The 1,153,433-nt window shown below is 41.8% G+C and overlaps 1 protein-coding gene, 1 long non-coding RNA gene, 2 other non-coding genes and 2 pseudogenes across 15 annotated transcripts; 2 read left to right on the top strand and 4 right to left on the bottom strand.

Moving 5' to 3' along the window:
* Nucleotides 1-10,137: 10,137 nt before the first annotated feature.
* Nucleotides 10,138-10,845, bottom strand: LOC136381866 (DNA-(apurinic or apyrimidinic site) endonuclease 2 pseudogene; annotated as a pseudogene).
* A 70-nt stretch (nucleotides 10,846-10,915) lies between these two features.
* Nucleotides 10,916-14,731, bottom strand: LOC136382511 (uncharacterized). The gene is made up of 4 exons (XR_010747246.1): nucleotides 14,617-14,731; nucleotides 12,140-12,307; nucleotides 11,334-11,439; nucleotides 10,916-11,239 (listed from the first exon to the last, which is right to left on the bottom strand). It is a non-coding gene; the product is annotated as an uncharacterized lncRNA (long non-coding RNA).
* On the top strand, nucleotides 12,487-13,578 carry LOC136382415 (DNA-(apurinic or apyrimidinic site) endonuclease 2-like; annotated as a pseudogene).
* Nucleotides 14,732-43,196: 28,465 nt separating the features above from the next.
* On the bottom strand, nucleotides 43,197-43,388 carry LOC136382733 (U2 spliceosomal RNA). Its single transcript, XR_010747348.1, has one exon. It is a non-coding gene; the product is annotated as a U2 spliceosomal RNA (small nuclear RNA).
* An 18,962-nt stretch (nucleotides 43,389-62,350) lies between these two features.
* MAGI1 (membrane associated guanylate kinase, WW and PDZ domain containing 1) lies at nucleotides 62,351-840,922 on the top strand. 12 transcript variants are annotated; one of them, XM_066351962.1, is made up of 25 exons: nucleotides 62,351-63,152; nucleotides 526,828-526,944; nucleotides 674,644-674,763; nucleotides 689,771-689,977; nucleotides 702,857-703,058; nucleotides 729,510-729,592; nucleotides 735,113-735,148; nucleotides 740,745-740,802; nucleotides 743,116-743,216; nucleotides 745,806-745,898; nucleotides 751,749-751,931; nucleotides 752,483-753,103; nucleotides 789,658-789,689; nucleotides 801,234-801,450; nucleotides 807,605-807,688; nucleotides 811,146-811,237; nucleotides 819,940-820,132; nucleotides 821,413-821,703; nucleotides 824,575-824,778; nucleotides 831,118-831,211; nucleotides 831,342-831,402; nucleotides 832,272-832,415; nucleotides 834,242-834,380; nucleotides 836,363-836,451; nucleotides 838,299-838,490. In XM_066351962.1, exons 1-25 carry the CDS (start codon nucleotides 62,840-62,842, stop codon nucleotides 838,353-838,355), a joined length of 3,831 nt encoding a protein of 1,276 aa, XP_066208059.1. In that variant the 5' UTR covers nucleotides 62,351-62,839; the 3' UTR covers nucleotides 838,356-838,490. The 12 variants fall into 12 exon arrangements, with proteins under 12 accessions (XP_066208059.1, XP_066208060.1, XP_066208049.1 ...); XM_066351963.1 differs by having other exon boundaries at nucleotides 824,578-824,778; XM_066351952.1 differs by lacking the exon at nucleotides 836,363-836,451 and having other exon boundaries at nucleotides 838,299-840,922.
* On the bottom strand, nucleotides 643,924-643,999 carry TRNAT-AGU (transfer RNA threonine (anticodon AGU)). Its single transcript has one exon. It is a non-coding gene; the product is annotated as a tRNA-Thr (tRNA).
* Nucleotides 840,923-1,153,433: the final 312,511 nt, after the last annotated feature.

A 1,153,433-nucleotide genomic window follows, 5' to 3' on the forward strand; every position in this document is an offset into this window, starting at 1 on the left:
CCATGGTCGCTGGCTTGAGCCCAAGGTTGCTGGCTTGAAGCCCAAAGTCACTGGCTTGAACAAGGGGTCACTTGCTTTGTTGTAGGCCCCTGGTCAAGGCACATATGAGAAAGCAATCAATGAACAACTTAGGAGCTACAACAAAGAATTGATGCTTCTCATCTTTCTCCCTTCCTGTCTGGCCCTATCTGTCCTTTTCTTTGTCTCTGTCTCTGTCGCTAAAAAAAGAGAAAGAAATGTGATTTTGAATGGTTGGGAGAAGACTTTAAGCTTAGCTTTTCATCAGTTTGATTTATTTTTCTTCCTTTGCTAACTTTTAAACTTCACTTCATTAACTTTCCTTTGAATTAAGTTGAAAGCCTATCACTAATCATAAAAATACAATAGAACAAGTTCAGACAGACTCACTGTCAAGTCAATGGGCGATGACAAAGTAATTCTTTTGCAGAGTGCTTCTTTGTCTCTCTGCCACACATTTTAGAGACTGGTCTACTGCACCTCCAACATCACTTACTCTGATGAGTCCAGGAATCCTAAAATCATCTCAATCTATCTAAATCGTTTAGTGGGATCCTCTGTGGGCAGCCTGACTGCTGGTGGCATAGTGGATAGAGCATCGACCCGTAATGCTGAGGCCACCAGTTTGAAACCTGAATATTGCTAGCTTGAGCCTGGGTATACTGCCTTAAGCACAAGGTCACTGGCTTGACCGCAAGGTCACCAGTCCAGTCCCTGGCCAAGTTACATACAAGAAGCAATCGCACAATTAAGTGGAGCAGTGAGTTGGTGTCTCTCTCTCTCTCTTGCTCCCTCTCACAAAAAGAAAAAAAAAAAAAAGACTGTAGACCCAAAACCTGATACACCTGGGTCAAGTCCTGGTTTTCTTGTTCTTTCAGTGGTATGACTTTGGGCAAGTTATTTAAGTTCTTTAAATTCTAGTTTCCTTATCATTAAGATAGGATGACTGCTGCTGCTGCTACTACCACCAGTATTGCTTCTACTATCACCACTACTACCACTAGCACCACTAGTAGTGCCAATACTGCTGCAATACTGCTGCTACTCTGTGGGGTCTAGGGGCCCCTTGGGAGGGTGACGCCAAGGTTAAAGAACGCACGCAGAGCCAACATGGGGAGGAAGAAAGCAACAAAAGCTGCAGCACACTTTATTGTTCAAGGCCAGTTATATTCTGTGCAGGAAGATTTGCACAACAGTTCCTCCTGCTGAAGTAAACTATAGCTAAGGCAGCAGGTTATATAACTGGGAGCACCAGCGCATGCGCTCCCACTTCCAGGTCACGTCCTTTGGCACAGCTACTGCGCAGGCGCCCAGGGCTCTAGCTAGTAACCGGGGTCTCACGTACTACCACTAGCACTGCCACTACTACCACCACTAGTATTGTTACTACTACCGTTATTGCTGCTACTACTAGTAGTAATACTACTACAATCTATTGTTCTTGGGTTGTAGGAGGGGTAAACAAGGCAAAGCATGTAAAAACACTTTGCATGTTCTTTGGCACTGGGTTTTTTTTTGGTTTTGGGGGCGGGGTTTGGGGTCTGTTTGTTTTTTTGTATTTTTCTGAAGTTGGAAACAGGGAGGCAGTCAGACAGACTCCCGCATGCGACCAACCAGGATCCACCCAGCATGCCCACCAGGGGGCGATGTTCTGCCCATCTGGGGTGTCGCTCTGCTGCAACCAGAGCCATTCTAGTGCCTGAGGCAGAGGCCATGGAGCCATCCTCAGTGCCCGGGCCAACTTTGCTCCAATGGAGCCTAGGCTGCAGGAGGGGAAGAGAGAGACAGAGAGGAAGAAGAGAGGGAGGGGTGGAGAAGCAGATGGGCGCTTCTACTGTGTACCCTGGCCGGGAATTGAACCTGGGACTCCTGCACACCAGGCCGACGCTCTACCACTGAGCCAACCGGCCAGGGCTTTAGCACTGTTAACTATAGTATTATTGTTTCCTAGCACTCATCCAAGCTGATCGTTGTCCCATGTTCCCCCAGGTCTGTGTGGTAATTATATTGAGAACCTACTATGCACAGAGCTCTCTGAAGAACACAAAGAGTAATCCCTTCAGTCTGTCCAAGTGAAATGATTTCACTCTGGAATTCATTCTAAAGATACTAGATGTGAATCTACAACATGCCAGCCATTGTGTCAGGTTTGAAGGAAACAATGACAAATAAAACTAAGTCCCCAAACTCCAGAAGCTTATATTCTGTTGAGAAGAAACAGACAGTAAACAAGTGAACAAAGACAAGAAGATTGCAGTTAGTGCAGAAGTGGAGCAGATGTGTGTGAGCGTGGCCACCTGAAGGAGCCACAGTTGACGGCAAAGCCTCCTGCTCCTTGCTCTCCTGCACTGACTTCTCCGATTGTTATGCTTCCCACAGAGCCAGAGCTGCCACTTTGGACGTGGGATATGCAAGGTGAAAGGAGCCCCAGTCCCAGTGTCACAATGACGCAGCTTCTCCCTTCTAAGCCACTGTTCTTTTGTGTTTCTGTCGCTCACAGCCAAGTTTAACAGTACTCAAGACAATTACTTTTTCTCTTCTGAGGACTTCTCTGCTTCCAACCTTACAAATACAGAGAAACCTGGGGGGAAAAATTTAAAAACTCAAGAAAATAGAGATAATATCAGAGATTATGAACTAGTAGTAGTAATTTGGGGTTTTTTGTATATATTTTAGTACTTATTGAGTAGTAAATTGTGAGGTTTCATTACTACCCATAAACTTCACAGTAACTTCATGGGATTATCTACTGCAAGCCTCATTCAAAGATGACTGCAGAGACCAGCTCGGCAGTGGGTGTGCATGAGAGGAAGGTGCTGCAGGATTTAAGAAAAAACGCACAAGACACAACATAGAGAAAAGATGGGTACAGGGGACTCCCAGCCTTTAGGACTGAGAGCCCAGATCTCTGCAGCCTCATCATATTTATTCGTTTCTTTACTCACCAAGCAAATTAGCAGATCCTGGGTCAAATTAGCAGAGCATGGATTCAGGTGCAGAAAAGGATGATTAACTAATAATACCTTTCAGGTGTGCAGAAAATGGCTATAGGGATTAGCCGCTTCCTTTAAACAATTTTATCAGTGCTTGCTGGGCAGTGTTCTGCCCCCGCAGGACTTGGCGTTCCAAAGTCCACACCAAAGACTTGTTTCAGGGCAGCATCCTAATCTCTGGCCATTTTCCTACACATGATCAAACACAATCCCAGTATTCAAGCAGTTTCTTAAATAAATGGTTAAGCCAAGGTTTAACCCAGGTGAGAGAAGAGCCTCAGGCCACTCCCCCCACCCTAGCGTCTCCAGGGTCAGCAGGAAAAGAGAGAAAGTTAACTGAAAAGACCAGAGACCTATGACACATGATAGAAAATATATTAAATATAATGGCTTATGAGCAAGAAGAATGACGATAAAAAGAGTTGGTAGAGGACCCACCTCCATGGTCCTCTTGGTGGTGTCTACATCTATTTTTGTGGCTGGAAATAATCATATTTGCATATTTTTATAGAGGTACTATAATCCTGGTGGTTGAGGCCAGGCAGGTCCACATTGGATTCGGGCAGATGGTAGAGAAACTGCAGAGCTGGAAAGTGTAGGGCCATTCCCGTTTAATTGTCTCACAACAGCGGACAAGCAAACAGGCATGGAAAACTGCTTCCCAGGCCCCTCACTATGGCAGGCAGGCAATTCACAATCCACTATCCACAGTCTGCCCTGAGGGAAAGCAATCATAGCCTTACCTAGACTATCCCCACATGGCACTGCACCGTGCTCACACACTAGTCAAGCAAAGTTCTTGCAGCCACTAAACCAGCGAGCAAGCCTAACACAGCTGTTTTCCCCACAAGGAGATTGCCCAGAGCAGGGTTCCTTATCTATGGAAGAAAGCACTCATGCTTTGCTGTACGGCTCTCTAGTCAAGTCCTACCCACTGCTAATTAGTTTTTTAGATAAAATTTTATTGGCACAAAGGCTTTCTCATTCATTAATATGTTGGCTATCACTACTTTTGCACTTTGAAGGTAGAGATGATCAGTTTTGACAGAGAGCTTAAAAGACATAACTTTTTTATCTGACCCTTTATAGAAGTTTGCCAACCTCTTCTCAATGGTGTGGGTACAGCTCAGAAATGTTCCCTATTACTGGTATACTACATCAGCTCTGCTGTGTCTTCAAGTTTATTAGGAAGAGCACTAAAAATTTATGTCTAGGACTTTTTCTATTTTTTTTTCTTTTGGATTTTTTCTATTTCTAAACTTATATATTCAGGGGAAATGCTGAACCTCTGTATCATAATGAGAACTTCAATTAAATGCTCAGCTAAACCAAACCCGTTTGGACTTCCCTCCTGTTGTGAGTGGTCAGTCTATACAGCAGGAGATGCCACCCGGTTCTGGTGAGCACACACCCTTGCACACGCCAGCTATTTTGCTTAAAAGTATGACTGTAGTTTTAATTAAGTTTAAAGCCCTTGGATTCATACTTTCCTGAGTGTAATGCTGGTGGCTGAGGCCAGGCAAGTTCACATTGAATTCGAGCAGATGATAGAGAATCTGCGGAGCCAGAAAGTGTTGGGCCATTCCATTTAATAAAGTTTCACAACAGCGGACAAGCACACAGGCAGGGGAAAACCGCTTCTCAAGCAAAGAAACAGAAAGAACGGCCCCCTCACAGTGGTGGGCAGGCAATCTGCCATTCCCAATCCCTCTGAGCGCAAGCACCCAGAGCCTTACATAGGCCACACATACATGATGCTGCCACACGCTCACATCAAATCAGGCAAAGTGCTTGCAGCCGGTTAACCAGAAAGCAAGCCTAACACAGCTGCTTCCCCACACCGAGTCACAATAAAGTGAAAGAAAATGGGGAAACTTGTTGTAAGGAAGATGGAACACAGTAAATAAAGCGATAAAGGGCATCTTGGCTATATTTTTGAACTGGCAGAAAACAGCAGTGATTGCATTATCCGGTGAGTATGTTCTCACACACTTAATCTCAGAGGGAAACCTCGGGTTTTAATCATCCGGGAATGTACTTGCGTCGAATCTTACAGGTTGTCTAACGGCATAAATGAAGCACAGTTGCATCTCTTTTTCTCTTTGGGGCCAGCTCTATTTTCTATCCACAGCACAAGCAACTTTAAACAGGACAGCTGGGAGGGGAAATGATCCTTCCCAAGAATTCCTGAGCCCCAGGTGCTGGCCACACCGTTTGAGGTGCAGGGCTTCACACACTGCCTGCAACCGAGATTCCCTGAGGCCTCCTTCAAGACAGCAGGAGCAAAAGGAGCTGCAATATTTCATTTCTTTTTTTCTCGGTTCCTGATGGGAAGCCACTCTCGGGTCAAGTTTGGTTCCCGTGTTAGTTCACAGCGGCCACACACTCTCTTTGATACCTGACTTGTATAGTCCTTTCCCTGTGCAATTTCAGCCACTTGTCATTTCTGTTTCCTCTTGGCTTCAGTTGCATGGTGGCGAGGCTCTCCTGGGGGGTATGAAATCAATCTCCTGTGGCTTATTCACTGGAGGGATTATGGGAGGCATGTTTCTAATCCCAGCTGGGCTTCCGTCTGCCACCCAACATGATCTCAGCCAAACCCTCCTCTGTCATCTTGTGTGCTTGGGAAGTGAAAGTCAGTTTGGTCTCTGCCTAAGAAAAACAGTCATATTGGGTGATTCCGAAGAAAGATTTCAGGAATAAGACAAACTTGGATCTGAACATTAGTTTTGCCTCTTACTGGCTGTGTGGCCTGCAGTCAGTTACTGAACTGCTCTGAATCTCAGTTTTCATCATTAAAATGCAGTATCAATACCCAACTCCCAGGCTTGCTGTAAGGCTTAAACAAATGCACCTATAAAGAGGAATTAGTTTAGATCCTTAGAATAAATGTGTAACGCTGGCGGCCGAGGCCAGGCAGGTTCCCATTGGATTCAGGCACACAATCAAGAACCTGCGGAGCTGGAAAAGGTTGGGCCATTTCATTTTATAAAGTCTCACAATGGCAGACAAGCACTTGGGCAGGGAAAACTGCCTCTTAGGCAAACAAACAGCAAAATGGCCCCTCACAGTGACGGGCAGACAACCCACCATCCACAATCTCCCTGAGTGCAAGACCCATAGCCTTATATAGGCCAGACACTCATGTACCAATCAGGCAAAATGCTTGCAGCTGGTAACCCCACAAGCAAGCCTAACACAGCTGCCCCACATCCCACCCCTTTAGAGTTGCTCACTTCACAATCTACATGACAGGAAACAGAGACTACAGCAACAGCAAAAGTTACACAATAATTATAATAATTACAAAGGTGCCCTTCACAATGTCTCCCTGAGCACTTTGCCCAGGGTGTCACCTGGAGGCCACCTCTAACTCCCTACCCCATGGTAGGTAGAAGGGCCTGTATAGTCCAGGGCTGTGTCCATGGAAACGGTCAAGTGTCCTTGGTGCACCTCTGCAGCTGGATGAGAACCAGGGCAGGAGGGCCTCCACAGGTGCTGCAGGCACCCCCTCCCCACCAGGTCTCTCATAGTACTGTCCATGAGCAACGTGTCCATCCATCAAGGGAGCCAGTGCCCCCCTTGGGTCACAGTCCAAGAGTCAGTCCACGATAGACACCCCAGCCATTACCAGCAACTAGCCATACAGCTCTTTAGTAACGGACCTCGGCACCTTTCCACAGTGTGCTGTCCATTGTCACAAGCCCCATCCAAACCCCTCAACAAGCTCACAGGGCCTGGCGGGGTCAAACACATTCAAGGCCTGTGTCACCTTAACAGTTCTCTTAGCTGCTGCTGCTGTAAAACAACAACCACACACAGAAAAAACCTATGACCTTCTAATGCCAACATCTGCTGCACATTAGAAGGGACCAGTGGATTGCCAATTTCACATGGGGCCTTTGGCCCCACCCATCCCTGTCAGATGGGTCCCTCACCCTTCCCCCTATTCAAACTGAGACAACAGGTCTTGGGGATCCTGTATCCTGAACGCCAGCCATATTTCTGGCGGATGCTGGGGCCAGCAGCTTCCCTTGCTTTTTTAGTGGCTGGAACCTCTGTTTAGACTCAAGCTGCTGCCAAAGCTACAACAAGACTTTATTAGAATTACCATCTAATTTCTCTCTATCTGCCCCAGCTGCAATAAAAGCTACCCACACCATTCAGGTAACTTTCACAGGCCCATTCCTCTTGCTAGTTGGCGGGGGGGAGGGTAAGCATGGGCAGCAGCCCTCACAGCCTTACGGTCCATCTCTGTTCTGGAGAGCACAATGCCATCCACCCTGATGTCCGGCAGCTGCACCAAGCAGGCTGCAGGGGATCAGTGGGTTTCCGCCTGAATTTCACCCCCAACTCCGTCAGCTCTGCCCGGGTGTAGGGCTAGACCAGAGTGCTCCACTACCTGGGGAGGAGGCTGTGGCTGCCCCTGAGGGACTCTTGGCTGCTGGGTCTTCACCTTCTTGGTGACCATTAGTTGGACTCTGAGTCTGCAAATGGCAGTTGCAGCCCGAGCCTCCCTCTCAGAAAAGTCGGAAATGCCTGCTCCCACTGACTCAGAGCCACTCCCCTGGCAGGAATGCAGCTCGGTCTTCCGCTCCTGTTTCAGATCCTGTGGCTGCCAGCTCTTGGCCTGAAGCTGACCCTTGAGCTCCTGAACCCATGGTTGTCTCTCCAACAGCTGTCGCTGCCAATGCTCAGCTTCCAGGGCAAACTGCAACTTGTGAACCTGTAACTCTTTTTCCAGAGACCACTCCAGTTCCAGGCGCCGTTGGTGCTCAGCCTGCACCTCACTCTCTCAGACCTGGTCGGCCTCCCTCTCCAGTGCTCGCTCCAGTTCACACCATTGTTGGCACTCAGTATGCAGCTCATTCTGGAGCTTTCAACCTCACTCAGCTTCTTGGACAGAACTCTTGGTTTCTTCTTGCAGGACTGCAAAAAACACAAAAGCCCTCGGTCCACAACAGGAGAGCCATCAGGAACAGGCACTCCTCTATTCTAACCCTCAAGGGTGTCAGCGGCTTTATACCAATCTGCTCCAAATCCTGCCCACTATGCTAGATGCAATGCCAGTTCCCAAGGCCAGGCAGGTTCACATTGGATTTCAGCAGACAGTAGAGCAGGGGTCGGGAAGCTATGGCTCGTGAGCCAGATATGGCTCTTTTGATGGCTGCATCTGGCTTGCAGACAAATCTTTAGTAAAAAAAATAATGTTAAAAATATAAAACATTCTCATGTATTACAATCCATTTATTTCCTATCACTCATGTTCATGGTTGCGGGTGACTGGAGCCAATCACAGCTGTCCTCCAGGACAACACCAAATTTTTATTGGATAATGCATAACATACACAGGTCATTGTATGGCTCTCATGGAATTACATTTTAAAATATGTGGCGTTCATGGCTCTCTCAGCCAAAAAGTTTCCCGACCCCTGCAGTAGAGGAACTGTGGAGCTGGAAAGGGTTGGGCCATTTTGTTTAATAAAGTCTAACAATGGCGGACAAGCACACAGACAGGGGAAACTGCCTCTCAGACAAACAGCAAAATGGCCCCTCACAATGGCAGGCAGGCAGTCCACCATCCACAATCCCCCTGAGCACAAGCGCCCACAGCCTTATATAGGCCATACACATGTGGCACAGCCACGTGCTCGCATACTAATCAAGCAAAATGCTTTCAGCCGGTAAACCAGCGAGCAAGCCTAACACAGATACCCCACAACCTTACAGAGCATAACAATAATGCAAGTCAAAACTGTACAAGGACATCATTTTTTACCTATCAAGTTGGCAAAAAGCCAGTTCAAAAATTTTACATGTTCTGTAAGGAATAGTGGAATTAGGCACTTTCATGCTTTGCTGGCAAGACTGCAAAATTGAATAACCCTTTGGGAAGCCCACTGGCAAATCCTATCAAAACCAGACATGCAGTCCTAGCCAGGTAGCTCAGCTGGTGGAGTATCATCCCAATGCCCAGAGGTGGCCAGTTCAATTTCTGGTCAGGGCACATACAGGAACAGATCAATGTTTCTGTCTCATTCTCACTCTCTTCCTTTCTCTCTAAAACCAATAAATGTTTTAAAAATAAAAAATACATTAATTTTTTTACTCAGCAATTTTACTCCTGAGAATTGTTTTTAAGTTTGTACCTCATTCATCTGTGAAGCATCTTTTTTAAATTGACTTTTTTTTAAGAGATAGAGAAAGGGAGGGAGAGAGTGAGAAGCATCAACTTATAGTTGCTTCACTTCAGCTGTGCCTTGATCATGGGGCTCCAGCTGAATCAGCCAGCCTCAGGTTTGGAACCAGAGACTTCAGCCATGAGCACCCATGCTCTAACCATGGTGCCACCCCCAGCCAGGTCCTCCTGAGATTTTTTTTTACATATTTAAACCAGTAAGAAGTAAAGCAACAGATAAGCCCCACTATTGATTGCAGAGTTGTGTGCATGTGTGAACAAGACCCTGAAAACACCCAGGTGTCCATGTAGACAGGAGCAGATAAAACACCATGGCGTCTTATTCACTATCACATAGCTGTGAAAAAAAGAACGCAGTCTCCATGCCCTGTGAGAATATCTCAGGACTAGTACATGAAAATGGCAAGACACAAAAGTCAGCCATACAGTATTTTAATTTTTATGTAAAAAAGTGGGGGTGGGAGAAGAACATACTTATATTTGTTTCTATCTGCATAAAAATTACCAGAAGTCTCTATGTGTAAGAGGCTGAAGGTGAGAATTTGGGTAGGAGGGGTCAGGAGTCAGAATAAAATTTCGTTTGAGTTTATTTTTGAGTCATGTAAATATATGACCAACTTAAATACAACAATTACAACAATCAAAGTGAGTATTTAACACTGTCTAAAATTATTAAGTTTCAGAGAACACCTGTGCAAATGCCTCTCCTGACGTCCAGGTTGGCCCAGGAATTCCATTTCTGAGCTCCCTGGCCGCCTGGGCTGCCACCTCTGCCTCAGCCCTGAAGACACCGTTCTGTAATCGACTGGTCGTGCGCCCCTGGCCAGCCACCCAGCTGAGAGCTCTGAAGGCCAACAGCCAGAACTGAGTGGTAACTGGGTCCCCAGCATGTACCTCAAGGCCAGCCAAAGGTACGGTCAATAGTGCCTACTGAATGAATAACCAATCTTCAGTGCTTTGAGAATAGCATTTCAAACGAAGTTCTGCTTTTCCACGACAGAAGCTGCCTCTGGGTCAAAAAGACCAGCATTGGTTGGCTGGCTGGACAGAACCAAATTTAGGAGAGGGGTCGCGGCCTAGCTGGAGACTTACCAGATTGACCACACCCCAGTGGTCAGTGGGGTGGCGGGCTGTGTTTAGGTCATCCAGGGTGACCACATGGCTACCAGTGGGCAGGAGGGCTTCTGCTTGGATCCACACAAGTGATAGAAGCTCATCTGAAAGGCCAGCTGCTCCGGCTCCCCAGGCCCAGCGTGGGGGCAGTACATGCTGATTAGTGTCAAGATCTCCTGCTCTTCCCACAGGTGGGTCTTGTGCTTTGTGAGGAGGGCCTGGCCCTCATTATCCAGAGCCAGAAGCTTCTCTTGGGTAAACGCATCCATGTTTCCATAGCAACTCACATTCCCCATTCTGAGTGGCAAGTAGGCCGCTCAGGCTCTCTTCAGCAGCCACTGGGGTAGAGCTGACCTTACAGAAGGTGGCCACACTGGGACAGTCACTACGGTGGTGACTGAAGCTGACACAGGAGTTAGAGCCCTCCCTGATAACTAGGGGTTTGGCCATCACAGCCCTGGTCCCTTTGGTCTCCTGAAGACAGATGATGTCAGCCCCCAGCTTGTCCAAAATGCCCACCATTGGACATTGGTGGCCCCGCCAGCCTGCCAGTACAGTTGTTGGGCTCCTCCTATACCGTCCCTCGCAGAGGGCTCGGATCCCATTAGTGTTCTAGCTCACCACACACAACACCTTTTTTTTCAATGTTTATTTTACTGATTTTAGAGGGAGAAGAAGGCAGAGAGAGACAGGAACATCAACCCATTCCTGTACGTGCCCTGAGCAGGGATTGAACCCTCAACCTCTGCCCTTCAGGCCAATATTTTAGCCAATGCAGCTATCCCACCAGGGCGACACATCTTGACAGCAAACCACTCGTGCCTCCCAGCCTGTGCCAACCTCGGGACAGGAGAATCACTGGACACTCCAATCACCAGCCAGGCCTTCTGTGCATTTGTGCAGGTGTTCTCTGAAACTTATTAAGTTTAGATAATGTTAAATATTTTATTTTGATTGTAATATTTGGGTTGATAATATATTCACACTGGTGGCGGGAACCAGTAACTTACGCTGGTGCATATCAGCTCAGCACTGGGCTTGGCTCAAAGAAGGAGCTGTAGACAGATTCCTTGATTAATTTGCAGAAGAGCTGCGTAAACAGATGCGGCTCCCAGCCTAGAAAATGAGCAGAAAGAAGATAATGGTGGTGGTGTGGTGGGGAAGGAAGTGTATACTACGAAGTAGGAGCCTTCGTCCCTCCCTGCAGTATTCCGCATCAGGCACTTACTCAGACTGTCCTTGCTGCTTCCTGCGACAGTGTCATATACCTTTATACCTTCTCTCCTTGGTTCAGAACTATCCCAGATCTAAGGGCACCTCCTGCCTGCTTTCCTTCCAGAAAAAGAGAACAGTACTGGATCATATGACAAACACTGTTCAAAGTGGCAGAACACGTCCACTTCCCACAAGACAGCTCTTCTAGTGTTCTCATCTCCCAAAATGAGACCAGCATCCCCTGGCTGCTTTAATCAGAAGCCTCGGAATTGTGTTAGTATTGTCTTTCTTTCTTTCTTTCCCTACCTCTTCCACATTCAGCTGGTCACTGAGTACTGTAATCTAGCTCCAAATCATATCTCAATTTTTATTTTTCCCTGTCTCCTCTGGCACTGACGAGAACTGCAACAGTCATCCCCTGCTGGTCTCCCCTCGGGTGCTTGGGCGCACTGGCCCACCTCCACAGGCCTCCCAGAGGCCGTTTTCTCAATTGTAACACTCTCTGCCTGTGCTACTCCTGCTCACCTTCACTCTTCAACTCCAGATCATTACCTGAAAGTCTCACTGGTCCCCAGAACAAGATTATATTCCCACTTTGTACCTAGGATCACATCTGGCACGTAATCAGTGTTCTTTGAACATTGACTGCTTTGAATGGTGGGTGGGTGGATTGGCTCTGTGGCTGAGTTGGGGAGTAGAGTCCAGGGAAGTCTTCAGACATGGATCTCTCTGGAGCCCCCAGCTCAGGAGTGAGGGATGGTCCGTGAGGCTGTTGAAACAGGATAAGACAAACAGTTCCAGAGGGTTTGAATGAAAAGGCAGCAGTCTTTTAACTCTTAGCCCCAGCCTTACTTTCTAAAAGCAGCTGCTTTTAGCTTCCTATTTTCCATTCTTTTGGTGAGCAGTTCTGAGAGTTGCTCTGACTAAGCAAAAAACAAATCATTAAGGATGACACTGGATCCTGGCTCCACCAGTGCTAGACTTTGACCCTGAGTCTTTGGAACAAACATTTTTCCTTGTCTGTAAATTAAACAGTCTAAGTCCCTCCCAATTCCAGGCGTTTAGTTCTACCTTGCTCTTCGTTCCCCTGTCCTTTCCCCAGGAATGCTTTGAAGAGGACCCAGCACTCAGTTGGATGGACGTCTTGCTTAGTGACCTGGATTGCCAGGCTGGGCCCCCTACAGGGGTCTTTATTGATAGCTGCCACTGCTCCCAGCCAAAGCCGGAGGGGGCTTTCACCTGTTGTTCAATAGTCACTGGTGCCCATCATATAAACTATGGCTTCCAGCTTGACTATGTGCTAGGGACAGGACCCTGGTCACAGACACCTTCCAGGCCTCCTTCCTGCTGCTTGAGGTGATGGGCTCTGACCACTGCCCTGTGGCTACTGTCTTGAGCAGGTCCTCGGTGCCAGAAAAAGTGCCCACCTCTTTGTACCCACTTCCTCCCTGGGTGTCCAGGCTCCCAGCTCAAGAGCCTTCACTTTCTAGTTCATCTCAAACAAGATCCGGTGTTCAAGCCATCAGCACTCCAGCTCAGTGGTCAAACCCAGCCCACCAAAACTAAGCCTGCATGCCCTCAACCAGGCCTGCAAGTCAGGCTGGCTGCACCAGAGGCCAAAAACACCTGATGAGGTTCTTGCAGCCATCCTTCAGCCACCTCCAAGTTTCTCCTAATTTAGAGCTTCCTAGCCTGGGTGCCCTTGTGACCCCAAAGACTCAGAAGACAAGGTGAAGGCCAAACTGGTGGAGGGACAGGCCAAGGCTTCCGAAACCAAAGATAAGAAGGAGGTACAGACTATTCTGGAAATCTGTGCTGGGGGGCCCCTCGCCTGTGCCCCTCTGTCACAGAGGCCTCTGGGAGCCATGCGTGATGTGAACTATAAAGAAGCCAGGACCCACCCTGGGCCACCACTTCTACATGTGTGCCAGGCCCTGGGTCCTTCCACTGACCTTTCCACTGCAATGTCTTACTCTGGGGCAGGCCCAGCTGAGCCCAGCCAGACATGGGCATGTCTGGCATGGTCAACCCTATACATGATCTGAGGCCAGTGCCTTCCTAAGCTGTCACCTCCTCCCCCAAGGCTCTGTCCCTTCCCCTCTCCCCTCCTCCTTCACCTTCCTCAAGGACCCTTCTTTTCCTCTTTTTTTTAAATTTATTTTTTCTTTTACTTTATAAAATTTATTTATTTATTTATTTCTATTTATTCATTTTAAAGAGGAGAGGGAGAGACAGAGAGAGAGAGGGGGGGGGGGGAGGAGCTGGAAGCATCAACTCCCATATGTGCCTTGACCAGGCAAGCCCAGGGTTTCGAACCGGCGACCTCAGCATTTCCAGGTCGACACTTTATCCACTGCGCCACCACAGGTCAGGGGAATTTACCTTTGAAACTGAAGCCCAGATGCAGCAGTGGGGCTCTCTCAGCGGGTCTGGTGGGAAAGGAGGCACTTACTCCCCCACCATGTTAAACCCAGGAGGGACTTGTTAGATCAAAGAATGTGTTTCTGTGCAGAACTTTCCACAATTTTCTCATGACCAGTCGATCCCTAGGAGGAACAGGGAAAACATCACTCCAGATCGATGACTGACGGAATGACTTCTATGCCAGGAAGCCAATAACAATGTGTGCATCCGCGATTTTATCTCCTGAATCCACAATAATTTACACAAAAGTGCCACCTCCTTTCAGGCAGGTGCCTGATTTAGGAACTGGGCATCTGTTGCAGATCAAGGGCCTGAATGGAACAACAATCTCTGTTCTAAGCAAACAGAGGAATCATTTCATAAATCACTTTCAGCCCATCAGATATCTCACACTGAATTTCTTTGACATTCAGGCAGATTTTTCTTTTCCTCAGAGTTTGTCCTACATGCTGTCAAGACCAGAAAAGTAAATGTATACTTCAAACTTTTAAAAGACTCCAAAATAGCAATAGTAAACCTAGTAATCAGTCTAATTTCTTTCACTTTGTCTTATAATAAGACACTTTTATAAATGTTTTCAGGAGGAAATATTTAAAACAGTCAATGTCCTCAGACAGCCTCAAGCCCAGGAATTGGCAAACAAATGGAACTGACCTGGTATTTCTTATTCTCTTGTCCAGAGCAGACATCACTAATGGATCGATTCTTTCCCACTGAACTTGCCTGAGATCTTGTTGTAGTTCATGGCCCAAAGTTCCAGGTGACCTCTGTTAAGGAACAGCAGTGAACATGCAGAATGGAATGGCCCAATCTGATCACTCTGAAGATAACAGAATTGAACCATAAAAGGAAAAAGACGTGGCCAGTCACATAGTGTGTCAGGGATACACCTGAAACACATTCCTGAGCACTGAGCCTCAATATGGTCCTTTATCTACACTGACATACAACTTGCTTTCAGAAGGTCAAGTCTGAGTGTGTTGCATATGTCTGGTTTCCTTTTGTTTTTCAACAAAGCTATCTCTTTTTCCTTAAAAAAAAAAAATCCTTGCACACCAAAATTATTTCGATGAACTGTTTTTCAAAAAAGGGATTTACTAATCATTCCAATACAAATGGTTCAGAAGCTCCTAGCAGCCTGCTGCTCTAAATCTCATTTTGTTTTAGTAATAATACTGTTTTCCCATAAAATATGCTTCCTCTTCAATGAAGAAGGGGTACTTGTTATTAAACAGGAAATTACTTTTCATCTGGGCCACCACAGGACTGTGCGATGACGCAGCTACATGGACAATACCCTCCCTAACAGTTGAATGGTGACATGGGAAAGCCATGGTGGCTCTTTAATCCATTTATTATGGTAGTTATTAAGTTTCAATTGGGTTTTTATTTTCATTTTACTTCAGCAAAATTCTTAGAATTTTAGATTGTCAGAACCAGATGAGACCTTACAATTCATCTTATCAAACAACTATGGGAAAGCAAGAGAGTCCTGGAAACGATTTGCCCAAAGTAACACAGTGAGGGCCTAGGTCTCATAATTCTTCTAACTCAGCATCCCACAACCCTGAAATCAATATGAGCAATTCTCTGTCTAGCTGGTAATCCAAACCATACTGAGTTTGTTAATCAATGTGTCTCATACTATTATGTACATGTGAATCAACCTGGAGATCTTGTAAAAAAAATTGATTCATATTATGTAGGTCAGGGCGGAAGCCTGCAGTCCTGCATTTCTAACAGTTCCCAGGTGATGCCACTGATCCACGGACTAGTCTGTTGTTTAGTCAAAAGAGAACCATCTGCTTCTAGCAGAGAATCTTCACTGGATCCCAAACGAACAATGCAATCATGCTGTCAGTCAGGTTATCTCAGGTTGTTAAAAACTGGCATACAGCCCTAGCCAGATACCTCAGCTGGTTAGAGCACCGTCCTGAGGTGCGGAGGTTGCTGGCTTGATCCTGGGTCAGGGCACACACAGGAATAGAACTATGTTCCTGTGCCTCTCTCTCCCTCCCCTCCTCTCTCACTAAAATCAATCAATTAAAAAAATAAGAAAGAAAAAAAACTGGGATACAGTTTACACAATAATGAAGACTTACTTATGGGAGAGCCTGACCTTTGATGGCACAGAGGATGGAGTGTCAACCTGGAGTGCTGGGGTCACTGATTTGAGCCCAGGGCTTGCTGGGTCAGGGCACATATGGAAGGCAACTGCTGCCAGTTGATGTTTCTCATTCCTCCTCCCTCCTCCTCTCTCTAAATCAATAAATAAAATCTTAAAAAAAAACATATAGGAGAAACTGGCTAATTAAATCACCTGGGAAACCGGCCGGTGACTCAGTGGATTAAGCGTTGGCCCAGCACATAGACATTCTAGGTTCAATTCCTGGTCAGAGCACACAGAAGAAGTGACCATCTGTTCCTCCCTCACTCCCTCTCCCGCTTCTCTACTTTTTCTCCTCTTCAGCCAGTGGCTTGGTTTGAGCCTGGCTGCGGGCACTGAGGATGGCTCAGTTGGTCCAAGCGCATCAGCCTCAGGTGCTAAAAATAGCTTGGTTGATTTGAGCACTGGCCTAAGATAGGAGTTGCCAGGTGGATCCTGGTTGGGGCATATGTGGGAGTCTGCCTCACTATCTCCTCTCTTCTCACCTTAAAATAAATAAATAAATAAATAAATAAATAAATAAATAGGATTTGATGAGATACAGAAGGAAGCAAATTCATTTCCCCCATTGCTATCTTCAAATCTTCTCTTACTGTGTTTTTCTGTCCCACCCCAGGTTGATCTCTGGGGCAGGTTCCATGGCTTGTTCAAGAACAGTCAAGTATTAACATTCTCATTTTCAGGTGGTAAAATGTCCAATGCAGTTCTAATGTCAGGACTTCAGTGTCTCATCCAGTCCAGGCTTCTCTCCCCAGCAGTTCAGACCCAGTCCCAGAGGGGAAAGCAAAGTGATTGTTGTTTCTCTCTTTGCTGGCCCTCCAATTCGAATGACTCTTGGCTACTTTCAGACTGCACTGGGCAGGGCAGGGTGTGGGAGAAGGGTTTATGGAAGGGGACAGTGTGGTCTATGGAACTGGTGACTCCAGCTTTGGCTCCTTCCCTTTGGGGCGGGCCAGTTTTATGATCTTTAGAGACTCACCACCTCCCTCAGCACCCAGAACTGGGGACTCTGAAAGTGCCCTAAGTCCGTAGTCATTGTACTCTTCCAACAGCTGATGTGACCTCCTCCGGCCTGCTCTGGCGGCATAGCCCATACTACATGTTCTGCCACATTCTTCTTCAGAGGGGGTTCTTTAAAGGGACTCAAACAAGGTTACAGTGCCAGTGGGGCACCCACATTCTTGTCTTACAGCAACTCAATACTTTTGCCAGGAAGGGTGGCCTCTCCCCTAAGGCTTTTCCATGTAAGTCAGGTTCTGTTGCCCCTTAATCCCCAAAATGCAGGAGAGACCAGGCAAGTCCTTTTAAGGACATTTCCACACCAGCCTTTTTTTTTTTAACTCTCATGAAGAATTGTATAGTATAGAATGTTACTCTATGAGTATTAAGTTCCTAGATGTGTATATTTTAGACTCTGGCATGTCTCCTGAGTACAGGATGGTTTTATATTTCTAATAAATTGTTGCTAGTTCTAATGGCATAAAGGACAGTAGCTACTAGCATTGAATGTTTCTTCCAATTCAGTTAATTATAGCAATTGAGCACCTACTAATTTCCAGGCACTCCTTGAAGAGTTAACACCCTAAAATAGCCATGAATTAATGATAAAAGTACTATTGGAATTTTAGTAGATGACATTTTAATTTTTTTTCCATGAAAAATGTATTTTAGCGAACATTAATTTTGTGGTCCATTCATATGGTAAAATACCAACCTATATATTATTATAGAAAAAAATTCCATAATACATTAAGTGAAAAAATGTTTATAGAATAGGTGATATACTGTATGTCTGTGTATATATCATTTGCAAGGGTATAAGCCATAATGTTAACAAAAATGATGTTCCTGATTATGGGAGAACTTTTGCTTACTAATTTATTCTTTCCTGTATTGCTGACTTTTAAAAAAACTATATTGAAATACATTTATAATCAAGGGGAAAGATTAGTAAGAAACAAATAATTATGCCATGAAATTAAATCTCATTTTTTTCCTTCATGGGTGCTTTTGCGAAAACCTGCAATATGTTATGTTAGCCTTTCAATGGAAATATTATATGAGCCACAGGTAAAATTTTATTCTAGTAATAATGTTTTACTCAACCCAGGATATCCAAAAGATTATCATTTTAACATATAATCAATGTAATATTACTGACATATTTGCATTCTTTTTTCCCCTATGTCTTTGAAATCCTTTGTGTATTTTACACAGCACATATCAATGTAGCGAGTGATTACTGTATTGGACAGTGTGATTTTACATATGTATGTGCTGTCCTTCTGCATAATAAGAGGATAGCCAATTCTGGGATCTAGTACTTCTCCACTTGCAGATAATAAAATCATTAAAACAAAACAAACACAGAAAGTGAAAGATGTGCTCAGGAGTTAACAGCAGTTATTTTGGGAGTGTCTTTAGTTTACAGGGTTTTTTGTTTGTTTGTTTGTTTTTGTATTTTTCTGAAGTTGGAAATGGGGAGGCAGTCAGACAGACTCCTACATGTGCCCTACTGGGATCCACCTGGCATGCCCACCAGGGGGCGATGCTCTGCCCATCTGGGGCATCGTTCTGTTGCGACCAGAGCCATTCTAGCGCCTGAGGCAGTGGCCATGGAGCCATCCTCAGTGCTCGGGGCAACTTTGCTCCAATGGAGCCTTGGCTGCGGGAGGGGAAGAGAGAGACAGAGAGGAAGGAGAGGGGGAGGGGTGGAGAAGCAGATGGGCACATCTCTTGTGTGCCCTGGCCGGGAATCGAACCTGGGACTCCTGCATGCCAGGCCGATGCTCTACCACTGAGCCAACCGGCCAGGGCTACAAGTTTTTAATTTTTAAAGTGGTTTGATTCTATTAAAATAGTTCTGTTATATTGACAGTTGCTGGCTCGATTCTCAGGTCACTGGTTCAAGGTCTGTTCAGGGCACATATGAGAAGCAATCAACGGCACAACTAGGTGGAACAATGAGTTGATGCTTCTCTCTCACATACACACACAAAGAAAAATAAAAAAGAGACAGTTGTTGAGTTTTTGTTTGCCTAAGAAACTTTTGCTCTCAGGGTGCCTTTGCCTGAACAAACACATCTCAGGTGAACCTTTCCTCTCGTCCTGATCTTTACTTTCATTCTCTCTTGTTGTTGACAGGAGGGGTCAAAAGTCATAGTCCCAGGTAGCTACAATTTTGGCTGGTCCATGGAAGGAATGGCACTGAGTCATCAATAAAAGGTCACATGTATCAGAGCTCACTTACTGTACTCCTTGAGAATGGCCAGAATTATTATCAAGTTTTTCTGAATAATCAAAATAACATATCTCAAGATCTGACTCATTTTAAAGAGTTGCTCCTCTCTTTTTCCTTTTTTTCTGCAGTAGTACCACCTGGGGGATATCATTATTGCCTGACCAGTGTGAGGCTGCAATGTAGACCTCACAGCACAGTGTAACTGTGGGCCCAGGTTTACTGTCTCTGAACTTCTATTTCTTCAGCTATAAAGTAGAGCTCATAATATACAACTTATTTCATAAGATCATATCATAATTTGATAAATACTTTGTATATTTGTATTGATATTTTGTATTAAGTATCTGAAACATGGAGAAAAGGGCAACCATCCTAAGTACAAAGCACACACAATGAATCTTCACAAATTAAATATATGCACACAAGACCATCACTTCGATCAGGAAACAGAACACTTCCAGAGCCCCAGGAGCTCCCCACCAGTCCCTACCATCTATACTAGTTTTCTCTTGCAGTGTAACAAACAAGCTTGGTAGCTGAACACATACAAATTTGTTATCTCCATTTCTATAGGTCAGGATTCTGGGCGTGGCTTAGCCAGATCCTCTGCTCAGGTCTCATAAGGTGGCATTCGAGGTGGTAGCCAAGGTGTTGATCTCATCTGAAGCTTGAGCTCCTTCAGGTTGTCAGCAGGATTTAAGTCCTTAGGGCGTGTTACTGAAGTCATCATCATCTTGCTAGCTCTTGGCTGGAGACTACTCTCAGCCCCCACAGGTTGCCTATAGTTCTTGCCACATGACCTCTACAGTCAGTTCACACTGTTGCTTTCTTTCAGGTCAGCAGTAGCTGGTCTCTCTGGTGTCTGTCTCCAACCTTTAAATGCTCTTTTAAGAACTCACCTGATTAGGTCAGGCCCACCTAGGACAATATCCCAGGTGATTAGGGATCTTAATTAAAGGGGTGGTATCCCATCAGATCACAGGCTCCACCTGTATTCAAGGGGCAGTGCTTATACAAGCTAGTAACACTATTGGAAAAGATCATGTGGCCACCTTAGAGTTCTGCCTATCATCCATCTTCTAAAGGTAACCACTCTCTGATGTTTAATACAGGAGTTTGTCCTATTTTTGAACTTTATAAATATGGAATCATACAATTTGCCTCTTGTGTCTGGCTTCTCTAGTTCACACAATGCACTCATTCTTCTGTATGTGATTGCATATGGTCTATTTGCACTGCTGCAAGTGTGAATATACCACAATTTACTTACTCATAAAAGTTGATGGACTTGAGGGCAGTTCCTGTCACTAACAGTGCTGCTATTCTTTTGGTAAGCATCTGTGCATATCTCTGTTGGGTATATATTGAGAAGTGAGATTGCTGTGTCATAGGGTATGCATATGCTCAGCTTGGAAACCGTCAAACAGTTCTCCAAAGTGGCTTTACCAAGCTGCATACCCACTAACAGTGTTAGAATATTCCATAAGACTGTTCTGAGGGTTATGAAATAAGATCATGATAAAGAATACAAGACAGAAACTGAGATAGAGTAATGACTAAATGAAAGTTAGCATTCTCAATACAAATTAATTAATGCTGTGTGTTCTCTCTTGTTATGCTGTTAAAGTCTTCAAGGTATGTATGTCCAGCTTAGTGATATACCCTAGTGCAGTGGTCGGCAAACTCATCAGTCAACAGAGACAAATATCAACAGTACAACGATTGAAATTTCTTTTGAGAGCCAAATTTTTTAAACTTAAACTCTATAGGTAGGTACATTCCTTATTGAGGTAGCGCCCGCATGTGGTGTTTTGTGGGATAGCCACCCTCAAGGGGCCAAAGAGCCGCACGTGGCTCGTGAGCCGCAGTTTGCCAACCACTGCCCTAGTGCCTAGCCAAAATGTACTAAATAGACCGAGGAACACATCAACGGTGAGTAGCCCCCTGATCAAGAACAGCTTCTTCAGACTTGCATTCTTTCCTTTTCCCTGGCCTCTAGCCCAAAGCACATAATAAGAGGGTACAGAGGGATCCCCATTGCTCAAAACTGACATTAGTCTGCATAGGCCTCACTGAGGAGGTAGTTTCTTTGAACTACAAGCAAGCTAGCAAGATTAAAACAAAGCACCAGTGCATTTTCCTATATAGCAGTTATTTCTAGAACAAAAACACTCAGGGCTGCCCTAGCTGAGTAGCTCAGTTGGTTAGAGCATTGTTCCCATATGCCAAGGTGCTCTGGTCAGGGCACATACAGGAAGCAACCAATGAATGCACAACTGAGTGGAACAACAAATGAATGCTTCGAGCACTCTCTCCTTCTCTCTCTCTGTCTCTCTAAAATCAATCAATGAAAAGAAACAAGCAAAGAAAGAAACCTCCTGAAATCCAGACCCCTTCACAGCAAAGAAATGCTAATCTGTATTAGGTTTACTTTTTCATTATCGATTAATCTTTTATCAAATCCAATATTAATGTACATCGTATACCAAGTGTCAGTGAATAAATACATAGAGTGCTTAAATGAAATTTTAAAAAATGATTTTATTTATTGATTTTACAAAGGGTGGGCAGTGAGAAGTATCAACTCATAGTTGCTTCATTTTAGATGTTGTTTGCTTGTTGTATGAGCCTTGATTGGGCAAGCCCAGCGTTTCGAATCAGCGAGCACACACAGTATTCCAAGCTGACGCTCTAGCCACTGTACCACCATAGGCCATATGTGTTTTTTTTCTGTTTGTTTTGTTTTTTTGTGTGTGTGACAGAGAGAGAGGGACAGATAGAGACAGACAGGAAGGAAAGGAGATGAGAAGCATCAATTCTTTGTTGTGGCTCCTTAGTTGTTCTCTGATTGCTTTCTCATATGTGCCTTGACCGGGAGCTACAGCAGAGTGAGTGACCCCTTGCTCAAGCCAGCAACCTTGGGCTCAAGCCAGCAACCATGGGGTCATGTCTATGATCTCATGCTCAAGCCAGCAACCCTGTGCTCAAGCTGGTGAGACCCCTCTCAAGCTGGATGAGCCTGCATTCAAGCTGGCGACCTTGGGGTTTCAAACTTGGGCCGTCTGTATCCCAGTCTGATGCTCTATCCACTGCACCACTACCTGGTCAGGTTATGGTTGTTCGCTTTGTTGTTGTTGTTGTTTTTTGTATTTTTCCCAAGTTAGAAGCAGGACAGCAGTCACACAGACTCCTGCATGTGCCCAACTGGGATCCACCCAGCATGCCCACCAGGGGGCAATGCTCTGTCCATCTGGGGGGTTGCTCCATTGTGCCCGGAGCCCTTCTAGCACTTGAGACGGAGTTCATGGAACCATCCTCAGTGCCCAGGGCCAACTTTGCTCCAATGGAGCCTTGGCTGTGGGAGGGGAAGAGAGAGACAGAGAGGAAGGAGAGGGGGAGAGGGAGAAGCAGATGGGTGCTTCTCCTGTGTGCCCTGACCGGGAATCGAACCCAGGACTTCCACACGCTGGGCCGATGCTCTACCACTGAGCCAACCGGCAGGGCCTGTTGTTGTTTTTTAATGTAGAAAAAAACACCATAAGAAAGCAAAGCAAGGCCTGACCTGAGGTGGTGCAGTGGATCAAGCGTCAATCTGGAACGCTGAGGTCACCAGTTCAAAATGCTGAGCTTGCCTGGCCAAGGCACATATGGGAGTTGATGCTTCCTGCTCCTCCCCCCTTCTCTCTCTCTCTTTCTCTATCTCTCTTCTCTAAAAGTGAATAAATAAATAAAAATAATTTAAAAAATAAAAAGAAAGCCAACCAAAATGAACAATGATTTTTGTAGTAGTCACTAGAAATAAAAAGATAAACAAGAAAATCTGTTTGTAAATGAAAAATATATTTAATGATAGTTATCCATTTTGTAGCATGACAGGTAAGTAAATTAAATAGTACCCCATATATTGAAACAGACCATCTATTTAAATCCACAGCACCACACACAGCAGCCTACATAGCATCACACACTGGGGCAGCCGCTGGCCTCCCTGCTGTACCTTCACTCCAGGGCATTTTACTGCCCCTTTTAAGGTGATTTTCACACACCCATATAACTCTCAGAGAACTTGCTTTCTGGTTATAAGATTCTATCCATCTGTCTATCCATCTATCCTTCTATCTATCTATCTATCTTTCAATCTTATTACTAAATCTTTAACACTTATTACCTTTGTTTTGGTGATAAATTCTTAATTTTCAGTGGTATAAACTTAGTTTTGATTTCCCACAGCTTCTTTTCCCCCAGTTCTATTGCAAAATCATTGGCATATATCATTGTATACGGTTAAGGCATACAGGATGATGGTTTGACTTACATATATTGTAAAATGATTAACACAATATGTTAGGCTAACCTCATCCATGTTCTCATTTATATTAAATAAAAAGAAAAGATCTGGTGGTATATTGGATAAAGCATCAACCTGGAACACTGAGGTCACTGGTTTGAATCCCTGAGCTTGCCCAGTCAAGGCACATACGAGAATAGATGCTTCTTGTTTCTCCCTCTCTTTCTCTCTCTTCCTCTCCCTCGCTCCAAAAATAAAATAATAAATTTTAAAAGAAAATAAAAGAAAGAGGCCCTGGCCTGTTGGCTCAGTGATAAAGCATCAGCCTGGCATGTGGATGTCCCAGGTTTGATTTCTGGTCACACAGCACAGGCAACCATCTGCTTCTCCACCATACCCCTTCTCTCTCTCTCTCTCTTCCCTCCTGCAGCCATGGTTCAATTGGTTAGCCCACTTCAGCCCGAGGTGCTGAGGATGGCTCCATGGAGCCTCTACCTAAGGTGTTAAAAATGGCTCGGTTGCAAGCATGGCCTCAGATGGGCAGAGTACTATTGGCCCCAGACAGGGCTGCAGGGTGGATCCCGGTTGGGGTGCATGTGGGAGTTTATCTCTTTATTTCTCCTTCTCTCACTTGGAAAAGAAGAAGAAGAAGAAAAAGGATAAAGGGTTTTTTTGTACTTGGTTAACTTTTTATCCAAGGGCTCAGACAGGCTAATGGACTCTTTCTAATTGCTTGTCATTATTCCTAATAAGGCCGATTAGTCACTAGGTTCAGCTGTTTGCTGAAAGTGCTGAGGAGGCCAAGTCAAATCAAAGGAGGTAGTAATAGGTGCTCTGCAAACCCATCCACTTGGTAAACCCAAGTTCTTGCCTAGGTCAAAAGCTCTTCGGTAGTTGGCCAGACTTTAATCCAGGTCACTTAAGCCCTCTAAAATGTCCAATTCCTCCTTTGTAAATAAGGCGAATAAAGGCATCTATCTTAAAGGGTATCAACATTTATTGATTTAACAACCATTTCAGTCCCATTATCTACCAGGCTCTGTGTCAGGCAATTAATAAGTATTTATTAAATGTTAATCATGTAGCCCTAGTTGGAGAGCTTGATTAGTTAGAGCTTCCTCCTGAAGCACAGAGGTTTCTGGTTTGAGTCTCGGTTAGGGCACATACAGAAACATATCAATGTTTTTATCTCTCTCTCTCTCTCTTTCTCTCTCTCCCTCTCTCCTCACTTCCTATCTCTCTAAAAAAATTAATTAAAATTTTTTTAAAATCTCACTTGCCTGACCTGCAGTGGCGCAGTGGATAAAACGACCTGGAATGCCTGGTCAAGGCTCATGCAAAATGCAACTGAGAGTTGGTGCTTCCTGTTCCTTCCTCCCCCCTCCCTTTCTCTCTCTCTCTCAAATCAATAAGTAAAATCTTTTTAAAAATGTTACTCATGTATCAGCTATTATTATTCTCAACACTAAGTTACTTGCATATCAATTACCTACTTTATGGAAAAGTAGCTGAAAATTTTGGAGTCTTAGGCTGGCTTTATAGCCCCCTCGAACTCATCTCTCCACATGCATAATTATATTGCCCACTATCTATCCCTGGTGTGAATCCAACTGCTCAAGCCTGTGTCCTCAATTATTGTAGTCAGAGAATGCAAACCAATTTTATTATTAGCTTATGTGCTTCATAATTAGAAAGGCAAATATGTCACATTTCAAAATCAGAGGAAAGTTTCGAAGATTAACTGTCATGTTGATTATCTGCCCTGCATTTCCCCTTCCATTAGCTCAGAACATTAGGGGGCAGATCACTAGACATGTCTGCAAGTAGACAGATTCACTTTATGGCAAAGCTTTTCACTCCCTCTTCTTCTTCTCTCTGAACTCCTTCAGCCCCCCTACACCCCCCCACATAATTCTTAGGACTCTACATGAAACTATCAGTGAGAAAACATTTACAAAATGCTTTTTTTCTCGGAGGGAAAGGACTTCAAATTTGTTTTCATCCTTATTCATATGGTTAAGGAACAAATATTAAATCAACATTGTCAGAGGAAGGACAGAAAGTCACAGATGCAAGAGAATGGTACTAAACAGAGTATTCATCTCTGGAGCAAGACTACGTGGGGTCAAGCTTTGACAGCTCCATTTGAGGGCATCCGGTTAAATTTACATTTCACATGAACAACAAATACAGTTTAAGCAAAAATACATCCCAAATCTGCATATGAGATATATTTATACTAAAAAACAATTAGTTGTTTATCTGAAACTCAAATTACCTGGGTGTCCTGTATTTTCATTTGCTAAACCTGGTAATGATTCTGCATTTACTAGTTTTGTGACCCAGAACAAGTTACATAAATTCCTTTTTTTAAAAAAGGGATATTATTTATTGATTTGAGAGAGAGATGAGGGAGGAGCGGGAAGCATCAACTCATATTAGTTCCTTCTTGAATGTGCCCTGACCAGGCAAGCTAGGGGTTTCAAACTGGTGACCTCAGCTGACCAGGTTGACACTCTATCCACTGCACCACCACAGGTCAGGCACAAGTTACATAAATTCTGTGTTTCAGTTCCCTTATCTGTAAATAATAATAATAATAATAATAATAATAATATTAAAAGCAGATTCTTTACTTTTATTCAATATTATTTTATTTATCGATTTCAAAAAGAGAGGAAGGGAGAGAGAAAACAACAGAAACATGGATCTGCTTCTGAATGTACTCTGACCCAGGACTGAACCAGCAACCTTTACGTGTGAGGACAACACTCTAACCAACAGAGGTATCCAGCCAAGGCAAAGCGCATTCTTCATAGAATGGTTGTAGCAGTCATTTGCATTGTTCGATAAAATGTGTTTGCTTTTCTTCCTTCCAGAATCCTGGTAGGATTGCCCTTCCTTCTCCTCCTGCACTTAGCTGAGGCCTATGACTTGCTTTAGCCAATGGAAAGTGAGCAGAGGGAATGTGTCACGTCTAGGTGATGCCTTTTAGAACTAGTCACAAATGTGTTGCTCTCTCTTCCCCTGCCACAGTGGCCGGCTATTTTCCAGGTGCAGTCAGGGAACCGAGAGCGGAATCATACACACAACGCTGACCCAGGGAAGACATAACTGTGAGGGAACTATAAACACCTATATTTTTAAACACTGAAATTTGGGGGTTGCTTGTTACTGCAGCATAACTTAGCCCACCCTGATTGAGAGTTGTTGTGAAGATTTCCTGAGCCAATAATTGTTAAGCATTGGGACACATCCCCAGCACATAGTAGGCATGATGTAACTACTTACTAGGTTAAGAAATGTCAGCAGCACATTTTTGGTACAGAAGGAGGATCGAGACAGGCCTTGCTGGCTGTCCAAGTTTTGGTAATAAACATTTATTGTCCAGTTTTCTTTCTCCTGGTCTGAGAAATGAAATCGCTCCCTTCTCCTCCACAGTGTTGGATAATAAACTTCATCAAGTCAGTCGCATTTAGCTCAGGGAGTTTCTTTAATCATTAAACAGAGTTTTTATGTCTGAAACACTCTGGATATGTGTCTGCTCAAATTGCAGTGTGGGTTGTACCAGAGCAGTGGACTCGTTGCAGCCAACTGGCTGCACGGTCTGCGGCAGCCAGCCCCGTGCACAGCAATTCAGCAAGGGCAGAGGACCCGATCCAGGCGAGAGCGTGGGTTAATGAGAATCAGATGCGTGTAATTCAGGCCACAGTGCTCGTCCTGATCTCTGAGTACTGGGAGTTATATCCATAAACAGACCGGACTTGATTTTATGCAGCACGTTCCTCCCCCAAAGAATTCCAAAAGAATGCTCTTTTAGTGGCAGCTAGTGGTGTGGAAGACAAGCCAGGAAATGCTGTGTCCATAGCTCGGGCTCCAAACTTCATTCCAAGTCATACCATCTGAACGGGCTCGCCTGGCTGGAATACCAGGTGACTCGCTCCTGTTACATAAAACATAATTTTATGTTTCAGATGAAAACATGCTCATATAAGAAAGAAAACATGCACTAAAGAGGCTTTCAAACTTCTTTTCAAAGTAAGTACAGTTCATGTCAGAGTACTTTGATATCTATGTACTTTGATATATCTTTACTTTCATATACAACTGAAACAGAACTTCACAAAATATTACTTAACCCTTATAGGTGATGTAGTCTGAAGTTATCTATTCAATTTCACTTATTTTAAAAAGCTGATCACTATCTAATATGCTGGTTTTCTAACCAACTTCTGTGTAGGATTTTAAATTCTAAAGTGCATTTCACTGAAAGACAGAGAAGGAGAGGGAGCGACTGACAGCACGGCACTCCTGTCATCCCACATCTGTAACTCTGGACAAGTGCTGCGCCTTTGGGATCACAAACCTGGGGTTCTTCAGTTTTAACTTGATGAGATTTTAATATATGATACCTGTGTACAGATAAAGTGAAAATACACTGAAACCATGTTCATGTGCTGAGACTATTTTGCAATTCCTATGTTGATTCAGAATTGGGGTGAAAGGTAGGGAGAAAGTCCACTTTCCTTCAGTACTAAACACAGTTTGAGGTAGACCCTAAATCAACTAGAATTTTTTTGCTTGTCTGTAACAGAACCCTCCCTCCACTCAAACACACACACAAGAAATTAATGGCCCAAATAGTGGACTGATCCATGGGCTATGTTGGCTCTAGCAGAGTTGGCTCAGAATGCTGAGATGATGCCCTGGTAACCCATCTTCTGCCACCTCTGGGCTTTACTTTCCTCTCTAGTGGCTTCTTTCTCTTCTGTTATAGATAGGATCCCTCCTTGTGGCCAGAGAAGATATTCATCAGCAGCTCTATACTTAAACTCTTCCAACCTAACCAACCAAAAGAATATGGCACCTCTTTCCTGACAATTTCAGCAAAAACTCCAGCCTTCTTGTTATCCCAGCTTGGGTCACGTGCTTTTCCTGCAACACTCACAGCGACTAGGGAAAGGCATTGCCCCACCTGCTCAAATACAGGTCGTGAGTCGACACCTGGGACACAGTGATGATGTCAGATCAAGCAAATTGCATGAACTTGAGAATGGCACTGTTTTACAAAGGAAATTCAAGGGGCTATTTCCAAAAGTTAGGGGCAAGAATTTTAAGTAGATAATTTTAAAAAGTGGGCACCGCTGCCCTGGCTGGGTGGTTCCATTGGTTCAAGTGTTGTCCTGATGCACCAGGGTTCAATCCCTAGTCAGGGCACATAAAGAATCAACCAGTGAATGCATGGATAAGTGGAACAACAAGTTGATGTTTCTCTCTCTCCCTTCCTCTCAGTCCCTAGAATCAATGGATTAAAAAAAAAGATTTAAAAATGGTCACTGTTAACCTCGATTCACACATACAGCCAATCTCTACCTCCTACTCAGCCTTAAAACACAGAGACAAAGCTGGGCTTCTAGCACTGCACTTGGGGAATACTTTTCATCAAGAAAAAGCATGACATTTTCTCTCTCCAAACACTTCCAGGAATTAGAAGCCGTGGCAAGGGATTCTCTTAGTTTTCAAGTGGAAAACTTAATGTGCCATGAACTTCTGGTCATTGGCTTAAGGAGTAAAACTCTCTTTGGGCCTTTTAGAAATCATCTCTCCAACTTGATGCCCCTGATTTGTGATGTTGTAATTGCCTTCAGAGTTGTACTGCAGCTGCCTTTGCAAACAAAGTTTAAACCTGCAGGTCACCTTGGATTAACCAATGTATTGTATGCTCAACTGACTGACTGAGCTGCTGAAGTCATGAATATTTGCTCTGTCTTGTACTGCAATGCACACAGACAGGAAAAACACGCACACAAAACAAGCACAAAAAGGAAGAGAGCTCACTGGAGAAAGACAACTTGGGACGATTATTTTTCTGCATTTTCTTGAATACCATTTGTCTTCTGGAAAGCAGTGCAAACAGAGCTGTGGCTTCTAGACTCTGAAAATATGATTGCTACGCATGTGAAGAGATCAACTTGCTGAAACACAAAAACACACAATATTAGAAGTAGCATAGACCCTTTCCTTTGGCATATGCCCTTCTCAGACCAGATCATCAGGCTAGAGTTTTGGCTTTTGTTTGTTTGCTTGCTTTGTTTTGTTTGGGTTTTTTTTTAAGTTAAATTTGAGTGAGGTTGTGGGTTCTTTTGTTTTTGTTTGGTTTGGGGTTTTTTTGTTGTTGTTTTTACTGATTTCTCTTAGAATAGTTCAATTCAAACTGAGAACAGGCAACCTTGCTGTGATGCATGCATTCATCACCTTCAAGAAATCAACGCTTTTGGCTTGATAACATTGTTTTGCCTTGGGTTTAAGATACAAAATACGATAATTATTACTTTATAGTTGCCATATATGAAACAAGGACTCTGGTGCTGTTCCCACTGTCAAGAATACTGCCCCTTCCTTTCCCTTGGCTCTTACTTTATCAGCCTTCAGTTCTTGACTTAAATTCTGGCCATAGTTTCTTAAAAATTACACATAAGCAAAAATAGTTACCATACAACCAAGCCATTCCATTTTTAGGCATGTGCCCAAGACAAATACATGTCTACACACAATCTTGTACATGAATATTCATAGCAACATTATTCATAACAGCCAAAACTGGAAAACATTCAAAGATTTGTCAACTGGCAAATGTAAGAACAAAATATGATATGGCCATATAATGGAATAGTACTTAGCCATGAAAAGAGAAGTACAGAGAGATGCTACTGTAGTAGGGTTAGATAGGCACGAGCAGAGCAGGAATGATGGGCCTTAAGTATTAACCCCTGGAGATGACATCTAGGTTGTGATTCAGTTTCAGGTGTTTTACTTCCCAGAAGTGTCTGTGCCCACTAGACATGCATCACTACCAACCATCACTGGTGATGCTCTTCATCAGCAAATGCTCACCTTGACCTCTGAATGCCCTGGTTGTTTATCCTTCTCCCAACAGATCCTTTAATTTCTCACTTCAGAGTCTCATCAAGTAGGTTTTCTTTTAGTAACAACTCAACAAACTCTTTTGTACTAGCATGAATTCTATTAATTTACTCATTAATTTATTGACTCATCTATTAGTATACACTTGACCCTTGAACAACATGGGTTTGAACGGCATGGATCTACTTCTATGTGGGAAATTTTCTCAATAAATACTATAAATGTATTTTCCCTTTTTCTTTCTTTCTCTCTTTTATTTATTTATTTATTTTTGACAGAGACAGAGAGAGAGTCAGACAGATGGACAGATAGGGCCAGACAGACAGGAAGGGAGAGAAATGAGAAGCATCAATTCTTTGTTGCAGCTCCTTAGTTGTTCATTGACTGCTTTCTCATATGTGTCTTGACTGGGGGCTACAGCAGAGTGAGTGACCCCTTGCTCAAGCCAGCAACCTTGGGCTCAAGCCAGAAACCTTGGGCTTCAAGCCAGTGACCTTTGGACTCAAGCTAGCAACTATGGGATCATGTCTATGATCCCATGCTCAAGTCAGTGACTCCACGCTCAAGCCGGATGAGTCCATGTTCTGGCCGGTGACCTCGGGGTTTCAAACCTGGGTCCTACGTGTCCCAGTCCGATGCTCTATCTACTGTGCCACCTCCAAGTCAGGTTCTAATTATTTTCTTAATAACATTTTCTTTTCTATAGCTTACATTATTTTAAGAATACAGTATATGATTGCTATAACACAAAATATGTGTTAATGGTGTGGCCTGTGGTGGCACAATGAATAGATCATTGACCTGGAATGCTAAGGTCACTGGTTTGAAACCCTGAACTTGCCCGGTCAAGGCACATATGACAAGAAGCCAGTGAACAACTAAAATAAAGCAACTATGAATTGATACTTCTTTATGCCACCCCTTCCCTGGTAAAATCAATAAATAAAATCTTAAAAAAGAATACTTAAAAATATATGTATTAATGGACTTTTTATGTTATTGGTAAGGCTTCTGGTCTACAGTAGGCTATTAGTAGTTAAGTTTTGCGGGAATCAAAAGTTATATGTGAATTTTCAATTGAACCCCAAATTATTCAGGGATCAACTATACATTAATTGAATATCAAATGTGTGCCAGTATCCTATGAGGTGGGGATTAAATACAGAACAAGATACAATCCTTGTCCTCAAGAAGTTTAGAATCAGAATCGGAGGTTCCCAAACTCACTGGGCATTAGAATGTCTTGGAGAAACAGTAGGGTGATAAGTGCGGCCATGGAGAAGAAAGATTTTAGCAAACTTCCTCCATTCTGTAACTTCCATCAACCCAGAAAGCTCCTTCTAATTTAAAAACAAAATTTTAAAAACTAACATAGTATCTGCATAAAAATATCTTTAGAAAACTGCCATTTTCATTGACCTGTAACATATAGTCAATGCAAAAGCAATATGCTTGCTATGCAAACAGTCTCAGTTATGTGCCCCAGGGGAGCCAAAAAAACTTCTAACCTATGTTCCTCCTATCAGAAAGTTTGGAGCTGTCATCAAAGTATAAGTCTTTGTTGTCACTGACCAGATAGCTCTGTTGATTAGAGCACTGTCCTGATATGTCAGAGTTGCGGGTTCAATTTCTAGTCTAGGCACATAGAAGAATCAACCAATGAATGAATGAATAAGTGGAAAGAACAAATCAATGTCTCTCTCTCTCTCTCCCCCTTCCTCTCGCTATAAAAATTTTAAGAAAGTATAAGGGCCCTGCCTAGGTTGCTCAGTGGATAAAAGCACCTTCTAGACATGTCAAGGTCAGGGGTTTGATCCCTGGTCAGGGCACACAGGAGAAGCAATCAACGAGTGCACAACTAAATGGAACAACTGAGTAGAACAATAAGTTGATCCTTCTGTCTCTCTCCCTCTCCAATTAATGGAAAAAAAATTTTTTAAATTAAAAACATATGGCCCTGGCCAGTTGGCTCAGTGGTAGAGCATTGGCCCAGCATGTGGATGTCCCAGGTTCAATATTTGGTCAGCGCACACAGGAGAAGTGGCCATCTGCCTCTCCATCCCTCCCTCTCCCCCTTCTCTCTATCTCTCTCTCCCTTTCTCACAGGTATGGCTCTATTGATTTGAGTGCATTGACCTGGGGCACTGAGGATAGCTCTGTGGAGCCTCCACCTCAATCGCTAAAAATAGCTCAGTTACAAGCATGGCCCCAGATGGGCAGAGCATCAGCCCCTGATGGGGGGGGGGCTGCCAAGTGGATCCCAGTTGGGGTGCATCCAGGAGTCTGTCTTTCTAGCTCCCCTTCTCTCATTTGGAAAAGAAGAAAAAAAATTTAAATATAAAGATCTACTAGACTTTCTGAATTAGAATCTCCAGGGGTAGACCCCAGGCATCTGTATTTTATAAACAACCTTCCCAGGGTTCAATTTAGGAACCTGCTTTTGGGGACCACTGTTCTAAGCGGCAAGGAGGGAAGATGAATTAAACTAAGGCAGGGAGAAAAGCTAGGAGGTGAGGGATGAAGACAGAGGCAGGCCAGGAGCAGGTGGTAGGAGAAAAGACAGCCTCCCCAAGATGTCCATGTTCTATCTAATGCCCTAACCTGTGAATGTTACTTGGCATGGTAGAAAGGACCCACAGATGTGATTAAGGAACTTGAGAGGTGGGACTGTCCTCACTTAGGTAGGTGGGCCCTACCTGTGATCACAGTACCTGTATAAGAGAGAGGCAGAGGGAGATTTAAGTGCAGAAGAGTAAGAAGACAGTGTGACTAAGGATGTGATGGGGGGGGGGGGGCAATGTGGAGAGAGAAGAAGCAGCCATCAACAAGGTAATGCAGACAGCTCCAGAAACTATATAGCATGAAGGAATGGACTTGACTCTGGAGCCTGTGGAGGAAACCAGCCCTGCAAACACCTGTAAAACTCACTGTAGATTTCTGGCTTCTAGAATTACAAGGAAATACATTTGTCTTGTTTCCAGTCATTATATTTGTGGTTAATTGTTATAACTAAAACAGAGGATTTTAAAAAATGAATAGGAAAATATGTTGAATTGAAATGATTAAGTTGATAAGATAAGCTAGGTAGAAGAAAAAGATAGGAAAGGAGGCATCAAGAATGAACGCAGGCCTCTAACTATGGAGGGTGCTGCTGACACCAACACTGTTGCTAAAATCATCACTAACACCAGCTAAGGCAGAGGTCGGGAACCTTTTTGGCTGAGAGAGCCATGAACGCCATGTATTTTAAAATGTAATTCCGTGAGAGCCATACAATATGTTTAACACTAAATACAAGTAAATGTGTGCATTTTATGTAAGACCAACACTTTTAAAGTACAATAAGTCTCTGAATTCTTTTTAATAACGTTGTTATGCTGTTGCTAACCAATGATGAATAAAGTACTTCTTACCACTAATGCGACTTCTGGTGCTGCATGGTTTTGCTGATGGCTTTGTAGACTGGTTGATATGTGGTGAGGTTAAGCTTCATGCAGGTGTTGAGACTTTCATCCATTAAATGTGATAGTAGGCTGATCTTAATGTTCTTTAGATGTGAGAAAGACTGCTCACATGCATATGAAGAGCCAAACATTGTCAGTACAGCAATACTCACACGCTGCAGTGTGTGGTATGTGACAGGAAGCACGTTCCAAGTTTTGACAATCAGCTGGTCTGTGGGTTGAAGTTTTTTCATTTCTCCCCACTTGTGTTTGCTCGCCAACTCTGCTTGCTTTCGTGCAAGTCTTTCCAAATCTTCATTCAGTGACTTGAACTTATTTACCCACATGTCTGAGGCCTTCAGGTCAGCAGCTTGTAGGTCAAAATCTCTGATGGAGACACCGGGGATGTAACTCAGGTCGGCACTGTCCACTGCACACTCGTGTGGATGGGTGATGAACTTAAAAAGACGAGTGCGCTCATGAAATTCTCCAAAGCACGCTTTGAATGACTGCAGGAGATTAGATGTGAAGCCCGCTAGCTGCTGGAGATCAAGATGTTGAGCAGGGTCACTTGCTGTGCATGCATCTTTAAACTCTCCCAGTTTTTCAAAGTGTAGTAAACGACCTGTTTCAATGTCTGCGATGAAGAGTTCCAGCTTGTTTTCAAATGCAAACACTGCTTGTTGAAGGGTAAGACTGTATTTCCAACGCCTTGCATTTTCACATTGAGCTGATTCAGATGTTCACTGATGTCCACGAGATAGTAGAACTTCAGGAGCCACTCAGTGTTAGCTAACTCAGGATGCTCCACGGTTTTCATTTCAACAAAAGTCCATATTTCACTCAGACAAGCCATGAAATTGCTGAGCGCCTTCCCTCTTGACAACCAACGCACATTGCTGTGCAGAAGCAGACCAGGATAATTATTCCCAACTTCATCCAGCAGTGTTTTAAACTGGCAATCATTTAAAGCTCGGGCAACAATAAAATTGACCACCGAATGACCAGCAACATCACCTCACCAAGCTGCTCGCCACACATCTGAGCACAAAGCGCCTCCTGATGTAGGATGAAGTGAAAACTTAGGATGTGTCTCTTTCCATGTTCATGAAGAAGCGCTACAAATCCTCTGTTTTTCCCCACCATGCATAGAGCACCATCAGTACACACCAAAATAAGTTTATCCATCTGTAGATTTTTTTCTTTAGCGAACTCAGTGAAAGACTTGAATAAATCTTCCCCTCTTGTTGTCTCCTTCATAGGCAAAACAGCAAGACTTTCCTCCCATACTGTGTCACCGACAGCATACCTTGCAATCACACTGAACTGGGATAAATGGCTTATGTCTGTTGACTCATCTAAAGTGACAGAAAAGAATGGTGCTGCATTTATGTCCTTCACTTGTGTTGCCTCAATTTGATTTGCCATCACGGTTGTACGATCGTGAACAGTTCTTGCCGACAGAGGCATGTCTTTTATTCGTTTGATTATCTTGTCTTTACCTGAAAAGTCATCAAAAAGTTCATTGGCAACATCAAGCATGAATGTTTTGGCATACTCCCCTTCTGTGAATGGCTTTCCGTTTTTCACAATTGCTAAAGCACCAGCAAAGTTAGCTGAATTCCAGTCACCTTGTTGGGCACAAACACTGAGTTGCTGCTGACTAGCTTGCACTCTGCACAGTAGCTCTTGACATGTTTTCTTCCTGCTGTCCCCGCTGGATATATATATATATTTTTTTTTCTGAAGCTAGAAACGGGGAGAGACAGTCAGACAGACTCCCGCATGCGCCCGACCGGGATCCAACCAGCACGCCCACCAGGGGGCGACGCTCTGCCCACCAGGGGACGATGCTCTGCCCCTCCGGGGCGTTACTCTGTTGCGACCAGAGCCACTCCAGCGCCTGGGGCAGAGGCCAAGGAGCCATCCCCAGCGCCTGGGCCATCTTTGCTCCAGTGGAGCCTCGGCTGCGGCTGCGGGAGGGGAAGAGAGAGACAGAGAGGAAGGAGAGGGGGAGGGGTGGAGAAGCAGATGGGCGCTTCTCCTGTGTGCCCTGGCCGGGAATCGAACCTGGGACTTCTGCACGCCAGGCCGAAGCTCTACCACTGAGCCAACCGGCCAGGGCCCCCGCTGGATATTTTGATGTATATGTAGAATGGTGTGTCGAAGTGCCGCTTTATATTTGACCGTTTCATCGATGCAATTTTATCATTACCTATTAGGCACACTGCAGAACCGTCTCTCTCCACAAAGGCGAATTCCTCTGTCCATTGCTGCTGAAAAGTACGTTACTCCTCATCTTTTTTTCTTTTAGCCATCTTCTTCGTCAAAAGGGTTTCTGCAGTTAGTTAGCTGACTACTTGATTGAAAGGAGGGAAGTTTACTTCTTGACCTCACAATGACCTGTGTACGTTACACATTATCCAATAAAAATTTGGTGTTGTCCCAGAGGACAGCTGTGATTGGCTCCAGCCACCTGCAACCATGAACATGAGTGGTAGGAAATGAATGGATTGTAATACATGAAAATGTTTTATATTTTTAACGTTATTATTATTTTTATTAAAGATTTGTCTGCGAGCCAGATGCAGCCATCAAAAGAGCCAGCCCTCGACCTGGAAATGCTGAGGTCGCCAGTTCGAACGAAACCCTGGGCTTGCCTGGTCAAGGCACATATGGGAGTTGATGCTTCCAGCTCCTCCCTCCTTCTCTCTCTCTGTCTCTCCCTCTCCTCTCTAAAATGAATAAATAAATAAATAAATAAATAAATAAATAAATAAAATAAAAAAGAACCAGCCCTGTGCTATGGTTTAAGTGCCTGGGGAAAAAGAGCTTCTATTGACCACAGAGGAAGACACTGGCCAATGCAGTGGTCAATATTTTCTAGTTGAGTAAAGCCTCATTAATTGGGACAGAGGCTCAATTGAAGTTTATGTTTTCCTCTTTTGAAAGAGAAAAGAGTTTGGGAAACAAACAAAGAGTTTAACAAGATTTCTAGAGGGAAAATTTAAACTGCTCAGGGAAACAAACTGCTTTTGATCACCTTCAAACCCTTGACAAGCACCATTTGCCTTCCAGCCAATTTGTGAATTGCAAACCATTTCTAGTTCTTTATGAAACAAGTGCTGGGGCAGACCAGGTAACACTTTTAAAGCCTTGTCCTATTGCCTGGAAGTAATAAAACTGGTTCCTTTAGAATGTTTCATCATTCTGACCTTGCACTAACTCTGGCTGGCTTTCCTCTAACAAGGCATCGGACCGCCAAGCTTTGATAGATTTTGTTCTCCCAAACTGTTCCTCTACCACCTATCCTTGCCATGTATTTTGGGGTTGCTGGGCCCAATTCCAATGTACGAGTATGTGTGTGCAGGGAGGGGGTTCTTCCCACATCACCAAGCAGTTCTCAGGACACCAGCTGGAGGTTCTACAATTCAACTCAATTCTGACACTATCTACCTGGAAATAGCATCAGGTTGCACAGGTTAAGAGCTCAGTCCCCCAAGACTGTCCCCATCCCTCTTCAGCTACCAGTCACAAGCCCCAGTTGTTGCCTGTACTTCTTACTGACCAATTATAAATAAAAATTTCCTGTATCCTCCTCCTTCGGTCTGACTAAATTGTTAGAGCAGCTCACAGAACTCAGAGAAACATTTTACTTACTAGATTACTGGTTTGTTACAGTAGGATATAACTGAGGAACAGCCAGGTGGGAGAGAGGCGTGGGACAAAGGCTTGGAGCTCCCCTGTCCTCTCTAAGGCAGTCCCTCTCCCAGTAACCCCAGGTATTCACCAACTTGGAAGCTCCCTAGACACTGTATTTTTTGGGTGTCAGTGGAAGAAGCTTCATTACATAGGTATGGTTGATTAATTCATTGGCCATTGGCAAGATTCAGCCTCCAGCCCCCAGCCCCCAGCCCCTTCCCCTCACCAAAGTCAGAAGTGGGACGGACGGAAAGTTCCAACCCCTAATCACTTGGTTGGCTCCACAGGCGACCATCCCCTCATCCTTAGGTGGGGCCCCAAATCAACTTATGAACATGACAATATTATGTTGCTTCATCACTTAGAAATTCCAAAAGTTTTAGAAGCTCTATGACAGAAACAAGGACCAAGAAAAATATACATTTTATACCATATCAGGTAAAAACCCCGACTGATCCTCAAAACTACCAACTCTCCCATGTCCCAATCAAATCCACCACCAAGACCTTACCATCTCTATCCACTTTCCTCTAATGTACCCTTAAAATTCTAGTCCAAGCTACCATCACCCCTTACTTGGACAGGTAACAGGTCAAAAAACTATACCTTAACAGTCCCTTCTCTGATTTCCTGGATCTATTCAGTGCCCTTGCAATTCACCCTTCTGACAACTGCCAGTGAGGTTTATCCAAAAACCCTGTAGTTTCTAGATTCAGACTGAATGGGATTCTTAGCTATGGGGGCTTTTGTTTAGTAGCAGTCTCTCTGAGCTTCCTTGTCTTCACCTACAAAACTGATCATAACAATCACTGGCTCTGAGGTTTCAGATAAGGATTAAATCTAAGGGAAGTGCTTCTCCTGGTGCCTGCTAACAACAACTGCTTAGTAAATATCAGGTGTGGTTACTGTTACCACTTGGTTTGTTTACTAGCCAGTGAATTAGGATCATCCCACCCCAGTGAGATTGCACAATACTCCTTCATCTGTTTGTATAGGTAAAATGCAAAAGGAGGTTTATGTTTTCTTTTCTTTCTTTCTGTAATTTTTTGTATTTTTCTGAAGTGAGAAGCAGGGGTTGACAGACAGACAGACTCCCGCATGCGCCCAACCAGGATCCACCCAGCATGCCCACTAGGGGGCGATGCTCTGCCCATCTGGGGCATTGCTCAGCTGCAACTGGAGCCATTCTAGCACCTAAGGCAGAGGCCATGGAGCCATCCTCAGCGCCCGGGCCAACTTTGCTTCAATGGAGCCTCGCTGCGGGAGGAGAAGAGAGAGACAGAGAGAAAGGAGAGGGGGAAGGGTGGAAAAGCAGATGGGCATGTCTCCTGTGTGTCCTGGCCAGGAATTGAACCCGTGACTTCCACACACTGGGCCGACGCTCTATCGCTGAGCCAACAGGCCAGGACCTCTTCTTTTCTTTGCAATCATTTTTTAGGCCAGTATAGTTATGAGAAAATGCTTCTAACTTAGATGAAACCATTATACTATGAACAGTCTAAATCACACATATAATAGGAGCATTTAACACTGGCCAGGTAGCTTAGTTGATGGAAGCATCTTCCTGATACACCAAGGTTGCAGGTTCCATTCCTGGTCAGAGCACATACTAGAATCAACAAATACATGTATAAATACATGAAACAACAAATTGATGCTTCTTTCTCTTTCTTCCCTCCCTCTAAAAATTAATAAATAAATAAAAATTAAGAGTCAAGCAATGAGCCTGACTCAGCGGCGGCACAGTGGATATAGAGCATCGAACTGGGACAGGGAGGACTCAGATTTGAAGCCCCAAGGTCGCCACTTGGGTGCGGGTGCATCCGGCTTGAGTAGGGGCTCACCAGCTTGAGCATGGGGTTGCTGGCTTGAGAGTGGGATCATAGACATGACCCCATGGTCACTGGCTTAAAGCCCAAGGTCACTGGCTTGAGCCCAAGGTCACTGGCTTGAGCAAGGGGTCACTTGCTCTGCTCTAGTCCCCTGGTCAAGGCACATATAAGAAAGCAATCAATGAACAACTAAGATGCCACAACGAAGAATTGATGCTTCTCATCTCTCTCCCTTCCTGCCTGTCTGTCCCTCTCTTTGACCCTCTCTGTCTCTGTCAAAAAAAAAAAAGTTTAATTACCTGAAGTTGGTAACTATGGGTGAGGATGTTCTGGTTCTTATGAGACACTCACTGAAGAATTTAAGGGGGCCCTGGCCGGTTGGCTCAGTGGTAGAGCGTCGGCCTGGCGTGCAGAAGTCCCGGGTTTGATTCCTGGCCAGGGCACACAGGAGAAGCACCCATCTGCTTCTCCACCCCTCCCCCTCTCCTTCCTCTCTGTCTCTCTCTTCCCCTCCTGCAGCCGAGGCTCCACTGGAGCAAAGATGGCCCGGGCGCTGGGGATGGCTCCTTGGCCTCTGCCCCAGGCGCTGGAGTGGCTCTGGTCGCAACAGAGCAATGCCCCGGAGGGGCAGAGCATCGCCTCCTGGTGGGCGTGCCGGGTGGATCCCAGTCGGGCGCATGCGGGAGTCTGTCTGACTGTCTCTCCCCGTTTCCGGCTTCAGAAAAATACAGAAAAAAAAAAAAAGAATTTAAGGGCAGAGCAGCATGGTGAATGCAACTTAATTGCAAATGGTTTGAGAAAAAGTTTATATGTGACAAATGACAGGGGCAAGATGTTTAGCAATTGGTGAATCTAGGCAAAGGGTATACTATCATCTTTGTGATTTTTTTTCTTGATATGTGTAATCATTTGCAAATAAAAGTTTTAAGACTTTGTAAATCTAAAATGTAGAGCCCTGGCTGGTTGGCTCAGCGGTAGAGCGTCGGCCTGGCGTGCGGGGGACCCAGGTTCGATTCCCGGCCAGGGCACATAGGAGAAGCGCCCATTTGCTTCTCCATCCCCCCCTCCTTCCTCTTTGTCTCTCTCTTCCCCTCCTGCAGCCAAGGCTCCATTGGAGCAAAGATGGCCCGGGCGCTGGGGATGGCTCCTTGGCCTCTGCCCCAGGCGCTAGAGTGGCTCTGGTCGCAGCAGAGCGACGCCCGGGAGGGGCAGAGCATCGCCCCCTGGTGGGCAGAGCGTCGCCCCTGGTGGGCGTGCCGGGTGGATCCCGGTCGGGCGCATGCGGGAGTCTGTCTGACTGTCTCTCCCTGTTTCCAGCTTCAGAAAAATACAAAAAAATAATAATAATAAAATAAAATGTAGAGTCCCTCACAGCACAAAGGTAGGGATAAAAATTCCAAGCACACACTCTCTGCAGCTGGGTATCATTATGAATGATGTCCTGTTGTGACCAGATATTAAAAGTTTGCTCAGCCACGGTGAATTTCCATAGATTTGGGTCATAAAATAAAACATTCTTCGAGCCTAGGACTCTATTATCATTCCTTTGAGTCAATTCATCTCTTAGACCATCCAAATATTGAAAATGTCATCAAATTATGAAGTAGAACTGAGAAGATTTTTGTCTTAAAAGTCTCTCAGTTCATTTGCATTTCCACTCACCACTGGGAAATTTTTACTTGAAATCTGAAATCCCTAAGGAGTTTAGTCCCTTGATAGCTCAAACATAATTGTCCTGATTTAAAGTTTTGGGTTTTTTTTTATAATGTTAACTTGTACATATCTTACCAGATAAGGGATTCAAAGAGCATTCATCACTTGGGACTTTGGGAGAAATAATTCTTTGTAGACTCCAATGTAAGTGGAGGAAATAATTCTTATCTCAGAGGGGATGATGTAAGAGACAGTTGTCATTTGCAAAATGTCTCAAGGTCTTAAAATGAAAGGGGCCACTTTGGTACCAGACTGTCATTGTATTATGGGCTTACATTTCTTTAACAGTATGTAAAACACAGTCATTTTAAATGAATTATTTCCTCAGAAGTCTGTGAAGGTGAATGCCTCATTTCACCAATGAAACAAACCAATTTACTTGTCCTTGGCTACAAGTAGTGTCTCTATCAGTAGAAGGAAGAAGTGTGTAGCCATGTTATTTCTCCTTCCTACTCATTGGCGTACTAAATGAGCTATTTTATTTTCACTTTATTATTTTACTTTTATTTTCATGTTATTTAAAAAACTTTATGAAACAAACTACTCTTACCTTAGTACATTTTAATAAGAGCATTGCCCAATAAATTCAGTTCCACTAGCTTAGTTTGCTCAGGCTGCTATAACAAAGTACCAACAGCTTATAAACAACAGAAATGTATTCTTCACAGGTCTGGGGCCTGGAGTCTGAGACCAGGACACGAGCATGGTTTATTTCTGGTGAATGCCCTTTTCTGGCTGTGCCCTCACAGGGCAGAAAGAGGGGAGAGAGCTCTCTGGGGTCCTTTCCACAGAGGCATGTATACCATTCATGAGGGCTCCACCCTCGTGACCTAATTACCTTCCAAAGGCTGGTCCACCTCTGAATTCCTTGGGGGTCAGGATTTTGGGGGACACAAACATTTAGTCCATAGCATTTACTAATATTTACTGAGCACCTGCCATGTGCTAGTCCCTGAAAGTTAGCGCACAAATAGACCCAGTCACTAATCTCATAAAGCGTAGAGTCCAGTGAAGGAGCAAGACAAGAAAGTCACATAATAAACGTTCCATTTTAAAGTTTGACGTAAGACAAACAGAAAGTAAAATAAGAGACCTGAGATTCTGAAGTTGAGGCCTGATATAAATGAACTTCTATGAAGTCTTTCTAGTTCTGATTGTAATAAATGTGATCACATATTTCCTCATAGATTGAATACTTGAAGAACACGTTGCTCATTTGTCAGGAACAGCATATCTCAGCTGCAGGAAGAGTTCCATCTCATATTGTTAGCAATTCTTTTATTTTATTAGAGTTTTAACATTTTTGAGAATATGATGGAATGGAACATTGCAATTGTAGAGAAAATGAAATGCTGAGTCAGAATTGATTCTTACCGACTTGATTGGTAAGACTCAAAAGGAAACTAAACATTTTTCAGAAAAATGCAAGCCCTGGCCAGGTAGATCAGTTGGTTAGAGTGTTGTGCTGCTATGCCAAGGTTGTGGGTGTGATCCCAGTCAGGGCACATACAAGAATAAAGCAATGAATGCATAAATAAGTGGAACAACAAAAATCGATGTTTCTCTCTCTGTCTCTCTCTCTCTCTCCCTCTCTCTCTCTAAAATAAATTTTCTTTTTAAAAAAGGAAAAATACAAAATAAACAACCTTACAGTAATGAATTTAAGACAAATACTTATAAAATTGATTTTAGAGAGATAAAGAGAGGAAAAGAGAGAAACACCAACTTGTTCCACCCATTCCATGCATTCATTGGCTGATCCTTTTTCTTTCTTTTTTTTAAATTCTACATAACTTCTCCCCTTCCTATAATATTCTTGACCATGGAAAACCAGCAGTTCACACAAGGACAAACCAACAACTGCCAACGTAGATGGTGCTTCCAGGAGAAATGAGCCAGAGTCCTTTGTAAGCTCCATTCCCAGATGTTCTGCATCATTTCCCAGATGTACTGCAGTACCAGGTTGGTCCCCAGAGTGGATGGAGCAAGCTCCTATTCCATGCCCCTGCTCCAAAAGCACATTTACTATATTGTACTCAGATAGAGGACATAGCAGATACTACACTGAGAAGAACAGACACTACACTTGACTTTAGCCAAAAGGTTAAGAAGTGATTCTTCACTGATTGACTCTGTGTGTGCTCTGACCAAGGATCAAAGCCCCAGCTTCAGCATGTTGGGACAATTCTCTCACCAACTGAGCTACCTGGCCAGAGCTGTGCTGCTATATTTTTAGAGTAGAAAACTGTTTCTGAATTGTCATCGCCCTTACCATCTAGAAAGATTTGACCACCAATTACAGAAGTCTCAATTGAAACAATGAACAGAAGGCCTTGCTGAGAGAACCCAGAGGCAGGGTAGGATTCAGCTGTAATTTGATTCTGAGGATCACAATGTTTTTGATGTTTCATGCTCTTTCCCTTCAATTTTCTCAACTCTGGCCATTTTTGAATTCACACTGGTCCCAGGCTGGCATGCCATATTGGTAACAAAAATGGCTACCTCTTCTTCAGCCCCTGTAATGGCAACCCCGTCACACAGTCCAGAATGAAGGGGGCATTTGTCCCAGCATTCCAGGCACAATAACCAAGGCTCGGCCAATGAACCAGCCTAGGCCCCCTGTGCAGCGCTGAATCCATGCCTGGGACCAGGTGGGTGAAACGGGCCTATCAGCTGCCCCTGGGTGCCGGCCCCTGTCCTGTGGAGGAGAGGCTCTGCACCCCGGAACAGCAGGGGTCTTCAGCTGGAGGGCTGTGGGGAGAGAAGGGGGAGTGAAGGTGTGAGGACGAGCATCAAGTCTGTTACCCCAGTCCCAAAGACAGATATGAGGATGGTGCCCCAAAAGCTGATCTTTTGACTTGCAAAAATAAGGAATTAGCCAAAACTCTGCACTTTGCCCCAGAGTTGTGTTACACTTTCTTTCCTTCTCTCACAGTGACTATGCCTTGGCAATCAGCCCACTGGGTGGACAACAGGTATCTTAGGTAACATCACACTTGTTCTCTAAATTCAGGAACAATATTGTTTTCACATCCGACAGTTTTAGTCTTTACTACTGTGCAAATGAGCACCCATCCAAGAGGAGCACTGTCGCCTAGTGTGGTGAGAACTCTGCTCCAACTCAGTGAAGTCAAGGTGTCGAGGTGCCCTGGGGATTCTGCTCTCAGTGTGGAGAGTTCTCCATGGTCAGTGGTCACAGTAAGCTTTTCTCTGTGGCTTTGAAGGGAAGTCACAGCTTTGAATACTGCCGAGTCTACTGGCCTTTTCTAAATCCACAATTGGCAGAGCCAACTTCTCATCTATACAAGCTGCAGTTTCCTTATTGAGATTTTCAGATGGCCATCAGATTGCTTGAGATGTTAGCCAGCCAGAAGTACAGAGCATGCCCTTCCTGCAGACCGCAGTCTCGGCAGGAGCTAGGGATGCAGTAGTGAACGAGGCAGGGTCCCATCCTGGGGCTGGCTCCAGCAGGCAGGACTGACTGCAGACATATTTATGTAAACAGCTACATAAATACAAACTGCCGAGACGCTATGTGGTGAGTCCCCTGCTCACACCTTCTAGCTCATCAAGCATGCTTCCCCCTCACTGTCTGGATCTTCCATTTCTCAGGACTAGTGCTGTCTCCTTCCTCCCCTCTGAACACACACTGTTCCCTTCCCAGGAAATGCTCCCTGGTATCACAAAGTCTTGTGCCCCTTCACCAGGTTAACCTCTCCTTCTTGGATTCCAGTTTAAATAACTTTCCTAAGATTTAATCAAGTATCCTTAATGGACCTTCAGCCCCATCTGTGTTCCTTGCTTGACACCCAGACCCTTCAGAACTAGACATCTATGTGGGAGATACTGATTACCATCTGGCTCCCCAGCCAGATAGTGCGGTTATGCCTGTTGTTTTCACCTCCAGGTTTCCGAGTCACACCAAGCACACGCCTGCCTCAGGGCCTCGGCCTCAGCAGTTCCTCTGCCTGCAGCACTGCCTACCTAGGAGCGCCTGGGTTCACTCTCCCTGCCGGGCCTCCACTCAGACAGGAACTCTGTCTCAAGGCCTGTCCTCTCTCCTTATACATAGTAGCAAATCCTACTTTGGGTATCAGGAGTCCCCTCTCCCCTTCCGCATCATCCATGCCATTTAAATACTCTATCTCTCATTTGTGTATCTAAAAATATAAGCTCTGTGAGAACGAACCTGTCAATTTGACTGTTTTTTTCCCCTGGTAGCTTGAGTGCCTGTCTCATATTAGATGCTCAATAACAATTTATTCAATGAAAGGCTGAATCGGTACCTAGTGTTTAGCAAATTGTTAGCACATGGCAGGCACTCAGGAAGTATTTCTGAATGAATGAATGCCTGAATGAAGAAGTACAGATACAACTAAAACAAATGCAGGACCTTTCCCCTAGCTGGAGGAGTCTAAGGTACCTAAAAGAATAAGGGGGTCGAGGGAGGAGGGAGGCTCTCAGAGGGAAGAGAACCGAGCACAAAAGAGGTCCGCAGAGGGACCAGAGAAAAGGCCTGAGAGAGGGGCTCCCGAGAGGATCAGACAGGAGGGAGAGAGAGTTGGGAGTCCATGGAGAAGGAAAGATTAGGAGTGGAGGTTTTAGGTGAGGTTTCTCTGGCCAGAAAAAGGCCTGCTTGGTGGAACAGGGAGCACAGAGATTAAGGACAGGTGCGCGAATAATTAGAAGCCGTGTATGTAAGAGATTTCCAATCAGTTCCCAGCTTTTTTGGTGATAGTTAAATTGGAAGGGAGACTCCTGTGCCCCAACAGCCGCCCTCAGTCCTCGGAGTGGTCAGCATTAGCATCCTAAAAACTCAAGGTCTGACCATTGATGAAAAAGGATTAGAAGATGGCAGCGGAGTAGGCGGATGCACAGACGACCAACTCTCACCATCAAACTGGAATACAAATCAATTTGGAAAAATCAGCATGAAAAACCAACTCTGGACTACAAGAACAGCTCTCAAAAACCAAGGAGCAAAGAAGAAGCCACAACAAACCTGGTAGGGAGCACCTGAATCTCCCCTGCTTACAGGAACAGAGGGGGGGGGAGGGTGAGAGCCCAGAGGGGATCTCACCCCAGGGAAAAGAGCTGCTCACAGCAATATTTTCTGTGGGAAAATACTGCTCACAGCCACTTGCCTGGCGACAAGGGAGCGAGGTGTGTTGAAAAGACCAGCTTATCTCCCAAGTGGAAAGGACAGGGAGAGGGACAGACTGTGAGGGGCTAAGGAATGAAAGAGACAAACTAAAAAAGCTGACTCATCCATGCTGGAGGTGGCCATAGCTGGGGGAGAGACTGAATCTTCCAAAAAACAGTACTGAATTGCTTCCGGATCAGAGTTCTCCGGACATCTCTCCAGCTCCAATCAGCGCAACAAGACACAGCTAAAAACAAGAAGTGGGGAGGAGGGGCAGTAACTCAGGTCTCCATGGAGATCTGAGATACACCACCGCGTACTGAAGCTGAGAAAACACCCTGCCTCCAAAGAGATTAGTTGGCGGAAGAGGCCTTCAGAATCTCAGGTTACATCCATCCCATTCCTGGATACAGTTTCAAGGAAGCCCCCTGCTGAGATCAATAAACAAGACTATGACCTGTTAAGAAAACAAACAAATCAAGTCTTCAAAGCTGCCCAAATCCGAAAGTGGATTACAAATAATAGCTGATACCAACCCAAGAAGACCTAAAAATAACACAACTGAAAACTGGAGGCAGACAACACCAAGCCTAGTTCAACCAACTCTACAAATAAAACACCCAAACACAATGAGAAGACAAAAAAGTGCAATGCAAATGAAACCACAAGAGAATCCTTCAGGAGATGAACTGAGAGATATGGAAATAATCAAACTTCCAGATGCGGAGTTCAAAATAATGATTGTAAGGATGCTTAGGGATCTTAGAACAACAATGGATGGTCATTATGAACACCTAAATAAAGAAATAGCAAGTATAAAAAAGAATCAGTCGGAGATGACAAATACAATATCAGAAATAAAGACCACAATGGAAGGAATTAAAAACAGGATAGATAGAGCTGAGGATCGAATCAGTGAGTTGGAGGACAACTGGAATGAAAGCATGAAAGCAGAGAAGAAAAAAGAAAAGAGACTCAAAAAGTCTGAGGAAACTCTTAGAGAGCTCTGTGACAACATGAAGAGAAATAACATCCACATCATAGGGGTTCCTGAAGAAGAAGAAAAAGAACAAGGGATAGAGACTTTGTTCAATCATATCATAGCTGAAAACTTCCCTAAATTAATGCAGGAGAAACTCTCACAAGTCCAAGAAGCACAGAGGACTCCATTAAGAGAAACCCAAAGAAACCTACACCAAGACACATCATAATTAAAATACCAAAGCTAAGCGATAAAGAGAAAATATTAAAAGCTGCAAGAGAAAAAAAACCTATCACCTACAAAGGAGCTCCCATAAGGATGACATCCAACTTCTCAACAGAAACACTTGAGGCCAGAAGGAAATGGCAAGAAATATTCAAAGTAATGCAGAACAAGAACCTACAACTGAGACTACTTTATCCAGCAAGGTTATCGTTTAAAATCGAAGGAGAAATAAAAAGCTTCCCAGACAAAAAACAACTCAAAGAATTCATTAAAACCAAACCAATGCTGCAGGAAATGTTAAGGGCCCTGTTGTAAACAGATTAAAGTGGGAAAAAATATAGCAAAAAAGGAATACAGCTTTAAAGAATAAAATGGCAATAAACAACTACATATCAATAATAACCTTAAATGTAAATGGATTAAATGACCCAATCAAAAGACATAGAGTAGCTGCATGGATAAAAAAACAGGACACGTACATATGCTGTCTATAAGATACACGCCTTAGAACAAAAGATACACATAGATTGAAGGTAAAAGGATGGAAAAAAACATTTTATGCAAATGTAAATGAAAAAAAGCTGGGGTAGCAATACTTATATCAGACAAATTGGAGTTTAAAACCAAGGATATAGTAAGAGATAAAGAAGGTCACTACATAATGATAAAAGGAGTAATCCAACAGGAAGATATAACTATTATAAATATCTATGCACCTAATATAGGAGCACCTAAATATATAAAGCAGACTTTGATGGATTTAAAGGGCAAGATCAACAGCAATACTATAATAGTAGGGGATTTCAATATTCCACTAACATCACTAGATAGATCCTCAAGAAAGAAAATTAACAAAGAAACAACAGACTTATTGGACACACTAGATCAACTTGATTTAATAGATATCTTCAGAACCTTTCACCCTAAAGCAGCAGAATATACATTCTTTTCAAGTGCTCATGGTACATTCTCTAGGATAGACCACATGTTAGGGCACAAAAGTGCTCTCAACAAATTTAAGAAGATTGAAATCATATCAAGCACTTTCTGCAATCACAACGGCATGAAACTAGAAATGAACCACAACAGAAAAGCTCAAAAATTCTCAAATACATGGAAACTAAATAGCAAGTTGTTAAATAACGAATGGATTAAAAATGAGATCAAAGAAGAAATAAAAAATTTCCTAGAAACGAATGACAACGAGCATACAACAACTCAAAATTTATGGAACACAGCAAAAGCAGTACTGAGAGGGAAGTTCATTGCACTACAGGCACACTTTAAGAAGCTAGAAAAAGCTCAAATAAACAACTTAAGCCTGCATCTAAAAGAACTAGAAAAAGAACAGCAAGTAAAGCCCAAATGTAGTAGAAGAAAGGAAATAATAAAGATCAGAGTAGAAATAATACAGAGGATCAATGAAACTAGGAGCTGGTTCTTTGAAAAGGTAAACGAGATCGATGAACCTTTAACTAGACTCACCAAGAAAAAGAGAGAAAGGACTCAAATAAATAAAATTAGAAATGAGAGTGTAGAAATAACAACTGACACAACAGAAATACAAAATATTGTAAGAAAATACTATGAAGAACTGTATGCCAAAAAACTAGACAACCTAGATGAAATGGATGAATTCCTTGAAACATACAATCTTCCAAAAATCAATCTGGAAGAATCAGAAAACCTAAACAGACCGATTACACCAAATGAGATCGAAACAGTTATCAAAAAACTCCCAGCAAAGAAAAGTCTGGGGCCTGATGGCTTCACAACTGAATTCTACCAAATATTCAAAGAAGAACTAACTCCTATCCTTCTCAAACTATTTCAAAAAATTCAAGAGGAAGGAAGACTTTATGAGGTGAGCATAATTCTGATTCCAAAACCATGCAAAGGCAACACAAAGAAAGAAAATTATAGGCCAATATCTCTGATGAATATAGATGCTAAAATCCTCAACAAAATATTAGCAAACCGGATCCAACAATATATGGAAAAAATCATACACCATGATCAAGTGGGATTTATTCTGGGGAGGCAAGGCTGGTACAATATTCGTAAATCAATCAATGTGATTCATCACATAAACAAAAAGAAGGAGAAAAACCATATGATAATTTCAATAGATGCAGAAAAAGCATTTGATAAAATCCAGCACCCATTCATGATCAAAACTCTCAGCAAAGTGGGAATATAGGGAACATACCTCAACATGAAAAAAGCCATCTATGAGAAACCCACAGCCAACATCATAATCAATGGGCAAAAATTAAAAGCAATACCCTTAAGATCAGGAACAAGGCAGGGGTACCCCTTTTCACCACTCTTATTTAACATAGTCCTGGAAGTCCTAGCCACAGCAATCAGACAAGAAGAAGAAATAAAAGGCATTCAAGTTGGAAAAAAAGAAGTAAAACTATCATTATTTGCAGGTGATATGATATTGTATATAGAAAACCCTAAAGTCTCAGTCAAAAAACTATTGGAGCCTGACCTGTGGTGGCGCAGTGGATAGAGCGTCGACCTGGAAATGCTGAGGTTGCCGGTTCGAAACACTGGGCTTGCCTGGTCAGGGCACATATGGGAGTTGATGCTTCCAGCTCCTCCCCCCCCCTTCTCTCTCTCTGTCTCTTCTCTCTCTCTCTCCCTCTGTCTCTCCCTCTCCTCTCTAAAAAATGAATAAAAAAAAAAAGTATAAAAAAAAATTATTGGACCTGATAAATGAATTCAGCAAAGTGGCAGGATATAAAATCAATACTCAGAAATCAGAGGTATTTTTATATGCCAACAGAGAACAGTCAAAAAGAGAAATTAAGGAAACAATCCCCTTTACAATTACAAGCAAAACCATAAAGTACCTAGGAGTAAACTTAACCAAGGATACTAAAGACTTGTACTCGGAAAATTACAAAGCATTGATAAAAGAAATCAAGGAAGATACAAAGAAGTGGAAGCATATACCGTGCTCATGGTTAGGAAGAATAAACATCATTAAAATGTCTATTTTACCCAAAGCAATCTATAAATTCAATGCAATACCAATTAAAATACCAATGACATACTTCAAAGATATAGATCACATATTCCAAAAATTTATATGGAACCAAAAAAGAACACGAATAGCCTCAGCAATCTTAAAAAAGAAGAATAAAGTGGGAGGTATCACACTTCCTGATATCAAGTTATATTACAAGGCCATTGTACTCAAAACAGCCTGGTACTGGCATAAGAACAGGTATATAGATCAATGGAACAGAACAGAGAACCCAGAAATAAACCCACAGTTCTATGGACAACTGATATTTGACAAAGGAGGTAAGGAAACACAATGGAATAAAGACAGCCTCTTTAACAAATGGTGTTGGGAAAATTGGACAGCTACCTGCAAAAAAATGAAACTAGATCACCAGCTTACACCACTCACAAAAATAAACTCAAAATGGATAAAAGACTTAAATGTAGGCCATGAAACCATAAGCATCTTAGAAGAAAACATAGGCAGTAAGCTCTCCAACATCTCTCACAGCAATATATTTGCTGATTTATCTCCACGGGGAAGTGAAATAAAAGACAGGATAAACAAATGGGACTATATCAAACTAAAAAGCTTTTGCACAACTAAAGACAATAAGAACAGAATAAAAAGACAAACTATACAATGGGAGAACATATTTGACAATACGTCTGATAAGGGGTTAATAACCAAAATTTAGAAAGAACTTGTAAATCTCAACACCAGGAAGACAAACAATCCAATCAAAAAATGGGCAAAAGAAATGAATAGACACTTCTCCAAAGAGGACATACAGATGGCCAATAGGCATATGAAAAAATGCTCAACATCACTAATCATTAGAGAAATGCAAATTAAAACCACAATGAGGTATTACCTCACACCAGCCCGAATGGCGCTCATCAACAAAACAACACAGAATAAGTGCTGGCGAGGATGTGGAGAAAAGGGAACCCTCCTGCACTTCTGGTGGGAATGCAGACTGGTGCAGGCACTGTGGAAGACAGTATGAAGATTCCTCAAAAAACTAAAAATTGAACTGCCTTTTGACCCAGGTATCTCACTTTTAGGAATATACCCCAAGAACACCATAGAACGGCTTCAAAAGGAGAAATGCACCCCCATGTTTGTGGCAGCATTGTTCACAATAGCGAAGATCTGGAAACAGCCCAAGTGTCCATCAGAGGACGAGTGGATAAAAAAGCTTTGGTACATATATACTATGGAATACTACTCAGCCATAAGAAATGATGACATCGGATCATTTACAATAATAACATGGATGGACCTTGATAACATTATATGTTATCAAGGATTGAAATAAGTAAATCAGAAAAAAACTAAGAACTATATGAATCCATACATAGATGGGCCATAAAAATGAAACTCAGAGACATGAACAAGAATATGATGGCAATGGGGGTGGGGGGATGGGGGGAGGGGGGAGGGGGCGAGGAAGGAGAAAACCAGATAGAAGGTGACAGAAGACAATTTGACTTTGGGGGAGGGGTATACAGCACAATCAAATGTCAAAATAATCTGGAGATGTTTTCTCTGAACATATGTACCCTGATTTATCAATGTCACTGCATTAAATTTAATTTAAAAAATTAAAAAAAAAAGAATAAGGGGGTCTCAGCCATTTGGACTGTGTTAAGACTAGAATGTTGGAGCAGGGATAGAACTCTTGTTAAACACCTCCGTCCCCAGATGGCCATCTGACCCACTCTGTGGCCTCTGTACACATGGATTCACTTAGCTGGCAACTTTTTGCTATCCTGCAGTTTCTTACCAAGAACAGAGATTAAAGTGTCCCATATAGAAATTACCATGAAGGTTGACCACCTGGAAGCCAAACCCTAAAGCTATTTTTCAGTATTCCTCAACTTCCAGGAGAGCCAGAGAGAAAAGGGAGCAGAGGTTAGAGGACAGGGTTCTAGAAGTGTCTTCTCTTACTTACAAAGGCTGAGTTGTGTGGGTGGAAGAATTGTATAGGGTGTAGAGTGGAGAGGTCTGTGCCTGAACCAGGCGTCCCCAAACTATGGCCTGCGGGCCACATGCGGCCCCCTGAGGCCATTTATCCAGCCCTCCACTGCACTTCTGGAAGGGGCACCTCTTTCATTGGTGGTCAGTGAGAGGAGCACTGTATGTGGTGGCCCTCCAATGGTCTGAGGGACAGTCAACTGGCCCCCTGTGTAAAAAGTTTGGGGACCCCTGGCTCACTCTGAACCTTTAGGGAGATGAATTTTACCCGCCTCTTTAAACGTTTTTGGCCTTTCAGTTACTAAGGATACTAAAGCGGCTGCATGGTTTCTTTTGGAGCTGTTCTAGGCTTTGCTCCATAGATTACCTGGGAGGATGTCATATACAAATGAAAGAAGAAATAACCTAGAGAAAGAGCTCAGCTATTTGGAGAGCAGTGTCAGGAACTCCAGCTTGACCTAGCAAGTGAACTGCATAGCTTTGTTAGTTTTAGGTTTCAGTGGTGTCAGTTCAAAAAGTAAAGTCATAACAAGGTAATAGGTTAAAATAAAATGAATAATTGAAGGGGAAGTTGAGTCTAGTCTAAAAAAGGGTAGTCTACAATTTAAGTAAAAGAAAAATAAATTGCTATCTGTCTAGTTTTGCTCCTATCACTTAGCTGTGAGTGTTCTCAGCATGCTCAGGATTCTAGAGAAAAGGTCAAAAGAACAAGGTCAAATATTTGACAAATGCTTTTGCTGTGAGTTTGGAAACAGAAACATTCCCAAGCCTATGCCAGCTTGTGCATTCACTAAAGCAGAGGGTTAACTTAATAATTAAAACTGCAGTGTCTTCTAACACTCAGCTTAATTCAGCAGTTCCCTGCTGCATGTAAAATCCTTGGAGTACCCAAACTCAGCATGCTGAGTTTCTAAGCCAGGAGTGTCAGGAGTGCTCAGAACACAAAGACTACATTTGGGCATTGACTCCCCAAGGGCTGTTGTTCTTAACCACTGTGGGTTAGGCTAAACCTCCCCTCACCTGGGCAATAATCCACAAAAGTAAGTTTAAAATTCTAGGAACATACTAAATCTGGAATGTGAGTAATATATTTTGGGAGTGGTTCCTCATTCATCTGATGACAAGATTTTGTTGGGAAAAATTTTCCAAAGATGGCATAGTTCAAGGATCAAATTTGCTTAGATTCCAGATCGCTTAATTATCCTGAGTCATTTTCTAAAACTCCATGTCGTGTTTGCTGGATCAGCTCTGTATCAAGACAATGTTGTGCTTTATGGAACCATCTATTCACACTGTGGGTGACTGTAATCACCTGAGAACTCTATCAATGGCTCCGATAAAACACACCTTTGGGTATAATGTGATCATAAAACTGGACTTTGTCTTTCACGTCTTAAAATACTATTAAAATAAATTAGAATGGGAGAAGTCAAGACTTTCTCCTAACAAGAGTACCTTTAATTTCTGAAGCCACATATTTGCATTACAATTCTCCCTAATAAGATGTCCTCTAGGATCACCCTGGGCTCCTTGTCATTGAACTTTCCAAACACAATTGTTTTCTTGTCTCAATATCCAATTAAGAGGTAAACTTTCTCCAGAAAAAATGAAAAGTGTATCTTTTAGTTTTGTACTACCGGTGCCTAGTAGGAATTGACAAACTCAGTATTTAATCAATATTTGTTGAATGAATGAATGAATGAATGAAAATATTATACCAAGTGTCATGTGCCATCTTGGATTACTTAATTCTCTTCTCAGTGTAGCCTCGGAGAAATGTAAGATTCATTTCAGAACATTTGAAATCGATCCTATGTAATTTAACAAAGCATCTGTACTAAACAAGTCAAACACTTGACTGCTTCCTTTGTAAGGGTTTCAATCCTGTACAGCTGCCAGCTTCAGCATATCTTCAAAATATCTACAAAAATGTGGGCCAACCACTGCACCTTTGATTGAAATCAAACTCCCACTACAGTGAATTCTTGGACCTTTCAACATAGAAAGGTGACCAGGATAAGAGCCTGCAGAAGACCCACTTTGCTGAGGTTTCCCCAAGTTGTCCCAAAGCAATACACACTCTGCCAAGCTTGATCAGGCAGCTGATGGTGCTTGTGACTCACCTGTGTTTTTGCCAAAGCCACTGAAAAGCAGGCAGAGTCCACCTCTACTCTCAATAATTGAAACTGAAAGTGCAATATAGATTGAAAGTTCTTTATTGCTTTTTCAAACTGTTAGTGAAAATCTCCTCTCTCCTGACATTGCTAACCTTGGATGATGTGTGCTGCTTATGGGTGTCATTCCTGGCTGTCCAGAGAAGAGCAACTTGGATGTGGCAGGAGAGGATGAGGGTGACAGAGCAAAGCAGAGCCCAGAGGGGCAGAGAAAGCTGAGGGCAGAGCTCCAGCCTCTTCTCTAGCCATGCTGAAAACTAGTTGCACTTCTAGTGTTGCCAGTTAAATGGAGTAATACATTTCCTTCTTTCTGTCACTGGTAACCAAGATCATACAAACAATTACTTTAGCCCCATTCAGAATCCTAAACAATCATTAATAGGACATTGGTTAAACACATTTTGAAACATGCAAAGAATGGAATATTGTTGAGCTATTGAAAGTGATAAATATAGGTCTATGTTTACAAATAAGAAACTGATGATATATCAGTGAGTGAAAAAGGATAACAAGGATTATTTTATTACATAAATTAGCTATAAATCCCAAAGTGGGGGAGAGAGATTAAGAGGGTAGATTCTCTTTGTGTGTGTGTGTGTGTGTGTGTGTGTGTGTGTGTGTGTGTGTGTGTATTTGTATTGGTCACAGTCCAGTAGGAGATAAACCCACATGTAACAAGTATTTATCTCTAGGTAATAGAATTTGAATATCTTAAGTTAGTGCTACCTTTTTATTTATCCATTTTAAAAATTGCTTCACAAAAACTTATCAGTAGAGTATTTAAAAAAAATATGGGCATCCCTGACTGGACGCTTCAGTGGATAAAGTGTTGACTCAGTGCACTAAAGTTGCTGGTTCGATCCCCGTTCAGAGCACATATGAGAGGCAATCAATAAGTATACAACTAAGTGGAACAATAAGTTGATGTTCTTCCCCCCATCTCTCTGTCTCTCAAATTAATGGGAAAAATATAAAAATATATATACAAGCATTTCACCCTTGGTTTCAGTGTGAATTTTCCTCTTTTCTCACTCAGTTCTGTTTTGGTACAATAAATTATTAAAGTTATACAATAAGGAAGAAGAGTGGGAATCCTCTATTGTTTAATCACCTACCATGTGCAAATTATTATATTGTCATAGAGTTGAGGGGAGATGAAATAAAAGAGATACAAATGTCTATAATCAAGAAAATACAAATATTCTATTCTCAAGGAAATTAACAGATTAATTATCAACAGATATATTTTTAGTAGAATTAATTAGTATAACATGCTAATTTGAGATATTTAATGTTTTATGCAGTTGAATCACTTGGGAAGTTTTAGAAGAGATTCCCATAATAAATTCTTGAGTTTCTGGAACTATTATCGAATTTCAAATCTTCCAGTTACTAATATTCAATTGTCCCATTGAAGTGAACCAGAGTATTAGTCAGGATTAAACTCTCTACCTGGGGTTTCTTCTCTGGGGTATTAAAATGACACTTTACGTGTCATGTCTGGAAAGGTCACAAGAATTAACATTTTAATTTATTATTGCCTAGCTAAACGTACTAAAAGGAAAAATACTATGGTCAGTGAAAACTACCCATCTTCCTCCCAGTAAGAACTAGAACAAGTTATCAAGTGAATCATAAAGTGCCTCTCCTGCCTGCTATTGACCTGCTACCTGAACTAATGGCATCACCATCCTCTTTTGCTCTAAATCACTAGTTGGTGTCAGTTATGGTATTAAATACATATAAAATACTTATATTGGTATCTATAATATGTATATACCTCTTGGCATTTTCCCATATATTAAAAGATAACCAATTTTTTGTGATTTTTTTTTTTGTTGTATTTTTCTGAAGTGAGAAGCGAGGAGGCAGAGACAGACTCCCGGATGTGACCGACCGGGATCTACCCGGCATTCCCACTAGAAGGCAATGCTTGGCCCATTTAGGACGTTGCTCTGTTGTAACCAGAGTCATCTAGCACCTGAGGCGGAGGCCATGGAGCCATCCTCAGTGCCCGGGCCAACTTTGCTCCAGTGGAGCCTTGGCTGCGGGAGGGGAAAAGAGAGAGAGGAAGAAGAGCAGGAGGGGTGGAACAGAGTGGGTGCTTCTCCTGTGTGCCCTGGCCAGGAATTAAACCCAGGACTTCAACATACCGGCCGACACTCTACCACTGAGCCAACAGGCCAGGGCCTTATGTTCTTCTTTGCCCCACAGCTCACCAACGTATTTCCCATTGTCATATTTTCAGAAAAATGAGGTAAAAATATCCTTTTTTACTTTAAAGAGAGAAAGACAGGAACATCAATCTGTTCTTGTATGTGCCCTGCCCAGGGATCCAACCAGCAACCTTTGCATATTGGGATGATGCTCTAAGTAACTGAGCTATCTGGACAAGGTGAGGTAAAACAGCACTTTAGAGTGCAATCATAAATTTCTTTAATCACAAATAGAAAACTTTGGGAAGAAACTTATTTGGGAAAAAGAGAAGAAATGCACATTTTTATGTTTGTGGCTTTTTCTCTTCCCCTCAGTGAAACCAGCTGTATAAAAATAAGACCTTGCCTTATCTGAGGTGGCGCAGTGGATAAGGTGTCGACCTGGAACACTACGATTGCCGGTTCCAAGCCCTAGGCTTGCCCAGTCAAGGCGCATGAGAAGCAACTACCTACGAGTTGATGCTTCCTATTCCTTCCTATTGCCTCTCTCTCTTTCTCTTCTCTCTAAATCAATAAATAAAATCTTAAAAAAGAAGTTCAAGTTTAAAAAAGAAAATAAGATCTTAATTTCTGCAGAGTTACAGTTTGGTTCTCATCTGAATGTACTGTGCTTATTAGGAGTTCATTCTTCAAATGCTAATGCAATGACAATTTAAGGATGCTTGCCAGGTCACCTGTACCACAGCCCACAGGTCTCCAAACACTTTAGAAATGTTTGTAAATCAATCCTCCTTACCTTCCAGTAAATTATTTAATCTTGAGAGCCCACAGACGGGAGAAAAAGAGATTGGATTCTCAAGTGGGACACTGTACTTGTTCAGATTAAAAAGAAGAGATAGGAGGGTGACTTAATATGCTCACATTCTGTCGCAGATTCAAGAGCCAAAAAATAAAAAAAATGCTGTTAGCCAAATATGGTAAATGGTAGGTGGCCACATCCAACACTCTTCTAGTACAGTGTTCTGAACGTGGGCTTTGGGTCATGCCTCTGGGTTCACAGCTTAGCTTTGTTATTTCCAAATTCTTGAGCATCTCTATTTACTTCCCTAGCTTCACTTTTCTCAATTGTCAAATCAAGGTCATTCATGTAAAGTCAAGGCCATACCTACTTCATAGGGCTGTTGTGATGATTAAATAAAATCATGCACGTAACTATCCTGTCACAATTGGTAAGCCCAACGTTAGGCATTTGATGGTATTCCTTTCTCCATTGTAATGTATTACCAAAAGCCATAGCCAAAGAGATAGAAGCCAGAGCTCTAGGATCCTATTTTACATCTCCTCAAGAAAAACCTACTTTGACATGAGGTAACTATAAGCTCTTTCAAGAAAACAATACCTTGGGTCTAGCTACCAAATGTAACTAGGCTTTGTATCCAAGGTCACATATTGTCCTGGCCAATAGCTTGGTTGGTTAGAGCTTTTAATCTCAGGTCAGGGTGCACACAAAAACAGATCAATATTTCTGTTTGTCTGTCTGTGTCTCTCCCCCTTCCCTTCTCTCTAAAATCTATCAATAATTTTTATTTTATTTTTTTGTGACAGTCAGAGAGAGGGACAGATAGGGATAGACAGACAGAAAGGGAGAGAAATGAGAAGCATCAATTCTTCGTTGCAGCTCCCCTTAGTTGTTCATTGATTGATTTCTCATATGTGCCTTGACGGGGGGGGGGGGGGGGGGCTACAGCAGACCGAGTGACCCCTTGCTCGAGCCAGCAACCTTGGGCTCAAGCTAGTGAGCCTTGCTCAAATCAGATGAGCCTGCACTCAACGACGCTCTATCCACTGCGCCACCACCTGGTCAGGCTATCAATAATTAAAAAAAATTTTTTTTAAAGATGGGCCCTGGGCGGTTAGCTCAGTCGGTTAAGAGCACTGTTTTGAAACACTAGTTGTGGGTTTGATCTTTGGTCATGGCAAACAGAGGAAGCAACCAAAAATTGCACAACCGAGTGAAGAACAAATGCTTCCCTTTCCCTCTCTCTTTCTACCTCTCTAAATAAATCAATAAAAGTTAAGCTCAGGCTGGATAGCTCTGAAGCATCATCCCAGAGCATGGATATTGCCAGTTCGATGCCCTAGTTAGGGCACATACAAAAGCAGCTTGAGGTTCCTGTCTCTCTTTCTACCTGCCTCTCTCTCAAAACAAACAAATAAATAAAAGTTGTCACATACTATACAGTTTAATGTCACACTTCATTCATATCCTCATGCAGTCATTTAACAAATGTGTTTGGTGCATAATTAATACAAAGCATGGTTTAGGTGCTGAGGACTCAAAGTTTGATTTGGATAGATATTTCTGCCTGATCTGGGACACAGGAACTAGACCAGGTGAAAGAGAGCTGACAGAAAGGGTCAGAGGAGGGGAGTTTTCAAAAACTTAGTGCCTGAAAATTGGCAGTCTTAGCTGCTGTGGAGGTTCAAAATACTTACATTCTTGGATCACAATGTCTCCCTATATGTCTCTCCACCCTGCCCTCTGTACCTTCAGATATCCCTTCTCGGCATTTAGATGATTCCACGTCTAAAACCTGCGGTTCTTTCCCCTCCTCAGCCGCAGGACACGTGGAACCCTAGAGAAGGAAGATGGCATTGCGCAGTGGGAGGAATCATGAAACAGTTGGTCTTGTCCAAACTTTGGACTTCTCCCGGTGGGAGTGAGAGTTAACTGGGGAAATAGAGAGAAGACCACTATTTCAGGCAGGTGTAGGAATCCTTGGCAAGTGATCAGACTATTAGAATATGGAATAGAGAAGTAAGCTTTATCTTGTTTGTGGATATCCTAGTTATTTGTAGGGGAGTCTGTGACTCCGTTCTAAAGTAGTATGCAAAAATGTGCATTTTTGTGGTAGTATCCATTCAACAAACTTGTGCATTAACTTGGTACCACACACAGTTCCAGGAAATGGGAATATGCCAGTAAACCAAATTGCCAAAGCTCCCTGACCTCCTGGAGCTCATACTCTAGAGTAGGGGTTGGGAACCTATGGCTTGCGAGCCAGATGTGGCTCTTTTGATGGCTGCATCTGGCTTACAGACAAATCTTTAATAAAAAAAATAATAACATTAAAAATATAAAACATTCTCATGTATTACAATCCATTCATTTCCTACTGCTCATATTCATGGTTGTGGGTGGCTGGAGCCAATCACAGCTGTCCTCCGGGACAACACCAAGTTTTTATTGGATAATGCTTAACGTACATGGGTCATTGTATGGCTCTCACGGAATTACATTTTAAAATATGTGGCGTTCATGGCTCTCTCAGCCAAAACGGTTCCCGACTCTTGCTAGAGGAAGATATAGACCACAGGTTTATTCTCCAAAAGGGTCTGTGATGTAAAAAATGCTCAGGAATCAAGAAGCTAGAACTGTGGTCCTCAATCTTGTGTATTAGGACCCCTCGAAGGGAATCTAAAAGTCCTCTGACTCGGATGGGCTGGATGGTTGTTGTGCTCGAGAGGGAATATTTTGCAGCTCCTACTCATTTTGATCCAGTCAAATGTGAGATAAACTGATTGTTTCCGAGAAAGAGCATGGAGATGAAGTTTTCCTCACTAAGAGGAGCCAAGGAAAACTGGCCACTTCCTTACTTCCTTCACAAATACTATGGGGCAATGGAATCTTAAGTTCTGAATATCTCAGGAGAGAAGCATCAACATTCTTCCCCTATTTTTATTAACTAGATAGCACCCTCCAAACAGTATTTTTAAAATATTTAAATGTATTTCTGTGTCCTATTTTAAGCTTTAGAAAGGAGAGGAAAAATTATCATCTAAATTGAAATCCCATATGATTTCCCAATTCTCTTTCCATATGCTACTATTACTAATAGTATATATTTTTATTATAAGTCACTTATAAGTATTCACTTTACAAGCTGGGCACTTACAAGTGTTCACCCATATGCTACTCCTAAAAACCTTGTGAGGTTTTGTTAAACTCACTTAACTGGAGAAACGGAGCGCCAAGGATTCACGGAGCTTGCTCAAGGTCACAGAAAGATTGGACCAGTGAGATCCTAAACCCAGATCTCAACCTGGGTGCTGCAGCACCCCATCCTTCTGGGTCCCTTCCACTCACCTCCCTTATTTAGCACTTGGACTCTCTCCTGTGACCAAAGATAAACAAGTTATAAATCACTGAGGAAAAAATTTGCTTGGGAAACTACCACCCAGGCCGATTTGGGGGAGTATTCGGGAAGGGCAGCTTTCCCAGTGCAGGGTATTCTTTGTCCGCAGGAGCTCGGGACGGACGCCCGCTCTACTCCCCCACCCCCACCTCCATCTAGGCAGCACCGACCTCGGGGCTGCGAATTCCGAGAGGTGGTAGCTTGGCCCACGCCCCCGCGGGCGCCGGAACGCCGATGCAGAGCCCAGACCTGGGGTGATCTTTATCTCCTGCCCACCCCACCCCCCACCCAGGGCGGGTCTGCAGGCTTCCCGGCTCAGCCTGGAATTGGAGCCGGCGGTGGATGACTGACTCTAAAAGTCTTAGCAGCAAGAGCAGTTAAAATGCCCCCACCCAATTTGGCTTCGTCTATAGTTTTCCCTGTGTCCTGAAAAGTTGGACCCAAAGTTTAAGGGTGTGGGTATATGTGTGTGTTTGGGAGCCTGTGACCCTCACAGGGTCCCCGTTTGGTGGCCCAGAGGACTACTACCCACCCCCTCGCCTCCGCACCACCCCTTGCCCGAGACGCCGGCAATGCCGGTCCCAGAACCTGGCACACTACAGCAGGGAGCTGGCGCCCGCCTCCCGGTCAGGCACTGGGACATCAGAGGGAAATGTGGAGGGGGTGGGGTGCGGTGGGGGCGGAGAACAAACCGGGCTGGGTGACAGACAGCGTGGCCAGCCACTAGCCGAAGGCCATTAGGAGGCTTAGGCCGGTGTGAGTGTCCGAGCCTCCCCAACCCCCACCTGTTTGAATGGTTTTAAAACGCCAAAGCCAGATTAACCATGTTTCAAAAGTTGCAAACGGAGTAAAATGCGTGCGCATCCTTCTAGCTCAAAAGGGTTTTACTGCGTCCAAGGCACTGAAAGAGAAAGAGGAATAAGGGGTGTATGAAAGAGGATAACTTGCCTTCTCTTAGAGGGTAGGTTTTAGGACCCAAAGGGAAGCACATTGGAATCTTTCCCTTTGGGAAGGAGTGGTGGGGCGGGCTGGCCGGCAGGCGACCGCGGGGCGCATGCGCGCGCGTCTTCTCTCGCCGGCTGCTGCGCTCCGCGGCGCGGAATAGAATGAACTGTAACAAAACAAGCCGAGCCTTTGTATCTGCTTAAAGGGGCCGCAGGCACTTCCCTCCAGTACACCTCCCCCCGCCTACCGGCCCCCCCCCCCCCCAACCCCGCAATAGCATCTCCAGGACTCCAAGCAACTAGCTGGAAAGGCTTACGCTCAGGAACAGCCCGCCAGCGAGGAAAGGAGAGCCAGGCGGTAGGCAAAGAGGACACTGCATTTCTAAGAGGCAAGAAAGAAGGAAGGAAGGAAATAAAAAAACAAACCCAAGAGGCGCAGAGTGGACTCTGGTCCCGGAGAGCACAGTCTGGCGCCGGAACGTGGACTGAGAAGCACCGGAATGCAAACAAAGCTCGAGGGCGCTGGTGCAGGGCTCGCGAGGAAGCCCAGAAAGTTTGTTTTATGATGGCTTGAGTGCGCGAGTGTGTGCATTGGAGCGAGGCTGCCAAGTTTCTTTCGTTGCTTTATTTGAGGGGGGAGATGTCTCTCCCATAAACCGGTGGCTTGGGGGCTGTGCCTAGGGGGGCACCTGTCTCTTATTTTATTATTTTTTTGTGTGTGGGGGAGGAAGGGTATATATTACTCGTCATGTCGAAAGTGATCCAGAAGAAGAACCACTGGACTAGCAAGGTTCACGAATGCACCGTGAAGCGGGGACCCCAGGGCGAGCTGGGGGTGACGGTGCTGGGGGGTGCGGAGAACGGGGAGTTTCCTTATGTCGGAGCGGTGGCAGCTGCCGAGGCGGCGGGGCTTCCCGGCGGCGGCGAGGGCCCTGGACTGGGCGAAGGGGAGCTGCTTCTGGAGGTCCAGGGGATCCGAGTGTCCGGTTTGCCCCGCTATGACGTGCTGGGAGTCATCGACAGCTGCAAGGAGGCCGTCACCTTCAAAACCGTCAGACAAGGTAAGACGGGATGCGCCTCTGGGGGGCTTCCAGAAGAGGGGAGCGGCCTGCGAAGGGTTCCCCCCGTCTCGATTAACCGCTTTCCCCCTCCCAACACAGCTTAAAGGGGAAATTGAGGCCGTGTGTCCTGTCGTGTTGAAATAACAACAAGTTGTGGAGAGGTTGCGGGTTGTTAGCTCTCCTGCGTTGGGAAGAGGGGGTTGGATTTACACCCCGGGGACTTTTCCCAGGCCTATTTGCCAACCAACCTGTTATTTTAGCCACAAAGTACAGCTTAGCTTCGCCTGCGCTGGAGGACTGTTGGGGAACTGAGGCTGGGGCAAAGTGGAGGCGCTCCTGGCTCCTTAGGGGAGCGCTGCAGCAGGCGCCATGCTGCGTTCTTTTGCTAGTTGTCTTGGTCCAGACCTGGAGAATGGGTATGCAGGAGGAGGGGTCCTGTGGTTATTGGACCTCCTCCTTTAGAGAAGGAGACAATATCTTTACCCTACAACCCCTCCAGGTGAGTTGGGGCGCCTCATTTCCGGAGCCAGCCGCCTGAAGATCCAGCATTCACCCCACAGCTGGATGAGGCATGTGTCTCCACCGTGTGGCTTAGTCCCAAGGCGTGGGGGGTAGGCTGGGGAGGTATTTCCCAGCAGGGTGAAGCCCAAATTGATGCTGCTGCTGCCCTCCCCCCATCACAGTCACCATCACCATTAATGATGATGATAACTATAGCCACTATTCATTGTTAACTTACTGCGTACCAGACTCTGTAAAATGCTTTTCTGGCATTATCTTGTTCTGAGTCACAAGATTTCTGAGAGCTAGTTGTTCTTATAAACCCTATATTACAGATAAAGAAACTGGACTAACATTGGTTAAGTTTCTTGCCCAAGGTCACACAGATACCAAAAGAGGGTTTGAGCTTTGCTGCAGAGCTTTAAGCACTGAGGAGGAGGAGATGGGGAGCTGACCTTCGGGGAGTGGGAGCAAATTCCTCTCAAAAGTCTATAGAGGAGTGATGGCCTCTTTGACAGCAGCTGGTGGTAGGGAGTCCCATAGATCTCAGATGGTGTAGGCAAGGGGTTGTCCTTATACCAATCAGTCCATCAGAGCAGAACTTGATTCTCTCAGAAGGACCCTAGCACTGCCAAGTGCCATGATGCAGTTTCTCTCCGGGGAAAGCCCAGGAGGTGGTGGTAGAGCTGAGTGTGTGTGCCTGCTGGGCTGGAAGGGCAACAGCAGCTGGAGGAATGTGTCAAAGGAGAAAAGGGCTGGCTGCTCCTGTCCTGGCAACAGGCCTGTTTCAGGTGATCCAGAGGAGGGGCCAGGAGGAGCAGATGAACCTTCTAGCTTTGGGAGCTGAGGTGCTGACACTTAGTTATGGAAAGCTCCTTCCATATATGTTCTTATCTTCCACTTTGACACCTCCTCCAAGAAGCCCTCTAGCAACTAGCCGGGATGAACAAATCTTTCCTCCTCTGGGGATCCCCTAAATGTATACTTTGTAGTTTTTTCTTTATTCTAAACTGTGAGTTAGATCTTGTCTCATTTCTGTAGGAGGTAGTAAGCTCATTAAACAGAGAAAGTGCTTCATTCATTGTTTACCTCTCCAGGCTTTGCTTGAGGGTCAATTCCTGGCATCCCTCGAGAATGTGTCATCTGAAAACTGGCTTCCTTGAAGGAATTACATAAGCTAATAAGTGGAACATATGCGGAACAGTGCCTGACATATTGTAGGTGCTCAATAAAAATGAGCTATTATTGTTTTATTTGTTTATTTGTTTGTTTATTTATAAGTGAGAGGAGGGGAGATAGTGAAATAGACTACTACATACACCCTCACCAGGATCCACCTGGCAACCCTCATCTTGGGTGGATGCTAGAACCAACCTAGCTATCCTCAGCTCCTTGGCCCATACTTGCCTCAGCGCCCTGGGCAGATGCTCTCTAACCAATCCAGCCACTGGCTGTGAGAGTGGAAGAGAGAGAGAAGAGGGAGAGGGAGGGGAAGAAAAGCAGATACATAGTTGCTTCTCATGTGTGCCCTGACTGGGGATTGAACCTAGGAGGTCTGCACACTGACCCGACACTCTATCTACTGAGGCGAACCAGCTAGGGACATACTGTTATGTTTAAATTGAATTTGAGCAATTACTTATTTCTAAGTCAAGCTTTTACTGTTAGAAACCTGGATTATGAGTCTCTTGATAGACCTAAAGAGGAAATGCTGTGTGAAAGCATTTTATGGGAGCAGCTAAAGGTCTCAGTTCAGGGGCATTTTGGAGAGAGAGTTAGAGGAAGGACAGCTAGGGGTACTGTAAAGCCAGCAGGCAGGGCCAGGGCCACTATCACAGCAGCCTTCTGGCCCATGCAGGTTCGCATTGGATTCGGACAGTCGGTAAAGAAACCATGGAGCCAAAAACTGGTGGGCCATAGCCTTTAATCTAGCTTGCACCCGGCGGGCAAGTAAAAATACACTCTGGGCTCCAAAACCCAGTCACACTCAGTGCTCACAAAGTCACTGACTTATCCGAGTTTCCTAGAATCAAAGGTTTCTAGCTCACCAGACTTATTCTCCTCAGTTCCCCATCTCCTTCCTTATCCCAAATACAAACTCTACACAAACTGGCATCTCACTCAGCACTCCACCATCTTGGCTGCTTCTCCTGGCCTCCTCCACGTGGCCTTTTCTGCTCTCCTCTGCTCTCTCTTCTAATGATAATCTCAGGAACCAAGAGCGCAAACTCTGGTTTTGCCCCCACTTTATACTGTAGCTTCACAACCTCTAATCCAATATACAAAGTAGGGAAGTCTCTAATACAAAGTCACCTCTGAGGCATGATTGGATTGTACCACCCTACATCAAAAAGGGTGGGAAAGGCTTAATCCCAAAACCAAGCCCCAGGCTACAATGATTCTCAACACACATTAATATCACCTGGGCAACGGCCTCTTCAACAAAGTGAGCATAATACATTTCATCTGCCCAACAGGTACTGTCTAGTTGGGGATCTCCAGGTGTCCACTGGGTTCTGTGGGAAGCTTGTTTTCTACATCAAGATGCTGCATGTGTCTGAACCTCTTTCACCAGTTATCTAGATCTGGTGATGTCAGATGCCCAGGGCTGCCTTATTATGGAACTTAGGAAAGGTTGGTTGGATAATCAAGTGTGTTTGGAATCAGACACCTCTGGGTTGGAAGGGAATGATAGTGTCTCCAAGTGTTATGCTATTTCCCTTCACCCAGAACCATTCTGTGTGCTGCACAGGAATTTTCACAGCAGGTGTGTGTGTGTAAATCTACTTGCCCTACTTGTAGTGAGAGAGAATAAAGACGTGCATGGGGAGATTTGAATGGCCTGAATCCACTACAAAAGGAAAGCTACTATTTCATGTGATAACTACATGGGCGTAGTTTGCTTGTGAACATATTCAGTACAGAAACATGGTGCTAGAAAGCATCTCACTGCTCTTCTGGTCTTTCTTTTATATTAAGAATATGATTTAAATTATGATCAGAGTTGCTCTTACTGTGTCTTTTATTACTGTGTGTTATTTATATTAGATCGGCTCATACTTGGTACATGGTAAAGGAGAATGTTACTTTTGTGTTGTCTACACAGTGAGCTAGCCATTCCCAGGGACTTGGGTCACTGTGGGTGCTGTTGATATGGAAATGTCATGGTCTTCTTGTGGGAGAAAATTCTGCTGTTTCTATTTCAGGGAAGGTCTCTGGAAAGATGCACAGACCAAAATAGTTTGTAGCAAATGGTATTATATAAAGTGGGATGGGATGCCTGATCTGTGGTGGTGCAGTGGATAAAGCTTCAACCTGAAATACTGAGGTCACTGGTCTGAAACCCTGGACTTGTCTGGTCAAGGCAAGGCACATATGAGAAGCAGCTATTACTAGTTGACGCTTCCTGTTCCTCCCCCACCCCCTTTCTCTTTCTCAAATCAATAAATAAAAATCTAAAATAAACAAATAAAGCAAGGAAGCAGGACTGGACCATGAAGGAATTAAGTTAAATGGATCTACCAGATTGGAGTTGATTCATTTTAAAGGGAAAAGACAGTCTTTTGTCATAAAGTGCCTAAAAAATTTTTACATGTGTATGCTATATGAATGTTATTTTAGATTTGTCATAAAGCATCTATGTATACTTTATACATATATATTTACCTATAGTAAAATGCACAGCTTGGACCATTGTATATGCTCATGTTATCTTCACCCAGATAACATATAGAAGCCCAGAAATTTCCACTTCTCGTCAGCTCCTCCAGAGCCAAAAGCTTTTAGATTTCTATCACCATGAATTACTTTTGTTTCTTGAAATTCATACAAATGAGATAAAGCAGTACGTACTCTTTGTGTCTGGAATTTGTCACTCAGCAAAATATTTTGAAGATTTCATACTGTTATGTGCACTATTCTTTTTTTATTATTGAGTAGTATTGCATTGAATACACATACCACTTTATTTACATTTTTGCTAATCAATGGATATTTGGACTGTCTATCAGTTCTTGGCTATTGAATAATAGTTAAATGAATAACACTGCTATAAATGTTCAAATATACTCCACATATTTGCTAATCTTTGGTCTTTATTTTTTTTTAATTTATTGAGTTTTAGAAAGAGAGTGAGAGAGAGAAAAGAGGAGAAAGAAACATTGATTTGTTGTTCCACTTATTCATGCATTCATTGGCTAATTCTTGTATGTGTCCTGTCCAGGAATAGAACCCACAACCTTGGTATATGGGGACAATGATCTAGCCACCTGAGCTACCTGGCCAGCGCTTGTCTGTTTTTTTTACTTTTAGCCATTCTATTATATGTGGAAAAAGAAAAAGTAATTGAGGAAACTTTACTACAGGATGTAGCTAGTCTTTATTAAGCACTTGCTTTAGAATGTGCCAGGCCCTTGGCTAACTTGGTGTGTGATGGGCATTTTTTTTTTATTTCTCATAACTTAGATGTCAGAAACTGAGGCCCAGAGATTTCTGGTGGCTTTTCCAAGGGTTATCCAAGTGGCAGAAGTAGAGCTGAAACTCTGCTGTGTTGGATTCTAATACCTATATTCCTAATTTCTAGGTCAGTGGATCTCAAAGTAGGATCCCCAGTCCAGTATTAGTATCACCCAGGAATTGGTTAGATGTGCACATCCCAGACTTCACCCAATCCCCAATGACTTTGAAGCTCGTGGGGGTACAGCCTGTGGGGTATTTTTGACAAGCCCTCAGGTGATTCTGATCCATGCTCAATTTTGAGTACCACTGCCTAGATTGACATTGAGAAAATGACATCATATGAGGCAGGTGACCTGAGTTCTAGGTCAGCCAGCTAGTACTGTCATCTCTAGCAAGTCATCTTTGGGCCTAAGTTTCTTCATGCCAGAAGGGAGTAGGTGTGCCCCTTCAGGTCTTTTGTACTTAAAGTGCAGCAATTCCATGAATAACCCAGACTTCAAAAGTTTAAAATGGTGTGATTGTAGTTTCCTAAACTGGTAATATTATAGGTCATGCTTACATATTTTAGTAGATGAATTTTGTGGTTTTGCAAATGACTCAGGAACTGAAATGGTCCCTCCACTTTTTTTGAGTCAGAATGGAGACAATAAATAAGACATGGTTAAAAAACCACAGCACCTCCACCTGGCCCTTCCCTGACTGAGGGAATTATGACCACATACAGTTGAATATGGTTCTTTGTGCTTTTCTTTGTTTTGTTTTGATGTTGTATGTTTATTTTGACCAATTGGGATATATTACAACAGTTCTGTAACAAAATTCTATTCTCATCTTAAAAACACAGTGCCTTGTCTTGCTTGGTTTTCCATGAATTCTGCTTCAGGGCCTCTGTGCTTGCCTCCCCCCCCCCCCCCCCCCCCTCCAGACAGTCACAAGAATGATGGTTCTCCAGCTGTCCCTTTAGAGAGACCTTCATTGAGCTCCTCATCCGGTGCTTTGCTGCTCAGTGCCCAACAACCAGCTCTGGTAGAGGAGACCCCGATTTGTAGCATCACTGAGTTTAGAAGAGCTGTGTCTAGTCAGTTCTGCAGTCAGTGGAGCTGGCCCAGCCTGCCACTGACCGCATGGAGGACAGCTCCCTGAGCCCCATGCCATGCCTCATCCTTTTTGTCTTCATAGCCTTGTCACCATTTGACATAATCTTCTGGTACTTCTTTTTGTCGGGCTCTCCCCCACTGCAGTGTGAGGTCCATGGAAACAGTAGCTTCCTCATCTGTTCACCGCTCTATTGCCTGAAATAGCACCTGGCAAATCACAGGTGTTCACTAAAATTTGTTGGATGCGTGAATGAATTTTCCATTTTCGCTTCTTAGATAAATTCATACTAGAATATCTCCAAAATATTTCCCTCTTTTCTCCCTATTCATCTTTTATTTCTTCTCATTTAGGATCATAATATGTTCATTCTCTCACCACTATATCTTCATTTAGCTGGTTCTATGTGTCTAATAATTTAGGCTTAATGAATTATATTTAAGTATTTCTCTGTAACTGGAGTTTACAAAGTGAAAATTCAGTTGTTCCACAGTCTGGATGATGAGGGTTTTTTCTGTTGATGTGGGATCTGCTCTGTGTTAAGACCATTAAGAATGACACTTTATCTCCATTTTTTATAGCATTGTCTCTGTGTATAAATTTCCAAACCAACAGCAAATCAGATCTTTGCTACAGAAAGTCTGATTTTTGTCCTTTTTTGCTCTTAAATTGTGTTCTGTGTTTATATATCCTTAAAAAAACAACAACTTGAACTTTCAAAAATCAGTCTGTTTTTGGTCCTGGTGCCAAATGACCACTCTTCAAAGGATATTTTTAGATTATACTATGGAACATTCCATAGCTTTTACAAAAAATAATGCAAAGACAGGCAACCCAACTTGTGCACTGTTTCCGGTGGCCACCCTAGGCCAATGGCTGTGTTATTTAAAATAGATTAACTTGACCTTATGATGCAGTGGCATACAGTTGGCTCACTGCATTTGTTGGCATTCGTTCCCGGCTAGTTCTGGATGGCAGAATTGATGCTATCCACCAAGGGGAATTAAGTGGTTTATAAGCGAAAACATTCTGACATCTCCTTACCACAAGGGTTTATATGAAGGATGTTGCTTTATAAACGATGGTTATTTAATGCAAAACACCCGTCTCTGATGTTAGTGGTCTCTTCCTTGAGTTTGTATATATGTGTAACAGGATATACTGATTTTGTGTACACTGAGAATAAAGGCTGTCAAATTTGTTAAGGGCTGACATTCACATCCTAAAAAAGTAGGTTAATGCATTCCTGTCTGTCTTCATGCAGATCATATGTGAGAACCATAACCTTGAAAAATCCCTAGTAAATACTAGAGCTTGGTATACTGCATCCCTATGGATGTCCGCATCCATGTAGTATTTCTTGTGATTGGTGTTGGTGTTTCCATAGCTGAACCCCGTGTTGTCGAGGACACGCCATGATGTCAAGGACACGCCTGTCATATTGACTTCGGCTTTATTGTAAAGTGTCCTGGGTAGGGTCAACATGCTCTGGATGTCAGCTTTTCTAAAGACGTGTAGCAAAATTAGAAGATGTAATTTGAACAATGTCTTCTACGATTAAATAATTTCTTTTTATAGCTAAGTAATTAAATTAGTTATAGTCGTTTCTATAGTCCTATCTCAGATTGAAAGCCAGAAGTCCTTCCAGTGACTTGCAGGCTCCCCATGATATGGTGCATGAAATTCCTTCTGTCTTGTCCATAGCCTGCAAGCTTTCACCTAGACATCTGGAAGGCTTGGTTCTTCATGAACTATAAGTCATTTCCAAATGTCACCTTCTCAGTGACATGTCCTCTGACCTTATTATGAAGCCCATAGCTCCATTGCCACTTGTCATTCCCTATTCCCCTTCTCTGCTTTATTTTACCCTATAGTATGTAAATTCAAAATAAGTAAGTTCCTGTTTTGTCTCTTCCTTCTAGCAATAAGCGTGGAGAGGGCAGGGATGTTTTAATTCTGTTCCCCTGCTGCCTCCCCCGCACTGAGTATAATAGTGCCTGGTGCTTTGTAGTTGTTCAAGTATTTCTTCACATCCACTGTCAAATTTAGAACTACAATAAATCTCTCTCGAGCTCAGTTGCCTCTAAAAATTCTGATATTTGTAAGTCTCTGAGAATTTAGGTAATTCGTGATGGATCACATTAAACTTGCCAAGGGTTTAACATTTGCAGCCTCTGTCAGAAGCTGAGTGGAGCTTAGCTGATGATGTAGAGATATTCTCGAAGACAGTGAGCGTTGCTGGCCTGCTTCAGCTGGTCTTCATGTTACAGACTTAGGGCAGCATGTACTGAGTGTCAGGAGACTTTGCAAGTTTCTTGTGCTTCAGATGAATTGTGAGAGGTTCTTCCTGTACTGTCAGCTGTGTGTATAGACCTTCTCTGTTACCACCTCCAGGGTCATGAGAATGAGTGATGTACGAGAACTACGTTCTCATGGCTAAGGTGTCAACCCCACCATTACTGCCGACAGAGGCATTTGGTGGGCCATTAATGGGATGCAGTTGTTCTCTACAATAAAGCTAATCTTTTAGCCCAGGGGTCCCCAAACTTTTTACACAGGGGGCCAGTTCACTGTCCCTCAGACCATTGGAGGGCTGCCGCATACAGTGCTCCTCTCACTGACCACCAATGAAAGAGGTGTCCCCTTCGGGAAGTGCGGCAGGGGGCCGGATAAATGGCCTCAGAGGGCCGCATCCAGCCCGCGGGCCGTAGTTTGGGGATGCCTGTTTGAGCCCCTTATGAGACAAGATTCAAAGCTCTCTTTATGGACAGCGATTTGATGGTGCAATTAAAAGGCAATTATGCCCTGATGATAAACCATGTTTCAAAATTGTTGCGATATATAGTGTTAACAGGACTGCAGTATTGCTTGTGAGATAATCCACAAATGCCCATTTCCCAATGTGTTTTAGATTCACAGGTTTTGAGCTGAAGCTGGCCAGGGTTGGAAAGCAGGCTTTTACACTCACTAGTTGGGTGACCCGGGGCAAGAGACTTCATCTCTTTGCACTAAGATTTCTCCTGAAAATAGGGATGATAATTCTACCGAGGGCTGATGGAAAAACAACATGAGATTTAAGTAAAGCACATGTGCAGGGCCCTACACATAATAAGTGCTCAGTAAATGCTGGCTTCCATTGTCATCCCGGTCTCAGAGCACTTGCAAGAGAAGAATCTTTTGAGAGAATCTTGAGAGATTGTGGTACACAGTTCCCTGGAGAGCTTTTCAAGTCTAGAAAAAAACTCTCATTTTTCTGCATGATTCAGATGCTGCTTTTTCAAAAGACCGGGACTGGATTAGTTCAGACAAATAAGAAGGAAAACTCTAGACCTACCCAAGTGGAGAGGGAGGTCTGAGCTGCCTGAACTTCTCCTACATTGTCACTGGTTACAGTTGATTCTAATGGTTGCGATCAGGCATGAAAGAAAGACAAGTACTTTCTCTATTTGCTGGGGGTCCTGGCAGTGAGGATGATCCTCCAGAATTTGACACTGAGGTCCCGCAATCTTCCTGGCACCATGCCTGGGTTCCCAGATCAAGAGTGGCTGGGGAGACAGTGGAGCTTGGTGTTATAAGGGATTAGAGTCAGACTGGTTGGGTTCAAGTCTAGGCTCTGCCACTTCCCAGTTGAACCACCATGGGTACAGTAACCTCCCAGATCCTCAGTTCTCTCAGTTGAAAATGAGAATAACACCTACTTCAAAGGGTGGTTGTGAGGATTAAATGAGAAAATGTATGCAAAACAGTCCTTTGGCACCTAAGTAGTGCTTACTCAGATACCTTCATTGTAGCAGCTGTGATCATTTTCATTTGAGAAATGGAGACTCTCTCACTAAGGGAGATTTTGCTCCCCTCACCCCAAGGGGACATTTGGCAATGACTGGAAACATTTTTGGTTGTTAACAACTGAGTGTGGGCGTGTGGGAGTTGAGGCTAGGGACGCTGCTAAACGTGCGACAATGTACAACACAGCCTCACACCAGAGAATTATTAGCCCAGATGGTGATGGGGCTGCGGTTGAAATCCGCTCGAAGGTAAAACTTCATGGTCAAGTCTGGGAATATGAATTAGGAGTGGTAAACTGATAATCATGACTACTATTTATTGATGTATATTTTTAAATTTTTTAAAAAATTAAAACAATTTTTCAATTTCAGTTTACATTTAGTATTATTTTGTGTTAGTTTCAGGTGTGCATCTAGTGGTTAGACAATCATACTTTACAGAGTGTTCTGGTATTTCCGGTACCCTCCTGGAACCATACGTAGTTACTACAGTATTATTGACTAAATTGCTTATACTGTATTTGACGTCCCCATGATTATTTTGTGACTACCAGTTTGTACTTCTTAGCAATATAGTCACTTTTTACCCAGTTCCTTCAGCCCTCTCTAGCAACCATCGGTCTGTTCTCTGTTGATCTTTCCATAGGTCACTAACATCAGGTTAGGGTTTTACCTGGGTAGATAAATTCTGTCATTTTCATTTTAGTCAGGGAAAAATTAGCTGAAGAGGTCAGGTAACTTATCCTGGCAGCTAACACAACAAGATTCAAGCTTGGATCAGGCATAGTAGTTGGACAATCATATACTTTACAGAATGTTCTTTCCAAATTTGTATTCTCGGTTTTGTCCAGAAAAGGGACCAGGTCTGGGGCATCCAGTCTTAACTGCCAGCAGCAGGGCTGGATGGAGAAGACAAACATGCCTTCCATCCTGGGGTTGGCGGGGCTCTTTTGTATAATGTGTTTGGAGATGGGAGCTATAAGATGTTTAGAAAGAATTGATGACTGGCCAGTTTGTTCAGTGGTAGAGTGTTGCACGGCATGTGGAAGTCCTGGGTTCAATTCTAGTCGGGGCACACAGGAGAAGCGACCATCAGCTTTTCCACCCCTTCCCCTTCTCTCTATATCTATCTATCTATCTATCTATCTATCTATCTATCTATCTATCTATCTATCATCATCTCTTGCCCTCTTGCAGTCATGGCTCATTTGGCTTGAGCAAGTTTGCCTTGGGCACTGAGGATGCCTCCATGGCCTTCGCCTCAGGCACTAAAAAATGGCCGTGGTTGCAAGGGAGCAGCTGCCCTAGCTGGGGAGAGCATTGCCCCCTAGTGGGATTGCTGGGTGGATCCTGGTTGGGGCACATGTGCGAGTCTGTCTCTGCTTCCCCTCCTCTCACTTTTTTTTTCTCAAAAAAAAAAAGAAAATAAAAGAAAAAAGAAAAGAAAGGAGAGAAGGAGGGAGGGAAGGAAAGAAAGGGAGAAAAGGAGGGAGGAAGGGAGGAAAGCAGGAAGGAAGGAAGAAAGACGGAAGGGAGGAAGGAAGGAAGGAAGGAAGGAAGGAAGGAAAGAGGAAGAGAGAGAGAAAGAAAGAAAGAAAGAAAGAAAGAAAGAAAGAAAGAAAGAAAGAAAGAAAAGAAAAAGGAAAGGAAGAAAAGAAAGAAAGAAAGAAAGAAGAGAAGAGAAGAGAAGAGAAGGGAAGGGAAGGAAAGAAAGACAGAGGGTTGACACTGGCTGTAGAGACATGGGTGGGAGAAGGTGAAGTGGAAAATTCCTGGGCAGGTGTATCATAATGAAGAAGGATTTGATGCTTCTGGATTGGTTGTGGGCATCAGTCCAGAAAGTTCATGGGGTAAGCAAGATGTGGTGGCATCTGGTGGTCGGCTAATGCTGTTAGATAACTGAAATAGCTACCTGGAAGTTGATTCAAGTTTTAATGTACATTCAGGTATATATGCACAGACTTTAGTTGCTTTTGGGCTGGGGCTGGTAACTGATTAATTTTCCTTGTTGCTTCCCACCCTCTGGTCTGCTGTAATTTAATTTAGGACATCTGAGAATTTTTCTTTTGTCACTTTCTACATTAGAAATGTGCTACTCCATGTCCCTTTACTGTGGGAGTCACTTTGGATGCACCTCTTAGAGGCTGTCCCATTGCTGCTTGAGACAGACAGCACAACATTCCAGGGGCCACACCCAAGACGGTCCTAGAAATACAGAATTGATTCCGGAAGTGTTTATTTGCCACAACACAGTGTGTGCTGCTGCATATTTTCAGGCAGTTCTGCATATTTGCCTTCTTCTGTTTTTCCTGATCTACCCATGATACCTTCCTGCCACCCTCCACGAACATCATGATTTCAAGAGTCACAGCAGTGCCTAGTAATTGTAGATGTGCCGCTCTTCTGTATTGGATGATGTATTTCTTGAATTCTCAAAGCCAGCATCCCTTTTCTCTAGCTCTTTGTAATCTCTGCCCTCTGTAGGTACTCAGTGAATATTTGTTTCAGTGAATTCTTTGAGGTTAATGAGTAGCCATAACTTTTAAATAAATGAAAATTTCTTGCCTAAGATCTTGTTGGTGAGAAAATCCATGGTTTATTTTGAAGGTGTATTAATTATACTTAGCCATATGTCTGACTTTTCCGTGATGATATAAGATGGTTGTCTGCCAGTTGCTGTAGCATTTTGAACTGTAGAGAAAATATTGAATAGCATTGAAGGTCGCAGAGGGCCTTTATTCTGACGCCGAGGTGCTCCATGATGAAACCCACTGCTTATGTAACGTGGCCACAGAGGCGCCACTTGGGCTTCATGTACATAGAGTCAGGATTTTACCACCTGGATTCTTGGCTGAGCATTACAGTTGACATCTGATAGGGAAAGCCTGTTCATTTCCTCCTCCAGCTATCAGCCTGTTGAAGTTTGTGTGACTTGGTTAAAAATTCAAAACTCAAGCTCAAGTTGTTAAAATAGAACTTTCTTTGGTTGGAGCATGTGGAGTTTTTATTTTTATTTTATTTTTTAAAAACTCAGGCATCTATCTAGATTTTGGTTTATAATCTTTTAAAAACTCAAATAGTATTGTTGTGGCCTGACCTGTGGTGTCGCAGTGGATGGAGTGTTGACCTGGAACCCTGAGGTTGCCGATTCAAGACCCTGGGCTTACCTGGTCAAGGTACATATGGGAGTTGAGGCTTCCTGCTCCTCCCCCTTCTCTCTCTCTCTCTCTCTCTCTCTCTCTCTCTCTTTCCCTCCCTCCCTCCCTCCCTCCCTCTCTCTCTCTTTCTCTCTCCTCTCTAAAATGAATAAAGTCTTTAAAAAAATAAATATCAGGTCTACCGGAAAGTTCTGTCCGTTTCTATCACAACAAGTTTCGACACATAAGCACATGTTTATTTGGCGCATGTGTGCCTCTCTATTTTTATCACTTAATGTATACATACTGACCTAGCAAATTAACTAAAACAAAGTTGATTCACATTAGTCTTATGTGTGAAGCGATAGTGTACCCATGGCTACTGATAAAGTTTATTTATGCCACTGTAATTTTTACGAATTTCAACAAGGAAGAAATGCTACAGAAGCATGTAGAAATTTATTGAAAGTGTTTGGTGAAGGTACAGTTTCTGATAGGACATGCAGAAGATGGTTCGAAAAATTTGAAACAGGTGATTTTGACCTTTCTGATAAGCCACGGTCTGGGCCACCATCTTTGATCAATAATGCTCCAAGACCATATTGGAGCAAGATCCTTTTCTGACAACATCGAAGATCTCAGAAAGGCTTAATTCAGCTCAGCAAACCATTTCAAACCATATTCGGAAGATAGGATTGGTGGAAACATTCAAGATGGATGCCACATGAATTAAGTCAGAAGAATTTGGATGATCGAGTCGTCATATGCACATCTCTGCTTGCTCGGAACAAAATCGAGCCCTTCTTGAACCGGATGATAACTGGGGATGAAAAGTGGATTACCTACGAAAACATCGTAAGGAAAAGGGCATATTGTGAACCTGGAAAACCTAGCCCTTCCACCTCTAAACCAAATTTGACTCTGAATAAGAGAATGTTGTGTATATGGTGGGACATTCGAGGACCAATACATTACGAGCTTTTAAAACCGAACGCAAAGCTCAATTCGGAGAAGTATTGTCAGCAACTGGATAATTTAAAGACAGCAGTCCAAGAAAAGAAGCCGGCGATGTTCAATAGGAAGAACATCATACTGCATCATGATAATGCCAGGCCACGTGCTGCTTTGGGGACTCGTCAAATATTTGCAGAACTAGGCTGGGAAATTCTGTCGCATCCACCATATTCCCCGGACTTAGCGCCCTCTGACTATCACTTGTTTTTGTCCTTACAAAATTTTTTGAAGGGCCAAAATTCAAAAATGAAGAAGATATCAAACAAGCACTGGTTCAATTTTTCACATCAAAAGATAAAACATTTTTCAAAAATGGGATATACAAATTGCCCTCACGCTGGCAAGAAATCACTAATAATAATGGCAATTATATTATTTAATAAAGTTTATTGACGGTAATAAAAATTTGTATTTTGTTTTATTCCAAAAACAGACAGAACTTTTCGGTAGACCGTATAAAAACTCAAATAGTATTGTCATCTTGTATGGTTGTCAATCACTATTTATAGTGGGTCTGTGCTTCTACCACTTATGTTTTTTCTGGCAAAATTTAATTTTGTCCCATCATTTAAACAATGTATGCAATACATTAAGATGTGGATATGAAAGAAAAATGTATCCACATTGCTCATCCACTGCAGAGAAGCACATGTGTTAACACTCTATTTTAATTTAGACATTTATATATATGTAAAACACACACAAACATATATATGGTTTAAATTATTTTATTTTTAAAATTAATTTATTAAAAATTTTTTAAAATTCATTTTAGAGAGGAGAGAGAGAGAGAAAGAGAGAGAGAGAGAGAGAGAAGAGGGGAGGGGAGGAGCAGGAAGAATCAATTCCCATATGTGCCTTGACCAGGCAAGCCCAGGGTTTCGTACCAGTGACCTCAGCATTCCAGGTCAACACTTTATCCACTGTGCCACCACAGGCCAGGCCAGTCTTATATTTTTTAATAAATTCATTGATTTTAGAGAAAGAGAAAGTGAGATTGAGATAGAGAAAGAGAGAAACATCTGGACATTTATTCCTGTATGTGCCTTGACCAGGGATTAAACTGTCGACCTCTGTGCATCAGGATGATGCTCTAACCAGCTGAGCTATACGGCCAGGGCTACCTAGGGTATTTTTAATAGATTTTTTTAAAAGATTTTTTCTTGTGAAAATTGAATCATACAATACATGCTTTGTTAGTAGGGCTTTTCTTTGTGCCTAACAATATTAATAATATACCATGGACATTTTTTTCATATATATATATATATTTACCATTTTAATGGCTGTAGAATTAAGTTTTGGTTGACTTATAATATATTAAACCATTATATTTAATAGAATATATTAAAGGATGGTCATTTAGGCTGTCTTCAGTTTTCGATTTCTCACACACATTGATGAATACTCTTATACATATATTTTAGTGAACTTATTCAGGTATTTTCTTCAGATAGATGTATAGAATTCTTGGCCCATGTGAATTTTTAACTTCTTAAAACTTAATACTTAACAATATAGTGCTCTTCAGATAAAATGTCAACTGATATCCTTGCAGCCTATATATGAGAGTCCTGTATTTTTTCGTTTCTCAGTTATAACAGATATGACCTAGCACTAGAATTGTCTACTTATAAAAGTCACTACAAACTGAAATACTGAGGAGATATTTCAGAATACATTAGGGAACAGGGGGGGCTGGGGAGAACTGGAAGCTCACGGCTTGTTTAAAGGGAACATTGGAATACTGCATAGGTATTTTAGAAGACAGACATTAGGGAATGGTGGGGACTGGGTTGAACTGGAAGGTCCTGACTTGTTCAGAGGGAGTATTGCCACTCAGCTTCAGTGTATTACTGTTATGTGGCCCAGTATTGCCGGATATTTCTAGTTTTCAAGAGAATCCAGAACTTTGAACTTGTTAAAAAAAATGAACTTTGCCAATTTCAAATTGATGGCTCAGAGTTATTTCAAAAGCATGGATGAACAAAATAAAACTCATCTGGGAGCCATATTTGGTTCTCAGGTGATAGGCTTGCAACCTATTATTTATGCCTTTGTCTGTCTCTTTTGACATCTTTCACACTTCGTCTGTTTAAGAGCAGTGGTCACATTTTTTACCCTTGTCTGTATTCTCAAGGTTCAGGAGAGTGCCCAACTTGCAGTGAGGGTAAGTGTGCACGAAGTGAATAATAAGTTCCAGAAGAGGTCTAGTTTGTCACTCTAGTCCATGTTAGTTTATTTGGGGCCCACCTGGTGACAGCTCCATTCTAACTGTGCGGAGCTGGGGAGAGGGTATATTTTGACAGCTGATCATAATTCTTGGGATAGTTTGTCTCATGATTCTGGTCTGCTGTCTCTTACAACTGGGTGCAAAATAACATCTTGCTGATTTCATTTATATGACTGTGTGCTGGAAATATTATATATATTCTCTGCTCCTAAGTGGTTTTACTGTGAAAATAAAGGAATGAATGAATTTTATGTAAGTCTTTAGGGAAGGTTTGGTTTTAACTATAGCAGGAAAGGCGCTAGTCGGAAGCTCAGTGGCCAAAGCATCGACCCAGCGCACTGGAGGTAGTGGTTTGACCCCTGGTTGAGGCATGTGCTAGACACAATGAGTACACAACTAAATGGAACAACTAAGTGAAATAAGTTGATGCTTCTCTTCCTCTCTCTTTCCCATCTCTCTCTTTCCCTTTTCCTCTCTCTTTCTCTCTTTGCCTCTCTTTGACTCTCTCGAATGAATGGAAACATTTGGACTGTGTTTCTTTCTATTCTTCCCTCTGTCTCTACTCATATCCCAATGAGAGCATTCTAGTAGACTGTCTAGGTACTCAAAGTTTAGATCAAGTATTTTATATGTAATTTAAGACTATGGATGTGAGACAAAACTTAGGACAGTTTTCAAGTTTCAACTACTGTATACCCTGATCCACTTCCTTCTTTATCGTAATCACTTTGGGGGCATTCACCATTCCCCTAATTTGGCATGAACTTTGGCTTCTGTTTCCTTAAAATGCCTAAGGATAAGATGCAGCAGAAAAAGCTTATATTTCATGGTAGTTCAGTATGGACAATTCACGATAAAATTCCTGAGCTTTAGTCTTTGGTAAAGAGAACAATCTAGCCACAGTGAGTTATGCTGTAGTGCAAAGCCAGGGTTAAGCACCTCTACGGTGTATAAGAAAATTCTTTAGAAAGCATAGACTGTTCTCTAAATATTGACATATTGTACATATCTCATATTTAGAAGAGAGAAGTCAGAGAGATAGATGCCCAGCAAGGAAAAAAATTCATGTAGCTACTGTCTATTTCTGTCTCTCTGAATCTGTGGGGAAATACTGCCACAAGGAAGAAACGGCCTGGCTTTCGTAAGCAGTGTGAGTCTGTTTCTGATGTTCATTTTAGCTAAAAATGGAAGCTGAGGCAATTCTATGTGAAATAATTATCTCAAAGGAAAATGATTGTTACAAGAAGGCATTAATGGGAATAAGGTAGCTGATTACTATTGAAGTCTTTTTTGGTGGAAAGAGCTTATCTATGGGGTTAAATAAAACATGGTGAGTCACCCTGTTGCCTGAATTCCTGAGGGGAAAGAGATGTTCTGGAAAGGCTGTGGAGATCTTTGCGGCCCTGTGCACCTGTGAACAGGCACTTAATTCACCTGATGGCTGCTAGCAGATTGCAGGCAGAGCTACTTGGAGGAAACGATCAGCTTCAGAAACAGTGGCCCACAAATTGGGTGTGCATCAAAGGAAAGTGCATCAGAATTACCTGGGCGGTTTTCAAGCTGTGGGCCTCTGGGGGTTACTTCATTACTGGGGCTGACACATGTCTCCCAGCTCAGTGTATGCTCAACTCCAAAGAATGGTCCACAAACAGCCACTGAGTCATCCTGACTGTTTATTAAATAGGGGGGCCAGTAGGCCCCAGCCCAGACCCATGGAGTCAGAATCCTGGGCAGTGGGCCCTGTGAATCCATAGAGCTTAAAAAGTTCTGGCTGATCATGGGAAGTCCTAAGTTTGAGGCTCCATCTCTAAGATACTGGCCATTTCAATTCCAGTTCCCTAATAAGTGATAGTAACAGACCCTACTCTATATATGAATGAACACTGATTGGTGGAGGGAATAAGTACAGAAAGACTTGAGTGATTTGAGCTACTAGTTCTAGGGTGGCCAGTACTGGGTGTGTGCACATGTGTAAGTAGAAGTCAGTTTCTTGCTTCCAGATCCTCACATTCGTCTGGTAATTCAGAGACCTCCTCCCCAGCATCACCATTGCCTTTTTAAAATAAGAAAGGAACTCTGGAGGAAAGACAATCCTATCCAATAGAACATTCTGCAATAGTGGTAATGTTCTGTATCTACTCTGTCCAATATTTTATCCACTAACTACTTGTGGTGACTGTGTACTTTTAATGTGGCTAGTGTGGCCACATTTTATTCGCCACAGTATGAAAATGAAAATTTTCTTTTTTTAAAAAATTTTATTAATTGATTTGAGGGAGAGAGAGAGAAAAAATCAATTTGTTCTATATATTTATGAATTCATTGGTTGATTCTTTAATTTTTATAAGGTTAAACATTTTTTTATTTTAGAAATTAAATTTAATGGCATGATGGTCAATAAGAATACATAGGTTTCAGGTAAACATCTATAACATTTGAACTGTTGATTGTGTTGTGTGCCATCACCCAAAGTCAAATAATTTTCTGCTACTTTATATTTGTCACCCTTTACTCCCCTCCCCCAACTCTCCTCCCTCTGGTAACTACTTCAGTTTTATCTATGAGTCTCAGTTTTATATCCCACCTATGTGTGAAATCATATACTATAGTTCTTAGCTTTTTCTGACTCACTTAGCATAATGTTTTCAAGGTCCATCCATGTTATCATGAATGTCAATATATAATTTCTTTTGACTGAGTAGTATTCCATTGTATATATCTACCACATCTTTTTTTTTTTTTTTGTATTTTTCCGAAGTTAGAAACGGGGAGGCAGTCACACAGACTCTGCATGAGCCCAGCCAGGATCCACCTGGCATGCCCACCAGGGGGCGATGCTCTGTCCATGTGGGGTGTTGCTCGTTGTGGCCAGAGCCATTCTAGCACCTGAGGTGGAGGCCATGGAGCCATCCTCAGTGCCTGGGCCAACTTTGCTCCAATGGAGCCTTGGCTGCAGGAGGGGAAGAGAGAGACAGAGAGGAAGGAGAGGGGGAGGGGTGGAGAAGAAGATGGGCGCTTCTCCTGTGTGCCCTGGCCGGGAATCGAACCAGGACTTCCACACGCCAGGCCGACGCTCTACCGCTGAGCCAACCAGTCAGGGCCACTACCACATCTTCTTTATCCAGTCCTCTATTAGGGACACTTTGGTTGTTTCCATATCTTGGCCACTGTGAATAATGCTCTGATAAACATGGGAGTGCATGTGTCTTTACATACCAGTGTTTTTGAGTATTTTGGGGTAGATGCATTGGCTGATTCTTCTATGTGCCCTGATTGGGGATTGAACTGGCAGCCTTGGAATATTAGGACGACACTCTAACCAATTGAGCTACCTGGCCAAGGCTGAAAATTTTCATTTTATTTACATATAATTAATTTAAATTTAACTCTAGCCACATGTGGCTGGCTAGTGTGTAGCAGATTGAATGGCACAATGCCCTTACAAATGGTGAAGACTGTCACAACTCTTTGGTGTCATATTTACCTGCTCCATGAAGAAGAGGCTGGGGTGATACTTTGGGTTAATGCTTGTTAGATATGAAGGCTTGGGATAGGTAGTCATTAAGTGTTCTTTTTATCTTTCATATCATTGTATTTACTGGTGACAGTCATCTTTTTTTCTTTTTTCTTTTTTTTTTAACAGCTTTACTGAGGTATATTTGACATTCAATAACGTATACAAATTTAAAGTGTAAATTGTGATACAACCCCCACCCCTATTGTCCTCAAGTAACCACTGAAATTTAAATATTCTTGAATTTTTTTTTCTTAGTGTTTTTTTTAATAAATAAATTTTTATTTAAATGGAGTGACATCAATAAATCAGGGTACATATATTCAAAGAAAACATTTCCAGGTTATCTTGTCATTCAGTTCTGTTGCATACCCATCACTGATCGGCCTCTGTCACCCTCTATCCAGTTCTCTTTGTACCCCTCCCCCTCCCCCTCCCTCCATCCCTCCCCCCACCCCCTGTAACCACCACACTCCTGTCCATGTCTCCTAGTCTCACTTTTATGTCCCACCAATGTATGGAATCCTGCAGTTCTTGTTTTTTTCTGATTCGCTTATTTCACTCCGCATAATGTTATCAAGATTCCACCAATCTGCTGTAAGTGATCCGATGTCATCATTTCTTCTAGTTGACTAGATACCAGGGTGTATATGTGCCCCATCTTCTTTATCCAGCCTTCTATTTTTTTTTTTACAGTGATTAAAAGCCTTTAAGCAAACTCTTGGCCAATACAGCAAGAATCCATAAAAGAGTAGTGTCCTTAACATGTTCACCAAGTCCAAGTTGGCCCCATCACCATGTCAAATCCCTGAAAAATGCAACCCAACCACAGTTCAGTCTGTTAGGATCTGTGGTGACAGTCATCTTAAAAAAGCTCAGAGTATGGCAGTGGGCCGATTCTCCCAGACGCAGTGGTGTGTAGGGAACAGGTATGTTCTATGAGGTGAGGCATGACGTTGTTCCTCTGGATTACTCTGTTTCCAGCAGTTGATGTAATGGATGGTTAAGTAAATGATTTCAATTTGACTGTTTTATATAGAGAGAAAGATTCTAAGTTACCTTGGGATTGTATAAACTATTTTATCACCTTGATGCTTTTGATTACAAGTAATAAACAATTTAAATTGCTTAAATAACAGAGGGCATTAGCCGATGCATGTAACTAAGACTTTCAGAAGAAAGATGGGGTTTCAGGTCGGGTTTGATCAAGACATGAGTCATGTTTCTCTCATTTGCTTCAAAACTGCCATTGGCCCATATGGCACCTTTGTTCAAACTAGAAAGTATGTATTTTCTGGGCGAACATGTCCCCTCATGGCCCAGAGAGCAGTGTACGGCGAGATTTCAGCCCACACTCACCACCTGTGAAAACATGACATAGATGTTTTGTTAGGGACAGTCTGGATTCTCTCAGCCACACTCTTTTCTTTGTGGGCTTTAGCCTCAGGGTGCCTTCTTTTGTTTGCAGATGGGTGACTGGCAAAAGGGGGTGACATGCCTGCTTATTTTATTTACAGGTAAGCCATAGGAATGCTTCATGGTCTGCTGAGTGGCTTAAGGCTTGTGGTCTCTAAATTAATAATTGAAGCTTATGCAAATCAGCTCTCACTTGCAGTGGGGATGAAAGTCAGCCCTCATCTGAGGCCATGTGACTGCTACAGTGTGGGAAACATGGAGGTGCTGTTAGGAAGGGGAAATCCATGGGATGGATGCTAGTAAGTGATGCCTAATTTGTGCACCTGCCCCATTGTGATTGTGAACGTAGCAGGAGTCAAATTGGACAAATGCCATTGAAAATTCAATTGTAATTGAGTATAGATGAGGCAAGAATGGAGTCCTTGGATATGAGGTCAGTAAATGAAGGAGTCAAGAATAGAAATAGCTACATTTATTGATCCTTTGTTATTGTAGCCCTGCTATGGGCTCTTTACGGAACATGTGTATTAGTCTGCTTGGGCTGCTATAACAAAGTGCCAGTGATTGGCTGGTTTAGACAGCAGACACTTTTCCCCCACAGTTCTGGGCTAGACATCAGAGACTTTTTTCACTAAGTTTATGATGAAGGTGATGGCAAATTTCAGTTTCTGGTGAGGGATTTCTTCTTGGCTTGCAGATGGCTACCTTCTTAATTTTAGTGTCTCTTCTCATAAGGGCACTAATCTTATTGGATTAAGATACCACCCTGTGACCTCATTTAACCCTAATTACTTTCTTTTTTTTTTTTTTAAACTTTATTTATTCATTTTAGAGAGGGGAGAGAGAGAGAGAGAAGGGAGGAGCAGAAAGCATCAACTCCCATATGTGCCTTGACCAGGTAAGCGCAGGGTTTTGAACCAGCAACCTCAGCGTTCCAGGTCGAAGCTTTATCCACTGCGCCACCACAGGTCAGGCCCCTAATTACTTTCTTAGAGGCTCCATCTCCAAATATAGCCACACTTGGGGGTTAAGGATTCAAAGATTCAATATGTGAATTTGGTGGGGGGAGGTTAACACAAATATTCAGTCTATGATTACAAACATTATTTTATTTCACAGTAACTTTTGAAGTATATATTATTTTACCTATTTTACGAATGAAGAAACTGAAGCCTAGATTGCTTCAACTCAAAGTTAATCTGCATTGACTCTAATCTGGTTCTAACTCCAGACCCCATGGTGTGAAATATTATTTAAGACCAGTGTTTTTTGAACCCAGGTGGTTTTGCTCCCATCCTCCATCCCTGATCAGGCAAAGGCTGAAGATAGTTTTGGTTTTACAGCTGGGGAGGGGCTACCAGCATCTAGTATGTAGAGACCAGGGAGGCTGCTAAACACACAGTGCGTAGGACAGGCCCCCACAACGAAGAATTATCTGGCCCCAAATGCCAATAGAACCAAGATTTAGAAACCCTGGTCTAGACTCCTGTTACCTGCTCATAGACCCTCCCCTCCAGGCATTCTCCACTCGGCTTTCATCCTAACACTCATCACCATCTGAAATTACTTACTCTGTCCCACTGGAGTATAGTTATCTTGAGGGCAGGAACCTGTGTATCCTTGATTATTAATATGGCTAGGCAGTCCCTGGCACCTGGCAGTTGAGCAGCACAAACATTTGTTAAATGAATGAATGGATGAATGAACCAACCCAAATGGCTCTTTCTTGTGGTTGGGTAGGTACTTTCAGATGTGGACATGGCTCAAGGAAGATATGAGAATTAGCCAGAAGCTTTGAACAGTGCTGGTTAACAGTGGATACACACTGGATTCCCAAAGGGCAGGGTGAGAAAAGAGCAGACAAGTGTTAGTTTGCTGGCCAGAATTCATAGTGACTTGAAGAGCAGAAAAAGAGAAAGTAACCAGGACCAACCTGTGTTGTGCAGAATGAGGTGAGAGAGTGAGCACTCAGAATGCAGTGGGATGCAAAGAAGATCCCCACCCCGTCATTGACCACCACAGATTGTAGCAGGTACACCTGGAGACTTGGCCACAAGGGACCATGATCCCTGTGAATCGGGAGAGCTAAATGGTTACAGTGGGCTGCCCTGATTTCATACCAGCCCCACCCTTTACCAGCTGTGGGATTGGGCACTTTATGTAGCTTCTCTGTGCCTCAGTTTCTCATCTGTAAAAGGTGATGATAACAATAGTGTTTGGCTGGAGGCCACACAGCTCAGTGCTTAAGAGTTTTAGAAGTATAGATTGGGTTCAAATCCTGGCTAGAATACCCTGTCTGGTGGGTGTAGAGGGGGGATGAACGTCACCATTAGGGAAAGAGAGCCAAATGTTGTTAACCAGATACATGGTCTCCAGAGGAAAATCATCTGCTTTTATATCCCCCAAGGGGTAGTAGCAGAGAGTTACAAATGTGAAAATATGCAAGAATCGCGCGCGCGCGTATGTGTGTGTGTGTGTGTGTGTGTGTGTGTATGGGAGGGGTGATTAAAGGTATTTTGTTCTGGGCTTGTAAAATATAACTACAAATGTGTATGTGTGTTAAGACACACACACCAGTGTCTTAACCTTATTTTTGTTTCATGGTTGTGTGTGTGTGTGTGTGTGAGTGAGTGAGTGAAAGAAAAAAAACAGCAATAATTAGGGACCCCATCTCTGACCAAGATGGGAGAAGGAAAAATAAATGAATCCAATATAATACAGCAATTTATAGATACTAACTCTCAAAGAAGAGTAAAGACGATGGCTTTTTCCTTTATTGTTGGTTCCTGCATCCTTGCTAACTACTCACTGGCTTCCCCTGCTCTGTGTGTGTGCCTGAAAGTGTCTTTCTTGTCGAAGTTGGGAAGCCTTCCAGCTCTCACCTCTTCACCTTGTCGTACCATCTGCCTGCTGGGCTTCAGGTATGGGAGTGAAAACTGAGGGGAGATGAATATGGATGATGCAGACCGTAGCAGAACTCAATTCAGTGCTTGTTGGGTCAAGCCTTGCTCCAAGGGCTTCATGAGCCAATCTTTATTCCTGAGCACGGACCATGAAGTGCGTGCACCGTCCTCTCATTGTAGGGTCAGGATACTGAGGCTTGAGGAGTTATCTGTCCCAGGCATGCGGCTGATGAAGTGACCGTGATGGGTTTCCTCCAGCTTGGTGTCCCTCTGGGCTTTCAGTGGGATTCTGCATTATTGCCCCGTGGCACCTGGTGGGATACCCTCAGACCGCACTGCCATCCCTTAGCTCAGGTTATAAAACTGCTGGGCGTGGCCTCCAGCAGCCAGCCACCCTTCCTTGCATTCGGACAGGCTGCAGTCCTCATGCCCTCCATGGGGAATAGCTAGGCCTGAGGGAGGGGCTTGTGCAGCCCCACCCCAGAGGTTCTGTTTGTCCATCTGCAGCTGTGCCCTGCTCAGGCCCAGACACGAGCACCTGCATCTTCCAGCACTGAGGTCGCAGCTGTCCCCTCAGATACAGTTTTAGGCCATGGAACTTGCACTTCATGGACAAAGCAAGGTTCTATTTGACTTTAGAAAATTTGTATGATATACATAACAAGTTACCATTTAAACCATTTTTAAGTTTATAGTTCAGTGCATTAAGTGTTTTCACCTGTTGTACAACCATCTGTTTCCAGAACGTTTTTTATCATCCCAAACTCTGTATCCATTAAACACTAACTCCCCTCCCTCAGCCCCTGGCAACCACTATCTGACTTTCTGTCTATAATTCAGACTACTCTAGGTACCTATATACAGTATGTGGATCATACAGTATTTGTTTTTTTCTGGCCTATTATTTCACTTAATATAATGTCTCCAAGGCTCATCTATGTTGTAGTATGTGTCAGAAATTCCTTCCTTTTAAAGGCTGAATAATATTCCATTGTATCTGTGTATCTGTTGGAAAAACAACTGAGTTAGGCTTGCTCACTGGTTTCCTGGCTGAAAGCACTTTGTATGATTAGTGTGTGAGCAAAAAGCCACATGTGTGTCTCTATGAAAAGCAATGGGTGCGTTCCCTCAGGGGCGGTTCTCCCAGACAGCTCTCCTGCCACTGTGCGGTGCGGTTCCCTGGTTCCCTCAGCCGCCACCGTGAGGGGCAGTGTTCCTGATCCCTTGCCCTACACTGTGAAAATCAGTTTTCCTTTGCTTATTTGCTTGCCTGTCTTTGCAAGCCTCTAAGGAGTGGGTATGGCCCAACGCTTTCCAGCTCCACGCCTCCTCTACTGCCTGCGAACCTGCTTGGCCTCAGCCACCAGCATTACAGTAGTGTATTTTGTTTATCCATTCATCTACTGATGGGCATTTGGGCTTTCACCTTTTCTGTTTGACTTCATCTTCTGTCTTCCCCAGGAAGCAGGTGCAGTTAGATTTTCTGATGTCTTGGCCTCCTCCTCTTTGCTTTCCTGCCTTTCTCATTGCTTTGCCTGTCCTTCCTAGGAGTCTCAGGAATGCATTTGCCTTACGTGTCTAGCTCTGAGGATGGGAGCTAGACATATTTCCTTGTCTTCTCTTTGGCATTTAGAGTAGTTTGCTAAGGTATGCACTGGTCACCTGGTCTTAGAGGCTTCGATTTCACCATCAGCTTTGACCTGGCCAACATTCCACCTTTCTGCGTTCAAGGCCATGTGATCAGTAGTCCTGCTCACAAGCTCTGCATTTCAAGTAGTTCAGGCTCAAATCCATCCCTACTGCTTGTCTGCTCTGTGACCTTGGGTATGTGGTTTTCCTCTGTGACGCAGTGGTGAGGACACACACCTAATGTGGATTAAGGAAATGTTGCAGTGAAACTCTCAGTGTGGGACAAGGAGCAGAGGCAGTGCTGGGTACAGGATAGTTAATAGATTTGTTAGTTTTCCTCTTCTGAATCTGATAACTTTTGATTTTATGTTTGTGGAGGCGCTGAATTGACTGCGTAATTGACTCAGAATACTTTTGTTTAATACCCTGAGTTTTTATCTTCCTTCTTGGCACTGCCACCTCCTCTTAAGATTTTATGGAGCTGAGTTTGTTGGATTAAATGATATGGAACAGATTTGGAAGAAACACGTTCTAAGTATACTGTGTGTATGTCTTCATGTTGTTTCCCTGAGATCTCTTTCTTGAGGTCTGAAATTAGTCACCAGTCTATAGGAAGCACAAATGATTAGAGCACAACTAAATGATTCTGGAGACTTCAGAATTCTAGAATGATTGGTGTAAAGAAAGAAGGGTAACAAACACACATAGGCATTTTATAATAAACTTTATGCCAGGGTAGATGTATGGTTGGGTCATTTTTTTCTTTTAATTGATTGTTCCAGCTGTGAATTGGGTAAGAAAAAGGAACCACTAGACATTTATTGCATATAAAAATTTATGTATGCTTTTATCTCATTTAATCCTTACTGTATGCTATACTTTGCTGTAAGTGCTTGGTAGTGTCTCATTACTTTTCAAACACCTCTATGAAGCGTAGGTACGATATTGGTTCCCATTTTGCTCAGAGAAGTTAAGGTATTTTCTGCCCTTGCCATTAGTGGCAGAGACGGGATACCACGCAGGTTCTCAGATCCAGAATGATGGATGCTCTCACGAGCCCTGGGACATGGTTGGCTATGTCTTCACTTACTGTGGAACAGGCGGACTTCTCTGGGATCAGCAGAGCCAGGGCTTTGTGTCCAGGTCTTTGATGCTATTTCCTGAACTGATTTTGATTGACCACAGCTGACTTCGTGTATCAGTTAGTACATGTACACTGCATCCTTCCTTTTACATTTTCCTAAACCAGTTAGGATAAGTCCTGCAAACGATGCAACAAATCATTGTGGCTGTTGTGGGGAGACATTGCATTTACTGGTAGGCCTATTTTATATCTGCTTTCGGGTCATCCAGGACTCTGCTCCTGCATAATGCCTGTGCCTCAGTTTCTTATCTGTAGAAAGAGTACTGTGCCATATTTATAGATATGAAGACAAACTGCTAGAATTCATTGAAGTTACTAAATGAAGCCATCATGAGGATATGGTCTCTCTGCTCTTTGAGTGCCAGCAGTGTCCCTGTGCACTGAGGATTTGCAGTAACCTCTTGGGGGTATAGAAGTTCCTGACATGGTGGTCGTGTGCAAGGCTCACTTTGGATTGTTCCCTGTTGGTAAAACAGCTGTGTTAGGCTTGCTCATTTGCACTTTACATGATTAGTGCATGAGCACGTGGCAGAGCCACATGTATATAGCCTATATAAGGCTTTGGGGCTTACTGTCAGGGCGGATTGCAGATTGCTTGCCCACCTCTCATGCACCTGCTGCCGTGAGAAGCGGTTTTTCCCTGCCTGTTGGCTCATTCGCCATGGTAGGAATCTGTTAAACGGGAATGGCCCACCGCTTTCCAGCTCTGCAGTTCCTCCTCCGTCTTCTCAAATCCAGTGAGACCTGCCTGGCCTTGGTCACAAGCATTACATTCCCCAGCTGTTGGAATCCCAGTTGTATTTGTGGTCTTGGGGTAGCGTGCTGCTCTCTGGCTGGAGGGGTGTGTTGTGGACCTGAAGGCTGCAGTGAGGGTCAAGTCCACTGCACTGGAAGAACCTCGGTTGAGCCTGACCTGGGAGGCCTGGAATTTGTCCTCTATGGGATTGTTTAATTTTTCCTTGCCTAAAAGTAAAATGGTGTTCATTTTGAAAGTACATAGTATTTGGTGTCATGGTGGGGAGATGTGGTGAGGCTGGGTGAGTGAGGGCAGCGTACCTGGGGAGTGATATCGTTGAGTCGCAGGATTTTTCCCCCCTGAAATTCCAGTCAGCTCACAGATAAAGGACTTTATATTTTTCTGAAAGAATCTATATGTGAGTAAGAGTAGGAGGTTTGGGGACTCTGTTGACTTCTCTCTTGATTGTGATATTTGACACAACATACTGGCCAGATTCTGGAAGGTGGTATACAGGCTCTGGAACGAGGCACTGTGGGTCTTAATCCCCTCCTCACCTCTGGCCCTGGGGAGACCTGTAACCTCTTCATGTTTATCTGTCAAGGACCTACCTTGCAGAATGTTTATGAAGATTACATAAGATACTGCATGAGAAATATTCATCAGCGTGCATTGTACAGACTACTACACTCAGTACATATTAGTCATCATTACTACTTGATCCACTGAGCAACTGTAATTTTAGGCTCCATTCAACAGACATGAGCAGAGACCTAGAAGTAGGAAAATTCCTAGTATAACCATGGCTCAGACTCTGGAGTCCAGGGAACACACAAGGGAGAAACGGAGTGAGATAACATGCTCCTCTGTCAGCTTGGCAGAAATTCAGAAGTGTTCATTAACTGTTGGTCTTGATATGACTTGTAACCTGACCTGTGGTGGCGCAGTGAATAAAGCATTGACCTGGAATACTGAGGTTGCCAGTTCGAAACTCTGGGCTTGCCTGGTCAAGGCACATATGAAAAGCAACTACTATGAACAGATGTTTCCTGCTCCTCCCCCACCCCCTTCCTCTCTCTCTCACCCCTCTCTAACAAATCAATAAATAAAATCTTTTAAAAAAATGTAACATTTTCACCTTAATTTTCCCACTAGAAGCCTATTCCCTGGAAATACACCTATAGAAGATGGATTTAGACTGTGTTCTCTATAAAAATAGAAAGTTGACTTACATGTCCTATGTGTGATTGAAAAATCATGGTATCTCCCTACAGTGGCATAGTCGGCAGTCAGTTAAAAAGAATGAGGTTGATCACTTGGCCTTGACATATAAGCATCTCATGATACATGCATGTATTAAATAAAAGAGCTGGAGACAGAACAGCATCTGTAGGACGATCACATTTGTGTAACTGTTTGCAACTCACCTGGGTGGGTGTGTTTGTGTGTGGAAAAAACTCTAATGCTTGGGGACCTCTGAGTAGGGTGGCCATTTGTCTCAATTTCCTTGAGAAGTTCCTGGTTCACACCTGTTGTCCTGGCCTAATTATTAATAGTGTCCCTTTCAGTCCCCAGTGTCCTAGTTTGGACTGTGAATTATATGGTTACCCTACCTTCCTCTGAGGATTGGAATTGGGGCAAGAGTAATGGGAAACTGACTCTTACACATGTGACTTGGTGTCATTTACAACAGGCATGGATTATTTTTTAAGGCAAATTGAGTATTAGGGCTCTGATACATTAGGTAGTGGTTCACCCTAAAAAACCACAAAGCCGAGACACCCTACATAGTCATTACTAAGGATAAAGTTACTGGTTTTTTTTTGTATTGTTGTTTTTTTGGTCAGATAGATGAGTCCCTGCTTAATTAAGTCTTCAGTTAACTCATTGAAGATATGTATTGTCTGAGAAAAGTACTTGGCATTCAACACTAACATGTTTTTTTAAATCTGTAGTGGGGATTTTTGTATTTCCTTCTTTTATTTGGCTCCCTGGTCACTGAATTGAAATTCTCCTTTGCAAAAACAACACACCTTTTTTTAAAAAAGCAGAGATTGTGGCCTTCCCCACCCCCAGGTTTCTCAAACATAAATCTAGACACAATAGGAGTCAAAATTATTAAATGAGCTACTTGTAAACTATTGACCTAGAGTGGGCTTTAGAATTGGCTGGGTTCCTCTTTTCTTTGCTTCCCCATAAAATCCTAGAGGAAATAGGGGTGGGTGGGAAATAGCAGCAGTTAAAAGAATAGCCATGATTCAGATTTACCAGACATCACAGACACTTGATGTGCCAGGCACTGTGTAGGTGACTTCTCATCTGTAATCTCATTTATTCTTTACTAAAACTCTTCTAGAGTATTATCAGTTCCATTTAAACAAATGGAAACTGAAGCTCAGTAAAGCTAAGTACCTGCCCCAGCTATTTGGGATTCAAATCAGGGTTCTTTGATTTGGAATTTTAGTGTTCAGTTCATTCCACTAGAGTTTCTCAACCTCAGCACTGTTGATCTTTTGTGCTGGGTAATTCTTCTTTATTTTCTAAAATATTTTAATTGATGAGTTTAGAGAGACAGAGCGAAGAAGGGAAAGGAGAGAAACACTCATTTGTTGTTCCACTTAGTTGTGTACTCTGGGTTGCTTTCCATGTGTGCCTTGACCAGGGATCGAACTCACAACCTTTATGTTTTGGGACATTCTAACTAACTGAACTAACCTGCCGGGGCTTGTGCTGGGTAAATTATTTATTGCTGGGGGCTCTAGTGGGTGTGGTGAGATGTTTAGTCATATCATTGGCCTCTGTCCATAGATGCCAGCCCCCCCTCCTCCCCACTCCAAGTTCTACACTAAAAATGTCTTTAGATGTTGCTAGAAGTTTTGGGGGCAGGGGAACAGAAATAACTGGTTAAGAATAACTTTTCTGCCCTGGCCTGTTGGCTCAGTGGTAGAGTGTCGGCCTGGCCTGTGGAAGTCCTGGTTTGATTCCTGGTCAGGGCACATAGGAGAAGCGATCATCTGCTTCTCCAACCTTCCCCTTTCTCTTTTTCTCTCTCTCTCTTCCCCGCCCACAGCCATGACTCAAATGGTTTGAGAAAGTTGGCCCTGGGTACTGAGGATGTCTCCATGGCACTCCCAGGCACTAAAATAGCTTGACTGCCAAGCAACAGAGCAGCAACCCTAGATCGGCAGAGCATTGCCCAGTAGGGGGCTTGCTGGGTGGATCTTGGTCAGGGTGCATGCAGAAGTCTATCTCACTGCCTTCTTGCCTGACCTGTGGTGGCGCAGTGGATAAAGTGTTGACCTGGAATGCTGAGGTTGTCGGTTCAAAACCCTGGGCTTGCCCGGTCAAGGCACATATGGGAGTTGAAGCTTCCTGCTCCTCCCCCCTTCTCTCTCTCTCTCTCTCTCTCTCCTCTAAAATGAATAAATAAATAAAAATAATAAAAAAAATAAAGAAAAAGGAAAATAGCTCTGGTGGGTTGGCTCAGCGGTAGAGTGTCGGCCCGGTGTTTGGATGCCCTTGGTTCAATTCCCCATCAGGGCACTCAGGAGAAGTGCCCATCAGCTTCTCCACCCCTCCCCCTCTTACTTCTCTCTCTCTCTCTCTTCTCCTTCCCTCCTGTAGCCATGACTGGATTGGAGCGAGCTGGCCCCAAGCACTGAGGATGGCTCCATGGCCTCCGTCTCCGACGCTAAAAAATGGCTCCGGTTGCAGTGGAACAACACTCCAGATAGGAAGAGCATTGCCCCCTAGTGGGCTTGTTGGGTGGATCCTGGTTGGGGCACATGTGGAAGTCTATCATCTCTCCCTCTTCTCCAGTCAAGGAAAGAAGGAAGAAAGGAAAGAAGGAAAGAAGGGGGGAGGGAGGGAGGGAAGGAAGGAAGGAAGGAAAGAAGGAAGGAAGGAAAGAAGGAAGGAAAGAAGGAAAAAAAAGTGACTTCTGTGCAAAAATTGAAGAATATTATAGAATCCAGACAAATCAAGATTTAAGAGTAGTCAGGCAAAGGGGGACAGACTCTCAAACCTGGCAGCTGTGTTCTCTTCCAGGTGTAATTTCTTCTCCTCTCCTCTCCTCTCTTCTCCTCTCCTCCTCTCCTCTCCTCTCCTCTCCTCTCCCCTCCCCTCCCCTCTCCACCCCCTTCCCCCTCCTCCCCTCTCCCCTTTCTCTTTTCCCCTTCCCCCTCCTCTTTTCCCCCTCCCCTTCCCCTTTTCCCCTTCCCCTTTCTCTTTTCCACTTCCCCCTTCCTCTTTTCCCCTTCCCCTTTCTCTTTCCCCTTCCCCTTTCTCTTTTCCCCTTCCCCCTTCCTCTTTTCCCCTTCCCCTTTCTCTTTTCCCCTTCCCCTTTCCTCTTTTCCCTTCCCCCTTTCTCTTTTCCCCTTCCCCTTTCTCTTTTCCCCTTCCCCCTTCCTCTTTTCCCCTTCCCCTTTCTCTTTTCCCCTTCCCCCTTCCTCTTTTTCCCTTCCCCCTTTCTCTTTTCCCCTTCCCCTTTCTCTTTTCCCCTTCCCCCTCCTCTTTTCCCTTTCCCCTTTCTCTTTTCCCCTTCCCCTTTCTCTTTTCCCCTTCCCCCTTCCTCTTTTCCACTTCCCCTTCCTCTTTTCCCCTTCCCCTTCCTCTTTCCCCTTCCCCTTTCTCTTTTCCCCTTCCCCCTTCCTCTTTTCCACTTCCCCTTCCTCTTTTCCCCTTCCCCTTCCTCTTTCCCCTTCCCCTTTCTCTTTTCCCCTTCCCCTTTCTCTTTTCCCCTTCCCCTTTCTCTTTTCCCCTTCCCCTTTCTCTTTTCCCCTTCCCCCTCCTCTTTTCCCTTTCCCCTTTCTCTTTTCCCCTTCCCCTTTCTCTTTTCCCCTTCCCCCTTCCTCTTTTCCCCTTCCCCCTTTCTCTTTTCCCCTTCCCCCTTCCTCTTTTCCCCTTCCCCCTTCCTCTTTTCCCCTTCCCCCTTCCTCTTTTCCCCTTCCCCTTTCCTCTTTTCCCCTTCCCCCTTTCTCTTTTCCCCTTCCCCTTTCTCTTTTCCCCTTCCCCTTTCTCTTTTCCCTTTCCCCTTTCTCTTTTCCCCTCCCCCTTCCTCTTTTCCACTTCCCCCTTCCTCTTTCCCCCTTCCCCCTTCTTCCTTTCCCCTACTCCCTTTTCCTTTTCCCCTTCCCCCTTCCTCTTTTCCCCTTCCCCCTTTCCCTTTTCCCTTTCTCCCTTCCTCCTTCCCCCTTTCCCTTTTCCCCTTCCCCTTTTCTCTTTTCCCTTTCCCCCTTCCTTCTTCCCTTCCGTTCCCATTTCTTGAAGAAGTCCAGAAAAGTAGCTGAAAATCCTATTAGTCAACTAATGGATCTGGTCATAATGTTAACAGATTGAAAGTATTGCACTAAGAAGACATTTCTTAGTTTATTCATCTCACCCATCCTTGGTCAGATGATCCCCTTGTCTTGGTCAGCCAGGGATACATTAAAGCCATAAAGGCGCATTTTATGAATGCCATGTGACTTCATTCAGAGTCACAGTGAGAGACTTATGAAATGCTGCTTAGAGCCTTTGGTGATGTATTTAGTGGTGTTGGGCTGTTAATGCCACACATCGGTCCATTTCTCAGCCACTGTCTAGCTCATCCCAGGAAAGTCCTTTTCAGGTGAATTACACTGTTTAACAAAGGCTCACCATTTGCTTTTTGTCTCTTATCTGTTCCCACCTCCGTTTTTCACAATCAGTTGGTTATTACTGAGCGTTAATTAATATCTTTGTGTTTCAAGGAGAGGCTGGTGATAGGGTTCTTCTAATACTCTCTTCCTGTATTTATATTTGTAAGAACAACTTGGAATGAATGTTTTCTAGATAAAAGTATTGAGTATATTATTCAAATTCAGTGGATCATGTTGTAATTTCCTTGCCCTTGGCTAAAAAAAAAATGGTTTCTATAATATAATACTTGATTACTTATCCAAAAATATTTTAGTTAAATTTTTGAGAGATTACAGTCTGTCTGCATTTTAAAGTTGGGTGTTTCAGGTTAGCTAATTATGGATTATAGATTGCTTCAGTAGCTGTCATTCTTTTAAATTTTATTATTATTTTATTTTTTTGTATTTTTCTGAAGCAAGAAGCAGGGAGGCAGAGAGACAGACTCTCGCATGCGCCCAACCGGGATCCACCGGGCATGCCCACTAGGGGGTGCTGCTCTGCCCATCTGGGGCATTGCTCTATTGCAACCGGAGCTGTTCTAGCGCCTGAGGCGGAGGCCACAGAGCCCTTCTCAGCGCCCAGACCAGCTTTGCTCCAATGGAACCTTGGCTGTGGGAGGGGAAGAGAGAGACAGAGAAAAGAGAGAGGGAAGGGTGGAGAAGTAGATGGGTGCTTCTCCTGTGTGCCCTGACTGGGAATTGAACCCGAGACTTTAGCATGCTGGGCAAACGCTGTACCACTGAGCCAACCGGCCAGGGCTTATTATTTTTATTTTTCATAAAAGATTTTATTTCTTGATTTTAGAGAGAGCAGAGAGGGAGAGTGGGGAGGGGTAGGAAGCCTTAACTCACAGCTGCTTCTCCTATGTGCCTTGATTGGGCAAGTCCGGGTTCTCAAACCAGCGACCTCAGCACTCCAGGTCGACGCCCCACCCACTGTGCCACCCCAGGCCAGGCTCTTTTTAATTTTAAAGATAGAACTTTTAAATACCCACTTTGCTCTTCATCCTAATTAAACCAAACAAGCGCAAGTCTGATGTAGATTGGTCTGGATGATATAGGGAGAGTAGAGCTAAGAAGGAAGGAGAGGTCAGGTATCTGTTGGGTATCGTATCAACTCTTTAAAGACTTACCTAAGTTTTCTTCAGATTTGCATTTTACTTAGCCTTGGAAAAATGACAAATCAAGTAGTGTCGTGTTGTTTCTCCTTCCAATTTTTTGGTGAAGTGTAAGGGTTGGCTCACTGGAAACAGATGGAGATTTCTAGAGAGGACATTTCTTAGGGAATGCCTAGTAGTCAGCCCTTTCGGAGGGGTTGTTGGTTGAGGAAGTTAGATTGTGAGGTGGTCTCAGCGGAGGCCCAGGCTGATTCACAGGAGGCTTGGAAATTGAGATGGTTCTTCAGTGGTGTCCTGAGTTGAGATGAGAGAGCAGGCTTGTCATGCCAACTAGCCCTTGGGTGCGTGCTCTTCTGGGGCAGCGATGTGACCTTGGGGGAGGGGGCGCTCTGCGGTCACAGATCCTGGAGGTTCCTGGAGAGAAACACAGCACAGTGTTCCTTGCCCGTGAGCATACAATGCAGGCACATGTGTGCATGTGTGTGCACGTATTCATTTTACACTTTCTTCAGTAACTTGACCAAGAACACACATCTGGGAAATGGATGTTTTTGGTTTTGAATTCACATTTGATTAGTTCCCAAATCTCTGCTTTTGCTGCTATGTGATGGTTGCAGTAGGAGTTGCCACAGAAAAGAATACTTTGGGCAGGCCCCTTCATTGTCCATGTGGCTTGATGTTTGCAACAGTATGAGGACACCCTTGGAGTTTGCTGAATTGGCTTTCTACAATATACCTTTTGTCACAGGGGTATCAAAGGAAAGGTAAAGTCATTTGTCCTAAGTGAGTCATCAGCTGTAATGAAACTTCAGCCCTCTGTTATATTCCCAGCAGGGATGACTTTGAGCAGATTGGTGTTCCTCCAGTTCCCTGGGCCTGCACTTGACTCACAGGCCCCTTGCCGTTTAAAGTTCACAGGTAGCACTTGGCTGCCTCAGAGAGAGCGAGCTTTCACTCCCTGGGCCTGCGCTTGCAGCTGGCTGGCCTTCTGCACACCTGGCGGCACCAGGGCGGATCAGCCACAGATGATTTCCTCTGTGCTTTTATCACTGCCTGAAAATCCTGAGGGCAAAGGTGTTTTGTAAATACTGTACCAAGGTAGTGGTGGCCATGGTGTACAAAATATTGGAAGATAAAGGCAGTTTAGTTCATGGTTGAATAAAGCAGGAATTAGACAGTTCCTCTAAAGAGCCCAGACAGGAAATTGGGAAGAGGAAGTTACGTTTTACCAGAACTCAGTCCTTAGGGGTTTTCAGGTGGGTGGCCTATTAAGGACACTCCAGTCCACCCACGCCACCGAAAACCTCTCTCCACTGGAGAAGTGTAAGTGGGCAACTTTTATGAAGTCCACCCGTGTTCCGCTGTTCTTATCTCTCAACTGCTTCTACCCCTGGCCTAGGGGTGTGTTCCTTTATTCATGCTTGAATGCAGCGAGGGGTTTGCGTGCACAGGCCTTGGCGGCATCAGTGAACAGCAGCATGGTATCCAATGTTTCAAAGAGCTCACAGGTGAGCGGGGGAGCCCTTTGTGAATCGCCAACTTGCTGCGTAGGCTTATGCCCACCGGGGCCCTTAGGAACCAGAGCCTGCCTGCAGCCAGACTTGCGCTTGAAGCTGGACCCAGTGACAGAGCCTCCTTGTGCTTGGTTGTAACTTGATTTTAACAGCAGCACCCAATTCCTAGACTTAAAATTGTGACAGCTGAAGGAAATAATAAATGTGAGGTGAGGGCTTAGCATTGTTACATGTCAACAATTATTCGTTTTTAATTAAAAACAACTTTTTTAGCTTCAAGAGTTAATATGCTCACTAGGACAGATTGAGGACTGCAGTACTATATAAAGTTCATACGTCTTTTTTTTTTTTTTTTGAGAGAGAGACAGAGAGTCAGAGAGAGGGACAGACAGGGACAGACAGACAGGAAGGCAGAGAGATGAGAAGCATCCATTTTTCATTGCGGCATCTTAATCATTTGTTGATTGCTTGTTCAGTGATTGCTTTCTCATATGTGCCTTTACCCGGGGCTACAGCAGAGCAAGTGACCCCTTGCTCAAGCCAGCAATCTTGGGCTCAAGCCAGAGACCTTGGGCTCAAGCCTGATGAGCCCACGCTCAGGCTGGCGACCTTGGGATTTCGAACCTGGGTCCTCTGCGTCCCAGTCCAATGCTCTATCCACTGTGCCACTGCCTGGTCAGGATATAAAGTTCATATGTCTTATTGAAACAAAATAAGTTGTGTGACTTTGTGAGAAGTTTTTAAGACTAACACTCAGAATAAAGACCTTGGCAGTCCTCTTTCTTAGAAAGTAGGAATTCCCTTTACTTCACATCCACCACTGGCAGTGACCATTTTTCAGTGTCTTGCAATTAACTTTCTTTGACTGATGTTATTTGTTTAAGTTGCAACACAAATCTATTGGTTCCCGGTTTTGCAACACCTTAGTTGTTCATTGATTGCTTACTCATATGTGCCTTGACCGCGGGCCTTCAGCAGACCGAGTAACCCCTTGCTGGAACCAGCGATCTTGGATTCAAGCTGGTGGGATTTTGCTCAAACCAGATGAGCCCACGCTCAAGCTGGCGACCTTGGGGTCTCGAACCTGGGTCCTCTGCATCCCAGTCCGACGCTCTATCCACTGCGCCACTGCCTGGTCAGGCATGGTTCCCGGTTTTGGCCTGGTGCATAGCTGATGCTCATGAACACTTGGTGATAATGGCTGAATGAATCTGTCTAGATTTCTGGTTACTGGCAGTATGATAGTGGTAAATCACTAACTCTAGTGGCACGTAGAATCGAGCTGTTACTTTCCTAGCTGCTTATCTCTCTGAGCCTCATTTTTATCTGGGGATGCTAACCAACTGCTCTTGGAGCATGTCTCTTTCAAAGGTACAGAGTCCAGGAGCCAGCAGTAGAAGGATCCCAATCTTCTGTCTCCTGAAGAACATTTAGAGAAACTCAGGTGATTGTCTTCTACAGTATTTTCCTTCTCTGCCTATTTGTCTTCCATTCAGTTCTTGGTCTTTGACAGAGGCCTGGAAGGTGTCCTCATGGTGTCTTCCCTCCTCCAAATCTCTCCCTGGCCTCATGCTACCTTTCTTCTGTGTCTCTTCTTCCCTCTCATTCTTTTCCTTCCTCCCTCCCTCCCTCCCTCCCTCCCTCCCTCCCTTCCTTCCTTCCTTCCTTCCTTCCTTTCGTGAGAAGAGGGGAGGCAGAGACAGACTCCCGCATGCGCCCCGACCAGGACACCTGGCAAGCCCACTAGGGGGCAATGTTCTACCCATCTTGGGTTCTTACTCCATTGCTCAGCAACTGAGCTCTTCCAAGCTCCTGAGACGGAGGCCATGGAGCCATCCTCAGCGCCTAGGGCCAACTCACTCCAATCAAGCCATGGCTGCAGGAGGAAACGGGAGAGAGAGAGAAAGAGAGAGAGAGAGAGAGAGAGAGAGAGAAGCAAGGGGGGGGAGAAGCAGGTGGGCACTTTTCCTGTGTGCCCTGACCGGGAATCGAACCCAGAACATCCACATGCCGGGTCGACACGTGCCACTGAGCCAACTGGCTAGTGCCCCCTTTATTTTTCTTTTATTTTCCAGCTGCTGTTTTCTCATCTCTCACTTCCCCCTCCTCCACTCTCACACACTGATTGTCTCAGTGTGCGGAGGAATGCACAGGAAAGGGTAGGAGAATGGGGAACGCAGTGAGGAATGGGTTTGTGCTGAGTGGGCAAGACCACAGATTTTCTTTCTTAGCAGGTGAGGAGAGGCAAAGTGGTTGTGGATATTGATTCTTGAACAACTGGGGTGAGACTGTTGCTTATCAGATAAGGATGTTAGTTTACTATCTGATAGTGACGGTGATCTGGTTAGTGATGGAACTAGAAACCTGAAAGGTGGGCCAGTTACATCCTTAAATAGAAGAGGCTGGAACGTGGTTTTTAGATTTTAGAAAGGGAAAAAAAATGCTGAAAACCAAGGTATGGGATGCTAGACTAGTCCCAGAGCAGGACTGCTGGGAGACCCTGCATTGTTGAAGACTGAGGTCTCTCCTGCCACATGTCTAAAGGCATCATCGGTCACATCAGCTGTGAACTAAACCTAGTCCATGGCTTTGCACATGGGACTGCTTTATAAACAGCTTTTCTCTGTATTCCATTAAAAAAATCTGTTTAACATGGTGAATTCATAGTTTCATAGATTTCATCTCAAGGTCTTCTGAACTTTGGAATTATAATTCAGCAGATGTTTTAATACTCCTGTACAGTGAAATAAAATGTCAGTGGGATACAGAAGGAACCAAGCTTTAATAAAACAGCAAAAGTATGTGTGTTGAGGACGCTTCCAGTTGTTACCAGGACTAGTGTTTGTAATTATGGCTTCAAAGGCAACTTGGTGGGCTTCTCTGGCTGAATCCCATTTCTCTAGTTCTTGGCTGTGATCTTTGCCTATCAAAGTGTTTACTTTAAATTTGCAATAGTTAAAGATGCTGAAGACCCAGGTGTTTGTACTTCCTCTGTCTATGGGGTTTTTGGTCAGTGATGGTGCAGCATGGCAGACTGCATTTCCAAAAGACGGCTGCAAAGCCATCTCCCATCCCCCATGCTCATCTTAAAGCATGGCTTTGACTCATATATGTCCTCCCCATATAGCCTTCCTTTTGGACCTGGGAAGACTTTTGTGATTGACTCAAGCAACAAAGCATGACAGAAGTCAGTCACACTATATATACATTTGAGACAAGACCATAAAAATGTCAGGTGCATCTGCTTTGTTTTCTTGGGGTACTAACTCTTGAAACCCAGCCCTCATACTGTGAGGAAGCCCAGACTAGCCCATGCAGAGACCTCGTGTAGAGGCCACGTGTCGGCGTTCCACTGACAGCCAGTGCTGGCCCCCAGACATGGGAGTGAAGGTCCTTCTGAGTATTCCAGTGCCCAGATGTCAGGTCACCCCCAGCTGAGGCCAGCTATTCCCACTGCGTTCCACCTGAATTCCTGAACCCCAGAACAAAAAGGGGGTTTATATCCTGAAGTTTCAGAGTGATTTGTTTTGGAGCATTAGTAATGAGAGAGAGAATGTGAGAATGGATTGAAAAAGGCATTTTCTTCACAGGAAATCTGAGTGGGATTTTCTTCCCCACATTTGATTTTTGGGATGATAAAGCCCGACTTTATGAATTGTTTTAGCTTGCCTCCCAGGCATAAAGGAATGGCATTGTCAGCTGAAAAAAAAGGGTAGAAGGAGATTATCGTGTTGTACTCACCTTCTCTTGGTACTGTTCTATTATTAGAAGTAAAAAAAAAAGTGAGACTTTGCTCCAGTTAGCCTTAAAAACTGAAAGCGTTTGGTTTCCTGATATCCCACGGATAATGCGTTCTGGTTCCGCTATAGCGTCCTACCCATCATGAGCTTTCTAAACCAGATTTAATGGATAGTTGGTAAAGAACGTTTTCTGGTAGAGCCTTGGGCTGTAAGGGACTTTCACAGTCACCTCATCTGTTACTTCATCTTATAGAAACCAGCACCCAGAAAGGAGTGACTTGCTGGAGGTCACACAGCCAGGAAGTGGCTGAGCTCAGACTGGGGCTCTGGCCTCCTGGCCCTCAGCCAACACTCTTCCCGGACACCATCCTGGACTCCAGGAAGGAGTGACCTGGAGAGCTGGGCTTTGTGTCAATAAAGGCTCTACGTTCACAGGAGATTCTCTGGGAACTAATACATTCTTTTCTCTCATAGTACATTAAAAAATTGTATCTATTTGTCATAGAAACGAACAATATGACAATAAATTTTTCCTTGTCTGTAACGTAATGGTTGAATCTCCTGCCTGCCTCCCTTTAACCTTAGGAATCCACAAGGCACATCCACACTTTCCACACAGCTGGCTGGCCGGCCATTGCCGTCCTGCGCCCTGTCTTCGTGCACAATGCGAACGGCTGGTGGGAAAGGGAAAGGGGTGGAAGGAAAAGTTCGAGTCAGAGAGGCTTCCCGTGAGGCTGTTGTTCACGGGGCTTTGCAGTTTTGCATCAACTGTCCTGTTTATCTGCAGTTTTACAGATATGGAAGTGATAGTTTCTTCTTTCTTATGTCCTTGGTGGAGAGATTGAAGTAGTTCAAGGGACAGTTTGCCTAGTATATGAAGGTAGATGTAATACTGCCTCACCCCCTGCCCGTGTCTGTGTGTGTGCGTGCGTGCATGTGTTTCTGAATCCAGACCTGCACGAATACACCTGCCTGGACAAATGGCCTTTCCGTGCTGTCAGAGAGGCCAGCTCTGAAGTCACGTGCACCACTTTAAAAAAATAGCCCATATTGATACTGGTGAGTACCAGCCATTTTGAAGAAGACACAGATCTTCCCCTCCTACAACATGTCTTAAAACTAGGCCCTAATTCTTGCCTAAGACCTACGTATATCCTTGCAAATAAAATTGAAGTTGTAGTAATGTGTTCTGTATATTTGCACCAAAAGGAAACAAACTGTCAAGTGATTAAAATTGGTAGCTTAGGGGCTTCTTAGTTATGGAGATATTGATCATAATGAGATCTGACCTCCCACATCCAGACATTTTCTTCCTGCCAATTGCCCTTAATTTCCAAAAATGCTCATTACAAATGTTTTATTTTTAAGCTAATTATTGAAGTTAGTGTTTTGTCTAAGTAGGACTAATGCAAGTTTGTTTACTGGCAAGAAGTTTCTGCGCTGGTCACTTTTTTTTTAAGGTGAGAGGAAAGGAGACAGTAAGGCAGCACCATCATGTGCCTGGACTGAGTTCTACCCGCAACCCTGTCTTGGGCTGATGCTCAAGTACTGAGCTATTTTTAGTGGCCGAGGCTGATGCGCTCCAATGGAGCTATCCTCAGCGTCTGTGCCACTCTCGAACCAATCGAGCCACTGGTTGCCAGAGGGGAAGAGAGAGAGAAGGGGGAGAGGGAGGGGAAGAAGCAGATGGTTGCTTCTTCTGTATGCTCTGACTGGGAATTGAACCCAGGACGTCCATACATTGGGCTGACGCTCTGTCCCTGAGCCACTGGCCAGGGCCCATTTGTTTGTGTTTAGGATACTCAGTCTATGAAATAGAGACAGCAAGCTCTCCAGAGCTTCCAAGGATCTCAGCACTTGGGGACTCTCTGGACTTGAGGCAGGAAGGGGTTTATCAAACCTGAACTTTCTGCTGGGAACAAGTACAGAGGCTAGGGGAAGGTTTGGACTGTGATAGTCGTCGTCTAGGACAGGTGACTTTTTGTTTTATATGCACGAGAGCTTTCACTGTTCATCTTTTTCTGAGGGCTTTCACAGCTTGGCCTGTGGGCAAGCAATTATTTTATTAAAATTGGCACAGATGTCCGGAATTTTCCATTGTTCTTCAGACTACTTGTTTTTGATTAGGCAGACACATTGTTATGAACTGGACAGTAAAGAAATTCTCAAGGGCTTGTAGGAGCCATCTTGAAGGTGCTGATTATATATTTCTACATTTTCCAACACCAGGAAAAGTCATCTTCATAATGTCTTATCCATGCTGACTGCAACTCTTGGAGCCTCAGATTCTTTCTGGCTTACTGGATCATTGGGATGATTAAATGAAATAATGGGTGTCAAGCCCTTTAGATAGGGTTTAGCATGCACTGGGTTCTCATTGAGGTTGGTGGACTGAGAGAATAAATAGTTGCCAACGTTTTACACAAGCCTGATGTGGAAGGGTCAGCCCAGAAGGCAAGGTGCCCTGTTGCTGACAGGGCATGAACATGCACGAGGACCCCACTGCAGGCCAGGCCCCTTGTGCTGCCTAGCCCACCAAGGAGGCCGGGGAGGTCTGCACGCTCTTATCCCACCTGCTTCCTTATTGCAGTTCTCCAGTTTGGAACACCTTTCATTTTGTCTGCTGCCTTTGGATGGTCTTAGGTTTTATTCCCCACAAAGGTCATCATGTGCTGTTATTTCGAAGTATCAGAGGATGTGTTCTGGGGGCATTTTTGCCTCAGTCATACTAAGGGCCCCCCCCCCCCCCATTGACTGATCTTTAGAGAAGGGGGAAGGAGAGAGAGAGAGAGAGCAAGAGCAAGCGAGAAAGAGGGAGAGGAGACAAGACATTGATTTGCTATTTCACTTATTCATGCGTCATTGCTTGATTCTTATATATGCCCTGACCAGGGCTAAAACTTACAACCTTGGCTTGTCAAGATGATGCTTTAACCTACTGAGGTACCTGGCCAGGGTGAGTATTCTTTTTAACCTACTTTTATTTCAGTAAGAAAATTTAGTTAAGGTAGGAAGAAAGAAAAGGGGAAATAGGGATTAAAACTGAACGTCATCCCCCAACCTGGTTCCCTGACTCTCTCTGGAGTCCTTAAAAGGCTTTTTGGGGAAGGAATTTCAAGCTGCTTTCATTACTAAAAGAAAATAAAACCCACTGGACAAAGAGTACATTTTCTATAGCTACAGTTACTAAGTTAACTAAAAGTTCAAGTTTCTTTACTTTTAGATGGGATTCCCTTAACTCTGTTGGTTACACTGGCTGTCTAGAGGGCAGAGAAGTTATTCATTGGTTCGTTAGTGCCGTGAGGGAGCTCAGACTTCTCACTCCTGGGCTGTGTTTGTGGAATATGATGCAATGAGTTGTTGACAGCAAGAGGATTGTGGACTACTAGCATCTTCTGCCATGCCTTAAAAGGGAAGTTCAAAACTTGATGATAAAGATGGGAATAAGCCAACATTACCACATGTATCAGCAAGTGACTCGAGCTTTCTGAAATAGAAAAAAGGATGGACTTTCAAGGTAGCCAGGAAAACATTTTGAATTAATTTGATTTTAGTTCTTTATAATATATATTAAAGTAGACTTATTTTATTCACTATTTCACCATAAGGCTCTGGGTACTCTGTTAGGTGCTTCTATAGTTTTTCACACTTAGAGGAGGGGAGGCATTGATGGATTATAACCATCTGCCCATATGAAATTTTGGTATGTTCTAGCTTAGCACATTCAAATTAAGAACATCAATATCATACATGGGAAACATACTGGTTTCAGATTTATCAGTTCTATTTCTGTCTGTCAATCCATCCTCCCTAGTTGTAATTTCATTAAAAAGGGCTTTTTAGAACCATTGCCTTGAATGATAAAGGTAGAGAATGAAACAGTACTTATGAGCTGTAACTTGGTTTACTCCATTTAGATGTGATTCTGTTCTCTGCTAAGAAATGAAGTAATTGTAAATACCATATATAAGTGAACTGTAGACCTACTTCCATTAAATGTTTCAGAAACATATCAACAGTAACCCTACAAAGCTGTATGCTTTAAAAGTTTACAGCCTCATTTTTATGAGCTTTAAGACTTGTAGCACTAGATGAAAGGAAGGATACCATATAAAAATTGATATTTTATGAGCTTAAAACTTTCATCATCAGCATTTTAGGAAAGAAGAGGGTAAAAAATAAAATTAATGGTTTGAGTATAATCTACAAATGGGAGAAGTGGTCGTTATCCTTCGGCTTCAGTTAAACGAGGAATGCCCGAGATGAGCCTTGGTCTCTTAGGTCTCCATTTCTGAATATATATTCTTTATTACATGAAAGAGTGTATGCCAAAGCAAAAAACCAGGCTTACCACTTGATACGGCCTGACCAGGCGGTGGCACAGTGGATAGAGCATTGGACTGGGACGCAGAGCACCCAGCTTCAAAACCCCAAGGTTGCCGGCTTGAGCACGGGCTCATCAGTTTGAGCGTAGCGTTGCTGGCTTGAGCTTAAAGGTCACTGGCTTGAAGCTCATGGTCACTGGCTTGAGCTCAGAGTCAGTGGCTTGAGCAAGGGGTCACTCACTCTGCTGTAGCCCCCCCCCCCCCCGCCCCAGGTCAAGACACATATGAAAAAGCAATCACTAAACAACTAAGGATCTGCAAAGAATTGATGCTTCTCATCTCTCTCCCTTCCTGTCTGTCTGTCCCTATCTGTCTCTCTCTCTGACACTTTCTCTGTCTCTGTCAAAAACAAAACAAAACTTGATACGTTGCTGAATTGTCACAGTTAATGGATTTGGGAAGTGATAATTATAATTTTTTTAATTGTTAATTTCTTTGTTGTTAATAACAAATGAGTTTTCTTATTTTTAAGCAGATATTTATTGAGAACTTGCTGTTTCAGTCATCTGTTGATAACAAATCACCTGAGACTCTGTGGCATAGAGCATTAAATATTCTTCTCACACTCCTGGGTCTACACATTGGCTAGAGAGCTCTGTTCTGTCTCATTCGTGGGCCCAGGCTGGATGAGGCAGTGGCATGTGGGTCCCCAAATCAAAGCTCCTAGAGGGGCAAGTAAAAACAGGTATAGACAGTAAAGGCTGGCCTTGGAGCTTGCAAGATGCTGCCATTTCTGCACATACCCAAAGCATGTCAGTGAGGTTCATTCCTTCCACAGAGGTTAGAGGAAGAGGTAGAGGAGGTGGAGGAGGAGAAAGGAGAGAATATTTGCCATCACAGCTACTCTTGGCCATTTCTTGTGAGACTAGAGTTAGAGTGGTGAACAAGATTAGTAAAGTCCTTCCTCTCATGGATCTTACCTTCTCATTTTGGAGGGTGGAGGTGGAGGGAAAAGACAGTAAACATATTAGCAAAAACACATGATGAGTCAAACAAGGTAATTTCAGATACTGGGTAGGGTGATGTGATAGAACAGACTGGATGAAATATAGTCATAGATATTATATTTTGTCCATTTTTTTTGTGTGTGTGTGTTTTTCTGAAGTGAGAAGCTGGGAGGCAGAGAGACAGACTCCTGCATGTGCCTGACCAGGATCCACCCAGCAGGCCCACCAGGGGGTGATGCTCTGCCCATCTGGGCCGTTACTCCTTTGCAATCAGAGCCATTCTAGCGCCTGAGACAGAGGCCATGGAGCCATCCTCAGTGCCCTGGCCAACTTTGCTCCAATGGAGCCTTGGCTGCGGGAGGGGAAGAGAGAGACAGAGAGGAAGGAGAGGGGGAGGGGTGGAGAAGCAGATGAGCACTTCTCCTGTGTGCCCTGGCCAGGATCGAACCCGGAACTTCCATATGCCAGGCCGATTTTCTACCAAGAGCCAACCAGCCAGGGCCTTTATATTTTGTCATTTTTGTCGAGTTCCTTAAGATTGATGTCTTTCCTTGCTAGTATGACATTGCTGAAGTTTGGTATAATCTTGACATGTCTGACTTTGGTCTGTGGATAAACTGTTTTGGATCTTCTACGAAGTTTTACACACTCTGGTTAGTGTAAGTATGGATGTCTGATGCCCATCTAGGGGAGTGTCTGTACAGATACACACTTTTAAGTACCCCCTCCCCAGATCACACACTGGTCTAGGGTGTGTGAAGTGCTGGAGTGTACATAATCTGCACAAGGAAATCTAAGGAATGCTATATACCTCAATTAAATTTCTGCCTCTGCTAAGCAGATTGAGGAGCCAACAGGCTAGTGGCTTTTCAGTTGTAAGATATTGGGGCTAGACCATCTAACAAGGTGTGTATTGGAGATGATGTCATTGTAACTGTGAATGGTAAACAGGAGTTGTTTGTTAAGATGTAGGCATGGTAGGCATCTGATGAGTGAACCTTTACCCTGGCTAGCTCAGCCCTCTCTCAGTTCAAGGTGCTGATACAATGGGAAATAACCCAGGGATAATGGGAGAAAGTTTCCTGAGTTCCCAGCTCCCCGATTGTCCCAGCTGTCCGAACCAAGCTGGAGTGTGTCCTGCTTTACCTGGCAGAGTGCTCCTGGCCCAGAGCAGGAATCGTGGGCGTTCTCCACCCCACCCTGAGAGATGGGAGGGAAAGGAGCAAGGCTGGCGGAAGTCTAACTTCAGTTCTGGTTTTCAGCCTGGGAGGGCAACTTTTAAGTTGGGGATATTTTTCCCTTAGCTTTTCTTTTATAGGTATCACTAAATATATTCCAATGATGGAAAATTATGGCTTTTTACTTGCCATTTGGCAGCTGTCCTGTATCTCTTTTCTAGTTTTTGGTGTGTATTTTAAATTCAGTTAGATTTCAATGGAGTGGAATTATGAGACTTAAAGTTGTTTCACTGTTAATTTAGGGTTAGCTGCAGTATAAAAAGACAAGTTATAATAGTAGCTAGCAATTATTGAGAGCTTATTGGGTGACTTGTCCTGGATGAAGCACTTGACAGATTTGGGGCTTTTGTTTTTAATCCTTCTAACCACCCTTTGAGGTGGGTGCTATTTTTATTCCCATATTATAGATGAGGAAGGCGAAGCTCAGAGAGGTTCACCACCTGCTAATGAGTGGCGGGTCCCAGATTGCGAGGGACCCCACATACTCGGGGGCCCAAATTTTTAGAACTTTGGTTATTTCATTTCATTTTTTTTTTTAAGAAAGAAGAAGAGCCTTTTGAATTGGTGCACAAACTTATGTCTGAAAGAATCTCTTCCCAGAATTCCCAGAGCACAAACTTAGGTAGATATTGAGTACTATGGAAACGACTGTACCTGAATAATTACTAATGGGAATAGAAGGGCCCAGCTGAACAGTGTGCTCTGTACTGGAAGAGATTGTGGGAGGTTAAGTTTGCAGTTTTAGAGATGTGCTTGCTGGTTCTTTTGTTTTCTCTCCTGTGCTGACTGCAGCTGGAGTAGGTTTGAATGAGTTGTCAGGGCCTGCTAGCAGCCTTGGCTCTGAGCCCCCTCCGTAACAAACCTTAAGGGGCTGTCAATCCTAAAGGCACAGTGCATGGGGTGTGTCCTTGGTCATTTTAAAGGTATTCATGATTTCTAATTAACTAGTGCTCTCAGTGGGACCAAATCTGTTTTTTATTATTTCTCAGCCTCCCTGTGTTGGGACAGCTCTAACAACTTACCGACTAATGACTCGTTGTAATTGCCGGCTATTGCCACACCCTCTGGACAGGCACTGTCGGGCAGCCGGCGCACCCTGACACCATGTTGCATTTGTTATTTGTGTTGCTTATCTCAGCGCTTTTATGGAAACGTGTTTCTTGTTGTCTGTCTGTGCTAGGGAGAAGCCAAAGCGAGGTGACTCCTCAGAGGGTCATGCTTCCTTCCATGTTTGTCTTGGGCCTGCAGTGTATAATGCCGGGCATCCGTGGGGTACAAGAGAACATTCTTGCCCCCCAGAAGCTTATAGAGTAGTCTCTCCTTATCCACGGGGATGTGCTCCAAGACTCCCAGTGGGTGCTTGCTATTTCAGATAGCACTGAACCCTTATATATACTATGTTTTGTCCTATAGCTGTTTTATTTTTTTAAAGATTTTATTTATTTATTCTTTTTAGAGAGAGAGATAGAGACACGGTGGGAGAGGAGCAGGAAGCATCAATGACAGTTGCTTTTTGTATGAGCCTTGACTGGGCAAGCCTGGGGTCTCAAACTGGTGACCTTAGCATTCCAGGTCGATGCTCCATCCATTGCACCAGGCCATACATACCTATTTTAAAGTTTATACAGTAAAAGGTTAACAACAGCAACTAATAATAAAACAAAACAATTATTACAGTATACTGCAATAAAAGTTACACAAATGTGCTCTCTGCTCTCAAAGTCTTACTGGACTGGACTCGCCCTCCTTGTGAAGGTCTGAGAGGGTCAGCGCCTCTGCGGTGAGATGAGGTGAGATACTCCAGAAGGCACACAGTTTAAAACTTATGAATTTTTGTTTCTGGAATTTTCCAGGTAATGTTTTGGACTGTGGTTGAACATAAGTAACTGAAACTGTGGGTAAGGGGGACTATTGTAGGTTGGTGAAGAAGCTTCCTGTCCAAGAACTCCGTGCCCCTCACATTGAGCGCTTGGCCCTTTGTGAGCATCTCTGACCAGGGTCAGCTGTGCAAGCCGTTCTCGCCGGGGCCTGGACTTGGGGACTGGAGAAGGCTGGACGCTCTCGCCCCAGCAAGACCACGTGAAGTCAGGATGCAGTGTCTTGCTGGTCACTGTCCAAATTCCCAGTTGAAGGAATTTGAGAAATAAAGAAATAAGTATTGTTCTAAGTTACTAAGCTTTGAGTAGTTTGGTATAAAAAAGATAATAAAATAAATGTATTCGGGAGATGTTTGGTTGGAACTGAGTGTGGGCCCATCACTGGGCTGGTCTCTGTCGCTCAGGAAGCTTATTATATGGGTAGGAAGAAAGATATGGGATACATTTTCCCAAGGTAAGGTATTTTGAAAAGGGCTGTGGGTTTCTCACGAAAAGCTAGGCCTGTTCCATTTACTACTTGTGTTTAACTGCTGCCAAGTTGTGGGCTCTTTCTCTTTCATGAGACGATAAACTGCTTGAGGAGGGGCAGGGAGTTGCTTTTGTCCCCTGAGGAGCACAGCTGGAGGCTTAGCGCATGGGTCTCGCAATCACACAGGGTTTTATTGGCATTGACTAGCCCTGTTACTTGGGAGAATTTTACTTAACTACATCAAGTGGTGTGTGTGTGTGTGTGTGTGTGTGCGTGTGTGTGCGTGCACACACACACACACACAAAACAGCTCTGTTAGGCTTGCTTGCTGTTTTCCCTGCTTGCAAGCACTTTGCATGATTAGTGTGTGAGCATGTGGCTGAAAGCCATGTGTGTGTAGCATATACAAGTCTATGGGTACTTTCCCAAGTGCGAGAATCCAGCAAACGGGAATGGCCCCATGCCTTTTGACGCCGCGGTTCTTCTGTGGTCTGCCCGAATCCAGTGTGAACCTGCCTGGCCTCACCACGGCCACCGGCACTGCCCCGGCTCAGCGACCAGGGTGAGTTTAGACCAGTCTGCAATCGCCATTACAGTGTGTGTGTGTGATATCTCCTCCGTACAGGCAGCGTTTACTTCGTGGAGTCTGAAAATTATGTAAGGTATCTGATGAGATAATGTTTGAACTTCCCAACTCACAGGCTTGCTGTGCTCAAATTTCATTCAGTTTGATTAGAAAAATGAAGTGTCTCCCAAGGATGTGAAGGCTGTCATGGTGCAGTGTTTGGGTTCAGATGGGGAACCGAGAGCAGTGTCTGGCCCCCAGTTAGTGCCTCGCAAGCTGTGGGGCAGCTGGGAGGCTGCTCGCCGGGGCACTGGCTGCCGGCACTCTGCCTGGTTAGTGCGTGAGCACCTGGCAGAGGCCCGTGTGCACGGCCTGTGTAAGGCTGTGGGGCAGCTGGGAGGCTGCTCGCCGGGGCACCGGCTGCAGGCACTCTGCCTGGTTAGTGCGTGAGCACCTGGCAGAGGCGCATGTGCACGGCCTGTGTAAGGCTGTGGGTGCTTGTGCTCAGGGGGATTGTGAATGGTGGATTGCCTGCCCGCCACTCTGAGGGGCTATTTTGCTGTTTGTTTGCCTGAGAGGTGGCTTATCCTGTCTGTGTGCTTGTCCGCCATTGTGAGACTTTATTAAACAGAATGGCCCAACCCTTTCTGGCTCTGCAGTGTTTCTACCGTCTGCCAAATCCAATGTGGACCTGCCTGTCCTCGGCCACCGGCATTACCGAGCGTTTATTGAATGAACGACTAATGTGTGGTCTGTTTGGACGGAAGTTATTCTTGGTCAGCGGGTGTTCAGTCAGGGCTTTTTGGTTCTTCTAATTCAGGCATCCCCAAACTACGGGCCCGTGGGCCGCATGTGGCCCCCTGAGGCCATTTATCCGGCCCCCCGCCGCACTCCCGGAAGGGGCACCTCTTTCATTGGTGGTCAGTGAGAGAAGCACTGTATGTGGCAGCTCTCCAACGGTCTGAGGGACAGTGAACTGGTCCCCTGTGTAAAAAGTTTGGGGACCTCTGTAAAATTGCTTGTGGGTTCCTACAGTGGCTGACAAGTTTCTAGCTGCCTGGGTTCTTGTTCTTATAGGGCCACGCCCTGAGGAATAACAGGCAGAGCTGTCAGTCTGAAGCATCACTGGGAAAGCTGACATCAGATGGGTTACCAGTAAAATTGTGTGAAGTAAGCAGATTAGTAATGTGTCATTATAACCAACTCCATATGGTCTAGTGCAGTGGCGCTTCATTAAACGGGATGTTCAGTTAGACATCTCATTTCCCTCCTGGAACATCTGGGGATAAAGCTGAAATGATGGCCAGACTCTTGGAAAGAGAAGGGAACTTGTGAGAACCTGATAAGGACTATGCCCTTCCTTCTGTTGTTCTCCTCGCTGGCCTGGAAGCTGTGGGTGTTTCTTAGGGTTTTGTTACTTATAAGGTTGTCCGTGGACTGACCAGCAGCTTCAGCATCTCCTGAGAGCTTACTAAGTACAGAATCTCAGTGCCGCCCGACCTGCTAGATGAGACTGCATTTTGTCAAGATCCCCAGCTGTTGCCCTGATGTGAAGCCTGTGCCTGGAGCGTGTTTGGAAAGTTTTGATTGGAATGGTCTTGATATCGAAGGGAAGCAGAGTTTGATGGCTGTTAAAGGAAAAGTGTTAACTTTTACGGAGGTAAGACACAGCTACTACACTGTGAACTTTGTCACAGACCTCTTCACTGCTGTGGCTCAGGTATTGTTCAGTACTCAGTCTATGTTATTTCATTACAGATACTGAGGGATGGTACTTGAGGACCTGGGGGAGGAGAGCAAATACTGTGCTCAGTTATCTATGGGGTGGGGGTCCCTGCAGGACCTTTATGGGGCAAGGTTGCCCTAACTGCAAGACTGGCTGTTTTATTCAAGAAAAGGAAAGAGGACTGGCTGGTTGGCTCATGGTAGAGCGTTGGCCTGGCGTGCAGGAGTCCCGGTTCGATTCCCGGCCAGGGCACAAAGGAGAAGTGCTCATCTGCTTCTCCACTCTTCCCCCTTCCTTCCTCTGTCTCTCTCTTCCCCTCCCGCAGGCAAGGCTCCACTGGAGCAAAGTTGGCCTGGGCACTATGGATGGCTCCATGGCCTCAGGCGCTAGAATGACTCTGGTTGCAGTGGAGCAACTCTCCAGATGGGCTGAGCATCGCCCCCTAGTGGGCATGCTGGGTGGATCTTGTTCGGGCGCATGCAGAAGTCTATCTGTCTGCCTCCTCCCTGCTTCTCACTTCAGAAAAATAAAATATAAAAATTAAAAATAGAAAAGGAAGGAGAGCTGCAGGTTTACATTGGATTTGGGCAGACAGTAGAAAAACTGTGGGACCGGAAAGGGTTGGACCATTTATTCTGTTTAATAAAGTCTCACAATTGTAGACAGGCACACAGGCAGGGGAAACCGCCTCTCAGGCAAACAAACAGCAGAGTGGCCCCTCACAGTGACGGGCAGGCGATCTGCCATCTGCAGTCCCCCATCTCTCTCAAGGGCAAGCGCCCGCAGCCTTACACAGGCCGTGCACACGCGCCTCTGCCAGGTGCTCACGCACCAACCAGGCAGAGTGCCTGCAGCCGGCGCCCCGGCGAGCAGCCTCCCAGCTGCCCCACAGCCTTACACAGGCCGTGCACACGGGCCTCTGCCAGGTGCCCACGCACTAACCAGGCAGAGTGCCAGCAGCCGGCGCCCCGGCGAGCAGCCTCCCAGCTGCCACACTGGCCCATGATCAGGTGCCACACCTGTATGGCACCTAACCCCTTCTGCCATCACCCTGTGCCCTTTCTCTCATGGCATTGGAATTGCTTTTTAAAACTGGTGCCAACATGCAGTTTAGGGAAGAATCTAACCAATAAAAGTGTCTACACTAACACTCATATTTTGTCAGTCAGAGCAAAGTTTGAAATGTAGTGGTTGGTGAATATTTGAATTTTATTACATCAGAAGAAGGCCAGGAGGCAGCCTGCTAGTATGAGCTCATCCAATCAATTTCTTCAGTTTCCTGGGAGTGAGAAGAAGTGATGTCTCATTCTGCATTTCCAACACCTACATTCCGTAAATACTCTGAAGCTGCAGAGAAAACATTTTTCTGCTATGTAATGCTGGGGGCCGAGGCCAGGCAGGTTCACATTGGATTTGGCAGATGGTAGAAAAACTGCAGAGTCGTAAAGGTTTGGGTCATTCTGTTTAATAAAGTCTCACAATGGCAGACAAGCACACAGGCAAGGAAAACCGTCTCTCAGGCAAACAAACAGTAAAATGTCCCCTCACAGTGGCGGGCAGGCAGTCTGCGCATTGGCAATCCCCCATCTCTCTCAAGTGCAAGCACCCATAGCCTTACATAGACCGTGCAACATGGCGCTGCTACGCACCCATGCGCCAGTCAGGCAGAGTGCTTGCAGCTGGTATACCAGTGAGCAAGCCTAACACAGTTGCCCCTCAGTGCACCTTTTCAACTGGTTGAGAACCAGGGCAGGAGGGCCTCCACAAGTGCCATGGGCATGCCCCCCCATGAAGGTCTCTCATAGTACTGTCCACGATCAACGTGTCATCCATCAAGGAAGCTGGTGCCCTCCTCTGGTCACAGTCCAAGAGTCAGTCCACGATAGACAGCCCAGCTGTCTGTGCAAATCACCAAGGTAAAGGTCCATTACAGGCCACTAGCCATACAGCTCTTTAGTAACGGACCTCAGCACCTTTCCACAGTGTGCTGTCCATTGTCACAAGCCCCATCCAAACCCCTCAACAAGCTCACAGGGCCTGGCGGGGTCAAACACATTCAAGGCCTGTGTCACCTTAACAGTTCTCTTAGCTGCTGCTGCTGTAAAAAAAGCAACTATTACCTTCTAGTGCCAACATCTGCTGCACATTAGAAGGGTACTAGTGGACTGCCAATTTCACATGGGGCCACTGGCCCCCGCCTATCCCTGTAGGATGGGCCCCTCGCCCTTCCCCCATTGAAACTGGGACAATGGGTCTTGGGGATGCTATCACCTGAATGCCAGCCATTTTCCTGGCAGATGCTGGGGCCACCCGCTTGCCCTGGTTCTTCAGTGGGTCGAACCTCTGTTCAGACTCAAACTACCACTGAAGCTTCAACAAGACTTTATTAGGCTTGCCATCTAATTTCTCTCTATCTGCCCTGACCGTAATCAGTTCTACCGACATCTGTGTTTGGGAAACTTTCACAGGCCCGTTTCTTTGTTTGGTAGGGGGCAGCAGCCCTCCCTGCTCTATGGTCCATCTCTGTTCTTCAGAGCACGATGCCATCCACCCCGATGTCCCACAGCCGCACCAAGCAGGCTGCCAGGGCTCAGTGGGTTTCTGCCTGAATTTCACCCCCAACTCCATCAGCTCTTCCCGGGTGAGGTCTGGACCACAGAGTGCTCCACTACCTGGGGAGGAGGCTGTGGCTGCCCCTGAGGGACTCCTGGCTGCTGGGATTTTACCTTCTTGGCAATCACCAGCTGGGCTCTGGGTCTGCAGATGGCAGTTGCAGCCCGAGCCTCCCTCTCAGAAAAGGAGGAGTTGGAAACTCCTGCTCCTGCCAACTCAGAGCTGCTCCACTGTCAGGAGTGCAGCTTCATCTTCCGCTCCTGCTTAGGCTCCTGTGGCTGCCGGCTCTCGGCCTGAAGCTGACTCTCGAGCTCCTGAACCTGCAGCTGTGGCTGCCAGTGTTCAGCTTCTGCAGCATACTGCAGCTCATGAACCCATTACTCTTTGTCCAGAGACTGCTTCGGTTCCAGGTGCCTTTGGTGCTCAGCCCCCGCCTCACACTGCAGCTCTCGGACCAGTCAGCCTCCCTCTTCAGTGCTCGCTCCAGTTCACACAGTCGTTGGCACTCAGTATGCAGCTCATCTGGAGCTTTTGAGCTCGCTCAGCTTCTCGCACAGAGCTCTTGGTTTATTCTCACAGGATTGTAAACACCCAGCTCACGATCTCCACCAGGAGAGCCACCGGGAACAGGCACTCCTCTATTCCACCCCTTAAGGGTGTCAGCAGCTCCACACCAAGCTGCTCTGAATCCTGCCCACTACATCAGATGTAATGCCGGTGGCAGAGGCCAGGCAGGTTCACATTGCATTCAGGCAGATGGTAGAAAATCTGCAGAGCCGGAAAAGGTTGGGCCATTCCATTCAATAAAGTCTCACAATGGCGGACAAGCACACAGACAGGGAAAACTGCCTCAGGCAGACAAACAGCAAAATGGCCCCTCACAGTGGCGGGCCAGCCATCCATGCATTCGCAGCCCCCTGAGCACAAGCACCCATAGTCTGAAATTGGCCACACATGTGTGGCACTACTAGGTGCTTGCAGCTGGCAAACCAGCAAGCAGCCTCACACAGCTGCCTCACATACTAACACTGGGGAGAACAATGAAACAGGGCATCTGAAGCAGAGGCCTCAAATGTGAGTCATTTAGAAACCGCCATCACAATTTTTGCCACATTTAAGCATTATTACTATGGGATTGACCTGTTATTCTATGACCGATTCACTTACAAAATTAAATGTATTTTAAGAGCAGACTTTATAGCACAGTCATCAGTGGGAACCTACCCTACTTGCTATGAACATAACACACAAATATTTTCAGGCTTCTGAGCCCGAGTCCTGCTTTTCCTTCATTAAACTGGTTGGTAGAGTTACCAACCAGTGCGAGGTGAAAAGAAACCATTCAGTTCCAAACTGTGACCTTCTGATGAGATCCCAAATGGAAAGGTTGAGAGAGAATTAGAAAGGAAATAATTTTTTCAAAATGTAATTTACTGTTATTTGTTTCTGGGTGTATCTAATACCATCTAAGTTCTTTTTCATGTTGGCAAATAAGTCTGAACATAAATAAGTTTTCATAGTTGGAATTGTCTTTCCAAAGCCATCTATGAGCAATTTGTCCAGTTGACCACATTTGGGCTTCAGGAGAGTTTACTGTACTGAGTTTGTATTTATCAAGTTCCTACGTGAGGTGGCATCCTGGCTCAGAGGTCCACAGCACCCTGGCTGGCGTGGAATGTGAAGAGTGCAACGTGAAGCATGTACCTGAGAGCTAACACCCACCACCCACGCTCCCAGGGCTTAGAACCTCCGTTTGACAAGGGGTGCCTCCCTTCCATGGCCATCCTCTGGCAGGCAACCATGGTAGGTGGCACCTTTTTCAAGGGACTTGTAGATCTTTTTTTTAAATTTTTTTGTATTTTTCTGAAGTGAGAAGCGAGGAGGCAGAGAGACAGACTCTCACATGCATCTGACTGGGATCCACTCGGCATGCCCACTAGGGGCCAATGCTTTGCCCATCTGCGGTGTTGCCCTGTTGCAACCAGAGCCCTTCTAGCGCCTGAGGCAGAGGCCACAGCACCATCCTCAGCGTCCGGGCCAACTTTGCTCCAGTGGAGCCTTGGCAGCGGGAGGGGAAGAGAGAGAGATAGAAAGGAGAGGAGGAGGGGTGGAGAAGCAGATGGGCACTTCTCCTGTGTGCCCTGGCTGGGAATTGAACCCAGGACTTTCACATGCCGGGCCGATGCTCTACCGCTGAGTCAAGCGGCCAGGACCTGGACTTGTAGATCTTTCTGAAGGAACAGCCTGAGCAGTTGATTTTGCGATTGCTCTTCCACCGGTAGTAACCTCTGTAATCTTGAACTTTTCTACTTCTGCCCGTGGTGGAATGCTTCTGGCCCACCTGGCAGCTGTTGACAGTGTTGGCGCGAGATGCAGCGCTGGCTTTGCCGTGGTTGCTCTTGCTCTCGCTGCCTCAGCAGGTCACTCTGCAGGTCCTGCTGCCCCCCTCCCCCGTCTGCTTCTCCTGACCCACTCCGCTCAGGACCCCTGTAGCTTTCATCATTAGCTAGCTGGACATTGGTCATCCTTGAACTACATTTATAATGTCTTCCTATCTGTGGACCACCTGTACTATTGTTTACTCATTTTTCTTTTAATCAAATGCTTTTTAAACTTTACTCTGTAAAAATATGTAAAACCTTCAGTTCTATATGACAGCTTTTTCAAAATACTTATTAAAACAAACACATTTTTTTAACATTAAATAAAATTGTACCTTGCCTATGTACTATTTTGAGCAACCTTTGACCTACAGCAGTGTTTCTCAGCTGACGCATAACATTAGATTCAAAGGGGACGATATTTAAAAAGCCCGATGTTCCAAGCTCCACCAATTAGGTCAGAATTTCTAGGAATGGGATACAGGTATGGAGAGCTTTTATGAAAAGTTTCTTAGAGTTTCGAGTGCAGCCAAAGTTGAAAAACACAAAGCCTGTGATATGGTCAAGTAGTTCTACTATCTTTAGTCTCTACCCATTTTAATCCATGTTTTACCTTTTTTTTTGAGAGAGAGAGAGAGAGAGAGGGAGAGAGAGACAGGAACATTGAGCTGCTCCTGTGTGTGCCCTGACCTGGAATTGAACCAGCAATGTCTGGGACAATGCTCCTACCAACTGAGCTATCCGGCTGGGGCTTACTTTGTACTGATTTTAGAGAGACAGAGGGAGGAAGGGAGAGTGAGGGGAGGGGAAGGGAAGCATTGTTGTTCCACTCAGTCGTGCATTTCTTGGTTGCTCCCGTGTGTCCCATGACCAGGAATTGAACCTGAAACCATGTTTTGGGACAACGCTCTTAACATTCTGAGCTAACCTCCCAGGGCCTACTCTGTTTCTATATTAACCTTCTGAAAAGTGGCTTTTTTAAGACTTACTGGTTAGACAGAAATTGTCATGGTGCTCTGAATAGTGCCAGCATTGGGAACATTTTAAGTGAACAATTGTGTGATCCACCATTGGAGTGAAAGTGAGCAGACTTGGGCTCTAGGCTCAGTTCTGCCACTTATTAACTTGAAAATTGCAGGTCATTGACTACATGTTTTTGAGACTTAGTTAAATCTGTTGTCATATGGAGAGAGTAATGTGTACCCTTTATATTTCCAAGAGTTTAGTAAAGGTCAAATGAGAAAATGTGTTTTTAAAATGCTTGGTCAACTTTCTTAAGGGTACCATGGCATATAACTTTTATTAAGTCTGGGAGAAGATTTGAAAAATACGGAAGAATTTGAGAATATATTTTACATTAGTGGTGATGATATAAAAAGTGTCTTCTTGCTAACGGGTTGTAGAACATAGCCCATGTTTTCACCATTGTATGGGTCACAGGCCTCAGAAGACAGCTGGGCTTGCTTTGAGGCCTGCTGACCAGCGTCTGCTAACTACAGCTAAAACAAAACCAGTCTGATTGTGATGAGGTTAGATTCCCTTTCACTGTTATGGCCACGTGTTTGTCTTTGCCAGTGCGGGTTTGTCAGCTCTTGCCTCACTTGTGGGCGGAGTCCTTGGAGGCTGCCTGTTCCATGCTGTTGGTAGTGATCTTGCTTTGCAGCAGACGCTGGCTCAGATGGAGTGACGTGGGTGAAGACAGCCATTGCACTTTCCGTCTCCTAGTGGGTTTGGGGGCTATCTGTATACCCCCTTCCCTGGGCCTGTTGCTAACATTGCCCAGAACACAGTTTTGCCTGATTTATTCTTCAACTTGGGAAATAGCTGGCCACTCTGGCTTTTGGGAACCATAGGCTGAGAAAAAAAAAAGGCAACTCACAGACATAAATGAATACTTGAATTTCAGGACAAGTGTAGATTTGAGTGACTTGGAGAAGTTCCTGAATATTTATTTCCATTGCTTACTGACTTTGGTTTTTCTTTTTTTTGGCATGTCATAAGTTCACATTAATAAGCTGAAAAGTTTCTCTTTTGCTTTTTTTTTTTTAAGTGAGAGGAGGGGAGATAGACTCCCGCATGTACCCTGACCTGGCTCCACCTGGCAACCCCCATCTTGGGCCAATGCTTAAGTACTGAACTATTTTTAGCACCTGAGGCTGACATGCTTGGACCAACTAAGCTATCCTCAGCGCCTGGGGTCTACACTCAAACCAGTTGAGCCACTGGCTGCGGGAGGGGAAGAGGGAGAGGGAGGGGGAGAGCAGCAGATGGTCACTTCTCTTGTGTGCCCTGTCTGGAAATCAAACTGGGATGTCCATATTGACGCTGGGCCGACACTCTATTCACTGAGCAACTGGCCAGGACCTGGTTTTGTTTTTCAAACTTTAAAAAACCTATGCATATAATAACTTACACCTGTCTTATGTCTTTGATGCATTTTCAGATCCATGTTCTCATTTCAGTTTTATAACAGTATGAGGTATTTGGGAAAGAAATTTTTCTCATTTGACACAAGTAAATGGTGGTGGCAGCTAAGATTCATTCAGCTTTAAGGAAGGGTGTCAGATGGTAAATATTTTGAGTCCTGGCTCCTGCCACTTTTTAGCTGTGTGACATGGGCAAATTACTTAGCCTCTCGGGGCCACATTTTCATGGAATATAATATGATAGTACATGGGTACATGACGAATAAAAGGATAATAGTGGAAAACCTGGTGACTTAGTAGGTTGCTAATTGATAGCTAATTATATAGCTGAGCTTCACACTGGTTAAATGATAACCCTTCACACAGGACTCCTGATGCTTGACCCTGTGGAAGAAGTGGGTAGCGGAGCAACCAAAGTGTAAATAAAAAGATAGTTTTAACTAGAGTAAGTTGTTTTATAAAGATTTATTCTGCCAAACTTAGCGAAAATCCGACATAAACTACTTGGTAAGTAATTATTATTATATGCTTTAACTTGCTGTAACTCTGCTTTATAAACTTTATAAAGTAAAGTTACTTCCCTACTTTATAAATCACCATTACTGTGGAACCTGCGGGCGGTTAGAAAATTTTACTACTAACAGAGATACAAAAGTGGGCGTTAGGTATAAAAAGGTTGACTACCCCTGCTTTAGCAGGTAGATGAGCCATGTGGCCCACAGTTTGCCTTTTGGAGGATTTGGTGAAATAGGACCACGAAGAGAATGATCTTGGAGTCATGCTGATTTCTGGTTCTAATCTTGCCTTTAGTTTGATCATCTGTAAAACTAGGATAATAACAATCCCCATATAGATTTGTTGTAAATGTTATATGGGATATTGTATGTTCTAAGTACTCAAAAGATGGGCTGTATTTTTTATGTCTAGTTTAGCATTTGGCCCAGTTCTTGGTGGTGGGACCTCTGTCTGCCTTCAGAGCCCAAGCTCTTTCCAGTCTACTGCATTGCAGCACCTCCTGACTGTGCAAGAATGGACACCTTAATTATGTCATTTAAAACAAGCAAATACAAATAAAGGAATGTTTTTTTCTGGTTTAATCGGTAGACAAGTGACTGCCCCTCTTGGCCCACTCCCCTGGGCATCTGGCCCTTTCCAGTGACCTTGGTTAGAGGTCTTGACTTAGGGAGAGGGTTTCCAGGAGCACGTCAGCCTGAGACCAGCCTGTGGGTTAGTTCTCACCCTCTCCTTATCTCTTGGTCTAAACTTGGGCAAGCTTCATGCTCCTTGTCTTAAGTGAGATTTCATTTGCAAGGGGTAGCTTCAGGGAAAAGGCAGATTTCTGTGCTGTTAGCTTTCTCCTCGTCCCCAGTGAGATAGTTCACCCTGCCATGGCAGAGTTTGAGACACTTGCGAAATTTCCATAATGCGTTCATAAAGATAAGAAATGCCAAAACATGCCTATTAAAGTGATGGTATATTTTAAATATTTATTCCTAATCAATTAGTGCTTTTAATGTATACATAATATGCTCTATGGAGTGACCACCATTATTAGATAGTTATGGTTCATAAACAATGTTAATTATCAATGTCTTGGAGCAAGTATGGTTCATTAATGGGGCTCATGTGTAAAGTTGTAATGAGTGTAGAATAATTTCAACCGACTCAAGAAGCTCTCCTGACAAGCCCTGAGAGTATAAGGTTTATCTTATAAGATATTAAAAAAATTTTAACAGCCAGGAACATGGATATTTTAAACAGTAGTAATTTATTTATTTTTTATTTATTTTATTTATTCATTTTAGAGAGGAGAGAGAGAGGGAGAGAGAGAGAGGAGAGAGAGACAGGGGGGAGGAGCTGGAAGCATCAACTCCCATATGTGCCTTGACCAGGCAAGCTCAGGGTTTTGAACCGGCGACCTCAGCATTTCCAGGTCAACGCTTTATCCACTGCGCCACCACAGGTCAGGCGAACATGGATATTTTAATGCATAAGTTTTCATAAAGAGATGGGGAAATCAGCGACATCTCAAAGAACTCGTCATTTGCTTTCAGACATAAATAGAGGGTGGTCAAAGTAGGTTTACAGTTGTGAGTACACGAAACAGTTTATTCTTGTATTATTGTTGTGAGTTAATAAAGCTACTGTAATGATCAGAACCTGCATGTCTTTTTCCATAGGAATAATTGTAAAACTACTTTATCCCACCCCTGTATTTGCTTCTTTTCTTCATTATGGGAACTTGGGATTGAGGTGTCTTGTACCACTTTCAACATTAGTAGCTATGGACTTAGGGACCACTGTCTGCTTGACATCCCCTTTGAAGCTGTGCAAATTCAACCAAGTCCCTTTATCTGAAAATGTAGAGCATAGGATAGTTCTCCAAGGTCTCTATAAAATGACTTTCAAGCTGCTGCAACTCAGGACTTTCTTGTCTTAAAATTTGCTCAGATCATTTGGATGAAAAGAATTTGAACAGAAGGGATTTAGATAGCATGATTCCAGATTTGAATCCTCTTCTCTAAATGTATTTTCTTTTTAGATAAATACTGTGTTTTTAAAAAATCAAACTGAAGGGGTTTGGTGGGCAGACATCATTTCCGTGTCCCTTAATCCACTGCCCCCCCCAGTTCTCTTCACCCCTCACTCAGGCCCTTGCTCATGGGTCACTCAGCATTGATGGCGCCAATGGAAACATCAGCTGGAGGCAGCCACTTCCTATGTGGCTTCCTTTATTGAATTACTTAACCTCTCCCTAAGTTTCCATATTTGTAAAATGGGGGTATTGGTTGGTACTAAGCCCAGAAAGTAAGTACCATAGGTACAGTTTAGAAGGCAGTGGGAGGTTTAAATGTGTTAATGCATAGAATATGCCGAGTCGTGTTGGGTACCAGGAAGTGCTCACAATGTCGCCATTAGTATTTTTGTTGTTATCATCATCCTTATTCTTTCATCCACCTGCTCCCTCATACATCAACTAGCAATTAAATGCATTTTTAATTTTGTATTTTTAAATTTTTACCACCTTCTTTTCCAAGTGAGAGGAGAGGATATTCTACATGCACTCTGACTGGGATCCACCCAGCAACCCCTGTCTGGGGCTGATGCTCTGCTCATCTAGGGCCATGCTCACAACTGAGCTATTTTTAGCACCTAAGGTAGAGGCTCCATGGAGCCCTCCTCAGTGCCCGGGCCAATGTGCTCAAGCCAGCTGAGCCATGGCTACAGGACAGGAAGAGAGAGAAAAGTGGGAGGGGGGAGTGGTGGAAAAGCAGATGGTTGCCACTCCTGTGTGTCCTGATTGGGATCGAACCTGGGACATCTGCATGCTGGGCTGACACTCTACCACTGAACCAACCAGCCAGGGCCTAAATGCCTTTATAAAAGTCAGTGTGCTGGATACTGGGAATCAAGTGGTTAATGGAAAGATGTGGTTTTGCATTCACGGATCCTGAACCTAGCATATCCTGATTTTTTTAAAAAAAGTTTTTACTTTTTTTCCCCCAATGTTTAAAATTTATTTATTTTTTCTTTACAAAGACAGAGAGAGAGTCAGAGAGAGGGATAGACAGGGACAGACAGACAGGAACGGAGAGATGAGAAGCATCAATCATTAGTTTTTCGTTGTGCATTGCGACACCTTAGTTGTTCATTGATTGCTTTCTCATATGTGCCTTGACTGCGGGCCTTCAGCAGACCGAGTAACCCCTTGCTCAAGCCAGTGACCTTGGGTCCAAACTGGTGAGCTTTTGCTCAAACCAGAGGAGCCCGTGCTCAAGCTGGCAACTTCGAGGTCTCGAATCTGGGTCCTCTGCATCCCAGTCTGACGCTCTATCCACTGCGCCACCGCCTGGTCAGGCTTCTTTACTTTTTAAAAGTTTTTTTTTTTTACTCAGATCGAAGTGCTTCATGAAACTGCGATGGCCAATGTTCATGTTTATGTCCTCCTTACCACTCTCTTTTAAAAAGTTTTAAAATAGTGTTTTCAAAATATACCATTTTATTCTCAGATTAATGTTGTGACATAGAGATCAGGGAGTTTTTATCAGTGTTTTGCGGATGGAGCAGCTTGAGGACAGGTAGCAGGCATGCTTTTTGTGGTTAGGGTCGGAGTGGGGCTGAGGCCCAGGCCTCCTGCCTCTGAGGCCAGTTCTCTGCAGTACCTTGGTGCTGATGGCAGCCCCGGGGTTTCTGCATCGACTGAGCGTGTGTCACTATCGAAAGGCTTTGTGAGCCCCTGAGTTCCGTGATGAATTAGATCGCCGTCCTCTTAACCTGAGCATGTAACTAGAAGCGTGTTGAGACTGTTTCAGGGACACACAGTGGGTTGTTCTTAATGTCATCTGAATAGTGGGTGGCAGGTCAAGGAAAGTTTCCTACAGGAAACAGCATTTGAGCTGAGGTTTTGTTTATGAATTTAATCTCTTCTGACTAAGAATGGCCAACGTGACCACAGTGGCCAGCTTGGTAGCCTGTTCATTTGGTGATCTGCAGGGATATCCTCAGTGGCTAGATGGAGCTAGTTGTACAGGCACCTCCTGCGTTGGAAATGTACAGAATAGGCAGTTGGGTGAAGCTGGAAATGGGTACCGTTCTCAGGTCTCTGAAAGTTTCTGTAGAGAGCACATCCCAAAGGTTCAGTGGAATCAAAGATTACGGAAGTGAGTGTAAGACTAATGGATGGTCTTAACTAGGAATCTCTTGCCCTTTTCCCCCTTGTACTTGGGAGGCTAAAATAAACTTCATTTCCAGTATTTGATTGTTTATTTACCAACTACTTGTTGGGAGGAGATGTCATCGTCTCAGAACAATGGAGGCTATGGTCATGAGAGGGCTGCGAGTTCAGACAGTGAGTTGGGATAGACCCAATTCGGCTCACATGTTTTGCATCTCTAAGTTCAGGTGAAAAGGATACTAGCCTTGTGGAAAAACCAAGAGAACAGGAAAAGGAAAATTGAAATATTGAAACTAAAACAGTTAAAATAGTGCCATTTGAACATGTTCTATGACTTGACTTGGAACCCTAGTCAAGGAGAATGTAGTGAGTGTTGCAGATATTTTTTTCTTAATTTTTGTTTATTGATTTTAGCGAGAGAGGAAAGTTGGGAGGGAGAGAGACAGACAGACAGACACAGGAACATCGGTCTGTTCCTGTATGTGCCCTGACTGGGATCAAACAGGCAACCTTTGCACTTAAGAACAATGCTCTAACCAGCCGTACCATCTGGCCAGGGCATGTTGCAGGTACTAGTGAAGACATCTACCCTAGTCCATAGGTTCCCTATTCTTCATTGGCTTTTGGGTAGTCAACTCAAGGGCCAGGGTATGGGAGAGGGGGAGCAAATAGTTTGCATATACACACATCATTCATTGGTTATGAACTCTATGTGTCCCTGGCAGACATCGCTGACCAGTCATGGCACCTTTTCCCATCAAAGGTAGATTTGTTTGTGAAGTTATTTTCAATTTATAGGAATTGCACATAAAATGTAACTTGTATGTTATTTATGACATATAACATTTTTTAATGATGTCCCAATTTTACCCTATTAAATTAACTTAAAAAATTGTTGCCTTAGTAGAAGAATTCATATTTGCATAGATTCTTAGGTTAAGCTGAAGAGATTCTGTAAATACATTTACAGCTAATACTGATTTTATCCATAGATGAGTTGGGGTGTGTGCCTGAATTTGTCTCTTGCATCTGAATTGGGCCAGTCTCTAAGCCCTGTTAGCAGAAGCATATAATTAAGGTAAAGGGTTCAAACAGGCCAGCCAGTCCTAAAATTAGCTCTAGCTTTGGCTTTGACATTCCCCAGGTGCATACGCGCATCCTTGGCCCTTTCGCATTCCAGTGCTTCCAGAGATTGTTTTCTCTTGTGGTTCGTTAACCATATTTGAAATGTCAATTGGAACCTTAGATGCTTGTTTGTTTAAATAATCTTTTAAGGATAAGTGCCACATTACTTACATTTAGTTTGTGATAGCCCAACAGGCTGTCTTCTTTCAAACTGTTTTTGGGTTTATACTTTGTGGGTGTTTTTTTTTTTTGACAGAGACAGTCAGAGAGAGAAACAGACAGAAAGTAGGGGGAGAGATGAGAAGCATCAATTCTTCATTGCAGCTCCTTAGTTGTTCATTGATTGCTTTCTCATGTGTGCCTTGACAGGGGGAGGGGTTGTCTACAGCAGAGCGAATGACCCCTTGCTCAAGCCAGTGACCTGTGGACTTCAAGCCAGCAACCATGGGGTCATGTCATGATTCCATGCTCAAGCCAGCGATCTCACTCAAGCTGGTGAACCTGTGCTCAAGGCGGATGAGCTTGCGTTCAAGCTGGTGACCTCGGGGTTTGAACCTGTGTCCTCCACATCCCAGTCCGACGTTCTATCCACTGCGCCACCGCCTAGTCAGACTAGGTCTATACTTGAATATTATGCTGTATTGTTGGCTGCCCTTTCTTTAAGTCAAAGTAGGCAATGCACTTCAGGGGTTTTAAGCTTCCCTGTCAAGGAATACCAGTACAGCTACAAATCCCACACCAGCTGCTTTCGGGTGGTGCCCTCTGTGTCCCTCTTGTTACCAGTGTGTGACCTTGGGCAAGTTAGGCAGCCTTCCTTGTGTGAGGGTAACACTAAACACCTATCTCGCGAGGTTGTCATGAGGATTAAATCGAATGATATAGCAGAGATGGGTAAATCAGCTCGCACATGAAGCTTAAGATGTGAGTAATTAATCCGAAGATTTGGAATGTCAAGGCAAGGGCTGAGGAAGGCAGGTAAGCCACTTGCTTGGGAAACAAAGGTTAAGGTACACCAACAACCCCAATACTCGAGCTAATATTTAAAATACCAGTCTTAGTGGAAAACTTTTTGATAAACAAAATATCAAATTTTTAACACATGCAGGATCTGCCCTTGCTCTGTGTGCCCCTGCCTTTTCTTCGCACTGTGCGCCCAGTCTCGGCGGCTGCTGGAGATGCTCTTGCCCAGGGCACAGGGCAGCTTTTTCAGGAACGGTGGTCAGTTCGTACTGACCCACTTTGAAGGCCAGGTAATTTTGAGTCACCAGCACATAGTTTTATGATGACTCTCTGGGACCAAGTGTGCAGTTGATTCCTGGGATACTGCTGAGTTCACACTTCGTTAGGAGACTGCTTCTGTATCCTTGGTCTCAGGGCCTAGTGCTGGAACCATCTAGGTTGGGCTACCCCAGTCGGTGGAGTAATTGGCATGTCCTATGAACACATAAGCGATTCACTTACTAAGCTCCTTTGGACCCCATGTCATCAAGTTTATTAATGTAGTTTCTCTTTGGAGAAGTGAGGTATAGTTTCTAGTTCCTAAGCCAACCTGCATTCTGAAAGCAAAATAAGGACCTGGGAAAGACAAAGGCTATTCCAGCAGAGGCGCATTGATTTTTACTCTTTTTTCTGTGGGTATTTTAAGACTATCGTGAAACAGAGATGTGCCGTTAAAAGTCCCCGAGGCAAAGAGTGCTATGCATCTTGCAGGCACATCCCCAGGCAGCTCAGCAGGTTTCCGAGGGGCTGCTGGGCTGCGTTGCCTTGAGGAAAAATAGCTCTGCCCAAATAGTGGGCACAGCTGAAGCCACCCACCCTGGCGAGCTCTCTGCCCGCTGCTCCTGAAGGAAACCGACCAACCGCCAGAGAGGCTTTTGTTGGGTAGCGTTTTGATGACGCCGACAGGCTGCTTCCCAACCCGGGGAATGTGGTCTCTAGATAGCATACATGGCCCAGATAGAAGCTGGAGTAGCAGGAAGGGCTTGTGGGTTGAGGTTTTGCCTTGTAGGCTAAATTATTGTAAGAAAATTGGACTGGCCTTAATGTTCAATTGTTATTCATTGTTCCAGAGATCTTGAGATTTTTGTGTGTAGCTGTGGCACAAACAAAACAAAACAAAACCTGGCTGTTCTCTCTAACTTGACTCCTTTTTCTGGAATTAAAAAAAAATGAGTTAGTGAAATGGATATTTGAATAAAGAGAGATGCTTTTTGGATTCTTAACAACATTGCTCTGTGAATGAGGCGATGCTGAGCTGCGTCACCGTGTGGCGTGAAGACTGATTGCTCTTGCAGTGGCTAAGCCACAGATACGAACAGGGCTGTGGGGCAGGGTCCTCAAGCTGGCAGGATTTGGGGCCCATAAGAGAGCAGGGAGTGCTGGTGGAGGAGATGAGTGAGCTCTTCCTCCTGCCTCTCTTCCAAGCAGAATAGAGAATGCCCCAGCGTGGATGGGAAACCGCGGGAGGGGATGATTAAGAACAGGGGTTTTGGAGCCACATATGTGGATTGGCATCCCTGCTTTACTACCTAATAGCTCTGTGTTTTGCAAATGACTTAACCTCTGTGTGCTTTAGTGTTCTCATTTGTAAGGTGAGGATAATGCTACCACCTGCATTCTTGTGAGTTGTGAGAGCTAAGGTGCTTAGAACTGTTCCCGGCGCCTAAGAAGTCTCAGAGGAAATCAAGCCTTCGTTTCTATTGACTGCTATTACTGTAGAGCACAATTTCTGATGTGACCCCTAAGACAGAAAATAGCCATGTTAATAAGTAAAGGCAGAGAAAAATGACAGCAATTGATGAGAACAATGGGAGATAACAATATTAGACAGGGGTCGGGGCAGGTCTCCTGGAAGCATGCTTTTTGAGGCAGAGCCTGGATTCTGGAGGAGTGACCTTGTGATGACCTGGGGGCAGAGGGCACAGCACCAGCACAGTCCCTGAAAAAGAAAATAACTCAGTCAGTGTAAGGAAGAGCTAGAGGACCAGTGTGGCTCAAGTGGCACAAAAACGGGAGATGGCCCAAGGACAAAGCAGTGGCGAGATCCTGTTGGGTTTTGTGGGTCTTGGAAATGAACTTGGAATTTGTTGTAAAGTTGATGGGTCTTCAGCTGAGCAGTGACATGATCAGGTTTTGAAGAAACTATTCTGGAACTTGTATCCAAGTGTGTTCTTAGGATGAAGTTAGGTAGAGTTGCCTGTAGGCTGAGGTAACAACTTCCATGTATGGTATTAGGGGAGTGGGTGTCACCAACCACAGGGTTAGACTTTGTGATGACCTCTGGTCCCCTTTCCATTGCCGACTTGCCTAAAGCCCGATGAAATGGCAGCCAACCCTGTAATGCCACCATCAGTTATAAACAGGTATTGAGCAGCACTAGACAGGCCCAAGGTTAAGTGTGGGAATTGACATTGGGTTTCCTAGGACTGGCATTTGAAAGATTGCCTGTTGGAGTGGTTTTCATTTCTTGTTCACTTGACATATTCAAACAATTTCTCTTTGAAAACACCTGTGAGAGAGACACCGCTAAGAATGTTGGAGGATGCCCTCTTTTGAACAAGCAAGTGTGTACCTGTGTGGTTTGAACTAGGGCAGGTCAGAAACCTTCTCTGATTCAGGGTCACCCCACACAGCTTCTCTCGACGCTTTATCTGTCCTTTGAGTGTGTTTTGATTGATTCTTGTATGTAATTAAGTTTAGTTCAAAAGAGTAAAAAAATCAAGTGTAATAGTAAATACCTCTAGATCGTAATTTATTTTTTCTTTCTTTTTTTTACCATCAATAAACTAAATCATCAATGAGAAAGGTTTTTAAAATACATTTTGCGAGTCCTATGTTTTAACACCCCACAGCTGTTTAGAAAGTAGTCATGTACAATAAATTGCATCATTTGAAGGTGTTAGTGATGGTCTGCTTTTTTTTTTTTTTTTTGTATTTTTCTGAAGCTGGAAACGGGGAGAGACAGTCAGACAGACTCCCATATGTGCCCGACCGGGATCCACCCGGCACGCCCACCAGGGGCGTTGCTCTGCCCACCAGGGGGCGATGCTCTGCCCCTCCGGGGCATCGCTCTGCCGCGACCAGAGCCACTCTAGCGCCTGGGGCAGAGGCCAAGGAGCCATCCCCAGCGCCCGGGCCATCTTTGCTCCAATGGAGCCTTGGCTGCGGGAGGGGAAGAGAGAGACAGAGAGGAAGGAGGGGGGTGTGGAGAAGCAAATGGGCGCTTCTCCTGTGTGCCCTGGCCGGGAATCGAACCTGGGTCCCCTGCACGCCAGGCAGATGCTCTACCGCTGAGCCAACCAACCAGGGCCGATGGTCTGCTTTAATTGTGAATATCAGCTGTCTCAGCAGCATTTACAGCAGCATCACATACGGGCTGGCTAAGGAGGGGAGGCTGGTAGACAGCCCAGCCCACACAGGGATGTGGACTGAGTTCACCAAGTGCTCTGGCTTCTTAGCACTCAGTAGAGCTGTGATGAAACACTTGCAAAGGGTAGTTTTGAAGGAACTGGGATAGGATGCAGCCAGAAATAATGTCTGTCCTTTGCAGTAGAGACCTATCATTCAGTGGCAACCGTGTTCAGACTGACATTTGTGTCTCAATTCCAGCTCAAAAATATAATTTGAAGTACTTTGTATTAATCCCTGCTGGCCATAGTCACCATCCTCTGGAAACATTTAAAATGAAGAAGAATGTGCTACATAAGGTTACCCATGGGCTTGATCTGGTCACAGAAGAGCTCGAACTCAGTAGAATCAGCATCAGTTATGACTTAAGTGGAGTCCATTTGAGTAACATTTGATTACAGATGAAGGAGCAGAGAGAAATCAATGCAAAGCTTTTTGTGTTGTAAAATCCATCTTCCAATTCAGACTGGGTAATAAGGTGTTTCAGGAAAGTGTTTCCTTCTATATTGTGCCTTAGTTAAAATGTTATAGCTTATACAAGGGCAAGAGGTGACACAACATTTTGTGGTCTAAACTCTTTTTTTCATTTGGGTCTAGCCTGTGCTCCAGAAAGGCAGAGGTAATTTTTGGAAATTTACCTCTGGACACTGATGTTTTTGCTAAGCCACGTCCTGAATTTTTTAGAATGGAAATCAAGATTGCCACAAGTTGAAAATTAGGTAGTGAGAACATTTCAGTCATTTCTGGCATAGGAAAAAAATAAAAGTTGGCATTTTTCATGGATAATTACCTTTTCTTTTTTATAGCTATTTCTCTTTTTATCTTTGTAAAATAACATGAATGGTTTGTTTAAGTTTTTTCAACTATGCAAAAATAAACTTGCCTATGGGGCCGTGTTTATTTTTCATTGCCTGAGTATTGGTTCCAGGATTTAAAAGGTTTGATTTCAAACTTCATAGCTTCTGAGATATCCCCTGATGACTCCTTATACAGTCTTTTCTCACACTCTCAGAGTTGGTCTTTGTGACCAGTAGTATAGCGATGGCAGAGTGGTGGACTGTCACTTCTGAGATTGTTATGAAAGATTACCTTTTGTCCTGGGCATGTTTTTCTCTTCCCCCTCTCTTGGATCCCTCACTTTGGGGAAAGCCATGTTGTGAGCATCCCTACGGAGAGGCCCATGGGGTGAGGACCTGAAGCCCTGGTCTGCAGCCATGAGGGTGAGGCTGGAAGAGTACCCTCCAGACCCTGCCAGCTGCCCATGACTGCATTCCCACTGACACTTGGTGAAGCTCTGAGAGACCCTGACCCACCAGCACCTGCTGAGCTTCTCTTGGATTCCTGACCCACAGAAGCTATGGTGTTTTGTTTTTTTTTAACTTTAAAGAAAAACTGAGATACAATTAACATGTAACATTACATTAGTTTCAAGTATACAATATAACAATTTGGTATTTGTATATATTGCAAAATTATCACCAGACAGTTCTGTTTTTCTTGTGTTGAGGATTTTTAAGATCTACTTTCTTAGTAACCTTTAAGTATTAAAGCAACAGAGTACTATTAACTATATTCCCTGTGCTGTACTTCCATCCCCGGGACTTATTTTTTATTTCATAAGTAGTTTTTTTTTTTTACCTTTTGACTACTTTTACCCATTTTTCCCACTCTCCTAAGATGTTTACGGTTTGAAGCCAATACATTTGGAATAATTTGTTACACAGCAAGTTTGTTGTGTTACAAACTTATAGCATAAAGGTTTGTCAGTTTATCCAGCCATTCACCCACTGATCCCAATCTCCATGCTTTCAACAATGTTTGAGGACCTGCTTTATCCTAGGAATTCTCTTGGTGATTAGGATACAAAAACAAATGCCATAATCTGTGTTCTGAAGGAGCAAAATACCTTGTTTTCTCCAACAAAACTGTGCTTGAATTCTACCTTATCATTTTCTTAGGATTAAATTTGAGTTTTAAAAGTCAATAAATATTTAAAGAAAGTTTTATTTTTCTGAATCTTTTTATTTTTTATGTCCTTTATGCTAATTTAGAACAGGAACAATAAATACCATTCCATTTAAACTATATTTGGCTTATACTGTAAACAGGAATTTTAGATATTAATGCAAAATATATTTATGGCATCAGTATTTGTAAGTTGTGTATAGTGCTTTAGGTGGATTGCTTATGTTTATTGTTTCTTGAGGTTACTTTTTTTAAATTTTTTTTTATTTTTTACAGAGACAGAGAGTGAGTCAGAGAGAGGGATAGACAGGGACAGACAGACAGGATCGGAGAGAGATGAGAAGCATCAATCATTAGTTTTTCACTGCGCATTGCAACACCTTAGTTGTCCATTGATTGCTTTCTCATATGTGCCTTGACCGCTGGCCTTCAGCAGACCGAGTGACCCCTTGCTAGAGCCAGTGACCTTGGGTTCAAGCTGGTGGGCTTTTTGCTCAAGCCAGATGAGCCCGTGTTCAAGCTGGCGACCTCGGGGTCTCGAACCTGGGTCCTATGCATCCCAGTCCGACGCTCTATTCACTGTGCCACCGCCTGGTCAGGCGAGGTTATTTTTTTTAACTAATTATATGAATTGTCCCCTAGTTAAAAAGCTACTAAAGACTTTGAGAAAGAAAATCTTATATGAGCCACATCAATATGCAATAGTGAATATAAATATTGATGAAGTGCTTTCTCTATGCCAAATTAAGTGCTGACCAATTGTGTGTGCTTCTTTTATTAATTCTCACAAGATGTTATAATAATTATCATCTCTATCTTACTTATAATGAAACTAAGGTTTAACACAGTTAAATATTTAGCACAAATGTTTAGCATGAAGTCTAAACATCGAGAGCTGGAGATGAGTTTCAAACCCAGGTGTTAAGGTCTTAGTTATTCCACTGTATGTAAACATATATGCTTGTGTGATGATGCATAATAAATATTATGCTGCATGTTTCTGGAGTTTTCTGGTTTTATCAGGGGACTATTAGTTTTACTCTTGCTATAACATAGCCCTTAACGCATGGTTTGGCCAAACTTGCATCAGAATATCATGTAGGCTGTAATAGTCAGAACTTTAAATGGGATATCTTATCCAATTTTGTGCAATGCAGAGAAACTTTTTGGTACTTTCTTTATGAAGATGTGAAAATGAAAACAAAAAATGAGGAGGAGAGGAGGTGAAGGAGGACATAAGGGGCAGAAGGAGAGAAAATACCAGATTAGAAGTCTCATGAAAATGCACTTCATCTTGTTCAATTTTGATCAGTGTTGAGATGGGGGCTGAGATGAGTGGACTGATGTCTCCTGGGAGAATGGCAAGTCTCTTTACCTTTTGTCTTCATAAAGGTATTTATCACCCACCAGGAGGGTGGGACACTAGTGATGCTGTTCAGAGAGCAGGGTTTCGGTCTGAGCACCACAGTCTACTCGGTGTGCGATCTCAGTGAAGATGCCTAAGAACTTTCGAGCTTATTTTCCCCGTATAGGAAATTTGAATGGTATTAACATGCTTTTATGTTGTTCTGAGGGTTAAGTATATGCATACATGCACTTAATAAACGTTGACCATTAATAGTTGAATATAGATCTCTCTTCTTGTCTGATTTCCCCTCTCTTCCTCTTCACCATCATTTTCAAAATTAGCAACCTCTGTCACCCAACTGTAACTCTTTACATAACGACTTTAGCAGGAATACATGAAATGTCAGGATGAATAGACACTTTAAATAAAAATCAGGGAACAAAATGGTTTAAGGCCGGTGAAGGTCAGACAGTGCTAACTGTCCAGGATCTTAGGTAAAAGAAACTAAGTTAAAAGGAATGCCTTCTTAATTAATTAAATTACAAATCAAATAAAAGAAGAAATAATTGAACATTACTACATCAGAAAAGTTTAAAATTTCTAAGATGTAACCAGCAAAAATGGCATCTTTTAGTGAATGTCTTTCTAACAGTAGTGAGACAATTTGAATTGTCTTTTACTAGAGTTAACGATTAACATTTACAATGGCTTTATCATCAATCTCTCTTTTAATGGTCTCATGTCCACTTCTTTCTCTGCTGCGTTGTATGTGTTCCCCTGTTGACTGCCTTATGTCCTGTCAGTTTTCCAAACGAGGGGTGGGAACCTCTTTGCCATGCAGTGTGTTGTTAGCTGCTTGGATGGAGGCAGTGGACTGAGAGGGCCTTTTCTAACCCCCTCACCCTTATTCCCTGAATCAGTCTGTGCCCCGGATTTATCACTCTCAGCCCCATCAGATCTTTCCCCTTTTGCCTCTGGATTTTCCTCCTGCTCCTCCTTGCTAGGTACAGCATGATCATTGAGTGTGCCCAAGAGGAAGCTATGCTGGCCTTGGGCCACAGTGAGGTAAGAAGTTATTCCCTGGGGGGAAAATTCCAAGCATAGCCCTCCTTGGCCACTTGATGCGGAGGTGGAGGGGAGCTGGGGTGGTGCGTGGAGCAGGTTCACGCCCAGGGAAGCTCACTGGTGGAGGCTGGCCAGGCTCCCCTCCTGAGAGCAGGGAGGCATCCCATCTTGTGGGAGTGAGTGTGCGCCTGAGTCAGCTTCACACATCTCTGTGCTAGAACAGGCCTCTGTGAGCCCACTGGTTTTCCATGATGTTTTTTTTTTTTTTAATTGTTTAAGAACACATGCTTGACTTGGATGCAAATTTAATTTCCTTTCTGGGCTAAGGGTCTCAGATAGTAAAGTATGTTGTCTGCCAGCTCAGACTGACTGCCTGGGCTGCTGGAAGGAGACATTTGGAAGGAAGAATGTTGACTGAGGCCTGAAGTGCTTCAGGGAGCATTTCAAATTGGACCCTTTTCCAATCCGATGGTCTCCAGGATAATAATGAGTTCTGAGAGGTACTGGGACTTGTTTTCCTCAGGTTCAACACCACTGAAAACTGTAACCACAAGCCTTTAAGGATGAAGGACAACTTGATCTGTGGTGGCGCAATGGATAGGTATGACAACTTGGAACTCTGAGGTCGCTGGTTCAAAACCCTGGGCTTGCTCAGTCAAGGCACATATGCAAGCAATCAGTGAACAGCTAGAGTGAAGCAACTACTTCTTGTCCCCCCACTCTCCTCTCTCTGTAAAAATCAATAAATAAAACCTTTAAAAAGCAAAAAGAATAAAGCACAGTTCCACATTGGACCCAGTTTCTCTAGCACTCTGAGGCCTAGTGGGCCTTCTAGATAGTGATTCATAGAAGTGCATACATAGTTCAGGAACTGATATGTCTGTGATTCTAGGATGCAGTTGATTCTTAAGCACCCTTGTGAAAAGTATTCATTATTCTTTGATCATTCTCTTGGTGGTAAAGCCATGAACACTGAAACTCATTGTCTCAGGCAGCTCTTGCTATAAACCTGCTGTTTAACAAACTACTTCCAAAACCCATAGCCTACAGCAACAAGGATGTCTTTCAATCATAGATTTGTGGGTGGCTTTCTGCTGAGGCTAGTCTTGGCTTCCGAGTATGGGGTTGGGTTGGGGTCTGCTCCAGTTATTTCCTTTTTCTTCTCTGATTAATAGCTGCTCTGACATATGCTGCTCATGGTGAATTACCAGAGTATCAGAGGGCTAGCCAGACTGCAAAAGCACGTTTGATGCCTCTGTGTCTTGTCATACCTACGGACGTTCCATTGGCCACAGCAGATTGCATGGTCAGACCTGGTGTTCGTGGTATATATACTCCATCCATATCAGAAAGAATGTAGAGTTACATGGCGAAGGGCACGGGTATGTCATTTCAGCACAGGGATGGCATGAAGAGCCAGGAGCAGTGATTCAGTGTGCCATACTGTGTAACAAGCTTTCCTAGTTTGTTCCTTCTCCCTCCCTCTTTCAACCTCCCTCCTCTCCTTTCTCCTTTTTTTTATGGTTAAGTAACCATAAAAGTTACAGCAATTTTAGCCATTTCTAAGTATACAGTTCTTTCTGTGGCATTATGGTAAATATACTCACATTGTTGTGCAACCATCACTGTTGTCCATTTCCAGAACATTTTATCTTTTCAAACTGACACTGTGTACCCAAAATCAAGCTCCCTATTTTCTGCTCCCCCTGCTCCTGGAAACTGCCTCTCTGCTTTTTTTTTTTTTTTTTTTTTTCATTTTTCTGAAGCTGGAAACGGGGAGAGACAGTCAGACAGACTCCCGCATGCGCCCGACCGGGATCCACCCGGCACGCCCACCAGGGGCGTCGCTCTGCCCACCAGGGGGCGATGCTCTGCCCACCAGGGGGCGATGCTCTGCCCATCCTGGGCGTCGCCATATTGCGACCAGAGCCACTCTAGCGCCTGAGGCAGAGGCCACAGAGCCATCCCCAGCGCCCGGGCCATCTTTGCTCCAATGGAGCCTTGGCTGCGGGAGGGGAAGAGAGAGACAGAGAGGAAAGCGCGGTGGAGGGGTGGAGAAGCAAATGGGCGCTTCTCCTGTGTGCCCTGGCCGGGAATCAAACCTGGGTCCTCTGCACGCTAGGCCGACGCTCTACCGCTGAGCCAACCGGCCAGGGCGCCTCTCTGCTTTTATGTCTCAATGAATTTGACTACTGTAGGTGCCACATGTAAGTAGAATTATATAGTATTTATCATTTGACTAACATTTCATTTACATAATGTCTTTAAGATTCAGCCATGTTGTAGCATGTGCCAGAATTTACTTCCTTTCTGGATCAAATATTAGTCCACTATACGTCTGTGCCAAATTTGTTTATCTATTCATCTGTCAATGGACATCTGGGTTACTTCTATGTTCCTGATTATTTTTAATTTTTTTTAGTTATCAGCGACAGTTTACATACAGTATTACATTAGTTTTATATATACAACACATTGATTAGGCACTTATATAACTTACTAAGCGATCACCCTGATACATCTAGTAACCTTCCGCTATCATACATAATTATTATACTATTGTTGACTATATTCCCCATGGTGGACTTTACGTACCCCCAGGACTGTTTTGTACCTTTTCCTTTATTGCCCATGCCCCCATCCTCCTCCCATCTTGCCACCATCAAAATATTCTCTTTATCTATGAGTTTGTTTCTGTTTTGTTTATTTTATTTTTTAGATCCCACATGTAAGTGAAACTTTGTGACATTTGTCTTTCTATGTATGACTTATTTCACTCAGCACAATACTTTCTAGGTCCATCCATATTGTTGCAGGCAGCAAGACTTCATTCTTTTTTTATGGCTGAGTCATATTTCATGTATATGCATCGTTTTTTTTCATTCATCCATTGACACTTAGGTTGCTTCATATTTTAGCTATTGTAAATAATGTTGCAGTGAACATAAGGATGCATATGTCTTTTTGAGTTAGTGTTTTGGGTTTCTTCAGATAAATATCCAGAAGTGGAATTGATGGGTCCACTTTTGTGTCTTGTTATAAGCTTTGTTTTGAAGTCTATTTTGTCTGGTGTAAGTATTGTAACTGGAGTTCCCCTCCCCCCACTTTTATGGAATCTCTTTTTCTATCCCTTTACTTTTAGTCTCTGTGTGTGTCTTTTGATCTGAAGTAAATCTCTTGTAGCAGCATATATAAGGGTCTTGTTTTTTTATCCATTAAGCCAACTCTATCTTTGGATTGGAGCATTTAATCCATTTACATTTAAAGTAATTGCTGATAGTTATGTAGTTATTAACATTTTATTAATTATATTTTTGATTTCCCTCTCCCCCTTTCTTTTTCTTAAAGAAGTCCCTTTAACATTTTTTGTAATAATGGTTTGGTGGTGATGAACTCCTTTAGCTTTTCTTGTCTGGGAACCCCTTTATCTGTTCTCTGATTCTAAACGATTGCTTTGCTGGGTAGAATATTCTTGGTTGTAGGTCCTTGCTTTTTGTCACTTTAAATATTTCATGCCAATCCCTTCTGGTCGGCAAAGTTTCTTTTTAAAAATCAGCTTACAGTCTATGGGAGATCTCTTGTAAATAACTGACGTCTTTCTCTTGCTGCTTTTAAGATTTTCTCTTGTCTTTAACCTTTGGCATTTTAATTATGATGTATCTTAGTGTGGGCCTCTTTGGGTTCATCTTGTTTGGGATTCTACACTTCCTGGGCTTGTATGTCTGTTTCTTTTCCTTTTCTTTTTGCCCGATTTGAGAATTTTTCCATAATTATTTCTTCATAGATTTTTAATTCTTTGCTTTCTTTCATCTTCTGGTACCCCTATGCCATGGATGTTGTCACACTTGATGTCATCTCAGAGCCCCTTCAACTGTCCGCATTTCTTTGTTTTCTTTCTGCTGTTCTGGTTGGGGGGGTTCGCCTATCCTCTCTTCCAAACTGCTGATTTAATCATCTGCTTCATCTAATCTTAGTTGATTTCCTCTAATGCCGTTGTTTTCAACCATCCTCCGTGGCCTGGCGCCAGTCCTCCAGAAAGTTCATGCCAGTCTGTGAAAGAGTTAACCACCACGATGTTGTATGAAGACCCAATGATTACAACCTAATCATGAAATTTCTGACCGATCAGCATCACTCTATGGACTGGCAGTTGACAGCCACTGCTCTGATGTCGTCTTCATTTTAGATACTGTATTCTTCATTTCCAACTGTTTTTTTAAAATGTTTTTTTAATCTCCATTATTATGTTCCCTATGCCTTTGTTGATGTTCTCACTGACATCATTGGACATCCTTATAACTAGTGTTTTGAGCTGTGCATTTGGTAGACTGTTTGTCTTCATTTTGTTTTATTCTTTTTCTGGCATTTTGTTCTTTCCCTGGGGACATGTTTCTTTGTCTCCTTATTATGTGGCCTCCCTGTATTTGTTTCTATGTATTAGGCAGAGCTGCTGGATCTCCTAGTCTTGGTGGAGTGGTCTTATGTAGTAGGTGTCCTGTGAGGCCTAATGGGACAGTCTCCCTGGTCACCTGACGTGGGTCTTCCAAGTATGTCCCTTATGTGGATTATGTGTTCTCTCCTGTTTAGTTGACCCTTGATTGCTATTGGCATGTCAGTGGAAGGGACTGACCCTCAGGCTAGTTGGTCATGAGGACTGGCCGTGACTACAGTGGAGGGGCTCTTTGGCTGCACTTTTGCTGGGCTTGGAGGTGCCTGGGAGAAGCTAAGCTACAAACTGAGGCTGGCTGCGCTATGTAAGACTTGGGGCCACTTACAAGAGTTATGTGGTACACTGAGGCTGGATGCCGCTTGTGTATAGTTTGTGAGCCTTTGAGAGATTTTAGGAAAGTCCACAGCATGAGCCAAGACAGACTGTTTGTACGGAAAAGCCACTGGAAACGGCGTGGGTGGGCCCACAAGTTGGATGGGGTCTCAGGGATTCACAAGCACAGAATTAAAGGTGTTAACCAGGTTGATAGACACCCAGATGTAGCCTCCACTTGTACCGTTAGTGGAGGCGTCAGCAAAGGAGCAGTAGCTTATTCCAGTGCTGTATGTGGAAGAGGCCCACCCTCCAGACCTTGTTCTGATGCCAGGCGATTCAGTTCCTCCCATCTGTCCCTAGCATCTTTTGAGCTGCTTCCTCTGCACTGCAGCTCAGAGTGAGTCCATGTAAGTCTGTGCATGGGTCCTTTAAGGGGAACACCTGGGACTCGAGCAGCCCTCTGTCTCACCCAGCCACAGTCCCCACTGGTTTCCATAGTCATAAGTTATGAGAACATCTCTTCCCAGTACTGGAACCCTGTACTGGGAGGCCTCACTTCTCTGAGAGGACATCTGTAGCTACCGCATGTGGGTGTGGGACTAGCCTGTTCATTGTTTCTGCCCCTCCTACCAGTCTCAGCCGGGCTTGTCTGTATATGTGTAGTTAAGGGACTTCTGTTCAGCTAGACTCAAGACAGTTCTCAGTGGTGGTTGTTCTGTGGTTTAGTTGTAATTTTCATGGAGCGGTGGGAGAAGGCGACACAGCGTTGACCTACTCCGCCTTCTTGACTAGCCTCTTTCCTGATTCTTTGTTGCTGAGTTCTCTCTAGACTAGAGCCATCTGACTTTGTTGAAGATTCTTTTTTCTTCCCTGGATTCTGGGTCTAGCCAGAATCTGAATTCATTAATTCAGAAAATACTTATTTAGTGCCTACTGTGTCCCAGCAGCTGTTCTAAAGGATCTTGAAATCTCTCAATGCTTAGAGGTGTGCTGTCCTACTTAGTAGTCAATAGTTGCATGTGGTTACTGAACTATAACTTAATTAAAGTGACATATAATTTAAAATGGAATTTTTCAATTACAGAAGTGATTCATAGTCACCTGTGGCTAGTGTCCACTGTGTTAGCACCGATGGAAGAGTTCTAGGTAAAGCCGTATCACATTGAGAGAGTGATGATGCTCTGTTCCTGGAAACTGTCCCCTTAAACCACAGTCTTATCAAGGTGTCACCTTGTGAGTGCAAACTCACCACACCTTGTTAGTCTAGAGTGCTCCCTCAGCAATTTGGAAGGCAAACTGAACGAGCGATTCAGCATCTTAGGTCACTGGTGATTTACTTTCTGGGAGCATTTGGCAGTGTCTGGAGACAGTTTGATTTTCACAGCTGGGGCAAGAGGGAGGTGCTCCTGGCATCCCTTCTAAACGTCCTGTGATGCACACACAGGACACCCGCCCCTCACAGCAGACGGCCCAGATGCTTCTAATTCCAAGCGTGAGATATGTCCCTGCTCCTGATGAAAGGGTTGCAGATAAGGACAGAGGCTGGAGCCCTGGTTTTGACATGGAGAAGAAGCTGGTGTGCAGGGAGAGGAAACGCAGCCCCAGAGCTCGAGGCTCTCGACCAGGGTCCTGTCTCTGCTCCCTGTTCCCGAGACCAGCCTCCTGCCTTTGCTGAGGTTCAGGGAAGGACCTTGTTGTTATAAAACCTTACTGTTTCACTTGAATTATTTTGAACTGGGTTTTTGCCTTTTGCTCTGTGTTCCAATACAGCGAGTTATTTAGCAGTTCTTTCCTTTAGTTATATTCCGTGTAAATTGGGTATTAGATTTAAGGGAGTTCTATGAAATATCTGACACACAGTAGGCATTCAGTTGCAGCAGGCTCACAGAGATATTTTGACTAAATTCCAAAGAAACTGCTACGTTTCACATGAATCAAATATTATTTTAAACAAACAGTCGGGCCTATCCCAGTTGACTAGTGGCCTCTGGGCTTGTGATGCTCTCAGTCCTACATGTGTCTCCTGGCACCTGAAGGGCATCAGGAAAATTTCCTTTCAGCGTCTTACTATCCCAGCATGCACATGCGATCGCTGAGGATTTTCTGTATTGCATCGACTGTGCAGACTGGATGACCTATATGTTTCTAAAGGGAGACATGATTTTAAAGAAGACTGAGTTTTAATCCTTTGGAAGCTATATGAATGAACTTGATTTCCAAAAATCAACATCCTGAGTTTTTTGCTTTTTTTTAAAAAATAAATAAATTGTTATTAATTTTAATGGGGTGACATCAATAAATCAGGGTACATATATTCAAAGAAAACATGTCCAGTTATCTTGTCATTCAATTATGTTGCATACCCATCACCCAAAGTCAGATTGTCCTCCGTTACTTTCTATCAAGTTTTCTTTGTGCCCTTTCCCTCCCCCCACCCCCCGTAACCACCACTCTCTTCTCCATGTCTCTTATTCTCGGGTTTTTTTTGTTTGTTTGTTTTTTGTATTTTTTTTTCTGAAGCTGGAAACGGGGAGGCAGTCAGACAGACTCCCGCATGCACCAGACCGGGATCCACCCGGCACGCCCACCAGGGGGTGATGCTCTGCCCATCCGGGGCATCGCTCTGTTGCGACTAGAGCCACTCTAGCGCCTGGGGCAGAGGCCAAAGAGCCATCCCCAGCGCCCGGGCCATCTTTGCTCCAATGGAGCCTTGGCTGCAGGAGGGGAAGAGAGAGACAGAGAGGAGGGAGAGGGGGAGGGGTGGAGAAGCAGATGGGCACTTCTCCTGTGTGCCCTGGCCAGGAATCGAACCCGGGACCTCTGCACGCCAGGCCGACGCTCTGCCACCGAGCCAACCGGCCAGGGCCTCTTAGTCTCGTTTTTATGTCCCACAAATGTGTGGAATCCTGCAGTTCTTGTTTTTTTCTGATTTACTTATTTCACTCCGTATAATGTTATCAAGGTCCCATCATTTTGTTGTAAGTGATCCGATGTCATCATTTCTTATGGCTGAATAGTATACTATGGTGTATATGTGCCACATCTTCTTTATTCAGTCTTCTATATATTTTTTTACAGTGATTAAAGCCTTTAAGCAAACTCTTGGCCAATACAGCAAGAATCCATAAAAGAATAGTGTCCTTAACGTGTTCACCAAGTCTAAGTTGGCCCCAACACCATGCCAAATCCCTGATAAATGCAACCCAACCCCAGTTCAGTCTGTTAGGAGCTGTCCCAAGGAGCAGGAGCCCAGGAAAAGTCCACATCCAGGAAAAGTCCACATGGCACTGGAATTGTTGTCACAATTCTATACTTTGCAGCTCTCATCCAAGTCCCAATGACCGCTGCTTCTAGCTGGTAATGATTCAGGTAGACTGGAAAAGCCATCTGCAGCATGTGTGGAGATGGAGCTTCTGTTCTCCTCTGCCTGGAGAGGTGAGACCAGGTTGCTTTTCCCTGGAGCTCTGCGACTGTGGCATGGTAAAGAGAACCTAGGGATACACTAAGCTGGGTGGCAAAGGTAGATTCATAATAGAAGTTGGCAAAAGGGGGAAAGAGAGCTCTAAATTAGGAGTAGGTCCCAGCCTGAAATATGTGTGGGGCATTGAGGTAGGAGGAATAGAGGAAACACTATATATTAAACAAAGCAGCAGAAAATAGGACTATCAACACCCACAACAGAGATCTTTGAGGGAAGAATAAAAAACTTGACTATTCAGGCAAGACATATTTAAGTGGCCCTTGTGCAAATGAGATCAGTTTACCTGCTTCTTGGAAGAAATACCCTAGGCTCGTCCAAAGTGTCGTAGATGGGGCCGACAGCCCTGGGCACCTTCAGCCTTCAGTGGCAAACCCCAGCTTTCTGGGCAAGGTTAGGTCATAGGTGGCTGGAGCAGGGCTGGAAGAGACTGAACCCTCCCTTAGAGGAGCGAGGGGGAAGCCTACCTTCCAGTGTCCCTGTTTCCTCACAGGAGAGGCATGTAAGTCTGGCAGGCTTTAGCTCAATGACCTTCCTTTCCACTATTGAAGCAGGACCCAGATAACATCCTATGAGACCCCTTTGGTGTGTTGGAGCCTTTAAGGGCGTATCCTAAAAGCTGGTAGTTCCCCTGATCTCTATTGGGCTTTTTCTGCCTCTAGGTATCTTAAAAGCCATGCACAGAAGATCTTGCTGAGGGGTTTGAGGATCCCCATCTGCCTATATAAATCTTTTCCATATATCTGAAGCTATTTGGAAAAAGACAAAACAGTGTTATTAACTGGATCAAATAAAGGTAGTAGTTTGCAGGAGAAAAAGATTTGGCGTCTCCTGTTCATCAGCATTCAAAAGAAATTTAAAATTTTTTAAGTAAAAAACTTGGTATGGTAGACCCGTAGGAGTTCCAGGATATGACTCCCCCCTTTCTCCCCCTTTTAATTTTTTTTAAAATTGACCTTAAAATATTTGCTGGGTACACTTTAATAATACCTTGACTTTGAGTTTTTACTTTTCATCACTCAAGAGATCCTTGACAAGATGTCCTTGGAAATGACACATTTTTTCCTGGAGATTTTTATCAAGAGTAGTTAATGCATATGAAAGTGAGCTTTAAAGCCCTGCACACATGCACAGTAAATTAGGGTATGCTGCTAATTATCACAGCCCCTTAGGAACTAGTTCAGTATAGACTCGCAAACAATAAAGTAAATACACTGTGAAGCTATATAAAATATTCTTTCAGTGGTTTGATTTGGACTAGCCATGGGTAATTACTTTTTTTTTTTTTTTTGTATTTTTCTGAAGCTGGAAATGGGGAGAGACAGTCAGACAGACACCTGCATGCGCCCGACCGGGATCCACCCGGCACGCCCACCAGGGGTGATGCTCTGCCAACCAGGGGGCGATGCTCTGCCCCTCCGGGGCGTCGCTCTGCCGTGACCAGAGCCACTCTAGCGCCTGGGGCAGAGGCCAAGGAGCCATCCCCAGCGCCCGGGCCATCTTTGCTCCAATGGAGCCTTGGCTGCGGGAGGGGAAGAGAGAGACAGAGAGGAAGGAGGGGGGGTGTGGAGAAGCAAATGGGCGTTTCTCCTATGTGCCCTGGCCAGGAATCGAACCCAGGTCCCCCGCACGCCAGGCCGACGCTCTACCACTGAGCCAACCGGCCAGGAGATTACTTTTATTTAAAGTAAAAAAGGAGTTGCCTGACTGGGCGGTGGTGCAGTGGATAGAACATTGGACTGGGATGTGGAGGACCCAGGTTCGAGACCCTGAGGTCACCAGCTTGAGCACAGGTTCATCTGGTTTGAGCAAAGCTCAACAGCTTGGACCCAAGGTCACTGGTTTGAGCAAGGGGTTACTCGGTCTGCTGCAGTTCCACAGTCAAGGCATATGAGAAAGCAATCAATGAATAACTAAGGTGTCACAATGCGCAAAGAAAAACCAATGATTGATGCTTCTCATCTCTCTCCGTTCCTGTCTGTCTGTCCCAGTCTGTCCCTCTCTCTAACTCTCTCTCTGTCACTGTAAAAAAAAAAGTAAAAAAGGAGTATAGATGTGGAATGAAAAATTCAAATACTACAAAAAGTTATAGAATGAAAAGTTTCCAACCCCTGACTTCTCTTAGATGGAACCTCCTTTAATGGTTTCTTGTTTAGAAATTATTTGTACTAATACAAGTGTATTATTTTTCCTCTAACCTTTCCCTCCTTCCATTTAAAAAACACAAAAAATAGAAAACAGAGTATATGTGTGTGTGTATATATACAGAAACTCACTGTATATAGTTTCTGATGATAAGTATACATCAGTTTCTGTTTCTTATTATTTTTAGTTAATATTTACAGCTCTGTTTTGGAGTCTTTTTTATTAGTACTGAGATTGGCTTCATTCTTAGTGACTTGGAGTTCGCCTTTGTGTCACTGTTCCATACGTAATTCATTTAACCAGTCCCCTGCTGATGAGCATGAAAGTTTTTTCCAGCCTTTTCTTTTACAAAAACTGCTACAATGAGTAATAGATCCTTTTACCTTGCTCTTTATTCACATATACAGGTAATTGCATTTATAAAGTAAAACTCTAGTAGACTTTCTGGTTAAAAATGTAAATATACTATTTGTTCTTATTACATTGCTAAGTTGCCATTTTACTTTTACCAACGCAATATGGATGTGTGTAATCCTTAGCATCCCTTACTGCCCCTTGCTGTCTTCCCTCCCTAGCCCCAGTGCAGAAGGCGGGGAGCCTTCAGTTGAATGGTTTATCCCATCCAAGTGTGTAGAACACAAGTCTCAGGCACATTCTGGAAAGGCACAAACCTGTTCCCTTCTTTAAACACTGCTGGGATCTCCTCCCTCGGCACCTGCCTCCTTCTCCTTGTTAATTGCTAGCTCAGCTACATTTGGGTGAAACCCCTTCCTCACCCTTGTCTGCCTTTCACTGCCTGGGAGGTTTTTAAGTGCTGGTACTCATTTGCAGCGCCTGAGAAATTGAAATCTTTTCACTTATCTTGGGACCTTGCCAACACTTAAAGATAGGCATGGTTGGACCGCCGTGTTTTTAGCCGTTTCAGAAGGAGCAGGATCTGTTTTGTGTGTATAGTGTCAAGAAATGGTTTCCAGATGACTGGTCTGGGCTGGCATTTCCATTATCGCTTTTGCTGGGGAGGTGGTTTCTTGGTGGAGCTGGCGGAGCACCCAGGTCTCCAGCCTGCCTGCTCCTCTGTCTGGCCTCACCCTTCACCATGGAGTGACCTGCAACTTGATTCTGCGGCCTGTTGAGTTTAACTGGGACATGGTTTTTTTCAGTCCTCTCACCATGATGTCATTGGCAAATCCTCTCTCGAGTAGTCTACCATTTTAGAGCAGGAATTGACATTCTCGCCTCTTCCTTGCTTTTCTCATGAAACATTTTAAACACATAGCAAGGTTGAAACAATTTTGTAATGAACACCCATGTCCCTGCTAATAGATTCTGCCATAAATATTGCACTATACTTGTTTTATGGTGTAGCTATCACTCTGTTCGTTACTTTGGACTCTTTTAGTGATTTCCTTCTGGCATTGGAGAGGCAACAAAGCATAGAGGGGTAGGGGTGTGAGCTACAGAGCCAGACTGCCTCGGTTTGATTTCTGACTATGCTGTTTAACCTTGTGACCTTGGCAACTTACTAAGCCTCTACGCGCCTCAGTGTTCTCACCTGTAAAATGGTGATGATACTGGTGCAGACTTCCTGGGGTTCTGTGAGAATAAATAAATAGGTTTGTGTATGGCACTTGGAAGGGAAGCTACCCATATTACCCATGTACTACATGCCATAAAGTTAGTGCTAAATTAACATTCTGTGGGTTTTTGTGGGCTTTAAATACTAATATTTTTTGTGAATTTAGGGGAGAAGCCACTGTGTGCCTGGTACTATGCCAGACATTTGAAGTCCATTGCCTCGTCTAATCCTCAAACACAGGCTTAAGCCGATTATCCCCATTTTCAGATGAGCAAACGAGGCCTGATCAGTGGCAGCAACGGGATTTAATCACAAATCTATTGCATCTGTTATGAGCCATCATAATCTTTATGCTTTGCCCTTTCTCTTTTCATCTCAAAATGGAGAAATTTCTGGATTGTATAAGGTGGTAGCAATTCTATGGTTGGGAGAAAAAATAACAAAACACTCCTTCATCTGAACTCTGGAAAATAGGTACAGGCACACAAGATTTTATCACTTTGCTGTGACCTTGAGCTTTTGACGGTGAATATTGCAGAAGGAAGACTACCTTGCTGTGTTTGTATTTTGCTAACATAGTTTCCCTCCATTAGCATTTCCAGTTCCAGGCCCTCCTGCCGTCTGGAGTTCTGGCTGACCTCCCCGATGGGGTTTTCCTAGGGGTGTCTTGGCTGTGCCATCATCTGTCAACTGCTTCACGTCTCAGATGCTAGAAAATTACCACTAGTGTGCTATCCAAAATCTTTTGTTGAAAATAAAAAACAGAAACATAATGTGAGTGCCAACACTCTTGTGGACATGAATGTGTTGAGGAGACCTGGCTGCTTTGCCCTCGTTGGTCACCTTGGGGAAAGTTTTGGCCTGGTCACAGCTCTGTCTCTGAGAAGTGCCCACAGAAAGCTGTGCTATGCGTCTACCTCAGGCAGTAAAGAGGAGATCCGCTTGGTCTTCTCACTGTGTTCCCACCTTACTTCCCATTCCGTCCCTTCCCCCTTTTCCATGAATCCCCAGTGCTGTCTTCGGCATCCCTCAACATTTGCTAATCTGTCTTTATAATCCAGAGGCAGTACGTTCTGATGCCACTTGGCCTTCATTATATTTAAGAGCTACAGTATTTTTATGGCAGCTAATTCTGTTTGTCTTCTTATAGAGACGATACAAAGTTTTCTTTTAAGTACATTTAATTACATAGAAGAAACTTTTTTTTTTAAAGCAAAGATGGAATGGCAGAATTGGTACTCAGATGTGGCAAATGTCAAAGGATGGGATACAAATGATGGGTTTTAAAAAATGCTTAATGATCCTCATGGTTGTCTGTCTTTTCTCTGTTGACTGCATGCTTTGGGCAGAGGGAACATCTATCAGATAGTTGTGTCTGTTTTGAAGATGCTCAGTGGAAAATCATTTATAGACTGCATCTGTTTCTTGGCTAAGAAAAAAAAAAAATCTCTGCAGCAGGTTCTGTCCTCTCTGGAAGGTTTCCGAGCAGGGGTAGTTATGCCCTGGAGCTTTGGCCGCGCATGCTGGTTTTTATGAAGCAGCCCTTAGTATCATCAGCACCCAGAATGGGTGAGTTGGATGCAGATACTTCTAGCTTCTTGTTGAAATTCTTTGCATTTTACTTGGCAGTACATCTGAGAAAAGGGTACTGTGGGTACTGTGGATGCGAGGTGACTGCAGAAGGCAGATGGACATCACAGGGTGGCCTGGTCAGGGAATCCTCTGAAAGAGAACCCAGGATGGGCCTGAGGCCACATGAGTCTTAGGGATTTTGTTTAGGGAGGTAAATGCTACAAAGATCTGAGCTGAGTTATTACTAAGTGACTGGAGTTTGGGAAGGAGGAAGGTAAGGGCGAGAGCTTTACCTTGGAAGGAGAAACCATAGACTCACCAGTATGAGTGTGTCGGTAATTCATTGAGCCTTATGAGTGGCAGCAAATGAGAGGGTTGGGTAGGGGTGAGAGAGAGACAGAGAGAGAGAGACAGAGAGAGAGACAGAGCGAGAGAGACAGAGCGAGAGAGACAGAGAGAGAGAGATTTTCGCGTGGATGTAAGGAGTCTCCTTTCTTTGCGTCCCTTGGTGAGAGAGGAGTGAGTCCCTCAGGCCTCTGCTCCATGAAGACTTGTCTTTCTCTGCTGACTCCCTGACCTGGATACCTGAAGCCTCTTTATAGGGTCAGCACGTGTCACATGAGCCTCTTTCCCTTCTTCTTGCTCCTAGGGTCCACTTTTGATGCCAGTGTGGAGGTGATGTCCTCCAGTCGTGTGGGGTGTGCTCTCAGAGGCCAGCGCTTTGGCTTCTTTCCTGTTCTGAAGATCTTTAGGTTTCCTCATGGGTCTCTGACACGAAGGTAATTATTGGGGACAGAGTTTCACTGTAAAAGAGACAGTGAGAAGCCATGTTAGGGCAGTTACTGGGTTCATGAGTAAAAATTGTGCTTCTCTCTGCAAGGTGGTGTCATAGCTGCTTTGAGGTTATCAGGACTCATGTTAACACTCTTAAAAGTGATATTGGCAGGACCAAACTCAGAGTGCTTACCTGCCAGGATTCAGGAATCCCACTGTCCTTCACTGGAAGCCTGACTTAGCCTCTGGCCAGCCCTGTGGTCTCAGACAAGGCACTTACGTTTTATGAGCTGTATTTGTCTGACATATAAAAAATGTTGACCTTTAGTCAACAAATTTTATTAAGTAGTCACAGTATGAATGGCACTGTACCAGATCTTGAGGTAAATGGGTGAAAAAAGCAGGCAGAGCTCCCGCCTTCATGGGGTTCCTTCTCTCATTTAGCATTGTTAGATTTAAATAGCAGTGCCCGTGAGGGCGCCCGGCATGGGGCTCTTCTTAGAACTGTAAAATATTGTAATGGAAAAAATATGAACTGCCTATTCTATCTTAGGTTGGCATTATTTTAACATCAGAACTTGGAACAAATGACTTCATTATCTTTTACACAGTATTAAAAAACTGATATTCCTCCCTGGCTGGTTGACTCAGCAGTAGAGCGTTGGCCCGGTGTGTGGAAGTCCCAGGTTCGATTCCCAGCCAGGGCACACAGGAAAAGCAACCATCTGCTTCTCCACCCTTCCTCCTCTCCTTTCTCTCTGTCTCTCTCTTCCCCTCCCACAGCCAAAGCTCCACTGGAGCAAAGTTGGCCCAGGTGCTGAGGATGGTTCTATGGCCTCCATCTCAGGCACTAGAATGGCTCCAGTTGCAGTGAAGCAATGGCCCAGATGGGCAGAGCATTGCCCCCTAGTGGGCATGCTGGGTGGATCCCGGTCGGGCACATGTGGGAGTATGTCTGTCTGCCTCTTCCCTGCTTCTCACTTCAGAAAAATACAAAAAATAAAAGTAAAAAAAAATAATAATAAACTGATATTCTTTTAATGTTCTTTTTTTGTCTGCTCTTAAGATGAAACCTAATTTCTCTGTGCATTGTGTCATGATTCTTTAATTGATGTTTTGGTGTAACAAAGCTCATTTTTCTAAACAACTGAGTTGGAAAGTACATTTGTTGTGTTTGTGTATGTATGCGTTACACGCATGTGCAAGAGCATGTAACTCCTGGAAAAGCTTGAATAAACTTGAATAATGTAGTTCAGAGGGGTGTCCATAAGAACAAACAAACCAAATGTGCTTATTTCTCATCCTGAAGCGACTGATATGAGAAAGATAGCAGGAGAAAAGCAGCCCCTTGATGAATATGATGCTGAGTCAGAGCATGGGAACTGTCCCGATTGGAGGAATAACCTTTTCCAAGTACCTGAGCTGACTGCCCAGGTGGCTCGCAAGCTCTTAGCTCTTACCGAGCAATTTGATGTAAGCTTCTTTCTTCTTGCAGGATGGAAAAATCATGATGTTTATCTGGCAGAAAGATAGTTAAGGGAAGCCTGACAGGAAGGTCGGGGGTAGAGAAATGGAGTCTGTTTTTATTGGAAAGTTTGTTTTCTGAAACATGTAAAATGACGTGATTGGATGTAGTCTATATTATCAGTTCTTCTCCTGACTGCACTGACAGCGAGGATTCCTGGTCTCCACAGAGTGCCTTTGAGGCACTATCTAGGCACTTGACTTTCCTGATCTTATTGGTATCTTCAAAAGATCTCCATTTTATTTATTTATTTATTTAATTTTTTTAGTATGGACGTTTTTTTTTATTATAATTTTATTTTTTTAATGGAGCGACATCAATAAATCAGGATACATATATTCAAAGATCAACAAGTCCAGGTTATCTTGTCTTTCAATTATGTTGCATACCCATCACCCAAAGTCAGATTGTCCTCTGTCACCTTCTATCTAGTTTTCTTTGTACCCCTCCCCCTCCCCCTTTCCCTCTCCCTTTCCCCCCTCCCCCTGTAACCACCACACTCTTATCAATGTCTCTTAGTTTCACTTTTATGTCCCACCTACGTATGGAATAATGCAGTTCCTGTTTTTTTCTGATTTACTTATTTCACTTCGTATAATGTTATCAAGATCCCACCATTTTGCTGTAAATGATCCGATGTCATCATTTCTTATGGCTGAGTAGTATTCCATAGTGTATATGTGCCACATCTTCTTTATCCAGTCGTCTATTGACGGGCTTTTTGGTTGTTTCCATGTCCTGGCCACTGTGAACAATGCTGCAATGAACATGGGGCTGCATGTGTCTTTATGTATCAATGTTTCTGAGTTTTGGGGGTATATACCCAGTAGAGGGATTGCTGGGTCATAAGGTAGTTCTATTTTCAGTTTTTTGAGGAACCACCATACTTTCTTCCATAATGGTTGTACTACTCTACATTCCCACCAACAGTGTATGAGGTTTCCTTTTTCTCCACAGCCTCTCCAACATTTGCTATTACCTGTCTTGTTAATAATAGCTAATCTAACAGGTGTGAGGTGGTATCTCACTGCAGTTTTGATTTGCATTTCTCTAATAACTAAAGAAGATGAGCATCTTTTCATATATCTGTTGGCCATTTGTACTTCCTCCTGGGAGAAGTGTCTGTTCATGTCCTCTTCCCATTTTTTTATTGGATTGTTTGTTTGTTTGTTGTTGAGTTTTATGAGTTCTTTGTATATTTTGGATATTAGGCCCTTATCTGAGCTGTTGTTTGAAAATATCATTTCCCATTTAGTTGGCTTTCTGTTTATTTTGTTATCAGTTTCTCTTGCTGAGCAAAAATTTCTTAGTCTGATGTAGTCCCATTCATTAATTTTTGCCTTCACTTCTCTTGCCTTTGGACTCAAATTCATAAAATGCTCTTTAAAACCCAGGTTCATGAGTTGAGTACCTATGTCTTCTTCTATGTACTTTATTGTTTCAGGTCTTATGTTTAGATCTTTGATCCATTTTGAGTTAATTTTAGTACAGGGGGACAAACTGTAGTCCAGTTTGATTCTTTTGCATGTGGCTTTCCAGTTTTCCCAGCACCATTTATTGAAGAGGCTTTCTTTTCTCCATTGTGTGTTGTTGGCCCCTTTATCAAAAATTATTTGACTATATATATGTGGTTTTATTTCTGGGCTTTCTATTCTGTTCCATTGGTCTGAGTGTCTATTTTTCTGCCAATACCATGCTGTTTTGATTGTCGTGGCCCTATAATAGAGTTTGAAGTCAGGTATTGTAATGCCCCCAGCTTCATTCTTTTTCTTTAGGATTGCTTTGGCTATTCGGGGTTTTTTATAGTTCCATATAAATCTGATGATTTTTTGCTCTATTTCTTTAAAAAATGTCATTGGAATTTTGATGGGAATTGCATTAAATTGCAGTATATTGCTTTGGGTAATATAGCCATCTTGATTATATTTATTCTTCCTAACCAAGAACAGGAATATTCTTCCATCTCATTATATCTTTCTCAATTTCTCTTAACAATGGTTTATAGTTTTCATTATATAAGTCCTTTACATTCTTTGTTATGTTTATTCCTAAGTATTTTATTTTTTTTGTTGCAATCGTGAAGGGGATTATTCTTTTGAGTTGATTCTCAATTGTTTCATTGTTGGCATATAGAAAGGCTATTGACTTCTGTATGTTAATTTTGTATCCTGCGACCTTAGTGTATTGGCTTATTGTTTCTAGTAGTCTTTTGGTGGATTCTTTGGGGTTTTCGATGTATAGGATCATATCATCTGCAAAAAGTGATACCTTTACTTCTTCTTTTCCAATATGGATGCCTTTTATTTCTTTGTCTTGTCTGATTGCTCTGGCTAGAACTTCTAGTACCACATTAAATAAGAGTGGAGAGAGTGGACAACCCTGTCTTGTTCCTGATTTAAGGGGGAAAGCCTTCAGTTTTGTGCCATTTAATATGATGTTAGCTGATGGTTTATCATATATGGCCTTTATCATGTTGAGATATTTTCCTTCTATGCCCATTTTGTTGAGAGTCTTAAACATAAAATTGTGTTGTATTTTATTGAAAGCCTTTTTTGCGTCTATTGATAAGATTATGTGGTTTTTGTTCCTTGTTTTGTTAATATGGTGTATTACGTTAACTGTTTTACGTATGTTGAACCATCCTTGAGATTCTGGGATGAATCCCACTTGATCATGATGTATTATTTTTTTAATATGTTGTTGTATTCAATTTGCCAGTATTTTGTTTAGTATTTTAGCATCTGTATTCATTAGAGATATTGGTCTGTAGTTTTCTTTTTTTGTGCCATCCTTGCCTGGTTTTGGTATGAGGGTTATGTTGGCCTCATAAAATGTGTTTGGAAGTATTGCTTCTTCTTCAATTTTTTGGAAGACTTTGAGGAGAATAGGAACCAAGTCTTCTTTGAATGTTTGATAAAATTCGCTGGTATATCCGTCAGGGCCTGGACTTTTATTTTTGGGGAGGTTTTTAATGGTTTTTTCTATTTCTTCTCTACTAATAGGTCTGTTTAGGCTTTCTGCTTCTTCTTGACTCAGTCTAGGAAGGTTGTATTGTTCTAGGAATTTATCCATTTCTTCTAGGTTTTTGAATTTAGTGGCATAAAGTTAGTATTCTACAATAATTCTTTGTATATCTACGGTGTCCGTGGTGATTTCTCCTCTTTCATTTTGGATTTTGTTTATATGAGTTCTTTCTCTTTTTTCCTTGGTAAGTCTTGCCAAGGGTTTGTCAATTTTATTGATCTTTTCAAAGAACCAGCTCTTTGTTCTATTAATTTTTTCTATAGTTTTACTGTTCTCTATTTCATTTATTTCTGCTCTGATTTTTATTATCTCCTTTCTTCGGCTGGTTTTGGGTTGTCTTTGTTCTTCTTTTTCTAGTTCCTTAGGTGTGAAGTTAAGTGGTTCACTTGGGCTCTCTCTTGTTTGTTCATATATGCCTGAAGTGATATGAACTTCCCTCTTATCACTGCTTTTGCTGCATCCCATAGATTCTGATATGTCGTATTGTCATTTTCATTAGTCTGTATATGTCTTTTGATCTCTGCACTTATTTCTTCTTTGACCCATTCATTTTTTAAAAGTATGTTGTTTAGTTTCCACATTTTTGTGGGATTTTTTTCCTTTTTTGCAGTTGAATTCTAGTTTCAAGGCTTTATGATCAGAAAATATGCTTGGTACAACTTCGATTTTTCTGAATTTGCTGATGTTGTTTTTGTGGCCCAACATATGGTCAATTCTTGAGAATGATCCATGTACACTGGAGATCTCCATTTTAATATATATTATTTTGCAAGATACCCAGCCTAGCACACATATAAAGGTATTTCTGCTGTTACAGCCAGTCATGCAGAATGCACAAGGTAGTTTTCTCTCTTTTTTTTAAAATTAAAAAATATGCTGATTTTAGAGAGAGAGGAAAGGGGAGAGAAGCAGACAGAAACATTGATTTGTTCCTGTACATGCCTTGACTAGGTATCAAACCCACGTTAGCGTTTTGAGATGACACTCTAACCGACTGAGCTATCTGGCCAGGGCACAAAGTAGTTTTCAATGGATTTTTTGTTTTGTATTTTTTTTTAAACTTACATTGGGAATCTTCAAGATCCTAGTCACTATCCACTGCTGACATCGTATAGTTCATACATGCCTGTTCAGTGGCTTGAGGACCTTGTCACGAGAGTAGCAGTGCTAGTAACTACAACCCAGGGAGGGGTGGCCTGAATCACTGATTGAATTCAAAGAGGTAAGAGTGATGCACGCTGAGTAAGTAGTACCAAGCTCAAGGTAACTTGTTTCTACAGCTCTCTGTTGAATGATATTTTGAATGGACAGTAACCACTTAGTTGTTTTAGTCTGTCTGTCCTTTCCAGTGCATCTCAGCAAGTGGAAATAGCCTGATGTATGGGGGGTGCTAGAAGGAAGCAGGAAGAACCCTACTCTCCTTGCCTCTAGAAGCATGGTGTCATGGATATTCAAGTGCTTATTTTAGGATTTCATGTTATTTCAAAGCTTCATAGCAACCTAATTCTTCCATCTAGCCTATCAGTACTTGCATGCCTGCCACATCGGGCTGGCCTGTGTTCTGAGCTGCCTATAACGTGGAGAAGACAGATGAGTCCCTGCCCACCAAGAGTGTAGAGCGTAGAGACACGGTGTAGAAAGTCAGCAGGAGTGACGGGTTCTTAACAGAAAATGAAGGAGTGCTTGCAGGTGGAGCATTTAAACTCATTTGTCAGAATGTTTTTTCCTTGTGGCCATGTAGGAGGAAGGATGAGGAAATCATGTGGAAACAGTGGAGAGTTATAGGGGAAAGTGGGAGTATTGAAATTGGTTGAAGGGGACCAAGAGCCACCTTCCAGCAGTTCTGCTCAAGGGCAATCTTTTGTATTTTGTGTGGACAGGGAGACCCACAATTCCAGCTTTAAACCTGGGTGGTTTTCTCCTCTGTAATTTCTAGATAAAATAGTGTAATTAAAGCATAATTAGGCACTTTTTCATTCTTTTGAGGTCATTACATAGAACAGACTTGCTTTTTGTTTGGCAACCATAGACTTGAAAAAGAGACCAGTGACTTCCTCATGGTCCTGAAATTGTTTGTACACATCACTTTGTTAGAAATCACTCTAAAGACAGGTGTCTGCCCACCCTTCCCCCAGCTCTCTTTTCCAAAGATGCCAAAACCCTCATGAGGAATCTGTGAAATGTAAACTGTGACTTGGTTATTGAGATTGAGTGCAATAGCTGGAGGTTTTCCCAGAAGAAGGCTGAAGCAGAATTGTCTAGACATCACTTTCTCCTTATCTAGGGAGGCCTTTCTGGGAGCTCCTCTACCCGAGAAGTGCCGCTCACAGGGAAGTCAGCCAGACTGTAAAAGCCCACCTTGGTCTGTGGGAATGACAGAAAGATCTTTGCTCCTGTTGTTTTTGGTGTAAAAGAGAATTTATTTATTTGTTTATTAAGACTTTATCAAGTACCTACAGACATTGTCCTTTGTCCTAGAGGATCAAACGTTGGCTAGCTTGGGATGTTCTTTGTGGTGAATCAGGTAATTGTGTGGATAAGGGTATAATGACAATTTGAAGAGCTAATGGGAAAGAAACAACAGTCTAAAGGAACAGAGGATGAAGGGCCCCAGCAGAGGGAGAGGGCAGTCAGGGGAAGCGTGGGAGCGTGAGCTGAAGGGAGGCTCTGGGAAAGTGGGGAGCTGCTTTAGGCCTGGGTCTCTATCCTTGGGAGCAGCCATGCCCTCAAGGGCTTAAGAAGCACTAGACTTCCTTCTGTGCTGGTCAAGGGACAAAGTGAGAATTTTTTCTCCCCAGGACCATGAGCGTTGGCTTTTTACGTCAAGTATGTGGGTTCTATTATGTAGCGCCTGGTTATCTTCTGTAGAACTGTCAGAAGGAACACGGAGATGAACATAGGATGCTCAGGTTTTATACTGGCTCAGTGTATTTTGTGCCACATACTAAATGGCTTCATTATTGCAGCAAGAGTTATACCTTCAAACCCTGGGCACTCAGTGCATGTGTATACCTGTCCTTGAGCTGAGTCATACGTGTGTCTCTGATACCACAATCATTGGAATCATTGAACACATTGTTTGAAAGTCTGTTGAAACACTTTTCCTGTAGACTTGTTGCTGTACAATTAAGAATATTGAGCTAGCGTAAGAAGTTCTTATACCAATGTTTCCTTGTTCAAGTCTTATAAACTTGGTTTAGATTTGTTGGTTTTAGGTACTTTTTTACTTGAGTGTTAGCGAAGAGGGAGAGAGAGGTACAGTTGTCCCGCCCCCGATGCATGGCAGCTACATTTCAGGACCCCAGTGGATGCCTGGAACTGCTGACAGTGCCGAATCCCAGAAATACTGTGTTTTTTCCTATGCATACATACCTATGATGAAGTTTAACTTATAAATTAGTCACAGTAAGAGATTAGCATCAAAAATTAATAAAAAATTATAATAATACACTATAATAGAAGTTCTGTGAATGAGGCCTCTTTCAAAATCTCTTACTGTACTGTACTGTACTGTACTGAGCTTTTCACTTAAAGGTGACCTTTATTAGCTGCCCTTGCACGGTTGAGCTGCCAGCACTACTACCCTTGCACTTTGGGGCAGTCCCCTTGCACCGATGAGCTGCCAGCACTACTACCCTTGCACTTTGGGGCATTCCCCTTGCACTGTTGAGCTGCCAGCACTACTACCCTTGCACTATGGGGCAGTCCCCTTGCACCGATGAGCTGCCAGCACTACTACCCTTACACTTTGGGGCAGTCCCCTTGCACCGTTGAGCTGCCAGCACTACTACCCTTGCACTGTGGGGCAGTCCCCTTGCACCGTTGAGCTGCCAGCACTACTACCCTTGCACTGTGGGGCAGTCCCCTTGCACTGATGAGCTGCCAGCACTACTACCCTTGCACTGTGGGGCAGTCCCCTTGCACCGATGAGCTGCCAGCACTACTACCCTTGCACTTTGGGGCAGTTCCCTTGCACTGTTGAGCTGCCAGCACTACTACCCTTGCACTTTGGGGCAGTCCCCTTGCACTGATGAGCTGCCAGCACTACTACCCTTGCACTGTGGGGCAGTCCCCTTGCACCGATGAGCTGCCAGCACTACTACCCTTGCACTGTGGGGCAGTCCCCTTGCACCGATGAGCTGCCAGCACTACTACCCTTGCACTGTGGGGCAGTCCCCTTGCAGTCCCCTTGCACCGTTGAGCTGCCAGCACTACTACCCTTGCACTTTGGGGCATTGTTAAGCACAGTAAGGGTGACTTGAGCACAAGGACTGCGATGCTGTGACAGTTGATGTGTGATAGCTGATGGCCGTCCACGGACTAGGGGCAGCGGCATACACGCACGGAGGTGCTGGACAGACAGGGGACTCACATCCCAGGTGGCACGGAGCAGGATTGCGTGAGATTTCATCCCATTACTCAGAATAGGGCACAATTTCAAACTTCTGGAATTTTCTATTTAATGCTTTCGGTTGACCATGGGAAACCAAAACCACTGAAAGTGAAACTGGATGGGGGGGGGGGGGGGGAGACAGCTGTAATCTGAAGAGAGCTACCTAACTCAGAAGTGTACTGTGGATGAGCCGTTGAGTCAGCACACCAGGGCGACACAGGCACAGTCCAGAGCCAGACAGTACGTGGCAGGTCCAAGAAGACCCCGGCTCACTGCTCCCTCCCCCACGTCGCTGCTTCCTTGACCTCTGTCCCTACTAGTGGGGTTTCCTTGTTGTAGGACTTTGTGTAAACGGATCCGTTCATTCAGTATGCCTTCTTTTGCACCTGGTTTCGTTTCCTCAGGGACATGCTTGTTGTAGGTTTGCTCATGTTGCATGTAGCCACAGTTCATTCCTTCTCATTTTTTAATAGTATTGTAGCATGAAGATAGCAACATTTACTCACATTTTGTATTTTAAAATTTACTGACTTTTGGAGAGAGAGAGAGGAAGAAGGGGAGAGGCACAGAAACATCAAGTTGTTTCATTTATTTATGCATTTATTTGTTGATTCATCTGTGCGCCCTGTGGATTGAACCCACAACCCAGGACGATGCTGTAACCAACTGAGCTACCCGGTCAGGGCTGTTTTACTTTTGATGATGTATTTGTTGCTTAGAGTTTGGGGTTGAAATGAATAGTGTTGCTATCATTATGGTATACACGTCCTTTGGTACACAGGAGATGTCCTTGCATTTCTCTGGGGATCGTGTCATAGAGTTGCATTTATCTAATTCCAGTGGGTGGTTCCATCTGGCGTTTCAGGTGGTGGTTCCAGTTGACAGTCCTGCCAGCAGGGTACGCATTTCCGCTGTTTAACATTCTCACTTAGTATTGCTAATCTTTTCATTTTAGCCATTTAAAAGTATGCCAACTTTAAATTTTTGAAATTGATCATGATGGTGTCTGGGTGGCTTGTTGAAAAGAAATGAGGCTGAGGTTTGGGGCCCAAAATCTGTGAATAAATTTTGCTTGTACCCTGGTTGAAGGGCCATGAGGGGGTCGTTTAAGACCTTAACTGAATGGGGAGCAATCTTCTCTGACTTCAGCCTCCAGAATCCGGAAGCCAGTGGCAAACTATTTGAGCTTACACAGTTATTTAACCTTTGTGAGCCTCAGTCTCCTCTTCTGCAAAATGGGAATAATTTTAAATTCCTCACAAAGTTGGTATAAAGACTATATAAATCAATCCATCAAAAAGTACGTAGTTCCTGTCCCGTAGTCATTATAAGAAAAGAAGCCACGAGGTCTTGGTGAGTCACAGGAAGAAGTGGCTGGTTGCATTGCTTTGGAATCGTCCAATATTTATTTTAGTTTATCTATTTTTAGGGGAAACCAGTTATTTCACTCAGAGCATTAGACGTCAAAACCCAGTATATCCTTTGTGGAACTGCCTCGTTTGATGTTCGGGCAGCTGTGTGTTGCTTTGAAGGATGGCGTGTTTATGGCTTGGTGGAGCCGTAAGCGCGCTGCTGCAGCCCAGGGCTGCTCAGGATTTGTGTGCGGCTGACACAGGGCAGCCGGGAAGGAAATTATCTGCAGCTCCTATTTGGACTCAGAGGAGTTTTGTTATTCCTTTGTCAACTCTCTGCATCCTCCACCGAGAACAAACAAACGTCCTAGCCCTGGTGAATACTGTGACTGGCGGCCCACAACCTTGCTTTTCCCTGTTCCTTCATTACATGGTGACTGTGGGTGGCATTTAAAAAGTTCAGTGGTTGTCATTCTGATACTCGAAAGAGCCACAGCAATTCCAGAATGAAAAAGGGATATCCAGAGAAGTAAGAACCACAGGATGCTTTTTTCTTCTGCGGGAAATTGTGAGGTTTTTTAAGGTGGGAAAAGCGGAGAGGAGCATGGGGTGGTTTACAGCCCCTCCTGGGCACCAAGTCCCCGTGCGCCTCTCGCGAACCTCTGCCACGACTCCTCAGCCCCGTGCAGCTTGGGTTCAGGTGCCTCGTCTTGTGCTTTCCCTCTGATGGCCTCACTGTTCTGCGTCTGCTTTGCCGGGGAGGCTAAGCTGGAACTGGGGTGCAAACCAGACGAGCGTAGGAGAGGGCTAGCTCTCAGCTCGCAGCCTCCCAGAGTTTGTTTGACCTGTGGTGGACGTTCATTTGTAAGTAGCTAATGCTATTTTTAAAAAAGTATGTACCTAGTATGCTTTCTTTCCCTTATCTTTCTTTTTAAGAGAAAGTAAGTTACGGAAAGAAAAGGCAGACAGGAGTGGAGAGGTTCACACTGCTAGCATTTGACTCCACACTTAGGGGTGTACCCCTCCATGGTCTCTTATTAACTGCAGGGTTTGGGGCAAGTGCCTTGATTTCTCCCAGTCTCTTCTTCCGTCCCTTCATGAAGATACTAACTCTATTGCTGGTTAATGAAGGTTATGTTAAAAGTGACAAATTTTAGGGAGCAACACGAGACTTGCAAAAATAATAACATAACAGCTGTACGTTACCTAAAGTACTTGCATATATCAATTCTTTTAGTCCTCACAACAGCCCCATGGGTTGTGTGCTCCATTGTGCAGATGAGGAAACTGAGGCAGACAGTGTTTAAGTAACTTGACTAAGATTACTCATGTAAGTGGCAGAGCTGGGATCTGTATGGGAGGCAGTTTAGGTGTAGAATCCATGTCCTTAATCACAATATCGCTGTTCTCCCACTGTTCCTCCAAATAACGCCCCCCATCTTCTCTCTAGAGAGAACCATTTCACCGTTTGCCAGAACTCTTCCTATGTAATTGGAAATAAACCTGGGACCCTACCACCCACTCTGTGTGTGACCTGCCTATTTCATGACACTCTGTGTCACAGACGTTTTTCCATAGCAGTCCCTGCAGCTCTCCCAAGGAAAAAATGTACCCACGTTGGCAGGAGCTGTCCCTTGGACCCAGCCTTGGCACAGGCTGGCTGGCTGGCCTTCGGAGCAGCCTGGTTCTGGCTGGCTTGCTGCCTAGGAACTGGCTTTCTTTCCCACAGAGGAGCTTCTGAGAAAAACTGTGGGAAACAAATGACTTCAGAGGTTTTTAGAAACAAAAGTGCAAACTCTAACAAATTTCATCTGGCCCAAAAATGTTATTACCCCAGATCTTTAAAATATTTTCTTATAGGATTATTCCCTCAAGGTTGTTAATCTGAGAACAATCCAGGCCTATTAGGCCTGACCTTTTGCACCCTGATATTGGAGTTTTGTGTATTTGAGTGTGGACTGTGGGGGTTGAGGTAAAAATATTTCTCTGGAGGAAATGAGGTCATTTTATTTAATATGGAGGCAACCACTGGGACTCTATCATTCCAGAAAGGGGGTGGCAGTTCATACAGCCAAGATGAAGCTTTTAAATTAGTCCAAAACCTTTTAAAAGGTAGCAGTAGATTTGCAAAGCCACAAATATTTATTGATTGTATCTGTCCTAAAGATTATTGCTGTGTAGTTGAATTTCACCTAATGAGAACTGTCTTTCTAGATAAATGTTATTGTAATATTATCTGTCTCTTTCTTGTAGTGGTTAGCATTTGAAGCCATTTTACTTTCAGTGTTCGAGTGGCAACTAGTGAGAATGTTTCTGTGTTGAGATTACTCTGTGTGTGTGTGTGGGGGGGGGGGGGGGCGGGCTTATCTGGCCCTGGGAGCCGGAGCAGCCTGGAGACAAACCTGCATTTGTTCACAGGAGGAAGGAATGTGGCCTTGTATACCTGCCTCTCTGGATACACCTGTAGGGCTGGTTTCGCTGATGAAACCTCACTGCCCAGCATGTGACACAGGTGGTTGACTCAGCCCTGGCAACAGAGTGTCAACAGCGAGGTTTCTATGTCCTCTTGCTGGTTAAGGCCTCAGTATGTGTGTAATCTCTCTGACGCTGGTGTGGGGAAGTCGAAACTCGGCTTATCGCTGGGCCTAGACTCCGCTGGCACATATCTTAGATAAGAGTGGGAAAGGGCAGGCCCAGCGTTCACTGCTGCCGCAGACAGAGAGGAGCTTTTCTTTTCCCTCGCAGACAAAGGAAGGCACTGGCTTTCATTCTGAAAGCTGCTTGTGAATAGGCCACAAGGTGTAACGGTGGCCTGCCTTACCTCATCTGGGTTGAATTGTTCAGCAGGTGATTTAGAAAAGGGAATGAGGGTGCCAGTTACCTTTGCTCACTTGTAATGAGTTAGCCTCAAGGTCCCATTGCTTGCCATGGCCTCTCCTTGAGACACCAGAGGCTGCAGGTCTCTGTTGGAAGTCCCCCTTGGCTTTGGACAAGTTGCCTAACTTTTTTCTGAGCCTCAGTTTTCTCATCTATAATAAGGAGATAAAAAAAACAAAACAGTAATGAACTCATAGGGTTGTATTAAAGATTACAACTGTAACATTTGTAGTTCTTAGAACAGTCCCTAGCATAGAATAAGTGTTGGAAGTGTTTGTAAAGGAAAATAAAATGGGAAATACTTTCTACAATGATAGGAAGTGCCACTGAACTTTATGTGGACTGTCTGCTTGCTGATCATTCTGACATCCATAAACTAATCATTAGATCAAAAGGATTATTTTTTTGGTATGCTATTAAGACTTTTTCCTTTTAAGTATACATTCCTTACTGCTCTTCCTGTCCCTTTGGAGAGCAACAGTATTGGAAAAAAGCAAGTGCAGGCACTTCCTCGTACTGTTGGTTTGGTTGTGGTCAAAACAGGAATTGTGAGTCATAAATGCCAGCCAAGTTGAGAGGAGTGAGCCGAGGTAAAACAACATCCCAGGGACGGGGGTTCTCTGGCAGATTCTGGGATTCACCAGGTATTAACACAGCCCTCTCAGCCTGGGATCCAGGGTCCCCAAGGGGCTTTGTGCCTAGAAATTAGGGCATCGTGTTCTTGGGTGGGGTGACACTTATGACTCAGTTTTCTTTCACCCCCTCACTGAATCTGAACATTTCCTTCAGTTAGGAATATAGGCGCAGACCACAGCAGCAGACACAGTGCCCAGGACTTGGTCACCAGCCAGAGTGCAGCTATCTTAGTACGGCAGTGCAGTCTGTGTGTCTCAGCACTTAGAAAGTACAGTAGTTCTCAGACTCACCACTGTTTATTGCTATTCAGTGCCTTAATTTAGGAAAAAACTTCTTAAGAAAAAAAGTTACCTGTTTAGGAAAAACTTTTAAAAAACTACTTCAATATAATTGGTTTCCTTTGTACTCATATATTTTATTTTATTCATTTATAAATATCATTCTGAAGGGCCCATAGATTTCATCCAACTGCCAAATGAGTTCAGGCACCAAAAAAAAAAAAAGAGAAAAAGCAGCAGCGGAGGGAGCGGTAAAGGTGAAGGTGCTCCGAGGCTCCTGAGGGCGCGGCCCAGCAGAAAAACAATGCGAGCTGCGTGTGATTAAAAAATTTAGTAGCTATTTTAAGAAGAGTAGATGGAGCAAGTTGAGTGAATATTAATAACCTAATTTTATTTTAATAAATAAAATTTATTTAAATTGATTAACTTAATTTAATAATCAATTCAACTGAATCTATTCAAAATGTCATTTTAATTAGGTAATCAATATTAAGTCACTAATGGAATATTTAACATTTTTCTTCATACGGTGTCTTTGAAACTAGGTGGCTGTTTTACACTTGGAGTACATTTCATTTTGCATGCTACAGTTTCATTGAAATACTTGATATGTATTTACATTGAACAGAATTTAGTTGGAAAAGTAGATTCAGCCTGACCTGTGGTGGTGCAGTGGATAAAGCGTCAACCTAGAATGCTGAGGTCACTGGTTCGAAACCCTGGGCTTGCCTGGTCAAGGCACATATGGGAGTTGATGCTTCCTGCTCCTCCCCCTTTCTCTCTCTCTCTCTCCTCTCTTAAATGAATAAAAATATTTTTAAAAAAGTAGATTCAGGTCCAAATACAATGAAAAGTTTTCTGTTAACTGCATTGAGTCATTTAAATTTAAATCGGTGAAGATGAAATACAGGTTAAAATTCAGTTCGTCAGTGCCCCTCCCACCTGCCTGTGGTGTGCAGTTTCTGTGTCAGACAGCCCGAGTGGACGGTGGGACAGGACACCCCGGCCCGCGAGGGGGAAATGGAAGGAGGCATCTGGGGCTGCTGCACATGCTCTCTTGTTACCTGCTTAGTGAGGCGGGTGCTCGTTGAAATCCTGTGCCTCCGGTATCCCCAGTAGACCCTCACAGAATCAACTCTGGCTGGGTTTTGTGTGAGTCAAAAGGAGGCTTTGGGAGATCAGTAGGGATGGAATTTTGTAATTTCTGTTTCAACCTTTGAACAGGGATTCACAAATTCTTGGAGAGGAAAGATTCTAATTTTTTTCCTTCTTGGGTAAGTCTTTGGCATAATAATGGGTTGTAATTTACACATGAATTTTTAGATCTTTGTTTTTACCACACCCCACTTCCTTGGTGTTCTGCTGGACTTGATTTAATCCTGTACCCTAATTCTTCCTCAGTTTCCTGTTGACCTTCCCTGATTGTCTGTCCCTCACTAGCTAGGGCCGGGGAGGGCCTGGTCTCGCAGTCTTTTGAGGGCTCAAGAGGATCTGCATCTATCTCCACACGAGGGGCCTTCCCAGAAGGTTCAGCAAGACTCCATGCTTCCCGCTGGCTGAAGTTGTTAGAAATGCCCTTTCCCTCCCAGGGGTGGTTCCAGAGGTAAAGCCACGGGGTTTTAGCCTACAGTAAATTAGCCCCCAGGGCAGGGAGCTCGCTTTTCACATGCTAGCATGTGTGTCTGATGTGAATACTGCGTGTGGCCTTTTCATTTCCTCTGATTAAAATTGACAGGCTCTGAAAAAATTGTGAACCAATGAAGTTGCTAGTCCTGATCCAGTTTACTGTTTCCTAGATGTCACAGTCTAAAAACCTGGAAGGGCAGGAACGTTGGGTGTGGAGGGTACCCTGATCCTGCTAGTGGGTGAGTCCTGCCTGTGAGAACCTGGGGGGGGATTTTGCATTTTGGAGAGAATGGAAAACTCTTTTGGCCCTTAGAAACCTGGCCACATGTCATGTCTCATACCTCAGCTGAGTGTTACACCCACTGTGCTCATGCTTCTGAAAGAGAATAAACGTCACATTTCCTGCTCTTGAGGAGTCATAGTCTTTGTAAAATGAGGCAGTAAACTTGGACAAGTCTAAATGTTGATTGAGACAAAAGCTAGATTTTTCACTGGATCCTGTTTTATATTTTTAATTCTGCAACTTATAGGAGCTTGGCAATTTCCAGCCATGTAGTAGTAAAAACAACAGAATTGGAACTTATTTACTCCTTCCACAAATGTGTAGTGGGTGCTTACTATGTATGAAACAGTATTCTAGAACATAGCAATCAACACAGTGGACAGAGTTTGCTTAGCTTTTTTCTGTAAGTGTGGAGTGGATTTGATACCTCACATGCACACTTGCATTTTAATGAGTTGACTGAATAAATTTTATAGCTGTATGCTGTCATGGCTGTGTTGGCAGTATGCTCAGGAAGTGATTGGTGCTTGGAAGAATACAGATAAAATGGGTGAAGACAAACTTTCAGAAGTGACAGTGTCCTTTGCTTATCTTTTTCTCTGCGCTTCATTCATTCTAGTCTTGTCATCTTCTTGGGATGTTTACTGGGCCATTTGAGGAGACAGTGGATGATTCGTTTCAGTCATTTGCTTTGGGACATAAAATTCAGCTGCATGATTCATGGAGAGTTATCTGTACCCTCATCTTCATGCCCTGTAGAATTTGTATTTTTAAATGACTGCTAAAAGATTTCATGATACTAAAATCAAACAGATTTTCTATTGTGAAAACTATTTAAAACAACTTAAATTTTAAGGAATTTATATAGTTGCTTGAATATTATTTGTAGGCATTGTTAATATAAGAAATGTCCAAACCTGTAAGAATTTTTCTGAGTTTATTTCAGCCAACCTGACAATTGCTGGGAAGCAAAATCTCAGCGGATTGAGGCAATGTGATTGAGAAAATGCTCTGGAGAATGGCAGTTTCGCAGTTTATTTTATACATTACAGTCAAAAAAGGAGGCGTAAGGGGATTGCCTAAAATGCATTGGTAGGCAGCAGAAAGCAAAAGGCACCTCTGGGATTGGGGAAAAAGCAAAGTGAATAGACATATACTCCTTTTCTGTGGTATGGGATAGTGATAGTCAACAATTAACACGATAATAGCGATGAGGGGATTAGTGATCTCTGCTCTGGTGGTGGTGGTTGGGGGGGGTACCCTAACATCCTAAAGGTATCCTACTGTAGATGCAAAAAGACAGTAGGCAGGTTAGTTAAGGTACACATTGACCTTCGTTAGGGAAGATACCTGCCATGACTAACCATAGGAAGTTTTAATTTCAGACCATCCTGTGTGGCTACTTTGGGCCTCTGAGTTTGTAAGGCCTCCATGTAGGCCTCACCTGAGCTCTTCAAGGTTGGAATGTGGCCCCTTTTTTGCTCATAGTATTTAGGGCTTTTTAAATCTGTGGGTTGAAGTCTTAGCCTGTGACATACTGGTTTGTTTCACAAATATATTGACCAAACTGAGTCAGTTTCCTTATTTTTTAAAGGGAAGATTTCCAAAATTCAGACATGGATTTTTATTTTTTTTTATTTTTTTATTTTGTTAGCCCTTATTAAACTTTCCAAGAACTTTCTCGCTCTTGGCCCTTACACAAACTGTAATTTAGTGAGGCTTAATCTCATTTCAAAGTTACTGTAGACTCTACTTGGGAAGTTTGGATTCTAGTAGAATGTAAGGACAAATGCACCTCAGGCTGTTACAATCGGGAGAACTTTCATTAATGAGGGAAGTCTTAAACTGGAGAGAGAAGATGTGGGATTTTATAAAACAAGGGAGTCACTGGTAGAAGGTGGAGGGCAGAGGGCCCTTGCAGCTAGTCTCTTCTCTGAATACGGAGGGTCTCTAAGGAAGGGGCACATCTTGAACAGGCTCCTTTCCCGGAACACAGGGCTCAGATCAAGTTTGGCTTTAGAGCACACATTGCCAAGGATTTAAAAAGAGGTTTTTCAGTGGTAGAGCGTCGGCCTGGCGTGCGGAAGTCCTGGGTTCGATTCCCGGCCAGGGCACACAGGAGAGGCGCCCATCTGCTTCTCCACCCCTCCCCCTCTCCTTCCTCTCTGTATCTCTCTTCCCCTCCCGCAGCCGAGGCTCCATTGGAGCAAAGATGGCCCGGGCGCTGGGGATGGCTCCTTGGCCTCTGCCCCAGGCGCTAGAGTGGCTCTGGTCGCAACAGAGCGATGCCCCAGATGGGCAGAGCATCGCCCCCTGGTGGGCATGCCGGGTGGACTGCCTCCCCGTTTCCAGCTTCAGAAAAATACAAAAAAAAAAAAAAAAAAAAAAAAAAAAGAGGTTTTGCTGATTAAAGCTTTCACTTGAAAGCTTTCAGAGTTAAATCAGACATGTGCATTTATACTTAATGTAATTTGAGCATAATAATTTCATGATAGCTTGTCTCTGTATCCATGTGATGATTTTAAGCTATCAATACAGGATTTTGAAAGTCTTGACAATTTATCTGATGCCAGAATTTACAGAAATACTATTGTTTATTCACCCCATTACCCCATCTTAGAGTGATCAACTGATTGGCTGTTCTGTTTGGAGTCCTAGAAATTCTAATCCTAGCATTCTTGTAGCCACAACCAGTGTTATCTCGGTGTTTGTTGGTCTGCTTTCAGGAACTGTTGTTGGCTGTTGTTTTTAGTTCTAACTCTCCTGCATCTTCAGGATTCAGTTTCCTTTAGAGACTGAAGGCCCCATGAGCTGGGGAGTTATTTTACACAACAATTAGTATAAATGTTGTTTATGTTTGAGTTACACAGGGCCCTAAGGCCTTAGGGCGCCAAACAGCACAGTATAGAAACTAACCAGTTTTCCTTGAGATTTATTTAATTGTAAATTGAAGTTAATTTATATAAAATACACTTTAGCGGTAGAATTTTTGGGTATTGTTTAGCTTTCATGGTTTCATCATTTTAGGTTTAATTTCAAAAGGGTGTTTTATCAACTCATTTGCTAGATAAAATTCTCTAACTACCCACTTTCCCCCTGTAGTTTCTTGCCCTGTAAGTGAAAAAGTGTTTCAGTATTTAAAATTCTTACGTGTTTTGTTCTATATGGCTTGTACCTTTTGTTTTCATTTGCTTGTGTCTGGTCCTGTTTCCTTAGGGGTCAGGGCAGCCTGGGGGCCGGTGCACTGCAGTGTGCGTGTGCGTGTGCGTGTGTGTGTCTTCAGGGTACCACTTGGGGAAATGGAACACCAGGACCTGACAGAGCATCAGCTTATGGAACCCTGAGCCAGGACAAGTAGGACTGTGTCGTCCGCACAGGTGCTGCTCCTTGTGCTGAATTCCGTTCTGCCCTGGCTTTGCCTTTCTCCAACCTGAAAAAATCTGGCTGAAATTGGTATCCAAAAGAAAACAGACAAACAAAAGAGACTGAAACAGGATGTGGTCAAGTTTTAATATTCCGAATCAGGAAATAAATTATAAAATGCAGGAAAGGCAGAGAACACATTGTACCTGGCACGGAGTTCACAGGTCAGTGTCACTACCCGGAAGGAGGCAGAGGAGGAACTGCAGTTTCCCAGCGTTCCTTCCTTTGTGCTTTTTGAGAGAGGAGGTAGCACAGATTTTGTTCTCTGCTGCCACCCTTTCTGATTTCCCGTTGTTGCCCCTAATTCCCTGGAAGGGTTAGAAGGCCTGGCAGGAAATGCTCAGGCCCATTTGTGGGGGCCCCCAGGGGCGCTGGCTGTGGTGGCAGCTGGCCCACGCCCTTCCAGAGCCAGGCCTCAGGCTGACCTCAGGGTCAGCTCCGAGACCTGTCACATGGGGCTTTTCTGTTATATAAAACATAAATTACACAGCAGGGACATTTTGGGTCTTGAATTATTTTCTCAAATTTATGTGAGGAATAGTATTTTAATTTAAAAGAATTAAAAAAAAATTGTTAGCACCCTAATGCATGTTTCTCTAGTGTGGTTTTATTCATGGCCCTGTTTTAGCATCCAGAGCAAGACTTGGCACACGCTAGGTACCCAGTACATTTCTACTGAATGAGCGTGTGCTCCACAGTCAACTAGCTCATTGACTAGTTGACAAGTGCAGATTCTTGGGCATCCCCTAGGCCTATAGAGTCAGAATGTCTGGAACAGAGACTCTGCATTTAAAAATAATCTTCCCCAGTGACATATGTTTGGGTTCCAAGTTTGAGAACAGCTGCCCTAACACACCAACTATTCCCGGTCCGGTTTGCCTGTGCTTCTTGTGTATATTGTAATGTGCAGATTTAGTTGCACTTCTCACCCCACCACCGTTAACCCCACCACAGTTAATATTGCATAACGGATACACCACATACAGGGAGTGAATGCCAGCGCTATATCGTACTTTCCTGTTATCCAACAACATTGGCACACTCTATATTTCACCCATTCCCTACTGTTGGATAAACCTTCCTCCCGAATTTTCTGTTATTTTTTTAATGTTACAAAGAGTAAGTAATTTAGGCATATAGTTTTCCTTTTTGTGAGCTGAAAGTTTTTTCCTAGAGGTTTTTTGCAGAGTATATAATATAATCAACTATACTATTCAAAGGACTTCCTTTGTGGTTTTAAAATGTATACTTATTTATTTTAAATGCTTTATTCATTGAAAAAAATTTCTTCGTCAGATAACACTGGGGAACAATTTTTTTTTTTCCATTTTCTGTTGCATGAGGTTTTAGAACTGTTTCTATATATTTCTGCATCGCTGATTCCAAATCTGAAATCCATTTTTTGGAGCATGCTCTAGTTTTTATGCAATTTTAATTTCTTTTTGTTACAGTTAATGGCATGCATTGGTTTTTAAATTGGAGTTAAAGGGCAACGACTCTTGGATTAAACAGAACCACAAGGCAATTAATGTTTTACAAACATCACTTTTACATAATTGTAGTTGTTTTTAAATGTAAAAAAATATTATCTGATAAAAAACACCCTCTTACTTTGTTTTAAGATTGAATCATGGCTTCTTTGAGTAGATGTAAATATAAGAATAGTCCTGACACCTTCTATTATATATGTGGCTGTTGCACACTTCAACGTCAAAGGCGCAATATTTCATCATTTGTGACACGTGCATATATTGCCTATTTTCAAGTTCCCCTTGGCGATCAAGACAAGAATTGGGCTCCTCATATTGTGTGTCATAATTGTGAGGAAATGCTTCATGACTGGACAAAAGGAAAATGCAAAGGAATGCCTTTTGGTATTTCCATGGTTTGGCGTGAATCTAAGGACCACAGCAGTGACAGTTATTTCTGTCTGATCCATACAAAGGGTATCAGCAAGGAAAAACGGCATATGATCGCATATCCTAATATTCCTTCAGCAATACGACCTATTCCACACTCTGAGACACTCCCGGTTCCACTTTTCAATGGTTTTATTTCTTCTAAGGATGAAGAAAGTGAACATGGTGATCAAGTGTATTTTGATAAGATGCATGAGGTAATGGTTGTAGAATCTGAAGGGTCTTCTTCTGATGCCAAGCAGTCATTAACCCCTCAGCAGTTTAGCCAACCCAAATTGAATGACTTAGTATGAATGACATAAAAATTGTCCTCGACTTTCTCAAGTATGAGGAGCATAACTGGATCATTTGTGTGGATCTTAAAATGGTAAATTTACTGCTAGGACAACAGAGAGGTTTCATGAAGTATCCTTGCTTTCTCCGAGCTTGGGAGAAACACTGGACACAGAAGGAGTGGCTGAAACATGAAGCTCTGGAAGTAGGGATGCAAAATATTGTGAATGAACCTGTAGTTAATCGAGACAGGATCATTTTTCCTCCACTTCACATCAGACTTGGCTTAATGAAGCAGTTTGTTCAGGCTTTGAGTAGAGAAAGCGAATGCTTTCAACATATTATTTCTGCTTTTCCTGCCTTGTCTTTTGAGAAGATAAAAGCAGGTGTATTCGATGGACCTCAAAATTGAACCCTCATATGTGACGAAGAATTTGTCAGGAAGATGAATAAGGAGGAGAAAGCAGCATGGCAGTCTTTTGTGGCAGTTACAGAGAACTTCCTTGGCAACAGAAAAGCAGAAAACTATGAACTTCTGGTTCAAAGGATGCTGTTGGCTTTCTGTGACATTGAATGTAACATGATCGTTAAGATTCACTTCCTGAACAGTCACCTTGATAAGTTTCCCGAAAATCTTGGAGCTGTTAGTGATGAGCAGACTACTGCTGGAGCATCAAACAAGATTATCCTCAACAAGTACACAAATGCAAGAGCTACAAATGCTAATTTTTGCCTGAGTAGAATTTAAATAAGTTTTGCACGAATTTTATGATTAAAATAAGTGTTTTAGTATGTTCTATTTTGAAATTGTAGACAAATTCTTATGCAATCATATCTTTTAGTGTATTAGTGTATTTACTGCATTATATAAATTATTATATTTTCACAAAGATGATGCCCAAGAAGACATTCTACTTCATTATGTTAAACTAAATGTTGAAAATTTTACAATAAGATGAAAACCTAAAATCTTGAATTGCAAAAAAGTGTAGCTTACAGAGAAAAACTAATGTCAGATTTGAGATCATGACACTCGAATTAGGCAAGAACAAGTGTTTTTGTGGATGCAACAAAAATTTTGTTCCCCAGTATAATGAATGTTAACTAAACTTATTTTGCTGATTATCTTGCAATATATACATGTATCAAATCATTGTGCAATACATCTTAATGAATATAATGTTATATGTAAATTATGTCTCAATGAAACCTGAGGGGGGTAGAAATGCCAAACACCTTCCCACCCACAAACACACACAGATACGTGCCTGTGTGTGCGCGCGCGCACACACACACACACACGGCAGTGTCTGGCACATAGCAGTCTGTAAATATTTATTGGATAGATTACTGCATAAATGGGTAAGTGAGACAAAAATGCAAAAGACTTTAAAAGCTGTTAGCATTTATATAGCAGGTTGAATGTCTGCTATTTTAATTGTGTAACTAATACATTTCTTTTTAAGCGAAAAATACTCGGGCCACTTTTCATTAACCTCTACCAAGAAATTAGAAAACCTGCTCATTGGAGTTGAGCAAGGGTTCTAAGCACTTCCCTTGAATTAGGCCCAGAGTTAGGCACTTTGAAACAAGAACAGTGTTTCTCCTCCAAACTCCTTTTTGTTTTTCACTTGAGAAATAAACTTTAGCTACAAGTCCTCAAGCTTGATGATGCTAGTATGTTACAGTGGAATAAAAATGTTCCTAGTTCACAGGTAAGTTTGGGGCCTTTGGAGTTCTATAGAATTAACCCTTTGAGTAGTGAGTTTTTTTCATGCTTGCTGATCCCCGGGAGTGAGTTTTTTTTTTTTTTTCCATAAAATGAAATTAGTTCCAGTTATAGTTTTATTAACTTGAAGTCATATTTGTTTGATAACCAGTTTATGGAAACAAGAAGAACATACATTTGCCTTTTTTAAATGTTACCTTACACATTTTTAAAATAAAATTTTTACACGATCATACTCTGGATGGTCAGAAGGCACGAGGACGTACATGAATATGTGTACTACTCAAAGAGTTAATAGATTTCTTCATTGCAGAATTTCTTAAGACTTTTATTATTGTTGGGGTATATGGAATAAACTTTCTCAAACTTATTTGACTGTGGAATCTTTTCTTTAATATTTCCTGGTGTCACTGCTCTAAAGAATACTTTTTGGGGAATACTAGCCTAAAGTGCTGTATTTCAAATTCTAGGACAAGATTCATGATTATTGGTAGTGAAATCCATATAGTGGATTACAACCAGGATTTACATATACATAAACACGCACATTAGTACATCACATATGGCGGGGTACTGTTTCCAAAAAGTTTGTTTTCTAGGTATGTGAGTGAATTCGGAGATAGAAGAGGATATTTCAAAAGACTGTTTCTGCATCGCCTTCCTCTTTCCCCGCTGATTCTGCCAAGCCCGTTCCCTTGGCTGTGGTTTCGCTGGATAGTAGGTAGGGACAGTGGGAATCTCGTTCATCCATTCATGCGCGTCACTAGTTAGATGACAAGGCACTTGGCTACTTTAAGAGAGTCATAGTTACTCCCGCCGTTTACCCGCGCTTCATTGAATTACTTCACTTTGACATTCAGAGCACTGGGCAGAAATCATCGCCTTCCTAAAGAAAAACCAAACGTGAAAATACAGCCAGTTTGACATGAAGAATGCGCATGACTATTATAAGTTCTTCAACTGTCAATTTTATTTAACAAACATATATAGTATTCACCATGTGCCAACACTATTGTGAGCATTTTACAAATATTAACTAATTTGATCCTCGTAACAAACTCATAGGGTAACTATGTTATTATCCCTGTTTTATGAATGAAAAATTGAAGTATTTTTGCTCGCATTCTATATGATATAAATAACTATAAAACCAGAAAATGATAGTAATAATTATTCTAGTGTGTATAACTTTGACCTTATATTTAGTAATGGTAATTAAAAATAAAAAAGAGAAACCTACAATATTATATTAGAGTTGGGATCATGGGAAATGTTCTTTCTGGTCCCAAAGCAGTGGAGCTAGGGATGAAACATACTGTGTTTAGAACCTAGAGCAGGTGTAGCCAACAGTTTTTGCCCTTGGGCCAGATTAGAAAGACGATTTTTTTCACGGGCTAGACGAAATATTAAAATTAAAAAATGTTAAACACAAAAATGATTTAAGTAAAATTTTATTACGTAATTTGTTTATGAATAAAATGTGAGTGAAAAAAATTTAATATACAATCTTATTAATAAAAATATATTTAAATAAAAATATAATTACCATATAAATATTCAAACTATCGCAATCAATGGAAACAATATTTAATTAATAGAATGAGCTTGAAGGGGTTATATTGCAAATAAAACAATTATTTCGTTTTACAAACAGCCTGGACATGCTTTCAGTTATCAACTGCAGCTATTGTCTGTGCTACAGTGCCACTTGATTCAGCACACTTGACCACAAAAATAATGAATTGTTTGACCTTGGGTGCGTACTGACAAACTCCACTTAAAAGAATGTGGATTTCACATCGCCGCTAAACATCAGTTTATTTCGAGTACAGACAAGTACAAAAGTTGTAAATCTTTATAATGAAATTTAAAAAAAAAATAAAGTATCGCGAATCCATTCAACCAATTATTGGAAGTTAACCCTAGATTAGTCACAGCCTATCTTCTTAAATATCTCGATTTCCAATAATCAAAGACACTTCTGCTTCTGAGTAGCTGAGATTTTAAAGTAGCAGAGAATATTGAAAATTTAATCGCGGGCCGCATAAACTGATTACGCGGGCTAGATCCAGCCCGCGGACCATATGTTGGCCATGCCTGACCTAGAACGATCAACTGAGGTCTGTTTCAAAGAAGACAGTTCTCTAGACCATGAATAAATGTCACTTGCTAGTTTCTGACCAACAGATGTGATAGCCAGTGATCCTCCGAATATTCTTGTTTTATAACCGAGGATTTCACCAGTGTCAGGATTACTCCCCAAAGGTGTAAGTGAAAGTCGTACTTCTCATCAACTGTAACAGTGTATGTAGTGACATGGCCAGTGGTGGGACTGCCAACCATAGGAGAGGGAGGTGACGGGAGTCAGGACACTGTACCCCCAAACATGGCACCTTGGCATATACTTCAAGCTGCGGGAGTTTGGGAAATGGTGTTTACAAGAAAGACTCAATGACCTTCCGCTGAGGAAGGTCATGTGACCCACACCTGGGGTAAAGGAGCGTCCACATCTCCTAAGAGGAAGAGACAGGCACTGGGAGGAGTGAACATGCTGCTGAGTGGCCCCCACCTTGCTGTTGTTTGCTTATACCCTTCTCTCCTGTCACTTTTTCCAGGGCTTCCTCTTCATCAAACCTACCATTAAAAAAGTGCGGGTTTAACTGGTTCTTGGGTTCTTCTTTTCCTTAGGAAGTCTCCCAAGTCACTTAAAACTGGTATGAAATAAATTACTGTGCTCTTCTGTTATTAATCTGTCTTTTGGTCCAGAGCCCTAGCTAAGAACAGAGAAGGCTAGAAGGAAAAGATGTTTCCCTCCCACCCAAAAGAAAGTGGCATTCTCAGAGAAAGTTAATGATCTTCCTTCAGTACCCACAGCCATTGAAAAACACTTTATTCTGAAGAGCTTATTTTATTCACTTCTGAGAGAAACCAAACCCCAGAGCTTCAGGCTTCAGAATGGAGAGTCGTGGTTCTCATTTCTTTTTTTTCTTTTTTCTTTTTTTTCCGAAGTGGGAAGCAGGGAGGTAGAGACAGACTCCCACATGCGCTCGACTGGGATCCACCCGGCATGCCCACCAGGGGGCGATGCTCTGCCCATCTGGGGTGTTGCCCTGTTGCAACCAGAGCCATTTTAGCACCTGAGGTGGAGCCATGGAGCCATCCTCAGCGTCCGGGCCAACTTTGCTCCAATGGAGCCTTGGCTGCGGGAGGGGAAGAGAGAGATAGAAAGTAGAGGGGGAAGAGTAGAGAAGCAGATGGGCACTTCTCATGTGTGCCCTGGCTGGGAATGGAACCAGGGACTTCCACACACTGGGTGGATGTGGATGCTCTACCACTGAGCCAACTGACCAGGGTGTGGTTCTCATTTCTTTATGTTAGAGTAGCAGTCGGTCTCAGTGGGGTCTGTGTTGGTCCCCAGGGAACATTTGGTATTTTCTGGACACATTTTTTTGTTGTTATTGTCACAACTCAGAGGGTGCTCCTGGCACCTAGATAGTAGAGACCAGGGATGCTGCCCAAATATCCTACAAAGCCTGGCACAGTTCCCCATGACAGAGAATGACACAGCTACAAATGTAAGTCATGGAGGGTGTGAAAGCTGCTTCAGAGCAAGTCAGCGTAATTCTGGGTTAGTGGACTGTTTGGGTCTTTAACTACAAGCGACAGTATTCTGATTATTTGCTTCTTGATTCCATTACAATTCTTTTTCTTGGATGCTGTTTCATGTCCATTTGCAAATTATTGGGGGTGGTGCTGCAGTGGAGAGAAGAGGTGAGAGATGCCCAAGGATGAGAAAATTGTTGAATTTGGACAGAACTGTTTCAGGTGTGGACTTTGTGAGGTGTTGATGGAACTTCTGCTGGAAAATGTGCTATGAACAAACTAAATCATGGGTAACACATGTCAGGTTATCCCAGTTTAAGCAGTGTGACAGGTGCTTGGCACATATTTTGCTTACTCATAATACCCAGTGAAATTCAAAATGTTACCTAATTTAAAGTTGAGGAAATATCCCAGTAGACTCCCTAATTCTTTGAAGCATGGCATAAACTGAAAATTCTTTGATTGGGCCTTCCTAGTGTCACTTTCCTTGCGAGCTGTGCTTTGGGATAAAGAGGAGTGAGGTTTGGAGAACTGCTTCCCGAGCGTGGCTCTGCTGCGTACGTCCTCTCCCTGCTGGTCGCCTCACCCAGCTCGTGATGTGAGTTCTGTTACTAAGAGCCAAAGGGGTAGGAGAGACAGAGGACAACCTGCAGCCCCTCCCACACTGACACTCAGAGGTTCTTTTCTGATTTTTGTTTTGTTTTAGTCTCTTAAGTCTTTTTTCATATTCTATGCTTGCCTTTTTTTTCTTTCTTTTTTTTTTTTTTTACCTCCAGAGACTATAAAATGATCCAGAAACTGTAATGTTATGAGCAACCATTTATCAGTTGGCCACAGTGTGCTCACTAATGTTCAAAGAATATGAGGAATGTCAGTTTTGCTTCCAAATCCTCATTAGCTCCAAACTACTTGATACCATCATTGCTTAAATCTTTTTACTCCCCAAATCAATCACCCTCCTTTCTTGTAGGGTCTTTGATGCACATTACACATTCCAGGGAAGATCAGAGGGGTTCCTCTGAGTGCTGGAGAAGTAGGAGTTGGAATTTTGTATAGCCCATGTCACTGCTACTTAATAATTTAGATGGGTGCATAATTGAACATTCACCACTGAAATATTTTCTCTGAAGTTAGAAAGCAGACCATCATTAAGACCATTTGAGAATGTTTCTTTGGAAAACTTTCACATGATTCCATCTGCATGGAAGTCAAGATCATCTTTAGTTGTCTATATTAAGCTGTTTATAATTTTTCTAGAATTAGCATTAGTGATCTTTCTGGTTATTGATTTTTTTTTCCCCCGCACAGTGTAAGCATGAAAGAGTATGAAATACTCTTGGTAGGAAAATATAGTCTGTATGTTTTTACTGCCCATAGTAATATTAATGTGAAAATAAGCAGGACTTGTGAAAGGCAAGTTAGAAAATAGAGAAATAAATAAAAGACTCGTGTCTCACTGAGGGTCCACAGTAAGTTCAAAAGAGTATTTTGTTGATGATCTGAATACCCTATTCTGCACATAATCTGTGTTAGTTTAAAGAATAAGTGGACGGGTTTATGTTACTCTTTAGCTAGATAGTCACAATGAAATGCTTGGAGGGGCAGTCACGGAAGAATTCCTAATGCTGGTGTTTACTTCAGCAGCTTGGGATCTGCTAAATTAATGAGTTAAAAGGGACAGGATATAAGAGAGGAAGAGAGTTCTTTCCGTTCACCCACAATTGCTGCCTACTCAGTATAAACACAGGACTCTGCTACAGGACTCGGGCAGGACCAGTCAGTACTTGAGGACCGGTGCCTTTTGTGCTTTGCCATCCTCACCACAATAAAATTATTTCAGTGATGTGGTCTCACTTCAGGAAATGTTTAATTAGTTTCGGGAAAACTATAAATTAATCTTATGTCACTGTTATACCGAAGAACAAGTATGTCTTGAGGCCTTAGATAATTAGGATGTCCCACCGATGTTCATTACAAGTAGTCTACCTTCAGGGGTCCACGTTTGATTCTTTATTTTAATTTATTTTATTCTGGGCTTTAAATTGTCCTGTCTAAATGCAGAATGGCAGAGCAACAACAACAAAATCCATCAAGTCTCATTGAATGTGACTAATGGGGAGGTTGTCATTTTAACGATGTCATCATAAGGCTGAAGGAGACCTTCAGAGGTTGGTCATTCTGCTTCAGGCTTGATTACTGAATCACCTTGAGCAGATGAGTGAGAACAGAGCCTTTGTTAAAGGTTCTTAAAAAAGCATGTTTTGGCCCTGGTCAGTTGGCTCAGTGGTAGAGCGTTGGCCCTGCTTGGTCAATTCCTGGTCAGGGCACATAGGAGAGGTGACTGTCAGCTTCTCCACTCCTCCACCTCTCCCTTCTTTCTCTCTGTCTCTTCCTCTCCTGCAGCCATGGCTCGGTTGGATCAAGTTGGCCCCGGGTGCTGAGGATGGCTCCATGGCCTTGCCTCAGTCACTAAAATAGCTCAGTTGCTGAGCAATGGGCAGAGCATCACCCCGTAAGGGGCTTGTGGGGGTGGATCCTGGTGAAGGTACAGCCGAGAATCTGTCTCTTTGCCTCCCTGTTTCTCACTTAAGAAAAAAAAGCATGTTTCAAAATACCCCCCACCAACCCCATAATACTTTAGTTAACTAAGGTAAATTGAAATAAATTGTTTTTTTCCTACAGATCAATTTCTTCATTTCTGATGGCAGCACTATTTTTATTTTTAATTTGGATAATTAAAAAGAATTCTCCATAGCTTGAAGTTTATCTTCCTTGTATATATGTACACTTGAGAGAGAAGTGTGATTATATTGACATGTAATTTGGGATATACTCCTTAAGATGAAGGTATATGGTAAAATAATTCATCTTTAGAATAGTATTATTTTGTTCATATTCTTCTGATTCTGACAATTTAATTTCTTAAAAATGAAATAATACATTAAAAAATAAAAGAATTGCCTTTTTTATTGAATTGTCTGATCGTTATTTTAGTAAAATAATTTCTGGGTCAAACTATCTAATAGAAGAAAATCCTTTAGTTTAAATTTTTATTTAATTTTGATATATTTTGTAATCTGTCTCTTCCCTTTCCTTGAATAAAACATTATCCTTTGCAATTCTTGTCCTGTTTGTCAGAAATTGATTAAGATGGGAGTGAAAAAATAAATAATGTCACCTGACCTGTGGTGGCACAGTGAACCTGGAATGCTGAGGTCACAGGTTTGAAACCCCGGGCTTGCCTGGTCAGGGCACATGTGAGAAGCAACCACAAGTTGATGTTTTCTGCTCCTCCCCTTCTTTTTCTCCTCTTTCTAAAATCAATAAATAAAATCTTTTACAAACAAAATAAATAAACTCAAATATAAGGTGTGGCTTAAACATTGTATTGAGAAGGTGAGGGGCAGTGAGCTGTGGGTTGCTCATCCAGAGCAAGCCCGTAGAGGCACCCCCGGGCACACAGGTGTGGCGCTGCGACCCCTCACCCACGGTCTGGCTTGCCAAGGGCATGTTCTCGCTCCATCTCGCTGAGGGCAGTTAGGCCACCTCCAGGAAAACACTGACATCCAAACAATTTCCTGGTAAGCCAGCTGGGGAAGGAGGGGATTTCCTGAGCTGAACACTGTGCACTGCCATTCAAAACAGACAAAGCCAGCCAGCCTTGGAAATTTGAGGGCAAAGGGAAAGGAAACGAGAGCGGGAAGAGCAGGCTGAGGTCTGCAGGTGGGTAGAAAGCATTGTCAAGGTATTTGGCTGCCATTCTTTTGACAGCTCCGAAATCTCAAGCAAGAACACCTTGCTATTAGAGTTCAGATGTCAGAATAGAGGCCTTTCTCTCCTTTGCTGGTTTGGTTTCTCCCTGAGTTTCTCTCTCTGGTATCACCCCCTGGTGTAGGCTGTGCCTTTGGTAAGCTGTACAAACTTGTTTATCTTCAGGTGAAAGATGCTGTACACAGAGAAAATTAGATACAATTTTTAAAACAGTTTGGTTTAAATTTTGCTGAATTAAAAAAAAATTATTTTTGGTTGCAAAGGTAAACATAATTCATTTTTGCTATATTGATGGCTCAGTCCCTTGGTGTGGTAAGCCTTTCTGTCTCTGCTTGTTACCTCACTTCTGGGTCCTTCTCTCTGTTCCCATCTTTGCCATTTAAAGACAGTCAAGGAGCAGGGGAACTTTGCAGAATCCTCCCTCCATGACTAATCAAATGAATTGAAATGTACCCACTTCACCAATGAAAGGCAATATATGTATATACTTACATAAGGATTGATTTGCCGTTGACCTGCTGTGGATTGCAGATATCCACCAAAACATGGATGAATTCTGACTGCCATTTTCTTTTTGTATTTCATAGTCAATGCCCTGCCTTTTGCTACATTTATACAATGTGTGGGCCCTTGGACAGCTTGTTGGCCGAGGCATGGCATATGTGGTGGTGGTACTGGGTTATGAACAAGAAGACCCCAGGGGGCAGCCAGGACCAGAGAGGCCGGACAGTGCGGAGACCATCTTGACCTAGCTCAGTCACTTCTCCTGTTGAACATAAAACATGACTCTGCCCACATGAAACAAGCCTAAGAACTGTCTGGCCAAACCAAAAAATCATGATACATAAGAAATTGTGTTTTGTGTTTTTTTTAAAGCCATGAAGCTCTGGTGGTTTTGTTTGACAGCAAACAGAAAGAGGCCAGATCATGCAAAACTGAGTTAAGGATATTGTCCACATGGTCCCTCTAATTAGGTTGGACTGGCTTCTTTAATTTAAGGTTTTAGGGCAGCATTTCAAAATAGTGACGTTCTATAGAATCAGGCTCCTTGAGGACTAAGCTATAGCAGTCACATAGTGTCACATTCTATTGGTCAAAGCAAGTCTCAAGTCGGCCAAAATTGAAAGGGTGCAGAAGGAGACTCCACCTCTGGATGGATTTGCTGCAGGGATTCCGTCTGCCAAGCCTGCCTGCTCTCCTCTTTCCTCTTGTCCCCCTCACAGCCCATTCTGGCCACGAAGCTCCTTTTAGTTCCTTAAACTTACCTTGTTCTTCAGCCTTTGTCCTGAAAACATGCATTTCTCTCCACTTGGAATATTCTTTCTTGCCCATTTTTCCCCAGATAACTGCTGCACATACTAGAGACTTCAGCTTCATTGTCACTTAATGAGGGTGTTCCTCCTTGCTGGTACCCTAAGCACAGGGGCGTATAATTCCTCTGGGATTTAATGATGCCCTTTGCTTTCCTTGTCACAGTATCACTTATCACTCCTTTATTAGAACTTCCGGTCTTTTGGGGTTTTTTGGTCTTCTCTGAGAAACTGAAACCTGTAGGAAGCAGGACTGGTTTCTCTTTGGTCTTAGGTGTGTCTAGTCCCCAGCCCAGTGACTGGCTACCTTAGCCATGTTAAGGACATGCTTGTGGAATGCAGGTCAAATTGGTGCAGATCTATTATTGGCATTTGCTCACAAGATGATACTGCTGTTCCTTTTTGGAATATCTTACTCGTTGTTTCTCCACCCCTCCCCCACCTTCCACTTTAACCCTTTCTGCTCAGCCCAGCAATCTGGCCCGAAAGAAATAGCCAGTAGAAGAGAGACTTGGGGATATAATTAGGTTGGGACCCTTTTTCTTAGATTTACTAAACCATTATACCTGTTAAGTCACTTGCTGTCATCAAATGAACATTTGGAAGAAGTCTTATTGGAGTCTATAAAATAGGTGGTTGCAGATACTAACTTTTTTTTTTAATTCAGTGAGAGGAGTGGGACCAACTCCCACATGTGCCACGACAGGTCCACCTGGCAAGACCACTAGGGCAGCGGTCGGCAAACTCATTAGTCAACAGGGCCAAATATCAACAGTACAACGATTGACATTTCTTTTAAGAGCCAAATTTTTTAAACTTGAACTATATAGGTATTTACATTCTTTAACAAGGTAGCGCCCGCGTGTGGTATTTTGTGGAAGAGCCACAGTCAAGGGGCCAAAGAGCTGCATGTGGCTCGGGAGCCGTGGTTTGCCGACCACTGCAGTAGGGCGATGCTCTGCTCATCTGGGGCATTGCTCCATTCCTCAGCAATCGAGTTATTCTTAGCACCTGAGGCAGAGGCCATGGAGCCATTAGCACCTGGGGCCAACTCACTCCAGTCGAGCCTTGGCTGTACAAGGGAGGAGAGAGAGAGAGAGAGAGAGAAGGAGAAAAGTGAGAGGGGAGGGGTGGAGAAGCAGATGGGCACTTCTGCTTTGTGCCCTGACTGGGAATCGAACCCGGAACATCCACATGCTGAGCCGACACTACCACTGAGCCAGTCGGCCAGGGCATATAGATGCTAACTGAAGGGAGACATTCCCTTAGCGCTTCCACCCTAGTATTTCTTCCTTTTCTGAACCTATATTGCATTTAGAATCAGTTTCTCACACTAATTGCTCTCTAATTAGTCCATGTGAAAATCTGAGCTTCTTACCTCGATTCAACTCTTTGAGGGAGTAGGCACGTGTTTTATGCTCCATTTTCCTTCTTCACAGTGTGTACAATTATAATAAACACTGGCTCATCCAACATGCCTTTCTTATTTTATTCTAAACACTATATTTGGTGTTTTAAATTTCACAATTTCAACGAGTATATATTATAACCTAGTTGGTTGTGGTAGCTAGCCTTCCAGAGCTCCCTCCACCCCAGCCCAACAATTCTCATTTCTTGTATTCATGCCTTGTATAGTTCACTTTCATAATGGAAAGGACCAACTTATTCTTTTTTTAAATAAAACTGCATCTTTTAAAATTTTGCATACTTTAATTTTAGAATAAAATAAAGAGCCTCACAATATAAGAGGACCAACATCTGAGCCAATAAAATATGGTGGAAATGACAGCATGTCACTCCCAAGACTGTCATTAAAGATATTGTGACTTCTGCTTTGGTCTTGTGGATCACTTGCTCTGGGGTAAGCCAGTTGCCGTGTTATGAGGATACGAAAGCAGCCTTTTGGACCAGCCCACATGGTGAGGAACCCAGGTCCCCTCCCACAGCCATATGAGTGAGCAGCTGGAAGGCAGATCCAGACCCAATCAAGCCTTCAGATAGGTGATGGTAACCCTGGCCACAGTCGTGACTGCAGCCGCAGGAGAGCCATAAGTATCTTCATAAACTGCTCCCAAATTCTGACGCACAGACACTGTGTGAGGTAACAAATGGTTATTGTTGTTTTAGGCTGCTACACTTCGGTATGATCTGTCACACAGCAATAGGGAACCAACACATCAGCCACTTTGCATTCGCATTGGACTGAGAAAAGAACATGGCCTATGTCTGTAAGTGGTTTAGCCCTGAAAAAGGTCCTCCCAGCCATACATATTTACAAAATGTGACTAGTTATTTAGAGAAGTGTGACTGTAACCTTTCCAGGATGCCCAATTTTCAAAGGGGTATTTGGTCAGGTGCTACTTAGAGACAACTAGACTGTCTCATCTCCCATGTCATTCACACTTCATCAGATTGAAGCTTTGAGAAGATAGGACTGTTAAATAAATGAGAGCCGTTGTGGGATAGTGCCACCTCGTGCTTTGTATTTAATTATGAGTCACCTTTGGTTGCAAGTAACAGTGTAAGAAGGAAGAGAGTTTATTATATAGAAAGAGGAATGCTCGTGAAACCAAGGGTATGGTAGGGCCTCGTCAAGTTCTGGACCTGGAAGAGAAAGTTGTGAGGGCTTTATCTCTTCTTTGCTCTGAACACGTTTTTCTCTTGATGGTCTTCCACTGATCTTTCATCTTCAAGGTAGAATTTAGAAGCACTATAGCTTCCTAAATTGTTATGTGACTGTTTTAGTCACATGGAGGCTCTGTGTTCTAGTCCTGCTCCCCCCCCCCCCCCAAATTACATAGATCCTCAGCAAGATGTTCATAACGGAGCCAGTCAGCCACTGTATGCCTGGTAGGTAGGGGGTTGGGGGGTCATAGAGCTGCCAGGAGCACATTCCTGTTGCTAGAATGTGTGTTGAGGGGGAGGTGCTAAAAAAGACTGGGCTCTAAAGAAGGACCTGTGGGACAGACAGGGACTTCAAAGGTATCTGCTACCAGAGGAGAGAACGTGTCTCAATGTTTCAGAAACCATGATGTGTGTCATCTCAGCACATTCTTCACCCACTGTTCTACAAATCAGGGATCACTGATACTGCCAGACTGCAGTTTTCCTCCTCTTCCTCATTCCCATGTAGATCCTGGGTTTATGTCCTTTAAATCAAGAACTTTAGTATTTGGGGGTAAAGTAATACTTATTATACATCCCAAAAGCCAAAATCAAAGACTCTATTGATAATGTACTTTTATGACATTTACAAGTAAAGTCAGCTCATCAAAATGTCATCTGTAGACATGCATCTTCCAATCCGTGTAAACTTAAGCATTTCTTAGAGTTTCGGCTGAATACATGAGACAGTGTGGATGTTTTGTTTGCCAGACGGGACTTAGGGTCGAGATCTCTGCAGCATTTCCTCAGGAACAACACAGTGACATACTTTCAGTGGAGCACAATCCATAGGTCTCCAGCAGGGCTTTCTTGGCATTGTTTTAAACAGAACAGGAGAGAAATAAACAAGAAAATAATGTGTAAATTAGGTTTAGAAAGTACAAATTTTGAAGCCTTCTTTACTGGAAAATAAACATAGGGAAGGAAATCTTTTGAATTATTTGTAAATATTTTTGTCCAAATTACCTAATTTTTTTTTAAGTGAGAGGAGGGGAGATAGACAGACTCCCACATGCTGACTGGGATCCACCCAACCCTCATCTGGGGCCATGCTTGAATCAACCCAACTATCCTCACACCTGAGGCCAACGCTCAGACCAACCCAGCTATCTTCTGTGCCTGGGGCTGATGCTCAGACTAGTTGAGCCACCGGCTGCTGATGGGGAAGAGGGAGGGGAGAAATAGATGGTCACTTCTCTTGTGTGCCCTGACTGGGAATCAAACTGAGATGTCCATACATGGGGCTGATGTTCTATCTAATGAGTCAACTGGCCAGGGCCTTTTTTATTTTTAGTTTTTTAAAAATTGAATACATTGAAAGGCATCAATGATAACCTCTTGTGTCCTGGCCATCTTTTATCTTTGTGTCTCTTAAAACTCATACTAACTCCAGTCAGTCATTTTTGGAGAACAGAATGATCTCATTGCTTTGCCTGGAGGCTGGAGTAAGAGCCCATTCACTGTAAGGTGTGGTTTTCCTTAAGGAATAGCAAAGAGAAACTGCACTTTCTTATTGAAAAGAAAGCACTGGCCCATTTTCTTTTTTTTCATTCTCCTCTCCTCTCCTCTCCTCTCCTCTCCTCTCCTCTCCTCTCCTCTCCTCTCCCCTCCCCTCCCCTCCCCTCCCCTCTCCCTCTCCCTCTCCCTCTCCCTCTCCCTCTCCCTCTCCCTCTCCCTCTCCCTCTCCCTCTCCCTCTCCCCCTCCCCTCACCTCTCCCCTCACCTCTCCCCTTCCCTCCCCTCCTCTTCCTCCCTCCCTCCCTCCCTTCCTTTTTTCTTTTCCAAGTGAGAGGAGGGGAGATAGACAGACTCCTGCAGGTGCCTGGACCAGGATCTGCCCAGCAGATCTCATCTGGGGTTGATGCTCTGCCCATCTGGGGCCATGCTCACAATGGAGCTATTTTTAGTGCCTGAGGTGGAAGCTCCATGGAGCCATCCTCAGTGCCCCAGCCAATGTGCTCAAACCAATCAAGTCATGGCTGTGGAAGGGAAATACAGAGAGAGAGGGGAGGGGAGAGAGGGAAGGGTAGAGTAGCAGATAAGAGCTTCTCCTGTGTGTCTTGACAGGGAATCAAACCTGGGACATCTACATGTCGGGCCAATACTCTACAACTGAGCCAGCCAGCCAAGGACCCATTTTCTCTAGAGATTAGAACCCTGGTGATTAGATCTGATGTAGTTTGCTGAGCAGTACAGAACTTTAGAGTCTTGAGGTAGAAGGAGACAATTGAACAGAGCCACATACTGCATTGATTAATGTCATGTGCTTCTGAAAAATGTCATCCAATTTCTGTTTGAACATCACAACTGGTTCCAATCTGAAGAACTCTCTCAGGTGTCAAGTTGTCATTCTGTTGCTGTTTGCTCCTAATTCTGTTCTCAGTTGTAGTGTGGGTGTGCTGGTTAATGGTTAACAACCTGCTCTGGGCAGGGAGTGTTGATTTATAGTGTTTGCCCATTTCCTTTGTGTAAATACTCCCATCAAAACCAATATTAAGTGACTAATGTGCAAGCACTGAACACAGATCTGGAAGAGTTGCATACAGTTGGCTCTTTGGTGTTAATATAGGTGGTTCCTGCCACCACTGAGTTCCATACACAGTCAAGTGTCATGACTGATAATATAGTAATCATAAATGAGGGTGGATAATGGTTTATTAGGATTGGGAGTTTCAAAAGCTCTTTTACACACATTATTTAAGGAGCACAATCTGAAATAAGTGCTATTACTTATCCCGTTTTAATACAGTCTGTATTTCCAGGTGCTTGGGCTCTCGTTCTCTGTAGTCACCTTGGTGAGGTCTGAGGTCATCCAAAACCTCATAACGGAGTTGCTTCCAAGTGGCAGTTCTGAGATCCAAACCTGGGTCTTTCTGATTCTAGGTTCTGCATTTGTAATCACTGTAAACTGTAAATAATTATTCACATGTTTAAACGTTGATTGCCTTTCCCCTAAGCTTTTTCTTTTCCAGTTGTAAATATCCACAATTTTTATGAAATAATTTATGAATGTATTTCCAGGTTTAGAAGCATCTGTTATCGTGAGTCACTGTTCTCTGCACTAGGGGACAAAACAGTAAAACATCCTTGTCCTAATGGGGGGAGATAGGCAACAAATTCATGTAAAAGCAATGAGGTTTGCATGGAAGGAGATAAACACTTTTTAATAAGGTGATACTATTCCCTTCGATCACTTCATGTTCAGACCTTGTGCCTCTGCTGGTTACCTCTCCTGGACAGGACATACTTTGTTAAGTAGTTCTTTCTTGAACACCAAGTGTGCTCTGCCTGGCTCGCTGCAGACAGCCCTCCCTCCCTTCCCTGGAGGTGTTCCCTGACAGGCTAGAAATGCAGTCTCAGAGGCCCTTGCTCGTCCTTGGACCCATGTTACATTCTTGGCTGGTGTTGATCTTGTGGTCAGCCTAAACCACACGCCCCTTTCCACAAGGGCACCTGCCAGCCAAGCCTGGTTTTCCTCATTAAATTATTTTACCATTGACTGAGTGAACCCAGAATCAGTCCTTTATATATCTCTGTGGTTTCTCATTATGTACAAAACCTTCAGGGGCAACTTAATTTATTGACAAATATACCTGCATTTTTGACATCTCTGTTTCTTAATGTTCCCTAAAGCAGTGTTTTCTTTTTTTAACATTTTTATTGATTTTAGAGTGAGAGGAAGGGGGAGGGGAGAGAGAGAGAGAGAGAGAGAGAGAAATCGAGAAACATCAATTTGTTTTTTCACTTATTTCTTTTTCTTTTTACGCATTCCTTGGTTGATTCTTGTATGTGCCCTGACTGAGGATCAAACCTGCAACCTTTGTGTATTGGGACGATGCTTTAACCAATTGAGTTACCCGGCCAGAACCCTGGAAGTGTTTTCTAAAGTGTGGGGCTTCCCATGATAAATGGTGGGGATTGGCATTAAATGGTGTTGACTCTTGCGGTGAGGTGGTCACTCCCCTTGTAGATCACCCTGTGTGAGTGTGATGATGTTGAGATGGTCTCATTTAGTGCCTGCGAGTCTTTAATATCTTTTAGCCTTGCTAATGGTGTGCTCATCTGAAAAATGGGGATATAAATACTATATTTGCCTCTAGGGTGGTTGGGAGGATTAAATGAGTTAATGCAGTAAGGGTAGTTGACGGCCACGTGAGGTGTTTTAAGAAGCTGAAGTTCTTCATTGCCATCAGTCTCCCCAGCATATTCTAGTTGTTGAAGGAGTGTCACTGGGTTCTCGGTCATGTAAATTGAAAAAGGCACACACCAGATTGTATTAACATGAACAAAGTTCCCTTTTTTTAAAAAAATTTTTTCCACAGCTTCGCATTGAGGAATTATGTTTTCACTGGCTCTGGGGAGTTTATAATTGTTCTTGTGGGGTCAAGGTGGGCTTTTTTACACTGTCATTTTACCTTTCAGCCAAGTTCTTATGGATAAATAATATATAAAAACACCACCTGGACTGAGGCCTTTTCTTGCTTTGGGATTCTTGTTCAAAGGAACTCTCAAGGGTGGGGCGAGTCAGTAGATGAGGAACTGGACACGGAGAGGCAGCTTCAGTGAGCGTCTGTGTTTCCTTCTTCTGCCGTCTCTTGGCTTGAGTTAAAATCAAGGCCCTCTGGGTTACTGCATGGGCAGTGGAGGGAGGCGGAGGGGAGGCTTGGGGCACATATCCCTAGGGGCTTTGTGGGGCTTGAGCTGTTCTAGTGACAGTGTTTTATGGGGCAGTGAAAGGATTGGGGTTAGACATGTTTGGGGAAGACTGGAATACGTAAAACCCTGTGGATTTTGCTATTTGCATGTCTTCTAAAAGGGTTTTATGTATGAAAATGAATCCTCAAAACTCTGAAATGGAACATAATTGTAACAGTTACCTTTTATTTCTGTACTGCCTAAGTGCCAGGCATGGTTCTGAGCACTTCATAGGCATTAATTTTTTTACAAATCCTCACACAGCCCAGCGAGGGAGGCATGCCTGTTTCTTCTCATTTGATATATGAGCCAACTGAAGCTTGGAGTAGAGGATGGGGGGTTTCCTGAGCACACCTGACCAGAGACAGGTTTCCTGATGCACCTTGTGAGATCAGAGCCAGGAAACTGGCTCTGTTCTCTAGCAGGCTGAACAACACGTGGATAATTTGGGAGGTCAGGCTTCACTCTGGACTCATGTTAGTAGGCCTCCCGGTTTCTGCCTGCGAAATGATGGCTTCTCTCAGAATCCCCATGCGGTATAGATTTACCTCCCAGGGATGTTCTTGCTCGATTATTGCTAGAAGTTCTTGAAGCAGGACTCGTGTATCTTTAAGTGACAAGTTTAATTTTTCAACTTTACAGCCTGCTGGGTGGAGAGAACAGATCCCAATCCTGCAGACCATTCCTTTTTTATTTGAAAACTTGAGTAGTGCCTTGTGAAGGTGAGAACTTGGTATGTGGCAAGGGAAAATGGGTTTGAATAGGGCCTATGATCCTAATTAAATAATTGAAAGAGCATTTGATTAATAAAGCATTTACATTTTCCTAAAGTTAAAAGAATGAAAAAAATACATGTTGCATCAGACTTTAAATGCATGTTAATTTGTCAAGAGCCAAATGGCATTTTTACCAATGGTCTTAACTTCATTGATTTATATGTTTTTTTGAATTATTTTAGTTTTACACAAGTGATAAGATAAAATCATGTTGGATAAGTTCCTGGCTCTGCTCCCCTTGACAACTGAGTCTAATACTTAGAAATCTCTTCCGTTATTTCCTATAACTTTTAACGCAGAATCCAAGTTCATCAATGATGCCTGCTCTGCCAGGTCTCTGTCCTCTATAGCATCAGGCTGATGCTAATTCGAATTTCTTCTTTGTGGTGATGAGAAAGACTTCTGGTCAGACTGAACACATGGGGGGCAGTCCTTTTGCCCCCACATGCTCCTTGGACAGTGCAGCTGCACTGGACTGACCAGCCTCATGTCATATCCTTCACAACATCTTTCCTGTTCCCTTGGTAATTCTCACACTTAAAAAGACTTATTAAATGTCTCTCATTCTTGCTGGAGGGTAAATTCACTGAGGGATGAGTTTGGGACTACATTTGTTATCTTTACCACTGTATCTCTAAGAACAGGCAAAATAACAGGCACTTGGTGGGCTCTTTCTCATGTTTATTGTTTATGATTTGTATTGAATGCAGGCTTGACAGCTGCACGTGTGGGTGGGCTGATGGAGACAAGTGGAATGGATAGGGCAAGCATAAGTGTTGCACATCTTTTGCTGGGGGCACGTGGACCTGGGATCTTAGATTCAAACTTGCAGATGGTATGGAATAATCAAAATTTATCTAAGTGCTTCTCCTCCCTTCTGAGCCCGCAGGGAGGCTATATTTTCCATATCTCTGCTGTTGTAAATCTCTTGCGTTCCACATAACCAGATGTTCCTACTCTGAGTCTCTGCTAGCATGGAAAAATAGGTTTTGCTATTGTGAGCAGTGTGACCAGAGCTCATCATAGACATTGGCAAGCTGGGGCTTCCAATGACGGTTGGAAGGGGCTGGAAATATACCAGTCATTATTTGACACTAACCTGGTTGTCTTCTGACTTGCTGGTTCCTAATAACTGTCTCGCTCTTTACAGATTTTCCCCAGACTGCAATGCTACATTGAATAATTACATTCTCTTCTCAGCTCCAGATCTTTAGTCAAGCAGAAGTTTGACTAAAGAGTGCAGAAATTTGACTTTACTAGGGGTGGTGAACACACAGTACAATGTATAGATAGTGTGTTATAGAATTGTATACCTGAAACCTATATAACTTTATTACCAATGTCACCTCAATAAATTCTGTTAAAAAAAGACTGCAGAAAATTAAGTTTCTGTTTAAGTTACAGGTGTCTTTCTGGTATTTAATAAAAATGCTTAAGTATAGGATTTATTTGTTATGATTCTGCTGCTGTCAGTGTTCTGGATTGTGGCTATTCTGATAGATGTGTAGTATTATTTAATCGTTTCAGTGTTCTGGATTGTGGCTATTCTGATAGATGTGTAGTATTATTTAATCGTTTCAGTGTTCTGGATTGTGGCTATTCTGATAGATGTGTAGTATTATTTAATCATTTCTCTATGTAGCTTTTTATTTTTAAATTCTTTTTAAAGATTTTATTTATTCATTTTAGAGAGGAGAGAGAGAGAGAGTAAGAGAAGGGGGAGAGGAGCAGGAAGCATCCACTCCCATATGTGCCTCGATCAGATGAGCCCAGGGTTTTGAACTGGTGACCTCAGTGTTCCAGGTAGATACTTTATCCACTGCACCACCACAGGTCAGGCTATTTTTAAATTTCAAAAATGATATGATAATATTGCAGAGGAGAGAGAAAAAACAGAACCTCAAGCCCCAGGTAACTCTTCATCCTTAGAAATCTGGTGTATATCTTTCTAGGTATTTTTCTATTTATCTATAAAAAAGAAGTATCTTTGGATAAGTTTGCAAAATAAAAACATTAAACACTTTTGACATCAGTAATTTGAGATACAAGGAAACAGTTGGCAGTCCAGATAAATTTTTCAAGTCAAAGGTAAATTTTCAGGACCATTAATACATTCATTAAGTAGACAATTTTTAAAAGTATGTTAAATAAAAAGATAAAAAGAGTAGTTTCTCCCCCAGCCAGCTGGCCGCCCTGACTGTTGTCAGTGCACTGGCCTTGAGGCTGATGTGTATAAATACATACTGCACCATCTATTTGACACAAATAGTAAGGCACCTAATTTTGCATCTGGCTCCCCCCAGCACACTTTGATTCAGTGTAAATCAAAGCTTGATTTACTAAGCTCTGAGCCTCTTGCTTCAAAGATGCTTAATTATTTTTGGAATTAAGGAAATGCAAATGAACTGGGATGTGCTAGGGTGGAAAGACAGGAAGCAGAAAATACCATTAGTTACCTGATAGCCATCATTTTATTCAGCTAAGAGAGGGCACTTTGCCGGAAAGCATATGGAATATGCCTCTTGGTGGAGCTACATGCCACTTGAAGGATACAGGTGAGTAACCCACAGGGGTGATTCACGACCAGTGCCGCTGTAAACTTCTCTTTTAATTAGGTAAGAAGCACCTGTGTGGTGTTCATCATTTTCTTCTTCCCAGTTCAGTTTCTTTAGAGATTAAAAATAACAAACAAAGCGTGCGGAGGACCTGGGTTCGATTCCCGGCCAGGGCACAAAGGAGAAGCGCCCATTTGCTTCTCCACCCTCCCCCTCTCCTTCCTTTCTGTCTCTCTCTTCCCCTCCTGCAGCCAAGGCTCCATTGGAGCAAAGATGGCCCTGGCGCTGGGGATGGCTCTGTGGCCTCTGCCTCAGGCGCTGGAGTGGCTCTGGTCGCAACATGGCGACGCCCAGGATGGGCAGAGCATCGCCCCCTGGTGGGCAGAGCGTCGCCCCATGGTGGGCGTGCTGGGTGGATCCTGGTCGGGCGCGTGCTGGAGTCTGTCTGACTGTCTCTCCCTGTTTCCAGCTTCAGAAAAATGAAAAAAAAAAAATAACAGACAAACAAAAAAGACGAAGTTAAAATACAATGTAAATTTTCTGTAGGGGAGAGAGTACAGATGATCTTCTGGAAAGACGAGGTGAGGATAGTGACATTACTGGTTGTGATTTATGGAGAGCAGATGACTGCTCATTGTACACATTGCGAGGTCCTCGGCCCGGGGCAGTCTCAGCATCCCATGAGTTTGCGTTTATACTTTTTGTTTGAATATTTATTTTATAGAATTAATGCTAAATGTTTGTAAGCTGTTGTTCAAGTTGGAATGGTACCACTATTTTTTTTAATCCCTGCTGGGCTCTGAACATTTCCATGAGATGGCACCAGCGTCTTCTCATGACTTCTGCAAAGTGGCCAAGTTCGATCACACAACTAGGAGCTATTTCCAAGGGACTTATCAGCACCATTTACCTAATAGTTTGCCTGGGAAAGTCACTCTGCCCTCCCTTGAATTGTTCTAAACATCACTTGTAATAGTAACTGAAATATAGCTTGTAAAAACAATGATTACTATTTAATGGATTGCCTGCTATATGCTAAGAGTGTGACAAATATAATCTTGTGTAACTATCACTACTTCCCAAAGGGTCTGGCTGGTATTACCATATATATTTTTTTTACTTAAAAAAACACAAATTTATTCTCAAACAGTTCTGGAGGTCAAAAAACCAACATGAGTTTCCCTCGGCTAAAGTCAAGGTGTCACATGCTGGTTCCTCTGGCTTCTCCAAGGAGAGGCTTCGTTCCTTGCCTGTTCCAGCTTCCACAGCCTAAAGTACTTCCTTTAGCTCCTGTCCTCCTTCCTTCAAGACAGCAACTTGCTTCTGTCAATGTCTATATTTTTTAGATGAGGAAACTGAGGCTTAGAGAGGTGACATGCCTTGCCCATGGTCATTGAGCAGGCGTTCAACTCACACAGCGTTGAAAGCCTGTTATGTTTGTACACACACCATGCACATACTCACCTATTATTAGCAAGTTTATTTGACACTTCTGGGCTGACTCTCTTCTTCACTTGGTGATTTGTAAATTTAATGTGCTCAGGCATTTTTAAAAAGTAGGTTCAGATCCTCTTAAGGATGGTGGCTCTCCCTGAGTCTCAAACTAGCATCCTCTGGGCAGAATTTTGGCTGCACCTGTTCTGTTCTGTTTTTTTTTGTTGTTGTTTGGTTTTTGTTGTTGTTGTTGTTATGGTGGTGGTGGTGGGGAAGTATTGAGTTTTAACTGAATTGAGCATGAATGCCTCAAGGCTTGGCTTGTACTCTTAAATCCCCCCTCAGTCCCTGTAAGTCCGCATTTTCTAGGCCCTGCTTACATGGCCCCTGATGGGATTTGAGTTTGTGTTGGTAGCAACCATTAAACCAGGAAGTACGCCAGTTAGGAGATGTGTTCATTTGTTTGTTCAGATTAACATTAACAAATTGATGTGGGTTTTTTTGCCCTGAAATTGACTTTGCTGGTATTTACATTACTCAATATAAAACATTAAGTTGCCTTTATTATGGATTTACTTTTAGCATTTTTCACAGAAGGCCCTTTGTTGCTAGAATTCGCACCTCTTTATGTTTGTTGAATGTCTGTCTGCTGACCTGTGGATAGTCATTGTTGAATGTCTGTCTGCTGACCTGTGGATAGTCATGCGGTGCACCTCCAGGAAGACTCTGTTGGCTTTGTTCTCATAATAATGTCCTGGAGTGATTCTCATCAGTAGGCTAAATCTATTGAAGAAAAAAGGAAAGCCAGTAAATTGTTTGTTAATAAGCATTAGTAGAAAAATGAGGGTCTAGGATTATTTTTTTTCTTTCCTCCTCTCTCTTTCTCTCTCCTGCACTCACTTTCTTGCTAATTGACTGTCCAGCTTTAGATAAATTGCATTCTGGCTCCATGTGAGTGTGTTCTGAATGCCTATCAAGAAAATTAAAGAGCTCTAGAACTCCTTGACTAGAACCAGAGAACGTGAGGTCCGGAGTCAGCAGCAGGCTGTCCCTACACCTCTATTTATGGACATCACTTCCTCTAAATGCAGCATATTCTGAAGGAATTTCTGTTCCATGTATTTTCATCTTTAAATATCTACTGCCACAGTTTTGGTTTGTTTCCCATGAAATACTTGTTCATGGGATGCTCTAGAGGAGAGGTTGGGAACCTGTGGCTCATGAGCCAGATGTGGCTCTTTTGATGGCTGCATCTGGCTCACAGACAAATCTTTAATAAAAAAATAATAACGTTAAAAATATAAAACATTCTCATGTGTTACAATCCATTCATTTCCTACCACTCATGTTCATGGTTGCGGGTGGCTAGAGCCAATCACAGCTGTCCTCTGGGATAACACTCAAATTTTTATTGGATAATGCACAACGTACACAGGTCATTCATTGTGAGGTCAGGAAGTAAACTTACCTCCTTTTAATCAAGCAGTCAGCTAGCTAATTGCAGAAACCCTTTTGACAAAGAAGATGGCTAAAAGAAAAAAAGATGAGGAGTATCGTACTTTTCAGCAGGAATAGACAGAGGAGTTCACTTTTATGGAGAGAGCAGGTTCTGCAGTGTGTCTAATATGCATGATAAAATTGCATCGATGAAATGGTCCAGTATAAAGCGGCACTTCGACACATGCCATACTACATTTGCACAGAAATATCCAGCGGGGACAGCAGGAAGAAAGCATGTCAAGAGCTACTCTGCAGTGTGCAAGCTAATCAGCAGCAGCTCCATGGTTGGACCCAACAAGGTGACTGAAATTCAGCTAGCTTTGCTGGTGCTTTAGCAGTTGTGAGAAACGGAAAGCCATTCACAGATGGGGAATATGCCCAAACATTCATGCTTGATGTTGCCAATGAACTTTTTGACGACTTTTCAGATGAAGACAAGATAATCAAACGAATAAAAGACATGCCTCCGTCAGCAAGAACTATTCATGATCGTACCATCATGATGGCAAATCAAATTGAGGCAACACAAGTGAAGGACATAAATGCAGCACCATTCTTTTCTGTTGCTTTGGATGAGTCAACAGATGTAAGCCATTTGTCTCATTTCAGCGTGATTGCAAGGTATGCTGTCAGTGACATACTATGTGAGGAAAGTTTTGCTGCTTTGCCTATGAAAGAGACAAGAGGGCAGGATTTACTCAAGTCTTTCACTGAGTTCGCTAAAGAAAATATCTACCGATGGATAAACTTATTTCGGTGTGTACTGATGGTGCTCCGTGCATGGTGGAGAAAACCAGAGGATTTGTAGCGCTTCTTCGTGAACATGAAAAGAGATGCATCCTAAGTTTTCACTGCATCTTACATCAGGAGGCGCTTTGTGCTCAGATGTGTGGTGAGCAGCTTGGTGAGGTGATGTCGCTGGTTATTCGGTGGTCAACTTTATTGATGCCCGAGCTTTAAATGATAGCCAGTTTAAAACACTGCTGGATGAAGTTGGGAATAATTATCCTGGTCTGCTTCTGCAGAGCAATGTGTGTTGGTTGTCAAGAGGGAAGGTGCTCAACTGTTTCACGGCTTGTTTGAGCGAAATCCGACTTTTCTTGAAATGAAAAATATCGAGCATCCTGAGTTAGCTAACACTGAGTGGCTCCTGAATTTCTACTATCTCGTGGACATGACTGAACATCTGAACCAGCTCAATGTGAAAATGCCAGGTGTTGGAAATACAGTCTTATCCCTCAACAAGCAGTGTTTGCATTTGAAAACAAGCTGGAACTCTTCATAGTCAACATCGAAACAGGTCGTTTACTACACTTTGAAAAACTGGGAGAGTTTAAAGATGCATGCACAGCAAGTGACCCTGCTCAACATCTTGATCTCCAGCAGCTAGTGGGCTTCACATCTAATCTCCTGCAGTCATTCAAAGTGCGCTTTGGAGAATTTCGTGATTGTACTCGTCTTTTTAAGTTCATCACCCATCCACACAAGTGTGCAGTATACAGTGCCAACCTGAGTTACATCCCCGGTGTCTCCGTCAGAGATTTTGAGCTATAAGCTGCTGACCTGAAGGCCTCAGACATGTGGGTGAATAAGTTCAAGTCACTGAATGAAGATTTGGAAAGACTTGCACGACAGCAAGCAGAGTTGGCGAGCAAACAGAAGTGGGGAGAAATGAAAAAACTTCAACCCACGGACCAGGTGATTGTCAAAACTTGGAACACCTTCCATCACATGCCACACACTGCAGCGTGTGAATATTGCTGTACTGACAATGTTTGGCTCTACGTATGCATGTGAGCAGTATTTCTCACATCTAAAGAACATTAATACCAACCTATGATCACATTTAACGGATGGAAGTCTCAACGCCTGCATGAAGCTTAACCTCACCACGTATTAACCAGACTACAAAGCCATCAGCAAAACCATGCAGCACCAGAAGTAGCATCAATGGTAAGAAGTACTTTATTCATCATTGGTTAGCAACAGCATAACAACGTTATTAAAAAGAATTCAGAGACTTATTGTACTTTAAAAGTGTTGGTCTTACATAAAATGCACACATTTACTTGTATTTAGTGTTAAACATATTGTATGGCTCTCATGGAATTACATTTTAAAATAAGTGGCGTTCATGGCTCTCTCAGCCGAAAAGGTATCTGACCCTTGCTCTATACAAATAAGTTTGAGAAATGCTTTTTATTATATTTCAATACCTACTTAGAATTTGAAATATATATATCATGTTAAAGTCTATAAACAGTAACATATTTAAAGGACATATTTGGTTTTGCCTGACACACTGTTACTCAACCTTACTTGACCAGAGAACCCTTCTAGACTCTGTACACCACCCTTTGTCTTCCCAAAACCCCACTCCTATTCACTTTCTACAGCATATGCTTGGAGATTGACTCTGTGCAAATTGCCTAAAAGCATGAAACCTTGTTTTGATTTTTGGGGGTGGGCATAATTTCAATGGATTTATTTTGTAAAATGCAGGTTTATCAAGTTTTTTATTTCAGCTAAGAAAGTAAAATAAAGGTTTATTTCAAGAAAATGGTGCCATGCCTGGAGTCACAAGTGAGCTGATGCTCAAAGACCTGGCTCCCTCCCTGCTGCCTTCCAGGGGACGGGTTATAAAGGGGAAAAACCATTAATCATGGTGATAAAGGAGTTCGATGGTGGACTCTACTGATTGGTTGGGGTCAAGGTAGGGAGTAATTGATCATTATATCAGGTCCTGATGTCAGCCCTGGCGTGAGGTTGTGGTCCATAGAGTGGTTCTGCTTTCATGGGCCTGGGACTTAGACACAACTGAAGTCAAGATGTACCTGAGAGTTTGTTTTTAAGACAGTTTCATGCTAACCACAATCTGATGTTCTCAGGGCGTAGTGATGAAGGAAGGGAGTGGACTGATTGGAAGGAGAAAGGGTCATGGTAATGAAATGGCGTTTCTGTACGGCTACTATTTCCCCCCTTTCCTCTGATTCTTTCTCAGTCTTGAGGAATACAGGGCAGCTGGGTCCAGGTCCAGTCAGGGGGAGGATTAATTTGTAGATGGAGTCCTGTTTGTCTGCCTATCAGCCATCTTCTCTGGCTCTTACTGTCTCACACAGTAGTCTCTGAGCCTTAGATGGGGCATTCTAGGTGTTCAGTTTAAAATAGCAACGGTTATCACAGAAGACTTGAACTTCATCGTTTGGGAGTATTCGAAATGTCTGTGCTGAATAAAAGCTGATATCATTCTTCATGATGTCTGGTGGGTGGGTTGCTTAATGAAGTGGGGGCCGTGTTTCTATTTGGTGGCGTGTCGCAGTGTATGGCATGTCAGACAAACTTGTTCAACTGTCAACGTAGATGGACTTTCACTGCCTCCTCTGGGCATATTTGTTAATATCTTGTCATGATTGTAAATCTTTCCCACACAAAATGCTTTCTTTTGATTCTAATAGTAATCCTGTGAGGTAACTAAAAGAATGTTTCTCCGTTTTTGAAAGGAAAGGGGTCCAAGGAGATGAGTCACCTGCTTGGGGTCTCACAGTGCTTTCGTTCTATAAGTTCGTTTTTCAGCTGCTGGTTTCCGTTCTCAAACTAACTTGACCTGGTGTGGGACTTGAAAAATACACTTGTGCTACCTAATTTTTAAAAAGCCAAAAGTCAGAGTTTCTTACTATTCGGCACTTGTTTATTTGACAAAACAGAGAGCCTAACTAAAACCAGATGTGAGTTCTTTAACCGCCCCCACGGTCAAACAGCCATGCATGAATTATCCACATGCCAGTAGTTTTAATCCCTAGCTGTGGTCCTTCCTACCTCTCCACCTGCTGTTCTGTCCCCCGGACTATGGCTTGGCCTTGTCAGAGCAGTTTATAACCCAATCCCAAAGTGATGTGTAGGCCTCAGAGCACTTTCTTTCTTTTTTTAAAAAAAGAGGACAGGGCTTTATTTTTATTTTGTCTCGTTGAAGCACTAGACTGTTCCATGGAACTCTGTGTAGTTTTTAAGACTGGGTTGATGGGCAATTAAACAGGCAGAATTTTATAACCAAACCTAAGAGAAGATATGAGTTTGGTTATGAGCCGTCAGTTAACAAAATAAAAATTCCCAAGATACAATTACTTGTAGCACCCTACCTCCCTCATGAAGTATTATCATCATATTGGTAGGGAATTAGGGTACATTTGGATTTAAATCCTGGTTTGTCCATTTAGTAGCTGTATAGGTATGCCCTTGGGTAAGTAATTTCTTTATAGCCTTGATGTGCTTATCTGTGAAATGGGGCAATTCTACCTATCTTGTGTGCCTTAGCACAGTGCCTTACTATAAGTACTTAGTAATGATAGATAAAAAAAATTTTTTATCACTATCTAGGTGGCAAATTCAGTGCTGGAAAATCAAATGTCAATGGGCTATAAAATAAAATTAATGCTTTTGTATATTTTATCTGGAAAAGCAGGGTAAGTGAAAAGTAAGAGTACAGAATAGGACTTACCGAAGTTTTGAGAAGAGAGGAACATGGTGTTGAGGTCATAGCTTTGAGGGCCTTGAAAATAATCAGGGACTGGGATTTTGTACCAGAATGACCTTGGCAAGCATGTGAATTTAGATCCTTTGGTTGCAAGCAAGCAGCAGAGAACCTGCCCTGAATCTATTTTAAGCAAAAACATAAATGTGTTAAGAACAATAGGAACATGGAATAACTTATAGAATCTGAGGGGCACATGAAAAAACGAGAACTCACGGTAGAGACTGGGCAGGCAGCTCCGGCTGCTGATGGAGGGAATAGATGCACCATCTCTGTCCAGCGCCCCCTGGAGGATAAATCGACTCCAACCATTTTCAGTTTGAGATTAAAAAAATCCATAAACAAATGTCCAAATCATTCAACTTGGGTAAAATGCCCAGATAGAGCTGCTTGCCTGATGGTCCCACTAAATAAACCATAGCCAGTGGAGAAAGGGTATTTACTTTCAACAAAATTGGCTTCTTCCTACTAATGGAAGGGAAGTGGATGTTGATAGCAGCAGAAGAAATTCATCCATGTTGTTGGATGTTGTGTAGATATTTTACTTGATCAAGCAAGATCTTTGTTTCAAGTGGATATTGGGAAGGAAAGTTGGACAGATAGTTTGGGATTATGTCCTAAGGGGAATGGGAAGCCATTTGTAGGATTTTGGTGGAGTTTAAGGGTACTTTATAGTTTTTATAGAAAGAATTATAGCAAGATATTTTAAATAATTTAATATGCAATACTCTATTCTTAGATTAGTTTATCATTTTCCCTAGCTACCTCATATCTTTATGTCCCCCATCATATTAGTTCTTGGTGACTTAACTATTCATTGCTTTTCCCAGATTTTTTTTAAAGGTGTTTATTTTTACTCTGCAATATACATTTGACAGATTTTTATGTTGTCAGCACAGTATTTATTGTCATTTTTAACATATTTTAAAAAAATAACTGGTGTATTCTTTTCATCGGGATAAACATCTCCTTCCAACTTTGGCATTCCCACGTCTTTCTCTTAACAAAGGGACTCCTTATGTCTTTCACTTAATAGGTTAAACTATTTAAAATATTTATTGTTTTATATTGTTTTTCAGTGTAATTTTCTCCAAACACAGACCTGTGGTTATGGGCCTGCAGTATGGAAGTATTATCTGGGTTTGCTTGTGTTGTCGCTTCATTGCAGAAAAGAGGTTTTGTGCATGTGAATACACTGTGAGGGTGGTCTCACAGGGAGGGCGGGTAATGGGAGCCGACAACATCCCGCAGCAGGAATTCACACACTCTCCTTGGAAAATCATACGTAAATGTTATTCCAGTTGTGCATGAGGTTGGCATTGCAGAGGGCTAGCTATAGAAAATGGGTTGTTTTTCATAGCTGGAAGTCATGCTCATGTATTGTAAAATCATACACTTACCACTTTTATTAAAACATCAGCATAACATACTGGGGAAGGAGCAGACTTCTGCATTCCAGCCCATGTGTTACAGATGGAAATGAGGGGCCTGTGGATGGTCATTATGGCTGATGACCAAGAGAATGCTCTAATGATGAGGCGCTCTGAAAAGTGACCCTGAGGAGTCTGTTGGAAAGACTGATCCAGGTTTTCTGCAGGGGGACATTGGTCAGGGAGTCCCAATACTCTTTGTTTTGTATGGCTTAGTTACCAGTTTTTTCTTGAATAATTTTTATAATCTAACCTATTTCATAGAAGGGGCTATGCTGGAGATAATTTGTAGTCACAGTTGAAAAGTTGTTCCTTTTAGAAACATTAAAGTTTGTTGTGACCAGTATGGTAGAGGAAATAGTGTTAAACAGCAGGAAGAATAGGTTGATGTTTTCTTTTTCTGAGGACTGCCTTTGTCTTACTGTGTGCTATATGTGAGCCTGCAAGGTATTCAATATTTGGTCTCTTATGTTATTTTAACTTTAAAATACACCCCTTTAGGATGTTGCTGGTAGAAATAGGGTTCTTCAGTGGAGATGCAAGAAAAGCATTTCAGGGACCGATGCATTGGGGGGCTGAAGAGTTAAGATTTATTGGAGCTGGAGCAAACACAAGGACTGTCCCAGATGCCCAGTGGCTCATCCATGACCAGGTGGCTTAGCTCTGCCCGCTGTGGAATAAGTCCATCCTCGTCTTCACCAAGTCCAGAAAAAGGGCCAGGGTTCAGAGATACTGTGCCCTTATCCATGACCAGGTGGCTTAGCTCTGCCCACTGTGGAATAAGTCCATCCTCGTCTTCCCCAAGCCCAGAAGAAGGGCCGGGGTTCAGAGATATTGTGCCCTTTTCCAACATGGCATCCAAACTGCAGTAGCTCAGTGCAGTCCATGCCAAGCTCAGTCCAACTCAGTCTCTGACCCCACTGGCTGGCTTAGTCACCATGTCCTGCTGCACCCAGACCCGTGCTCGGGCCCGTCCAAGCTTGGGCCCGCATGGCTGCCAGGCCTGCACAGCTGCAGTGGGCCTGTGCGTGGAGCCACGCAGCTGCTATGGAGAGAGAACACGTGTCAGTGGGTGAAGGAATAGGTGAACACGTGCTGCCCAGAGGGACCTTTGTGAAACTTTGATTGTATTATTTCAGGCTTGGGAAGGGGTAAGCTTCCTATCAAGCTAACCAATCTCTTTCCTGGCTTTTTATGGGCTTCTGTAGGGTCCTCCCCTTATCCAATATTCTTCCTAGATCTTCCAGGGTTTCTTGCCCTCATCCAACCCAGTCCTTTTCCCAGGCTAGATTTCCCCGCTGTGGCTGACATCTCGGCTCTCACCATACATGTGCCAGCAGAGGAATTTATCCCTTACTGGTTCTTCCTCTGTGGAAATCTGTGGGGAACACACTGGTGGCACCAGTGATGCAATCAGACACAGCCAGTCTAGGTTCCTTCTCTCTCTCTCTCTCTCTCTCTCTTCTTTTTTTTCTTTTGTGTGTGTGTGTGTGTGTGTGTGTGTGTGTGTGTGTTGTGTGTGTGTGTGTGTGTGTGTGTTTTGGGTGAGGACAGGTTTAATGTGAATTAACCTTAAAAAAATAAAAATTCTTACTCAATGTTATTTCTCTAAAAATTATTATTATTATTATTGTATTTTTCTGAAGTGAGAAGCAGGGAGGCAGTCAGACTCCTGCATTCACCCGACTGGGATCCACCCAGCATACCCACCCGGGGGCGATGCTCAGCCCATCTGGGGCATTGCTCACTGCCATAGGAGCCATTCTAGTGCCTGAGGTAGAGGCCATGGAGCCATCCTCAGCACCTGGGCCAACTTTGCTCCAATGGCTGCAGGAGGGGAAGAGAGAGATATAAAGAAAGGAGAGGAGGAAGCATAGAAAAGCAGATGGGCACTTCTCCTGTGTGCCCTGGTTGGGAATCGAACCCAGGACTTCCACATGCCAGGCTGACGCTCTACCGTTGAGCCAACCAGCCAGGGCTTCCTTCTCTTTTGTTAACTCTTAGCTGACTACGCTAATAAGAGTATATATATTTTCAGTGGATGTGTGGCATCTGGTTTATTTATTGTATGTGAACTTTGATTCTTTCTCTCTTCTTTGAACTTGTACTCATGTAGAGTTTGCATGCCCATTGACTAAGAATTTCAGGTCAAGTGACACAATCGAAAGACAGGAAAATAGAAGGTGTGGGGTGGGGGTAACATGTGACAGGGTATTCCCAGCAGACATCTTGGAGGAAGGGGCATTCAAGTTCAGACACAAATGTAGCCAGGCATATAGACATTGGGAAAAGAGTGAATGCAGAGTGAATGACAAGTGTCAAGATATTGAGGCAGGGATAAGTCTGAAAAACCCACTGCATGTTTGAGGAAAGTGATTGAGGTGGAGAAGGAATAGCTTGAAAAGGCTCCAGGGACAGTAAGGTGAAGTCATACCTGTAACGGTTAATGGTGCTGCTGAATGAGGATTCAGGGCTGGGCCATGTGAAACACCAGAGCTACTGAAGCCTTCAGCTTGAAAAATGTCAAGCCTTTTGGTTGGCCAATTCCTGAGAGCAGAGTATTCTAGATTTTCAAACAATATTTACTTTTGCTTTTAATATATCCTCTTGCTTTGATGCTTGCTTACATTTCATTAGCCCACGCTTGGCTGGCTGAGCTGCTGGAGCTCAAGGAAGGCAGGGGAGGGAAGGCACGTTGCAGGTGGTGACCTTCGAAGGATTTGGCACCAGAGACTTGAGTTGGCATCTTACCTCTGTCACTGACAATCTGTAGGACTTTTGACAAGTAATTCTGCCTCTCTCGGACTCAGCCTGTAAAAATATCATGATAGCTATCCACCCACTCTGGTTATCTGCAGGATCAATGGGAATAACATATATAAAGTGTTTATTAATAATAATATTACATATCATGTTAGATTGGAAACCAAAGGGAGCTAAGTAGAAAAATTCTTAGCAGTGTGAACATCTGCTTAAAAATCCTCCTTAGAACTAATGGTATTTGTAATTGAGCTGCTTTGTTTTAAAATCTTTAACCTTCTCCAAGTGGAGGTTTTTCCAGTGGGGTTTTTTTGTTTGTGTGTTTGTGTTTTTTGTTTTCAGTAAACAAGAAGCAAGATTTATCCCTCTGAATTTGCAGACCAATGCTAGAGACAAGAGGGAAATTCATTTTCTCACCATAGTTCAAGTGCGAAAGTGCATTATCAAGTTCTCCTTTTTAAAAGTTAACTAGGGCCCTGGCCAGTTGGCTCAGTGGTAGAGTGTTGGCCCTGCGTGTGGATGTCCCGGGTTTCATTCCTTTTCAGGGCACACAGCAGAAGTGCCCATCTGCTTCTCTACCCCTCCTCCTCTTCCCTCCTTCTCCCTCCCCCCCCTTCCTCTGCAGCCATGGCTCAATTGGAGTGAATTGGCCCTGGGTGCTGAGAATGGCTCCATGGCCTCTGCCTCAGGCGCTAAGAAGAGCTCAGTTGCTGAGGAACAGAGCAACGCCCCCAGATGGGCAGAGCATCGCCCCTAGTGGGCTTGCCAGGTGGTCCCCAGTCGGGTTGCATGTGGGAGTCTGTCTCTGCCTGTCCTCCTCTCACTGAGTTAAAAAAACAACAACTAGGAAGCCCATGGACTTTGGTGCATTAAATCACATTTAAACTTTGCTTTCAGTATTTCCTCTGAGAGCTCAGTGAAAGCATGGGCTTTTGTGGGTACTGAGGAGGCAGGAGTGGGCCCTGGAGCATGGGGGCATGGGAGTGTGGTCCCCTCTGCCCACTGCATCTCTTCCTGCTGAGCAGAGCCTGTGCCACAGCTAGCTGGTCTTCTTTCTGGCCTTCAGATGGGGTTTAACTCCTCCCTACTTCTGGGTGTAATCCTAATGCCTCTTCAAGGCTACCCCTGTGCTTCCTTCATCATGAAGCCCTCACTTGCTGCTCTGACCTACCTTGATCACTCCCACCCTTGAATTTTTTAGGCCATGCATCTCTCCTTCATACTCAGTTCTACATCAGGTAATATTTTCCCTTTGATGTCAGATGCTATAATTTTTGTTTTTTTTTAAACTTTTTTTTTTTTGCACTCCTCTGAAGCTGGAAACGGGGAGAGACAGTTAGACAGACTCCTGCATGTGCCCGACCGGGATCCACCCGGCACGCCCACCAGGGGGCGAAGCTCTGCCCACCAGGGGGCGATGCTCTGGCCCTCTGGGGCGTGGCTCCGCTGCGACCAGAGCCACTCCAGCGCCTGGGGCAGAGGCCAAGGAGCCATCCCCAGCGCCCGGGCCATCTTTGCTCCAATGGAGCCTCGGCCGCGGGAGGGGAAGAGAGAGACAGAGAGGAAGGAGGGGGGGAGTGGAGAAGCAAATGGGCGCCTCCCCTATGTGCCCTGGCCGGGAATCGAACCCGGGTCCCTCACATGCCAGGCCGACGCTCCACCGCTGAGCCAACTGGCCAGGGCCAGATGCTGTCGTTTTTAACATGTGCCTTCATGCGAAGAGCATATTTGCAGGGAGAAGAATGACACACCTCTGCATTACCAGCTAATGTCAAACACATGTTCCAGTTCAGCGCATTGAAAAAACCAAGCGAATACAAGTAGTTATATTTTTAATAAAGGAACACTTTAATTGTGCATTAACCATTCCAGAAATTTTATTATTTCAGGATTCTTTTTTTATTATTATTTTTTAACTTACTTTTTATTTATTCACTTTAGAGAGGAGAGAGAGAGAGAGAGAGAGAGAGAGAGAACGGGGGAGGAGCAGGAAGCATCAACTCCCATATGTGCCTTGACCAGGCAAGCCCAAGTTTTTAAACCGGCGACCTCAGTGTTTCCAGGTCGATGCTTTATCCACTACACCACCACAGGTCAGGCTATTTCAGCATTCTAAGAGTATTCAGAGAGCTCTTCCTGTACGCAGAAGCAGTAGTAGTTGGTGTCATGCCAGTGGCCAAGGACAGGCAGGTCCACATTGGATTCGGGCAGATGGTAGAAAAACTGTGGAGCCAGAAAGGGTTGGGCCATTCTGTTTAACAAAGCCTCAGAATGGCGGACAAGCACACAGGCAGAGGAAACCGCCTCTCAGGCAAACTAACAGCAAAATAGCCCCTCAGAGTGGCGGGCAGGCAGTCCGCACATCTGCAGTCCCCGTGAGCACAAGCACCCACAGCCTTATATAGGCCACAAACTATGGTGGCACTACTATGCACCCACACAACAATCAGGCAAAGTGCTTACAGCTGGTAACCCCGCAAGCAAGCCTAACACAGCTGCCCCACAGTTGGTAATTACATTTTGTGCTTTTTCTGAACCCTCTTGGGCAATCTACTCTAAGCATGCTCCATAGACCCATGCAAACTGTGTTTCTGTTGCCTGTGCACAAATGGTATCAGCACAGAAATTGAGGGTAAGCATTTAGAAATTGAATGATAATTTTACAGAGCAATTTTACATCTGTTGACTTTAATAATAAACATAATTAGGTATTTGTGTTACTTTTGTTATAATTCATTTTTATAGTATTTTGATACCTTTGGAAAAGAAACAACAGGTTCTTCCCCACAAATGGTATGAGAAGTGGCATTCTAGAGTGGTGGTGTTGGACCCGGGCTGCACAGCAGGCTCTCCTGGGAGAGGGTTTTGGGACTCCCCCTGCCAGGGGCATGCCACATAGCAACGGAATCAGAATCCTGCAGGTCTGTATTCCCAGGCCTCAGTGTTTAAAACAAAATATTTATTAATTTTATTTTCAAAAAAATTATTGCTTGCTTTTAGAGTGAGAGATAAACATCAATTTGTTGTTCCACTTATTTATGCATTCATTGGTTGACTCTTGTATGTGCCCTGACCGGGTATTGAACCTGTAACCTTGGTGTATCAGGATGATGCTCCAACCAACTGAGCATCTAGCCAGGACTTTTTAAAAATATTTTTTCCCCAGCAGGTTAGCTTAGTCTGTAAGAGCATCTAAAACACCAGAGTTGTGGGTTCTATCCCCTGTTGGGTACATAACAGGGAGCAGCCAATGAATGTATAGTACAATCAGTGGAACGAGAAATGACTGCTTCCTTCTCTCTCTCTCTCTCTTTCTAAAATCAATAAAATATTTTTCTAAAGCTCCCCTTTTTACTGCAATGGGGGTCAAGTTTGAGATATTTTTATGGCATACCTGACATTTTGCTTAAGTGTTGTGAATTCTGGTTGATTTCCATAGAAGGTGGAACATTTCTTTCCCTGTTACCTGCCTAAGCTTTGTCTCAGGATGCTTTCCAAAGGGGAGATGGGCAGCCTCTGGAGATGGTTACCACCTTACCTGCCCATTCAGCCTTATCATGTGCTAGGTGCTTCCTGTACTTGTGGGGCTTCCGGTCTGGGGGGATAAAGACACAGGCTGTAAACCCACTGTGAACCAATGCATAGGGGCCAGTCTGAGGCAGGGTGGTGTGTGACCTGGAGAACAAGAAAGTTAGAGATGGGAAGTAGAGAGAAAGGACATTCTGGGCTGAGGGGCTGTGGAAACAGTCCTAGATATGGGCAGAGCTAGGAATGTCTCCTGAGGCTAGGCCAGGGGTCCCCAAACTTTTTACACAGGGGGTCAGTTCACTGTCCCTCAGACCGTTGGAGGGCCGGACTATAAAAAAACTATGAGCAAATCCCTATGCACACTGCACATAACTTATTTTAAAGTAAAAAAACAAAACGGGAACAAAGCTCCTATATTTAAAATAAAGAACAAGTAAATTTAAATCAACAAACTGGCCAGTATTTCAATGGGAACTATGGGCCTGCTTTTGGCTAACGAGATGGTCAATGTCCAGTTCCATATTTGTCACTGCTAGCCATAACATGTGATATGATGTGCTTCCGAAGCCGTGACGCGTGCATCCCGCGTCACTGGAAGTAGTACTGTACGTGAGCAATGCCGCGCTTTGGGGCACCAGCACATACAGTGCTCCTCTCATTGACCTCCAATGAAAGAGGTCTCCCTTCCGTAAGGTGGGGGGTGGATAAATGGCCTCAGGGGACCGCAGTTTGGGGACCCCTGGTTAGGCCTTGGGAGAGTGATGATGGGAACTGGGTTGGAAGGGCAGAAGAGGACAGGCCCCAGGGCCTTGAAGGCCATGGTCAGGGGTTTGGAGTTTGTCCGAAGGACAGTGGCCAGCAGTGGAGGACTCAAAGCAGACAGTGAGCTTCCGTTCACTCAGACTGCTATCTCGGAGGCCGAATAACACTTTGAAGATGGGGTAGGTGAGGTTGAGTGGCTTTATTGCCCCTTCTAACTTGAGACTGATTTCAGGTCAAGCAGGCTAAACAGAAGATAAAGTAGGACACTCTGGCCCACGCCAGCTTTATTGCCTGTTTGTAGGATTTCAGCCCTCAAGGCGATGGTGTTTCTCTAGGATTAGTTTGGAGGGGAAAGCTGATTCCCAAAGTTATTGCTCAGTGACTTCCCAAAGATCTGTACTCCTTTCTGATTTGCTAGATGTACATGGTTTTATGGAATTTTAAATTATTTTCTGTGCCTAAAACCAGGCATAGAAAACTAGGCCATTTATAAAAGGCACTTAGGAACTTTGATTAAAGTAAACCTAGTGGCAAGGAATAACAAGAAAACCCTTTCAGGGAGTATCGATCTCCAGGGAGGGGTGTTTGTGTGCTCATGTGCATGTGTGTGTGTGTAGATTTTCCTGGGTTGTGTCACACCTACCTGATAGTGACATTTCATGACTGTTTTCTCTGTTAGGAATTGTTCTCACTCCACCCTGTGAAGTAGGCCCTGGTGTTATCCCTGTGCTGTAGGTAAACTGCACCCTGGAGAGGAGCAGTGACTTGCTGAAGGTTACACCCAAGTAGGAACTGGCGTCGGCAGGATAGAACCAGCTCCCACAGCCCCAACTCTTGCCCACTGTTCCTGCACTGTCTTTAGACTTTAAGCAAAGGACCCCTGGTTGAATGTGGACAGATTCCATGGCTCTTTTACACGATTGGCCCTGTGGCCTTGTTGGACCCAGTGACTCCAAGACCCCTTTGCTCTTAATTTCTGATTCTCTTAAAGCTCCTTAGGGTAATTTTAGTTTTCACTCATATTTTCTTAAGTTAATAGTAATCTTAGAGGGTGAGACTGCTGGTGTGGTCTACTCTTAAACTAGAGACGAGGGTGTGGGTCTCCCAGGTTGGGGAGCATGCTCAGTTTACTCTGCTCCGGTGCCAGCAGAACTTGGGCAGCCCCCCCCCCCCATGTCTTCGAGTTGCTGGAAGAGCCCCAACCTTCTCCTCTCCTGAATTGGAATGGGAGGGAGGGAGCCGCAGGCTGGCACAGGTAAGAGATTTGTGCTCCAGCTCCTCTGTTTCTTCTCAGCTAAACTTTTGATTCCTGTGGGGCCCTGGGTGCTTCCTACAGAAATGAGTGACTCCGTAGGGGGTTTATTTTGCATAATTGAGGGGCCTGGGCTGTTCCTACCCTGTGAAGTCAGAGTCTGGGCAGCTGTGTTCTTGCATTGCTTGGAATTTCATTGTGAAGGAGACATCTTGGCTCTGTATTTATTTCACTCTTGGATGTTGGGCTTCCATTTAGAGGGTGCGAGTCTGTGTTCCTGTCCCTCTTAGACCTGGGGGTAGAGCAGCGATGGGAGACCAGTTCTCTGGGAACACCAAGCTCAGAGATGTGGGAGATTCTCTCTTTCAACTTGGCTTTTCTTCTTCCCCTGCATCTGTGTAATGCTAACATTATAACCTGTCAGATTGTTTGATAACAAATTGAGATATTCATTCCCTTCTATCGCTGTTTGAGAAGCTGGCTGTCATTCATTCATATCAGAGAATTCTTAACAAAGAGATTTATTGTTGTATTCTTTTGTGTTCAGTGTCATGGTGAAAAATTAAGAAGTCTGTTGCTCTTTGGGGGAGAACAGTCGTCGGAGTTTTTTGTGGTTAAAGTGTGTTTTTTAATAAGAATGAGTTTTTATTGTTTTTATTTTATTTATGTATTTATTTTTTTATAATAAGAATGAGTTTTTAAACTCAGCCAGTGTGTTCTGAGGCAGAGTGAGCCAATACAAGTAAAAGCAATGATCAATCCTTGGAACTCTGTGGGATAGGAGGCAATTGTGGGAGTGGTTCGGCATTCTTGGGTCTATGAATGTGAATTCATGGAGGTAGCTTAGGAAGTGAGAACAGTAGAATTAGCCTGTGCAGAATTTGCTGGTTTCCCCAGAAACTAAGGATTGCATCAGAGCCCTGGTACAGCTTGGTCAGCAGTTACTTGAATATGTAGGTAAATGATTTTCCCCATTCTGAAGTTTAACAGAGGTATTTTTCAAAAGGAAGAAAACATTGCCACTGCAGTTCTCTATTTTCCATGGCAGTAGCAAGTAGCAAGTGAGAGAATGTTTTTTATTGAAATCACAGAACTTCATCTCAGCCAGCTTTCAGTTGCTTCCCTGTGCAGGGTTTTGCCAGAGAACAGACAAGATGGTGCAAGAAAGGGAAAGAATGTGGTATTCACAGATACTGACACACTGTGAAAACCTGATGTTCTAGGCAGTGTGGTCTCTGGTTACTCTCACCATTCCACATGGGGTGATGGGGTCTCTGAGCTCCCATCTGGCCCTGTGTGTTGGCTTCCTCATCAGTTCAGGGCCCACCCGGAATTATTTGCCCTTTCTCTTGCTGTGACCTCATCTTTTTGCCTTTTGATTACTTTTGTTATAGAGTTTTTTATATAGGACTCTGAGTTGCAAGTTGTGAAATGCTCTTGAACCCAAGTAGAAAAAGGGCGTGTATTTTATGGGCATAGGTACCGGAGGGGGTACTGAAGCTCAGGGATATAGTCAAGCCTTACAGACACCCGGGGACCAGGACTGTAGCCTTACCAGTTTTTTTCTGTAAGTATCTGTGTTTTCCCCTTTTGGGGCTCTTGCTTATTCTTCTATTCTTCTCTTAAAATAGATTAATCTACCTACCATAACCGTGCTGGGCTGCCCAGAGATCCCTGCATGTACTTCTTACTTTTCCTGGTCTCATTTGGACAAGTGATGGGCAGGACTGAGGCTGGAATTTCTTAGACCTTGTTGTAAATTCTAGGGGAGTCTGATTAGTCCGTGAGAGCCTGGATCTAAAAGCTGGCCAGTGCAGTGGAGTTCCATCCAGATGTGGTGGCTGGAGGTGTGTCTGTTGTAACCAGTAGATAGGAATGCGACAGCACTTAGAAAATTGGGGGGGTCAGGGTGTTTGTCCAGTAACACTGTGGTGTTCCACAGTTGAGTTTTATACTTGTTTATTGCACTTCTTATAATCTTCCCCATCCCAATTCCAACTTCATCAGAACCTAGCCAAATACTAGTGAGTATTTATATGCATGGTGTTGGACAGACAGATATGACAGATTAACTGTGTCTAGTATACTATTACTAAGTGGGCATTTGTTGAGTGCCCCCTGTAAGCTAAGCTCATTTTCAAGTCTAATACTAGACAGTTAATCATGCCTCATTTTATTGTCATCTTCCCCTTTTTTAACCTCTTCCCAGTTATAACTCTGTGTTTTCTTTTTGCTCCTCACCCATCATGTTCATTACAGTGAGTAAGAAGTCATTTTGCAGGTGGCTTAGTGATTTTGATTTATACCTTTCATGTCCTGGGTGGTGAGTGTGATTTTTAAATATATAGTTTATGAATTCAAAGAGGCCTCATTGGATATGTAAGAAAGTGCATGTGTCCTTGCAGTAATATCCACGGTGTGATGATTAAATATATAGTGCCCACCACTTGTCCCAAAGACACACAAAGAAGTATGTTTTCCCAGGAGGATACAAAGCTCATATTTTGGGCCAGGTGATGATAATCATGGGACACATGATAATGTGAAATCTAATCTGAAATTCTTTTGGAACTTTATTTAATTATTCTTTTTGATCTAAGCATATAAGTGATTAGCTGCAAGATATGTGAAAAACCTTCCTTTCCCTTTTTCTGTAAAAGTAAGATGTGGATTTCTATGTACTTTAGGCCATTTTAGTGATCTCACTTTGGACTTGACCAAGACTTGTATAGTATCTGGAAAATTAATGCATCAGAGAGAGTCTGTTTTAATTTGCATTTCTTAACCCAGTTCTTTTTTTAAGGAGAGGAGGGAAGATAGACAGACACTCACATGTACCCCTTCCGGGATCCACCTGGCAATCACCGTCTGGGGCCAATGCTTGAGTCAACCAAGCTATCCTCAGCGCCTGAGGCTGACACTCAGAACAACTGAGCCACTGGCTGCAAAAGGGGGAGTTAAAGAGAGGGGGAGAGAAGCAAATGGTTACTTCTCTTGTGTGCTCTGACTGGAGATTGAACCAGGATGTCTATATGCCGGGCTGATGCTCTGTCCACTGAGCAAACCAGCCAGGGCTCTTAACCCAGTTTTAATTAAAAAAAAAAAAAACTTAAAAATTTTATTGAATGATTTTAGAGAGAGAGAAAGAGCAAGAGAAATACAGAAAGATTGTTCTGTTTCAGTATGTGCCCTGACTGGGGATCAAACCCACAACTTTTGTGTGTCTGGATGATGCTCTAACCATCTGAGTTATCTGTCCAGGACCAATTTTAATGCTGACACACCATTGCAGTTGTAATTCAAAGTGTAAGCAAGTTATCTCTGCCAGGGAAGCTCAGTTTGTTAGAGCAACATACTTATTGATATGTCAAGGTTGCAGGTTTGTTCCCCTCTCAGGGCACATGAAAGAGTCAGCCAATGAGTGCATATATACATAGAACAACGAATGGCTGTTTCTCTCTCTCTCTCTCTCAAACCAATAAAAAATGTAAACTAGTTAGTTGAAGTATACTATAAATTGTATTAAAAACCTCTGTGGGTCATTAGTATATGTAGAGGGAATTATCATGGATGTCAAAGTCCTTGCTATAAATTAATTTTCCATCATAAAAAATAAGGACAACTTGTAATTGTTTCCTCTCTTTCCAGCCCTCTTCATTTTATTTCTCTGGTATTGTTGTCTATAAGGGGTTTTATCCCAGTCGTGTCAAAAAGGGTGCTGGTATGTATGGCATGGGCGACATTTCCGCTGTCGGCACCTCTGCAAGGATCGCAGTTTTTCTCGACATTGACACTTATTTTCTGCCTTCCTGTGATCTGTTTACATTCATGATAAGCCTGATTTTTTCAGATGAATGGTCAGAGAGGTATATGTTACTAGTAAGAATTATTGAGAGAAAAGGGACCTAATTGTGAACTTGCTGCCTCCGATGGATGCTTTCTTGGGGCTGAATCTTCTAAGTGACTTTGCACGTTGTGAATGCATTTTCTGACCCTGAAAGACATCTGTTGACAATGCATGGCTTTGTCATTGGCTGCGCTTGTTGTTCTAGGTCACTACATTTTGAGGGACTGTGTAATAAGCATTCCAAAATAGTAATGGGGACTTCCGAAATGAATCACACAAAGAGCCATTGTCTTCTTTTTTTTTTATTATTATAATTTTATTTTTTTAATGGGGCGACATCAATAAATCAGGTTACATATATTCAAAGATAACAAGTCCAGGTTATCTTGTCTTTCAATTATGTTGCATACCCATCACCCAAAGTCAGATTGTCCTCTGTCACCTTCTATCTTGTTTTCTTTGTGCCCCTCCCCCTCCCCCTTTCCCTCTCCCTTTCCCCCCTCCCCCCGTAACCACCACACTCTTATCAATGTCTCTTAGTTTCACTTTTATGTCCCACATACATATGGAATAATGCAGTTCCTGTTTTTTTCTGATTTACTTATTTCACTTCATATTATGTTATCAAGATCCCACCATTTTGCTGTAAATGATCCGATGTCATCATTTCTTATGGCTGAGTAGTATTCCATAGTGTATATGTGCCACATCTTCTTTATCCAGTCGTCTATTGACGGGCTTTTTGGTTGTTTCCATGTCCTGGCCACTGTGAACAATGCTGCAATGATCATGGGGCTGCATGTGTCTTTACGTATCAATGTTTCTGAGTTTTTGGGGTATATACCCAGTAGAGGGATTGCTGGGTCATAAGGTAGTTCTATTTTCAGTGTTTTGAGGAACCACCATACTTTCTTCCATAATGGTTGTACTACTTTACATTCCCACCAACAGTGGATGAGGGTTCCTTTTTCTCCACAGCCTCTCCAACATTTGCTATTACCTGTCTTGTTAATAATAGCTAATCTAACAGGTGTGAGGTAGTATCTCATTGCAGTTTTGATTTGCATTTCTCTAATAACTAATGAAGATGAGCATCTTTTCATGTATCTGTTGGCCATTTGTACTTCCTCCTGGGAGAAGTGTCTGTTCATGTCCTCTTCCCATTTTTTTATTGGATTGTTTGTTTGTTTGTTGTTGAGTTTTATGAGTTCTTTGTATATTTTGGATATTAGGCCCTTATCTGAGCTGTTGTTTGAAAATATCATTTCCCATTTAGTTAAGAGCCATTGTCTTCTACTCTCTACTTACCATCAACTTGAAGTTCAGGTTATATTTTTGTTTTTGTTTTGATTATACACACATACACGTGTCTATACATACAAACATGTATATTTAATTTTTACAAGTAAATGCCTTCATTATAATATGTTGCCACACTAAACTCTTCTATGTTGATTGCTTTTCCTTGGGTATACTAAAATAATACTTTGTACTCACCTTTTCTTCATATGCCCCTTTTTATTGTCTTTATGGAAGTTTTCCGTGAGCTCTCATTTGGGATGAGTAAGAGTATGTCATTTGGGATGAGTATTTGGTGTGTCAGACTCTGGCTCGTGGTCAGTCTTGTCTGAAGATTTATTCTGAAGAGACTACTGACCAGAGAGGAAGAGCTACTGATGGCTTCATACTGAATTAAATATTTAGATTTGGGCTCCTGAAAATGCTAAGTCTTTATAAGTGCTCTTTGCGATAGCATGTTGGTGAAATGCTTAAATGCGTTATATTAATTTTCTAATGCACAAGAGTGCAGCACATGTTTATTACAGAAATATTAGGAAGAACAGATAAAAATCACCTGTAATTCCACCAATCAAATTGAACGAGTGTTACCCTTTTGGGATATGTTATTCGAGATGTATTATGTATGTGTGTATAAAATGAAAATTTATATTGAAGTATCTACATGTTGCTCCTTGAATTCCCATTTTCTAATAAATCAGGAACATGTATTCCTTGTCAAAAAGAAACCCACATGTTTTACACTGTCATTTTTAAGGGTTGCTTATTGTGCCGTTGTGTGAACATACTATGTAACTTTCTAGTGTGGGGTATCTTAGTTGTTCAGATTTTCACATAAATAATTTTCCTGGAAGAGTCTCCCAGATGTAGAATTCATGAGTACAAACTTTGATAATTCTGAGACTTTTTTTTTAATCCCATGTAACCAAATTTTTCTCTATGGATAACCTTCCCCTCGGCACTGGGCACTGTTGTGCTTTTACTGTTTGTGACTACTGTCATTGTTATTATTATCAGTATTTAACATCCTGGTGGTTTCATTTTTGTGTCTGGAACCTCAGTTTTCTCCCATGTCCAAGTCTGTTACTCATGCCTGAATGTGAGGTCTGTTGCAACATTTGCCTTTTGGCCACTGCCTTTAGAGACGAAAGTACCAAAGCTGACAGAGAAGTGGTCTGTTGGGTGTTATTGATATAATTGTCTGTGAGCATCTGTTTATGAGTGTTGTTGCAATGGTGATGAGTCTGTGGTCCTCTCCACACCAGAGAAGTCCTGAGCACCTGTTTCCATCTCAGAACAACCTGGACGTCTCTGGGCGTCTAAGAAGCTAGGCAGTGCTGAATAATTAATTGGTTTCCAGGGAGATATTAAGTGCTATGGTTGAATATTCTTTTGGGCTTAGTGTGCCAATTATAGTTTGATTTTTCAGAGGATGAAAGTGTTTACTGTTTTGATGGCATAGATGGGCATTGTTTTTCAACATTAACATGAAGGGAGGTTGTCATGATTTTGGAAGATGCTTCATAATCTAGATGACTTTGTTTTGATGTTAGTCATTAGCTATGCACTTGGCACTTGAAACTGTAATGAATTTAGGCTAAGTCAATTCTCTGTCATAAAGAAAGCTGGAGGATAGGTGGTCATTAGTCACATCAAGATTCTTTTTAGGGGTTTGTGTTTGAAAAGAAAAAAAATTTGATTACACTTTGAAGACAAAGCTAGTATCTACCGTGCCTCGCCTTCTGGAACAAACCATAGTAATTCTGAGAATTCTGGTCCCTGACTCTGAGGTGACAATTTGATTCTGAACCCTCAAGATGCCACTTGATCAAACCCAGACGAGCAAATGGCTGTGTGTATTTTACATGTTGTATGCTTTAATATCTTGGTCAAGGCATTGAGTGGAGAGAGAAGGGACTGAAAAGAGGTGCTGGGTTTTCACAGAAGCTCTTCTGCCTCTTGCTGTGAACGCATCAAGGGAGCCAGTGCTGGTGCTGCCCACTGTCAGCCACATCTGCTGCGGAGGCACGGTAAGTTGTTGCCTAGCATTGTCCTCAGCCCCGTGGTGAAATAAAGGGCTGATGGGCGTAAGGTCAAACTATGCAAGGGCACGTACGTATTGCTAAGTCCCCCATGAACGTCACAGATACCTAAAAAAGAGATGTTTTGATTTGTTGTAATGAATAACGTTATTAAATATGTCTGTTTCCCATCCTTGTGATCATTTAGTCCTATTTGGAAATGTTACAACAATGGGTGTGTGCTATTTTGACCTCATGTGAAAGTTCCATAACAACAGTAAACATTCACATCGCAGGTTTTCATAAGACAATAAATCTGGATGATGTAAGCATCCTTGGCCCTCAGTAAAGATGTGTTGTGAAATTCCCTATGCCAGAAGAGACACTCATAGCTGGGATTGACACTTTTAAGGCTGTTGGTGGTGATGACTAAGAATGCCTCTTTTGGACTTGATTTCAAGTGGAGTTGGCTCATTGGGTTGCCTGAGTTTGTTATTAGACTTCATCATTTGATTGCACCACTGTCCTAGGTGGTTCCTATTCTTTTCAAGGACTTTATTTGCAGAATACTCTTAGTATTTGTTTCTCTTTTCTTGCAAACAAACCCTAGGATTGATAAGGCTAATATAGATTAGGATTTCCAATTACTACCTTTCCAAATCTGATCATTCATATTTGGATATTCTTTTAGCATAATTTTTGTGGGATGATTTACTTTTCTTTATTTTTAAAATACGTAATATGTCCTAACTTTCACTGAAGTAGAGCATGTTTTTAACGGTCTGTTTTACAAAGTGTGGTGTAATGGAAATTGCATAGGGTTTGGAGCCACACAGACCTGGTTTAGCTTCTTAGTGTCATTGCTTATTAATTGTGTAACCTTGGGTGACATACATAGCCTCTCTGGAACACCAGGTTTTTTTTACTATTAGGAATCATAACATTCCTAATCTTCTGGGATTTTGGCAGAAATTGAATGCAGTGATAACTTACTCTTTGTCCAGAGTGACTTGGGCACTTCTCCCTGGGGATATAAGAGGTGGAGGTGTCTATGGTTCTTTTCTCTTTGAATCTGGGCTTTGTGATTATGGCAGAAGTAATGCTATGAGAATTCCAAGAGAGGGTTATACAAAATCACATATCTTCCACCTGATGGTCTTGCAACATTTGATTTTGGAATTCAGCCAGCAGGATATGAGGAAGCTTAGTAGCCTCGTGGAAAACGTAGCCATTCCAGTATTCCATTGGGTGTCTCTGCCAGGGTCCTGCGTGATTCTAGCCCCTGGCTGTTGAATCACCCTCAGTCTTCACAGTGGAAGTTCCAGGAGCAGAGACAAAACATCCCCACTGTGGTCTGTACAAAAACCCTGACTCACAGACACTGTGAAAGATAAAATTATTGTCTTTAAGAAAATTGATGTATAATTGACATATTAGTTTTATGTGTACAACATAATGATTCTATATTTGAATATATTGTGACATGATCATTACAGTGAGTCTATCTATATATGCACATATAGTTTCCGTATTTTTTCCATTACAAACAGCAGGAGATGGGCATTAAGATAATAACCTGTTGAAGGCTATAAAGCTCATTTCCACATTTGTCTTCTATAAGGAATGCTGCAGTGCACACCCATATACACATGTGAACATCCTCATACCTATTCCTTGTGAACATATATTAATAAATTTGCATTCTACTTCTGTTTTTGGTTTTAGCTCAGGTGGCACCTCCTCCAGGCAGCCTTACCTGATAACTTCTTCCAAATTCTCCCACGTCTCCTTTCTTCCAGGTTAAATGCCTCTTTCCATGTTCTCTTTTGGACGACACATACCTTTATTAAAGTATGTCTGCTTTATTTTTCTTTCCCCACCATGAGTTCTTCTCTAGTAAATATGGCTTCCTTTACACTCATAGCCCCTTCATGACACATCATGGATGCTCAGTACATATTAGCACATAGTAATTCACATGTAATTCATATGATTCATACAACCTACTTATGAATATGTAGATGGGTGGACTTATGGACGCTTACGGATACCGAAGTCTCTGTGTCTAACTTTGCCTTCGATTCCTTCTCTTACACAATGCAGAGTTTAATCAGAATATGGATATTTCATCTTGGGATTTATGGTTCTCTTTTTCTGGTTTTATTTTCCTCAACCTGTTATTGACTTCAGGAAGGTATTTCCCATACCCTTTCACTACGTTACCCGAAAATGTAAATGTGATGGTTTGAATTGTTCAAAGTTGTAATGTCTTATTGATAGTGTAGTACATACTAGGAAAGTAGTAATAAAATATTTTCATATCTATGTTTTTAATTTCTTAAATCCTCACACATTTTATTCTGCTTAGCCATTCCTGACATGTTTTGGTATATATTAAGAACAGTATATTTATTTTAATACTGGATTAATGAGATGAAATTCAGAAGGAGCGGTACCCCAATAATTGCTGTCCAGTGACTTTTGAATAATCTACACCTTTGTTTCCCTCTGATTGCTTAGGAAACAGAATGTTGCCTCATCTATTGATTCCAAGGCATGCAGTAAACAAATGGAGAGCCCAGCGGTGGTTTTCCTGGTCTTTGGAGCCTATTGCCTTATTGAGTTAATAAGTGTAAATTTACCCAATACCTTAACTCTCAAAAATGACGACGTCCATTCTTCTCCTTTCCTTTGTAAGACTAATTTTGCATGGTTTAGTTTTCATTGTATGTCCTCTCAAGTTAAACTCTTATATTTTCCTGACATTGAGATATGATGCTAGTCTCAAGTTGCAGCTCCCTGGCAAGTGTTAACTCCTCTGCATCACTTAGGTTTAAAAATTGGTTGGTGAGCTTAGAATTTCTTGAAAGTCACTAATGGTATTCAAAAATAGTCATCACTGTGGCTCATTATGTATCTGAATAGCTGACCCAAAATCTGCAGCAGAAACTGCCCCTCTAAAAAAAGTCTACTTTTTGAATGGACAGATCTTTCTCTTCTGCTCTCACACATTTTCTGGTACCTATCAGGTAAGTGTTTTCCCTCTTTGTTAATGCACTCTCTCTTTGACCTGGGGCTAGTGTACTTACTCTCCCATCCGTCAGGCATTATGTTATCTAGGTCAATTGAAAGATCACTCTGGAGATAGTGGTTGTTTCTAGTCTTTTAGAGTCTATAGAGTGTCTATTTGAAAAAAATTCAGATACATAATATTAGCCGCACTTTCAGAATCTGTTAGTTTTGTGAAACGATAAGTCCAGTAATGCCTATTACATATTATATCCACATATTATACCTATTACATATGTATCTGTATATCATATTTATATCTTAATTACATTCATTTAGCATACAGATATTTCTTGATGTACATATAGAATCCCATACCTGTTGGAATAACTTTTAGATCATACTTTGTGACCTAAAGTTTATGGGAGCGTTGCCTTTCAATGTCTTGTGCATCTTGGACAAACTTTATGCTTTCTTTTATTAATTTATTTTTTAGAATGAGGAAATTAAAGGCTTTAGTAGCATTTTAAAATTAAATGTGTATGTGTATTTAACACTTGTATATTAATTTTTGCATTTTAGAAGGTTATAATACTACTTTTATTAATATTAGAAACTTTATCCCATTTACTGTTTGAGTAACTTTATTTTCTTAACTTCTGCCAGTAGTAACTTGCAATGTACACCAACATTTTTTCCTTCTCAACTTAACCTCTTAAGAGTTCATTTGGACCTCAGGAGTTTTAGTGGTTCTCTTGAATTCTTTGGTTGAAGGCCTTGTTATATGCTCAATACCGTCCTTGGTCTGGCCCTGGAGATGAGATATACAGTCCTTCCTTTCTCTACTTCCCTTTCAGTACCCTGGGGCTTTTGTAAGGTTGTTGAGTTAGATATTTGGTGCTTGACATGGCTTCTTAGATTTTAAGTCCCATGAAAATTACGAGCACTCTTTTCTAGGAATACTTAAAGTTGATGATTTCACACAGTTATGTGGTTGCTCTATTATCATGTGGTTGGGTAGTGGGAATTGTTTGTACAATAGTGAGAATGTGACTTAGCTAATCCACTGGGTATACCTTTTATGAAGATTGGGTACTGCTGAACTAAAGAAGTGTTAGTTTGATAGTGTGTTCTTCATGAAATACAATATAGTATATATTGAACTAACTGCATTTTGAGTACTATAGTAAGTTATTGATAATGTATTATACAAGCACTCAGAGTTGCTAATGTTCAGTGTATATGATGTTAAAGTATGTTTGATGTGCATTATCATTTAGTGGAGTGTAGCTGTGCAGTTCTTCCATGACAGTTTTTGTATATCTATAAAATAGGCACATGATCTTTGTAATTTTTTTCTTTAGATGCAGATGTTTTACTCTTGTCTAAAAATCTTGTGTTTAACTTACACTATCCTTAATTAATATTTTACTGTAACTACAACTAGTATTTTATATATTTGCATAGAAGTCCCTGACACTAACTAGGTACTTCATTAAGTGATTAAGAGGTGACAATCATTTTGAGATTTTTTTTTTCAAGGAAGAGATGTATAAGGTCAGATTGGAGAAATTAAATAGCCAACTGGTTCCATTGTATTCAAGTTTTTTGTGTATCAGCCAATATGTAGGTTTGGCTGCATTAGCATATAACTCAAGCTATAGTGGCTTCAATATTATAGAAGTTCATTTCTGTTTTATGTAATGGTCCAGCCCTATAATTGTCTAGGGCTAATGTGGTGGTTGTGTGGGGATGGGAACTTGGGTTCTGTCCCAGTCCTGCTCTGCCATTATGAGAGTAGTATGGTCTCTTTTAGCATTCATGGTAGTGGGAAGGGAACAGGGAGGCACAGCTCTTCACAAGTGTGTCTTGGAAATGACACACCTCACTTCTGTGCACATCTCATCAGCCAGACCTCAATTGTATGCCCATAACCAGATGCAATGAAGACTTTAATCAGGACAGCCAGATAGATGCTCAGCTGAGGATTTGGAGGAGGATGCATTTTATCGGCAACTCACAGTCTCTGCTGAAAAGTATAACTTTATAATTTGTTCAAAAGGAATCTTGAGATACTAACATTTTGAGATTAAGTGAAAATTCCATGGATTTACCAAATGTAATTTAAAAAACTACATTTCTGTTTAAATTTGTCCTTGTTTTCATCACTTTATGTAGCTTGTGAAAAATAGAACATAATTTTGCTAATAATAAGACCTTTACATATGACTATTCTCTGCAGAATAGATGTGAAGTAAGAATTTTATTAGGTAGTGAAAATTTGTAAGATAGGAGATGTGGAATATAGCAGTTTATTTTTCGATCTGATTAAAGTTTGGCCTGCTACTGTTCTAACCTTTATATAAGTATAGCACATTATCTTTGTAAAGTTATTTTTGCTTTAGTTTATCAAACTTGGTTGCTATAGTTAGAAAATATAAATTAAAAGAAAATGTGATACCTTCACTTAACCACTGTGCGACATTTGATTTTTAAATGGCATGTATATACTATGTGAATGTGTATGTGTATATATAGGAATGAGTATATAAATGTGATTCTATGTGTGTAGATACACACATATACATATATGAGCTATAATGGCATGAACATTGTCCCATAGATTTTTTTATATTCCACAGCTTGAAATTTTTTTATTTTTGTATTTTTCTAAAGTGAGATGCAGGGAGGCAGACTCCTGCATGCGCCTGACCAGGATTCACCTGGCATGCCCACCAGGGTGCGATGCTCTGCCCATCTGGGGCCACTGCTCTGTTGCAACCAAAGCTATTCTAGTGCCTGAGGTGGAGGCTATGGAGCCATCCTCAAAACCTGGGCCAACTTTGCTCCAGTGGAGCCTTGGCTGTGGGAGGGAAACAGAGAGATAGAGAAGGAGAAGGGTGGAGAAGCAGATGGGCATTTCTCCTGTGTGCCCTGGCCAGGAATTGAACCCGGGACATCCACACACTGGGCCAATACTCTTCCAAGAGCCAACCGGCCTGGGCCACAACTTGAAGTTTTCAACCATGTGATTTATTTATTTATTTTTATTTTTATTTTTGGACTTTTCCAAAGTGAGAAGCGAGGGGTGGCAGACAGACAAACTCCCACATGCACTCGACCGGGATCTACCTGGCAAGCCCACTAGGGGGCAATGCTCTGCCCATCTGGACTGTTGCTCTGCTGCAACCGGAGCCATTCTAGCACCTGAGGCGGGGCCATGGAGTCGTCTGCAGCGCCTGAGCCAACTTTGCTCCAATGGAGCCTTGGCTGTGGGAGGGGAAGAGAGAGACAGGGAGGAAGGAGAGGGGGAAGGGTGGAAAAGCAGATGGGTGCTTTTCCTGTGTGCCCTGGCCAGCAGTCGAACCTGGGACTTCCACACGCCGGGCCAAAGCAGAATTCCAGAAATAAGTCTCTGTTATAACTGTTGCAAAGAATTGTTTGCCTAAAAAGTATTAAATTTTTCCTTGCTATGATCTACCCCAGGGGTCAGGAACCTTTTTGGCTGAGAGAGCCATGAACACCACTTATTTTAAAATGTAATTTCGTGAGAGCCATACAATATGTTTAACACTAAATTCAAGTAAATGGGTGCATTTTAAGTAAGACCAACACTTTTAAAGTACAATAAGTCTCTGAATTCTTTTTAATAACATTGTTATGCTGTTGCTGTGATGAATAAAGTACTTCTTACCATTAATGCTACTTCTGGTGCTGCATGGTTTTGCTGATGGCTTTGTAGTCTGGTTGATACGTGGTGAGGTTAAGCTTCATGCAGGCGTTGAGACTTCCATCCGTTAAATGTGATCATAGGTTGGTGTTAACGTTCTTTAGATGTGAGAAATACTGCTCACATGCATATGAAGAGCCAAACATTGTCAGTACAGCAATACTCACATGCTGCAGTCTGTGGCATGTGACGGAAAGCGCATTCCAAGTTTTGAGAATCAGTTGGTCCGTGGGTTGAAGTTTTTTCATTTCTCCCCACTTCTGTTTGCTCGCCAACTCTGCTTGCTGTCATGCAAGTCTTTCCAAATCTTCATTTAGTGACTTGAACTTATTCACCCACATGTCTGAGGCCTTCAGGTCAGTAGCTTGTAGCTCAAAATCTCTGACAGAGACACTGGGGATGTAACTCAGGTCGGCACTGTCCTCTGCACACTCATGTGGATGGGTGATGAACTTAAAAAGACGAGTGCGCTCACGAAATTCTCCAAAGCGCGCTTTGAATGACTGCAGGAGATTAGATGTGAAGCCCACTAGCTGCTGGAGATCAAGATGTTAAACAGGGTCACTTGCTGTGCATGCATCTTTAAACTCTCCCAGTTTTTTTAAAAATTATTTATTTATTCATTTTAGAGAGGAGAGGGAGAGACAGAGAGAGAGAGAGAGAGAGAGAGAGGAGAGACAGAGAGAGAGAAGGGGAGGAGGGCTGGAAGCATCAACTCCCATATGTGCCTTGACCAGGCAAGCCCAGGGTTTGGAACCGGCGACCTCAGCACTTCCAGGTTGACGCTTTATCCCCCTGCGCCACCACAGGTCAGGCCAAACTCTCCCAGTTTTTCAAAGTGTAGTGAATGACCTGTTTCAATGTCGGCTATGAAGAGTTCCAGCTTGTTTTCAAATGCAAACACTGCTTGTTGAAGGGATAAGACTGTATTTCCAACACCTGGCATTGTCACATAGAGCTGGTTCAGATGTTCAATCATGTCCACAAGAGAGTAGAACTTCAGGAGCCACTCAGTGTTAGCTAACTCAGGATGCTTGACGGTTTTCATTTCCAGAAAAGTCCAGATTTTGCTCAGACAAACCGCAAAACGGCTGAGCACCTTCCATCTTGACAACCAACACACATCGCTGTGCAGAAGCAGACCAGGATAATTATTCCCAACTTCATCCAGCAGTGTTTTAAACTGGTGATCATTTAAAGCTCGGCAACAATAAAGTTGACCACCCGAATGACTAGCGACATCACCTCAGCAAACTGCTCACCACACATCCAAGCACAAAGCACCTCCTGATGTAGGATGCAGTGAAAACTTAGGATGGGTCTCTTTTCATGTTCACGAAGAAGCGCTATGAATCCTCTGTTTTTCCCCACTATGCATGGAGCACCATCAGTACACACCGAAATAGGTTTATCCATCAGTAGATAGTTTCTTTAGCGAACTCAGTGAAAGACTGGAGTAAATCCTCCCCTCTTGTTGTCTCTTTCATAGGCAAAACAGCAAGACTTTCCTCACGTAGTGTGTCACCAACAGCATACCTTGCAATCACACTGAACTGGGATAAATGGCTTATGTCTGTTGACTCATCCAAAGCAACAGAAAAGAATGGTGCTGCATTTGTGTCCTTCACTTGTTTTGCCTCAATTTGATTTGCCATCATGATGGTACGATTGTGAATAGTTCTTGCCAACAGAGGCATGTCTTTTATTCATTTGATTATCTTGTCTTCATCCAAAAAGTCGTCAAAAAGTTCATTGGCAACATCAAGCATGAATGTTTTGGCATACTCCCCATCTGTGAATGGCTTTCTGTTTCTCACAATTGCTAAAGCACCAGCAAAGCTAGCTGAATTCCAGTCACCTTGTTGGGTCCAACCACGGAGCTGCTGCTGACTAGCTTGCACTCTGCACAGTAGCTCTTGACATGCTTTCTTCCTGCTGTCCCCGCTGGATATTTTGATGCAAATGTAGTATGGCGTGTGTCGAAGTGACGCTTTATATTTGACCATTTCATCGATGCAATTTTATCATTGCATATTAGACACACTGCAGAACCTGCTCTCTCTGCAAAGGCGAATTCCTCTGTCCATTCCTCCTGAAAAGCACTATACTCCTCATCTTTTTTTCTTTAGCCATCTTCTTTGTCAAAAGGGTTTCTGCAGTTAGCTAGCTGACTACTTGATTAAAAGGAGGGAAGTTTACTTCCTGACCTCACAACGACCTGTGTACATTATGCATTATCCAATAAAAATTTGGTGTTGTCCCAGAAGACAGCTGGTGTTGGCTCCAGCCACCCACAACCGTGAACATGAGCGGTAGGAAACGAATGGATTGTAATACATGGGAATGTCTTATATTTTTAATGTTATTATTATTTTTATTAAAGATTTGTCTGCGAGCCAGGTGCAGCCATCAAAAGAGCCACATCTGGCTCATGAGCCAAAAGTTCCCGACCCCTGATCTACCCACTTGTGAAAGAGTTAGTCTTGTTCTTTTCTGAGGATCTCATTGAAGAATTATTTAATTTTACTTCTTTTAGACAAGTGTAACTTCTGCATTGGGTATGTTTTCTGAAAGATTATTTCCAACTTGTTTAGCTATCACAAAATTCACCTTTGGTAAAGACTCTGTAATGAAATAACTGAATGCTTTTTTATGACTCTCAATGACATTTTGATTCCATTTTAATATATCCATTTTAACTATGCTTTTCTTATGAGAGCCCATTGCATTTTCAGACCTGGACTTCAGCCTTTTTTATATATCTTGAACCACTAAATAACTGGAATGTTAAAGAAATTGGGAGGATAAATAGTTGTATAAATTGCTGTTGTGGGCTCTCTGAATGCTTGTAAGATGATTGTGTTGATTTTCTGTATGGAGGGGCAGTGCACATTCTCATTCTCATTCCTTGACTCCCCTCCCCTCCCTCTCCTCCCCTCCCCTCCCCTCCCCACCCCCTCTTTTTTATTGGAAAAAGTTGTATTCAGTCTCAGTGGACAGTCAACTAAGTTTCTCTGCCTTTTGAACATGTGACTGAAGCTCAGCCAATCAGCTCGCTCTTTCTGAAGTTGAAATAAAACTGAGTGATATAAAAAATACTGACCCAGAAGTGGGAAAAGACTGTTAGTTCCTCCTGCCTAAATCTTTAAAATTATTTTGGTCTCTGTTTTTCCTAGGCTGTTTGTTCAGCTTTTTCTTTTATTTTGTGGCCATATAATAAACTTAAAAAAAAATTAGTCAGTTTGTTCCTCTTGCTAAGAAGTCGGTCTGGAATGTACGTCTTGTGACGGTTCAAGGGATTCGGTGCAGCAGCAGGGTGCCTACAGCTGTCATGACCCAGGTGCCAGGAGCAAACGCACACACACTACTTGACCTCACAGAGAGCGATGCGCAAATTAGTGTAATTTTCTATGAATTCAACAAGTCAGCCATCAGGATAGAATGCTTATTGTTAGCATTTTAATGCATTTGTTTCCTGTGCCAAGCCACTTGGATGTATGTCCCAAACAGAAGGCTGCTTCGTGAGGAGGATGAGTTAGGCATATCACCCACGAGTCAAACCTGGTCTTCTCTCGGTGTCGCTCGGATGACTCCGTATCTGTGGCATCTCCTCTGCTCGATCTGCAGAGGCTCTTGTGCCCTTTTGACCACCATTTACTAAGGTGAGAAGAATTCTGAGCTCTCCTTCCTCTCAGCTCACCTGCTGGGAAATGTACCTGGATGAGTTCAGAAAAACACAGGAGCAGAGGCCCTCCACTATACATTTGAGATCACATTCTCCTGCACACCCAGACTTTCATAAAGCTAAGTACAGTCATTTGATGAGCTTCTTGAAAATGTAAGATGAGCTTATGACACCCACATGCTAGTCCTAACTTCCTAGGCTCACAAGCAGACCACCTGGATTGGACCCTGGGTGCTTCTGAGTTCTTCAAATCGCTCTTCACAGTCCTCAGCCAAGAGGAACAGCTTTATTCCCAGCCTCCTCCCCCCATTTTTTTTCCTCTCCTGAGACCTTGGAGGAAACATAGTGGTAGATTAGAGGTTGGTCAGAGGACCCAGATTTCCCAGAAGATAAATCAGACTTGATTTCCCCAGATGTTTTATGTCACATGAGAGTCTGGTGGCCTCTGGAAGGTTTGTGCCTCTGATGCTTATTTTCTTTACTATCACCTTTACCTCCTCGGGGTCCCTTGAATGTGCTACCTTTTCTCTGATTTTACTCTCCTTCATTCAATTTTGTTACTATGACCAGAATAATTTTCCTAAGAACATTCTTTGATCATAGTGTCCCCATGATCAAGACTACAGAGTAACTCCCAGTTTCTGTGCAGGGCCAGCGTGGCCGAGTGTCAAGAGCACAGGCTCTGGAGCTCCACTGCTGGGGCTGACAAGTTGTTATCTTGGGTAAATTATTTGTCCTCTCAATGCCATAATTTTTTATCTGTAAAATGAGAGACAATAATGGTACACTGGCTCTTGGGAGGATTAAAGAAGTTAATACTGGGTGAGGCAGAATTGGGTTTGTATGCAAAATAGTACAATAATTAATAATACAAGAATAAACTTTCACCCTGGCTGCTAGGTTGGTTGGTGAGAGCATTGTCCTGAAGCACAGAGGTTGCCGGTTCGATCCCTGGTCAGGGCACATATAGGAACAGCTCCATGTTCCTATTTCTCTCTTTCTCCCTTCCTCTATCACTAACATCAATTAAAAAAAAAAAGAATAACCTGTTTCACATGCTCACCTTGTACATCTTGAGGGTTCTGATTATCATTCTTTGTCTTGACCGTTGTTCCTGCACAATGAGAGCTATGCATGTGTTGAGTATTTAATCAATAGTCGCAGATGATCCAAGTGGCCTCCTTGATCTGAATGCTAAGGTTAAGTTTGATCACCTTGTCCAGCATCTCGGGTATGCCACGTACTGTGCTGAATTTCGTTAACAGTATACTGTTATGAAAACGATCCTCAGTTAAGGCCATCTTGAACTCCATTTTTCCCATGAGGAATGTGAGTCTTAGAAAGTGTCAGGCCCAAAGTCATGCATCGTAGCTGATGAGGTTGGAGAGGAAGAGTCCTGACTGAGACCTGCCGTCTCCAAGGCCACTCTGCTCCTCGTTCCCTGCGCTGTCGAGCAGCTAACGCACGGGGCCCTGACCGGTTGACCAGTGGGCCTGCTTCAAGCGTTCAGTTGTTTCATGGCTTAAGAATGAAACAAAATTCCTCTACATCAAGAACAAAAATCTTTTAAATACTTTTAGACAATTTTTTTAATTGACTATATTATAGAATCATTTTAAAGCAAATTCAGTGGTGTATCCTGGCAGATAGTGTAAAATTTCATTTTTTTTTTTTAAACAGGATCATTCTGGATAATTATTTTGTAGGCACCGAGTTGAAGCAGAAGGTTGTTTACTGACTTTCCAAAGGCCACCTGGTAAACTAACAGCAAAACCGGCATTTCAGCCCTAATATTCCAACTCTTTCAGTGCACTGTCTACCCTGAGGCCCTCTTGCCCTTTAAGGCAAGAGAGTGGTTTTAGGTTTATATGTGATGCTTCTCTGGAAAAAGATCAGTCTGAGATGGTGTTTGTGAGAAATGGGCCCACCTGGCAGGAGACCCGGCTGCTGCATGAGGAGCCTAGCGGTGGGAGAGGAGGAGGGGACCCTGTAGTGTGCCGGAGATCCCTAGCCTGGACTTGAGGCCTGATGGAACTCTGTTGTGCCTTCCACTGGGATGGTCCACGCCTGTTCTGGTTCTCATTCCCCTCAGCCCAGCCACCTTTGTCTAGTGACAGTTCAGGTTCAGCTTAAGCGTCCTCCTTGGGGAAAGCCTCACCCGATTCACTACTCTAATCCTTACTCATTTTACCTCGATCCTGTTCTCTAAGAATTTCCTCTAAAATCCCACTCCATTTTCTCCCTCTCTCAAACCTGTTAATACTTGATGTTTAATCATTCCTGTGGCTCTACTGACCAAGATCTACTTTTTCTTGTTGGCGGAATCATGATTACCAAAAATTTCAGACTGAATACATTCTACTACTGGTGCAAAATGAACAGAGTGTCCCAAATACAGATGTCCACCTGGAGAACCTCTCGCAAGGGTCTTTGCCTTACTTGTTTTCTACCCCAGCCATTCCTACCCACTTGAATGCAGTGCTTTTTCCTCCTGATCAGTCAGTACCACCCTTCCATATTATTTGAATACTTATTTGATGTGACTCTTTGCTTTTAAGAGTGAGGAGTGCCTGAGTTTCTGTCTTGGGCTTGCTGTATTCCTAGTGTGATGTGTGGAGTGAAGTAGGAGCTTAGTAAACATTTGTCGGATAAATTAACATTTTAGTGCAAATATACAGGCCTGGGAGGCTGGGGATGAACGGGAAAGTAGAAAGGTGAACCCAGCCCACAAGGAGCTTCCAGTCCAGAGGGCGAGACAGGTGTGATGATCCCGTTCCTTAGAGGATCGGCTGAACTGCAGGCCCGTTGGCAGACCAAGGAAAGGGCTGAGTTCTTCTGTAGAGAAACAGAAAATAATGATAATCACGTACCACTTAATTAGTGTTTGACTGTTAAAAGATTTAGATACATACATCACTTATACATTCAGTAGATGTTTACTATCTGCTTACTTTGTGCCCTGTACTCTTCTGAATACTGGGTGTACAGTGAACAGGACCCAGTCTCTGCCCTTGTAGAGATTAGGGTGCAGAAGAAGAGTTAAAAAGAGACCCAGAGATGTTTCATTATCCTTGAAAATCTGGAAGAGGATGAAAGTGATATGGCATTGTTAATGTGTCCCTGGCCAAGAGGACTTTCTTGATTTTTTTAATTAAATTTAGGAGGTTACAACCATTTCTTTGAATTTTATCCTCAGTGCAATGATTTCACTGTGATTTTCTCTAGAGGAGAAAAATTCAGGAAATTTCTTCCCTGCCTTCGCTGCTGCAGTGGTTTAGTAAGGACCATCTCCCAGTGATCTGTGATTGTCAGCTATCCATCAGCTCCTCAGAGGGAAGGCGTGTAATGCCTCCTATGATATGGGCATTTGCTATGCTGGCCTCTTCCTCCATCTGTCATAAATGTTTTGTTTGGGGACTGTTCAGCAATATTTCTTGTTTATAATTATCCCACCAAGACATCTCTCTCCTTCTGGGCTGTCACTTCCAAATACCTGATGTTTTTACCTGAAGTGGAATCTCAAATAGAGGAGATGAGACAGAGCACTCACATGCGGCAGCCCCCGGGGCCTCGCTGGTTCAGTACCGCAGAGCACGGCTACAATGATGATGCCATCCACCATCTGCTGCTGTTAGTACTACTGTACATCTTCTCCACGATTTCTTTTTTCACATAGACAAGCCGACGGTGCCTTCATGTACCGCTTAAGGATGGCGACAGGAAGGGTAGGGGAGAGGTGAGGCCGTATGCAATAAGAGTGTGCTCTCTGGGTCAGACTCCTTCCTGCCACTCCAGTTCTCTGTAACTTGAGAAAAATTTGTCATCCCTTCTTGGGCTGTTTTCCTTGTAAAATGGGAATAATGTTGTTCACTCTTTAATGTGTCCTAGGCATTTACCCTGTCTTCTTCAAACCTTTTAACTCCCCTTTGGGTTGTTGGAATCATCATTATTCCCAATTCTGAGCACAGAGAGGTAAGAACTGTGGCCACACGGTCTGCGTGCGGGGGAGCTGGGATTGGGGCCCAGGTGGTCCCGTCACCCAAGGTTGTTAGAGCACATGATGCTTTGATCATGAAGTCACTTAGCACATTGTCACATTCATTCAAAGTGTAATAACATGATCACAAGCCAGGCTCGCATCCTCGGGGAACCTGCTTCTGCCCTCCTGAAGTCCCCCTGGCTCCTCTCTGGACAGCACTTCTATTCCCACCTTGACATTCTGTCTGCTGCAGGGAGAGGTGGCTCTGCTCTTCCAGTCCTTAAAGCAAACAGACTGATGGCCTTTTTGGAATTGGACTGCTGATCCTGGGACTCCCTGTAAACTTAAATTGCTTTTATTCATTCTCTGCTTCCAACTCAGTCCCTGGCTCTGCATCAACAAGTTGAGAAACGTCCAAGGAGGATTCAGCCAAGTCTCTGGAGCCTTGAGGAGCTGACTCGTCCCCAATTAGGCCGCAGTCCTGCCTGGTGGGGATGGTCTTGTTTACTGAGGAGCCTTTTTTCTTTAATTTAAGTTTTTAAAAGGTGGATAGATGGCATGGAAGCCACTCTGAAGTGAGGTCTGTACTGACTTTGACCATGCCAGCTCCCAGCTGGACAGTCTCCTGCTACAGCGGCAGGTGAATACTGCTCACATGGTGAATGGTGATGCTTTGGAGGAAGACGGTGCCAAGTGCAGAAACTAGTTCCCACTGGTAGCAGCTCCATGCACCCCACCTGTTGCATAGGTAAATTAGAGGCTCTGGTCATTAAATGAATCCAGGCAGCTTTTCTTTGGGCTGTGATTAGGAGCAGGTGCTGGGCTGTTTTTATAAACCGACTGAGGGCATGGAAGCTAAGCGCACTGTTTAAACTGTCACAAATGTGATATGCAGTCATGGTGGGAAAACTCTCCATTTGTCTCTGCTGTCACTTGTCTGTTACTTTTATTTCTTCTAATTGCAGGTTTAATAAACATTTATTTGAGGACTGGAGAGAGTAATAAGTTATTTTGTCTTTATTTGGGCAACTCAAGAATGGACCTACATTCTAATATCCAAACTGTTGACTTGAAGCCTGAAGACCCTATCAGATGAGGATTTTGTCCAAAGGCGGGTGGTTTTGTGATATACTGTGGTCCTGTTATGTTATGGGCTCTTCTGTTCTTGCAAGTGATCAGATTCTCTGGTGACCAGAAAGCTTCTGAACCATAGTTAGATGAAAAAAAATCCAGGTGATTGTATTGCTGGGAAAAAGATGTCCCTGCCTTCTTTTCACCTAATTGAATCCATGCTCAAGAATGAGGACACTTCTCCAAGGATGAGGCCTGCACTTTGCAGCTAGATGCAAGCTGAGGTCATCTCTGGGGAACCTGTCCCCTGGGCGGAAGTGGAAGGAAAAACATAGAAGTATCTGTGGGATTCTGAGAGCCGCTCACCTGCACAGGGAGGCTGCCAGTGTGTGTGGCTCTGCCTTAGTTACTGGTGTGACTCCTGCCACGTAAGTGTTCACAGAGAGAGGAGCTGTGTGGGGTTTCCTCTTTAATGTGGAATAAAGTAACTCATACTGCTGATTATGTAAAAAGTGACTGAATTTGTTTAAAGATGTTTTCTAAGACATCTCATAGAGCATTTGATTATAAATCCCATGGCACAGAATTTGGATTCAGACCTGTAAGAGAGTCTAGCTCAAACTTGGACAAGGTTTTTAATTTTGTTTTTACCTTAACTTTATTAAAGTAATATGTAGGTAATTTTAGGCAGCTCAGAAATACTTTGTCCGTTCCACAGTTGTCATTCTGAGGTTTCCCTTGAGAAGGTCCTGGCAAGGCCGAGGCTCTCAGCCCTCTCAGCTGCTCTTCCTCACCTGTGCTGAGGGGACACTGTCTGTGCTGAGGGGACACTGTCTGGCTCAGGAAGTTACTGCTGCTATTCCTCATCTGTGCTGAGGGGACACTGTCTGGCTCAGGAAGTTACTGCTGCTGTTCCTCACCTGTGCTGAGGGGACACTGTCTGGCTCAGGAAGTTACTGCTACTCTTCCTCACCCGTGCTGAGGGGACACTGTCTGGCTCAGGAAGTTACTGCTGCTGTTCCTCACCTGTGCTGAGGGGACACTGTCTGGCTCAGGAAGTTACTGCTACTGTTCCTCACCTGTGCTGAGGGGACACTGTCTGGCTCAGGAAGTTACTGCTGCTGTTCCTCACCTGTGCTGAGGGGACACTGTCTGGCCCAGGAAGTTATGTGAGAATTGACTGAGCTAAGATATGTAGGTAAGTGCATGAAGTAGCGTTCAGTCCGTATTAGTTTATCCTTTTTCTATTGTTCTCCTCTTCTTCATTGTGTTACACATTATGACCACTAAACTGCAACACATCTATAAGAATCAGGACATGTTAGTGTTGGGATACAGCTGTCATGACAGAGGAGATGTGTGTCATCCCCAAGGTCACGGGCTGGCCAGGCACAGAGTGACAGCAGGGCCACAGTGACGCCCCTCTTACAGAGGAGATGTGTGTCATTCCCAAGGTCACGGGCTGGCCAGGCACAGAGTGACAGCAGGGCCACAGTGACGCCCCTCTTACTTCAGTCAGTCCTGGTCCTCCCCTCCTCACTCAGCCTCTGTAACCTGCGCTGTATTTTGTTTTGTTTTGTTTCTTTTTCTTTTAAATGTCATAGCCATTTCTTCTCTACTTTACTAATTTCTTTCTTTAAAAAAATCGAAAACAACAAACCCTGGCTGGCTGGCTCAGTGGTAGAGCATGGGCCTGGCGTGTGGCTGTCCAGTTTCGATTCCTGGTCAGGACACACAGGAGAAGTGACCATCTGCTTCTCCACCCCTCCTTCCTTCCCTTTTCTCTCTCTCCCTCCCTTTCTTCCCCTCCAGTAGTCATGCTCAGTTGGAGCAAGTTGGCCCTCGGTGCTGAGGATGGCTCCATGGCTTCGCCCGAGGCTCTAAAATAACTTGGTTGCTGAGCAATGGAGCAGTGGCCCCAGATGGGCAGAGCATTGCCTGGTAGGGGGCTTGCCAGGTGGATCCCAGTAGGGGCACATACTGGAGTCTGTCTCTCTGCCTCCCTACTTCTCACTTAAGACAATAAATAAATAAATAAAAAGAAAGAAAACAGCTTCGTTGAGATATAAATCAAATACCATACAGTTCACTATTTAAAGTTTATAATTCAGTAGTGCTAATATATTCACAGAGATGCACTCATCACCAAAACCAAACTTCATAGCATTTTATCATCACAAAAAGATAGCCTGTATCTTTTCAATGTTACTTTAAAAAATTGATTGATTTTTTTAAGACAGAGAGGAAGGGAGAGAGGAAAGCGTTCATTTAGGTTCCACTTGTGCATTCTTTGGCTGCTTTCTGTATGTGCACTGACCTGAGGTCAAACTTACAACCCTGTTGTTTCGGGACACTACTCCAACTGACTAAGCTAACCGGTCAAGGCCTATACCCTTTGCTCTCACTCTCCTAACCCTTATGCAACTAGTAATCTACTTCCCATCTCAACAGGTTTGACTCTTTAGACATTTCATATAAATGTAATCTACAATATAAGTAAGGCCTTTTGTGACTAGATCCTTTTACTTTTCACATAATATTTGCATGATTCATCTATGTTGAGCATGTATCAGTCTTTATTCCTTTTTATGGCTAAATAGTATTACATTGTACAGATATGTATTTTGTTCATTCATCAGTTGATGGACATTTTGGTTAGTTTCACTTTTTGGCTTTTATAAAAATACTCATGTACACGTTTTTATGTGGGGATATGTTTGCATCTCTCTCAGGGGCATATGCAGGAGTGGAACTGCTGGCTCACACGGAACTCATGTTGAACTTTTTGAGGATCTGGCAGGCTGTTTTCTGAAGCAGCTACTTTATTTTACATTCCTGTCATCAATGTATGAAGGATCCAATTTCAAGTGTTTGAAGTGGTATCTTGTGGTCTTAGTTTCTGTTTCCCTGGTGGCTAATGATATTGAGTATCTTTTCCTGTGCTTATTGACCATTTATGTGTCTTTGGAGAAATATTTATTCAGATGCTTTGCAGATTTTAAAATTGTGTTATCTCTATTATTGAGATGTGTAGTGTTTTTTTGTTTTTTTTGAGTTGTGTAGTTTTTTATATCTTATGGACAGAAGTCCCTTAATGGTTGTAAGATTGGCAAGTATTTTCTCATATTTCCTAGGGCAGCTTTTTACTTACTTGATGATATCATTTGCAGCACAAATGTTTATCTATTTTTTCTTTTGTGTTTGTGCTTTTGGTTCATATCTAAGAAAGCTTTGTTTAACTCATAGTTATGAAGATTTACTCCTGTATCTTCTTCTGAGATTTTTATAGTTTTAGGTCTTATATTTAGGTCTTTGTTCCATTTTGAGTTAGCTTTTGTGTATGGAGTGAGGAAGGGATCCCAGCTTTGTTTATTTGCATTTAGATGTGAAATTGTCCCAGTACCATTTGTTGAAAAGACTGTTCTTTTCTCATTGAATTGACTTGGCACCCTTGTTGCAAATTAAACCTCCAGGGGTTTTGACATAGTATCATGCTATCCTTTTGTCCTTCATAGAGTGGGTGACTAATGAATAATGTTCCTGATAATCCAATGAATGGGTTCCAACAATCTCCTTTGTGTGAAACTTTTGTGAGCAGAAGAAATAAACATCTTGGGGACATGCACTCCAGGTCAGATAAGGGGAAAATAGAGAACCAAGTATAATATTGGCCTAAATAAAAGCTGTCAAATGTGCCAAGAAATACGAACTAGGAATTAATTTTGAGGGTTTCCAAGAGAACATGATGAGGCATGAGCATGAGCAGTCCAGCCGTGCCTGGGTCTCTGCTGAGACTCTGTAGGTCTGAGAGCGAGCTTTGGGCTGAGAGACACAGAAAGCAGCAGATGCACTTGCACTCAGCTGTGTCTCCATTGGCTGTGTCCTGACCTAAGCTATTCCTGTCCCCACATACAAGGTTGTCTCGGGTTTCAGCCAATGAAGAAGTCAGCACTTTCTCCATGGACAGCACCAAAGCGTGCCCTCTTGGCTACTGCCCCAGAACCCTGGACACCTCTGCAGTCAAATGCATTTAGGTATTTTTATTATCTTCGTTCTTTTTATGGAAGTCTAGAATACATAAAGTACACTAATATTAAATATAGCTTGGTGACCTTTTAATCTATGTGCTCTTCTGTCGCCATAGCCCAGATGAAGGTACGGAATACTGCAAACACATGGAGGGTCCCTTGGGCCTCCTCCTACTCAGAGCTCCCTTCCCACACAGGGCACATTTGTTTTGCCTACTTTTGAATTTCAATAAATAAAAATTGTAGTATATGCTCTTTTATGCCTGGCTTAACTTGCATTCACTTTCTTGTGCCGATCAGTAGTTCATTTATTATTTCTCTTATATGATATCATACAGTGTAATAATCTACTTAGTCTACTGTGTGAACATACTGTAATATATTTATTTATTCTTCTATTCTTAGGAATCTGGATAGCTTGTATTTGGGGGCTATTTTCTATTAAAGTGCTTTTTTTTGTTTTTGTCTGGGTTCTTTGGTGGACACAATCACTGAATTTTTTATTATTATATGTTTACAGTGGTATGAAGAGCTAGGTTGGATGGTAGGTATGCATTTGACTGTAGGAGACGCTGCTAGGTGAATTCTGTTTATGATACTCTTCTCCCATTTACATCTCTCTCTAAGCTCTGGCTCAGGTGTGTGTGCGGCCTCAGACATGTTCAGGTCATGATGGGAAAAGGAAGAGAAATTGGTAGAGACAGAAAGGGGCAGAGGCAGGGTAATAAAGATTGTGTCTGTTCAAATTTTACATGGGATAATATTACGGGAAGAAAGTGAAGAGAATGACTTGGAGACAGTATAATTATGAGTTAAGAATACAAGTTTTTAGTTTGGATTTAAATTCCAATAATAAATAAATAGCTCTGCTATTTTTACTATTTACTGGTAACTTCAGGAAACTTACTTTACCTCTGAGCCACCGTTTTCTCATCTGTAAAATGGAGCAAATAATAAGGACTTGTATTATAGATGACTGTGAGCAGTAGATGAAGCATTGCCTAAAAGCCCAGCTTATATTTGGTGACTATAGTCACTGTGCTAATTAAATTAGCTAATTTAATCTTTGCAACAACCTATGAGGTATGTACTCTTATTTTCCCAGTTTTCCCAGTTAGGCAGCTGAAGGTTTGAGAACTTCAGTAACATGCCCCAGGTCACAGAGCTGGTCAGTGAGTAGAGTGGGGACTCTGAAAGGTTGACAGCGATGTATTGATTGCAGAGACCGTGGGAGGCAGACTGACATGAAACAGAGTTTTCTTTCTTTTAGATGTGAACAGTGAAGAACTGTTGATGCCGGCAGGATACATCGCCAGCAGGTGACTGAGCCAGGGCTTTCTGCAGTAGTCCAGGAAGGAACACTGACTGTTGGGATGAAGGAGAGAGAAAAGTTGGCAGATCTCTTTCCATAATATGCAGCCTCATCTCCAGGGCAAGGTTTTGAGTTTCATTCCCAGCATACACTAGAAAACTTTGCATTGAGGTGATTCTGAACAGCCCAGATCCCTGCTCACCCCACTTTGCATTAGATCGCCCAGTCTGCTCTTTCTGAAGTCTGATCCCTGAGTCTGGTCCCTGGTAAAAGGGCCTTTCTTTTACCTCCCCTTCCTCTCCCTGTCTGTCCTGTTTCTGGCTGTGCTGGCTTCGCTCCCCCCTTTGGCTGCTGTCTGCTTTGCTCTGAGATCTAGTACTGTACTCCTGGGCAGTACCCATGACTCCATAAGTGTTCTTCTCCCTTCTCCCCTCAGCGGTTCTCCAGGTCTTTTCTGAGTGCTGTGCTCTTGGGGGATGGATCTGCCGTGGTCACACAATCCCAGCACTGAGCAAGTCACACAGGACAAAGGTGCATGAAGAAACTGTCAGTGTTCCACCCCTACAGTCTCAGCGCTCCTGGCCCCAGCCCAGGGGTTATCTGGTGACTGTATCTTTTCATAATTCTAGGAACATACAAAAGCATGAAAACCATCATCTGGCTTCATCTCATTTAAAAAAACCCTATTTCCTCCTCTCTTCTTCTCTGTCCTCTCTCTCTTCCCCTCTCCTTCCCACCTGGCTTCCCTACTTGTTCTTTCTCTCTACTTGTTCGCTTCCTTCTTTCCTTCCCTCCTCTCTCCCTCATTTCAGTGGGTAGCTACTTTGGTCTAGTTGGTGTGCTAGGGCAAGGGATATAAGGATGCATCAAGATACTGTCCTTGACCCTGGCCAGTTTGCTCAGTGGTAGAGCGTCAGCCTGGCATGCGGGAGTCCCGGGTTTGATTCCCAGCCAGGGCACACAGGAGAAGCGCCCATCTGCTTCTCCACCCCTGCCCCTCTCCTTCCTCTCTGTCTCTCTCTTCCCCTCCCACAGCCAACGTGACATTGGAGCAAAGTTGGCCCGGGCGCTGAGGATGGCTCTGTGGCCTCTGCCTCAGGAGCTAGAATGGCTCTGGTTGCAACAGAGCGATGCCCCAGATGGGCGGAGCATCACCCCCTGGTGGGCATGCTGGGTGGATCCCGGTCGGGCACATTTGGGAGTCTGTCTGACTGCCTCCCTGTTTCCAACTTCAGAAAAATACAAAAAAACAAACAAAAAAAGATACTGTCCTTACCCCTTTGGAGATCAAAGTCTTGTGCGGAAGTCAGATGTGAATAGTTAATTGCTACAAGGCGTTTTGTTTTGTTTTTTCATTTTGACAGTCCTTCTCATTCACTTACAATGAAACAGGGGGGTCATTGGCTGCCCTGGCTTGCTATTCCAATATTGAATTGACCTTGACTCCTGGGAATTTAAAATAAAAATGTCCCAGTGCTCAGGCAGCCTATCAAATTAAGTACAATTCCTACCCTTTGCATGTTTGTTTACCAATCATTACAGACATTTGTCAACATTATAGGCTCCTGTCTACACAAGAAATAAATGCTCAGCCTCCCTGGTAGAATAAATAGCTTCTTCTAAGAGGAATTGCATTTAATGAACAATGGTTTTTCCAACCTCAGAAACAACTTGGTCTATTGAAACGTAGCAATCTATGGCTCAATCTTTGAAGCCAAGGCCAGACTACAATGCGGATCTCCTTATCTGGGTTAAAGAATAGAGAAGATGTACTGAGTGCTTTCTCTGTGCCAGGTGTCATACAGTGTGCTTCATGCTGTCTCTGGCCCTTGCATTCTCACGGCAATGAGTGGAATAGGCAGCACTAGAGCTGTGATTGCAGACAAGAAACGTGCAATGCTAAATACTGAGAATCTTCTGTTCAGTTCAGTTAGAAATATTTGTGGCACGCTTACTCTGCACCATACTCTCTTGTAGGCACTTGGAATGCATCAGTTGAAAACAGAGAGTCTTGCCCTTGGATACTGTGCATTCTAGTGGGGGTGGGCAGATAGGGTAGGATAGACAAACTGTAAATATAATCAGTGAGTAAATTATGAAGTATGGTAGAAGTTGGTAAGGCTATGGAATCAAGCAAAATAGAGCAGGCTCAGAGGATTGACAATGCTCAGGGTTTAGTGGATTGTAGTATTGCATGGAATAGTCAGAGTGACTTCATGGGAAAATGAAGAATTCAGTAAAATATGCAAAATATTAAAAAGACCACTGTGTTGTATCATCTAGCCAAAAAGATTTAAGAACTCCTTTGGTACCTCTTTGTTGACCTGGGTAATACAGGAGTAGATTATCCATCACCCTACCCCTAATGCCTTACAGTATTTTGAAGGAGATCATTGAGCCCCTAGGAAATAATTAGTCACTGCAAGGAATGGTGTGGACAGATTTCGAGGGCAGTTCAGCGGAGGGAAGACTGGCTGTCAGTCAGCACTCTCCCTAGATATGTGCTGATCGCACGCTGTGTGGGAAACCCAGTGACACACGAGAGTCTGAGAGGTTGTCCCAGAGCACTGAGGGTCTCGCCAGGAGGTGAGGTGAAGTGATTAAGGGCCTTGTCTTCAGAGTCGAACTACCTTTGGATTCTGAGCTGTGCCATTCTGTGTGTGGTGTGTTCCCTCACTTTGAGATTTGATTTCTTCCTCTGTAAAATGGGAATAGTAATCCTTGCTCAGAGGGTTATCGTAACACCAATGTAAGGACTGTTGGCAGTGTTGGGTGTGGGGTCTGACACATGTTGTCACTGCAGGGGTCATTATGGCCCACCCTCACCTGCAGGGTCATTTGAGGTTTGTGGCTATGGTGACATCTCACAGGGCACTGTGCGAGGCCAGGCGACAGGCATGGGTCAGGGATGCACTGGCACTGCTCCCTTCTTCCCAGCACACAGCCAACTTTCCAGAGCAGCATATGGACCCAAAGAACTCCTGGGGATTTTTCTCCACAGGTAGACATGTGAACAAATGACAGGGTGGGAGAGAGTGGTGGTGGATTCCTGGTAGATCAGCAGGGACAGGCGTGACCCCTGGGACTGCCATCTGTTCCCATCCTCCCCAGACTTGTCATATCTAGAGTCTGCAGCCCAGAGTGGAATTTAGAAAACATAAGTAAAGTGCAGAGGTCCATGGGGCTGGGTTGAGGGCCATTCTTCGAGGGAGGCTGCCTTCTGTGCAGCCCACTGACCACCTCTGAGAACACGTGAGTCCGACCTGGTGATGCCGCAGTCTTCACGGACCTCACTCACTTGTAGTCATCCCATGATTGATTCGTACTTTCAGGAAACCCGCTGCTAACAGTGTGCAGTGTGCCAGCTGCTGTGCAGGGTCGAGCAGATCGAGCTAGTGGGGGCCCTGTCCTCAGGTTGCTCCTCCCATCAGGCAGTGCTAGTTCAGGGGCTGGCTGTGGGAGCGCGTGGCTGGATGATGCTAAGCACTGGGTGCCTCCCTGCGGCCAGGTAACTTTCTAGCACTTTGTATGAATTAGTTTATTTAAATATTACAACAACCCTGTGAAGTGGAGATGATCTCCAATTTACAGACGGGGAACTAAGGCATAGAGACGTTAAGTAACTTACTCAAGAGTACAGCCATGTATTAATGAACACCTAAAACACCAGAAGATCTACCAACATCTGAGGATGGACTGACCTGGCTGCGTTCCTGTCCTGCCTGATGACAGCCAGTGGCAGGGAAGTGCCCAGTGCTCCCGCTGGCTGGCCACAGTCTCCACTGTCAGCTGCTCTGTGACGCCCCCCCTCTTCTCTGTGCTGGTCACAGTTCTCCCGCTGGCTGGCCACAGTCTCCACTGTCAGCTGCTCTGTGACGCCCCCCCCTCTTCTCTGTGCTGGTCACAGTTCTCCCGCTGGCTGGCCACAGTCTCCACTGTCAGCTGCTCTGTGACGCCCCCCCTCTTCTCTCGCTGGCTGGCTGCAGTCTCCACTGTCAGCTGCTCTGTGACACCCCTCCTCTTCTCTGTGCTGGTCACAGTTCTCCCGCTGACTGGCCGCAGTCTCCACTGTCAGCTGCTCTGTGACGCCCCTCCTCTTCTCTGTGCTGGTCACCTGGCTTTTGCACGTAGGGCAGTGGTCCCCAAACTGTTTTGGGCCACGGACTGGTTTAATGTCAGAAAATATTTTCACGGACCAGCCTTTAAGGGTGGGACAGATAAATGTATCACGTGACCAAGACAAACGTCAAGAGTGAGTCTTAGATGGATGTAACAGAGGGAATCTCATCATTTTTTAAAAATAAAACATCATTCAGACTTAAATATAAATAAAACGGAAATAATGTAAGTTATTTATTCTTTCTCTGCAGACCAGTACCAAATGGCCCACGGACCAGTACTGGCCTGCGGCCTGGGGGTTGGGGACCACTGACGTAGGGCAACCATGAGTTAGTTTTTCAAGTTTATTTGATGAATGTAGTAGCACTCCATCCAGCCTTAGTCAACACTCAGCCTCGGAAAGCAGTGACATTTAAATGCTTGGGGGTAAGGGGAGCGATAAGATGGTGATGGAGTAGGCAGATGTACCAACTTCCACCTCCCAGAACCAAAGTGGATTACAACTTAATTTTAAGAACCATCAAGTGGAAAAACCAACTTTGGACTAAACTAAGAGGACTCTTCAACCAAAGAGCACTGAAGAAGCCACACTGAGACTAGTAGGAAAAGCGGAAATGCAGAGAGGGCTGTCCGGCTCCCCGGAGTGAATGGCAGCCAGGAGAGACTCGCATGGTGGGAAGTGAGTTTAGCAGAGAGGGGAGGGTCCTGAGCCACAGGACCAAAGCCCCACCTGTAGCCCCAGAGCATAGAAGAGGCGTATGGAGAGTATTTAGCTGCAAAACAAGTCCGGAAACAGGTGGAGACCCACAGCTGAGCAAAGGTGCTCACCCCTGCCTGTGGTGCCCAGGCTTGTGTGCGGCCCATAACTCCACCTGCTGGGGTGGGTGAAGGCCGAGGCCTCCAAGGCTTATAGACCCAAGCATGTGATCACAGCCTCTCTCATAGGGGAGCAGCGGCAGAGGGGGTGGCGGGCCTGCAGACAGACCACACCTAGGGAAAACAGAGGCCACACCCAGTGGACTCCAGTGGCCAAAACCTTCTTATACACAGACAAAATGAGAAGGCAGAGAAATGCAACACGAATCAAGAGAAATCCCCACAAAAGGACCTGAACGAGTCAGATATAACCAAATTACTGGATGCAGAGTTTAAAATAACGATTATTAGGATGTTCAAAGATCTTAGAACAACAATAAATGGTCATTACGAACACTTAAATAAAGAAATAGCAAATATAAAAAAGGACATTGAAATAATAAAAAAGAGTCAGAAATGACAAGTACAATATCAGAAATGAAGACCACAATGGAAGGAATTAAAAGCAGTATCGATGAAGCTGAGGATCAAATACAACCTAGATGAAATGGACAAATTCCTTGAAACATATAATCTTCCAAAAATTAATCTGGAAGAATCAGAAAACCTAAACAGACCAATTATAACAAATGAGATCGAAACAGTTATCAAAAAACTCCCCAAAAAGAAAAGTCCTGGGTCTGATGGCTTCACAAGTGAATTCTACCAAATATTCAAAGAAGAACTAACTCCTGTCCTTCTCAAGCTATTTCAAAAAATTCAAGAGGAAGGAAGATTTCCAAGCTCCTTTTAAGAGGCAAGCATAAATCTGATTCCAAAACCAAAGACAATACAAAGAAAGAAAATTATAGGCCAATATCCCTGATGAATTTAGATGCCAAAATCCTCAACAAAATATTAGCAAACAGGATCCGGCAATACATGATATTAATCATACATCATGATCAAGTGGGATTTATTCTGGGGAGGAAAGGCTGGTAAAATATTTGCAAATCAATCAATGTCATTTATCACATAAACAAAAGGAAGGAGAAAAACCACATGATAATTTCAATACATGCAGAAAAAGTATTTGATAAAATCCAGCACCCATTCATGATAAAAACTCTTAGCAAAGTGGGAATACAGGGAACATACCTGAACATGATAAAGGCCATCTATGACAAACTGACAGCCAATATCATACTCAGTGGGCAAAAATTAAAAGCAATGCTCTTTTAAGATCAGGAACAAGGCAGGGGTGTCCCCTTTCACCACTCTTATTCAACATAGTCTTGAAAGTCCTAGCCACAGCAATCAGACAAGAAGAAGAAATAAAAGGCATCCAAATCAGAAAACAAGTAAAACTATCATTATTTGCAGATGATATGATATTGTATATAGAAAATCCTAAAGTCTCAGTCAAAAAACTGGATCTGATAAATGAATTAAGCAAGATTCCAGGATATAAAATTAATACTCAGAAATCAGAGGAAGGCCCTGGCCGGTTGGCTCAGTGGTAGAGCATCGGCCTGGCGTGCAGGAGTCCTTGGTTCGATTCCCAGCCAGGGCACACAGGAGAAGCACCCATCTGTTCTCCACCCCTCCCCCTCTCCTTCCTCTCTGTCTCTCTCTTCCCCTCCCGCAGCTGAGGCTCCATTAGAGAAAAGATGGCCCGGGCGCTGAGGATGGCTCTGTGGCCTCTGCCTCAGGCACTAGAATGGATCTGGATGCAACAGAGCGACACCCCAGAGGGGCAGAGCATCGCCCCCTGGTGGGCATGCCGGGTGGATCCCGGTCGGGCGCATGCGAGAGTCTGTCTGACTGCCTCCCCGTTTCCAGCTTCGGAAAAATGCAAAAAAAAAAAAAGAAATCAGAGGAATTTTTATACACCAACAATGATCTGTCAGAAAGATAAATTAAGGAAACAATCCCCATCATTATTGCAACCAAAAAAATAAAGTAGCTAGGAGTAAATTTAACCAAGAAGATTAAAGACTTGTACTTGGAAAATTATAAAATATTGATAAAAGAAATCAAGGAAGGTACAAACAAGTGGAAGCATATACCATGCTTATGGTTACGAAGAATAAACATCATTAAAATGTCTATATTACCCAAAGCAATTTATAAATTCAATGTAATACCAATTAAAATAGTAATGTCATACTTCAAAGATACAGAACACATATTCCAAAAAAATATATATATTTTTTTGTATTTTTCTGAAGCTGGAAATGGGGAGAGCCAGTCAGACAGACTCCCGCATGCGCCCGACCGGGATCCACCCGGCACGCCCACCAGGGGGCAATGCTCTGCCCACCAGGGGGCGATGCTCTGCCCCTACAGGGTGTCGCTCTGTTGCGACCAGAGCCACTCCAGCGCCTGAGGCAGAGGACAAGGAGCCATCCCCCGCGCCCGGGCCATCTTTGCTCCAATGGAGTCTGGCTGCGGGAGGGGAAGAGAGAGACAGAGAGGAAGGAGGGGGGGTGGAGAAGCAAATGGGCGCTTCTCCTATGTGCTCTGGCCGGGAATCGAACCCGGGACTTCTGCATGCCAGGTCGATGCTCTACCACTGAGCTAACCGGCCAGGGCCCATATTCCAAAAATTTTATGGATCCAAAAAAGAACATGAATAGCCTCAGCAATCTTGAAAAGGAAGAATGGAGTGTGAGCTATCACACTTCCTGATATCACGTTATACTACAAGACCATTGTACTCAAAACAGCCTGGTACTGGCATAAGAACAGGCATATAGATCAATGGAACAGAACAGAGAACCCAGAAATAAACCCACATCTCTATGGGCAACTGATATTTGACAAAGGAGGTAAGAGCATACATTGGAGTAAAGACAGCCTCTTTAACAAATGGTTTTGGGAAAATTGGACACCTACCTGCAAAAAAATGAAACTAGACCACCAACTTACACCATTCACAAAAATAAACTCAAAATTGATAAAAGATTTAAATGTAAGCCATGAAACCATAAGCATCTTAGAAGAAAACATAGGCAGTTAGCTCTCCAACATCTCTCCAGCAATATATTAGCTGATTTATCTCCACGGGGAAGTGAAATAAAAAACAGGATAAACAGCCTGACCAGGGGGTGGCGCAGTGGATAGAGCGTCAGACTGGGATGCAGAGGACCCGGGTTCGAGACCCCGAGCTCGCTGGCTTGAGAGCAGGCTCATCTGGTTTGAGCAAAAAAGCCCGCCAGCTTGAACCCAAGGTCGCTGGCTCCAGGAAGGGGTCACTCGGTCTGCTGAAGGCCCACGGTCAAGGCGCATATGAGAAAGCAATCAATGAACAACTAAGGTGTTGCAATGCGCAATGAAAAACTAATGATTGATGCTTCTCATCTCTCTCCGTTCCTGTCTGTCTGTCCCTCTCTCTGACTCACTCTCTGTCTCTGTAAAAAAATAAAAAATAAAAAAAAAATCTTTAAAAACAACAACAGGATAAACAAATGGGACTATATCTAATTAAAAAGCTTTTGCACAGCTAAAAACAGTAAGAACAGAATAAAGAGACAAACTATACAATAGGATAACATATTCGACAATAGGTCTGATAAGGGGTTAATTACCAAAGTTTATAAAGACCTTGTAAAACTCAACACCAGGAGGACAAACAATCCAATCAAAAATGGGCAAAAGAAATGAATAGACACTTCTCCAAAGAGGACATACAGATGGCCAACAGGCAGATGAAAAAATACTCAAATCACTAATCATTAGAATAAACCACATAAAACCACAATGAGATATCACCTTACACCAGTCAGAATGGCGCTCATCAACAAAACAACACAGAATAAGTGCTGGTGAGGATGTGGAGAAAGGGAACCCTCCTGCACTGCTGGTGGGAATGCAGACTGGTGCAGCCACTGTGGAAAACAGTATGGAGATTCCTCAAAAAATTAGAAATCGAACATTCCTTTTTACCCAGCCATCCCACTTTTAGGAATATACCCCAAGAACACCATAGCACTGTTTCAAACGGAGAAATGCACCCCCATGTTTATGGCAGCATTGTTCACAATAGTGAAGATCCAGGAACAGCCCCAGTGTCTGTCAGTGGACGAGTGGATTAAAAAGCTTTGGTACATATATACTATGGAATACTACTCAGCCATAAGAAATGATGACATCAGATCATTTACAACAACATGGATGGACCTTGATAACATTATACTGAGTGAAATAAGTAAATCAGAAAAAAGCTAAAAACTATACGATTCCATACATAGGTGGGACATAAAAATGAGACTCAGAGACATGAACAAGAGGGTGGTGGTTACCAGAGTGGAGGGGAGGGGCATAAAGAAAACTAGATAGAAGGTGACGGAAGACAATTAGACTTTGGATGATGGGTATGCAACATAATCAAATGTCAAAATAACCTGGGCATGTTTTCTTTGAACATATGTACCCTGATTTATCAATGGCACCCCATTAAAATTAATAATAATAATAATAAATGCTTGGGGGTAAGGGGAATGTAGGACAGGTGTAGTGGGCAGTGCCCACACTGGAAGTGCCACCTTAAACATATACCTGAGATGCTGCATTTCCTAAGTTCTTTAGGTCCAGAGCCCAACTTACATGGGCTATTCTGTCGTGACCTGATCTTTCTCAAGTGGCTCTTCTGTACCCAGCATAGGGTTCCTTCTTTTTTTTTTTCGTTTTAGAGTTTCTCTTCTTTTTTTTACCTTTTCTTTTTTTAACTGCACACCTCACTTTTAAAGAAAAATAAATATATACAGGAAAGAAAATGAAGATAGTCAATATCAACATTCCTTCCCAACCGTAACTACTTTATACATAGTATATATTCATTTTTTGTTTAATATATTTTATATTTTGAATAACATTCATATTTTCATAGTTACATTCATGTTTACTTCATACATATAAGTATATGTTTATATTATACAATTTGAATTAAATAATATATAGTGTTGTGAAAGTTGTTTTCTTCTCAGTATCCTATCATGAACATTATTCTGTGTCAGCAGGTGCATTTGTGGTTTTGAAAGTTCACAAAGTGCTCCCTTTTGGTGTACCATAATTTTTTTAACTAGTTACTGCTTAGGGCAGTGATGGGCAATCTTTTGAGCTTGGTGTGTCAAAATTCGCCAAAAAACTGAGCATAACTGTGTGGTGTGTCACTTCGAGAAAAATACCCGTAATTTTGTGATATTTATAGTTTAAATAACAAAAATGTATAGTTGTAATATATAACTGTATTTAATAAACCAAAAACTAATTATTTAACTTACCTGCTTAGTGACTTCTTTGTTCATCTGTCAGTGGTTTCTTTTGTTGGTCTTGATATTATTTAACCTGTGTGGGCTGCCGTGAACTAAGATAAGTGAGGGGGAGGGGGAGTTCTTTAACCTGCCTTTTAGTGACTTTTTTGTTGCTGAATTTCATTGACTAAATCTTCAATTGAAGGTTGGTACTTTGTACACTTCAAGCCCAAGCAAGTGCTAGTAACTTCATCTGTGAATCTGTTTCTTTTGTTGGTTTTAATATTATTTAACGCTGAGAATAAGGTCTCACAAAAGTACGTAGAGGGAAAAATTGTGAGTAAAGCCAATGCTATATTTTTCAGGGTGCTAAAAGTGTCAGGTAATTGGTTCCAGGCACTCCAAATTTCCTGTTTGTAGTGGAACTCCTCTTGATTCTCCAAGTGGCACCTTTCCAAATTCTCAAGCTTTGACCTCAAGTTGACAAACACTTGAGCCCAGATGCTGTCTTGAAATTCTGCAAGTTGCATCTTCTGTAAATTAAGATGGCTGCCGCTATTTCTAATGGTGGTAAACAGCACCCATAGCACAGGCCCTCGCCTCTCCCAGCCTCCCCCTCACTTATCTCAGTAATGATGGGCAATTAGAAATCCACGACACCCCAGAACAGTAGATTGGATGATGGTTGCTGTGGTTATGTGGTTGCTGGTAATGGCGATCACAGGGCCCCCAGAGATGTGTCCCCCACGGCATTCCATTGCTCCCTGCTCTGCCAGCCAGAAGTGAGGTCAAAGATCCCCTAACAGCCTGACCGGAAGTCCCAGAACTAGACGCTCTGTGCCGGAGTTCTGTTGTTTTGGCCTACAGACCTCCGGCACAGTGTCTACACTACAGCAAATGTTTTATCCTCGGTGCTGCACCTGGCCGTGCAGGATCCGAGGATGAAATGTCCTTCTCGGCATGCGGCCCCATACTTCTCTGGTATGCGGCCACATGCGGCCGCGTGTCACTGAAAATGGCTACGTGTGTCAGTGCTGACACGAGTGTCATAGGTTTGCCATCACGGGCTTAGAGTGTTGCCAAATTTTTATATAGTACACATCCTAGATTATTTATTTGATAAATTTCCAGGAGAAAATTGTACCATCAAAGGCTAAACAGTTTCCCCAACTTCTGATTTTTTAATAAACATTACTGTATATTATACATACCCTATATCTATGTATGTTACATGTGTGTGTATGTATATATGACAGACTTATAGATGCATTTATCTGACATATTGAAGGGAAGAGTTTATGTTCTTCGCTGTGATAATTGGCATGTATCCCTCTATTGCTGCCATATTGTGACTGTAGTTTGGGTTTGAACAGAGTGAGTAGGTAGGACTTTCACATTAGTCCCATATTCCAGTGAATCACCATGGAAAGCCACCTGGTTCTCCCCCAACAGCCTCGAAGGAAGTGACAGAGTACGAGCACAGAGTCCCTTTGTTCCTCTCATTCTTTTTTTATTTTTTCTCCATTGTGACCCGGCTGCAGCCGGAAAACCCGAGTGGAAAGTGCCGTTTTCCTCCATTGTGATAGGCAGCTGGCTGTGGCTGGTCTAGCCACTGCCTCTGCTGTGGGCACCGCCATCTTGCCGTGACTGGTAGAAGCATGGACAGTCCATGCTTCTGCCACAGTTGCTGTTTTGTAGTTGGTGAGCAAAGCAGGGAGGCAGGCACCCCTCCACCTGCTCACAGATGTCCATTCCGCCCATCGCTGCGGGGAGGAACCGCCCTGGACTGTCCCTGGGATTTTTGAGTAGGGTCGTGATCACCCCCTACACACATATTGTTAACTTTGGCTAGAAAAATGCATTGTGATATTTTAGTATAGAACCTTCCAGAAGTGTGTATGTGTGTGTGTGTTGGCAGGTGGGTCTAATACTTTTCCTTCACAAAGTAGTAGGATAATGCTGAACATGCTATTATTTAACCTAATTTTTTCAATTACAAGTACTGTATTTTTTGCTCCATGAGACACACATTTTCCCCCCAATTGTGGAGGGGAAAATGCCCATGTGTCTTATGGAGCGAAAAATATGGTATTTTATTAAATATTTTAACACACTGTTTGGTTCAGAATATTTTTTTATTTTTTTTTCTCCTCAAAACTCTAGGTGTAAAACAAACAAACAAACAAAAAACAAAAAACAAAAAACCCTAGGTATGTCTTATGGTGCACATCTTAAGGAGTGAAAAATACAGTATATTATTTTTCCATGTCAATAGTCTATTGAATGTTCGTTCATTGATTCGCTAACATATTTAATAATGAAAAAGGAAACTCTAAAGTCATTCTTTCAATATTAGCAGAAGAGGCAGATAATAATAATCGTACCATCTCATGCCGGCCCTGGAGGAAGGCTGCTCTGTGAGCAGGCAGCAGGGCAGCTGCAGGTCTCATGCTGGCCCTGGAGGAAGGCTGCTCTGTGAGCAGGGAGCTGCAGGTCTCATGCCGGCCCTGGAGGAAGGCTGCTCTGTGAGCAGGCAGCAGGGCAGCAGCAGGTCTCATGCCGGCCCTGGAGGAAGGCTGCTCTGTGAGCAGGGAGCTGCAGGTCTCATGCCGGCCCTGGAGGAAGGCTGCTCTGTGGGCAGGCAGCAGGGCAGCAGCAGGTCTCATGCCGACCCTGGAGGAAGGCTGCTCTGTGAGCAGGGAGCTGCAGGTCTCATGCCGGCCCTGGAGGAAGGCTGCTCTGTGGGCAGGGAGCAGCAGGTCTCATGCCGGCCCTGGAGGAAGGCTGCTCTGTGAGCAGGGAGCTGCAGGTCTCATGCCGGCCCTGGAGGAAGGCTGCTCTGTGAGCAGGGAGCAGCCGGTCTCATGCCGGCTCTGAAGGAAGGCTGCTCTGTGGGCAGGCAGCAGCCGGAACCTGACCCCCGAGGACTGACACAGCAGCTGTGACCTGGGCCATCAGACACGGTCATGCAATTGGGACGGGAAAAGAGGGGACTGTTCTCAGTTTTATGGTATAATATTCCATTTATGGCTATGTCCTGATTCATGGTACAAGTTATTTTGGGGCATTTTTTTCTCTGGCCTTATTGAAATGTCATTGATAATGGGAACATTTAGATTATTTTTGAATTTGGCCCTGGTCAGTTTGCTCAGTAGATAGATATGCTCTAGCATTGGCCCAGCGTATGAATGTCCTGGGTTTGATTCCTGGTCAGGGCACACAGGAGAAGTGACCATCTGTTTTTCTTCCCCTTTCCTCCCCCTTCTCTCCCTCTTCTCCTCCTGCAGCCAGTGGCTCGATTGATTCAAGTGGTGGTCCTAGGAACTGAGGATAGCTTGGTTGGTCTGAGCATCCACCTCAGGTGCTAAAAATAGCTTGGTTGATTCAAGAATTGACCCAAGACAGGGTTTGCCACATAGATCCCAGTTGGGGTGCTTGCAGGAATATGTCTTACTATCTTCCCTCCTGAAAAAGAAAAAAAATTCTTTTTTAAATAAAATAAAAAATAGATTATTGTTGATTTTTCATGTATTTCATTCAGTTTGATAGCTGGATTAGAGACTTTGATTGAGCTCCTGGTCTCAAAGCCAGTGGAGAGAATTTGCAACCTTCTCATCTATCTTGTGTTTAGTGACCAAATTTGCAAATCTCAAACTGGGCTGTAGAGAAAAGTAAATGACCTGCCCAGGAATAGCACTAAGGAAGTGGTCTTGCTTTTGCGATGTGGAGATCGTATAGCCACACCATGTGTACTACCTGACAGTCGCTGGCATTTGCTCTGTTCCTTTATGCAGCTATTAATTGACTCGTATAACATGTACCATAGCCCTGGTCAGGCCAGCTACTGGGTTAAACGTTGAGAATGTGAAGATGGAGGCTCTTAGCCTGTGTCCTCCAGCAGCACACAGAAAGTGTGGCAACACAGAGGCAGTCCACTCTGTAACATAAGTAGTGCTCATGTAGGAAGGAGTTAGCCTAGTCCAGGGGTCAGGAAACTTTTTGGCTGAGAGAGCCATGAACGCCACATATTTTATTGTAAAATGTAACTCTGTGAGAGCCATACAACGACCCGTCTACATTATGCATTATCCAATAAAAATTTGCTGTTATCCCGGAGGACAGCTGTGATTGGCTCCAGCCACCCGCAACCATGAACATGAGCGGTAGGAAATGAATGGATTGTAATACATGAGAATGTTTTATATTTTTAACATTATTTTTTTATTAAAGATTTGTCTGCTAGCCAGATGCAGCCACCAAAGAGCCACATCTGGCTTGCGAGCCATAGGTTCCTGACCCCTGGCGTAGTCTGTTCTGCCAGTTCTGGGAACCTGAGGTCATAGTGACCAGCTCCACACAGGAGTCTCAGAGGAGGTCATTAATGAACAGATTCTTGATATTTTGTTAAATATCAAGGGATTTGGGCCTTCTGATAGAAGGAACTCTAAAAGCAAAGATTTTAGGAACTGAGGAGGCCTGGCAATGCTTGGTATGTATGAAAGATACTGGGTACGTTTCTGGCTTCTTGGTGAGAAATGGGCTTGGAGATTAGTTGGGTCTGGATTAGGAGAGACCTTGAATGCTATGCTAGGAAAGTTGGGTTTTATTCCATATGTAGTAAAGGAATGATTTCATCAGATATATTGATAGTAGATTATGTTAGGGTAACGCTAGCCACTATAACAAACTTCACATCATAGAAATGTATTCATTCTTCACATAGTGTCTAAAAGGGGTGTTTCTGATTAGAAGGTGACTCTGCTCCAACTGGTGATTCAGGGCCCCAGGCCCTTTCTTTTTTTGGTGGGGGCTCTGCCATCTTTGGTATATAGCTTCCCTGTCAGTATGCATCCCTGCAGGAAGCTGCTGAAAGAGGAAAGAACATAGTACAAAGTGTCAACTTTTTTTTTAAGCCAGTTCTGGAAATAGTCTCATGCCACATCTGCACACATTTCAGTGGCTAGAATTCAGTTCCATGGCCCCACCAGGCACGGGGCACTGGGGAGCAGAGTCCAGGTGTTTGACACGGGTTGTCGAGGAATAGAATAGCAGGTCCTGCTACACTGCTGTTCTTGACAGTTTAGTGTAATGGTGATGTTGAGAAAGATGTGGAGGGGAAACACAGAGACTGGGAGGGAGAGTGCTTACTCTGAAGGCATGAATAATGAAGGCTAATGTTGACAGAGTGCTCACTATGTGACAGGAGCCTCGTAAGCATCAACCTAATACTACAGTCAACAGGGACACCTTGCTCCCCCATTTTACATAAGAAAACACTTGAGCCTAGGGGTCATATGCTGAGGACTAGAAGAACCAGGAACCCAACCCTGGCTGGTCTGAGCCCAGCTCCTGAGCTCGCAACCACTGCTGCCTGCCTCTCGCTAGCTGGCCATGCTGCTATCCCCAGAAGGGAAGACAAGGCGAAGAAAGAACCACATCTGAAGTGAGGCAAACAGTGTCTCCTTTGATGTGAGGAAAGAGGAATCAAAGATGAACAAGATGTCATGCTTGGGAGCCCTGTGGTTCCAGCTAGAGAGGCAGGGCATGTCCTGTGTTACTGTGTGAAGCCTTCCCAGTTCCAGCTCCATCATCTCACAATGCCAGGCCCTGTTAGCAGAGCAGCTGCACACACCTGCTGACATCCTGACAAGTTGCTCTGTAAGAGATTTCATTGGTTGCTCTGTATTGGTTGTTAAAGGAAAGTTAGATGCACATTTTAGAAGGACAGTGGAGGCAGTCTCTGTGACTCAGTCATTGGGTCATGTTGCTCTTCCTGTGTGAATGCCCTTGTCCCAGGGTGCCTCTCTGCTCTGCAAGCTCCTCCTCACCTTGAAGACCAGGTCAGATTCCCCCACTGTGACACTGTCCCTAACTTTTTGGGCAGAAGAGGCTTTCCCTCTTTTCTGTTCATGCTGTGCAATTAATTCTCTACTTACTCATGATGACCTGTCTGGGATCTGTTTCTGGGGTCTGTTAGGGTATTAGCACCCCCAGGTTCTGGGGTTGATATACAAGAGAGGTTAGTATGGGGGGCATACTTTTTTGTGGAGATAAGCTGTTATTTTTTCCCTCTGAATATTCCAAACTGGTTTTAAAACACAAAATGTTTGGGGGTGACACTTTGACACTCCCCAAAGGGGGGTGACATAAGAGTGACATGGGCACCTGGCAGAGTCAGAAGTGGTCAGAATTGGTGCGGTGCAGTCTAGACAAGAGAGTCCACACCTGCAAGACAAGAGAGTCTTAGAAAGACAAGAGAGTCTAAGAAACTACAAACTCCATGTTTAAAAAACCTATTGTGTTGGAAAACAAAATACCTCAAGGGCTGTGTTTAGCTTGCATTTGTTTACTTTGTGACCTCTGAGAAGGAATGTAGCCCCACCCTCCCCAGCCAATAAACTAGAGCGAGGAGAGCTTGCTTTCTGTCTCTCTCAAATCTGAGGGTGACGCTGGCCCCATGGTCACACTGCTGCAACCTTCTTGGAAATGCTGCTGAATAAGGACCTTCATGAAAGGACAACCTATGCCCCTCTCTGAATTCTGTACGCTGCTTTGGATGTAATGAGCAAGTAAGGGGAAAGTAATGATTATTGTCTGTTACTTTGAAATTGCTCAAATAATGTATTTGTTATGTCAACCCTAGTTTGAGTCTATAAAGGACAGTCCCCTTCTCAAAGCAGCTTACATTAATAGCAGAAGAGAGAATTACCACCCTGCTTTTCTCCCTGAGCATTCCCTTCAGTGGCACCAGCTGCCATGGAAAGGGACACTGAGCTGAGGATGCCATCACCATGGAGAGTCCCCACAGTTCTTGTTACAAAGGTACCCAGGTCTCTGTGGCCTCCCCTGAGAACTTCTCCCTTGGGTTAGTATTGAGGGAGGAAAGCGTAGGGACTGCAGATCCGGATACACCAGCAGCCCTACCGCCCAGCTCTGTGACTTCCAGCTCCTTCCCACCCATTGTCTTCACCTTGAAAGATGGCCATGTTACACTTGTCCACAGTTCTGTTATAAGGACTAAATAAAATCACATATTTAAAGCACAAAGATCCGAAACCCTGGGCTTGCCTGGTCAAGGCACATGTGGGAGTTGATGCTTCCTTCTCTGCTCCCTCTCTCTCTCTCTCTAAAATGAATAATTAAAAAAAATGTTTGAAACTCTGGGCTTGCCTGGTCAAAGCACATATGGGAGTTGATGCTTCCAGTTCCTCCCCACCTTCTCTCTCTGTCTCTCTTTCCCTCTCTCTCTCTATCCCTTTCTCCTCTCTAAAATGAATAAATAAAAATAAATAAATAAAGCACATAGCAAACAGCTGGCACATAGCTGCCATTCAACATAAAATTGATCGTTTCTTCTCACCCTTTGCTGCCCATGGCATGAACTGCCTGCTTTGTAAATTTGAAGAGTCCGACTGCATTTGTGGTAGATGCAGAGTAACTTGGTGTTAGTTCATCTAGAAGTGGAAATGGATTAGCTCTGAAATAATAATACAAGTCAATGAGAAAACAGGATTTGATTCATTACTGTTTCCATGTAGATGTTATTGGTGATTACGTATTTGCATAAAATAATTCTTGAAAATTGCCTTGTTGTTAACTCCCTGTTATCACAGATGAAGTATTTCTTGTGGAGATGAGAAGAGTGGACCTTTGGTGGTTTAAAAAAGCAAAGCTTTAGGGTTGCTATGTTATCGTCCTCCTCTCTCCTCAAGACAGAGATAGTCATAAATGTATCCTGTAAAGAGATAAGAAGATAAAAGTTTAGAGTTAAGAGTAAAGGAATTTTTTTTGTCTATTGGGAAGAAGCAATGATTTAATTCTTTCTTGTTAGAATTTTTAAAATCCTGGTTCTCATTTTTTCAAATTTATTTATAGCATGGCCTAGCCAAACAGACTCACAAATCTCTAAGATTAAAAATTAGTTGAATGTCACAGAGACCCACTGATGTATTGTCTCCATAACAACTGGCTTGTGTCATAGATGTGAGCCAGGACATTTTTCTTAATCACACTGTTGAGCTCCGTAAATTATAGCATCATGTCTTACCATGTCAGCATGGAGCACTGGGTTCTTTGTGTAGTCAGCTGGAAGCTTTTTTTATGGATTTCTGTTTGGTGGTAATGATCACATTTATGCTTAGGCTATTGTTAAAATATTGTATTTGTTATCACCATTTTAGAATTTACGTTGTTGAAAAGCTACATTTTCTGGAACCTTTATTTAATCACCAAAATGTGTGTAGCTAGGCCAGTTTGTTTCCTCCCTCCTTCCCTTTCTCTCTCCTTTGAAATGGCTAAGGTAGGTTGTCCATGTTTCTCTTGTGGAAAGAGTCCAGTCTAGGTAAAGCAGCACCTCCCTGTGTCCGTCCCGTTGGTGTGGGTGGGAGACTGGAGCACCACCTGGGCTGCTCGTGCATAGCACTTTGTACAATTTCATGAAAGGCAACATCTCAGGTTTACACCTTTTAGGTTTGTAGGGGAAGAAAAATAATTTTACCACTATCCTCCTTGGTTCTGGGCTGGGACCCTCCCCCCTGTAATAAAAGACAGATTCATAGGAGAAAGACAAACAGGTTTAATACTTCCGTATACATGGGCGATACCCAGGAAAACTGAGTAACTCCATGAAATGGTCCAAGCCATCATCTTAAATATGACCTCCAGATAAAGACAAAGAGAGAACCCCAGGGTGTGGGTGGGGGAAGGCCCCTTAGGGAAAGAGACCAGGAGAAGCCCAGTAGACAAGGGTTTGCATATTTGAGTCTAGTCTTCTCCATGGATAGGCCTATCTAGAGTTTTAGTCATCTTCCTCTTCCTGGTACAGAGAAATGGCGATTTCCCTCTCAAATGTAAATGTGTCTTATAAAAGGGATAACTTTCACTCAGTTTTCAGAGCTTCTCATGTGTCTTCCATTTCTTAAAAATAATCAGTTCAAGGTAATCCTGTGCTGAGAGGCACATTTGGGGTGGCGTCCGGTGCTGCCCCCAGGTGCTTTCTTGATAGAAATATTAAACAAAGCAGCTAAGGCCGCAGCCTTGCTGACCAGCCTCCTGCAGGATGCTGCATCCGATCACCCTGCCCGGTCAGAGCCACTCTGCCCTCAACTGTCTTCTTCCTTGTGATGGGTGGGGGGGGGTGTATCTGCAGGAGTCCTACAAAGATTAACAGGTGTAAATTAGAAAATATCTGTGAAAGTGTCCCAATTTGTAAACAATGGTAGTAGGGTGATAATTACACAATTTCATCAGTTTTTAAGCTGTTATATGTGAAAAATAGGACATATCTGAAACCATGGATTGCTTGACACCAGTTTTGTATTTTGATGTTTTATAAAATCTGGAAGTCTTTGATTCTGTGCTGTAGTCTCATGTTTCTCCCTCCAGGAAACTGCTTGCCAGACCTCAAAGAGACTTGTTCTATTTCCTGCTTGGAACGCTTCTGACCAGGATTACAGGAACTGACCCAATGAACAACAGCCAGCCCCTTGGAGACATAGGGCTGTGTTTCTGCCGGGTGTACCGTGTGCACATGCTGTGCCAGGAACCCTGCTAAGGCCATTACTGTGTTGTGGCTCGCTGGATCCTGTCAAGTGAACAGGGCAGTCGGGTTTTGGTTCTCATATGATTTCTGTGTTTTTGGTAAAGAGTGGACAGTTTCTAGTATGTGACTTGGTTTCAAGAAAAGGAAGGCTGGCCCTTTGATCAGTTTGAGTTCTCCTTCCATTAGGCATCCTGGAAACTTGAGCCCCACAGCTCCCCTGGAAAGGGAAGTGCTGTCCCTTCGCACCGTTGGCTGGACCACTCCAGTATTTGCAGAGTGGCTGGAACTCTCAACTCCCTGCCCTGTGCCTGGGAGTCAACAGAGTGGGACCAGTAGATCTTGAGAAAGTGCTGTTGACATGAAGGCTTAACAGGTGACATCCTCACTTAGTCATCTAAAATATGTCACATTGGTAAGGAGCAAAGCCTGGTGTGCTCTCCAAGACTCCTCATTTTCTATAGTAACACAACATTTTTGTCACCTGATGGGAAAGTGACCTTGTCATTCTCCTTGCAGGGAGTGTGAGACAGGAAGAGCAAAGCACCAGGCAGCATGTAATTAGGACTGAATTGCATGGGGCACCTGAGTGCCTGACTCAGTCTTCTGGTCGACACATCATTGAATAGGAGCCCTTTAAGTGTCTGTCACCATCTGCCCTTCATTTTTAGCTCCTGCCTGGGAAGGTATGCTTCAAGGTTGGGGGGGGGGGTAGCAATGAAAGAGCGGAACGGATGAGGTATCTGAGGTACAGACAGTTACGAGTATACAAGGGCTGTTGAGGGAAGACCTGCTTTCCTTTCCTCTGGGGTCTTCTGTCCTCCTTGCTCTTTCTTTCCTCTCCTCAGGCTGAGGGTTACTTTCTGTGCAGTCTGCCGAGACCCGCACTACCCATTGTGGTAGCCATCAGCACATGTGGCTGTTTATATTGCAGAATCAGTTAATGAAAAGGAAATGCAATAAAAAAACCCTGCAATCTCTCAGTGGCAATAGCCACATTTCATGTGCTATAGCCTCATGTGGCTATCATAAGGGAAAATGCAGATCTCAATATTTCTGTCATTGTAGAAAGTTCTGTTATACTGCACTAAAGACAGTGGACTCTGGAAGAGCAAAGTGTGCGTGTGTGTGTGTGTGTGTGTGTGCATGTGTGTGTGTGCGTGTGCGTGTGTGTGTGTGTGCGTGAGTGCGTGTGTGTGTGCGTGTGTGTGTGCGTGCGTGAGTGCGTGTGTGTGTGTGCGTGCGTGCGTGTGTGTGTGTGTGTGTATTGTTAGCCACCATCAAGCCCTCAGGGCTGAGCCATGGTCCCTGGCCCATAAAAGTGCCCAGTGTGCGTGTGTGTGCGTGTGTGCGCGTGTGTGTGTGTGCGTATGTGTGTGCGTGTGTGTGTGTGCATGCATGTGTGTGTGTGTGTGTGTGTGTGTTGTTAGCCACCATCAAGACCTCAGGGTTGAGCCATGGTCCCTGGCCCATAAAAGTGCCCAGTGTGTGTGTGTGTGTATGTGTGTTGTTAGCCACCATCAAGACCTCAGGGTTGAGCCATGGTCCCTGGCCCATAAAAGTGCCCAGTGTGTGTGTGTGTATGTGTGTTGTTAGCCACCATCAAGCCCTCAGGGCTGAGCCATGGTCCCTGGTCCATAAAAGTGCCCAGTGTGTGTGTGTGTGTATGTGTGTTGTTAGCCACCATCAAGCCCTCAGGGCTGAGCCATGGTCCCTGGCCTATAAAAGTGCCCAGTGACTATCTGTTGCATGAGCAAGTGAAAGAACAAGTAGGTGGATGTCCATGAGTAAACAAATGAAGGATTTGCTCCATGTACATGGTTTAGCACTGTCCTGCCTTCCCTGGCCCCAGCTGATGATGTACCTTCTGGTGGTAATGGCTGTCCAGGCTTGACTCTTACCAACTTTCACATGCCATCTGTCTCCTTCTGATTTTGTTTATTTGATTCCATTTCCTCCCAGTTCTTCCATGCCATTACTCTCTTGCCTGCCCATCTCAAAGCAGACATTTCACAAGCCCTTTTCCATCTTGCGGACTCATGGGTTTCTATTCCACTGGCACCTTTTACTGAGCACATCCGTATGCTGTATGCAGGCTAGTGCAATGAGAGCTTCAGATAAAAAGTTCAATGAGGCCCTGGCCAGTTGGCTCAGTGGTAGAGTGTCGGCCCGGTGTGTGGAAGTCCCGGGTTCGATTCCCAGCCAGCGCACACAGGAGAAGTGCTCATCTGCTTCTCCACCCTTCCCCCTCTACTTCCGCTCTGTCTCTCTCTTCCTCTCCTGCAGTTAAGGCTCCACTGGAGCAAAGTTGACCCAGGTGCTGAAGACAGCACCATGGGCTCTGCCTCAGGAGCTAGAATGGCTCCAGCCGCAATGGAGCAATGCCGCAGATGGGCAGAGCGTCGCCCCTGGTGGGCATGCTGGGTGGATCCCTGTTGGGTGCATGCGGGAATCTGTCAGACTGCCTCACCCTTCTAGCTTTGGAAAAATACCAAAAAAAAAAAAAAAAGTTCAGTGAAAGCCTTGGGAGGCAGTGCTACTAGAGGCCCCATGGTTAAGAAGCTGAAGCCTGCTGGTTAAGAAGCTTGCCCAAGGTGAGCTAAGTCCCAAGAATGCGGCAGAGCCAGTGGTCGTAGCCTTATCACAGACCTCAAAGCTGGACTTCTCTTCACCGTGCTCTCATTGTTTCCTGTTGAATCAATGTTCTGATGAACCGTGGAAGCCCCTAGTGCTCTGTGTCATTTAGGGATTATATTGGGATAACAACACAATGACTCTAACCTAGTAGCCTAAACATGGCTGACCAGGAATTGAAGCCACAACCTTGGTGTTTTGGGATGATGCTTTATAACCAAATGAGACCCGGTCAGGGCCTTAATTATTAAGTTTTATCCTTCAGGTGTGGCATACCGTCTCTGCTACCAGAATCCCAATTTTTTTTTCCTTGAGTTTACCTGCCTGTGGGCACTGGCACAGAGAAATGCAGGAGTGGGCGTTTGCACTACAGAAAGAAGAATAGTTTAATATTGAATTGGCCAATGTGGAAGCAAAGCTAATGCTTCAAAGCCCAAACTCCCTGGTGGCATGTAGGATACAGATTATGTAGGGCAATGTAACAAGATACTGTGGGTTAGGGGTTCAGGGTCATGCTTGGAGCTGAGCAGTTGGATGTTAGGGAAGGGTAATAATTTCTTCAGCTCCTAAGAACAGCTCTGAGGTCTTTTCCGGAGTCCCTGTGTCTGGTCTCATGGGAAAGTACCCAGGGAGCCATTCTAGCTTCTGGCTCAGGAGCTGAAATATAACTGTGGTCGAGATGTTATCTTTATGCTGCCAGGGGTCCAGACCAGGTGGCCATTAATCAGGTCCTTCTGCTGCCTTGGGGTTGCTGATTATGGGGGAAAAGCTAGGTCTTTGAGCTAAGAGTTAAAGCTAGATTTATTCAAAGTCATAGAGACTGTTGGTCTCATTTCCGGATGCAGTCAGCACATCCCTTCTGTGTGATACCCAGCAGACATGCCCATGGGTGTTACCTCCCTGGCTCCCACAGACAGTAGTCTCCAGCCCCTGAGGAGAGGAAGCTCTTCATACCACTGAGGGGCCAGCTTCTCTCTTGGTTGTGGTTGTGGGCTTTGTGTAGGCATTCCCTTTGCAGTAGTGGTGTCCCAGGAGGGGTGTGGGAACCGTGGGCTGTGGCGGGGCCAGTCAAGCCCGGGGACCCAGCAGCCCATTTAGTTGGCAGAGACTAGCTTTGTTATTAGGCGCATGCCTCATTCACTAAACAAAGGCACTGAGCACCCTCAGGTAGGATGCTCTATGCAAATTTCCCCGAGCAGAATTGGCTGGAGTGGGGTTCTGTAAGACTAGCTCTGAGTTTTTCTCTGACTGTGTTTGAAAATTACCCAATTCGCAGAAAGGGTGGTTCTAAACGTGGCCATTGGAACCACTTTTATTTGTATCTGGTGGGCTCTTTATTTAAATTATATGGAAACTGTGATTGTGGAACTGCTGGCTTAGGAATTTCTGAGCTTTTTGAAAGTATAGAAGTAGATGCATATCATTCACATATTCATTCATTAAAAAATTAGATGTTTTGACCTTGGTAGGTTGGCTCAGTATTAGAGCATTGGCCTGGCGTGTAGATGTCCCGGGTTCAGTTCCTAATCAGGGCATACAGGAGAAGTCACCATCTGCTTCTCCACCCCTCCCTCTCTCCCTTCTATCTCTCTCTTCTTCAGCCATGGCTTAAGTTAGAGCCTGTTGGCCCCAGGCCCTGAGGATGGTTGCATGGCCTTGCCTCAGGTGCTTAAATAGCTTGGTTGCTGAGCAACAGAACAATGCCCCCAGATGAGGAGAACATTGCCCCCTTGTGAGCTTGTGGGTGGATACTGGTGGGGGCTCATGCGGGAGTCTGTCTCTCTGCCTACCTGCTTCACACTTAAGCAAGCAAAAAAAGTATGTTGCATTGTTTATGTTTCTTTGTTTCTGTCTGCTTAAAAATATATATTCTTAAGTAGGTTAGAATTTTCGCACAACCAAACTATTTTTGTGGGGGGCATTTTGGAGAGTTCTTGATTCAGAAGACCCTTTTCTCCTAGGAAGGTTTCCTCTTTAGTGTTGGCTACAAAATGGACCAATCAAAGCATTTAATATAATACAGTCAAATATGGTCTTATGTAGATAGAGACTGCTTTTGTTTCCTTGACATCCAACCACTCTTTTTAGACACATCTGAGGTTCATGCATTGATCCAGAAATGCATCCTATGTTTTTCTAACATAAGTTGAGGGAGGAAGGTAGTGTGGGCAGAGCAGAGAAACAAATTAGGTATGTCAGAACTTCCCAACAGCATAGAAAGATGTGGTGTGTGTTTTTGATTTTCGATATTGAGGTATATGTGGATTGGAGCTTGTGCTAAAAATTTTATCAGCACAGGGTATGCATGCAAGAATGAGCTAAGATCTTGACCCTGCCAGGAACTCACTTATTTATTTATTTATTTTTATTTATTCATTTTAGAAAGGAGAGAGAGAGGGAGAGAAGAGAGAGACAGAGAGAGAGAAGGGGGAGGAGCAGGAAGGTAGACGTAGATAGCATTAATTTTTTGGCTCATGGGGACTTAGATTTTAGGCACATCAACTCCCATATGTGCCTTGACCAGGCAAGCCCAGGGTTTTGAACCGGCGACCTCAGCATTTCCAGGTCGACGCTTTATAACAACTCACTTATCAATGCATTAAGCATGCACTTTTGTAACTATTTATACCATGCAGGCCAGGCTATGTTTACAGTTTCCATCAAGCTGTTTGCTGCACCCGTGCTAGGTGGCCTGTCTAGAGATTGTGATAAATCTCAGGTCTTTTGAATCTTGAGTTATGAGTCAACAAAGGATTTTGGTGGTGTGCCTCAAAATAGCAACCCCAAATATTTTGAATAATTTTTGCCAATAATTTAAAATGTGTCAGATGTGTCTTCTAACATTTTTTTAATGGTAATGGATGTGTTTATATATATACTTATAGTGTTTGTTTTTACCTGTTGGGTGGAGTTTCACATTTGGTCCTCAAACATAATGTTGGGACAGTGGTGAAAAGTAAGATTTGTTTTCTCACTATCCTCTTCCCTTTCTGGGCAGGCTCCAATCCAATGCTGGCTAGGGCCAGGGTGCCCATCCCAGATGGCATGGTATTCCTGTGACTAGATGTTGTATCCCTTCATGGAAGCCACTGGAAGTAGAACTTTGTCCAGGATTTTGTTCTTACTAGGTACAAAAGGAAAGCAGACATAGGTAGCATTAATTTTTTGGCTCATGGGGACTTAGATTTTAGAGGAAAAAAGAACCACCAGGTGGTGCCAGCCATTTTCTGATCCAGAGAAGAGAAATACAAACCCAGCTAAGGAGTTTTCATCCGGGAATCCTTTATAGTTTGGGATTTCCTAAGGCATCTGCCATCTGCTCAGATTTAACGTTATTAAGTACATGGAAATTCTTGAGCTTTAAATCCTCATGTCAAAGGCTCTGGCTCTGATTTGTGATTTGTCATGCTACACTCTTTTAGCTGATAGGATTTTTGTATTTACAGAGAAAAGAATTGCCTGTGGTGATCAGCTGTTGATTTTGGGCACTCATTTCAGTAAGTGGCAGTATTGAAGTAAGTACCCCACCCTTACGGTAGTAAAAATTTGGTTCAGGAAATAATTGTCTTAGAATCGGTGTAAACAAATGTGCTTGGTGTTTAGTAAGCTGCTGCTGCTTTCTGTAATCTGCAAGAAGAACAAGTTAATGTTTTCTTCTCTTGGAGAAAAGAAAGTGACAAAGGATTAAAACACCAGATAATTATACTTATCAGTTTGTCTTTCCTTTCATAAATGTGTATTAAATGCTTCCTCAAAGAGGCAGTGTGGTACAGTGGCTAGGACCTTGGATTTGAATTCTCATTCTAACATTTCCTAGCTTCCTTGAATATAGTTGCTTAACCTCTCAGGCCTCCGATTATCTTGTTTATTGTGGGAAGAATAACAGAACCTTCTTTGGGTTCTTACGAGCTCAGAAGCATGGCACACATGATTTTTTTTACAGAATGAATGTTCAGAACATGTTGATGACCATGACTGTTGGTACGTGAACAGTTGCTACTTTGGATTAATATATAAGGACCCTCATAGAGCTGGCAGCCCTATCCCAGGTTTACTGACCTGTGTGTCATTGGTGGCAGAGCCTCCTTCAGGCCTGACAACCTAGGAGACCCCGACCATGTCTGCAGTTTCAGAAAGGAGGACATGTTGCTTAGAGGGCCTACGTACTTTATTATTATTTTTTATTATTATTTTTTTTATAAATAAATTTTTATTTTAATGGGGTGACGTCAATAAATCAGGGTACATATATTCAAAGAAAACATTTCCAGGTTATCTTGTCATTTAGTTCTGTTGCATACCCATCACCCAAAGAGAGATCGTCCTCCGTCACCCTCTATCCAGTTTTCTTTGTACCCCTCCCACCCTCCCCTCCCCCTCCCCCTCTCCCTCCCCTTCTCCCTCCTTCCCTACCCCACCCCCCTGTAACCACCACACTATTTTCCATGTCTCTTAGTCTCACTTTTATGCCCCACCAATGTATGGAATCCTGCAGTTCTTGTTTTTTTTCTGATTCGCTTATTTCACTCCGCATAATGTTATCAAGATTCCACCATTCTGCTGTAAGTGATCCGATGTCATCATTTCTCCTAGCTGACTAGTATACCATGCTGTATATGTGCCCTATCTTCTTTATCCAGCCTTCTATTTTTTTTACAGTGATTAAAAGCCTTTATGCAAACTCTTGGCCAATACAGCAAGAGTCTATAAAAGAGTAGTGTCCTTAACATGTTCATCAAGTCCAAGTTGGCCCCATCACCATGTCAAATCCCTGAAAAATGCAACCCAACCACAGTTCAGTCTGTTAGGATCTGTCACAGGGAGCAGGAGTCCAGGAAAAGTCCATATCCAGGAAAAGTCCGCATGGCACTGGAATTGTCATCATTCTATGATTTGTAGCTCATGTCCAAGTCCCAATGACTGCTGCTTCTAGCTGGTAATGATTCAGGTAGACTGAAGAAGCCATTTGCAGCATGCGTGGATATGGAGCTTCTGCTCTCCTCTGCCTGGAGAGATGAGACCAGGTAGCTTTTCCCTGGAGCTCTGCGACTGTGGCATGGTAAAGAGAACCTTGGGATCCACTAAGCTGGGTGGCAAAGGTAGATTCATAATAGAAGTTGGCAAAAGGGGGAAAGAGAGCTCTAAATTAGGAGTAGGTCCCAGCCTGAAATATGAGTGGGGCATTGAGATAGGAGGGATAAAGGAAACACTATATATTAAGCAAAGCAGCAGAAAATAGGACTATCAACACCCACAACAGAGATCTTTGAGGGAAGAATAAAAAACCTGAGTATTCAGGCAAAACATAGTTAAGTGGCCCTTGTGCAAATGAGATCAGTTTACCTGCTTCATGGAAGAAATACCCTAGGCTCGTCCACAATGTCGTAGATGGGGCCGACGGCCCTGGGCACCTTCAGCCTTCAGTGGCAAACCCCAGCTTTCTGGGCAAGGTTAGGTCATAGGTGGCTGGAGCAGGGCTGGAAGAGACTGAACCCTCCCTTAGAGGAGCAAGGGGGAAGCCTACCTTCCAGTGTCCCTGTTTCCTCACAGCAGAGGCATGTAAGCCTGGCAGGCTTTAGCTCAATGACCTTCCTTTCCACTATTGAAGCAGGACCCAGATGGCATCCTATGAGACCCCTTTGGGGCGTTGGAGCCTTTAAGGGTGTATCCTAAAAGCTGGTAGTTCCCCTGATCTCTATTGGGCTTTTTCTGCCTCTAGGTATCTTAAAAGCCATGCTCAGAAGATCTCGCTGAGGAGTTTGAGGATCCCCATCCGCCTATATAAATCTTTTCCATATATCTGGAGCTACTTGGAAAAAGACAAAACAGTGTTATTAGCTGGATCTAATAAAGAAGGTAGTAGTTTGCAGGCGAAAAAGATTTGGTGTCTCCTGTTCATCAGCATTCAAAAAAAAATGTAAAAAAAATTTTTTTTAAGTAAAAAGTATGATATGGTAGACCCATAGGAATTCCAGGATATGACTACCTCCTTTTAATTTTTTTTTTTAAATTGACCTTAAAATGTTTGCTTAGTACACTTTAATAATACGTTAACTTTAAGGATTGTAAGCATGACAAAATACAGTAAATGCTTTTGCTCCATATGCAGGAGCATTTTCAGTTTAGCCAGTTTAGGAAATCCAATAATAGAACAAATGCATACAGATTATGAGCTATAACATGCTTAGCAGCCTCTCCGATTCTGACAGAGGTTACTATAGATCCAGAATATGTATCTACTGTAATGTGGACATACGACTGTTTGCCAAATGAAGGTATATGAGTAACATCCATCTGCCAAAGTTGTCCTGGTAGGGGTCCTTGAGGGTTAACTCCAAATGAGGGGGCAGTATAGGACCCCTTGGACAGGATTTCCCAATCTGCCATGCTGCTTCCCGAGAAAGTTGAAACTGTTTACACCGGGCTGCAGCGTTCTGGTGACAAATAGTATGAGACTGACTTGCTCAGTCTGTCATGGTTGCTCCATATAATTTTCTTTTGGGTAGCTTGATCACCAAGGGCATTCCTAGGCCCTGGCCGGTTGGCTCAGTGGTAGAGCATTGGCCTGGTGTGCAGGATTCCCGGGCCAGAGCACACAGAAGAAGCGCCCATCTACTTCTCCACCCCTCCCCCTCTCCTGCTCTCCGTCTCTCTCCTCCCCTCCCGCAGCCAAGGCTCCACCGGAGCAAAGCCACCCCGGGCACTAAGGATGGCCCCATGGCCTCTGCCTCAGTTGCTAGAATGGCTCTGGTTGCAACAGAGCAACACCCCACATGGGCAGAGCATTCCGCCCTGGTAGGCATGCCAGGTGGATCCCGGTCAGGCGCATGCGGGAGTCTGTCTTACTGCCTCCCCATTTCCATCTTCAGAAAAATACAAAAAATAAATAAATAAAAGAAAATACAACAACAAAAAAAAAAGAAAGAAAAGAAAAGAGTTAAAAAAAAAAAAAAGGGCATTCCCTTGTGTTAAAGCTCCAGGGAGCATGGAGTGAGCTTGAGTATGTCCTATGAAACATGGAGCTCTATGTTGACATATAAGTCTTTGAAGAAGGAGGAACTGCTGAAATATCAATAGTTCATCAGCATTTGTCCCTAAGACAGCAGTCTTTATAGTGGAGACACCATAAGTAAATATTTGCTGTCTGTCTATAGATTAAAGGGGGAATATGGCAAATGCTGAAAAGCCATGATCTTTGTTCCCCTCCCCTCCCCCAACCCCCTCCCTCTCCTCCCCCCACCCTGTAACCCCAGCACTGTTGTCCATGTCTCTGAGTCTCATCTTTATGTCCCACCTATGTATGGAATCATATAGTTCTTAGTTTTTTCTGATTTACTTCTTTCGCTCAGTATAATGTTATCAAGGCCCATCCATTGTAAAAGATCCTATGTCATCATTTCTTTTTTTTTTTTTTTTTTTATTTATTCATTTTACAGAGGAGAGGGAGGGAGAGAGAGAGAGAGAGAAGAGGGGGAGGAACTGGAAGCATCAACTCCCATATGTGCCTTAACCAGGCAAGCCCAGGGTTTTGAACCGGCGACCTCAGCATTTCCAGGTCGATGCTTTATCCACTGCGCCACCACAGGTCCATTTCTTATGGCTGAGTAGTATTCCATAGTATATATGTACCAAAGCTTTTTAATCCACTCGTCCTCTGATGGACACTTGGGCTGTTTCCAGATCTTTGTTAATGTGAACAATGCTGCCATAAACATGGGGATGCATTTCTTCTTTTCAAACAGTGCTATGGTGTTCTTCGGGTATATTCCTAACAGTGGTATAGCTGGGTCAAAAGGCAGTTTGATTTTTAATTTCTTGAGGAATCTCCATACTGTTTTCCACAGTGGCTGCACCAGTCTGCATTCCCACCAGCAGTGCAGGAGGGTTCCCTTTTCTCCACATCCTCACCAGCACTTATTCTGTGTTGTTTTATTGATGAGTGCCATTCTGACTGGTGTGAGAAGGAGGAACTGCTCATTGTGGTTTTAATTTGCATTTCTCTAATCATTAGTGATGTTGAACATTTTTTCATATGCCTATTGGCCATCTGTGTGTCCTCTTTGGAGAAGTGTCTATTCATTTCTTTTGCCCATTTTTGGATTGGATTGTTTTGTCTTCCTGGTATTAAGTTTTACAAGTTCTTTATAAATTTTGGTTATTAACCCCTTATCAGACGCAATGTCAAATATATTCTCCCATTGTGTAGTTTGTCTTTTTATTCTGTTCTTATTCTCTTTATCTGTGCAGAAGCTTTTTAGTTTGATAAAGTCCCATTTGTTTATCCTGTCTTTTATTTCACTTGCCTGTGGAGACAAATCAGCAAATATATTGCTGTGAGAGATGTCAGAGAGCTTATTGCCTATGTTTTCTTCTAAGATGCTTATGGTTTCACAGCTTACATTTAAGTCTTTTATCCATTTTGAGTTTTTTTTTTTGTGAGTGGTGTAAGTTGGTGGTCTAGTTTCATTTTTTTGCAGGTAGCTGTCCAATTTTCCCATCACCATTTGTTGAAGAGGCTATCTTTACTCCATTGTATTTCCTTACCTCCTTTGTCAAATATCAGTTGTCCATAGAGCTGTGGGTTTATTTCTGGGTTCTCTGTTCTGTTCCATTGATCTATATGTCTGTTCTAATGCCAGTACCATGCTATTTTGAGTACAATGGCCTTATAATATAAGTTGATATCCAGAAGTGTGATCCCTCTTGCTTTATTCTTCCTTTTCAATATTGCTGAGGCTATTCGTGTTCTCTTTTGGTTCCATATAAATTTTTGTAATATGTGTTCTATATCTTTGAAGTAAGCCATTGGTATTTTAATCGGTATTGCATTGAATTTATAAATTGCTTTGGGTAATATAGACATTTTAATGATTTTTATTCTTCCTAACCATGAGCACAGTATATGCCTCCACTAATTCGTATCTTCCCTGATTTCTTTTATCAATGTTTTATAATTTTTCAAGTACAAGTCTTTAATCTCCTTGGTTAGATTTATTCCTAGGTACTTTATTTTTTTGGTTGCAATGGTAAAGGGGATTGATTTCTTGATTTCTCTTTCTGACAGTTCATTATTAGTGTTTAAAAATGCCTCTGATTTCTGAGTATTGATTTTATATCCTGCCACCTTGCCGAATTCATTTATCAGGTCTAGTAGTTTTTTGATTGAGACTTTAGGGTTTTCTATATACAATATCATATCATCTGCAAATAATGATAGTTTTACTTCTTTTCCAATTTGGATGCCTTTTATTTCTTTTTCTTGTCCGATTGCTGTGGCTAGGACTTCCAGAACTATGTTGAATTAGAGTGGTGAAAGGGGGCACCCCTGCCTTGTTACTGATCTTAAGGGGATTGCTTTTAATTTTTGCCCATTGAGTATGATGTTGGCTGTGGGTTTGTTATAGATGGCCTTTATCATGTTGAGATATGTTCCCTGTATTCCCACTTTGCTGAGAGTTTTGATCATGAATGGGCGCTGGATTTTATTAAATGCTTTTTCTGCATCTATTGAAATTATCATGTGGTTTTTCTCCTTTCTTTTGTTTATGTGATGAATCACATTGATTGATTCACGAATATTGTACCAGCCTTGCCTCCCAAGAATAAATCCCACTTGATCATGGTGTATGATTTTTTTCATATATTGCTGGATCCGGTTTGCTAATATTTTGTTGAGGATTTTTGCATCTAAGTTCATCAGGGATATTGGCTTATAATTTTCTTTTTTGTGTTGTCTTTGCCTGGTTTTGGAATCAGAATTATGCTTGCCTCATAAAAGGAGTTTGGAAGTCTTCCTTCCTCTTGAATTTTTTGAAATAGCTTGAGAAGGATAGGAGTTAGTTCTTCTTTGAATATTTGGTAGAATTCACTTGTGAAGCCATCAGGCCCAGGACTTTTCTCTTTTGGGAGTTTTTTGATAGCTGTTTCTATCTCATTTGTTGTAATTGGTCTGTTTAGGTTTTCTGATTCTTCCAGATTGATTTTTGGAAGATTATATGATTCAAGGAATTTGTCCATTTCATCTAGGTTGTCTAGTTTTTTGGCGTACAGTTCTTCATAGTATTTTCTTACAATATTTTGTATTTCTGTTGTGTCAGTTGTTATTTCTCCACTCTCGTTTCTAATTTTATTTATTTGAGTCCTCTCTCTTTTTTTCTTGGTGAGTCTTGTTAAAGGTTCATCGATCTTGTTTACCTTTTCAAAGAACCAGCTCCTGGTTTCATTGATCCTCTGTATTGTTTCTTTAACCTCTATGTCTTTTATTTCTGCTCTGACTTTTATTATTTCCTTCCTTCTACTACATTTGGGCTTTACTTGCTGTTCTTTTTCTAGTTCTTTTAGATGCAGGGTTAAGTTGTTTATTTGAGCTTTTTCTAGCTTCTTGAGGTATGCCTGTAATGCTATAAACTTCACTCTCAGGACTGCTTTTGCTGTGTCCCATAAATTTTGAGTTGATGTATGCTCATTATCGTTTGTTTCTAGGAATTTTTAAATTTCTTCTTTGATCTCAATGTTAACCCATTCGTTATTTAATAACATGCTATTTAGTTTCCAAGTGTTTAAATGTTTTTCAATTTTTCTATTGTGGTTGATTTCTAGTTTAATGCCATTGTGATCAGAGAAAGTGCTTGATATGATTTCAATCTTCTTCAATTTTTTGAGACCGCTTTTGTGTCCTAACATGTGGTCTATTCTGGATAATGTACCATGAGCACTTGAAAAGAATGTATATTCTGCTATTCTAGGGTGAAAGGTTCTGAAGATATCTATTAAATCAAGTTGATCTAATATGTCCTTTAAGTCTGCTGTTTCTTTGTTAATTTTCTTTCTTGAGGATCTATCTAATGATGTTAATGGGGTATTGAAATCCCCTACTATTATAGTATTGCTGTTGATCTCGCCCTTTAAGTGCATCAAAGTTTGCTTTATATATTTAGGTGCTCCTATCTTAGGTGCATAGATATTTATAATGGTTATATCTTCCTTTTGGATTGCTCCCTTTATCATTATGTAGTGACCTTCTTTATCTCTAACTATGGTCTTTGTTTTAAAGTCCATTTTGTCTGATATAAGTATTGGTACCCCAGCTTTTTTTTCATTTCCATTTGCATGAAATATTTTTTTCCATTCTTTTATCTTCAGTCTGTGTGCATCTTTTGATTTAAGGTGTGTCTCTTGTAGACAACATATGTATGGGTCCTGTTTTCTTATGCACGCAGCTACCCTATGTCTCTTGATCGAATCATTTAATCCATTAACATTTAAGGTTATTACTGATATATAATTGTTTATTGCCATTTTTTTTTCTTTAAAACTGAATTCCTCTTTTGCTATATTCTTTTTTTCCTTTGACTTGCTTACAACAGGTCCCTTAGCATTTCTTGCAGCGTTGGTTTGGTTGCAGTGAATTCCTTGAGTTTTTTTTTTTTTTTGTCTGTAAAGCTTTTTATTTCTCCTTCAATTTTAAATGATAGCCTTGCTGGATAAAGTAGTCTTGGTTGTAGGTTCTTGTTCTGCATTACTTTGAATATTTCTTGCCATTCCCTTCTAGCCTCAAGTGTTTCTGTTGAGAAGTCAGAAGTCATCCTTATGGGGGCTCCTTTGTAGGTGATAGTCTTTTTTTCTCTAGCAGCTTTTAATATTTTCTCTTTATCATTTATCTTTGGTATTTTAATTATGATGTGTCTTGGTGTTGGTTTCTTTGGGTTTCTCCTTAATGGAGTTCTCTGTGCTTCCTGAACATGTGAAATGTTTTCTGGCCTTAATTGGGGGTAGTTTTCCACTATAATTTGTTTGAACAAAGTCTCTATCTCTTGTTCTTTCTCTTCTTCTTCAGGAACCCCTATGATGCGGATGTTATTTCTCTTCATGTTGTCACAGAGCTCTCTTAGAGTTTCCTCAGACTTTTTGAGTCTCTTTTCTTTTTTCTGCTCTGCTTCCGTGCCTTTATTTATCATGTCCTCTTACTCGCTGATTCGATTCTCTGCTTCATCCATCCTGCTTTTAATTCCTTCCAATGTATTCTTTATTTCAGATATTGTATTAGTCATTTCTGACTGATTCTTTTTTATTATTTCAATGTCCTTTTTTATATTTGTTATCTCTTTATTTAGGTTTTCGTAATGGCCATCTATGGTGGTTCTAATATCTTTGAGCATCCTAACAATCGTTATTTTAAACTCTGCATCTGGTAATTTGGTTATATCTGATTCACTTAGGTCCTTTTCTGGGGATTTATCTTGGTTTATTTGTGTTGTATTTCTCTGCCTCTGCATTTTCTCTTCACGGGAGTGGTTGTGATCACGCGCTGGGGTGCACAAGCATTAGTGACCTTGGCCTTTGCCCCGCCCCTGTGTGTGACGTTATGCTTGGTCCTGAGGGCACTGGCGAGCACCTTTGCTCAGCTGCGAGTCTTCACCTGTTTCCGGGCTTTCGCCCTGCCCTTGCAGAAGGAGCCCGCTCGAGGAACAGCTGCTGGCCTTGGCTCTACCACCGGGCAGGACTGCGTGCCCAAGCTCAGCTCAGTAGCGGAACTCTGCCTCTTCTGGGCTTTTGGCTCCACCCCCGTGGGAGGAGCCGGCTACCAAGTCAGAGGACTGCAAGCCTGGGTTGCCCAGGCGGGACAAGGCTGTGTTCCTGTGCCCTTGCTCCGGGGCTGGTCTCCACCGTTTCCAGGGTTCCCGCCCTTCTCCCGCAGGCTGGATCACAGGCTGCTGGCAGCTGAGTTTGACTGCTTTTGCACGCCCCCTTCCCCCAGCCGGGCAATACTGAGCTCACACCTGAGCCCAGTGGTGGCCAGCTGGCTTCCGCCCCTGCCAGCAGAACCGCGCTTTTGTCTCCCGCTGCCGCGTGGGTGGGCGCGTTGCAGCTCGGACCCTAAGACTCACTACTGTAGACCCAAAAGCTCCCTCCTTCTATGCAACTCTGCTCTGAGTGCCGCGGGGGAGCTTGTTTGGCTGCTCTCCTGCTTCCCTTTGCTGGTATTGCTGTTTCCGGGGGAAATATTCAGTTCAGCTTTGGGGACTGACTCGTCCCAGGGGTTAGGGTGGCTATCTCCCAAAATGTTTCTCCCTGTGCCTCCTAGATTACACTCTCTTCCTGTTACTCTGGTCCTCTCCTCTCTCCCCGTCCCTAGGAGCTTCGGTGAGTGATTGTGAGAGAGATGTTCTGCGTGGTCCCTTTAAGAAGGATCCTGGGTCTGAGAAATTAGACTCTTTCTCACAAACAGTATCCTGACTTGTTTCCAGCTAAATACTGTCCTTACACCTCTTCTGGCCTCTGGGGCTGCAGGCTGGGGCTTTGTTCCTGGGGCTCAGGACCCTCCCCTCTCTGCTAAACTCACTTCCTGCCACGCGAGTCTCTCCCTGCTGCCGTTTGCTCCGGGGAGCTGGGCAGCCCTCTCCGCGTTTCCGCTTTTCCTACCAGTCTCGGTGTGGCTTCTTCAGTGATCCTTGGTTGAAGAGTCCTCTTAGTTTAGTCCAAAGTTGGTTTTTCCAGATGATAGTTCTTAAAATTAGTTTGTATTCCACTTTGGTTCTGGGACGTAGATGTTGGTACGTCCACCTACTCCAGCGCCATCTTGTCTCTCCGGCTTACGTACTTTATCAAGGTTACTCCAAGGCCAACCTGCATGGGTGTCTCAGCATTGCTGTAGATTTGCAGTCTTGTAGAGGCTAGGGTGAAATTTTCCTTTCCAGCTGCTATTCATTTGGGACTGCATTACATCATGGCTTGCATCCCAGAATGACACTCATTTTCAGATAGCTGGGAGGCAGCTTTAGAGATTCTTGTGAGCATCTTGAAAATAACTTTTGTATAACCACTGCCTTCTGCTAGTATCAGGATGGGGCTGGCAGATGCTGTATGTGTAGCTGCCCAATCTCCCGTTCCTTTGCTCTACATGTGTGCCCACACACCAACTCGGTTTCCATGGGTTCCCCACTGGCCAAACACGGTGCTAATTGTGGCATTGTTACTAATTGGTTTGTAGCTCTGATTCCCCAATCTTTTTTTTTTTTTTTTTTTATTGAGAGAAAGAGAGAGAGAGAGAGAGAAGTATCAGTTTGTTGTTCCGTTTAGTTATGCATTCATTGGTTGATTCTTGTATGTGCCCTGACTGGAGATCAAACCTGCAACCTTGTTATGTCAGGATGACACTCTGTCCAACTGACCCTGCTGACCAGGGCCTCATCTTCAAATTTTATGAAAAAAAGAATTAAGATTTTTAAGCTTGTCATCTACCTACTTTTCATCTCTGAACTAGACAAGGAGGACAACAGGCTCTGATAGTCTCTGCAGCTTCGTCTGTTGGCTAGACCATGACAAAATGTTGGGTTGTGTCATGAATGATATTGTAAACAAAACAGAAAGCTTACATTTTGTAAACGACTGTGAAACTTCTAAAATCAAGATGGTTATTATGGCACTGCCTGCAGTTCGGAACTAGAGAAGGCCGAGACAGGTGTGGCTGGGAGGGGTGAAGGTGAAGCGCTAAGAGCTGCCATTTGAGACTGAGGTTAGAGCATCAGATTGTCCTTTGTGAGGACAGGGCAAGGGCATGGCATCTGTGCAGCTGTGAATGCCATGCTTGAGACACGTTGAGATGCTGGGACTTGGTTGAAAACTTAAATTGGTTCATTTAAGAGCCAATGCACTGGGTGATGGTAATAGCACCAAATAGGTGAGATTCATTGTGTGCCTACTCTGTGCCAGGCATTGTGCCAAAATTAAACATAAATGATCTCGTGTAATGCAGTGAGGTAGATCTTATTGTCCCTATTTTACAGATAAAAGATGGTGAGGTTCAGCAAGGGTAACTGACATATGAGTGAGTGATGGAGCAGAAATTAAGTTCAAAGTTACTCCAAGGCCTATCATCTTAACCACTGCACTCCGTGTTCCGAGAGATTTTGACTGGCAAATAAAAGGCTGAGCAAATTTATATATGGTCATACAGAATACTGATGTCTCCTTAACCTTGAAATCTGAAGTGAGAGTGGACTCATGGCCCCCCTGGTGTGTTCTTTAGAGGAAGGTTGGTAAATGATAATCAGTATCATTTCATTCAGAATTTGATTTTTGTGCTTTTAGAATAGGTTGTGATCTACACTGGGAAGCATACTGTCAAATAAGACCCACGAGTTGTGCGAATTGGGTTTTTATATTTTTTCAAGCCCTGGAGCTCTGCTCCCTGAAGAATGTGGTTCATACTGGCTCAGGAGGGCCTTATGAGGAGCTAGGTTTTGTGTGGAGTGCATTACAGTTTATGTCCATTGTATTTTGTTGCTTTAATGTGATAAACATCCCATAGAGTGAAGCCATGGTGATGACATTTCTTCTACACTAGAAGCCTGATGCAGAGAGCTGGGATGGAAAGGTCCTCTGGAATTAGAGGCTCTTGGGAAAGGAGTGAGTTGAATGACAGGTGACTAAGTCTCTTTTTTGGTTGTAGAGGTCTCTAGCTGTAAGGGTATATTAGTTATCTTTACTGCTGTATAACCAATGAACCCCAAATTTATCAGCTTAAAACATTTTGTATTACATAGTTTCTGTGGGTCAGTAATCTGAGCATGGCTTAACTTGGTCTCTTAGGCTCAGGGTTTTTGATGAGGTTTCAGCCACACTGTCTTCTGGGGCTGCAGGGTCATCTAGGGCTTGACTGTGGCGGTACGGGATTCTCCTCCCAGAATCACCGTGGTTGGCATGCCTTGGCCCCTCACCACGTGATCCTCTCCACACAGCAGCTGCAGAGTGTGGCACCTGCCCTGTCCCAGGAGAAGGATCGGGAGCGCACGAGGGAGAGCGCCTAAGACAGAAGTGAGCGTCTTTACAGCCTGCCCCTGAAGGGAGTGGAGGGATGGTGTTTGCTCGGTGGAGGAGACATGTTTCAGTTTTATTTGTGGTGAGGAGATAGAGAGTACCTGAAGAAAGAAGTACTCCCTCTCCCTGGTCCATGAGTGAGCAAAGAATATAAGGTCCACGTGAAAATCAATCAGGACCAGTTGGCTGGCATGATTTTGTCCCCCAGGGACCCTGTGGGCTCTGAATCTTGCTAGAAGGAAGGAATGTATTACAGACAAGCATTTTGCTATAGTCCAAATATCTTTCAGCAGGAAACAAGAGTCGGTTAAAACTACACATTTATAAAATTCAAGGGAAATAGAACGAAGAAAAAAGAAGAGAGAACAGGTGTGCATTTATTTACCTGATTAAATAAATTTTTCTACTTCCTCCCTTACTAGAGTGTAAATTACAGTGTTACGAAAGGTGATGTTGTTTATTTGCTATCTGTTAAGACACCCGGGAGGGAAAACTCAACTTCCGCCTGCTCTCTAGGAAACTGTTCCATAACTCAGGGCTGACATCTGTTTTGATGTTAGCGAGATGGCAATAAAATTTGATTGAGGCCAAACATTTCTGTGGAGGGAGGTCTGGAGCAGGAAGTAGAAAGGTGGAATGATAAAAATGCTCACACTGATACTTAAATATTTAATTATTTAAATATTTCATTACTGGGCTTGGCTTCCCTTGTGTCTATATTATCAAAATAGATGATGATCCTGTTTTGAAATAAACCCCTGAGGTCCTCATGATGTTTGAACTGGCTCATTTTAGGCCTGTAGTAATCTCGACTATTTGTTCCCCACATGCGGGTCCCCCATCCCATCCCAGGCATATTGTGTAATGTCTGGAGAAATTTTTGACTGCCACCAGTGGTGGCCAGGGATGCTGCTAAATGTCCTCAAGTACAAAGCAAAGTCTACAATGAAGAATTATTCAGCTCAAAATGTCAGTAGTTTGAGTTTGAGACCCCTAGGAAGCATGAGTCTTGGGGTTATGCCTTTAAGGCATCAGATAATAATATCAGACATGACAGATGAGCAAAGTTGCCCAACATAGATTAGAATACTGACAAAAACCTTTCTGTGAATCTAAAGGAGAAAAACAGTGTTGCAGAAGAGAAAAGATATGGCAAATTTGAGTTATTTGGTGCTTCATGTTTGTACGTGGTTTTTACACCACATGTGAAATGCTCACTGTTACCGGGAAGCAGGTACTTGGCTGGAGCTTGGCTGTGTCTTGTGTGAGCAGCTGGTTGCAGTGGCTGTGTGTTGGATACACACAAAGGACAAAGGCAGCTGCTGGCTGGGTGTCGCCTGGTGGTGAGCTGGAGGCTGAGATATTGTGGCGGTGTGACATGCAGGTGTGTGGGCACTGGAGAGTGTGCCTGGGAGAGATCCAGAGCCTGCCCCACTCTGCCTGTCCCAGTGCGCGCTCTAGCTTGCCTTCAGCAGGCATGGCAGCGGGTGCTGGCCTGAGGGACAAGAGCGTGGACATCAATGCCAAGAAGGCACTACATTTTGCCCGGGATTATTTCCAGCAGGAGTGGCTCCCAGGTACCACCTGTGTTTCCGTGGAGCTGAAACATCATAGTGCTTCATGAGGAAGCATCGGACTCTGTCTCTGCCCTGCACTCCCTCATCTTTCCTGTCACTTCGCCAGTGATCCTCCGCCTCTGTGTTGTTTAGAGATTGCTTACGAAACTAGTAACACTGCAGGAGCATCACATCATGCATGCAGAATGAGGTAGTTTCTTTGTGACTATAAAGCTTATCACTAAGGAAAGCTGATCACTGTTTTCATTCATGGAGTTGAGTTCATGTTTTCCAATGAAAACACCATCTTTGTTGTACTTCGTGCTATTATATGCTGGAACTTTTTATCTCTACTCAGGACTAGATGTGCCTCACTCCCATCTGGGTTGCATAGCCTGCTTTGGCCATATTGAGCTGGTGGACCACAGCAGTGCGAACCACTACTGTGGGTGCCATGGCAGAAGCCACCAAACTAGTGTCCCAATCCTGGGTCCGCAGATTGAGCGGGCAGCACCCCTGCTTGTTTGCAGTGATCTGAGCCATCGTACCAATTTATAATTGAAGGAGAAAGAAATAAGAAGCTTATGTCGTCTACCAGGGAGAGACATGGCTGTTGAACAGAAGGGCTACACTCTGGTTTCAAGCGCAGGATGGGAGAGTCCATATATGGTGCAGTGGGTGCTAAAATTGTAAATATAAATCATTGCATCTGCCAAATAATGATCTATAAATACTTCATGTAAAATCAGAATGCTCTCATTTACATTTAAATAGTTTAAATTCCTTAGATTTTGCCATACAAATGTAATATTAATGCAGATATTGTTTGGCAATGAAAGTAAATACACTGGTTACTAATTTATTGTGTAAGTCATCTATTTTCAAATATTGACTCACCATGAATGGCTTTTATCAAATTTATGAGTTCTATTTGTTAAAGTCATAAGAATCAGAAAGTCAGCAAATGCAAATCCATGAAATTAGAAAATGCATTGGTTTGGGGTTGAAAGCGAATCTTTTCTTCATTGCTTTATATAAATTAACTTGCTGGTACATTTGTCATTGCTAAGCAGAGGCTCTTGTGACACTTTTTATCTTCCTGCCAGACACATCTAACCAGTGAATTTTTAAATATCTTTCTGATACAATTATATTCTCTTGTTTTCTTGATATGAGTGAAGTAATTCTGTAGTATCTAGAGCATAATAAGCCCTTGGATAAGATAAAATAAAATAAATATTGTACCAAAGAAATACACTAAAAATTACTATAGTCATATCAAAATAGAATTCTAATATATGTTCAGGTAACCGACAGGAAGGCAGGAAAAAGAAGAGAGAGAAAAAAAATAAAATAAAAGGGTAGACTTAAGCCCAAATAAAACATCAGTAATTTCATTAAATGCAAATGGTCTACATACCTAGATCAATTTAATGACAGAGACCAACAGGGTGGATGAAACAGAACCTAATTATATGCTGTCTTCAAGAAACTTGTGTCAGCCTTGGCCAGGTAGCCCAGTTGACTAGAACTAACGTTGCTGGTTCAATCCTCGGTCAGGCCACATACAAAGAATTGACCAGTGAATGCATAAATAAATGGAACAACAAATTGATGTTTCTCTCTCTCTTTACAGTCATTAAAATAAATATTAAAAAAGAAAAATTGCATCAAATATAGAAAAAGGAATAACCTGCAAACAATTAAAAGAAAGCAAAGGTGGCTCTGGCTGGGTAGTTCAGTTAGTTGGAGTGTTGTCCCAATACGCCAGGGTTGCTGGTTCAAGCCCCAGTTAGGGGGAAGGTCAACCAGTGAATGCAGAGATGAGTAGAGCAGTGGATCAATTTTTTCTCTCTCTGTGAAATCAATCAAAAAATCTTTAAAAGAAAACAAAAGTGACTATTTTAACATCAATAAAGTAGTCCTCAGAGCAAATAAGAAAAGGTTATTCCACAAAGTTGACAAAACAATTCTAAATGTTTATGCACCACATAACGGAGCTGCAAACCATGTGATGCTAGAACAGCAACACAGAGTTCAGCACCCCCCTCAACAACTATAGGACAACTAGAGAGATTTCAAAAGTATTGATACTGATAACCATCATTATCAACCGTCAGGATTTATAGAACACAACAAAAGTAGAATACAGTCTCTTCAAACACTCACCGATTGTATACCAAGAATGTCCATATCCTGAGTCACAATGCAAGCCTTGCTGAATTTAAAAACACTACATCATACCGAAAGTGTACTCCAATTCACTAAGCCCATTCACACTATTTGTGGTTACTGTCTAGAATGTTCTTCCCTCAGATATTTTCCTGGCTTACTCAGTCTGAGCTCTAACTGCAACACCATTTCAGAAACTTCTGCTTTTACCCTATCTCCAGTAACCTCTGTGTAGTCTTCTCTCACTACCACCTCCTTGCCTTCACCCCTCCCTCAACGTTTGTGTCACCTGGTCATTTCAGTTCCTTAATATTTGAAGTAATCCTTTTTGTTTGTTTACTTATTTATCAGCCACTGTTAAGCAGAAGAATACTACTCCAGAAAAGTAAGAATTACAGTAATACACGTATCCCCAGTCCCCAGGGCAATATGTCCTGAGTGAGAAGTTGTTGAATGAACAGTGGCTTTCTGTCACCTAGGTAGCATGTGACTCACTGCCACAAAGCCACTAGGGATCATCTTGTGAAAGTTAGTAAACAATAACTTCGCTGCATGCAAATGAAACAGAGAACTAGCTTCTGTTTAACTCACCTTTGGTTTTATATATTTAGTAATCCAACAAAGAAACTCCTATGGTTGCTTGGACTGAAATAGGTTGAATATGCTCAAAAGTATTCAGAAGCCTGCAAACTTACCTGTGGAAAAGGCATGTAGCTCCCCAAAGTTGGTTGTAATAATAAAATAAAAATTTTCACTATTGAATTTTAAATTCATTGTAATTTTAAAATGAATGAATGTTTTGCATTTTATATGGCATAACAAGGATTTGCAGATAGGTAAATGATTAACAAATAGTGGTTACATTGTTAATAAGTATTTGAACATATGAATGCACATTAAGTGGATGGTCATCCACAGAGTTTTTAGCTTCTGTTGTTAATTGCAGCTGAACCTATGCTGCTGGGTAAGTAGGGAGGTTGTAAATCATGAGTGTTAGAAGTTTGACAGGTATAGTCCTGCCTTTCTTGCTGGGAAATGTTGGAAAAGGCATTTACCATACCTAGCCCTAGTTACCTCACCCATAAGGATGGGAAAACTGAGAGCATCACTGTAGAGTTTTTGCAAGGATTTTAAGGAAAAAGTAATGTATCATTTAATTTGCTTTTTGGCATAATCATATACTGGGGAAAAGCTATAGGTAGGTTTCTAGCCTCACCCACAGTGAATAATAATCAGACTTGAAAACTTAACAGTATTCATAACGTTGTTTACATTTCCATTGAAGTAGATAGAGACCCTGATGATTACATTTAAAGCAGATGTTTTGCCTGCTTGATAGTCATTGCAGTGAATACTAAGTATCTCTATGTCTCTGGATGGGGCCTAGCTTTGGAAATAGAGAAATGAACAAGAAGCTCTAGTCTTCTGAGAGAGATGGGCAGAAAAATGAACATGTTCCCCCAATCCAAGTGAAGCAATTAGGCAGAGTATCAGTGCAGAGCAGGTAGGCGGGGAAGCTCACCCATTCAGAGAAGTGCTAGCTAGTAGTTTGGTGATGAAGAATTACCTGTAAGCGTTTTATTTTTATTTTTTAAACTACTGGGGATGAATAAGGCCATCCCTATTAGTTTCATTATAATTGTGTTTAGTATTTTTCTTTCTTTTTTTTTAATTGACTTAAATTTATTGTGTTTACATAAATTCTAGTGTCCCCCTGAATGCATTCCCCCTCCCCCATGTTTCCCTCAATATCCCCCTTCCCCTCCTCCCCGCAATGCCCTCCTGTTTTCTCTCCAGAAATATCCCATCCTATCATCCTATTTCCCTCTGTCTGATTTCCCTCTGGTTCTCGTGATCCCATCTCTGTCTCTATTCTGTTCCTCAGTTCACATTGTTCATTGGATTCCTCAAATGAGTGAGGTCATATGATATTTTCCCTTCTCTGCCTGGCTTGTTTCACTTAACATAATAGTTTCCAGGTTCATCCATGTTGTTGCAAAAGGTAAGATTTCCTTTTTAATGGTCCCATAGTATTCCATTGTATATACGTACCACCGCTTTTTAATCCACTCGTCCACTGATGAAAGTTTGGGCTTCCAGATCTTGGCTATTATAAATAATGCTGCCATAAACATGGGGGTGCATTTCTTCTTTTGAATCAGTGATGTGGTGGTCTTGAAATATATTCCTAAAAGTGGGATGGCTGAGTCAAAAGGCAGTTCGATTTTTAATATTTTGAGGAATCTCCATACTGTTTTCCACAGTGGCTGCACCAGTCTGCATTCCCACCAGCAGTGCAGGAGGGTTCCCTTTTCTCCACATCCTCGCCAGCACTTATTATGTGCTGTTTTGTTGATGAGCGCCATTCTGACTGGTGTGAGGTGATATCTCATTGTGGTTTCAATTTGCATTTCTCTAATGATTAGTGACATTGAAAATTTTTTCATCTGCCTATTGGCCATCTGTATGTCCTCTTTGGAGAGTGTCTATTTATTTCTTTTGCCCATTTTTTTTTATTGGATTGTTTCCTGGCGTTGAGTTTTATAAGTTCTTTATAAATTTTGGTTATTAACCTTTTATCAGATGTATTGTCAAATATGTTCTCCCATTGTGTGGTTTGTCTTTTTATTCTGTTCTTATTGTCTTTAGCTGTGCAAAAGCTTTTTTTTTTTTTTTTTTTGTATTTTTTTGAAGCTGGAAATGGGGAGTGACAATCAGACAGACTCCTGCATTCGCCCGACCTGGATCCACCCGGCACGCCCACCAGGGGTGACGCTCTGCCCACCGGGGGGCGATGCTCTGCCCCTCCGGGGTGTCGCTCTGCCGTGACCAGAGCCACTCTAGCGCCTGGGGCAGAGGCCAAGGAGCCATCCCCAGCGCCCGGGCCATCTTTGCTCCAATGGAGCCTTGGCTACGGGAGGGGAAGAGAGAGACAGAGAGGAAGGAGGGGGGGTGGAGAAGCAAATGGGCGCTTCTCCTATGTGCCCTGGCAAGGAATCGAACCCGGGTCCCCCGCACGCCAGGCCGACGCTCTACCGCTTAGCCAACCGGCCAGGGCCTGCAAAAGCTTTTTACTTTGATGTAGTCCCATTTGTTCATCCTGTCCTTTATTTCACTTACCTGTGGAGTTAAATCAGCAAATATATTGCTCCGAGAGATGTCAAAGAGCTTACTGCCTATGTTTTCTTCTAAGATGCTAATGGTTCATGACTTACATTTAAATCTTTTATCCATTTTGAGTTTATTTTTGTGAATGGTGTAAGTTGGTGGTCTAGTTTCATTTTTTTGCAGGTAGCTGTCCAATTTTCCCAACACCATTTGTTAAAGAGACTGTCTTTTACTCCATTGTATTCTTTTACCTCCTTTGTCAAATATCAATTGTCCATAAGGTGTGGATTCATTTCTGGGTTCTCTGTTCTGTTCCATTGATCTATATGCCTGTTCTTATGCCAGTACCAGGCTGTTTTGAGTACAATGGCCTTGTAGTATAACTTGATATCAGGAAGTGTGATACCACCCACTTTATTCTTCTCTTTCAAGATTGCTGAGGCTATTTGTATTCTTTTTTGGTTCCATATATATTTTTAGAATATTCTATATCTTTGAAGTATGTCATTGTTATTTTAATAGGAATTGCATTGAATTTATAAATTGCTTCAGATAATATAGACATTTTAATGATGTTTCTTCTTCCTATCCACAAACACGGTATCTGCTTCCACTTATTTGTATCTTCTTTGATATCTTTTATCAATGTTTAATAATTTTCCGAGTACAAGTCTTCAACCTCCTTGGTTAAATTTTCTCCTAGCTACTTTATTTATTTTTTTATTGTAATAGTGAGGAGGACTGTTTTCTTAAGTTCTCTTTCAGACAGTTCATTGTTGGTGTATAATAATGCTTCTTATTTCTGAATACTAATTTTATATCCTGCCACCTTGCTGAATTCACTTATCAGGTCCAGTACTTTTTTGACTGAGACTTTAGGGTTTTCTATATACAATATCATATCATCTGCAAATAATGATAATTTTACTTCTTCTTTTTTGATTTGGATGCCTTTTATTTCTTTTTCTTGTCTGATTGCTGTGGCTAGGACTTCCAGAACTATGTTGAATAAGAGTGGTGAAAGAGGGCACCTCTGCTTTGTTCTTGATCTTATGGGGATTGCTTTTAATTTTTGCCCATTGAGTATGATGTTGGCTGTGGGTTTGTCATAGATGGCCTTTATCATGTTGAGGTATGTTTCCTGTATTCCCACTTTGCTGAGAGTTTTTATCATGAATGGGTGCTGGATTTTATCAAATGCTTTTTCTGCATCTGTTGATAGTATCATGTGGTTTTTCGCCTTCCTTTTGTTTATGTGATGAATCACATTGATTGATTTGTGAATATTGTACCAGCCTTACCTCCCCAGAATAAATCCCACTTGATCATGATGTATGATTAATATTATATATTGCCGGATCCTGTTTGCTAATATTTTGTTGAGAATTTTAGCATTTTAATTCATCAGGGATATTGGCCTATAGTTTTCTTTCCTTGTGTTGTCTTTGCCTGGTTTTGGAATCAAAATTATGCTCACCTCATAAAAGGAGTCTTTCCTCCCCTTGTATTTTGTGAAGTAGTTTGAGAAGGATAGGAGTTAGTTCTTCTTTGAATATTTGGTAGTATTTGCCTGTGAAACCATCTGGCCCAAGGCTTTTGTTTGTTGGGAGATTTTTGATAACTGTTTCAATCTCATTTGTTGTAATCGGTCTGTTTAGGTTTTCTGATTCTTCTTGATTGATTTTCGAAAGATTATATGTTTCAAGGAATTTGTCCATTTCACCTAGGTTGTTTAATTTTTTAGCATACAGTTCTTCATAGTATTTTCTTACAAACCTTTGTATTATATTTCTGCTGTGTCAGTTGTTACTTCTCCACTCTCATTTCTAATTTTATTTATTTGAGTCCTCTCTTTTTCTTGGTGAGTCTGATTAAAGGTTCTTCAATCTTGTTTACCTTTTCAAAGAACCAGCCCTTGGTTTCATTGATCCTCTGTATTGATTTTCTTTGCCTCTATGTCAATTATTTCTGCTCTGATCTTTATTATTTTCTTTCTTTTACTTGCTGTTCTTTTTCTAGTTCTTTTAGATGCAGGGTTAAGTTGTGTATTTGAGCATTTCTAGCTTCTTAAGGTATGCTGTAATGCCATAAACATCCCTCTCAGGTCTGTTTTTGCAGTGTCCTATATACTTTGAGTTGTTGTGTGCTCATTTTCTTTTGTTTCAAGGAAATTTTTGATTTCTTCCTTGATCTCATTGTTAACACATTTTGCTATTTAATAACATGCTATTTAGTCTCCAAGTGTTTGAGTGTTTTTCAGTTTTTCTATTGTAGTTGATTTCTAGTTTTATGCTATTGTGATCAGAGAAGATGCTTGATATAATTTCAGTCTTCTTAAATTTGTTGAGATTTGTTTTGTGCCCTAACATGTAGTCTGTCCTTCAGAATGTACTATGAGCACTTGAAATGAATGTATATTCTGATGCTTTAGGGTTAAAGATTCTGAAGATATCTATTAAATCTAGTTGATCGAGTGGTGTCTTTTAAGTCTGCTGTTTCTTTGTTATTTTTCTTTCTTGAGGATCTATCTAGTGATGTTAGTGGGCTATTGAAATCCCCTATTATTATAATATTGCTTTTGATCTCACTCTTTATGTCCATCAAAGTCTGCTTTATATATTTAGGTGCTCCTATATTAGGTGCATAGATATTTATAATGTTTATATCTTCCTGTTGGATTGCTCCTTTAATCATTATGTAGTGACCCTCTTTATCTCTTACTATAGCATTTGTTTTAAAGTCTTTTTTTATGATATAAGTATTGCTACTCCAACTTATTTTTTCATTTCCATTTGCATGAAATATTTTTTTCCAACCTTTTATTTTCGGTTTATGTGTATCTTTTGTTTTGAGGTGTGTCTCTTGTAGACAGCATATGTATGGGTTCTGTGTTCTTATCCGTGCAGCTACCCTATGTTTTATGATTGGATCATTTAATCCATTTACATTAAGTTTATTATTGATATGTATTCGTTTATTGCCATTTTATTCTTTAAATCTACATTCTTCTTTTACTAGATTTTTTCTTCCTTTGTTCTGTTTACAACAGGCCCCTTAACATTTCTTGCAGCATTGGTTTGGTTGTTATGAATTCCTTGAGATTTTTTTTCCTAGAAAGCTTTTTATTTGTCCTCCAATTTTTTTATATTAAATAATTTTATTTTTTTAATGGGTGACATCAATAAATCAGGATACATATATTCAAAGATAACAAGTCTAGGTTATCTTGTCATTGAATTATGTTGCATACCCATCACCCAAAGTCAGATTGTCCTCTGTCACCTTCTATCTAGTTTTCTTTGTGCCCCTCCCCCTCCCCCTTTCCCTCTCCCTCTCTCCCCTCCCCCCATAACCACCACGATCTTATCAATGTCTCTTAGTTTCCCTTTTATGTCCCACCTACGTATGAAATAATGCAGTTCCTGTTTTTTTCCGATTTATCAAGATCCCACAATTTTGCTGTAAATATCCGATGTCATCATTTCTTATGGCTGAGTAGTATTCCATAGTGTATATGTGCCACATCTTCTTTATCCAGTCATCTATTGACAGGATTTTTTGGTTGTTTCCATGTCCTGGCCACTGTGAACAATGCTGCAATGAACATGGGGCTGCATGTGTCTTTACGTATCAATGTTTCTGAGTTTTGGGGGTATATACCCAGTAGAGGGATTGCTGGGTCATAAGGTAGTTCTATTTTCAGTTTTTTGAGGAACCACCATACTTTCTTCCATAATGGTTGTACTACTTGACATTCCCACCAACAGTGTATGAGGGTTCTTTTTTCTCCACAGCCTCTCCAACATTTGCTATTACCTGTCTTGCTAATAATAGCTAATCGAACAGGTGTGAGGTGGTATCTCATTGCAGTTTTGATTTGCATTTCTCTAATAGCTAAAGAAGATGAGCATTTTTTCATATATCTGTTGGCCATTTGCATTTCTTCCTGGGAGAAGTGTCTGTTCATGTCCTCTTCTCATTTTTTTATTGGATTGTTTGTTTGTCTGTTGTTGAGTTTTATGAGTTCTTTGTATATTTTGGATATTAGGCCCTTATCTGAGCTGTTGTTTGAAAATATCATTTCCATTTAGTTGGCTGTCTGTTTATTTTGTTATGAGTTTCTCTTGCTGAGCAAAAACTTCTTAGTCTGATGTAGTCCCATTCATTAATTTTTGCCTTCACTTCTCTTGCCTGTGGAGTCAAATTCATAAAATGCTCTTTAAAACCCAGGTCCATGAGTTGAGTACCTATGTCTTCTTCTATGTACTTAATTGTTTCAGGTCTTATGTTTAGATCTTTGATTCATTTTGAGTTAATTTTAGTACAGGGGGACAAACTGTAGTCCAGTTTCATTCTTTTGCATGTGGCTTTCCAGTTTTCCCAGTACCATGTATTAAAGAGGCTTTCTTTTCTCCATTTTGTGTTGTTGGCCCCTTTATCAAAAGTTATTTGACTATATATATGTGGTTTTATTTCTGGACTTTCTATTCTGTTCCATTGGTCTGAGTGTCTATTTTTCTGCCAATACCATGCTGTTTTAATTTTCGTGGCCCTATAATATAGTTTGAAGTCAGGTATTGTAATGCCCCCAGCTTCATTCTTTTTCTTTAGGATTGCTTTGGCTATTCGGGGTTTTTTATAGTTCCATATAAATCTGATGATTTTTTGCTCTATTTCTTTAAAAAATGTCATTGGAATTTTGATGGGAATTGCATTAAATTTGTATATTTCTTTGGGCAATATGGCCATCTTGATTATATTTATTCTTCCTAACCAAGAACAAGGAATATTCTTCCATCTCATTATATCTTATTCGATTTCCCTTAAGAATGGTTTATAGTTTTCATTATATAAGTCCTTTACATTCTTTGTTACATTTATTCCTAAGTATTTTATTTTTTTTGTTGCAATCGTGAAGGGGATTATTCTTTTGAGTTCATTCTCAAATGTTTCATTGTTGGCATATAGAAAGGCTATTGACTTCTGTATGTTAATTTTGTATCCTGCGACCTTACTGTATTGCCTTATTGTTTCTAGTAGTCTTTTTGTGGATTCTTTGGGGTTTTCGATGTATAGGATCGTATCATCTGCAAAAAGTGATACATTCTTCTTTTCCGATATGGATGCCTTTTATTTCTTTGTCTTGTCTGATTGCTCTGGCTAGAACCTCTAGTACCACATTAAATAAGAGTGGAGAGAGTGGACAACCCTGTCTTGTTCCTGATTTAAGGGGGAAAGCCTTCAGTTTTGTGCGATTTAATATGATGTTAGCTGACGGTTTATCATATATGGCCTTTATCATGTTGAGATATTTTCCTTCTATACCCATTTTATTGAGAGTCTTAAACATAAAATTGTGTTGTATTTTATCGAAAGCCTTTTCTGCGTCTATTGATAAGATCATGTGGTTTTTGTTCTTTGTTTTGTTGATATGGTGTATTACGTTAACCGTTTTACGTATGTTGAACCATCCTTGAGATTCTGGGATGAATCCCACTTTATCATGATGTATTTTTTAAAAATATGTTGTTGTATTTGATTTGGTAGTATTTTGTTTAGTATTTTAGCATCTGTATTCATTAGAGATACTGGTCTGTAGTTTTCTTTTTTTGTGCCATCCTTGCCTGGTTTTGGTATGACTATTATGTTGGCCTCATAAAATGTGTTTGGAAGTATTGCTTCTTCTTCAATTTTTTGGAAGACTTTCAGTAGAATAGGAACCAAGTCTTCTTTGAATGTTTGATAAAATTCGCTGGTATAGCCGTCAGGGCCTGTTCTTTTATTTTTGGGGAGGTTTTTAATGTTTTTTTTCTATTTCTTCTCTACTAATAGGTCTGTTTAAGCTTTCTCCTTCTTCTTGACTCAGTCTAGGAAGGTTGTATTGTTCTAGGAATTTATCCATTTCTTCTAGGTTGTTGAATTTAGTGGCATAAAGGTTTTCATAGTATTCTACAATAATTCTTTGTATATCTACGGTGTTCGTGGTGATTTCTCCTCTTTCATTTTGGATTTTGTTTATATGACTTCTTTCTCTTTTTTTCTTGGTAAGTCTTGCCAAGGGTTTCTCAATTTTTTTGATCTTTTCAAAGAACCACCTCCTTGTTCTATTAATTTGTTCTATAGTTTTTCTGTTCTCTATTTCATTTATTTCTGCTCTGATTTTTATTATCTCCTTTCTTCAGCTGGTTTTGGGTTGTCTTTGTTCTTCTTTTTTTTAGTTCCTTAAGGTGTGAAGTTAAGTGGTTCACTTGGGCTCTCTCTTGTTTGTTCATATATGCCTGAAGTGATATGAACTTCCCTCTTATCACTGCTTTTGCTGCATCCCATAGATTCTGATATGTCATATTTTCATTTTCATTTGTCTGTATATATCTTTTGATCTCTGCACTTATTTCTTCTTTGACCCATTCATTTTTTAAAAGTATGTTGTTTAGTTTCCACATTTTTGTGGGATTTTTTTCCTTTTTTGCAGTTGAATTCTAGTTTCAAGGCTTTATGATCAGAAAATATGCTTGGTACAACTTCGATTTTTCTGAATTTGCTGATTTTTTTTTGTGGTCCAACATATGGTCAACTCTTGAGAATGATCCATGTACACTGGAGAAAAATGTATACTCATTCACTTTGGATGAAATATCCTGCAGATGTCTATCATATCCAGGTGCTCTAGTGTTTTGTTTAAGGCCACTATATCTTTGTTGACTCTCTCTGTTTGGATGACCAATCTAGAACCGTCAGCTGTGTATTGAGGTCTCCAAGTATGATTGTATTTTTGTCAGTTTTTGTTTTAAGGTCAATAAGTAGCTGTCTTATATATTTTGGTGCTCCTTGGTTTTGTGCATATATATTAAGAATTGTTATGTCTTCTTGATTCAGTGTCCCCTTAGCCATTATGAAATGGCCATTTTTGTCTCTGAGTACTTTTGCTGTCTTGTAGTTAGCATTATCAGATATGAGTATTGCTACACCTGCTTTTTTTTGGATGTTATTTGCTTGGATTATTGTTTTCCAGCCTTTCACTTTGAATTTGTTTTTATCCTTGTTACTTAGATGAGTTTCCTGTAGGCAGCATACAGTTGGATTTTCATTTTAATGCATTCTGCTACTCTGTGCTTTTTTATTGGTGAGTTTAATCCGTTTACATTTAGTGTAATTATTGACACTTGTGAGTTCCCTATTGCCATTTTATAGATTGCTCTCTGTTAGTTTTGTGTCTTGTTTAATCCTTCTCTTTCGTTTTTCTATCTTTTGTTTTTATTTGGTTGTATTCTGTTCATCTTTCCTCTGTTGCTCTTTTTTATCTCATGTGCTTCTGTGGTGGTTTTTTTCAATGGTGGTTACCTTTAAGTAATGAAAAGGGTTCCTACCCTGTTCATTGTAGTGCACTATTTTGTGAGTACTTTTGCACTCCTTCGTCCTTTGCTACTGTTAATCTCCATCCTCTCTCCCCCTATTTGTTGTTTTCACAGTTTAAATTTGGTTTTTATTGTGTTCTTCTTGGAGCTTTTACTTGTGGCTTTTTTTTTTTTTGTTCTTTGTATCTGATTGGAGAACCCCCTTTAGTAATACCTGGAGTGGGGGTTTTCTGATGATAAATTCCCCATCTTTTCTGTATCTGTGAATGTTTTTATTTCTTTTTCATATTTGAAGGATAGCTTTGATGGGTATAGTATTCGTTCCTCTCTTTCAGGACTTTAAATATTGGGGTCCACTCTCTTCTAGCTTGTAGAGTTTCTGTTGAGAAATCTGATGATAATCTAATTTGCATTTCTTTATATGTTGTATTCTTCTTTTCCCTGGCTGCCTTGAGAATTTTTTCTTTGCCGTTGGTTTGTGCCAGTTTCTTTTTGATGTGCCTTGGAGTAGGTTTGTTAGTGTTAATGGAACTCGGAGTTATGTTTGCTTCTTGAATTTGAGGCTTTAGTTCTTTCCACAGGCTTGGGAAGTTCTCATCTATTATTTGTTTGAGAATGTTCTCCGTTCCATTTTCTCTCTCTTCTCCCTCTGATATACCTATTATTCTTATGTTAGTCTTTTTGATGGAGTCAGATAATTCTTGTAGGGATATCTCATTTTTTAAAATTTTTGAGTCTCTTTTTTCTTCTCTCTGTTGTGCCTCAAGTTGCTTGTCTTCTATTTCACTAATCCTCTCTTCTATCTGACCTGTTCTATTAGCTAAGCTTGCTACTTCGTTTTTCAGCTCGTGAATTGAGTTTTTCATTTCTGTTTGATTTGTTTTTATAGTTTCAATTTCCTTGGACATATATTCTTTGTGTTCATTGAGTTGTTTTCTGAGCTCCCTAAATTGCCTTTCTGTGTTTTCTTGTATATCTCGGAGGATTTTTAGGATTTCTATCTTGAATTCTCTGTCATTTAGCTCCAAGGTTTCCATTATGTTAATTTTTTTCTCCATAGATTTTTCCTCATCCTGCTGTGTTACCTCTCTTTCTTTTGTATCCATGATATTTGATTTTCTCTTCCTTAATGGTATGTGAGGGTGGTTTTGTTGATAGTATTAATGAGATTTAATGAAGAATAAAAAGTTAAAAAAATAAAAAATCGAAGAGTTTCTTTTTAAAAATTCATAAAGAAAGAAAGAAAAATAAAATAAAATAAAAATTTTAAAAAAAGGAAATTATTCCCCGCCCTCCTTTTTTCCTCTCCTCTCCTCTCCCCTCTTTCTTGAGAAAATCCTATGGTGAATTGTGAATTATATTCTACTAAATAGAGCAAACAATGCCTGTAATGGAGGGCCTCAATTGGGGAGAAGTAATAAAGGGGCAAAAAAAAAAAAAAAAAAAAAAAAAGGGGGTATGTACCAACAAAAAGCAAATAAGGAAAAAGTTTGGGTCAAGAATAAAGTGATTTGCTTTTAGGTGTTGGTTGACTAAGAGTTTTGATGAGAAGAATAAGAGGGAAACAGGAAAATGGGGGTACAAATTAAAAAATTACTATTGTATTTAGTGAAACAAGAACTAGATAAAATGGAGAGCCAGGGATGGGAGCACTGCTAGTGAGTTAAAAAGGTGAAGTAAACCCCCCCCCCCCCAAATGCCACAAACATAAGTTTGAGTTCCAGATAAGATAATTTGTTCGTTATTGAGGTTTGAATGAGAGGAGACATAAAGGAGAAAGGAAGAAACTAATATAGAGGGAGAAGAGAAAGAGAGAGATAGAAAAATAGAGGGAACCACTAAAAGAAGAAAAGAGGAGAGAGAGAGAGAGAGAGAGTTAAGAATTTTGTAGTGCAACCCTCATAGAGAGAAAGGTAGAGGAAAGAAAAGATAATGGGAGATGTAACACTTATGGGTAGTGTAGTTGAAGGAGAGGAGAGAGTAAGACTGGCAGAGAGTTATACGACCCAATTGGAGGAGGAAAAAAAATATCAAGAATGAAGATAAGAGAAACAAACAAACAAATATAATAAAATGGGATAGGTTATAAAGTCTGCGGATTATTCTTGATTTTGAGAGGTTATCTTGCTTTTTCTTTTCTCTTCCTCTTCCTGGTCGGTGACTCTGTACCCCAGGTTCTGCCCCTTTTGCATTCTCAGGTAGAGGTTTGCAGTTGATAAGTCTCTATGGCGATGTCATGTGTTATGCTTCAGTCTCGTTGGCAGTCGAGGCTCATTAGCATTTATAGGCTCTGCCAGTGAGAGAGTCCGTGTTCCTGGAGCCTCTTTCCTAGTTTTTCCTTCCTCCTTTAGTAGCCTGATAATCCATCTATGGGGTTGCTGCTGCCTCTGCCTGGATAGTAAGAGGCTCAATGAGCTGGCAACTCCCTACTCTATTCCCAGTCAGCACAGGGCTCTGGGTAAGGCTCAGTCAGTCAGAGCTACTAGCATAATCAGGCGGGGCTTTTGCCCCCTCAAAGACCTCTGGCTCTGCCACTCTGTCCGGTAACACAGGCAGGCGCCCACTCCCGGGGCGCTTGGAGGAAACTCTCGCTCACTATCTGCGCTCGCAGACCAGGATATCAGGCCGGAAGTCTCACATTCTGAGTGAAACCCCCACCTGCACAGAAAAGTTCCAGCGTTGGAATTGGCTCTTGCTCCCTCCCCGTGTGTGGCTTTTTCAGGTTGCTGGGGCGGCCTGGAGATTCCGTTTTTGGCCCACACAAAAGCCCGTGAGTCTGCTCCTCTGTGGGATAACACGGGTGCACACTGCCAAGGCACTGGGAGGAATCTCTCGCTCACTATCTCGTGCGCAGACCAGGATATCAGGCCGGCCGCCTCACCTTCTGAGTGAAACCCCCGCCTGCACGGAGAAATTCCAGCGTTGGAATTAGCTCTCGCTCCCTCCCCGTGTGTGGCTTTTTCAGGGTTGTGGGGCGGTCTGGAGATTCTGCTTTTGGCCCACATGAAGGCCTCTGACTCTGCCTTTCTGTGGGATAACACGGGCGCCCACTCCCGGGGCTTTGGAAGGAATGTCTCGCCCACTCTCTGCGCGCGCCGACAAGGGGATAGGGGAAAATGGCTGCCCCACTTTTCTTTCTTTGTCTGGGTTTGGTGCGAGTGTTAGCTTGTATTGCCCGGGTTGCCACAGGAACAGTTTTTCCTCGGCTTGGATCTCCGTGCCACAGCCTGGTTCGGCCGTTTGTGCTGCGGCCAGGATCTATTCACCCCCTTTGCCCAACTTAGTTTTTATATTCTCAGTTCCCAGTGAAAGCCACCCTGTTTACATTAGTGAGGAAGGCAGTGCATTTCTTACTCCCTATTTCCTTCAGGGTTTGATTATATATTTAGCCAATTTTTCGCTCGACCGTACCTTCGTGTGTATTGCAAAACATCTGGAGGCTCCAAGGATAGGTTTTTCTGTTTCTGGTTGAAGATCTTGTTGAGTTTTGGGGGAGATTTATTGGTATCGCTTCCTACCGCGCCATTACTCTGATGTCATCTCTTGTCCTCTAATTTTAAACAATAGCCTTGCTGGATAAGAAAGTCTTGGTTGTAGGCTCTTGTTCTGCATTACTTTGAATATTTCTTGCCATTCCCTTCTGGCCTCAAGTGTTTCTGTTGAAATTTCAGATGTCATTCTTATGGGGGCTCCTTTGTAGGTGATTAACTGCTTTTCTCTTGTAGCTTTTAGTATTCTTTCTTTATCTCTTAGCTTTTATATTTTAATTATGATGTGTCTTGGTGTAGGTCTCTTTGGGTTCCTCTTTGGTTGTATTGTCTGTGCTTCTTGAACTTGTGTGACTTTTTCCTGCATCAGTTTAGGGAAGTTCAGCTATGATTTCTTCAATCAGGTTCTCTATCCTTTGTTCTTTCTCTTCTCCTTCAGGAATCCCTATGATGTGGATGTTATTTCTCTTCATGTTGTCACAGAGCTCTCTTAGAGTTTCCTCAGACTTTTTGAGCCTCTGTTCTTTTTGCTGCTCCATTTCCGTGTTTTTGTTTATCTTGTCTTCTGAACTGCTGATTTGATCCTGTACTTCATCAGCCTGCTTTTAATTCCTTCTAGTGTAGTCTTCATTTCTGATATTTTATTTGTCATTTCCTACTGGTTCCTTTTTATGATTCCAATGTCCTTTTTGATGCTTGTTATCTCTTTATTTACATGTTCATTATGTCCATCCATTGTTGCTCTAAGATCTTTGAGCATCCTAACAATTATTATTTTAAACTCTGCATCTGGTAGTTTGGTTATTTACATCTCACTCAGTTCTTTTTCTGGGGATTTTCTTTTGTGATTCATTTGGGTTGCAATTCTTTATCTTCTCATTTTGTCTGTGTATACACTCTTCCTTTAGGTGTGTTGTTTGTGTCGGTAGTTGAGTCTAGGGTTAGTATTGGGTGCCTCCAATTTTCAGTTGTGTTGTTTCTAGGTCTTCTTGGGTTGGCATCAGCTGTTGTTTGTAATCTTCTATGGGTTACTTATCTGCTATAACTATTCTTTTTGCTATTCGTGTTGGCATTTTTTATGTTTTAGCTGGTTCAGGTGTTAGGAGCCCTTCCTTAAGCTACCACTGTAACAAGGGTTGTTAGGTCCTGAACTGTTGCTCTCCATAATTGGCTGTGGATGTGCCTGCCCTGTACCTCCCTGGCTGGAGCCTGGCACAGATCAGTGGGGGTCACTGCCTATGACTGGCTCTTATCAACCTTTTATGGAGCTACAGGCGATCCAGATCTTGTGTCTGCCTCTGCTGGGCCCAGGTGCCATTGTAAATATCAGCTGCACTCCTAGGCTAGCTTTTACCTACTCTTGGCCTGTGGGAAGTTCCTTTAAAAGTTCAAGTTCTCCTGAGATCCATTTTCTGCTGTTTATTGCTGGCTACTTGTTGGGCTCAGTACTGTAATTCATCGATTAGGTACTGTGTTATATGTGGCCTGCTCCTTAGCCTCAGATGTCTCTCTATCCAGATTTTTTATTTATTTTATTTTATTTTATTTCTGTTTTTCTTCTTTTTCAGCACTCAGAAGAGTGTTCTCAGGGGACCAGTGATGTGCCCTCAGTGCTCCCGATGTATGGTCTGTGCGCTGGCTACCAGTGCCACTGTTGCTGCCTCGGACATTTGGGCTCGGGCACTGCCAGTGTCAGCTTGCCTCTGCTGCTTTTGCTGCCCCTGGCAGGCCCACGTGATCCTATGTGGACTGCCTCTGAGGTTGTCCAGGCCCCAGCCACCACCAAAGGCAGGCTCATGCTGCGGGAGGGATTGTGCACGAGCTCAGACCTGCACAGTGGCTGCCGTGGCTCCTGCCTCCATGGGCAGGTTCGTGTATGTGCCTGCTTTGTCTGCCTCCCCATTTGCATAGGCTAGAGCCGTGGGCAGGCTTGTGCGGCTGCTCCGACCTCTGCAGCAGCCGCTGTGTCTTCTGCCTTCGTGGGCAGGCCCGCAGGTGCTTGTTCCGACCACCCTGGCTCCTGCTGTCGCGCCCTGCTGCCGTTGTCCGTCAGCCTTACCCCCGGCGGGTACTCAGCAGCATGGGGGGAGGCATGTAGCCCAGACCCCAGCACTCACTACGTGTGTCCCTAATGTGCTGCCTGCCCCTAAGCGCCTCTTTATTCTGACTGGAGCAGTAGAGCCTCTGATGGGCGGGGTAATTTCTTCTCTTTGCGGATGTTGCTTCTTCCTGGAAAAATGTTAACTTTAGATTTGGGGAGTGGTTCAGCCCAGGGGTTAAGGTGTCCATCATTCAAAGTGTCTCCGCTGTGCCTCTGAGACTGCACTCTCCCCTGGCTTCTCTAGTTCTCCCAGTGCTCTCCACTCCTGGACACCTGGGCAGGTGGCTGTGAGCGAGGCTCTTTGTGTGGTCCTTTTAATATGGAGCCTGTGCCCGAGAGTTCTGTCTCCTCTGAAATAATATCTAGGCTCCTTTCTCAGCAAAATACAGTCTGTTTGCCCTTTACAGGCTTCAGGGCTCTAGCCTGGGCCTCCAATTCTGGGGCCGAGGACCCACAGCCCACAGCTTGCCAGGTACCCTCCCCACGGTGAGAGTCTCTCCCGGTTGCCGCTCGCTCCCAGGAGTGGGCAGCCCTCTTCACGTCTCTGTCTTTCCTACCAGTCTGAGTGTGGCGTCTTTGGTGGTCCTTGGCTGTAGAATCCTCTTAGTTTAGTTTAAAGTTGGTTTTTCAAGATGACTGTTCTCAAATTTAAGTTGTAATCCACTTTTGTTCTGGAATGTGGGAGTTGAAATGTCTGCCTATTCTCTGGCCATCTTGTCTCTCTGAAGTCTCAAGTTTAGTCTTATTATATGTTCTAAATGCACACTGAAAATTTCACTATTGTCTTGAAGATTCTCTCTTACCTCCTGCCTTGACATAATTTTTAAAGGGCTTAACCAAATTTTAAGACCCAATGACATTACCAATTCAGTGGCACTTTTAGGTGTTGATATGGCAGATGTAAATTCTGCCCATTAAATGTGGTGAATGGGTCGCAGTGAGATCTATGCTATGGCTGAGTATTTGTTTCCTGTGCAGCCATGTCTGCGGGCAGAGAACGCAAGGGCTCTTAGAGAGAGGCGTGTTTGGGAACGTCACAGACAAATGCAATTTGGAGGGATGACAACAAAGTGTTATAAACCTCTTGATGAATGACAGTCAGGAGATTATTGGCACTATTAAAAGCAAGGCCACACAATTAATACTCATCCTTTACAAAGGCCAGGAGTGGGTAAAGTATGTAATTTAGAAAATGCTGGTGCACTCCTCACTGTAATCACTGGTCTCATACCCGCAGTGACAAGTTTCTTATTTGCCTGTCTCAACTTTACATCTGCAATAATTACTTTCTACATCTCCCCCCTTCCTTTTTTCTATCTTTTGCAAAGTCAGTGTAGTTCAGTGTGGGCACTGTGTCTGAAACTCCCATTCATGCACACAGACTTTCTCCAGTAGGTGCTTTTCAAATTCTCTCTTGCTAAAAATCTTTGTGGGATTTTGTTTTGCTCTTTTTGGGACATTCTTGCCCAAACAGTAAGACCAGGAATCATTTAGTTCTTTGTTTTTTTTTGTCAAAAACTTGGCATTCTTTATTGTGGTTGCATGTCAATGGTTAGAGGCCAATCTTCAAATCTGTTGTATGGATTAAGTGTTGCATTTTGTGCACTGTGGCAGAAGAATGGTCAAATCCAACAGTATGCTTGGCTGTGAGCCACTTTATCTCTGTGCTTCTTTCCTTTACACACCTCATTCTTAAAGCAGAAAGGATCTCACTAGTTCTGGGTTGTAGCCCATACTTGTTTCAGTTTTTGTAAAAAGTAATGCTACTTAGGTTATACAGACATTTCTCTCCAGATTGGCCCATACTTCCTCATGATTAGGAGAGGAAGTTTCAGGCACAGGAGAAGCGGAGGCTGTCCACAATATAAGGATAAGGGTTCAGAGCCATGGGGCGGGCTGATAAGTAGCTCTGTGTTAGAAGTGGGGAGCAAGAATCAAGAATCAGTGCAGAGTCAGATGCAGACCTGCTCCTCATTTCACAATTGTGGGGGGGAATCACAAGTTCAGAGAGGTTCAATTGCTTGCTTAAAGATGCACAGCTGAGCTGGACCATTGGAATGGGACGCAGAGGACCCAGGTTTGAAACCCCAAGGTCTCTGGCTTGAGTACAGGCTCATCTGGCTTGAGCGCAGGCTCACCAGCATGAGCGCCGGTCGCTGGCTTGAGTGTGGGATCATAGACATGACCCCATGGTTGCTGGTTTGAGCGAAAGGTTGCTGGCTTGAGCAAGGGGGCACTCTGTCTGCTGTAGCCCCCTGTCAAGGCACATATGAGAAAGCAATCAATGAACAACTAAGGAGCTGCAATGAAGAATTGATGCCTCTCGTCTCTCTTCCTTCCTGTCTGTTCCTGTCTGTCTCTGTCACAAAAAGAAAACAAATAAAAAATGATGCTCTGTTGAGTACTGGCAGTGTCTAAATGCCAGAGCCATTTAATATCAACACCTCTTCAGTTTTTCATGCTTATTTGCTTCAATTTATACTATAAACATTTCCTTTTTTTTTTTTTTTTTAGTCAACAGAGTTCACATGTGGTATTCATGATAAACAATGGAAGTTATTTTTTTTTTTACCTATGACATTGAATTGGGGTACTGCTATCCTGAGGAGCTTTGGGCAAGTGTTCAGTGTTTAATCAAATTGTCACATCTGATTATTTTTAATGGATTATATGATATAATACTGTTAATCATGAGCCACATTGTAAAATGATTGCAAATAGTAGTCGGCCTTGTCGAATTGATGTTGGTAGGGTGTTTGATGCAAAGACTGGCTATGGAGCCTGATGTGAGTAATGTCTACTGAGAGGAAATGTGTGTGTAGCATATTCTCCAAGTATTAATTATCTGATTTCACTGGGGAACAAAATTTTTGTTGCATCCACAAAAACACTTATTCTTACCTCAGTGTGCTGATCTCAAATCTGACATTAGTTTTTCTCTGTAAGCTACAGGTTTTTTGCAATTCAAGATTTTAGGTTTTCATTGTATTGTAAAATTTCCAACATTTAGTTGAACATAATGAAGTAGAATGTCTTCTTGAGCATCATCTTTGTGAAACTATAATAATTTATATAATGCAATAAATACACTAATACACTAAAATATATGATTGCATCAGAATTTGTCTATTTCGAAATAGAACATATTAAAACACTTATTTTAATCATAAAATTTGCGCAAAACTTATTTAAATTCTGTTCAGGCAAAATTAGCATTTGTAGCTCTTGCATTTTTGTACTTGTTGAGGAAAATCTCGTTTGCTGCTCCAGCAGTAGTCTGCTCATCACTAAAAGCTCCAAGATTTTCGGGAAACTTATCAAGCTGACTGACTGTTCAGGAAGTGAATCTTAACGCTCATGTTACATCCAATGTCACGGAAAGCCGACAGTATCCTTTGAACCAGAAATTCATAGTTTTCTGCTTTTTTGTTGCCAAGGAAGTTCTCTGTAACTGCCACAAAAGACTGCCATGTTACTTTCTCCTCCTTATTCATCTTCCTGGCAAATTCTTCATCACATATGAGGGTTTGAATTTGAGGTCCATTGAATACACCTGCTTTTATCTTCTCAAAAGACAAGGCAAGAAAAGCAGAAATTATATGTTGAAAGCATTCAGTTTTTCTACTCAAAGCCTGAACAAACTGCTTCATTAAGCCAAGTTTGATGTGAAGTGGGGGGAAAATGATCCTGTCTCGATTAACTACAGGTTCATTCACAATATTTTGCATCCCTACTTCCAGAGCTTCACGTTTCGGCCACTCCTTCTGTGTCCAGTGTTTCTCCCGAGCTCGGCTGTCCCACAAACACAGAAAGCAAGGATACTTTGTGAAACCTCTCTGTTGTCCTAGCAGGAAATTTACTGTTTTGAGATCCACACAAATGATCCAGTTATGCTCCTCTTACTTCAGAAAGTCGAGGACAATTTTTATGTTATTATAATCTCGCGGATGAGTCGAACAACCAATTGGAACTGCTGAAAATAGGCAATATATATATGCATGTGTCACAAATGATGAAATATTGCGCCTTTTGACATTGAAGTGTGTAACAGCCACATAGATAACAGAAGATGTCAGGACTCTTCTTACATTTACACCTACTCGAAGAAACCATGATTCAATCTTAAAACAAAATAAGAGGGTTTTTTTTTTATCAGATAATATTTTTTTTACATTTAAAACAACTACAATTATGTAAAAGTGATGTTTGTAAAACATTAATTCCATTGTGGCTATGTTCAGTCAGTCCAAGAGTCATTGCCTTTTAATTCCAATTAAAAAACCAATGTATGTCATTAACTGTAACAAAAAGAAATTAAAATTGCATAAAAACTAGTGCATGCACCTAAAAACAGATTTCAGATTTGGAATCAGCGATGCAGATATATATAGAAACAGTTCTAAAACCTCATGCAACAGATAATGAAAAAATAAAGGGGTTCCCCAGTGATATTTCAAAGTTAATTGAATCTTTTTTTTTATTTGCTAAAAATTTTGTTTTTCGCGAGAACTTTCACTGGTGTCATGGTTGAACTAATCATGGGTTGGTAATAAACTGAGTCAAGCCCACAATAGTGCTTCCCAAGTTTTTTTCTGGAAGTGACTTTTTATTTTCTTGGATAGTCATTCCTTTCATTTTTTTTTACAATATTTTTTTCTAAGTGTGGCTTTAGCAGTCTATAAATAACCTCAGGTAGATTTGTTATTATTGAAAAATCAGACTCATCCTTAAGATAGAAATTACAAACACTGTGATTCCCCCCAGAGGTGATCACTGACCCAGTGTGTGCCAAGATGCTGATGGTGCATTTAGTTTGTGACACTGGTTTTCACAGTGTGGGTGTGGGCAGTGCTAGTGACCAGGACACACAAGGATCCTTAGCATCCATTCATGTTCCAGGCTTTGTTTGCATAACTAACTACTGCATGGGTGTCTGGAATATAGAGTTTCACCTGCATATAGATCAGGGGTCTCAAACTCGCGGCCCGCGGGCCACATGTGGCCCGCCGAACAATTTTGTGCGGCCCGCAGACTAACCCACGAAGTTCAAAATATTTTGGATAAAATTAAGTAAGCCTAGGGGCCTACTTGTATTTTTCATTTCTCTAGCATCCTAGCTAGATATTAGCTTAGTTAACAGCAGTTGTGATGCGAACTACAGTTTCTGGTCGTTTTGTGACACTGAGTAAACTGCATGTACGATTGTGCTTGTTGTACTGATTTTTTTTTGTTTTCAAGTGCAGTGAGAAAAGTGTTGCGTAACAGTTGCCTTTTGTAGACCTAGTGCGGCCCGCCAAACGGCTGTGATCTTGCTCTGCGGTCCACATGCTGAGTTGAGTTTGAGACCCCTGATATAGATTCTGTTGTGATGAATAAGACAGCAGTTCAATTACAAACATTTGTGAGTCCCGACCAGATTTGGGGGATTAAGGATTTTTTTTTTTTTTACAGAGATAGAGAGAGAGAGAGAGAGAGAGAGAGAAAGAGAGTCAGAGAGAGGGACAGACAGGGACAGACAGGAACGGAGAGAGATGAGACGCATCAATCATTAGTTTTTTGTTGTGACACCTTAGTTGTTCATTGATTGCTTTCTCATATGTGCCTTGACCGCGGGCCTTCAGCAGACTTAGTAACCCCTTGCTCGAGCCAGCGACCTTGGGTCCAAGCTGGTGAGCTTTGCTCAAACTAGATGAGCCTGCGCTCAAGCTGGCGACCTCGGGGTCTCGAACCTAGGTCCTCCACATCCCAGTCCGATGCTCTATCCACTGCGCCACTGCCCGGTCAGACGGAATAAGGATTTTATCAGTCCACATTACTGAAGTGCAACTTTCATGTAGGGTCTGTGCCTTTTTTTTAATGAAGTGATTAAGTGAGAGGCGGGGAGGCAGACAGACAGACAGACACCTGCATGTGCCCCCATTTGGATCTACCTGGCAATGCTCTCCCCATGCCCCTCTGGGGCCACTGCTCCATTGCTTGGCAACTGAGCTATTTTAGTGCCTGAGGCAAGGCCATGGAGCCATCCTCAGCCCCTGGGGCCAACTTGCTCAAACTATTTGAGCCATGGCTATGGGAGGAGTAGAGAGAATGTGGAAGGGGAAGGGTGGAGAAACAGATGGCTACTTCTCCTGTGTGCCCTGATCAGGAATTGAACCTGGGACTTCCACACAGCAGCCGAATGCTCTACCACTGAGCCCACTATCCAGGGCTGCTTCTTTGTTTTAATTGCTATTATAAATGCTCCTTACACTTGAAAACTCAGAATTACAGGCCAAAGTAAATTATCTTTGCCTTTCAGAGTGGTCTGGGAAGGCTTAAAATCTTTGGTAGTGATCTCTTAGAGACTTTGCTGAACACCAACAGCTGTTTTGGGCATTGCTAATGTGGCTCTGCAGCAGCTGTTACTAAAGTGGGCTTAGAGCCTATGTGTTCAGAAGTGGGTTCATTTACCCTGAGCCTATCTATTAGTTTTCTGTTGCTGCCATAACAAATGACAACAAATTTAGTGCCTTGAAACACTTCACATTTACTTTATGCTTTGGAAGATCAGAAGTCTTGACATGGGTCTCACCGGTCTAACAGCAAAGTGTCAGTTGGATGCGTTCCTAGCTGAAGGCTGTAGGGGAAGATCAGCTGTCTTACTCATTTGGATGGTTGGTAATGCTCAGTGGATTGTGACTGTAGCAGTGAGACCCCATTGCCTTGCTGGCTGTCCGCTGAGAGCCGTGCCCAGCTGCGTGGGGCAAGCCATTTTCTTCAGTCCGTAGCCAGCATTCGTCCACCTTTACAGCCTGCCACATCGTGTTAAGTTCTTTTTCTCGGAGAATCTCTCCCCCTTTCCAGTCCTGTCTCTCTGACCAGAGAAGGTCCTCAGCTTTTACAGATTCGTGTGATTCCATGGTGTCCCCAGATCACCCAGAACAGTCTCCCCGTCTCCAGCTCCACCCCCTTCATTGTAGCTGCAAAGTCCTTTTGCAGTGTAGTTAACATTTTTAATGGGGGCACGGGCATCTTTTAGGCACATTATCCTGCCCACCACAGCCTATCCGTCATTTGACTTTAAAACTGGAAACTGTTAATTTGCTCAGATTTCTGCCTGTGGAAGTAGAGAGCAGAGCATGAACCCCTCACCACATAGCAACATTAAGAGTGCTTGTGCTCTTTCTTCTAGTCCCCCATCACAGCACTCAAAAAGAGCCATTTAAAAAAATCCATTGATTTGAGATTACCTTGTCCCAGAGAACAAAACCAATGACCACAGCAGGTCTAGCTGCATAGAAGGCTTTACATGCGGTTTCAGAGTGAAAAATGTTAACCATTGTGGGATGAGCCTTCTCTCTCCCAACTCAGCTCCAGAAGTTCAGCCTGTTGTCCTGGTGCATGATGTTTCCCCAGCGTGGGACAGACCGTGATGGATAAATGGCCCTCCTTTGGCCTGTTGAAGAAATCTGTTAGGATGTGCTACGCTAACAGTGAACCGTAGAACTAGATGAGAATTTCAGCTTAACGTGTGCATAGAAATGTTCCAGGCTTGGTGCCCCTTACCCTGACTTGAAATCTATCTCCTTTTTATGGCCAAGGAAGCAGATGGTCCATTGTCACTGCAGAATGAAGTTGTGCTAACTAATGTGTTATGGAACGACTCTGGTTGAACACATACTTGGTATGAGTGAATGGTTACTGCTTTATCTGGAAGGAAATACTCAGGCAGTTTTCGGGTGGATTTAAATCTCACCATTGTAAGGGCAGATGTAAAGATGGTGTTATTTGTACATATAACTGAAAAAAAAATTCTACTGTAGGCAATTTGAAGGATTTGATGGGAACTGAACTTTGTGTTACATCAATTGAGTAGAACTGCACTTTTGAGTACTGAAAGGAGATGGGAGAAAAAGCTTGTTCCTCTTTGTAGTAATTATCTCAGCAATCATAGCAACTTCCTCCATGCCAAGAGCAAAGAGCTTGGGCGAAGAAATTGGTCATGTAGTGGAGGGAATGTAGAAGAGGATGCCTTGGAGCGAAGATGCACCTGCCTGTCTGTGCTTGACTCCTTGACACAGCGTGCCAGATGAGGCTCCTTGACACAGCGTGCCAGAGGAGGCTCCTTGACACAGCGTGCCAGAGGAGGCTCCTTGACACAGCGTGCCAGAGGAGGCTCCTTGACACAGCGTGCCAGAGGAGGCGCATGTCGGGGCTAGACCGTGGCCTGTTGGAGGCGCGAGAGGCTCGATTAAGAGAAAGGCCTTTGGAACAGGGTGAATTGCCTCTATAGTTAACTAACGATGCTGTGTCACTTTAGCATTGTGTCATTTAGCTGTGTAAATTCTGAATGATAATGCTGTCTCCTAAGGAGGCCTTTGAACATTTGGAGATTTTTATTTTCCTTTTACAATAGTATTGTTTGCCCTGTGCCTGGCTTGGTGAAGCGATCAGTGCCTGGAAGTAGTTTTTGTTTTTTCCCCATTTTTTCCCCACTTGTCTTAGCTCTCAATTCAGAATTAACTTTCTAAAGCCCAAAGTATATCTCAGGCGTTTGGCCATGAACATTGACTGCTGCTTTGCCCTTGTGTCAGGGAGGAGAAGGGAGTACAGGAAGGGAGCGAGAGGAGGGCTGCCAGTGTCAGTGGGAGGATCCAGGTTTGTAACCGTCACAGAATTCCTCAGGACTGGGTAAAGAAAATCCTTATATTGATTTTTTATTTTATTTTGTTTTTTGGTGTGTGTGTGTGTGTATGACAGAGAGGGACAGATAGGGACAGACAGGAAGGGAGAGAGGTGAGAAGCATCAGTTCTTTGTTGCAGCTCATAGTTGTTCCTTGATTGCTTTCTCATATGTGCCTTGACCGGGGGGCTACAGCAGACCGAGTGACCCCTTGCTCAAGCCAGCGACCTTGGGGTCATGTCTATGATCACACGCTCAAGCCAGCGACCCCACACTCAAGTCTGTGACCCCACGCTCAAGTCAGCGACCCCACGCTCAAGTCAGAGACCCCACGCTCAAGCCAGTGACCTTGTGCTCAAGCCAAATGAGCACGTGCTTAGGAAGCGACCTCGGGGTTTCGAACCTGGGTCCTCTCTGTCCCAGTTGGACATTCTATCTACTGTGCCACCACCTGGTCAGGCTGAATTTTTTTTTTTTTTTTTTTTTTTTTTGTGATTCGTACCCCCTCAATCCACGCAGTGTGGTCACCCTGCAGGTAACTTGGAGGTGGCATACACTTATGTAGCAAATTTCAGAGTCCTACAACTATGGGAACTGCCATTGAAGCTGGGAAAATATAAATTTAAGATAAATGGATTGTTTCTATCGAACATGGCTGATGAGAAAATCCTAGACCTCTGTTTCTTAACACTTGTGCAGGCTGAAAATATAAAGAGCAGCAAAATAAGTAATGACAGTGTTAACATGTCACCGAAAGAACAAAATGAAATTTTGAGTCTACCCAGGGGTCTCAAACTCAACTCAGCACGTGGGCCACAGAGCAAGATCACAGCTGATGGCGGGCTGCACTAGGTCTACAAAAGGCAACTGTTACGCAACACTTTTCTCACTGCAGTTGAAAACAAAAAAAAAATCAGTACAAAATTGTTCGGCGGGCCGCATGCGGCCCGTGGGCCGTGAGTTTGAGACCCCTGGTAAATGCTGGAATAGATAAATAAATGGGAAGAAGAGAAATATCTGCCTTACAGACTAATTCTAGACGCTATAGGTTGATGCTTTCACCTCCATTGGGGTGGCTTAGTTTGTCTCCTGAAGTGTTGCGTGGTCCTAGTGACTCGTTTCTGAAGATTAGAACATGGGGAATGAAAAACAGTGATTCTATAGTGGAGAAACCTGGCATGCACCTTAAGTGAGTGATCAAAGTACACATATATCATCAATGGTGGTCCATGTTGACAGCATATACTCTTAATATGATGTGGCAAGAAGGCATGCCACCCTTTGGTCCTCTTTCCAAAATTTATAACCCTAGTCTAATCATGAGAAAAAACATCAGACAAACCCCATTTGAGGGTCATTGTACCAAATGCCTGGCCAGTAGTCATCAAAACTGTCAAAATCATAAGAAACAAGGCAAACCTTAAGAAATCTGAATGGAAAAAGTAATCCCTCATTTCAAATACCGTTTAATCAGGTGATTATCCTGGATTATGGCCCCCTCAGGGATTATGGAACACTGAACTCCCTGAGGGGCAGTGAGCCTGTTGTGGAAAGGATACAGGGTGTAGCAGCACAAATTCAAGTCAGATGAGAACATGTCAGGTAACGTAGAGAGACAGAAGAATGTTGCTAAGGGCAGTGCTAATAGAATGGGTCTATTTCACCTTATTTTTAAAGATGTTCGTATTCCTCTCACTAATATTATCACTGGCAGTATGGTTAAAAGGCTTTGGGGAAAACACATTTGAAATGTGAAGTAGGTCGTGTGTTCCACTTACAGCAAAGGGTTTTGGAGGATCAGATTTTTAGAGCTCCCTAAGGGCAAAACTGCCAACGTCTGAATATGATGCCCTTCAAGTAATTAGAGGGGGAGGGGATAAGACAAATCCATGTTGACAAATGTCAGGCTGGTCTAGTCTTCTGAATTGGGCATAAAGTACACCAAGTCTCGAAGGATGCAGACCAGTGTATATAATGATAGGAAAGTTCACTAAGAAAAATATTCTTAATTATCTATTAAATTTATTTCAAAGTTTTATCAGACTGAGTAACCATACTTAATTAGCCCAGAAGCAGTTAAGGTTTTCTTTTGGTCCAAAGCAACTTTTGCAAAGTTACTTAGAAGCCTGATACCTAATTCATTTTGGAACATTTAAAAGGCAATACTGCCCTCTACTTCTTACCCCAGTCATCTTCATGTGCAAGTGGCATTGAAATGCACTGCTTATTGCTAGTACAATATTTCATTTGTTGTGGTCCCCTATAACTACTTGTTCTAAAAGCTTCGGAATGCTTAGAAACATAAGATGAAGAAACTAGAACTCACTCATAATTCTACCTCTCATCAGTGGTGTGTTTTTACCATTTTGGTGTGTATTTTTCCATATTTTTTCCTACATGTGTGTGTATGTATGTGTGTATTACTAAAATGAGATCATACATATAAAATACTTATATGAGGCCTTGGCTGGTTGGCTCAGTGGTAGAGTGTCGGCCTGGCGTGCAGGAGTCCCGGGTTCGATTCCCGGCCAGGGCACACAGGAGCAGCACCCATCTGCTTCTCCACCCCGCCCCCTCTTCCTCCTCCTCTCTGTCTCTCTCTTCCCCTCCCGCAGCCGAGGCTCCACTGGAGCAAAGTTGGCCTGGGCGCTGAGGATGGCTCTGTGGCCTCTGACTCAGGCGCTAGAATGGCTCTGGATGCAACAGAGTGACGCCCCAGAGGGGCAGAGCATCGCCCCCTAGTGGGCGTGCCGGGTGGATCCCGGTCGGGCGCATGCAGGAGTCTGTCTGACTGCCTCCCCGTTTCCAGCTTCAGAAAAATACGGAAAAAGAAAAAAAAAAACTTATATGAGTGTGTGTATGTGTGTGTGTGTGTGTGTGTGTATATATATATATAATTTTAACTTTAAAATACAGTGGACATCTTTCCTCATTAATAAATGCATAGTTCTATATTACCTTTCAAAGTGTTTTAGAGGCCTATTGTATAATTGTGCCATAATTTATGTTCTAAAAAGTTTCTTTTTGATGGACATGTAGCTTCAGTAGTGGGCTGTTAAGGGTTTAACAGCTGGTTCTCTGGAGAAAAAAAGAGCCCTGATTTGAGGCCTCTGACTTCCGTGGTGTAATTAGATCCGTCTTGGCTGATGTGATGCTACCCAGTATGGAGTCACTGCACACGGAGTTGGGAAGAGATGCTACGCTCTGAACCAGGATATGCCGGCTTGAGCACCATGCTGCTGAGGTTGAAGTTTTAAGCAATTGATTTTAAGGATAGATTTTTGAGAGAAGTGTTGTTTAGATGCTAGACAGGTTCTAAACATGAGAAGAGGGCCCCTCAGTGAAGGGGAGAAAAAAACATCTCTGCCATGGGCCAAAATGGTTCCTTGATAACCCTATTGAACTCTTTTTTTTCCACTGCTTTTTTTTTTAGTTTTTTAAAACTAACCTTGGGCTTTGATTTTCAAAGATAATCTTTTAAAACATCTTTTAAACCAATTAGCTGTTTAAAAGTGGTCTCTGTGCCTTTTTAAAATATTCCTCTTTCCTCTGCTTCGTGGACACTTGACCTTAGGCTGTTAGGTGTGTGGCTACTGGTGGCATGGGGTAGGGAGTGCAGGCCTTATTTCTTCCAGGCAGGAGCTGGAGAGACTTAGTGTCTATTTCATCTTAAAATGTATTGATATTCCCATGGATGCTTTGGTGTCTGGGAACAAAAGAGGTTGAGGTGGAAAGAAAGGTGACATATTTTAGCAAGCAATGTTCCTGAAACTTACAAAGAGGTCCCATTATTGATAGGCAAGAAAAAAACAGAAACAAAAACTGTGGCTACATTAGATGGGAAAGGTATTCAGGTGGTGGCCACTTTTAGGAGGAAATGGAGAGCTATTGTGTTGTTCCTTTGTTCATCAATCTATTAATAGTGGAAAGAGTTTGGTCAGGTGAGAGCAGATGTTTTGGGTTGTTTTTTTTTTGTATTTTTCTGAAGTTGGAAATGGGGAGGCAGTCAGACAGACTCCTGCATGCGCCTGACCAGGATCCACCCGGCACGCCCACTAGGGGGCGATGCTCTACCCATCTGGGGCATTGCTCTGTTGCAACCAGAGCCATTCTAGCACCTGAGGCAGAGGCTATGGAGCCATCCTCAGCGCCCTGGCCAACTTTGCTCCAATGGAGCCTTGGCTGCGGGAGGGGGAGAGAGAGACAGAGAGGAAGGAGAGGGGGAAGGGTGGAGAAGCAGATGGGCGCTTCTCCTGTGTGCCCTGGCCGGGAATCGAACCTGGGACTCCTGCACGCCAGGCCGACACTCTACCACTGAGCCAACTGGCCAGGGCCAGAGCAGATGTATTTTTGAAGACAATGGTCCTTTTGCAAAACCTTATCAACAATCTTTGGTTCGTACATGCAGCTTTCTAAAGGTTTTATCACCATCCCTTTGTTTTCTAACAGCTTCACGTGGCATTAACGTTGGTCTTCGACCCTCCCGCCCCTGGTCTTCGTCCATCTGCGCAGTGCTGTGTGTTCACTTACCTCTTGCAACAAGGGCATAGACAAGATGCTTTGCTTTGAAACCTGTGAAGAGTTCTTGGTCAGCAAGAAATTGGAAAAGATTCAAGATGTGATGTGCAAACAAGTCCCACTCTTTGCACACCTATAGCTTGGGCTGTTGATTATATCTCTCTTTCAAGATCCTGCAAAGGCTTCGAGTGGAGGCCAGGCAGGGATTATCAAAATCATGTCAAGTTCCAAATCTGCAGAGGTGGTGAGCCGTCATGGGAAGCTTGGCTTCTAACTCTTAATCTTTTAATTAAATTAATTCCTTTTAAGTTTTCCAGGAAAATAATTGGTATAATAGTAACTTTTTTATTTTTTTGTACTAGACACTATGAAAGGTCTTTATGTTTAATTCAAATGCCAAGTCTAGGAAACATTTAAATGTTTTCGATTTTACCAGTGAAAACACAGAGGTGATTCACCTATTTTTTCAGCATCTGGTAGATGCCCGAACCAGATTCATACCTGGTCTCTTAAATTCTGGAGCTGAGTGTGCACTTGTAATTCTCACATGGTGACACTGCAGAAGGGGAATGCCAGGTGCATGCCCACCATTAGAAATATAAGTGCCATGAAGGATCCTTAGTACCTAGATCAGTTCTGGCATATAGTACAGAAAAAATACAGATGCTGTTTAGAGTATAAATATACTATATGTTTCGATCACTCTGGGTAGGATTTTTCTCACTTTTATTGCATTCCCATAATAATGGTTAGTGTGTACTAAGCTGTCAGTATTGGGCAAGAAGCCACCTGGGCTTCACAGTAGTGATAGCAAGATGATAAAAAGATGCTATTGGCAACTGCAGATTGTACAACATGTATGTCCATAGAAGCAGGCCGAGAAGGTTCTGTTTTAGCTTGGATGATACTCTCTGCCACTGGCCTTGGACTAGTGAAATGAATAGTATGAACTAGTGGGAATATCCTTGCCTTCACTGAACAATTATTTACTGAGCCCCTTCTTTATCAGGAACCGTGCCTGGATTGGGAATACGGCAGAGAACAAGATGGCTAAGACCCCGCTTTTGTGAAAGCCATTTTCTGATTTGTCTCCAGAAAATGAAATGGACCATAAGAAGAGTAGACAGAATAGGACAATGGACAAGAGTAGACAGAATAGGACAATGGACACCTCACTGTGTGCTCCATCCACCCCCAAGAGCTCTCCTCAGTCCTGTTCTCCTTTCTGAGTTGAAGCAATTTCTAGATGTTATCTCACTTCTTATATCTTTCACTTTGCGCTTCTAACAGAGAAGGACTTAAAAAATTTAAAGTTAAAAAAAATTAACTTAGTACCTTAGTCATCAAGTATCCAGTAAATGTTTAAATGAGTAATTACCAAATGCCGTGAAATAGTTTTTCTCTTTGATTGAATAAGGACCTAAATAAATAAGGTACCTGTTTTATAATTGATTGGTCCTTTATGCTTCTGGTTATGTGTTCAGTCCCTTCTTCATTTCCCCTGCTCCCCACCAAGTCTCTCTCTTTCTGCAATTTGTGGGTTTTGTTGTTATCTTGGGGGGGGGGGGGGTTTGTGTGTGTGTGTGTGACAGAGACAGAGAAAGGGACAGACAGACAGGAAGTGAGAGAGATGAGAAGCATCAGTTCTTCATTGTGGCACCTTAGTTGTTCATTGATTGCTTTCTCACGTGTGCCTTGACCAGGGGGCTACAGCAGACCGAGTGACCCCTTGCTCAAGCCAGCGACCTTGAGCTCAAGCTGGTGAGCCTTGCTCAAACCAGATGAGCCCTCGCTCAAGCTGGTGACCTCAGGGTTTTAAACCTGGGTCCTCCGCATCCCAGTTCGACGCTCTATCCACTCCACCACCACCTGGTCAGGCTGCAGTTTGGTTTTGAAGAATGTGAGTTGTTTGTCCTCCAATTTCCCACAGAGTGGATTAGCTTGTCACTCTCTGGTGTCAGTTCACATGTTCCTCAGATCTCAGTATATCCTGTAAGTTGGTAGATGTAGATAGATACTTGCTATCTTCCTTCTTTAAATGAATGGAAAATGGAGTCATATGATTGGTCAGGTTGAGATGATCCTTTCGAAATGTAAAAATGAAATTCTAAAAATGAACTGTCTCAGGGTGTGTTAGCGTATCCCAGCCATAACTCTTTTGGAGTATACCTTTTTAGGGTTTGAGTTTCCTCGTTATGCCCTATCAACTCTGTCCTCTTTTGGATCTTAGCTGCTTGTCTTAAATTTTGCCCCAGTCTGAATATGCTAAGTCAGGGGGCCCCAAGAAACTCCTGGCCCAGGTAAATTAACGACTGTTTGTATATGATTATGTTGTAGTGATAATCTCTTTCAGCTCCATGTAAGAAATAGGCCTCCTATTGTATACCATCTTTGACCTCTGAGAAGGTTTATGTGGGGTAAACAGTGGGAAGTGGTAACTACAAAGTATTGCTTCTATGGAGCTTATAGCTTACAGGTAAGGGTAGAAAGCACTAATCACATAAACATATACTGTGGCCGAGGTGCAGGAGTCCTCAGCGTCTGAAACTGTGCAGGGAACAGCCCAGTCCTGGCAAGTCCGCAGAGGTGGCAGGAGCCCCGGAGCCTCTGCTTCTCATTTGGAGAACCACTGGTTTAGACCGCCGTGTTTGTTTTCTTGAGTTCTGAGAGCCATGGTTCTATGATTCTAATGCAGAAGCTTAGACTACTTAAATTCAGTGTGTAGATCAGGAGTTTGTAACCAGCACTCACTTTTCGTCTGCTAGCAAAAGCCACTTAGATTTTATTGAACCATCATGAGCCCTTCTTCTGCTGACTTGACCCCCCCCCCCCCAGCCCACCAAACTTCTGGGTGGGCATGTGGCATAAGATTGGGCAGAGAATCACATCTCCTTGACTGTAGTGATTGATTCAGAGGTGGCTGTGTGACCCAGAAACAATTAGAGCTGTGCTGTGTGCTGTGAGTTTTGTGCGCAGGAGGAGAAAACATACTAAAACATATTGTGTCCTTTCCTTTGAACCTGAGATAGTGTTGGCCTGGAGCCTCTCGCTGCATGGTACCACCATACAGCTCCTGAGAAGGAAGTCCATAGAGATTAAAGAAAGACAGTTTTGTTTTGTTTTTTGTATTTTTCTGAAGTGAGAAGCCGGGAGGCAGACAGACTCCCTCATGCGCCTGACCAGGATCCACCCGGCATGCTCACTAGGGAGTGATGCTCTGCCCATCTGGGGCATAGTTCCGCTACAGCCGTAGCCATTCTAGCACCTGAGGCAGAGGCCATGGAGGCATCCTCAGTGCCCCAGCCAACTCTGCTCCAGTGGAGCCTTGGCTGCGGGAAGGGAAGAGAGAGATAGAAAGAAAGGAGAGGGGGAGGGGTGGAGAAGCAGATGGTCGCGTCTCCTGTGTGCCCTGGCCGGAAATCGAACCTGGGACTTCTACACACCAGGCGGACACTCTACCGCTGAGCTAGCTGGCCAGGGCTTTTGCTGCTTTTTTTTTTTTTTTTAAGTGAGAGACAGACAAGAAGGGAGAATGATGAGAAGTATCAACTCGTTGTGGCACCTTAGTTGTTCATTGATTGCTTTCTCACTTGTGACTTGACTGGGGGGCTCCAGCTGAGCTAGTGACCACTTGCTTAAGCCAGAGACCTTTAGGTCTATGATCCCATGCTCAAGCCGGCAACCCCATGCTCAAGCTGGCAACCTTGGGGTTTTGAACCTGGGTCCTCAGTATCCCAGGTCAGTGCTCTATCTACTGCGCCACCACCTGGTCAGGCAGAAAGACAGTCTTTATGATGCAAACTCAAGCTGTGGCATGTTGTTAAATGACAAGTTAGTTTTGTTATTTGTATAAGACAGTCCTGGGGGTGGATTGACTTGAATTAGTTTGACTTTGATTTCGTGTTTCTTAGAACGCAATCAACCCTAACTGACCTAGATGGATTTGGGAGTCCATGCATGGGCTTCAGATAATGCATTCAAGACTTTGTGATACTTGGGAGGTATAAATCCATAGGTTTATTATCCTAAAAAGTTAAGGACCCGTGATGAAGATGTTTCTGAATTAGAGTGGAAGCTGTGCTCTTGACTTAAAGAAAAGAGATCACTACTCCATCAGTACTCCTAATATACCCCCCCTTGACATGGAGAATGACGTCTCTGTCTCTGGTACAACTGGAGAAGAGATCTCAAATGTTAATGAGCAGGCTTTTAAACCTTTTCCCATTTGTGGCATACGCACCAGAGACCCATCTCTGAGGATCTCCCAGAAAATGGTAACTTCATGCAGTGCAAGTTGAAAGACAGAAAGAAATTGCTGCAGTAAGTAACACAACCATCAAGTGTGAATTTTTTCTTATTTTGAGCTACTTGTTTGTGCAGCATACCGATTTGTTTCTGTTTGGGTGCTGATTGTTGGGCATTGAAGGTTAATCAACTGGTTAATAAATGTCTGGGCTGATGCTGAGTGATCCAATGGGATGCTCCTTGAGCGACAGGCCTGTGCATGTGCAGCGTGTGTGCTTCAGATCCCTGATTCTGATCAACAATTTCTGAATGGCTATTCAAGCTGCCTTTATTTTTCAACTTTGCTTTCTATTTGTGTTTTGCTGGGTGGAATCGATCATATAGATGGAATCAACATGGTAAAAAAATGACTTAACTTGGTTTAGGGGATCTCTACTTCTGACTTGCCACTATGCAATTGTATCTATTGACCACTATGATAACAAATGTGAAGGTGATAGGACAGAGTTAGAGTACAGATTATAAAACAGCTCAAACCCCATGTTCTTTTGTTGGGGAGCACACGTATTATTAGTAAAGAATGACGTATATATATAATTTGAGTTACTGATTTTGTATTGAGCCCAGTCCATTAAACCACACCCTGGGAGGCGGCCGGCAGAAGTCTGCTTTCTGGCTTCCTCCATGCTCCAGGCTTCTCTCTCCAAGGCTGCCAGAACAGTTGCCCCATAAAACTCAAGTCTGGTTCCACCATACTATCAAGATAAGAGTCAAAAGGCCTTAACAAGAAGTATAGTGCCTTCAGTGGTTATCTCTGTTTGTTCTCTGACCTCATCTTGAATACACTCCTCTCCCCTGGGCATTGCCTTCGCCTCTCAGTGCTGTGCCCACTGCCAAGCTGTTGTACATGTCATTTCTTGTCCAGTGATGCTCTTAACATTTTACCCTCTGCGCCTCTGCTGTTTATGTTTACCAGCTTGGATTCATGCTCTGGGTCACATCTTCTGGAAGGCCATTCCCCACTCTCACATCTGGGTTGGACACCCACTGAAAGTTCTGTCAGCATCCTCTATTTATTCCTTTTATGACTCTTATCAGCCCCAGGTCAGCCAGAAATCTACTTATTCCATCAGAGATGAAATTTACCAAGTTCATTGTGAGATCTGCAGCATCTGGTATGGTGTTTGGAAAATGGTCCCTCAATAAATATTTGTGGAATTAAATGTTGGCTATAGATGTACAAACTAACTACAAAATAGTGCAGTAAATTCTTTGGTAGAAAAATGTATAAAAACCCATGGAAGATAAATTAACCCATGTTTTCTAGACCAGGGCAGTATTTGAATAATATAGAATACTATGTTAAAAAATAAAAGACTCCAGTTCTTTCTACTCTGTTTAAAAAAGGGAAGAGAGAGAGACATATAATTTCACTTAGTTGTTGTCTGTGGTTAATATGTTACGTGTTTTGGCCTTCATTTGATAATTAGAAAAGAACAATTAGAAGATATCATGGTCTCTTGCAGGGGTCCCCCAAACTATGGCCCGCGGGCCGCATGCAGCCCCGAGTCCATTTATCCGCCCCCGCCGCACTTCTGGAAGGGGCACCTCTTTCATTGGTGGTCAGTGAGAGGAGCACAGATCCCATTGAAATACTGGTCAGTTTGTGGATTTAAATTTACTTGTTCTTTATTTTAAATATTGTATTTGTTCCTGTTTTGTTTTTTTACTTTAAAATAAGATATGTGCAGTGTGTGTAGGGATTTGTTCATAGTTTTTTTTATGGTCCGGCCCTCCAGCGGCCTGAGGGACAGTGAACTGGCCCTTGTGTAAAAAGTTTGGGGACCCCTGGTCTCTTGCATTGGAAATGACTATATCAGGCCATTATCTCTGTCCAAATTTCTTTTAGGATTTTCTTTCTTTTTTTATTAGACCATTGTACATTTGCTATGTCACTAGCTTAAAATCACAGGCAAGGTTTTTCTTTTCATTGCTGTCGTAAAGATGGTACTAAGGCCAGAGCAGTAATTAGGTGATACAGAGTATGAGAGTGTGCACCCTCAAAGCAACTGGTGAACTGAGCATGTGGACCCATGTTCAGTCTCACAGACTGCTCTTCCCCTGTCCTTTCTAGTAGCCACTTGGCAATTAATCTGGCATCGTTTTGGAAAATGGGAGGAAGCTCAAGTATAATACCGAGTTACTGAGAAGTATAATAGTAAGTTTTTTGGTTTGTATCTCCAGACTTTATCAGACAGGCTCTTGTTTGCTCTTATATGAGCATCATGCCCAGGTTTTAGCATGATTTCACTGTAAAGGTAAATACAGAGCCAGAGATGATGTTTCCTCTTTAATGTGCCATTTGGAATATAAGTCATTTAAAATTATACAGGCATTCACATGTACAATTAGCTAAGTATAATTCATTGCAAGACATTTTAAAATTACATTAAATTAAGATATGAAATATGTCAACATCTGCAATATTAAATAATTTAAGGCTTTTAAAAAAGTATATCGGCCCTGGCCAGTTTGCTCAGTGGTAGAGCGTCAGCCTGGCGTGCAGAAGTCCCGGGTTCGATTCCCGGCCAGGGCACTCAGGAGGGGCGCCCATCTGCTTCTCCACCCCTCCCCCTCTCCTTCCTCTCTGTCTCTCTCTTCCCCTCCCGCAGCCGAGGCTCCAATGGAGCAAAGATGGCCCCGGCGCTGGGCATGGCTCCTTGGCCTCTGCCCCAGGCGCTAGAGTGGCTCTGGTCGCAACAGAGGGCCGCCCCAGAGGGGCAGAGCATCGCCCCCTGGTGGGCAGAGCGTCACCCCCTGGTGGGCGTAGCGTGGCCCCCTGGTGGGCGTGCCGGGTGGATCCCGGTCGGGCGCATGCAGGAGTCTGTCTGTCTGACTGTCTCTCCCCGTTTCCGGCTTCAGAAAAATACAGAAGAAGAAAAAAAAAAAGTATATCATATTATGGCAAAATTTAGGGAAACATACAACATATCTCTGGAAATAGTTCACTGACATGTAGTCTTATAGCCCAAATGAAGAGCATAGCTTGGGTACACAGGCATGTAATATACCTGATAATGTATATAAAAAATTCTTATAATAAAAGTGAAATGTATTGGTAACTTTTCTGTACTGTTACTAAGATCTAAGTCCTTATATTCTTCAAGTATGATTAACTACAGTAGCCAATACAGGATAAATGTATTTGTAATTGTTTTATCATTAAGTTATTAATTAATCCAGAAACTTTCAACCTTTTTTCATCTCATGGCACACATAAACTAATTACTAAAATTTTGTGGTACACCAAAAAAACATATATTTTGCTAATCAGACAAAGAAAATAGGTATAATTTTGATTGACTTACCAAAAAAAAATAATAATAATTACCTACTCTTTTCGCTCTAAAGTGACTTGTATATAAGAATTTCCTGTACCAAAAATTAACCAATGAGATGCAATCTTACTATGCGACATAACCAATAAGATGCAACTTTATTTCATGACTTATATATTTATGGTTCAAGACAGGGCATTCACACCAGACAGCTATTATTATTGTGTTGGCTGTTGCCATTTTCTTAATTTGATAATCTAAGGGAAAAGAGGTCAGTGCCTCTGACTAGTCAGGTATTGCATGTTTAAAAATTCTTGTGGCATACTTGATGAAAATCACTAAGTTAACCCATAGAGTATATATTTAGGGCATTGGAATCGTGCCAAAGATTTGAATGCAGAATTACTCATATCCTAAATTCACTTCATTTCTTTCCCTTATTGTTGTCCTATGGTATACTTATCCCTGTTCCCCCATTGCAAACCAAAAAAGCGGAGGCAGACTGATGTCCACTAGGGCAGCTACTTGTTTCATGTGGCTATGTAAATTTAAATTTAATAAAATTTAAAATTCATTTAAATTTAAATTTACTAATTTAAATTTAATAAAATTTAAAATTCATTTCCTAAGTAAGTCACACTAGCCAGTGTATCTAGTAACTGCCATTTTGGCCAGTGCAGATTATTGAATATTTTTATCATTGCAGGAATTGTTTCTGGATTGTGTTACCAGATTTCTAAAACCTCATTGTCACTTCACTTCTTCTGTTAACATTTAGATTCTACCACAAATCCTTCCAGGTGGTGGTTTCTAACCTTGACTTTATGCAGCATCACCTGGGGGGTGTTTAAAATTTGTGTGCTCAAGTTAATTGTAATCAGATTGGTGTGTGTGGGGGTGTGTGTGCACCAACATTGATAAAAATTCCTTTAGTGACCCCAGGCAGCTGCTAACATTTTAGCACTGCCATTCTAGATAGTAATATTTTATTTTTAATATACTAATCAGTGTACCTTGAATTTGGTATACCTGCCTCTTTTCGACCAACCTCCTTTGGAACCTGTTTAGAGAAGAGATGATAGAATATAAGTCTTGGGAGTTAAAGTGAACCTGGGTGTTCTGCCCCTTACTAGCTGAGTGACTCTGGGGCAGTTACTTAACCAATCCAAGCTTTTGTTACTTCATGTGTAAAATGTAGATAATGATAGTGTTTGCATTGACAAATGTGAATATTAATTAGGCCAAAGCATATAAAGCAGTTGTGACAGTTCCTGGCAACATAAGCCCTTAATAAATACTCGAATATTTTATAATACAAAATTCTTGCCAAGATAGTACTACATGATTTGTTTTCATGAATTTTGCCCTCCCTGTCAGGGAACTTTTAGATATTCTCCTTACTCTATTGAGTGGGTGTCTGGCCAGTGGCTGCTGCCTTGGTGGCCATTCACATGCAGGCTCTCATTGAGTTTGGACAGGTGGTAAAGAAACAGTGGAGCCAAAGAATGCTGGGCCACGCCCTGGCCTGCTGGCTCAGTGGTAGAGCGTCGGCCTGGCGTATGGAAGTCCCGAGTTCGATTCCCGGCCAGGGCACACAGGAGAGGCGCCCGTCACACAGGAAAGACTGCTTTGCTTTTATTCAGGGCTCCCAAAGCCCTGACACATTCTCCGGTTCCATGCCAGGAAAATCTTCCTCCTGGAATCAAAGGTCCCACCAGCTCGGTGGAGCTCCCAAAGCCCCTGAGCTCCAGTTCCACATCTTCCCTCTCTCTGCCAAACTGGCTTCTTCCTCAGCCCTCTGCCTTCTCTGTGCTGTCCTTGCAGAGCTACCTGGGCCCACAGAGACCCCTCTTCCAGCAAACATTAGCAAAACAATGACCCCTCCCAGGCAGGAATGCAATCCAGATTTGCAATCAACTGCCCTGCTCTGAGAGCAAGCACACGGGGCTGCCCAGTGCCATTTTTTAACAATAAAAGTGAACAAACTCAAAAAATAAAATTTTACACTCATTTGCCCAACAGTAAGAAATCAATATGGGAATTTGGGCATCCTTATTGGTGAGTGGGGAGGTATTTTGGGGCAAGAAGGCTTCTACAGGTTCTGCTGTAGAAATTGCTTGTTCTGCTTTCTTGGTTGATGTGGTAAAATTGGTGAGCAGGATTGAATTTGAATGCTCTTGGCAGGTGTTCTCTCTTGAGAAATGACTGCGGCTGGTAGAGCAATGTACAACCAGTTGTTCGCCCTGGCCTGGATTAGGCAAAACCTCTGATTCCCAGATCAGGGGGCCCAGTCTTATCAGGTTTTGAAGAGTGAAACTCCTTTCCAGTTCCTAGAATCATTGAGACTCCTTGAGGTTGGATGGAGAGGTTGTGATGGAGGAGCAGAGTCAGTTGTTGCTGTTTGATGCGGCTTATTGAACCTTTTAGATAAGGGGCTCTCATGGGCAGCACTTGGCTGTAAACTGAACCAAGGAAGACTTCGCAATATGTCAGTGGATCTCTGGATTGATTTCCCCGAGTCAAAAACTAAAGCGCAGTTAAATTTTATGAGCTTCGTCCATCCTTTTCCTTGACGCTAGTATTTTCTTTCAAAAAGTATGTTTTTATAAGCTGCCTATTAAAATGCCAAGACTCTTAGCAACTGGTTATATAAATGAACCATTTTATGTCTGTTTTAAAATGATCAAATCGAATTATTATAGAAATGAAACTGGAATTATCGACATTTTTCAAAGGCATAAAAATGCTCCAGCTTTACTGTTGGGCAAAGAGTTTGTAAAATTTGTATTTTTTGAGTGTGCTCACTTTTATTTTTACAAAATGGCGTTGTACAGCCACATGTGTGCTTGCCCTCAGAGCACGGAAGTTGATTGCAAATTGTGGATTGAGCTTCTGCTTGGGAGGGGCCATTGTTTTGCTAATATTTACTGGAGAGAGAGGTTCTTGTGGGACCAGGCAGTTTTACAAGGAGGGCAGAGAGAATGCAGAGTGCTGAGGAAGAAGCCAGTTTGTGCAGAGAGAAGAAGGTGTACAGACAGGGAACCAGAGCTGAGGGGCTTTGCGAGCTCTGCTGAGACTGGGGAGGCCTTTGATTCTAGGAGGAACCGGAGAAGATTCTCCTGGTTGTGGAACCGGATAATGTGTCATGGCTTTGTGAACTCTGAGTGAAGAAAAAAGTGTTTTCCCTGCCTGTTTGCTCATCAACCAGTACAAGACTTTAAAAAAGGAATGGCCCACCAGATTTTGGCTCCACTGTGTCTTTACCATCTGTCTTAATTCAATGAGAACCTGCATAGCCACGACAGCATTGGCCACTGGCCTTATACTTACTTTTCTCCATAAAAAAAACAACAACTTGTAAACTTCTGTGATGCTCTGAGCATTCTTGGAGTAGTTCTGTGGTTGTGGGGATAGGTGACCTGTGGTTGGGATTTTTCGTGAGGATATGCAGTTGCTTAAGAAATGAAGAGCTTGCTTCCATAGCTACAAAAACCCAAACCAAACCAAACCACTACAACAACAAAACCTGTGCATTTTGAAGATGGAGTCCTTTGGGTGAGAAGAATAATTTTTAACTATATAAAAGATTTGGTTTCATGGATGCCTTCTACGATGTCTGAGCTGATGTTGGTTTCGATTGTTACATCAATGGAAGTATGGGATAAATGCTGGCAAAATATGCAATTCTAAACTTTAGGCTGATATGCATCAAAAGTGCTTCAAGTATGGAATATCGAGTATCAGACTGAGTTAAAAACTTTTACAATCCTGGCCGGTTGGCTCAGCAGTAGAGCATTGTCCCAGCGTGTGGAAGTCCCAGGTTCGATTCCCAGTCAGGGCACACAGGAGAAGCGCCCATCTGCTTCTCCACCCCTCCCCCTCTCCTTCCTCTCTGTCTCTCTCTCCCCCTCCTGCAGCCAAGACTCCATTGAAGGAGAGTTGGCCTGGGCACTGAGGATGGCTCCATGGCCTCTGCCTCAGGTGCTAGAATGGCTCCTGCCGCAAGGGAATGACGCCCCAGATGGGCAGAGCATCACCGCCTGGTGGGTATGCCGGGTGGATCCCTGTTGGATGCATGTGGGGATCTGACTGCCTCCCCATTTCTAACCTCAGAAAAATGCAAAATGAAACAAAAAAATTTTACATGATCATCTTACTGAAGTTTCATTACCATCTTAGGAGGGAGATTTTTATCATTATTGCTTTATGCAGATGAAATGAAGAGAAGATTATACCATCTTTCAGAGTTACTTAGGGATGAAAAAACCCTATGTCAGGAATAGCTGTGCCTGTAAGTAGTAGGGACCAAGGAGCCACCCTTCACTGAAACCTATGAGGTATCTGAGAACCTAACTACCCTTTTCAGTCTGTACGTATATAGTACGTGATTTATAAGTTACATAGTAACAGTTAATACCCAACCACTTTTTGTTTCTTAACCGGTAGAATCATTTCATTATGTATCGTTTTAGATGGATACCTACTATGTAATGCAGCTTAAGTGTGGGATGATTGGGGAAGACCTACCCCCTAGAACAGGGGTCCCCAAACTTTTTACACAAGGGGCCAGTTCACTGTCCCTCAGGCCGTTGGAGGGTCGGACTATAAAAAAAACTATGAACAAATCCCTGTGCGCACTGCACATATCTTAAAGTAAAAAACAAAACAAAACAAAACAAGAACAAATACAATATTTAAAATAAAGAACAAGTAAATTTCAATCAACAAACTGACCAGTATTTCAATGGGAACTATGGGCCTGCTTTTGGCTAATGAGATGGTCAATGTCCAGTCAATGTCTAGCACCTGAGGTGGAGGCCATGGAGCTATCCTCAGCGCCAGGGCCAACTTTGCTTCAATGGAGCCCTGGCTGCGGGAGGGGAAGAGAGAGATAGAGAAGAAGGAGAGGGGGAGGGGTGGAGAAGCAGATGGGTGCTTCTCCTGTGTGCCCTGGCCGGGAATTGAACCCGGGACTCCTGCATGCCAGGCCGACGCTCTACCACTGAGCCAACTGGCCAGGATTGTAAAAGTTTTTAACTCAATCTGATACTCAATATTTCATACTCGAAGCACTTTTGATGCATATCAGCCTAAAGTTTAGAATTGCACATTTTGCCAGCATTTATCCTATACTTCCATTGATGTAACAATCGAAACCAACATTATAGTTTTTCTCTTCAATAAATATAAATGGATATTCTTTTTCTTTTAAAAACTGTAAACCAGTTTTAACCAGTCATTTTGTGTCATTAATTTTATGTCATCTAAAATAGTTTTTGGAACACAGAATGCCAAGTGTCTTCGTTAACTCATAATTATTCCATACTTTTACTCAGTCTTTGCTCAGACATTTTTATGGGTTTAAGGTCACAGCAACATGTGTCCTCACCTTGCCAGCTCTACTTGGGAGCACTGGGTCAGGAGCTGGTAAACGATAACTTTAAATAGCAACAATAACAGCAATTAATATTTCTAGAGCACTTACTTAGTTCTAATTTTTATATTGCACCTGTGCTGAATCAGAAAGGCGGAAAGATTGGCTAGCTTGGTGGTGCACTATTATTTTCTCCTTGCACTTAGAAAAGTTTTTATCGTTTGCCTAGGAAAATTGTTTTCTGAAAGCTCTTAGGATAGCTCGCTTGGAGTTACAGAGACACAGAGTTTCAGGCTGGATTAATTGAGAGATTGTGAGGTTAACTCCCCACCCTCAGAGTTTCTGTGGAAGTTTGCACAAGAAGAAATAGTTTTGTGTATGTAAACATACAAAAGATATTCATAGCTTAGGAAATTAGACCATACATATTAGGTTACAATGAATGAACTAGCTAGCAATGAAGCTAGCATAAGAAGAGCAAGAAAAAGAGGGGGGGGGTCTTTATTATAGGGGGTATCTCATGCCTCAAAGAGTCAGGAATGAGCTGGTACTTGAAAATAGACTGGAATCTGAATCTGAAAAACCATCAGCACTTTGTCTTTCTTTTACAGTAGTTTCTGCTTTTTTGATTTTGCTACTTTTATGCCTCTGCAGAGCGGTTTTCACATGAAAGAAAACATGAATAACCCTTAGCACCTCCCACAGTTCCAGCCACCCACGATGGCTGGCTGGCTGGCTGGTTCTCAGTCCAGGTTCTGCATTCCCTGGAAAGAGGTTCTCCTTTGCCAAGCTTGGGTCAGATGACTGCTCTTGGCCAGTGTGAAGCTTGGATTCCCAGGCAAACATGGCTGCCTTGAGCTCCCCATGGAGATCTGGCCGGAAGCTTCCTAAGAAGTGGGCTGCCTTCTGGGCTTGGCAGACAATCCAAAAGATGTCCAGTGTAATAAGGAAAAAGCAGCTCAGCATACAGACACTGATATCCTAGACTATAAGCAGGAGATGTTAGCAAAGGTAGTCTTCATTGTTTGTTCATGTCAGAAGGGCCGGATGATAAGACTGAGAGTGAGTTATCGTAACAATAGATGATCAACAAATATTAAGGGGCCAAGATGCAAGGTGGTTTTGTGAAACTGTGTGGAGGTAAATAATGAAGTATGGATGGCCACTTCTTGGTTTCCTCTATACACACTTTGGTATTATAGAACATTTTCTATAATTAAGTTTGTTGTGACTAAAAAAATGTTATCCATTGAGAAGAAAAGTTGAGTTTTCTTTGTCTGTATGTGATATGGACCTAATATTCCTGTCCCCTCCAAATTCATATGTTTAAACCCTCCCCCCCAGTGTGATGGTATTTGGTGGCGGGGCCTGTGAGAGGTGATTAGGTTAAAATGAGGCCATGAGAATGGCCCCTTGTTGTAATTAGTGTCCTTGTAACAGGAGGAAAGCCAGAGTTTGCGGTCTTCACCATGGGGCAGCACAGTGAGAAGCAGCTGTCTGAAAGCCTGCGAGAGAGCTGTCCCCAGAGATCAAATCAGGTGGCACCTTGATCTTGTCTCAGCTGTCATATTTTGTTATGACAGCTATAGCTGCACTAAGACAATATGTAGCTATTCATTAAATTATTCAACAGTTCGTTGTTTAAAACCAGTGGGTTAATTATCCTGACCAGTATGTATTAAGTGCCTATTCTGTGCCAGGTATTTGCAAGGTAATGGGGATGCTGCCTAGAGCCCTCCTGAAATATAGGATCTCATAGAGGAGGAAGGGTAGAAGGACTACACACATACACTAAGAACAAAACAAATGGAATTAGATGTGTAGGTGCCATGAAGGACATAATTGGTGAGAGTCAGGTGACCTGGGAGGGACCAGGGCCGTTTTCCACACCATTCTTTAGAGATCATGAAAGAGACTTCCTCCTCTGATGAGGTGACACAGGATTGAGACCGGAAGAATGGAAAGAATTGGGCCAAGACCTTTCCAGGTGGCAGGAAGGGCAGTCCTGTTGCTGAGTGGTGATGAGTGAGGGGGGTTGTGGAGTGAGTGAGCCTGGATCAGGTCCTGTGCTGAGTGAGGAGGGTTGTGGAGTGAGTGAGCCTGGATCAGGTCCTGGGCTGAGTGGTGATGAGTGAGGAGGGTTGTGGAGTGAGTGAGCCTGGATCAGGTCCTGTGCTGAGTGGTGATGAGTGAGGAGGGTTGTGGAGTGAGTGAGCCTGGATCAGGTCCTGTGCTGAGTGGTGATGAGTGAGGGGGGTTGTGAAGTGAGTGAGCCTGGATCAGGTCCTGTGCTGAGTGGTGATGAGTGAGGAGGGTTGTGGAGTGAGCCTGGATCAGGTCCTGTGCTGAGTGGTGATGAGTGAGGAGGTTGTGAAGTGAGTGAGCCTGGATCAGGTCCTGTGCTGAGTGGTGATGAGTGAGGAGGGTTGTGGAGTGAGAGAGCCTGGATCAGGTCCTGTGCTGAGTGGTGATGAGTGAGGGGGGTTGTGAAGTGAGTGAACCTGGATCAGGTCCTGTGCTGAGTGGTGATGAGCAAGGAGGGTTGTGGAGTGAGTGAGCCTGGATCAGGTCCTGTGCTGAGTGGTGATGAGTGAGGGGGGTTGTGAAGTGAGTGAACCTGGATCAGGTCCTGTGCTGAGTAGTGATGAGTGAGGGGGGTTGTGAAGTGAGTGAACCTGGATCAGGTCCTGTGCTGAGTAGTGATGAGTGAGGGGGGTTGTGAAGTGAGTGAGCCTGGATCAGGTCCTGTGCTGAGTGGTGATGAGTGAGGAGGGTTGTGGAGTGAGTGAACCTGGATCAGGTCCTGTGCTGAGTGGTGATGAGTGAGGAGGGTTGTGGAGTGACTGAACCTGGATCAGGTCCTGTGCTGAGTGGTGATGAGTGAGGAGGGTTGTGAAGTGAGAGAGCCTGGATCAGGTCCTGTGCTGAGTGGTGATGAGTGAGGAGGGTTGTGAAGTGAGTGAGCCTGGATCAGGTCCTGTGCTGAGTGGTGATGAGTGAGGAGGGTTGTGAAGTGAGTGACCTGGATCAGGTCCTGTGCTGAGTGGTGATGAGTGAGGAGGGTTGTGAAGTGAGTGAGCCTGGATCAGGTCCTGTGCTGAGTGGTGATGAGTGAGGGGGGTTGTGAAGTGAGTGACCTGGATCAGGTCCTGTGCTGAGTGGTGATGAGTGAGGAGGGTTGTGAAGTGAACCTGGATCAGGTCCTGTGCTGAGTGGTGATGAGTGAGGAGGGTTGTGGAGTGAGTGAGCCTGGATCAGGTCCTGTGCTGAGTGGTGATGAGTGAGGAGGGTTGTGGAGTGAGTGAGCCTGGATCAGGTCCTGTGCTGAGTGGTGATGAGTGAGGAGGGTTGTGAAGTGAGTGACCTGGATCAGGTCCTGTGCTGAGTGGTGATGAGTGAGGAGGGTTGTGAAGTGAGTGAGCCTGGATCAGGTCCTGTGCTGAGTGGTGATGAGTGAGGGGGGTTGTGAAGTGAGTGACCTGGATCAGGTCCTGTGCTGAGTGGTGATGAGTGAGGGGGGTTGTGAAGTGAACCTGGATCAGGTCCTGTGCTGAGTAGTGATGAGTGAGGAGGGTTGTGAAGTGAGTGAGCCTGGATCAGGTCCTGTGCTGAGTGGTGATGAGTGAGGAGGGTTGTGGAGTGAGTGACCTGGATCAGGTCCTGTGCTGAGTGGTGATGAGTGAGGAGGGTTGTGGAGTGAGTGAGCCTGGATCAGGTCCTGTGCTGAGTGGTGATGAGTGAGGAGGGTTGTGAAGTGAGTGAGCCTGGATCAGGTCCTGTGCTGAGTGGTGATGAGCGAGGAGGGTTGTGGAGTGAGAGAGCCTGGATCAGGTCCTGTGCTGAGTGGTGATGAGCGAGGAGGATTGTGAAGTGAGCCTGGATCAGGTCCTGTGCTGAGTGGTGATGAGTGAGGAGGGTTGTGAAGTGAGAGAGCCTGGATCAGGTCCTGTGCTGAGTGGTGATGAGTGAGGAGGGTTGTGGAGTGAGTGAGCCTGGATCAGGTCCTGTGCTGAGTGGTGATGAGTGAGGAGGGTTGTGGAGTGAGAGAGCCTGGATCAGGAGGCCCCGGAAGTGGTGAGGTTGTTTTTGTTTTTTGTTTTTTATTAACAGATCCACAAGGTTTTTAGTTTTTTGTAATACAAGACAGTTAAAGCATGCGCATGTGGAGGTGAGAGGTACGGGCCTGTGGGCCACAGTAAAGGCATGTCTAACTTACTGGAGGATGGGCACAAAACAAGGGACACCTACGAATGTCTCAGGTTGGCAGACCTGTGTGTCACAGCAGGTCTGGGTACCAGAGGTTTGAGGTTCATTGAAAGCATCAGCCCTGGCCGATTGGCTCAGTGGTAGAGCTGTCGGCCTGGTGTGCAGGAGTCCCGGGTTCGATTCCCGGCCAGGGCACACAGGAGAGGCGCCCATTTGCTTCTCTACCCCTCCCCCTCTCCTTCCTCTCTGTCTCTCTCTTCCCCTCCCACAGTGAGGCTCCATTGGAGCAAAGATGGCCCGGGGCGCTGGGGATGGCTCTGTGGCCTCTGCCTCAGGTGCTAGAATGGCTCTGATTGCAACAGAGCGACGCCCCAGAGGGGCAAAGCATTACCCCCTGGTGGGCATACCGGGTGGATCCCGGTTGGGCACATGCGGGAGTCTGTCTGACTGCCTCCCCGTTTCCAGCTTCGGAAAAATGAAAAGAAAAAAAAGAAAAAAAAAAAGAAAGCATCTGGCAGATGGGGTGTCTGGTCACCATACTCAGAAGTGTGGAGTGAGAAGTCATTGCACAGGACATGCTTTGAAACTGGGAAGACAGACACTGATGTCAACAATAAAGAAAGTTTGCCTTGTAAAAAAATATAATAACTTAGCAAATATTTAGTAAAACTACTAAAGAAGTATTTAGTGAGATTAGTAAGAAGGCAAATATGTTCTTCCAGTGGCAACGTTATTTGTGAGTTATTCAGAAGTTTGAATTACCACATTGTTGGGTATTATTGTGTGTGTGGTGTATGTGTATATGTTGTGTAAGGAGCAGAGTGGTGGGATGTGAACTTGGTTCACCCACATTTCGTGCAAGTGGAGAAATCTCCTTGCCATGTGTCGATAGTGGGCCACTCCCCCTTGGCTGATGGAGGAATTCTAGCTAGGTCCAACAGAGAGCTGCCTCCATCTCCTCAAAACCAAACCCCTAACATCACTGACAGCGATGGGCCTTTGTTGGAGCCTCAGAAATTAGAGACGGGAAATACCATCCATTCATTAGATTCTCTCTGGGGAGCCAAGTTGGAGTTTATTTTCCATTTGTTGCAGTTACTAGTTTCTTCTCTGGAGCAGTTTCTGACTTGAGTTTCTAATCAACACTCTAATGGAATTACTCATGTTTCATTTAACAGTCTGTCTGGAAATAACCTTTTGGAAGGCTTGCTTGTCAGGGGAGAGGCATTTACTTTCACACTAATTGGCCTTTTAGGTGTGTGGGGTAGAACTGGGTAAAGGAAAGAGGCTGACAGTCTACACGGCACAATTTGAAGGCCATTAAGAAGGGTCCTCTTAGGGTCTCCCCCAAATGCCACAGTATCTGAAACCCCACCATTGGCACGCGTGCCTTCCAGTTAAAATGATTTTACCTAGTGTGAGGGGCCAAGCAAGAATGATGCTGGTAAGAACTTCTGATGAGTGAATTCTTGTACTGGCTCATGTTTCTGGCAGAGATGAAATAGCAAGGTAGTTGAGAAAAGAGCAGATATGAAATGAGGGAGAGTGATAGAGGACAGAGAGGGGTGCCAGGGAGGGGAGCTCAGCAGGTGCACACAGGACAAGTGGAAGGGGCATTGGGAAGGGTTCAGATGGGGGTGTGCAGAAGGACAGTGGAGGGAAAGGAGCCGGCTGAGTTTGGAAGATGGACATGAGCTTTTCTAGGAAGCACTCTGTATTTGTCATTTATGTGGATGATAAGGGTGACCTGAATGTGCAGAATATATTTTTTCCTGCATTGCATCCATCCCCTGTTACTTTGGTAACTGGGCACCACTCTTCCTCTGGGCAGCTGAGCCTCTTCCCTGGGTTCTGAGCTCCAGGCTGGGCATGTGACCATGTCAGTAGATTAAAGTGTCCCATATTCAGCTTGAGTTCAGTTTTCTGTCATAGCTGAAAGGGCTTTTTTTGACTGATCAGGATTTCTGCAGGATGTTGGATTGATCAGAACAAAGTGAGCAGCACAGTGCAGTGGTTCTGGAAGCCCCTAGTTGCTCTTTCCCACACCATTGGTAGGTCTTCTCTGCCGTTTTTATTGCCTCTAGTTGACTGACTTGCATAAGCTCTATTATTTTCACGTTGCAAGGAAACAAAATGGATGATATCTGAGAACTGAGTTTCTGTGATCCTGGAAAAGTTTATATAAAATCCTTCCACCTACTTATTTAACCATCCCTTGAAATGGTAACAATTGTTAGTGTGTCCTGATGACCTTACATTTCAATTTATCTTCTACACTTGAGCTGCAGAAGTGTTTGAAAAGAAGCTTAGGGTCCCAGTGTGGTCAATTATTCCAGCTATTAGAGCGTATGTATCATCACCGTCTGAGACGAGCGTGCTTGTGAAACCTCACACAGTATTTTACATCACTCTGGTGTGCACACGTGTGTCTGTAGCCTAGTATTTCAGTGCAAGTGCATTTCTTAGTATTAGCCCATGGGCCCTCCTGGACTATAATCATGGGCTCAGTTCTCCTTTGGAATTCCCAACATGCAAATATTTCTCTCAGATTAAATATCTGTACGTTAGGTTATTCCCACTCTGGGCATTGCTCTCATTTTCCCACCATAAATCTCCTTTGTTTCTTTCCTCTCCCTTTTGGGTTATCCAGGAGACACTTTGTTCATATAGTTCACATGTCCCAGATGGAGCTTCAGCGGTAAAGTTATTACTTCTGTGAAGGGAGAATTTACTTATGCACCCCCTACCCTGCCAATCTGGTTCTACTTAAAATGAAATTTGAAAAGCCAAGACCCATTTAGGACCTGAGTAAGTCCAGAGTGACAGGATCCCTGCACAGTCCCCACTTGTGAGGTGGCTGGAGCACGAGGTGGGATTCTTGGGTCTTATGAAGGTTTCGCTGTGAAGTGGGACCCAAGGCTATTAACCCGTGTCGGTAACTGCTGGTAGTATGCTGGCTGCTCACATTATTATTGTTCCCCAACACATAAAATTGTCCTATCCAAAGCAACTAAGGCTCAGTTTTCTGAGCAATCTCATTTGAAATATTGCCTCCATTAGGAAGCCAATGATGTGACCTCAAGGAATTTACTCAATCTCTCTGGAAAAGATTTTCTTACCTGTAGCATAGGAATATTGGGATCTGTCTTGGAAGTTGCTCTGAGGCTTACTGAGATCTTATGAACCTATGAAGCATGTGTTATTAATAGAAGCCATTCGTGAATTCTCTGTCCAGCAGTTGCCTGCTTCCATTGCCTCTACGTATCATTTGTTGTATCCTTTGTGTACCATGTAATGTATTTACCTCTGTTTGGAATAGTGTATATAGCATGGTGGTTAAATTTATGGATTTAAAAGTTAGATTTGAAACACTGGTCAGCCTCTTATGAGGTGTGTGAACTTGAATGGGGCATTTAACTTTTTGAACCTTAGTTCCTTTATCAATAAAATATGGAAAATTATAGTACTTATTTCCTGGGATTGTTATACAGAATAAAGTACCATATAAATCAGTGGTCCCCAACTTTTTTTGGGCCACGGACCAGTTTAATGTCAGAAAATATTTTCACGGACCAGACTTTAGGGTGGGGCGATAAATGTATCACGTGACTGAGACAAGCATCAAGAGTGAGTCTTAGACGGATGTAACAGAGGGAATCTGGTTATTTTTTAAAATAAAACATCGTTCAGACTTAAATATAAATAAAATGGAAATAATGTAAGTTATTTATTTTTTTCTCTGCGGACCGGTACCAAATGGCCCATGGACCAGTACTGGTCCACGGCCCAGGGGTTGGAGACCACTGATATAAATGAATTCCTCATCACATATAAAATACCGAATAGGTGGAAATTGTTATGTTTTATTCTTATTATTGCTGTTGTTACTGTAATTATCATCATCATCGTCGTCATCGTCGTCATCTATGTCATCTTCTGTGTCATCATTATAAATCAGTGGTTCTCAATCAAGGGCTGTTTTATCTGCAGGAGACATTTGGGATGTCCAGAGGTGTGTTAGGTTGTCACAACTTGGTGGGTGTGCTGCTGGTCTCTAGTGGGCAGAGACTGAGGATGCTGCTTAGTACCCCTACAGTGCACAGGACAGCTCCATCCGAGTCAGTGGTGTTGAAGTTGAAACGTCCTGATGTAAATAAATTGTCTACACCAATCACTAGTGTCGTCTGGAAATCTTGTCTTTATTTTGATGTTTGGGCATGATTGTGTACCTGAGAAATGCTCTGCTTTGCAAAATGATGAATTCTTTAGCACTGTCTGCCTTTCTTATTTGTGTTCTGTGCCAAGCAGCATCTGTGCCAGGCTGTGTTGAGCAGCTAATGGGGTGATGCTTCTCTGGGCTTCCACAGGCATGAGACAGATGTTTGCTTTTCAAACTTCTTGAATGTTATAAATGGGATTCAAATGTTCTTGGAGTTGTCCCAGCGAAAGATGGAGAGTGGATTTTAGAGATGCCTCAAATAGTTTGTTCTAGATTCCTGTTAATTTAGCATTACTATCTTCATGGTTTAAATAGTCTTTATGGACTTTAGTATCTATCATTCCTCTGTAAGAGAAGAGATGAGTATTTTGTTGTTTTCAAAGTCTGTTTGCCTTCTGACATTCCAAGTGATGGATTGAACAAGGTTTCTTTTTTAAATGTTTATTTAGAAAATTAACTTTAACAGAGAGTGACATTGATCAATAAGAATACACAGGTTTCAGGTGAACATCTCTATAGCATTTGAACTGTTGATTGTTGTATACTCATTAACTATGCCAAATCATTTTCCGTCACCTTATATTTGTCCCTCTTTAGACCTTTCTCCCCACCATGTCCCTCCTCCCCATTCACTCAAGTCTGCTTTCCCCTCCCCCACATGCCTTCTCCCCTGGTAACCGCTTCACTTTTATCTACGTCCATAAGTCTCAGTTTTATATCCCACCTATGTGTGAAATCATGCAGTTCTTAGCTTTTTCTGATTTACTTGTTTCACTCAGTATAATGTTCTCAAAGTCCATCATGTTGTCATAAATGTCACTATGTCATCTTTTCTTACGGCTGAGTAGTATTCCATTGCATATATGTACCACATCTTCTTTATCCAATCCTCTATCGAGGGACACTTCGGTTGTTTCCATGTCCTGGCCACTGTGAACAATGCTGCAATGAACATGGGGGTGCATGTGTCTTTACGTACCAATGTTTTCAAGTTCGGGTGTTTATACCCAGTAGAGGGATTGCTGTGTCATATGGTAGTTCTGCTTTTAATTTTTTGAGAAACCATCATACTTTCTTCCATAATGGTTGTACTACTTTACATTCCCACCAGCAGTGAATGAGGGTTCCTTTTTCTCCACAACCTCTCCAACACTTATTGATAATAGCCAATCTAACTGGTTGTGAGTAAACTACAATGGTATCTCATTGTAGTTTTGATTTGCATTTCTTGAATAGCTAAGTGAAGATGAGCATCATTTGATATACCTGTTGGCCATTTGCATGTCTTCTTGGGAGAAGTGTTTGTTCTGGTCCTTTCCCCATTTTTTAATTGGATTTTTACTTGTTTTTTGCTGACCTTTATGAGTTCTTTGTATATTTTGGATATTAACCCCTTATCGGAGCTGTTGTTTGGAAATATCATCTCCCATTTAGTTGGCTGCATATTTGTTTTGTTGTCAGTTTCTTCTGTGAATAAGGTTTCATAAATGGAACAATTTTAAGATGAGAATTTTAAGGTTGCATATTATGTCTCATTTGAGTATTTCCTTAGTTTATCTTTTTTTTATAGTTAACAAATGTGACTAAAATTATTTAAGCATTGACTATTGAGAACAAATTAGAAATCTTTAATACATTTTCATGTTCATGATCCCCTTTATTATAAATGCACCTACATCATTTTAGTCCAGTGTTAAATTTTCATATCTAGATAAGTCCTGTTTAGATTTCTCATACTATTTTTAGTTTATATCCTTTGCCAGATTAGAGATGTTTGCTCTAATAAAAAAAACATCAGCTTATATAACCATTGTCTTATTCACCACCTCTTTTACTTCGCAAGTAGTAGACAATAAAGAAACAAACAAAAAATGGCTAAAGATGTTATTAAAAGGATAAAAGAGGAGAGGTAGAGGGAGTCAAGGGTACTGAGAACGCTGTCTCTGTGTTCACCTGACGGCGCATCCCACGGCAGAAAACATCCAGCTTGGCTTTGAAGTGTGTGTCCTGCATCATGGGCACGTGCACTGTCAACAAGACACATGCACAGAGGAGGGGATGCTTTGAGGCGAGTTGTGAAGAGTTTGCGAGAGTCACCAAGTAAGAAAAAATGGTCAGTGTTTCAGTACTTAATCTTCAGTTATTCATTCTTTCAGTCAGCCATTCAATAATTACTTAATTGAGTATTGGTCATCTGCCAGGCATTATGTCCTGGATGGAGGTTACAGGATGAATAAAAGAAAGGTGGTCCTTTTCTGAGAATCGCACCAGTTTACTAAGTTGCACTGATAGAACAATTGGGTGGAGCCCTCGGTTTCTTATTCTTAGGAGTCCTTAGAGTCACTGCAGAGGACTTTTTATTCCTCTAAACATCTCTCACACAAATCCTTTAGTCCCCTCCCTTTACTTTTAGTTAAACAAGTAATTCATTAATGTATTCATGTGGTCAAAATTAAAAACTCAAAGACAAAGGGAAAATTGCTTCCATCTGCCTTTCTTCCATCTTTTCCTCAACTAATAGAATGAAGAATTCCCCTATCAGAAATAACCATTTCATTCAGGTCTCTTCCAGGAGAGAGGGGAGGGCAGGGGCAGGAAGGAAGAGAGGGAGCGAATCTCAAGTTCTGCAAACACCTACCAAGTAGGAGGAGGTCAAATAAATTCAAATTCAGTGACTATTTTTAAATAAGGCAGATACTTTAAGGATTAATAAATTAGGAACTCAGTGATTTTGTTTCTTTTTATTAGAGAGAGAGAGAGAGACAGAGACAGAGACACACAGATAGGAAGGGAGAGAGATGAGAAGTATCAACTCATAGTTGTGGCACCTTAGTTGTTCATTGATTGCTTTCTCATACATGCCTTGACCTGGGGGCTTCAGCCAAACCAATGACCCCTTGCTTAAGCTGGTGACCTTGGGCTCAAGCCGGTGACCATGAGGTTACATCTGTGATCCCAGGCTCAACTGGCAACCCTTCGCTCAAGCTGGTAAGCTCTTACTCAAGCCGGCAACCTCAGGACTTCGAACCTGGGTTCTCAGCATCCCAGGTTGACAACTCTATACCCTCTGCCACTGCCTGGTCAGGTGAAACTCAGGGAATTTCTTGAAGGTCTTTGTTTATATATATTTTCTTGACCAGCTGATGTTACAGATATAATTACTATCATGTTAGAGTCCACCAAACTTTGAAATGTATCTGAATAGCTGGAAAAGATGGGAGCTACTGAGCAGGAGCATAGGACACGTGGTGGGTGAGGGAGTCATTGGAAAGTGAGGCCGGCTGCAGGGGGATGGATGCTGTTCGCGCTTGGGGCAGGCCACCCCGACATAGGCCACTGTGGCGTTTGATTATTTGGAATTAAAGTTACTTGAAAAACAGCCGAAGAACACTCTGATCTCCCCTGCCCTTTCTTCCCAAAAGCAGGAATTATCACCCATGTGGAGCCTTCTCCTGTACTGGGAAAGTATCAGCAGTTAGGGAGTTTAAGGCTGAGAAACCTGTATGAACAAACTTCCGTTAGTTTGCTGCCCTAAGCGGAACCTCTAGTTTTGCCCTATCTTCACAAATAATTGTTTCTTTGTCTAAAAAAGTATATAAGCAGCCTGCTTTGGTCACTTCTTAGTGACCAAAGGATCAAGAGTTTATTATATGTTTCATGATTAGGCTGTGCATACCTGCTTAACCTCTGTTAGTCTGTGTCCTGTACACAGTTTAAACCATACTGAATTCTTATTTCTTGAATTTGCTAAATTGTCTTCTTCTGGGCCTGCCTCTGCCTAGGGTGGTTTTCCTACCAATTTCAATGGCCAGCTCCTTCTCCTAATTTCTAGCTGTATTATTACACCCATTTATAGTTATTACTAACCACGTCAGGTTAAATTAGTTCAACCGTTGTGTTCCCACACCACTGAATGCCTTCCCTGACACTTCATTCTCTCTTTTTCTAATTCTCCACTTGTTTGTCCATCTGATCTACTAGGCTGTATGCTCCTAGAGGGCAAGTAGTGTGCCTTGTTTGCTGTCACATCTCTAAGCACCTAATATAATATAGTTCCCAGTTACACGGAACATTTTTAGGCATATAAATGAATGACGTGTGAGAGTTAGTTCTTTTCTTGCTCAAGTACAACGTGTTTTGGCATTCTATTTAAAGATTCTGGGCTGCCTAGAACCAGCTAAACATGATATCTTTGTTTTGACAGTAGACTGTTCACTAAACAAATGGCAAAGGAAGACTTTGCAAGTTGTTCATTGCTGGTGATGCAGTTTCTGACAGCGTGCTTCTGTGAACACCGACGCTCCAGCACCCGGTGAACTGCGCTCGCAGCAGCCCACCCTTTGTCTTTGTGTGAGTCCCAAACGAAAAAATCTCTACACTTGATGCCTAATTTTTGTTGTGGCTAAGCTTAGAGTCAAGTATAACTTTTACAGTTGAAACATGGCTTGTGTGGAAAATAGGGCTGATACTATTACCACATCCAGATATTATTCTGTTGTCAGACCATTTGGAATATGAGAGGGATGGAGAGGAATCCGGTTTCCCCCAATGAAATGTTCTCTGCTTCTGGTTTAGTAAGAGGTACATTGATTGAAGAACTTTATATAAGAAGACCAAAGATAACTCACTGAAAGAGATGTGTTGGTCAATATGATGGGATTCGTGGCCATAGAATTATATTTAACACCACAGAATGTCTCTATGAACTTGTTTGAGGGATATTTAATTAGTAAAATAACTGTGATGTTTTATTCATTTGTTGTATGGATGAAGAGAAATATTTTGATTTCCTCTCCAAGTTGTAGTAGATAAATTTTTTTTCCTAAAATTTAAGAAATGTGGATATCACTCATTTTTTAATTTCTCTCCTTCATTTAATAAATATTTTTCAAGTCCCAATTATACTAGGCATTGTTCTGGGGGATAGAAATAGTGGAGAACCAGAGACCAAGTATTTATAACACATTTTATTTCTTGTAATGATTTGCCTTATCTTAATGAGTTTTATGCTAAATAAGTAACTTTGTATAATCTGTCATACTAGAAGGAAAAGAAATGAACCCAATGCGATACTATCTACAGTTTCTCTATTTTTGAAGTTTAAACATTGATTTTTATCTGTGTATGTTGTGATTTTTTTCAACCCATCATCAACTTTGGTTACACTCATAATCTAACCCCCTACACACATAGGCTTGCACTGCACACACACAACTTGGAATGAGATCAAATTGGTAAATATGACCTAGGTGATTTAGAAACTCTTCATTCTGTAGGCTATGAAGAAAGTGCCCTCTTGTGGTTGACTGTGGTCATTTTATAATTCTTTCTCAACTATCTGCTTCCTTATATAAAAAACTACATAGTAATTCATTGGGTACATATGGAGTACAGAAGTGAAATCACACTTTTAGAACAGCTTTAGTGAAATATAATTACTATACCATACAATTCATCCATGTTAACATGTACAATTCTGTGTTTTTAAGAGATTCACAGGGTTGTACAACCATTCACAATCCAATTATAGAATATTTTGTCCCCTCCAAAAGAATGCTATACTCATTAGGTGTCACTCCTTGCTCAACTGACCCCCTCTGTCCCAAGTCCTAGGAAACCACAAATCTATTTTCTGTCTGTGTCGATTTGCCTATTCTGGAGAAATGGAATCAATACAACATGGAGTCTTTTGTGACTGGCTACTTTCACTTAGCTTGTTTTCAGATTCAGCCACATTGTAACATGTATCAGTACTTTATTCCTTGTTATTGAAAGATAATATTCCACTGTATGGATATACCACAGTCTGTTTACCCATTCATCAACTCATGGGCATTTGGGTAGTTTCTACTTTTTGACTATTATGAGCAATGCTGCTATGAACATTCATGTGTAAGTTTTTATGTGGACATTATATTTTAGTTTCTCTTGCATAAACACATAGGGGTGGAATTGCTGGGTCATATATTAGCTCCATGTTTAGCTTTTTTAAGAACTCCCATACTGTCTTCCAAAGTGGCTGACTCATGAGGGTTCTAGTTTTGCCACACCCTCACCAACCCTTTTGACTTGAGCCTTCCTAGGGAGTGGTCCCATGTGCCTTCATTTCCCTAATGAAGACTGACGTTGGGCGTCTTCTTACATGCTCAGTGTAAGATTTCATCTTTGAAGAAATGACTATTAAAATATTTGACCCATTTTTCAACTGGACTATCTTGTTATTGCTGAGTTGTAAAAGTTCTTATATATTCTGGACACTGGACCCTTTCAGATTCATGTTTGCAAATATTTTCCCCATTCTGTGGGTTGTCTTTTCACTTCCCTGATGATACCATTTATAGCACACAAGTTAAAATTTTTGAAGTATAATTTATCTGTTTTTATTTTTTTCTTTAGTGGTTTATGTTTTTGGTCATATCTGAGGAATTGTTGCTTAACTCACGGTCATGAAAGTTACTTCTGTAGGGTTTTAAAGGGTTTTATAGTTTTAGCTTTTACATTTAGAGTTATGATGCATTCAATTACTTTTTACCAGTGCCCCAGCAGTAATATTATGTGTCTCATAGGTTGTTGTGAGGACTTAATGAGATAATACTTATATCTGGAACATATTGAACACTCAGTAAATGTTCACTGTTGTGATTACAATATTTAACCTGAAAACATATCAGCTCTACTAAAACCATCAAGATTATACCCTAACCTGCAATTATAAATATTAAATACTTTGAAAGGCTAATATTCTGAGGAAAAACAGTCATAATAAACTGAACCTTTAGAAAGTGACTTTTTTCTTTTACTAAAACAATTCATAAAATTTCTTTTTTCAAATAGTTAATATTCTTCCTGTTCCAAGAGGTTTAGAGAAAGATTTAGTAGTTACTTCCTATACTGCTGTCACAAATTTCTACAAACTTAGTGTGTTACACCCTACAGATTTGTTACCTTACAGTTCTGCAGGTTGGAAGTCCCACGGAGCTCCGCCGAGCTGAAATCAAGCTGTTGGCGGGGCAGCATTCCTTTTTCGAGCCTCTTTGGGAAGCTCTGTTTCCTTGAACCTTATACTTCTAGAGGCTTCTTTCTTCTGTCTTCAAAGCCAACAATGTTGTAGCTTTCTGTGCCATTCTCCCATAGTCACATCTTTCTCTGATTCTTCTCTTCCACCTTTAAAAAAAAATGTTTATTGTATTCATTTTAGAGAGGTTGGGAGAAGGGAGAGATTCAGGAACATCAAGCTGTTCCTGTATGTGCCCTGACCAGGGATCAAACCAGCAAGCAACCTCTGTGCTTTGGGAAGATGCTTTTAAGCACCTGAGCTATCCTGCCATGGCCTCTTCCACTTTAAGGACCCTTGTGATTAGATTTGGCCCACCAAATAATAATCCAGGATAACCTCACTATTTTAGGGTTGCTATAATTAGCAACTTTAATTCTCCTTTACCGTATAACTATTCACAATTTCTGGGGATTAGGAGGTGGACAGCTTTGGGGGGCAATTATTCCGCCTGCCCAAAGTTTAAAAAAAAGATTGATGTGAGAGAGAGAAAGAGAGAGAGGGAAGCATCCATTTGTTGTTCCACTTAGTTGTGCGTTCATCGGCCGCTTCCCTTATGTGCCCTGACTGGGGATCGTACCCACAACCTTGACATTTCAGGACAGTGTTCAGCTGACCAGGGCCAGGGCCTGCCTGCCCTGCTTACTAATGATCATTTCTGCCAGCTATGATTGCAGAGTTTTTCTTTTAATTTTTTTTATTGTATTGATTTTAGAGAGAGAGGAAGGGAGGGAAGGAGAGAGGGAGGGAGAGGGAGAGAGATTTGTTTCCCACTTACTTAAGCTTTCATTGGTTGTTTCTTGTATGTGCCCTGATGGGGGATTGAACCCACAACCTTGGCATATTGGGACAATTCCCTAACCAACAGATTTCCCTAGCCAGGGCCTGATTGCAGAGTTTTGATAGCCAGGGATTATCTAAGCTAGACATGTAATGAGCTGACATGGAATATATCCCCTCCCAAATTCTATGAAACAGTGAAATCTACCAATCCACCCGCCCAAGAGACTGTTCGTTTCATGTGTCTCTATTTTTGCAGTCACATATTAGGTTTTCTATTCAGATAGCTCCGCCTTCCACTGACCCTGTGACTTCAAGAAAGCTACCTAAACTGATTTTGTAGCCTCAAATGGGGCAGAGTGATAGAGATTAATCAGAATTGAGCTAAAGTCATTAGCAAGTCCCTCTCATGGTCCTTGTTTTATTAGGGATATTGCCAATGTCAGCCTGAAGCTGTTAGAATCCTGTAACAGCTTCTCAGTCAGGAGATAAAACTGATTTAATTGTAAGATAAATTTAATGTCAAGTCAATTTCAGTATATCTTTGGTTTTTGAAAAGCTGTAATTACTGTATAATTTCTATAATAATTCTTTTAATGAACTTATTTCTGTGAAACAAAGTTTGTAGTAAAAAAAAAGATCTACTCTAGTTCCTGGTCAGGGTAGACAAGGCAGGTGTGAGGAGGAAACAGTCAGGTGTGTAGATGATAAAGTGAAACCCTTAGCCCAGGGCCTGCACTTAGAAATGCTCAGTGAATGCTCTGAAGTAGCTTGTGATGTACTGATGTGTTCTCTCTCTCTCTCTCTCTCTCTCTCTTCTTGTCCGAGAGAAAGACAGGAAAGGAGAGAGATGAGAAACATCAACTCATGGTGGTGGCACTTGAAGTTGTTCATTGATTGCTTCTCATACGTGCCTTGACCGGGGGGGGGGGGGGGGGCGGGGGGGGGCGGGGAGACTATAGCTGAGCCAGTGACCCCTTGCTCAAGTGAACAACCTTGAGCTTAAGCCGGACGAGCCCATGCTCAAGCCAGTGACCTTGTCGTTTCAAACTTGGGACCTCAGTGTTCCAAGTCAACACTCTATCCACTGTGCCACACCAGTCAGGCTGACATGTGTTCCTGTAGGCACTGTTCTGTTTTCCTTCCAAACTTAAAAATAAAATGTAAGTATGAAAAAAGTAACAACTAAAAAATACTGAGCAAGAAAAAAACCACCTATGGCCATAGCCCTTACAAAGTATAAAATACGCAGTTTCCAGTACCCTCCATGTCATGTGGGCGAAACTCTTTTCCTTCTGTCTTCAGCAAAGCACTGTTAACAATTTGGTACCCATCTGTCCTTAATTTCTCTATGTTTTATAAATAGTCCATACATGCTCTTAAATATACAGTGGGTTTTTTTTTCACCCAACTGATCAAAATAATGATTTATTTTAAATGTTAGGATCTTTTTTTAAAATAATGAATTCTTCCCTGAGTGGGAGGGCTTGAATGCAGCTGTGCGCACTGTGACCCGGGGTTCCCCGAGTGGAAGCACGGTGCTGCCTGTGAGCAGATGTGGAGGCAGTCCAGCAGGACACTTCTTTCCTCAGTTCACATCTGGTTGTTCCTCTTTTCAGTCTCTTTGGCACTGTGGTCGTAGAACTTTTGCTTTAAATAATCAAAAGTAAGTTAGTAATTTTAGAATTAAGTACTGGCTTAAATGAATTGGCATATTTGATAGGGGGAACTGTTTTGCCTTGCTGCTTGCGGATTTGGTGGCGATGACATTGGATAAACTGCCTTTCCCCCTTCTAGCCTCTGGTTGCACATTCAGGTGCCAGCACAGTGTCAGCAGGCCAGCCCCCCTCTTCAAGTCTGTAGAACGTGCTAAGCTGTCATTGCCTCCTTCTTAAATACTGTATTTGCATGAAAATTTATGCTCTCTTCATATGTAATAAATAGCAGATCTAGCTAGTAAGAAAAGGTTAGAGTTACTTGTTGCTGCCTTGGCTTAAGAATATATACCATAGTTGTCACTTTCAAAAAAGGTAGATGGTTTTTGGAGGCCATCAGGAATCCAGAACTTTCCTCCATGGTGTGAGTAAAATTCATTAGTCTATGACTTTCAAAGCCCTGTGTTCCTACAGGATAACCAGTTGTCCAAGAAGATCCATATATCCTAAACTGATATTTTCTGGGAAGGGGCAGAGGCGATCAAATTAGGGGATAAATCTATCAAGTGACTGTAATTCCTTGCTCTTAGCAGATTCAACATTACCTTCCAAAGTTCATTTTAAATCATCTCACAGTTTCTTATGCCAGAAACCACGGGCAGAGAATACCACAGTGCTGGCTGAAGATGTGTTACATCTGGGAAAGTGTTGAGGACAAATATTCTGTACTAGAAAGAGCTCTCTCCTAACTGCTCTTACCTTGGGCTGAGCCCTTTCAGAAGCCACTGGGGACCTTCTGTCTCATTGAAACCAACACTAGGGGCCCTGGCCGGTTGGCTCAGCGGTAGAGCGTCGGCCTAGCGTGCGGAGGACCCGGGTTCGATTCCCGGCCAGGGCACACAGGAGAAGCGCCCATTTGCTTCTCCACCCCTCCGCCGCGCTTTCCTCTCTGTCTCTCTCTTCCCCTCCCGCAGCCAAGGCTCCATTGGAGCAAAGATGGCCCGGGCGCTGGGGATGGCTCTGTGGCCTCTGCCTCAGGCGCTGGAGTGGCTCTGGTCGCAACATGGCGACGCCCAGGATGGGCAGAGCATCGCCCCCTGGTGGGCAGAGCGTCGCCCCTGGTGGGCGTGCCGGGTGGATCCCGGTCGGGCGCATGCGGGAGTCTGTCTGACTGTCTCTCCCCGTTTCCAGCTTCAGAAAAATGAAAAAAAAAAAAAAAAAAAAAACCAAAAAAGAAACCAACACTAGTCCGTTTGTTCACATCTGCATGGAGAAGAGGCCACTGACATGAATGCTGGCCAAGCCCAGGGTGTGGTGGGCGAGGTTGTATTGGCAGTAACTAGCCTGTGCTGAAGTCAACATAGAAAAAGAAGCGCACTAACTGGCTATTCCTGTGAAATTCTAGAGCATGGCCAAGTGCTATACTTTTTAGAAATGCAAAGGTTTTCATTTCACTGGTGAATATGAGGTTTCTTAACATGGCACTGCTGTCAGGAGCTATATTGACAATGTCCCCTGGGGGCATAACCACCCCTGGTAGAAAATCTTTGAAATACAGGGGACTCTTTGAAAACTTTTTGTATCAACCTGAGCTGAGATGAGTTTTGTCTTTTTGAAAGTTACTAAAAATGAAGGAAAATTTTGACTGGTTTATTCATTTTTATATTTTTCTGCTTAACAAAATTTAAAGAGATGGGCATAAAGTCCATAGATTTCAATTTGAATTTGGGCTCTGTGACGTGTGTGCTCCTTGCAATTGACTTTAACTGCTGTGTACCCTCACCTGTGCCATCTAAGTGATGGTGGTATCAGTCTTGCTATTTTGTGAGGTTGTAGTTAGGTCATATATGGAGAGAGCCTTGTATGGGGCCTGGAATATGTTAGATCTTCAAGCAATACTACCTTTCTTTTTATCCTCTCCTTTATTTTTCAAAAGGTTTTTCTTTTTTAATTAATGGGATTTGGGGGTTTATTTATTTATTTATTTTGGGGATGTATTTTTCTGAAGTGAGAAGCCGAGGGAGGCAGACAGACAGACTTCTGCATGCACCCCGACCAGGGGGCAATGTTCGGCCCATCTGGGGCATTGCTACACTGCAACGGGAGCCACTCTAGTGCCTGAGGCAGAGGCCATGGAGCCATCCTCAGCGCCCGGGCCAACTTTGCTCCAATGGAGCCTTGGCTGTGGGAGGGGAAGAGAGAGACAGAGAGGAAGGAGAGGGGGAGGGGTGGAGAAGCAGATGGGTGCTTCTCCTGTGTGCCCTGGCCGGGAATCGAACCTGGGACTCCTGCATGCCAGGCTGATGCTCTAGCACTGAGCCAACCGGCCAAGGCCTGTTTATTTTTAAAATGAAGTTAGCCACTGTCTCATGTGGCTATTGTGGGGCTTTGCAGAACATGGTATTTGAAATTGCTTAAGGTGATATAAGTGCTCAATGGGTATTAGATGCATGAAGAAATTATGCACAACATTAATTACTATGCAGTACCTATGTAATCATGTTACCAGATCATCACTACTATAGTAGTGTTAGCTAAAATATTATTGATCATTGACTATGTGCCAAACATCTTGCTAAATTTTTCATACATCTTATTAATTTAATCCTCACAAAGTCCCCATGAGATAGGAACTATTGTTATCATCTTTGGGTAAAAAGGGCTTACAGAGTCCCAGAGATTCTGCAGTACCCTAGTCAGTCAGGCGGGGTTTGAAGCCCACTGTATACATTAGTTTCCTACTGTTGGGAGACCAAATGTATTTTTAGGTCCATCTGGGATTTATGCCAAGTATGACCCCGGTGTTTTAATAAAATGATAGTGAACATGATGTTTTTTGCTCTTACTACTCTTTTTTGACTTGTAGCGAGAATGAATTGACTGTTCAAGTCACTCTGTGAAGTATTTGACAAGCAGAAACTAATTTAACCCTCCCAGCAATCCCCAAGCAGGCACCGGGAGTGTCTCTGTTTTATAGGTAAAGGAACTGAAGCACAGAGAGGATGGGATTTCCTTAAAGTCACACCAGCACTGAGTATATTACCTATATGTTTGCTTCTGAAAAATTGAATATGTGCTTTTATAGACGAAGGTAGGGAAAGCTTATGATTTTAGATGTTTGCTTTTTGTTCACACCTTCTTGACCCATTCACACACTCCTTCAGCCTCCAGGCTGCCTGCTCATCTTGCCGCAGGCGGTGGAGCCTCCCTGCTGAGTTCCAGCCCTGTGCTGGCCTCTGGATGCCCTGTGGGGACTGGGAACATCAGGAGCAAGGGGAGAGCAAAGGCCTTGTTGGAACCAGGGTAGAAGTCAGCACACTTCAGCACAGAAAAGACCGGGGTGGGAGCGAAGCCGCCAGTACTGGGCGTCAACCAAACTGCTGAAACACAGGGAAGGTCTGATGGAAGAGAGCGAATGACCCTTTGTTTATGAACCACACAAATGTCTTTCAGCTGCTCTAGGCTAGAAGCCGTGTGAGTTCATGTTTCACATTAAATCCGTGGTTGTTTTGGGGGAGGGAACCATTTTTTTGCTGTCATGAGTTTTTTTTTATCATGGTGCCCAAAAGCTGGCATTAATTATTATAGCGGTGTGTCTGCCCAGAGATTTCCTGTGTCTGCCAAGAGAACCAAATATTTGAGGAGAGTCAGAAAACCACCCAGATATGCTCTGTTAGGACTTAGAAATCAGGACAGCTGCACAAAACTGATGTCCAGCTTATAATGTAATATGTGTGACCTTTCTCAGTATGTGTGCACGAGCGTGCACACATTCACGCTTACATAAGGGTTACCATTTTAAACATTGTATATTCTGGGACCTAAGAGACCTTTAAATATTTTTGAAATATATCCTCCATTTTTTTACCTCATCACTTTTTCTTTTTTGACATGTTTTTGTGACTTTTAAAAAGTAATTGAAAATAGGTTTTAATTAATGAAAGAGAAAACAGAAGCCATAAAACCCCCAGCGGTCTGATGCCAACAATGTTTCATGTAGCAAGTAGTAAAGAATGCTGCAGTGAAGCGCTGGCCAGACAGATCAGTTGGTTAGAGTGCCGTCTCAATACACCAAGGTTGTGAGTTTAATCCCTGGTCAGGGTCTGTACAAGAATCAACCAATGGCCTGATCAGTAGTGATGCAGTCGATTGAGTATTGACTTGGGACACTGAGGTCACAGGTTCGAAACCCTGAGGTTGCTGGCTTGAGTGTGGGCTCATCTGGCTTGAGTGCAGGCTTACCAGCTTGAGCACGGGGTCACCAGCTTGAGTGTTGGATCATCAACAGGATTCTATGGTCTCTGGCTTGAAGCCCAAAGTCGCTGGCTTGAGCAATGGGTCACTAGCTCATCTGGAGCCGCCTGGGCAAGGCATGTATGAGAAGCAATCAATGAACAACTGAAGTGCTGCAACTATGAGTTCTCACTCTCCCTCCCTTTCTGTCTGTCTCTCTCTCACAAAAGAAAAAAAAAAAGAACCAATGAATGCATTAATAAGTGGAACAACAAATCGGTGTTTCTATTTCTCTTTGTTTCTCACTGAAATCAATAACTAAAAATCAAAGAATAAAAGACTGCTGTGCTGATTTCCTTTATTCTTTGTGTACCGTCTATGGCAAAGACAGTAATGTGTGCTTAAATTTCAGAGGAGTCGTAAAAACTGCACACTGTATAGAAAATGACAAAAAACTATTCATGTGATTTATGCTATTAGATTTTGGGTACAGTGTAAATTAGAAATTTGTGTTTTATTTCTTTTACAAAACAAATTTTGTTTAATTTTTTTATTTCAGAAGTAATATGTGTTCATCAAAGGCCAATTGGGGAATGCTGTTAAAATGACCTCTAGTCTTACCAATCCTTATAATCACAATGAATACTTTGTTGTATATGAATGCAGATTTTTTTCTGTGCATATACATTCATATATAGACTGTGCAATTTTTATTGTAAGATACTATCTATTGTGATGTTTATCGTTGTTCACCAAGGTAAGCAGCATTAGTTTGGAAGGTGGAGGAGGAGGGGAAGGACAGAAACTTTATTATATCATAGATTTCTGAAAACTTAGAGTTAAAAAATGTATTTGGGATCAGTAACTCTATTTATACTATATTAATGTAACTCTTTTGGATGATAATAAGGATGATAATGATAAAATTTAATAGCTAATATTCCTGAGCTCTTACTATATGTCACACTCTAATGAACTTTATATACATTGTCTCATTAAATTTTTACTACTATCTGATGTTGATAATATTTAAATCCTGGGTTTGTAGACAAGGAAACTGAAGCTTAGAAAGGCTAAGTAATTGACTCATGTAGATAATCAATAGCAGAGGCAGAAATCAAACCGAGGCTTATCTGGTTTTAACAGTTGACTTCTTACTATTGTCTCCCTGTGGCCTAAGCCAGTTCACATATCCTAGGACCCCTTGTTAGGTAAGAACATGTGTTCAGTACCAGTTGGCTCTTTGATTGAATTTCTTGGCTGTTTCTTATTTAACATCATTTGTGATTTTTTTCTTTTTGGTGAGAAGAGGGGAGATAGTGAGGCAGACTCCTGCATGCACCTTCACTAGGATCCACTCTGCAACCCTGTCTGGGGCCACTGCTTGAATGAACCGAGCTATATTTAGCACCTGAGTCTGATCACTTGGAGCAACCGGGTCATCCTCAGTGCCAGTGCCATGCTCGAATTATTTGAACCACTGGCTGTGGGAGGGGAAGAGGGAGAGAAGGCAGAGAGGAAGGATCGGAGAATCAGATGGTAGCTTCTCTTGTGTGCCCTGACTAGGAATCGAACTCGGGGCATCCATATGCTGGGTTGACGCTCTGTCCACTGAGCCATTAGCCAGGGCCACACTTGTGATCTTTACGTTTGATGTCGTTCGTTACTGGATGGGAAAATATTTTAAGCATGCTGTTTGTATCATTGGAGTAGGCAAGCGCCAGCGTAAAGAATAGGTGCACAGTGCCCCCACAGACCGTGGGGACAAACACTTGGTGGACTCGGAGTCTCTGGGGGACACATGCCAACAGTGTTCTGAGGAGAGTATGAGATCACTTACCAGAGTCCATTTTTACTGAAGCTTGGACACTCAAATCAAGAAGGAATGCTTTGCCCTGAGATTTTAAATGTCAGACAAATTCAGACTTCAGAAGCTAATTATCCCAGAAGCAATACAGGGAAAAGAAATGGGCTTCTTTCAAACATAGCTTCACAAAATTCAGGGTGAAATAAATTCAATCACAGGCAGCTCAGACAGGCACCCATGATGCTGTGATAAATATGTCCCGTGCCTTGAAAGCAATACCGATGGCGATAAGCACTGTCTTACCCTGCTCAGGACTTCTGTGTCTGTCAAAAATGGAATTTTGACCGGCCAGAATTATATGGTGTAAGTAGATATTTATGGCAATGGAAAGTTAACTCCAACTTTAGACTGAATCTTTGCTATATACCAATTTTTTACTTTACATTTCTTCTTCTTTTTTCTTCTTAAGTGAGAAACGGGAGGCAGAGAGGCAGACTGCCACATGCACCCTAACCGGGATCCACCCAGCAAGCCCCCTATGAGGTGATGCTCTGCCCATCAGGGGCCATTGCTCCGTTGCTCGGCAACTGTTTTAGCTCCTGAGGCGAGGCCATGATGCCATCCTCAGTGCCCAGGGCCAACTTACTCCAACTGAGCCATGGCTGTAGGTAGGGAGGAGAGAGAGGGAAAAAAGAGAGAGAGAGAAAGGAGAGGAGGAGGGGTGGAAAAGCAGATGGTCACTTCTCCTGTGTGCCCTGACTGGGAATTGAACCTGGGACATCCTCACACCAAGCTGATGCTTTACCACTGAGCCAACCAGCCAGGGCCACTTCTGTTTATTAGCTAGAAAATCTGGGGCTGTGAAAACAAATGTCTGCATGCCACTTAAATTATTCGACAGTTACACATGGCAGCAATTTTCAACCTTTTTCACCTCACAGCACACATCAACTAATTACTAAATTCTGTAGCACACCAAAAAAATAGTTTTTGCCCATATGACAAGAAAATGTTATAATTTTGATTCATTCACATCAGACAGCAATTGTTCTGTTGGCTGTTGTCATTTTCTAATTTGATATTTGACACTCTTAAAGGCAAAGAAGTCAGTGCCCCTGACTACACAGTCAGGTATGGCATGCTTTAGGAAGTCCTGTGGCCCACCAGTATGCCTGCCGCAGGGTACGTGGTGGAAAATTGCTGGATTATAGGATTTTGTAGTGTGTGATTTCTACAACGGAGTTATTTATCCTTTGGAGTGTTCTCTCTTCTTGTGACTAATTCATTTTTGTTCTTTGGAAGAAATTATTCTAATTTGTAACTCATTCAGCAACCACAAGTAATTCGGATTTTAAAAGGAAAGTACAATGAAATATAAAAATTCTAATCTCTGTATCTCATTACAAAATGTCATTGAAATTAATGACTCGAGTGTACTTCAGGCTAACCAGCCTAGTCAAGGCAGTTTGAAACCTTAGAAGGGCAAGCTAGAATACAGTTTAATTTTTATTCTGAATTCAACACATTCTCCAGAAGGCGGTCTTGTGAACTTTTTAGATCCCGGAGCAAAGTCCAGGGAGTTGCGGTGTAGCCGTCCAAGGCTGGTTGAAGAGCGCCGCCGCCCACACTGCTCCCCAAGCCAGGGGCTGACCTGGTACAGTCGGCCTGGTGTGCACCGCCGCCCACACTGCTCCCCAAGCCAGGGGCTGACCTGGCACAGTCGGCCTGGTGTGCACCGCCGCCCACACTGCTCCCCAAGCCAGGGGCTGACCTGGTACAGTCGGCCTGGTGTGCACCGCCGCCCACACTGCTCCCCGAGCCAGGGGCTGACCTGGCACAGTCGGCCTGGTGTGCACCGCCGCCCACACTGCTCCCCAAGCCAGGGGCTGACCTGGCACAGTCGGCCTGGTGTGCACCGCCGCCCACACTGCTCCCCAAGCCAGGGGCTGACCTGGCACAGTCGGCCTGGTGTGCACCGCCGCCCACACTGCTCCCCGAGCCAGGGGCTGACCTGGCACAGTCGGCCTGGTGTGCACCGCCGCCCACACTGCTCCCCAAGCCAGGGGCTGACCTGGCACAGTCGGCCTGGTGTGCACCGCCGCCCACACTGCTCCCCAAGCCAGGGGCTGACCTGGCACAGTCGGCCTGGTGTGCACCGCCATCCACACTGCTCCCCAAGCCAGGGGCTGACCTGGTACAGTCGGCCTGGTGTGCACCGCCATCCACACTGCTCCCCAAGCCAGGGGCTGACCTGGTACAGTCGGCCTGGTGTGACTAGACCTGGGCCAGCACATGCGGAGTGTATCTGCCTGTGGTCTTGTCCCATTCATTCAGGTCATTAATTTTAGAGGTGTTGGTTGTTGTTTTAATATATTATTCCCTGGTCATAGTGCTTCCAGACTGGTGAAGACTTGGGAGTTTATATATATTTTTTCACTTTATATTTTATAGGAGTAAAGGTAATAATAATTAACATTAGTTAATTTTCACATTGCCTTCTCCCCTACCCGCCATGGGAGTGAATCACACTTAGAGAAACACTTGCGGAAAATAGCTGTAATTTCCACAAGAGTGAACTGAGGCAGGAGTGACTGGCTTGTGACAGGCCAAGGTCAGAGAAAGGACTGAGCAGCAGGCTTTCTCCCAGCTCTGTTTCTTATTCTCCTTGGCAGCTCAGATTGGAGATTACATTTACCACCTGATGTCATACAATAACTAAAGGGCAGTGAAGACTGTATGTCAGCATTTTACATACTTGTAATTAATTTATTTGACTGATTTTGATGCAAAGATTGGAAACTGATTACAGTTTTTCAGGAGGCACTCTTCTTTGGAACTGGGAGAAGCCCTAGTCTGGGAACAGTTGAATGGCGTCAAAGGTCTTGTCTTAATGGCTGCATTTCTGCTGTCAGGAGTTTGGCACACACTCGAGATAGCACAGAGAGCCATTAGTGCTGAGCTGCTTTCTTCTGTTTCCCTGACTCCCCTGCATCCCAGTAATAAGGAGTGTGAGAGCTGTAACAGTGTCACGGCCCCAGCTAGCAGCCTCCTGCATGCTGCATGAACACGCACTTTGACACTTTCATGATGCATTTGTGCGTGAACATCTTTGCCCAAGAACACTGTTGGATACAATGACTTTTGTTCGAGGTGACAGGAGAGGCCATCTCATTGGTGATGTTGGAGCTACACTATTAGAGAAGGGATGCAACTTGGGGAAGCTGCTCCCAAAGGCCCTCCACCACCTAGAACCTGAACTCAAAGGCCCATTTTATTCTCATTCTGCTTCAGTTTTCTCACAGGCCAAACAGGGATATGAAACTGAAGGCAACAAGATCAAATAAATGAGTTGGATGATGAGATTAGATAATTGCTTACAATGGCTAGGCACTGTCATCCTCTTTGGATGTGCTCGTACAAAGAAAACGAAGAGCATGCTTATTTTGGAGGCACTGTTGTATAGAGACAGTAACTACACTGTCCCCGGTGTCCAGAGATGCGTGTTATCAACATCTGTCCTTGCCTCTTCTCATCAAAGAAGGTGCAGAATTGTGCTTTGTAATCATTTCACAACCAGGGCTGTTTCAACTTTCATTTGCATACAGATCCCCTGGGAATATCATTAAGGGCCCTAAGATATGTATTTCCTTAAACTTTTTTTTATTGACTGATTTTAGAGAGACAAAGAAAGGAGGGAGAGAGAGAGAAGCATTCATTTGTTATTTCACTTAGTTGTGTGTTCATTGATCACTTTCCCTTGTGCCATGACTGGGGATCAGACCCTCAACCTTGGTGTTTTAGGACAATTCTAACCAACTGAGCTAATTGGCCAGGGCCAAGATTGTGTATCTTTAATATACTCCCTGTGATGCCAGTGTGCTTTGAACAGCAAAACCAAGGGCATCTACTGTGTGAGCCCATGTTGCGAAAAGGTCAAAAGGAAACAAACACCTCTTCATACACACAGATATGAGGATTATATTCACCGAAGTAATCATTTGGCCTTGCTCATATTACTCTGTCATTAAAAAATATAAAGGGTCAACAACTTTTAAATAATATTTTCTTGTTTCTTTTCTTCAATGGTAAATCAATATTGAGTTCAAGTTTTGCCATTTTTTTCAAGGTGAGTTCACTTTAAAACTGAAATTCATCAATTTAAGTTATGAAGATCTGTTTGCTGGTTTTAAGTTTTAGAGTGTCCTCAGCACTGAGTTTGAATAGATGTGCTTTCTCAGAGTCCCACACGGCTTCTGGTAAGATGGCACTGGAAAATCTGCCTGGTACTTTGAGTTTAAAGGAGAAAATATTTATATTATTCTCTGTGCGTCAATTTTTATCTTTTAAAAACATGTTTCTCACAGTTTCCAGACGATAATGACTTCTTTAAAGTAATGCAGTGTAGAGTGGTCTAAATTAGAGATATTAAAAATTAAACTCTAGAAGTTTCAAACTCACACTCCTGTGTGTTCTCCCTTAACTGGAACAAATGGGCTCCCCATGCTGCGTTTCATCTTTGTCATTTATTTAATAGATGTGGCTACAGCCATTTTCCCCCTGCAGCTGGCTTAATTATGTGAACCCTGCAGGAGTGATTAGCTTTTAGGAAGCATTCTAACTTTCTGCTGTTTGGTTTCAATTGTGTGTGTGCATGCGAGTGTGTGTGGGTGCGCACACACTTTGGTAAAGCAAATACTATAATAAAATAAAACAACTTGGTTGCAGCAAAGTGACTTTGTTTTACCAGTTTGTGAGTTTGATGCAATGGAACTAATATTAAGTAGTTTTCCCTGCAGTTTGTTTAAAGGCTGTCCAGAAGGAAGAGGAAGCTCGCCTAGTTCTGTTGTCAGAGCTTCATTCCAGGGTGTGCTTTCCTTGGTGGAAGGAATGGATGGCTCTGAGCTTCCTAAGTGATATGAAAATATTATCCAATGTAGGATGATGAGAGTTTTGAAGTTGTTTTGCAGAAAGTTTTAATTAATTTAAAAGCAAACAAAACTATGGGTGATTCGGAAATAGAAAGCACATATTTTTGTATCTGGAAGAAATCGTATAGAACTTAGGGATCACACAGCGGTCAGACAGCAAGGTAAGTGTGTGAATAGGGTGATTGTTGATATGGTGGAGAGGGAGTAACCACGGGGTCTGAAGAGTCCCTGCTGGCCAACAGCGTGCACCTGCCACTTGGTTTCGCACACCGCGGTTCTGCCCTCCCTGCGCTGAAATCCAGACCAAACGCCGGAGAGGAGACAGGTGGGGTGAAAGGCACAGTGTCCTATGACTTCCCCAGGAGGTGGTCTGGTACCAGCCCGGGTTGGGCTAGAAGCCAGGCACCTTTACCCTCAAGGCTATTGTGTTCTCTGTTGCTTCATAACAGGAATGGGTGTGATGAAGATTTTTCTTTCGCTTCAGGAGACCATGTCCCCCATACTTTACATTTTATCAAGAGATCTCATTTGTCATTCTCTGGTGTCTTTAAGTCTTGCTGGTAAGCAGTAGTTGCCAACTGTTATGTAACTGAGATTAGATCCTAGATGTCTAGACCACGTAGAAAACACACACAAAACTTTAGCATTTATTTCCTAAATATAGTCATTAGACTATGAGTATTTTTTAACTATAAGAGGAAGATACATGTAACATATAAATTTCAACTGTTTGACTATAGGACTCACCACCTTCCCTCCAGCCCCCCCCCCCCACTTTTTTGTGTATCTTTAAGCTTTGAGTTTTTTGTTTGTTTTTGAGAAGAAAGCAGGGAGTGAGAGAAATGTATTTGCTCATTGCTGGGTTGTACCACTTAGCTATGCCATTGATTACTTCTGTGTCCTGACTGTGTCTCGAACTGGTGACCACCCCAGTGTCCCTGGTCTTGAGCCCTGACTGGGGCTCAAACCAGAGCCTCGGGACCAATCCTGTGCCCTCAGTATTGAGCTGGAGACCCCAGGATTGAAACAGTGACCCTGAGATCAAAATAGCGACCCCAGGCTCCAACCTGTGGCCTTGGTGGTGCAGGTTGACACTCTGTCCACTGCACCACCGGCCAGGGCTGCTTTGAGCTAATTTAAGGAACATTGTTTTAAATATATACCTAACACTCTACTGCTTGAAGCAGCCATTGAATCCCTTCCAATCTGGGTACAAATCTCTCTCTCGCACATCTCTTTTGCACACAATTTAGTTCGTGTCCCCCTTAAAATGTGGCACCCAGAATGGATCACAATAGCTCAAGTTTATTGTTTCCCACCAGAGCAGAACACCTCCTCCCCTGTTCTAGATAATACACTACATTGAATGCAAGCAAAATTTATTAAAATCCCCACAACTGAGTTGAAGCAGGTATCACCCCCCCCCCCCCCACCACTTACCAGATGCAGTTTTCTTAGGATTACCTTGTTAAATTCTGCTGTGTCTTGTAGAAAGAGAAGGACCGAATATGTTAGATTTAATTAGTGCTAAATATGTTAGGAAGAAAAAGGCAAATATCCATAGTTGTTAATTATACAAGCAGGAAAATGGTAGGCATAGTTCAGCCTGACCTGTTCATCTCAACTTAATAAGTAGCAAGAATAGCCTGACCTGTGGTGGAGTATTGACCTGGAGTGCTGAGGTCGCCTGTTTGCAACCCTGGGCTTGCCCCATCAAGACAGGTATGACAAACAATTGGTAAACAACTAGAGTGAAGTAACTTTGGCTTGGTACTCCTTTTTCCCAACCCTTTCACTCCTTTCTCTGTAAAATCAATAAATAAAATCTAAAAAAAAAAAAAAAATAGCAAGAATAAAGCCATTGATGGGACAGAGGGGTGGGATGGTCAAATCAAATTATTTAGTTAAGGGTAGCAGATGTTTGATTATATTGTCAGGGTCATGTACTTATTAACAATTTAGACAGATGTTGCAGAAACATGGTTGAAAAAGACGGAAGTTCTGCAGATATCGAAGATTGTCCATTGACTTGCGTATGGAAAAACCAAACATTTAATAGGGAAGGAGTCACTGACATTCCCCAGCCAGTGATTAAATTCTCTACAAAATTAATTCCAAAAGGTTCTACAGCCTCTGGTTGAGTATTTCTAAGGCCCAGTCTCAGTACTTCTTTAGACAACTTTGTAAGGCAACTTAGAGATGACGCAAAGGTGCTATAGCCCCGAAGAGTTGGTGTTGGGCTATCCTGGACCTAAACCCAGACAGTTCCAGTTCTCTGGCTGAATGGCTTTAAGTACAGTGGTGCCTTGACACACGAGCACTTTAAATCACGAGCAATTTGAGAGACAAGCAGTCACACACGGGATTTTTTGCTTTAAGTCATGAGCGGATAATTGAATCATGAGCTTCCGCCACCCTCCACTAGATGGCCTGCTGAATGTTCTGAAAGGGAGGAAGAAACAAACTTCCACGGAAAGGTTTTTGTTGAAATGGCCTCTAAGTGAAAGTGAGGAAAGTGTGGCAAAAAAGCTAAAAGTCAGTGAAGAAAATGATGATGATTTAACAAAATAAAAATGTAGCAATTAAGTTTAGCAATAGAGTTCCATATCATACATAGTAAGTTAAATTTTGCAATGAAGTGTGTAGAGAGTAAGTTATGTTAAGTGATAGCGCATGAGCAGGAAACCTCCTCTGCCAGGCTCCTCCCCTCCACCAGCATGAGCTGGAAACCTCTGCCAGGCTCCTCCCCTCCACCAGCATCCTCGCCTGACCTTGAAGGTAAATACCCTTCATAAACCAGTGTATTTCTTTACATCCTCTCTTGTTATGTGTGTATATAGATATGTATTTGTTATAATATTTATAAAGTACATTTTCTTATTTAAAAGCATATTGAACAAAAAATTTGTATGGTTTTTGGGGGCCAGAATGGATTAATTGCATTTCCATTAATTTAAATGGGGAAATTTGATTTTTCACATGAACAAATTGAGTCACGAGCTTGGCCATTAAATGAATTAAACTCGTGTGTCAAGGTACCACTCTACTTAAACATTTTAAAATTCAATTTTCTTTATTATGTGAAATAGTCACTATAGACACACTTTCTACATTGTTAAGAGCACTAATGAGACTCTTGTGCTTTAGTGTGAGTACTCAAATATTAGTAAATTTATAAGTTGTCATCATCACCAGTCGTTGTGTTAAAGTCAAACACTTGGCACTATCTCAGGTGGAAACCAAGCCCCTAATAGCAATCCTTAGGGGTCAGGGAGCCTTGGCTTTTGGTGTCAGTTCATTTCCTAACACGAGAGCTATAAATGGGATTCATCGTGTTTGACAAAGATTTTCATTCTACTAGAGCTGGTATCATACATTATACTTTTAAAGGTAACAGCTAAGTCATCATTAGTTACTGAATTCTGTGGCACTGAGCACACCACACTGAGGGCCATCTGTTGACCTCCATGATGGAAATATATACTGTGTACCTAGGGACACAGCCCCTTTATGGAAACCAACCAACCTCACTGTTCGGTTGACTTAGTTAAGTTCATATAATTTCTTTGGTGATTAAGTGTCCATTTTCCCACCCTTGTCTTGGCTCAGTGGTGGAATCCCAAGAAAACAGTAGACAATCTGTTAGTTATCATGTCACATTGGGTGGTGCCACGTGAAAAAGACATGATCACGGACAGAACAAGAGGAGATGCTTCTAAATGTCTAGAAGGAATCAGCAGGCCGAGGCATATTCTGAATCTGTGTGCATGCTCTGATTACCCCTTCAGAAATTCACCTTACATGGTACTGGTTTTCCCTTACTATATCCTAAAAAGGTTGATTTAAAAAAATCTGATCTAGCCCTGGCCAGTTGGCTCAGTGGTAGAGCATCGGCCTGGTGTGCAGGAGTCCAGGGTTTGACTCCTGGCCAGGGAACACAGGAGAAGTGTCCATCTGCTTCTCCACCCTTCCCCCTTTCCTTCCTCTCTGTCTCTCTCTTCCCCTCCTGCAGCCAAGGCTCCATTGGAGCAAAGTTTGCCCGGGCACTGAGGATGGCTCTGTGGCCTCTTCCTCAGGTGCTAGAGTGGCTCTGGTTGCAACAGAGCAACGCCCCAGATGGGCAGAGCATCAACCCCAGTGGGCATGCCAGGTGGATCCCGGTCGGGCGCATGCGGGAGTCTGTCTGACTGCCTCCCCATTTCCAACTTCAAAAAAATACAAAAAAAACCCATCTGATCTATAGTTGATGTCTGCTGGCTGCAAAATGTAGGACTATCTATAATTTTTTTCTCTCTAAGTGTTCTATCAAATTAGGTGATCTTTCCAAAAGACCTCAGTTGTCAGCCCTTCTTTAATACTTGAAGGTAAGCCCTGGCCTGTTGGCTCAGCGGTACAACATTGGCCCAGCGTTGTCTCAGGTTTGATTCCCGGTCAGGGCACACAGGAGAAGCACCCATCTGCTTCTCCACCCCTCCCAACCTGCCACAGCCATGATTCATTCGAGCAAGTTAGCCCTGGGTGCTGAGGATGGCACCAAGGCCTCTCCTCAGGCACTAAAAGAGATTGGTTGCTGAGCAATGGGGCAACGGCCCCAGATGGGCAGAGCGTCACACCATAGGGGACTTGCCACATGGGCCCTGGTCGGGGCGCATGCAGGAGTCTCTCTCTCTGTCTCTCCGCCGCTCACTTAATTAAAAAAAATCCTTGAAGGTAAATTGAACTTTGATTAAGTGTGTCGACCTTAAACAAATAGATAGCCAGATTGTTCTCCAGCAAAATGGCTTTATTTGGAAACAGAAAGAATTGCAACTCAGGACATGTGGTCTAATGGTGAACCAGGCATCAAAGAAGCAAAGGAGAGGAATGCTCTTTTATGGACTTGGGAAGGGCCATTGTAAACTGTCCATTGGAGGAAACTGAAGGTTCCAAGTGGAGTGACTTCTCAGTGACTGATTATAGCCATCTTTCATTGGCTGAGCTGTTACTGGGCCGGAAGGAATCTCTTCTTCCTCCTGCTGAGGGAGTCAAGTATTAACACTTCCTGTCAGAGATGCAAGGTAGGCTCTCCTCCTGGGGTCAGTAATCTGCATTGAATGTCATGTGCATGAAATTTGTTTATTAATTTACACAAAAATAAAAAGTGAACAAAATTAAAAACTGATATTTTCTTATTTCTTTTAAAATGCTTGTTGATTTGAAAACATAGCAAACATAGTAAAATAGAATATAGCAATCTTTGCAATGCCAGAGCTAGACATTCAGATTTTCCTTTCTTTGTGTAATAGTGCGGGAGGGAGAAGGCAGGAGGAAGAAAGGCTGCGAGAGAAGGAATCTTAAAAGTAAGTAGTATGGTGCTGGCTTACGTTAACCATTAGCGGAGAAGGTCTTGATAATTAAGTATTAGACCATTTTGACATCTACATCCTTTTTGGGGTGCGGTGTAGAAATTTTGCTATCGAAGTGTTTCATGTTTATTATAAAAGGAAAGAGAAAGACAGTCTTACTACCCACCTATATAACCCCAGTTCACAAGCAGGGTTTTTCTTTTCCTTTAAAAAAATATATACATATATATGAATATATAAAATGATGGAATGAATATGCCTGCACTCCCAACGAGGACACTGTGCTGTCTTGTTACCTTTAGTAAAGGGTCATACTTAAGAGCATGGGCTCCGAAGCCTGGCAGCCTGGACTGGAATTTCAGCTCTTGCACTTGGTGGCTATATGATTGGGCAGATTCCTTTGTTTCTCTGGGGTTGTTGTGAGGATTAAATGAGCTAATATATGAAAAATGCCTGACAGTGGTGAACACTATATAAATGCTGTCATCGTCAGCACCTCGCTTAGCTCTGTCTTCCTTTGTAATGACTGTATGTATCCCATTAGAAAGCTTTTCTGCTGTTTATTGAACCAGCAACCCTTGCAATGTCAGAGTTAGACATTCAGAATTTCCTTTCCTTTTTTCCTTTTGGCTTCCAGATTGTGCTGCAGTGAATATTCTTGTACATGTACTTACTATGCCTGCATTCAGACCATATTCTGGAGGTGGCGGTGTGATCCATACATTAGCCCATGTGGACAAATGAGAGTTAAACCCCATCTTCTCTGCTTACAAGCTGGATGACCATGGTTGAGATGCTTAGTATCTCAAGACCTCAGTTTCCTTTTCTATAAAATGGAAGGAAACAATAAATGGATTCAATGAGAAAAGCACTTAGTGGAGTGTCTGACCCAGAATAAATACACCAGACATGATGTAACCCAGTGGTCCCCAACCCCCAGGCCGCGGACCAGTACCGGTCCATGGGCCATTTGGTACTGGTCCACAGAAAAAGAATAAATAACTTATATTATTTCCGTTTTATTTATATTTAAATCTAAATGATGTTTTATTTTTAAAAAATGACCAGATTCCCTCTGTTACATCCGTCTAAGACTCACTGTTGACCAGGGGTCCCCAAACTTTTTACACAGGGGGCCAGTTCACTGTCCCTCAGACCGTTGGAGGGCCGGACTATAAAAAAAACTATGAACAAATCCCTATGCACACTGCACATATCTTATTTTAAAGTAAAAAAACAGAACGGGAACAAATACAATATTTAAAATAAAGAACAAGTAAATTTAAATCAACAAACTGACCAGTATTTCAACGGGAACTACGAGCCTGCTTTTGGCTAATGAGATGGTCAATGTACTCCTCTCACTGACCACCAATGAAAAAGGTGCCCCTTCCGGAAGTGCGGCGGGGGCCGGATAAATGGCCTCAGGGGGCCGCATGTGACCCGTGGGCCGTAGTTTGGGGACCCCTGCTCTTGACCCTTGTCTTAGTCGCATGATACATTTATCCATCCCACCCTAAAGGCCGGTCCGTGAAAATATTTTCTGACATTAAACTGGTCCGTGGCCCAAAAAAGGTTGGGGACCACTGATGTAACCAGAAAAGCAAATGGAAATAAAGTAATTATTGTTACTGATAACATTCTGACTTCACCAGAGCCCTGCTTATGGTTCTCCAGTGAATGAATAAACGAGCAGTGAGCGACTTGTTCTTTTCTAGGGATTATTATGAAGTAAAAGAATGGTGGTGTCCCGAGAGCCGTGAGGTTCTGCTCCCTGGTTTTCCACCTCCCACTCTCTGCACCTCACTTGTCCGTCTGCTGTGCAGCAGCGAAGTCCTGAGGGAGAATGGTTTTGGGGAAATGAACAGGGGCCCCGGGAGTTACCACTGCCACATGTGTCTCCTATCCACCGTCAGAGGTCTGCAGCCTCTGGACAGAATTTCCAATTCGGGAAAGAGAGATGAACGTTCAAGGAGCTGCCAGTGGGAACCACCCCCTGCCTACTGGGACACATCCATGGTTCTTGTTGGAGAGGGAAAAAGTTGAGCCACTTGAGCTGTGATTGTGGATTGCCTGCCTAAGGGGCCTGGGCACTATAGTGGTTTTCAGCTGTTGAAATGCAATTATTTTGGGGTGTTATGAGTGCTGGATAAATGACATTGAGTTTCTGTGAAGATCTCACCCTGCCCTGCTGACCTCCTGAAACTTCTGGGCGGGTGTTCCCATCTGCTCTGTGGAGCCATGGGTCCTGAAATGTTAAGTGGCCCTCACGCTGTGTCAGTCTTGGCCCACTTACAGCAAGGTGGAAAATGCAGCTCTTGGCCTGACCTGTGGTGGTGCAATGGATAAAAACGTTGACTGGAATGCTCGGGTTGCTGGTTCGAAACCCTGGGCTTGCCTGGTCGAGGCACATATGGGAGTTGATGCTTCCTGCTCCTCTGCCTACTTCTCTCACTTGTGCACTCTCTCTCTTTCTCTCTAAAATGAATAAATAAAATATTTTTTAAAATGCAGCTCTTGTCACATCAGGACCGTTTTTCATTTCTGCAATGCTGTCGCCCACACCTGACTTTTTTCCACAAATGCTCGGAAGCCTTGCAGTCCTGCAGGAAGGAGTAGAAATGAAACAGATCACACTCCCTACAAAGTGGCACCTGTAGGGAAACACAATGAGCTTTACCTGCAGCCATCACAGGCATGTGTTTTCCCCGATGACCTAGAAAGTGTGCATTTTGGTCTCATTCTGGGCTGCTTAATGAGCAGGCAGGCTGACGGAAGGAAGACTTTTGCAGCATTGTTTATTTTTGTGTGAACAAAATGGCGCTCTCCTCTTAGCTCTGCCTTTGCCACTAGAAAAGAGATTTATTTATTTATTTTTTGGTATTTTTCCGAAGTGAGAAGGGGCAGAGTTAGACAGAGTCCTGCGTGTGCCCAACTGGCATGCCCACTAGGGAGCAATGCTCTACCCATCTGGGGTGTTGCTCCCTTGTAATCGGGGCCATTCTTGCACCTGAGGCAGAGGCCATGGAGCCATCCTCAGCGCCCGGGCCAACTTTGCTCCAATGAAGCCTTGGCTGCCGGAGGGGAAGAGAGAGACAGAGAGGAAGGAGAGGGGGAAGGGTGGAGAAGCAGATGGGTGCTTCTCCTGTGTGCCCTGGCCAGGAATTGAACCCGTGATTCCACACACTGGGCCGATGCTCTACCGCTGAGCCAACCGGCCAGGGCAAGAGGAGCTTTTTTCTCAGATATTTTCAAGAGCACCTTTCTCAGGATTGAGCGCTGTGCGCTTACAAGAGAAATGCAGTGAGACTGAATGGCTATCCACTATGTGGAAAGTTTTGAGTGTAATAAAATAGTAGCAGGAAGTATCTTCCTTTAGTGTTGTTTATAAGTCTTATTCTGCCCCCTTTACTCCATGCTCCGCCTTACTATTTTCCTCCCTTCTTTTCCAAGTGAGAAGAGGAGAAATAGATGGACAGACTCCTCCTACATGCACCCTGACCAGGATCTACCTGCAAACCTCTTCTGGGGCTGATGCTCTGCTCATGTGGAGCTATGCTTCCAACCAAGCTATTTTTAGCACCTGAGGTGGAGGGTCCGCAGAGCCATCCTCAATGCTTGGGGCCAATAACTCTAACCATGGCTGAGGGTGGGGAATAGAGAGAGGGGGGGTGGGGGGGAGAGGGAAGGGTGAAGAAGCACATGGTCACTTCTCCTGTGTGCCCTGACTGGAAATCAAACCCAGGACATCCACACACCAAGCTGATGCTTTACCACTGAGCTAATAGGCCTCGGCTTAATTTTTCAATTACAGTTAATGTACAATATTAATTTCAGATGTATAGCCCAGTGATTAGACATTTATATAACGTAGGAAGCGATCCCACAGATAAATCTAGTACTCATCTGGCCCCATACATGCTTGTTACAATATGGTTGACTGTGTTCCCTATGTTGTACTTTACATCCCCATGACTATGTTGTATGTACCAGCCTGTGCCCTTTGTCCCCCAGCTCTCCAGTCCCCTTTGGCAACCATGAGTTCTGTGAATCTATGAGTCGGTTTCTGTTTTGTCTGTTTGTTTATTTTGCTCTTTAGATTTCCCGTATAAGTGAAGCCATCTGGTATTTTCTTTTTCTGGCTTTTTTCACTCAGCATAATATCCTCCAAGTCCATCCATGTTGTTGCAAATGGTAAGATTTCAATCTTTTTATTTTTATTGTGAGTAATATTCTATTGTATATATGTATCACATTTTCATCTATCCATTCATGTATTGATGGACACTTAAGTTGTTTCCATATCTTGGCTATTATAAATAATGCTGTTTGAACACAGGGTGCATATGTCTTTCAGAATTAGTGTTTTAGGTTTCTTTGGATAAATACCCAAAAGCAGAAGTGCTGAGTCCTTCTTTGTCTATTGTTATAGCCTTTGCTTTAAAGTCTAGTTTGTCTGGTGTAAGTATTGCTACCTTAGGAGCCCCCCTCCATTTTTATGAAGTATCTTTTTTCTGCCTGGTTCTCTGTGCCTGTCTGAGATACAGCTGGGCCTGGGAGAGCCCTTTCCTGGACAGTCAGTACACTCCTGAAGGCAGCAAGTGTCTTTTTGGATGAGAACCCACTTGAGGTTTCAGGTGTCTTTGCGCTGTGTGCGTATGGTGCTGAGACGTCACGGCAATGGCCTGTGCCGTCAGCTCTTCCTGAGAGAAGTGTCTGGCAAGAGAAGATTCCAAGGTATCTTCCTGAACAGAATGTTTATCTTTATACTTCAAAGGAAATTAGGTGATTCGTTTAGTTAAAATCCAAGTGTGTCTTGTTTTGATATCAAAGATGAAAATCTCAGTTTATGAACCAGAGAATGTAGAAGTGTGCATTTTTTCTTTTTCCCCCTCTTTTTAGTTTCTAAAATAACTTGTTTGAGAATTCCTCCTTATGGATCAGATTGCAGAGAAATTGGCAGAGAAACCTACAACACAAGTAGTTAGTTGCCCCGGCATAATGTGAAACACTTCTGAGAAGATGATTTAAGTCACTGGGAGGGAATGGTTTTATTTATAGAAGTTTAATTTATACTACATTAAAAAGTCAACTGGTTATATAGTTACAGTGCAGTATCTTTGTTTTCATGTTTCAGAGAATCTCTTTTCTGTAAATACCATCTCTCTCCTCCTCAGCTTTGATTCTCTACAAAGGTTATAAATTAGTGCTATTGTGAGCTCATACTCAGTAAGATTAAAAGAGTCAACATAGATAATCAAATATGTTTTTGTCTCTAAGTTACTGTTAATAAATAGCAAGTTGAAAGCTACAAAGGGCTTTAAACGATTTTATAAACTTTGCATTCCCAAAGATACGATACCCAAAGCTATGATACATTATGAGATTTTAAGTATTTCTTTTTCAAGTGTCTAAAATACAATTATTTCATTATAGCTTAAGAGTTATTTTTCTAAACTGAAATGCATTCAAATTTGTCCTTCCATATATAGGTTCAGATAGAAAGTCCTCATTACCAATGAAATTCTATTTTTCATCAAGGGAAGATAATAGCGTTAAGTATTCTACATCTTTGTGTGTATTATGATGGGGTGTTTGTGTATATGGTATTACGTTGTTTTTATTAAGACTGAACTGCAGACATTATGTATAGTTTTTATTTTAGATCTGTTTTCTGAGTACTGTGTGATGGAGATAATACCTACCAATGACTTCAGAATGTGTCAGTTGGGAGTAGGACCAGAATTTTTTATAAATATCATTTACAGGCAGAGATTATGCCACCATAGTTTACATTGGAGTGTTAACAGCGGGTAAAGGGCATATCTCCTGGTGTATAGAGGTACACACAAGAGGCTGGACAGCAGGTGTGGGGGGCCAGTGGGCATGCGCATTCGAAAGGCCGTGCTCATGCTCGCCAGACCTAGAGTGGCGTTGCATTGGAAGAGACAGTCCCAACAAGAATGCTGCACTTTACCTATGTTTTTATGAGACACAGAAGGTGGTCCAAAGTTACTGAATACCTGACAACTCCTACTGAAGTCTTTCAGCCTCTGTTTCCTCTTGCGCTGAGCCCTAAGGAACTTGGCTCTGGCCCACACCAGCATGCACCACCACGCCACCTCCTCAGCTGTGCTGACAGACATGTGCACCATTCTGCCCAATAGGGCACGTTCCCCCCGGAAAATGAAGCCTCCATCCTGATTCCTTTTCTCCCTCAAGGATCTAGCAGTGAAAAACTACATCAGACTGTCCTTTTCTTTTTCAGCAAGTGGGCACCAGGAGGAAACTCAGTTGAGAAAGAGGTATATAGCTCCCCATATTAATGTCCTTAATACAAGAATATTGTGTACTTAGTTGTTTCCAGATTTAGAATATCTTTCATTGTAAAAGTTGAAAATATTCTAAAGATTTAAGAGAGCTAATCCACAAGTGGAGAAGAGATAGTGATAAAACTCCATTAATTTTTTTTTTTTATGACACAGAGAGACACAGATAGGGACAGACAGACAGGAAGGGAGCGAGATGAGAAGCATCAGTTCTTCGTTGCAGCACCTTAGTTGTTCATTGATTGCTTTCTCACATATGCCTCGACCAGGGGGCTACAGCAGACTGAGTGACCCCTTGCTCAAGCCAGTGGCCTTGGGCTGAAGCAGGCAAGTCTTGCTCAAATCAGATGAGCCCGCGTTTGAGCCAGTGATCCTGGGGTTTGAACCTGGGTCTTCCACATCCAAGTCTGACGCTCTATTCACTGTGCCACCACCTAGTCAGGCTCCATGAATTTTAATGTAAGAGATTAGAAAAGGCAGACTTTGATTCAACTGCGTATAGATTATTTATTCTTTGTACTATAGCATAACAATGCAGAGAGTTATTTTCTCAGATTGGTACCACCTGTGATAAGGAGACACAGGGTGAATGAGATTTTATTTTAATAATTATGATAACTTTGAAGAATAGTTGCTGCCTTAATTTTTTAGAGACTTGCTTGATTGTGGTAAAATAATTTCATTCTTCACTTGAGCAGCTATTGAAACATTATGATAATCTTCCTGTAGGCCATAAATACATATAATTGTATCCTTCAGTCTCATTTACATTTTCATAGAAGATACTGATTTTTTTTTATTCCTGTCTGTAAATCCCTACCACCTCATGTCGAGTCCCATCACATACTGGAAGAAGTTAGTTCAGACAGCACCTACACTCTTTCACTGTCTCCTTATGACTCTATACGAGACGGTGATTTTTATCTCAAATAAATTCCCACGTACCTGTGCAAGAATGCCAGTATTAGAGACCACATATATAGTGGTAAAGTATTGGCTGGGCCTGGTCAGAAATGACCATGAATGCTACCTAGTTACTTAATCTTTCTAAGACCTTTCTCTTTAATTGTCAGAGGGATTAATTACCTCCTTGGGTGAATTGTTGTAAACATTAATAATGTATAAATTGGTGCAGCCACTATTAAAACAGTATGGAGATTCCTCAAAAAAGTAAAAGAAAGAATTGTCATATGATCTAGCAGTTCCACCTCTGGGTATAATCTTGAAGGAAATGAGACCACTATCTCTGTACCCCCACGGTCAATATAGCACGATTTACAATAGCCAAGTCATGGGAGCAGCCTTAGTGTTATCCATTTGATGAATGAATGAAGAAAATGTGGTACATATATGCAATGGAATGCTGTTCATCCACAAAAGGAAGAAAATCTTGCCACTGGTGACAACAGGGTCGGATCCTGAGGGCATTATGCTAAGTGAAATAAGTCATACAGAGACAAATACTGTATGATACCACTTACATGTGGAATCTAAAAATACTGGATTTATAGAAACAATACAGTTATGTGGTTGCCAAAGGCTGGGCTGGGGCTAGGAGAATGGTTACAAAAATAAAGGAGATAGGCCCTGGCAGGTTGGCTCAGAGGTAGAGCGTCAGCCTGGTGTGTGGAAGTCCTGGGTCTGATTCCTGGCCAGGGCACACAGGAGAAGCGCCCATCCGCTTCGCCACCCCTCCCCCTCTCCTTCCTCTCTGTCTCTCTCTTTTTCTCCCACAGCCAAGGCTCCATTGGAGCAAAGTTGGCCTGGGCGCTGAGGATGGCTCCATGGCCTCCGGTTGGCTTAGGTTGCAATGGAGCAATGGCCCAAATGGGCAGAGCATTGCCCCCTAGTGGGCATGCTAGGTGGATCCTGGTTGGGTGCATGCAGGAGTCAGTCTGTTTGCCCCCTCCCTCTCACTTCAGAAATAAATAAATAAATAAATAAATAAATAAATAAATAAGATCATATAAATGTACTATGTTTTGGCATGGAATGGTGTTTAACTGGTCCCTTCTCCCCTTCCTTTTATATGGAAGATACTCCCTCTTTAATAAGGAAAGACTGCAGGCATTTCATATGTAATCCAAATTGGTGTAGCCTCCAAAATACTGTCCAAATTAGTTTGCTAGGAGTTTGCCATGTGTTTATCTGTAACTTGGCATACTTGGTTTGAAATAACAAAAATAAAAAATTTAAAAACCTTGTGGGGCTTCTCTCAAATTTTACTTCCTTCAGATGTCTGGGGTGCAGAGGGGCTGGTTGTACAACACTGTTCCTTAAGGCACTGCCCGTTCCAGTGGCTCTAATGGAAAGGTAGACTAGCAACAGTGAAGAGTGCATAATGGCATCCGCTAATAAATGCTTGTTTCGGGAGTTTGCGAAATAACTTTCTTGCTCTTGAAAAATGATGGTGAGGATAAAAATCTGAGAATCAAAACAAGTGATGGAGCACAAAATTCAGTGAATATATTTTTGTGTGCCCTGAATATTAATGTCTTTGATAGATGTCATAGTTAATTCCTTCCCCCATTTTATCACAACTTAGCTTCTTAGTTTTTTCCCTCTTGAAACTGTCACTTTAATTGGAACGGACATTAATTTTTCACGTGCCAATGTTTTTACATCAGCTCTTGGCTCTTTTGCTGGGTTCACTCTTCATGGTGGTAGTGATCAGAGGTGTCTCTCAGCCTTAAGTAGTAAATGTATTTTGCTTTTATGCTTTACAATAATTGGTTAAAACATGTTCCTGTATTATAGCAATAGCTATTGTTAGCATAGGTAGCTAGCTACAATATAATAAGAGAAGGGAGCAAAGGGAATCAGATATTAAAAACCCGGCTCCACTAGGAAGTTCCAGCCTCACACACTCTCTAGAGCATCCTCCACTGCATCAGGACCTAACCCCCCTAAGCTGGCAGAATCGCCACTGGTCATTCCTGGGGCAGGAATAAAAGCAGCAGGAGAAGCCCTGGCCGGTTGGCTCAGCAGTAGAGCATCGGCCCAGCGTGTCGAAGTCCCGGGTTCGATTGCAGGTCAGGGCACACAGGAGAAGCGCCCATCTGCTTCTCCACCCTTCCCCCTCTCCTTCCTTTCTGTTTCTCTCTTCCCCTTCGCAGCCAAGACTTTGCTGTAGCAGAGCAATGTCCCAGATGGGCAGAGTATCACCCCCTGGTGGGCATGCCAGGTGGATCCCAGTCTGCCTCATGTGGGAGTCTGACTGCCTCCCTGCTTCTAACTTCGGAAAAATACCAAAAACAAAAAAACAAACAAACAAAAAACAGGAGAGATTCTTCTGTTGGGCATATCCCTAGTAGAAGTCAAGATGGTGCAGGAAGAGGCATGGCAGTAAGAGCTCCTGTGAGCACAGTAGAGGCCTGTCTGTCTAGCCTGGGAAAAGAATCGACTTGGATAAGAGACACAGAACCCTGAAAGATCTAGGAGTTAGATGGATTAGGAGGAGGAACATCAGAAGCCCATGAAAGACTGGGAAGTTGATTAGTTAGTTTAAATTGGTTCTTATTTTATTTTTATTTTATTTATTCATTTTTTTAGAAAGGAGAGAGAGAGAGACGAGGAGAGAGAGAGAGAAAGTGGAGAGAGACAGAGAGAAGGGGGGGAGGAGCAAGAAGCATCAACTCCCATATGTGCCTTGACCAGGCAAGCCCAGGGTTTCAAACCGGCGACCTCAGCCTTTCCAGGTCGACACTTTATCCACTGCGCCACCACAGGTCAGGCTGATTAGTTAGTTTAAAGGACGCCTAGTTCTTCCCAAAGGCCCAGGCAATATAATCAGCCTAACAAAGAGCTAGCACTCTCTTCTCTCTCTCTCTCTGTAACATGTGCTCATCCCATTCGCATCTTCTCCAAGTAGTCATGCGACCTTAGCTGCTGCTTGGGCCAGCAGCCACTTGGGGCCAGCAGCCACTTGGGGCCAGCAGCCATGTGGACCCCCATGTGCAGGTCTGAATGGGGGCCTGGACACAATCCCAGCCAGAGTGCTGCTGGGAACACATACTATGCTCCCGGGACAAGGACAATGGCTGGACTGGACTAAGCTTTGATATGAATTGAATCATGGCACAAAATGTCTGGACGCTGGTCTTTCTTCTGGGTCTAATGTAAACTAGGCTGGACTTTGTCCGTGGTGGGATGGATGGAGATGAGACATTGGGAACCTAGAGGCAGCCTTCTGTTTCAGCTCCATTAAACCTTGTCAAGCCACCGTCTCCATACGCAAATCACTCAAATGCCTTCCTCATGACTCCTTGCAAGAACACCATTTCCACCAGCAACACCATCATGTCATAGATTTCAAGTGAACAGTAGTAGTACCTGGGGTAGGGAGGAGAAATGTCTCGAGAGGGTGGTATTTGAAGAATAATGAGAAAGATTTTGTGAGATTATAACATGGCGGGGAACTAACTTTTTATTCTGTTAGACATTAACTATCCATTCAGAAATGGCCTGCATCCTTGTGGTCAGGCCTGTGAAGTTGGGGTTGGGAGGTTCTCTAGACCTGGGTTCCCTCCTTCTCCTGGAATTTTAGTTTTCCCTCTTCTCCTTCTTCTGGATCTTGCTCCCAGGGCATCAGTGTTGTGTGGTGTGAACAGATGGGCTTCAAAGTCATCTGCCACTTCCTAGCAGTATAGCTGGGTACAAGCTTTGCTTTTCTAGTTATTAGTTATTTTACAAATAAAATGGGGATAATAATTATACCTATTTAAAAAGATAAACTGAGTCATATTTAAAATTTTAAGAGGCCCTGGCTGGTTGGCTCAGTGTTAGAGCGTAGGCCTGGTGTGTGGATGTCCCAGGTCCGATTCCTGGTCAGGGCACACAGAAGTACCCATCTGCTTCTGCACCCCTCAACCTCTCGCTTCTCTCTCTCTTTCTCTCTCTCCCCCTCCTGCAGCCGTGGCTCTATTGGAGTAAGTTGGCCTCAGGTGCTGATGATGGCTCCATGGCCTCCACCACAGGTGCTAAGAAGATAGGCAGAGCATCACCCCCTAGTGGGCTTGTTGGGTGGATCCCAGTTGGGGTGCATGTGGGAGTCTGACTGTCTGCCTCCCTTCCTCTCACTGAATAAAAAGAAATTTGTTTTTTTTGTTTGTTTGTTTTGTATTTTTCTGAAGCTGGAAATGGGGAGAGACAGTCAGACAGACTCCCGCATGCGCCTGACCGGGATCCACCCGGCACGCCCACCAGGGGCGACGCTCTGCCCACCAGGGGGCGATGCTCTGCCCCTCTGGGGCGTCGCTCTGCTGGGACCAGAGCCACTCTAGCGCCTGGGGCAGAGGCCAAGGAGCCATCCCCAGCGCTCGGGCCATCTTTGCTCCAATGGAGCCTTGGCTGCGGGAGGGGAAGAGAGAGACAGAGAGGAAGGAGGGGGGGGTGGAGAAGCAAATGGGCGCCTCTCCTATGTGCCCTGGCCGGGAATCGAACCCGGGTCCCCCACACGCCAGGCCGACGCTCCACCGCTGAGCCAACTGGCCAGGGCCAGAAAATTGTAAGAGTTTTTCTGAGCACACATCAGCCCCCTTTGTGCATAGCCAATCTGGAAGTGGTTAGGAGCACTTCGCCCACAGGAGTCAGGGGAGAGGGTTTTATCGAAAGGAGGTGGAAGCAAAGCCAGGAAGCTGCTTGGCTGCAACTTAAGCGAGTGCATTAATTAGGCAAGTCCAGTGAGCTCTTTGTAATTGTCCTTTGGTTTTTGATATCTTAATCTTGAGGCATTCCAAGCTTAGGTTTTAAGTAGCTTATGTAAGCTTAGGCTTTTAGAGCCACCTCACTCTAATGACTTTCTTGTTTAATTAATTTAACACCTAGTTTTGTGAAGATTTATTGAGAAAATATATATGAGTGCTTCATCTTAGTAGTTTTTTATGTTTTTCTCATTGGGTGATGATGGTGGTGTGTGTGGGCCACCACAAATTTCAGTGACCCTTGGCAGTTGGCTGCGGAAGGGGGAGTGTTTGCACGTTTCCCGTAGCTCTCAGACACTCCATTTCCATTCAGGATATGTGGGCTTTTCTGATTTCAGTTTCTGTCATCTTTGTTATGGCATGAGCTTATGCTTTTTCTACCTATTTTTCTTTTATAGACTTAAAAAAATTTGTTCTGACTCTTGTTAAAATGGTAAAAACAGCTTTTACAGGATGATTACAATGAGGGTTTGCAATAAGGGCAGAGAGATTAGGCTCAACTCTGAACACTGATGCACAGTGGGTCTGGCCAGTGTGTGGAAATGAGGAGACACCAGCGACCTTGTACTGAATGAAGGCAGGTCGGGGTGATCAACATCAATGGTGGGGAAGACAGGCCTCTGCTAGAATAGGGTTGTGTAGTCCAGTGGGGAAGACAGGCCTCTGCTAGAATAGGGTTGTGCAGGCCGGTGGGGAAGACAGGCCTCTGCTAGAATAGGGTTGTGCAGGCCGGTGGGGAAGACAGGCCTCTGCTAGAATAGGGTTGAGTAGTCCAGTGGGGAAGACAGGCCTCTGCTAGAATAGGGTTGTGTAGACCAAAGACAAGACAGCGGCCAAGATCAAGACTTAGTCAAAGGGGGGGGGGGTTCAAGGAGAGAGTCCTTGTCAGTACACCGGGAAACACAAGGCCTTGTCCTGAACCAGAAGCAGCGTAGATGGCCGTGTGGTGCCACCCCTCCACAGCTCCCTCCCGCATGCTGAAGAAGCAAGTCCTGGGCTTGCAGTTGTAACTATGCAAGATCATGTCCAAATTCTGTGGAGATCAATCATTTTGTATTAATTATAAGATTAATTTTGACTTTAAATTACATTTCTATAAATGGTTGACTTGTAAAGCACTTTGCTCTACCTTGTTTCACTTTCTCCTCACAAGTAGCCTGCATAGGCATTTCCCCGTCTTCGAGGAAAGAATGAAGCACACAGAAGTTAAGTGACTTGTCTAATGTCATACTGAAGTAAGTGAAAAAACCAAAGTTCTAACTCTAGTTGTTAAGATACCTTTAAATCTTTAAAATTCTTTAAAGATGGAATACCATTTAAAAATTTTTTTTGATAAGGAATTCTATATTTGTAAAAGACTGAACAAATTAAAAAAGGAAATTAAAAAAATTGATTAGTGATCAGGTCTTTTGATTGTAAATATTATATACATCTTAATCTAAAACTGTTGCATGAACTTTAGTGTAGAATTTTTAAGAATTTCAATCAGGGACAGAAAAATATGTAATATGCAGATGCACCCTCATTCTTACATGCATACTGTCTATGTTTGACTCAGCGATACTTGCAAAGCCCCTTTTTAAGTGACCTTTGGAAACAGTCTGTCATTTGTCTCTCTTTCCTAAGGCCACTGTTAAAGGACAGGATCACCATCTTGTCCTCTTGGTAAGAAGTACTGTTAGCATCTAGGAAGTTTTTTTTAGAAAGCAGCCTATCAGAACTGTGTAAAACAGTGCCCTCTTCTCTAAAGGTCAGTGTCACATCACAATCTTAGATTGAAAAAGGACATCGAAGGGAGACACTATTCTTTGAAGCTGACCCTGCCACATAATAATGGAAGCACTGCAGCCTGGCTCATGCTACAAAGATTTTTCTTTCTCTTTCTGTTATTATGCCATTGCCCAGCAGGGGGCAGGATAGTTTGTTTTTTGCTCATGAGCCACTGCCAACTGAAGGATTTACTTTACTTTCAGTGTTGCTGAGCCAGTTAGGGCAATTGTAATGGACACTCCTCTCTTGTTTTGAATGCAGACCTAGTTATGCCATTTTAACCAACTATTATATAATCATTGCTTATCCTATGTAATTCATAGCTTTCTGTGTGCCTGACACTGTCCACATAGTAAATGTATTAGTGGGTCAATCCTCAGAACAGATTTATGATGTTATTTTAATCCCTATTTTAAAGTAAAGAAACTGAGACTCAGGGGTTAAATAACTTGCTCACTGCATCTTCTAGAAAGGAAGGTTCAGAGATTTTTATAAGCATCTTTGATAGTCAATGTTCATTGATACCTCCTGTTGTCAAATTGTTTCTTTGGCAACACAGATTCCAAGCAGTACTTGATCTTTGTGTTGTCTGAGAACAACTGAGTTTGTAAGAGCCCTTCCCTCAAGGTCTGCTCATTTCCCCTGGGTACTCGTACATTTCATCGTACGTAGATACCTTAGGGAGCTTGTGAAAAATTAGGATGCTAATGAAATGGACCTGAATTTGGGCCTGAAAATGTGTATTTTTCACAAATACTTCAAATGAGAGAGATATAGGTTGTCCGTTGACCATATTTGGAGAAATTCTGATCTACATAGGAAATTTTGAATTAATTCTGATTCTCAGAGTCCTTTGTTATATTGCACAGGTTTCTAAAATGTCTAAAACCAGAATTTGTTAAACTAATCACAATTGAGAAGACCCATGTTGTAAGGTCTTTTATAAATTTGATGAACTCATTCTCTCGTTAATCTAGTTAGTTGGTTTTATTATTAATGCCAGATTTTGCTTGACAATGCATATTTATATGAGAAGCAGTATTAAAGATTCCTTTCTCACCTCTCTTTTTCTAATCCCCCTTCCTCAGTCCTCTTTTAAAAGCCTATGGCCCTGGCCAGTTGGCTCAGTGGTAGAGCAACAGCCCTGCATGTGGATGTCTTGGGTTTGATTCTAGTCAGGGCACAGAGGAGAGGTGACCATCTGCTTCTCTACCTCTCTTACTTCCCTTCTCTCTCTTTGTCTCCTGCAGCTATGGCTCTAGTGCTTTGAGCGAATTGGCCTCAGGTGCTAAAAAAATGGCTAGGTTGCTGAGCAACAAAGCAACAGCCCAGATGGGCAGAGCATCAGCAACCTTTGGCTCCCTTCCTGTTCTACCTGCCCTTGCCCAGAGCCTTGGCCTCCAGGAAGCTGGACTTGCACTTTGTCCTGCAGCCCTTCTGACTGTCTGCCTTCCATCATCATTTTGACTTTAAATGCCCCCGCCAAGGTCATGGAGCAGGTACAAACTGTGCTCTATTTGTATCAGCTGGACCTTGCCTGAGGGGACAAACACAACGTATATTTTAAAATAAATATCAGAATATAATGTGCAGCCTCCCTTTCGCTTGACCAACATTTGCTTCTGTTACATCAGCTCTTCCTGAATATTAACCTTCAGACTCACTCACGTAATAGGTGATGGGCAATCAGCACTTTTACAGCGACTTCGGTCATGCTAAATATAGATATAGAATAGTCATCTATATAGTCAGAATCATCTGCTTTACTTGGTCTGATGCTCAGTTACAAGGATAGCTATGATAATAGTAGTATCAACAGGTCTTTTTTTTTTTCTTTTTCTTTGTTTTTTTTTTATTTATTTTCTTGACAGAGAGAGAGAGAGTGAAAGAGAGGGGGGGGCAGAGGGACAGACAGAAAGGGAGAGAGATGAGAAGCATCAATTCTTTCTTGCAGCACGTTAGTTGTTCATTGACTGCTTTCTCATATGTGCCTTGACCAGGAAGGCAGGGGGCTAAAGCAGAGCGAGTGACCCCCTGTTCAAGCCAGCAACCTTGGGCTTCAAGCCAGCAACCTTAGGGCTCAAGCCAGTGATCATGGAGTCATATCTGTGATCCCACGCTCAAGCCAGTGGCCCTGCTCTCAAGCCGGTGAGCCTGCGCTCAAGCTGGATGAGCCCACATTCAAGCGGTGACCTCGAGGTTTCAAACCAGGGTCCTCCATGTCCCAGTCCGATGCTCCGTCCACTGCACCACTACCTGGTCAGGCCAGGTCTTTTTTTTCTTAATTTTATTTTTTATGTATTGTGCTGACATGGTTTCAAGTGTCCCACGCAATATGACACTCTCTGCACACCACATTGTGCCCCAGACCCCATGCAAAGTCTCTTCCCACCCGTTTCCCCCACTTGTTCCCCTCCCCCTCCCTCCATCCCTGCTTTCTCTGATTATTGCTACCCTGTTGTCTGTATATCTGTGTTATGTATGTATGATTTTGGCTAATTCTTTTACTTTCTTTGAGCGTGTCCCCTCTTCCCCCTTTCTGACCGCTGTCCATTTGTCCCCTGTGAGTTTTTGGTTGCATTTATCGGGCACTTACAGGCATTGAGTATTCTTTAGTTTAATCTTTACCATGACCTTTGCTATGGTTTGCTGGCCACCAGTGCGCCCTTTCTACTCTCCTGTGACGAGTTGGGAAGCCCATCGGCTCTTCTGCTATAGAGATTGGGCTCTTTATGTAGTGTTGCTCTCTTCATTCCAGTCACCCAGTTATTCTCAGAGCCCATCAGTGCTCTTCCAAAACATCTCTGACCCATCTGCGTCTCTGCCCCACTGCTGCTGGCCTTGTTGACGATGCGTACGGCCACAGTCGCCCCTCCTGTCTGCTCTCCTGCCCCTGCATTCGTTCCTTCCCGGGGCTCCTTTGAGATCCCATGTGGCTTTTGCTCTTTTGTGCACCCCCCCATCTAAGCACTGTTGTGCATTCCATATTTCTACTCATAATCTGGCCAGATATTACGTGTTGTTATGGCCTCAGTTTTGATAGCAGCTCCTCCAGAAAGACACGCTGCTCACATGCTCCCTGTGGGTGCCCTTAGCATCCTTTACCTCTCTCATAACAGGTGTAACTCTGGATTTCTTTTTAATCAGTTTCTCCAACTTGACCATCAGGCCATTGACATCGGGACTGGCACACAGTAGGGGTTTAATTAAAAGCTTCGGAAAGAATGAGCACAAAGCAGGAGGTGGAAATTTGTATTATCTAGTGTCTGAAATGACACATAATTGCATTTCTCTTGTGTCCTGTGGTCTCGAGGGGTTACTCAGTTTTTCAGAACCCTAACCCAGAAGAGAGCCAGAATACCTAAAGGTGCATACCCTGTTCTGGCCTGTGCATTCATCTCCAGAAGACTTGAACTTGACAATTGAAATGTCTTTACATTCACGGCTTTAGTTTCCTTCTCAGGCCCACTGGAGAAAAGAACTTCAGTGGACATGGGCTGGCTTAGTGCTGCTCATGTCTGATTCTTTGAGGACACTTTTCAAGTTACCTGGTATATATTAAAACAATATCTCAAACCTTTAATCTTGGTAAGAGCAAACGTGAAAAGAACACCTGTCTATATTCTGCTACTAAGGTGCGTGCAGCCCTTGTTTGTAGCTTTATTGTCCCTGGGACTTCCATGTTTTCTTTTTAAAATTTTTATTATTTACTGATTGATTATATTTTAAGGGAGACAAAGAAAATAAAAGGTGTGGAGGTGTGGAGAGAGAGGGAAGCATTCATATGTTGTTCCACTTAGTTGTGCACTCATTGGCTGCTCCCAGTATGCGCCCTGACTGGGACAAAGTCGCAACCCTGGTGTTTGGGGAAGACGCCCGGGCCAGCCTTCCAGCTGTCTCTGTCCCTCTCGCTGTCATTGTTGGGAAGACAGGAGCCTTGCTCTGGCAGGGATGCTGGGAGGTGGGACCTTGTGGAGAGCTTTCTTAGTGCCCAGCCTGGTTCTGGTTGCCACGCCTCCGCCTCGGCTGGAGGACAGCGCGGCTCCCTGCGTCTCGGGCGCCTCCTCGCCGCTTCAGTTGTGCCGTCCTGTAGGTCAGGGAGCTGGGTCTTTCTGATCTTAGCCCTTTGTACCTGTATCTCTTTTAGTAGACTTCAGTTGTTAGAGCAGTGTTAGGGTTACAGAAAACGGCGCAGGAAGCACACAGAGCTCCCACATAGCTCTTCTCACCCAGCAGTTTGTGTTAGCATATATATACATTTGTTGCAATGGATAAATCAATTTCAGTATGTCATTTGAAGTCCATAATTTAATCCTTGAGATTTATAAATATATTTGAAAACAGAAAAGGGCTTCTATTTCTTAGAAACCTTTTTAGAAATTAAAAGATTATAAGTGGCAGTTCTTGACCCGTTTGCATCTCTTTATGGTTGGGTTTAAGAGAAGCCAGATGTCATCTCATAACTGCTCCTGCTTTGGCCTGCTGTGATGTCACTGACCCCATGGCTCTGGGGAGCAGCACTGTGCCCTTGTGAGAAGGTGAGTGAAAAGGACTGGCATGTGCTACTGGTATTAGCTAATGTTTTGGGGCTTGTGAATCCTCTGAAAGGGTTTTGGGAACCCCTGCTCATATTTTGAGAACCACTTCCATAAACCCAAATGATGCCTCCTTTAGCAGCTACTCATCCTTTAGGCTGCAGTTTAGATGTGTGTTGTCGAAGGGGCCTCTCTTACCTTAGACTAGAGCTCCCTGTTCTGTCTCTCCGTCAGACATGCTTGCACTAGAATATCTGTGTTTGCTGGGGGCAGGGATTGTCACTGCTGCATGGCGCAGTCCTAGCACAAGTGTCCTATGTGTACCTAATCAGTGATTGACTAAGCAGGACAAATGGAAACTCATATAATTATTGTCTAGGAACTTACTGGTAAAGAGGGAAGCAAAGGCATTAGCATACTTTATTTCTACATTAGATTGCAGAATCCTGGCTGGCTGGAATCAGGCTTTATCTCTGTCCGTCAACAGGTGTAGTATGTGTTCCGTAGATGTCATGCTGAGAGAATGGATGGATATTCAGCCTGGGAGGATGGATCAGGGGGCAGAGGGGATTTCAAGTGGGAGTTAAGGGTCCATTTGATTAGATGATTATTCTGTCCTGAAAATAACTAATTACACTGTTAATAATTGCTGTCAACTCTGAGTTAGGTTTCACACTGTGATTTCAAATGCTTGCATTAGAAGCACTTATCAAATACACATCCTCGCTGGGGATGTTTACAGGAAACCAGTCTGGATGCGGGAATAAATGTGCACTGAACTAAGAGTTCAATCCCCACAGGCCATTCCCAGCCTGCCAGGAGAAGAAACAATTGATTAAACATGTGGCTTAAACTACTAAGAAAGACATAAAATTATGCCAGCTGAATTTTAATATGTGTTATGTGTTTATGTTTTTCAGGTAAGGAATTACATTTGGTTCTGCCTGGTTTCCTAAGGAACTTGATGGATGTTTTCTTCTTGCATTTGTTTGTAACCTGCCAAATCCTGCAGGATGTTCTCACTTACAGAATTCGGGCTTCAGTTGTAAGTAATGTGCTCTGTGCTTTTGTCAGTCGAGTGTAGAGTGGATCTTGAGGTAAAAGCCGGGGACTATGCCCATTTTTTGGACTGGTTGTGGAGCAGCAGCCAACGCACTGACCACTGCTCATCGGCACCGTCCCCGTGACCCTGGGGGCTCGGGGCTTTGCACTGTCTGCTCTGCACCGTCGCCAGCCCCGTTCCTCCGTGGAGATGCTTTCCCTTGTATTTCACTCATTTTAAATACAAAGTCTAACAATTTCTCATACCTAACTTCTTTTTTTTTTTGTATTTTTTCGAAGTGAGAAGCGGGGGGAGGCAGACAGTCAGACTCCCGCATGTGCCCGACTGGGATCCACCCAGCAATGCCCACTAGGGGGTGATGCTCAGCCCCCCTGGGGTGTTGCTCTGCTGCAATGGGAGCCATTCTAGCGCCTGAGGCAGAGGCCAAGGAGCCATCCCCAGCGCCCGGGCCAACTTTGCTCCAATGGAGCCTTGGCTGCGGAAGGGGAAGAGAGAGACAGAGAGGAAGGAGAGGGGGAGGAGTGGAGAAGCAGATGGGTTCTTCTCCTGTGTGCCCTGGCCGAGAATCCAACTGGGGACTTCCACACGCCAGGCTGACGCTCTACCACTGAGCCAATGGGCCAGGCTCATACCTAACATTTTTATTATTAAAAAAAGCACATATATAAAAATGTATATTAAAAAAAACAATTGTAGATGAACCATGAAAATGTTTGCTAACTGAAATCAGCCAGACAGAAAGGGACCAGTAATATATAGTTCCACTTATCTGAAATCTCTAGACTAGGCACATCCATGAAGACAGGTTACCACAGGTTGGGAGGAGGGAGGGGATGTAAAAGTGTTGCTTACTAAGTGCAGACTTTCGGCCTGAGCAGGCGGTGGTGCAGTGGATAGAGCATCGGACTGGCAAGCAGGGTACCCAGGTTTGAAACCCTGAGATCGCAGGCTTGACCACAGGCTCACCAGTTTGAGCATGGGGTCGTTGGCTTGAGTGTGGGATCATAGACATGACCCCATGGTCATTGGCTTGAGCCCATAGGTTGCTGGCTTGAGCAAGGGGTCACTCACTCTGCTGTAGCCTCCACCCCCCCCTGCCAGCCATAGCACATATAAGGAAGCAGTCAATGAAAAACTAAGGTGCCTCAATGAATAATTGGTGCTTCTCATCTCTCTCCCTTCCTGTCTGTCTGTTCCTATCTGTCCCTCTCTCTCTCTCTCTCTCTCTCTGTCAAACACACACACACACACAAAGAAAGTACAGACTTTGTTTGAGGGATGTACAAGGGCTATCTCCCCCAGTTTTATTGAGACAGACAGTGGTGATGGTTACACAACATTGTAAAAGCAACTACAGCCATCCAACTGTACACTTAAATGGTTAATTGTATGTTATATATATTTTATCACAGTTTTTAAAAAAATTAAGAAATAAATCAACCATAATCTCATTCCTCAAAGATTTCACTGTTAATACCTGGGTACATCATCCTTACTTTTACATTTTTTGACATATTCCCTGATAATTGTTCTTATTATTGAAGTTAAGATTCTATGGCACAATAAATTCTACATCTTATTTTCTTTAGTTCAACGTTCTGTCATAAGTATTTTTCTTTCTCTCTCTCTTTCTCTTTCTCTCTCTCTTTCTCTCTTTTTCTTTTCTTTCTATATTGGGAGGCAGTGAGACAGACTCCTACATACACCCTTATTGGAAGCCCCCCTGCCCTGACCTGGCAACCCCTATCTAGGGATGATGCTCATATCAACAGAGCTATTCTCAGCACCTGAGGCTGACATTCTCAGACCAGCCGAGCTATCCTCAGAGCCCGGGGTCACACTCTAACCAATCAAGCTACTGGCTGTGACAGGAGAAGAGAGAGAGAAAGGGGAGTGAGGTGAAGAGATGAAGATGATTGCTGCTCCTGTGTGCCCTGGCTGGGAATTGAACCTGGGATGTTCATATGCTGGGCCAATGCTCTATCTACTGAGCAAACCAACCAGAGCCATTAAGTATTTTTTTATGCCATTGAAACCTTTGCATTGATACCGTGAGCTATATAAGAAAGAGCTCATTCTATTCAGACACATTTATTAAAGACCAAGTATCACCATGATCCTTCTCAGCCTATTTCTGTTTATACTGACGTCTCCATTTCCTTCATTAGCAGGTAGTTCTTGAGCACTCACTCCATGCCATTCATCCTTGGGCCTTCTTGAGTTAGTTTTGCTGCAGGCAGCAACTCCGATGGAGGATAAGACACCCAGACAACTTGATCGAGGGAATAGGATTTATTGGTAGCTGGCAGAGCACTTGGGGATAGTAGCACCAAAAACACGAGCTCCCCGAAGTTAGATTTCTTACATCTTATATACCTTTACAGCTTTAGTTTTCATGTGACAAGTGCCTGATTTCTTTGAGCTCTTTGTTTGCAGACCTATGTGACTTTTGTGACTCTGGGAGGGGAAAGGTATGAGGGGAGGTTCGAACTGTTTGTCCTTGACCATTCATATAATCTATTCTTTTTTGTGTGTGTATGTGTGTGTGACAGAGACAGAGAGAGGGACAGACAGACAAGAAGGGAGAGAGATGAGAAGCATCAACTTTTGTTGTGGCTCCTTAGTTGTTCATTCTCATCTATGTCTTGGGGGGGGGGGCTATAGCAGAGCGAGAAACCCTTGCTCAAGGCAGTGACCTTGGGTTAAAGCTGGTGAGCTGTGCTCAAACCAGGTGAGCCAATGCTAAAGCCAGTGACCACAGGGTCTCTAACCTGGGTCCTCTGCATCCAAGTCCGATGCTCTATCCACAGTGCCACCACTTGGTCAGGATATAATCTATTCTTTTTTATTATATTTTTATTTTTTTTATTCATTTTAATGCAGTGACATTGATAAATCAGGGTACATATGTTCCAAGAAAACATCTCCAGATTATTTTGACCTTTGATTATGCTGCATACCCCTCACCCAAAGTCAAATTGTCTTCTGTCACCTTCTGTCTGGTTTTCTTTGTGCCCCTCCCCTCCTCTACACCCTCCCTCTTCTTCCTCTCCTCCTTCCCACCCCTCCACCCCATCCCTGTTACCATCACATTCTTGTCCATGTCTCTGAGTCTCATTTTTATGTCCCATCTATGCATGGGTTCATATAGTTCTTAGTTTTTTCTGATTTACTTATTTCACTCCATATAATGTTATCAAGGTCCATCCATGTTATTGTAAATGATCCGATGTCATCATTTCTTATGGCTGAGTAGTATTCCATAGTATATATGTACCAAAGCTTTTTAATCCACTCGTCCTCTGATGGACACTTGGGCTGTTTCCAGATCTTCGCTATTGTGAACAATGCTGCCACAAACATGGGGGTGCATTTCTCCTTCTGGAACTGTTCTATGGTGTTCTTGGGGTATATTCCTAAAAGTGGAATGGCTGGGTCAAAAGGCAAGTTCAATTTTCAATTTTTTGAGGAATCTCCATACTGTTTTCCACAGAGGCTGCACCAGTCTGCATTCCCACCAGCAGTGCAGGAGGGTTCCCTTTTCTCCACATCCTCGCCAGCACTTATTCTGTGTTGTTTTGCTGATGAGCACCATTCTGACAGATGTGAGGTGATATCTCATTGTGGTTTTAATTTGCATTTCTCTAATGATTAGTGAAGTTGAGCATTTTTTCATATGCCTATTGGCCATCTATACATCCTATTTGGAGAAGTGTCTATTCATTTCTTCTTCCCATTTTTTGATTGGATTGTTTGTCTTTCTGGTGTTGAGATTTACAAGTTCTTTATAAATTTTGGTTATTAACCCCTTATCAGACGTACTGGCAAATATGTTCTCCCATTGTGTAGTTTGTCTTTTTATTCTGTTCTTATTGTCTTTGGCTGTGCAAAAGCTTTTTAGTTTGATAGAGTCTCATTTGTTTATCCTGTCTTTTATTTCACTTGCCCGTGGAGATAAATCAGTAAATATATCTCTGCGAGAGATGTCGGAGAGCTTACTGCCTATGTTTTCTTCTAAGATGCTTATGGTTTCACGCCTTACATTTAAGTCTTTTATCCATTTTGAGTTTATTTTTGTGAATGGTGTAAGTTGGTGGTCAAGTTTCATTTTTTTGCAGGTTGCTGTCCAATTTTCCCAACACCATTTGTTGAAGAGGCTGTCTTTACTCCATTGTATGCCCTTACCTCCTTTGTCAAATATCAGTTGTCCATAGAGCTGTGGGTTTATTTCTGGGTTCTCTGTTCTGTTCCATTGATAAGTGCCTGCTCTTATGCCAGTACCAGGCTGTTTTGAGTACAATGGCCTTGTAGTATAGCTTGATATCAGGAAGTGTGATATCTCCCCCTTTATTCTTCTGTTTTAAGATTGCTGAGGCTATTCGTGTTCTCTTTTGGTTCCATATAAATTTTTGGAATATGTGTTCTGTATCTTTAAAGTATGTCATTGGTATTTTAATTGGTATTGCATTGAATTTATAAATTGCTTTGGGTAATATAGACATTTTAATGATGTTTATTCTTCCTATCCATGAGCATGGCATATACTTCTACTTGTTTGTATCTTCCTTGATTTCTTTTATCAATGTTATATAATTTTCCAAGTACAAGTCTTTGACTAAAGACTTGTTAAATGTACTCCTAGGTACTTTATTTTTTGGTTGTAATAGTGAAGGGGATTGTTTCCTTAATTTCTCTTTCTGACTCTTCATTATTGGTGTATAAAAATGCCTCTGATTTCTGAGTATTAATTTTATATCCTGCCTCCTTGCTGAATTCATTTATCACATCCAGTAGTTTTTTGACTGAGAGTTTAGGCTTTTCTATATACAATATCATATCATCTGCAAATAATGATAGCTTTACTTCTCCTTTTCCAACTTGAATGCCTTGTATTTCTTCTTCTTGTCTGATTGCTGTGGCTAGGACTTCCAGAACTATGTTGAATAAGAATGGTGAAAGGGGGCACCCCTGCCTTGTTCCTGATCTTAAGGGGATTGTTTTTAATTTTTGCCCATTGAGTATGATGTTGGCTGTGGGTTTGTCATAGATGGCTTTAATCATGTTGAGGTATGTTCCCTGTATTCCCACTTTGTTGAAAGTTTTGATCATGAATGGGTGCTGGATTTTATCAAATGCTTTTTCTGCATCTGTTGAAATTATCATGTGATTTTTCTCCTTCTTTTTGTTTATGTGATGAATCACATTGATTGATTTGCGAACATTGTACTAGCCTTGCCTCCCCAGAATAAATCCCACTTAATCATGGTGTATGATTATTTCCATATATTGTTGGATCCAGTTTGCTAATATTTTGTTGAAGATTTTAGCATTTTAATTCATCAGGGATATTGGCCTATAATTTTCTTTCTTTGTGTTATCTTTGCTGATTTTGGAATCAGAATTATGCTCGCCTCATAAAAGGAGCTTGGAAGTCTTCCTTCCTCTTTTATTTTTTGAAATAGCTTGAGAAGGATAGAAGTTAGTTTTTCTTGGAATATTTCGTAGAATTCACTTGTGAAGCCCTCTGGCCCAGGACTTTTCTTTCTTGGGAGTTTTTTGATAACTGTTTTAATCTCATTTGGTGTAATCGGTCTGTTTAGGTTTTCTGATTCTTCCAGATTGATTTTTGGAAGATTGTATGTTTCAAGGAATTTGTCCATTTCATCTAGGTTGTCTAGTTTTTTGGTGTACAGTTCTTCATAGTATTTTCTTACAATTTTTCCTGTTTCTGTTGTGTCAGTTGTTATTTCTGCACTCTCATTTCTAATTTTATTTATTTGAGCCTGTAAAGGCAGTAATCAGGGCCAGGGCCACTATCAGAGCCGCCTGGCCCATGCAGGTTCGCATTGGATTCGGACAGTCGGTAAAGAAACCATGGAGCCAAAAACTGGTGGGCCATAACCTTTAATCCTACCTTGCACCCGGCGGGCAAGTAAAAATACACACTGGGCTCCAAAACCCAGTCACACTCAGTGCTCACAAAGCCACTGACTTATCCGAGTTTCCTAGAATCAAAGGTTTCTAGCTCACCAACCTTATTCTCCTCAGTTCCCCATTTTCTTCCTTATCCCAGATACAAACTCTACACAGACTGGCATCTCACTCAGCACTCCGCCATCTTGGCTGCTTCTCCTGGCCTCCTCCACGTGGCCTCCTCCTGCTGCTGGCTCTACTCTCTCTGCTCTCTCATGCTAATCTCAGGAACCAAGCGGCAAGTTCCCGTTCTACCCCTATTTTATAGTGTAGCTTCACAACCTTTAATCCAATATACAAAATAGGGTAGTCTCTAATACAAAGTCACTTCTCTGAGGCATGATTGGATTGTACCGCCCTACAGCAAAAAGGGTGGGAAAGGCTTAATCCCAAAACCAAGCCCCAGGTTACAACGATCTCCAACACACATTAATATCACCTGGGCGATGGCCTCTTTAACAAAGTGAGCATAATACATTTTATCTGCCCAACAATCCACCCCTATGCTCACTTTACTACCCACAATTTACATCACCAGCATTCCTGTGCAAGGAAATTAGAACATTACACAGATTACAACAGCAAAAATCATACAGTTTCAACAATTACAAAGGTACATTTCACCAGTCTCTGAGCACTTAGCCCAAAGCGCAAAATGTCCTCGGTCTTCTTTCTAGCCATGGGAAAAGCTTCCCGGGGCAGGGGAGCGCTTCCAGCAAAGCCACCCCCCACCCCCATCAGGGTATTTCACATTGTCCAAAAATCGCAGACCTACCGGGGCCATAGTAGGTGCTCCTTCCAGCTGGGCTCTCATCTTACAGAAACTGCGGATTGCAACTCCAGGCCAATTCTCCTCATCCTCCAAAGAGGTACTGGAAACATCAGCTCCTGCTGCCAGGCTCGAACCCTGGGCTGCCGCCACCTTCTGCTCCGCAGACCTTGCAGCTCCGGACCCGGCCTCAGCTTCAGCCTCAGCCTCAGCCCCGGCCTCCTGCCGCTGCTGGCTCTCTGCAACATCCAGGGCAAGCTGCAACTCGCGAACCTCTGAATCCTCCTCCAGCGTTTGCTCCATTTCCAGGCAAATCTCGAACACCTGGTCGGCCTCCTTCTCCAGCGCTCAAAGGCTCCTTGCCGATCTGTATCGAATCCTGCCGACTACGCCAAATGTAAAGGCAGTAATCAGGGCCAGGGCCACTATCAGAGCCGCCTGGCCCATGCAGGTTCGCATTGGATTCGGACAGTCGGTAAAGAAACCATGGAGCCAAAAACTGGTGGGCCATAACCTTTAATCCTACCTTGCACCCGGCGGGCAAGTAAAAATACACACTGGGCTCCAAAACCCAGTCACACTCAGTGCTCACAAAGCCACTGACTTATCCGAGTTTCCTAGAATCAAAGGTTTCTAGCTCACCAACCTTATTCTCCTCAGTTCCCCATTTTCTTCCTTATCCCAGATACAAACTCTACACAGACTGGCATCTCACTCAGCACTCCGCCATCTTGGCTGCTTCTCCTGGCCTCCTCCACGTGGCCTCCTCCTGCTGCTGGCTCTACTCTCTCTGCTCTCTCATGCTAATCTCAGGAACCAAGCGGCAAGTTCCCGTTCTACCCCTATTTTATAGTGTAGCTTCACAACCTTTAATCCAATATACAAAATAGGGTAGTCTCTAATACAAAGTCACTTCTCTGAGGCATGATTGGATTGTACCGCCCTACAGCAAAAAGGGTGGGAAAGGCTTAATCCCAAAACCAAGCCCCAGGTTACAACGATCTCCAACACACATTAATATCACCTGGGCGATGGCCTCTTTAACAAAGTGAGCATAATACATTTTATCTGCCCAACAGAGCCCTCTCTCTGTTTTTCTTGGTGAGTCGAGTTAAAGGTACATTAATCTTGTTTCCCTTTTCAAAAAACCAGCTCCTAGTGTTATTGATCCTCTATATTGTTTCTTTAATCTCTATGTCATTTATAGTAGGGGATTTTAATACCCCACTAACATCACTAGATAGATCCTCAAAAATGAAAATTAACAAAAAAAACAGCAGACTTAAAGGACACACTAAATCAACTCGATTTAATAGATATCTTCAGAACCTTTTAACCTAAAGCAGCAGAATATACATTCTTTTCAAGTGCTCATGGTACATTCTGTAGGATAGACCACATGTTAGGGCACAAAAGTGGTCTCAACAAATTTAATAAGACTGAAATCATATCAAGCACTTTCTCTGATCACAATGGCATGAAACTAGAAATCAACCACAACAGAAAAGCCCCAAAATTGTCAAACACAGGGAAACTAAATAGCAGGTTGTTAAATAATGAATGGATTAAGAATGAGATCAAAAGAAGAAATAAAAAAATTCCTAGAAACGAATGATAATGAGCATACAACAACTCAAAATTTATGGGACACAGCAAAAGCAGTACTAAGAGGGAAGTTAAGAAGCTAGAAAAAGGTCAAATAAACAACTTAACCCTGCATCTAAAAAAACTAGATAAAGAACAGCAAGTAAAGTCTAAATGTAGTAGAAGAAAGGAAATATGATAGTCTTTCTGGATAAAGTAGTCTTGGTTGTAGGTTCTTGTTCTGCATTACTTTGAATATTTCTTGCCATTCCCTTCTGGCTTCAAGTGTTTCTGTTGAGAAGTCTGATGTCATCCTTATGGGGTCTCCTTTGTAGGTGATAGCCTTTTTTTCTCTCGCAGCTTTTAATATTTTCTCTTTTTTTCACTTAGCTTTGGTATTTTAATTATGATGTGTCTTGGTGTATATTTCTTTGGGTTTCTTTTTAATGGAATTCTCTGTGCTTCTTGATTTTGTGAGAGTTTCTCCTGCATTAATTTAGGGAAGTTTTCAGCTATGATATGATTGAACAAAGTCTCTATCTCTTGTTCTTTCTCTTCTTCTTCAGGAACCCCTATGATGTGGATGTTATTTTTCTTTATGTTGTCACAGAGCTCTCTAAGAGTTTCCATAGACTTTTTGAGTCTCTTTTCTTTTTTCTTCTCTGCTTTCATGCCTTCATTCCAGTTGTCCTCCAACTTGCTGATTCAATCCTCAGCTCTGTCCATCCTGTTTTTAATTTCTTCCATTGTGGTCTTCATTTCTGATATTGTATTTGTCATCTTCCACTGATTCTCTTTTAATATTTCAATATCCTTTTTTATACTTGCTATTTCTTTATTTAGGTGTTTGTGATGACCATCCATTGTTGTTCTAAGATCCCTAAGCATCCTTACAATCAGTTTTTTGCACTCCGCATCTAGAAGTTTGATTATTTCCATATCACTCAGTTCATCTCCTGAAGGTTTCTCTTGTGGTTTCATTTGGATTGCACTTCTTTGTCTTCTCATTATGTCTGTGTGTTTGGGTATTTTCTTTGTAGAGCTGGTTGAGTCTAGGCTTGGTGTTGTCTGTGTCCAGTTTTCGCTTGTGTTGTTTCTAGGTCTTCTTGGGTTGGCTTCAGCTATTATTTGTAATCCACTTTCGGATTTGGGCCGCCTTGAAGTCTTGATTTGTTTGTTTTCTTAACAGGTGATTGTCTTGTTTGCTGATCTCAGCAGGGGGCTTATTTGAAACTGTATCCAGGAATGCAGTGGGTGTGAACTGAGGCTCTGAAGTCCTCTTCTGCCAGTTAATCTCTGTGGGGGCGGGTTGCTTTTTCAGCTTCAGTAGGGGGAGGTGTATCTCAGATCTCCATGGAGACCTGAGTTACTGCCCCTCCTCCCCACTTCTTGTTGTCAGCTGTGTCTTGTTGTGCTGATTGGAACTGGAGAGATGTCTGTATCTCTGTGACCTGGAAGTACTTTTATATTTTGCTTTGTGGAAGGATCAACCCCTCCCCCAGTTATGGCCGCCTCCAGCACTGAATGTGTCAGCTTTTTATGTCATCACCTGTATTCCTCTCCCCCTCACCATCTGTCTCTCTCTCCTTTCTTTTTGGAAGACAAGCGGGCCCTTTCAACACACCTCGTTTCCTGGTCACCTGGCAAATGGCTGTGAGCAGTATTTACTGCTCTTTTCCTTGGAGTAAGAACCCAGGCTCACCCTCCCTCCCCCTCCCCCCATTCCTGTAAGCAGGGGAGATTCAGGCACTCCCTGCCAGGTTTGTTATGGCTTCTTCTTTGCTCCTTGGTTTTTGAGCGCTGTTCTTGTAGTCCAGATTTGGTTTTTCACGCTGATTGTTCATAAATTAGTTTACAATCCAGTTCGGTGGTGTGAGCTGGGAGTCTGTGCGTCTGCCTACTCTGTTGCCATCTTCAGGTCGGATATAATCTATTCTTCCTGATGCTTCAGGTGTATTTCAGGTAACTGATAACAAGAACCACAGCTGTGGTTTGTTACTTTTTAAACTTTCTCAGTCAGCCCTTCCTCCCTCAGTCGGTAACACTGAGGTCACTGGCTTGAAAGTAAGATCACAGACATTGCAGGCCGCCCTCTCCTGCATTCTTCTGGTCTCTCCTCTCTTAGTTTCTTTTTATTTATTTATTTATTTTTTTAGTGAGAAAGAGAGAACAAGAGACAGTGACAGACAGGTAGGGAGAGAGGTGAGAAGCATCAGCTTGTACTTGTGGTACCTTAGTTGTTTGTTGATTGCTTCTCATATGTGCCTTGACCAGGGACTCCAGCTAAGCTAGTGACCCCTTGCTCAAGTCAGTGACCTTGGGCTTTAAGCCAGCAACCTTTGGGCTCAAGCCGTCCATCATGGGGTATTGTCTACAATCCCATGCTCAAGCCAGCAACCCTGCACTCAAGCTGGTAACCTTAGGGTTTCAAACCTGGGTTCTCAGTGTCCTGGGCCAATGCTCTATCCACTATGCCACCACGTGGTCAGGCCTGGTTAGTTTCATTTTAAAGAACATTATTGAAGAGGGATCAGGACTAAGGCTGGTCAGTTCTGGGCAGTTTGTAATGTGTAAACTATTTTCCACTAAGAACCCTTGGTTGAAGAAGACAAAACATTGTGATCCATTAGCTGGATATAAGTTTCTTAAATTGTTTGGCCTCATTTAATTATTTTACCTCAGTTTCTGTTATTCCACTTGTCAAGAAATTTCCCTAGCTTCTTACTCTCCTCCTCAACACTACCTCCCATGTACCCCCTTTCTTCTAAAGCTATCTTTATTTTTTCAGGCGTTTATGTGGGCAGATGTTTTGGAGCTTGTTTACAAACATTTTCCAGACATACTGTCAAGCAGGTTTCTTCAGTTAACAGCAGCTTCTAAAGCCTGTTTTCTGCTTTCTGACTGTATGACAAATACTAGTATCAGAGATGCAGGAACAGAGAAGCTTACCAACTCAGAGGAGTTCATTGGAAATCTGATTGTGCGTCCTAGGACAGTTCTGATGGAATGGAATGCCTTAGAGGGGTTAGAGCACACGGGATAGTTTGGTACAGGTCCTGTCTGGTAGGGGATGGCACTCTGCCTTTGTGCTCTGACCATTCTGAGCTGTGGGCAGCACTCTCACACATGGTGCCCGTGGAGCCTCTGCGGAGTGCTGGAAAAGGCCACTTTGTTACCCAGATGGGAACAGAATCTCCAGCCACAGAACTTGCCAGAGTTCACTTAAAAAATTCATGGCGAGTCGGCCCAGCGTGTGGAAGGTCCAGGTTTGATTCCCAGCCAAGGCATACAGGAGAAGCGCTCATCCACTTCTCTACCCTTCCCCCTCTCTTTTCTCTCTCTCTTTCTCTCTTCCCCTCCTGCAGCCAAGGCTCCATTGGAGCAAAGTTGGCCCGGGTGCTGAGGATGGCTATGTGGCCTCTGCCTTAGGTGCTAGAATAGCTCCAGTTGCAACGGAGTGGAGCCCCAGATGGGAAGAGCATTGCCCCCTGGTGGGCATGCCGGGTTGATCCCGGTTGGGCACATGTGGGATTCTGTCTCTCATCTCTCTGCCTCCCCGCTTCTCACTTAGGAAAAATACAAAAAAAAAAATCATGGTGCATTTACTGTTCACATTCTGATGGATCATGCCCCAAAACCCTTACTTGCTTTCTTTCTCTCTGAAAAAAGGAAAAAAGATTTATTGACATGACAGGCATGTTTAGTGCATGTTAGATTTTTCTAAAAGGAAAAAAAATGCGTTATCTCAAAACATGGGTACAAGGATTCTGCGAATCCTCTCTTAAAATTCAGTGCAGTGACATAGACCATTTGACATGGTATCTGATGTACCTTAAGTGCTCCCTAGGTAATCCTTGCAATTGCTATTGTTTTTGTCATTGATCTGTAACAACAGAAACCTTTGAAGAATAACTTTTGTTGTTCCTGCACTTGACATGGCATTTAGAAACAGGGGTTGGAGATCTTGACCTCATAGTAGGTGTGTGACATTCATTCAGCAAGCCCATTAGCTACTCAAAGCATTGCTCACTGTACCTGGGCAAAGGGGATAGTAATTGTACTAACTCCTAGGATTCATGTGATAATTGAATTAAGTGTTAGGATAATGAATGTGTGTAAGATACCTGCACAATATCTAGCACTGAGAAAATGTTTTTAGCATCTTTATCAGCCGTTAGTGTCATCATCAGCTGATCATTATAAAAAAACCTTACAGGCACCCCCAGTGGAAGTTGATCCACGCTGTTTCCTTGCGGAAGTATGACTGTGGGCCATGGGTTGGTTGTGTGTATGTGTTCAGCTGGGAATACCTGTGTGTACCAAGTGTACATTACCATCAAGTATTTGAATAAACACGAAAACCATTACAAGTCTTCTTGGAGGATATTGACAGGATGAGGGTTTGTTTCACTGTAAGCCTGTGATGGAAGCACTTTGAAATTATAGTGAGAAGATGTGGCCTGGAGCCATTGGCATAAAGAGGGAAGAAAACTGAAGAGCTTCTGAGAACACCATAGCTTGCAGGGAGATTTTCTTATTAAGTTAGAAAATTGTAAGAGGATGCAGAATCTATTTTTGGGAGGCTTAATGAGGCTGGTTTCCTGGACTAAGGTATGTGTGTGGTGTGTGTTTCCAGTATTGGATAAGTGGGACTTCAGCCTTCTGGCTTTACTCCTTTCCAACCCATTTGTCACATGGGACCATAGTGATGTTCATAAGCAGAAATTGATGGCCTCAGTTCCTTGTTAACACCTTCCATTGGTTCTCATTTGACATAACTACCTGCGCCTTGGTGATCCAACCCCAGCCACCTACTCATTTGAAATTTTCATTTCCTGCCTTTCAGAAGAGTTCAAAGGCCTGCTCACACGTGGTAGCAAGTGGTTGTGGATGAGGGGCAGCCAAAGCCCATAGAGCAGGCATTCCGTCCCGCAGCTCATTGCTGTTACTGGCAATAGAGACGTTGCCAGCTGTAAACGAAGCTGCTCTTGGTGTCGTTAGAACAGGGTTTCCTTGCCACAGTCCCACAACATGCTGCTCACCCCAGATGAGCAGCTGTACAGTTGGAGCAACGTTACATGATTGTTTGGGACCCTTTTGGATCCCCAGTGACCAGCACATTGCTGGGTTCTAACCTGAGTATACTTGGTGAATAAGTTAATTAGTTCCAAAAATGGACTGTCCCTTACCTGAAGTAATTGTTTTTGTTTTTAATTTGGGGGCATTATGTTCATTTCTCTGTCCATCCATACACTCCTCCATCCACCTACTCATGTGTTTTAAAAGGCTTGAACCAAACAATATTAAATTTTTGAAATTGATTTTTAGAGAGGGAAAGTGGGAGGGTGTGAGAGAGAAACATCAATTTGTTGTTCCACTTATTTATGCATTCGTTGGATGAATCTTGTATGTGCCCTGACTGGGGATTGAACCCTCAATCTTGGTGTGGGGGACAGTGCTCTAACCAACTGAGCTACCTGGCCAGGGACAAAACAAATAATATTAATAATCAGTTCTGGCTGGTGAGAACACAGGTGTTTGCAAAATGTTTGGTGAATGATGTCTTTGAAATCAATAGTAGCATCCTGTTAAACGGGAGCTCTGTTCCTGTCACCTGGGACCCGGTTGATCTAAATAGGTCAGCACCTGCAGTTCCCAGAGAGGTGAAGCTTCTTCTGTTTCTTATGCGTTTGAGATAGAGTGATAGAAACAAAAGTCCTCTTGTGGTGAGCACTCACTTTTATAAAATATCAGTGTTATTCTTGAAAATCCTGTGTATGAGAGTTCTAATTGTTGAGCACCTTGGGTGAAGACATAGATGTGGCTGGAGCTTGGGTACTCATTGTGGTGTGACCTGGGTCAATCACTGGATCTGCCGGCCTCTGTAAAGCTTGACTATGGGGGTGAGGCAGCAGCCTAACAGGAACCCCAAGGACTTATTGACACAGTGCTTATATAGTGCCCGGCACAGCGCCTTGCACATTCTAAATATTTCATTGACATTAAATATTATCTTTGTTAAACTGTTTATTTGTATTGAAATGCATAATTTCTTTTGCTGTAAATGAGAATTATAGAGTACGGCTCTTTAATTGGGGGCTCTCCTTCATCAGTATGTTTTGCCTTTTTTGATCTTCATTGGGTAGTAAACAATAATCACCATTGATTTGCTACTCAGGGGCTGGGGGGTAGTTTCTACACCAGTTCAAGGAGTTTCCGTTGGGTCAGAAGGATTCCTAGCAAGAGCTGTGGATAACTAATTCAGTGCTGTCTGAGCACCAGTGGAGTCTTCAGATTGCCCTTAACCCTTTGACAACATTACTGATTCTTCTACTTTGTAATTTCTCCACAATATAGCAAGTCCATGGAATGTCAATGTCCCACACTTCTGATTGGCTCTGTTTTGCTTATTGCCTTATATGACCTTAGGTATTATTTCCAGTGTTTATATTTTCTACTGACCTGTCCTTAAAAATAAACAAAACTTTTAAATATGGGCTTTATCCACTTTTAAAATAAGACCAAGACAATACATAATTACTGCTTCTGTTTGCCTGTTATTAGTATACTTCCAGACAGCAATCAATAAATGGAAATTTTAAACAAAGCAGTCTGTAGGTTTCTCCTTCATTTATTTTCAAGGAAAAAATGAAATGTTGGGGATATATCATAGTTCCAATGGGATCTTAAGAAATCTTTGGAGGTTAGGCCCTGGCTGGTTGGTTCAGTGGTAGAGCGTTGGCCTGGTGTGCAGGAGTCCTGGGTTCTATTCCCGGCCAGGGCACACAGGAGAAGCACCCATCTGCTTCTCCACCTCTCCTCCTCTCCTTCCTCTCTGTCTCTCTCTTCCCCTCCCGCAGCCAAGGCTCCATTGGAGCAAAGTTGGCCCGGGTGCTGAGGATGGCTCCATGGCCTCGCCTCAGGCACTAGAATGGCTCTGGTTGCAATGAAGCAATGCCCTAGATGGGCAGAGCATCGCCCCCTGGTGGGCGTGCCAGGTGGATCCCGGTCGGGTGCATGCTGGAGTCTGTCTGACTGCCTCCCCGTTTCCAACTTCAGAAAAATACAAAAAAAAAAAAAAAAAAAAAAAAAAAAAAAAAAAAAAAAAGAAATCTTTGGAGGTTAAATGATATCCATAGGTTTTTTTTTCTTTTGTTTTTTTTTCATAGGTTTTTAAATACAACTTTGCATCACCCTCAGGAGTAGTTTATTACTAAATAAACAGTCATTATAGGCACAGGTACATACTTTTTTTTTTTTTTTTTTGTATTCTTCCGAAGCTGGAAACGGGGAAAGACAGACTCCCGCATGCACCCGACCGGGATCCACCCGGCACGCCCACCAGGGGGCGACGCTCTGTCCACCAGGGGGTGATGCTCTGCCCCTCCGGGGCGTCGCTCTGTTGTGACCAGAGCCACTCTAGCACCTGGGGCAGAGGCCAAGGAGCCATCCCCAGCGCCCGGGCCATCTTTGCTCCAATGGAGCCTCGCTGCGGGAGGGGAAGAGAGAGACAGAGAGGAAGGAGAGGGGGAGGGGTGGAGAAGCAGATGGGCGCTTCTCCTGTGTGCCCTGGCTGGGAATCGAACCTGGGACCCCTTGCACACCAGGCCGACGCTCTACCACTGAGCCAACCAGCCAGGGCCATACATTCTTTAATATACAGAGATGAGCTCTTATGTGACTTGCAATGGACAGTAGGATAATTTTAGGATTTGTTTTCTCTCTTACTTGCTTTCTCTGTTTCTATTTGTTAGAGCTGTTAATCCACATCTGATTCTGGATTTAGCGACTCAGAAATTTCTAATAAATACGTAAATCTTTTGAAAGGGATTGGGTCCTTTCATTAGATTTTAGGAAATCTGCTTCCTTAGGAATCTTCAAAGGTCATGTATTTGAGTTGGGAAGAATCAGTAAGTAGTTTTTAATGCTGCTGAAATACAGATTTGACTAATGATAACAAAGGTCATGTAGGTAAGACAGTCTGTTTAAACTGCCAGTGAAAATGCGTTGTCATCTTGGCAGCTTTCCCTCTTCTGCTAAATCCATTGCCTATCCCATGATCTTTTGGCTGTAGACAACATGGACCGAGAGTATGCACGTATTTTGAAAAAGATAAATGGATATAAAGAGGGGCCATTATACTGATAGGAAGAATAGACTGATATTTAAATTTAACCCAAGCTGAGAAAAAGTAGGTAGGACTGAAGGTTGAAACTTGTGGGTTTAACCTGACCTAAACCTACATGGATCACCCTTCCCTGGGAGAGAGTTAATAACCACGTGGCGATGGGAGTCTCCATTGCCTCTGTCTCCTCCTGGGAATGTTCACCTAGCTCTATGTCTTCTGAGATTTTGGACTGAGCCAGCAGGAGAAGAAATAGCCCAGACTTTTGGAGTGATTAATATATGCTTTAATATGCCATAGAAAGCTACTTTGTTTCAAAATTAAGATGAAACACTCAGTGAAGGGACTGGCTGAAGGTTTAAGCAGTCTTCAAGTTACCACATGTGCTGCATCTGTCCCTATTAAGCAGATGTCTTTTGAAAGGATGAATCTCATTGTAGAAGAGATGGATGAGTTTTCCTTCTCTGTTTTTTCTCTTGGTTTGCAGTTTCCATCGATAGATGATCTTATTAAGATCGGTCTGCGCTGGTGGGCTAAATCCAGTCTGTTTTCATGATTTCTTCTTCCCAATACAGTTCTTTGAGGTAATTTAGACATGTAAAATACGGAGATTTTTATATTATTTTTTTTCTTTCCTTTAAGATTGAGGTGATACTGCAGCCTTGGGCCCACATAATTAATGAGAACCACAAGAACCTCTTTTATGCGTATGAGATCTCCAGTTTGCCACAGTCCTCACCATTCCCTAATATTTTATACCTAGTTTATTTCTCTCACATGAGTTTCTAATCAATGAATTTAAGAGTCACTGAGTTATAGTTTTTATAACTTAGAGACATTTTTAGAGAGTAGATGGTCTAGTATCTTTAGACAGTATGTGTGTAAAGTCCAGGAAGTGAACAAAACCTGGAGTAGGGTGGGGTATTGGGTTAATTTGCTTAATAGTGATGTACAGTTTGTGGCAAGATTTTTGCCTGATTTCCTTATGATAGCTGAAATGTTAAAGCCTACATCTCAAGAGTTCTGAATCTTATGTGCAAGAAATTCTCATTTTAAATCAATTTCACATTCTAATTTTTGAAGTCATCAGAAATAAATGAGTAAGAAGTGTCCAGCCCTGGCCGGTTGGCTCAGTGGTATAGCATTAGCCCAGCGTGTGGATGTCCTGGGTTTGATTTCAGGTCAGGGCACATAGGAGAAGCAACCATCTGCTTCTCCACCCTTCCCCCCTCTCCTTTCTCTCTCTCTCTCTCTCTTTCTCTCTCAGCATCCTGCAGCCATGGCTTGATTGGTTCGAGCACATCAGCCCTGGGTGCTGAGAATTGCTATGTGAAGCTTCTGCCTCAGGTGCTAAAAATAGCTTGGTTAGCCTTTGGAAAGAACTAAAGCCTCAAATTCAAGAAGCAAACAGAACTCCGAGTTTTCTTAACCCCAACAAACCTACTCCAAGGCACATCGTAATGAAATTGGCACAAACCAACGGCAAATAAAAAATTCTCAAGGCAGCCAGGGAAAAGAAGAATACAACATATAAAGGAAGGCCCATTAGATTATCATCAGATTTATCAACAGAAACTCTACAAGCTAGAAGAGAGTGGACCCCAATATTTAAAGTCCTGAAAGAGAGGAACTTTCAGCCACAAATACTATACCCATCAAAGCTATCCTTCAGATATGAAGGAGAAATAAAAACATTCACAGATACAGAAAAGATGAGGGAATTTATCATCAGAAAACCCCCACTCCAGGAATTACTAAAGGGGGTTCTCCAATCAGATACAAAGAACAAAAAAAAAACCCAAAGCCATAAGTAAAAGCTCCAAGAAGAACACAATAAAACCAAATTTTAACTGTGACAACAACAAAAAGAAAGGGGGGGGGAGAGGATGGAGATTAACAGTAGCAAAGGATGATGGAGTGCAAAAGTACTCACAAAATAGTGCACTACCATGAACAGGGTAGGAACGTTTTTATTACTTAAAGGTAACCACCATTGAAAAAACCACCACAGAAGCACATGATTTAAAAAAGATAGCAACAGAGGAAAGATGTATGGAATACAACCAAATAAAAACAAAAGATGGAAAAACGAAAGAGAAGGATCAAACAAGACACAAAACTAACAGAAAGCAATCTATAAAATGGCAATAGGGAACTCACAAGTGTTAATAATTACACTAAATGTAAACGGATTAAACTCACCAATAAAAAGGCACAGAGTAGCAGAATGGATTAAAAAAGAAAATCCAACTGTATGCTGCCTACAAGAAACTCGTCTAAGTAACAAGGATAAAAACAAATTCAAAGTGAAAGGCTGGAAAACAATACTCCAAGCAAATAACATCCAAAAAAAAGCAGGCGTAGCAATACTCATATCTGATAATGCTGATTATAAGACAGCAAAAGTACTCAGAGACAAAAATGGCCATTTCATAATGGCTAAGGGGACACTGAATCAAGAAGACATAACAATTCTTAATATATATGCACCAAACCAAGGAGCACGAAAATATATAAGACAGCTACTTATTGACCTTAAAACAAAAACTGACAAAAATACAATCATACTTGGAGACCTCAATACACCTCTGATGGCTCTAGATCGGTCATCCAAACAGAGAATCAACAAAGATATAGTAGCCTTAAACAAAACACTAGAGCACCTGGATATGATAGACATCTATCTACAGGACATTTCATCCCAAAGTGACTGAGTATACTTTTTTCTCCAGTGTACATGGATCATTCTCATGAATTGACCATATGTTGGGCCACAAAAACAACATCAGCAAATTCAGAAAAATCAAAGTTGTACCAAGCATATTTTCTGATCATAAAGCCTTGAAACTAGAATTCAACTGCAAAAAAAGGAAAAAAATCCCACAAAAATGTGGAAACTAAACAACATACTTTAAAAAAATGAATGGGTCAAAGAAGAAATAAGTGCAGAGATCAAAAGATATATACAGACAAATGAAAATGACAGTACGACATATCAGAGTCTATGGGATGCAGCAAAAGCAGTGATAAGAGGGAAGTTCATATCACTTCAGGCATATATGAACAAACAAGAGAGAGCCCAAGTGAACCACCTAACTTCACACCTTAAGGAACTAGAAAAAGAAGAACAAAGACAACCCAAAATCAGCCGAAGAAAGGAGATAATAAAAATCAGAGCAGAAATAAATGAAATAGAGAACAGAAAAACTATAAAAAAAATTAATAGAACAAGGAGCTGGTTCTTTGAAACGATCAACAAAATTGACAAACCCTTGGCAAGACATACCAAGGAAAAAAGAGAAAGAACTCATATAAACAAAATCCAAAATGAAAGAGGAGAAATCACCACGAACACCGTAGATATACAAAGAATTATTGTAGAATACTATGAAAAACTTTATGCCACTAAATTCAACAACCTAGAAGAAATGGATAAATTCCTAGAACAATACAACCTTCTTAGGCTGAGTCAAGAAGAAGCAGAAAGCCTAAACACACCTATTAGTAGAGAAGAAATAGAAAAAAACCATTAAAAACTTCCCCAAAAATAAAAGTCCAGGCCCAGATGGCTATACCAGCGAATTTTATCAAACATTCAAAGAAGACTTGGTTCCTATTCTACTGGAAGTCTTCCAAAAAATTGAAGAAGAAGCAGTACTTCTAAACACATTTTATGAGACCAACATAACCCTCATACCAAAACCAGGCAAGAATGGCACAAAAAAAGAAAACTACAGACCAATATCTCTAATGAATACAGATGCTAAAATACTAAACAAAACACTAGCAAATCGAATACAACAACATATTAAAAAAATAATACATCATGATCAAGTGAGATTCATCCCAGAATCTCAAGGATGGTTCAACATACGTAAAACGGTTAACGTAATACACCATATCAACAAAACAAAGAACAAAAACCACATGATCTTATCAATAGATGCAGAAAAGGCTTTCGATAAAATACAACACAATTTTATGTTTAAGACTCTCAACAAAATGGGTATAGAAGGAAAATATCTCAACATGATAAAGGCCATATATGATAAACCGTCAGCTAACATCATATTAAATGGCACAAAACTGAAGGCTTTCCCCCTTAAATCAGGAACAAGACAGGGTTGTCCACTCTCTCCACTCTTATTTAATGTGGTACTAGAGGTTCTAGCCAGAGCAATCAGACAAGACAAAGAAATAAAAGGCATCCATATCGGAAAAGAAGAAGTAAAGGTATCACTTTTTACAGATGATATGATCCTATATATCGAAAACCCCAAAGAATCCACAAAAAGACTACTAGAAACAATAAGCCAATACAGTAAGGTCGCAGGATACAAAATTAACATTCAGAAGTCAATAGCCTTTCTATATGCCAACAATGAAACATTTGAGAACAAACTCAAAAGAATAATCCCCTTCACGATTGCAACAACAACAACAAAATACCTAGGAATAAACATAACAAAGAATGTAAAGGACTTATATAAAGAAAACTATAAACCACTGTTAAGGGAAATCGAATAAGATATAATGAGATGGAAGAATATTCCTTGTTCTTGGTTAGGAAGAATAAATATAATCAAGATGGCCATATTACCCAAAGCAATATACAAATTTAATGCAATTTCCATCAAAATTCCAATGACATTTTTTAAAGAAATGGAGCAAAAAAATCATCAGATTTATATGGAACTATAAAAAACCCCGAATAGCCAAAGCAATCCTAAAGAAAAGGAATGAAGCTGGGTGCATTACAATACCTGATTTCAAACTATATTATAGGGCCACGATAATCAAAATAGCATGGTATTGACAGAAAAATAGACACTCAGACCAATGGAACAGAATAGAAAACCCAGAAATAAAACCACATATATATAGTCAAATAATTTTTGATAAAGGGGCCAACAACACACAATGGAGAAAAGAAAGCCTCTTCAATAAATGGTGCTCGGAAAACTGGAAAGCCACATGCAAAAGAATCAAACTGGACTACAGTTTGTCCCCCGTACTAAAATTAACTCAAAATGGATCAAAGATCTAAACATAAGACCTGAAACAATTAAGTACATAGAAGAAGACTTAGGTACTAAACTCATGGACCTGGGTTTTAAAGAGCATTTTATGAATTTGACTCCACAGGCAAGAGAAATGAAGGCAAAAATTAATGAATGGGAGTACATCAGACTAAGAAGTTTTCGCTCAGCAAGAAAACTGATAACAAAATAAACAGACAGCCAACTAAATGGGAAATGATATTTTCAAACAACAGCTCAGATAAGGGCCTAATATCCAAAATATACAAAGAACTCATAAAACTCAACAACAAACCAACAAACAATCCAATAAAAAAATGGGAAGAGTACATGAACAGACACTTCTCCCAGGAAGAAATACAAATGGCCAACAGATATATGAAAAGATGCTCATCTTCTTTAGTTATTAGAGAAATGCAAATCAAAACTGCAATGAGATGCCACCTCACACCTGTTAGATTAGCTGTTATTAACAAGACAGGTAATAGCAAATGTTGGAGAGGCTGTGGAGAAAAAGGAACCCTCATCCACTGTTGGTGGGAATGTAAAGTAGTACAACCATTATGGAAGAAAGTATGGTGGTTCCTCAAAAAACTGAAAATAGAACTACCTTATGACCCAGCAATCCCTCTACTGGGTATAAACCCCCAAAACTCAGAAACGTTGATATGTAAAGACACATGCAGCCCCATGTTCATTGCAGCATTGTTCACAGTGGCCAGGACATGGAAACAGCCAAAAAGCCCATCAATAGATGACTGGATAAAGAAGATGTGGCACATATACACTATGGAATACTACTCAGCCATAAGAAATGATGACATCGGATCATTTACAGCAAAATGGTGGGATCTTGATAACATTATACAAAGTGAAATAAGTAAATCATAAAAAAAAGGAACTGCATTATTCCATACGTAGGTGGGACATAAAAGTGAGACTAAGAGACATTGATAAGAGTGTGGTGGTTATGGGGGGCGGGGGGAGAGGGAGAGGAAAAGGGGGAGGGGGAGGGGCACAAAGAGAACTAGATAGAAGGTGACAGAGGACAATCTGACTTTGGATGATGGGTATGCAACATAATTGAAGGACAAGATAACCTGGACATGTTATCTTTGAAGATATGTATCCTGATTTATTGATGTCGCCCCATTAAAAAAATAAAATTATTTTAAAAATTAAAAAAAAAATAGCTTGGTCGTGAGCATGGCCCCAGATGGGCAAAACATTGCCCCCTAGTTGATATGTCAGGTGGATCCTTGTTGAGGCATATGCAGGAGTCTGTCTCTTTATGTCCTCTGCCTTCACTTGAAGAAGAAGAAGAAAAAAGTGTGCAGTGAGTGGAAATTGAGCACTTTCTTCTTTTCCTGTTGTAATATGGAAGTCCTCTCGAAGGTAATAGAGAGCAGCTTGAGGTTTGAGTCTGGGGCAGGGATACCAGTTTGGCATAATTCAGAGAACTTCTTCTGCCTGTCTTCTTCCCATGGTAATCCTTGGAGTATAGGGAGTTCTTGGAAGATGTGGGAAGAAGGATGAAATTGTATTCTCTGCTAGGTATTGTTTATTAGTGTCCCTAGGAATTAATCAAGTAAGAAGTATGCATGTACAAAGTATTTGCAAGTCTTTGTCTCTTTTATATCAGATTAGTCAAATATAGTCTGCTTGTGTGTTTTGCTTGGCTGCTAAGTGCCCAACAACGAGACTGTAATTCTAGCACAGAGACACTATCTAGAGAGACAGGAGCTTTTTCTGTCTAGATTCTGTTGTTTCTCTTAGGTTTGTGGCCTCTTCTTGAGGCCAACTCTGAATTAATTTTGTTCCTGAACAGGTTAGCAAGAGCTGATTTACTTAATTGATTTACATAGTTACTTTCTACTTGGAAGCAATGTAATTTAAAGGGGTATAATTTTCACAAGACTTATAATAGAATTGTTTAATTTTGATATTTAATTATCAACTGTACATTATATCTGAACCTGAAATAAACACTGCCCGTAATATTACATTGACTGTTTGTAAAATTTGGATACTCATTCTGCCCAGTGCTTGTAAACTTAGCCAGAATGGAGATTATACATCCTATTCCAGTTTTGGCTACAATCAACATTTAATGTTCATCTTCATCAGTCTTTGACTTCTGGAGATAAATACGTGTGGTTTTCTTGATACGTGAGTTATAAGAAGTAGCACATACTATTTTAAAGCACTAAAATTGCTAATCTATGCACGGGAAGTGTAAATGTCTTTGTGGCTAGAATTCTGTTTTAGCCATACTGCAGTCAGATGTTAACTCTGGCTGTACGATGGCATTTTTAGCTGTAACATAGAACTTAGTTGTATGTATTTCTGACCTGACCAACTGATAACTTCCTATCTCATTTGGACCTATACCACTCTGAGGGCAGATTTCCTTCATGAGAATAGTTGTAATTTTTACCTTCCCTTTATATACTATTCATTATATCATTGAGATATGTGTCATACATTCCAAATGGACATTTAAATCACCTTCCAGGAAAACTGGATGAAATACCCTGTTGTACTTTGCTTACTATCCAATCAGTGAATTTTGGAGTTAGGAGTATTTCCAGAGGTGATTTGATTCATTCTACTTTGCAGTGAATATGATAAAACTTGCCATGGAGATGCCCATCTCTCTTATTAAAAATAGTAAATAAAAAAATCTGAGGAAGAGAGACAATAACTCATTCTATTCTACAGCTCTGACAGTTCAGCTTCCAGTAATATTCAGGCTTTAGAGGAAACAGAAGATGTGAGGCCACTTTCTCCTTTAATGGCCGTCTGTTTATTCATAGTCAGTTCCATTCTCTGAAACGTGGGGTACCATGCAGTCCTGGCCTCCCCAGGAGCTAGCTTCCCCTTGTCCCTACAAACAGAACCCTGATTTGTGTTTCATCAGCACAATACTTGATCTTAGGCAAAGCAGTTCTGTCCCCAGTGGTTCTTGATGAGTCATGATTGGATTCAGCCAGTCTGGGCAGCCCATTCTGCTTCCACAGGGATTGGTCAAGAATTGTTCATGTGACCCTGCTCTGGCCAGTGACACATAAGGGGAAGGGGGAGTGATTCCCTTCCTGAAAAATGACAGGCACCCATGACGATAAATTCTTTTGTCTCTCTTGTTTCTCATTTCAAATGAAGATATGTTGCATTGAAGTACAGCAGCCATATTGTAACAATGAGGTGACATGCTTGAAGAAGAAAGGAACATGCAGAGGATAGTGGAGTCGAGGCCAAGTGTTGCGTCTTTGACAGCACTGTTGAATAGATGCATCAACCCCAGGGACCATCTCCCTCCAGCTTTTTGTGGGAGAAATAAACCACCAATTATGTAAGCCACTGTTATGCAGAGATTCTCTTTTTTGTAGCCAAAAGCATTACTAACTGATAAACCACCTAAAAGACAAATTATATAATGGAGATGTGCACCAATTCAGTTAGATGAAAACACAGCAGTATATTTTTTCTCAATATGCTATTTTATAAATATCATTTTTTTTTTGGCTTCGAAGAAAAGACAGATGTTGAGAAATGTGATTAGACTATTGGACTATGTGGCCAACTTTTATTTTTTTTATTGAACACAGGGCCCTAAAATATTTGGCAACAGAAAAAAAAAATGTGGCATTTCTTATTTGATTAAATCATCCTATACTACTGTGTAACCGAAGATGAGAGCTAGCATGATTGTATTACATGGTGGTTTTTGTTGCTGCCTTTTGCTGTTAACTGCTTGTTTTAAAATCTAGTCCAGTCAGTTGGCTGCTTCAACTATAGTGCTGTATTTACAGTAAACTGATTCAGAGGTTCTCACAGGAGACTCTGGTTATGGCCGGATTCCCAGAGCAGCTGAAAAGGTCTGAAGGTAGATTTTCTCTTTGTTAGTGATGGAGCCTCAATGGTGGGCCAGCACAGGTTTGCCCAAGGGCTTTGGTCCTGCTGGGGAGTGGCTCCTCTCTGCCTCAGATTCAGCACAATTTCTAAACCAAAACGGCTGTAAAAGTTTAGAAGAAAACAAATCTACAAGTGACTGGATAAAATGTCTGTTTTATGTTACCTGTTACAGTGGTCCCCAACCTTTTTTGGGCCATGGACCGGTTTAATATCAGAAAATATTTTCACGGACCGGCCTTTAGGGTGGGACGGATAAATGTATCACGTGACCGAGATGAGCGGCAAGAGTGAGTCTTACACGGATATAACAGGATCTGGTCATTTAAAAAAAATAAAACATTGTTCAGGGCCCTGGCCGGTTGGCTCAGCGGTAGAGCGTCGGCCTGGTGTGTGGGGGACCTGGGTTCGATTACCGGCCAGGGCACATAGGAGAAGCGCCCATTTGCTTCTCCACCCCCACCCCCTCCTTCCTCTCTGTCTCTCTCTTCCCCTCCCGCAGCCAAGGCTCCATTGGAGCAAAGATGGCCCGGGCGCTGGAGATGGCTCCTTGGCCTCTGCCCCAGGCGCTAGAGTGGCTCTGGTCGTGGCAGAGCGACACCCCGGAGGTGCAGAGTATCGCCCCCTGGTGGGCAGAGCATCGCCCCTGGTGGGCGTGCCGGGTGGATCCCGGTCGGGCGCATGTGGGAGTCTGTCTGACTGTCTCTCCCCGTTTCCAGCTTCAGAAAAATACAAAAAAACAAAAACAAAAACAAAACAAACAAAAACCCATTGTTCAGACTTAAATATAAATAAAATGGAAATAATGTAAGTTATTTATTCTTTCTTTGTGGACCAGTACCAAATGGCCCATGGACTGCTACCGGTCCGTGGCCCGGGGGTTGGGAACCACTGATCTATTGTACATAGTGTTATATGTACAAAATGTTAAAACATACTGATTTCATCTGGTTTGAGCCAATCTCAAACCTTTATATGAAGTATATTCTAAAGCTAGATAGGATTACTGAAAATTTTCCACTAGGAAATATTTTTAAACTAATACATTCACTTCCTCTGATGTAAGTATAGGTAACCTTAAAGCAGGCTGACAATGTCCTGGAGATCTTTTGGTGTCCTGCTATAATGAGCAGATGAGTGCTTTGTAATTTGTGTGTTGGTTCTGTATAAATATATTCCTATAGAGTTTGCTCCCTTCAGATTGAATCTAACCCCCAGTTGTTTGTTAATTGCTAATTTGTAGACCAGACTTTTTTTTCAGTTGAATAAAGGAGAATGCAGATTTAGATGACCAGTCCAAAGTTTTACAAACTGATTTAGTAGGGTCAGAATTAATTAGGTTTTGCTGTCTGTTGTTTCTTTTTAACTTCAATAGTTTTTAAAGGTGTTTGTTAAGTTACCATTCTGTGAGGAGCTGTCATGTAAGTATCGATTAAGAATCAAGGTAAAGCCTTATTGATTTAGAAAATAATTGGCTTCAAGACGCACTCAAGTTCTACTAGAGGAATAATGCTTATGCAGTTAAAATTTTAAGTTTTATTTTCAATATTTTTTTCCTTTAAGACATAAAAGAAGATTCATAAGAGTAATGGTGCCCTAGATGGTTACTATTAAAGCAACTATTTTCTCTTTGCATGTTTCTTCTGGGTGACTATCTCTTCTGACAACAGTGTGAAGGGGAGAGTGCCGAGTGCGGTGGGACACCTGTTCGCTCCTTAGCTGGGTGAGCATTGGTGTGCGCCCTCCTCCGGGACTTGGACTTCTTGGCCTGTGCTCCCGGAGGCATCTGCCGTGGTCAGCGTGAATCACGCCGTGGCATTGCTGTAGCCCTTCTCCTGCTGCTCGTCATGCAGCAGAGCCCATTTCTAACAGCAGAAATGATGTCCAGGCATCTTCCTGCTGGAACCTGCTGAGTAGTTTCCCTGCGATGAGCATACAAATGGCTGCCCTGGCTGGGCGGCGCCCCTGCTGTGCTCCATGCCCTCTGCCTGCCTGGGGCTCAGCTCTCCCCCTGGAATTTCCCAGCTGTGGGCTCCAGCTGCAGCCTCGCTCAGTCCCTGCTCCCTGTCTCTGAGACTGCTCTCTGTGCCTGGTGAGGAACCCTCTCTTCCCAGGGCTTTGCTTTGCTGGAATGCTGAGGTCACTGGTTCAAAACCCTGGGCTTGCCTGGTCAAGGCACACATTAGAGTTGATGCTTCCTGCTCCTCACCACTTTTCTCTCTCTCCTCTTTCTCTAAAAATGAATAAATAAAATCTAAAATAAAAGGGCACACAATTTTTCTTCTGAATTTATTTTATATATCAGTATTTCCGCTGTCTGTATCTTTCTGTGGAAATGGAAGGTCCATCTTACCCACCTTGTTGATTCATCTTGTCTGTCTACAAGGGAGACTGGATTCCCCAGGGCCTGGAACACCTAGTGGACACTCATAATACTCTTTGAATGAAGTGGAAGGAAAGGAAATGAACAGATCATGTACAGATAAACCCATGGCATTTTAGAAGGGAAATGGGAGAATTAATTTAGGCCATCCAAATAATATTATTACTCACTTCTCCCAGGTTACAATCAGTTCATTCTATCATAAAACAGCTACCTCATTAGGAATTCCATCTGGAATAGCTCCCCCTTTCCTTTTAAATTTATTTTTAAGATAATTCAGATATAACTGAAGTGCTTATTGATGCCCTTTCATCAGATAACAAGTTAAATACTTGAAACAGCTGTTCCCAAACTGTTCTGTGCATTACTAATCCTGGTGAAACTTCAGGAAAATGAGTGTGCTGTCAACTAAGTTGGTGAAATACAGCAGTGTCATGTTCCTTAAGTATATGTCATTAACATATTAAAGAATTTTTCAAAGTTCTGTGGTGATGAAGTCTCTATTACTTGTGTCTCACCACTTACGTATGTATTTGGCCAAAGAATCCCTTCTATCCCCAGGTATTTTGTTTTCCTCCAAACTCCCACTAATACTGCGTGGAACGAACTGTGTCCTCTCCATGGGCCTCCTGCCTTTTGCAAGTCATGCTGAAACAAACACTGGTGATACAGCTGTGTGACCCTGTGGAGGGAATTTAAAGCCGCAACAAAATACACATAGGATGAGACCCTCATCTACTCAAGTAGGACCCTAGGGCTGAGGGCATTGGTTTTTCTCGGAACCCACGTGGAGAAGCTGTGCTGTGTAGCACCCGTATGGATGATGGCCTGTAGAATTTCACGTTAGCTATATTCTCTATTTTCAAGATGTCGTCTATGAATGAGATTTACATTAGTCAGAGATTTCTAGGCTTTGTGATTGCTGCAGTAACTTGGTGTCCCTATAAGAAAACATGGCAATTTATGCCTACCTTATGGTCAGATTATCAGAGATTTTATAGGGTTTCCAAAGCCACTTCCCAACGATCTTGTCTCAGTTGAACTTAATGATAATTGGAAAGGATACAGTATCGAGCTATATTACGTAGGAGTCCTACTTGTTTTTGTTTTTTTTTAATAGGTTGATAAAGTGAGTTCTTTTGACCTGAATCTTGGGCCTTGAGATTTTAAAATAAAGTGTGGAGATTTGAGCTGTGGTTTTCATTAGTGCTGTGTTTTTATAGTAATTATTTATTGAGCAAATAGTTTTTGAGCACCTAGTGTGTACCAAGCATTATCCTAGATAGTGGAGATTCAGTAAAGAACAAAAGCAGGGAAAAATGCCTCCTCTCCGGTAGCATGCACTCTAGAGCAGTGGTGCCCAACCCCCGGACCGCGGACCGGTACCGGTCCGTGGGCCAGTTGGTACTGGTCTGCACAGAAAGAATAAATAACTTACATTATTTTCATTTTATTTATATTTAAGTCCGAACGATGTTTTATTTTTTAAAAATGACCAGATTCCCTCTGTTACATCTGTGTAAGACTCACTCTTGACGCTTGTCTCGGTCACGTGATACATTTATCCGTCCCACCCTAAAGGCCGGTCCGTGAAAATATTTTCTGACATTAAACTGCTCCGTGGCCCAAAAAAGGTTGGGGACCACTGCACTAGAGGACAGGACGGATTGGTCTCCTGAGCCAGGCGTGCAGTCCATTTCCTGCCCACAGATTTGAGTATTAACCCCACTCAGGTGACTCAGAACCATCAGTCCTGGGCCTAAATGCTGTCCTTGGGGCTGCTGGAGAATAACCTGTGCAAGTCATTCTGGCAAGACTCTCAGAGATGAGACAGAATCGCTGATATCTCCAGTGTGGTGGTGGCTTTTTTTGGTTGTTGCTATGGTAACCAGTTTTCTTAGCATCCCTCTCTACCATACATCATAATTTTGACAGGACAGTGTGAGTTTATGTACAAATATGTGTGCTTTTATAAAGCCTAGTTGGGGTGGGAGAAAGCTCCAATATGTGTATTGTCTTTTTTTTTTTTTGGTATTGTCTTTTTTAAGATCCACAGTGCTCAGGCTAATTAAGCCTGTCTGTACAGCCTTATAGTGATTTGCTTGGAGTATCCAAATTGCTTTGTTTGAAATAATGGTGTGTCTGCAAGTATTGGGGTTTTAAAAATATGTATGTTCACAGGTACACCTAGACCTAGAAAATTCTCACTTTTTCTAATCCCAAACCATACTAACTTTCATAGTGAGTTCTCCAGCACACCACAGTTTACTGAGGATGACATGCTCAAAGCTCGTTAGGCTCCTATGGGATTAAGATGTCAATACTCTCATTTAGCTTAAGTTCTCCACTGAAACAGGTGATTAGGATGTGTACTTCACACATCAGAATTACTAATTTTGTCATCTTTGTTGTTGTTTAAGTTCTAACATTAATGAGAAATCACTGCTTAAAGAGGAGGTGTGTGTAGAAAAGGCAGAAATCCCAGTGTATTATGTTTGGTGACTGATGTGACTGGGTGCATCACAGTGGCAGTTTTTGTAGAATCCAGTCTCCTGCGTGAGTCCCACTGGTATCAAGAGCATAAAGAGGCCCTGGCTGGTTTGCTCAGTGGTAGAGCGTCAGCCCAGCGTGTGGATGTCCTGGGTTCAATTTTCGGTTAGGGCACACAGGAAAGCGACCATCTGCTTCTCCACCCCTCCTCCTTCTCTCTCTCTTTTCTTCTCCTGCAGCTATGGCTTGATTGGCTCGAGCAAGTTGGCCCTGGGTGCTGAAGATGGTTCTATGGCCTCTGCCTCAGGCACTAAAAAACGGCTCCAGTTGCAAGGAGCAAGGGCCCCACCCAGATAGGCAGAGCATCGCTCCCTAATGGGCTTGCTGGGTAGATACATGTCGGGGCGCATGTGGGAGTCTGTCTCTGCCTTCCCTCCTCTCACTAAAAAAAGAAAATAAAAGAGCCTAAGGGGGTCCTGAAACTTTGAGAACTGCTGCTGCAGGAGTTTCCATATAGCCTGTGTCAAGATGCCCTGCTGTGCTCTCTGCCTCTGCAGATTCTCAGCTTCCTTCTGGAGCCGTCCTGGGGTGTGTGGTGGGGGCCCCAGATACTGGCCGTTCTGCACTAAGGGTCCAGTGTTAAAGTTTTTGGTGATGTAGCTGTTTGTTACACCCTCTCTTTCTCTTTTTCCCTGCCTGCCCATGTTGCATGCACAGTGCCACAAGGGGCTTCACTGTTAGCCATACTTTATCCTGTGCTGTCCCTTCTCTCAGTGCAGCTAGGGTTTGTTGAGCACTGGTCACTAGTCCAAACTCTAAGGGAGTTTTTCACCTGGGCCTCCCTGACATCCTTTTCTGATCTGTGACCACTGTGACCTTAGTCCATTGGGGATGTCCTAATAGTCGTCGTTCCTGCTCAGGAATCTTGGACCTCCAAATTCTCATTTACAGCCTTACTTCAGAACAATGGGTACCTGCTTCCTGTATGTACAAAAGTCAGAGATGCCATTCAAGTCCCTGTCTACCCTCCTCCTCCAGGGATGCAATTCTAGGTCAGAAGTGGCAGGGAACTCACGTGGTGGTGCGCTCATTTCTTCCCAGCAATGGGGCCATATGGAGGGCTGAGTTGTGTCTGCTCATGGGAGACTTCTGCTAATTTACTAGAAGGTCTTGAGGCTTTTCATGTCATGTTAACATTTGGGAATTTGGATCAATCTAGTCTCTGTTATCCAGGAGTTTGGCATCCCAGGTAAAAGAAGATGGGCCTAAAGTGATTTGTTGTATTTGTTCTGCTCCTTGGCTATCCCAAGAACTTCCACATTCTCTAGCATCAGCCCTCAAAAACCAAACACGACAACAGAAAGGCCAGGTAAGGTGGACAATGTTGAGTAAACTTTGGTGAGAGTATTGAGCCACAATTTACTAAATTCAGTTTCCTAATCTGTAAAAATGGGATATTCTACCTACCTCTGTTGCACAAATTGGTTGACTGAGCCCTTAACTTGTGGGAAATAGTCTCATTGTGTGTTAACTCCGGAGTGAAGTGGAGGGAGCCAGTGACGGTGCAGAGGAAGGATGTGGGGGGGGGGGACCGTTGGTAAGGCTGTGGGGGAGGGACCGTTGGTAAGGCTGGGGGGGAGGGACCGTTGGTAAGGCTGTGGGGGGAGGGACCGTTGGTAAGGCTGGGGGGGGAAGGCTGGGGGGGAGGGACCGTTGGTAAGGCTGTGGGGGGAGGGACCGTTGGTAAGGCTGGGGGGGGGGAAGGCTGGGGGGGAGGGACCGTTGGTAAGGCTGTGGGGGGGGGAGGGACCGTTGGTAAGGCTGTGGGGGAGGGACCGTTGGTAAGGCTGTGGGGGGGAGGGACCGTTGGTAAGGCTGGGGGGGGAGGGACCGTTGGTAAGGCTGGGGGGGGGAGGGACCGTTGGTAAGGCTGGGGGGGGAGGGACCGTTGGTAAGGCTGGGGGGGGGGAGGGACCGTTGGTAAGGCTGTGGGGGAGGGACAGTTGGTAAGGCTGTGGGGGAGGAGGGACCGTTGGTAAGGCTGTGGGGAGGAGGGACCGTTGGTAAGGCTGTGGGGGGGACAGTTGGTAAGGCTGTGGGGGGGAGGGACCGTTGGTAAGGCTGTGGGGGAGGGACCGTTGGTAAGGCTGTGGGGGGGACAGTTGGTAAGGCTGTGGGGGGGACAGTTGGTAAGGCTGTGGGGGAGGGACCGTTGGTAAGGCTGGGGAGGGACCGTTGGTAAGGCTGTGGGGGGGACCGTTGGTAAGGCTGTGGGGGGGACAGTTGGTAAGGCTGTGGGGGGGACAGTTGGTAAGGCTGTGGGGGGAGGGACCGTTGGTAAGGCTGTGGGGGGGGGACCGTTGGTAAGGCTGGGGGGGGGGGACCGTTGGTAAGGCTGTGGGGGGAGGGACCGTTGGTAAGGCTGGGGGAGGAGGGACCGTTGGTTAGGCTGGGGGGGGAGGGACCGTTGGTAAGGCTGTGGGGGGGGACCGTTGGTAAGGCTGGGGGGGGGACCGTTGGTAAGGCTGGGGGGGGGACCGTTGGTAAGGCTGTGGGGGGGGGACCGTTGGTAAGGCTGGGGGGGGGACCGTTGGTAAGGCTGTGGGGGGGACCGTTGGTAAGGCTGTGGGGGGAGGGACCGTTGGTAAGGCTGTGGGGGGGCAGTTGGTAAGGCTGTGGGAGGAGGGACCGTTGGTAAGGCTGTGGGGGGGACCGTTGGTAAGGCTGGGGGAGGGACCGTTGGTAAGGCTGTGGGGGGGCAGTTGGTAAGGCTGTGGGAGGAGGGACCGTTGGTAAGGCTGTGGGGGGGACCATTGGTAAGGCTGGGGGAGGGACCGTTGGTAAGGCTGTGGGGGGGACCGTTGGTAAGGCTGGGGGAGGGACCGTTGGTAAGGCTGTGGGAGGAGGGACCGTTGGTAAGGCTGTGGGGGGGCAGTTGGTAAGGCTCTGGGGGGGGGAGGGACCGTTGGTAAGGCTGTGGGGGGAGGGACCGTTGGTAAGGCTGGGGGGGGACCGTTGGTAAGGCTGGGGGGGGGACCGTTGGTAAGGCTGTGGGGGAGGAGGGACCGTTGGTAAGGCTGGGGGGGAGGGACCGTTGGTAAGGCTGGGGGGGGGACCGTTGGTAAGGCTGGGGGGGGACCGTTGGTAAGGCTGTGGGGGAGGAGGGACCATTGGTAAGGCTGTGGGGGAGGGACCGTTGGTAAGGCTGGGGGAGGAGGGACCGTTGGTAAGGCTGTGGGGGGAGGGACCGTTGGTAAGGCTGTGGGGGGGACAGTTGGTAAGGCTGTGGGGGAGGGACCGTTGGTAAGGCTGTGAGGGGAGGGACCGTTGGTAAGGCTGTGGGGGGGACAGTTGGTAAGGCTGTGGGGGGGGAGGGACCATTGGTAAGGCTGTGGGGGGGAGGGACCGTTGGTAAGGCTGTGGGGGGAGGGACCGTTGGTAAGGCTGGGGGAGGAGGGACCGTTGGTAAGGCTGTGGGGGGAGGGACCGTTGGTAAGGCTGTGGGGGGGACAGTTGGTAAGGCTGTGGGGGGGGAGGGACCGTTGGTAAGGCTGGGGGAGGAGGGACTGTTGGTAAGGCTGAGGGGGGAGGGACCGTTGGTAAGGCTGGGGGGGAGGAGGGACCGTTGGTAAGGTTGGGGAGGGAGGGACCGTTGGTAAGGCTGGGGGAGGAGGGACAGTTGGTAAGGCTGTGGGGGAGGGACCGTTGGTAAGGCTGGAGGGTGGCCTGGGGTGGCCAGAGGACACTCCAGGCAGAGGCACTGTGTGCTTGAGTTCAGAGACACTTAAGTGGGAAATGACAAGGTGTTTAGTAGGCGTCCAGCATGTCTTTCCCCCCCACAAGCCTCTTTAGTAATTACCAAGTCTTTGTAAACCTACTTCCTTAAAAAAAACGCTTAAGAAAATCCTGGAACAAGTGTGCAATGATTTAATTCCATGAGTGTCTTTTGCTATGTTGTTTCGAATAGCATACATAAGAGAGCTAATCATTGAGTATGACTGTTTTTCTCTTCTATATTTCTGTGCATAGGACCACCTTCCTCATTACTCAGAGGTGTCCATTTGCTTCAAGAGATGAGGATTCTCAGAGCAGGAAGGAGAGAAAGAATCAGTGTTCAACTCTTGCTAACTCAAATAAGATTTTCTGAATGCCTTAAGCCTCCATGATCATCAAGAGTGAGGACCAGTGGGCTTGAGTGTTAGGTTCAGTGTAACCAGAGCGGCCACACTTTCCAGCTGGCAGGAGACATCAGTTCATGCGTGTGGTCCTGTCCAGTTAGCAGCAGCAACCCTCATTCTCAGATGTGTTCTGGTTTGGATGACAAGTTACAGGGGAATCCCTGCCACAGAGGACATGGAGTGAGATGTAGCCAACCCCTCAGTCCCAGTGGAATGTGGGAAAGGGGAGGGAAGCTGCTAAGTGGATGCTGTTACTTTATTTCCAAAGTCAGAATTCCACTGATTGTGTTTTGTGGTGCTGGTGGAAATCTTAGCTAAAAGTGATAGTGTTCTTGGCCTCACTGTCCTTGGAACCCTAGGAAGGCTACAGTGCAGGGTCGCCTCATGGAGACAGGTTGGCAGGAGTGTGATAAGAACAGTGTAGTGGGCTTGGGAAGGAAGGCCTGAGAGGTTCTATCAGTCTGGAGCATCCTGGGCCCCACCTGGTGTGAAAGGGAAGTTGACAGGCCCCATGGGGGATGTCTAGGCCTTGAAGAGAAAACTGGAGAAAACAGACTTGAGGAGCATGAGGTGACAGCTGGAGGGTAGAGCCTACGGTGCTGGTCAGGGCTTGGCTGGGAGGTAGGACCAAGGCCCAGAGAGTCACCGGAAGTTGGAAGTTTGGGTGGGATGGAGTGGGAAAGGAGGACATAGGGCTCAGTCTGAGCTTGGAGAGCAGAGCCAAGTCACGTGAGGTCAGCCTCAGTGTCCAGCCCTGAGGAGACCTGGGGAGATAAGGTGCTTCATGGCAGGGGGCAGAGGGCCCAGTGACCAGCATAGGTCTCCACTGCGACAAGAGTATATAAGCCAGCTGTACAGCCGAGTGTCTGCCTAGGGCAGTGGTTCTCAAAATGTGTGCCAGGACACACTGGTGCGCCCTAGAAGATTTGCAGGTGCGCCCTATGGTATTCCAGAGAAATATGTGCCTGTTGGGGACCAAAAACCCAACAGGGTTTTTTAGATTTTTAGGAGACAGAGTGTGGGGAATTGGCTGTAAGCTGACAGTCTGCCCAACCCCCCACCTCACTTGCCTGATTAGGTTGCAAAAGGCTGTTAAGCTGTGGTGCTGGATTGTTTACACTACCCCCCATGTTCCCCAGAAAGACTGGAGGCAAGTTTCTTCTATCCTTTGTTTGGTGTAAAGTTAAGATGATATGTATGGCGGGGGTTTTCTGCACTCAACACAATTAAGAGTAAAAAGAGAGGAATTCTTCAATGTATTGATGAGGAAATGAGAGTCTGCCTTTCAGATATACCCAAACGTTGAAGAAATCACTAGGACACATCAGGCTCATGTTTCTCATAAACACAAGAATGAAAAAAACCCATTTGTGTCAGGACCTGCCGAATTTACTAAATCTTACTAAGAATGTATCTATAGATCTATAGATATAAAGATAACTTTTTTCATTTTTTTATTTCTTAACCCATCTTTTTTACGAATTCTAAAAAGCATAACTCAAAAAATGTAACATAAAAATGTTTTTTAATGTCAGAATAAATTTAATTTTGTCATATTTATTTCATTTAATTACCATAAAAGCACGCTTGGACTTTATATTTTTTTCTTTAATATTTGACTTAATTATTATAACATATTGCTCAGAAATTTGTATATAATGTGCCTACAATTATTTGTAGGATTTTAAATGTGCCCCAACTTAAAAAAGTTTGAGAACCACTGGCCTAGGGATTTGCAGGGATGGGAGGAAAATGTAGGTGTGGAGTTTGCATCCTCATTAAGGAGATGAATTCTTTCTTCTAAAACAGAGCTATAGAGCATCACCCTGTGCAGGCGCTGCTGCACGTTCTGGGGATACACAGTAAATGACTTGGTGCAGTCCCTGCCTGTGTGGGACTTACCTCTGCCCAGGACCTTAGTCAAACAATAAGACAGTGAAATATTGTTAACTTGTGGGAACATGGACACAGTACAGGCAAGGGAATTGGAGAACTTTTTTTTTTAAAAAAATTGATTTTTAGAGAGAGAGAGGAAAACATTGATTTGCTGTTCCACTTATTCATGTACTCATTGGTTGCTCCTTGCATGTGCTCTGGCAGGGATCAAACCCACAACCTTGGCATGTCAGGGTGATGCTCTAACAAACTGACCTAGCCGGCCAGGACTAGAACTCTAAAGGAATGCAGCGTCAAGTACAGAAAGTAGCTGCACTTAACCTTGCTCTCTGAACAGTAACATTTAAAAATTTGAAACTACAATCATAAAATTAGCAAAAAACTAAATATATAGAAATAAGGGATTGAGTAGGTAAATTGTGGTACATCTTTTTAATAAAATACTATTTATTAACAGTGTCATAGTTCAATATTGATTGGAATAGAATAGTATTCATGGTGTATAGTGTAAGTTATGAAAAGCTAGTTATAAAATAGCTAATATTCTGTTGCTTAATAAAACATTTAATTGCATCATATGTAGTATGTTTTATTAAAGTGGAATTATATATAGTAAGTCCATATATATAGTTGTATACGTATGCACTGTTTCTGTTTTATGTGATAAGTAATGAAACCCACTGTACATGTGATATGCACAGTCTGAACAAATTCATAGCAATGTGTGTTTTTTTTTTGTTGTTGTTGTTGTTGTTTTGTATTTTTCTGAAGCTGGAAACGGGGAAAGACAGTCAGACAGACTCCCGCATGCGCCCGACCGGGATCCACCTGGCACTCCCACCAGGGGGCGACGCTCTGCCCACCAGGGGGCGATGTTCTGCCCCTCCTGGGCGTCGCTCTGTCGCGACCAGAGCCACTCTAGCGCCTGGGGCAGAGGCCAAGGAGCCATCCCCAGCGCCCGGGCCATCTTTGCTCCAATGGAGCCTCGCTGTGGGAGGGGAAGAGAGAGACAGAGAGGAAGGAGAGGGGGAGGGGTGGAGAAGCAGATGGGCGCTTCTCCTGTGTGCCCTGGCCGGGAATGGAACCCGGGACTTCTGCACGCCAGGCCGACGCTCTACCACTGAGCCAACCGGCCAGGGCCTCATAGCAATGTGTTTATACAGGTTACCTTTGTCATTGCTCTTTGTGAATCTCTTTGTATTTATCTGTCTTCTGATGTTTCTCTTATGAATATATAATGTTTTGGTTTAAAGTTATTTTTCAAAGGATTTTTAAAAAACATTTTTAGTATCCAGAAGTTTAGGGCATTTACATTTTATCCTTTCCTTATAGCGCTGTGTGCTGCTGGGTGAAATTCTGGAAGGGAGCATAGAGCATGGGGTCAGGGACAGAGAGAGGGCAGGGAGGAGTTGATGGTGTCTCATAGTGGTTTTTGGAAGGAGGGGAGGAAAGAACGAAGGAAAGGAAAACAAGCAAAGGAAGAAAAAGTATACTGCTCACAAAAATTAGAGAATATTTCGAAATGAATATGAAGCAATAAAATATCCCCTAATTTTTGTGAGCAATATACAGTAGCCCAGTTTGAAAGAACAGATGGAAGTCTGTGAAGGATGCCTAGTGATACCTGATCTGGGAAACTTGAATCCTGAAATGCCCACTATATTGTTTCTTGGAGATTCATATTGAAAAGATGATTTTACTTTTGTGCTGTCCTCCTTCATGCTATGTCAGTTTCCAGGCTCAACTACCATGTTTATATGTGGATCCCATGATAATCTGACCTCAGTATGTGCACAAAAAATTATATCATGCTTGGTCACAGGCTACTTTGAATATTTACACCCGAGTTATGAAAACATGAAGAAATTTGAATCAAGGCTCATTACTAGTGCTTAATAAAAATGGACTGCCCATGCTTTGCTGAAAGATGTGTGATGACACAAGTGATTTGAAAGGATAAAGCCAATACTCAACATTGAAGTTGATCAAAGATTGGTCCATCTCACTCTCCTTCTAGATATGTGTATTGTGAAGAGAATTATATGAAGTTCTCAGAGTAATGATTTTTTCATCATTTTAGGAAGCTGTCTTTTAGATCCCCCACAGTTGTCCTGGCAATACTGTACAGCTTGCTTCTATTGTTTGAGTGTCTAGTCATAGCATTCTTAAAAGGAAGGTCTACATTGACCAAATTCATGTCACATTTACCGTATTTTTTGCTCCATAAGATGCACCTGACCATAAGACACACCTAGGGTTTCAAGGAGGAAAATAAGAAAAGAAATATTCTGAACCAAATGGTGTGTTAAAATATTTAATAAAATTCTGTATTTTTCACTCCATAAGATGCACGGGCATTTTTCCCTCCACTTTATGGAGGGAGGGAATGCATTTTATGAGCGAAAAATACGGTACTTGAGACAACACAGTCTGTCAGTTATATTTCATTGTGACCTCCGGAAGAATATCTGGATGGGGTGTTAGATTCATAGAGAAATTAATTCAGAATTCCATGTGGAGGTGCGAAGGTATGGAGCCCTGTGCATGGAAGGTATTTTTATACAGTGTTTATAAAACCCAGCGAATAACTCTTTGCTCACTTGGTTAGACAGAATCTACAGCAGTAGCAGACACTTAAAAAAAATCTTTCTTACATTGTTTCCTTTTGGTGACCACCTTCCCCTATTGCATTATGGTGTATATGGAGCTAGAGCTGGCGCCTACTCAGCCCTGGAGAGGGCATGTGACCAAGCCTAGCCAATCAGGATAGTGCTCCACCCTCATGGCCATCATGATAAGATCAGCAGTCAGGGTGTGTGATCCAAGCTGGCCAGTCAGAATCAATACAAGGCCTTTTGCCAGACTGATGGAAGAAGGAATTTTTGAGACTGACAATTTTTGCTTGAAGCTGTGTGCAGCCACATTGCTTCTATGTAAGGAGCCCTTACTTGAGAAAAAAGCCAAGCAAAGCCAGGACATAGAGATAAAAGGTCAGTATAACATTAAGACAGAGCAAATTGACATTATGGACAGGATAATTCTTTGTTGTAGGGTGTGTCTTATGCAATGTAGGATGCTTAGCAGCATCCCTGCCTAGATGTCAATAGCACCATCCCCATGGCACCAGATGTTCTAACTTGTTATAGACAAGTTTCCAGGCATTGTCAGATGTCTCCATTTGAGAACTGTTGACTGAAACAACCAGGTCTAACTGGGTTTGAAGGCAACTCTTTAACTTTTTAGTTATTTATACTGTATTAGTTACTATCTTTGCCATCAGTATGACCTTGCTTCTGTTATCATTCCTGTGACTAAAGCCAGGAAAGGTTTTCCTCTTGTAAGGATTTATGTGATTAGATCAGCCCATACAGATAATCCAGAATAATCTCCCCATCACCTTGAGTTCCTCTACAAAATCCCTTTTATCATGTAAGGTGACACATTCACAAGTTTGGAGAGTAGGGCATAGATACTTTTAGAAGGGAGGGCATTTTCTGCCTGCCCCATACACAGATAAATTTATGTTTTGCTTGAACTACTGTAGTTTGACTTGACTTTCAGTTACTGCAACCAAGAGTTAACAATAAAATGTTTGAAAAATAGTATTCAAAACCTCTTTCTAAGTCATGCTGTAGTTTTTAGAATTAGATTTTTTGTACCCCTCCACCCTAGCCCCTGACAAACCTGGTACACAGTGTGCCTCCATGTGGACTTATTGAATGTGGGTTTATTCTTTCCATTTGCCTTGGGTCCTGAGAGAAGAGTTATTAGAAACTAACACATGTATTGTTAGAGGCAGGGCTCTGGAAGAGAGAATGACCGGAAAGGAAGTAAACATTGTCTGCAAAGATAAGCAGTTAAGGGATTTTAAAGAGCTGAGGATTTCAGAGTCGGGTAGCAAGGAACAATTGCAGTTTCTCACTGTTCCCAGCACTCTGTGAAGTAAGGTAATTTGTCTTTGTGTGGACCTAATTTCTGCTCTCCCATCCCTTTGTTTTTTGGGGGCATTGCACATTGAGGTAAGTGACTGATAAATCAATCCTGGGTGGAGAATGTATTTATTTTTTGTTTTCCTTCTCTAAGCAGCTTCTCAAGTTGAAATATTTTGTGTTTCTGCCTTGTATATTTTGGAGTCTGGCTTCTCTAACAGGGAGATGGCACTAACCCCTTTGGGTTACAGTTCACTGTCCTGTAGCTTATCTCGCCATTTCTACTATGCCTTCTGTGCCCCCAAAGACCCTCCCGGAGTCTCAGGCTGGTCTGTATCTGAGGCAGTGCCTTGCTCCTGGGGAGACAGCACCTGCTCCATCAGACCTGAAGGTGAACACCAGAGGATACCTTTAATTTAAAACAATCCAAGGGAACCTGAGTGGTTTAGTTCAGCGAATGCTATAATGCAATCTGGAACTTTTTTTTTTTTTTTTTTTTTTTTTTCAGGCATTAGAGAACAGAGAGGCCTGAATCTCACACACTTAATTGGGACGTGAAACTTTCTGAATGCTCTGCTCTCTCAAATTGCTTCCAGCACCTCTTCTTGCTGGAAGGACATCTCAGCTCATAGGGAGCTACCCTGGCTTTAGTTTACAAAATTTACAAATCCAAACCAGAATGAATTCTACAACTTAAACTCTTTCTGCTTTCTTACCTAAGCAACACAAAGTCTTGGTTTTAAAACAAAGTGTTTGCCTATAACGAGTGCACATAAATATTTCATCTTTGTGGTTATCTTTGGCGTGATACAATTCCACAGCATGGTTAGTTCCTGCGAGAAGTGATAAATCTACTTCCTTTCTCCAGATGATTTCTTTGTTAAACAAACAAAATGTGTGTCTGAAACTGTGGTACCTGTCATTTCTTTCCCTGGAATGTGCTCGTGGTCCCAGGACTAAGTGATCTGAGAGAGGACAGCCGTGCTGCTTTTTTGCCAGTCAAGATGAAATAGACAAATGCTGGTCCCATTGGAATTTTCAAATTCCCAGCAGTACATTTAATTAAAAATGCACGTCAGATTCTGAGCTTTTGCCATATACAACAAGAGTTAGCAAATTCAACTTACACCTTTGCTCCTTAAAAAAAATTGAATTGGTTGAGAGAGAAGGAAGGAAATACTACAAGGGTCCAAAACAAGAAGCCCTTTTGAGCCGGCAAAAATTGGTAACTGCTGCCTGTGCATGCTTTACTTTTCTTTGGGTTGCATAACATTGTCATACCATTTCTGTCATTTAGTGGAAGTGACATGTCCTTGACAAAATGCCTTTTTGCAAAACATTGCTGATTAAAAGCTACTTGTCTGAGATCGTTTTTCTTTCTTGACAAGTCTCCATTTTGAAAGCAAATCTATGCACTGTATCATATTTGCAAATTTGCTACCCTCTTTTTGTTTTTATGATTCTTTGGCTCTTCTTTCTCTCTATCATCATCATTATCATTATCATCATCATCATTTTTATCTTTTTCACCATCTTGTGTGCTGATTCTAAAACTGTGTCTATGGATATAGCTCTTTCTGGCTTTGTGGGAATTGTGGGAAACCAAAACATCATTAATCCCTTTAGTCTCCATTGATGAGACTTCCAGGCTCGGTGTAATCATGAACAAACATTTGGGATGATTTAGATTGCTCCTGTGTGGTGTGTATATTGTGTGTGTGTGTTTATATTTCATGATTATGGTACCTACACACTGTCATTAAGAAATTACTGTCAGGGAGGAAGTGACCGAAGGCTTACTTAGAGAATACTAAGTTATGGGTCACTGGAGAGGCTTTTTCTTTTTTTTAATTTTTCAATTGATTTGAGAGAGAGAGAGGAAGGGAGAGAGGGGAGAAGGGGGGAGAGAGAGAAAAGCATCAATTAGCTGTTCCCCTAGTTCCATTTAGTTGTGCACTCGTGGGTTGCTTCTCTTATATGCCCTGACCTGGGATCGAACCTGTGACCTTGGCACACTGGGATGGCCCTCCATCCACTGAACCACCCAGCCAGGGCATCACAGGTGGTTTTTGAAGAACACACTTAGGATCTGGAATTCTATTATACTTACAAGCTAGTAAATTTGCCTATTGTGGTTTTATGCATGCTGACAGAAAACATGAGACTCTTAGGTCAGAGATAAAGACTTAATCACTCCCAGCACAGGAAGCAGAATGACCATCATTTGTTTCTGCTTTCAAGCCCCCAAATCCCAAGGGGGTGATGCAAAGGAGCCCGATGTGTACTGTGCACACTGGGTTTGCTTTGAAACTGAGGAACCCTGAACTTGGGGAATCCATGTATTTTATGGCAAACCTGCCTGCCCTTTGTCCTGGACGGAATCTTGACCTTATCCGTCAAGATTGGTCACTGCAGACACAGTTCTGTGTGATGGACCAACCAAAGGGCAGTCAGGGCTTAGCGTTCTTAACAGGGACACTCTAGGCTCAGGGCCATGGTGGATTGCCACTCCCAAGAGTCCCCCAAAGTACTTTCATATGTCATACCAATAACACCACCTGCCATTTACAGTGCATACACACCAGGCACACTGCATATGCTCTACATGGCTTAATTTGCAACAATCCAGCACAGAAGTATGCCTGTTTATAGGTGGGCAAATTAAGACCTAAAGAATATAAACAACATTTCCGGTTCTGACCCCTGCCCTAAAGTGTGACTCTTTCTGCTATTTTCCGCTTTAAATAGCCCTAGTATATCTCTTTCATGGTTCCTATAATGATATGTCATATTATTGAAATTTTCTCCTCTGTCTCCACCACAGAAATAAAAGTTTTTTAAAGGCAAGGACTTCATTTTGTTCACCTTTGTTTTCTTACAGTTAGATTAGTGCTTGGTGGTGTGTGGGGCATGGGGTAAATATTTCAGGACTGTGTTTGGTTTTACCTGAGGGTTTTCTCAGTGTTTGCAAAGTACCTGTGACAAGTAGATGCATGAAAAAAAATTTGTTGAATGGATATGGAAATGTGAGTGGATTTGTCAGATACTAAAGAATGGAATTGGGACTTGAACTGAGGTCTGTCTGGCTCTGAAGCCTCATATTTAACTATTATTAGTCTCTGCCCTTTTCAGTTAGTGGTAGAATCAGCCCAATGCTCAAACATTACAAAAAAACCCAAAAACCTTAGGGTTCTGTATGTATTGTTTTAGTAGTTCCCATAAGGCAGGCAGTTAATATTATTTTTGGAGTAATATATTTTGGATAATATAATATTTTTCATTATATTTTATTATATAATATAATGAAAAATTATATTTCATTATTTTAGAAATGAAAGAGCTTTGTTGATTTAATTTATTATTATTATTATTTGAATTTCTTTTGCAGTTTTATAGGGAGAAAACAATGCAAAAAAGAATAAAATATAATCATTTTTACTTAAATACCAGCCTCTCTTCCTAGAGCTCCCTGTGGGGTGACAGCATAGAAGGTTTGACCAAGATGTTGAGTTTCTTCCCAGGCTGGTTTCCATGGTGATGGTTGCAGCTTTAATAGGGCTGGTGGCAGGGAGAGGAAATGCCAGACAGGGTGATGTTGCTTCAGGAAGTAACAAAACCTTTTATGACCACAAACAGGAGTGTCTGTGGCCAGTGACAATGGACAGAGAAACAGGCTCATGAGTGGAAGGAATGGGTCCTGGAAATCTGTTTTTGTCTGTGAACGTTTCTTTCCTGATTGCATATTTGACAGGTTTGCCTATTTAGGGATCAAGAGTAAACAGTAGGAAGAATTCTCTAACTTTGACTCTCCTGAGTGCCTATTTAGGTGGGGAGTCTACCAGGGAGAGAGAAGAGGTAGAATGATGTTCACCTGCCTTGGGATTCCAAGGGACATCCCAGAGCACTTATGGACAAAATTTACAGACATATCCCAGAAAGAAATTTGTTGAACAGATATTTTTAGAGCACTGTTTAGGTAATACATTGCTACATAACAAACCATCCTAAAACATATGGCTTAAAACAACAATTTTATTATTATCTTTCCAGATTCAGGAGTAGTTCTTGCTTATTATCTCTTATGTGGCTGCATTTCAGAGTGTGGCTGTGGCTGGATCATCCTGCAGGATCCTAGCTCTCACACAGGGCAGTGGGTGCTGCTGTTGAGACTAGAGGCCAGAGCATATGCTCATGGCCTCTGCACATGGCCTGAGTTCCTCACAGCATCGTGGCTGGGCTCCAGCAGTGAGTGTCCAGGAACGAGGAACAAGAAGTCTCTATGCTTTCAGCCTAGAAACTGGCACAGCTCACATTAAGTGGGGGTAACACAGACCTTTCCTTCCTTCCTTCCTTCCTTCCTTCCTTCCTTCCTTCCTTCCTTCCTTCCTTCCTTCCTTCCTTCCTTCCTTCCTTCCTTCCTTCCTCCCTCCCTCCCTCCCTCCCTCCCTCCCTTTCTTTCATTCTTTCTTTTGTGAAAAAGCCAGGGAGAGAGAGACAGAGGAACATCGAGCTGCTCCTGTATGTGCCCTGACTGGGAATTGGGCCGATAACCCCCATGCTCCGGGACGATGCTCCAACCAGCGGAGCTATATGGTCAGGACTAGACTCTACCTTTCAGTGGAGAATGTGCCAGAGAGTTTTTAGGTTGTGTTTTTAAACCACCACAAGTGCCAGGTATGAGCTGGACACTAGGAAGAGACACGCCCTCTCTCTGTCCTCATGGAGTTTATAGCCTGGAAGATAGACTTCAGTCTGAAAACGTGCAAATAAAAGGTAAATTGCAGTATGGTAAGGATTATGATGGTGACATACTCTGAGAGCCTGCAGTGTGGGAACCACATTCTTTCGTTGAGGCTGCCATAATGAATGCCACAGACCGGGGGTCTTAAGCAACAGCAATATATATTCTCCCAGTTTTGGAGGCTGATCATGGTACCGGCAGGTTTGGTTTTTCCTGAGGCCTCTCTCTTTGGTTTGCAGATGCTGTCTCTCACTGTGTCCTCACATGGTCTGTACTATGTGCATGCATGACTCGGTCCTAGGATCCTTTTTATTTTAATTTTTAATTTATTGATTTTGGCAAGAGAGGAAGGAAGAGGGAGAGAGAGAGAAAGATTAAGATATAAGAATGTCAATCTGCCCCTGTATGTGCCCTGATCAGGAATTGAACTGGCAACCTCTGTGCTTCAGGACAATGCTCTAACCAACTGAGCTATCCAGCCAGAACCTGGTATCCTTTTTTTTAAAGGACATTAGTTATATTGGATTAGGGTTCACTCGCATGACCTCATTTTACCTTAATTACCTTTTTAAAGACCCTGTCTCCAAATATAGTCACATTCTGAGGTACTGCAAATTAAAACCTCAACATATGGCCTGACCAGGCAGGCAGTGGTGCAGTGGATAGAATGTCAGCCTGGGACACTAAAGACCCAGGTTCGAAACCCCAAGGTCATGATCTTGAGTGCGGGCTCATCTGGCTTGATCATGGGCTTGATCATGGGCTTACCAGCTTGAGCACAGGATCTCTGGCTTGAGCATAGGATCATAGACATGATCCCATGATTGCTGGCTTGAAGCCCAAGGTCGCTGGCTTAGATGAAGCCCCGGGTCAGGGCATGTAAGAGAAAGCAATCAGTGAACAACTATGGTGCAGCAACTATGAGTTGATGTTTCTCATTTTCTTCCTTCTTGTCTCTGTCTGTCCCTGTCTGTCTGTCTGTCTGTCTAAATAAATAAACCCTCAACATACAAATTTTGGAGAGACACAGTTAAGCTCAAAATAGGGATTTCATTAATAGTTTTCTTGCAGGTTTTTTTGTCTGTAGATATATCTTGCTATGGCTATAAACTCAAATTACCCAGTTTTAAATAATTTGGGTCCATCTCTGTTATTAGGAGTTGCTTTTAAATTTAATTTTGTTTTATGTTTAAAATATTGACATGGTTTCAAAGTAAAATCTACAAAGTGTATTCAAAGAAGTCTAGCTTCCAAACTTTAATCTCATTTCCTCTGGGAGTGTTTCCTGATTAATACCATCTATACACTGTGAAGAACTTGTTCCGTCCAGTGATCGTGGCATTGTGGAGTTCGTAGTATTGTTTCTTACTAGTAATTGTTTCTCCTCCTGGACGGCAAGCTCCATGAAGGCAGGAACCTTCATTCTCCTGTTCACTGCCTACCCTGACACCTGCTACTGCACCAAGAGAGCAGATGGCATTTGTTGAATGACTATATGTACTGGGGTTCAGGATATAGACTGGAACCAACCAAAGATTTGAAAATCATCTATTTGGTGGTCATGAAATTAGAATGGAACATCATGGGAATGTGTATAAAAAGAAAGAAAGTGTAAAAGTTTCATTTATATTAGCATTCTCTAGAGGTAAGGAGGAGAAGAAGGAAGGAAGGTGGGAGGGAGGGAGGGAAGGAGGGAGGGAGGGAGGGAGAGAGAGAGAGAGAGAGAGAGAGAGAGAGAGAGAGAGAGAATGAGAGAATGGAAATTGGCTCACATGGCTACGGAGACCAAGAGGTCCCATGACCTCCTGTCTGCAAGCTGGACAACCAGGAAAGCAGGTAGGTTAGTTTAGTTCAGCCTGCGTTCAAAGGTCTGAGAACCATGAATGTACCTTTGGTGTAACTCCCAGTGTGAAGGTCTGAGAAGCACCAATGGAAGTCCTGGAGTCCAAAGAACCAAGAGTGTGGATGCCCAAGGGTAGGAGAATATTGGTGCCCCATGTCAGAAAGAGAGAGGGAGCAATTTCTCTTCCTCTGCCTTTGTGTTTTGTCAGGGCCCTCAACAGATTGGATGACGCGCACCCAGAGTGGGGAAGGCAGATCTTCTTTATTCAGTCTACTGAATCAAATGCTAACTCTTCTAGAAACACCTCCATAGATACAACCGTAAATAATGTTTTAGCAGCTCTCTGGGTATCGCTTAGCCCAGTGAAGTTGACACATAAAATTAACCATCACACCGTATTTAGTGGATATAGAAGGAGAGTGAGCAAAGATAAAAAGCAGCAGTTAGAGAGATGCACAGAGGTTGGACGTCAAGAATGTCTGTGTCTCTGGACATCTAGGAAGAACATACTCAAGAAGGAACTGTTAGTCAAGAAGTGCATGGTGGGAAATGAGAAAACATTAGTTCAAGTTTGCTTTTACTCTTGGTTAGTTGTTCGATCTTGGGGAAACTAGTTTCTAAAAATCATTTCTTCCTATTTGAAACAAGGGTAATTATTTCTGTCTGCAGCTGTCTACCTTACAGGGAGGGTGTGGGAGCTTCAAAGGAGGTCATGGTGTTGAGACAAATCTAGAAACTCCTGAGTACTCTAGAAATGGAAGAGGGGAAAATGATACTCAAGATCAAGAATCATCTGCCTGACCAGGCGGTTGCGCAGTGGATAGAGCGTCGGACTGGGATGCGGAGGACCCAGGTTCGAGACCCCGAAGTTGCCAGCTTGAGCGTGGGCTCATCTGGTTTGAGCAAAGCTCACCAGCTTGGACCCAAGGTTGCTGGCTTGAGCAAGGGGTTACTCAGTCTGCTGAAGGCCCGTGGTCAAGGCACATATGAGAAAGCAATCAATGAACTAAACTAAGGCGTTGCAACGAAAAACTGATGATTGATGCTTCTCATCTCTCTTCATTCCTGTCTGTCTGTCCCTATCTATCCCTCTCTCTGACTCTCTCTTTATCTCTGTAAAAAAAAAAAAAAAAAAAAAAGATCAAGAATCAACTAAATTTGCCTGGTTTAAGCCTATGTCTTTTAAATTATGCCTTGAACACTTCTCCTAAGAAGACATACAATACAAACGACCAACAGATATATGAGAAATGCTCATGTTCACTAGCTGTTAGAGAAATGCAAATCAAAACTACAATGAGATACCACCTCACACCTGTTAGATTGGCTATTATCGACAAAACAGGTAATAGAAAGTGTTGGGCCTGGATCTTGAATTTTTAACCTCTTACATGTAACACATAAAATGAGTGCTCTTTTACATGCTGATGGAGGTGTGGGAATTGGGCATCATCTTGCTTACACTCATTTCTAGTTGATAAGACATGGAAAGGTAGGTGTTAAATGCACCTGGTCTTACTAAAAACTCATATAGCAAAGTAATGCAGTAAGACTTCTGGTGTTTTTTCTTTATCTCTTTATTTTCCCAGAACTCATCTGTGATGTTTCTAAAAGAGGTTTAAATATTTTGTCCTCAGTCTGGGCCCTTTCAGTGGCTCTTACATATGGAGGGAACCCTTAGAGGCATTCATAGACAGGGTTGAACAAACTCACTTTTAAAGGCAGAGACTTGGCAAAAGTCACATTTCAAATAGAAGATTTCTTAAAACTTTTGAAGGCTCTGCAATCAGTGTGTGCTAAGCACTGGACTGGAAAGGGATAGAAGGTTTTCATTATCTGTTGTGTCACCAACCACCTCTGCCTCAGAGATTGGTTTAAGAAATATGTCAGGCTGCACAGTTTTTCCTCACCTTTTATTTGAAAAAAACTAGGTGATAGTACTGTGGATGCAGACCAAATTTCTGTCACACAAAAAGGAACAGAAATCCATTTTATATATGTATATATGGCATATATTTTATGTATTACATAGATATATCTTTATTTGAAAAGTATTGATTAATTTTAATTTTAATTTTTTCATGCCAATGCTGGGGTGTGTGGGTGTATCTGGTCTTCTGGGTTCTTCTTTTTTCAAAAAAATTTTTAATTGATTTTAGACAGAAGAAGGGAGAGAGAGAGAGGAACATTGATCTATTCCTGTGTGTACCCTGAGTAGGGATTGAACCAGCAACTTCTGTGCTTTGGGACAGTGCTCTAACCAGCCGAGCCATCCGGCCAGGGCTCTGGGTTCTTTTTAAATTAGAACAATTTGTTAACTCTTAGAAAACCTCTGACTTCCCCTCTGAAGTCACAGAGCCTGTGGAGCTTTGAGAGAGGGGGTGAGAAAGTTGGACATAATTCCTCTCTGCATGGCTGGCCTTCCCTCCCTGTATTCCCTCCTGTCCTTCAGATGCCTTGACCTCTGGTGGGAGAAGAGAAAATAAGGGGAGGGCTAGTTGAGAAGAATGGCAAGGTGTCTATGGAAGTTGCCAGAAAAAATGGAATGCTAGCTCTTGTCCATTCTTACTCTTTCCTTCCTCTCCTGTTTTCTTTCACCTTCTTCTTTCCTCCCTCTCTCTTTTCTGTTTATCTTTTTCCTTTTTTTCTCTTCTCCCTATTATCAAAAACTCACTTGCCAACCTGTTTACTGCACTCTAAGTAGAAAAAACACTTGATTGAACATTTCTTCTCAAATAATTTTTAAGAAGGGGAAGCTTTTCTGGATTAATGACAACATGGCATCTCTCATCCAATCTCTCTTGAGTCTGTCCATGATCAGGCGATCGGGCTCCGTCCTCCTCAGTGAGCAGCCATGGCTGCCCCTCTCTCTGCCCATGAGCTCTCTCTTTTGGCAGGGACAGCTTCACCCACACTCCTCACTTTTCTTGTAAGTGGCCAGAGGATACTTAGTCAACAAAAGCTGGCCTTCCTCCTTTCCTGGCCCTCATTAGCTTCTCTTCATTGATTTTGTCCATTTTTAAACCATTCACATATTTCATTGGGATTGATACTATCTTTAAGGGAGGAGAAAGCTGGGTTGAGTCTCAATGTTTGGAGCAATCTTGAATCTCAGGCTGGAGAAAGTTTAGCTGTGGGAGACGCATCGCTTTTGTCAGGCTGGTTCTGAAGATTGTTTTTCAGCTTATAGAAAGTGGGTTACACTTAATCAGCAGAGGGAGAAAAGGGAAGTCAGCTGGAGCCAAAAAATATCTTTATGAAGCCAATATACAAATGGCACTTTACATTTAACTGTTACGAACCACTCCCTAGATATATGCTATCTAGGTGAATGAAAAACTGAAGTTTTGATCAAGTCACTGCTTCTGCATCATGTGCTCCCATTGATCTGTCTGCTGTCTCACTAGCAAGAAAATAGTAGGAGTTGGTAAAGCTACAGTGGACCAGAGATGGAAGCCATATGCCAAGCACTGTTAAGCCGTACCACCTTTGCTGTATGACCTAGTGCTAGACTACAGAGAAATAAATTTCTATCTTTTGAAACTAAAAAAAAAAAAAAAAAAAAAGAAAGTGGGTTACATTTCTAGGGTTGATTATTTTGGTAAATAGTAAATATGCAGAACCACTACCCCATTCCATACTCTTTGATAATAAAATGATTTTTTAAATTAAAATGTATTCACTGAAGCTCTATAAAATGATGCTTTACTCTTTGTACCTGTTATTGAGTTCTATATTCTTCACATAGTCACAGCCCCTGGTTGTATTGGCATGACTATACCTTGAGTTTTTACAAGCCTTTTAATTGTCAAAATTTTATTGACTTGCTTTTCTCTGGTTCAGCTATTACTATAGTTTAAAGGTTTTACTAAGAAAGAAACTTGAGAGGTAAGTTTGAAATCCATGGCTGGTGAATGTCTTTCACCTCTGTGGCTTCATAGTTCTCTTCTCCGGGGAATCTTTTGCCTTCTTGATTGCATATTTTGATTAAGCACGGGTGCGTCCGTGTAGCATAGCATCAGCTGTGCAGCATGTGAGTAATGAAGTACTTACTTTGGGAGCATGAAATGGCAGGTTTAGTTCGAAAGTTACACCTTAGGAGCATTGCCAGTCGGCATTGAAAAGTTTCCTACAGCTAAGGTTCTGTCAGACTTTGGGGGTAGAGGTTCCTGCACCATCTACAGTAACTACATCAAACACTCTCCTGTTTGACCAGTGAGCTGTCAGCTCCCCAGATCCTTGGCCGGGTCTTTAGTGTATCCTACTGCTGGGCTGAGACAGTGGTATACTTGAAATGAGGAATGAAACCCACTGGTGGTTTTAGTATGACATTTTTATTTATGCCATGCAAAGATGGAATTACAGGACTGGCTTTAAAGCAAATTGAGCCTCCTGAATAAAGACTTTCAGTGTCTTCTTGTCTAAATTCCAGTGTCCTGCAGAATGGTCTCACTGTGACCAGTAAGGCCTTGTGGGCACTGGCCCCTTCCTGCCCTTCCAGCCCATCTCCTCCTGCTGCTGCTCCCCGCTGCACCGTCAGACTGTGCGGGGTCCTTGCGTTTCTTCCAGCCCATCTCCTGCTGCTGCTCCCTGCTGCACCGTCACACTGCGGTGCACAGGGAGGCGTGGTGCCGTCAGACTGTGCAGGGTCCTTGCGTTTCTTCCAGCCCATCTCCTGCTGCTGCTGCTCCCCGCTGCACCGTCACACTGTGCGGGGTCCTTGCGTTTCTTCCAGCCCATCTCCTCCTGCTGCTGCTCCCCGCTGCACCGTCACACTGTGCGGGGTCCTTGCGTTTCTTCCAGCCCATCTCCTGCTGCGGCTCCCCGCTGCACCGTCACACTGTGGTGCACAGGGCTGCGTGGTGCCGTTAGACTGTGCAGGGTCCTTGCGTTTCTGTTTCCCTCTTGCTGAAGCTCTGCCTTTTCTCTGCATGTAGGAGCCTCCTCATCTCTCCCTCCACTCAAGGCTGGGCCAGCCTCCCTCCTACCAGCCCAGGTTCCTCTCTTCCCTGATCACTTGGCTCATTCTACTGTAACACTGTTTTCCAGCTCATTGTAACGGGGCCTTGGCTAAGTTCTGATCATCTAGGAGGATGTGAAGATGTCGAAGATCTACTTTTTAGAGTCATAAATTGGAGGTTCTGCGACTGATAGTCACAGGCTGATTCCTCTATGAGAAGAGGCAACATCATCAGAGGTTGAGTAGGCCAACTTAGCACCTTTCACAACTGCTCTTTTAAACATTGAGCCAAAATTCATATAACATAAAATTAACCATTTTAAAGTGTATACTCATAATTGCTTTTGAATGGATTAGGTGTATAGTTGGTATTGTTCCTTTTAGGGATTTCCAAGACACACTCTCTCTTTAATTAGAATTTTGGTAAATTTCCAAAATACCTCATAACTGGCTTTGGTTTGCCACTGGATACTAACTGCTTTGTGAAATTTCATAAAGCAGAAAAAAATACTCAGTTAAGCTAACACACTCTAAAAACATTAAATTACTTAAAATAGCACTTTATTATCCAAATGTAAGATTAGAAATTATTTTCTCTTACTTCAGATAGACCTTGATAAGAACATAGCTTGATTTAACATCATGAGGATGAGAATGTTTATAAAACCTGAAATTCTGTGCAACAGTGTCCTCTCAATATTTGTGTGACAGTAATATGAGTTGACTTGTGACTGACCCTTAACCTCAGCAAAGGTCTCCAAAACTTCAGCCAGGCAGATCCATTTTTGATTGATTGGGGAGTTGAGAGAGCCCGTGAGGAATTTGTACAGCGTAGAAAGTTGTATTCTGAGTTTAGAAGGAAAATAATAGGAATCACTGGGAAGGGTAAGTAAATACAAGAAAGAGCTCACCGGCATGTCTGCTGCAGGATGGAGGAGACGAGGCCTGGTGCACAGACCCCCCTGAGGAGGAACGTTCTCTCCCGGTAGGGGCACCTCTACACAGTGTTAACACTGTGATGCTACTTGCGGCTTTAAAAAAATGAATTATTACTTGGCCATGCTTTCAGATGCACAGAAATTCTCAAGGACCGATTAAAATAACAACTGTTGAAGAAAACAAAACTGACCTACAATTGCATCCCTAAATTTATAAACCACATAACCCCATTGATTTGTCAAATGTGCAAATTCTCGGTGCCAAGTCAGTTGAGAAAAAAGCCGAAATCAAAAGAATCTGTCTGTATAAAGATAATTGGCAACAGAGAAGATCAGGGGCAGGAGAAACTTGGCAAGCAGGGATGTCTAGAAAGCCCTGAGGAAGCATGTGGAAGTGAGGCGGTGTTGGACAGCCAGTCTGGTTAGAGCCTCCTGCTGGGGAGGGTGCAACGTTGTTTCTGGGCGAGTTGACTGAGTTGAATCCTGGGGTTGGTGCTCATTTGGTAACAGCTGTGTCTAAGAAAATTGGAAAGAGTTGAAGCTTGCAAACAAACTGCAAATAGATGACCGTGTTTTGTTCAGGGAGGGAATAGCTTAGCCTATTTTGTGTTGGTGAGCTAAAATGTGAAAGAAATGAGGCAGAACACATAGCCATCTGTGTTGGACTTGTAGAATGTTGCTTAAGAAATGGTATTTTCCTATGAGGATTATTAAAAGAGAACAGTGAATTGGTGATCGTCTTTGTTCTTCCACACCTCACCCTCTGTGCAGGGTGGTACTTCATTAACTGAGACTCCTACAAAGCAAAGTAAGCAATAAAAGACTGTTTAGATTGTACCAGCTTCCCAAAAACCCATTGACTTCTAGGCAAGTGAATTTCTCGAAACAACTTGAAGCCCATCAATGTGTAAGAAATCCCCAGCTACCACTGAAGGAGACTCCCAGGTTACTTGGAGGTTGGGTGGCATTTTATTGACAGTCTTGACTGCCAGTACCAATCTATACCTCACTTCCCTAAAGTGCTCTTATCCAGTTGCGCCCCCACCTCTGTCCTACAACCATCCCCATCAACGAGGGGTGAGACTATACATTCCTTAGTGTCCGTGGGAACCTGAAATAACCTGCCACTTCCTAGCAGCGTGACCTTAGGCAAGTTTGCACAGTTTTGAGTTTGAGATGCCTGTGAGCCATCCACGCAGTGGCTAAACAGCAGCTGATAGGTGCTAGCTGCTCAAAAGAAAGGTCCAACCTGGAGGGTTCATCAGCATAGAGATAGTAATTGAAGCCTTGGCTTGGATAGAATTGTATAAGGGCAGTGCAGCTAATGAAACGAGAAAGGGCACTGGCAGTGTTTTTAAATTTTCTTGGGCAAATGTTTATTGGGTCTGTATTGTAATCAGTGAGAAAAGTGACCAGGGCAGGCTTGCTAGCATTAGATCATTGACTCACCAGCCACGCATGGGCCCTCACACACCCTACTCCTGGGTTCAGTGAATGCCCTCCTGGTGTTCATTACCCTAGTTAGACTCACTCAGCATGTAAGCAGCTGATGATTTGCTCATCTGGTTCAGGAGTACAGCAGCAAAGACTGAGAGCCCGCTATCCTCTGCCCGAACAGTTTGGAGCACATCATATCTTGAAGCTGGCATGAGGCAGGATGTCACGTGCGGGGTGGAGCTCCTGTGTGTGGAGCCTTTCCTAGGCCCTTGCTCTCAGTGCTTCTACTGCGATTCTGCTTGAAAGTGTTCTTTCTATGAAGTCAACGGCCTTCCATGATCCTGAGCAGGGGCAGCTCTGCATCTCAGAGATCTAAGGAAGGAAGTTCCTCCCTACCTGAGCCCAAGCTTCTGGAGTGGAAATTAAAAACAAACAAACAAAAAAGGGAGCTGCTACTTTATTCACTTATTTCACAAGCATGCATTAGTGACCAAGGCTTTAGAAATACCGTGGTTGGCAAGACAGACAAGGTCCTTGCTTTATGGGCATTCAGATCTGGAAGAAATATATGATAAAATAGTTGCTGGCGACTGAAGCGCTCTGATGAAAAATAATTGGATAGTCTTCCTTAGCCAGAGAAGGCTTCTCAGAGGAGGGGCTGTTTATGCTGAGTCCTGCAGGAGGCAAAGGAGATAGATATAGGAGAAGAGTCAAGAGGAGTTAAAGAACAAGTGAAAGGTCGAGGAGGAGAGGGCCTGGTAATTCCAGAAAGTGCAAGGAGTGTGCTGTCTGAGAGTGTCTCCTCGGGTAGCCTGCAAATTGCCCTGTGATAAATTACAGTAGTGACCGAAAGGCCATGGTGGCCTTGGACTCTGCTTCTTTTCATTATAGTCCTTATTTCAAAGACCTAACGAGTACACCCAAAACGTGGCTTGTGTGTGTGTGTGCTGATTTTTAAAGAGGCAGGGTGGCAAGAATCTTGCCTGGAACTGGGCTGAAGCCTTTTAAAACTGACACTTAAAGATATTTGTATACGGCCCTGGCTGGTTGGCTCAGCGGTAGAGCGTCGGCCTGGCGTGCAGGAGTCCCGGGTTCGATTCCCGGCCAGGGCACACAGGAGAAGCGCCCATCTGCTTCTCCACCCCTCCCCTTCTCCTTCCTCTCTGTCTCTCTCTTCCCCTCCCGCAGCCAAGGCTCCATTGGAGCAAAGATGGCCCAGGCGCTGGGGATGGCTCTGTGGCCTCTGCCTCAGGCGCTAGAATGGCTCTGGATGCAACAGAGCGACGCCCCAGATGGGCAGAGCATCGCCCCCTGGTGGGCGTGCCGGATGGATCCTGGTCGGGCGCATGCGGGAGTCTGTCTGACTGCCTCCCCGTTTCCAGCTTCGGAAAAATGAAAAAAAAAATATTTGTATACAAATTCTTTTCGATGTTTGGATTTAATGCTGCCATTGTAGGATGCCAGTAGGCTTGTTCTTGAACATATGTGCCTAATGCCAACCAGAAACCGCCCTGGGATTTGCCATCTCCACTACAGCCAGTGTTCCAGCCGGAGCGCTGAACCAGGCGGTGGTGAAGCGCCGTTGTTTGTACTTGGATTTCCCAAAGGCCACATACAGGATAGCAAGAGGGAAAAAAGAAAGAAAACAGTAGGTGTGGGGACTGCTTGCGAGCATTGTGAGTGAATTGCATAGTATTTGATAAGCTGAAATTCAGTCTCAGAAAATGTTCCAATTAAAATTTTATCATGGTAACCTGTGCAGCCATTTAAAAAAATATTCTCCCCTCTAGTTTATTCTTTTTCTCCTATGACTATAATACATGTTTCTTTTTGTTGGAAATTTACAGCTGTGATTCAGAGCATCACTGGTGGAAAAAAAAAAAAGGCATACATGGGTCCACCCGAGACCATATCTTGGCAAACAGAGTTCGTATTCAGCCCTTCCTTGTCACATCTTTCTTAGTCTCTAGGGAAAGTGCCTTTACCTGGGGCCAATCTTGGGAGCTCAGGGGAACTATAAATGTGATAGAAAAGAAAAAGTGAATTTTGCATTGATAGCTACTTGGATTCAAGTTCAGGCTTTATTTTTATGAGTTGTGCATCTTCAGGTAAGTTACTTTGTCAATTGAGACCACAATGTTTCCATTCATAACTAAAAATAAATGTAAACTTCATAGGCTATTTTGAAAGTTAAACAATATGCACATAGTGCTTAGCACAGGACCAGCCATTAATATTGCTAGCCTGTTTCTACAGACTGCCCTAGCCGTACTGTGGGCATAATTTTTGTCTCAGGATTTGGTAATGAGCGCCTTGCTGGTGGCCCTGTGTGTTAGGAGGGGCAGCTCGCTGAGAAGATCGGGACCCCAGTTCCCCTTCTGTAGACTTGGGGAGTGGCCTGAGCACTTAGATGAGCTGAGAACTGTGCTGCACCTTGTGAGGATTCACGTTGCACTTAATATTTAATTAACATATGCACTGACTTCATTAGAAGCAGTTAAAGAAACAGCTTCAGGTAAAGACTTGAAATTTTTGTGCTTCTGGCTCTTAGATGCTCACGTTTTCTATCCTTTGAGGGTTTCTTACATAGTGTTTTATTGTCGTTTTTTAATTTGCTGATTCCCCCTAATTATCAGAGCTGCTACTTGAAACAATTCCAGCATTAGGATGAAGTTAGATGTGGTTGTTTGGTTTTATTTATAAGTAGACCCAGGGTACCCATGGAGTATAAAGCTAGATTAAAAAAAAAAATATATATATATATGTATAGATATATAGATATATATATTTAAAACATAGACACATTTGTGTATAGTTGCTAGCCAAAAATGACAATTCCTTTAAGATGATAAGGTAAAATTTGCTGTTTATTATTTAAGGGCTTTCTCACCCACCTTATAATCAGGTTTTTAATTTACAAGCCAAAAGAGTTAAATTGTGCTTAGTTAAAATATATTTTTAGAATCATAACTTCCTTCAGGGCAGTAGTTTTCAAACTTGAATGTGCATTAGAATCCTTTAAAGGGCTTATGCAAATACAGAGTTCTCTGACCCCAGCCTCAGAGCTTTTGATTTAGGGGTTCTGGAGTAGGGCTCAAGCACCTGCATTTCCAGCAGGTGCCTAGTGAGTTCTGATGCTGAGTTAGGGACCACCTGAGGGGAATCATGGCTTAAGGGAAAATTTGTACAGGGTTACATGAGGAGCTTTCTCTCATCTTGTTTCTTTCTAACATGTGTTTTGTGGTGACATACAGTACTTTCTGCTGAGAATCCAAATGTATATTTCTATTTGGCTTTTCACCACACTTGTTTCAAATTGGAAAATTGGGTTTATAGTAGCTAGTAGGAGGGTGGTAAGGTGTAAATCTCAAATAGACTTTTTAATGGATGGATAAGCTATTCTTTAGATGAAAATTTAATTATCAATGAGAACTCATTCATTTATTCATTCATTCATAACACATTTATTGAGGACTTCTATGAATCAAGTATAGTTCTAAGTGTTCCGGATGTTCCATGAGTAAAGAAGGTAAGATTCCTTCCCTAATTCCGTCTAGATATTGGATGGGGGATGGGAGGGGTGAAGGGAGGGACAATAAATATGTACATGCCAAGTAGAAAATGTTATAAAGAAGAATAAAGCTGGACAAAATTACAGAAGGTGATAGTGAGAGAGGGCTATTTTACATTGGGTGAGCAAAGGGGGCCACCCAGGTAGTTGCTGCAGGTAGTAAGAGGTCTGAGCTCCTCTATATTTGGGGAAGGAGGATGTTTCTGGTGGAGGAAAATGCTTCCAGGACAGGAAGGCAGAAGTGTCCTTGATGTTTAAGAACAGCAATTAGAACCCTTTGGGTGAGAGGGAAGGGGGATGATGAATGGCCCATGTATTTCATCCTTCTGTGAGAAGGGGTGTTGTGGGAGGATTTTGAGACATGCAGTGATGGGGTCTGCCTTGCCTTTACAAGGAGGAGCAGTCTGGCTTCTTGTGGAGAACCGAAAGAAAGCATCCCATGTAATGTAACATGACTGAAGGGTGAGTAAAACCCTGTCAGAGTTCTTGCTGCACGCATGGCAGAAATCAGCAATCAGTCAGAGTCCATTCCCAGTGGTCTGGATGTTGATGGGCATGACACCGCAGCACAGCCTGTAGGCAGCACTGAGCTTGGAGTGTGCACATCAAACGAGATCTCGTTCTATCTGTCCCAACAGTTCATATACCGAATGGCTTTCGAATGCATCATGTATCCTTTGAAGTGGTCTAGGCATCTGCTCCAGATTCATCCAGTCATCCACAATATACTCTGCTTACAAAAATTAGGGGATATTTTATAGCTTCATATTCATTTTGAAATATCCTCTAATTTTTGTGAGCAGTATATATTGAGCATTGTGAGGAAGACAATACAAAAGTCCATGAGTCAATGAGCTTGATAATTTCAGCTCGTAAGTGCTGTGAAGAAAAACAATGTGATTGAGATCTGAAAAATGAGGAGCTGACCATTTAAATAATAGGGGAATGACATTTGGTGCAGGGAGCAGCAGGTGCATGGTGCCCGTGGCAAGATGGACTGAAGGGCCAGTGTGCAGGGCACATTCCCTGGTTTCCCTGAGTTTGCACGTATCGTTTTGGTTCGTGCCGAGTGTGAGCTCTGCAGTGCTCTCCCTATGATGTGACTGGAGAGTCTCTGACTCACGTGATCTGGGTGATGCCTACATCAACTCTGGCCCTCCTGACACTCCTCTATCCCAAACACCTCTCTTCTCCTGCACTGACTTCCACTTTGTCTTCCTTCCCCTAATTTAGTTCTATCTTATCCTTTTTTATTTTAGCAGTTAGCAATGCTGAGGAGGATTTTCTGGGGGAATATGTGGGGATGGGTTTCACGTGACATTTATATAGTGATAAACTTTTTAGTTTGGGGACAGTTAAAATCTGAATTTTATTCTGTTCTGAAATGCAGCATTTTGACTTTGATTTAATAATAGCTATTTGGTTATATAAAGTAGGTTTTTAGCTTCTGTAGGAACTAATTAGATAGGAATCGGATTAAGCACCTGTTTTCTGGTTAGCTTTCAGCCTAGTTGTGCATACCTTCTTCTGTTTGCACACATGTCAGCACAGGCAGCCACAGCAGCCTCAGATATGACATTGAGGAAGGCCACACGATGCTGACAGCATAACTTCTAGAAGAACGTTCTTTTGGGTTATGCTGTGATAGTGGGGTTCAGTTTCTGTTGGATTTGAAAATCAAGGTACTCCCATTGCTGTCAGGACAGGTGCAGACCAGGGAGAACCGAGGGCTGTGCTTTTGATGGAGCTGGTGGCCTTTGGGGCATCGTTTCCCTTGTGAGATGCTACTGGATATTGCTAAGTATAAATAAATGAAAATTATAGTAAAAGAAAGACATAGTCCAGAAACCGTAGAAGACAGGTTGCTCAAAGGCAGCACTTCACAGAGCATTAATATGCTAGTGTACGTGTGACTGTCCCAGTGGGGACTGCAGTCTGCAGGCTTGCACACACGTTTGCCCCAGACATTTTAATTAAGGCACTGGTATTCTGGGAAACACTCTTTGACAGTGGTCTCTCTAGGCAGTCTTAAATATCTCACACATTTTGTTGGTTTGGTAGACAGTGTATTTTGATCAGAAGTTTGTCTTTTACCTTCTCATCATGTTATATATTGGCATTCCACAAGCATCATTCCAAATGTCAATTTTTAATGTCGACTATTATAATGGTTAAAGTTTTCTAGATCTAGCTGTAAGTTTTTTTACTAAACTCAGCAATTAAACAAATAACTCAGAACATCTGTTTTTGTGACAAGTGTCAGAAAGCCAACTGCAATGGGTTTTGGCAAAAAAAGAGTTTGGACATATCAGGAGAGAGATTTGTAAACGAAGAGAGTGTCAGCAGGGTCTGCTTTACTCCGTCTGCTGGATTTCCTCGTCCTCCACAATCCTCTGAGTCTTCAGGAAGAACTTTGTCTGTGTGGCAGATGGAATCCAGCAGGCCTGGGCACACAGCCTTTTCAGTGCGAATCAGACTTATCTTTGCCATCTTCCGACAGAGTCCCAGGTTTAAATCTCATTGGCCTGCTTTGGGTCCTGTGACTCCTTCCCTGCCACCATCTCTTAGCCCTGTGATGGGCCAGGCGAGGCTGTGTGCTGTCTCTCACTCCGAGGGGTCTGGCCAACCCCACTGTGACCACATGCACAGTGCCAGGGAAGGGACTTGGGGGATGGATGCCCAGAAGTAAACGGAGCTGCTGTGGCCCAGAGGATATACATCCAGCCAGTAAAAGTTATAGGTATTTCATTCACCTGCCTTTTTTGTTTATTGATTTGTGAAAACCTCTTTTCCTGTATGTGAAATGAAAAAGATTTCAGTTCATTGACCTTCTAGTTAGTTTAAGCTGCACCAGTTACGTTTGTTAGATACTTAGGTGATGATGGAGTCAACAAGTGGAAGAGATGTCACAAAAATACAATCAGCAGGTCCTGACAATGGATTCAGCATGTGGAGACATGAGAGGGAGGGTTCAAGGATGACTTCAAGTGTTCCAGATGGGACTAGATGAGGAGCCCCCCGTCAGTGAGCTTCTCTCCTGGGGGAAGGGGCGGGTGGCTGTGCTGTGGCTCTTTTCATTGGGTGTCACCATGGTCTGGCATAGTTAATTCTCAATGATGTACATATTTTTCATTGTTGTAGAATCAGGAGACTTTGTTTCTTTAATAGACATAAAGGAGCAAAGGAAAAAGACTCAAGAGAGAAGATGCTGAGTGTGAAAATACAAGTGAAATGCACTGGGGTTGCTGGGGGCAGTTTGGCACAGGGAACGTGGACCGCACCTCTATTGATTCTTTATGGGAAAATCCAACCTCATCTTTACTTCAAGACAGAACTTCCTCTGGTTAAGTGTAGGCATATTTTCTCATGAGGAACAAACAGTAGGTGGAATGCTTTATCCCGTAACAACATTACAACACTGTTCAAGGGAAGTGTTTATGGAGCATTTTTCTCTTAAAGTCACTGATGTCTGGGTCTCAGAGGGATGATGTGTTTTCAAATGTTTCCATTTGTGAGTGGCAAATTGCACTCGATGCCACATTTTAGTGACATAACATCACATTACCTCAACGAGGGCAATTTGGGACACAAAAATCATAGTCAGGAAATATTCACATTTGTTTTTTGTAGGTAGCTGTAGTTCAACTATTTTCCCAAGGCTAGGATTAATGTAGAAAAATAAAACCACAAAGCTGGCGATGTGTCAGTAATTTCTTTCTCAGTAGTCTGAACTCAGTGATTCCCTGTTTTAAAATAAATCATTTTTAGTGTTTCCTTTAATATCCTAAAATTAAAGTAATCAGTAATTCATCCTTTAACAGATCTAATTCTTAAAGTCATATAGGGACCTAACTATGGAAAATAAAAATGAAAAGAAAGTAACTTAAAATAAGTGATGCATGTGAAGTACCTGCTTCAGCCCCCAGTTCAGAGGCATCGTGAGGAGGGGGCAGGTTCTGGCTTGGCAGCTATAGTGTGGGGCCTGAGAATCTGCATCTCCAACACACTCCCAGGGGCCGCACTTTGAACAGCAAGGTTGTGGAGGCCAGAAGGAAGTACGGCTGCTTGCACCTGTGCACAGACTCCCACAAGTGCTTCAGCCGTAAAGCCCACTGCTGCAGATGCCGTGAATGGGCTCCTGAAAGCTATAGCCGTGCTGCTGTTCGTCATGCAGTTTTCTGAGATGGTGATCAAACCTTAGTAATGTTCAACGGAGAGGGGCAGCGGTTTCCTCTCATGGTCTCAATTTTGCATGCGCTGTATATTGAAACAGTAAAAAACATGTTTTGCATTTATGTGAGCAGAAGGAGGGTTCTAGGCTCAGATGCTTGGCAGTGCTGATCTGATGCATGCCAATGCAAGGTTCTTTGAGACGCCCACCCACCAACTCCTGAGACTGCTCCCTTGCTCTCTGTATTTAGAAAATACCCCGCAGACTTCCAGATTGCCTCACAGGGGGAGGTGCCATCTGTTGAGAACTCTCAACCCAAAGACCAATAAAAGCAAATAGGCCACAGGGAGGTTCATAGGACTTACGTGAATACCCACAGTTTATTTAGGCAAATTGTCCCCCAAGCCAGGACTCAAAGAAAATAGGGTCACAGTCACTGCACCACCATGACCAGCAAGTGGTACATTCTTTTCAGAGGTGTTTTCTCTGCTGTTCAACCTTCCCCTGGCAATTGGGAGAAAAGTTGCTGTGCCAGATTCGCAGCTGACAGAATTGTTTGGCACCGAGTTGCCAGAGGGTGTTAAGTGGAGGCCTGTGAAGCATCTGAAGCAAATGGAGATAATTGTTTTTGTGTGTGTGGGGGGGAAGTATAACTTCCTGGTGATCATAGATGGATCAGATCAGTGTTTCTAGCCTCGTCTCCATCTGTCTGGTGGCCTGCTGTTTGCCGCCTCAGGGATCACTGGTGTCCCCCTACAGGAGAGGTCTGTTCTTAGGGCGCAGTCCCCTGAAGGTCTGCATGCATTCCGGTGGTCCTCCTGAAAGCCTTGTTTCTAAAATGGAAAAGTCAGAATTGGCTGGATGGGAATAGGAATACGTAGAATGGGTTTATTAATTGTATCACAAGCGGTAGTTATATTCAAGAGATTATCATTTCTAAATTCAATTTACTGCTTCAGTTAGTTTCTAAAATACTTGACCCCTCAGACAGGCTACATTCTTTGACATGGTGCTTGATAAGAAATGTATATGTTATGGATGATTTTCCCCCTTCGGATGGCAACTATTTTTAATAATTCTGAAAGTATAGAATATATTCATTATAGACTATCAGAAAAATGAATTGGAAATTTGAGAAAAAAATTAACAAGCAGATAACAGTATGTATAATCCCACCACCCAGAAATGATAGTCACTAACAAGTACATTGTGTCCTCTTGATCTTTTTTAAATGCATAAATGTACAAGTGCATACTCACATTTTAACAAAATCAGCGTAGGTCTTCTAGTTTTATATGTTAGTATTTTTACTTAAAAGTATAAAGTATATATCTTTTTTTTTTTTTTTTTTTGGTGACAGAGACAGAGAGAGGGACAAATAGGGACAGACAGACAGGAATGGAGAGATGAGAAGCATCAATTCTTTGTTGTGGCACCTTAGTTGTTCATTTATTGCTTTCTCTCATGTGCCTTGACTGGGGGGCTACAGCAGACCGAGTGACCCCTTGCTCAAGCCAGCGACCTTGGGCTCAAGCTGGTGAGCCTTGCTCAAACCAGTTGAGCCTGTGCGTAAGCCAGTGACCTTGATATTTTGAACCTGGGTCCTCCATATCCCGGTCCCATGCGCTATCTACTACTGTGCCACCGCCTGGTCAGGCTAAAGTATACATCTTAATATGTTTATTTTTGGCAAGAATAGAAAAATTTGAGGTAACTGTAGATTCATATGTAGTCTTATGAAATAGTACAGCAAGGTCCCTTATATACTTTGCACAGTTTCCACCAATGTAACATTTTACAAAACTAGTACAGTGTGGTCCCTTCTCTATCATGGGGTTAGGTTCCAGAACTCCTGTGATAGACAAAAATCTCTGAAGTACTGACCTTATATTTATTTTATTATTTATATTTTAAGGCTTTATAAACCCTCCTCACACTCTTAGAAACCTTTCCCACACTGTTATTAACCTTTCCCACTCTTATTTTGCTTATTTTACTGCAAAAATAATTAAAATAATATATAAAAATATCTATATATCACAAAATCCCTAGATATAGTGAAAAATACGCAATACAAAATTAGATATATATACAATACAACAATCTGCGATACAGTGAGACTGCAAAAAGTGAACCCCAATACAGTGAGGGACGGCTGTACAGTGCAGCATCTAAGACATTGACGGTGACCCCAGCCTCCTACAGATTTCTCCATTTCCACCTGGACTATTCTATGTCTCTGAGTGTACAGTGGTGCCTTGAGATACAAGCAGACCAACATACAAATTTTTTAAAATATGAGCTGCAACTCGGTCTGTTTTTTTTTTAATTAACTTCAATGGGGTGACATTGATAAATCAGGGTTCAGAGAAAACATCTCTAAGTTATTTTAACATTTGATTATGCTGCATTCTCATCACCCCAAGTCCAATTGTCTTCCGTCATTTTCTAACTGGTTTTCTTTGTGCCCCTCCCCTCCCCCAATCCCCTTCCTCTTCCCCCCCCCCCACCCTTTAATCCGCACACTCTTGTCCATGTCTCTGAGTCTCATTTTTATGTCCCACCTATGTATGGAATCATACAGTTCTTAGTTTTTTGTGATTTACTTATTTCACTCAATATACTGTTATCAAGGTCCATCCATGTTGTTGTGAATGATCCGATGTCATCACTTCTTATGGTTGAGTAGTATTCTATAGTACAGGGGTCCCCAAACTTTTTACACAGGGGGCCAGTTCACTGTCCCTCAGACCATTGGAGGGCCGGACTATAAAAAAAACTATGAACAAATCCCTATGCACACTGCACATATCTTATTTTAAAGTAAAAAAACAAAACAGGAACAAATATAACATTTAAAATAAAGAACAAGTAAATTTAAATCAACAAACTGACCAGTATTTCAGTGGGAACTACGCTCCTCTCACTGACCACCAATGAAAGAGGTCCCCTTCCGGAAGTGCGGTGGGGGCCGGATAAATGGCCTCAGGGGGCCGCATGTGGCCCGCGGGCCGCAGTTTGAGGACCCCTGCCATAGTATATATGTACCAAAGCTTTTTAATCCACTCGTACTCTGACGGACACGTGGGCTGTTTCCAGATCTTCGCTATTGTGAACAATGCTGCCATAAACATGAATTTCTGCTATTCAAACAGTGCTATGGAGTTCTTGGGGTATATTCCTAAAAGTGAGATAGCTGGGTCAAAAGGCAGTTCGACCCTGGCCGGTTGGCTCAGCGGTAGAGCGTCGGCCTAGCGTGCGGAGGACCCGAGTTCAATTCCCGGCCAGGGCACACAGGAGAAGCTCCCATTTGCTTCTCCACCCCTCTGCCGCCATTTCCTCTCTGTCTCTCTCTTCCCCTCCCGCAGCCAAGGCTCCATTGGAGCAAAGTTGGCCCGGGCACTGGGGATGGCTCTGTGACCTCTGCCTCAGGTGCTAGAGTGGCTCTGGTCGCAACATAGCGACGCCCAGGATGGGCAGAGCATCGCCCCTGGTGGGCGTGCCGGGTGGATCCCGGTCGGGCGCATGCGGGAGTCTGACTGACTGTCTCTCCCTGTTTCCAGCTTCAGAAAAATGAAAAAAAAAAAAAAGGCAGTTCGATTTTTAACTTTTTGAGGAATCTACATATTGTTTTCCACAGTGGCTGCTCCAGTCTGCATTCCCACCAGCAGTGCAGGAGGGTTCCCTTTTCTCCACATCCTCGCCAGCACTTATTCTCTGTTGTTTTGTTGATAAGCGCCATTCTGACTGGTATGAAATGATATCTCATTGTGGTTTTAATTTGCATTTCTCTAATGATTAGTGATGTTGAGCATTTTTTCATATGCCTATTGGCCATCTGTATGACCTCTTTGGAGAAGTGTCTATTCATTTCTTTTGCCCATTTTTTAATTGGATTATTTGTCTTCCTGGTATTGGGTTTTACAATTTCTTTATAAATTTCGGTTATTAACCCCTTATCAGACATATTGTCAAATATATTCTCCCATTGTGTAGTTTGTCTTTTTATTCTGTTCTTACTGCCTTTAGCTGTGCAAAAGCTTTTTAGTTTGATATAGTCTCATTTGTTTATTCTGTCTTTTATTTCACTTGCCTGTGGAGATAAATCGGCAAATATATTGCTGCGAGAGATGTCAGAGAGCTTACTGCCTATATTTTCTTTTAAGATACTTATGATTTTATGGCTTACAGTTAAGTCTTTTATTCATTTTGAGTTTATTTTTGTGAATGGTGTAAATTGGTGGTCTAGTTTCATTTTTTTGCAGGTAGCTGTTCAATTTTCCCAACACCATTTGTTGAAGAGGCTATCTTTACTCCAATGTATGCTCTTACCTCCTTTGTCAAATATCAGTTGTTCATAAAAGTGTGGGTTTATTTCTGGGTTCTCAGTTCTGTTCCATTGATCTATATGCCTGTTCTAATGCCAGTACCAGGCTGTTTTGAGTACAATGGCTTTGTAGTATAACTTGATATCTCAAAGTGTGATACCTCCCACTTTATTCTTCCTTTTCAAGATTGCTGAGACTATTTGTGTTCTCTTTCGATTCCATATAAATTTTGGAATATGTGTTCTATATCTTTGAAGTAAGTCATTGGTATTTTAATCAGTATTGCATAGAATTTATAAATTGCTTTGGGTAATACAGACATTTTAATGATGTTTATTCTTCCTAGCCATGAGCATGGTATATGCTTCCACTTGTTTGTATCTTCCTTGATGTCTTTTATCATTGTTTTATAATTTTAAAGTATAAGTCTTTAATCTCCCAGGTTAAATTTATTCCTAGATACTTTATTTTTATGGTTGCAATGGTGAAGGGGATTGCTTTCTTAATTTCTCTTTCTGACAGTTCATTGTTAGTGTATAAAAATGCCTCTGATTTCTGAGTATTAATTTTATATCCTGCCATGTTGCTGAATTCATTTATCAGGTCCAGTATTTTTTTGACTGAGACTTTAGGGTTTTCTATATACAATATCATATCATCTGCAAATAATGATAGTTTTACTTCTTATTTTCCAATTTTGATGCCTTTTATTTCTTCTTCTTGTCTGATTGCTGTGGCTAGGACTTCCAGTACTATGTTGAATAAGAGTGGTGAAAGGGGGCACCCCTGCTTTGTTCCTGATCTTAAGGGGATTGCTTTTAATTTTTGCCCATTGAGTATGATGTTGGCTGTGGGTTTGTCATAGATGGCCTTTATCATGTTGAAGTATGTTCCCTGTATTCCCACTTTTCTGAGAGTTTTGATCATGAATGGGTGCTGGATTTTATCGAATGCTTTTTCTGCATCTATTGATATTATCATGTGGTTTTTCTCCTTCCTTTTGTTTATGTGATGAATCACATTGATTGATTTGTGAATATTGTACCAGCCTTGCCTCCCAAGGATAAATCCCACTTGATCGTGGTGTATGGTTTTTTTCATATAATGCTTGATTCGGTTTGCTAATATTTTGTTGAGGATTTTAGCATCTAAAACATCAGGGATATTGGCCTATATTTTCTTTGTTTGTGTTGTCTTTGCCTGGCTTTGGTATCAGAATTATATTCACCTCATAAAAGGAACTTGCAAGAGTTCCTTCCTCTTTTATTTTTTGAAATAGCTTGAGAAGGATAGGAGTTAGTTCTTCTTTGAATATTTGGTAGAATTCACTTGTGAAGCCATCAGGCCCAGGACTTTTCTTTTTTGGGAGTTTTTTGATAACTGTTTCATTCTCATTTGTTATAATCAGTCTGTTTAGGTTTTCTGATTCTTCCAGATTAATTTTTGGAAGATTATATGTTTTAAGGAATTGTCCATTTCATCTAGGTTATCTAGTTTTTTGGCGTACAGTTCTTCATAGTATTTTCTTACAATATTTTGTATTTCTGTTGTGTCAGTTGTTATTTCTGCACTCTCATTTCTAATTTTATTTATTTGAGTCCTCTCTCTTTTTTTTTCGTGAATCTGGTTAAAGGTTCATTGATCTTGTTTACCTTTTCAAAGTACCAGCTCCTGGTTTCATTGATTCTCTGTATTGTTTCTTTAGCCTCTATGTCATTTATTTCTGCTCTGATCTTTATTATTTCCTTTCTTCTACAACATTTAGGCTTTACTTGTTGTTCTTTTTCTAGTTCTTTTAGATGCAGGGTCAAGTTGTTTATTTGAGCTTTTTTTTTTAACTTTTTGAGGTATGCTTTAATGCTATGAACTTCCCTCTCAGGACTGCTTTTGCTGTGTCCCATAAATTTTGAGTTGACGTATGCTTGTTATCGTTTGATTCTAAGAATTTTTTAATTTCTTCTTTTATCTCATTGTTTACCCATTCGTTATTTAATAACATGCTATTTAGTTTTTAAGTGTTTGAGTATTTTTGAGTTTTTCTGTAGTGGTTGATATCTAGTTTCATTCCATTGTGATTAGAGAAAGTGCTCAATATGATTTCAATCTTCTTAAATTTGTTGTGACCGCTTTTGTGCCCTAACATGTGGTCTATCCTAGAGAATGTACCATGAGCACTTGAAAAGAATATATATTCTGCTGTTTTAGGGTGAAAGATTCTGAAGATATTTATTAAATTCAGTTGATCTAGTATATCCTTTAAGTCTGCTGTTTCTTTGTTCATTTTCTTTCTTGAGTATCTGTCTAGTGTTGTTAGTGGGGTATTGAAATCCTCAACTATTATAGTATTGCTGTTGATCTCGGTTTTTAAATCCATCAAAGTCTGCTTTATATATACGGTCTACCAGAAAGTTCTGTCCGTTTTTGGAATAAAAGAAAATACAAATTTTTCTTACTGTCTATAAACTTTATTAAATAATATAATTGCCATTATTATTAATGATTTCTTGCCAGCGTGAGGGCAATTTGTATATCCCGTTTTTGAAAAATGTTTTATCTTTTGAGGCAAAAAATTGAACCAGTGCTTGTTTGATATCTTATTCATTTTTGAATTTTTTGCCCTTCAAAAAAGTTTGTAAGGACAAAAACAAGTTATAGTCGGAGGATGCTAAGTCCGGGGAATATGGTGGATGCGACAGAATTTTCCAGCCCAGTTCTGCAATTTTTTGACGAGTCCCCAAAGCAGCATATGGCCTGGCATTATCATGATGCAGTATAATGTTCTTCCTATTGAACATCGCTGGCCTCTTTTCTCAGACTGCTGTCTTTAAATTAATCAGTTGCTGACAATACTTCTCCGAATTAAGCTTTTCATTTAGTTTTAAAAGCTCATAATGTATTGGTCCTCGAATGTCCCACCATATACACAACATCCTCTTATTCAGAGTCAAATTTGGTTTAGAGGTGGAAGGGCTAGGTTTTCTAGGTTCACAATATGCCCTTTTCCTTACGATGTTTTTGAAGGTAATCCACTTTTCATCCCCAGTTATCATCCGGTTCAAGAAGGGCTCGATTTTGTTCCAAGCAAGCAGAGATGTGCATATGACAACTCGATCATTCAAATTCTTCTGACTTAATTCACGGGGCACCCATCTTGCATATTTCCACACCAATCCAATCTTATGAATATGGTCCGAAATGGTTTGCTGAGCTGAATTAAGCCTTTCTGCGATCTCCGATGTTGTCAGAAAAGGATCTTGCTCCAATATAATCTTAACAACATCGTCATCGATCAAAGATGATCACCCAGAACGTGGCTTATCAGAAAGGTCAAAATCACCTGTTTCGAATTTTTCGAAGCATCTTCTGCATGTTCTATCAGAAACTGTACCTTCACGAAACACTTTCAACAAATTTCTACATGCTTCTGCAGCATTTCTTCCTTGTTGAAATTCGTAAAAAATTACAGTGGTATAAATGAACTTTATCAGTAGCCACGGGTACACTATGGTTTCACACATAAGACTAACATGAATCAACTTTGTTTTAGTTAATTTGCTACGTCAGTATGTATACATTAAGTGATAAAAATAGAGAGGCACACATGCGCCAAATAAACGTGCTTACATGTCGAAACTTGATATAGAAACGGACAGAACTTTCTGGTAGATCTGATATTTAGGTGCTCCTATATTAGGTGAGTAGATATTTATAATGATTATATCTTCCTGTTGGATTGCTCCCTTTATCATTTTGTAGTGACCTTCTTTATCTCTTACTGTAGCCTTTGTTATAAAGTCCATTTTGTCCGATATAAGTATTGCTACCCCAGCTTTTTTTTCATTTCCATTTGCATGAAATATTTTTTTTCCATCCTTTTATCTTCAGTCTATATGCATCTTTTGTTTTAAGGTGTGTCTCTTGTAGACAGCATATGTATGGGTCCTGTTTTCTTATCCATGCAGCTACCCTATGTCTTTTGATCGGATCATTTAATCCATTTATATTTAAGGTTATTATTGATATGTAGTTGTTTATTGCCATGTTATTCTTTAAGCTGTATTCCTCTTTTGCTATATTCTTTTTCTCCTTTGATCTGTTTACAACAGGTCCCTTAGCATTTCTTGCAGCATTGGTTTGGTTGTAGTGAATTCTTTGAGTTTTGTTTGTTTTTTTTTTTTGTCTGGAAAGCTTTTTATTTCTCCTTCAATTTTAAACGATAGCCTTGCTGGATAAAGTAGTCTTGGTTGTAGTTTCTTGTTCTGCATTACTTTTAGTATTTCTTGCCATTCTCTTCTGGCCTCAAGTGTTTCTGTTGAGAAGTTGGAAGTCATCCTTATGGGGGCTCTTTTGTAGGTGATAGTCTTTTTTTCTCTAGCAGCTTTTAATATTTTCTCTTTATCACTTAGCTTTGGTATTTTAATTATGATGTGTCTTGGTGTAGATTTCTTTGGGTTTCTCTTTAATGGAGTTTTCTGTGCTTCTTGAACTTGTGAGATGCTTTCCTGCCTTAATTGAGGGAAGTTTTCATCTATGATATGTTTGAACAAAGTCTCTATCCCTTGTTCTTTCTCTTCTTCTTCAGGAACCCCTTTGATGCGAATGTTATTTCTTCTCATGTTGTCACAGAGCTCTCTAAGAGTTTCCTCAAACTTTTTGAGTTTCTTTTCTTTTTTCTGCTCTGCTTCCGTGCCTTCATTTATCTTGTCCTTTAACTCGCTTATTCGATTCTCAGCTTCATCCACCCTACTTTTAATTCCTTCCATTGTGTTCTTCATTTCCGATTTTGTATTTGTCATTTCTGACTGATTCTTTTTTATTATTTCAATGTCCATTTTTATATTTGGTATGTCTTTATTTAGGTGATCGTAATGAGCATCTATTGTTGTTCTAATATCTTTGAGCATCCTAACAATCGTTAATTTAAACTCTGCATCTGGTAATTTGGTTATATCTGACTCATTTAGGTCCTTTCCTGGGGATTTCTCTTGATTCATTTGTGTTGCATTTCTCTGCCTTCTATTTTGTCTGTGTAAAAGATGGTTTTGGCCACTGGAATCTACTGGGTGAGGCCTCTGTGTTTCCTAGGTGTGGTCTGTCTGCAGGCCCACCACCCCCTCTGCTGCTGCTGCTTAGGGTGTTCGGATATGGTCGTTGCTGGTGCATGCCTACTGAGGCTGTTGCTGTGGTTTCCTCCTCTCCTTCATGGGAGTGGCTGTGATCACATGCTCGGGTGTACAAGCTTCCATGGCCTTGGCCTTCGCCCTGCCCCTGTGGGAGGCCTCATGCACAGCCCTGAGGGCAGGGGTGAGCACCTTTGCTCAGCTGCGGGTCTTCGCCTGATTCCATGCTTTTGCCCCACCCTTGCAGGAGGAGCCCACTTGTGGTACGGCTGCAAGCCTTGTCTCCACGGGCCGGGGGGGGACTGCGTGCCCACTCTCAGTAGCGGGTCTACGCCTGTTCTGGGCTTTTGGCTGCACCCCTGCGGGAGGAGTCGGCTCTCAAGTCAGGGCACAGGCCTCGGTTTCGTGGGTGCAGCAAGGCTGCGCTTCTGCGCCCTTGCTCAAGGGCGGGTCTCCGCCCCTTCAGGGGCTCCTGCCCTTCCCCGCAGACTGGATTGCCGGCATCCTGTAGCTGGGCTTCACCACTTTTGCACGTCCCCTTCTTCCTAGCTGGGCAAGACTGAGCTCACACCTGGGCCTTAATGGTGGCCAGCCGGCTTCTGCCCTTGCCGACAGAACCGCGCTTCTGAGTCCCACCTGCGCCCACCCTGGGGCGAGCCCACAGCTGTGTGGGTGAGGGCGCTGCAGCTCAGACCCTAAGACTCACTAATGTAGTCCAGAAAGCTCCCTCCTAAGCGACTCTGCTCTGAGTGCCACGGGAGGGCTTGTTTGGCTGGTGTCCTGCTTTCCTTTGCTAGTATTGCTGTTTCTAGGGGAAATATTCACTTCAGATTTGGACAGTGTCTCATCCCAGGGGTTAGGGTGGCTGTCCCTCAAAGTGTTTCTCCCTGTGCCGCTTCTCTTCCTGCTACTCCGGTCCTCTCCTCTCTCCCCATCCCCTGGAGCCCTGGGTGAGTGGTTGTGAGAGAGGTTTTCCATGCGGTCCCTTTAAGAAGAATCCTGGGTCTCAGAAATCAGTCTCTTTCTCACAAACAGTATCCTGTCTTGTTTCCAGCTAAATATTGTCCATACACCTCTTCTAGGCTCTGGGGCTGCAGGCTGGGGCTTTGTTTCTGTGGCTCAAGACCCTCCCCTCTCGGCTAAACTCACCTCCCACTACGCGAGTCTCTCCCGGCTGACGTTTGCTCCAGGGAGCCGGGCAGTCCTCTCTGCGTTTCTGCTTTTCCTACCAGTCTCAGTGTGGCTTCTTCAGTGTTCCTTGGTTGAATAGTCCTCTTAGTTTAGTCCAAAGTTGGTTTTTCCAGATGATGGTTCTTAAAATTAGTTTGTAATCCACTTTGGTTCTGGGAGGTGGAAGTTGGTACGTCCGCCTACTCCCATCGCCATCCTGTCCTTCTTGGTCTGTTTGTTTGAGATCTGAGTGAAATTCCAAGATACAAGTTGTGATTTGGGGAGCTGCCACTAGTTGGCACTTTGGTGCACGGGTCTAGTATCGGCAGCATACCAGCATCTCATTCTTTCTCATGTGTTACCCTCAGAATCAAGTAGAATCTTGTGTGCTGTACTCATTCTTGCATCATTTTTGCATTTTTTACTAATTTTTTTTTTTGTGCTATCATGGGGCCAAAGAAAGTGAGTGTAAAGGACAGTGGTGAAAAGAAGAGAATGATGTCGATAGAAGTAAAGCATGAAATAATAGAGAAACATGAGCGTGGTATATGAGTGATTGAACTGGCAAGGCTGTATGACTGCAATACATCTATAATTTGTATCATCCTTAAACGAAAGGATGCCATTAAAAGCGCAAATCCAGTGAAAGGAACTACAATTCTGTCCCAATTAAGGATAAATATCCATGAAGAAATGGAGAAGCTTCTGCTGGTATGGGTGAAAAAGAAAGAGCTGGCAGCAGATACAGTGACAGATAATATAATATGCAAAAAGGCACATATTATTATTTACATTAACTTGAAGAAGAAAGAACCATCAACCTCAAAAGAGGCAGCAGAAGATACATTTAAGGCAAGTCACGGCTGGTTTGATAATTTCAAGAGATCTGGCATCCACTCGGTGGTGAGGCATGGTGAAGCTTCAAGTGCTGACATTGAGGCAGCTGAGGAGTACATCACACGTTTTGCTGTGCTTATCGCAAAGGAAGGCTACATCCCCCAACAAGCGTTCAACTGTGATGAAACAGGATTGTTTTGGAAAAAAATTCCCCAGAGGACTTTCATCAGCACAGAGGAGAAGAAGCTGCCAGGCCATAAACCCATGAAGGACTGTCTGACCCTTGCATTGTGTGCAAATGCTAGCAGTGACTATAAAGTAAAGCCACTGCTAGTGTATCATTCTGAAAATCCTCACACCTTTAAGACTCACAAGATTCTTAAAAAAAAAACCTGCAGGTTATGTGGCGTGCCAATGCTAGGGCATGGTTACGTGGCAGTTTTTTATTAAATGGGTAAATCTTGTCTTTGGTCCTGCAGTGAAGAAATATCTTCAAGAAAATAAACTCCTGATGAAAGCATTACTAATCCTTGAAAATGCTCCAGCCCACCCACCTGGTCTTGAAGATGACATTCTCGATGAGTTCAAATTCATGAAAGTCCTCAACCTCCCACCCAGCATGACTTCAATCTTGCAACCTATGGATCAGCAGGTCATTTCCAACTTTAAAAAGCTCTACACAAAGCACTTGTTCTGCCACTGCTTTGAGGTGATTGAGAATACAAATCTAACACTTCAAGAGTTTTGGAAAGATAACTACAACATTGTGATATATTTATGCATTATTGACATGGCATGGCAAGAGGTTACAAGAAGAACCTTGAACTCGACATGGATAAAGTTATGGCCTGATTTTGTTGAAGACAGGGTCTTTGAAGGATTTGAACCAGAGACCGAGACCGAGGTGGAAGCGTTGGAGGAGATTGTGTCCCTTGGAAAGTTCGATGGGTCTGGAGGTAGATGAGGGCAATGTAAACGAGCTCATCGAGGAACATGAGGAGGAACTCTCAAATGAAGAGTTGAAGGAGCTACAGATGATGCAACATATGGAGCTTCTGCAAGAGATTAGTAGTGAGGAGGAAGTAGAGTCGGAGGATGTGATTTCTACAAGTGAAATTAAAGGCATGCTGGCAATATGGGAGAAGCTTTCAAGTTTCATTGAAAAGAAACACTCAGAAAAAGTTTCAACTGGTTGTGCCTCAGCACTTTTTAAGGACACTTGTTTGTCACATTTCCGAAACATTTTAAAAGGCAGGCAGAAGCAAACCTCTTTGGATAGATTTGTATTCAAAAGCCCTACAAGTGAAAGTGCTGAAAGTGCAGCCAAAAAGGCAAAAACAGATGATGATTAAATGAAAAATACGTAATGTTAAGCTTAGGTTAAGTTTAAAGTTAAGAAAGTGCATTTCTTTACAATTAAGTTTTTGTCGTTTCATTTTAAGTGAAGAAAGTGCAGTTTTACTTTTGTTTAAAGTAAAGAAAATGCAGTTTTAATTTACATTTAGTGTTAAGAAAGTACAGTTTTAGTTTATGTGCTACAGTGCCTGCATCCCTTCCTGCCTCCCTCCTCCTCTGCCATTCACCTCCGTTAGCTGCACTTGCCTGTCTCCAAGGTAGAGTACTAAATAACACTTTTTTCTTTTATTTCATATATTTTGTTATGCATTGGTAAAATATACATGTGTGTTTCTTAATTAAAAACACCTTTTTTATAATTTAGAATGGTTTGGGAATATCACAGGGTTGCAACGGATTAAATCTATTTCAGTTATTTTAAATGGGAGAAATTCGTTTGATGTACGAGTTGTCTGACTTACGAGCTCGGTTACAGAATGAATTAAACTCGTATCTCAAGGTACCACTGTATTTGGTTCTATACAATCACCTGTGTAAGTTTGTGTATCGACCTCTACAGTCAAGATACTGGACTGTTCCATCACCCCAAAGACCCTCCTGGGTCCCTTTACAACCTCACCACCTTCCACCTGCCTCCATCCAACACCCAACAACTATTAATCTGCCCGTAGTTTCTAAAATTTTGTCTTTTCAAAAATTTAAAGTTAACAGAGTAATATGTATTAACTTTTGATTGGCTTTTTCACTCAGTGTAATTCTGGAGGTTCATCTAGGTTGTTGCAAGTATCAGTAGTCTGTCCGTCTTTATTTTGTACTTGTAATTGATATACATCACAGTTTACCTAACCACTCACCTGTTGAAAGACATATGGACTGATTCTAGTTTTTGGCTATTACCGATCAAGTTGCTGTGAACATACAGGGTTTTTTTTTTCTTTCTTTCTTTTTAAAATTTCTTTTATTTTTCTGAAGTGATAAGCTGGGAGGCAGAGACTCCCACATGCGCCCAACCGGGATCCACTCAGTATACCCACCAGGGGGCGATGCTCTGCCCATCTGGGGCGCTGCTCTGTTGCAACTGGAGCCATTCTAGCACCTGAGGCGAGGCCATGGAGCCATCCTCAGCGCCCGGGCCAACTTTGCTCCAATGGAGCCTTGGCTGCGGGAGGGGAAGAGGGAGATAGAAAGGAGAAGGGGAAGGGTGGAGAAGCAGATGGGTGCTTCTCCTGTGTGCTCTGGCCGGGAATCAAACCTGAGACTTCCACACACTGCGCTGACGCTCTACCACTGAGCCAATCGGCCAAGGCCTTCCTTTCATTTTTAAATGTTTTTCTTTCTTTTCTGGGATAAATACAGAAGAGCACAATTGCTGGTCAAAATGTTTACTTAATAAGAAACTGACAAACTGTTTCCAAGGAGACAGTACTATTCTGCACTCTCACCATCCTCACCAACATGGAGTTGTCACTACTTCATTCGATTTATTCTGACAGGTTTAAAATGATCTCATTGTGTTTTAAATTTGCATTTTCCTATTACCTAATAACATCGGATATGGTTTATGTGATTGCCATCTACATACTCTTTTCAGTCAGATGTCTATTCAGGTTTTATGACCATTTTCTAATTTATCAATTAGAGCAGGGGTCGGGAACCCTTTTGGCAGAGAGATATGAACGCCACATATTTTAAAATGTAATTCCGTGAGAGCCATACAACGACCTATGTACCTTACGCATTATCCAATAAAAATTTTGTCCCTGAGGACAGCTGTGATTGGCTCTAGCCACCCGCAACCATGAACAAGAGCGGTAGGAAATGAATGGATTGTAATACATGATAATGTTTTATATTTTTAATGTTATTATTATTTTTATTAAAGATTTGTCTGCAAGCCAGATGCAGCCATCAAAAGAGCCACATCTGGCTCGTGAGCCATAGGTTCCCGACCCCTGAATTAGAGAAAGAGAGGAAGGGAGGGAGAGAGAGAGAGAGATTTGTTGCTCCACTTATTTATGCTTTCATTGGTTGATTCTTGTATGTGCCTTAACCAGGGTTTGAACCCGCAACCTCAGTGTATCAGGAGGATGCTGTAATCAAATGAGCTATGCAGTCAAGGCTTTGCCTGTTTTCTAATTGGATTTTTTTTAATGTTTGAGGTTTGAGAGTTCTTTATACATTCTAGATACTAGTTTTTTGTCATGTGTGTAAATATATATATATATATATATATGGAGCCCCTTTAAAACAGAACTGAAGCTGGTATGGCAGAGGAATTGCCTTGCACATCTTATGCCTCAAACCTTTCTGATGTTAAAAAAAGGCAGAATATCTTTTGGTCTGTGCCTAAAGCAACGTCATGTCCCAAAGAACATGCAAGGATAACAAGAAAGCAGATATTATGACTACCATACTGATGATTTGGACTGGAAAATTTAAAAACCTTATTTCAAATGAGCATTTCTATGCTAGGTAGTCTGTACCAATAGAAACGCCCTTCTCCCATCGATGTCGTTGTCCCCCCCCTTTCTCATGAACACCCATTGCCTTTGCCTCCTAGTTGGATATTAAAGGGCTTCTGCCTGAATCAATGCGTCCTGAATACATTTGATCTCAAATAAATGCTTGTTGCCTCTCACTTTGAAAGCCTTTTGTTTTTAGGTTAACGTATGTGATTTGCATATAGATATTTTCTCCCAGTTTGTAGGCTTTCTTTTCCATCATTTTCACAGAGTACAAGTTTTATATTTTGATAAGATTCAATTGATCAGTTTTGCCTTTTATGGCTCATGCCTTCGGTGTCAAACCTAATATTACATTTTAAATTTAATTTCATGATCCATCTTGAGTAATTCTTGTATGAAGTGTGAGGTTTATCTCAGTATTCATTTTTCTACATATGGATGTCTACTTATTCTAGCACCATTTGTTTAAAAGATTATCCATCCTCCACTAAATTATTTTTTGGTACCTGTATCTAAATTCAGGCATATTTGTGTAGGTCTATTTCTGTGTTCTGTTGATTGATGTCTATCCCTCAGTCAATACCTTGCTGTCTCGATTATTGGAGCCACATAATAATCCTGAACATTGGGTGAAGTAACTCCTCCCACTCATCCTTTCTCCTCAGGCTTGTTATAGCTGGTATCAGGCTGTACTGCTGAGGCAGTGGGTCCTCTTTCCTGGTCTTGTTTGTGAGGCTTATTTTTAACCCTGGACTCATTTTCCACATTTCCCTCTAGAGGAAATAAAGGAGCATTACTAAAGGAGCATTTTCCCTTTCCCAGGGAATGCTGTGTTCCTTTTTTTTCTGAGTGTCCTAAAAATTAAATAGTGAATGATTTTATTTATGCCTACCTAAACTTGCCAAACTTTTAAATGTGTTGCCATGGACCTGTTCTTCTTTGGTATCTGCTCCCTTGGTCATCCAGCTCTTAAGTTCTTTTTATTTTGTTCCAGTTTATCTAGATGCCTGGAGTTAGAGGGGAAGAGAGGGATAGTGCTCACTGGCCATCTTATAGTGTGCTGTTCAGAGCGCAGGAAGGCTTTATGCTGGAGTCGCACTGAATTTGAGCATAAATATAAGGGCCGAGGGTCAGTCAGTGTTTAAACAGCAAGTTTTTTTGAGTTATCTTTTTTGAAAAATGTTTCCAGGCCCTGGCCGGTTGGCTCAGCGGTAGAGCGTCGGCCTGGCGTGCGGGGGACCCAGGTTCGATTCCCGGCCAGGGCACATAGGAGAAGCGCCCATTTGCTTCTCCACCCCCCCTCCTTCCTCTCTGTCTCTCTCTTCCCCTCCCGCAGCCAAGGCTCCATTGGAGCAAAGATGGCCCGAGCACTGGGGATGGCTCCTTGGCCTCTGCCCCAGGTGCTAGAGTGGCTCTGGTCGCGGCAGAGCGACACCCCGGAGGGGCAGAGCATCGCCCCCTGGTGGGCAGAGCGTCGCCCCTGGTGGGCAGAGCGTCGCCCCTGGTGGGCGTGCGGGGTGGATCCCGGTCGGGCGCATGCGGGAGTCTGTCTGACTGTCTCTCCCCATTTCCAGCTTCAGAAAAATACAAAAAAAAAAAAAAAAAAATAGAAAAATGTTTCCAGACAATGTGGCAGCAAAATGATAGTGTTAATTGTAATTCCTGTCCCAGTTGGATAGATTAACAATATGAAGAGTCTTTTTTGTAAAAATGTTTGAGTTGCTCATTTAGAGTGAAAACGATTTAACTCATATTTTAAAAAATGGCAGGACAAAATACATAATGATTTTATCTTTCAGAGAGTATTCTGAGGGAATAGCTAGTGTGGAGATGTTTCTGGACTGTGGTGTATGAGTGAGACTCGAGCTTTTGAAGAGAGAAGGAATAAATTCAGTGAGAAATGATTTAGAATTCCTTTTTGTATTGTAAATAATGGAGTGGATGCAGTGAGGTTTCTGTGATGGTGTTTTAGCTGGTAGACCTGTTGTAAAGTAATTCTGCAAGTTACATAGATATAAAAGAGTGGGAGAGAGTGGAGCCGCCCGACCTCTCCTGCTAACTGCAGAGAGCTGGGAGGTGTCGGCCGTGGGGAGGCAGCTCAAGGTGGCAACATAAATCTGGGTCCAGTTTTGACTTTTCCTTTTTTTATGACAGAGAGAGAGGCAGAGACAGATGGGGACAGACAGACAGGAAGGGAGAGAGATGAGAAGCATCAATTCTTCATTGTGGCTCCTTAGTTTTTCATAGATGGCTTTCTCATATATTTCTTGACCGGGGGCTACAGCAGAGTGAGTGATCCCTTGCTCAAGCCAGCGACCTTTGGGCTCAAACTAGTGACAATGGTGTCATGTCTATGATCTCATGCTCAAGCCAGCAATCTTGTGCTCAAGCTGGTAAGCCCACGCCCAAGGCAGCGACCTCAGGGTTTTGAACCTGGGTCTTCTGCATTTCTGTCCCATGCTCTATCCACTGCACCACTGCCTGGTCAGGCTGCTTTGACTTCTGAGACTACTTTCTCGTTCCTGCATACTGACAGTTCTTCCTGCATTACTGTCTTCAGCACCCTTCTCAAATCCAAGTGTTCTTCACTATGTCAGTTATAAGAACAGCCCCTTCATCAAGCCTGGTCAAGTCTTCTCTGGTATGTCTGGGTCACTGCCTCACTCAGCTGTCACCCCTGGGTGCCTTGGTGACCGCGAGAGCCCATGTGTCCTCCTGCCTCCACCTCGCTGTGTGCCCCCCGACCGTCACTGCTCTCCTTGCCAAAGTTTATCTAATCTTGCTGGCAAATAGTAAATATCAAAAATAATTTTTTAAAGGAAGACAAAATAGAATAATAAAACTTAAAAGGTTCTAAAAGTTCTCTCCTTCCCTGTTTAACCTAGCCTCAATTCTAAAGATCTTGTTTATAAGCTTTAATAACAACGGAGGAGTGCATTCACCCAGTTCATCTTAAACTATCCCGAATCATTTATCTCCTTGTCATGTTTACTCTCCCTGCTGTGAAATTTTAAATTTCTGAACGACCCTCCATAGCTTATAATAAAATACCAAGGACGTTGGAAACCCTGAATTAATACCTGTTGAGTACATACATCTGGTGAAATCCTTTGAATAGCTCATTAGCAATGAATTCTGGTAAGTTTCTGTGTGAGGAGCAAATTGGGATATGTCACTCTTGTGTTGTTGAACACAATATTGCCCCTTCAGAAGAACACTGTTGGTTTTGTGTGATTTATTGACTAATTCAAAGGATGGTGTGGCCATCTGTTTTCTATCGCTCCTGAGGGAAGAACAAAAGGGTTAGCTTCTGAGCTAGAATAAGAAGAAGGGGGTAGATAAAAAGACAGATTTTCTCGCTGTTCAGGTCCCATAACAATTGACTGGATTTTCCTGGAGCTGCTCTCAACCTCTCTCATGTCTTCGAAAAGAGCGTCCTCTTTGATGGAGATGGTGGGTGCAGCCTTTCCCAGTAACCTTTCTAGGCTGGTTCCAAGCCCATGTTTTTAATTCAAGATTTTTTTCTTAATTACAAATGAAATATGTTTGTTTAAAAATCATCTTAAGTTTTCAGAAAGTGACAAAGCAGGGAAGCCTGTGCCTCAGCACCTCTCCACAGAGGAGCCATTGCAAATTACTGGTGTGTGTCCTTCATTCCTTTTGCTTTAAATATAGAAACGTGGTGGACACCCCGTGGCTCTCAAACAGATGAGCTGTGGCCTCTGTCCTTTCCTTTGTGTCTGTCTTCTCATTATTGTGTGTGAATGCAGGTCTCATTGTTTAAACAGTTACTCATAATTTCTTTGTGTAGATATACCATCATTTTGCTCGTGTGTGTGTGTGTGTGTGTGTGTGTGTGTGTATTTGGATTGTTTCCAAAATTCACTATTAAATAATAATGCTCCAAATTTCCCTGTGCTTTACTAAAAGCATATCAAGAATATGTGCCCAATTTTATCAAATGCTTGCTTTACACTCTATGCTGAGTTAATTATAATATTATTTTTCCTCTAAACTATTGCTATATAGGGGGTATTAAATTTTAAAGTCACCAAACAAAGTAAAAGTGGAGTACTGCTCTCATTACCTTTGTGAACTCGCCGCAGCACCCCGTCTCTGAGCTAGCATTGCTCGCTGGGAACTGCTCAGACAGGTTTCCCTCCAAGATTGTAGCATCATCGTTTCTTTGATCAAACCCAAGGAATGGTTGGTTTCTGTTATAGAAAGGTCCTTCATCACAAATGATTGTTCTTGGTTATGTTCCTGTTGTTTTATCTTGTCTTGTTTTTAGCTCAGTTATACAGTTGAAATTCACAAATTAGACGCATGTGTAATGCTCTGCCATTGTGGTGAATTACCTCAATAGAGCTTTCTTATTGTCTTGCCTTGAATTTGTGGATTATCCGACTTGGTCCATGGTGGGTTGCTTTTGTTTTTAACACACTGTTGAATTCAGTGTACTACATTTATACATGTGTTCATATGAGTTTATCTCTATATTTTTCACATGTCCCTTAGCACATAACTTTTTATTAATAAAAACATTCAAGTTCTGTTTTCCTGACACTTTCCTCCTGTGTTTAAATTGTCATTTATGCTTTGGCAGAAATTAATTTGAAACTGATGAGTATAGCTTTCCAAACTGATTTATCCTAAACAAGCATCTTCTATTATCCTTGAAGTATAGAAGCCATGGGGGTTCTGTTTCTAAGGCCAGTGTGTTGCTGTTTTAAATTACATTGAGAACTCTAAACATGTGGTTCACTTCATCGACCCTTCCATCATACACATCAATGATTATCATCATTTTATATTTTTTTGGCCCCATGAATCTCAGTGCCCACAGGATGTGATTGAGACCGGCGCTGTGGCTGAGCGTTTGTTAGGGAGTTCAGAGGGCACCTGGTTTCTGATTCTCTTATCTTCTGAGATACAGCGGAGTGGCTTCCAGGATACTTCGGGCGGTGTCGTCTCAGCCTCTGGATGGAGCACTCCTCTCCTCTCTGGGAGGAAACAGGCGCAGAAGCAAATTGGAATTCACTGCACAGTGTTTGCATGAGGTTTCAAGTTTATTTATTAACACTAAACACATCTGTTGGACTGTAGCTCTGAGATTAATCCTCATTTTTGATAATTTGATTTGCAACTGATTAATCACTTGAAGCTCTCATTGTAGTACAAATTTCAGACGACTGAGGCGACTGGGAAGTGCACCAGGTCTGAGTTCTACAGCAGGCTTGAGTGCTGGGCAGGGCGAGGAGCACACTGGAAGTTTATTTTATTTTATTGTGTTTAGTGGTGGCTCTAGGGGAAAGGCTGTGTTTAAATTTGTCTGAGAACATAAAGCTTTGGAAATAGCTTCTGTGGAAACTGGGGAAAGCTGAACTCTGTTGGTAAAAGAGAAAGAAGGGTTTATTCTTGTGATACACAGCCTCTGACACCATGCCCTTTTTCCTGAAAATATAGTTCCCATATGTGGAGCTTCACAAGCACCTCTGGGACTGGGAATGTCTCTGACCATAGGGAAGGAATAAAATGACTGGTTTTGTTGAAAAGTCATTTGAGAGTTTATTCTTCTGTGTTTGCAGGAATCAGAACTGAAGTCCTTGTGCTGATCAGGCTGTGGTTGGTTCTCTGAGCTGGTGACTTATCTTTTGGGCTTGTCAGAGTCTAAAAGTCCACAGGCCACCAAGTGGGGAAATCTAAGTTACTTAGTATCTTGATTTTTATTTATGTACATATGAAGGGGTGAAATATTTTGAAGACTAATTTTTTAAATTTACTTTTAAGTTTTTCTAGGTGAGAGGAAGGGAGATAGTGAGACAGACTCCCACATGCACCCTGACCAGGATACACCTGGCAACCCCCATATGGGGCCAATGCTCGAGTACTGAGCTATTTTTAGTGCCTAAGGCTGACATGCTCGGACTACTTGAGCTATCCTCAGGTGGGCAGATGCTAGAGCCAGTTGAGCCACTGGCTGTGGGAGGGGAAGAAGGAGAGAAGGGAGAGGGAGCAGAAGAGAAACAGATGTTTGTTTCTCTTGTATGCCCTGAATGAGAATCAAACCTGGGACATCCATACTCTGGGCCAGTGCTCTATTCACTGAGCCACTGCCCAGGGCCAGACTTATTTTTTTTAGAGCAGTTTTTTAAGTTCACAGCAAAATTGAGGGGAAGGGTTTCTATATGCCCGCATCACACACGGCCTTCTCTGTTACCAATATCCTCCACCCGAGTGGTACATTTGCTACAATTGGTGAACTTATATTGATACATTGTTATTGCCCAGAGTCCATAGCTTATGTTATGGTTCATTCTTGGTGTTGTACATTCTATGGGTTTCAGCAAATATATAATGACATGTATTCATCATTATAGTGTCATATAGAATATTTTCACTGCCTTAAAATTTTTTTGTGCTCCATCTGTTCATCCCTCACACTCCTCCAAACCCTGATCTTTGTACTATTTCCACAGTTTTGCCTTTTCCAGAATGTCATATAGTTATTTATATTCATTCAAATTCACTTCACTTAGAATATGCATTTAAGGTTCCTCTATGTCTTTTCATGGCGTGATAGCTATTTTCCTTTTAGTGCTGAACAATAAATAGCCCATTGTCTGGATATACCAGTTTATCCATTCACCTACTCCAGGGTATCTTAGTTGCTTTCATGATTTGGCAATTATGAATAAGCTGCTATCAACATCCATGTGCAGGTTTTTGTGGGCAGAATTTTTTTAACTCCTTTGGGAAAATACCAAGGAGCGTGGTTGCTAGATTTTATGGTAAAGAGTATGTTTAGTTTTGTGAGAAATGGCCAAACTGTTTTCCAAAGTGTCTGCACCATTTTTTTTTTTTTTTGTATTTTTCTGAAGCTGGAAACGGGGAGAGACAGTCAGACAGACTCCCACATGCACCCGACCGGGATCCACCTGGCATGCCCACCAGGGGGCGATGCTCCGCCCCTCCGGGGCGTCCCTCTGCTGCGACCAGAGCCACTCTAGCGCCTGGGGCAGAGGCCAAGGAGCCATCCCCAGCGCCCGGGCCATCTTTGCTCCAATGGAGCCTTGGCTGCAGGAGGGGAAAAGAGAGACAGAGAGGGAGGGGGCGGGGGTGGAGAAGCAAATGGGCGCTTCTCCTATGTGCCCTGGCCGGGAATCAAACCCGGGTCCCCCGCACGCCAGGCAGACGCTCTACCGCTGAGCCAACCGGCCAGGGCCTGCACCATTTTTTTTTTAAGTGAGAAGTTGGGAGACGGAGACAGACTCCTGCAAGTGCCCCGACCGGATCCATCTGGCAAGCCCCCTACCGGGTGATGCTCTGCCTGTCTGGATCACTGTTCTGTTGCTCAGCAACTGAGCTATTTTAGCACCTGAGGCAAGGCCAGGGAGCCATCCTCAGTGCCTCAGGGCCAACTTTACTTGAACCATTTGAGCCATGGCTGTGGGGGGGGGGGAGGGAAGAGACAGAGAGAGAGAGAGAAAGAGAGAGAGAGAGAGAGGGGCAAGGAGAGGGGTGCGGAAACAGATGGGTGCTTTTCCTGTGTGCCCTTACTGGGAATCAAACCCAGGACTTCTAAACACCAGGCCAATACTCTACTGCTGAGCCAGCCAGCCATGGCCCATTTTTCATTCCTATCAACAACAAATGAGAATTTCTATTGCTCCACTACCTTGTCAGTGTTTGACATTGTTAATATTCCATACTTTAGCCATTCTGATCAGTGTGTAGTGGTATCTTGCTGGTTGTAATTTATATTTTCCTAATGACATATGATATACAGCATCTTTTCATATGCTTGTTGTTGTTTTTTTATATTTACATCTTCCTTCATGAGGTATCTCTTAAGGTGTTTGGCCCATTCTTAGTTAGGTTTTCTTATTGTTGAGTTTTAAAAGTTCTTTATATATTTTGGATCTTAACATCATTTTTGAGATTTCTTTTGATATGATCATTGCTTTTGTCTTTAGCATCACCTTTTGCTGCAGCCTTGAGCCCTAAATCTAGCCTTACGGAGTTACTGTGTGTGCTTCAGTATGAGGTGAATGAGGTGATCCCACATGGAAAGCTTTCTCCTATTGTGCTAATGAGAAGTATGGGGAAGGAGCCTTTGTTTTGCCACGTCATATACTAAAGCTTTTAGCAATATAGATGAAATAATAACTGTCAACTGATATTATTTAATAATTTAATTATCTATTATAAAATAATAGAATTATTATGTCTTTTCTGTGCCCACGTTTTATAAGAATGTGCACCTGTGGCTCAGCAGTAGAGAGAGGGGCGATGATCATGTGTGGAGAGCTGGTGGCTATCGCTGCAGAGCCTGCGAGAGCGGGGAGCACCCTGTGAGATCCGGCCACGGTTCCTGCCTTGCCGATAGGAAACGAGGCCCACTGTGGGCACAGTGGGATGCAGCAGGGCTCAGCTTCAGTTTATGCTGGTTCTTCTCAAACGGGGGCGAGACTCTATTTGGAGATGATAAGTATCCAGGGTCCCATGAAACCAGAAGCTAAATATGGTACCCAGTGACTGAGCAATTTAACCTGAATAGTTGGTGACAAAACATAAGCCATAGAGAACCAGACATAGATTACTGTACAGCACAAAATTCAGATGAAAAAAAATTTTTTTTTTGTATTTTTTTCTGAAGCCGGAAGCGGGGAGAGACAGTCAGACAGACTCCCGCATGCGTCCGACCGGGTTCCATCCGGCACGCCCACCAGGGGGCGACGCTCTGCCCACCAGGGGGCGATGCTCTGCCCCTCCAGGGTGTCGCTCTCTTGCGACCAGAGCCACTCTAGTGCCTGGGGCAGAGGCCAAGGAGCCATCCCCAGCCCCTGGGCCATCTTTGCTCCAATGGAGCCTCGGCTGTGGGAGGGGAAGAGAGAGACAGAGAGGAAGGAGAGGGGGAGGGGTGGAGAAGCAGATGGGCGCTTCTCCTGTGTGCCCTGGCCGGGAATCGAACCCGGGACTTCTGCACGCCAGGCCAACGCTCTACCACTGAGCCAATCGGCCAGGGCCTCAGATGAAATTTTAAGCTAAAGTATTGGATAGCAGGGAATTTGAGGCAGTTACTTTAGAGTTCACCTCCAGATCACTACAGGAATTCATTCAGGGTCTGGCCATGCAAGAAGTAAGAGTGTTAAGAGAAATGTTAATGAATTTCTGCACTACACCATTAAGAATAGTAGAAAGATTCCTCTTCACATGGAAAACTTGAATGAAGGCACCCGATCCAGTGTGAACAAAGAAATATAAATCTGCCTACCACCAACAGATGGCGGTAGTCCCAATTGGGCTTGGGAACAAGTATTTTTTAACACCTTTGCAGAACCTGTCCAACCCATCATTTAAGAAGATAGGATAAAAGAAAGCAATTTTTCATACTCATTGGCGGCATATCACTTCAAATCAATTGATTTCTTTCTTCTATAATTCCATACTCAGCAAGAAAGTGGGAATAATTTCTTTAATGATTTAATATTAAGTAAGTCTGCCTTTGATAGAGTGTATGAGTGATACACGTTTAGGAATGGATTTGAAATTACAGCTACTAATCTCCTTCCTTTGAGATCAGTTTTTACAAAATTGATTTAGTGGTTCCTGATCATCTCTTATAATTGATAACATACAGAAGACTGTGTCGTGGTGTTATAATCCAGGAAATCTCCCCTTCTCTCCCACCTGCAGGTTCCCTTCTATTCAACAGTCTTACAGGGATCCCCCCTTCCACTTAAAGAATGGTTGTTGTAATTTTTACTTTAACAATCTCAGATACTTTAAAATGTAACCAACCATTGCATTCTATTTCTACACAGGGGAGTATAAAGTGAAAGTGACCAAGACTGATACAACCCTCAGTTATTCACAAATTGGTACAAGCAAAGAAGAATGCCTTCTTTTAAGCTGTTGGCGTGGCCCCTCCACAGCTTTCTCACTGGGGCTTATATACAGATATAGAGATATGGTTTGACGCTCTGAACTACTGTCTTTTCACGGAATGAATTTTGTTGGATCGGGGATAGGACCTGGGGTTTTCGGACAATATCCTGCCCACTATAGAGTCTAGTGTACCCCAACCCTTTGGCCTTTGTTACACAAAGGACCTGAATGCATTCTGTGACCCTGAGAGCACGGGCACGTGTCCCAGTCCCCTCCAGGAGGAGGTTTCAGGGAAGTATGGTGTATGGCAATACTAGTATTCTCTTTCTTCAGAGACGAGGCAGACACTGGCATAACGGAACAGCACATTTCTAACTGAGGGTTACGTTTTCACACCCCTCAGGTGGGAGAAGGAACTCGCCTGTTCCTGGCAATGATTCTGTCTGGGTTTGTTTTCCATGAAGAGAGTGTATTTCTGTCAAGGCATCTGTCCATGACCAGGTGCCTTCTAGTTATATGAAAATTGGGGTTGTGCCGACTGTTTTCCTCTGGGGAGCTGAGGCACTTGGTACAGTGTGGGTGGACCCCTGTCCAGGCAGAAGGCCATTGTTAGAAAGGGATAGGCCGAATCACAGCCTGGCTCTGTCCCCCCAGTTTATACATAAAGCTATGAGGCACAGAGAGGCAAGTAGTTTCCCAAGGTGACATAGTTCATTGGTGGCGGATGTCTCCTCTAATAGTTTGGCTTCTTGAAATTCTGATTTCCTGAGGCAGTAGTAGGACCTGGTGTCTCCATTTTTAGTCTTATTTTTAAAGTATCCCCATGGCATTTCTAATATACAACAGAGACTTAGAAATTCTTCTGCTCTCCTTCCTTCATTTACAGCAGTTCTTTTCAACCTGCAGCCCATTTGGCAAACTCAATTGGGTGGTATGTTTCCTATGGGTGACACCACTCATTGTCACAAATGGGAACTGCTCCCAGTATCTAGACAGAAGCCAAAGATGCTGCTAAATATCTATGGTGGATAACGATGCACAGCAATGAAATGCCCAGCCCAGTGCCAGTAGTGCCAAGTTTGAGAAGCATCCTATTTATAGCTCTGGAGTCTGCCAAACTCCAGATCAAATTCTAGGTCTTACTGGCTCTGTGATCCTAGGCAAATGACTTGATCTTTTTTTTTTTTTTTTTTTTTTTTAGAGAGAGAGAGAGAGATCAAGGGACACAGATGAGAAGATATCAACTCATAGTTGTAAGTTGTTCATTGATTGCCTCTCATATATACCTTGACAGGGGAGCTCCAGCCAAGCCAGTGACCCTTTGCTCAAGCAAGTGACCATGGGATTATGTAGATGATCCCACACTCAAGCTGGTGAGCCTATGCTCAAGCCTAGATAAGCCCCCAATCAAGTTGGCGACCTCAGGGTTTCAAACCTGGGACTTCAGTATCCTAGGTCGACAATATCTACTGCACCATCACTCACTGGTCAGACATACTTTTTTTTTTTTTCTGAAGTGAGAAGTGGGGAGGCAGAGAGACAGACTCCTGCATGTGCCCAACTGGGATCCACCCGGCATGCCCACCAGAGGGCGATGCTCTGCCCATCTGTGCCATTGCTCTGTTGCAACCAGAGTCATTCTAGTGCCTGAGATGGAGACCATGGAGCCATCCTCAGCATCTGGGCCAACTTTGCTCTAATGGAGCCTTGGCTGTGGGAGGAGAAGAGAGAGAGAGAAAAGAGAAGGAGAAGGGTAGAGAAGCAGATGGGCTCTTCTCCGGTGTGACCTGGCAGGAATTGACCTGGGATTTCCACTCATTGGGCTGGCACTCTACCGCTGAGCCAACCAGCCAGGGCCTACTTGATCTTTTGAAGGTCTTAAAATTTTCCCATCTAAAAGGGTTGTGAGTAGTGAAGTAAAGTGCTTAGAAGGCTATATGGCTGCTAGGAAATTCTCAGTAAACATTAGGTGTTATCTTTTTTTTTTTTTTTTTGTATTTTTCCGAAGCCAGAAACGGGGAGGCAGTCAGACAGACTCCTGCATGCGCCCAACCGGGATCCACCTGGCACGCCCATCAGGGGGCGATGCTCTGCCCATCTTGGGGCATTGCTCTGCTGCAATCAGAGCCATTCTAGCGCCTGGGGCAGAGGCCACAGAGCCATTCTCAGCACCCGGGCAAACTTTGCTCCAATGGAGCCTTGGCTGCGGGAAGGGAAGAGAGAGACAGAGAGGAAGGAGAGGGGGAAGGGTGGAGAAGGCAGATAGGCGCTTCTCCTGTGTGCCCTGGCCGGGAATCGAACCCGGGACTTCTGCACACCAGGCCGACACTCTACCACTGAGCCAACCGGCCAGGGCAGGTTTTATCTTGACAAAGTGGTAGAGCAGTGGATAGAGCATCGGACTGGGATGCAGAGGACCTAGGTTTGAAATCCCGAAGTCACTGGCTTGAGTGTGGGCTCACCAGCTTGCACGCTGGGTGGCTGGCTTGAGCATGGGATCATAAAAGTGACCCCATGGTCACAGGCTTGAGCCCAAAGGTCGCTGGCTTGAAATCTAAGGTCGCTGACTTGAGCCCAAGGATGCTGGCTTGAGCAAGGGGTCACTCGCTCTGCTATAGCCCCCACTCATCAAGGCACATATGAGAAAGCAATCAATGAACAACGAAGGTGCCACAACCAAGAATTGATGCTTCTCTTCTCTTTCCCTTCCTGTCTGTCTGTCTGTGTCTGTCCCTCTCTCTGTCTCTGTCACAAAAAAACAAACAAAAAATTAGGTGTTATAATTAACTCTCATTATGGTGCTTGCCTTTTCGTTTTAATGCAATATCATAAGATGTAGATAAAACAATAAAAGAATAGCCCACAGATGTAGGAAATCACAAAAAGCACTCTGATATATTCTAAAGACTTAATACAGGATTGTTGATTTAAATTGGAAAATGTGAATCTGCTTGTTTTGGGGTTTTTTTTGGGTTTTTTTTTTTGGTATAATCTAGTAACAGGGATGAGCGCAAATGTGCAGAGCCTTGGGGTGATGGCTGTCCTCATGCACTGTAACTGGAGACAGCCGAGACTGTGGGCACAGGGGTCCCAGGAGGGGAGTCCTGGTGGTGCTCAGAATGCTGGCAGGGAAAGTAGTGCTTTCCAGGAGCTGGGCTCCCAGCTGTGCTGCCTGTCCTCTGTGACAGTGAGTCAGACCAAGGGCAGGGGCGTGGGGGATTTCTGGGATTATTTTAGCTAGGTGGTAAGCTGCTTCCGGGCAAGGCCCCTGTCATGTCTCAGGGAAAGATGGCTGCCATGACCCAGTCCCAGCCTGCTTCAGTACACAGCTGCTCAGTAGCACTTGTACGTGCCAGGTGCTTTGAGTGAGTCACTCATTTAAGCCTCACACTGGCCCTTTGCAGCAAATGTACTGTCATCACCTTCATTTTGCACATGCACAGAGTTTAAGCGACTAACTCAAGGTCACACAGGTAATAAAGGGCAGAGCTGGGCGTGGGATGCAGGCAGCCTGGACACAGGGTTAATGCACTGTACGTCGGAGATACACCATTACTGCTCAGAAAACTCTTTTTTTTTTTTTTTTTTTTTGCATTTTTCTGAAGCTGGAAACAGGGAGAGACAGTCAGACAGACTCCCGCATGCGCCCGACCGGGATCCACCCGGCACGCCCACCATGGGGCGACGCTCTGCCCACCAGGGGGTGATGCTCTGCCCATCCTGGGCGTCGCCATGTTGCGACCAGAGCCACTCTAGCGCCTGAGGCAGAGGCCACAGAGCCATCTCCAGCGCCCGGGCCATCTTTGCTCCAATGGAGCCTTGGCTGCGGGAGGGAAAGAGAGAGACAGAGAGGAAAGCGCGGCGGAGGGGTGGAGAAGCAAATGGGCGCTTCTCCTGTGTGCCCTGGCCGGGAATCGAACCCGGGTCCTCCGCACGCTAGGCCGATGCTCTACCACTGAGCCAACCGGCCAGGGCAGAAAACTCTTACTCACTTGAATTTTCCTTAAGAGCCCGCGGTTCTGAAAGGACGCTCACTCCTCCGGCTCTCCACTTGCTCGCGCACATGCGGTGTTTATTCCCAGCTGGTGCCACGCGCACGCAGCCCTCATGCAGGGGTGTCTCCAGTGGCCTGGGAAAGTCTAATTAAGTTTTACCTTCTGGCTGCTTCTCTCTCAGGAGTTGGCCACTGTGGAGTGCTGATGAAGCATACTCTTCTCTGCATCCCATTTGTTCTCTGTCTACACCAGCCCAAACCTCCCCTCCCTCCTAGCCTACCCCTCACACAGACTCCTGACCCACTCACCATTCTGAGTTGTCCCTCAGGGGATAGCAGCCCATTGTTCCCTTCTTCATGGAATCTAAATAATTTAGATCGAGGCATTTGAGAATGAAAATGTCTTAATTTTAAGACTTTTTTGCTGTTTTTATTCTAGGCAGCAGGAAGCCGTTTCTCTCCCTTTGAACAAGCAAGGGGCTGCCGTTCTCCCTGGATGAGCACATTCCTCTCTGGCTGGCTCTCCCAGGGGGGCCACACATGTTTCTGGAAGGCTTCCTCAGGGTCCTGTTCTCAGTTCTGAGATGTGGAGATTGTCTGTTGTGAAGGAAAGGGGGGTGACGGTGAAACTCGGGGCTCAGCTCCTCCTCATGGCAACCCCTCGGCGGGCTGGTGGCTGTGGAGTGTCTGAGGGGCCCCAGGGCTGTGTGGCCACAGTGCCTGTGAGTGCTCACAGGGGAGGAGGCGTGAGGAGCCATGGAGGGTCCAGAGCATTGAAGGCGCCATCAGGGGGGCTTGTTTCATGGTTCACTGTGGCCTCTGCCACCAAAATATTCAAACATTTCTCAGCTTTGTTCCCTGGAATGTCCAGGAGCCTGTGCCTGGAAGCTGCTCATTAAAGCCTATCTTAGATATGTGTTATCCCCACCTTCCCTTCAGGGCTTCTCAGAGCTGTTACACTAACACGTGATTGAGTGTGTACACGGTGCCATCCAGCATTTGCGAGACTTACTTGTTGTAGAGTCCTTTCTTCTCAAAGCATTCTGTGTGACTCGTGTTTAGCAGAACAGCCTCTGGAGAATTCTGTATTGGTGTTGAAAATTGCTGGACACTGGGGATGACCTAAGGTTGACCGCAAGCAGGGGTCAATTCTTGTTCTATTAAAAAAGTACATTTCCAAGTCTTATTATCTTTTAATGATATTTGTGTATCACTGTGATCACTGAATTAATAGCACATGGTAAGCAAACAAACACACATGGGAAGGTTTAAAGGGGTAATGAAGGAGACTTGTGAGAGTAGCGGGAGTCGATGACATGTTTTTATTGATCAACATGAGTCAGCATAGCCGTGGTGAGTGCAGAGAGCCTCTGCCTCAGGGGGTAGACTCCTGGCTGGAATTTTGGGTAGGATTCTTTTTTTTTTTTTATTGTATTTTTCTGAAGTTGGAAACGGGGAGGCAGTCAGACAGACTCCCGCATGGGCCTGACCGGGATCCACCCGGCACACCCACCGGGGGGCGATGCTCCTGGGCTGTTGCTCTGTTGCAACCAGAGCCATTCTAGCGCCTGAGGCAGAGGCCACAGAGCCATCCTCAGCGCCCGGGCCAACTTTGCTCCAATGGAGCCTCGGCTGCGGGAGGGGAAGAGAGAGACAGAGAGGAAGGAGAGGGGGAGGGGTGGAGAAGCAGATGGGCGCTTCTCCTGTGTGCCCTGGCCGGGAATCAAACCCGGGACTCCTGCACGCCAGGCCGATGCTCTACCACTGAGCCATGCGGCCAGGGCCAGGATTACTTTTTGAATGCCATATAGAAGGTGTTTGAATTTGTTTGACTTGTTCCACTTATTTATGCATTCATTGGTTAATTCTTGTATGTATCCTGACTGGGAATTGAACCCACAACCCTGGTGTGTGGGGACGACTCTCTAACCAACTGAGTTAACCAGCCAGGGCCTACTCTTTCCCCTCCTCTCCCCTCCCCTCCCCACCCCTTCCCCTTCTTTAAAGGAGTGAAACATATGGCTGTATTTATTGAGCTCCCCACATGTGCTAGGTCCTTCCTTGGACCAGGTTCAGTGCCCTGCACAGCCTCCACCCTGCTCTACCATCCTCTCCCTGCCCGTTCCTCATGGTGGGATCTCAGGAACTGGACAGAAGTGACTGCTAGAAAAACTACAAACCAGAACATAGCTACCACACTGACCTCTCAAATGCCCACTTAGATCAGTGGCAGTCTGCCCTTGTTGCCGTCACTTTTGTTGGACACAGCCATGCCTACTGCCTGCACGTTTTCCCTGGCTCCTTGCAAGCTGAGCTGCTGAACTAGAGAGTTGCTGCAGAGTCCCATGTCTGCAAAACCTAAAATAAATACTGCCTCGCCATTTACTGAAAACGGTTCTTGACCCCTAATTTAGAAGAGTATCTTTTCATGTAAAACTTGACAAGGCTCCTCATCGGCATGGCCTGTGGAAACAAGTAGTCTTCTTAGAGGACTTAATTTGGCTTCTTAGAGGTCCTACTTGTTAAAGCGGGGTGGGAGGTGAATCCAGTCTTTTGGTTTAATTTTTTCCTCTTCTTTACTTCACCTTTTGCTTTGGTCTGCTTGAGCATCTGTTCTGATCTTGTTAGTAAAGTTCTTGGTCATGCCTGGTTTTTTTACTATGTTAGTGGCCCTGCTTTTTTTGGTGACAACAAGGAAATACAAAGATGATTATGAGACTAGTAGTAACAGGTAAACATTAAGAGTGCCAGGTGCCAGGCTATGAAGTTTATATGCTTCACATCATAGCAGATCTTTTCACTCCTATTTTCAGATGGGGAAACTGACGCTCAGAGAAGAGAAGTAGCTTGTCCAAGTCTCCCAGCCTAGAAGGGGCAGAGTATGGGTTCTGATCAAGTGTCTTTTTTTTTAATTATTAATTTTAATGGGGTGACATTGATAGATCAGGGTATATATGTTCAGAGAAAACATCTCCAGGTTATTTTGACATTTGATTATGCTGCATTCCCATCACCCAAAGTTTAATTGTCTTCCGTCACCTTCTAACTGGTTTTCTTTGTGCCCCTCCCCTCCCTAAACACCCTCCCTCTCCTTTCCCCCACCCTGTAACCCCCACACTCTGGTCCATGTCTCTGAGTCTCATTTTTATGACCCACTTACGTATGGAATCATATATTTCTTAGTTTTTTGTGATTTACTTATTTCACTCAGTATAATGTTATCAAGGTCCATCCATGTTGTTGTAAAGGATCCGATGTCATTATTTCTTATGGCTGAGTAGTATTCCATAGTATATATGTACCAAAGCTTTTTAATCCACTCGTCCACTGATGGACACTTGGGCTGTTTACAGATCTTCACTATTGTAAATAACGCTGTGATAAACATGGGGGTGCATTTTTCCATTTGAAACAGTGCTGTAGTGTTCTTGGGGTATATTCCTAAAAGTGGGATAGCTGGGTCAAAAGGCAGTTCGATTTTTAATTTTTTGAGGAATCTCCATACTGTTTTCCACAGTGGCTGCACCAGTCTGCATTCCCACCAGCAGTGCAGAAGGGTTCCCTTTTCTCCACATCCTGGCCAGCACTTATTCTGTGTTGTTTTGCTGATGAGCGCCATTCTTACTGGTGTGAGGTGATATCGCATTGTGGTTTTAATTTGCATTTCTCTAATGATTAGTGATGTTGAGCATTTTTTCATATGCCTATTGGCCATCTGTATGTCCTCTTTGGAGAAGTGTCTATTCATTTCTTTCGTACATTTATTGATTGGATTGTTTGTCTTCCTGGTATTGAGTTTTACAAGTTCTTTATAAATTTTGGTTATTAACCCCTTATCAGACATATTGTCAAATATATTCTCCCATTGTGTAGTTTGTCTTTTTATTCTGTTCTTATTGTCTTTAGCAGCGCAAACGCTTTTTGGTTTGATATAGTTCCATTTGTTAATCCTGTCTTTTATTTCACTTACTGTGGAGATAAATTGGCAAATATATTGCTGCAAGAGATGTTAGAGAACTTCCTGCCTATGTTTTCTTCTGAGATGCTTATGGTTTTACAGCTTACATTTAAGTCTTTTATCCATTTTGAGTTTATTTTTGTGAATGGTGTAAGTTGGTTGTCTAGTTTCATTTTTTTGCAGGTAGCTGTCCAATTTTCCCAACACTATTTGTTGAAGAGGCTGTCTTTACTCCAATGTATGCTCTTACCTCCTTTATCAAATATCAGTTGTCCGTAAAGATGTGGGTTTATTTCTGGGTTCTCTGTTCTGTCCCATTGATCTATACGCATTTTCTTATACCAGTACCAAGCTATTTTGAGTACAATGACCTTGTAGTATAACTTGATATCCAGAAGTGTGATACCGCCCACTTTATTTTTTCTTTTTAAGATTACTGAGGCTATTCGTGTTCTCTTTTAGTTCCATATAAATTTTTGGAATATGTGTTCTATATCTTTGAATTAAGTCATTGGTATTTTAATCAGTATTGCATAGAATTTATAAATTGCTTTGGGTAATATAGACATTTTAATGATGTTTATTCTTCCTAATCATGAGCACGGTATATGCTTCCACTTGTTTGTATCTTCCTTGATTTCTTTTATCAATGTTTTATAATTTTCTTAGTACAAGTCTATAAACTCCCTGGTTAAATTTATTCCTAGGTACTTTTATTTTCTTGGTTGCAATGGTGAAGGGGATTGCTTTCTTAATTTCTCTTTTTGAGAGTTCACTGTTAGTGTATAAAAATGCCTCTGATTTCTGAGTATTAATTTTATATCCTGCCACCTTGCTGAATTCATTTACCAGGTCCAGTAGTTTTTTGACTGAGACTTTAGGGTTTTCTATGTACAATATCATATTATCTGCAAATAATAATGATATTTTTACTTCTTCTTTTCCAATTTTGATGCCTTTTATTTCTTCTTCTTGTCTGATTGCTGTGGCTCGGACTTCCAGTACTATGTTGAATAAGAGTGGTGAACAAGGAACACCCTGCCTTGTTCCTGATCTTAAGGGGATTGCTTTTAATTTTTGTCCATTAAGCATGATTTGGCTGTGGGTTTGTCATAGATGGCTTTTATCATGTTGAGGTATATTCCCTGTATTCCCACTTTGTTGAGAGTTTTGATTATAAATGGGTGCTGCATTTTATTGAATGCTTTTTCTGCATCTATTGATATTATCATGTGGTTTTTCTCCTTCCTTTTGTTTATGTGATGAATCATTTTGATTGATTTGTGAATATTTTACCAGCCTTGCCTCCCCAGAGTAAATCCCACTTATTCATGGTGTAGGATTATTTTCATATATTGCTGGATCCAGTTTGCTAATATTTTGTTGAGGATTTTACCATCTAAATTCATCAGGGATATTGCTTATATTTTCTTTCTTTGCGTTGTCTTTGCCTGGTTTTGGAATCAAAATTATGCTCACCTCATAAAATGAGCTTGGAAGTCTTCCTTCCTCTTTTATTTTTTGAAATAGCTTGAGAAGGATAGGAGTTAGTTCTTCTTTGAATATTTGGTAGAATTCACTTGTGAAGCCATCAGGCCCAGGACTTTTCTTTCTTGGGAGTTTTTTTTTTTTTTCTTTTTCTTTTTCTGAAGCTGGAAACGGGGAGAGACAGTCAGACAGACTCCCAAATGCGCCCGACAGGGATCCACCCGGTACGCCCACCAGGGGCGACGCTCTGCCCACCAGGGGGTGATGCTCTGCCCCTCCGGGGCATCACTCTGCCGCGACCAGAGCCACTCTAGCGCCTGGGGCAGAGGCCAAGGAGCCATCCCCAGCGCCTGGGCCATCTTTGCTCCAATGGAGCCTTGGCTGCAGGAGGGGAAGAGAGAGACAGAGAGGAAGGAGGGGGTGGGGGTGGAGAAGCAAATGGGCACTTCTCCTTATGCCCTGGCCGGGAATCGAACCCGGGTCCCCCGCACACCAGGCTGACGCTCTACCGCTGAGCCAACCGGCCAGGGCTTGGGAGTTTTTTGATAACTGTTTCGATCTCATTTGGTGTAATTGGTCTGTTTAGGTTTTCTGATTCTTCTAGATTAATTTTTGGAAGATTATATGTTTCAAGATATTTGTCCATTTCATCTAGGTTGTCTAGTTTTTTGGCGTACAGTTCTTCATAGTATTTTCTTACAATTTTTCCTGTTTCTGTTGTGTCAGTTGTTATTTCTCCACTCTCATTTCTAATTTTATTTATTTGAGTCCTCTCTCTTTTTTTCTTGGTGAGTCTGGTTCAAGGTTCATCGATCTTGTTTAACTTTTCAAAGAACCAGCTCCTGGTTGCATTGATTCTCTGTATTGTTTCTTTAGCCTCTATGTCATTTATTTCTGCTCTGATCTTTATTATTTCTTTCCTTCTGCTTCCTCTGGACTTTACTTGCTGTTCTTTTTCTAGTTCTTTTAGATACAGGGTCAAATTGTTTATTTGAGCTTTTTCTAGCTTCCTAAGGTATACCTGTATTGCTATGAACTTCCCTCACAGGACTGCTTTTGCTGTGTCCCATAAATTTTGAGTTGATGTATGCTCATTATCATTTGTTTATATGAATTTTTTAATTTTTTCTTTTATCTCATTGTCAACCCTTTCATTATTTAATAACATGCTATTTAGTTTCCAAGTGTTTGAGTATTTTTCAGTATTTCTGTTGTAGTTGATTTGTAGTTTCATTTCATTGTGATCAGAGAAAGTGCTCGATATGATTTCAATCTTCTTAAATTTGTTGTGACCGCTTTTGTGCCCTAACATGTGGTCTATGCTAGAGAATGTACCGTGAGCACTTAAGAAGAATGTATATTCGGCTGCTTTAGGGTGAAAGGTTCTGAAGATATCTATGAAATCAAGTTGTTCTAGTGTGTCCTTTAAATCTGCTGTTTCTTTGTTAATTTTCTTTCTTGAGTATCTACCTAGTGATATTAGTGGGGTATTGAAATCCTCTACTATTATAGTATTGTTGTTGATCTGGCCCTTTAAATCCATCAAACTCTGCTTTATATATTTAGGTGCTCCTATATTAGGTGCATAGATATTTATAATGGTTATATCTTCCTTTTGGATTGCTCCCTGTATCATTATGTAGTGACCTTCTTTATCTCTTATTGTAGCCTTTGTTTTAAAGTCCATTTTGTCTGATACAAGGATTGCTACCCCAGCTTTCTTTTCATTTTTATTTGCATGAAACATTTTTTTCCATCCTTTTATCTTCAGTTTATGTGCATCTTTTGTTTTAAGGTGTGTCTTTTGTAGACAGCATATGTACGGGTCCTGTTTTCTTATCCATGCAGCTACCCTGTGTCTTTTGATTGGATCATTTAATCCATATACATTTAAGGTTACAATTGATATGTAGTTGTTTATTGCCATTTTATTCTTTAAAACTGTATTTCTCTATTGCTATATTCTTTTTCCCCTTTGATCTGTTTACAACAGGCCTCTTAGCATTTTTACAGCTTTGATTTGGTTGTAGTGAATTCCTTTAGTTATCTTTTGTCTGGAAAGCTTTTTATTTCTCTTTCAATTTTAAACGATAGCCTTGCTGGATAAAGTAGTCTTGGTTGTAGGCTTTTGTTCTTCATTACTTTGAATATTTCTTGCCATTCCCTTCTAGTCTCAAGTGTTTCTGTTGAGAATTTGGAAGTCATCTGAATGAGGGCTCTTTTGTAGGTGATAGTCTTTTTTTCTCTAGCAGCTTTTAATATTTTCTCTTTATCACTTAGCTTTGGTATTTTAATTATGATTTGTCTTGGTATAGATTTCTTTGAGTTTCTCTTTAATGGAGTTCTCTGTGCTTCTTGAACTTGTGAGACGTTTTCCTGCCTTCATTTAGGGAAATTTTCAGCTGTGATATGTTTGAACAAAGTCTCTATCCCTTGTTTTTTCTTCTTCTTCTTCAGGAACCCCTGTGATGTGGATGTTATTTCTCTTGATGTTGTCACAGAGCTCTCTTAGAGTTTCTTCAAACTTTTTGAGTCTCTTTTCATTTTTCAGCTCTGCTTTCATGCCTTCATTTATGTTGTCCTCTAACTCGCTGATTCGATTCTCAGCTTCATCCATCCTACTCTTAATTCCTTCCATTGTGTTCTTCATTTCTGATCCTGTATTTATAATTTCTGACTGATTCTTTTTTATTATCTCATAATCCATTTTTATATTTGCTATCTGTTTATTTAGGGGTTCGTAATGACTATCTATTCTAGAATCTCTTCTAAGATCTTTGAGCATCCTAGCAATCATTATTTTAAAGTCTATATGTGGTAATTTGGTTATATCTGACTCATTCAGGTCCTTTTTGGGGGATTTCTCTTGATTCATTTGTGTTGCATTTCTCTGCCTTCTCATTTTGTCTGTGAAAGAAGGTTTTGGCCACTGGAGTCCACTGGCTGTGGCCTCTGTGTTTCCTAGGCGTGGACTGTCTGCAGGCCCGCCACCCCCTCTGCTGCTACTGCCTAAGGTGTTTGGGTATTGGTGTTGCCCGTGCTAGCCCACTGGCGCTATTGCTGTGGTTTCCACCTCTCCTTCATTGGAGGGGTTATGATCATGTGCTAGGGTGTACAAGCCTTGGTGGCCTCGGCCTTCGCCCTGCCCCTGTAGGTGGTATGATGCACTGCGCCTGGACCTCTAGCCTCGGCCCTGAGGGCAGGGGTGAGCACCTTTGCTCAGCTGCAGTTCTCTGACTGATTGTGGGCTTTCTCCCATCCCTGCAGGAGGAGCCTGCTCCTGGGAAGGCTGCAAGCCTTGACTCCATGGGCGGGGCTGCGTGCCCACACTCAATCGCGGGTTCTGCCTCTTCTGAGCTTTCGCTCCACCTCTGCGGGAGGAGCCAGCTCCCGTGTCAGGTCACAAGCCTTGGTTCTGATTGCGGGTGGGGCAAGACTGTGCTCCTGCACCCTTGCTCAAGGGCTGATCTCTGCCCTTTCTGGAGCTCCTACCCTTACCCCGCAGGCTGGATTGCAGGTGTCCTGCAGCTGGGATTGACCACTTTCACGTGTCCTCTCCTTCCCAGCTGGGCAAGACGGAGTTCACACCTGGGCCTCAGTTGTGGCCAGCTGGCTTCCACCCTTGCCAATAGAACTGCGCTGCCGCGTCCCGCCAGCACCCACCCTCGGGCGAGCCCTCAACTGTGTGGGTGGGGGTGCTCAGACCCTAAGACTCACTAATGGAGTCCTGTAAGCTCCTTCCTTCTAAGCTGTTCTGCTCTAAGTACCTTGGGGGAGCTTGTTTGGCTTGTGTACTGCCTCCCTTTGCTGGTATTGCTGTTTCCAGGGGAAATATTCACTTCAGATTTGGGGAGTGTCTTGTCCCAGGGGTTAGGATGGCTGTCTCTCAAAGTGTTTCTCCCTGTGCCTCCTAGATTACACTCTCTTCCTTTTACTCCAGTCCTCTCCTCTATCCCTCTCCCCCAGAGCCCCAGGTGAATGGTTGTGGGAGAGGTTTTCTGCATAGTCCCTTTAAGAAGAATCTTGGGTCTGAGAAATCAGTCTCTTTCTCACAAACAGTATCCTGACTTGTTTCCAGCTAAATACTGTCCATACGCCTCTTCTAGGCTCTGGGGCTGCAGGCTGGGGCTTTGTTCTTAGGGCTCAGGACCCTCCCCTCTATGCTAAACTCACTTCTCGCCATGATAGTCTCTCCCGGCTGCCGTTCACTCCGCTCCGGGGAGCTGGGCAGCCCTCTCCGCATTTCTGCTTTTTCTACCAGTCTCAGTGTGGCTTCTTCAGTGTTCTTTGGTTAAAGAGTTCTCTTAGTTTACTCCAAAGTTTGTTTTTCCAGATGATGGTTCTTAAAATTAAAGTGTAATCCACTTTGATTCTGGGAGGTGGAAGTTGGTACATCCGCCTACTCCATTGCCATCTTCTTGGGCTCCTGATCAAGTGTCTTGACCTAAATCTAGTGTTAATTCTTTTTACATCAGGACCTGTTGATCGTTGATGTGTCTTTGTGGCTTATGCTTTACTATATATTTAAAAATGTTAATATTTAGGCTTTTTTCCCTTAAAAACCAAGATGTAATTTTGAATGACTATTTTCTGCTGAATTTATCCTTGTTTAATTATGAAAATGACTTGTGTCTTTAATAAGTTGCTGTATCCACAATAGCATATACAAGTTTTATTTTGTCTACAGGAAATCATTTTCCCTATAATTTACATATGATGAAGGAGGTGTCCTTGACCTTTGCTTCTCTTTACTCATTCCAGACTCTAGACCCATGATGGCGAACTTATGACACATGTGTCAGCACTGACACACGTAGCCACTTTCAGTGACACGAGGCCACATGCGGCCGCATACCAGAGAAGTATGGGGCTGCATGCTGAGAAGGACGTTTCATCCTGGGCTCCTGCACGGCCAGGTGCAGTAGCCGAGGATAAAACATTTGCTGTAGTGTAGACATTCTGTGCCAGAGGTCTGTAGGCCAAAACAACAGAACTCCAGCACAGAGTGTCTAGTTCTGGGACTTCCGCTTTGGGCCGTTAGAGGATCTTTGACCTCACTTCTGGCTGGCAGAGCAGGGAGCAGTGGAATGCTGTGGAGGACGCATCTCTGGGGGCCCTGTGATCGCCATTACCAGCAACCACATAACCACAGCAACCATCATCCAATCTACTGTTCTGGGGTGCTGAGGATTTCTAATTGACCATCATTACTGAGATAAGTGAGGGGAGGCTGGGAGAGGCGAGGGCCTGTGCTATGGGTACCATTTCCGCCATTAGAAATAGCAGCAGCCATCTTAATTTTCATAAGATGAAACTTGCAGAATTTCCAGACATCATCTGGGCTCAGGTGTTTGTTGACTTGAGGTCAAAGCTTGAGAATCTGGAAAGGTGCTGCTTTGAGAATCAAGAGGAGTGCCACTACGAGCAGGAAATTTGGAGTACCTGGAACCGATTACCAAACACTTTTAGCACCCTGAAAAATATAGCATTGGCTTTACTCACAATTTTTCTCTCTACGTACTTTTGAGAGACTTTATTCTCAGCATTAAATAATATCAAAACCAACAAAAGAAACAGATTGACAGATGAAGTTAGTAGCACTTGCTTGGGCTTGAAGTGTACAAAATACCAACCTTCAATTGAAGATTTAGCCAATGAAATTCAGCAACAAAAAAGTCACTGATAGGCAGTTTAGTTAAAGAATCCCCCCCCCTCCTTATCTTAGTTCACGGCACCCCATACAAGTTAAATAATATCAAGACCACCAAAGAAACTGACTGACAGATGAACAAAGAAGTCACTAAGCAGGTAAGTTAAATAACTAGTTTTTGGTTTATTAAATACAGTTATATATTACAATTATACATTTTTGTTATTTAAACTATAAATATCGCGAAATTACGGTTTTTTTCTCGAAGTGACACACCACCCGAGTTATGCTCGGTTTTTTGGCGAATTTTGACACACCAAGCTCAGAAGATTGCCCGTCACTGCCCTAGACTGATGTTCCAGGAAGGCTGTTTCTGCCCTGGGGCATATATACCCACAATTAATCTAGTTGCAAACATCTGGTGAACAAATGTGCATAAGAATATGCATTTTTGTTTTCAATTTTTTTTTTCCTTTCTGGAGCTCTAAATTGATATCAGGAAAGATGGTTCTGTGTTCTGTGTGGTATCTATTTTACTTCAGAAAATGAGTATTCATTCTGGTATCCTGGGGTGTAGTTTAGAGTTTTGTTTGATGTGCCCATGAGGTGCCAGTGTGATAAGTGTGCTTTTGTTTGAACTTGATGCTTTTCTCCCTGCTAACCTTATTCTAGTATTAAATTCTAGCAATAACTGGTACTTTGGCTTCATATGGACGATTCCAACATGTTGTAATAGCTTACTACAGAAGACTAGACATTGTGGCCTCTCATAGAGATGATGTTTCAAGCTCATTGTTTTTCATTATAGCAAAATTTGCTTAATCTGAAAAAGGCAAGTATCATTGGAAAACAGATGTCAGAATACTGTTCGACAGTTTAGCTTTTTGTGATTTTAAGCATGGTTTGAAGTAATCATGCGATTAAGAGTAGAAATGTGGCTTATTTCCCCCTAATAAAATCTGGAAATTTTAAAAAAAGATAGTAGTGTTATTTGTTCCTAATGAATGTGTTGATTTCAGAGTTGTCAAAGGACATTCACTTTGTACAGGTAGACCCCACCATCATCAAAAAAAAAAAAAGTGAGTAAATATGGATGTTTGAGTATTTGTCTTGACCTTGTCTGAACTTTCTAGGATGCCTTGTCTATGACCCTAGAGAAGCCGAGGCTTCCCTAGCATCTTGGACCTGACCCTGGTTGCATTATTACTGTGATTATTTGAACATTTGCTCATTTAATGTGTATGTCTACTGCTTGACTATGAACTCAAAGAGAGTGAAGTCCACATCTGACATCTTTACCTTCATGACCCTAAGACCCTATAGAGTGCATAACATGGGACAGTCACTTAGTGAATATTTGTAAAATGAATGGAATCAGTGTAGTCTTACCTCACCAAAATATTGGATACCCTTGGAATCCAAAAGCCTACCCTTCCTCCCTCCATTCCTATCTTCCTTTTTAAAATGTTTTTTTTAAGGCCCTGGCCGGTTGGCTCAGTGGTAGAGCGTTGGCCTGGCGTGCGGAGGTCCAGGGTTCGATTCCCAGCCAGGGCACACAGGAGAAGCGCCATCTGCTTCTCCACTCCTCCCCCTCTCCTTCCTCTCTGTCTCTCTCTTCCCCTCCCGCAGCTGAGGCTCCATTGGAGCAAAGAAGGCCCAGGCACTGGGGATGGCTCCTTGGCCTCTGCCCCAGGCGCTAGAGTGGCTCTGGTCGCAACAGAGCGACGTCCTGGAGGGGCAGAGCATCGCCCCCTGGTGGGCAGAGCATTGCCCCCTGGTGGGCGTGCCAGGTGGATCCCGGTCGGGCGCATTTGGGAGTCTGTCTGACTGTCTCTCCCCGTTTCCAGCTTCAGAAAAATACAAAAAAAAAAAAAAAATGTTTTTTTTTAAATTAGAGGTGACATAAAATTACATTAGTTTCAGGTGTACAATGTAATGATTAGATATTTATATACCTTTTGAAGTGATCACTACAATAAGTCTAGTACCTATCTTTCCATACCTAGTTATTATATTATTGATTATACTCCCTATGCTGGACTTTACCACCCTTTACTTACTTTGTAAGTGAAAGTCTGTATTTTTTATTTACCTTCATCTTTTCACTCATCCCTCTCTTCCCTCTGTCAACCATCACCTTCTTCTCTGTCTTGCTGAGTTTGTTTCTGTTTTCTGTGTTTATTAGGTTCCACACATAAGTGATATCATATGGTATTTGTCTTTCTCTGTCTGACCACCTTCTCTTTATTGTATTTACCTCACAATACAGCATAGAGGAGATGTTTTATAAATACCAGTTAAATGGCTATGTGAGTGATTTCTATTTGGTCAACTTATAATTGGTGTCGTTTCAGTATTGATCTGGACAGGCTGTAAAGCATGGGCCTTATGCAGGACGTGGGAGACCACAGCCATATTCTGGGAACCCACATCCTTCACCATCCACTCATTCAGAGATCCAGAACCTGAGAAACAGAGAGCCTGCGACTGATGTTGTTATGAACATGGAATGAGTGGTTTGGTGCCGTTTACTCACAAACAGAATGGAAAGTGCTGGGATAATTGTATCTCATAACAGTAGTTACAAGCTTGGATTTGAGAGTGAGACAGACTTTGTACTTCCTTTTTGGATGACTTTGAGCCAGTTATTTAATCTGGTTGAGCCTCACTTTTCTCTTCTACAAAGTTGGGATAAAAATAGGACCTATCTGTTGGTTGTTGGGATTAGATAAGCAATAAAGGCCTGGCATGGAACACGCAAGACAAGAGCAATTACTAGTAATCCTCAAAGGAGGTGTGGACGTAAGTTCTGCTTGATTTCTAGTATTTGTTTTGTCTTTGTCCTGATGTAGTTATATCAAAGTACAGGGCAAGAAAACCCTTAAATTAAGACCCCCAACAATTTTGTGTTTTGTAGGTATTTTATTTGGTTTTGGCATTAAACAGAAACTTCCTCTAGGAAGGAGGACAAAAAGTGGCTTAAAATATGTAAGGCTAGATGAGAGAGAGAGAGAGAGAGAGAGAGCAAGAGAGAGATGGATGACATGTTTCACAACTTTGCTGCTCCAGGTATGGTCCATGGACAAGCAGTGTTGGTATCACGTGGGAGCCAGTTAGAAATGCAGAGTTTCAGGGCTCACCCCAGCCCTACAGAACCCAAATCAGCATTTTAACCACTAACATTTGAGAAGATCTGTCCTAAAGAATTCATGTGCTCATTAATCTTGTTACTCATGCTGCAATCTTGGTCCTCATCAATGGTGTTGGAGGACAAAGAAGGTAAAAATCTCTCTAAAAGTAATCTTGATTATTAAAATAGTACCATTTTACCTGACCTCTGGATTTTAACTGAATCTCAAACTGGAGCTTTTATTCTTACATTGACATATTGATCATTTGATTCATCATGTCCTTATTAAAGGTCAACGGTGATATTTATAAAAAGAACTGCAGTTCTCTAGAGCCCTAGAAGTGATTTTGAGTGAAAAAAACAGAATCAGTTAATTTTTATAAACCATCACCTCATTCCATTTTCTTAATACAAATTATTTTTTTCAGCATTAAATCTTTTCCCCCAGGGAACCTGTGATAAATCCGTGAATTTCTGTGATGTGGCTTCCATGTCATGTTAAAGTTCTAGCATATTGAACCCTGGCCGGTTGGCTCAGTGGTAGAGCGTCGGCCTGGCGTGCAGAAATCCCGGGTTCGATTCCCGGCCAGGGCACACAGGAGAAGCGCCCATCTGCTTCTCCACCCCTCCCCCTCTCCTTCCTCTCTGTCTCTCTCTTCCCCTCCCGCAGCCAAGGCTCCATTGGAGCAAAGATGGCCCGGGCGCTGGGGATGGCTCCTTGGCCTCTGCCCCAGGCGCTAGAGTGGCTCTGGTTGAGACAGAGCGACGCCCCGGAGGGGCAGAGCATTGCCCCCTGGTGGGCAGAGCATCGCCCCTGGTGGGCGTGCCGGGTGGATCCTGGTCCGGCGCATGCGGGAGTCTGTCTGACTGTCTCTCCCCGTTTCCAGCTTCAGAAAAATACAAAAAAAAAAAAAAGTTCTAGCATATTGAATTAATGCTAACCCCTAAGTTATTTTCTGTATGGACAGTTAATGATTCACTGATAAACACATCAAACATGGTATGAATCATTTTACATGCATGCTCTCGGTTAGTACTGACCATCTAAGGAAGGTGCGAAAGCCCCTTTGATAACTGAGGAATTTACTCTCAGAGAATACAAGTGACCTTCGCAGTAGCTTGTACCTGCTTTTAGTGGCAGAATCAAAATTTAAACCAACACCTTAGTGCTGCTATCACTTCTGTTCTGCAGGGTGGTTTGATTTTTACTGGACTTGGCTCCAGACTTCAGAGCAAATGTATTTGCTGCTAGATTTTGGCTGCACAAAGCTCAGGCTAATTTTGATGCAGCCAGATAGAGATTTTAATAGAAACCGAGTTCAGCCAGGCTAGTAAGGCCAGGTGGGTTTCACTCCACTCCCACTTCCCAGTTACTCAGCGTCCAACTTACTTTTTGTGAAATCAGTATGTTTTGTTCCCTAAATAATCAGCAGCAAACAGCTTCCACATTGCTTGCTCTTGTATATACAAAATAGAGGATACTTTCGCCACCCCATTATACTATTTTCTATTTGTTCTACATGCTCAGGAGTTTGCATCCCAGCTTCACACTTTCTGTCTACCTTTGGTAAGATTCTTTCCTGCTTCTGTCCCTGTTTCCTTCTCTTTAAGTGGGGGATGATGATAGTAGTAACTTCCTAAGGAAATTGCGGGCTTTGAAGGCAGGGTTGCAGATAAAGTTCTTAACCTAATACGTGGCAGGCAGTGGCCATTCCATAAATATTATCTATTGATATCATTGTCCTTATCCTCATTGTCATCATGTTGGCTATTCTGGCACTTTTGATACTTCCTGATGTTTCTAGTGTTTGCAGTGGAACACAATGGTGTTCTATGATTCCCATACTGTATTGGACAGCCCTGCTCCATTTTTCTCCCTAGGAATGAGAAGTTTGTATTAAAAGATTCCAGGGTCAGTTTTCTTTTGATGTTTATCTTAATTCCATTAGTCTCTTTCCTATTTCATAGCATTCTATATGCATGAGATTTGGAATTGAAAATTGCTTAAAAGATGTGTATTGTTCTGTGTCTAATGATAGTTTGGTATATAGGATTTTACACCTTTAAATGTTAAAAATACTTTGAAAACTTACATCAGGCTTCACCTCATTTCCAATTTTTTTTCACAGAGACAGAGAGAGTCAGAGAGAGGGATAGATAGGGACAGACAGACAGAAACGGAGAGAGATGAGAAGCATCAATCATTAGTTTTTCGTTGTGACACCTTAGTTGTTCATTGATTGCTTTCTCATATGTGCCTTGACTATGGGCCTTCAGCAGACCGAGTAACCCCTTGCTCGAGCCAGCGACCTTGGGTCCAAGCTGGTGAGCTTTTGCTCAAACCAGATGAGCCCACGCTCAAGCTGGCGACCTCGGGGTCTCGAACCTGGGTCCTCCACATCCCAGTCCAATGCTCTATCCACTGCGCCACTGCCTGGTCAGGCACCTCCTTTCCAATATTAAGCCTTCTGGAAACACAAACAGCAGACGCTTGCCATATTGATGTTGTGTGTAGCTTAACAGACAGTAGAATTCATCAGAGGCAAAGGCACTATGTGATGGATGCATGTTTTCTAGCTTTTGATTAAGAAGAATGGATTTTCTCAATGTATGACCTAGAATTTCCTTGGTAATTGAGGGAATTGGGTTTTTTTTCTTCTTAATTTAGCACTCATTAAACTTCATATCTCTTCCCCTGAAGCAGACTTGCTAACATTAGAGGATTATATTTTTATTATAAAACAGAAATCTGGGATGGTTTGATGGTTGATCCTCACCTTTATGAATAGTTCTAATGTCTCTGACACACAACTTTCTGGGTACACTCAAAGTATAGCCAGGCTTTGAGAAGAGACTTTTAAAAAGTCCCAAAACCTAAGATTATTTCTTTATTAAATAACAAGACTTTTCACACAGAGTGTGAAAAAATCAGAACACTAAAATTGAATTGCCTAAATTCAAACACAATTTCTGTCTCTTACTAAGCTCTGTAAACTTTCTCAAGTTGTCTGTGCCTAATTTCTAAAACAGATGATAGTTTTCATTTCAAAGAGTGGAGTGGATTAAATTAAATAATGTATGTGAATGCTTAGAATAGTCCTGTAATAAATTGTAGTCATTGTGGTAATGGATGGTGGTGACTCAAAATTCTCCTCAGCAAGTCAAGTGAACAAAATGAAAGCACTCTTTGAAAGAATAAGCCATATGAGTTGCACTGTTCTGTTGGTAGAAGAGGAACAAGAAGCTGGAGTGGGACTCGGCTCTATTTCAGAAGTCACCATTGACTGTGTATCTAATAATGTTTACCCGAACTCTGGATGGCTGGTTGTGGTTTGCTTTTTAATTAGTGTGTTGCTTTATATTTTTTAAGCCTTTCTGGGTTTTCAGTGAAGTGTCTTTTCATTGCAGTCTGGGACTACAGGTGGTGAGATGCTAACCCCACCCCTCCTCTGGGTTTTTTTTTTTTTTTTATTTTTTTTTTTACTTTTTTTTTACTTTTATTAATTTTTAGAGAGGAGAGAGAGAGAGAGAGAGAGAGAGAGAAGGGGGAGGGAGGAGCAGGAAGCATCAACTCCCATATGTGCCTTGACCAGGCAAGCCCAGGGTTTTGAACCGGCGACCTCAGCATTCCAGGTCGAGGCTTTATCCACTGCGCCACCACAGGTCAGGCTCCTCTGGGTTTATACTCCCAGTGGTCATACTGCTCGAATGCCAGAGAGTGGAATGAGACTCACCCTCACCCTCACCCTCCCACTCCTACACACACACACACACACACACACACACTGGCCTTCACACTGGTAGACGAATGCGTGTGTGTAAGGAAGGGAACTTATGAAGGCTTCTGTAATGATGGAAACTGGATTTGCTATTTCAAGTCAGGAGACAATTGCATCTTCTGAAACTGATATGAAAGAAATGGGGTAAAATAAAAACAACAGACATTTTCATGTTTAAATTTAAGTTATTTGACAATTACAAAATTTGTATAATCATTCCACGTAACATCTTATGCTTAACAGTTTACATTTCTAAACCACTGGGTAATAAAGTCAGTGTAGTTTCTATTATTATACTTGAGGCCCAATGCTTAGAAACTTAGGAAAAGAAACTCAGTAGGCAGAATGAGACAGAGCAGTCGACACTCTACATAAATGTTCATGTCATGCCCCAACCTAATTCATATTGTGGCTTTTGGGTAAGTAGAGGAAGGAATAGGTAGGATTTGGCACATGAGTACGTTACCATACCCGTAATGAAAAATACATTCTTTAGGACAAAAATTAGTCACTACGCATGTCACTAGCACTCAGAGCCTCAACTGTATGTGTCAGATAAAGCTGTGAATTTGAACCTTTTAATGTTCATGGAATCCTTGATAAGAAAGTAGCAGGGAAACCTTTGCACATAGAATTACAGGGCAGTCAGACTTCAACACGGTTTTTCTCCCTTGCTTGCCACACAATGGGCCAGCATGCCCTGCCCCTCTTTACACCTTTAATACGTATGCTAACTGCAACCATGAACAATTTTACCAGAAATTCCTATGATCTCAATTTTGTGTATCTTTGTGTAGTGTTAAAAACCTTAGGGATGATTAATTTGGGGGGATAACTTGTGAAAACAATATGCCCAGTATCTGAACACAAATACCAGCAGCCAGATAAAGTAAGGGTGAGGACGTCAGAGAAATGGCGTCGTGAGGGGAGCTCCTGATATCTCACCTTGAAATTTCAACAAATTCAACAACTAAAGACAGAGAAAAAAATCTCAGAGCACCTGGAATATACACACACCAGACAAAGGTATGATTGGGCGAAAAGATGGATGAATATATAATCCACTCTGAAGGAAATAAGATGGAGAACAGGGTTTTTTGCTTTCCTCGCTGATCTGAGGAAGGAACACTTTCGTATGAAGCCGAGCAAAGCAGAGTGTCAGAGGCAGAGGGAGGAAGCTGGGTTAGGGTGTATGATCAAGCAGAAGAAAGACCACACTAGCTCTCCCTAAAATTGCAGACGGAGGGCAAGCATGGGTGTCAGGCTCTGACAAAGGTTACCGGTGCAGGGTGCCTGTGGGAGCCAGCACCACGCCAGCAGCTTTGTGTGCTCTCGGCTCCGTGATCACAGGCGGTATGCGATTGGCTCCACCTGGCACCTCTCTCATGCGCACGTGTACTCGTGGGCTGAGGGGTTAGTCTGAGGTTATCAGCGGTGGACATCTGCGTGGGCTGTAGCTAGTGTCTTTGTGTATTCCTGGCTCTGTGACCAACAGCATGGGACATGTGCAAGTGCTGGGATCCCTGGGCCTGGGACTGTCCAGGCGGGGTGCCTCTGCGGGCCGGCATTCCCAGCTCTGACTGAGATCACAGGTGCTGTCCATCTAAGTGTACAAGTGCAAGCCTCCGTGTGCACGGCTGAAGGTGTGGGAGCTGGGCAAGCACATGGCTTGCTGTGGGCTACCAAACAGTGCACAAGTGAGAAGGCTGTGGAGATTAGACCTGCAGAGCACTGAGGCATACTAGATATGCCTGGGGGCCCATAGAAAGGTGCTTGATCTGCAATTGGCTCCCAGCCTGCGGCACGCTGAGATGTGCTAGACCTGTCCACTGGCCCTTAGAAAGGTGCCTGATCAGCAATCGGCTCCCTGCCCTGCCTGCTCTTTCTGGCTGCTCTGCTTGGCACAGCCTTACCCAGAACTGTGCTTTGCGCGGTGCTGGAGGAAGGACCTGGCTGCTCTTAGAGCCTCTTGCTCTGCAAGCAGTGGCTGGGGCAAACCTCACAGCTGAGTCCCCAGGCTGCTAGCTCAAGTGGGAGACACATGGGAAGAGGCACCTGGAAAACTGAGTCTCCATTGTCAGAGCCTCCAAGTGATTCAACAGCAAACTTCTGCCCAAGAGCCCCACAGGGGCAAAAACCGTAGTACAGTGCCACCTGCCTAAAAAAAAGAAGCAGCTACCTTTCAAAACCAGGAAAAAGTTTTATTTTTATAACTTTTTTTTCTCTTTATTCATTTTGGTCATTTTATCATCTTTCCTTTTTATTCTTTCCTTTTCCTTTTGAACTTCATTATTCATAAATGTTACATTTTTCATTCTTGTTTTTTATGAGGATTTCACTTCAAAAACTTTTACTTTTTTTTCTTTTTTTCTCATTTGATTGTCAATTATCAACAAATTATTGTATTTTGGGTTTAAGTTTTTCTTTGTGGCATTTTGCATGTTTTTTTACTTTATTTTTTATCTCTTTTGTCATCTTTCCTTTGTTTCTGCTCCTTTTTCTCTGTAGTGTTTGTTCCACTTATCATTATAGAATTTTCATTTTTCACTATATCTTTTGAATTTTTATTTTATTTTTTTAATTATCTCTTTTTAGTGTTATAAACAATACCACTCTCAAATGCCATTAAGGAAAAAGAAATCAAATATCATGGATACAAAAGACAGAGATGTAGCTCAGATAGATGATGAACAATCTTTTGAAAAAAATACCAATGGCTTGGAAACCTTGGAGTTAAATGACAGAGAATTAAAAATTACTCAGGAAATACAAGAAAGCACAGAAAGGCAATTTAGAGAGCTCAAAAAACAATTTAATGAACAAAAGGAATACTTCACCAAAGAAGTTGAAACTATAAAAAGGAACCAGAGATAAAAAACTCAATACATGAACTATAAAGCGAGGTAACAAGCTTAGCTAATAGAACAGGCCAGATAGAGGAGAGAATTAGTGACATAGAAGACAGGCAACTAGAGATACTACAGAGAGAAGAGGAGAGAGACTCACGAATTTAAAAAAATTTTTGAGAAAGCCCTACAGGAATAGTCTGACTCCATCAGAAAGAGCAACATAAGAATAATGGGTATATCAGAAAGAGAAGAGAGAGAAAATGGAATGGAGAACATAGTCAAACAAATAATTGGTGAGAACTTCCCAAACCTGTGGAAAGAATTAGAGCCTTGAATCCAAGAAGCAAACAGAACACTGATTTACCTTAACCCAAACAGACCTACTCCAAGGCACATCATAATGAAATTATCACAAACCAATGACAAAGAAAAAATTCTAAATGCAGCCAGGGAAAAGAATACAACATACAAAGGAAGGCCCATTAGACTATCATCAGATTTCTCAACAGAAACTCTACAAGCCAGAAGAGAGTGGACCCAAATATTTAAAGTACTGAAAGAGAGGAACTTCAAGCCAAGAATACTATATCCATCTAAGCTATATTTCAGATACGAAGGGGAAATAAAAACATTCACAGATATAGAAATGATGAAGGAATTTATCACCAAAAAACCCCCACTTCAGGAAATACTAAAGGGGCTTATCCAACCAGATACAAAGAAAAAACAAAACAAAACTACAAGTAAAAGCTCCAAGAAGATCACAATAAAAACAAGATTAATCTGTGATTACAAAATCAAAAAAGGGTAGAGGACAAAGATTAACAGTAGCAAAGGAGGATGGAGTGCAGAAGCATTCATGAGGTAACATACTACAATGAATATGATACATATCCTTTTTATTACTTAATGGTAACCACCCCTGAAAAAAACCACTACAGAAACACATAGCTTAAAAAAAGAAACAGAGGAAAGAAGTATGGAATACAACCAAACAAAAACAAATGACAGAAAAACAAAAGAGAAGAACCAAACAAGATACAGAGCTATCAGAAAGCAATATATATAATGGCAATAGGAAACCCCTCAAGTGTCAATAATTGCATTTAAATGTAAATGAATTGAACTCACCAATGAAAGACACAGAGTAGGAGAGTGGATCAAAAAAGAAAATCCAACTGTATGCTGCCTTCAAGAAACACATCTAAGCTACAAGGATAAAAACAAATTCAAAGTGAAAGGTTGGTAAACAATTCTCCAAGTAAATAATATCCAAAGAAAAGCAGGTGTAGCCATATTTATGTGGAACAATGCCAATTACAAGACAGCAAAGGTAATCAGAGATAAAGATGGTCATTTCATAATAATAAAAGGAACATTGAATCAAGAAGACGTAACACTTCTTAATATATATGCACTAAACCAAGAAGCACCAACGTATATAAGACATCTACTAACTGATCTAAAAATAAAAACCGACAAAAATACAGTCATACTTGGAGACCTCAATACACTGCTGATGGCACTAGATCGTTCATTCAAACAGAAAATCAATAAGAAATATTGGCCTTAAATGAAACACTAGAACAATTGGATATGATAGATATCTACAGGACATTTCATCCCAAAATACGAGAGTATACATTTTTCTCCAGTGTACTTGGAACATTCTCAAGAATTGACCATATGTTGTTTCACAAAACTAACATCAACAAATTTAGAAAGGTTGAAATTATACAAAGCATATTCTTTGACCACAAAGCTGTGAAACTAGAATTTAACTGCAAAAAAGAAGTAAAGAAACCCAAAAATGTGGAAATTAAACAACATACTTCTAAAAAATGAGAGGGTCAAAGAAGAAATAAAAGCAGAGATCGAAGGATATATACAGACAAAAGAAAATGACAATACAACATATCAGAATCTCTGGGATAGAGCAAAAGCAGTAATAAGAGGGACGTTCGTATCACTACAGGCCTATATGAACAAACAAGAGAGAGCCCAAGTAAATAACCTAACATCACATCTTAAGGAACTAGAAAAAGAAGAACAAAGGCAACACAAAACCAGCAAAAGAAAAGAAATAATAAAAATCAGAGCAGAAATAAATGAAATAGAGAACAGAAAAACTATAGAAAAAAATCAATAAAACAAGGAGCTGGTTCTTTGAAAAGATCAACAAAATTGGCAAGACTCACTAAGGAAAAAAGAGAAAGGACTCATATAAACAAAATACAAAATGAAAGAGGAGAAATTACCACAGATATCTTAGATATACAAAGAATTATCATAGAATACTATTAAAAACTATATGCCACCAAATTTAACAATCTAGAGGAAATGGATGAATTCCTGAACAATACAATCTTCTTAGACTGAGTCACAAAGAAGTAGATAGCCTAAACAGACCCATAAGCAGGGAGGAAATAGAAATAACTATCAAAAACCTCCCAAAAAATAAAAGCCCAGGGCCAGATGGCTATACTAGTGAATTCTATCAAACATTCAAAGAAGACTTGGTTCCTATTCTACTCAAAGTCTTCCAAAAAATTGAAGAAGAAGCAATACTTCCAAACACATTTTATGAGGCTAACATAACCCTCATACCAAAACCTGGCAAAGACAACAAAAATAAAGAAAACTACAGACCAATATCTCTAATGAATACAGATGCTAAAATCATAAAACAAAATACTAGCAAATCGAATACAACACGTTAAAAAAATAATTCATCATAATGAAGTGGGATTCACCCCAGAATCACAAGGCTGGTTCAACATACGTAAAACAGTTAACATAACACACCATATCAACAAAACAAAGAACAAAAACCATATGATCCTATCAATAGATGCAGAAAAGACATTCGATAAAATTCATCATTTTATGTTTAAAACACTCAACAAAATGGGTATAGAAGGAAAATATATTAACATAATATAGGCCATTTATGACAAACCATCAGCTAACATCCTATGAAATGGCAAGAAACTGAAAACCTTTTCTCTAATATCAGGAGCAAGACAAGTTTGCCCACTCTCTCCACTCTTATTCAACGTAATGCTGGAAGTTCTAGCCAGAGAAGTCAGACAAGAGAAAGAAATAAAAGGCATTCATATTGGGAAAGAAGAAGTAAAAGTTTCACTTTTTGCAGATGATATGATCCTGTACACCGAAAACCCCAAAGACTACTAGAAACAATAAACCAATACAGTATAGTTGCAGGATACAAAATTAATATACAGAAAAGTCAATTGCATTCTTATATGCCAACAATGAAACTTCAGAAAATGAACTCAAAATAATTCAGTGGTGCCTTGAGATATGAGCAGACCAACATACTTTTTAAAGATACAAGCTGCAACTCGGTCCATATTCTTGGTCAAGATCTGAGCGAGATTCCGAGATAACAAGTCGTGAGGAAGTGATTTCTACAAGTGAACTTAAAGGCATGCTGGCAATGTGGGAGAGGCTTTCAAGTTTCATTGAAAAGAAACACCCAGAAAAAGTTTCAACTGGTCGTGCTTCAGCCCTTTTTTTAATGACACTTGTTTGTCACATTTCCGTAAGATTTCAAAAGGCAGGCAAAAGCAAATCTCTTTGGATGGATTTTTATTCAAAAATCTTACCATTGAACGTGCCAAATGTGCAGCCAAAAAGGCAAAAACAGGTGATGATTAAATGAAAAATACGTTAACCTAATGTTAAGCTTAGGTTAAGTTTAAAGTTAAGAAAGTGCATTTTTTTTTACAATTAAGTTTTTGTGGTTTCATTTTAAGTAAAGAAAGTGCAGTTTTACTTTTTTTTAAAGTAAATAAAATGCAGTTTTTGTTTATATTTAGTGTTAAGAAAGTGCAGTTTTAGTTTATGTGTCTACAGTGCCTGCATCCCTTCCTCCCTCCCTCCTCCTCCACTATTCACCTCCATTAGCTGCACTCATCTGTCTCTAAGATAAAAATACAGTACTAAATAACACTTTTTTATTTCATACATTTTATTATGCATTGGTAAAGTATACATGTGTGTTTTTAAATTAAAAACATGTCTTTTTTCATAATTTAGGATGGTTTGGGGATGTTTCAGAGGACTGGAATGAATTAAATCTATTTCAGTTATTTTAAATGGGAGAAATTTGTTTGATATACGAGTTGACTGACTTACGATCTCCGTTACAGAATGAATTAAACTCGTATCTCAAGGTACCACTGTAATCCCTTTTACGGTTGCAACAACAACAAAAAAATTCCTAGGAATAAACATAATAGAGAAAGGAAAGGACCTATATAATGAAAACCACAAAGCATTATTAACAGAAATCCAAAAGATATAATGAAATGGAAAAATATTCTTGGTTCTTGGATTGGAAGAATAAATATTGTCAAAATGACCATATTACCCAAAGCGATATACAAATTTAATGCAATTTCCATCAAAATTCCAATGTCATTTTTTAAAGAATTGGAACAAGAAATCATCAGGTTTATATGGAACTATAAAATACCCAAATAGCCAAAGTATTCCTAAGGAAAAACAACAAAGCTGGGGGCATTACAATTCCTGACTTCACATTATATTATAGAACCACGATAATCAAAACAGACTGGTATTGGCAGAAAAATAGACACTCAGACCAATGAAACAGAGTAGAGAGCCCAGAAATAAAACCATATATATATGGTTAAATAATCTTTGATAAAGGGGCCAACAACACAGAACGGAGAAAAGAAAACCTCTTCAATAAATGTTGCTGGCAAAACTGGAGAGCCATGTGCAAAAGAATGAAACTCGACTACAGTTTGTCCCCTTGTACCAAAATTAATTCAAAATAGATCAAAGACCTAAATATAAGATCTGAAACAATAAATGACATAGAAGAAAACATAGGTACTAAACTCATGGACCTTGGCCATAAAGAGCACTTTATGAATTTGAATCCAAAGGCAAGAGAAGTTAAGGCAAAGATAAATGAATGGGCTACATCAGACTAAGAAGGTTTTGCACAGCAAGAGAAACTGACAACAAAACAGACAGCCAACTAAATGGGAGATGATATTTTCAAACAACAGCTCAGATAAGGGCCTAATATCCAAAATATACAAAGAACTCATAAAACTCAACAACAAACAAACAAACAAACAATCCAATAAAAAAAAGGGAAGTGGACATGAACAGATGCTTCTCCCAGGAAGAAATACAAATGGCCAACAGATATATGAAAAGATGCTCATCTTCATTAGCTATTAGAGAAATGCAAATCAAAACTACAATAAGCCTGACCGGGCGGTGATGCAGTGGATAGAGCATCGGACTGGGATGCGGAAGACCCAGGTTGGAGACTCCGAGGTTGCCAGTTTGAGCGAGGGCTCATCTGGTTTGAGCAAAAATCTCACCAGCTTGAGCCCAAGGTTGCTGGCTCGAGCAAGGGGTTACTCTGTCTGCTGAAGGCCCGCGGTCAAGGCACATATGAGAAAGCAATCAATGAACAATTAAGGTGTTGCAATGGGCAATGAAAAACTAATGATTGATGCTTCTCATCTCTTCGTTCCTGTCTGTCTGTCCCTGTCTATCCCTCTCTCTGACTCTCTCTCTGTCTCTGTAAAAAAAAAAACAGAACAAAACAAAAAACTGCAATGAGATACCACCTCACACCTGTTAGATTAGCTATTATCAACAAGACAGGTAATAGCAAATGTTGGAGAGGCTGTGGAGAAAAAGGAACCCTCATCCACTGTTGTTGGGAATGTAAAGTAGTACAATCATTATGGAACAAAGTTTGGTGGTTCCTCAAAAAATTAAGAATGCAACTACCATATGACACAGCAATCCCTCTTCTGGGTATATACCCCCAAAACTAAAAATCATTAGTATGTAAACACACATGCCAGCCCATGTTCATTGCAGCATTGTTCACAGTGGCCAAGACATGGAAACAAAAAGCCCTTCACTAGATGACTGGATAAAGAAGATGTGGTACATATATACTATGGAACACTACTCAGCCATAAGAAATTATAACATAGGATCATTTATGACAACATGGATGGACCTTGATAACATTATACTGAGTGAAATAAGTAAATCAGAAAAAACTAAGAACTGTATGATTCCATACATAGGTAGGACACAAAATTGAGATTCATGGACATAGGTCAGAGTGTAGTGGTTACCAGGGGGAGGAGAAAGAAGGTGAAGGAGGGGTTGGGGGAGGGGAGGGGCATAAAGAAAACTAAATAAAAGGGGATAGATGGCAATTTGACTTTGGGTGATGGATATACAACATAATCAAATGTCAAAATGATCTGGAGAAGTTTTCTCTGAATCTGTGTACTCTAATTGATCAATGTCACCCTGTTAAAATTAATTGTCTAAATAAAATTAAAATAAAAAAAAAGGTAAGGGCAAGTAACAAATCTTCCCACTCTAGAAAAAGTTGATGCTTCCTCTGCCATCTGCTCTATAGCTAGTTCTAGATATAAAGTCTTTTTAAAAAATAACCTTTTAGAGTTTTTTTTTATTTAATTATTGATATGGACACTACATGAAGGTATTCAGAATCAAATTAATCATCTCCAATTTCCCCACTCAGATATGCTCATTAACCTATGGCTGTGTTTCTTTTTTTTTTTTTTTTTTTTGTATTTTTCTGAAGCTGGAAACGGGGAGAGACAGTCAGACAGACTCCCGCATGTGCCCGACCGGGATCCACCCAGCACGCCCACCAGGGGGCGATGCTCTGCCCACCAGGGAGTGTCGCTCTGCCGCAACCAGAGCCACTCTAGCGCCTGGGGCAGAGGCCAAGGAGCCATCCCCAGCGCCCAGGCCATCTTTGCTCCAATGGAGCCTTGGCTGCGGGAGGGGAAGAGAGAGACAGAGAGGAAGGAGGGGGGGGTGGAGAAGCAAATGGGCACTTCTCTTATGTGCCCTGGCTGGGAATCGAACCCGGGTCCCCCGCACGCCAGGCCGACGCTCTACCGCTGAGCCAACCGGCCAGGGCCTATGGCTGTGTTTCTTCCTAGCTTGTATGCCTTGCCTGTCAGTGTGTCTGACAGCCCGCTCCCTGCTCCCACCCTGTGGAATTGTATCCCATCTGTGCGTGTATATTTTGAGCATATTTGGAATTGTGTTTCACATACTGGAATCACATTTTAAATAAAGTTTATCACCAATGTAGCTTCCCCATCCTCCACTCCTGCTGGGTTTAAACTAACCATAGCCTAGCTCCTTCTCACTGTGTTGCAGAAAGGAAAGGCACAATAGAAATTGGAAGAGAAACTAGAGTTTTATTCTTGGACTTTGAGCCCCCAACAGTCCAGGTGTTGGTAGTGTAGTGTTACTTTTAGGTGTAATTTGGATTATCAATGATTTTTGCTTCATGAAATCTTTTAGTACCAGACCCTGCGTAAGGTGTGTTTCCATTGCACATGGCGTCTTCTGTCCCCCCGCTACCCAAGCTTACATCCAATCACGGTCCAGACACACAGAAGCTTGAAGATGTTCAGATTTCATGGAAGCACATTGGGAAGCCAGTGAAGGAATACAAACTGAAGACAGTCAATCAGAGTTGTGCTTTTGAAAGATTGCTTCATGTCCCATGGAAAAGACTAACACTGAAAGCCAGCTGACTGTTTTGGAATAGTCCAGACAGGCAGAGTGGGCCTGTTAAAGGGAAACACAGGAGTGGAATTGGGAGAACTTGGCTAAAAAGAATATAACATGCAAAATTGTTTATGCCCATTGAGATTATTTTGAAACTACCGGTGACCTCTAGATACTTGCTGGATCAGTTGGCTTACCTGGTAGACAGCTCTTGACTACTCAGATTTCCTGTATTCCAGCAATTTAGGCAAATATGAGATCATAATTTTGATGATACCTTAGGCCAGGGCTACAGTACACCTCCACATTTGGGGCAAAGAGACTGTCTCAGGTATTCTTCATAGTAACATTGGTTGTTGGTTTTAGGCTTCAGAATGATACCTTCAGTCTAGAAAAACCAATGACCAGTTATTATTTCAGTCCCTGTACAGGTGAGGCCTCTACATGCAGGGCCTTTCATTGCATGAAATATGCTAATCCTTGGATGATTGCTAAAATGTGGTCATAGGAAGCTGAATGGTGATAGTCATTCCAGTGGGTTGGCTAACCACCAAACCCACAGAGCCAGTGGAGAGTTCAGTTATACCTCAGAATTCAGCGAGGCTCCTTGTTGCTTAAGGTAAAGATGTGGTTCTCAACTGAGGATAATTTCCCTGGGGTATGTTTGGCAATGTCTGGAGGGGTTTTTGGTTTTCTCAGCTGGTGGGAAAATGAGTGTTGGCATCTAGCATCTTGTGGGTGAGACCAGTGGTGCTGCCTAATCTTCTACAGCGCACAGCACAGCCCCCACAGCAAAGTACTATCTGCCCTCATATATTAACAGTCCTAAGGTTGAGAGCTTTTTATTAAAGTAATATTTTGCTTTTCCAGATGTTATAATGTTATTTCCCTTCTCTGTTACTCATTTTGAATGACCATGAATCCTACTTTCTTAAATAATTGCAAGTGACTTCATATTTAGAAGTGAAAACAATTTTCTTAGAGTGTTTAATTATCTACCCTTTGATAATCATATTTAAAAAATATTTAAATAATGACTTCATAGCATGAGTGTGGCTAGTATAGAAACAATAATAAAACTTGGCTTTCATTTTGGATGGCATGTGTATAAATAATTGTCGGGTTTGGAAGTAGATATTGTTCTGTTCAGCCAAATTAGCATTATCCCCCTTTAATTAAAGTGTTTCCCCCCTCAGTGTACTAGTTAAAGAAGATAGGTTTTTAGATGTTTATATATAAATATTCCCAGAACATGTTTGAACTCGACCAATACATTCTTTAAATATGAGCTGAGATGTTCATTTCAAATACAGTCATTTTAAGATGAGGGGTGAGGGAGTTGGCTTTTATTTAGTACGTCACTTGAAAAATTAACTTTAGAGTTGAGTAAAGCATATTGTTGCTTTCAGATACGTGAAAAAGAATATCTCTTGGATCCTCTGAAAATCTGTTGATGTTTTCTTGGAGCCATTTTGCAAAGTTGGCATGACTGCCTGCAGGGAGAAAACTGAGGAAGCGAAGGATTTAAAGTTGACTCACTGTAACAATCAGTTGATTTTATTTTTGGTGTTGCTGACTCCATGTGACTGGAAAGCGGGTGTAAGCACAAGTACACAGGCCACGTTGCCCGGCACGCAGCAAACCGCCATCATTGTCAGTCACTGAGTGTTGCCAGTGGGCGCTGGCTCTGGCTGCCAGGGCTGTACCCTGGAGCAGATGGCCCCCGGGCTGGACGTGCTGGGAGTGTGACCACACTGGCCACCGGGACCTCACCTCCAGAGCCTGTTGGGAGTTGCTTTGGGTTCCTTCAGATGAGGATGCTGTGGACCACGATTCCAGTTTGTTCTCCTGGTAGGCAGCTGAACTGCCAAGGCCTCTCCAGGGCCCTGCAGACCCGTGGTTAATGAGCCTGGGTGGGCAGCTGTGTGTTCTTTCTCTCGCCGTCATCATGATCCTATCCTAGGAGAGCAGTAAGCAAAAGGGGCAAATGTTGGTCCTTGTGTAAACCTGTGTTGGCCTTAGGAATTACCATAAAGCATATAAGCAGAATTATAAGAAGTGTTGAGAACAAAGTTAGGGCTTTGAGAGGAAGGAGCCAACATCCCTTTGTCCCTTAACAGCTGTTTGTATGCTGATGACCGTGCAGGCCTTGACTGTATGCACATACATTCAGCACAGCACCACTATGGAATCTCAGCTGTGTTTCCTACTTATTTTCCATACATTGATATCGTCAATGCTTTCCAGTCATCACTATGGTAAATTAAGACTGTGTGGTAGGTTTATACCCATGACTCTCAAAATTGATTCACATTCTCATCACCTGGGAACATTGTTTAAATGCTGATTCTGATTTACTGTGTCTGGGTCAGGACTGAGCCTCTTGATTGCCAGCAAGTCCCCACAGGCTGCTGATGAGGCAGGTGCCTGGCCTTCCTGTGGCTGCTGGACCAGATTAGCACAGACATTGATTCTCTCACAGTTCTGGAAGCCAGAGTCTAATCAGGGTGTTTGCAGGGCTGTGCTTCCTCTAGAGCAGGGGTACCTACCGCCCACTTTTGTATCTCTGTTAGTAGTAAAATTTTCTAACCGCCCACCGGTTCCACAGTAATGGTGATTTATAAAGTAGGGAAGTAACTTTACTTGATAAAATTTATAAAGCAGAGTTACAGCAAGTTAAAGCATATAATAATAATTACTTACCAAGTACTTTATGTCGGATTTTTGCTAAGTTCGGCAGAATAAATCTTTATAAAACAACTTACTATAGTTAAATCTATCTTTTTATTTATACTTTGGTTGCTCCGCTACCGCCCACCATGAAAGCTGGAGCGCCCACTAGGGGGCGGTAGGGACCAGGTGGACCAGCACTGCTCTAGAGGCTGGATGGGAGAACCTCTTCTTTGCCTCAGCCTGCCTCTTGTCATTTCAAGAATGTTATAGAAATGGAATCACCCAGAAAGTAACCATTTGGAATTGGCATTTTTCACTCAGTGTAATTCTCTGGAGATTTTGCTAAGTTGTTGCATATATCAGTTAATTTAACCATTTAACCACTGAAGAACATCAGAGCTGTTCAGTTTTTGGCTATTAAAAATAAAGCTGCTATACACATTTACTCACAGATTACTGTGTGAGCATGATTTTTTATTTTTCTGGAATAAATGTCCAGCAGCATAGTTGCTGAGTCATGTGGTATTTGCATGTGTAGATAGATATTTAAGAAGCTGCCAAACTTTCCCAGAGTAGCTGTCTGTCTGCATTTCAACCACTCATTTTAGAACTTTTCCTGAGAATAGTTGTGTAGCCGTAGCTCATGGGTTTAATTTGCTAATAATGTTGAGTATCTATTCATATGCTAATTTCCGTCTGTTTGCCTTCTTTGGTAAAATGTTCATATTTGATGTCTGGGATCTGATCACATCTTGCCTCTTCTCTACTTGTGTTTTACTATTGAGTATCGAGAGCTCTTTTCCCGTTCTGGGTACTAGGCGTCTGTCTGATGTGTGGTTTGCAAATATGTTCTCCTTGTCTTTTCATCCTCTTTATGGGCTTTTGCAGAAAACAAAAAGGATGTTAATTTTGATGAAGCCCAATTTGTTGTTTTCCTTTAGTAGATTGTGGTATCAAGAATAAGAACTCTTTGCTTCGTCCTCAATACCAAAGATTTTCTTTGTTTTTTTCTATAAATATTTTATGCTTTACATTTTATATTGAAGTTCATCACGCATTTTGGGATAACTTTCATAAAAGGTATGCGGTTTAAATCAGAGTTCATTATTTTCCCATGGTGATTGAGTTGTTCAGCACATTTGTTGAAAGCTTATCTTTTCTCCACTAATTTTGTTGCTCTGTGAAAAATCAGTTGTGTATATTCATGTGTATCTATTTCTATGTTCTTTATTCTGTTCCATTGATCTATGTGTCTGGCCCAACATCAATACTATATAGACTTGAATACTTGGCTTTAGAATAAGTCTTGAAATGAAATAAACTGATACTTCCAACTTTACTCTTCCTTTTCAAAAAATTTTCACTATATCAATTTCTTTGCCTTTTCATATGAATTTTAGAATAGTCTTGTATATCCCTACAAAATATATACTTTCCTGGGATTTTATTTTGATAGGAACTGTAGTAAACATGTGTGGCAGTTTGAGGAGAATAGATGTCTTTGATATGTTGACACTTGAATCCATGAGTATGATACATACCTTCTACATTGTTTAGGTATTTTTTACTTATTTCAACATTGTTTTCTAATTCTCTTTTTTTTTAATCTTTTTTCTTATTTATTAATTTTAGAGAGAGTGGAAAAGAGAGAGAGAGAAACAGGAGCATCAGTCTGTTCCTGTATGTGCTCTGACTGGAGATTGAACGGGCAACCTCTGGGCTTTGGGGCGATGCTCTCCAGTGGTGGTCAACCTGGTCCCCACCGCCCACTGGGGGGCGCTCCAGCTTTCATGGTGGGCGGTAGCGGAGCAACCAAAAGTATAAATAAAAAGGTAGATTTAACTATAGTAAGTTGTTTTATAAAGATTTATTCTGCCAAACTTAGCGAAAATCCGACATAAAGTACTTGGTAAGTAATTATTATTATATGCTTTAACTTGCTGTAACTCTGCATTATAAATTTTATCAAGTAAAGTTACTTCCCTACTTTATAAATCACCATTACTGTGGAACCGGTGGGCGGTTAGGAAATTTTACTACTAACAGAGATACAACAGTGGGTGGTAGGTATAAAAAGGTTGACTCCCCCTGTATAACCAATGGAGCTATTCAGCTAGGGCAGTTTTTTAGTTTTCAGCAAGGAAATCCTGTCATGATTTGTTTCAGGGGTCCCCAAACTATTTACACAGGGGGCCAGTTCACTGTCCCTCAGGCCGTTGGAGGGCTGGACTATAAAGAAAACTATGAACAAATCCCTATGCACACTACACATATCTTATTTTAAAGTAAAAAAAAAACAGAACGGGAACAAATACAATATTTTAAATAAAGAACAAGTAAATTTAAATCAACAAACTGACCAGTATTTCAATGAGAACTATGCTCCTCTCACTGACCACCAATGAAAGAGGTGCCCCTTCCGGAAGTGCGGTGGGGGCTGGATAAATGGCCTCAGGGGGCCGCAGTTTGGGGACCCCTGTGTTAGATTGACACCTAAGGGGCCCATCTTTTTTGAACAAATATAAATTATATTTTAAATTTAGATTCATTGTGTTCATTGTTGTATATAGAAATAAAATTGAGTTTTGGATACATATCTTGTATCCTGTAATCTTTCTAAAGTCACTTGTTAGTACCAGGAGGTTGTTTGTATTCTTTAGTAGATTCCTTGGGATTTTCTATACAGACAATCCTGTCATCTGCAAATACAGACACGTTTTACTTCTTCCTTTCTGACGTGTGTGCCTTCTGTTTATTCCCTTCTTTTCTGCAGCTCTCTTACTGGAACTCCCAGCACTTTGTTGGATGAGAATGTTGAAAGCCTTGTGTTGTTTCCAATCTTGGGGGAGGTAGGATTTAGGCTTTTATCATTAAGTATAAAGTAGTTGGGGGTTTTTAATATGTGTTCTTTATCAACTTAAAGAAGATTTTTTTCTATTCATAATTTTCTGAGAGTTTTTGTCAGAAATAGATATTGAATTTTATCAAATATTCCTGAATCTGTTGATATGATCATGTGAGTCTCTTTTTTAGAATGCTAATATTGTGGATTACAATGATTGATTTTTGAATCTATAACCAATCTTGCATCCCTGAGACCTCATTTGATCACGATATATAATTCTTTCTATATATTACTGGGTCATTACTGGCAATTTCTTTGTCAGTCTTTCTAGAAATGTGTCAGCTGTTTGACCTTTTTAAAGAACTAGCTTTTTGTTTTATAGATTTTTCTCTGTTTTTCTTTTTTTAATTTCACTGATTTCTGATCTTTATGCTTTTCTTTTTTTAAGGTTTATTTTGCTTTTCTTTTTGTAGATTCTTAAGGCAGTAACTGAGATTTTGATTTAAATGTTTCTTTTCTAATATATTAATAATTTTAATTCTATACATTTTTCTTCTCAGCACCACTTTAGCTCTGTTTCACAAATATTGATATGTTATATTTTTATTTTTCATTTAGCTCACTGTATTTTATTTCCCTTGAGGCTTTTTATCTTTGACACAATTTTTTTTAAAGAAGTGTAATGTTTGTTTTTAGTTTTTAAGGGGTTTTCTTCTTATCTTTTATTGATTTCAAGTTTGGTTTCCTTGTGCTTAGAGAATGCACTCTATGTATGATTTCAGTTCTTTAAAATCTTTTGACATTTGGTTCCGGCCAATTGGCTCAGTGGTAGAGCATCAGGTCGGTATGTGGATGTCCCAGGTTTGATTCCCAGTCAGGGCACACAAGAGAAGCAACCATTTGCTTCTCCACCCCCTCTTTCTCTCTCTCTCTCTCTCCCCCCCCCTCTCCCTCTCTCTCTCTCTCCTCCTCCCTTAGCCATGGCTTGATTGGTTTGAAAGCATTGGCCCTGGGTGCTGAAGTTGGCTCCGTGGAACCTTTACTTCTGGTGGTAAAAGTAGTTCGGTTGCAAGCATGGCCCCAGATAGGCAGAGAATTGGCCCAGACAGGGTTGCTGGGTGGATTCCAGTCAGAGCACATGCAAAACTGTCTTTCTATCTCCCCTCCTCTCACTTGGAAAAGAAGAGAATAAATAAATAAATAAATAAAATAAAATTTGTTGAGGTTTGTTTTGTGATCCATAATGACCTATTATGGTATATGTGCCACAGAAACTTGAAAAAAATTTGCATAGTGCTTTGTTGGGGGGAGTGTTTTTATAGCTATCCATTTGATCCTGCTACTTGAAGGTGAGTTTTTCTACATCTTGATGATTTTTTTTTAACTCTTTCAACTGCTGAGAGAGGGAGGCTTCAACTATAGCTGTGGATTTGTTTCCTTTTTTCTCTCCGTTCTATTGGTTTTGCTTTGTATATTTTACAATACTCTTATTTGGCATTTAGGATTGCTGTGTCTTCTTGGTAGTCTGAAACTTCTATCATTACATTTTTTTTCCTGTCTATACTAACTTCCTTTGCTTTGAAGTCGGTTTTATCTGATATTAATATAGCAGTGCTGCTTTCTCTTCATTAATGTTTACATGATATATCTTTTTTCATTCTTTTACTTTCAACATACCTATAGCATTATATTTGAAGTGAGTTTCTTATAGATGGGATATAGTTGAACAATTTACATTTAATGTAAATATTGATGATTTAAAGCTTAAGTCTGATGCTTTGTGTGTGTGTGTGTGTGTGTGTGTGTGTGTGTGTTTGGTCTGTCATTCGTTTTATTTTACTTGCCCTCCAGTGGGTTATTTTTACCATTTTTAAAGCATTTTGTTTGGATATTTCTTCAATATGTTTGAGTATATCTCTTTTATGGCCATTGTTTGCTTTAGATACAGACTTACTGCATAGTGTTCTGTTGTCATTTTCCCAGTTCAAGTGAGTGAACTATTGAAACTTTACATCCTTACAGTCTTCTTTACAACATCATTGTCTTAAAATTTTCCTTCGTGTACACTTAGAGCCACGTGAGGCAGTGTTATACTTTTCATTTTGGCCACCAAATCTAATTTGGAAGACTGAAGGGGAGTAGGAAATTATGTGTATTTGTTTACATTTTAGCTCTTTCCACTGTTTCTTCCTTCTTATTGTTCTAAAATTTCCACTTCTATTTTTTTTCTGGTTAGAGAACTTCTTTAGCCATACGTTAGTGTATGTCTGCTGTCTACAAAGTCTTCATTTTCCTTCTTCTGAGAATCTCTTGATTTCCACCTCATTTCTAAAGAAGATTTTCATCTGATGTGGAATTCTCACTAGAGAGTTTTTCCCCAGCACTTGAAAAATATACACCTTTGTCTTTCTGGTCTCATAGATTTTTATGAAAAAAAAAACTCACTGTCATTTCAATTATTTCTCTTCTCTAAGTAAGGTGTCATTTATTTCACTGATTTCAAAATTTTCCTTTTTCTTTAGGTTTTTTTTTTTTGTTGTTTGTTTATTTTTATGTGAGAGGAGGAGAGAGAAAGACAGACTTCCACATGCGCCCCTACCAGGATGTACCCAGCAACCCTTGTCGGGATCCAATGTTCAAATCAACTGAACTATTTTTAGTTCCTGAAGCTGATGCTCAAACCAAACTGAGCTATCCTTACCTCCTGGGGCCGAGGCTTGAACCAGCCGAGCCACTGGCCATAAGAGGGGAAAAGAAAGAGGAGGGGGAGAAGGTGGGGGAGGGAAGCAGATGGTCACTGCTCCTGTGTGTCCTGAACGGGGTTCGAACAGAGGACTTCCCCATGCTGGGCTGACACTGTATACATTGAGTCAACTGGCCAGGGCCTCCTTTTTTTTTTCTCATTTAAAAAAATTTGATTATGATGTGTTTTGATGCGTCTTTTTAAAAGATTATTCTGTTTTGGAGTTTGCTTACCTTGAATCTATACTATACATTTGTATCCCCTGCTAAATTTGAAAAATTTTCAGTTATTATTTCTTCAAGTAAGTTTTTTAACACTGCCCTCATTCTCCTTTTCTTTAAGACTCCAGTGAGATTTTCCTGGATCTTGTTATGATGAGTGATTTTCAGTTAAAACCTGGACATTTTGGATATTATGTTACAAAACTCAGCATCTTGTTTAACCTTTCTATTTTATATAGTTTGATTGAGAAAGGGGGATGATACCTTGTTACTGCAGGGCTGGCTGGAAGTTGAATCTTCACTCTTCTTTCATTGACACTTGATGGGGAGAGGGGCTTCTTATTACTTCTGGTGGGGTAGCAGCTGTGGCTTCTGTGGGACACATATGGGGGAGGGAGGGAGGAGGGAGGAGAAAAGGTTCTTTTATCCAAGTGTGGTTAAAAATTCTGTCTCTCTTCTCTGTGTTCTCTGACCTGACCCTGGCATGGGGTGGGGATATCTGGTCCCTTTTACAGCCTGGAGAGTTTGGATGTACAGGCTCCCTACTCTGTCATTTCTGGGTTGTATATTGCTGGTACCACAGTTTTTTTCCTGTGGTATTTGGCTGGAGTGGAGCAATTATTGTCTAAACATTTTCTGTGTTGTTAGTCTACCTCTTTTCTGGTTCTTTAGCCAGAGAGAGCAGGCTTCTCTACTTTTTTTGTTCGGTCCATTGGTATGTACTGCCTGCCAACTCTCCAGTCTAATTCTGGAACATATGAAGCATAAAGAATGCCCATGGAATTTACCTCAGTGCCAAGGTTCCTGAGGTCTGGCTTTCCCTGTTAGATGACATCCAAGGTCTGTGTGGCACTTAGTGGGAGGACTAAGGAAATGCACTTCTGCCCCAATCTTTCCAGAGGGGAGCATACTAGCCCTTTACTGTTTGTAGGCAGCAGTTAAGACATTGCTTTGGCTTTATAATCCAGAACATTTAATAAATAATGAAAACTGTTGAGACGGCATGAGATACTTGCTGCCAGCATTGTTTAAAGGAGATCATTACTAAGATCACTAGTGTCTGCATTTCTCCAATTCTATTCTTTCCAGCTCTTTTAAGGAACTCTGAAATGAGATGTCACTAATGGAAGGGCTGAGCGGGTGAGGACCTGGTGAATAAATAACCTCCCTGCCACCTGGCCTGCTGCAATTCAGGAAGTCACAGGGCATCACCAAATTCATTCTTTTCTGTGTTTACATGAGGTGCCAAATGCTATACATATTGAAGCCAAGAACTAATTTTGAAAATATTTTTCTACTTCTGTTGTGTCAAATGTGTTCTTCAGCATATTATGTTAGGGCTTGTTCTGCTAAAGCTGAGCAGAGCCTTCTGTTTCTTCAAGATGGCTTGGCTTGTGCAACTCCAACATCAGCCCCTTGTTGGGGAACAGAGGCTTCTCTGGAGATAGCATGAAGTATGTTGTAATTTCCAGACAGGTAGTACCTATCAGATGAGAGATAGGGCTTTTATTCCTTAATTGTTGTTCTTTTATATATAAGATTTTGTCTTTAGCTATTATCTGCTGAAGGCTGTTTCACTACATTTTCTTTCTGGAATCTTTCTAATTATGAGGGAAAAGGAAATGTTAAACTAATCTTTCAACAAGAGAAAAAGAGAAGTGTCACAGCTTTATTCAGTATCAGAGAAGGAATCTAGGCTTATACTCCTCTGGCTGTGCACTGGAATCACTGAGAAAGATGCTAAAAAATAAATAAAAGAAAAAAGAGAAAGAAAAGGGAAAAAAAGGCTAGTTCCTCTGCACAGATTCTTTTTTAATTTTGTACATGTTTCTCTCATTCATTTTCTGTTTTTAAAAAATATTTTATTGATTGTTTTAGGAAAGGCAAAGAGAAAGAGACATCAATTTGTCATTCCATTTATTTGTGCATTCATCAGGTGATTCTTACATGTGCCCTGGGATCAAACTTGCAACCTGGTGTATCTGGATGATACTGTAACCAACTGAGCTACCCAGCCAGGGCCTCCCTAGAGATTCCTCGCTGGTTGGAGGTCCCGCCTAGGCACTGATAATGTTGCAGATGTGCCCCAGGTGAACGAACCTAGCGTTCAGCAAGGTTCCGATTCCTTCCTTCTAGGAAATGTGCAGTTACCACTTAAGTTCTGAGGAAGCCTGGCTAGTTCCCTGCTGTTATTCGAGGACTGTGGGAGAGGAGAGGGCAGCAGTCTGCATTTTAGAGCCCTCTGGGGGAATCCAGTGAATCTAGTTCCTCAGGCCCTCACTGTAACTCTCTACACCGTCATCTAATGTTCTTTGTTAATATTGATTTATTATAAAGTAAGAATTCTCACTGGTGGTTTGGCATCTCCCTAGGGTTTAAGCTGGTACCAGAGGACATTGCAAAACTTATTTAAATTTATTTAATTTCTAAAGATAAATTTCTCTCTAGAATTCCAGGCTTGATCTGAAATCAAGCCGTGAAGAGAAGGTGTCCCAGCTCCCCAGAGGCTGACACATTGGGCCCTCCGTCTAATGTTGGGCACCTTTCAATGTTCTGTTAACTTGGGAGAGTCAGGGACTTACTTGCCCCAGAGTGAGTCAGTCATTGGTTTATTGGCTGACCTGACATCTTTGTTGCGGTTTAAAAAACGTTACTTTAGAAGTGGGGTTGAGTATGTCTGTATGTAAGCAATGTGGTAGAGGAGAAACTTGAGTAAACACTCCAGCTACTTTGTGTGAGGGTGTAGCTTTGCTTACAGGTGTGGGAGAGCAAGCCAGGGTAGGAAGCTATGTCTGAATGGCTGCTAAGTAGATTAGCCAGGAGGGTGCATGTTAGTTTTTCTGAGTGGTGACGTCAAATCAATTTTAGAAGAGAATACTCGAGGGAGAAGGTGTTGCTGTACTGGAAATGTGAGACCAAGACAAGCATGAGATTTTCAGAATGGGAGAGACCTCTCGGATTGCCAAAACCAGCTCATTCATTTATAGATATGTGTACTAGGCCAATTTATTAGAGATTCCAACAATATTCATTAGCACCTATTAAAATGCTCCATGCAGTGCTGGAGCTAGGAGAGGCAAGTGATGTATTAATTAGCCAGGCTTCCAGAGTAACATAGCCAATAGAATGCATGTGTGTGTATGTATGTGTGTATATATATATTTGAAAAGAAATTTATTGTGAAAAATTTGCTGACACAATTGTAGAGGTTGACAAATCCCAAAATCTACAGTTTGCAAGCAGGAGACTCGGGAGAGTGGATGGTGTAGTTCTGTAAGAGTGTGAAGCTCTGACAGCCAGGAGAGCTGGCTCTGGAGGTTCTAGTCCCGAGCATGGCAGGCTTGAGACCCAGGAAGAGCTCATGTTTCAGTTTAAGTTCAAAGGTGGGAAGAAGCCAGCGTGATGGCTCAGGCAGAGGCAATTCCCTCTTACTCTTGGGAGGTAAGCCCTTTTGTGCTATAAGGTCTTCAACTGATAGGGTGAGGCCCACTCACACTGGGGAAGGCAGTCTGCTTTACTCAGTATCAATGTCAATGTTAAACTTATCCACAAGCACACTCACAAAAACACACAGAATAATATTTGATCAAATATCTGGGTATCCCATGGCCCAGTTAACTTGACACATAAAATTAACCCTCAGAAATGGCTTCCCCATCACAAAAATGACACAGATTTAGGTGTCAAATCCAGGTACCTAATCCTTGCCCACAGTTCTTCTATTTCATTGTGCTATTTGCTGACTCCTCTGTAATAAATGAAAAATACATACAAAAACCCATGGAACTTGATAAATTAGATTTCATCAACAATCAAAACATACTAATCTGGCCCTGGCCGGTTGGCTCCATGTGTGGAAGTCCCAGGCTCAATTCCCAGTTAGGGCACACAGGAGAAGCAACCATCTGCTTCTCCATCCCTGCCCCTTCTCTCTTTCTCTCTCTCTGTTTCTCTCTCTCTCTCTCTTTCTCTTCCCCTCCCACAGCCATGGCTTGATTCGATCTAGTTGGTTCTGGGTGCTGAGTATGGCTCCATGACCTCACCTCAGGCACTGAAATAGCTCGGTTGCTGAGCAATGGAGCAGTGGTCCCAGATGGGCAGAACATCACCCCCTAGTGGAATTTCCAGGTGGATCCTGGTCAGGGTGCATGCAGGTGTATGTCTCTGCCTCCCTGCCTCTCACTGAATAAAAAGGAAAAAAAAAACTTCCACTAGTCTAAAGATATCATCAAGAAAATTAATAGAGCCTGACCAGGCAGTGGCGCAGTGGATAGAGTGTCGGACTGGGTTGCAGAGGACCCAGGTTTGAGACCCCGAGGTCACCAGCTTGAGCACGGGCTCATCTAGTTTGAGCAAAGCTCACCAGCTTGGACCCAAGGTTGCTGGCTTGAGCAAGGGTTTACTCGGTCTGCTGAAGGCCCACAGTCAAGGCACATATGAAAAAGCAATCAATGAACAACTAAGGTGTCGCAACGAAAAACTGATGATTGATGCTTCTCATCTCTCTCCATTCCTATCTGTCTGTCCCTATCTATCCCTCTCTCTGACTCTCTCTCTGTCTCTGTTAAAAAAAATTAATAGTCAAGACACAGACTGGGAGAAGATATTTGCAAAATATATTTTTGACAAAGGACTAGTGTCCAGGATATGTATTAGTGCATGATGGGATGTTTCACAGCATTATCACCAGGGTAATCCCGATTAAAATAATGAATAAACAATATAATACACAGAGGAAGAACATATAGTATATATACATGGTTAAATAATGAATGAATGCCAGATAGCATGACACCTGGTCGAGAGAGAGGAGTGCAGTTGTTTGATGCTCTGTTGTCACAGATAACACAAAGCTGGGCATCCTATGTCCTTGTCTGCACACCTGTACTGCTAACAGGTTTTAATTAGTTTGCAGTCTCATGATATGGAAAGGCTGGCCTGTTTAACTCATTTGTTTTGTATACTTAGTTGTAATCAGAAATTTAAAAACATTTTCTCTTCTTGTCTGACTGGTGGCTTCCCAGTGGATAGAGGGTTGAACCAGGACACTGAAGGCCCCAGTTTAAAACTCTAGGTCACCATCTTGAGCTCAGGCTTGCCAGCTTGAACGTGAGATCATCAACATGATCCCATGGTCACTGGATTGAGCCCTAGGTCACTGGTTTGAGGAAGGGGTCACTGGCTCGGCTTGAGTCCCCTGGGCAAGGCACATTAAGAGAAGCAATCAATAAAAGAACTAAAAGGAAACAACTACATACTGATACTTCTCATCTTTCTCCTTCCCCTCTCTCTCCCTTCCTATTGCTCTATTTAAAAAATAAGTAAATAAAACAAAACAATTTCTCTCCTTGAGAAGAAACCAAATTCCATTAAAGGTGTTTTTGCAATACGGTACTTTCGAGTCAGATAATGAAGGGGAGGGGAGCTAGCATCTAATGAGCATCATGTTTTAGGCCCTCTTTATTCTTCATCATAGCCATGTTGGGGTGTACTGTCATTATCCTCGTTTTACTGAGTGAGGCTCTGCCTAATACAGAGGTAGTAAATGGTTTACCCACTGCTTGTATTGTTTTCATTAGTATTATCATTCTTTATTCATTCATCTGGTCAGTCATTAAGCATATACCCTCTCCTCTAAGCAGAGAGGATCTCAGCTGTGACATGAACACCTCCTGGTGGGGGGAGTGACAGATAACAAACAGGAAAAAGGAAAATCAGTCATTTCAAAGAATGATAATGGCCATGAGCCCAGTACACCAGGGCTGTGAGGTAGTCGCCGATGGAGGGGCCTGTGCCACGCCGCTGTGGATATGGGCCGGGATCTCTGCAGCCTCCCGGCAGCAGCCCAGTACCAGAGCACGTGTGTGTGGACGTAAGCTTGTGCATAGCATATGTGATCTCAGCAGTTTGGAATCATCACCTGGATGGACCCTTTTGCAATATTCTTTTCTAATATGCTCTTGGATCTAAGTAAAAAAAGAAAAAGAAAAAAATTCAACAGTTAAGCAGTAACTATCTCGGACTGCTATTTATTGTATTGACCTTCCTCCCATGGTGGGACTGGCCCACTAGGTTGTTACAATGATTGGGGCCCCTTCTGGCATTTCTTGGAGGGTGGCCAAGAACAGGGATGCCGATGTCCAGAGGCCAACCACGCAACAACAAAGAACTGTCGGGCCCAAGATGCCACTGACCCTCCTTTTGAGAAGCACTTGGTGAGTAATGCAGTGGCTTAAGCTTGTACCCTGAAGTTGTGGGTGTTTAGTTCAAGGTTTGGTTGGCCAGATCTGAGTTCTTTTGTACCCTGCTTTCAGTTGGGTCTCTCCCATTCTGTGACAGAGGCCAGGACTTTGACTTGATTCGTTGTATTCTGTGCTTTTTCTCCTGTTTTCTGGGTGTGTGAGATGGCAAGACAGAGAATGGTGGAGCTTGTTTTTATTTCCTTGCATATACAGTTGAAAAAGCTGTAGCACTTTGGCTTACCAGTCTGTTCTCTAGTCAGAACAAAAAGATTCCAGTAAGAGCAATGTTGATGTGCAACTTGAGAGCCTGTGTGCGGAAAGCCGAGCGAACCACGGTGGTAGAGCTGCCTGCATAAATCACTTCTGGCGTCAAGGTGGGCATATGGCTAGTGAGTGTCCTAATCATTGACTGGCTTTTATAGTCTCATCATGTATAATCACTTTTGAATAGCAGCAGAAAGACAACAGTGAGAGGGAATGAAGATGGCAACTGCTTATGGAATTGTGGATATTAGAAATATTTGATGATCAGTCTATGAGGTGAGAACTTTCTCTCCAAAATATTTTTCAGCCAGGTACACTGTATACCACACTCTCTAAAAATGAGAGCTGTGGTCAGTCCAGAGAGATGAATCTCTATAAGAATTCTTACCTTAGTGGGTTTGCAACACACAAAATAGCAGAGGACCTCAATATAGGCACATTCATATCTTTTGTGTACTATATGCATTAAAAAAATAAAGGAACTTTATTTTGGAACATTTAAGATGCTAAAAAGTTGCAGAGATGGTACAGAGTTCCCGAATCTCCTTTGCTTAATATTTCCTAATGCTGACACCTTGCATAACCGTGATACATTTGCTAAAAGTAAGGAGTTAGCATTGGTACATTACTGTTATTTCCCATCTTAACTCACATTTCACCAGTTTTTGTCACTAGTGTTCCTTTTCTGTCCCCAATCTAGTGCAGGACTCCACGTTGCATATATTTGTTATGTCTTCTTCGTCTTCACTGGTCTGTGCCAGGTTCTTAATCTTTCCTTGTTTCTGCATGACCTTGATACTTTTTATTTTTTAGGTAACAGGAGGGGAGATAGTGAGGCAGACTCCTGCATGCACCCCGACCGGGATCCACCTGGCAACCTAGTCTAGGGCCAATACTCGAGTACTGAGCTGTTGTTAGCACCTGAGGATGATGCATTCAGACCAACTGAGCTATCCTCAGTGCCTTGGGCCGTTCTCTGACCAATCAAGCTACTGACTGTGGGAAAGAAAGAGGGGTGAAGGGGGAGAGGGAAGGGGGAGAAGCAGATGGTTGCTTCTCCTGGGTGACTGGGAATGGAATTCAGGACAGCCATACACTGGGCCGATGCCCTATTCATTGAGCCACCGGCCAGGGCCCAACCTTGATAGTTTTGAACAATATCATTATATGAATTTAACAGACAAAGTTTCACTCTTCACTGCTGGATGAAGACGTTATTTGCAGGTAGTGGGGGAAGTGGAGAACTCTGAGGGGAACATCTGAGTTCTAATCCTGCACTTTTCGGAGTAATGTCACCATTATCAATGGATTTTGCAAGGTTTAAATGAGATAATGTTCATAAAAGCAATTTATGATAAAACATCAAATTTATGATCATCAAAGAGAAATTTGTATGGGTATAATGTATGAGTTTTTCTATTCTGCATATTTGTATAAACTTGAGATTGACACCAGTAATAGATTTTATTCCTGTAGTCATTTGATTAGTTTCTCTGAAGGCTATCTAGACCCTTAAATACTTAAAATTATTTAACTTCCCAGAGGATGTGGGGAGGGGGTATTTTAACCTGTACAGTATTTCTCTGAAAGTTTCATCAGTGCACACCTAAGGCTCACTTTCCTCCTGCTTTACTAGGTGAATAGTTTTCACACCCAAAGCTGTTTGCATGTGCACACATGCACACACACGCACCAGCATGCACACCCTGGCTGTATTGGGAAAAGTGTAGCATGTTTCTGAAAGAGACACAATCCTCTAGAACAGAGGGTGGTAAAATACAGCCTGTGGGGCACATCTATCCCCCTGCCTGTTTTTGTAATAACGTTATATTAGAATACAACCATGTAATCATTTACATATTCTTTAGGGCCTGTAAAGCCAGTAATCAGGGCCAGGGCCACTATCACAGCAGCCCGGCCCTTGCAGGTTCGCATTGGATTCGGACAGTCGGTAAAGAAACCATGGAGCCAAAAACTGGTGGGCCATAGTCTTTAATCTAGCTTGCACCCGGCGGGCAAGTAAAAATACACACTGGGCTCCAAAACCCAGTCACATTCAGTGCTCACAAAGCTACTGATTTATCCGAGTTTCCTAGAATCAAAGGTTTCTAGCTCACCAGCCTTATTTCCCTCAGTTCCCCATCTTCTTCCTTATCCCAGATACAAACTCTGTACAAACTGGCATCTCACTCAGCACTCTGCCATCTTGGCTGCTTCTCCTGGCCTCCTCCACGTGGCCTCCTTTAGCTGCTGGCTCTACTCTCTCCGCTCTCTCATGCTAACCTCAGGAACCAAGGGAGCAAACTCTCGTTCCATCCCCATTTTATAGTGTAGAAATCCAAACCCTTAATCCAATATACATAATAGGGAAGTCTCTAATACAAAGTCACTTCTCCGAGGCATGATAGGATTGTACCACCTTACACCAAAAAGGGTAGGAAAGGCTTAATCCCCAAACCAAGCCCCAGGCTACAAGGATTCTGCCTGCCTTTAGCCCACCCCAACACACATTAATACCACCTGGGCAACGGCCTCTTTAACAAAGTGAGCATAATACATTTTATCTGCCCAACAGGGCCCATTTCCTGCCACAAAGCAGAGTTGTGTTGGAACATAGGTCTTACCGCCTGCAAAACCTAAAACATTCACTCTACGACTACACAAGACACTTCTGTGTGCCCTGCTCTAGACTCCTACTGGTGCATGCCATGTTTTTTTCCCATTCTTGCTTGTCTGGGACTATGTGATTCTCTCTTCTGTTTACATCTTTGAAAGATTTAAGGAGGGGTGCTGTGCAAAGAATAGATTCCTAAGGATGCTCTGCTGAGGGGACTAGCTCACGTTTTCAGACCCATCGAACTACATGGATATTGCTGTGGTCTCAGTTCTGATGATCCAGCAGCAATTCGAGGGGCGTTCTCTTTTGTAACCCTGTCTGTGTGAGATTTCCCGTTGGGTCAGAGTGCCTAGAACTCTGGCCCCAGCCTGCTGTTTTGTGAATGATATCAGATCATATTAGTTTGTGACCCAGATTATCCATTTCTGTCTGAGAATAAATTAGGGTGAGGCTGGGCAGGTAGGCAACAGCTGCTTTAATTACTAGGGATGTTCCATGCTCTGGAATGTCAGCAGGATCTCAGCCTGCATTTGCATAACAATGTTTAAACCATCTTATTTGTCACCATTGTCCTAAGGCCCTGGGAAGGAACCTTGCTCATGTGACATCCCTGGCTGAATGTTCTCTGGAGGTCATTGTTGTTTAAATCAGTGGTTTTAACCACCTGTCCATAAAAGAGTTAACTACCCGGATGTATGAAGGTGATAGAATCTATAATCTTAGGCACAAAATTTCTAGCGTACCAGCACCTGTTGTTCATGGACTGGTGGTTGAAAAACACCGGTTTAGATGTCCCCTTTCTCTGATTCTGTAAATGCTGGGCATTGAGAAGGATACTGAGACAACTTTACAGATGATTCTACTACCCAAGTTTAACTGGAATAACTGTAAGAAGCACAAAATGCTGGAAATGATGAAAAAAATGGAGATGATAGAGTTTAAACCTTCCTTTTCTTTCTGTGCTTAATTCAAGTTTCTTCTCACTGTGGGATGCTATTTGTTATAAAAAGAATCTCTAGGAGGAAAAGAACATAGAAGGTGGTCAGAAATAACAATAAAGCAAATGTCCTAAAGTGCTTACAAAATGTTTTGCGCTTGCTCGTGTGGGGAGTTCAAGGTCAGGTGTCCCGTCCAGAGCTTCATCAGCACACAGCTGTTCGGTATCCTCAGTGTCATGTCACGGACTCGCGCACATTATGTTTTCATTTTATTTAAGTTTTACAGAAACGTGAAGAAAGACTTACTGTCTTTGTACAGCTGGGGGAATGGGTTTAATCTTTGCCTATCTGACTGGGTGCCACCTGCCTGGAGTCATTTCTGCTGTACCTGTCATGATGGGGTGTTATTAGCCCAGTAGTGACGGGCAGTGTTGCAGTTTGCCAGAGATGGGGAGCACTTGTGAGAAATTGACAAACAGGCTCGTTCACAGAGTCTAGCTGCCCACATTTTGTTGAGAAGGGCACTACGCCGTTGGCCCACAGACGTCAGCATCTAGCAGAATCACTGGAAGGCTTGTTAAAACATAGATAGATGGCTGAGCCCGATCCCGCAAATGTTCTAATTCAGTTAAGTCTTGGATGGAACCCCAAATTTGCATTTAACAGTGGAGACAGTGAATCTCCTCCACCTTCATCCCAGGAATTGCTTAAGAGAATTGCTCACTTGGAGCTACAGGGCCAAAAACCAGGCCAGGAATTAGCAAACTATGGCCCTTTGGCCAGATATGCTGCTTGTTTTTGTAAAGTTTTATTGGAGAACAACCTTACTTACATATGATCTGTGGCTGGTTCATGCTACAAAGGCAAAGTTTAGTAGTTGGACCGAGTTCAAACGTGCTCCCAAAGCTGGAAAGTATGGGATTGGCACTTGGTCCTTTACAGAAAAGTGTTGCTGCAGAGTAAGTGCTGGCGAGGATGTGGAGAGAAGGGAACCCTCCTGCACTGCTGGTGGGAATGCAGACTGGTGCAGCCTCTGTGGAAAACAGTATGGAGAGTCCTCAAAAAATTAGAAATGGAACTGCCTTTTGACCCAGCCATCCCACTTTTAGGAATATACCCCAAGAACACCATAGCACTGTTTGAAAAGGATAAATGCACCCCCATGTTTATGGCAGCATTGTTCACAATAGTAAAGATTTGGAAACAGCCCAAGTGTCCATCAGTACATGAGTAGATAAAAAAAGCTGTGGTACGTACACACAATGGAATACTATGGGGCCATGAAAAAGAAGGAAATATTACTTTTTGCGACAACATGGATGGAACTGGAAACTATTAGGTTAAGTGAAATAAGCCAGGCAGAGAAAGAAAAATACATATGACCTTGCTTATTTGAGGAATCCAATGAACAGTGTGAACTGAGGAGCGGAATAGAGACAGAGGTGGGATCAAAGGATCCAGAAGGAAAGCGGACAGTGGGAAAGTGGATGTTAAGGTGATAGGATGGGACAAGAGCAGAAAAGCAAATCCTGGAGGGAAGGGGGGAGGGTGCTACAGGGAGGGAGACAGGGGGCATGTACTGGGGAACACGGGTGACATTAGAATCTACGTAAACACAATAAATTAATAAAAAAAAAGAAAGAAAGAAAAGAAAAGTGTTGCTGGCCCCTGATCTAGATTGATGCATCCATGTCGTTTGGGAGAAGGGTCTTGTAAGTCTTTCTGTGAGGAACTCACATGATGATTGTTCTCAATTTGTGTGTAGTTGTAGAAGCAAGGGCTTTGTTTGTCTTTATTTATTTATTGTTTTACTTACTTCTTCTCAACAGGCTATTCTCCAGATTAATTTCTTACTGTGCGGGTGGAAAAAGTTAAAAATCACATCATTGAAAGAGGAAAATCATTCTCATTTTGACTCTATAATTGTCATATTAGTGATACTGTACTTCTTTTAGATTTTAGTAGAAACTTGTGAAACCTTTCTGGAAAGCAGTTTGTCACTAGAAATGTATAAAATAATGTTCATACTTGTTACTCTAGTAATTCCTTTTTTAGAAAATTTCAGAGAAAATTCATATTCAAGATTTCTTCATTACATCATTTTTTTCTTAAGTGAGAAGTGGGGAGGCAGAGAGACAGATCCCCACATGCACCCTGACTAGGTTCCACCTGGCAAGCCCCCTACCGGGCAATACTCTGCCCCTCTGGGGCCGTTGCTCCATTTCTTTGCCACCAAGCTATTTTAGCACCTGAGGCAAGGCCATGGAGTCATCCTCAGCACCCATGGCCCACTTGCTCCAGCTGAGCCATGACTGCATGAGGGGATGAGAGAGATAGAGAGAGAGAAAGAGAAGGGAAGGAGTGGAGAAGCAGATGGTCACTTCTCCTGTGTGCCCTAACTGGGAATCAGACCCGGGACTTGCACATGCCGGGCCAACGCTCTACCACTGAGCCAACTGGCCAGGGTATCATTACATCATTGTTTATAGTAGTTTTATTTCCTCAAAAAAAGAAAAGATATCTGGGCCCTGGCTGGTTGGCTCAGCGGTAGAGCGTCGGCCTGGTGTGCGGGGGACCCGGGTTCGATTCCCGGCCAGGGCACATGGGAGAAGCGCCCATTTGCTTCTCCACCCCCACCCCCTCCTTCCTCTCTGTCTCTCTCTTCCCCTCCCGCAGCCAAGGCTCCATTGGAGCAAAGATGGCCCGGGCGCTGGGGATGACTCCTTGGCCTCTGTCCCAGGCGCTAGAGTGGCTCTGGTCGCGACAGAGCGACGCCCTGGAGGGGCAGAGCATCGCCCCCTGGTGGGCAGAGCGTCACCCCTGGTGGGTGTGCCGGGTGGATCCCGGTCGGGCGCATGCGGGAGTCTGTCTGACTGTCTCTCCCAGTTTCCAGCTTCAGAAAAGTACAAAAAAAAAAAGAAAAAAAGAAAAAGAAAAGATATCTAACTATCTAGTAATATGAAACTAATAAATGATGATGAATCTACACTGTGACTTTGGAGCCCTTTAAAATCAAGCTGGAGAAAGGGAAGCTGGAGGGAACTCATATCAAAAGCTGTAAACAGGCCTGGCCTGTGGTGGCACAGTGGATAAAGTATCGACCTGGAAAGCTGAGGTAGCTAGTTCAAAACCCTGGGCTTATCCTGTCAAGGCACATATGGGAGTTGATGCTTCCTGCTCCTTCCTCATTGTGTCTCCTTTCTCTCTCTCTCTTTCCTCCCTCAAATGAATAAATAAAATCTTTTTTAAAAAAGCTGTAAACATTTTTGTGCTTTTGGTTCCAATATTTTCCTTTCAAGAATCATGAGAAAGCCTCCCCAGGCAGTGGCACAGTAGATGGATTGTCAACTAGGGATGCTGAGGACTTAGGTTCAAAACCCCGAGGTTGCCAGCATGAGCAGTCTCGCTCATCTGGCTTGAGAGTGGGGTCACTGGCTTAAGCGTGGGATCATAGATATGACCCCATGGTCGCTGGCTTGAGCCCAGAAGTCACTGGCTTGAAGCCCAAGGTCACTGGCTTGAGCAAGGGGTCACTGGCTCAGCTGGAGTCTTCCAGTCAGGGCACATATGAGAAAGCAATCAATGAACAACTAAGGTACTGCAACAACAAGTTGATGCTTCTCATCTCTCCCATTCTGTCTCTCTGTCCCGTCTTGTCTGTCTGTCTGTCTGTCTCTCTCTCACTAAAAAAAAAAAAGAAAGAAAAAGAAAAAAATCATGAGAAAGCAATCAGTAATATAGATAGCTTTTACACAAGGAGAATTGTCCCAGTGAAAACATTGAATATGCTTAGTAATTGGTAATAGTTAAGTGGGTTGTGATGGAAGGAGAAGATACAATACTCTATAGGTAATAACACTGTATTTTGGAGCACGAGTAGTATATTGGAAGTGTTATGAATTATGTGTTAGAATATTTAGATACAGATCCACATACATATACGACATGAGCCTCCAGGTCTCAAAGGTAGTAGGGACTCTTATTCCACTCAATCCTGCTCATCCCAGATAAGCCCGGACACTGGGTTCATTTTGACTTCTCCCTTACCTTTGCTTTCTTCCTCTATCATGTCAGCAAACCAGATCAGTTCCAGCTTTAAATGACACCTTCTTTCTGACCTGCCAGCCCTTCTTCCCAGAGGGGCCTTTCCTTGTCCAGGCATTTCAGGTCTCTTGTGCTCAGCAGAACTGGCTTCCTGCCGTCACTTGCCCCAGCCGGACCCACTGCACAGGTACACAAGTCACCTCAGAATTTAGAACAAGCCTTCCCACCTCCTTGACTAAAATCCCTTCGGTGGGTTCCTACTGAGCTTAGAATACAATGCAAACTCTTTATTATGGCCGATGAGGCACAGGATTATCTGCCGTCCACGTCTCTTTCTTAGCCTCATTTAGCCTGTTACCCCGTCTGAGTTTCATGCCATTTTTCTAACATGCTGCCCTCTTTTCCAATTCTAGACCATTTGCACATGCTGTTCCCTCTGCCTAAAATGCCCCTCCTCTGACACTGCATTAGCCACCAGCCGCTGATCTTCCTTCAGTTCTCATCTGAACAATCGTCTCTGTCTGCAGGCCCTCCCTGTCTCTTCTTTCTAATGTGTGCACGTCAGTCCCTGAGCAGGAATTCTGTGCTGTCTCCCTGTATTTGAGGCCCAGAGAGTGTGGCTATCTGCAATTAATAAATATCTGTTGAATGAGTGGATGGTTCTCCTTAAATATCTAAGTGTATTATGAGTACACAGGTATGTACGTGTAAATGTGTACCTACACAATCAAATGTTAATCGTGATGCCAGTCACATTACAGTTGATTTTAGCTTTGTTGTACTTTTCAAATATTGTAATTACTGTATATTACATTTTTATTTTTATTTTATTTTATTTTATTTTATTTTATTTTTTTCTTTTGAAGCTGGAAACGGGGAGAGACAGTCAGACTCCCGCATGTGCCCGACCGGGATCCACCTGGCACGCCCACCAGGGGCAACGCTCTGCCCACCAGGGGGGCGATGCTCTGCCTCTCCGGGGCGTCGCTCTGCCGCGACCAGAGCCACTCCAGCGCCTGGGGCAGAGGCCAAGGAGCCATCCCCAGCGCCCGGGCCATCTTTGCTCCAATGGAGCCTTGGCTGCGGGAGGGGAAGAGAGAGACAGAGAGGAAGGAGGGGGGGGTGGAGAAGCAAATGGGCGCGTCTCCTATGTGCCCTGGCCGGGAATCGAACCCGGGTCCCCTGCATGCCAGGCCGACACTCTACCGCTAAGCCAACCGGCCACGGCATGTATATTACATTTTTATTATGGTAAAATGCATATAATGTGAAGTTACTAGTTTTAACCTTTTTTTTTTTAAGCGAGAGAGAGACAGACAGGGAAAGAAACAAGAAGGGAGCGAGATTAGAAGCATTAATTATTTGTTGTGGCTCCTTAGTTGTTCATTGATTGTTTCCCATATGTGCCTTGGCCACAGAGGCTACAGCAGAGTGAGTGACCCCTTGCCCAAGGCAGTGACCTTGGGCTCAAGTCAGCAACCTTGGGATCATGTCTGTCATCCCATGTCGAAGTTGGTGACCTTGGGGTTTCGAACCTATGTCCTTAGCTTCCCAGGCTGACACTATCCACTGAGCCACCACCTGGTCAGGTAATTTTAACCATTTTTTAAGCACACAGTCTGGTGGCAGCAATTACATTCTCATTGTTGTGCAGCCACTGCCCCTACCATCCCCATACCTTCTTCATTTCCCAGTAGACACCCTGTGCCAGTCATTTATATTATATTTACAGTTGAAAAAAATGTACTAGAAACAAATAGCAAGCATCTTTTCCAAGCAAAGCTCATTTCAGTGTCTTTCAGATTATAAGTTTGAGTGACTATAAAACTGTAGTTAATTTGTATTTAAATTTATAACTTTGGTTTAAAAATTACTCTTTCTAAACTTAACCTTCTCAACTGGCAGATTTTTTTTTTCTGCAATAGCTCCACCACAGTGCAAACCATTGTGTTGTCATAATAAATATAGCTTCCCTACAATTCATATCATTACTTGAAGAAATTGTGTGCTAAAGCAGAATCTCTTGACATGCCATTAGTATATTATTCATGTACAAGGTTTCCTCTACAGTGAAAATTTGAAATGCATTAAAGTCTAAATTCTAATTGTAAAGAAACACTATTCTCGGACCTGGTAGAGGTGGGTGCTCTGGAGTTCACATGATACAGCGAGAGTTGTGTTTTACCTTCTTGGTCAGAAACAGATGGTGTAAGAGGGCTGAAAAGCATTGCCACTGGAAAGCCAGCTTCCTGACTATGAAGATGGTTCCTACTGACTAGCATTGTCCCTGTGGAGCTACAACCTAGAAGACAGAGATCAGATCACACAGAGTCCTCTCAAAACCCATCCCCTTGAAAACGATGCTTCTGGTTGAGTTGGTGGAAAACTGTCTAGTCTAAGAGAGGAAAAGTTTGATAAATGACACCCCTCGATTATGTTAGGGGATTGTTTCATGTTTAAATAACAACAAGCAAAATGTGCAACATAAATAATTTATAAAGGAATCATACCCAGAACATATATTTAAAAATCTTACCCAGAAGAACAAAACAGCCCATTAGGAAAATGCAGAAAGAATATGAATAGGAAGTTACAGAAGGGGAAACACAAAAGATAGAATGGTTGATTTCACTAATAATCAATAATTGTAAATTAGTATAACACCAAAATGTCATCTTGGCCTCGTTAAATTAGGAAGGTTTTTAAAAGATGAACTTTGCAAGAAAGAGTCAACACTGTTCATGTGAAGGCCTGCTTACAAGCTGCTTTTGGCTAGAAACTGGGAGCTGGGATTTCAGAAGTGTCCTCCCTTCCCTGGCGGGAGTGTGGCTCCCGGTGATGTAACTCTTTATGCAAAAGGTGTGGTTTACAGTTCCCTTCTGAGAGTCCAGAAGTTTGTTTCATGCCAGGCAGACACAGCCTACAGGACCAGTTTCTGATAGAAACTCGGGACCCTGAGTGTCTGACTAGCTTCCTTGAGTTCCTAATGGGCAGCATTTCACAAGTGTTCTTATCATCTATATATTAGTCTGTGAATCCTCACAGTGAATCATCAAATATGGGGGTGGTATGAGGCTCCACTGATAAGCTAATGATAGAAATTGTTGCCCTGAGTGCGAGAAAACAGGACCTCAAAAAATTGCTGGTGGAAGGTAAATTGGTACCACCATTTTGGAAAGGAATTTACCAATAGCTAGGTAAACTAAAGATGTCTATATCTATTTCCAGATTTAGACCATCTAGTGCAAAAAAAATGAACACATTTGTTTTAAAAAAAAAGGTATTACAATGACATTAGAGCATTGTCTTGTCACACAGAATGGAGATTGTCTAATACAAAGAAGTAATAAATTTTGATGTGTTTTTTAAGTGAAATATTATACAACATTTAAAATAACAAAAGTTACATAATTGATACAGTTAAATTTTAGTAAACTAATGTGAATTTTAAAAGCTGCAATACATTGTTTTAAATGTAAAAGGAAATTCCCGATATATAGATAAAATAGGAAAATATAAAATAATGCCAAATCTAGGGCAGTCTAAGCCCCATTTTCCCCCATTTATATTATAAAATTGTCTTAAATTAAGCTCTGAATCCTTTTCTTGGAAAAAGTTCCACATGTTCCTGACCTATATTTTCTTTTCCAGTTGCAAAACAAATCCTGAATTAAAACAAAGTGCAGATACTATGACATATTTCGTCTTGCAATTTATTATTTCATTAGCTCACTGCTCTTGACAATTAGAAGATTTATAGACAGGTCCCCTAAATAATTGGCAACTAATTTGGGCTTAGATGTCAAAAGTACAGTATTCTTAATGTAATACAAAGGGTGAGGCTTTCCGCTTACAAATGTCACAGAATAAATGTTAATGGGCAGCATAGTCAACCCTGCCCTCTGGCACACCCACAGCAGAGAGGAGTTGTAGTTTGTTGATTGTAAACTGTAGCTGGCTTAGCTAGTTTTAATGTAAAGCTTCAGTGTGAACCGAGAGTGTCTGTGTCTTACTGCCTTCCAGTCTGTAAGTCCCGGGTTTATCTTGATAGGTTCGGCATGTGTGAGCCTATTGTATAGGGATAAAGAGATACTGTATCCCGAACCTTTGAGATTTTGCATTTTGCATTGGTTGCTAGCAGTACTTTTGGATCGCATAGACCAGAGGTCCCCAAACTTTTTACACAGGGGACCAGTTCACTGTCCCTCAGACTGTTGGAAGACCGGACTATAAAAAAAACTATGAACAAATCCCTATGCACACTGCACATATCTTATTTTAAAGTAAAAAAACAAGACAAGAACAAATACAATATTTAAAATAAAGAACAAGTAAATTTAAATAAACAAACTGACCAGTATTTCAATGAGAACTATGCTCCTCTCACTGACCACCAATGAAAGAGGTGCACCTTCTGGAAGTGTGGCGGGGGGTGGATAAATGGCCTCAGGGGGCTGCATGCGGCCCGCGGGCCATAGTTTGGAGACCCCTGCCATAGACATCTTTGGTATCATGGCTCAAATGATGTCAGTGTCTTTCTAATGTGTAGGACTCTGGTCTCCTAAGGGGAGTATAAAACCCTAGATTTTAGGTAATAGAGTGTTTGCTGGTAAACATTGTTATCCTTTTAGTCACATTCCTGAGTGCTTTATACCTAGAGATAGAGTTGGCAGGTGTGACTGTCAGATATCAGTCATTTACCAGTGGTTTCATTGGCTGAACTTCAACTCCAGCGCAGTGCTGGAATATATCACAGATTAAACATTTGCTAATCAGTTTACACATTTGAGCACACGCAGAATTTTATTCCTTTTCATAAACTGTAGAAATATTCTGTAACCCAAATTTTGCTAGGCCTATATTTTATTTCTCACTATTTCTAAGCCAATAGGATGGATTTTATCTTTAGCTGCCTTTTTATATAAAAAGGAGCAGTCCTCCTCTGGACAGATCCCAGGTCTTTACCTCCTGCCTCAAACAGTTGTCCACTCTGTGTTCTCATGATGGTCATTTCTCATTGCCAAGCACTCTCACTGACTCCTCGCAGTGGTCTTGTGCGAATGAGAAGCATGAGGTTCAGAGGTAATCAGAATACTCGGGCTCACCAGCTAATCACACAGAGCCAGGATTTAAACCCCAGCCTGTCTAACTACCAAGATGTATTCTATCTTTCATTTAGTTCATTTTTCTAATGGGAATTTGAGAACTAAGCATTTGGAACAGTGTCTACCACATAGTCATGCAATAATGATGTATATTTAAAATTTTTGAACTAGATTGTATTACTGTATAACTTACACGTGGTAGAAGGAACTTGTTTACATGTACAGCTCTGTAAGTTTTGACAAATGTGTAAATCTGTGATATCACTATCATAACCAAGATATATTTTACTGGCCTCTCCCTTAAAATGTTTCTTTGTGCTCTCCCCATTTAAAACACTTTATTTTGGAATCACTGCAAATACCAAGGAAGTTATAAAAAACTGCAGAGGTCCCATGTCCCCCTCACCCAGTTTCCCCCAATGATAACATTGTATATAATTGTAGTACAGTGGCAAAGCCGGGAAATTGACAATGGTGGACTTCTTAGATCTTAAATCCTCTGTGCCCATGTGCAGTCAATCTGTCTATCTTCAGGAAACAACTTAACTGCCTTCTGTGACTAGAAATTTGGTTAGCCTTTACTAAAACTTTTTGTAAAAATAGCTTTGTACAGTATGCTTTCTTTTGTGCCTAGCTTCTTTTGCCTAGTATCAGTCTTTGAGATTCATCAATATTATGTATGTATTTCTTTTATTTGTGATGTACTAGCCTATTATTTGAATATAATGCAGTTTGCTTATCCATTCTCCTACTGATGGACATTTGGGTTCTTTCTAACTTGGACCTATTATATAATGAACAAAGTTACTATGAAGATCCATCTACAAGTTGTGTGTGTGTGTGTGTGTACTTATTTTCATTTTCCTTGCATAAATAAGAGTGGAATTGTTGGGTCATTTGGTTAGTGAAGGTTTAACTTTATAAGATGCTGCTGAATTATTTTTCCAGAAGAATGAACCATTTTATACACCTACTAGGAGTGCATAATACAATTCCTGTTGTTCCACAATCTCGCTAACAATTGAGATTGTCAGTCATTAATTTTTGCTATTCTAGTGGGTTGGTAGTAGCATCTTCTTGTGGTTTCAATTTGCCTTTCTCTGATAATTAATGATACATGAATATCTTTTTATGTGCTTAATGGACAATCATAAATATTCTTTTGTGAAATATCTGATCAAACCTTGTGCATATTTTAGAGGGGAGTGAGTGGAACATGTGAGTATTTGTCTTCCTCATTTAATTTGATGAGTAAATGAATATTTATTGAATGACCTATTTATTGATTGACTTGAATATATGTATTTTTGTTTGTGTTTGTGGCCACTTGAAACTGTAGATATAATACAATTAAAATAAAATAGTTCAGATTGGTTTCTGTTAGTATATTCTAAAATGATCAACCATAGCAGGAAATCTTGTTTTGAACATGATATTAGAAGAAAGATCAATAGTTTTCTGCCCTACGTAGGACATATCATCATCCTAACTACTCTTGTCATCCTCATGACTTACTATTTTTGACCGGGAGGAAATGATCATCTGAGGACATGTACAGTGTGTCCGTAAAGTCATGGTGCACTTTTGACCAGTCACAGGAAAGCAACAAAAGACGATAGAAATGTGAAATCTGCACCAAATAAAAGGAAAACTCTCCCAGTTTCATACCTATTCAGTGCAGTTCCATGTGAGCTCATGCACAGATTTTTTAGGGCTCCTTAGGTAGCTATCCCGTATAGCCTCTACAGACTCGTCACTGACTGATGGTCTACCAGAACGGGGTTTCTCCACCAAACTGCCAGTTTCCTTCAACTGTTTATCCCACCGAGTAATGTTATTCCTATGTGGTGGCGCTTCATAATAAACACGCCAATATTCACGTTGCACTTTGGTCACGGATTCGAATTTAGTGAGCCACAGAACACACTGAACTTTCCTCTGTATCATCCGCATCTCGACTGGCACGGCCGTGGCTACTCCGCTGTACACACGGTGTTACATCATCATCTGCGCATGCGCACATGCTGCCACATCATCCTACAGAAACTGGGAGAGTTTTCCTTTTATTTGGTGCAGATTTCACATTTCTATTGTCTTTTGTTGCTTTACTGTGACCGGTCAAAAGTGCACCATGACTTTCTGGACACACTGTATATTGTGGTTTACGTGGATACTGAATGGCTGCATTGTTTCTCCAAGGCTGCTAATGCTCTTACCTAATTGTTATCTTGTCAAAAAATGGAAGGACAGTCTGAGCCTAGTTATTTTTAGTGTCACTGAAGTGTCTTTCTCCATTAACAATGGATGTGAGCTAGGTTGATAGGTAGGCCTTCTGTAGATGCTATAAACTGTAATTTGTTTATAATTAAACATTTATTTACCTTCTTTCTCTAGCACATTTGCAACAATATAATTTTTTAGTTTTATTTTTGTTCTATTACTTGTAGAGAATTACAAAGAAATTAACACATATCTCCATCCCGATAACTAGTGCTTAAATAATAACAATAATGAAGAAGAAATATGTATTTCGAGCCCTGGCCAGTTGGCTCAGTGGTAGAGCTTCAGCCTGGCATGTGGAAGTCCCAAGTTCAGTTCCTGATCAGGGCACACAGGAGAAGCGTCCATATGCTTCTCCACCCTTCCCCCTCTCCTTTCTCTCTCTCTCTTCCCCTCTCCCGCAGCCAAGGCTCCATCGGAGCAGAGATGGCCCCAGGCGCTAAGGACCGCTCAGTGGACTCCGCCTCAGGTGCTAGAATGGCTCTGGCCACAATGGAGTGATACCTCAGATGGGCAGAGTATCGCCCCCTGGTGGGCATGGCAGGTGGATCCTTGTTGAGCGCATGCAGGAGTCTGTTCTGACTGGCTCCCCGCTTCTAACTTCGGAAAAATACAAAAAAAGAAATATGTATTTAGTATTTAAATCTCAACATAGGATAGTGAGGTCTCTATAGTTCTATCTGTCTATAGTGATATCTCTTTTAGTTCCCACATCTCCCTAAAGGAAACTGTTGTTAAAACTTTCTGATGATTCCTTCCACTGATACATGGTCTCTCCTTTTCTTAATTTTCTTTTTACACAGAAGTAATGAGACTGCATACACCATTTTACATATTTTCCTGCAGTGTTAAGACATAGGATGTTAGCTTTCATAGAGTAGTTACTGTTTGGATAAACTGTTCTTTAATTAGTTGATGCCTGGTGGTTGTTTTCAGGTTTTTTTGTCTCTACTTTTATTTGTTTGTAGTTATAAAAGTGGTTCAATAGTCACTACTGGAGATTCTGGCAGACTTTTGCAAGAATACCCATAAGGCAAATTTCTGCCAATTGGATTTCTGGTCGAAGAACATTTTATTATTTGTCAGCTGTTGGGAGATTGTCCTCTTTGAGGTTCCAGCTATTTGCTCTCTCTCTTAGCAGCATCTGCAAATGTTCACAGCACCTATTTTTAATATAATAACTTTGTTTAAATTCTTTGTTATATTAGCCTTCTAGTATTATGTGAAATGGGATCCCCAGAATAATGCTATTTTAATGCTGTTTTACCATTGTTACATTCTTGCTTGCTTTTCCCCCTGCAGAGACAAACCAAAGTAAGTCTTCCTAATGACTGAGGGTGGCTGACTACAACGGCTTCCTGTGGCTTTCCCACGCAGCCTCTGGGGCTGCCAGCCCTGGGAAGCCCTGTCATTGATGTGTCCTGTCTGTTTTATACATTTCCTGCAGGAGGAAAGCTGAACAAGGACCTGCGCCACTTTCTCAACCAGCGGTTCCAGAAGGGCTCTCCTGACCACGAGCTGCAGCAGACCATACGGGATAATCTTTATCACCATGCAGTGCCTTGTAAGTAGCTGGTCTGGGGCGTCTTACAGATGGGTGGGTGTGTGAAAAGTGGAGGCAAGAGAGGAGAGCTGGTTCTGAGACACGGCATTCCAGGGAATCATAATTAACAATAGGACTCATGGCACCACACAAGGTGGATTACTTGGCTTTTGAGTATTGGGTCTGCCGCTTACTTAGCTTATAATGCTGGGCAAATAACTTATCCTTGTAAGATTCAGTTTTCACAGCAGTGGAAAGGACATCTCAGTAATACTAACAATGTCATAGAACTATTATGAGGAGTAAATAAGATGAGGTATGTCAGTTTTGTGTAGTCTGGGCAGGGTGTAAGCCTCCGTAAATGTTAACCATAACAGTATTAATGGCATGGACCAGACCAGAGGCCTTCACTGGTGAGGCAGGGGTAGGGTATGACAGATTATTGGTAGCTCAGTTGTAGCGAAGTGTTATCATGCTCTACCAGATTTTCTCCCTGTACAGCCAGTCATCAGGTTGGAATCCCGGAAAGACATACAGTTATTTCATTTCATTCAAAATAGGAAGAAAGAATGGGTTTTATTATTTGGAAGTTTTCTTGTCTTCTATTACCCCACATCCTTCAAAGTTTGAAATATCTTTTTCGAAATATGCTCTTTTAACCAGGAAAAAAAAGAAAGAATAAATAGAAGGTCAAAGTATTCTGCTTCTTGCTGTGATTTGTTTGTTATAAATGGTTTCTTTAAAAATACAATAATATTTCTAAAGTATTGTGCTAGAGTGTAAATGTTTCCTGATATTCCTGCAAAATGATAAACATACCCAATTGCAGTTGTACCACAGCTCTGCGTGGACTGACCGTGAATCTAGCTGGGGCATTTGGAGGTCAGTTTCTAGAAAAACCCCTGCCCTCCATTTTACATATTCACCAAAGCAAGCCTCCAAGAAAAAAAGAGGTTGACTTCAAGTCACTTAGGCCCATGCCCAAAGTGGCCCTTTCTGCTGCAGGGCTGACCTGCACTGGGCAGAGGAATGTTGTCATTATTAATGGGGATTCCTGGTCCTCAGCTCTCTTGGGCTTTCAGCATTGGAATCCTAATAATATCCTAATAATATTTTTTACACTTGGATTAGTAATAAATTTTTATGTTAACCACATGGAAAAGGCAGGGATTATATATATATATATATATATATATATATATATATATATATATAATATATAATATATTTGAGCTATAATATATTTATAGCTCAAATATAATATATTTATATAGCTCAAGAAACTAAGGCACTAAGGCAGCGGTTCTCAACCTGTGGGTCGTGACCCCGGCGGGGGTCGAACGACCAAAACACAGGGGTCGCCTAGAGCCATCGGAAAATACATATTTAAACCAATTCTATCAGGCTTGAGGGTGACTAGGGCCTCAGGTCTCCTTAGCGCACCATTGCACCGCCTCTGATATACTGCCCAATTTTACTCTTAGAAAAACCTTTTGAGGGTGGGATTTTTAATACCCATTTTACAGATGAGGAGACAGAGTCTTGGGGAGATCAAGCTATCAGAGCTGTTTCTGTAGCTGCCCGTGGCGCCTTTGAAGTTCTAGAATAGCAGGCTGAATGCAGTTTTACAGAATTTAGTAATTGCAGAATCATGATTGTTCTCTGTGTACTTTCCCCCTATTTAGAATCCAGTTTTAGAAATGGGGAATGAAGCACATTGAACACACCATTTCTTGATGCATCTGTGGTGTTACTATGGTTACATTTTTTGGCATGCGTTCTCATTTATGTTTTCCACTGATTTTATTGTACCTTTGAGCTAAAAGAGCTAAATGGCTTGATTTTAAGCTTACGCCTATGTAGGAACTGGCGCAAAAATGACCTCAGCCTTTTAAAAACAGTGGAAAATCATGTTTTATCTTTATTTGTATAAAGGAGGTGGTGTTGAGGTTGCATTTCTATGAAACCAGCAAATTAGGAAATTGGAACGTGGACATGGCCTTCCTACTGAAAAAGAAAACAAGCAACATTTCATTTTACACTTCCTTCATAAAGTGGGAAGGAAATTCAGAAGAGCTCTGTTTCCGAGTCTGGCGCAGCATATGTGCCTCTGAACGTGAGCAGGCCAGGCATGCTGGGGATTCTGCTAAGAGGCTCAGGTAACTCCAGCCATGTTTGAGTTGATTTTGGTTCTTTGACCCATGTGACTCCAAAAGCAGAACTTCCTTACCAACTTGTCATGCTGACGAATTAGGAAACCCTGGATGAAGAGAACGATTCCCGGCAATGTGGTGACAGTGCCCTCGGGAAACAGGTTTCTGTGATCTATATTTTCCAGAACTTCCTCCTGCTGCTATTTCAGTGACTTCAGTATTTTGAGAAGGGATGACCTCATGAACAGGTGCTTGAGAGTTGGGCTGGCCTTCTTTTCCTGTATATTTTAGGAGGCTCACGTGTCACTAGAAATTCATAAATAAAGCCCCTTTGTTCTCGAGTTCTTTCCCGTGTCTTCCTGGTGCAGTAGGCCTTGCATGCACTGTAATAGGCCTTGCATGCACCGTAAAGGTTTCACTCTGGGGGCTGTTCATCCTGACCCCTAGGTAAAGGCAGCAGAGGTCATAGCAGCCCTATTTCACAGGTAAGAAAATAAAGCAACAAATGTGACTTCCTCAAAAACAACCCCCGTCTAAAGGCAGCGTCACTCCCTTCTCATCTGGCACTATTTTAATTTTTAGTGGTTTTGTTGAGATGTAGTTCACACACGAAACAGTTCACCCGTTTGAAGTGTTTAGCTAGTGCTATTTTTGCTGGTTACTCTTCTCCACTTCCTCTTTATTCAAAACTTTTATTTCCACACTGTGAAAGAGGTCATCATAGTTGAAATTATATTTCCTGCTGAAAACCGCTGCTGCCCCCCGAGAAGAATTATGAGAGGAAAGAGACCTGGACGCAGGATGAGTCAGAGAAGTGGCGGGAGCTGCAGGCGTCATGTCGCTGTGGGCCTGGTGCGGGTCGGGTCACCTCGCTGATCGCTTTCCGCTTCAGCAAAGTGGAAATAAAAGCCTCATCTCAATGGTTGTCTCCCCAGACACTGCCGGCACCGTGTGTCGGGACAGTGGGTCCATCACAGGAAACAGGCTCAGGGAGGTGACTCTCTTGCCTGTAAGTGCATGGTCAGGGTTAAACCAGTTCTGCCTCGCTCCTGGGTGACATGTAGCCAATAACAGTGTGATTAGAGAAGTGAAGCATCGGCTATTAAAAGTGGAAGAGGAAGGAAAGGGAGCTTGTCACTGCTGAATTCTAGAGTTTTAGCTGTTTAAAATTCTGGGGTTTTATGGCTTGGGGTGGGGGATATGTAAGGCACTATACCTTAAAAATAATTATCTTCTGTCTGAATTTCAAGTAACTTACTGGTATGTACAATACAATATAATTTTAGCAATTGCTTTTAAATATCATTACAGGATTCTCTTGGGGTATCTAGGTTAATCTAGGTTAATGTTTTTCATTGGCTCTCTTCTTAGTATACCTATGGAAAACCGCCTTTAAATAAATGGATTGGAAATGCATATAAACGTCATCCAAGCTGCTCTGTCTCTGATTCTTCAGAAGCATTTGGATAATAGTTCCGTCTTCTGCTCCTCAAATTCTGTTTAAGTTCCCAGCCTCCTTCTCTCAGTGCTTTACTCATACAACCTTCATTTGTTTCCAGAACACATCTGGTATCTTTTTATAACTTGGTGCACATTATTTCTCTACTTTTCCATTTGATCAGTTCACAGCCTTCTTCTAAGCTTTCCCTGAGATGCCGCTTCTCCGGGAAGCCCTCATCGGTGCACCTACTGACCTCCTCAGTGCTCTCCTCAGGTGCGCCCAGGTGCCTGATGCGTGTCTGTCTGTCCTGTTAGAATCCAGCTCTTCTGCGGGTGGGGACTGTATCTGCCTCAGTGACTAGCCCATACCGTGGTTAGTGGCTGGACCGCAGAATAAATATTTGTTGAATGAATGAACAAATGAAGAAGTAAATAAAGATGCTCTTTGTTTTTCTTTTTTTATATTTTCATTGGTTACTTTGCATTTGGGAGAGAGAGCAGAGCTGCTTTTTCCATAAAGGTTTTAGAATAAAAGACAGCCTTGAGGCTTGAGCTTCTAGATGGCTAATCAGGACTCCACCAAGTATTTGGCAAGTAAGCTAGGCCCAGAGGGAAAGTCCAGGCTCCAGTGACCTTGGAGCTGGAGTGCCCATTCACACTCCTGATTGCCATTTGGATCTCCCGTAGGTCTGGCATTGATAGCCTTCCTGCTCTATGACTTCTTTTCTGAGCTGATGTGATAACATTTGAGATGTGTGCTTTGGAATGGCTGCTTTTCCTGTGAGGATAAATGTGTTACCTGACAGGGCTTGTAATTTACTATGCTGCTGCCGCCCCAACGAGATGCGGCTCATCCTGCTCCTCTGGAAGGCTGAGCAGCTCCTCCACTCTTCTCTCTTCTCTTGGCTCCACTAGGAGGAACTCGTTTCAAGCAAAGGTGATCTGAAAGGGGAAAGGATAGGGGAAAAGAATAGGTCACTTTTTTTTTAATTTACTGATTTTAGAGAGAGAGGAAGGTAGAGAGAGACAGAAACCTCAGTCTGTTTCTGTGTGTGCCCTGCAGGGATTGAACCTCAGCCTGTCTGTGCGGGGACTAGGCTCCAGCCCGGAGAGCTAGCCGGCCAGGGCAAGAGAGGTCGCTTTTGTTCCTGAGCAGAACACTTTGTGGATTAAGGCTCTGCCTGATACTGAGACCACTGGAACCTGTGTAAGAGGCATTGGTTATTGACTTAAAGGAGTTTACGAAGGGATTGAATTTCTTTGATCTACAAGACAATTTAAATTTGATGTCACGGTAAACATAAATGATCCTAGTCTTTATTTGTGCCATTTTCAAACATATTTGAACCTGTTACTTTCTCTTCCGCATAGCTATTTCCAGCACTGCTTGCCAAAAGTCAACCTATTCTTCAAGTAACACTGATGATATGAACTAGACCAGCTTATCAGCAAGAGGCCAGAATAAAGAACAAACATTGGAATATTGATGCTCTCCTGAAATGTACATCCCTGTGTTCAGGTTGTGTCTGACACAAATGGAATGCTTCAGGTCGTAATTCATGAACTAGGCAGTTCTGCAAGTATCCCCAGGACTGATCAGATAAAAGTCACTGGGAACTTCTGGGTTTACTGCCCTTATCCTCTAAGGAAAGATAAGTGCTGTCTAAAACAAGTTATCACTTTAGCCTTTACAAAGCCTAGCCCATTGTGAAACTGTGATCAGTAACATAATAACAGCTGTTCAGTTCGGCCTCTCCTGCTGTGTTTGAGGTACCCTGTCATGATCCTTATATATACATCATCGCTAACTCTGACCTCATCAAGGACACAGACTGTTACAGGTCTGAACTCAAGCCATTAGACTCTTAAATCCTGCCTCTTTTCTAATCAGTCAAGCATGTTTGTTGCCTATAATACAATCACTATTTGTCTTCATTAATTCTCCATCAGTTCTTGGCTCTTCGCTCCCCTTCCCTTTACCCATCAATACTGTCTTTTCTTATGTGCCCTTGTCTGGTCTGTGGTTTGGAGACTCCTCCTAGCCACTGACTCACTCCCTTACTGTCTCCACTTAACCTTGCCTTCCTTCTCCAACAAAACGTATTTGTTCTGCATTGGTTTCCCATTGGGTGGTCCTCAAGAAAGCCAAGAATTAGAACAAAGAAGTGAATATCTCCTGATGTGGTATATTTTAACAGATGACTTTAAATGTGGTGCTGCTAAGACACCCTACATAATGTGATGTTCTGCCAACAAAGCAGATTCATGGGTAGGGATGAATTCTTATGCTTTTGACTTGTTATTGTACTTGTTACAGTGTTTAGCCCGGCATTATACACATGCCGGACACTTTAAACACAGGAGTGCCTGTAGCGAGGAATTCCCCTTCTGCTTGCAGGGTCACTTCTCCACACAGCTTCCTCTCCTACCAGGGGTCAGCTGAGGTTCGGAATGTGTTTCACAAAGTAATGTAGTAGTCTCAGTGAGTACTTCAGTGCCAAATTAAAAAACCATGGAATTAGGGGGAAAAACTATTTAGATATAATTTGGAACTGGGCTATGGGCTCAGATAGCTATTAGCAAATATTCATCCACATGAATGTTTGGAGAGGCACTGAAGATGATGAGGGAAGTGGGAAGGTTCTCTGTTATTCTGATAATACCCACCCAATAAATGCCAGGAGCATATGCCTTGTTTGTGATAACCTGAAGCAAAATGGCCACTTCTCATTTCTACAGTATCCCGTAGGGAGTACTGAAGCCACCAGAGTGGAATCTATACTGAGTTACCCAGCAATGACTTCATGAGGTGACCTTGGACTGTCCTGAAGCCGACATCTCCTCTTCTCGGGGCTAGACCATTCAGGAGTGACGAGCTTTCAGGTGTGGTGGGTAGGAGGAGCTGGCAGGCTCTCCCACTTACTAATTTTTTGTGACTTGAGCAGGTGACGCAGGCTTTCTGGGACTCCATGTTCTCATGACCGTGACTGATGTCTATGAGGAGTCTAGGTCCCAGCAGTGAACAGGCACCCCTTGGTCCTCTTTATAGCCCAGTCCTTGTCCTTCCAGCCACCTTTCCCTTTCCTTCCCAGCAGGCCTTCTCCACCCCTTCCCCTTTCTCTTTTCTTGTTTGCATTAGGCTGTGGGCCTTATTCATACTACTCTCTTTTATTAATGATTTGTATGATTTATAGGATTCTTTTAGAGGAGGACAAGCTAAGTTAAAATGAGTTTCTAACATTTGTTGAGTAACAACCTAGCGCTAGAAGCTCGGTGAGAACATAGTGAAGATTCATAATTGGATTATTTAGCCAATAATTGGCATGCTTGAAACAGCACTTTCTCTGCATACTCCTAGTATCAGCTCATTTCCCAAGGATCTTTTTATTTGTGTTTCTTGTTATATGAGTAGCTGGAGTCATTGAAAAAAAAAAAAGAAGAAGAAAAACTACAAATTTAAATGCTCATTACACTGGACTTGATTGATATGTGTCTGTTAATAGACTCATATAAACATGGTTTGGCTGATGTTCTTTATTCCAAGGTTCTCAGAAGCATAGAAAAAGGGAAGCTGTAGGAGTTTAGATTTAAGTTTAATTGGAGTTGATGTAATTTATAACCTTTTTACGAAAACATGTTAGACCCGTCTCCATGCTTAATAATAATACCTCTCATTAATTGAGTGGTTACTGTATGTACCAGGCACTGTGCTAAATGAGTTCCAAGTTTTGTCTCTTTTAACCACCTCCAAATCCTGAAAGGCATAGATAGTGTCATTACTTCTCTATTATGAGAATGGCAGTTCAGATGTGGGGAGTGTAGGTAAGTGGCTTGTTCAAGGATGCACAGTGTAATAATGATGGGTCCAGATTCTAATCCAGCTCTGTCTCCAAGCGTCCAACCTCTTGGTATATTTCTCTGGGTTAGTCATCTTAGAGAACTTTTTCTAAATTAAAATTAGATTTTAAAAAGACTCTTTCCTTAATAACATATGGATTAGTTCTTGGCTAGTGTAGGATACTAAAATATCTATTTAGCACTCATGTTAATTTATTTAATTACATTATAATTTTAGCTGACAGTTTTCATCAAGATCTGTTGCAATTATGAAGCCATTTCCACAGCAATTTATGTAGGGATATGGAAGTTTTCACAGTACCCTTTCCATCTATTACACTGGGGAACAAAATTTTTGTTGCATTCACAAAAACACTTGTTCTTACCTAATTCGAATGTGCTGATCTCAAATCTCGCATTAGCTTTTCTCTGTAAGCTACAGTTTTTTTGCAATTCAAGATTTTAGGTTTTCATCTTATTGTAAAATTTTCAACATTTAGTTTAAAATAATGAAGTAGAATGTCTTCTTGGGCATCATCTTTGTGAAAATAGAATAATTAATGCAGTAAATATATTAATACATTAAAAGATATGATTGCATCAGAATTTGTCTACAATTTCGAAATAAAACATATTAAAACACTTATTTTAATCATAAAATTTGCGCAAAACTTATTTAAATTCTATTCAGGCAAAAATTTGTGTTTGTAGCTCTTGCGTTTGTGTACTTGTTGAGGACAATCACGTTTGATGCTCTAGCAGTAGTCTGCTCATCACTAACAGCTCCAAGATTTTCGGTAATCTTATCAAGGTAACTGTTCAGGAAGTGAATCTTAATGCTCATGTTACATTCAATGTCACGGAAAGCCAGCAGCATCCTTTGAACCAGAAGTTCATAGTTTTCTGCTTTATTGTTGCCAAGGAAGTTCTTTGTAACTGCCACAAAAGACTGCCATGCTGCTTTCTCCTCCTTATTCATCTTCCTGGCAAATTCTTCGTCACGTATGAGGGTTCGAATTTGAGGTCCATTGAATACACCTGCTTTTACCTTCTCAAAAGACAAGGCAGGAAAAGCAGAAATAATATGTTGAAAGCATTCACTTTCTCTATTCAAAGCCTGAACAAACTGCTTCATTAAGCCAAGTTTGATGTGAAGTGTAGGAAAAATGATCCTGTCTCGATTAACTACAGGTTCATTCACAATATTTTGCATCCCTACTTCCAGAGCTTCACGTTTTGGCCACTCCTTCTGTATCCAGTGTTTCTCCCAAGCTCGGCTGTCCCACTAAACACAGAAAGCAAGGATACTTCATGAAACCTCTCTGTTGTTTGTGCTAGCAGGATATTTACCATTTTAAGATCCACACAAATGATCCAGTTATACTCCTCATACTTCAGAAAGTCGAGGGCAATTTTTATGTCATTATAATCTTCTTGCAAATGAGTTGAATAACCAATTGGAACCGCCGCATAAACATTACCGTTGTGTAGAAGAACACATTTCAGACTCCGTTTAGAGCTGTCAAGAAATAGCTGCCATTCTGTTGGACTGTAAATGTTAACATCTAGCTGGCTGAGAAAACTACTGAATCATGACAGTAAACAAAGTGTTTGTCTTTGGAAAAAAAGTCCACAAAAATGTGTTCACGCTTCCTGAAATGGGATACTTTAGCTGACCAGTGAAGTACATTCTTTTCTTGAAGCCTGGAGGCTAATAACTCAGCTGCTTTCTTTGATAGGCCCAAATCTCTTAGTAAGTCATTCAATTCGGGTTGGCTAAACTGCTGAGGGGTTAATGACTGCTTGGCATCAGAAGAAGACACTTCAGATTCTACAACCATTTCTTCATGCATCTTATCAAAATACACTTGATTACCATGTTCCCTTTCTTCATCCTAAGAAGAAATAAAACCATTGAAAACTGGAACCAGGAGTGTCTCAGAGTGTGGGATAGGTCATATTGGTGAAGGAATATTAGGATATGCGATCATATGCTGTTTTTTCTTGCCAGTGCCCTTTGTATGGATCAGACAGAAATAACAGTCACTGCTGTGGTCCTTAGGTTCATGCCAAACCATGGAAATACCAAAAGGCATTCTTTTGCGTTTTCCTTTTGTCCAGTCACGAAACATTTCCTCACAATTATGACACACAATATGAGGAGCCCAATTCTTGTCTTGATCGCCAAGGGGAACTTGAAAATAGGCAATATATGCATGTGTCACAAATGATGAAATATTGTGCCTTTGACATTGAAGTGTGTAACAGCCACATAGATAACAGAAGGTGTCAGGACTATTCTTACATTTACACCTACTCAAAAATCCATTATTCAATCTTAAAACAAAATAAGAGGGTGTTTTTATCAGATAATGATTTTTTACGTTTAAAAACAACTACAATTATGTAAAAGTGATGTTTGTAAAACATTAATTGCTTTGTGGTTATGTTCAATCCAAGAATCATTGCCCTTTAACTCCAATTTAAAAACCAATGCATGCCATTAACTGTAACAAAAAGAAATTAAAATTGCATAAAAACTAGAGCATGCACCAAAAATCAGATTTCAGATTTGGAATCAGTGATGCAGAAATATATAGAAACAGTTCTAAAACCTCATGCAACAGCAAATGAAAAAAATTTGTTCCCCAGTGTTATTTAAGAGGTGGTTTTACCAAGTTTTAGCTTCCCAAGAATAATTCAAATAAAGAGAATAAAGTACAACATATTTTACAAGACATCTCCTTATAGCAAATGTGTTAAATAAAAATGTTACAAATAATTTTCAGGCTTTTGTAATGGATTATGTACATGCCAAGATCCAAATGAGGATTCTTCAGCAGTTACACTGTGCTGGGCTCACCTAAAGTCTGAATGGAGTGAACTACCTCAAATGATTATGTAAAATATCACTTGTGTTATTTCAACCATAATATGAGCAGACTTCACTCAATGTTATATTTTCCTATTGCATTCAAAATTAACCAATCACATATCTCTATTTTTAGGAGATGCATCCTAATGTATTTAGGCAAAAAGGGTCATATTAAATACACCTTACTCTTAAAAGGCTATAAAACATTAAAAATAGTTAAACATATATTATGTGTTTCACTTAGCATAAGGATTTCCATGCTGTCCCGAATGTAAGATTTCCTTCTTTTCTGCAGGTGAGTAGAATTCCACTGTGTGAATGTACCAAGGTCTTTTTTACTTTATTTTTTATCTGCTCATGTATTAATGGGCACTTGGGCTGCTTCCAGGTCTAGGCCATTGCAAGTAACATTGCAGTGAATATAGGGGTGCATCTATTCTTCCAAATTGGTGTTTAAAGTTTCTCTGGGTAAATTCCCAGAAGTGAAATTCCTGGGTCATAAAACTGTTCTATTTTTAATTTTTTGAGATAACTCCGTACTGCTTTCACAGTGGCTGCACCAGTCCATTCCCACCATCAGTACCTGAGGATTCCCTTTCCTCGATATCCTCACCACCATAAGCCAGTCAGAGAAAGATAAGTACAATATGATTTCACTTATATGTGGAATCTAATGAACAAAATGAATTAACAAAGTAGAAACAGACTCATAGATATGGAGAACAGACTGACATCTATTAGAGTCAGCTGAGGGGCTAGGTGAAAAGGTAAAGAGATTAAGCAAAGAAAAAAGACATCGACACAGACAACATTGTAGGGACTTGCAGGAGGGAAAGGCATGGGGGGAGGTGGAGAAGGGTAGAGGCGGGATGAATGGTGATGGAAGGACACTTGACTTGGGATGATGAATACAATGCAATATGCAGACAGTGTTTTGTAGAACTATGTACCTCAAACTCGTTCAATTTTATTAACCATTGTCACCCCAATAAATTCAATAAAAAATTTTTAGAATAGATATATTATGTGTGGGAAGTGAGAAGAGGAGAACAAATGATAAGCCAAGAAGTTGAAATGTTAATATTAGATAATCTGGATGAAGGTATACTGTGTTCTTTGTACTATTCTTATTCTGGCAACTTTCTATAAATTTGAACTTATTTCCAAATAAAGTATTTTAAATATAAATTCATATGAAAAAAATTTTTTAAAGCAACCAATATAATTTGGGGAAAGTGAATTAAATGTGTTAAGTTTGTTTTCCCCCGTTATTAATTATCAGAGTTTTTAGCCTGTAGTTGAGAATTTGTTATTATAGAGAGACTAGCCTGAAAGACCTTGTACAGTTACTAAAACAAAAATCTACCACTTATGAAATACCAAGTATATGCTAAGTATTTTCATTATAGTTTCTTGTTTACAGGTGAAGAAAGCGAGGTGTAGCAATGTTAAGTGACTTGCCGCATGGTAGAGTGGGCCTGCAGCCAGGTGGCCAGGATGGCACTGGCATTCCCTCCAGCAGCCACCGCATTTCAGTTGCTCAGACTGTGCTTATATACATCTGTATGTATAAATCCATGAGCACATGCTGAAGATTCTTAGAAAATAAGTTAGGAAAAATTATTTTAAATGGATCCTAAATATCTGTTAATGAGATTCTAGGTCAGGGGATGGGAACCTATGGCTTGCGAGCCAGATGTGGCTCTTTTGATGGCTGCATCTGGCTCGCAGACAAATTTTTAATAAAAATAATAATAACGTTAAAAATATAAAACATTCTCATGTATTACAGTCCATTCATTCCTACCACTCATGTTCATGGTTGCGGGTGGCTGGAGCCAATCACAGCTGTCCTCTGGGACAACACCAATTTTTTTTTTTTTTATAATTTTTTTTTTTTAATGGGGTGACATCAATAAATCAGGATACATATATTCAAAGATAACATGTCCAGGTTATCTTGTTCAATTATGTTGCATACCCATCACCCGAAGTCAGATTGTCCTCTGTCACCTTCTATCTTGTTTTCTTTGTGCCCCTCCCCCTCCCCGTTTCCCTTTCCCTCTCCCCCCTACCCCCTGTAACCACCACACTCTTATCAATGTCTCTTAGTCTCACTTTTATGTCCCACCTACATATGGAATAATGCAGTTCCTGTTTTTTTCTGATTTACTTATTTCACTTCGTATAATGTTATCAAGATCCCACCATTTTGCTGTAAATGATCCAATGTCATCATTTCTTATGGCTGAGTAGTATTCCATAGTGTATATGTGCCACATCTTCTTTATCCAGTCATCTATTGATGGGCTTTTTGGTTGTTTCCATGTCTTGGCCACTGTGAACAATGCTGCAATGAACATGGGGCTGCATGTGTCTTTGCGTATCAACGTTTCTGAGTTTTTGGGGTAAATACACAGTAGAGGGATTGCTGGGTCATAAGGTAGTTCTATTTTCAGTTTTTTGAGGAACCACCATACTTTCTTCCATAATGATTGTACTACTTTACATTCCCACCAACAGTGGATGAGGGTTCCTTTTTCTCCACAGCCTCTCCAACATTTGCTATTACCTGTCTTGTTAATAATAGCTAATCTAACAGGTGTGAGGTGGTATCTCATTGCAGTTTTGATTTGCATTTCTCTAATAGCTAAAGAAGATGAGCATCTTTTCATATATCTGTTGGCCATTTGTATTTCTTCCTGGGAGAAGTGTCTGTTCATGTCCTCTTCCCATTTTTTTATTGGATTGTTTGTTTGTTTGTTGTTGAGTTTTATGAGTTCTCTGTATATTTTGGATATTAGGCCCTTATCTGAGCTGTTGTTTGAAAATATCATTTCCCATTTAGTTGGCTGTCTGTTTATTTTGTTATCAGTTTCTCTTGCTGAGCAAAAACTTCTTAGTCTGATGTAGTCCCATTCATTAATTTTTGCCTTCACTTCTCTTGCCTGTGGAGTCAAATTCATAAAATGCTCTTTAAAACCCAGGTCCACGAGTTGAGTACCTATGTCTTCTTCTATGTACTTAATTGTTTCAGGTCTTATGTTTAGATCTTTGATCCATTTTGAGTTAATTTTAGTACAGGGGAACAAACTGTAGTCCAGTTTCATTCTATTGCATGTGGCTTTCCAGTTTTCCCAGCACCATTTATTGAAGAGGCTTTCTTTTCTCCATTTGTGTGTTGTTGGCCCCTTTATCAAAAATTATTTGACTATATATATGTGGTTTTATTTCTGGGTTTTCTATTCTGTTCCATTGGTCTGAGTGTCTATTTTTCTGCCAATACCATGCTGTTTTGATTGTCGTGGCCCTATAATAGAGTTTGAAGTCAGGTATTGTAATGCTCCCAGCTTCATTCTATTTCTTTAGGATTGCTTTAGCTATTCAGGATTTTTTATAGTTCCATATAAATCTGATGATTTTTTGCTCCATTTCTTTAAAAAAATGTCATTGGAATTTTGATGGAAATTGCATTAAATTTGTATATTGCTTTGGGTAATATGGCCATCTTGATTATATTTATTTTTCCTAACCAAGAACAAGGGATATTCTTGCATCTCATTATATCTTTTTCGATTTCCCTTAACAATGGTTTATAGTTTTCATTATATAAGTCCTTTACATTCTTTGTTATGTTTATTCCTAGGTATTTTATTTTTTTTGTTGTAATCGTGAAGGGGATTATTCTTCTGAGTTTGTTCTCAAATGTTTCATTGTTGGCATTTAGAAAGGCTATTGACTTCTGTATGTTAATTTTGTATCCTGCGACTTTACTGTATTGGCTTATTGTTTCTAGTAGTCTTTTTGTGGATTCTTTGGGGTTTTCGGTGTATAGGATCATATCATCTGCAAAAAGTGATACATTTACTTCTTTTCTGATATGGATGCCTTTTATTTCTTTGTCTTGTCTGATTGCTGTGGCTAGAACCTCTAGTACCACATTAAATAAGGGTGGAGAGAGTGGACAACCTTGTCTTGTTCCTGATTTAAGGGGGAAAGCCTTCAGTTTAGTGCCATTTAATATGATGTTAGCTGACGGTTTATCATATATTGTCTTTATCATGTTGAGATATTTTCCTTCTATACCCATTTTGTTGAGAGTCTTAAACATAAAATTATGTTCTATTTTATCGAAAGCCCTTTCTGCGTCTATTGATAAGATCATGTGGTTTTTGTTCTTTGTTTTGTTGATATGGTGTATTACGTCAACCGTTTTACGTATGTTGAACCATCCTTGAGATTCTGGGATGAATCCCACTTGATCATGATGTATTATTTTTTTAATATGTTGTTGTATTCAATTTGCTAGTATTTTGTTTAGTATTTTAGCATCTGTATTCATTAGAGATATTGGTCTTTAGTTTTCTTTTTTTGTGACATCCTTGCCTGGTTTTGGTATGAGGGTTATGTTGGTCTCATAAAATGTGTTTGGTAGTATTGCTTCTTCTTCAATTTTTTGGAAGACTTTCAGTAGAATAGGAACCAAGTCTTCTTTGAATGTTTGATAAATTCGCTGGTATAGCCATCTGGGCCTGGACTTTTATTTTTGGAGAGGTTTTTAATGTTTTTTTCTATTTCTTCTCTACTAATAGGTCTGTTTAGGCTTTCTGCTTCTTCTTGACTCAGTCTAGGAAGGTTGTATTGTTCTAGGAATTTATCCGTTTCTTCTAGGTTGTTGACTTTAGTGGCATAAAGTTTTTCATAGTATTCTACAATAATTCTTTGTATATCTATGGTGTCCGTGGTGATTTCTCTTCTTTCATTTTGGATTTTGTTTATATGTGTTCTTTCTCTTTTTTCCTTGGTAAGTCTTGCCAAGGGTTTCTCAATTTTGTTGACCTTTTCAAAGAACCACCTCCTTGTTCTTTTAATTTTTTCTATAGTTTTTCTGTTCTCTAATTCATTTATTTCTGCTCTGATTTTTATTATCTCCTTTCTTCGGCTGGTTTTGGGTTGTCTTTGTTCTTCTTTTTCTAGTTCGTTAAGGTGTGAAGTTAAGTGGTTCACTTGGGCTCTCTCTTGTTTGTTCATATATGCCTAAAGTGATGTGAACTTCCCTCTTATCACTGCTTTTGCTTCAACCCATAGATTCTGATATGTCGTATTGTCATTTTCATTAGTCTGTATATATCTTTTGATCTCTGCACTTATTTCTTCTTTGACCCATTCATTTTATAAAAGTATGTTGTTTAGTTTCCACATTTTTGTGGGATTTTTTTCCTCTTTTTTGCAGTTGAATTCTAGTTTCAAGGCTTTATGATCAGAAAATATGCTTGGTACAACTTTGTTTTTTCTGAATTTGCTGATGTTGTTTTTGTGGCCCAACATATGGTCAATTCTTGAGAATGATCCATGTTCACTGGAGAAAAAAGTATACTCAGTCACTTTGGGATGAAATGTCCTGTAGATGTCTATCATATCCAGGTGCTCTAGTGTTTTGTTTAAGGGCACTATATCTTTGTTGATTCTCTGTTTGGATGACTGATCTAGAGCCGTCAGAGGTGTATTGAGGTCTCCAAGTATGATTGTATTTTTGTCAGTTTTTGTTTTAAGGTCAATAAGTAGCTGTCTTATATATTTTGGTGCTCCTTGGTTTGGTGCATATATATTAAGAATTGTTATGTCTTCTTGATTCAGTGTCCCCTTAGCCATTATGAAATGTCCATTTTTGTCACTGAGTACTTTTGCTGTCTTATAATCAGCATTATCAGATATGACTATTGCTACACCTGCTTTTTTTTGGATGTTATTTGCTTGGAGTATTGTTTTCCAGCCTTTCACTTTGAATTTGTTTTTATCCTTGTTACTTAGATGAGTTTCCTGTAGGCAGCATACAGTTGGATTTTCTTTTTTAATCCATTCTGCTACTCTGTGCCTTTTTATTGGTGAGTTTAATCCATTTACATTTAGTGTAATTATTGACACTTGTGAGTTCCCTATTGCCATTTTATAGATTGCTTTCTGTTAGTTTTGTGTCTTGTTTGATCCTTCTCTTTCATCTTTCTATTTTTTGTTTTTATTTGGTTGTATTCCATACATCTTTCTTCTGTTGCTATCTTTTTTAAATCATGTGCTTTTGTGGTGGTTTTTTCAATGGTGGTTACCTTTAAGTAATGAAAAGGGTTCCTACCCTGTTCATTGTAGTGCACTATTTTGTGAGTACTTTTGCACTCCATTGTCCTTTGCTACTGTTAATCTCCATCCTCTTCCCCCCCCCCCCCTTTCTTTTTGTTGTTGTCACAGTTTAAATTTGGTTTTATTGTGTTCTTCTTGGAGCTTTTACTTGTGGCTTTGTTTTTTTTTTTGTTCTTTGTATCTGATTAGAGAACCCCCTTTAGTAATTCCTGGAGTGGGGGTTTTCTGATGATAAATTCCCTCATCTTTTCTGTATCTGTGAATGTTTTTATTTCTCCTTCATATTTGAAGGATAGCTTTGATGGGTATAGTATTCTCGGCTGAAAGTTCCTCTCTTTCAGGACTTTAAATATTGGAGTCCACTCTCTTCTAGCTTATAGAGTTTCTGTTGAGAAATCGGATGATAATCTAATGGGCCTTCCTTTATATGTTGTATTCTTCTTTTCCCTGGCTGCCTTGAGAATTTTTTCTTTGTCATTGGTTTGTCCCAATTTCATTATGATGTGCCTTGGAGTAGGTTTGTTGGGGTTAAGGGAACTCGGAGTTCTGTTTGCTTCTTGAATTTGAGGCTTGAGTTCTTTCCACAGGCTTGGGAAGTTCTCATCTATTATTTGTTTGAGTATGTTCTCCATTCCATTTTCTCTCTCTTCTCCCTCTGATATACCTATTATTCTTATGTTATTCTTTTTGATGGAGTCAGATAATTCCTGTAGGGCTATCTCATTTTTTTAAATTTTTGAGTCTCTTCTTCTCTTTGTTGTGGCTCTAGTTGCTTATCTTCTATTTCACTAATCCTACCTTCTATCTGGCCTGTTCTATTAGCTAAGCTTGTTACCTCGTTTTTCAGCTCGTGAATTGAGTTTTTCATCTCTGTTTGATTTATTTTTATAGTTTCAATTTCCTTGGAAATATATTCTTTGTGTTCATTGAGTTCTTTTCTGAGCTCCCTAACTTGCCTTTCTGTGTTTTCTTGTATATCTCTGAGTATTTTTAGGATTTCTATTTTAAATTCTCTGTCGTTTAACTCCAAGGTTTCCAATATATTAAATTTTTTCTCCATAGATTTTTTTCCTCATCTATCTGTGTTACCTCTCTTTCTTTTGTATCCATGATATTCTATTTTCTCTTCCTTAATGGCATCTGAGGGTGGTTTTGTTGATAGTATTAATGAGATTTAATAAAGAATAAAAAGTTAAAAAAATAAAAATAAAAAATTGAAGTTTTTTAAAAAAATAATTAAATAAAGAAAAATAAAATAAAAAATTTTTTAAAAAAAGGAAATTATCTCCCCCTCTTTTTTTTTTCTCCTCTCCTCTCCCCTCTTTCTTGAGAAAATCTTGTGGTGAACTGTGAATTATATTGTACTAAATAGAACAAACAATGCCTGTACTGGAGGGCCTGAATTGGGGAGAAGTAATAAAGGGGCAAAAAAAAACCCAGAAAAAAAGGGGGTATGGACCCACAAAAAAGCAAATAAGGAAAAAATTTGGGTCAAGAATAAAATGATTTGCTTATAGGTGTTGGTTGACTAAGAGTTATGATGAGAGGAATAAGAGGGAAACAGGAAAATGGGGGGACAAATTAAAAAATTACTATTGTATTTAGTGGAACAAGAACTAGATAAAATGGAGAGCCAGGGATGGGAGCACTGCTAGTGAGTTAAAAATGTGAAGTAAAAACCCCCCAAAATGCCACAAACATAAGTTTGAGTCCCAGATAAGATAATTTGTTTGTTATTGAGGTTTGAATGAGAGGAGACGTAAAGGAAAAAGGAAGAAACTAATATAGAGGGAGAAAACAAAGAGAGAGAGAGGGAAAAAAAAGAGGGAACCACTAAAAGAAGAAAAAAGAAAAAAGAGGAGAGAGAGAGAGAGTTAAGGGTTTTGGGGTGCAACCTTCATAGAGAGAAAGGACGAAGAAAGAAAAGATAATGGGAGATGTAACACTTATGGGTAGTGTAGTTCAAGGAGAGGAGAGAGTAAGACTGGCAGAGAGTTAAATGACCAAATTGGAGGAGGAAAAAAAAAAAACAAGAATGAAGATAAGAGAAACAAACGAACAAATATAATAAAATGGGATAGGTTATAAAGTCTGCGGATTATTCTTGATTTTGAGAGGTTATCTTCTTGCTTTTTCTTTTCTCTCCCTCTTCCTGGTCGGTGACTCTGTACCCCGGGTTCTGCCCCTTTGGCTTGCTCAGGTAGAGGTTTGCAGTGGATAAGTCTCTATGGTGATGTCATGTATTGTGCTTCAGTCTTGTTGGCAGTCGAGGTTCATTAGCATTTATAGGCTCCGACAGTGATTGAGTCTGTGTTCCTGCAGCCTTTCTCCTAGTCTTTCCTTCCTCAATTAGTAGCCTGATAATCCTGCTATGGGGTTGCTGCTGCCTCTGCCTGGATAGTTAGAGGCTCAAAGAGCTGGCCACTCCCCATTCTATTCCCACTCAGCACAGGGCTCTGGGTAAGGCTCAGTCAGTCAGAGCTGCTAGCATAATTAGGCAGGGCTTCCACCCACTCAAAGACCTCTGGCTCTGCCACTCTGTCCAGTAGTAACACGGGTGGGCATCCACTCCTGGGGCGCTTGGAGGAAACTCTCGCTCACTATCTGTGCACAGACCAGGATATCAGGCCGGAAGTCTCACCCTCTGAGTGAAACCCCCTCCCGCACGGAAAAGTTGCAGTGTTGGAATTGGCTCTCGCTGCCTCCCTGTGCACGGCTCCCTCAGGGCGCTGGAGCGGCTCGAGATTCCGCTTTCGGCCCACACAAAGGCCCCTTACTCTGCCTCTCTGTGGGATAACACGGGCGCCCACTCCCAGGGCTTTGGAAGGAATCTCTCACCCACTATCTGCGTGCGTCGACCAGGGGATAGGGGAAAATGGCTGTCCCACTTGTCTTTCTTTGTCTGGGTTTGGCGCGAGTGTTGGCTTGTATGGCCCGGGTTGCCACAGGAACAGTTTTTCCTCGGCTTGGATCTCTGTGCCACAGCCTGGTTCGGCCATTTGTGCTATGGCCTGGATCTATTCACCCCCTTTGCCCACCTCAGTTTCTATATTCTCAGTTCCCAGTGAAAGCCGCCCTGTTTAGGTTAGTGAGGAAAGCGGAGCATTTCTTACTCCCTATTTCCTTTGGGGTTTGATTATATATTTAGCCAATTTTTCGTTCTACCATACCTTCGTGTGTATTGCGAAACATCTGGAGGCTCCAAGGATAGGTTTTTCTGTTTCTGGCTGAAGATCTTGTTGAGTTTTGGGGGAGATTTATCGGTATTGCTTCCTATCGCGCCATTACGCTGACGTCATCCTGACAACACCAAATTTTTATTGAATAATGCGTAACATACATGGGTTGTTGTATGGCTCTCACAGGATTACATTTTAAAATATGTGGCGTTCATGGCTCTCTCAGCCAAAAAGTTTCCTGACCCCTGTTCAGGTGAATATAAAAGTATAATTATTATTATTTACATATTGAGCAGTCGTATGTGCTAGGTTTTATTTTGTAATAGCATAACTCATTTAATGCTCACAATGGCTCTGTAATATAGATGCTGTTACTCTCCTCTCCACATTGAAGGAAACTGAGGAATAAAAAAATTAAATAACTTACACATGCTGTCACAGCTGGTAAGTGGTAGAGCTGTGGCATGTTGTTCTAGAAGTTTTGCTCTTAACTAGTAACTCGTATTGCTTATTTTATAGCTCAAGAAAAGATTTAAGAAAAGAAAGGAAGACTCAGTAACTAAACATATTCATTTTCTTTGAGGCAGTGTCTTTTGTTATTCTTTCTATGATAATTGCTTCCTGAAAGTCTTAGATCCCATCAGAGGCTCTACATTACACAACTCTGGGGCCACTATTTAGTTTGTAATCTATGTGAATGGTGCCCTTGGTAGGCAGCAGCCTGAATATGTGGTTTAATGCAGTGGCTGAATTCTCTTAGTAGATACTTAGCTAGACATAAAGTCTAAGAGATAGAATCAAATTTCCATTCCTTTGAAAGTGCATTCGCTCAAATATGGCAAAATGTTGGCTCACCTCAGTAAGGATAATACTGAATCCTTAGACACCAGAAGCCTAATCTAATCCAATTACAAGATCTTTCCATTCTTTCTTTTTCTTTTTTCCTTTTTAAAGATTTTATTTATTGATTTTAGAGAGAAAGAAAGAGAGAGAAGGAGGGAAGTATAGGAAGCATCAACTCTTCGTAGTTGCTTTTCTTATGTGCCTTAATCAGGCACAAGCCCAGGGTTTTGAACCAGTGATCTTAGCATTCCAGGTCAACACTCTATCCACTACGCCACCACAGGTCAGGCTAGATCTCTCTATTCTTAGTTCAGCTAATTAAAGGCTGGAGACAATATTAGAATTGGATCTTATTGGGTAATAACTATTATTTATTTCCTTTATCTTTCCATCAATCAATTGATTTATCTACTTATCCAGCCATTCTCCATGTATTCCATTTATCTGTCCATTCAGCAAACATGTAGTAAATTCCACTATGAGCAGATAACAGTCCCTGCTCCCAGGGAATTTATAGGATAGTGGGAAAGACAAACCAGAGGCAGCTATACTACAGTAAGGTAAAGTCTATGATAGGGTAAGCCCAGGACCATACGACATATGATAGGCACTAACCTCAGTCTTGAGACTAGCGAATCAGTGTGACCAGGAAGTGAATTAAATACCAAAGGAGGGACAAAATGCAGGTAGTGGCACTTCTTTCCCAGGGAGAATCAGGACAGATCTACCCATGTGACCATGGGCAAGTGACTCTTATTTAACATCTCCAGGCTTACGTGGTCTTTAAAAAGGAATTTGTTTATTAGGGGTATAATAGATACGTTAAGAATCTTAATCTCCAGGCCCAGTTTCAAGATAATGAAGTCCTTTAGACGTGCTTGCTCCTGAGGGTTTTTGAGTCTTCAGAAATATTTAAAAATAGCAACAACAAAGACCATAGCAACAACAAAGACCAATGCAATAGCAAAAGCTAGAACATGGTTTTAATGTTTGCACTTAATTAATGCTTTTACCATACACCTAGCCATGAGGTATAATTGTGCTCCTGACTAATTGCAGGGTATATAAAACATTAACTGAAGGTACACTGAAGTCAGTACAGTCTGGTCATAGACCCCAAGTTTAAATATCTTTTTGTTTGTTTGTTTGTTTTTTTGTTTTTACAGAGACAGAGAGAGAGTCAGAGAGAGGGACAGATAGGGACAGACAGACAGGAACGGAGAGAGATGAGAAGCATCAATCATCAGTTTTTCGTTGTGGCACTTTTAGTTGTTCATTGATTGCTCTCTCACATGTGCCTTGACCGTGGGCCTTCAGCAGACCAAGTAACCCCTTGCTCAAGCCAGCAACCTTGGGTCCAAGCTGGTGAGCTTTTTGCTCAAGCCAGATGAGCCTGCGCTCAAGCTGGTGACCTTGGGGTCTCGAACCTGGGTCCTCCGCATCGCAGTCTGATGCCTATCCACTGCGCCACCGCCTGGTCAGGCTAAATACCTTTTATTCTTTTTAGTGTATCTTTATAACTATAGACACAACTGTAATTTGAAGAGGACAAAGGTCTAAATTTGGGGCCTTTCACAACTAGGAGACCAGGTCAAATGCCTTTCTTGTTCCTTCCCTTCCTAGGCAACCTAGAGAGGTACGGGATGCTGTGGGATGACACCTGTGCACCCAGGCTGGCCTTGTACACACCCAGCCGCAGGTGTTTGTGAATGGAAGGAGCATCAGCAGGGGAGGTGGCATTCAGCAAGGAGTATGTGAGCAAGTACTGTGCTGTAGAATCCCCGTTTTACCAGAGCACAGCCTTCTCATCGCATTGCTCATCATTCCTGTCATCAGAAGATAACTCTTCATTCCTGGATGGGATTTTTGCTTGGGGCTTCTCTACTCCCACACTATTTGGGAAATGTGGGGCCCCACAATTGCCTTCAGTGCTTTGCTCTGAACAGTGAGGCACAATTTGGTTATGCTAGAAATGAAGTTGTTCAAGGTCAACAAGCTGTTGAACTGTAAAAGATTTATTACTCTGGCTTTCTAATTACAGTTGCTGTGCATCAATGAACTTGATATTTCTCTCCTTTCCCATCTCATAAGATAGCGTCATTACAAACAGACCTTATAGGGTTGTTAGGAGCTACCACACCTGTATTCTTTGTTTTCATCATCAGTTGATTTGAGGGATGCGCGTTTATTTCCATCTCAAAATGGTTTTGCGCAGTCTCAATTTCACATAGTGTTTTGGGAAAGAAAACATCTATTTCAGTGAAATTTTGGAAAAAATGTTGCTTGAGTTATAGATAAAATATTCTCCATGTGTATGACATGACTTAAAGATGAGACCTTATATAAAAGCATCAGGTGGACTGAAATTTGGGCTAAGTTCTGACAGTGTTGTCTGCTTGACTTTAGCTAATTCTGGGCATCTACAAAAAAAGTCATTTGACCTGAGTCTCCCAGTTTCTTCCCCAGGAGATAGAAATTTGTGGCTGATACAGGTCTGACTGAGTTTCATGTTTGCTGCTGAATCGATCCTCCCATAGGCCACCTGCCGAAGGGTGGGCATTTGGACTCCTTTATTTCTCTGGAATTAGCACCTCACACAAATCCACTGCAGTCTGGGGTTGTGTGTGGGAATTTCATATCTTCTCAGTTCACTGTCGTTGTGCATCGTTTACAAATTGAGAAACACTGTCAGATATAACTGAACAAATATGGTATCTCTGGAATTTAGACTAGATGAAAAAAATAACTTATGATATAGCACTTGATGTTTTGGGTCTGAATTTATATGTTAGGGGCCCAGCCTACCAGCACGTCATCCCTCTCTCTCCTTATGCTGCTCTTTCTTCCCTCCCACTCTCTACCCTCCCTCCATTTACTTCCTCTTCCCTCTTTCTTGCTTTTCCTTCCACTACAAGCTGGTCAGTTCGACCCCTTGCTCCAGACTCTGGTGGAATAGCAGGACAGTTAGGGCAGTTACGGGAGCTAGGCATATTTGGGTTCTAGGAGAGAATTTTTATGTTATTTTTAATTTGAGTAATTAAATACATATAGTAAGCTTTATAAATAATAAGCAGAGAGCTTATGGATATTTACACATACATGTGCACCCACATGTACACACACACACAGCACACGCCCACCCTTCCACCTAACCAGATCAATATACAGAACACGAACATCCATCAGGCTTGTTCCTGGTCTCCTCTCGCTGAACACATTTCCCTCCCAAAGCAACCATGGTTCTGAATTATCACCCTAGATTAATTTGGCCTGTTCTAGAAGTTTATATAAATGGAATCATACAACATGTATTCTTTTGTTCTGACTTCTTCAGCTAACACGACTTCTGTGCGAGTCACCCATGTTTGCCTGTAGCAGCAGTTTGTTTTATTACCACATAGTCTTGTGCTGTTGGAGTATACCGTGATCTGTTAATCCATTCTTCTGCTGATTAGAAGTGGCTCCAGTGTGTAGCTCCTGCTAGCAACATTCCTATACAGTGGACATAGGTGCACATTGACCTTTTTTTTCAAACTTACAGACGTGTCATATCTCTTTATTGCATCCAACAGTGTATGCACTTGATATGTGCTCAATAACTGTTTGTGCTAAGACATGCATAGCAAGCTTTTAGAGGAAATTCACACCTATGTTCGAAGTGATTGACATGACAGTAAAAACTAACACTAAGCACTTTTCACTGTGCCAGGTGCTCATGTAAGTGCTTTGCCCTGAATTTGCTCAATTGTCAGTTGTCATAACAATCCTGTGAGGCAGTAACTTTTTTTTTTTTTAACGAGAGAGAGAGAGAGAGACAGACAGACAGACAGACAGGAAGGGAGAAAGATGAGAATCGTTGTGGCACCTTAGTTGTTCATTGATTGCTTTCTCATATGTGCCTTGACTGGGATGCTCCAGCCCAGCCAGTGGCCCGTTGCTCAAGTCAGCGACCATGGGGTCATGTCTATGATCCCATGCTCAAGCTGGGTGAGCCCAAGCTCAAGCCGGCAACCTCGGGGGTTTCTAACTTGGGTCTTCAGTACCCCAGGCTGATGCTCTATCCACTGCACCACTTTCTGGTCAGGCAAGGCAGTAACTCTTTATTCCCATTTTCCAGGTGATAAAGTTGGAGATGTTACGTGGTAAAGTCACTTATCCAACAATTCACACTGAGAGTCAGAGGTGGGTTTTGAATCAGCCTCATCAGTGGTCACATTTTCACAACATTTAATTGGTGTGATGCCTAATCATTTTCCTAATTGTTTTCAAGTTGTTCAGTAAGGGAAATTCTTGTCCCTTTTCTCATAGTTGTTGTTGAGAATTGCTAGTGAAGGAGTATCTGCACTTTGCTGCTGCTCTAACCTGTGTCCTGAAGACTCCAGACAGCTCGACCTTACGGTTTAGAAGTCAGACACCACTGAAGGAAGGCTGGCCCAGGACCTATGGGTTTTCATTTTTGTGTGTGACAAAAGCGAGTTCAGAATAAATGCAATTAAGCATTTCTCCTGGGTTATGCTGGAGACCACACAATCTCAGAGTCTCAGTTTTTGAAATCAAATATGTACTCATAAAAAGTGAGTGGCTTTTCATGGAATTTTTACTTCTGCTTTACTCATGCATAGAAACCTGGTCTTCAGAGTTCTGGTTGAAAGTAACTTATTATTGTTAAGGACATTTCCAAATCAAATGAGGGCTACTTTTCTCCCTCTATTGAAGACTGGAAAGCCACATCCCTAAATACTTACTGAAGCAACTTTCCTCTTCTCTTGTTTATTCCCTTCCATGCAGTCTCTATGTGGCTTCTTTGCAAAAAAAGCTATTTAATATATACTACACAATCAATCTCTTGTAGAGAACTAATAAAATACAAATTCCATTTTTCAGTATTATATTATGGCTAAAGTTTTCAAAAGTTTTATATAGAATCTGCTTTTCTTTTCTTTTTTTTTCTTTTTTTTGGTGATGATTGAAAGGGCTATGATGTAGATACACACATTTAAAAATAATTTTTGATTGATTTTAGAGAGAGAGGAAGGGGGGTAGACAGACAGAAACGTCAGTCTGTTCCTGTTTGTGCCATGAGTGGGGAATCAAACCAGCAACCTTTGCATACCAGGACAATGCTCTAACCAACTGAGCCATCCAGCCATGGCAGATGTCCACAATTTTATGTTCAGGGTTGATAAAGACATTATTCCCTTAAGTTTATTTTTTCTCTCAAACTAAAAATATAAACTAATACTTCATTCAGCTCGCAAGGTGTTCTCACCTTCCTAAAGGTAGGTGTGAAACAAGCAGGGAGCAAAGGAACACTTTTCTTCCAAGGCCTCTTGTTCACCTTTTGTGATAGGCCAAGTGACATCCACGGTGCTGGTGTCTACAGTTTGCTAATCAAAGCCCTCGGAGCAGATCCAGTGTGCAGGTCCCACAGAAGTTGAGGATGGGGCTGTCATCCTGTGGAGGTACTTTGCCCAGAGAAAAAGTCATAGTAACGACAGTAACAATTGGTGACATTCAGTGAGTGCTTGCGTGTGATGACCTGTGCAGGCACTTGGCATGCATTGTCCCCACAACAAGTAGGGAAGTTTTGTTTTATTTTTTATACAAGGAGAAACAAGCACAAACCTGGCAAGTAACCTCTCCATAGTCACACAGCAGGAAGGTGGAGAGATGGGTTGGAACCCAGTGAGTCTGACTCCAGAGTTGAGTCTTTGACCCTGATGAGTGACCAGAAGGACAAGGAGCATTAGAAATGCAGTCCTTCCCCACCCCAGGTGTTCAGGGAACGGCAGTCAGACATCTGTGCCCAGTGAGTGTTTCCTGAACTGAGTAACAAATGTGAAAGAACAAACTTGTTTTCTCATCTGTGCAATCCATGGACACAGCATTGGAGGGGGAGAGCTGTCCCTTTGTTACTTGAACAGCCCGGCTGTCCCATCACATTTCCCCCTCTCATTTTGTGTCCCGCTACATGGACCTCCACCCGTTTGTGAATCAAGGTTCTGCACTGCTTTCTTCTCCTTAGTTCAAATCATTCCTCTTCCAGCCCCTTCATTTTCTTCTCTTTGAACTGTCTTAGTGAATTCCTGGAGGATGGTTGCACGTGACTCTGACACCTGGCTGAGGGAAGGACAGGCAGTGGGCTGAACCTCCTGCTTTGACAGTCTGGACATTCTCTGCCGAATTGCAGGAGGGCCTTCAGCACTCACCAGGGACTGACATGTAACAATGGAGAAAGCTTACCTCTCCAAAGACGGAGCTCTCAGGAAAGCTTTCTCACTAAGGAGGGTGAGGAGTAGGGTAGAGACATCTCATCAGAAATAGAATGGAGATAATACCTGGGCTCTTACAGATTCTTTTGAAGAGCGGCTTTGGATGACATGGAGATAAGCAGTCAAGAAACAGCTTGATTCTGAACCAGATTCTATCCTTAATTCCTGAAGTGCTGCTCCTTGAAACTGGATTCTTCAAATAAATATCCTAAGCTTCTCCATCCACCTTTATCTTAATTCCAAGAGAAACTATTATTTCAAATATGAGAGTTATTATCTTTGAAGTTCCCGCCAGAGTTGGGAAGAAGCATCATGATAGAAGAGGCAGAGGTGGGTTCCAGGGGAAGGTACCCGGAAGCCTTCTGCCCCTGGTCTCTTCTTGCATCGGGTTGCTCCTGTAACCAAGAGTCCCGCCCCGTGCCCACCCCCTGCCCCGCCTTCACACACCCATCCGCCCAGCCACCAGTGTCTTGCCAGTGGAGCAGCCCCATTTCCCGCCTTCCCTTGGCTTGGGGCTGCCACAGAACCAAGCAGGAGATGGGGACCTGACAGGCCTGGCCCTGGAGACCGTGCCCGCCCCGCTCTGCTCCGCCTGCCCCGCAGGTGCGGCTCTAATCTCCCTGGCCTAGATATCCGGCAGCCTCCAGGAACCGGGCTCTGTGATGTAATGCTCTTTTTTCACACTCCCGGCTTAAATACCGATGGAAATTGTTGTCATGTGTTAGAAATGTCGCCAGTAATATAAAAGGCGCAAGCTTGGGCATCTTCTCTCCCATCTCGCACCGTCAGCAGCTCCTGCCGCCAGCTTCTCTTCCCTCGCAAACCGCTCTGGTCAGGTGGCCGAGGCGCCACCAGCTCGCCTAGGAAGGGGTTCGGATCCCACCCTCATCCCCGCCTCTCTTTACAGACGCTGCAGAGCCGAGGACCCGCGTGGTGGGAGGCTCCTTCAGGCTCACAAAGGGAAGGATTAATCTTGGAGATTGGGTTTGGGGTTCGCAGGCAAGTACAAGTGGTCCATGATTGTCCCCTTGTCGCCCCGCCGCCCCTGCGCACCTCTGGACTCGAATGCTCCGCCGCTGGAGGAAGCCTGGGGACAGACGGGCGGCGGCAGAGGCGCCCTGCCGCCCGAGGTTTGCGCTTGGGTTGTGGGAACGTCCATGGAGGTGAAGATGCCGCGTGTGGTGTGTGGACCAAGGAGGAAGGGCGGAGAGAAACCGGGCCAGTTTAGGAGGGCCAGATGGCTGCGGCTGCGTTTTAATTCCCTGGGCAGGCCCATTTGGCCGAGCAGGGAGGGAGGGAGAGAGAGGGGGAGAAAAAAACAACACAGGGGTCAGTGGGTAGGGAGAGGCCAGGCTCTGGAGCAGATGCCTGACGAACAATGGGGCTTTTGAAGGGGATGCTGGGGGAAGTGTGGCGCGCGCTTTGTATTGCCTCCTCCGCATTGCAGGTTGGGATCGGGCAGCTAAATTTTAATGAAGTGCATTCCAAAGTGTGCTCGTCAGCCTGGGCTTTCGGAGCTAGGGGCTAGGCTGAATGGGGACTGGGGGTGGGAGGGGGCGGGGGCCGGTGAAATTAGTTCCTGATGGATGGTAAAGCAGGAGATGAAAGCCCGCTGAGTGTGGAGGGCAGGGGAAGGGGGGTCAATCAATACGTCTCCGTGCATATTAATAGGCTCCAGCAGGTGTTGGTAAATGTATGTTACTGCATTGTTCAGGCGCCCAAGCTGGGAAGGCAAGGAGAGGGAGAGCCACTGCGCCCGGCGCGATGGGCAAATGCCTTTGCATTTTGGAGAGCTTTGAAAGCTCCTGGGAAGAAGAACCTGCATCCGCACCCCCGACGGTTTCCCCCATTTTAAAAAGAGAACATCTACATGCAGAAGGATTTTTAAGTTTGCTTCCTGGAAAATAACATGTGTGTGTCAGAGCACTGTCTTATCTAGGGAATATACCCATGTCAGTGGGTATCCAGAAAATAGCAGAGGCTGGAGTCTGGCTTCCTTAGTGCTGGGAGCTGAAAGGCAGGTCTTTCTATCTCAGTCTTGTAAATGAATGGGCCAGCCCAGGGAGGCTGGGAGATTTTTAAGTCCTAAGTTTAATTGCCCTGGGTAACTGAAAGCAAGAGAGGTGTCATGTCTGAGATGTTGGTACATACACTTTGTCTCACAAATAAAGGGAGTGGATTTGTGCCTGAGCCAAATTAATTGAGGGCATGTGTAGCATATGTATAAGGACTAGGTTGTAGTGCCCTTTCCTCTTTCCTAGAGTTCACCATGCTCAGAGCTTATCAGGCAGTTGAGAAGCCCTCCTAAGACGGCTCCTGACTGGGTACTGGTCAAAGGACAGAGGCTGGCTTCTGTTGTCTGTTGTCTGACTCTTCCTGTGAACCAGTCTTCAGTGCTTTCCAATGGCTCAGACATATTTGCTGGGGTTTCAGCTAAAACTGGAAGCTTTTGTGTGAGGCCAGTATGACTTTTTAATATTAAAAATTATATATTTAAGTGTGGGTATATATACCATGTACATGAACCCATGAACTTGGTAACCCACAGAATAACATATTTTCTTTCTGGTTCTGGGAAAATAAATGCATTTCTTAGTTGAGAAAAGCTTGTGTTTTCTCATCTTCTGAAAATTGGTATTTTATGAAAACTTTGGAAGCCCTCAAGTATTGATTGGATATGCTGTTAGATTCTTTTCATAATTTAACTTGCCCTGTAACTCATCAACAAGACGTCCCTCATCACTTGCCAGTGAACTTCAGTGCTGTTGAGAGCTTCAGCAGATTAATGCTATCAGCAGACCCTAATTCCGCCATTTCTCAGTTGAGCAAACAAGCAGTCAGTTCTTGCCTGCTAGGGCTTTTCTTCTGGTTTTAAGAAAGGGCATGGGGACAAGGGAAAGGGTCCCTGCTGAGGACACTGGTTTCTAACCCCCCAGCCCCAGCCTGGTTACTCATTTGCAATTCTGTGTGGTTTCTTTCTTAGGCTCTATGTTTTAGGCTGTAATTCTGGCAGTTTTTAGAATTTGAGGGTTTCAGTGTTTGGACTTGTGCTTGGAATAATAAGGTATGGGGTCAATTTGTTGTTCTTTTCACTTAATCATGTTTCTTGAATGGGTCTGTTATTACATTTAGACTTGAGTCTTACCTGCTAGTCCTTGCTGAGCAAAATGCATGGGTAGTTGTGTTTATGATGAGACCTCTTCCAGGGTAGATCAGAGCCTCACTGCCTTTTCAGTTAACTGTGCCCAGAGAAGCCATCTCTAATATGGCCCAGGTGTGTCTCTTGGACCCAAGCTCTCCAAAAACTTGCAAATAACAGTTTCATTAACAGAAAGGATCTCCTTGGACCGCTGTGTTTTTCCCCATACCTAGGACTATTTTGTGATAAATGGCTATAGGTCTTTGACACCCTTAAGAACAGAAGCTAACTTTAACTGTGTTAAAGGCACTGTAAACAATGACTCTAGCTGGTACTATTAAGACACACCTAGCAGAGCCTTCTAATGAGGTGCTCCTCCTGCCCCACCCCCTTGGTTCCCATATTCTTGGCTTATGGATGTAAGTAGAGGAAAGGAAAAAGATAAGTGAGATTTCCATGTTCAAAAAGGAGCCAACTACCATGACTAACCGACACCAGTTATTGAAAAATTGATTAGCAATTTCAGTTTCTATACCATGTTGTATAAAGCAAGTGACATGATACCAGCTAGGATTGCCTATTTAATGATCCCAAGAACTATGTAGATCCATGTGGTTTTCTGATGTTGGCCTGTCAGAGTTGCCATAAGGAAAAGAATTTGCACCTACAACTAAAGGTAAAAGTATTTCTAAAGTTAAAAATAGATGAAGAAATGATAGTAAAGAAAAAGCTAAGTCGGCCCTGGCCGGTTGGCTCAGCGGTAGAGCGTCGGCCTGGCGTGCGGGGGACCCGGGTTCGATTCCCAGCCAGGGCACATAGGAGAAGTGCCCATTTGCTTCTCCACCCCTGCCCCCTCCTTCCTCTCTGTCTCTCTCTTCCCCTCCCGCAGCCAAGGCTCCATTGGAGCAAAGTTGGCCCGGGCGCTGGGTATGGCTCCTTGGCCTCTGCCCCAGGAGCTGGAGTGGCTCTGGTCACGGCAGAGCGACGCCCCGGAGGGGCAGAGCATCACCCCCTGGTGGGCAGAGCGTTGCCCCTGGTGAGTGTGCTGGGTGGATCCTGGTCGGGCGCGTGCGGGAGTCTGTCTGACTGTCTCTCCCCGTTTCCAGCTTTAGAAAAGAAAAAAAAAAAAGAAAAAGCTAAATCAAAAGATTTCCTCCACCCTGGTCAACACACTCCACATTTTTTCTTTGCAACTATATTTTTATGACAAAATTTAGTTAGTTTGGTAATCACCATTTTGTCAGCATGTTTGTTTCTTTTTCTTTTTTTTCCCTTAAGTGAGAAACAGGGAGGCAGAGACAGACTTCTGCATGCATCCAGACTGAGATCCAACCAACAAGCCACCTACTGGGTGGTGCTCTGCTCATCTGGGACCATTGCTCCATTGCTCAGCAACCAAGCTATTTTAGCCCCTGAGACAAGGTGTCAGGACCCGGGCCAACTTGCTCTAACCGAGCCATGGCTGCAGGAGGGGAAGAGAGAGATAGAAAGAGAAAAGGGGTGGAGAAGCAGATGGTTGCTTCTCCTGTGTGCCCTGACAAGGAATCCAACCCAGGACATCCACATGCCAGGCCAACACTCTACCATTGAGCCAACCACCCAGGGCCATGTTTGTTTCTTCTTTAAAAAATATTTTTTAATATTGATAATCAGACCCCAAGTACTTGTATGTAAGCACCTCCTTTGCAGTCATACTGACACCCTCTGGCACCAGGAAGACTGTCATAGCATGTTTTGAGAAGTGTGGTGGGACAGAAAGGCAGCAATGCCAACCACACAGCCAGCCGCCGATGGTTGCGTCTGAAAGCACATCAGCCTGGAAGACGTTTAGGCTTTTGAAGTGTTCTGAGCACTCGAACTACAAAGATGCTTGGCTAACCAGGGGTTGATAACACGTTTCTGCCGTTACCGGCCTCTAGCACTTATACATGGTTAATGTAGGTGCCCTCAGCCAGGAAAAGGAGGCCCAAACAGTGCTTGTGAATAATGTGGTGGGCCATTTTGCAGTGGTAATTACATTTGATGTGTGGTTTCATGTGGACAAGAACGGCACTAAACCTATTCAGTTCCCAGTAGTCTTGTGAGTTGACACTTAAATGCTATCTAGGTATCTGTTTTGTCGTCGTCCCCCATACAGACCTTGAGCTACTCTTGTTGATTTTTATTCCTCTAATGAGGTTGACATCCCTTAGACTCTCAGTAGACTGTTGGATTTGAAAGTAAAAAGAGAACGGGGAAAATATTACCTAATTTATATTAAGATATTTGGGATCTTAAGCATGAGAGTAAAGGGGAGGTCTGAGCTTGAAAATGAACCTCTGGGCTGAACTCTGTCGAACACTGAGACTTTGGCAGTTTTTTACTGTGTGTGGTGATCTGACCTGAAAGGGCAGCAGAAAAAGCAGAGTGCATTTAACTCTATTTTTTGAGTCTTAACACTTTTGTCTGGGGTGGGGGGTGTTTTTCTTTCTATATCCCAGTTCGAAGCACAATGCTTAACACATACCTTGTGTTCAGTAAATGCTTGAATAAGTGGATGAGTCGAGAACTTGGATCAGTCATTAAGAAGTTTGAGGTGGTTCTTAGAGTAGAGTTGCTGTTACCAAAAGAAAGCAAAAAGGTGCAACTCCAGCAAAAATCATTTTAAAAATAGAAAAAGGAAACAGAGCTTTACCTTGTATTTAATAACACATACTTTCCCATTAACTACATAATTTATCGTGAAGTTCTCCTGGAAATAAAAAAGCTTTCGATTTCTACTCACCATTTAATTGACCTTAAAGTTGATGCTGTTCTCCTACATCAGCTTTTCTCACTATCTTTTCTCACCTCCTTTTCTCACTATCTTTCCTACTTTAGTAGGTCATGGTTCTGAATTATTGCACCGGGTAGAGTATTTCTTTGCTGCGATGAAGATGAGATCAGTGGGAGCCTACAAATTTAACAACAACCATATGAAATAACTTGCCTATAAGACAGTAAGTGCCATAATTTCCTAATTAATTATGGTGCAGTGCCAAAGAGAGTTGCTTTAAAAATACATAATGATTATAGACAGAAAGCTGAAAGGGAAGCAGACAATCTTTAACTCCTTTTTATAAGGCCTTACACTCCAGTTTACTGAGGCCTTTGCTATTTCTTTTTGTAGCTCTTTGGACCCTTTAATTTTACTACTTATATTTTCACCGGGTGGTGATCTAACACAGGACTGCTAACTGCGTGCTGGCACTCTTTAAGTGTTGAGGATAGTTCAGGGGACAAAACAGGACACCCCACCACACATACACACACACTCACACCTTCCTAGAACTTGCATTATAATCCTTGGTTATTTAGTCCTAATAAGACCAGGGAATAGGGAATAAAGTTGAAGTGATTAGTTAAAATGAAATCTTTCAGCTATAAGAATTTTGTTCATAAAAATTATTGTGATTGGCAAAACTGAAGTTTGCTTGATTACTTGCAAAAAAGAATCAAACACAATGGTGTAATACAGTATAAAATGAAGCACTAGCCCTCACTCCTCAAAAGTAACGATTATATCTATTATATGTTTATGCATATATAAATATATCTTTATTTTGGTATCCTTCCAAACCTTTTTACATTAGTATGTCCACAGACAGATTGTTTTTCAAAGAAAATGGTATCATACTCCTCAGTGCTGTTCAATAAGTCAGTTTTCTTTCCTACCTAAAATTGACATTTTAATGCGATAATACAGATATTCCTACCTAATTCTTGGTAATAACTATCTGGTGTCCAAAGCATGGAAACGACAGTCAGTATGATCTAATTAACCATTCCCTTGATGGTGAGGTTATAGATAGTTCTTGTTTTTCTCAACAGCAACAATGCTGTAATAACTATCTTCACACGCCGTGCAACTTGGTTTTTCTTACTGTCATTGCCTAAGGGCAGCTTTGCACATTGGTACATGTGTGCCTACTTCATTCTTTCCAGTCACAACTGGGACCTACATTGATTGGATGGCTATTTGCTAGGGCTGGTACATTTTGTTCTCACAAAAAGTCTAAGATATACTTATTCATTCAGCAAATATTTATTTAGCAACCTTTACATGGGATAGAATCAGACAAAACAAATAAAGATCCCTCATGAGGTTTATGTTCTAGTCAGAAAGACAGACAATACACAATAGATGTACTAAGGAAATAATTTTGTATATTAGAAACTGGTAAGCGATATGAGGGGAACAGAGCAGAAGAAGTTAGTCAAGACCGTGGTGATGGGGTGTGTTGTGTTGCAGTTTTAAATAGGATTGTTAGTTTTCAGGGTTGGCTGCACAGGGTAAGTAGCATTTAAACAGAACCTTGAATGAGTAAAGGAAGAGCCATGTGTGTGCCCTGTGGCAGAAGTACAAAGGCTCTGTGCAAAGGTCCTGTGGCAGAAGTGCACAGGGAGGCCAGAGTGGCTGGAATAGAGAGAACAATGGTAGAAATGTGGAAGGGGAGAGGTCAGAGAGTAAGAGAGAGCAGACAGATTATGCCAAACACTTTAGACCATCTAACCACTTTACTCAGAAATGAGAGCCATCGCAGCCTCTTGATTGAGATAATGACATGCCTCAACCTTGGAAAAGTCTCACCTTAGGCAATGTGTTAAGGATGTGTGGAGGGTTGGAAGCAAAGAACACAAGACGCTGTTAATGAAATCCTTGTGCAAAGTGACTGGCTAGAGCAGAACAGGAGTGATAGAGGTGGTGTTAGACGGGGTTGGATGTATTTTGAAAATATACCCCAAAGAACTGACCGATGGATAAGATGAGGGTATGAAATGAGAGGAGGTGAGAATCACTCCCAAGTGTTTTTAAACCTGGACTGCTGGAAGGATAGAGCTGCCAGTCACTGGATGGGGAAAGCTGGGCTGTGTCATCTTTTGGTTGAAGATCTGGAGTTTCATCTGATTTAGGATGTATATGAGACACAGAAGCGGGCTGTCAGGAGGGCTGTGGGCATGGTGTAGAGTCTGTGGGGATCATCACTCTGCCCCGATTCTGGTGATCATTTCCCAGTTTGGGAACGCTAGAAACAATGCTGAGAGGAGCATCTTTTCACAGAGAGCGAGGTGCCCATTGTGAAACTTTCCTTAGGTTAAAGTCCTGAATGGAGCATTGCTGAGTTTTAAGAGGGTGTGCATATTAGGAGTGGAGAGTACTTTCAAATTACTCCCCTGAAAGAATCGTGTAATATACATTCCTCTCGGTGTGCACAGTATTCATTTCCCTTCATCTTTTAAAGTTTTGCCAGCTTGATGGGTGAAAGACTTTTTATAGTCTTCACTTATGAGCTCACATGTCCTCTGGCCTCAGGCTCTGCTTAGCTTCTGGAAGACACAGGCATTCTCCCTGTCCTGGGAAGGCCTGCTCCTGTGGGCACAGTGGTGACTCCGTTAACACAGGTATGTCTCAGTGGTCCAGAGCACTGCAATAAACTGAGTGTCTCAATAAAGTGAGTCACACGATTGTTTGTTTCCCAGGGTATATAACAGTCACATTTACACTATACTGCAGTCTATTAAGTGTGCAATAGCATTATGTCTAAAAATGTACATACCTAATTAAAAAATGCTTCATTGCTAAAAATTGCAAACCATCATCTGCGCCTTCAGCAAGTCATAATCTTCTTGCTGGTGGAGGGTCTTCCCTTCACTTTGTAAAAAGTGCAAAAAAGTGGCACTCAGTGAAACGAAGTGCCAGTGATTGCTAGGACAAACTAATTGCTTGAGGACTTGAGCTTTCTGCAGGAGGATGGGACATTCTCAGCATTGTTGAAGCTGCTAATTAAAGGCTAATGGGGAAAAAGCTCAGTAGCAGTTTTAAAGTACATCTCCTTGAAAAGAGGAAATTTTGGATTATACCACTTTGAGAAAGAACAGTTCATTCTGACATTTGGACAAATTTTAATAGTAAGCGCTGAATTTAAATCACTGGCATAACCACAGGAGTTCGAACGTTGAGAGAATTCGAATATAAGTTATACAATGTTAAATGAGCAACAAGTTGGAATATTGGTGATTATTTTTTTACCAATTAATGAAACAAATAGTTGCTGTGACCCAGCTGTGTGCTAGACATTTGCTAGATCCAGAGAATTCAAAACTGTGCAGAACAGAGTCTTTACTCCCATGTAAGGTCCAGTGATCTGGTCATGGAAGACACATACCTGGCAATGACAGCCCAATGCCACATGGGCTATAAAGAAATGTAAAGGTCCTGAGAGAGTAGAAAGACTGGCTTCACTGTGCAGAATTCAGGTCAGAAAGGGTTTCATGGAAGAGACATTGGTTGTGGGTTTGAAGGGCAGACAAGAGTATTCCAGATGGACAAGTGGAGGCATTCTAGGAACAGAGCCCAAGCATGTGCAAATGATGGCGTGAGAGGTTGGTGTTTCTGGAGAGCATCAAGGCATTGAGTGTTGAATGTGCAGTAGTAAGAGCTGGAAGGACAGGCAGCAGGACAGAGACAGAGGTCCTTGTGTGTCCTGCTAAGGACCCTGGAACTTATCCTGAGGGGAGTGGGAGTCTTGGAAGAGTTTAGGCAGGAGAATAGCATGGTCTTATATGTATTTTTTATAAACCTCTGTGGTAGTCATCTAAAGAAGGAGGGGTCATCAAACTGTGGTCGTTGGGCAGCATTCTGCTCGCTGCCTGATTTTTATTTAAAACATCTGTTGGAACACAGTCATTTGTTTATATAATGTTTATGGCTGCTTTTGAGCTACGATGCCAGTGTTGAGTTGTTGAGACAGAGACTCTATGGCCTTCAAAGCCTAAAGTATTTATTATCTGGTCCTCTGCAGAAAGAGTTTGTTGACCCTTTTTGTAGGGGATGAAATCAGTGTAGGAGGGGCATCAGGGAACCTACAGTTAAAGTGGAAGCCCCAGTTAAGGCAGAAGAGGAAGGGAGAAACCCAACAGGCATTCAGGAGTGAGAACTTAGCGACTCTATTGGAGGTAAGGGAGGAGTCCAAGATGGCGCACAGAGTCCTGAGAAGAGTGACCAGATGTACTGGAAGGTCATTGGAAAGTCATAGAGGCATCTCAATGAAGAAGGTCAGTAAATGAACCTGGGAGTGGCATAAGTGGATGTTCAAACTGTCAGGTTTAACTTCGGACCTGTTTTCATGGTACCTTGTTAATGCATAAAAGTCCAGAATCACCTTATCCCAGTGTCCCATCTAATAGCCTGTTCTTAAAATGAACCCCTATCTTTGCCATTTTTAATATTTCTTGACAAGTCAAGCAAGGCTTGGCTTCATGTCTGTTCACTTTGGGACACAGTGTGTCATGTGCATAATATCAGAGGAAACTCTTTACTGCCCACAGGGTTTTTTTCTCATGTGAACAGTTCTTATTTTTCTATCTAGAACATCAAAGATAAGTTCAGTATCTTATGCATTTTTCTATGCTACCAGGTCTACATGAGATGACTATTAAGGTATATAAATGTTTACTTCTCTTTTTTTTAATTCTTTTTTATGTCTTTTTTAAGTGAGAGGAGGGGTGATAGTGAGACAAACTCCTGCATATGCCCCAACCAGGATCTACCCAGCAACCCTCATCTTGGGCCGATGCTCAAATCAACAGAGCTACTTTTAGTGCCTGAGGCTAGCATTTGGACCAGTGTGGATCTATCTTCAACACCTGGGGCCACACTCAAACTAATCAAGCCACTGGCTGCAGGAGGAGAAGAGAGAAGGGGAAGAGGGAGTGGGAGAGAAGCAGATGGTCACCAGTGGGAGAGAAACTGTGGTCGTTGGGCAGCATTCTGCTCGCTGCCTGATTTTTATTTAAAACATCTGTTGGAACACAGTCATTTGTTTATATACTGTTTATGGCTGCTTTTAAGCTACGATGCCATTTGTGTGCGCTGACCAGGAATTGAACCTGGGATGTTCATACACTGAGCCAACGCTCTATCCAATGAGCCAGCTGGCCAGGGCAAATGTTTATTTGATAACAGAACCTGATTGTCAAATGATGGAGCAAAACAAGCTTATCCTCTTACATGATTTATTCATTCATCCATTCAGCAAGGATTTATTGAGCACACTGTGTATGCCAGGCACACTGCTAGGTACCAAACTACAAGGATTGTCCTCATAGAACTTATATTTTAATAGTAGAAGACAGACAATATATTGTACTCTATGGTTTTCTAATTCCTAAAGATAGAGGTCATAATATTGCAGGAGAACTGAGATTGTCTTCTTGCTGCTCAGCTCTCTTATTTTACAGATGTTTGAAGTACACAGAGATAGAACTTGAATTGCCCACCTCCCCAGTAGAGTGCCGAGGCTTTCATCTGTGTTATCCAGAGTGAACTGGGATTCCTAGTCGAAAGTATAGCAATTCATAATTTTAATACACCTTTATATACAGAGAATGCTTGTCCTCTTTACTGTGGTGAATGTTGATTCTGAAGTTTTTCTTTTTGCTATTAATACAACCCTACCAGACTTTTGCTGCGAAAAGCTTTGCATTAATGGGGCCAAATTGAGAGAGCGAGGCTTTGCCGGTCCGTGTTCTTATCTCACGGAGCATGCTGGTAACTGCGTCTTGGAAACTGACATGGAAAGGAAGGAGCACAGAATCTTTGGCAGTTTCCCATCTTCATCTTTACAGGCGCTGAAAGCATCAATTCTCATTTCATGCTTTGAATTGCTTGTAATGTGGGTTTTTAGCTAGTCTTTGGGAGGCAGGTTGAGCCAGAGCCTCGGGGCCATTCTCAAAACAGGAGGAGCAGGAGGAGAGGCCCAGGAGCCACAGGAACCGAGTGTGTGCTGGGTGTGGTGATCCAGAGGCTGCTCTCCCAGCGTAGACTGCCAAGGTGAGCTCTCCACTTGCCAGATGCTTCTAAAATGCCTTGCTGATGGAGTGCTTCTGTGTGGCGTCTTTTTGTGATAATATTTATATGTCATGCAAAGAAGCGAGGTGGCAAAGCGTGGCTAATGTCCAGTGGCAGTAAAATGCAGCCTGGTAAGGAAAGATTTAGGGCACAAGAATCTCATATTGGAGAATAACAAAAGATGTCAAAAGGACTATAACCAGGACTTTGATAACAGAGCACTTACCCAGCAGTAAATTAGCCACAAACTTCAAAGGCAATTGACCAGGTTATTCTTAAGATATGTCTTCCTCACTGGGAAACCAGGAAGCCTTTGGAAAATTACAGCTTCTTGGCAGTTTCTTGTTTGTAAAAGACACACATTCACCACAGCAGATTTTATGGCTTATTACAGGCTGAGGAGAAACCTCATTCCTGTTCCAGCAGCTTCCGCCGGTGTCTGCAGTTCCCAGCATGCAGAGTGAAGGTGTCGGAGCAAACGGCACTGTTTGCCAACCCGAGAGAAGGTGCTAAAGAAAAGTCAGTTACTTGCCAGTTTGAAAATGTTTCAACATTTAGTCATTAAGAAAACTTCTTGTAGTTTGAGGTAGCTTTAATCTAGATGAGTTTTAAATATTTTAATGTATTTATGAGAGATGTTTAATTTCTCACGTTAAAATCATGGTGTTTTTTTTTGTATTTTTCTGAAGCTGGAAACGGGGAGAGACAGTCAGACAGACTCCCGCATGGGCCTGACCGGGATCCACCTGGCACGCCCACCAGGGGGCGACGCTCTTCCCACCAGGGGGCGATGCTCTGCCCCTCCGGGCGTCGCTCTGTCGTGACCAGAGCCACTGTAGCGCCTGGGGCAGAGGCCAAGGAGCCATCCCCAGCGCCCGGGCCATCTTTGCTCCAATGGAGCCTTGGCTGCGAGAGGGGAAGAGAGAGACAGGAAGGGGGGGGGGAGTGGAGAAGCAAAGGGCGCTTCTCCTATGTGCCCTGGCCGGGAATCGAACCCTGGTCCCCCGCACGCCAGGCTGACACTCTACCGCTGAGCCAACCGGCCAGGGCCAAAAATCATGGTTTTTTGAAGTGAATTTTATTTCTTTTGAATTTAGTTGCAATTAAATTTGCTCATTTCACTAATCAGTTCTGCATTTTGGCGGCTGCATAGTCTTGTGAGCACCACTTCCAACACTGAAGGCACAGTTCTGGTGCACTCACCCCTCCCGTCCTCTGCTTCCACCTTCTGTGGTCAGTCCCACCCGGCCCCGCCCCCAGGCAACCACGTGGACTTTCTGTCGTAGTAATTTTGTCTCTTTCTGAATGTCATATAATTGGGATAATATAGTATGAAGTTTTTGGATTTAGCTTCTTTTGCTTAATGAAATGGATTTTAGATTTATCCATGTTTTTGTCAATCTCATTAGTTTGTTCCTTTGTATTGCTACATAGAATCCCATTGTATGACTGTACCACAGTATGTTGACCTATTAGGGTAAGCTGAGTTATTTCTGGTTTGGGGAGATTATGAATGAAGTCACTAAAGGAGCTTCCAAAGAAAGCACGAGAACAGGGTCAGAGCTGCCAGAAAAGAACCGAATGTGTGCTAGAGAGGCTGTGTGTGAACTGAAGCTTTCATTTGGCTTGAGGAGTGAGGTTGCTGGGTTGTATGGTAAATATGTTTAACTTTGTAAGAAACTGTGAAACTGCCCTGGCTGGATAGCTCGGTTGGTTAGAGCATCACCCCGAAGCACAGAGGTGCTGGTTTGATCCCCAGTTGGGGCACATACAGGAACAGATCAATGTTTCTATCTCTCTTCCTTCCTCGCTCCCTAAAATCAATAAAATAAACATTAAAAAGTTTATTTAAAAAAAAATCACAGTTTAAAAAAATAAAGGAATTATGAAACTCGTCTCAAAGTGGATTACTACTTTGCATTCTCCCTGAGCACCGTGCGTGTCCGGGGTCCAGGAGCTCTGTGTCTTCACTAGCACTCAGTGCTGTCAAATTAAAGAGAAAATTCCACCTGGAGTTTCAATAGTATGGTGGCATTTCATTGAGATTTTAAATTGCATTTTCCAAATGATTGCAGACATTGAACATGTTTTCATGTGCTTATTTGACATCCATAAATCTTCTTTGGTGAAGTGTCTGTTCAAATTCTTTATGCATCTTTTAAACTGGCTTTTCTTCAATTATGAATTTTAGGGGCATGCACAAAACATCAATTCTGCTAACTATTGATTTGCCTAATTTGTTTAAAATATCAAGATGATATTTTCAAACATGATTTACAAACATCTTATTTTCTAACATGGGAGCCGGATAAATCTGGCTTGCCACCGGCTCTGTCATTGACTATCTGGATGACCTTGGCAAGTCATAAGACTAAGTTACCTTGACTCTGAAAGGGTCTGAGTGCCTAACTGCCAATGGTTGTTAGGTTAGTGCCTTGCATAGAACCCAACACATATTAGGCATTCGCTAAATGACAATTTTTATTACAAATATCAGGATACTGATGCAGGTAAATTTACGTAGCCATGCCTGCCTGCCCCACAGTGGATAAGTAGGTCTTTGACGGCAGGTCCTTGTCAGGTTTAGTGGTACCAGTTTCTAATATAGTCCCTAGTCAGTGTATAAAAGACTTGGATGACTGGTTGAATGAATATAAGAATGAAGAAAAGAATGAGTCCATTTGTGGTTGACTCACCAAGAATATCACAACTATATAGTGTTGTGAGCCTTGTCTTGACTCTAGGAGTGTTTGTTGAGTTGTGTCTTTATTATACTTTCCACTAATTCTAGTGCTGTAGTCATTGCTATCTTTTTACTCACACACTTCAGACTTATTTTAGGGAGGCTGAAGACATAAGGATTTGGGATACCATGTGCTTTCCTCCCTTCTCTGCTTTATATGCATTTTCAAAGGCCAAAAGGGCCATGACACATGACTGGTTCTTAGGTTTCACTTCCACTTCAGTGTGATATATGCAAGTAATTGCAGAGTAATCAGTTTCTTCCCAGCTCTGTGCCAAACACTGCTTAGCACTCAGTTCTCCTTGAGGTTGGCTGTTTTTAGGGTAGTGGATGTGTTAGAGGCTGGTCTTTCCTTTCTCTAAGAAACCAGGCCTGTAGATATAGCATCTGGGTTTCTATAACATGATCCCATTTTTTAAAGAATTACTGACTTCAGCAGGGTATTTCAGGATCTCACCAATTTCAACTTTGGTCACCTAAAAACCACTGTGGCAGCTGGTCATTGCTGAGTCAGCTGTTAGAACTGAGCCAGAATATCTCATCCTGTAGGCTAAGCAATATTTGAAACCACCCTTGCACTGAAAGTAAGTTAACTTAAATCTAGTTTCTTTCTTTTGCAAAAGTAGCTTTTGGAGGCCATGGAAAATGGTACTAGGCGATTGAGAATGTCAGAGTCTAGATGCTTTGTGATGTGTTGATTATTTTATGTTCCATCTAGCTACCAACTTCTCACTACTGTCGATGTGGAAAGTTCTTCAGATTGCACTGCCTTTCACGTGTAATCCATTTTACCTTTGAGAGCTTGTAGAAACAATAATCTCATTGCCAAAGGACAAAATGACAGAGCTCTTCTTGGTGCAAGATTTTCAAAGCAACTCTCTCACCTGGTGAATTACTGCCTAAGCTGAATGTGTCTTTAGTTTCTCTTCATTAAAAAGTCAGTTAGAACATTACATTGAGTCCTTCAAGAGCCCTGTTCTCCTTAAGCCTCATCCTGGTTATTCCTCTTAGAACATTAAGGACTATATTTTAGGACTACAGCGGTTCAGTTATATGAGAAGGTAAATGCACTTGAACTTTCTCCTGCTGCCAAGTTCTTTTTATTGATGTTCATTTTAACTTTTGTTGTTGTCTTTGTCATAACTATTTAAAAAAAACAACTTACAGTCATCACACACTTGACCTATATCAATAAGAAATACCACCATAAAAAAAAACACGTAAGGAAGTCATTGGAATTCAATGAAATGGGTTCTAGTTAGAGGTCAGAGAAACATACATTCTATTGTATTTGTGAATAACAGGCACCAGGCGGCTCTGCCCGCTGAGCAGCCCTTCCCCACGACGAGGCTGCCTTTCTGAGCTGCCTTGCAAGAAGATGTTTTGAACCTGAGAATTATAAAGGGATGCCAGTGTCATTTAGAAGACTTTTTAAAATCAGTTATAAGACCTTTAAATGGTGTGAATCTGAAAGCAACAACAGCATCCTGAAGATGAAGGAGCTTACCGTCTAGACTTGTGCTCTGTAATACGGCAGCCACTAGCCACATGTGACTGACTGTGTGGAGCATTTCTGATGTAGCCAGTCTGCATGGACATATACTGTCAATGTTAAATAAACATGCACCAGATACTAAAAACTTAGTGTGAAAAAAAGGTGAACTGTATCATTAATAATTTTTTATTGATTTCATATTGAAATGAAAGCAGTTTTGATATAGAGTCATAGTAGATATATATTATTGAATTAATTTTCCTTGTTCCTTTTTACATCTTTTTAATGTTATGTATGGAATTTAAAATGACACCTGTTGATATTATGTGTGTGTTGGACAGTGCTGAGAGACTGCCTGTGACAATGGTTGTATCTCCTGGTAGTGTTCAGTTGCTAACAAGGCAGATCCATCTTTGGCAAATTCACATTCATGGATGCAAAGCCTTTGAGAGTTCTTGCAGGGCAGAGGGCCTTGGGGTACATGATGGCTGAGGGTTCTGTCCTGGAGAGTGGGCTCATGGCAACTTTGGTGTGAAGTTTAAGATAAAGAAATGAGGTGAAGCCCTTAGGAGGCGGCTCAGTGGATCGAGTGTCAACCTGGCTCACCAGAGGTCAGGACTTCAACCCCAGGTCAGGGCAGGTAGGAGAAGCAGTCAATGAGTGCACAGCTAAATGGAACAACTAAATGAAATGAGTTGATGCCTTTTCTCTCCCCCTCCTTTTCCCTTTCTTTCTTTCTTTCCCTTCCTCTTTCTCTCTCTCAAGTGAATGGACACATTCTTTTTAAAATTAGGTAACAAGGTCAGAATACAAGGGAAACCCAGCCATTTCTCTGGAGAAGGCTTGCTTTCCATGGGTCTGTCATTTGACCTAGTTTTTATGCTCAGAATCCGTGTCAACTTTGATGAGCTCTCTCTGCTGTGATGCACCTAATAGGAATTCCAAAGGGCTATCTCACCTACAGTTATGTGCTTCTGTGGCATGGTAAAAATCATCCCTCTCATTAATATTCCCGAGAATATTGAGAGAAGTCTGTGTGTTCTGGCCGAATAGGAGACCCTGGGCTGAGCCACCCTTCTCCATGGTGATGTTCCTTCTACATGTTGGGAGAGAATCAGACTCTGCAACAAGAGCTGTATCTCTTGTCCACAGGGAGCTTAGACATTCACCAAATATTGAGCACTTACTATGTGCCACACTCTGTTCTAGGCTGAAGATTTTACATTCTGCGGTAGCTTGTAAGAAAATTTAAAACACTCATTTTGAATGAGTTTGTGAATGAGGGGCATAGGGGGACTTGGGAATGATGTGGCCAAACATTTTTTTTTTTGAGAGAGAGAGGAAAGGAGAGAGAATAAAAGCATCAACTTGTAGTTGCAGCACTTTAGTTCATTGATTGCTTTCTCATATTGCCTTGACCGGGAAGTGGGGGAGAAGAAACTAGCCGAGCCAGTGACCCCTTGCTCAAGCCAGTGACCTTGGGATCATGTTGATGATGCTGTGCTCAAGCTGGCAAGCTTGTGTGCAAGCCAGGTGAGCCTACGTTCAAGCTGGCAACCTTGGGGTTTCAAACCTGGGACCTCAGCGTCCCAGGTCAGTGCTTTATCCACTGTGCTATCACTGGTCAGGCCCAACATTTCTTATTAAAAACAAGAATAAGTGCCATTTTACATTTTGATTCTAGTATAGGGTCTTAGGGCAATGCCTCATATATAGTAGACACCTTTTGTGTCTGCTTATTCATTCAACAGATATTATTAGACACCTGCTGTGCTGTAAGCACTTTTCTAAGTATTGAGGATCTATAGGTGAACAAAAGAAAGCTTGTTGTTCTCAAGTAGCTTAGATCTCACCTGGGGGTAGATGAGGGGTAGTTAGGCAATGGCCATAAAATATGTTAGTTATATGGTATGTATGAAATTAATAAAAATTGCAAAAGGCTATGGACAATTAGAGCAAGGTAAGAGGTATTGGAAATGCTGATGGGAGATAGGTAGCATCTTTAAATAGAGCGCAATTGGGAAGGTGACATTTGTCCAAGAGGTGGAGTAGAGGTAATATGGTGGAGGAACACATTCCAGGGAACAGCCTGTGCAGAGTCACTTGTTGAGGATCAACAAGGGAGCCAGTGTGCCTGGACCAGAGTGTGTAAAGAGGAGAAAGCGCGTTAGAAGATGAAGTCAGAGACATGATAGCGATTGGATTGTGTGCAGACTTCCCTTATACAATACAGGTTTTTGAACAGAGAACTTCTGTGTCTGATTTATGTTCTTGGTTTAATTTTTTTTAAAACACAGTAAAATTTCCCCTTGTTTTCTTATAGTTCTGTGAACTTTAACAAACACACGTGGTTATGCAACCACTATCATAGTCAAGATATAGTCAGTCATCATTTTATTACTTAAAAAACAAAACAAAAAACTCCCTTGTGCTGCCACTTTGTTGCCTTAACATTTTAAAGGACAATTCAGGATGGCTTGTGGATCTTAGACTGTAAGGAGACAAGTGTGGCTGCAGAAAGACTATTGGGAGGTTCCTGTCAGTAGCAAGGTGAGCACGAGGGACACCCCCGAGAGAGTGTAGGAACTGGCCAGATTCTGGGTCAGTTCTGAAGGTTGAGCTTTGATGGGAGGTAAAAGAGAAAGAGAGAGTGGGATGACATCATGATTTTTGCCCTAAGACAAAAGGGAACCTGGAGTCATTATTTACTGAGATGGAGTGGCAGGTTGTAGGTTTGAAAGGGAAAATTGTTCCATTTTGGAATTTGGGATCTCACTTATTACTAGATATCCAAGCATAGATATTAACAGGGTAGTCTGCTGAGCTGAAATGCACAATCCATATTTAGAAATCAGTGTGCACATCCTGAAACAGTTGGGGGAAAAGATCTGTGATTCTTACTGGAACTACTTGTTTGTCTTTAGGATTCAGAGATGCTTGAGTGTTCTCATACCCAAGATTGTTGACTCTGCTGCGTCTTTATTATTGTCCTTTAGTTCTATTCTTTATCTGTTCACTGGTAGAAAGATAGATATCCTTTCCATACAAAGACTACAACAAAGTTCAGTGCAACTCTAGGGTCCTGGTGTTTGCATAACTTGTTAACTGAAAAAATGACTTGTAGTAGGTGTGAGGAAGAACTGGCTTGGAAGGACTCTTTACTCCACCAAAGGTGTTTGACTCCAGCAACTTCTGCTATTTGACTGTGGGTCACTGTACATTGATTTACTCATTTCTGGTGCCTTTAGCTGCCACTGCACTTGAATTGAAGCACACAAAGCTGAAGGGAAGGCTAAAATTAAAAGCAAGATATAATTTTAGTTGGCAAAAAAAGGATACAAAATTATATATGTGGTCTAATCTCAAATTAGATGGAATAAACTCTGAACAGAATATCCTAACATGTAACTGTGAATGTAACTAAAATATAAAGCTCTGTGATATGAAATGATAGGAGAGTTGTTTCGTTTAAAATATTTCCTGTGTTTTGGAGATTTTTTAAAATCTTATTATTATCAATTTTAATGCAGTGACATTGATAAATCAGGATACATATGTTCCGAGAAAACATCTCCAGGTTATTTTGACCTTTGATTATGCTGCATACCCCTCACCAAAAGTCAAATTGTCTTCTGTCACCTTCTATCTGGTTTTTTTTTGTGCCTCTACCCTCTCCCTACCCCCTCTCTCTCCTTCCTCGCCCCCTCCCCACGCCCCACCCCATCCCCTGTTATCATCACATTCTTGTCCATGTCTCTGACTCTCATTTTTATGTCCTATCTATGCATGGGTTCATATAGTTCTTAATTTTTTCTGATTTACTTTTTCACTCCATATAATGTTATCAAGGTCCATCCATGTTATTATAAATGATCCGATGTCATCATTTCTTATGGCTGAGTAGTATTCCATAGCATATATGTACCAAAGCTTTTTAATCCACTCATCCTCTGACGGACACTTGGGCTGTTTCCAGATCTTTGCTATTGTGAACAATGCTGCTATAAAAATGGGGGTGCATTGCTCCTTCTGGAACTGTTCTATGGTGTTCTTGGGGTATATTCCTAAAAGTGGGATGGCTGGGTCAAAAGGCAGTTCGATTTTCAATTTTTTGAGGAATCTCCATACTGTTTTCCACAGAGGCTGCACCAGTCTGCATTCCTACCAGCAGTGCAGGAAGATTCCCTTTTCTCCACATCCTCACCAGCACTTATTCTGTGTTGTTTTGCTGATGAGCGCCATTCTGACCAGTGTGAGGTGATATCTCATTGTGGTTTTGATTTGCATTTCTCTAATGATTCGTGATGTTGAGCATTTTTTCATATGCCTATTGGCCATCTGTATGTCCTCTTTGGAGAAGTGTCTATTCATCTGTTTTGCCCATTTTTTGATTGGATTGTTTGTCTTTCTGGTGTTGAGATTTACAAGTTCTTTATAAATTTTGGTTATTAACCCCTTATCAGACGTACTGGCCAGTATGTTCTCCCATTGTGTAGTTTGATTTTTTAATCTGTTCTTATTGTCTTTGGCTGTGCAAAAGCTTTTTAGTTTGATATAGTCCCATTTGTTTATCCTGTCTTTTATTTCCTTTGCCCGTGGAGATAAATCAGCAAATATATCGCTGCGAGAGATGTCGGAGAGCTTACTGCCCATGTTTTCTTCTAAGATGCTTATGGTTTCACGCCTTACATTTAAGTCTTTTATCCATTTTGAGTTTATTTTTGTGAATAGTGTAAGTTGGTGGTCTAGTTTCATTTTTTTGCAGGTTGCTGTCCAATTTTCCCAACACCATTTGTTGAAGAGGCTGTCTTTACTCCATTGTATGCCCTTACCTCCTTTGTCAAATATCAGTTGTCCATAGAGCTGTGGGTTTATTTCTGGGTTCTCTGTTCTCTTCCATTGATCTATGTGCCTGCTCTTATGCCAATACCAGGCTGTTTTGAGTACAATGGCCTTGTAGTATAGTTTGGTATCAGGAAGTGTGATACCTCCCCATTTATTCTTCCTTTTTTAGATTGCTAAGGCTATTCGTGTTCTCTTTTGGTTCCATATAAATTTTTGGAATATGTGATATATATCTTTAAAGTATGTCATTGGTATTTTAATTGGTATTGCATTGAATTTATAAATTGCTTTGGATAATATAGACATTGTAATGATGTTTATTCTTCCTAAGCATGAGCACGGTATCCACTTGTTTGTATCTTCCTTGATTTCTTTTATTGATGTTTTATAATTTTCCGAGTACAAGTCTTTAGTCTCCTTGGTTAAATGTACTCCTAGGTATTTTATTTTTTTTATTGTAATAGTGAAGGGGATTGTTCCTTAATTTCTCTTTCTGACTGTTCATTGTTGGCATATAAAAATGCCTCTGATTTCTGAGTATTAATTTTATATCCTGCCACCTTGCTGAATTCATTTATCAGGTCCAGTAGTTTTTTGACTGAGAATTTAGGATTTTCTATAAACAATATCATGTCGTCTGCAAATAATGATAGCTTTACTTCTTTTTTTCCAACTTGAATGCCTTTTGTTTCTTCTTCTTGTCTGATTGCTGTGGCTAGGGCTTCCAGGACTATGTTGAATAAGAGTAGTGAAAGGGGGCACCCCTGCCTTCTTCCTGATCTTAAGGGGATTTCTTTTAATTTTTGCCAATTAAGTATGATGTTGGCTGTGGGTTTGTCATAGATGGCCTTTATCATGTTGAGGTATGTTCCATGTATTCTCACTTTGTTGAGAGTTTTGATCATGAATGGGTGCTGGATTTTATCAAATGCTTTTTCTGCATCTATTGAAATTATCATGTGGTTTTTCTCCTTCCTTTTGTTTATGTGATGAATCACATTGATTGATTTGCAAATATTGTACCAGCCTTGCCTCCCTAGAATAAATTCCACTTGATCATGGTGTATGATTTTTTCCATATATTGTTGGATCCGGTTTGCTAATATTTTGTTGAGGATTTTAGCATCTATTGATATATTCATCAGGGATATTGGCCTATAATTTTCTTTCTTTGTGTTGTCTTTGCCTGGTTTTGGAATCAGAATTATGCTCGCCTCATTAAAGGAGCTTGGAAGTCTTCCTTCCTCTTGAATTTTTTGAAATAGCTTGAGAAGGATAGGAGTTAGTTCTTCTTTGAATATTTGGTAGAATTCACTTGTGAAGCCATCAGGCCCAGGACTTTTCTGTGTTGGAAGTTTTTTGATAACTGTTTTGATCTCATTTGCTGTAATCTTTCTGTTTAGGTTTTCTGATTCTTCCAGGTTGACTTTTGGAAGATTGTATGTTTTAAGGAATTTGTCCATTTCATCTAGGTTGTCTAGTTTTTTGGCATACAGTTCTTCATAGTATTTTCTTACAATCCTTTGTATTTCTGTTGTTCTTCCAGATTGATTTTTGGAAGATTGTATGTTTCAAGGAATTTGTCCATTTCATCTAGGTTGTCTAGTTCTTTGGCATACAGTTCTTCATAGTGTTTTCTTACAATCCTTTGTATTTCTGTTGTGTCAGTTGTTATTTCTCCACTCTCATTTCTAATTTTTTTTATTTGAGTCCTCTCTCTCTTTTTCTTGGTGAGTCTGGTTCAAGGTTCATCAATCTTGTTTACCTTTTCAAAGAACCAGCTCCTAGTTTCATTGATCCTCTGTATTGTTTTTTTAGCCTCTATGTCATTTATTTCTGCTCTGATCTTTATTATTTCCTTCCTTCTACTACCTCTGGGCTTTACTTGCTGTTCTTTTTCTATTTCTTTTTGATGCAGGGTTAAGTTGTTTATTTGAGCTTTTTCTAGCTTCTTAAAGTGTGCATGTAGTGCTATGAACTGCCCTCTTAGTACTGCTTTTGCTGTGTCCCATAAATTTTGAATTGTTGTATGCTAATTATTATTCGTTTCTAGGAATTTTTTTAGATCTTCTTTGATCTCATTCTTAATCTATTCATTATTTAACAACCTGCTATTTAGTTTCCATGTGTTTGAGAATTTGAGGGCTTTTCTGTTGTGGTTGATTTCTAGTTTCATGCCATTGTGATCAGAGAAAGTGCTCGATATGATTTCAATCTTCTTAAATTTGTTGAGACCACTTTTGTGCCCTAACATGTGGTCTATCGTAGAGAATGTACCATGAGCACGTGAAAAGAATGTATATTCTGCTGCTTTAGGGTGAAAGGTTCTGAAGATATCTATTAAGTGAAGTTGATCTAGTGTGTCCTTTAAGTCTGCTGTTTTTTGTAATTTTCTTTCTTGAGGATCTATCTAGTGATGTTAGTGGGGTATTAAAATCCCCTAGTATTATAGTGTTGCTGTTGATCTCGCTCTTTATATCCATCAAAGTCTGCTTTATATATTTATGTGCTCCTATATTACGTGTGTAGAATTTATAATAGTTATATCTTCCTGTTGGATTGCTCCCTTTATCATTATGTAGTGTCCTTCTTTATCTCTTACTATATTTTTTGTTTTAAAGTCCATTTTGTCTGATATAAGTATTGCTACCCCAGCTTTTTTTCATTTCCATTTGCATGAAATGTTTTTTTCTACTTTTTACCTTTAACCTATGTGCGTCTTTTGTTTTAAGGTGTATCTCTTGTAGACAGCATATGTACGGGTCCTGTTTTATTTTCTTTTTTTTGTATTTTTCTGAAGTTGGAAACTGGGAGGCAGTCAGACAGACTCCCGCATACACTCCACCAGGGTCCACCTGGCATGCCCACCAGGGAGCGATGCTCTTTCCATCTGGTGCATTGCTGTGTTGCAACCAGAGCCATTCTAGCACCTGAAGCAGAGGCCATAGAGCCATCCTTAGCACCCGGCCAACTTTGCTCCAATGGAGCCTCAGCAGCAGGAGGGGAAGAGAGAGACAGAGAGGAAGGAGAGGGGGAGGGGTGGAGAAGCAGATGGGCGCTTCTCCTGTGTGCCCTGGTCGGGAATCGAACCTGGGACTTCTGCATGCCAGGCCGACGCTCTACCACTTAGCCAACCGGCCAGGGCCCAGGTCCTGTTTTCTTATCCATGCAGCTACCCTTTGTCTTTTGATCAGATCATTTAATCCATTTACATTTAAGGTTATTATTGATATGTAGTTGTTTATTGCCATTTTATTCTTTAAAGCTGTATTCCTCTTTTGCTATATTCTTTTCCCACTTTGATCTGTTTACACCATGCCCCTGAACATTTCCTGCAGCATTGGTTTGGTCGTAATGAATTCCTTGAGTTTTTTTTTTTTTTGTCTGGGAAACTTTTTATTTTTTCTTCAATTTTAAATGATAGCCTTGCTGGATAAAGTAGTCTTGGTTGTAGGCTCTTGTTCTGCATTACTTTGAATATTTCTTGCCATTCCCTTCAGGCCTCAAGTGTTTCTGTTGAGAAGTCTGATGTCATCCTTATGGGGGCTCCTTTTTAGTTGATAGCCTTTTTTCTCTAGCAGTTTTTAATATTTTCTCTTTATCACTTAGCTTTGGTATTTTAAGTATAATTTGTCTTGGTGTAGGTTTCTTTGGGTTTCTCTTAAGTGGAGTTCCCTGTGCTTCTTGAACTTGTGAGAGTTTCTCTTGCCTTAATTTAGGGAAGTTTTCAGCTATGATATGCTTGAACAAAGTCTTTATCCCTTGTTCTTTCTCTTCTTCTTCAGGAACCCGTATAATGTGGATGTTATTTCTCTTTATGTTGTCACAGAGCTCTCTAAGAGTTTCTTCAAACTTTTTGAGTCTCTCTTCTTTTTTCTTCTCTGCTTTCATGCCTTCATTTCAGTTGTCCTCCAACTCGCTGATTCGATCCTCAGCTCTATCCATCCTGTTTTAATTCCTTCCATTGTGGTCTTCATTTCTGATATTGTATTTGTCATCTCCGACTGATTCTTTTTTAATATTTCAATATCCTTTTATATACTTGCTATTTTTTTATTTAGGTGTTTGTTATGACCATCCATTGTTGTTCTAAGATCCCTAAGCATCCTTACAATCATTATTTTAACTCCGCATCTAGAAGTTTGATTATTTCCATATCACTCATTTCATCTCCTGAAGGTTTCTCTTGTGGTTTCATTTGGATTGCACTTTTCTGTCTTCTCATTATGTCTGTGTTTGGGTGTTTTGTTTGTAGAGCTGGTTGAGTATAGGCTTGGTGTTGTCTGCCTCCAGTTTTTTCTGTTTTAGGGATTTTCTCAATGAATATATTATATGTTGTATATGTGTGTATGTATATAAATGTGTATATATATGTACATAGATATTTGTATATATGTATAAAATCTTCTCATTCAAGAAATGTTTTTTCAATGTTAGATTCAAATCTGGATGCGGGATAAACCAATGAGCAAGACAGAAATAAAGAGGTTTTGCAGTTTCAGGGAGCTAATAGCCTTGTGCTATCATTACAGTTTCATAATTCAAAAAAAGATACATTAATTAATAAAGAATGCAGATGTACTTGTCTTGTGTCATTGGCTTTTTGTGTACCAGTACTGAGTTTTTGTGAATCTTTCCACTTCTGAGTTTCTTCTGGTGTGGCTGCAGAGGAGTGGGTCTTTTTATTTATTTATTTATTTTTGTATTTTTCTGAAGCTGGAAACAGGGAGGCAGTCAGACAGACTCCCGCATGCGCCTGACCAGGATCCACCTGGCATACCCACCAGGCGGCAATGCTCTGCCCATCTGGGGCGTCACTCTGTTGCAACCAGAGCCATTTTAGCTCCTGAGGCAGAGGCCATAGAGCCATCCTCAGCGCCCAGGCCAACTTTGCTACAATGGAGCCTTGGCTGCGGGAGGAAAAGAGAGAGGCAGAGAGGAAAGAGAGGGGGAGGGATTGGAGAAGCATATGGGCACTTCTCCTGTGTGCCCTGGCCGGGAATCGAACCCGGGACTCCTGCACGCCAGGCCGATGCTCTACCACTGAGCCAAACCGGCCAGGGCAGGAGTGGGTCTTTGTAGCTGTGTGACTCCTGGCTGCATTTCTGGAGCCACTCGTATAATGTGGCACATCTTGTCTCAATATGGGCAGGGGTCTCATTTCCCTCACCACAGGGAGGGAATATGTGCCAGGCTAGGTTCAAATGATCCTACCACAGGGCAGCAGAACACATCATGGTTTGTTCGCAGAAACTTTGGTGGTGTTGGGAGGGGCGGGTCACAACTGATGCCTATATGAGTTGAGACAATTCCCCTGGCCCTGCTAAGCCTGTCACCTCATCAGGAGAGTCCCTGGGACAAACCTGTGGAACCTGATAATCAATGCTTCTACTTGCACAGTGGTAGTATTGAACGGTGCCTGAATAGAACTTCAAGAATGTTCACCTAATAGATATTTACATGAACATAATTATTGAACCTGCCTACTGCCATCACATGCCCCATGACAAGTCCATATTTTATATCAGTGACCAAAAGAATGAGGCTGGTTTCAGAGAGCTTACAGGGAACATGTGTTCTCACTGAGAGACTTGGACCAGGGAGATTTGATTTCTCCCCATAAGTATCCCTCCATTTAGGTATAAATATGTTTAATGGAATTGGCATTCAGCTCTTATATTAGTTGGTGACTGGCAAGATGCCATCAATGGGGACAGAGAAATACAAGAGTTTATTTTGTACCTCAAGATTGGGAATCTGGGCCCTGGCTGGTTGGCTCAGTGGTAGAGCGTCGGCCTGGCGTGCGGGGGACCCAGGTTCGATTCCCAGCCAGGGCACATAGGAGAAGCACCCATTTGCTTCTCCACCCCCCCCCTTCCTCTCTGTCTCTCTCTTCCCCTCCCGCAGCCAAGGCTCCATTGGAGCAAAGATGGCCCGGGCGCTGGGGATGGCTCCTTGGCCTCTGACCCAGGCGCTAGAGTGGCTCTGGTCGCGGCAGAGCGACGCCCGAGAGGGGCAGAGCATCGCCCCCTGGTGGGCAGAGCGTCGCCCCTGGTGGGCGTGCCGGGTGGATCCGGTCGGGCGCATGCGGGAGTCTGTCTGACCGTCTCTCCCCATTTCCAGCTTCAGAAAAATACAAAAAAAAAAAAAGATTGGGAATCGGTGAGAAATGTTTTTATCTTCCCTGTGCTGGATCTCATAGCTGGTTGAGTTTTACTTTCCTCTTTTTTCCCCTTTCTTCTTGTGTGAAAAATGTTTATGTGGTAACTCCCTTTTAATTTTATCAAATACAGTATGTCCAGAAGAAAACGAAACCATGTTTGTATGCGTGATTCCTGGCAGAAATGGTGCTGTTTTATCTCAGGATAAAACTGTGAATCTGTGGGAAGCAATAGGGTATGGCAACTTAGGGAAAGCGACAAGAACGCAGAGCCTGCTGCCAGAGTCGCTGGGTCTGGGAGGCTGGAGGAAGCACCGGGGACTGGTGGGAGAGCTGTGGGGACAGAGTCCTGAGGACAGTCAGCTGGTCAACAAGAAGGTGTGCTGAGGAGGGGCAAGGGGCAGGCAGTATTGCCTTTATATTAGAGTCACTTTGTTTATACATTCAATTCACACAGATCTTGTGCGTGTGTGTATGTGTGTGTACATGTATGTTTACATGCATGTGACAGAGAGAGAAGGAGTGGGGGGAGGGAGAGAAGAGCAGCACAAGCAAGAATGAGCATCGTAGAATAGTAGTGGGTCCACCTGCCTTGGAAGCCATGCCGGGAGTAAGGGTGACAGAGGAGACATGATTCTGCTGTTTTTAGAGACCAGGAGACTCTTAGCACCTCCCTGAGCTGAGAGTGACTCTGCTGGTTAAAGACACACATTTCCTATGTCGCATGGCTCCTTCTTGGTAAGCCAGCTTCTTCACCCAGGGCTCTCTGGAGAAACAGGGAGTTGTTCCAGCAGTGGATGCAGGCTGTCTGAGCTGAATTTATGAAGAATGGAATGTTATGTTTTGTGGACAGTCTAAGGGATTTTTTTTTAAGGGACAGAGAGAGAGTCAGAGAGAGGGATACACAGGAACAGACAGACAGGAACAGAGAGATGAGAAGCATCAATCATTAGTTCTTTGTTGCGACACCTTAGTTGTTCATTGATTGCTTTCTCATATGTGCCTTGACCGTCAGCCTTCAGCAGACCAAGTAACCCCCTTGCTCGAGCAAGTGACCTTGGGCCCAAGCTGGTGAGCTTTTATTCAAACCAGATGAGCCCGCGCTCAAGCTGGCAACCTTGGGGTCTCTAACCTGGGTCCTTTCGCAACCAACCCAGTCCGACGATCTATCCACTGCGCCACCGCCTGGTCAGGCAGTCTAAGGGACTTTTCAAGAGCAATTTGGACTATTATGCAGAACTAATATTAAGGGATGCTAAAAACAGTAATCAAGAGAAATAATATTTTAATGTATTGTAATATTTAAAAATCTAATTATTTTAGCCCTGGCTGAATAGCTCAGTTGGTTAGAGCATCGTCCCGAAGCTCAGGTTGCTGTTTGATCCCCGGTCAGGGTACAATCAGGAGCAGATCCATGTTCCTGTCTACCGCCCCCCTTCCTTTCTCTCTAAGATCAATCAATAAAAAATTTTTTATTCTAATTATTTTAAATAATGATGGGATGAATGTTACTGATTTTTTCCGCTTTGACTCAGGCTTCTGTATGTCTCAGCATGGCACTCTAAACTGATCTTGTCTTTATTTTCAGCTGATTTTGTTCACTTTTGATTTTTTTTAAAACACTTGCATGAATATGCTATTTCTCTTGATTACTGCATTTTTCTGGCACTTCCTTAAAACGTTCACCCCAGGATTGTGCCTCATTTGCTTCACTCTTGTCTGGCTCTATTTGTGTCATTTGCCTTCATTTCTAGGTGCAGAAGCCCTGAGTAAAATAGGATTCCAGGGGACAGAAAGGGCACTAGGGTGACTATCTTCAAGCACCTCAGCGATTTTAACCTTGTGCCACAAAAATTTTTAATACATGCAATACCTGACAGTTTAGTCAGGGGCACTGACCTCTTTTCCATGAGATTATCAAATAAAAAAATGACAACAGACAGCAAAACAATAGTCATCTGGGAGTGAAGGAATCAAAATTATACCTATTTTTTTGTCAGATCAGTAGAAAATATTTTTTGGTGTGCCACAGAGTTTTAGTAATTAGTTTGTCTCAAGAGACAAAAAAGATTATAGAATATTAACTATGTGCATGAGCACTGGCCGAATCATTTGGTTAGTTAGAGCATTGTCCCAAAGCACAGAGGTTGCTGGTTCGATCTCTGGTCAGGGTACATATGGGAACAGATTGATGTTCCTCTCTCTCTCTCTCTCTTCATTCTTCTCTCACTAAAATCAATAAATAAAAATGTAAAAATAATTTTTATTAACTATGTGCATGAATTGAAGTCATTTTTTGTGCCATGATATTTAAAACTCTACCTACGTATTCATTCAATAGCTATTTATTGAACACTCACTATGCACTTAACACTATTTTAGGTGATTGGATTACAGTGCTACACAAATTATACAAAATCCAGGTATTTGTGGAGTTAACATCCTGGTGGTAGCTTCACATCCTCTCTTGTCCTCACAACAATACAGGTATCAGTTTCACCATTTATAGGTGAGCAAAGTGAGGCTCAGAAAATAACCCTAGCATCAGAGAACTGATACAGCATTGTGTAGCACAGGATAGTGTTCAAAGGATTCAGGAAAAGTCAAGCTCATTATGACATAGGCTTAGTTGATTTGAAGCTTCCTGCAATATGAGTTGTATATTGGTTCTTTTTTATCTTTTTAAGTGAGAGGAGGGAAGATAGTGAGACAAACTCCCACATGCTCCCCAACCAGGATCTACCTGGCAATCCCCGTCTGGGACCGATGCTCGAATCAACCGAGCTATCCTCAGTGCCCAGGGCCAACACTCGAACCAGTCAAGCCACTGGCTGTGAGAGGGGGAGAGGGAAGGGGAGAGAAGCAGATGGTCACTTCTCCTGTGTGCCCTGACCATGAATATAACCCCAGACGTCTGCACACAAGGCCGAGGCTCTATCCACTGAGCCAACCAGCTACGGCTGAAAGGAGAACATAATATAAACATATTTAATTGCAAGACTAAAGATAGACAGTACAGAACCCATTTTTCTTGATTTTGGCAAGGCAGTGAAATGGCAGAGAAGGCTGGGCAAAAAATGAAGCTAGAAAAATATTTATCTACTTCAATCAGCATCCACCTGACCCCGACCGACATGGCAAAGATGGTTCAGTTTTTGTACTAGCGCCAAGCTATTTTAATAAAATCCTTTATCCAGGCTCGTGGATAAAGAGCACAGTGATCAATAGCGATGCCTGCATGGGATAGCCATGCAGTTCTGTGCAAATATGTCACATGGTGTTGGTATGACTATGTTGCTTGTCCTAGTGCCCTTAACCGAATTTCCAGAGGGAAAGTGCTAGGATGGATAAACATTATTGTTGGATGAATTATTAATAATTGTTACTTGATTGATGGGAGAGTTTGTCCATTTCTACAAAATAGTATGCTGGGATTTTGATTGGGATTACGTTGAATATATATTATATATATATATATATATACATTGAATATATATTATCTATAATGTATATATAGATCAAGGAGAAAGCCAACATTGAAAAAATTATTGACCATGAAGAGAGTATGTCTTTTTAAATTTCAGTAAATCTTTATAGTTTTCAGGCAGTTCAGTCATATCTCTACTTAGATTTTTCTCTGAGCATTTAAAAAAATTTTGGTGCTATTATAAATGGTATTTAAAATTTTAATTTCTGATTGCAAATTATAAATATGTAGAAATATAATTGATTTTTATATATTGCTCTTGTATTCTGAAATACCATTAAACTTGCCTATTAGTTCTCATAGTTTTATTGCATATTTTATCAGATTTCCTACATAGATTAGGAGTCAGCAATTTAAAAGAAAAACCAAAAAGTAATAAGTATTTTCAGTTTGTGAGTCATAAGGTCTTTATGGCAACTCTTCAGCTTTCCCCATTGTTGAAGGTGGAGTGAGGAGCAGCCATAGGCAATACCTAAGTGAATTGGGTGTGACTGTGTTACAATAAAACTTTATTTAAAAAAACTGCTGCAGTTTTCCAACCCTTGGCGTAAATAAACATGCCCTCCGAGAAAAAATATACAGTTTACATTTTTCTTCTTCGTGTGGATGCTTTTATTTCCTTGCTTTACTGTACTGCCTGGACTCTGGAAAATGTTGAGTGGAGGCCCTGGCCAGTTGGCTCAATGGTAGAGCTTTGGCCCTGTGTGTAGATGTCCCAGGTTTGATTCCCAGCTGGGGCACACAGGAGGAGTGCCCATCTGCTTCTCCACACTTCCCCCTCTCCTTCCTCTCTATCGCTCTCTTCTCCCACAACCAGGGCTCCATTGGAGCAAAGTTGACCCGGGTGCTCAGGATGGCTCCATGGCCTCGGCCTGAGGTGCTAGAATGGCTCCAGTTGCAACAGAGCTGGAGCAACTGCCCAGAAGGGCACGTTGAGTGGAAACAAGGAGAGCAGATATTCTGTCTTGTTTGCTCTTTCTCTGAGACATGGTGTTAGCTGTGATTTCTTATAGGTTCCCTCTTTTGGGTTGAGGAAGTTCCCTGCTATTATTTTTGGTTTGTCCTGTTAATTATTTACTTTTCTTTCTTAGGAATCAGTGTCAGAGTTTGTTAAATACATTTTCTGTGTCTATTGAGCTGATTAATGGGTTTTTTTTAAGTTTATTACTGTGGCAAATTATATAGATAGACTTTTTGTTTTTTTATGTTGAACCAATCTTGCATTCATGGGATAAACACCTTGGCCATGATTTATTATCCTTTTTATTTATTGTTGTATTTGATTTGTTAAATATTTAGAATTTTTATATAAATATTCTTGTGAAATATTGTTTGGCATTAATGTACAGTTTAATTCAATTTTGAAGAAAAGAATAAAAGGTAAAACTGTATCTGTTTATGTAGTTTTGAATGAAAGGAGTGAATATAAATACTAGCATATTTACATTGGTTATTTTGGACATGTGATTGAGGGAAAGGGACAGAATATTAATTTTGCCTTCATATTTCTGTAATGTGTTTGATTTTTTAAATTATTGAATGATTTTAGAGAGACGGAGAAAGGAAGGGAGAAAGAGAAGCATTCATTTGTTACTCTTCTTAGCTGTGCATTCATTGGCGCTTCCTGTGTGTGCCTGACGGGCTTGAACCCCCTACCTTGGTGTTTTGAATGACGCTCTAAGCAACTGAGCTAACTGGCTAGGGCTTGCTTTTTTTTGTTTTTGTTTTGTTTTGTTTTTTATTTTTCTGAAGTGAGAAACGGGCAGTAGAGACACAGACTCCCGCATGCGCCTGACCGGGACTCACCCGGCATGCCCACCAGGAGGCAATGCTCAGCCCATCTGGGGCGTTTCTCCGCTGCAATCGGAGCCATTCTATCACTTGAGACAGAAGCCATGGAGCCATCTTCAGCACCTGGGCCAACTTTGCTCTAGTGGAGCCTTGGCAGCAGGAGGGGAAGGGAGAGACAGAGAGAAAGGAGAGGGGGAAGGGTGGAGAAGCAGATATGCGCTTCTTCTGTATGCCCTGGCCGGGTTTGAACCTGGGACTTCCACACGCGGGGCCAACGCAGGGCTTGCTTTTCTTAATTTGTAAAAGCAATGTGCAAGACTAAATTGAAATTCATGGTTAGGCTCAAGTTCTGGGAACTGTGTATGTTGGAGAGAAACAATCTGGTTTTTGGCCAGAGTTTGATTCTTCCTAAAGTTATTGAACAAATAAATGTTCCTTTGGGAAGAAAAACATGGATCGGGCATGGGTTTTTATATAATAACTAAACATATCTGACCTTGAGTCCTGATTTGCTATGGGCCATTGATTTTTCTGAGTTTAAAATGGTCATAATAAGACACTATGTTATAATGATAAAGGATAATATAAAGAAACCAGCACATAGAACATTTTCTAAAAATGGTCATCTCTACTCCCACTCCTCCTGTTGCTGCTACTGTTTATAGAATCAAAGAAACTCTAGGCCTCTGGTGTAATTTTACAGTCAGTGCCAGAGTCCAGCCTCCATGTTTGACAGGTGATCTCTTACTTCTGCTTAACCACTTTTAAGGACAAATGTTTATGAACTTGAAGTCTTCACTCTTCCACTGGAGTGGTCAGCAATAACTCCCAGCTGTTTGTCCAGCTTCCCCTCATTCCATCTCATCCACCATGTGCTGCTAATGTGGGCTTTCTCTGTCCCTCTAGCACCTTTAGTTTGTAAACGTCTTGCTTTTTCATTAACTGTTCTCTTAACCTGGGAAGCAAATCCAGCTCTCTTCAATTAAATTGATGTAACCTTAGACCACCCTTTAACCCCTTTGAATCCTAATTTATATCGCCATGACAAGTGGGGTAATCATGGTACCTCCCTCGAGGGCGGAATGCATGAGATGGTGCTTGTAAAGTGTTGAAGGTATTGCTTGGCATATAATGAGTACCCAGTACTCTAACCCTGTCTGATCAACCTCATCCTCACTAGTCATAATGAAATAGGGTTAATACCTTCCTTGTTTGTTACATTACGTATCTATTACAGAGTAATCTCTTTCTGCCTCCTTTTTTCCTAAATGTTTTTTTCTTTCAGTTTGTACACGTGTGCTATCTTATTTCCTTTTACTCACCCAAGGAATAGGACTTTTATTTTTTTTCTTGTGAAGTTGGATTTATTTGTCTAACCTGACAAAATGATTTTAAATCCTCCTTTCTGGATCAGATTATCAGCAGGGTCATAGAGCTATGTTTGATCAGCATGTCTTTTGTGTTTGTATTTAAAACATTCATACATCAATGAATGGGGCAAAATCAGATATGGAGATAGATGACATCTCTCAAAACTGATCCATCAACCAATATTTGTGGCTCCCTTATTAAAGATGTCATAGGAAAACCCTACCGATTGCCTTATGAAGTACAGACACTCTGCTATATTCTTTGATCTATGATCTATAATAAAGAACCCTAAGATTACTTTATTTTTAAAAAGATTTTAGTGATTGACATTAGAGAGACAGAGAAAGGAAAGCATTCATTTGTTGTTCTACATAGTTGTGCACTAATTGATTGAACCTGCAACTTTGTTTGGGGACAATGCTCAAACTGACTGAGCTGACCAGCCAGGGCCAAGAACCCTAAAAATGTTGATTGGTGGCCCTGGTTGGTGGCTCAGTTAATAGAGTGTCAGCCCAGAATATGGATGTGTCCTGGGTTTGATTCCCAGTCAGCGCACACATGAGACGTGACCATCTGCTTCTCTCTCCCTTTGCTCTCTCTTCTCCTCTTGCAGCCAGGGGCTCAGTTGGTCTGAGCGTTGCCCTCAGGCACTGAGGATAGCTTGGTTGATTGGAGCATCAGCCCCAGACAGGAGTTTCCAGGTGGATCCTGGGGGATATGAGAGTCTGTCTCACTATCTCCCCTTCTCTCACTTAAAAAGAAAAAATATTTGATTGATTATAATTCTTTTTTTTTTTAATAATCCCATGATATATCCTAATAATCATTACTTGCCTATGAAGGGTATATTTCATAAACGTATTAAGCAGAAAGTTCTATTTAATAAAGACTTCTGAAATGCTAGCTTGCAGATTCAATTGAAGATCATCTGGGTGCTCTTATAAGTAACACTATACAATTTTCCTTGAGTGATAGGCCTTCATTATTTTTATTCATGGCTTAAAAAAATCATTTAGAGAACACTTATTTTCTTCTTACATTCTCTAAAATACAAAATCTCGGAAAATTTCTATTATATATTTGTATTGCTTTAATAGAAAAATATACAAAACAGTTTACATGAAGTTGAAGAAAGGGTAAAGAATAAAGTAATGCCTCTTAGTTTCAAACACTGTGATTTTTGAAATGGAATTTTCCAAGCAATTAATTCCTAATGTGGGCAGGTACATTGGGTTTTTCATTTGCTGGAATATATCACTGAGGAACAATTTTTTTTTTTCATTTTCTGTTGCATGAGGTTTTAGAACTGTTTCTATATATTTCTGCATCGCTGATTCCAAATCTGAAATCCATTTTTTGGTGCATGCTCTAGTTTTTATGCAATTTTAATTTCTTTTTGTTATAGTTAATGGCATGCATTGGTTTTTAAATTGCAGTTAAAGGGCAATGACTCTTGGATTGAACATAACCACAAGGCAATTAATGTTTTACAAACATCACTTTTACATAATTGTAGTTGTTTTTAAATGTAAAAAATTATTATCTGATAAAAACACCCTCTTATTTTGTTTTAAGATTGAATTATGGCTTCTTCAAGTATGTGTAAATGTAAGAATAGTCCCAACACCTTCTGTTATCTATGTGGCTCTTACACACTTCAATGTCAAAGGCGCAATATTTCATCATTTGTGACACGTGCATATATCGCCTATTTTCACGTTCCCTTTGGCAATCAAGACAAGAATTGGGCTTCTCATATTGTGTGTCATAATTGTGAGGAAATGTTTTGTGACTGGACAAAAGGAAAACGCAAAAGAATGCCTTTTGGTATTCCCATGGTTTGGCGTGAACCTAAGGACCACAGCAGTGACTGTTATTTCTGTCTGACCCATACAAAGGGCATTGGCAAGAAAAAACAGCATATGATCACATATCCTAATATTTCTTCAGCAATATGACCTATCCCACACTCTGAGACACTCCTGGTTCCAGTTTTCAATGGTTTTATTTCTTCAAAGGATGAAAAAAGTGAACGTGGTGTTCAGGTGTATTTTGATAAGATGCTTGAAGAAATGGTTGTAGAATCTGAAGGGTCTTCTTCTGATGCCAAGCAGTCATTAACCCCTCAGCAGTTTAGCCAACCCGAATTGAATGACTTACTAAGAGATTTGGGCCTATCAAAGAAAGCAGCTGAGTTATTAGCCTCCAGGCTTCAAGAAAAGAATGTACTTCACTGGTCAGCTAAAGTATCCCATTTCAGGAAGCGTGAACAAATTTTTGTGGACTTTTTTTCCAAAGACAAACATTTTGTTTACTGTCATGATATCAGTAGTCTTCTCAGCCAGCTAGGTATTACCACTTACAGTCCAACAGAATGGTGGCTATTTCTCGACAGCTCTAAACAGAGTCTGAAAAGTGTTATCCTATACAATGGTAATGTTTATGCAGCGGTTCCAATTGGTTATTTAACTCATCTGCGAGAAGGTTATAATGACATAAAAATTGCCCTCGACTTTCTGAAGTATGAGGAGTATAACTGGATCATTTGTGTGGATCTTAAAATGGTAAATATCCTGCTAGCACAAACAACAGAGAGGTTTCATGAAGTATCCTTGCTTTCTGTGTTTGTGGGACAGCCGAGCTCGGGAGAAACACTGGACACAGAAGGAGTGGCTGAAACATGAAGCTCTGGAAGTAGGGATGCAAAATATTGTGAATGAACCTGTAGTTAATCGAGACAGTATCATTGTTCCCCCACTTCACATCAAACTTGGCTTAATGAAGCAGTTGTTCAGGCTTTGAATAGAGAAAGTGAATGCTTTCAACATATTATTTCTGCTTTTCCTGCCTTGTCTTTCGAGAAGATAAAAGCAGGTGTATTCGATGGACCTCAAATCGAACCCTCATTCGTGATGAAAATTTGCCAAGAAGATGAATAAGGAGGAGAAAGCAGCATGGCAGTCTTTTGTGGCAGTTACAAAGAACTTCCTTGGCAACAGAAAAGCAGAAAACTATGAACTTCTGGTTCAAAGGATGCTGATGGCTTTCCGTGACATTGGATGTAACATGAGCATTAAGATTCACTTCCTGAACAGTCACCTTGATAAGATTACCGAAAATCTTGTAGCTGTTAGTGATGAGCAGACTACTGCTGGAGCATCAAATGAGATTGTCCTCAACAAGTACACAAATGCAAGAGCTACAAACGCAAATTTTTGCCTGAATAGAATTTAAATAAGTTTTGTGCAAATTTTATGATTAAAATAAGTGTTTTAATATGTTTAATTTTGAAATAGTAGACAAATTCTTATGCAATCATATCTTTTAGTGTATTAGCGTATTTACTGTATTATTTAAATTATTATATTTTCACAAAATGATGCCCAAGAAGACATTCTACTTCATTATGTTAAAGTTAATGTTGAAAATTTTACAATAAGATGAAAACCTAAAATCTTGAATTGCAAAAAACTGTAGCTTACAGAGAAAAACTAATGTCAGATTTGAGATCAGAACACTCGAATTAGGTAAGAACAAGTGTTTTTGTGGATGCAACAAAAATTTTGTTCTCCAGTGTATTTCATGTTTAAAATTTTAATGAAAAACAATAAAGAATGAACTGGTTAACAAATCTCCAGAAAAAGAGATAGCCTTTATCTGTGTTCTCTTCAAGGAAACAAAATTAATAAACACACCTAATTTAAAGAAAAATATTTAAACCGACTTTTCTACACGTAAAGTTGACAAAATTGAATTTGTTATTCAGTTGCTGACAATTTGGTTTGCAAGGTTTTTTTAAAAAAAGTATATAGTTCTTTTGAACCACCAAGTTTAAAAGCCACCTCAACAACTAGACAACTAAAAATGGAGTGTGATGATAGGAAAAGTTGTCTAGTCCTAATTTGTTTGCTTATTCTATTTTCTATTTTTAACTTGATCTATTCTCACCCAGTCAAAAAGTAGAAAGAATGATGTAATCAATCTTGATGTACACAACACCTTTTCTAAAAATTATCCCTTGTGGCTACTCCTGTTTTATTTGTACATCCTTCCAGTTGCTCCCCGGCCACTGGATTATTTTGAATCAAATCCTAGACCTCATACAATTTCATCTGTTCACATTTCAGTGTGTTTGATCTGGTTTATAAGTCTTATAGATAGAAAACCTTTCCTAATGTTTGGTGTTCTTTATTTTCTGTATAACTTCCCATTTCTAATCAGTTTATAATATTTTTCTTTTATTGTTTTAATTTAATTTGATTTGATGAAACATGAGTTCTTAAGAAGTATTGTGGTGGCCCTGTTCGGTTGGCTCAGTGGATAGTGTTGACCCGGTGTGCAGATGTCCTGGGTTCGATCCCCAGTCAGGGCACACATGAGAAGCGACCATCTGCTTCTCTTTCCCTCCCTTTCTCCTTTCTCTCTCTCTTTTCCAACTACTGCCAATTGATTTGAGGATAGCTTGGTTCATTCGAGCATTGGCCCTAGACGGGTTTGCTGGGAGGACCCTTGTTGGGGCACACGCAGTAGTCTGTCTCTCTATCTCCCCTCCTCCCACTTAAATAAAAGTGTGGAAATAAGAGGAGGTCACTCAGGGTTGAGCAGGAGATCGCCTCTCCCCTTCTTTCTAGTACTGCAAACCGTGTCTTGCCTTGTACCAGCTGAGTACAACAGTCATTATTCACCACATAATGTTTGCTTGAACATTTTTAATCTGAAAGGATCTTAAAAGAAAACATCATGATATGATATAAACCAAAATAATGAGTGTGATTATTTCTGAGTTGTGGAAGTATTTATATCTTCTCTTACTTATGAATATTTTCTGATTCCACAATGCTCATATATTTATTTTTATAGATGAAGAAGGTTTTTATAAACTTTTTTGTTGTGTTTAATTATATATAACCCAGTTTGCCACTTTAATCATTTGAAGTGTACAATTCAGGTATATTAAGTACATTCACACTGTTGAGTAACCACTACCAGCATCTACATGTAGAACTTTTTCATCTTCCTAAACTGAAACTTTGTGCTCATTTAATAGTGATGCCCTATTCCCTCCTTCCCTCAGCTGCAGATAACCATGGGTTTCCTTTCTCTCCCTCTAAATTTGACTATTTAAGGAACCTCATGTAAGTGGAACATTTGTCCTTTATAGCAGCTTATTGAATTTGGCATCATGTCTTCAACATTAATCCTTTGTAGCATGTGTCAGAATTCCCTTCTTTTTCAGGGTTGAATTATACTCCAATATATACATATGTTACTACATTTTTTATTTCACTCATTTATTGATGGGTATTTACATTATTTCTACAGTTCTTTTTCAAAGTCCTCCTTTAAGTGGATACTTTGCTTTATAATTAAAAATCTTTTGATATCCATATTTTATTTGAACCTCCAGAAAACTTTGGAAGTGGGCAGGAGTCACGGGGCTCATTTTATAGATCTGGAAAATAATATTCAGAAAGGTTATAGGCTTGAAAGTAGATATAAAGTATTCATATTTGCAGCCAGGCCTTGGGACTTCAGCTCTAGTAATCTGACATTGGTGCACCAGTTCTGTGTCCTGGTCACATGCTGGTCTGTAGATGCCAGCGTGGTTTCCTCTTCCTTTAATTTAGAGATCTTATTGGCCATTTTGGGTGAGACCGTTCCACTGTGTGACACTGTCACAAGTAGTGGAGATAATTCATAATGTGACAATGAAAATCATAGCCACGGATTTTCTAAATGCTTCCTGGCTGGGTAGGTGAGGAGGGCAGAGAGGCAGGACAAGTAGACATTACTCTTCCATCAAAAGTATCGAGTCTGACTAAGACCTGCAAACCCTTTATATTCACCCTGAGTAATTAGATGTAAAATAACATGGAAACTGCCTAGAAGGAGCCTTTTCACTTACCGTATTTCCCCATGTATAAGATGCATCTTTTTTTGAAAAATTTGGGGTAAAAAAACTGGGTGCATCTTTTACAGTAGTTGTAGATTTTTATTACTTGCATTTCCCACTTTTTTATGCTTGGTTTTGTGCTCATTGTTGAAGACAGTGATTCGACATCAGACACAGATGAGGACAAGCTAATGGATGGGAGTTTTGACAGTGATGAGGAGTTGTATGAATTTTATAATGAATAAAACTTGAGTTCAATAACTTTATGTAATACATTTTTTTTCAAATTTTGGGCCCCAAAATTAAGGTGCATCTTATACATGGGAGCTTTTTATACATGGGGAAATATGGTAACTTCTATTATTATAATTATTCAATACAACAAAAAAATTATCTACATAAAATGAGTCTATATAAACAAAAATCTTCCAATATACATACCACACACACAGTCCTTGGTTGGGAGCTGTCGTAAGCAGACTATGGGACGTTATCTCTGGATGGGTGTCATCTACAATGGCCCATTAGTCACCATGGAGAAGGAGAAAAATGTTTGTGTTGCTAGTGACCACTGGGACCATCACTGTGAATTTACTCTGATGTGCCCTCTGGACAGAACAAGGCTCAGAACCTGTGCTCAGAGCCTGGGCCTTCAGTTAGGGGAGTGGAGGGCTGCATTTATCCCTGCAATGCAAGCTTGTGTCACTGGACTTCACAGGCAGGGCACGCCATCCGTAGTGAGTCTTAGTTATAACTTTTGCACAGTCTGGCTCTCTCTCTTCCATCACCTAGGGTTAAGCTCCACGTGTTCATAAATCTGGCAATTCTGATATAATGGTCCTGATAAGATGTGCCCTGCCCTGGACACACCAAGCTATCATGGGTATTGATAAAGTGTTCTGGCTCAAACTGGGACTAAGGTTCCTAATTCACACGAGTGCTCTGCCCACTCCTGTTGAGAACACCTGCCGTGAGACATGAAGTGCGCTTTGCAAAGTGACAGCTAGGATAGTGGGACTTAGGGCACTGGGCATCCTGGGTGGCACATGCTGCCCCTCCCCAGCCCTCCCTGCTGGGCAGCCTGCAGGCCTGTGTTGTCAGCTTTTTTCCACTTTTTAAAGGCAAGTGGGGAATCTGAATGTTTCTTCTGTGACTTATCCCAGTTTTTTAAATACTGGCAACTAATTATTTTTAATTGAGTGACAATACATATATCATAAAATTTACCGTTTTAATAATTCTTAACCATACAATTCAGTCACTTTACATTCACACTGAATGTGCAATTCTGTGAGATACATTTATACTATTTTACCACCAGTCTCCAGAACTCTTTCCATTTTTCAAGATGGAAACTCTCCCCATTCATTGTGCAGCTCTCCATTTTCCCTCCCCCCAGCACCAGCCACCACCTTTCTACTTTCTGTCTCTGTGAATTTGACTACTCTCTGTACCTCAAAGGAATGGAACCATACAGTGTTTGTCTTTTTGTGACTGGTCTGTTTTATTTAGGACAATGTTCTCAGGATTCATCTTGTTGTAGCACGTTTCAGAATCGCCTTCCTTCTTAGCCTGAATGATACTCCACTGTATTTATATTCAGCATTTGTTTAACTATTTATCCAGTAATGGATGCTTGGGTTGCTTGGCAACTCATTTTTTAACAGAATTGAAAGCACTCTGTGAGCCTGACAAAAATTCCCCAGCTGGCTGGATTTAACACATGAACTGCCATTTTGTGTCAGGTGCCCTATATGGATGATGAAGTTACACAAAAACTTTATTATTAACTCGTTGTAGGTCATACAACAATGCTTGAAAGCACAGGGGATGAAGGAATCCTAGAAATCATACTAATGGGACAGGCCCTTTCTACTTAAAAGCTTGGCTGATTCTCTAAGTGAAATTTATGGAAGTATTGGAGACTTTTCAAGACTCCTAGCACTTACATTTCATACTCAGTGTGGTTCAGAGTCTAAAAGAGACTTGGCAGTAGTCCTCCTTGTTCAGGAACCAACACACCGAGCCTGCACAGAGCTTTGGCCAAAGCAGGCATTAAGCAGGTGCAGAATGAATGAATGAATACATTGCCGCCCCGCGCGCTGTCCCGATAACCCAGACACTATGGTGAGTCACCAACCTGCTCATGTGTGGTGGCTCCCTGACTCAGTGATTTCCAAAGGCGGCTCCGTTCTGTCCCTGGATTTGATTACAGCTAAGGACTGATATGAGAAACCATAGCAAGTCATTACTGTACCTGGATTGTTTGGTTGGATATAACAGACATCTCTAACAACTGAAAGGGAAAAATAAACCCGTGTTTTCCCAGTAAAAAATTATGTTATTTTCATTGTCACAGAGCTTGGGATCTGAACTGGCGGGGGAGGGAGGAATGAGATGGGGAAATAATTGCTGCTTCACTACCAGTAAGAACACTGCCTGCTACTTACCCAGAGGGGTGAAGAGTTGACCAAGAGTTGGTCTTAGGTGGATATTTGGCCCTTCCACCCTTTTTCCCTTTCACATTAATGGTCCATGTGGTTGTGTCTCTTCCCTGATGAAGAGATTCCCTTAGGAAGGTGCTCTTAAATGTTTCTGTGTTGGTGTTGACATGGAAGCTGATACCAGGATTTATATCTTGGCATCCCTTTGAAGGAAACATCTAGTTGCTAATGAGATTGGCTGGAGTGGAGTGTAGTCTAAATTAAATGTAAATATGCCACCAAGTGGCCCATGTCACCAGGTGTGTGAAAAGCCCAGGGGCAGCCTCTGAGGATGGCTTGCTGCTTCCAGCCTTCCCCTCTCCTTCTCTTAGATTCCATTAAATGGTTAAGGACACGATTATAGGACTTGCTGTCAAATGCCTTTGGTATCAGGGCATTTTAAATTATTTTTTAATTTCAGTAGCATTTTTGGGGAGGAAGCATTCTTTTTCATGGAATCAGGGTGACTGTGGAGGGGCCAGTAATGGACACACATTTAGACTTTTGACATTATCTCCAGATGCAAGTGGATCTCTTGCCACATAAACATATTCACAATATTTTATTGAATATATCTAAGGATAAACTATAACTTTGATAATGGTCTATGGATATTTGTATTAGAGGTCTTAAAAATCGTGGTCATCCTAGACCTCTTCTGATGTCTCAGAGGCCCTGTCCATTTTGCGTCTTTGTGGGCCCTGGCCAGTTGGCTCAGCAGTAGACTGACCACCTGGCTTATGGATATTCCGGTTCAATTTCTGGTCAGGGAACACAGGAGAAGCAACCATCTGCTTCTCCACCTCTTCCCCTCTCTCCTCTCTCTCTATCTCTCTCTTCTCGTCCTGCAGCCATGGCTGAGTTGGAACAAGTTGGCCCCAGGTGCTATGGATTGCTCCATGGCCTTGCCTCATATGCTGAAATAGCTCTGTTGCCAAACAGTGGAGCAACGGCCCTAGATGGGCAGAGCATCACCCCACATGGGGCTTGCCAGGTGGATCCTAGTCGGAGCACATGTGGGAGTCTGTCTCTCTCCCTCCCCACTTCTCACTTAAGTAAGGTGACCAATCGTCCTCCTTTAGGGAGGACAGTCCTTCTTTTGTAAGTTCCGTCCTCCCTTGAAAAGTGTCCTCCTTTTTGATATTGGAAGACTAATCTGTAAATGTCTGCATTCAATTGATGCAGAGTCAATCCATTGCGTGTGATGTGACATATTTGTATTTGACATGACGATTTGTCCAGGATCAGTGCAGTGCGGCGAGATGCGATGATGAGGCGAGTGCGCTCTGCACGGGAGACCTTGAGAGAGCATGTGATATACCGAGCGCACAAATAGTTTGTGTACTTCTTACTGAAAGACAGACGACACGGCACATATGACATTGTAGACTCACGATTATTTCTTTCTCAGAGAATATTCAATCATAGGTAAGCACGATTCATATAAAATTCAATATGAAGGATATTTCTTGTTCAGATATTTCCAAGATATTGTTACCAGATGATACATTGACAAAAATATTCATTCAATGGAAAAATACTCATTTAGATGTTATCTAAATGAGTACTTTTTTTCTTATAATTATTATTAAAAGCATAATTACAATATAAAATATTATAAATGTTTCTATAATATTATGAACTTATCATATTATAGTGTATTATTGTTGCAATGAATAAAATGTTTCTTTTATATATGATATTGTTTTCTTCAATTTATTCTTGTCCTCCTTTTCATTGTAAAAAAGTTGTTCACCTTAACTTAAGGAGAAAAAAAAAGAGAAACACTGTGAATTACAACTGTCTGTGTTGTATTGTGGGTTATTTTTTGCTACATGCTTAAACTCTTGTTCACAAGCTTATGGCCCACATTTAAAACAAACAAACAAACAAAACCTAGTAACATTAACTTGGGAAGACTGGCCTCTGAGTTAGCATGCCATTTGAGCAAATGCCTTAAGAAACTTGGAAACTAAGTTACCCCTTTGTTACCATTTGTAGTTAATATGACTATCACAGAGATTGTGTTAATTGTGGAAAGAAATTACAGATAGGCAAAATGGCAGGAATCAAAATCACCTTGAATCCCAGGACTTAGTTAATGATTTGCTGTTAACATTCCTTCCTGTCTTCTGAAAAGGTGACGATGTGGGATATTAAATCAACACAAACTCTTGGACCTAACAAACATGCATCCAGATGGCCAGACATGGCTTATCTCTTTCGAACTACTCCTCAAGTCTTATGGAATATTTGTCGTCCATGCATGCTCCTGCATATTTTATAATTAGCATTGGCATGCTAGATATGGCTACAGATTGTGGATTAACAGCAAGGAATATGATAGGCCATTGATAAAATATTTATTTTTTATTGGAGTTGTCCTGCATCTGATATAGGTCACAATATCTGATGACAAGAAAAAAAGGGAAGAGGTATCTTAAATCATGCACATTTTTTCTTGCTCATTTGTCACTAGAGATGTGTTTAATCCTTTAACAAACTGCTTATGCACACGTGTGTATATGTGTGTGCATAGTGGCATATGGGCATGTGTTGGTGCCTGTTGGTGAGTGTCTGGGTTTAGAAAGAGCTAGACAACCTCCACAATATCTTGGCAGCTCCGCTGGCCTGGACTGCAGTTCTGCTGTTGGTAGGTTCTCTGGGCAATCAGCACTCTGGATATGTAGCTGTCTGGCTCATCTCCACTGTTAACTTGTTGTCCCACTTGGTCTGAAGCCTTTGGAAACATATTGTGTTCCTGTCATTGATGAGTTGGTTGGCACTGAGGAGCCAGTAAATTTATTCTCTCACAGACATTTAATAATAAAACATTAGTGAATGCCATTTAAAAGTATTTTTGACAAGTAGCCTCTTTGCTGAAGCCCCTGGCTGCAGGTTAGAATCTTGTTAGACTATCAAAATGTTAAGCAAATAAATCTTTAGATTGCTGTTGAACACGAGACGAGGCTGAGCTCATGGTCATTTCCCGGGGCTCGGGGAGCTGCGACTTGGCCCACTCTCTTTCTCTTCTTCATCCTCATATTAGTATTGTGAGTCGGATGACAACTCTTGTCCACAGTTATTTCAAGACTTCTGCAATGAGTTATTTATAAGGGATTTAAGAAAATAAATCTCATTCATTCTTATGCCTCCTAGTTGTCTAGATCTATTCAATGAACAAGAAAAATCAAAATAACCAGTAGATGTGGAAGGCGGCCAAGAGCAAGGGCAGAGATGGCAGTGGAAGTATCAAAACCAGGGCACTTGCACAGCACATTGTGATTGTAAAAGGAAGGGAAGAATCTTTAAAATAGATTTGTTCTGCTCTTTTTTCTTTTCCTTAAAAGATTTGTCTATTTTTGAAGTCTTGTCTAAGGCAGAGGAACTGGTCCAGGACTCACGAGGTCACGTGCCAGCCCTGCACTCATTTCCTTTTGGTTTTTAATGATCTGATCAGGAGAGTGGCTTTGGTGGTGAGAAGGAATGGAAAAGGGTAAATTCAGGAGCTTGGGTGGTCCATTTGGCCAGTCAGGACCAGTGTTTTATTCCCCAAGAGCCCAACCTCCAGTAGCAGGAGTGCTCAAGTATCATACGTGCTGTTGCTGGAAGCTGCATTTATTACGTGCTCTCCGAGTGCTGTACACGAGGACCTACCTAAGTAGCTGAGAAGAGAAGGGCTATGAAGGCTTATCCCCATGATAATAATTATGAATATAAAGGCTTATCTTGACCAGGCTGTGGTGCAGTGGATAGAGCATTGGCCTGGGACACTGAGAATCCAGGTTTGAAACCCCAAGGTCACTGGCTTGAGTACAGGGTCGCAGACATGACCCCATGGTTTCTGGCTTGAAACCCGAGGTCATTGGCTTAAGCAAGGAGTTCCTGGCTCAGCTGGAGCCCCCCACCCTGAGTCAAGGCATGTATGAGATAGCAATCAATGAGCAATCAATGAGCAACTAAGGCGCCACAACTAAGTTGATGCTTCTCCCTTCCTCTCTCTCTCTCTGTCTCACTCCCTTTTGAATATAAAGGCTTGGCAGAGTGATCTGACTTAAGTAGGCATTCAGTAATAATTACTTGTTAACAATACTTCTATTGAATTTTAACAACTGAAGACAACCCAATGAATGGGCACAGTTGTCAACCCCACTTTACTGCTGAGAATGTTGATTCTTAGGGAAGTAGAGTACCTCACCCAAAGTTACCCAGCTAGTCAGTGCTTGAGTCTGGATTCAAACCCAGGTTGGCATGATTAAATAATTTATGCATATAAGCACCAATAGTGATCAGTAACATTTGTTAATGAGTGCTTGCTTTTTTGCAACTATTTTATAGACATTTTCATTAAATCTTTATGTAACCTGGTGATGTTCATCTTATCTGACTTACCCAACATCACACAGCTTACAAGAGGTGGGACTGAGTATGGAATTCAGTTCTGGATTCTACCTTCAGTGCTGTCTTAGTCATTTCAGTCCCAGAGGCCCAGGAATTGAAGGGTGAATTGTCTGTATTTTTACCCATATTGGGGTTCTGATTTTGAACTGGGATTCAACTGAGATTCCCCTCTTCAGTTCACACGGCAGCCTTTCCACCACTTCCTGCCGCTTCTCAGTGGCTAGCAGAAATAATGGGAGGACAGAAGTCCAGCTGACTGTGGTTTTGGGTGAAGTCTTCATCTCCATGACCTGTTTTCTTATTTGTAAAATTGGGATGATAATATTACCTTAAAGGGTAATTATAAGAAATAAAGTACATTCAGGACACCTGTCGACCATGGCATCTATTTCTGTTACTGCCAGTCAAAACCCATCCTTGTCCTCCTGTGAATTTTGAGGTCTGCTTCACCTAACACATGCTCATAAAATACTTTAGCCTGCTTTTGTATTTCACAAAACAGATTTATTCAGCTAAGCCTTACCATAGGATTTGAGTAGTTGGCAGTTGTTTCTGCTAATTGATTTTCCTTGTATACAGAGATGGACTAGATAACATACTTGGAAATGTGGGTATTTTCTAAATCACTTTTTTCCTTGTTTCTGCTGCCCCCGATGTTCCTTTGTTACTAAACAGATTTGTACGTGGGCTTCAGAGACCCACTCTCGAGCCTGACAGTTCCCAGGGTTGGGCTGTCCCTGGTGTAGACAGGGACAGGAAGTGGGGCACTGAGGCTCAGGGCTGGATGCCACTTGTAGGTGTGGAGGTGGAATGCCTGGTGTGCGCACTGGTTTGACATCGCAAAGGCTCAAGTGCAGGGCAGGGTTGGTTTTCTGGTATCTCTTTTTATTCCCAGCTTCCATTCGTGTACAGAGCTTATCCACCTTTATCCCAATGCTGTGCCTTGCTGGTGCTGTTACCACACTTCCTTAATAAATAAATATATATACATACATACATACATACATGCATGCATGCATAAATACTTTACCGGAGAATTAGGGAAGAACACAAGCACCTCACCTGTGAAGGGATATTTGGTAGCCTCTATGTGTCTAGAAATCCAGGGAACCTCTCCTAAGGAACCAATTTGCCGTTCATTCTCAAAGGTGCCCACAGCCTACGTCAGCCCATATTGGTTCTCAGGCTGCTGTACTAGTTATCACTTCTATGTGGCAGACTGTTGGTGGCTTAAAACAATAAATATATGTCACCTCATCTGATTTCTATAGATCTATAATCTGGAAATGGCTTAGCTGTGTGGCCATGAGCTGCAATCTCATAAGGTTGCAGTCTAGATGGCAGTCTAAGTTCCTTGGTCTTCTAAAGGCTGGACTTGTGCTGGAGGGCCCATCGCCAAGGTGTCTCACTGCATTCAGGTTAGTTCATGGTGGTTGTTGGCAGGAAGACTCCTGGACTTCTCTATAGGGTTGCTTGAGTGACCTCATGACATGACAGCTGGCTTCCCTCTGGTGAGAGACCAAAGAGAGAGCAAATTGCAAGTTATAATGGCTTTTATGACCTAACCTCCGAAATTACACTTCATCCTTCCTGCAGTATCAGTTTAGCCCTATTCAATGTGGGAGGATACAACATAGGAACTTGAATACCTGGGTGCAAGAATCAGGAGGTCTCCTCAAAGCTGATATCTGTCTATACACGTCCTCATCCCACTATGAATTGTAAGCTTTCCAGTGGTCTGTTGCATATTCCCAAACCTGCTTATAACTATTATATTGCTAATATAAAAATATTCAACTAAATAGAGGAATACTGTTTTCTTGAAATCGTGAATCCTTTAGGAAGACCTGACAAAGATTGACTGCTTAAAAAATTGTTGTTAAATTAAGTTTAGGAAGGACTATAAAATATAAAAAGAAGTCATAAAAATATCTGATGCACTCAGATTGCTTTGCAAGTGTCTTTCCATTATCACTTCATTTCATATGAGCCCAAATTGGAAATCATAGACTCTGAATTATAAGTATACTAGATTATATCAAGAAAGATTTTATAGAATCCCAAAAAGGGAAACTTGGTTCAAAAAAAGTCTTCAGTCTAATTTAAAAGATGGATGAAAGAATGGATATAGTGTGTGTTTAAATAAGATACCTTATGTACATATGAATAATTTTGTATGATTATTTTTGTGGAACTCTTCTGAATAACTAATTATATAGTAGTTTCACACCTATTGGAAAGAAGGCTTTTAATGTATGGTAATGTATGAGATGTTCCACAGGCGCTTTCTTACCTATTAAGTTCACCATATTTTGTTCATTTAAGAGCCATATAAATTAAGGCATAACTTTGTTGCAATATCATATTTTATCAATTCTAAGATCCATTAGTTTCTATATTTTAATGTTTCAAGTGCTGAAATGCATTTTACCATCATGCCATATTGTCATTTAATTGGCAGTCTTTTTTCTGCCTTATTGCTTCATAAATTATAATTATTGTCTTATATTTTATTAAATATGGTATGTTTTATGATTTATTTTCTAGAACATATGTTAAATACATGCAAATTGCTTGCTACAGTTGAGGTGAGCATGTCTCCCCAGATGCAGTTTGTCTAAATTTTTTAATAAAGTTTTCTAAAGCAATGGCCTGATTTTAAAAATGAGACACTCGTATTTTATCTTTTTTAAGTGAAGGTAGTAAATGCCACACCTGTGTGTCTAAATTTTCTCATGTGTAAAATGAGAAAGTTGACATAAATTATGTCTAAAGGCCCTGTCAGCTTGAAGATCCTAGGGTTCTGGGTCTTTTCTAGAGGAAAATGGAACTTAATTCTTTTTTTTTTTAAAGTATATATTTATTCATTTTTTAAAGAGGAAAGAGAGAGAGAGAGAAAGAGAGAGAGAGAGAAGGGGGAGGAGCAGGAAGCATTAACTCCCATATGTGCCTTGACCGGGCAAGCCCAGGGTTTTGAACTGGCAACCTCAGCGTTTCAGGTCGACACTTTATCCACTGCGCCACCACAGGTCAGGCACTGGAACTTAATTCTTAATCTGTGGGGGCTATGAGATGTCTCATGATAGGATGAGATCGACCAGCTGTCTCCAGCAAACAGTGCCCATGAGGGAGTATTCCCAAAGTTCGCCTGTGATCTCAGAGCTTGCTGAGTCACCCAGAGCTTGTTCCTTAACATCTCAGGGTCCTTTGATCTCAAGCTAAGCATGTCTTTGAATTTTACTTTTTGAGTTTAGATTTTTCAGTATCATGTTTTTTTTTCTTCATTGAAAATACGTAAAGTAGAACTTTTTGAATTTCTCTGAGTTTATGGATGTTCCTTAAGGCTCAAACCCTTACTAGTGCCCCCACGTTATTCCACCACAGTTCTGACTCAGCAGTTCTCTAGCCATAGGTGTTCTATCTGGTGCCAGTATTACTGTGGAGGGAAAGAAGCTCTCAAAATATTTGAATAAAATGATCTCTAAAGCTCAAAGCTCTGTGAAACAAGGAAGAGCTATTGATAAAAAAAAAAAATCACTGTAACACTTTGAGTTTTCTTAGTAGTGATTGAACATTTATAAAAGTTTTTTCTACTGGGAGGTCCAAAGGTTTGATAAAACCCCTAGTTAGAGAATCCCTTAAAGAAATAGGGAAAGCACAAAGTCAAATATTTAAGTGCCTTGAAAAAGCTTTTTTAATTTTAATATACTGCTCACAAAAACGGGATATTTCAAAATGAGTATGAAGCAATAAAAGAAAGAAAGCATTTGATTTTTTCTTTATCAAACAAGAACATCAGAAAAGCAAACAAGTTAAAGAAAGTTCAATTATGCAAATGAGATGCAAAACCAAGTTTTATTTCATTGGTGAAAATGCATTATACAAAAGGCTGAAAGTATTGGAGTACCTGCACATTCCCTGATCCCCTAATTCAGTGGTCCCCAACCCCCAGGCCCCCAACCGGTACCGGTCCGTGGGCCATTTGGTACCGGTCCGCAGAGAAAGAATAAATAACTTACATTATTTCTGTTTTATTTATATTTAAGTCTGAACGATGTTTTATTTTTTTAAAATGACCAGATTGCCTCTGTTACATCCATCTAAGACTCACTCTTGACGCTTGTCTCGGTCACGTGATACATTATCAGTCCCACTCTAAAGGCCGATCTGTGAAAATATTTTCTGACATTAAAATGGTCTGTGGACCAAAAAAGGTTGGGGACCACTGCCCTAATTTTTATGAGCAGTGTATTTTCTGTATATATCGGCCATCCTGGTTGGGTTGTGTTGATAAAAGTTACTGAATGAAGTATGTTCTAGCATGAACATTTTCAAAAAGTGGGCCTGATTTGTCCCAATGTGAACATTTATCTCCATGGATCACCATCTTTGATGCTCAAATTAGCAACTTTAGCAGTTCCCACCTGGACAAGTCACCTAGCAGCATTCATGCCAGACTTCTCAGTGTTTGAAGAGGAGCCATGTGTCTCTCATTTTTTTTAGTGGGCACAGGGGCAGGAAGCCGCCCATGTGGGCAGATTTTTAGCATGTGCCCGTTTCATGGGTCCATCTTTCCATATCTCATAACAGAGGGTGTATAAAACAGGTCTCATTTCCTCTCATCCTATAAAATTAATTGTAGGTAGCTGGCTTTTTTAGAATCCAAAACTGTCATTAGAGTTTGGTCTAGCTGTTATAGCAATCAATGAGTACAGCTAAATGGAACAACTAAGAGGAATGGCAAGGTGATGCTTTTCTCTCCCTCCCTCTTTCTCTCTCAAATCAATGGAAAAATTAGAAATTAAAACATAAAGTTGGTTCCTTATCTGTGAGTTCATTAAGGAAAGTGAACTCCACGAAGAGTACTGTTATTGTCATTGTTGTATTACCCCGCCCCGCATTATAAAAGGGATTGAGTTATGTAGTGGATGGTGTGCAATTTGCTCCTTTGGGTTCCTTTACGGGAAGCCTAGTTTAGAAGACGATTAACACTTGGGAAAGAAGTTCCTAAATTTTTTGTTGTTCTCTTTAGTTAGAAAAGCTCTGTATTAAAGCAAATATTCACATTTGTGAGATCATAACCCCGGAAGGGGTGGAGACCCACCCTTCAGCAAGGGAGCAGGAGCACAGCCTTGCCCCGCCCACAGAACTGAGACTTGTGGCCTGACTTGGGAGCCGGCTCCTCGTGCAGGGGTGGAGCCAAAAGTCTAGAACAGGCGGAGTCCCATTACTGAATGTGGGCACGCAATCCTGCCTGGCCTGTGGAGCCAAGGCTTGCGGCCGTCTCACGAGTGGGCTCCTCCTGTAAGGGTGGGGCGAAAGCTGGAAACAGGCAGAGACCCACAGCTGAGCAAAGCTGCTTACCCCTGCCCTCAGGGCTGAGCATAATGCCACCCGAGGGGGTGGGGCGAAGGCCAAGGCCACCAAGGCTTGTTCACCCGAGCACCAGCCACTCCCGTGAAGGAGAGGCAGAAACTACAGCAACAGCCCCAGGGGGCAGGCACCAGCAATGCCCATACCCAAATGCCCTAGGCAGCAACAGCAGAGGGGGTAGCGGGCCTGCAGACAGACCATACCTAGGGAACAGAGGCCACAACCAGTGGACTCCAGTGGCCAAAACCTTCCTTTACACAGACAAAATGAGAAGGCAAAGAAATGCAATACAAATGACTAAAGAGAAATCCCCAGAAAAGGACCTGAATGAATCAGATATAACCAAATTACCAGATGCAGAGTTTAAAATAACGATTGTTAGGATGCTCAAAGATATTAGAACAACAATGGATGGTCATTACGAACACCTAAATAAAGAGATAGCAAATATAAAAAAGGACATTGAAATAATAAAAAAGAATCAATCAGAAATGACATACAATATCAGAAATGAAGAACACAATGGAAGGAATTAAAGGCAGGATGGATGAAGGTGAGAGTCAAATCAGCGAGTTAGAGGACACGATAAATAAAGGCATGGAAGCAGAGCAGAAAAAAGAAAAGAGACTCAAAAAGTCTGAAGAAACTCTAAGAGAGTTGTGTGACAACATGAAGAGAAATAACATCCACATCAGGGGTACCTGAAGAAGAAGAGAAAGAACAAGGGATAGAGACTTTGTTCAAGCATATCATAGTTGAAAACTACCCTCAATTAAGGCAGGAAAACATCTCACATGTTCAAGAAGCACAGAGAACTCCTTTAAAGAGAAACCCAAAGAAATCAACACCAAGACACATCATAATTAAAATACCAAAGCTAAGTGATGAAGAGAAAATATTAAAAGCTGCTAGAGAAAAAAAGACTATCACCTACAAAGGAGTCCCCATAAGGATGACTTCCGACTTCTCAACAGAAACACTTGAGGCCAGAAGGGAATGGCAAGAAATATTCAAAGTAATTCAGAACAAGAGCCTACAACCAAGACTACTTTATCCAGCAAGGCTATCATTTAAAATTAAAGGAGAAATAAAAAGCTTTCCAGACAAAAAAAAACTCAAGGAATTTACTACAACCAAACTAGGGCTGGAAGAACTGCTAAGGGGCCTGTTGTAAGCAGATCAGAGGAGAAAAAGAATATAGCAAAAGAGGAATACAGTTTCAAAGAATAAAATGGCAATAAACAATTACATATCAATAATAACCTTAAATGTAAATAGATTAAATGATTCGATCAAAAGACATAAAGTAGCTGCGTGGTTAAGAAAACAGGACCCATACATATGCTGTCTACAAGAGACACACCTTAAAACAAAAGATGCACATAGACTCAAGATAAAAGGATGGAAAAAAATATTTCACGCAAATGGAAATGAAAAATAAAGCTGGGGTAGCAATACCTATATCAGACAAAATGGACTTTAAAACAAAGGCTACAGTAAGAGATAAAGAAAGTCACTAAATAATGATAAAGGGAACAATCCAACAGGAAGATATAACTGTTATAAATATCTACGCACCTAATATAGGAGTACCTAAATATATAAAGTAGACTTTGATGGATTGAAAGGGCGAGATAAACAGCAATTCTATAGTAGTAGGGAATTTCAATACCCCAATAACATCATTAGATAGATCCTCAAGAAAGAAAATTAACAAAGAAACAGCAGACTTAAAGGACATACTAGATCAACTCGATTTAATAGATATCTTCAGAACCTTTCACCCTAAAACAGCAGAATATATATTCTTCTCAAGTGCTCATGGTACATTCTCTAGAATAGACCACATGTTAGGGCACAAAAGCGGTCTCAACAAATTTAAGAAGATTGAAATCATATTGAGCACTTACTCTGATCACAATGGCATGAAACTAGAAATCAACCACAACAGAAAAATTGAAATATACTCAAACACTTGGAAACTAAATAGCAGGTTATTAAATAACAAATGGTTAAACAATGAGATCAAAGAAGAAATTAAAAAATTCCTAGAAACGAATGATATTGAGCATACATCAACTCTAAATTTATGGGTCACAGCGAAAGCGGTCCTGAAAGGGAAGTTCATAGCAATACAGGCATACCTCAAGAAGCTAGAAAAATTTCAAATAAATAACTTGACCCTACATCTAAAAGAACTAGAAAAAGAACAGCAAGTAAAGCCCAGAGCTAGTAGAAGGAAGGAAATAATAAAGATCAGAGCAGAAATAAATGACATAGAGACTAAAGAAACAATACAGAGGATCAACGAAACCAGGAGCTGGATCTTTGAAAAGGTAAACAAGATTGATGAACCTTTAACCAGACTGACCAAGAAAAAAACACAGAGGACTCAAATAAATAAAATTAGAAACGAGAGTGGAGAAATAACAACTGACGCAACAGAAATACAAAATATTGTAAGAAAATACTATGAAGAACTGTACGCCAAAAAACTAGACAACCTAGATGAAATGGACAAATTCCTTGAACATATAATCTTCCAGAAATTAATCTGGAAGAATCAGAAAAACTAAACAGACCAATTACAACAAATGAGACTGAAACAGTTATCAAAAAACTCCCCCAAAAGAAAAGTCCTGGGCCTGATGGCTTCACAAGTGAATTCTACCAAATATTCAAAGAAGAACTAACTCCTATCCTTCTCAAGCTATTTCAAAAAATTCAAGAGGAAGGAAGACTTCCATGCTCCTATTATGAGGCAAGCATAATTCTGATTCCAAAACCAGGCAAAGACAACACAAAGAAAGAAAATTATAGGCCAATATCTCTGATGAATTTAGATGCTAAAATCCTCAACAAAATATTAGCAAACTGGATCTAGCAATATATGAATAAAATCATACGCCATGATCAAGTGGGATTTATTCTTGGGAGGCAAGGCTGGTAAAATATTTGCAAATCAATCAATGTGATTCATCACATAAACAAAAGGAAGGAGAAAAACCACATGATAATTTCAATAGATGCAGAAAAAGCATTTGATAATATCCAGCACCCATTCATGATCAAAGCTCTCAGCAAAGTGGGAATACAGGGAACATACCTCAACATGATAAAAGCCATCTATGACAAACCCACAGCCAACATTATACTCAATGGGCAAAAATTAAAAGCAATCCCCTTAAGATCAAGAACAAGGCAGGGCTGCCCCCCTTTTACCACTCTTATTCAACATAGTTCTGGAAGTCCTAGCCACAGCAACCAGACAAGAAAAAGAAATAAAAGGCATCCAAATTGGAAAAGAAGAAGTAAGACTATCATTATTTGCAGACGATATGATATTGTATATAGAAAACCCTAAAGTTGCAGTAAAAAAACTACTAGACCTGATAAATGAATTCAGCAAGGTGGCAGGATATAAAATTAATACTCAGAAATCAGAGGCATTTTTATACACTAACAGTGAACTGTCAGAATGAGAAATTAAGGAATCCATCCCCTTCACCATTGCAAACAAAAAAATAAAGTACCTAGGAATAAATTTAACCAGGGAGATTAAAGACTTGTACTTGGAAAATTATAAAACATTGATAAAAGACATCAAGGAAGATACAAACAAGTGGAAGCATATACCGTGCTTGTGCTTAGGAAGAATAAACATCATTACAATGTCTATATTACCCAAAGCAATTTATAAATTCAATGCAATACCGATTATAATACCAATGACTTATTTCAAAGATATAGAACACATATTCCAAAAATTTATATGGAACTGAAAGAGAACACAAATAGCCTCAGCAATCTTGAGAAGGAAGTATAAAGTGGGAGGTATCACACTTCTGGATATCAAGTCATACTACAAGGCCATTGTACTCAAAACAGCCTGGTATTGGCATAAAAACAGGCATATAGATCAATGGAACAGAACTGAGAACCCAGAAATAAACCCACACTTTTATGGACAGCTGATATTTGACAAAGGAAGTAAGAGCATACATTGGAATAAAGACAGCCTCTTCAACAAATGGTGTTGGGAAAATTGGACAGCTACCTGCAAAAAAATGAAACTAGACCACCCACTTACACCACTCACAAAAATAAACTCAAAAAGGATAAAAGACTTAAATGTAAGCCGTTAACCCATAAGCATCTTAGAAGAAAACATAGGCAGTAAGCTCTTGGACATCTCTCGCAGCAATATATTTGCCGATTTTTCTCCACAGGCAAGTGAAATAAAAGACAGGATAAACAAATAGGACTTTATCAAACTAGAAAGCTTTTGCACAGCTAAAGACAATAAGAACAGAATAAAAAGACAAACTACACAATGGGAGAATATATTTGACAATGCATCTGATAAGGGGTTAATAACCAAAGTTTATAAAGAATTTGTTAAACTTAATACCAAGAAGAGAAACAATCAAATCCAAAAATGGGCAAAAGAAATGAATAGACACTTCTCCAAAGAGGACATACAGATGGCCAATAGGCATATGAAAAAATGCTCAACATCAGTAATCATTAGAGAAATGCAAATTAAAACCACAATGAGATATCATTTCACACCAGTCAGAATGGCGCTCATCAGCAAAACAACACAGAATAAGTGCTTGCCAGGATGTGCAGAAAAGGGAACCGTCCTGCACTGCTGGTGGGAATGCAGACTGGTGCAGCCACTGTGGAAAACAGTATGGAGATTCCTTAAGAAATTAAAAATCGAACTGCCTTTGACCCAGCTATACCACTGTTAGGAATATACCCCAAGAACACCATAGCACTGTTTGAAAAGTAGAAATGCACCCCCCCATGTTTATGGCAGCATTGTTCACAATAGCGAATATCTGGAAACAGCCCAAGTGTCCATCAGTGGACGAGTGGATAAAAAAGCTTTGGTACATATATACTATGGAGTACTACTCAGCAATAAGAAATGGTGACATCGGATCATTTACAACAACATGGATGGACCTTGATAACATAATAGTGAGCGAAATAAGTAAATCAGAAAAAACTAAGAACTATATGATCCATACATAGGTGGGACATAAAAATGAGACTCAGAGACATGGACAAGAAGGGGGGTTACAGGGTGGGAGGGAGGAGAGGGAGGGGGTTGGGGGAGGGGAAAGGCACAAAGAAAATCAGCTAGAAGGTGATAGAAGACAATTGGACTTTGGGCGAAGGAAATGTAGCATAATCAAATGTCAAAATAACCTAGAGATGTTTTCTCTGAACATATGTACCCTGATTTACCAATGTCACCCCATTAAAATTAATTAAAAAAACACAAAATATTAACTTGGTAGCTTTTTGGAAACTATAAAAGTAATCTAAAAAAAAAAAAACGTCTTACTGGTAGGATTTATAGATAATGGAAAAAAAGGTTGAGAAACACTGATTTAGACCAAATGGTTTGCCTATATTATCTCATTTAATTTTACAACATTACCTCAAGTTAAATATTTTTATTCTCCCTATGACAAATACAAATAAATTAATGGCCTTGAGTAATTTGCTTCAGGTCACAGCCAGCGTAGACTGGAGATAATCCTAGATGTCAAAGACCCAGATCCAAACACTGTTCATCCCTGTGTATGTGTAGCCTTATTCATATAAAGAGGCAAGTTAGAACGTCAATAGAATACATAGTGTATCCTAAAACCAAGGAAAACTTTTCTAGGATTAGCAATTCATTGTAATTTACAGTTGTATTATCCTACGATTAGGGTTATTAATTGTGGGTCAGCTCCGTACACATTTGCTCTGATGTTAGGATTCCATTGTGGAACAGATACATCATTACATGACGGCAGGGCCTTTGCCTGTTCCCTATTACCTCTTCAGTGTCCAGAAAAATGCAACACATAGGAAGTGCTCAAAATATATGTGTTGAATAAATAAAGGGGAAAGGATGTTATATTTTTTAAAAAATCCAAGCCAAACAAATATTTCTTTTTTGATGTCAGGGCCATCATGTTTGCACTTAAACAAATATCATTACCAAAATATGGGACTCATACCTACCACAGAGAAAATAAGTTCTAGGTGGCCAGTTGAGTTTCATGCTACTCAAACTGCACATGTATATGTCTGAACATCATTCTTCCGTGTTTGGCTGATAGAGTAAATCAGACTTGCTTTTTACATCCATTTTGAGGGGCTTGAAAAAACCCACAATATTATTTTTTGAACCAGAATGTTGTAATACAACTGAGTGTGATACAAGCACCTTCTTGTCTTCTGTTTCTCAGTTGAGTATTAAGGACTGCTATTTATGTTTGAGGGACTGGGGGTGGGGAAAACTCAACCTACTGGAGATGTTCTATGTCAGTGGTCCCCAACCTTTTTTGGGCCACAGACCAGTTTAATGTCAGAAAATATTTTCATGGACCGGCCTTTAGGGTGGGACGGATAAATGCACAAAATAAAATTATGCGACCGGCATAAAAACTGTGGTATTTTTAAATATAATTGTCGAACTTACAAGACAAGCGTCAAGAGTGAGTCTTAGACGAATGTAACAGAGGGAATCTGGTCATTTTTTAAAAATTAAACATCATTCAGCCTTAAATATAAATAAAACGGAAATAATGTAAGTTATTTATTCTTTCTCTGCAGACTGGTACCAAATGGCTCAGGGACCGGTACTGGTCCATAGCCCGGGGGTTGGGAACCACTGTTCTATTGCACTGACCCAAGAGCAAAACCTCAAGTTTTATGACGTATACAAGAAATTCTGAAATTTCCTCCTCCTAAGAAATTTTACATTTGCCATCTGTGAACAGGACATATACATTAGTCAGCATATTATACAAAACTTAAAATTCATTTTATCATCCTTACTGAGACATAACAAATGCATCTGCTTGGAGCATCTACAGAATTAAGTTAGATTTGCCAAGCTATCCCCTACAGGCAAATGCAAATTTCAGTTTTCATAGGCCCTCCCAAAGTATCAATACTTAATTCAGAGGATCAAGGCCCAAGAAAGGGAAACTCAGAAGAAGCTCATATTACAATATATATGAGTAGAGGTAGACAAAAGGATGGAGACACCACCACCAAGTCCTCATTTTGTCCTTCCCAGTGGCATTTTCCAGCAGCAGCGAGAGGGCTTCTAAGAAAATCTCCCACAGGTGCCAATGAAACAGAAGTTGTAGAGCTCATTATCTGCGTGCTTAGGAATTTTGCTGGCTGCTTCAAAGGGTAAGCCACGTCTGTGCTAGACCCAGCTTTTTATGGATGTGGGTTCAAATATTTCTTTCTTTAAATCACATTTCTTAGAGTCCTGTAAGGTGGCCTTTTTTTTTCTCTTTGCATTTAATTCTTTTTGTCCCACCCCTGGAAGCTTATAAGGCTTGGCATAGTTGATGGTAATGTTGGGAAATAGGGACACACACACACACACACACACACTCAGAACCCTGCCACCTGAGCAGGCTGTGCTCCAGGCCTCTTCATGCAGAGGGAGGTGTTTCAGGGTTTCTCTTACAGGCTTGCAGCCAGCTAACACTCAGCTCTTGAGAACCTCTTAGCTGGGACACCCTATACTATAGACCCTCCATCCCATACATTGAATGACCTAATACAATTATTCAAAATTGAAAATCACTTTCATTATTTCAACCCCATCCCCCTCTTTTGGAGTTACTTAGACCAGTGTGCTTCAATTGCGGGTCCTCAGACTGGCTCACCAGAAATCTCATGCTGGTCTGTGAAAAAGCTAACCATCCTGGTGTTGTATGAAGATTGTAGACTCAATGATCTTAGTCGAATTCACTGATTCTCAGGGTGATTTCTGCCTTAGCTGTCCTTGAAATCATTCTATTTTCACTGGTCCTCAAGTGTAAAAAGGTTGAAAACTGACCCTGTATGGTTGGTTCAGTGGATAAAACGTCAGTCTACCATGTGGACGACATGGGTTCGAGCCCCAGTGAGGGCACACATGAGAAGTGACCATCTGCTTCTCTCTCCCTCCCTCTCCCCCTTGTCTCCCTCCCTTTCCCCTTCTCTTCTTCCCTCTCTCCCTCTCCCACTTCTCTCCCTCCCTCTCCTACTTCTCTCCCTCTTCCCTCCTGCAGCTGGTGGCTTGGTTGGTCCTAGCATTGACCCCGGGCACTGAAAATAGATCTGTTGATTTGAGCATCAGCCCCAGGTGGGGATTGCTGAGTGGGATCCTGGTCTGAGCACATGGGGGGAGTCTTGTCTCACTATCTCTCCTTCTCTCTTAAAAAAAAAAGAGAGAGAAAGGTTGAAAACCCCTAACTTAGACATTCCTTTTCTGTATCTTATCAGAATCAGGCTTATCTAGCCCTCTGATGAACTCCACACAAGGGTAATTGTACCTTTTTTTTTTTTGGTTGGGGATCCCCTCATGTCAAATCCTTCCCCTGTGGCTGATTTAAAAAAAAATAGACACGAGTGAATATGCTATTGTTCACTCATTTGGCTCATGCATTTCCATACCCTTGCGGGGAGGCCTGTTTCAGACATACAGTAGGGATTTTATTGTCCTGCTTCTATAATTCACATAGAGAAATTATTTTAACATTATATAAAGTATATCAAATAATTGCTTTTTGGCTTCCACCCTGGTGGATGATTTGCTGTCCCAGGCGGTGATATGAGCATGCCGGGGGTCAATACCAATGTGCTCAAATTGATTATTTCCCATTAGTGCCCACCTACTATTGCCATGGTCCACCTGAAGTTAGAACTAAAACTTGATGTGAATCTGAGGACGCGCTGGCCTGAGGCAGCAGGTCCAAAGGGCTCTCTGAGAGGCTTTCTTTTCTTTCCTGTCCCAGGGAGTCCGGTTTTTTTTAGGGGGGGTGCTCAGGGGAGGTTGCCTTGTCAAAGATGAGATGAAATAGCTTTGAAAATTCAAGAGGCATGCTCTCTTTGCCTTAAAGCAGGGGTCCCCAAACTTTTTACACAAGGGGCCAGTTCACTGTCCCTCAGACCGTTGGAGGGCCGGACTATAAAAAAAACTATGAACAAATCCCTATGTACACTGCACATAGCTTATTTTAAAGTAAAAAAACAAAACAGGAACAAATACAATATTTAAAATAAAGAACAAGTAAATTTCAATCAACAAACTGACCAGTATTTCAATGGGAACTATACTCCCCTCACTGAAAGAGGTGCCCCTTCCGGAAGTGCGGTGGGGGCTGGATAAATGGCCTCGGGGCTGCATGCAGTAGTTTGGGGACCCCTGCCTTAGAGTTTACAAAAGATAGTAGCCTAGGGAAACCAAGACCCAGGACTTGGACTGACCTGAGACATTGCTCCAAGCAGTCCTTAGCTGAGTAAGCTTTGACAGTTAACTTTTCTGAACCTTGTCTTTGGAAGAGAAGATAGTTACTTACCCCTTCGGGGGTTGCATGAGGCTGCGTGCAGGCGTAATGGGGTTGCAGAGTCCTGAGTGCCAGGTAGATTTTTAAGGGCCCTAGAATGTGAAACTAAGGTGGCTAGCTGATATTTTCTGGATTGGAGGTAGTGTGAGTTTCCAGAAGAGTTAAGATATGACTGGATTTGTATTAACCAAAGTAGGGTGGTAGACTGAGAGTAAACACCTGCATCGTGCTCTCAAAATGGTATGCACCAGGAGAGAATATTTTGACTCAGAATTATCACTTAATAAAATGGCATGTGCTACTTAATAATTGTCATTATAAGTAATATAATGAGGATGGCGATGATGATGAAAGGCTCAGCTTTATTCCTGTTTGACCCACATCTCCATATCCATTTCCAAGGTTGGGCCCGTATTTCCCTGGCTACACTGGGCGGGGACCACGCATGTCCCCACGGGGGTGCCCTGAAAGCAATGTTTATCCCCCCACCCCCACTCCACCTCCACCATCACTCTACCCAGACGGTGTGGATGAGGCAAGCGGAAGGCCGCGCACTCCCGGGGGACCAAAGCAGCGGGCTCCCGAGAGTGAATAGCGTGTACTGACTCCGCTGCCACCCCAGCGAGCGAGCTGGTGAAGGGACGCCTGGGCCGTGCCCGCTGCTTGCGGGCCCCATAAAGGAGCAGCTGCCGCCGGGGCGGCTCAGACGGGCGGGGTTGAGGCCGGCGGCGGCCGAGCGCGCGCCTGGGCTCCGGCAGTGACCGCGGCAGGGCTCGGGGCCGGGACCGCAGGTAAGCGCGCGCCGGCGGGCAGGTTTTGTCCTTGGGCTTGGAAGTGACAGCCGGAGGAGGGGAGGGGCGGGGGTCAGGCTGGCGGGAAGGAGGCTGGGCTGGGATGAGAAAGGGGAAGGCTGGAAGGAGGAGGAAAGGAAGGAAGGGAAACGGGAGCGCGAGGAACGAGCCGCGCCAGGGAGCAGCGGGACGCCCGGCGCCAGCCCCCATCCCAGACGTTTACGCTCCCCAGCCCGGCCTCCGCCCCCATCAGCCCCGGCCGCCCCAGCTCCCGCGCGCCGCGCCGAGGCTCCGCCAGCCATGTTCGGTGCGCGAGCTCCCGGCCGCCCAGGGCCCGCGCGTGCCGGCCGCGGCTGCGGGGGCTGGTGGCAGGGGATGGCAGCGGCCAGGCTCCTCCGGCCTCGAGCTGCTAGGGCTGGGGGCCGGTGGGAGGATGCACAGCTTTGCCTCCGCTGGGGTGAGAACCAGGGCCCCTTCTCATCGTTGCCTCCCATTCCCATGGTTCCCACTTGACTGGCCTGCTGCCACTTAATGAATTGTTAGCTTATTCTCCCCACCCCGGAACCCCCAGCCTGTATTTTGAGCTTCTTTAAGAGTGTTGTTTGCGTAAGACTGGGCTCAGCTGGAAAAATGGAGAGGGTCTGAAAAGAAAGAGGCCCTTGTGTGCAGAGTCCCATTGTAGAGCAGGCTTTCTGCCCCATCACAGAGCCTCTCTAGGTCCCCACACTGAAAGACAATGGTAGGGCATGCCAGCCCTCCTTGGCTGCTGTCAGCTGCCCCATCTCCTCCCTGTTGGGATTCCTCCTCTGTTAGCCAGAGGTAGCTCTGAGGCTGTGAGGGCTCCATTGCACCTGGGAAGCCCCCCCCCCCCCAAGACATCTGGCTCTACTTCCCACGACGTTCCTGTCCACTCCCAAGAATGGACCTTTCCTCTTGGCCATCACGCCCTTATCAGAGTATCTTTATCCAGACCAAAGGTGGATCATAGTCTGGCTTTGGAGTTTAGTAGAGACCTTTGCTTGTTGAGCTCGTAGGCAGGAGTTTGGGAATTTCTCAGTTACCCCAGTTACTATTCCTCAGCTGAGCGTTGTCCATAATTTTTTCCTAACAATGAAGCTTCATAGTTAGGCATTTCTACAAGTAGGATTTTCCAACTGCATGCTCTGCCCTAAAGTGGTCCAGCGGTGGTTTGTATGTGGGAGACAACATGTGTGATTGTAGGTGTTTCACAATGAATATGGGCATTATAACCACAACAGCTGGCTGTATAGAGTGTCTAAGCCTGGGCCAGGCCCTGTTCTCTGCTCTTTACACCTGTTATGCTCATGGATGCATATGGTCATCAAGAATCCCCAGTTAACAAATAAACAGAAGCAAGGGGAGAATAATTCATCCAGTCCACCACAACCACATGGTGGTGCTGGGATTTGAATCTAGGCAGTAGTGGTCCAGAGCTCATGCTCTTCACTGTAGAATCAGATAGATTTAGGATGGATCTTGGATCCAATGTTTACAGAATTTGCAAGTTAACCTGTGTAGATTCTACATGGCATATTATACAATAATGAGTATAAAATGCCTAGCACATAATTTATAAAGTTATTATTAGATGTGTTTTGTAGTTGCAACAGCACTACCATAACCACTTAAAGATTTTATAGCAGAAGCTGTCTGTGCTGATGTTTTAACTCCTTCCCTTACAGGCTAAATGAACTTGGCAAAATACTGAAACCTCCTTAATCATCAGCTTTCACATCTGTAATGTAGATTGTTCTGCAACCAAATGAGAAGCTTTACTTAAAACAGCACATGGCCTAGCACACATAATACTCAAAAAATGTTGCTGTGGAGCTTATTATTTTTTGTAAATCAGTATAGGCTACTGCATTAGGTTTCTTTGTGTTTTGTACTATCTGGATTAATATGGTTCTGCATTACTCTTTGAGCTGCAGGGCATCATAGAACCTCTACAAATCTTAGCTGAAAGAGTTTGCTTGCACACATATACACTCATATTCTTAGGTGTGTGTGCCTGAGTGTGTGCACGTGCGCAGGCACACAAACACATCCCAGAATGTCTACATTTGAAATGAGAGAAACTTAGGGAATTCTGAGCTGTTCAGTAAAAGAGCTCTGTTTCTCTTGGCAAAGCAGTCACTCTGACTTTTAAGGGCTAGGAAGACTTCAAAGTTAATTTTAAAGCTGTCTGAAAACCAGTTGTAAGAATTAGAGCCACACCTAACACTTGTAAGGGGAAAAAAATGGATTGACTATGACATTTACTTTCTTCATAGGCTCTTAAAACCTGTAACACCTTCTGCTAAACTGTTATAAATAACCAGATGGAATCTTAACTTAGTCAAACAATTCTAGAATGAGTTTCTTCTCAGATACCGTTTTTATTATTGATGTTCGTAAGTGAAAAGAAGTCTTTGAATGAAACAGTTTCAAAATACAGTTTTGACATAGATTAATGTGTTTTAGACAGCTGTTTAGAGTTTGGCCAAGAAATTTGTTTATAAATGAAAAGGATATTGTAAGATCAATGTTTATAAAACAGAATGTGTTGACTGGAAAACAACCTACATACCCATCAATAGAGACTGGTTAAAGAAATTGTAGTATATCCATACAATGAGGGGACTAGACCCCTGCTGAAAGAATGAGGTGTAGTTTATATGATAGTATAGAGTGGACCACTATATACCAACTCCATTAGGTCAAGAATTTAGTCCATTTTCATCACCTCTAGCACCTCCTAAACAGTGCTTGATACTTAATAGTTACTCCATAAGTAATTGAATGAGTGAATATTGTTCAACGAGGACAAAAGCAAGGTATTGAATGCTGTCTCTAGTTCATTGCCATGTACATTTTTCAAAGAGTGAATTTATGCATGTGTGCATGTCTATAGAAAGCAATGGATGTTTCTAAGGGAGGGCTGGAGGGAGAATGATTGTATTGATTGGTTATTTGTAACATATACCACTATGTGCATGGACTAATTAAAAACAAAAAGTTGAGAAGACTTAATTTTCCTGTGTTTGTTCTTAATTTTTATTCTATGTAGTTCACCCTTCTTGTTACCACAGTACTTATAGGCTGTTTAATTTCTTTTCCTTGTTTAAATATCTGCGACCCTTTGGCAGGATGAAAGGCACAGAGTGTCTCCTAACTGAATTTTTTCATGCTAACTGGTGAATGTCCTGCCTGTGGGATTGCTCAGGAGACACGCCTCCCTCTGTCCTGTGCAGGCTTCAGAGAAGCATCTTGTACACGCTGCTAGAAATCTGACCTCTCTGTATGGGTTCATTAGGGAGATGTCCTCCCAGGGGCAAGATGACCTGTGAGAATACAGGAAGAAACTGTCTTGAGTTGTATGTCTGTACATTTTTAAATAGCCTATATAGTGCAAATATTAACAGCATGTAGCACTTGTCCACTGCTGGATTTGTTATGGCTGAACCATTGATAATCAGTTGCCTACATTGTGCCACTTTGCCCTGCTCACTTTACTCTTAAATTCTCGAGCTTCTTTTAAATTTCTGTATTTTGAGATAGGTGTTGCACTTTTTTCTTTCTTATGAATTTTTAAAGAGTGACATTAGAGTTTGGAAGAAATATCTATTTTACATTGTTACTTGAATTTTTAGTATGTGTTAATTTCTAAGATTTGAGTCTTTAATGTCCGTTATCTTTGACTGTCTTGGTAAACTAAAACTAATGCACATGTGTCCACTGCAGGCTTCCAAAAAGAGATGCTGATCCTTATATCCCAGAAGTGATCAGTATCACTGACAATGATAGTGAAGATGTTTGCAACATATTACCATGTTGTGGCAGGTTATAATTTATGTCACACTCACATGTATTAATCCACAAAATAACTTCATCAGGCTTACATTATGTTTGCTATCAGAGGTAACACACTAATCACATTGCTTTTTCTACAACATTTCTAACAGCATATATATTCCTTGATATTCTGGAGCTAGCCTGCTTCTATCGATTAGGCTTTGGTGATGGGTCACGGCAAGACCACTTGTAATCATATCTTAACACAGAAAAGAACAAAGATTGTCTAGACCAGTAGTTTTCAACCATTTTAATCTTGGGGATCGGTAGAAATAAGAGAATTATTTCAAGGATTTCTAAGGCAGAAATCACCCTGAGCATAAGTGAATTCGACTAAGATCATTGAATCTTTAATCTTCATACAACCTCAGGGTAGTTACCTCTTTCATGGACTGGCAGTTGGAAAACACCGTTCTATGAATTATCACAGAATGACCAGACATCCTTCCCTGCTAACTGATTTGACTGATTTCTGCTTCTTTATTTTTGCAATTGTAGTTGTAGCATTGTTTCGTTCCTCCTGTGTTCTAGGAATGACTTATAAAGACATGCAAGCATAGAATTACCTCCACTTCTTAAGAGCATCCAGTCCAAAACAAAGCCTTGACCCCTTCGTCAAATCACCTGAAGCCACTGGACACCTACCCATCTCCTCTTAAAGCCGTTTGCAGTCCCCTCCTACTGAGCACCCCAGTTCCCCAGAGCGTACATTCTTTCTCTTGGCTTGAGTCATAAGTCCACTTGTTCAACTCTCAGTATATTCCTGATGTCTTTGAAGCATTTGCTATTTAGGAAAAGAAGAAATTTTCAAAGGTCTTTGAGTAATACTTTAAAGTGAAACATGGCATTTTGTCTGTAAAAGAGTAATTATGTGTTACAGAGAATCTGAGGAGTACAAAAAGATCCCAAGAATAAAATAAAAATTGACATGAATTCCATAGTCCAGGAATAATCATTATTAACATTTAACTATATTTCCTATACATCTCTATATATTGACACCTACATCTGCATCCCTCTTTACACACACACACACACACACACACACACACACACACGTTCTTATACTCTCTAAAATAATCAGTTTTTCCTTTTTCACTGCTGTGGTAAACATCTTCATGTTTTCATGTATGTTTAGATTTCTATTGATTAGTTTAGGATAGATTTCCTTAGAAATTTAAATACTTATAAAAGTTCTCTATATGTATTGCATCATTATTTTTCAAACAAAATGTTAGTTCTATCATCCAGAGATTTGGTAACAGGTGAGAATCAGGCTGTGGCACGTGAGGAGCTGTGGCATTCTGGCCTCACGGCTGCTCCCAGCGTCTAATTCCTCCTTCCTTCTCCTGCAGCCTGGCTTTGACGTGGTACCAACATGGCTACCTTTGCTGTCACCACATGGGGGAATGGAGAAAAGAGGGACAGATCCCTGAGAAGGAGGATTATTGTGCGTTGATACCCCCATGTGTGTGTGAATTGTGTGATCCTAATTCCGCTTCAAGGTCAGACGCTGATTGGTTATTACCCTTCCTGAGCACCTAGCAGTCAGCTTTGTAAAACAGGTTGTCTAGTAAATATTGCCTAAGTAGATGAGAATCCTTTTTCAAACTTAAAGCAACCTGCAATACTAAAAATTCTCTTAATAAAAGAGCTCCCTTTCAAAACCAAGTATAAAAGTTTATAAACCCTTACATTTTTGTACTTCTGCAGATACCTCCTGAGAGCTCCTTTTGCCAGGCGCAGTTGAGGGCACGGGGCGGGGTGGGATTATAGCAGTGCTCTTGGCCACGCTTCCTGGTGCAGAAAGTAAACTCATGAAATGCCAGGGAGCACTACATGCAGCCGTGTACAGTAACCATGGTGAAGAGGTAGAGACTCAAGGCTTGGTGGTTATTTTGGATAGAGTGGTCAGGAAGGCAAATAAAAATTAAGATTTTACTCATGTGGAATCTAATGAACAAAATAAACTAACAAACAAAATAAAAACTGACTTGTAGATACAGAGAACAGACTGACAGCTGTCAGGCAGGAGAAGTGTTGGGGGGCTGGTGAAGGAATTATGAAAAAAAAAGACAGACAACAGTACGGGGAGTACCAGAGTGAAAGGGGGGCATAGGGCAGGGGTCCCCAAACTACGGCCCGCGGGCCACATGCGGCCCCCTGAGGCCATTTATCCGGCCCCCGCCGCACTTCTGGAAGGGGTACCTCTTTCATTGGTGGTCAGTGAGAGACGCAAAGCATGGCATCGCTCACATACAGTACTACTTCCAGTGACATGGGATGCACGCCTCACGGCTCCGGAAGCACGTCACATCACTTGTTACATCTAGCAGTGACAAATATGGAACTGGGCATTGACCATCTCATTAGCCAAAAGTAGGCCCGTAGTTCCCATAGAAATACTGGTCATGCCTGACCTGTGGTGGCGCAGTGGATAAAGCGTCGACCTGGAAATGCTGAGGTCGCCGGTTCAAAACCCTGGGCTTGCCTGGTCAAGGCACATATGGGAGTTGATGCTTCCAGCTCCTCCCCCCCTTCTCTCTCTCTGTCTCTCCTCTCTGTCTCTCCCTCTCCTCTCTAAAATGAATAAAAAATAAATAAAATAAATAAAAATTAAAAAAAAAAGAAATACTGGTCAGTTTATTGATTTAAATTTACTTGTTCTTTACTTTAAATATTGTATTTGTTCCTGTTTTGTTTTTTTTTACTTTAAAATAAGATATGTGCAGTGTGCATAGGGATTTGTTCATAGTTTTTTTTATAGTCCGGCCCTCCAATGGTCTGAGGGACAGTGAACTGGTCCCCTGTGTAAAAAGTTTGGGGACCCCTGGCATAGGGGATGGAAAAGAGGACAGAAGAGGGATAAATGATGGAAGATGATAGATACATGAATTCCAAACGGCCCTTTTGCTGTTCCGCTTGGCTGCCTGACCCCACCCTTAATTACCTGACAAGCGCCCCTGGGACAGAGGGGTTCCAGGAAGCTGGTCAGCCACCCCAAATAGTAGTATTCCAGAAACCCAAACAAACCAGCACACCCTTGCTCGAGGCTGTTCCCAACCCTATAAAGTTTTACCTCCGTCTGTTTTGGGGCCCTTCTTCCCGGAGAAGTGCTCTGGCAGGTCTTTCTCCTCTAATAAAGCCTGCACACCTGATGTTCGAGTGCCGTCTCATTCCTACAGAAGGGGACTTGACTTGAGCTGGGGAACACACAGTACGACATACAGATGATGTATTAGAGAATTATACACCTGAAACCTATATAATTTTTTTAACCAAATGTCACCCCAATGCATTCAATAAAAAGAAAAAAAAGAAGTCTCTTCTATTTATTGGTTGTATTTGTTGATCCACAATATTCATTTTAGCTTTCATCTTAGTGAACATCTAACTACCAGTTGTGACTGTGTGTGGATGGTGACTTTTCCCACTGATAACAAGCAGTCTCCATAAATTATTTAATCTTATATCCCCATAGCCCTTATGAGATAGTTATTATGTCTTCTATGGAAGTAAGTATATAAGGAGTGAGAGAGGTTGAGTTACTGTCCTAAATTCACGTAGCTCCTAAGTAGCAAATCCAGACTTAATCTAAAATCCTTTAAAACACATCACTGGCCAAGACTAAGAAGTCTAGAGTTAGTCCTTCCCTAGATTCCCCAGGCCAGGAAAGAATAGGCACTTGTGGTCAAAACTACTGGTAACAGGTTCATTAGAAACCATTGGTTTTTAAGCTATTTGTATATTGCTGACAGGCTGGGCCTCTTTTCATATGCTAACTAGGTACACTGAGTTTGGTGAAGTAGAGGAAGTCAGTTCCCTTTGTGTCTAGAAACAGCCTGAAAAGGCTCTGCTTTTGATCTCAGTTGGGCCACAGTGAGTTAGTTAACATATGTCTCCTTACACCCCTTTATTGAGCACATATGCTTTGGCCCAGGATCACAAATGTGGATACAGGTTAAAAGGACACGGGCATCTTTTTTTGTTGTTCTTTTTCCCTAGGGAATGGGGATATCCATTTCAGATGGCCCCTTGGCTGTATTGCAGGGAAGAGAGTTTGCTATTTGCCAGTAGTTGGACTGTGGGTCTTGTTTCAAAAGAGAAAGAGATTGAGGATCAAAAGGCGAGAAAGTGGGTGCCTTGAGTCTGACTGCTGCCCTTCAGGTTCATGTGGTTCTGAGTTGAATCTTGCTCCATAAGTAAGAGCATCTACTGGCTCTTACCAGTTAAAGAGAATTACAGAGACTGTAATTAATTTTTCAACTCAATTATATGCTACTTTTGATAGTCCTAGTATGTTATTTTCCAGAAAGAGCTTTCATAATATAGGTAAACCCAGCCTAACTTGGTGTGAATTTACCTGGAGGGGATTTCTAAATATGTGTATTTTTTTCTTTCAGAAAATGCTTAACAAATATTTTTGGATGAGAGAGAGAAAGAGAGAGAGAGTGGTATTTCACTACTGAAAGTGTGTGTCCTCTTCAGTCTGGCCAAGCAGTCTGGCCCAGTTCAAGCATTATGCTTAGCTGAGGCATTTTGTTGATTGTATTAGAATTTGGAGGTCTTGAGGCCATTCCTGATTATGTTAATTCTGCCCTTTGGTTTCATCCTTATGTTCCAACCTGGAGGTTAGGGGAAATTGCAGAGAGAGAGAAATAATTGTGACTACATTTAAAAGATAAGTAACTTTATTCTCTGTTTCTTTAAATGTATAATTTTCAAGGTTTGGGGAGAATATGGAATCTTAATCTGCTTATTAGCTCAACAGTGATTGTTTCCTTTGCATTTACTTAATAATCTAGTGACTCCTCTGTGTAAATTGAAAGATGGGGAGGTTTTTTGGAAATATTAAATCCAGTACTGATCTCCTGAGTTTTGCTTTTATTTCAAGATATATTCAGGTCCTACAGACTCTTGTTTAGAAAGCATCTTTTTTCTCTGCCCCCTTTGATTCTTTTTTCCTTCCTACAATTGTTTACTGAATATTAAATTATGGGGAGACAAAAGAGAGTAAGTGATAACTTCAGTATGGACTTGTTGGGCAGATAAGATATATTGTGCTCACTTTGTTAAAGTTGGTGCTGCCCAGGTGGATAGCCATTGCCTAGGTGATAATATTTATTAATGTCCTTCTTGCTTGGTAAGGGGCATGGTTGTGCTAATATGTGTTGGGGGAGGGCTTTCCTGCCAAAAGGTTTCAAAAGGTAGAACTAGGAGGCCATTTGGGGAGAGTGATTACATTCTTGTAGAGAGGAAGAGCCCATGGAGGCAGGGTAGGGAAGCCATGTGGAGAAGCAGCCAAAATGGCAGAATGGGGAAAGGAGAAGCCAGTTTGTAGAGGAGAAGGAGATGGGGAACAGAGGTGAATAAGAGTGGTGAGGTGGAAGCCTTTGATTCTAGGAAATCTCAGTGAGTCAGTAGCTTTGTAAGCGCTGAAGGAATAGGTTTTGGAGCCCAGTGTGTGTATTTTCTCGCCCACCAGGTGCGAGCTAGAATAAAGGAAAATGGACCATCAGTTTTTGGTTCTGTTGATTCCTTACTGTCTGTCCGAATCAAATGCAAACCTGAGTTGACCAGGCGGCTGTGATGGTGCCCGTGGTGACTGGCCATACAGGACTGTTGAGTAGGGGAGAGATAAATGAAGAAATAGCAATAATTCAGTGTGGTAAATGCCATGAGATGCCATAAGTCATGGAGAAAATGCAAAGGGTACATGGAAAAAGGAATGATTGTTTCTGCTTTTGAATATTGATAATGGCTAACACAGAAAAGTAGGCTTTGTAGCATCAATAGGAATTTGCCAGGCAGAAAAAGGGGCATAGATCTCATAAGAAGAAGTAATATCATAGGCAAAGGCATATTGAGCCGGACCAGGCGGTAGTGCAATGGATAGAGCATCACCTGGGATGCAGAGGACTCAGGTTTGAAACCCCAAGGTCACCGGCTTGAGCAAGGGTTCGCTGGCTTGGCTAGAGCCCCCCAGTTAAGGCACATAGGAGAAAGCAATCAATCAATGAGCAACCAAGGTGCTGCAGCAAAGAAGTGATGCTTCTCATCTCTCTCTCTTTCTTTCTGTCTGTCCTGCACTCTGTCTTTTTCTCTGTCAGTTTCTCTCACATAAAAAAAAGCGTATTGATAAATGTGCATGGTCTATTCAATATATAGTGGAAAGCATCTAGTATTTAAATGCATGGAATGAATGGTGATGATGCAGATGAGGTTAGAGAAAATATGGTTAGAGCAGTATTTTTCAACTGCCCGTCCTTGAACCAGTGCCACCCGCCAGAAATTTCTTGCCGGTCCATGAAAAAGTTCACCCTGCAGACTGGCAGTTGAAAAACTTTGGGTTAGGGTATATTGTGAAGGAACTGAGTGTTGTGAGCCTATGCTAATAATGCTCAGGAACACCCATGTTTCATTTAGAACCCTTTGTATTAATATAGACAGAATCTGAACTCAAGTTCACTCAAACACTAAAAAGAATTTGTTGATTTATGTAATAAAAAGTCCAAAGATATATACTGCCTTCAGGCAGGGCTGGGTCCAGGTACCCAAAGGTTACTGCCATGAATCTGTCCCTGTACCTCAGCCCAGCCCTCTGCTGTGTTGGCTTCAGGCTCATTTTTGGTGAGGGTAGGATTATTCCTGGCAGCTTTAGACTCCCATCCTTGCTTAGCAGCCTCCATGAAAATGAGTTTCTTTTTCTTAATGGTTACAACCTAAGTCCGAGACTGAAGCCAGTTGGATCAGCTTGGCTTATATGACCACCCCTGAAGACTTTGGTGGAGAAGAGTCTGTGTTGTTTGGCTAAGTCAGAGTCCTGTGCTGATCTCTAGAGCTGGGAGCTAATTGCAGAAAAATGGGGAATGGAGACTAGTTAGACCAAAACAGTTACCGTAAGTTTCTAATACTATAAATTCTATTCCACACAACTAAAAGGATTGGCTTCTTTGGAGATATCCTGGTATCCTCTCTGATTTATTTTACCTACATAACAGGGGACCAGGCAGACTCATCTTTTTTTTTTTTTTTTACAGAGACAGAGAGTGAGTCAGAGAGAGGGATAGACAGGGACAGAGAGGGATGAGAAGCATCAATCATTAGTTTTTCATTGTGTGTTGCAACACCGTAGTTGTTCATTGATTGCTTTCTCATATGTGCCTTGACCGTGGGCCTTCAGCAGACCGAGTAACCCCTTGCTGGAGGCAGCGACCTTGGGTTCAAGCTGGTGGGCTCTTGCCCAAACCAGATGAGCCCGCGCTCAAGCTGGCCACCTCGGGGTCTCAAACCTGGGTCCTCTGCATCCCAGTCCAACGCTCCATCCTCTGCGCCACCGCCTGGTCAGGCCAGACTCATTATTTTTGTAGAAATCCTTAGGAAGGGTAAGCTGTAGCAATATATTCACGGCTTTTAAAAACCTATTTCTGTAGCAGACCATGTATCTTTCTCATTTATATTACCCAGTACAGGGTGCCTGAGAATGTGGTGTGCAGGAAGCATTTGAAGCTAGGAACTTAACGAAGTGCTAGAAATTATTGTAAAAAAAAATGAATTCTGCCTTCACAGAACTTACAGCTTGGTAGTGGAGGTAAGACTGGAACAAAAAATAATAATATGTAGTAAAATGTGAATATATGTAAGACAAAATCAATGATCTAGGGAAAAACAAATAATACAGTGTGTGCCAGCTGCCTTTCAACCTAATGGGTAAAGCCCTCCAGAGCGAGGAGGATTAAGGCTGGGAATCAGCATGTTTCATTTGTTTTCAGTCTCCATGTGTTCCTCATGGGGTTAGTACCTCCTCAAGTGGGTGTGGCTCCAGTGCTTATTATATATTTCTTTAAATTTCAACATGGCCCTTGAATCTAAGCCAGCTTCCTCAGCTGCTACTTAACTAGAGAAGCAGCAATCAATGTAATTTTGACTATAAGCTGTCAAGACAGAAAACTGAGGTGTCGTAATTAAGATAGAGATTACTAACTGATCTCTATTTTAAGAAATATTAATTTTAACTTTGCCAAATTCAAGCCTTAGTTGTTTTTCTTTGAACCATTCCTCGTAGTCAAATGCTGCATAAGTAGCTTTCAGCTGAGTGAGTGGTCGTATTTGATTGTCATTGATAGTTTTATTCCATTAAAAGAGAAAGAAACTGAACATTTGGGTTATTTTCTGGGTTTAATTTTTTTTCCAGGGGGTGGGAGAGGAGAGAGAAAAAGAGAGAGAGAGACAGGAAGGGAGAGAGATGAGAAACATCAACTCATAATTGTTTATTGATTGTTTCTCATATGTGCCTTAACTGGGAGGCTCCAGCGGAGCCAGTGACCCTTTGCTCAAGCCAGCAACCTTTGGGCTCAAGCTAGAGACCATGGGATCATGTCCATGATTCTACACTCAAGCCAGTAACTTTGGAATTTCAAACCTGGGACCTCTGCGTCCCAGGTAAACACTTTATCCACTAAGCCAAACACTGGTCAGGCTACTTTTTGGGTTTAAAAGATTACCATGTTCATTGTTTTCCTGATATGAAACAAACCTGTATACTGATAAAAATATACTTAAGGTCTTCACACATCCTTAAGGATGCTGTTTTAACATACCCTGCCTTTCTCCTTTGAACATAAACTTCACTCCTGGCAGCTTCCTTCCCCCTCTCCCTATAGCTATCTCTAGCTTATTGATTGCGTCAGGCGCTTATGTCAGAGTTGCTCACTTCTGTTACAGAAGAGAGGGAGGTTGTTAATAAGCTTGCTCAACGTTACTGGTGAACTTCCGTGAAATCAGATCTTCCCTTTGAAGAGTTGTTCGGTCACCAAGCTTTTAGGAAAGAGGAAAGTTGTTTTAATGAACTGACCTTAGAAATATCTACTATCATCAGACTTCTTTTTCATCTTTTAAATCCTTTTCAAATTCATAGTAAGGAGTGACAGTAAATCTCTTGGGGAACAAGAACAGCACCAAGAAGGAGCTGACCTGGGCTGACATCTTCTCCCAGTGTGTTGGATTTGCCAGGGTTATTTTTGCCCTTGGCAGTATTCTTTCTCCCTAATTGCAGAGCCATATGGTGCCTTGTCCCCCACATGGAGTGTTGGCACTTTTTCTCCATTCAATCTCTGTTCTTTCTGCTGCACAAATTATCTGCCATGGTGATGCAGTTGAACAAATTCACCCCCCCAAAGGCTTAGAGCCTCTGCACCGGAAAAACCAGAACTGAAGCCTCCTCTTAATGCACCAGGTGCATGACCAGCAGTGAACAACCTGAACAAGAGATAGTGGAAATGAGATTGAGTTTTGAAGACAGTCAGCCCTGGGTTCAAATCCTGGCTCACTCTTGCTATTACGCCATTGTTCTCACTGACAAACACAGTAAGCATATATGCCAGGCACTGATCTTTTTTGATGTTATTTGTCATATCAGCTCTTGTAGAACTGAGGCTTGCAATGGTTATTAAGACACTTGCCTACCAGAGTCACGTGGCTTATGCCAGTTTCAGACTCTGGTCTTTGTCTTTAAGAATCACATTCTTGCCTGACTAGGCAGTGGCGCAGTTGGGTAGAGCATCGGACTGGGATGCGAAGGACCCAGGTTCGAAACCCCAAGATCACCGGCTTGAGCACGGGCTCCCTGGTTTGAGTAAGGCTCACCACCTTGAGCCCACGGTTGCTAGCTTGAGCAAGGGGTCACTGGTCTGATGTAGCCCCCCCCCCCCACCACCAAGGCATATATGAGAAAGTAATCAGTGAATAACTAAGGTGCTACAATGAAGAATGGATGCTTCTCATCTCTCTCTTTCCTGTCTATCTGTCCCTATGTGTCTCTCTCTCTGTCTCTGTCACACACACACACACACACACACACACACACACACACACACACAATCCCATTCTCTTAACCAATAGTACCCTTCCACTCTAAAATATTATCTAATACTAAAGTATGCTTTTATTCTGTATTCCAATTATAACAGTCTGGAAATGGGACCATCAGTATGATGCTTTTTATAAAACATTCAAGTCTAGAATTTACTCAAATGATATAAGCTTTCACAGATTATTTTAAGACAGTTGAGGCTTTTTTATTGGGGGGATGTGATATATGGGATAGTTTTCTGAGTCTTTGCAGGTGTAATTTCCAAGACCTTCATCTTAAGTAGAATTAGACCAAGAAACTGTCTTAGTTATGTGAATAATTCCTTATTATTCAAGAGTCCATAAATGGTTTAATGGAGGATATTTCTTAGAAGATGCCTCTTGTGGGAACATTTGGTTCATTAAAAGGACTTGGTAGAATCCTACATGTTACTATTCTCAGGGAGTAGTTAGTCTTTGAATTCTAGAGAGTGATTTTCAAGGAAAAATGGTATAGTGACAGAATTTCTCAATAATTGGGTGTTTAGCAACATTTTGAAACTGTAATTTAGAAGATGCTCATACTTTGTGATAGTCAAAACACTAACTACTGTAATGATGCCGTGTGTTTCAAAACTGAATCCAAAAATGAAAATGGGTAAAGTCTAAACTTCTAAGTATACAAAGAGCAAACATTGCTATCAACTTACTATTTGCTTCTTGAATATTTAATTATAGGCTAAGAAATGTGGACTACACTATTGCCACACTGAGAAGCCACGCGGGACAGTGATTGGGCCTCAATTACCTTTGTTTCTCCAATGTCTCCACCTACTAGCTGCTTAATAAATGTTTGACTGGGTTAATAAACCCATTAATTTGAGATGAGAAGGTCACCATTATTTGAAGGAAACCCTAAACCAAGCCATTCACACACATTACAAATCAATCAGTCAAAAGATAAATATATCATTCCTTTTGTGAGCCAGGAGCTATTCTAAATGCTGAGAGATACGAGGACCCCCAGAGAGCTTACCTGTGGTGAAAGGAGACAGACATTAAAGAAGTGAAGTAATTTTGTGCTACAAAGAAGAAGGCAGACCACGTGGTGGAGACATGGGGAGGCAGACAAGGGTCCTATCAAATCAGGGTGGTCAGAGAAGGCTCCCAAAGGTGGTGCCATTTGAGGGGAGACTTAACTGATGAGAAAGCCATTCAGGGATCTACAGGGAAATTTTTCTGCAAAGAAATGAGAGCACTCATATGAAAGTGGCTTAGACAGAATAGGAGAGCACTGTTCCTGCCTCACATTAGCAGTATGCAGGGAAGTCATCTCAGAGCTGATCATGCAGCTTGGTCATCTCCTGGACTCAGATTCCCACTATATTCTTGCTTTGCCCTCCGTGACGTTTGGGTCCTTCCATCTCACTGCTTTCCATCTTTCCAACTTTGTAGTCCGAAATAGTTATCCAAGACTGAGTTGCCATATTTGTTTAGTAGCCTGTCTGACCAAGGAAGCACTAAAGGGAGATATGCTTTCTGGATTTCAGGTCTTTTCCTAAAAGTCACACATACTATTTCTGCTTGGGTTCCACCAGCTATAATGTAGTCCCCTATCTGTATCTAACCATAGTCAGGCTGGAAATGTAGTCTCTATTCTAGGCTACCACATGGCCATAAGAAATTGGGAGTTCCTTTACTAAGGAAGAACAGGAGCATGGATGTGGAGGTCAGGGAGCAATACTTGCCACAAACAATAAGTGCAAAGCTTTGCTGTGTTCAAAGCCATTGTGGCTGGAGATTAGTGAAAACAGTGGAGACATATGAGGTCAGAGAGGAAAATAGAACTTTTTAGGATATTGTTAGTTTTTTTTTGTTTGTTTGTTTTTTGTTCTCAATGGAAAACCATTGGATCCTTAAATGGAAACCAGTGATGTAGAAGATAAGATGATTTGATTCAAGTTTTCAAAAGTTTACTCTGACTGCTATGGAGAATGAACTGTATGTAGGAGGGCAGGAGTGGGAACAGATATGGGAGAGGAGGATGTGCAGGTTTATGGGCACTGATGATGGTGGTGGGTTATGCTAGAGCTGTGGGCAGTGGGAGAGCTAGAAGACGTCATGTTTAGGATGCATGTTGGGTATGGGTGTAAGGCAAAGGGAAAGTAACTAATGACAAAACTGGGGAGTCACTGTGCACCAGTTGAACTTTAGTAAGATGACTCACTGATTTTCATAATAACCTCACACATAGGTTCTGTTTATTCCCATTTTACAGATGAGGAAACTGGAGGATTGGAAGGTCAAGTAACTTGCTCAGGGTCACTCAGGTGGAGCTCAGCAATCTGACCCCAGGGCATATTGCTCTTACCATTGCTCCCTCTATACACCTTGAGCATGATGCCTAAGTTCTTCACCTGAGTTGTTGGTTGCCCTATGGCTCACACATTGAGCTAGATGGGCACATTGGGTCTTGAGGGCAAACCTATGGAAGGTCAGTTTGGGCCATGTTAATTTTAGTATTATTATTAATAATTTTCAAATAGTTTAAGACTCACATAAAGTTGCAGACAGAAGATAGTGTTCCTGCGTACACTTCCCTCTATCATAATGTCCCTATCAGGCGCTATAGTACTTCTAACATGTCTCAGAGATCTAAGTGGAGATTTCACGCAGACAGCTGGAAAACAGGCAGGTCTGCAGCTCAGTCTGCAACTCTAGCTCTAAATTTGAGGTGTACATTGAAGATTCATTAGTTTATAGATGTGGAACCATGAGTCTAGTTTGGAGCAACAGATTATGGGAAATTCAGTGCCCTAAGAGAGAATTAGTTCATCCTTGGAACCTACTTACTTAGTAAGAGGTGCCTTTAATTGTGCTACCTGTGTGCAGGGCACTTCACCGGGATTATGCCGTTCAATTCCCATAGGAATTCAAAGGCATGAGGATTGTTGTTATATTTAGACGCTTATAGAAACTTATAGAAACTTATATAGAAGCTTATAGAAACTGGAAACAGTAACATGACCAGTTCAGATGCCAATCCTGGGTTGTCTGTCTCCAAACCTATCTTTTTATTCACTCTGCTATATCATTTGGAGGAGTTTCATGATGAAGAGAGAAATCAAGGTCATTCCTAGTATTTGCTAGTTCAACAGCACAAGTGACAGTGATGATAGGTATTCAGTGCTATTCAAGGTAGCCTTCTGAACACTAAAGGGTTCCCTTCTTTATTTTAACCTGGATGATTATGGGGTTGTTTTCCCCTCAAGTGTTCACTTTATCCAAGGTACTACGTTCGTTCATTCATTCATTCATTCATTCATTGAGCAAACATATACTGAATAACTAATATGAGCAAGGCACTCTCCTAGATAAGTGTAGCACATAAGTAGGTGGAGTATGGAGAGGACATAAGGTCATTTAAGAGATTGCAAATGTGAAGGGGGGGGGTCAAAATCAGCTAATAAATGGAGACAGGAACAGGAAAGACCTTAACAGAAGTGACCTTCTGTGTGTGTGTTTAGTGTAACTGCCCACTAAGTTATGTCTGTGTAGAGTAGAACTTTGAACAATGATGGGGTTGGGGGTGCCAACCCCCCCACCCTGTATGGAGTTCAAAATCCATGAATAAATTTTGACCTTTCACAATCTTAACTACTAATAGCCTACTGTTGACCAGAGACTTACCAATAACAGAGAGCTTATTAACACATATTTTGTATGTTGTAAGTATTATATACTGTATTACTACAATAAAGTAAGCTGTAGAAAACAAAATGTTACTAAGAAGAGCATAAGGAAGAGGAGCTACATTTAACAGTACTGTACTATATTTATTAATACCATAATTTAATATCACCTGATTACAAGATGAATTACCAGTCGGTACCTACATCAATTTTGTCTTTTATGATATAAAACAATGTAAATATTCTATGTATTCTTATCACTCCACATAAAAAATAAAAAGATAATATGAAAAGAAATTCATATTTATTTATAGGTATAAAGATTCATGCACTGATAACAAAGCAGCAGCAATATGATTGATATATGGTAGCCTAGTGGAATTGATATGATTGCTTCATGGTGGTAAGGAAATCTCTGAAAGATTTTGGACAAGTGCATGTAGAAGTAGACCAGCATAGTTCAAAACCTGTGTTGTTCAAGGGTCAACTGTGTATATGTATGTAGATATTAGATCTATGTATATGTATGTATTATATGTATGTGCATGTGTGTTTATATGTTATATTTCTGTATCTATAATATGTGTGTGCATAGGTTTAAAATATTTAAAATCTATTCTACTTTTTAGGTATACATTTAAAATAATTGAAACCAGTTGTTTAAACAAAAACTTGTACATGAATGTTCATGGCAGCACACTATCACAATAGCCTTTAAAAGGTGGAAGATACCCAGATGTTTGTCAGCTGATAAATGGATAAACAAAATATAGTCTGTTCATATAAGAGATTATTCAGCCATTAAAAGGAAAGAAGTAGTACATACCACAAGAAGATAATACCATAGGAATGAACTTTGAAAACATTATGCTAAGTGAAAGAAGCCAGACACACAAGGTTTCATTTACATAAAATGTCTAGAGTAGGCAAATCTATAGTAATTACCAGGAGTTGTTGGGAGCCAGGAATAGAAGTAAAGGTCAATGGGTATGGAGTTTCTGTTTGAGGTAATGAAAATATTTTGGGACAAGATAGTGATGGTGTTCTACAACATTATGAATGTATAAATGCCACTGAATTGTACAGTTTAAAATGGTTCAAATGGTGAAATTTATGTTTTTACATTTTACCACTATAAATATATATATTTAGAGTCTTTTGCTTTAAACATGGGCACAGAAATCCCTGGATTTTCTTTTTATTTTTAGAAAAGAGGACCTTCTGACAAGACAATGGCAATATATTGAATAGCTGAAGGGAACGTACTGGCGTGGGGTGAATTTTTTCCTTGGGAAGGAGAAGAATGTGAGCTGGCATTTGCTGCACACTTGCTGTCTTCCAGGCACTGTGCTTAACTGAGTTGTCAACTTTCAACAATCACAGCAGCCTTTTGTTGGGGCAGGGCTTTCTCCACGGTACAGATTCAGCAGTTGAGGTGCAGATGGCCCTGGAACTGCCCAGTGTCTCACAGAGGGAGGTGCTGTCCCTGTGAGCGCCAGCTTCCCGATCTTCTGCTCCATGTTCTCCTTGTTTGCCCATGGGACCTCAGGCCCTGGCTCCTGGCCCCGCCTGGTGTGTGTATTGAATCTGGTTGATGACGGATGAAACCATCAGCTGTGTCGTGGCGTGGACAAAACCACGCTTCGTGGCCATTGAGCCACTCCAAAAAAATCAGTTTTGAGAAACAGATGCATTTTGTGTTGTGAGATGAATATGTATCATTTAATGTGGAATAAAAGAAAAGTGGGGAGAAGATACAGTATTTCTGCCGTTTTTAAAAGTCTATTTCAGGCCACCATTTTTAAGGCAGTTCAGTCTTGTGATCTGAGGGAAAAGGAGAAATGTAAAAACACTTTTGGATGAACTTATGTTCCTTTTAAAGTCTGTATTCTCTCAGTCAACCAAAAGGCAATCTTTAAAAGTTGTTTTATGTAAAGATCAGTCCTCCTCCCCATTTTTTATAAAATTAATGGTTGCTACTTACAACCTCTTAATTTTGAAAACAACATTGCAGATACGTAAATGTGGGACTAAGGGTCTTTGTGGTAATACCCCTCGCTCAGCGCACAGGAGATGCTGGTAATCAACCCCTTGAAAAAAGGCTGCTGGTGTGACCACCAGGGGTCACTTCCATTGTAGGTTCAGCCTGAAAGCAATGATTTAGGACAGCTGTTCAAGAAATCTAGAAAACCGCCAGAGGAAGGAGAGAGTGTGTGAATGCTAGCCTTCCTGTACTGCAGGATGGAGCAAAAGGAGGTTTACAGTCGCTTGTAAGGAAAATAATACAAGTTAATGAATAATAATACAAGAAAATAAACTCTGTTTCGTGTACTCACAACTATAAGCCTACTTTTGCCCTATCCTGCATAATGACCATTAAATGGTTTAGAGCCTGCATGCTTAGCTTTATGCTTGTGTTTTTGGCCTGGAATTAAGAACTTGATCCTCTTTCTCTCTCTATTCCTGCCTGCTGGTGACCTGTGGAAGTCCCAGGACTTAATGTTAATGATGGATGGCAAAGCTAGGAACTAACAGCTGTGGGTTTGATGGTCATTTAATTTTTTAACCTTTAGAGGATTGTGGGAATATTTAATTGCTCAATTACCCATATTGTCAGTTGAGGGAGCATTCCCATGACAACACAGAAAGGGTCAGGTCTGCAAAAGGTAGCCTAGAAGTTCCCCTCTTGGCTGTTCTGTATTTATTGACAGCAATAGGAAGGTGGGTCAAAAACAGGGTCCTATGTGTGGAGAGGGAATTAGGCTCTTCGGTTGGTGAGTGATTACAGGAATATGCACTATGTTATTAGAGTAATTGAACTGTGTTTTCATAAAGAGGATAGTTTCATTATCAAATTCTTGTTTTAACACTGTCATAATAGCAGCTGGAGCACATATGAACTAATTTGCATGCAGATAGGAATTCTGGACAGCTTGGTAGCATAATTACTGTATAGCACACGTTGCTAGAAAGAGCTGGAGATTTCACTGGAGGTATGCTCATGAGACCCATCCCCCTGACTTTGTTAAATTTCAAATGATATACAAGCAAGAAGTAGCCATTTCAGGAACATTCCATTTGTTTTGCAGGCAGTAAGTTCCCAAGTTACCTTTATGTGAGCAGCCATTGTGGCAAAACGTGGCAATGATGTCAATATACCTTCATAGTGACCGGAACTATGTTTCTAAAAAATAAAAGAAACAATTAAATATCCTATTGTGTTGTTGGAGTGCAAAAACATAATAGATATTGAGTTTCAGGTCTACTTAATCAGGATAATGTAAATTGTGATGAAAATAGAGAATTAGTTCTTTGAAAAACTAATTTTATATGACAAAAGATTGTTGCTTTTGCAAAGATTGGAAAGCCTTTTTTCTATACACATTTTCTAAAAACTGTCATTTCTCCCTGGTTCTGACTTTATAAAGTCAGTGGAATCCTCAGGGAAGTGAGCATGGTAATCAGGCCCTGATCCCATTCCATTCTAGAGTGACCAGCTGTGGAATGGAACAATGTCTGCGTGCATCACTTACACCAGACACAGGGACTGAACATAGTAGGTGCTCAATAAATATTTGTATAACCAAGATGTGGATTGTTGTCATTGAACCCGAAAATATTAAGAATTAGGCACATTCTATGTTAGTGATCATTGTTTTGTTCTTTGCTTTTTCACAAATTTTTACAGATCAGAAATTCTTTGTATCTGTGGTGGGATTACTCTATGACATTAATCTCAAAATATAATACAGCGGAGTTTAGATTTATTTCAGACAATAACCAGTGTTTTAAGTTACAATGCCATTCTATTTTATCTTTCTAGTAGCTGCTTTTGTGCACTTGAAACCTATTCTAAACTTAGTATTTATACTTTTCAGATTACTGTTGATCCTTAATGACAATAAAATATTTGGATCTCATGAGTTTATCTTAGTTCTATGATTTTCAAGCATTCCCAACATTAGCCAACTACTCTGTGCAGGTGACCTCAGAACAATAGGCAGTGTGCTTTCTCATAAATACTCTGAGGGGGAGGAGGGACGGAGCCACCAGAGTTGACAGAATTTGTGAGGATATCGGTTGGAGCTGCTGATGTACAGAAGGGTTATGTTTAGCACATATTGGAATTTTCCCAGAAAGGTTATCCGCAAATGAGGCCACTGTGACATCAGGACAGAGAGGGATGGCTGTGTCTGGGGACTTGCTGACCGAGAGCCATGAGCTGGGAAGAGCCCATGGGCTCATTATAGGGAGATGAGAATGTTTCATTTTGAGCCTAGAGGTGCAGTTCCAAGTTGATGTTTAAATGTAGTTGAGGGAGGTTGGGGCTGATGGGAGAAGAAACAATTTCTAGCAAACAACACAAATGAACCTGTTTTCTAATAATTGCTTCTGGAAGATATATGTGAGACCGCACCTCCAAGGCGGTCTGAGGGGCACGGTGTGCAGACTTGATGGGCTGGCTGGGAGCCTTGCCAGTTTTACCCTGACATTTTCTGGCTCACTGCCCAAACCTTGTAGGTGAGCACTGGCCTCCAGAAAGAGTCTACGGAGCTGAGAGAGTTAGGGTATGAGTGACCACAAGGAATTCTGCATGGCTGACTTTCCAAATATTCACCTGTCATCACCTGCAATAAGTTCTGCAATAAGAACCAAGTGTATTGGTTCTGCAACACACTTTGGTGGGTAATTCACTTGTATCCACCCTCACACGGCAACCAGGGGAGTGGGACGTGCTGACTCTTGGTGGGGCAGGCTGCATTCGCTCCGTTTCCCTGCGTCCCTGTTGTGGTTCATTATGTTCCAGCACAGCCACTGCAGAACTGAAGGGTGCTCTGAAATTTATAAGCATTTGCCCTGGAAATTTCACAGCAAAACAGCTACATGCCTGTCACTTTCCTATAAGCAAAACCAGAGTAGTAGAACATTCGTTAAGTCCTAGCTAGGAAGTGCGAAGCTCTTTGCTAAAGACTTTCTTTTTTCTGACAATTCTCAGAACAATTTTATGAGCTGCTGATTACAAATGAAGACTTCTGTCTACCTATGGTACTTCGTTTTTCTTCTTATGGAATCTGAAAGAGCCTCCATTGTTGCCAAATAGATCACAGCAGATATTTTCCACTGGGAAGTATTATCTATTTTCATTGTATACCATGCTTTGTGGTTTGAGAATGTAGATTAAAAATTTAATTATAACGAGTTGCTATGGAATAACAAAGCTATCCCAAAGACCAAACCTGTGTTCCTTCATTCCCTTTCTTTTTCCTTTTCTTCCCCTTTGTTTCCCTTTCCCCTCTTTTCTTCCTTCTCTCCTCTTTGCCTTCACTTTCTCATTTCCTTTCTTCCCTTTCTCAAAGCATCACTGAGCATTTGCTTTGTAACAGCCACTGTAATAACTTGTGGGTTGTATTTTATATGATCTAGAAATTAGAGTGTCTGTTGGTGTCAGGAGTAAGAAGATATCATCGACTCCATATTGATGATTCTCCTGTAGTGAAATCTCCCAGGATGTGCACTCTGGAAATATTTATGCTTTTTTTTTTGTTTTTTGTTTTTTATTAATTGATTTTAGGGAGAGAAAGAAGCAATGATTTGCTGTTCCACTCATCCATGCATTCATTGGTTGATTCTTGTATGTGCTCTGACTGGGGATTGAACCTGCAACCCTGGTGTATTGGGGTGTCGCTCCAACCACCTGAGCTACTTGGCCAGGAGTATGTTTGTTATCTTGAATGACATGAAATTATGGAAGGAATATTTTAGCCCTGGGGCTAATTTATGTTTGCATTTTAGTTCTACCCACTATTTCCAGTTCTTGTCAACACTGAAATAATTCTTTCTTAGAATACTTATGGAGCTGAGTCCTAACTTACAAGTCTATTTCTAAACACATAGGAAGGTGAAATTGCTGAAGGTCAAGGTTTCCCTTGAAATTCTCCAAGTTTGTGCAGTGTCTAACATTCCCTGGGGCAAGATGGCCATTTTGAAATGCACATGGAGCAGAGACCCGTGGGAAAGCAGCCTCTCATGCCCTGGTCTCAGGACAAAAGTCCATTGCAATGGAGAAAGACCATCACTCTTTACCTTGCTTTTCAACCTCGTGTCTTTTTTCTCTTCTTTTCTTTTCTTTTTATTCTTCACTGTTCTCTTCTTTTCCTTTCCTTTCTTTTCTTATTTTCTTTTCCTTTCTCTTTTCTTTTCATTCCCTCCCTTATTTTCTGACTCCACTTACGAAGTTTGCACACATGAAATGACGTTTATACTGATTGCCCTCCAACCCTTTTCGAACCTTCACAGTGGTGGAACTAGAGCATCCTGTCCTTAAACATCCAGAGCATCTGACGAGAATTGTCTCCTCCTGAGATGAAATGTAGGCATGCATTGGATCAACAATGATCTGTTTGTGACCTCTATGGGCTATCATACATGCTGAGTGACTACATATATATGAATAATTGATTGCAGTGTAAAGGCTCTACTAAAAATGATATGTGTGGCGAGATTCCATAGTTAGCCCCCAGAGAGTGTACATTCTGGTTGAAACAAGTGCACAGGTCATTTCAATGGAGAGTGATAAGTCCTGTGATGTGGGGAAGGCATGGATGCTGTGAGGACCCATAGTTCAGGACTAATAACCAGCCCACCCTTTGTGTATCAGGCAGAGTTGCCTGGAAGAAGTAATGTCTAAGTCAGTGGTTCTCAACCTTTCTAATGCCGTGACCCTGCAATACAGTTTCTCATGTTGCGGTGACCCCAAACCAAAAAATAATTTTGGTGGCTACTTCATAACTATGATTTTGCTACAGTTATGATTCAGAATGTAAATACCTGATATGCATTATGTATTCTCATTGCTACAAGTCAAACATAATTTAAACATAGTGATTAATCACAAAACAATATTTAATTATATATTGAGAAATATTTATTACTAATTCCAATAAATAACATTTCACCATGGCATAGCATGAGTTTAAATATAACAACAGTAATATATCAGTAAACAACAATGCAATATTTTGCAACAGTATGCTGCCAAATTCAGTGAGATGGTTGTGGTTGCTTCTTGCTTACCAATTCAGAAATTCTTGGGGCAGTCTTTGCAAGGGCACAGCGAAGATCATTTTCCACAACAAGTCTACTTCGGTATTTAGACTTGATTACCAGCAAGCTGGAAAATCCTGTTTTGCAAAGATATGTTGTTGGAAAAGGAAGAAGAAGGCGCAGCATAGTCTCAGAAAGAATAGGATATAACTGTAAACACTTAATCCAGAATTTTGTCAGTGGCATCGCAGAGAAATCTGTTCTCGCTGCATCATTGTTAATTAGGTCAATGAACTCTTCTTGCGCTGTCTCCATCTTCAACTTTCACTGTGAATGGACTTCTGGCAAGTGCAAATGGAGTGTCAGGTAGATTAGGAAAGTATGATGAAATTTCGTCTGCAAGCATGTGCAAATATTCTTTCACAGAAGTCGAGCGCCTTAAATAGTCGGCTGTTTTGGCAACTGTGCAACGAGCTAGATGCGCCAAACAATGCTCTGTTATTTCATACTGAAGTCAGATGGTTTTCAAGAGGAAAAGTTTTAAAACTTGTCTTTGAGCTTCGTGATGAACTGAAAACATTTTTTAATCAGAAAGCAAGACCGCAATTCGAAGCACTTTTTAGCGATAAAACTGAGCTGCAGATAATAGCTTACTTGGTGGACATCTTTGTCATCTTGAATGACTTAAATTTATCACTGCAAGGACCAAATGCAACGTGCCTCGATTTGTCCGAAAAAATTAAATCTTTCCAAATGAAACTTCAGCTTTGGAAAAATAAATTGGATAAAAATAAAATTTACATGTTTCCTACATTATCTGCCTTTCTTGAGGAACATGACATTGAGCCAGACTTCTATAGGAGGCAGATCTTTTACACGGTAGAATCCGCACAGCAGATTTCTCAGTGTGAGGTATCTTTCAGTCTATTGGGGGTGGCGGATTCCACCTTTGGAATTTTTCTGCTCTAGTAAAAGTTCTAGCGTGAAAAAAATTAAGCAACATGCTCTATATTTGAGCAGAATCTGCTGCGGCCTCCCATTGACTTGAATAGGAGAGGAAGAAATGTGTCGGAAACTGTCATTTCTCCGCCTCTTATTGAAATCAAAAGGAGGCTGCGGCCTGACCAGGTGGTGGCACAGTGGATAGAGCATCGGGCTGGGATGCAGAAGGACCCAGGTTTGAGACCCTGAGGTCGCCAGCTTGAGCGCGGGCTTATCTGGCTTGAGCAAAGAGCTCACCAGCTTAGACCCAAGGTCGCTGGCTCCAGCGGGGGGTTACTCGGTCTGCTGAAGGCCCGCGGTCAAGGCACATGTGAGAAAGCAATCAATGAACAACTAAGAAGTCGCAACACGCAACGAGAAACTGATGATTGATGCTTCTCATCTCTCTCCGTTCCTGTCTGTCTGTCCCTGTCTATCTCTGCCTCTGTAAAAAAAAAAAAAAAAAAAAAAAAGGAGGCTGCGGCAGATTGTGTGGTAACCCGAGATTCTAGGAAGCTCTCTTCCACAAAATCCACCGCACTCCCAATGAAATCAATAGGAGGCGGATTCAATGCCAGAAACCGCTGATTTCAGCAGTTTCCTCATTCAGAATATGGAAAAATAGTGGGAGATAATTATACATTGGGGAACAGTGTGAACTATATCTTATAGTGGTCTCTTATACTATAAGACCGATGTAGTTCACACTGTGTAAATGGATGGTGCTTTGTGTAAGTGTAAGCTGCTTTGTGTACTGTGTAATGATTACACACAAAGCACCTTACACTTACACAGTATTGTGTGTAGGGTGTGTGTACTGTTTTTACATTATTAACCTTTCTTACACCAGCAGGCTGTCTCACAGGCTCTCTTGGCTCTCCGCCTCTTGCCTCTCCGCCTCCTAGGCTTCTGTCCTCCGGCGCTTGCTGCACCCGCCCACTGATGACGTCAGCAAGCGCTGGACACACGTAATGTGCTGCTATGGACTGTGGAGCGTTCCCCGCTTCCCCCACCCCTTAGGCCCCAGACGGATGATGCAATCACATCTGCGCATGACCGCAGGCATTCAGTTTGGAACACACGTCCATAACGGCGTGAGTTCAAGCTGAATAGCGCTGCTGCAGATGGTAGCGCGGCTTCCCAGCAGATAAAGCCATCAGAAATATGTATTTTCTGATGGCTTTAGGCGACCCCTGTGTTTTGGTCGTTCGACCCCCGCCGGGGTCGTGACCCACAGGTTGAGAACCGCTGGTCTAAGTTGATCCTAAAGCCAAAAAAAATATGGAAGTTCAGTAGGTGGTGCAGGGTTTTCTTTTCTTTTCTTTTTTTTAATTATTAATTTTATTTTATTTATTTTTTACCTGTTAAAAAATACATAAAAAATATAGTTTACCATTAGTGACATTAAGAACATACATGTTTTGCTATTATCACTGGTATCTAATTCCAGAACATTTTTTTTTATTTTTTATTTATTTATTTTTTAAATTAATTAATTGTGTTTACATAGATTCTAGGGTCACCCCGAATGCATCCCCCCTCCCCAATATTCCTCTCAACATCTCCCTTGCCCCCCTCCCTACAGCACCCTCCCCCTTCCCTTCAGGTTTATCCCATCCTATCATCCCCTTTCCCTCTGTCCTCTTTTCCTCTGCTCCCTTTGATCTCTCCTCTGTCTCAGTTCTGTTCTTCAGTTCTCATTATTCCTTGGATTCTTTAAATGAGTGAGGTCATATGATATTTTTGTTTCTCTGCCTGGCTTATTTCACTCAACATAATAGTTTACAGGTCCCTCCATATTGTTGCAAAAGGTAATACTTCCTTCTTTTTCATAGATCCATAGTATTCCATTGTATATATATGTACCACAGCTTTTTAATCCATAGTCCTCTGACAGACACTTGGGCTGTTTCCAGATCTTCGCTATTGTGAACAATGCTGCCATAAACATGGGAGTGCATTTCTTCTTTTGAAATAGTGCTATGGTGTTCTTGGGGTATACTCCTAAAAGTGGGATAGCTGGGTCAAAAGGCAGTTCGATTTTTAATTTTTTGAGGAATCTCCATACTGTTTTCCACAGTGGCTGCACCAGTCTGCATTCCCACCAGCAGTGCAGGAGGGTTCTCCTTTTTCCACATCCTCGCCAGCACTTATTCTGTGTTGTTTTGTTGATGAGCGCCATTCTTACTGGTGTGAGGTGATACCTCATTGTGGTTTTAATTTGCATTTCTCTAATGATTACTGATGTTGAACACTTTTTTACCATCTATTGGCCATCTGTATGTCCTCTTTGGAGAAGTGTCTATTCATTTCTTTTGCCCATTTTTTTTTTTCATTTTTCTGAAGCTGGAAACAGGGAGAGACAGTCAGACAGACTCCCGCATGCGCCCGACCGAGATCCACCCGGCACGCCCACCAGGGGTGACGCTCTGCCCACCAGGGGGCGATGCTCTGCCCATCCTGGGCGTCGCCATGTTGCGACCAGAGCCACTCTAGCGCCTGAGGCAGAGGCCACAGAGCCATCCCCAGCACCCGGGCCATCTTTGCTCCAATGGAGCCTTGGCTGCGGGAGGGGAAGAGAGAGACAGAGAGGAAAGCACGGCGGAGGGGTGGAGAAGCAAATGGGCGCTTCTCCTGTGTGCCCTGGCCGGGAATCGAACCCGGGTCCTCCGCACACTAGGCCGATGCTCTACCACTGAGCCAACCGGCCAGGGCTTGCCCATTTTTTGATTGGATTGTTTGTCTTCCTGGTGTTGAGTTTTACAAGTTCTTTATAAATTTTGGTTATTAACCCTTTATCAGATGTTTGTCAAATATGTTCTCCCATTGTGTGGTTTGTCTTTTTATTCTCTTCATGTTGTCTTTAGCTGTGCAGAAGCTTTTTAGTTTGATATAGTCCCATTTTGATAATCCTGTCTTTTATTTCATTTGCCTGTGGAGACAAATCAGCAAATATATTGCTGCGACAGATGTCAGAGAGCTTACTGCCTATGTTTTCTTCTACGATGATTATGGTTTCACAATTTTACATTTAAGTCCTTTATCCATTTTGAGTTTGTTTTTGTGCATGGTGAAAGTTGGTGGCCTAGTTTCATTTTTTTGGAGGCAGCTATCCAGTTTTCCAACACCATTTGTTAAAGAGACTGTCTTTACTCCATTGTATGTTCTTACCTCCTTTGTCAAATATAAGTTGTCCATAAAGATGTGGGTTTATTTCTGGGTTCTTTGTTCTGTTCCACTGATCTATATGCCTGTTCTTATGCCAGTACCAAGCTGTTTTGAGTACAATGACCTTGTAGTATAATTTGATATCAGGAAATGTGATACCTCCCACTTTATTCTTCCTTTTCAAGATTGCTGAGGCTATTCGTGTTCTCTTTTGGTTCCATATAAATTTTGGAATATGTGTTCTATATCTTTGAAGTATGTTATTGGTAATTTAATTGGTATTGCATTGAATTTATAAATTGCTTTGGGTAATATAGACATTGTAATGATGTTTATTCTTCCTAACCATGAGCACGGTATATGCTTCCACTTGCTTGTGTTTTTCTTGATTTCTTTTATCAATGTTTTATACTTTTCTGAGTACAAGTTTTTAACCTCTTTGGTTAAATTTACTCCTAAGTACTTTATTTTTTTGGTTGCAATAGTGAAGGGGATTGTTTCCTTAATTTCTCTTTCTGACAATTCACTGTTCATGTTAAAATGCCTCTGATTTCTGAATATTAATTTTATATCCTGCCACCTTGCTGAGTTCGTTTATTAGGTCCAGTAGATTTTTGACTGAGACTTTAGGGTTTTCTATATACAATGTCATATCATCTGCAAATACTGATAGTTTTACTTCTTTTCCCATTTGGATACATTTTATTTCTTCTTCTTGTCTGATTGCTGTAGCTAGGACTTCCAGTACTATGTTGAATAAGAGTGGTGAAAGGGGCACCCCTGTCTTGTTCCTGATTTTAGGGGAATTGCTATTAATTTTTGTCCATTAATTATGATGTTGGCTGTGGGTTTGTCATAGATGGCCTTTATCATGTTGAGGTATGTTCTCTGTATTTCCACTTTGCTAAGAGTTTTGATCATAAATGGGTACTGCATTTTATCAAATGCTTTTTCTGCATCTATTGAAATTATCATGTGGTTTTTCTCCTTCCTTTTGTTTATGTGGTGAATCACATTAATTGATTTAATGTTGTACCATCCTTGCCACCCCAGAATAAATTCCACTTGATCATGATGTATGATTTTTTTCATGTATTGCTGTATCTGGTTTGCTAATATTTTTTGTTGAGGATTTTTGCATCTAAATTCATCAGGGATTATTAGTCTATAATTTTCTTTCTTTGTGTTGTCTTTGCCTGGTTTTGGAATCAGAATTATGCTCGCCTCATAAAAGGAACTTGGAAATGTTCCTTCCTCTTGAATTTTTTGAAATAGCTTGAGAAGGATAGGAGTTAGTTCCTCTTTGAATATTTGGTAGAATTCATCAGTGAAGCCATCAGGCCCAGGGCTTTTGTTTTTTGGGAGCTTTTTGATAACTGTTTCGATCTCTTTTGTTGTAATTGGTCTGTTTAGGTTTTCTGATTCTTCCAGATTGTTTTTTGGAAGATTATATGTTTCAAGGAATTTGTCCATTGCACCTAGGTTGTTTAATTTTTTGGCATACAGTTCTTCATAATATTTTCTTACAATATTTTGTATTTCTGTTGTGTCGGTTGGTATTTCTCCACTCTCTTTTCTAATTTTATATATTTGAGTCTTCTCTCTTCTTTTCTTGGTGGGTCTCGTTAAAAGTTTATTGATCTTGTTTACATTTTCAAAGAACCAGCTCTTGGTTCATTGATCCTCTGTATTGTTTCTTTAGTCTCTATGTCATTTATTTCTGCTCTGATCTTTATTATTTCCTTCCTTCTACTACCTCTGGGCCTTACTTGCTGTTCGTTTTTCTAATTCATATGAAGAGTTAGGTTGTTTATTTGAGCTTTCTGAAGTTTCTTAAGGAATGCTTGTAATGTTAAGAACTTCATTCTCAGGACTGCTTTTGCTGTGTCCCATAAATTTTGAGTTGTTGTATTTGTATTCATTACCATTTGTTTCTAGAATTTCTTTTATTTCTTCTTTGATTTCATTGTTAACCCATTCATTATTTAATAACATGCTGTTTAGTTTCCAAGTGTTTGAGTATTTTTCAGTTTTTCTGTTGTGGTTGATTTCTAGTTTCGTGCCATTGTGATCAGAGAAAATGCTTAATATGATTTCAATCTTCTTAAATTTGTTGAGACCGCTTTTGTGCCCTAACATGTGATCTATACTAGAGAATGTACCGTGAGCACTTTAAAAGAATGTATATTCTGCTGCTTTAGGATGAAAGGTTCTGAAGATATCTATTAAATCGAATTGATCTAGTATGTCCTTTAAGTCTGCTGTTTCTTTGTTAATTTTCTTTCTTGAGGATCTATCTAGTGATGTTAGTGAGGTATTGAGATCCCCTACTATTATAGTATTGCTGTGGATCTCGCCCTTTAAATCCATCAAAGTCTGCTTTATATATTTAGGTGGTCCTATATTAGGTGTGTAGATATTTATAACAGTTATATCTTCCTGTTGGATTGCTCCCTTTATCATTATTTAGTGACCTTCTTTATCTCTTACTATAGCCTTGGTTTTAAAGTCCATTCTGTCTGATATAAGTATTGCTACTCCAGCTTTTTTTTCATTTCCATTTGTGTGAAATATTTTTTTCCATCCTTTTATCTTCAGTCTTTGTGCATCTTTTGTTTTTAGGTGTGTCTCTTGTAGACAGCATATGTATGGGTCCTGTTTTCTTATCCACGCAGCTACCCTATGTCTTTTGATCGGATCATTGAATCCATTTACATTTAAGGTTATTATTGATATGTAGTTGTTTATTGCCATTTTATTCTTTAAAACTGTATTCCTCTTCTACTATAATCTCTTTCCCTTTTGATTGTTTACAGCAGGTTCCTTAGCATTTCTTACAGCATTGGTTTGGTTGTAGTGAATTCCTTGAATTTTTTTTAATCTCGATCTTTTTATTTTTCCTTCAATTTTAAATGATAGCTTTGCTGGATAAAGTAGTCTTGGTTGTAGGCTCTTGTTCTGAATTACTTTGAATATTTCTTGCCATTCCCTTCTGGCCTCAAGTGTTTCTGTTTAGAATTTGGAAGTCATTTTTATGGGGACTCCTTTGAAGGTGATAGCCTTTATTTCTCTAGCAGTTTTTAATATTTTCTCTTTATCACTTAGCTTTGGTATTTTAATTATGATGTGTCTTGGTGTAGATTTCTTTGGGTTTCTCTTTAATGGAGTCTCTGTTCTTCTTGAAGTTGTGAGATGTTTTCCTGCCTTAATTTAGGGAAGTTTTCAGCTGTAATATGTTTGAACAAAGCCTCTATCCCTTATTCTTTCTCTTCTTCTTCAGGAACCCCTATGATGCGGATATTATTTCTCTTCATATTGCTACAGAGCTCTCTTACAGTTTCCTCAGACTTTTTGAGTTTCTTTTTTATTTTCTGCTCTGCTTCCATGCCTTCATTTATTTTGTCCTCTAACTCACTGATTCGATTCTGATTCATCCATCCTGCTTTTAATTCCTTCCATTGTGTTAATTTCTGATATATTTGTCATTTCTGATTGATTCTTTTTTATTATTTCAATGTCCTTTTTAATATTTGTTATCTCTTTATTTAGGTCTTCGTAAGGACCATTTATTGTTGTTATAAGATGTTTGAGCATCCTAAGAATCGTTATTTTGAACTCTGCATCTGGTAATTTGGTTGTATCTGACTCATTCAGGTCCTTTTCTGGGGATTTCTCTTGATTCATTTGTGTTGCATTTCTCTGCCTTCTCATTTTTTCTGTGTAAAAGAAGGTTTTGGCCACTGGAGACCACTGGGTGTGGCCTCTGTGTTCCCTAGGTGTGGTCTGTCTGCCTGAAAGCTAGTTTCTTATTAGTGAAAGTAGATTTGGATGTTATGGTGGGGGTTGTGTTTGAGTTGCCTTGGAAACTTAATTGAATTGTTGATGGACATCATTTTCTATGAATAAAAGTGGATATGGTTTTGGGAGCGGGGTGTTTCAGCTAAGGAACAGTAGAGACTGTTTGCTGTGGTGTCCTCCTGAACCCATCTATATAGATATCTTTAAGTCCCTTTTTATAATTTATTTCAATTCCATACCTTTTCCCATTCAGGACCCCGTTATATACTTGTTGTGGTTGGACCCCAACACATTATTGCTGAAAATATGTTAACATTTGCAGGCCATGCTGTGACAAAAGCAAGGTTTTTGGTGAAGACTGGTCGGTTGAAGGAGGAATGAAACTGGTAGGTATTTTTCCTCCCTCAGTAATAGTACATTCTTTTTATTACTATCGCTCTGTAGCAATAAAGAGGGTTCAGAGAACTCTGCGATCTTAAGCTTATGTAGCTATAAAGAGGAAAAATGGAGTTGATAGAGGAACACATCCCAAAGACATTAAATTCTGTTGAAATGAGCAATAAGTTTAATAGTCAATGCAAGTTTTTAAAAATAACAATTCTCCTTTATGCTTCAGCAGATAAATGGTGGCTTTTTTGTAAAAATGTAAGTTTTATGACTGCTAGTTTATAATGAATTTCTGATGCGTTTCAACATTTTGTAGTTTAAAATGAAAACTTGACTCTTTGTAATACTCTTGTGTTTTAAATTACTCATTAACATATGGTAAAGAATATAATATGTATCATGATCTAACAACCACCAAATAGAAACTAAATCATTCAAGAACTCAGGTATGCATCTTTACATTAAAATAGTAAATTTTTTTTGTTCATGAATATTCATTGTACTTTGTATTTAGTAATACAGGCCTCAAGTCAATATTTTCTGAAACCAATACTTCACAAATTAACAGCATGTTGTCATACATATTTAAATATTTATTAAGCCAATTCTCAACATCTGTTGTAGTTACTCCTAAATTGTGGATATTGCTATTTTTTAAACAACAGTCCTTTTCAACATCCTCCCAATGATGTATCTTGGAAGCTGGCTATTTAATAAAAAGATATGTAGCAGTAGGTTTTTCTGTTTTGTTATAACTCTAAGGTCAGAATTTTATTGCTTCTGGCTGAATGCCACAGAAAGACTTCAACTGTTAAAATCAGCTCTCTGTACAGTGTAAGTTTTGTAATAAAGTGGAAGTGGATGTGGGCATCTCAGTAATCTGTTATCAAGCCCAGGTGAAGAAAGTGGTAAAGCAATCCTATTTGACTCTCTTCCACTCTCTGTGGTCCATGCTACTTTGCATGTCTAGGGTTTTATAACGGACTTTACACTAAGTTTCTGCAGCAAGATTTTGATGAAATGATAAAATTATATTTTTTATGAATTTACAAAGTCTCATAAATTAGTGTCATTATAGTTTGATTTCCACTGAGTTGACTAAAATCTTTGCCAAAATCAATGCAATGGTCTTAAAACTGGGGAACGGTGTCCTGAGAGTTGGAACTAATTAACTCCATTCATCCCCAGCGAGCTCTGAAGAGCGGTTTGGTGGATCATTGTACAAAATCTTAAACACCTGCTTAGAAGAGCAACTGTCAACAGTGGTTCTTGATCTCTCTGGGATCAATTCCTTTTGCATTTGGGTGCCTAATGTGATGGATATTAGGGGGTCATGTCACAGGGTCTTAATGTGAATATATTCAGTGGTATAGTGCCATTTTTAATAGTGGAAAACCAATCCTTTTGCTAGCTTACTGGTATTTTGTGTTTTGTTTTGTTGTTTGTTTGTTTTAATTTTTCCATTGGTGAGAGCTTGATAAACATTGACTTGTTTTCCCTTCCACTTAATTGTTCCTTTTAGTTGTGCCCTCATTAGTCACTTCTTATATGTGCCCTTACCGTAGCTTGCTCTCTTAGAGAGCACTCATGTGTCAGGCAGAACATTTTACATACATTAACTCAGTGTAAACCTCACTGTGTCTCAAGGGACCAGGCATTTTACATACATGTATTCTGCATACATTATCTCAGTGTAACCTCACCATGTCTCAAGGGACCAGGCCCTTTTATGCATCTCATTTGCAGAATGGGAGGACTATAGTTTAGAAAAATCAATTAATTTGCCTAGTCACTTGTTAAGTGACAAAACTTGGTTCAGATACATATCTTTCTGACTTCTAAGCCTAAGTTCTTAACCATATTAATATAAAGTCTCCTAAATGAGCACTTACGAAGTTATCTTTTCCCTTATGGCTGACCTAGGTGCCCACAAGTTCTGTTTGGGTTAACCATCGCTGTGTCACAAACCGCTCCAGCACCTGCTGACCTAAAACAGTAACAAATATTTATTTTGTTCATGCCCCTGCACTTAGGCCAAGGCCCAGTGTGGTAGCTCGTGTCTGTTGCACCAAGAATAGACTGGCTGGTTCAAGTGGAGCTCCAGTGTCCGCTTCTAAGGTGGCTGACTCCTATGCCTGCAGCATTGTGCTGGCCACCGCCTGTAAGCCCCGCTGGGATTGTTGTGGTGATCTTCAGTGCTGTCTATGTGGCTTCCATCCAGAATAGCAGTTATGCTCCAAGAGCAAGTATTCTAAGAGACAAATGAAGACTGCAAGAGTTCTGATTAGCCTTGGAAATAATACTGTTACTTCTTCTGTATTCTTTTGGTCAAGCAAGTCACTACACAGATTCAGATTTAAGGAGACCAGATGGTTTAATGGGAGGGATTAGTGGCGTTATCACGGTCTATTATTTCAGTTACTACAACATTCTCTTTTAACTATTGTCCCTCTTTCGATAGTGCTTTATGGAGTTTTTTCTCAACACAGCATACACAGTGACCTCTTTAAAATCAGTCTGTAAAATATTATGACATTCCTCTGATGAAAACCCTTTAATATCTTTGCATCTTCTTCAGAGTCAAACCTGAAGTCCCTATGGTGGCCCAGAGGTCTCTGTTATCTCTCTGATCTAAAATGTTACTGTTACCCTACCCTCTGCTCCTTACATTATACTCATACACAAAGCACTGTCTTGACTCAGCGCTTGCGTTTGTTGCTCTGTGCGGAGAACACTGCTGGTTTCTCCATGGCTCCCGCTCTCGCTTCCTGTTGACCTTTGTGCACATTTCACCTTCTCAGTGAGCCATTTCTTGACCATACAAAATCCTGATTCCACTTCCATCACCCAGAACTCCCAATCACTTTCATTCTGTTTCTTTGCATTTACACAAGGTGAGTTACATATTTATTTGCTCATTTATTGTGTAGGTCCGCCATTAGAATATAATCTCCATGGGGACAGAAACTTTGCTGTGTTTTGTTGTGGTGGTTGGTGGTGGCTGTTTTTCTTTTTGCTGTACCTAGTGCCTTGAACAGTACAGTACCTGGCATATATAGTAGGTGTTTAGTAAATATTCATTGAATACATGGAGGAACTTGAGTTCAACACAGGCTTTAATTTTTTATGGTATTGATGTTTATAAAGTTTTTAATGTATGACCATAACTTACTGTCTCCTAATGCTGTGGACATTATATCTGGCTTAACGAACAGCCATTTGAGATTCTAGGTCACAGTGAGGAGTTCCAGGGTGAGAGCACTCCAGCTCCCATCTCCTCCTACTTTTTCTTTCTGGGAACATGTTGGTCAAATAAGTTTGTAAATATGATGTATATGTTCGCTCGCTTATAGTTTGCATTGGGTGTGGGGGACAGGCTGTAAGCAGGCAGGGTCGTTATAGCCTAAGGCTTAGTTTTAAGACTGAGCTTTTCCCCACACCCTTGACTGTTGCATGATGTGGGGTGGTGCACTCTCATGAGGAATCCAGTTATGCCTCAGATAAGTGACTTTGTATCAGAGATTTCCTTGTTTTATATTGGATTAAAGGTTTTGATTTCTACACTATAAAATGGGGCAGAGGAGCCCATGCTGGGGGAGAGCAGAGAAAGGCCAAGATGGCGGAATACTGAAGGAGAAGCCAGTTTGTGCAGAGAGAAGGAGATGGGGAACAGAGGTGAATAAAGCTGGTGAGGTAGAAACCTTTGATTCTAGGAAACTCAAATAAGTCAGTGACTTTAGGAGCCCTGAATGGAAAGGGAAGTGTTTCCCACTGTGTGTATTTCTTGCCCTCCTGGTGCAAGCTAGGATTAAAGCTAATGGCCCACCTGTTCTTGGCTTCGTTGTTTCATTACCGTCTGTCCAAATCAAATGCGAACCTGCGTGGGCCAGGCAGCTGTGATGCTGGTCACAGCTACTGGCTTTACAGAACGTTAAAGGAGATTATTGTCTTGTGAAGTTATCTAAGCCCCAGCGTACTTTTCTATCAACAAATAATTGTGCAACTATTGCATGTCTAGGCTGTGCTAGTCCCTGAGGACATAGTGGGACACGCATAACTCAAGGCCTCGTGGTGTCAATATCACGGTAAAGGAGAAAATAACAGTTAATTGTGCAGATATATCAGGTCCTTACGGACTGTGAAAGTACTGTCAAAGACACCCACGGTGGTCTGTGAAGCACAGTCAGGGAGGATTTGCTTCACATAGACTCCAGGAGCTAGAGTACAAGGTGGTCTTTAGGCTGAAACCTAGAGAGTGGCTTCTGGCTACTTTTAAGTACTAACTACAGGGATATAGTCATTCAACTAATGCTTTCTCAGCACCCCCCAGGTGCTTGAGACCGTTCCAAGTGCTAGGGATTTGGAAGGAATAAGACAGACGAAACCCCTGTTCTCATGTAGCTTACATTCTAGTATAAGAAGATATTTTCTAAATGTCATTGATTGGCCCTGGCAAGTTGCTCAGTGGTTAGAGCATCTGCCCAGCCTTTGGACATTCTGGGTTCAATTCCTGGTCAGGACACACAGGAAAAGCGACCATCTGCTTCTCTCCCCTTCCTTCTCCTTCTTCTCTCTCTCTTCCCCTTCCACAGCCAATGGCCCGATTCATTTGAGCATAACCTCGGGTGCTGAGGACAGTTCAGTGGATTCGAATGCATCAGCCTCAGGTGCTAAAAATAGCTCATTATCTGAGCATCATTACTAAATGGGAGTTTCTGGGTTGATCCCTGTCAGGGTGCATGCGAGAGTCTGTCTGTCTCCTTTCCTCTCACCTGTAAACAAACAAACAAATAAATGTCATTGATCATCTAAAATTAAAATATGGTGTAATATTTTATAATGTATCAGTCAGGGTTCAGTTAGGAAAACAAAAACAATATTGGGTATTTCATCAGAGGACTCAAATGTTAGAGGGAGTTGGTGTTGCTGTTCTCAAAAAACAAAAAGGAAGCTGAGGCTTATGAAGAGAACAGCACTGTGGAGCAGCCTGCCCCCTTGAGAGGGAGGACCGAGTCAGGTCCTTGGCATTCTGCTGTGGAGGCTCAGAGGAGGTGCGGCTGGCCGGAAGCTCAGGCCTCGGAGGTGGCATCTCTTAGAGAGGTAGAGGCTGGTTCTGGGTGCTGTGGCCTGGACCAACTGCTACTCCCTGGTGAAGGGCCCCAGCTGGGGACCCACTGACAGCAACGGCCCAAAGAGGCAGTCCCTTCTCTCCCCTGCTTCTTGATCTTCCTCAGTTGTCCCCTATTGCACAGACTTCTGGGAAGTACAGTGTGTAGACTAACCCCAGCCTCCCAGAGCTGTGTATGGAGGGCAGATTTGGAGCCGAGACTACTTTAACAACCAACAAATGTGGTGAGATGTGCTGTGAAGGGAGATAAACAGTGGTGCAGGGAGAAGGCTGCTGCAATTTCTATAAGGCAATAAGGATCTCCTTCCTGAGACATTAACTAGTCTGTTTGGGCTGCCCTAACAGAAGGCCCTACAGTGGGCGCTTGCTCACAGTCTGTGAGGATGGAAGTCCAAGATCAAGGTGTCAGCAGGGTCGGCTTGTGGTGAGGGCCCGCTTCCTGGCCGGCAGGTGGCCACTTTTTTACTCTGTCCTAACACAGCAGATGGGTGGGGGAGGGGAGGGGTGAGAGTGAGAAGAGGAGAGAGGGAGGCAAGAGCTCTTTCTGGTGTTTCTTTTTATAAAGACACTAATCCCATTGTGGAGCCCACCCTCAGGACCTCATCTAAACCTAGTTATTTCTCAAAATCCCCACCTACAAATACCATTACATTGGGATTTGGGCTTCAAGATGTGAATGGTGGGGGCTCAATTTAGTCAACATCAGTGACATTTCTGCAAATTCCTAAAACAAGTTTGGGAGCAGTCATGAGGCTATCTGGTGACAGTGTGGCCCCCTGGCAAGAGTGTGCAAAGGCCCTGAGGCAGGAAGCTGCTTAGAGTGGTCTGGGAATTCCGAGACCAACAAGGCAATAAACTTTCAAGCTTATATTAAGACTATGCTCATGGTAATGGTAAGGTTCAAGTACTTGCACAAGGCTTGAGATATAGTAAGTGCTTAATAAAATTTGGCTGTGATGGTACTAGAGTAGACAAATCATTACCCAGTCACCTGCTATCACTGCTGTTGCTGCTGTTGCTTCTGCTTCTCCTCCACCTCCTCCTCATGACTACAACAACAACCAATAATAATAATGATAATAATACTTATTTAATGACCCAGGGCTTAATACCTAGGATGAAATTGCTTCTGATACAATTTGGGATTTTTATCATTATAGTCTCTCAACCCCATGTAAAGATTTGGAATTGTGCTTCAGTCAGTAGCTCTTTTCCAATAAGTTTGGGGATGTTTGCTTACTCTCATTGTTCAGCATTCGTGTAGCCTGAAGCACGTGAGTAGCCAGTGTGCTAATATGGTTATGAAAAAAAGCTGTGCTTTCTTCTTGCACAGCATTGGCTGGTCGTTGAGTGCTGATGGTGCCGGCAGTGGCTAGTGACAACTGTGGGACTGAGAATTCCCCTGGAGACTCCAGGACTTCTTCCCTGGGCCCGGAGTGGTGAGTGGGGACTTGACGTCCTTCACTGTTGATATTGTTCATTTCTGAGCGGTGAGGAAGCCTGTCTTCCTTGTGCTCTTCTGCGATTTCTGAGTGTTCTAGTGTGGACTTGTCATCTCTGAAGAGAAAAATAAGACATGAAGTGTCATTACTTTTAAAGTTAGCCACTTCTACCCAACATGTGATTAGGCCTTATTTTCTGAATTTGTTATATTCTACTGCTGTTTATTTTGGTGTAAATGTCATAAGTTGACATTAGCTTGTGTTCATTTGAGGGTTTAGAAAACCAATTATTTTCTCTTAAATATCTCATTTCCTGTTTCATCTATAGAAAACCAAAAGTTGCTTCTACAAAACTTTGTGAAATTCATATACACTATGGAATACTACTCGGCCATAAGAAATGATGACTTCGGATCATTTACAACAAAATGGTGGGATCTTGATAACATTATATGGAGTGAAATAAGTAAATCAGAAAAAAACAAGAACTACATGATTCCGTACATTGGTGGAACATAAAAACAAGACTAAGAGACATGGACAAGAGTGCGGTGGTTACCAGGGGTGGGGGGAGGGAGGACGAGGGACGGAAGGAGGGAGAGGGTTAGGGGGAGGGGGAGGGGCACAAAGAAAACTAGATAGAAGGTGATGGAGGACAATCTGACTTTGGGTGATGGGTATGCAACATAATTGAATGACAAGATAACCTAGACATGTTTTCTTTGAATATATGTACCCTGATTTATTAATGTCACCCAATTAACATTAATAAAAATTTATTTAAATAAAAAAAACTTTGTGAAATTAAAAAATGAATAGTTTTAATCTTACCACACCTTTCAAATGTAACACATGTTACGTACTGAGGTTCGAAACAGCTATCGGGACTTCTCAGCTAGCTCATTTAAATACCCTTTTGTTTTTGTTATTACTTTGGTTTGTTTTGAGAAGCCATGCCTGTGGAAGACCTTGGTGGCAGTTTCTGGATTTATGAAAGACTCGATTCTTTATTCGCCTCTGGGCAAAAATGTGAGTTTCTCAGAAGAAAAGAGTGTAACTGCTAGTGAATAGGTTAAGAGGCAGGTCTCTATTGAAAATTCATTGTGAGAACTCCAGGGCCATCTATCACCTTATCTGCTGACAGGGAGCTAATGGCAGTCAGACCCCAATGCCAAGTCCAGGAAATAAAGATTGCCTCTCCTCTCTCCTTGCCCTTGATCAGCAGGCACTGTTGACAGGAATGACGAATTAGGATGAAACCCAGGAGGGAGAACCAGTGAGCATTGGGGATAGGACATGTAATTAATAGATATAAAATAAAGCAGAATAAAATCAAATCTTTTAACAATAGATTGATATGGCATTATCTTTTAATGACTCGATCTTGAAATTTGTCTCTAATAAGTCTTTGATCTGATTCTTGATTCGATTTTATCTGGGCTCGTGTTAGGTCTGGTTTGCATAGATGACAAGGGCATAACTTGCATTCATGGCGTAACGAGACTTCTAGAGGCTTAAACTGGTGTAGCATCTCAGAAGGCAGTGTGCTCACTCAGGTGACATCTCTCTCTGAAGGAAGTTTTGTTTGAAATTACCAATTTCTATTAAATGAAGGCATAGAATAGTTCTTGTTTTATGTAATAATTATTCTTAGTAACTAGTAATAATGAAGATTCCCATTTGATTTTGCATTTTAAAAGCTGCCTACTCTTTCTTTTAATAAATTTGATACATCATATAGTATTCTAATGAGATAATTTTCTAAAAAGTGAATATGTATGAAGACGAGATTTTTAATTTGTCGTCACGGCACAGGCTTCTGTTCAGTGCTGTTCTCATTTTCCAAGCAGTAGTAATTTTTTTCTAATTTCACCTCTAAAAGCTACTTAATTTGGCTTAATAGTCAAAGTGAAAAAAATAATTTATAGGAGTCATCTATCAAGAAAATGTAGTCTGTAACATAAAATGAACCAGAGTCATGGCAAGAGAAATACTACCTAATGAGAGAGTGTAATTGCTTATTGAGAAGTGAACTAATTGAACTGAGGGCAATAACAGTTCATCAACAGGGTTAGATCATTTTGCAATCACTCCAAGTTCCTACTTTTTTGGATTCTGACTTACAGTTACAGAGATATTTCACAGCCATTAGATGAGGTAATGTATGGTCCACGGTAGGGGAAGTCATGACGTAATTCAGTTTTCTGGGAATCTGCTGATGTCATCATTTAAGGGGAAGAGCATAAACGGCCTATGAACAGTCATGTCTCAAGAGTGAACTCAGCGTCTGGGACCCAACCCACCTTGAGTGATGTTCAGATACTCTGTCTGTCTTTGCTCATAAGACACTTTTTGAATGTTGGAGTTTTTGGTGCCAGTAAACCTTTTTCAGGGTGAATTTTGGTTTTAAATAAAGAGAAAGCACATGTTTAAAATTTGAAAGAAATACCCAGTTTTTATACTCTTCACTCAATAACCCTTCAACACTATGCTGAACTATAATCTTAGAAATCTCACTGTTCCCGCCATGTTTTCTTTTATACTAAAAAGCAGTAGAACTCAGTAAGCAAACACAAGAGTAACACAGCAGTCTGTCTTTCATTGGTGTGGGCTTAATATACATATTGCACAATGTTCTTTTTGTGTACTTTGACATGCAAGCACATGTACTTGATGGGAGCCAAAATGAAATCTGCACAGTATTGAATATTTGGCCATACACCTGAGAAGGCTTCAGGAACTCTCTCATGCCTAGGTCAACTGATTTCATGCTAGCATCATAGCATGAAATTAGGGGACTTGGGGTCCTCAAATTCAGTCATTGTATTCCAACAAGCAGCCATTTTCTTATAGATAGAGGCCAGTGCTTAATAACAATGGACAGCTAAATTTATGTTATTTACAGAATGTGTTGACCTTGTGATTTTTTTTTTTTTTTTTTTTACAGAGACAGAGAGAGTCAGAGGGATAGACAGGGACAGACAGAACGGAGAGATGAGAAGCATCAATCATTAGTTTTTCGTTGCGACACCTTAGTTGTTCATTGATTGCTTTCTCATATGTGCCTTGACTGTGGGGCTAAGCAGATTGAGTGACCCCTTGCTCAAGCCAGCGACCTTGGGTCCAAGCTGGTGAGCTTTGCCCAAACCAGATGAGCCCGCGCTTAAGCTGGCTACCTCGGAGTCTCGAACCGGGGCCCTCGGCATCCCAGTCTGACACTCAATCCACTGCGCCACCACCTTATCAGGCTTTGTGATTTCTTACCAAACGGTAATCCAAAGAATGTGGTTGGGAGTTGTGTACATTTGCATGAGAGGCTTTGAAAACAGTTGATTACATTTTGTCAAGGTAGGGCAAAAAATGCTCCTTTTAGAAGCATTGAATTAGGCATTATATATAGAAAAACCTGTGTTTTATGTTAGCAGTGTAATAAATGACCAATTTTCTTCCTTTAACATCATTCCCTTTAAAAGCAGAGTGTGTGGCCTGCCCAGGTGATGGCACATTGGATAGAGCATCAGACTGGGATGCTGAGAACCCAGGTTTGAAACCCCGAGGTCACTGGCTTGAATGTGGGCTCATCCATCTGGCTTGAGCTCAGGTTCACCAGCTTGAGCGTGGGATCACTGGCTTGAATGTGGGATCATAGACATGACCCCATAGTCTCTGGCTTGAGCCCAAAGGTCTCTGGCTTGAAGCCCAAGGTCGCTGACTTAAGCCCAAAGGTCACTCTTGAGCAAGGAGTCACTCACTCTGCTGTAGCCCCCCCAGTCAAGGCACATATGAGAAAGCAGTCAATGAACAATTAAAGTACCACAATGAAGAATTGATGCTTCTCATCTCTCTCCTTTCCTGTCTGTCTTTATCTGTACCTTTCTCTGTCTCTGTAACACACAAAAATAAAATATAAAAGCAGAGTGTGTGGTGGTGGTGATGGTGATGGTGATGGTGCTTTTGTTGTTATGACTTTATCTTTATTGATGCATACTATGACCAAGCTAATCATTTTATATGTGTCGTCTTTTATAATCCTAACACAACTGTATGAAGCAGACATTATTATTAGTCCCATTTTAGAGATGAGGAACCAATGTTTAAAATGTTTAATATGGCTATAGTTGCATAGTTTGTATAGATCAGAACTGGAATTTGAACTCACCAAGTCCAATTTTAGATTTTTATTACAATTTCTCTATACTGCCATTCTGGGAGAACTCCAGAACCCTGAAATCTTTAGGAAATTACATAATTTCTGATCTCACACTTTTTCTTGGTTCAGTATATTGGGAGAACTAATGGAGGCAGCTACTGAGTTGGTGGAAGAGTAAATCGTACCATGAACATATTATTCATGGAAATGTAACAATTTCTCTACTAAATTATGATATCCTTGAAGACAAAGACTTTTTTTCTGTTTATCTCTGCATCTCTATAGTTTAAAATTACCTTTAACAGCTTTATTGGTATATAATGAACATTCTATAAAATCCACCCCTTTAAGTTCAGTATTTTTATCACATTCCTTGAACTGTGCAACCACTGCAACTATCTAATTTTAAACATAATCAATCATAACCCCCAAAAGAAGCCATGTACCCATTTGCAGTCACTCTTGATTTTTTTTTTAAGCTAAAGAAAGACAGCTGTTAAATATTAGAAACATTCAACATTGGATTTCCAAAGTCATCTAATTTGTGGAAACTTGATTTTCTTAATTAATTAAAGCTTTTTACCAAAATAATCATTTTCTCTCATATGCTTTTGAAATTATCTGGTTGAAATCATTGGAATTAGCTCATTTAATTTTATACAATCAATTGCTGTCATTAACTCAGAGAAAGTAGAAAGGATGACCTATCAGAATGAAGGTCTACCTGGTCTAATCCCTGTTTATCGTGGACAGTCTTATAGTATTGGAAAGTGACGTCACTACTTCCAGCATTCCTTTCTGTGCAAAAAACGCCTCAAGCTAACCCTCCTCAGAAATTGATTTTTTGTTTGTTTGTTTGTTTTGTTTGTATTTTTCTGAAGCTGGAAACGGGGAGGCAGTCAGACAGACTCCTGCATGCGCCCAACCGGGATCCACCCGGCATGCCCACCAGGGGGTGATGCTCCGCCCCTCCGGGGCGTCGCTCCGTAGAGCCACTCGAGCGCCTGGGGCAGAGGCCAAGGAGCCATCCCCAGCGCCCGGGCCATCTTTGCTCCAATGGAGCCTCGGCTGTGGGAGGGGAAGAGAGAGACAGAGAGGAAGGAGAGGGGGAGGGGTGGAGAAGCAGATGGGCGCTTCTCCTATGTGCCCTGGCCGGGAATGGAACCCAGGACTTCTGCACGCCAGGCCAACGCTCTACCACTGAGCCAACCGGCCAGGGCCAGAAATAGATTTTTGATAAACATGTCTGTAGTGTTGGAGATTTGTCTCCTGTTTTTCTTTCCATGCTGAATGTTTGAAATGGATTAATGACAGTTTAAGAATTAGCACCTGGCTGTTTTGTATGAATGCAGGTTTTCCTGAGTTTGTGAGTGCCCGGTTTCCTCCCTGCATGAAAGAGGACAAATGGTAACTAGTTCACTTCAGGTTCATTTACCTGATTCTGGCTAAGAGGCAGGAAGACAGTTCCTGCGAGTTTGGGGTTTGGATCTGGAAAGTCTGGGAGGGCCATTCTCCATGGAGCACCTCTCCTTTCCTTGATAAGGACAGCTGATGATCGGTTCCCTCAGGTGAAGAGCTGCAGAGACTCAGTGGTTCCCCTCACCCCTCTAGTTCAGGGCCCCCATTCCAGTATCTTCATTGGGTACAGGAGCTTTTGCTGCCATGTGGCAGTGAAATCCTGGTTCAGATCCTTGCTCTGCGCTTACCAGCTGGGTAGTTTCAGGCAAGTCACCTAATCTCTGCATGTTTTCTCAGTTGTGAAGTGTGGGTACTGGTACCTACTTTATAGGCTTGTTACAAAGATTGAAAGAGGTAACACATAGAAGGTATAAATATTAGCCTAAATACAGGTTTTTATCATGGACAAAATTTTTTTTATTGATTTTAGTGAGAGAGGAAAGGAGAGAGAGACACCAATCTGTTCCTGTTTGTGCCCTGACAAGGGATCAAACCCTCAACCTGTGCATCTGCACAATGCTCTAACTAGTGGAGCTACCTGGACAGGACATGAACAAAAATTTTAAGTGTCTTAAATTTACCAAGGGTTTTGCATCCTTGCACAGGAGTGCATTTGTTATTTCAAAATCATTTTGTGATATAGTCAGGGCAATGTTTACCTTTCCTGTTTTATAAGTAAGGACATTTTGAGTACATAAAAAGGAACTGTCCAAGGTCACGGACATCATTAATTTATTAGCATTGCTGAACTAACTAACTTGTATTGGTTTCTTTTTTTTTTTGAGTTGCTGCCTTTATTTTAGTGAGCTATTTTGCTTACCAAAGACTTCATAGGAACACAGAGACCCTCGTTTGTATCATAACGTGATTCACTCAGCAGTCATTGGGTGGATTCTCTTTAAATGGTAACATGTTCAAACTTCTTGTAATAAGGAAGAGCAGGGGCCCTCTAAGAGGATGTATGGCAGTCTGACCTACCTTCAGCTTGGTAGTACAGAGGATATGGGACTCAAACCTTTCTCTTCATCCTACATCACAGCTGCAGAGAGAAGAGCTGAAAACCAGATCATATGCTGGCCATCTCTGCTATCGAGGGCACTTTTCGGATTCATCAGCACAGTGGAATATATGCCAACTCCTTACTTATTTCAGGTGTTGTGGGTGTGGTTGGTTGACAAGCTCTCCGTGCCTCTGTCGCACAGTATTCCTGCATGTAAGGTGGAGCCCAAATGGCTCTACTAATCCCAAGCATATGTGTTGTAGCTGGCATGAAATCACTGTCTTTACACTCCGCTGTGAGCAGTTTGGCAATATTTTATTTAAGACACACATAACCACTGAGTATTCTGTGTGACTCTCCAGTGTGGAAAGATCAAGGTGCCGTGTCTGTCCTTTGTTACGAGGTGTGGGAGGTTTGGAGACAGGGAATGCACAATTAGTCAAAATGGTGTTTCTTAAAAGAATCAATTTATGTTGATTGTGTATTATCAGGGTTCTCCAGAGAAACAGGATCAATAGTGTGTGTGTTTGTGCGTGTGTGTAAAGAGATATAGATTGATTTATTATAGGTATTGACTCACATGGTGATGGAAACCTAAAGTCTACAATCTGCCCCCACCTAGTGGGGAACCAGGAGAGCTGGTGGTGTGATTCCCTCTCAGTCTGCAGTCTGAGAATCAGGGAAGCCAATGCTGTCAGTCCTGGTCTGAGTCCAAAAGCCTGAGAACCAGGAGCCTTGCAATCTACAGGCAGGAGAGACATGTGGTCTCGGTGCAAGCAGAAAGCAGATTTGCCTGCCTCTGCCTTCTTGTTCTGTTTAAGCCCCCGATGGGATGGTTGGTGCCCATCGTCCCTGGTGAGGGTGATCTTTTCTCTATTTCCTGTTAATGTCCTTAGGAGACACTCTCTCAGACACACCCAGAAATAATGTTTTACCAGGTAACCGGGCATCTTTTAACCTAATCAGGTTAATACGTGAAATTAACCTTTATCCCTTGTGCAAAGTCCTTGGAAGAAAAGTGAGTGGCCATTAGTCATCGTAGTGGTCACCATGTTTGGAGCATTAAAGAACATAGCAGCTTCAAAACTTTGGTGCTAGTGCCCCTAGGATTAGGTTGTCCTTCTTTGTTTCTTTTTTATTTTAACCTGTCACGTCCCTTTTAGTTGCTTTCCAGTTTATAATGAGGTATCAATTCTGATTGGAAACATGCCCAGTAGTCCCGAGCTCTTTGAAGACAAGGATCTTACTAAGCTTTGTTCCCCTGGAAATGTAGCACAGCTGGTGTGTGTGTGTGTGTGTACAGCCCATACTACTGTTGGTCTCAGATGTGACAGCTGTGTTGCTCAGCATGGTCACAGGAATGACTGTGCCTCAGACTGTCAGTTACTGTCACTGGTCATCACACACTCACACACACACTCAACAAGTTTGAGCCACAGAATATTTTCAGCCCTTTCTGTGGCTCCATGGCCACCTTGTCCAACTCTCTGCTGTTGTTACATTGGAATTTTTTACACTCTTTTACATCTTCATCTTGTCTCCAGCTCTTCTCACATTTGGTGAAGTTTCTTCTTTATATTATTTATTGTTCATTATTGTGAGTACTTGCTTATTTCCTCCCCACAAAAGCTTTCAGCTCCCTCAGAGAAGGGCCTGCATCTGTCTCGCACACACCGTATCACCTTACACATGTGGCACATACATAGTAGGCACTTTAGGAGTGAGTGGTGATTGGAAGACTGAAAGAGTATGAGCATTCCTTAGAACAGTGGTCCCCAACCTTTTTTGGGCCACAGACAAGTTAATGTCAGAAAATATTTTCACTGACCGGCCTTTAGGGTGGGATGGATAAATGTATCATATGACTGAGACAAACATCAAGAGTGAGTCTTAGACAGGTGTAACAGAGGGAACTGGTCATTTTTTAAAAATAAAACATTGTTCAGACTTAAATATAAATAAAACAGAAATAATGTAAGTTATTTATTCTTTCTCTGTGGACGGTACCAAATGGCCCATGGACCGGTACCGGTCCGTGGCCCAGGGGTTGGGGACCACTGCCTTAGAATGTGGGCAATGCTAGAGACCTTTACTTTTGCCAAGTGCTGGGCTACTGTCATCTTTGAATTGCATAGCAGTTCCCTAGCACATGGTAAGTGCTCAATCAGTAGTAGCTATTAATAATATTATTGTTCTGTGTTCCTTAATGAGGAGATAGTTTGAACAGTCATAGTAAGGCTGAACCTTATGCTTCCTCTGTCTTTAGCTCTTCTTTCCCTTTCCTTGAATGCTCTCCAATGGTTCCTTTTTTTTTTCTTTAAGTGAGAAGTGGGGAGGCAGAGAGACAGACTCCTGAATGCACCCCGACCAGAGTCCACCTCGCAAGGCCTCTACTGGGCGATGCTCTGCCATTGCTCCATTGCTCAGCAACCAGCTGTTTTAACGCCTGAGGCGAGGCCATAATGCCATTCTCAAGGCTCAGGGCCAACTTGCTCCAATGGAGCCATGGCTGCAGGAGGGGAAGAGAAAGAAAGAGAGAGAAGCAAGAAGGGGAGGGTTGGAGAAGCAGATGGTCGCTTCTCCTGTGTGCCTTGGCTAGGAATCAAACCCAGGACATCCACATCCTGGGCCAATGCTTTACCACTGAGCCAACCAGACAGGGCTCCCATGCTTCCTGTTATGCCCCACAGTCATAAACAGTTCAGATTCCCTTTTCTAGGGAACATGGACATGCAAGGACACAAGCAAAGAGCTGGGTGGACTTATATCAAATACAGGTGCTTTGTCTTAGGAGAAAAGGTCTGTTGGTCTTCTGCCCTCCATTTCCTGTGGATACTTTATGTTAACTAGCAGTATTAATGACACAAAAACGTCAATAAAAGTGAGTGCATTTTATTTTAAAAATCCAGGAAGATAACACTTAATGCACATGCCAGTGGCTGTGCGTGTGGGTGTCTGTTGCCACATGGAAGGCACCAGAGAAAAGCCACCCATGTTTTGAGTCTCTAGCTTGCATAAGGCTGTGGTCAGTGTTTATGGATACATTGTTTTCAAATCTCTGTTTAGAGCAGGGGTCAGGAACCTTTTTGGCTGAGAGAGCCATGACGCCACATATTTTAAAATGTAATTCCATGAGAGCCATGCAACGACCCGTGTACATTACGCATTATCCAATAAAAATTTGGTGTTGTCCTAGAGGACAGCTGTGATTGGCTCCAGCCACCTGCAGCCATGAAAATGAGCAGTAGGAATTGAATGGATTGTAATACATGAGAATGTTTTATATTTTTAACGTTATTTTATTTTATTAAAGATTTGTCTGCGAGCCAGGTGCAGCCATCAAAAGAACCACATCTGGCTCGCAAGCCATAGGTTCCTGACTCCTGTTTTAGGGCATAAGGAGACTTCCATCTTTATCGTGATTGTTTCAGCTGCCTTTGGAAAAGGCTCCTATTCATACGGATGCTGTACTGTGAGGTTTGTGTTCCTGGGAGGATGAAAGAGAACAAGATCATTCTTGAGTCAGAGCCAAGGAATCAGGACTGTCCCTTCAGGAGGAAAACATAAAGATTGCTTACTTGTAGGATATATGTTCCCTTCATTTTTCCTTTGGAACAAAGAGGATTGAAATAATATACAGGTTGCATTAACTGAAGGCCAGAATGTAAAGAATGATGAAGGTTTGGCTTTGATTGTATTTTGCATGAATACAAAATAATACATAATGTAGCTAAGTCATAAGCATAGAGAATTTTTTCCATGAGCTTATCTCCAAGCCTGCTGTTGACATTCACATCCCAGCTTCCAAACCAGCTAAATCAAAGTTGGTTGAATATCAACTACTTGTTTGTTTTGGATGCTTGACTCCATGGCAGACACTGATGCGGGGTCTGCACCTGGGCAGGGCCTGGGGGCCTGATTGGACGCTGGCACGGAAAACCTTGAGGTGTAGATATTTTTATTATTTCTTTCTTTAACTGTCGTTAAGGAAACTGACAAGTTTAGCAACCTAAATTCTCTACAGAGTGAAGTGATGGAGTTGGACTTGGAAACTAGGCTCTTCCAACTTCCCAGCTGGGGCTCCACTCTGTCTTGGTGTCTTCCCAGGTGTTCCTGAATTGACTTGAGGATGATGTGAGATGATTTTAAGGAGTGTTTGAGATGCTGCTTGAACATTTAATCCAATAGTGAGAAGTTGGCTTTCTTTATAAATTTTAAAAAGTCCTTATAACTCTGCTACGGAGAAAGACTCAGTTTGGTTCTATTAAGTATCTGAGACCTTTGTGATGTTTGTCAGTTTCCCTCTAATAAGAGAATGGGGATCTCAGGCTCAGAGCCTTAGGCTCTAGATAAATGAAATAGCTTTATTTTATTTTTATTGTATTTATTTTTAGGTACTGTTTATGGCATGGTGAAACTGATTCTTCATTTGAAGTAAGGATAAATGTTTCCTTTTAAAAATATTATAAGCAGTAAAATTCACCCTTTGGTGTCCCTTTCTGTAAGTTTGTAGAAATGCATGGTCCTTCCAACCTCCACTGCCGTCAGGTACAGCACAGCTCTCTCCCGTGTCCCGCGAGCTGAGCTGACAACCATGGCTGTGCCCTGTCCCCCTCGTAGACAGTATTCCTTTTATAAAACATCATTTAAATGGAATCACACTGTATGTAGACTTCTGGGTCTGGGTTTTCTTCCCTTTGCGTGGGTATTTGAGGTTCACCCATGTTGTGATGTACATCTGTCACTAGCTGAGTGTGTTCGTTGTAAAGATGCACTATGCACTAGTCAGAGGACATTTGGGTTGTATCTTCAGTTGTGTGTGATTATGCCTAAAGCCACTATAAACACTTAATATAGGTTTTTGTGTGAACTTAAGTTTCCATTTCTCTAGGGTAAATATCTAGGGGTGTAATTGTTGGGTCATATGGTAAATTTATGTTTAACTTTTTAACAAACTGCCAGATTCTTTTCCCAGTGGCTGTACCATTTTACATTTTTGCCAACATCTATATTTGGGAGTTCCAGTTACCCCCTATTTTTGCCAGTATTTGTTTTGTTAAGACTTTTTAAAAATCCATACTTATAAGTATGTAGCAGTTATATGTATTAGCAATCTAATCTTAGTCGGGTAACGATCCATCTGTGAACAGCAGTCTGACTGACAATTTGGTCAGGTGCCGGCCTCGCAACCTGGTGGGGCCAGCAGCACACAGCTGTAGGGATGGCGTAGCAGGCTCACCTCCAGGGTTTTTGTTTGTTATGCAACTAAATGTTTCAAAATTATTTCTAGAGGAAAAAGAGAACAGATGAGCTCCAATCTCATTTCCTTCCTGTAGACCTGGTTTGTGGAGTTGGATGACAAAGAAGCTCACTTTCTGATTTCCTCTGCCAGGGTCACTCCAGCCAGATACACTAAAAGTTTATGAGCCTGACCTGTGGTGGCGCAGTGGATAAAGCATTGACCTGGAATGCTGAGGTTGCTGGTTCAAAACCCTGGGCTTGCCTGGTCAAGGCACATATGGGAGTTGAAGCTTCCTTCTCCTCCCCCCTTCTCTCTCTGTCTCCCTCTCTCTCTCAATCTCTCTCTCTCTCTCTCTCTCTCAAACTTTCTCTCTCTCTACACTAAAATGAAAAAAAAAGGTTTATGAAGCACAACATGTGCATAAGAAGCAAGCAGGCCTGAAGGGGCGGACATTGGGGCGTTGCTAATTCTTACTGAGACATTCAGTAGGGCATAGCTCAGATTAATTTGTTATGATCTGATGGTGAAAGAGTTGATAGTATTCACTACTCTGGTGCAAATCTTGAGGGTGTTTTAACACTTAAAAGGACTCTGTCTGGCCTGACCTGTGGCGGAGCAGTGGGTAAAGTGTCAACCTGGAATGCCAAGGTTGGCAGTTCGAAACCCTGGGCTTTCCTGGTCAAGGCACATATGGGAGTTGATGCTTCCTGCTCCTCCTTAAAAAAATAAAAAGGACTGTCTGAATGAGTTTGAGGTTTATAAACAAAATCAGGCAATAAAAAAGTACCACCTTCTCTCAACTTTTTTGTAGTATGTTCCTACCAGTGGCTATAGGCAAGTGTTCTTAACATTAATGCTGCCTCTCTGTGAGCTGGGGAATCTTGAAACATATTGTTTGTTTTATTTACTTGGAGCCTATACTTTTTGGCATGTTTCTGAATGGACTAAGTTATTATTAAAGATATTAGAGTAAATGCAAGAAGCAGGTCTTTCAGGATTCCTTAAATAATAATTGTATTCAATTTATAAAATGCAAAAACAACTATATACACATTGGTACAATTAAGTGTGAAGGTATTTAAATAGACAGTCATTTGTCTCTTTTCATTTCTGAGCCTACCCTCCTGAGACTACCACTGTTACAGGGTTAGTATTATTATACCCTTTTAAACTATTTAACTCGTAAAACGTGCAACATCTGTAGGACTTCCATTTTTTATCTTTCAATAAAATGCAGTGACTTATTTGCATTTTTATTTTATAATTCATTTTATCACTCAACATTATAGGCATTCCTTCTGGTAACTGCATACATATCTAACTATTCCTTATGTAGTGAAAAAAATTTAAGGGCAAAAATACTGTATTTCATTTGATTATTTCTGTATTCATGGACACTCCGAGTTTTTAACTTGGAGACTGCTTTTGTTTTGGTCTTATTGTTGTTATCTACAAATCATGTTGCCACCAATACCTAAGGAGGTTTTTCTAAGAAACCATAGTCAGTAGGAACCAAATAGAATTTTTAGTACAAAATAGAGTTATACACAGATAGATTTAAGGGTGGGAGCACCTGGCGCATGCCCTGGGCCCCAACTTCTGAAGGGCCCCACAAAATCCCAACTTTATACTTTTTTCTAATGACACCAAGTTTGGTTTCATATGTGAAATTTTAACATTAATAGTACATAATATTTATTACTTATTTAAAACTATGATTAACATGTATTTTTATTTTTTCTCCTTTTTTTTTTTTTTTGAGAGACCCAGTATTTTCTCCTGCCCAGGGGCCTCAGTGACCTTAATCCGCCTTTGGCTAGACAAGATCATTTTTCAAAGCATATGAGTTTTTTAAAAGGAAAATTTCCTGTGTGAGTACAAGATGTGTGCTATTAACGTAAATGTGACCCTTGCTCCTATTTTGAGAGCAAGTGCTCTGTGGGCAATGAGCCAGACATAGCGCAATGCAGGCAACTCAACACTGACGGTTGAGAGCTGCACTGGCTAATCCGGCTGCCCCTTGCCAATTGTGGCGCTTTAAATTTAAATTTAAATGTCTTAAAATTCAGTTCCTCAGTCACACTAGCACTCATCCATAGGCACACGTGGTTACAGCTGCCATGTTAGATGGCACAGATATGGACCATTTCTATCATGGCGGAGAGTTCCATTGGACAGGATGGTTTGGAATGAGGTACGCTGAAGTCAGAATGTCTGCCTCAATTCATCATGCTTGCCTAGTTTACTTGTCATGTGACCTTGGGCAAGTTACTTCTCTCCCAGCTTCCTCATTAATAAAGTGAGTATAATAGCAGTCCTTCTGCCTTTTTTGTGAAGATTAAGTACAGTAGTCTTGATTAAATGCTTTAACACCTGTCAGAGAGAGGCATAAGGAAGCATCCAATGAATGAAAATTATTTTTCTTTTCCTAGTGTTTATGATAATCTTTCTGGGTTTTTGTTTTTTGGGGAGTTTTTTGAAGTGGGATATGGGCACTGTGTTTGTTTATTTACAGCTAATGACGACAAGATATGGTTGGGCCAGTTCCTGCTAGATGAGCAGAAGGCATTGTTGAAGGCTGTAGAATACCCAGTTTGTCAGTCTGGGTTTTTTGTTTGTTTTTTAATATACTGTCCCTGAGAAACATGATAGAATTTGTTTTATTTCTCCTCTGCCAGGAAGTAACCCTTCTGGCTTTGTTAGAAGCATGGTTTGTAATAATTGTAACCACCCCAGATGGCTCTTGAAAACCCTTTGAAATGCCATCTGCCAGGCGTGTGTCCAGCAGGCAGCCATCATGCTGCTAGAAGAAAAGAGGAGGCGGGTCCCCTCCCAGCCCTTTCTCCGACAGGTCACTGAACCAAGCTGGTCCTGTTGGCCCAGACCCAGGGCAGGCTACTCAGAGGACGGCTGGGAGTTAACCTCCTGCCAGCCTGCAGAGTAGAGAAGTTTTGTCTGGGTAATAAACCCTGGAGCTTTTATGGGCGGAGACTTCCTCGTCTCCCACCCCTTCCCGAGCAGCTCAAAGGCCATCCACACATATTTATTTACATGGGAAAATGCTATCTGCTAGTTTCATTTTTCCTCTAACATGGAGCATTTTTGAAGTTTGTCATTGTTTTGAATGACGAATTTTCCTTTCAGGAAGTTAAGATCCAGGGGTGATTGTTGTCTTTAAAGTAAATCTGACAAATTGATTCTGAAAACAGGATTTAAAGAAATGGCAAAGATAAGATGGCTACAGAGGGAGGAGAAACAGTAACAACACTGTCTGGTTTTGGAAGACTTTAAAAACCCAGCAGAGCCTGACCTGTGGTGGTGCAGTGGATAAAGCATCAACCTGGAAACACTGAGGTTACAAGTTCAAAACCCTGGCTAGCCTGGTCGGGGCACATATGGGAGTTGATGCTTCCTGCTCCTCCCCCTTCTCTCTCTCTCTCACTATCTCCCCCCTCCTCTCTAAAATAAATAAATAAAAATTTAAAACAAAAACAAAAACAAAAAAAAACCCCAGCAGATCTTTTGGTGGGGATGGGCCGGGGGGCTGGGTTAAGTTAATGGCAACGTATAAACATATTTAGGACAGGTCCTTTCACGGCATGTTTAAAGGGGTTCTATTCCTACACAGCACTGGAGTTTCCCAATCTGATGACGACTGTTTTCCAGCAATGGGCTGAACAGTTTTTCATTGACTCCAAGATGTCACACTCTCAGTCCTTTGTTCCTACCTTCCTGGTTGCTGTCTCTTCGTCTCCACTGACGCTTTCCTTTCCTTCTTTTCCCAGTTTCTACATATCACAGGTGTCAGTGTGCAACCCGGACTCCTTGGCTTCTTTGTGTCTATAACGTCTCCCCGATGAGCTCTTTCTGTCTCTTGCCCCTTTAAATACTACTGGTTTACTGATTACTCCCAAGATTCTGTCTTATTCTTCAGTCTGACTTTCAGATTTATATAGTCAATTGTCTATAGCTCCCCATACCTAGGTGTCTAATAAGCATCTCAAAGTTTACCTGTCCAGGAATGAACTCTTAATTCTTTTCCCCTAAAACTCATTTCGCTCATCTTGATTTCTAGAAATGGCACCACCCATTTTCCCAGGTCAAAAAAAATTAAACATTAGTATTTTGTCTTCTGTTTTTCTTACACACGACATCCATTCCATTAGCAAGTTCCATCTTAAATATATAAACCTAGCATGGCCTGATGAGTTGACATACTTTCAGACGTCTATGTTGTGGATGCATTACAACTGTTTAAGATACTCAGTGATTTGTTAGAGAAATCTGACTGCTTCTGCCCTCCTTCGCCCCCCTGTTCTTGTCTTTGCCCCACCTTCTCTCACCTGGACACTGTGACAGCACCTAATTGATCTTCTTGCTTCTATTCTTGCCCACATGTTCCTGCTACTCTGCTCATATAGCCTGTTCTCTGTCAAGCCAAGTAACCTTTTAAAAATAAAACATGGCACCACCCTGCTCAAAACTCTCGAGGGGCTTCCCATCATCCTTAAAATAAAATACTAAGTGTGTACTGCGGCCAACGTAACCTGGTCCTTGCTTTCTTTCTTTCCTTTTATATTTTATTTCTTTGCCTTTCCTCCCAACTCATCAAAGCCCTTGGTCCTAACGCCTTCTGGAAATGCTCTGCCCCATCACCTGTGCAGGGCCCTCAATTTTGATGGCATCTCCTTAAGCCAGGCTTTTCCTAACCACCTACCTACAGTACCTTCTCTGCTCTCCACTTCCCTTCCTTCCTCCAGGATGCTTTCAAGCTCTTTAACCTCTGTTGCTCTGAGATACTTTCTAATGCTTTAACCTATGCTCCTTATAAAAGAATTCTTTCCCCTAGAAATTTTTTTTTTTTGTATTTTTCTGAAGCTGGAAACGGGGAGAGACAGTCAGACAGACTCCCGCATGCGCCTGACTGGGATCCACCCGGCACGCCCACCGGGGGCGATGCTCTGCCCATCTGGGGTGTCGATCTGCCGCAACCAGAGCCACTCTAGCGCCTGGGGCAGAGGCCAAGGAGCCATCCCCAGCGCCCGGGCCATCTTTGCTCCAGTGGAGCCTTGGCTGCGGGAGGGGAAGAGAGAGACAGAGAGGAAGGAGGGGGGGTGGAGAAGCAAATGGGCGCTTCTCCTATGTGCCCTGGCCAGGAATCGAACCCGGGTCCCCCCGCACACCAGGCCAACGCTCTACCGCTGAGCCAACCGGCCAGGGCTCCCCTAGAAATTAAATGCTGCTGCATATATTAATTTTTCATCTTTTTATTTATTTATTTATTTTTGTAGTTTTCTGAAGTGAGAAGTGGGGAAGCAGAGACAGACTCCCACATGTGCTCTACTGGGATCCACTCAGCAAACCCGCTAAGGGGCGATGCTCTGCCCATCTGGGGCCATTGCTTCGTTGCAACCGGAACCATTCTAGTGCCTGAGGTGGAGGCCATGGGGCCATCCTCAGCTCCTGGGCCACCTTGCTCCAGTGGAGCTTTGGCTGCAGGAGGGGAAGAGAGAGAGAGAGAGAGAAAGGACGGGTGAAGAGTGAAGAAGCAGATGGTTGTTTCTCCGGTGTGCCCTGACCAGGAATCAAACCTGGGACATCCACATGCTAGGCCAACACTCTACTACTGAGCCAACCAGCCAGGGCCTAATTTTCTATTTTTCATAGTAAAATATAAATTCTATTACAGTAGGGGCTTGTTCATAAGTGTTTTCTAGTGCCTTAATTAGTGCCTGGCATCTACTAGGGTCTTAGTAAATATTTATTATCAATAAATAGATGAAACATAAGACTCTATGTCATGATAAATAAATCATTTGACCTCTAAGATTCTGTTAGCTCATTTTATTCTGACAATAACATAAACTATGTTATTGTTTATAATCGATAATATCTGATGATTACTGAGCCAATTCTGTGAAAGAGTTATCCCATGTAGTATACACAACATACCCGCAGAGGAGGGACTAATGTCCCTGTCCTGCAGGGGAGGAAACTGACAAGTAACAGAAGTTGAGGAACTTGCCTGAGACCACAAGTTGGGGAGCCAGACCGTGAACCCATTGCTCACACTTCAGACCCCTGCTCGTCAACACTATATGATACTCTTTGTTTTTCTGTTTGTCACTGGAGACAAATTGAAAAGTTGTGAGCTATCTCAGGGGACTTGTTTGTGTATACTGGGAAAGCTAGAAGGAGGAACAAACTATGAAACAGTACAAGAGTGGACATCTGGATGCTTTGCCAGACCACCCAGAACGCAGCTTGTGATAAGCAAATATTTGTCACATTACCATTTTATGGAAATTTTTCAACTATTTAACCAGATTTCAGATCTTACAAAAATTTGGTTCGTTTAAAAATGTACTTATCTTGAATAAAAATATGTAAAATGTGTTGAGTTTTGTGACTTAAGAAAATTTTGGATATCTACTGTGTGTGTGTGGATATGATCAGTCACACAGGAACATGAGATGCTAGGCATATGCAGTTGGTTATTTAACTACTTTAATATTTCCAGGACTAAGGAAGAATCCCTGCTTACTATATAGGAAAAACAGTGACTTTAAACTGCTCAGGTGACAGTGCATTTCAATATGAGCTGTGTAAGCTATACCCCCTAACTTGACTGTGGGAGCAGAAATCATGTGTTTTGTTTTGTTTTGTTTTGTTTTTTTTGGTCTTTTATAATATTTACCATAGGTTCCTAGTACACACTGAATAATTGCTTCTTGGTTTATTTTCTTTCCTGGTTTATGTATAAACCACACACCTCCATGTTGCTTCCCCAGTTTTAGTTTGGTTGAACTGAAATGATAGGTCCACAGCCCAGTACCTGAGTTGGGTGATTTACGTATTCTAGAGGCTCAATGTTTATTATTTCATAAGAGGAATTGTTCTATTTATTAGTCATTGTCAGAATAACCAGCTTAATTCAGAGGGAGAATTTTCTAGCAAAATGCAGTGTCCTTTCTCCCCAATCAGAACTATGGGTGGCCTCTTTGTGCCCAACATATTAATTGCATGGAAGCAGCAGCGTTACCAGTCCCAGGGAGATAGGCAGCCCAGGTCTTGGGCAGTCGCATTTCCCTGGTCATGTGTTTATGCAGTGGGTGTCATTTTCTTCAAAGGGCTTATTACGTTGGAACTAGCTGGATATACTGAGGAATGCAAGAATCCTGAAGCCAGCAATAAAATTATAAACCCTTTAGGCTCTGAGCTTAAGGTAGAAGTATTTTGGTATTTACCACAGTCCTCAAAGCTTTTTATTATGAATATTTTCTGTATAAAATTCAGTTTACCTTCTTCATTCAGTGCATTTTAAAAACATAAAATTCTCCTTGGGTTACCTCTCTGTGTTTGATTTTCTCCTGCTCCTGTCTGAGTGGCCGCGGCCCTGATGGGTGGAGGCGAGGATGCTCTTCTGTTAGAAAGGAGCTGTCCTCACTGAGTCCCTGTCTGGGCAGATTGGTCTGAGTCTTAGGTGCTCCCGCTTACTGAACAGGTTAGTTAAATTACACCTGGATGGGGAGCTTCCTGTTTTAGCTGACTGACGGTTTCTTGTGCCTTTATCTTCTCTGCTGCAGGCACAACCCGCTCTCCGAGGGAAGGAGAAGTGCCTGGCGTGGACTACAACTTTCTGACTGTGCAGGAGTTTCTGGACCTCGAGCAGAGGGGGACCCTCTTGGAAGTCGGCACTTATGAAGGTGAGCTTACATGGTGGCAGTGAAAAGGATACCTCTCTCCTGGGCACTTCAGTGGCTATAGGGCCATCGGGGCAAAAATGCTTTGTGAACTTGTGAGGTCTAAACAACTGGAGGAGATGCAGTTCACCTTAATATGAATAATAAAGTATATGGGATAAGGAAGTCTTTGTATAGCTCTTTAAAAGTAATTTTGGTGGATTTTTTCCCCTTCTATGAGTTCTCTCAGTTAATTAATTTAAATGTATGGGTTTTGATTTTTAAAATGAGCATATATGGTATTAGAAGGAAGATGAAGAAGAATCATAGTCAGCCTGACTGGTGGTGCCATAGTAGATAGAGCGTCGACCTAGGATGCCAAGGTTCCAGGTTCAAAACCCTAAGGTCACTGGCTTGAGCGTGGGCTCACCAGCTTGAGCATAGGATCTTCAACGTGACCCCATAGTTGCTGGCTTGAGCCTAAGGTCACTGGTTTGTGCAAGGGGTCACAGGCTCAGCTTGAGGCCCTGGGTCAAGGCATGTATTGAGAAGCAATCAATGAACAACTAAAGTGCCACAATTACAAGTTGATACTTCTCATTTCTCTCCCTTCCTCCCCGCCTTGCTTAAAAACAAAAAAGAATCTCTTTTTTTTTAATTTATTTAATTGTGTTTACATAGATTCTAGGGTTCATATATACAAGTTTTTGTGGGGGTTTTTTGTTTTGTTTTTTTTTACAGAGACAGAGTCAGAGAGAGGGATAGATAGGGACAGACAGACAGGAACGGACAGAGATGAGAAGCATCAATCATTAGTTTTTCGTTGTGACACCTTAGTTCATTGATTGCTTTCTCATATGTGCCTTGACTTTTGGGCTATAGCAGACCGAGTAACCCCTTGCTCAAGCCAGCGACCTTGGGTCCAAGCTGGCGACCTCGGGGTCTCAAACCTGGGTCCTCCGCATCCCAGTCCGACGCTGTATCCACTGCGCCACCGCCTGGTCAGGCAAAAAAGAATCTTAATCAGTCACAAAATGTGACCTTTTAATCAGTGTTGTTTTAATCTTGAAAGAATGGAATGTCATTTTTACCACTAATTAATGTATTATTTTGGGTGTGTATTTTCATGTATTTTTCAGTTAGAGAATACATTTGCATGGTTTATAAAACAAAATTTTTCAAAAATATTCAATAACTAATCTTTTTTATATACCTGTCTTCCACCTGCCTAATTTCCAGTTCTTTTTCCTCCCAGTATTAAAAACAATGTTATTACTTCCTGATTACTGTTCTGACATTTCTTTATTTAAATACAGGTATGTGTGTTCATATATGTATGTTTTATGTGTGTCTGATTTCTTACCTGTTTTACACAACATGTTTGGTATCTTGCTGCTTTAATCAATAGTATGTCTTGAAGGTCTTTGCATTTTAGTAATAGAGTACTTCCTTTTTTAAAGTTTTTATATAATCTTTTTGTATGGGAATATCATAATTTATGTAACTAGTTCCCTTTGGGTAAATATTTTTACTATTTCAAAATACTGTTGCAATGAATAACATGAACATAAATAATTTCACACAGGTGAAAATATATCTATAGGATGAGATGCCACAAATGGGATTCCAAGGTCAAAGCCAAATGTAGGGAAAAAAATAAATCTTAAATTATCTGAAAACAGTATTATAGCTTAATTGCTTTTTTGAGTGTTATGTAGACAGGAGGATGCAATAGAATACTATGAACTAGGTCAAATTATTAACTTGGTCAGAGTCTTATGGTATCTCTTTAAGAACTCTGAACATTTGGATTTATTGGACTATTACAGGGACATTTTCAAGATCAAACATAAAGTGTAAATATGAAGTTGACTATTATTTTATAGGGACATTTAGCTTTGATGTGAAAATAGCCTCTGTTCCAGGTAGTAGCTAACAGGTAAGTAATGATCATGAATCATAGGTGAGCTGAATCTGATTTTGTATTCTCTGGAGGGGGAAGAGGAAGACAATGATTTTTGTTCCTACTGCTCATTTCCAAATATACGGCGACAATGTTTAGATGTTAATCAAATTTCTGAAAGTGAATTCAGGAATATTTTCTTTGAGCATTGCTAATTATCAGTTGTCTTAGTTTCCTGGTGGTTGAGGGGCTAGAGGGAATCTCAGAATGCCAGAAGCAAGAATGGTCATTAAAGACTCGGAGTGAGGTGCCTGACCACGAGGTGGCACAGTGGGTAGAGCATCAGACTGAGATGCGGAGGACCCAGTTTTGACACCCCGAGGTCACCAACTTGAGTGCATGCTCATCGCCTTGAGCATGGGCTCACCAGCTTGAGTGTGGGGTTACTGGTTTGAGTGTGGGATCGTAGATGTGACCCCATGGTTACTAGCTTGAGCCTAAGGTCACTGACTTGAGCAAGGAGTCTCATGCTCTGCTGTAGCCCCCCCAGTCAAGGCACATATGAGTAAGCAGTCAATGAACAACTAAGGTGCTGCAACAAAGAATTGATGCTTCTCATCTCTCTCCCTTCCTGTCTATCTGTCCCTATCTGTCCCTCTCTCTGACTTTCTCTCTCTGTCAAAAAATGAAAAATAAATAAATAAATAAAAACTGGGAGGGAGGGGAGGGATACCAGCTCATTTTCAACATGTTGTCTTATAGATGTGAATCTAGTAAAAAATTCAAGTGGCTGAGGAGTGAGCAAATGTGACTCCTCTTTGGTTAGCAGAAAGTGAAGAGTCCTTTTCTGAAGTCAGTTATTATGCTCACCTGGGGAGCTCGAGTCCCTAATATAAAGAACAGCCCTTTGCACTTTGGGGAGGTTTGGAGGGAGAGTGGCTGTGGAGAGCCAAAGCATACTGAGTTGAGAAGGAAGAGCATGCAACCTGGACAACGCCTGCTCTGGGAAGAAGGAAAATCAACGCATCTTTCTGAGGTGTTTCTGTTGTAGGTGACATACAGGCAGACTCACTCTGTTTGCTCATTTAATTTTACTGCTGTGACAGCGGTAGCCATTATCACCAACTTTTAAATGGAGATGCTGAGGCCAACTAGCACTTAGGGGCTTTTGCAAGGTTGTACAACTGGTCTGGAACACCAGAGCCAGGAACCAAACGCGGCTCAGTTTGAATTTCACACTCTACACTTTTTCTCTGAAAATCTAATAGGAATAGCCTGGCTGTAACTGAAAAGTTGTAAAAACAATCTATTTGTACCTTAACCTAACTTCCTAGTATGTAGCAACAGAGAAACATTTTTCAAAAAAATATATGATCATCTCATATGAAACAGTCTTTCTGTGAATGTTGCTGAGCTGTTTTGGAACTAAAATTTTCTTATGCCCAAGATTAATTTTTTCAGTTTTCAAGGCATTTTAACGCAGTGTTCTTCAGTCTTGGACCTTTTAGCTGTATAACTTCCCTACCATATGAGACAGTTCATAATGTTTTGGAACCGACTACAGTGTATGATGTTGACTATTATGAACTGAAAGAAAAGTAGAATTTTTATCAAATGCCAGATGCTGTAACCAGAATAGGGCTAGATAGACTTTTGAGAGCTTCCTGTACCTTGGCACCCCCTGGACCACCCCTCTGTGGCAGCCACTGTCTGCTGGGCACTAAAAGCATGCAGGCTGGGCTGTGGCTCTGGCTGAGTTTGAATCTCTGCTGTTGAGCTGTGTCCCCTTTGGCGAATTGCTTAATGCTCCATGCCTCCATTTCTTTTTAGAATGAGGTGGTAATTGGCAAGGGCTGAGCATAGCGTCTGACACATGGAAGCTCTCAGTCAGCATTAGCTTTTATACTATTTATTTACGGACACAACTGGTCCAAAATGGCCACGTGAGTGTTCCCTTCCCCTTCTACTAGTCAGTAAACCAGTGGATTTGCCAGTAAAATAGAATTATTTATTTTCCAGGTACTCACCATCTTTTTTCCCTGCTCAATTATTTTTCTCTCAGCTTTTCCATGTTCCAGAGAAGAAAACTATGCCACAACACAAAACACTCTTTAAATCAAGGCACTTTAAACATTTTTAAGTGAGAGTAACAAATGTACATGATGGAATACCTCCCATGGTAAAGAATTTAAAAATATTTAAGTTTAAGTTGCTTTCTCTCTTCCCTGTAGGTAAACACTGTTACAGGGTCTCATGTAAAGATTCAAGGAACTTACACATAAGCAACCTGTACTGGTACATATTTATTCTTGTTTATTTCACTCTAATCTTGCCTTTCACACTTAAGTGTCTTGGAGAGCTTTCTGCATTACCCTACAGAGTTGCCCATAAGGTTTGTTTCAGCAGGTATACATGGAGCAGTTACTTTGTATCTTTGTCCTTAGCCAGAGGATGTGATATTCAGGGCAGAAGACCTTTGAAGGTGCCTATACTTTTTAGTTATTTCTTTTTACCAGCACTTGTCTAGTGTATACTATGGGCTGAGTTCTCTTGAACGTGTGCTACATTCACTAACTCACTCAATTACCCAACAATCCTAGGAGGTTATTATAATTTATCCTCATTTTACAGAAGAAGAGTATGAGGTCCAGAGCATTCAATCAATCAATTAATTAATTAATTTTAAGTGAGAGGAGGGGAGATAAGCAGAGTACCGAGTTCACCCAACCGGCATCCCCCTGGCAACCCTATCTTGGGCTGATGCTCAAGTACCAAGCTATTTTTAGCACCTGAGGCTGATGCACTTGACTATCTTTAGTGCCCAGAGCCACGCTTTGAACCAATCGAGCCACTGTCTGTGGGAGGGGAATAAGGAGAAGGAAAGAAGCAGATGGTCACTTCTCCTGTGTGCCCTGACTGGGAATCTTACCCTGTACATCCATATGCTGGGCTGAAGTTGTGTCCACTGAGCCACCACCCAGGGCCTACTGAGCAGTCTTATAACCAGTGTTTTGAACTTTATATCTGGTAGGTTACTTGTCTCTATTTTGTTTAGTTCATTTTTTGGAGGTTTGTTCTGTTCTTCCATTTGGGACATATTTCTTTGTCTCCTCATTTTGGCTGCCCCCCTATATTTGCCTCTACATACTAGGTATCACTATTATGTCTCCCGGTCTTGGTAGAGTAGCCTTTGGTAGTAGGTGTCCTCGGGGACCCAGTGGGGCAGTCTAACTGGTCACCTGAGCCCAGTGCCCCAGGAATGTTTCTTATGTGGCTTGTATATGCCCTCCTGTTGTAGATGACCAATGATTGCTGTGGCACATCAATGAGGAGGATTGTCTCTCTGTCTGAATGGTTGTGAGGACTGGCCATGCTTACAGCAAAACTATTCTGGATTTGCTTCAGCGAGGTTCTGGTGCCTATGAAGGCTGTCCTTTGGGTGTGTGGTTTGTGAAGGTAGTTGGGTGGTACTGCTCCTTTTTCTGAATCTGGCCACCAAATGTATTGGTTCTGGGGCCCCTTGTGAGGGTCTGTGATGCAGGCCCAGGTCAGTCACTGGCTATGTCCTGCCAAGGGTCATTTGATATGATTTACAAAGTCATCTGCAGATGGCTGCCACTCCTGCTGGTCTTGGAGATACCTGGGAGAGTCTAAGCTGTGAACCGAGGCTACTGCTGCTAGTGCCAGGCCTGGGGCTGCTTAGCAAGAGGCTCAGGGTGTGCCAAGTTCAGGTGCTGCTTGATCTGTGGACCTTTTAGGGATTTTAGGAAATTCTGCAGCATGATCCAAGACAGACTTTATATGTGGAAAAACCACTGGAAGTGTCTGGAGTTGGCCCACAAATTGGGTGGAGAGGGATCTCGGGGAATCACCAGGGTGGGGTGAACTGTATCAGCCAGGTGGATGGAGACTCAGGTGTGGCTTTCACTGGGAGTGCAGGCATGGTGGGGGAAGGGCTCAATAAAGGAAGAAGGGCCTCTGCCAGGGCTTTGATCTGGGAAAAAGCTGCTCCTCCAGTTTTCACCTTAAAAACAGACAATTCAGTTTCTCCCTGTATGTTCATGCACCTTTCTAGCTGCTGCCCCAGCACTGGGGCTCAGAGTGAGTGAGTCCACCAATGTTTGTGTGCAGACCTGGGATTCCAGCAGCCTTCTGTCTCAGCCATATCTCCCTGGATTTCTCATTCACACATTATGCCGAATTCTCTTCCTGGCACTGGAACCCTGGGCTAGGTACCTGGTGTGGGACTGGGTCCTTTCCACTCCTTTGGGAAGGCCTCTGCAGCTGAAATATCCCTCCTGACTTTTAACACACACACACACACACACACACACACACACACACACACACCGTGGTGGTGGGACCAGCCCATTCTAAATCTCGGCCTCTCTTATCAGGCTCACCATGACTTCTTCGTATAGCTGTTACTGGACTTCTGTTTCACTAAACTTCGGTGGTTCTCAGTGATGTTTTTTCTGTGCTTTAGTTGCAATTTTGAAGTGGTTGTGGGGGAGGCAAACACCACATTCACCTAGGTCACCGTCTTTACCAGAGGCCCCAGGTATCTTTTTATAAGTTCAAAAAGTAAAGCTGGGACCCAAACCCAGGCAGTCTGGCTCCACGGTCCACGGTCCTTAGCCTTCGTCTTGTGAGGCAGTGCAATTTAAAGACAAGTAATGAGTGTCATGAGAAGGAATGACAGGGTGCTCAGGAGCAGATAGAAAGAGCACTGCATCTAAGCCAAAGTCACAGTGGGGCCTCGAGGAAGGAATTTGAACTGAAGCTTGTCAGAGGATTTCATGAAGTCAGTGACGGGTTTACAACTGTGTTTCAGTTCAGTCAGCACTGGCCATGATTCACGAATCCAAAGAGAGCAAGATGATGAACGAAGAGAAAGTCAGAATGATGTGTCTTGAAGAAGGAAGGCAAGGCACCATGCCTGCTGTTGTCAGAACCAGTGCTATCCGATATAACTTTCTTCAGTGATAAAATTGTTCAGCATTCTGAGTTGTCAAACATGGCAGCCATTAGTCACATTGGCTACTTTGACTGAGAAACTGAATTTTATCAATTTAATTTAAGCAAATTTAATTTTTAATGTCTCCTGTACCTGGTGGCTGTTTTATTTTACAGTGAAATTCTAGAATAAAAGCTTCTGCAAGGGAAGGATAAGGGCCTCTTTTAAAAAAAAAAAAAAAAGGTCTTTCCCTTCTCACTCAGGTGACTTCAGAGAGCTAAGCACATCTTTAAGTGTTAAGCTCCTTTTAAACAATATATGACTGTAGCCCTGGCTGGTTGGCTCAGTGTAGAGCATCGGTCTGGCGTGTGGATGTCCTGGGTTCAATCCCGAGCCAGGGAACACAGGAAAAGCAACCCTCTGCTTCTCTTCCCCTTCTTCTCCTTCCCCTCTCACAGCCAGTGCCTCGGTTGGTCCGAGCATAGGCCTCAGGCACTGAGGATAGCTTCGTCGAACTGAGCATCAGCCCCAGATGGGGGTTGTTGGGTGAATCCCAGTGGGGGCTCATGCAGGAGTCTGTCTTTCTGTCTCCCCTCCTCTCACTTAAAAAAAGAAAAAGGCCCTGGCTTGTTGGCTCAGTGGTAGAACATCTGCCCGGCCTGTGGAAGTCCCAGGTTCGATTCCCGGTCAGTGCACACAGGAGAAGCAAACGTCTGCTTCTCCTCCTTTCCTTTCTCTCTATCTCTCTCTTCTCTAAGAAGAGAGCCAAGGCTCCATGGCAGCAAAGTTGGCCCAGGCACTGAGGACGGCTCCATGGCCTCCACCTCAGCCGCAATGGAGCAACGCCCCAGATGGACAGATCATCACCATGGGCATGCTGGGTGGATCCGGGGTGCATGCAGGAGTCTGTTTCTCTTCTTCCCTGCTTCTCACTTCAGGAAAAAATATACACATACACACTCACTTCTGAATTCTCCCAAAGAGAATGTCACTACAGAGGCGCGGTGATCTTTTGTGGGTATATCAGCAACATGTGATACGCAGACAAGTAGGGTAAACCTATAAAACCTCAAGGCTTGATAACCTTGCGAATATTTTTCAAGTCCAATACTTTTGGGGTTTTGGAATTGCAGGGTTGTAAGATTTTATTTTATTTTGCGTTTAGTGAGAGATTGAAGGAGTAGGGGGGGAGAAAGAGACAGACAGAAACAGAGACAGGAAGGGAGAGAGATGAGAATCATCAACTCATATTTACAGCACTTTAGTTGTTCATTGACTGCTTCTCAGATGTGCCTTGACCAGCAGTGGGGCTCCAGCCAAACCAGTGACCCCTTGCTCAAGCCAGTGATCAGGGGGTCGTGTCTGTGATCCAACACTGAAGCCAGCCACCTTGGGGTTTTGAACCTGGGTCCTCAGAATCCTAGATCGACACTATCCACTGCACCACCTGGTCAGGTTAGGGTTTTTAAATTTTAAAGCTAGAAATACAGTCTATATTATTTCTTCAGATTATAGAACTAGGATCCAGAGAGACTGGTCAAGACACTAAAGGGAGTTGGGGACAAAGCCTGGCCAAATGCTCGTCACCCAGGTCATATTGCAAGCAGCACTGGAATGCCAGTATATCCTGTGTCTGCTGCCTGGATATTGACATTTGGTTTGTAGACTCTATTACTAGTTTGTTTATTCATTAAAATGAAACACTGCACAAAACCAGATGTGATCATTGTCTTTCTAGGTCGTACAGACTGGAGACGCATTATTCATATGCTCACAGAAGTAAATATACTATTGTAAATGTAGTAGGAAACTAAAGGAGACTGCTTTGTAGGGTGGGGAGATCTGATCTCTGCGGAGTTGGGAAAAGCTTCCCTTGTAGAAGTAGTCATTGAGGCTAACTCTGCTGGTTGAGCTGGAGTTGTATCGCTAGATTTAGCAAACAATAATACAGAACACCCATTTCTTGCATTTTATCTGGCAACCCTAGTTGGAGTTAGTTTTGGACTGCACTAGTGGTGGTGGTGGTAGTAACAAGTTGATGGATGCAGAGATATTTACGTGACTGAAAAGCAGGACTTCTAAAATGTGTTGGTTATCATGATGAGGAAGGAGAGAAACCGGTGATGACAACCTTCTTAGGAGGACACCTACTCTCTTTCTTTCATAATTGAATAGATGCTGCGACCATTTGCTGAAATAAGAACTACTGGAGAAGGCTGGGGGGGGGGGGATAGTGGGCTCCCTGATGAACTGTCCAGCCCACCAGTTATAATGCTTACAGTTGTGTAGACCCCCACGGACTTGAGGCCCTTCCTGGTTATGTAAGGAAACCATCTACCCCCTCAGAGGGCATGGAGCTCAAAACTGATATCTGCTTTGCAATTGGAACCAACTTTTCTTCCTGTCACAACATCAAGAGAGTGAAGGCAAAGAGGACAAGAACAAACGTGTCTTTTCTTTTTGGTCCAACTTCCTAGTTGTGGCACTGAGCTAATATATTTATTTGATATGGTGCTTGAAATAAATCAGTTATACCATCTTCCTTTTGTCTTATTTTCCTTTTTTTTTCCTCGTTGACATTTTGGCTCAGTGAGACAGGCTGCTGCTTCAGCCAGCCGGTTAGGACTTCTCTAGGGGAAAGTTTACAAGGGATGAACTGTTCCGTGGGGTCGTTCCAAACATGCCTGTTTTACAAGTGCCTCTGGGTAGGAGAGGCTGTTATATACACTTTGAGCACTCAGAGGTTTCCCTCAGCATGGAAGTATGGTGCCAGCATGACATTTCAAATGGAAGTTAAGGATTGCATATTTCTGCATGTTAAATAGGAAGGGGGATGTCAGCATTCAATAATGTTACTGTTTGGCTTCCTAGAAGGTCTGCAAAAAAGCAGCTGCCATGGGCATGCTTTTTGGGGACACAGAGATAAAGCAGGGTTGAAGAGAGTTCTTGTTTGTCATTGAGGAAAATGAGACCGGCTGGAGTCCTGTTCTTTGGCAGGCCTTGGAAGCCTTCTGTTGTGATAAGCTCTGTTGGCAAACTCCACCATGGAATGTTCTCTGTTGATAATGAAAGCGACCAAAAGGAATCTGTGTTGCTACTGGCTGATCCTTTGCATATGAAGATGAGGCGGCCTGAGCCAGGGAAGTTTCTCTTATTTCCCCTCTGAGAGAGCCCTGGAGATCTCTGGAGTTGAGGGCATAAATGTTGGAGATGGACAAATCAGTGTGTAAATACCAGTCATCACATATGCACTGTGTATATTTCAGTTTCTTTATATGAGAATAGGAATATTAATGACTTTGACTTTTTAACTTTAGGATTGTTAATAAAGATTAGAGGAAGTAAGTGACTATGGCTAGTGACATTTGGTAGGTGCACTATTAATGTAACTTCATTTAATGTTTTTTGAGTATATATTTTGATAACAGTACCCTATTCTCCAGTGTGAAGCTCTTATCTGTTTACAGTGTCCGGCACAATTTAAGACTGCTAGAGTTTATTACGTGTTAATCATGTGCCAAGCACATTGCTAAGTACTTTATATGTGCATTATTTAATTTAGTCTTCACAAAAACCCTATTAGATAGGCACTATTCCAATCTTTAGTTTATACCATGGGAGCTGAGGCCGGGAAGAGGGAGATCCCTTACCCGCTCAGGGTAACTTATGTCGCCCTCTTAGGTCTTAAATTTGAAGCTGAATGACTCTGGCAAGAACAAACATCTAATTATAAGATGCTGGCTTACTGTCCTTCTGCACATACAAATCATAGTTCTCTAAGGCAGAGCAGCAGGAAAAGAAAGAGTGAAAAGACAGTGATGTGGGTTTTATGAATGATGCCATCCGTGTCGGCGGGCCAGTGGAGGAGTGAGGTGATGCAGCTCCGAGGTGATTTGCGTATAATTGATGGACTGGAAAAAAACCTCCTCGAGCCATGCTATTAAAACCAGATCCACAGCATAGCGATCATAGCTGTAACTCATGGGTGCTGTCTCCACATGCTCAGCTACTCTGCTGCACGGACTCCTGAGTGACAGGGTGTGCCTATATCGTGGTAGGTGTGGGGAAGCGCGGTGCACAGATACAGACGTGATCCCTCCCTGCAAGCACTTCAGACATCAGGACGGGTATTGACTAATTAATTAAATGGTTGGATAAATAAAAGGACTTTGAGAAGGAGACATGTTTCCCTGAGAACACATAAGAACCTTTAAGGATAGTTTGACCCAGTGTGTCAGGTCAGATACTGTCGCTGAGGATGAGTGGTGATGATGGGACAGGAAGCAGAGGGCAGAGTGGTAACCACTCGAGAGAGGAGCAGGTGCAGGAGCTGTGAGATGAGGTGGGACAGCCTGCAGGTGGGGGCTGAAGGAAAGCCGTGGGCTTAGAGCAGAAAGAGCAGCGGAGAGAGTGACCCGCTAGCAGCCATGACAGGAGCCTGCAGAGCCCACAAGGTGGTCATGCATGCCTTGGGCCAAGCCAAAAGCAAATCTGCTGGATATCCATGTACCCATGCTTTACACATCAAAAGCATACTTTTGGCCCTGGCCGGTTGGCTCAGTGGTAGAGCGTCGGCCTGGCGTGCAGGAGTCCTGGGTTCGATTCCCGGCCAGGGCATACAGGAGAAGCGCCCATCTGCTTCTCCACCCCCCCTTCCTTCCTCTCTGTCTCTCTCTTCCCCTCCCGCAGCCGAGATTCCATTGGAGCAAAAAGATGGCCCGGGCGCTGGGGATGGCTCCTTGGCCTCTGCCCCAGGCACTAGAGTGGCTCTGGTTGTGACAGAGCGATGCCCCGGATGGGCAGAGCATCGCCCCCTGGTGGGCGTGCCGGGTGGATCCCAGTTGGGCGCATGCGGGAGTCTGTCTACCTCCCTGTTTCCAGCTTCAGAAAAATTAAAAAAAAAAAAAAGCATACTTTTGTTACACCCCCCCCCCCTTAAAAAAAAAACCACTGTATTTTGCCCCCTTGGAGCTGACACTGTCTCATTGAAAATGTGCTCTAAATTCCCAGCTACTAGTGATCACTACCATCCTGTTTTACTTATTTTCAAAAGCTTATCCCAGCCTGACCTGTGGTAGCGCAGTGGATAAAGCATTGACCTAGAAAGCTGAGGTCGCTGGTTCAAAACCTTGGGTTTACCCGGTCAAGGCACATATAGGAGTTGATGCTTCCTGCTTCTCCCCCTTGCATCTCTGTTCTCTCTCTCTCTCTCTCTCTCTCTCTCTCTCTCTCTCTCTCTCTCTCTCTCCTCTCAAATGAATAAATAAAATATATTTAAAAAAAAAAACCAAAAAAACTTATCCTATTGGAAGAAGACAGACAAGTCTCTCCACTCCCCTACCACTTACAAAATTATAAAAGAAACATGGCACTGGGGGACAAAGAGCCTGAGTACTGTTTGCCTGGGACCAGCGGGGTGGACTCTAAGAAAGGCTCTACTGGTTTGGGTCTCTTCATCCACGAAAGAGGAGTCATTGTCTCTGTCCTGTTGACGTCGCTGTGCACAGGGCGATCCTTGCTAGGAATTCAGAACCTCAGGCCCCACCCTGCCCCACTGAAGTAGAGCCTGTAGATACTGTGTAACTGTACTGCTTGCCCACTGTTTAAGAAAATTGATGTATATACCATAAAGAGCAATTGTGAAGACAGTTTTGGTCCCATTTTTACATTTTTATTCATAGTGCCTGGTGTAAAAAGCTTCCCTTTAAGAAAGTAAATGAGTGAATACTAAACTTTTACAAAGTGAGAGGCAGTATAGATTTTATTCATTCTTGCTTATAACTCAGGGTACGGTTCTCCTTAAATATTTTATCAAGCTCTAAAAATTGATTTGCAGTCCCCATTAGTTTTTAAATGCATGTCAGAAAAGTGTTTTCTTTGGCTTGCTGGTGGCCAAACACTGTGCCCGTTAATTAAGGCCAGCAGTGTAAGAGGCTTTGAAGCGTCCTCTGCCCTCCCCACCCTCCAGCCGCCAGCCCTGTCGAGTTTCAATGCAGAGCGAGTTCAGAAATAGCAAAGAGACAGGCACGCTCCCACGGGGAGGGTGCCTGGCCACCTTGGGAAGGGGTGTCAGCTAGTGTGGAGAATGGGGGAGCCAGGCTCCTGTCTCCTGGGAACTGTGCAGCCAGCCAACTGATGACCCAAATTAGATTTTTAAGTCATTTATAATTCTTCACATGATTTTTATTTAATACTGTTAAGCGATTCATATATTCTCAAGGGAGCCTGTTGTGCACACCATGTGTAAGGTTTGTGTTTCTGTTGTGGCTAGGCTTGGCCTGATTGTTTATGACCAGAGTGCAAACTGTTGATCAGGTGGAGAGGTTCCTGGAAGGGAGGAGATGAGAACTGAAATGGGGGGATAGGCAGGTGAAGTGGGAGAGTGAATAGAGTAGGCTGAGGCAGTGGAGACCCCTGGTAACTGTGGCAAATGGGGGGATTGCATCATCTGAAACAGTGTTTAAATGTTGGTCACAAATTAAAATTGTTTTAAAAATATGTGAAAAAAATCTGCAAAGGAGGATTGAACCCTCTGCAATTAGAAAATCACTAGGTCGAAGCTTTTCTAAAGATTATGGCAGTCCAGAAGATGGGAAGTGCCAGAGCTGTGTGAATGGTACCCCATCTTCTGTTTGCTGCCCCTCATAGTTTACAGGGCACCACCTTCTGTTTGCTGCACCTCATAGTTTACAGGGCACCATCTTCTGTTTGCTGCACCTCATAGTTTACAGGGCACCATCTTCTGTTTGCTGCACCTCATAGTTTACAGGGCACCATCTTCTGTTTGCTGCACCTCATAGTTTACAGGGCACCATCTTCTGTTTGCTGCACCTCATAGTTTACAGGGCACCATCTTCTGTTTGCTGCACCTCATAGTTTACAGGTCATATTATTTGATCTTCATGAGAATCCTGTGAGGTCGCTAGGGCTGGTGCTACTTCAGAGGGAAGTTTCCCATTGCACAGAGAATATGTTAGAATGAGTTTAGAAAACTTGCACAAGGTTATTTGGTGATTGGCACTTGCTTATTCCTTTATATCAAGGAGTAATAAATACTCAGTTACAGGTAACAAGCACTTCAAACACACTGTCTCATTAATCCTCCCAACAAGGGGTAATGAGCCTCATTTTAAAGATTAGAAACATACACTATATTATCCTATAAATTTGCCTTTTAAATTTTAAGTTAAAAAAAGTCAATTTAAAACATATTTTATTAATTTTTAGAATTAACCTTATATTACTACCATAATTTACTAGTTAGATCTTTTTCTAGAGCATATTAAAAATAGACACACTTGTTAACATGCAAAAATCCATCCGGATACCACCCAGATGCGCATTCTGGTCGGACCTGAGCCAAACTGAGGAAAGTGGCTGCAGAAACACGGGTAATTGCTAAAAGAGTGACCCGTAAGGGGTGCAACTGTCAGATAGTTTTCTGCTGAAACTCGGCAAGGTTGTTCCCATCCAGAATGACCCTGAGAGTCAAGCTGCCATTCAGTTCAAGAGGCGCCACGTGGTGTTCACTGTCCTTTGTACCTCCAGAGGAGTCCCCTCACTAAGGGAACTAACTCCACTGGGTAGGCCTGTAAGAGTGCAGGTGATAATGAATTTTTCATTTCTCCACGTGGGATTCAGCATTCTGCTAGTGCATGTATGTAAGAAAAGGACCGACTGAAATTCAAATGTCCTGTGGGAGAAGTGCTGCATTCAGCACAGTCTCCTTTGTTTGGAACCCTAGCAAGTTCTTTGCACTAAAACAATGCAGATTTCTCTCTAGCTTCTGAACTCATCATGTCTATCTGGGTAGGAAGGGCGTTTCTTCTAACCCGTTTCAGACATGAAATACAGTTTCTTATATTTTTCTTTTTCAGTTTAAATATGCATTTTAGCCCTGGCTAGATAGCTCAGTTGGTTAGGACATTGTCCCAAAGCGATGAGGTTGCCAGTTAGGTCCCTGGTCAGGGCACATACAGGAACAGATGTTCCTGTCTCTCTCCTGCTCTCTCCCTTCCTCTCTTAAAATCAATAAAATCAATATTAAAAATAAATAAAATAATAAATAAATACATATTTTAAAATGTGCTGAGAGATTTAATTTGAAGTCTTGAAAAAAAACAACAAAGTATTCTTTCTGAAACATGCAAATATGTCTCTCCATCACCTAGGAAACTATTATGGGACACCCAAACCTCCTAGCCAGCCAGTCAGTGGGAAAGTGATCACAACGGATGCCTTGCAAAGCCTTCAGTCTGGCTCCAAGCAGTCGACCCCAAAGCGAACCAAATCCTACAATGATATGCAAAATGCTGGCATAGTCCACGCAGAGAATGAGGAGGAGGATGACGTTCCTGAAATGAACAGTAGCTTTACAGGTAAATACCAGGTGATGTTCCCTGTCAATGGGCTTGGTGAAGGGGGTGGTGGGAGGCTTTTGCAATGAGAACATTTCCATTCTCAAGATTAATTCAGAAGAGTCACCAAAATTCAAACTCTGATCACACAATGCTAGGAGGAGGTCCTCTTTTCCCTGTCTATTTGTCATGCTTCTTCACAAGACTATTTTAACTTCACCCAAATATCTTAGAGGGGCTGGAGGGAAATGTCTGTAGAAGGGAGTTGAGAATAATCAGTGCTATTTCTGTCACTTCAAAATGATATGTCTATATCTACTATCTATGTAACTATCTATCTATGGATATTTGTATTTTTTTCATTTATTTCGTGGCCTTTACACTGCTCCATAATTATGGCTGATTGCTTATAAAGAAAAATATGAGAATTTGTTTAACAGTTTAATAACAACTGATGCCACAAGGAAGGCTAGCATCATCCTTTTACATCATACCTTTGTAAGTGGAGATACAGTGGAAACATATCATGTGTTCTATAAACATAGGCAGATTTTACTATATGCCCTATAAGATGGAAAATAATAAATACTCTGATTATATATTGCATGTGCATATTATATGGCATATATTACTCATTGCATTTTTTATTTATATTTACTCAGGACTCTCTACCCCACACTTAGGTATGCTGTACAGTATTTTACAAAGGGATCTACAAGGAGAATGCCTCTGGTCAGGGCATTACAAGTTGGGTCTTACACATTTCCAGGAGGCACCTTGCACAGAGCTGTGACGGATGTTCCCTGGGTTGGTGCAGTGACCTAGAACTGTTGAGAAATACTTTTCACTGTATGGGGTTTTGATCTTATATAGTAACTCAATGTAACAACTCCATAATATGTGAGTTACTACAGTTTATAGTGTTGTGCCTTTGAAGAATATCTTGTTTCTTCTATTTTTCCTATACTGAAATATTTCCTTTAATATTTAAGGGTTAGAGATCTCAAGGAGTTGTCCATTTGCAGCATATAAAATCTTCATTTCTCATAGGGACCTCTTCTGACTTCACCACCTTTGGTCATTGGGTGGTTAGACTTGACCCCAATAAAGGAGGCATTACTTAAACTCTTGATTGTTCTGCACATGCTACCAAGTCTTACAGACTGTTTAGGGAGAGGTTGGTGTTATTCGAATGATTTCTACTATAACATACACTCCTGGAGGTTTCTCATTCTCTAAGCTCAAAAACCTAAAATTCTTCAACACAGCAATTAAAAACAAATTTTTGATGACTTTATTGTCATTATAGTAGCCCAAGCCTTCTGCAAGAAGCACTGGGAAATGGGAGGAGACCTGGCTTGGTATCCTCGCTTGGCTCTTGGTAGTTGTCTTGTTATAAACATAATATGTACTTCTCTTATCTGTAAAATGACTAGCTAGAATTAAATCATGTCTGTGTCCCCCCTTCTAGTGCTAAGAATTTGATTCCATGAAAATTTCCATTTTCTCAGTTGGAATAGTTAGGTCAGTGGCTAATCAGTAGTTGCAGAAGCTAGGAGAAATTTGCCATCTTTTACATATATGCCTTGACTGAAATCAGGTGATTTCATCCTCTTAGAAATAATGCATTTTATCCATATATAGTTAGTAGCTCTCAGTCATATGACAGTAGATTGTTACAAAAGTCAATATTTCTTCTAAAAATAGCTAATATTTTAATGTTTTAAATTTTCAACAAGTAAGAATAGTAAATCATGATATAATCCAGAACACAGATGTGGGCACAGAAACAAAAGACTCTTGGAGTAACGTGCAGTGAATCTGTTCTGCCAAGCTGGCTGGCTGGTCCCCAAGAAGCATGTGCCTTTATTAGTCGTTCATTTATTTAGTAAATCTTTTGGTAGACAGCAAGTAGGGGTAGTTGACTCTAAGTCTCAGAGCCTTTCCTATTTCTTTCTTTCTTTTTTTTTTTTTTTTTTTATTATTTTTTTAATTAAACTAGAACATCAGAAAAGCAAATGACAGGTCAAAGAAAGTTGTTCGATGATGCAAGTGAGATACAAAACCAACTTCTATATCTTTTTTTTTTTTTTTTTTTTATATTTTATTTTATTTATTTTTAATGGGGTGACATCAGTAAATCAAGATACATATATTCAAAGACAACATGTCCAGGTTATCTTAAAGTTCAATTATGTTGCATACCCATCACCCAAAGTCAGATTGACCTGTCACCCTCTATCTAGTTCTCTCTGTGCCCCTCCCCCTCCCCCTTCCCTCTCCCTCTCCTCCCTCCCCCCCCCGTAACCACCACACTCTTATCAATGTCTCTTGGTTTCACTTTTATGTCCCATCTATGTATGGAAAAATGCAGTTCCTGGTTTTTTCTGATTTACTTATTTCACTCCGTATAATGTTGTCAAGGTCCCACCATTTTGCTATAAATGATCCGATGTCATCATTTCTTATGGCTGAGTAGTATTCCATGGTGTATATGTGCCACATCTTCTTTATCCAGTCATCTATTGATGGGCTTTTTGGTTGTTTCCATGTCCTGGCCACTGTGAACAATGCTGCAATGAACATGGGGCTGCATGTGACTTTACAAGTCAATGTTTCTGAGTTTTTGGGGTATATACCCAGTAGAGGGATTGCTGGGTCATAAGGTAGTTCTATTTTCAGTTTTTTGAGGAACCACCATACTTTCTTCCATAATGGTTGTACTACTTTACATTCCCACCAACAGTGGATGAGGGTTCCTTTTTCTCCACAACCTCTCCAACATTTGCTATTACCTGTCTTGTTAATAATAGCTAATCTAACAGGTGTGAGGTGGTATCTCATTGCAGTTTTGATTTGCATTTCTCTAATAACTAAAGAAGATAAGCATCTTTTCATATATCTGTTGGCCATCTGTATTTCTTCCTGGGAGAAGTGTCTGTTCATATCCTCTTCCCATTTTTTTATTGGATTATTTGTTTGTTTGTCGTTGAGTTTTATGAGTTCTTTGTATATTTTGGATATTAGGCCCTTATCTGAGCAGGTGTTTAAAAATATCATTTCCCAATTAGTTGGCTGTCTGTTTATCTTGTTATCAATTTCTCTTGCTGAACAAAAACTTCTTAGTCTGATGTAGTCCCATTCATTAATTTTTGCTTTCACTTCTCTTGCCTGTGGAGACAAATTCATAAAATGCTCTTTAAAGCCCAGGTCCATGAGTTTGGTACCTATGTCTTCTTCTATGTACTTTATTGTTTCAGGTCTTATGTTTAGATCTTTGATCCATTTTGAGTTAATTTTAGTACAGGGGGACAAACTGTAGTCCAGCTTCATTCTTTTGCATGTGGCTTTCCAGTTTTCCCAGCACCATTTGTTGAAGAGGCTTTCTTTTCTCCATTGTGTGTTGTTGGCCCCTTTGTCAAAAATTATTTGACTATATATATGTGATTTTATTTCTGGGCTTTCTATTCTGTTCCATTGGTCCGAGTGTCTATTTTTATGCCAATACCATGCTGTTTTGATTGTCGTGGCCCTATAATAGAGTTTGAAGTCAGGTATTGTAATGCCCCCAGCTTCGTTCTTTTTCTTTAGGATTGCTTTGGCTATTCGGGGCTTTTTATAGTTCCATATAAATCTGATGATTTTTTGCTCCATTTCTTTAAAAAATGTCATTGGAATTTTGATGGGAATTGCATTAAATTTGTATATCGCTTTGGGTAATATGGCCATCTTAATTATATTTATTCTACCTAACCAAGAACAAGGAATATTCTTCCATCTCATAATGTCTTTTTCGATTTCCCTTAACAATGGTTTATAGTTTTCATTGTATAAGTCTTTTACATTCTTTGTTATGTTTATTCCTAGGTATTTTATTTTTTTTGTTGCAATCGTGAAGGGGATTATTCTTTTCAGTTCATTCTCAAATGTTTCATTGTTGGCATATAGAAAGGCTGTTGACTTCTGTATGTTGATTTTGTATCCTGCGACCTTACTGTATTGGCTTATTTTTTCTAGAAGTATTTTTGTGGATTCTTTGGGGTTTTCGATGTATAGGATCATATCATCTGCAAAAAGTGATAACTTTACTTCTTCTTTTCCGATATGGATGCCTTTTATTTCTTTGTCTTGTCTGATTGCTGTGGCAAGAACCTCTAGTACCACATTAAATAAGAGTGGAGAGAGTGGACAACCCTGTCTTGTTCCTGATTTAAGGGGGAAAGCCTTCAGTTTTGTGCCATTTAGTATGATGTTAGCTGATGGTTTATCATATATGGCCTTTATCATGTTGAGATATTTTCCTTCTATACCCATTTTGTTGAGAGTCTTAAACATAAAATTGTGTTGTATTTTATCAAAAGCCTTTTCTGCATCTATTGATAATATCATGTGATTCTTGTTCTTTGTTTTGTTGATATGGTGTATTATGTTGACCGTTTTACGTATGTTGAACCATCCTTGAGATTCTGGGATGAATCCCACTTGATCATGATGTATTATTTTTTTAATATGTTGTTGTATTCGATTTGCTAGTATTTTGTTTAGTATTTTAGCATCTGTATTCATTAGAGATATTGGTCTGTAGTTTTCTTTTTTTGTGCCATCCTTGCCTGGTTTTGGTATAAGGGTTATGTTTGCCTCATAAAATGTGTTTGGAAGTATTGCTTCTTCTTCAATTTTTTGGAAGACTTTCTGTAGAATAGGAACCAAGTCTTCTTTGAAGGTTTGATAAAATTCGCTGGTATAGCCGTCTGGGCCTGGACTTTTATTTTTGGGGAGGTTTTTAATGGTTTTTTCTATTTCTTCTCTACTAATAGGTCTGTTTAGGCTTTCTGCTTCTTCATGACTCAGTCTAGGAAGGTTGTATTGTTCTAGGAATTTATCCATTTCTTCTAGGTTGTTGAATTTAGTGGCATAAAGTTTTTCATAGTATTCTACAATAATTCTTTGTATATCTACGATGTCTGTGGTGATTTCTCCTCTTTCATTTTGGATTTTGTTTATATGAGTTCTTTCTCTTTTTTCCTTGGTAAGTCTTGCCAAGGGTTTGTCAATTTTGTTGATTTTTTCAAAGAACCAGCTCCTTGTTCTATTAATTTTTTCAATAGTTTTCCTGTTCTCTATTTCATTTATTTCTGCTCTGATTTTTATTATCTCTTTTCTTCGGCTGGTTTTGGGTTGTCTTTGTTCTTCATTTTCTAGTTCCTTAAGGTGTGAAGTTAAGTGGTTTGCTTCGGCTCTCTCTTGTTTGTTCATATATGCCTGAAGTGATATGAACTTCCCTCTTATCACAGCTTTTGCTGCGTCCCATAGATTCTGATATGTCGTATTATCATTTTCATTTGTCTGTATATATGTTTTGATCTCTGCACTTATTTCTTCTTTGACCCATTCATTCTTTAAAAGTATGTTGTTTAGTTTCCACATTTTTGTGGGATTTTTTCCCTCTTTTTTGCTGTTGAATTCTAGTTTCAAGGCTTTATGATCAGAAAATATGCTTGGTACAACTTCAATTTTTCTGAATTTGCTGATGTTGTTTTTGTGGCCCAACATATGGTCAATTCTTGAGAATGATCCATGTACACTGGAGAAAAATGTATACTCAGTCACTTTGGGATGAAATGTCCTGTAGATGTCTATCATATCCAGGTGCTCTAATGTTTTGTTTAAGGCCACTATGTCTTTGTTGATTCTCTGTTTGGATGACCGATCTAGAGCCGTCAGCGGTGTATTGAGGTCTCCAAGTATGATTGTATTTTTGTCAGTTTTTGTTTTAAGGTCAATAAGTAGCTGTCTTATATATTTTGGTGCTCCTTGGTTTGGTGCATATATATTAAGAATTGTTATGTCTTCTTGATTCAGTGTCCCCTTAGCCATTATGAAATGGCCATTTTTGTCTCTGAGTACTTTTGCTGTCTTGTAGTCAGCTTTATCAGATATGAGTATTGCTACGCCTGCTTTTTTGTGGATGTTATTTGCTTGGAGTATTGTTTTCCAGCCTTTCACTTTGAATTTGTTTTTATCCTTGTTACTTAGATGAGTTTCTTGTAGGCAGCATACAGTTGGATTTTCTTTTTTGATCCATTCGGCTACTCTGTGCCTTTTTATTGGTGAGTTTAATCCGTTTACATTTAGTGTAATTATTGACACTTGTGAGTTCCTCATTGCCATTTTATAGATTGCTTTCTGTTAGTTTTGTGCCTTGTTTGATTCTTCTCTTTCATTTTTTTATCTTTTGTTTTTATTTGGTTGTGTTCCATACATCTTTCCTCTGTTGCTATCTTTTTTAAATCATGTGCTTCTGTGGTGGTTTTTTCAATGATGGTTACCCTTAAGTACTGAAAAGGGTTCCTACCCTGTTCATTGTAGTGCACTATTTTGTGAGTACTTTTGCGCTCCATCGCCCTTTGCTACTGTTAATCTTCATCCTCTCCCCCCTTTCTTATTGTTGTCACAGTTTAAAGTTGGTTTTGTTATGTTCTTCTTGGAGCTTTTACTTGTGGCTTTGTTGTTGTTGTTTTTTTATTCTTTGTATCTGATTGGAGAACCCCCTTTAGTATTTCCTGGAGTGGGGGTTTTCTGGTGATAAATTCTCTCATCTTTTCTATATCTGTGAATGTTTTTATTTCTCCTTCATATTTGAAGGATAACTTTGATGGGTATAGTATTCGTGGCTGAAAGTTCCTCTCTTTCAAGACTTTAAATATTGGGGTCCACTCTCTTCTAGCTTGTAGAGTTTCTGTTGAGAAATCTGATGATAATCTAATGGGCCTTCCTTTATATGTTGTATTCTTCTTTTCCCTGGCTGCCTTGAGAATTTTTTCTTTGCAGTTGGTTTGTGCCAATTTTATTATGATGTGCCTTGAAGTAGGTTTGTTGGGGTTAAGAAAACTTGGAGTTCTGTTTGCTTCTAGAATTTGAGGTTTTAGTTCTTTCCACAGGCTTGGGAAGTTCTCATCTATTATTTGTTTGAGTATGTTCTCCATTCCATTTTCTCTCTCTTCTCCCTCTGATATACCTATTATTCTTATGTTATTCTTTTTGATGGAGTCAGATAATTCCTGTAGGGCTATCTCATTTTTTTTAATTTTTAAATCTCTTTCTTCTTCTCTTTGTTGAGCCTCAAGTTGCTTGTCTTCTATTTCGCTAATCCTCTCTTCTATCTGGCCTGTTCTATTAGCTAAGCTTGTTACCTCATTTTTCAGCTCATGAATTGAGTTTTTCATCTCTGATTGATTTGTTTTTATAGTTTCAATTTCCTTGGAGATATACTCTTTGTGTTCATCGAGTTGTTTTCTGAGCTCCCTAAATTGCCTTTCTGTGTTTTCTTGTATATCTCTGAGTATTTTTAGGATTTCTATTTTAAATTCTCTGTCGTTTAACTCCAAGGTTTCCAATATCTTAAATTTTTTCTCTATAGATTTTTCTTCATCTCTCTGTGTTACCTCTCTTTCTTTTGTATCCATGATAATCGATTTTCTCTTCTTTAATGGCATCTGAGGGTGGTTTTCTTGATAGTATTAATGAGATTTTAAAAGGAATAAAAGGATAAAAAAATAAAAATAAAAGGAAAAATAATAAATTGCGTGTTTTTTTTTAATTAATCTTTAAATAAAGAAAAATAAAATAAGATAAAAATTTGAGGGGAAAAAAAAAAAAAAAAAAAAAGGAATAATTCCTTCCCCTCCTTTTTTTTCCTCTCCTCTCCTCTCCCCTCTTTTTTGAGAAAATCTTGTGATGAACTGTGAATTATATTGTACTAGATAGAACAAACAATACCTGTGGCAGAGGGCCTGAATTGGGGAGAAGTAATATAGGGGTAAAGGAAAAAGACAAAAAAGAAAAAAAATAAAATAAAATAAAAAAAATATTTATATATAAAAAGGGGGGGAGCAGTATAGACCCACAAAAAGCAAATTGGGAAAAAATTTGGGTCAAGAATAAAATGCTTTGCTTTTAGGTGTTGGCTGACTCAGAGTTATGATGAGAGGAATAAGAGGGAAACAGGAAAAAGGGGTGGAAAATTAAAAAATTACTATTGTATTTAGTGGAACAAGAACTAGATAAAATGGAGAGCCAGGGATGGTAGCACTTCTAATGTGGTAAAAAGGTGAAGTAAAAACCATCCAAAAAGTCACAAACTTAAGTTTGAGTCCCAGATAAGATAATTTGTTCGTTATTGAGGTTTGAATGAGAGAAGATGTAAAGGAGAGAGGAAGAGGCTAATATAGAGGGAGAAAAGAGAGAGAGAGAGAGAGAAAAGATGGAACCACTTAAAGAAGAAAAAAAAAGGAGGAGAGAGAAGGAGAGAGAGTTAGGGGTTTTGGATTGCAACCCTCATAGAGAGGAAGGAGAATGAAAGAAAAGATAATGGGAGATGTAACACTTATGGGTAGTGTAGTTCAAAGAGAGGCGAGAGTAAGACTGAAAGAGAATTAAATGACCAAATTGGAATAAAAAAAAAAAGAAATCAAGTATAAAGAAAAGAGACACAGACGAACAAATATAATAAAATGGGATAGGTTATAAAGTCTGCAGATTATTCTTGATTTTGAGAGGTTGTCGTCTTGCTTTTTCTTTTCTGTCTTTCTGGTCGGTGACTTTGTACCCCGGGTTCTGCCCCTGTGGCACGCTCTGGAAGAGGTTTGCAGTTGGTAATTCTCTATGGTGATGTCATGTATTGGGCTTCAGTCTCGTTGGCAGTCGAGGCTTATTAGTGTTTATAGGCTCCAACAGTGAGAGGATCTCTCACTGTGAGAGTGTTCCTGGAGCCTCTCTTCTAGACTTTTCCTTCCACAATTAGAAGCCTGGTACTCCAGCTATGGGGTTGCTGCTGCCTCTGCCTGGGTAGTAAGAGTCTCAAAGAGCGGGCAACTCCCCACTCTATTCCCACTCAGCACAGGGCTCTGAGTAAGGCTCAGTCAGTCAGAGCTGCTAGCATAATCAGGCGTGGCTTCCTCCCACTCAAAGACCTCTGGTTCTGCCCCTCTGTGGGATAACTCGAGTGCCCACTCCTGAGGCGTTCGGTGGAATCTCTTGCCCACTTTCCGTGCGCACCCACCAGGATGTCAGACCAGACAGGTCATACTTCGAGTGAAATTCCTACCCACAGGGAGAAGATCGAGCTTTGGAATTGGCTTTCGCTCTATCCCCGTGCGGCTTTCCCAGGGGGCTAGGGCTGCCTGAGATTCCGTTCCTGGCCCGCTCACAGACCTCTGACTCTGCTCCTCTGAGGGAAAACAAGGGCGCCCACCCCTGAGGAGATCGGAGGAATCTCCTGCACACTCTCCGTGCGTGGGCGCTGACCCTGATTCTGAGTCTCAGACGGGACGTCTTTCACTCTGAGAAAGCCCTCCTCCCACACAGAAAAGTTACTGGTTTGGAATTGGCTTTTGCTCTGTCCCCGTGCGGCTTTCCCAAGGCGCTGGGGCTTCCGCTCCTGGCCCGCTCGCAGACCTCTGATTCTGCTCCTCTGAGGGAAAACACGGGTGCCCACCCCTGAGGAGTTTGGAGGAATCTCCTGCACACTCTCCGTGCGTGGGCACTGACCCGATTCTGAGTCTCAGGCGGGACGCCTCTCGCTCCGAGAAAGCCCTCCTCCCACACAGAAAAGTTACTGGGTTGGAATTGGCTTTTGCTCTGTCCCCGTGCGGCTTTCCCAAGGCGCTGGGGCTTCCGCTCCTGGCCCGCTCGCAGACCTCTGATTCTGCTCCTCTGAGGGAAAACACGGGCGCCCACCCCTGAGGAGTTCGGAGGAATCTCCTGCACACTCTCCGTGCGTGGGCACTGACCCGATTCTGAGTCTCAGGCGGGACGGAGAAATCCCTCCTCCCACACAGAAAAGTTTCGCCTTTGGAGTTGGCTCCAGCTCCCTCCCCGTGCCCGGTCCCCTCAGGGCGCTGGGGCTCCTAGGAGATGCTGCTTTTTTTTTTCTCACAGAGGTCTCTGACTCTGCTTCTCTGTGGGTTAGCACGGGCTGCGCCCACCCCCGAAGTGTTCGTGGGAATCTCTTGCCCACCAACCCCGCGCGCGCCAGCCAGGAGATGTGGAAAATGGCTGTCCCACTTGTCTTTCTTTGTCTGGGTTTGGCGCGCGTGTTAGCTTGAATTGCCCAGGTTTTTCCACGGCTTGGATCTCCATGCCACAGCCTGGTTTGGCTGTCTGTACTGCAGTCTGGACCTATTTACTCCTTATGCCCGCCTCAGCTTCTATATTCTCAGTTCTCAGTGAAAGCCATCCTGTTTGGATTAGAGAGGAAGGCGGAGCATTTCTTACTCCTTATTTCCCCCGGGGTTTGACCATATATTTAGCCAATCCTTCGCTCGATCCTACCTTCGGGTGTGTTGCGAAGCATCTGAAGACTCCAAGGATAGGTTTTTCTGTTTCTGGTTGAAGAACTTGTTGAGTTTCTGGGGGGATTTTCGGTATCGCTTCCTACCGCGCCATCACTGTGACGTCCCCAACCGCCTTTCCTATTTCTAACTACTAAAATCTGTTCCTACAAGCCATGCTCCAGAAAATCTGTCCCCATAAAATCTCCACTTGAAATCATGGCATCCAAGAACTTCTGGGCCCAGATCATCTTTGCTAAAGTCTGTCTGATTATTAGTTTCTGCACAAAAATGTGGCACTTGGTTGCCTTATTTAGGTGCCTTTCTTAACACCAAGAAAGCTTATAGGATGCACAGAGAACTGGCCTCAGTAGCATACACGTGATGGAGCACCTTTGCTATGTATGGAATATGTTGAATGAATGCCCCCTCACCAAACTACATCTATGACAGCTAATCACCTGTCATACACTAACTCACAGAAATTCTTTCAAGTAATGACACAACCCAGTCTATGATATGTGTATCAAACTAAATGTGTCAAAGCATTTTATACTCTGAACCACTTTAAGTGACAATCCACCAGCAATTTTGAGTATAGAGTAACAATAGCATAATGAGGTCTTGGATGTTAACAGTCTCTCCAGGTGATTCTTATGTACGTTTCAGTGAGAAGAGTGAGCCTGCCAAAGATATGCTGGAAATGAGCATGTGTTGGCACCTAGAATCTTTTAATTATTGCCAAGGTTTTTTTTTTTTTTAATTTATTCATTTTAGAGAGGAGAGAGACAGAGAGAGAGAGAGAGAGAGGAGAGAGAGACAGGGGGGAGGAGCTGGAAGCATCAACTCCCATATGTGCCTTGACCAGGCAAACCCAGGGTTTCGAACGGGTGACCTCAGCATTTCCAGGTCGACGCTTTATCCACTGTGCCACCACAGGTCAGGCTAATTATTGCCAAGTTTTGAGTTTATCCTTTATGGATTAATAATTTCAAAATATTTTTTCTCCCTTGGCCTAATTTCCTTTTTCTCTTCGAACTTAGAGTTGTTTCATTCATCTGCACTTCTTGATGTCCATAATAAAACCAACTCAAATTAGTTTAAGCAGAAAGAAAATTAAGGGGATTGAGTTATGGAAGAGGCCAGGGGTAGCCTTGATTTCAGGCACGAGATCAAGACTCTGACAGGCCTTGATACGCTGTGTCTAGAGGGTCACCAGAGCCTACAGTATGAGAACCTATCAGCTTGATAACATCAGCATCAGGAGGCCATCTCTGGCTTGGGAAGAGCGGAACTTTCATGCCTGACATTCATCTGTCTGCCTTGGATCGTGGGACTGATCCATTCACAAAGGCAAGAGCAACAGGAGAATGTCTGAGCTGACCGCATGAGCTGGGACAGAAAGTGAGGTCGTCCTCACCTGGACCTGGAATTGAGGGGGGCGATTGTTAAAGCGAGATCTGAATGGCGGGACCAGAGGGCAAGCAGATACAGAGGAAGGAAAGCCCACAGCCTGTCTCCTCAATGGTGGTGAAGTTTTGGAGGCATTGGTTGTGTCATAGGCGCGACATCCTCCATCCAACTTTGCATTACTTTTGTTTTGTGTGTCATTGGGAGCTACTGATCAGAGAAAGATTCAAATTACAGCCTTCATTATTCCTCAGTCTGTGTTCAGTAAATCAGAAGTGTCTGTAGTGCAGGACAATCACTATGGGCGTTAGAAAGTGACTCCATCCCTGATTCTATGTGTTCAAACCTCATAGAGACTGACATTTGGCTCATCAGCCTCTAGAAAAAAATATAATCAGAATGTCAGCACTGCCATTTGCAGATACTTTTATGACATCACCTCTTGATATTTCTAGTTAGTAAGAAGGCAGGAGACTCATACACTTAAAGCCTTCTTTTAAGACCCACATTGAATCGGTCCACCCACATAATACTGTCTGGGGCTAACTGTCTTGGTTTTTATAGGGGCCTTTTCACTTTTGCAAGAGAGATTCAAATCTGACTCATGGGTACAGCTGTCTCTATCTTTGAAACTTTCAGTTTAACTTGTACATCATTGATCTTCGCCACTGTCTACCAAAAATGTTTTAAATAACCTATACAAAATGGACACTTAATGCCACTATTTCTATGTTTTCTCACTGACTTCTTTCTTGCCTTGAAAAGTCCTCTCTTGGTGATGAAACCAAACAGTACCTCCAGTCTGAGCATATAGCTCAGCCTCGGTTTTGATGATCTTAGTTTAAGAAACTTTGGGGTTTGAGTCATGATTTGTTTCCTCTTTGACATTTCTAAGACTGTGAACAATGCATTATTTGAGCATGTTTTTCTCATCTTAATTGTTAGGTAAAATAAATTTGGTTCATCATTTTGATGTTCTCTATTAAAAAAGAAACACTTCTATCTGAATAAAACAGCATATAGTCAATTGTCAGAAAAGAAGTCAAAGATGAGGCTTTTAAATGCCTACAGTTTCTGGGACAGTGCCCAGTTTTGGGTATGATTGATGAATTCTCTCTCTTTTTGTCTCCCTCCTGCTTCCCCACCATTGGTTGAACAGCCGATTCGGGTGATCAAGAAGAGCACACTCTCCAAGAAACAGTGCTACTGCCGGTGAATAGTAGCCGCATCGCCGTTCCCATCACGGACCCTTCTCAGAAGTTCCCTCAATACCTACCTCTTTCTGCAGAGGATAATTTAGGTCCTCTACCTGAAAACTGGGAGATGGCCTATACCGAAAATGGAGAAGTCTATTTTATAGAGTAAAGTATACCATTATTTCTGCCTGAATCTCTCCCTTTCTTTTATTCCCCTTCCTTCCCTGTCTCTAGCAGCTACAGATGTAGATTAAATCAGAAACGGTTGATCACAGGCTGGTGGATTGTTTTACACAATTTAACAAGCTTTGTACAAAAAAGCAATTAGCATGTCATCCTAGCCATTGAGCCTGAATAGCTTGAGAAAACATATGGTTAATAATTTTTTAATTGAATTTTGTTGGGGTGACACTGGTTAACATAATTTTACAGGTTCCAGGTGCCCAGTTCTATACCTCTTTGTAAACCATATTGTGTGTTCACCACCCCGCAAATCAAATCTTTGTTCATCATTATTTACCCTCTTTCTCTCCTCCTCCACCTTCTCCACCCTTTCTCCCCCCTGTTGTTGTTCATGTCCATGAGGTTTTCTTTGGTCGTTTTTTGCTCTATTCCTCTACATCCTTCACCCAAACCCCCCGCATACACAGAAACGGGCAGCTGTCAGCCTGTTCTCTATATATGAGTGTTTTTATTATGCACGTTAGTTAATTTTGTTCATTAGATTCCACTTTTGAGTGAAGTCATGACACCTGTCTTTCTCTAACTGGCTTATTTCAGTTAGCATAATGCTTTCCAGGTCCATCCATGCTGTCAGAAAAGGTAAGAATTCCTTCTTTTTTATGGCCACATATTAGTCCATTGTGTAAATGTACCACAGCTATTTAATCCACTCATCTACTGATGGACATTTGGGCTGTTTCCAGATTTTGGCTATTGTAAATAATACTGCAATGAACATAGAGATGCATATATTCTATCAAATTAGTGTTTCAGTATTCTTAGGTAGGTATATTCCCAGATGTGGATTGCTGGGTCAAAAGGCAGTTTCATTTTTTATTTTTTGAGATAACTCTGTACTGCTTTCCGCAGCAGCTGTACCAATTTGCATGCCACCAGCAGTGCATGAGGGTTCCCTTTTCTCCACATCCAGACTAGCACTTCTTGTTTGTTGATTTATTGATGATAGCCATTCTAACAGATGTGAGGTGATATCTCATTGTGGTTTTAATTTTCATTTCTCTGGTGATTAATGACATTGAGCATCTTTTCATATGTCTATTGGCCAACTGTATGTCCACTCTGGAAAAGTGTCTATTTAAGTTCTTTGCTTATTTTTTAATTGGATTGTTTGGTTTTTGGTATTGAGTTTTATAAGTTCTTTGTAAACTTTGGGTATCAATCCCTTATCAATAGTGAGCAGTGTTCTCTCATTCAGTGGGTTATCTTCTCATTTTGTTGATGGTTTCCTTTGCTATGCAAACAATTTTTAGCTTTCTGTAGTCCCATTTGTTTGTCTTTTCTCTCGTTTCCCTTGCCCTTGTAGATATATCTGTAAAAATATTGACATAAGAAATGTCCAAGGTTTTACTGCCTATATTTTCTTCTAGGATTTTTATAGTTTAATGTTTAATATTAAGTCTTCAATCTATTTTCAGTTTATTTTTCTTGGTATAAAAAGGTAGTCTAGTTTGTTTGTTTTTTGCACATATCTGTCCAATTTTTCCAACATCATTTGTTGAATAGACTGTCTTTACCCCATTATATGTTCCTGCCTCCTTTGTCAAATATTAATTAACCATATAGGTATGGGCTATCTATTCTGTTCCATTAATATAGATGTCTGTTTTTATGCCAGCACCATGCTGTTTTGGTTACTATGGCCTTGTAGTATAGTATAGTTTTATGTCAGGTAGCGTGATTCCTCCAACTTTGTTCTTCTTTCTCAAGATTGCTATGGTTATTCAGGGTCTTTTGTGGTTCCATATAAAGTTTTGGTTCTACTTCTATGAAATACAACATTGGTATCTTGATAAAATTGCATTGAATCTAAAGATTACTTTGGTAATGTGGACATTTTAATGATGTTAATTTTTTCTTTCCAGGAACATGGTATATGCTTCTACTTGTTTGTATCTTCTTTCTTTATTTTTTTTTTTTTGAGTGTCTTATAATTTTCTGAGTACAGGTCTTTTATATCTTTGGTTAAATTTATTCCTAGATTTTCTGTTTGGAACATCTGTCCATGGATGTCAGTGGGGTGATTGTATTGCTGTCAATCTTTTTCTTTATGTCCATCAAAATTTTCTTCACAGTGGATAGAGCGTCGGACTGGGATGCAGAGGACCCAGGTTCGAGACCCCGAGGTCGCCAGCTTGAGCGCAGACTCATCTGGTTTGAGCAAAGCTCACCAGCTTGGACCCAAGGTCACTGGCTTGAGCAAAGGGTTACTCAGTCTGCTGAAAGCCTACAGTCAAGGCACATAGGAGAAAGCAATCAATGAACTAAAGTGTTGCAACAAAAAATACTAATAATTGATGCTTCTCATCTCTCTCCGTTTGTCTGTCTGTCCCTGTCTATCCCTCTCTCTGACTCTCTCTCTGTCTCTGTAGAAAAAAAAATTTTCTTTACATATTTAGGTGCTCCTACATTGGGTATGTAAATGTTTTTAAGGGTTATATCCCGTTGTTGGATTTTTTTCTTTGTCACTATTTCGTGGTTTTAAAGTCTGTTTTGTCAGATGTGAATATTGCTACCCCAGCTTTATTTATTATTATTATTTCCATTTGCATGAAATTTCTTTTCCCATTCCTTTATTTTAGTCTGTGTGTATCTTTTGTTCTGAGGTGGATCTTGTACAGACAGCATATATATGGGTCTTGCTTTGTTGTTCAGTCAGCTACCTCTGTCTTTTGATTGGAGCATTTAAACCATTTACAGTTAAAGTGATTATTGATAGGTATGTATTTATTGCCATTTTATTTTTTAACTATGTTTTGCTTTTTCCTTCTTTTTATTCTTCCCACTTCCTCTTCTTCTTCCAGCAGGCCCTTTAACATTTCTTATAATAATAGTTTGATAGTAACAAACTCCTTTAGCTTTTTCTTATCTGGGAAGCTCTTTATTTCTCCCTCAATTCTAAACCATAGCCTTGCTGGGTAAATTGGTTTTGGTTGTGGGTCCTTGCTTTTCATCACTTTGAATATTCATGTCAGTCTCTTCTAGTTTGAAATGTTTCTGTTGAGAAATAAGCTGATAGTCTTTTGGGGACTCCCTTGTAAGTAACTGCCTTTCTCTTGCTGATTTTAAGATTTGTCTCTTTGTCTTTAATCTTTCCATTTTTATTATGATGTGTCTTGGGGTGGGCCTCCTAGGATCAATCTTGTTTGGTATTCTCTGTGTTTTTACTGGAGTGTCTTCTTCCTTCACCAGGTTCGGGAAGTTTTCAGTCATTGTATTTTCAAATAGGTTCTTGCTCCCTTGCTCTCTGTCTTCTCCTTCGGCACCCCTATGGTACAGATGTTGTGTTTCATGTTGTCCCAAGGTCCCTTAAACTGTCTTCATCTTTTTTAAATTCTTTTTTCTTTTTGCTGCTCTGATTGGATGGTTTTTTCTACCTTGTCTTCCAAATCGCTGATTTGATCTTCTGCTTCATCCAACCTACTGTTTATATTCTTTCCAGTATATTCTTGATGTCGGATATTGTATTCTTCACTTCTGACTGGTTCCTTTCTATGGTTTCTATGTCCTTTTTTATGCTTACTACCTCTTTGTTGAGTTCTCACTTTGTTCCTTGAGCATCCATATAACCATTACTTTGAACTCTATGACAAATTAATTATCTCCATTTCAGTTAGTTCTTTTCTTGAAGATTTCTCCTGTTCTGTCATTTGGGCCTGTCTTTTTTCCTCCCCATTTTGACTGCCTCTTTGTGTTTACTTCTATGTATTGAATAGATCTGTTTTGATTCCCAGTTTTGGTGGGGTGTACTTCTGCAGTAGGTGTTCTGTCAGGCCCAGTGATGCAGACTCCTTAATCACCTGAGCTGGGTGCTCCAGGAATGTGCCCTGTGTGGGTTATGTGGACCCTCCTGTTGTAGTTGAGTCTTGATTGCTATTGACCTGTTGTGTGTGTAGGATCAGTTCTCAGGCCCGCTGACTGTGAGACTCTACCTTGATCAATGCCTGGAAGCTGCTGTGCAGGTGCTGACCAGAGGAAACAGAATTTGTCTCAGCTGGGTTGGTGCCTGATGATATCTCCCTTTGGATATGCTGCCTGTAAAGCTAATTGGATCTTGCTTTGTCGTTGTCTGAAGGTGACCACTGGGAGTGTTAGCTCTGGGTCTCTTAGGAGGGAGCCTGGTGCAGGCCCTTGTAAGATGCTGCCTGTGACTACAGCAACCTGTTTGGAGCTACAAACGATCCACAGTTTGGGGCTGCCTCTGCTGGGAGTAGGTGCATGAAGAGAACCGAGCTGTACACTAAGGGCAGCTTTTGCCAGTGCAGGGCCTGGGGAGCAGGTCAACAAATCACCCAAGGCACCCTGAGATCCACCTTTGAAATTATGTTTATTAGTAAAGAAAAACTATGTTGAGGAAAGGAAAAGAATTCCTGATACAGAGTAATATGTGAAACTTAAATTCTTGAGAAAGAATGTACCGATAATTTTTGCTAAAAACTGACTTGATAAAATTGAAAAAAGAAAGTTGGTTATTTTGATGGTTTAAAAATATTTAGTGAAGACCCAGGACTATGGCTTTTAGGAACATGTAGTATTTTCTTAATTTCTGTAACCTAATTTAGCTTTTAATCTGTGCTAATATTTTCTATTAAACATTGGCCTAATGTTTAATATAAAAATTATGCAACAATATGGCTTTTGTAAATTATATATCCTAGTTAATGAGTTTACAGGTGTCCTTTATTCTGAAGAACATCATCTTAGAAAGTCTTACGTTGAAGAGCAAAGATAAGTTTCTGTAGAATCTGATGTACATTGTTTTATGTATGTGTGAATATTTACTTTACAGTTTATGAGGAATCTAAGAAATAATGGAATTGAAAGGATCATTAAGAATCAAGCATGGCCTAGCAAACCTGGACATTATATAGAAAACAAAAGTAAAGAGACTTTGAAAGGAGGAAACAATAGGCAGTCTGGCTAGGGAGTTTGGGATCCGAGAAATACACAAACAGTTCCCTAAGTGTCCTTTTTATCTTCTGCAATCTACACTTGGAGCTGAAGAAACAGTAACCCAGAAACACCAACAGGTGGAGAACAAAAAAAGAAGCCCTAATAACAACTTGCTCTCTCTAGTCAAAGGACCAAGAAAGGGGCAGCCTACAAGACAAAACTTTTATCCAGTAACTGCTAGACTCTAGCAACAACAGAGAAAAACCTGTGGTCCTGCCCCTGCTAGCAAAGGTCAAGTGGGGAACCTAGTCCCCAACCCTCAATAGGGTGTAACTAGGAGACCAAACCTCTCTGCCAGGGTGATGTCAAAAAAGGCTCAGAGAAAGCTGGGACATTGATTATAGCCGGACAGTAACTAACATCACCCCTTTCTCTGTGTGGACTTAGTGGAGGCCATGTGGGGGAAAGCCGGGACCCTCACACTGACCTAGAAGGAATGAGGCAGCCTCCCCTTCCTTGCTAGGATGGTTTCAGAGGAGGTTTGATGGAGAGACAGTATTTTCACCACCATCCAGTGGTAAAGAGGCCCCCACCCCACTCCATGGAGTTAGTAGAACCAAGTTGGGAGCAGTAATGGGGCACTCCTACCCTCCCAGCTAAGCTGAGATCAGGGAGACCTATGGGGAGCTGGAACATGCATCTCCGCCCAGCCTCAACCAGGAGCTCCTCATGCCTTGGGTGTCAGTGAAGGCTAAATGGGGACCTTGGGACTTGAACCCTCACTAAGAAGTAAGAGGAGGCACCACCTCGTTCCCTGTTGAAACAGTGTCAGAGAAAGCCTACTAAAATAAAAGGTTTAAATAAGCTCTAGAGTGCTTATACATAATACCTCAAATGTCCACACTTTAATAAAAATTATCTTATTGTACCAAATATCAGAAAAATCTTGAATTGAGTGAATAAAGATAATCAGTAGATGCCAGAGATGTTGGAATAATGATCTGACAAAGATTTCAAAGCCGCCATCATGAGAGATTATAAACATGGTTGAAACTAATGGAAAAATTGAAAGTCTCAGGAAAAGCAACAGTACTTATTAAATGAAATTTTTACAGTGGAAAAATTGAATAACCAAAATAAAAAGCTAAGCAGATGGAGTAAAAAAAACAGAGAAAAAAACTTCATAAAACAATAACAGAAGGTCTAATATTTGTGTCATCAGAATCTTAGAAGAATTCAAAGTGAGTAGGACTGAAAAAGTGATAGAAGAACAAAGCTCTTCAAATTTGACCAAAAAAATAAATCTATAGAAAGGCTGAGTAGACTCAGGCTAGATAACCCCCTGGAAAAAAAGCTCCACACAACTGTACCACAATACATCATTGTCAAACTTCTGAAAACATAGAAAAATCTTGAAAACAACAAGAGAAATGATACATTACTTATGTTTGTGGAACAATTCAAATAACAGTGTATTTTTCATTTGAAGCCACAGACCAGATGCATTTTTCCATGTATTGAAGGCAAAGAAGAATCAAGCACAGTTTTATAGCCAGTGAAATGAAGAGATATCAGGAAAGTCATAGAGGAAGGAAAACTAAGAATCTGCCACTAGCAGGCTTGTTCTAAATGAATGGCTTATGGTTATTCTCTGAACAAACAGAAAATAATAGAAATATTCTTGGAACATCAGAAAGGAAGAAAGAACAATGGAAGAGTAAAACTATAATTTTGCTTCTCATCTTAAGTTTTCTAATTAGGTTTAAGAGTTGAAGCAAAAATTATATCACTGTCTAAATGTATGTAGAAAAAATATTTGACAATTTTATTATAAATGAGGAATGCTAAAGAGTTATGTGTGTGATATATATAACATTAATGGCTATATATGTGACTATATGTAGCAAGAAACCATATAGTCAGTTTATAACAAAAATGGCATAGACTGATGGCTTAAACAACAAATGTTTATTTCTCACAGTTCTAGAGGTTGGAAAGTTCAAGATCAAAGTGCTGGCAGATTCTATGTCTAGAGAGAGTTCACTTCCTGGTTCATAGATAGCTGTCTTCTCTATGTGTCCTCATATTATGGGGGTGGTGGGGGGAACAAAACAAAAGCAAAATAGAAGATTTAAGTCTTAACACATCAGTAATTACATTAAATAAATTTAAAATACAGCATTTAAAAGATAGAGAATAGCAGAGAGATTTAAAAATATCACCAAACTATATACTATCTCCCAAAACTTATTTCAAATGAAACAATATTGGTAAATTGAAAATAAAAGTTTGGGGAAGAGATGACGTCAGAGTAATGGCGGGGTAGGAAACGATACCGATAAATCTCCCCCAAAACTCAACAAGATCTTCAACCAGAAACAGAAAAACCTATCCTTGGAGCCTCCAGATGTTTCACAATACACCCGAAGGTATGGTCGAGCGAAAAATTGGCTAAACATATAACCAAACCCCAAAGGAAATAGGGAGTAAGAAATGCTCCGCCTTCCTCACTAACCTAAACAGGGTGGCTTTCTCTGGGATCCGTGAATATAGAAACTGAGGCGGGAAAGGGGGTGAATAGATCCAGGCCGCGGCACAAACGGCTGAACCAGGCTGTGGCACGGAGATCCAAGCCGAGGAAAAACTGATCCTGTGGCAACCCAGGCAATACAAGCTAACACTAGCACCAAACCCAAACAAAGAAAGACAAGCGGGGTAGCCATTTTACCCGATCTTCTGGTCGGTGCGCGCAGATACTGGGCGAGAGATTTCTTCCTGAGCCCCGGGAGTGGGTGCCCGTGTTACCCCGCAGAAGGCAGAGTCAGAGGCCTTTCTGTGGGCCGAAAACGGAATCTCTGGGCAGCCCCAGTGCTCTGGGAAAGCCGCGCACGGGAGGGAGCGAGAACTAATTCCAACGGTAGAACTTTTACGTGCTGGTAGGGGATTCACTCAGAGGGGAATGCGGCCGGCCTCATATCCTGGTCTGCGCGCGCAGATAGTGAGCGAGAGATTCCTCCAAGTGCCTCGGCAGTGCGCGCCCGTGTTATCTCACAGAGGGGCAGAGTCAGGGGCCTTTGTGTGGGCCAAAGTGGAATCTCGGGCCGCCCCAGCGCCTTGCAAAAGCCGCGCATGGGGACGGAGTGAGAGCCAATTCCAACGCTGCAACTTTTCCATGCGGTTGGGGGTTTCACTCAGAGCGTGAGACTGCTGGCTGGATATCCTGGTCTGCGCGCGCAGATAGTGAGCAAGAGTTTCCTCCAAGCGCCTAGGAAGTGGGCGCCCGCCTGTGTTATCGGACAGAGTCGCAACGCCAGAGGTCTTTGAGTGGGCGGAAACCCCACCTGATTATGCTAGCAGCTCTGACTGACTGAGCCTTACCCAGAGCCCTGTGCTGGGTGGAAATAGAGTGGGGAGTTGCCAGCTCTTTGAGCCTCTTACTATCCAGGCAGAGGCAGCAGCAACCCCATAGCTGGATTATCAGGCTACTAATTGAGGAAGGAAAGACTAGGAGAGAGGCTCCAGGAACACGGACTCTCTCACTGGCAGAGCCTATAAATGCTAATGAGCCTCGACTGCCAACGAGACTAAAGCACAATACATGACATTGCCATAGAGACTTATCAACTGCAAACCTCTACCTGAGCGTGCCAAAGGGGCAGAACCCGGGGTACAGAGTCACCGACCAGGAAGAGGGAGAGAAAAGAAAAAGCAAGAAGATAACCTCTCAAAATCAAGAATAATCTGCAGACTTTATAACCTATCCCATTTTATTATATTTGTTTGTTTGTTTCTCTTATCTTCATTCTTGATATTTTTTTTCCTCCTCTAATTTGGCCGATTAACTCTCTGCCAGTCTTACTGTCTCCTCTCCTTGAACTACACTACCCATAAGTGTTACATCTCCCATTATCTTTTCTCTCCTCTACCTTTCTCTCTATGAGGGTTGCACTCCAAAACCCTTAACTCTCTCTCTCTCTCTCTCTCTCCTCTTTTTTCTTTTTTCTTCTTTTAGTGGTTCCCTCTTTTTTTCTCTCTCTCTCTTTCTTTTCTCCCTCTATATTAGTTTCTTCCTTTCTCCTTTACATCTCCTCTCATTCAAACCTCAATAAAAAAAAAATTTATCTGGGACTCAAACTTATGTTTGTGGCATTTTGGGGGGTATTTACTTCACCTTTTTAACTCACTAGCAGTGCTCCCATCCCTGGCTCTCCATTTTATCTAGTTCTTGTTCCACTAAATACAATAGTAATTTTTTTAATTTGTCCCCCCATTTTTCTGTTTTCCTCTTATTCCTCTCATCATAACTCTTAGTCAACCAACACCTAAAAGCAAATCATTTTATTCTTGACCCACATTTTTCCCTTATTTGCTTTTTGTGGGTCCATACCCCCTTCTTTTTCCTTTTTCTTTTTTTTTTCTTTTTTTTGCCCCTTTATTACTTTTCCCCAATTCAGGCCCTCCATTACAGGCATTGTTTGTTATAATTCACAGTTCACCACAAGATTTTCTCAAGAAAGAGGGGAGAGGAGAGGAGAGGAAAAAAGGAGGGGGTGAATATTTCCTTTTTTTAAAATTTTTATTTTATTTTATTTTTCTTTATTTCATTATTAATTTTTTTTTAAAAAAAACCTTTTTGATTTTTTATTTTTTTTACTTTTTATTCTTTATTAAATCTCATTAATACTATCAACAAAACCACCCTCAGATGCCATTAAGGAAGAGAAAAATCGAATATCATGGATATAAAAGAAAGAGAGGTAACACAGCTAGATGAGGAAAAATTTATGGAAAAAAAATTTGATATGTTGGAAACCTTGGAGCTAAATGACAGAGAATTCAAGATAGAAATCCTAAAAATCCTCCGAGATATACAAGAAAACACAGAAAGGCAAGTTAGGGAGCTCAGAAAACAACTCAATGAACACAAAGAATATATGTCCAAGGAAATTGAAACTATAAAAACAAATCAAACAGAAATGAAAAACTCAATTCATGAGCTGAAAAACGAAGTAACAAGCTTAGCAAATAGAACAGGTCAGATAGAAGAGAGGATTAGTGAAATAGAAGACAAGCAACTTGAGGCACAACAGAGAGAAGAAGAAAGAGACTCAAAAATTAAAAAAAAAATGAGATAGCCCTACAAGAATTATCTGACTCCATCAAAAAGCATAACATAAGAATAATAGGTATATCAGAGGGAGAAGGAGAGAAAATGGAATGGAGAACATACTCAAACAAATAATAGAAGAGAACTTCCCAAGCCTGTGGAAAGAACTAAAGCCTCAAGTTCAAGAAGCAAACAGAACTCCAAGTTTTCTTAACCCCAACAAACCTACTCCAAAGCATATCATAATGAAATTGACACAAACCAACAGCAAAGAAAAAATTCTCAAGGCAGCCAGGGAAAAGAAGAATACAACATATAAAGAAAGGCCCATTAGATTATCATCAGATTTCTCAGCAGAAACTCTACAAGCTAGAAGAGAGTGGACCCCAATATTTAAAGTCCTGAAAGAGAGGAACTTTCAGCCGAGAATACTATACCCATCAAAGCTATCCTTCAAATATGAAGGAGAAATAAAAACATTCACAGATACAGAAAAGATGAGGGAATTTATCATCAGAAAACCCCAACTCCAGGAATTACTAAAGGGGGTTCTCCAATCACATACAAGGAACAAAAAAAAAACAGAGCCACAAGTAAAAGCTCCAAGAAGAACACAATAAAACCAAATTTAAACTGTGACAACAACAAAAAGAAAGGGGGGGAGAAGATGGAGATTAACAGTAGCAAAGGACAATGGAGTGCAAAAGTACTCACAAAATAGTTCGCTACAATGAACAGGGTAGGGACCCTTTTCATTACTCAAAGGTAACCACCATTGAAAAAACCACCACAGAAGCACATGAGATAAAAAAGATAGCAACAGAGGAAAGATGTATGGAATACAACCAAATAAAAACAAAAGATAGAAAAATGAAAGAGAAGGATCAAACAAGACACAAAACTAACAGAAAGCAAGATATAAAATGGCAATAGGGAACTCACAAGTGTCAATAATTACACTACATGTAAACGGATTAAATTCACCAATAAAAAGGCACAGAGTAGCAGAATGGATTAAAAAAGAAAATCCAACTGTATGCTGCCTACAGGAAACTCATCTAAGTAACAAGGATAAAAACAAATTCAAAGTGAAAGGCTGGAAAACAATACTCCAAGCAAATAACACCCAAAAAAAAAATGTCGTAGCAATACTCATATCTGATAATGCTGACTACAAGACAGCAAAAGTACTCAGAGACAAAAATGGCCATTTCATAATGGCTAAGGGGACACTGAATCAAGAAGACATAAAAATTCTTAATATATATGCACCAAACCAAGGAGCACCAAAATATATAAGACAGCTACTTATTGACCTTAAAACAAAAACTGACAAAAATACAATCATACTTGGAGACCTCAATGCACCGCTGATGGCTCTAGATCGGTCATCCAAACAGAATCAACAAAGACATAGTGGCCTTAAACAAATCACTAGAGCACCTGGATATGATAGACATCTACAGGACATTTCATCCCAAAGTGACTGAGTATACATTTTTCTCCAGTGTACATGGATCATTCTCAAGAATTGACCATATGTTGGGCCACAAAAACAACATCAGCAAATTCAGAAAAATCGAAGTTGTACTAAGCATATTTTCTGATCATAAAGCCTTGAAACTAGAATTCAACTGCAAAAAAGAGGAAAAAAATCCCACAAAAATGTGCAAACTAAACAACATACTTTTAAAAAATGAATGGATCAAAGAAGAAATAAGTGCAGAGATCAAAAGATATGTAGAGACAAATGAAAATGACAACACGACATATCAGAATCTATGGGATGCAGCAAAAGCAATGATGAGAGGGAAGTTCATATCACTTCAGGCATATATGAACAAACAAGAGAGAGCCCAAGTGAACCACTTAACTTCACACCTCAAGGAACTAGAAAAAGAAGAACAAAGAAAAACGAAAACCAGCCGAAGAAAGGAGATAATAAAAATCAGAGCAGAAATAAATGAATTAGAGAACAGAAAAACTGTAGAAAAAATTAATGGAAGAAGGAGCTGATTCTTTGAAAAGATTAACAAAATTGACAAACCCTTGGCAAGACTTACCAAGGAAAAAAGAGAAAGAACTCATATAAACAAAATCCAAAATGAAAGAGGAGAAATCACCACGGACACCGTAGATATAAAAAGAATTACTGTAGAATACTATGAAAAACTTTATGCCACTAAATTCAACAACCTAGAAGAAATGGATAAATTCCTAGAACAATACAACCTTCCTAGACTGAGTCAAGAAGAAGCAGAAAGCCTAAACAGACCTATCAGTAGAGAAGAAATAGAAAAAACCGTTAAAAACCTCCCCAAAAATAAAAGTCCAGGCCCTGATGGCTATACCAGCGAATTTTATCAAACATTCAAAGAAGACTTGGTTCCTATTCTACTGAAAGTCTTCCAAAAAATTGAAGAAGAAGCAATACTTCCAAACACATTTTATGAGGCCAACATAACCCTCATACGAAAACCAGGCAAGGATGGCACAAAAAAAGGAAACTACAGACCAATATCTCTAATGAATACAGATGCTAAAATACTAAACAAAATACTAGCAAATCGAATACAACAACATATTAAAAAAATAATACATCATGATCAAGTGGGATTCATCCCAGAATCTCAAGGATGGTTCAACATACGTAAAACGGTTAACGTAATACACCATATCAACAAAACAAAGAACAAAAACCACATGATCTTATCAATAGACACAGAAAAGGCTTTTGATAAAATACAACACAATTTTTTGTTTAAGACTCTCAACAAAATGGGTATAGAAGGAAAATATCTCAACATGATAAAGGCCATATATGATAAACCATCAGCTAACATCATATTAAATGGCACTAAACTGAAGGCTTTCCCCCTTGAATCAGGAACAAGACAGGGTTGTCCACTCTCTCCACTCTTATTTAATGTGGTACTAGAGGTTCTAGCCAGAGCAATCAGACAAGACAAAGAAATAAAAGGCATCCATATTGGAAAAGTAGAAGTGAAGGTATCACTTTTTGCAGATGATATGATCCTATACATCGAAAACCCCAAAGAATCCACAAAAAGACTACTAGAAACAATAAGCCAATACAGTAAGGTCGCAGGATACAAAATTAACATACAGAAGTCAATAGCCTTTCTATATTCCAACAATGAAACAATTGAGAACAAACTCAAAAGAATAATCCCCGTCACTATTGCAACAAAAAAAATAAAATACTTAGGAATAAACATAACAAAGAATGTAAAGGACTTATATAATGAAAACTATAAACCATTGTTAAGGGAAATTGAAAAAGATATAATGAGATGGAAGAATATACCTTGTTCTTGGCTAGGAAGAATAAATATAATCAAGATGGCTATATTACCCAAAGCAATATACAAATTTAATGCAATTCCCATCAAACTTCCAATGACATTTTTTAAAGAAATGGAGCAAAAGATCATCAGATTTATATGGAACTATAAAAAACCCCAAATAGCCAAAGCAATCCTAAAGAAAAAGAATGAAGCTGGGGGCATTACAATACCTGACTTCAAACTCTATTATAGGGCCACGACAATCAAAACAGCATGGTATTGGCAGAAAAATAGACACTCAGACCAATGGAACACAATAGAAAGTCCAGAAATAAAACCACATATATATAGTCAAATAATTTTTGATAAAGGGGCCAACAACACACAATGGAGAAAAGAAAGCCTCTTCAATAAATGGTGCTGGGAAAACTAGAAAGCCACATGCAAAAGAATGAAACTGGACTACAGTCTCTCCCCCTGTACAAAAATTAACTCAAAATGGATCAAAGATCTAAACATAAGACCTGAAACAATTAAGTACATAGAAGAAGACATAGGTACTCAACTCATGGACCTGGGTTTTAAAGAGCATTTTATGAATTTGACTCCACAGGCAAGAGAAGTGAATGCAAAAATTAATGAATGGGACTACATCAGACTAAGAAGTTTTTGCTCAGCAAGAGAAACTGATAACAAAATAAACAGAAAGCCAACTAAATGGGAAATGATATTTTCAAACAACAGCTCAGATAAGGGCCTAATATCCAAAATATACAAAGAACTCATAAAACTCAACAACAAACAAACAAACAATCCAATAAAAAAATGGGAAGAGGACATGAACAGACACTTCTCCCAGGAAGAAATACAAATGGCCAACAGATATATGAAAAGATGCTCATCTTCTTTAGCTATTAGAGAAATGCAAATCAAAACTGCAATGAGATACCACCTCACACCTGTTCAATTAGCTATTATTAGCAAGACAGGTAATAGCAAATGTTGGAGAGGCTGTGGAGAAAAAGGAACCCTAATACATTGTTGGTGGGAATGTAAAGTAGTACAACCATTATGGAAGAAAGTATGGTGGTTCCTCAAAAAACTGAAAATATAACTACCTTATGACCCAGCAATCCCTCTACTGGGTATATACCCCCAAAACTCAGAAACATTGATACGTAAAGACACATGCAGTCCCATGTTTATTGCAGCATTGTTCACAGTGGCCAGGACATGGAAACAACCAAAAAGTCCGTCAATAGATGACTGGATAAAGAAGATGTGGCACATATACACTATGGAATACTACTCAGCCATAAGAAATGATGACATCGGAACATTTACAGCAAAATGGTGGGATCTTGATAACATGATACGAAGTGAAATAAGTAAATCAGAAAAAACCAGCAACTGCATTATTCCATACGTAGGTGGGACATAAAAGTGAAACTAAGAGACATTGATAAGCGTGTGGTGGTTACAGGGGGGAGGGGGGAATGGGAGAGGGAAAGGGGGAGGGGGAGGGGCACAAAGAAAACTAGATAGAAGGTGACAGAGCATAATCTGACTTTCGGTGATGGGTATGCAACATAATTGAACGACAAGATAACCTGGACTTGTTATCTTTGAATATATGTATCCTGATTTATTAATGTCACCCCATTAAAAAGATAAAATTATTATTAAAAAAAAGTTTGGGAAAATATATCTTGGAATATTAACAGAAGAAGGAAAGAGCTGCATATTAATTAACATCAGATAAATAAGAAAAAGCTCTAAGCACTTAGAAACTAAATAGAACACTTCTAAATAATCTATGGGTCAAGCCAGGAATTCCAAGAAAGTGAAAATACAGCATCTCATAATAGGTGAGACACAGCCAAAGCAGTGGTAAAAGGTAAATATATAGCACTAAATACATATATTAGAAAAGAGGAAAGGTTTCTAATAAACCATCTAAACTCCCAAATCAAGAACCTAGAAAAAGAATAGCAAAATAAATGTAAAATAAGTGAATGGACGGAAATAATAAAGAACAGAAAGCAATGAAATAAAAAACAATGAAGAGAAGCAATGAAACAGCTGATTCTTCACAAAGAATAATGAAATTGAACTACCTTTAGAACTGATAAAGAAAAAAATAGGGAAGATGAAAGTTGCCAATATTAGGTATTAAACAAGAAATCACCTCAAACCTTGAAGACATCAAAATGATATTAAAAGAATGCTGTCAATAAGTCTGCACACATACATTTGACATCTTAGACCATTTCCTTGAGAAGTGTGAGCAACCACAACTCATTTAATAGGGAGTAGATGATATAAATAGTCCTGTTTCTGTTAAGAAAATTAATTTTTACTTAAAAACTCATGAAAAAGAAATCTCCAATGCCAGATGGTTTTATGGGAGAACCATTTAAAGAATACTTTCCAGTTATGTTTATGAAGCTAGTGTTACCTTGTTACCAGAAACAAACAAGGACAGTCTAAGACCATGATAGCGAACCTTTTTATAAAAACCACCCACTTTTGCAGTGCTGGTTCCTCCCGCCCACTAGTGGGTGTTCCAGCATTCATGGTGGGCCAATCACGGCACTGTTTGGTTGCTCCGCTACCCAACCACCATGAAAGCAGGAACCACCGTATTGGGCGGGAGGGACCAGGTTGACCTGCTACAAAAGTGGGCGGTTTTTATAAAAAGGCTCGCCATCATGGGTCTAAGAAATAAGAAAACACAAAGCAATATCCTAATGAATATAGAGGCAAACAATCTGTAACAAAATATAAGTAAATAGTATTCAGTAATTCAGGAAAAGAATTATGCACTGTGACCAGGTGGGAATTATTTAAGGGATGCAAAACTAGTTCAATATTTAGAAAACAAATCAGTGTGATTCACCATATTAAGGGACTTAAAAAAATAGCATGATCATACTTATTGATGCAATAAAAGTACTTGACAAAATTTAGCACTCATTTATGATAACAATTTTTAGAAAAATAAGCATAGAGGGTAATTGTCTTGACTTGATGAAGAGTATCTACAAAAAAACTAAAGCTGACATTATGCTTCATGGTGAAAGAGAATATTTTTCCTACAAGATTAGGAATAAGCCAAGGATATTAATTAGCTCTCACCACTCATATTTAATATCATCCTGGAATTGTAGCCAGGATAATAAATCAATAAAAGGAAAAGAAAGACATTTAAATTGAAAAGGAAGGAGTAGAACTTTTTCTCCTTGCAGATTATGATTATATAGAAAATTATAAGAAATGTACAAAAAAATTCTAGAATAAGCAGGTTAGCAAGATAAAAGATAAGTATACCAATACATAACTTTTAAAGTGAGAGGTGGGGAGATAGACTCCCGCATGTGCCCTGATTCACTTGGCAACCCCCATCTGGGGCTGATGCTCAAAGCAACTGAGCTATTTTAAGCACCTGAGGCTCACATACTTAGACTAACCAAGCAGTTCTCAGCACCCAGGAGTGGCGCTCAAATCAATTCAGCCACTGGCTGTGGGAGGGTAAGAGAGAAGAGAGGGGGATAAAAAGGGGAAGAAAAGCAGATGGCTACTTCTCTTGTGTGCCCTGACTGGGATTCAAACCTAGGACATCCATATGTCAAGCCCACGCTCTATCCTCTGAGGCTGAGCCAACCAACCAGGGACATGTGTACAAATATTAATTATATATTTCTATACTAGCAATTAGTACATGGACGCCAAAATACAAAATAAAATATTGATATTTACTTTGAAAAACTGGTTTAATTCTAACAAAACACATGCAGGATTTTATATGTTGTAAACTGCAAAATGCTCACAAAAGAAATTAAAGAAAGTCTATATGAATGAAAAGACATACTCTCTTCATAGACTGAAAGACTCAGGATTGGTACAGTAAAAATGACTTGGTACCCCAAATGAGTATACAGATTTAATGCAAATCTTCTCAATATCTCAGTGAGGTTTTGTTACTATGGACAAGTTTATTCTAAAAGTTATATAGAAAAGCAAAGGAACTATAATAGCTAAAACAATTTTGAAAAAGAATAAATCAGAGTAATCAGTCTACCTGATATCAAAACTTATTATAGACTTGATCACAGACACTCCCATGAAGAAGAGACGGAAACCACAGCAACAGCCCCAGTGGGCAGGGACTGGCAACGCCCATACCAGAACACCCTAGGCAGCAACAGCAGAGGGGGTGGCGGGTCTGCAGACAGACCACACCTAGGGAACACAGAGGCCACCCCAGTGGACTCTAGTGGCCAAAACCTTCTTTTACACAGACAAAATGAGAAGGCAGAAATTGCACACAAATGAATCAAGAGAAATCCCCAGAAAAGGACCTGAATGAGTCAGATATAACCAAGTTACCAGATGCAGAGTTTAAAATAATGATTGTTAGGATGCTCAAAGATCTTAGAAAAACAATAGATGGTCATTACGAACACCTAAATAAAGAGATAGCAAATATAAAGAAGGACATTGAAATAATAAAATAGAATTAGTCAGAAATGACAAATACAATATCAGAAATGAAGACCACAATGGAAGGAATTAAAAGCACGATGGATGAAGCTGAGGATCTAATCAGCAAGTGAGAGGACAAGATAAATGAAGGCATGGAAGCAGAGCAGAAAAAAGAAAAGAGACTCAAAAAGTCTGAGGAAACTCTTAAGAGCTCTGTGGCAACATGAAGAGAAATAACATCCGCATCTAGCTGAAAACTTCCCTAAATTAATGCAGGAAAATGTCTCACAAGGTTAAGAAGCACAGAAAACTCCATTAAAGAGAAACCCAAAGAAATCTACACCAAGACACATCATAATTAAAATACCAAAGCTAAATGATAAGGAAAAATATTAAAAGATGCTAGAGAAAAAAGGCTATCACATACAAAGGAGCCCCCATAAGGATGACATCTGACTTTTCAACAGAAAAACTTGAAGCCAGAAGGGAATGGCAAGAAATATTCAAAGTAATGCAGAACAAGAACCTACAACCAAGACTACTTTGTCTAGCAAGGCTATCATTTAAAATTGAAGAAGAAATATAAAGCTTCTCAGACAAAAGAAAACTCAAGGAATTCATTACAACCAAACCAATGCTGCAGGAAATGTTAAGAGACCTGTTGTAAACAGATCAAAGTGAAAAAAATAATATAGCAAAAGAGGAATACAGCTTTAAAAATAAAATGGCAATGAACAACTACATATCAATAATAACGTTAAATGTAAATGAATTAAATGATCCAATCAAAAGAAATAGGGTAGCTGCATGGATAAGAATACAGGACCCACACATATGCTGTCTATAAGAGACACACCTTAAAACAAAAGATGCACATAAACTGAAGGTAAAAGAATGAAAAAAAATATTTCATGCAAATGGAAATGAAAAGAAAGCTGGGGTAGCAATACTTATATCAGACAAAATGGACTTTAAAACAAAGACTATAGTAAGAGATAAAGAAGGCCACTACAAAATGATAAAGGGAGCAATCCAACAGGATGATATAACCATTATAAATATCTACGCACCTAATATAGAAGCACCTAAATATACAAAGCAGACTTTGATGGATATAGAGGGTGAGATCAACAGCATTACTATAATAGTAGAAGATTTCAATACCCCAGTAACATCACTAGATAGATTCTCAAGAAAGAAAATTAACAAAGAAACACCAGATTTAAAAGACACACTAGATTAACTGAATTTCGTAGATATCTTCAGAACCTTTTACCCTAAAGAAGCAGAATACACATTCTTTTCAAGTGCTCATGCTACATTCTCTAGGATAGGCCACATGTTAGGGCAAAAAAGCGGTCTCAACAAATAGAAGATTAAAGGAATATCAGGCATTTTCTCTGATCACAATAGCATGAAACTAGAAATCAACCACTACAGAAAAACTGAAAAATACTCAAACATTTGGAAACTAAATAGCATGTTATTAAAAAACAGATTGGTTAACAATGAGTTCAAAGAAGAAATAAAAAAATTTTCAGAAACGAATGATAGTGAGCATACATCAACTCAAAATTTATGGGACACATTAAAAGCAGTCATGAGAGGGAAGTTCATAGCATTACAGGCATTCCTGAAGAAGCTAGAAAAAGCTCAAATAAATAACTTGACCCTACATCTAAAAGAACTAGAAAAAGAACAGCAAGTAAAGCCCAGAGGTAGTAGAAGGAAGGAAATAATAAACATCAGAGGGGAAATAAATGACATAGAGGCTAATGAAACAATACAGAGGATCAATGAAACCAGGAGCTGGTTCTTTGAAAAGTTAAACAAGATTGATAAACCTTTAACCAGACTCACCAAGAAAAAAGGAGAGAGGACTCAAATAAATAAAATTAGAAATGAGAGTGGTAAAATAACAACTGACACAACAGTAATACAAAGGATTGTAATTAAATACTATGAAGAACTGTATGCCAAAAAACTAGACAACCTGGATGAAATGGACAAATTCCTTGAAACACTTAATGTTCCAAAAATTAATTTGGAAGAATCAGAAAACCTAAACAGACTGATTACAACAAATGAGATCAAAACAGTTATCAATAAACTCCCAACACAGAAAAGTCCTGGGCCTGATGGCTTCACAAGTGAATTCTACCAAATATTCAAAGAAGAACTAACTCTTATCTTTCTCAAGCTATTTCAAAAAATTCAAGAAGAAGGAAGACTACCAAGCTCCTTTTTTGAGGCAAGCATAATTCTGATTCCAAAACCAGGCAAAGACAACACAAAGAAAGAAAATTATAGGCCAATATCCCTGATGAATTTTCAGGGGTCCCCAAACTTTTTACACAGGGGCCAGTTCACTGTCCCTCAGACCGTTGGAGGGCCGCCACATACAGTGCTCCTCTCACAGACCACCAGTGAAAGAGGTGCCCCTTCCGGAAGTGCGGCAGGGGCCGGATAAATGGCCTCAGGAAGCCACTTGCGGCCTGCGGGCCGTAGTTTGGGGATGCCTGATTTAGATGGTAAAATCCTCAACAAAATATTAGCAAACCGGATCCAGCAATATCTTGAAAAAAACCATACATCATGATCAAGTAGGATTTATTCTCGGGAGGCAAGGCTGGTACAACATTCGCAAGTCAATCAATGTGACTCATCACATAAACAAAAGGAAGGAGAAAAACCACATGATAATTTTAATTGATGCCGAAAAAGCATTTGATAAAATCCAGCACCCATTCATGATCAAAACTCTCAGCAAAATGGGAATATAGGCACCATACCTCAACATGATAAAGGCCATCTATTACAAACCCACAGCCAACATCATACTCAATGGGCAAAAATTAAAAGCAATCCCCTTAAGATCAGGAACAAGGCAGGGGTGCCCCCTTTCACCACTCTTATTCAACATAGTTCTGGAAGTCCTAGCCACAGCAACCAGACAAGAAAAAGAAATAAAAGGCATCCAAATTGGCAAAGAAGTAAAACTATCATTTGCAAATGATATGATATTGTATATAGAAAACCCTAAAGTCTCAGTCAGAAAACTACTGGACCTTATAAAAGAATTCAGCAAGGTGGCAAGGATATAAAATTAATACTCAGAAATCAAAGGCATTTTTATACACTAACAATCAACTGTCAGAAAAAGAAATTAAGGAAACAATCCCCTTCACTATTGCAACCAAAAAACAAAGTACCTAGGAATAAATTTAACCAAGGAGATTAAAGACCTGTACTCAGAAAATTATAAAACATTGATAAAAGAAATCAAGGAAGATACAAACAAGTGGAAGCATATACCGTGCTCATGCTTAGGAAGAATAAACATCATTACAATGTCTATATTACCCAAAGCAATTTATAAATTCAATGCAATACCAATTAAATTACCAATGACATACTTCAAAGGTGTAGAACACATATTCCAAAAATTTATATGGAACCAAAAAAGAACATGAATAGCCTCAGCAATCTTTAAAAGGAAGAATAAAGTGGGAGGTATCACACTTCCTGATATCAAGTTATACTACAAGGCCTTTCTACTGAAAACAGCCTGGTACTGGCATAAGAACAGGCATATAGATCAATGGAACAGAACAGAGAACTCAGAAATAAACCCACACCTTTATGGACAACTGATATTTGACAAAGGAGATAAGAGCATACAATGGAGTAAAGACAGCCTCTTTAACAAGTGGTGTTGGGAAATTGGACATCTACCTGCAAAAAAATGAAACTAGACCACCTGCTTAGAGAATTCACAAAAATAAACTCAAAAAGGATAAAAGACTTAAATGTAAGCCATGAAACCATAAGCATCTTAGAAGAAAACATAGACAGTAAGCTCTCCGACATCTCTTGCAGCAATATATTTGCTAATTTATCTCCACAGGCAAGTGAAATAAAGACAGGATAAACAAATGGGACTATATCAAAATGAAAATCTTTTGCACAGCTAAAGACAATAAGAACAGAATAAAAAGACAAACTACACAACGGGAGAACATATTCGACAATACGTCTGTCTGATAAGCAGTTAATAACCAGAATTTATAAAGAACTTGTAAAACTCAACACCAGGAAGACAAACAATCTAATCCAAAAATGGGCAAAAGAAATGAATAGACACTTCTCCAAAGAGGACATACATGTGGCCAATAGGCATATGAAAAAATGCTCAACATCACTAGTCATTAGAGAAATGCAAATTAAAACCACAATGAGGTATCACCTCACACCAGTCAGAATGGCGCTCATCAACAAAACAACACAGAATAAGTGCTGGCGAGGATGTGGAGAAAGGGGAACCCTCCTGCACTGCTGGTGGGAATGCAGACTGGTGCAGCCATGGTGGAAAACAGTATGGAGATTCCTCAAAAAATTAAAAATCGAACTACCTTTTGACCCAGCTATCCCACTTTTTGGAATATACCCCAAGAACACCATAGCACTTTTTCAAAAGGAGAAATGCACCCCCATGTTTATGGCAGCATTTTTCACAATAGCATATTTTTGGAAACAGCTCAAGTGTCCGTCAGTGAACGAGTGGATTAAAAAGCTTTGGTAAATATATATATACTATGGATTACTACTCAGCCATAAGAAATGATGACATCGGATCATTTACAACATGGATGGACCTTGATAACATTATACTGAGTGAAATAAGTAAATCAGAAAAAACTAAGAACTATATGATTCCATACATAGGTGGGACATAAAAATGAGACTCAGAGATATGGACAGAAGGGTAGTGGTTACGGGGTTGGGAGGGCGGAAAGAAAACCAGATAGAAGGTGACGGAAGACAATTAGACTTTGGGTGATGGGAATGCAGCATAATCAAATGTCAAAATAAACTGGAGATGTTTTCTCTGAACATATGTACCCTGGTTTATCAATGTTACCGCATTAAAATTAATAACAATAATATAAGAAGACCCTAATAAAGGGATGAAGAGACAAACTATAGACTGGGAGAAATAGTTGCAAACCCCACATATGAAAATTGACTGCTGTTTAGAATATATAGGCCCTGGCTGGTTTGCTCAGTGGATAGAATGTCAGCCTGGCATGTGGACATCCTGGGTTTGACCATATGCTTCTCTTCCCCTCCCTCTCCTCCTTCCTCGCTCCCTCTCTCTCTCTCTCTCTTCTCCTCTTTCACAGTGGTTCAGTTGGGTTGAGCTTTGGTCCTGGGTGCTAATGATAGCAGGTTGGTGAATGTCAGTCTCAGATGCTAAAGATAGCTCAAGTGGTTCAAACATCAGCCACAAACTGGGGTTGCTGGGTGGATTGATTGGGTTGCATGTGGGAGTCTGTCTCACTATCTCTCCTCTTTTCACATAAAAATAAAATAAAATATAGACTATATAAAGAACTCTCAAAACTCAACAGTGTAAAAAATAAAAATCCAATTACACAATGAGCTAAACACATGAACATACATTTTACTGAAGAGAATATACAGATGGCAAATAAGTTACCTGAGAAAATGTTCCACCTCATTAGCTTTTAAGGGAATGCAATTTAAAACTACAAAGATATCAGTACATGTCTACTAGGATGGCTAAAATAAACAGTAATAACATTAAGTGATGGCAAAGATGCAGAGAAACTACATCACTCATACATTGCCAGTGGGAATGTAAAATTGTATGGCATTCCAGAAAACAGTTTGTTAGTTTCTTAAAGAAATAAGTAAGTCAGAAAAAGCTAAGAACGATATGATTTCATACATAGGTGGGATATAAAACTGAGACTCATGGACACAGATAAAAGTGAAGTGGTTACCTAGGGGAAGGGGTGAGGGAAGGGAGTAAAGAGGGACAAATACACAGTGACAGAAAATGATTTGACTTTGGGTGATGGGTACACAACATAACCAGCAGTTCAAAAGCTACAGAAATGTTTACCTGAAATGTATGTACTGTTAGTGATTGATGTCACCCCATTAAATGTAATTTTTTAAATAAAAAATGAATAAACTCAATTAAAAAAAACACAAAAAACTAAGCATGCAACTACAATATGGTCCGGCAGTTGCACATTTGGCCAGAGAAGTACATTCACATGAAAACCTATACATGAATATTTAAGTAGACTTATTCCAAGTAGCCAAACACTGGAAACAACCTAGACGTCCCTCTGTGGTTAAACTGTGGTCCATTCATTCCATGGAATACTCAACAATAAAAAGAATTATTGTTATATGCAACAACCTCAGTATGAATTATGCTGAATGAATAATGCAAATCCCAAAATATTACATAATGTGTGATTTCATTTCTATAACATTTTTTGAAATGGCAAACAGATTAGTGGTTGCTAGTTTAAAAACTGGTTTTATGGGGATTGGGGGAGGATGAGAAGGGAGTCAGGTATGTCTGTACAAAGGCAACGTGGGGGACCCTGTGATGATGGAAATGCTTTGTGTCCCGACCATCTGGATAGCAGCGTCTTGGATGTGACAGTTTATTATAATTGGAAAATGGTACCATTGGTGATATCTGGGTAAAGGCAATGTGGGATCTCTCTGGGTATTGTTTGTTTGTTTGTTCATTTGTTTGTTTTTAACTGCCTATGAATCTGCAATAATCTCAAAAAATTTTTTAAGCTTTTTTTTTTTAATCATACATAATCTTTCCTCCCTGCAGTAACCATTTTTACTGTATTACTGTGCATTCTAGTGTTAAGACTCCCTGAGTTTGATTCCCATTTCTGCCATGTATCATCAGAGTGTCCTTGGGCAAATTTCTTCCCCTTTCTGTCCTCAGTTTCCTTATCTGCAATATGAGAGAAAACATTTTAACACTAATAATACTCCTTTTATAGGGTTATTGTAAGAATTAAATTGTAACATATAAAAGAACAGAATCCATAGTTGTAAGTAGACAGACAATAGTATTGATGGAGATAGTTGTTACGTTAACTTTCTTTTCTTTTAATCTAGCTGAGATGACATGTTATATACATTTGCACATCTGTTCTTACTGAAGGCATAATTATTTTCCAACATTTAATATGATTTGAATCTAAGATCAAGAACTCTGGCAATTTTAAAAAACATATTTACAACCTAAACCAGATTTCAAAAAATTTTGTAGGTTACTGCCTAAACTTTAAAAAGAATTTTATTTTAAATTTTTTATTTTCATTTCTGGTTTGCAGCATGAACTCCTGGACTTGCAGCCAGCCCTCTGCTCCGCCCCTTTAGCTTGCATGGAGTGGACTGGGAGCTCAAACAAAACTGCCCCTGTGTAGGGATCTGTTTCGGTCAATTCTGCCAGTCATTCTCGTGACATTTCTTATATGATTGGAAATGTTTCTGCACACTTTCAGACCTTCAAGGCTCCATTCAGTATCTGCTGGAACGCTTCATCTAGACTTACATCCTCTAGAACAGTGGTCCCCAACCTTTTTTGGGCCACGAACCAGTTTAATGTCAGAAAATATTTTTTATTTTCCTTTAGGGTGGGACGGATAAATGTATCACATAACCGAGACAAGTGTCAAGAATGAGTCTTAGATGGATGTAACGGAGGAAATCTGGTCATTTTTTAAAAATAAAACATCATTCGGACTTAAATATAAATAAAATGGAAATAATGTAAGTTATTTATTCTTTCTCTGCGGACTGGTACCAAATGGCCCACGGACCAGTACCAGCCCGCGGCCCGGGGGTTGGGGACCACTGCTCAACCTTTTTTTTTCATAGCACAAACACACACTAATTACTAAGGTCAGTGCTCCTGACTAAATACAACCATTTTCATCTCATGGCACAAATAAATTAGTTCCTAAAGAAGAAGAGGTCAGAGCCCCTTTTTCTTTAGTAATTAGCTTATGAGTGCATGAGAAACAAAGGTTGAAAATCACTGCTCTAGAAGATAGCTGGGCAGCATCTTTACCTTCTCCATGGTTTTTCTTGGCCCAGGTTTTGTTTATGTTAGGTAATCTTGGGTTGCCTTCACCATATCTAAACTGTGATTTGGGATGCTGCAACTCATGATACATGTATTAGCTGCTTTGAGCCACTTGCATGAATTGAAGTAGTTTCCCATTGATATAAGAATTCTTATGTAACTGAATGAGCTAGCAGCCTTCTTTGTAAAGTTCAGTATTCAAAATTTAAGTCGTAGCAAATTTAAAATATACTGCTCACAAAAATTAGGGCAATTATTTTTTATTTAATTTTAATTTTTGTGAGCAGTATATATTGTAGTTTGCTCTTCAGCAAATGTAAAGACTGAGTCTAGACAACAGTAGGCAGTATGATAAGGGGTATCATTTGGAACTCATTTTTCAAAAATAAAACTGGTATTAGGATTTCAGCTCTCAGTAACAGAATGGTTGTATCTCATGTTAAGTAGAAAACCTGCCGAAGATCTTCCCTTGAGCCGTTCTATCATTCCAGACTCAGGCTTGCTTCTGCCCCGGGTCCGCTCGTGCCAAGTATCTTCAGTGGGTGGAAGAGCAATGCTCAGGAGGGTATAATTCTTTTGTCATTGGGCTCTGTGCTTTTCCTTTTCAAACATATTCCTTGTTTGTTTGTTTTTCTGGATTTTAGCCATAACACAAAAACAACGTCTTGGTTGGACCCTCGGTGCCTGAGCAAGCAGCAGAAGCCTCTGGAGGAGTGTGAAGATGACGGTAAGGGGCTTGGAGAGCCTTCATTTTAAAGCCACATTTTGAAGAGTTATAGCAAGGTCAACCAGTTTTAACAATGAGTTTTTAAAAAGTAACCCAGTGTCTAGTAAATGCACTCAGGTCTCTAAAAGTGGAAGGGAAATCAGAATTGTTGTAAAAGGATGATTTGTTTATACATAAAGGCAGATATATATAGTCATATCCCCATTGGAAACAACTTCACAATCAGAAACTATTCACCTGAAAATACAAGCTCTGCCTTCAGAAACCTGGAGAAAACTGTAGAAATTCTCTAAGAAATACAGACTTACTATTGAACCCTTATTCTGTATTATGAAAGTCTTAGGGGGAAAATCAGTAGCTTTTCTCAAACTGTCCATGTTTTATAACTGTTATTTTCTGAGTTATGGTATGGAGAAAGTAGATATTGGCTTCTTTGGAAATCTCTGTATAATTTAGAGTATATCCTAAGTACCTGAAAAGTGAACTTTTTTTAAGAAAGAGGCTGAAGTGTCACCCTAGGTCAGTGGTTCTCAAACTTTTTGAAGTCAGGGTGCATTTAAAATCCTACAAATAAATGTAGGCACACTATATACAAATTTCTGAGAAATATTTTATATTAATTAAGTCAAATATTAAAGAAAAAAATATAAAGTCCAACCATGCTTTTTTGGTAATTAAATGAAATAAATATGACAAAATTAAATTTATTCTGACATTAGAAAACATTTTTATGTTACATTTTTTGAGTTATGCTTTTTAGAATTTGTAAAAAAAAAAAGGAGGGGGTTAAAAAAACAAAAAAATGAAAAAAGTTATCTTTTTATATATATAGATACATTCTTAGTAAGATTTAGTAAATTCGGCAGGTCCCAGAGCAAATGTGTTAAGTTTTTTTATTCTTGTGTTTATGAGAAACATGAGCCTGATATGTCCTAGCGATTTCTTCAATATTTGGGCATATATTTGAAAGGCAAACTCTCATTTCCTCGTCAGTACATTGAAGAATTCCTTTCTTTTTACTCCTAATTGTGTTGAGTGCAGAAAACCCCCACCATACATATCATCTTAACTTTACACCAAACAAAGGATAGAAGAAACTTGCCTCCAGTCTTTCCAGGGAACATAGGGGTAGTGTAAACAATCCAACACCACAGCTTAACAGCCTTTTGCAACCTAATCAGGCAAGTGAGGTGAGGAATTGGGCAGACTGTCAGCTTACAGCCAATTCCCCACACCTCTATCCCCCAAAAACCCTGTTGGTGTTTTGGTCCCCAACAGGCACATATTTCTCTGGAATCCCATAGGGTGTACCTGGGAATCTTCTAGGGCATACCAGTGCGCCCTGGCACACACTTTGAGAACCACTACCCTAGGCCCACTCTCCTTGTTAGTCTCAAAAAAGAATCAACTGGCTTAAAGTTAGTGTTTTAGAAAGTTTCTATCAAGGCTTTGGAATTTCTAATTACTTTTCCAAAATGGAAAAAAATTAAGACAGAACTAATGTGTTCCTTTTCAGTACACTAAAGTCTTCCCAAGTTCTACCAAAATTACTTTTTGCCATGGATGAATTAAAAGAGAATGGTTTGCTTTGCTACTCGCTCTTCATTTCTGAAATTTGAATTAGGATAATTATTGAATACATATTTTATTGTAGGGTAGTGAAACTTTATTCATTTACCCTATGAGGTAGAACTGTTATGTATATATGTACCCTTGAGTTTTATTTGAAAACATAGGCCAGTAAAGTAAAATACTGTCAAAATATTGTACTCCAAGATTCTTCATTAGACATGGACTGCAGATTACATGAAGTGAAAGGAGAGTTGCGTGTTCACATTGATCTGACTGACTGAGAGCGAAGATACTGATCCTTTGAGAAGGCATGACTGAGATGCTTGTTTGGTTTTGGTTGCTTAGTCCATTAGTAAGGAAGGAATGGAACAGGTGTGGTGAGCTGCATTATTTTACATGCGTAAGGGACAATGGACTATCCTGATTATTCAAATATTTTGTTTAATACGTAATACATAGGTGTTCAATTTTCAAAGATCAGAACATAAAATACATCAACTTTAAAACCTTATGGAATAAGGCCCTGGCCGGTTGGCTCAGTGGTAGAGCGTCGGCCTGGCATGCAGGAGTCCCGGGTTCGATTCCCGGCCAGGGCACATAGGAGAAGCGCCCATCTGCTTCTCCACCCTTCCCCCTCTCCCTCCTCTCAGTCTCTCTCCTCCCCTCCCATAGCCAAGGCTCCATTGGAGCAAAGTTGGCCCGGGTACTGAGGATGGCTCCATGGCCTCTGCCTCAGGCGCTAGAGTGGCTCTGGTTGCAACAGAGCGACGCCCCGGATGGACAGAGCATCGCCCCCTGGTGGGCGTGCCGGGTGGATCCTGGTCAGGCACATGCAGGAGTCTGTCTGACTGCCTCTCCGTTTCCAACTTCAGAAAAATACAAAAAAAAAAACCCTTATGGAATAAAATTTAAACTTTATTTGAAGCCTGATGATTTTGAATGCACTTCAAGCCCTGCTAGGGTCTTTCATGTCAGCATTCACTGTAATTATACTGGGAATGTATGTAAATGCTTGTTAATATAATGTTATAGGTTGTAGAATGGTGGTTTTCAACCCTTTTACACTGGGGACTGGTGAAAATAGAATTATTTCAGGGACTGTTAAGGCAGAAATCACCCTGAGAATAAGCAAATTCGACTAAGGTCATTGGATTTATAATTTATATCAGGCTCGTTAACTTTTGCCAACTGGCATGAAATTTCTGACAAACCAGCACCAGTCCAAAGATTGACAGTTGAAAAACAATGTTGTAGAAAATACTCTAGTAGTTTTTCATTGAGAAAAAGTGCTAATGCAGTAAAAGTATTGAATAGAATTACTGATTGATTTTGTTATCAAATTTAATAAATATTTATTCTTGGGTTTCTTATCATTGGTGTTAATGTTATTTCTTTTGGAACAAGTATATAGTCATACCAAATACACTTAGTTTAGTAATTATGCCTTCAACATTTGCATTCTTATATTCTTTTTATAGTAGGAATTATATGTATGTTTGTGCATCTGTATACACAGTGTAAATACATTACCAGGTTATACCATCATGACAAGTATAGTTTCCATACCTGTATTTTCTGTTGCCAGTTAACACAGAGCTGCCTTGAATTATTGTTTATATCATAGCACAAGGAAGAGTAACATTGTTGTCACAGTATTGTTTCTGTATCTCTTTCTACTCTGTAGATAACATGCTGCATGCCAGTTAGATGTGCATTCTTAGAATAGTCTCTTAAGTCCCACATCTGTGTATTGAGTGCCTCCTATATGTTACATGTGCTCTAAAACCTCAGATGTATAAATGAACACAATAAACAGAAAGCCATGCTCCCAGAGAACTTAAGTTCTAGTCATCTTTCTCTCTAAGTCTTGTTAAATTCTACATATCCTTCTAAGTATAACTCAGGAACTGTTTGCATGACCTTGCCCAGATGAGATTAGTCACTCTATTATATGTCTTACTTTGTTGAACTTATTACAGTTTTAATTTGATTTTTATTTCCGTGAGCTTTGCACTAGTCTTCCCCTTTAGAAGGCTAGAGATGTGATTGTGCTCACTCTGGTATCTCCAGTACAGTGCTGGGCATGTAGTAGGTCTCATTAAATAATTATTGAAGAAATGAATGAATGCCTCCAAAGATATTATTAAATAATATCCAAATGACTGTTTTCATGAAAAGTTTTCTTTTCTTTTTTTTTTTTTTATAGGGATTGAGAGTCAGAGAGAGGGATAGATAGGGACAGACAGACAGGAACGGAGAGAGATGAGAAGCATCAATCATCAGGGTTTTTTTTGTTGCGACACCTTAGATGTTCATTGATTGCTTTCTCATATGTGCCTTGACTGCGGGCCTTCAGCAGACTGAGTAACCCCTTGCTCCAGCTGGTGAGCTTTTTCTCAAACCAGATGAGCCCACGCTCAGGCTGGCGACCTCAGGGTCTCGAACCTGGGTCCTCAGCATCCCAGTCCAAGGCTCTATCCACTGCACCACCGCCTGGTCAGGCATGAAAGGTTTTATGTAAACTACATTTTGTCTTTGAGAAACAATGCCAGTGTCAATCACTGTTGGCAATTGTATAGTCTTTTTTTTTTTTTTTTTTGTATTTTTCTGAAGCTGGAAACGGGGAGGCAGTCAGACAGACTCCCGCATGCGCCCGACCGGGATCCACCTGGCATGCCCACCAGGGGGTGATACTCTGCCCATCCGGGGCGTTGCTCTGTCACAACCAGAGCCACTCTAGCACCTGGGGCAGAGGCCAAGGAGCCATCCCCAGCACCCGGGCCATCTTTTGCTCCAATGGAGCCTTGGCTGCGGGAGGGGAAGAGAGAGACAGAGAGGAAGAAGAGGGGGAGGGGTGGAGAAGCAGATGGGCACCTCTCCTGTGTGCCCTGGCCAGGAATCGAACCCGGGACTTCCTCACGCCAGGCCAACGCTCTACCACTGAGCCAACCAGCCAGGGCCAATTGTATAGTCTTTAAATAAAAGGTGTAGAAGGTGTTTACGGCTATGTTGTTTATAAGCCAATAATTAATTCATTTCTTTCATCAGTTTGAGAAATGTTTAGTCCCTATCATGTACCAAAAGTGCATTGGGCACTGAGCCAGTTGCGGTGGTAAAAACAGCCTTGATGCTGGTTTTGTGGCGCTCACATGGAGAGGACGGCACCTGCTCTGTAGCTGGAGAGACCTAACACATCAGCGCCTAGTTGTGTGCTGTCCTGTGTTCTCTCTGCAGGTAATAAAAGGTTTTACTGACAGCAGGAGAGATCAAGAATGAAAAGAAAGGGTCATGACTTGTTTTGCTTATTGAAATTATCGAGAACATTTTCACTCTAGTTTTCTAGGCTGTGTCACTCAGAAATCTTATATAAAGCATACTGCTGCCTTCAGGGCACTTCCAGCTTCGCTTCTCTAATACACACCATCGTGACAGAACTCATCGTTGTAACACTTTTTAAAAGATATTCTCAATTTGACCTCACCTTTTATTTTTCAGGCAGCAGTATCACTTATAAGTTAAGTAATGCTTTAATTGAGTATAATTGCCTCGCTGATTGGAGGATTGTTGAAGGATTCAAAGGACTAATATTAAAAGGTTTAAAAGCTTTGTTTGCTCTAAATAAGGTCTCTAATAAGTGACTTTTTGCTTAAGAACACTGAAACCACAAAGGTATTTATCAGCTTTTACAACTGATCAAACTCTATTTTGACATGCAAGGAAATGAGCCATATAATTATGTTGCCAATATCAACGCTTAACCATTTTGTGATTTATACTGAGATCTCAAGTTTATTAGCCAAGCCAATGAAATAGCCATAACACAGGTAAGGACAAAATCAAGCGATGTGTTTGCTGCTATTTTTCTGAAGGGAGTTTCTTTCTTGGTGCTGGTGTCTGAATTTTTCTTTCTCTCTTTTCTGTCTCATTCCTGCTATTCCTTTGGAGAAGAAGGGGTCCACACGGAGGAACTGGACAGTGAACTAGGTAAACTCTCCAGCCTGCTGCTGCTTCATGACTTGCCCTGAATGCTTTTCCTCCCATGAACTGCCTGACTGCTCAGTTTCATTAGTTTGCACTTCTCTGATGATTTTCATTCTAGTTTATCCTCTTAAGGTCAACCTGGCAATGCTTGTGCCTGACTGCTGACACATGCAGAGTTGTAGTAAATTATGTCTACAAAGAAAGTCTGAGTGAATTGAGACTACAATGAGAGTTCACAAATGGGTGCTAGGCATTCTAGGAATTGCAGGGTTATGGAAAACCTGAAAGGATAGATGCTTGCTGTGTCCCTTGAATTCTCTCATATAACCTGTCGGCTTCACTTTGTTATTTCTTTGGTGTGGGAAGTTACCTACATGGGTAGGACAAATAAAACAAAACAAACAAAAACCTATGAGACGGATTCAATGATCATTACAGGAGTAACAGTAATACAATAATTTAGATGACTATTCACTGAATAGTTTATGTCTTTAGTATTGTGTTGTTATTAAGTCACTGGCCACATGTTTGTAGCTATAGTGAATTGCTTGAAAACCAGATACTAGGTTTATGTATACTGTTTTCCTTAGAGGGTATGTAGCTATGTAAATCTAGTCTTGACTCCCCTAGCTATTATAGTTTAGAAATAATTTACATTGGCAGAAAATGTCAACTCTTTTATCTTTGCTGTTAGAATATATTGAGTGATATTCTCTGCTAAGTTAACTGTTCAATGTTCAGCTTTGACCAATGTTAATATCAGTTTGCATTCCGTCTGATTCCTTTGCAGAAGGATGTATGGGAAAGGTCAGGTTTGGGCAGAATGCCACAAGAAAGTCTTGGCTGTTGAAAATTGACCTAGTATATTTTTAGAATAGGAAATTGTTTAACATCAATATGAATAAAACTGTACTGAAACAATTGAATCAGCCTAGCATTTTAAAATTGCTTGAACTGAAAATAATAAACATTTAATATAGATTATTATTTTCATTCAATACTGCTATGTTAGTATGGATGGAGATAGTCATGGTTGACTGGAGTTATGATATACTAGAATCTGCTCAGTTCTTCTCAATGTCTGGCACATATCCTGTTGTAATTGATGGGTGTGCCCATGATGATTGATAACCATTGCTAGATCTAGTTTTAAACATGATTAATAAGTTATTTTGTGGTCATGGTAGGAATGACTTGAGATTCAACCTGTGTAATAAAACAATTTTAAACTATTTCTTTTTAAATTGTCAGTCCAGTGATATTTGAGAAAGTAATTGAAAAAGGCAGAACTAAGTTTTCCAGACATAAAATGAGTGCCTTGATCACTTGTTGAACCAATTCAGATCACTCTTGCTGTCGAACCAACACATGTGAATGCCTACCGCTGTCTGTATTGTCTGTATTGCTGGAGGAGGCGATATGGCTGAACGCAGGGTGCGTGTGTACTTACTCTTATGCAAGTTTGAATGCTGAAAGTTTTAGGAAAGAGGTGTCTGTTTTCTTTTTCCAATGTAACTGTGATATTGTGGGAATTATGCTTTTACAGACTCTAATTAATAAATTTTAATGCTGCGTAGCATTCCTCCTCGTGGTCATAGTCACAGTTTTGGGAAGTAGTTTGGAAATGGAAGAGATGTTGCTTGGATCAGATCCAGCTGCCTGGCCTCAAATCCCCCACTTACTGGCTTTATGACCTTGGGCAAGTCATTCATTTCTTAGCTTCCCTTCCTTTGTGGAGCTGAAAGGGGGGTCCTTGGGTTGCTTTTTGAGGAAACTGAATGAGAATGTGTCTTAGAATTTGTCTCTGTGATCAGCTCATATTGCTCTTACCAGTTTTATTATTTATTACCTAAGTCCCTCTTGTTGGACTTTACAGTACTTTTATAGGACTTGATGACACTTTTTGCCTTTAACATGGGACAGCAGAGGAACATGCTACCACAGAAATGGGCCAAGTGTGTTCTTGTGCGTGGAGTAGAAGTAAGGCTCTTGATTTTTGCCTGTGTGTGTCTACCACACACACATACACATGGACTTTATTTTATTTTATTTTTGCATTCACCCTACATTCTGTTGACAAGCTTATTACCCATTTTCTTAATAAAATGGTTCTGATCTTAAACAACAGTGACTGTCAGGTTTTTAGTGAACAATACAATTCCAGATATGACAAAGAAACCCTCTCTGTAATCTGCCTCTGAGAGGCGTCGTTGTTGGCATAGGTTTTGGACACAGATCACTTGATTATAGATCAATTGTCATTTCTGAACTCTGTTGCTTGATGGGGGTCAGTAGTTCCATTATGCACTTCAGGTTTACAGAATTGATCACACCCTCTATCACAGTACTCCCCAGAATTGAAAGACACTTGCAAACCTTTTGGAGTTACAGGGTATTCATGTGCTGACACCCACTAGAGAGATAGAGAGGATGAAATGAGGTCTCCCCTCAATCAAAACTAAGTCACAGTGCTGAAATTCATCTCTGATTAAGAACATGACTTTCAGTCTGTGTGCTGACAAACCCTTTTGGAAAGAACTTGGAACATCTGACCGCTCCATACTTGCTTCTGTGGTGGCGATTGTATAGCATGCAGCTTCAGACGCAGGACCAGCCAGCAAGTAGATCACACATCTGCCCTGTTCCCTGGGTGCTTTCTGGAACAGCTGTCGTTGTTTGAGCCCAAGTGCCAGCCAGGTGCTGGGGAAACATTTACAAACATCTTCATTTAATCTGCAGTCGACCTCTGAGGTAAATCCAAGAGAAAGATCTGCTTCTAAGATGTTAAGTAATGGCTTACTCCAAATTTATGAGGTGGTGGAGGGCGCTAAGGTTCATCCCAGATCTGGGCAACCCCAGTGGGTCTCGACTGCCTGAACAATCCGGACCCTGCTGTACAGTCTGGTCTGATGTCCCATAGTTGTTAAAGGGGCAGCGTGGCTTTTCAGGTAGCTTTAGAGTTTTGGTGAAAAAAAAGAAAGTGGTGTCATCTTTTCCTGGGCTTCAATATTTGCTGCTATTTTCAGTTCTTTAGAACCAAATGGTAAATTTGAGAACAAACATTTTCTTTTTGAATCAATGACCCATTTCTATTTTAAGCGTTCAGGGACTAATTCCTATTATTAAATTAATCACCACTTTGGAAATGAGAAAGCAAAATCTATTCAATTTTAAATGAGTTTTCCTTGAAAAACTGGAACATTGTTGGAGTTTGCTAATCTGTCCCAGAGATGTGTTTAAGTTTACAAATGTCCAAAAATTCTAGTAGACCGACATTATTCTCCTTGTTGACTGGGTGACAAGACAAAGTCAGAAGTGGCACATTTTCTTGTATGTATCTTGGACCTCCATCAAAACACCTGCCATTTGGCATTTGAATTGTTTGCTCAGATGTGGCACTTGTCATTATCTTGATGCCCTGGCATCTGGCACACTCTCGGGCAGACAGGAGGCACTCACTAAATGTTGGACAGATTAACAATGAAATGAATTGAGCTTTTAGAATTTTTAACTATTTTATCAAAGATAATAGTGCCAAATGTTTAAGTTTGCTGATTTAGAAAAGAAATTTGGTTCATTAAACATAAGGCAGTGCTTTCCACTCACCCATTCTCTGTCCCAGGCCAGAACAAATATGGGACTGTGTACCAATTTGCAATTTTTGAATCTTCAGTTTCCCAACTTTTTGGAAATATTTTCCTGGATAATTTTAATTTAAATGGTAATTTCCAGCTTTGTAAGGGGAAACTATTTCCCTAGCATTTGATTTGCACTAATTAGCCCACAAGACTGCATATAAAAATGCCAGGTTTTATCAACATCTGCAGATTGGACCTATCTCACATCTTATTAGCTTACATCTCCCCAAATTCAAAGACTTTGATAAAACCTGCTAAGAGTGTTTTTAAAAGGACTAGAAGAAAGAGAGAAGACCTTATCTCTTTGTTTGCAAACATATAACATGGAGCAAAAACAATGAAATTAATGTGTCTTGATGTGCAGCTTAAATTTGAGCAAAACAGAGTTTAAGTCTGCGTATTAAGGAACACACCTAAGACCCCATTTTAATATGGAGCTGTTTGTGGTATCTATAAGCCTGGATAAAATGGTCACTATGTGAAAATAGTGATCAGATAATTCCTTGAATTAAAAAAAATCTAGTATTTCAAAATAAGTGATATTTCACTCAGCCATAAGAAATGATGACATCAGATCATTTACAACAACATGGATGGACCTTGATAACATTATACTGAGCGAAATAAGTAAATCAGAAAAATCTACAAACTATATAATTCCATACATAGGTGGGACATAAAAATGAGACTCAGAGACATGGACAAGAGTGTGGAGGTTACGAGGTGGGGGGGTAGGAGAGGGAGGGGGTTGGAGGAGGGGGGAGGCACAAAGAAAACCAGTTAGCAGGTGATGGAAGACAATTGGACTTTGGGTGATGGGAATACAGCATAATCAAATGTCAAAATAACCTAGAGATGTTTTCTCTGAACATATGCACCCTGATTTATCAATGTCACCCCATTAAAATTAATTTTAAAAAAGTGATATTTCAGGTGTTTGTAATACTCTATTCAAGTTGGTCTTAATGGCTACTTCTAGGACTAATACTTCAGTTTGGAGAACTGTATTACACAAGCTTGCCTTAACTGTGTATCTATGTATGTATCTGGGTAGCTTTCAAATTATGTTGAATAATTGTTCTATGCCTGAAAGAATTGTTTGATGACACAAAACACAACATAGTTGCTTCTTTCACCAAGTAGATTATTTGGCACAGTGGGCTTTTTCTCAACAGATTCTTCCAACGCAGTTCACTGTTACTTATTAATAAAGTTCCAACCTTTGATATGAAACCTTACAAAGTAAAGTCCAATAGAATACAGTGGGGTTTTCAGAAAGGCACCTATATCTTCCAATGCCATTTACCACATTTAAAAGAAATAAAAGCTAGTGAGTGCTTGGAGAGCAGGACCAGTGTTTCTGCTTTTATAGGCAAACTGCTGGTGAAGATAGGCCTGTCCAGATATAGCAGCTGAATGACAGATGCATGCAGTTCAAAATCCCAACTCAATGTGGGCATTTCTGCTGGCTCAGTAGCATTTTAATTAGGAACAAGGGGAAAATAAGATGCAAATTTTATTTTATACTAGGAAGAGAAATAATAGCACTATTGTATTGAACATGAAAAGAAACTAATTTCTATCCAATTTCACTTTTATGTTAAGGTAGTCTAGAAATAAAATGAGAAAACTATAAATATTTAAGATAGGAACTAGGCATTCAAGACAAATTTTAACTATATTTTTATTAAAATCTAATTTAATCATTGATTTAGAATGAAGGCATCCAGGACTGCATTTTATTAAGTTTCAGTTGCTTTTGCAAAATAGCAATAAACAATTGTTCTTTGTGTAGAAAAGTACACTGATAAAATAAAAGCAATGCCTGTGTTTCTTTTAGGATACATAGTTGTAATTGGATTTGAGGCACTTTTCTGAGTTTGTCTTTTTGCCTAATACGTTAAAAGTCCCTAAGCTCTTTAAGAATATGCTCTTCTTTCTCTAACTATTTTATTTTTTAGAACTGCCTGCTGGTTGGGAAAAGATTGAAGACCCTGTCTATGGTATCTACTATGTAGAGTAAGTGCCCATTAATCCATGCTACAGTGTGTACCCCTGTCATTGTGTACATTTATGCCAAACAGAGTTTACCATCATTAATACGTATAAACTTAATTTTATAGTGAAAATATATGTTATCAATATAATGAATGAGAAAATATTCCCCGAATCTGAAGATAGCAGATTATATTATACAATTTATGAGGGGCAAAGCTGTGTGGTTTACTATGACTTTACCAAGACCCAACATAATCCTGGCCTATGGCAGGCACTTAGTAAGTATTAGTTGAATGAATGAATGAATGGATTAATGAATGAGTGAGTGAGAAAAGCAAAAATTCAATAGGTCAAGTAAGTAGAGGCTGTCTTCAGGAGGAGAACCTGCTTGCCTATTTTTTGCTCTGCCCAAGTCTGAAGTTCTGTTATTACTTACTTATTCATTCAGACTTCAAAATAAATAGGCTTTATTTCATTTCCCTGAGAAAGATGAGAAATAACTAACAACAGATCCTTTGAAAGAAACAAATGCCATATAAAAGTTCTGTCATCATAACCCTACCTGTCACCATGAAGATAGCAGGCAAGCTTCTTGTCCCTCAGCTGCTGACAATGGAAAGTCATTTGTGTAATACCCTAGTGATTACAAGGGTATGATGCAAAAAATGCCAGGTCGTAAAATGCTCAGCATCTTATTGCAGAAAATCAAGAGTTTGCTAAAGCAAGTGTCCGTGGCCTGGCTCACACTGCCACCTCTTTCCTAACGAGAGGGTTGGTGATTTGGAGCACCAGAAAGGCAAAGTCAGCTGTTTCTGTCACCTTCCTAAAATGAAATTCCATTGTGTGCCCAGCAGATCATCTTTCTCAAACATGTTCAGTGGGATTCTTGCCTATTTGGGGCTCATTTTGAGTTCTCCCTGAACTAAAATGTGTATTAAGAGAAAGGGAACAGGTGACCACAACTTTGATGAAGAGACTTGGTTTGAGTGGCAAGTTGTTTTCTTACTATACACTTTTCCACCCCGTGTTTTATTTAAATCCAGTGCCTGTTAATCTTAGACTATATCTTAGCATGACATTACCTGCAAGAGTTAGGAAATAAACAGGCAGTCCTACAGTAGAAATTAGGAACAATTAGTCTATCCACCCTATTTGACAAGCCTGCCTCTAAAAAATAAAGCCCGGCCCTCGCTTGTTGGCGCAGTAAATAGAGCATTGGCCCAACGTGTGGACATCCCAAGTTCAGTCCCCAGTCAGGGCACACGTGAGAAATAGTCATCTGCATCTCTTCCCCCCCCCCCTTCTCTGTCTCTTCCCCTCACAGCCAGTGGCTCAGTTGGTTCAAGCATCGGCCCCAGACCGGGGTGGCCAGGTGGATCCTGGTCAGGGTGCATGCAGCAGTCGGTCTCATTATCTCCTCTCCTCTCACTTAAAAATAAATAAATAAAAAATGAATGAATAAAGCCTGGCTTTAATTAGTATTTTGATTCTAAATAATCACATAATAGATGTGTTCCCAAACTTTTAAGTAAAGTATGATTTTGATGAAGAAAACTAAATATGTTTACACTTGTGTATATTTGCATAACATGTATGTACATATACACACACTGAATAAGACTGTGTCAAACGCCACCTATGTTCATGTGTATGTGTGTGTTATATGTGTGTGGTGTGGTGTGTTGTGTGTGTGTGTGTTTTACCGTGGCCAAATTAGTTTTGGAACCATCTGAAGTATCTGGGTCTTGTCACTTTGAACTCATCACAGTTGCGTAGGTTAGCTGCATGTGGAGTCTTTTTTTGCCTAAGGCTTATACTTTTAATCCTGACTCCATGTCTATTGATTAAAATAGTTGACAGATGTTGGTAGAGTCCTTTTAACTTTACCATTTGGGCAAATGTTTATGCTTCCATGAACTCTGTAGTATAAAGTTACATAGCAGTTCTGGCATTAGATGTTATAGACATCATTACATCTCTTTTTTAATCTCTTTTTAAATAATTCTAGTCTATTTCTTGCTGAATTAAAGCAACTCACCTGCGAGTTGATTACTTGAACACTGGGTGTCCTGGGGTGTGAAAGCAGGCGGTGTATTAAAGATTTTAAAATAAAATGTGTGTGTATAAATCTCACAATACAATGCTTGGTACATAGAAGCAGTAGTATCAGAGACCATTTTTATTTCCACTTCCTCACTGCACATTTGACACAAGATGGTCAACATCTCAGACCATCTGCTTTGCTTGGTTCTAATCATGGGACTTGACCTGATTGGCATTTTGCTTATGGGCTGAAATATGTCCTAACTGGATACTGTCTGCCTTCTGCTCCAGCCACATCAACAGGAAGACACAGTATGAGAACCCCGTTCTAGAAGCCAAGCGGAAGAAGCAGCTGGAGCAGCAGCCCCCTCCCCAGCAGCCACAGTCAGAAGGTTGGCTTTCTCTTGATCTGTGGGTGCAGGTGCGCAGGCTGAGCCGGGTGCTGACACCCTGTGTGGCCGGAACTGACCTGAATGAGCAAGTCCTTCTGCGCTTCTGAGGACTTGGTGTCTTGGAGGGAGGAATGCAGAGCTCCCAGGCTTCCTGCCCTGGGACCCAGACAGCGCACATCGGGGGCCCAACTCAAAGGCACCAAAGTCTCCATTTTCATTTAGAAAGGAGCCGTCTTTAGATGGCAGAACATTCTGATGGTGAAAGCGTTCTCTTGCCCCAGCGAGGTACCTAAGTGCCAGAAGCGTCCTCTTAGGTACAGCTTCCGGTACCTAAGTGCCGACCGCTTTTAGCTCTTTAACCTTTTGAGTAGTGAGTTTTTTTCATGCTCGCTGACCCCTGGGAGTGTTGTTTTTTGTTTTTGTTTTTTCAAAAAATGAAATTAGTTTCAGTTACAGTTTTATTAACTTAAAATCCTGTTTGTTTGATAACCAGTTTATGGAAACAAGAAAAACATACATTTTCCTTTTTTTAATGTTGCCTTACACATTTTTAAAATAAATCGATTGTACTTTGAATGGTCAGGAGGCACGAGGACGTACATGAACGTTCATACTACTCAAAGGGTTAAGAGGAGTTACCGGGTATGAAACTAACTTTTGCTTTTAGGAATATTACATGGAGGTATCACAAAAAGCTGATGATTTGAGAGCTTTCTTAATCACAAGTTAATTCATGCTCTGTAAAAATATGAACAATTCAGGAGTGTAAAACATTAAATTCTTTCCTACTCACTCCCAACCCATTCTGAGCAATAAATACTGTGCAGAAATTTTCTAGAGATGTACAAATATGCATATTTTAACAAAAAGATCATAATTTATGTATATGCATAAACTTAAGTTTTATGACCTGTTTTTCTCACATATTTCTTGCACATATTTCAGTTGGTTAGTCGAAATTTACCTTACAATTTTGAATGTCTGCATTATATTCTATTTTATGAATGTCTCTACTTTATTTAGCCATCTGTTTATTAATAGATACTTAGGCTTTTTCCAGTGTTTTCATTGTACTCTTTTAAAACAATAGGTTTAATACACCCTCAATATAACATAAGAATATCGATTACACAAATGTCAAATATAACACTTATAATATTGAATATAATAAATATAGACACATATGGAAGCTGGGAAATTTTTGTGCCAATAGGCATATAGTAAATTTTGTGGGCTTTGAGTGAAAACAGCTCTAGACAGTATGTGAACAGGTTGGCATGTCTGTCTTCCAATAAAGCATTATATATAGACACTGAAATTCAAAGATCATGTAGTGTTCATGTGTCATGCAATCTTCTTTATATTGTTTTCAACCATTTAAAAGTGTATATTTAGTGGGACACTTGAAACCATATCAACACAATAAATTAAAAATTAAAATAAAAAAAAATAAAAGTGTAAAAGCCATTTTGACTCGTAAGTTGTATAAAAACAGGCATTTAAGCCCGATTTGATCTTTTGGCCATAATTTGACATAGACTATATTTGAGATAGAGAAAGAGAATTCACATACTAAAAAGTTCTCCTTTCAGCCCTGGCCGGTTAGCTCAGCGGTAGAGCGTCGGCCTGGCGTGCAGGGGACCCGGGTTCGATTCCCAGCCAGGGCACATAGGAGAAGCGCCCATTTGCTTCTCCACCCCCCCTCCTTCCTCTCTGTCTCTCTCTTCCCCTCCCGCAGCCAAGGTTTCATTGGAGCAAAGATGGCCCGGGCGCTGGGGATGGCTCTTTGGCCTCTGCCCCAGGTGCTAGAGTGGCTCTGGTTGAGGCAGAGCATCGCCCCCTGGTGGGCAGAGCGTCGCCCCTGGTGGGCGTGCCGGGTGGATCCCGGTTGGGCGCATGCGGGAGTCTGTCTGACTGTCTCACCCCATTTCCAGCTTCAGAAAAATACAAAAAAAAAAAAAAAAAAAAAAAAAGTTCTCCTTTCTACCTTAATTTCTTCTTTATTTAAAAAAGCATGTTTTTTCATCTTTTCCCTGAGCTAGTGAAACTTGATAGTGTTAGTAGAGTTTGGAGAATTCTTAATTGAATACATGAGCTGAGCTGGACAGGAACTCATGGGTAAATGTCAAGTGTCACTCACTGAGTCACTGCTGGGTCTCCCAGGGGAATAAGACTAGACTTAGGGTCCAGGAGTTCAGAGATGATAGGAGACAGCATCCCAGCAGACTGAGATTGACCTTCACGCCCTCAGACAGGCTGGCGTAGCACACCTGCCCATGTCTCCTTTGCTGTAGAGAAGTGTCTTCCTTATTGGTCTGGCTCTAGTTTGCTCTGTCCTTCCTGATGTTTTTAGTCTCACTGTAGACTCTCCAGCCAGAGAGAACTGGAGATGGATTGATTATATCACAATATTTCTATCCTCAAAGGTCTTAGGAAAGAGAGAGAGTGTCTTGATATTCTTAGCATAGAGTGGGATCAAACACCAAATTTTTTTTAAAGTTCTTGGCCCTGGTTTTTTATTGATTCGGGCAGCTTTATAATTATGCAGATGGTGGATCCTAAGTGAGCTCTTTCTTCCCTTTCCTGCAGAGTGGACAGAAGACAGCTCATCGCTCGTGCCTCCCGTGATTCCCAACCACCCCCCAAGCAATCCGGAGCCGGCCAGAGAAGCTCCACTTCAGGGTAAAGGGTTTCTATAATCAGAATGGTTTTAGCTCAAAAACCTAAATTTTGAAAGGTGCTTTTAGGGTGGAGTGGAATCTTGTAACTCTCAAGTCATTTATTTAACAATAAAAACCATAATGATTGAACCTTTCAATGTTTCACTAATTGAAATTGTCAAAAAGATGAGAAACTTTTTTGTGTGAATGTCTTCAGCTATTTGCAATGCTTTGGAAGTGATGACTGCTTGTCCTGGAGGATCAATTAAACCAGGGTTTCTCAACTTAGCACAGTTGACCTTTGGGACCAGATAATTCTGTGTTGTGGGGGCTGTTCTGTGCAAAGTTAGAGCATCCCTGGTCTCACCCACTAGATGCCAGTAGCACCCTGCCCCTGTTGTGACAATCAGAAGTATCTCTGGGAGGCCAAAGCATCATAAAATTGTGAACCAATGATTTAGAGAACACAGATATTTAACAGTTGTGTTTAATAAGACAGATTGAAAACTAACCATTATATTGCAAGGTTCTAGTCAACATATTTGGTTTTAACAGAAAATTTCCTGTAAATGTATAATCATTCAGTATTGTTTTAAATTCTATTCTCCGATTTCTGCAGTTGTGGCATTTATTCATGTTTTACATTTTATTGAGTCTCACTTATTTGCATTCACAAAAAGTTTGAGTCCCCCAGAAAGGTTCATTTTTTAAAATTGAAAGCTCTAGAATGTTGCTACTTTCAGATCTCAATGTTAAGTGGTAGAAAAGGTGTTAAGGTTTGTTTAGTTTTTGTTTTTTTTTAAATAAGAAAAACCGAACAAGGTGCCATATTTGATAGAGTTGGGGAATGTTTGTGGTACAGAGCTGTTAAAAAGACTGTGAAATGGCCTGACCTATGGTGGCGCAGTGGATAAAGAATCGACCTGGAATGCTGAGGTCGCCGGTTCAATACCCTGCACTTGCCTGGTCTAAGGCACATATGGGAGTTGAAGCTTCCTGCTCCTCCCCCCTTTCTCTCTCTCTCCTTCTCTCTCTCACTCTCTCTCTCCTCTCACAATGAATAAATAAAGAAAAAATTTTTAAAAAGACTGTGAAATTATCATCTCGTTTTTAAAGAGATGTAAGTAGGTAAGTTGATTAATTATTTTCTCTAATTTTAATTTGTCATTATAATTTTCATGAAAAAGAAATTGTTTCCCTGTTAGCTGATATTGTCATGAGATTAGTATTAATATAAATTTATGTAGAATAATTTCTTCTGGCTTGGGTGTACTTTTTTGTGATAATGGCTTTAGTAAAGATAGAACATAGTAGATAATAACATTAATTAATATCAGCATGATTGTGGCCTCCTTCACATATTTTGAAAGTAGAACCCCTCCAGAAGTGACAGTGTTGTATTTCCGCTCGTGGTGAGTCGGTTGCATAGCTTCTCAGTGCCCCGAACCAGCGGGGCGTGGTGGCAGCCCACACGTTTGCCCCTCTGCACCTGTCTGTTCCCGCCAGGGTTGGCTTGGCCAACTCTGCTCGTCTCAGGTTATTGCTGGAGTCCCCGTTACACTCACCCTTTCCATTTACTCTTCTCATTTATAGAATTTGACAGTTTATGATTAGAGTTTATTTGTATTCAGCTGTTTTAACAATAGTTTCCTCTTTAGACCGAAATCTCCGGGAGGCAGGAGACTGTCTTGTTTCCTGTAGGGCACTCCAAACTAGGCAGAGTTCCTTTGCTATCTAGCTTCTGCGGAAATTTATTGTGGAGTGAAAGAATACACATCTGTACATGGATTTACATGCCTACATATGCAATAAGCAGCTGACCTTCCTTAAAGAATTATCCTAGAGATTAAACAAATTAAAGCTTTAAAGATTCAGGCCCTGGTGATTGGCTTAGTGGGAGAAGGTTGTCCCAGTGTGTCGATGTCTGGGTCTGATTCCTGGTCAGGGCACACAGGAGAAGCACCCATCTGCTTTTCTACCCCTAACCCTCTCGCTTCTCTCTCTCTCACACACACACACACTCTCTCTCTCCTCCCTCCTGCAGCCATGGCTTAACTTGAGCAAGTTAGCCCCCCACGCTGAGGTTGGCTCCATGGCTTCCACCTCAGGTGCTAAGAAGAGCTTGGTTCCTGAGCAATGGAGCAACGCCTCAGATGGGCAGAGCATCGCCCCCTAGTGGCGTGCCGGGTACATTCCAGTCAGGGGTGCATGTGGGAGTTTATCTCTCTGCCTCCCCTCCTCTCACTGAAAAAAAAGGAGGTTCAGGTTCTGGGTGCCAAAAAACTTAGTGTGCCAACGGAGGCAGGGTCTAGAAGTTATTTATCTGTCCTAGGTGCTTCATCCCAGATTTCTTCTTTTTTTTAGGTCTATTTTTTTTTTTTTCTAGTGAGAGGAGTGGAGGCAGAGAGATAGGCTCCCACATGCACCCTGGACGAGAATCCACCTAGCAAGCCCACTAGGGTGGCAAAGCTCTGCCAATCTTGGGCCCTTGTTCTGTTGCTTAGTAACTGAGCCTTTTCTTTCCTTTCCTTTCCTTTTCTTTTCTTTTCTTTTCTTTTCTTTTCTTTTCTTTTCTTTTCTTTTCTTTCTTTCTTTCTTTTTCTTTTTCTTTCTTTTTTTTTTTTAGCACCTGAGTGGAGGCCATCAGCTATCCTCAGTGCCTGAGGCCAAGTCACTTGCGCCATTTCTACAGGAGGGGAAAGGAGGGGTTGGAGAAGCAGATGGTCGCTTTTCTTGTGTGCCCTGGGACTGTGACTGGAAATCGAACCTGGGATAGCCACACGCCAGGCCGATGTTTAACCACTGAGCCAACCACCAGCCAGAGTCTTTTCTAGGCATTTTTTCTTTTCTTTTTTCTTTGACTCTCTCTGGTCCCACGTTGGTTTGGGATTTGGGAGAGGCTCAGTGCATTCTCCCAGAGAAGCACTTGTGTTCTCAGGGCCCCTCTGCTGTGCAGTCTCCGAGCTGCGGTCTCTCAACAGTGACAACTGCGCTGCAGAGGGCGTGGGCTGGCGGTGGTCCAGGCCTTCCGACGGGGTGCCAAGAATGGCGCCAGTCTGACGGGAACGAGCACCTGAAGGGTGTTCAAAAGCCAATTTGGGGGCTGAGACCCAGAGATCCAGATTCAGTGAGTCTAGAGCGGGCCCTGAAAATGAGTACAATTTAAAGAGCTACCCAGGTGATTCCCTTCCATAACCAGATATTACAACTGGCAACTAGTCAACAGACTAGAATCTCCTGGAAGATGACATGGACCACAGGACTGCAGCAGGGAGAGCTCCCAGTTCACTGCTCATGGGTAGAAAGGCGTTTCATTTCCAAAGCTCCATTAACTGGTGACCCTCCCATACATAAAACACAATAAAATGTGCATGAAAGTGTAGCCCTCTGACCTTCCCTCCCTAGTCAAGCCTTGGAAGAGGACATCAGTGGTGTAATTTCAAAGCACTGCTCATGTCTGTATTAAATTGAAAACATTCTAAGCTCAAAAAATACTAATGGGTTATAAAAGAATTCTTTCAGATAAACTGCCAGTCACATATTCACATCTTCTGACTTAGCCTAGGACAAGGGTAAAAAGCGTAAACACCCACCCACCTCCTTCAGCTTTCTCAAAGACATCTTCAATCTCATTTCTTTGTGCTGCCGTCCATTCAGTCAGTCATTCTGAGCATGTTCTTGGAGCAGTATTCGGCACTGGACACACAAGCAGAGGTCTGCACAGAGCTCATGTCTAGTGGCTGTGTGTGTGTGCATGCACATGTGAGGCCCCTCGTGCACGGAGTAGGGACAGGGAGCCAAGTACCAAACCAGGAAGTGGGAGATAGACTGTAGCTGGCTAAGCACAAAAATAAAGCAGGAAAGGGAGACTGGGAAGGTTGGAGGAGGTGCTGCGATCTTTCACGAGGTTGTCAGGGAAAGCCTCACTGAGCAGGGGTGGCTACTGATAGAAGCCCTCCGACCTCTCTGCAGCCTCTGCCTCAAGGATGTAGGCTGTGCACACACGCCCCAAAGTAAAGGTGGGGCTGTCCCACTAGTCCTCAGTTGTCCATCTGATGATTGTCTTGGCAGCCATCTTTCCACAGTCTTGACTTCGTTTGACATCATCCTCCCGGTGCCTGGCGGATGACCTTACTTGGGTAATTCTGCCATATCTTTCTATCCTTTAGCCATGGTGACAGGACTGGCTTGTCAAGCTTCCAACCAGCCTCGGGACTACTCTAAGCAGGGAGGAGGTGATGAGCAGACTAGAACTCCAGACAATTTAAGAGAGCCTTTTTAAGAGCCAGAAACTTTTGAAATGTGCAATTACAAATTGTATGTGTGCCCAGACACCTTTTTAAAAAGGCCTTTTTAGATACAGCTAACCAAAAATAACTTTCCTTCCTGGGTGCTCCCGGCTTTAGAGCAGGGGTCATGGAGACTTTTCTTTCTCTCTCTCTCTCTCTCTCTCTCTCTCTCTCTCTCCTTTTTAATAGAAAAGGAATAGGACACATGGGGAAGCCGTGGCCAGGACAGGTAACAGAAAGTGTAATTAGGAAAGTTGAAAGAACCTGAACATTGAATTATGTTCACTATTTGGGACAACCAGAGAAATTCCAATACGTTTCTCAACTACAGCAAAATGCCCAACTAACAAAACACAAAAACTTTTTGTTTCTATACGAGATGTTATTTATGAATATTACCAAGAAAATTCAGTAAAACCTCAGGTAGAATGCTTGGAAATTATTTAGCTATCTACCTATCTATTAATTTAGTTTAAAAACGACAACTGAATTTGGAGCTGTATGGCTCTTGTTAGTAACTATTTTATTTACTTTAAGTTTTTTTATTTTGTTTTACTTTTTAAATATTCCAAGCCACTTATTTTAAACCATAAATTTTAGCAATGAATATATCCAGGCTATTTAACAAATTGTTAAAAGAGGCAAATTAACAGGAAAAGTCAGTTGAATTTAGAATTCAAATTAAAGTAAAAGCATAACTCTTTTCATTTAGAAAGTAGTGATCATACATTTTTATCAAATTATTCCTTTTGACCATAATATGTTTGTTAGTATTATCTATGTATTTTCAGAGTGAGTTTTCTGTTTGATTAAAAGCTAAAGGTTTTGCTGTATTGACTTGACAAGGGGAAGCCATGCTCAGGGCAACACATTGGAAGCTCTATTGCAAAATATAAACTGTAACAAAGCAACAGACACAGCAAAGCCTCAGCCATTGTCAGTGGAGTGAGAAGGACCCTGAAGCAGTTCAGTTGCTGTCAAACTACATGAACTGAAACCAGGGATGTGCATCAGATGATGGACCACTGTTTTAGCCTTCTGTTCTTTTTTCTTAAGTGGGAGGAGGGGAGATAGAGAAACACACTCCCGCATGTGCCCTGACCGGGATCTACCTGGCAACCGGGATCAACCCTGTCTGGGGCCAGTTTTCCAATCGACTGAGCTATCCTCAGTGCCCAGACCCAGTGCTTGAACTAATCAAGTGTGTGGCTGCAGCAGGAGAAGAGAGGGAAAAGGGGGAGAGAGAGGGAGAGAAGCAGGTGGTCACTTCTGTGTGCCCTGACTGGGGATCGAACTCAGGACATCCATACACTAGGCTGTTGCTCTATCCATTGAGCAAGCTGGCCAGGGCCTCAATCTTTTTCTTTTTTTTTTTTTGGATATCTATGCTGATGGCACATGTACCGTGTGCCCTGCTGTAAACAAAGGGGCGTACTGAAATCAAGACAGGACTTTAGTAAGACACCTATGTACCCAAATGATGCGGCACAGGAGCTTGGAGAATTATGTATAAGTTGTATCATTATTGAATTCACCTTTTCATTCATTGTGGCATTCTTTATACCTTTCTTGTTTTAATCTAGGCAAACCCTTTTTTACACGAAACCCTTCTGAATTGAAAGGCAAGTTCATTCACACAAAGCTGTGGAAAAGCAGTCGTGGCTTTGGCTTCACAGTTGTTGGAGGGGACGAACCTGATGAGTTTCTTCAGATCAAGAGCTTGGTCCTAGATGGCCCCGCCGCTTTGGATGGCAAAATGGAAACAGGTAGAGATGCCACATGGCCATGTAGCTTTTCCTGTGTGGTGAGACTTCTGCCCAGAACCCTAATAAGACCAAACAGCAGCTATGATTTCACACGTTTGCAGATCTCCTTTAAAGGTTGTAAATGAGCAAGATTCCTCCAATATGTAAATCCATTCCCTGATATAGATGAAAACCTTTGAAGCCGTTTTAACTTTGGGAAGCTTTTAGGGTGCTCTTGAGTAGTGTAAAGCAGTAATTTGCTAAGATTGTAGATCTATTTGAATAAATGAAATCTGAACATGGATTTTTGCCTTGAGATTTTGTTTTAGAAGAAAGCATCAGTGTTCTTTTAGTGATCGCATATTCTCAGTAGCAGGGAAGACACTAGATGCTTAAAGAATGACTTATTCATCATTAAAATAAGTAACAGAAGTAGTCTCTTTGTGTCCCATGATACTTCCCCAAATCCAGTTTCAGTTCAGCTTCCTGTTGATAGGTGTTCATACTATAATATTGATATAAAGTTTCTGTGTATTGTTTTCTTATTAACCCCTAAACTCTTACCTTTGCAGGAGATGTAATTGTCAGTGTGAACGACACTTGTGTTTTGGGACACACACATGCACAAGTCGTGAAAATCTTCCAGTCCATTCCGATTGGTGCCAGTGTGGACCTTGAGCTCTGCCGAGGTTATCCATTGCCTTTTGACCCAGACGACCCCAATACGAGTTTAGTGACCTCGGTGGCAATTTTGGATAAAGAACCAATTATTGTGAATGGGCAAGAGACCTATGATTCACCAGCTAGTCACAGCAGTAAAACAGGCAAAATCAATGGCATGAAGGATGCCAGGCCAAGCAGTCCAGCTGACATGGCTTCAAACGGTTCCCATGGTTACCCCAATGACACTGTCTCTTTGGCTTCCTCCATAGCCACTCAGCCGGAACTCATAACTGTTCATATAGTCAAAGGGCCAATGGGCTTTGGTTTTACTATCGCAGACAGTCCCGGTGGGGGCGGCCAAAGAGTGAAACAGATTGTTGACAGTCCGCGATGCCGAGGCCTGAAGGAAGGGGATCTTATAGTGGAAGTGAATAAGAAGAATGTGCAGGCTCTGACCCACAACCAGGTCGTGGATATGCTGATCGAATGTCCAAAGGGAAGCGAGGTTACGTTGTTGGTACAGCGAGGAGGTATGTAGATTTATTTTCTCTGGTTTTATTTTTTTTAACCCATTATCCATTGTTTAACTTCCTGGTCTTCAGGTGGCTATTGGGGTTTTTTAAATGTCTACTTTTCTAAGATCATTTTTATTTTAATGTTTGGAAATGCATTCAGAATGTCTTTAAAATAAAGGTTGTATTTATACATTACGCTAGCACATGTGCAGCTGCAGTGATTCTCTTAAATGTAAATTAGATTGTGCTTTTTAATGACCATTAAGATTTTAAGACACAATGACCTGTGTTGGCACAGTGCATAAAGTGTCGACCTGGAACACTGAGGTCGCTGATTTGAAACCCCGAGGTTGCCTGGTCAAGGCACATAAGAGAGTTTGATGCTTCTGGATCCTTCCCCCTTCTCTCTCTCTCTCTTTCTCTCTCTCTCTCTCTCTTTCTCTCACTCTCACTTTCTCTTCCCTCTCCAAAATGAATAAATAAAAAATCTTTAAAAAAATGTTAAGACTTTAATTCTCTTGAAACTGGCCTGCGTGGCATGCAAAATGTGGCTCCTGGCTGCCCTTCCAACCTCATCTCACACTCTTCTCCCCTACTCACTAGGCTTTAGCCATCTGGCTTCTTTTCTGAAGTACCATTAAAGCTCCAAGCCCTTTCTGTCTCAGGGCCTTTGCACTTGCTGTTCCCTCTGCTTAGAATGCTCTATTCGAGCTCTTTCCTTGGCTAGCTCAATCTCATTCAATTCTCCGCCTGTGAGAAGGCTTCACTGATCACTTTATCTAAAGTAGCCCCCAATACCTCCATGAAGTCTCCACTGCATTATTCAATTTCTTCATAGCTTTGATGATGATCACAAGTCATTGATTTGTATATGTATTTTTTGCTGCTCTCTCTTTTTCACTTGAATGTAAGATCCATAAAGCCAGGCTTCATGTCCACATTTTGACAGCTTGTATCTTCAGCATTTAATGCAACACCTGATTCCTGCTAGGTGTTCATGAGTAAATAGGTATTGATTGCATGAATGAATAAATGAATGAATGAATGAATTGAATAGATGGATGGATGATGTGATTACTTACACTTGTCAGGTACAACATCTCCACCAATTGTATTTTTTTTAACTTATTGATTTGAGAGAGAGAAAGAGAGACATCAATTTTTTGCTTTACCCATCTGTGCATTCATCAGTTGATTCTTAGATGTACCCTGATCAGATATCTAACCCACAGTCTTGGCACATTGAGACAGTGCTCTAACTAACAGAGCTACCTAGCCAGGCCCCTACCAGTTGTCAGTGTACCCACAATTGAATGAAGTGGTTAAGGATTTCCGATAAATGGGGTATTCTAAATCTTAAGGCGTTAGACTTCCTTCTTCCTCCAGCCCTCATGCCCCACCCTTGCCCTACCAGAACTCCTAGGAAGGACCTCACTCTGAAAATTATTTCCCCTGATATTAAATGTCTGTTTCTGATTATTTGTGACTAGTCTTGGTTGAACACCTCACACAAGGAGCCTGAGATGGGCTGTTCCCTCGATCCTCGCCAGGATGATTTATTTCAGGCACGGCGTATTCTGACCCTCTGAAAAGAGCTGAGGGCCCAGACTTCTATTTCTCTTGGTTCCATTGCAGCAGTGGCGCTCATGTATGTCACCACAGCCATGTTCTCATGCTCCTGAGAAGCTCTGCATTCTGTGATCAGAACGACAGGTGTCATGGAAACGAAACCCAAAATTTGGAGCAGCTGAGTGCACTGAAATGCTCCATCTCTCTTGAGCAGTTCTAAATGCCACTGTGCAGATTTTACTCTTAAAAATGTTTCCACCAAAACAGTTTTGAAGTCTTTTGTACCTAGATCACTTGACTGTTTTTAAACAGTGACTCAGATATAGTAGGACGTGACTTGAGTGTAAGGGTGATGGTGGTAATGCCCGGCACTCATACATTCTCTAGCAGTTGACAAAGCACTTCCATGCTGGCCCACGCCTCTCTTCTTGTTTTCACCAAGCCCCTGACAGGTAGGAAGGGGCCAGCCCATGGTGTGACTGAGTTCACCTTCAGTCTGCAGTTGGCAATTCAGTACTCTGCCTTGCTTAACTCTGAATAACACGATTTTTTACCTAATTGCTAATTTCTGTAGTCATCAACTTGCAAACTTTTCAGTAGTCCTTAGTTCACCAGGGACACACACCTCTGATTCAGCCACTGCTTATTGGACAGTTACAAACCACTGTGCTCTCCTACCTAGTTTATTTGCTCCCTCATTTCCTTTGTCAGTGTGTTCAGGTTTCCCTTTTTGTTAGATTCACTTAAAGTCTCATACAGTCTACTAACAGACAATAGTTACTAGAATCATATTAGAATGAATATGCCCAAATTAGCAAACAATTGATTATAGAAACATACCTCTTGATTTCAGATATGTTTGCATTCTCTGTTCTTAATTTCTGAGACCTTCTTTTTGTTAATGGCATTATATTTTATAACATTATATGAATATGGAAAGATCCAGAATATACTGCCTTATTAGTCAACATCTACATAGTTTATCCGAGAACCTGAGTAATGTAAGATCACTGTAACATCAGCAGTCTTTAAAACACACCATATATCTTGTGTTTGATTCACGTGTGGGACAGAAAGTTTGTACGTGTGCCATTGGCAGGCAAGCAGTAGTTACTATCAATCTTTTTAGAAAGCATATAAAATATGGCTGTATCTGCCACACATTAGTTATTTCAGTTGGCACTGACATTTTAGTCATGTGTCCTGTGTGATGGGATGCAACTAAGAAGGTCCAGGGAGGCAGCAAATACAGAAGCTCGGTTGAATGAGAACGTAAATGGCCATTTCCCTGATCCTTTCTTTTCTTTTAAATGAGAAAGATTTATTCAAAGGGCTTAGGATTTGCAGACTGGAAGCACAAGGAAGCAATAGCCAAAGTTTCTCAAAGGTGAAATAAAAGCCAAAGGTTTTTATAGTAAAAAGCACATTCTTGAGAAAATCAGTTTTGTAATCTTAGCTTATGGATTGGTGTGAAATGGTTATCCTAGGTGACCAGTGGTCTGGATACTAGACGTCAAGTGGTCTGGGGACGTGAACATTCTTTCTTTAGTCCCTCAGAGGGTAACCAGAAGGTGATCTGGAGGTTTGATATATCTCCAGGCATTGAAGCAGGACTGGAAAGTTTAAAAATGTTTAAGTTCCCAGGCTAGTTAGAACAAGAAAAGAATTGTTTTCTCATATGTCAACCTTCTTGATTTTAGCAGTTCAGCAGTTTGACCATAGCACTCCCTTTTATTTCTTCACTCTATTCCTCATTGTCCCTCTTTTGCATTTCTCTCTCAGAAAACATCACCAATCAGAAAAATCATTTTAAAGTCATTTGATGCCATAGTGCAATGCCTTCCTTTGGTTCATCATGTGCTTTGAAGGGGTATATGGATTAGAAATGAGCTTGCTATATGTGAATTTATAGTCAGCTCAGATTTGTGTCAGTTTTTAGCATTGGGAAAAAGGGCCAGTCGGGATACTATTATATGCTGGTATTAGAAACCAATATCACTCTTAAGAATAGGTCAGTTCAGTTCAACAGTTGTCTCTTGTCTTAGAAGTTGATGCAAGCAACTCCCAAAGTTAGGCTCATGGTACATGAAGTCAGGTATCTAGTAAGAGGCATCTCTATAAAAGAAAAACAGTGTTTAATGGTTGAAGCAGACAATCATTCCGGTTTCTGAGTTCTGAAGGCAGCTAGTTGAGAATATTCCTAAATACCTGGTGATTCTTTCTAATGAAGCTCATTTCTGTTATTACTCCAAGAAAGCAGACTGATAAATTCGTTAAGTCCACCCTGTGATTCTCAGGAATTCAGATCCTGAGAATGAGGCTTTCTGTGATTTATTTATTTATTTATTTTAGAGAGAAGAAAGAGAGAGAGTGAAAAGCATGGGGGCAGGGAGGAGTGGGAAGCATCAACTTGTAGTTGCTTCTCACACGTGCCTTGGATGGTCAAGCCTGGGGTTTTGAACCTGTGACCCCATGTTTCAGGTTGATGCCCCCTCCGCTGTGCCACCACAGGTCAGGCACTGTCAGTGATTTAAAGAACTATCTTTTTCGGCCCTGGCCGGTTGGCTCAGCGGTAGAGCGTCGGCCTGGCGTGCGGGGGACCCAGGTTCGATTCCCGGCCAGGGCCATAGGAGAAGTGCCCATTTGCTTCTCCACCCCCCCCTCCTTCCTCTCTGTCTCTCTCTTCCCCTCCCGCAGCCAAGGCTCCATTGGAGCAAAGATGGCCCAGGCGCTGGGGATGGCTCCTTGGCCTCTGCTCCAAGCGCTAGAGTGGCTCTGGTCGCGGCAGAGCGATGCCCCGGAGGGGCAGAGCATCGCCCCCTGGTGGGCGTGCCAGGTGGATCCCAGTCGGGCACATGCAGGAGTCTGTCTGACTGTCTCTCCCCATTTCCAGCTTCAGAAAATTACAAAAAAAAAGAACTTTTTCAATTTTGGGCAGTAACTGGCTACGTTTGCGTTTTGTTTTAACTTTTAACACTACAAGCTGATTTTGCTTTTTAGTTCTTTTCAAGATTAGGTATATTTTAGTTTGTAGTATTTTTCATCCCACTCTCCCCAACCCCACTCCACACCTGGAAATCAAGCAGAGTTTGAAATATCATTTGTAAATTTCTGGAGTCAGACGATTTGTTGGGTCAGGCGTGGAGTTGCTGGGAGTGTCTATCCACATGCCCTAACACGTGGGGCCATCGCTGGTTTGCTTATAAATCTGTTCTCCGTGAAAGTGACCCTGGCTGCTGGTCCATCGGTCAGGTTGCCAACCCTTTGAGTAATGACTTTTTTTTCATGCTCACTGACCCCCGGGAGTGAGTTGTTGTTTTTTTTTCAAAAAATGAAATTAGTTCCAGTTACAATTTTATTAACTTAAAATCGTATTTGTTTGATAACCAATGTTCGGAAACAAGAAGAACATACGTTTGCCTGTTTTTAGTGCTGCCTCCACACGTCCGATGGTCCTCCGGATGGTCAGGAGGCGCGACTCTGCGTGCGTTCCTGCTGTGTCTGGCTCCCAGCTCCCGGGCCTGCCCGTCCCGCCTTCTCCCTCTGCTGGCCAGTCAGGAAACGCTTTTCTAAATTTTATTTTTAATTTATTTTTTAACATGGCCTTTGCATTCAGATGGCCTGTCCTCTGACACCAGCGTGAGTATAGATTAGAGACTTTTTTTTAAGGTATTTGGAAATCGCTAGAGGTGGTTATTACTTTTAGTATAGGTTTGGGGTTTTTTAATTTACAAAATATATAGAATATGTCCCTGAAAGGTTGTTTTTTTGGGGTTTTTTTTTTACTTTTTAAAAGAAAGATTGTCTTATATGAAGCATATAACTATCTGTACCCCTCTGTATAAAATATTTTCTGTATTTCACTATTTCAAGGTGGGTCATTCTTTAAAATATAATTCTAGGTTGTGTCAGAATACTTTGTTTCAAGAGAAGATTTGGCAATGCTTTATGACAGTGGAGAACTTATATTCAACTTGTGTTGAGAGGAACTCCGTATGGAAGAAAGCTGTAGTGGGTGTGTCTGGCGCCACCAGTCAGTTCAAACCGTACCGCACATGCTCCCTATCTCACCCCGGCTACTGCGCCTGCCTTGAGATTCATTTCTTTATCAAAAAATAAATTTAAAAAATGGTTGATTTGAATTAGATCACCTGTAGGCTGACCCATTTGGCTCTAATTTTGTGCAAAGAATGACCTCATGATGTGTAGAATAACAAAACTCAACTGAATAAATTTTAAAAATCTTATTGCCGTGGCCAGGTGGCTCAGTTGGTTAGAGAATCATCCTGGTACTCCAAGGTTGCAGGTTCAACCCCTGGTCTGGGCACATAAAAGAATCAACCAACGAATGTATAAACAAATGGAACAACATATCATTGTTTTTCTCTCTCTCTCTCTCTCTGAAATCAATAAATAAAAAATATTTAAAAAATAAAGATCTTCTTGGCTTTATTCAGTGATTTGTGAATTGAACAGCATCCATCTAACTGACAGAAAGGGCTCCAAGGGGCTGAACACAACAGAAGACTTTACAGGCAGAGAGAGTGGCACAGGAAGTGTCACTGGTAAACACCGGCATGATTGTGTTAGGTCACCTTCCTTCAGGGGACAGTAGGGGTCTATCAGACAGATTGCCTCACTAGAGCTGACCAGATCATTTCATATGGACTGGTTTACGATTCCATTCTAAGGAGAGGCCAAAACAATAGCTAAATGGTTAAAATTTGGGTTTAGTGACATGGAACTTAGCATAAGTGACTTCATGTTGGTCCTATTATCTTGTTTTAACAGATGTGTAAAGAAAAAAACACAAGATTCTAGAGCCAGATGATGCAAGTTTAAATGCTAGCTCCTACCTTTACTGGTTTTGTGCCCTTAGGCAAGTCATCTGACAAACGGGAAGGGTGACACTGACTTGGCACGTGGCCGCACATGATGGCGATAAAGACAGCATTTATGCTAATTCCTAATGTGGAAGTGGTCTCACTATAAGTCAGTGGTGTTTTACTGATGCTGCCTCATATTAGAAGCACCTGTCTTTGGGTGGCTTTTTACTTACTGAAAAACAGTGAAAACCCTCCAGCCTGGACCTGGTGCATCTTAATCTCAATGCTTGGCCACCCGGCACCTGGGTTTCTCAGAAGCTCTGCCAGGGACTCTGCTGTGCAGCCAGAGGCGAAAGCAGTGTCAAGCCCTGCCCTCGGGAGTCCTTCTGGTGTTGGTTCTGTCATAGAACTTGGGGAGAAATAAGTTTATAAAAATAAACAATTATTCTCATTGCCAAGTAATGGCCTTCTTTTAAAATCTGCTTTATAGGCAACAGATTTCTCAGTCTTCCCTAAGGTCCATTTCAGCTCCCACGTTCTACATTTCCTACTCCTGAGTAAAGTAGAAGGGAGAATGGATCTTGGAGGTATGCCTTTGGAGCAGTCTCCGGTGGCGTTTGCTGATCACAACAGTAATAGAGAGGATGTTCTGCTTTCCAGTCTGCACAGCTGTCTACAGAATGCGTTTGTCAGGCTGCTAAGTCATTTTAGGATCTGAATATAAAGTAATGCAATGTTAGGATTCCTAGAGGGCAGGTCTCTGTGCACCTTGGACTCTTTATTATTATTATTATTGTTGTTGTATTTTTCTGAAGTGAGAAGCGGAGAGGCAGACAGACAGACTTCCACATGTGCCCAACTGGGATCCACCTGGCAAATCCACTAGGAGGCGATGCTCTACCCATCTGGGGCGTTGCTCCGTTGCAACCAGAGCCATTCTAGCTCCTGAGGTGGAGGCCATGGAGCCATCCTCAATGCCTGGGCCAAATTTGCTCTAATGGAGTCTTGGCTGCAAGAGGGGCAGAAAGAGATAGAGAAAGGAAAGGAGGAAGGGTGGAGAAGCAGATGGACGCTTTTCCCATGTGCTCTGGCCAGGGATCAAACCTGGGACTTCCACATGCTAGGCCAACGCTCTTCCACTGAGCCAACTGGCCAGGGCCTGGTCTCTGGGCTCTTTTATTATTATTATTATTATTATTATTATTATTATTAAGTGAGAGGAGGAGAGGCAGAGACAGACTCTCCTGCATGCACCCTGACCGACTGGGATCCACCCAGAAAGCCCCCAACCAGGAGATACTCTGCTGTTTGGGGCTGTTGTTCTGTTACTCATCAATTGAGCTATTTCAGCACCTGAGGTGAGGCCATGGAGTCATCCTCAGAGCCCAAGGCCAACTTTACTTGAACCTTTTGAGTCATGGTTGCAGGAGGGGGAGGGGGAGAGTGAGAGAGACAGGGAGAGAGGAAGAGAAGGTGGGAGGGGAAGGTATAGAAAAGCAGATGATCACTTCTCCTGTGTGTCCTGACTGGGAGTTGAACCTGGGACTTCCACACACCGGGCCAACCAGCAATGGCCCACCTTGGGTTATATATCCCTGGTACCTCATGGGGAAATAGCATATGGTGAGGTCTCAGGAAATTCTAGTTGAATAAATTAAACTTGCTCCATAAATCACGATAGAAAATTAATCGTATAGCTTCATAGTCACACCTCATAACTGTATAAAGATGATAAAAAGACTGAAAGGGAAAGTTAGATATGAAAATGGCAGTAGTAGTGGTAATGATATTACCACTATCATGATGAGTATTTACTGTGTGCCAGGCTTGTTATCATGGTACAAGCAATACACACACGCAGATGACACCTCCCCACAGCTCGCTGTTGTGACCGCGTTGGAACTGCTAGCGACTGGCAGCGTGATTCTGAGGCAGCCCCTCTGGACAATGAGGCCGTATTTGCTGGCCCCTGTGCTGGGTGGAGTGAGGTTGAAGCAATTGCTTTTGTTTTCAGTGTTGAAACTCACAGCTAAATTTGCTTATCTAGCAAAGGAGAGATTCCTGGTTTGTTTGGGAAAGCCTGTAGGAGACTCCTCCTTGCAAAGGCACTGTAAAAAAACAGTAAATACTTTCAAACGTGCCAGGCATCATTGTTTCTAAACATTTTTTAACTCATAACTCAAAAGAGACCTTTGAGATAAGTGAAATGTTAGCTCCATTTTAGAGAGGAGAACAATGAGGCTAGAGAAGTTCAGTAATTTATCCAGAATCACAAAGCTAATTATTGGCAAGTCAGGATTTGAACCCAGGAACTAGGTCTTGAGACTGAGTCCTTAACTACTGGATTAAACTCTAATACCTTAACTCTTGAGGAGTATATCTTACACATAAAGGAATATATATGGTCTGAAGTCCATGGGCAAGTTGATGCCACTTAATTTTCATCCAAATTTACTGATAGTATTTAGTCAATCATATAATTGATCCAAGTGGGAAAGCAATATCAATCATTAGCGTTAGGTCTTCTTTGTGTGGGTTTTTTCTTTCTGAGATGACGCACAGTTATCATAATCAGAACCACAGTGAACTGTGTGCCAGAGATCTAAACCTGGGCTGGCCAGATGTCTGTCCTTCCTCTGCCTTTAATCTTAGACTGGAGACTGAAATGCAGATTGCACCATTCACATGCTTGACTGCCAGAATCTGCCCAGTGGAGCTGCAGGGCCTCCGGGAGGGAGTTCAGTTTGCTTGCAGAGGGATGCCCTGACAGTTCTGTGCACTCACACCAACAGTGGCATCTCTCCGTCTCCACGTGCCCAGGCCCCGTCTGCCTACCAGTGTGTCCCTGGCCTGGTACGGGCCTTGCAACCCTGGGATGCCCTGATAGCTCTGTGCACTCACACCGACAGTGGCAGCTCTCCATCTCCACGTGCCCAGGCCCCGTCTGCCTCCCAGTGTGTCCCTGGCCTGGTACGGGCCTTGCAAGTTAGTTCTCAGTGCTTCCTACCTACCACTCATTCTCTGTCCAGAGTGATCTAATGTCAGTTGGATCAAGTCACTTCTCATGTCAGAATGGTTTCCCATCATTCAGAGAAAACTCTGAAGTCTTGTGCCAGGGCCTGAGTACGAGCTCTTTCCCCTGGTCCGTATTTTTCCCTTCCAGAGTGCCACAGGGCTCACGCCCGGCCTTCAGGCTTCAGCTCTAAGGTCCTTCCTCCGAAGAGCCTGCCCTGGCCACCACAGAAAATGAAGTAGCCTCCCCCGCCATCTGTTTCTGCTCTCGTTCTCCCTCCTTCCTTGTGATTGCCTGGAGAGCAGGGGCTTGGTCTCTGCCATTTCTTCACCCCACCACCTGCAACCGTGCCTGGCACACTGTGGACGGAAATAGGAATTAATAGGCCCTTTGTTTTCATAAACACTAATATGCAAGAACACTTTCTGGGGTGAGGGCTCTTCTAGCTGAGTAAACAGGCAGGAGAGACCGACCACCTGAGTCACAGTGACAGGTGACAGGCTGTTTGCCTGCGAGGCCTGGGCTGTCCCTGCAGGCTGCTCCCTGTGATGAGGAGACAGCCGGGAGCCGTGTCGGAGAATCTTGTTGGTCCAGGCACGCGTGTTCTCCAGCCCCCACGCTGTTGTCACTAGCCCCAAGGTTACTTAATTAATTAAAAGGAAGTGAAAATTCAGTTCTTAGATCCAGCTGGCCACATTTTAAGAGCTTAGTGTGGCTAGTCGCTACGTGTGTGGTAGCTGTTCAGTCAGACCACAGCCCCATCCTCACAGAAAGTGCTGCAGGACAGCGCTGCTCTGGGAAGTCTCATTATCGGAACTCTCAGGAGAGAGGTGTTGGTATCTATTATTTTACCCTTTTCCTTATTTGTATACCTTTGAACATAAGGAAAATAGGGAATGAAAGATAATTTGTGGTGAGTGGACTTTTTATACAGATAATAATAATAGGTCCTATTTATTCAATTCTTTCCATGTGTAGGTACCACACTAAGCTCCGTGCATGTGTTAACTAGATGTTAGGGGTCACAAGAAACTGAGACACAGGAAACTTAAAAGACTTGTAAAGTATTAGCACTGGGGCGATCTGCTCTGTCCCAAGGGAACAGCTCATCAAGTTTTATTGCGAATTACAGGGCCTTCCCATGCACCGGACTGACTTTGTTTAAGAAGCTTAATTTAAATGATTTTGTTACATAAACAGTCTTTAATCCAAAAAGAGAAAGAACAAGGAAAATTCATCTTAAAGTCTTATATATAAAGTAATATTACAAGTTGCCACGCAATCTATCAACAGTGTAAAAAGATGTTGAAGTCTCCTTGGCATATATATCTGATTTGGTATCTCAAACTAATTGACCTTCCTGCTTACCTACAGTGCTTTGTTATTTTAAATAATTTCAGAAGTCAAGTCCTCTAGTCAGATCCACTGCAGCCTAATATCTTCCTAACTATTTGAAGTTGTTCAAGTTAAATTAGCAAGGGGGAATCACCTTTGCTAGGAATGAGCCTTCTGGCCTTATTACTAATGCAGTTTTAAGATGCTGTTCTTGTTTATTGCATGGGTTACAGTTATCAAGGATTTTATTTGAGAATTTTTATATAATGTTAGATCATATTTATATTTGTGATGACTTTAGCAAAAGATGAAACATATAAAAATGTCTCTATTTTAGGTTTGTCTCCTTATATGTCATAAAAATTCGCCCTCACTTTAAACATCTTAAGGAACTCTAGTTTTTGGTCTTATAATTTTTTAACCAAAGACAGCATACATGAATAGAGAGGTGCGTAGACCTGCTGTGGACCATTTTCTGGGAATTTGTACTATCATCTTCTCAAAATTCCAGGAACTGACTACTTTTTCTTCTTTTTCTGTTTCATTTACATATTTAACAGAAGCAAGATATCTTTAGAAACATATTTCCTTACATTTTGAGGTGTTGTTTTTTTTTATTCAGTGAGAAGAGGGAAGGCAGAGACAGAATCCCACATGCACCCTGACCAGGATTCGCCCTTCCACAAGCCCACTAGGGGGTGATGCTCTGCCCAGCTGGTGCATTGCTCCGTTGCTCAGCAACTGAGCTCTCCTTAGTGCCTGAGTCAGGAGCCATGGAGCCATCCTCAGTGCCAGGGCCAACTTGCTCCATTCAAGCCATGGCTGCAAGAGATAAAGAGAGAGAGAGAGAGAGAGAGAGAGAAGTGAGAGGGAGAAGGGTGGAGAAACAGATAGGTGCTTCTCCTCTGTGCCCTGACTGGGAATTGAACCTGGGACATCCACACACCAGGCCAATGCTCTACGACTGAGCCAACCAACCAGGGCCTTGAGTTTATTTTCTACCTTTACTTTGGTTCCATATAAAAAATGAATTTGGCGGTATCTCTCATGTTAAAAGTCTCTGCCATGAGGAACACATGACAGCTTCTTCCTAACCTCCTTTTGAGAATTTTTGAGTTCTGAACATTTGGAAAACTGTTATACCAAGCAGAGAATTTACTCTGTGTAACATTTCCCACCTTCATTGCCCTCAAATCACAACACTGCATTTTTTTACCACCATCTGGAGTAAAGAGTTTGCCACAGTTCTTATTGAAGCTGTCTTTACGTTGCCACCTGCAGGTTTTTTTTAAAGTTCCCCAGTTTATATCTTGCCTGGTATTTCAGCTGTTTGTATTCCTGTTTAGATATTAATCATATCCCCTATTTGTGAGCACGATCCTTTTGGTTCAGAAATCTCATTGGCAGAATCTTAAGGTCTTTGAAAATTATGTTGGGTTTTTGGGAGTGTTGTTTCCACTGGCAACATGCAACATGCCTTTTTTTTGCACCAAGTATTATCTGGGTGTGTTTCATATTTCTGTTGCTTTTTATGTTTCTGGCATTCTCAACATTTTTTGTTTCTCCCCATATGCATTTCACAAATTTCAGCATGGTGCTAATCACCCATTAGTAGACAAATGGCATACAAGTAAACACCTGTAAAAATAGTGTGGTTAATCACATCTTCCTCATTTTCTCGTGCTTAATTCTTTTTCTAGAACTTGCAGCTGGTATATTCCTTTCCATGAAAAATTCTAGTATACTGATTTTGTAATTTTAGTATTTGAGGCAGAGTTATTTGAACGATCCTTTTGCACGGTGTCAGAGTAGAAACCATAGTAGACAGGAAGCTGCATCATGAGCCAATGATAAGAGTGCCATAGAGGGAATCCCTTCTTCTGCCTTCTGTTGGTGATCAGCTCACCTCATTCAGTAGCCTGGGTGTTTATTAGACTTGTATTTGTAGTCAAGGGGCTTGTCATGATGTACCCATCTAAAAAGCTGCATTTATAAAGCCTTCTTATAGTAGCATAAACACTCATTTTTTTTAATCATTGGAAGATACAGTAGTTGGAATTAAGTCTATCCTTCCTTAGATATTTATGTATGTATTTATTTATTTATTTATTTTGTATTTTTCTGAAGTTGGAAACGGAGAGGCAGTCAGACAGACTCCCGCATGCACCCGATAGGGATCCACCCGGCACACCCACCAGGGGGCGATGCTCTGCCCATCTGGGGCGTTGCTCTGTTGCAACCAGAGTCATTCTAGCGCCTGAGGCAGAGAGCCATCCCCAGCGCCCGGGCAAACTTTGCTCCAATGGAGCCCTGGCTGCGGGAGGGGAAGAGAGAGACAGAGAGGAAGGAGTGGGGGAGGGGTGGAGAAGCAGATGGACGCTTCTCCTGTGTGCCCTGGCCGGGAATCGAACCCGGGACTCCTGCACGCCAGGCCGACGCTCTACCACTGAGCCAACCAGTCAGGGCCTTCCTTAGATATTTATATTGATTCTAAATTTTAAAATGTTCTCCATGATTACTTTTGCCATAGATACCATTTACCAAAGTGGGAAATAACTGCATTAAAAATAATAGCACTGTCTATGAATTAATGGGACTCTTTGTTTATGTAGTTTGCCCCTGCAAAGCAACTTCACTTGGACTTTAGTGACGGGAGGAGGAAGAGACAGTTGTCTTTATCGCAGTGGCTCAGCCCAGGCGCTACTGACACATGGACTAGATGGTTCTTTGCTGTGGAGGCCGACCTTTGCATCATAGGATGTTTGGCAGCCCCCCGGCCTCTCCCCAAGAGATGCCGTAACACCCTGTCCTCCTCCCCAGTGCTATTGTCCAACAGTGTCTTCAGACATGGCAAATGTCCCCTACAGGTCATCAGTTTTGACTTAGAACTACTGCTTTAACCCCTTTGGCACCATCTATTTTGCTTATTGAAAATGCTACGTTCTATTTTTTGTAGATGCAAATGAAATCAGTTTATTTTTTTTGTAGAGTGTGAAAGGAAGAAGTTTCATGTGACAATCTGCCCATTGCTTCTCAGTCATAGCCTCTGCATCAGTTCAGTAGTGGAAGTAGCAATGTGGCCAGTGAGCATGATCTCCCTTCCAACTTCCTCTCTACCACTACATAGCAGTGCAGGCTGGGGCAGCTGATGGCAATGTCCGTGAACCTCTGCATTGTCATCCAAAATATGGGTGGAACTCCACCTTCCTGGGCACTATAGGGACAAGCCCCACAGTGCCACCTATCCTGATGGAGGATTGATTGCTGTCATTTTGGATGGGCCTCAAGAAAAAGGAGACAAGGCAATGCTTAGGTGGTCCTACCATGTTGTGTAATTTTCTGGGCTTGAGAAACAGACAAAAGGAAGAGCCTCAATGGAATAGGTAGAGATAGATGTGTACTTTTTGGTCTGTGATTTCCAGTAACGAATGAAATGAGAAACATCAGAACAGAATAGGATTTTCAGGAAGTTATGTTTCCAAGGTGAAAAACACTCCTGTATAGATGATATCCTTCCTACCTTTTTTTGCTGAAATAGGCTCTTACTTATGGAAAAGGTCTTGATTATTTGCCTTCCCCTTTTTAATGTTCATAGTTTGCAAAATTAGGAATTGGCAGATTGTGAACAGTTACTCAAATCAGTTTTACATAAATTTGCTGGTCAGGAGGCCCGTAGGAGGTTGGGAGATAGGATAGGAGGGGGGAGCTTGGGCTTAACCTGTGAGTGGGGCTGGGATGCAGAGCAGAGGCAGCAGTGCGAGCTCCGCCCTCTCTCCTCCAAGGCCAGAGGGAGAAGCTGAGTTTGGGTTCAAATCCAGGGTTAGATTTCATCACTCTCCTGTGTTGCCCTTATATCACACTACTTTTATGGGTCAGACACTTTCATGAATTCTTTGTACTGAGAATGTTAAGTTCAAAAGCAGTAGAAAAATCGTGTGAACTGTGCAAATTCACTGTGCAACAGGTGTTATAAAGTACTGCACCCCAGATTCTGCAAGGCACCATACCTCACTTCATCGAGTCCACAAAGAGACACCCAGTCCAGATAAATTTTGAAGAGTTTTATTAAAGGAAGAAATTTTAATATGCTGGCTGTATATGGCTGACACAGAGCATCTGCAGGCCCAAATCGTGCAGCCCCAAAAATAGTTGAGGGGCTGCTTATATACCCTTGATCACACGCGGGTGGGGGAGAGCATGACATTATGGCACAATCATTAACAAGATTATAACATTTGTCTAGGGCAGGGGTCAGGAACCTATGGCTCGTGAGCCAGATGTGGCTCTTTTGATGGCTGCATCTGGCTCGCAGACAAATCTTTAATAAAAAAAATAATAACGTTAAAAATATAAAACATTCTCATGTATTATTACAATCCATTCATTTCCTACTGCTCATGTTCATGGTTGCTGGTGGCTGGAGCCAATCACAGCTGTCCTCTGGGACAACACCAAATTTTTATTGGATAATGCGTAATGTACACAGGTCATTGTATGGCTTTCATGGAATTACATTTTAAAATATGTGGCGTTCATGGCTCTGAGCCAAAAAGGTTCCAGACCCCTGGTCTAGGGTTACACAGAAACATTTAGATTCTCCAGGTAACACAATCAAAGACATTTACAAATCTTTCAGGGCTCCTCTTTCCTCATTAGCCTAGAGGTATTTTACTCTCAAGATTCCAGGAAAGGGAGGAACTACAATCAATGCAAGGTGGTATGTAAATTCTGCCTCCCATTGAAAGGGAAGAAGTTTCTCAGTTAACCTTAATCCTTTCAGAGAACTTAAGACCAAATGACCCTAGTCATCCTTGTAAGTCAGGAGACTTCTACATTCCTTTCCCTCTATTTTCCAAGGAAAGGACAGGAAAGCCTGACCTTTTCTTCCTAGAATATCAATATTAATGTGCAGCTTTTTGGTACCTTACAACATTCCCCAATGGCTTTATGTCCCAAGTCAAATCTTTGACTTAATTTACTGAAAAGCATGAGGCTGTGGTGTAGGGATATTAACTTACAATGTGTAATAGATATTTAACAGACAGCATTAAAGAAACAATACAGTTCACTAAAGAAACAAATATTACTGGTTGATTTCTTATAGCACAAATCTTTTGCAACTTACATAAAACTAGTTGGCTTTTATAATAATTTACTTTTAATCAGAATTCTTAATTTTAAAACTTTTAACCTCTAGTGACAATTAAGTTGACTTTTGTTTTATCCTAGTTTCCCTTTTCCCAAAGTCTGATTAAAAGAGAGTCCTTAGTAAGTTTCTTCATAAATTCGCCATACGTAGACCAACCAGCTTCCGGTTTGTGGTTGGAGTAGGGCCCGCCATTTTTCTACCTTAGCAGCAGTGGGAGTTGTCAGGATCACGGTGTGTAGACCCTTCCATGTGAGAGTCAGTCCTTGGGTGATGTACTGGATTTCCTGGTAATGTTGGAAGCATCTCTTGGACAGTCCTTTGAACAGTTTGCTGGGTAACCTGTAAATTCTGCAAGTACTTAGGGAAGGGTGGTTACAATTCTTTTACTATTTGATTCATGCCCTGAAACTTTCGGTGCCTGTGGGCACAATGTAACTTCAAATTAGCCTCTAATTAATATTGGGTTCCTTTCCTACTAGCTTTGAGACTATGGATACAAATGCAGGTCTAATACTAGAATGGGCAAGCTAAACCTGGAAAGAACCATTGTTGGTCAAATAAGTTCGTAAATATGATGTATATGTTTGCTCGCTTACAGTTTGCATTGTCTGGGAGGGACAGGCTGTAAACAGGCAGGGTGGTTATAGCCTAAGGCTTAGTTTTAAGACTAAGCTTTTACCCACACCCTTGACTGATTGCATGATGTGAGGTGGTGCACTCTCATGAGGAATCCCATTATGCCTCAGATAAGTGACTTTGTATCAGAGACTTTCTTGTTTGTATATTGGATTAAAGGTTTTGATTTCTATGCTATAAAATGGGGGCAGACCAGGAGCTTGCTTTCTCTCAGTTCCTGAGATTAACATTAGAGAGGAGAACAGAGAAAGGCCACATGGAGGAGGCCAGGAGAAGCAGCCAAGATGGGGAAGTGCTGAGGGAGAAGCCAGTTTGTGCCGAGTTTGTGCAGAGAAGGAGATGGGGAACAGAGGTGAATAAGGCTGGTGAGCTAGAAACTCACGTAAGTCAGTAGGTTTGTGAGTATTGAATGAGTGGGTTTTGAGCCCAGTGTGTGTTTTTACTTGCCTGCCGGGTACAAGCTAGGATTAAAGGTAATGCCCACCAGTTATTGGCTCTGTTGTTTCACAACTGTCCGAATCCTATGCAAACCTGCATGGGCCAGGCGGCTGTGATGGTGGCCATGGCTACTGGCTTTACAACCATATATAGCAATTTCCTAACAATTGTCAATTATTTTATTAAAGTCTGTTTCTAAATGTTTACCTGGGAAAGCCTTTTTCTGTTGGTAAAATTTTTTTTTATTAATTGGTTTTGAATAAACCTTTGGCAATAAAGGTCCCAAAACCCCACTGGCTTTGGGTGGCATCTTTCTATCTATTTGAATTCCTATGTCCCGATTTTGAGGCAGACTGGAAAAATATGCAATTAACAATAAAATTCAAATAGCTAATGTTAACAAATACTATAATAAGCACCTTAATACAATAAAGTGACCAAAGCCTACTAGATTATTAAACAAAAACCAAGTTCTAACCAATTTAACAGGATTCAAAATAAAATTCTTACAGTCACAAATGTTCTTAACACGTTAATATAGTTTTATTAAATCTATGTTGACACTATAGTTGTTTTATATTATTCACAAATGTAACTGTAAAGCCAGTAGCCACAGCCACCATCACAGCTGCCTGGCCCATGCAGGTTTGCATAGGATTTGGACAGATGGTAATGAAACAATGGAGCCAAGAACTGGTGGGCCATTACCTTTAATCCTAGCTTGCACCCGACAGGCAAGTAAAAACACACACTGGGCTCCAAAACCCACTCATTCAGTGCTCACAAAGCTACTGACTTATCCGAGTTTCCTAGAATCAAAGGTTTCTAGCTCACCAGACTTATTCACCTCTGTTCCCCATCTCCTTCTCTGCACAAACTGCGCAAACTGGCTTCTCACTCAGCACTCCACCATCTTGGCTGCTTCTCCTGGCCTCCTCCACGTGGCCTTTCTCTGCTCTCCTCTCTAATGCTAATCTCAGGAACCAAGAGAGCAAGCTCCCAGTCTGCCCCACCTTATAGTGTAGAAATCAAAACCTTTAATCCAATATACAAACAAGGAAGTCTCTAATACAAAGTCACTTATCTGAGGCATAATGGGATTCCTCATGAGAGTGCACCACCTCACATCATGCAATCAGTCAAGGGTGTGGGTAAAAGCTTAGTCTTAAAACTAAGCCTTAGGCTATAACCACCCTGCCTGCTTACAGCCTGTCTACCACACCCAATGCAAACTATAAGCGAGCAAACATATATATCATATTTGCAAACTTATTTGGCCAACACTGACTTAATTTTTATTTCAGTCTAAGAAATGTCGTAAAGAGCATGAGTCACACATGTTCAGGAAAAGTCTACGAGGCACTGGAACTGTGGTCACGTTTCTGCACTTTGCAGTTAGAGTCAAAGTCCTAAGGATTAGTGTTTCTAGCTGGACTAAGGAGCAGGTCCCAGCCTACAATAGGCATGGGGCATTGAGGCAAGAGGAATAAAGGAGACTATACATTAAACAAAGTGACAGAGACTAGACTGTTAATACCCGCAGTAGAGATCTTCAAAAGAAAAATAAAACTTAAATATTCAGGCAAGTCATAGTAAATGGCCCTTGTGTTTACAAGAAATGAGATCAGTTTTACCTGCTACTTGGAAGAAATACCTTAGGCTCATAAACGGTGTCGTGAGATGGGGCCAATCTTTAATCCTTGAGTGGCAGGTCCGAGCAGGCTGGGCAAGGTCAGGTCCCAGGTAGCTGGAAGGGGCTGGAAGAGACTGAACCCTCCCTCCGTGGAGCAAGGGGGCAGCTCACCTTCTCATGTCCCTTCTTTCCACAGCAAAGGCGTGTCCCCTGGTAGGGCCGAGAAGCCTGGCAGGCCTCAGCTCACTGACTTTTTTTCCCTACTCTTGAAGCAGGGCCCTGATGGAAATCTATGAAGCCCCTTCGGGGCGCTGGATCCTCCAAGGGCATATGCCAAGAGCTGGTATTTCCTTGATCTCTTTTGGGCTCTATTTGCCTTTTCTGTTACTGTCCTTTCTTGGTCATTATAGATTTTAAAAGCCATGCTCAGAAGATCTCACTGAGGGGCTTGAGGGTCCTTTTCTGTTTGTATAACTTTTGGAAAAGACAAAAGCATCGTTATTAGCTGGATTAAATCAAGAAAAACAGGTTTTTGGTGTCTCTTTAGGCTTCCAGAGTCTCTTCCCTGCTGGATTATTCAGCATTCAAAAGAAATTTTAAACAATACTGTTTCAAAATGATAATAAACTAAACATTACATAAAAAGGCATTATTAACAATTTCTAATATTTAAACTAAGATTCCAATATAACAGGGCGATAAAACAGCAAATAAAAGAATTAACAAAAGACTTTTTAAATAACATACATTTTTAACATGGAAAATATTTTTTATACATCAGTGGGGACAATAAGTCATTACTCCTAACCCAGTGGTCAGAAAACTTACTAGTTAATATAGCCAATTATTAACAGTACAATAACTGAAATTTCTTTTGAGAGCCAAATTCTAAACCTAAACTATATAGGTAGGTACACTTCCTAGCAAGGCAGCGCCTACATATGGCACTTTATTGGGAGCTACACCCAAGGGTGCAGAAGGCCCACGTGGTCCATGAGCTGTTTGCGAACGGCAGTTTGCTGACCAGGGTTCTTAGGGAAGGGGGAAGAGGCAGAGGTATCCGGCGGGCCTGTCCCTTCTTGCACAACCCGGCATTTCCGAGAACTAAGCCAATTTCCACGCACACCCCCAGCAGCTGTTTAGCTTTACTTCTTACAACAAAAGCAGCAAATTAAAAATATAAATTTTACAAATTTACCTTTCTATCAGTGGGTTGCTTTAGCCTATATGAGGTTTCCAATTTTTCCCACAATTCCCTGAAAATTCTTTTTATAATTTTTACTATTTTTGGCTAATGCAGTGGGTCTTCCCCATGCCTCCCACATCAGATAGCAACCATGCCACACGAAGGAACTGGGGAAGGATAGGGAAAACTTGGAGAGGACCCTACACCCGCTTCGGTCCCGCAGGAGAGAGAGTCGGAACCCTTCTCCTAGTGCTAGTTTTGTACATTTTACACTTATTTTTCCTTCTATAATTTCCTATACACTAGTGGAGGGCAATAAGCCATTAATCCCAACCCATGGAGGACCCACAGGACTCCTATGTCCTAGGAAGGGAAAGGAAGAGGCAGCTGGAGGGCCTGTCTGATAATCCCATTCCCTATAATCCTGTTACTCCTGATTCCATCACTCATTCTGGATTGTTTTGATAATTCCATTTTCTATAATCCTGTTACTCATGATCCCATCACTTATTCTGGAATTGCAATTCATTTCAAAGAACTGATAACTAGCAAGGTCCACACCTGTGGTTTGTTAATTTCTAAATTTTTTAAGTTAATCTTGTTCTTTTTCTATTTCTAAGATTTTTTAAAAGCGAGGTTCTAATCTTTAATGCTGTTCCTACCTTGTATTTTCCAAATAGGTAAAACTGAGACTAGTTGTTATTCTATTCTTTCTCTAGTCACTTCACCCTTAGTTGTCCCTGCCAATTTACTCTAGCGCCCTCGCCCTGCTATTCCGCACACAGCACGTCCCAGCTCTGCTTTCCGCTCTTTTCTCACCCAAACTGCTTACTTGTCAGCCCTTCTCCCAGAGGCTGGAGAAACACTTCAAACTTCCCAGAGAGAAGGCAGTACATGAAAAGCAAGAAAGACAATTAACTAGCACACGGAATAAAGAGTGTTTGACTATAGAGGACACAAAACAAGAAGTAGGAGCCAACAGAAGAGAATAATTTCTTCAGGGGTGAAATCAGACACAGCCCTGAAGCTAGGGGTCTTGGATCCAAGAGATTTTATATTTTTCGGGCTTGTTTTACAAATTTTCTTTTAGTTTTGCCCAGAAATTTCTAATTTTGCATGCAAAAATTCAATTCAGGCCTTAGAAACAGACACAGTTACACATTAAACAAAGACTTCACATACACAATTTATAATTTAAGAAATTTAAATGAGCACACATTACTTATTCCAATAAAAATCATACTAGAGATATTTTCTGACAAACAGACGAAACAGATCACTTACTCACACAGCTCAATAGACAAAGGAAGGGGCTCCACTTTCAGGGGCCTCTCAGGTGTTCTCCCAGCCACGTTCCCGGAACTTAGGCTTAGGCACCAGATTTCCCCACTCACACCACACCTCACAGCTCAGGCGTTTCAAACAGAAACAAGGAAAGCAAAGAACGAGATCTTGTCAAACACAGAAAAGTCTCTGGAAGTCTGAGGCAAGACTTTAAAAGACATATTTAGACATTAAACAAAGGACTTACACACACACTCACAGACGAGTGTACTTTCATAGACGAGGGAAGGGCTCCCCCTCGTGACCTCTCAGGTGCACGCAGGCCGCGGCACCAGAGATTTCTTAACCAGGGGTTTTAGACAGAAACATTAAAGCAAAGATTGAGATTTCAACAAACACAGAGAGACATCTCTGGAAGTCTTGGGTCGAGATTCATCAATCCAGGTTAGCTCAGTCTCCACTGATTCAGTGTGATGCGAGACTGACTAATCCTGGACGGACTCAACCTCCATTAGCCTTCCTAGAGATAGATGCATGTCCCCACTTCTATTTCTCTAGAACCTGACGTCTCTGAAGGCCTGAGGCAGAGCTGGTCCACTCAGTTCACACTAATGTTCCTCCAGAGTACGAGCAGATATCCCCTAGAATGCGAGGCAGGACCTAGAACTCTCCACCGACGTCCTGGAGAGCCTGCGTGAACATAGGACCACGTCTGATCTGTTTCACGGCAGTCCCAAAACAGAAAGACTATAGACTAGTTACAAACAGCAAAGCAGTTTTGAAAGCCCTACCCACTCCACCAGGGTTCCACATCCTCAGAGTCACAACTCAGCAAAAGCCCCCAAATCCACTCTGCCTACTTCTAGTCCCAAAAGTGTTGGAATCCATGGGAGTCTGGAAGACCAGAGTAACAGGCTTTATTGAAAGAAAGAAAGGAAGAGCCCGGGGAGAAGAGGCCAAGTTACAGACTAGGGGCGAGTTATATAGTGTTTGGGAGAGCCTGAGGGGATACTGAGGCAAAAGTCCTGATATGTCTGGAATGCTCCTCCTTGGGGGGCTTTGAGCATGTGGGTATTGAATCAAAAGTCCTGGTATGTCCGGAGCCCCTCCTTGGGGCGGCTTGTCAGCTTTTTGGAATTCCTCTGTCTCAGGGGAGATAGTCTAGTAAAGGTGAGGTCTGACAGATAAGCGGAACATCAAGAGGGCAGTTTGGAATTCACATATCTATCAAAAAGGAAAGCAAAAGCAAGAGTTCAGAGGAATTGCTTTACCTACCTTCTTGATCTCTCTGCCAAATTGTCCAAATTGTTGAATTTGGGAACTGGGAGGTGTCTGCCAGAGAACTGTCCGGACCCCACAGGAAGACTGGGAGCCCTGAAAAGTCTCCGGTGGCGTACCTCTCGAGATTCAAGCGGGGCCGGGCAGCTCAGTGGAGAGTCCGTCTGATTCGGGGTATCTCTATCCAGTGACGCAAAACACCGGATCCCTGATGAGCCCCCAAATGTTATAAAGTACTGCACCCCAGATTCTGCAAGGCACCGTACCTCACTTCATCGAGTCCACATAGAGACACCCAGTCCAAATAAATTTTGAAGAGTTTTATTAAAGGAGGAAATTTTAATATGCCAGCTGCATATGGCTGACACGGGCATCTGCAGGCCCAAATCGTGCAGCTCCAAAAATAGTTCAGGGGCTGCTTATATACCCTTGATCACACGTGGGCAGGGGAGAGCATGACTTTATGGCACAATCATTAACAAGATTATAACATTTGTCTAGGGGATACACAGAAACATTAAGACTCTCAAGGTAACACAGTCAGACATTTACAAATCTTTCAGGGTTCCTCTTCCCTCTCTAGCCTAGAGGTATTTTACCCTCAAGATTCCAGGAAAGGGAGGAACTACAATCAATGCAAGGTGGTATGTAAATTCTGCCTCCTATTGAAAGGGAAGAGGTTTCTCAGTTAACCTTAATCCTTTCAGAGAACTTAAAACCAAATGACCCTAGTCATCCTTGTAAGTCAGGAGACTTCTACATTCCTTTTCCTCCATTTTCTAAGGAGAGGACAGGAAAGCCTGACCTTTTCTTCCTAGAATATCAATATTAATGTGCAGCTTTTTGGTACCTTACAACACAGGTACCCCAGAATATCCAAGGCTGATTTCTTGCATATACAAAGCAACCTCAAAACTTTATGACAGCTTTTAAAAGTTCCTTTCTGGTGTATTTGCTTGTATGAAGTTCTCCATCTGTCTTGACTCTAAGCTTGATTATAGCTTCATTTACCTAGAAAAGGAAACGGGTAACAGCCAAAATCAGACAGAACAGGAAGCGAAAGGACCCTGGCACTTGATCTTCACTGTACGAAATGTGTTGGTTTCCTCGCTGCAAAGGCTTACTGGGTGAGTACTGTCCCAGTAGAGCCCAAGCTCTGCGTGGATCAGGTGTCCCTGATTCGACTTCCCTGTGCAGTGGGACACTCCTGCTTATCAGCAGGGCTGTCAGCCTCTTCAAGACTACTCTTGAGGCAGCTATGAGGATGCTACTGTTAACTGCCACCGGAGGAAAGACACAACCAACACACAAATTAGTTGCAATAATCATACAGGCAATTTATTACTCACAAATCCTTTTGGCGTGCCTGGGTACAGCTTAAGGGGACCCCGTCAGCGTGCTCCTCTTGGCTGGCTTTGGTCAGAGCTCAGAGTGGCGTGGAGACAGCTCACATCATCGTTGGAGTCTGGGTGACTACTGCAGCAGGGGGCCCCTCAGCTTTAGTACCCTTTCTGGCCAACACCTTCTAACAGGTGACAATCTACAGGATTATCACCTCAAACCACCTTTTTGGGAGTTCCTCGCAGGGAACCCCCTTTATGTCAATCTACTGAAATGTTTACATTAAACCACTTTTTAAGATGTTATTTTCATTAATTTATAAAGTTAATGTAAATAACACCAAGCCACTTCTTATCTATGTATAACTTCACACACATACTAACTAGGCTCTGCTTGTAAGTCAGTCTGTTTATCACATTACAGAGTTATGGCACTAAGCCACTATATTAATTCCTATCCAATTGGCATAACTTTACTTAATTTTAATAATTACTTTTAATATCCTTTTAATTACTTTTATATATCTTTCATATTTTTATATTTCTATATATTTAATTACTATAACCTTGTATTACTACAACAAGCACATATTTCATTGCCTGTGTGAACTTCAGTTACCCTTTCCTGCCCCAAATGCAAAGTACTCCTTCAAGGCAGTGCCCTGTAATACATCTTGTCCCCAGATTAAAAAAAAAAAAATCAATAGCCTTGCAGTTCTTGAATTTTCCCTGTGTCTTAAATGTACCTGACCTATAATAATTATTTTTGAGAGTCATCCTGAGTGGGACAGTGTGTGAACTACCTTGTATGTGGGTGAAACTGATTCCCATCGTCTGCCTTTAAGCAAATTCAATGGGCAAATGGGTATTGACTCTGAAACCTGAAATCTAATACCTAGTTGAACAAAGCACAGGCTTGCACTGCCTCCCAGAGCTATCTGGGGCAGCAATTCATTAGGAATTGACAAAGTCAAGGAAACAGCTTTTTTTCCCTCTGTAATTCACACGATCATTTAGACCAGTTCAGATATTCTTTCAGCAAGAAATTCTTGAAGACATTTAATATCTCCATGGGAGAGGAATGGGGCTGCTCATCATATGTCCTTTGCTCTTTGGAAAAACCTGACTCCAGTAAATAGCTCTCTAGGTCTGACTTGCAGACACGTTGAATAATGCAGTGCTACAGGCTCCCACGTCGGATCGCCTGGCCTGTGTCACCATGACCAGAGCTCTCCGAAGCTAACATGACTTCCTAAATTTAAGAAATTGGAATAAAGTTTTATATGGTACCAGGCTTGGCTTCAGTTGCGATTAAGCAGTTTGGTAATAATTGAAATGGTTAAACAATGGGTGCCCTTATGAAGAAAACAGGAAAATTTCCCTCCTATTTTGCAAAAGTATTTACATTGCAAGAGAGAGATGATTCTCTCGCCAATGAGGTTGTTATAGCTGCTCAAGAAATTAATGGATTTGGCTGGAGAAAAGGACCTGAAATACTGTTTTTCATCATTGTTTGCTTTTTGTGGGGAAGGGTGAGGCATTTGGAGCCTTTAACTCAGTTTTGTCATAAAAGTGCTATTCTAAGGAAGGACATGAAGGTATCCTTAGCTGAAGCATTGTTCAGACTCTGAAAGAATCCCTGAGAAGGTGGCCGTTCACTGGGGCCAAGAGCTGCAGGGTCCAGGGTTGCCTTGTGAGCCTGTGGTCAAGTCCAGACTTGGCGCCAGCTGTGTGACGGGAAGTCAGAACACAAGGTGGCACAGTGGAACCTTGCTCTCCCTGTGGAGGGACGCCCTGCTGAGTTGAGCTGAGCCTGGCAGCTCACCAATAAATCAAAGAGTAGCCCAAGGATCAAGAGCGGGAAGCCGCCCCCGCAGCCGGCTGCCCCTCCCCTGCGCAATGTCAGCTCTTCCTGCAGCCCTCGAGATAAAAACTCACTTCTTAAGCTTAACACATTCACACCGATTTAAAGGATGTTTATTGAACTGGGGACCAGACATTGTTTTAGAGCTGGGGACTAGGTCCCTGAAATGCAGCATATAAATAAATAACAACAATCAACTATAAACCATAATGTTAGAGAATCATAGGCTCTATGAAAACACAGAAACAGGGCTGGGTGAATAAAGTGTGACAAGAAGCGGCACCAGAGCTGCTGATGGCCTGTACTCCCTGGATGGCTTCTCTGAAGACGTGGCATTTGAGGAGAGCCCTGAGTGACAGGGAGCTACCGGCGCATTGATCTGCAGGCACAGTGTTCCGGGTAGAAGGAACAGCCAGTGGAAATGCCCAGAGGAATGGAAGGCATTAACGCAGAAGTGGAGGTGCCAGCGCAGGGGGAGGGTGGGAGAGGAGAGCGCGTGGAAGAGAGGCAGGACCGGGAGAGGTAGGCAGGGCTGCTCAAGGAGAGCTCTGTGGGCAGGACAAAGAGTATGTTGCCTCCAAACTGTTCGGACGTGTAAACAGAAGATCACATAATTCGACTTAGCCCACAGAAAGTTGTCTCTGGCCTCTGCGTGTGGATACTTAATTGAGGGGCATGGAGAATAAAGCAGAGAAACCAGTGTTTGGGCTCTTGCGCTCTGATGGGGGACGAAGTCCGTGGCCATGGAGATGAACAGACATGGATGGATTCTGAGTACGATTTGGAGACGCCTGTAGAGGGAGAGATTGAGAAGCCTCAAGAAGGTCTTATTTTTCAGTGCTTTGGTGTTCTGTAGGGATAGAATTTGAGGTACTCTTTCTTGGTCCTGTGCCTACTCTTCAAGGTTTACTTTATAGGTTTTTCAAAGTCAATAACAATCGGACTGTGTATGTCATTTCAATGACACCCTTACACTTTAGACCATTTATCTCTCAGGAATTGCATGATGACAAGCCATCCATCTCACCTGGGGTTGGAGCAGCCTGAAGTATTAATGACTTAAGGTCTCTCTTCACCTGTGCCAGTTCAAGACTTTGAGGTGAAAGGCTCAGAAGACCATTAGCAATCACCAGCTTCACAAACCATTTATTTCTCTTCAGGACAGATTTATTAGGCTCCACATACAGTGTACTTTAAGCAGACCTCTTCACAGCTGTAAAGCTGTACAATCATCTCCAGGAATCTTCTTAGCAAAATGCCATGGACACAGCACCAGGAGCTTCTTATTCCAGGCATCTGAAGCCCAACAGTCCGTCTAAATGATGATGGCCATGGTATGTCATAATGACCATTACGAGGTCCCCCCCCCCAAGGAAAGAATGTTCTCATCTTTTTGGAGGTATCAGATCTGATGATTCTGTTCTTAGCAGCTGGTATCATATTTACATTGAAGAATTGAACCACAAGGCTGATGATGATATTTAGCCCAAGAAGGAGAAAGATTCAAACATGTTTAAACTAGAACCATTTTTTTCATTTGGTTTTATAGATTCCATTTCGTGATATATAGTGTTTGTAAGGTCCCTCAGTGAAAATGAACTCTAGTTTAAACTTGGCCTTGAGTTTATGCTGGCACACTGATTTAGTTTGAATAAAACCTTAAAGAATGTCATCACCATTGTGCAATCCAGCATCCATCACTATATGTTGCTGTTGGTTGCCAACCCTGCTGCTCGTGCTGGTCCTCAGTGTCAGCTCACCCCCTCAAGCCTTCTTCACACTGGGCTCACTCTCTTTTTTCCTGCCCAAGGCACGTGCTTACTTCTGCCATGGCACTCAGCACTGACCACACTGAATTGTAACTTACTTTGCTTCTTTCTCTTTTCAAAGGATAGACTCTGAACTCATCCAGGTCAGAGCCATGTCTGATTTACCTTTCTCTCTTCAGTAATGCTTCACCTGGCATAGGGCAGAGCTCAATAAATCCTGTATGGTTGAACAGACCCATGGTTGGTTCCTTCCTGTGATTTCGGTCTTGGCTCAAATACTGTTTCCTACAGAAAGATGTGCTTGGATACTGAGTATGTGCTTGGATACTCTGTACGGGGTAGCTCTGCATCCCAGGCACACTCTTTGTTATCCTGCCTGATCTTCCTCACTGAGTTACCATGTGGAAATGATTGCCTGAGTTGTTACTCTGTTTCCACACAGACCCTGAGCACTGTGGACACAGGCTCTTATAGATCTTCCTCATTGCTTTATTTCATGCCAGCTCCTGGCACATAATAGGCCCTTTGAGTGAGTAAATTATCCCCATTTTTCTTCCTACCCTCAGTGGAAATAATTAGGACACACTATACCTACCTTTTCCAGTTGCATGGACTGTCCTTAGCATTTTATTGATAAGGTCAGGACAGTTTACATTTATTTTATGGTTTCTATATTATGTATGAAACAAATTAAAGAAAAACCTAGTTGAGAGAGGATGATGCAGATGACTTTATTTAGAAGGGTTCCTGGTCATTAATATTCTTTGTTTAGAGCCACTGGTTTGCAGTCAAATGGCCATTAGTTTGCATTTCTGGGGAAACCATAGATTTTTCACTCTATTTTTCCTGTACCTCTCTCCACACCTCTATCTACCTCATTGAATTCTTAGTACAGTGTGTCCGTAAAGTCATGGTGCACTTTTGACCGGTCACAGGAAAGCAACAAAAGATGATAGAAATGTGAAATCTGCACCAAATAAAAGGAAAATCCTCCCAGTTTCTGTAGGATGATGTGGCAGCATGTGCGCGTGCGCAGATGATGACGTAACACCGTGTATACAGCAGAGCAGCCCACAGCCATGCCAGTCGAGATGTGGACGGTACAGAGGAAAGTTCAGTGTGTTCTGTGGCTTGCTAAATTCAAATCCGTGACCAAAGTGCAATGTGAATATCGGCGCATTTATAACGAAGCTCCACCACATAGGAATAACATGACTCGGTGGGATAAGCAGTTGAAGGAAACTGGCAGTTTGGTAGAGAGACCCCGTTCTGGTAGGCCATCAGTCAGTGACGAGTCTGTAGAGGCTATACGGGATAGCTACCTAAGGAGCCCTAAAAAATCTGTGTGTGAGCCCACATTGAACTGCACTGAATAGGTATGAAACTGGGAGGGTTTTCCTTTTATTTGGTGCAGATTTCACATTTCTATCATCTTTTGTTGCTTTCTTGTGACCGGTCAAAAGTGCACCATGACCTTACGGCCACACTGTATTTCACTCCTTTCTCCCCATTAAAAGCATTGCCTATAAGGTTCATTATTTTTTATGCAGGAGCATTCTTCGCTGATAAATATTAGTGTTCTAGTTTGTTCTTTAATGCAACATCTCCCTCAGAAAAATTTTAGACGTGCCCTTAAGACCTTTCCAGGAAAGGAGAAGAACCAAGCAGTGAAGTGTTTCCATTGCTGCTTGATGCTTCTCATGGACCCTTCTCCTTGCAGATGCACTGTGTGACACAAACCTACCGGTGTGGCTCTCACTCTAGGAATTGTACCTGACACCATTCCATTGCTGCTTGATGCTTCTCATGGACCCTTCTCCTCGCAGATGCACTGTGTGACACAAACCTATGGGTGTGGCTCTCACTCTAGGAATTGTACCTGACACCATAGTGCTGTGCTTAGGCAAGGATGATTTACCCTGAGGATCACAGGACTCCACAGAATGGGCTTCTCAAGGCCACTGGTCAAGGTTTTAGAAATAGCTTGAAATTCTATACAAAAACATGCAGGTTTGCTTTTTATTCTGTCCTTCAGTCAAGCCATGGGCCAGGAATTTAGTAGCACAGACACATGAGTAGAAATGGCAGTCCCTGAGTCAAGAAAGAGCTAGAACAAACTCCAGTTATATTTTAATCTAGCACTTGCACTAAAGCCAGTAAGTACATGTACACTCAGTGGGGCTGTGAGTCTCAATGATGCTTAGCTTTTTATGGTTCTAGCTGTGTTATCTGTAAATTCTAGAAAACCTGGAAAATACTGAAAATACTTGAATCACTTGTTAATCATAGCATTCAGAAACAATATTTTAACACCTGTTCCTTCTAGTCTTTGTAATGTATAATGTTTACTATATATGTTAAACAATTTATATATATATTATATATATATTATATATATATAATATATATATATTATATATATATAATATATATATATATTATATATATATATATACAGTAGTCCCTCATCTATCATGGAAGTTGGGTTCCAGAACCCCCCACAATAGGCGAAAATCCACAAAGTAGCGACCTTATATTTATTTTATTATTTATATTATTTTAAGTCTTTATTTTGATTTAATATTCTTTTAATATGTTTTAATTAATATTTTTATATTTTTATTTTTTTAGGCTAGAAAATGCTTATTTTACCACAAAAAATAATTAAAATAATAAATATATAAAAATACCTATATACCACAAAATACTGTGATATAGCAAAAAATCCATGATACAATTAGATATTGTATATACAGTTTTAAAATCTGCAATATAGTGAGACCACTAGAAGTGAACCGCGACATGGCGAGGGACGGCTGTAGTGTATATATTCAACAATGAGTTTACATTCTCTATTTCTGTCCTGCTTTTCATGATTTTATATTATTACCATTTTCCTACATCACTAGTCTTCACTTTACACATTTTTAATGGATTCATAATTTTTCATCTTTTTGATATAATAATCTGTTTACTCAGTCCACTATTCATGGAAATTGTTTAGTTTTTATATTCTTTAAATAATACTCTTGAACATTTTTTAATATAAATATTTGGGACACTTTAATTCTTTCCTTAATATAAACTCCTTATGATGAGTTTATTGAGTTCAAGTCAGCTATGAGTTATGCGTCTTGCATTTAGGATTAATTTTATTTTTTTTGTTACATGAGAGGAGGGAAGGCAGAGAGACAGACTCCCTCATGAGCCCTGACCGAGATCCACCCAGCAAGCCTCCTTCCAGGCAATGCTCTGCCTGTCTGGAGCCACTGTCCCATTGCTTGGCAACCAAGCTATTTTAGTGCCTCAGGCGAGGCCATGGAGCCATTCTCAGCTTCCGCGGCCAACTTTGCTTGAACTGTTCAAGCCATGGTTATAGGAGGAGGAGAGAGAGAGAAATAGAGGGAGGGGTTAGAGAAGCAGATAGTCGCTTCTCCTGTGTGCCTGACTGGGAATTGAACCTGGTACTTCCACATGCCAGGCTGATGCTCTACCACTGAGCCAACCAGCCAGAGCAGGATTACATATTGATATATTGTGGAATAAGAAAGAAGACTGGTGGGTCTGAGGTGAAAATGTGCTCAGGAATAGCCTTGTCCTCTTTGGAATCTAAGATCATCCCCCAGCCAAGTTCTCAGTCTTCTGCTTTCTGTGGCTTGTCAGTGGTCTCCATGAACTACATGTCTCTCTCGCTCTGTTTCCCTAAATAGATGTAACAGTTCCCTGCTCCTTGCACATTACATCACCTGATTTAGCTGCACTACAATTTGAATGCAACATTTGCTATGCAAACCTCTGAAGTCTTTCGCATGATCAGTGACATGTGGATTAGTGACATAGACATAGCATTTGGAAGAAACCAAAATAACAAAGGACAATTGAATCATTTGTTGATCCACTTCGCATGTGACAGTGACTTTAGAATTCACCCTTTCAAAGCCCTTTTGTGGGATTTTTTAAAATTCTTTCAGTTGATTTAGTTTAGTTGACAGTCTCACTTTTTTTAAACCTAGTAGAGGAAATTAGGTCCAGGGACATCCTATCTCTTTCCGAGCAACTTAGGCTTTGTTCATCTCGGTGCCAAAATGGCCATTTCTGGCTTTTGTTTGGCTCTCCTGGGAGGCCAGCTGAGCTAGCCCACATTTTCCCCATTTCCATTTAGTCAGTAGGACAAACACGAGTCTTAATCTTAACAGGGTGCTTACACAAACTTTAAATGTATATATTGCCAGGAAAAAGTTAGCACCCTTGGAGGACATAGAGGTCATTGATGGCTCTGGAGATTTAAAAGTGCAATAAAATGTCCTGAAATTTAACTTACTTGAAAAGGCAGTATGCAGCATAGAGTTTTGTTTATTGTAGTATCTGTGTATTATGTATGTATGTGTGTATTTATAAATAAATAACTAAAGCTTTTCATGTTGTAGAAAATAGTAAAATAGGTAATAAAGGCATCCTTGAGCCCATGAGTTAAAGATCAAACAGGCTGTTTTGGTATATAATCTTCTGGTCTGTTTCCAAATGCATATCTATTCTGTTATAGTTTTACTTTTATATATAAATTGTGTACTATCATTATAAAATTTAACCAAGAATAACATTTGCTATTTAGTTTTATGAGAACATGTTCAATAGCATAGTTTATGGCCTTGACATTTAAAAGGAACCAATTTCTCCCCCTCGTGTTACTTGGTCTGAGCCCAGTCTCTCGCAGAGAGTTTGCCATTTGTTTCTCCACAGGGATACCGTTGGAGAAGGGAACTTTAGAAATGCAGTTCCCAGGCTTTTCCCACCTCTGTAGATCAGACCTTGACCCACACTTTGAACACTCACTTCCCATAAAAGTTTTCTGGGATCCCTTTGAAGTAGCATTTGCCACCTTCTGGGCTCTCAGAGCAGATGGTGCCATCCATGAACTCTTCTTCTTCTGTCTCCTCTCAGAATCCCCCTCACTTTCCCAGAGGGAGCAGGTGAGGCCATTAAGCAGGTGCTATTTCCATTCATATGCCTCCTATGGAATATGGGACTTCCACCAGTGTTTTTCAACCGCCAGTCCACCAGAAATTTTATGCATGTTTAACCACATGTTCATACAACATCAGGGTGGTTAACTCTTTTGCTACACACATGAAATTTCTGATGTAATGTATACAACACAAGTCTCCCACTGGGAACACAAATTTTGCATTTGTCCTAAGGAAAACCACCAGTAACCCACAAAGTGTTGGATTGTGCTGCTTGCTGTCGCCCAGCCAGTGTAGGGTGGCCTGCAGTCAGCTCCAGTTAGACAGGAGCCACCTCCACTTATTTCTAGGTCTTGGTGAATTCTGCCAAACGGTGACCTTCTTTGAGTGTTTCCATTAGGTCTCCGAGCTGTTCTCAATCCGTCTGAATAGTTGGGCTAAAATAAATTATAAGTTGTTTGTTCAAGCATTCATATTCATTAGCTTTTAAGATTTAATGGCAATGAGACCTAAAACAAATTTTTGTTGTTGTTGTTTTAAAGCAGTCAAGTGGAATTTCTTGATTTTTGACTTTTTAAATATTAATTTTGGCCACTTTTAGCTCGTGTAAAGTGTGCCTCTTTAAAAAAGATTTCCAACAACTAGCTAGCAAAGAGGAACAAGTTTCTCTTCAAATTAAAAGAAGTTAGTTTTTGGCCCTGGCTGGTTGGCTCAGTGGTAGAGCGTCGGCCTGGTGTGCAGGAGTCCTGGGTTCGATTCCCGGCCAGGGCGCACAGGAGAGGTGCCCATCTGCTTCTCCAACCCTCCCTCTCTCCTTCCTCTCTGTCTCTCTCTTCCCCTCCTGCAGCCAAGGCTCCATTGGAGCAAAGTTGGCCCAGGCTCTGAGGATGGCTCTATGGCCTCTGCCTCAGGTGCTAGAATGGCTCTGGATGCAACAGAGCGACGCCCCAGATGGGCAGAGCATCTCCCCCTGGTGGGCATGCCGGGTGGATCCTGGTTGGGCGCATGCGGGAGTCTGTCTGACTGCCTCCCCATTTCCAACTTCAGAAAAATATAGAAGAACTTTGTTTTTGTTGTTATAAAATACAATTTGTGTCAGTTGAGCTGGGACCATTGGAATGTTCTGTGGACTGCCTCTGCCGATGAAACAGACTGCAACCAGTTACCCCAATGTGCTTCAGACACCGGTCAGTTTACACAAGTAATGGAAGGGCTATTAATTATGTTTATTCTTAAAATAGTATTTCTTTGTCTCAGCAAGATGTCATACGGTGTTCCTGGTAAAGAATTCTAGATTAAGGCTAAATTCTGCCTAAAACTAGTGCCCCAAATCCCTGCCCTTCCTTGTCCCACCAGCAATGTTCCTGTCATCGGTTTGGTGTGGACAGTCATGGAAGACAGGCACTGTGCACGTGTGTGAGTGTGGTCAGCACTGGCCTCCTTCCGTACCTGCCCTTCTGCAGCCTGCTGTCCTCACAGCATTAGGCTTTGGAAACCATCCATGTTGTTACCCACAGAGATAGCTCATTTCTTTTAACCTCTGCAGACTGCTTTATAGGTTGGCTGTCCCTCAATGTATTTAGAACTTCCATTCGCATCCAAGTTTCCTTTATACCAGCAATGGTGCAGTGAGCATCCTCTACAGCACCTTTCAAAACATGTATGTTTCTCTGTGACAGAGAATGAAAGTGCCCTTTGTTTTTTATATGAAAATCTTACGAGGCAGAGAATTGAAGATGGCTGTGGTCTTACAACTGAATAGCAGAGTGTGGGTTGAAGCCATTTTCCCTGACTCCTCTTACCTAGTCGCACATACTTCACAAATTTTTGTAGAGAGTCAGAGGGATCCTGGGTAAACCCACATCTGGCCACCTATGATGAAACCTTATTCATTCCAATTGACTGAGAAGATCAGTGTGTCTTAGGGAAAATTCTGAACTTTGCGATATAATATGTAATTTTGAAGTATCTACAATAACCCATGCTAATATAATGTGATAACATTCATTAAGGGAATCTTATTAATAAACAAATAAAAGCACCTAGTAATTATTTTTAGAATAATGACATATCTAAATTGCCCAACATGGTTATTCTCATCCATAGGTAAAATATTTCCCCTACAATATTTTTTATATTTTGACATGCTTGCAAGTGATTTTGCCTAGTGAGAGTAAGATAACCTAAACCACTTCCTTCCTGAGTGGTGTCAATTAGCAAAGGAAGAGGAAAGGGGAAGACATTTGAGGGCCTAACCCTTGCCAGGTACAGGCTTTTAAACATTTTTCCATTGAGTTACCTTAACAATCCTGTCAAGTAAGCCTTATCTCCATTTTACAAATTGAGAAACTGAGGCATAGAGGGCCCTAAAGCTGCTCACTGAAAGTTGCCTCTTAGTCTGCTTGACTCAGAAAGTAGTACTCTTCAGATGTGGTCATCAGAATCTCCTGCAATATTTGTTCATACTGCAGATTCTTGGGCCCTTCCAGCTAAGGGATCCTGCAGGTTTTTGGGTTTTGTTTGTTTTGAGAGAGGCAGGGGGAGAGAGACAGGAACATTGAGCTGCTCCTGTGTGTGCCCTGACTGGGGAATTGAACCAGCAACCTCCACACTCTGGGACGATACTCCAACCAACCAACCAAGCTATCCAGCCAGGGCTTAATTTTTTTATTGATTTTTAGAGAGATAGAGAAAGGAAAGGAGAGAAAGGGGAAGGGGGTGGGAAGCATTTGTTTTTCCACACAGTCATGCATTTTTTGCTTCCTGTGTGTCCCCTAGCCAGGGATCAAACCCACAACCTTGATGTTTCGGGACGGCACTCTTAACCAACTGAGCTAAATGGCCAGGGCCAGATCCTGCATTTTTAACCAGCTGCCAGGCGCTCCGTACGTACTCTGAAGTCTGAGAGCCACTCTGCCAGACCGTGGTGACCTCATTTTGGTGCTGTGATGGGCTGTGCCAGAGAGTGCCCTTGTGCCTTTGCGGACGAGTGATCACCCTCAAGCCTCATTGCCAGTGCTTCTCGGGGTGACTTCTTCCTGCTCACCTGCTTCCGTTGCCTTGTGTTACTTGCACTGAACTTAGCCTGGCCAGGGTTCCAAAGGTTGAAATTTCCAGTACAAAGTCATCAGATCCCAAATATATCTTTGGTGTCTGATACAGATGGAATCTACATTTTCTTTGCTCAAACCAGGAAAAATAAAAAATGAGAGGACAGCTTGCAGAAATGATTACTTTTGAAACACTGTTCCATGCTTTAATCTCCTTTTCCACTCTCCTTGGCTACCCTCCCCTGGGGTACATTGACTTTCCTAGAAGTGAGGAGATCAAAGGTCCCTCCAGGTGTCTTCCTCCCACTAAGGTCGGGGTTTGGGAAGAGCTAGCCAGGTACCTACCGTGAGCATCTCCGTCCCTCCAGGTGTCTTCCTCCCACTAAGGTCGGGGTTTGGGAAGAGCTAGCCAGGTACCTACCGTGAGCATCTCCGTCCCCTCAGCCTCCACGATCATCTTTCTTTCTCAGCTTTGTGAAATTGCTCTTTCTCACTCCCCAGTGACCGGCTTTCCCCCAAGGAGCTAGTCCCAGGGAGCCCTTCCCAGCAGGCTGACTGGGAGTTTGCTTGGGTGACTGACGTGCGTGGAGAGGTGTGGCCATGGTCCGGAGGGGACCCTACACCAACCTGCATTTGTGTCCTATGTTGGCAAAAGAGCATCTGTGTTTGTTTGGTGTTCTGCTCACCCCCAAAAAGAAGGCATTTCCTTTACTGACAGAAGAGAAATAAAGAAAAGCAAAAAATATTTTTAAAAATAAAGAAATAAAAAAGAAAAAATTAGATTTTTATCCCTTTACTCCACTGAAATTAAATATGCACCCCTTCCTCTATCCTGATTGGTCCACTTCAATTGACAAATAGATCGGGTGGGAAGGAAATATCCTGGACTTAATTGTAAGTTAAGTCTCTCTTAATCCAGAAGAGCATTTGAGATTCTGTCCAAGTGCTCAGTTTCCCAGGCTGGAGGTCTGTGAATTTCTCTTCCCAGCCTCCAGGCTGCTGCAGTACCAGTCAGCATAGCTAATGCAGATAGATCTCCTGCCTCTCGCTGCCTCCTCCCTCCGCTTTGATTCGATATGAACAGCCTGGTAACTCCGATGCTGGGGAGAAATCTGACATAACTCTGCAGATGGCTAGGTTGCCATGAAACACCTGGGGATTGTTCTTTAAGAAAAAGGTAATATTTACATACTAATGATTTCTTCCCCCTCCTCTCCTTGTTACATTTTTTCCAGGGCTGCCAGTTCCCAAGAAGAGCCCAAAGTCGGTAAGGACTTGCCAGTTACTTGGTGCTTGTTGGGGGTGGGGGGGTCGGTGGGAGGGGATCCTGGCAGTGGGAGGGGACGCTGTCTGGCTTGACTTCCCTAAATGTGTTTAGAGTGGATGGGGAGAAGGAGCCGGCTCTGTATATTAAGTTCTGGGGATCTGTTTGGTACATAAGGTATTTGGGCTTGTCTTTAACTGTCTAATGATTGTGGGTAGACTCCGGGAGCCAGGATAAAGAATGCATTGGAGTCTTCTCTATATAATGCATTAAAATTCTCTTTCAAATGGATGAGTTTCTTAGATGTTGTAACTTGAGACAAATGCTATTGTTTCTTTTGGGAGAAGAAAAGAAAAAACTGCACTGCTTCCTGGATAGCCTTCTCAACTGGTGTTTCCAGCCGTTCTCATGGATAGAGTCTCCCCTGAGCTTTCTTATGCACTGAATGATGAATGATTTACAAAATTAAAAAGCCTGTAGAACTGCTATGCGCTGCATGCATGTCCATGCTCACATAAAACAATGTCCACTGCCCAGCCCTGAGAATGAGACATCTCCTTGCTGTGGAAATGTCTTTGTTGTTTTGCTAGCTTTAGCAGCATTGTGCTGCAGGTATAGGATTCTTAAAAAAAAAAATCAATATATTGCTGTCCTTTCTAATCTGGTTCCCCTGAAGATGCACTACCTAGGTGGCACATTAGCTAACAGCTTAGAGGCTGTAGTGTTTTGATTGGTAGTGTGAGCCTCTGCTCCCGGGGCACTGAACAAATTAAAATGCTACTTACAAACTCAAAATCTGGAACACTATGCCTGTGAAATTGATCCAAGTAGAAGAGGCTTCCCAATTCATTGCCATTCTGATAAAGGAGCTACTTCCATGTGACATAGAATATTTGGGGGAAGGAGATTTTACAGCTTTCTGTCCCTCGGAGAAGGGAGGACCTTAAAACTTTGCAGCTCCTGCGCTGCAGCTGAATTTCTTCCACCTGCCTACAAACCTGGCAGCAGGAGGCAGAGTCTACTGAGGAGATGAGACAGGGAGCTTCCTGCGTTCCGTAGCGCGCCCCCCACCCCACCCCGCTCCCAAGTTCTCCAAAGATAAAAACCTGCAATAATGGATGTGATTGCAATGGCTTAGTGCCGTAGTGGTTGGGACATGTGACTTCAGGACTGCTTCCCCTGTCAGTCTGTGCTAATGTCCAGGCAGAAAGTGCTAGTAGGCACCCACCAGGATGCCAGAGCGTGTGTGTGTGTGTGTGTATGTGTGTGTGTGTGTGTGTGTGTGCATGTGTGCGTGTGTGTATGTGTGCATGTGTGTGTGTGTGTGCATGTGTGCGTGTGTGTGTGCGTGTGTGTGTGTGTTCCAGGCAGAAAGTGCTAGTAGGCACCCACCAGGATGCCAGAGCGTGTGTGTGTGCGTGTGCGTGTATGTGTGTGTGTGCGTGCGTGTGTGTGAGTGTGTGTGTGTTGTCCAGGCAGAAAGTGCTAGTAGGCACCCACCAGGATGCCAGAGCCTCTGTGTGTGTGTGTGTGCGTGTGTGCGTGTGTGCGTGCGTGCGTGTGTGTGTGTGTGTGTGTGTTGTCCAGGCAGAAAGTGCTAGTAGGCACCCACCAGGATGCCAGAGCGTGTGTGTGTGTGTGTGTGTGTGTGTGTGTGTGTCGTGCATGTGTCTCCCCATCCCTGGGTCATAGTCAGAACCTGGGCAGCCTGCAGAAAAACAGAAGCAGATCTGGAAGGTGTGTCACATGAGCTTGAGTTAGCAGGAGCCGTCCTTTTTCTCCTACCACCAGCCCTGCTACACACGGACTTACTTATACACCCACATGGAACAGAGGCTTGATAAGGAGCACACTGGGGGAGATGCAGCAGTTTTCCATAGGCAGCAAGACATCAGGTGGCATGGTGTTCTTTGCACACCATTCAAACTTACCGTGCAAGAGGATTTTTGTAGATTTATTTGCATCTCTTCTTCCCCAAAGTGTTTTGGAATTCTCTGTTGCACTCAAGGGTATCAGACAGGTATAGAGCCTGCATTCACCAAGTCAGTTGAATGAATTCCCTATGACAATTTATTTTTGTGGAAGCCATGTCATTAGCAAGCAGCAAGCCAATTATTCAGGCTGCATTCCTAGGAAAAAAGCTCTAACTGCTTTGCCCATAGTCTGCTGGCTCTTAATTACCACAAGCCAAGAGACTGGTGTGTTGCTGGGTTAGAGAAGAATGAGCCCCCAGGTTGGGGCTTGTCCTTACCTGATTTCTGTGCCAGGACAGGGATGACGGTTTTCACAGTATGGCTGGCACACTCTGGCAGCTGCTGTTCAAAATTTGAAGGATATCAGCCAAGGACTGCTGCTGCCAGTGGACATTGCTAACATCTGTGATCAGTGGGAGCTCCATCCAGGTGGGAAAGGTGCTTCCCTTTCCCAGTTTGAATTTCGATGATGTCCTGCCAGAGACAGGTGATTGTGCAGGTTCTCTGGTGGGGTCTGAGGGATCCATGCGGATGTTGCATGTCATGGTTCCAGGAAGCCATTCGCATACTGACAGACAGGGTCAGTTATGCAGGCTGTGTAATGCAATGCCTGGGTTACGAGATGTGTGGGTTTACCATCAGCTCTGTGAATACACTGTCGTAACTCAGGAACATGGTTTTTTTCTTTTTTCTCAGAGGCTCCTGACTTTGTTGGCATGCTCATGTGACGGACAGCTTCCTTTTGCCCTCATGCCTTTTAAAAAAAATGTTTTCAATAATTGAGTAGCTGGATTTTTATTAGAACGAAGGGACTCATCCCTTCCTGGATGGCCTCGATAGCTTCCTCTTAATAAGCACTTTCACCTACTAGATTTGGTTTACATGTTGACTTTATGGTTTATATACTCACTAGGGACAATGGCAGTATTTTAATGAAATTTTATTAATTTAATGCTGGGGCATCCATAACATCAGAAATTTTTCTGCCAAATGACAGACAAAAATAAGACATATTTGTTGTCAGGTTTTAGACCTTGCTGGGAAACTGATGCTATGGCCCAATTTTTTTTTAAATTAATTTATTTTTTACAGAAACAGAGTGAGTCAGAGAGAGGGATAGACAGGGACAGACAGACAGGAATGGAGAGATGAGAAGCATCAATCATTAGTTTTTCATTGCGCGTTGCAACACCTTAGTTGTTCATTGATTGCTTTCTCATATGTGCCTTGACTGCGGGCCTTCAGCAAACCGAGTAACCCCTTGCTGGAGCCAGCGACCTTGGGCTCAAGCTGGTGGAATTTTGCTCAAACCAGATGAGCCCACGCTCAAGCTGGTGACCTCGGGGTCTCGAACCTGGGTCCTCTGCATCCCAGTCCGACGCTCTATCCACTGCGCCACCGCCTGGTCAGGCGCTATGGCCCAATTTAATCGTCCTGACTGCAGACTTGTTTAACTGAGACTGTTGGGTCCAGATCACACACAAGGATTTTGTGTGTGAGAATTTAAAACTCTAAATATCATTACAGACCCTGAGTTTTAAGTTAATATCCACTTATGTTTTCTCACTTGAGCTTTTGTTCCTCTCTTCTTCCGTCTGTCCATCTAGTCATCTGCCCATCCATTATTCATTTATCCATTGATACATTTACCTTTATTCATCCATCCATATTTATGTAGCAAATCAATGGGTAACCTACTAAGTGTCAGGTTTTGTGTGTGGCACTGGAAAGACTAGTAAATAAGATGTCAGGCACCCTTTTTTTAGGAGCTTATAAACACGCAATTTTTATTGATTGCTAACTTTCAAAAAACAAATTCACTGTCACAAATCACCAATTTTTTAATGCATCTGTTCCAACAATAAGTGTCTGTTGAGTATCTCCTATGTCAGACCAGTGCCCGTATCCAATAGGAACCGAAACAGAAGACACCCCTGCCCTCGTGAAACGGAGTTGAGACCAGCAGTCACACCGACAGATGTCTGCAGATCTGCTTCATGATGAGCATATACTTTCAAAAGTTGCCAGAGCAGAACCCAGTACACACTTGCTGAAAATCATTCAGCTCTAAATTACAATAAGCTAAGTAGTCCTATAAAGCCATAGAAAAGCCCCCAGGCTGAGTTAGGTGCTAGCTGGAGCTGTGGGGTTCTTCTGAGTTCCCTAGCATCCTGAGCAGTGTAGCAAACCACACTCTTTCCTGTGTCAGATCAGAAAAAGCATGCCACGTCCACTCAGGAGACACAGTGTTCCCAGTTACTAAAACACTTCTCATGCACAGAGTTCTCATAAGGAGATCCTGGATGGTAGGCAAGGCAGTTTCTCCAGCAACCTCTTTGTAGCAAGCACAGTGAGATGAGAGGTAGCAATAGTGACAGGTTTCTGTTCCATTGTCTGCTGTTCCTTTTCCCTGGAAAGGATGCTAAGGACATCGCTACAACTAGTCATTAAGAGATGTGAGGAAGAGAGATCTCCTAGGTAACCTGCACAGGGAGTGACCCTGGCCTGGACCATCCAGGTTTCTGTGTCCTGCCTCTTTCTGAAACTCTCCCGGTTGTCACGGGACCCTGATGCCGCTTGTCCTTCATGTAGGGCAATAATACAACCTATCAAAGCTCCTACAGGTGAGAAGCAGATTGGAGAAGGATCAGGGTGACTTAAATAAGCCTCTGTGCCTCCCACTCCCACAGCAGCTCGTACCCTCCGCCCCTCGTAGCCCTGGAAAACACACTTTGCCGTGATATTAGACTGCTTTAAAACGTTCTGTGTGACTGAAATTCATTTTCATACCTAATCAATACCTCCCTTTTCTTCTCCATTAACTCCTCTTGCCTGTCTTTTCTTGAAGAAATCATTTGACTTAGACCCATAAATGATAAAAGAGACAAAAAGACTCATCCTCTGCTTCACTGTGTGTGAGTGTCTGGTTTCCACACAGCCTCCAATGACATTGTCCTAGTATCTCATCAGCACGTGGAGTTTTTCCTGTTGTCCACATAAGTCGCCACAGTGGCCTTCAATTTTGGCAGATAAGTTAACTGTAAATAATTTTTCTTTAAAAGTGATCAATTTGTCATTTTTAAGCCACATGAATTTTTTCATCATTAAAGTTCCTAAGTGCTGTCTGTATTCATTTGCTCTTCCGAGCACATATTTTCAGCTCACTTTATAAGTACCTTTATTTTGAAATGATTCCATGAAATACTGATGATTTGATCCCTCCCCCATTTTCATTTGTAAAACCATTGCATCTTCCCAGTCTCCCTGGCCTGTCATTAGTAAAGAAATCATTCATTCTAGGGAGCTTGCTATAGTTTGATTTTTAAAAGTCCTATGGCACAAGTTCATGGCTAGTGTGAGGCCAAGGACTTCTATAGAGTTTTCAAAATTAAGCCCATTTCTTTCTTCCTAGTTGGTTCTGATTTAATATTTGGAAATAAAAATCTTGATTCACAAATATCAGCACAGTGACAACAGCTAGCACTGAAAATATTCACCTCAATACGTGGCACCCCTTTCAGCCCACCACTCAGGCTGGTGCCCAGGAGGCAGTGCCGTGTTCCGGAGATCTCGTCTTCCTCCTCCTGCCTCTGTGCCCTGTTCAGTCTGTGAGCAGTACCTGTTGACTCGGCCCCAGATGTCTTCTAACATCCCTGTCCCTCTGCTTCATTAGGACCGCCCTGGGGTAAGCCTCCTCAGTGCCTCCCTGGGTGCTCAGTAGTCTCCCGTGCTCCCTGCTTTTTCTCCCATCCGCACCACCCTTCCACCGCTGCCTAGTAGCCAGACCGTCCTGCAAGCAAGCTGGTTCCTGGTGCATACCTGCATTCCCTTCATTACTGAGTCCTCCTCCTCTAAACTAAGAATGAAACGCAGGCTCCTTAAAGTAGCCCACAAAGCCCTCACACTCTTTAGTCTCCAAAGTCGTCTGAGGCGGCCTCGGGCCCTTGCTGGGTCCCACCAGCCACCTCTGTTCTCAAGCAGTCCAAACGTGCTTTTGCTTTGAACACGTATCACATGCTGATTCCATTAATCGGATGTCCTTCCAGAGGCCTCTTGTTACCTAGCCAAGGGACAGTGCGCTGCTATCGATCTGTTATGATATTTGATTCATATTCATCTGCATAGACTCACGCACACAACCCTGGATTCATATAATGGGGCACATTCTAAGAGGTCAGCCACCATCGCTTCCTTACTGACACACCGCAGCCCTTCCAGCCTGACTCCCAGCAGGTGGCCGTATGTGGTTATTGATGAGTGAATACCTATACTGCAGGTAGTTGTCCAAGAGGACCGAGGCTGGTACGCTGTGTGCTCCCTCCATCCATGTTCTTAGCATGCATGGGTTACCTGAACAGACTTGCGAGTGTATTTTTAACTACAGTCACTTGTCTTTGGGCCAGTTTTTCACCTAGAAAATGAGGTGAAGGACAGTCAAATTGGACGCAGATCTGACCCTGATCTTACAGCTAGTTCAGAAGGGAGTTTGTTCTCACAGCCCAAGCCTTCTGGGAGGTACGGCAGACTACTGAAGAGAGACACAGGCTGACTGTAATTTGAGAGAAAAATGAACATGGCTTTTCTTTTTTTTTTTTTTTTTTTTTTTTTTATGTATTTTTCTGAAGCTGGAAATGGGGAGAGACAGTCAGACAGACTCCCGCATGCGCCCGACCGGGATCCCAGCACGCCCACCAGGGGCAATGCTCTGCCCCTCCGGGCGTCGCTCTGCCGTGACCAGAGCCACTCTAGGGCCTGGGGCAGAGGCCAAGGAGCCATCCCCAGCACCCGGGCCATCTTTGCTCCAATGGAGCCTCAGCTGCGGGAGGGGAAGAGAGAGACAGAGAGGAAGGAGAGGGGGAGGGGTGAAGAAGCAGATGAGCGCTTCTCCTGTGTGCCCTGGCCTGGAATCGAACTTGGGACTTCTGCATGCCAGGCCGATGCTCTACCACTGAGCCAACCAGCCAGGGCAAACATGGCTTTTCTGCTGGAGGATCCTGGGCTCTAACCAGATAAAAGACAATGTCAAAGCTAATTAACACACAAAAAATAAAGAGGCATGCTTTAGACCAGGGGTCCCCAAACTACGGCCCGCAGGCCACATGCGGCCCCCTGAGGCCATTTATCCGGCCCCCGCCGCACTTCTGGAAGGGGCACCTCTTTCATTGGTGGTCAGTGAGAGGAGCATAGTTCCCATTGAAATACTGGTCAGTTTGTTGATTTAAATTTACTTGTTCTTTATTTTAAATATTGTATTTGCTCCCATTTTGTTTTTTTACTTGAAAATAAGATTTGTGCAGTGTGCATAGGGATTTGTTCATAGTTTTTTTTATAGTCTGGCCCTCCAACGGTCTGAGGGACAGTGAACTGGCCCCCTGTGTAAAAAGTTTGGGGACCCCTGCTTTAGACTTTTCCACAATTCAAAGAACTTAGCTTCCAAAAGTATTATATAAAGAGCTGACAAAACATTAGCTACAGAATGCATCTTCAAATTAAGTAGTTTTCTGGCCCTGGCCAGTTGGCTCAGTGGTAGAGCGTTGGCCTGGCATGCGGAAGTCCCGGTTCGATTCCCGGCCAGGGCACACAGGAGAAGCACCAATCTGCTTCTCCACTCCTCCCCCTCTCCTTCCTCTCTGTCTCTCTCTTCCCCTCCCGCAGCGAGGCTCCATTGGAGCAAGGATGGCCCCGGTGCTGGGGATGGCTCCTTGGCCTCTGCCCCAGGCGCTAGAGTGGCTCTGGTCGCGGCAGAGCAACCCCTCCCCTCCCCCCCCCCAGGGGCAGAGCATCGCCCCCTGGTGGGCAGAGCTTTGCCCCTGGTGGGCGTGCCGGGTGGATCCCGGTCGGGCGCATGCGGGAGTCTGTCTGACTGTCTCTCCCCGTTTCCAGCTTCAGAAAAATACAAAAAAAAAAAAAAAAAATTAGGTATTTTTCTAACTGAACTTGAGAAGAGACATAAAGTGAGGCTGGAGCTCCCTGGAGGAGAACGCATGCTCACTGCTTCGTGCGTGCTCAGCCCCTGGTGGCTGCACCTGTTGGCGCAGCCCAGGACATGCTCGCGGGACACTGCTTTACTTGTATTTTCCAAATTCAACACCAAGATTAGATGGCATTTAAAGGGGTTGCAGAAGTGCAGTTTAATTGAGGGGCAACTTTGCAAACTTGTTCCAAACTGTACCTGTCATTTTGTGTTCAATTGGACTCTGTGTGACTTATTGGGGGGATTAAAAGAGGTGTTAAAATTTGAAAAATGGCTCAAACCATTTCCAGTTGACCTCATTTGCACTTCTGTCTATGACAAAGCTGTATCTTCAGTTAAATTAAGGAGATCGGTCCTCTCTGCCAGGGGTTTGTTACACTGGGACAGCCCTAGAGGTATCTTGGAACCCACTGAGATGACACACAAACTCTGCGTGTATAGTGGGTACATGCAGATGCTCGCGTACTCGCTGCAGGAAGATGGTCCAGTCTTTTAACAGACCCCCTGGTGGAGGGGGTTGACGGAAAGCTCTTTCTCCAGTTCAGGAAGAGGGAACGAGTGGAAGAGGTTCAAGTTGGGTTTCCATGGACAGAGTAACCCCAGAACAGTGTAAGTGTGGCGTTCCCCTCAGATAGGCCTGTGGTGCGACTCGCTCGGGGCCCCCCTCAGACAGGCCTGTGGTGCGACTCGCTCGGGGCCCCCCTCAGACAGGCCTGTGGTGCGACTCGCTCGGGGCCCCCCTCAGACAGGCCTGTGGTGCGACTCGCTCGGGGCCCCCCTCAGACAGGCCTGTGGTGCGACTCGCTCGGGGCCCTGGGAGGCTTTGTGGTAAGTAGTCTGAACACAGAGGAGACAGGAGTCTCTAGGGAAATGAATGTAGTGTCAGCAGTCACACCCCTTGATCTGACACTTGCTGCTCATTTGCAGGACCAAGCCAGGGTGGGCATTTGAAGGGAGGGATACAACTCTCACGGTAAACTGGGAGGCCCTGTTTTGAAATACTTGCTTTACATTTAAAAATCTCCTTCCTCACCACCAGAGGTGAACAAAATCAAAGTAGCACCAAAATGTAAAAAATAGAAAGGAGCAGTCCCCATTAATTCTCTTTACCCAGGTTAATTTCAAAATGAAAATAGCTTTAAACTTTGTCTCAATTATAAAAAGCATTCTCTGTTCAAACTAATGAGAAGTAGGCAATGCAGGAAGGTACGCAGAGTGGGGAAAACCCACCTGGAATCCCACGTTTTTCTCTCTATGGTAATATGTGTTCATACCCAGAATGAGCTGATGCTGCATTGAAAAGACCACAGTGAATATTTCCATATACATGCAAATGGGGTGGAGATTCTCTCTGTCATTCTTATTTTCTGACTGAAAACCTTCTGCATGGGTTCAGGGAGCGAGCAGGCCAACACTGAGCCTCTGGGGCAGAGAGCAGGTCGCTGGAGGATGCTGTTGGAAGCTGCCAGAAGCAGGTTCTCTTGCACACCTTTGGGATGCTGACCATCCAGGTGTGAGCTGAACACTTTGTCGGAGAGCAGTGATAGCTTGCCTTTATGATGGTGTTCGTGCCACCTGCCAGTATGTCCCCGTGGCATCTCCCCCCAAGTGCCCCGTCCCCTTGAGTCTAAGTGAGTTAACCCGTTACACAGGTTTCCCAAGACCTTTTTGCTAGTTTAGAGTATAGTCCTCAAATCCCTCCCACAGGCACACCAAATAAAATGGTCTATTTTGCTTGATGAAATGAATGCCCAGTTTTCCTCAGCTTTGAGTCCTTGCCAGAACCTGATGCAGATTGCAGTCTGTAATTGTCCAGAACCTGACTCAGATTGCAGTCTGTAATTGTCCAGAACCTGATGCAGATTGCAGTCTGTAATTGTCCAGAACCTGACTCAGATTGCAGTCTGTAATTGTCCAGAACCTGACTCAGATTGCAGTCTGTAATTGTCCAGAACCTGACTCAGATTGCAGTCTGTAATTGTCCAGAACCTGACTCAGATTGCAGTCTGTAATTGTCCAGAACCAGACTCAGATTGCAGTCTGTAATTGTCCAGAACCTGACTCAGATTGCAGTCTGTAATTGTCCAGAACCTGACTCAGATTGCAGTCTGTAATTGTCCAGAACCTGACTCAGATTGCAGTCTGTAATTGTCCAGAACCAGACTCAGATTGCAGTCTGTAATTGTCCAGAACCTGACTCAGATTGCAGTCTGTAATTGTCCAGAACCTGATGCAGATTGCAGTCTGTAATTGTCCAGAACCTGACTCAGATTGCAGTCTGTAATTGTCCAGAACCTGACTCAGATTGCAGTCTGTAATTGTCCAGAACCTGACTCAGATTGCAGTCTGTAATTGTCCAGAACCTGATTCAGATTGCAATCTATAATTGTCCAGAGCAGGTGAAGCTTTGTCTTCCTTAGGCTCTTCAAGTGCTCATTTCATACGAAGGACGGGAAGGAAAGGGGCAGGGAGACCTGAGATGGAAATGAAAGGAGCCCTGGGAGTTTCCCATCGCTATGGGAAATGAAGAATGTAGGGTACCCGAGGGGAAAGCAAGGAAGCACTGTTGATAGGATTCATTGTAAGACCGAGGGGAAGACTGTAATTCTATAAAGAACTTTTAAGAGACCCAGAATGCTCTGGGTCAAAGATCTTATACGCACTTTAAAAACATAAGCCATACAAGAGCTCTAAGAGAGGACAGGACATAGACCACCCCTCCCTGTCTCCCCTTCGGGATGCTCTTCAGCAGGTAAGTGTAGGGACATAGTGTCTGTTTTATGCAAGGCAGGATTCCAGGATTGTGTTTTGAATGGGGGAAACTAAACACAATGTAATTCTTTCTTTTTGAATACTACCTGGACAGGGTGCAAATCTAAGAAGGCTGACGCCCTGAGCCAACTCATATGTAAAGTCTGATCTTGGTTTTCAACCAACAATAGTGTCAGGAGAGCAAGAGGTAGACTGTGATGCCTTCAAAATTGATTATCACAGAATTATGAAAGCTCTTCATAGGAAAGTTATTTATATACTTTTAAGTTCAAGTGTTCACATAATGATTTTTAAAAGATCTAATCTCCTATTCTTAGAGTCCAGAAGAACTGTTGGCAAACCCTTAGATGTCAGGCATTTTATTATTACAAGAATAATAAGACGTGGAATCCCAAAAAGCGTGGTTAGCACTGATTGTGTTTCTTTTGCACATCATATAGCCTTACATTTAACTACTCATGGTATTTTGTGTCACACATTTTGTCACAAAATGAGGATGTTGATACCGATGTATCTTGTCACACACGATCCCGGTTTCTTAGCCAGGAACCTCTGATGAAAATTGGATTTGTCTTCTGCCACAGCCCAGCGTGCAGTATGGTCTGTGATTATGTCTTTTCATCTGGCCTACCCCCCTCTCTGGCCGCCAATCATGTGAAGAGTTATCTGCATTCAGCATTAGCCGGAGGAAAGTGGAGGCCAAAGTGTTGTTGATATACTTGTGTGTGTGTGCACAGAAGTGCTGAACAAAGACAAGCTGTTGGGAACACCCACTCAGAGACCAGTGATAACCCTCTCCTCTCGCCCCTCTCACTCGCTTCCGTCCAGCAGCCCCTGGAGAGGAAAGACAGCCAGAATAGCTCCCAGCACAGCGTCTCCAGCCATCGAAGCCTGCACACAGCGTCCCCCAGCCACAGCGCCCAGGTGCTCCCTGAGCTCCCACCTGCAGACGCCCCGGCTCCAGATCAGACCGACAGCTCTGGGCAGAAAAAACCAGATCCTTTTAAAATCTGGGCCCAGTCCAGGAGCATGTATGAAAGCCGACGTGAGTAGCACCCTGACTGCTGTCTTTCTGCGACCCCACCTCGGGGCTTCAGCTTTCTGGAAAGACTTATTAAAAATAGATTTTCACATGTAGACTGGATAGAGGTGAACCAAGGTGAGAGGGGAAGGCTTTCCGCAGTGATAGAATGTGCTGGATATTCCTGAGGGCTCTGTTGCATCTTCAGCCTGGTGATGGGTAGGTCATCAAGTAAAGAATAAAAATGGATTAATTCTTCCTTTCAGTTAAAAAAAAAGTTGCAGATAAGAGCTGCTGTCCCATTAATTCTTCCCCACGTGGAGATTGGGCAAGCTCTTATGAAACAGCTCTGATACACAATAGAACATAAATATGATTGGTTTGGCTTGTAGAAGTAATGAGGAGAAATTAAATTTTTTCTTAGTGTTCCCCTAATTTTAAAGAAGTGTTTGGTTGTATTTTTTTTTTACCCAATATTCTTAGTTGTCTTAAACATTCTCCTTATAAAGAAAAAGAACACTGCATGGTTTGTGCTTTAGTTATTTCTACTGGGGTTAGACATGTGGCTCTGGTGTTGCCTTTTCAATAAACATGAACTAGTGATGACACACATCATAACTTTTTGGCTCTTATAAACAAAATATTGCCTTCGTGTTTAATTTCTTACCTTTATTATGAATTTAGGCCATACAGATGGGCACGCTTTTGGCTGTTGCTCTTTGCTGACCTTTCTTCATGAGTCTGGTTGGGCCGGATGGAGCCGCTGTGGAGGTTATGAGTCTAGTTGGGCAGGATGGAGCCGCTGTGGAGGTTATGGGTCTAGTTGGGCAGGATGGAGCCGCTGTGGAGGTTATGGGTCTGGTTGGGCAGGATGGAGCCGCTGTGGAGGTTATGGGTCTGGTTGGGCAGGATGGAGCCGCTGTGGAGGTTATGGGTCTAGTTGGGCAGGATGGAGCCGCTGTGGAGGTTATGGGTCTAGTTGGGCAGGATGGAGACGCTGTGGAGGTTATGGGTCTGGTTGGGCAGGATGGAGACGCTGTGGAGGTTATGGGTCTGGTTGGGTAGGATGGAGCCGCTGTGGAGGTTGAGTCTGGTTGGGCAGGATGGAGCCGCTGTGGAGGTTATGGGTCTGGTTGGGCAGGATGGAGCCGCTGTGGAGGTTATGGGTCTGGTTGGGCAGGATGGAGACGCTGTGGAGGTTATGGGTCTGGTTGGGCAGGATGGAGACGCTGTGGAGGTTATGGGTCTGGTGGGGCAGGATGGAGACGCTGTGGAGGTTATGGGTCTGGTTGGGTAGGATGGAGCCGCTGTGGAGGTTGAGTCTGGTTGGGCAGGATGGAGCCACTGTGGAGGTTATGGGTCTGGTTGGGCAGGATGGAGACGCTGTGGAGGTTATGGGTCTGGTTGGGCAGGATGGAGACGCTGTGGAGGTTATGGGTCTGGTTGGGCAGGATGGAGCCGCTGTGGAGGTTATGGGTCTGGTTGGGCAGGATGGAGCCGCTGTGGAGGTTATGGGTCTGGTTGGGCAGGATGGAGACGCTGTGGAGGTTATGGGTCTGGTTGGGTAGGATGGAGACGCTGTGGAGGTTATGGGTCTGGTTGGGTAGGATGGAGCCGCTGTGGAGGTTATGGGTCTGGTTGGGCAGGATGGAGCCGCTGTGGAGGTTATGGGTCTGGTTGGGCAGGATGGAGACGCTGTGGAGGTTATGGGTCTGGTTGGGCAGGATGGAGACGCTGTGGAGGTTATGAGTCTGGTTGGGTAGGATGGAGACGCTGTGGAGGTTATGAGTCTGGTTGGGTAGGATGGAGACGCTGTGGAGGTTATGGGTCTGGTTGGGTAGGATGGAGACGCTGTGGAGGTTATGGGTCTGGTTGGGTAGGATGGAGCCGCTGTGGAGGTTATGGGTCTGGTTGGGCCGGATGGAGACGCTGTGGAGGTTATGGGTCTGGTTGGGTAGGATGGAGACGCTGTGGAGGTTATGGGTCTGGTTGGGTAGGATGGAGACGCTGTGGAGGTTATGGGTCTGGTTGGGCAGGATGGAGACGCTGTGGAGGTTATGGGTCTGGTTGGGCAGGATGGAGACGCTGTGGAGGTTATGGGTCTGGTTGGGTAGGATGGAGACGCTGTGGAGGTTATGGGTCTGGTTGGGTAGGATGGAGACGCTGTGGAGGTTATGGGTCTGGTTGGGTAGGATGGAGACGCTGTGGAGGTTATGGGTCTGGTTGGGCAGGATGGAGCCGCTGTGGAGGTTATGGGTCTGGTTGGGCAGGATGGAGCCGCTGTGGAGGTTATGGGTCTGGTTGGGCAGGATGGAGACGCTGTGGAGGTTATGGGTCTGGTTGGGCAGGATGGAGACGCTGTGGAGGTTATGAGTCTGGTTGGGTAGGATGGAGACGCTGTGGAGGTTATGGGTCTGGTTGGGTAGGATGGAGCCGCTGTGGAGGTTATGGGTCTGGTTGGGCCGGATGGAGCCGCTGTGGAGGTTGAGTCTGGTTGGGCAGGATGGAGCCGCTGTGGAGGTTATGGGTCTGGTTGGGCAGGATGGAGCCGCTGTGGAGGTTATGGGTCTGGTTGGGCCGGATGGAGTCGCTGTGGAGGTTACGGGTTTCTTTTCTCCTTTGGCCGGGGAGGGGAGCGAAGGTTTGGGATGGAGGCTGTGTTGTATGAAGGATCTGGTAAAAACAGGAAGGGAAAAGAGAGTCATTTTGCACATACTCCTTCGCCGTCCCCCTCAACATAGGTCTGGCGAACTGTCTGAAACCCCCTAGGAAGAGGAGACACCGAGAGGTGGGCAGGAGTGCTCACTCTTGCCCACCCACTTGGACATGGCAGGGAAGCATTTCCTTTGCTGGCTGGCACATCTCCTCTGTGACCCATACAGAATGGGAGTGAGGCCAGCCAGCATACCTGTCTGAGAAGGAAAGTTGGCCACACTGGTGCAAGGCAAGTTAGATTCTCAAAATTTAGCAATCACTCAGGGATCCACCTTTTCCTCCTCAGGGGAGAAACATCATTGCCTTATTACAATAGTCCGTGGAATTGAATAGACTGTTTGGGCTCAGGGTTCACTATGCTGACAAAAGCCACATAATTTGAGAAAGGATTTTAGTCCCTGGACTACAGAATCCCCAGAGGATCCCTGAGGCCCAGCCACAGGAAGGGAGGTTCCATTTGGAACACATCTGCGAGCAGGAGTTACCGAGTGTGAACTGGAGTCTGCTCTTGCCAGGTCTCCTCACTAACGGCTCAGACTTCACTGATGACATGTTCCCCAGCTCTCTTCCCACCTCTTGACCACGCGGCTTCTCCAGCTCCCGCTGATGTCGAGATATTGCTGTGCGCACCGTGCCCCTGCGCTGTGCAGTACAGTACACGTGGAGGACCGAGGTCCCCATATCTGAATCCTCTTGTGAGAAAATACGTTGTGTTCTGAAGTGCTGGCAGGGACAACAGGGCTTATAGGCAGTGCTAACACATCCACCTACTAAGCGGCTCCATTTCAGATGCCATTTTTACCTTGATGGAAGCAAAATATTTTCAGAATTTGGTATTTAATCCAATTATTTTAAAGTTGTCATCCCCAACCCCACCCAAAACAATAAGAAAAATATGTAACCTTGCCACAGTAAGATCCTTTAAGCATCAGAATCGCTCAGATGGGCCTGACCAGGCGGTGGCACAGTGGATAGAACGTCAGACTGGGACACAGAGGACCCAGGTTCAAAACTCTGAGGTCACCAGCTTGAGTGTGGGCTCATCTGGTTTGAGCAAGACTCATCAACCTGAGCCCAAGGTTGCTGGCTTGAGCTAGGGGTCACTCTGTCTGCTGTAGCCCCCAGGTCAAGGTACATATGAGAAAGCAATCAGTGAACAACTAAGGTATCGCAATGAAGAATTAATGCTTCTCATCTCTCTCCCTTCCTGTTTGTCTGTCCCTCTCTCTGTCACACACACACACACACACACACACACACACACACACACACACACACACAAATTGCTCAGATGGCCATCAGACTGAAATATTGGGATGGGGCCAGTTTTGTGTCTTCACCTTTTTTTGAGAGAGAGAAAGAGAGAGAGAGGCAGGAAGAGAGACAGGAACATGGAGCTGCTCCTGTGTGTGCCCTGAGGGGAGAGGGGAGAGAAGCATTCATCTGTTGTTCCACTCAGTCACGCATCCATTGGTTGCTGCCCATGTGTGCCCTGACCTGGTGGGGTCAAACCTACACCCTTTATCTGGATGACTTTCTTGGCTGTCTGGCTCTTAACCGACTGAGCTCATGGGCCAGGGCTTCTCTGTCTTTAATACCTGAAGGGATAGGATCCAGCAGCACCAATGAGAGTCAGTGTCCTTTTGGTGACTAGAGGCTTTGTAAGTGTAAGATTGTAGCTACCTAATTGATGTTGAGATTCATTGCATTTCTTCTTGCTAAATGTGGATAATGAGGAGCCTTTCCCCCCAGTGGCAATTATTCTGACTCTGTCACAGATTTTCTTCTTTTCATTATACCTATGAATGAGCTTATATCCGTATTATCTTTTAATTAGTGTTTTGCTTTATCCCTGATCAGTTTCCGCCATTCCTTTGGTTGTTTTTTGTTATCTTGTCCTTCGAAAAATAAAAATAAAAACAATGTGAGTCACTGCCCCTTCCCCCAAGAAATTAAAATGAGCAAACTACTCCAGGAAAATTGAAGTCAGCAATAGTACCTTAATTTGTACCCTTAATTTATGCTCCCCTTTTGGGGAAAAATATATTTTCCTTATATTTCATTTTCTTGTGAAGGACATGAAGATTAACAAAATCTCTGATCCATTTCTTTCATATGGGCTACATACTGTGCAAAATACAAAATATTGTTGATATGGCCCTATGTCTGAACAACAGTGTCAAATGATTAGTCTGAACTGAGATGTGTAGGAAGTCCTTTAAAAGCCACATTGCCTGTTTTGTATTTTCTTTGGGTAGCATACCTATTATGAGTGTATTTTTATTTTTTTATTTTTTTAAATTTATTTATTTTTTTTACAGAGACAGAGAGTGAGTCAGAGAGAGAGATAGATAGGGACAGACAGACAGGAACAGAGAGAGATGAGAAGCATCAATCATCAGTTTTTCGTTGCAACACCTTAGTTGTTCATTGATTGCTTTCTCATATGTGCCTTGACCATGGGCCTTCAGCAGACCGAGTAACCTCTTGCTTGAGCCAGCACCTTGGGTCCAAGCTGGTGAGCTTTGCTCAAACCAGATGAGCCCACACTCAAGCTGGCAACCTCGGGGTCTTGAACCTGGGCCCTCCGCATCCCAGTCCGACGCTCTATCCACTGCGCCACTGCCTGGTCAGATGATTGTGAGTGTGTTTTTAAAAATGACATTGATGTAATAGTATTAGTTAATGCTCAGGACCACCTAGTATTCACTACTGTTCACTATAAAAAAAGTCTACAACTTCCAATTGAAATTTTGCCTATTCATAAAATAGTTTGGAAAGAAAAAATGTCAGAGCTATGATATTAACCAATGTAACTTGTACTTCTTGGGAGAGACATGCTTACAAACTTGGAATTGGTGAATGGGCTCCTTTATCAAAATTACTTTAAGGAGCCTGGGTGTGCTGCTAGATTTTAAGAGCTATTATGATAGTTCTTGTTTGTGTGTGTATTCCAGTCTTGGCCAGATCTGATGATTTTTGCCTCTAAATAAAAGATTGTTCTGGTTGAACTGCCTAGAATTCACCTGAACAGGTATTAGTATAAGAATGAATTCCATCAGGAATTCTCTTTTAAATAAATGCATAGTTTGGCAGTTACAAAAGTATACTTCATTTTTTTTCAAAAGGAAATAGGGTTTAGAGGAATCTGAAGTTCATGACATGGTTAAAACAAGGTCATACAAAATGTGTACTTTGAGATTTAATTAAAGTCTAAGATGGTAATGGGAGTCTTATGAAGTTCTCAGCAGTATAATTGTAAATTCTAACTTTTTGACAAGAAAAGCATGAAAAAAAGTAGAAATAAAGCAGAATCAAATTGTAGTCTTTAAAATCCACGGCAGCCGTGACCTTTACTGTGAAAGCTGAACTGCACGTTCTTTATCAATCAGAACTAAATTAAAATGAACTAAGAGAAAGCACATACATTAAGCTTTGAAAAATTGTGAAATTAATATTCCAGCTATGTCACCTTCGCCTGCATCGGGATTGAGCAAGGGTGAAAGAGAAAGAGAGATCAATGCCACGAATTTTGGAGAATGTCAGAGTAAGGATTCACTGAAAACTTTTATTTCTCCATTATATTCCTCGTGTTTGATGTTCCCATTGGTCTGGAGGGCTGGGGAGAAACTCGGAAAGAGAAATGCCTGAAACAAAAAGGTTTTTGGTGTTCTTGTTGACCAGGCATAGACCAAAGGCCAGATGAAATAAAAAGTGATGGGCATGTTTTTGCTAAGTCTGGAAATGTGTGTCTGTAGAGATGAAGACACCAGGAGGTTTCTCCGCAAACCTGGCGATTCCATTCTTTCTAATTATCAAAGGAAGTCTTTTGACCACTTTATTGAGGCAGTCTACTTGTGTTGCCAGTGGAGATGAACGGCTGAGATTGTTTCCTATGCTAGAGCTTGAAAGGGGGAAAAAAAGCAGGACTAGATTTTCTTAGCCTTTTTGATTTAGCCACATTCACAGGAAAAACAAACTGATATAAACACCAGAAAAACGGCTCTACCCTGCTACCTCCTGGAAATGTAATTATAACAGACTTGGCCCAAAGTAAGAAGAGAACGGAGCACTCTGGGCGAGTAGTTTAGAACCCCCAGGGACCCTGGCAGCAGAGGACACAGAAGAGAAAAATTCTGTCGTTCTGTGTGCTACAGTCCTGAGCTATCACCAAATTGTACATACTTTTGTACATGGCATTTGGCTGGTGGAAGAAGAGTATAATCATGAAAATGCCCAAGTTAAGGTGCCAAAAGACTTTCTTTGCCACATTTCTCTGTATTGGTGTATTGTGTTTTGTGTCTATGTTTTCCTTTTTCATCATTGGAGTCCTCAACATTATTGGTGTCATTGGGCATCTTGTTTTTTTAACAGGAAGCTCTTTAAATTAATTTGCCATTTTTACATTGATTCTCAGAGAGAAATAAATGCTTTTTTCCTATGGACTAACCTGTATGATAACCCTAAGTCTATTGGTCACAGCTACACTTACATCTAAATGAGCAATAAAAGGCAGAAACTTGCTACGTCTGGTGTCATCATAGGATGGGCAGATGTTCCAGTGTTAAATGACACTGAGAAAAATGGGTCACGGCTGGAGGTCTTTGCAGAGGCCCTTTCCTGGTCACAGAAAGGCTCGGCAGACTCAGAGCGGACTCTGCCAGGAACCCATTGCTTGCTGGGAAGCACCCCTGGTCTGTTTTGGTAATAATCCTCCTGCTTGAGTTGAACCAAAGACGGAAACCTAACTTGATTTAATTTGTTGTTTCCATGAGTCTAGTACAGTAAATACCCTTTAGCCAGATACTTAGACAGAAAGAAAATATTGTTTTACCTTAGTGCACTCAAGAAAAATATCATTCTCAAGCTGTATTTGTGAGAGTGTTATGATGTAGCTTAACTCCCATGCTCCATGGCGTCTTGCAGCTTAGCCTCAGCAATTATAATAAAAAAGCATTGGAAATAAAAGCACCATGTAAAGCCATGGCATTAAGATAGCTCAAGCGAAAATATGAGATTCAAACCTCTCTGACTTGTACTTACCTGTTTATTTAGCTGCTGTTTTTTCGGCACATTCATTCACTGTACGGTTTAAGTTTATGGGTGAGCCACTTAAAAGGGACACCTCTCTCCAACCTGAAATGTAAACACCGACTTCTTCTTCCCTGTTCTACTGTACAGAATTGGAGAAGACGAGAATTAAATTTTTAGGCCTACACACTGCTTCAGCCCAAAATCCAATTAACTAAATCAGAAATTCTACCGAACAGTATTTGAAAATCTTTAAAATTCACTGCCTCGAAACTTTATTTTTTCTCTTTAAATAAAAGATTTGTCATTTTACAAACTATGAAATACTATATATTAAAATAAAATATTAAATAAGAATGATATAGAAGTAACCCTTTTTTATTACATTATTTAAGTAACAGAGTATATAGAAAAATTTCATGTGCAGCAAGCATGCTTTTAGGGAAATAACATTTTTTAAAATGAGATATTTTTATTTTAAAACCCTGAACTATTAGAGTTTTAAAAGTGAAATATCTAGTTATTGGATAATAAACTAATACTTTTTTAAATTTTATTTATTTATTTATATTTTACAGAGACAGTGAGTCAGAGAGAGGGATAGACAGGGACAGACAGACAGGAACGGAGAGAGATGAGAAGCATCAATCATTAGTTTTTCGTTACGCGTTGCAACACCTTAGTTGTTCATTTATTGCTTTCCCACATGTGCCTTGACCGCGGGCCTTCAGCAGACCAAGTAACCCCTTGCTGGAGCCAGCGACCTTGGGTTCAAGCTGGTGGGCTTTTGCTCAAACCAGATGAGCCTGTGCTCAAGCTGGTGACCTCAGGGTCTCAAACCTGGGTCCTCAGCAACCCAGTCCGACGCTCTATCCACTGCGCCATCACCTGGTTAGGCTAAACTAATACTTTTAATGTTGAAATATTATAGACAAATTCTGGAGTAAAGCAGTCAGTCGTTTATGGGTTTTTTTATTTTATTTATTGATTTTTAGAGAGAGAGAGAGAGTGCAGGTGGGGGGGGGGCATGGAGAAGCGGAGTTCATCAACTTATAGATGCCGCTCGCTCGCATGTGCCTTGACCAGGCAAGTCCAGGGTTTCGAACCAGCAACCTCAGTGTCCCAGGTTGATGCTGTTATCCGCTGTGCCACCACAGGCCAGGCAGCAGTCAGTCATTGTAACAATGAAATGTGGTTTGTTGATATAGAATAATTTTGTTGTCACCATTAATCTTAAAGATATGGAAGGCTGGCTACTTTTTGGTAATAGTACTGACATCATAGTAAATTTTGCAAATTTGGAAATATTAGGATGGTTAAGGCTAACCTTTTTTTGTCAAAAATGATCTAACAAATCAATTATTGGCATTGCTGGTCTTGATTACTTTAAAGAAGAAAGAAGTGATATTTCTTTTTTAATGGAACACTCTTTACTCCAAGCTCTTTTCTTTCTTTTTTTTTTAGATCTTTAATTTTTTTTAATTGATCTTATTGGGTTTTCTTTCTTCTTTTAGTTGACATAACCCGGTAGTTTAACAAGCCTTCACAATCCTCAGAGCCAGCCTCTGCTGCAGAGGCCATCCTGACTTGGCATCTCTCTTCTTGGAAACGGGCACCCACTGTGTGGTGCAGCACGTGACAATTTTAATTAATTCCCCACAACAGTGCCAAAGAGAGCAGTTAATGCTGATTTCTGGCTTAGTCAGGGGTAATGACTTAGGCTTGATTAGGAATTATCAAACAGTGATTAGTCCTTTGAAAAAACTTAGGGCTCAATGACTACTCCCCTGTCCACTGTCATCCAGCGTCCTCTGTGATTTCACGGGTCCAGATTATGTTATCACCTCGTCTGCGTCAGAAAACTGTCCTGTGCTCAAGCACCATCCATGTTGGTCCTGTAACTGTGTGATGTTACGGGTGGGATACCTTTCACCAGAGAAATAATCTCTCTTTTCCTTTTTCCCCCTCTATAGTTCCAGATTACCAAGAACAGGACATCTTCCTCTGGAGAAAAGAGACTGGATTTGGATTTAGGATTCTGGGTGGAAATGAACCAGGGGAACCTGTGAGTCTTTGTCTCCCCACCCTGTCCCCATCCTGCTGCCCCTGCCCCCTACCTCCAGTGCTGTTTTCTAATCCTTTAGAGCAAATTGATAGCAGTAACACATCACCAAGATTCAAGCCAGCTCCATGCATCTCTGACTGCTTCATCTCAGGCAGAGGGGTTTCCCTTAGGATTTGCAGAGCGCTTTTTTTCTGTCCTGAAAGAAAAAGGACTAGTGTTGCAGAACAGAAGGAGTTCGTTCTCCTGGTGCTGGCAGAGCCAAACACTAGACACTGCTAATTGCAGTGGAGAAAGATTGGCTTTTTTATCATGAATGGTGCCACCCAGGAGAATGCGAAGCTAATGCTCAAAAGCCCAAACTCCCGATGGCATACGGTAGGATACAGATTAGATAAAGCAAGATCCCAAGGCACCATGGGTTTGGGGGGTCACACTGGGAGCTTAATTGGTTGAAGGAGAGGTAAGGATAATGAATCATTTCTTCAGGTCTTGAGGACAGCTCTAAGGTCTGTTGTGATGCCCCTCTGTCTGGTCTCATGGGAAAGTAGCCATGGGTCATTCTACCTTAGGGCTCAGGAGCTGAAACATGACTGAGGTCAAGATGTTATCTTGATCCTTCCAGAGGTCCAGACCGTGTGACCATTTGTGTCAGGTTCAGGCTCCTATCTTCTGCTGCGCAGAAGGTGCTTATTATGGGGGAAAGGCTAGGTCTATGAGGGTAGAGACAGAGAGAGATGACTTCTAGAGCTAGGAGTTAAAGCTAAATTTAATCAAAGTCATAAGGACCTCTGATTTTACTAGATTCTTTCTAAAAAGTTTCGGTTCACACTTGTGAAAAGTGGGAGATTCTACATCTGGAGCTGCCCGTCAAAGAAAATGAAACCAAAAAGTGAAATAGGAATTGATAGCAGCTTAGAAAAAATGGACGGATCCTCTGTCCACTTCTTTAAATGTGTGAGCCCGTAACAACCTGTGTGTGTTGAGTAGCACCAGCGTTGGAAGTACTTCGCAAGGTATCCTTAGAGACTAGAGGACATAGAACCTCTGTCCTTACAAAAGGAGAGAACGAACCCTACATAGGCGTCAGGAGACATGTTACCTCTCCGGGCCTCATCTTCAGAATGAACTTAGTATTATATCACAGCAACCCTTTTGAAAGGGGAAAAGCAAACTAAAGAAAAGTACTGTTAATTCACTCATCATAATAAAAATAACTTATTTATTGAGTGCTTACTATGCTCCAGATACTATGCCAAAGGCTTTTTTTTAATCTTTATAATCTTTATTTTTTTATTTTTTTATGATTTTAATTTATGTTTACATAGATTCAAGTGTCCTACCGAATATATCTCCCCCCACCCCCTAATTCCCCCTTGGAACCCTCATGCCCCCTCCTCCCAATGCCTTCCCCCTTCCTCTCCAGGATTTGCTGTCCTGCTCTCTATAACACTGTGTTATGTATATATAATCTCCTTAATCTCTTTCCCTTCTCTGATCCCCTCTTCTCTTCTACTTTCCCTCTGACCGCTTTCCCTCTGGTCCCTTTGATCCCGCCTCTGTCTCTGTTCCGTTCCTCAGTTCATATTGTTCATTGGATTCCTCAAATGAGTGAGGTCATATGGTATTTTTCTTTCTCTGCCTGGCTTATTTCACTTAACCTAATAGTTTCCGGTCCATCCATGTTGTTGCGAAAGGTAAGATTTCCTTCTTCCACACGGCTGTGTAGTATTCCATTGTGTATATGTACCACTGCTTTTTAATCCACTCGTCCACTGACGGACACTAGGGCTGTTTCCAGATCTTGGCTATTGTGGACAATGCTGCAATAAACATGGGGGTGCATTTCTTCTTTTGAATCAGTGATTTGGTATTCATAGGATATATTCCTAAAAGTGGGATAGCTGGGTCAAAGGGCAATTTCATTTTTAATTTTTTTTTGAGGAATCTCCATACTGTTTTCCACAGTAGCTGCACCGTCTGTATTCCCACCAGCAGTGCAGGAGGGTTCCCTTTTCTCCACATCCTCACCAGCACTTATTCTGTGTTGTTTTGTTGATGAGCGCCATTCTGAGAGGTGTTAGGTGGTATCTCATTGTGGTTTTAATTTGCATTTCTGTAATGATTAGTGATGTTGAACATTTTTTCATCTGTCTATTGGCCATCTGTATGTCCTCTTTGGAGAAGTGTCTATTCATTTCTTTTGCCGATTTTTTTTTTTTTTTTGTATTTTTCTGAAGCTGGAAACGGGGAGAGACAGTCAGACAGACTCCCGCATGCGCCCGACCGGGATCCACCCGGCACTCCCACCAGGGGCAACGCTCTGCCCACCGGGGGCAATGCTCTGCCCATCCAGGGCGTCGCTCTGCCGCGACCAGAGCCACTCTAGCGCCTGGGGCAGAGGCCAAGGAGCCATCTCCAGCGCCCGGGCCATCCTTGCTCCAATGGAGCCTTGGCTGCGGGAGGGGAAGAGAGAGACAGAGAGGAAGGAGGGGGGGGTGGAGAAGCAAATGGGCGCTTCTCCTATGTGCCCTGGCCAGGAATCGAACCCGGGTCCCCCGCACACCAGGCCGACGCTCTACCACTGAGCCAACCGGTCAGGGCCTTTTGCCGATTTTTTGATTGGATTGTTTATCTTCCTGGTGTTGAGTTTTACAAGTTCTTTATAAATTTTGGTTAATAACCCCTTATCAGATGTATTGGCGAATATATTTTCCCATTGTGTGGGTTGTCTTTTTATTTTGTTAATGGTGCCTTTTACTGTGCAAAGCTTTTTAGTTTCATATAGTCCCATTTGTTCATCCTGTCCTTTATTTCACTTGCCCATGGAGATAAATCAGAAAAAATATTATTACAAGAGATAGCAGAGAGTTTACTGCCTATATTTTCTTCCAAGATGTTTATGGTTTCACAATTTACATTTAAGTCTTTTATCCATTTTGAGTTTACTTTTGTGAATGGTGTAAGTTGGTGATCCAGTTTCATTTTTTTGCAAATAGCTGTTCAATTTTCCCAACACCATTTGTTGAAGAGAATGTCGTTACTCCATTGTATACTCTTACCTCCTATGTCAAATATCAATTGTCCATATGGGTGTGGGTTTATTTCTGGGTTCTCGTTCTGTTCCATTGATTTATATGTGTGTTCTTATGCCAGTACCAGGAAGTTTTGAGTGCAATGGCCTTGTAGTATAACTTGATATCAGGAAGTGATACCTCCCACTTTATTCTTCTTTTTCAGGATCGCTGAGGCTATTTCGTGTTCGTTTTTGGTTCCATATAAATTTTTGTAATATTTGTTCTATATCTTTGAAGTATGTCATTAGTATTTTAATAGAAACTTTATTGAATGTATAGATTGCTTTGGGTAATATAGACATTTTAATGATGTTTATTCTTCCTATCCATGAGCATGGTATATGCTTCCACTTGTTTGTATCTTCCTGGATTTCCTTTAACAATATTTTACAATTTTCCAAGAACACGTCTTTAACATCCTTGGATAAATTTACTCCTAGGTACTTAATTTTTTGGTTGTTGCAATAGTGAAGGGGATTGTTTTCTTAATTTCTCTTTCAAGACAATTTATTGTTGGTATATAAAAATGCCTCTGATTTCTGAGTATTTTATATCCTGCCACCTTGCTGAATTCATTTATCAGGTCCAGTAGTTTTTTGATGGAGACTTTAGAATTTTCTCTGTACAGTATCATATAATCAGCAAATAATGATAGTTTTACTTCTTCTTTTCCAGTTTGGATGCCTTTTATTTCTTCTTCTTGTCTCATTGCTATGGCTAAGACTTCCAGAACTATGTTGAATAAGAGTGGTGAAAGGGGGCACCCCTGCCTTGTTCCTGATCTTAAGGGGATTGCTTTTAATTTTTGCCCATTGAGTATGATGTTGGCTTTGGGTTTGTCATAGCTGGCCTTTATCATGTTGAGGTATGATCCCTGTATTTCCACTTTGCTGAGAGTTTTGATCATAAATGGGTGCTAGATTTTATTAAATGCTTTTTCTGCATCTATTGATGTCATCATATGATTTTTATCCTTTCTTTTGCTTATGTGTTGAATCACATTGATTGACATTCTCGATCCAGTTTGCTAATATTTTGTTGAGAATTTTAGCATCTGTGTTCATCAGGGATATTGATCTATAGTTTTTTCTTTGTAGTGTCTTTGCCTGGTTTTGGAATCAGTATTATGCTTGCCTCATAAAAGGAGTTTGGAAGTCTTCCCTCCTCTTGAATTTTTTGAAATACCTTGAGAAGGATAGGAGTTAGTTCTTCTTTGAATATTTGGTAAAATTCGCCAGTGAAGCCTTCTGGCCCAGGACCTTTGTTTGTTAGGAGTTTTTTCATAACTGTTTCAATCTCATTTGATGAAATCAGTCTGTTTGGGTTTTCTAATTCTTCTATATTGATTTTTGAAGGATTATATGTTTCAAGGAATTTGTCCATTTCACCTAGGTTGTCTAACTTTATGGCATACAGTTCTTCATAGTATTTTCTTATGATCCTTTGTATTCTGCTGTGTCAGTTGTTACTTCTCCTTTCTCCTTTCTAATTTTATTTATCTGAGTCCTCTTTCTTTCTTGGTGAGTCTGGTTAAAGGTTCATCAATTTTGTTTACCTTTTCAAAAAACCAACTCTTGCTTTAATTGATCCACTATATTGTTTTTTTAGCCTCTATGTCATTTATTTCTGCTCTGATCTTTATTATTTCCTTCCTTCTACTACCTCTGGGCTTCACTTGCTGTTATTTTTCTAGTTCTTTAAGCTGCAAAGTTAAATGGTTTATTTGAGGAGCTTTTTCTAGCTTCTTAAGCTATGCCTGTAGTGCTATGAACTTCCCTCTCAGGACTGCTTTTGCTGTGTCCCATAAATTTTAAGTTGTTGTATGTTTGTTTTCATTTGTTTCAAGGAAATTTTAATTTCTTCCTTGATCTCATTGTTAACTCATTTGTTATTTAATAACATGCTATTTAGTTTCCAAGTGTTTGAGCGTTTTTCAGTTTTTCTATTGTAGTTGATTTCTAGTTTCATGCCATTGTCATCCGAGAAATTGTTTGATATAATTTCAGTCTTCTTAAATTTGTTGAGACTCAATTTGTATCCTAGCATGTGGTCTATCCTAGAGAATGTACCATGAGCACTTGAAAAGAATGCATATTCTGCTGCTTTAGGGTAGAAGGTTTTGTAGGTATTTATTAAATCCAGTTGATCTAGTATGTCCTTTAATCTGCTGTTTCTTTGTTAATTTTCTTTCTTAAGGATCTATTCAGTGATGTTACTGGGGTATTAAAATCCCCTACTATTATAGTATTGCTGTTGATCTCGCCCCTCAAAATCTGCTTTATATATTTAGGTGCTCCTATATTAGGTGCATAGATATTTATAACGGTTATATCTTCCTGTTGGATTGCTCCCTTTATCATTATGTAGTGACCTTCTTTATCTCTTACTATAGCCTTGGTTTTAAAGTTCATTTTGTCTGATATAAGTATTGCTACCCCAGCTTTTTTTTTTCATTCGTTTGCATGCAATATTTTTTCCATCTCTTTCCTTTCAGTCTGTGTATCTTGTGTTTTGAGGTGTGTCTCTTATAGACAGCATATGTATGGGTCCTGTTTTCTTATCCACGCAGCTACCCTATGTCTTTTGATTGGAGCATTTAATCCATTTACATTTAAAGTTATTATTGATATGTAGTTGTTTATTGCCATTTTATTCTTTAAGTCTACATTCCTCTTTTACTAGATTTCCCCCCTTTGTTTTGTTTACAGCAGGCCTCTTAACATTTCTTGTAACATTGGTTTGGTTGTGATGAATTCCTTGAGTTTTGTGTTGTTGTTGTTGTTTTTTGTTTTTTTCTGTCTGGGAAGCTTTTTATTTCTTCTTCAATTTTAAATGATAGCCTTGCTAGATAGAGAAGTCTTGGTTGTAGGCTCTTGTTTTGTATTACTTTGAATATTTCTTGCCATTCTCTTTTGGCCTCTAATGTTTCTGTCAAGAGGTCAGATGTCAATATTATGGGGGCTCCTCTGTAGGTAATAGACTACTTTTCTCACAGCTTTTAGTATTCTTTCTTTATCTCTTAATTTTTGTTTTTTAATTATGATGTGTCTTGGTGTTGGCCTTTTTGGGTTCATCCTTAATGGAACTCTCTGTGCTTCTTGAACTTGTGTGACTTTTTCCTTCATCAATTTAGGGAAGTTTTTAGCTATGATTTCTCCAGTCAGATTCTCTATCCTTTGTTCTTTCTCTTCTTCTTCAGGAACTCCTATGATGTGGATGTTATTTCTCTTCATGTTGTCACAGAGCTCTCTTAGAGTTTCCTCAGACTTTTTAAGCCTCTTTACTTTATGCTGCTCTGTTTCTGTACTTTTGTTTATCTTGTCCTTTAACTTACTGATTTGATCTTCAGCTTCATTCATCTTGCTTTTCATTCCTTCCAGTGTGGTCTTCATTTCTGATATTGTATTTGTCATTTCTGACTGATTCTTTTTTATTATTTCAATGTCCTTTTTTATACCTGCTATCTCTTTATTTAGGTGCTCATTATGTCCATCCATTGTTGCTTTAAGATCTTTGAGTATCCTAACAATCTTTATTTCAACTCTGCATCCAGTAATTTGGTTATTTCTGACTCATTCAAATAATTTTCTGGGGATTTCTCTTGATTCATTTGGGTTGCTTTTCTGTGCCTTCTCATTTTGTCTGTGTATAAGAAGGATGTGACCACAGGAATCCAATGGGTGTGGCCTCTGTGTTCCCTAGGTGTGGTCTGTCTGCAGGCCCACCACCCCCTCTGCAGCCGCCTCAGGCATTCAGGCATGGGCGTTGCCAGCACTGGACCACTGCAGCAGTCACAGCGGTTTCCAACTCTCCTCCATGGGCAGGACTGAGTTCACATGTTTGAGCTATAAATTATGGCAGGCCCCTGGCTTTCAACCCACCCCAACGGGTGGTACTGCACTCGCATGCTGGGGCCACAGCTGCGAGTCGGATGGCTTTTGTGTGCTTTTCCGCCACCGCAGCCGGCCTGGCTTCCACTCCCACTGACAGGACTGCGCTTCTGCGTCCCTCTGCCACCCGCCCGCCCTCCAGCGAGCCCTCAGCAGTGTGTGTATGGGGGGGGGGGGTGATGCAGCTCAGACTTCAGCACTCAACACTGTATCCCTGATGGCTCCCTGCTTCTAAGCAACTCTGCTCTGAATGCAGCAGGAGAGCTTCTGTTTGTCTGGTGACCTGCTTCCCTTTGCTGATATTGCTGGTTCCAGGAAAAATATTCACTTTAGATTTGGGGAGTGACTCAGGCCAGGGGTTAGGGTGGCTGTCCCTCAAAGTATTTCTCCCGGTGCCTCCTAGATTATATTCTCTTCCTGCTACTTCGGTCCTCTCATCTCTCCCTGTCCCCTAGAGCCCTGGGTGAGTGATTGTGAAAGAGGTTTTCTGTGCGGTCCCTTTAAAAGAATCCTAGGTCTGAGAAATCTGTCTCTTTCTTGCAAACAGTATCCTGGCTTGTTTCACAGCTAAGTACTGTCTGTACACCTCTTGTAGGCTCTGGGGCTGCAGGCTGGGGCTTTGTTCCTGGGGCCTAGGACCCTCCCCTCTCCGCTAAACTCACTTCCCGACACGGGAGTCCCTCTTGGCTGCCGTTTGCTCTCAGGAGCTGGGCAGCCCTCTCTGTGTTTCCACTTTTCCTACCAGTCTCAGTGTGGCTTCTTCAGTGATTCTTTCTTAAAGAGTCCTCTTAGTTTAGTCCAAAGTTGGTTTTTCTAGATGATTGTTCTTAAAATTAAGTTGTAATCCACTTTGATTCTGGGAGGTGGAGGCTGGTACGTACACCTATTCTGTCACCATCTTGCCGCCTATGCCAAAGGCTTTTAATATACATTCTCTCGTTTATCCGTTTATAAGTGTATCCTCATTTTTTTAATCATAAAATAAAGACATAAAAATGTTAATTAACTTGCCTAAGATCACAGAGTTAGTAAGTGGAAGGACTAGAAAGGGTTTGATTCCAGAGTCCATATTCTTGAGCAGTCTTTTGTCAAAGTTCTTTGTAAACTGAACATGTCGTGCAGAGATAGCTGGAGCTTTATTATGTAGTGAGAAGGCAAGGAAAGCACAAATGTTTTAACTAAAGTTTAGTGAGTGATTAATATAACAGCAAAACACTATATGAAGACTTCTTGGATAGAAGTGCTCAGAGTACAGCAATGGAATGTCAGAGCAAACTTGGCTAGTTTCATTTCTTCACTTAACAGTATTTAATGTGCTTTCAGTATTATGAGGCAGAATGCTGGATTTTAAAATAAGGTAGTAATACTATTATAATTAGTAGTTTTATGAAAGATAGGGTTGTTTCTTAGGTAGATAGAAAAGGAGAAAGGGTTTTATAAATGAAAGGAATAAAATGATTTAGTTCTGCAAAGGAGAAAAAGAGAATTATCAACCCAAACAAGAGAAAGTTATTTTTTCCACCAAGCAAGAACTGGTATAACAACTGGTATTGCACAACAGCTGGTATCCAGTGGGCACTCAGTAAATGTCTGTGGCATGGATGCAGACATGAATGAATGAATGAATGAATGAATGAATGAATGAATGAATGAATGAAAATGTTGGCGATGTGAAGGCTATCAGTATAATAATGAACCAAAAGGTCAATGTTTTATCTGTCATCCAATTACTCAACAGATTTATATCGGTCACATTGTACCACTGGGTTCTGCTGATACGGACGGCCGCCTGAGGTCTGGGGATGAATTAATCTGTGTGGATGGGACACCAGTAATTGGAAAATCACACCAGCTTGTGGTCCAACTTATGCAACAAGCTGCCAAGCAAGGCCATGTCAATCTCACAGTGCGACGGAAAGTGGTATTTTCAGGTATGTTTGTTTCTCGTTCATTTCTTCAGACACAACATTGTCACTTTATGCACAAGTGTTTGCAAATGTGACTAAGCTCAAAATTTCTAGATGGTTTGCTTCTCTCAAACCCTGCAAAACTACTGTCATTCAAAAGTACTTCAATGTGCCATTTATACCTGTTCAGTAAAGACTTCTAGAAGAAGGTTAGTTGAAAATATATTACTTCCCCCAGCACCTTGCCTACTAGAACTTAGTCATCGCCTTCATTTGAAGATAACTTTCCACAAAAGAGGTCATTATGACAGTTAGGATAATCATAACTTTAAATTGCATGAGGTACCTAGGTCAGATTTCTAGTGTCAGAAAGAAGAATGGTGGTTTCCAGCGGTGGCAGGAGAGGGAAGTGGTTAATTGGCTTTTCATGGGTTCCAAGTTTCAGTTTGGGGAGGTAATGACGTTCTGCAGATGATGGTGGTGACGGTTGCACAACAGTGTGACTGTACTTAATGCCACTGAACTACCTAATTACTTAAAAATAGTTAAACGGATAAATTTTATGTTCTCTATATTTTACTACAATAAAAAAGAAATCTATGCAAGGAGAAGATTTCCTGGATAAATATGGTCTTATCCTAAAGCTGAACCCACAATTTGCTTTTGGCATGAAACACCAATTGGTTCCAACGACTTTTGTGGCTATTTAAGAGTGATTTACCCAGTCACCTGACAAAGCAATCAATCTGGAATTTCATTAAACTGGAATTCTGAGGGAGGTTAACGTATCCAGTTGTGTGATCAGAGTAAATGATTGACACCTGGAAGCTAGGAAATATACTTCTAACAGGTATCAGGAATCCACAGTATGGCGACCTTAATGGTACTGTCAATTTACAATCTGATGGAAACTTCAAAAGCGAAAACTGTTTGGAAAGCTTAGTAGAACTGACACTTGAGGGTCATGAATGTGCTGGCAAGCTCATGTCTCCCGGGCCAGGATGGTGGTCTTCCTTCTCTGGGCCACACCTCCACTTGCCTTAGGTTTGTCTGATTCGTGCTGCAAACTGGAGTCTGGGTATGGACACTGCTGTCTAGTGGGCTGCAGAGGAGACATGAATTGGGTGCCCTCTTTGGCATTTTTCCGTGGGCTCAGTGTCAGTAGACACTGAAAAGGAACTAATTTTCTCGAGAAGCTCTCTGAAATCTCTGCGCCCGGTTCCCCGAGGCTAGGCCAACCCCCCCACCCTCGTGCACTCCTGTTACCAGGCCAGGGTGGTGACTGATGCCCACGTTTCATGCAGCCCCCAAGGCGGAGGCGGAGGTGCCATCGCCCGCATCGTCGCAGCACAGCAGCACACAGCCCGCGTCGCTGACGGAGGACAAGCGCACCCCGCAGGGCAGCCAGAACTCGCTCAACACAGTCAGCTCGGGCAGCGGCAGCACCAGCGGCATTGGCAGTGGCGGCGGCGGGGGCAGCGGCGTGGTCAGCGCAGTGCAGCCGTACGACGTGGAGATCCGGCGCGGGGACAGCGAGGGCTTCGGCTTCGTCATCGTGTCTTCGGTGAGCCGGCCTGAGGCCGGCACAACTTTTGGTGAGTGCTGGCGAGGCTCTCCCCCGGCCTCCCAGGGCAGCTGATAGCTCGCCAGCAGAAATGCCTCCCAGCTTTTCGCTGCAGGTAACTGCAGTTTGGATGGGGGATGCAGAGTATTTGGTAGCTTTTTCTATTCTGAGTTAGTGTTAGCACACAAGCAGCCTAAAGCAGATGTGAACTCTGCATGAAATTGCAGAATAACCCCTTGACAGTATAGTGAGTGAGAGATTCTTGCCAGGGAAAGCTGCTTGCAAGGTCCTGGGTGGGACAGCATTAACAGTAGTAGCACCAGAAGATCTAAGAGTTTTTCAAAGAAACATATGGCAGTACAAATGCTTAGGAAAAAATAGAGGTGTAAGGAATAAAAGGATCATATGCAATGCCCTTTCCACCTTATTTATCTGTGTCCTTTACTCTGATCCCATCTGAAAATTTTTAATTTTAAATAGTATTTTTTACTCTTGCCTGGTTTGAATCTAAAGTCTGAGAGTCATTTGTCTTCATTGCCCTCGAATTCTAGCGGGGGTGATTTTCCCACCTTCTCCAGGTGTTGGGGATTTCAGCAGAGTATGGAGAAATTTGATTGCCACCCTCTCGGAAGGTTCACTCCCTGCTGGGTGCACCAGCAGAGACAAATAGGAGCCCAGAGGATTCCAGGAATTACTAATCTGGGACTCTATTACCAATTGAATGGATTATAAATAGGTACTCCAAGAATGATCCAAGTTCTTCATTGGATGAAAAGTCATTTGTTATTCCCCAAGTACATTTGTTTAATATGGACTGGGGTGGGAGGTGGGAAAGGCTGAGCAGGTTTTGAAGGTACCTTAGCCCTGTCCCCAAATGACTTATCGACCAGGACCAGGGGCCCAGGTTACTTGCTGGTTGAGGTCAGCTGGGTGTGGCATCCCTTTAGCTTCCTGCCCCTGTAGAGCTCCCTGGCCTCCCTGTGGTTTCTGTCCTTTGCTTCCTGCTAAAGCCCTCTTCTCTAGGGTTTGCTCAGTAGGGGACAGTGAGCCAGCAGGTCTGCATGTGTGGCTGCAGTAACACGCACATTACTAACGGGGCTTTTGTCAGCTACTTTAATGATCCATGTCTTGGAGGGATGACATAACATCAAAGCAAGGTTTTAAAAATTAATTTTGGAGACTTTTTCTACTTATTTAAAAATAAAAAGAAAGGCAAGGAGTTGAGAACTCCCAAGTTGTCTTCAGATCCACGTTTTGACTGGCCCCATGTACCGTTTGATGTTCTCAGGATTTCAAAATTCTCAGTTTTACTTCCTAGAAGGAAGTAGCAGATACGTCAGGTGGGAGGCTATGTGTTATTTAATGAATATTGAATGTCTTCACTCACAATTGGTCTTTGATTGTTTTCCTCTGGCTCTTAAAAGGAATGAATCAAACTTTCCCTGATACCTTGCATGAAACTTCTGTTCAGAGCTATGCAGAACTTTCCTCATGCCTGCTGTTTGAAACCTTTCTCCTGCAAGTTGTCCATGGATATGGGCTAAACTCAAGACCTTGAATTTGAGTATGGATGCTTTCCAACAACCATGCCTATTGGATTAAAAAAAAAACAAAAAACTGTTTAACTTTCTTTTAAAAAATTCCTTTGCCACAGTGTTACATCCAATAATATAAACTCAGGCAAATGTGCCAAAATTCAAAGGATTAGAGTTCCTTTTCCCACACATTTGTATTTTCAGGGTCCAAGTTATGCTGAAAGACCCTTCTCAGGTTCAGTGCTTCCCATGCTAATTTTGTCACCTGTTCCAAAAGGTGGCTCAACTGCAAAACTCTTCACAGTCCCCAGGAAGTCAAATTCCCAAAATAGGTGAAAGTGCATGAGAAACTTTGAAGCTAAATATCGATTAGTTGAAAGTTCTGTGTGAGGCTTCAAAGCCAATTTTCTACATCTATCTAGAAGTTAGCAGTGGTCTTATTTGAGACATGGAATTCCTTACAGTGCACAGTAAATGTCCCCCTTCAAATGCACTCTTCCTGGTTTTTCATATTATAGATGGGTAGTAACTGATAAGAAGAGAGGAAATGATTAAGGGTTGAAAACTGATTTGAACCTAACTTTGGGTCACCATCCTCAGCCTGATTAGGCACTAGAGTTTCATGCTCCTCTGAGGGGATTTCTGTGAGGGTGGAGGAGGAGTTCACAGCTCCCAAGCCGTGTGGGCCCTACCCTGACAGCACAGTAGATATGCCGGCTGAGCAAGGATCAGAAAAGCAAACTCAGGTGTCAAGGTTGGGGCTTTCTTTGCTCATCTCTTATTTTTCTAAAGCTTCCATCATTCTGGATAGAAGGCAGGAAGTCGAAGTGGTTTTCCAGTAGGTGTTTTCAGGTTGAATTTTTGGTGCTAGCAGACTCCCATGCCCCACCAGACTCCCACTGATTATTTTTCTAAATGGAGAAAGAACAAAACATTGGCAGAAGCTTAGACAACAGCTGGCAAAAGTGGAGTGATGTGAACACAGAATGTGTAAAAGCATACATCCCGGCTCCGGGCTGCACATTTGAATTCCTAAAATAAGCCAATGGCGAATTATTTTGGGGCTCTTGAGAATCTTTGAAGTTGCTAAGTATGCCAAATTTTATAGTTGATTTAATGACAGGAGCTGGGGGTTTTCCTTCATTTTGAATCAGGAAAGGACTGCAGGTCCTGGCAGTAGCTTCATACACAAACGTCCTGAGTGTTGCCAATGTTTTGACCATCGGCGCAGAGCTCTCCTTTAATAACATTTGCTTAATGCTTTAATTAATTAACACTTAACCTTCTCTTTCCCTTTTCAACCCTTTTTCTCCTCCCTGTACTGTATTCCCACATAACTTTAAAAAAATTAAAACTCAATATCAAAGCAGGCAATGCATGTGTGGCTATGCCTCACAAAATAGGTCGGATTATTGAGGGGAGCCCTGCTGACCGATGTGGCAAGCTGAAAGTAGGAGACCGGATCTTGGCAGTAAATGGATGTTCCATCACCAACAAGTCCCATTCAGACATTGTCAACCTAATCAAGGAAGCGGGAAACACTGTTACCCTCCGCATCATTCCCGGGGATGGTAAAGTATACCTATTGTCTCTCTCTCTCTGCATCTTTCTTTCTCTCTCTCTCTCTCTCTTGATCTCTTATCATTAGTGTTCATGTAATTGAATAGTGTTGAGTTAGAGGCAGGCTTATCCATCCCTAACTGAACATGACCATCAAACAAATGTGAGCCATTGTTACTAAACCTTACCTCACCCTCTTTACGTGATCCTCTAGCTTTTAATATCTGTCATGCTGCCACTGTAAACATCTCAGAAAATCTTCAACTTCCCTGATTTATTTTGGTTTTGGTGCCCTTGACTTTAAAACAATAGAATAGTTTGAATACAGGTGGTAAACATTCCCTGATGTTCTATCTGGAAATCAGTAAGGTTTTTTTTTTTAAACAATCAGTAAAATTTAACTGTATAATATGGTGATATCACAAAATCTACATAATTATAGTACAGAGTCAGTAGTGTTTTTTCAGAATACATGAATGTGTCAAATTTTTATTTAATTGAGAAAGTCTTAAGAGTTTGTGCATCCATGATTTTTTTCTAACTTTTACATGTGACTGAAGAATTAAATCTCTATGTTTTTCATTTAATTATAGGTGCTATCTATATTAAACTAGGCCTGTTCTTGTTTGGTTGGTTGGTTAAATTCAAATCTTTGGTTCTTTAACTGCAGTGGTAGTACCCCCCCCAGGATATTTGGCATTGTCTAGAGTGAGTGCTAATGGCATATAACGGGTAGACCCAGGGATGCTTCCAACATCGTACAGAACACTGGATAGCTCCCCACAATACAAAGTTACCCAGCCAAAAATATCAATACTCCATGTATTATTCCTATTTAATAAAAATGAAGTTGATACAGTAATGTCACTAAGGATAGATTCTTTTTTTTTTACAGAGACAGAGAGAGAGTCAGAGAGAGGGATAGACAGGGACAGACAGATAGGAACGGAGAGATTTTTCGTTGCGTGTTGCAACACCTTAGTTGTTCATTGATTGCTTTCTCATATGTGCCTTGACCACGGGCCTTCAGCAGACCGAGTAGCCCCTTGCTCAAGCCAGTGACCTTGGGTCCAAGCTGGTGAGCTTTTGCTCAAGCTGGCGACCTCAGGGTCTCGAACCTGGGTCCTCCGCATCCCAGTCCGACGCGCTATCCACTGCGCCACCACCTGGTCAGGCAGGATAGATTCTTCAGAGAATTAGTTCCTGATGATCAGTTCCCTCGAAGCAGATTTGGGCCTTGGGAAGAAACTGAGGCCTGGCCCAGGTGTTCCAGGGTTTTTCATCCCTGCTTCACATGTGATAAAACATAGATTCTCAAAGTCAGTATTTCTCAAGAGGAAATGTGGTTTTATGGAGCTAGTGTGATATAAATTTTATGCCATTGATGTGTAAAAAAAAGAAAAATCAAGATTTTTATCAAAATGGAATTCACCAAATAAATATTTTTATATAGGAGCTGTTAGAAAGTGAGCTCTATGTTAAAATTTGAGTCGTACAGACTGCCTTTCAGAAGTAAATCCAAAATCAAACAATAATATTGAAAATGGTTGGTTCCAAGAACTGAGAATCTTCTCTGCACCAAAAATACCTCACACCAAATGTTGAGGAAAAATTAGCTGCTTGAAAGATGGTCTCCTTCAGCCTGCCTCAAATGCATGGTTAATAACAGCCCATCTGGTCTGAAGTCCATTCTACCAGTTCACCACTTTGGAAAGCTATTATAATTTAGGAAAGAGATCACAAGATGAAAGAGAGCATAGGTTCCTGATGGAAAGAATGAAGGACACCAGAAAAATTAAGTTTGAAATGGCTGAGAGAGCCAACTATAGTATATAAATTTAGATACATGGAGAGATTTTAAATAACAAATCCAGAAGAACTGGCCAAGGAATTGACTTGCTGGATCAATATTGATTAGTTTTACTGTAGAAATGAGAATGTCAAAAAAAAAAAAGAGAAAGGAAGGAAGGAAGGAAAAAATCACTCCTTGAGGAAAGGGTTTAGCAAAAGAGAAGTCAGGAAATACAGAAATATGCAGAAGCAACTTATGCCACTGCCTACGTACTAGGTGTTGATTTAATTTTTAAAAGTACAATGGAAAATACTTTTGGAGAACCTGAACACCAAAGCAGTATAATGCAAGGTGAGTTATCCAATAACAGTTGTTGATAAAAAGACATTTTAAAAACTTCAATACTTCAAAAATGTAAAATTCAGATAACACATCCACAGGCTGCATTGGTTAGAAGAAAGTAAACATTGTGGTTGATACAATATAGTCAAGGACTGATGCACTGATGAGTATGTGGCCTCATCCAAGACACTGCAGGAATTGTAGCCATGATAATAAGCTCTCCAGAAGTGACATTTTAAGTTTCGGAGGCCAGAGGAAAGCAATCGGCAGAAGGTGGATTTGTGATGCTCATCTTTTAACTGGGGCCAAAAATTACTTTCTTGGAAACTATAGTCAAGGCAGGGGAGTTTGATTTCTGGAGATATGCTGGAGCAACCCAGGAGGGTTTTACAAACACCTAGAAGACAGATAATGACCACTACACTTGGATGAAGGGAACTTCATGGTGGTTACACTTCCTGTCTGTGAATGTGTGTTAGACGCGGTCGACTGTGGGGTAAAAGGGAGGTGGTCTGTGTTAAGGACCCCTACTCTCTTTCAGATCTTTAACTCTAATGTTTCATTTATCAGGTAGCCCAAAGACAGTTTCTTTTGTGATCCTCACAAGGAGACTGAAGTTCAATCAGAACGCTTTCTAAAGCTCTTAGAAATGCATCTTGTGCAGAGAACTGTTCTCAGAAACCCTAGGAGACATCTCAGCAGGACGCATTCTTGGTTGGACAGTGCTTGGAACTCACTCCAAATTCATTTCTTTATCTTACTCATGCTGCCTGATCCTTTTTGCTTGTCATCACTCAACTCATTTTTTACAACTTCACTTTTCTGGGTCTGTAGTTTTCCGCACTCTGCTTCTTCCTCTCTCTTTTTCTCTCCTCCTCTCTCTCTCCTTCTCTCTCTCTCTCTCTCTGTGTCAGCCCCCTCCAACAAAAGTTCTGTGACATTATATTGTTAGAAGGCCTACCTTCACAATGTCGGATAAGCCCTGATCGGAGAGTCACCACCGTCTCTGCTTTTGCTGTCTCTGGGACCAGGTGGGGGGTGGAGGGGGGCAGAACCTTGTGTCCTGTGAGATGGGGTCAGGGGTAGGACATACTTAATGGCATCATGGAAAGGCCCAGAGACCAGCTGAACATACTGGATCTGAACTTTAAATATGACAAGTCAAACCACACATGCTTCCTACCACTTGTACTGTATAGAGATACTCTGAAGTCTGGATGGGAATGAGACTTGAATCAGATAGGGTGGACCCTGACTGAGCCAGGCTAACATGGAACCATCAGACTAAATCAAGTTCAAAATAATGAGAATGTTTATGAGCTTAAAAATATATTACTTAAATTATGGTCATAATTTGTACTGCTGATCACTCTGATTCAAAGTATTTGCTTAAATAGGAGGTAGGGTTTGGCAACACAGGTATGGATATCTCCTTGGCAAAGGCGCAGAATCGTGTTAAGTTGATCTTAGTAGAAGGCTCTGTGGTTATGATACTAGCATAGACTTGGGCAAAGGGAACAGTATTCCAACTGTACACATTTAAAAAATCTCCCCAAGCTTTTCAAATACTGATGGATTCAGCTTTTCAAAGGCTTCCTTCAGATATTTATGACATTTATGCTTGTGCATTACAGTGTTTATGAAAGGAACAGTTGTATTCTTTGCTGATTTGCTTGCCTTTGGAATGTGGATCCGTAAGGGAGGCTAAGGATATCACCATAGAGGCAAGGTTAGAATTGTAGTCTCTTGTAGCAGAGAGATGTCCCTGTCAGAAGTCAGTGCCCTGATTTAGCACAGCATGGTGACACACCTCCAGAGCTTACCTATACTTTTCTTTGTGCTAAATTGCTATGCAAAGTAGTAATATCCATTTTCATTACTCCAAGGGAGCTAATGTGGGTGTAAACACTGTTTAATAAAGGATGTAGGGTACTTTGGGAATTTATCATAAAAACAGCCAATCTGGCCACCAGCTATGGAGATTTTAAAGCCGAATACATTGATACCCCTTCAGATTACTGCTGCTGGAGTATACTCTTATATCAGGCCCTCCTTTCATATTTCTTTTCCATTCTACGGGGCAAATTTTGCTTTGGAACAGAGCTATAAATATATGATAGTGGGCTTCATATCTGTATTTTTTAAAAGCTAGAAAGAATTTCAGCACTTAAAGTCTTGCTTTAATTTTGAATGAAGACTTAAAAGTCGCTAGTGTCTCCACTTGCTCTCTGGATGACCTTGGACATGTTACTTGCTTTTACTAAGCCTTAGTGTCTCCATCTATAAAATAGGGGTATTACTTGCACCTGTTTCATTGAGCTGTATGAATTAAATGAAGTAATACATGTGATAATGCACATAGCATAGCACTTGGCAGATTGTAAGTGATTAGGAATGGTGGTAGTTCATAGATTAAGAAAAACAACAAGAAAATTCAGGGAGCTCAAATAGTCATTTACATATTAAATGTTAATTTAATCTCAGCATTTTTTAAATGCTGAAAGTTTAGCTTCAACCCAAAATAGGTTTGTATATAAATAGGTGAAACATAGCAAATGTAGGCTAGGAGGAAACTTAATAAAACAGGTGTTTTTATGTGTATTGAGTAATTATCTCAGCAATCATGAAAACGGCAGAAATATAAACACTGTTTGAGAATGGGATCTGATCTACCTGGAAAACTCTGGCCACCAAAACCACGCAGGCATTCTGAGGGAGAGCCGCACAATCCAGTAATTATAATGATTTTCATTAGAAGTAAATGTCCTTTTTGGTATCCTGATTATGATTTCCCCATGGCTCAAGTAATCTTGTGATTTCTCAGAGAGTCTCCCTAAGAGTAATTATAGTGAATAATATCAAGTTTTTCCAAAGTGCCCATCTGTGTGTGTATGCAAGTCCTGGGTATCATAAGGAGAGGCTGTGCCGTCTCAGTCCTTTGTGCTCACACAGTGGGTGTACTTTATGAAATATCTTAAATGTATCACCTTGGTTGTACCAGTTTAATACTGATGATAACAGTAATGTTAGATTTTGGCCTGGCACTTGATCAGGTACCACAAGAAACCAAAATGATACTTAGAATAACTAGTAGAGTCCAGGTAGTCCAGTTGGGGATACTTAAAATATTTTCCCAGAGGAACTTTGTTATACATGATGGGTAGATATATGTATTTGACAAACATTAGAGTGCCTCCTGTGAACCACAGAACTTTTGGAAACTTTGAGACTTCCTGGCACCCTGTGATTTAAACAGGCATGTATAATAAGCTAACCTTAGAATCTATCCACCATTGTTAGCATTTTCTTGAATAGAAAATTGATGCCATGTTCCACTCAACCTAAACAGAAATACTTAAAGTGCAACTTGCTTATGGTTGCTTGCTATCTGCTTTGATCATAATGGAGAAATAATTCATTAAAAATATGTAATCATTATTAAATGGTCATGTGTGTGCTGCTCTGCCATGTATAGGCGTGCTTGTGAATGTTTTCACATCTGGATCTCCTCGCTGCTAGTTGCTAATGAATGTGGTTAGTGGAGAAGAAAGTCAATTTACATAGGAATATAATCATATTTATTATGTTAGGGTAGCTTCATGATTTATACAACTTGTGTTTACAAACTCGGGCTCTAGCGAATGCAAGTGTAAAATCAATTTCTCCTGAGTGATCCTAGACGAGCTGTCAGGAGCTCCACACTTCCAGTTGTGCTTCATTAAAAGCAATGCAGAAGAAAGTCGATGGTGTGTGTGTTTAACAAGATGTTAACACACTTGTAATTTTAATATTCACGTGAAGAAATCAAGCAGACTCACTAAATATTGCTAATGAGTTGCAGGAAATGTTAGGAAAGATACTTATCAGCATGTAAGACTCCGGGAAATAATTCTGGTGTGGGCTGGCATTTTTCAGTGGCGGAGGAGGGAAAGACACCTGTCTAGGCTGCAGTTTTAGGGTAGCATTTTCTTAGGCAAACTCTGTTTCATTTGTGGGGATGTCTGGTTGGGAGAAGAGTAATGGGGTATATATGGCTCACATCATAGAAGATCTTAAAATGGTTCTTCAGACTCTTGTTTAGAAATTCAAGTCAGAACTGCTTGAAATGGTGACAGGGAAGCCCAACTTGTCATTCAGATATGGGGCTTCTGCTCACCTCCCAGTGTGACCGTGTCTTCGGGGCCCTCATTTTATTGTGCTCTGTCTCATCCTGCAGAGTCTTCCAATGCCACTCTTCTGACCAATGCGGAGAAGATCGCCACCATCACCACCACACACACCCCTTCTCAGCAAGGGGCCCAGGAGTCCAGGTCAGACATGGCTTTGGTTTCTTTGGTTAGTTTAAAGGACAAAATGTAACTCCAGGCATGGTGTACCTGTGCTGGGATCTTTCTGTTTCCCCACGGGCTGCTTTTATATTTCTTCCTCTGTTCTTGGCAGGAATACCACCAAACCAAAGCCAGAATCTCAGTTTGAGTTCAAAGCACCCCAGGCAACACAGGTGAGGGCCATGTTTCTTTTTCCTTTGTTTGCTTTGTACATGTTTTTCCAGGTTTCTTTATTTTTTAGAGATATCTTTTACAAGTTACCTCAAAATAAATAACCTTTGGTGAGGGGATGTGCTAAATATATATTCACACTAGTTGTCTAGGAAATGACATTTTATTTTACTACCTTTGAAAAATATTCCTAGATATCCTTTTCTAGGGGGAAAAACAAACAAAATAAAAAGCTATAATTGGTGACCAATGCAAGAAGAGCAAAACAGCTGATGTCTGCTCATGGTATTCATAGTTGTACTTAAGCCAAGAAAATGTCCTTTTCTTAAGGTGTTTCTTAGACTTGTGAATTTCAGGTGGGGCCCATAGAGCTGCACCCCTATCCCATACAGCGGTAATGGAGGGTAGACACATAAGAGCGGGTGAAGCAAATTTGGGGAGCACTGTGTGACGTAAAATTAAATAGGTTCCCTTCGTACCGTCCTCCTGAGCCTGTTGGTGTTCTAATGATGGACACTGCTGGCATCTTCAGGCACTGGGCAAGAGGCTGACCCTCCGGCAGCATGCAGGGCATGCACACAGGGAATGCATTTCCCTGCTGCACGTGCAGAATCACAGCCTCACTGACTCAATGTTGATGTATGCATGTTGGTGTGCCGTCTGCAGGCACACTTCATGAATGTTTTCAGGTTCTGGATCTTCAAATTTCGAAGGTTAATGGGTATTAATAAAAAATTGAGGATCACCAAGAGGGGGATAGTGATTATGGCTTTTGGTCAAATCGGCATAACAAAGAATGTTTGGGAAGAGGAGAGAAATAGGTGTAGGTATATGTTCTCACAGAACGATTACATTTATTTTCTTGAAATAGGAGCAGGACTTTTACACTGTGGAACTGGAAAGAGGAGCCAAGGGATTTGGCTTTAGTCTTCGAGGGGGCCGAGAGTATAACATGGACCTGTACGTTCTGCGCTTAGCGGAGGATGGTCCTGCAGAAAGGTGTGGAAAGATGAGGGTAAGTCACAAGAGGAATCTGGGGTTGATGGAAAGTCATCTGCAGTGACTTTGACATTCTAGGGCGAGAACCCTCTTCCTGAGATTATAGCTTTCAGGACACTGAAGTGCGTGACCCCACCCTAGTTGTATCCCCTGCCTGGAGCATCGTTAGATGTAACTGCTAAAGTGAGGTGAACCCTTTCAACTCTTTGGGATTGACTAAAGGATTACAGTTATTTACAAGATTATTAAAGGAGATATTTCTGAATCCCAGCTCCCTAGTTGTTATACTTAATCCCATGAGGCAGACATATCACTTCACAGGAGTTCCTGGGTGTGCCAGGCTGCTTGGAGAGCAGCAAAGCCCTTAGTTCTGCAGGCGCTGGGTGGGAAGCTCCATTCTGTCTCGAGCTAGTTGCCAACCATCTCACTCTCGCCTCAGGAGCATGTGGACTTCACCTCCGCAAAGGGACAGTTACTCCATGGCATAAATATTCAAGGTCACTCTGTAGTAGTCAAGGTTAAAAAATTTAAATACACAAGTGCAAAACGTCTACTCCGCTCTGTTTAGATACCTAATGTCTGTTATCGTCTGAATGTGCTGCTGTCCTGGGCAGATTAGATGATTAAAGGAAGAAAACTCACCTGCTCATTTTAGATAAGTCACATGGACTGAAACCCACACATGGGAAGCAGGTTGCAGCGAATTAAAAAAATCAGGATTCAAGTCAGGAAGAGAAAACAGTGAATGAAATTTTCCCTGAGCAGAAAAAGAAAAAAATGACCAAGGATAGGGAAGTTAATATTTGTACTTAAGACACAATAATGATTTTTAAGCTGCTTCAGATTGGTATTTTTTTTTTGTATTGATTGATTTTAGAGATAGAGAGGAAGGGACAGAGAAAGACATTCATGTGCTCCACTTAGTTGTGCATTTATTGTTCGCTTCCCATATGTGCCCTGGTTGCAAGGACTGAACCTGCAACCTTGGTGTTTCAGGAGAATACTCGAACCAACTGAGTTAAGCAGCCAGGGTCTCACATTGAATTTTTTAATGAGTTTTTTTCCCAACTGGGAAAGTAGACCATGTGGGTGGTTTTTTAAAAATTAAACAGTGAAAAAAAATGGTGTATACTAAAAAATACAGTTTCCGAGATCAAACAATATTTGTTATCTATTCTTCCTTTGTACACATACAAGTACAATTTGTGTCTATAGAAGTCAATAAATATATAGTGACATAAATATTTTGTTTAAATTGCAGGCACATGGGATATACTTTTCCTTGTCTTTATTCACTTAAAAGAGTTTCTGATTGAATGAAATACCATTATCATGATATTTTGTGTAATGCTGTATAGATCACAAGATATGTACAGGGATGATCTCATTTGATGCCCTCAGCTTGGTAGGAATGGAGTATTATCTCCTTCTAGAGATGAGGAACTGAACTCCAAGAAGTTAACTTGAACAAGGTCACTTAGCTAACAAGCGGCGAGACTCAAATTCAAGGCTTTCCAGTCCAAAGCTAGTGCTTCTCTTCCTCCTTTGAGATGATAAGCTCCACAGCGCAAGGATCTGTCCTGTCTGGTTTACTCCCCTGTATCCAGTGCCTGGAATAGCATAGGTGTGTTTTTCTAATTTTCTCGTTAATCATATTTTCCCCATTAGAATGTCATCTCCATCAAGGCAGGAATGCCTTTTTCACTGCTACATCCTAAGCAACGGATTTTCTGGCATAGACTCAATGAGTATCTAGGAAGTCAATAAATGAAAGAATTTTAAATCTCAAAGCACCTCAGTAGACAGTAAAACCCTATTGTGATTTTCTCACTTTGTTCTCAGATTGGTGATGAAATTTTAGAGATCAATGGTGAAACCACCAAAAACATGAAGCATTCTCGGGCTATAGAACTGATTAAGAATGGCGGCCGTAGAGTGCGTCTGTCTCTGAAGCGGGGAGACGGCTCCGTACCAGAATATGGTGGGTCAAACTATGAAAACATTTCTTCCTACCCTGGCATGACTCCATGAATTTGTCTCCAGAACTGCAGCAGAAAAGCCTTTTTGTTTCCCCTATTCACCAGTGTCTTACCAGCCTTCTGCACCATGTGATTATTTGCCTCGCTTGTTCTGAAATCTCTACACATTTCATCCTTTTGCTTGCTTACGTGGACTGGGGCATGGCCTAAGACAAGATCTTGATAGCCCCCTTTCTGATAATCAGAGAGAACATTTTGTCTAGTCCGACCAAGAGCGAAGGAATGATTGTTTGAACTGTGCCAAACTGTTTCTCAGATTCAACTGTTAGCACAAAATGACTATACTCCTTTTAAGAAGCAGGAAAGCAGGTTTCCTGAGTGATATGTTGAGGCACAATTCTTTTATTTTTCTTTTGTGGTCGATATTTTACTTATGAGATGTGAAATTTTGAGATAATTTAGGGGGCCTTGTTCACCTCCTTTAAGCTCTGTATACAACACTTCTGCTTCCCCCCTCTGGTCCCTACCCCAAATCAGACCACCTGAGCCCACTACTATGAAACAAACAAAACTATTGATTTGTTAGCTGTATGTTTTTAAGGGAGAAACGATGGAACAGATACCCAGTGTTCATCGTGAAGGAAACACATGACTATACCTTTCCTATGGGGAAAGCCAGTTATACATAGAGTTCCTTTGTCCTATCTACAGACATGATTTGACTAAATAGCAATGATCTTTACATAGCTTAGTGTCCTGGTGGCAAAATATTATATATTATAATAACTGTCCTATTTATTTGAGATTCTTGTTTAAAATTAAAAAAGAAAAAAAGCTATGCCCTAAATGTAGGGCTTTTCTTCCCAACCAAAGGTCTACAAAGTTTCTATAGAAACTGTGATTGAATGGTCCCATATATGTCTGTCCCCTTTATTAGGGATTTTATCTGTTATCACCCTCTTTTCTGAAAGTCATTCTGCACAATTTCCAGTTGCATTTTGGACTTGATAAGATCCTTAATTCAAATGCAGCTCAAGGACAAGGATAACTCCTTTGAAGGATAGCCTTCCCAGGTGTTGGGCATCCATACAGATGCAGAATATGAGGGGCCGAGGATAGGGGGGAGGTGGGTATCAGATGAAGCCCCCTCAGACGTGGCCGGCCACACCTGGGGAAGGTAGTGGAACAACATTCAGATGTTAAGCTGTGCAGTGTACTGAACCACTGAAACTGTGTAACATTGTGTCCCTTTTCTGTCTTCCCTATGCTTCTGTTGGATATGATATTTCATTTGAGAGTCACCATCAGTAACCTGTGTACCCTTCTCAAAACCTATGTCTCTTGCACTGAGGATGAAAATCCAACACTAACAAATGTTCTTTGGGCTAAAAATAAAGATTATTTAAATGCTCGGTTTTCCAAGAAGGATTGAACATGCCAGGGTTGTGCTGCTGTAATGTCTCCATGTGTCATTTGGACTAAATCTCTCTAATTCTATTTATTAGAGTCACAAATGGGTTATATGTTAAGTTCCAATATTTTTCTGACTTGATTGGAACCTGCTTCTCTGTGAGGCTATTTTTGTAATGAGTTTTTTGTACTTAATTTAACTGCCGCGGTCTTCAAGGGGGAGGGAGGGAACTTTGTTTTTTTGTTGTTTATTGTTAATGCTATCCTATGCCAGCCTGTCATTGTTCCAGTTGTTTGAAGGAAAAAAAAAGGATGCATCTATTGTCTGGGTCCTTGAGTCACCTTATATGGCTGTCTAAAAGCGTTACTGTTCTGAGTGCGGTCTCTGCAGCCTTATTTGAGTGTTGCCTTAGACTGTCTGACTGGACAAATAAACTCTCTTTGCGCTATGTTAACAAATGCAGATTTTTTTTCTTTCTTCTTTGTTATAGGGAATCTAAATGTTCAACTTTTTCTCTTTCTCTTTCTCTCTTTCTCTCTGACTGTTCTTGGTGCTGGGCCCTCCCTCCTACAGCGATGATACCTCCTAATATCGCTGCATGTATGAGAAATGAAAAGCTCGGGGAGGCTTGCTTCTACCTTATGGGCCATAATCAAACTACGGTTTGTAGCTCAATCAATACTAGGTGTTTCTGTGCTGTGGCCTAATTTCCTCATTGCTTCTGCTTAGCTCTATTTTGATATGTTTGGCAATTCATTCTGAGCACCCTGCGTTCTTTGAATTGTAAGTACACTGCTGACCCTGTTGAAGTCTTGCTCTCCTGTAAGATTAGGTATAAAAAAATCCCAATGTTAGATTTATGATAATGCTCTAAGAACCTTCCCTCACCCAAATCTTAAAAGGACTTTGTGTTAATTCTAATACCTACCCAGCATTTAGAAAGAACAAACCTCTTATCACAGAGCTCTCACCAAGGTAGATAGGGCTTTGCTAGACAGAAAGATGAGATGAGATTTCCTGCTTGATTAGTTATCTCCTGGCAAAGGGCAACCCATGGGCCCAATCCTGCCCACAGCCTATTTTGTGTAAGTAAAGTTTAGTAACACAACATATTTTATGTGTTGTCTAAGGCTGCTTTTACACTACAATGCCATTGAGTCATTGTAACAAATTATGTGACCCACAAAGCCAAAAATATCTATTCTTTGACCCTTTACAGAAAAAAAGTTTGCCAACTCCTGCTCAAGGCTACATTCCTGCTTTTGTTAATACCTACCCACAGTTTTAAGAGATCATTTGTGAAACATACTGCTTACTATTGATTGTCTTTGTTCATGAAAGATCCTTAAAGAACATCCACTTCGTCTCTGTCACTGCCCCCTGGTTTGCCCTGCACGCTGCCGCACACCATTCCTGGTGCCTTGCCTAAAATATGTGTAATGTGTATGACTTGTTGGGTTTAGTTGTAAGAAAGTATCCCCACTTTGAAAAGAGCTCTCATAAACTCAGGAGGCTTCCTAAAACATTTTTTGCACTGTTATTTCAAATAGTTTAATAATAAAAGCCTTTGGGTGTTGCCCTGATTTAAATCTATCGTTATCTTGATGTTGTGAGCAGTCCAATAACTCCATAGCTCATTGATGTAATTGTGGTTGAGCCTAAAGAAAAGTATCTCTAAATTTAAGGACATTATTTGAATTCCATCTGCTGTCAACTGTGTCCCTGACAAACTCCCTTCCTCTCCCTTTTATCTGTCAGAAGACTCCACATTTTAAGAATAGTTCCTTAACCTTACACAAAAGTAAAGACAATTGTTGAATAATGTGCACAAAGGCAGAGAGAATGTTTAATGGACCCTCACTTTATGTCACATTTACCAGTTGTCAACATCTGGCCCTACTGCCTGTATAATCCCCTTGGCTCACACCCTGGATTATTTTTTTAATGGAAGTATTTTTAAATAGAAATATATTGTGCATGCAGTAAAATGCATAAAGCCTAAGAATACAAAGCAGTGAGTTTTTACTGAGTCTGTACCCATTTAATAACCACCCAGATCAAAACATGGGCTATTAACATTTCCCCAGAAAGTTACCCCATGCCCATATTATTTTTAAGCAAATTAAAACAGGTATTCTTTAAAATAATTTTTTTTTCATGAGGGCAGGGGAGGGGTGGGCAAAGGAGAAGGGTTGGTGGGTGGGGAGAGAAGAGAAGGGATCTAGTGGGGACGTTTGGGTACTTCTAGACAGACCAGGTGGTGCCGATACGTTGTAAATTCCTTAGTGAGCTGTGTCTTGAGAGAATAGTGGGCTAGTCCCTGAAAGCTACAAGCGCTAGTTTTTAACTTAACTAGTCGCGGTTATATTTAACCAGGACTCAGCTGGCTTTGATTCTCACCGCTTTAAGAGTGGCTTGTTTGTTGTGACTGAGAGCTCGAGCGTGGGAGTGGGGACAGGAGCACAAGGACCTTCTCACCCAACTGTTGCTCTGTCTCCTTTCCCCGCAGAGCCCAGCAGCGAGCGGCACGGCGCCCCCGCCGGTGCACAAGGGCTCCCGGCAGTGAGGCCCGCGCCGGCCGGCCGCCGGCCGCACCCGCCACTGGAGTCCAGTCATCCACCCGATCTTCACAAATCATCACCACACGGGGAACAGCGGGCACAGGGGAAAGAGTCCAAAGGCAGCAGGGAGTACGGCAGGAAGCCCAGTGAGCATCACACGTGGAACGGAACGTCTAGGACAGCCGACGGCGGGGCTGGCCGCCCCAGGGACCGGGCGCCCGAGGGCCGCAGAGCCGCGCCGCCCGAGCGGCCGGTGGCCAACGGCCCCGGCGGGAGGTCCCCGGAGAAGCGGAGGGAAGGGACCCGGAGCGCCGACAACACGTTGGAGCGAAGGGAGAAGCGCGAGAAGAGAAAAGAGCTTTCTCCCGAGCGGAGGCGAGAGCGCTCGCCCACTCGCCACAGGGACAGCTCTCCCGGCCGCAGGAGGCGGTCCCTGGAGAGGCTCCCGGAGCAGAGGAGGTCTCCGGAGCGGAGGGGCGGCTCGCCCGAGAGGAGGGCGAAGTCGACCGACCGGAGGCGAGCCAGGTCCCCGGAGCGGAGGCGGGAGCGGTCCCTGGAGAAGAGGAACAGAGAGGACCGCGTCAGCCACCGGGACAAGGAGGAGCCCAGTCTGAAGCAGGATGCCGGCAGGAGTGGCAGACATCCCCCAGAGCAGAGAAGGCGACCTTACAAAGAATGTAGCACCGACCTCAGTATCTAAGCCGAGTCACATTCCAACCTTTACCATGTCAAAGGTTCTAAAAGGAAGGCCACAAACCTGAAATAATTTAGTTTCTTACCTAATGAAGCATCTGTCACCTGACGATCCTACGAATAGCAACAAACATTTTATGCATTTGAAATCTTATAAGAAAAAATATATATATGAAAAATGTTGTGCCTGATGTATAATATTAAAGAAAGTATTTTTAAATGCACACTTTTTTGGAAATTATTTGCCAAATGCTGCCCCAAAGTGATATAAATTTTGTTTCTACATAAACTGTAGAATTGTCAAGAATTGTTCCCTTTTTTGGGCACTCTTTTTCTCCTGGTTAAATAGGGCTGTTGATCATTTTCTCTAAGGGAAGTTATTGATTAAGTTTAATTAATTTGATATAAACTGTTATGTAATGATATAGTACCATACTGTTAGTAGTTTTTCTTTTTTTAAAAAAAGGCAAAAGTTATATTTGTAAAAGCTGAGGACTCTTTGGGGTGGGTTAGGATTGCCATGATCCTAAAATCAAGCAAACTGTATGAAGAGACTACTATTGCAAATGAAGGATATTTATAGCAAACCTACACAGCACACAGAATGTTATGTTAAGTCATAATTGTTTCAGAAAACAGTTCGTACTCTCCCTCGCTATAGAAAGGCATAAAAAGGAGAAGGTTGGCCACCATTACCCAAATGCAGCCCAGGTACAGATAGGTTCATTAGCATTATCAACGTCTACTAACATCTCATGAAGGCAGTGCCCACAGCTTTGCTCAACTCCTGGAAGGAATGGACAACAAACACCTTCTATGTTGTTTAATTTGAGGCTGAAGAGTAAATGGAGTCGGGGACCATATGCCCATTTTATGGTTTGAAGGAACCATAAAAATTCCTAATACAGAAGGCAGGTTCCCCTTTTTAGCATAACCCCACAGTTCCCCTTCACCAAATTGAGGAGGAGAGAATGAGCCTTGGTAGAGTTAATTCTCTGTTGATATTTAGTATTGAAGGTGCTTATTTTAGAAATGCCCGACTTCCATGCGTAAGAGTCTCCAGAATGATTGAAGAGAAAAGGATGTGATCTCACTGGTTCTAGATCTAGTTGGCAAACTTCTGCCCTCATGACACTGTCCTTTGAGTTTTTGGACAGCAGAACAAAACATAGTAATTTTTCTTTTTAAAAAAGACTCATTCTTTTGCAATCCTACCTAAGGTGTGGTTGGGTTGGCTGTAGCACCGGGAAGTGATTGAAATGGATTACTGCCTAGCTGAGCCAAAATGTTTGCTTGTGCCTGTTGGACCAGTACAGCAAACTGCTGCTTACAATACATTGTATATTTCCGTAGTACTGTTTTGCATTTTCCGTATAGATACTAAACTTTGCAAGTCAATCACTGTTGTTCTCATGGTACTGTTAAAAAAGTGGGGGGGGGGGAGAAAACCAGCCAATCATTGTGTGTACAGTTAAAAATTGTAATTAATAGAGCCTGTTTAAAAAAATAAAAAACAACTGTTGCCTTTTTTTCTTGTATAAAAGAGAATTTATGACAAAAAGTTAGCTGTGAGGAATGTGATATGTGTTTATATTTCTGAATATGGAACAAATTGATCATTGGGATATATTTTAATGTAATCTAAATCAGGTATGTAAAGCTGTTTTAAAATGGGAGACTATATAAGTAATTCTTCAAAGCTTTAGTTGGTTTGAATATCATTTCCTCCATGGTGAGCCTGCCTGTGAATTCTTAAGCATTTGTTTGCATTCCGTTCTTGACTCATTTCTTACAGTGTGCTATGAACTTATACTGTTTCTGTATTGATGAAAAGCAGTATGTGGGCCAATCGTTTTATAAAACACTATGCATATATAAATACTACATTGTTCATAACTTTATTTGACTTATAGATTTATATAGAACATTAGAATCAGTAGCTGTAGTTGTATGAACATTCACAAAAGAAGATCCTTTCTTGGAACAGACATAATGAATACTTTATAGCTAAACAGGAAGGAAAACTTTGTGACTGCTCTTCTGATCAATTTTCCCTACAAAGCATACACTGAGTTGGATAGGCTGAGGGAGAAGACAACTGAATAATGATGTGCTTTTTCATCCATTTCCTAAGAGCCAACTTGGGGATTTTATTCCTAAGGTTCCACTGCTAGGAATTTTCTCACTATTTCTAGCAAAATTTGTGATGTTAAATGATGAATGCTCTCAACTGTGGTCCAGAGTTTTAAGGAAATGAAATCAAGGTTGAGTTTTGGAGTAGTACACCTTGAAGTTAATATTTTGATGTCTTTATGGTTGTCAGAGATGACATTTCACATTTTAAAATCTATGTGCTACCCACCTGGGCTTGTCTCAATCTGAAGACTTTTGGTGTGGCAATTTCCTCTGAATTCCACACAGATTTGCTTTGGAAATATTGTACTGTACAGGGACTATGCACTAAGCAGAACAATGTGGTTTTCTCTGAACTACTGTAACCTTAAATTGGAGACTGATTCTTGTGAGCCTACTTTCCCTAATCCCCCATTTCCTGTAAATGTCTTGATGAGAGATAATGGATGAGTATTTTGTATGATGAAGTCAAACCATTTAGAAATTTCCCTCCCACTCATTACACAGTGGAAGCCTGGAATAATGTGTGTCAAGGGGGTGGGAGGATTCAACACCCTACTTGTATTTTTTAAGTTTCTTTTGTGAAAGATTTTTTAATGCATTTTTACTGTAAAAATACATGGAACTATATGCATTCCATAACCACTATTGCTTCTGGGTTGAAATCCTTGTCTCCGTGTTGTCTCAAATGTATCAAGGTCAAGTAATCAAGTTGGAGTGGCTCTGGCTTGAAATACACCATTCCGTTGAGAGAGAAAGAATTATGCCTTTGCAGTAGTATAGGGAGGGCTTTGCTACCCAGTGTGGTCCATGACCAAGTCCTCCTAATCAATGCAGAACCTATTAGAGATGTAGAATCTCTGGGCCCACCCTGGACCTACTGGGTCAGAATGTGCCTGTCACAAGGTCCCTGGCTAATTCAGTATGCTCAGGAAAGTTTGGGCAGCATGGTAAAGCATGGAATCCTGGTAATAAAGCATTACTGTAGGGCCAGGGGCCGCCACCATCGTGCCCATGCAGGTTCTCATTGGATTCGGGCAGACCGTAAAGAAGCAGTGGAGCCAAAACTGGTGGGCCATTCCTTTATTAAAGTCTCGCACCGGCCAACCAAGCAAATAGGCAGGGAAAACACTTCCCTTTCATTAGGGCTTCCAAAGCCCTGACACGTTCTCCAGCTTCTAGAGTCAAAGGCCTCACCAGTCTCAGTGGAGCTCATAAAGCCCCTCAGCTCTGGTTCTCCATCTGCACACCTTCCCTCCAAAAACTTGCTTCTTCTTCAGCACTCTGCATTCTCTCTGCTCTCCCTGCAAAACTGCCTGGGCCCTAAAACAGTGGTCCCCAACCTTTTTTGGGCCACAGACCGGTTTAATGTCAGAAAATATTTTCACCGACCGGCCTTTAGGGTGGGATGGATAAATGCATCACGTGACCGAAACAAGCGTCAATAGTGAGTCTTAGACGGATGTGACAGAGGGAATCTGGTCATTTTTTAAAAATAAAACATCATTCAGACTTAAATATAAATATAAATAAAACGGAAATAATGTAAGTTATTTATTCTTTCTCTGGGGACCAGTACCGGTCAGCCTGGGGCTGGGGACCACTGCCCTAAAAGACCCCTCCTCCAGCAAACATTAGCAAAACAATGGCCCCTCCCAAGCAGGAATGCAATCAGCAACTTGCAATCCACTGCCCTGCTCTGAGGGCAAGCACACAGGTGGCTGGCTGCCAAGTGCCATTTTTTAACAATGAATGTGAGCAAACAAAAAATACAAATTTTACAAATCCATTTGCCCAACAAATACCTATCAATTAAAGAGCTTCTTCACTTCATATTTATGATATTGGGCAAGTTCCTTAACCTCAGTTTCCTCATCTTTAAAAAGCTACACCTAATAGAGTTGGGAAGAATCAAGGCAAAGTGCTTAACACACCTGACAAACAGAAGAATCCTCAGTAAAAGACATTTTTTTGAGGAGGAGACAGTATTCTATTTCCATTTCCATTTTCCTGGTTTGTTTTTCCATCAAAATGAAATATTTTATCACTCTATTAAAATGGGGAAGAAGGCCTATTTTTATGATAAAGTTCACGAACAACATGGCTTATGTTACTTCACAGGTATAATTGGGCTCACCAGTGTAGGTATAATTGGGCTCACCAGTGTTTTGAAATATGAAACCAAAGGGTTGTGCTGTGAAACTTAACACATAGTCAAGGACCATAACTGACAGATAGAGATGTTTGTGGAGTTAAGACTGCATTACTAATCTTACTAGATGAAAAGTTCAACCCATTAGTGAGTGACTGAATATCGTTCCTGCTTGATCATGTAGTTTCTAATGATGTTCCAGTTCCCTCACACAGTTTTTGGATTGTTCCTTCAGTATGACTTTGGGTTTTCCTACAGAACCTAAGTTCCTGGGCACTCAAAAGTTTACTGTGTTTAATAGTATACCGGCCTTCCTACAATTCATCTCTTTTGCTGTACAGTGTGTCCGTAAAGTCATGGTGCACTTTTGACTGGTCACAGGAAAGCAACAAAAGACGATAGAAATGTGAAATCTGCACCAAATAAAAGGAAAACCCTCCCAGTTTCTGTAGGATGATGTGGCAGCATGTGCGCATGCGCAGATGATGATGTAACACCGTGTATACAGCGGAGCAGCCCACGGCCATGCCAGTCGAGATATGGACGGTACAGAGGAAAGTTCAATGTGTTCTGTGGCTCCCTAAATTCGAATCCGTGACCAAAGTGCAACGTGAATATTGGCGCGTTTATAACGAAGCGCCACCACATAGGAATAACATTACTTGGTGGGATAAGCAGTTGAAGGAAACCGGCAGTTTGGTGGAGAAACCTCGTTCTGGTAGGCCATCAGTCAGTGACGAGTCTGTAGAGGCTATATGGGATAGCTACCCAAGGAGCCCTAAAAAATCTGCGTGAGCTCACATGGAACTGCACTGAATAGGTATGAAACTGGGAGAGTTTTCCTTTTATTTGGTGCAGATTTCACATTTCTATCATCTTTTGTTGCTTTCCTGTGACTGGACAAAAGTGCACCATGACTTTTACAGACACACTGTATTTTGCTTTATTTTGTCACCAACATGGTTATTATGGACATTGGTTTTTTTTGTTGTTTTTTTGTTTTGTTTTTTTGTTTTTTTACAGAGACAGAGTCAGAGAGAGGGATAGATAGGGACAGACAGACAGGAATGGAGAGAGATGAGAAGCATCAATCATCAGTTTTTTGTTGCGACACCTTAGTTGTTCATTGATTGCTTTCTCATATGTGCCTTGACCGTGGGGCTACAGCAGACTGAGTAGCCCCTTGCTCAAGCCAGCGACCTTGGGTCCAAGCTGGTGAGCTTTTGTTCAAACTAGATGAGCCCATGCTCAAGCTGGTGACCTCGGGGTCTCAAACCCGGGTCCTCTGCATCCCAGTCCGATGCTCTATCCACTGCGCCACCACCTGGTCAGGCGACACTGGTATTTTTTTGTTGTTGTTAAAGATGGCATCTAGAAATGGTCCCTGGCTTAAATGTAGCTACTTGTAAAGACCTTATGTCACAGAAGTTCTTTGCCATAAATAGCCACACTAAAAAGAATGCGAGGTGACTCAGCTATGGCTCTCAGGGAGTTCTTCCTGCTGGCGAGCAGTCGGAGACCACCTTTGATGGTCTGCATTAATGGTTAAAGAAGGAGGCCTTTCAAGTTCCTCCAGGTAGTTTTTCTCATAATCAGGCCACATGATCAGCATTGGGGGTGAGGTGTCAGCACAATATGATCCTAGTACTTTTGGAATACATGTCATTACAAGCTTTGAAGAAGGGAATGACAAAGGTGGGCCCTCTCCCACACGATTATTTGGAGTGAGATTTTGTTTTGTTTTTTGGAGTTTGCTTTCTGTGAAAAGTTTTTGACAAGTTTCACCCAGTGAGGTCTTTATACATTGTGCCCACCATCAGGAGCAGGGGAACGACTGTAATTCTGTAATGTGAGCAGCGAATCTTTTTGAAAGAAGATGGATTTAAGCAAGGTGTTATGAACAGTAAATACTCAAGTAGTACATGTGACTGCTAGCCTCTATCACCTTTCTCCTTCACCGTCATGTCCCGCAAGATCCACTTGGTCTGAGTGGCCTGGTACTCTAAACACCACACCAATTAGGACTGTATTTATCCCTCAGGGAATAAAGTCTCTGACCTGAGATGATCAGAGTTGAAGGGAAATAGCTCAGAAAGGCTACTAATTCTACCTGCATAATAGGCAAGGCTTGGTACTGGATTGTTTCTGCAGTCCATGCTGAGGACTGACTCTGCCAGGCACTCGGTGGGACTAGAAACATGTTTGGTGGGGAAAGACAAATACCCATGAACCACACACAGAATCCTATGAAGGTAATTCACAGGGGATTTCGCTAGATTGAGGAAGGTTATAATCCCAGGAGGCGGAGAAGGAATGAACTGAAAAAGAGGAAGTTCGAACATCAGGGGGCAGAGTGCGTTACGAAATGGGAGGAGTTACAGTACACCATGAAGGGGCAGGCTGGCCTTGTTTGAATTTTAGACTTAGGAGTAACAGGAGATTGTTGAAGAGGTTAACAGGACCTCCAGGGAGCTCCATGTTGCTGGGCCAGGGGGTGGTGACCACCTCAGGTTTGAGCTTCAGAAGGATGGCCTCAGAGCAGAGTAGGGGACAGTGGGAGTGTGTCCAGTTAGGCTCTGCAAGTCCGGCAGCGACCCTTGTGGAAAACCAAGGGGAGGCAGGCAGGATTCTCAGGGCTGCAGAGGCCCCGGGCCCATGTTGATCCTCCTCTTATTACAAGAGTTCATTTTCCTTCCAAACTGAATCCTGCCTTCATGCATGTGGAACACTTTGCACCCGATTTCTTCTGTTAGCTAAGGTCAGTCATTTACTCTCTACCTGGGTTACTCCAGGTGTAAGTTCCCCACCCCTTTCTTTTCCAGATCCTGATTGCAAGCCTTGTGATTTTGTTTTCCTGTTTTTTGAAACTATGTCTTTCTTAATCTGTAGAAAACCACTTAAAATGATGTAGTCTTTGTCAGATATTGCTATGTTTGAGTGTAAGAGAGAAGCCATTCCTCTGATATCTTACTTTGAAAAGCAGTTTTTTTAATTTACAAAGTTATACTTACAGTAAAATATTCAAGCATGTCAGGAGACTATAACACTGTTTCTTACCACCTGTCAATCCTGAGCCACAGAAGTACCATAACTATTGCTAATAGCTTAGTTTGAGATATCTATGATCTCTTTCTACTTATATATAAATATGTATGCAGTCATCTCCCCTTAGCCACGGTTTCACTCTGCTGTTTCAGTTAGCAACTCTGGTCCAAAAATAATAAGTGGAAAGTTCCAGAAATAAAGAACTCACAAGTTATAAATTGCAGGCCATTCTGAGTAGCATGATTAGATCTTGTGCCTCACACATGAACCATGCCATTGCCCCGCATCTGCACGTTGTGGACGCCCCTGTCCCTTAGTCACTTAGTAGTCTCTGTCTTGTGATGAGACCTACTGTCAGGATATCGCAGTGCTTGTGTTCAGATAATCATTATTTTACTTAACAATGGCCCCAAAGCACAAGAGTTCTGAGGCTGGCAATATGATAAGCCACAGAGGAAGCCATAAAGTGCTTCCTCTAAGTAAAAAGGTGAATTAGCAACTTAAGGAAGGAAAAGAAAAAAATCGTATGCTGAGGTTGGTAAGGTCTACAGCAGGGGTTGTCAACCTTTTTATACCTACCACCCACTTTTGTATCTCTGTTTGTAGAAAATTTTCTAACCACCCACCGGTTCCACAGTCATGGTGATTTATAAAGTAGGGAAGTAACTTTACTTTATAAAATATATAAAGCAAAGGTACAGCAAGTTAAAGCATATAATAATAATTACTTACCAAGTACTTTATGTCGGATTTTCGCTAAGTTTGGCAGAATAAATCTTTATAAAACAACTTATTATAGTTAAATCTATCTTTTTATTTATACTTTGGTTGCTCTGCTACTGCCCACCATGAAAGCTGGAGCGCCCCCTAGGGGGCGGTAGGGGTCAGGTTGACTACCACTGGTCTACAGTAAGAATGGATCATCTATCTGAAATTGTGAAAAAGGAAAAGAATCTGTGCAAGTTCTGCTGTCATGCCTCAAACTACGAGCGTTATGGCTGCGGTTCTTTAGGCTTAGTTAAGATGGAAAAGGTGGGAGGAACTTTGTGGGTGGAAGATGTGAATGGAAAGAGACCATATTCACAAAATATTTTTTAAAGTATATCTTTATGATTGTTCTAGTTTTACTATTATTTATTCCTCTTAATCTCTTATTGTGCCTAATTCACAAATTAAACTTTATCCTAGGGATACATATAAGAAAAACATAGTCTGTGCAGGGCTCAGTGCTGCCTGCGGTTTCAGGCATCCACTGGTGTCTTCCAATGTATCCTGTGCAGGTAAGGGGAGGTTAACATACAGGTATATAGTTTGGGATTTTTTTTTCTTTTTCTTTTTTTTATGACAAAGACAGAGAGAGAGAGAGAGAGAGAGAGAGAGAGACAGAGGGACAGATAGGGACAGACAGGAAGAGAGAGAGATGAAAAGCATCAATTCCTTGTAGTGGCACCTTAGTGGTAATTGATTGCTTTCTCATATGTGCCTTGACCAGGGGTGGGGGTGAGAGGGAGGCTACAGCAGAGCAAGTGACCCTTTGCTCAAGCCAGCAACCTTGGGCTCAAGCGAGCAACACTGGGCTTCAAGCCAGCAACCTTTGGGCTCAAGGTAGCAACCATGGGGTCATATCTATGATATCACGTTCAAGCCAGTGGCCCGTGCTCAAGCTGGTGAGCCCACGCTCAAGCCGGATGAGCCCGTGCTCAAGCCAGTGACATCAGGGGTTCGAACCTGGGTCCTCCGCATCCCAGTCCAATGCTCTATTCACTGTGCCAACACCTGGTCAGGCAGGGGTTTTGTTTTTATACAAAGAGAATGGGCCAATAAGTATAGTCTTTTATGCACTGTACCTTTACCTTATATATGTGGATAATTTTTCATGTCACATTATGTTATATATATTTATTCTAATATACCAAAATGTATTTTCATTCTCTGTCCTGTCTCACCTCTCTTCCATATACTGCAGTGGCTTCCCTCCTGTTCCTCTTCCTTTACCCTTGCCCATCCACCTACATACTTCATCCAGCAGTAGAGTAATTCTTTTAAGATGCCATGAGGAAGTGCAGAGCCCTTAACAGTAGGTATAAGGCCCCATGTGATCCAGCCTCTCCTCTCCACTCTGACCATTCCTCGCAGGTTGCTCCAGCCATGCCCCAGGCACGCACCCTGCCTTCCCGCAGCCTTTGCTTTACTTGTTGTTCTGCCTGGAAAGCTCTTTCCCCAAATACTCAGGTCTGATGCCCTCGTTTCATTAAACTCTTTGCTCAAATCTCATTCTTCCAATGTACCCACCCTGACCACCCTGTTTAAAGTTGCAGCTTGACTTCTCTTCTATATTCTACTTTCCCCTCCATTAGCACTCACCACCTCTGACATGCTGAATAATTTACGTACTTACTATCTGTATATTGTCTCCCGCTAGAACCTGGGCTGGCTGGAAGGCACGCAGCCTGCGCATTCTTGTGAGGCTGCACTCAAAAGGACCCTGGTTTCATTTAACGCTCTGCTGTCCCCATCTTGAAATTTTTGAAAAATTATAATTTTTGAAATTTTATAATTATATAGCTGACCTTACCTAGAATGTAAGCTTCACAAAGATGAGGAGCTTTGTCCTGGACTCTGTTGAATTCAAAGTTTCTGGAACAAGATCTCATTTGTAGTAAGTGCACATAGTAGGCACTTCGTATATAGAAGTATTCTATTGTTCTCTCTTTTAGCAGTTCATATTCTGAGGTTGACCACCATTTATTTAACTAGTCCATTATGGATAACAAAGCATACAGCAATGAAAAACCTTAGAAATAAAACTTGGTACCCTTGAAGATTCGGTACAAATACTGTTGAAGGGATACATTGTGACTCCTGGTTCTTTTTTACTTCTGCTGACACAGATATAATTGAGGTTTTGCATGCTTTCATTGGAAACAGCTGTTTTTACCAAAGTACTTGCAGGCTTCAGATCTATATCTCATCAGATGAGAGTTACAAAGCACAGTGAAGCTACTAAACCCAAAGTTCATACACATTGGAATCATCTGGGAGCTTCAAAGATGCTCAGGCCTAGGCCCACCCTCCAGACATCCTGGGGTGGAGGTCACAGGTGATTGTAACAGGCGGCCATTACATTTGCCATCTGCATTAGCCTCAGAAACTGGAATTGAAGGTCTGCTCTGCTTCCTTCTCTATTTCTACTATCTACTGTTGCCTCTCTTTTATTTGTTTGGGTTTTTTTTTGAAGTGAGAAGCAAAGGAGAAACAGACTCCCACATGTGCCCGACTGGGATCCACCTGGCAAGTCCACCAGGGGGCGGTGCTTGGCCCCTCTGGGGTGTTGCTCTGTTGCAATTGGAGCCATTCCAGTGCCTGAGGTGGAGGCCATGGAGCCATCCTCAGTGCCCGGGCCAACTTTGCTCCAGTGGAGCCTTGGCTGCAGGAAGGGAAGAGAGAGACAGAGAGGAAGGAGGGGGGAAGGGAGGGAGAAGCAGATGGGCGCTTCTCCTGTGTGCCCTGGCCGAGAATTGAACCCAGGACAACCACATACGCCAGGCTGATTCTCTACCACTGAGCCAATCAGCCAGGGCCTGTTGTCTCCTTTTAATTTGCAGTATAGCCGTAGCCCCAAGGCAAGGTGGTTAGAAAACACTTTTCCAAAATAAACTAAAAAATCTTCTGATTCTAAGAAGTTACTAGCCAAATATAAACACAATGGGCACATATGTGTTAATTATGAGTTCTCTTCTACATATATTTCTGTCACCACTAAACTTACTCATTTAAAAGGATAATTGAGAGACTTCTACACTCTCGATAAGAGAGCAAAACACTATCATTTATCCAAAATTCCACCAGTTCTTTTGTAGTAGGCATTAGACAGATGTGAGCAGAGGAGGAAGACAGGCCTGGTGCAGAGGGTCACCAGGGCAGAGAGCCCTGGGTGCCTAGCAACAGGCAAACCGACAAGCCCTCGTATCACCATTCTTTAAGCATTAGCCCTGGAGATGACTTCTAGGCCTCAACTGTGTTTAAGCTCCAGGCCCAGAGAGGTGGCAAAATCAGTCAGAGTGACTCCATGGCATTGACTATGACCCCTTGCCCTGGTGCTGGCCAATCAGTGGAGACCGAGGCCCTGAGGGGCACACCCGGAAGGCTGAGGACTGTCCTACTGAGACCCTCTCCTGAGCCCTCTCTGCAGGAACCTGAGCCTCTCCTCCTTCTTTTGTTCCTAAGTTTCAAGGGTCCTTTCACTATCTGTGTAACTTTCTAAATAAATTTTCTCTTATAATTTGAGTTCCTTGGCTCTGAATTCTTCTAAATAAAAACTCAAGTGCCAAAGTTACTGAACTGAAGTTTTAATTAACACTTGGTGCCGTTTTTCACTGCCAACATTTTCATTAAAGTTCGTCTGAGAAATATTTTAGTGTTCTGATTAAATGGGAGTGGGCTATGTTAAAACCTAATAGAAAAAGAGAATATTGAATGATCAGCAATGAACCATCATGTGGATGAAAGATTCTTCCTAATAAGTTCTTCTGGAGTGTGTATATCCCCCCAACACATGCGCGCGCGCACACACACACACACACACACACACTCCAGCAGACAGCTTTGGGGATGAAAGTCATTGTGTCAAGGCTGAATAAGTGGAATGTGTCATTACTATGACCAAAATTTAAGGGGAACAAAATTCTTGGAAAGATGCTGCTGGAAATAAAGGCAACTCAGCCAGAAACTCCATTGCTAACAAAAGAGACTCCGACATCAGCCCTGCTGACATTGGCACTGGTCGGTGGTGCAGAGTCCACTCCTGGTATGACTTGCCCTAACTCTGGACCCAAGGTAAACTGGAGAATCAGTTTGAGATAGTCTTGAAATACAGAACCAGTAGTATCCCTCTTTTACTGGCTACAAACTATGGTAAGACCAGCGAATGTTTCCTCTGTCTTTCCACATCCATGAATTTCCCAGACATCCCTAGGGCCACCCCATCTCAAAAGGATTGTTTTGAGTCAGGCTCTTTACTATCCTTGGAAATTATATCTTAGTTGACTTTAAGTCATTCGATTATCTCCTAAAATACATAGTTTAGTTGTTTGTTTTTAAATACATACTGGGAACTTTTCCAGGCATGATTTTGGACACTCAGTGTCAAACAAGGTAACGCAAAACCAGCCTTTCTGAAGGTTAGAGTCTAGCAGAACAGACAGGCATTAAATGATTGAGTGAAATTGTGGTAAGAGCTATGGAGTTGTAGATGGTGACCATGGCTGCTGATAAGAAGGGCTTAGTCTGGATGGTACAGAGAAAGGAGGAACGGCTTTCTGAGGAGAAAGCTCATCCTGGGCAAAGGCCTCATGGCTAATTCCTGGAGGGAAGCAAAAGCCCGTGGGACTAAAGTTCTCACATAGCCAAGAGAGAAAAGACAGAAGCAAGACCTGGAATGTGTCTGTGAGTCTTAGGGAGAGAGACTCACTGCCTGTTCACACTGGGAGAGAAAAGGGAGACCAAAGGATAAATTTATAGGGAGCCACCTATAAATTTACATTCCCCCATCCAATGCTAAACTAACTCCTACAACAAAAAAATGAAACAGCCCATTTCTACATATTATCCAAATATCTGCTAGAATAACCACAATCATATGAAGGGAAAATCATGTGTTGGTTCCCTTTTTAAAAAAGGAGCAGATTATTTATTCTTCCTGCAAGAGCCAATGTGTGGGTCACAGAAAGTGTGCTTCGGTTGGGACTGCTTTGGCTGCTGGTCACTTACTAGGCAGGTCTCACTGTAAACTTGTAACACAGGAGAGCATGTCCTGCAGATACGTGGGCAAAATTATTGAGCAATGTCATGAATCCCGTAAAATCACCCAGTCTGGCTTTGATGTCTGTTCTTCTCAACCAATTCTGGTTTTATTTAGTAATCTATTTCATGGAGAGTTATTTTTATTACTTTGGTATATTTTGTCTGGATAGTCTGTTTCATTCTTTATTGTTATTAAACTATTTTTCTCTCTCCTGAATGCCACTGAAAAGAATTGAATGAGAAATCCCAGGGGCACATGTCTAAAGAGTGAATTATCTTAATTTTCCTTCCTACTAATGAACTTTGTGTTTTGAGGAAGGGGTGATTTCTTCTCTCTGCCCTTCCCCTCCAGCATCCTGGGACGTTACATTCAAAGGTTGGGAAATTGCCTGGTTCATTTATAGTGTTTAGATCAAAAGAAGTCCATATTTTCTATGGTTTATGCTACTTTTAGGAGAGCCCCCATGTGACATCACTGAGAACATAGCTCAGGCTTTGAAGAGACCAGGAAGAGCAGGTGGTACCAAAAGGGAAAAAAAGCTTAGTTTTTTATTTGTTTTATGAAATAACTAATACATACATTTTTGTTTTTGAAAATTCCAAATAGTATAGAAGCCCCTCATGACCACACCCCTCCCAAACCCCAGGCTTCTCCTGAACTGCTGTTGTCAGATTGCAGCTCTTCTTCAAGACATATCATGATATCTATGCAAACACATTAAAGCATATGTGCATAGTTTTTGTCTGTGGGGTCTGCAGATAAGAAGGGAATGATAATGTACATATGGTTTGGTGGTGCTGTTTTCTCCCACTTAATACACCTTGTAGATCTCTCCAGGTTATCAAGAATTATCGTGTCTCCCCCCCCCCCCTTTTTTTTAAAACACCTTCTGGATAGTACTCTATATAATATCTTAGTCTGCTCAGGTTGTCATAACAGAATACTATAGACTGGGTGACTTAAAGAACAGCATCTAATTTCTTCATCCTCACGTGGAGGTTGGAAGTCCAAGATCAAGGTGTAGGATTGACTCCTGGTGAGGAATCTCTTCCTGGCTTGCAGACAGCCACCTTCTCACTGTGAGCTCACATAGCCTTTGCTTTCTGCATGCACACTGCTGGTGCCTCTTGCTCTTCATAAAAGGACACCAGTCCTTTCTAACTAGGGTCCCACTCTGATGACTTCATTTAACTGCAATTAACTCCTTAAATACTCTATCTCCAAATATAGTCACATTGGGAATTAAGGCTTCAACATATGAATCTTAAAAGTAAATTTTTTAAAGACTTTATTCATTTTAGAGAAGGAGAGAGAGAGAGAAAACAAGAGAGAGAGAGAGAGAGAAGGGGGAGGAGCAGGAAGTATCAACTCCCACATGTGCCTTGACCGGGCAAGCCCAGGGTTTTGAACCAGTAACATCAGCGTTCCAGGTTGACATTTTATCCACTGCGCCACCACAGGTCAGGCAACACATGACTTTTATAAGTACACCAATCAGTTCATCCCTTAAACTTTATCTGCCATGAGGTAAATTTCATCACATTTTTTGAAGCTTAACTACCACAGTATGATTTTGTCTGATAGGTCTAAAGGACACCAAGATTTTCTTCATCGCTGGGGGTGTGGGAAGGTCAGAGAATGGGAATGGAGATGAAGAGGGATAAAGAAGAAAAGACTGATTTCTAAAAGGTTGATACCCAATTACTCTTTCTCACTAGCCCACTGAGTTTTTGGCTTCTCCTCCCAGCTAAGAAAGTGGGAGTGTCTGGCATTTGCGGGTGCAAAGTTGGAGGAGGCACTCAAGGCCAGAAATGTCCTGTGTGGGCTGCATGTCTACCTTGGAAATTAGCTTTGCCAGTGGGAAAGCTGGAGAGTTGAAGAAGCTCCAGGCCACAGGCAGACACCCCCAGCTCAGTTTCCAGCCACTACCCAGAGTTGTCCAGGGTATTGCAACCTCTTCCCAAAAGGCAACACTCAGGACTCTGCGCACCTTTTAGGAACCCTCTGTGTGCATATACCTGTCACCTTAGGCCATGGGAAAATCTGGAATTCATCGAGATCAAAGAGTAATGACCCATGAAAGAAACAAAAAATTCTTTCCTGGTAAATCAAGAGCCCTTTGGATATGTGCAATACTGGAGAGAAATACTTTGACTCTCTAAGCCAGTGATTCTCACGCAGTGGCAATTTTGCCCTCCAGGGCATAGTTAGCAATGTCTAGAGACATTTTATTGTCAAAACTGGGAGAAAGGAGAGGTGGTGTGCTACTGGCATATAGTAAGCTGAGGTCAGGAGTACTTCTAAACATTTCATAATGCACAGGGAAGCCTCCCAAATAAAATTATCCAGTCCAAAATGTCAGCTGTGCCAAGGCTGAGAAGAACTGATCTAACCTGAATAATGGAGACTTGCTGGGGCCTCAAAGTAAGGCAAATAATTTCGAAGAATACTGACACCTTAATTTTGTAGAAGAGGTCATTCTTAGATAAGCCTGCATTCCTCCCAAATTGCTGATTTGAATGTTTCTTTGAAACAGATCTCTTAGTAAACAATAGCCTTTTATTGTTTTCAGACTGCTACTGAAGCAGTCTGTTCAATTTCTTACTTCAGTGGTCCCCAACTTTTTTTGGGCCACGAACAGGTTTAATGTCAGAAAATATTTTCACGGACCGGCCTTTAGGGTGGGACGGATAAATGTATCACGTGACCGAGACAAGCGTCAAGAGTGAGTCTTAGACGGATGTAACAGAGGGAATCTGGTCATTTTAAAAAAATAAAACATCATTCAGACTTAAATATAAATAAAACGGAAATAATGTAAGTTATTTATTCTTTCTCTGCGGACCGGTACCAAATGGCCCACGGACCGGTATCGGTCCGCGGCCCGGGGTTTGGGGACCACTGCCTTAGTTATAACACAAATCATCCTTGGAGAGAACGGCTTGTGACATCTTCAGCCAACCTGAGTTTGGTTGCATATCCAGTTATATTTAAATTTCAACCAGCAACTGAAATGTCTCCTTGAGTTAAAAAAAATAATACATGCTTCAGAAGGTGTTATGAGTATTAATTAGTTAACTTTTGTAAGGTGTTTTAAAGATAAAAAATTCTCTTTGAGTTTTAACTGTTATAATTAGGCAAATTAGGCACTTTTTAGCCATTACTGAGGGCTTTGATCTTGCGCACCTGCTCACTTGCCTGAGCAGTGGGTTCACTGGGAGAAAGGATGTTGGAACGAGCTGTAGTCTCACAGTGGAAAAATGCAACCCTCATTTGTAATGGCTATTTTCAGATTTTCTTTTAGTGGGAGATGAAGAGAAAAACATCCCCAAGGGAAATTAAAATCCCTTCGTAGTGATGGAAGACTTCAGGGTGTTGCCTCTGAAATACCGATAAGTAAATTGGTGTGTTCTCTCGTGCATATTCATTCATGCATTGTCTCTTCCCTCCACCTCCCTCCCCCACCCGTCCTGTGTTCCCACTGGGACAAGAGGAAGCATGGTTATGAGACTGGTAAAAATTTCTCAAGTAAACCACACCTATGTTGGGGAAATCTTTATTTTCTGTGTAGACTCTACCTTTTAAACCTTTTGGAGTGTCCTTCCTTCTTCCCTTATAACTGCCACCATTGCTACTGTCATCATCATCTTACATTTGCATAGCTCTTTGTAGTTTAGAAAAAAAATGGAAGCCAAGATATATCAGGCACTGTTCAGGGGGCTGAATATGCCTTCTCACCCTCACCATGCCAGTGAAATAGGTACAATTACCCCCATTTAAAGTAACCGAAGCTCACAGAGGCTGCTGTCACGACCATGGTCACAGAGCTGGGAAGTGATGACTGTGGGACTGATTGTTTCAAAATCAATGTTGTATTCTTTCTAGAACCTCATCTAAAAGAAGTTTCACTTGTAATTTTTTTTTATTATCCAGCTTTTGTCCTCCTGGGAATCCAGTAGAAAAGGTGGCATTTTCTCTGTTCTTCAGATAAAGAAACAAGGGATAAAATATTTGCCTATGAACACCAGTAAGTCTGTTGGTGAATTTACCTCGTTCATCCTCATGTGCTCCTCAACCGCTGCAGCTGGGCCTCCACATTCACACTCTGTGACCCTGAGACCACAAAAGCTGCCTGTCCTAATAGACAGGCCTGATGGAACATCTCTGTGGCCCCTCTCTGACCCCCTCCTGCAGCACTGACCACAGCTGACCACAGCATCTCTGATCTCCTCTTTGTCCTTGCTGTTTTCTCCCTGCCCTCTGCATGGATCCTCACCCTCTCTGTGGTCTCCTTGTCCCTACGTACCTTTAGACACGATAGCTCCCCAGAGAACCATCTGGTGCATTCTTTTCTGCTTCGGTGATTTCATCTGTTTCCGTGGCTTAGATCAGTGATTCCTAAACTTTGCTGCATGTGAGATCACCTGAGGGAGCTTTAAAACATCACAGAGCCAGACTGTACCATAGACTAAGTCAGAATATCTGCTCAGTGGTGTTTGTTTGTTCTTAAGCTCTCTATGTGATACTAAGATGCAGCCAAGTACAAGAACCAGAGGCATGCATCTTTCTTTATGTGATTCTCAGCTGTGTACCTTTAGCTGAGACTTCATCCTTCAATGTGAGACATGTCTCCAACTCTACCTTGTGTCCCATGGACTCCTCAAATGCAGCTCCTCCAAAGAGTAGAGCTGCCAAATTTAGCAAGTAAAAAATACATAAAGCTGCAGTACATTTGTATTTTAGATAAACAATGAGTAACTTTTTAGCATAAGTATGTCCCACACATACTTATGCTAAAAGGTTATTTGTTGGTTATCTGAAATTCAAACATAATTTGGGCCTCCGGCATCTTTCTGGAAGCCCTGCAGACAACAAAGTGGTTTGTCTTTGGATTGCCTCTCAGCCTGTGTGTTCTTCATCTCAGGGGAGTGTTTCACAGTTTCCCCCATACTCCCAGTGATAGGACTCAAGAGTTTTTTTTGACCCAAGTCTTTCTCTTCCAGTGCCGCATCCAATCATAAGCTCTTTTGACCCGTCCACTGCAATCCTGAAATGCTTCTAAGGTCTTTCCTTCTCACTTCTTGGCTGATGTTTCTGTCTCAAAGTCGCCCTGATCCTCTTGTTCTTTTAAGATGATGTTAGCTTTGTGACTAGACCCCCTTGGCTTCTAAACCATCTGATAATCTGATTTCCATGATTTGTCCAAATAACCTTATAAAGTAGATCTGGCCATGTCCCTCTTCCCTGTAAAAGACAAGGTAGTGTGTGCCCCTCAGAGTCCTACCTGAACCACACTCCCCCACAGCTCCCTACCAGTGCCTGGGCAGCTGGTCATGAAGAAACCAGGTCCTCGCACTTGCCTCTGCCTGCTGCTCCTTGGCCTCGAATGCCTTCCCCTTCCTAACAAAATAAAAACAAACAAACCGAACAAACCCACCTAGTAGTCATCCTTGTCAATTTCTAGCTTATCGCTAGTTTCTTAGACTTCCTTATAACCCTTGTCAGCTGTCAACCACTTCTAGCCATTCTCACCACTGATGCTCTATCGAGATACTAGCACCTTGAACCTGGACTAATGTAATAGCTTTCTAATTGGTCTTCCTGTTTCCACACTGGTCCTTCTTCTAGAGTGGGTCTTTTCAGAAGTAGATTTGATCTTGTCCCTTATCTGGCCTCTTCTGAACTCATCACAACCACTTCGCTTGCTGGTTATGTCAGACAACTGTTTTCGTGCATGCCAGCAGGACTTCCAAAGGTCAGAAGTCGAATTTTGATGCCTGCAAGCTTTCTCTGGCCAGTGGAGCTCGTTCTAACTATGTAATGCCAGGGAGGTACATATCCCAACTTCAGCAAGCCCTCTACCAATGCTGACAAGCCTCAGGTATGTGACCTGCACTGTTTCTCAGAAGTCCCCAGCAGGACTCATCCTCAGCTGCTCCAGTGGTGATTTCCTCAATAACTCACTTGTTAACCCATTCATTGGGGCTTTCTGGTCACTGTCTAGGTTTCTCACTCCTGTCTTGGCATTTCCTGGATCACCTCCCAAATAAGCTATTTGCTGTCAGATCCTCAACTTGGGGTGTGTTGCTGATAGGGTCCCCAAATTAAGACTGCACTAAACTCTTAGTAGTGTCCTCAGCGTGTTAGGTCATTAGCAACCACTGTGCTTACGAGGAGGAGCACATAGAGAACCAAAGGGCTGCTCTGAGTCAACATCTGAACGATGTCTTTTTATGATATCATAAAATTCCTTGCTTTCCTTCCTGCCTTATCGAAGCTTACCCTACTTCTGGGCTATCATAAGCACTTTGGGCTTGACTAAACAACAAATAGTCTCTAACCCTGTTCATAGATGATTAAGCCAGAATGACCCTCTGACCCAACTGGACCAATAAAATCCACTCTTTCAGGAATGTGGAGGTAAGACTAGAAAAATAAAACATAAAAACAATGGGACAGCCACCACCCATATTTTCTATCACATGGGCTAAGTAATAGAACAGTCTAGTTCTGCAGAGAATAGAAGCAGAGCAAGGAGAGATGAGAGAAGAGGAGGACTATCTTGGTTCCTGGCTGATTTCCTTGTCTCCTCCTGAAGCTCAGGGGCATCTCTGTCCATGGGTTCTGAGAGACAACCTGCATCTTTCTTTAAAGAAAGCGTTAAAAATGGGGTAGCTAGTTCAAGGTGGTTTTTGTTACTTGCCACCGAAAGGTTTGAATGAATGCTGTTATGCTTTCCTGGTGGAAGATATCTGTTCAGATCATTCAAGTGGCCCAACCCCTCCTGCGCCCGGAGGAGGGCGGTCTCAGTGAAGGTGAGGGTGGTGCTCTGCGTGGCCCCACCCCTCCTGCGCCCCGAGGAGGGTGGTCTCAGTGAAGGTGGGGGCGGTGCTCTGCGTGGCCCCACCCCTCCTGCGCCCCGAGGAGGGTGGTCTCAGTGAAGGTGGGGGCGGTGCTCTGCGTGGCCCCACCCCTCCTGCGCCCCGAGGAGGGCGGTCTCAGTGAAGGTGAGGGTGGTGCTCTGCGTGGCCCCACCCCTCCTGCGCCCCGAGGAGGGTGGTCTCAGTGAAGGTGGGGGCGGTGCTCTGCGTGGCCCAACCCCTCCTGCGCCCCGAGGAGGGCGGTCTCAGTGAAGGTGGGGGCAGTGCTCTGCGTGGCCCAACCCCTCCTGCGCCCCGAGGAGGGTGGTCTGAGGAAAGGTGGGGGCGGTGCTCTGCGTGGCCCAACCCCTCCTGCGCCCCGAGGAGGGCGGTCCGAGTGAAGGTGGGGGCAATGTTCTGTGTGGCCCAACCCCTCCTGCGCCCCGAGGAGGGTGGTCTGAGGGAAGGTGGGGGCAATGTTCTGTGTGGCCCAACCCCTCCTGCGCCCCGAGGAGGGTGGTCTGAGGAAAGGTGGGGGCGGTGCTCTGCGTGGCCCAACCCCTCCTGCGCCCCGAGGAGGGCGGTCCGAGTGAAGGTGGGGGCAATGTTCTGTGTGGCCCAACCCCTCCTGCGCCCCGAGGAGGGCGGTCTGAGTGAAGGTGGGGGCGGTGCTCTGCGTGGCCCAACCCCTCCTGCGCCCCGAGGAGGGCGGTCTCAGTGAAGGTGGGGGTGGTGCTCTGCGTGGCCCAACCCCTCCTGCGCCCCGAGGAGGGTGGTCTCAGTGAAGGTGGGGGCGGTGCTCTGTGTGGCCCAACCCCTCCTGCGCCCCGAGGAGGGTGGTCTCAGTGAAGGTGGGGGCGGTGCTCTGCGTGGCCCAACCCCTCCTGCGCCTGAGGAGGGTGGTCTGAGTGAAGGTGAGGGCGGTGCTCTGTGTAGCCCAACCCCTCCTGCGCCCTGAGGAGGGTGGTCTGAGTGAAGGTGGGGGCGGTGCTCTGTGTGGCCCAACCCCTCCTGCGTCCCGAGGAGGGTGGTCTCAGTGAAGGTGGGGGCGGTGCTTTCTGTTTAGGGTTGCTGACAGGCTTTTATTTTTTGGAATTTTCCCCCTTTAGATCGCCCATTCAAATAGAGTATTTTGGTGCCATTTCACTTCCTAAGACTTTTTGTCTCTGTTAAATACTAACTTTTGGGGGAAAATGTATTTAATGGTGATCACCCTTGAAATGATAAAATACTTCTCTTAAGCATGGTTAGATAGAGAAAATAAGCAATGTACATCTTTCAGCTATTCTAAAATCTTGGTATTTGGAACACAGATTTTCAAAGACTCTGAATCAATGAACTGATTTCTCTCACCCTTCCCCTGGTTACATGATAGTATGGTGTTCCAACCCTGAGAAAGCATGTCAGTAACAAGCTGGTATTGGATTGGCTAAGTGGTAGACCAGCTGCATTGATGCCCCTAGTTAATGGTCTCTCTGTATTCATTCCTCTGCCCTGAAACTCTGTAGCTCCATTTCAGTATGATTCTGGGCTGGCTTTGTGACTTGTTCTAGCCTAAAGAATTTTGTGTAAATGACAGCATGACAGTTTAGAGCTTGAGTCTCAAGAGCCCTGGCACAAGGCACTTGCTGTCCTGCACAGTTAGCCCTGCTCAGGCTTGGGCTCCAACCATGCCATGAGCATCAGCCCCGGTTGGTATTTGGGAGGATGAGAGACCACATGGAACATCTCCAAGTCATCTGGGTCAGGGCCATCTGAGACCAGCTAGTCCCTGCCAACTCCCCAGCTGACGGCCGACACATAACCAAGCCCAACCAAGATCAGCAAACCAGGCCCAATTAGTATAATGACCCAGGTGACCCAAAGATTTTGAAGAAATGATAGCTGGCCGTTGTTCTACAGTGATTGTTATATTTCCTCACAGTAGTAATAGATAGATACAGCTGATATGCTACCAAATATTTTCCTATTGGAATTATAGCTTAAGTTCTTAACATAAATTTGAAAAGAAAGGGTATAATAGTTCTGTCTACATGCATTCCTATAAATTTTAAACAGCATTGAAGGCTATATTCCAAAGAATTGTCTAAATATGGGCTGTATTGTATACAGGGAAGTCACTCTACAGTTGACTTGGCTATCATCAGAAAGAGATTAACCCTACAGAGCAGAGCTTGGCAAACTAGTGTCCATAGGCCAAATCCCACCCATGGCCAGTTTTTGGGAAAGAAAGTTTAAGTGGAACACAGCCACACTCATTTATTTACATTTGTGATTACTCTTGTGCCCCAGTGGTAGAGTTGTATAATTTCAATAGACAGAGATAATAAGGCCTGCAATGTTTAAAATAAATACTACCTGGCCCTTTATAGAGAAAGTTTTCCAATCCCAGCTTTAAAAAAAGCTGAAATGTAGGTACTGTGTGCTAATAATTGGAAGAGATGCCCATATGGATAAAGGAGGCAAGGGCGGAGGATAGAGCACTTTTGAATAGGAAGCAGACCTGAAGTTGCGGAGGTAGGTGCTCCAGATGACAGCCACCCATTGGGATGTAGGTGCACATGCTCCATGGACAGAAACAGCAGGGACTTATTTAATTAATGGCCAATAGCAACTTCTCTACTCAACAACAGGGAACCCAGGTTGTTCTAAACATAAATGTCACCCTTAAACCCCTTGAAAAATCACTTTTGTCTGTAGTCAACATCTCAGAGTCTGTAGTCTTTTTCTCTGGAATGCAATATTATTTGGAATGTAAGAAATATAGGGAAAAATATGGTAAAGAGATTGGTTCCAATTAACTCTGACACTGATTGACTGTCAAATAAATAGGGGAGAGTCATGAAGATTAACCAAGTTCCTCAATGATGATGGATCCCAGACACTCAAACAGTTCCTCTCATCAACTGTTCCACCTTAGCATGAAAGCATTGGAAGCAAAAGGCTATGGGTAAATGACATGGATAAATTTTCTCCCCAGAGTTGTCTTAGTTGAAATGCATAAGGAAATGCGTAATTAAACAAACCGTTTATAAGCCTTAGTAAAATATATATAATTCTATGCTGTGACTGTCCAGGTGTGCCTGCTTCCCCCTGCCTGCCGCCATTTTCTGCTCCATTGATGGAACTCTTGCTATGAGCAAGCCTTGTGCAAGCCCCCCACCAAATGCTAGAGAAACATGCCAAAGCCAGCCCGGCCCAGCTGACACTCTTGGTTCCTCCACCTCAGTTGGCTCTGCCCAGTCCTCCCCAGCCTAGCCCCACCCAGCCTAACCCACACCTCAAACTCCCATTTCTTTGGCGTCTGTTGCCCTCATCTCTCCCATAAATATATCATTGAATTCTGTCAGTTTTTCTATCACAATACAACCTAAATGCGACACCCTCTGCATATCCTTATGCCGTCACTGCAGTCTTCAGCACTAGCAGCTATTAATGGCTCTACCCTCTAGGTCCATTCTCCCTGCAGCAGACTCCACAGATTTTCAAGATAAAAATCAGGCCAAATCTTTTCCTTGCTCAAACCTTCCAATAGAGAGAGAGGGACAAATAGAAACAGGCAGGAAAAGAGACAAGATGACGCTGGAGTAGGCAGATGTACCAGCATCTACCTCCCAGAACCAAAGTGGATTACAAACTAATTTTATGAACTATCATCTGGAAAAACCAACTTTGGACTAAACTAAGAGGACTCTTCAACCAAGGAACACTGAAGAAGCCACACTGAGACTGGTAGGAAAAGCGGAAACGCGGAGAGGGCTGCCCAGCTCCTCAGAGTGAACGGCAGCAGGGAGAGACTCGCGTGGCGGGAAGTGAGTTTAGCAGAGAGGGAAGGGTCCTGAGCCCCAGGAACAAAGCCCCAGCCTGCAGCCCCAGAGCCCAGAAGAGGCGTAAGGACAGTATTTAGCTGGAAACAAGTCAGGATACTGTTTGTGAGAGAGTCTGATTTCTCAGACCCAGGATCCTTCTTAAAGGGACCGCGCAGAACATCTCTCTCAAAAACAATCACCTGGGGCTCCTGGGGACGAGGGGAGAGAGGAGAGGACTACAGTAACAGGAAGAGAGTGTAATCTAGGAGGCATAGGGAGAAACATTTTGGGAGATAGCCACCCTAACCCCTGGGATGAGTCACTCCCCAAAGCTGAAGTGAATATTTCCCCCGGAAACAGCAATACCAGCAAAGGGAAGCAGGAGAGCAGCCAAACAAGCTCCCCGGCGGCATTCAGAGCAGAGTCGCATAGAAGGAGGGAGCTTTCGGGTCTACAGTAGTAAGTCTTAGGGTCCAAGCTGCAACGCCCACACCCACGCGGCTGAGGGCGCACCGGAGAGTGGGCGGCAGTGGGAGACAAAAGCGCGGTTCTGCTGGCAGGGGCGGAAGCCGGCTGGCCACCACTGGGCTCAGGTGTGAGCTCAATCTTGCCCAGCTGGGGAGAAGGGGGCGTGCAAAAGCGGTCAAGCTCAGCTGCCGGCAGCCTGTAATCTAGCCTCCGGGAGAAGGGCGGAACCCTGGAAAGGGTGGAGACCAGCCCCGGAGCAAGGGCAGAGGAGCACAGCCCTGCCCTGCCGTGCAACCCAGGCTTGCAGTCTGACTTGCTAGCTGGCTCCTCCCGCGGGGGTGGAACCAAAAGCCCAGAAGAGGCAGAGTTCTGCTACGGAGCTGAGCTTGGGCACGCAGCCCTGCCCAGTGGTAGAGCCAAGGCTAGCAGCTGTTCCTTGAGTGGGATCCTCTTGCAAGGGCAGGGCAAAAGCTCGGAAACAGGCAGAGACCCGCAGCTGAGCAAAGGTGCTCGCCAGTGCCCTCAGGGCCGAGCATAACATCACACACAGGGCGGGGCAAAGGCCAAGGCCACCAACCCTTGTGCACCCGAGCATGTGATCACAGCCACTCCCGTGAAGAGAAAATGCGGAGGCAGAGAAATACAACACAAATAAACCAAGAGAAATCCCCAGAAAAGGACCTAAGTGAATCAGATATAACCAAATTACCAGATGCAGAGTTTAAAATAACAATTGTTAGGATGCTCAAAGACATTAGAACAACCATAGATGGCCATTACGAAAACCTAAAGAGATAACAAATATAAAAAAGGACATTGAAATAATAAAAAAGAATCAGTCAGAAATGACAAATACAATATCTGAAATAAAGAATACAATGGAAGGAATTAAAAGCAGGATGGATGAAGCAGAGAATCAAATCAATGAGTTAGAGGACACAATAAATAAAGGCATGGAAGCAGAGCAGAAAAAAGAAAAGAGACTCAAAAAGTCTGAGGAAACTCTAAGAGAGCTCTGTGACAACATGAAGAGAAATAACATCTGCATTATAGGGGTTCCTGAAGAAGAAGAGAAAGAACAAGGTATAGAGACTCTGTTCAAACATATTATAGCGGAAAACTTCCCCCAATTAAGGCAGGAAAACATTTCACATGTTCAGGAAGCACAGAGAACTCCATTAAGGAGAAACCCAAAGAAACCAACACCAAGACACATCATAATTAAAATATCAAAGCTAAATGATAAAGAGAAAATATTAAAAGCTGCTAGAGAAAAAAAGACTATCACCTACAAAGGAGCCCCCATAAGGATGACTTCTGACTTCTCAACAGAAACATTTGAGGCCAGAAGGGAATGGCAAGAAATATTCAAAGTAATGCAGAACAAGAACCTACAACCAAGACTACTTTATCCAGCAAGGCTATCATTTAAAATTGAAGGAGAAATAAAAAGCTTTACAGACAAAAAAAAAACTCAAGGATTTCACTACAACCAAACCAAGGCTGCAAGAAATGCTAAGGGACCTGTTGTAAACAGATCAAAGGAAAAAAAGAATATAGCAAAAGAGGAATACAGTTTTAAAGAAAAAAATGGCAATAAACAATTACATATCAGTAATAACCTTAAATGTTAATGGATTAAATGATCCAATCAAGAGACATAGAGTAGCTGCGTGGATAAGAAAACAGGACCCATACATATGCTGTCTACAAGAGACACACCCTAAATCAAAAGATGCACACAGACTGAAGATAAAAGGATGGAAAAAAATATTTCACGCAAATGGAAATGAAAAAAAAGCTGGGGTAGCAATACTTATATCAGACAAAATGGACTTTAAAACAAAGACCATAGTTAGAGATAAAGAAGGTCACTACATAATGATAAAGGGAGCAATCCAAAAGGAAGATATAACCATTATAAATATCTACACCCTAATATAGGAGCACCTAAATATATAAAGCACACTTTGATGGACTTAAAGGGTGAGATCAACAGCAATACTATAATAGTAGGGGATTTCAATACCCTATTAACATCATTAGATAGATCCTCAAGAAAGAAAATTAACAAAGAAACAGCAGACTTAAAGGACATATTAGGTCAACTCGATTTAATAGATATCTTCAGAACCTTTCACCCTAAAACAGCAGAATATACATTCTTTTCAAGTGCTCATGGTACATCCTCTAGAATAGACCACATGTTAGGGCACAAAAGTGGGCTCAACAAATTTAAGAAGATTGAAATCATACCGAGCACTTTCTCTGATCACAATGGCATTAAACTAGAAATCAACCACAATAGAAAAATTGGAAAACATTCAAACACTTGGAAACTAAATAACACGTTATTAAACAATAAATGGGTTAACATTGAGATCAAAGAAGGAATTAAAAAATTCCTAGAAACAAATGATAATGAGCATACATCAACTCAAAATTTATGGGACACAGCAAAAGCAGTCCTGAGAGGGAAGTTTATAGCATTACAGGCATACCTCAAGAAGCTAGAAAAAGCTCAAATAAACAACTTAACCCTGCATCTAAAAGAACTAGAAAAAGAACAGCAAGTAAAGCCCAGAGGTAGTAGAAGGAAGGAAATAATAGAGATCAGAGCAGAAATAAATGACATAGAGGCTAAAGAAACAATACAGAGGATCAACAAAACCAGAAGCTGGTTCTTTGAAAAGGTAAACAAGATCGATGAACCTTTAACCAGACTGACCAAGAAAAAAAAAGAGAGGACTCAAATAAATAAAATTAGAAACGAGAGGGGAGAAATAACAACTGACACAACAGAAATACAAAACATTGTAAGAAAACACTATGAAGAACTGTATGCCAAAAAACTAGACAACCTAGATGAAATGGACAAATTCCTTGAATCATATAATCTTCCAAAAATCAATCTGGAAGAATCAGAAAACCTAAACAGACCAATTACAACAAATGAGATTGAAACAGCTATCAAAAAACTTCCAAAAAAGAAAAGTCCTGGGCCTGATGGCTTTACAAGTGAATTCTACCAAACATTCAAAGAAGAACTAACTCCTATCCTTCTCAAGCTATTTCAAAAAATTCAAGAGGAAGGAAGACTTCCAAACTCCTTTTATGAGGCGAGCATAATTCTGATTCCAAAACCAGGCAAAGACAACACAGAAAAAGAAAATTATAGGCCAATATCCCTGATGAACTTAGATGCAAAAATCCTCAACAAAATATTAGCAAACCGGATCCAGCAATATATGGAAAAAATCATACACCATGATCAAGTAGGATTTATTCTTGGGAGGCAAGGCTGGTACAATATTCGCAAATCAATCAATGTGATTCATCACATAAACAAAAGAAAGGAGAAAAATCACATGATAATATCAATAGATGCAGAAAAAGCATTTGATAAAGTCCAGCACCCATTCATGATCAAAACTCTCAGCAAAGTGGGAATACAGGGAACATACCTCAACATGATAAAAGCCATCTATGACAAACCCACAGCCAGCATCATACTCAATGGGCAAAAATTAAAAGCAATCCCCTTAAGATCAGGAACAAGGCAGGGGTGCCCCCTTTCACCACTCTTATTCAACATAGTTCTGGAAGTCCTAGCCACAGCAATGAGACAAGAAAAAGAAATAAAAGGCATCCAAATTGGAAAAGAAGAAGTAAAACTATCATTATTTGCAGATGACATGATATTGTATATAGAAAACCCTAAAGTCTCCATCAAAAAACTACTAGACCTGATAAATGAATTTGGCAAGGTGGCAGGATATAAAATCAATACTCAGTAATCAGAGGCATTTTTATACACTAATAATGAACTGTCAGAAAGAGAAATCAAGGAATCAATTCCCTTTACCATTGCAACCAAAAAAATAAAGTACCTAGGAATAAATCTAACCAAGGAGATTAAAGACTTGTACTCGGAAAATTACAAAACATTGATAAAAAAAATCAGGGAAGATACGAATAAGTGGAGGCATATACCATGCTCATGGTTAGGAAGAATAAACATCATTAAAATGTCTATATTACCCAAAGCAATTTATAAATTCAATGCAATACCAATTAAAATACCAATGACTTACTTCAAAGACATAGAATACATATTCCAAAAATTTATATGGAACCAAAAAAGAACACAAATAGCCTCAGCAATCTTGAAAAGGAAGAAAAAAGCGGGAGGTATCACACTTCTAGATATCAAGTTATACTACAAGGCCATTGTACTCAAAACAGCATGGTATTGGCATAAGAACAGGCACATAGATCAATGGAACAGAACAGAGAACCCAGAAATAAACCCACAGCTCTATGGACAACTGATATTTGACAAAGGAGGTAAGACAATACAATGGAGTAAAGACAGCCTCTTCAACAAATGGTGTTGGGAAAACTGGACAGCTACCTGCAAAAAAATGAAACTAGACCACCAACTTACACCACTCACAAAAATAAACTCAAAATGGATAAAAGACTTGAATGTAAGCCGTGAAACCATAAGCATCTTAGAAGAAAACATAGGCAGTAAGCTCTCTGACATCTGTCGCAGCAATATATTTGCTGATTTGTCTCCACAGGCAAGTGAAATAAAAGACAGGATCAACAAATGGGACTTTATCAAACTAAAAAGCTTCTGCACAGCTAAAGACAATAAGAACAGAATAAAAAGACAAACTACACAATGGGAGAATATATTTGACATAGCGTCTGATAAGGGGTTAATAAGCAAAATTTATAAAGAACTTGTAAAACTTAATACCAGGAAGACAAACAATCCAATCCAAAAATGGGCAAAAGAAATGAATAGACACTTCTCCAAAGAGGATACACAGATGGCCAATAGGCATATGAAAAAATGTTCAACATCACTAATGATTAGAGAAATGCAAATTAAAACCACAATGAGATATCACCTCACACCAGTCAGAATGGCGCTCATCAATAAAACAACACAGAATAAGTGCTGGCGAGGATGTGGAGAAAAGGGAACCCTCCTGCACTGCTGGTGGGAATGCAGACTGGTGCAGTCACTGTGGAAAACAGTATGGAGATTCCTCAAAAAATTAAAAATGGAACTGCCTTTTGACCCAGCTATCCCACTTTAGGAATATACCCCAAGAACACCATAGCACTGTTTGAAAAGAAGAAATGCACCCCATGTTTATGGCAGCATTGTTCACAATAGCAAAGATCTGGAAACAGCCCAAGTGTCCATCAGAGGATGAGTGGATTAAAAAGCTTTGGTATATATATACTATGGAATACTACTCAGCCATAAGAAATGATGACATAGGATCTTTTACAACAACATGGATGGGCCTTGATAACATTATACTGAGTGAAAGAAGTAAATCAGAAAAAACTAAGAACTATATGATTCCATACATAGGTGGGACATAAAGATGAGACTCAGAGACATGAACAACAGTGTTGGGGTTACAGGGTGGGGGGAGGAGAAGGAGGGGGTTGGGGAGGGGAGGGGCACAAAGACCATGGCTTTTCAGCATTTGCCATATTCCCCCCTTAATCTATAGACAGACAGCAAATATCTACGTATGGTGTTCCCACTATAAAGACTGCTGTCTTAGGGACAAAGGCTGATAAACTATTTCAGCAGTTCCTCCTTCTTCAAAGACTTATATGTCAACATAGAGCTCCATGTTTCATAGGACATACTCAAGCTCACTCCATGCTTCCTGGAGCTTTAGCACAAGGAAATAAGAGAATGCCCCCCCCCTTTTTGTTTGTTTCTTTTTGTTTTTTTGTTGTAGTATTTATTTATTTATTTATTTATTTATTTATTTATTTATTGTATTTTTCTGAGGATGGAGATGGGGAGGCAGTCAGACAGACTCCTGCATGCACCTGACTGGGATCCACCTGGCATGCCTACCAGGGGGGAATACTCTGCCCATCTGGGGTGTTGCTCTGTTACAACCAGAGCCATTCTGGCAACTGGCGTGGAGGCCATGGGGCCATCCTTAGTGCCCGGGGTGGCTTTGCTCCGGTGGAGCCTTGGCTGTGGGTGGGAGGAGAGAGACGAAGAGGCAGGAGAGGGGGAGGGGTGGAGAGGTAGATGGGCGCTTCTCCTGTATGCTCTGGCCAGGAATCGAACCCGGAAATCCTGCACACCAGGCCAATGACTCCGACGGGTCTACCATATCATGCTTTTTACTTAAAAAAAAAAATTTACATTTCTTTTGAATGCTGATGAACAGGAGACACCAAATCTTTTTCGCCTGCAAACTACTACCTTCTTTATTAGATCTAGCTAATAACACTGTTTTGTCTTTTTCCAAACAGCTCCAGATATATGGAAAAGATTTATATAGGCGGATGGGGATCCTCAAACCCCTCAGCGAGATCTTCTGAGAATGGCTTTTAAGATACCTAGAGGCAGAAAAAGCCCAATAGAGATCAGGGGAACTACCAGCTTTTAGGATACACCCTTAAAGGCTCCAACGCCCCAAAGGGGTCTCATAGGATGCCATATGGGTCCTGCTTCAATAGTGGAAAGGAAGGTCATTGAGCTAAAGCCTGCCAGGCTTACACACCTCTGCTGTGAGGAAACAGGGACACTGGAAGGTGGGCTTCCCCCTCGCTCCTCTAAGGGAGGGTTCAGTCTCTTCCAGCCCTGCTCCAGCCACCTATGACCTAACCTTGCCCAGAAAGCTGGGGTTTGCCACTGAGGGCTGAAGGTGCCCAGGGCCGTCGGCCCCATCTACGACACTGTGGACGAGCCTAGGGTATTTCTTCCAAGAAGCAGGTAAACTGATCTCATTTGCACAAGGGCCACTTAACTATGTTTTGCCTGAATAGTCAGATTTTTTATTCTTCTCTCAAAGATCTCTGTTGTGGGTGTTGATAGTCCTATTTTCTGCTGCTTTGCTTAATATATAGTGTTTCCTTTATCCCTCCTACCTCAATGCCCCACTCATATTTCAGGCTGGGACCTACTCCTAATTTAGAGCTCTCTTTCCTCCCTTTGCCAACTTGTATTATGAATTTACCTTTGCCACCCAGCTTAGTGTATCCCAAGGTTCTCTTTACCATGCCACAGTCACAGAGCTCCAGGGAAAAGCAACCTGGTCTCAACTCTTCAGGCAGAGGAGAACAGAAGTTCCATATCCACACATGCTGCAAATGGCTTTTTCCAGTCTACCTGAATCATTACCAGCTAGAAGCAGCAGTCATTGGGACTTGGACATGAGCTGCAAAGTATAGAATGGTGATAACAATTCCAGTGCCATGCGGACTTTTCCTGTGGGAAAATTTCCTGGACTCCTGATCCCTGTGACAGCTCCTAACAGACTGAACTGTGGTTGGGTTGCATTTTTCAGGGATTTGGCATGGTGATGGGGCCAACTTGGACTTGGTGAATATGTTAAGGACACTACTCTTTTATTGATTCTTGCTGTATTGGCCAAGAGTTTGCTTAAAGGCTTTTAATCACTGTAAAAAAAATAGAGGACTGGATAAAGAAGATGGGGCACATATACACCATGGTATACTATTCAGCTAGGAGAAATGATGACATCGGATCACTTACAGTGGAATGGGGGAGTCTTGGTAGCATTGTGCGGGGTGAAATAAGCGAATCAGAAAAAAACAGGAACTGCAGGATTCCATACATAGGTGGGACATAAAAGCGAGACTAAGAGGCATGGACAGGAGTGTGGTGGTTACGGGGGGTGGGGGGAGGGAAGGAGGGAGAGGGGAAGGGGGAGGGGGAGGGGTAAAGAGAGAACTGGATGGAGGGTGGCGGAGGACTATCTCTGTTCGGGTGATGGGTATGCAACAGAACTAAATGACAGGATAACCTGGAAATGTTTTCTTTGAATGTATGTACCCTGATTTATTGATGTCACCCCATTAAAATAAAAATTTATTTATAAAACAAACAAACAAAAAAACCTTTCCAATAACTTCTCCTGCCACTCAAATTGTAACCCTCTTCCTGTCATCGCTTAGACCCTGTACGGTCTAGCCCCTTCCTGCTTCTCTGACTTCCCTTTTGACTCCATTCTTCTTCTCTGACTTCAGCCAACTGGCCTTCGAGACTTCTTCCTGCTCATCCAACTCACTGGCTCATTTCCAGCCCTCGCACTTGCCCTTGCCCCGCCTGGAAGGCTCCACCCTTAAACAACCACATCGCTCTCCCCTGCCCTCTGCTCCAGTGGTTCTCAATGGGGGCAGTTTTGCCCCACAGAGGCAAGCGTCTAGATACGTATCTGATTGTCACACTGAGGAGGGGCCCTGCTGGCATCTAGTGGAAAAGAGGAAGGGATGCCGGCATGCTGTATTACCCAGGCCAGCCACATGATGAGGAATGATCTGGCCCCACGTCAGTAGCACCAACGATGAGAAACCCAGTCCTACTCAGTTCTCTGCTTAATTGTTTTCTCCTCATAAAACTTTTGACACACTCTCTAGGAAACGGCTTCCCATCTTCTATCCCACTCATTCCTTATTCCCTTATCCAGCTTCACACTACTTGGAATTAGAGTGGCTATTTATGTTTTTTGTTTCTTGCCTCTACCACTTGAATGTAAGCTTCCTGAGGGCAGCATCTTAGCCTGGTTCACCACCGGTTCTTCAGTGCCTAGGCCAGTGCCTGGCACATAACAGGCCTTCAATAAATGTCAACAGCAAGATTAAATAACTTGCCCAACATCACATGTGGCTAGTAAGAAGCAAAGCCACCCATGTGTCCATCAGCCCCTTAATTTTTTTTTTAAATTATTTTTATTTTATTTATTCGTTTCAGAGAAGAGAGAGAGAAAGAGAGAGAGAGAAAAGGTAGGGAGGAGCAGGAAGCATCAACTCCCATATATGCCTTGACCAGGCAAGCCCAGGGTTTCAAACCAGCGACCTCAGCGTTCCAGGTCAAGGCTTTATCCACTGCGCCACCACAGGTCAGGCCATCAGCCCCTTTAAAACACTGAACAGACACATAGAATCCAAGGAATAGCTTTGTGCTGCGATTATAAATGCAATTTTAAGACAGTTTTTTCAGCTTTGCCCTTCTAATTTCTCACACTCTCCTCATGCCTTATTGCAAGTCTCTCCTAAGTAGAAAGTATAGATCCTTTAAAAACCAGGTCCTCTGACCATGTGACATATGCTTATTTCTCATTCCTTTCTGACTTCCTTTCCTATCAAAAGTGGCTGATAGAGTGACTTGGAGATGCTAGGCAGGCGGGAGCCAGATCACACACGAGCTGTCAGTCTGTCAGCAATCCCACTGTCAATACTGAATGAATTGCTTGCTTAACCTCAAGTTCTCTGCAGCTTTTCCCTCCCAGCCAAAATTACCAGTATCCTGTAGCACCAACTTGGCAATAACAGAGAAAGGCTTGAAATGATTATTCTAATTTAAAGATAGTATGAATTTTTGTCTCTTTTCTTATGAACAGAAAAATAGTGAGTGTCCTCTGTTCTTTCAAAAGCATGAGCTATAAAAAAAGTCATTTATTTCTCCTTGACTTTTCTGTACTTTAAAATTACTTCAAATTTTATTTTTTCAGACTTAGCATTTCTATATTTTAATATCGAACACTTTCATTTTGGGCTTTGTCCATTTCTCTAGATTTTCCTCATTTCTACCTCTGCTCCCCTTACACACACACACACACACACACACACACACACACACACACACACACACTGATTACTCATTTTGGATGCTGAATAAATAGCCATTGTGACTGTGAAAATTATCTTGACCAGGGAGACCCAGTTGTCAAAGAGAGCCCTTAGTTGATGCTACCAAGGCTGTAAAACGGAAGAAGCCACTTCCTTCTTGGAAGGAGGTCCCAGACTTGGCACTGGGCACACCTTTCTGCCCTCATCAAAAGCTGTGCACTTTTTATGGCACTGAAGCCTGTTCCTTAATGAAATAATTTCTTGGCAACCTTCTTGATGTGTCGCTGAGCACTGCAGTTTCTCGTCTGGGATTTCCTGTCAGCCTTTACCTCCCAAATATGCTCTGGCTGGGAACAGAGCGTGCAGACTGGCCTGGAGCCAGCGTTGAGTGTGAAAGACCTTTCCTTTAGAGACAAGCGACACTGGTTCCCTCTCCATCATCCCCCTGAGATCTTCAATTTCAAAAACCCTGAAGCTTTTTGAATCACATTTGATCAGCTGTTGTGTTGCTGAAAAATTTAAATTAGCCAAGTCCAGGAGACAGTAACTGAGACAATTAACATTTCAAGGAGCTGGTGTATACTGAACATGAGACAGGGTGATGCAGAGTGAGACAAAGTCAAGCTTTGGAGGAAGGTATTGGTTCAAATTTTATTCAACTGTGTATAAGCTGTGTGATCCAGGCTAAATCACTGAACCTCTCTGGGTTTCAATTTCCTCCATAAGATGGGATTTATAATACCTATCATTTTAGAGTTTGCAGAAAGATTGAGAAAATAGTATGTAGAGTACCTAATAAAGGGACTGACAGAGAGTAAGAGCAGCTGGTGTTTTTACTGAAAATCTTATCTATTCAATCTTTGTTTTCTGTGAAAACCTCAGTGTCTGTGTTTTCATCAAGCCTGACCAAGCGGTGGCGCAATGGATATAGTGTCAGACTGGGATGCAGTGAACACAGGTTCGAAACGCTGAGGTTGCCGGCTTGCAAGTGGGCTCATCTGACTTGAGTGCAAGCTCACCAGCTTGGCATGGGATCACTGGCTTGAACGTGGGATCATAGACATGACCCCATGGTTACTAGCTTGAGCCCAAAGGTCGCTGGCTTGAAGCCCAAGGTCACTAGCTTGATCCCAAGGTCACTGGCTTGAGCAAGGGATCACTGTCTCTGCTGTAGCCCCCTGGTCAAGGCACATATGAGAAAGCAATCAATGAACAATTAAGGTGCTGCAACAAAGAGTTGATGCTTCTCATTTCTCTCCCTTCCTGTCTCTGTCTCTCTGTCCCTATCTGTCCCTCTCTCTCTCTCTCTCTCTCTCTCTCTCTCTCTCTCTCTCTCTCTCTCTCACACACACACACACACACACACACACACACACACACAGTCCATGATCAGTTTCTAACAGGTTTCTTCTAATACTGACCTTGTAACCGTCAGCCACAAGCACTCCCCTGGAATGCTCCTATTTAAGGAATCTAAAGTGTCACTCTGAGGGTGCACTAACATGGATCCCATCAGCCTGTGGCCTTGTGTGCGAAATCACTTGAGTGACAGGCCGAGTTTCTAGTCTGATTCTCTTAGCATTCCTATGGCCGACTTCCTTGAGCCCAGTACATTCTGCCAGATGCCTGATGAGAACTCACAACTGACTCTGAGCTGTGGCCCTGCCTTAGTGTTGTGTTCTAAAGCTTTACAAAGTGATATGACTATAAAATGGCATTACCCTCAGCCCTGAGAGGTGTGTGTGATAAATTTGTGTTCATTTTATAGATGAGAAAACTGAGACCTAAAAGCAGCTTGCTCAGAGTCTGATGACAGAGGATTGAAGCCCCATCCCCATGGGCCCCCCACGATGGCATGAGGGCCGCCCTGCTGTCGGGAGCCTCAGAGCAGCAGTCTGACACTATGCTGACATTCAGCCTCATTAAAGCCCTGCCTGCAGAGTTTGTACTGGATAATGTTTCCAGGACACATTTCTTCAAATCTGAGTAGTTTCTTCTTATCCTCTTCCAACTTATAGTCAGTGATGGCTTTTTAGCAGAGGGCCTGAAAACCTTTTGACAGAGTATGAGTGGATAATAATGATGGTGATGGTGCGAATAATAGCAGCTAATATTTATTTAAAGCTTGCAGAGGTCCTGCGTAAGTGCTTAACAGAGGTGATCTTATTTAACCTCATTTAATGAGCTTCATAATAATCTTACGCAGAACTTGGTGTGTCTATCCGTATGTGACAGATGAGGAAACTGAGGTAGAATGGCAGGGTAACATGTAGAAAAGCCAGGATAGGAACTTGGCTCTTTCTGGTTCCAGAGCCCACACATTTAACAATTTTATGCTGCCCTTGAAACAACAGCCTAAACTTTCAATAGACAAACACATTTAGCAAAACTTTCCTGTATGTCTCCTGGATGCCCAGTACTCTATTAGGTCCTGGACAGATATCAGCTCTGACTGTAGAAGCAGTGAGTTTGTGGGGAAGACAAACAGATAAACAGGCAGGTCAAACTCTACTGATAGTGTTCTAGTAGATGAAGCATGAAGCATTGCAAAAACTTAAAGAAAGGAACAAATAACTTTTTTTTTTAAGTAACTCTTTCTGAGAACATCAGAGATGATGTTCTGGAAACAGTTGGGAATGAGAAGTTTACTTGGAGGAGAAGCAAAGTGAGTGTACCAGGGGAAAACAACAGCAGGCATACATGCGCACAAAAGCATGGCATAGCTTTGGAAATATTGATAGGTGTGTGTGTGTGTGTGTGTGTGTGTGTGTGTGTGTGTGTGTGTGTAACAGATGGAATAAGAAAGGGAGAAGAAAAGAAAATAGAATGGAGAAAGATAACCTGAAGCAAGACAAGGAATGACATTACATAGCAATCTAGAAAGTTGAACTGGTTACTGAAAGAAATAAGAACACACCATGTTTGGGCAGGGGCATGCCAGGACAAGATAAAATTGTGGGGAGATCACTCTGTCGCTTGGCAGATGGACAGCAAAGGGCAGAGATGATTAGAAAGCCTGGTCAATTACCAAAGAACTTGTGTGAGTTAGTATTCTTGTTTGATAATGACAGAAATCCAATTAACAAAATCCCAGCTTCTCATTTTGACTCAGAGGTGTTGAGTTACTCTATCACAGTAGCTAGCTAGGTCTACAAGTTACGACTCTTCAATCAAATCTAGGGTTCTGAGGAAGACTGTTGACAGCACACCAACACTTATATCATCTTTCCTAAAATATTGTGAGACCATGAGATCAAGTTCTAGTCCATGGACTGGGCAGAAGGCATGAGTGCCAACCACCTCGGCACCAGCCGGCCAGACTCCCGCACCCATCCCTCCAGGTTCTTTCTTTGCCAGAATGGATCGAATGGAGGCAGCCCTAGGCACCGTGGAAGTCTTAAGTTGGTGATCATAAAGCTCCACCAGTTTGGGTCCCCAAATGACTGCATGGGAAGGACCCTCTGTGACCTTGTTTACCTACTCAGACCTGTTTACAAGCCAGAAATAAACCATGTTGTGTTTGTGCTGCTATATATTTTAGGGGCTATCTGTTACAGCAGTTAGCCCACCCTCAGCCAGAAGTTTGTTCCTTCGTTTTGCTATACCATGCTCTTCTGTGGTTTGCTATACAATGGGCTTCTGTGGTTTTACAAATAATAATTTATTCTCTCAGTGTGAAATAGAGGAATTCCAGATCCACAGTGGTCATATTTTGAATAGGATCAGACTGTCTGTTTCCCTGTTGAATTTCCTGTGTGAATTTGACTTGTCCTGATTACAAAGACAGTGAAGGCGAAATGACATCATTTTTTCAAGATGTCCAATAAGCTATAGTGAAACTTATATTAGAAGCAGAAAGTCATGCATTATTCTTGCAAGGCAGCTTTAAATTTAATCACAGTAACTTTTTTCTTGTTTTCTTACAGCCCTTGGTTCCCAAGGCCTCTTTACTTCAGGTTTGTTAGCATGCTGTCTCTATTTTTAGAGGACTCTCTATTTCTCTCCTTTCGCAGTGGCTCAAAGACAGACTGCAAATCAGTCTTTCCTGATGAAAGGGGAGGAAGGCTGGCTTCTGCAACCCTTTGCTGATAGCACCTGCTCCCCAGGGAAGGCTCAGGAGGCTGTGACAGTGGGAACAGATGAGGCCATTGTATACCAACAATAACGACACAGCTACAGCTTCAGTACTGCTGCTGTTCGTCGACTGTTCTCCATGTGCCAGTGTGTGTATTACACACGTTGTTTTGTTTTATCACATTACTCGAGGTAGGTATTATTACCGTATTTTCCTGGAGAGCAAACTGAAGCTCATCACATTGAGATAGCTTATTCTGTTTAGCAGTGGCTCCAGAGCCTGGAGTTGAGACAGCCACCCTGGCTCGAAAGCTGAGCCCAGAGTCAGTCTGAAAACTACTCCTCCACTCAGATGTCCGGGAAGGCAGATGAGGATGAATTCATTGTGGTTAGGAACTTTGTTTGGAGAGAACATGGTGGAAAGGGAGATTTGGGGAGGGAGAGGAAAACAAGCATCTTGCAGGTTGGCAGGACCATGGGTTCTTGCTGATGGAGAGAGGTGCTGTGTGATGCCGTGGACTGTCCATTGAGGGGCGCAGTGACACTCCCATTGACTGAGGTGTGTCCCAGAGTCATGCCGGAGTACTTGAACCTGACGTGTCTAGTCCAAGTGGCCCCCAATGACCAGTTTGCTCTTCTGATTCAACTCCTTGTGATGCCCAGACAGCATATGTATCCTCTGCAAGTCACATGCTTTATCTTGTACTACTTCTTCTATTATTTTATCCTTCCACTTTCCCCTCTTCAAGGAATTATCCTATTTGTGAATGTCTTAGGTTGTGTTCCCCAGAAGCTGAACTCAAGACACAAGTAGTTTATTTGTAAGGTGACCCCAGGAAGCTGGGAAGGTGATGAGAAAGTGACAGGGAAGAAGGAAGTCAACACTGTTTGGTCCCCCGAGAGGAATCATGCAGGAGGAGGAAGGGGGAACCACGTCTGGGTGCAGACAGGCTGAGGATGAAAAAGGTGTCAGCAGCTAGTGCTGCTTAGAGAGCTACTTTACAAGGCGAGGGTGGGAAAGAAGCTGCTGCCACAACAGGAAGATAAGGCAGACATTTGTCAGAGGCGGCTGCGTCCATTGCTTGCAGTTAGAACAAGATGTCTGCCTTGAAGGACTTTCCTAGTTTCCCAGGGCACTCTGTCCTTGGTGACTTTGTATCCATGCAGGGATTCGGCTGCTGGTCATCTTCCTATGGTGGGAAAAGGGGGAGGGAAGTTTGCACCTTTCAAACACAAGGTACCTTTGTTAGCAGGCTACCTCTAAGGACAGCGGGGGCCCAGTCCTAGGGGACGATGTGGAACATCTTTAGAGGTGTTCCTCATCAGTGACACTATAAGCTGAGTAATGAGAGCTTAGGGGTGACAGTGTGGCAGGAATATACCTGCTGCAGTGGATCTGGTGAAGGAACCAGTGTCTGCATTGGGGAGGGTCATGCTCAAGTGGGGAAGGGGTGGGCGAAAGAACCCCACCAGGAAAGCAGGAGAGATATCTTCCGGCTTGGACTGAAAACGAATTTCCCTCTTTAGGCCTCTGATTTGTCTCATCTGTAAGGAAAGGAACATGGAGTGAATGCTCTTGTAGCCACTTCCAGCTCAGAGAGTCAAGGGGTCTTTTAATCAAAGTCCTGTGATGGACTCAAAGAAACAGGCCAATGTTCCCTACCAGCATCTTAACCAAAAGAATACATTAGGATAGCTATCTTCCACTGAACACTTCTGCACCAAAGACTAAAAAGCTTACTTGTGATATTTTATTTCCTCTTCACAGCAGTACTAGGAAAGTAATCATTGCTTTTATCTCTATTTTGTAGAAGCAGAAAGAGAGCAAGGTTGGCTCATGGGTCTGCGCTGCTTGGAAAATAAGTGACATGCTGGGGTTTGAGCTCCCACCACTCTGACTCATAAACACTACATTGCACTGCCTCCTGCGTATGTGGTGCTGGACCAGAACACCTGTGCTCTGGAATCATCTCACATGTGGGTGCACATGTGAGAGCTCAGTGGAACCCTTGATCTGGGATGTGTAGTGGGGCCCAGGCATTATGAACACAGTCCAGATCTGTCCATGTTACAAGCTGTGTCCTCGAATGGGAATCTGTAACTAAAGTACTGTTTTCCCAACAGCGTCATTGCTGTCCTTATTGTCACAGCATCAGTAACTTTGTGATGACGTGCTACATGCCTGGCACTACTCTCAGCGTGTTACATTTGTCAACTTGGCCAATCTGTACAACAAGTTCATGAGGTAGGTATAGTTACTATCCTCATTTTTCATATGAGAAAATTGAAGCACAGAGTTGTGATTAACTTGGCTGGGTCTCATGGCCAAGTGTGACCTGGGTAAGTGGCAGAGCAAGGAGGTTGGCTTGGAGACCATACTCATTCCACCTAGTTTACCTTTCCAAAGTCTCTGGTGCTTAGCCACCTTGGCATTTGTGTTTGTGTGGTGGTCTGTTAAGTTAGAGCTCAGACTCGTCTCATGGTACCACTCTAGAAACTAACAGGAGTGACTGGGAGCCATGTCAGACTAGGCCACCCAGGTGCCAGTATGTGGCTTAAAAGGGAGCAATTTCAGGTTTTCTTTGCTCCCTGGTACATTCTGTGTATTGCTAATGCTCTTTGCCTTTTTTTTCACCCGTTCAGAAACATGGCATATGTCTGAGTTTTTATTATTGTTTAAAACTGTGTTGTATCCGTGTCCCCATAGTATCTCCTCTTTATCTGCTCCCATTACTCTTGAGCTGGACCAGGCTGCATTATCCTGCACAGTAGCCAGGTCTCACTGGTGATGGTGTTTCTGGCTGCAGGCTCTGAGAGCATTCTCGAAGTGACCACGAACAGGACAAGACTGGCCATTGCAGGCACTTGTGATGAGTCTTCACCTAGTTATGCTGAATTCATTCATTCATTCTTTCATTGTACATTTATTCAAGCTCTGCACAGCAATTCACAGTCAGTTCTCTATCAGGCACCATGGGGAGCACTAAGAATGAACAAGTCTTATTCAGAATCCTCAAAGATCCATTGGCCAACTTTATAAAATATGAAATTGAAGAGGCATAGATAGGGTTACAACCAGTTAATCATGGAAAGAAATTAGAATACAATCCTGTTATTCATGGAAAAAATATTAAATCGTGAAAAGTTATTATGTTAAAAATTTGGCCTTCAGAAAATGATAAAACCATTTTGGTTGTGAAATATCAAAAGTATTTCTCAGACTAGAAAAAAGAGAGGGATAAAACATGGCACATTTTTAAAATAAATAACTTAATTGTGAATCAAGAGACCATCCTGAGTATTTTTTTAAAGAAGTTTGCTTAATTATTTTTCCTTTAGTTATTTAGCAGGGTTAAAATTAAATCAGATTGTATAAGTAGCTCATTCAAACTCAACCTCTGATCTTAGCCTTGAGGGCTTGCAAAGCTTGTTGCCAATCAGGGATAGGTAGAGTTCCTTAGATGAATCTGAAGGCAGTTTGTAATTAAGCAAGAAGAGGGGAAGAAACTAAGGTTATTTCTGAAAGTGACAGTTACAAGTGTCGAAGTAGGGACTTCCCTCAGCAGTGACAGATCTATTTGTCCTTAGGACAGAAGAGAGCTGAAGGCCTGCAGGGTAAAATACTACCTTTCCAGGGAGGCTGGCCCACTCTGACCTTTGCAGGTGGCTTGGCTGGATTATTTAAAGAGCACTGGAGGTCATATATAAGGGAAGAGTCAATAATGACACAGTATGTGGGTCCCATGACCTACTGAAAAATAAATTGACGCTAGGCATTACAATTGCGTGCTTTTTTTTTTTTGATTTTTGTATTTTTCCGAAGTTAGAAGCAGGGAGGCAGAGAGACAGACTCCCACATGCACCTGGCCAGGATTCACCCGGCATGCCCACCAGGGGGTGATACTCTGCCCATCTGGGGCATTACTCCATTGCAACCGGAGCCATTCTAGCACCAGAGGTGGAGGCCATGGAGCCATCCTCAGCGCCTGGGCCAACTTTGCTCTAATGGAGCCTTGGCTGCAGGAGGGGAAGAGAGAGACAGAGAGAAAGGACAGGGGGAAGGGTGTAGAAGCAGATGGGTGCTTCTCCTATGTGCCCTGACTGGGAATCGATCCCAGGACTTCCACATGTCGGGCCAACGCTCTACCTCTGAGCCAACCAGCCAAGGCACGTACATGCTTTTTATTCCTGAGTTGACAAGACTCCTCAAACTGTGAAAAATAAATGCATACCATGTTTTTGTACCTGTTTATCTTACACTATGAATGTCAACTACCATTGACATTATAATGTTCTGCCTACCTATCTTCATAATTGGTTCACTTCTTGTTTTCCTATCCACTTACCCCTCTTCTGATCACAGATACAATGGGAATGTTATCCTACTCCTATCTTTATCTCTGAAAGTTGTGTCATGTGTACTTTATCTACAAAGATTGACAAAATAGCATCCTGAGTTCAGGAGGTAATTTTTTATGTGTTAGAGGTGATACCATAGCAACACTGAAATACAGGCTATTTACTTGGCAAATTCATCACTTTAGAACAACAATAAAAAGCCAAAATGAAAAAAAAAAGGATTCTGAGGGATAAAGTATAGTTCAGCTCAGACATACAATCTCATGGGAGAATTCTTCAGGCCTTGATAGATACTCCTTTTGTTTTACACAGTTTTAACAAGCTGATTTAATTGGTCTCTAAATCAGATTAATTATAGTAATTACTTTTGGGTAACCAAAATGGATATTTCAGAACAGTGCTGGCCAAGAGAACTTTCCACCATTATGGAAACATTCTATATCTGTACTGTCCATTATGGCAGCTGCCAGGTATGTGTGGCTTCTGAGTACTTGAAATATGACTAATGTGACTCAGGAACTGAAATTTTTATTTTACTTAATTTTTATTAGTGTAAATTTAAATCTAAAAAGCCACATGTGGCTAATATATACTATATTAGACAATACACCTCTAAATAGTCTGACTGGCTGTAGTGAGGTAACCAAAGCATTATTGTGCTGGGCCATTTAGTCTAGGAACAAAGAGCCAAGGTATCAGCAATCACTGTGTTATTGAGTTATAGCTCTGATCATTCATTTATTTATCCACTTTTCATTTGATAAATATTTATTAATCAGGCCCAGGTTGGTTGAATCAGTGGTAGAGCATTGGACTGGTGTGTGGAAGACCTGGGTTTGATTTCTGGTCAGGGCACACAGGAGAAGCAACCATCTGCTTCTCCACCCCTCCTTCTCTCTCTTCTCTCTCTCTCTCTCTCTCTCTCTCTCTCTCTCCTCTTCCTCCTTCTCCTCCTGTAGCTAGCCATGGCTTGAATTATTTGAGCAAAGTTGGCCATGGGCGCTGAGGATGGCTCCATGGCATCAGCCTCAGGTGCTAAAATAGCTCAGTTGCTGAGCAACAGAGCTGTGGCCCAGCTGGGCAGAGCATTACCTGGTAGAGGCTTGCTGGGTGGATCCCAGTTGGGGTGCACGCGGGAGTCTGTCTCTGCCTCCCTGCATCTCACTTAATAAAAAAAGAAAAATTAGCCACCATGTGCTTGCACTTTTCTAGGTGCTGGAAATATAACAGTGAACAGAATGGAAAGAAATCTCTGTCTTTATGCAGCATATATTTTAGTGGGGAAATGTTTCCACTAAATAAATAAGTTATAACAATGTATGGAATACCAACTGATGATGAGTGATACTCATAAGTCAGAGAAAAGAGATAAGTAGAGGGGAGGATGTGGGAGTTGCAACTGTAACTGGGAAGGCCTCACTGAGAAGTTGGGGGAGGTGAGAGATCAAACTGTAAAGTTACCTGGTGAGAGAGCATGCCAGCTAGAGGGAACTAGAAGCTCAAAAGTCCTGAGTTGGGAGGTTGACTGGTGATTCAAGGAATAGCTATCGGAGGAGTATGGTGGAAAGGAGAATTGTTAGAGATGGAAAAAAAAATGGAGATTTGTACCTAGGTGGATGTAGTGGAGGTGGATATCCATTGCTGGTGGAGCTATTAACATTTGCTGACAATTTAGATGTGACCTGTAAAAGTAAAAGAGGAGTCTAGGATGATTTCAAAGATTTTAGCTCAATCAAGTCAAATGATGGAGTTGTCATTTACTAACATGATAGACCATAATTACTACAACAGTATCATGACTTTTCATAAAGAGGTTAAAGCAGAGATTGTCAATACCTGGAAGTGAGCATCATATTCATGGCAGGCACCGAGCATGGGCTTGAATGTGGGCTTGGCATCATTTTGAACGCAGTTCTCCCGGAAGCAAATAGGTGTCAAAGTTGGCCCTGAATATGAAGCCATCACTAGATTCAATGATACATGTGATTCAGTTAGTAAGGTTCAGAAATGTGTGACCCATATCATAAAGCGTTCTAACTAAGAAATGACCTAATTTCTATTAAATGTAGTTAATTCTATTAATATGCTTCAATTCTCTGCTATTCATTACCCTGAGAATCCATGCAAGGAAATGATTATAGAGTGAACTCTCTTATGATGTGGGCCTGACTTACTTCACTTAGCATGGTTCTCTGAAGAGCAGGAACCATGTTTCATTCATATTCATCTGTCCAGTAATTGGATCATTGTCAATGATCAATAGGTTGGTTAACTTGAACATTTTTGAATTAACAAAAGATCTGATTTTAAGGTGTCTTCACCACATTAAATAACACCATTAAGGATTTATTAAGTGCCTACTGTGTGCTACGTACAAGAGATTTGGTAGTGCCCACCATGAGAATGGTATAAACAATATTTAATTATTATTAAGCCAACATTTATTAAGAACATACTGCATATCCCCAACTGGGCTAGGCACTGGTATACAATGCCTTGGAAGATTTCATTCTGACCCTCAAGTAGCTCAGAATATCACAGGAATACTCTCAATCAAATGTCATGGCTTCACTGAGTATCACAGATTCTCATAAGCATCGGCCTTGAACAGAGCTCTCAGGGGGTCACATTGTCCAACTTCCTATCCTTAGGCACATGGGATAAGATTTTCCTCCCTGTCTAGGTGAAGAGCCAAGGGCCAAAGAGGACCAATAACTTCTCCAAGGGCACACACCTGAGCTGTTATGGGATTACATTTTCAAATGGGAGAATTTTGCCCTCCAAAGGACAGTCGGCAATGTTTGGAGATATTTTGGTTGTCACACTGGGAAGGTGCTGCTGACATTCAACTCAAGAGGGGTGAACTAAGGCAGGTGCTATTGCACAACCAGTAATGTGAGGTCAGCCCCACAACAAGGGATCGTGCAGGCCTAATGTCAGCAGCGCCAAAGCCAAGAACCTCAGTTTTACTCTTGCCAAATCTGAAGGAGAGGATGAACATGCAGTTTATTCTAGAAACACAAAGATGACACAAAGCCCCTTTTAACTGTGAAGACTCCCTGGGTGCACCCTGGACGGTGTGGGAGTGTCGCTTACACAGGTGCTCTGGACCGCTCAGCTCTGCTTTCATCTTACGGAGCTTTGGACTTTGTTTTGGCGAGTGTTTGTGTGTTCTTAGTCAAAATGGATGGTGTTTGTCCAGACAAAAATCAGGAGGTTGGCTTAGAAAAAGAAAGAGGAAAAAAATTACACTTTGCTGTTTTGTTGGCAACTTGCTGTTGACCTAAATGAAACCAGGAAGAGCAAAGAAGCAAAAGTTTCACTGCAAGGACATTAGGTTCACGATGGCGAACCCTCCTATGTGGGTGTCATGGGTGACAACTTGTAAATTCTCTTTCCTTTGAAGCAGATAAAAGAAAAACTGTCAAACTCAGGACAATGGTGAGCATCAGAGAGAGGCTCAAACAATACTTTGGTCTCTCCAGAGGTGGCTGAAGGTTGGTTGAGGCCCTGGGCACAGAAGAAAATATTGGACCCCTTAAAAAGGAGAGAGAGACAGGGAAAATAAAAATACATGTTAACCATATTTTAAATAAAAACTATTATGTACTATTCATGTTAAAATTGCACATATGAAACCAAACTTGGTATCATTAGAAAAAAGTGTCAAGTTAGGGTCTTGCGGGGCCCATCAGGGGTCGGGATATGAAACCAAACTTGGTATCATTAGAAAAAAGTGTCAAGTTAGGGTCTCGCGGGGCCCATCAGGGGCCGGGAGCCAAGGCACACTGGGTGTGCTCGCCGCCAGCCCTTAAGTCTGCCTCTGGGTCGGTCTCTCACTACATGAGTGGGTCTTGAGAAGAAATATTCTGGACTTCCAATGGCTTCTTGACATGCTTTAAGTAAAAGAGCCAAGTTCTTAGCACAGTCTGCAAGGCCCTGCCGCCCTCTGACCTCCTGTCCCTGCCGCACCCCTGGCCTCCTCTCTGTCCCTTGAGCACAGGAGGCTCAGCCCCACCTCAGCGCCTTTGCATTTGCGGTTCCCTCTGCGTGGTGCTCTCTTTGACTGTGATCTATTCTTGGAAGTACTATCCCATCACTTCTGCCGCATTTTATTTGTTAAAGCAAGTGGCATCCTTCTAATAAGTATTATACATGTGCTGGGCACTGTCCTAGGTACTGAGGTGCAGCAGGGGACAAACACACAAACCACAGAGTGAATTACCTCAGATGATAAAGAAGGTAAGGGAGCAAAGACGATGTTGGGGTGATGGCTTCTCTGAGCAGAGACATGAAGGGCGTGAGGGAGCGAGGTACGTGCAGGCATCAGGAAGACCGGAGGTTTTCGAGGCCTCGGCTTCCTTCCTCACGTGGGCGGGAGCCCCCTTGCAGCCCAGATGTCTGACCACAGAATCCGTGACAGACCAGCGTCCTGTTTGAAGTAGCTTACTTTTAGAGTCCTTTGATATGCAACAATAGATAACTAATACCTCTGAATGAGTTTTAACCAGTTTCCTCACCTGTAAAATGTGGATAATAAAGGACCCACCCATATAGGTGTGTTGTGGGGACTAAAGGAGAGAAAGATGAGTAAGAAACGATCCCTTCTACCAAGGAGGCTCCTACCAGGAAGGTGCAGGAGGCTGCACGTGGTGGGAGCGGCGCTTGCCTGGGGACAGGCGACAGGGCATGCGCGGTGGAGCAAGCGTGTACAGACGCTTCCTGCGGGCAGTGTGGGGCAGGGGGCCTGAGGCCAGGAGTTTGGGAGGGAGAACCTGGAGGGGAGGCTGGGATCCAGTCAAAGGCAAATGCTTCAGAGAGCTTGTATGTCCTGAGAGGACAGGGCACAGGGGAATAGGTGCATTGAATTGTTTTGACTATAGAATGTGGCAAAAGTAGGTTTACAGTTCAATATGGAAAATAATACATAATTAATAAAAAATTAATAAAAGACTAAACTGTGTTTCATGTACTCAGAACTATATGTTGGAAGGGTCTGGGACCATAAAGGATTTTAAGTCCTTAAATTGCTTTTATTTTGTATTTTTAAAATGCATGAGCAATGTGTGTATTCTCATAAATAGTTAATAGAAAGTAAAGTCACCCTTTTTTCCTCCTCCTGTTCCCTCCCTAAAGGCATCCTAGTTTCGATTTGTGGTATCACACACCCAGATACAACAGTCAGTGAAGTGTCAGATCCAGCTTCTAACAACACTTGTGTTTAGGGACATCACATTAGTAGCTTGAAATTGGTCATATTTGTGCTACGTAAATTGCCAAAGACTACAGATCAGAGCTCCCCCTGCAAACATTCTTTAGAAGAATAACATAGTTTACGGGTATCCACTAAGATCCCTTTCTACTTGTTCACTTGTAAAAATTTATTGCAAACTGAGCGCTAGAAAAATGCAGTTAAAGGTTTAGAGCATGGACCCTGCAGTCAGGCAGCTTGAACTGAAATCTTAACTCTATCCTATGCTAAGTGGCCTTGGCTGAGCAATTTGAGCCTTAGCTTCTTTGTCCATAGATGGCACACTATTGTAGAGCCTATCCCATAGACTCACAGTGAGGGTGAAATGAGCGAACACATGGACAAAGCTTGGAGCAGTGCCTGCCACCCAGAAAGTCTCCGGGAAGTTCGGTTAATATTGTTAACATGAATGGGGCCCTACAACAACATCTACTTCTCTTCTGTCCCCCCCACCTCCTTAATCCTTGCAACTAATCTGATCTCCATTTCTGTAATTTTTCAAATTTCAACCACGTTATGGAAATAGCATTTTATAGTATATACCCTTTTTGGGATTGACTCTTCGCTCAGCACATTTCTCTGGATAGGCATTTGGTTGTTGCAAGCTCCTTCGTACTGCTGAGTAGCAGTCCACAGTACGAGTGTGTCTCCATTCGTCTGCCTTTTTCACCCATTGGATCTTCAGCTTGTTTCCACTTGGGGCCATTAAGAATGTTGCTAACATTTGTGTATAGGGGGTTGTGAACTTCCTTGGCCCCAGTTCTAGGCTGTGTAATCATCCCCCTGATTACAGACTCCCAGCTGATCTACCTTCTTCATTCCCCTCAGTTTCCTTATGTTTATTTTATATGTATTGTCCAGAGTTTTAGTTATATGTATCAGGAGGAATAAGGAAAAGTATGTCTGTTTACTTTTTCTGGAGACAGAAGGGCCAGCATTCTAACTGCTGAATATCAGCCTGCAGTGTGAATGTATAGATATATCATAATTATTTCATCCATCTTCCACATTTTTCCAGATTTTTACTTTCAAAATCATGCTCCACAGGATGGCCTTGCATATTGCGAGGATCTTTTTCTATAATATTACCTAATCAGAGTAGGATTGCTTGGTCAAGGGGTATAAAGTTTTATATATAGATACTCCAAAATGTCCTCCAAGAAGGCTTTTCTAGCTTATACTCCCACTCATTCTAATATGTACTGGATAAAACCTGTGGGCACAGAAAGCCGGCTCCACCCTCTCCGGATGTTTAGTGGGTGCAGGTGGAGTAAGTGAGATATATCTGTTGTGACCTGGAGGTGGACTCAAACATGGGCTCTTTTTTCTTTTGCATCTGAGAATGGAGTGTTTAAAGAGGTGGACAGGGCCTGATGAGGTGCTGGTGTCACAGCTGTCACTCTGGTGTACCAGTTGAGGCCCTTGCTGATTAGAAGAGAGAAATGTGCCCACTGACGGGAAGATTCATGTGGTAATCAAGCCCTTACACCTTCTCTCCAATGGAAACAGAAGGTTTGGTCAGCTGGAAAAATCAGCCTGGGTTCAGAGCCAAGAACTAACCATGCCACAGATCTAAAGCTGGAGTCTCACTAAGGTCAGGGGGATGGCAGGGATTGCTTGCACCGTGGAGAGAGAAAGGGAGTTGAGTGGAAGGAAAGGAGCAGTGATGTGCCCGGGGAAGCGGAAACCTACAAGATGAGAGTCGATCATACAGATGTGTATTTGAAGTTCTGGCAATGCATGTGGCAACATGCAGAGATATCCTCCTAGGATAACAAGACCCAGAGTCCCCATGTGGGTAAGGGATAGTGGGAAAAGGCTGCAAAGCAAACTTCTAGGGAAGCCCTGAGATAAAGTGTCAACTTTTAGGTGAGAATAAGGTGAAAGAGAAATTTTGGATCTGATTCTTGACAAAAGGACAGGATTTCAAAGGAGGATTGAGAGCAAAGTACTAATTGAATGAATTTTCTTTGCTGTGTAACAATCTTAGCAGCTTAAAGCAGCACACATTTATTATCTCACAGTTTTTGTGGGTCAGGGATCTGATGGCAGCTGGACAGGTTCTATGCTCGGGACCTCAGAAGCCTGCAGTCAAGGTATTGACCAGGGCTGGGATTTCATCAGAGGCTCAACTGGGGCCAGATACACTTTCAGGTTTCATCGAATTGTTGTCAGAATTCATTTCCTTGGGACTATAAAGGTATGGCAACTTGCTTCTTTAAAGTGAACAATGGAGAGGGAAGGAGGGAAGTGGAAGGGAAGAAGAGAGAGAGAAAGAGATTTCAGAATGAATTGGCTAGCAATACGGAGTCTCACAAAGCATAAATTATCCCCTTTGCCATATTCTATTGGTTGGAAGTACACACACACACTCAAGCAGAGGACAATACAAATATGTGGACACCAGGCATGTTGGAGATCTTGGTGGCCACCTTGTAGTCTGTCTGCCTCAGCAGCAAGGAGAGACATGGAGGGATATTAGAGTATTGGGTACTAAAGGAAAAGGAAGAGATAAATTGGCTGTTCAAGAATACTGGAGACCAGGATGCATTTGAGGCTAAGTGCTGTATTCTAGGGATCCTTGAAGTCCGGCCTGAGAGACTGTCCTCTTGGCATTGTGGAAATTATTAAAGGACATTTCCATCCTTGGCCTCCTCATGTTGCTTCCTGAAGCCAGCATCCTTGCAAAGAAACCCATTTATATTCTTAATTAACTGCCCAGATACTAATTTTTCAAGCAATCATTTTTTTTAGAATTGTTTTAGAAATGAAATGACAATTGTATTTTAAAGTGAAGTATCTATGTTGACTTAAATTTAACCATTTTTCTGTGATTTCATTATTTAGGGAATTTTTCAAGCCAAACATACAAATTCATTCTACATTGAGAAGCAAGACAATATATTACCTTTCCAAACATTTCCCCAGCACAACTCTTCTGTAGGACTAATTGTAGAGACCAGAATGTGCTACTTGCTGAATGTGTCCTGTCTCTATCTTCACCTATGAGTGTCTGTTTAAGGATCAATGTTAGAAAATATTCTTGTGGAAATATTCAGAAAGTTATAAATTTATGAAGTTGGAGCTCATTGGATGTTGTCATAAATAGCTTTCAAATGTTATAGAAAAGATTGAAAAATAACAGCAGTGCCAAATGAAAACATTCCTTGTAGGTGGAAGTTATTATAAGTCTCTAAAGCAGTAATTGGCACTGTTTTAATTGTCAAAATATTTTGTGAACTTCCGTATGATGGTGGTATGTGCCTGTGAATATCCTTGGTTGATCAGGTATATATTGACCAAAAGTAAAAGCTTTACAATAAACTTATAATTTATTGAAAATGACAACCACTTTGGTGATTATTATTATTTTTTTTGTCTGCATAATGCGAACTAAATTCTTTGGGAATTTTGTTGAAAGCTATGAACTTCTTCCTGAAAAATATTTATAAGCATAAAATTGCATTCAGTTTCAGTGGTTCATGAATCCCTGTGACATCTGTGGATTCTACATTAAGAAATATTGATTTGGCTCTGGCCAGTTGGATCAGTGGTAGACTGTTGGCCTGGCATGTGGATGTCCCAGGCTCGATTCCTAGTCAGGGCACACAGGATATGCACCATTTGCTTCTCCACCCCTTCCCCTCTTGCCTCTCTCTCTCCCTCTCTCTCTTCCCCTCCCACAGCCTTAGCTCAATTGGAATGAGGTGGTCCCAGGTGCTGAAGATGGTTTCATGGCCTTCACCTCAGGTGCTAAGAAGAGCTCAGGTGCTGAACAATGGAGCAACACCCCAGATGAACATCACCCGTTAGTGGGCGTGCCAGGTGGATCCCAGTCAAGGAGCATGCAGGAGTCTTGTCTCTCTCTGCTTCCCCTCCTCTCAGTAAATTAAACAAAAAAACTATTAAAAAAAAAGAAACATTGATTTATATATATTTGCAAAACATATATGATGATGGGTATTTGATTAAAAAATAACACATGTATGAGAGACAGAGACAGAGACAGAGAAAAGCTCACATACATACACAGACACACAAAGACAGAGAAAGAGACTGAGAGAGACAGAGTGAGACATGTATGGAGAGAAGCATAGGGAGAGACATGCAGAGAAAGGCAGAAAGAGATGGAAAAACAGAGGGAGAGGGAGAATTAGAAACAGAAACACAGAGTCCATGGGTCAGATTGCTGTGCAGACAAACATGGGATGGCAGAGGAGAGGCAAAGAATTGGTAAGCAGGTGAGCACTCAGGTTTGCTCCTGCCTGCCAACCAGCATGGGACCCAGCGATGTGTTTTATCATCATGACTGGGCTGTGAGGGGCTGGTGAATGACTAAACAAAGAGACAGGGCCCTATTGGGTAAGTTACTTTCGGGGTATAAATTAGGTGATTCAGAAAGGACATCAATATAGACCTTGAGCCACTATTTGTTAAACACTTGTCTGGGACAGTGCTGCTGGCTGGAAGGATTCGATCCCTCTCAGCTTTCCAGCTGTTGTTGAACTTCTGAAAAAGTTTTGCTGAACTTTTGGAAATGTGTTTATTTCATCTTGTCATGAACAGGAGGATGAACATCTAAGACAAAGCATGCTTTCTACTTTTCCTAGAAATTGGCTAAGGTTTTTCTGAATACCAGGTCTGTGAATATTGCATAAAGCAGAAAAGGTCATTTAAAAAGACATTATACTAGTCTTTCATGGGGGATCAGTCAAGGCCAGCATTAACACCAAGAGAGAGATGGAAAATTTGGTGGCGACAGCTTTTGATGTGCATGGAAGTATCCACTGGTCCCACACAGTAAGCAGCTATAATTCATGCAGTGAGTACTCAGTGCCTTTCATGTCTTGTAACGTGAAAGTACTTGGAGTTTAAAATCTTGCTTGGAAAAATGATAGCTCATGTCTTAGTGCATATATTCTTGATAAACATACGCTTTGAGCAGATATTCAGTCTCTCCTACCTGCCGAGTTGATGAAAACGCTAAAGAATTTACCAGAAAGCCTCCTTTTCATGTGTCATCATCATATTACATTAGGATCTCATTTGTGTCAGAGGAATGACTTATTGTTCAATTAAACCTCAACAGAAACAGTTTTCCAACCACCAAAATGAAACATCAACACTTCTGTTTGTCCTGGAACTCACTAACAGTGAGAAACAATGGAGTAGAGAATAGAAGCAGAAATCAAAATAATCTTGATGAATTGTAGTCTACAAATGAAGATGAGAGTTTAGTGAATACGTATGTTATAAACATCTTTAAGGGATGAAAGTTTACAATGATTAGCCAGGAAAGTGCATGATATAAAAGGATCCGAAAGACATTTTGAGCCATGGATGGAACAGCAGCTCTAAGGTGCCTGGGATTAGGAACTGTGTCTATCCTGGTGATATTATTTAACATGTTAAATTCAAAACAGTGGCCCTGGCCAGTTGGCTCAGCGGTAGAGCGTCGGCCTGGCGTGCGGGGGACCCGGGTTCGATTCCCGGCGGGGGCATATAGGAGAGGCGCCCATTTGCTTCTCTGCCCCCCCTTCCTCTCTGTCTCTCTCTTCCTCTCCTGCAGCCAAGGCTCCATTGGAGCAAAGATGGCCCGGGCGCTGGGGATGGCTCCTTGGCCTCTGCCCCAGGCACTAGAGTGGCTCTGGTCGCGGCAGAGCGATGCCCCGGGGGGCAGAGCGTTGCCCCTGGTGGGCATGCTGGGTGGATCCCGGTCGGGCGCATGCGGGAGTCTGTCTGGCTGTCTCTCCCCATTTCCAGCTTCAGAAAAATACAAAAAAAAAAAAAAGTTAAATTCAAAACAGTGCCTGGCTCTTAGTAGGCACTAAAAACATATTTTTGATGAATGAGTAAACAAATGAGTAAAAGCAGTGTTATATTAAACAAAAATATGAATGCATTAGAAGAAGAACTTAGAAAATAATGTTTAGCAATACAAAATTGTTCATTTTAAAAAGGTTAATTGAGAGATTTCAGGAGACCAGTGGTGATAGCACAAAATAGACATAGCTGATCCAATAACTGGCAAAAGCATTTTTAAAAAATCACTAAAGCCCTGGCCAGTTGGCTCAGGGGTAGAGTGTTGGCCCAGCATGTGGAAGTCCCCAGTTTGATTTTCAGTTGAGGCACACAGGAGAAATGACCATCTGCTTCTCCACTCCTCCCTCTTCTCTCTCTTTCTCTTTTCCTCTCCTGTAACCATGGCTCAAATGGTTTGAACAAGTTGGCCCGGGGCACTAAGGATGGCACCATGGCCTTGCTTCAGGCATTAAAATAGCTTGATTGCTGAGTGATGGAACAGTGACCCCAGATGGGCAGAGCATTGCCCCATAGCAGGCTTGCTGGGTGGATCCCAGTGGGGGGTGCACGTGGGAGTCTGTCTCTCTGCCTCCCTGCCTCTTACTTATTAAAAAATATTACTTAATTTGGTTTCTTTCTGTACTTTGACCCCCCTATTATGGTATCTCCTCAGATACAACATTTTTCCTTGATGAAAACTAAGTTTAAGGGCCTTGACTTTTCGATAGCAGAAAGGAAAATCTGTGAAATTCAAACATACATGTAGTATGTTAACACCCTTTACTTTTCTAATGAGATTGATATTATTCAGAAAATTATGATAATTATAGGAGCAGCTACTCATAGCATTTTTCACTTCTTCTGTGCTGGACCCTGTGTTATAGGTGTTATATGTTTTATGAGCTGCTATTTAATCATCAAAGAATATGCAATGCTAGATATGAGCTCTGTTTTCTTTATGAGAATGAGGTTCACAAAGGTTCTGCAACTTACCCAAGACCATTTAATTAGACTGGGGATAGAAGTTCACGCAGAAACACATTTCATTACATTCCCAATTATTCTTATTTGCAAACATTAACTTCAGTGCTAAGCTAATTTGTCTGTGACAAATACTTTACTGTCTGAGAATGTCCTAAATGAATTCTTTTATTCTTTGCCATGAGGTATTTGAATGTATCAGTGTTAATAGATTATTAACTCTTAGGGGACAGAACTGGCTCCTTAACCTCCTCATGGAGTGCCTGGCTTTGCGTCTCCAGAGCCAAGTGAATGAAAGAGTGAGCAAACGTCACATGTAAAGTAGAATCTTTCCTTTAGTTCACGAAACAACTTTCAATGTACAAACAAGTTTATGCTTTACATGCTCATTATACACACATTCAAAAGTATCAGGGAAAATGATCAGAAAGAATATCATAAAAGCTTTTGTAGTGAGGATGAGGCATACGGTTCTGTTCTCTCTTGGGCCAGTGCTAGGACCTGTGGCGGGGTCTCATTTCCCCAGTTGAGCAGCAGAGATTTCAAAATTTCTTTGGGAGCAATTATGAGGAATACCTTGGGGAAGGTTATGCTTTATAATTCTTCTCTTCCTGTTCCCCAGACTTCACTACAGCTACTCCTGGAGGGCTAGTTCAGATTTTACACTACGATAGCCCACTTTCTTTACTACTCTTTTTTTTCTTTTTAAAGATTTTATTTATTGATTTTAGAGAGAGAGAGAAAGGTGGGCAGGGGGAGAGTGAGGAGCAGGAAATACCAACTTGTCACTTCTCTCTTTTTTTAAAAGATTTTATTTATTAATCGAGAGAGGAAGGGAGAGAACACATACTTTACATGAGATAACATATACATTTTAACTCTGATGCTTACTTAACCCAGTGATTTTCAGTTAGTAAGCTGTTGTAAATATCTGTGGGTTGTATCAGGTTGCCAGTTGCAGCCATTGCGATCCACAGACTTTTTCCAGAATCCTGTTCAAGTCCCAGTCCAGAAGAGCCAGCTTACATCTGAAGCCAGACAATAATTTTACCAGTAAAATTACGGTGTCCTCAGTTTTAAAGACATTCCACAAATATTTGTTGAACACCAGTTGTGAGCTGGGCTTCTGCTAAGCCTCTTTTTCTTCTAATTATTTGTCCTATGTGCTGCCTTCCAGATAAGTATCTTCTCTCTCGTCTGGTTCGCTTAGTCCCTCTGTGTGTGACCTGCTGCCCAAACTATACGTTAAGTTTTAAATTTTGGCCTTTGTATTTTTTATTTATGCAAGGTAAATTTAGTTCTTTTTCAAAAAATTTAAAACATTTTTTATAATCCCCTGTTCCCTTTACTTATTTTCAATTTATCTTTTATGTTTTTAAATATTTTTTGTTTGTTTTGTTTCTAATTTATCTTTTATTTTATTAAACATAGAAGCAGAACTATTTACAATCCATGTCTGATAATTATAATACCTGTACAATTTAGATGCCTGCTCTTTCTGTTGTTCTCACGGTATATTATTTCCTCCTGTACTGTGGTCTGTGTGCTGCTCACTGCCTGGAGGTGACTGTAAGTGTGGAGAGGGTAGTTCTTGATGACTGAAGAACCAGGTTAAGATAAAGCCATAATTTATAGTTTTTGGACCACTTAGGTACTATAGAATTGGGGTGGTAAGCCTTGAAAAAACCTACCCATGGTTTCTGTTCTCTCAGGGACATTTCTCTCCTTCTTTCTTCCTTTCTTTTCTCCCACTCTGCTCAGTGCCGGAACTTCTCACAAAAGCTCCAGGGTGGAGGAAGGGGTGGCTGTCCTTTCCCTGCACTGCGGGCTCGGAGAGCTCAGCTCCTGCCCCGGCAGGGCGCTCACAGACACGTAACCTGAGTGGGCCCCACGCTGTGCCTGCGGTTTCCTCAGACCACGAGGCCATCAAAACACAGCTTATTTCTTCCCAATCTGCAGATGGTCTGGAGCTAAAGCAACTGGAAAGTTTTCCATGTACCTTTTTCATTTTAGTACTTTAGTTTTTGTTGTTGTTGTTTTGGTGATAGAGATACAGAGAGGCAGAGAGCATTTTTAGCAATGAAAGTATTTTTATTTTTGTGCATGACAGAGGCAGAGAGAGACAGGGAGAGGGATAGACAGGGTCAGACAGACAGGAACGGAGAGAGATGAGAAGCATTAATTATCAGTTTTTCGTTGTGGCACCTTAGTTGTTCATTGATTGCTTTCTCATATGTGCCTTGACTGTGGGGCTACAGCAGACTGAGTAACCCCTTGCTCAAGCCAGTGACCTTGGGCTCACACTGGTGAGCCTTGCTCAAACCAGATGAGCCCATGCTCAAGCCAGCAACCTCGGGGTTTTGAACCTGGATTTTCCACATCCCAGTCTGACGCTCTATCCACTGCACCACTGCCTGGTCAGGCTTATTTAATATTTTCTTTGTTTTTTTCATCTCTGTGAGACTGCTAAAAGGATTACAATGGGTAACGCAGCAGTTTTAATTATTTTTCCTCACTGGGAGAGCTAATCCAAATAACCTGATCTGATGTTGTGCCTCATCAACCTTTTAAATTTTAAAAGATCATCTTTATGGGTGAGGGGTATGCAACATAATTAAATGTCAGAATAACCTGGAGATGTTTTCTATGAAAATATATACCCTGATTTATTCATGTCACCCCATTAAAATGAATAAAAAATAATCTTTAATAACTTTTTTTTATAATCAGAAAAAAAACCACAAAGAAATTCAGGAATTTTAAAACATTAATTTATACTCTATTCTCTCTTTCTTTGTTTTAACTGAGATAATTTCTACCCCTTGGAATGCATATTTTTCCCCAATGTAACCTTCAGCTGCAGAACATGCAGGAGGAAGGGAGTGAGCACATGGTACGCACTGTGATGAAGCTGGGGCCTTTGCCCTTGTCCACACTGGACTGGGACTGCATACATAACCAGCTTTTCTCTATAAAGTCAAACAAGTTGGCTAATTTACTTAACTTATTTAACATGTTTCCATAAAGAAAGTGATCTAAGCTGAATTAAACTGGTAGAAAAACCAGAGATCTCTATATAGATGAATTGGGGAGGAAAGTGTACATCACTCACTTCCTTAATCTCAGTGCAATCCCAGACTGCATAGATTTTGCAGGTCTTAAAATGAAATTCCTTCATTTTAATTTTTCATTAACTTCTAGCTGTATTTTTTCAAGCATCATGAAATGCACTTAGGACCTCTGTTTTATTATTATGGCAATGTTGTATAGGATATGTTATCCTCTGTTTAAAAAATTTTTTAAGATTATGACTTCCTCCTTCTTTATTATAAATGTCTCTTTTTCTTTCTGTTTAAATTTTCATTTGTTCTCTTTAGACATTTATATCAATTACACATGTGATACATACCCAAAGATACTGTTTCTTTTATAAATGGAGATAGCTTTGTTGTTATTTTCTCATTATTTGGGTAATACATCCCTGTAAAAAAATGTAGAAACCCATAGCTCTTCTATAGTAGCTCTTTCCAGAGATAACTTCTATTGCTCTATTTACAGTTTTGGTAAATACTATTCCTAATTTCTCATTATTTCTCTCTATACATGTATGTAAATTTGTATGTGCACTATATATTTATATTTATTTGTAACATGCATTCACACTACATCTATACATGTACATGAAGTATGGATATATGTATGCAAAACACACACATATATTTATAAAAATATGACCACACTTATATGACTATATGAAGATGTGAGAAAATCAGACTGTTCCTTACAAATAAAACATATGTAGCCACATCTGTCTCTAAAGGGTGGCAACATTTCTTTCTAGATCAGATAAACATTGCTTAGCAAAATATATTAGTGGGCCATTTATCAACAAAATGATGGGTTCTGTATAGATCTTTAAGGTAGACAGTTGAAACAATGAGAACTAAATTTTGCTCATAATGAAATATGAATCTGAGAGCTCTCAAGAGCCACCGTGGAAAGAGGCCAAGAGGGTTCTGGAGCAGTGGCTTAGCGAGGGGGGAAGGGGGTCTATCATGCCCCGGACGCCACTCGCAGAGGGGCGCCAAATGGTCTGCAAGACAAACAAGAAAAACATAGTAGAAGGGAGGGGGGCGCCAATAAAGTGTCGCGCCCGGGCGCCAGTTCTGTTGCTATCCACTGCTCTGGAGGAAGAAGAGCTAGCCAGAGAATTGGCTGGAGACAAACTAAAAGCCAGTGGCAGTTGCAGAGGGTTAAAAAATATATGGTGGACCAAATCCAAACTTGAATCAATCTCTGTGATGAGTCAGAACCCGTCTTTTCCCCACTGTCCATCACTACTTTCTAAACTATCTGCAGAGGAACTCTCATATTATCTTTTGTCTTCACACTTTGTGGTGTGAAAGCACTAGGATTATGTCCAATGTGGCCTGATACTCTCCAAAAAAACACAAGCAAGGAAGGGATTCTGAGCAGTGCTGAGAATTCAGCATGAGATAGAAATTGGAGCCAGAGTTGGTGAGAAGACATGTAAACTGGGGCTCAAACTCAGATCATTATCTTAACCATTAGTATCCTGAACATGGTAGCCTCATCTTTCCCACATGCTACCCAGCACCCTTAGCTATGTATAGCCCAGTACCAATATTACTTCCTAACTCGTATTGCATCCTTAGTCATTTAGGGGTTTCTCAACTATTACTGCATCCTCACTCCCTACCTGTTCTAGAACTTCCCAAAGCAGCTTTAATGAACTATTAGCAAACAACATCTTTTTCTTTTCACATTATATAAGGTAGGACATTTAGAGTCATTCTTATCATTATTCAAAAAGTAACAATTGAGAAGATTTGGGTGGCGGCAGCCTTGCCTCAAATATTAGAAATGGAACTCTCTTCAAAGGGCTGAAGTGCCTAGTATATACTAACCCCTAGAAACTAAAAACTTCTTTTTACTCTGTATTGATACAAGAAGCTGTTACCAGGGGCAGGGGTGATGAATAAAATTGGAGAAACAGAGACTGGTAGAGAAAAATGTACATGGTGCTATTAGAACTCGATTTCCTGTTCTACCCCTCAGCCTGCAGACTAACCCCCCTGCCCACCCCTGACAAAAAACTGGATATTTATTTTCTGGAGAAATTGAGAAGTGGCTTACTGTATCATCATGTTGCAGTGCAACTAACCCCATTCCTGCACACAGATTCCAATCTGCCTTTTTAGTAAGAACAGCAAAGGGTCACCACACATTGGAAAAAGACCTTCAACTTGGCAGAGAGACCTTTTCAACAACAGCAGTGGCAACAACAGACAGTAATCAGTATCCTCAGATATTAGAAGATATTGCATCCATGATGTGAGAATAAGATGCTATAAAAAAGGGAAAATCTTAGAAAGAGAAAAAATATTTGGAAATTAAATGCTGAAATGAAATGGAAACTTAAGCTGAAATTAAGTTTCGTGGAAGAGCATCACAAAAAGAAAGATGGTCAAAGAGGAAAGGTTAAAATATTAGAGAATGATTTTAAGAGGCCCAAGATACGAATCATAAGAATTTCAGAAAGCAAACTGTAGAAAGGGGGGGGGGGCATGAATTAATTAAGAAAAACATCTGGAAGTGGAGGCAGTGAGCTCCAGAATGAAAGGGACCCGTGAGCATGGTTGTGATACCCCCCTAAATTTGTGTTCATGTGGACCATCTGAATGTGACCCTATTTGGAAATACAGTCTTTGAAGATGCATTCAATTAAGCTAAAATGAAGTCATGCCGGATTAGAGTGGTTCCTAAATTTGATGACTGGTGTTCTTATAAGAAGGCTATACAATGACACAGAGGAGACACACAGAAGAAGGCCATATGACAACAGACAGAAAGTGCAGAGAGGCAGCTCTAAGTCAAGGAATGACAGGATTGCTGGTAGCCACAGAAGCTAGAAGAGAGGTATGAGACAGATCTCCATCAGAGCCTCCAGAGAAACCAAGGTTTTGACACCTTGGTTTTGGAGTTCTAGTCTCCTGAATTTGAGAGACTAAATGCTGCTCTAAGCCACCCAACTTGTGGTATTTTGTTGCAGCAGCTGTAGGAAACAAATAGTCTCCAGCCCTGTTGGAGACTGCAAGCTGACAGGGTCCTTGTAGTTTAGATTTTTTGGGGACAGAGGTGTGGGGGACTGGCGGTAAGCTGACAGACTGCCCAACCCCCCACCTCACTTGTTCTGTGAAGTTGCTAGGGCTAAGTTTCCCCCCACGCCTCCATGTGAGCTGTGATGCTGGAGTGTTTCTACTCCTCCCATCCCCCATGTCCCTGGAAGAGACTGGAGGCAGTTTCCTTTTTATCCTTTGTTTTGTGAAGTTAAGATGTTATGTATGGTAGGGGTTTTCTGCATTTGGGAGAATTCTTGGGAGATCTCTTTGATTTGCTAATGACTTTGCTCTGCCTTATAAATAAAGCGGTTTGGGGGTGTAGACTCACTCTTGCAAGCTAAAGGTGTTGCAGAGACCTCCCGATCCCATCTTTTTTTTCTCTGAGTTTATTTCTTCATTCCGCACCGTTCTCACTCAGGACCTGGAAAATTACTAGCCGCGCTGATCTGCAGCACAGCCCTGTGTCTGAGATTAGACCTACACTAAAAAAACACACAAACAAATAAACAAAAACATCACAATGTTTTAAAACCCAAGGATTAAGGAATGAACTCTAAAAGTTTCAAATGGGAAAAATGTCCTAAGTGGAGAATCAGGAGTCAGGATGGCATTAGATTTCTCATCATTAGCAACACTGAAAACTAGAAACAATGGAGCAGCAGCTTCCTGAGTGAAACTAACTCTCCAGCTAAAATTCCACTCAGTCTCTCGAATAAGAATAAACAAATGACACTATCACATTTGCAAGGACTCAAATTATTAACTTCCAACACAGCCTTCCCTGGGAAGATTCTGGAGGGCGTGCTCTTATAAGAAGTTGGGTAAATAGCTATGAAAACAAGTGTGGAATTCAGTAATAGGCAGTCCAACACAGGAGAACTGCAAAGGAAAAGAGAGAATGTCCGTTGAGTCCAGGCATGGAAAGGAAGGCATAGAGTGGAGAAAGTGGATGGCAAGCTCTGGGAGGAAGGTGTTTGAGGAAGAAAAATATGGAACTGATGTGTCTGATTAAATGGAAAATATTATTCATAGGTGTGTGGCAAAGATGTTGCAACACATTTGGGAAATAAATTTGTACTTAGAGAACTTTTCAATACAAGGTAAATGGTCTGATGGGGAATCATTGAGAGATAATAGAGTGATATAAAATCACTTGACTTTGAGTGATTTAAAAGATTTTCCATGATAATTTTTAGAACAGGTAATTTTTTCCTTACTTACCAACTAAGACACGAACCCCATGGGAGATAGAACTCTACAACACAAGAGACTAAGGTGCCAGGTTTAGTAAAGACAAGCGAGCAAGCAAACAAACCTGAACAAATTAGGACGACCAGCTACAACACCCTTTTTAGTGTATGTAACTAAGTCTCAAATACTGCATGGGACAAACTCACACTAAAATATTGTTGTTTTTCATCTGAAACTCAAATTCAATTGTGTGTTCTGTGTTTTTTTGTGGAAATCCTAATAAAGGCCCAAAAGAAAAATGTTGGGCTTCTTTTATTCTTAATAATCCATTATGATCTGTCATACAAGAATTATCAAAACCTGCTTGCAATCTATCTCTATTTTAAAGCTTTTGGGATAAATGAGTACCATAAGGTAACTAACCACCTATTACTCCAGAAGAACGTCTATCTATGCTGCTCTGTTGTAAATTTATCTGTAGTTTGACAGTAGCCAAACTAATGACTTGAATGGAAAACTGTGAACAAATTCATGTACAAGTCATGGTAAACAAATCTGATAGCATTTTAAAACTTCAGTGGGTGAAGAAAGGATATAGGAAATTAATTATCATATATGAATAAGTTGGCATGTATTGTAGAGGGTGGTGACCCTGTCTAAAGATTGTCAAACATAAAGTTGCTCTTGTCTTCCCTTTGAACTCAGGCTCAACACCTGGATAGTCTCGGCTGTCACTAATCAAGTTTTTATCCATGTCAGTTCATTCTTTTGTTAGAGTCATTCTCCAGCACTTCTTTCTTCTTTAATATAATTGCAGAGTAATTCATTCTTCTTCATTGGCAATCAGCTGGCCAGGATTGGTATGCCCAGGTTTCAAATCCTTTCCAGAATTCAACTCTTCAAACAGCCTGAAGAAATCAAAGAAGCCACGAAGTGGTCAATTGCATGACTCTGTTTTTCAATTATTTCCAGCATGGTAAAGATTCTATTTGTGCCCTGGCTGGTTGGCTCAGTGGTAGAGCATCAGCCCAGCATGAGGAAGTCTGGGGTTTGATTCCCGGCCAGAGCACACAGGAGAAATGCCCATTTGCTCTCCACCCTTCCCTCTCTCCTTTCTCTCTGTTTCTCTCTTCTCCTGCAGCCAAGGCTCCATTGGAACAAAGTTGGCTCGGGCACTGAGGATAGCTCCATGGCCTCCACCTCAGGCGCTAGAATGGCTCCAGTTGCAATGGAGCAATGCCCCAGATGGGCAAAGCATTGCCCTCTGGTGGGCATGCTGGGTAGATCCCGGTCAGGCGCATGTGGGAGTATTTGCCTCCCCACCGCTTCTCACTTCAGGAAACTAACAAAAAAAAAAAAAAAAAAAAAAAGGTTCTATTTGTAATAGACTTATAAGTATTAAATCTCTAACTTTATAATGCAGTGTTTTCTAGTTATCAAAGAACTTTTTTCTGAGACTAAATGTACTCTAGTGTAATCAATTCCCTCACTTATGCTGTCCTTTCCCCTCCTCTCTTGCAGTTTTTTTTGTTTGTTTGTTTGTTTTTGTATTTTTCTGAAGCTGGAAATGGGGAGAGACAGTCAGACAGACTCTCGCATGCGCCCGACCGGGATCCACCTGGCACGCCTACCAGGGGCAAAGCTCTGCCCACCAGGGGGCAATGCTCTGCCCCTCCGGGGCATCGCTCTGCCGCAACCAGAGCCACTCTAGCGCCTGGGGCAGCGGCCAAGGAGCCATCCCCAGCGCCCGGGCCATCTTTGCTCCAATGGAGCCTTGGCTGCGGGAGGGGAAGAGAGAGACAGAGAGGAAGGAGGGGGGGTGGAGAAGCAAATGGGCGCCTCTCCTATGTGTCCTGGCCAGGAATTGAACCCGGGTCCCCCGCATGCCAGGCTGACGCTCCACCGCTGAGCCAACCGGCCAGGGCCTCTCACAGTTTTTTTTAAATTTTATTTATTCATTTTTAGAGAGGAGAGAGAGAGAGGGAGAGAGAGAAACAGAGAGAGAGAAGGGGGGAGGAGCTGGAAGCATCAACTCCCATATGTGCCTTGACCAGGCAAGCCCAGAGTTTCGAACCGGCGACCTCAGCCTTTCCAGGTCGATGCTTTATCCACTGCGCCACCAGAGGTCAGGCCTTCTCGCAGTTTTAAGAGGCAGAATTATTTTCATATTCTCATCTTGTTGATTTCCCATATCTATTCAAAATGCCAACAAGTTTCTCTGTCCCAAAATTATTGACTTCTTTTAGGATCTTCAGTAATTTTCTTTTCTTTCTTTCATTTTTTTTCAATTTAGTGTATTTCAGTCACCTTGTTTGATTGTTCACACCAAACTGTTAAGATCCAAAATAGCTTGTGTTTGTAAATGTGTGTGTGTGTGTGCCTTTCTACAATAACGGATTTGTTGGTGGAGGACAGAGACTCTGATGTTAAGTGGCTGGACTTTGTTTAAAGAGTCTATTGGGGGATCTGAAGGAGAACGAGATGTTTTGTAAAGTAGGTAAGACTGGAAAATACACACATAGCTACTGCATTCTTGTGTGTGTGTGAAATTCTGAACTGAAAATAATAAATTTGTGGTGGAAAGAGCCATACAGGTCCAAATTTGAATTCTAGCTCTATGATTTTCTGTTTATATAGTCAAGATGAAATCACTTTAGCTTTTCTGACCCACAGTTTTCCCAACTTTTAGAATAGTGACAACAGTATCTACTGTGTAAATTGGGCTCAAATGAGATGAGGGTAAAAGTGCGCATTGTAGCATTTTCCACAAGCTTCCCACACAATAAAATGTGGCTACTTAGAAAGAACTTCCACTCAAAGTGTCATGTTCTTGATCAACGCCATGCTCACTGCTCTACCTTATGAAATTGGCAGAAAATACCTTTGCCTTAGCATAGAGGTTATGCCTCAGGGCTTACAGCTGGACAAACAGGGCTCAGAGGTCAGGAATTGGAATGTTCTCTACTCTTTCTAATACACCATCACACCTCATGACTCCAATGGTAAGAAGGTGTTTTGTTTTCTTTTTAAATCATCTGCTTTCTTTGAATTAACTTTTTAAAGTCCTCTGAATTGTGTTTTCATTTAATTATATAAGAATTAGGTTCATTTTTAAAAAAGTCTGTTTTATACTTTTGTTAGGTTTTGAAAATTTACCTCTATAGAATGTATCTTTGGGGTCTCTCTGGCCCCACAAGGCATGGAAAATAGTTACAAACATGTAATGGAAAATGATTCATTCTAAATGTTGATGGGCATGTGCCTATTGAGAGCAAGAAGTGATGTACTGAATAACCATGCAAGGGAACACCAGGCAGTGTAGTCACGTGGGGAGGGAGGTAGGTCAGAAGTGTTTGGGGCAATAACAGCATCTGCTGGTTGGGTTGCCAGGTGGGTTTTTAAAAATTTATTTATTTATTTATTTATTTATTTATTTATTTATTTATTTATTTAATATTTGTATTTTTCTGAAGTGAGAAGCAGGGGTGGGGGGTCAGGCAGACAGACTCCTGCATGCGCTCGACCGGGATCCACCTGGCATGCCCACCAGGGGGCGATGCTCTGCCCATCTAGGGTGTTGCTCTGTTGCAACCAGAGCTGTTCTAGTGCCTGAGGCAGAGGCTATGGAGCCATCCTCAGCGCCCAGGCCAACTTTGTTCCAATGGAGCCTTGGCTGCGGGAAGAGAAGAGAGAGATAGAGAGAAAGGAGAGGGGGAGGGGTGGAGAAGCAGATAGGCGCTTCTCCTGTGTGTCCTGGCCGGGAATCAAACCCCAAACTTCCTCACGCCAGGCTGATGCTCTACTGCTGAGCCAACCGGCCAGGGCCGCCAAGTGGTTTTTGTTTTTTTTTAATTTGTTTTATTTGTTTGGTACCCTTTAAGGAACTTTTGCCCAGGGGCTTCTTGGTAATATTTATCTCTGACCTCAAGGCTAGTAAATTATGGTAAATTTTTTTATTTATCACAAAAGTATTTCACTTTGAATGGATTTAACCTGGTAAATGTGGGGGAAATTATCATGTTTTATGGGTGCTTCTCTGTCGGGAAATCCAGGATTGTGGCAGAACATATCAATTGTCCAAGAAAGACATCAACATTTCTTTTTTCCAAATCAGAATCCAGATTTTATTTGAGCAGTGTAATGCCAGTGGCCTAGGCCAGGCAGGTTCACATAGGATTTGGGCAGACAGTAGAGAAACTGCGGAGCTGGAATGTGTCGGGCCATACCTGTTTATTAGAGGTTCACAAAGACAGGTAAGCAAATAAACAACAAAAGGGAAAGAGCTAATAAACAAAGGAAACCCTGCTGTTCACAGTGAGGCCAAGGGAGCAAGGAACACTGCACCTCAGGTGGCGGGAGAGCAGCCTGGGAGAATTGCTGCCCAGGGAAAACACCCACAGCCTTACACAGACCACACAGACGTGGTGCTGCCACACACTCATGCACCAACCAAGCAAAGAGCTCGCAGCAGGTAAACCCGCAAGCAAGCCTTACACAGCCGTTTTGCTCACATTCCACCCCTTTAGGGTTGCTCACCTCCCAATGTAGGTGCCAGGTTTCTTCTGCAATGGTCCCTGTGTGAGGAGTGAGGTACATTCCAAAAACCAAAACAGCACAGCAACAGAATTGCAAACACAGCTATGCGTGCAATGATAGAGTGCTCAGCGGCACCAAGAGAGGCAGATCTTTCCCTCTGGCAGAACACAGGCCAGAGTTCTGTCTGCAGACAGCACAGCAGCAGGTACCAGAGGCCGCCCCAGGCGGGTGTACCAAACCTTATTGGCCAATACACCTGCATCTGCTGGTTCTATGTAGAGCAAAATAGGAGAACTCATTATTGGACATAAAGAAATTAAAAAGGTGCCCTTCATAATGGTGTCTCCCTGAGTGCTCAAGGGGTAATACACTTCTACCTTAGGCGGCCAGGTGCTGGTTGTCCGGGGAGTTAACTGGAGATCCACCTCTCGCTCCTTACCCCATGGTGCCAACAAGGCCACCCATCATAAGTGAGGGGCCAGTATCAGCCCAAGGCCATGTCCCTTGAAGCCATTGGCCTTTAAGGAGGGCTATTGGGGCAGGCAGGAGCACGTTGCCCTGCCATCCAAAGCCCAACTTGAGCAAAGCATCCTTGGTGTGTATCTGCAACTGAATGGGAGCAGCTGCCCGGTGCAGGAGGGCCTCCACCAGAGCTGGGCACCCTGTCGAGGTCTCTCATTCAAAACCTGGAGTTCTATCCACAAGTGGTGTGTCCATCCAGTAAGGGAGCCAGTGCCCCCCTCCTGTCGCAGTCCCTGCTTTAAGAGTCCATTAAAACGCTCAGTGATACCAGCAGCCTATGGGTGGTAGGGGACATGGTACTTTCAGTCCACCCCTAGGGTCTTGAGCCCATTTGCTTCACCCTAGAACCTATGAAGTGAGTACCATTGTCACTGTCAAGAACCAGTGGCCACCCATACACAGCACTTAGACAGTCCAGAGCCATATGACTGCCCTCTGGTCAGGGTTACGAGCGGGGTAAGCAGCAGGCAGACTTTGGTAAGAGTCCAATGATATCTATCTGCCACTGCATCAGCGGAACATGACCTCTCTGGATCTGTCCAGGTGATGCCAGTGGTCTCCGAGGGTGCTTCTTGGAACATACAGCACATTGCTCACAGGCTGCAAGTACCTCTGCATAGGACACAGGCAAGTTTCATGCCTTAACTGTAGCCCACATAGTTTTCTGTCCTGCATGGAGCAGGCGCCGGTGGAGCCACTGTGCTATGTCACCTGCAGGTATAGTCCTCAACAATTGGCACCCTTGCCGAGGTGTCTGCCTCATCATTCCCAGGATGGGCTAGAGGGGTATGTCCTGTGACATGATATACTGTTACCTATTTCTAGTGTCCTATTATCCATAAGTCCTGCCATATGGCCTGACCCCATAGTGGATGGTGCATTACCAGAGGTGAAGATCACCAGATCAGCAGAGGTGAAGGTTCATTATGGGCAACTAGCCTACAGCTCTTAATTCCGCCCATTGGGCTGCTTTGGCCTGTACCTGTGTGCATCCAAATAGTCTCAGTGGCCGGATGGAAGGCTATGGCTGTCCACTTGGCTGATTGGCCTCTGCAAGAACCATCAATATACCAGGCATCCTCGGGGATGGGCACCCGCCCCTCCTGGTAGGGACTGACTTCAGGTTCTGCCTCCTGAGCCCCAGCTGCACCTGACTCTAAGGTTGCATAGATGGCTGGACCCAAGACTTCCTGCAGTTCTGCTCTCAATAAGCTGGTGCTAAGAGCACAGCATTGTTGCAGGTAGGCACCCCACTTGGCCAGGGTGGAGGTTTGGGCCATCGCACTATGAGGTTTGGTTGCCAAATCTCTCACTCATCCTGCAATAGGGTATGTGGTCTTGACCGTAACTGAAGTTGTGGTCATAATACTGTACTCTTAGTGGCCAGGAGGGCAGCATACAGAACTCCAACTGTTTCTCCACTAATGATTAATGGACTTTAGCACCTTTCCACAATTGGGACCAAAACCCAATAGATGGCCGTAGACGCTCTGTCCGTTGCCACAAGCCTCATCCAAACCCCTCAGAGGTTACATGGACATCCAGCTCACAGGGCCTGGCAGGATCAAACACATTCAATTCAAGGCATGTGCCACCTTGACAGCTCTCTTAGTTGCTGTAAATGCACCTTGTGCCTGCTCAGTCCAATCCCAGTGAACCCCCTTCCAAATAAGGTGATATAAGGCAGTGGTCCCCAACCTCCGGGCCGCGGACCGGTACCGGTCTGTGGGCCATTTGGTACTGGTCCACAGAGAAAGAATAAATAACTTACATTATTTCTGTTTTATTTATATTTAAGTCTGAACGATGTTTTATTTTTAAAAAATGACCAGATTCCCTCTGTTACATCCGTCTAAGACTCACTCTTGACGCTTGTCTCGTAAGTTCGACAATTATGTTTAAAAATACCACAGTTTTTACATTGGTCACATAATTTTATTTTGTGCATTTATCCGTCTCACCCTAAAGGCCAGTCCGTGAAAATATTTTCTGACATTAAACCGGTCTGTGGCCCAAAAAAGGTTGGGGACCACTGATATAAGGGACACAGTAACTGAGCTAAACGGGGTATGAATGCTCGCCAATACCCCAGCAGACCTAGGAATTCCTGTAACTGTTTTACCATAGTGGGCACGAGGTATGCTTGGATCTTCTCTATAATTGCGTCAGGGCTAACGTTTGTCTCACCCGACCAGACAACACTCAGGAACTTAACAGATAACCCAGGTCCTTGTAATTTGTTCTCATTGACAGCCCAGCCACACACTTTCATATAGGATAGCAGGGTAGGGACCGCTTGCTCCAATTCTGGAAGAGAATCACTAGTTAGCATAATATCATCAATATAATGGTACATGCGAACTACCTCTGGCTGTTTCCATTTAGCCAGGTCAGCAGCCACCAGCCCATGGCACAAGGTGGGGCTATGCAAATAGCCCTGGGGTAACACTGTAAAGGTCCATTGCCACCCTTCCCAAGTGAAGGCAAATTGTTCTTGACTCTCTGCAGATATATCAATATAGAAAAAGGCATTAGCCAAATCTGTCACAAAGTGGTATGTCCCCAACTCATGGCTTAACCAATCAGGTTAGCTATTGAGGGAACAGCAGCGTTCAAAGGGGGAACAACTTTATTAAGTTCCCTGTAATCCACTGTCATTCTCTGGGTTCCATATGCACAGGCCACACTGGGGAATGTAAGGACTGTGTGCAGGCTGGATGATCCCCACCTTTTCTATAGTTTGAGGGCTGTCCCAGTGATTTCTTCATAATTGCCTGGAAGGCTAGTCACATGCCGGAGAAGGAATAATTAATTGCAAGGGGGGATGTGCTGCATGTCCCCGCAACACTGCCTTCATGACCTGGACTCACAGGCGGAACTCCCTGGTTGTAGTTTCCAACCACAGTCCTTGTAAGACATCTACCCCCAAATATGTCAGGAATAGGAGATACATATACCTTGTATGGCTTAGGAGGCAGTCTTCCTATCCCCAATGGAATAGTTATTGGTTTCACCTGAACAGTTTGGTTCCCATAACCATCAATGGCCACTGGGGTCCCAACAAACCATTCTGGGTTCCCACAGAGGAGGGAACATTCTGCACCTGTATCCACCAAGGCCAACACCCATGTACATTGGAAGGGGATCAGTGGATAACCAGTTCTACGTGGGGCCTTTGGTCCCTGCCCATCCCTGTTAGACAGGACCCTTGGCCTTCCCCCTATTCAAACTGGAACAGCAGGTCTTGAGGGTCCTCCTCTCCCTCAGAAGTCTCTATCACGTAATCATGCTGCCCACGCACCAACTCTTTAATTGGTAGCTGCTGGGGCTGTTCATCTCAGTGGCTGGAATCTCTGTCCTGGTATAAGCTGCTGCCAAAGCTCCAAAAGAACTTTATGAGGCTTGCCATCCAATTTCTCCCTGTCTGCCCCAACTGCAATCAAATGTACCCACATCTGTGTTTGGGTAAGTTTCACAGGCCCATTCCTCTTGCTAGTCGGAGGTGTAGCATGGACAGAAGCCCTCACAGCTTTGTGATTCTGTGCTACCTCCAGCTCCCCTAAATCTGCTACCATCTGTGTATTGTGTTGAAGGGCTGTCCCACATAGGGGCCCAGGATAGCCACTAGTGACCCAGAAAGAGCTGATGGGGCACTGCAGAGGATAAGATCCTGTATCCAGGCTGTCAACACTTTTTCATCTGGTCCAGGGGACCCCGGGTTGAAAGCAGCATTCTTCATACCTAGTTCCTGAAGGACCTGGGGCAGTTAACTATAGCACTGCCACCAACTCACTGCTCCCAGCAAGTCCCCAGCATTCTGCCAGACTGTACGAATGGCATCCATCATCCATTCTAATAGGGTATGGTTTCCTGGGTTGTCCTGGCAGTCCTGGAGATGCTGCCTCAAGAAGGAGTGTGTGATAATGGCGGTCAATTTCTCCATTTCTGTTCCGGAGAACATGATGCCATCCACCTCTATGCCCCACAATCTCAGTAACCAGGCTGCCAGCAGCTCCATGGGTTTCTGCCTAAATTGTACCCCCAACTCCATCAGCTCTGCCCGGGTGTAGGGCCAGACCACAGAGTGCTCCACTACCTGGGGAGGAGGCTGTGGCTGCTGCTGAGAGACTCTTTACTGCTGGGATTTTACCTTCTTGGTGATCACCAGCCAGCTTCCCAGTCTCTAGATGGCAGTTGTAGCCCGAGCCTCCCCCTCAGAAAAGGAGGAGTTGGAAACTACTGCTTCCGCTAACTCAGAGCTGCTCCACTGTCAGGAATACAGCTCTGTCTTCCGCTCCTGCTCTGGCTCCTGTGGCTGCCGGCTCTCAGCCTGAAGCTGACTCTTGAGCTCCTGAACCCGCAGTTGTTTCTCCAATGGCTGTTGCTGCCAACGTTTGGCTTCCAGGGTAAACTGCAACTCACGAACCCACAATTCCTTCTCCAGAGACCATTCCAGTTCCAGGCACTGTTGGTGCTCAGCCTGCACCTCACAATGCAGCTCTCAAACCTGGTGCTCTCTCTCTCTAGTGCTCACTCCAGTTCATGCTGTTGCTGGTTCTCAGTCTGAAGCCTGACCTGCAGTTCTTGGATCTGCAGCTCTTTCTCCAGTGACTGTTCCAGCTCATGCCATTGTTGCCGCATGGTCTGCAGCTCACCCTGGAGTTCTTGACCTCAGGCAGCCTCTTGCACAGAGCACCCAGTTTCCTCTTGCAGGGCTGTGAGAAACATCCAGCCCACAGCCCCCAAAAGGACAGCCAGGGAGAACCATATGCTGGAGAACAGTGACCACTCCTCTACCCAACCCTTCAAGGGGGATGGTAGCTCCATGCTGATCTGCTCTGAATCCTACCCACTATTCCAGATGTAAAGCCAGTGGCCGAGGCCAGGCAGGTCCTCATTGAATTTGGGGAGATGGCAGAGGTACTGCGGAACCAGAAAGCATTGGGCCATATCTGTTTATTGGAGGCTCACAAAGACAGGTGAGCAAATAGACAACAAAAGGGAAAGAGCTAATAAACAAAGGAAACCCTGCTATTTGCAGTGAGGCCAAGGGAGCAAGGAACACCGCACCTCACGGTGGCGGGAGAGCGACCCGGGAGAATCGCCCCCAGGGGAAGCACCCACAGCCTTACACAGACCACGCACACGTGGTGCTGCCACGCACCCTCGCACCAACCAGGCAAAGAGCTCACAGCAGGTAAATCCATGAGCAAGCCTGACGCAGTCGTCGTTTCCCCACAGGCAGTGATGTGTCTGGGTCTCGGGGAGGGGCCGGTGCATCATGTTTTGTGCTTTGGTTTTATACCACCTACCCTTGTAGCCTTTGACATGGTTCTAGTCAGCTAGGTATAAATGAGAGTCTGCCAAGGCCTCTTAGAAAGCAGAGCTCATGGGTGCCACTCTTCATTTTCCCACAGGGGGTTGTGATATCAGAAGTTAGAGCAGTCAGCGAGTAACTGCGAGGAAACAAGCGTGAAGAAGAAAAAGCCAAACGGTCATGTCAGGACCCAAGTTGCAGTTACCTGCTTTTCTATTTATGGTTTAAGCCAGGGAGACTTGGGTATTCCCGTACTTGAAGCCAGAAGCACTCTGGGCAGTCCTGTTTGATTATTACCAGTGGGCAGATTTTGATTTTTTTTTCTTTTTTTCTTTTCTTTTTTTTTTTTTTGCCTTTACTCCCTCATGTAATTCTAATTTTCTAATTCCTGCTCTGGATTAATTTTTAAAACTTGGATTCATCCTTCCTATGGTGGGTATAAGGCACCACGATTACATAAATAAGCTACTGAGTTCAGAAAGCTTGAATATAATTATCATCTGTTTCAGGGGCATGGCCATCAGTGAGTATTTAAATCTTGAAGTCTCAGTTTTCTCATCTATCAAAGGCAGAGGATAACAACAGCCACATCGACAATAATGATAGTAGTAATTACAGCCAGCGTGTGTTGCTTATTTATGGAATGCCAGGCACTGAGCTAAAGAAATTTATTTATATTATCTAAGTCTTCTCAAAATAACTACAACATAGATAGTTGAAAATTTTCTAGTGTTTAGATGAGAAAACTGAAATGTATAAAAGTTATGGTAAGTGACTTGTCTGACATTATGTATGTGACTTTGAACTCACTTCTTTTAGGTATTTCCTCAATGTCAGAGTTAGCCAGACTCCAGAAATGCCCCCAGTGGTCCTGACCTCCTGAGAGTCACACTTTTGTGGAGGGACCTCCCACAGTGTTCCAGGGTTAGTTTGTGAGACCAAGACTGTACAGCAGCTGGTGTGTCAATTCTGTGGTCAAGGTACAAAAACTGGGGTTCCACTGGGCTTTCTCTCCTCTCTCTCTCTCTCTCTCTCTCTCTCTCTCTCTCTCTCTCTCTCTCAGCGTTTGCTTTGGGGGAGGCTGGCTGCCATGCTGCGAGGCTCTCAGAGCATATGGAGGAAAGTTCATGCAGCAAGTCCGCGGGACACTGAGGCCTGCCCGTGACCATGACACCTGCAGGCCCGCTTCCAGCAACTCCTGAGAGACCCGAAAGCAGAATCACTCAGCTGAGCTGCTCTTGAACTCCTAGCCCACATAAATAGGGAAATAATCAATGTTTGTTGTTTTAAAATGCAAAGTCTTAGAGATAATTTTCTATGGAGTAATAAACCATGTTCTCAAGGAGTCTTTTTCTGATGAACCTACTTAAAACTGCCTCCCTTTCCCTGCGTTCACAGAATGCCCCAGCCACCTTAAATGGCTTCTCCTTAGCCCTGAATAGCAGTGAGGGCTCTGAGGACAGGGGCTTCCTGTCTATTTTATTTAGTGCTATGACCTCAGCACCCAGAGCAGCTTTTGGTAAGTAGTCGGAGCAATCAATATTTGTAGAATGAATCACTGCATGTCCTGCTCCATAATCTCTACTCTCAATAGTCTTGCTGGAACCCTTAACTGTCTCACATGAGAAATAATATGTAAAAATACCTACTGAAATGTCTGGCTTTTGTTTTTTGAATCTGAATGACCCTTTCAGCTGGAGAATACCAATTTTAAGCCCTATTTCTTTCAATGCTTACCTCTACTATATATGTTTTCTCAGTCTAGAAATCAATAAAATGGAATGACTTTTTGGTAGGTTATTTATCATATTGAGTAAATCTGAATTCTAATGCTGAGTCTATCTCTAATTTATTTATGACTTTGAGAAATACAATATTTCCACCTTATTTTTTCTCATCTTTTAAATTTCCTTCTTATTCATGTTACTCAACTTTGAGTTATTCTACAGAAAAAAATGAAATTCCTTTTATAGTTTCCTAAAAAATTGTGCCTATTTCTTCTTCATTTATATTTTAAGTTTTGCTTATGATGATGATTGTAGGAAAAAATAAAGGCCAGAAGGTTCATAATTGCTTGGTCTTGTTCACAGGGCCAAGAGTTAAAGAACCTCAGACTAACTACTTGAAAGGTTACAAAGCTAGTTGTTGTGGCTTCACATTAACCACAGCAGAATTTATTGAAGAGTCTACTGAGGCTTTGATCTAAAATAACTGTTAATCTAATGAGACTTTATATTCAAGGCATTATCTGATCCAATGAACCCTTTTCTATGATGGGGGTGGAGTGGAATGTGATGTCCCAGAAGAGTTCAATAAAATCTAGCAGTTTGGGAAAGAATTATTTAAAACATACTTCTTGATGGCTCAATAGCAGCTATTCATCCTCTGTTCTTTGTTCTGTGAAGCTTTCATAATACTTAGGTTGTTCCCTGCTTTTGTTAATATTCAGCTCCTCTGTTTTAAATAGTTTACACCCTTCCAGACTCTGAAAGTGACTTTTGTCAGAATTTCATGTTAATGGCTATCTGACACCATTCAATATTTATCTCAGCCTTTCTTCCTGTCTCTTTTGCTGTCCGTTTTTAATTCTGTATCTTAGGATGTTTTGACTGAAAATAAGAAAACCCCAATTCAAACTGCTTCATAAAATATATTTTCATCCAAGTTACTGGCTGACATAAGTGAAAAATCTGGAGACAGAGCTTAAGATGTGGTTTAATCCAGAAGTTTATGATGTCACTAGATATCCAGGTAATTTTCTGAGACTTGTTTGACTCTGACCCCTTCTGTGTGTCAGCTTCATCTTGATATTGATTTCCTTATGGTTGCAAAAATTGGTACTGTCACTCAAGTTCTCGTCACAGCAAACCATGTGCCCATAGAGAGAGAATATGCACCGATTTTTTCTGGATTTCAAGCCAAAATATGAGGATCGGGAGTAGTTTGTCACATGCTAGGAAGAGGCTAACTGATTGACTTCTAGAATCTAGTCTCCCATTCTTTCTAAGTAGTAAAATGTTAGCTGGGTACATATATGCTTGGAAAAAGAGTGTTTTCTACCTTCCTTTGCTGCTAATGTAGTCATATGACCCGGTTCTAGTCAATGAGATGTGAGTGAAATTATTCTGTGCCATTTTGGTGTTTTGTGCCTAAAGTAAAGAAGAGGACACATGGGAGCAGTCTTGTGACCATGCAGACAAGAGTAGAACTCTAGGACTTGAAGAGCAACAGGCAGAAGGATCTCGGGCTCTTGATGCCTCTAAAGAGCAGAGTCATCATACCAGCCTAAGTTTTATGTGCTAGAAAAATAAACCTTGGTTTGGCTTAAGTCACTGCTGATTTTGGGTCTCTGTCCCATTTATAGCCACATCCTTTTTTAAATACCTACTTACTCTTGAACCAATCACTAACTGGGAGACTGAGATATGTGTTTCTTTCAGCTGAGGTCACATGTTCCTCTGTTGAAATTTGGGGTAAGGTCAGCTTCCCAAACCATGTGGATTTCCAAATGCAAACGGAAGATTGTTGAGGAAGGCGAAGGAGGGAGCATGGGGAATTACCACCAGTTGTCCACTAAGCTTTCTTTCCCTTCCTCTATTATTCGAGTGTATGTCCCTTGACCAATTATATCTGTAACTCAGAGATTGTTGTTGATGCTGAGTAGCACACACAGATATACAGAAAACAAAAACCAGGAGGTTGTCAACAACTTCTTTTTTTTTTTGTATTTTTCTGAAGTTGAAACAGGGAGGCAGTCAGACAGACTCCCACATGTGCCCGACCGGGATCCACCCGGCATGCCCACCAAGGGGATGCCCATCTGGGGCATTGCTCTGTTGCAACCAGGGCCATTCTAGCGCCTGAGGCAGAGGCCATGGAGCCATCCTCAGCACCCGGGCCAACTTTGCTCTAATGGAGCCTTGGCTGCGGGAGGGGAAGAGAGAGACAGAGAGGAAGGAGAGGGGGAGGGGTGGAGAAGCAGATGGACTCTCCTCCTGTGTGCCCTGGCTGGGAATCGAACCCGGGACTCCTGCATGCCAGGCCGACACTCTACCACTGAGCCAACCGGCCAGGGCCTATCAACAACTTCTTAGACAATAGTGACACTCAAATGATGATTTGGGGGTAGCCGTGCCAGGAGAGCTGCCCCTTTGGAGGGAGGAGAGAAAGAATGAGATGCATGTCTCATTGTAATTGCAGTCTTTCTTGTGAGTAGAGGCTGTGTCTTCATCATAAATGATATGCTCAGTACACATTTTGTCACTTGCGTGTGTTTTATCATTGAAGCACTGAGAATTAAACAGGCTCTGCAGAATGGCTCTGCAATGTGCCATTAAACAAACAAACAAAAAAATGTGGGCAAGGAACAGATTGTAAAAATATGAAAATAACTGCTACTAAATGAGAATAAATTCCCCAATGGCACAAAAGTATAAGTTTTAGGACACATGACTAACAGCACAGAGTTATATTTAACACATTTATGAAGAGAAACAGGAATAGGGATAGGAAAATCTTTGAGTTGTCAGCTCCAAGTTCACCTGCTTTCACTGAGTTTCAGAGCTTGCTTGCTCAGATGGAATTCAGGGCAATGAACATGTTGAGACTTTGCTTTAAATATATATTCCACGGCAGGGGGTCTGGGGGGACCTGGAAAGCAGGCCGTTTTTCTGCTTGTCCACATACATCCTGAGGAGAATCATCTCACAGGTTGGCATCAATTGTTACCAAAAAGCATTGCTTACTCTCATGCCTTCCCTTGTGTAGAAACAAAGATTTTTTTTTTGAATTTCATACGACATTGCCCCTACGTGTCTTAAATAGAGTTAAAAATCCATCTTTAATAAAGTGAAAAATGTAAGTTAAAAACACTTTGACAGCAGTGGAAGAAGTCCCCAAAAGTGCTCTATCAAGGACAACTTGATAGAGGAAACAACTTTCAAGCCTTGCTTAGATGAGCTTCTGAGAGCAAAGTTTATTCTAAATGTTCCTAAACAATCAAGTGGCGCTTTTACATGATATAATGAGCCTGTGCCAAGCATATAACAAGACACGTTAAGCAGGTAAGTCCTGCCCTGTGCCTGCACAGAGAGGGGCGGTGGGAGCTTGGGCTCCGCACCATGTGGAGAGGGTGTCCGTCTCCTGGCAGTGTTTGAGTGGAGGCGCCTGATCATGAGCTAGGGGACCAGGGGTGGTCACTGATGGACAGCCCAACATTCTGGGCGGGTGTACGGTCATTGATGGTGTAGGTCTGGAAAGTTGAAGGTATTTTAAAGGGTTGTAGGTGCACGCTCTAACCTGTGATTTATAATAGAATTGAAATTAATACTTGAGTGGCCTTTAAATCTGGGCAAAAGAAGCTCTTGACTTTGATGCGAGGAATCAGCATGTGGAGCAAGCCCTGTCTGCTGAGTTACACCTGGTCCTGAGTGAGTTAGTATTGCAGGAAAATAACCTTGAAGGCTAGAATAAAGGAGGGCAGGGTGGAGGGCAGCGGCAGACACAGTGAAGTCCCTGCCAGGGTCCTCAGGGTCACGGTCCTCTAAGGCTGGGGACTCGCAGGATGGAGGGCAGTGGCAGACACAGTCAAGTCCCTGCCAGGGTCCTCAGGATCACGGTCCTCTAAGGCTGGGGACTCGCAGGATGGAGGGCAGCGGCAGACACAGTCAAGTCCCTGCCAGGGTCCTCAGGGTCATGGTCCTCTAAGGCTGGGGACTCGCAGGATGGAGGGCAGTGGCAGACACAGTCAAGTCCCTGCCAGGGTCCTCAGGGTCACGGTCCTCTAAGGCTGGGGATGCTAAAATCTTTTGATCTTTAGAATTTCTTGGAAAGATTTAAGTATATTGATTCCTACCTCACCCCCAAAAACTTAATGAAAGGGAGATTTGGGTGTGAGACTTTGAATAAAGTCTTTGAAAAAAATCTCTGCAGGGGCTCTGAGGATTGGACAGGCTGGAGGACACTCTGTGAGCAACACTGCATAGGGGAGTGTGGGGTCATGAAGCCAGGCTGTATTGGATCACTCTCCACTGGTGACTTCTCAGCTGTGTGAGCCTGCACTAGTAGTTTAACTTCTCCGGACTCAGTACTGTTTCTATTAGATGAGGGGAATAATAATACCTTTCTGTTGTGCTATGAGCTCAGCGTAATGTCTGGAATGCAATCAATAGTCTACGTAAGTTAACTCTTATTAGCTGTTCGGGCAATGTTAGTCTTTAAAAGCCAAATTTATCCACATCTTCCCAACCATCAAGACCCAAAACAATTATAGTAATGATAATAGCTAGGAGTTATTTAGTATTTACTGTGTACCAGACAATACAAACTTCTTTCTGATAATTATCTCACCTTGGCATCACAACTCCTTTCTAGAGTAGACAGTATTATTATCTCTATTGTTTAAAAGAGGTGTATCATAATCAGAACTGTGAAGCCACACACCCAGGGTCCCATTTTTGATAGCTAGTGTGTGACAGTGCAGGATCTGAAACCTGGACCATCGACCCAAAGCTCTGACACCAGAAAAGGACAGCCTTCCCCCACCACTGCACCTGTCCTGAACCGCTCCTCTAGAGGAAGAATTGCTATACCTTTTACAAACCTATGTTCCCCCAATACTTTTAACTGTTTTCTGTATATCTGTGCCAGCCACACACTTGTTTAATAAAGCCTTATTTTTTGTGGCAGTGAATGCTTTTTCAAATATCAAGCATCTTCTTTTTCACTGAGAATCACAGTCCTTGAATATGGTTTGTTTGTTTCGGGCAGTCATATCTTTCGTACACTGACTACTCTTATAGCTTCATTTGTGCAAACATTGTGAGCCCTTTATGGACAATAAGGCTGTTTTATGGCTTTTCTTTGCCTTCTTCAGGGCCTAGCCCCGTGCTGATAAAATAAGAGATCATGAGCAGGTACTTACAGAGTCCTTTGTTGGAAACAGACTGGCCACATTTGGGTTCATTTAAAATTTTCTCTTTGAATTTTTTTTTTATTTGAGGATTAGTCTGTATTACTTGTTCTGGAAGACTTAAATTTTCTTATCCTCATCTGTATATCCATGATCTATATTGAGGAAACTTAAAAAGACCACTCCTCCCAAAAAATTGAAATTGGCATCTCAAAGAGATATCTACATTCCTATATTCATTGTAGCATTATTCTACAACAGCCAAATGTGTAAAGAACCTAAAGGCTCATCGAGGATGAATGGATAAAGAAAATGTGGTATATCCATACAATGGAATATTACCTAGCCTTGAAAAAGAAAAACTTGCCATGTATGACAGACAAACCCAGAGGACATTATGCTAAGTGAAATAAGTCAGTCACAGAAAGACAGATATTTCATGATTCCACTTGTATAAGATATTGAAAATTCATCAAATGTATAAAAACTCAGAGTAGAAGGTGGGGATGAAAAGGTGGAAGGGGTAGGGGAAGGAAGAGGGAATTGGGAAGTTGCTTTTCAACAGGTATAAAGTTTCAGTCTTGCAACATGAATAAATTCTAGAGATTTGTCATACAAATTGCTACAGTTAACAATACTATATTGTGTACTTAAAAATATATTCAGAGGGTAGATCCCATGATAAGTGTTCTTACCACAATTATTTAAAAAGAGGGACACTCTAGTAGACTTAAAGTGAAGCTGCCTTATCCAGTGCTGCTTCGGCTGGCCTCACTTCCCTCGGTCTTTCCTGAAGATGGGACACTCTAGTAGACTTAAAGTGAAACTGCCTTATCTAGTGCTGCTTCGGCTGGCCTCACTTCCCTCGGTCTTTCCTGAAGATGGTCTTTTCTCGTTCCCTCACATCAGTAGTGTCTTTAGAAAACTGTAGACATTTCATAGCTCTTTTCTGCACAGGGAATAGTCACCTAGGCCTTCATTAGAGTGTTGTAGTTCCCTGTATTTTCCTTCTTAGCACTTATCACAATTTTTCAAAACATATTTATTTGTGTGTTTCCTTGACTACCGTCTCTCGCCACTCCCAGACCGCCAAGTCCATGTCTGTTTCACACATTACACATCCCCAGTACCTATTACAGTACCTGGCACTCACTACGTATTTGCTAATAAATGGGTGGCTTTATCATTCTGATATGGTGGAGAATAAGCATGGAGAAAAATACAACTCAAAAGGACTCAATGAGGAAAAGGAAATTATTGACTCACATAATTGAAAATTCAGGTGTAGATTCAGGAATAGATGCAGGAATGGATGAATCTAAGTGTGTAGGCTGTGGGGATCAAATCTACTTTCCCCATCTCTCAGCTCTGCTTCTCCTCGCTCTCTTCCTGCGTAGGCTGATCTGTGACCTCACAGTGAGAAGACGGCACAGGCTGCAGACGACACCCTCACAATGGATTCATCTCAGAGTAAAAAAAAAACAAAACAACTTCTGTCACCATAAGTCCCAGAATTGAATATCATTGGTTAAACTTGAATCAAATGCCTATTTCCCAAACCAATCAATCATTGTTGCCAGGAGAGGGATTACTGGAGTCAAGCAGAACTGAGGATATCTTCTTCCGTGATGCCAAAACACCTCACAAAGCCAACTAGGCATTCTCGAATTCTATGTGTCCTATTAGCTTCTTTTCTCCCTGTTTCCCCGGGGCCCCAAGAAGGGTCCAAGTAATGGAAGGTGGCCCTTCTCTCTATATTTAGGCTTTAAATTTCTTGTAAAACTCTCCTGGATAATCTTTCATCTTCTGCTACAGATGATGAAACTGATGAATGGGGCAAGGAAAGCAGAGCCCTCCTCTACCTGCTCTCTGGAGGAGCCAGGAGCTCAGCCAACTAGACACTCTGTCCTGGGACTGGAATCTTAAAGCAGTGATATAAACATAAAGAAAATACTTGGAGGAATTTTCATGGCCATTGATGGCAATGGCAGCAACAAGAGCCGTGTCACATGCCAAGTGCGGACAGGTTCTTTCTGAAAACAAGAGGGTTGTGCTCTCTGCTTCCAGCAGAGCAGCTCCAGAGCCCTTGCCCCCCCCCCCCCAGGCCCCAATTCCAGCCACCTGTTGATACTTAGCCATTAACATCCCTCCAATTAATCCTCTGGCGAAAGGTGGTCACCCTCAGTTTACCTTGCTTGCAGCCAGGAATCTTAACTGATGCTTTTGTTAAATTTTTTTGCTTTAACTTTATTTTATAGGTAAGAAATTCTAATTCCCAATTCATCCACTTTGTAGAAAAACTTTTACCTTAGGGTAAAGCACTGGGCTGAAGTCAGGAAAACTAAAACTTCAGCTGTTAAGCTGTTCAGCTATGTGATGTCCTGTTTGTTATTTAATGTACATCTCAGTTTCTTCACCTATAAAATGGGAATAGGAAAATTTTCTGCTCTTAAGGATGTTGTGAATGCCAGTGAGAGTGTGTGGCAAAGGAACTAAAATTTAAAAATGCCACATATATTATAAATATGACATAGAATTGTGTGGATCATCCGTGAGTGGATGAATGATTGAATTCTTCAGTGTTGCAGCTTTATCCTACCTGTACCCAGAGCATGCTAATTACTGACACTGGATTCCTGCACTCATTCTGGAGATATCTATTATGTGCCCACTGTGTGCCTGGCATGGTTTCTAATTAGCATTTTTATAAGGGATTCATCGTTTGCTGTGTATCCATCATCTTCTTCCAATTCTCCGAACACACTCCTCCGGTCTCCATGCCTGCAGAAAGAGGTTATGGACTAGTTTCTAGGTGACCTGTCCCCTTTGCCAAGAGCCATCATTCTTCCTCCTGAGAAAGCACTGATAAAACAAGAGCAACCAGAAAGCAGCCCTTTTTTTATTTTTTAAATTATTACAGTGTTCTTCCTTATCCAAAAGGAAACATTTTCAACCACTTAAGTGGCCTTCTTGGTGCCCTGCTTCCCCAGCAACTTCTTAAGGTATGCATGCAGGCAGGGAGGAAGCCACGGGGCAAGCAGCAAGACTCTGACGTCAGCGTGATTGGCAGAACCAGCAAGGGGTCAGATGTGATTGCAAACATCAATCCTTGCTAGCACTTTGTTTTGGAAAAAAAGAAAAAGAAAATCTAACAATGTCATAAACATTCTGACAAATAGAAAAAGGCATAATACCATAGGAACTAATCTGAACTAATGAAATATTTTTTTCCAACAAAAAAATCAATAAAATGTAAGAGAAAAAAGGCAAAGTCTGCAGTTTGTTAAGTGAGTATGATGCACGTGTCCCAAAATGAAATTTTCTGATACACATTGAAACCTATACTGTATTGCAGGATTGGCAGTATGGAATTTATGAATATGGTTGCTGTTAACAGTAATGGTTCGGAAAGCCTAGCAAGTGGGTGTACCTTGCATGCGCTAAAGATCACTTACTCTTGTAGGAGCCTAAGTGGATAGATCTTTCTTTCCCCCAAAGCAGAATCAGTTTTGATATATTTCTTGGTCTGCCTTAATAGAGCCACAATATAATATTATCTCTAAGTGATAATATCTAGCTAATTTCTCTGATTTTTGGATGAGAGCTAAGGCAAAAAACCACTTTTAATGTCGATTATTTATAATTCTTAAGAGAACACAAAGAAATTATGGTCCCTGCTGCATAATTATTCGCGATGATTCTACATTTCGGGAGGGCCAGTCTACCCCGTGCATGGGAACGAGCATGAGGCTCACATCCAGAGGGGCCGTCACCTTTGTTCCACGAAACTGATTTTTTTCACGAGAGTTGGACAAGCCTCCCTCCCTCTGTTGGGGTCAGCTTCAGTTCAGCACTTACAAGCAGCTTTGCAAAATGTGATGCACTGAAATGTAGACTCACAAAGTGAAAAACTAAAGAGGACCTTGGAGACCATTAAGGTCAGCTTCCCCTCTTTTTCAGAAACTACAAGCTAGAGGACCTAAGTGAATAGGAAGAGGTGACAAGTGTCACTGGAACTCAAGGCTTTCAGAATTTCAGAATCCTCCTTCTTGCCATGTTGTCTCTCCATTCGTTTAAAACAGAACAATTTCAAGGATACAGCAGAGTCGTAATGCTTGCTGACAATGGCTCTTTCAATCTAGAGGTGAGGCCTTTACATCTCCTTGGTTATGGATTATTTTGTTTATTTAAATAGATTGCTTTCTGAAGGAACAGAGAGTGGAGGAAGGGAGAAGCAAAGGTTATTTTCCATAAACCAGCTCCTGTGAGAGCGAACGGTCGAGAAGCCTGGAGAGTGTGAGACTGAGCTTCCAGAGAGAGGCTCAGTGGGCTGGATGACCTTGATGCTCATGCTATGGTTGTTATGGCAACAGGAAAGTGAAATTATAGTTGCTAAGGGACACTGAATTGAAGCAATCTCTTACTGGTCACTGAAGCAATCACTTACTGTTCACTCCACTCTGGGACTCAGAAATCCATCCAAAGCAAAGATGAGTCAGCAAAACACATGTTAAAGATGGAATTAACATTGAGCTCTATTGAGTAGCATTTGTTCTTGAAGAAGGTTGAAAAATTTTGTAATTGTTGGGACAATTGCTTTTGTCTTAAATAACTTAAATGTGGTCAAATCTTTCCAACTGAAGGAACGTTCGTGTCGCCATGTCTACAGACCTCCCAAGGCACCGTGCATCGTTACGTCTATAAACCGATGATTCTTGAAACAGGAAATATATTCACAGTGTAAATCAAGAAATGTCAGCATAATTAGTGAAGAGGAAGCTTGGGCTACCTGAAAATGACTAATGACTCATTAAGTCAAATATCTCCCTGTACCATCTTGGAAGAACCAACAGGGATATCAATGTCCATTTTCCTGACCAGTGACGTTCACCTTTCCTCACCTCTGCTACAATCCACAGGGTACACAGGATGCTGTGTTAAATGAACAGTACAGGGGAACGTGGATACCAGCTGATGACAGGACAGTCAAAAGCCCCTGTATTTCGGTGCTCGGGACAGCGACCACATGCATGTCATGTGGAGACAGTCTCGCTCCATATGGCACAGAGTAGGCACTCAGTATGTATTTGTTAACTGTTGAGTGGATCACAGGAAGGGGCAGACTACTGTGTATATAAGTGTGCAGTTTTGAATATCAACTGTGTCCTGAGATATACCCCAAATGTTCCCTTCCTCCTTCACGCTCTCCCTCCTGCCCTTTTCTTTCCTTCCTCAAACATTTCCTGAGCATGTCCTAACGCAACCATGCTAGGAACCTGCAGGTGCTCGGAATACAGAAATAAATTTATTTCTAAATTTATTTAGAAATAAATCCTTAGCCTTCAGGGAGCATATTCACAGTGGCGTCAGGGACTGGGAAACAACTATGACAGAGAGCTACGTGTAAATGGATGTGTTAAGTGTGCTGAGATGCGGTGGGAACAGGACAGCTGAGGCTGTCCAGGGAGTCACGTTAGCTTTCAGAGGGGATTCCTCCTATTGTGATTTGAACCATAAGTATGCGCACACATGTGGCAGTTAACAGAGAAGTACTGTGTGCCTACTCTGTGCCATATGGAGAAACTGTCTCCACATGACATGCATGTGGTCGCCATCCCGAGCACTGAAACGCAGGGGCTTTTGATTGTCCTGTCATCAGCTGGTATCCATGTTCCCCACCACTATTCGGTCAACACAGCATCCTGTGGGTACTGTGGATTTTAGCAGAGGTGAGAGAATGTGAAGGTCACTGCTTGGAAACACACACCTACCTCTCAGGTATATGGGAGAACTGGTCTGTGTTAGAATTTTATTCTTTTTCCAGGCTAAATAATATTCCATTGTATGTTTACACCACTTTTTCTGATCGATTCATCTGTTGATGGACATTAGTTTGATCCTACTTTTTGGCTATTGTGAATAATGGAGCAATAAACATGGATGTGCAAATATCTCTGTGAGATGCCAGAGTCTCTCCTGAAGCGGGGGCTGAGAGTTTATACCCCTGTATGGATGAATTGTCATAATGCATGAGTAGAGATGCTCATTGTCGAGGAGTCTGGGAGAGGCCAGGTGATTGATGCAAGGCAGTCATTCTGATATGCAAGCTTATTCAAGTAACAACTTTTGGGCTGCTCTTTCTCTGATAAATTGTCCCTCCCCACTCATACACAAGTGACACTCTGAGTCATAATTATATTACATAGCTATCCTCCTCCATGGCTCCATCAGATTGGATGAGGATAGACACCAGCCAAACAGACGTTCTCACCTGAGAGTTGAGAATTGGCATCCAGAAATGCAAGTGAGCTCGTTGGTGGCATTGGAACTGGGAAGCAGCATAAGGTTATGGTTGTGAGGAAGCAGAGAAAACTGGATTTAAGAAGAATTTGCAGCCTGACCATGCGGTGGCACAGTGGATAGAGCGTTGGATTGGGATGCGGAAGACCCAGGTTCGAGACCCCAAGGTCGCCAGCTTGAGCGAGGGCTCATCTGTTTTGAGCAAAAGCTCACCAGCTTGAGCCCAAGGTCATTGGCTCAAGTAAGGGGTTACTCGATCTGCTGAAGGCCCGCAGTCAAGGCACGTATGAGAAGGCAATCAATGAACAACTAAGGTGTTGGAATGTGCAACAAAAAATTAATGATTGATGCTTCTCATCTCTCCATTCCTGTCTGTCTCTGACTCTCTCTCTCTGTCTCTGTAAGAATTTTCACATGTGGGAAGAGAAATAGAAGTGAGAGACCAGGAGGCTACATGGTGGTGAAGAATGAGGAAGAGTGAGACAGATAAGAACTTTCTTTTCCAGTCTCAGTTTCTCAGCAGACTTTTTTTAAAATCATTTAAAAATTTTTTTAATTACAGCTGACATACAATATTATGTTAGTTTCAGGTGTACACCCCAGTGATTAGACATTAAATAATTTATTAAGTAGTCAGCTCATTAAATCTCATACTCATCTGACACCATGCATAGTTTTGAGAATATTATTGACTATATTTCCTAGGCTGTACTTTACATCTCTGGGACTGTTTTGTAACAACCAATTTGTATTTCTTAATGCCTTCACTTTTTATATCCATCCTTCAACCACCTCCCATCAGCATATTGTATCTCCATAAGATACTTTTGATTCTTAAAAAACAACAACAACAAAAAACCAAACTCCTCTTAAGGTAACTTGAGTGGGTTTCCATTTCTGGCATCCAAATGACTTTCAACCATCGCTAAAATGACACTAACACACTCTCTCTTTTTTTTAAATATACAACCCAAAGTTTTCACCATGGATCTAAGGAAAAGGTAACCTAGTTTTGAAATAACACTCCATTTGTGGACTAGAGGAAAGTATATTGGTTTTGGACTCAAAATCTAAATTTTAGCTTCCATTCTGTTTCCTTTTGACTGTGTGGCTTTGGACAATCATTTATTCTCTGGGCTGAAGTCACCCTATTCTCAAAATGAAAGTTGTTCCTGGTTTAAAATAGTGTTTTGGAAATACATGCATTGCAACATGTATTAATGGACTGTGATGATCTGTAAAGATAATAGACACACCGATGTGTGCCATTTCGTGGATGCATAGTCAGTGGAAGTCAGAGGGATTAGCTGATGTTTCATAAAAGATGATGTAACTGAAACATATATTTGGGTTTACATATAGTAAACACTAAACACATTTTTAGTAACTGTTTTTAAGACCATTGTCCATTTTTAATATTTATGTTATTTTTTTTATGATCATGTCCATAATTTCTTTTAATTATAAATTAATAAATATTTATAAAAATGATGATGGCGTGCCTGAGAAAATAAAAATAAAAGAAAAATGATTCCTTATTAAATGACCACTGTGTAACTGATATAAGTTTATCCAAATGCCTTTTTGGATGTTTTGTAAATAAAAATGGTAGGATTTACATCCACAGAGAAAGAAAGGAAGAAGGAATTCCAAGAGCATGAGGACACACAGAAGTAAAATCACTTATTTCATTTAATTCTCATGAAGATTTTGCAAAGTAAACATTCATCATTTTATAGATAAAAAACCTATGGCTCAGAAAACTTAACTTGTTCAAGGTTAACAAGCAAGGAAGAGCCAAAGCCAAGAGATGCTGTGTTTGGAGTAAAGGTGGGGCTCTGTTCCCCAGGAAGTGTATCTGTAGCCTGGCGAACTGCGGTGCTGGGTTTGCAAATAGTAGTGCTGGGCAGAAGCAATATACATCCATGCAAGGAAGACTAGGAGAACAATACCTGACATTCTGAATCAAGTTTAGTGTACAACTCTAATCATGACAGGGACAGGAAATGGTCAAGGTGGGTCTGGTGACTCTCAAAGGACACAATGGAGAAATGAATCTGGATGAATCTCTATCTCACATCTGCAGGGCAAGGCTCACCTCTGTAAACCATCAGCAGCCAACATCGCTGGGGCTAGGCTGTGAGGACCTGGGTTGTACACCACAGCCCTCACCCCGGGAGCCAAACTTTGTGGCTCCCTGTTGCCTGGTTGCTGGGCATATGAGCTAGCTTAGCTCACCATATTCTCCAAGGACTTGCAATCTTAAGCAAAGGACATAAAGAAGGGTTCATTAGCACTCACATAGGGTGCACCAGCAGTGAGCATGGTGATGTATTTGGGTTTGTGGCAATAGTAACTGGCCACAATATTCCTATAATTCCAACTTTCCAGTGTCCCATGTCTCCTGAACATTTCCCATCCTGCTTGAATTTCTGGTTGATTCTGTGTGTTTCTGATAAATTCCACTTTATCTCCAGACACTGAGATTTGGTTTTGTATTCCTGGAACTAGGAACTCTGATCGATAAAGGGAATAAATCACAAAGGAGGAAAGAAGCAAAGTTGAATTCTAGAATATTGCCAGTTATCTATACTAGTAAATTAGTATGAAGGAGGTATAATACGTTTATAATTATCACCCCAACCCAGATTTCTCTTCTTCAACTCCAAAGGTGGATAAAAAGAAAATAGGTTCTAGTTGAAAAAATACATTTAAAAGCAAATATATAAAATTAGCAATTTGATGGACTGTTTGATAGAGAGGTGGCATCCATTGTATATATAAATACCTCTTTTGTGTCATAGTCTCAATTCTGTTTGCAAAAATGAGTGGGTTAGGTCACTAAAACTTGTTAGAATGTACTCAGCAAATCAGTGGTACTAAGTGTGAAGCTAAATGGCCTCACCTGTTTACTGGTTTGAAGGCAAATTGGTTCAAGTGGGTCCCTGCCTGCTAAGAGAGGAAATAGGTCCCAACAGGAGCAGTGAGGAGTTCATCTTTCACTGCTACTGAAGGAGCATTGATAGGCTTGAGGTGGCCAGAGTAACATCGAGTTTCTGTTTCTCAGCCTCTTGAAATAAACTAAAGCACATAATGTGGAAATCCTAGAAGACAATATCAAACTTTCTTCGGGGAGGTGGTATTGCATGATGTTGGTCTTTGGAGTAGAAAACAAATGTTCTTTGGGCAGGTGGTAAGAGAAAGGCTCATTGAGAAAGCCATATTTAAGGTGCGACCAGTAAAATCAGAAGGAGCCTGCCATAGAAAGAGGTTAGGGATGAGGGTAGGGGGAGTAGGGAAAAGTGTTCCAGACAGAGAAAACAGTATAACCAGTACTCTGAGAGAAGAAAGAGTGTGGTATATTTGAGGACTGAAAGGTGGCCAGAGCGGTTATAATTGGGAAGTGAAAAGCTTGAGGGGAGAAGGAAGCCAGGAAATTGGGCACCCAGATAGGTTAGAGAGGCAGAAAGTGGCTCATTATGATTGGTCAATTAGATTGTAATACAAAGTTTGATTTTTACTCAAAGTGCAATAAGAAACTATGGAGTTTTTAAGGCAAGAAGTAACATGACAGATTTTTATTTATAAAAGCCACTATGCCTTCCACAAGGAGAATAGATGGGAGGTAAACAAAAGTGTAATCAGGCAAACCAGTGAGGAAGCGATTACAGAAGTCCACAGGAGACAGGGCAGTGGCTTGGTCTCGGGTGGTGGTGCTGGAGGAGATTGGGAAACACTTATGGATTATGAGTAAAACAGAAGCAGAAAAAGGAGGATCTGGGATTGGCTGGTGGAAATGGATCATTAGAATGGTAGGAATCCAGGATAACAACCAGGTTTCTGTCTTGAGTGACTACTGGTATGTGGTTGAGGACTGTCTGGCTTGACTTCTAGCTATGGGCTCAGTTTTATTCTGAAATTTCATTCTCTTGAGCTCTTGCTAAGTCAAGGTTTCAGTTACTGCTTTTCCTCACCCTCATGCCTGCTCAGTGTCCAGAGGATTAAAAAATAAAAGAGCTTTACAACTGAGAGGGTTATCCTCTTGCCAATATAATTGAAAAATAGAGCTCTGGTTTTGGTTATTGGCCCCACATGACTAACCTCTCTCACATGCATTGCTGGATCCTTGAATGATTTAGAATCAGCTCTTCCTACTCAGCCCTAATATGAATGCATTGTCTGTTGATTATCTCAGACATGTTACCTGAATTTAAGACTCCTCCAGTGCCATTTCAATTAATGTGGTGATGAGTGTGTGCATTAGAATGGCCAAGCACAGCCAGGATTTAATTGATTTAATTTGCATATCTCATTCTGAAAGAATTATATATTGTAAATTCACCCATTGGCAGGACTTGACTTCTGCATCTCCTTTGTGAATGCAAAATTAGCTTTTCTGAAGGCTTTCCCAAACCTGGTTGCCTTTATATCACTTAAGACTCTTAATGTTTGTTCCAGGTTTTTAGAAGAGGGTTGCCAAGCCTCTTGGGAAATGAGTGCGAGCTTGGGGGATGGCTGTGAGTATGCCTAGACTGTTTATTAAAGGAGAAAGAGTCACACAGACTAACGTCATCTTTGCGTCATCTCCAAGGAATATTTTGGTGACTGTTGCTTTGGGAGCTGAAGTCAGGGCAGATGATTTTTTGATGGAAAGTATAACAGGGGAGAGAGTTATATCTGGGAAAAGATACATTTCTCAGAAATCTGGATACCTGTCTGGATACTGTTGGAAGTATTTAGATACTCTTATCTTATTGTATAGCCAGACCAGGTGGTAGCACAGTAGTTAAAACATTGACCTGGAACACTGAGGACCAGGGTTTGAAACACTGAGGTTGCTACCATGAGCACAGGTTCATCTGGCTTGATCATGGGGTTGCTAGCTTGAACATGGTTGTTGGCTTGAGCCCAAGGTCACTGGCTTGAGCAAGGGGTCATTGGCTCAGCTGGAGTCTCCTGTTCAAGGCACATATGAAAAGCAATCAATGAACAACTAAGAATGCCAAACTACGAATTGATACTTCTCAGCTCTCTCCCTTCCTGTCTGTCTGTCTATCTGTCTCTGTCTCTGTATCTCTCTCACTCACTGAAAATAATCAGCAGTTCAAAGGAAAATGTCAAGAAGGCATTTTTTATTAACACTGCTGATATAAATTAGTGGATTTTGATTTAAAGATGTTTTAATATAATGCTGTAAGGCACTGTACTCTCTTCCTCCTTGGCTAATGTCAGTTTGCCTGGGGACTAATTCATGTTGCCACTTGTACTTCGGGTTTCATGGAAACTGACTTAATAATAATGTAACATCAACAACATTGATCACTTACTTCATGCCAGTGACCATTCTAAGTTCTTCATATGCAACTGGTTTCGCAATGGCAATCATTGTTAATCCCATTTTAGAGATGAGAAAACAGGTATAGGAGGGCTGTGAAATGTGTTCAACTAGTAAGTGACAATGCTGGGCATTGAGCTCACTTTTACTCTGCTTTTGTGATAAAAATACTGCTTTCTATTGCACAGGTTCGTCCATATGGAAAAACTAACCTTCAAAGACCAAGATTCTTGTGTTCTCTGACATTCATTTTATATGACTTTTATTTTTTTAAAAAGATTTTTACTTATTCATTTTTAGAGAGAAAGGAGAGAGAGAGAGAGAGAGAAGGGGGAGGAGCAGGAAGCATCAACTCTCTTATGTCAAGCCTAGGGTTTCAAACCGGTGACCTCAGTGTTCCAGGTTGATGCCTTATTCACTGTGCCACCACAAGTCAGACTCATTTTACATGCCGTTTAATGTTTTCATCCTTTGACAATGTCTTATTGTTCTGTATGTCACCTCCATGTTAATAATTTATAGGGTGGCTCATTAAGAAAAAACAACTCTTTCCTAGGCAACTTTGATGACCAGCCTCTCTATCCTTCCCCAATCTGTTAAAAATTATTGCCTTCCATGAATAATTTTGTGTGATTTTACAACTGATATTTTATTTTTGGTTGCTTAAAAAATGCAATCAACACAGTAGCCCTTGGTATTTTGTGGGAACTGTTCGCAGATTTCTCAGTGAGAATGACTCTGTTTGCCAGAGGAAAAGTGTGGAGGGGTGCTATTTCTTGTAGGAAGGAATGTCAATAAAGCAAAACCAGAACATCTGGGGCTTCCCGGATGCTCTTGCACTATTTTTGCTACTAACATGGCTTTAAGCTTTGTGATTGTTATCCCTCAGCACCATGCAATAGCAAATGATTTCTCAAAATATAGTTAGAGATCCAAGCTTAGACCAGGTCAGATTTTTTATAAGGATTAAATGTAGGCAAAAGTTCCTCTGAAGGAGCATTTCTTACAAAATGCCAAAGCAAAACATACAAAAGATGATGAAATCTCTTACATATTTACATGTTTTTTTTAAATTCAGTGAGAGGAGGAGAGGCAGAGACAGACACCTGCATGCATCCTGACCAGGATCCACCTGGCAAGCCCACTAGGGGGTGATGCTCTTCCCATCTGGGGTGTTACTCCATTGCTCAGCAACTGAGCTCTTCTTAACCCCTGAGGCAGAGGTCATGGAACCATCCTCAGCTCCTGGGGCCAATTTGCTCCAATTGAACCATGGCTTCAGGAGGAGGAGAGAGAGATAGAGAGAGAGGGAGAGAAGCGAGAGGGAGAGGGGTAGAGAAGCAGATGGGAGTTTCTCCTGGTGCTCTGACTGGGAATCAAACCCAGGACATCCACACTCTGGGCCCATGCTCTACTACTGAGCCAACCAGCCAGCACCTATATTTACATTTTAAATAGTTGTAAAACATATTTTGAGTCCAGCCCCTTCCTTACTTTAATTTTTATTCACTGAGAGGAAATCCTTTATACCCAAAGCACATGTTTAAAGCCCTGCCAACTAAAAATGAAATATGACAACAACAACAAAAAGCTTCCTGGGAGAACCATTCCAGAACCTCTGAGCTTGTCAGGACTGAGGAGAAAGCAAAGCAATTGTCAGCAATGAAGTGACTCAAGCCACTGCCTCATGTGTGAGAGCAGCCTGTCTCCCTGTGAAAAGAGGAATCCTTGACCAGGGAGTTTGTAGTCACTGCTTTGTTTGAAGGAAGACAGAAGTTCTCGGTTATTAACTCCCTCAAATGGTTGGTTCATCTCTTAAGTGTACCCAGGTTAATTTTCTACCACTTAGAAATAGCTAGAACATTCTACTCAAGTTTGTAATTTTCTCTTGAGTTTCTGTATAAATCTGAGGTAGACTGAGTCTGAAAAGCTACCGCTGGATTCCTAAAAAGGAAAATGTCCCTGGATTATGGCAGATTTTATAATTTGGAACAACTCTCTCAGTGACAACCCAGAATCTGGGCAAACTATTATTTATAAAAAAATCTGTTTGATGACTTAAGAGAGCTAACTAGGTTATGTGAAACTATCAGACCAAGATGCAGGAGACAAACCCTAGTCTAGAGGGAAAACCAGCACTTTTTGGTGCACTTGCTGATTCTAGAAGAGAATCACTTGAATCTAGAAGACTCAAGAGAGCTCAGTGTTGTTTCTGATACCCTGATGGGGCTTGAGGGACAAAAGTTGGAGCTCAGCACCCACTGTGGGTAGAGAACCAGTAAAGGCTATACATAATGGGTGGAAAACGGAGCTGCGACCCACCTTTGCATGATCTAAAATTGGATAGAGGTAATTCTAGATTCCTAATGCCTCTAGTTGCCTGTCAAAAGTAAATGGAAAATCCTCTTTGGGAGAAGATAACATGATTTCTTAAATTATTTCTGTGAACACTTTTTCAAATACATTTATAGCTACAGATAACCAGGTACACAAAGAGACTACACATGTCTAATTACAGACAAAACAATGGACAATTAAGTTAGGCCCTATCCAAAAGTTGGCAAGATCAAACACATTTTAAAGTAACTATGCTTGGAAAATTAAAAATCTTGTCAGAAAACTGGAAAAATGACACAATAAGTTTTAAAAGAACCAAACACAAGCATGGGAATTGAAAACTACAATAATCAAAATTAACAAGAGATGAGTTTAACAGCAAATTATATACAGATGAAGAGTGAATTGGTGAAGTATAGAATATCAGAATAAATAAGTACATTTCAAACTACTGAGGCCCATTAGTAATGGAATAAGCTCATGGAAAGTATAGGTAACTCCACTAGCTGGAATCTAAGTCTGTAAGAATTACATAAGAGTTTTTGTATTGGGGAATCACCCTGTAAGTTGTATAAATATCTAACGACTATGTTGTACACCTGAAACTAATATTATTATGTTAAATGTCACTGTAATTAAAATTAAAAGAAAATAAAGTTTTTGTTTGGATAACTGCATTGTTCAGGGTCTAGCTGCAGATAACAGAAAATAATCTACCTAATTCAAATAGAAAGGGACTAAATATAGAGACACTTGGGGGCTCACAAATTCCTTGGAAGGACTGGAGGAACAGGCTGTAGGCTGGGCTTTTGTGGAATATCTCCAAAACTACATCGCAAAAGTGGTTTGCCAAAGGAGATATTACCACCCCAATGATTAGAAAGCTGCTGCCACAGCGATTGGCTCCAAGACCAGATTGTCTCAGCCATGACCTTTTCCGGCAAATTAGATGCCATCAATTATTTTTCTTGCTACCCATGAAGCTGGAGATCATCTTTAATAATCTCACCAAAACGCCTCCATGAATGCATTTGCCAGAATAAACAACATAAGCTGCTAAATTTTGCATGAGTATGTCTCCTGGAAGAGACCTGAGCTATAAGGGAGTCTGGGATTAGTAGCTTTTAGCTTTCTAGCCTCCAGTGTCCAGTAGGGCATGCTACAAGGGGATTGAGTGGAGAGGCATGAGCCAATCTGCAAAATCTATCACATATCTTGTTCTTCTTTGCTTGGCACCACATCATCCTATGTCTTCTGGAAACAGAACCTATTTATTTTTCTGTAAGGGAACAATTTACTCAATGGTAGACACGGACTTAGATCTGCTAATTAGATAAGCATGTCCCCTAGATAATGCGATTGGTTTATAGGTGTGCACTTGGACCATTTTAGTTCTGCAGAGTCTTCTCCAAGTCTCCTTGGCCTTAACTATAAAAAAATAGCTTGTTCTTATTACCGAGAATCCTAAACATTCAGGATATGAGTGCGGGGCTGCTACAGTTTGCCACAATCAAGAGAGGACATATTTGAATGAAGTTACACAGACTTAGGAAAATAGAAGAAATGGAGAGAGATACAGAATTCCTTTCATTTTACTTGAGCCTCTAGATCAATATGCCTGTCTATTAACCTTTTGGTTTCTCAGTTATATGATTGTAGGATACTAGTTATATGATTTTGCTTATACTAGTTTCAGTTGGGTTTCTGTCACTTATAATACAGAGTTTTAATTCATAATTATATAAATTGAGATGTTTTTTATATTTTATATTATATATTTATAGCTAGAAACCATCCCTTTTTGTAAAAATGACCATAAAGATTGTTTAAGACCATAACATCTTATTTATTGTAGAAATCCACATTTCATTGATAAAGGCTTTGTGGGAGGGATTCTGAGAGGCTCACTTCAGGCATAAATTAGAGCTCCTTATGGGTGGGAGTCTGGACAATTTAGCCCTTTGTGATAGTAGAGTCACTCAGCAGGCATCTCCAAACTACGGCCTGTGGGGCCACATGCAGCCCCCTGAGGCCATTTATCTGGCCCCCTCCGCACTTCCGGAAGGGGCACCTCTTTCATTGGTGGTCAGTGAGAGGAGTACTGTATGTGGTGGCCCTCCAACGGTCTGAGGGACAGTGAACTGGCTTCCTGTGTAAAAAGTTTGGGACCCCTAGTAGAGTGTATAAGTGAGGTTGTATCATTTAAAACTGAGGTGACCACATCAGCAATAAATACTAGACTGTATGTTGTACTTTTCTCATTAAGTCCTTTTAACAGTCACTCTTTTAGGTGGAAGACTGGTTTATTCATGGGACATTTTAGAGTCTCAATTCTGTGGATGAGTGTAGTTACCTTTCAGATGAGATGGGGAGCGTTCAGGGTGGTATGGCCGTAGACGTGTAGTTACCTTTCAGACAAAGATGTGGCTATACAAGTCTACTGTTTATAAACTTTAGTGGCTCCACATTACCTAGAAAAAGTCAAATTGTAGATCCTTCTCAATCTAATTCTAAGCTGCCTTTGAAGCCACAGGTCCAACCATTCTTTCTCAGAGTCTGTGTGGCAGGTACACTGTGATATTTACCTCTTTCTACCAAATGTTAGAGGTGGCCTCAGATCTCCCTACCCAGCCCACTATTTAGCTAAATACTGAAATTTGTGACTATCTTGAATGCTAGAGAAAACTTAAACATCATTTTCAAATTCTGTCCATTGGAAAAGATTGCATTTGTTTATCTACATAAAAACCATTGGCATCTGCTTCATCTCAGACAGCCTTGAGGACTATCGGAGGGCTTCTGCACACACTGTATTGTTTTTAGTGCAAGTCTGATGGCACTGGGCAGTTAAAGTTGGACTTTAACTGTGAATGAACTTGAAAAGTGAGCCCAGTGTTACAGAGAACAGACTAAGAATTGTCAGGGAGGAAGGGGTTGGGGGAGTGGTCTGGGTGGAAAAGGTGAAGGGATTAGGTAACAAAATAAAAACAAAAACCAGACATGGATAATAGTATGGTGATTACTAGAGGGAAGGGGGGTCGGGCAGGTGGAAGAAAGCAAAGGGCAGATAAATGGAGATGGAAGGAGACTTGACTTCAGGTGGCAGACACAGTACAAGGTACAGATGGCGTATTATAGAATTGTACACTTGAAACCTGTATAATTTTATTAACCAATGCCACCCCAATAAATTCAATAAAAAGGAGAAAAGAAAAGAAAACTGAGCCCAGTCGAGTTGCCCAGCTTACTGTTTAACCCTCTTCCCACTGGCTGGTGTTGACTCTGTATGCCAGACCGAGGTGCCCAGCCCTTTCCAGGAGCTCCTGTGGGAAAGAATTTAAACAGCGCACTGAGCTCCCTTCTCATAACCTGGCTGGTATTAAACACTGTCTCCACTCTACCCTTCTCATCACCTCTGTTTTGATTGTATGTGGGTTTTTTCCTTACCACAAAGCAATCCATGTATACAGGAGAGAAAAAAATAAGCAAAGAGAAGAAAATAAAACCACTGACAATCCCACCAGACAGACAGCTGCTGATAAACATATCCGTTTATATCTTCAGAACTGAAACCGGAGAAAGTGACCCGAAGTTTGGCTGCTTGTAGCCATGAAAACCAATTACCTGACACAGGTGCTGGTGAGAAGGAAAGAATTACATTAAAGTGCTGGCCCCCTCAGAAGATGGGGGGACCCCTGTCCTCAAAAACCCATCCTTCTCTTTTGGTGCAAGCTGGGTTTTTTTATGGACGGAGCAGGAGGGAGATGAACAAAATAGAACAAAGAATCCACAGGAGGAGGTTGAATGAGAGTTCTTTGCTGAGTGGACTTAGCACAATTTGTTCAGAAAGCTGATTGAAGGCTGCAGACTTTGTGGGTTTTTACCTGAAAGCATCATCTTTCCAGAAAATGTCTCCTATTCAAGTTCTAACCAGGCCCGACCCTGCTTAGCTTCCGAGATCAGATGAGATCAGGCGCGTTCAGGGTGGTACGGCCATAGACATCCAGAAATTGTAAGTAGCACTAGAAAAACACTTCAAGTCTAGGGAGGCTGTGGGCTTTGTGGAATTCTTTGGGTAGTTTAACATGCTATTTACTAACCTTTGTCAAGAAGTTTTCAAAGATGAAAATTCCCAATGGTCATCCAGCAGGTGGTGACAAATCCAAAGTTCTATCCAAATCAATGTCCCAAAGGCTTTGAATGTTGTGCCCATGGGTGACCAAAACATGTTCCCTGGGAGGCACTGTGATGTAGGGCTTCCAAGTATAACCCCTGGGGTCCGAGGGTCCTGGCTTCTAAGTTCCATTCTCCTTCCAGCTATTTGATCTTGGGTAGCTAACTTAAAACCTCTTTAATTTCAGTTTCCTCATCTGTAACCTATGTTGGCTTTGTTGTGCAGTTTAAAAGAGATTTTTTAGAAGTAATCAACAGAGTTCCTGAATGGTAAAAAGTGCTTCACAAAGTCTAGCTGATCTTGTTGCTATAATTTAGTTTGTGACCCAGCAGCTGGGTGATAGAAACTGAGGTGCATGTTGTGAGTGACATAAGGGTGAATAAAAGTGCATACACAGGACTGCAGAGGAAGACATCTCAAACAGCTTTTTAAGAGCAAATTATATTGCCATCTCTCTGGCATGGTTAAAGGCCAAAATAGAGGGCACAGTACTCTTCCTGGGAAGAAAACCCCAGATTTTGAGATATTTGACATGTTTTGGTGAGATTTTCATGAGCACACATGTGACTTTGTCACCATGAGTTTAGCTAAATGTATTTTAAATGACTCCCATGAATTTCATTCATGTAAAACTTCTATATATGTTTAGATTGAAAGACTGATCTGCCCCTGATTCATTCATTATCTGTCCATCCATCCACCCATCCATCCACATATCCGTCCACCCATCCACCCATACATTCATCATCCATTCATCTTTTATTCATCCCTGGCACTGGGATGTCCATGGTGTATAAACAGTAAAGAATTTCCTACTCTCAAGAAGGTCACAAGCTGTGAGGGAGACATCCAAGTAGACAGAACATAAGGATTAAAATATTTACTTGTGGATGCTTGAAAATAGCATAGGAGAGTAGGTGCTTCAGATTAGCAGTGGGCCAAGGAGGCTTGGAATGCTCAGAAGAGAAAGCCGGTGTCCCTTGCTACTTGGTGTGTGGTTCTTTAAGTAGGAGCCTCATTATCACCTGAGAAGTTGTTAGAAATGCAGAATTTTAGACCCTATTCCAGACCTTCTAAATCAGAATCTTTATTTTAGAAGATCCTCAAGCAATTTGATGCACATTAAAGTCTGTAAAGAACTTGTATGGAGTTTATTGAGCAATACCATAAATGGTCTTTGTCAATAATGGATATATGCTTTATCAGGTAGGTGATGGCAAGCACTGAAAATATGTAGTTTAGAGAGTGGTGTGGTCATATTTGTTTTTTACATTTGAGATACTATTTAAATATTTTTAGCCATTATTCTCCCCATGCTTCTTCCCTCTCTCTGTTCCAAGAAGTAACCAGACCCTTGATATTTCCTGTGTCATGTTCTCCTCCAGCTCCAGATTGATAGACAAAGTTGCCCAAAGAGAACACTGTTCTTGCTCTTTTCAAAAGCCTAAGCTTTTAGAAGATATAGGACTAAAAGTCCAAACTTATAGGGTCAAAGATAGGCAGTAAAGCAGTAGTTCTAAGAACTGTGAAGAGCCTGAACATATGGTGAAGCTCAGTGGGGACTGAGATGAGCAGATCTATCTAAGGCTGTGTCCCTGGGGTGGGGAGGAGTGGTGCCTACCCAGGGAACCCAGGGACAGGAACACTGACTCAAGGGCTTCAGGACTAGCCCAAGATTCTTATTTCCCCTGCAGAACCTGGCAGCCATGGAACCTCTCCTTGGGAGCAGTGTGCCACAGATGCCTAGCAGATGAACAGTGTCCTGCCTCTCCCTCCTCCCATCTCCCTATGCTTGGAGTTGGGTACAACCCCAAGGTCCCTTGGACCTTTGCACAACCCTCGGAAAGCAGAAATACCAATAATGACTGACAAGTTCCTGACCCTACGGCAAACTGGGAATCAGATAACTTGATTCGAATAAATACTTAAATATATTTATTTAATATAATAATTTTTGTTCTCCTGAGATTAAGGACTAGATACATTCTTGCAACATAGAAGGTTCATTTTGATCCTTTTGCAAATTAAAAAAAAGGCAAAAAACGTATACTAATGTAAACAGTGTTCTTATTTTTTTAGAACGAGGAAAGAAATCACAACAAATTGTAGCTTTAAAAAAACTGACGAATATCACAAACATCACACAGACTCCAGGAAAATGACAAGATACTTTCTTTAGTTGACAGCTCTGACACATCTCTGCAGTTGATTGCCTCTTCATATAAGTTTATAATATTGTTGTCAGTCTTGTCTCTAGCATTTTTGATCATCATTTAATATTTATTATTTGTGGTTTATAAAAGTTATTTTAGTTCCACCCATAAGTTTGGGTAATATTTTACATTTTTAGAATTGTCAAATTTGGGAAACCTGTAAGAATTGAAAGGATTTTCTCCATATGAGCCTCTGGCTCTATACAATTTTTTTTCCTTTTCTATATGTGCAGTGCAAGTGGCTGTGGGTCAAGTTTATAGTGAGATATGACCTCTGAGCCTATAGCTTCATGTGACTGCATGGAAATGACTGAGTACATGAATACCACCCACTAAATCCAAACTAAACATATCTACAACTTTAGTTCAATCCCCAAGATGCCCGTTGCCATTTCAATGCCTTCAAACAAAAATGAAAGTGTGATGGAGGAAGAATGGAGAGAGAAGAAATGCAGAATGGGGTCCATGTGGGGTTTGGGCTGTGTCCTCTTGTTTGCTCACCCTCTCAGCAGGGCGGAGCCTGGGAGAAGCAGTGCGGGCTTCCCCCTTCACTCCGAGCCCCTCAAGGAAGACAGTGCACGTGTGGGCGGCACCACCGTGTGTTCAGTTTGCCCATCCGCCCCCTTTCTCTCCTCAGCTGAAGGCTTTTTCATTTTACCAATTTGCAGTTCTAGAATTAAAGGGTTGTGCTAATTCCAACAGTTTTAAGCCCCTTCTGTGTTCCATTAAGCAGTAGTTCACCCTTTTTGGTGGCATGTGAAATGCCTCCTTGCACACTTTTATCTGACTATCATCCTTGAGAATCTCTGGGGGTCACCATGTCTGTCTACTTCTTTAGTGAAGAATGACCATTAATCATGTGCTTATCTGGGGCTGGGTGTGTGGATGACATCACATACCTGTTACACTAGCATTCACCTCACAACTACTTACATGGAAACTGCCATCTTGTCTATGAAGCCACTCCTTCATCCTTTTCAAGGACAACTAACCTCATGCTTTTCTGAGTCCCTCTGCCTATTTAGTTATACTGGTACTTAGTAATTCATAAACTTGGCTAGACATAAGAATCACCTGAGGGTCTTTTTTTTTTTTTTTTTTTTTTTTTTTTAAATCGCACCTACTCAGGACCTTGTCCCACACAGATGGAATCAAGATCACTAGGGGTGGGATGGAGACACCTGCAATTTAAAGAAAACTCCCCAGGTACTTCTGATGTATAGTGAGGACTAAGAACCCCGATGCCTAGCTCTGATGAGACCGTTTTTTTCCCACCTTGAGAAGCAATTAATGTGTATGTGACTCTTATCTTCTGAATTGAAAACTCATCAGTCCAGTCTCTGGATTTAAAATCTCACCAGTCTCTGTTCCTGTTCCTATCCCCCTCTCACCCAGTGCATGGATGCTGTCTTTATCAATACTCTGTGTGCAATAGGTAATGGTATACTGGGCAAATATGATTACTACCCTACATTAAATAGGAACAGAAAGCAATCAATGAACAACTAACGTGCTACATAAATAGGAATAGGTATTGCTGCAAAAGAGAAGTATCAATAGCATGTGGTAAATGCAGTGAAATGATTGAACATCCAAATTTTATACAAATATATCTATATATCAATGTATATGTATACACACATATATGAGTAAGTATATATTTTTAATTTTTCCATTGATTTGAGAGAAAGAGAGAGGAAGTGGAGGGAGGAAGGAAAAGAGAGAGAGAAAGAGAGAGAGAATCATCGACTCGTGTTTCACTTAGTCATTCCATTTAGTTGTGTGCTCATTGATTGCTTCTCACATGTGCCCTGCCTGGGATCGAACCTGTGACCTCAGTGTACAGGGATGATGTTCTACCCACTGAGCACCCAGTCAGGTCTCAAATTTGGTACAAATATTTAAAGAAAAAAGTGCAATTGTCTAATCCTATAAAATACTTATTAAACAATGAAATTTTTAAATTTAAGTATTAAAAGCATTCTTTTAAAATGCAAAAGCCTTTCATGTTCATTATCAATAAATCAGTAAGTACAAGCCAGTCAGAAAAAGAAAAAAAAAAGAACACTTTTGGTATCCTCTCCAAGATAAACATTGTACTGTCATTCTGGTCTGGGTCAGACCACCTGGTTTATGAAGTGTGTCCACTTTGCTTCATGAGATGGTAGCCCTCAGCTTTCGGTGTGCAAGTGGGGATCTGCCCAGGACTCCAAGATGAACGAAAGGCCTATTGCTAAATCCTTGTCCAGCTCACTCTCACCTAAAATGCCGCCAGGATTTATTCCTTCAGCCTAAAGCTTTGCCCCATGATCAAAATACTAACAGCAGCTAAGGTTTTCCTGCTATAGTGCTGTAGCCATTGTACTAAGTGCTTTACTTTTACTATTCTGTTAAATCCTCACAAAGCTTTAGAAGGTACTATTAATATTTGCACGTTACTGATGAGGAAACTGAAGTTCAGAGAGAAGCACTGGATTTGAACTTATGTCATCTACAGATTCTGGGGGCTCTGTAGTCTACTGAGACTTCAGAAGCCTAAATTCACTGAGCTTTTCAGTCCCTTCTCCATGTGACTGAGTTTCATCAGCTGCGTGACTGAGAGGCAGTTTTGATGGGTGGAGAGAACTGCCAGGTGCAGAACTTAGTGTGCCTGAGAAATGGGGTACCAGGGATCCAGAAAGGGGAGCCTGGTAGTATAATGATCATAAGAGGTCTTACTCTCTTCTGAAAAATGGCATGAAATGTACCTTCCCAGTCTCATCCTGTGACACTGTCACCCTCCAATAGTAATTTGCTTTTAACTGTATTTTTAAAAATTCTCCCAACACACTGAGCTCTTTATTTTATTCTGATGTTCACCTATGCTATGCCTACCACTGGAAATGACCCTTCTCTCCTCCTCACTCCCTCTTCTCTATACACACCCTCAGAGCTCCCTTCCTCAAGAAGGGTAACAGCCTGTCCCCAAGTACTAAACCATGTAAGATGCTCTCTCATAACCGCTCAGAGTCCAGTGTTGCTTGTCTGTCATAGAACCCTGATGGGATTTGACGTGAAACGAAATTCAGCAAGGGGTACAATACTTAAAACAAAAATAAAGAAACAAAAATAAAGGAAATAAAAGATAAAGGGAAAGGGCGCTTCCTGGTAGTTCAAGACACTGGGAATGTCCAGAGACTTAGGCAAGCCAGGATTTATTACTTCTGGACTTGGTGACAAGAGATCACCAGAAAGCAGAGTATGGCCTAAATGGGGATGAGTAGGGGAAGGGGAAAGTAGGCAGCCCTACTATGTGCCCAGTCAGCTCTCTGTCACTGGCCAACATGCCCAGTTTCTGAAATAACCACAGAGACAGATGCGGGAGTTGGAAAACCAGATGGAAATGCAACAGTCTCGGAAGCTCTGTCGCTGGAAACACAAAGAGCACACATCCAAAGGTGCTTACACAGGCCTGTCTGTTTCACCTGACTTTGGAGATCAGCTTGGCTGTGACCGTTCTTCTTTGATTTGTAGAATATCCTAGGTGTTCTGGATAATTTTCCTTCCCATTACTGTTTCCCTCTGTATGCTGAATAGTGACTAATCAAGAAAAAAAATACTAAAAACCTAATTTTTGTGCTAGAAATAAGACTCAGAATGTGGCAATTTGTGTATTATCTGATGTTAGATTCTGCATTTACATTACTTATTCCTCACAAGTAATTTTTTGCAAACTGGAGCCACTGGCCATCAATTTTATGAGCTACACTGCTCAGAAGTCGCCAGAGCATGCCACCATTAACAGGAAAACTCTCTGATCTGTCTTTCTGAGTTTAGTTTTAGGTTGTGATTGGGCCTCCTAATTAATCTCTGCAAATGTGGAGAGGTGGAAAGGAACTCAGCAGAGAAGCAATTAAGGGCTCTCTATGATTGTTTTTCCCATTAACCAAGTCTGTTGAAATCACGGAGCCAGCTGTGGCAAGTCTATTTAATAACTTTCTTCTCATTTCCTGATTTCTTTCTCAGTTTCTCCGTCATTCCTCATTCCTGGGCAGCTTGGATTCATTGTTTGCTCTGTCCGTACATATGCTACTTTAAAATAATCACATGTGGATTTATGTTGAAGTCGGCCCTTGGAGTTGATTTTCTTGGCCAGCAGTTATTAATGACAGTGACCAATGTAGCAAAGGACTGGTATAAATGATAAAGAGAGATAAACAAGAAATACATCCTGCCCTCCCAGCAAAATGTTCAATAAAGTGCTATAATTATAAATTTTATTTTTAATTAAAAATGAATCTTTCCCTAAAAAGGCCCTTGTGCAGTGAGGCACAAGAGGGCAGTATAACTTTAAATTACATTAAATTACACTTTATGAAGATGTGATTAATGGTGAAGACCTGGAGGGATTAGATGAATCGTGATGTTGGAAATGAGACTCCGGTGCCAGTGGCAGTGAGGATGTGGGTAATGTAAGAGGGGAGAGTGGAACCCATCTCCCAGTGCTCAGATCCACTGACCACGCTTCATTGCAGCCAGCAGACTAATCTGAGAAGAGGTAGGAAATTAGTCCTCAGCAACTGAGCCATAATCAGGGATTTTGCAGGCTATGACAACTCTCAGTTTCATTTTTAATGATGCTTGGATTTTAAAAGTCATGCTTACCTTTATAATTTGATATTGCTCTGCAGAGCTCTTGAGACATGGTGCCAGGCTAAGGAACGGCTGGGGGTGGGGCCTGGGGAGATAGACAGTTGAGATGAGAAGAAACTTCATTATTGCATCACAGTGTTCTAGGATAAGTGATTTCTTCACTCAGGAATCTGGGCAGCTGACTGTTTGACTAAGGGAGCATTAGTGCTCCAGCTTCTGTGAGGTGCTAGCCAAGGAGTATGATTGGCCTTGAACCAAGCAGACTCCACTGTCTCTGCTTTGTCCCTATTTGCCTGCCTTTTCTTCCTCTAGCATCCTCCCCATTCCCTCTGGACACTGGGACTTTTTCTCCCCACATAGCATACCACCACCCACCCCTTGATGGTTCCTCAACAAACCACTTCTCTGTCTTGTGCTTCATTTGCACATCTGTGGAAAGCAGTCAAAAACGAAACCATAAAGTTTATATAGAAAATAAAATTTAAAAAGCCCGTAGCATAATGACTAGCATATTTGCTTTTTAATAAATGGAATATAATTTTATCACTATGATTCTATCAATTTATGATATGAATAACATTGAAAATGAATTCAGCTTCTCTTATAATTCTAAGAAATTTTCAGCATCAAAATATTCTTAATTTTTTTTTGATATAGAGAGATTTACTAAAATTAGCTTGAATGTATACTTGTAATTTATTATTTAAGCTGGGACACCTTTGAAAGTAAAAGATAATGTTATTAATGATTATGTTTGGATAGTAGGCATAAAGCAGGACTATCTCAACCAAATCAAGATGTATGTTCACATGAATATAGTGTTCAGGTTTTGCTGAAGCAATAAATTTGGATCAAAATTCAGGGAGACTGTCAAGTGAATCTTTACGACACAAGCATGCAGTGAGAAATGTCTATTGCAAATTGCAGAAAGAACGCTATACAGCAATTGAAATTGTTTTCCTAATATTGTTGGAATAGATATTCTATCCTTAATGGTTTTAAGTATGCATATATCCAATACACAGGCAAGAAAACCATCCCTACCACCAGGCCCAGTCCAATGCCTTAGAGTCTAGGGTTTCCCCATGTTCCTGACACTCTTTGCTCAGGCCAGCTTTCATAGCCCTGAAAGCTGGGTAGAAAGTTTTGTCTTCATTTCCTATCACGTGCGGGTAAAGTCATATTTGTAGGTCCTGTTAGGGGTAGAGTTGGGCCTGCAGAGAGGATGCCATTCAAGTGTCAGCTGCCTAAGGTAGGATAGCCAGAACCCAGACCAATTCAGATGCCCCTCCTCCATGGGGCCACAGCCTACATTCTAATGACATTATATTCTGGTGGGTTTTTATGTTTATTTGTTTTGTTTTTGTTTATTGAGGACAAGGAAATATGCCTCATTCATCATTGTTACTAACCTAGAGGACAGTGCATGACACATATAGTAGTTCAATGTCCTTGAATTGAAGAGGAAAGAAGAGAATGACTTGAGCCCTTGCAAAGTTAAAAAGGAAAAGGCTAGCCAACACACAGACACACAAGATGTCCAAGAAAGACAAAAAATTTATAGCAACTAAACATTTACTGAGTGCCTACTATATATAAGGCATTGCTAAACACTTTATATTTTGACTTTGTTTAATATTTACAGCAGTCTTATTCCCATTTTATAGATGGGAAAACTGAGGCTCTGAGATTTGAGGTAACTTACCCAAGACCATATAGTTTCCAGGTCAATGTAAACAAATATGAAGGTTTCAGACACCTGCTGAAGGGATTACTGAGAGGTAACACAGGGAGTGGGACCTCAGAGGTAGGTGTGAGTACTCCCTTGCTGTAGCCAATGTGGACTTATCATTAACCAGAAATTCTGTGATCCTTTCCTGCCAAAAATCTAGACCTGTTCATCAAACCATTTACCTATCCTTTCTCTGTTCTCAGATAATCTTTTCCATGTTGAATTTGGACACCAAGTGATTTCCTCACTTTTAAATAATTTCTCTGTGGAGAGGTCACTTGAGTTACCTTTAAAAACCCAATACTGACCTACCAACTACCACTTAGCACACAGGGAATGCTTGTGGAGTTGGTGCAATGGGTTTTGAGTACTTTACAAAGATTTCCTCTAAGTAGTGAAGAGAAGTCATTTACTTCTCTGGTTGATATTGCTGGTGAATTCACTCTAATTCCACTTTCGTATTATAACCTTTTGGAAATTTCCCTAGGGCAAGGTACATTTGCCTCTTTTCATTGTTTCACAGTTAGAGTTAATGGGCAGTGACTGGCCTTAACAGTGTTCTGGCTGCTCATGTCCTTCTCTGAGTCACACACAATCAGCTAATGGGATAGGTTCTAGCATTTTATAAAGGTTCTTACCCACTGCTCTGACCACATTTCAGAATACATTCTTGGAGGATAGGAAAAATGGAAACACAGCAATTGAGATTGTTATCTTAAAAGCATGAGCACATTGTGTTTGGTGTTGGACCATAATCTAACTAATCATTTAAATAAAAAACAAATCAATATTTTTAGATTGCTTTGAATGTGTGCTCAAAGATTCTTATTTAAGAACGGTCTAGAACAGGGGTCAGGAACCTATGGCCCATGAGCCAGATGTGACTCTTTCGATGGCTACATCAGGCTCGCAGACAAATCTTTAATAAAAAAAATAATGTTAAAAGTATAAAACATTCTCATGTATTACAATCCATTCATTTCCTACCACTCATGTTTATGGTTGTGGGTGGCTGGAGCCAATTACAGCTGTCCTCTGGGACAACACCAAATTTTTATTGGATAATGCGTAAGGTACATGGGTCATTGTGAGGTCAGGAAGTAAACTTCCCTCCTTTTAATCAAGTAGTCAGCTAGCTAATTGCAGAAACTCTTTTGACGAAGAAGATGGCTAAAAGAAAAAAAGATGAGGAGTATTGTACTTTTCAGTAAGAATGGACAGAGGAATTTGCCTTTGTGGAGAGAGCAGGTTCTGTGGTGTGTCTAATATGCAATGATAAAATTGCATCAATGAAACGGTCAAATATAAAGCAGCACTTCAACACACGCCATACTACATTTGCATTGAAATATCCAGCGGGGGACATCAGGAAGAAAGCATGTCAAGAGCTACTGTGCAGAGTGCAAGTTAGTCAGCAGCAACTCCGTGTTTGGACCCAATAAGGTGACTGGAATTCGGCTAGCTTTGCTGGTGCTTTAGCAATTGTGAGAAACGGAAAGCCATTCACAGATGGAGAGTATGTTAAAACATTCATGCTTGATGTTGCCAATGAACTTTTTGATGACTTTTTGGATAAAGACAAGACAATCAAATGAATAAAAGACATGCCTTTGTTGGCAAGAACTGTTCACGATCGTACCATCATGATGGCAAATCAAATTGAGGCAACACAAATGAAGGACATAAATGCAAGACCATTCTTTTCTGTTTCTTTAGATGAGTCAGCAGACGTAGGCCATTTATCCCAGTTCAGCGTGATTGCAAGGTATGCTGTCTGTGACACAGTATGTGAGGCAAGTCTTGCTGTTTTGCCTATGAAAGAGACAACAAGGGGGGGGGGGATTTATTCCAGTCTTTCACTGAGTTCGCTAAAGAAAAAAATCTACTGATGGATAAACTTATTTTGGTGTGTACTGATGGTGCTCCGTGCATGGTGGGGAAAAACAGAGGATTCGTAGTGCTTCTTTGTGAACATGAAAAGAGACCCATCCTAAGTTTTCACTGCATCCTACATCAGGAGGCACTTTGTGCTCAGATGTGTGGCAAGCAGCTTGGTGAGGTGATGTCACTGGTCATTCAGTGGTCAACTTTATTGTTTCCTGAACTTTAAATGATCACCAGTTTAAAATACTGCTGGATGAAGTTGGGAATAATTATCCTGGTCTGCTTCTGCAAAGCAATGTGCGTTGGTTGTCAAGAGGGAAGGTGCTCAGCCATTTCGCGGCTTGTTTGAGCAAAATCCAGACTTTTCTTGAAATGAAATATGTTGAGTATCCTGAGTTAGCTAACACTGAGTGGCTCCTGAAGTTCTACTATCTTGTGGACATGACTGAACATCTGAACCAGCTCAATGAGAAAATGCCAGGTGTTGGAAATACAGTCTTATCCCTTCAACAAGCAGTGTTTTCATTTGAAAACAAGCTGGAACTCTTCATCACCGGCATTGAAACAAATTGTTTACCACACTTTGAAAAACTGGAGAGTTTAAAGATGCATGCACAGCAAGTGACACTGCTCAACATCTTGATCTCCAGCAGCTAGTGGGCTTCACATCTAATCTCCTGCAGTTATTAAAAGCATGCTTTGGAGAATTTTGTGAGCTCACTTGTCTTTTTAAGTTCATCACCCATCCACATGAGTTTGCAGTGGACAGCACTGACCTGAGTTACATCCCCGGTGTCTCTGCCAGAGATTTTAAGCTATAAGCTGCTGACCTGAAAGCCTCAGACATGTGAGTGAATAAGTTCAAGTCACTGAATGAAGATTTGGAAAGACTTGCATGACAGCAAGCAGAGTTGGTGAGCCAACTCAAGTGGGGAGAAATAAAAACTTCAACTTGCAGATCAGCTGATTGTTAAAACTTGGAATGCACTTCCCATCACATACCACACACTGCAGTGTGTGAGTATTGCTGTACTGACAATGTTTGGCTCTATGTTTTCATGTGAGCAGTCTTTCTCACATCAAAAGAACATTAAGACCAACCTACGATCACGTTTAATGGATGGAAGTCTCAATGCCTGCATGAAGCTTAACCTCACCACGTATCAACCAGACTACAAAGCCCTCAGCAAAACCATGCAGCACCAGAAGTCACATTAATGGTAAGAAGTACTTTATTCATCATTGGTTAGCAACAGCATAACAACATTATTAGAAAGAATTCAGAGACTTATTTTACTTTAAAAGTGTTGGTCTTATATAAAATGCACACATTTACTTGTATTTAGTGTTAAACATATTGTATGGCTCTCATGGAATTACATTTTAAAATATGTGGCGTTCATGGCTCTCTCAGCCAAAAAGGTTCCCGACCCCTGGTCTAGAAGTTAAAACTTTGTGATCAAATCCTTCTGTTATTAAGAGGATGAAGTAGTAGTATTGTTTTTCTTGTGTAGCACCAATTTTATATAAGTCAGGATGATTGAAGTGTTGCTGCTATAATGAACAGCACTGAAATCTTTGAGATGCATAACAAGAAAGGTTTGTTTCTTGCTTTGATGCATGCCCACTGAGGTTTGCTGGGGTTGTTCTGCTACAGTCACTCAGAGGTCCACATTGAGGGAGGCTTCATCTCAATGTATGCTTCCTTGATCATTGCAACAAACAAGCCTACACAGCTTCTTCCAGAAGTGACACTAGCTCATATCTCCCAGGCCAAAGCTAGTCACTTGTCTACATCTAAATTCAAAGAAGGGTAAACTCATCACGTATCTTGACGATAGAGAGCTGAGAATACTTAGTGAGTAGCACTAATGACCTTTATATCTTCTTTTTCCATCAACATTTTATCCTGAAAATTATAGATATAATGAATTGTTGAACAATCAGACACTGAAATAAACACCTAAATACCTTCCACACCTAGATTTAAGTTTTATTATATACTGTGCTCCATTCTCTCCCTCTCTTTCTCTGTACATGTGTGTCCTGTCCTCTCACCCTCTTTAATCTATGACTGCTGGAGACTGACAACCTCACTTACACCAAGCTTTTGTAGGAGCTACAAAAAGAGACTCTTCTTTCTTCTTGGTATGGTGCAGTATGAGAAAGTGATGCCAACACGTCCTCAGCCATTTTGCAGTTGTGAAGAGAGAGGTTGGAGACACCAAGCACCCACCATGTAAAGCATGAGGGTAAAGGCAACTAGGGAGAGATTAGATGAAAGAGAAATGGAGAAACTGGGTCCTTGATGGTATTTGAGTCTACCCTGAAATCAGCTTTACTTCTGGACTTTACATTTAGGTGAGAAAACAAATTGCTCTTTTTAATGCATGAGAATATAGATGAAAGACTGGAAGACAAACCCCCTATGAATGCCATGATATCTAGGTTGTGTGAAATGGAATTGGCCTGTGAGTGATAACTAATTGCATAAAACTCTCGTCTGTCTACCTTTCTCATGTATCATCACTAATTTCATAATAATACAAATAGTTATAATTTATATAAATAAAACTGTCCTTATCTAGGCCTGTGTGTTTTATATTTTTTAGGACACTTGAAATTTGAAGTGGCCAATACTCAAATGAGTATAAACCAAACATGGCTTACTTGACTAGCAAGTCTGGTGAGGTTTCATGCTTCAGGCACACTTGGCTGAATTTGGGGTTCAAATGGTGGTTCCATCATCCTACATGCAGATTCCTTCCTTGAGGGGAGGAAATGTGAGCCCTGCTGACTTCAGGCGCATTGTCCTAGTTAAGCCATTCCAGAGGAAGAGATACTTCTCTCTGCCATTGTTCATGAATGATCCCAGGGAATGAGTCTGCTCTAATAAATTGACCCTTCTGTATTGATTGCTATAGCAGAGAAATTCGGGAATCATTTTGTTTATGTGACCAGAGAAGGGAATGAACAGGATAACTGACCATTTATGGAACAGGTGGTAATGGTAGTTCCTGTCAGTTCCAGGAATAAGAATGCTGGGCAGAGAAAAGCAAGTGGGTCCACTCCATCCACCTACTCAGCCAACTAGTCAACAAAAAAACTGGACAGGCCTTTACAAAATGTCCATTATAGGTGCAGCAGTGAGCTAAGCCCTGTATGAAACTCCCAATTCAAGACAGTGTAAGGTCGAAAGTGCTAAGTAGAGTAAGAGATATAATTGAAGGGCTATGAATGTTTAGCAGAAGGAACTATTCCCTACAGATAGCAGAAATTGGGAATGAGATCTCCGAGGTAATAGTAGCAGGTGCTACAGGCACTTAAAAGACTAGGGCTTGATCCTCAGCTCCGCTAGTTATTAGCTGTGTAAAATTGTCACTCTGAACTCACTGTACTGCCTCCCAAATGAGAGGAAGATAGTATCTGCCTCATAGAGACATGGTGTGGATTTGAGGCGCGTGTGAGTGCTCACCATAACACCTGGCACGAAACAAAAGCTCAGTGAATGGCAGGCATCATGGTTTTGTTGTAATTGTTTTTAGAGCTTTATTTGAAAAGTTCCACCTGGAAAAGAAATGTGGCATTTTCAAGGACATATGGGAATGTGTGGAGGATACTGAAAGCTGGTGCGATTATAAAAACACCAGGACTGTGTCTATAGGAATGAGGCAGGAAGGAGTCCCTGTTTTTACATGATGGGCATTAGCTACATACAGTGGCAGCTGGGTTGTGTCATAAACAGTTGTGTGCCCAGGACTTTGTGTGTCCTGTTGAAGAGGATAAGGAGACAACTTAAAAAAATAGACATGAATTATAGGAAAAAGGACACTGAATCTGTTTTGGATTAGTGGAAACGAAATGGATGGAAACATTTGGTTGTTTGATCATAAGAGGAGCTATTAAAAAAGTTCCAGGTTTGTATATTCTTCAGAATGTTTCTTCTAGTAATAATGCAGAGAAGTCATGGTATAGGGAAAAAGATGTAATTTGGGCTTGGATGAACTGCCTTTGGTCTCGACTCCACTGAGTTCTCCATGTGGATGTGAGAGGGCTCACCTAGAGTTGTCAACTTCATTTTCCTCATCTGGAAATCAGGGTGAAGCTCTGCCTTCTTTGCAGGGTTTTGATGGGGGAAGGGAATCAGTGACACCTGGAAATATAAACTGTTAGCAGAATCATTAGCATGTGGGACAGTGCAGGGATGCAAAGAGAATGTGTGGCCAGGTCAAGACGGCACAAAGCACCATCGCACAGCGCGGGGCCTTTCTAATGATGGGATGTCCCAAACGCTGAAATTCACAGTCGTGTCTTTAGGGGACGACTACTATAAGGGTATTTCAACACTGTGTTTTTCATTTGAATGAAAGTCTAAAAAAAATGATGTAAATATGTTTTGAATCATCTGGTTCTCTTTACAGCTGGGTATTGCCAAGTGGTGCGAGTGCCCACATTTGCACTGGTGTTTACTGTAAGGTCAGTGGATAATGGGGAAAGGTCATGTGGGGAACTCAGGCCTGGGAACTTTGGCTAGGACCACCCACAACCAAGCGTGGCAAAAGAAACTTCCCAAGATCCCATTGGAAAAGAGCGACACCTCCGTCAGCCAGTGAGATTTCACCACGTCATATTAACTTGATCACCCTAGGGACCCTTTAAATATCTCTTGTGTGAGTCACATCTTGTGACTCCCCTAGCCTCTGTCCCCGGGGCTAGGGAACCTCGTCAAACAAGATGTGCTCTGTACTCAATAAAGCCTTTCATTATTCCACACTTCATGGCTCCAGCCCCTTCCTTCTTTCTCCACTGGAAAAAATACCTTACATTTTGGTAAAACCTGGGAGGAGTTGAAGTCCGTGAGGACCACTCCTCTTCCCTTCCCCTCTGAGAAAGAACCAGGATCTCCAACTTTCCACCCACTTCGGCGCATGGTGTGGTAAGTCCCCTGCCTCCAGTCTCCCCTCAGTTCTTTCTGCTGAGACTTCTAGTCCGGAAACCATAGCTACGTCAGGGACCTCTTTCTGTCCGAGTGCATGTGTGCCCGTGGAGACGTCCTGAGCACATCCACTTTCCCTATCCATCCGTGGCCAGAGACTAAGTTTTGGGATGCCAGTTCTCAACTCTGACCACTCCGAGGACTGAGGGCGGCCGTGGGGGCACAGGAATCTCCCTCCCTAAAGAAGAAGAAATTGTTCTTCTTCTCTGCTGTGGCCAGGCCACAGAACCCACTGGATTAGCCTCCTGAAGGGACTTTTGGTTTTAACACCCTCACCAATTTAACTATCACCAAAAAAGCTGGGAGCTGGTTGGAGATCCCTTATATACACGGCTTCTAGTTATTCGCGTGCCTGTCCTTAATCTCTGTGCTGCCTGTTCCACTACGCAGGCCCTTTTTCTGGCCAGAGAAACCTCACCTAAATCCTCTGCTCCAAATCTTTCCTCCTTCACCCAACCCCAACTCTCTCCCCCTCTTGCCTGACCCTCGGGGGCGGCCCTCTGTCAGGACTTCTCTCTGGTCCCTCTGCAGACCTCTTCGCTTGGGTCTTTTCCCTCCGAGAGCCCCCTTCTCTCCCTTAACAGGATCTTGTTTCTCATTCACCTGCAAATACCATTCTCTCTTTCTCCTTCCCTGCTGGTCAGGGGCCCCTCCCTTCTCCACTGTGTTCTTAAGCCCCTCCTCCGTCAGGCCATTCTCCACTTACTATTGGCTCTTACACCAGTTTGCAGGACGCCCAACCCCAATTTTCTTACAGGAAGTTCTGGCCCTGTCCTGCCTCTGGCTCCAGCATTTCTGGCCGGATTTGTGTGCCGGGCTCCCCACAAGCCCCCCCTCCTCTTATTCTCAACCCCCAAACCCCTATCCAGGACCTGTGAACACAGCATTTAAAGTTTTTAATGGTCCCAACTAGTAGAAACAGTCCAAGGCTGTTTGCCAGACCCGCATGCAGCAGAAGGTAATGCTCCAAACTAAGGCTGGTGGCAACCGTGAGGCCGGCAGAACAACGGGCAGGGCACAGGAAGTGTCCGACCCAAGTCCAAGCTGCAAAGAGAAATTTCACTAGCAGCTTGCTTCAAGTGTGGCAAGCAGGGTCACTGGTCCCAGCAGGGCTCCTGCCCGCAGCTGCCCACTGAGCCCTGCCCTGACTGCAAGCAGCCCGGTCACCGGCAGTGCGATTGCCCCTTTGGGCAGCAGGCTTTTCTTCAGTGTCTCCATGTGGAGGACGAGCTGCCTGAATGGGAGGCCAATCCAGCCAGATGGGCCCATCACTCAAACTCCTGGGACTGACACCCTGGACTCAGAGACCCTCATCAGCCTCACCAAAACCCAGGGTAATGCTACAAAAACTGGTAAGTCAATCTCATTTCTTGTGGACATGGAGGCTACCTTCTCTGTTTTGTCATCACACTCTGGACCTCTAGTTCCCTCACAGGTCTCGGTTATGGGAATGGATGGGACCCCTTCTTTTCCTCTTTGCACATCACTCCCGACATGCAGTTTTTCCGCCTTTGTACGCTACTCCTGACATGCAATTTTGCCTCAAGCTTGCCTCCATACAGGACCACTGGCAGTTGGAACCACTGGACTCCATCCATCTCTAGCTCACCAAAAGACTGGACCCTGCAGATCTCCCTATTACTCCTGTTTTTTGTTTTTTTTAAATCCTTACAGGACTGCATCTGCGAAGTTTCTCAACTCACGGCCAAACAGATGTTCCTCCTGTCACCCCTCAAAACCACCACCAACCAATTTCCCCCTCCCCATGATGCCCCTAATCAGCAGAAAGTAGCCAGACGAATAAATGGTGCCCCTATTCTATTTAACACAAAAGGTCAGAATGTAAGGTCGTGTATAATGGGGGATGGTCACGTGGGGAACTCAGGCCCAGGAACTTTGGCTAGGACCACCCAAAACCATGCACACCAAAAGAAACTTCCCAGAAACTCTTTGGAAAAGAGCGACACCTCTGTCAGCCAGTGAGATTTCACATCATATTAACTCGACCACCCTAGGGACCCTTTAAATATCTCTCACGCGGGTCATCCCTTGCGGCTTTCCTAGCCTCTGTCCCCGGGACCAGGGAACCTTGTTGGATGGGATGCGCTCTGTACTCAATAAAGCCTTTTATCATTCCACACTTTGTGGCTCCGGCCCCTTCTTTCTTTCTCGGCGGGGAAAAATACCTTACATTTATGACAGTGTTAGAGCCAGGAAAAACTATTCTAATTGACACCAGCTAAAGAGTTAAGGCAGACCTCGTATGTAAATTATGAGGTCCCAATAATGTAAATTATTATATGGCCTTTGCTGCCAAAGAAAGGCCATATAATATACTGGGGTTCTATATTAACAACTCAAGAAAATTTGCAAGTGATGACTTAGGATCAGCAAACAACATATGTCTCATTATTATTTAGAGTAAACTTTTAGTTTTCTTTGGATTTAATTTTTTGTAGTCATATGACATTTATATGTAAAAGAAATGTTTGCCTGGTTTTATATTGGTATATTATTAATATTATAATAAAATAAATATCACTATAACAGTTATTTAAATAAAGTTCAGGGATTGGTATGATTTTATTTTTTCATTAAAATAATCATATTGTATTTGTTTGAGAAATAGTAATATTAAATGTAAAACTTTGCACTTGAAATAAGTGCATAAAAAGATGCTTGATGTCATTAGTCACTGGGGAAATGCAAGTTAAAAACACAACAAGGTGTCACTACATTCTAACCAGAATTGTTAAAATTTAGAAGACTAAATCATACCAAGTGTTGGCAAAAAGTTGCAACAACTAGAACTCTCATATTCTCCTAACACGAATGTAAAATGGTGCAGCCACTTTGGAAAGCAATCTGGCAGTTTCTTAAAAAGTTAAATACAGATAATATGTAACCCAGACATTCCAATGCTAGGTATTTACCAAAGAGAAATGAAAGCACATATTCATATAAGTATATAAAAGTGCTATTTGTAATAGTCTCAAACTGAAAACAATTCAATTTTCATCTGCAGGTGAATTGTGATATATCCATACAATGGAATATTACTCAGAAATAAAAAGGAGTAAATCACTGATATTCTTAACAACAGGGAGGAATCTCAAAAGCAACATGCTGAGAGGCCCTGGCCAGTTAGTTCACTCAGTTAGAGTGTCATTCTGAAACACCAAGGTTGTGGGTTTGATCCCAGCTCAGGGCACACATGGGAAGCAACCAATAGATGCACAATTAAATGGAACAACAAATGAATGATTCTCTCTCTTTCTCTCCCTCTTCCCTCTCTTTGTCTCTCACAAAATCAATCAATAAAAAAATCAATATGCTGAGTAAAAGAAAACAGCCAAAAAGGGCACACAGTCTGGCCCTATTTATATAAAACTCTAGAAAAGTGCAAACCAAGGTGTAATGACAGAAAGGTAGCGAGTGGTTTCCTGGTGTGGAGTGGGGATGGGGACAGAGTCTCAGAAAGCTTTTATTGGGGATGAAAAGAGGCATTTTCTTCATTGTGGTGATGATTTCACAGATGTAGACATATTTTAAAAATCACCAAGTCAGGCCCTGGCTGGTTGGCTCAGTGGTAGAGCATCGACATGGCGTGCGGGAGTCCCGGGTTCAATTCCCGGCCAGGACATACAGGAGAAGCGCCCATCTGCTTCTCCACCCCTCACCCTTTCCTTCATCTCTGTCTCTCTCTTCCCCTCCTGCAGCCAAGGCTCCATTGGAGCAAAGTTGGCCCCGGGCGCTGGGGATGGCTCTGTGGCCTCTGCCTCAGGCGCTAGAATGGCTCTGGTGGCAACAGAGCAACGCCCCAGATGGGCAGAGCATAGCCCCCTGGTGGGCATGCTGGGTGGATCCCGGTCGGGCGCATGCGGGAGTCTGTCTGACTGCCTCCCCGTTTCCAACTTCAGAAAAATACACACACACAAAAAAATCATCAAGTCATACCCTTTAAATGTGAGCAGTCTATTTATGTCAATTGTACTTCAATAAAGCTGTTACAAAATAAAAACACTCTTAGTCAAATCTTGCTATCAAACAGACTTGGTTTTGGATCCCAGACTTGCCTCTCATTGATAGTGTTAACTTGAGCAATTACTTCAGTTTTAAAGTGTCAAATGTGAAATGAATATAAGGACACCTACCCCAGAAGTTGTCTTAGAGTCAAGTGAAATATATGTGCTTTTTAGTAAAGTACTTGGTACACAGTAAGTCCCCAATAAGTAGCAGGTGTCCTTTAGTGGGAACTTTACCTGGCAGAAAGCAGTCTGGGTTGTATGTATAGACATCTATTCTCAGGTTTCTGGGGATCACAGTACATTCTGTGCACTTATAATATGTGAACACGTCAAGAAAAACATGCTATCCTTTCCTAAAAATCTTGTATGTGTAGTTACTGATAACAAAAGCACCTCCTGTCCAGGCTGCATCCTACATTAGTGAGATCAGAATCTCTGGGTGTGAGAACCAGGCATCAGTATTTGAACAGCTCCATGATGACTCAAATGTATGGGGGCATTTGAGAACCAGGCCTCTAGTGCTGTGCTCCTCAAGGTGCCTTCCTTTGACCAGCAGCATGACATCACATGGGAGGTTCTTAGCAACTCCAGCAGCGCAGGCCCAACTCCAGATCTGCTGAATCAGAGGCTGGGTTTAGTAAGAACCTAAGGGGTTTTGTGTGCACGTCAAAGACTGAGAAGCACCAAGAGGAATAATAAATGGAGGGTTTTTTCTTCTTGCAATACTCTGCAAATTTTTGAGTGTGATGTGATAACATAATATCCCATTTTAAGTCTTATTGGGAGGCATCAAGGAGATCAGAAGATTATATCCCAGAAAGAGAGAGAAAGAGTGAAAGGGAGAGAGAAGCAAGTCAGAGAAAAACTTGAGAGAGAAGGTGCTTACTTCTCAGAACAGAAGGCCCTCAATTAGCCCTTTGTAAAATGATAATTTGGGGTAATTGGGGACAAATTGAGCTCAACAGAAATTATGTATTTATATACTGACCAAGAAGCTCCATTTATATGGTTCATTTTCCAAATGTTTCAATAAATACTTAATAAATTATTTTCAGAAACTTGATTTGATGGGCCATTTTTCAGTTCAATTAAAATTAACTAAACTAATTTGTGCAAAAGCTTTGGCTACATTGTCTTAATTAATGTAACCTTCACATTAAGCCTATGATATAGTTACCATTGGGAAATCCATTTTGACAAATAAGGGTAGTGTGGCTTAGGGGGTTCAGTGATTTGCCCAAGGTCCTATACAGCTAGGACCCGACAGCAGAGGGCTTTGAGCCCCTGTCTATGCAGAGCAAAGCTCATATGTGTGTGCAGAGGCAGAAAGGTGAAGAGCTTGATTCTGGAGTTGCCTTACCTGAGTTTGAGTCTTGACTCAATGTTGAATAGGAAAATAAATCAATGAGTGACTTAGCTGAACATAACATTGCTGTGCGGTGGGGAAAAGGTCCAGAATGCTCCAGAAGACTAGCAGAGATGAGGGCAGCCTGGTGGCACTCAACCCCTAACACAGAAGTTTGGGAGTAAGGTCTGAGGTAGCCATTGGGAATGGGGGGTGGGAGTGTAGATAGGAAGGATGGAGTTGCTGGGGAGATGAAGGTGTAGGTCATGAAATACACCCGCATGACATCTTTGCACAAATTAAGCAATATATTCAATACATAATTAGCATGCCTGGCACATGTTCTGACATCTAATAGCACTTAAATGGTAACGATCACTAGACCCAAGAGCAAATCCATTATTACTAAACAAAAGTCTCTGTAGGAACCAGCTGCCTCATCTATTGTTGTACTATATCTCCTTTATCCTTTTGTTTAAATGAAAGGAGGGGAGAGACAGACTCCCGCATGCACCCTTGACTGGGACCCATCCAGTAATCTCCGTCTGGGGTCCATGCTCAAATCAACCGAGCTATCCTTAGCTCCCAGGGCTGAAGCTTGAACCACCCAAGCCACTGGCTATGGGAGGGGAAGAGGGAGAGAAGGGGGAGAAGAAGGGTAAGAGAATCAGATGGTCGCTTCTCATGTGCTTTGACGGGGGTTGAACTCAAATGTGTGCATGCCGGGCTGGTGCTCTATCCACTGAGCAAATGGCCAGAGCCATGTCTTCCTTTTCTAAAGGGATTTACTTCAACTGGAAGCCCAGCCCCACCCAGCCCCATCCTAAAGCTCTAGTTCAAAGATTGTGTAATACTTCTTTGCAATTACTCTTCTGTATTATTTTCTTTATCTAACCTAATTTTTAATATCACTTAATTAAAAAATATATAGTTTAATTAAACAAGAGATTTTGTAGGAAAATGGAAAGAAAATAAGGAAAACATAATATATGACTCCAATCTTTTATTGTTTAATATTTAAATAATGGGCAATATGTTACCATTATAAATAATGTTGACATAACCATTGTTACCTGTAAACCTTTGTGCATATCCTTTATTTCATGAGTATATTTGCAAGCAGAACCAACAAAGCTATATGTCACCAGTGTTGCTTGAAATTCTACCACTAAGTTCAAGATGTGAACCCTTCACCTTGGCTGGTTAGCTCTGTTGGTTAGAGCATTGTCCCCATATACCATGGTTATAGGTCACATACAAGAATCAACCAATTAATGCATGAATAAGTGGAATGAAAAATCAATGTTTTTCTCTCCCTCCCTTCCTTTCTCTCTAAAATCAATTAAACAACAATAACAGCAACAACAAAAAACCCAGGTAGAAACTTTAGTCTGTCATGGAGGGAAAGGCTGCTTGTGTGGTGAATTCTGCCCCTCCTGACTTACACCAAGTCCCCTGAGATTGTGTCTGTTCTCAAGTGTCTCAGTGATAATACTGCAGAATGGAATTTGGGAAACTAACCTAATAAAAATGCCTGAGGACTGCATTTTCAATTCTGTAGGTTTTTTCCCCCATGGTTTTGCTGCATAGCTGCCTAGACCCAAGGTCTAAAAAACCATTAGGGACTATGATCTCTATTGAGCATAAAAGCTTCTTCACTCTTTAAGAGAACTTGTATTAATATTTTAGGTATCTTTTTTTTCACAGCTTGAATCCTGGAAACTTGCATCATTTTACCATCAACGAGGACAAACTAGTCCAAACTGGTTACTCTATTGGAAAGAGCACAGTATGACAGAAATCAGATCAAAGCCAACTGATTATACTGATTGTAGCAAATTTTTTTCTCTAAAAGCAAAGTGACAATTTTAAAGAAAATTAGTTCTTTTTACTAAAAGAAAAGAAGGACATAGAAGAATATTGCAGGGTTTGACGTTGGAAAACCTCACCTCTGCCAATCAAGACAACATGATATCTAACAGATGAGTCCTGGCAAGCTGAGAAGCAGCCACGCATTTTGGAGGTCCTAAATCAGCTTGGTTATAAGGACCCCGAATCATTTGTGCTGCATTCAAATTACTTAGGAGAAAGGAGAGAGAGGGAAACATGGCTGCTAACTTGAAAACTAAGGATTTAAAATATTCTCCAAGTGGCTTCTAGGGGAATTCCACAGCTTGTATGTAATAGTAACTCCAGTTTTGTGGCTCAAAATAGACCTCTGGCCTCAAAACTCAACAGCCTTGTGTTTTTAAAGGCTCTTCTCTGTCCAGCAACAAAGGGAAGCACTCTAACCACATCGCAAAATAGAATTCCTGTAGTCAGCCCTTTGTTTATAGTACTTGGCTAGCAATGATCTTTTTCGCATGATCTTGGTAAAATACTTTTGTGGAAAACCTGAAACTAAAAATATGTTTGAGACGGAAACCTAATTTCATTTTGTTACATGGGAAGACTTATATAGCCACTTCACAAAAAAGGATAACCAAATAGACAATTAATATTTGAAAGTTGTTGAAAGGTGCCCAACATCATAAATTATTATAGAAATTCAAATTAAAACCACAATGAAATACCACTACAAATTTACCAAATTGGCTAAAATTGACTATGTTGGAAAACTTAATGCATGCATGTATTTGTATAATGTATGAACAAAGGAATGTGTTCATATGTGCACCAAAAGGCTGATATAAGAATGTTCATAGAAGCACTGTTTTTATCTTTTCCTTCCACAGGTCCCACATGGGGATTTTAATATTTTTTTTTTCACTTACAGTACGGTTATAGTGAATAGATGTGCATTCTTTTAAAAATACATACCTTCTAGTTTTCAAAAGTATTTTTTGTCTCAATATTGCCTAACCTGTAAAAGTATTTGACATAAAAATGTATAACTTTTGGGGTACGATGTCGTTTTAACGTTTATATTGTTTTCTATGAAACTTCTGGTTATTATGTTTTTGCTTTTTTTGGCAGGTTTGTGTGTGAGACTGTTAACACATCCCTTTAGTTGATAGCACAATAATATGTAAGTCCATATGATACCTATAATAAAAGATAAACTATAAAACACACTGTTCCCCATTTGGAGCTCATGGAATATGCTATGTTTAAAAATTGATAATATTTAGGTACTTTAGTAATTCATAGTTTTTTTTACTTCCAAGGTTTTGGGGGCAGTATAGCTGCTAGAAAATTTCTTAGTGTTAGAGCTATACAAGAACTACTCGAAAATGACAAACTTTTTGACCAATTAGAAAAAGAAACCATTGATATAGTTGAACTGCCTCCCAATAACATGGATACAGTATCAGATTGTGAAGACCTTGATGAAAATATGTTAGAAGACACTCTCCCACAGGACGTTCCCAGTCAATTAGAAGTACATTCTAGTGCCGTAGAAAACATCCCATCATCTACACAAAAAACATGTAAAGTATTGCCGAAGAGTGGGAAAAAACAGGACATAAACTTTTCCAGCAGTACATTACAGTATGATAATGTATCTGCACTGAAATAAAAAATGACTCAACATTTGAAAAATAAATCACCTGTTGACATATTTGAAGAATTTTTAGATGAAGATTTGTTAAACTACATAGTAACCCAAAGTATAAGGTATGCAAGACAAAACAACAGACATAATTTTGACCTTTCAACAAATTGCCTTAGAAAGTTTATTGGAATATTTTTGTTACCTGGATACCATTCCTTACCACAGGAACAATTGTACTGGTGTGAGGATGAAGATCTGAATCTCACCTGTCTTAGAAACTGTATGCCAAAGCACAGGTTTTTAGAAATAAAAAGAAATTTGCATTTCAATGACAATAATTCCATAGTTGCTATGGAAAAGAAAGATAAACTATTTAAAGTTTGACCTGTGATTGACAAATTAATTCAAGTTTTAAAAAGTTTGGAATATTTGCTCAAAAGCTTTAGTCGATGAGCAAATGGTAAGATATTATGGACACCACTTCTTGAAACAATTTATAAGAGAAAAGCCAGTTGGGTTTGGTTTCAAACAATGGGCCATGTGCTGCTCTGAATCTGGGTACTGCTTTCATATGGATATTTATGAAGGAAAACGTGAAGAAGAACAAGTTGTGAGTGGTGTAGGAGCCTCTGTAATAATGAAGATGACATCTTTTCTGCAGTATCCATCAGAATATGAAGTATTTTTCGACAATTTCTTTCTTTCTTTCTTTTTTTATTTATTCATTTTTAGAGAGGAGAGAGAGAGACAGAAAGGGAGAGAGAGGAGAGACAGAGAGAGAGAACAGGGAGGAGCTGGAAGCATCAACTCCCATATGTGCCTTGACTAGGCAAGCCCAGGGTTTCAAACCAGCGACCTCAGCATTTCCAGGTCGGCGCTTTATCCACTATGCCACCACAGGTCAGGCTCGACAATTTCTTTACCAGCTTTGAATTATTGAGATTGAAAGAATGTAATATAAAGGCGACAGGAACAGCATGGTATAATAGAATGAATAAGTGTCCCTTGAAATCTGATAGCATTATGAAAAAAAGAAGAATGTGGAGCATACAATTACTTATGTTATGATAAAAATAATGACATTTTTGCATTGATTTGTAATGACAATAATTGTGTCAAAGTTATGTCAAATTATTTAGGAGTACTACCTTTAGAAAAAGTGAAAAGATATTCTAAGAAAGAAAAGAAAGAATGTCGAATGGATAGACCACACATTGTAGGGCAATATAACAAATATATGGGTGGTGTTGACAAGCTGGACTGGAATGTTCAAAAGTATCGCATTAAATTTAAAGGAAAGAAGTGGTATTTTCCTCTTTCTACAAATGCCATTGATGTTGCTGTTGTTAACGTCCATGCTCTCTATACTGCTTCGAATGAAAGCATCTCGTTATTAGACTTCAGAGGCAATATTTCAAGAACATAAATGAAAAAAGACTCATTATTCAATCCTAAAGTCACCGAAAGACCCAGTTCAAGCGCGACAAGGAAAAGCCGTGTACCTGAAGGTGTTAGATTTGATCCAAGTGGACATGCATTGGAAAGAACCTGTGAGGGAAAGCAAAGGAAATGTGCTGTATGTGGCACAAATGTGTGCAAGCAGTGTAGAAAATGTAATGTAGGACCATATATCAAATGCTTTCCTGTTTGGCATAGAACATGAGTTTGTCTTGTGTGTGTAATACTGGCTGTGCTTTCAAAATTTTTGTGACAGGGCGTTCCATGAGCCCCAAATGGGTATCAATAAAAAATGTTCAAAACCAACTGATTTTTTTTTTGTCTCAAATACAGACCCCTAAATTCCATTACCTACTTCCATTTTCAAAATACACCAAAAAAAATCATAAATATAAAATTTGCAGCTAATGGGTAATAGCTGCAAAATTAGAATCAACCCAAATTTTATCTGCAGTAGGAAGGATAAATAAGTTGTGTTTTATTTACACAGAAATGGAAAAGAACAAACTACCATGCATGTGCCAGCATGGATGAATCTCGGAGCAATGCTGGGCAAACCAGCAGACATGGAGTGGAAACTGGGTGGTTTGGTTGTACACATTCAAAGCAGGCTATGATGATCAAAGAAGGTAGAGGTTAAGACAGTGGCTGGGAGGGAACAGGAGAGGGGTTTCTAGAATGCTGGTCATGTTTTCTTTCTTGTCTGATTACATGAGTGTGGACAATTTATAAACATTCACTGAGCCACACACATATATATTGGCCACTTTTCTGTACCTATGTACAGAAATTATTTACCTTCAACGAAATTATTTACTAAAAAAAGGTCACAAAGAGAGAGATGTTTGGTAAATAAATGGGCTATCTCATGTCATTAGGCAAAGAAAAAGAATGTGATTTATTCAAGGACAATGGGTTTTATAAATACATCTTATTTTGTTCACCGAATGTGAAATGAAAATTTGTGAGTAAACATTTTGCTAAATTGAATCTTGCTCTTTAAGGAGATCCTGTGATGAATCATTTTGAGAAGGTCTTGGCTCTCTAATTCATCATGTCTGTGAATTAAGACATTTATTCATTAAGCTTACTCCCAGAGAGGAGAACCTGAACTGCTTCAAATCTGGGCCATTTGCTGTTGTTGTTCTGTATTTATGTGTGCATGTATGTATGCGTGCGTGTATGTATGTATGTATTTAAGTTAAATTATATTCTCAGATAGCATCTACATTCACCACTGTATTAATTTCCTAGGGCTGCCATAACAAATTACTATAAACTGGGAGCTTTAAACAATGAAAATGTATTCTGTCATTGTTCTGGAGATCAGAAGTCTGAAATCGAAGTTTTGGTGGGGCTCTGCTTCCTTATGAGGGCTCTAGAGGAGAATCCTTGACCTTTCCAACTTCTGCTGGCTCCAGGCATTTCTTGGCTTGTGGCAACATACCTCCAGTCTGTCTCTGTGTCTTCACACAGCTTTGCCCTCTTGTTGCTCTGTGATATTTCCTGTTAGAAGAAAGAGGGCATGCCCTATTACCAGGATGGTTTTGTAATCTTGTCTACATGGATGAGGAGCTCCCAAGAACCTCGTCTCTTAGGATTGATTTTTCCTTCTAGTCACTTCACATTTTTGAGCCTCTACTAGAATGCTTGACATTACTCCAGTCACAGAAGACAAAGAACTTAACCACCAATGTTAGTATATGAGTCAGTGCCAGTATTTTTATCATCTAATCGTCTCCATAATCCTGTCATATTATAGATGTTTCAACAGCAGAACAGAGTGTTTAAGTAACTTTATCAAATTCACACAGTTAGAGTGACTGAGCTCAGGTCTACTGCTCCCCAAAACAGATGACCACTCTTAAAACTATTCCAGCCAGTAGTAAACATTCATTTCATGCTCATTACTGACCAGGCCCTGAATAAGACAATAGGGCACAGAGATGACTGAAACATGGGCCCTGAGCTGAGAAGCTCATGGCTCATATACCAACTCAAACCAGAGCACTAATGGCAAACCATTTATTTGACAGATATGTAATGAAAGTCTGGGACGTGCTGGGAATGGTTTTCAGTGTGGTGAGTTGTTGGTGAACATGACACATAAGATCCCTGCTGTCTGGGAGCTTATAGTCTAGTGAGGAAAAGAGAAGGACAATAAGTAAACAAAGAGGCATTAAGATATGTCAGCATTGTGATAAATACAGGGGCAAGAAAAAGTATGTTTTCAGTTGTGAGAACATGAAACACAAAGTTAATAAAGCTATTGTAATAGTCATAACCTGCAAGTCTTTCTCCATATGACAACTGTAGAGGAATGCAGAAGAGTGAGGAGACCAGTAAGCAAGCATAAAACATAATGATAATGCATAAAGGAAATGAACTGGTAAATCAATAGAAATTCAGCAACACCCCATTACAAGTAGTAATTGAGCAATGACCTTTGAGAGCAGAACCCAATATAGGCACTTGTGGTGGGAGAGCCTACTGGTTAGATTATAAGACTCTATATAAATCCTAGCAAAGCTCCTCATGACTTGGGTGACCCCAGGCAAGTTATTAAAAAGCTCATCTGTAAAATAGGGATAATCATAATCCCCACTTTGGAGGGTTGTTTTACAAATGGACTTAACTTGGCACAGTGCCTGGCACATAAGCCTCAACAAAGGTTAGGACTCAGGATGTATGCAATATGGTTGAGAAGGGGCTGGGGTGGTAAGGAGCTGCTAAACTTTTCTGCCTCCCCTGGCTCATGAATACCACTGTGCATTTGAACCACTTCCTGCACAGAAGGCTGGACCTCATCGTAAGCTCACACTCAGTGTAGGAAGATAATGCCTGACCACGAGGGAAGATGGATGCAGTGTGTGTTCCTACTTAGAATCCTGCTTTTACCCCTCCTGACAGTTTATAGCCTTCCATCCAAGCTCTCTTCCTACCCTCTGCACACCGAGGCTGTTTCCTACCACCTCAAAGCTGCACACAGCCCAGTGGAGTCCTGCAGCCCATTGGCCAGTACTGTGCTGCACGCACAGGTGCTACTGGTGGCATCTCATTACACATCTAGGGGATGTTTGAATATTGACAGCAGTGACTGATCACATGATGCAGCACATATTGCAGAGCGATTTCTCTCTCTCCCCCTACAGTGATATGATAGATTTTATTCCCAGAGAGCTCTGTGTGCAAGATTTAGGTTTGCTTTCCCTGCTGTGCGTCTGGAATAAAGTCTTCACAATTTGCCGAAGCAAGTTCAGTGAATCATTTTTGCTGTCTGGTGCTCCTTGCTCCTCTGCAGGAGGATGCCATCTGATTTAGTAAATGTCACTCTCCTCTTCCATTCATCACTGGCCTCAGACACACCGCCAGGCGGTGATACTCAGCTACAGATGTCCCTATCAGCCCGTTACAGTAGCCTTTCCCCAAAGTAGCCTTTCAGATAGGAGATTGTCCTTCTGCAACACGCCAGGGTCACTCTGTGGGACCAATACAGAAGCATCAGCTCTGGGAAAAAGCCTATGTCCAGCTGATGATGGCTTTTGTCAAAATGCAGAATTTTTTTTTGTTGTTGAAAAGGTGAGCTATTTGGATTATTTGGAAAAAATGTTGACAGAGGTTAAAAATACTGATTTAGGAATGATGTGGTTTCTGTTTGAACCCACCACTTACTCTTTTGAAACTTTGGGCAAGTTGTTTAAGCTCTTTGATCCTCAATTTGTTCAACTGTAGAAATAACTTAATTTTGGGATGTGTTGAGGGTTATTACATGGTAGAAGTCATGCAGAGTGTGATGCCTGGCATCTAGTAAATGCTCAGTAAAGCTCATGGTTGTTAATGCTGTTATTGTTGCTGTGTTAGTCTTATCATGATGTTATTTTCCACCAGGCTAGTGGTTAGCCCAACTTTGTTTTTTGTTTGTTTGTTTTTAGCTTTGCTCTCCTGGAGAGGTTAAGGGAGAGGATCCTTTAGAAGTTCCAATTTGCTCCATCTGGGCTGAATATCAGGGGAAATTATTCCATCGTGGAGGCAACACACTGTTATGTTAAAAAAAACGGTGGGGGGAGCACTGGACTTAGAGCCACAAAACTTGATGTTGAAGTAAAACTTCTCAACTAACTACCTGCTGGGATTTAGGCCCGATCCTCAGCCTTTGAACGTTCCCTTCCCCTTAGGCCCCTTCCAATGGGTGCTGTGAAAATGAAAAATAATGTATTAGGCCTATTATTGCATCATCTACAATTTATTGAGTGCAGAGTATAACTCAAGCAGTTGCTGAGTTCTTTACAAATGTCAACTTATCTAATGATCTTAACAATCCTGTCAGATAGACATTATTATCTCCAGCTGAAGGTGACTTCAAAGCCTTCTGTTTAATCACTCACAGTCTGGTCAAATGAGATCATGTCTCTAAAAATAAAAAAACTCTCTTTCTAAAAATATCTTTTTCTTAGAAAAAGATTTCTCAAAACTCTTTTGTTGTCCTGACTCCTTCACCTCCACTTAGAGGCCTTTGAAGTCTGGCCCAGGTTACGTTTCTGTCTTCGTGTCCTGTCTGTAGCTGGGAGTCTGTGCCCCCAATAGCCATGGTTTCATCACCATTTCCCAGAATGCTCCGTTCTCACACAGGCCTCTGAGTCTGTTCCCTCTGACTGTAATGTTCTTCCCTGTCTACTTACTTACTTGGGGAACTATTGCTCTTCCTTTAGGCTCCAGATAGTTGACCTCCATGATTCGTGACTGACTTCTCACATAGAGCCTGTCACCTTGTCCTTTATGTTTTCAAGGCACCCTGCGCAAGGTTCTCACACAATTCACATCAAAACCTTCCAGGGTTGTTTGTGAGAGTCTGTGGTTGTCTCTGTTCAAATACTGCTCAGTAAACTTTGGACTGCCAGCTCCAAACACAGTGCCTGGCATAAAGCACCTGCTTACCTCCTGCTCAGGGACTGAATGAATGAATGTGCCTGGTGCAGTTTCTCCCCCTTTGCCTCCGTGACCTTCCCAACCTCACTTGTGATGAGGAAGAGGTTTTTGCTCAGTAATGTGTTAGCACTATAACGTGAGCTAGGACAGGAGACTCATATTATTTAGGGAAGATTGGCTTGCCTTATAGCTACTCCTCTCTGATGCAAAGAACACAGGTGAACTGCTCTGGTTGGGGCGAGGGCCAGGAAACACTCGGCACTATATGTACCACAAGCTCACATTCAGCCCCAAATTCCACATCAATAAATTTATCCTCAGAATGTAATCAATACCAGAGAAAATATTTTATCTTTCTGATGTTCATTGTTATGTTTTATAAAATAGGAAACAATTTATGTATAAAAAATCTAAATGCCTCACAATGTGGAACTGGTTGAATAATTTTTTTGCAGTTCTGTATAATAGAATTTAAACTATTCATTAAAAATAACATTATAAATGAACATCCTGATATGGAAAAAATATATTAATATGTAGAGTAAGAAAGCTGATTACACAATATAGGTATAACATGATCCCTTATTTATAAAAATATATTATGTATAATTTTATATTTATTTTAAATTTTTGTCATATATGCTGTACAAATATATTTATGCATGTGCTTGTGCATGTGTGTATGTTTGCATGTGATGCACTTAGGAAAAGATCTATAAAGCTACATACCAAGGTGTTCACAGTGCTTCTCTCTGGTTGGTGGAATTATAGCAAACATTTTTGTAATAAAAATATTCTGATATTTTTTATTTTATATTTAATATTATAATATATTTCTTTCCATAGCAATTTTCAGTAAGGTTTTTGTTTCTAATGTTTCCATGACATTAAAACAAAAATTTTCTTCCAAAGTGAGACAGTGATGTGATGCTGGCTGCAACTGCTCAGTCTCCTCTGTTGTACGTGACAAACTATTCTGCAAGTGACATCTTTTGGACAATTCACAATTGGATTCTTACTACAGACAGAAGGTCAGAGTGAATTGTACTGTAATTGCTTCTTTAAGTGGATTTTATGTTGAGAGTTCTGACTGATTTATGTTTGAAATCAGGCTTTCAAAAAAGTTTCACAAATAGATTAGCAGACAGAAATGGTTAACCCATTGTGGCCCCAGACAACATATTATAATGAGACATTTAAAATAAAGATGATGCAAAACTGTTTGATTGCAGGAAAGTTTCCATCTGCAAAGTTAATGTAATTATATAAACCAAATCTCATATGGTTTTTCTGGTCACCAAATTCCTCTGGTACTTAGGATCCTTCCTTCACTTGCTTATTCATTGTCTTATATTTTTCCTTTTTTATTGTTTGAAACAAATTCTGTTTTCCTCACCCATTGTGATTTTTTTAATGTAAGGATATGCCTTATACTTTGCTTTCTGAGCAAACGGTAATGCTCTAGGGCAGGGGTCAGGAACCTTTTCGGCTGAGAGAGCCATGAATGCTACATATTGTAAAATGTAATTCCATGAGAGCCATACAACGACCCGTGTACATTACGCATTATCCAATAAAAATTTGGTGTTGTCCCGGAGGACAGCTGTGATTGGCTCCAGCCACCCGCAACCATGAACATGAGCGGTAGGAAATGAATGGATTGTAATACATGAGAATGTTTTATATTTTTAACATTATTTTTATTAAAGATTTGTCTGTGAGCCAGATGTAGCCATCAAAAGAGCCACGTCTGGCTCACGAGCCATAGGTTCCCGACCCCTGCTCTAGGGACTAATGAGTAAAAGCTAGCATACAGGATTCTTGACCTCTTTTTAGTATTTCAAAATGTCAACTGGATATGCTATATTTTTCATCATACGGCCAGCTAGGCCAACCAAAATATAAATTTATTTCCTCTTGTCTGCAACTATATGAATATTAATATTAGTTATATATTGTTTTCCAGATGTACCAATTGGTTGCTGAATCCACTAAAGAAATATTTGGGATGTGTGGGAGGACCAGTTATCAAAGTCATATGGTTTGATAATGAAAGAATTGCAAATCATTGGCTGAGGACATAAACATAATGTTAATGTTTAATATATATTAGTAGGCTTTGGTAGGGGACTCTATTTCATTGAAATAAGTTATTTAATTTTCTCTTATGAGAGAGACAGAGAGAGGGATAGATAGGGACAGACAGATAGGAAGGGAGAGAGAGGAGAAGTGTCAGTTCTTTTTTGTGGCACCCTAGTTGTTCATTGACTGCTTTCTCATATGTATCTTGACCAGCGGGCTACAGTAGAGCAAGTGACTCCTTGCTTGACTCAGCAACCTTGGGCTCAAGCCAGCGACCAAGGGGTCATGTCTATGTTCCCATGCCAGTGACTCCATGCTCAGGCTGGTGAGCCTGCAATCAAGATGGATGAGCCCATGCTCAAACTGATGATCTCAGGGTTTCAAACCTGGGTCCTCCCTGTCCCAGTCCAATGTTCTATCCACTGCACCACTGCCTGGTCAGGCAGTTATTCAATTTTTTGATATCAAATCATGCAGATCAAAAAGCAGGTATTGACTGAGATTTTCAATTCTGCTTGTTTGTTTTGAGAGAGTGGTTTCCATAAGTTGCATCAGAATCACCTGGGGAACTTATAGCACAGATTCTCTGGCTTTTTTCTTCTCTACTCTATGATTCAGATTTGGTGGTCTCTGGAAAGCCTGGGAGTCTGAAATTTTAACAAGCTCCCAGGTAATCATTATGCACAATTAAATTTAAAACCTGCTAATGTAGATCAACATTAAGTAACTCTAAAACAAACTAATCATAGTTAGACTTAGAGTTTCTTTTTAAGTCTATGAAACAATAAGGATGCCTACAGGTATTTTATCTTGAATGATTGCTAGAATGTTCTAGCTCTTGCTGGCTTTTCTTTCTCTCTGATCTTATCCCAAGGATAGCTTCTGAATAAAATGTGAAGATTGTGTTATCTGCTATGAGGTTAAAGGGAAACTCTGTTGATGACATAACTCTTTTCCCTCTGGATTAAAAAATGAGTAGGATTGGCCCTGGCCGGTTGGCTCAGTGTTGGCCTGGCGTGCAGGAGCCCCGGGTTTAATTCCTGGCCAGGGCACACAGGAGAAGCGCCCATCTGCTTCTCCACCCCTCCCCCTCTCCTTCCTCTCTGTCTCTCTCTTCCCCTCCCGCAGCCAAGGCTCCATTGGAGCAAAGTTGGCCCGGGCGCTGAGGATGGCTCCATGGCCGCTGCCTCAGGCGCTAGAATGGCTCTGGTTGCAACAGAGCAACGCCCCAGATGAGCAGAGCATTGCCCCCTGGTGGGCATGCCGGCTGAATCTTGGTCGGACGCATGAGGGAGTCTGTCTGACTGCCTCCCTGTTTCCAACTTCAGAAAAAAAAAAAAGATGAGTAAGCTCTAAAGGCAATTGAGAAAAAGAAAAAAATTAACTAGATGTCCTTAGTGTGAATTCTTAATTCAGTAAGAAAAAAAAGGTATAATTTGCTTCTAGATCATACTCTATTAGACACTCATAACCTAACAATTGTTTTCCTCCCCTTATAATATTATTTGTTTTTCCAACAGTATAGCCAAGTCAGAGTGTTGTCCTCACAGGGTTTAAATGCAGGATGTTTTTCCTGTGTGGAAATAAAACCCCTAATAATGTTTGATTTATTGTAATAATGAAGAGAGAAGTCCTACTGTTGTAAAGAAAGTTATAAATAGCTACCTAGATCATCAAAACCAATATAATTTAATACAAATATAGCCTCAAATAAGTTGAAAATAAACACATGGAAATCCATGTAAAAGAATATAATTGGAGTAAAGACATTTTTTAGAAGAATAATTACACTTAAAATGTTCAAGATACACTGCTAAGTTATATAAACAATCTAAACTATATATTAGCATGAACTGAAATTTGGGGGAACCCAAACAGAAAAATAAATTCATTGTCAAGGAACATTCCAAAAATATTATTAGTGGTTAGCTGTGGATGGCATAATTATAGTCATTTTTATCTATCATGATAAAATATTTACAATATTTATCATATTATGTTTATTGTAATCTTTCATTTATTTTTTAAACTTACTACATAAAGTACATGAAAACTTTCTGATTGAAAACAAACCAATTTAAATATATATCTGCATACATAACATTCATTTATCCATACCTATACAAAGGTTTAAATCCCAAGTAAAGAATAACAATCAAATGGTGTCAAATGAGAAGGGAGCTAGAGGTTATGGCAGGCATTACCAGTGGCTTCAGTTCTTTCTCCCACAGAGCCCTGGCATCAAACTTCCTAACATCCAGCAATAACTAGAGGGTTCACAGGGAACACTCTATTGTCTTTGTGGTTTGTATCTAATTGGGAACAAACATAAAAAATAAAGTAGAGCCTGACCAGGCGGTAGTGCAATGAATAGAGCATCAGACTGGGATGTGGAGGACCCAGGTTCGAGACCCTGAGGTCGCCAGCTTGAGTGCGGGCTCATTTGGTTTGAGCAAGGCTCACCAGATTGAGCCCAAGGACGTTGGCTTGAGCAAGGGGTCATTCGGTCTGCTGTAGCCCCTCGGTCAAGGCCATTATGAGAAATCAATCAATGAACAACTAAGGAGCCACAACGAAGAATTGATGTTTCTCAACCCTCTCCCTTCCTGTCTGTCTGTCCCTATCTGTCCCTCTCTCTGACTCTCTCTGTCTCTGCCACAAAAATATAAAATAAAATTAAAAAAAAATAAAGTAGAAAGATTAGATTTCCAGTTCAAAATAACCAGAGAGGAGAAATATTACAAGACAGTCCATAATTAATTACCAAATGAATCAGAGGAGGAAGACATCAAGTTCTTTCCAGCATGTACCAGCTTTTCTGTGTGATAGCAAAAGACGTGGAAAAAAAATCTCTGCCTCCCGCTGGGTCAGATTCTGTTCACTCCTGGGTAATTAAGCTGACACGTTTCTAGTCAAACTGTAAACCTGAGCATGTCGTGTTGGAATCCATGGGAGTCCGAAAAGACCAGAGTAACAGGTTTTATTGAAAGGAAGAAAGGAACCCTGCCGGGCACTTCTCCAGGGAGAAGGGCACCAGTTACAGACTAAAGGGCGGATTTTATAGGGTTTGGGAGATCCTGAGGATATACTGAGTCAAAAGTTCTGGTACGTTCCCTTTTACGGTTTTACAGTTTTGGCTTCCTGGAACGCTCCTCTTTGGGTGGGTTGACCAGCTTTCTGGAACTCTTCTGCCTCAGCAGTGATTGTCCAGTAAGTAAGGGTGAGGTCAAGCAGTCAGGCGGAACAACCAAAGGGCAGTTGGAATTTCTGGTAAATTCATATATCTATCATGTTGGTTTCTCTGTCTGGGCCTTAATTTTCTTTTACTTTGCAGTGACTCAGGAGGCTTTGTAACCGAAACACAGACACAGGTCCGGCAGCCTGCCACAAGAGCCAAGCTCATGAGAGAGATGCTGGTGCAAAAGGAAAGAAGTTTCTTCACACGCTGCAACCTGGGAACATGGTGGACACCTGTCTCAGAAACTCTCTTCCCATCTTGCTCAATGGAGCAGTTCTTATAGGGAGAGAGAGGTAAGGGCTATTTTCTAATCAATTATCTTGCTAGCTTTTGGCACACGTGAGCCCTGTCCATTCATCTTTCTAGCTTTTGATAAGCTTGTTGTAAGAACCTTCCTCTGTGCCATTTTGGCCAGTGGGAGAGTCTCCTCTGGGCTCCCTGGCTGTCTATGGCAGGGGTTGGGAACCTTTTTGGCTGAGAGAGCCATGAACGCCACATATTTTAAAATGTAATTCCGTGAGAGCTACAACGACCCATGTACGTTATGCATTATCCAATAAAAATTTGGTGTTGTCCCGGAGGACAACTGTAATTGACTCCAGCCACCCGCAACCATGAACATGAGTGGTAGCAAATGAATGGATTGTAATACATGAGAATGTTTTATATTTTTAATGTTATTATTTTTTATTAAAGGTTTGTCTACGAGCCAGATGCAGCCACCAAAAGAGCCACATCTGGCTCAGGAGCCATAGGTTCCTGACCCCTGGTCTACGGTAACAGCTTTGCTATGAAAGGCTGTGGCAAATGTGACAATATGTACAAATTCTGAAATTTTTGGAGAAAAAGCATGAAGTTTACTTAAGTACTGTAAAAGCCCATTTAAAGGTTTTATTTTATTCCACATATCAAATGAGGGCCTCCCTCTGCTTCAGGTGTAATAAGGCATCTTTTTTACTCTACTCAGGAAGTTTTGAGGAACACATGGGTTGTTGCATAATAATTAAACTTAACTCCCTTTTAGGGTGTCTGTATTGCTTTTCATTTATATGCTGATTGAGTCATAGAACAGCCTAGGCATGCAGTGGTGGTGACAGTATAGTTTCCTGAGTGAATAAGTGAAAGTTTGTTGCTTCCCACAGCAGCAGAATATTTCATAATCCTTAAGACTACTTGCCAGATAGAGGAAGATTTTAAGGGCAGAGATGAATATACCATGTTATGCCATGATGTGGAATAGCATTTTCCAGGGCTGTGCCGGAGGTCAGAGCTGGGGATTCGTCCAGCTTGTTCCCTTAATAGTTATATGTTCTTGGGTGTTGTGAACCTCTGATTTTTTCCCCTGTCAAACTCGTTTCCCTTCTTAGAGAAACAGTACCCCAATTTTCATTTGAGTAACTGCTTTCTCTATTCAGGGCACATCCCTGATTGAAGGATGGGGCATGACTAGGTGTGGCCAATTGGAACTAGAGTGATTGAATGATAGATGGGCATATGCCCCAATCTTAGCCAATTACAGTGACTTTTGAGACTTTGCTAGAATTTTTAGAAAAGCAGAATTCTCTTTTATAAGGGAGGCCATTAGCCATGGCTCGATTGGAGCACATTGGCCCTGATCACTGAGGATGGCTCCATGGCCTCTGCCTTAGGCTCTAAGAAGAGCTCAGTTGCTGAGCAATGGAGCAATGCCCCAGATGGGTAGAGCATCGCTCCCTAGTGGGCTCTCCAGGTGGGTCCCCATCAGGGTGCTTGCAGGAGTCTGACTCTGCCTCCCCTCCTCTCACTGAATAAAGAAAAAACAAAACAAGGGAGGCTGCTAAACCTGTAGATGGGTGTCTTCTCACTGTTAGGAGCTCCTGCCTGGACACAAAGCCAAACGAGAAGAAAAACAATATAAAAGAAGAGAAACACATATTCCAGGCAAACATGATTTGATCACCTAAATTCAACCATTACCAAAACTATAAACATTCCACTCAGGGCCTCAGAGTTCCTCTGAGTCAGTAAGTTAGCCGAATTGCCTAAAATTTGACTTTTTTTCACTTTCTGCCAGTGTTCTAAGCAGTTGGGCAATTCCTCTTCAGGCCTTCAGGTTGATTCTCTTTAAAGGGTTAGGTATTTTTTTAAAATCTTTATTTTGCTTTCTGATTTTAAAAACAGTATATGTCTATTGTAAAATTATGCTGTTATAGAAAAAGATTATTAGGTCGTGTCCACACTACCATTATTAGGTTGCATCAGTGAATGGTCGTTGCATAACAAATCACAACTAAATGCAGTGACTTGAAATAAGAAGTGGTGATTGCTGCCCAGGACCCTAAATGTTAGTTGGGTAGCTCTGCTGATCTGAATCAAGCTTAGAAGCTCTTACTTGACATTATTTATGTGTCTGGGGGCAGCTGGATATTGGGCTGAGGGATGACTGGTCTAGGAGGGTCTCATTTGCAAATCTGGTGGTACTGGCTGTCAGGGCATTGGCAATGGGGTGTCAGGATTATATTTCCCATCACACAGCAGGCTAGCCTGAGGCTTGTTCATGGTGGCTGAGCAGGGCCTTCTAACATCCAGTGGAAGCCGACTGAGGCCCAGGCTTCTAACTGGCACCCTTGACTTCTGCTGCTTTCATCGGCTAACAAGTCACAGGCCAGCCAAGACTTAAAGGAAGGAGAAATTGACCCCACATTTTAGTGGGACAAGTTGCAAAATCACAAAAGTGGCATAAATCCAGGAAGAGGAAATAATTGGTGCTGTTTTATAATCATGACATAACTTTATTTTCTCAGAAATAATCACTGTTAATATTTTGAGATTCTGGATTTACCCAAAACACTCACTATTTTATATTTATTTATTTTTATATTGGAAAATACTGGTATGTATTTTTAAGAAAATATTTTTTGTTTTTATTTTGTGGTTATGTTTATAAAAAATTGGTATTATACGTATTGTCTTACAATTTATTGTTTTCAAACTTACAACATATCTTGCACATTTTGCCATTGCCTATGCATATCAACCTCTTCTAAAGAGACTGAATATAGATCATTTTCTTAGGTCTGACCTTCTGAGACTTTGGGGTTCTGTAGCTTATTATGAACAAACTTTTTTTTTAATCCTCAAGTTAATTTCCCCAAAGTGACAAGTAGCCTATTAGATTCCCAAACATCTACAAAGTTGAGCCTATAATCCTGACTGAGATTGTTGCCAGTGAAAATAGGGCTCTTTCACAGAGTTGCTGAGAAAGCATTCTGGGGAACCATGTATGGGAGGCTATTACTGAAGCTAGAGCAAACACAGAGGGCTATCCTGGGTTCGGCTCATCCAGCTGTGAAAGAAGTCCATCTTTATCTTCATCAAGTCCAGAACAAAGACCAGGGTCCACAAATTCTGTGCCCTTGGTTCAGTTCATATTAAAGCTCAGTCCAGTTTAGCTTTTGTTCCTGTCCAGCCAGCTAGATAGTCTCTATTCCTGGCTGCACTTTGGCTGGTGCTGCATTGCCTTGCCTGGGCTGGCACATGGAACCTGCCGAGTAGCTAGGGCCTTGAGGCTGCTATGGAGAGAGAATGCTGGAGGGTGGGTTACTGAGCAAGAGAGAGAGCTAGAGAGGGAGAGCTTTGTTAGGCTCTGATTATATTATCTTGGGCTTGGGAAGAACCAGGTGCCCTTTCAAACTAACCTATCAACTAACTTCTCAATTTTTTTGCAGGCTAGTCCTCTTTCTAACCAATCCATTGTCTAGATCCTCTGGGGTTCTATGTCCTTTTCTAATCTGATCCTTCTCCCAGGCTCAGCTCAGCTCTTTATGGTTGCCATCTTAGTTCCTACTGTGCATGCCTCAAAGTAGAAGAACCTCCCCCTGCACCATCTTGACGTCTACTTCACATGTGCTTAGCAGAGAGACACCCTCCACCCCCTCATAATCCAGTACCAGAGGGCTGGCTGTTTCCTAGCGAGATCCTTCCTCTCTACATGGGGGAAGGGAGGAGTGTTAATTCACTTGACAGGGCAATGTTATGCTAAAATGCAGCCTATGAATGCTGCATCTTCCTAATGAAGCAGGCTTATTATCTAGTTCAGCTCCCTAGTTTATTATGGTTAATAATATCTGATTCCCTTTGCTCCATCCTTTATTAATATCTAACTACCTATGTTAACAAATTATGTATCAATTTTGAGTGTTCAGTGATTTTACCTGTGCAGTTAGAAAATTACTTATTATCATTATTATTATTATTAATTATAATGATAATTACAAGACCAGGTCTGGTGAAATTCTAGCAATTGACTCTCATTAGCCCATGGCAGTATGTGCTGATTGTTCTGTAAGCACTGCTTGTCTTCTGATTTGTACCGACTCAGCAAATATGCTAAAATTGGGAGACAGAACCAACTACTAAGAATAGGTAACTCTGATGTAGTAAGATAAGTGCTCATTAAACGGACTCCACACCATTGAGTTTGAGCATGATGGGCTATGGTTTATTGGGCTCTGGATTTTTTCTGGCTTCTTGATTTTGAGAAATCGTGAAACCTTGAGAGCTGCTAATGCTTCCTCAAAGCATGCCCTCAGAGTTCTTAAGCAGCTTCTGCCTGAAGATGACGTTCTATAGTAATTGACTTTGGAAATCTTAATAGATCCTTTTTGTGTTATGATTAAGGCCTTTGGGAAATTTTAGTTAATAGATGTTAGCTAAAGTATGACAAGAAGTTATAGATCCTATAATAAGTGATCCATCTCTGAAATAGTTGTTTTCAAGCTTCTTTTTCCTTTAGCATAACCACAGTTTAGGTATCAGTTACATTGACAGAATTGATCAGACTAATGTGACATGAGTTAAGAGCAAGTAGACTTTTGTGTTTTCTCTTAGGCAGAATTTTTTTATTTTATTTTTATTAATTTTATTTTTTTAATGGGGCGACATCAATAAATCAGGATACATATATTCAAAGATAATAAGTCCAGGTTATCTTGTCGTTCAATTATGTTGCATACCCATCACCCAAAGTCAGATTGTCCTGTCACCTTCTATCTAGTTTTCTTTGTGCCCTTCCCCCTCTCCCTTTCCCTCTCCCTTTCCCCCCTCCCCCCTTAACCACCACACTCTTATCAATGTCTCTTAGTTTCACTTTTATGTCCCAACTATGTATGGAATAATGCAGTTCCTGTTTTTTTCTGATTTACTTATTTCACTTCATATAATGTTATCAAGATCCCACCATTTTGCTGTAAATGATCTGATGTCATCATTTCTTATGGCTGAGTAGTATTCCATAGTGTATATGTGCCACATCTTCTTTATCCAGTCATCTATTGACGGGCTTTTTGGTTGTTTCCATGTCCTGGCCACTGTGAACAATGCTGCAATGAACATGGGGCTGCATGTGTCTTTACGTTATCAATGTTTCTGAGTTTTGGGGGGTATAAACCCAGTAGAGGGATTGCTGGGTCATAAGGTAGTTCTATTTTCAGTTTTTTGAGGAACCACCATACTTTCTTCCATAATGGTTGTACTACTTGACATTCCCACCAACAGTGGATGAGGGTTCCTTTTTCTCCACAGCCTCTCCAACATTTGCTATTACCTGTCTTGCTAATAATAGCTAATAAAACAGGTGTGAGGAGGTATCTCATTGCAGTTTTGATTTGCATTTCTCTAATAACTAAAGAAGATGAGCATCTTTTCATATATCTGTTGGCCATTTGTACTTCCTCCTGGGAGAAGTGTCGGTTCATATCCTCTTCCCATTTTTTTATTGGATTGTTTGTTTGTTTGTTGTTGAGTTTTATGAGTTCTTTGTATATTTTGGATATTAGGCCCTTATCTGAGCTGTTGTTTGAAAATATCATTTCCCATTTAGTTGGCTTTCTGTTTATTTTGTTATCAGTTTCTCTTGCTGAGCAAAAACTTCTTAGTCTGATGTAGTCCCATTCATTAATTTTTGCCTTCACTTCTCTTGCCATTGGAGTCAAATTGATAAAATGCTCTTTAAAACCCAGGTCCATGAGTTTAGTACCTATGTCTTCTTCTATGTACTTTATTGTTTCAGGTCTTATGTTTAGATCTTTGATCCATTTTGAGTTAATTTTAGTACAGGGGGACAAACTGTAGTCCAGTTTCATTCTTTTGCATGTGGCTTTCCAGTTTTCCCAGCACCATTTATTGAAGAGGCTTTCTTTTCTCCATTGTATGTTCTTGGCCCCTTTATCAAAAATTATTTGACTATATATATGTGGTTTTATTTCTGGACTTTCTATTCTGTTCCATTGGTCTGAGTGTCTACTTTTCTGCCAATACCATGCTGTTTTGATTGTCATGGCCCTGTAATATAGTTTGAAGTCAGGTATTGTAATGCCCCCAGCTTCATTCTTTTTCTTTAGAATTGCTTTGGCTATTCGGGGTTTTTTATAGTTCCAAATAAATCTGATGATTTTTTGCTCTATTTCTTTAAAAAATGTCATTGGAATTTTGATGGGAATTGCATTAAATTTGTATATTGCTTTGGGTAATATGGCCATCTTGATTATATTTATTCTTCCTAACCAAGAACAAGGAATATTCTTCCATCTCATTATATCTTTTTCGATTTCTCTTAACAACGGTTTATAGTTTTTATTATATAAGTCCTTTACATTCTTTGTTATGTTTATTCCTAGGTATTTTATTTTTTTTGTTGCAATTGTGAAGGGGATTATTCTTTTGAGTTTCTTCTCAGTTGTTTCATTGTTGGCATATAGAAAGGCTATTGACTTCTGTATGTTAATTTTGTATCCTGCGACCTTACTATATTGGCTTATTGTTTCTAGTAGTCTTTTTGTGGATTCTTTGGGGTTTTTGATGTATAGGATCATATCATCTGCAAAAAGTGCTACCTTTACTTCTTCTTTTCCGATATGGATGCCTTTTATTTCTTTGTCTTGTCTGATTGCTCTGGCTAGAACCTCTAGTACCACATTAAATAACAGTGGAGAGAGTGGACAACCCTGTCTTGTTCCTGATTTAAGGGGGAAAGCCTTCAGTTTAGTGCCATTTAATATGATGTTAGCTGATGGTTTATCATATATGGCCTTTATCATGTTGAGATATTTTCCTTCTATGCCCATTTTGTTGAGAGTCTTAAACATAAAATTATGTTGTATTTTATTGAAAACCTTTTCTGCGTCAATTGATAAGATCATGTGGTTTTTGTTCTTTGTTTTGTTGATATGGTGTATTACGTTAACCGTTTTACGTATGTTGAACCATCCTTGAGATTCTGGGATGAATCCCACTTGATCATGATGTATTATTTTTTTAATATGTTGTTGTATTCAATTTGCTAGTATTTTGTTTAGTATTTTAGCATCTGTATTCATTAGAGATAATGGTCTGTAGTTTTCTGTTTTGTGCCATCCTTGCCTGGTTTTGGTATGAGGATTATGTTGGCCTCATAAAATGTGTTTGGAAGTATTGCTTCTTCTTCAATTTTTTGGAAGACTTTGAGTAGAATAGGAACCAAGTCTTCTTTGAATGTTTGATAAAATTCACTGGTATAGCCGTCAGGGCCTGGACTTTTATTTTTGGGGAGGTTTTAAATGGTTTTTTCTATTTCTTCTCTACTAATAGGTCTGTTTAGGCTTTCTGCTTCTTCTTGACTCAGTCTAGGAAGGTTGTATTGTTCTAGGAATTTATCCATTTCTTCTAGATTGTTGAATTTAGTGGCATAAAGTTTTTCATAGTATTCTACAATAATTCTTTGTATATCTACGGTGTCCGTGGTGATTTCTCCTCTTTCATTTTGGATTTTGTTTATATGAGTTCTTTCTCTTTTTTCCTTGGTAAGTCTTGCCAAGGGTTTGTCAATTTTGTTGATCTTTTCAAAGAACCAGTTCTTTGTTCTATTAATTTTTTCTATAGTTTTACTGTTCTCTATTTCATTTATTTCTGCTCTGATTTTTATTATCTCCTTTCTTCAGCTGGTTTTGGGTTGTCTTTGTTCTTCTTTTTCTAGTTCCTTAAGGTGTGAAGTTAAGTGGTTCACTTGGGCTCTCTCTTGTTTGTTCATATATGCCTAAAGTAATGTGAACTTCCCTCTTATCACTGCTTTTGCTGCAACCCATAGATTCTGATATGTCGTATTGTCATTTTCATTTGTCTCTACATATCTTTTGATCTCTGCACTTATTTCTTCTTTGACCCATTCATTTTATAAAAGTATGTTGTTTAGTTTCCACATTTTTGTGGGATTTTTTTCCTCTTTTTTGCAGTTGAATTCTAGTTTCAAGGCTTTATGATCAGAAAATATGCTTGGTACAACTTCGATTTTTCTGAATTTGCTGATGTTGTTTTTGTGGCCCAACATATGGTCAATTCTTGAGAATGATCCATGTTCACTGGAGAAAAAAGTATACTCAGTCACTTTGGGATGAAATGTCCTGTAGATGTCTATCATATCCAGGTGCTCTAGTGATTTGTTTAAGGCCACTATGTCTTTGTTGATTCTCTGTTTGGATGACCGATCTAGAGCCATCAGTGGTGTATTGAGGTCTCCAAGTATGATTGTATTTTTGTCAGCTTTTGTTTTAAGGTCAATAAGTAGCTGTCTTATATATTTTGGTGCTCCTTGGTTTGGTGCATATATATTAAGAATTGTTATGTCTTCTTGATTCAGTGTCCCCTTAGCCATTATGAAATGGCCATTTTTGCCTCTGAGTACTTTTGCTGTCTTGTAGTCAGCATTATCAGATATGAGTATTGCTACGCCTGCTTTTTTTTGGGTGTTATTTGCTTGGAGTATTGTTTTCCAGCCTTTCACTTTGAATTTGTTTTTATCCTTGTTACTTAGATGAGTTTCCTGCAGGCAGCATACAGTTGGATTTTCTTTTTTAATTCATTCTGCTACTCTGTGCCTTTTTATTGGTGAGTTTAATCCATTTACATTTAGTGTAATTATTGACACTTGTGAGTTCCCTATTGCCATTTAATAGATTGCTTTCTGTTAGTTTTGTGTCTTGTTTGATCCTTCTCTTTCGTTTTGCTATCTTTTGTTTTTATTTGGTTGTATTCCATACATCTTTTCTCTGTTGCTATCTTTTTTTTTATCTCATGTGCTTCTGTGGTGGTTTTTTCAATGGTGGTTACCTTTAAGTAATGAAAAGGGTTCCTATCCTGTTCATTGTAGTGCACTATTTTGTGAGTACTTTTGCACTCCATCGTCCTTTGCTACTGTTAATCTCCATCCTCTCCTCCCTTTCTTTTTGTTGTTGTCACAGTTTAAATTTGGTTTTATTGTGTTCTTCTTGTAGCTTTTACTTGTGGCTCTGTTTTTTTTTTGTTCTTTGTATCTGATTGGAGAACCCCCTTTAGTAATTCCTGGAGTGGGGGTTTTCTGATGATAAATTCCCTCATCTTTTCTCTATCTGTGAATGTTTTTTATCTCTCCTTCATATTTGAAGGATAGCTTTGATGGGTATAGTATTCGTGGCTGAAAGTTCCTCTCTTTCAGGACTTTAAATATTGGGGTCCACTCTCTTCTAGCTTGTAGAGTTTCTGCTGAGAAATGAGATGATAATCTAATGGGCCTTCCTTTAGATGTTGTATTCTTTTCCCTGGCTGCCTTGAGAATTTTTTCTTTGCCATTGGTTTGTGCCAATTTCATTATGATGTGCCTTGGAGTAGGTTTGTTGGGGTTAAGAAAACTCAGAGTTCTGTTTGCTTCATGAATTTGAGGCTTTAGTTCTTTCCACAGGCTTGGGAAGTTCTCATCTATTATTTGAGTATGTTCTCCATTCCATTTTCTCTCTCTTCTCCCTCTGATATACCTATTATTCTTATGTTATTCTTTCTGATGGAGTCAGATAATTCCTGTAGGGCTATCTCATTTTTTTAAATTTTTGAGTCTCTTTATTTTTCTCTCTGTTGTGCCTCAAGTTGCTTGTCTTCTATTTCACTAATCCTCTCTTCTATCTGACCTGTTCTATTAGCTAAGCTTGTTACCTCGTTTTTCAGCTCGTGAATTGAGTTTTTCATCTCTGTTTGATTTGTTTTTATAGTTTCAATTTCCTTGGACATATATTCTTTGTGTTCATTGAGTTGTTTTCTGAGCTCCCTAAATTGCCTTTCTGTGTTTTCTTGTATATCTCTGAGTATTTTTAGGATTTCTATCTTGAATTCTCTGTCATTTAGCTCCAAGGTTTCCAATATATTAAATTTTTTCTCCATAGATTTTTCCTCATCTAGCTGTGTTACCTCTCTTTCTTTTGTATCCATGATATTCGATTTTCTCTTCCTTAATGGCATGTGAGGGTGGTTTTGTTGATAGTATTAATGAGATTTAATAAAGAATAAAAAGTTAAAAAAAATAAAAAATCGAAAAAAGTTTTTTTTAAATTAAGAATGAAATAAAGAAAAATAAAATAATATAAAAATTAAAAAAAAATTAAAAAAAAAGGAAATTATTCCCTCCCTCCTTTTTTCCTCTCCTCTTCTCTCCCCTCTTTCTTGAGAAAATCTTGTGGTCAACTGTGAATTATATTGTATTTAATAGAACAAACAATGCCTGTAATGGAGGGTCTGAATTGGGGAAAAGTAATAAAGGGGCAATAAATAAATAAATAAATAAAATAAAAAATAAAAAAGGGGGGTATGGACCCAAAAAAGCAAATAATGAAAAAATTTGCATCAAGAATATAATGATTTGTGTTTAGGTGTTGGTTGACTAAGAGTTATGATGAGAGGAATAAGAGGAAAACAGGAAAATAGGGGGACAAATTAAAAAATTACTATTGTATTTAGTGGAACAAGAGCTTGATAAAATGGAGAGCCAGGGATGGGAGCACTGCTAGTGAGTTAAAAAGGTGAAGTAATAACCCCCCAAAATGCCACAAACATAAGTTTGAGTCCCAGATAAGATAATTTGTTCGTTATTGAGGTTTGAATGAGAGGAGACGTAAAGGAGAAAGGAAGAAACTAATATAGAGGGAGAAAAGAAAGAGAGAGAGAGAGAAATAAAGAGGGAACCACTAAAAGAAGAAAAAAGAAAAAAGAGGAGAGAGAGAGAGAGAGAGAGAGTTAAGGGTTTTGGAGTGCAACCCTCATAGAGAGAAAGGAAGAGGAAAGAAAAGATAATGGAAGATGTAACACTTATGGGTAGTGTAGTTCAAGGAGAGGAGAGAGTAAGACCGGTAGAGAGTTAAACGACCAAATTGGAGGAGGAAAAAAAAAAATCAAGGATGAAGATAAGAGAAACAAATGAACAAATATAATAAAATGGGATAGGTTATAAAGTCTGCGGATTATTCTTGATTTTGAGAGGTTATCTTCTTGCTTTTTCTTTTTTCTCCCTGTTCCTGGTCGGTGACTCTGTACCCCGGGTTCTGCCCCTTTTGTATGCTCAGGGAGAGGTTTGCAGTTGATAAGTCTCTATGGCGATGTCATGTATTGTGCTTTAATTGCATTGGCAGTCAAGGCTCATTAGCATTTATAGGCTCCAACAGTGAAAGAGTCTGTGTTCCTGGAGCCTCTCTCCTAGTCTTTCCTTCCTCAATTAGTAGCCTGATAATTCAGCTATGGGGTTGCTGCTGCCTCTGCCTGGATAGTAAGAGGCTCAAAGAGCTGGCAACTCCCCACTCTATTCCCACTCAGCACAGGGCTCTGGGTAAGGCTCAGTCAGTCAGAGCTGCTAGCATAATCAGCCGGGGCTTCCGCCCACTCAAAGACCTCTGGCTCTGCCACTGTGTCCGGTAACACAGGCAGGCATCCACTCCCAGGGCGCTTGGAGGAAACTCTCGTTCACTATCTGCGCATGCAGACCAGGATGTCAGACCGGAAGTCTCGCCCTCTGAGTGAAACCCCCCGCCCACACTGAAAAGTTCTAGCATTGGAATTGGCTCTTGCTCCGTCCCCATGTGCGGCTTTTTCAAGGCGCTGGGGTGACCTGAGATTCCGCTTTAGGCCCACACAAAGGCCCCTGACTCTGCCCCTCTGTGGGATAACACAGGTAGGCACTGCCGAGGCACTCGGAGGAATCTCTCGCTCACTATCTGCCCGCGCAGACCAGGATGTCAGACCGGAAGTCTCGCCCTCTGAGTGAAACCCCTTCCCGCATGGAAAAGTTCCAGTGTTGGAATTAGTTCTCGCTCCTCCCCATGCTCGGCTCCCCCAGGGTGCTGGGGCGGCCTGGAGATTCCGCTTTCGGCCCACACAAAGGCCTCTGACTCTGCCTCTCTGTGGTACAACACAGGCGCACCCTCCTGGGGCTTTGGAAGGAATCTCTTGCCCACTATCTGCGTGTGCCGACCAGGAGATCGGGTAAAATGGCTGCCCCGCTTGTCTTTCTTTGTCTGGGTTTGGCGCGAGTGTTAGCTGTATTGCCCAGGTTGTCACAGGAACAGTTTTTCCTCAGCTTGGATCTCCATGCCACAGCCTGGTTTGGCCGTTTGTGCCACGGCCTGGATCTATTCACCCCCTTTGCCCGCCTTAGTTTCTATATTCTCAGTTTCCAGTGAAAGCCGCCCTGTTTAGGTTAGTGAGGAAGGCGGAGCATTTCTTACTCCCTATTTCCTTCGGGGTTTGGTTATATATTTAGCCAATTTTTTGCTCGATCATACCTTTGGGTGTATTGCGAAACATCTGGAGGCTCCAAGGATAGGTTTTTCTGTTTCTGGTTGAAGATCTTGTTGAGTTTTGGGGGAGATTTATCGGTATCGCTTCCTACCCTGCCATTACTCTAAGGCAGAATTTTTTCATCCATTTGTTCATTTATTCATTCAAAAATAGTTTTCAATCATCTGTTGTTTGTTATGGGAATATAAAGATGAATAAAACAGTTTTTTGTTCTTAGGTTCTCACATTTTAGTAAAGAGCGAATGATATCTACAATGTGATTTGAAGTGTTGCCTGGACAGAAATTGATGCAATAGTTTAAAGGAAAATTGAGATGTTGTATAATGATACCTAAAATGTTAAAGTACATTATAATAATAGCACATGCCTATGTAGTGTTTCTGTCAGTGAGGATTTTCCAGAAAAAAAGAATAAAAGTCTATCTGTCTATCTATCTATCTATCTATCTATCTATCTATCTATCTATCTATCATCTATCTATCTATCTATCTATCTATCTATCTATCTATCTATCTATCATCTATCTAATTTTTCTATCATCTATCTATGTATCATCTATCCATCTGTCATCATCTTTTGGGAGAGAAAGAGAAAGAGATGTGGAGGGGGAAAGAGAAAGAGAGAGCGGGTCTATTTTCAGGAATCAGCTCACAAAATTTTGGAGACTGGCAAGTCCATAATCTAGAGGGAAGCCTGGCAGACTGGAAACCCATGGAAATTTGATGTTGCAGCATTGAGTCCAAAGGCAGTCTGCTGAAAGATGTCTTTCTTCCTTAGATAACTTCAATCTTTTTCTCCTAGGGCCTTCAGTAGATTGAATGAGGCCCACCTATATTGTGAAAGATAATCTGCATTACTCAGAATCTACTAATTTAAATGTTTGTTACAACTAAAGAATATCTTCACAACAACATCTAGACTGGTCTTTGAGCAAAAACTGGGCACCACAAAATTAACCATCAGAGTCTGGTTAGTTGGCCAAGTTGACACATAAAACTAACTATTATAGCCTATACCTTGTCAACTTGGCACCTACACACATGCTTAATCTCTAAATAAAAAGAATAACTAAGTCATATTTGTGCCTACCATGATAAAAAATAGCCCACTTACAACCAAAAATGATGAAATAATACTTTTCTCTGGAAGAGTACAAAATCCTTGGGTGATAGACTTTTTTTGAAATACTCTAACTTAAATATTATGTTGAGAAGTTAACAATACTTAAGTGCCATGATGTAAAGTTAATACATCTTATCTAAAATGACAAGGGGATGAGAGAGGGAAGAAAAAATATTAGTTTAATACACGTATACATTTATAACAAAATGAGAAAGCACACATGACAAAGTCCCCATTTCTATAACTAGTCATTTGACCAAAGCTGGTATTTATAACTACCTTCCTCTACTACCCTTTTCATATTTCCTGTATCCTCAGTAAGCCCTTTAGCTGGTTTTGGTTCTTTACCTAGTGAGGTGACCCAAACAAAACTGTATTTCTGAGAATCTATAAGCCATGAGTCATTCTTTCTGAATTTGTCATAGTTTTCATAGACTTTAATCACAAAGCAAAAAGCAAAAGAACACTAAGAGACACTCAGGGATCTCCTGTAACCAGACTTACTTTTTCTTACTCCCATTGTGCAGTGGTAGCCCAGTTTCCCCTGAGTGATAAGTGTCAGTTATTCCAGCCAGCAAAGTAACTCCTCGCTTTGTTCATTCAGAGGCAGAAGGAGCCCAGAGTTACTGGGTGGCAGTCTTAGCTTCCAGTTCAATGGAATCATTTTTGTGTCTCCTGGTGGAATATTTCTCCCTCTGGAACTAACACTTCTAGTTCTTCAGAGAATAAAGTTGCAGGGACAGGGAGCACGAAATTTGCTAGTGGATTACTAGGAGTATTAGCTAGTAGAACACCCCTTGATTTTTTGACCCATCAATGTTGGTTATGAAAGAAAGTGCACTATATATTGAATGCTCGTTCAGAGAATATATAGCCTCTTGGAGAACCTTGTCCCAGCCCTGCAAGGCATTGCCACCTAACTGGCACTATAACTGAATCTTTAAAATGTTGTTCCACCAATCTAATAAGCCAACCACTTCAGGATGGCAGGGACCAGCACAAGACCAGTAAATTCCACAAGCATGAGCCCGTTGCTGCACTTCATTTGCTGTGAAGTGAGTTCCTTGATCAGGAACAGTGCTGTGCAGTATAGCATGATGTGAATAAGGTCTTCTGTGACTACACAGATGGCACTTTTGGCAAAAGCACTAAGTGTGGGGAAGGCAAATCCATATCCAGAATGTGTATCTATTTCAACAAGAACATAATGCTGTCCCTTTCATGATAAAAGTGGTCTAATGCAATCAACCTTCTGCCAGGTAACTGGCTAATCACCAGGGGGAATGGCATCATAACAGGGACTCAGTGTTGGTCTGTGCTGCTGGGAGAGGTTAAGGTCACACAACTACTAAGGGACAGTGGTTCCAAAGTCATGTCTATCTGTCCTGTAACAGTGAGAAAGGGCCCAGATGTGAGCCCAAAATGAAGCAATTTCAGAATAACCCTGGTGTTTAGGGTGAAGTATTGCATGAGACTCAGGAAACCTAACTTTGACTCCAATGAGCCAGTGACTTTTAATATGACTGGGCAGCTTCTTTTCTCTCCTTTACAGAGCTGTCTCTTTTGCAAAATCATAGTATCAACTTAAATCATGGATTTTCAAATGGTGTTTACAATGTTTGGTTATCCAAGTTTCTGGTTGTGAGAAACCTCTGAGGAGTAATTAAAGATGCCAAACAGGTATGTTCCTGGGGGTCATCCCACCACCATCATTACTTCAGCCAGAGAAACTTACCTGTCATTTAGTTTCACCTTGCGGGGCTGAAGACCACCACCAGAAGATCAGGTGCCTCCTATCTTCAACATTATGGAGATATGAGATTGAGATTCAGTCAACTTTTACTGAACAGGCTTCTACTTGTGAGTTTTAAACTTAAAAACTATTTTCAGTTATATCTTGCTTAGTGGCTTAACACAGCCAGTAATTATTTCTTACAATTTTATCAGTCGGCTGAGTGGTTCTTTTGTACCATGTGGTGTTGGCAAGAATACCTCATGAAGTTACATTTATCTGGTGGTCGGGCAGTGCTCTAGGGTTCCAAAATCCTGTCTTACATGTCAGAGGTCTCAGTGCTTGTTGATGTTAGGAAACCTTGGATCTTCACTTCATGTCCTCTCATGCTCCCAGTTCTCTCCATGAGGCCTCTCTCACAGCTATCTATGGTGGCCTCTTTACGGTTAATTTCTGAACATTTAACTAATCATTGCAAATTACAATGTCAGTCCAGATTCAGAAGAGAGAGAAATAGATCCCCACCTCCTGAAGGGAAAAGTTGCATGTGTGTATAGGTAGGGGGAGATTATCTGTAGCGTATCTTTGGTTTCATTGATTTTCTTTACTGTTTTTATACTCTATTATTAATTTCTGCTCTAATCTTTATTATTTACTACCTTTTGCTTGCTTTAGAATTAGATTACTCATTTTCCCCCCAGTTTCTTTTTTTTTCTTTTCTTTTCTTTTTTTTTTTTTGTATTTTTCCAAAGCTGGAAATGGGGAGAGACAGTCAGACAGACTCCCGCATGCGCCCCACCAGGATCCACCCGGCACGCCCACCAGAGGCGATGCTCTGCCCCTCCGGGGGGTCGCTCCGCTGTGACCAGAGCCACTCTAGCGCCTGGGGCAGAGGCCAAGGAGCCATCCCCAGCGCCTGGGCCATCTTTGCTCCAATGGAGCCTTGGCTGCGGGAGGGGAAGAGAGACACAGAGAGGAAGGAGGGGAGGGGGGTGGAGAAGCAAATGGGTGCTTCTCCTGTGTGTGCCCTGGTCTGGAATCGAACCTGGGTCCCCCGCACGTCAGGCCGACGCTCTACCACTGAGCCAACCGGCCAGGGCCCCCCCAGTTTCTTAAGGTGGAAGTTGTCATCGATTTCAGACCTTATTTTTTAATGTAGTCATTCATAGCTATAACTTTCCCTCTAAAGACTGCTTTAGCTGCATCCAATAAGTTTTGGTGTGTTGTGTCTTTATTTTCATTCATTACAAAGTATTTTCTAGTTTTATTTGTGATTCCTTCTTTGACCCATTAACCAGTGTAGGAGTGGCTTAATTTCCACATGTTTGTGATTACCCATAATTTTTTTCTGTTATTAAATTTTAATTTCATTCCATTGTGGTCAGATAATATACTGTGCATTATTTCAATCTTTTAAAATTTATTGTCTTATTTTATGACCTAGCATATGATGTAATTTTTTTCCTGATTTTTAAATTAATTTTAATGCAGTGACATTGATAAATCAGGGTACATATGTTCAGAGAAAACATCTCCAGATTATTTTGACATTTTATTATGTTGCATACCCCTCACCCAAAGTCAAATTGTCTTCTGTCACCTTCTATCTGGTTTTCTTTGTGCCCCTTCCCTCCCTTCACCCCTCTCTCTCCTTCCTTGCCCCCTCCCCACATCTCTACCTCACCCCCATTACCATCACATTCTTGTCCATGTCTCTGAGTGTCATTTTTATGTCCCATCTATGTATAGATTCATATAGTTTTAGTTTTTTCTGATTTCCTTATTTCACTCCATATAATGTTATCAAGGTCCATCCACGTTATTGTAAATGATCTGATGTCATCATTTCTTATGGCTGAGTAGTATTCCATAGTATATATGTACCAAAGCTTCTTAATCCACTCGTCCACTGACGAACACTTGGGCTGTTTCCAGATCTTCGCTATTGTGAATAACGCTGCCATAAACATGGGGGTGCATTTCTCCTTTTGGAACAGTTCTATGGTGTTCTTGGGGAATATTTCTAAAAGTGGGATAACTGGGTCAAAAGGCAGTTCCATTTTTAATTTTTTGAGGAATCTCCATACTGTTTTCCGCAGTGGCTACATGAGTCTGCATTCCCACCAGCAGTGCAGGAGGGTTCCCTTTCCTCCACATCCTCGCCAGCACTTATTCTCTGTTGTTTTGTTGATGAGCATCATTCTGACTGGTGTGAGGTAATACCTCATTGTGGTTTTAATTTGCATTTCTCTAATGATTAGTGATGTTGAGCCATTTTTTATATGCCTATTGGTCATCTGTATGTCCTCTTTGGAGAAGTGTCTATTCATTTCTTTCACTCATTTTTTTTATTTAAATTTTTTTTTCATTTTCTCGAAGCTGGAAATGGGGAGGCAGTCAGACAGACTCCCGCATATGCCCGACCGGATCCACCCAGCATGCCCACCAGGGGGCGATGCTCTGTCCATCTGGGGCGCCACTCCATTGCATCCAGAGCCATTCTAGCACCTGAGGCAGAGGCCACAGAGCCATCCTCAGCGCCCTGGCCATCTTTGCTCCAATGGAGCCTCGGCTGTAGGAGGGGAAGAGAGAGTCAGAGAGGAAGAAGAGGGGGAGGGGTGGAGAAGCAGATGGGCACCTCTCCTGTGTGCCCTGCCTGGGAATCGAACCCGGGACTCCCGCATGCCAGGCTGATGCTCTACCACTGAGCCAACCGGCCAGGGCTCTTTCACTCATTTTTTGATTGGATTGTTTGTCTTCCTGGTGTTGAGTTTTACAAGTTCTGTATAAATTTCGGTTATTAACCCCTTATCAGATGTATTGTCAAATATGTTCTCCCATTGTGTAGTTTGTCCTTTTATTCTGTTCTTATTGTCTTTAGCTGTGCAAAAGCTTTTTAGTTTGATATAGTCTCATTTGTTTATCCTGTCTTTTATTTCACTTGCCCGTGGAGATAAATCAGCAAATATATTGCTTCAAGAGATGTCAGAGAGCTTACTGCCTATGTTTTCTTCTAAGATGCTTATGGTTTCATGGCTTACATTTAAGACTTTTATCCATTTTAAGTTTATATTTGTGAATGCTGTAAGGTGGTGGTCTAGTTTTATTTTTTTACAGGTAGCTGTCCAATTTTCCCAACACTATTTTTAAAGAAGCTGTCTTTACTCCATTGTATGCCCTTACCTCCTTTGTCAAATATCAGTTGTCCATAGAGATGTGGGTTTATTTCTGGGTTCTCTGTTCTGTTCCATTGATCTATATGCCTGTTCTTATGCCAGTACCAAGCTGTTTTGAGTACAATGGCCTTGTAGTATAACTTGATATCAGGAAGTGTGATACCTCTCACTTTATTCTTTTTTTAAGGTTGCTGACGCTATTTATGTTCTTTTTGGTTCCATATAAATTTTTGGAATATGTGATCTATATCTTTAAAGTATGTAATTGGTATTTTAAGTGGTATTGCATTGAATTTATAAATTGCTTTGGGTAATATAGACATTTTAATGATGTTTATTTTTCCCAACCATGAACATGGTATATGCTTCCACTTGTTTGTATCTTCCTTGATTTCTTTTATCAGTGTTTTATAAATTTCCAAGTACAAGTCTTTAGTCTCCTTGGTTAAATTTACTCCTAAGTACTTTATTCTTTGGTTGTAAGAGTGAAGGGGATTGTTTCCTTAATTTCTCTTTCTGACTGTTTATTGTTGGTGTATAAAAATGCCTCTGATTTCTGAGTATTAATTTTATATTCTGCCACTTTGCTGAATTCATTTATCAGGTTCAGTAAATTTCTGACTGAGACTTTAGGGTTTTCTATATACAATATCCTAGCATCTGCAAATAATGATTGCTTTACTTCTTCTTTTCCAACTTGAATGCCTTTCATTTTTTCTTCTTGTCTGATTGCTGTGGCTAGGACTTCCAGGACTATGTTGAATAAGAGTGGTAAAAGGGGGCACCCTGCCTTGTTCCTGACCTTAAGGAGATTGCTTTTAATTTTAGCCCATTGAGTATGATGTTGGCTGGGGTTTGCCATAGATGGCTTTTATCATGTTGAGATATGTTCCCTGTATTCTCACTTTGCTGAGAGTTTTGATCATGAATGGGTGCTGGATTTTATCAAATGCTTTTTCTGCATCTATTGAAATTATCATGTGGTTTTTCTCCTTCCTTTTGTTTATATGATGAATCACATTGATTGATTTGCTAATATTGTACCGGTCTTGCCTCCTCAGAATAAATCCCACTTGATCATGGTCCATGATTTTTTCCATATATTGTTGGGTCCGGTTTGCTAATATTTTGTTGAGGATTTTAGCATCTATATTCATTAGAAATATTGGCCTATAATTTTCTTTCTTTGTGTTGTCTTTGCCTGGTTTTGGAATCAGAATTATGCTCGCCTCATTAAAGGAGCTTGGAAGTCTTCCTTCCTCTTGAATTTTTTGAAATAGCTTGAGAAGGATAGGAGTTAGTTCTTCTTTGAATATTTGGTAGAATTCACTTGTAAAGCCATTAGGCCCAGGACTTTTCTTTGTTGGGAGTGTTTTAATAACTGTTTTGATCTCATTTGTTGTAATCAGTCTGTTTAGGTTTTCTGATTCTTCCAGATTGATTTTTGGAATATTATATGTTTCAAGGAATTTGTCCGTTTCATCTAGTTTGTCTAGTTTTTTGGCATACAGTTCTTCATAGTATTTTATTACAATATTTTGTATTTCTGTTATGTCAGTTGTTATTTCTCCACTCTCATTTCTAATTTTATTTATTTGAGTCCTCTGTATTTTTTTCTTGGTGAGTCTATTTAAAGGTTCATCCATCTTGTTTACCTTTTCAAGGAACCAGCTCCTAGTTTCATTGATCCTCTGTGTTGTTTTTTTATCCTCTATGTCATTTATTTCTTCTCTGATTTTTAGTATTTCCTTCCTTCTACTACATTTGGGCTTTACTTGCTGTTCTTTTTCTAGTTCTTTTAGATGCAGGGTTAAGATGTTTATTTCAGCTTTATCTAGCTTCTTAAAGTGTGCCTGTAGTGCTATGAACTTCCCTTTGTACTGCTTTTGCTGTGTCCCATAAATTTTGAGTTGCTGTATGCTCATTATCATTCGTTTCTAGGAATTTTTTTATTTCTTCTTTGATCTCATTCTTAATCCATTCATTATTTAACAACCTGCTATTTAGTTTCCATGTGTTTGAGAATTTTTGAGTTTTTCTGTTGTGGTTGATTTCTAGTTTCATGCTATTGTGATCAGAGAAAGTGCTTGATATGATTTCAATCTCAATCTTTTTAAATTTGTTGAAACCACTTTTGTGCCCTAACATGTGGTCTATCCTAGAGAATACGATGAGCACTTGAAAATAATGTATATTCTGCTGCTTTAGGGTGAAAGATTCTGAAGATATTTATTAAATTGAGTTGATCTAGTGTGTCCTTTAAGTCTGCTGTTTCTTCGTTAATTTTCTTTCTTGAGAATCTATTTAGTGATGTTAATGGGTTATTAAAATCTCATACTATTATAGTATTGTTTTTTATCTCATCCTTTATATCCATCAAAGTCTTGCTTTATATGTTAAGGTGCTCCTATATTAGGTGCATAGATATTTATAATAGTTATATCTTTCTGTTGGATTGCTCCCTTTATCATTATGTAGTGACTGCCTTTATCTCTTACTATAGCCTTGGTTTTAAAGTCCATTTTGTCTGATATAAGTATTGCTACCCCAGCTTTTTTTTTTTCATTTCCATTTGCATGAAGTGTTTTTTTCCATCCTATTACCTTCAGTCTATCTTTTATTTTAAGGTGTGTCTCTTGTAGACAATATATGTATGGGTCCTGTTTTCTAATCCATGCTGCTACCCTATGTCTTTTGATTGGGTCATTTAATCCATTTACAGTTAAGGTTATTATTGATATATAGTTCTTTATTGCCATTTTATTCTTTAAAGCTGTAATCCTCTTGTCTATATTCTTTTCCCACTTTGATCTGTTTACAACAGGCCCCTTAACATTTCCTGCAGCATTGGTTTGGTTGTAATAAATTCCTTGATTTATTTATTTTGTCTGGGAAGCTTTTTATTTTTCCTTCAATTTTAAATGGTAGCCTTGCTGGATAAAGTAGTCTTGATCGTAGGTTCTTGTTCTGCATTACTTTGAATATTTCTTGCCATTCCCTTCTGACCTCAGGTGTTCCTGTTGAGAAGTCTGATGTCATCCTAATGAGGGCTCCTTTGTAGGTGATAGCCTGTTTTTCTCTGGCAGCTTTAATATTTTCTCTTTATCACTTAGCTTTGGTATTTTATTTATGATGTGTCTTGGTGTAGGTTTATTTGGGTTTCTCTTTAATGGAGGTCTCTGTTCTTCTTGAACTTGTGAGTTTCTCCTGCATTAATTTAGGGATATTTTCAGCTTTGATATGATTAAACAAATTCTCTATCCCTTGTTCTTTCTCTTCTTCTTCAGGAACCCCTATGATGTGGATGTTATTTCTCTTCATGTTGTCACAGAGCTCTCTTGGAGTTTCCTCAGACTTTTTGAGTCTCTTTTCTGTTTTCTACTCTGCTTTCATGCCTTCATTCAACTTGTCCTCCAACTCACTGATTCAATCCTTGGCTCCATCCATCCTGTTTTTACTTCTGTCCATTGTGGTCTTCATTTCTGATATTGTATTTGTCATCTCTGACTGATTCTTTTTTAATATTTCAATATCCTTTTTTTACTTGCTGTTTCTTATTTAGGTGTTCATAATGACCATTCATTGTTGTTCTAAGATCCCTAAGCCTCCTTACAATCATTATTTTGAACTCCGCATCCAGAAGTTTGGTTATTTCCTTATCACTCAGTTCATTTCCTGGAGGTTTCTCTTGCGGTTTCATTTGGATTGCACTTCTCTGTCTTCTCTTTTTGTCTGTGTATTCAGGTGTATTGTTTGTAGAGCTGGTTGAGTCTAGGCTTGGTGTTGTCTGCCTCCAGTTTTCAATTGTGTTATTTCTAAGTCTTCTTGGGTTGGCATCAGCTATTATTTGCAATCCACTTTTGGATTTGGGCTGCTTTGAATTCTTGATTTGTTTGTTTTCTTAACAGTTATAGTCTTGTTTACTGATCTCAGCAGGGGGCTTATTTGAAACTGTATCCAGGAATGTGGTGGGTGTAACCTGAAACTCTGAAGGCCTCTTCTACCAGTTACTCTCTCTGGGGGCAGGGTGTTTTCTCAGCTTCAGTAGGGGGAGGTGTATCTCAGATCTCCATGGAGACCTGTGTTACTGCCCCTCCTCTCCACTTCTTGTTTTCAGCTGTGTATTGTTGCACTGATTGGAGCTGGAGAGATGTTTGGAGATCTGTGATCCAGAAGCACTTTAGTCTTTTGTTTTGTGGAAGGATCAACCCCTCCCCCAACTATGGCCCCCTCCAGCACTGAATGAGTCAGCTTCTCAGGTCATCCCATGCATTCCTTTGCCCCTCACCATCTGTCTGTCTCTCTCTCTCTCCCCTTTCTTTATGGAAGACAAGCCAGCCCTTTCAACACACCTTGTTCTCTGGTTGCCAGGCAAGTGGCTGTGAGCAGCATTTTCTGCTCTTTTCCTTGGAGTGAGAGCCCTTCTGAGCTCTCAGCCTCACCCCCCCATTCCTGTTAGCAGGGGAGATTTAGACGCTTCCTATCAGGTTTGTTGTGGCTTCTTCTTTGCTCCTTGGTTTTTGAGAGCTGTTCTTTTAGTCCAGAGTTGGTTTTTCATGCTGATTGTTTCTAAATTAATTTTTAATACAGTTTGGTGGTGTGAGCTGGGAGTCTGCGTCTGCCTACTCCACTGCCATCTTCAGGTTTCTGCATGTGATATATTTTTGAGAATGTTTTATGACGTGTTCTTGAGAAGAGTGTGTCTTCTCTGTTGTTGGTTGGATTGTTTTATAGATGCCTATTGGATTCACTTGATTTATCATGTTATTTAAATCTTCTATGTCTTTTTTGCTACCTTGTTTATAGCTATTATTGAAAATGAAGCTTCAACTATTATTGTTGAATTGTCTATTTTTCCTTTCAATTCTTAGTTTTGTTTTATGCATTTTGAAGTGTTGTTGTTAGGTGCATAAATGTTTATAACTATTATATATTCCTTATTGACTGACAAAGTATTTTATAACTTTCCATTATAAAATGTCCCTCTTTTTCTCCGGTAAGATTTTGTGTTTAAAATACATTTTTTTAATATTAGCTTTTTTATGACTGACACTTGTATGACACATCTATTATCATCCTATTATTTTCTATATATGTGTATCTTTGAATTTAAAGCATCTCTTGTAGAGAATATATAGTTATATCTTATTCTTTTATCTAGTCTGACAATCGCTGTCTTTTAATTGGATTGCTTGATTCATTCGCATTTAATGTTATTACTATATAGTTGGATTTATGTATGCTATTTTACATATTATTTTTTATATAGCACAGTCTTTTTATTTTTTTTGCTTCTCTATTCTTTCTTTTCTTCTTCTTCTTCCTTTTTTTTATTAAGTGAAAAGTGAGGAAGTATGGAGGCAGAGAGACAGACTTTTACATGTGCCCCAACTGGAATCCACATGGCAAGCCCCCTATATGGTGATGCTCTGTCTATCTGAGGCTGCTGCTCTGGTGCTTGTCAACTGACTTATTTCAGCACATAAGGCAAGGCTATTGAGTCATCCTCAGTGCCCAGGCCAACTTACTTGAACCATTCAAGCCATGGCTGTGGGAAGGGAAGAGAGAGAGAGAGAGAGAGAGAGAGAGAGAGAGAGAAAGTGAGAGAAATGGGAGGAGGAAGGCTGGAGAAGCAGATGATTGCTTATCCTATGTGCCCTGACCAGGAATTGATACCAGGACTTCCACATGCTGGGTTGACACTACCACTGAGCCAACCAGCCAGGGCCTTCACTGCTTATTTTGCATTAAGTGAATAGTTCCTAGTGAAACATTTCAATTTCCTGAGTGATCTTTTTACTATATATTTTGAGTTATTTTCTTAATGGTTGCTTTAGAACTGAACCACATACATCTGATCTTATCAGAAATTACTTTAGATATGTAAAAATGCAATTCCAGTGAGATACAGAAACATTACTACTATCTACATATTTGTATTTCATCTTCTCTCTTTTCTGCTGTTGTCACAATATTACATTGTAGCAGACATTTGTATGTTACAAATTCAATAATTCATTATAATTATTGCTTTATATAATTTATGCCTATAGTTGATATAAATTATGTCTATAATTTATAAACAATGTTAAGAGAAAATGGAGACAAGTATATATTTATAGAGTTTAGTATACTAACATTTCTATTGCTATTTCTTTCTTTTTTTATTTTTGTGGATTTGAGTTAACATCTGGTATTTCCTATGTCAATGCAGTTGTTGTTGTTTTTTAATTTTATTTACTAATTTTAGAGAAGGGGAAGAGAAAGAGAAGAGGAGAAGGAGCAGAAAGCATCAACTCCCATTTGTGCTTTGACCAGGCAAGCCTGGGGTTTCAAACCAGTGACCTCAGTGTTCCAGGCCGACACTTTATCCACTGCACCACCACAGGTTGGGCCAAGTCAATCAGTTTTGCTTTGACTCACTACCATTGTGCTATTCATTGTCAAATATTTTATACTTTCATATATTATAAACCTTATAGACTTAACAATGCAATGATATACATATTTTTTGTACACTTGTTATTTAAATTAGTTAAGAGAAGAAAGTAAAAACAATAAGCATTCATGCTACCTTTTATAATTACATAATTACTTTAACTGGTATGTATTTTGCTTTTTGTCTGTGGAGTCAGATTACTATCTGGAAATACTTTCCTACGCCTAACAAACTTCTTTTTGTATTTCTTATAAGATGGGTTTGTGACCATCTTTGGAGATAATCTACCACAAATTATTGTAGAATTCAACAAAGCCATGCACTGAACTCAGAGGCACTAGAGGTATCATTGATAGCATCATAAATAAATTTATGATCACCTTGATTGGAACTTTAATTGTAAATAGAGAGGAAGTTTCAATAATTCTGGAAAGTGTGCTAAGCAAGCCTTCTGGGGAAAATCCCAGGAAGGTCAAAGAAAGCTATCAAGTATGCACCAGGGCCATGGAGTTGTCAAAGTGGCTTTCTTCCTTTGTATGACCTACAAAAGCAGAAGAAAGAAGGCTTCAGCTATGGCTTTTTCCAAAGACAAAGAAAGTATTTTTAATTATGCTGCAACAGCTTAAAAATAGGTCATATATACAGTTTCAGCTATTTTGTGGTGACCTTGTAATAATCTAAGCCAGCTTTTTGCTCTCTATTTAATTTGGAGAAACCAATTAAAAAAATAAAACAAAAGCCCAATTAGGAAAGACCTGCTGCACAACAGATAATCACTGCTTTTTAAGAAAATGAGTATCTTTGGATATACCTGGATTGGGAGAGGCAGTGCCAAACTCCATGGGCCAGGCACTACTCTTGACATTATCAACAATTTCTTTCTAATGCCTTATGAAAACAACCCCATGAGCCATATGTTATTATCTCCTGTTTACAGAAGCAGAATCTGGAGCCCTGAAAGTTTAAGTAACTGCGTCTAGTCACATAGTTAGTAAGTGGAAGAGAATTGAAATGTAGGTCTCTGTGTACTGGGTCTCATGACAGTTATAAGGAACAAAAAGGTAAATTTTGGGGTGGTGAGAGCACCTTTAGTTCTTCTGGTTTATCATAGACCACTTTTGGCAGTCAGCATCTCACCCTTCTTTCTCCAATCTGTCTGTATCCAGTTTGTGTTTGGCGCTTTGCTCTGTTTTATGCATGGACTGATGCTCTAATGTAAGTGCATTCTATTTGATGTTTCAGTGGTTTGGAAATTTTAGAATAATATTTGTTTTGTCTTTCTTTCTAATGGACAGTAACTTGGTTTGCCACATTTGCCTTCTCAATCATAAACACTTAAACTGTTTTTTTAAAAAATAAATCTTTATGTGCAAAGTCATGACACCTGGAACACCTTCATGATATTAGCATAATCAAAGCTAATTAGATTCTGGTTGGTGGAAAATACAGTCCTGGCTGTTATGAAATTTTATTACATTACTACTTCCACCACAAAGCAGTTGCATTGCATAACCTTGGGGAAGTCATTTCACTCTGTTGGACCTCCATTTCTCCGTCTATAAAATTAAAGGATTGTACTTGATACCTTTAAGTTTCTATGATCTTAAGACTAGGACTTTGTCACAACCTCATTAGACCCCTAGAGACTGGGAGAAGAAGAGCTCAAAAGGCACAGGAGCTTGTGTTTTCTTTGTCTATCATCATAGCAGTACAGGCCTACCTCAAGAAGCAAGAAAAATCTCAAATAAACAGTCTAACCCTATACCTCAAAGAACTAGAAAAAGGACAACAAGCAAAGACCAGAGCGAGTAGAAGTAAGAAAATAATAAAGATCAGAGCAGAAAGAAATGACATAGAGATTTAAAAAAATACAAATGACCAATTAAACCAAGAGCTGGTTCTTTGAACAGATAAACAAGATTGGAAAGCCTTTAACAAGGACATCAAGAGAAAAAGACAGGACCCAAATAAATAAAATCAGAGATGAAAGAGAAGAAGTAACAACAGACACCACAGAAATACAAAGGATTGTAAAAAATATTACAACTTTACACCAATAAATTGGACTACCTGGGTGAAATGGATAAATTCCTAGAATCATACAGTTTTCCAAAACTGAATCAGGAAGAATCAGAAAACCTGAATAGACAGATTACAACTACTGAAATTGAAGCAGTAATAAAAAAAACTTGCAGCAAACCAAAGTCCTTGATCAGATGGCTTCGCAGGCAAACTTAACCAAATATTCAAAGAAGAACCAACACTTATACTTCTCAAACTATACTGCTTATAAAAATTAGGGGATATTTTATAGTTTCTTATTCATTTTGAAATAGCCCCTAATTTTTGTGAGCAGTTTATTTCAAAATGTTCAAGAGGAGGAAGACTTCCAAGCTCTTTTTACAAGGCCAGTATTATCCTAATCCTAAAATGAGGTAAAGACACTAAAAAGAAAAGGAAATTATAGTCCAACATCCCTGATGAACATAAATGTTAAAATCCTCAATAAAGTATTAGCAAACTGATCCAGCAATATATTATAAAGATCATACACCATAATCAAGTGGGATTTATTCTAGGAATGAAAGGTTAGTAAAATATTCACAAATCAATAAATGTGATACATCACATAAACAAAATGAAGGATAAATATCACATGACCATATCAATAAATGCATAAGAAGCATTTGAGACAAACTGGCACCAATTTATTGTAAAAACTCTCAGCAAAGTGGGAATAGAGGGATCATTCCTCAACATAATAAAGGCCATATATGACAAACCCACAGCCTACAGCATACTCAATATGCAAAAATTAAAAGTGTTTTTCTTAAGAATGGGAACAAGACAGGGATATCTGTTTTTACCACTCTATTTAACACAGTACTGGAAGTTTTAACTACAGCAATCAGACAAAAAGAAGAAATAAAAGGCATCTAAATTGGAAAGGAGAAAGTAAAACTGTTGTTATTTGCAAAATCACATAATATTGTACATAGAAAACCCTGAAAACTATACCAAAAATTTACTAGATATAATAAATGAATTTGGCAAAGTAGTAGAATACAGCAAGTCCCTGAGTTACAAACAGCTGATTTACATACAATGCATACTTACCAGTTGGTCACCATAAGGGCTATTGGTAATCAATTGCAGTTGGACATCAGTGAAAATTATATTATAGAATTATTCGACTCCCATACCAAAAAACTAACCAATAAAGACCTATGGAGCTAGAACAACAGATGATAGCATTTGGGGAAAAAAACAAACAAACAGCTATGTAGAATCTCCAGACCTGAAAAAGTTTTCTACAAAAGACAGCTGATGCTTTTCATCTCATTGAAGCAGGAATGGCAAAGTTAGAGGAGCAAGGTCCTGATACAGAGAGGTTCACCAGAGTTCACTGTACAGTTATCAAAGGCCTGAGATGCTAAAGGGCCATTTATAATGAGAAAAAGAAAAGCTCTGTATAAGCCTCCTTTGATACATACTTCAAGAAACTGACTCCAGCAGCAGAATCCAACTCTGACTCTACCACCAGTCCTATCCTCTCCAACAAATCCATCATTTTCTGCATCATCCAAGATAGTTTAAGGTTGTATTTGAAAATGATTAAGTATTTATATGCACAGAAAGGTAAAAATAAATACTATGTTAAGACAAATAAGTTGCATTTAATAGGTAAATGTACCTGTTCCCACTTACATACAAATTCAACTTAAGAACAAACCTACACAACCTGTCTTGTTCATAATCCAAGGACTGCCTGTACAAAATTAATATTCATAAATTGGTGGCATTTTTATACATCAGTAATGAAATTTCAAAGAGAAATTAAGAAAACAATTTCATTTACTATTGAAACAAACAAAAAAATAAGATACTTAGAAATAAATTTAACCAAGGAGGTAAAAGATCTGTACTAGGAAAATTATAAGATACTGATGAAAGAAATTGAGGAAGATACAAATAAATGGAAGCATATACCATGTTCATGGATTGGAAGAATTAACATCATTAAAATGTCCATACTACCCTAAACAATACCAATGGCATATTTCATAGGTCTAGAAAAAATATTCCAAAAATTTATATGGAACCAATGAAGACCCCAAATAGCTTCAGCAAGCTTGAGAATGAAGAACAAAGTTGGATGTATCATACTACTTGATATCAAATTATACTACAAAGACATTTTAATCAAAATAACCTAGTATGAGCAGAAGAACAGACATACAGATCAATAGAATAGAACACAGAGCCCAGAAATAAGCACACATTTTTTTTCTGTATTTTTCTGAAGCCGGAAACGGGGAGAGACAGTCCGACAGACTCCCGCATGCGCCTGACCAGGATCCACCCGGCACGCCCACCAGGGGGCGACGCTCTGCCCACCAGGGGGTGATGCTCTGCCCTCCGGGGCGTTGCTCTGTTGTGACCAGAGCCACTCTAGCGCCTGGGGCAGAGGCCGAGGAGCCATCCCCAGTGCCCGGGCCATCTTTGCTCCAGTGGAGCCTCGGCTGCGGGAGGGGAAGAGAGAGACAAAGAGGAAGGAGAGGGGGAGGGGTGGAGAAGCAGATGGGCGCTTCTCCTGTGTGCTCTGGTCGGGAATCGAACCCGGGACTCCTGCACGCCAGGCGACGCTCCACCACTGAGCCAACCGGCCAGGGCAAAGCACACATTTTTAAGGTCAATTAATATTTGACAAAGGAGCCAAGAGCATACATTGGAGTAAAGATAGTCCCTTTAGTAAATAATATTGGGAAAAAGAGACAGGTAAATGTAAAAAAATGAAACGACCATCAACTTATACCATACACAAGAATAAACTCAAAATGATTAAAAAGACCTAAATATAAGTCACAAAACCATAAGAATCCTAGAAGATAACATAGACAGTAAAATCTCAGGCATCTTTTGTAGCAATATTTTTGCCAATATATCTCTTCAGGCAAGGGGAACAAAGGGAAAAAAATTAAATAAATGGAACCACATCAAACGAAAAAGCTTTAATACAACAAAAGAAACCATCAACAAAATGAATAGAAAACCTAATGAATGGGAGAACCTATTTGCCAATGATATATCTGACAAGGAGTTAATTTCCAAAATATATAAAGAACTTAAACAACTCAACTTTAAGAAGACAACCCAATTAAAAAAGAGGCAAAGGATCAGAATAGACACTTCTCCAAAAAAACATACAGATGACCAATAGGCATATGAAAAAATGCCCAATGTCACTAAGCATTGGAGCAAAGCAAATTAAAACCACAATGAGTTTTCAATAAATCAACAAACAACAAGTGCTGGAGAGGATGTGGAAAAAATCAAACCCTCCTGCATATTTGCGAAAAAGTGTGGGGTTTACTCAAAAATTTAAAGATGCAACTGCCTTTTTACCCAGCGATCCCACTTTTGGGAATATACCTGAAGAAACCCAAAGCACTAATTTGAAAAACTATATGCACCCCTATGTTTATGGCAGCATTGCTTACAATGGTCAAGATCTAGAAACAGCCCAGGTGCCCATCAGTGGACGAGTGAAAAAAATAGCTGTGGTACATCTACACAATGGAATACTACTTAATGTAAAAAAAATTAAAAAAAGGAAAGCAAATCTTACCTTTTGCAGCAGCACGGATGAACCTGGATAATATTATACTAAGTGATATAAGCCATCAAAGAAAGAAAAATACCATATGATCTCACTTATATAGGAACTGTAATGAACAAAACAGAAACAGAGGCAAGAATACATGGAACAGACTGACAGCTGTCATTGGAGTAGGGGGCTTGATGAAAGAAGGTAAAGGGGCTAAGCAAAAAATAAACCCTAAACACACATATTTTTAACATATATATAAAACAGACACACACATAACACATAGACACGGCAAGAGTGCGGTGATAGCCAGAGAGAAGGGGGGTGGGAGCTGGGCGGAGCTGGGCAAGGGGCAGGGAACGGGGATGGAGAGAGAGGTCGCTTGGGGTGCAGGTGCACGATGGAGCGCGCAGACGATATTTTATTGGGTTCTAAGTGTACACTGTATCTTAATAATTCAATATATATACATATTTAAAACCCCCTCAGGTTCTCTGACTCCCAAAGCTGTTCTCTCAGCCACCAGGCTGTCTCCCATGGAAGGGAAACTGGGAGACCTCAGCACAGTGTGTCTGGAGTGGGGTTCTGGGTGTGAAGTCCATTTTTCCAAACTCTGTTTTCTTCCCAGGGGGAAGGGCTGGAATGAATATTTGAAGATAACCACAATTTCTAATCTGAGGCTTTAGACGAAATTACTAAAAATAAGTTAAGTCTAGACAGAAAGTTATGAGTAGTTCATAACTGAGAACCAACTGTCAAGGCAGGAGCCCAGGGCACAGAAGAGACAAATGTGTCCCCGTGGGCTGGCGGGAAGGAAGGGACTCTCCCACTGGAGCTGCAGGATCTCAGAAAAAGAACCAATAGACCACATTTTTGGTTATCATGTCCTGTGTCATGTTTGCACCCAGTGGGATTATATATTGAAGCAAGCCAATTCAAAATGGCTTCAAGGGCAGTTTCCACCTTGGAATTACTGAAGGTGTAAACCTATGGTATCACTCTTTTAGCCACAAGACTTGTGAGCTGTTCTAACCAACACAGTTTCCACGCATGTGAGATACCTTTCAAAGACAACACTGAATGAGACCACAGAGTGAAGACACGTGTCCTTCCTAACTTTGCTTCTATTCTTTGAGTTAAAGCATAAAAGCATACAGGAAGGGAGATGAGCATTCATGCCACTTCTCACAAAAACTCCAAGTCCTAGACTTTGCACTTGTAGTGTTTATAACTAGCTTGGGAAGGAACATTAAGGAGGCTTAATTACAATTGTAAAGGTCAGAACCAACTATCAAATATCCACTATTAAATCGGTATTTTGATAATGGGGAAGCATTTTTTTTTACCAAAGGTCTCTGTTGACATGCAGTTTTTTTCCTGTAGATCACATGTCTTGGTTTAATAGCTAAATGGCAGGTTATTCTGGGGAATTCTTGAATGAACTTGACACATACACAACTTGAGTCAAGCTGGGAAAATTCTCTGTTGCTGCTTTACCAGTGGTAGTCAACCTGGTCCCTACTGCCCACTAGTGGGCGCTCCAACTTTCATGGTGGGCAGTAGTGGAGCAACCAAAGTATAAATAAAAAGATAGATTTAACTATAGTAAGTTGTTTTATAAAGATTTATTCTTCCAAACTTATCAAAAATCCGACATAAGGTACTTGATAAGTAATTATTATTATATGCTTTAACTTGCTGTAACTCTGCTTTATAAATTTTATAAAGTAAAGTTACTTCCCTACTTTATAAATCACCATTACTGTGGAACCAGTGGGCAGTTAGAAAATTTTAGTATTAACAGAGATACAACAGTGGGTGGTAGGTATAAAAAGGTTGACACCCCTGGGCTTTACTCTGCCTTGGCCTTGGCTCTTCCATGCAGGAAACATGCTGACAACAGAGATCTCTGGTTTCTGGCTGTGCCCCTTGTTTTCCAGGGACAATTTACACTGCTTGTTACAGAGATGGGAAAATGGAGGCACTTTTTCAAGAATCAGTACTAAACATGCAAAATGTAGGATGTACCGCTATTGTGGAGAAAAAAGTAACTAAATAATAAACAACAACTTTTCCTAGAAAAGTGAAATTGTTTTTGGAATAAAGCACCCTGGAGTCTAAAGCTTCTTTTTAAATTCTGCACTCAATAATGCTTATTCAAGTGATTTTATTTTCTTGTGCCACAAAAGGTAGTCCTTATCTAAAGCTCAACAAAATGCTGTTCTAATGGGGTCAGTTTTATTTTACTGGCTTATTTAGCTGGAGGATTTTATGGAGTAATTAGTGGTTAGAAAGAAGGAGGAAAAATATCTTGTTTTAAACTAGAGAAAATCCAAGTGCTTCTGATAAACGGGTAGCTAGCAATGTTCTTCCCATCCCACCCATGCACCCACTCTGGGCTCCAGCCCCCTTTCCTGCAGAATGCGGTGTACCTGTGTTCCTCAGCATTGGAGCCAGGTGAGAGGGACCTCCATGGCTTGGCTGGGAAGGCGTTGGTCCATGATGAATATTTCTTCAGACTAAGAAGCTGTGGCTTTTTGTTATGACTCAAAAAGTTCTGGTACCAGCACAGCTGAAGCTTGGAGAAGGTCTGGTGCCATCATAACCCATTCACCACTCTCATGCTCAACTGCTCACTGACAAACGAAAAGAAAATGAGATACATCAAGTTTTCATCTTCTAACAAGACTGTTGAACATAATCCCCTGATATATAGAAATTCTGGAATAGCTTTGGTTTTGGAAAATCCTTCCCTTCAATTTCCTAAAAGGATTTTTCTACAATCATTTCCTTCTGTTCCAATAACTCTATCATAAAACTTCTGTGGTTTTAAGCTTAGCTTCAGAGCATGAAGAGGCCCTCTGTGAAGTGAGAATATCTCTGGAGGGATAGTTCACTTCTAAAAAGGCTCTCAGTGGTTCTTGTCTTCCAGTATTCACATCCTTGTGTAAGAGTGGGCTGGACCCAGTAACTTGCTTCTAAGGAATAGAATAAGACAAAGTAATGGGGTATCACTTCTAAGATTGAGTTATAAAAGGCTTATGTTTGTCTTGCTTTTACTCTCTCACACTTTCTCACTTGTTTGTTCTGATGGGAACTGGCTACTATGTTCTAAGCTGGCCCTCAGTGAAGTTCATGTTACCAGGGGCTGAAGGTGTCCAATTGCCAATATCCATGAGAAACTGAGACTCTCAGTCCATAGCCCCTGGGATACAAGTCCTGTCAATGATTACAAAAGCGATCTTGGTAATGTCTCCTTTCCTGCCGCGGACCAGCGCGGCTCCTAATAACGTTGCGGAATTAAGAAAACACTTATCAAAACAAAAACAATGGGACTGGGAGGACTCTTCAAACTGCCTGGCAGTATCTGAGTGCCTCATAGCCCCAGTTCACTTTATTATATAGCCATATGCAAATCAAGGACCTTGATACAAAGTTGCACATCCAAGGCTAAGACAGGAACTCTCCCAAGGCAAAAACAGGATACATTAGTGAAATCTACCAACATCTGAAACAAACAAAGAGTCAGAGGAAGGCATGTATATTGCTTCCAGCAACCCAAGGAAGCAAATGGAGTGGGTGCAAATACTCAGCATCAAAGCTAAATATGGAGATGGATGGAGGGAGGGGGGAGAACTTAGCCTTTTGCTAAGTCTTGAAATCTACAATGGCTTTTTGCCATTTAGGGTCCACAACATATCCCTCTTTTCTTTTTTATTTTTAATTTATGTGCTGAGATTTGCACTCATCTGATTTCTTAGTTTCCCAGATTCTAATTTGTAGGTAGATGGAAAAAATACAGAACAAACACAAAATTAGTATAGCCAATGCTAACAGATACACAAAACAAGTATACTAATACATCACAGTGATTAAAGCCTTTGAGCAAACTTTTCAAACTAATACAACAAGAATCTATAAAAGAGTAATGTCCTTAACATGTTCACCAAGTCCAAGTTGGCACCAACACCATTCCAAATCTCTGCAAATGCAACCCAACCCCAGTTCAATCCATCAAAAACTGTCACAGGAGCAGGAGTCCAGGACATGACCCCCCCTTTCTTTTTATATTATTTACAATTGATCTTCAAGCAAATGTTAAGCACACTTTAAAATACTTTGACTTCAAAGATTGCAAGAAATTCTTGACTTTGTTAACTTTTAACAAAAGTAGAGTAAATGTACCTTCAAGCAACATTCCCACACTTATCAAAACACCCCCTTAACATTAATTAACGGCACTTTAAAAAGTACATATCAAAACTGAAAAATCCCAGTGTGATCTTCATTATTCTTCTACAGTAAAAAAAATCTTTACACTTTTATTATGTAAATCTATGCTGCTTCAAGCCTTCCACTTGCGGCCTGGAGCAGCCTGGCTAAATTAGCAAGTCTTTTGGATCCAAAACGAGCGTGCTTTACTTATTCCAAACAAAATTATATTTATGTAGGGAAATGAAATTATTTTTATTTTGTTTTCAATACTAGAGCCGGCATTTCCAAAATTATTATTATTATTACTTTTCATTTAAGAACTTAATTCAGGCCTTATAAACAAAGATACTTAGACATTAAACAAAGACTTCACATACAATCACACAAATCAAGAGTGAAACCTGGGGTTTTAGAGATTAAACTATGGCCTGCTTGATCTTAAGTAGGGCTACCTTAATAGGAATGTAATAAGGATATATACTAAACAGAGATCTCTCTCAAAAAATCTCAAGATGGCTGTATGAGATTTCTGTTCAGCAACACCCAAATCAGGCCCTCCTTTTGCCCTCTTTTCAGGCAATGGAGCAGGAAAGAAATAAAATAATCTAAAACATTAAAAAAATTAGATAATAATAATTGAGAAAGGGAAGAGAGTATAGTAAAATAAGTCTTATGCAATTGCTCTTGTGAAGAAAGTCTCTCATCCAGAATCATGATGTCTCACCAGTCATTCAGGGATCCACCAAGGAGCTTCAGCAGACCTAGGAAAAACACACACATATCCTCGGCCCCATAAGAGAACAGGGTCTGGCTGTTGCCAGATTCCTGTGAGCAGGTCTCTCCATCACACTTCAGGGAAGGCTTTCCTTGCAGGGTTCCAGAGTCTCTCTGCTGCTGAATGACCTTGTACATCAGTATTCAAAAAACTTAAAGTAAAAAGAGCATGACAAAGAAGATTTGCAGGAGTTTTCTAATACTTAAGTTGCTATTTGGCTCCTAACTCTGAACACACCTCACAATGCACTATCCAAATCAGTAAGTCTTTTTTTTTTCTTTTTTTTGTATTTTTCTGAAGCTGGAAACGGGGAGAGACAGTCAGACAGACTCCTGCATGCGCCTGACCGGGATCCACCTGGCACGCCCACCCGGGGCGACGCTCTGCCCACCAGGGGGTGATGCTCTGCCCCTCTGGGGCGTCGCTCTGCCATGACCAGAGCCATTCTAGCGCCCAGGGCAGAGGCCAAGGAGCCATCCCCAGCGCTCGGGCCATCTTTGCTCCAATGGAGCCTTGGCTGCGGGAGGGGAAGAGAGAGACAGAGAGGAAGGGGGGGTTGGAGAAGCAAATGGGCGCTTCTCCTATGTGCCCTGGCCAGGAATCGAACCCGGGTCCCCCGCACGCCAGGCCGACGCTCTACCGCTGAGCCAACCGGCCAGGGCCCAAATCAGTAAGTCTTAAGGATCTACATTCTATTCTATTTAAATTTAAATGAGTGCTCATTACAAGTTCTAAAAACATTTTATTTTTTCTAAATATTAGAGCCAGCATTTCTAATTTTTGCATGCAAAAAAAACTTAATTCGGGCCTTAAAAACAGACACATTTTGACAACATTAAACAAAGACTAAACAGAAACAAGAATTAGACAAACCAGAGAGAAACCCAGGATTTCAGAGCACATCCAGATTAGAAAGATGCCTGCCCGATATTAGTCAGGGCATCCTCAGACATAGGGACTGAAGGATGTGACTAAACAAAATCTACCCGAGAAAATTTGCCCTCAGCAGCTGCTGGGATATTTTCTATAGTCAGACCCATCACAGGTCCCCTGCCTCAATTTCCAGGCAAAGAACAAGAGAGAAACAAAATGATAGTTCAGAAGACCATAGTTAAAACATTAAAGAAAATCAGATCATGACAGGAAAAGCTGTAACTTTCCTAATACCTGAATCTCTTATCCATTCTCAAATTCTATAGTTGCTGTAACTGGCGGCTCAGGTTGACTATGCTGAGATTTTTCTCCTACCTCAACAGCCCCTTCATGAAAGTCCAACTTTCACAGCAAATAATCACCCCCAGAGAGCCAAGCACAGGCAATCGCCTTCCAGTCATTTGGAGGAAGAGCCTTTGCCCTAATAGTATCTAATAAACCAAGTGAAAAAGGGGCAGTAGGCCCATACTGAGCACAAGCAAGTTTAAGCTCTTTCAGAGTTCTAAAAGGTACAGGTTCAAGTTCTTGCACTAGTTTCCCTGTATCATCCTGTCTTTCTACAACAGGAAAATGGGTAAAGCCATCATTTATTGTTTCCCCTACATTTTGAGCCTGGTCTATAGATTGTTGGAGGGGGGATTTCTCAGATTTTGAGCTATAGACTCCGCAATCAGTCTGATAAGGGAATGGAGGAGCAGAGGGTTGAATGTAGGAAGAAGCTGAGGGCAGTGGAGGCCCCGTGGCTAAGGCAGCCATAGCCACAGATTTTTCATCCCCCCTGTCATCCTTAGACTCCAAGTTGTCCTTGTATTCACATCCCTCTGTTTCTGGCTCAGGCTGATACTCTTCAGACAAGTGGTCTTCATACGGAAACATTTCTACAAAAAGGTCCCTTGTTTTGAACCTATCTGTCCCATATTCTTTTACTCCCAACTACACTTTCCCCAAAAACTTTCTTTACTCACTGTGTGCACTTCACTTTGGGGAGTTCTGTCACCTTCCTTCAGTTTTAGTTTCCTCGTACTCATACTCAAGTCTTCTGTTCAGGCGCCACTTGCCTTGGACCAGCGCGACTCCTAATAACGGTGCGGAATTAAGGAAACACACTTATCAAAACAAAAATGATGGGACAGGGAGGACTCTTCAAATTGCCTGGCAATATCTGAGTGCCTCATAGCCCCAGTTCGCTTTATTATATAGCCATATGCAAATCAAGGACCTTGATACAAAGTTGCACATCCAAGGCTAAGACAGGAACTCTCCCAAGGCAAAAACAGGATACATTAGTGAAATCTACCAACATCTGAAACAAACAAAGAGTCAGAGGAAGGGCATGTATATTGCTTCCAGCAACCCAAGGAAGCAAGTGGAGTGGGTGTAAATACTCAGCATCAAAGCCAAATATGGAGATGAAGGGGGGAGAACTTAGCCTTTTGCTAAGCCTTGAAATCTACAATGGCTTTTTGCCATTTACGGTTCACAACACTTTCCCATTTCGGTTGAGCCTTCAGATGAGACCCCAGTTCATCTATAGATTACTTACTATAATTTCCATAGACACTTACTATAGATTTCAGCCTGAGAGATTCTGAGGCAGATGACCCAGCTAAGCTGCTTCTGGATACCTGACCCATAGAAACTAGGAGTTTATAAATGTTTTAACCCACTACATTTTGGTTTTAAAGTAGTATTTACATCCTAAATAAAATAATTAAGTAAAATTCCTTTCTTTACCCTGACCCCTTGGTTTCGTACTTCTATTCCTTTATTTTCAGTTAGTTTAAGTATATTATATAAGATTAAAAATGGTACACCTATAAAACATACTTACCATGAATGGAACTTGATGGACTGGAAATAGCTCTGGGAAAGTCCATGAGTGAGTGATGACTGAATGTGGAGGCCTAGGACATGACCAGACACTGCTGCAAATTCTATGCCACAAGCCACCCCTTGTTTCCGTCCAACAGGATCAGAAGTAATATGTCAATGCTGTTCCATGCACAGGATGTGGGCTGGATTGATTAGAAACCTGGGAGAAGCAGGCAGGTGAGACGGAAATCACCATAGCTGTGACCATCAGGAGGTAGTGGAAGGCGGCCTGAGGATCAGTGGAAATGAGAAGCTAAGATGGAGAGATACAGGAGCAGGGGAGTGACATGGCCATGTGGTTTGGCTACTGCATGTGGAGCAGCGGTCAAATTAAGGAAGAACTTTGTGGTAGTCATAAAAAAAAGAGGGGGTTTAACATGGAGAGGTTGTAGAACTGAGAACTCAATATTTTGACCTAGAAAATTTACTTTTTATTCCAATAACCCTATCTAGCACAAAAGACTCTCTCTGGCATGGAACTAATGAAAGAGATAAAACTTTATGCTTTCCATCATTACAACCTGAAAATATTTCCAAAATGCAGGGACAGCTGGCCTCACACAACCATAGAAAGCTTTTACTCAAATGATACTTACTACTTGTTAAGGTAGGTCCTGCATACCTGTGCCCTCATACAGGATTTTAGATTGTTAACAGAGAGTTTATAGCAACATCCTCTGATGACCGTCATGCTAGATCTGGGGACAGGCTCCTCTGCGCTCAAACAGGTTGCTAGCTTGCTGACTGGGATGTCATCTGTGAACTCAAAATTGAGGTGCCATGAGTGAGGGGACTCTATTGCCAAGTGCCACAGATATTGCTCCTGTAATAGAAAAATGATTCCTCCTAAACCACATAGTCTTCCATTTCTAGCAGGAAATTCAGCTCTATTATAATCTTGTGGGACGATTGCCATATATGCAGTCTGTTGTTGACCAAAACATTGTTATGTGATATGTCCTGGCATTAAACAATAATAATCATTTATTATTATCTCTTACAGTCCTGTGGGCTGGCAGGGCTCTGCTAGATGATTCCCACTTGGGTCATTGAACCTGTTGTGGTCAGCTGCTGGCTGACCAGGAGTTATCCCTGTCACTCATAGAGGTGGCGCCCAGGCTAAGAAGACTAGAGTAGTGGGAATCCCTTGTTCATCTCTTTCTCTGTGGTCTCCCAGTGTGGCAGATGTGGTAGCCAGACTTCCAACACTGTGTCTCGGGGCTCTGGAGGTCTACATCCCAAGAGGTGAGGAAGTCAGGTGTCTTGTAGGAATCTGATCTCAGAAGTCACACAGCATCGCTTCTGTGGCTTCTATTTCAAGGAGCCATATTTGAGGGGAGTGAAATGATAGTCCATTGTTGATGAGAGGAGCATCAAAGAATTTGTGGATACATTTTTAAACCATCACATGAGAAGTTAAAAATCAATCTGTTTTTTTTTTCTGAACCAGCACTTAGTTGAGATTTATTTCTTGATGAGGGCAGGAGTTGGCTGAGATCTACACGTGTTTGATAGAGGAAGGTAATATAGTTACTAAATCCAAGGGTTGAGGTTCTTAATTTCTAGACTAGAAAAAAGTTACATATATATTTTTAATCAGTACTCCAAATTCCAAAGAAAAGTGATTCAATTTTGAGAATTTATGTATGCACTGATAAGTGTTTGGGTTTTTATTTGACCTGAGCAAAGCTCAGGTGAGGGGAGGGCAGTGTACTCACTCAGTCATAAGCCATTGTGTTTCTTGTGCACATAGGATTCCCGGATATCTTTAGAGATTTTGTTTCTTGTGTAAATAATCATTTTTATTGAAGAAAGATATGCCAAGCAGTAGAATGGCTTTTTGTTCTCTAAATTTGTCTAATCTCTTTTCATGCTTTATTTGTAGTATATTTCCTAAGGGTTTCTAAACTTAAATTGCATGTGTTTATTTGGGTGTGTGTGCGTGTGTGTGTATGTGTAAAATAAATGATTTAAAATGTTTTATCAGTAAAACCAAGTTAAGCAGCCATTCTTTCCTGTCTGAGAAAAATTTTAATGGCTGGCTTTGTCAACTATATTTGCAACAAACTTGGATTATGACATTAGAAAAATTATGCCATTTTTTTTGGTGTCTTAGATTCCCTTTTGGGCTATATTGCGCATGAAGTTTTATGCACTTGGGAGCTCAAATCTAAAACCCATAAACCTTAAAGCCTGAGATACTCAGCCTCACAAAACAAAAGTCCTCCTCCGCATGTATCTCACCTGATTCATTCTAAATGCCTGAACCATTCTAGATGCCTAACCCTCATAAAGCTGAAAACGAACACGTTCAGTCTTTCAATAAATCCCCACTACCTCTGTGTCACTGTCACATGCACCTACTCTTCCCCTGCTAAGTTACAGAAAGAGATGATTTTGTATCCCCAAATCAGATTGTTCTTTATTTAAGAAGCAACATATAATACAAACCCAAGCTTTTATTACAATCACTTGCAAGTTAAAAGAATATCTCAGTGGTGAATAAAAATTTTTAATAAAGCAAAAGAAAGCATTATGAGAACAAACATAAAAGTGAACAGTGTTAACTATGGCATTTAAATGATGACCTGATTCAATTACTCTGTTGATAATAAGCAGCTTTGTGAACATCTACTCAAGTAACCAAGCCTGTACCTACTATAGAATTTGCAGTTGAATTAGAGCTCTGTTTCCTGCCTTTAATAAGTTTAAGGAAACAAATGGAAATGGTTTTGTGAAATTATAAGTATCTACCAAAAGATATTGAAAGGTAAGTTGGTAAGCAGTAGGAAGAAAAAATAAAAAGACACACACACTCACCCCACAGAAAGATGCAGGAAGAGAAGAAAAGCAAGACGGATTTCATGGATACCATTGGGGGTAATCTGCTATGGGAACAGGAGACAATGAAATATGAAGTTTATAATAACTTGTGGTGCTCAGGCCAGACTCCCTACCAGTATCTCCTCAGGAGAGGGGGAAGGGAAGAAGGTAGGTAGGGAAGGGTGATTCAGATTCTTCAACCAACCAGGAGATCACACCAAGTAGCTCAGGCAGCATGAATCTATGAATTGGGGTGGTGAGAGTTGTGGAGTTCAGACATCCTTCTGACCACCTCTGAGCACAGTTGACACTCCTGATGTTATAGTAAACAAACAATATAATTTCCTAAAATTAGGAGATTCTTGTGATTCATTTCTTAGACACTGAAGTCTGGAAAGCATGTCCTCAGTGCACGAGCTAGAGTATGTGGCCGTAGTGCAGGGAGAGCAATGAACCAGGGGAGCATGGGAAGGGAATCCTCTTAATGCCTTCATCTATGAGAACAAAGTCTAAGTTAGAATCATCTTTGAGTCAGTCATAAGCCTTTGCTTTCAGAATCTTATTTACCTACTCCCTGGCCCAGTGCCTCGCAAGACAGTAGGAGCTCAATAAACATTCATTGAATGAGTTAATCTATCCAAGTAGCAAGTAGTAATATAATGTGACTGTTGGATGCATGCAGACTTGAGTTTTATTCCCAGCTCTACTTCTTTTAAGTACGACCTTGGACATGTTGTGTAGGGTCTCTGTGTCAATTAGGGTCCAACCAAAAAAACAGAACACACTCTGTATTTAAAATTGTAGGTTGTAATGCAGAGAACTGGTTATATGGGTGGGTGATGGAGGAAGACTGAGAAAGCAACAGGAGCTGGCTACCAGAGAGCAACAGCAGGAAGTTCATGCCCTGAGGGTCGGAGGACAAAGGGAAGAGGCGGAATGCTGAAGTTGAAGGTCCACAGTCAATTGGCACAAGGCCAGTAGCCAAGAGGATTTTGGTTGAGATTCAATTTTTATGGTTCATATCATGAAAATAATAGTTATTACACGTATTTTAAAAAACTACTAATGCCCACCTCCAACTTAATTCTGATGGTCTCATTCCATTAAGGAACACTGAAATAAGACAGGTTTAATCAGTGAGCAGGAAGCCTTGTTCATAACAAGAGATTAATAAATTTTTCAGTAAAATGAAATTGTAGTGCCAACATCTGTGGGAGAGGTAGCAGATTAAGTTGCCATCAGCTGGAGGTAAAATAGGTGAAAAGGGCTTTTCCTGGATGCTAGGTGAGGGTGATTGATGGGCCTGGGGTCCCCTATGGCTCCATATTCAGAGGCACAGAAAGAGGTCAAAACTTGTTAAAAATCATGACCAACTCAGATCTTTTGGCATAATTAAATTATAAATGCCTGGCCTAACTTCTCTCATCTAACCCAAAGGTGCTACTGGGCAGGTAATTTCTTATCTAAACTAAGCTTTGGTATGTGAATCTCATATGCATTTTCATAGGTTCACAAATCCTCCAATGCTATCTCTTCCCAACAAAGGAAAATACCTACCGGAGTGTGACATAGGGACCCACTGTGAGTTAGAACTCAGCATCTCTGAGGACACGCCTCCACCTATCTTTTAAAAATTCTTTTAGAGACTTAGGCCTTAGCCTGTTTGCTCTGTAAACTAATCTTTCTTGGGATTGATCAATCAGGGTGAAAACTCATTTGCTTAGTCCCTATGGAGATGGACTTAGACCAGAAGAAAACATTTTAAAAACCCAGATGCGAATCCTCTTGTGAAGAGAAGAAAATTGGTTAGTCATTCATAGTTCCTTGTCCCTAGACACACTGTCTATTATGAAATTCCTCTTGGCCCTGCGTGTCTTACCACAGAGAATATTCAAGCTCGGAGGAGAGAATTTGTAAATATACAAACACAAGGACTTCATCTAATTCTATCAGATATAATGAACTGCACTGGAAAGAGCTTGTTTTTTCTAGAAAGAGAGGAAGCCAACATTAAGAAATTATTTTAAAAAATTTTCCCTGTTGTTTCTCATAATTGCCAAGCCCAATTCTACCTCAGAGTTTTTGTGTCTACGTCCTGACATGCACTCTCTTCTCCAAACTTGATCCCTCTGGTTATTTGGGGGTCACTGAGATCTTTGTACAAATGCCACCTCCTCAGAGAAGACTTCCTTGACTACCTTACTGACAAAATTTCTGTTTTCATAGAGCTGACCTTTTAGGGAGGGGATGTCAAATAAATTGATTAATGACTAATGTTTAATATGCTAAGAAATCAAGTGAGGGTAAGGAAGAGAGAGAACAATCTGGGTGGCAGGCTGGGACAGGGCTGGACTGGCCAGTCAGCAAAGTCCTGATGAGTGGACAGTTGTCAAGGTAAGGACAGGAGCTCTGTGCTTTCCAAGGGTCAACCTAAGGAACATCCAAACCTGTAGAGAATTTTTATTAGTATATTTAAGTGAAACCAATGCCATATGCCAGGGAGCAAGATCTCAGATACTCCAGAGGGTAGCAGTTTTGCAGCTTATTTTATACATTAGAATCAAAGGAGGAGATGTCGCAGTCCAGCCACGACAAGTCTGTTACGGGGTCCTCGAACGGGAAAAGGTATGTAATTAAATAAATGATAGACAGAGAATTAAAGATATATACATAAAGATGGGTTGAGGAGGACCACACGGCGAGCAGTCGCTGCTCCTAAGCCGATGCAATGGCGGCCCCCAGAAGCGCATCCGTCTTTATTCAGGGAAAAACTGTGGTCCGTTAGCAATTCAATTGTTTCCAAGACAACTCAAAGACAACCCCACCATTTTGTATTTATTAAAACTTCAAATTCGTGTGTTGTGATTCATACTCATTTGAATTCCTATGTTCGAATTTGGAGGCAGATTGGAAAAATATAAAATAAACAACAATATTAAAACAGCCAATGCTAACAGATACTATAACAAGTGTCCTAATACAATGAAGTGATTAAAGCCTATTAGATTAGCAAGCAAAGTCTTAACTAATACAACAGGATCTAAAATAAAATTCTTAGTCTTAAATGTCCTTAACATGTTAATGTAATTTCACCAAGTCCATGTTGACACCATCACTGCTTCATATTATTTGTAAATGTAACTCAACCCCACTTCAGTCTGAGAAGTGTCCTAAGGAGCAAGAGTCACACACATTCAGGAAAAGTCCACAAGGCACCGGAGTTGTGGTCACATTTCCATGCATTGAAGCTAGAGTCCAAGTCCCAGTGACCACTGTTTCTAGCTGGTAATGATTCAGGTAGACTGGAAAAGCCATCTGCAGCACGTATGGAGACAGAGCTTCTGTTTTCTTTAAACTGGAGAGGTGAACCCAGGGTGCTTTTCCCTGGAGCTTTGCAACCATGGCGTGGTGAAGAGAACCTGGGGATACACTGTGCTGGGTAGCAGAGGTAAATTCATCTAAATTAGGAGCAAATCCCAGCCTAAAATAGGCATGGGGCATTGAGGCAAGAGGAATAAAGGAAACACTATATATTAAACAAAGCAGCAGAAAATAAGACTATCAACACCCACAACAAAGATCTTCGAGGGATGAATAAAAACCTGAATATTCAGGCAAGGCATAGTAAGTGGCCCTTGTGTCCATAAGAAACGAGATCAGTTTACCTGCTACTTGGAAGAAATACCCTAGGCTCACCCATAACAACGTGAGATGGGGCTGATGGCCCTGGGCATCTTTAGTCTTCAGTGACAAGCCCCAGTAGGCTGGGCAAGGTCAGGTCACAGGTAGCTGGAGCAGGGCTGGAAGAGACTGAACCCTCCCTTGGAGGAGTGAGGGGGCAGCGTACCTTTCAGTGTCCCTTTTTCCCACAGCAAAGGCATGTCCCTGGTGGGGGCAGAGAAGCCTGGCAGGCTTTAGCTCAATGACTTTCCTTTCCACTCTTGAAGCAGGGCCCTGATGGAATCCTATGATGCCCCTTTGGGGAGTTGGAGACTTTATGGGCATATGCCAAGAGCTGGTATTTTGCCTGATCTCTTTTTGGCTCTGTCTGCCTTTTCTGTTCCTCTCTTGGTCATTATAGACCTTAAAAGCCATGCTCAGAAGATCTCGTTGAGAGGTTTGAGGGTCCCCATCTGCCTATATAAACTTTTTTTGTATATCTAGAGCTGATTGGAAAAAGACAAAACAGCATTATCAGCTGGATCAAATAAAAGAGTGTAGAAGTTTGCAGAAGAAAGAAAAGAAGTTTGGCATCTCCTGTAGGATTCCAGAGTCTCTCAGCTGCTAAATAAACCTGCACATCAGCATTCAAAAGAAAAATTTTTTTTAAGTAAAAAGCATGATAAAATAGATTTGCAGGAGTTCCGGGATATGACTCCCTCCCCCCCCCCCTTTTTAAGATTATTTATAATTGACCTTTAAGCACATTTTATAATATCTTTACTTCAAAATTGTAAGAAATATTTGTCTTTATGTAAACTTAACAAAACATAGTAAATGCATTTTCAAGTAACATTCCCATACTTATTAAAATATTTCTACCCCATTAATTAATAGGCAAATTAAAGAGCACATTAAAGCTGGAAAATTTTAGTGTGGCTTTCATTATTTTCCTATATTATTAACAAAAATTTACACCTTTGTTAGGTAAATTTACTCTACTTCAAGCTCTGCAGCTGCAGTAGCAGCCTGAAGTTTGAAGCAGTTTAGCCAAAATTAGCAAGTCTTTAGGATCCACATTCCATTCTATTAAATTTAAATGAGTGCGCTATACTTGTTGCAATTAAAATTAAAAATTTATAGGGATATCATTTTATTTTTTCAATATTAAAGCCAGCATTTCCAATTTTTTGCATGCAAGAACTTAAAACATTACATTTAGACAGCATTAAACAAAGACCAAACACAAACAAGGATTAGACAGGGTAGACAAATCAGAGAGAAACTTGGGATTTTAGAGATTAGAATGTGGCCTGCTTGATCTTTACGCAGGGCTATTATGATAGGAACAAAAGGATAGAAATAGAACTCTTTCAAAAAGTTTCAAGAATGGCCGTTTATGAGATTTTGTTTAGCCACATCCGAACAGGTGTTCCCTTTGCTCTCATTTCAGGCATAGAACAGTAAAAAAATAAAATGAGTTTAGAGAAAGAGAATAACTGGAAAAAATTTGTAATTTTCCCAAACTCTTAAGTATTTTTATTTACTAAAGAAAATTAGATAATACCAACTTTAAAAAGCATTTGTCTTCTAATCATTCATAAATTCTAATAGCTGATACAACCAGCAGCTGAAATCCCCCCATTTCAACCCCCGCTGAAAGGCAGGTTTAGCTTATCTGGGAGTGTAATCTTTTCCCGCTCCTCTCCTGGGGCTGTGGCTCCCAGGCAGAGCCCAACCTTGCTGGCACAAAGGTCAGCCTGCCTTAGAGCTGCCTCCCTCGCGACCACAGGGATTTGGGGCCCCAGGGCTTGGAGGCACTTCCTCTGCTGCTGCGCCTCCAGCTTATAGGAGCTGCACATTCCAGCAAAGGAGGCTGCGCTGTGCACCTGGCCTGTGCTACTGGTGAGACACATCCCATCTGCCACCCGTGCGCACTTGCGGGACACGCTTTCTTCGCCGCCCACACGAGTGGCCGCCTGCGCATCCAAAAGGGGACCATGGTCGGGCCGCACTGGAGGCTGCTTGGACTCAAGGCGGTGGCTGCCACGGCTTCTCGTGTTTGCGCTACCGGAAACTTGGTGGCTTCCGGAACCTTGTATTTGGGGTGCGTCTTCCCTGCTGCACACCTTTTGTATGTGGATTCCGAGCACTGGCCAGAGCTCTCTCCCGCCCCATGTGTGTCTTTTTCGCCCCGCTCACCTGGGAAGCCACCGCTTTTGCCTCCGCGGTCACCTGCTCGCTTCACCTCTGAGGCACGAGGCAGGGCAAGCCGTGGGGCCAGCAGGAACCCTAGTCTGCAGGCGGCCTTGTCCCTGTCACTTGACTGGCTCTCGGCTCATCGCCCCTGCCTGGGGAGGCCAGCCTTCCGCTCTTTAGAGCCGTGATTTCCAAGGATCCGAGACAAAGACTTTGGGAGCACAGGGCTGCGGAGCCGCAAAGTTTGAAATGGCCACAGCCGCGATGTTCCCATCTCCCAGTCACTCTCAGACTCCAAGCTCTTACATTTACACTCCTCTGTTTCTACCTCATTCTGATCAAACAACTTATTCTCAAATAAGAACATTTGTACAAAAAGAAAAAGGTTCCTCACTTTTGAATCTAGTACTCCCATAGTTATTTACTCCCAAATTATTACTGTACTCTGCCCCCATAGTGTACTTAAAAGCTTCACTCTCTAAAAGCTTTAACTCACTTCGTGTGCTCACTTCTGGTGGAGTTCCATTACCTCTCCGTTTTCCCTTTTTTGATGGCCCACGTTGGGCACCAATTGTCACGGTCCAGCCACAACAAGTCTGTTACGGGGTCCTCGAACGAGAAAAGGTATGGAATTAAATAAATGATAGACAGAGAATTAAAGATATATACATAAAGATGGATTCAGGAGGACCACACGGCGAGCAGTCGTTACTACTCCTAAGCCAATGCAATGGTGGCCCCCAGAAGCACATCCGTCTTTATTCAGGGAAAAAAAGTGGTCCGTTAGCAATTCAATTGTTTCCAAGACAACTCAAAGACAACCCCACCATACCATTTAGATCTAACTTTATACCAATAAGAAACTAGCTTCCAGCCTCTTCTGGAGAACATGGGTGGGACAAGCAGTAATCAGGTATAGCTCTTTGTTAACTGGGCAGGTGAGATAGGTAGTCAGGCCCAGCACCAGTCCCCTGAATATAAAAACATCCTGTTTATATTTCAGTCCCCAACAAGGAGACGTAAGAAAGGTGCCTGAAACCCATTAGTGGCAGGTTAAGGAGGCAGGGGAAAGCAAATTGGGAAAATCTCTAGAACTGGATAAAAGGCAAAATGGAGTAACATATTTCACATTGGTGGGCACAGGATAATTAACAGTGAACATTTACAGTAGGTACAGGTGGTCTGTGGGAACAAGGTAACAATGAGGGGTTCTGTGGTCTTGTGCTCCAGCACCTGCAGTTATGTCTCGAGGGGTCTGGAAAAGAAAACTACTCTGACATTTCAAAGATGTTATCCTTGATGCATAAGAACACTAGACAAGCTCACTTAAGGTAGAGTTTAACTTTTGCTAAGAAAACAATAGGCCTGGGACTTGCCTACTTGCTATGATTTGACCAGTTCAGAGTCTGTGATCAGACCATCCTGTGGGGTTACTTTCAGTCACTGAGCTCATCAGGCCTGCTATGTGGTGCTCTGAGCTTGTAAGGTTTATTGCATAGCCCCCTTTTCATTCTCAAAAGAAAAGCAAAAAATGCAAGAGGTCTGGCCTGGAGTCACCGAGAGGGCCAAGTAGGAGAGGAGACCATAGAGGTCGCTGATCGGGGCCACATCATGGAGGCCTTGCTAAACTTCAGATTTTCCTGTTCTACACAGAGGGGTAGCATCAGCCGATTTCCATTTGATCGTTCTGGTTGCTCTGTAGAAAACAGGCCGCTGGAGACAAAGATAGGAAGCAGAGAGATCATTTGGCATTTCTTTATGCAACTGTGTAAAGATTTCATGCACTTGTATTCCCTTTTAATTTCTGAACTACTTTTCAGTGGCTCCCATTCTCTGAACTTTGTGGTCTAAGTGAATACACTCAAACACTGGGCTGCAAGAGTAATCTGCTTCACGAGCCTCAATACCGAGCGCCGGGGTTAAAACTTGCCAACATAGTTATTGATAAAACTAAAGCATGGCATTATCCGGAATAGGAAAAAATCACACCTTTGCAGACGTGCTTATTTTAGCCAATGATTTTTTAGTTCCCTGAGGCTTATTTACTAGGAAAATAATGTTAAGGGTGAGTGAGAGAATGAGCTGCTTTGTTTTTCTTTATTTACCTTTTTTCTTGTACAAATATTTGTGAGACACGCACCTGGCTTGCACATCAGAAGAAAGATTAACAAGGAGGAGGAGAGACAATTTTCATCCTGTGAGTCATCTGGCAGGAACACAGAAGTCCTGGGCTCTAAGGAGGCTCTTCTGCCTGAAATAACTCATTCTGTGGGCTCAGTTAAGTGGCAGGAAGAGAGCTTTCAGGGCCAAACCTAAGTCTGAGCTCCACTTCACTTGAAGAAAACCCCTGGAGTTATTTCCAGCAGGGACACAATGCTGTTGCTTCAGTCTGGGACCCCAAAATGCCAAGGGAGAATTGTCCATACAACATGAATATCAGTTCCAGGTCCCCGTGGCTGGCAGCCAACCTAGGAGCATCCTGTTGGTGTGGCAATGAGGGGACCACATTTCCTGTAACCCCCAGTTATGGCAGAAGGCAAAGGGACCAAAAAAGACCAATGTATGAAAGCTTTTCAGTACTGTGTGTAAATCTGCAGAGACCTCTGGATTCACCCCGTTTGAAACAGAAAAGGAATTGCGGACGGACTTGTGACAGTCGCTCTGAGGAAAATGCCTCTGGAATCTTAGAATATTCCTGTGCCCCTCTGTCTTTCCTCGTTATCAACTCTTAAGGACCTGGCTCACCTTCATCCTAGGTATTGCCTTGAACTGGAATTGAAAGTGTCTGCAACTCTACTAGGATCAACTCTTGAGGAGATAAAAAAGTTAGGACGCCAAGACCAACAAATAAATTCAATCTGTATCATGGTTACTCCGTTTTGCTAACACGGCCTGCTGTTCAGGTTAAAATTCAATTCACAAGCCTCTAAAGGTCTTCATTCTAATATAAGTATGACATCCTCAGATTTAAAGAGCTGCATTTTGTGGCTTATTATACCTTGTTTTCTTGCCTGTGGTCGAGGTGGGAGGCAATCTCTCAGCAATTTGCTTGATGTTAGGTTGAAAGTCCTTGAAATAGATGAGATGAACATTTTGTTGAACAGGAATAATCTCTTTGCTGTGAAGGAAACCAGACTAGTAGTAAGACACAGACCCCAAGACTTCATCTCTGTCAACTTTATTACTGTCTCCATTTCTCCATTTTTCTGTTCTGCTTTTGAAAGATGGGACATGCAGACCCAGCACAGAGCAGACAATAGATCTCTCAGGGTATGACATAAACTCGACGTGGCAAGGTGACATCAACTGGATTGATCCTAGAAGAATGTGAGCAGGGGCTATCTGTAAAGTAATGATTCACTGACTTGGGAGTGGTGTAGTCAATCTGAGGGGCATAAGTGCTTTAGAGCAGCAATTTTTAACCTTTTTCATCTTGTGGCACACATAAATTAATTACTAAAATTTTACAGTGCTCCAAAATATATATTTTTTGCTGATTTGACAAAACAATATAGGTATAATTTTGATTCATTCACACCGGATCGCTATTGTTGTGTTGGCTGTTCTCATTTTTTTATTTGACAGTCTAAGGGAAAAGAGGTCAGTGCTCCTGAGTAAATTGCATTGTCAGGTATTGCATGTTTTAAGAATTCTTGCAGCACACCGTTGGTTGGAAATTGCTGAGTTAGAAGAATCCCAGGCCCATCTGTTCTAGCAGCATTCATCTGCATTTGATATGGCCACTCTGTTTGGATCCTAATTTTCACTGAAGCCTTTTGGTCATGGGTAGGATGGGGCAGGGCTGTTGCCCTGGTACAATGCCAGAGCTCCCATTCTTATTTTAGTCTATGTCACTGGTACTCATCTGGTGATGATTTCATCCCCAAAAGACATTTTACAATGTTTTGAGTCATTTTACATTGTCACAATTGGGAGGGGTTGGTTCTGGTACATGATGGGTAGAGGCCAAGGATGCTAAGCACTCCACAGTGCACAAAAGAGACCCACAACAAAGAATGATCTGGCCCCACATGTCTACAGTGAGAGGTGGAGTAACCCTATTTTACATGAATGACCTGGCCCTCAAAATCCCCACTATCCTCTAGCCAGGACCCTTCAAGGTGGCCCAGAGAGGGTTCAGGCCAGATGATATACATGCATTTGCTTTTGCTTTCAGAATTTGTTTACTAGTCTCTGTCACATGAAAGAATATAGAGGTGTTATCAAGAGCTTTGGGCTGAGACAAACTGGATTTCTATTGTTTGGCTTTGTCAGCTGAGTGGCCTTGATCGAGTAATTTAACTACTCTGAATTGGGTTTCTTATTTGTAAAATGAGAAGAATAGTATCCCTGCTGAAGATTAAACAAGAGATTGGATTTAAAATGAGAACTGGATGCATGGTTCTTAGTAAAACTTAGTGATGGTTGTATGATAAAGCTAAGGCTACACCCCGCAAGTGAACCCTTAACAGTCATTGCTAGTAAGCACCTGTTCTAAGCAGAATAAGTGATTGCTGATTTATTATCTTTACTGTCAGCAGTTAGGAAAATCTATAGCAGTTTCTATGTCAAATAAAGACCCTTGGTTGACATCATCTTTGGGGAAAATGTTGCTTTATGTATTACATGATGTTTGATATGGAAGTATCAGGATTAAGATAGAAAATAGTCACAGTTACAAACAAAAAAGCAACTGACAGAAGAAGAAATGCCAAGCTCATAAAAAACTAAACAATCACTGGCATTTTTGTGGTGATAACATTTTGAAAAGCTCTAATCAAAAACCAAAAAGCTAATTTAGGGGGATATTTCTCTAATCTTGAGGATTTAGCTTAATGATCCTTGTCTGCACCTTGTCCCCAACCTGACTCTTCAGAAATGTTTCTGAAATATCAGAATTCTCAAGCAAGTTTCTCACTGTTCACATGAGTAGGGCTTCTAATAAGGATTCTGAGAGTGCCCTCGACAAGGCTTATGATGGATGTCTGGGATGGAAGACCCCTGTGGTTTTCATTTCGGACATGACTTAATAAAAAACAATCATGGTAACAAAAGAGGGTGGGGGGAAGTCTGCTTCTCCCAATTTTTCTATTGTGTGGCTGATTTAATGTTGGACTTCTTAAAGGGCTTTAAAATACAAGACAGCAGGAAAAATAATTTAATATAGAAATGTCAGCGTGGAGTAAACTTAAGTAGAGTAAATCAAGCATGAATAAGTAGAGTGTCTTAAGGGTGTCGGTTTTTCTTTCTCTTTTTTTTTTAATTTCAGGGTTCAATAGCACAGTACCATGGAGCTTGCTTTTCCATGCGTGAACGTAACTGCCAGGAGAAGACTTTGTCAGACACACCCCAGTGGGTACCAGAGCACCTCTCACCAGTCTTCAGCCCATCTGAGTTCCCTGTTGGTTAAATAAGATGAGAGTGGAAGACACAATAATGGCATCCCATGCCTACATTGAAGAAAAAATGGATTAAATTGTGCGATATTCAAACTGATCAAAAATATTTCTGCCACCCAGCTACAGTAACTGAAATTTCTCTGTAAAATTTTCGTTTGAGTTAAAGCATTGTAGGTCCTCAAGCACAAATATAATAATCTATTTGGAGACAGCAAACCAGCAGTTATCAACCTTGACTACAAACTAGACTCACTTGGAAAGTTTTTTTTTCTATTACTCTTTACTTTGTTTATTTTACAATTTAAAAATATTTTAATTTATTGTGTTGACATGGTTTCAAGTGTCCCACTCAATATAACCCTCTCTATTCACTGCATAATACCCCCATATGCCTCATACAAAGTCTCTTTTGGAAAGTCTTTTAAAAAATATTGATGCCATTCAACATCTACCGGGAAGCATAATGTAATTGACTTAGGGTAAAACTGGGCATTAGTACTTTTTAAAACTCTCCTACATAATTTCCTAATCTACAACCAGGCTTGAAAATTATTGTAATAACAATTTAAACTCTTGTCCTTGGATATTATTTTTTCTGAATCAAAACACCTACAGATTACGACACACCTGCATTGGTCACAGTGACTCACTTAAGCATTGATTCTGGCATAGATGCTTGGGATCAGGGTGAGGGAACAGAAAAATCGGAGGCAAGAGAAGATGGTATGTGCACCTTGAACAAGATCTACTGCAGGGTGATGTCTGAGTATGTAACAACCAATGTGGCACGGGCACTAAGCTATCAGAATAGGTGCTACTTAATGCCAGGTCTGCTCATTGATATACCTCAAACTTTGAGAATCTGGGTATTGAGACACTGGCACTCATTGACTATTGAACATGGTGAATTCATTTTATTATCACCAGTATCCTAGCAAAACTCAAGTCAGAGGAGGGGAAGGCAGGGGAGAAGAAGTTAAGAGTGTGTAAGGACCAAGGATGAAGTGTGTGTGGCTGGCTTTCTATTTGGGGAGGGAAGGGTTTAATGATGGAGCAGCACTGGATAAAAGGTTGATAGGTTTATAATCCAAAAACAGATGTTACCTATTTCCCAGGGTTGCTTGGTTCAGCCAAGTTCTTGGGTGTTGAGATGTTTTATAAACATAGTGCTTTTGTAAGAATTCTGGAGACAAGCTATAAAAAACTTGGAACTAAAAAAAGAGTCTCCTAATGAGAACTAATGGTTCTCAATAAACTCCCAGAGGTCAAATAACAGCCAAGCTATAAAATGTGGAGTCTGAGCCCAAGCGAAGGGTCACCATGACATTGTGTACATCACTACACCAGTGAATTTCTGCTTGCCTGTTGGTGGCTGGGGCCTCTCTCCTGCAGACCCAATCATCTGTGTTCTCTGTGAGCCCGGGAAGTCTAGGGAAAAGAGCAGTCCTCTTTCTAATTACTCCTCTAACCGCCACTTGGCTTTAATCAGCATTTTCCTCTCTGAAACCTACTCTCTGGCAATCCTGGTCTGCTGACACAAGGAAAAAGTTGGAAATATAAGTTGGTGTATAATTGAAAGTTTATAGTTAAAAATCCAGTGTGTAATTGTCCTTTGATATAGGAAGTTTGCCTGTTCTACATTAGTCAAAGATGCTCTTGGACATTAGACCATCTTAGATACATTTCAAGCTGATTTGAAAAGGTGATGAGCATTGATATAGATACTTTCGTGCAGATACTGAGTGTGTTCAAGACTTTAAGATCAGAAGTCAAGAAATCAATTTATGCCATGCACCTTCAGACACATTTCCAAGCTGTAGTGATTTATTAAAAACATTTTCAGGCACTTTCTTTTTCCTCTTTCTCTACAAATGCTTAAGTGCTCATGGACAAGATTTTCCTTGGCAACAATGAAGCATTACATTGCTGAGCTGTTATTTATGTGATTTTTGAGGTCAAGAGGGCATTGGATCTCACCATCACTACCACCTTCAGAGAAGAGAAGAGTTAATCTTATTTCATAGTGGTCTACTGTTAAGTGAAAAATATCCTGCTGGCAGAGAGGCTATTATTTAAAGGTCACTGCAGCTCCACCGTAAAACAACGTTCACTTCTGGTTCGGAATCAGAATTTAATGTCAGTACAAATGATTAGTGACAAGTTGCCATATATAACGTAGAGGCTGTCTTCTCAACCTGACACCCCCAGCCTTTCTGAAACCACAGCCATATATCTTTTACTTATTTATTTTTAAAATTGTGTCATTGTTGTTGCACCTCCAGTAGAAAGGGTTTGGCTGAACACTGGTCACATTATCACACTATTTAGTGAAAGATTCTCTTTTGTTCTGTTTGCTCATCACTCACTTCATTTCATTCGTGCATGCCCCATTCTTTATGTAAATGGTGCTCCTTATACTCCATATTTCTTTGTTCTGTTTCCTTTTTCACTAATAACTGTGTATTTAAGATTTGCAGTGCCCATGAGAATGCCAACTGCTAAATTCAGTATTCCCTTCCCATTAACTGGAAGCTAGCTGGGATTGAGAGAGGCCCCTCCTTTCTCCCCAGTGAGGTAGGTTGCACTCAGCCTCAATTTTCCAAAGGTTTTTCCAGGTGCTATCAGGATAGACATACAACTTCCCCAAAGAGCCAACACTGCCACCAGCCTGCTTTGACTCTGTTTTGCTTGCATGCAAGGCAGTTCTCACAAGCCTTGGAAGAAGAGGAGGCCCTGCCTTCTGGTACATGGCCCAGGATATATATGGCTGCACTCTGGTCCCAGAACATCTCGTCATGGGACTCTGTGGTGAAAACACCTGTGTGGCCAACATCCTGCTGCTGCCCTTCTGGAAATTTTAGTCTGTCTATGTTAAGCTTACACAGTGTATGGCTAAGTCCTGACCTCTCACATGGCTAGATGCAATTCTTTGCTTCTAATTTTGAGATGGGCACCCACTGCATTTTGTCTAATCTCTTCTCCCAGTAATGGGTCCCCAACTTTTTGCCATGGCAAACAGTATACTCAGAACAGCCTTATTTACAAACCTCTGTGAAATTTTCTTGTACTAAATTTCTAGGTAACAGGAAATGCAGAGACATAATTTTCCAGAGTAGTTCCAGATTGCTCTACTCTGAAGATGTGCCCCTCTGCTGAGAGCTGATTGGCAGTTGAAGTACATCTGGAAATATAGAGTAAAAAAAGGTAGCCTGTCTGGTCATTTGAATTGGAAAGCCGCAACCTTGCAGGTTGAGGGAACGGCCAGTTTCTGTTGAGCAGGCCTAGAGCGGCAGAGAACGCTGCTTCTCAGCGAACACCGGCCGACTGTGCAGACACAGTGGGGACACTTCATGCGGAGAGATCAAGGAATCCCGGGAGTGGCTGTCTAGCCTCTGGGTCTCATCCTTCCAGAGCAAAAGTCTTGTAAAATCATATGTAAACTTAGAATATATTTAGTTCTTGTTGTAGAAAAAAATAAGAACAATAAGTGAAAATTGGTATTTTGTTTGAACATTTCTACATGGTCAAGTCATAGATCAGCAAAAAGCATTTGAACTTGTGGGGAAGCAATAGCCAAGGTCCTGTGAATTTACCAAAAGGAAACTTTTTTCAAGTTGTTAGTGCTTGCTTTTCTCATGAAGATAAAAGCAGAATTTCAGAGCCACAATTCTTCTTTTGCTCCCAGAAAATGTTTTTGTGTTCACACTATTGTTACTAAGTTTAACTTTTTCCTTTCTTTCTTTTTTGAAAAGACAAATGAACAAAGGAATTCCTGCGGTCATAGCACATGTTTAAGTTTTAAACCTCTTTTAGTCATTTAAGCTCCATGATCTGAATCAGAATCAGTAGATGTGGGAGCTACAGTCTCTGGCTTCTGCATCATGTGATACCTTTCTTCACAGGATGTGGACCTGTGTGGACACCTTTCACTTCCTGTGAAATGAGCTTGCCTTCTGAAAGCAGAGGTTATGGGGAGAGATTGGTCATGACCTGTCAGCAACAAAGCCTTCCTTCCTCTCTGAGGGCCAAGTAGGTGGGACTTGAGCTTCCTGGAACAATCCCCTCCAAGACCTAAATTAAAAGCAGCAAAAAAGTGGGCAAACATTTTGTTGGTCCAACCTAGGGTTTTAAGAAAATTTTAAATGTCAATGCACTCTTTATCACTCTTATTTATTAATCCCCCAGCACAATTTACACATTTATGGTACCTAGTTGACCTGGTGGGGATTTTGTAATGCCTTACATGATAAATAAATGGTACCTCAAACTATTTACTCATCCATCCATTCACAAAAGTTTATGTAGTGCCTTCTGTCTTCTAGACACTGCATTACATGTTGAATATGTGTTAAAATATGAAGTCTCTAAACCTGTAAAGGAAAGGAATTGGTTCTAGAATTGGGGAGTGAATGTGGTCAAAACGAGGTTCTTTTCAGCAGGACAGTTGAACTGAAATCTGAAAAATGATCAGGAGTTAATGGGGGACTTAGGGAATGAATGTTCATGCACGGTCATGTGACACCTAAGGTTTAACAGTCCACCGTATAGTAAGACAGTTGAGTACGTGGGAATTGGCTTCAGGTGAGTAAAATGCACAGCAGTCTTCTCTAAAAGGGCTTTGTAGACTAATTGAAGCTTTTATTCTTTATCCTAAGAATAGGGAGTCACTGAAGCCAGGGCTGCAGCATGGTAGGTGTTTCATAAGAGACACTTTGGCTGCTAAGTCGAGAATCAAGGGGAAAGAGCAAGAGAGGCAGAGTAACCAGTGAAAAGGAAGCTGTTGCTGGGAGAGAAGGATGACTTGGACTCGTGTTATGAAGGGGACTTGGAGAATGGTTTGTAGAGCATTAGGAGATAAAATTGGCAGTCCTAGGTGATGTTGAGATGTGAGGGCAAAGGAGAGATACATATCCAGAATGATGCCTGGCTCTGGCTGGGTAGCACAGCTAGTTAGAATGTCACCCTGATATGCCAAGGTTGCAGGTTTGATCCCCAGTCAGGCCACATACAAGAAACAACTAATGGATGTATAAATAAGTGGAACAACAAATCAATGTTTCTCCTTCTCTTTCTCCCTTTCTCGCTCTCTAAAATTAACAAATAAGAAGAAATTTGGAAATGACACCTAGATTACTGGCTGTGCAGTGAGATGGTAGAACATGTCAACAAGACAGATTGTTATGGAAGAGGGGCATCGCTACTGCGTCTTGGTTATTAAGGTCTAATAGCATCCTTCTGGTCACTTGTGTTTTATCTCCAAGTCAGTATGCACTTGAACTACAACTTGAGAAAGATGATGGAGTAGAAAGATGTTGAAAGGTGACAGGTTGCTAAAAGAACAACAAATTTTTATTGAGCACTTTTTATGTGCCAAACAATGAGTTAACTAAGTTTTGTGATTCCAGTAGAAAGAAAATTAGATCACTTTCTTCTTAGAATGCCCAGTCTAACAGGGAAGACACACAATAAAAAATCTCAATCACTTTGCTAATTACTTTGTTTTTGTGATACATACCACGAGAGTAAGACAAAGAGAAGTAATTAGGCCTGCTTAGGAGAGGGAGATGGGCAGGGTCATGGCAAACACTCAAAGGATGAGAAGAAAAAGAAAACACTCCAGGCAGAGGAAAGAAACATTTTTGAAAGTTCCCCAGGAATCAAACATATGGAGTGGTTAAAACACAGAGAGAGGAAGAGGGAAGGAGAGGGAGGTCTTTTTATATGTGTTGAAAGTGGGGTACAGAGCCACCATGATGTGTGAGAAATACCTGCTGGAGCAGGGGCAGGGTCCTGGCAGCTCAGGGCTGCACCATTTTCACTTACCAAGGCATCTGAATGTTGTTTTTACCACTTCCTATGCTTAGAACTTGAGAGGAAAAAGAGGAACTGAACTGAAAGGAGTGAGGTACTAACCAAGCAGAAATTGTAAAGGGATGGGTAAGAGTGACTAAAGGTCTATGGAAACAGGGAGGGTGGTCTTGAGGAAGAATTTTCAACAGGAAGAATTTTTTATTTTATATACATTTCTGAAGACCTGATTCACCCTTTTACTTCTTTTGTGCTAGATCCCTTGGTCTAGGATCATTTTATTTGATTATCCTTTAGTTCCCAAGTTCACATTTTGACCAGAGTTATAGAAACTCTACAGTATGGTAACCAGCTTCTTCAAGCCACTCATGGAAGTGTTTCCTCCTTTGTTCTTACCTTCTCCAGAGGGTGTGGGTGTCATTCTTGTCCTGGGTGAGAAAGGAGGCTAAGATGCTTGTAAGAAAGATGACCAGGCCCTGGCTGGTTGGCTCAGAGGTAGAGCGTCGGCCTGGTGTGCGGGGGACCCGGGTTCGATTCCCGGCCAGGGCACATAGGAGAAGCGCCCATTTGCTTCTCCACCCCCACTCTATCCTTCCTTTCTGTCTCTCTCTTCCCCTCCCACAGCCAAGGCTCCATTGGAGCAAAGATGGCCCGGGCGCTGGGGATGGCTCCTTGGCCTCTGCCCCAGGTGCTGGAGTGGCTCTGGTCACGGCGGAGCGACGCCCCGGAGGGGCAGAGCATCGCCCCTTGGTGGGCAGAGCTTCGCCCCTGGTGGGCGTGCCGGGTGGATCCCGGTCGGGTGCATGCGGGAGTCTGTCTGACTGTCTCTCCCCGTTTCCAGCTTCAGAAAAGTACAAAAAAAAAAAAAAACTTTAAAAAAAAAAAAGAAAAGAAAGAAAGATGACCAGTGAAAGGGTTTGGTGGTACTGTGCACCTTGCTTGCCTGCTGTTCCAAGGTGTATTTAGGTATAAAGATATTCTATGAGTCTCTCTTTATTTTTTATTAAATTTTCTCCGGTCTCCTTTGCCCTGCCTAATCAGAGTATCTGTTCGTCATGTTGTAAAGTCCTTCAGTGAGCGAGGAGAAAAACAGGCCTCACAAAGAGCTCTGTTTCATTTAATAATTTACTTGAAGGTGAGAAAAGTGTCAAGGAGCATTTTAATATTTCCTATTTTCAAGATACACTCAGCTGATCTGTAATTTGAGGCAATTCTTTAGAAAGGAGATCATGACTTTCTTATCTCAATGGCCTTCCTGATTATTTGAGTTGTGTGCATGTCCTGATATTGGGAGTTTCTTCTTGGGTGGTTCCAAGGACAGCATGATTGGTTCTGTCCTGTAAATAAAATAATCTCTCACTAGTACATTTTTTGCCATCCCAGATGTTCAAGCTATAGCTTCTCTTGATCTGAAGACAGAAAACATAAATAACTTTTAGATTTGTTTGAAATAGATTAGGCACCTTAGATGTTACTTGAATTGGTGTGTGTGTACATGCCTGCTTGTGTGTGTGTGTGTGTGTGTGTGTGTGTGTGTGTGTAGGTATGTACACATACACAGAGGAAACACAATGCCATGGAAAGAACACAGGGCAGAGAATTTGGAATTTATACTTGTACAACCCTGAGCAAATCGTCCCATTACTCCTGTCTCAGTTTATTCACCTGTGAAATGGAAACAATAATACTACTACCCACTTATTCCCATCAACATGTTGGTTTGAGATTATGAAAAAATGCTTTATGCAGATGAGAAGTCTACCAATAGAATTGCTGCTCCTTGCACTATGAGTAATCATTCAGTCAGCAGTTCATTCATTCAAGAGATCTGACCTGCTGGGTGGAAGGTGAGTTAGAAGAACCGTGAGTGGAGTAGGGGACAGCAGGGTGGTAGCTGCCATTGTCCTGGAAAGAAATGAGTGTCCCAGATATGGTGACTGAGAAGATGAAAACAAGTGCATGATTCAAGGTAAGATAGAGTGGACTCTTTAAAATCTTTAGGGGGGAGGTAACACTTAAGTTTAAATAATTGAAGAACATGATGAGTTCTTGGGAACAAATGTGTAAAGTATGAGAAGTAGTGAGGCTTTGGTGGGAACTCCTTCCTGTTTTGTTTTGAATCCTCAAAGTTATACATTTAGAAAGGCAAAGGAAAAAAAGTTACTTTACATAGAAAAGATTCCAAGCCATCATAATGATGATTTTTTATTTTAAATAACACATGGCATGAATAATTTCTCTATTAACATCCAATTACTTTGAATTAACTCAGTGAGTGGCAATAGCAACCTTAAAACCCCAAAGAAACTGAAACCTACAGTATAGTTCAAGTCACTTGTACATTTTATTGAACAAAGATTGACTTGTGGGAGAATCAGAATAACCTTGGAATGCGTTAAGACAGACACACAATGGAGCAGCAGACACTTCCATTTGGCTGTTATACATTCCTTGCTAACAGAATCAGAATAAACTCATCAGAAACAATCTATGCAAAAAAGCCTACATCATAAATCTTCAGGATGATAATAAGCTTGTTGCTTGAATAATTTTTTCTCTTAATAATTCTGAACAGCAAAGGTGCAGCACGTGGATGCGCATTGTGCTGGTTGTAAATATCACAACGCCTGATGTGCTCTTTAGGTAATGTGACTGAACTGAGTTAAATGTAATAGGTATATCTATTTTTACTACATTCTCTACTTCTAGATCAATTAGTCTCTATTTTTATGATAAAAGTTAAGCTATTATTTCATCTAAATAAATAAAGGACACATATTTTGTTACTTTTAATTCACATAGTACTATGCATTATTTAGCTATATTTGGGGGAATTATTTATTTTTTAATTTCCTAATTATTCATGCACTTGACAAACACTCGTTTTACCATCTGCTGGCCATCATTCTAGGCATGAGGATTCACAGAGGACAGGCAGACATTATTTCTGCCCTTCTGCATGAGGAAGACCGAATCATACCCCCAAATGAAACATGCATATTAGTAAAAATAATTGCAAGTTGAAACATCATGCAGGGTTTAGTATACTGTGGGAGGGATTTGGATTTTAGTCTAAGTGTAATGAGTAGCCTTTAACAACATTCCTTTCCTTTCAGAACTCAAGTTTTGATGGCAGTTTTAAATAGGACATAACTAGCAATTTTTTGGTCATAATTTATTTAACAAAATTTTCTAGTATATATTTATTGAGCACCTACAATGTGCCCAGGCACTAGTTCCAATGACTACATCAGGGAACAAGACAATTGAGGTTTCTGATGTTTTTCAAGATCAGAAAATGACAAGTGCAGTGCAGAGACTTAAATTGGGAGATGTCAGAAAGTGAGTGAGAGGCAGCTTAAGACTGAATGGCCAGGGCGGGTTTGTGAGGAGATGTCATTTGAGCTGTGATCTAAATGACAGATAAGAGCAGAAAACTATTCCCGGTAGAGGGAACAGCTCATACACAGGCTATACAGTCAGTAGCACTCGGCATGTTAAAGGGCCTGGAAAGTGTTTTGTGTGACTAGAGTTTGGTGGGCAAGGAAGAGAGAGGAGCACAGCAGTTGGAGAATAGCCAGGGCTGGTTCTTTATGTTAGGATGAGTGACCGAGATTTATTCTAATTCCAAGGAGGAGCCACTAGAGAAAATTTGACACAAACATCAGTTTATAAAATAGTTGAGGTTTGGGGGTTTCATGTTTCTAACTTCACTCTTGGACTATGAAAGGTAACATTACCAGTCCAGAAAGTGAGAAAGGAGAGTGGAGTGGTGGTCAGAGGAGCTAAATCTCTCTACAGTAGCTGAGCATCACACAGGCAAACAATGAGACACAGAACTGAGCTTCAAGTGATAAAAAGTAACATCAAAGGACGCTATCACCAGAGGCTGCATATGAGTATTTTACTTCATATATTTTCATAATCTAATTGCAGCTTAAAGACAAAAAGGAAAGATTCATTTCTATCAGAAAGAGTTTTGAAAGCTCTTCCTACTGCTGTGGAAGAGAATGTGGATCTCATAATGAAACTCAAAACGAATCAGTTAGAACAGTGGTTCTCAAACTTTTTGATGTCAGGGAGCATTTAAAATCCTACAAATAATTGTAGGCACACTATATACATATTTCTGAGAATATGTTATTATAATTAAGTCAAATATTAACCCTTAACAAGACTCACCAAGAAAAAAGAGAGAGGACTCTAAATAAAATTAGAAATGAGAGTGAAGAAATAACAACCAACACAACAGAAATACAAAATATTATAAGAAAATACTCTGAAGAACTGTATGCCAAAAAAATTAAACAATCTAGGTGAAAAGGACAAATTCCTTGAAACATATAATCTTTCAAAAATCAATATGGAAGAATCAGAAAACCTAAAAGACCGATTTCATCAAATGAAATCGAAACAGTTATCAAAAAACTCCCAAAAAATAAAAGCCCTGGGCTGTGATGGCTTTACAGGGGAATTCTAACAAATATTCAAAGAAGAACTATTCAAAAAATTCAAGAGGAAGGAAGACATCCAGGCTCCTTTTATGAGGCGAGCATAATTCTGATTCCAAAACCAGGCAAAGACAACACAAAGAAAGAAAATTATACGCCAATATCCCTGATAAACTTATACGCTAAAATCCTCAACAAAATATAGCAAACCAGATCCAGCAATACATGAAAAAAAATCATATATCATGATCGCGTGGGATTCATTCTGGGGGGGCAAGGATGGTACAATAATCATAAATCAATCAATGTGATTCATTATATAAACAAAAGGAAGGGGAAAACCACATGATAATTTCAATAGATGCAGAAAAGCATTTGATAAAATACAGCACCCATTTATGATCAAAACTCTCAGCAAGGTGAGAATGCAGGGAACATACCTCAACATGATAAAAGCCATCTATGACAAACCCACTGCCAACATCTTAATCAATGGGCAAAAATTAAAAGCAATCCCCTTACGATAAGGAACAACACAAGGGTGCCCCCTTTTACCACTCTTATTCAACATAGTTCTGGAAGTCCTAGCCATAGCAATCAGACAAGAAGAAGAAATAAAGGCATCCAAATTGGAAAAGAAGAAGTAAAACTATCATTATTTGCAGACGATATGATACTGCATATAGAAAACCCTAAAGTCTCAGTCAAAAAACTACTTGACCTGATAAATGAATTCAGCAAAGTGACAGGGTATAAAATTAATAAACAGAAATCAGAGGCATTTTTATACACCAACAATGAACTGTCAGAAAGAGAAATTAAGAAAACAATCCACTTCACTATTGTAAAAAATAAAATAAAGTACCTAGGAGTAAACATAACCAAGGAAGTTAAAGACTTGTACTTGGAAAATTATAACATTAATAAAAGAAATCAAGGAAGATACAAACAAGTGGAAGCATATACCATGTTCGCGGTTAGGAAGAATAAACATCATTAAAATGTCTATATTACGGAAAGCAATTTAGAAATTAAATGCAATACCAATTAAAATACCAATGACATACTTCAAAGATATAGAACACATATTCCAAAAATTTATATGGAACCAAAAAAACCACAAATAGCATCAGCAATCTTGAAAAAGAAGAATAAAGTAGGAAGTATCACACTTCCAGATATCAAGTTATACTACAAGGCCATTGTACTCAGAACAGCTTGGTATTGGCATAAGAACAGGCATATAGATCAATGGAACAGAACAGTGAACCCAGAAATAAACCCACACCTTTATGGACAACTGATATTTGACAAAGGAAGTAAGAGCATACAATGGAGTAAAGACAACCTCTTTAACAAATAGTGTTGGGAAAATTGGACAGCTACCTGCAAAAAAATGAAATTAGACCACCAATTTATACGATTCACAAAAATAAACTCAAAATAGATAAAAGACTTAAATGTAAGTCGTGAAACCATAAGCATCTTAGAAGAAAACATAGGCAGTAAGCTCTCTGACATCTCTGCAGCAATATATTTGCTGATTTATCTCCAAGGGCAAGTGAAATAAAAGACAGGATAAACAAATGAGACTATATCAAACTAAAAAGCTTCTGCACAGCTAAAGACAATAAGAACAGAATAAAAAGACAAACTACACAATGGGAGAACATATTTGACAATACATCTGATAAAGAGTTATAACCAAAATTTATAAAGAACTTGTAAAACTCAACACCAGGAAGACAAACAATCTAATCAAAAAAATGGGCAAAAGAAATGAATAGACACTTCTCCAAAGAGAACATACAGATGGTCAATAGACAGATGAAAAAATGTTCAACATCACTAATTATTAGAGAAATGCAAATTAAAACCACAATGAGATATAACCTCACACCAGTCAGAATGGCGCTCATCCACAAAACAACACAGAATAAGTGCTGGCGAGGATGTGGAGAAAAGGGAACCCTCCTGCTCTGCTGGTGGGAATGCAGACTTGTGCAGCCACTGTGGAAAACAGTATGGAAATTTCTCAAAAAATTAAAAATGGATCTGCCTTTTGACTCAGCCATCCCACTTTTAGGAATATATCCCAAGAACACTATATCCTCAATTGAAAAAAAGAAATGCACCCCCATGTTTATGGCAGCGGTGTTCACAGTAGTGAAGATCTGGAAACAACTCAAGTGTCCATCAGAGGACGAGTGGATTAAAAAGCTTTGGTACATATATACAATGGAATACTATGGGGCCACGAAAAAGAAGGAAATATTACCTTTTGCAACAACGTGGATGGACCTAGAAACTATTATGTTGAGTGAAATAAACCAGGCAGAGAAAAAAAATGACATATGACCTCACTCATTTGAGCAATCCAGGGAATAATGAGAACTGAGGAACAGAATTGAGACAGAGGAGAGATCAAAGGGACCAGAGGAAAAGAGGACAGAGGGAAAAGGGATGATAGGATGGGATAAACCTGAAGGGAAGGGGGGAGGGCACTGTGAAGAGGGGGGCAAGGGAGATGTTGAGGGGAGTATGGGGTAGGGGGGATGCATTTGGGGCAACCCTAGAATCTATGTAAACACAATTAATTAATAAAAAATAATTAAGTCAAATATTAAAGAAAAAAAAGTCCAAGTGTGCTTTTATGGTAATTAAACAAAATAACTATGACAAAATTAAATTTATTCTGACATTAAACAACATTTTTGTTACTTTTTTGAGTTATGCTTTTTAGAATTTATAAGAAAGAGGGGTTAAAAAATAAAAAAGTTTTTTTTTATATATATAGATACATTCTTAGTAAGATTTAGTAAATTCAGCAGGTCCCAGTGCGAATGTGTTAAGTATTTTTGTTCTTGTGTTTATGAGAAACATAAGCCTGATGTGTCCTAGTGATTTCTTCAATATTTGGGCATATATTTGAAAGGCAAACTCTCATTTCCTCATCAATATATTGAAGAATTTCTCTCTTTTTACTCTTAATTGTGTTGAGAGTAGAAAATCCTAATTCACATAAATAGGATATTGAAATTGTAGTAAAATGTTCAAAGCTTTTTTATATATTGCTACATATTCTTCTTTTATAGAAATCCAAAAGACTTTAAGAGACAATTCCTTATGTTTAGTCATCATTCCAAGATCAGTGGATATAGCTGCCAGTTCTTCTTCTGTTAATGTTAAACCAAAATCACTTGAAGCTTCCATGAATGGGTTTCTAATCCAATTGTATTGTTCAGTGTTAAGTGATGGAAAATGCTATAAATTAAATTCTGTCCATCAGCCTTCAAGTCCTATTTTATTTACACTTAACTTTGCTCACTTCCAGAATCAGATTCTTTAATATTATGCTTCTTTTTGAGAAATCTATTTATTTTATTTGGGTGTATTTATCTAAAAATAATATAATAATATGTTGATAATAAATATAATAATGATGTGTTAACAAAAAGAGAGGTATTTCTGTAATGAAATGGTATAATAGAGTAACTATATTTCTTTTTATAACTAAGCACATGCTGCGAACCAGCACAGCCAGTAATTCCAGGTCCCGAGTGGGAATGGTGCGGAACTAAGAAAATACGGGGTTGGGAGGGCCCTGTAATTGCTGCTGGCAAGAACGAAGTGTGCCCCCAAACCGCATCTTGCTTTATTTATATGGCAAAGTGAGGCTATTAGCAAATCAATGGTCTGTGATCATGTTTCCAAGGCAACCCAAGAATTTTACCAAGTGCAGAAAACCCCCACCATACATATCATCTTAACTTTACACCAAAGAATAGAAGAAACTTGCCTCCCGTCTTTCTGGGGAACATGGCGGGTAGTATAAACGACCCAGCACCACAGCTTAATAGCTTTTGCAACCTAATCATAGGGCAAGTGAGGTGGAGGGTTGGGCAGACTGTCAGCTTACGGCCAATTCCCCACACCTCTGTCCCCCCAAAATCTAAAAAACCCTGTTGGTTTTCTGTGCCAACAGGCACATATTTCTCTGGAATACCATAGGGTGCACCTGGAAATCTTCTAGGGCACACTGGTGTGCCCTGGTGCACACTTTGAGAACCACTGAGTTAGAGAGACAAAGGCCAGTAGCCTCAGAGATTCCAGGCTAGAATTTCAAAGTGTGTTGGAAGAAATAACGTGTTATAATAGAAATCCACTAAATATACCAACAGCTTTAGTGATGTTTGGATAATGAACATTCCACTCCTAGGAATTTATCGGAAGAAAAAAACTTAGATCTGCACAAATTTTTAGCTCCAAGAGTGTGGTCAACCACTTTTTAAAAATAGTAAAAACTTGGAAACCTTCAAAATATACAGTAATGGGTGAATGTTAAAATAAATATCCCTAAACAATGTAATAATATTTTGCATTAGGCAAAATAATGTTGTAGAAGAATAATTAATGACAAGGATTTTTTTCCATAAAGTATGATTAAATAAAAAATATATTTCCCCTCAATAATTGGTGGTTAAGTTGAAGAAAGGTTACAAAATATTGAGTACACTTTAGTCTTTGTTCTGAAATTATATATTTAAAAAGAAAACTTTTAAAATATTAACAGTGGCTATCTCTGAGAGGTTAGATAAGATTAAAACATTATTTATCTTGAGAGAGAGGGGCAGGAAGGGCAAGAGATGAGAAGCATCAATTCATAGTTGTGGCACTTTAGTTGTTCATTGATTGCTTCTCATATGTGCTTTTATGGGGGTGGGAGGGGGCTCAAACTGAGCCCGTGACCCCTTGTTCAAGTCAGTGATCTTGAACTCAAGCCAGCGACCATAGGACTATGTTGATGATCCTGCACTCAAGCTGGCAACCCTGCACTCTAGCCAGCGATTCCTCAGCATTCCAGGTCTATACTCTACCCACTGTCCCACCACCAGTCAGGCTTTATTATTAAGTTTATAGAATGTGGATTTCCTTAAAGATTATGGATTTCATCTATTTTTATAAGCCTCTCAGGTTTTGAGATTAAAGAATGCATCTGGGTAGCTAGAGTGTTGTTGGCCTGGAAAGCTGAAGACCAAAGTTCAAAACCCCCAGGTTGCCAGCTTGAACGCGGAGTTGCTGACTTGAGCGTAGGATCTTAGACATGACCCATGTTCACTGACTTGAGCCCAAAGGTCACTGACTTGAAGCCCAAGGTCGCTGGCTTGAGCCCAACATTGCTGGCTTGAACAAGGGGGTCACTGACTTGGCAAGAGCACTTGGTCAAGGCACAAATGAGAAAGCAATCAATGAAAACTATAGTAAGATACCACAATGAAGAACTGATGCTTCTCATCTCTCTCCCTTCCTGTCTGTCTGTCCATGACTGTCCCTCTCTCTCTGTTTCTCTGTCTTTCACTAAGTAAGTAAGTAAATAAATAATTTTTTTTAAAAGCATAAAATAAGAGGTATGAAAGAAGACTTTACACCAGGAATGAAACTGGAGTGAAATATCAAAAGGGGCCATAATGAGAATTGCCAATATACAGTGAGATTCATGATAGCATAGTATGCATAATGTAACATGTAATGTTAACAAGGGCTTGCTAAGTGCCAGGCATTGTATTAAGTGTAGAGAATATATGTTAACCCTATTACCCCTCACTCACAACAATCTGAGATGGGTGTTATCATTCTCCCATTCCACACTGGAGGGAGCTGATGCATGGAGAGGCTATGTGGTCCACACTAGCACTTTTAATCACAACACTATTTTTGCTTCCTCAAAGGCAGATGGCATAACCACCACCTTATCTCCCTGTTTTCTCAAATAGAAATACTAAATTATTATTTTACTTCTATTAGATGATAAAGAAATTAAACTTTTCTCTTTTTGTGAGCTTTCATCAGTCATTGTAAGAGAAAAAAATCTTCCCTCCTATTATAAAAACTGCATGAAAATGTCTGTGTTTATCAGCCATCCCCATGGATCCATGATCCTGAGCTCCACGGGCAGATAGTGGAATGCTTCACCACGGGGGCCCTGGCAATAGCCTGCTCATCATGAAATGATTTTCATAGGCACTGAGTCCAAGTGGCTGGAAGCCTTTAGAATCTGACAAATTCACACCCTTCTATATTTACCTGCCACAGTGGCTGACTCTGGGAATTCCCAGGCCACAGGGCTGACATCCTGGTTATTCTAGCATCTGAAAATGACTGAAAGGCTTTTTATGCTTTGCCTTGGTCTAGCCTGTCCTCTGTGTAGCATCCAAAGCTGCCACCACGGGGAGATCCTGTCATGGTTGGAGGACAGGGCTCTCTTTTGGCCTTCTGGGAGATGAGAGCCATGTTGTGGGGACAGCCCTCTGTCTCTGCCTGTTGCTTGCTAGAAATCCCTAACTGGATGTCAGCAGTTATGCTGTGGCCCTTCACAATAGATGGTCCCATTCAAATGCGTTGTCATTGCAGTTTGAGTCATTTTCAGCTAGTTCTTAAGCAGCATTCTGTACTGATCTCCACTCTCATGTCTTGAAAAAAAAAATACTCTTTCACCCTGCTGTTTATCACATATTTGGCATTGACTCTCTCTTTTAGCCCATTCTTCAATGAATTATAATGTACTTTTTAAAAAAAATTATCCTTTCCCTTAACACAAAAAGTAATCAATGTTCACTTTTTAAAAATCAAAGAGGCAAAAAAAAGAAAATGAAAATTATATGCAATCATAGTGGCCAGAGATTACCATTGTTGTTATTCAAGTGTATTCCTTTTGTCTTGATGCATGGATCTTATAGTTGGTGGACAGAGGTATACTATAACTCAACAACTGGGAAAATGTATTTTATAAATTGGCTGGAACTTTAACTTGTTGGTCAAGGAAGATGTACATACTTGTTTGAGATAATTATACTTTTGTTAAGGCGAACACTTATTTTTCCTTTTAAAAGAAATTGTAACAGCATGCCTTATAATGCACAGATATTCAGTGCACAGCTGGAGAAATTCTTACGCATGGATACAGCAATCACCCAGATCAAGACAGCATGCTTCCAGTTCCCACACCCCAAACAGTCCCCCGTGGCCCTTCTCAGTCAGCAATCCCTCTTTCTCAGGCTGAATCCACTATCCTGACCTCTATACTATAGCTTAGTGTTGTCACTTCCTCAACTTTATATTACATGGAATCATATAGTAATTACTCTTTGATGTCAGATTTCTTTTAATCAATATTATGTCTGCAAAAGTCATCCATGTTATTGATTAACAGTAGCTTTTTCTTAAAAAAAATACTGCCTTTATTTCTTTTTTAAGTGAGAGGAGGTTGATGCTTGAATCAACTGAGCTCTCTTCAGCACTCAGGGGCAATGCTCAAACCAATTGATCCACTGGCTATGGGAAGGGAAGAGAGAAAGAAGGGGGAAAGGGAGGGGAGGAGAAGCAGATGGTGGCTTCCCTGTGTGTCTTGACCGGGCTGACACTCTATCCACTGATCCAGCTAGGCCTGCCTTTATTTCTTGTGTGATACCCCACAATCAATTTTGTTGACATAATATTGGGTAGTGCTCAGTTTTAGGTTCCTGTGAGTAAGGGTGCTGTTCTGAATAAGGCTGAAGCCCTTTTAGTGATTGCATTGTCACCCGACTTTTCTGTCTGCCAGTTCTGCTCCCTGACCCCACAGTTAATCTTGAAGGACTCCTTAATAATCTTCTCTCCTGGTAATAATCCCCATCTCACCACAGTGCACCTCCTGGAAAACTGACTGACCATAGCATCCTTGATGAATGTATCTATCAAATTATCTGTGCTGTTTTATTTTGCTCTAAAACTGGGAAAAACTATACCTTAGAACAGTGATGGCCAATTTTTTGAGCTTGGTGTGTCAAAATTCACCAAAAAACCGAGCATAACTTGGGTGATGTGTCACTTTGAGAAAAAAAAACCCATAATTTCGTGATATTTATAGTTTAAATAACAAAAATGTATAATTGTAATATATAACTGTATTTAATAAACCAAAAACTAATTATTTAACTTACCTGCTTAGTGACTTCTTTGTTATTCTGTCAGTTGGTTTCTTTTGTTGGTCTTGATATTATTTAACTTGTATGGGGTGCTGTGAACTAAGATAAGTGAGGGGGAGGGGGAATTCTTTAACTAACCTGCATATTAGTGAATTTTTTGTTGCTGAATTTCATTGGCTAAATCTTTAATTGAAGGTTGGTATTTTGTACACTTCAAGCCCAAGCAAGCGCTATTAACTTCATCTGTCAATCTGTTTCTTTTGTTGGTTTTGATATTATTTAACGCTGAGAGTGAGGTCTCACAAAAGTACGTAGAGGGAAAAATTGTGAGTAAAGCCATTGCTATATTTTTCAGGGTGCTAAAAGTGTCTGGTAATTGATTCCAGGCACTCCAAATTTCCTGTTCGTAGTGGCACTCCTCTTGATGCTCCAAGCGGCACCTTTCCAGATTCTCAAGTTTGACCTCAAGTCAACAAACACCTGAGCCCAGATGCTGACTTGAAATTCTGTAAGTTGCCTCTTATGTAAATTAACATGGCTGCCGCTATTCCTAATGGCAGAAACGGCACCCATAGCACAGGCCCTCGCCTCTCCCCAACTCCCCCTCACTTATCTCAGTAATGATGGGCAATTAGAAATCTACGATACCCCAGAACAGTAGATTGGATGATGGTTGCTGTGGTTATGTGGTTGCTGGTAATGGTGATCACAGGGCCCCCAGAGATGCGTCCCCCACGGCATTCCGCTGCTTCCTCCTCCGCCAGCCAGAAGTGAGGTCAAAGATCCCCTAATGGCCTAACTGGAAGTCCCAGAGCTAGACGCTCTGTGCCAGAGTTCTGTTGTTTTGGCCTACAGACCTCTGACACAGAGTGTCTACACTACAGCAAATGTTTTATCCTCGGCTACTGCACCTGGCCATGCAGAAGCCGAGGATGAAACGTCCTTCTCGGCATGCAGTCCCATACTTCTCTAGTATGCGGCCACATGTGGCTGCGTGTCATCGAAAATGTCTACTTGGCCCAGATGACGTCAGAGTAATGGTGGGGTAGGAAGCGATACCGATAAATCTCCCCCAAAACTCAACAAGATCTTCAACCAGAAACAGAAAAACCTATACTCGGAGCCTCCAGATGTTTCGCAATACACCCAAAGGTATGGTCGAGTGAAAAATTGGCTAAATATATAACCAAACCCCGAAGGAAATAGGGAGTAAGAAATGCTCCGCCTTCCTCACTAACCTAAACAGGGCAGCTTTCTCTGGTAACTATGAATATAGAAACTGAGGCGGGCAAAGAGGGTGAATAGATCCAGGCCACGGCACAAGCGGCCGAACCAGGCTGTGGCACGGAGATCCAAGCCGAGGAAAAACTGATCCTGTGGCAACCCGGGCAATACAAGCTAACACTCGCGCCAAACCCAGACAAAGAAAGACAAGCGGGGCAGCCATTTTACCTGGTCTCCTGGTCGGCGTGCGCGCATTTAGTGGGCGAGAGATTTCTTCCTAGGCCCCGAGAGTGGGTGCCCCTGTTGCCCCAAGGAGAGGCAGGGTCAGAGGCCTTTCTGAGGGCCGAGGGCAGAGTCTCTGGGCAGCCCCAGCGCCCTGGGAAAGCCACGCACGGGAGGGAGTGAGAACTAATTCCAACGGTGGAGATTTTCCGTGCTGGAGGGGGTTTCACTCAGAGGGAAATGCGGCTGGCCTCATATCCTGGTCTGCGTGCGCAGCTAGGGAGTGAGAGATTCCTCCGAGTGCCTCGTCAGTGCGCGCCCATGTTATCGCACAGAGGGGCAGAGTCAGGGGCCTTTGTGTGGGCCAAAGCGGAATCTCGGGCCGCCCCAGCGCCTTGCAAAAGCCGTGCACGGGGACGGAGTGAGACTCAATTCCAACGCTGCAACTTTTCCCTGCGGTTGGGGGTTTCACTCAGAGCGTGAGACTGCTGGCCGGATATCCTGGTCTGCACGCGCAGACAGTGAGTGAGAGTTTCCTCCAAGCACCCCGGAAGTGGGCGCCCGCCTGTGTTACCGGACAGAGTGGCAGAGCCAGAGGTCTTTGAGTGGGCGGAAAGCCCGCCTGATTATGCTAGCAGCTCTGACTGACTGAGCCTTACCCAGAGCCCTGTGCTGAGTGGAAATAGAGTGGGGAGTTGCCAGCTCTTTGAGCCTCTTACTATCCAGGCAGAGGCAGCAGCAACCCCATAGCTGAATTATCAGGCTACTAATTGAGGAAGGAAAGACTAGGAGAAAGGCTCCAGGAACACGGACTCTCTCACTGTCGGAGCCTATAAATGCTAATGAGCCTCGACTGCCAATGTGATTAAATCACAATACATGACATCGCCATAGAGACTTATCAACTGCAAACCTCTACCTGAGCGTGCCAAAGGGGCAGAACCTGGGGTACAGAGTCACCGACCAGGAAGAGGGAGAGAAAAGAAAAAGCAAGAAGATAACCTCTCAAAATCAAGAATAATCTGCAGACTTTATAACCTATCCCATTTTATTATATTTGTTTGTTTGTTTCTCTTATCTTCATTCTTGATACTTTTTTTCCTCCTCCAATTTGGCCGATTAACTCTCTGCCGGTCTTACTCTCTCCTCTCCTTGAACTACACTACCCATAAGTGTTACATCTCCCATTATCTTTTCTCTTCTCTTCCTTTCTCTCTATGAGGGTTGCACTCCAAAATCTTTAACTCTCTCTCTCTCTCTCTCCTTTCTTTTTTCTTCTTTTAGTGGTTCCTTCTTTATTTCTCTCTCTCTCTTTCTTTTCTCCCTCTATATTAGTTTCTTCCTTTCTCCTTTACATCTCCTCTCATTCAAACCTCAATAACAAACAAATTATCTCATCTGGGACTCAAACTTATGTTTGTGGCATTTTGGGGGGTTTTTACTTCACCTTTTTAACTCACTAGCAGTGCTCCCATCCCTGTCTCTGCATTTTATCTAGTTCTTGTTCCACTAAATACAATAGTAATTTTTTAATTTGTCCCCTCATTTTTCCGTTTTCCTCTTATTCCTCTCATCATAACTCTTAGACAACCAACACCTAAAAGCAAATCATTTTATTCTTGACCCAAATTTTTTCCTTATTTGCTTTTTGTGTGTCCATACGCTCTTTTTTTTTCTTTTTTCTTTTTTTTTTTTTCCCCTTTATTACTTTTCCCCAATTCAGGCCCTCCATCACAGGCATTGTTTGTTATAATTCACAGTTCACCACAAGATTTTCTCAAGAAAGAGGGGAGAGGAGAGGAGAGGAAAAAAGGAGGGGGGAAATAATTTCCTTTTTTTAAAATTTTTATTTTATTTTATTTTTCTTTATTTCATTATTAATTTTTTTTTAAAAAAACTTTTCGATTTTTTATTTTTTTTATTATTTTTTTAATTTTTATTTTTTTAAACTTTTTATTCTTTATTAAATCTCATTAATACTATCAACAAAACCACCCTCAGATGCCATTAAGGAAGAGAAAATCAAATATCATGGATAGAAAAGAAAGAGAGGTAACACAGCTAGATGAAGAAAAATCTATGGAGAAAAAATTTAATATATTGGAAACCTTGGAGCTAAATGACAGAGAATTCAAGATAGAAATCCTAAAAATCCTCCGAGATATACAAGAAAACACAGAAAGGCAAGTTAGGGAGCTCAGAAAACAACTCAATGAACACAAAGAATATATGTCCAAGGGAATTGAAACTATAAAAACAAATCAAACAGAGATGAAAAACTCAATTCACCAGCTGAAAAACGAAGTAACAAGCTTAGCTAATAGAACAGGTCAGATAGAAGAGAGGATTAGTGAAATAGAAGACAAGCAACTTGAGGCACAACAGAGAGAAGAAGAAAGAGACTCAAAAATTAAAAAAAAATGAGATAGCCCTACAAGAATTATCTGACTCCATCAAAAAGAATAACATAAGAATAATAGGTATATCAGAGGGAGAAGAGAGAGAAAATGGAATGGAGAACATACTCAAACAAATAATAGATGAGAACTTCCCAAGCCTGTGGAAAGAACTAAAGCCTCAAGTTCAAGAAGCAAACAGAACTCCGAGTTTTCTTAACCCCAACAAACCTACTCCAAGGCATATCATAATGAAATTGACACAAACCAACAGCAAAGAAAAAATTCTCAAGGCAGCCAGGGAAAAGAAGAATGCAACATATAAAGGAAGGCCCATTAGATTATCATCAGATTTCTCAGCAGAAATTCTACAAGCTAGAAGAGAGTGGACCCCAATATTTAAAGTTCTGAAAGAGAGGAACTTTCAGCCACGAATACTATACCCATCAAAGCTATCCTTCAAATATGAAGGAGAGATAAAAACATTCACAGATACAGAAAAGATGAGGGAATTTATCATCAGAAAACCCCCACTCCAGGAATTACTAAAGGGGGTTCTCCAATCAGATACAAAGAACAAAAAAAAACAGAGCCACAAGTAAAAGCTCCAAGAAGAACACAATAAAACCAAATTTAAACTGTGACAACAACAAAAAGAAAGAGGGGGAGAAGATGGAGATTAACAGTAGCAAAGGACGATGGAGTGCAAAAGCACTCACAAAATAGCTTGCTACAATGAACAGGGTAGGGACCCTTTTCATTACTCAAAGGTAACTACCATTGAAAAAACCACCACAGAAGCACATGAGATAAAAAAGATAGCAACAGAGGAAAGATGTATGGAATACAACCAAATAAAAACAAAAGATAGAAACACGAAAGAGAAGGATCAAACAAGACACAAAACTAACAGAAAGCAAGATATAAAATGGCAATAGGGAACTCACAAGTATCAATAATTACACTAAATGTAAATGGATTAAACTCACCAATAAAAAGGCACAGAGTAGCAGAATGGATTAAAAAAGAAAATCCAACTGTATGCTGCCTACAGGAAACTCATCTAAGTAAAAGGATAAAAACAAATTCAAAGTGAAAGGCTGGAAAACAATACTCCAAGCAAATAACATAAAAAAAAAGCAGGTGTAGCAATACTCATATCGGATAATGCTGACTACAAGACAGGAAAAGTACTCAGAGACAAAAATGGCCATTTCATAATGGCTAAGGGGACACTGAATCAAGAAGACATAACAATTCTTAATATATATGCACCAAACCAAGGAGCACCAAAATATATAAGACAGCTACTTATTGATCTTAAAACAAAAACTGACAAAAACACAATCATACTTGGAGACCTCAATACACCGCTGACGGCTCTAGATCGGTCATCCAAACAGAGAATCAACAAAGATATAATGGCCTTAAACAAATCACTAGAGCACCTGGATATGATAGACATCTACAGGACATTTCATCCCAAAGTGACTGAGTATACTTTTTTCTCCAGTGTACATGGATCATTCTCAAGTATGACCATATGTTGGGCCACAAAAACAACATCAGCAAATTCAGAAAAATTGAAGTTGCACCAAGCATATTTTCTGATCATAAAGCCTTGAAACTAGAATTCAACTGCAAAAAAGAGGAAAAAAATCCCACAAAAATGTGGATACTAAACAACATACTTTTAAAAAATGAATGGGTCAAAGAAGAAATAAGTGCAGACATCAAAAGATATGTAGAGACAAATGAAAATGACAATACGACATATCAAAATCTATGGGATGCAGCAAAAGCAGTGATAAGAGGGAAGTTCATATCACTTCAGGCATATATGAACAAACAAGAGAGAGCCCAAGTGAACCACTTAACTTCCCACCTTAAGGAACTAGAAAAAGAAGAACAAAGACAACCCAAAACCAGCCGAAGAAAAGAGATAATAAAAATCAGAGCAGAAATAAATGAATTAGAGAACAGTAAAACTATAGAAAAAATTAATAGAACAAGGAGCTGGTTCTTTGAAAAGATCAACAAAATTGACAAACCCTTGGCAAGACTTACCAAGGAAAAAAGAGAAAGAACTCATATAAACAAAATCCAAAATGAATGAGGAGAAATCACCACGGACACCGTAAATATACAAAGAATTATTGTAGAATACTATGAAAAACTTTATGCCACTAAATTCAACAACCTAGAAGAAATGGATAAATTCCTAGAACAATACAACCTTCCTAGACTGAGTCAAGAAGAAGCAGAAAGCCTAAACAGACCTATCAGTAGAGAAGAAATAGAAAAAACCATTAAAACCTCCCCAAAAATAAAAGTCCAGGCCCTGACGGCTATACCAGCAAATTTTATCAAACATTCAAAGAAGACTTGGTTCCAATTCTACTCAAAGTCTTCCTAAAAATTGAAGAAGAAGCAATACTTCCAAACACATTTTATGAGGCCAACATAACCCTCATACCAAAACCAGGCAAGGATGGCACAAAAAAAGAAAACTACAGACCAATATCTCTAATGAATACAGATGCTAAAATACTAAACAAAATAGTAGCAAATCGAATATAACAACATATTAAAAAAATAATACATCATGATCAAGTGGGATTCATCCCAGAATCTCAAGGATGGTTCAACATACGTAAAACGGTTAACATAATACACCATATCAACAAAATAAAGAACAAGAACCACATGATATTATCAATAGATGCAGAAAAGGCTTTTGATAAAATACAACACAATTTTATGTTTAAGACTCTCAACAAAATGGGTATAGAAGGAAAATATCTCAACATGATAAAGGCCATATATGATAAACCATCAGCTAACATCATATTAAATGGCACTAAACTGAAGGCTTTCCCCCTTGAATCAGGAACAAGACAGGGTTGTCCACTCTCTCCACTCTTATTTAATGTGGTACTAGAGGTTCTAGCCAGAGCAATCAGACAAGACAAAGAAATAAAAGGCATCCATATTGGAAAAGAAGAAGTAAAGGTATCACTTTTTGCAGATGATATGATCCTATACATCGAAAACCCCAAAGAATCCACAAAAAGACTACTAGAAACAATAAGCCAATACAGTAAGGTCGCAGGATACAAAATTAACATACAGAAGTCAATAGCCTTTCTATATGCCAACAATGAAACAACTGAGAAGAAACTCAAAAGAATAATCCCCTTCACGATTGCAACAAAAAAAATAAAATACTTAGGAATAAACATAACAAAGAATGTAAAGGACTTATATAATGAAAACTATAAACCATTGTTAAGGGAAATCAAAAAAGATATAATGAGATGGAAGAATATACCTTGTTCTTGGCTAGGAAGAATAAATATAATCAAGATGGCTATATTACCCAAAGCAATATACAAATTTAATGCAATTCCCATCAAACTTTCAATGACATTTTTAAAAGAAATAGAGCAAAAAATCATCAGATTTATATGGAACTATAAAAAACCCCGAATAGCCAAAGCAATCCTAAAGAAAAAGAATGAAGCTGGGGGCATTACAATACCTGACTTCAAACTATATTATAGGGCCACGACAATCAAAACAGCATGGTATTGGCAGAAAAATAGACACTCAGACCAATGGAACAGAATAGAAAGTCCAGAAATAAAACCACATATATATATATAGTCAAATAATTTTTGATAAAGGGGCCAACAACACACAATGGAGAAAAGAAAGCCTCTTCAATAAATGGTGCTGGGAAAACTGGAAAGCCACATGCAAAAGAATGAAAGTGGACTACAGTCTCTCCCCCTGTACAAAAATTAACTCAAAATGGATCAAAGATCTAAACATAAGACCTGAAACAATTAAGTACATAGAAGAAGACATAGGTACTCAACTCATGGACCTGGGTTTTAAAGAGCATTTTATGAATTTGACTCCACAGGCAAGAGAAGTGAAGGCAAAAATTAATGAATGGGACTACATCAGACTAAGAAGTTTTTGCTCAGCAAGAGAAACTGATAACAAAATAAACAGAAAGCCAACTAAATGGGAAATGATATTTTCAAACAACAGCTCAGATAAGGGCCTAATATCCAAAATATACAAAGAACTCATAAAACTCAACAACAAACAAACAAACAATCCAATAAAAAAATGGGAAGAGGATATGAATAGACACTTCTCCCAGGAAGAAATACAAATGGCCAACAGATATATGAAAAGATGCTCATCTTCTTTAGCTATTAGAGAAATGCAAATCAAAACGGCAATGAGATACCACCTCACACCTGTTCGATTAGCTGTCATTAGCAAGACAGGTAATAGCAAATGTTGGAGAGGCTGTGGAGAAAAAGGAACCCTCATACACTGTTGGTGGGAATGTAAAGTAGTACAACCATTATGGAAGAAAGTATGGTGGTTCCTCAAAAAACTGAAAATAGAACTACCTTATGACCCAGCAATCCCTCTACTGGGTATATATCCCAAAAACTCAGAAACATTGATACGTAAAGACACATGCAGCCCCATGTTCATTGCAGCATTGTTCACAGTGGCCAGGACATGGAAACAACCAAAAAGCCCATCAATAGATGACTGGATAAAGAAGATGTGGCACATATACACTATGGAATACTACTCAGCCATAAGAAATGATGACATCGGAACATTTACAGCAAAATGGTGGGATCTTGATAACATGATACGAAGCGAAATAAGTAAATCAGAAAAAACCAGGAACTGTATTATTCCATACGTAGGTGGGACATAATAGTGAAACTAAGAGACATTGATAAGAGTGTGGTGGTTACAGGGGGGAGGGGGGAGTGGGAGAGGGAAAGGGGGTGGGGAGGGGCACAAAGAAAACAAGATAGAAGGTGATAGAGGACAATCTGACTTTGGGTGATGGGTATGCAACATAATTGAACGACAAGATAACCTGGACTTGTTATCTTTGAATATATGTATCCTGATTTATTGATGTCACCCCATTAAAAAAAATAAAATTATTAAAAAAAAAAAAAAAGAAAGAAAATGTCTACTTGTGTCAGTGCTGACACGCATGTCATAGGTTCGCCATCACGGCCTTAGAAGTTTTCATAAGACCCTGATCAAAAAAGGGACAGGGCTCTGGCCGGTTGGCTCAGCGATAGAGCGTCGGCCTGGTGTGCAGGAGTCCGGGGTTCGATTCCCGGCCAGGGCACACAGGAGAGGCGCCCATCTGCTTCTCCACCCCTCCCCCTCTCCTTCCTCTCTGTCTCTCTCTTCCCTTCCCGCAGCGAGGCTCCATTGGAGCAAAGATGGCCCGGGCTCTGGGGATGGCTCCTTGGCCTCTGCCCCAAGCGATAGAGTGGCTCTTGTCACAACAGAGCAATGCCCCAGAGCGGCAGAGCATCGCCCCCTGGTGGGCAGAGTGTCGCCCCTGGTGGGCGTGCCGGTGGATCCCAGTCGGGCGCATGCAGGAGTCTGTCTGACTGTCTCTCCCCGTTTCCAGCTTCGGAAAAATACAAAAAAAAAAAAAAAAAAAAAAAAGGGACAGAAACTGGCATGCCAGGTACAGTGTCAGATTGGATGTCATAGTCAAAGTAAATTTTCCAGAAACAAATGAGAGTTCTCTTGATTTTTAGGCAAAAGCTTCATGTAAAATGAGAAAAGTTATAGTAGGTATAACCTGACTTTATGTATACAATTCATATGTATACAAAATGAATTGAAATCTGTTTTTGAACAATTACAATAGTTCTGACATAAAGAAAATAATGAGAAGGGAGGAGGGATGAGGAAGCCTTTGTGAAGGAAGAGGGCATAGCTCGATGGCATTACTGCCATGTGTAGAGTTGTCAAGGCAGAAAACGCAAAGTTAACGGTGATAATAGTGCTCAGAACTGAAATGGCTGGGGTTACATTTCTTTCTTTCTTTTTTTTTTCAATCCTGACCAGCAAGCTTCCACGCTGCCTGCTTTACTGCTGGGTCCTGCACTACAGGATCCAGGCAGCCTCCTGGGGCCGCAACTTCCGGGGTCTCCAGATCCCAGGGTCCTCTGTCAGTATCTTTTTTTTTTCAAGATATTTCCATCTTTTTTTTTATTTTAATGGGGTGACATTGATAAATCAGGGTACATATGTTCAGAGTAAACATCTCTAGGTTATTTTGACATTTGATTATGCTGTATTCCCATCACCCAAAGTCCAATTGTCTTCTGTCACCTTCTAACTGGTTTTCTTTGTGATCCCTCCCCTCCCCCAACACCCACTTTCTCCTCCCCCTGTCCCCGTAACCCCCACACTCTTGTCCATGTCTCTGAGTCTCATTTTTATGTCCCAAATATGTATGGAATCATACAGTTTTAAGTTTTTTTCTGATTTACTTATTTTGCTCAGTATAATTTATCAAGCTTCATCCATGTTGTTGTAAATGATCTGATGTCATAATTTCTTATGGCTGAGTAGTATTCTATAGTATATATGTACCAAAGCTTTTTAATCCACTCGTCCACTGATGGACACTTGGGCTATTTCCAGATCTTCACTATTGTAAACAACACTGCCATAAACATGGGGTGCATTTCTTCTTTTGAAACAGTGCTATGGTGTTCTTGGGGTATATTCCTAAAGTGGGATAGCTGGGTCAAAAGGCAGTTCCATTTTTAATATTTTGAGGAATCTCCATACTGTTTTCCACAGTGGTTGCACCAGTCTGCATTCCCACCAGCAGTGCAGGAGGGTTCCCTTTTCTCCACATCCTCACCAGCACTTATTCTGTGTTGTTTTGTTGTCGAGCGCCATTCTAACTGGTATGAGGTGATATCTCATTGTGGTTTTAATTTGCATTTCTCTAATGATTAGTGATGTTGAGCATTTTTTCATATGCCTATTGGCCATCTGTATGTCCTCTTTGGAGAAGTGTCTATTCATCTCTTTTGCCCATTTTTGGATTGGATTGTTTGTATTCCTGGTGTTGAGTTTTATAAGTTCTTTATAAATTTTGGTTATTAACCCCTTGTCAGACATATTGTCAAATATGTTCTCCCATTGTGTAGTTTGTCTTTTTATTCTGTTCTTATTGTCTTTAGCTGTGTAGAAGCTTTTTAGTTTGATATAGTCCCATTTGTTTATCCTGTCTTTTATTTCACTTGCCCGTGGAGATAAATTGGCAAATGTATTGCTGCAATAGATGTCAGAGAGCTTACTGCCTATGTTTTCTTCTAAGATACTTATGGTTTCACGACTTACATTTAAGTCTTTTATCCATCTTGAATTTATTTTTGTAAATGGTGTAAGTTGGTGGTCTAGTTTCATTTTTTTGCAGGTAGCTGTCCAGTTTTCCCAATACCATTTGTTGAAGAGGCTGTCTTTACTCCATTGTATGCTCTTACCTTCTTTGTCAAATATCAGTTGTCCATAAAGGTGTGGGTTTAGTTCTGGGTTCTCTATTCTGTTCCATTGATCTATATGCCTGTTCTTATGCCAGGTACCAGGCTGTTTTAAGTACAATGGCCTTGTAGTATAACTTGATATCCAGAAGTGTGATACTTCCCACTTTATTCTTCCTTTTCAAGATTGCTGAGGCAATTCGTGCTCTCTTGGTTCCATATAAATTTTTGGATTATCTGTTCTATATCTTTGAAGTATGTTCTATATCTTCAAAGTATTGGTATTTTAATTGGTATTGCATTGAATTTATAAATTGCTTTGGGTAATATAGACATTTTAATGGAGCTTATTCTTCCTATCCATGAGCATGGTATATGCTTCCACCTCTTTGTATCTTTCCTGATTTCTTTTATCAATGTTTTATAATTTTTTGAGTACAAGTCTTTAATCTTCCTGGTTAAATTTATTCCTAGGTACTTTATTTTTTTGGTTGCAATGGTGAAGGGGAATGCTTCATTGATTTCTTTTTCTGACAGTTCATTGTTAGTGTATAAAAATGCCTCTGATTTCTGAGTATTAACTTTATATCCTGCCACCTTGCTGAATTCATTTATCAGGTCGAGTAGTTTTTTGACTGACCCTTTAGAGTTTTCTATATACAATATTATATCATCTGCAAATACTAATAGTTTTACTTCTTCTTTTCCAATTTGGATGCCTTTTATTTCTTTTTCTTGTCTAATTGCTGTGGCTAGTACCTCCAGAACTATGTTGAATAAGAGTGGTGAAAGGGGCACCCTGCCTTGTTTCTTATCTTAATGGATTGTTTTTAATTTTTGCCCATTGAAAATGATGTTGGCAGTGGGTTTGTTATAGATGGCTTTTATCATGTTGGGGTATGTTCCCTGTATTCCCACTTTGCCAAGAGTTTTGATCATGAATGGGTGCTGTATTTTATCAAATGCTTTTTCTGCATCTATTGAAATTATCATGTGGTTTTTCTCCTTCCTTTTGTTTATATGATGAATCACATTGATTAATTTGCAAATATTGTACCAGCCTTGCCTCCTCAGAATAAATCCCACTTGATCATGGTGTATGATTTTTTTCATGTCTGCTGGATTTGGTTTGCTAATATATTGTTGAGGATTTTAGCATCTATATTCATCAGGGATATTGGCCTATAATTTTTTTTCTTTGTGTTCTCTTTTCCTGGTTTTGGAATCAGAATTATGCTCGCTTCATAAAAGGAGCTTGGAAGTATTTCGTCCTCTTGAATTTTTTGAAATAGCTTGAGAAGGATAGGAGTTAGTTCTTCTTTGAATATTTGGTAGAATTCACTTGTGAAGCCATCAAGCCCAGGACTTTTCTTTGTTGGGAATTTTTTGATAACTGTTTCGATCTCATTTGTTATAATTGGTCTGTTTAGGTTTTCTGATTCTTCCAGATTTATTTTTGGAATATTATATGTTTCAAGGACTTTGTCTATTTCATCTAGGTTTTCTAATTTTTTGGCATACAGTTCTTCATAGTATGTTCTTACAATATTTTGTATTTCTGTTGTGTCAGTTGTTATTTCTCCACTCTTGTTTCTAATTTTATTTATTTGAGTCCTCTGTTTTTTTTGATGAATCTGATTAAAGGTTCATTGATCTTGTTTACCTTTTCAAAGAACCAGCTCCTGGTTTCATTGATCCTCTGTATTGCTTCTTTAGCCTCTATGTCATTTATTTCCACTCTGATCTTTATTATTTTCTTCCTTCTACTAGCTGTGGGCTTTACCTGCAGTTCTTTTCCTATTTCTTTTAGATGCAGGATTAAGTTGTTTATTTGAGCTTTTCCTAGCTTCTTAAGGTATGCCTGGAATGCTATGAACTTCCCTCTCAGTACTGCTTTTGCTGTGTCCCATAAATTTTGGGTTGATGTATGCTCATTATCGTTCATTTCTATGATTTTTTAAATTTCTTCTTTGATCTCATTGTTAACCCATTTGTTATTAATAACATGCTATTTAGTTTCCAAGTGTTTGAGTATTTTTTTGTTTTTCTGTTGTGGTTGATTTTTAGTTTTATGTCATTGTGATCAGAAAAAGTGCTCGATATGATTTCAATCTTCTTAAATTGGTTGAGACCGCTTTTGTGTCCTAACCTGTGGTCTATTCTAGAGAATATACCATGAGCACTTGAAAAGAATGTATATTCTGCTGCTTTGGGGTGAAAGGTTCTGAAGATATTTATTAAATTGAGTTGATCTAGTGTGTTCTTTAAGTCTGCTGTTTCTTGGTTAATGTTTTTTCTTGAGGATTTATCTAGTGATGTTAGTGGGGTATTGAAATCCCCTACTATTATAGTATTGCTGTTGAGTGCACCCTTTAAATCCATCAATGTCTGCTTTATATATTTAGGTGCTCCTATATTAGTGCGTATATACTTATAACGGTTATATCTTCCTGTTGGATGTAATGTCTGTCTTTATCTCTTACTATAATTTGTTTTAAAGTCCATTTTGTCTGATATAAGTATTGCTACCTCAGCTTTTCTTTCATTTCCATTTGTGTAAAATATTTTTTTCTATCCTTTTACCTTCAGTCTATGTGCATCTTTTGTTTTAAGGTGTGTCTCTTGTAGACAGCATATGTATGGGTCCTGTTTTATTATCCATGCCACTACCCTATGTCTTTGATTGGATTATTTAATCCATTTACATTTAAGGTTATTATTGATATGTAGTTTTTTATTGCCATTTTATTCTTTAAAATTGTATTCCTCTTTTGCTATATTCTTTTTCTCCTTTGATCTGTTTATAACAGGCCCCTTAGCATTTCTTATAGCATTGGATTGGTTGTAGTGAATTCCTTGAGGGTTTTTTTTGTCTGGAAAGCTTTTTTATTTCTTTCAATTTTAAAAGATAGCCTTGCTGGATAAAGTAGTCTTTGTTGTAGGCTCTTGTTCTGCATTACTTTGAATATTTCTTGCCATTCTCATCTGGCCTCAAGTGTTTCTGTTGAGAAATCGGAAGTCATCCTTATGGGGGCCCCTTTGTAGGTGATAACCTTTTTCTTCTCTAGTAGATTTTAATATTTTCTCTTTATCACTTAGCTTTGGTATTTTAATTACGATGTGTCTTGGTGTAGATTTCTTTGGGTTACTCTTTAATGGAGTTCTCTGTGCCTCTTGAACTTGTAAGACGTTTTTCTGCCTTAATTTCAGGAAGTTTTCAGGTATGATATGTTTGAACAAAGGCTCTATCCCTTATTTTTTTTTTATACTATTTTTTCTTTTCTTTTTTTATAAGTAAATTTTTATTAATTTTAATGGGGTGACATCAATAAATCAGTGTACATATATTCAAAGAAAACATGTCCAGGTTATCTTTTCATTCAATTATGTTGCATACCCATCACCCCAAATCAGAGTGTCCTCTGTCACATTCTATCTAGTTTTCTTTGTGCCTCTCCCCCTCCCCCTCCTCTTCCCCCTCCTTCCCTCCCCCCTCCCCCCATTACCACCAAACTATTGTCCATTTCTCTTGGTCTTGTTTTTATGTCTTACCAATGTATGGAATCATGCAGTTCTTGTTTTTTTCTGATTTACTTACTTCACTCCGTGTAACGTTATCAAGATCCCACCATTTTCTTGTAAATGATCCAATTACATCATTTCTTATTGCTGAGTAGTATACCATAGTGTATATGTGCCACATCTTCTTTATCCAGTCTTCTAATTTTTTTTACAGTGATTAAGGCCTTTAAGCAAACTCTTGGCCAATACAGCAAGAATCCATAAAAGAGTAGTGTCCTTAACATGTTCACCAAGTCCAGGTTGGCAACAACACCATTCAAGATCCTTGCAAATGCAACCCAACCCCAGTTCAGTTTGTTCAGAGCTGTCACAAGGAGCAGAGTGCAGGAAAAGTCCACATCCAGGACAAGTCCACATGGCACTGGAATTGTCACAATTCTATACTTTGCAGCTCACGTCCAAGTCCCAATGACCGCTGCTTCTAGCTGGTAATGATTCAGGTTGACTGGAGAAGCCATCTGCAGCATGTGTGGAGATGGAGCTTCTGATCTCCTCTGCCTGGAGAGATGAGACCAGGGTGCTTTTCCCTGGAGTTCTGTGACTGTGGCATGGTAAAGAGAACCTTGGGATACACTAAGCTGAATGGCAAAGGTAAATTCATAATAGAAGTTGGCAAAGGGGGGAAAGAGAGCTCTAAATTAGGAGTAGGTTCCAGCCTGAAATATGAGTGGGACATTGAGGTAGGAGGAATAAACAAAACCCTATATATTAAACAAAGCAGCAGAAAATAGGACTATCAACACCCACAATAGAGATCTTCAAGGGAAGAATAAAAAACCTGACTATTCAGGCAAAACATAGTTAAGTGGCCCTTGTGCAAGTGAGATCAGTTTACCTGCTTCTGGGAAGAAATACCCTAGGCTCCTCCACAGTGTCGTAGATGGGGCCAATGGCCCTGGGCACCTTCAGCCTTCAGTGGCAAACCCCAGCATTCTGGGCAAGGTTAGGTCATAGGTGGCTGGAGCAGGGCTGGAAGAGACTGAACCCTCCCTTAGAGGAGTGAGGGGGAAGCCTCCCTTCCAGTGTCCCTGTTTCCTCACAGCAAAGGCATGTAAGCCTGGCAGGCTTTGGCTCAATGACCTTCCTATTCACTATTGAAGCAGAACCCAGATGGAATCTTATGGGACCCCTTTGGGGCATTGGAGCCTTTAAAGGGTGTATTCTAAAAGCTGGTAGTTCACCTGATCTCTATTGGGCTTTTTCTGTCTCTAGGTACCTTAAAGGCCATGCTCAGAAGATCTCGCTGAGAGGTTTGAGGATCCCCATCTGCCTACATAACCCTTTTCCATATATCTGGAGCTATTTGGAAAAAGAAAATAGTGTTATTAGCTGGATCTCTATCCCTTGTCCTTTCTCTTCTTCTTCAAGAACCCCTATGATGCGGATGTTATTTCTCTTCATGTTTTCATAGAGCTCTCTCAGAGTTTCCTTAGACTTTTTGAGTCTCTTTTCTTGTTTCTGCTCTGCTTCCATGCCTTCATTTACCTTGTCCTTTAACTCGCTGATTCGATTCTTAGCTTCATCCATCCTGCTTTTAATTCCTTCCATTGTGTTCTTTATTTCTGATATTGTATTTGTCATTTCTGACTGATTCTTTTTTATTATTTCAATGTCCTTTTTTATATATGCTATCTCTTTATTTAGGTGTTTGTAATGACCATCTATTGTTGTTCTAAGATCTTTGAGGATCCTAACAATTGTTATTTTAAACTCTGAATTTGCTAATTTGGTTATATCTGACTCATTCTGATCTTTTTCTGGGGATTTCTCTTGATTCATTTGTGTTGCATTTCTCTGCCTTCCCATTTTGTCTGTTTAAAAGAAGGTTTTGGCCACTGGAGTCCACTGGGTCTGGCCTCTGTGTTTCCTAGGTGTGGTCTGTGTGCAGGCCTGCCACCCCCTCTGCTGCTGCCTAGGGCATTTGGGTATGGGGGTTACTAGTGCCTTCCCACTGGGGCTGTTGCTGTGGTTTCCACCTCTCCTTCAACAGGAGGGGCTGTGATCAAGTGCTTGGGTGTACAAGCCTCAGTGGCCTTGGCCTTTTTCCTGCCTCCGCAGATGTAGTTATGTGCCGCGTCTGGCTGCAAGCCTTGGCCCTGAAGGCAGGGGTGAGCACCTATGCTCAGCTGCAGGTCTCTGCCTAATTTTGGGCTTTTGCTTCTCCTCTATGGGAGGAGCCTGCTCCCTGGACAGCTGCAAGCTTTGGCTCCATGGGCTGGGTGGGGCTGTGTGCCCTTGCTCAGTTGCGGGACCCCGCTTGTTCTGGACTTTCACTCCACCCTTGCGGGAGGAGCCAGCTAGTGCATCAGGCTAGAAGTCTACATTCCTGCAGGCTGGGTGAGTTGCGCTTCTGCACCCTTGCTCAAGGGCGGGTCTCCACCCCTTCCGGGGCTTCTGCCCTTCCAGGCTGGATTGCAGAGGGCCCACAGTTGGGCTTGACCACTTTCACAAGTCCCCTCTGCCCCAGCCCAGCAAAACTGAGCTCACATCTGGGCCTCAGTTGTGGCCAGCCAGCTTCCCCCCTTGCTGACAGAATTGCACTTCAGCGTCCCTCCGTCACCCACCCTCAGGCAAGCCCTCAGCCATGTGGGTGGCAGAACTGTAGTTCAGACCCTAACATTCCATACTGTAGTATCGAAAGTTCCCTCCTTCTAAGCAACTCTGCTCTGAGTGCCGCGGGAGAGCTTGTTTGGCTGGTGACCTGCTTCTCTTTGCTGGTATTGCTGTTTCCAGGGGAAATATTCACTTCAGATTTGAGGAGTGACTCAGCCCAGGGGATAGGGTGGCTGTCCTTCAAAGTGTTTCTTCCTCTGCTTCCTAGATTACACTCTCTTCCAGCTGCTCTGGTCCTCTCCTCTCTCCCCATCCCCTGGAGCCCCAGGTGAGTGGTTGGAGAAAGGTTTTCTGTGTGGTCCCTTTAAGAAGAATCCTGTGTCTGAGAAATCAGTCTCTTTCTCACAAACAGTATCCTGACTTGTTTTGCAGCTAAATACTGTCCATATGCCTCTTCTAGGCTCTGGGGCTGCAGGCTGCAGCTCTCTTCCTGTGGCTCAGGACCCTCCCCTCTATGCTAATCTCACCTCCCTCCACACGAGTCTCTCCCAGCTGCCATTTGCTCTGGAGAGCTGGGCAGCCCTCTCCGTATTTCCACTTTTCCTACCAGTCTCATTGTGGCTTCTTCAGTGTTCCTTGGTTGAAGAGTCCTCTTAGTTTAGTCCAAAGTTTTTTCTTCCAGATGATGGTTCTTAAAATTATGTTGTAATCCACTTTGGTTCTGGGTGGTGGAAGTTGGTACATCTGCCTACTCCATCGCCATCTTGTCCTCCACTGTAGGTGTCTTATTGGGTTACATTTCTTGTTCCATTTATTTGGGCTTTTGAGAGGAAAAGGGATGTAATGAACATTCTTTTGAAATATTTAGATATCAGATGAAACCTATTGGAGGAGTGGAATAAATGCAGAGTTTATTTTAAGAGTATGGTGGAACTGTAAGAAAATATATCAATAAGTGAGCCTTTTATGTAATAACATATTTTTTAAAAAGAGGTGAAGATTTGAAGATCATGTCATGTATTAGTTACCTATTATTGTTGCCCAACAGGTTACTCAAAACATAGCCGTTGAAAATGACAGTATATTTATTATTTTGCAGATTCTGTGAGTCAGGAATACAGGTGCAACTTAACTGAGTCTTCTGAGTTTTAGTCTCTCATGGGGCTGCAGCCAGTTTATGATTAAACAGAGAAGGATATGCTTTCAGGCTCACTCATGTATTTGTTTCCAGAATTCAGTTCCTGTGGGTTTTAGACTGAATTTTAGTTCCTCATGAGCATTAACACCCCTTGCTTGCTTATCATGTGGATGGGTCTTTTCCCAGGGAAATTGACAACATCATTGTAAGGATTAAATTGCCAGCCACAGAGAGAAAGTTAACAAGATGGAAATCAGACTTCTTTATGACCTCATCATGGAAACGCCATCCCATAAGTTGTGCTATATTCCATTTGCTATAAGTTTGTCACCAGGCCCCATACACATTGGTAGGAAGGGGATGGCACAAAGGTGTGAATCCCAGGCATCACTGGGAACCTGGCAGAAGCTGCCACTGCACTGATACAAATTGCCTCTATTTGAGGAAATGATGCTGATAAACTCCAGACAAACTCTTCAAGTATTTTTGCCAACAATAATTTTGCAGTTAGAAAGTTCCCTAAGAACAAAATAAATATTTTCCTTTGATAGAAAGCCATATGTCAATGGAGATGTTTTTGGCATTTACTAATGCATTCAGTAACTGGATTTGAGAGTGAACTGTGCAATACCATATAATTTTAAACACTTTCCTGGCAAAAATGTATTACCTTTAATTAGACTTTTTTAAAGCTATTAAGATCCTTGTCAGAAATAATTTTTAAGTGGATATGTCAAGATAAAAACAGCAGTTGTCAAGTGAAGAAAGTGATAATTTGTGCACGTGCTGTCTGGATCATGAGCAGTGGGGTTTCCACTACTGAGAATTTGTGCTTACAATTTCCTTTATAGAGCTGTGCTGACAGTTAGGGATGCAAACTATTGGAATGCTATTGCTTGTGGTAAATATTTGTCTTATGATGAGGGAATTGAATTTGGTAACAGAGACAAAAGCACTGCTAAAATGAGAAAGCACTTAAGCAATTCAGCTTACCAATTAATTGGTGAAACACAGCATGAGAAAAGCATTCTGGGTGATTGAAAAGAGGAAAAATAATAACAATCATTATTGAGACCACTCTTTGAGAAAAGCAAATCAGGTTGCCTAAAGCATTTGAAAAGACTTGAATTCTATTTGCATTTTTAGGCTATTAATTTTTTTATTTAAATTATTTTTAAAATCTAATTTATTGCAATGGCATTGCTTACTAAGATCATACCAGTTTCACGTGTACATTTCTATGATATGTGATCTGTATATTACATAGTCTTCCCACCACTCAAAGTCAAATCTTCTTCCATAACAATATATTTGACCCTTTCATTACCCTTTCTTCTCTTCCCTTTTTCCCTCTGGTAACCACCATATTGTGTCTGTGTCTATAAAATTCAGTTTTATATATCACATATGAGTGAAATCATATGGTTCTTAACTTTTTCTGATTAACTTATTTTTGCTTAACATAAGGTCCATCCATATTGTCACAAATGGCAGTATTTAATTTTTTCTTATGGCCGAGATCTATCATATCTTCTTTACTACCCAATCCTGTGTTGAAAGATGCTTTAGTTGTTTCCACTACTTGGCCATTGTGAATAATGCTGCAATGAACTTAGGGGTGCATATATCTTGGTGAATAAATGTTTTAAAATTTTTCAGGTAGATGCTCAGAGGAGGGATGACTGGATCATATAGTCACTCTATTCTTAATGTTTTGAGGAGTCACTATAATGTTTTGCACAGTGGCTATACCAGTTTATAATCCCACCAGCAGTGAATGAGGGTTTCTTTTCCTCCACAACCTCTCCAGCACTTATTATTACCTGTCTTGTTGATAATAGCCAATCTAACAGGTGTGAGGTGCTATCTTATTGTAGTTTTGATTTGCATTTCCCTAATAGCTAGTGATTTGAGCATCTCTTCATATTTCTATTAGGCATTACATGTCTTTTTAGGAGAAATGTCTGTTCAGGCCCTCTGCCCATTTTTTAATTGGATTGTGTGTTTGTTTGACATTGAGTTGTATGTGTTCTTTATATATTTGGATATTAACCCCTTGTCAGAGCTGTTGTTTGTGAATTCCTTCTCCCACTTGATTGGCTGCCTTTTTGTTTTGTTGACATTTTTTTTCTGTGCAGATTTCTAGTTTGATATACAGTCCCATTCATTTATTTTTACCTTTACTTCCCTTGCCTTTGGGGAGACATTCATAAAATCTTCTCTAAGATCAATGTCCATAAGTTTAGTACTTATGCTTTCTTCTATATAATTTTTATTTCAGATCTTATATTTAGGTCTTTGATCTATTTTGAATTGATTTTTGTACATGAACTAACTGTAGTTTCATTCTTTTGCATGTGGCTTTCCAATTTTTCCTGCACCATTTATTGAAAAAGCTTTCTTTTCTCCATTGTATGTTTATGGCCTATTTGTCAAAAATTATTTGCCCACATACACGTGGTTTTATTTCTAGGCTATCAGTTCTGTTCCATTTGTATCTGTGTGTTTTTCTGCCAATATAATGCTATTTTCCCTCTTATTAGGTTTTTTAAAAGTTCCTTTTGTAGGGGGAAGACAAGATGGTGCTGGAATAGGCAGACGTACCAACTCTCACCTTCCAGAACCAAAATGAATTAAAAACTAATTTTAAGACCTATCATCTGGAAAAACCAACTTTGGGCAAAACTAAGAGGACTCTTCAACCAAGGAACACTGAAGAAGCCACACTGAGACTAGTAGGAAAAGCAGAAATGCGGAGAGGGCTGCCCAGCTCCCCAGAGCAAACGGCAGCCAGGAGAGACTTGCATGGTGGGAAGTGAGTTTAGCAGAGAGGGGAGGGTCCTGAGTCCCAGGAACAAAGCCCCAGCCTGCAGCTGCAGAGCCTAGAAGAGGTGTATGAACAGTATTTACCTGGAAACAAGACAGGCTACTGTTTGTGAGAAAGAGACTGATTTCTCAGACACAGGATTCTTCTTAAAGGGACCATGCAGAAAACCTCTCTCACAACCACTCACCCTGGGCTCTGGAGAATGGGGAGAGAGGAAAAGACCAGAGTAGCAGGAAGAGAGTGTAATTTAGGAGGCACAGGGAGAAACATTTTGGGAGACAGCCACCCTAGCCCCTGGGACGAGTCACTCCCCAAATCTGAAGTGAATATTTCCCCTGGAAACAGCAATACCAACAAAGGGAAGCAGGACACCAGCCAAACAAGCTCTCCCACGGCACTCAGAGCAGAGTTGCTTAAAAGGAGGGAGCTTTCGGGGCTACAGTAGTGAGTCTTAAGGTCTAAGCTGCAACGCTCGCACCCACATGGCTGAGGGCTCACCGGAGGGCAGGCAGTGGCAGGACACAGAAGTGTGGTTTTTTCGGCAAGGGCGGAAGCCAGCTGGCCACCACTGAGGCCCAGGTGTGAGCTCAGTCTTGCCTGGCTGGGGAAGAGTAGGTGTGTAAAAGTGGTCAAGCCCAGCTGCGGGCCGCCTGTAATCCAGCCTGCTGCAGAAGGGCGGGAACCCCAAAAGGGGTGGAGACCGGCCCTTGAGCAAGGGCTCAGGAGCACAGCCTTGCCTCATCCGTGGAACCGAGGCTTGTGGCCTGACTTGGGAGCCGGCTCCTCCCATGGGGGTGGAGCCAAAAGTCCAGAACAGGCGGAGACCCGCAACTGAGCAAAGGTGCTGCCACCGATCTGAGGGCCGAGCATAACCCCACCCACGGGGGAGTGCAAAGGCCAAGGCCACCAAGGCTTGTACACCCGAGCACATGATCACAGCCACCCCATGAAGGAAAGGCGGAAACCACAGCAACAGCCCCAGTGGGAAGGCACCAGCAATGCCCATACCCAAACACCCTACGCAGCAACAGCAGAGGGCATGGCGGGCCTGCAGACAGACCATACTGAGGGAGCAAAGTCCACACCCAGTGGACTCCAGTGGCCAAGACCTTCTTTTACACAGAAAAGATGAGAAGGCAGAGAAATGCAACACAAATGAGTCAAGAAAAATCCCCAGAAAAGGACCTGAATGAAATAGATATAACCAAATTACCATATGCAGAGTTTAAAATAACAATTATTAGGATGCTCAAAGATATTAGAACAACAATAGATGGTCATTACGAACACCTAAATAAAGAGATAGCAGATATAAAAAAGGACATTGAAATAATAAAAAAGAATCAGTCAGAAATGACAAATACAATATCAGAAATGAAGAACACAATGGAAGGAATTAAAAGCAGGATGGAAGAAGCTGAAAATCGAATCAGCGAGTTAGAGAACATGATAAATAAAGGCATGGAAGCAGAGCAGAAACAAGAAAAGAGACTCAAAAAGTCTGAGGAAACTCTAAGAGAGCTCTGTGACAACATGAAGAGAAATAACATCCACATCATAGGGGTTCCTGAAGAAGAAAAGAAAGAACAAGGATAGAGACTTTATTTAAGCATATCATAGCTGAAAACTTCCCTCAATTAAGGCAGGAAAACATCTCACATATTCAGGAAGCACAGAGAACTCCATTAAAGAGAAACCCAAAGAAATCAACACCAAGACACATCATAATTAAAATACCAAAGCTAAGTGATAAAGAGAAAATATTAAAAGCTGCGAGAGCAAAAATGACTATCACCTACAAAGGAGCCCCCATAAGGATGACTTCTGACTTCTCAACAGAAACACTTGAGGCCAAAAGGGAATGGCAAGAAATATTCAAAGTAATGCAGAACAAGAACCTACAACCAAGACTACTTTATGAAGTAAGGCTATCACTTAAAATTGAGGGAGAAATAAAAAGCTTTTCAGACAAAAAAAAACTCAAGGAATTCACTACAACCAAACCAAGGCTGCAGGAAATACTAAGGGGCCTGTTGTAAACAGATCAAAGGAGAAAAAGAATATAGCAAAAGAGGAATACAATTTTAAAGAATAAAATGGCAATAAACAATTACATATGAATAATAACCGTAAATGTAAATGGATTAAATGATCTGATCAAAAGATATAGGGTAGCTGCGTGGATAATAAAACAGGACCCATACATATGCTGTCTACAAGAGACACACCTTAAAACAAAAGATGCACATAGACTGAAGATAAATGGATGGAAAAAATATTTCATGCAAATAAAAATGCAAAAAAAGCTGGGGTAGCAATACTTATATCAGACAAAATGGACTTTAAAACAAAGACTATAGTAAGAGATAAAGAAGGTCACTACAGAATGATAAAGAAAGCAATCCAACAGGAAGATATAATCATTATAAATATCTATGCACCTAATATAGGAGCACCTAAATATATAAAACAAACATTGATGGATTTAAAGGGTGCACTCAACAGCAATACTATAATAGTAGGGGATTTCAATACCCCACAAACATCACTAGATAGATCCTCAGGAAAGAAAATTAACAAAGAAACAGCAGACTTAAAGGACATACTAGATCAACTCAATTTAATAGATATCTTCAGAACCATTCACCCTAAAGCAGCAGAATATACATTCTTTTCAAGTGCTCATGGTATATTTTCTAGAATAGACCACAGGTTAGGGCAAAAAGCGGTCTCAACCAATTTAAGAAGATTGAAATCATATCGAGCATTTTCTCTGATCACAATGGCATAAAACTAGAAATCAACCACAACAGAAAAACTAAAAAATACTCAAACACTTGGAAACTAAATAGCACATTATTAAATAACAAATGGGTAAACAATGAGATTAAAGAAGATATTTAAAAAATCATAGAAACGAACGATAATGAGCGTATGTCAACTCAAAATTTATGGGACACAGCAAAAGCAGTCTTGAGAAGGAAGTTCATAGCATTACAGGCATACCTTAAGAAGCTAGGAAAAGCTCAAATAAACAACTTGACCCTACATCTAAAAGAACTAGAAAAAGAACAGCAAGTAAAGTCCAGAGCTAGTAGAAGGAAGAAAATAATCAAGATCAGAGCGGAAATAAATGACATAGAGCCTAAAAACACAATACAGAGGATCAATAAAACCAGGAGCTGGTTCTTTGAAAAGGTAAACAAGATCAATGAACCTTTAACCAGACTCACCAAGAAAAAAAGAGAGAGGACTCAAATAAATAAAACTAGAAATGAAAGTGGAGAAATAACAACTGACTCAACATAAATACAAAATATTGTAAGAAAATACTATTAAAAGCTATACACCAAGAAACTAGACAACCTAGATGAAATGGACAAATTCCTTGAAACATAATATTCCAAAAATCAATCTGGAAGAATCAGAAAACCTAAACAGACCAATTACAACAAATGAGATTGAAACAGTTATCAAAAAGCTACCCCCCCCAGAAAAAGTCCTGGGTTTGATGGCTTCACAAGTGAATTCTACCAAAGATTCAAAGAAGAACTAATTCCTATCCTTCTCAAGCTATTTCAAAAAATTCAAGAGGAAGGAAGACTTGCAGGTTCCTTTTATGAGGCGAGCATAATTCTGATTCCAAAACCAGGCAAAGACAACACAAAGAAAGAAAATTGTACTCCAATATCCCTGATGAATTTAGATGCTAAAATCCTTGACAAAATATTAGCAAACTGGATCCAGCAATATATAAAAAAAATTATACACCAGGATCAAGTGGGATTTATTCTGAGGAGGCAAGGCTGGTATTCGCAAATCAATCAATGTGATTCATCACATAAACAAAAGGAAGGAGAAAAACCACATGATAATTTCAATAGATGAAGAAAAAAGCATTTGATAAAATCCAGCACCCATTCATTATCAAAACTCTCAGCAAAATGGGAATACAGGCACCATATCTCAACATGATAAAGGCCATCTATGACAAACCCACAACCAACATCATACTCAATGGGCAAAAATTAAAAGCAATCCCTTAAATTCAGGAACAAGGCAAGGATGCCTCCTTTCACCACTCTTATTCAACATAGTTCTGGAAGTCCTAGCCACAGCAATCAGAAAAGAAAAAGAAATAAAAGGCATCCGAATTGGAAAAGAAGAAGTAAAACTATCATTATTTGCAGATGATACAATATTGTATATAGAAAATCCTAAAGTCTCTGTCGAAAAACTAGTAGACCTGATAAATGAATTCAGCAAGGTGACAGGATATAAAATTAATACTCAGAAATCAGAGGCATTTTTATACACTAACAATGAACTGTCAGAAAGAGAAATTAAGGAATCAATGCCCTTTACCATTGCAACCAAAAAAATAAAGTACCTAAAAATAAATTTAACCAAGGAGATTAAAGAGTTGTACTTGGAAAATTATAAAACAGTGATAAAAGAAATCAGGGAAGATACAAACAAGTGGAAGCATATACCGTGTTCATGGTTAGGAAGAATAAACATCATTAAAATGTCTATATTACCCAAAGCAATTCATAAATTCAATGCAATACCACTTAAAATACCAATGACTTACTTCAAAGATATAGACCACATATTCCAAAAATTTATATGGAATCAAAAGAGAACACGAATAGCCTCAGCAATCCTGAAAAGGAAGAATAAAGTGGGAGGTATCAAGTTATACTATACGGCCATTTTACTCAAAACAGCCTGGTACTGGCATAAGAACAGACATATAGATCAATGGAACAGAATAGAGAACCCAGAAATAAACCCACACCTTTTTGGACAACTGATATTTGACAAAGGAGGTAAGAGCATACATTGGAGTAAAGACAGCCTTTTCCACAAAGGTGTTGGGAAAATTGGAAAGCTACCTGCAAAGAAATGAAACTAGACCACCAACTTACACCATTCACGAAAATCAATTCAAAATGGCTAAAAGACTTAAATGTAAGCCGTAAAACCTTAAGCATCTTAGAAGGAAACGTAGGCAGTAAGCTATCTGACATTTCTCGTAGCAATATATTTGCCGTTTTGTCTCCACAGGCAAGTGAAATAAAAGACAGGATAAACAAATGAGACTATATCAAACTAAAAAGCTTCTGCACAGCTAAAGACAATAAGAACAGAATAAAGAGACAAACTACACAATGGGAGAATATATTTGACAATGCATCTGATAAAGGGTTAATAATCAAGATTTATAAAAAACTTGTAAAACTTAATACCAGGAAGACAAACAATCCAATTAAAAAATGGGCAAAAGAAATGAATAGACACTTCTCCAAAGAGGACATACAGATGGCCAATAGGCATATGAAAAAATACTCAACATCACTAATCATTAGAGAAATGCAAATTAAAACCACAATGAGATCTCTCCTCACACCTGTCAGAATGGCGCTCATCAACAAAACAACACAGAATAAGTGCTGGCGAGGATGTGGAGAAAAGGGAGCCCTCCTGCACTGCTGGTGTGAATGCAGACTGGTGCAGCCACAGTGGAAAACAGTATGAAGATTTCTCAAAAAATTAAAAATCAAACTGCCTTTTGACCCAGCTATCCCACTGTTAGAAATATACCCCAAGAACACGATAGCACTGTATGAAAACAAGAAATGCACCCCCATGTTGATGGCAGCATTGTTCACAATAGCGAAGATCTGGAAACAGTCCAAGTATCCGTCAGAGGACGAGTGGATTAAAAAGCTTTGGTACATATATACTATGGAATACTACTCAGCCATAAGAAATTATGACATCAGATCATTTACAACAACATGGATGAAGCTTGATAACATTATACTGAGCGAAATAAGTAAATCAGAAAAAACTAAGAACTATATGATTCCATACATAGGTGGGACATAAAAATGAGACTCAGAGACATGGACAAGAGTGTGGGGGTTATGGGGTGGGGGGGGGGAGGAAAGAAAGCGGGTTAGGGGAGGGGAGGGGCACAAAGAAAACCAGTTTGAAAGTGACAGAAGACAATTAGACTTTGGATGATGGGAATGCAGCATAAGCAAATGGCAAAATGACCCAGAGCTGTTTTCTCTGAACATATGTACCCAGATTTATCAATGTCACCCTATTAAAATTAATAATAAAAAAAAGAATTTGTCCAAGGGCTAATTCAGGCAGTTAGAAGAATAGTATAAAGATGCTAATTCTGCTTCTCAGGCCACATCCCTGCAAAAGGGGCCCCATGAAAATTGGCGATTTGGCTCTTCTGACTTTGCCAATTGGATTAAAAAAAAAAAAGGTCAGGAATGCCCTGAAATGAAACTAACAATACAAGGGCATAAATTTAAAGGACTTTTAGATACTGGAGCTGATGTATCTGTTATTGCTAAGATACATTGGCCTCCTTCCTGACCCACTCATGCAGCAGCCACAGAATTACAAGGTATAGGGCAGAATAAATCCCCTCAACAAAGTTCTAGTTTTTTACATTGGGAAGAATAAGAAGGTCATTCTGGATTTTTTAAAGCCTTATGCGCTCCCTGGATGGCCAGTTAATTTGTGGGGTAGAGATGTTTTGAAAAACACGGGAGCGTTGCTTGTCAGTCCTCATGGTTTAGTCAGTACTCAGATGCTTGATCGGGGATTTTTGCCCACTACGGGACTAGGGAAAGAACAGCGAGGAATTCTCACCCCCATAGAAGTGGCACCCAATACCAGAAGGTGTGGATTAGGATATCAAAATTTAGCATAGGGGCCTTGGCAGCTCCTGCTACCCCAATAATTCACTGTGCAAACCCAATTACTTGGAAATCAGATAATCCTGTATGGGTAGACCAATGGCCCCTTTCTCAGGAGAAACTTAGGTCAGCTGCTCAATTGGTACAAGAGCAGCTACAGCTTGGGCACATTGAACCATCTAATAGCCCATGGAATACACTTCCATATTTTGATCTTGTGGCCTCCTTGATTATCAAGGGGCATAGGCAACCCTTACAGCTTATAGGTTTTGAGCCTCAAAATTATTGTTGTTCCTTTTTTCAAAGGATCAACAGCAATGGCTCTGGGAAACTTCCACTAAATAGCAAATCGCTTTTGCAAATCAATGGACTTTATACTGAAACAGTCAACTTAAAATCATCTCAAAGACTAGAAATATATGCCATTATCATGGCTTTTCAGCATTTGCCATATTCCTCCTTTAATCTATATACAGACAGCAAATATTTACTTATGGTTGTTTCCACTATAAAGACTGCTGTCTTAGGGACAACTGCTGATGAACTATTTCAGCAGTTCCTCCTTCTTCGAAGACTTGTATGTCAACATAGAGCTCCATGTTTTACAGGACATACTCGAGCTCACTCCATGCTCTCTGGAGCTTTAGCACAAGGGAATGCCCTTGTTGATCAAGCTACCCAAAAGAAAATTATTTGGAGTAACCATGACAGATCGAACAATTCAGTCTCATACTATTCATCACCAGAACACTGCAGCCCTGTGTAAACAGTTTCAACTTTCTCGGGAAGCAGCACGGCAAATTGGTAAATCCTGTTCAAGGGGTCCTATACTACAGTCTGTCCCTTCATTTGGAGTTAACCCTCAAGGACTCCTACCAGGACAACATTGGCAAATGGATGTTACTCATATACCTTCATTTGGCAAACAGTCCTATGTCCATGTTACAGTGGATACATATTCTGGATTTATAGTAACCTCTGTCAGAACAGGAGAGGCTGCTAAGCATGTTATAGCTCATTGTCTGTATGCATTTTTCTATTATTGGATTTCCTAAACTGGTTAAACTGACAATGCTCCTGCATATGGAGCAAAAGCATTTACTGTATTTTGTCAAACCTTTTGAATTATGGGTATCTCTTACAATTGTTAAAGCCAAGGTATTATTAAGTGTACCCAGCAAATATTTTAAGATCAATTAAAAAAAATTTAAAAGGGGGGAGTCATATCCTGGAACTCCTACAGGTCTACCATACCATGCTTTTTACTTAAAGAAATTTTAATTTCTTTTGAATGCTGATGAACAGGAGACGCCAAATCTTCTCCTGCAAACCTCTATCTTGTTTTATTTGATCTAGCTAATAACACTGTTTTGTCTTTTTCCAAATAGCTCCAGCTATACAGAAAAGGTTTATATAGGTGGATGGGGATCCTCAAACCTCTCAGCGAGATCTTCTGAGCATGGCCTTTAAGGTACCTAGAGACAGAAAAAGCCCAATAGAGATCAGGTGAATTACCAGCTTTTAGGATATGCCCTTAAAGCCTCCAACGCCCCAAAGAAGTCTCATAGGAATCCATCTGGGTCCTGCTTCAATAGTGGAAAGGAAGGTCATTGAGCTAAAGCCTGCAGGCTTACATGCCTTTGCTGTGAGGAAACAGGGACACTGGAAGGGAGGCTTCCCCCTCGCTCCTCTAAGGGAGGGTTCAGTCTCTTCCAGCCCTGCTCCAGCCACCTATGACCTAACCTTGCCCAGAATGCTGGGGTTTGCCACTGAAGGCTGAAGGTGCCCAGGGCCATCGGCCCCATCTACGACACTGTGGAGGAGCCTAAGGTATTTCTTCCAAGAAGCAGGTAAACTGATCTCATTTGCACAAGGGCCACTTAACTATGTTTTGCCTGAATAGTCAGGTTTTTTATTCTTCCCTCGAAGATCTCTGTTGTGGGTGTTGATAGTCCTATTTTCTGCTGCTTTGTTCAATATATAGTGTTTCCTTTATTCCTCCTACCTCAGTGCCCCACTCATATTTCAGGCTGGGACCTACTCCTAATTTAGAGCTCTCTTTCCCCCTTTGGCCAACTTCTACTGTGAATTTACCTCTGCCACCCAGCTTAGTGTATCCCAAGGTTCTCTTTACCACGCCACAGTTGCAGAGCTCCAGGGAAAAGCAACCTGGTCTCATCTCTCCAGGCAGAGGAAAACAGAGGCTCTATCTCCACACGTGCTGCAGATGGCTTTTCCAGTCTTCCTGAATCATTTCCAGCTAGAAGCAGCGGTCATTGGGACTTGGACATGAGCTGCAAAGTATAGAATTGTGACAACAATTCCAGTGCCATGCGGACTTTTCCTGGATGCGAACTTTTTCTGGACACCTGCTCCTTGTGATAGCTCCTAACGGACTGAACTGGGGTTGGGTTGCATTCGCAAGGATTTGGAATGGTGTTGGTGCCAACTTGGGCTTGGTGAACATGTTAAGGACACTAGTCTTTTATGAATTCTTGTTGTATTGGCCAAGAGTTTGCTTAAAGGCTTTAATCACAGTAAAAAAAAAAAAAAAAAATATATATATATATATATATATATATATTTTTTTTTTTTTTTTACCGGATAGAGAAGGTATGGCACATATACACTATGGTATACTACTCAGCCGTAAGAAATGATGACATCGGATCATCTACAACAAAATGGTGGGATCTTGATAACATTGTACGGAGTGAATTGGGTAAATCAGAAAAAAACAGGAACTGCATGATTTCATACATTGGTGGGACATAAAAACGAGGCTAAGAGACATGGACAAGAGTGTGGTGGTTATGGGGGGGAGGGAAGGATGGAGAGGGGGAGAGGGGGAGGGGCACAAAGAAAACTAGATAGAAGGTGACGGAGGACAATCTGACTTTGGGTGATGGGTATGCAACATAATTGAATGACAAGATAACCTGGACATGTTTTCTTTGAATATATGTGCCCTGATTTATTGATGTCACTCCATTAAAATTAATAAAAATTTATGTATAAAAAAATTTACATTTAGGAGTTCTTTGAGTGTGGAGATGAATATCTTTTTGTTTAATATAAAAATAAAATACTTAATTTATATAAAAAAATTCCTTTTGTAGTTAATTTCTGATTTCAAAGCATTGTTATCAGAGAATATGCTTGCTATGATTTAAATCTTCTTAAATTTGTTGAGACTAGTTTTGTGACCCATCATATGGTCTAATGTTGAGAATGTTCCATGCCCACTGGAAAAGAATGTATAATCTAATGTTCTGGTATAAAAGGTTCTGTAAATGTCATCTTGCTTCATTTGGTTTAATGTGTCATTTAAGGCCAGTATTGCTTTATTGATTTTTTGTTTGGATGATCCATCTAGAGTTGGCAATAAAGTATTTACGTTCCCGAGTATCATTGTATTTTTGCCAGTTTCTCCCTTTAGTTTTTACAGTGGTTGCTTTATATATTTTGGTGCTCCCTAATTGGGTGCATATATATTAAAAAGTGTTACATCTTCTAATGTAGCATCCCCATTATCATTATAAAATGTCCATCTTTGTCTCTTGTTACCTTCGTTGTCTTGAAGTTATTTTTTAGATATAAGTATGCCTATACCTGCTTTTCTGTGGGTGCTATTTGCTTGGACAATCAGTTTCCACCCTTTTTCTTTGAATCTATCTTTGTTTTTGCAGTTTAGATGTGTCTCCTGAAGGAAGCATATAGTTGGGGGGGGGGGGTTGTTTGGTTGGTTTTTTTTTTGGTCCAATCTGATACTCGGTACCTTTTTATGGATAAATTCAGTTCATTTACATTTGGGGTAATTATTGCTGTAGGAGGATTTCCTATAGTCATTTTATTTTGTGTTTAAATATTCAAGGCACATAATGTTTCTGGTAACTCTGTGCCTCCACTGGTGCTCTTCTTTTGTGTTTTTCTCTATTGTTTTGTTTGGTGGTATTTTATACTTTTTTTCTCTGTTTCCTCTTTTTTTAAAGTTATGTGTCTCTGTTTTGGTTGTGTATGTGTGTGTGTGAGGATACCATCAGATTTATAAAAAGGAAAGTTTCATATATATAGTAGTCCTTTTTCTTTTGAATGTATCTGATCTCCATCTTCCTTTGCAACATCAGACTTTTATGTCCTCCTATTTTGTTTTTGTTGTCAAAGTCATCCTTATTTATATTGTAAGTTTGTTGGTGATCCTTCTCATAGTTTTATGACTTTTTGTTCTTTGTTTCATGTAGAGTGACCCTTTGACTATTTACTGCAATAAAGGTTTTCTGGTGATAAATTCCTTTAGCTTCTGTATGTTTGGAAAAGTCTTTATTTCTCTCATATTTAAAGGATAATTTTGCTGGATATATTATTGTTGGCTGATAATTTCTCTCTCTCAGTAGTTTGAATATATGGTTTTACTCTCCTCTAGCGTATAGAGTTTTTGCTGAGAAATCCAATGATAACCTAATGGGCTTTCTTTTATAAGTTATTTTGTTATTTTCCTTAAAAATATTTCTTTGTCATTAATTTTTGACTGTTTTAATACAATGTGCCTTGAAGAAGGCTTTACTTATTTATTTATTTATTTATTTAATTTTTATTTTTTAATAATTTTATTTTTTTAATGGGGTGACATCAATAAATCAGGATACATATATTCAAAGATAACAAGTCCAGGTTATCTTGTCGTTCAATTATGTTGCATACCCACCACCCAAAGTCAGATTGTCTTCTGTCACCTTCTATCTTGTTTTCTTTGTGCCCCTCCCCACCCCCTTTCCCTCTCCCATTCCCCCCTCCCCCCCCGTAACCACCACACTCTTATCAATGTCTCTTAGTTTCACTATTATGTCCCACCTACGTATGGAATAATACAGTTCCTGTTTTTTTCTGATTTACTTATTTCGCTTCGTATCATGTTATCAAGATCCCACCATTTTGCTGTAAATGTTCCGATGTCATCATTTCTTATGGCTGAGTAGTATTCCATAGTGTATATGTGCCACATCTTCTTTATCCAGTCATCTATTGATGGGCTTTTTGGTTGTTTCCATGTCCTGGCCACTGTGAACAATGCTGCAATGAACATGGGGCTGCATGTGTCTTTACGTATCAATGTTTCTGAGTTTTTGGGATATATACCCAGTAGAGGGATTGCTGGGTCATAAGGTAGTTCTATTTTCAGTTTTTTGAGGAACCACCATACTTTCTTCCATAATGGTTGTACTACTTTACATTCCCACCAACAGTGTATGAGGGTTCCTTTTTCTCCACAGCCTCTCCAACATTTGCTATTACCTGTCTTGCTAATGACAGCTAATCGAACAGGTGTGAGGTGGTATCTCATTGCCGTTTTGATTTGCATTTCTCTAATAGCTAAAGAAGATGAGCATCTTTTCATATATCTGTTGGCCATTTGTATTTCTTCCTGGGAGAAGTGTCTATTCATATCCTCTTCCCATTTTTTTATTGGATTGTTTGTTTGTTTGTTGTTGAGTTTTATGAGTTCTTTGTATATTTTGGATATTAGGCCCTTATCTGAGCTGTTGTTTGAAAATATCATTTCCCATTTAGTTGGCTTTCTGTTTATTTTGTTATCAGTTTCTCTTGCTGAGCAAAAACTTCTTAGTCTGATGTAGTCCCATTCATTAATTTTTGCCTTCACTTCTCTTGCCTGTGGAGTCAAATTCATAAAGTGCTCTTTAAAACCCAGGTCCATGAGTTGAGTACCTATGTCTTCTTCTATGTACTTAATTGTTTCAGGTCTTATGTTTAGATCTTTGATCCATTTTGAGTTAATTTTTGTACAGGGGGAGAGACTGTAGTCCACTTTCATTCTTTTGCATGTGGCTTTCCAGTTTTCCCAGCACCATTTATTGAAGAGGCTTTCTTTTCTCCATTGTGTGTTGTTGGCCCCTTTATCAAAAATTATTTGACTATATATATGTGGTTTTATTTCTGGACTTTCTATTCTGTTCCATTGGTCTGATTGTCTATTTTTCTGCCAATACCATGTTGTTTTGATTGTCGTGGCCCTATAATATAGTTTGAAGTCAGGTATTGTAATGCCCCCAGCTTCATTCTTTTTCTTTAGGATTGCTTTGGCTAAAAGAAGGCTTTTTTGAGTTGAGGCAATTAGTGTTCTGTTTGCTTTTGAATTCAAGGATCTTGTTTTTTCCATAGGTTTGGGAAATTCTCATTCACTGTTTGAATAGGCTTTTTATTCCCTTCTCCCTCTCTTCTTTTTCTGGTATGCCTATTATTTTTGTGTTACTCTTTCTGATGAAATCAGATAGTTCTCATATAGTTATTTCATTATTTTAATGGTCAAATCTCTTCTTCCTCCTGAATCATTTCTAGATTTCTATATTTCTTACCACTAATTCTTTCCTCCATCTGGTCAGCTCTATTTCCTAGGCTCTTTTGTTCATTCTTGATCTGATTTATTGAGTTCTTCATCTCCAGAATTTCTATTTGGTTCTTTTTTAAAGTTGCAATCTCTTTGGCACAGTATTCATTTTGTTCATTGATCTGGTTTCTCAGTTCATTAAGCTACCTATCTGTGTTTTTTTGCATGTCACTGAGTTTTTTCAGAACTTTAATCTTAAATTCTATGTCATGTAAATCACAAATTTCAATATCTTTGTTTTCTGGAGATTTTTCATTTTCTTTCTGAGCTGACTTTCTATCTTGGTTATTCATGATATTTAATGGATTTCTTGTCCATGTAGGCATCTCTGGATTGGTAGCATATCTCTAGTAGATTGATAAAAAGAAGTGTTCTTTCTTTTGCTTTCCAGCAGGTGGCACCAAATCACAAGTTTTTTTTAGATCACTTACACTTCTCTGGCTTTTAAGATCTCTGTGAGGTGGTGGAAAATACCCTGTGTTCTTTGGGAAGATGAGCGCCTCTCCTATGTTCCAGAAGTTCCAGTCTCAGGGGGGCTAATCCTGCAGAGGAACATGGTGGGTAATGTGGCTCCAAATTTATGAAATCCCAATGCTGTCCCTTTCAGTCTGATGACACTAGCAATGCAGCCTCAATGTGTGGGGGTAAAATAAGCTAGGGGAATGCCACTGCCTCCTTTGTTGCGTTGCTCTCCCAGCAATGGTGACAAGTAGACCTCCACGGTGTTCCTCTGTGCCATCACCTGACCCTGAGATTAGTCATTAAGTGTGCACTTTACTCAGGGTAAGAGTGTTTCTGTAATACCAATTCTTGGGTTTGTAGCTAATGTGCTCTGAAGCCTCACATGAAGGGTGAGGGGAGGTAAGCTCTGGGAGGTTCAGAAAAGGTGGCCAACCTCATGGCTTTGTTCTCTGTCTGGAATATTGATTGCCAGACATTCATGGCCTCAACTTTATGCTTCATCTCTGCCCAGGTCACCGGGCTCAGCTTCAGCTTCTACTTGCTTATACCTACAGGAATACTCCCTGAATCTTTTTACTCCTCCTGGCTGATGGGAGTGCCAGCCAAAACTGGGTTCCTCTCCACTATAGGCTGAGCCTTGCTCTCACTGTGAGCTCCAAGCTGCAGGGCTGAGTCTGTGGCTCCTTTGAGCTCTTCTTACCTCTCCAGTTTGCTCTCACTTGTCCACCTTTAGATGTTTCAATGTGTAGATCTCTCAGACATGTTTGTGCATTGAACAGTAACTTCTTCATTGAATTATAGCTGTTCAAATTGTTGAAACTTTAAGAGGAGAGACCAAAAAAATTTCTCACACTGCCATTCCTCTGATGTCACTCCAGCTATTAATTTCTTAAGAAGCTTTTGTTGTTGGGCAGTTAAAAAGAAGGCTTTTGCCTGACCTTTGTTACAGGGTTTCTTAGTAGTGGCACTATTGACATCTTGGGTCACATAATTTTTTGTTGTGGAGAGCTATGCATTTTAAGATGTTTAGCAGCATTTTTGGCTTCTGCTCAATAGATATCAATATTTCTGCCTTCCCCGTTCCAGTGTGACAATAAAATATGCTTTCAGACATTGCCAGATATACCTGAGTATGGAGGAAGGAAGCAGACAAAATCACTGCATTGTGAGAATTAACACAACTTTCATATTAGGGAATCCTAACTTAACAAGTAATGTTATCTTACATGTATACATTGCATTTATGAATGTGTTGTCTTTTTTTTTTTTTTGGTCCTCAAAAGGAAAATTTCATATGCTATATGAAATATCATTTTTTTTGCTTATTTAATGAGTCAACAAATGTTCATTGAGTGCTTACTGTTTGCAATAAACTTTACCTAGGCATGTGAAAGATACAGAAAAAAATGATACAGATTTTTGTATTTAAGAAAGTTGATATCTGAGATGAGAATGGGGATTTAGGTCATGTATACACATAACTATCATGTAGGTATGACAAAAGAAAGAGGTAAATCCTATAGGATGTTTTAAAGGAGAGGAAATCCAAGTGATGGATTAGATGTTCTGACCTAAGCTGGTCAGATGCTGAAATCTGATTTTAATAAGGTGAAGCTGACTGATAGTTTTGGGGTATGAGAGTAGTTTGGAGTTGTAGCTAGAGCTCTGGAACAAAACATTAAATCAAGTGTGGCTAGACAGAGAGTTGGAAACCCAGTCTGCATCCAAAGGTTTTCAACCAGAAATAGGAAGATGGAGGAAGCATATTCAAAAGGAGCAATAGAGGAGGAGCCTGGAGAAGGTTTCTGAAACATTGATAACAGAACCTGGTTCCTTTTGTAGAAAACTGTTAACTATCACAAGGTACAATAGAAGAGAAGATGTAAGAGCACTACACTGGTTTGATGTGAGGTAAGTCTTCCAGTGGGACAAAAATTATTCTTCTCTTACCTGTGGTACCCAGTAACTCAACAGTTCTGTATGGAAAGCAATTTTAAGCCAAACACAGTCAGTGGAAGACTAGCTATCATAGGGTCATGTTTCCCTGTCTCTACCACTGACCACCTGCATGTTTAGCATCTCCACCATTAGAGCTTTGTCATTTGGGTGAACCTTTCAAAAAAACAAAAATGCTCCCAGAGATGGCATTATTATCACAAATCTCATGGTGTTACATTCCCAAAGTATATTCCAAAGACTGTTAATAGGTATTACCTTAATGAATTTTATCAACACACTAGTTTTTAAATCCCAGTAAAAAAAAAAAGTTAAACACATTTCTTTATTGCAAAACTTGTCAGTCTTTAAGACAAATCATAAATCTTAAATGGGAGAATATAAAACATTTGCCAAATTTTTTTAAATTACTAGACCTTTTATAATGTAATGTTTCATGAAAACATGGTCTGTGCTACAAGCTTTCATAACCCTGCCTGGCTATGAATGAGTTTGTAACGGCTGTTGTCAACTGTCTGGACTTTAAGTGAATAGGTTATGGCAGGGAAAATATATCTACATGTGAATATTCATAGGGTTCTTCTTCCTTCATCTGCTAAAGAAAAATTTGCCTTGCCTGTTTGGTTCCACCACTTCTACTTTACTCAATATATTTCTCTCTTGATCACCAGTTTCTTGGTTGTTATTATACACCACTGAAAATGGTAAGGTCTACAGATGCTAGCTAATTACTCAAGTAAAGTCAAAGGGCAAATAGTAGGAGAAAAATAATGGAAATATTAAATGGGAAATGAATAGTGGGACAGGTTTGAAAAACAATTGTTGGTTTGAGCTGGGCTGGTGACTGACCTTGAGAGCAGCCTCAAGAATCTTGGAGTTTGAGGAAGAGTGAATGGTCAGTATGAGAACATTTTTCTGAGTATTTTAAGAATAATTCATGAGCTGGTGTTTTTCCTTATCAAACTGTAGCAAACATTAAAATTGCTTATATTTACTTGTAATTGTTAAGATAAATTTCTTTAAATATGAAAATGAGATTAAATGTGGGGATTTCATCAGGGAAACACTTTTTAAAGTATATGATTATCTAACCACTATGCTGCAAAACTGAAACTAAAACAAAGTAATATGAAATGAAAACTATAATTGACAAAAATACTTTAAATGAAAAAGATTTTAAAAAGACTTTACTAAGAGAAAAGACCAAAATAAGTAAAGAGAGATGGCATAAAAAAAAGTGGAAATTTCAGGTGGGATGCTTTCCTAAGGGTTATTACATGGAATATTGAATGGGGAACAGAGGTTGTGCATTAAGGTGAAGGAGGGTCAAAGTATGTGAACATCCTCTAAATAAAGGCTTAATGGGATAACCTGGTGAATATCTGTTATTTTTGTCATTCCACCCACCTTCTCAGGACAACAAACAGCCACCTCCTTTGAGGAACTAACTGTTCATCTTCTACCCTGTGTTGTACTAAGGAGCTGCCAATCACAGAATCTAGTCCTGTGGCCTCTGGAATAGGCACAAAATAGGCATGGCCAATCTGTTTCATGGCCACAGGAATGAACACATGACCTGATTCAGGCCAATCAGAATCCTTCCCTGCTCTTTTATATATAGATAATGGAATCGAGATGCTTTGGTGTGATTAAGCAGCAATGATGAAAGCTTGTGTCTGCAGTCACAGTTCTTTAGCCATTCCATCTCTCAACCTGGCCACAGGAAGAAGCCAGGATATAGGGCATCAGGTAGAAACTGAGTTGGGAGATGGAGGGAGAAAGGAAAACGTAATCACAATAAGTTACTGAGCAACCTGAGTCCAGCTGATCTTTAAGCTTTCTCATTGTTTCAAGCCATCATTCTGGTCTAGCTTAACTAATTTTAGTTTCTGTCATTTGTAAGAAGAGGAGTGCCAATGAATTATCCAGCAATACTCTCAGTACCTTGATGACAGAAAGATGTGGATGGCATCAATGAGGGAGAAAAGCAATGAAGATAGAGAGAGGCATTACTGTAAACTTTCTCATTACCGTGTTTGCTCAGAGCAGGGCTGCTGTTGTGAGGAGGGAATAGAAACTGTGAAGTGAGTGGCACTGAGAAACTGACTTCTCCTCACCCTGAGCTGGCTGCCCTCCAGATGAGCTGGATTCCTTGGGTGGTGTTTTGACTTTGAATCACTTAATTTATGCTTTAAAGATTGATCTCTCTTTCTGACTGCCGCTAATCTATTCCATCATTGTAGTCAGTATACTATATTTGGGTAAAAAAATGCAGGCCCACAGTTGTTATCAGTGTTTCTTTTACCCTCTTCTTTAAGGTTGCAAGAGACTGTAGACACAGAGAAAATATGGTGTTTCTTCAGGATCCACCTGGTGTGGCAACAGGGCTATGAACAGGAGCGTGGTGACAGAGTGGTAGTCTCCACACATCGGCGGCGCCTGACTCAGCACAAGGCACTGCTCTTCATTCACTAGTTTCCACAGATTCTTCTTGTACACACTCTCCCCATGTTGCTTCTGGAAATTCAATGCTGCACAAATTAATATCTCACTTTGAGTCTTTGTGAAAGGCAGTAATTAAGCAGATGATAGACTTTGAAGTAGGAAGCATTTGAATTCTGAAAAGAAGACAGAGACCATATTGATTTTTCACTATGATCCTGAAACACAATTGAGAGTACACATCAGATAGTTTTTTTCTTGTTATTTATTTTATGTTGTTTCTCTATCCTTCTGTAAAGAAGAAAGTTCTTGTGCAGCTGCCCTTGTTCTTAGCTTATCTCCCTTCTTTGCTCTTCTCTATACACCTATGGAAATGATGTAGATAAACTCTGGCTGAATTAGAAATCCATTTCTAAGAACAACTGAACTGGGAAATTAATTTACCCTTTAGTCTGTGTGCATGGGCCTGGGGTGTGCACAGCTTAGGGGGAGGAGCCATGGCAAAAGACCGTGGTCTGGTCAGGAAACAAATAAATTTAGCAGTAGCACTGAAAAACCCCTAACCATAATCCAGGGCATTTTCTGTCTATAGAAAGGCTGTGGACCCTATGTGCCATGGGACTTGAATTTTAATAGTTAATACTACTATGCATTGTTTGAAGAAACTTGAGATGTGTGGCCAAGTGAATATATGTTATATGAGGGAAGTGATAATGATGATGATGGTTAATATTTATTTAACATAATCTATGGAAAAATATGGTCACTTAAAAAAATTTTTTATTGATTGATTTTTAGAGAAAGAGAGAAAGAAACATCAATTTATTTATCCCACTTATTTATGCATTCATTGGTTGATTTTTGTATATGCCCTGACAGGGATTGAAGCTACAACCTTGGCATATCGGGATGACACTCTACACACCTGAGCTACCTAGTCAGGACCTAACATGTTCTCACTTAATTGCTACAACAATTTTATGACGTTTCCCATTTGTCAGAAACTGAGGCTCTGAGATAAAGTTCACACAGCTAATGCATAATGGAATGGGATTTGGGCCCAGAGCTCTGTGACTCCAGGAGCAGATTAAAATTCAACTAGCAAATGATAATTTGATGAGCTTATCAAGGGACTGGTTGCCTTGCCAGGTTATTTCTGGAGATGTCCATGCCTAGGTTGGAGGTTATCGTCAAGTATGTTGTGAAGAAAATTCTTGTACATTGACCAAAGAAGACAAAAATAAAGGCTCAAAGGGGAAAGGCAGCATGTGGTGAATGACCTAAGAATTTGGACAGGTAAACCAGAGTCATGTTATTATAAGGATTTGGTGTCTTAATCCTGAAAGTCTTAGGAAGCATTTGAACAGCTTAAAGCTGGAGAGGTACTTGCATTTTTTGTAAGATTACAATGGCTTCACTGAAAAATGGATTTAAGTGGCCAGGCTAGTCAGCAGGAACTTTTAGGCGATCATTCCATTGATACCATTGACATGGGAGACCTAATCATGGCTTGACCTAAGCTACTTGATTAGAATATACTTGCCGATTTAGGCACTGCTATACCCAGATGTCGGCCACACTCCCTCTTGTCTCTCCTGCTTGAAATTCCATTGCACCTCACTGTCAGTTGGTCAAGAGAACTTGGGGAATTTTCTGAAGAAGCCACTCAACAACTAAGGTAGTCAGGGAGAATTAGGGTGAATAAGTAACTTAATCTTGTCCTTGGATAGGGGTGTCTGGGTGAAAGAACACTTATGTCTTTGGGGTAGAAGAAGGCAGGTTTCACTGCAAGTTTGCTCTGTGCGGAAGGTGGGAGGAATAAGTCTCTATTGGTGCCCAGGTCAGGCATTCAGGGAAGCAGAAAAGTGGTGGACCGAGAATCAAGAAACTCTTCTTTTAAAATTATGGGACCTTTTAAACTTGGCCATGCCATTTAATCTCCTGAAGCCTCAGTTGTTTTTACTAGAAAGTGGGAATAGTAATAATTTCTGCCCTCTGTTTGTCCTAGATTCCTGGAAGTGTCTACCAAAATGACATGTGGAAATACTGAAGAAGCCACGAGTCGTTCTGTGCATGTTGACAGTCATATCCAGTCATTGAGATGGAGACAACTGATGGATGCAATAAACGAATTCACAGGGAGAGTATGCTCATATTTTAAAATTACAGTTTTCTCAGTATCTGTAGCTGTCTTCCTCCTGGCAGCTGACTGTCCTCCCCACTGTAACCAGCTCCTTCCCAGCCAGCATTTTTGTTTTGGAAAAGCACTGCCACAGAGGGCGAGTGCTCTGACTGGGGCCACACAGACACAGTTCACTCCTGTGCTCTGAACCTTGACATCTGTGTGACCATGGTGAAATCATTTAACTTCTGTCTCCTCCACAAATTGGATCTATTGATAGAACTGACCTCATAAGCCTGTTTGGAGGATTAAATGAAACATTATCAGGAAAGTTGCTAACACAGTGTTTAGTTGCCATGAACCAGCGCGACTAGTAATTGTCCAGGTCCTGAGTGAGAACAGTGCAGAATGAAGAAATAAACTCAGAGGAAAAGGATGGGATCAGGAGGTCTCTGAAACACCTTTAGCTTGCAAGAGCAAAAGCAAAGCCCCCAGTCTGCTTTGTTATATAGTGCAGAGCCATATGCAAATAAGGAAATCTCTGCTATAAGTCACACATCTGAGGCATAAACAGGAATCCTCCTAAGAGTGCACCACCCCCCACCATGCAACAGTCAAGGGTGTGAGGAAGATCTTAGTCTTACAGGGCACCCTCCACTTGCATTTTCTCATTTAATCATCCTTACCAAGAAAGTGGTGGTGTGTGTGTGTGTGTGTAGAGAGTCTGATTATTATCCATCTTATGTAATTTATCCACTTAGGTAGATTTTGCATGGATACACGATGGGTCACCCTCCATCCCATATTCTCTGGGAAATGTTCTGGAAAGGGAATCAAATGGGAGTGGAGGGGAGACAGCTTGTTGGTGGAGAGGATGACATGAGAGCAAACAACATTAGGCCACTTCAAAGTCGTGATGTTCTCAGGCCCCTGAGCACCCACGACACTGCAGAGAAGTTCCTGACAGCCTTTGCCTCATCAGCGCCTCTTCGTCACAACCCCATGAAGGAGCACATTGTTGCTATGTCCCAAGAGGGTGCTGATACAGGCCCTGAGAGGTCCCAAGTAGTTCCAAAGAACTGGGCAGCCTGCCGAGCGGAGACTTGTGATGTCACAGAGGAGTCTCAGCACTTGGAAGGCTAACGAAATGCCTTTGCCAGCTACCCTGGAAATCAAAGGGGTTTGGCCTCCAGAAAGCACACTTTCACTCTAGTCTGGAGCCTGTCAGAATCAGCACAAGTCTCAGCAGTTACAGATTCATTCCGCTGAGGGGGAGTAAAACATTAAAGGGACATCTCCTTGCCCCAAGTGCACTGCTGATCCTCTAAGCAGATGGACTGGTGATTCTCTCATTAGCGAGGGGCAAACACACAGCTCTGTCTTATCCCACCATACCCGAGGGTCCCGTCTCCATTGCTGAAGCCCAGTATGGATGAAGGAAAAGCTGTAGGGGGGAGCTATTTTGTTTTGAATATGAGGTATAATCTACCTTTACAAGTAAGCAGGATATTAATACTCTCTCTCTGAGTTTCTTTTGGAGAAAAACTTCACTTTCTGGGAAATTATGAAAATGCCACAGAAGAAAGCCCCGGTCACTGTATAGGAAATGTCATATAATATACATCGATGTGACTCTAAGTTAGGAAAAGAGACACATGCTCTTCCAATTACATCCAATCATTTTTGAACATTTTGCAGGTAAGGAAACCAACACAGGCTTTGAAGCCAAACAGACCTGGGGTCAGACCCAGCTCAGCTAGTCACTAGCTAAGTGACCTTGGGCAAGTTGCCCCATAACCCTGTAGAACAGGCAAGAGGAAAGCCTGCCCTGGGGTTCTTATTTGGATTTAATTTGACAATGCTTTTAAAGCTCAACCAGGGGTAAATGTTCAACAAATGATTTTTTTCACTCTCCTTATGTCTCTAGAGTGTCAGATATTATATCCATTCACACCTACCTATGAATTTTGCTTCTCTAATTGTGTTTTTGCTTTTTATACAGAAGGTGCGATTAGGGTCACAAGAAAAGGTACATACCATATTTCCCATGTATAAGATGCACCTTAATTTTGGGCCTGAAATTTGAAAAAAAAAGTCTTAAATAAAGTTATTAAACTCAAGTTTTAGTCATCATAAAATTCATACAACTCATCCATGCAAAAAAGCAGGAAATATAAATAAAAAATCTACAACTACCCCAAATTTTTCAAAAAGGAGTGCATCTTATACATGGGAAAATATGGTACTCAAATTTAGTTCTGCTGTGAAGCTAGGCATCCCCTGCTCATGTCTCTGCTAGTATGGTTTGAGGCTGGAATCTCCCAGAGGAGTGTTTGGGGATATGGGGGTCTGTGCTCAAGCACGGGTCAGAGAGAACATTGTGACAGATTGGCTTTGGCTTCAGCAGAGAGGCCTGGGCAGTGACTTGAAATGATTCTTGAACCAATGCGTATTTCCTGGCATGCCACAAACACAGGGCTGTGGCAGCCCAGGGACTGCTTGGTTCCTTACTCAGAAATAATATTCTGCTCAGGTTAAGTCTCTCTTACAACCCCAAGGCCATAGGTACAGAAAGCCAATTTTTCTCCCTGCAACAAGACAAAGATTGCTTTGGAATTTATTTCATAAATCACAAATGGGGCTTCCTACCTGGCCAAGGAAACTATTGATAGTTGAACTGTAAATGGAATCAAGAGTGGTGGAAGAATACAGACCCAAAATAGACCAGCAACAACACACTCCAAGGGAGAATGTTCTGGGTGTTTTTTCTTGCTCTGCTGTGTTGGCCCGGGCACCTAAATGAAGAGCTCTGTTCTCTCAGGCGGTTACTTCAGAGAGTTGATCAGAAAGAAACCTGGCCAAGAGATTGCTTTCTGAATTTTTTCCCCTCCAGCCACATGTGTACAAGAGAATTCCATATTTGACAGCATCCTGGTACTTCCTTTATTTAACAAAGGCATCTTAATTTTTCCATGACGGTAACACTGAAGTAACCTCGAGTCCTGTCTTAAAATAGTTGTTACACTTAGAGGTATTATTAGCATAGACCAGGGAGGAAACATGGAGACAATTACTCCAATTGCCTCATTTTACAGGAGACAATTTGAGGACCTAGGCTGAGTGCCTTCTCAAGGCAACACAGTGACTGGGGTCAGGGCTGGGCCGAGGACCCAGATTAGGATTTTGACACTTGATGCTCTTGACATGTAATCATTTGGGTGCTACTTGTCAGTAGAAAACTTAGAGAGTGAACAGGGGTTTAAGTATAAGAGAATGCCACCAAACAGGCTTATTGTGGGAAATCATGACCCACGAAATGTTATGAAGGAGAGACTGCAAAGATTATGAAGATTACATACTACAGTCAGAGAAAATGTGGCAAAGTGAAATTGAGTGACTTGCAGCATAGCTTATAATTGATGGAATCAAAATTTGCATTTGTCTCTGGCCTGGTAGATACTAGTAGTTAGTATCTTAATTATAAATTAAGCTGGAGTTGACCAAGGGTTTTACTGGATTCGTTCATGTTTAGAGAAATCTGGGAGTTTTACTGACCCTCCTTTTGTGATCTGCCAGGAAGTCTGTACTTTGGGAGAATATGGGCAAGGCTAGAAATGGGAATTCTGTCCAGCCTGAATGAAGAAAGTTGTCCAATCTCTTCTCCATTTCTATACTGTGTGGGAGAACATGTTGGCATACTAGAAGGATCCATAAGTACCTTTGAAATATGTGTATATATTGTGGTGGGGACTGTGTTAAACTTGAGAGGTTATTTCTTCTCTTGCTGTTCAACTTTTGCAGAGACTCTGCCTTGCAACCCATGCCTCCTATGATTTGATGGTCCATAGACATAGATGGCCCCTATCAGAGCCTCTCTCCAGGGTTTTGCAATTAAGCGCAGTGATGGAGTTAGTTAACTTTGGAGAGATGAGACTTGTGATCTGAAGCCACCATCTTAGGGATGTGATGATTAGATATGTATCTGTAAACTGAAAACAACTGTGTGGAGAGAAACAAGAATCAATGAGTGAATAAACAGATTGCACATGATTTCTCTTTTTCTGGCTATAAGGGGTACTTACTTGAGCCCTAATTTTTCAGTGTCACTGTGAGGATTCTTGCCATAAAGCCAACACAGTGGAAGACAGAGCAGACAGGGAGTGAAAATGAGCCATGATATCACCTAGATCCAGAATCACGTTGATCCAGAAGCCAACCCCTACCTTGTACATTTCCGGAGAAAGGGGTCAAAAGCTTCTTTTTTAAAAACTTAATTCAGTTTAAATTGAGTTTTCAGCCTCATGCAAGAGAAGGAGTTAACTTTTTAACTGTTACATGAACTTTTTTCTGCCAGTATTTGCTTTTTTTTTTTTTAATGTGCCTAGTCAAACTTCAAGAAAAAAAGAGAAGCATGAAATTGGCTGAATTGTGATTGTAGTTGTTAAATCTATTTTTTTGTTTTATTGTTTTTGTAAAGAAAATGTTGAAAAATCTCCAAATTTATTTCACCTGGTGCCTACATCCTGATATTTTTGCAGAGATTGATAGATAGATAGATGATAGATAGATAGATAAATAGATAGATTTAGACAGATATAGATAGATATAGATAGATAGATAGATAGATAGATAGATAGATAGATAGATAGATACAGATATAGATATATATGTTATTCTCTGGATGGTTCTTGGATATTGTGGTTCTAAAAGAATTAGACATGGAGAAAGTTGGCCAGAGTTAAACTTGAGGAAAAGGTCAGCAACCTGAAGTGGGGTAGAAATGATCAAAACAAAGAAAAATAAAAAAGGGGTGAAATATCCAAGTTTGAGGTTGATTTCATTTTGGTTTAATTTGAAACCAAATTAGGTTGGTTTAATTTGCCAAAACCTTTGAGCAAATTGAGAAGGTGGCCCAAAGTACAATAAGGAAAAGCTTACTTGGGAAGATATACATAAATTAAAAGCAATGCCCATGGAAACAAACAGTCTCTCTTTCAATGTCTTCTGACACTGAAATTCATTGGCTATAATCAGCCAGAATTGAGCACCATTGTTCATTTCTAACCAATCAATAATCACAGGGATATGTTGTGATACTGTTATTGGTCAGGCTAGAATCATTTGTCCACCTCTGGAACTATGGATGATGGACATCACCCTACTGAAATTATGGAAAGGGTGATAAAAGAGAAATCAAGATGCAAAAGTTGAGGGAATGGAAGTCAGGTAGGTAACAACACAAAACATCCAGGCTAGTGCTCTTTCTAAAGTAGATACACATAAAAATCCAAACTTCTTTAATGACTTATTTCCAAGTGAAACATTATTACCTAAAATAAGCATTTCTGTGAGGTTTATATAAAACATACTGTTGCACTATGTTGGAAATTTCACAATAACAGGAATACTTCTGAAACACTGAAAATGTTAGAGACCTATAGAATACTTTCGGTTCACAAGTATAATTCTGAGAAAGTAAGGATTAAATATTGTGAAATCATAAGGACTTCAATTTCAGTTATTTGCTATATGGTCTTATTATGGACTCAAGATTTCCTTCAGAGTGCATTAATAGAAATAATTTCAGAGCCAGAGCATAAAAAATTTTGTGAAACTATCAACTCGGGGCTCCTTGACTATCCACATTCAGAACTTTCTCATTGTTTTAAGAATAGAGAAAAACCCACACTGGTTGGGGTATCTGATTGGCCCAGCCAAAGTGGTTCTTTAAACCATTTTTCTTCCTTATAAGAATTACTCATGGACATAGATAAAAGTGAAGTGGTTACCAGAGAGAGGCATGTGTGGAGCAGGGGAGTAAAGAGGAACAAATACTTGATGTCGGAAAATGATTTGACTTTGAGTGATGGGGACACAGCACAATAAACAGTTCAAATGCTATAGAAATGTTTATCTGAAACCTATATACTCTTATTGATCAATGTCACTCCATTACATTTAATTTTTAAATAAAAATAAATAAAAGCAAAAAAAAAAAAAAAGAATTACCTTAAAAACAAATGTATACATTATGTCTATTCAAGGATTTGGGTTTGGTACTTTTCTCATTGCACTTTTCTTATTTCTTTCAGAAAATTTTTATACATAAATAACTTACTAATTTGGAAATCTTCTTTTACATATAGAAAATGTGTTGAATTCAGAGATAAAGATAGGTGCTCAAAATAAAACAAAAGCACATAAAAGCTAAATGGTCGTTGTTGAATAAATGCATTGTTACAAGAAAATAAGATGGTGGTCATGTCATTGACTTGACTTCTCCTTCTTTGATTTGAATGCTCCACCTTCAGAAACAGGTGAACATGCCATCTATTATAACCTACATTTCCTTTGTAGTAAATTTGACTAGTTTAATTTGTTGATTTGACATAATATGCAACATTTGAGTTGAAAGGGGTATGAACAACTAAAATGACATTTCTCTCTCTCTTTTTAAGAGACCTTTGTTCTTAAATACAGGAAGATGTAAAATCTTCAAAAGCAAATTTCATTAATTCTTAGGCAGTACTCAAAGTGATGGTATTCTATTGAGTTGGGGCCTTGAACATGAATCAGGAGATTAACTTCTGTAGCAAACTGTCAATCTTTACTTCTAAGTTATGGTGCATAGTGAATTTTTTTGTTTTGGCTTTGAAGTTGAATTATTTATTCTCTTTGCTCACTTATGTCAGTCAGAAAGGAGGTTTTTCTTCTCAGCTGAGTTCTTTGTGGGTTTTTTTTAAGGTAATTAGCATCTCTTTCTCTCCACTCTGCCATTACTTTGTTATTATTTTCATCCATCAAGTTCTAAATATTTCTTTACAATTCTGAGGGGCTTGACAGGTTAAACTGTATCCCTTTATTGGAGATATTAAATAACACATTCCAAAAACCTTTCTTCAAACTTTCTGTTATATTTTTATTAAAATGTCATTACATTTGCATACTTATTACTTTAAAAGAGAGAGGTCATTCAGAATCACTTGCTAAAGCTCCCTACAACATGTTCTTAGAAAAAATATGATTTAGGAAAGAAGAAAAAGATGAATTTCTTAGAAGCACTGCATAGTAGCCACTGTCAACAGGCATACATATGAGCTTAAGTGCACATGAATATTTGGCCAAGAATATTCATTGCTGCCTTATTTCTATCACCTAAGAAACAAAAATGAAAATGCCTGAATTTTCAAATAGATGAAAAGTTAAATAAATCATGGTACAGAGAATGCTATGTAATACTATTTGAAGAGGATGAAGTAGATTCATCTGGACTCACCTGAAATGAAGTTTATGAGACATTATTAAAAATAAAAAAGCAATTGCATAATAGTTGATAGAGTAAAATATTTTTGTAAAATATGTCCTTATCTCATATATATAAATGCAGGCAAATTGTATTTATCCCTAAGCAGTGGGAATTGTGGGCAATGAGTTGGTGGTGGAAGGCATTTGCTGTTACCTTGGCATACACCTGCATTTTTTTTCACAATAAGCATGTATAAAGGTTTTTAAATGCACATGGACAAAAGAAAATAGGTTATCAAGCTCTCTCATTTTACAGTGGAAGAACTGAGCATGGAGATACTAAATTACTTTCTCATGGTAACACAACTTAATAGAGCCAGAGATGAAATTTGATTCCACGTGTTTGGACTGCAACTTCTGTATGATTGTTTCTATAGCAGATTGGCCCTCCTTATATTAACTAATCAGAAAAAAATTGTTTTAATCATCAATACCCACATCTTTGAAATCAAACAGAAACATAACCCACTATCACCCCCCCAAAAACTTAGGAATTTAAATTTTGGAGTTAGAATTTACTTTTTTTCACAATATCTAGAAATGTACTTTCTTATATGAATTAGAATTTAACACTCCCCTTTAATTTTTCAAGTGAGTTTGATATCATCTAATAAATAGGATAACCCTAGTGCAGGGAAAAAATATCTTAATTAACTGAAATGTTAAATTGAGTAATCAAATCAGTCTGCAAAATTGAGAAGAAAGGGGTCAGGAGGAGAAAAGAGAAGATTGCTCTTGTGCTGCTTTGTGTGGGAGTCTATCCAGGCAACAAGAGGGAAAGTCATCAAGGCTCAGCTCCTCCAACAAAGGTGCCATTGTGTGATGTCTATGAACCGACTATGCAAAGACCATTTCTCCAGGTGGGCTATGAATTGAGCTCCATGGTTTCTACTTTTCACTTGTTTTCATTCTTTTCTTTCTCCTCAGCTACCCACAAAACATCACTCAGATAGATGCTACAGTGCCCGAATACATCTTGCTGAATACATACTCATTGTTTTCTTGCAGTCTCCTTAAATTGCAGACATTTAAAGTTCTTACACTGTTGATACTCTTTTTCTGGAAGATCTGATATCTGTAAGTACTGAGAAAACATTGTAGGGAGAGGGTAAGGAAATGATCAAAAGAATAGAGTTTCTGAGCTAAATTTCAGTGTCACCAGTCATCAATATCATCTTCATTACCAATCATCAATGTTCAAATCTGTAGAGAATTTTAATGAGTTTATTTGAGCCAAAATGATGTCAATTGCTGGAAAGCAAAATGTCAAAGAATTGAGAAAATGCTCTAGAGAATGGCAGTTTTGCAGCTTATTTGATAGTTTCGAATCAAAGGAAGAGGAATAAGGGGGTTACGTGAAATCCATTGGTGATAGATTAGAAGTGGGAGAAAGCAACTCAGGAAAAGCTCTGGGATTGGATACAAAGGGAAACAGAAACATGCTTCCTTTACCTTTTGGGTGCAGGATGGTTAACAGTAAAGTTTACAGCACATGGAAATGGTATGTGGGGGAATACGCTAACAAGGGGGGTTTGTGGTCTCAGGCTTCAGTGGGAGATTGTGCCCTGAGGGGTCTAGAGAAAAGGGGATTACTCGGACATTTCAAAGGTATGTTATTTTAGATGCAGAAAGACAATAGACAGGCTTAGTTAAGGTAAAAATGGACCTTTGTTAAGAAAGCTACTAGCCTAAAAACAGGACTTCCTACCATGGCTCCCTTTCAGTTAGGAAGTTTTATGTTCAGATCATCTTATGTGGTTACTTTTAGTCTCTGAGTTTGTAAGGCTCTCCACATTGGCCTCTCCTGAATTTGTCAGGTTTAGTATGTGTCCCCATTTTTGTCCATTAATCTAATTCTTGTCATCATCAGAGCTATCATTTATTGGTCATTGACTGAAGCCAGACACTGGGTTGGGCATTTTACGTAAACTTGTGCCTCAGTACAACGCACTGGGGTAGGTACTGTTATTATTCTTATTTGTATATAGGGAGATTGAAGCAAGTGAGACTTAGGTGATTTGTTCAAGGTCACATTGGTCAAGGACTTCCTTCTCTGTTTTGGAGGAAAATTGTCTTCCCTCAGGATCAATCTTAGGATGGGAAAACAGGTCAAGAGACCATAATAAGACTCATTGTAGAAGTGAACTCCTCTACCAACACTCCTTTTCGCCATTGTGTTAAGCTTATTTGTATATTAGGGGACTCTGACTTTCTGACAACATCTATTGATTTCCTTGTGAAGGGAGATTTACAGAGACAATTTGTAGACCTCAGAGGCTGTGGAAACACTCACTGCCTTGTCATGAAGAGGAAGAAAGTTTGTGAAAGGGAGGCCAAGTAATGTCATTATTTGGCCTCATTTGTGAAATGGATGGCTGTGTTTCTGGCACTGAGAAAGATGCCCTAAAGCCATTTGAATGATGAAAGCACTTATCTTGAAACAAGGAAGATCACAAAACAATCATCTAAAATATTGGTTCAGATAAAATAAGAGCAAAGAACTATCAGAATCTTCCAATTGAAGGTCTAATTAGGATTTTAACAGCATGTAAGGAAATTACCCTTGCTCCAGCCTTTGGAATTGGTTTTCAATATAGGAAGGGGATCAAGTTTTCCTATGTCCTGGTGATGGATTTCAAAAATATGCAGTGATTAGGGTGTTGTTGTTTTTTTTTATCTTGCCCAGCCATGCTATACAGGTGTTCCTGCTAGATTCTATAGTCAAAATTCTTGTCTGTAGCTCTGGGCTGATTTTAATATAAATAGCAGGTTTGTCCTATTTCAGGTGCTTATTAAAATGCCATTCAGCAATTGATTAGCTGAATAAAAAAAAGAACATAGTACATCATTATTCTGCCTCAAAGCTTGTCCATATCGAAGTTGAGAACATTTCTTTGCTCACATCATACAAAGCAGCTATTAGTTTGGTGCCTGCACTATAAGTATAGGAGTAAGTGCTGCCCTTTGGGAATATCTGAGGGGGATAACTTTTGCTGCCTTCTCTGCTAACATCACCAACTAATTTTTGAATTGATAAGGGTGCTTTCCCCAGGGCCATCAGATGCTATATAATATGTAATGAAATATAATAATTATATTGAAAATGTTGCTAATTTATACAGTGCTTTCCACAATGTTTAGATTCCAAGTAACCTTGAAAGTTGAATATCAACTGCTCTCCTAAAAGAAAAAAAAACCCAGACTGCAAAAAGTATATGTATTCCTATTAGCAATGAGATTCTCCCACCCCAGTATTTTTTGAGGTAATCCCTGAGATGTTGCTATCACATTAAAGGTTAAGTTTTCTTAGAACAAATCTAAAAGTGTTTAATTTTCTCAGTATTGTACTCTGCTTCATCTCTGGTAGCTGCTACAACATGCTTCATTTTGGTAGCACAGCAGTTAAGACGTCCTTCTGGTATAGAAAAATGTCACAAAAATAGGAAATCTCTCCTCACTCTCAGTAGTTATTACCATGAAGAAATATAATTAAGGATCTGCATGCTTAGTATAATGAAAATATTAATATTTCCAATTCTGTTTGGTTCTGAATTAATAGTAAGCAAAGGGAAAAGAAGCTTATAAGTAAAAGGACTGTGCTGTGTCACTTAAAAAATAGATTTGCAATACTTTAGGTTAATTGGCACATTAATTTTTCTTTATTTTTTAGAATTCACAACTACGCCATTTACCCACTTCTTATTAAATGCATATTCCAAGGAAGTTCACTCAAGTCTTATCTTTGATCATTCTTTTCAGAATTCTGGAGTAAGAATCTCATTTTTTAAATAAAAGGCATTGGGCTAGCTTCTGGAAGTGTTAAGTAAGACATCAAAAAATTTACTCCTCTACATAAGATATGAGAATATTGGCAAAAAACTGTCTATATCAACTTTGGGGGCACTCTGGAAATTAATTAAAGGCTACAACAATCTGCAAAGAATTTGTTTAAGATAAATTGCTGAATTTTAGCAAGAACAGTAATGTTTATGGCATAAATCTATCCCCTTCTTCAGCTCTGGTAGCCTTGAAAGATAATGGCCTTGTACTATAACAACTATGAAAACCAGTAGCCTGCCAGCCATTGGAAGGGGGAAATGGGTTTGGAGATTCCTAAAACTAGTCCACAGAGAATTTCCACTGTTTGGCCTGTATGGAAGCCTGCTGAAAAACTCCATCATTGAGGCTTGTTTTTATGTAACTTGATTTAGAATTCTATATGAATAGCATTATATCCACGGTACAGTCATCCCTCACAATATTGCGGTTAACTTCTTGTGGTCTCACTGTACTATGGATTTTTAAATTGTATATATCTAATTTTGTATCATGGATTTTTTGCTATATTGTGGGATTTTGCAGTATATAGGTATTTTTATATATTTATTGTTTTAATTATTTTTGTGGTAAAATAAGCAAAGTAAGTGTGGGAAAGGTTAATAACAGTGTGGGAAAGGATTATAAGAGTGTGGGGAGGGTTTATAAAGCCTTAAAAGGTATATAAATAATAAAATAAATATAAAGTTGCTACTTAATGGATTTTTGCCTATCACGGGGGATTCTGGAACCTAACCCCCGTGACAGACAAGGGACCACTGTATTTGTTGGAAATACTCAGTGGTAATTGTTTATTATTTCAGCTGCCTAAATCACTATTACTAGTTTAGATTGACAAAAAATATTGAAAGAAAAAATTGAGGAATGGGAAGCCCATAGGGGTTTTGAAAGTCTCTGACATATTCCTGGGAATAGAGAAGGCTACAGAAATTCTATACAGAAAATCTTAAAGAATCTTCCCAAAGCTAATAAATGACTTCAGCAAGATTACAGGACATAAGCTCTATACAGCAGTCCTTATCCATGATTTCATTTTTTGCAGTTTCATTTACCTGTGACCAACTATGGTCTGAAAATATTAAATGAAAAATTCCAGAAATAAACAATTTGTTTTAAGTTGCATGCTCTTCTGAGTAGCATGATGAAATCTTGAATCTCTCATTTTGTCTCAGTCAGGATGTGAATCATCTTTGTGTCTAGCACATTCATGCTGTCTATACTCCCTGCCCAGTGTTTACTTAGTGCCATCTAGTTATTAGATTGACTGTTTTGGTATTGCAGTGCTTGTGCTCAAATAGTTTTTATTTCACCTAATATTGGCCTGAAAGATTAAGAGTGGTGATGCTGGCAATTTGGATATGCAGATGAGAAGCTCTAAATTGATTCTTTTAGAAGAAAAGCCATGCATGTATAGGGGAAAAAAGAGAATATATAGTGGTCCCTCATCTATCGTGGAGGTTAGGTTCCAGAACCCCCTGTAACAGGGAAAATCTGTGAAGTAGCAACTTTATATTTATTTTATTATTTATATATATTTTAAGGTTTTATAAACCCTCCCCACACCCTTATAAACCTTTCCCACACTGTTATTAACCTTTCCCACACTCTTATAAACACTTCCTATGCTCTTAAACACTTTCTACACTCTTTAACCTATGTAATCTTAACAACATATAAAATTCTATATGGATATTCACCAGTGAATATACTACAACTTGAATGACGAAGATGATTTAATATTCTTTTAATATGTTTTAATTACTATTTTTATATTGTTTTCAATTTTTTAGGCTAAAAAATGCTTATTTTACCACAAAAATAATTAAAATAATAAATATATAAAAATTCCTATAAACTGAAAAATCCCATGATATAGCAAAAATCCATGATACCAAATTAGATATATACAATTTAAAAATCTGCAATACAACAAGACCACAAAATGTGAACCATGATATGGTGAGGGACAACTGTATAGGGCTTGGTATTATCTGTGATTTTAGGAGAATCCACTGAGGATCTTGGAAAATAGCCTCACAGTTATGGGGAAACTATTGTACATACAAAATAACTGTATTTTTATATTTAGTAATAAATAAATTAAAAATAAAAAAATGCCATTCATTTTAAGGAGCATCAAAAAATATGAATAAGCTTAACATAAAAAGTGTGAAACTTGTACACTAAAAACTAGAAAACATCATTGATTGAAGCTAAATACCCAGATGAATGGAAAGTCATCCAATGTCCATGGATTGGAAGAATTAATATTGTTAAGAAGATAATACTCCTCAAATTGATAGATGGACTTAATGCAATCACTTTCAAAATCCAAGTTACCTTTCTTTTCAAAAATGAGCAAGCTGATCCTGAAAATAATACGGAACTGAAACAGACCCAGAATAGCCAAAACAATCTTGAAAAATCACAATGTTGGAGAATTCACACTTCTTAATTTCAATTCATACTACAAATCTATAGTAATAAAAACAGGGTAGTACTGGCATAAGGACAGATATATAAATCAATCAAATAGAATTGAAAGTCTAGAAATAAGCCCTGATACACGTTTAACTGATTTTTGACAAGCACACTAAGACAATTCAGTAGGAAAAGCATAGCTTTTCCAATAACTGGTGCTAAGACACTGAATACCCACATACTCAGATGCAACAGAATGAAGTTGTATCCCTACCTCACATCATATACAAAAATTAACTCACAATGCACAATATATTTAAATTTAAGCACTTAAAACAAATTTTACAACATTGAATTAGGCATGATTTATTAAAAATAGTAACAAAATAATGATAACAATAGAAACTATAGATAAATTAGAATCTTTAAAATTAAAAACCTTTGTACTTCAAAGAACACCATCAGTGAAGTAAAAACAACCCAGATAATGGGAGAATATTTGCTCATCATATATCTGGTAAGAATCTACTATCCAGAACACATTTAAAAAAATGTTTTGGAACTCAACAATAAAAAGACAAACTATTTAAAAAATAGACAAAGAATTTGAAGAGCCCTTTCTTAAAAAAAAAGATATACATCTAGTCAATAAACACATTAAAACATGCTCAATTTCATCAGTTATTAGCGAAATGCAACCCAAAACTTCAATGATATATATATATATATTGTAACCACTAGAATGTCTGTAATCAAAAAGAGAGACAGTAGTTGCCTCACTGGGCAGTGCCACAGTGGGTAGAGCATTGACCTGGATGCTGAGGACCCAGGTTTGAAACCCTGAGGTCACCAGCTTGAGCATGGGGTCACTGGCTTGAGCATGGGATCATAGACATGATCCCATGGTCACTGGCTTAAGCCCAAGGTTGCTGGTTTGAGCAAGGGGTCACTGGCTTGACTGGAGCACCCTGGTCAAGGTACTTGTGAGAAACAATCAATGAACAAATAAGGTGCCACAACTATGTGTTGCTGCTTCTCATCTGTCTCCTTTCCTGTCTGTATCCCTGTCTATCCCCTACCCCCTTGCTTTAAGAGAGAGAGAGAGAGAGAGAGAGAGAGAGAGAGAGAAACAGTAGCAAGTGTTGACCATGATGTGGAAAAATTGAAAATTTCTTGTTGTTAGGAATATAAAATGATGCAGACAGTTTGGCAGTTCCTCAAAAATTCAACATAGAGGTACCATATTGCCCAGAAATACCAATATTAAATATGTAACTTAGAGAATTGAAAAAACAGGTCCATGTAAAAATGTTTATATCCAAAAGTAGAAGTAAGGCAGATGTACATCAATTAATGAATGTATAAACAAACCTGGTATATATATACAATGAAATATTACTCAACCATATGAAAGAGTGAATATTGTTTTAGCCTACAACATGGATGAACCTTGACACACGATAAGCTAAATGAAAAAACTCCATCACAAAAGGCTATATATTTTAGCATTCCATTTATCTGAATTGTCCACAGGCAAATATATAAAGACATAAAGTATATTAGCCCAGGGGCTGGGTGGATGAGAAGCTAGAAAGTGACTTTTTAACAGGTATGGGGATTCTTTTGGGGTTGATGAAAATGTTCTGGAATTAAACAGTAACGACGGCTACACAACTTTGTGAATATACTAAAAACACTGTATGTTTTTAAAGGATGAATTTTATGGCGTGTGAATTATATCTCAATAAAGCTATTATTAAAAAATAAAGGCATTTCCCAGTTGTTCTTAATTAATGCTCTAAGGTCATGTGTGGGTGAGTGACTTGACAGAATTCAGTAGTATCTACCATGTATATATGAGAGGAAAGGAGGCCAAGACAGATTTCTGCATGTGCCATGACCAGGATCCACCCAGCAGGCCCATTAGTGGACGAAGCTTTGCACATCTGGGGCCCTTGCTTTGTTGAAATCAGTCATTTTTTTAGCTCCTGAGGCGGATGCCATGGAGCCATGCTCAGTGCCCAGGGCCAACTTGCTCCAATTGAGCCTTGGCTGCAAGAGGGGAGCAGAAGAGAGAGATGCAAGAGGGTGAGGAGTGGAGAAGCATATGGGTGCTTCTCCTGTGTGTCCTAACTGGGAATTGAACCTGGGACACCCACACACAGGCCAGCACTCTACCACTGAGCCAACTGGCCAGGGCCTCTAACATATTTTTAAGAAAATCAAACTGATTTGCAACACAGCAAACATATTAAACAGAATGTAGTCATCACATATCATTGTTATAGACTAGATAAATAAAACAGATTTCTTCACAGACACCATATGGGATGGGATTACCCATAAATACCTCCATGTTGTTTTCGTTATTTTACACGGAGCTTAAGTTGGCAGAGAAAAAGGAAGAGAGGTTAAGGCAGAATATTCCAAGGCTGATGATTCTGCTCTTGATTAACAACAGTAAGAAGGCTTTTGTTAGGTCCTTAACTGTCCAGCCTGGCTCCCTCTACTGATTACCTTCAACAGATAATAGTTTGTTAACTAGGTACTGGTAATTATTTTAGATTGTGAGATTGTACTGTGATTAAATTAATTAAAATCTGTCTCCCTGGAATTCTAAATAAAGACTGTATCTCACAAGAGCTTAACCATTCTTTTGCCCCACAAGTTGGAGAATGGTTAAAGAGAGACTGGCGTGCCCTTAGAAAAGAAAAACTAGTCTCTTCTAACTATGTCATAATCAAATATGATAATCAAGAAAGGAACTGGGCTTTTGGCAATGAAGATAACTTTAAACCTGAGCTACCCCTTTGTATTTCTTGTAAGTCTGGTTTATTCCTTTCCAGGTAAATATCTTTGTTTATTTAATGCTCACATTTTATTCTAATACTGACTTTTATTCCCAGTCCCTTGGATGCACAACAGTATCCTGCTGGGAGGCCTTTAATTGTCATTAGATATTACCAGACACATCTGTAAAAAGAGGGGACACATGAGAAATTTCAACAGTTTGAGTTTCAAAAGTTTAGTTTTCAAGGTATTCATCTGCATAAATATTTATATTTTTCTCTGTGTTTGTATTGGCATAAAAGCATGTAGAACATGATCTTGGTGCACCAAGGCTACACACCCGAGGAAATGTCATTGTAAAAGTGGGTTGCAATTTAAGTATTCTATGGTAGCAAACTGAAGATCTTGTTCATGATCAAGTTATTTCAGGGAGAAGTTGAAACATAGATCAAGTGTAACTCTTTCTCCAAGTGAATCTCTTACCATTTGATAATTATTCTACTTTGGTCATGTTTACCTTAGGTTTGTCATAAGAGGAAAAAGAAGAATGCTTTGAACTATCATCTGCAAACTAAACTATCTGATATTATTTTTATGTTTTCAGAAATCTGGGATCAAAACTTGTTTGTTTAGATGTAATTTATACTGTGGAATTCCCATGTGGATGGAATTATTGAAGGTTAGTTTAGATTTTCTGTTGCTTTTCCCTAGTGACTGGTTTTTGCCAAAGAATGCATCTAAATTGCAAATTAGAAGGAGCAATGTCTTCAGAACTTTGAACTTGTATTGGTAACTGAAGTTGCCTAGCATCGTCATAAGCAACAGAAAAATCTGAAGATGTTTCTAAGGTGGAGAGGTATTGTCCCAAACCTGTTCAGCTACATGAATTCAAAAAGGAAAAATAAATTAGTAGAAAATTAAGATTGGCTTAATTTTGGAATAATTAACTAAAAAATGGGAGTGCATTTTCAGAACACATTTCTGAAAGATTTGGAGAGTCATCCGAGAGGTGTTAGGGTAATAGAACCTCAACACGCATGAATTAGTGACAGTTTTCCCATGTCCCATTCAGGGCAGACATCTCTAAGAGAACAGAACACACTTTCCTGTTAAACCCTAAGATAAAGTCTAATAGTCAACCTCCAAGATGTGCCCAGTGACCCTAGACTCCTGTATAAGTACCCTTGGTAGTTCCCTTCTATATTGTATAAGGCTGGCCTGTTAGACTAATAGAGTACTGCAGAAGTCAAGTATAGAAGAATTAAGTAAGTGTGTGACTTCTGAGGTAGTCATAAAAGATTGTGACCACTGCCTTGATTTCTCTTAGATTCGTTCCTCTGGGGTTAACCAGCTACCATGTCATGAGGATCTTCAAGCTATGGAGAATTCCACATGGTGAGGCCTCCTACTCATGCTAGCACCAGCTTGCTAGTCATCTGAGGGCACCATTTTGGATCCTCCAGCTCTAGTCATAAGAGATGCTGAATCAGAACCACATAGCGAAGCATTTCCTAATTTCCAGACTTATAGAAACTATGAGAAATAGTGTTATAATAAGCTGCTGAATTTGGGGATAATTTGTTAGCAAGTAATAGGTAATTAATGTGTAATGTTTAAAGGTGATCGTAGGAAGCTTAAATGAAGGAGTGAGAAAAAATGAGTCAGGGAAGAAAGATAAGTTAACAAAGGTAATATTAACGTGGGCAACTGGGCTCAGTCCCATTGGACAGCCTCTGAAGACTATTTAGTGTAAAACTGACAGTTATGTCACCAAGGGATGGGGAAGCATGTGCATTTTTCCAAAATCCCATTCCTCATTGGATGAAGGTTGCCTGTGAGGGCATTAAATCCTTAGTACTTCTAGGCTGCTTTGTTCTCAGACTCCTAAGGAATCAGAGAAAATCCTCAGAAAACAGAAGGCTGCCTGTGGTTGAAATGGGAGCATCTGCATGTAGAAGAACTGTTCACTGGGGCCACATGTGAACTTGGGTAGAATGAATGGATTATGGATGGAGTGTGGAGTGGAACATCAATAATGTCTGCCACATAGCTCCGGTCCTTTCATTGCCACACTTGAGCAACACCTCCCAGTCAATTAAAGCTTCTGATTTAAGATGAAGTCCACTTGTCTTCCCTCATCTAGAATATACTCACATTCTTTGTTCCACTCACCACTTTCCACCTGGTGAATTCTTACTTAACTTTCAAAGGTCAAAGGTTACAGATGCAGTGAACCTTCCCTAATAACACCTCCTTTGCCTGGCTAAGTTAGCCTCTCTGTCTTTGTTGGTCCCTTGCTTTCAATACTCACAATAATTTCATTATGTGTTTATCTCCCTGACTTGCATGGTAGTGCATTTTTGCTCATCTTTGTGTTTCTAACCTCTGGCTTATATTAGGCTGTTGCAGTAATATAAGGTTATAGTAATTAAATATATAGAAATATAGAAAAATATGGAAGATACATAAAAATAATCAGGATATAATATTAAAACAATTAAGGAAATTAAATAAAGTGATGCCGTCTAGATAGGAATTAATATAGTGTGTACAGATATGATAAACAGACTCTGCCTTTCGCTCAGCGCTCAGTTAGTGTGTGTGTGAAGTTATATATAGATAAGAAGTGTTTTGATGTCATGACTTTGTGGGTTGACTAGACAGGAGGCTTCCCTAGGAACATCTTAAAAGTGGTTTGATGTAACATTCAGTATTAACATAAAAAGGGCTCCCTGCGAGAAACTCCCAAAAAGGTGGTTTGAGGTGATAATCCTGTAGATTGACATCTGTTAGAACACAGTCAGAAAAGGTACTAAAGCTAAGGGCTCCCCTGCTGTGGTAGTCACCCAGACCCCAACCTTGACACGGACTGTCTCCATGCTGCTCTGACCAAAGACAGCAGAGAGGAGCATGCCTACGGGGCATGCTGTACCCAGGCATGCCAAAAGGATTTGTGAGTAATAAACTGCCTGTGTGATTCTTGCAACTAACTTGTGTGTCGATTGTGTCTTTCCTCCAGTGGCAGTTGGTGTTGGCACTGATAAGTAGAATCCTCATATTGGGCTCTAGTGGGACATAGGCCCTCAAAAAATGTCAGCTAAAAGCAAGACTGGAGGACTTGAGGTCAAGGTGCAGAGGTCCTCTGTGCTCCACAATATTCTCCCAGGGCTTATTCTTCTTACAGAGGTATTCTCTGACAGTGCTTTACTCTGGGTTAAAGAAACAAGTTTACACACACACACACACACACACACACACACACACACACACACACACACATATACACATATTTGGATTACTTGGACTGCTTTGTATAGGAGTAACCCAAATGAGACTAAATATTCTGCTTAACTCAGTTTGGGAAGTGTTGGTCAAATAAGTTTGTAAATATGATATATATGTTTGCTCGCTTATAGTTTGCATTGAGTGTGGGGAACAGGCAGGGTCATTATAGACTAAGGCTTAGTTTTAAGACTAAGCCTTTCTCACCCTAAGTGACTTTGTATCAGAGACTTCCTTGTTTGTATATTGAATTAAAGGTTTTGATTTCTACACTATAAAATGAGGCAGAGGAGCCCATGCTAGAGGAGAGCAGAGAAAGGCCACATGGAGGAGAGGAGAGGCAGTCAAGATGGCAGAGTGCTGAAGGAGAAGCCAGTTTGTGCAGTTTGTGCAGAGAGAAGGAGATGGGGAACAGAGGTGACTAAGGCTGGTGAGGTAGGGACCTTTGATTCTAGGAAACTCAGATGAGTCAGTGGCTTTGGGAGCCCTGCATGTAGCAGGTGTCCCCAAACTACGGCCTGTGGGCTGCATGCAGCCCTCTGAGGTCATTTATCTGCCCCCCCCCCCGCCACACTTCCGGAAGGGGCACCTCTTTCATTGGTGGTCAGTGAGAGGAGCACTGTATGTGGTGGCCCTCCAACGGTCTGAGGGACAGTGAACTGGCCCCCTGTGTAAAAAGTTTGGGGATCCCTGATAAAGGAAAGTGTTTTGCCACTGTGTGTATTTCTTGCCCACCAGGTGCAAGCTAGGATTAAAGCTAATGGCCCACCAGTTTTAGGCTCCGTTGTTTCATTACTGTCTGTCTGAATCAAATGTGAACCTTCAAGGGCCAGGCGGCTGTGTTGGTGGTCGTGGCTACTGGCTTTACAGGAAGATAACATTTTAAACCTCAAACCATTCAATATTTGAATTTATTTACAGTATTATTTATTTATTTATTTACAGAGACAGAGAGAGAGTCAGAGAGAGGGTTAGATAGGGACAGACAGACAGGAATGGAGAGAGATGAAAAGCATCAATCATCAGTTTTTTGTTGCGACACCTTAGCTGTTCATTGATTGCTTTCTCATACGTGTCTTGACTGCGGGCCTTCAGCAGATCGAGTAACCCCTTGCTCGAGCCAGAGACCTTGGGTCTAAGCTGGTGAGCTTTTTTTTTTTATTAGCTCAAACCAGATGGGCCCGCGCTCAAGCTGGCGACCTCGGGTCTCGAACCTGTGTCCTCCGTATCCCAGTCCAACGCTCTATTCACTGCACCACCACCTGATCAGGCTATAGTATGTATTTTTTAAATAGCTGTATTTTGGCCCTGGCTGGTTGGCTCAGTGGTAGAGCGTCGGCCTGGCCTGCGGAAGTCCTGGGTTCGATTCCCAGCCAGGGCACACAGGAGAAGCGCCCATCTGCTTCTCCACCCCTCCCCCTCTCCTTCCTCTCTGTCTCTCTCTTCCCCTCCTGCAGCCGAGGCCCCATTGGAGCAAAAGATGGCCCGGGTGCTGGGGGTGGCTCCTTGGCCTCTGCCCCAGGCGCTAGAGTGGCTCTGGTAGCAACAGAGCGACGCCCCGGATTGGCAGAGCATCGCCCCCTGGTGGGCATGCTGGGTGGATCCCAGTCGGGCGCATGCGGGAGTCTGTCTGACTGCCTCCCCGTTTCAAGCTTCAGAAAAATACAAAAAAAAAAAAAAAAAAAAAAAAAAAAAAGGATATAAATAGCTGTATTTTACTGGCTTAGTAGAGAATCATTTTAACTTAAAAAAGAAGGAAGAAATAAAGGACTCTCCGTAGCAAAGTCATGGACAGGCTACACTGCCATGTGAAGTGTGGCATGAGGTTTGGTTCCTATTATTAAAGTTTAAAGGATAATGTTTATATGGGGTGGGGGATGGGGGGTGACCACCATTATTTGAAAGCTGGCATTGTTTCTAAAGGTCTCTGGGGAATGTTACCATCCCCAAACATTTACAGATGTCAGTCTCCTGTCCTGGACTGACCTGAGGCCCTTCCCCCCCACCTCACTTGTGTAGCTATTTAGCCCTTGTGAATTTCCTCATCTTTCCCTTCAGGGCAGGACAAACAGAAGAGAAGTGAGTTTCATTTTGGCTCTTTTTGTTTTGTTTTGTCTTTATCCCATCAGAGCCACTCCATGGCTCATGTTTAGAGCCTCTATTAGTTGCTGGACCTGGAGAATCTTTCTCTGTGGATGCCAAGAGTTAAATGGATTTAGTGCATTTTCCAGGGGGCATTATTAAAGGTGCTAACAGATGTTGATTTCAGCTTCATCATTAAAGTGCTTCTCAAAGGGCCACCTGATGTCCCTGGGTTAGAGCTTTTCTTTCAGCCTTTCCTCATTACATTTTAGCTCCATTTTGTGAGTAAAGCTTTGAGGAAACTTGAGAGCTGTTTTGGAAACTTAAGAATAGAAAGTTTGAAGTGCCCAAGCTCTGAAATACGCATTTGACCTTATTCCCATCTGCCCATGGTGCAGAGAAGACAAAGGTAGATGCTAAGTGTATTTCTCTGTGCTCTGAGAAGAGGCTGGTCCTTAAACAAATTAACCATTAATTCTATTACAATTATATATGTACACACATTTTCTACTGCAGTCTTTGTAGACATTCTTAAAATGTAGTGTAAAAAACTTATATACTGTATTTCTTCATGTATAAAACACACTTTTTTTGGAAAGTTTGGGGTCTAAAAACTGGGTGTGTCTTACACAGTGGTTGTCGATCTTTTTATTGTATTTCCTGCTTTTTTGCTCCTGTTTTTGCGCTCATTGATGAAGATAGTGATTTGTCATCAGACATAAATGAACAATCTAATGGATGGGAGTTTTGACAGTGATGAGGAGTTGTATGAATTTTATGATGAATAAAACTTGAATTCAATAACTTTTTGTAATACTGAGGTGACCAACATTTTACAATGAAAAGGAGGACAAAAAATAAATTGAAGAAAACTATATCATAAATAAAAAACATTTTATTTATTGCAACAATAATACACTATAATATGATAAATGCTTAATAAAAACATTTGTAATATTTTATATTGTAATTATGCTTACATGCTTATTAACTTTTAATAATAATTGTAAGAAAATTGTACTCATTTAGATAGCATTAGATAGCACTTTTCCATCGAATGAATATTTTTTGTCAATGTATCATCTGGTAACAATATATTGGAAATATCTGAACAAGAAATACCTTCATATTGAATTTTACGGCAAGTGCTGCAGCTAGAGTATCAACATTTACTCTCAATTTCTCACTTGTCCAAAAATCATTAGCAATTGAAAAAACTCTTTCAACTGCTGCATTAGTTTCACGGCAGCACAATGTAAATTGAACTGTGGTAAGGTGCCAGAGAACTGTAAAACTTAGTATTGGCAACGCCATTTTAAAGAGGAAAAGTCAGGCTTTCTGTCCTGTCTTTTCTTTGGAAAATGAGGGAAAAAGATATAGAAATCTCCTGACTTACAAGGATGACTAGGGTCATTTGGTTTTAAGTTCTCTGAAAACATTAAGGTTATCTGAAGAACTCCCTTCCTCTTTCAATAAGAGGCAAAATTTACATACCACCCTACACTGATTTTAGCTCTTCCTTCCTTCCTGGAATCCTGAGATTAATATGTACCTCTAAGCCAGGGGTAGTCAACTTTTTTATACCTACCGTCCACTTTTGTATCTCTGTTAGTAGTAAAATTTTCAAACCGCCCACTGGTTCCACAGTAATGGTGATTTATAAAGTAGGGAAGTAACTTTACTTTATAAAATTTATAAAGCAGAGTTACAGCAAGTTAAAGCATATAATAATAATTACTTAACAAGTACTTTATGTTGGATTTTCACTAAGTTTGGCAGAATAAATCTTTATAACACAACTTACTATAGTTAAATCTATCTTTTTATTTATATTTTGGTTGCTCCGCTACCGCCCACCATGAAAGTTGGAACACCCACTGGTGGGCGGTAGGGACCAGGTTGACTACCACTGCTCTAGGCAAAGGAGAAGAGATAGATACTAAAAAGTTTATGAATGTCTTTGATTGTATTACCTTGAAAGTCTTAAAGTTTTTTGCAAATCCCCACCTAGACAAATGTTATAATCTTGTTAATGATTGTGTCATGCTGTCATGTCCCCCAACCTGTATGTAGTCAAAGGTTATATAACCAGCCTTTGAAATATACTTGGCGTGCATGATTTGGGTCTGCAAATGCCCCGTGTCAGCCATATGCAGCTGGCATATTTAATAAATCTCCTCCTTTAATAAAACCTTTCAAAATTCATCTGGACTTGGTGTCTCTATGTAAACCGGCTGAAGTGAGGTATGGTACTTTTCAGAATCTGGGGTACGGTACTTTACAACAGAACAAGAATAAATAATTTTTTTTTTAAGAATAAATTTTCACATGGCATATGTTCATTTTTGAAATGGCTGAATATTTTCACCCATCTTTCACCAATTTTGACATGTGTATTTTCCCATTGTATTAATTTTTTAGAATTTATACATATTTGGAAATTATTAAATAGATAATGAATTAATAAAATGTGAATTTTGCTTACCTGTCTATGATTGAATATTCACTGAGAAATAATCTTGAGTCTATAATGTCATATATGCCATGTCGTGTTTCAGTAAGAAGTACATAAAGCCATTTGTGTGCTTGGTATATCATACACTCTCTCAAGGTCTCGCATATGGAGCACATGTGTCTCATAATCACATCTCGCCACATTGTACTGATTCTTGACGAATCGTCATGTCAAATACACAGACGTCACATCACATGCAATAGACAGACTCTGCATCAATAAAATATGGACATTTACAGGTTAGTCTTCCAATATCAAAAAGGAGGACATGTAGGAGAACACTTTTCAAGGGAGGACAGAACTTACAAAAGAAGGACTGTCCTCCTTAAACGAGGACGATTGGCCACTGTTGGTCAAATAAGTTTGTAAATTGATATATATGTTTGCTCACTTATAGTTTGCATTGTGTGTGTGGGACAGGCTGTAAGCAGGCCAGATTATTATAGCCTGAGGCTTAGTTATAAGACTAAACTTTTCCCCACACCCTTGACTGTTGCATGATGTGGGTGGTGCACTCTCATGAGGAATTCCATTATGCCTCAGATAAGTGACTTTGTATCAGAGAGTTTTTCTTGTTTGTATATTGTATTAAAAGATTTTGATTTCTATACTATAAAGTGGGGCAGACCGGGAGCTTGCTCTCCTGGTTTCTGCTGTCACCATTGCAGGGGCCTCCCTGATCCCTTGCCCTTCATAAAAACCTGCTTTTCCCTTGTCTTCTCTTGTGGTTTGCCTGTCTTGGTGAGACACTAATAAGCAGAATGGCCCACCATCCTCCAACTCAGCCATTTCTTTACTGTCTGCCCAAATCCAATGGGAACCTGCATGTGAATGGCCACGATGGTGGCTCTTGGCCATACAATTGGTGTAGTTTGCGGCAGGATTCAAAGATCGGTATGGGGCCACCACCCTTGAAGCGTGGGGTAGAGGACTGGTTGCTGCTCTGGCTCCCCATGGCTGTTTTTTTTAGGGGCCGTGGGCTGGGTGTTCTTTACTCAAGAGGAAACCAGAAGTTCTGTGCAAGAAGCCGCCCAAGGTCGAAAGCTTCAGTATGAATTGCAAATTGAACGGCAGAAAAGGCTGAAATTGGAGCGAGCACTGGAGAAGGAATTATGGTTTGTGAGTTGCAGTTTGCCCTGGAAGCTGAACGTTTGCACTGGCAGTTGTTGGAGAAACTACTGTGGATTCAAGAGCTCAAGCCTCAGCTTCTGGCCAAAAGCCAGCAACCACAGGAGACTAAATGGTCACCAAAGGACAGGGGTCCCCAAACTATGGCCCGCGACGGCCTTTTACCCAGCCCCTGTCGCACCTACGGGGATTCAGCTGGTTCCCTGATTCATTTCAATTGTAGGCGCTCTGGCGCTTACAATTGAAATAATGCACCTGCCGCTATACAGGAACTCCCTTTCCTGTATTGCACTCGGCGCTCACTGTCCTACCTAGATGATCACGTCACGACGTTGTAGCGCGCGACGTGCGTATCTAGGCCTGACAGACTGAAGACCGAGGCGCCGGGTCCACAGCGTGGCAGCGGCTGCCGCACTAGGTAAGTATATTTTTTATTTATTTTTTAATTGGATTTTAAAAATGGACCTACATTGTGGGCAGAGACCTGAACCTACATGGGAGGCAGAGACCTGGATCTACATGAGGGGCAGAGGCCTGAACCTACATGGGAGGCAGAGACCTGGACCTACATGGGAGGCAGAGACCTGGATCTACATGGAGGGAAGAGACCTGGATCTACATGGAGGGAAGAGACCTGGACCTACATGGGAGGCAGAGACCTGAACCTACATGGGAGGCAGAGACCTGGATCTACATGGAGGGAAGAGACCTGGATCTACATGGAGGGAAGAGACCTGGACCTACATGGGAGGCAGAGACCTGGACCTACATGAGGGGCAGAGACCTAGATCTACATGGGGGGGGGCAGAGACCTGGACCTATATGGGGACAGAGGGCATGGACCTACATGAGGGGCAGAGGGCATGGACCTACATGGCAGGCAGAGACTTGGATCTACATGAGGGCAGAGACCTGGACCTACATAGGGGGCAGAGGGCATGGACCTACATGGGGGGGGGGCAGAGGGCATGGACCTACATTGTGGGCAGAAACCTGGACCTACATGGGAGGCAGAGGCCTGGACCTACATGAAGGGCAGAGAGCATGGGACCTATATGGAGGGGCAGAGAGCATATATATATTGGTATTTAACTATTATCAATTTGGAATCCCTAGGAAACAATGACGTCAAGAAAGAGAAAAATTGACTCAGAGTGTAGGATATTCAAAGAACAGTGGACTTATGATTACTTTTTCATGCAGTACAAGGAAAGAGCTGTGTGTTTGATATGTCAGAATATAGTGTCTGTGTTCAAAGAGTATAATTTGCGTGGACACTATCAAACTCAACATAAAGATAAATATGATTGGTTGGAGATGTGAGAAAAGATAAAATATTAAAACTGAAAAATTCATTGTCAACTCAGCAAAATACTTTTGTGAAGCAGAAGCAGCTAAATATTTCATCACTGCAAGCAAGTTTTCAAGTTGCCAAGCTAATAGCGTGCACTGGCAGACCATTTGTGGAGGGAGAATTTGTTAAAGAGTGCCTTCTTTCTGTTGCCAAAGAGATGTGTCCAGAAAAGGCAGACTTATTTAGTACAGTTAGTCTTTCAAGATCTACAATAACATGAAGGATTGAAGAAATGGGGGACAATTTGCATCAGCATTTGCAAAACTCTGCGAGAAAACTTTCTTATTTTTCCTTGGCACTCGACGAGAGCAATGATGTTCGTGATTCTGCACAACTTCTAATTTTTATTCGTGGGATGAATGACAATTTCGAAGTCACAGAAGAGCTTGCTGCACTGCAAAGCATCAAAGGAACAACTATGAGAGAAGATATCTATGAAAAGGTTTCCCAAACTGTGAAGGGTTTGGAGCTGGACTGGGCTAAACTATCCAGTGTGACAACTGATGGTGCGCCTAGTATGGTGGGGCCTAAGAAAGGAGTAATCGCTCGCATTAACCTAGAGATGGACAAACTTAACCATTCTCATCCAATAGCCATACACTGCCTCATCCACCAACAAGCGTTATGTAGTAAATCACTGAAGTGGGACTCTGTTATGAAAATTGTGGTACGTTGTGTTAACTTCATTAGAACTAATGCACTAAACCACAGGCAATTTCAGGAATTTCTGTCTGAGCTAAATGTGGCCTATGAAGATGTTCTGTACTACACCGAAGTCCATTGGCTGAGTCGAGGGAGAGTTTTGAGATATTTCTATGACTTACTTCCACAGATTACAGCTTTTATGCTTTCAAAAAACAAAGAAGTACCAGAGCTCAATGATGCAGAATGGAAATGGCACCTCGCCTTTCTGACAGATGTAACAGAGCTACTCAACAGTTTCAATGTGCAACTTCAAGGAAAAGGGAAGCTCATCTGTGATATGCAATCACATGTAAAAGCATTTGAAGTAAAATTAGGCCTCCTTATTAAACAAGTGAAGGAGGAAAATTTCTGCCATCTCCCCTTAACTCAAAATCTGTTAGCGGAAAAACCCTTGATTGCATTCCCAAAAGAAGTATGTGTGGATTCACTGGAAAAGTTGCAAAAGGAGTTCCAATTTAGATTTAAAGAGCTTCATCTCCATGAACAGGACATTCAGCTTTTCCGTAACCCATTTTCTATTGACATTGAAAATGTGGATTCAATTTACCAAATGGAACTGGCTGAACTGCAGAATTGTGATTCTCTGAAAGACGCATTCAAGTCAAACAACTTGCCTAATTTCTATGCCTCTCTCTCATCAGAGACATATCCTAATATCAGGAACCATGCTCTTAAAATGTCAACAATTTTTGGCAGCACTTCTGTCTGCAAACAGACATTTTCTAGGATGAAAAATTTAAAATGTCCAACCCGATCTAGACTAACCGATGAACACTTGCATCATTTGTTGCAGCTAGCAGTGACAAATATGGAACCGGACATTGACTATCTGATTAACCAAAAGCAAGCCCATAGTTCCCATTGAAATGTTGGTAAGTTTGTTGATTAAAATTTACTTGTTCTTTATTTTAAATATTGTATTTGTTCCTGTTTTGTTTTTTTACTTTAAAATAAGATGTATGCAGTGTGCATAGAGATTTTCATAGTTTTTTAGTCCGGCCCTCCAACGGTCTGAGGGCCAGTGAACTGACCCCCTGTGTAAAAAGTTTGGGGACCCCTGCCAAAGGAGCAGCAGCACCCGTGCAGGTAGATTGGCTTTGAGTCAGCGGAGCAGGCACTTGCAACTCCTCTTCTGAGGATGAGGAGGCTCAGGCTGAAGCTGCCATACGCACACTGAGAGCCCGACCAGTCGTCGCCAAGAAGATAAAATCCCAGCAGCGAAGAGTCCCTCAGGGGCAGCCACAGCCTCCTGTCTAGGTAATGGAACACTGTGGTCCAGCCCTGTACCCAGGCAGAGCTGATGGAGTTGGGGGCACAATTTAGGCAGAAACCTACTGAATCCCTGGTAGCCTGGTTACTATGATTATGGGACATAGGGGTGGATGGCATCATGCTCTCTGGAACAGAGATGAAGAAATTGGCCGCTATTACCATATACTCTTCCTTGAGGCAGCATCTTTAGAACTGCCATGGCAACCCAGGAGACCATACCCTATTAGAGTGAGTGATGGCCGCCATTTGTATGGTCTGGCAGAATGCTGGAGAATTGCTGGGGGCAATGAGTCGGTGGCAGTGCTACAGTGAGTTAGTAAAGGTCCTTCAGGAACTAGGTATGAAGATTGCTGTTTTCAACCCTGGGTCCCGTGGGCCAGACAAGGAAGTGTTTACGGCAAAAGTGAGGAAATTTATCCTTGCTAGCACCCTGTCAGCCCTTTTTGGGTCACTTGTGGCTATCTTGGGCCCCTATATGGGGCAGCCTATCAATGCAGTTACACAGATGGTAGCAGATTTGGGAGAGCTGGAGGCCGCACGGGATCATAAAGCAGTGAGGGCTGCTGCCTATGTTTCCCCCCCAACTAACAAGGGAAACGGGCCTGTAAAGGTTACCCGAACGCAGATGTGGGTAGACTTGATTGTGGCTGGAGCAGATAAGGGGAAATTGGACGGCCAGTCTAATAAAATTCTTTTGGAGCTTTGGTGGCAGCTTAAACCAGAACAGAAGTTCCAGCCACTGAGATGAAAGGCCCAAGCAGCTACCAATAAAACGTTTGGTGCGCAGGCAGTTCAATTACAAGATTATATGATAGAGACAGCTGAGGGAGAGGAGAACTCCCAAGACCCATTGTACCAGTTTGAATAGGAAAAGGGCCGAGGGACCCGTCTAACAGGGATGGGCGGGGACCGGAGGCCACATGTGGAACTGGCTATCCACTGGTTCCCTTCCAATGTACAACGGGTGTTGGCCTTGGTGGATACAGGTGCAGAATGTTTCCTCCTCTATGGGAACCCAGAGCGGTTTGCTGGGACCCCAGTGGATATTGACAGTTATGGGGGCCAAACTGTTTAAGTGAAGCCAATAACTATTCCATTGGAGATAGGAAGACTGCCTCCTAAGCCATATAAGGTGGATGTGTCTTTTTTCCTGAATATATTTTGGGGGTAGATGTCTTGCAAGGACTGTGGTTGAAAACTACAGCCGGGGAGTTCCGGCTGTGGATCAGGGTTGTGAAGGCAGTGTTTCAGGGACACACATCACATTCCCCTTTGCAATTACCCATCCCTCGGCGTGTGACTAACACCAAGCAGTACCGCCTGCCAGGTGGTTATGAATGTTGGAATCCATGGCAGTCCGGAAGACCAGAGTAACAGGCTTTATTGAAAGGAAGAAAGGAACCCTGCCAGGCACTTTTCCTGGGGGAGAAGAGCACTGGTTACAGACTAGGGGCAAGTTATATAGTGTTTGGGAGAGCCTGAGGGGATACTGAGGCAAAAGTCCTGGTATGTCCGAATGCTCCTCGTTGGGGGGCTTTGAGCATGTGGGTGTTGAATCAAAAGTCCTGGTATGTCTGGAGCTCCTCCTTGGGGCAGCTTATCAGCTTTTTGAATTTCTCTGTCTCAGGGGTGATAGTCCAGTAAGAGTCTGACAGATAAGCGGAACATCAAGAGGGCAGTTTGGAATACACATATCTATCAATGAAGAACTCACAGGGACTGTCCTCGAACTAGAAAAGGTGGGGATCATCTGGCCAGCACACAGTCCTTACAACTCCTTGCATGGCCTGTGCACAAACCAGATGGAACTTGGAGAATGACAGTAGGTTACAGAGAACTTAATAAAGTTGTTCCCCCTTTGCACACTACTGTTCCCTCGATAGCTAACATGATGGATCAGCTAAGCCATGAGTTGGGGACATACCACATTGTGGCAGATTTGGCCAATGCTTTTTTCTCTTGATATAGCTGCAGAGAGTCAAGACCAATTTGCCTTCAGTTGGGAAGGGAGACAATGGACCTTTACAGTATTACCTCAGGGCTATTTGCATAGCCCCACCTCATGCAATGGGCTGGTGGCTGCTGACCTGGCTAAATGGAAACAGTCAGAGGTAGTCCGCATGTACCATTATATTGATGATATTATGCTAACTAGTGATTCTCTTCCAGAATTGGAGCAAGTGGTCCCTACCCTGCTATCCCATTTGAAAGCATGTGACTGGGCAGTCAATGAGAACAAATTACAAGGACCTGGGTTATCTGTTAAATTCTTGGGAGTTGTCTGGTCAGGTAAGACAAAAGTTATCCCTGATGCAGTTATAGATAAGATTCAAGCATACCCCATGCCCACTATGGTAAAACAGTTACAGGAATTCTTAGGTCTGTTGTATTGGCGAGCATTCATACCCCATTTGGCTCAGTTACTATGCCCCTTGTACAACTTTATTCGGAAGGGGGTTCATTGGGATTGGACTGAGCAGGCGCAAGGTTCATTTGCAGCTGCTAAGAGAGCTGTCAAGGTGGCACAGGCCTTGAATGTGTTTGATCCTGCCAGGCCCTATGAGCTGGATGTTCATGTAACCTTGAAGGGGTTTGGATGGGGCTGTGGCAGTAGACAGAGTACTTACGGCCACCTACTGGGTTTTGGTCCCAACTGTGGAAAGGCCCTGAAGTTTGTTACTCATTAGTGGAGAAGCAGCTGGCAGCTGTGTATGCTGTCCTCCTGGCCACTAAGGGCATTACAACCAGAACACCAGTTACAGTCAAGACAACATACCCTATTGCAGGATGGGTGAGAGATTGGGCGACCAAACCACCTACTGGTATGGCCCAAATGTCCACCCTGGCCAAGTGGGGTGCCTACCTGCAACAACGCTGTACTCTTAGCACCAGCCCATTGAGGACAGAACTGCAGGAAGTCTTGGGTCCAGTCACCTATGCGACCTTAGAGTCAGGTGCAGCTGGGGCTCAGGAGGCAGAACCTGAGGTCAGTCTCTACCAGGAGGGGCGGGTGCCCATCCCCGAGGATGCCTGGTATACTGATGGTTCCAGCAGGGGCCAACCTGCCAAATGGATGGCCATAGCCTTTCATCTGGCCACTGAGACTATTTGGATGGACATGGGTACAGACTAAAGCAGCCAATGGGCAGAATTAAGAGCTGTTTAGCTAGTTGCCCATAATGAACCTTCACCTCTGGTGATTTGTACTGATAGCTGGGCTGTCTATCACGTACTGACCCTTTGGATTGCTACTTGGCACACTAACCAGTGGATGGTAATGTACCATCCACTATGGGGTCAGGCCATGTGGCAGGACTTACAGGAAATAGGACACCAGAAGCAGGTGACAGTATATCATATCACAGGGAATGCCCCTCTAGCCCATCCTGGGAATGATGAGGCAGATATGCTGGCAAGGGTGCGATGGTTGGAGACTGCACCTGCAGGTGATGTGGCACAGTGACTCCACCGGCACCTGCTCCATAAGGGACAGAAAACTATGTGGGCTACGGTTAAGGCTTGGAACTTGCCTGTGTCCTATGCAGAGGTACTTGCAGCCTGTGAGCAATGTGCAGTATGTTCCAAGGAGCACCCTCGGAGACCAGTGGTGTCACCTGGACAGGTCCAGAGGGGTCATGTTCCACTGACACGATGGCAGATAGACATCATTGGACCCTTACCAAAGTCAGAGGAGTACCACTATGCAGTCACTTGTGTAGATACTGCTACCAGTCTGCCTGCTGCTTACCCCACCCGTAACACTGACCAGAGGGCAGTCATACAGGCTCTGGACCACCTGAGTGCTGCATACGGGCGACTGCTGGTCCTTGAAAGTGACAATGGTACCCACTTCACTGGTTCAACGGTGAGGCAATGGGCTTAAGCTGGGGGTGGACAGAAAGTACCATGTTCCCTACCACCCCCAGTGCTGGTATCACTGAGTGGTATAATGGACTCTTAAAGCAGAGACTGTGACAGGAGGGGGACACTGGCTCCCTTATTGGATGGACACGCCGCTTATGGACAGTACTCCGGATTTTGAATGAGAGACCTCGACGGGGGAGCTCAGCTCCAGTAGAGGCCCTCCTGCATCGGGCAGCTGCCCCCATTCAGTTGCAGATATGCACCAAGGATATTTTACTCAAGCGAGGTTTTGGACAGCAGGGCAACGTGCTCTTGCCTGCCCCAACAGTCGTTCTTAAAGGCCAACGGCTTCAATGGACTTGGACCTGGACTGTACAGGCCCCCCATCTGAGATGGGTGTCCTTGTTGGAACATGGGGAAAGGGGCTTGAGGTGGACCTCCAGTTAACTCCTTGGGCAACCAGCACCTGGCCACCTAAGGTAGAAGTGTATTATCTCTTGACTGCTCAAGGGGACAGCATTATTGATAGATATATGAAATTCCAACTGCCCTTTTGTCCCACATGGCTGCTTGACCTCACCCTTACTTACTGGATAATCACCCCTGAGGCAGAAAAGTTCCAAGAAGCTGGTCAACCTGCCCCAAGAAGGAGCATTCCAGAAAGCTGAAATCCTAAAACTGTAAAAGGGGACATACTAGAACTTTTGACTCAGTATCCCCTCAGGCTCTCCCAAACCCTATAAAATTTGCCCCTACTCTGTAACCAGTGCCCTTCTCCCCAGAGAAGTGCCCGGCAGGGTTCCTTTCTTCCTTTCAATAAAGCCTGTTACTTTGGTCTTTTTGGACTCCTATGGATTCCAACATTTGGTGCCGGAATCCAGTCCAAACTTACAATCAGTGAAGCAATGGGCAGCGGTAACTCGTCCTGGGCTTACGCCCTAATTCTGTTTGGATGTGTAATTGTAGGTTGATTGGCTGGCAATCTGTCCCTGTCCTGAACCCCTGCTGGACCAGAGAAAGGTAAGAAGTTTCTCTCTCTCCCTTCCCTGGTTGGCCTCCACATTTCTTTCTAAAAACACCCCTTCCTGGTTGGACGGTTTTGACTTTGGAACCAATATGTATGAGCGATCTGCTTCTACTCCTTTATGGACTTCTATGAAAGTCTAGGCACACCTAGCCAGGCCCCTCTCCTATGTCCCTGGGTCTCGGCCTTGGGTGATGACCTCTTGTCTGAGACTCTCTTTTTTCTTTTTATTTTATTAATGCACACTTTTTTTAAAAATTATATTAAAATCAGGCAATGGTCTGACAATAAAAGGCTGCTTATGGAATACTGTTATGTTAAACTTTACTTACAGGACATTAAATCCTTACAACTAAGGTTCTTCCCCAGAAAAAGATTAATGGAAACATCAATTGCTTTTCAGACTTGATAGCTGCTGCTTCAAAAGGTGGTTTTACACAAACACTAAATTACAAAAAAGGAAAAAAAAAGGAAAAAAAATCCTTTAGAACACAATGAATTGCTTTTATTTTGGTATACATCCACACCTCAGCATTTAGTGGTCCTGAACAGAAAAGTGGAAAAATTGGAAAAATACAGCAATTTGCCAGGAAGTCCAGCCCGCCAATTTCGGGGTTCTGCCGTGTGCACCGAGTTCTTTTCTCATCCCTGCTGAGGACCGTGAGAAGCTGCAGCACCAAAACCAAAGTATGCACTGAATTCAAGGTTCTTTTTGTTCCAGTTGTCAGATTGCAAACTAGACCCAAATGGATGGCAAAGGTGACCAAATGAGAACCCTGTTTAAAACGTCAATTTGTAAAAGGAAAACCAATCATAGGAACAGAGAAAAATTCATTCAGAGGGACCATGTGTGCTTACAAGTGTCTTCTGTGGCCTTCCTGAGCTAAAAAAACGCATCAGCTGATGACAGCAGAGGGCGGCAGAGCTGAGGACCTAGCGTTCATTTCCTAGGCTGGTGGCGAGTCATGAATGTGGGTCCAAAATTAAATGAGGGAGGTCAGACTCTTTCCAACCTCACCTGATGGCTTCTGGCCAAAGCAAGAGAGCGTCATGGAAAGTGTTGGGTGGTGAAGGTGCAGAAGGGACTTGAGAAGGGAGTAGAAAGCAGCACCCCTCGATATAAAGGTGGGGGGAACAGATATAGGGAAAGCCCTGAATTCCTCACCAAAGGCCAATTTTGGAGGGGAGCAGAGGGGGTTACAATCTATGCTTTGGCCAAGGGTGATGGTAGAGTGGGGGATGGATGGCTTGGAAAGGGGGCATCATTTTGAGACTCTCTTTCTGTGGAGATTTTCTCCTCTCAGAACTGTGACTGAAGGCAGGGACGCCCCCTTCTCTCACCAGTCTCCTCTACTGTGGGCTGCTCTCAGTCCAAACCATCCAGCCAGGCTCCCCTCAGAACACGGCTCCTCCCAATCTCAAGCTTCAGAGACTACTCCTCTATTCCTTCAGGACTTCTCTATTCCTTCAGGAATCCTCTACTCCTTCAGGACTCACTCTACTCTCTGAGGTTCACAGTTTGGGAGGTTTCTACTCCAAGCAGCCTGCTTCTATGGACTTCCTTGAAAGTCTAAGTACCTAGCCAGGTTGCTTTCTACTACCATTACAATATCCTAAGAGATCTTGACAATTTCTGCCACTGGACAGGAGGGAAGGCATCAGAAATTCCTTATGTTTTCAGGCCTTTCTTCTCTCTTCACTCCTGTCCTTAATCTCTGTGCCGCTTGTTCTACACACAGGCTGTTTTGGCCAAAGAAACCTCACCTAAAACCTCCACTCCTAATCTTTCCTTCTCTGAGGACTCCCAACTCTCTCCCTCCTGCCTGACCCCAGGGGCACCCCTCTCTCAGAACCCCTCTCTGGTCCCTCTGCAAATCTCTACCACTTGAGTCTCTTCCCTCCAGAAAACCCCCTCTGCTCCCTTCACTGAATCCTCTTTCTCATTCACCTGCAAATATCAGTCTCTCTTTCTCCTCCCCTACTGGCCAGGGGCCTCTCCCTCTCCACTGTGTTCTTAAACCCCTCCTCTCTTCTTACAGATGGGCAGCTCTGTCTCTTTTTCTTCTTTGACCCATTCCCCCCTCCTCACTGGCTTCAGTTACAGCTATGCCTTTCTCTCCCTCGTCCTTTCCCCCCTCTTCAGAGTTCTAAATCTTCTTAACTCTCCTGACCACGTGGCACCACCACCAGCACCTCAGCCTCCTCCTCCTCCTGCAGATTCTGACCCTCCTTCTTTCCATCCAGCTGTTCATGCTGTCCATCTGTCTGATTTCTCTCTTCCTCCCCTCTATGCTGACAGCTCCCTGCCATCTCAAAAAACATAAAAAAGCAGAATTGTCTGTTAAGCTGTGTGAGTAAGTAATCTGTTTTGTCTCTTTGTCAGAAAATATCTCTAGTATAATTTTAATTGAAACAAGTAAAGTGAGCTCATTTAAATTTCTTAATGTATAATTTGTATGTAAAGTCTTTGTTTAATGTGTAACTGTGTTTCTAAGGCCTTAAACCAATTATTACCCAACTCTTAAATCAAGGCTTACTCATCCCCATTGACTCTCCCTGCAATGCCCCCATCCTTCCTGTTCAAAAACCATCAGGGGCTTATCACCTCATATAAGACTTATGCTTAATTAATGAGGCAGTAGTTCCCCTCCATCCAGTAGTCCCTAATCTCTACCAGTTACTGTCACAATTCCCTCAAACACCACTCACTTCAGAATCCTAGACCTCAAAAATGTCTTCTTTACCATTCCTCTACAACCTGACTCTTACTTTCTGTTTGCATTCACCTGAACTGACCCGAACACTAATGCATCCCAGCAACTTACATGGACTGTCTTACCCCAGGGGTTCAAAGACAGCCCACACCTGTTTGGGCAGGCACTAGCTCAGGATTTAGCAGCATGCAATCTCAAAACTAGTACTCTCTTACCATATGTAAATAACCTACTCCTCTGCAGCCCCTCCCTGCCTGTCTCAAGGAGACACACCACCACCCTTCTTAACTTCCTCACTGTGAAGGGATATTGTGTCTTCTCTGCTAAGGTTCAATTTCACTCTTAGTCCGTAGTCTATCTGGGCATCACCTTAACCCCCACCACCTGAGGTCTCACCATAGATCGAATTCAGACCCTCCAGTCTCCAACCACCTACCGCCACAAATCAAATCCTTTCTTTCCTCGGTCTAATAGGCTTCTTTAGACACTGGATTCCCAATTTTGCTCTCTTAGTGAAGCCCCTCAGTGAGATCTTTTGAGCATAGCTTTTAAAGTCTATAATGGCCAAGGAAGTAAAAGAAAAGGCAAATAAGACCCAAAAGAAGTCAGGAATTATCAGCTTTTGGCATATGCTCTTAAAGGCTCCAGCACCCTAAAGGGATTTATGGAATTCCATTGGGGCCCTGCTCCAGAGTGGAAAGAAAGGTCATTGAACTGAAGCCTGCCAGGCTTCCTGGCCCCATCAAGGGAAACATTTTGCTGTGGAAAGAGGGACATGAGAAGGTAAGCTGCCCCCTTGCTCCATGGAGGGAGGGTTCAGTCTCTTCTAGCCCTGCTCCAGCTACCTGTGACCTGATCTTGCCCAGCATGTTGGGAATTGCCACTGAACACTCAAGGACATTGGTCACGAGCCTAAGGTATTTCTTCCAAGTAGCAGATAAGCTGATCTCATTTCTTGTAAAAACAAGGGCCATCTACTATGCCTTGCCTGAATATTTGAGTTTTATTTATCCCTGGAAGATCTCTGCTGTGGGTATTGACAGTCTGATTTTGTTGCTTTATTTAATGTATAGTGTCACCTTTATTCCTCTTGTCTCAATGCCCCATGCTTATTGTAGGCTGGGACCTACTGCTAATTGAAGCTAGAAGCAGTGGTCACTAGGACTTAAACTCTAACTGCAAAGTGTAGAAATGTAACCACCCTTTCCCTAAGTACTTGCAGGATTTACAGGTTACTCAGCAAATTGTTCAAAGACTGTCCAAAAGGTGCTTCCAGCACTACATAACCCAAGGACTGACTTTCACGTGGACAGGTCCACACACCATGATCCTGACAACTTCCACTGCTGCTAAAGTAGAAAAATGGCATAATACCTATATGTGTCACCTTACTAATTAGACAGAAACCTGTACCCTAATCTATCTCACCACAAATATCAACCTAATCCCACCCCATGAGCTTCTTCCAATTCCTACTACACTACCCATTAATCTAAAGACCAAACGAGCTATACAGGTAATCCCTCTTCTTGTTGCTTTAGGAATCTCTACAGAAGTAGGTCTAGGGGCAGAGGGACTAGCTACTTCCCTGTCTTATTCCTACTCTCTCTCTCTCTCTCTGAAGCCCAGTGAATTTGTAAACATGGAATCAGTGGCTTCACACAAACTGGGTGTCTTGACTATTGTCTTTCATTGGTCCACTCACTCTCCTATTTATTTTTCTAACTTTTGGACCCTGCCTCTTACATTTGTTCACCAGTTTTTTACAGAACTGCATGCAGACCTTCGCCAATCAGAAAATTGGAAAAATCTACCTAACCCTACACACAAACCCTGAAACCTGCCCTTGCGAAACAGAAAAATTTGGAACCCTATAAATACACTCCTACTCTGAACAATGATGGAAGAACTCCTTATTCTCGATGCTAGCACCAATTATAGGACCAATCCTAATTTTGTGCCTAATTTTAATGCTTGCCTCTTTCTTTATCAAGTTCCTGCAGGCTCGAATAAGGGAAATCTCCAGAATTACCTACAATCAAATGCTTTTACAACCCCTACTCCAATTACCCCGGGGGGGGGATTCATGAAGGAGGCCCCCTATATAGGGATAACAGCAGGAAGTGGCTCCAAAAGATGGCTGGTCCGAGACAAACCTCCTTCCTGAACCCCATGCCCTTTCCTTCCCCCACCTCTTTTCCTTTTTATCATATCACAGAGTTGAGAAATTATAGATATATGAAATTCCAACTGTCCTTTTGTTGTCCCACCTGGCTGCCTGACCTCACCCTCACTTACTGGATAATCACCCCTGAAGCAGAAGAGTTCCAGGAATCTGATCAACCTGCCCCAAGAAGGAGCATTCCAGAAAGCTGAAATCCTAAAACCATAAAAGGGAACATACCAGAACTTTTGACTCAGTACCCCCTCAGGCTCTCCCAAACCCTATAAAATTCACCCCTACTCTGTAACCGGTGCCCTTCTCTCTGGAGAAGTGCCCAGCAGGGTTCTTTTCTTTCTTTCAATAAAGCCTGTTACTCTGGTCTTTTCGGACTCCCATGGTTTCCAACAATTATGAAGGGCATCTTCGTAATTTCTTTATGGCCAATAATGAGTTCTCCTATTTTACTACACATAGAACCAGTAGATGCTGGTGTATTGGCCAATAAGGTTTACTATGCCCGCTCAGGGCAGCCTCTGGTACCAACTACAGTGCTGTCTGCAGACAAAACTCTGGCCTGTATTCTGCCAGAGGGAAAAGATTTGCCTCTCTTGGTGCCGCAGACAGCTCTCTCATTTCGCCCATACCTTTTGATTTGTTAATCCTATTGCTGTAGTTGGTACTGTTTCTGTTTATGCAATGTACCCCACTCCTTGCACAGTGACCATCATGGAAGATACCTGTGGTTTAGATTGTGAAGGGAGCAAAAGGGGTGGAAAGTTGGTCAAATAAGTTTGTAAATTGATATATATGTTTGCTCACTTATAGTTTGCATTATGTATGGGGAACAGGCTGTAAGCAGGCCAGATTGTTATAGCCTGAGGCTTAGTTATAAGACTAAGCTTTTCCCTACACCCTTGACTGCTGCATGATGTGGGTGGTGCACTCTCATGAGGAATTCCATTATGCCTCAGATAAGTGACTTTGTATCAGAGACTTTCTTGTTTGTATATTGTATTAAAAGATTTTGATTTCTATACTATAAAGTGGGGCAGACCAGGAGCTTGCTCTCTCTTAGTTCCTGCTATCACCATTGCAGAGGCCTCCCTGATCCCTTGCCCTTCTTGGGAAAATCAGGTTTTTTGCTTTTCCCTTGTCTTCTCTTGTGGCTTGCCTGTTTTGGTGAGACACCAATAAGCAGAATGGCCCACCATCCTCCGACTCAGCCATTTCTTTACCGTCTGCCCGAATCCAATGGGAACCAGCATGTGAATGGCCACAATAGTGGCTCCTGGCCATATAGCCACCTTAGTAATACATTCTTTTTCATATTTTGGGCTCCAAAATTAAGGTGTGTCTTATACATGGGTTCATCTTTTACATGGGGAAATATGATAATATTTAGATCTTTTGAATTTTTTATCCCAAAAGTAGATATAATAAATCTAATAAAATGCATTAAAATACTCTTTCCATAGCTATCTGTAGTAGAGAAAAAGAATAAGTGCCAATATCAGGCTTAGTATTTGCATTTTCATTAATGGTTTGGGACCTATCTGACTTTAAGTAAAATACAGAAATCTTTTAATTCAGCTGGATTCGCTTTACTTCAGTTCTAGTTGACAGAACCTATCTTTCTTGGGGCCTGATTCAATTAGGATTGTAACTGATAGGTAAAATGGCTACTCAGCCACCATCTTTCTTAAGCACAATGCTGGCCTGAAGGAGAAAGAAGGACTTGTCTACTCAGTAATCTGGCTCAGACCTCCCTTGTAGCTGGATGCTGATAAGGGATGACTGGATCAGGTGCAGACAATTTTGAGAAACTGTGGCACTACTCCCAACCATAAACAAAAGAAGTTATCTTGTAACTGCCTTTGCTGATCTCAGCCTGCCTGCACCCAGGCATTTTTAAAATAAATTTTCCTTTTGAAATACACTAGCCTGGTGTTTTTGGTTCACCTGCAATTTCTGCCTTTCCGTAATATTTGACTCTTCACCACAGTGAATAGAATAGTAGCATCATGTATATCTTAAGAATGCCTTTTTACATACAATTCCACTTTCAGCAAGCAGGAAGTGACCTGGTACAGACATAAAATGCCAAGTATATGCCTTGCATTTGCTGACCAAGCATTCCCACACCTTTCCTTAGAGCACCAGCCCAAGTGTCCATTTAGAAACCACTGACTTCTCTATTACCAATCTTCCTCATCACCTCCCAGATGCGGGTAATTCTATTTGAAGTTCCAGGGGTGGACCCAGGCTGAGCCAATCCCAAGATCTCATTTCCCCTGACCACAGTTATTGTTGGTTTAAGGATGTATGTGTGCCAGTCCTAAATCAGTCTTTCCTGAGGACTTTTGTTGGAATTATCAGACAAGATTTGAACTTTTCAGGATCTTGGATATCAGGAAACTTAAACTCAGAATTATTAGTGGTCATGTTGGTGGAAAGAATCTGCCTTCAATATGAAGAAATCCACAGGAAAGCTGAGCCAAGAGACTGATGTCAGTCATGGTGTCACTCTATGATTTTGCCACCTCTCTAGGCCTGGAGTTGAAACACAGCTGAGGCCTAGCTGTCATCTCCAGGGGTTAATGCTTAAGGAGTGGTCATGCTAGAGTCTGTCATTTTGCCTGTTGCTAGGCACCCAGGGCTCTCCATCCTGGTGACCCTCTGCACCAGGCCGGTCTTCCTACTCTGCTCGTGCCTAACTGCCTACTATGATTCAACAACCAAATTTTTTAAAATTAAGACTTTGTTTAAAAAAATAGTTTTAGGTTCACAATGAAATTAAAGGGAAGGTACGCAGATATCCCATATACACCCATTCCACCATAAACACTACCTCCCCGATTGTCAACATTCCCCTCCAGAGTGGGACACTTATTACAATTGATGAGCCTACACTGACATATCAGAATCTCTCAAAGTTTACCTTACAGTTTACTCTTGGTGTTTGGACACGTGTATACCGACATATTCCATCATTATGGGTATCACACAGAGTATTTTCACTGCCCTACAAATCCTCTCTGCTTTTCCTATTTATCCCTCTCCTCTGCCCTCAACAACCATTGATCTTTTTACTGTTTCCATAGTTTTGTCTTTTTCAGAATATCATTATAGTTGGAATTATATAGTTTATAGCCTTTTCAGATTAGTTTCTTTTATTAGTGATATGTATTTAAAATTACTCCATATATTTTTTATGGCTTGATAGATAATTTCTAATTAATGATGAATAATATTCTATTGTGTGGAAGTATCACAGTTTGTCCCTTTAGCTACTGAAAAACAATTTGGTTGCTTCCAAGTTTGGCAATTATTAATAAAGGTATTATAAACATTTGTGTGCAGGTTTTTGTGTGGACACACATTTTTAACTCCTTTGGGTGAATATCAAAGAGCATCTTTGGAGATCATTTGGTAAGAGTATGTTTAGTTTTATAAGAAACCACCAAACTTCCTTCTAAAGTGGCTGTCCCATTCTGCATTCCCACCAACAATAAATGAATGCTGTTGTTCCATATTTAGTCAACATTTGGTATTGTCAGTGTTCTGGATTTTAGCCACTCTCTTAGGTGCATACTGGTATCTTGTTGTCTAATGTGGAGCATCTTTCCACATGCTTATTGGCCATTTGTATATCTTCTTTGGTGAGGTGACTTGGCCCATTTTTAAATCAGGTTGTTTGCTTAATTTTGAGTTTTAAGTACTTCTTTGTATATATTTGGATGGCAGTTCTTTATCAGATGTGCCTTTTGCAAATATCTTCTTCCTGTTTGTGGCTTAGTTTCTTATTCTCTTGACATTATCTTTCAGAGACCAAAAGTTTTTAATTTTAATGATGTCTAGCTTCTCAATTATTTTTTCATGGATTGTGCTTTGGCATTGTATCTAAATGTCTCTGCCATATCCAAGGTGATCTAGGTATTTTTCCTGTGTGGCCTTCTAGAAATTTTTAGTTTTGTGTTTTGTATAATTTAGGGTTATGGTTCATTTAGACTTAATTTTTGTGAGGGTGTAAGCTCTGTGTCTAGAGTCCTTGTTTTGCATGTGGATGTTCAGTTGTTCCAGCACCACTTGTTGAAAAGACTATCTCTGCTTCATTGCCTTGTCTTTGCTCCTCTGTCAGAGATCAGTTCGCTGTATGCATGTAGGTCCATTTCTGGCCTCTGTGTTCTGCTCTATTGAGCTATTTGTTGATTCTTTCACCAGTACTGTCTTGATTACTATACTTTTGTGTTAAGTCTTGAAGTGGTGTCAGTCCTCCAACTTTGTGGTTCTCCTTCAATATTGTGTTAACTATTCAGATTTCTTATCTCCTCATATAAACTTTAGAATCAGTTTGTTGATATCCATAAAATAACTTGCTGAGATTTTGATTGGCATTGCATTGAATCTATAGATTAAATTGGGAAGAACTGACACCTTGACAATATTGATTTGTCCTATACTGAAGGCAGAATATCTAATTATTAAATTCTTTGCAATTTTTTTTTTTTGTATTTTTCTGAAGCTAGAAACGGGGAGGCAGTCAGATAGACTCCTGCATGCACCCAACCGGGATCCACCTGGCATGCCCACCAGGGGGCAACGCTCTGCCCATGCGGGGTGTCGCTCCGCCGAGACCAGAGCCACTCTAGCACCCGAGGCAGAGGCCACGGAGCCAACCCCAGCGCCCGGGCCAACTTTGCTCCAATGGAGCCTTGGCTGCAGGAGGGGAAGAGAGAGACAGAGAGGAAGGGGAGGGGGAGGGGTGGGAAGCAGATGGGTGCTTCTCCTGTGTGCCCTGGCCGGGAATTGAACCCGGGACTTCTGCACACCAGGCCAACGCTCTACCACTGAGCCAACCGGCCAGGGTCTCTTTGCAAATTTTTAAAAAGATTTTATGTATTGATTTTAGAGAGAGAAGAGAGAGAAAAGGGGGGGGGCAGGAACAAGAAACATCAACTTATAGTAGCTGCTTCCTGTATGTGCCTTGACCAGGGAAGCCCGGAGTTTTGAACCAGTGACTTCAGCATTCCAGGTTGATGCTTTATCCACTGTGTTACCACAGGTCAGGCAGAATTTCTTGACATATTTATGTGGTCATAATTTACCTCCCAACATTATTTTCTAAAGGTAATTTGTGCTACCAGTTGAGGCTTTAGTCTTTCTATGAGTCCTCTGTTCAGTGTTGATCCAGTAAGTGAGAGCCATCTCCCTTTGTTTTCAGTGCTGTCTTTTCTATGCCAAGGCATTAATATTATTTATATGATATATTCTGTCCCTGTTCTGTGTCAGGCACATGGTAGGTGCTTGTCTATATATCATCAGTGGTGTATTGCCTAGAGCCGTGAAGAGTAGAGAAACTTCACTCTTACTCTCTAGATTAGAAATTGGAAGCTTCTAGATGTGAAATTACTAGCCTCAGGATATCCACCTGTTAAGTACCCTAATGGAGGTTTAAAGTGAGATTTAGATATATCTAAATTCAAGGTATTACTTTGTCCTTATAATTGTTCCCTCTTCTATAAACTCAGCCCAATATATATGGAGTTTTTGTTGGTCCATATTGAAGTTTTCACTAGGCTTTAACAAAATATAAAACTTAAAAAAGAAAAGTAACACATTCTCCTAATTCAACTAGCTTAGCCAGAAAGTAAGGTTACATTCATGGTATAAATGCAATTGTAGGTAGAAGTTCAACCTGTTCTAATGTGGAAGATCTTTCATTCTTGCTGCTGCTACTTAGGAGAAAGTAATTGAGCCCATTGGAGAAGGAAGTGTTTTCCTGAAAGATACTAAGTGAATATTTCCTCTCACTTCCAGGAAGTGGAATTAAAGAATTTTGTTTTAACAACAAAGACTTTCCTTTTCTGAAAGGAATACCAACCAAATTTTTGCTTGCTGAATTTAGATTCTTCTCTAGATGAGGCAGTGAAGTTTTCTAAGTGGGCCAAACAAAGAAAATAAGATTTAGGGGTGGGTAATTGAGTGGTAGCTCATAGGAAAGAACAATGAGGAATGAGCCTAAAGCCTGTGACTCCAGGAAGAAAGGGTTTGATCGTACCTGGGTGCTACTTAGGAGTCACCTAGTGAATTGGCCCTGAAGAAGCACTGGGTCAGAACATTTATCAGCACACTGCTCACTCCCACAAAATTAGTAACTTCACATGGTCTACACCAAGGGCTCCAGCTGATTGACATCCTGTCTTCATAAGAGTGTATTCTAATACCCATCACAGTGACTTTTCATCAGGAACAACACTTGGCCCAAGCCACAAGGCCATTCTCTACCTCCATCTGGACCCCCATGTGTGTACCTTTTCAGAGTTCTCGCAGAGTTACTGTAAAATCAAAAGAACCCATTGAGGCAGGGCAGAAACCAGCACCTTTTTGTGTGTGAAATGGGCTGATCATTCAATTAGCTTAATCTCCCATGCCCATTTGGGTGAAGGGCCTTGCCCCAGGCAGTTTTGGATTATTGAAATTGGAATCAGAATGTAGGTTACACAGTCCACACATCCTTTCATTCTGGGTGGAAAATAGCATCATAGCCAAACTATTAGAAAGTTCCTGTTGTGTGTTCTGATGAGATCACATTTAAGCTGAATCCTCCACAGCTCAAGGAAGCCCTATGCTTTCCCCATGATCTTGTAGCATTAGTTACTGCTGTTTTTTTTTCTCTTTCTGCTTCCTGGATCTACTCAACCTTCCAGATTTTGTCTTACATTTGATCTTAACATGAAGTTCTCATTTTTTTACCACGACAAGTCTGTCACCCTCAGTATTTTGTGAAGCATTAGTAATTTTCATGAAGAGTTGGGATACAGCCTAAGGAAAGGGTGCATTAGTCATCCACAGCTAGCTACCAGTGACCTCAGGTGTCGGAGTAAGCTTCCCCACAGTGGCAGCCATCTAGTAGAGTATACTGTAGTTTTCATCTACCTACTCTTTCACCTGATAGATTTATATCACAGTGCCTGGCAGGGTGCCCAGAATGCCATCCTCATTTAATGATTAATTAATAAATTTGTGCATATATGTAAATAAAAAGGAAAAAACCATTCATTTGTGAATACCAAGGTAAAAGGAAGAAAGCTCAGTCCGTTGCAGAGTGAGAGAAAGAATTATTTTCTCTTATGTAAAGAGTATACTAACTACACTAATGAGAACACTGGGAATTGCCTCTTCTGCCCTGAAGCTGTGTGACTTTCTTATCTAACCAGTTTAGGCTCTTCTCTTTGTCATGCCGTTTACATGAAGGGACTCTCCTAAGCAGACTTTGAAATAGTGAAAAGTTCATTTCTCACTGTTGTGGCATCACTTCTATTGCCTTATTCTCCTCTCTAAGTTTTAAAACCTGTGCAGCCCTAGTATTTAGCCTGGCCTCACATTTAAAGAATGAATATATGGGGAAGGGGGTAGTGTTACCAGAACCACAGCTTGAGTTCCTTCATTTCACCTCTTGGTTCAGAATCCTTCCCTCTAGAACTTCTTACTTTCTCTAAATCAAGACTCACATGCTCAAATGCTTTATGAGGTCCTAGTGGAAAATATAAATGAGGGAAGTTGCCAGGTATAAGACAATAGGGAATGGTGGTGAGTATGACAAACTAGAACACTTGTGTCATCTAAAGGACAAGGCTACTTTTCAGCTCTCACCATGTGTGGCATGAGAGTTTTGACAAACCTGCTTCTCTCAAAAAAGTCTAAAATCTGGATATTTATGTAAAAAGCTTCAACTTTTGTATTTAGCAGCAATTTTTTTAAATCCTGAAAGCATTTTGTGGGCTAAGTAGTACATGTATTCAAGACTTGCTTATAGGTTCTCACTAGCAACTTCCATTGAACTTTACCACAGAGCCGGGACACACAAGTATAACTGGTGTCTTAAGTCATTTGATACTAGTCTACGCCTCTCTACCAGCACCTGAAGACAGTTTCCTGTTTAAAAATATCTTTGTATGAATTTAAAATTCTCACTCTAATGCTTTCCTCTTACGATTTGCCTGTGGTTGTGTTTTATGAAAAGATGTGACAAGGGTTCAATTGCATTCACATCCCCTTGCGTGCAGCAGAATACGGTCAAGAGCAGAATCTGTGGAAACTTTCTGCTTGGATATGTGGTCTTAGGCAAGTTACTTAATTTTGACATGCCTCGGTTTCTTTACCTGCACAATGGAGATAATAATAGCACCTATGTCATAGGGTTGCTGCAAGGATTTACTAAATTATATTGAAGTTTCTTAGAATACTGTCAGGCATATAGTAAACCCACCATAATTTTTTACTATTTTTAGGATTATCATGTTAGTATTACTGTTGAATTGTGTTTAGCCTTGGATTTACCCATCAATTTTGTTGTCTGTTTTGTTCACAGCTGAACACAAGTTGGTTGTATGCACTACTCTTTATAACAAGTAAGCAGAAGAGGGTAACAGGTAGCGAAACACAATCCCCAGGTCTTCTCATTTGGATATCTTCTCGTGGGGATCAGGAATCCATCATGCTATGTAGACACTGGTAAAAAAAAAATAGAATTGAAAGTTGGGACCTTTTTCAGGTGTCTTCTGAAGTTCTGAGATGGGCCCAGGCTGATTTAAAACAGACCCCTTTTAAGCTAGACAGTCACTTTTTTTTTTTTTTTTCATTTTTTCCGAAGCTGGAAACGGGGAGCAGTCAGACAGACTCCCGCATGCGCCCAACCGGGATCCACCCAGCATGCCCACCAGGGGGCGATGCTCTGCCCCTTTGGGGCGTCGCTCTACCACAATCAGAGCCATTCTAGCGCCCGAGGCAGAGGCCACAGAGCCATCCCTAGCGCCCGGGCCTTCTTTGCTCCAATGGAGCCTCGCTGCGGGAGGGGAAGAGAGAGACAGAGAGGAAGGAAAGGGTGAGGGGTGGAGAAGCAAACGGGCACCTCTCCTGTGTGCCCTGTCCGGGAATCGAACCCGGGACTCCTGCACGCCAGGCCGACGCTCTACCGCTGAGCCAACCAGCCAGGGCCCAGTCACTTATTTTTTATCTTATCACCAATATACCATTAACAACAGCAACCTCTTTTGCTCTGATTGGTGGTTAGGTTCTTAGAATGGATAGATGAGTGTTTCCAGAATTTCTTTTTTTTTTTTTTTTTTTTTTTTTTTAAATAAATTTTTATTAATGGTAATGGGATGACATTAATAAATCAGGGTACATATATTCAAAGAAAACATGTCTAGGTTATTTTGTCATTAAATTATGTTGCATACCCCTCACCCAAAGTCAGATTGTCTTCCGCCACCCTCTGTCTAGTTCTCTGTGCCCCTCCCCCTCCCCCTAACTCTCTCCCTCCCTCCCTCCCATGTCCTCCCTCCCCCCACCCCTGGTAACCACCACACTCTTGTCCATGTCTCTTAGTCTCGCTTTTATGTTCCACCAATGTATGGAATCATATAGTTCTTGTTTTTTTCTGATTTACTTATTTCACTCCGTATAATGTTTTCAAGTTCCCACCATTTTGCTGTAAATGATCTGATGTCATCATTTCTTATGGCTGAGTAGTATTCCATAGTGTATATATGCCACATCTTCTTTATCCAGTCCTCTATTGAAGGGCTTTTTGGTTGTTTCCATGTCTTGGCCACTGTGAACAGTGCTGCAATGAACATGGGGCTACATGTGTCTTCACGTATCAATGTTTCTGAGGTTTTGGGGTATATACCCAGTAGAGGGATTGCTGGGTCATAAGGTAGTTCTATTTGCAGTTTTTTGAGGAACCACCATACTTTCCTCCATAATGGTTGTACTACTTTACAGTCCCACCAACAGTGAATGAGGGTTCCTTTTTCTCCACAGCCTCTCCAACATTTGCTATTACCCGTCTTGTTGATAATAGCTAATCTAACAGGGGTGAGGTGGTATCTCATTGTAGTTTTGATTTGCATTTCTCTAAAAACTAATGAATCTGAGCATCTTTTCATATATCTGTTGGCCATTTGTATCTCTTCCTGGGAGAAGTGTCTGTTCATGTCCTCTTCCCATTTTTTTATTGGATTGTTTGTTTGTTTGTTGTTGAGTTTTATGAGTTCTTTGTAAATTTTGGATATTAGGCCCTTATCTGAGCTGTTGTTTGAAAATATCATTTCCCATTTAGTTGGCTTTCTGCTTATTTTGTTATCAGTTTCTCTTGCTGAGCAAAAACTTTTTATTCTGATGTAGTCCCATTCATTTATCTTTGCCTTCACTTCTCTTGCCATTGGAGTCAAGTTCATAAAATGTTCTTTAAAACCCAGGTCCATGATTTTAGTACCTATGTCTTCTTCTATGTACTTTATTGTTTCAGGTCTTATATTTAGGTCTTTGATCCATTTTGAATTAATTTTAGTACACGGGGACAGGCTGTAGTCGAGTTTCATTCTTTTGCATGTGGCTTTCCAGTTTTCCCAACACCATTTGTTGAAGAGGCTTTCTTTTCTCCATTGTGTGTTGTTAGCCCCTTTATCAAAGATTATTTGACCATATATATGTGGTTTTATTTCTGGGTTTTCTATTCTGTTCCATTGGTCTGAGTGTCTATTTTTCTGCCAATACCATGCTGTTTTGATTATCGTGGCCCTATAATATAGTTTAAAGTCAGGTATTGTAATGCCCCCAGCTTCATTCTTTTTCCTTAGGATTGTTTTGGCTATTCTGGGTTTTTTATAGTTCCATATAAATCTGATGATTTTTTGTTCCATTTCTTTAAAAAATCTCATAGGAATTTTGATGGGAATTGCATTAAATTTGTATATTGCTTTGGGTAATATGGCCATTTTGATTATATTTATTCTTCCTATCCAAGAACAAGGAATATTTTTCCATCTCATTGTATCTTTTTCGATTTCCCTTAACAATGCTTTGTAATTTTCATTATAAAGGTCCTTTACATTCTTTGTTATGTTTATTCCTAGGTATTTTATTTTTTTTGTTGCAATCGTGAAGGGGATTATTTTTTTGAGTTCCTTTTCTAATATTTCATTGTTGGCATAGAGAAAGGCTATGGACTTTTGAATGTTAATTTTGTATCCTGCGACCTTACTGTATTGGTTTATTGTTTCTAATAATCTTTTTGTGGAGTCCTTCGGGTTTTCGATGTATAGGATCATATCATCAGCAAAAAGTGATACCTTTACTTCTTCTTTTCCAATATGGATGCCTTTTATTTCTTTGTCTTGTCTGATTGCTCTGGCCAGAACTTCTAGCACCACGTTAAATAAGAGTGGAGAGAGTGGACAACCCTGTCTTGTTCCTGATCTAAGGTAGAAAGTCCTCAGTTTTATGCCATTTAAAATGATGTTGGCTGATGGTTTATCATATATGGCCTTTATCATGTTGAGATATTTTCCTTCTATACCCATTTTGTTGAGAGTCTTAAACATAAAATTGTGTTGTATTTTATCAAAAGCCTTTTCTGCATCTATTGATAAGATCATGTGGTTTTTGTTCTTTGTTTTGTTGATATGGTGTATTACGTTAACCGTTTTGCGTATGTTGAACCATCCTTGAGATTCTGGGATGAATCCCACTTGATCATGATGTATTATTTTTTTAATATGTTGTTGTATTCAGTTTGCCAGGATTTTGTTTAGTATTTTAGCATCTGTATTCATTAGAGATATTGGTCTGTAGTTTTCTTTCTTTGTGCCATCCTTGCCAGGTTTTGGTATAAGGGTTATGTTGGCCTCATAAAATGTGTTTGGAAGTATTACTTCTTCTTCAATTTTTTGGAAGACTTTGAGTAGAATAGGAACCAAGTCTTCTTTGAATGTTTGATAGAATTCACTAGTATAACCATCTGGGCCTGGACTTTTATTTTTGGGGAAGTTTTTAATAGTTTTTTCTATTTCCTGCCTGCTGATTGGTCTGTTTAGGCTTTCTGCTTCTTCATGACTCAGTCTAGGAAGGTTGTATTGTTCTAGGAATTTATCCATTTCTTCTAGATTGTTGTATTTGGTGGCATATAATTTTTCATAGTATTCTACAATAATTCTTTGTATATCTATGATGTCTGTGGTGATCTCTCCTCTTTCATTTTGGATTTTATTTATTTGAGTCCTGTGCCTTTTTTCCTTGGTGAGTCTTGCCAAGGGTTTGTCAATTTTGTTGATCTTTTCAAAGAACCACCTCCTTGTTTTATTGATTTTTTCTATAGTTTTTCTGTTCTCTATTTCATTTATTTCTGTTCTGATTTTTATTATCTGCTTTCTTCGGCTGGTTTTGGGTTGTCTTTGTTCTTCCTTTTCTAGTTCCTTAAGGTGTGAAGTTAAGTGGTTTACTTTGGCTCTCTCTTGTTTGTTCATATAGGCCTGAAGTGATATGAACTTTCCTCTTATTACTGCTTTTCCTGCATCCCAGAGATTCTGATTTGTCGTATTTTCATTTTCATTTGTCTGTATTTATCTTTTGATCTCTGCGCTTATTTCTTCTTTGACACATTCATTTTTTAGAAGTATGTTGTTTAGTTTCCACATTTTTGTGGGGTTTTCCCCCTCTTTTTTGCAGTTGAATTCTAGTTTCAAGTCTTTATGATCAGAAAATATGCGTGGTACAATTTCAATTTTTCTAAATTTGCTGATATTGTCTTTGTGGCCCAACATATGGTCAATTCTTGAGAATGTTGCATGTACACTAGAGAAAAATGTATACTCTGTCGCTTTGGGATGAAGTGTCCTGTAGATGTCTATCATATCCAGGTGTTCTAGTATTTCGTTTAAGGCCACTATATCTTTATTGATTCTCTGTTTGGATGACCGATCTATAGCCGTCAGCGGTGTATTGAGGTCTCCAAGTATGATTGTATTTTTGTTAGTTTTTGTTTTAAGGTCAATAAGTAGCTGTCTTATATATTTTGGTGCTCCTTGGTTTGGTGCATATATATTAAGAATTGTTATGTCTTCTTGATTCAGTGTCCCCTTAATCATTATGAAATGACCGTTTTTGTCTCTGAGTACTTTTTCTGTCTTGTAGTCAGCATTATTAGATATGAGTATTGCTACACCTGCTTTTTTTTGGGTGTTGTTTGCTTGGAGTATTGTTTTTCAGCCTTTCACTTTGAATTTGTTTTTATCCTTGTTGCTTAGATGTGTTTCTTGTAGGCAGCATATAGTTGGATTTTATTTTTTAATCCATTCTGCTACTCTGTGTCTTTTTATTGGTAAGTTTAATCCATTTACATTTAGTGTAGTTATTGACACTTGTGGGTTCCCTACTGCCATTTTATAAATTGCTTTCTGTTAGTTTTGTATATTGTTTGATTCTTCTCTTTTGTTTTTCTATCATTTGTTTTTGTTTGTTTGTGTTCCATACTTCTTTCCTCTGTTGCTACCTTTTTTAGGTCAAGTGTTTTTGTGGTGGTTTTTTCAAGGGTGGTTACCATTAAGTAATGAAAAGGGTACCTACCATATTCATTGTAGTACCCTATCTTATGAGTATTTCTGCACTTCATCGTCCTTTGCTACTGTTAATCTCCATCCTCTCCCCCCTTTTTTTCCTTTGTTGTCACAGTTTAAGTTTGGTTTTATTGTGTTCTTGGTGGAGCTGTTACTTGTGGTGTTGTTTTCTTTTGTTCTTTGAATCTGGTTGGAAAACCCCCTTTAGTATTTCCTGGAGTGGGGGCTTTCTGCTGATAAATTCTCTCATCTTTTCTGTATTTGTGAATGTTTTTATATCTCCTTCATACTTGAAGGATAGCTTTGATGGGTATAGTATTCTTGGCTGAAAGTTCCTCTCTTTCAGGGCTTTAAATATTGGGGTCCACTCTCTTCTAGCTTGTAGAGTTTCTGCTGAGAAATCTGATGATAATCTAATAGGCCTTCCTTTATATGTTGTACTCTTCTTTTCCCTGGCTGCCTTGAGAATTTTTTCTTTGTCATTGGTTTGTGTCATCTTTATTATGATGTGCCTTGGAGTGGGTTTGTTGGGGTTAAGAAAACTCGGTGTTCTGTTTGCTTCTTGAATTTGAGGCTTTAGTTCTTTCCACAGGCTTGGGAAGTTCTCGTCTATTATTTGTTTGAGTATATTCTCCATTCCATTTTCTTTCTCTTCTCCCTCTGATATACCTATTATTCTTATGTTATTCTTTCTGATGGAGTCAGACAATTCCTGTAGGGCTTTCTCATTTTTTATTATTTTTAAGTCTCTTTCTTCTTCTCTCTGTTGTGCCTCAAGTTGTTTGTCTTCTATTTCACTAATCCTATCTTCAATCTGGGCTGTTCTGCTAGCTAAGCTTGTTACCTCGTTTTTCAGCTCGTGAATTGAGTTTTTCATTTCTGTTTGATTTGTTTTTATAGTTTCAATTTCCTTGGTAATATATTCTTTGTGTTCATTGAGTTGTTTTCTGATCTCCCTAAATTGCCTTTCTGTGTTTTCTTGTATATCTCTGAGTATTTTTAAGATTTCTATTTTAAATTCTCTGTCATTTAGCTCCAAGGCTTCCAATATGTTAAGTCTTTTCTCCATAGATTTTTCCACATCTATTTGTGTTACCTCTCTTTCTTTTGTATCCATAATATTCGATTTCCTCTCTCTTATTGGCATCTGAGGGTGGTCTTGTTGATAGCACTAATTAAAATTAATAAAGAGTAAAAAGTAAAAAAAAAAAAAAAAGGTAAAACACCCCACAAAAAAAAACCAGTAATAATTTATTATTTCCCCCTTTTTTCTTTCTTCTCTTTTCCTCCTCTCCCCTCCTCAGGGAAATATCGTGATGACCTGTGAATTATATTATGCTAAATGGAACAAAAACTGCCTATAATGGAGGGCCTAATTTGGGGTGAAGAGTTCAAGGGGCAAAAAAAGGGAGTAGGGACCTACTAAATGCAAAAAAAAAATAAAAAAAATAAAAAAAGGAAGAAAATCTTAGACAAGCATAAGATGATTTGCTTGTAAGTGATGGTCAACTAAGAGATATAATGAGAGGGATAAGAGGGAACCAGAAAAAAGGAGGAAAAAAAAAGGAATAATAAAGAAGAAAAAAATAAAAATAATAAGTAAAAATCTGTTGTATTAAGTGGAGCGAAGACTAAATACAATGGAGACCTTGGGTTGGGAGGAATGCTAGTGAGTTAAAAAGCAATGTAAAAAGTACCCAAAATGCCACAAAAATAAACAAACAAACAAGAAAAAAACAAAAACAAAAGCGAAAAAGAAAAATAAAGCCAAAAAAACCCCTTGAGTCCCAAATTAACTAATTTGTTCGTGATTGAGGATTAAATGGGAGGAAAGTAAAACGAGAAAAGAAAAAACGAATAGAAAGGAAAAAATAAGAAAAAGAGAAAAACGAAGGAAGAAAAAAAAGGAAGAGAAAAAAACAAAATAAAGCAAAACAAAAAAAAAAAAACAAAAGAGGAGAGAGTGAGAGTTAAGTGTTTTGGAGTATAACCTTAAAGGAAGGTGAGGATGAAGAAGAGAAATAAAATGTAACACTCATGGGTAGTGTAGTTCAAGAAAAGGGAAGCATAAGATGGGCAGAGAATAGAAGGACCGAGGTGGAGGAAATAGAAATAATAATAATAAAGGCAATAAGATAGAAGAAACAAACAACAACAACAAAAAAATTAGTGGAACAAGTTGTAAAGTCTGTGGATTTTTCTTGATTTTGAGATGTTAACTTCTTCCTTTTTCTTTTCTCTCCCTCTTCCTGGTCGGTGACTCTGTACCCCAGGCTCTGCCCCTGTGTCACACTTAGGTAGGGATTTGCAGTTGATGGGATTCTATGGCAATGTCATATAATTGGCTTTAGTCTTGCTGGTAGTCAAGGCTTGTTGGCGTTTGCAGGGTCCAACGATGAGAGAGTTTGCTTTCCTGGAGTCTCTCTCCTAGTCCCCCCTTCCTGAATTAGCAGCCTGGTGATCCAGCTATAAGGCTGCAACTGCTTCTGCCTGGGGAGTAAGAGGCTCAAAGAGCTGGGAAATCCCCACTCTATCCCCACTCAGTGCAAGGCTTTGGGAAAGGCTCTGGCAGTCAGAGCCTCCAGTGTAATCAGGCAGGCAAGAGTGGGAGTCAATTGTTGTCAAGGTGACTGTTTAGCACCTAGCATTCAGTTGGACCACTCAACCCAGGCTTTCCACACTTTGTAGCCTGTTTTGGCTGGGAAGAAGAGGCACTAGTCTCTGCTTGTGACTAGTGTAGTATAGATCTTATTATCTGCCAAGTCCCTGTTGTTAGCGTTTATCCCTGAATATGAAGGCTCTATCAATCAGAAGTTGCCCCCGCCCCTTTAGCGAAAGGCACTAAAAAATATCACACCTCTTGTCTTGGATCGCTGAACTGAGAGAGATCTTATCAATTAGAACCCGTGGGTGCGCAGATTTCATGGGTTAAGCTAATTTCAGTGATTGGGTCGCAGCTGTGCTCCCGAAGGTATTTCAGGCTGCCTGAGCGCCCCTCCCCCAACGCTTGATTGTTAGCTTGAATGGCTGGGTGAGGTGCCCCGCCCGCGGAGAGAATCTCCCAAGTAGGGAAGACCGTCTTGGCGCCTCTCCCGCTCCCCCCGCTGCTGGCGGCTGGGGCGCACCGGGCGCAGGATAATGGGGCACCCTGGGTGTGCGGGCCAGTAGGGCGCTCTGGGCGCGTGGATTGCCCAGGGCACACGCGCGAATGGGGTGCTCCGGGCACCAGTGGCTGGGGTCTCTCACTCGCAGTGCGCGGGCCGCTGGGAATGTTAGCGGTGCTCGCTCAGCAACCGGACCGGGCGCGCGCCGGCAGCTGCTCGCTGCTCCCGAGTGTGGGCGGTGCTCGCTCTGCAACCGGACCGGGCGCGCGCCGGCGGCCGCTCGCCGCTCGCGAGTGCGGGCTGACTCACCGCAGGCGCACTCCCTCCACGGCTCCCGAGTGTGGGCGGTACTCGCTCTGCAACCGGACCAGGCGCGCGCCGGCGGCCGCTCGCCGCTCCCGAGTGCAGGCTGACTCACCACAGGCGCACTCCCTCCACGGCTTGAATGAACGTCCCTGCGGTAGCTTCCTCTACACCCTCGTTTCTCAGAGTCAAGTGATAACAGTCCTTTCACTTTCAGTTTGTGTGGAACTCCAGAATACTCCGAGGATAAATTTTTCTGTTTCTAGTTGATAAATTTGTTGTGATTTTGGGGAGATCTGTCGGACGCGCTGCTCACGGCGCCATTTCCGTGACATCACTCCTCCAGAATTTCTACTAAAGCATTTTAATATCTTTGGAGTAATTCTCTGATACCACTGTTTTTACTAACCTCAACCTTCATCACTGAATTTAGTCATTATATTGCAACACGTGTATGCCATCTTGAAGTACATATTTTCTAGCTGGCTGTACAGGCTGGACTCTCTTACTCAGGTAGAGAAACAAACATATTTTATGTAGAGAGGGCATGTCCAGAAATAAATCAGGCAATATATTGCCTTTTTTTTTTTTTAGCAGTGCAAATAGCAGGGGTATGATTGTTGTTGTGTAATATCTGATTTCATAAACATCTCAATGGCATGTCCTTTATATCTCCTACCTGCAGCACACCTTTGACTTGAGGCCAGTTTGCCATGTGCAGAAACCCTGGCTGGAAAGGAGACACCACATCTTGCCAGGTGGCAGACAGGTGTAATAGGAAAGGAATGTGGAGGCTTGGGTGGGTTGTTGCCTTGATGTTGAAACCTGGGCATTTCTCTGAGCTGTCAGAGAGGCAGTGGTGAGTTAGTGTCGTGAGGTACCTCCTCCTTGAGAAAGGCTTTTGTTCAGGTGTTCTTTCTCTTACCCCTTTCTTTGTGTGAATCATGTTTTCTTTCATTAACCTTCTTTCTTACTTTCTTTTTTTTTTTTCAGGGAGAAGGCTCTAGAGATGGTAGTTTCAGGAAGAGATTTGCTGAGGCCTGCTCCCCAGACCTCCCCCCCATCTCCCACTGTGACGGTGATGAGACAGAAAGAAGATAACCTAGAGAGTCCATAAAGGTCCATATGAGTGAAAAGAATAATCACATTCCCTGAGTCGGGGGAGGTCTTGACAGGCAAGCACTCATGGTTGATCTTGTCTGTCTGTCCTTGGAACTTATTTGATGGTGAGCTGTGTCTGTGAGATAAGGCATGGTTAGACAAGAGGGCCACTGGACTTTCATGATGACCCCTTTGGGCTTACTTCCAACACATGTCTCTGCCTTTTCACTTCTGCTGGTTTGTCCATTTTTTGCCATAAAAGGCTCAGCAAGACCTGGACTCCATTTTATCCACACCTCTGCTCAGCAGCAGCATGACCCTATTGCCCACTTATGCTTGGAATTAAATGATTTCTTTAGAGTTTTGGGCTTTCATCCAAGAGTTTAGCCGGCTTTTTCAAATGTTATTTCTGATTAGTAGGAAATCAAACTTTATTTCCCTATTTTGATTTGCTTTTTCTTGACTGTGGTTTCCCCCTTTTGACTGAAACATCAGTGATTTTCTTATTAGACTCTTTCCCCTTCCAGAAATTGTATCAAGCCTGGAGACCTCACAGGCTGTCTCTTGGGTCGTTCATTGCATATTGTCTTCCTGATAGAACAATTACAGCGAGCACAGCATTTCAGGTGACATCTTGCCAGAGACTTGTAAACTATATAATCACTTTGATTTCTGTTCTATCAGTTTTTACTGTATTTTCTCTGCTTTGACTACATTCCCCCATGTGGTTTTTAATCTATCCCAGGCATTGAACTTTAAAAATGTATTTGTGTGGTCAACATGTTACACTAGAATGGCCTCTCCTACTCTGGATGAGTTTGGGGCTTGGTTTACATGTGTTTGTACCAATTCTTGCTCCTACAATTCAAAGCCTTTTCCATTTTTATGGATACTGCTAAGGAAGCTATTCATATCCTAGTATTCACATGATTAATGCACACTCTATTTCATGGCTTCTAACATCTCTAGCTATAGATGAAAATTTTTTGGTAGCTATGCATTCTATTGGAAGTTGTGAGAAGAGCTGACTTTTATTTTTACCACTGATAAATGTCCAGGTACTGATGCAGCATTGGAAATCCTTTATAAGCCGAAAAAAGATAACATCACCTTGACACTTTGACTTGTGTCACTGCAAAGACTCTACCTTAGGCCTCAAAGTAGCAAGGGTGGGAACAGTGTTTACCAGGAGAATTTTCAGCACTTCTAGAAACATCTTTTCTGTGCTGCCCAAGATGGCAGCCACTAAGTACTTGTGGATGTTAAGCATTTGAAATGTGGCTAGTTTGTGGTTAAAGTTTCCATTTTGTTTTATTAATTCAAATTTAAATGGTCACATATGTCTGGTAGCTACCTTATTGGCAAGTTGTAATAGTTATGAACAGTGGTTTGATTATTGAGGCTTCTAATAAGTTTGTAAATTATTCCCTTGTGCGTTAAATCTCCCTTGAAAAATTAATAATGGTGATAATAACATTTTTGAGTCCTTATTATGTGCTGGGTATTGTCTGTGTATATATTTTAACATGTATTAACTCATTTAATCTTTACCTCAAACTACACAAGAGCTGCTATTATCATCTCTCTATTTCATTGTTGTTAAAATAGAGGCAGAGAGAAAGGAAGTGATGTGTCAGAGTCACAGAGGGGAGTGGAGTTGTGGCCAGGGGCCAAGTGAATCTTCCTGGGTGATTTTCTTTCTACCAGACACTAAATTGTTTATGCCATTCCCTTGTTTATGATTTCTCTAAATAGGAGCTGTACTAATTCCCTAGGGCTGCCATAAATAAACTATACAAGTTGGGTGGCTCAGAACACTAGGCATTTCCTATCTCACAGCTCTGGAGGCTAGTGCCCACAGGGCCATGCACCCTCTGAAATAGTAGGGGAGAACCCCCCCCCCCGTTCCCTGCCTCTTCCTGGCTTCTAGTGCTTTGCTAGTAATCTGTGGCATCCTATGCTTATAGATGCATTACTCCAGCCCTCGTCATCACATGCTGTTCTTTCTCTTTTTCTGAGTTCACATGGCTTTCTTTTTATGAGGACAATGGTCATACTGGATAATGGGCCACCATACTCCAGTATGAACTCATCTTAACTAATTACACCTGTAATGACCTATTCCCAAATAAAGTTACATTCTGAGTTATGAGGGTTCAGGACTTTGACATATCTTTTTGGTAAACTACACTTCAACCCATAACAGGAGCTTATTTTATTTTGTTAAGATTGAGACTTTTCTGCACTCTTAGTTTTTTAAAAATATATATAGGTATATATATATACACACTGAGCTTTTCTGGAAGCAGAATATCACAATGGGAAGAACACTACATTGGGAATCAAGCAACCTGAGTTTGTATCCTGGTCATGCTTTAGTCCCACCATTCCTTGATTTTCTCATCTGTAAAATGGGGACAACACAGTCAGTGATCTGGTCTCTATTTTTCTCTTTTTCTGGCAGGCCTTGCTAAGCAAAAGAAGTGTGGAGGCTGTGGGCAGCACACAGCTCTTCCCACAAGTTCAGGAGTCAGGGAAAGGCAACATGACTTTGCATGCACTGTGGTTTTCAGGACTCCTGAGGACACTGAGATATTGCACGATGGGTGGTCCTGTGGAACAGAAGGAAGCGATGGGGGGCCACCACCAGCCAGGATAAGTAGCAGCACGCCCTGCTCCTGCTGCCAGCTCACTCCCTCACTCAGGGGTAGCTTAGCAGTCCCCAGTTCTGTGATCACCCAGGATTGCGCTTCTCTCTCTGCGGCTCAGCCGTTTCCTCTGTTGTCACTGCAGAGTTAGATCTGCCTTCTCTCAGCCCTCTTCCGCCCTCACTCTTATTGATTGATGCAGAGTCATAGCAAAGACCAGTGAAGCTTTTTAAACAGTTTATTTTTTTGTTAAACCCATGGTCATTTCTACCTTTCTCAGACTTTGCTCTTTCTTGGGAATCGTAGAAGAAAAATTTAACTCTGCTCATGCCCCGATCAACAGCATAACGCTGGCACCTCCTCAGAAGTGAAGAAATAATGTGCAATGTGCAGTGTGCATGCTGCTTGTCTTCCTCATGTGTAGAGGCTGGAGCTGCCAAGGCTCCATGGAGTGTCTGCTGGCAGTTCTTCTAAACATCTCACTCAGTGTCCTGTAGCAAGCGCTGCATGTTCTCCTTTCTACCCATCACGCCTCTGTCTCCTGGAAGAGTTTCTGGGTGCAGGGATGCACCCCTCGCACTGTTTTTTACCCTGGGTGTGACTATTAGGTAGGAAGACACAGGGCATCAGAGGGCAAATACAAAGAGTTTGGGACTATACGCATTCTCGTGCACCAAATTATACAAAGAGACAGAATCTTAGTTTTCCTAAAATTTCTCATGTATTGAAAAGACAGAAACAAAAGAAACATCCACTGCTCTAGTCATTGGTCTTTGTCATACAAGTGGACATACTCAGGTTGTCTGAAGATGTTGATTTGTTTCTACCGTCCATAATTTCCTTCTCAAAACCCCGACTTGCTCAGTAGTATCCAGTAGTATCAGTAGTATTGAAGATTATCTTTTAAAAAGAAATTCTCTTTTAAATGGACATCTCTTAACTTGTCATGCAGCAAATCTTTGAAATTAAAAACCCCATTTAAAAAAGAAGTTCCTTGCTTAGAATTCTTGAGAGAAGATTTATCTTCCAATTATTATTATGCCCATTTCCTGAAATGTGCAATAACATTTCAGAAGACTGTAATGTGCTGGATTAGGTTACATTTCAAAAGAAATAACAAAAAAGAAGTCCCCAATTAGCAGTGGCTTAAAGAAGGTTCAAGTGAATTTCATTCTCGTACTTAAGAGGCTAGAGGCCTGACCAGGCGGTGGCACAGTGGATAGAGCGTCAGACTGGGATGCAGAGGACCCAGGTACGAGGCCCCGAGGTCGCAAGCTTGAGTGCGGGCTCATCTGGTTTGAGCAAGGCTCACCAGCTTGGACCCAAGGTTACTGGCTTGAGCAAGGGGTTACTTGGTCTGCTGTAGCCCTACGGTCAAGGCACATATGAGAAAGCAATCAATGAACAACTAAAGTGCCACAACGAAACACTAATGATTCCCTCTCCTCCCTCCATTTCTGTCCGTCAGTCCCTATCTATCCCTTTCTCATCTCCCTCCATTTCTGTCCGTCAGTCCCTATCTATCCCTTTCTCTGACTCTCTTTGTCTCTGTAAAAAAAAAAAAAAAAAAAAAAAAAAGAGGCTAGAAGAATTCCACGTGGGGATGGCATGACAGTACATGGCATTAGAGCACAAGATTGCTTTTTTCTGTCACATGTATTTTTCTTTCCTTTCTCATGGTCTAAGATGGCTGCTCACTTTTAGCCATTATATCTATATTCTAACCAACAGGAAGGAGAAAAGGTGGCTGAAGGCAACCATTTTTGCTTATATCTCATAAGCCACCTAGTGACAAGGCCATATAACTAGTTGTAAAAGAAACTAATAAACGTGTATTTTATTCCAGTTTTCTTGTGCACAACTAACAAACAAGTGTTCTTTGGAGAGAAGGGTAAAAAGTTTTAAGTGAACAATGAATAGCCTCACTTCAAGCACTGTATCCTCAGTCAAGTGGGGCCCTGAATAAGAAGACTGCCCTAACCTGGCGTGCGGTTTTCTTCATTATCTCGTTTCTACTCACCTTTTGAACCCGTTTTTAAAATCTCTTCATAAATATTTTAAACTTTGATCTGCTGACCTTCCTTCAGCCCTCAGACTGCCCTTTCCTAGTGGTGAGCCTTCGCCTGTGTGGTTTCTTCAGTCAAGAGCGTCCTCCCCTTTACCACCTGCCTCCATGTGGAACTCAGACTTGTCTTCCAGACCTCAGTCAGTCCCCCTCCTCAAGGGGCGCATCCCTGGCCTGGCACGTCGGCTCTGCAGTCTCACATTCTCATGGACCACGTTCCCTTTCCTCAGAACCCTGTGGCTGTCTTCAGTCAGGCGCCCATTCATGTTTTTCTCTGGGACTTGGGACCCTTTCTCTTCCCCCACTAGGTGACAAGTACCCCTTCAGGGTAGAGATCATGCCTGTGTTTTCATTGCGAATCCCACTGTGCTACCAGAGTATTCAGCACATCATGAACACTTCTGAAAAATATGTTCAATAAAGAAATGCATCAGTAGATGCTCCGGTACAAAAAAATTAATAGTTTCATTAAGGTGATACAATACACAGAGTTTACTTAGTATATACATAAAATACATGCAAATGCTACATAATTATAAAAATATTGACAGAGAAACAACCTATGGAATCAATGTGTCTACGAAAGATTCCATTTTCACTTCTACAATGATATTTTGTTGGTATTTAGACTTAATAATAAATCCATTCTCCATATTAGTAAAAATGTAGTTTTTTCTTAGTAATCAATTAGTTTATTAGTTAACTTTGTATTTTTCCAGTTGACTATTTTGGTCTCATTTTTCTCTGATCAAGATGAGGGAATGTGGTCCCACCTTGTGCAAATGACTTCCCTTTCCATGCATCGATTTTCTCATTTAGAAATGGGGACAAACAGAGCACATATCTCTTAGGTATGCCTGGTTTGGACAGGCTGTGCTGCACTGACAGATGCCCCTGAAACTCAGAAGCTCAGCCCGACAAAGGCTTATTTCTCATTTCCAGATTCTGCTGTGAGTCAGGTGGCTCCTCAGGGCAACAATCTCTTCACTGGCTCAGCAGTAATCTAGGTCACCTCAATCTCAATCTTGTCACTTCAATGGACAGCTTCTAGAAGGAGAGAGACCTGCAGGAAAGGGAATCATTATTCCTCAGCTCTTAAATGCTTCATATTGGAAGGGACATGTGCCACTTCTGTTCACAATCCATTTGTCACAACTAGTTATATAGCCTTGTGTTACACAAGAGGATGGGGAAATGCTGGGGCACACATGGCTTTCCGTGGGCAGCAATGTGTCAGCCATGGGGTTACTGCAACAATGAAGTAATTGATGACAATGACGATGATGATGGTGATGATGATAATGACATTTCTTGCAAACCTGTTTTTTTTTTAATCCCTCACACCAACTTTCCCTTCCGCAAACACACAGGGAGTCATTAGGACCATAAATATCCTTGATAATATGTTTGCTGAATAACATAACACAAAGGAAAAAATAAAAGCCAGCATTCTATGAGTGGTAGCTGTGATGATGATTATGGGATTATAATCAAGGAGCAAGAAATTACAGCGAGATGCGCCACAGGAGTCTCCACAGTGATGCTAAATGCACTTGCTCTGGCTACATAGGGCAAACAGGGTTATAGAGGCAGAGAAAACAGTGAGGTGAATATGGAGAATTCCAAAAAAGGGACTACTAATATGAGCAATGTTCTCAAGGCATCAAAATGTCACCTGAGAAAGAAGGAAATTGTAGTTGGCCAGGCTAATAGAAAGGGAGTGAAGTGGACATGATAATCCTCCTAAGGAGAATGTGTCAGGTGTTGAGTGCTGATAACAAAGTCGTCTTTCATAAGCAGGTGCTGCAGCCTTTCCCTCTCTGCCTGGCTCCTCATGCCTTGAGATCCCCAAGAAAGGAAGATGTTCACATTTTTGTGATCTGTTCATCTATTTGCAGCAAACAAAGGAAGCTTTTTCCTCCACTCCCCAGGCTTAGTCTATAATTTTTATACACTTTGAACAAAAAACATGAAAAAGTGACTTTGAAACAAAAATGTCCTTGTATTATTTTTCTGACACTTTCATCAAATACCCCTGTTACTCTAGTAGCTGGCAGCATTCGGTTGCTCTATCTGGGCCTCCATCTTTTCCATCTACTTTAGGAAAATAGGTTTGTGAAGAGACTTTTGACTTGTCTTTTTATCTGTTGTTTTTCAGGTTTTCAGAAAGTGAGCAAATGCCATTGGACTTCATTCTCTTTTCCTTTTCTTGGTAAAATGTCTTTTCTCTCTCCATGGAAACCCTCTTTAAGCACCACTATTATTTTGATGCTTGATGCTGAAGTGACTTGTTTCTTCCTGCTGCAGATGTGAGATATAATAATTTGATTGAACCAGGTTCTCTGAGAGTATATTCTATGTTTCTCCTAAAAGTCAACTGCCCTCTGAAGTCCCAAGAAAAACATGAAGATGCAGAACACACAATGGAACTTGAAGTGGTGGATGGTTGTCAAGCCACCCCAGCTCTGAGGATGAGCCTCCACATTGAGTCTGAGGAAACAGGGAAAGAAAATCACTCCAAGTTGAATGGGGCAGCTACGAGTATTACACATTATGGGCAAATCTTCCTGGACATGATTAGGAGCAAAGAATGAGGGCTCTTGGGGTGGACTGGTACATTAATCAAGGGAGTTGCGATCCTTGTGCTTTCTTTATGCATGTTGGAATAAATTAAAGTGAAAAGCAATCCATCACAGCTACTCGAAGGTGCAGGCACCTTGCCTGGAAAATGAAAAGGAAAGGAATTTCATCTGGGGTGAGGCGCCTTGCTCCCAAAACAGCTGAACTAATGAGTGCGGGGAAGACGTCTGGCAGCCAAGTCCATTGCTGGCTTGTTGGTATCACTCTAGTAGTTGGGGAATTTGAGATAATGAGAAAGGAGAGGGAGGACTGGGCATTACATGCTAAGAGAGAGCAGACTTTATGGGAAACCCATGGGGGCAGAAAGCTTAGATGTCATTATATAAAAAAAAATGACCTGACTAGCAACAAAGATTGATGATAAGAGAAGAAAAAAAGGGAAGGATCCTTTGAAAGAGCTTTTGCCTTGATCAGAGGGTAATTTATTTACTGTTTAACATGGCAAGAGATGCGAAATGAGATTCCTGAGTTGGAAAGGAGGATTTCAGATTTGGCAATTAATTGGGAACTTAAACTAGAGTTTTCTGAACGTGTGGACTGAGCAGGTACGGCACGCTAGCAGTGTGCGTCGGGAAGGATTGACCTGCAGCCAGGTGGGAGAAGAGGCAGCTGGTGGCGGACACCGCGTGTGAATTTGGGAATAGAATGTGGAAGATGTGCAACCAAATCAAACACAGTACAATGCCAATAATGTAAAGGGGAAGGTCTCTGAGCCACAGTGGAGTAGGTTTTCATCAAAATAATAATTCTCATTTATTGAGATTTAACCAAGAGTGTATTTTTAAATTAATCTTTACAATAAATTATGACTTAGACCAAATTATTGTGTCTATTTTACAAATGGATAGTCTGAGGCTCAGAAATGTTAAATGATGTTACAAGAACATGCTGAGACTGGAGATACCTCACTGACAGAGCTCTGAACTGTTGCCTTCCCCATGGGGCTCCTAAGGGACAGTGTACCTGCACGAAGTTTAAGGTAAATGTGTCCTGCTTCTCACAGGAGTTAAAGGACAAAAATAGATGTTGAAAACCCTACTCTTTGTACTTTTCTTGACTTCATCACCTCAAATCCCTGGCCTGATCCTTGTTTTGTTTGTGTTCTTTTTCTCTTTATTGGTACCTACCTCTTAGACTGTGGTTTTGATATACTTTTTCATCTGCTTTGCTTTTTGTTTATATCCAAGCAGCCAACATGAAATCATGGTTAAGGTGTGGCTTCTCAGGCTGGGCTGCCTGGATTCAAATCCTAGCTTTTCTACTTGACTAGTTTCGGTGACCTTTTGTATTCCTGTCTCCTCGTCTGTTTTAATTTTCTATGGCTATCTAACAAGCCACCCCACAATTTAGTGGCTTAGAACAACCACAACTACTTAGTTGCTCACAATTCTACCAGTTTGCCAGGGCCTGGCACAGATGGCTCATCTCTGCTTGCTGGTGGGGATTGGCTGGAGCGAGAGGAACCAAGATGGCCTCATGCACATGCTTGGGCCTCAGCTGGGGAGGATAGAACAACAGGGGCCTGAATCACCTCTCTTTCCATCTCTCCATGATCTCTCATCAGTCAACAGTCTAGCCCCAGACTTTATACCTAAAGGCTGGATCCCAAGTCTCTCTCAGGTGTAACCCCAGAAGTCACACAGTGTCATTGCTCAACTGCGTTTCAATGGTGAAAGAGAGTTAGGAGGCCAGCCCATATTCAAGGAATGGGGCATTGACCCTGCCTCATGGTGGGAGGAGTAGCATGTGTGTCCTGGGTGGGTGGAATTGTTGGAAGGTATTTTTGCAGACAATCTATCACAAGGAGGTACTTGGGATATTGAGGTTGCTAGTTCCTGTTATCCTGACCACAACTTTATGAGCTCTCAGGAGAAAAGTGTAACAAAATACAGACTCTGGGATTCCGTTTTTAGATGAAATGCAGAATTGGACCAGGATTTGAATTCACTTACAGTAAGCTTTCATTATTAGCCAACTGGATGTGCTAAAGTAAAAAATTAAAACATCTACCATTTAGGTGACATTTTATATCCAGGTATAAGGTTTTATGTAGATGATGTGAAACATTTTCTGTCCAATGCTTTTGATAAAACCAGTGTCACTGCACATTACACATGTCATATATACATGCACCCACTCAGTCAGTGCAGGTGTGCCTATGACCATGGTTGTTGAGATATACCACAATTTCTGCAGAGGAGCCCATGAGTGACGGGATGTACAAAATCATCCAAGATGGGATCAGACAGGAAGGAGCTTCAGCAAATCAAGCAAGTTAAACATCTTGAATATTATGACTTATTATGGAGTAATGAACAGATTCATTTCTTTCTTGTCACGTGGAATCCTGCAAAACTCTTCTGCGATGTATTCCATGCCCAGCTCCTCAAACACAAAGTTAAGAACTAAATTCTCTAGGCCACCTTCATGGAAGACCTTCATATCTCACTTGAGTTATGTGAGTTCAAGTGCACACAATGGGTGAGGCCTCTGTTGCTTCACTATAAACAGACAGTGGATGAAATTGAGCCAAGCATGAAGGCAAAACATAGAGGAAGAATTAATGAATGATGTCAGAGGTTTCGCCAACACAGACATTAAAGTGTGACACTGTTCAAGAGGTAATTGAGACTTCCTAAACTTTCTGGAGAAATTGAAAAATAATGGAAAGGCCATGAGAAACATTGACTATTGCTGTGCTTTCTGGGTGACTTAGAGCTAATGCAGACAATATAAAACATTTGTTCTTTAGACACTAATACCTTGAAAAGATCAAGCTCTACTTTTCTACTTCTGTTGTTAGCATGTTATATTGTGTTTGTCCCTTTTATTTGGATATAAGTTAAGTTGCAGTAACAGAGAGAGACTCCAAACTATGGTGGCTGAAACAAGATGCAAGTTTTGTTTTTCTCTCATAGAACAAAGAATGAACAAGCTAGCTTAGAGTGCTGATCATGCTAAATGTGGAGCTCCTATCTCCAGGGACAAGGAAGTAGCTCCCAGCTACCTGGAAGGGAGAAAAGAAAACAGGAGGTAAGAAGCTTCCTTTAGAAGATCATAGTCTAGAGTTGCACATATCACTGCTGCTCATATCACATTGGCCAGATTGGGACATATGTTCATATCTGATGAAAAAGAGGCTAGCAAAAGTAGTCTCTAGTAAGGCAGCATGTGTCCCACTGACACTTTGGTGGGTGAATGAAAATTCTGTTATGAACAGGAAAAAATGAAAAATAGATATTGCAAGATGACTAATAATTCATATTCCTCATTATACTGTTCACTCCTTGAGGGACAATACTTTCATTCATTTGCAAAAATCAGATGCTCAGTAGATGTCTGTTTAATTCAATCAATGAAAAATATTATTGCATAATCTTTTCCTGGATGTGCATTGATGATCATTTGTATTTCTTTTTTTTTTTTTAATTTTGAGGAGTTTTATTGATTAAGCCGGCAGCATACACGGGGGATTCTTCAGATCCAAATCATGCAGTCCCAAGTATATTTCAGAGACTGGTTTTATACCCTTTGACCACATTCAGGTTTGGGGGGGGGCATGACAGCATGACACAATCATTAACAAGATTATAACATTTGTCTAGGGGATTTACAAAAAACGTTAAAACTTTCAAGGTAATACAATCAAAGACATTCATAAACCTTTTAGTGTCTATCTCTCCTCCTTTGCCTAGAAGTACACGTTAATTTCAGGATTCCAGGAAGGTTGGGAGAGCTAAAATCAATGTAAATTTTGTCTCCTATTGAAAGGGAAAGGAAGTTCTTTAGATCAGTGGTCCCCAACCCCCGGGCCGCAGACCAGTAGCGGTCCGTGGGCCATTTGGTACCGGTCCGCAGAGAAAGAATAAATAACTTACATTATTTCCATTTTATTTATATTTAAGTCTGAATAATGTTTTATTTTTTAAAAATGACCAGATTCCCTCTGTTACATTCGTCTAAGACTCACTCTTGACGCTTGTCTCGTAAGTTCGACAATTATATTTAAAAATACCACAGTTTTTATGCCGGTTGCATAATTTTATTTTGTGCATTTATCCATCCCACCCTAAAGGCTGGTCCGTGAAAATATTTTCTGACATTAAACCTGTCCATGGCCCAAAAAAGGTTGGGACCACTGCTTTAGATAACCTTAATCCTTTCAGAGAACTTAAAACCAAATGACCCTAGTCATCCTTGTAAGTCAGAAGACCTCTATATCCTTTTCCCTCCATTTTCCAAAGAAAGGACAGGACAGAAAGCCTGACTTTTCCTCTTTAAAATGGCATTGCCAATACTAAGTTTTACAGTTCTCTGGCACCTTACCACATTCCCCACTGGTTTTATATTCTAAGTCAATCCTTGACTTAATTTGCTGAAGAGCATGAGGCTGTAATAGATATTTAACAGACAGTATTAATAGCAATACAGTTCATTAAAGAAACAAATGTTACTGATTAATTTCCTATAAACTGCACAAATCTTTTGCAACTTACATAAATTAACTGGCTTTCGTTTTACCCGAGTTTCCCTTTTCCTCAAAGTCTGATTAAAAAAGAAGCCCTTAGTGAGTTTCTTCATGCATTAGCTGTACGTAGACCAACAGCTTCCGGTTTGTGGTTGGAGTCGGGCATGCTTTCTACCTTGGCAGCAGTGGAGTGGTCAGGATACCTGTTCACATGGGAGTCAGTCCTTGGGTGATGTACTTCTTTGGGTGATGACTGAGTCCCCAGGCTGAAAAGGATGTACTGGATCTTTTGGCATTACTGGAAGTGCCTCTTGGACAATCTTTTGAACAACTTGCTGTATAATCTGCAAACCAGTCTTAAATGTCTTTAACATGTTAACGTAATTTCACTAAGTCTATGTTGATACCATCACTGTTTTATATTATTTGCAAATGTAATCAAATCTCACTTCAGTATGAGAAATGTCCCAAAGAGCAAGAGTCACACATATTCAGTCACACAGGCACTGGAGTTGTCACATTTCCACACTCTGCAGCTAGAGTCCAAGAGTCCAAGACCCAATGACCACTGCTTCTAGCTGGCAATGATTCAGGTAGACTGGAAAAGCCCTCTGCAGCACGTATGGAGACAGAGCTTTTGTTTTCTTTAAACTGGAGAGGTGAACCCAGGGGGCTTTCCTCTGAGGCTCTGCAACCATGGCATGGTGAAGAGAACCTTGAGATACACTATGCTGAAGTGTCAGAGGTAAATTTATCTAAATTAGGAGAGGTCCCAGCCTAAAAAAGGCATGGGGCATTCCATTTGTATTTCTTAGAACATGAGCTT

This window comes from Saccopteryx leptura, chromosome 10 (assembly GCF_036850995.1).
Source record: "Saccopteryx leptura isolate mSacLep1 chromosome 10, mSacLep1_pri_phased_curated, whole genome shotgun sequence".
In the NCBI taxonomy this organism is placed as follows: domain Eukaryota; kingdom Metazoa; phylum Chordata; class Mammalia; order Chiroptera; family Emballonuridae; genus Saccopteryx; species Saccopteryx leptura.

Bases quoted from the DNA above. Each gene is read 5' to 3' on its own strand.
- MAGI1 (XM_066351952.1), top strand. From the start codon at position 62,840: ATGTCGAAAGTGATCCAGAAGAAGAACCACTGGACTAGCAAGGTTCAC. The intron at 789,690-801,233 runs GTAAGGACTTGC...GCTTCCGTCCAG, and splicing joins CCAAGAAGAGCCCAAAGTCG to CAGCCCCTGGAGAGGAAAGA. The intron at 801,451-807,604 runs GTGAGTAGCACC...TTAATATTCCAG, and splicing joins GAGCATGTATGAAAGCCGAC to CTATGTCACCTTCGCCTGCA.